This window comes from Sus scrofa, chromosome 10 (assembly GCF_054392235.1).
Source record: "Sus scrofa isolate SSC_HxYL_T2T_F1_AM1 chromosome 10, Sscrofa_HxYL_maternal_Yorkshire_Landrace_v2.0, whole genome shotgun sequence".
NCBI classification, from domain to species: Eukaryota; Metazoa; Chordata; class Mammalia; order Artiodactyla; family Suidae; genus Sus; species Sus scrofa.
Genome location: NC_139392.1, coordinates 87,193,649 through 88,347,081, shown reverse-complemented (window position 1 = coordinate 88,347,081; position 1,153,433 = coordinate 87,193,649). Strand labels below are relative to the sequence as shown.

General features: G+C 43.2%; 1 protein-coding gene, 4 long non-coding RNA genes and 2 pseudogenes across 58 annotated transcripts; 3 read left to right on the top strand and 4 right to left on the bottom strand.

Annotated features, from left to right (window-relative positions):
• Positions 1–93,413: 93,413 nt before the first annotated feature.
• LOC100514868 (developmental pluripotency-associated protein 2 pseudogene) lies at positions 93,414–94,658 on the bottom strand (annotated as a pseudogene).
• A 156,820-nt stretch (positions 94,659–251,478) lies between these two features.
• On the top strand, positions 251,479–1,123,976 carry CELF2 (CUGBP Elav-like family member 2). 54 transcript variants are annotated; one of them, XM_084978869.1, is made up of 16 exons: positions 251,479–251,754; positions 464,632–464,669; positions 704,186–704,221; positions 946,548–946,744; positions 999,267–999,349; positions 1,038,117–1,038,165; positions 1,048,238–1,048,372; positions 1,056,822–1,056,901; positions 1,061,133–1,061,291; positions 1,065,053–1,065,116; positions 1,075,060–1,075,194; positions 1,101,849–1,101,980; positions 1,108,542–1,108,721; positions 1,112,962–1,113,105; positions 1,116,092–1,116,263; positions 1,117,667–1,119,253. In XM_084978869.1, the coding sequence occupies exons 4-15, from the start codon at positions 946,567–946,569 to the stop codon at positions 1,116,217–1,116,219; spliced, it is 1,467 nt and encodes a 488-aa protein (XP_084834995.1). In that variant the 5' UTR covers positions 251,479–251,754; positions 464,632–464,669; positions 704,186–704,221; positions 946,548–946,566; the 3' UTR covers positions 1,116,220–1,116,263; positions 1,117,667–1,119,253.
• On the bottom strand, positions 559,636–565,618 carry LOC146399586 (uncharacterized). Its single transcript, XR_014818124.1, has 3 exons — positions 565,439–565,618; positions 564,082–564,199; positions 559,636–563,159 (listed from the first exon to the last, which is right to left on the bottom strand). It is a non-coding gene; the product is annotated as an uncharacterized LOC146399586 (long non-coding RNA).
• Positions 735,261–736,405, top strand: LOC100514677 (large ribosomal subunit protein uL1-like; annotated as a pseudogene).
• LOC146399585 (uncharacterized) lies at positions 871,901–879,899 on the top strand. The gene is made up of 2 exons (XR_014818121.1): positions 871,901–873,335; positions 877,510–879,899. It is a non-coding gene; the product is annotated as an uncharacterized LOC146399585 (long non-coding RNA).
• Positions 872,021–881,038, bottom strand: LOC146399584 (uncharacterized). Its single transcript, XR_014818125.1, has 2 exons — positions 877,493–881,038; positions 872,021–874,830 (listed from the first exon to the last, which is right to left on the bottom strand). It is a non-coding gene; the product is annotated as an uncharacterized LOC146399584 (long non-coding RNA).
• Positions 1,111,527–1,148,643, bottom strand: LOC146399583 (uncharacterized). Its single transcript, XR_014818118.1, has 2 exons — positions 1,148,461–1,148,643; positions 1,111,527–1,114,917 (listed from the first exon to the last, which is right to left on the bottom strand). It is a non-coding gene; the product is annotated as an uncharacterized LOC146399583 (long non-coding RNA).
• Between the last annotated feature and the right edge of the window lie 4,790 nt (positions 1,148,644–1,153,433).

Here is a 1,153,433-nt window from a genome sequence, read left to right as displayed (position 1 = left end):
TATGATAATCTCAAGGTCCATACATGTTGCTGCAAATGGCATTATCTCATTCTTTTTTATAGCTGAGTAATATCTCATTGTGTATATGTACCACATCTTATTTATCCATTCCTTTGTTGACAGACATTTATGTTGCCTCCATGTCTTGGCTGTTATAAATAGTGTTTCACTGAACATTGGGGTGCATGTATCTTTTTGAATTATGATTTTCTTTGGATATATGACCAGGAGTGGGATGGCTAGATCCCAGGGAAGTTCTGTTTTTAGTTTTTTGGGGCATCTCCATACTGTTCTCTGCAGTGGTTATACCAATTTATGTCCCCACTAACTCTCTTTAGCACTTACTGTTTGTAGAACTTTTGATGATGGCCATTCTGACAGGTGTGAGGTGACACTTTATTGTAGTTTTGATTTGCATTTCTCTAATAATTAGTGATGTTGAGAATCTTTTCATGTGCTTTTTGGCCATCTGTCTGTCTTCTTTGGAGGACTGTCTATTTAGAGCTTATGCTCATTTTTTGACTTGGTTCTTGTCATTTTATATATATTCTTTTGTCTTTTTTTGCCTTTTTTAGGGCCACTTCCTGCAGCATATGGAGGTTCCCAGGCTAGGGGTCTAATCGGAGCTGTAGTCACCAGCCTGTGCCAGAGCCACAGCAATGCGGGATCCAAGCCATGTCTGCAACCTCCACCACAGCTCACGGCAACACAGGAACTTTAAGGCCAGGGATTGAACCCGCAACCTCGTGGTTCCTAGTTGGCTTCATTAACCACTGAGCCACGACGGGAACTCCCCTTCTCATTTTATATTGAGCTTCATGAGATGTTTGTGTATTTTAGAGATTAATCCCTTGTCAGTCACTTTGTTTACAAAGATTTTTCTTCCATTCTGTGGGTTGTCTTTTTTTGTATGATTTCCTTTGCTGTGCAAAAGCTTTTAAGTTTAATTAGATCTCATTTGTTAATTTTTGCTTTTTTTTTCATGACTTTAAGAGGTGGATCAAAAAAGATATTGCTGTGGGATTTATGACAAAGAGTGTTCTGCCTGTGTTTTCCTCTAAGAGATTTATAGTGTCCAGCCCTCTGTTTAGGTCTTTCATCCATTTTGAGTTTATTTTTGTGTGCGGTGTTAGAGAATGTTCTAATTTCATTCTTTTACATGTAGCTGTCCAGTTTTCTCAGTACCACTTATTAAAGAGAGTGCCTTTTCTCCATAGTATATTCTTATCTCCTTTGTTATAGATTAGTGGAATAGGATAGAAAGCCCAGAGATAAACTCATGCACCTATGGTCAATAGGATGTTTTTTTTTAAAAAAAACCTTATTTATATATTAAAAATATAAAAACATAGACTTTGAAATTAAAAAAAAATACTAGATAGCATAAAAATATCTTCCAAGCAGAGAATTTGTGAATTGGAAAATGCACCCAAAATTCAACAGAAATAAAACGAGATCAGAAATATGAAAGAGTAATCAATTTCTAAAGAGAACAGATCAAGATATTCCAGCACATTTTTACTGGACTTGTGGAAAGAGTATGATGGTTAATTTTCTGTTTCAACTAGGCTGGGCTATAGCATCCAATTAATTGGTCAAATGCCAGTCTAGATATTGCTGTGAAGGTATTTTGCAGATGTATCTAGCACTCACTATTGGATAACTTTAAGTAAAGCATATTACCTCCAAAATCAGGGCCGGCCTCATCCAATTCATCGAAGGCCTTTAAGAACAAAAACTGAGTGTTCCCAGAGAAGAAGGAATTCTGCCTCACAACCATATCAAAGAAATCCTTCCTGAATTTCCAAACTGTTGGCCTACTCTGTGGATTTAAGGCTCACAGCTGCAACATCAACTCTCACCCACCAGCCTGCCCTATAATTTTCTGATTTGTCAGCACCACAATTGCATAAGCCAATTTCTTAAAACAAATCTCGCCCTCTAGATATATACTATTGGTTCTGCTTTCTGGAGAACTATAATTGAAAGAAATAGAACTGAGAATATGGAGTGAAACCAATATTTCAATAACCTATGTTTGGCATTTTCCCAGAACTGAACAAAGAGTTTTCAGATTAAAGAAAAATGGATTCCAAAAATTGGGTGGTTTAAATACAGAAAAATCCAAACGTGTTTACTGAAATTTCAAAATACTAATATTAAGAAAGAAGAAGGAAAGAAGGAAAGAAGGAAGAAAGGATAAAATTAGAGGGAGGGAAGACGTTGGTGGGGGAACCACGTTAAAAATTGGTTACTTAAAAAGATGACAGTTGTATAAATAGCTAAAGGCCAGAAAACAACAGAAAGATTACTATCAAGTCCTGAGGGAATACCTGAAACTAAGAATTTTTATACGCAGTCAAATATCATACAAAAATAAATATATTTTCAAAATTTGTAAGAGAGTTTCCTAAACACCAATCCCTCCATGAAAGCATTACTAAAGAATTATCTCAGGATGAAGAAAAGTGAACAGATGTGAATACATGGGATAGAAGTTGATAATCATATAGGTTAATTTAAACAGTAACTGTAAAAATTTAGAGACTGCAGATTTTATTTATGCTTAAAAACTGTTGAGATATTTTAAAAAATAAAAAAGAAACAAAGCAAAACAAAAAAACTTCAGACGACAGTGTCATTAGGGGCCAAGGAACATTTAACTGGTAAGTACACCTTGTTAAGTTCTTTGTTGTGTTTGGGAAGAGACAGGAATACTAAATATATCTTAGAGTTGTTCTCTGGTGAGCAGAGCAGATCTTCAGTTTTGGGTTGGGGAGGGGGCAAACATGGCCTTATCTCTTCCAATCACTCCATACCCCTGAAGATGGGGGGCAGGCTAGTGAATCCCATACCAGCTCTTAGATGTTCAGTGATTCAATTACCTACTCAGATTGCTAACTATAGGCTCTCCATACCTGTTGATTCTGAGCCTGGAGACTCTGAAACTCTTCCTGGAGGAACAATGGGTTGTAGGTTCTGCTATCCCTTTCTTGGCTATGATCTCTTCTGCCCTAACTTATCCTTTAACCTGGTCTCATTCACTGTAAATTTTCCAGAAAAATTATTCAAATAGTTTACCTGTTAATCCTCCTTCTTCCCCTTTATAGCATTGACATAAATTCATTGTTTTTGCCACCTTAATGGAATCTATCCTACTTTCAGAAGGAATATATATTATACGTATATATATAATACACACACATACACACACACACACATATATACACACACACGTATCTGTATAGTTATGAATGCTTATGTATACATGAAATGAGTGATGGAGGGAATGTGAGTGAGGAATTAGGAAAATGTTATAATTATAAGGTACCTGCACTGCTTGTAAATTAGTAGAGTCTATTCTGAAAGAAAACTTGGATTAGTTGTAAGTGGTATGTTGCAGATTCTAGGGCAGCCACTTTAAAAAGTTCAAAAAAAAAGAAGAGGAAATGGAAGCACATGAAATGTTCAATTAAAACCACAAAAGCAGAAGTTGTGCAAGACAAAAGTAAAAACAAAGAACAAGGGCAAAAATTAGAAAATAATGACAGACATGCTAGGTACTTATCCAGCGGTATCAATAATTATTTTCCATGTCAATGGTTTGAATATACCAACTGAAAGAGAGAGATTATCAGAGTGAATCTAAAATAAAACCCAACAATACGTTGTCTACAGGAACTCCACTTTAAATACAAAGACACATATAGGTTAAAAATAAAAGGATGAAGTAAGATATATCATGCTAACACTAATCAAAGGAAATCGGGAGCCGCTGCTTTAGACTTCTAGAGCAAGGAAAGTTCTCAAGGATAAAGAGGGAACTCACATATTGACAGAGGATTCAGTTCTGCAAGAGAATATATCAATCCTTACTGTGCTATGTACCTAAAATCGGAGCATCAAAAATACCTGAGGCAACAATGGATGGAACTGCAAGGAGAAATAGGTGAACCCACTATTAGAGTTGAAGGCTTCAACATCTGTCCATCAGAAATGGATGGATTCAGCAGGCAGAAAATTAGTATGGACACGGTAAAACTCAAAGCACTGTCAATCAGCTGGAAATAATGGATGTCTACCAACTACTTCACTCAACAACAGCAGGATACACCTCCTTTTCAAACTTACAGCATTCACCACAGTAGACCTCTTCGGAGATCATAAAACCCACCTTCATAAATTTAGAAGAATAGACATGATACAATGTCTGTTCTCGGACCACAGTGAAATTGAAGTAGACATCGTAACAGTTAGGTAGTTGGAAAATTTCCAAATACCTGGGGATTAAGCAACACATTTCCAAATAATGCATGAGTCAAAAAGAAAATTTTAAAACATTTCGAGCTCAATGAAATTGAAAATAAAGCATACAAATTTGTGGGATACAGAAAATGCAGTGCTTAGAAATATAGCATGGAATGCATATATTAAAAAAGAAGAAAGATCTAAAATTAATTACCTAAGCTGAGGACACTAGTGAAAAAGAACCAATTAAATGCAAAGTAAGCAGAAGAAAAGAAATAGAATTGAGCCCAAATCAATGAAATCCAATACAGGAAATCAACAAAATGAAAACCTAGTTTTCTGATAAGATCAATAAAATAAGAAGTCTTTAGCCAGGCAAACTAAGACAGATATGAAGAGATGCAGGTCACTCATATCAGCAATAAAGGACATTACTACAGATCCCAAGGACATCAAAAGGATGCAAAAAAGGGTATTAGGAACAATGCCATGCCCACAAAGCTGATAACCTAGATGAAATAGAGCAATTCCTTAAAAGTCACACAAGAAACAGGCAATCCAAATAGGTCCATAAAAGTAAGTTGAGCTAATAGTTGGTAACCTCCAGAAAAGAAACCATTTAGGTCCAGATGGATTCACTGGTTAACTCTATCAAACATTTAAGGAAGAAATTATGCCAATTCTGCAATCTCTTCTAAAAGATAAACACAGAGGAAACACTTCCTAACACACTCTATGAGGCCAGTATTACCCTAGTCCTGAAATGAGACACTGTCGGGCGGGGGATGGATGGGCATGGAATAGTTTCCTGCCTGGCCCAGTGTCACACAGCTGAGCAGAGATGGGGGCAGCAAAATTAAGACCTCATTTTTTTTCTGGATTCTCAGATATGTCGTTCAGATTGAAGATCTCCAGGTGATCTTAAACTACTCTCACGTTGCCTTTCTTACTGTGGGGCCAGTGAGCCCATGAGCCTAATCATTCTTTTACTTCTCTGATCTACTGTTTGACAGGGGCTTGAAAACCACACTCTGGTGATCTGTTTCTTACCTCACTTTCTGCTCTCTATCTCTGTTTGCTCAAACCCATTCCCAAGTTTGCCTTTAAAAATTATTATATTAAAACATTTTTTTTTTAATTGTGACAAGCCTGATCTTGATGCTAATTAATCCAGGATGAATTTTTTTTTGTATGTAGAATAGTATTTGCAGTTTATAAGATGACTAGCCAGAATTAGGAGATACTCTGTAGCCACTCAATTATGTTTTGTTGTATGCAAGTGGAATTTTATTCTATTATAATAGTCAGGTTCAAACAGGGAATTAAACCTTTTAAACCTTTCCCCTTATTTGCATCTGTTGTTCATGCCAATAGTCTCAAACAGCAATTAGAAATAAAATGCTATTAAAAACTGAGAGTTTTGGCATAAATACAATACCATCCTTAGAAATGAATATGTATGGTAATTCTAAATTCAGCCGATAAATGCCAAACATAGGGGGAAATGTAAATTATTTTATTTGGCACCTTTGCTAGTGTATACTAGAGTCAGTTTCAACATGACTCTTTTTTATTTGTCCTAGGAAAGCATTTCTTTTAGGTTATTATTATTTTAAATTCAGTCTCATTTTAAAGTGCAACCAGTTTCACGGTGGAATACAGATATCTTGCAGCTCTAATGAAAAGGCAGTCTTTCATTTTTTTCCTTCTTCATTAGTAGAAACACTTATTCAATATTATCCAGTAATAACCTGTGTGTCTCATTTCATTGCCACTTCCTTCTCTATAATCTTTGGCAATGACAATAAAATAATAGAAGTCAACAGCATAGACCTCATCAGAACCCACATTTATTGATAAGATTTTGCTTTCCCGCGATTCTCCTGAAGACATAGTCATCAAAAACCTATTGACAATGCACACCTATTAGAATTACCAGCATGGTTTAAAAAGAAAATTGAAAATACTAAGTACCGGAGAAAATGCAGAGCTAGTGGAATTCTCATAGATTGCTGGTGGAAATGCAAAATGGTGCAAGCACCTGGGAAAGAGTTTGGCAGTTTTTTGTAAAGTTAAACATACACCTAGATATAGCCCAGCAATTCCAGATATTTACCCAATTCTAGATATTTACCCAAGAGAAATAAAAAAGACATCCACACAAAAACATGTATGCAGACATTTGAAGTGGTTTTATTCATGATTTCCCAAACCTAGAAGCACCCCAAATGTTCCTGCGCTATTAAATAGAATATCCATGTAGTGAAATACTACTCAGCAATAGGAATGAGTAAACTACCACTGCCTTCAATAACAGGGATAGAGCTCAAATGCATTATGTTAAGATAAAATAAGCCAAATTCACAAAAGTGGTCTGAGTCCTGTATGATTTCATTTATATGACATTCTGGGAAAAAGCCAACTTAAGGGAACAAAAAGCAGATGAGTGATATCCTGAGCTTGGTCCTGGGGGAAGAGATTACAGATAAAGAATGAGGTAGGACTTTGGAGGGATGACAGAAACATTCTAATTCTGATTGTGGTGCTTATATGATTGTATGTTTGTCAGAATTCATAGACTTGATACTGAAGGGAGTGAATTTTACTCTGTATCAATTGTATCTCAATAAACCTGAAAAGAATGAGGGGGAAGAGGAGGGGGGTGGGGTCAAAGGAGAAAGGGGAGGGGCAGGAAGGAAATAAAAGGAAGGAACGAGTTCTCTGAAGGAGTTTTCTGGGGACAGGGGCTTCAGGATCCTGAAATGCACAAGTGATGGGGGCAGATTAACCTGCAAATTCAGCCTTTCCTTTCCGTGGGAGAGGCTCCCCCCCTTGCAGATAACCCCTCAGCCTGCTCCCTCCCTTCCGATCCTTCCGAAGGAGGAGCTTCCCCCACAGACAGAGGATCTCAAAGGAAACAAAACAGATGGCAAAATAAAACAAAACAACACTTCTCTGAGGCATCCTGGGCTGGCTGAACCTGAAACCAGCAAGTCTGTCTTGCAAATGTGGACATTTCCTAGGACAAAAAGGAAGCTGGTTCAACAGAAAGAGGGTATTAAAATAGAAAAGAAACAGTTTGCTATGCAAATTGTCTTTGATTTTCAGATTTTTCTCTTTTCCTTTGACTTTATCCCATTTCTGAGGTTTATATTTAAAAAAATATAATATATATACACATACATACACACATATATGTTACTTTTTTGGGGTAAACTGAGATCATATTTTTCTTTTCTTTTGGCTACACCCAAGGCATGTGGAAATTTCTGGACCTGGCATTCAACCCATGCCATGGCAGCAACACAAGCTGCTGCAGTGGCAACACTGGATCCTTACCTTGCTGCACCCCACAAGAGAACCCCGGATCAAATTTTAAAAAACATAATCCAAAACACATGCAAAATTATTTAAAAGAATTTCCAATTCATTTTTTTTTCTTGAATGATATTAAGGCGCTCCAAGTCCTAACCCTTAGCAAGATTTCTCTCATCCCCTGCACCCCCTTTCACCCCAACTCTCCATGAGCCCTCTGACTCCCCCAAACCTCAAAGTATTCTCTCCCATTCATCACTGCAGACTTTGCACATGCTCTTAGGCAAAAATTCTCTCCAACCACCTTGCTTTCCCAGAGCCCTGACTGAGGCTCCTTGGGGACTGTTCCTTTTTGTGTCTTTGTTTTTCTTCTGAGAATTCCTCCTGGGTGTCTTTAGTTAACTTTACGACTCCCTGTTGCAATTCTGCATCTTCTGAGAAGACTGGACTTGCCATAGTTTATGGAGTAGAGAGAATGAAGCCACTTCCGGCGTAGCCAACTTTCAGAATGAAGTTCTTGTGAAAGAACCGCAATAGGACAATCAGAAAACAATTTCTCATTAACTTACTGAAATTTCTCTTACTCTAAGATACACATTTCCCACAGGTCTGTGTCTCAGTTAACAGTGTGTCTTAGTTGAAAGGGTAGCATTTACTTTTTTTAGTAACATATAAGTATCTTTTCATCAGGGGCCACAGATTTGACCAAATTCCAGCAAGCTTTAGTCATGTTTTTCCAACTCTCAGAAGATACTCTGTAACCTAGAGCAAGCACCCTGAAATTTCTCTTTATCTATTTCAGTTTTCTCTTCTAACTCACTGAAACCCTCCCTTGCCAGCCTGTTAAATGTGTCATTTCTCCCCAAACCCTTTCTTTGTTATGTATAAGGAAAGTACTCTTTATTCTATAGAACACAACTTGTGAAGTAGAAGAAACCAAGGAATCAGAGTTCCATTTGGTTGGGCAGAGTTTCGACTCCCAGACATCGTGTTAACAACACATGCCCTCTTACATTTATTAGGAGAAGCCTTACGAAGCAACAGTTTAATATCACGTCCTTGTTTTTTCATGTATATGATACTAACATAATTCACAAAGTTTATCATGATAATATCACTGATCCACTTCTCTGAATTCCTGAAACAGAGTGGCTCTATCAAGACAAGGAACAATTTTCTTTAGTCATTCATCCCTCGACAGACACTTAGCTTGTTTCTATATCTTGGCTGTGGTGAATAATGCTGCAGTGAACATAAGAGTGCAGATAACTCTTTGAGATAATGATTTCATTTTGTTTGAATATAGGTACAGAAATGGGATTTCTGCATCGTATGGTAGTTCTAGTTTCAATTTCTTGAGGAACCTCCATCATGTTTTTCACTGTGGCTACGCCAATTTACATTCCCTTTTTCCCACATTCTCACCAGTGTTTGTTATCTCTTGTCTTTTTGATTAAGACACCCTAACAGGTATGAGGTGATATCTCATCGGAGTTTGATTTGCATTTCCCTGATGATTAGTGATACTGAACATTTTTTTCATGTACCTGTTGGTCATCTGCATGTCTTTAGAAAAATATCTATTCAGAGCCTTTGCCCATTTTAAACCTGGGTATCATTGAGTCCAAGACAACCTTAGAAAAAAAAGAGAAATAATACTTTGCAACAGCATACATGAACCTGGGGGATATTAGAGAATATGCTAAGTGAAAAAAAATCCGACAGAGAGAGACAAATACTCCATGGTATCACTTACAAGTGGAATTGAAAGAACATAAATTAAAAAGTTGAACTTAGATCCACTGTAGTTGATAACACTGTATTGTGAAATTGAAATTTACTAAGAAAGTAGAACTCAAATATTCAAAAGGTAAGTGTGGGAGGTGATCGATTAATTAACCATGGAAGGGATCCTTTTGCAGTGTATACATATATCAAATCATCATGTTGTGCCCATTAAATGTCTTACAATTTTATTTGTCCATTATACCTCAATACATCTGGCAAACAAGACAGTGAACCATTTGCTTGTGCACAATATCGAGACAGAGAGCTTTACTTGAGTGACGTCATCAGAGTAGGGGGTGTCAGAATATTTCCGTGTAATTAAACCTTCCCCAGGAGCTAGACTCAACTTTAAGTTTTGACATGCGAGCCATTATTGCAGTAAGAACAACCTCAGCCGTGGGTCATTAGCTGTTGGTGTCTGCTCTTTTTTAATGGAATAAGTTAAAGGAGAAGAATGAATACTAGTATAAGTGGCAAAGACTAACTGGGCCAGAGGAGAACACAGTTACCACAGATTCATGACAGATGATGTCCATCCTTCTTTATCCCATCGGGCTATGTGACTTCACCTCCAAGGAATTGAAATTTATGTCAAAGGGGTAAGAATAATGGTTTTGTGTTCATGGGTTCATTTCCTTTCTTTTAAAATAGAGAAATCATAGCATTAAGGTGAGATTTGCTACTTCAGCATTGCTGCCGTTATGATAAATAAGAACATACATATTTGCTCTCTTTGGTTAAAAAAAACCCACAAAACTTCAGCGATATTAATACTAAGATGGACTCACATGACCATTTGCTAAGTTGTATATTCCTGAGGCCTTAGGCATTATTTCCTATGTTGAGTAGTGATCCCAGGTGTTAAGAGATGGTCTTTCTTTCTCAGATGCTCCTGTCTCACCTCTTGTGTCTCTTTAGAATCTTAAGCTATAGGAGTTTCCACTGTGGCTCAGTGGTTAACGAGTCCAACTAAGAACCATGAGGTTACAGGTTTGATCCCTGGCCTCACTCAGCGGGTTAAGGATCCAGTGTTGCCATGAGCTGTGGTGTAGGTCACAGACGTGGCTAGGATCTGGTATTGCTGTGGCTGTGGTGTAGGCTGGCAGCTCAGCTCTGATTAGACCCCTAGCCTGGGAACCTCCATATACCTTGGGTGCGGCCCTAGAAAAGGCAAAAAAAAGAAAAAAGAATCTTAGCTATAGCTGTTTAACTGAAGTGGTCATGGATAATTACATTAAGTACTCATCTCCCCAAGTTAAGCATCATTTCAAGAATTAACGTCACTGTCCGATAGTTTTAGATTTAATACTGTGAGCATTTCAGCACCTTATACTTAAAAATTTACCAAGCAATTCTAGAACTAGCAACATTTGAATTTATCAGTATGTGTGGTGGTGCCACTAGAGAGTCCACACTTTTGATGAATAGACGTGTTCCTGTCCTTTCCATAAAGTCTACATTTTTCCTCTGTATATTAGAACTCTGTTACTGTATGTAATCTAGAGAGCTTTATCAGATCTATTTTCCTAGTTTTTTTTTCAATATTTTAAGGCTGTTGTATGAATACCCATTGAGGTTTTAATTCTATTGACTAAAATTTTCATTTCTTTGTGTCTCTTTGTTGTTTTCTGCAGGGATTTTTGTCTTTAGATAGGTGGCTTGTTTCTCCTCATATTGTAATACTTCATGTCTTTGCCATTTAACATGTTTATGTCTAAACTTTTTATTTATAATCCTTGTCTAATAGTTGTGTATATGAAGTTCTTGGGGTATGCATGTTTCCTGTGTGAGATCCATTTTAGATAATTATGAGGTTTTAATTGAATGTGCGTGTGCTTTATAAAAAGTTGTTATTGACTTCTACAAATTAATTCAGAGATGTTGTCGGGGGGGGATCAATTTTTAATATTCCTTTCTACTCCAAGGCTTCCTATAACTTGTAGGTAGCACCCATTGGGACCTCAAACTTTATAATGGGTCTAAGACCATGTATTCTTAAGATAGATTATGTTATTTCAACCAAGAGAGTCAAGTTGCCCTATTTCCTTTATCTGCTGAACTGTTTATTTTTCTTTGAGGAGGTAGTCATCAAAGCCCTGGCTTTTTATGGAGGTCTAATGTCAACTTCACCTTACCTGAGACCAAGTGCAGTCACCCCTAAGTGTATGTGAGGTATTGGTTCCAGTACCAGCCCCAGATATCAAAAGCTTTGGACGTTCCTGAACTATAGTCAACCCTCTATATCCCTGGTTCCACATAAGCAGACAATCAGACTCAGATCATGTAGTATTATCACTATTCTTTTTTTTTAAATTTTTTTTATTACTCAATGAATTTTATTACATTTATAGTTGTACAATTATCATCACAAGCAAATTTTAGAGCATTTCCATCCCAAACCCCCAGCACATCCCCCCACCTCCCTCACCTGTCTCACTTAGAAAACATAAGTTTTTCAAAGACAGTGAGTCAGTATCTGTTCTACAAAGAAGTTCATTGTGTCCTTTTTTAAAATTGCACATGTAAGTGATAGCATATGATGTTGGTGCCACTGTCTGACTGATTTCACTTAGCATGATAATTTCTAGGTCCATCCATGTTGCTGCAAAAGCTGTTATTTCTTTCCTTTTAATGGCTGAGTAATATTCCATTGTGCATATGTACCATGTCTTCTTTATTTACTCCTCTGTCAATGGACATTTAGGTTGTTTCCATGTCTTGGCTATTGTATATCATGCTGCAATGAATATTGGAGTACATGTATCTTTTCAAGTCATGGTTTTCTCTGGATAGATGCCCAGGAGTGGGATTGCTAGATCAAATGGTAGTTCTATTTTTAGTTTTCTGAGGAATCTCCATACTGCTTTCCACAATGTTTGTGCCAATTTACATTCCCACCAACAGTGTAATAGGGTTCCCTTTTCTCCACACCCTCTCCAGCATTTATTGTTTGTAGACTTTTGATGATGGCCATTCTGGCCAGTGTAAGGTGGTACCTCATCGTGGCTTTGATTCACATTTCTCTAATAAGTAGTGATGTAGAACATATTTTCATGTTTTTTTTGGCCATCTGTATGTTTTCTTTGGAGAATTATCTGTTTCGATCTGCCCATTTTTCGATGGGGTTGTTTGTTTTTTGGTATTGAGCTGCAGGAGGTGTTTATAAAATTTGGAGATTAACCCCTTGTCAGTTGCTTCATTTGAAAATATATTCTCCCATTCTCTGGATTGTCTTTTTGTTTTGTTTAGGGTTCCCTTTGCTGTGAGGAAACTTTTAAGTTTAATTGAGTCCCATTTGGTTTTTTTTTGTTTGTTTGTTTTGTTTTATTTTTATCGTCATTGCTCTAGGAGGTGGATCTGAGAAGATATTGTTGTGGTTTATGTCAGAGAGTGTTTGGCCTTTGTTTTCCTCCAAGAGTTTTATAGTATCCAGTCTTATATTTAGGTCCTAAATCCATTTTGAGTTTATTTTTGTGTAGGGTGTTGGGAAGTGTTTTAATTTCATTATTTTACATGTGGCTGTCCAATTTTTCAAGCACCACTTATTGAAGGGGCTTTCTTTTCTCCATTGTGTAGTCTTGCCTCCTTTGTCACAGATTGGTTGACTGTAGGTGCGTGGGTTTAATGCTGGAGTACTGTCATTATTTATTGAAAAAAAATCCTTGTATAAGTGGACTCATGCGATTCAAACCAGTGGGTCAGTTGTTCAAGAATAAACCATAGTGAAGCAACAAGGATTTACTGTATAGTCTAGGGAGCTATATTCAATATCTTATAGTGACCTATAATGAAAAATAATCCGAAAAAATATATATAACAATAATTTTTCTATGATACAACACTAACACAATATTGCAAGTCAGTTATACCTCAACTAAAAAAAGAGAGAAAAGGAAAGACATGGAGTTCCTGCTGTGGTGCAGCAGGATTGATGGCATCTCTGCAGTGGCAGGACATGGGTTTGATCCCCAGGCCAGCGCAGTGGGTTAAGGATCTGGCATTGCTGTAGCTGAAGCTTAGGTCGAGACTGCACCTGGGATTTGATCCCTGGCCTGGGAACTCCATTTGCAAAGGGGTGGCCAAAAAAAGAAAAGAAAAGAAAAAGAATCAACTGTATTTACCTTCTGTTCCCATGACCATTAAACTGTCAACTCGCAGGAATCTTCCTATGAAAACCTCTTTGTCAATCCATTTTACTGCTCTTCTTTCAGATTTTTACCCCAGAATATTTCCCTTCATTTCAAGAGAGCTTAAATATGTCTCTTAATGCATTGTGTTGTATTTATTCAGAATTTCTCTTTGCTCTGTAATTGGAGTGTTAGTTTTGTTTTTGTTTTTGTTTTTTTTTTTTTTTTACAGTTTATGTGGTATATCATATTGTCATGAAAGGAAACATTCTTTATGAAGAATATTCTGGTATCATTGTTACATATTCAGCTTCTCATAGCACGATGTCCTCATTAGTCATCTCATCTCCTGAAACATTGTTCTTTCTGCTCTGAGAAGTGTGCACATCATTATCCTGTGGTGGTGATTCCCCCCCACCCCTTTTCATCCTTACTTAAACCCTCATCCATTAAAAAAACGTAGCATCCACAGATAGGATAGCTGCATCCATAGACATAATGAAAGGAGTAAAATTTTAATTCACATATAATGAAAATTGGGTTTCTTCATTAATACACTACATTAGTATGATTGAAACTTTTAATACTGTCTTATTTAAAACCTTTTATTTGCTTCCTCTGAAATTCAGAAACGTACACTTATAGCACAACTTCTGTGTAATGATTCGGTATGTCTCTTGACATTTTTTAGAAATGCCACCCAAATTATTAATGCTAAGTATACTGTTGCTGACGGAGACGGTAAGGACATGTTAAATATCAAGATGCAGACCATCTAAATAATAGGACGTGGGCTATTCTTTGTAATTGCTGTTGAAACCAAACTGGTCAAAGAATTTATTCAGTCTGTCATAATGTTGTTTTCAGGCTCTGGCCATATTTCATGATCAAATTAGCCATTAGCACAGCTAGTTTATCAGAGGTAAATGTGCCAAATTAAGAATGACTGAGATTCATGGACAAGAAGGACCCACTGAGTTTCGCAGAAGGAGCAGGGAAGAGTATGATGTGAGGGGGTTCCCTCATGGTCTAGTGGTTAGGACTTGGCAGCAGGACTGCAGCCTGGGAGCAGTCCCTGGTCTAGGAACTGAGATCCAGCATCAAGCCTCTGCACGACACAGCAAAAAGAAAGGAAGGAAGGAAGGAAGGAAACCAAAAGAAAAGAAAAAAATGAGTTCCCGTTGTGTCAGTGGGTTAAAAACCCGCCTGGTATCCATGAGGATGTACGTTCAATCCCTGGCCTCGCTCATTGGGTTAAGGATCCAGTGTTGCCTTGTGGGGCAGCCTAGGTCTCAGACACATCTCAGACCCTGCATTGCCAGTCCTGTGGTGTAGGCTGGCAACTAAAGCTCTGATTTGATCCCTGCCTTGGGAACTTCCAAATGCCAATGGTGTGGCCCTAAAGAAAAATTAAAAAAAAAAAAAAAAAGAAAAAAGAAGAACAGTCTGGTGTGAGAGGAATGTGGGTGAAGTCCCAGGTCGAGCATCAGTGGACACTGCCAGAGTTTAATAGCACAGGCGCTAATTCCCTGTCCATGTGTCCCACAGGGAAATCCAACCAGAGTTGGCATCAAGTAGTAGAGCTCGAGCTCGGATTTCAGTCTTTGAAAACACCAGGGCAAAACAGAAGAAGCAATGACAGTACTTCTAGGTCATGGTTGGCACTTGCAGTGCAATCAAAGAAGTATTAAAAGTCAAAACACAATTGACCTGGAGCCAGTCTGGGCAAGAACTTGGCAAAAAATTTTGATTCCCCACTGTAAAGCTAAAGTCTTTATATTCCCTTTGTCAAGGGCCAAATTGATGACAAAAACTAAGATGAATTTGCATTTTAAGGTGTGCATCCATGGGGAGAGAGAAAAACCCAAAAGACAAGTCTACGTAGAAAGAGATGAATTCATTGGAAGTACTTGGGGAAGTTAATCAGACAAGACACCAGATCGGTAGAGTTTGTTGGTCTTATTGGATTTATGCATAATTATAACAAACTTTTCCATATATGTGCTTTTAGCATTAATAGCTTATTCAGTTTCCTTTTACTTAGTGTTAGAAGAGGATATTTCTGTTAATCCATTTTCATAATAATTGTGACAAAGTAGATGGATTTGTTTAATAGGGGGACTGTGCTTTAGAAAATGATAAGAACAGCCTATTTTTATATGTTATAGAAAAATACAGTTAGAATTATTAGATAATAGAGTTTTAATAAATGGAGTGTATTTTCATTAACAATTCCTCGAGTTTATAATTAGTACCTATTTATGGAGGCTGGTTTTATATTTCAAACATGAATGTTACAAAAAGCCCATTTTCTTTCCATTCTATTGCACAGTATGTGCTTTTCAAGGTTCTGCCACAATTATCTTTGCTTCTTGTGATTGTTTTAAATGTATATATGAAACTAAAGTTGTGTAGGGGAACCACAGTTTGAAAAGTTATACCCAGAGCTCTCTGGAAAGTCTTCCATCCCACAGATGTAAGTAAACAATTAATAATCAATTTTAAAACAAACGAAGACATTGACTCTACATGTAGTTAAATAGCATAGCTTCTGCGTCTTATTGCCAAGATGCCATTCTCAACAGGAACCAGAAATCTCTTAATCTGCATGAACCATTGTTACACATTTCTCCCCTTTCCCGATTAATTATAGGCTGAAATTAGCATGTGATCTCTATTAATGATAATCTTAGAAGGAAGGATAGTGCCATTGATATCATTAGTCATGGCATCATTCTTATCAACGATGTTTCTTGCTGGGAGAGGCGGGTCTATGAAAACGATCAAAACTTGGGAACGCAAATCTCCTAACTTGCCGTTTGACTTGGGCTGTACATTGAGTATGTCCAAAAATGGCTATCTCTGCTAGCGTCGTGACTACCTTTATTTCTTTTACTGTCCATTCAAAGGTATTACTGTTCCATCCTGGTGAATGACTCTGTGACTCACCCAAGAAATTTTCATATGTTAGAAAAATGATTGATGATATGAGTTTTAATACCCTATCAGTATCTAATACCACATTTGATAATTTTTCATGTTTCGTAGAGATGGTAGGTGTGTGAGAAAAGCCAAGGAAAATGCCCCACAGGACATTTCTGTTTATTTGGGGAGTCTTTTATTTGTTCACTTTCTCCTCAAAAGATAATTACAGACAATTGTATTTTTCTTCCTAATTCTTTTCTATGAAAAGAATTATATTTTATCCGACAGTCTGTACCAATATGAAGCAAAATGCACACACACACCCAAATGACTTGAAAAACCCAACTTAGAAAGTTGAAAAGCAGCCACTTCCTACTTTATAGCATTTGTGGAGGAACATTTGTGAAAGAATGAGTATCGAACTTGTCTTTGGACTTTAAAAAGGCAACCGTGAGTCAGCTGAATAGTTGGAAGCCCAGTGAATTAAGTTTAATAAAGGCTTTCAAATCCTCTGAGTACAAGTAATGGGTGTACAGGAACATTCTGTTAAAGGGCAAATGTATTTTCAAAACAACAGGCTTTTCTTCTCTTTGTGGTTGGAATTCATTTTTCAATTGTTATGGTGAAAATAAAAGTGCCAGAAAAAAATTCATGTATTCAGTTTGGAAGGTTGGTGTTCTGGAAACCTAGGGACTGACGGGCAGAAAATCTTTCCTCCTCAAGAATGTCACATGCCCATTTGCAGTTTGTTTGAAGTTCACAAATCCCTCTCTTCTCATCCGAGCCACTGCTGAGAAAAGAGGGGGAGGTGAGCGGGGCGACCTGTAATTGGGCCTTCCGGCAAAGCTCCCTCTGGAAGGTCTCCTAGAGTCTCACCAGATGGGGTTCAAGGCTGGTGAGCACAGCTGACCGCTAGGAGATGCTATAGGAACCTGTGGGTGCCAAACAAAACAAAATGCCCTCCTTACGAAGGAATTATATTTGAGTGTCTTCTTTAATGAGCACTACTCTTTAATGAAATCTGAACTGTGAAGGTAAGACTCTACTAACTGCAGCCTTAGAATGAAGATGCAGAATGTTTGCGAGAATGCTTGCAAAGGCCTGGTTACTCCCAGCCTCATCCAGGGCGCCGAAGTACAGCATGAAACTGTTAAGAAGAGAGAAGGGGGAGACCTCCTTTCTTTCTTCCCTGGAAGATTTTTGAGGGCAAACTTCATCTTATTCACCCTGGGCCCTAACATATTCAGACAAAGCCAGTGCACTTTAGGAAGTTTCTCCATAAAAGGGTCTCTTTATGGATGACCCATTCCTGGTGGGCATCACATCATGTGTGGGGCGTGTGCAGACGGGTTTGGAAATAACCAGATACATTGATGACCACAGAAATGGTGGAGAATCTCAAGTCACTTTTGAGCCATCAAAACGGCATTACTTAGTTAGTGCTATTTCACAGCTATTACAATTCAATCAAAGCCTAACCATAACTTAGAGCTGTCTTTATTACCAAAAACAGGATTAGGCCCCGAGAAGGAAAGGATTGGCGAGCCAACATTTTTGCTTTACTTTGTCATTCCAGATCCTCTAAAATATGACCTATTTTATTTATTTCTCTTCATTCATTCCCTTGCTGCCTTCCTTGACCTTAACCAATATTGCTCAGTTAGCTAATAAACATAAATCCCTATCTTTGTCATTGAAGAAATATGAAAATAACTAGAAAAGGCACCACCCAATAATAATTTATACTTGAAACGTGACATGGAGGTCCTTGGACAAGATGTAAGCAAGATTTAGGCAGTCAATTCATTGGCGGGCTGGACATATGAGCTCTTTTCTCTCCAGGATGGAACACAGCCATGCTTACCCAGTTGTTCCGTCGTCTCACACGCGTCCATTCACGGATCCCACCTCCACACCCATGAGTCTGTTATTCAAGCGCCTTAAAATGGCCTAAGCTTGTCTAAGTCCTATGCCTTCTGGTGCCAACTAAAGTCTCTTCCTTCCTATGAAGTTTTCTTGCCTGTGCCAACCATACTGATCGCTTCCCTTTTGTCAACAAAAATCAGTTGTTTTTGAGATCACTGTAGTCTGCATTCATTTATCTTTTGTGTACGTATGGGCCCGATCTTTACAAATTGATTTTTAATGGCTTACAAGAGGAAATAATACCTTCTGCTTCACTCAGACCCTGACTTTTGCCTTGCAAATTTCTTAACAATAGAAGGGAAGGCAACAATGGAGAGTGGATTCAGAGAATGCAGGAAGGATGTCATGTTAAATTATGCTCCCTTGTCCTGCATGTTCCAGTGTTAACAGCAATGCCTGGTCCGCTGATTTCAGATTTCATTCTTGTACATGTGATGCTCTGTTACAGTTTTTTTTTGCGCAATCTTTTAATGACTGCCTAATAAATAAATCTCAAATTTTAGCAACCTGTCACCAGGTGGTGACATAGTCACAGAGGTGCATAGTTGGAGCAATCCCAGATGGTAAATCATAAACACACTTGAAGGCATGATAAAATTACACAAACTTAGACACATATAATTTCAGATTCTTTTCTAGCTACTTTCTGCTCTAAATCCGGAAGCATTCAAGAGATCCTCAACTTGGGTTGGAAGAGCGGCTTTGTTCTTGCCGATGCATCCACTTGTGCCTGTCTTCTCTTTCCCGGCTACCTCATGTGCACAACTCGCAGATGTGCCGATTTCTTCTAAGTCTCAGCTCGCAGAGAGACCTGGATGTGTCAGAAAGGTCAGGCTGCATTTTCCCTCTTAGCTAAAAATTATCGACACCTTCTGATTCATGGTACAGTGTTCCTGCCCTTCTTTGAATGCCAGAAGGAGAAGGGATGGAACAAGATACGATAAGTCTTCATTCACATTTTCAAATGATTTTTATTAAATTTCAAGCTATTATTTAGCAGTTAAAAGGAGAAAATTTGGTCTCTTGTGAAAGACTCCTTCTCCTGTGGTTTTCTCTAATCCTTTCAAACTTACCTCCTGCATTGCAAGCTGTATGCCAATTAAATATGGCTTCCATCACTGTCCTCTGAACAGACTCCATATTTTCTGGACTCTGAGTTTACCGTGCTGGGATACTTCATACTTTCTCTACCAGTCAGAATCTTACTTATGTTTCAGGTATGGTGCAAACATCACCACCTACATAAAACATCCCTTGATGCTCACTGCTGTTTGGGATGTTTCCCTCTCTTAAATGCTTATATTGGTTTGTTTAGTTTTTATGTGCAGCCTGGGATTGTATTTATTTTCTTGGTCCTATTTTACTTTCTGTTAAACTGAAAGCATCTTATAGCAGAGACCAAGCTAACTCCCCTGATTGTCTCTGTTCCACTAGAATTCACTGCTTATGGCTTCCTCCTATTGGTTGAACAAAAGTCTGTTGATCTAATAGGACTGGAACTTGTTGTATTAGACAGCACATTACTTGGCTTTTGAGTGGCCCTGGTTTATGCACAAGATTTTTACAGAAAGAGAATTAGCAATTTGAAGAGAAATTAGAGAAATCTTTCTTATGTGCACACACATACATGCACATAACCTTAAACTGTATCTTTTCACCTACAAGGACATACATTTTGGGACAACAATTTTTATATTTTTTTCTGATGTCTCACACTAAGCAGGAAAACACAGGGAGGAAACAGCTCGCTCGCTCTCTTTTTTCAGGTTTTAGACTAATCAGGACTTTACTCATGATTTTTGTGATGGGAATTTAGAGGCTCTTGTGTGAATGACTGGAGGATAGGGAAAAGAAAGAAGCATGAACAGAAAATTGGGGGCAAGCAAGGAAGCTCTAAAGTGATAGACTAGATGGAAAGGGGGGAAAAACATTTATAGAAATAAATTAAGTGCAGTAAGTTACTAAGGGTAAGCTTAAGAAACTTGAATTATATGTAGAAAACAAGTTGGGTGCAAGAGGAATGAGTCGAAGAGAAAAATTCTATGAATCAAGTGGGAAAGCGTGTGGTTCTACAGTTAAGCATTTTAGGTACACAGGAATGGAGGGAACAAAACCGTAGACAGCTACAAAAGTCAAAGTCCCCTTAATAAAAATGTGAACAATCACACATTGAAAATGATTCATTTTAGAATGAGGGGTGAGCCTCAGATCTGTACCAGTCATCTCAGTATGTTGACCTTTGTAGACTGAAGAAGGAATAGGAAATGCCAACAGGGCATCCACCATCAGCACAAAGGAGGCAAAGTTATTGTAAGAGCCATAGATTTAAGCTGCTCTTGTGCAAAAAGCAGCTTTAAAATGATAAGAACCATAGCACTAGAAAAACAAAATCCTAGGAGTGGTTTTTATGAAAGACTAAAATTATATGCAATTCTACTATGAAAATTCTCCAGACCTTCTGGGGGCCATAGAAGACATCTAGGAAATGTAATTTTTTTTTTCAAGTTTGTGTTGTTATTGTCAAGATTGTATTTGAGAACACATTTTAACAATTATATGTTAACATTGATATTAGAATAAGATGGATCTTTATTTCAATCAAAGCTCAGTCACCTTCTATCTTTGTCATTATAGACAAGTTTCTTAAACTTTCCTAATTTCACTTTCTTTCCTGGTAAAATACAAGTAATGCTGTTTACTGATCACACTACTTGGAGAACCAGTGAGGTGAATTGAGTAACGTCAAGCTCAGAGCTTGTCAAGAAGCAAGCCTTCAGTAAGGTCTATTATGTGGTGTGGCACTTTGTAAATAACGTTTCTAACTCGTACTTTGTAAAGAGAATTTTTAATTGCATATTTAGCAATATGTTAATTTATTAAATATGTTATCGTCCAGCTGATTTTCTCCATGACTTCTTGAGTTCAGCTCAAGCCTAGAGACAAGGCCTCATAAAAATGCAAAGGCTGGACGGAGTTCCCTTTGTGGCGTAGCAGAAAGGAATCCGACTAGTATCCATGTGGATGCGGGTTTGATCCCTGACCTTGCTCAGTGGGTTAAAGATCTGGCATTACCGTGAGCTGTGGTGTAGGGGGCCAACATGGCTAGGATCTTGCATTGCTGTGGCTATGGTGTAGGCCAGGAGCTGTAGCTCTGATTCGACCCCTAACCTGGGAACTTCCATATGCCATGAGGGTGGCTCTAAAAAGAAAAAAAAAAAAAAAAAAATGTAAAGGCCTAATTTTTAGCAATCTATTTGCTTTCCTGCAGATGTTTTCCACACTCACCCTCCATCCCAGCTCCTACACTATTACTGACCAATATTTCTATTAATTATTCAGGAAGGTAGAGAGATTTTATTTTTCAGGAGCAAGGTAATGCCAGTTGAATACAGAAGAATCTGTTTAGAGTAAGAAATCAACAAAGCAAAATAAAGCAGAAAGAAGTCAACCAGAACAAATTTTGGCTTTCAAGTTCTCTATAGAAGATTTGCACCTCAATGAATTACTTATTCTTAAAAACATATGGAGTATGTGTGTGTGTGTATTTGAACTCTGTGAAAGCAATAATCTTATTGTATAAGAGCTAAGTGCTTCATGAAGGCCCATACAAGAATGTCAGTGAAACTGATGAAATGCTCCATAGTTGCATTAGTTCCTAGTTAGGCCCAACCTACTGACCCATGAAAATTACATTTGTTGAACCAAAATTTAGCCACTGATATTCCATCTTGTATATTCCTCAATGATTCCATAAACAATATTTACCTCTTTTTAGCTTCCTTTATTCAAAATGTTCTTTTTTCCTATCTGACCTATGATAGATACTCAAGACTGTAATTAAGTAAGATAGAAAATAGAAATTAGGAGAGTTTGAAAAATTGTTTTAAATTGGATGGGCTACTTCAGAGATTTCAAATGACATGAATTCAGATAGACTGAATTCATTAACTTCCTTTGATATCCATTATTTGCAAGGCCTTCTCATAGGTATGATGGGGTATGTGGGATGATGAAATCCTTACCTACAGTCAGCATTGTAAAAATAATAACAATTTTATACACAATTAGCTAGAGTCCATCAAAGGGATATTGGAAGAGTTTAATCGTGACACTGAAGAAATTAAAAAAAAAACTGTATGATCCTCTTAATACAAACTTGTATGTAAAACCACCCATAGGTGTAAAATTTCCTAGAAAACATAGCATGGAAAGATAATTACTTACACTGGGAATGGTCAATGTGATAAAGATATGATTAACACCATGTTTAACAGTAAAACATTAGAGACATTCTCTTTAAAAACTGGATAATAAGAGCTCCCATTGTGACTCAGCAGGTTAAAAATCTGACTAGTATCCATGAGGATGTGGGTTCTATTCCTGGCCTCACTCAGCAGGTTAAAGGATCCAGTGTTGCTGTGAGCTGTGGTGTAGGTTTCAGACACAGCTTGGATCTGGCATTGCTGTGGCTGTGGTGTAGGCTAGCAGCTGCAGCTCTGATTTGACCTCTAGCCCAGGAACTTCCATATGCTGTGGGTATGGCCCTAAAAAGACAATTAATAAATTAATTAATCAATTAATTAATCTATGGATAATAAAAAGATGCCTGCTATCTCCACTGTTTATCAACACTGTACTAGAAAAATCTAGCCAACCCTGTAGGACAAGAAAAATCATTAAAGAGATGACAGATTGAGAGGACAGAAGCAAACATCAAGTTCCCTGCAAGGAACAGTAGTAGAATTAATAATTCCTATGAGAATTGTTAATTCCTATAAGAAGGGAAGAAATGAGGTGAGCTTACATCCTGGAGAGCATCCAGGAGTCAACACAGGGAGGGGGAACAGAAGCAGATCTCATAATATTGAAGACAAAATTATGAAATCAGATTGGCCATGGCAGCTAGAAATTTCAAGTAATAGTCACAGAGAGAGCAGCAGGGAGCTTCAGAGATCTTCAGAGGATCACCCTCAAGTGTTCAGATAAGTAGTAGTCAGTGTGTGTTTGCAAGAAAACAATATAAAAATATTTCAAGAACCATCTGAAAGGACTAGGCTTCCACAAAGGAGTTTACACTGAACCACAAACAAGAGTTAAACTAATACACAGGGCCCTGGGTAGAATCCTTCAAAGTAGTGACACAGTAGTGGGACAGAATTAGCCGTAGATTATTATATTCTCTGTTTCATCTGATGAAATTAAAAGAAAACATCAGAAAGATCAAGTTGTTTCCAATTTTCAAGAATATTTTTAATACAAAATTATATGGAACCCAATAATTAAAAAAATGCACGATGTCTATAATCTATTAAAAAAATTAACATGCATACAGGGAAGCATATACATAACACATAAAATAAAGGGAAAAATTAATCAATCAAAACTATACCAGACTTTTTTTCTGGTCTAATATCTAATGAGCCTGGAAGTTGCTCCAATCCTCAGAACAAGAAAAGAGCTAAAGAAGGAGAAAATCAACAACTCTTATTAGATTCTCTTGAGAACTGAGGTCACTGGCAAACTTCTGCATCCAAATTTGAGGGATAGGTGAATACAGAAAATGAAGTTTGCTAGAGCAGAGGTGCAAGAAGAGAAGCCCACTGCTAGAACTAGTACTAGATTCCTTATACCCAGAATATCGTGTCCAACTTTCCACATAACCTGTAAGGCATACTAAAGATAAAATACTATGTATAGATTCAGATATGGAAGAGATCTTGGAATTAACAAATTAAGACTTAAAAATAGCTATGATTAACATAAGACAGTTAGTAGAAAAAGTAAACAACACGCAAGAATGGAGTAAATATGAGTAGAGAGATGGAAACTCTAAGGAAGAATCAACATGTGACAGAAATGAAGACTGTCTTTGATGGGCACATCAATGGACTTCAAACAACTGAGTCAAGAATCAGTGAATGTGAAGAGAGGTTGGCAGAAACCTCCAAAACTGAAAAGCAGAGGGAAAAAGTAAATGAATAGACTGTCATAAAAAGAAGGAGTCCTGCCATATGTGATAACATGGATGAATCTGGGAGGCATTATGCTAAGTGAACTAAGCCAGAAAAAGAAACAAGTATTATACAGTATCACTTACATGTTGAATTAAACAAATATTTTAAGTTAGCAGAAAATAGTGTGGAATAGAATGATGGTTGCCCAGGGCTGGGGGAAAGGGGAAAGCAAGCAACATAGTTGAAAATGGCAAAAAACATCTGTACAGATATATCACCAGAGACATACAAACGGCAAGTGAGCACATGAAAAGATACTCAACATCATATTCTGTCAGAATTACATTGTAATTAAAACAATAGCAAGATACTACTACACAGCTATTAAAAAGCTAAATCCATAGCACTGACAATACCAAATGCTGGTGAGACCTATATGTTCATAAACATTGATTTTGTCAAGTAGAAACATGGAAAGTTATAAAAAAAGAATTAAATGTAACTTCTATAGATAAAATTCAGTACCCTAGATGAACAAATATTTTAGATGGAATTAACAAAAATACATTGCAAAAGAAAACACTGATGAACTTGAGGACATAAATGGAAACCATCCAAAATGAAACAAAACACAACAACAGATTATCACTTATCTGTGGAACAACTTTAAGTGGCTAACTACATATGCAAATTAAATTCTCAAAAAAGAAAGATGGGAGAGAAAAATATTTGAATAACTAATGACCAAATAGTTTTCAAATTTATTGAAAACTACCAATGCATAGATACAAGAAACTTAGTGAGCCACAAACAAAACAAACAACAAGGCATATGTTAAGGAAATTGGTTAAAACTAGTCTTAAAGAGAAAATCGTAAAAGCAGCTAGAGGAGAAAGATGCATTATCATTACATAAAAGTGATGAAAGAAAATGAATCTGATGATAGAATTTTATTAGGAACCACTGCAAGACAGAGGAGAGTGGAACAGCACCTGTAAAGTACCAGATAAAAATCTATCAACCTAAATTTTCTATCCATGAAATTATCTTTCAATATTCAATATAAAATAAAATAGAGACATTGTTAGACATTTCAAAGCAGTAAATATCATCAAACTTGCACTGCAAAATAATGGTAAAAGAATTCCTTCAAATAGGGAAAATAATCCTGGATTAAAATATGCTCGTCTACACAAAGGAATAAAGGATATGGAATAAAGGATCCTGGATATGATAAACTTTTCTCTAAAGATTTTTTAAAAGTTTCCCTTTCTTAAAATCAGATTAAAAGAATTGTGTAATGCAAAGTAAGAACAATATGTATATTGTAACTTATAATAAATGTTGACGTACTATGTAGGATTAAGATAGCACAGAGAAGTATGGTGTTACTTGAAGATAGACTACAGCAAGTTAAAAGTATATGGTGTAAATCCGAAAGCAACCACTGAAGAAATATATAGCTAATAAGTAAACCAAGGGGACAGAATGATATAAAAACGCTTACTTCAAAACAAAGCAGAAAAGAAGTTAAAATGGAGCAAGGGATTGAAGGAAAAATAGAAAACTAATAACAAGAGGATAAACTTAAGTCAAACCATATTAATAATCACATTAAATGTTAATGGTCCAAATATCCCAAATTAAAGGCTGAGACTCTTAGACTAGATTTTAAAAAATAATCAAATCCCAACTATATATTGTCTATAAGAGACTGATTAGAAATATAAAAACTCAAATTGTGTAGAAGGATGGAAAACTATATATAATACTAATACTAATAAAAATGAAGCTAGAGTAACTGATTGATATTAGAAATATAGATTTCAGAGCAAAAAAAATACTGGTATAAACAGGATATTTCATTATTATACAGGTGTCAATTCATCAAGAGACATCATGATCATAAATGTTTATTTCCCATAACAGTTTCAAAACATATGGAATAAAAACTGTTAGAACTGACAGAAGAAGTAGACACTTTTTTTTTTTTTTAATGGTTCTTTTAGGGCCTCACCCATGGCATATGGAAGTTCCCAGGCTAGGGGTCAAATTGGAGCTATAGCTGCCAGCCTACACCACAGCCACAGCAATGCCAGATCTGAGCCACCTCAGCAACCTACACCACAGCTCAGTGCAACACCGGATCCTTAACCCACTGAGCACGGCCAGGGGTCGAACCCACGTCCTCATGGATACCAGTTGGGTTTGTTACCACTGAGCCACAATGGGAACCCTAAAACATTTTTAATTGTAGTCAGTGATTACAAAATCTGTATCTCAATAATTGATAGGACAAGTAGACCAAAAAATCAGTAGGGATATAGAAGACCTGAATAATACTATCAACCAACAAAACAATGATTTTTTTTAAGAACATTTCTCCTCAACAACAGCTGAATACTCCTTCTTTGAAAGTATGTGCAGAAATTTTACAAAATAGAATATATCCAATGAGCAATCAAACAATTCTCAGTAAACTTAAAGAATTCAACCATAAGATTATGTGCTATGGCCAAAATTAAATTAGAAACTAGGAAAAAAAGATATCTTAAAATTCCTCAAGTATTTGGAAACTAAGTAATACACTCTTATATAACCCGTGGGTCAAAGAAAGAGAAAAAGGGGCTAGTCAGGTATATTTTGAAGAGAAGAAAATGGAAAATAAAGCATATTGGAGTTCTTATTGTGGCTGAGGGAAAATAAACCCAGCTAGTATCCATGAGGATGTGGGTTAGATTCCTGGCCTGCTTAGTGGGTTGAGGATCTGTTGCTGCCATGAACTGTGGTGTAAGCTGTTGGCTATAACTCTGATTCAACACCTAGCTTGGGAATTTCCATGTGCTATGGGTGTGGCCCTAAAAATCAAAGAAAAATAAAAAAGAAAATACAGCATACGAATGCATATTAATATTTGGGGGATGAAGCTGTGCTGAGACCAGCTCAGCAGGTTGGGACTGAAGAACAGGTGCTGTGAAACTTAAGGAAAAAAGTTAACATAAACTAAGACACAGAGACATTTATCTTAAGTAAAGGTGGGAACCGGGGACCAAGAGCACCGCCTCAAGAAACCACACTGCTTTTATTGTGCTCTTTAGGATGACATCAAATGAGGAGGGGCTATGGGTGGAGGATATAGGGTTTGTTTACTATTTTAGAAGTTCTTTTGTTATTTTAACAGCCACTTAGCCGGTAGACTTAAGCTTTTACTCTGACCTTTAGGCAGGTAACGGTCATTAGCATTTGAGTGAGCTATCTAGGCACAGCATTCCAGAGAATCCTCCCTGTGCTTCTGCAAAGGGCATGCCTCTTTGTGGCAACTGGTTGTGCCTAGGTTTGCACCTTGGTTCTCTTTGCTAATGCATAATCCGCTAACGACCACTCATAAACCACTTGGCCATGAGGTTCCTCTTTCTCTTATTCTTTTGAGGACATAGCATGCTTGTGCAAATGGCGTGCCAATCTGCACAGGTTGGCATGCCTAGACCAGCGCATTATGTCCTCATTCAGCTGACCCTATGAATAGCTTATGCCTTTAGGTCTTTGTTCTTAAGCTTAAGTCATTTACCAGCACTGTGACTGTTTTTCAAGCAGGAAGATGGGATAAAGTAAAGCAGGACAAGATAGAGTTTTCCTCAAAGAGGCTAAGAAAATATTGTAGAAACATGTCTTGTGATAGAGCTGAGGCTGTATTTATAGGGAAATTTATATACTGAAAAAGAAGAAAGTCTCAATGCTCTAAGCCTCTACAATAAAAAACTAGATAAAAAGAGCAAATTAAACTCAGAGTAAGTATATTAAAAGGAAATAACAAATATAAGGGAAAATAAGTTACATAGAAAACAGAAAACTGATAGAAAAGGTTTTTTTCCCCTTGAGAAGATAAATAAATAAAATTGATAAATGTCTAGTGAGATTCATCAGGATCAAAAAAACCCCAAAAAACAAAAAATAAAAACACAAATTATCAGTACCAGGAATGAAAATGAAAAAAGGGATATTTCTATTCATTCTGTAAGTATTAGTGTGTTGTAATAAAAAATATTCTTTTGTCCCCAGTTCCCGGCACAGAGCTCCTAAAACCCCTTGTAATTTCCTTAGTGATAGGGGTGCGGGGAGCATGTTTTGTTCTAATTTTTGATCTTTGATTCTGGCTCCTGACCCAGGAACTTCTAAGACCCTTGGAGTCTCTGGAGTGATAATAGTGTCTTTTTGTATGCTAATGCGATGACCCAGGTGGGACCCTGTAGACTGCTTCAGGGTGCAGGCTGGTCACCCAAATGACCCAGCCAGGATTAGAAATTTGTAACCTTCAGCCTCAACCCTGTCCTCCAGAGAGGGGAGAATGGCTGCATGTTGAGTTATTGATTAATCATGCATATGTGATGAAACCTCCATGAAAGTCCCTAAGCTATGGGGTTTGGAGGCTTCTGGATTGGTGGACATATCTATGTGTTGGGTGTGAGGTACACCTGTTCTTCCAGGGACAGACGCTCCTGAGCTCAGGACGCTGAGCTTCATCTGGCTGTTCATCTGTATCCTTTATCATATCCTCATAATAGACTGATAAGTGTTTCCCTGAGTTCTAAGAGTCTTGGTAGCAGATTGTCAAACCTGAGGAGTGGGTTGTCAGAACCCCCACTTTATAACCACTTAATAACCAGCTGACGAGACGTTCAGAAGATGACCTTGTGACGACCGAGTCATTGGCATCTGAACTGGGGAGGGGGCGGACATCTTGTGGGACTGAGCTCTTAACCAGGGAGGTGTCATAATTAATTGTAGGACACTCAGTTGGTATCCAGAGATGTGGAGAATCAATGCATGTGGAAAAAAACAAACAAACAAACAAACAAAAACCATGTATTTGGTGTCTGAGGTGTTATGAGCAGAGGAAATAATAGTTTTCCTTTTCAATAGTACAGGAATATAAAAAATAATTTAATTTCAATAAATGTAACAACGTAGATGCAACAGGCAAATTCCTTGAAAGATCCAAACTACCAAAGCTCATGCAAAAGGTAATAGATCACGGGAAATCTTTTATCTGTTAAGTAAATGGGATTTATAGTTTAAAATCGTCCTACCAGAACAACTCCAGGGCTAAGAGTCTTCACCTATAAATTCCACCAAATACTAGAAGGAACAGCAAATCTGTACCAATTATTCATGAAAAGTGGAAAGGAAAGAACCCTTTTCAGCACTGCTTTGATACGAAAATCATGTGAAGACAGGCAAGAAAAAAGACCCATTTCCTTCATGATGTTCCTAAAATCTCAGCAAAGCAAACTCTATATAGCAAGGATAATATATCATGACGAAGTAGGGAATTCAGAGTGCTTCGGTGTTGAAAATCAATTAATATAATTCACCATACAAAAATCTAATAAAAATATGATCTTCCTAATAGGTGCAGAAAAATAATTTGACAAAACTTAACATTTATCCATGATAAAAATTCTCAGTGAACATAGTTCCCTGACCCTTCCTACAGGTTAAGTACTCCTACTTTCTGTTTCCATAGCGTCCTACTATTTTTCTTACAAAACTCACAGTTTATGGCTTAATTGCCTTATTCGTTAGCCTCATGCTAATTTAGATTTAGTAGAATTTCTGTTAGATAACTAATACTCAATTGATACATTGCTAATAAATGATTAACATCTGGTTCTCGGGTAACTGGGAGCATTAGGATTATTTTAACAAGATGAGAATTTACAGGGTTCCTGTCATGGCACAGTGGTTAACGAATCCGACTAGGAACCACGAGGTTGCAGGTTCGATCCCTGGCCTTGCTCAGTGGGTTAAGGATCTGGCATTGCCCTGAGCTGTGGGGTAGGTCGCAGATGTGCCTTGGATCTGGTGTTGCTATGGCTGTGGCATAGGCCGGGGGCTACACCTCTGATTAGACCCCTAGCCTGGGAACCTCCATATGCAGCAGGTGCAGCCCTAGAAAAGACAAAAAAAAAGAAAAAAGAAAAAAGAGACATTATAACGCCTCATTCTTATGGAATATTTAGATGGGACAGACAGAGTGCTAAGTGATTTTCAGGCAAAACATTATTTTTTACGACCACCATATAAGAAAGGCACTATTATGATAGTTCCGATTTTACGGATGAGGACATAAAAGCACAGAAAGCATCAGCAATGTGCCCCAAACCCCACACGTGGTAAACAACAGACCTGGAACGTGGTCTCAGGCCACCTGGAGTGTCCAGTTTGAACGCCCTCCCCTCTGTCCCTCCATCGGAAGAAAGTGCTGGTATGGGAAAGGTAATAGAGGCAAGACGATGTGTTTGACCCCTGCCAGGACAGGTTTAAGCCTTCACATAAAGCATGTATCTGGCTGCTATGTGGAATAGAACATAAATAATTCTCAGTGCTTGTCCTCAATAAGATGAGACGATAAGTACAAATATGACGTTAACTAACACACGTGGGGAAGCTTTTCTTTTGTTTTTTCTTAAAACACAAATGAGATCTTTTTTATTTCACTTATTTATTTATTTATTTAGCCGTACCTACAGCATGTCAGGGAGCATTTCTCTGCTATAACTAGCCTGGGTTGGAGGTTTCAAAGACGCGTAAGTTCTAAGACCTGTCTTCGAAGATCTCAAAGTCTCTACAAACCTCGACAAATTAAAAAGGATTTTCCAGCTCTTTTTTTCTCCCTGTCTTCTGACCTTATTTCTATTTTGAATCTGTAAACATTAAGTGATAATAAGAAAAAATGTTCCAGTTCCAGTTTTTTCCCCCAGTAAATGAAAATAAAGTTTATTTTCTTCTTGAAAGTTGTGATAATTGAAATGTTTTGAGGTGAGAAGGATTTAGATTGAAGTAAATAAAGCATAAGCAGTTAAACATAGATCTTGTGACAGCTGTATCATATTCCTGACCTTTCCTGAAAAAAAAAAAAAAAAAGGATCTGAAAACTCTACATCTGTTCAAAAACCTACATATCTGCTAAAATTGACATTCCAAACCCAACTGTTTCCCTTGGCCAGAGCAGTAAAATTCCATTCACCCGAAATTTGTCATAAAATGACGTAGACTGGTTAAAGATCAAATGGCTTTTTTCTACCACTGCAGCTTTTAAGACACTTACAAGAATATCTTCTCATATATTATGAGGAATGGACCTAAGAAGGGCACTTGTCACAAGAAAAGTACAGAGAGCGAACTACTTCTTAAGGCTTATTTACACCAAACTCATTACTAACCACCCTATATCAGGAAATGGGGTTCCCCACGTCAGCACCCACACTGGTTTGTGTATTTACCTTCTGTCAGATCCGTCTGTTGAGCTGACTATGCTAATTTATTTGACCAGCGTCTTGTCAAGGTAATTAGGTTAAAACGGTGCCCCCGACTGCTGCTACACGAAGCAAAAATATCTGAAGGGTATGAATGCAGAACGACACATAGCAGCACAAGGCAGTTTTCAATACCAAACCCAACAAACTAGACAAAAGTGCCTGAGGTACCCAGCATTTTGCTGGGCTATGGAGCCAGAGACAATATATTTTCCAGGGTATTGAATGATAATCAGAAGGAATGGGAACATCTTTGACACTTTCCGGAAACCACAAGGGTCTTGATATGAATGTAAGGAGGGGGGTGGTTGCCGACAATGGGAGTTGCAGAGTTGGCACAAAAGATCTTGGAAGAAAGCTAACTTACTTGGAAAGGGCAGGGTCTGGCAAGGTAGGTGTCGAACCTTATTTTGTGGAAGAAAAGCACAGCAAAGCTAACACGCTTTAGAAGCTAGAAGACTCAGAGACAGAATAATGGGAACGTAGGAAGAACAAAGGGCATAAAAGCGTATTACTATTATGCATTCTGGGGGGGGGGGGGAATGTATTTATCTCTCCAAGAGTTTGATTATGAATATGGAGATGGGTTTAGTGAGAACTGGAAGGACATACTCACCATGTAAACGTTACCATAAAAAAATGGATTTCATTGGTCTTATGTACAAAACAAGAGATGTTAAAATTCTTGTCTTGGTTCAGAATTCTTAAAAGAGGTCTTTGTTTTATTGTATGTACATGTTAAATATCTGCACATATGTGTATCGTGTATATGCTACATAGTTAGAAAACAAGCTACTTGCAGATTCTGCTCTGACACATAAAAAACTTGAAAGTCATCACCCTCATCCTCACAAGGAGAAAAAAAAAAAAAACCTAAACTAAAACCCCCCTGAAAACCAACAATTCTTTTTCAACCCCTCTGTGAGAGGGCAAACCATTATCCTCAGAAGTGCTTTTTATGGGACCCAAACTGACACATCTGTTCTCTGAGAGACCTGGGGTAAATTTGAACTTACCTGTTCTTTAAATATGGTAACTAAGTGACAGGTGGAGTCAGCTAGACAGGGATTCTCATCAAGGAGAGGTTGTTGGGTAATAGATTACATTCCTCTGATGGGTTGTGTAGTATTCAGTTTCAATCTCTTTAAACTTTTTTTTCAACTGGGTTAAGTGGTATTTGCTAGGACAGTTTCTAAATCTGATCTACACTTTCAAGTTCATTTCCATTAAATTGTTTATAATATGATTGCCTATTTAATGTCTGAGGAAGGGATGGATGATTTTTATCCCTCATTGTATATGCCCCCCTCTTTTAACCTGCCATCACTAATCTGTCAGTCCCCCCACCCCCGGACTCCCACCCTCTTTGGTCCATTTTGCTAAAGGGTTATTGCTTTTTCTCTATATTTTCCAACAATTAACTTTTGGCTTTGCTGGTTTTCTCTATTATACATTATTTTCTATTTCATTAATGTCACCTCATATTTCTTCTACTTTCTTTGGTATTTATTTGTTGTTCTTTTAGATATAGACACTTACATCATTGTTTTTTTAGACTGTCATAGCTTCTAACCTATAAATATAAGGCTATATATAAAATCCTCTCTGAGCACTGATGCAATTTTCTTTGTCATTAGTTCAAAATATTTCTGAATTTCCTTTATGCTTCTTAAACCATGAGTTATTTACGAGTGTATTGCTTAATTTCCAAGCAGTTGGTAATGGGCTATAGTCTTTCTTTCTTTCCTTCGTTTCTTTCTTTCTGTGTTTCTTTCTTTCTTTCGTACATTCCTTAATAATTTCTAGCTTAGTTCCACTGAAGTCAGAAAATGTAATCTGAACTTTTTATGTCTTTCAATATTTGTTGAGGTTTGCTTTATGATCTAGCAATAACTTCTATAACTTTTTTAGTAAGTATTCTATATGCTGGAAAGGATTAAATTCTCTATTTTGGAGGTGCCAGTTTCTTTGGGTTGCATCTATGATGTCAATTAGATAAACATTTTAAATTGTATTTCTCAAATCTCTATTCTTTGATGTTTTTCTCTTTTTCCTGTTAGTCCTTCAAGGAGATATATTCACATCTCCATATGTCGAGATTTGTTTGTGGGTTTTTTTTTTTAAATTTCTCCACTTATTTGACCAAACTTTTGTTTGATAGCTTTTAAAATAACTATTGGTAAATGATGATTTTGAATTATGAAATATTCCCTTTAGCCTAACTTGTTTATCATAGTGAACGGTACCTTTTTATTTCTAGTATATATATATATTTTTTTGACTGAACATCTATTATGCTTTGTATTACTAAAGATATGTATCAGCTTTTCTTTGGTGTTTGTACTACGTATCTACTTCTGTCCTTTTACTTTCAACATTGTGAGCAGCATATAATTAAATTCTGCTTTTTGTGCCTAGTCTAAAAACATTGGTCTTTTTCTTAAAAAATTTATTCAATTTAATGTAATGTAATTATTGACTTAAATTTATATCTTTCATTTCACTATTTTTTTTTTAAATTGACCTGTTGGCCCTATACTCACTTTATCTTTCATGACTTTTCTTGGGTTAATGAAACTTCTGAAATTATTTTATTTCCCCTTGTTCATTATATTTTTTGGATCACTCTTTTAGTTATTAGAGTGCCACATGTATCCTTGATATATTACATTCTTTAACAATATTTTTTACATATTTAAAAAAATAATTTAGAACCTTAGAACACATGAATTCCATTTACCCTCTCCTGTTTCTTTTTTTTTAAACGATGTGATTTCTTTTTCCAGTTTCGTTGAGATATAATTGACATACAGCACTGCATAAAGTTAAGGTGCACAACATAATGATAGGACTTACATATATCACGAAATGGGGACCAGAATACATTTAGTGACTATTCAGGAGTGGAATTGCTGGATCATGGGGTAGTTCTACATTTTTAATTTTTTGAGAAATCTCCATACTATTTTCCACAGTGGCTTCGCTAATTTACATTCCCCCTTTTTCCCTGATCGGGCACGGGGGTTCCCTTTTCTCCACATCTCCCCAGCACTTGGTGCTTGTCTCTTTGATGATGGTCATTCTAACAGGTAAGAGGTGATTTCTCATTGTGGTTTTGATCTGCATTTCTCTGATGATAAGTGATGCTGGGCATTTTTCACGTACCTGTTGGCTGTCTGTATGTCTTCTTTGAAAAAGTGCCATTCAGGTCATCTGCCCATCTTTTAATTGGATTGTTTGGGTTTTTTTAATGTGGTGTCATATGAGTTTTTTGCATATCTTGTGATTTTTAAATATTGGGTATCCTGTACAAAGACTCTAGTCCACGTGAAGAATCAGGGGATGCCCCCAGGAGAAAACCAACGCTATGCTCCCAGCTTGCCTTTCAGAGGTTCTCCCCACTCTCTGGTTCTGCCCCTTGAGTCCTCATCACCTCCACAGTTCTTGATGACTGTACAGGGATGATTGTTGTATGTTGTCTGGCTTTTCCAGTTGTTTCCAATGGGATTGTTGTTCTGCCACTAAATTCTATATCCTGGACAAAAGCAAATGTTCTGTTAATACCATTTTAATTCTGATAGTGATTTGAGGGAAAGATGCTGTCGTTCTTCACATTCAGAGCTGAGAACACATCCTCAGAGAAACCAAACAACTTACCAAAGAACACAGTTCCCTTGACCAAGGTTCTTCGAAGGATGGCCAAGTCTTGATTCCATCCCACATCCATCTTACACAAGAATCAGGGTTCTCAAGCACTAGGCTGCATTTCTTCAGCATTTCATTCTCGACGTAGAATTTTATCTAGGAATAAAGTAGCTGCCTCATTTCCAAACCAAGCCCCTGCAGAGTCCCAGCACTAAGAAAGAGGAAGGAGTTAAATACCATATCGATGGTAAGAATCCATCTGAGGATTTTTCTGTTTGAACTTTGTTTCTTGGAACTAGCCATGCCCTATTCATTTCTGAGTTTTTGCCCATCTCTTCTGAGTTTTTTTCTTCACTTGCCTTCTTCTTGTCATTCTCCATCATTTATCAAACTTCATGGTTATTGCCTTTTCACTTGTCTGTCTTCTTTGCCAGACTCTTAAGTTCTGAACCCATCTTACTCACTGTAGTATCTCCCAATGTGGGGTATATAAAGCACTAAATAGGAGTTTCTGTCGTGGCTTAGCGGTTAACGAACCTGACTGGCATCCATGAGGATGCAGGTTTGATCCCTGGCCTCACTCGGTGGGTTAAAGATCCAGCGTTGCTGTGAGCTGTGGTGTAAGTCGCAGACACAGCTCGGATTCTGCGTTGCTGTGGCCCTGGTATAGGCTGGCAGCTACAGCTCCAATTGTACCCCTAGCCTGGGAATCTCCATATGCCATGGGTGCAGCCCTAAAAAGAGAGAGAGACAAACAAACAAACAAAGAAAAACACTAAATAAATGAATGGGTGATTCAGGGCTGGAACAGTTTTCTCCCATTCTTATCTAAACCTACCCTGATTTTGTTTTCAACTGCTCTGAGCTCTTCATAAGAAAGCACTCTAAAAAATTATAATCATATGCCTAGATGGCCGGGTTTAATAAGGACAAGAAATGTAAAAGATAATCAGATAAATTTGAATTTCAGAGAAATAAAGGGTAGTGTTTTGTTAGAAATATGGCCCTAGATATATAATATTTTGTAATATTTAACATCTATATAATGTTTGGGCCATTTTGATTAAAAGTCTATTCATTGTTTGGAATGCAGATTTAGCTGAGCTTCCTATATTTTATCTGACAATCCTACTCAGGCCCCCAGAGCTGTTTCCAGGTTACTGGAACACAAACACAATTAGATAACATGGGTAACTGCCTCCATCCTGAGTTCTCTTCAGTAAATTTCTGCTAAGGACTCCCCTTTAAAACACAAAACGAACCAACAGAAAAACGAATCCATCTGAGTACCACAGTTATGCTTGTTGTTCATGATCCTGCGTCAGAGTACACAGTGCGTTATTTGCTCGCAAAAGACTCTTGGGTCACTTTCCACATTTCCCCAGAATTCAGAAATGAACGTGATTTTTTATGCTTCCTCTCTTCCCAAATAGAAATCTTGGCTTTTTAATCTGACATACTTGGAATTCTTTAAGATGAGAAAGTTTATAGAATTTAATGTCATTATGAGACGTTTGAAATAGCTTTTCTTAGATCAATCTGTGGCAGCTTATGCTCAGCCTTTTTATGAAAAAAATATGTATTTCATGTTGTAAGCTTGCATTATGAAGATTTAGAGATCAGATACAAGGAGTTGCGTGTCTCTTATAGTGTCCGTGAACCCCCTGCAGCTATTTTGTGAATGCCAGAATACAAATTTAGGACTATAAATGGGAAGACTTTTTTTCCATAGTTAAAGTAAAAACATAGCACCTAAAATTAATACGACTATGGTATTACAAAACTCATGTACATGCTCATATTCTTTATTATTAAATCATGGTGCTACTTACTGTGTATAAACATATAAAATAATACTTTGGAAGCACATAGAAGTTAATGGAGAGTCTGGAAAATTGGTAGCTTCCTGTTTTCTAAGGGCAGAAATTCTAAGAGGGGCTTCTTTTTGCCCAGAACTTTAGCTCTCTGCTCACTGTTATCTGAAATTCTTTTGGCAAGGATAGATTCTTTCATTTTACCTTTTTTTTTGGAAGATGGGAATTTAAAAGGACATGCCACCTCATCCAGTTGTATTTACATTCTAAGCTGTAAGTGGCTGATAGAAATTGGGAAGCAAGGATACCCCCAGGTATTCAGAATATACCCAGTGTTCCAAGTGGCTTCCTTATGTCAGACATGTGTCTTCTTTCAGTGTTTGGGTCTTTGGGGAAAGAAAGGATGTGGCATCCTCAACCCATTGCTTCAGTTGTAAGAGAATGAATCACTCCTGTTGCAAAAAGCCAATATATCCATATATCCAATGTATTGAAGTATACATACACATATATATATATATTCTGAATTGAGAAGTCAATTAGAAAGTTATATCTTCTCTCAGATGAATACAGTTGTGAATAAAATTGGATGAATCAAAGACAAGAGTTACCCAGGAGAAAAAGTGAGATTTCCAAGAAAAATGATTGAATGATAGATGCTGAAGAAAAAAATGCCCATATGGTTATGGGTCAGAAATATGCATGGCTCTCATTGAAGCTTTGCTAGGAGACAGAAATCAGGACCTGAGTAGTACACAAGATGCTTTAGGTTAAGAATTTAAGGGCAGCACAGAGAATTTACCTAAAAGAAAGAGTTTGCAAAAAGCAACTATTCATGTTTTTAATCTAAAAATAAAACATTTTCTCACTTTTTTAAAAAGTTATTTAATTCCAGTTTTTCAATATTGCAGACTGAAACTTTAACCACTCATGGTGCTAATGTTCGGGTTGCTTGATGTTCTCTTAGCATTTTGTGTGTCTCAGGGCTGTTTCAGATTCCCCTATAAACTTTACAGGGGTCCTTCTGTGATTATGATAGTAGTTCTCATAGCCCTCATTTTACCTTTAAGCACGCAGCTAGATCTAGTCTTGCTTCACTCTTTTTGTAATACAGAGATGCTTTTGAAAATATTTAAAGAATTCGTACAACCAGAAATACAATTATACAGTAGCCTAAATATCTCAACTTTGCTATAACATGACTAAAATCCTAGAGGTACCCATTTTATCATATATAAGTCAAAAAGCATTGTGTACAAGTTCAACAGATATTTGCATTTTAGAACCTATTGATGGTACTACAGTCAGGGAATGGAGAATAAATAATATAACATTGAATGTTCATCATCAAACAGATTCAGAATCTGGGGTGATGTATATAGAAGTAGCATATGGCACATTCTACTCAACATGCTGGAAGAAAGATTACAAAAGTTCAGTGGAGTGTGAGATTTCCTCTTGTTGGAAATGAGGGAGAAGGTAGTATTTGATTTAGGTCTGGAAATGTATGCAGAATATTGGGGCGTGGTCATGTTGGGGAACGTAGCCCAGATGAAGATCACAAGAGTACGTAGGGGTAGTTACATGGGAGGCGAGCTGAATTAACAGAATGAAGTCAAGTGCAAGCATAGGATATAGGAGGGTCATGCGTGTTAGTTTTTGCAGCAAATTCCAAACCTCAGTGGCCCAACAGATTTATGTCCTGTTCACATCACAGTTCCATGAATTGTTTGCAGGCAGCATTACGCATGACCCCTCAGGAAGGCTGACACCTTCCATTCTGATATAACATCCTCTTTTAAAAGTTTTATTTTATTTTATTGGAGGATAGTTGACTGACAGTGTTGTGTTAGTTTCAGGTGTACAGCCACATGTATCGGTTATACATATCCATATATCCGTTCCTTTTCAGATTCTTTCCCCATATAAGTTATTACACAGTGTTGAGTAGATCTCCCTGTGCTATACAGCAGGTCTTTGTTATTCATCTGACCCACAGATAGCAGGGTGTATGTGTTACTCATCCTTTTCTAGGGTCTCTGCAAGGAGTTCAGCTGGCCCGCAGTCCAAGAGATTAAAATTAAAAAGATATCACTCATAAGTCTTTAGAGAGCAGACCTCGATGCACTGTAGATCGTTTTGGACCACATTCCATCAACCAGAGCTTAGCACATGGTACCATCTAGAAGCCAGCTGGTTAGGGAAAGGACATCCTCCTGAATGTCCAAGAGTAAAAGCAAATGATATATTGAACACACAGTGTTTTCTCTGCCACAGGAAATAAGAGCTGATAAAGCTAGAAAAAGATGGATTGAAATCACAGGAAGCCTTGAATGTCAAGTCTAAATATCTTTACTGCTATTTCTGTTTCTTCTGCATCACATAGATTCTACCCATCACCTAAGATTGGTGACTAAAATCATTATGTAATGATAGCAAAGTGGCTGGAAAGTTTTCATGTAATTAAAGCTAAGAAAGAAAGAATGCATTGTAGGTGAGGCTATTATCTCTTCCTTTAGAAATCCTAATCAGCAAATACAGATATTTTAAATTGATTATCACTCCATAATGATTCTTTTCATATCAATTTACTGATACTGATTCCTCTCTCCTTTCTCTATATCCTAATGTAAATTTCTTTTTTAACTCAGTGAATTTTATTACATTTATAGTTGTTCAATGATCATCACAACCCAATTTTATAGCATTTCCATCCCAAACCCCCAGCCCATGCCCCTACCCCAATACATTTGTAATATTTACATTGTTCTAATAAATAGGCATATTTTCATGTCTTATCACTGCCATAATTAAATATTAAGATAGAGCCCTCAATAAGCTATTCTTTTATTCCTACCCAAATTTATGCCCAATTCTTTGAAGAGAGCAAGCCCTCAATAAGCTCATGAATAAATGTCTTTGTAAGAAGGGATCTGTGGTATTAGAACCACCTATTTTGGTATCAACAGAATTTTTTACTGCCTTTGTGACACTTATGGAAAGGGAGAAAGAGATGCCAAATGCATTTAAGCAGCAAACCTTTAAGGAGCACTTCATATATGTCAGGTGTTATAATGTGACTTAGGAAATCAAAATCAAACAGGAGAAAACTGAAAATAAAACAAAGAATGATGAAGCATATGAAAGATGTCTGTTGATATTTCAGACCAATGTTATAGCCCAAGTCATTTCAAACACTCGATTTCTTTTTCCCAAGCCTTCTCTAGATTCTACAGATTCCTGTCCACAATGTATTAACTGATTTTTTTTTTTAAGGCACCGTCACTGGGGAAGAAATTGTGTGTGTCTTATTATTTCCAGTGAGGAGTCATCCATGACTGAGGGTTTGGGCTGTGCCTCTGCTGATAATAACGTAAGGGTATTGGAAAGGGAACAAGAAATGGAAAAGAAATTGGTGATATAGACTTCAACTTCCAGAAGTCAAACAAGGTTGCCTTTCCTTGCATGTTTCAAAAATTGGATTAAAAACAGGGTCTGTTTGTTTTTTTTTGTTTTCTATTTCATTCTTTGATGTGCACTCCAGCTTTTTTTTTTTTTTTTTTTTTTAAATTGGATAGAAGCCAATTCCTCATAGAGAAACGCTTAGTTTGACAGCTTGAATCACACTCAAGTTCATGGTTGCTGACTCTGCTACCATTTAACTAACTCCTTAGCTGTGTTATTTTCCCCACTTTCTATTGACATTGTGGTCTGCTGGTGAGTCATATTTCCGGTAGTCCTATCAAGTCAGGTAGACATGTACTTTGTCAAGGTCATTACTATATGGGTGTTATCATTATTATGATATTGAAGAAAAGACATGACAAAAGATAAATTCTCTAAGAACAAAATGAAAGATTTGGCTTATGCAAGAGATTACCTCCTTTGGAAAAACAGATTATTTGAGGAATATTTCCTGATCGGAGAGTTCTATAATGAGAAATTTAAAGGCCACACTGAAATTCAGGAGACACACATGATAGGTGTGAGTCTTAAAAAAGAGCACACCTCTCAAAGAACGCTGTTAGGAAAGCTAGAGGCTAAACTATCTAAGCCTTGGAGAAAAGTGAAAGAAAGGATTATTTCGGTAAAGAAGGTCCCCAGACCTTCTGCCAATTCCAAACCTGAGCTAAGACTCAATGTCAGTATGACTCCTTCATTTCCTTTATTGAAAGATTACCTGATTGTTAATTTCTTTCAACCTCAGAAATGTTTTCTTTCTTTCCTTTTTAAAAATCCTTCTGTCACAATTATATTTAGACCCTGAATCATTTGATGTACTACAGTAATGCCGATTTCACAAAACTGACCTCACTAGCCTGTAGCTTCAGAAACAGACCTGGTTATTATGTTCAAATATCTCTCTCTTTTTTTTTTACTTGATACATTTTATTGAGGGTTTATATATATATATATATATATATATATATATATATTTATTATTATTATTATTATTTTTTAATGGCCACACCTGTGACATATGGAAGTTCCCAGGTCAGGGGTCAAATCAGAACTGCAGGTGGAACCCTAGCCACAGCTATGGCAATGCAGGATCCAAGCCATATCTGCGACCTACTCTGCAGCTCATGGCAAAGCCTGATCCTTAACCCAGGGAGGCCAGGTATTGAACCCGCATCCTCACAGACACTATGGTGGGTTCTTAATCCACTGAGCCACAACAGGAACTCCAATTTATTGAGTTTTTATGCTAAGACTATGCAAAGTGCTTTTGTATATATTACATACATTATTTCAGTTGGTCCTTACAATAATTATAGAAAGTAGGTGATACTAGCTTCATTCTACAGATGAGAAAACTGAAAGTTGGGGAAATTATGTAGCTTATCTAAGATCATTCTGTTAGTAACTGGCAGTCCAAAGCCAGTATACTTCAGCACTGGTCTATACTGGCCAACAGGAAAAGGTAGGAGCCTCCCACACGTTTTCATATTTATTAATTTGGGGATTTATGGACACTCAGGAGCTATCTTTTGAATATTAAAAGTTTATAGTAATATGAATTGTTTACTCTCTCCTTGAATTATTGCCAAACCGAAATCCTCAACCAAACACTCCTCTCTAAAATTCAGTCCAGTGTATCATTTCCTCCACTTCCAAATACTGAGAGCCTTTTCTCATTCTCTTTCTTTTCTTCTTTTTTCCCTTCTCATTTATGGATGTTTCTCTTTTTGAAAATTCACCCCTAAAGCCAGCGAGGTGAAGATGCCTCAGGCTGGGGGGGAAAGAGTTGTACTGAGTATGGGTGGGCCTAGAGCAGGATCTACCTCTCTCCCAGGGTGGGGTGTGTTGGAGACTGAGTGGGTGAAGTCTTGGTACTGAGTGGGTGAGGTCTTGGTACTGAGTGGGTGAGGTCTTGGTACTGAGTGGGGAACCAGCTACGGGATAGGAGCGCCCAGTGCTAGGAAGTCATCTATGCAAGGTATCGTACAGGGAAATCTCGCAATAGTTTGTAATAACCTATATGGGGAAAAAAGAATGGAGATATATATATTATATATATATGTATATATATAATATATATATCCATGATATGTGTGTGTATATATTATATATATGTGTGTGTATACGTATATATATATATATTTGTATATATAAAAAACCGATTCACTTTACGGTACACCTAAAACTAACAGAACATTGTAAGTCAACTATACTCCAATAAAATTAATAAAAACAAAATTTAAAAAGCTGTGTGAAGGTGAACCGGGGATGAGATGCGTGTGCCTTGCAAGTGCGTCTGCATGGGGCTGGGAAGAGGGGATCCTGTTTACCAAAGTTGGAGCCGTGTGAGCAGGGTGGTCCCAGAGGGCTGCCCGTCACAGAGTTTTGAAGCCCAGAGTGGGCAACAGGGCTTCCTCCTTAGGGACCAGCTCAGCCCAGTGTTTCCGAGCCTGGGAAAGATGGAGATGACTTCATATTCTTGTGTGGTGGTGGCCCCGTTAGGGTGTTGGAGCCAGAGCAGGGTAAAAGCAGGTACTGCTGGGATTAGTGGGGACGGTTCGATGGTTAAAAGAGACTGGTACCTATAGGAAGATTTATCCAATAAGTAAATAAGGATCATGAGAGTCATATTCATCAAAGCCAGAGAAGAGAATTACAAATAGACAAAGAGGAAAAGAAAGAGAGAGAAACACACAAACAAAAACAAGAACAAAAGCAAAGAAACAAAAAAGGAATGAGCCCTGTGATGCTGATGTGGAATTGGAAATACTGGTGTGAACGCAACATATATGGGTAGATCCAGAATAGAGATGGAATTGTGTGTGTGTCTGTATACCTATATCTATATACACATACAGATATATTCACACATGGGTTGCCCAGCTCTAAGATCCAATAAGAGAATATGGGAGCAAGAGGACCTCAGCAGCAATTAGCAGGCAAACCTAGTGTTTCACTCCTCAGTAATAAATATTATTCTCCCCTGAAGGAACGAGTCTGATTCCAGGGATGAGGAAGGAAAATTGTAAGATGATCTCAAAATCTCTTGTTTCTAAAACTAAAGAGGTGTGCAGGCACAAGTAAAAGGACCCATGGGCCAGCTTGCAGGAGCTCTCACTGGTTAAATCTGGGACAACTTGAGCATCAAAATAAGAAAAAGGAATTATAACATAGTAAAAATTGTGTTAAATATGACTCCAGGAACATATTAAAATTTGATAGGGAAATGGAAAATGCACATGTCTATAAATAACCTTCCTACAAAGAATTAATTACATAGTAATGAAAAAGTAATTTACAGTAGAAAAGTCTAACAGATACCCCCTAAATGAAGTGATCGAATTTAACACTGCAGTTTGGGGGAGTTCCCATTGTGGCACAGTGAAAATAAATCTAAATAGTAGCCATGAGGATGTGGGTTCGATCCCTGGCCTCACTCAGTGGGTCGGGGATCTGGTGTTGCTGTGAGCTCTGGTGTAGGTTGCAGACGTGGCTCGGATCCCACATTGCTGTGGCTGTGACATGGGCTGGCAGCTGTAGCTCCGATTCAACCCCTAGCCTGGGAACGTCCATATTCTGCAGGTGCACCCTAAAAACAAACAAACAAACAAAACATTGCCGTTTGGGGACATGTCAAAAATCCGTGTGTGGTACATTAGAAGATGGAATGAGAAAATCATATGACAATTAAAATTTCTGCCGAAGGTACATAACCTGACTACAGCCACGCAGGGCCGTCGGGGAGAACCCAACTGAGAAACAATCTACTGAATAACTAGCTTGGGCTCTTCAAACGTCAAGAAAATGAAGGAAGGACTAAGAAACTCTTCCAGTTTGAAGGAATCTAAAAAGAAAGGACAATAAAGTGCAGCGCCTGCTCCTGGACACGTCTGTTCACCAAAAAGGCATTGAGAAAGTTGGATGGGGGTCAAAGAATTACATTACTGTATTCATGTTAATTTCCTAATTTTCCTACTTGTGTTTTCATAACATCCTCATCTGTAGGAAACACAACCAGAGTATTCAGAAGTGAAACAACCACAACGAAGATGGTGTCAGTGTCTCTAACGCATGTGTTAGGCATATATATTGGCCTAATTTACTTTTAAAACTTACTGCAAACACACATATCTTACTCTCCGACCCTTGTTACAGATCTTATAGTACCACTTTTGTTTTGCAGATGCAGTGTTATTTGATTTTTCTTCATCGTTTCTCCTTGGAAAACATTTGCTCATTAAATATTTGCAATTAAAAATAAATATTAAAATATTTGCAAATGATATGACTGACAAGGTGGTTAATATCTAACACATATAAACAGCTTATAAAATTCAACATCAAAAAAAAAAAAACCCAAAAGAAAAACAAATAAACTGGTCGAAAAGTGGACAGAAGAGCTGAGCAGACATTTTTACAAAGAGGAACACAGATTGGCAACAGGCATCTGAAAAGATGCTCAGCATCACCAGTCATCAGGAAAATGCAAATCAAAACCGAAATGAGATATCACCTCAATATCTCAGAATAGCCATCATCAAAAAGAACACAAATAACAAACGTTGGCAAAGATGTGAAGAGAGGGGAACCTTGGTGCACTCTTGGTGGGAATAAAAATTGGAGCAGCCACTGTGGAAATAATAGGAAGGTCTCTCCAAAACCCAAAAATAGCGCTACCATGTGACCCAGAAATTTGAATCCTGGGTATATAGCTGAAAGAAAAAAACAAAAACCAAAAAACTACTTTGAAAAGTTGCATGCACTCAAGTGTTCACAGCAGCATTATTTACAACTGCCAAGCTGTGAACTCACCTTAAGTGAGCATCGACAGATGAATGGATAAAAAAGACGTGGTATAGATACACGGTGGACTATTCGCCAAAATGTTGTCTTTTGCAGTAGAAAGAATAGACTTGGAGGGCATTATGCTGAGTGAAGTAAGTCAGAGAAAGAGAAACACTGTATGGTATTTCTTATATGTGGATTCCAAAAAATACAACGGAATAGTGCAGATAGTAAGAAAGAAGCAGACTCGCAGACAGAACAAACTAGTGGTTATCAGTGGGGGAGGGGGAAGGAGGGAGGGACAAAGTGGGGGGGGGTACAAACTATTAGGTATAAAACAAACTAGAAAGATGTGTTGTACAACAGAGGGAATATAGTCAATATTTTCAAATAGTTATAAATGGAGCATAACTTCAAAAATTTTTGAACACTATATTGTACACCTATAATTTATATAATATGGTACACCAACTATACTTCGATTTAAAATTTAAAAAAAAAATCTGACTCAACGATACCCAGCTTGTAAACCAGCTTGTGTCAAATGCATCTTAGAATCCTCTCTCCTCATTAGAGACTTTGCATTCTCTTTAAAATAGTAGTTAACCCTGCTATTGCATTGTAATCATTTGTTTATGGCTCTTTTCTCCCCTAGGATGTAAGAGGTTTGTTTTTTTGGTTTTTTTTTCTTATTGACATATTGTTAAATTCCCAGTACTATTGCCTATAAGATTTGACATGTAGTATGTGTTCAAATATATTTTAAATAAACGAGTGAACCTTTTGTGTTGACCTGAAGTGTGACAGCAAAGCCCTTCAATCTGTGACAGCAAAGTTTTAATTAGATGAGTGTGTAGATATACGGCTCAGCAAAATCGTGGATGTCAGCAAGCTTTTGAACATAGATGGTACTTCATAATGTATTTTAGTCCTTTCTGCTTGAAGATCATAAGGAAATCCACTGCTTTGTTTTCTGACCTGCTGCCAACAGCTGTCATCTCCTTGATTTTCCCCTCCTGGTTCCTTTCACAACCACAAATGAATCAAGAGATTGGGGTCCCCTCCCTTGCCAGCCTGGGTTTGCGGTGGCCAGCAAGGTTCTTAAGCTTGAGCTTGCATCACAGTCACCTAGATGGCTTGTTAAGACACAGGTTTCTGGGTCCCACCCCGAGAGGGTCGGAGCGGATCCACCTATTTGCATCTCTTATACGTTCACAATTGATGTAGCACTGCTGTCCTGGTGACCACCCGTGGAGAACCACTGGTCTAGTTGTTTTTCCGCAAACCTAAGGTCAGCTAATTCTGGACATGACTTACATCATTAATCCTGAGTCAACAGGAAAAAGGGAAGACTATGCCCCGCCCCACCCCGCCCCAGAGCATGACCTTCAGGTCAATCATAGTTTCTCAGGTCAATCATAGTTCCCCAGGCGATCATGTTCACTGGGTAAACAAAATTGATAAACCCTACACAACATCCCCACTCCTCCAGCATCCCCAGATTGTCCCACCAGATCTTGATTTAATCCCACAACAGACTTCTAACAGCCCAAACTCTGTTCTCATCATGCCTCCCCAGCCTAGTGAGTTCCCTGTGTTCTTGGGCTCTGCCGTCCTCTGCTGTGGTGGGTCAGAAAGCACCCCAGTACAAATATGAAACTGATCTCATGTGTCTTCCTTCTTTTCCAAATCACAGCCTTGCTCTGCAGGAAAACAGTTACTTCATTTTTTTTTTTCTTTTTTCCCAGACTGAGCGAAAGCCTAGTACCAGTTCCTCTGTCAAGTATGGTGGCAGAAATCTGACATTAGATTTTAATTCTTTATGTGTTCTGTTACTGCTTTATATTTTTGCATGTTTACCCCCTTTTGGGGAAGGTAATTTTATCAGTTTGGAAGAAGGAGACTTTGTACTCTTGGTTGTCTCTGCCATAGTCCATGAGATGTCTCCAATTATTATTTTACTTATTTATTTTAAGGAAAGGTTGACAATTGTATCTGCAGTATTATTTGCATGTATTTATAGGAAATGGAATCCACTGGGTATAAAATGTGTTTTCCAATTCATGTTCCTCAAAAGGCTATGGATAATTTTCCTTATAATTTCTTTTCAAATTTAATGATGTTTAAAAACCTGAGAGACCTGCCTAATTTTGTTTCCTTGGATGTAACCTGTTTTCGCTACCTAGCTATTGATAGGATTCTTTCTTTGCCTCTTTAAATATTTTTATGCATATATCTGGGTCCATGTTAGTTTAATGATTTTTTTTGGCAGGTGAAAAATCCTATCAATTTTTATACACAAATCTTTCTTTGACTTAGGAAATGTTGTGTCCATTAGATCTTTGTTGCTTCTTCTCAAATGTCTTTTCCTTCTAGCTATTAATCAAATACAAAATCTTTGAATGTTGGGTCTTCTTGTTTTACCCTTCATAACCATCATTTCTCTACTATTGTTTTTCTGTACATTCTGATTCACTTTCTTGATGAGTCAGTCTTTTAATAACTACTTTTCCTATAGATCTTCATGATACTATTGACTTTTTAATTTCCTTACAAAGTTTCAGCATGCCTTTCCATCACCTTCTTTATTTCATCCTGATGACCTCTCATGTCTGTATTTTACTTATAGTTGGCTATGCCATTTTGAACAAAAAGGGACTTTACCATATAGGAGAAAGTAGAAATATAAAGACAGGTTAGAAATGAAGCGAATCAATATGAAAAGATCAATGAAAACGTATAGCCATTAAATCTTTCAGAAGCAAATAGACATAAAGAGAAAAAGCTGAGTTTGTCATCACAAAAAAGTAGGGTGTGGATGTTTTACTAAATGGAAGAAAAATTCCCACTGACATTATTCAAAGCCTGATCCACTGATTGTTGCCTTGACATTTGCCCTATGTTTTAAGGATTATTATAGTCAAGTAGTACTTACGGTCTGGCTGATAATAACGGAAACTGTAAATAAAGCAAATGGTTTAAGTGGCCAAACTATATGTGGTCCAAAGCTCCATCCTGGTTGTTTCTTTGAGGTGTCCACTTGGGTAGGCTACGGTACCCAGTTATTCAAAAAAATACGAATGTGGGTGTGGCTGCAGATCTAAGTGACTTTAATTTAATGAAGTAGGATTCTCCTGGATCCTCTGTGGGGCCTGATTGAATCAACTAAAATGCCTTAAAGGCAAAGCTTTCCCAAGAAGAAGACATTCAGCCTGTGGACAGTAGCCTGTGAGTTGAAGCCTGTCCACAATATTTTCTTAATCCTTTCCTCCTGCCCCAGCCCACGAATTTCAGACTGTCCCAACTGTTCCGTGAGCAAATTTTTTGGTATGATTATTTCTGTGTCTGTCTGTCTCCCTCCCTCATATATAAATATCGGCATGTATTGTATTATATTTTACATATGTGTGTGTGTGCATGTGTGTAGACAGATAATTGATATTACATAGATAGATCCATCATTTTTCAACCAGAAAAGGAGAATGTACATGTGACTGATTCATCCATCTTGAGGGAAGGTCTTGGGAAGAGGATTTTTGGTTTGGAGTTAGGTTTTTATTTTTTTAATTTATTTATTTTTTATCTTTTTAGGGCCATACCTGCGGCATATGGAAGTGCCCAGTCTAGGGGTCAAATCAGAGCTGCAGCTACCGCCTGCACCACAGCCACAGCAACACAGGATCCAAGGCACATCTGTGACCTATACCACAGCTCACAGCAATGACGGATCCTCAACCCACTGAGCGAGGCTGGGGATCGAACTTATGTCCTCATGGATACTAGTTGGGGTCGTTAGTGCTGAGCCACAATGGGAACTCTTGGAGTTAGGTTTTTAGAGAAAGGCAGCATGGTTGTCCTACAGATAGCAGCTGAAGTTATGAAGAGAAAAACCAGGGTCAGTAATAAAAGGGTTGAATTACATCTGCCTTCTTGAGAGCTTCTTGGGGACTATATCTGTGGTTTCTCTACCTGATTTTGAGGGAGTCAGTGTAAATAATAGCAGCTGATGGATCTACTCACTGACCCCAGCTCTTCCGCCTGGTGCTACATGTACAGATGTTTTATGGGAGAAGAGCTGGTAAAAATACAACATGCCATTGCTTATTTTAAATGGTAACGCATCACAAAATAAATGACTATAGAAAAAAGTACCATTTTTGATGTAATAAATGATATGGAAAATGACAATCATGTGACAGATTTTCCCATTGAGCCGTCTGTGAAACTATTTGACCCATTGATAATAGTCTCTTTAGGTTCATTAACTTAAAATTTCATTCATGAGACGTAGTGAAATGAGCCCTACCAATGTATGTTAATTATTGAAATATGAGTTTCTATAAGCTCATTAATTTTCAGAAGTTATTTAGAAACCCTCAGGGGTTCCATTAAGCCCATGCTGAAGCCATATTCTCTGGGCACGAAGCAAGGACTGAGCAGATCAATTCTATTTATATAACTTAGAGGTTTGGGGTCTGCCTTGAATGTGAAGTCCAACTCTGCTCTTTATGTGCCACAACATTGCCATCTGCAAAAAGGCAGGTAATATTTCTAGATTTGAGTGCTGCATAGATTAAATGCATAGAGGCAAAGCCTTAAAAGATGTGAAATACATCCCTTGTGTTGTTTTCTAGGACTTCTGTAAGCTTTCATTTGCAAAGGAAAAAACTTTCCTTAGTTCTAAAGTTATATTCATCTGTGTACATTTTCATCATGCAGCAAGTCTATCAGCGTTTTTCATGTGTTTGTTTTTCTAATGATCCTCCAGTGGATGCTGGAATCTCTATTGGTTTTAGCAACACATCCCAATATATCTCTAGGTTTGTCTAGTTAAGCTCCTGACAGCAGGTGGAGAGGATGGGAGAGAGATAGAGAGATAAGGAGACAAAGAAAGTGAGAGAAAGCCAAGAAATTACCATCATACTGATTTTGAGAAGTCTTAGGAAGGTAGATTAGTGCCATAATATCAGTAAATTTTTTTCATGGCCTCTGTAAACCGGAAAGAAACCCATTTCTCAGTTGTCATCTCGGTCCTCATGAATAATTTTCGATAATAGTCTAGAAGATGAAAACAGATCCCATCCCCCCTCGAGAATTAATTTCATATGTTCATATCATAGGGATTTTCTTGATCTTCATGGTGGAAACACCCACGCTTGCCTTTCTTTCAAAGCTATTTGTTTGAGACAACAGATATGTATCCAGCAGCATAGCTAGGTATGTTGTATTAAGGAATCGTAATTAAGGAATCAACTTCTCAGTGGCTTAAAACAGTAGAGATGTATTTCATGCCCTGCTATTTCATGCCTGGTCCCCAGGACTGAGAGCCTCCATCTGGTCGTCCACGTTAACACAGGCTTCGGGCTTGCACCGTCTTGGACTCAGGAGATGAGGGGGTTGAAGAATGATTCATCAGTGCCCCCATCTCATTGTGAAAATAAGTCACATGGCCACCGAATTTCATAGGCTCTGGGAAGCACAGTCTTGTGTGTCCCCAAAGCGAAAAACCAGCCAACCTGCTGAGTAGCACCGAGAACCACCATGGCAACTGCTGCAGTCTAACCAGCCTTCATCTTCAATGTCATCACGAACCAGTAGAGTAGGCAACGTGGTATTAGAGAAACCTATTATTTGTGTAATATTTAACACTTTATGTGTAATTTCCGTTGAGTGATGCCTTGTTTCACCTAACAGTGATTTCTGAACAAAATTACTGTTTATCTTTTATTCTGGAGAGCCTACAAATGAAATTTTTTACATTTTATTAAGCTCAGTTGAGTGATCCTAGGTATCATTCTTACCCTTTTTTTTCATACTTTGAATTTTGTTCAATTCCACACCAAAGTAGCAGACTACACTTACGTAATTGGAGCACAGAGAGAACATTCGGTGGACATTCATCTATTGGGAAAAATCCCTGTAATTTTTTTTTTTTAGTCTTCACTGTCATTAAACATCAAAAATTACTATAGCATATTCTGATTTTTGGATATTCTATTCTTTGGACAATAATAGAAGAAAAATAAATCATACATTTTACAAAAATGTTGCCAACACACTTATGGGCAACTCAGTTGACAAAAATCTAGTTTAGATAAGTGCTTCTGATAGGGAGGATATGTATTTTACTACTTAAAATATCATCATGCAGAAAGCAGGAGAAAGTAAATCACAGGCTTATTTGTAACAATGAAGTGATAACAAAATTATTGCCTCCAGAATGTTTGCCCTTATACATAGACTGACAATAAATATGGTATACATTTGTTTATAAGAAGTATAACATCAAAACCCCTATAGAATGAGTGTAATCCCTGTTTCCCACAAAGTCAGCTATAAGCACTTTGATTCTAGTGTCAGTGTGTCTGTCTGATAAGGAATTCTTTAAAGGTAGTAAAGAATTGCATATATGTACTTCAGATAAAAAAAAAAAGAGATGATGCCTTGGTTTACTGAGAATTTATTGGGTATGTAAGGCTAATTGTTGTACCCTTTGGAAAATACTGACTCAGAGGCTAGGGTTTCTAATTTCAAACGTGGGAAAGCCACAATGTGTGATAGTTAATATTTGTTATTTTTCATCTCATTAAAGAAACCAGTATTTCTAGAACATTGGAGGGAAAACTTGAGTGACTCCCTATATTTGCCAAATATCTTTCAATATATTAAAAGTAATTATATACCAATGGTATTGTTTTTAATCTCATTTCTTCTTTTTTCATATTCCCAAGATACATGCATTCTCTGTCATTTAAAAATCTTTGGAATCACTTGTGCATTAATTTTGAAATGAGATTTCAAAATCAATGGGGTCTGTGTATAAATCTGATTGGGGATTCTGTGTTTTATTTTTGAAACCAGCTGTATCTTTATGCTTGGCCAGCATGAGAAGTGGATCTCGGCATAGTCTTTCCACCATAGGAAAACTGGCCCTCTTATTTAAGGAGTGGTGGTAACAAGATCAATTAGAAAGGCACCATTGCATCTTTGTTTTAGATACAATGTATTTTCCAAAGTCACCTCTCACTGCAAAGGCACGTCTAAATCTTTGTCCACTTATTCAGAGAGGACGCATGGCTCAGTGGTCTGAAATAACAGGCTGGAAGAGCAGGGTCTGTGAGTTCTGATGTTACATTGAAAAAAAAAAAAGCAAAAAATGCTGCTTGGTCTTTTTAGATACCTTTACGATGCTTCTTTAATCTCTCGTTCCATTTATTCTTTGCTTTTTCTGTTCTATTCAGGTGGCATTTATCATGTGGGTCAGGGACACAAAAGTAAAAGTCAAGGCTGTTTCCCAACGACTAAAAGACACCGTAGGAATAAGCAGAGATGGATCTTGCAGAGACAGCGGCTTCCCGTCCTGTTTGATGAACACCTGGAACATTCTCAAAATAGTGGCAAAGTAAGTACCGGTTTGATACTTAAAGAATAGAATGAGATGCAATTAAGAAACAAGACACAGAGAACTATGCCTGAAGCAGTGGGTTGTGGCGAAATCGAATCTAGGAAAATATTTATGTAGTACTGATTTAAAATGGGCTGGGAGGATGCAGTCCATTTCAGATGTTCATTGCCTTTGCTGTTTCACTAAAACTGTTGGAATAAGTCACTCAAATATCAAGTTCCTTTTTCAGATCGTACACAAATGTTAGTGTGTTCTGCTGAGTTGTGTCTGTAATGGTGCATCACCTTTTCCTCTTCATACCCGAGGTGGACTTTCAGCATTCTGAATTTCATAAAATTAAAAGTGAAGACACAAGGGAGTTCCCTTTGTGGTTCCGTGGTAATGAACTAAACTAGTATCCATGAGGACAAGGGTTCGATCCCAGGCCCTGCTCAGTAGGTTAAGGATCTGGTGTTGTCATGAGCTGTGGTATAGGCCAGAGACATGGCTTGGATCCCACAGTTCTGTGGCTGTGGTGTAGGCTGGCAGCTGCAGCTCGGATTTGACCCCTCGCCTGGGAACTTTCATTTGCAGCAGGTATGGCCCTGAAAAGACAAAAAAAAAAAAAAAAAGTGAAGATGCTATTCAATAAAGGCACAAATGGAAACAGAGCCAAACAAATGTAGAGTAGAAATGAGCCTCATTGGTTTCTGACAGGTCAGAATTGGATTTACTACTCTAATATATAAGGCAAGACCAAAGCACTCTCTCCCTCCAACAATGTCTACAGATATTTTATAGAAATTACTTACAAAACTACCATGTGTATCTTACAAAGATTTTTTTTGTGCTACATTTGAGGGCCTCCTTTATGTCCTTAAAATATAACTGAACTCAATTGCAATTATGTATACTTATCTATCCTGGGCTAATAATGATCTTTTATTTTGAAGGATCCACAGTGAGATTTCTAGGGTGACACCAAGTGTTACACATTGTGAGGAAGAATTCTATTGTACAGAAATGATATAAATTGCCAATGAGTGTTTCATCGGTACAATACTTGATAGTTTTAAAAGTAAATATTTAAGTCTGTTTTTTTTAATGCCAAAAGGTTATTTTGTAATGTCAAGAAAAACCTGCAATCTGCAATAATTTAGGAACCAGAAGCAATAGGAAATTGATGTGTCAGAGAATATAAACACTCTGGTTAACATGTTTGCTTCATGAGAGAAATGAATGGGTGTAATTAAATAATGGAAAACTTGTATTTATTTGGTATCCTGTTCCCCCCCACCCACCAAATTATATCAAATTTCTCAGCTTGGACATTTTTTTTTAAATGTGTCAAATTGTTCACTTTTGCCTTATTGGATAAATCTCTTGTATTCGTAATAGTTCACACACACAAAATTAATGCACATTTGTAAAATTTTTTTCCACATTTTGGCTGTTTTTAATCAGGGAACATCCATTGCAAAACAAGCTATCTAACTTTCTGGTGGTTGATTTCTTTTTCAAAAGTCTTAGAACATTAAAAGTATTTTTAGGAGCCACTTTAATACTGCAAACACTTCCATAGTTACCAAACAAGTTTCATTGCTTGGGAATACTGATGACATAGATCTTCATATTAAAAGTTGTAGGAATTTTATGACAGCAAAGTTGGAAGTGAATTCTTGTTAATGAAGTAATTTTATGTTGCTCAGGCCAATGTTAGTTTCATAGGCTAAAAAGAATCATTAATGGTAAAAAATATTTTTAGATGAGTAGGTACTCAGCAGATATTAATTCTTTCCTTGGGCTTGGGAGAAAACTGATTAATCATCTTCTAGTCCAATAATTTGCCAAATGTAGTAATTTCATTGCCGCATCTTTGATAGCCATCTCAGAAATCAAAGGCATTCTATTTCAATCTGCTTGTTTTAGAAATGGAAAAAAACGGGTCCCTATTGAAGTGATTAGATCAAGATTGCATAGCTAAGAGCTGATTGAGAACCAGAATCTAGTTGTGTTTTTTCTTTTTCTTTTTTTTTTTTATTACCAAATCTGCAGAGTTGTTTCCAAATCAGATGCAGCTGTTCCCTTGGTCTCTTTCTTTCAGAAGCTTTAAAACAACTGACCTCGTCTTAGAGCTAATGCAACCAAACAGAAACAATGACCTATGTTTCATTTTTATTATAAAATGTATATACTGCTCATTGCAGCATTTCACGAGAAATATCTTTGTTCTGATGTAGCCTGCCATGCACATATACATTCTCTCTCTCTCACATACACACACAAACACACACACACACACACACTTCAACACAGCCTCACATGATTCATTCTCACACTGCTGCAGTAGGCTTCTTGTTGAAATTCTGCATTTAAACTGATCACACCATCCTTTCTCCTCTTGCTCTCTGTTCCCTGTCAATCCTTTCCTCCACACAACTTACCATTTAATTCTGATTTTCTTCTTTCTTTTTTTTTAAGATTTATTGAGATACAATTTACATGCCACACAATCCATTCATATAAATTGTGTAGGAGTTCCCACTGTGGCACTGTGGGTTAAGAAAACCCACTGTAGCAGCTTAGGTCACTGGAGAGACGCAGGTTTAATCCCCCTCCCAGTGCAGTAGGCTGAGGATCCAGCATTGCTGCAGCTGTGGCATAGGTCGCAGTTGTAGGTCAGATTCAATCCCTGACCCAGGAACTTCCATGTGCCATGTGCAGTTGTTAAAAAAAAAAAAAAATTGCAATTCACTGTTTTTTAGTATATTCACAAAGTTGTGCAACTATCACCACAATCTTAGAACATTTCCATCACCCTCTAAAAAAAACCTTGTGCCCATGAGCTGTCTGGCTCCATCCTCCTCCACTGTCTCACGCCTAGGCTGCCACTAATATACTTTCTATTTCTATAGATTTCCTGTTCTAGACACTTTATATAAATGAAATCATATGATATGTGGTCCATTCTGACTGGCTTCTTTCACTTAGCATCATGATTTCAAGATTCATTCATGTTGTAGCAGGTATCCATACTTTATTCCTTTTCATGGGTGAATAATGTTTCATTGTATTGATATATACTACCTTGTACTGATCCATGTATCAGTTGATGGGCATTTGGATTGTTTCCATTTTTTGGCACTTATGAATATGCTGACATGAACATTCATATACAGGTTTTTATATGGGAATAAGCTTTCATTTCTCTTGAATGTATAAGAATGGAATGGATGGATCATATGGTAACTCTATGTTTAACATTCCAAGAATCCGATAAACTGTTTTCCAAGGCCATGGCAGCATTTTACTTTCCTACCAACAATGTATGAAAGTTCCAGTTTCTTCACATCTTTACCACATCCTCTGAATTTTTGATTCTAGCCAACCTTGGGGGTGTAAAGTGGTATTTGGTTTTGGGAATTTTGTGGTTTTTTGGTTTTTTTTGGTTTTTAAAGTTTTATTAAGAGTATAGTTGACTTACAGTGTTGTGTTAGTTTCAAGTGTACAGCAAAGTGAATCAGTTCTACAGATACCCATTCTTTTTCAGATTATTTTCCCATATAGTTTAGTACAGAGTGTTGAGCAGATTACCCTGTGCTGCTATACAGTAGGTCCTTGTTACTTGCCCATTTTATATATGGTAGTGTGTATATGTTGATCCCAACTTCCTAATTTATCCCCCCCACTCCATCTTTCCCCTTTGGTAACCATAAATTTGATTTCAAAATCTGTGAGTCTGTTTCTACTTTGTAAAAATTTCTCTTTCATTTTTTATTAGATTCCACAAATAAGTGATATCACATGATATTTGTCTTTGTCTGACTTACTTCACTGCATATGGTTATTTCTCGGTCCATCCATGTTGTTGCAAATGGTATTATTTCATTCATTATGAAATAAATAGACTAATGGCTAACATTCCATTGTATATATGTTCCACATCTTCTTTATTCATTTCTCTCTTGGTAAACTTTTTGGCTGCTTCCATATCTTGGCTATTGTAAATAGTGGTGCAGTGACTATTGGGGTGCATGTATCTTTTCAAATTATGGTTTTCTCTGGCTATATGCCTGGGAGTGGGGTTGCTGGATCATATGTTAGTTCTACATTTAGTATTTTAAGGATCCTCCATAATGGTTGCACCAGCTTACATCCCCACCAGCAGTGTAGGGAGATGCCCTTTTCTCCACACCCCCTCCAGAGTTTAATGTTTATACACTTTTTGTTGATGGCCATTCTGACTGGTAAGAGGTAATACCTCATTGTAGTTTTGATTGGAATTTCTCTAATAATTAGTGATATTGATCGTATTTTCATGTGTTTTTTGGCCACTGTCTGTCTTCTTTGGAGAAATGTCTATTTAGATCTTATGACTGTTTATTGATTGGGCTGTTTGTTTTTCTGCTATAAAGTTGCATGTGATGTTTTCATATTTTGGAAATTAATCCCTTGCTCTGCTTTGTTTTCACAAAGATTTTTTTCTCCCCTTCTGTGGGTCATCTTTTCCTTTTTTAATGATTTCCTTTGGTGTACAAAAGCTTTTAAGTTTAATTAGGTCCCATTTGTTTATTTTTGTTTTTATTTTCATTACTCTAGAAGGTGGATCAAAAAAGACACTGATGTAGTTTATCTCAATGTGTGTTCTGCCTATGTTTTCCTCTAGGAGTTTTATAGTATCTGGATTTATGTTTAGGTCTTTAACCCATTTTGAATTTATTTTTGTATATGATGCTAGAGAATGTTCTAATTTCATTGTTTTATGTGGAGCTGTCCAGTTCTCCTAGCACCATTTATTGAAGAGTCTATCTTTTCTTCCTTCTATATTCTTGCTGATTTGATCTTCCCAGAATAAAAAAACTCAACCATATTCTCCTCCAGTCAACATTTTCTAAGTGTGTCCTATATGACATATAAAACTCTTTATGATAAGGCCATTGCCCTGCTGTTGAGCCAAGCTTTGTTCCATGATCTCCTTATTTTTTTAAAGTCTTTTAGTTTGAAATAATTTTAGATTATCTGACATAAAAAGTTGCAATGATAGTACTGCAAGTTCTCATAGACTCCTCACCCAGCTTCCACTAAGGTTAACAGCTTTCATTACCATGGTAGAGTTAAAAAAAAAATAGGAACCTGACATTGGATGGGTGCGTGATGATTAACTGAACTCCAGATTTAATTCAGATTGTTCTTGCTTTTACCTCATGTCATTGTCCTATTAGGATTAAATCCAGGATACAACATTGTATCATCACGCTTCCTTAGTCACTTCGGACCTGTGACAGTTTCTCATCTCTTTGTCTTGACTTAACAGTTTTAAGTACTAGCCAGGTATTTTGGTAGGATGCCCCTTAATTGGGGTTTATCTGACACTTCCCTCACAGTTAGACTGGGGTTCTAGGTTTGGGGAGATAATCCCACAGAGATAAGCTTCTCTCTCATCCTGTCATTTCTGGGGGTGTGTTATATCAACATGACTTAGTTTACCTTGGGTGACCTGGTCACGTCAGGGCTATCCAGTTTTCTCCATCATAATGTCCCTATTTTCTTCCTTCCCATATTCTATTTTGGAAGCAAGCCTGCTCCCATTCTACCTCCTAGAGGGGAAGTATCTACAAATAGTATTTAGAACTCTTCATTTATATTAGTATGGGCTCATGTATGTCTGTTGTCTACTTTGAGTTATAATCTAATACCATTATTTTATTACTCAAATTGTTCCATCTTTGACCCTTGGAAGCTTTTATTGTTGTTGTTGACTCAGGCGTCCCTCTGACACTCCTCCATCCTTTGGATTTTCTGATAGGAAGGGATGTTCCAGGCTCAGCTTGTAAATTTCCTATCCTAGCCGTAGAGTCATTCTTTTCTCCGAGAAGTATTGCTTCATTTTATTGGGAAAGGAAATTCAGTCCTTAAATTGTTATCCCAGATTTGTTGCAGTCCATCTCAGAATTCCTAGGAACTATTTATTTGTTCTACACCTAACTTTCTAAGTGTTTCCATATAGCAATTAACATTTTTCATAGTAATTTCAAGTCTCACAGGATGTTCTGTGAAAATTTTCTACTATGTAGAAAATATTCGCTAAAGTCTGTAAAGACCAAAGTGTCCTGCCTTGCAAATTCAAAGAGCCTCCAGAGACCTGCTAGCACTTAGGATGAGACATTTTCCCACAGACATTGCTGAAATTGCCAGAGCAGCAAAAGTTGACATAACCTACTACTTGACAAAAGAACCCTGAGAGGAGGAAGGGAGAGAAGTAATTAGAATTGTTAGAGCACATAAAAATCTTTACTTTCCTCTTGGATATTCCCTTTTCCTTCCCTGGATCCATATTAAGGGAAGTCCAAGAAGACCCCTCATGATATCTGGGCAAACATAAAAGGGGAGAATGGGGCTGACTTCTTTTCTCATGCTTTCTCAACACATCTTCCCATCTTCCTACCTAAAAACATCCTGTCTTTGTTTCAAGCTTTTGTTGGCATGTGTCCCTACCCTGCGTATGACTCATGGTGGGTCTAAGCCTGTTTGTCATTTCCTTCCCCTTTGCCAGTGGTTGATCTCTGCGATCATGTGACTTGGTCATGTGACTTGGTCGTGTGACTTGGTCACATGACTTGGTCACGTGACTTGGTCACGTGACTTGGTCACATGACTGTAAATTCTCTTTGGTACTCAGGGGCCTCCCTGATGAAAGTCAACATCACACATAAAGAAGACCCTTTGGTCCCTTTCTCTTGTTTCACATGGAGGCTATTATGTGAGAACACAATGTTTTGTCCTGTGTCTTGCAACCGTGAGGCAATAATCATAAAAACAAAAGAAAAATCTGTAAGAAAAAAGATTATAAAGGACATCAAATTGCTTCGTGATATTTTTCAGTCCACTAGCTTTGGCTGTCCTGTTAGGTAATCAGTAAATGTTATAGTCATCATCAGTGGGGTTTTTGGATTCTTTTTCTTTCTTCTTTTTTTTAGGGCCACACCAGTGGCATACGGAAGTTCCCAGGCGAGGATTTGAATTGGAGCTGCAGCTGCCAGCTTATGCCACAGTCACAGCAGTGACAGATCTGAGCCACATCTGCAACCTACAGCATAGCTCATGGCAACCCCAGATCCTTAACTCACTGAGCGGGGCCAGGGCTTGAACCTGCATCCTAATGGATACTAGTCACATTCTTAACCCACTGAGCCACAGTGGGAACTCTAGTTTTGGGACTCTTGTACCTCAATATAGAGACAGAGCTTTAGCCCTAAAGGAGGGTTTGCTGGTTTGGAGAACCCACAGGCTTACCTTGGTGCTGCTTCTCGAGGGGGTTATTTGGAGAAGGCATTGGAGAAGGTCCAGTTGTCTCACTCGGTCCTCTTCATCCTTCAGCAGTGCTTGACATATGTGTCCTGAAGTTGGGGGTGTACTTTTACATATAGGGTAGTCCCTTGACCCATGACATGGGGCTTGAAAAAACTGATGTGCTGGATTTAAGAATATGGGGACACCTCTCACCCCATCCCAGTACTCTGTGGTCCTCAGAGGGCTAAAGAGAGGGCCTCATTTGTGCTTGTGGCTCCACATGGGGAAGGCCAGGCCCTGGGAGCACAGCTCCAGGCTGAATGCAGAGGCAGAGATGAGCCTGAGCTGTAGGGCCAGTCAGAGGGCTACGCTGACAAAGGTGGGGAAATGCAGCCTAGACAAGAGATTGAGAGTGTGAGCAGTTGGCAGAGCCTGCAGGAGTCAGTGCTGCTTCTCCCAAGAGGATATTCCTCAGCCCTGGGATACAGAATGAGGGTGCACAGCTTCCCCCTAAAATCACACACACGCTCCACCTACCTGGACACAGTTCCTGCAGCAGAGGCCATCAGCACCAGATGGAACCAGCCGGACCAATGCAGTCAACTCCATGAGGGGGTCTCTGCTGCCCCAGCTGTCTGGCACACATGCCAGCCTCCATGCCAGGCTCTGGGAGCACAGCTCCAGGCTGAATGCAGGGAAGAGATGAGCCAGGCTATGAGCTGCTTATGGCACAGAAGTTTTAAAAATGGCAGGACTGGGTGGCGATATATGAATGAAATGATTTCACAGCACATCCATTTCCCACCTGACTCTTCACTCCTGGGACTTAGGAAACATATTTTTTGTTTTATACCTACCGCCTCTTTTGAGATGTCTCAGCCTGGAAGTGGGCATGGGGTTGGGGGGAGTTGTTCCTTCTCCATAATGTTTGGAAATGAGTTGGGTTTTTTGTTTTGGTTTTTGGCTTTTGGTTTTTGCTTTTTAGGGCCAAATCTGAAGCATATGGAAGTTCCCAGGCTAGGGGTTGAATTGGAGCTGCAGCTTCCAGCCTGCAGCACAGCCTTAGCAATGCAGGATCTGAGCCACGGTGGAAACCTATGCCACAGCTCAAGGCAATGCAGGATCCTTAACCCCTAACCCAATGAGTGGGGCCATAGATTGAACCCACGTCCTCATGGATGCTAGTGGGTTTGTAACCCGCTGAGCCACAGCAGGAACTCCCTTTGTGTGTGTGTGTGTGTGTGTGTGGTTTTTTTTCTTCATTTTCTTTTCGGTTGTCACACCACTGGGGATGTTTAAGGCAACTGGTTGGCGGGAACCAGTAAATCTAAATGGTCTGTGAGCCCATGCACCCCAGTGGAGATGGGAATGCATGGACACATGCATGAATGAATGAGTTCGTGAATGAATCTATCTATTCTTTGTTTATATAATGAATGCAGTCAAAATGTTTCTAACAATCGAAAATATGGCTTCCAGAACAAATGAAAAGGGATTTTAAAGTCTTTGAAACTCCAACATTAATATAAAAAGAAAGCCATGCTTTGTAGGACGAAGAGCAATCTACTTTATAACCTTGTAGAGTCACATTTTCATGTGAATTTTATTAATATGTTTGCTAGAAGACAGAGCATATTTTTAGTCAACTAAAATGACACATTTTCTTCCTTAAGTGCATCTGCGAAGAATCTCCTCAGCGCCTACACACTGTCCTAAAAATAGAATTTCTATCCCACGTGCCCCTTTCTTTCTCATCTAACCTCTTTCTTGGTGTCACTTTTTTTCCCCCTTTTCCGTGCTGTCTTCTATCATCCCCAATCCAACACTACTGTGCGGCTGCTCTGAGGGAAGCGTGGATCCAAATAGAAGCATTGCTCTGGGTTTTATTTTCGTTCTCCAACGTCCTCAGCTTATTCCATCTGCATGATTGCCAGAGCCCCTGAGAATGCTAATTTCTCCTCCTGTTCTCCTTGGGAAATGCACTTAGGAAGGGTGCGGCTGCCCAGCCCGGGGAGCGATGGGGAGCAGAGGTGGTCAGAAGGCTGGGCGGGCTGACATGTCTTTAACCAAGTCCCTACCATCTTCTGCGAAGTGTCAATGCCTTGGTGCTTTTTTTGCCTCTGCCAAAATTGTGCACGTATGTGACGCCAGCTTTCTTTACAAGGGGAGCCATGACCCCCTGTAGGGCCTCCATCTGTCTGCCTGGAGCAGGTGGTCTCGGCCGTGTGGCAGTTCACCGCAGTTAAAGCTCGTTCGAAGATGTGCTGACATTGGTGTCAGGTCTTCACGTCCCGTTATTTTCTTCAAGTTTGTTTACCTTTACCTTGAGAGAGTCTGTGCGATCAGAAAAGAAAACAGAAATCTCCTGTGCTTTAAGATATTCTAATGCATAAATGTAAGCCCCTGACAGCCGGGGAAATCAGGAAAGCATCACTTACACAGGAAACGAGTCGATTTTACACATTTCTGTAACACAGCGTAGTCAATAGACCTGTTACCTGCCCAGTAGCCAACACATCCCACCCCGAACAAGTCAGTCAGTCTTTGCAGATTCTTTAAAGTCTTTCAGTGTGAAGATTTCTTTCTTTCTCCCCACCTTTTTTTTTTCCTTCTTCTTCTTCTTCTTCTTCTTTTTTTTTTTTTTTTTTTTTTTTTGCCAGAATAAGGAAGTCCATATTCTTAGTCAAATCTGATTCCAAACAAGACTGGAAATAGCCTGAGTCCTGGCATCCTGGGACATTTTAATTTCAGAAAGACCCAGCTGGAAATTCAGCAAAAACTGTTCTCTCGGGCGGCGCTTCCCAAGACATAGCACAGGTTTCAGAACAGCAGCTGGAGAAGAAAAACACAGGGACCTAACCGCCACCAAAACAATACCAAAAAACAGCTTTTGAAATGTTTTGATATCTAAGGTTGAGGGTGTTTTTGTTTTTCTGATTTTTTTTTTTTTTTAAACTTGCAGCAGGGGAACTGTGTCAGTTTCTGGGTCTAGAGATGGATAAACACAGATTTAGAGAAAGGTGGAAACTTTCTTATTCCCCGGTTATAGAACCAGCACCAGGGGGAATGTCTTACCTCATCCTAAAACCTTGCATTCCCTGTCCTTGATTCCTGGCTGGCCCTCAGCAGTGCCTGTGCATGACCCCGAGGAATACACGTGGTTCCCAGACACGTCGCCTCCTCCTCCACAGACCTCACGCTGGAGGAAGCACAGGGGTCGACTTTGCAGCTCGGGAAACTCCTCTCTCAGTCTGTGGACCACCGGCCGTGCTCCGGGCCCCTGACACGTATAATCTGGAATATTCCAAGAACTTGTGTTCTTAGTGCTCTGTCCTCATTGTCCAAAGCCCCAGTCGTATAGTGTATATCATGAGCCCTGATGTCTTCTTTATGTTAGAAGTTCATTCATAATATTTAGTGCCAGTTTCTTGAGTTCTTTCGATCTGTAAGTATCTGTCCCTTATTTTCTAGGATTTTACCTTTATTGTGTTATCCTAACTTTCCTATTTTGAACTGGACTTGAGTCAGGTATCTGTGTATGTGTGTGCGTCGGATTTGTGTATCTGTCTGTATGCTTGTGTGTGTGTCCGAGTGTCTTTGTGTATCTGTGCCTCTGTGTCTGGGCACGTTTTTATCTGTGTGCATGTCTGTGTGTCTGTGGTCTGTTGGGGGGACGGGCTGTGTGGGTCTGTGTGTGTCTGTGGCAGTGCGTGTGGGACCTTCACCTGGGGATAAGACCAGAGACTGTAAAACACCCAGAGGTGTCATGGAGATTTTCTGCATGATTGTCTGGTGAACTGAAATGTCACCGAGTTCCCCAAACAGATATTCTGCTGCAGTCAAACACACAAAGAAACGCTCAGCAAGGTACTATTTTCTCAGTCCCAAGAAGGGCTAACATCTCCCAGTGGGGTAAATGGTAATGGATCAGATGACAATATAGCACCGTGGTTTTCTTAAGAGAAAAATGCTCTGGAAAATTAACACTTGGGGACAATATAAAGACGAACACCCTTGATCCTTGGCCCTGGAAGGGTAGAGGGACTCTGCACATACACGGGCTGCTCTGAATCTCAAATAATTGATTTCTCAGATGTGGGAATATTGCCGCCACCAGCAGGCTCCAGGAGAGCAGGGCTAATTGCACGGTGTCAGATGGTGGGTGTGTCAGTGGAAAAATTTTAAGGCGCACATCAGCACGGCTTTCTGCAGCATAATAGGCACTGATTAGCCAGCCCCGTGGCGGGCAATGGTGTGCTTCGCTGCCGACTGTGAGCTGTGAGCACTGAGGCCAACCTGAGCTGCAGAAAAACACAAAGGGGCCTGAGGAGCCGGTGGCTGCACACCCGGTACTTTCCCTGGGGGGTTAGCTCTTGCTCTGAAAAGAGGTGGGTGGGGAGCAGGAGAGCCCCTCCGGCAGGCTGCTTGGATGCCTAATGGTCACATTCTGGTGTGAAAGGAGGTTGGTTTCTGCATTCACTGGATTCCTAGAGGCGGGTCATTCTACACCTGGGTGGGGTCCTCTGAGACCACCCAGACAGCCTCAGTTCCCAGGCAGGACTGTCCCTCAGCTACCCAGTGTCCTTGATATACGTGGAGAGTGGGGCTGCCCTGTGGTTGTTATTGCTTCCATCCCAGACAAGGGGTCCTGACTTCCCCGTATTATAATCGTTCTGTGTGGCGTGGAACCTGTGTGTGACAGTGGACGGGGGGCTGACTGCTTTCCTTACCTGTCTTGGACATCATGTCACCTGGTCATGCATACTGCTTCCTCTGTCGGCTTTTTTTTTTTTTTTTTTTTTTCCTTTCCTGATTCATTCCATGCTTTCCTTTTCCAGAGCTTTTGCTGCTAAACCAGGCTGTCATGCCCATAGGCCAGCATTTCAGGCTCCAGAAATTAGCAAAGCCAGGACCTGAAACTGTCAGAACAGGAGTTCCCGTTGTGGCTCAGCATCCATGAGGATGAAGGTTCGATCCCTGGCCTCACTCAGTGGGTTAAGGATTGGGTGTTGCCATGATTGGTGGTGTAACTCGCAGACGCAGCTTGGATCTGGTGTGGCTGTGGCTGTAGTGTTGGCCAGCGGCTACAGCTCTGATTTGACTCCTAGCCTAGGAACTTCCATATGCTGTGGGTGCGGCCCTAAAAAGTCAAAAAACAAAAACAAAAACAGACAGCCAGGAGTTCCCGTCGTGGCTCAGTGGCTAATGAATCCGACTAGGAACCATGAGGTTGCAGGTTTGATCCCTGGCCTTGCTCAATGGGTTAAGGATCTGGCATTGCCATGAGCTGTGGTGTAGGTTGCAGACGCGGCTTGGATCCCACATCAATGTGGCTGTGGTGTAGGCTGGCAGCAACAGCTCCAATTAGACTCCTAGCCTGGGAACCTCCATATGCCGTGGGAGTGGCCCTAGAAAAGGCAAAAAGACAACCAAGCCAAGCCAAACCAAACCAAACCAAACCAAACCAAACCAAACCAAACCAAACCAAACCAAAACAACTGTCAGAACAGAGCTCCTCAAACAACAGGTGTCGGATCTGCTCCCTCTGCCTGTCAGGCTCATCGTGCCTGTGCCTCTGCCTCCACGGCCCCATTTCCCCTGCTCCCCAAACAGAACTTCTCATGCTGATAGGCCAGGTCATTCATCTCTTGTGTACACATGCTGCGATTTCTATTTTGTGTCTCTGTTCCTGCTTCTGTAGCCCATTCTTGGAATCCCGGCTTCTGTACTCCCTTCAGTGAAGGCTACGACATACGATTTCTCTCCCTTAAAATTGGCTTTCCTGAAAAGTCATCTGATTGGCTTACAGGCTGCAACTACTGTGGAGTCCCTCTGCCCCCAGGGATTGAGAACAAAAGCCCCCGCCCTGATTAACCCCCTGTAAAAACCCGGGCTCTCCTACGTAACCTAAACCTCAGCTTTCTCATCCATGATACAGAAGAAACGTCAGTGTTTTTGAGAGGATTTAATGGGGTAATTTACATAGAATGAAGGACCCAGGGTGGGTTATCAAGAAACAGTACTAATTACTATTATTGTTTTTATGGTTTAACCAGTCTTCTTATCCAAGTTTTTATAGCACTTCCATACACAGGTTCTCCTTTATTATTGGTCATTAGGGAAATATTCACAGATAGAGATTCACTGAAGCCTTAAGTGTCCAATACAGGATCACATCCTTTGACTGGTCCCCACTTACCTCCCCCAAATCACATAGTGTTTTACTATACTTGGCGTCGACCTTCAATAAATAGTAGAAAGAGTGTCTGATATTAAAAATCCAGAAATGGAAAATCATACTCTATTTTTGTTGTTTATTCAAGAATTTTTTCCATTCATGCTCTTTTATCTTGTCTTATTTTTCTCAGATCCTTAAAAAAACTGGGGACAGAGATGATTTGAGTAAATTTAAAAATTCAAATATTCAATATGTAAGCCAGTCTTCTTTTTTTGGGGGGGGGTCTTTTTGTGTTTTTAGGGCTTCACCCAGGCTAGGGGTCTAATCGGAGCTGTAGCCACCAGCCTACACCAAGGCCACAGCAACACCGGATCCAAGCGCACCTGCGACCTACACCACAGCTCACGGCAACACCAGATCCTTGACCCGCTGAGCGAGGCCAGGGATCGAACCTGTGACCTCATGGTGCCTAGTCAGATTAGTTTCTGCTGTGCCACGATGGGAACTCCACCAGTCTTCTTTTTTCCTTGAATCCTTCCACCTTTTTAATCCACATCTTTAAAATTAGGATTTTAAATTTTCATAAATAAGTTGAAAAAAAATTAATCCAAACAGTCCTTATATGTTTTTACTTTTTGCATTTTATTTATTTTGATTAAAGTAGAGTTGATTTACAATGTTGTGCCAATTGATGCTGTACAGTAAAGTGACTCAGTCTTACATATATATACATTCTTTTTTTTTAATGTTATTATCATGGTCTATCCAAGGAGATTGGATATAGTTCCTTATGCTATGCAGTGGGACCTTATTGTCTATTCCTCATTATTTTTAAATGACAATAGCATAATAATCACTGTGATGTGAGGTGATCTAACACAGTACATGTTTTTCTTAGTCTTGAATTGTGTAGTCCGAGTCCTCGCTACCCTTGAGGTGGCCGTTGTGCTTCTGGAATCTCCTATGTGATGAATCAAAATGATAGGAGAAAATCACAGTCCATATGAATCAAGCCCTTCACATGCACTGTGCCCGAGGCCCTCCAAGATGGCTTTAGATATGCGAGAGATTTATTGAGAACATAACTGAAGGATAAAGAAGAAACAGCAAGAGCCTTTAAAGAGCAGTGCAGGAGATTGGGCAGGACAAATCTAATGGTAGGCAGGCAAGATTCCAGCCAGGATGAGGGGAGTCCTTAAGCCAAACTTGTCCACCAAGGTGTCCCCCAGCATGGGTCTCCATTAGTTGAGGAAATCAACAGTTGGGACCATCAGTTAGTTAAGCTCCCTGCAAGGGGAGATCTGAGTGGCATGTTTCCATGGCAGCCACCTGCACAACCTCAATCTCACAATAGATTAAAAACCAGAGAGGTTATACAATGTCCCTAAAGTCCTACAGCTAATGAGTGACATAGCTGGTTTTTAATGCAAGGGGTCAGATTTCAGAGCCTATTAACAGGTAGGTTTGTAGGTAGCTAGCTAGCTATGCCAGTGTATTTAGGAAACAAAGTAAATGTGGTAGATATGAAGTACAGGATTATCAAATTCAAGATGCAAGGGATTCTGTTCCTTTCATACATGTCATAAAGCATTCTGAATCTTTCAAATCAGTCATAGGAAGTCCTGATCATTACTTTGGGAGAGTGCCTTGTATGTTTCAATATAGATAGCTTTACCAAATGTTGAAAAATCTGGGAAGAAAATAATACTTGTCTCCTTGTGTGTGTGTGTGTGTGTGTGTGTGTGTGTGTGTGTGTATTTAAAATCATCTGCTTGCCTAGATGCTAAATCATAATATTTTATTCTTCACATAATCTCTTGAAATGATGCTCTCTTTTATCAACCAATTTCTTTTTGAAAATTCTTTCTATGGCTTGATCCTTCAAGGGTATCAATAATAGCCTCAGGTTTTTGTTTTTATTTTTGTTTTTCCTCTCTCCTTTATTATTTGATATACTCCTGTTGCCTTCTTGTATTAGGATGTTAGGATAAGCTAGGGCAAAATAACAAAGAAACCCATACATGGACATAGTCAGACTGACAGACATGTTCTCTTCCATGTGATCACACAGGGATCCAAGCTCTCTCCATCTCACGGTTACTCCTATGGGGAAGATTCATGGTGGTCCACAGTTGGTGAATTTTTAATGGATCAGACCAAGAAGTGGCACGCACCATTCTTGCTTACATCTTGTTCAGGGTCCTAATCGTGTAAACACATCTAATTGCATGAAAGCTTAGGGACTTAGTCTAGCCTTAAGCCCCAAGGACACATTAACAGTCTTTGGCTAGTGAGCTGATAGTCTCTGCCAAGGCATATAGCCTGTTCTTGTGATCTCTTCAGTACTCCAATTTCTATCAATTAGGATCACCTTCCACTTTAGCCTTTGTAGTTTTAGACAGATTCCAAAGGCCTTTCTCCACATAGTTGAAGCCTCCTTTCAACATCTGGATTGAAAAATTGTGACTCTGACTCAAGCCACCATGGGGCTGCCCTACTCATCAGGGCTAGCACTACGTTTGTTTGATCAAGTTACTCCAGAAAATCTTGCTTAGTCAGAAAAATTGCTCACTCAGAAATGCCCAAAATAGGGGCAAAAGACTTAGCTCCCCCTTTAATTGACCGCCTAGCTCCCCCTTTAATTGACCGCCTTTCTTCTTGAGGATATTTTGTAAGGTACCAATATGACCATGACGTGGTCAGGATAAGGACGGTCTCCCTATCATGACAGGAACACCACAAATGTTGTAGTTGCTGTGTGATTCAGTAGAACGAAACCCAGGTGGGAAATTAGGGAAGAGCGGAGCTGGTTTTGGATCTGTCACTTTGTCATGGAAATTTTGACAACTGATCTCTCTTAGCTCATGTAAATCCCTCTCATCTGTACATGGGCATCATGTCCTCTGGTTTCACAGAATTAGGGTGGGTGAGGTATGTGAATATACTTTGAACACTATGACTCAGGTGCCAAGGCATGGCAATCCTTGTTCCATTCACATCAGAAGATAAGAGGTAAACCTTTGCAGAGTTCCTAATTTTCTCAGGTCTTATAAAAGGCAGGATAGAGTGATAAGAGTGAATCAGGAGCCATAAGTTCAAGATTAACGAAAAAAGAAGAAGAAAAATAGAATAAAAGATCACAGATTTTGGCTCAAAGAAAATATGAACACAATTGCAAAGTTAAACAGCTTGCCAGAGCTGAGAGGGTGCTACAGATAATCAGTGTGGTGTGGACTGAATTAGGAGATCCTTGGGTTGTAGTCCTTGCCTTGAAGTAACCAGCCCTGCTAGAACTGCCAATTCCATAGTGAATTTCTCAGGTGTACCCCTGGCTTTCAAAAACTTAGTACGGATTTCTTTAAAGGACCTGGACCCTTAGAATCATGAGGACAGGTATGAGGCCAGCTTATGATTTTGTATGAAAACCGTATTTTTGCTGTAATTGAAAGTCCATTGATTTATAGCAAATCTTTCAAAATATCCATGGAAGTCATGACATTGGGACCCATGTGGTACAGATTGCTTGGCTGAAGAGTGAAGAGACAGTTCACATGGTCACTAGAATGTGTAGTAATTTGCCTGATGAGAAAATCTGAAAGTAAGATCACCCAAGTGTCCAGGATACACAAATGACCATACAGGTTTAAAGGATGACCAACGCAACAATGGAATAATTGGGTGGTGGACACTGTTGAACTACAGGAGTGATTGGACTATAATTATTGATGACTTGTGTCTTTTGGAATCTTTTAATTATTTCAAGTGTGCTACTAAAAGTTTTGGTATTGGAAAGTGTGCTACTAACACAGAGAGGCTGAAAATAATCACAGATATTAGAATCAAATGATATGGGCTAACATTTAATAATAATTCTGTATTGGTTAAAGCTGTGATAGCTGCTAGACCAGATAAACCAAAAAACCAAAAAACCAAAAAACAAAACAACAACAACAACAAAACAAAACCAGTGCATGAAAACAGTAGGGACTTAATTCCTGCTTTTGCAAAGGTCCTATTCAATGCAGGATAGTGTCCCATGAAGTTATTCAGGTACCTAGGCTGTGGAAGCCTCCGCCATTAATTTAAAAATAAATTTTAATGGTGTACAATTGATTTAGAAAGCTGTGTTAGTTTCAGGTGCACAGCAAAGTAAATCAGCCATATACATATACATATATCCGTTCTTTTTCAGATTCTTTTCCCATGTAGGTTACTGTACAGTACTGACCAGATTACCCTGTGCTTCTGCCCATTTTTTGATTTTTTTTATATCAAGCTACATAAGTTGTTGGCATATTGGTATATTTTGTAAATTAATCCCTTGTCAATCGCTTCATTTGCAAATATTTTCTCATATTCCGTGGGTTGTCTTTTCATTTCATTTATGGTTACCTTTGCTGTGCAAAAGCTTTTACATTTAATTAGATCCCATTTGTTTACTTTTGTTTTTATTTTCATTACTCTAGGAGAATCTCCACCATTTTCAATACATAGCTTCTAAGCTTACTCTGGGCATCAATATCTAATCAGCTGACATAGAGAGAGGCTTATATGAGAAAATGTTAATGAGTTAGACCTGAAAGTAAGCATCTGTTACTGTCTGCCCATTCTATCAGTTGTAACTTTGTCATATGGCCATACCAAGATGCAACGGATGCTTTGAAATAGAAGAAATTTGTGTACCCGAAAGGAAAATAAACCGTTTTAAAGATGAACTCCTTGGGGTTTGTTTGACATAGCAACATACATTTGTACAGGTCTTTTGCCATTATAGATCTCTTTCCTCTGCTTGGACTCACTGGCTTACAAATGAGTCAAAATGCTGTGAATTATTTTAGTCAGTACCCTTATTTTTGGAAACAGAAACAAGCTCAGTGGTTATGCAGGTTGCCCATGATCACATACCTGATCATTTGTATCAAATTCCAGTCTTTTCACTCCTACTGTCTTTATACTGTCCTCTGCACTCCCCCTTATCACATACTTTAGTGGGAAAGGAAAACAAAACCCAAAAACCAAAAAACAGGAATTAATGGATGTTGCCTCAAAGTTGCTCATAAGAATTCATAAGAAGTTGCTCATAAGAATTCTGCATAGAATTACAGAGCAATATTTAGACAAATGCAACTGCATACATTAAGTGGCCAAAAGCAATGAGATTCGGTAGGATAATCCATCCAAAACTACCACTCACATAAGATTTACTCTGGGAGTTCCCGTTGTGGCGCAGTGGTTAACGAATCCGACTAGGAACCATGAGGTTGCGGGTTCGATCCCTGCCCTTGCTCAGTGGGTTAAGGATCCGGCGTTGCCGTGAGCTGTGGTGTAGGTCACAGACGCGGCTCGGATCCCGCGTTGCTGTGGCTCTGGCGTAGGCTGGTGGCTACAGCTCCGATTGGACCCCTAGCCTGGGAACCTCCATATGCCGCAGGAGTGGCCCAAGAAATAGCAACAACAACAACAACAACAACAACAACAAAATAAGATTTACTCTGAAACCTGAGATGTTTGTGAAGGTCTTCAGAAAATTTTCTTACGAACAGATAATGTTGTAAACATAGACCATAGGACATAGCCATTTCTTTTTCTAGTCCTAAAAGCAGGTTCCCTTAAAAGCTGTTTCCATTTCGGGAGGTCTTGCGAAACCTCAAGCACTGATTCATGGGGCATGCTGAAAGGAGAAAAGTTTGCAAGGGAAAACAAATGAACAAACACCTAGAACACCCCCCCCCCAACAAAACAACAAAGCTTTATGAGAAAAAAAATAGGTTTCATAGTTTTAGATTCAGCCAGCACGTATTGAGTACCTGATAGAAACTCGACACTGTAGATGATTTTGCACGGGTTATTTTGTTTGTTCAAATGAAATTAGGTAGAAGCAAAATAAGATTTGTATTGTCTGGAGATATAAATTATTTATGTTATCCTTGGATCTCTTTAGTATGGGTAAATGAGATTTAGCTTTAGTATTTTTTGCAACCCTTCCAAAAGGTGGCTTTATTTTTTCAATAAAACCACAGATCATGGAGCAGGAGGCTATATCCAAAGCACATTTGGCTCTGCCCTCCACCTTCAGAGAGTGAGTGTTGTTTCTCTACTCATTGGCTGTGTAACTATGAGCAAGTCACATTTCTGAGCCTCAGGAGCTTCCTGTGATAAGTGATAGCACTAATAAACCTCCCTTGTCCCCAGTGCTGATTAGCTGGAAGCATCAAAGGTTCATTGCGTTTTCGAAACTCTAAAGCACTATCAGGTGGTGTTTGACTGCCACTGCACAGAGGAGATGACCAAGGGTCAGAGTGACACCAAGACCTTCTAGGTTCACTCAAAGAGAAGGTGGTGGAAACCTAGGTTCATTACTTCCAGGACCACCTCTTTCTGAACTGAACCTTAATTGCTTTAATTTCAAAGGACTTCAGCAGAATTTGCACAGCTGCTTTTGATCTTTCCCAAGATTAAAGTGGATAAAATATCAATCCAGAATCATTTTGTAGGGTGGATAAGAGAAAGAGCAGCAACCGTCTCCCCTGTTATTATCCCTGTGGGGCTGGCCACATGAACCATTGTTCATGCATTTAAATCACAAAAATTTCAAGAGGCTCTAAATTAGCTCTATTTGGGAAGTGCCCGAACAGAATACTCACACACACACACACACACACACACACACACACACACAAGTACAACCACAATTTAGGAAATTGAAACCCTTGTATCTTTCCCCATGGACTGGTAAAATGGCACCCATTTGTATAAGGGGTGAGTTCTTGGGTCTCGAATGATAGGATTTTTGTCCTGTGATAGAATAAACATTAACTCCTCCTCCTATTCTCAGTGTAATTAGTGTCAGAAATCCATATCTGAGGGTCAACTTTGGGAATTCATTTCATATTCTGGTAAGAATGAGCCAGTACCAATTTGGAACATAGTGTTGGCTGAACTAATAGACACTCGAGGCAGGCTTTTGGAATAAATGGGAGTCAAATAGCTTTGGTAAATGTGTGCCCAGTCATTGTAGCATGAGGGGCATTTTGATCAATTGAAATAACAAAGTAATTAACACCTGCTGTGTGTTACAGCAGGAAATGAGGTAAATTGCATTCTCCTGGAAGCCTCTGCCTTCCACAAATGCTGCATTGAAAGAGCGTCACCCAGATGATCGGTGTGTTTGCATGAAGATCTCATATAGAGACATATAGAAGAGACATATAGAACATGTCATATAAATAAACATATATGTCTGTCCTTGCACTCTTCCAAGAGAATGTTGGTCTCCAAAGATGACATTTGAAGACCACACCAAATGCCACTTAGCTCTGCCAGACAAATTCTCGGAGGTAGCCTTTCCATCAGTTCCAAGAAGAAGGAGATCTTTGTTCAGCAATCGACAGTCCTCCCCAAGGACCTGATGTTGTGTCCAGCTCCCCAACTTATAAAGTCCTAGCCACCCCCACCCCGCATATCTCAGCACATACTTATATTTGGAGGTGTGGTCCTTAGAGATAATTAAATTAAAATGAGGATATTAGAATGAGCACTGCACCAGTATGACTGTTGTCCTTGTATGAAGAGAAAATGAGGACACAGGCACGCCCAGAGAAAAGGCCATGTGAAGATATAGAGAGAAGACGGTCCACCACAAGCCAAGCAGAGAGGCCTCCAAAGAAACCAACCCTGCTGATACCTTGACCTTGGCTTTCCAGAGTCCAGAACTATGAGTGTTAAAAAACAAAATTCAACCAAGGACACGTGGTGGTCTAATCAGATTTGTTTGAGGATTTGTGCATTGGACAGCATCCCAACACAAGCAGAGAAGTTGAGGAGTTGTAGGTAAAGGAAGTTGTTTTTTTTTTTTTTTTTTTTTTTTTTTTTTTGTAGGCAGAGGGAGGGTGGGGCAGGGGAATTATTAGCAAAAGAAAAGGAAGAATTATTTCATACTGTCTGTTGAAAAGTCACATTCCCAAGAGAGGTCAAAACTGTGATAAAGTTTTAGTTTGCTGTCCTGGGTCAAATATATTTGTATTCTCAAGAACACCATGTTAGGTTCCTGGACCCAATTACAGTTGTGTGTGTGTGTGGGTGTTTGTGTGTGTGTGTGTGTGTGTGTGTGTGCGTGTGTGTGTAGGCTTCTCCTCCCCAGTAAGCAATTCTCACACACCTGGAGATGGCATTAATTCCACAGGTAAGGTAAAGGGCTTAGGCCAATACAACCGCCCTCATTTCAGACACCAGTTGCACACCCAGCTTGTTACCTACACTTCTGACCCACTGGCTATTAGAGTTTCCAACAACCTCTTTGGGTTCAATTAATTTTCTAGGGCAGCTCACAGAATTCAGGAAAACCTGTTTACTCACGGATTACCAATATGTTTCAAACAATATTAAAGGGGCCCAAGTAACAGCCTGGAGGGACACACAGGGCAGGGTCCCTAACATGGCACTTCTGTCCTTGTACAGGAGGAGGCCCTTTGAGGTGGCCCATGGGAGCATCCTTGTTTCCCAATGTGGAAGTTCTCTGAACCCTGTCCTTCTGGATTTTCATGGAAGCTTCATGATTGATCACCTCATTGGATATTGGTGATTGAGTCAATCCCCTGTCCCTCTCCCCTCCCCAGAAATCAGAGGGTGAGATTAAAGTTCCAACCCTCTATTCATTGTTATTCCTCCAGCAACCAGCCCCATCGTTAGGTCCTTCCCAAAAGTCACCTCATGAACATAAACCCAGTTGAGAGGAAAGGACTTGTTAGAAAGGAGACACTCATTTCCACCTGTGTCTCTGAAGTGTTTTCAGGAACAAGAGACCAAATATTATAACCAAAGGTGCTCTTATTGCTCTTACCACTCAGGAAATTCCAGGAATTGTGGGATCTGTGAACCAGAAATTGTGGACAAAGACCAAATATACATGAGAAATATGCTTTGGTCAACCGAAAGACCAAATACATATGTTTCTTATAAATCACAGTATCGTAGACACTGTTTCCAAAGCCACTATTGTGTTCTTTCGATTGAAAGCATTGACAGTCTTTGAAAGAAATCTTTCTGTTAGGCATGCAGGTAAGTTGAGAAGATGGTGCCCCTCTACCAGGATTTAAGCAGTTACCAGAGTCTGGCATCTCCCTCCTAAAGAGGGGAAATGAAGGAAATAAATACATATATTTAAGAACCCATTACTGCACAAATCATCACTGAAATTTATGGAATAGGAAGGAAAATGAAAAAGAATATGAAATAATCAATAAATGATCAAACGATGGGATATTGCATGGTGGTTGAAAAAAAAGCAACCCTTCAAATCAGGAAAGCTGAAGTTTTACATAGTGTTATGTAACTGCTGTGCCAGATCAATTTTATCATCTCTTTAGGCTTCAATTTTATATTATATCATTTAAGCTGTGATAGTTTCCCCCTCCTGACCCTACGTTTTTCACAAATGAATATCACATTTTAAATATTAGGTTCAGGTTTGAACTCTTTTCTACCACTGTGTATGTATTAGTCTACTTGGATGAGTGTATTTTGCTGCTGCTGCTTGTAAAAATGAATTTTCACAGAAGAAAAGTTGAAGACACTTAAAAAGGATCAAAAGGAAAGTCATCTATACAGTCACTTCTGGGGGAAAAAAAAGACAATATTTATTTCAGGCTATTTTCTATGAGTAAGTGTAGGTAACTTTATCTTCCCATGTTGATTGCACAGTTGTTTTATAACAAAGACTTATACCTTATTTTCAGTGAATATTATATGACCCATATGTTCAATGTGGTGAATTTGTGCTGCTTATCCAGGATTTCTAGTTCTTCTAATTTCAGGTACATGGTGGAATTCCTGAATCCTAGGGTCCCATGGGGCCATACGTTTCATTTGGCCAGTTGAGTTGAAGTGGAAGTAACTTGTGTCACTTCCAGTAAAGAGCATTTCGTTTCCAGAGTATAACCCACCAAAGCTCTTTTCCTCTCTGCCAGGCCACTGAGGGTCAAGATTTTTATTTGCGATAACAAATTCGTGCACACTTGGTGGCTTTAAGCAACGCAGATTTATTCCCTTACAGTTCTGGACACCAGAAGTCCACACTGAGTACGATAGGGCAAAAATCAAGGTATTGGCAAGGCTGGGCTTCCTCTGGAGACCATAGGGAAGAATTTATTTACTCGCCTTTTCCAGCATCTATAGTTGCATGTTATGACTCATGGCCCCTTCCTCCATCTTCAAGGCCATCAGCCAATCATCTCTCTCCAGCTCTGTTTCCCCCTGTTTCCATCATACAGCCTCCTTCTCTTCTGGGGTAGTCAGATCTCCCTTCACCCCGTGTTATAAGGATGGTCATGATTATTTTTAGGGGCTACCTGGATAATCGAAGGTTAAGCTCCCCAGCTTGAGATCCCTAACTTAGTTCCACTTAACAAAGGTGCTTTTCCTCAGAAGGTGACATTCCCAGATTCTAGACATTTGGATCTGGGTATCTTTGAGGATCATTATTCAGGCTACCACAGGCTGTACCCCACAGTGAGGAAAAGTGGTACGGAACAGCCTACTGTGGACACGGGATGTGAGCAATAAAGAAATATATATTTCTATAAGCTATTAGGACTCGAGCTTGTTCTTGTTATCACAGCATACTTAGAACATACTGACTGATAATGGTATAATTAAACATAATTTGATAATAGTACTTTTAAATTTTGTTTTCTCGGCCACACCCATGGCATGTGGAAGTTCCCGGGCCAGGGATAGAACCCATGGTACCGCAGCATCCTGAGCCACTGCAGTGACAACGCCAGATCCTTAACCTGCTGCACTGCAAGAGAACTCTGATAATAGTACTTTTAATGGCTGAATCTTTTTAAAAACTGTCATACAATTATATCATCGTTAATTTCATAAATATCCTATTGGAATTTAAAATATATATAATGGTTCAGTGAATATCTTAATAGATAAATGATGCTCATCTCTAAGTACCCTCTTAGAGGGAGGTTCTAGTTAATGAAGCTCCTGGATCAAAAGGTATTTATACTCCTAAGGATACTTCTTATATGGGTAAAGGGCTTCCAGAAATGTTATGCCCATCAACACCTTAACAGTAGCCTTCAGCAAAACCGTTGTTTTTCACCTTCTCTCAGGGAAGGTTTTTGAAAAAGACATGACAAAGAGCCTGTAAGGGTTTTAAGCAGTTCAGTAAGAAAAACTTAGGACGTGAAAATGACCAATCCTTCGTGAAGTTTCCCAGTTCTCCTGTGGATTAAGCTAAATCAGGCTGAGGGTGTTTTTCATGATTCTTTTCCTAAAACAACCTCCTCAAATACTTTTCCTGTATAGAGAAACGTAAAGAGCATTAGGATGCAGTGAGATAAAGAGAGGATAAATACCACAGAGAAGTGGGTGGCTCCACAGCCTTACCCAGGTAGAGACTGTGATTGAAGGGGCGAGCAGAAAGAACTAACAAACACCCATCACTTTTATGGGGAAGGTACTGTGTTGCAAACTGCCATGTATTTTCCATGGCCTCTCTTCTCTCCCCTCCCCTTTGTCACTCTTGAACGCCATCCACTTTTGTTTGCAGGCCGGGTCTCTGATGGGAGGGAGGCACTCTGTCGGGCCAATGGAATGGTGACTTTCCCACCACCCCATCCATCATCAGGGTGGAGCTGACAAAGCCTAGCGACTCAGCCTCCATCCCAGCAGGAACTAAGTATATCATCTGCCCAAGCACCTGATCTCCACTTGCCAGGGCTGAGAAAATCCAGGAGCCCCAGGAAGGCAGATGTCAGAAGGACACACTGCCAGGTGGAGATGGCAGTAATTTTTCCATAGATGGACTGCTTCTGCTTCCGTCTGCCTCCCTCATGCCTGTCATACTTTCCAGCGCTCTTTAGAACCGTCATTTCAGCCTTTGTCTGTTGGGTCACCTGCCCCTTTGTCAGACCTGGTGAGCCATTTGGCGGGGATGGCAGCGGCCATCTGCGCTCGTAGAATGAGCCTCTTTTTCATCCCTTTCCTGTCTCTCCCACTCCAAAGATTCTTGGCTTAAGGGAGTCAGGTGCCCTGCTTTTCTGGGCTTGCTGCCACCAACTGGGTAGTTTTCAAATCTTGGGCTGGTCTTTCAGGTAGGAGAATCTATAGGAAATTATGTTTCCTTGGCAATTTCCATTCCCGGAGTGCAGAAATTTACTTGATGGTTCCCATTGGCTTGCTCTGTCAAACCCTCTACTTTAAAGGGTTTTACTCTTATCCTAAAAGTCTGGTCAGCCAAGGCAAATTAAATTCGGCATAATCTGAATAGTAGGAGGTGATGGATGGGCTGCTCTCCATTTCTTGGGAAAAAACTATAAATCTAGGCTGAAGGGTGGAGTCAGGACCTTGCATAAGGTTTACCACGTTTCAAAGTGCTATTAACAGACACCCAGGCCGGAGTTCCCGTCGTGGCGCAGTGGTTAAGGAATCCGACTAGGAACCATGAGGTTGCGGGTTCGGTCCCTGCCCTTGCTCAGTGGGTTAACGATCCGGCATTGCCGTGAGCTGTGGTGTAGGTTGCAGACGCGGCTCGGATCCGGCGTTGCTGTGGCTCTGGCGTAGGCCTGTGACTACAGCTCTGATTCAACCCCTAGCCTGGGAACCTCCATATGCTGCGGGAGCGGCCCAAGAAATAGCAACAACAACAAAAAAGACCAAAAAAAACAAACAAAAAAAAAAAACAGATACCCAGGCCTCAATTAAGGTAGGAATAGCCTCAGTTAAGGATATGCCAGCGTTCCCTGGTGGATCAGCGGGTTAAGGATCCAGCATTGTCACTGCTGTGGCTCAGGTCCCTGCTATGGCTGGCATGGGTTTGATCCCTGGCCCGGAAACTTCCGAATACCCCAGGCGCAGCCCCCCTCCCCCAGAAAAGAGCAGTGCTGTTCACTGGGAACATACATTGTCTATTCAAGTCAGTTTTCGGCCATCAGAGAATATATTTTAAAAAAAGTTATGTGTCATTCATATGTTTTAGGTTTCCTGGGTCTCATATACGTTCAGAGTAAGTGAAAAGCAAGTTTGGAAAACCAAACTCCTTCACTTTTGGACCGAATATAGGGGACCTTGTTTTATAAAAAATTTCCACCTGGGAAAAATGATCTTCATATAACCCAGAAATTATAGGAGTTCAAGAGTGTTCCACCCTGGTTCAATTTTCTCTTTGAAAATGTTGGCAAAGATCAGTACAATTAGTGGTTAAATTGGAATATATTAAAATCCGAAAGCTATTTGGTGGATTGGAAGCACAACATGAAAGCAACCTTTGTTGGACAAAGCACAATAACCCGGCTGGAAAACTCTGTTCATGGTGTGTCTCTATTCATGGGTGATCTTAACAAATTACTCGGAATGGTTTGTCCCTTTCTTGTGTATACTTAAACCAGGGGAAAATAATGTTTCTCCCCTCTCTAGCTCATAGCAATATCACAAGCATTAAAGTAATTACTGGTTATGAAGACCTTAGAAATATTGCATTATCATAAAAATGAAAAGAAAATGCATTAGACTGTAACAAATCCTCATTCATCTGGATAATTTTAATTTAGAATTTGGCGCAATATAGAAAGACTCACTTCTGACGTTTACGTTTGTAAAATATGAGAAGACATAGTTTTCTAAGCAAATTGAAAGAGTAAACAAAATTATTAGACTATGAGAAATGTGTGTCACTACAAGCTCCTGAGTAATTACTTAAAAATAAAGGATGATGGGAGTTCCCACTGTGGTGCAGCAGATTAAGGATCTGGCATCGTCTTGGCGGTGGTGTGGGTTCAATCCCCAGCCTGGTTCAGTGGGTTAAGGATCTGGCATTGCCACAGCTGCAGTGTATGCCATGGCTGTGGCTTCTATTCAGTCCCTGGCCTGGGAACTTCCATATGCTGAGGGTGCAGCCGAAAAAGAAAAAATAAATAAATAAGTAAATAAAAATGATGATTTCCAAATGAACTGCATATTGGCACTACCATACCTTTCAAAAGATAATTATTTATGTTAACTAAATTAATAACATATTAGCCCCAAATATGTAGTAGTTTTCTCCTCTTTCCCCATTTCCACTTTAGAACTTAGCTATAGAGGTGACCCCAAAATTATATTTCCATGTTTCACTAAAGTCTAGAGCAATCACGGCTCACATGGTAAGGAAGGAGGGGCTCATTACATTACATTGCATTGCATTCGCGTTGTAATGAAGAAGGGCTATAAACAGGCAGTGAATACAGGTACGAAACATGTGATGGTCATAGGAAAAAGGGAGCATTTAATTCGCATTAATAAGATTTAAATTGGACTTTAGAAATGAGACTTTTAGTCAGATAGATGGGGAAAGAGCATCCTGCGGGGACAGCATAAAAGGAAAGCATGCAAGTGCATGATGTCTTTAGAAACTGCCAACTCATTCACCATGGTTGGATATCAAGGTACAAAAAAGTAAGTCATGAGAGGAATCATTGAACAGTAAAGTGTGTGACGTGAACCTGCTTTGGGTGTCATACTCTGAAGTTTAGACTACATTCTAAAAAAAGTGAGCACATCCGGGTGTATTTTACAAGGGTCGTGTTGTAGTTCCTGCCATGGTGCAGTGGGTTAAGAATCCAGCTGCAGCCGCTCAGGGCGCTAAGCAGGATCGAGTTGGATCCCTGTCCGCATTGAACAGCACTGCTCTTTTTGGAGGAGAAAAGGTTTGAGGGCCAACCAAAAAGGCACCTGGCAAATGGTCTGGAGTGTTTCTGAAGCCAAGGAAAAAAATAATTCAGGAAAAAAACATAATTCCCAGAACTTTCAGATGCCATAAAAGAGGGTTAAGCCATTGGTATTTGCTAAATAGAAGGACATTGGTGATTTTGAAAGCACAATTTCAGAGGAACAAATAAGACAAAATAGACAGGGCTGCAGGGAGCAGAGAAAACAGGAAGAGATGGATTGATAAGCATCATTGGGAAAAGGCATTTTCCTCTTAAAAATAAATGCAGAGAATGGAGGACATTTATAGATACTAAAGAAAAAATATCTGTGGGGAGGGAAAAACTAAAATTGTAGCGATCAAAGAGAGGATTCTTGCAGATAAGCCCTGCGGAATGTAAGAGCAGGTGGTTTCTAAAGTTCATATGCGGGTGTAAATCTTGGAAAGAAAAATGACCTCAGACTTCTTGAAGATGAGGAAAAAAAGACAATACTGCCGAATGCATGGGGTTTGAAGTAATCACGACAGAAATTGGAGGCATTCACTTCAGTTGTACTTGCTTTTCTCCGCTGAAATCAAAGCTTAGTCAGTGGGAACGAGTGAGAGTCAGGTGGCGTGAGCGTGCGAGGAAGATTAGAAAATATTCAGTGGAGTGGGCTAGGGAATCACCTAGAGATGAAAAGAAATATCAGCTAGTAGCATCTTGAGCAAAGCTGATGCTGAATTACGTGGAATTATTGTATTTCGTTATGCATATGGATCTTTTTATAAAAGTAAGACATGTTCAGCATGAAAGTGCGGAGAAGATTATAATACTAGAAATAAGTGATCTCATATCTTCCTGTATCTTTTTATCTATATATGTTAATTTATATATGTGAATATGTGTGTGGCTGTATAAAAAGATGACACACTACTCAGATGCAGTAATTGAGGAGAATGTAGTAAAACTTCATTTACAAAGATGTTAGTTGGGTAAAGGGAAATCAGTAAAAATTGATGAATTGATGAAGTACCCTAGGGATGGAACATCCTAGAGCTAGTCGTGGGTTAAGGGGGTCGGATGGCTGAGAGGAGAGAGCATGAGTGAAATGCAGGGAGATCTATAGCTCTAGGGCCATTCAACAGGAGTTCTGGCCCTTGGAGACAGTGAGACTGGAAGACCAGCCCTCAGAAGGGCCCAGCAGGACAGACCTGGTTAAAGCAGATCTGGAGGGGTCCGTGGACTATAACAAATGCAAAATGTGATATTGTGATTTTGTTTCCGGCACAGAGCTCCTAAAAGTCGTGGAATTTCTTCAGTGATAAGAATGATAAAGGGGGTCTTTGTGTTAGTGAAGCAACTTTTGGACCTGGGGTAAGAATGGGGGCTGGATGCCAGTGTCACCAAACCAAACTTGGGTCCACTCCCTGGCGTGCCGTGAAGACCATCTACTTGTGGCAGGAAAGGGAACCCCTTCCAGGGCCCAAGGGTAGGCTCTTGTCCAACACTCAGAAATGAACTGTGTGAGGAGACGCACGTGCTGACAAAGCAAATTCTTTCTTGGGAAGGAGTGCCCAGTGGAGACCAGGAGGGTACGGGAACCCAGGAGAATGGCTCTGCATTCTCAGGTTTTATGGGGACGAGGCTGGTTTCTGGCTTGTCTCTGGCCAGTCATCCTGATGGGCCCGTACTTGGTCTGGCCCAGAGTCCTTCTTGGAGGCACTCACATCTCTGAGCCAAGGATTCTGGGAGGTTGGCCATCTCCTCCCTCCCCTCAGCCCTCCCGATCCTCTTGGTTCGTCTTCAGGGCAGCACCTTGTTCTTTATCAGGTCTCCCATGTGAGACCGTTCATGCAAGCAGTTATTACTGTGCCTGGCCAGGGCGAGCAGCTTCAGTCAATGGCTCTCTAACCGACTGACGCTGGCCTGTGGCAAAGGAAAGTGCACTGTTTCTTATAAGGCACCAAGCAGAATCAAGGACAGCTAGTGCTCAGAAAACCCGAACTCCACGATGGGTCTCAGCAAAGCAATTTTGTTTGTTTGATTTGAAGTGTAGTTGATTTACAGTGTTGTCCCAATTTTTGCTGTACAGAAAAGTGACCCAGTCAGCAAGCATTTTTAAAGGCCAGGCAAGGGACAAGAGTCCCAGGGTATGTGATCAGCTCATGCACAATTCTCTGATCAGTTGATGATGAGGTAAAATAAAAAGGCAGTAAGTTGTTTCAAATATTTCCTGATTCCAGCCAGACTCCAGAGGGAACATGCTAATTTCTTCCATTTGATGGGGATCCCAGCATCTGCCAAACAACCCAGGATATATGCATCAGATACTATCATCTCTTTCCTTCAGAGAGAAGCTGAAGCAGAGGACATGGGATTGGGGTCTATGCTGGAATGGCTCCATAGGGTCCTTCTTGGTGACACCAGGGGAAACCAACCACGTGATTCGGGGGTTGGGATTTTCAGTCCCATCCCCTGGAACTCCTGGGATGGAGAGGGGCTGGAAGTTGAGTCAATCACTAGTGACCAAAGATTTAAGCACTTGTGTCTATGTAATAAAACCTCAATAAAATCTCAAAAGCCTGGATTTTGAGAGCTTCCATGTGTATGAAGACATGGAGGTGCAGGAAGACTAGCATCTTGGGAGAGAGCGTGGATGCTCAGCGTTCTTTCTCCTCATTGGTGCGTTGCCCCCTCATCTCCTCCCTCTGGCTGCTCCTGAGTTACATTCTTTCATAACAACTGGCCATCTAGTAAGTAAAATGTTTTTCTGACTTCTGTGAGCCACTCTAGCAAATTAATTGAACCTAAGGAGGAGGAGCTGGAGCACTCACTCTACAGGTGATCAGTCAGATGCACAGGTGAAACAGGAAGTTGGCATGAATAAGCCTTTCAGCTCGGGAATCTGATGCTATCTCTGGGCAGGTCGTGTTAGAAGTGGAAGTGAATTGTGGGACACCCAGCTGGTGTCTGAGAATTCCTTGTTGGTGGAGGAAACCCTGGCTGCCCTCCACATACCCACTGGGATTGAGGGCTCAGAACCCCAGCTACATTTTGCAGGATTGAAATTTACCATCCCTAAAGCAGAAACAAAAATAAATGAACAGTTGAATTTGCTCCATTTTTTTTTCAATTGGGGGAGAGTGGTGTAGAGAAGAGCCGGTAGGATTTCAGGAGACAAGGGTGTCTGGACCACTATGAGATAAGCTTGAATAACTCTGGTCAGAGCTCATCCGTACACAAGAGACAAGAGTTCATGCTCAGAAAGAGCAGCATTTTCCCCCTTTATCATTAAGTGGGGGGAGTAACAATAACGTGCTGGACCTAGAAACTCTTTTCAGAGGAAGAGAGAATTTCCTGGATTATTTGGAAGAAGAAGTAAGGACAGCTTTGATATGAGGTCATTAAAACATCCCAGATAAAATGCAAATGAGATTCTGAGTATGGCTGTAGATGTACAATTTTTTGTTTCATGTTTTTACTTTTCTGAATCAGAAATGTCTTAAAATGCACATGCTGTTTCTTTTTTTCTTCTTCCAAAAACCTATTTTTAATATCTGTGTTAACTCTTTCAATCAAAGATGCTTTCACATAGGGAAGCATTGTGATGAAGAAATTATAAAAAAAAAAAAAAAAGAAGAAGAAGAAGAGAGGCTGAGGTTGACAATTTAATTACTAAAACAAACTTTCAGTCAAAATGCTTCTGAATATTCTTTTGGCAGGTGCTTATTGCTGCAAATTGAAAGGAAGATGGAGTAAGCAGATTGCCATTTAAAACTTAATTAAATTAAGACTTAAACATCAGTCCAATCTTTTAGAATTCTCAGTAAACAAGGGACAAAACTTGGCCATGACCAATAACAGGAGAAAAAACATTGAGAAGTTTAGCATTTTTTCAGTGTATCACTTCCAGCCCAAAGGACAAACGAGGAAAGAGAGATAAAGAATGGTTCCCTCAAGATTCTCGAGTGGCAGCTTTGAAATTGCATCAGTCACATTTATGCCAGCACCTTTTGGGGCTATAGGAGCCACACAACATAATGCCTCAGTTTTCATGAATTTCCATGTTTGCTTAACCTTGTGTAGATTAGAAATGCAGAGAAATCTCGTTAAAGGAACTCAATGCATATGGACTTTGCTGGAATGGGAATGTTTGTTCCGAGACTTTGCTTTGAAATCTCCTGGGAATTGTGACGTCATTATTCTAGCCTCTTTACTTAATCATTAAATTCTGGGAAATTAGCAGGTTTTATGGTTGCCTTATAGAAAATCTTTTTTTTTTTCTTTTTTCTTTTGGAGTCCATTCATTACGAGCACTCTGGCATAGACCTAAAGTAGACTTAGAAGTTTCAGTATCAGTCTCTACTCCCCAGTGTTTTTTATTTTTATTTTTGTTTTTTCCTTTTTGTTTTTTAGGGCCATACTCGCGGCATATGGAAGTTCCCAGGCTAGAGGTCCAATTGGAGCTACAGCTGCCAGCCTGCACCGCAGTCACAGCAACTCGAGATCTGAGCCTCATCTGCGACCGACACCACAGCTCATGGCAACGCTGGATCCTTAACCCACTGAGCAAGTCCAGGGATCAAACCCACAGCCTCGTGGATACTAGTCGGATTTGTTTCCACTGCGTCACAACGGCAACATCTACTCCCCAGTGTTTAAAAGATTCGTATGAAGAATATATTCAACATTATTAGAAACACTGCCTTAAGCGAGGCACCCGGGTTAGAGAGGTAACGCATAGGCTGTCCCTGTCAAGGAGTTTACATTCTGGTATTAGAAACAGTTGGTGAATGAGTAACAGTCTCGCAACATACTGCCTGCTGTGATCCCAACAGAGCTCAAAGCTGTCCGGGAGGGTGAAAATGCAGGAAGTACCTGACCCTATCTAGGAATGGTTATAGAAGCTTCTTAAGTGAGATGACACAAATAGAGTTCTAGAGGAAAGTTTGGTTTTCAGTCTCTATTCAATTCTAAGCTTGTGTTTCGGTTTTCTTGCACTGGCAAATATTCTAAGTCAGAAGTTTTCAAAGTGGGTGAGAGCATTACTCCAAAAGCATTTTTAATAGCAATACTCACATGCAGGCATGGGTCTGCTCATAATAGGACATGGAGACATCTTGAGAAACTTTGAAATCCAAGTTCATGTTAAGTTATATTTAATCGACATGAATCGGAAGCGAATGTGCAAAAGTCCTGCGTGAGGATGTCAGTGTGCGTTTAAAGACACCAAAGCAAAGACCTTGAACCCAGAGTGCTCGTCATTTGAGCAAGAGAAAGGTATACACACAACAATGCATTCTATATCCAAAAAAAGGCTCCAAAGGCAGTTATGTGCAAGGGTGAAAGCACTACGGCTGGTGATGGTAAGAGCAAAAATTCTATCAGGGAGAACCTTGAGACTTTCTTAGGAGTGAGTATTTCAATTCACTGGTAGTTTTTTGTTTTTGTTTTTATAGCCATAGCTACAACATATGGAAGTTCCTGGGGTCAGGAGGTCAAATCAGATCTGCAGCTGCAGGCCTACACCACAGCCACATCTGTGACCCCCCCTGCAGCTTGCAGCAACACCAGTTCCTTAACCTACTGAGCAAGACCAGGGATCGGACCTGCATCCTACATCACATTCTTAACCTGCTGAGCCACAAGGGGAACTCCTCACTAGTAGTTTGAATTGTTTTCTCAACTGAAGTGACAAGATTGTCCCATGATGGATTATACTGATCAGCATGTGTCCAGGATCAACTGTGAAAAGATCGTATATTTGTCAGTTGAGCTTCGCAGCCCTGTGTACATTCCACGAGAAATGTGATAATGTGATGCCCCCAGGTAGGCCTCCACTATGACCTTGATGTCAATGTCACATGGAGTCTCTTTACACTATGATGTCCAGCCACACCAGGGGGTCCCAACCAGTGGGGGAGAGAGGAAAGATATAGCCAGGTCTCCATGATTTGGATGTAATTTAAATTATTTGATCTACTCCGAAACTTCCGCTCATCTAAAGTGCATTGGTCAGTAGATACAGAGCTTTTCAAGCAGGCATCCGTGAAGAAAAGCAAAAAGAAGATTGAGAATGACTAAAACCAACTGAGTAAGGTTTGAGGCATGTCCAAGATTTAGGCTCCTGTCCAACCCTTCTCATTGGCATTGACAGGAAATGCAGAAACTCCAGGGCTTGGAGGAGCAGACTTACTAGGTCAAGGGCTGGAATCCTTGTGATGCCACGGGAACTTCAACCTTCGAGGTATCCCCAGCTGTAAAATGGAACGGACTGACCGGTCACTGCTCATGGGGTAAAATCAAAACGACTGAGTAGAGTGATGTTTCAGAGCAGCAAAGAGACAATGCCATATGAATGCTAAATAACCACGTTAAATTTCCAGACACTGCAGCGAGTGGCACTAGATAAATGCTGAGTAGATTAGGGCCTATTTGATTTGCATTTAACTTCAAGAAAATAGTTTTTAGAAGTCATTTTGTTTTTATACACTATAGCTTCTAAAGAGCCATAAATCTTGTTTGTGTCTCTGAGACTCCATGAAACTCTTGATTGAAATGAAATGTATCGTCTAGTTTCCGTGTTGATTTTTTGCCTGAGCAGAGAGTGAGTAGATTCTGGGGCCTGCAAAAGCAGGAGACAGAGGCGCACTTTTTCTAATGCAAGATTTCACTGCCTGTCTTGCCACAAGAAATGAAACTGTGCTTTCTGATAAAACCTTAGGAGGGTAGCTTTCTAGTGTTTGGAATGAAAAGGCAAAATTGTCAAAGGTGTGAATTAAATTTAATTACTATTACCAACTATTTTGCCCATGTGGAGACCTCGAACATGCATTTGAGTGCAAGACCCTCCATTGTGTATAATCTCTGGCCTGAAATGAGTTTATGGATTTCCTTTGTGTCCATGTTTGAAGTAAGTACTTAACTTAGTTGCCACATAAAAACAGTTGCCCTGGAGCACCGCCTGGAACCACACTGGGAAAGAGAAGAAAGCTTTGTTATTGTCAGCCCTTGTCCTGGGGGAGCTGTTTGTTTCTATTGCGTAACCTTGCCTATATTGACTGAATCATCACCGTAAAAGGATTCTTTTCTTCTCCTTGGAAGATGAAGACGGCAGATTTTAATGATCGTCTGAGTAAGGCATGCAGTGTTCTTCTTGTCTCTCTCACGATTTAAACAAGAAAAGAAAAAAAAAAATGAAAGTTTGTACATTTCTTTCAGTGATTCCCCTGTTTTGGAGAAATGATGCTTGCTTGCTTTGCATTCCTGTAACAAGATCCCCAGTGCTTCTCTGAAGCCCAGGTTGCAAACAGTGGCTTGGATAGAACTGTGGAGACAGAGGTAACTACAATGTGGGCAATTCCGCCACTGACCTCCGTTCGCAGAAAAATGTCAGCGCTGGGCTTGCGGGCCACGTCGACACTTCAGAAATCCCACCTTTAGGTGGAGAGAACTCAGGCAGAGTGGGCTTCATCTAGTTCTCGGTGCAAAGCCCAGGAGTCCTAAGCTTTGGAGTCCTCTGGATGCTTTAATGCTTTGCTGTCACCAATTTGAAATTCTTAATAAATTTCAAACCAGACACCTTGCGTTTTCAGTTTGCACTTGTGCCCACAAATTACCAGCTGGTCCTGATTTGGAGTAATACTTTGTATTACCTGGAATTGCATTTTACAGAGACTGCAAGGCTTGTTAAACCTAGTTCTCTGTCCATTGTTGTCCAGAAATGCTGGCCCCATTTTGATATAAGGAGGAAAATTAGGCTCTTCTCCAGGGAGGAGAGGGACCCTCAGGTTTGATAGATACCACAGAAACCATTTCATCTTTGGTATTTTCCACCCCAGTAGACGCTGACTTAGAATACCCAAAGCCTGGAAAAATGCCCTGTCTCGGGTATTTGGAATACCCAAAGCCTGGAAAAATAAACAAAAGTGTGTCTCAGGGACCCCAGAATTACACGGTGTATTAAGTTCTGTTGTCAGAGAGTTTAGCATCACTTTCTGCTCTTCTCCATATATCAAGATGCCAACTCAGAAGCCCTGTATTAGAGGCCCCCAGAAATCAGTGGGGCCGACTGTCAAGTTGCAAAGGTGAGTTAGGAATAATCACGCTTAAATAAGAAAACAAGTTAATGGGAGTTTTACTTTTGATGTAAACAAAGCATTTAACAGGGACCCTTCATTGTTTTCAACTCCCTGTGACTTGTTGCTCATAGTTTAGCCTCAGGTTTGGGTTTTGACCGCCTTCCATTAAATAGAAGATGGTCTGCCCAGGTTGTCGAGGGACATTCAATTTCACTCTGAATCCTGTTCATGCAGGTCTCTCCACTTGTGATTTGCCACGACTCCTCCCCCATCTCTCTCCCTCTTCCCATCTGCACCCAGAGAGTTTTCTATTTCAGGCGACTGTGTTATATCCCTCACTGGACAATACACACATCAAAGGGCAGCAGAGACTCCCTCTTTATCTTCCTGGTTCATTGCACAGAGCAGCCATTCAAAGAGTATTTGATGAACTGAGTGAATCTTTCCATTGCCAGCATAGGAAAACTCTGAGTGAATAGGCAGTGAGACCAATCTATGAAATGTTTCACCCTGAAACGATATGTTCCCAACATCAAACCTTCCCATCTTTGTCTTTTATGCATTTGTCCTAACTCTGGAATTAAGGATACATCCTCAGGGTGAAAAATAAAATAAACTTAATAACTTTAAAGAGGGACACAAATATTTTGGGCGAAAGAGCAATGGACAACCATCTGCCCTTCAGCAGGCAACAGACAGATATTTAAGGAATGAATGGCTGAAGACCTATTGCCTTGTCTTGAATTCCACTGCTAATACTAATGGTGAACTCCTACTGAGCACCATGTGGCAGAGACATTGTCCATGTTTTCTGTGTAATATCTCACTCAGCCTTAGACCACTCTAAGAAGTAGCTAAGATAATCTTCCAGGTTTTACACACGAGGAAACTGATTTAGAGAAAGGTTTTGCCTGGGGTCCCCTAGCTAATGGTTGCTAGGGATGAGCTTTAAAGTTAGGTCCTCTACCTCCATGTCTGTGATCTTAACCTCCAGGTGATACTACTTGGGATGGTTGTATTGTTATCAATTTATTCACTGTCCTCCCCTTCCAGACCCTTCCTATGGCAGGATAATATTTCTCAGCTCATTGAAGTTACATTTGGCCCTGAGACTTGCTTTGGCCAATTAAATATGAGTAGAAGTAATGTATGCCCCTTCTGAGGAAGATATTTAAAAATCCATCATATTGTTTTCCCATCTAGTTTTTTGTTTTTTTGTTTTTTTATCCTCTCTAGGAGATAAGCAAAGTCTAAGACAGGGGCTGCTTCTTTCGCTAGGTCGTGTCTAGATGAAGGGTCAAAAATAACCTATGATAAACTTCCGATAGAGCAAAATTATTCTTTATTGTAAGCCACTGAAATGTGAATAGTGCTACTTTGAACATGTGCGTTCAAATACCTCTTTGAAATTCTGATTTGTATTCTTTTTGGTATATACCCAGAAGTAGAATTGCTGCATCATATGGTAACCCTACTTTTAACTTTACAAAGAACTGCCATGCTGTTTTCCATAGTGGTTGCACCATTTTATATCCCCATTAACAGCATCGAAGGGTTCCCATTTCTCTACACCCTCACCAACACAGGTTATTTTCTGATTTTTTTCATAGTAGCCATCCTAAGAGGTATGAATAATACCCCATTGTGGTTTTGATTTCCATTTCCATAATGATCAGTGATGCTGAACATCTTTTCATGTTGACCATTTGTATATCATCTTTGGAAAATGTCTATTCCAGTACTTTGCCCATATTTTAACTAGGCTATTTGATGTTTTTATTGTTCAGTTGAAGTATCTTTATACATATTTTGAATATGAACTCATCATTAGACTGGTTATTTACAAATATTTTCTCTCATTCCATAGATTTTCTTTTCAGTCTGTTAATGATGGGCTTTGAGGCACAGAAGCTTTTAATGTTGCTGTAGTCTAATTTGTCTATTTTTCTTTTTCTTGCCTGTGCCTTTGGTGTCATATTCGAGAAATGCTTGCTAAATCCAAAAAAAAAAAAAAAAAAAAAAAATCCCCTATTTATTTCTTCCAAAGTTTTATAGTTTTAGGTCTTATGTTTAGGTCTTTAATCCCATTCTTATTTATTTTTTTTGTGTGTGGTATAGATAGTTATCTTCCCACACCATTTGTTGGTCCTTTCTCTAGTGAATGGTCTTATATCCTTGCGAAAGTCATTTGACCATTTATGTAAGAGTTTATTTCTGGGTTTTCTGTTCTACTCCATTGGTTTATAGGTCTGTCTTTATGCTGGTACCACACTGGTTTTAATTACCGTAGCTTCGCAATAACTTTTGAAATCAGGAAGTGTGACTCATCCAACTTTGTAGGGAAAGGCAGTCTCATGCATGGAGTACTTTGACACCCACGTGGCTGCACAAAAAGGAGCCTTGAGCCTAGAACATTTCTTTCCTTCCTTCCTTCCTTCTTTCTTTCTTTTCTTTCTTTTTCTTTCTCCTTCCTTCCTTTCTTTTGCACTTTTAAAAATTATAGTTGATTTACAATGTTGTGCCAATTTCTGCCACATCACAAAGTGACCCAGTCATACATACATATATATATATATATATACATATACATATACATATACATATACATATACATTCTTTTCCTCATATTATTTTCCATTATGGGCTATCCCAAGAGATTGGATATAGTTCCCTGTGCTGTACAGTAGGACCCATTGCTTATCCATTTTAAATGTCATAGTTTGCATCTAGTAAGGCCAAACTCCCAGTCCATCTCACTCCGTCCCCACTTCCCCTTGAAAACCACAAATCTGGAACATTTCTTTATCAAGAGAGAGAGTCCTCACAGCCTGTGCTGGAGTTAATGCCTTATGTGGGAATATCTTTACCTGTTTTAGATTCAGCTTGTGTTCCTTTGTTCTACTTAAGTGCATGTGTTGTATGGCATCTGGCCAACACACTGCTGTATCAGTGGGAAGGAGATAGAATTCTTCTGTGTAGCATAAGAAGGATACATGCTGGCCAATTGCCTTGCATCAGCTACTGGGAAGAACCCAATGGTCATGGGGAACTGATGCTCCCTACTGAAGCTGATCTTTGTCTTTCTCTTCTCTGTATGAGCAAACTGTTGTTGCATCTGGTGCTTGACTGCATTGCGTTTCCTTGGTGACTTTGCTACCAAGATGCAGTGGGAAGAAATGTTCAGACTTTCACTTCTGATAATAAGCAATAGGTGTCACTTGTGCAACATTGTTCTTCTTTTGCAAGATTATTTCAGCTGTTTGAGGTCCCTTGAGATTCCATGTGAATTTTAGAGTGGATTCTTTCTATTTCTGCAAAAAAAGTGCCATTGGGATTTTGATAGCGATTGCATTAAATGTGTAGATTGCTTTGGGGAAAGGGGGTAAGGATTGAATAACTGATGCACATGGGATTTTTAGGGTGGTGGACCTTCCAATGTGATAATGAGAGAGTTGATACATGACATCATACATCATCAAAACTCACAGCTTTATAGCACAAAGAGTCAACTTTAGTGTATGCAAATAGGAAAAAAAAAAAAAAAATGGGAGGTTTGAGTGTTCCAGGAAGGAATGCAGACTGTCACCAGAGAATCCAGCCTATTTCAAATGTATGAGGGAAGCTCAGTTAAGGGGAATACTCGGGGAAAAGGCCGACCTAAGTAACTTTGAAACTGAGTAAATTCTGTAAGATTAAAGGCAAAGGAACTGCACATAAGCACTGTGCTACTGCTGATAAAGTTGTTTCTCACGAGAGTACTGGGGTATGATCACCAATTCTTATACTGCTGTATAGGTATCCCCTGCTTCTCAAAAGTTCCCTTTGTGCTACTTTTGAAGTAAGACTTACATTACTAGTACCTGTTTTCCCTAACCGAAAGAAATCCAAAGAGGTTTTTTGTTTTGTTTTGCTTTGTTTTGTTTTTTGCTTTTATGAGAAAGGTAAAAAGCAAAAATAGCATTCAGCATTTGTTTTGCTGTGAGCTGTAACAGAGACCGTTTGCACCCCAAGCAGTGAGGATGGCACTGCCAAGCCCCTTCCCTGGGAACTGCACTCAAGTGTCTCAGCATCAGTCTTTGCCATAGCTTCAAACTGGGTCTCTTAGCATCTCTGCTTTATCTCAATTCATTTTGTGCATCCATTAGCAAGACGCATCCTGATATAACTGCTTCTTTGCTTTCTGACCAAAGGTTTCGTAACGAATGCTATATCTTTAGATATGAAGGAAACCTGTATGTGTACACTGGGAATTTAAAAATTAAGTGATGCTCTTATGGTGCTTCACTTTATTGCATTTTTTAAAAACGAATTCCCCCACCACCACTGGTAAATTCTAAAAAACAGTTGCTTTTTTTTTTAATTGAGGTAAAATTAGAATATAACATATTAGTTGCACATTACAACATAGTAATTTGATTGTTTGTGTAAACTACAAATGTGCAGACCATAAAAAGTCTACTAACCATTATTACCATACAGTTACTCCCCCTTCACCTATTTCACCCACCCCAAAACTTTCCCCTCTGGTAACCATTTATTTTGTAACAAGACTTGGTCCATCTGAAGGGAATGATGTTCCAGACTTGGGTTCTTCCTCTTCCTCACTGCAATTAATTTTTTCCTAATTTTCTTATTCCTCTTAGCACATTCAGGGCATGACATATTATCTTCTAGGTCTGGGGATGGGAAAGTGCAGGCCGGTAACATGAAGAGAGAGATCATCTTCCTGGGGGGGTGTGAGGCACCCAGGCCTGAGCTGCATCGAACTGCAGGCCAACCCAACCTTCTGTGTCTGCCAAGCATGGTCTGCCATGGACCACACACCACCGGACACCAGATGCTTGTGTCCGAAAGGTCTCAACAGAAGTGAGAATGGGCGGTAAATTCACAGCCTTAGGGCGAAGGGCTCTTGAAGCAATTCTTTTTTTTTTTTTTTTTTTTTTGTCTTTTTGCTATTTCTTTGGGCCGCCCCCGCGGCATATGGAGGTTCCCAGGCTAGGGGTTGAATCGGAGCTGTAGCCACCAGCCTACGCCAGAGCCACAGCAACGCAGGATCCGAGCCGCGTCTGCAACCTACACCACAGCTCCCGACAACGCCGGATCCTTAACCCACTGAGCAAGGGCAGGGACTGAACCTGCAACCTCATGGTTCCTAGTCGGATTCGCTAACCACTGCGCCACGACGGGAACTCCTTGAAGCAATTCTTGACCATGCCGCCAACATGGCCTCCTGAGCCAGAGCAACCACCTCAATCATGTTGGTCTTTTCCCCTCTCTCACTCATCGCACTCTTCTGAACTCTTGGTCTCTTGGTCACCGTCTTGTGTTTCCTTGAAGCTGACTGTAATCTGGTCTCCCATGATGTTTCAGGAATATACTGATCTTTTTCTTGTCTGGAGTCTCATATAAACCTCTGTTTTCTGGCCACTGGTACTCAGATTAAGTTGTTGACACCAGTTCCGCAAAGAGTTCCCATTCACTTGATTAATTGGAGGCAAAATGCTCGGCAAAGGATGAATTGCTTTATGACACAATTTTGGGCTAGCTTTGAACTGTCTGTTGGTTTCAGGAGGATGAACTTCTATCCTTTGTACTCTTGACTTTCAAAGTTGAAGAAACACCTGGTTCCATTTGATGGTCTTCAATAATTTCCTCATTACCTGGAACCAATGTAAGAATCACATTTTCTTCATCTATTGCTCCTTCAAAATAATTCTTCTCATAATTTGGGCATGCCATTTTGAAGAAATCTCAGAGAACAGAGACAGCAATGTTAAAGATATCTGCAGCTCAATCCTCTAAACCAGTCTCAAAACGAATTTTTATGGCAACCTTGTGTTGTCAGATGATGGTTAGCATTTTAGCAATAAAGTATTTTTACGTTAGGGTGTGTACATTGGGTTTTTTGGCCATAATGCTGTTGCATACTCACTAGACTGTAGTAGAGTGCAAACAGCTTTTATATACACTGGGAAACCAGAAACCTCCCGTGACTTGCTTTATTGCCATATTTCCTTCACTGCAGGGTCTGGAACTGAGCCCACAATATCTCCAAGGTATGCCTACACAGATCTACCTTGACTCATAATGAGCTTACATCCCCATAAACCCACTGTAGGTTGAAAAATACTGTAAGTTGAAAATGTATTTAATACATCTGATCTCCCAAACACCATAGCTTAGCCTTGCCTACCTTAAACGTGCTCAGAAAACTTAGAATCACCAACATTTGGCAAAATTATCTAGCAAAAAGCCTGTTTTATAATGAAGTGGTGGATATCTCATGTAATCTATTGAATACCGTTCTGAAAGTGTTAAACAGAGTGGTTGCCTGGGTATAGAATGGTTGTAAGCCTATCAGCTGTTTCCCCTTGTGAACATGTGGCTGACCAGGAGCTGCGACTTACCGCTGCCTGGAATCATGAGACATGAGAAGACCTCATATCGCTAGCCTAGAAAAAGATCAAAATTCAAAATTCGAAGCACATTTTCTGCAGCATGCATGACACTTTTGCACCAACGTTAAGTTAAAAAATTCTAACTGGAACCATGGTGAGTCAGGGACATTTGTAAATGGAAGCCAGAAGCCAGTTTTTTGTTTTGTTTTGTTTTCTTTTCTTTTAAACCGTTCCTGTGGGAATTTGCAGATAAACAAGGGAAAAAGGCTAGAATGATTCATGGAATGGATTAAGTTGGAGACATCAGGATGTGCTCATGTTTAGCTTAATATAGATACAGATAGTTACATATAGAAATATTTATATGTGGATTAACACATTTTCTTGCTCTGACACCTGAGAGCTTAAAAGAAATGACGCCCCAGTAGCAATAAGCCAGCACCCGGATCACGGTTTCTAATTCTAATTCGACAAAAAAACAACCAGGATTTCTTAAAGAAATGGCCAATTTTAGCACTGAAAGTATGCAAAATGATATGTGACATATTACTGCGGCAGAAAGTAAGAGAATGCTTTAAACACACACATACACACACATTAATTGATAGAGATATGTCAGCAGGACTCAGGAGACAACTGAAAGAGCTTCCCACAGCCAAAGCTAGAACAACTTGAATGAAAAAATAAAATAGTATTAAACCATAACCAAAATATAAATATCCCTAAATCCATATTGATAAACATAAATTGTTCAATAAATAAGTTCAGGAGAAGAGACAAATATTACCCACAGAAGGAGTCCAAATAATTTATGTAAACACATTACTCTTGGAGTTCCCTGGTGGCTCAGTGGGTTAAGGAGCTGACATTGTCATTATTGTAGCTCTGGTTGCTGCTGTGGCTCAGGTTTGATCCCTGGCCTGGGCACTTCTGCATGCTTCAGGCACAACCAAAATAAATAAATAAATAAACACATCCTTAAGAACAGAAGGATAAATCCTCACTCCTTACCTGTAGGCTGTGTGTATAAGGACTTTGCTTCAAAGAGAAGAGTGTGGAGAAGGAGAGAAATGAGTACCTTTCTGACGGATTAACTGCCAAACGACCTCAACATCAACATCAACATCAACATCGACAAGGTCAACATCGACAAGGTCAACATCAACAAGGTCAACATCGACAAGGTCAACATCGACAAGGTCAACATCGACAAGGTCAACATCGACAAGGTCAACATCGACAATGGCAAGTCATGCTGACAGTATGTGCCCTTGATATGATGTGATGAAAATGGTACCTCATCTTTGTGATCTTCCTCCCAATAACCTGTAGCCTGGCCTAATCGTGCGGAAAACATTTGAAAGATTCTGATAGACAGAGGGACATCCTGCAAAATACTTGACCAAAATCATCTCTTCAGAATAGTCTAGGTCATCAAGAATAAGAAAAGTTTGAGACAGTGTCAAGCCCAGTAGAGCCTAGAGGCTTGATGACTAAAGGTGATTATCCAGATAGAGTCAGGAATGGATGTTAGATTAAAAACAAAGGAAATCTGAATAAACTGTGAACATAGTAATAATGCATCAGTATTGCTTTTGTTTATTCTAACAAATAAACCACGCTGACGCAAGATGTTAGAAATAGGAGAAATTGTATCCAAGATATATGGGATTCTTGGAGTGTCCATCATGACTCAGTGGTAAGGAACCCCACTAGTACTCACGAGGGTGCAGGTTCGATCCCTGGCCTTGCTCAGTGGGTTAAGGATTCGGCATTGCTACAAACTGGGGTGTAGGTCATGGATATGGCTCAGATTCCGCATTGCTGAGGCTGTGGCTTTGGCTGGCTGGCAGCTTCAGTTCTGATTTGACCCCTAGCCTGGGAACTTCCATATACTGTGGGTGTGGGCCTAAAAAGACCAAAAAAAAAAAAAAAAAGAAAGAAAAAATTTATGGGATTCTCTCTACAACCTGAATTTTTCTATACATCTAAAACTGTTCTAGAAAAATAAATCCTATTTAAAAATTATTTTTTCTGGAGTTCCCACTGTGGTGCAGTGGGATTGGCAGTGTTATGGGAGTGTTGGGAAGCAGGTTCAATCCCAGGCCTGGCACAGTGGGTTAAAGATCCAGCACTGCCACAGCTGTGGCTTAGGTCACAACTGTGGCTTGGATATTTCTTTCCGAATATATAAATTTGTTTTAAAAATAAGGCGTATTTAAAAAATTATTTTGCAAACTCCAAAGTGTTGTTTTATTCAATGGTATTCAGTAGTGGCCAGTGAACATATGGTCTGAAATAACCTAAAACTATTGAAATCTTCCAAGGTAATTGCATTTCATTTTCTCATGGCTCTCAGAGCAGGAATTCTCCTTGGGTCCACCTAAACGCTTTAAGGAAAAAAAAATGATACTTTAAAAAACAGGTCAATTCTTAACACATAAATGTCATAAAAATTTAACCTAGCAGTTACCCTAAAGAGAACTTACCAGCCAAGTTTCCAAGTTTAGGCACTATAGTATGTTTCAGCAGAAAGCACATGGCCTTTGGAATAAAATGCATCTGGATTCAGTAAATTAATTAATTAATTTAATTAAATTAAACTAAAGAAATCACCCGGAACCTAGCAGGAAAATACTTACAGTTTCTCCTCCTACAGATCTGAAAATGGCTTTAGTCAATTTCTAGTCTTCAGCCTCCAAAGCATTCCTCTTCCTCTTCACTTTTTACTGGATTGGACAGAATCTTAAAGTTCAGGATTTGAACTCTTGGCCACTAAAAATCATTATCACTAGCATTCAACCCATGCATCTGGGACCCTCGTGACCAAATGTGACAGTACGACTGTTACGGTGAGGTTTTGGTACCGTCCGCATCTGTTTCAGCGGCTTCATTCTCCTAAGTAACTGGCATTTCCCAAATGCTCAGGGTGCCTGATCTACGGCTGTTCCCCGTCCTCCTTCCTCCTCCACGTACTACTTCAAATTCCGGAGCCTATGAAAGTGAAGCTCAAAAAACAGTAAAACCTACCTTTGCTCTAGCGCGCTTTGCTTCTGATGTGTCAGTCGAGGCGAATGTGTTCCTCTGACCTCCTTGTCCCTGGGTTATGGCTTTCGTAGGAGCGGCGTTTTACTCTGCAGATTGTGAAACGTGTTTTGATCTATTCTGTTTTATTAAGTTAATATCATTTTTTAAAATGGAACATTAGCTGTGCTGCACTATGTCTACATAATCAGATAAAAGGCAGTTCTCCTAATGCAAAAAGTCAGGCTTATTTTTTCACTGTTTTGTAACTTTTCTTTGAATGGCTGTTCCTGTCGAGAAGGTGAGTTCTGCATTCCTCTCTGTGGGAAGTGGTGTAAATCAGGTGTGTTTTGAAAGATTTTATTTTTTAGAGAAATTTTAGGTTTACTGCACATTTGAGAGGGGGATACAGAGATTTTCCACGTATGTCCCAGATCTGTATTTGTTGAGTCTCTCGCATTAGCAGCATCACTTACCAGAGTGGTGCCTTTTTTTTTTTTAAACTAAGGATGAATTTACACAGAGAAGTCATAATCACTCTAAATCCATAGTTTACATTAGGGTTCACTTTTGGTGGAATTTCATTGGGTTTGGACAAATGCATAATGACATATATCCAAATTATGTCATTCAACCTATTTTCACTACCCTCAAATTCTTCTATTCTTTCTCTCTCTCTTTTTTTTTTTTTTTTTTTTTGGTCTTTTTGCCTTTTCTAGGGCTGCTCCCACGGCATATGGAGGTTCCCAGGCTAGGGGTCGAATCAGAGCTGTAGCTGCCAGCCTACACCAGAGCCACAGCAACGCAGGATCTGAGCCACGTCTTCGACCGACCCCACAGCTCACGGCAACGCCAGATCCTTAACCCACTGAGCAAGGCCAGGGATTGAACCCACAACCTCATGCTTCCTAGTCGGATTCATTAACCACTGTGCCACAACAGGAACTCCAAATTCCTCTATTCTTCTATTCGCTCATCATTCAACTCTCCCTCTATCCTCATTGCCTGGAAAGAGTTGGTCTTTCTGCTATTCCCATAGGTTTGCCTTTTCCACAGGGTCCTCTAGTTGGAATCACACAGTCTGTCGCATTTTCAGGTTAGCTTCTTTCACTTACTGATATGTGGTTACAGTTCTGCCATGTCTCCTCATGGCTGGATAGCTCTTTTCCATTATCTGGATGTGTCACACTTACTCTATCCATTCACATAACCAAAGTATATCTTGTTTGCTTCCCAATTTTGGCAATTATGAATAAAGCTGCTGTAAACATCTGTGCTGGGTTTTCCTGTGAACAGAGTTTTCAACTCATAACGTAAATCACAACTGCTGGATTGTATGGTAAGAGTATGTTTAGTTTTGTAAAAACCGGCCAGACTGTCTTCCGAAAGTGACTGTGCCATCTTGCATTCATACCAGCAACAAATGAGTTTCTGCTCATCCACATCCCTACCAGCATTTGGTGGTGTTGGTGTTCCTGAAACCGGCCATCCTAATAGGAGTAATGGCAGCTCAATGTTGTTTGCATTTCCGTGATGAGATATGTGGATTTCCTCGTCGTATGTTCATTGGCCATCTCTATGTCTTTAGCGAGATGTCTGGCAAGGTCTTTGTTAACTTAAGTTTTAAGAGTTCTTGATGTATTTTAGATAACCATCCTTTACTAGATCTGCTTCTGCAAAATTTTTTTCCAGCTTCTTCTCTTGATCAACTCCAGCAAAAATGTTTAATTTTAACGTTTCATTTTAATGACATCCCGCGTATCAATTATTTCTTTTATGGATCATGTCTTTGATGCTGTATCTAGAAAGACATCGGACTCAAAGACATCTAGATTTTCTATGTTCCCTTCTAAAGAGTTTTAGTTTTGTGTTTGACTACTGTAGGTTCATTTTTATGAAGAGTATAAGGTCTGTGTCTAGATGATCTCTGTTTGGGGAAGTTATTTGCTATTCATTCTGTATCTTTAACAAATATATGTCCGTTCAGATCATCTGTGTCTTCTTGTGTGGGTTTTGGTAGATTGTGTCTTTTAAAGACGTGGTCCATTTCATCTAAGTTATCAAATGTGTGGGCATAGGGTTATTTATAGCATTTCTCTATTATCCTTTTAATGTCTATGAGAGCGGCAGTGATGTGCGCACTTTCATTTCTGATACTAATAATTTGTGCCTTCTCTTTCATTTTCTTGAGTAGCCTGGCCAGAGGCTTATCCATTTTATTGACCTTTTCAAAGAACCAGCTTTTGGTTTCTTTGTTTTTTTGAGGATTCTATTAATATACCTTCTAGCTGAGACATCTTTCCCTCAGCCGTGTGAAGCCTAATGAATTAGTCCATCAAAGGCATTCTTTATTTCTGTTACAGTTGTTTTTATATTTAGAATTTCCTTTTGATTCTTTCAAAAGGTTTCCATCTCTCTGTTTAAGGGCCTGTCTGTTCGTACATACCGTCTGCTTTTATCCATTAGCACCCTTAGTGTATTAATCAGAGTTGTTTTCAATTCCCAGCCAAGCAACACCAGTCTCTTTGCCATATTTGCATCTTGTTCTGATGCCTTCTCTGTCTCTTCAAATTGTGTTTGGGGCTTGTTGGTTTGCCTGCTGATATTTTTGTTGTCCTTGTTGTTTTTCTGGAGAGCCAGGTATGTTGTACCAGGTGAAAGAAATTGCTGAAAACAGGCCTTTAGGAATGTGATGGTGAGGTTTCAGGGGTGAGAAGTACTTTATAGAACCGCGATCAGGCTGTTAGTGGGCCTGTGTCTCGGTACCGTGAACTTCTCAGGTGTTTTCTCTTGTATATTCTCTCCCTTTTGGTAGGACTGGATCGCTGGCCTGGGCTGGTATTTCCCCTGCCCAAGTGTCAGCTTTGCTCTGATAATTGCCCAGCACCTTAGATGCTGGTTAATTATTTTCCCCAGGGCAGGTTTTGTTAATATGTGGTGTTTTTCCAAATGGTTACTTTTCCTCTTCTCTGCCTTAAGACGCGCAAGAATTTTTCTCCAATATTTACCGTGGGAACGGTGTGTCGAGCTTCTAAAGGTAAGTCTCTGGATATTTGGGGGCCCCCCCTATGCCTGGTTCCCCTTGGAGGTTTGGCTCTCGGACTTGTTTGCTCGGAGCCTCCAGTAGTTTGTCGTTTGCAGTTGAGGTTTTCCTTCTCGTGTTAATTTCTGCTCTGTGTCTCTCCTCCAAGAGGCCAGGGTGCCCTGTATTCGGCTTTTCCCTGCAATTTTGGAGGTGATGGTCATTCCGTGCCCTCTCTTCTCTCACGAATCCAAGAAGAGCTGTTGCTTTTTACATCTGTTCAGCTTATACTTGTCATTCGAATGGAGTGGTGACTTTCGAGCACCTTCCATGTGGAGCTGGAAAGTGGAAGTTAAATTATGTTTTTCTCTCAGTTTTGCTACACTGTTTTCTGGGAATTTTATTAGAAAGCAGCCAGTTGAATGGAGAAATGTACTGAGATTTCGGCACAGACTACCTGATTTGAATCCTGTCTCTACCATTTGCTAATTGGGTTTGCTTAGGTGACTCAGATTTCAGCTTCTTCAGTTACGGAAAATGAAATGAGAATAAAACTCATTGGTTTGATGTCCTTATCGAATGAGGTCATTTATTACCCAGAGGAAAGCTCTGTGCCCTCACATAGTAGGTTCTTAAAAATATGTGTTCTTTTTCTTTTGCATTCTCTTTAGGAGGACTCTTTTTTTTTTTTTTTTTTTTAATAGAAGAGAAATAGGGCTAAAGCATGGAAGGAAAGGGGAAAATAATAGTTTGCATCTGAAAATATTAATTAGTGGAAATGTAAGATTAAAATCTGAGGCCCCAAAGACCTGGTGTATTTTCTAATGTGTTTATACAGGACCTGAACTGGGAGGAGGAGGAATTGGGTGTATATTTATATGCATATACACACTTTCTGGCTTAGAAATTTAATATCTTGCAATATGTGCCCTGGGAAAGTATGAGTAACATAATTTCAAGGATATTTGTTAAAATATTATTTAAAACAACTAACATCGGAAACAATTTGGCTACTGAAGTAAATGATAGTATATATGCATATATAAAATGGAATATTATCAGGTTTTCAAAATTGTATGGTAGACACCATTAAGAAAAGAAGCCCATCATAGGCTGGGAGAAAATATTCACAATATAAAGGAACCACATTCGTGTATACAAAGAAATAATACAAACTGATTCATCAAAAAAAAACGTAATGGCAAAATATTTGAACACATACTTCACAACATTATTTTTTATTTATTTCCATTTTTATTTCACAGTATGTTGCAAATATGGATATGTGAAAACAGTTTGCAAAATATGAAATATCTAGCAAACCTTCCCTGTTACAAAACATTATTTTAGAAGATGTTCAACCTTGTTACTAGGGAAATGTAAAATAAAACCTCGATGTAATATCACCATACACCTATAAGAATGGCTAAAATTGAAAAAAAATACTATCAAGGATTAGCAAAGTGACAGAGAAACTCTCATACATTGCATACATTGGGGAGTTTCTAATAAAGTTACACAAACATCTGTTTTAGTATCCAGCAATTATACTCTTATGCCTATGTGCCCAAGAGACGCAAGGTCATATGTAAACGAAAAGATGTATATAAGAATATGTAAAGGATATTTTATTTACATAAAATAATCCAAAACTAGAAACAAGCAAATGTTTATCATTAAGGCAACAGGAAGTACATTGTGTTACAGTCATAAATGGAATATTACTCAGCAACAGAAAAGGAACACAATATTGACACATTTGATGACCTGGATAGATCTCTAAAACATTATGTTGATGCAAACAATAGCTGCATGACAGCTGCATGTTTCCTCCCACAGAAAGTTCAAAAGAGAGGTAAATCTAATGTAGAGCAATAGAAATCTTAATGTAGAGCAATAGAAATCTTAACAGTAGTTGTTGATGTGGAAAGATTGACTGGAAACTCAAACGTTCTATCCTTTGATTTCGTCTCGGGTTACCTAATACATACATTTGTCAGAACTTACCAAAATGTAGCACTGAGATTTGTGCACTTGGCAATATGTAAATTATACTTCAGTTTTTAAGAACGAAGATAAAGCATTCCCCTAAGCTAAAAAAAATGTACAAAGGTCAGGATACTCTTTCAGCAAATGTTTTTGTCTGCCAGGCCAGTGTCAAAGTTGTACAGAAGCAACAAGGCTTTCTGTGTGAAATGAATAGTGATAGAAAAAGAGAAACACTTCAAGAAGAAGCAGGGGGATTTAGAGGTAGAGGGAAAACAACAAGAAACTTAACATGTAGTACTCCTTAGAACTTTTTGTAGTCTGTACTGTGATAATAAGGATTGACTGATCATTGTTCCTATAAGGTAACTGAGCCAGGGTTGTGAGGAGTGCCTTCTGGGAACTTTTTTTTTCTGTTCTACAAATTGTGTGTTTTCAGTTATATTTCTGTTACAACAAGCTATGTGCCAGCTCTGCTTTGTAGGGTTTTTTTCCCCCCAGTCTTTTTATTCTAGTTTTTTTTTGAGATAGAATCGACATACAGCACTGTGGAAAGCTAAGGTGGGCATCATAGTGACTTGGCTTACAAATATTGTAAAATTAATGTCGCGGTAAGGTTAGTTAGAATCCATCATCTCACATAGATACATATTGTTTTTCCTGTGTGATGAGAACACTTGGGTTCTATTTACTCTCAATGGTTTTCCTGTATACCATACAGCACTGGTAACTACAGTTATCATACGTATATTGTATCTTCAGTACTTATTGATGTTTCAACTGGAAATTTGTACCTTTTGATCTCTATTCAGTTTCCTCATTCTCCACCCTCTGACTCTGGTAACACAAATCTGATCTTGTTGGGTTTTTTAATTTAATTTATTTTTTTTTGTTTTACATTTCAGAGGTGAGTGAGATCATGCAGTATTTGTCTTTTCTGACTTCACTTAATGTCCTCAAGGTCCATCTATGTTGTTGAAAGTGGCATAATTTTATTATTATGGATGAATAATTTTCTAATGTATATATACCACCTTATCTTTATTCATTCATCAATGGACACAGGTCATTTCCATGTTTTTATTATTGAAAATAGCACTGCTATCAACATGGTCAGGGGCAGATATTTCTTTGACCCAGTGTTTTTGTTGCCTTGGGATAAATACCTACCAGTGGAATTGCTGGATCATACAGTAGGTTTGTTCTTAACTTTTGAGGAACCTCCACCCTGTTTTCCATAATGGCTCTACAAATTTGCATAATCACCAACAGTACACAAGGCTTCCCTTTTCTCTACACCCATAACAGCACTTGTTATCTGGCGTCTTCTTTGTGATAGGTGATCTGACTGGTGTGAGATAGCTCCTTGTTGTTTTGATAGGTATTTCCCCAGTACTTACTTGTTTTGCGCATCTTTTCAGGTCCCTGTTGGCCATCTATATGTCTTTTTGGTGGAAATGTCTACTCAAGTCCTTTGCCCATTTTTAAATTAGGTTGTTAGTTGTTTTGGGTTTTTTTGTTTGTTTGTTTGTTTGTTTTTTTGCTTTTTAGGGCCACAGGTGCAGCATATGGAAGTTCCCAGGCTGGGGGTGGAATCAGAGCTACAGCTGTAGGCCTACACCACAGCTCACAGCAATGCGGGATTCTTAACCCACTAAGCAAGGCCAGGGATCAAACCCGCATCCTCATGGATGCTAGTCTGATTTGTTTCCACTGCCCCGTGACAGGAACTCACAGTTTTCTTTTTTTTTTTTAATTTAAAACATTTTAATTTTAAGACGTTTAATTTAAAAACACATATAAAACAGTTAGAACACAAAGTTCAAATAGGCTTTTATAGTAAATCAGAGTTTTTAATTTTAACTTAATTTTTTTCTTAAAGTATAATTGATTTACAATGTTGTGGCAGTTTCTGCTGTATGTGCAGAAAAGTAACCCAGTCTTACATATAAATACCTTCTTTTTCTCATATTATCTTTCATCATGTTCTATCCCAAGAAAATGGTCTAATTCCCTGTACTCTACAGTAGGATCTCACAGCTCACCCACTCTAAACGTAAGCGGTGTGCTGGTCTCCTTTGAGCTGGACTCAAACCAGTGACCTAAGGATGTCTATGAGTCACAGTGTCAACACCAGTCCTCTGCTCTACCAGCCAAGCTATTGAAGGGACTAAATCAGATTGTTTGTTTTTTAGCTATTGAGTTGCACGTTTCCTTTATATATTTTGGGTATTAACCCCATATCAGCTGTATGAATTGGAAATATTTTGTTGTGTGCCGTATGTTACCTATTCATTTTGTCGATTGTTTCTTTAGCTGTGTAGAAGCTTTTTAGTTGAAGGTCCACTTATTTATTTTTGTTTTCATTACTTGTGTTTTAGGTGTTATAGCCAGGAAATTGCTGCTTAGACCAGTGTCAAGGAGATTTTTTTTTCCCCTGTATTTTATCCTAGGAATTTTATGATTGCAGGTCTAAGCCTTGAAGTCTTTAATCCATTTTGAGTTCAGTAGTAAGAGTGGTGTAAGATAGGGGTCTAGTTCTATTCTTTTGCATGTAAATATCTATTTTTCCCAGTATCATTTGTTGAAGAGATTGTTTTTTATTCATCGAGTATTCTTGATTCCCTGGTAAAATATTAATTGGCTATATATCCTGGGATTTTTGTCTGCAGTCTCGATTCTATTCCATTGCTCTATGGGTTTATTTTTATTCTGGTATCATGCTAGTTTGATAATTATAGCTTTGTAATATAGTTTGAAACAGAAACTGTGATACCTTGAGCTTTGCTCTTCTTTCTTAATATTATTTTGGTTATTCAGAGTCTTTTGTGAATTTTCTATTTTCCATAGAAATTTTAGGATTTTTTTTCTAATTCTGTGAAAAATGCCATTGTAATCTTGCGAGGGATTTCATTGAATCTATAGATGGCTTTGGGTAATACAAACATTTCAACAGTGTCAGTTCTGTCAATATTCCATGGACAGTGGACATCTTTTCATTTGTTTGTTTTTTCCTCAATTTCTTTCATCAAAGTCTTATAGTCGCTAGTGTATATATCTTTTACCTCCTTAGTTAAATTTATTCCTGTTTCATTGTTTGTGATTCTGCTGTGAATGAGATTTTCTTTATTTCTTTTTCAGATGTTTTGTTGTTAGTGTATAGATGTGCAACTATATTTTGTACCCTGAAATGTTACTGGGTTTATTGATTGTTCTAGCAGGTTTTTGGCAGAGTCTTTAGGATTTTCTGTACGGGGCATGCTATTATCTATAGACAGAGACATTTTTAGTTTACCCTTTCCTGTTTGGATGCCTTTTATTTATTTTTCTTGCCTGATTGCTCTGGCTAGAACTTCCAGACTTGTGTTGAATAGGAATAGAGAGAGTGGGCACCCTTGTCCCTGATCTTAGAGAAAAACCTTTCACCTTTGATACTGTTGGCTATGGATTTTTCATATATGGCCTTTATTGCATTGAGATATGTTCCTTCTACACCCAATTTATTGAACATTTTGGTCATGAAAGTATTTTGTACTATGTCAGTTGTTTTTTCTGCATCTATTGAGATAAGCATATGATTTTTATCTTCCATCCTGATAATGTGGTGTATCACATTATTTGATTTGAAGATATTGAGACATACTTGCATCCCAGGGATAAAACCCACTTTATCATGGTGAATGATCTTGCCAATGTGTTACTGAATTTGGTTTGCTAATATTTTGTTGAGAATTTTGTTATCTATATCAGGGATATTTTTCTGTTATTCTTTTCTTATAGTATCTTTATCTGGCTTTGGTATCAAGGTAATGCTGACTTCATAAATCAGTATTATTCTCTCCTTTTCAATTTTTGGAAAAATTTGAGCAATGGCATTAATTCTTCCTTAAATGTTTCATAGAAACTCACCAGTAACACCATCTGGTCTGGGGCTTTACTAACTTGAGAGGTTTTTGATTACATGTTCAGTCTTCTTACTTGATATTGGTCTGTTCAGACTTTTTTTCTTCATGATTCAGTCTTGGTAGGTTGTATATTTCTAGGAATTTATTGATTTCATCTAGATTTTCCAGTTTATTGGTGTATAATTTGTCTTGGTAATTTCATGTTCCTTTATATTACTGGGATATCAGTTGCAATGTCTCATTTTTCATTTCTGATTTTATTTATTTGAATCCTCTCTTTTTTCTGAGTTAGTATACCTAAAGTTTTGTCAATTTTGTTTATCTTTTCAAAAAATAGTTCCGTTTAATTGCTCTTTTCTATTATTTTTGGAGGGACTTCATTTCATTTGTTTCTGCTCTGATTGTTATTTTCTTTCTGAGAACTTTGGGCTTAGTTTTTTCTTTTTCTAGTTTCTTGAGGTGTAAAGTGAGAATATTGATTTGAAATCTTTTTTGTTACCTAATGTAGGCATTTATCACTATAAACTATTCTCTTAGAACGGCCTTTGCAGCATCCCATAGATTTTGATATGTTGTGCTTCAATTTTCTGTTGTTTCAAGATAACCTTTGGTTCCCCTTTAAATTTACTCTATGACCCATTGGTTCTTCAAGAGTGTACTGTTTAATCTCACATATTAATGAATTTTGCAGATTTTCTCCTGATATTTATTTTTACATTCATACCATTGTAGTCAGAAAAAAATACTTGGTGTAATTTCAATCTTTTAAAATTTGCTATGACATTTTTGTGACTGTTGTATGATCTATCCTACAGAATATTCCTTGTGAACTTGAGAAGAATATATACTATGCTGTTATTGGATAGAATGTTCTGTATATCTCTGTTAGGTGTATTTAGTCTGAAGTATGATTCAAGTCTAATGTCTCCTTGTTTATTTTCTGTCTAGATGATCTACCTATGGTTTAAAGTGGGATTTTTAATTCTTCTGTTACTGTGTGGTTGTTTATTTCTCCCATCAGATATATTAGTATTTGCTTAATATATTCAAGTGCTCTGATGTTGGGTGCACATATATTTATGATTATTATATTCTTAACACTTTGTCATTGTATAATAACCATCTTTATCTCTTATTACCATTTTTGATTTAAAATCTATTTCATCTGAAATCAATATAGGTACCCTTGCTCTCTTTTACTTTCCACTTTGCATGGAGTACATTTTGCCATCTCTTCCCTTTAAATCTATGTGTGTTTTTTCTTTTTTATTGGCTGTGACCATGACATATGGAAGTTCCCAGGCCAGGGATCAAACCTACACCACAGCAGTGACCCAGGTGGCTGCAGTGACACTGCCAGATGTTTAACCTGCTGCACCACAAGGGAACTCCTCTATGTTTATTTTTATTTTTTATTTATTTATTTTTTGTCTTTTTTTACCATTTCTTGGGCCGCTCCCATGGCATATGGAGGTTCCCAGGCTAGGGGTCCAATCCTTAACTCATTGAGCAAGGCCAGGGCCTGAACCCAAAACCTCATGGTTCCTAGTCGGATTCGTTAACCACTGAGCCATGATGGGAACTCCTGTGCGTATTTTTAGAGTGGAGATGGATATTTCATATGCAGCCTATAGTTGGGTCTTGTTGTTATTGCTGTTGTTTCTAAATCTATCCATCTACCCAATGCCTTTTGATTGGGGAATACAGTTCATTAACGTGCATAGTAATTATTGATAGGAAAGGACATGCTGGGATGCCATCTTACTGTTTTCTGCCTGTTTGTAGTTCCACTTTTTAATGTTCCTTTCCTGCTTGCTTTCTTTGTCAATTTATGATGTTCCATGATGGTATGCTTTGATTCTCCTCACTTTATCTCTTATTTATCTTCTGTACACTTTTACTCTGCAGCTCCTATGAGATCTATATAAAACATCTTATAATAGTCTATTTTATACTGATAACTGTCTAAATTTTATCACATACCAAAACTGTATCCTTTACCTCCCACTTTTACATTTTTTGATAATACCATTTACATTTTTATTGTGTGTCTATTAACAAATTGTTGAAGTTGTTGATATTTTTAATACTTTTGCCCTCTCACCTTCATTTTTTAGTGAAATAGTAACTCATCACTATTTTACAGTGTTAGGGTATTCTCAGTCTGACTCTATGCTTACTTTTCCAGTGTGTTATGTAATTTTATATTTTTTGATGTTACTCATTAGCATCCTTTTGTTTAAAACTTTAGAACTCCTTTTTGAAGTTTTTATAATGCAGTTTTAAGATTGATGAATTCCCTTAGCTTTTGTTTATTAGTGAAAGTCTTTATTTCACCTTCAATTATGAAGGTGAACTTTCCTGGGTAAATAAATCTTGATTGGAAGTTTTTTTTTTTTCCTAGCACTTTAAATATGTCATCCCATTCTCTCCTGTGCTGTAAGATCTCTGCTGAGAAATCCACCGATAGCCTAATGGGAGTTCCTTTTTATGAGAAAAGTTTTTCTTTTCTTGTCACTTTTTATATTCTCTTTGTATTTCGTTTTAGAAAATTTTATTATTATGTATCTTGAAGAAGAACACTTTGAAATTTTGAAGTGACCTATTAGATTGAACTTGGATATTCACAACTCTCCTCATGGTTGAAAAGTTCACAGCCATTTTTTGCTTAAATAATCTTTTTACTTCTTTCTCCTTCTCTTCTCCTTTTGGGGCTGTAATAATGTCTACTTTATTTCTTTTGATGATATTCTGTATCTCTTGTAGGCCTTATTCATCCGTACTCATTCTTTTGTTGTTCTTTTAATATTAATATTTAATTAAAAAATTAAATTAATTTAAAATTAAAATTTAATTTAAAATTAATATTTAAAATTCAGTATTCATTGATCTGTCTTCCTGCTTTGAGCTCACTTGATTCTCAGTTGTATGTTCAAGTTTTATGTGAGCTCTCTATGAAATTCTTCAGCTCCTTGTATTCTTCATTCCAAAATTTCTTTTTAGTTCTTTTTTATGTTTTCTGGCTTTTTCATTGAGTTTTTCATTTCATTACTGTAGTGTTTTCTCATATTGTTAAATTGTTTATCTGGGCTTTCTTTTAGCTCCCTGATCATCTGTAGAATAATTATTTTGAATTATTCCTTGTACAATTTCTGTATCTCCTTTACTTTGGAGGCAGTTACTGGAGGTTTTCCTTTGTATTACTTTGGTGGCATTGTGTTTCCCTGAAAACTTGTGATCCCTGTAGCCTTATGTAGGTGTCTATGCATTTGAATAAGCAGTCACCCCATTACAGACTTTTTGGACTGATTTCCATAAGGGAAGTCTTTCACCTGTAGATGAAGGCCCAGGGGATTATGCTGTAACCCTGGATCTAGTGGCAGAGGGCACCAGGTATAGGACTGTGAGGCAGCATTGGGTCTAAGGGAGTGTGATGGCTCTTTGGCTCAGCCCCTACAGTTTACAGTACTCACAATGGATGGTCCTTAGCAAGCACTGTTGGGGAGGGGGGAGTTGTCAGTAACTGTGGGTGCTGTTGGACTACTAAGTGGTGCCTCCGTGACTAGTAACTAGGGACCGGGCAGGCTTAAGTGGTGGCTGGAGCCAGTGGTATGCACACATGTGTCTGCAGAGCCCAGCTTCGGGTGCCTGTGTAGTAGGAGAGATCACATATAGGTACACTCATAATAATGGGGGCCAGGGTGGGTACCAAGGGCCAAGGCCAACTATGGCCTTCCTGTCATCTGAGGAAGCCATGGGTGTTGTGTGCTTGCCTATGACTTTACACTCTACTCCTCAGCATGCATATTGCAGTGGTGGTCATTGACAGCGCTGGGACTGAGGGCCATGCAGGTCCTCAGCTGGAGGAACTAGCTAGATGTGGTGTGAGCCAGAGATTTAAGGCAGGACCTGCCGTGGACCTAAAGCAGCTGTGGGGGCCCTGGATATGCTATGCTATCCTGTGGCAGCATTTCCTCCCCCTGGGCATGCACACAGCCGTGGAAAGTGGTAATGAGAGGTGGGCTGGGGTCTTGCGGGTATACAGCTGGAAGGGCTATCTACAGGTCAGTGTGAAGTCAGTGGACAGTGTCAGAAGGCACAGCCTGATAAGGGTGTAGCAACAGGTGTATAGGTTACAACTCATCAATTTGTAGACTTTAAATATCTGAAATATGTTGTAGTTCAGTTATACCTCAATACAACTTGGGGGAAGATCACAAAAGATACAGTTGCCTACAGAATATATCCCTTTTTATAACTCTCACTTTAAGGTATTCATTGTCCAGGTTTTTATTTAGTGCTTACTATACTCCAAAAACAAGTGTCCTTGTAAGATATGGCCAAGATCAAGAGAGTTTCTCTACCTTTATCGAGCTCTATCAGGGAAGACTTGAGCAGGTTATTGCGAAAGGGCTTAGTGCTACAAATGGGAGAAAAGCAGGAAGAGTCTCCAGGGCTGCCTGGTTAAGAATAGGACACAGGACAAATCCCTGGCCAAGGAGCAATTTGTAGGTGAAATTTGAAAGATAAGTAGGATTGCCAGTTTTCCAGCAGAAGGGGCAGTGTGTGAGGATGCGAAGTGGTGAGAACGAAGATGGACTCTTTGAAGAACTTTACTAAGGGAGAGACAACAGAGAAACAGTGTTTCTGGAAGATCACTTGGGACAAAAATTCATAGGGTTTTACAAGCTATGTTTAGGATTCGGGTTCATATCCTAAAGGTGATGAAAATCATCATCAGCATTACCTTTAGACTGGAATCATTAGCATAAATGCCATGTTGGGAGAGGGTCCACCTGGCCTGATATTGTGTATCTTGCAGAGACATTTTTTAGGTGGGTATAATTTTCATGTATCCATGTATCAGATGTGCGCACTACAGAACACTATTTTCCCACAGGTACTGCCCATCTACCAATTAAATTAATCTTTCCTTATTCCCCGTCCTTCTCTTTCTGACTTACTTCACTTAGTATGAGAATCTCTAGTTGCATCTCTGTTGCTGCAAATGGCATTATTTTGTACTTTTTAATGGCTGAGTAGTATTCCATTGTAAACATGTACCATATCTTCTTAATCCATTCATCTATCAATGGACATTTAGGTTGTTTCCATGTCCTGGCTATGGTGATTAGTGCTGCAATGAACGTGGGGTGCATGTACGGGGAGTTTAGTGTTGGTTGATGCAAACTATTACATCTAGAATGGATAAGAAATGAGATCCTACTGTACAGCACAGGGAACTGTATCTAATCTCTTGGGATATAACATGGAAGATAGTATGAGAAAAAGAATGTATATGTATGTATGACTGGTTCATTCTGCTCTACAGCAGAAATTGACACAACACTGTAATTCAACTCTACTCTAATAAAAAGTTAATTAACTAATCTTTCCTTGAAGTGTTTTTGATGGCCCCTTGCATGTCCTACTCCCATGAGCAGGATAACACATTCTATGCATTGACTAAAAGAATATAGTATCTTGTATTATGGATTCTTAAAATACTTACTTCCCGGTTCAGTTGATGATAATGAGTGGTGTGCTCTAATATACTGTGAAAGCCTGTTCATCTTTTGTTTATGCCCTTTTGACTTAAACTCAGATTATGTAAGAAAAACTTGAATGGGTGTCAACATCTCATAATCCTCTGAGTAACCTTTGTTCTTTCAAGACGCTGAAAAAGTGTCCCATCCACTAACAGCTACTGGGCACTCTGTCATTTAGACAATTACATCCACATTAAAAGTGACGTGTAGAAAAGCCTTTCACTACTAGCACATTCTCTCTTGCCCTTTTCTCTCCCTCACGTTTCCCATCTCAGTTCCTTCCAGGCATTTTAAATCATCTTATTTATAATTAAGTGGAGGTGAAAAAGGCAAATTAAAAAAAAAAAAACAATTTAGGATTTTAACATATCATTGGCATTGGATGTAACGTACTAAAATAACTGAATGCACAAGTATGAAATTGGCGTGTGAATGTTCAGTACTTACCACCCATTCCTGCTTGTATTTCAGCCTTCTACATAATGACATCCCAAGATAGGATCTGAAATATCAAAGGTTTTGCTTGCATACTCATTATCAGAATTCTGAAAATCTATGTTCTCATGCATATTTAATTTTTCAAGTATAGTACCATGTGTTATTTTCTAAAAGATGGTACAGGAAAATATTATAGGAGATTATGATAGATTAGTAATTAGAATATTTTTTGACACAACTTATTAACTATGTTTTAACTATTTATTGAATCATGTACACCCAATTGAAAGAAAACAGGTAAAAATTTGTTGGGTGGTTTTACTCAAAGTGGAAAGATTGAAAAAAATTTAGTTCTTCTGGGTATGCTAATTATATTTAGAAAAAATAAGTATCACTATACTCTACCACTTTGGTTGTTCCAAATTCAGAATATTTATTGTGAGCTTAGATTCACACCCATCAGAATATGTGTAAGAAAGGAAGACCACCAGGACCAGAAAGACTTATCCTAAAACCAATGCTCATAACTTTTTTGACTGCTTTTGAAATTTTATAAGTCAGCTAAGGGTGCTATCATAAGTTTTGGTCTGGGTGAAGGATGTACCTTCCTTTTGAATGGAGGAAAAGTGATGGTGGAAACCAATGAGTGGGTTATGCCACCTGGCAAATGTTGTCTTTTCTAACTGCACCTTTTAAAATGGAAAATGAACTCCAGATAAATTTCTGGACCCATTGGTTACATCAAGAAACAGAGTCAGGGAGTTCCCGTTGTGGCGCAGTGGTTAACGAATCCGACTAGGAACCATGAGGTTGCGGGTTCGGTCCCTGCCCTTGCTCAGTGGGTTAACGATCTGGCGTTGCTGTGAGCTGTTGTGTAGGTTGCAGACATGGCTCGGATCCCGCGTTGCTGTGGCTCTGGCGCAGGCCGGTGGCTATGGCTCCGATTCGACCCCTAGCCTGGGAACCTCCATATGCCGCAGGGGCGGCCCAAGAAATAGCAAAAAAAAGACAAAAAAAAAAAAAAGAAACAGAGTCAGGCCAGAAGGCTGTTTATCACCCAACTCGTCTCTACCTGGCTGATGGCCTAGGACTTAGTACCAGCTCAGAGTTAGGGTCCAATAACCCTAATCATTCTTAGTTCCTTTTCTGAACTGCACAGTTAGCCAAACTAATAGCCCCTGGTCCCTTTGAGGAAGGAGAGGAATAGGAGAATTGACCATTGCACACTTGTGACAACATAGCAGGTGCTTCCTCCAGAGGAACTGCCATCATCCTACCTGCAGAGGATGTCTGCAGAGCTTTCCAAGGAGCGTGGTGCTTCTCTCAAGGTGTCCTCTGAACACCCTCCAGGAGATGGGTAAGTCACACACTAGAGATCCACTCCATCATTCCCATCTCCCTACATCTTTATATTTATTCTACATTGTATCAAGGAAATTGCATGTTTCAGTATCATTGAATGTAAACCAATATGACATCAAGGTTTTAGTCAACTATGCAAGCAAATTGTGAGCGTTTTTCCCAGTTGCTGAATCCAAAATCCTTCATAAGTGCATCCATATTGATACATTTGGCTCTTCCAATCTTATGTTCCTTTCACCATGGACAAATATACATATACATTAATTGCTGCAGATATAAACTAACCACATTTTGCAGTTTTCTTCTGTGCTCTATGTAAGCTGACTCCTCCCAGATCAGACTTAGTACCCATTCCTCTCTAGATTGGCTTTGAGTCTAGTGTGGCTCTGGAGGCCATGAGGGAGAGTTAGGGTGGATGTTTTGGAAATAAGCTTCCCCTTGCAATGGAAGGTCATTACACTCTCCTGGTGCTGGGAGAAGCTACATCCTCAGAAAGGAAAGGAGGACTGAGGTCTGTGAGATTTGTAGGGAGGTCAAGATACCCAGATTCATTGGAACCCCTTCATTCTCTTCTTTTTCTATCAATGCTAAGACATTTGATAAGGATGACAAGTCAATTTGAATAATAACTTGGAGCTAAAAGAGGTGATTTTGTGATAGTCATAGAGTTCCCCTCTCCCGATTCTCTTAATTCTGCCTGGACGTGTTCATTTTCATTCTAACATTTCCCCAAAGCAATAAAAAATAGCCTATTCCACCATACCTATAGCAGAATTCCCATCATAATAGTCTTTTGAAACAGCCTCTTGCTTTTCAAAGTCTTCTGTTTAATAGGCATATTCTTTCAGGCAACACTGGGGGCCATGCCTTAAAACAATTCCCATTGTGGTAGGTTTTGGTAGATAATTATTTATTTGGTACTTCAACAATTAATGAAGTAAATGCTAGTCTTCTCTACCTAGATGTTACCTGTCTCAGTGTGTTAGGTTTGGAAAGCAAGTATTTTTGGACACTTGGCCTAAAATTCAGAGTTTTGCTACCAAACAATGAAACGTCAACTTTGAAGAAGTTCAATCTAAATTCTTTGAGTGAATGTAAATAGCAGAGAAAGCTCAATCTTGCACAGAAATCTGTTTCTTATATACTGATTATAATGCAGTCATTAAAAATATGCTGTTACTTTAAGAAAATCACAGCCACATAGCTACAACAGGGGCGTTCAGCCCGTGCAGCTTGTGCCTCTGTGAGCACCCTCCAAGATCGTCAAGGACTTCCTTACAATGTTCCCTAAGGCTCTGAGATGTCTGGCGGTGCCCTTTGTCTTCCTCCATCAGGTCCTTTCTATTTCTGGCCAATTTAAGGTTTCAATGGATTATAAACAGTGCCTTTTACCAGAGGAAAGACATTAATTTTTATCCTTGGCCTTTCTAATTATCTCTGGAGTCATTCTGCATTCACATTTGACAAGGGATGTTTAAGACTGGTTTTCTGCTCTAGTAGCTATCTCCTATATCCCATCTCTGTTATTTTCTTTCCCCCCAATGCTTAGTGACAAAAAAGTCAGTGTATTCCTTATTTCTTGCTGAGAAATAGAAAAATGCAGGATTGTATCTGTTGACTCAAATTCCTCATGGTGGTCCATTGCAGTCAATAGAGAGTTCCCTTGCAAACAAGTCCACTACCAAGGTCATTCTTGGTGACCTATGCTCCTCACCCACGCTACTTGTGTGGAGATTCCTGAAGAAGATATAACATGCAGCCCGCTATCTCCAAATAGTTTTATTCTGTCAACCAGTTTTCTGACACAAAGTCAGAACCAATTACCCCTTAAATATTTTTAAAGTAATTAAAAATAAAATAACATATGCAAAATAAGGGAATCACTTTATTAAAAATGGAAAATGTTATGCAAAACTTCGAGACAGGATTATATGAAGAAAAATCTAGAATCACTTTGCTATATCTAAGTATTTTTACTCAAGTATTCTGGAGGATTATCACGGAAGAGTTTTTAATGTCTCGTGAAATAGGATGTGATGGCTCAAGCAATACTTATGTAATCTGGTCTTAGAGATGAAATCTCGTCTTGGATAAATTCATCAATACAGAGTTGTTAGAAATAAGATGTTGCAAATAAAGAAATAAACCCCAAATAAAAATCACCACTAGTTAATTTTTCACTGCCACCTGCTAGGCCCTCATTATCTTTTAAAACATCCCTGATTACAATGAGTCTGGAATTTTAATTTTTTACAACATATTTTCTGGTTTTAATTAGCATTCAGTAAAGTCCTCAATGTTTAGGAGCGATTTGGTTATGGGAAACGTGTTATCTCCTTCTGAATCCAGGAACATAAAACTGTCTTTAAACACATTTCAATAAAATTTAAATACCTTAAAAATTGCAACCCAAAGTGTGTGTTTTTAAGAGCTGTGAGTAATTTAAGAGGCTCGGCGGCTTTGTCTCGAACAGATGCTTGAGAACAATCTGAACGAGACAATATCTAACAGTGAAACAGCAAATGATGAAATTATGTATGTATTTATAGTACTTATATTGTTCACCAGCTCTTTATATAACTACCTTTTCACTTTGGGATATTTTTTCATGGTGTGTGTTGTGATCTTATCTGTTTGCTTTTCTTTTCTTTGGGGACAATGGGTTATTTAGTATCTCTTTTAAAAATGTGTTTAGGGGTGTGCATTTTAACAGCCTTGTCTAGTTGCATTATTTGCTTGATTTCCTCCCTGTAACATCTCTCCCTTCTGCAGCAAACAAAGAAAATAATTTGGGGTTTGGGTATAAGAGAGAATCGTGTGCTATGAATGAGTATAGGGCAGACCAGGAGCAGTTTTAAGTATTTCAAATGGGTTTTGCCAGAAATTCTTGCATGCCTTTTCTCTTTTGGATTTAGCATAAAATTAATAATGTTAAGCATTGCTAGTAGACACTACAGTTTACTGTGAGCCTGTCCTTTAAAGACACTCTTCTCAGTGTTTCATGTACATTTACACACAGACATTATTGTATTTAATCCTCGCAATGACCTACAAGGCAGGTGCTGTTCTCTTTTCACAGATGAAGAATCTAAGACACAGAGAGGAGAGAGGATAAGCAGTTTTTCCATCATCACATGGGCATGAAAAAACTAAGGATGTAGTCCAATTCTGTGTGACTGAAAACCCTGTGCAATTAATGATCCTCAGAGCATGTGAGCAGTAGGTGTAGGAACTGGTTCATATTTTGCAAGGGCTGGAGGTAGAGGTGGAAACAGCAGTGAAAGTAGGAACAGAAGCAGTAACAATAATAACCAACGCACGATTTGCCGTTTAGATCCAACAAAGGGCCAGGAGAACATCTCGGGACTTCACATAGAGTATATTCACCTTCCTAATGACCCTAAGGAATGGTGTTATTATTCACATCCTAAGATCACAAAATTAAAGTTTGAAAAATTAGGAATCTCACTCACAGGTAACATGGCTAGTTAACAGATTCAGGAGTCCATCTGAGAACCGGGTGCTCTGTTCCCTACTTATGCTTCTACCCTGCTGTAAGCTGCTTTGCTTCTGTGCTTATGATTTCATCTAAGAAAATCTTCCTGCCAGAATAGTGTGGTTGTTTTTTCCCCAAATCCTAGTGTAACATGACATTTATACAGCACAATGATTAGAGATATCATTATATTTACAGACCCATTCATCCCATCCATGTCTGTTTAAAAAAAAACAAAAACAAAACTTTCTGAAAAGAGTGAAGAAGGGCTGAACCCAGGTGTGGTATAAGCCAGAAATCTCCTAGCAAATGATAATACTCTCATGGGACAAGGATTAAAAAGTATGCTCTTAGGTCACCAGAATTCTGAGACTTCTCATAGTACTAATGGAAAATAGAGCCAAAGACATGTAAAGTTATCACTCAGGACCCCATGTGAAGGCAAGAAGGATTTAGTAATATGAAGAGTCACATGCAGGAGAAATTATTTGGTAGCAACCTTGAAATTGTGGAGCTACTAACATCTAAGATCTGAATCAAAAAGAAACAGACCCTTTTTACAAAAGATTTAGTAGAGATCTGAAGGAAAGAGTCTTTGACTGGTAAAGTTCAGTATTTGAATTAAAATTTATCAAGTTGCAGCTGTGAAGCTGACAACTTTGGGTCAAAGGATAAATAGGTCTGTGTGTGTGTGTGTGTGTATGCATACTGTATTAGTCAGCTTGAGCTGCCAAACAAAATACCATTAACTAGGTGGCTAAACAATAGACATTTATTTCCCACAGCACTGGAGGTTTGGTATTCTAAGATCAAGGTGTCATCAAGGTATGTTTTGTTGTGAGGCATTTTCTTGGTTCTTGGGGGCTGCTATCTTCCTGTGTGCTCAAACAGCCTCTTTGTAAGCACAGGAAAGTGAAGTCCTCTGGTGTCTCATTTTATGAAGGCAGTAATCCCATCAAGCAGGTCCTTCCCTTATGACCTCATCTAACCCTAATTTCCTCCCAAAGACCCCATCTCCAAATGTCATCATACTGAGCATGAGGTTTTGAACACATGCTTTTGGGGGGGGGACACAAACATTCAGTCCATAACATTCTGCCTCTGGACTTCCAAAATTCATGTCCTCTTCACATGCAAAATATATTCATTCCATTCCAATGGACCCTAGAGTCTTATCTCTTTCCAGTAGCCATCCAAAGTCAAAGTCTCATCTAAGTATCATCTCAAGTCAGATATGGGGAAGATGCAAGATGCAATTCATCCTGAGGCAAAACTCTTCTCCAGCTGTGAACCTGTGAACCTGTGAAACCACACAAGTTATGTGCTTCCAAAATACAAGCAATAATCATAAAATAGACATTCTCATGCCAAAAAAGAGAAGGAAGAGCTCGTGGTTCTTAAGCAAGTCCAAGGTGTAGAAAGGCAAATTTCATTAGGGATTGAGGCTGGGGAATAATCCTCTTTGCTTTCCAGGTCCAGGGGGGCAGCAACAGCACCCATGGGGGCCCAGCCCACGTGTCTTCATCTACATATCTGAAATCAAAGTGGAGGCAGACTTGCCCTGTAGGCCTATGAGCTCTGTGCCTCTGCTGGGAGGGGTGATCCTGATCATTTCTGAATCAATTTACAGTTGAATAGCTCTATCATCCCACCCTGTGGGATCCACAAATCTGACAGCCTGCCTTCCTTCCACCCCACCTTTTCCCCCCTTTAGTTCAAACTGGCAGTGTCTCTGCTGGTATAACCCCATCGTGGCTTATTAAATCCATGACTCACACCTGTGGTCTCTTTATCAAAGAGTTTCCAAACACAACTTGATGTTCTCTTCAGAATAAGCTTTTTCATTTTTTTCCCCTGCAGTATGGAGAAGCTGAACATTTTCCAAATCTTCAAGGTCTGGTTCCTTTTTGTATAACAGTTCCTTCTATTCATCTCTCTTCTTTCACATTTTATTCTACATGGTCAGCAGGAGCCAAGCCATGCTTTTAATGCCTTGCCTAGAAATTTTTTCAGCTAAATGTCTAATGTCATTGCTGATAAGTTCGGACAAGTTCTACAATTCATGAAAGACTAGAACACTGTCCAGTCAAGTTCTTTGCCACCCGGTAACAAGGATCACTTTTCCTTTAGGTTCTAATAACGTGGTCTTCATTGCCTTCTGAGTTCTCACCAGAGTCCTTATTTCTAGTATGCAACTCAAAATCCTTCCAGCCTCTGTGCATTATTCAGCTCCATGTGCTTTGGTATTTGTTACTGTAGCACCCCACTTCTCAGTACCAAGATTAGTCTTAGCTCAGACTATATAACACAAAAGCATAGATTGACTGGCCTAAGCAACAGAGAGGTTATGTCTCACATTCTGAAGTTTGGAAGTCCAAGATCAAAGTGCCAGCACAGTTGGGTTCTAATGAGAGCACTCTCCTTGGCTGGTAGAGAGCAGCCTTCTCCCTGTGATCTCTGTATGTAGTAGGTCTCTACATATAGAGAGTGTGAGCAAACTCTCTGGTATCTCTTTTTATAGGAGCACTAATCCCATCTTGAGCCCCCTCCCTCATGAACTCATCTACACCAAATCCCCTCCCAAAGGCCCTGTCTCCAAACATCACCACAGTGGCGTTCAGGGCTGCAACACTGGCACTGGGGGAGGGGGAGGAACACCAACCTTCTGTCCATAGTAGAAATGCGTACAAACAGACAGACATACATACATATTTACATGGGTTGAAAGAGAATATGTATTCTAACTCTATCGTCTGCTAACTATAATGCAGAAATAGCATTAGTAGAATCATGTATAAAAATAGAAGTGATGACATCTCCTTTCACTCTTTACTTATATATAGCACATAAGCTGTTTTCTGAAACAGCTGGAAGAAGTGTTACTTTTTCTTCTTAGTGTGAAACTCAGTTAGACTTAGCATGATGAAATCAGTCATTTGTTCCTAATCAGCATTACAGATAGGCTGACAGCAAAAGCACCCAAAGTTGAGCCTCCTGCATCTCATTAGAGGAGACTGAGCAAAACCCCGTGGCATTATCTTAAACTTTAAACTTGACATCCACTGGTCTCTGTAGAAAGAACCCTGTCAATTTTTTTCTTTTTGTCTTTTTAGGGCTGCACCCATGGCATATGGAGGTTCCCAGGCTAGAGGTCTAATCAGAGCTGTAGCCACCGGCCTACGCCAGAGCTGTAGCCACAGCAATGCGGGATCCAAGCTGCGTCTGCAACCTACACCACAGCTCACGGCAACGCTGGATCCTTAATCCACTGAGCAAGGCATGGGATCGAACCCACAACCTCGTGGTTCCTAGTCGGATTTGTTAACCGCTGAGCCCTCAATTTTTTTTTAAAAGGGTATTAGATAGTAATTCCATTTCTAGTACATTTCTAGGCAATTAATTATGGATATGTAAAAATATATATCCTTCAAAGTGTGTCTACTCTAGCATTATTTACATTAGTAAAATGGGTGAGGTAGCCAATGGTAGGGGACATTTAAATAAATCATGGTGCAGCTGCATATCAAATGCTATGGAGTCCTTAAAATGATCATTTAAACAAATGAGAGAATAGAAATAAAAAAAAGAATGAGATTAGAAAAAATGGTAAGGTGAACACTGATGCCTAATTTCTCTCCCCACCAAAATCTCTGGTGATTGTCATGGGATAAATTGTGTTTTAAGAAAATAAAATCAGGAGTTCCCATCGTGGCTCAGTGGTTAACGAATCCGGCTAGGAACCATGAGGTTACAGGTTCGATCCCTGGCCTTGCTCGGTGGGTTGAACGACCCGGCATTGCCGTGAGCTGTGGTGTAGGTTGCAGACGCAGCTTGGATCCCGCATTGCTGTGGCTCTGGCGTAGGCTGGCAGCTACAGCTCCAATTCGACCTCTAGCCTGGGAACCTCCATATGCCGCAGGAGAGGCCCAAGAAATGGCAAAAAAAAAAAAGAAAAAAAAGAAAAGAAAAAAAGAAAAGAAAATCATAACCACCATGGAAAACAAGGTAAGACATTGGTGGAAGACAATTTCTGAGCTAGAAATGAGTTGGCATCTGAATCACAGAGAAGCAAAAGTAAAGAAAATAAAAATACAAAACTCATGCAGGAAGAGATCGTAGTAGCTTAGGAGAAGTTTCAGGAAAGCTCAGTTCTCAGAATTACCAGGAGCAGGGGCAGGAGAGAACCACATCAAAAATGAAAGGGGAGGAGTTCCCATCGTGGCTTAGTGGAAACAAATCTGGCTAGTATCCATGAAGATTCAGGTTTGATACCTGGCCTTGCTCTGTGCATTAAAGGATCGGGCATTGCTGTGAGCTGTGGTGTAGGTCGCAGATGCAGCTTAGGTCTGGCATTGGCTGTGGCTCTAGTGTAGGCCATCAGCTACAACTCTGATTGGACTCCTATCCTGGGAACTTCCATATGCCACGAGTGCAGCCCTAAAAAGACAAAAAAAAAAAAAAAAAGAGAGTGAGAGAGAGGGAAAGAAAGAAAATGAAAGGGGAAAAGCAGTCCAATAATAAGCCATTGATTTTTTTCAACCTCTACTCAAGTAGACTGAGCAGGGGCAATGTTTCCACATGGGATCAATCACCAGCTATGACTCTTAGGTGCTGAGCTAAATCCTGTCCAGGTCATTCTAGACCCCAAGGAGGGAGGAGGAGCTGTATGTCCAAGGTGGGCTTTCCATTAGCTCATCAGAAGTGGGTTCTTACAGGCAGAACCAACCTCAGCTAAGACTTGTGAAGCAGATCTCTCAGAGAAACAGCATGGTAACCAGGAATCAACAAACAAATGCTGTTAAAGAGGGGTAACAAACTGGCACCCAAGAAAAGAATACTTTTACCACAAACTGAATACCCCACAATAAGTTTACCTGCTATTCTTCTGAGATGTGTATAAAACATGGAAATTTAAACAGGTTTCTAAAAAATCCCAGTTGAATTGAACTGTTAAAAAGAAATGGTAAGAAAATCAGTGAACTAAAATATCACATCAAGTATTTTCCTAGAATGTAGCCCATTTCTTATAAACATGAAGTATAAAGAAAAATAAATGATGTATAGAATATATCCAGAAATTTCTGTTCCCATTTAGAAAACAAAATATTTTGAAAAATTAAATGTGTATGTAGTGAAAACTGCATTTATACATATAAAGATGTAACAGAAAACCTGGAACTATGAGAAAAAAATAAAATCTATCAGAGCTTATGAAACTATTTTAAAAGAAACAAATGAAATTGTGAGGAATAAAAAAGTAAATGTAAAATCTCAGTGGCTAGATTAAATTTCAGGTAAATATATACAATAAAAGAATTAGTAAACCAAAGGACAGAACCCAAAAAGAATAGGACTTTAAAGTATATGGGAGGGAGTTCCCATCATGGTGCAGTGGAAAAACATCTGACTAGGAACCATGAGGTTATGGGTTCGATCCCTGGCCTGGCCTTCCTCAGTGGGTTAAGTATCTGGTGTTGCCAGTGAGCTGTGGTGTAGGCCAGCAGCTGTAGCTCTGATTGGATCCTTAGTCTGGGAATTTCCATATGCCTCAGGTGCAGCCCTAAAAAGCAAAAAAAAAAAAAAAAAAAAAGTATGGGAAAACTGGAATTCCTGCTGTGGTGCAACATATTAAGGATCTGGTGCTGTCTCTGTAGCAGCTCAGGTTGCTGCCGAAGCACAGGACTGATCTCCAACCCAGGGTAGTGGGTTAAGGATCTTCCCATATGCCCTGTGTGCAGCCAAAAAATCCCAAAGCAAACAAACAAAAATACTAGGAAAACAAAAGATGGAAAAATAAGAAAAAGAGATTAAAACACAACAAAACACTTTTGACAAAAAGTCAAAATTAAGCAAACAAAAAAGAATCCCTAATCAGTATGCCAGAGGAAATTTAAAAGAAGAGGAAGACAAAGATATTTCAGACCTGGAGTAGATAAGAATTTGTCTAAAATTGTTGAAATTCACCAATCTTCAAATGTGGAATCCTCACAAAATCCAGGCAGCAGAAAGATGGGAATGGGGGGGGGGTCACAAAAGAAAAAGAGAAGAAAAATCCCAGCACTCATACCTAAACACATGTCAGTGAAGATATGAAACACCCATGAAAGGTGTTAAAGACGGTCACAGGGATTTCACTGATCACCTACCAAGAACATCAGATTGACAGATGACTTGACAGCAGCAACAGTGGAAGCTAGAAGACAGTTGAGTGCTATTTTCAATTTATGCAGAATGAATGCAGAGAGTAACAGTTTATTTTGACTTCTATACCCATCAGAAATACAAGCAGACCTCATTTTATTGCACTTCATGGATACTGCAAGTTTTTAACAAATGAAGGGTTTGTGGGAACCTTGTGTCAAATGAATCTATCAGCACCATTTTTCCAGCAGCATTTGCTCATTTTGTGTCTCTGCATCACATTTTGGTAGTTCTCAAAATATTTCAAACTTTGTCATCATGATTATATTTGTTATGGGGACCTGTGATCAGTGATCGTTGATGTTACTGCTATGACTCGCTGAAGGCTCAGATGATGTTCCATATGTTTTAGCAGTAAAGTATTTTTAATTAAGGTATGTGCTTTGATTTTTTTTTCAGACATAATGCTATTGCATACTTAATAGACTATAGTATTGTGTAAACCTTACTTTTATATGCAGTGGGAAACCAAAAATTTTCTGTGACTCAGTCCATTGTGATATTTACTTTATTGAGATGTTCTGGAACCAAATCTGCAATCTCTGAAGTGTGCCTTTTTCTTTTGGCTATGATAATGAAACAAAGGTAATTTCAATAAGAACTGAGAGATATTTCTTATCAGCAGATTTTCAACCTCAGTAGAAAGAATCACAAAGGAAATAATTCAAGCTTAAAGAAGATTCTTTCAGGCGAAAAGTCCAAAATGTCAAAAGGAGTGTTGAATACAAAGACGTTAGAAAATTTTTAGGGAATTCAGAATAAACATTATCTGTATCAAACAATCTTTAGAAGAAAAAAGAGGATAGATCTGAGGTACTAGGTCACGATATTTAAATTTGATTGGAACGAAACATTTTTAAAGTCCTTGAACTAGTTGAGATGTGAGTAGAAATACCTATAAAATTTAGACTAGGGTAAAAGTCTGTAGAAAATAATAGTTTCAAAATTCCAGGTATATAAATGAAAGGAAACCAAAAAAAAAAAAAACTAGTTCCCATTGTGGTTCAGTGGTTAACAACTCCGACTAGGAAACATGTGGTTGTGGTTCGATCCCCAGCCTCGCTCAGTGGGTTAAGAACCTGTTGTTGCCCTGAGCTGTGGTGTAGGTTGCAGACGCAGCTTGGATCCCACGTTGTCATGGCTCTGACATAGGCTGGCAGCTACAGCTCCAATTCGACCCCTAGCCTGGGAACCTCCATATGCCATGGGTGCGGCCCTAGAAAAGTCAAAAAGACAAAAAGAAAAAACTGACACAGTAAGAGAGCAAGAGAGAAGAAAGTGAGAAAAAGGAAGAGGAAAAAAAAGAACAAATAAATAGAAAACAATAATAAAGAAAAATGCTCAGAAGAGAACACCAGAAATTAAGAACAAAAAGAGAGAATCAGGATAAGTAGGAACTATTTAATACAATGGCAGAAATAAATCAGGAATCAAATAAATGAAAATGGATTTCATGCTCTAGGGAAAAGACAAGATTCTCTGAAAGAATTAATAAAAAAATAGCTAACTGGTATTTCCAAATACACATTGTAGGATTTAGCTTGCTAATAATTACTTGGGATTTTTTCACCTGTGTTCATGAGTGATATTGCTAGAATGTTTTTTCTTTCTTCATACTTTTCTTACCTGATTTTGCTAACAAAGTTACACTAGCTGCATAAGATGGGTTGAAGATGTAGTCTCTCCCCCTCTTCCCCCACTCTTGGGAGTTTACGCAATATGGAATTATATCTTCCTTGAGTAGTTGGTGAAAGATGCCTAAAATGTCGTATGGGCCCATAATGTTTTTATTGATTTTTATCTGTTTTTCAAGGGTATGTTATTATCCACAGGCTAACCATCTTTAATCATGAGATATCTTTTCAGGTTTTCTATTTCTACAGTATGCTTTGGTAAATCATATTTTCTAGGAAACGGCAATTTTTTGGTCTGTTTTCACATTTATCATAAAGATACTTTTTGAATTTTTCTCCTGCAATATTTGAAACTTCTATCATTCATCCTTGCTATAATTAATCCTCCTTTACATTTCTAATATCCTTTATCTGTGTTGTTTTTTTGATCCTTGGTTGGTCACACCAAAGATTTATCTACTTTATTAGTCTTTATAAGAATTCACTTTCATCTTGGTCCCTTCTAGTATATCTTTATTTTCAACAGAATTAGCTTCTGCTTGTATCTTCATAGTTTCATCTCCTCCACTTTTATTGGCTTTACTTTATTCTTTTAATGAGAGAGGAAAAAACTTCATAAGCATAAGGAAACATAATGCAGTCCTAGCATTGCATTTTGCCTTTCACTGCTTGTTTAGAATGTTATATAAATCTGGGCCTGTGTATTTTCATTGCATAGGAGAGATTACTATCCCTTCTCCCTGTGTCATCAAGTTCAGATAAGAAGAGACAAGTATTATCAACTTCTCTGGATGATTAGTTGCCAGATAAAATACTAAGTTTGGAAAACCAGTTAGACTGTGTACAAGTTATAAATCAGTGGAGGCTCACTTATAGAAATGATCAGCCTTGACTAAACTTTAATACTGCTTAAAACTGAAAATAAAATGCTCCTTTCTGCTGATCTAAAAATTAACTGTTTTATGAAGTATGTATGCAAGGAATTTATATTGCCGTATACTAAGATAGTATACAATTATGTTAACTCCACAAAGGAGTCATATAAGGTTATATAAATACAAAGGGAATATTCTATTGCCATTCTATAAAAGAAATGGAAATGGTGCGTTCATAAGCAGAGGTCCTGGCATGATGTTTTGCACATTCTCTGAAAGACATTTTATTAAAACAACATACAAATTAAATTCTTAAATTAACATTGATACCTCTTCCTTAAGGGAAGTATATTTAAAATTAAATTTGTGTGTGATTACCTCAAACATAGCCTTATTAACAGCCACCTAGATGTTTGTGGGTTTTCATGCATTAAATTTTTGTTCCAGATTATTCACGGTTTGTTAATTGGTGTGATACTTGATGAATATTGATGGTGCATATTGTGGAAATAATTTCCATATGAAAGGGGGTAAAAGCATTTCCTGCTCAGGCAAAACTCTGGAAATAAAAGAAAGGCTGAATTTAGACTATAAGTTGACCCTCTTATTTATTTAACAGTTCAGAATTCTCCATAACCAAGCATCCCAAAAGTATGGATGCCAGAGTACAGCTGAATACTTTAATGTCGTCCAAAACAAATTAGGAAATTAATTGATTTATTTGGGCCCTATTTAAATGTCTAATATGGAGGTTAAATGTTTGCTTTATTTAAATGAGATGTTAAGGTTTAGAACAATCTACTGGATTTCACGTCCGCTTCTAAAATGCATGTTCCAAGGGTGTTTATATTTCTCGCTTGACAGCAGATAAATAGATTCAGTTCACACATTTGTATAAGGAAAACCCTGATCAACTCATGGGCGCTTCTTTAGCCAGCATTATGATTTATCCATAGATTACTGTATTTATGATAAGTGGTTTTGCAAATTTAATGAAATCGCAGTCTTGTTCAGTGTCTCTCTTTGCATAGGATAACACATTAAGTGCTCAGAAGATTTTCAATTTCTCTCTTTAATATTTTTTTTTAAAAAACTTTACAGGGGTAGATACCATTTAGATATTATCTTACCTAATCTACACCACTGTAAAATCAGTATAATCCTAATGTTACATAGGAAGAAACTGAGACTTGAGAGATTTAGTCGCTTATTGTTTTAGTTCCAGGATTTTCTTATTTTCGTAGCCATGACCTTCTTGGAAACATAAGTAAGATGTAGAAATTGAGGGTTTTTTTTTTTCTTTTTGCTTTTTAGGGCCACACCCACAGCATATGGAAGTTCCTAGACTAGGAGTCGAATCGGAGCTGCAGCTGCTGGCTTACACCACAGCCATAGCAACACGGGACCTGAGCAGCGTCTGCAACCTACACCACGGCTCACAGCAACACTGGATCCTTAACCCACTGAGTGAGGCCAGGGATGGAACCTGCATCCTCATGGATACTTGTTGGATTTGTTTCTGCTGAGCCACAAAGGGAACTCCTAGAAATTGAGATAGTTTAAAAGTATCTTAGCTACTTTATTTTTTAGACTTGCAAGAATGAGGAGGAGAGTAAGATAGGGCACAGTCGCAGAAACCTCTTTCCTTGAAACTGGAGCATGCTTTGAAAGGTCTCATTTGTCAATACACCCCACCCCCCCTTTTTTTTGGAAGTACAGTTAATTTACAGTATTGTGTTAGTTTTAGGTATAGAGCAACATGATCCAGTTATATCTATATATATCTATCCTTTTTCAGATTCTTTTCCATTATAGGCTATTATAAGATGGTGAGTATAGTTCCCACTGCTATACAGTAGATTCCTATTGTTTACTTATTTTACATACGGTAGTGTGTATACGTTCCCTAAGTTATCTCCTCCACCCACCTATTCACTATCCCCTTTGGTAACTGAGTTTGTTGTCTACATCTATGAGTCTATTTCAGTTTTGTAAATAAGTTCTTTTTTTTTTTTTTTTTAGATTTCCTGTATAAGTGATAGCATATGGTGTTTGTCTTTGTCTGACTGTACGTAGCATGATAATCTCTAGGTCTATCCTTGTTGCTGCAAATGACATTATTTCATTCTTTTTTATGGCTGAATAACATTCAGTTCCATATGTGTATGTGCATGTATGTATATCTCACACATTCTTTATCCATTCATCTTCTGATGGACACTTAGGTTGCTTCCATGGCTTGGCTTTTGTAAATGGCGCTGCTGTGAATATTGGGTGTGTGTATCTTTTCAAATTAGAGTTTTCTCTGGAAATATGCCCAGGAGTGAGATTGCAAAATCATATGGTAAATACACTACTTAAAATCTCATGTTCTGCACCTTTAATTGCTCCATAATACTCATGGAAGAGAGAGTTGATGGCAGTGGGGAATAAAAGGGAGTTAGGGGAAAAAAGGAACGTATATCAAAATGATTTCCCTAATTCTTGTATAAATTTTGGCAGCAAGACCCCCTCATGCAGAGCTGTGCTTGATTTATGGTCCACTTGCATTGTTTACCTTTGGTTTCTCTACCAGGCAGCTTCCCATCAGTTCGAATGTCTGTTTATTTTTGAATCATATGCCAAGGCCTTGCCACTTAATTCACTGTCTACTTTATCCTTCAACTCCATTGAGCTGTACCTAGCACAGTTACTAAGTAGTTAGACCAGGACTCAATTTCCAAGTCTAATCTAATTCTCTTCTCAAAAACAAAGATTCTCTTGAGAGATATCAGTCTTTTGGAGTCTAACCATATGCATTATTTTTGATGGAAACATAACTTATTCTTGTTTTTTAAAAATAGACTGTTTAACGCAGCCAAGATGAATAGTGGATTTTATGTATCCAGAAATCATATTGGGTTTGAAATGATTTAAGCCCTCCAGACAGTTTTCTGAATTCCAAACATATCCCTCCCTGCCCCATTTCCTGCATAATTGTAGTAACATGACAATTACTTCTTGAAAGCCAACCTTTTGCCACTCTCCTCAGTCCTCGCCCAGTGAGCTTGTGAGTTAAGTGGTCATGGTGGTAGGCAAGCCCAGTAACGTGGACTTACTTTCACTCTCCAAAACTGGTCTCGACAGACAGAGGTGCCTCCAAATGTCTAACTTGCAGCAGGAACTGAAACTGAATGCCTGATATGGTACCATTACCTGGGGTCACCCGTCAGCCACTCGGGCAGGAATTTTATTCTCAACTACTTCCATCATGAAAGAGGAAATTGTTTACACTCACTGGAATAGTCACTTTCTCTAGAAATGGATTTGCCTTACCTGCTGGAAATGTTTCTGCCAAAGTCACCATCTGTGGATTTACAGAATACCTTCATCATTGCCATGGTACTCCTTGCTTCTGACAAGGCACCTCTATTGCTGCCTAGCAAACTACTACAACACTCAGTGGTGTAACAAACTAGTCACTTTATTATCTTTCATGACCGTGTGATTGACTGCTCAGTTGGATAGTTCTTCTGTTCCACCTGATGTCAGTTGGTACTTTGGTCAGTGGGCATCTTGACAAGGCTGGAATATCTAAACTCTTTGTCACTCAGGTGATGGATGTCTTGAAGTCTGGCATCTGCTGAGATGGCTGGGCTTCCCTCTCTTTTCATGGAGTTTCAGAGTCTTAATTCTTCATGTAGCCTTTCCATGTGTTCCCTCCATAAAGTCCAACTTCTGAGATGGCAGCTCAAAACTCACAAAAACCACAAAGAGGAAAAGTTACTAGGTTTTAAAGTTTGGACCCAGAGCTACCTCAGATGGTTCAAAACAGTATATGCCAGCACAGTTTCAATTCTGCCTCTAGAAGGGAGTAAAACGAAGAAAATATGATATATTTAATCCATCACAGGGAGGAAGGCATTCAAAGTGGAACTAAGAGTATTTACATAGATTCTAAGTAGAAACATTGTGTTTGAGTGTGGGAGGTGAGACAAAGAGTTGCATGAGATGAGGTTGGCCCAGAAAAATCCATGGTCCTACAGGACTTATTGAGTCTGTGGGACTTTGTTATAAATAATATGGAAGGAGGCTATTCAAGGATTTTTGGAGAGATTACATGAATAGATTTTCACTTTTAACAGATAATGCTGGCTGGAATGGAGGATAGTTTGGCAGGAAGCAGGACTGTAGATAGAAAGACCATTCAGTAAGCTTCTGGGATAATATGGGAGAGGGTTGATGATTTCTTAGAATAAGACAGAGAAGTGGAAGTGGAGAAAGGCATGCTGCTCCAAAAGATATTTAAGCAATATAATCAATGGGACCTTTTGACTGACTAAATGTGAATATACCAGTCTCAGGCTTATGTCACTAGGTAGATTTCCAAGATAGGAAACCCGCAGAAGTAGATTTGGAGAGAAATAATCATGAGTTCTGTTTGGGGTTTATTGAATTTAAGTTCCTACGAGATATCCAGATGACAATGTTAAGCAATCAGTAACCTACTTGAGAGTGGATCCCCAGAGAAAGATCTGGGGCTCTAGAGTTGGTAAAATCATGAATCATGATGGTAATCAGAGCAATGGTTGTGGGTGCGGTTACTTCCTATGGGGACAAAGCAGCAGCAAAGGATAAGTGGGTTTAGATCCTGTGCCAAATGGCCTAGAAGTGTTAAAAGAGCTGTTTCTCTGCAGTAGTAATCAACAAATCACAACATTAAACAGTGGGCTATCATTTTAAATCAATTACCCTGCTAAAATTAGAAAATCAGATCATATATCATGATGAAGATGTAGGGAAACAAGAATCGTAGGCAGTGATGGGTGTCGAGCATGGTGTGGCCGTTCTAGAAGGCCATCGAGTGTGCGTGTATGCTAGTTTAGCAATCTCTCTCCCGAGGAGGCCCCTGAGAAAATCTCCCGCAGTTTCATAGTAAGATGTGTGCGAACAAGACTACTCTTAGGGCATGTTGGACTCATGCAAATATTTTTGGCAGAACCCTGTCTGTATGTATAATTTGATGAGAAAACATAGTTTAGAAGTTAAGGAGCTATGAGATATGGTGGTCTATTGATGATTTAGAACAGTGGATAGATGAGAGCTCTTGAAATATTTATTATCCAATTAATGCATGTGAATACTTTTCAAAGTGTCTAAGAACCATCTCTTCTTGGTAAGATCTAGCAATAATCTTTTCATATTCTTTATTATCAAACATGCTGTTTCTGGCCAATGTCCTATCTCCTACCACACACAAAAAAGTGATAACGTGGTTATTACTGGAAATTCCATGGCTTTTTGGAACTTTTAAAAAATAATACCTTCTTGCTTCTGCAGTTACATGATTTCAATTATTTAATGCTGGTTACATCATTATTTGTGACAGTACATCATTCATCTGCTCTCCACAAATACTGACTTACAAAGATCTTTTAAAAGGTTATTATTACTCCAGGAGTTCCCATCGTGGCTCAGTGGAAACGAATCTGACTAGCATCCATAAGGATGCAGGTTTGATCCCTGGCCTCACTCAGTGGGTTACTGATCTGGCATTGCTATGAGTTGTGGTGTAGGTCACAGATGTGGCTCGAATCTGACATTGCGGTGGCTGGGGTGTAGGCCGGAAGTTACAGATCCACTTTGACCCCCTAGCCTGGGAACCTCCATATGCTGCACCTATAGCGCCCCCCCCCCAAAAAAAAAGAAAAGGAAGGGAAAACAAACAAACAATCAAAGGTTATTACTCCATCCCCTTCATTAGTAATAACCACAAATGCAAGTCTTACCCAAATTATGCAGGACAATATGAAAGATAGTTTGTTCTCTTTTCATGTTAAATTTCACATTGGGAATTTTATAGTGAAAACAAAAGCATAGAACAATACATTATGCAAGCCTGTGTCTTCTCTTCAAATTGTCAGGGCTTAATCACTGTATTCCTAGGACATGCTTTTTTGTTTTTTTTTCAACGTTGACTCTACTCCTGTATTCCACACACAGCCACGGGTGGGAGGATAGGCCAGGGGCCCGTGGGCTGAGTAACAGACCAGCACCATTTTCTCAGGGAATGTCCATCCTTCATGTGTCACTCCTTAAGACCAGATACATGATGCCATCGTATTGACTGTAGGCAAGAAAAGACGTAGATAGGAAGGGCCCGCTAGAATTGCGAGCCAAGAGTTTAGGTCTCCAATGGTCTTGGAGGAGGTGGGCATGGCCAGCCGTGGAGGACTGCCTGACATGCAGAGCTAAGGAGGAGGTGGAGTGACCAGTCTGGGCACCAGCAGTGGGAGAGGGGGAGAGCTGGGTCTGGCAGGGAAGATAAAGGATGGGTGTTATCACCTCTGTCACCTTAGAGAATCTTCCAGCATTCGTGCGTCAGTCCCATTCTGGCAACCCAGTCTCATGGAACTTGGGCTCACAGCCTTGGGAAGCCGCATAGATGTGTGTGCTAGGGCAGCTGCTCAGCCCCACGTGCAGGGTGGAGAGCCAGAAACAGCCCCAGAGGGAAGAAATGGGAAATGGAATTCACATAGATCGCCATCCAGGCTCAGAGTACCACCCGAATGGCACTGCCAGCCTGGACTGTCCCGGGCACCATAGGGGTACTTGGGACATTTCAAGGAAGGTGCTCCGAAGCACAGCACCGCCTGAAGCCGGGGCCAGGGCCAGGAACCCCTGTGTCTAAGTCTAAGGTCATTACTATGTATGAAGATGTTTACTGCAGTGGTAGGAGCGTTACAGGTAACATAAGGAGACTGTAAGTAAAACGTGATGTGCAGACGGTGAACTAGAAAGCGGTCCAGATAATCAAAGAGTCCTATTGAGTAGCCTGGTGCATCATATTGGGGGCATCACTCTCTGCCCTGCAGGTCTCACTAAGAAAAGCTCCTGTCACTGCCATGGCACCGCAAAGAGATACGCCCAGGTACGACCTGGTGGTTCCTGACCTTGGCCCATACAACAGACTCCTGTTTCCTTCCCTGGGGCCTCTCTGAAGCTGTGACACCTGTGTGTATTCTCCAAGGTCAACCCCAAAGGATGAGGACATTAGTGCCTGTGAGACCCAAGTTGGCCAAAAGAGGACAAAAGCCAAGGGATAAACACATGCTTCCCACTTTGATCCCCTGGGAAGAAAATTCCGAGATGCATTTCGTACAGTTTCTAAGAGGGTTCTCAGGGATCAAGGGCCCAACAGAGGTACAGTGGAGAGGACTCAGTAACAGGTTTATGTAGTGACTTTCTTCCTCTGTTTACTCTTCTCATCCCTCACACCAGCATTCTGGGAGCACCCTCGATAAACCGTCTGCACAGCAGTTTTTGTCCTGGTTCTCTTATAGGCGAACCCAGGGTAAGACACATGAACAGATTCTTTTTAAGACACACAATGTTGTGGAGTTCCCTGGCAGCTCATTGGGTTAATGATCTGGTATAGTCACCGCTGTGGCTCTGGTTCAATGCCTGGCCCCAGAACTTCCTCATGTTGTGGGCACAGCTAAGCACACACACACATAGACACACACACACAGTTGACTGGAAAGAATTTTTTTAAAAAGAGTAAAAAAATTTTTTTAAAAAAAACACAAGTTTTTGTTTACATAAACATTATAGTTTCGTAGCACAATGTTTATGTAAACAAAAAATATACACATGCACACCCCCAAAAAATATATTTTGAAAGACACACACTCATATACATACATATATATATAGAGAGAGATAGGTATTTATGTAACATTTTATATGTAGTTACTTATAAAACATGTTTTATATATATATATATGATATACTTTTAAAACATTAGAGTAGATACTTCTGAGGGGGAAAGTAAAAGGAATTGTAAAATAAAGGAGAGGGGAATAAAATCAAACAAAAACCAGACTTATGATGATAGCAAATTAAGCCTTGAAAAATTATTTACTCAACTCATTGCCCTCAAGATGCAATTTTTTATGGAAATACAGAAAGAAGCAGAAAGATAGGAAAAGGTGGAATGTCTCAAACAAAGGAAGGTATTTTATGCAAAGAACTGCTCTTTAGCATCTTAGTTTTTCTGAGGAGGGACCGACACTAATAAGGATGGGATGCCATTTACATCCATGCTTTTCAGATAGCCTTCTCTCTTTACAGAAGTACCAGTTCTCGTGCACAAGTATCTTGCTGGTCTTTGGTCTACACCCTGGCCTTAGCACAGGATCATTGAATCTGTAGGATGGGGATATTGCTGCTGTCCAAAATCCAAACCGCCCCACCCCGTCTCATTTGATTTGTTCCATCTGCTTATGTATTGTTTGTTCTCCACTTGCTGAAAATATTGCTTCCTCAGGTGAGGGAATCAGACAAGGAAAAGAGACTTTCCATCCTAAAAGAAGCCATGCCACTTTGCTTCCTCACACATAAGCATTCTGAATTTTCACCAAGCTCTCTGGGTATTTCAAGAACTCCTATAATTATTTTGCCAGCATTTTTCAACTTTGCATTTGTTCTGCTTTTTTTTTTTTCTCTAAATGTGTGAAATGTATATCAGAAAAAAGAAAATTTTGAGACAAAGGTGGCCTGTGCTTCCTGCTGCACTGGAGGGACGCCCGGTTTCCAAGTGCTCTTTGGTTGAATTCTCTTGCTGAGAAGGGCATGTCTGGTGGTTGATTTGGCACAGATTCTATTTCCAAGTAAAAAGAAGAAACTTTTGATGAAAAAAGATGATGGGACCTCCTATGCTTATGGCTCCTCAGTGAGCCACAGCATAGGGAGAATGTCCATCATTTCTGACAGCTGGATGGTCCTCGTGTAGCTGAGCCTCACCCCAACACTTAAAGCCTTTTCCTGTCACCCATATCAAGGAAAAGGGGGTGGGGGCGGGGCTGCCCTTCATCATAGGTGTGAACAGCATGCTCAGGTGAGCCGAGAGATGACACATCCCAACCCCTGCACGAGGATCTCCCAAGACAGCCTGCCTCAGGGCTCGGGGCTGCTGTCGGGGCTGCAGGTGCTTTTTTAGGATCCCTGGTTCCCATCACTCATGTTTCTTGTCCTTAAAGATTCAGTCTTATAGCCAAAAATGTATACATTTCGAACAGTTCCTGCAGCCCATTTAAAATGAGTTTCCCTCCTAAAAGGCGGGTCAGTGAGTATTACTTGAAGGATCTCAGTTTTGCCTCATAATCCACCCCTGTGCTCTCTTGCCCAGGGAGCGCGGGACGCTTTAGAGAGAGACAGTCAGGAATGGCAGAAAAAAATGAGAGTTTGTAGGAGAAGGTGCTGCCCTAAATCCCCGTTTGCTATGTATGAGCTGTAGGAACCTAGACAAATTTAAAAAATCCTATGATTCTCTCCAGGTTCATAAAAGTGAAGGTCATAGTATCACTGCTTTTTAACACAAAGCAGACAGACTGCTTGGCACACAGTAGGGTCTTTGACTGTTGCTTCTTCTTTCCTACTATTCGCCCTCAGACCTGGGAATTGAACCTTGATTCCTGTTGACACAGGTTTATCTAAATTATCCATGATTCAGTTCCTTGTCATCTCTCTCCCTCCTCATCTTTTGTAATAAATCCCTTATTCATTACTTTCACCGGGAGGGGAGGGCATGGGACCTTTCAATACTGAAACAGAGTGAGTGCTCAATGTTGAGAATGGTTTTAAAAGTCTATGCCTTTTAAAAATCACAGACAACTATGCAGAGCTTCTCTAATAATTACAAAAGTCATTCTATGATACACAAGTAGAAGAGTGTAATTTTCCTTCCTTCCTTTCTTTTTCTTTCTTTCTTTTTCTCTTTCTTTCTTTTTCTTTCTCTCTCTCTCTTCCTTTCTTTCTTCCTTTCTTTCTTATATTTAATCTACTCAGAGACTCTCCTCTCCTGACTAGGAGAAAAATGTAATGTCTTTCATTATCAAGCTGCCTGCATGCCTTCCTTTGCCTGAAACATGATTTGGGGTTTCCGTGGGCAGGGTAAGGGGCAGGCTCTGCATCCACAGTTTGTTACTGCATGACGCGCCCAATCCCGTTGTCCTATGGGCACTGGTGCTCTGAGTAAGCCCCACCCCTCTGACTGCAAAGCTGACTTAACTGCTCTCACAGCCTCTGAGCCATGACTCTGTCTGAAGTCTTATCATCTCCTGGGGGTTGCTCATAGTCCCTGCTATCCCCCAACTGACAAAATCTTGCTGTGGAGGGGATGTTCTCCAAATTCTCTCTACCTTAGAATTTAGCGAGTCCCGCCCCCCAAATAAAAGTCTAGATGGAAGTTGCCTTTTTGGGTAACTCCCAATCTGTTTTTGGCCAGCGAGCAACAAGTTGAAGACAAAGATCTCATAATTCAAAAAGCCAAACAGCTGCATTTTGCAGGGTGGGTGAAAGAGAGATGTTGCCTCCCAACCCTTCTTTTTGACCTCTTAAGCAAGGAGATAGTGCAGAAGTTAGCTCCCAATGTTGGCCAACCCTTTCCTGAGAACCTCTTCAGTGTGTTGCTTTCCTAGCAGGAAATTAGACTTGAATACATTATCTCTAATCCTCTTATCAAACTCCCTGATAGTATTTTTTTCTCAATATTTTAAAGTCGAGGACATTGATGTTCAGAGACATCTAGTGATTTATCAAAGTTCAAAAAGCTAGTATACGATGAAGCGAACATTTAAACACAGGACTGCCTAATTTTAAAAATTGCTCTCTTTCTACTACGTCATGCTACACCCCAATCAGAGAACCATAACATCCATCAGCCTTCTGTGTAACATTCGATGCACATGTATCAGTGGCAGAAAGTTATTAGCTCCGGGGGGAGCCTTTTTGATTCCTTTTGAATGAAATCACAGTCAGAGCTTGAAAACATACCCTTAACTAGTTTTAGCAGACTTCAGCTTAAAGCAATGTGACCATATATATTAGAGGAGAATGTAATAAAAAAAAAATAGTCAATTTGTTCTGAAATAGTTTTCCAACATCTCCCAGAGAGGGGATACACCATTCATGAATAGAGTCTATCATCAGGTGGTATCTGTGGTCATTCATCTCTCTGTCTGGACCACAAGTATATGCCTTTGCCCTTGGGTGGACTGGCCCACCTTTGATACATTCTTGTACAGGTGCTTTGCTGTTGTCCCTTCTGACTTGGTTTGCCATGCTGACATGTTGGTGTGTTGGCCTAGTGTCTGATGAGCATACCCTCAGTGAGCCAGGGTACCCCTGTAGAGTTCTGTGAGCAACCTAGATTGTAGGACTTGGGTATCATGTAAGAAGTACTCATCAGACAACTGGAATTAAGATGCCTAGGTTATAATCCCTGGCTCTACTACCAGGTTGTATTACATTTGATAAATTGCTAGATTTCTTACTCAGTTTCATGATCTGAAGGTGATAGCAATCATGACATCAACATCACAGGATTATGTGCGGATCATATAGGGTAGCAAATGTCATGGATACAGGGGACTATGATCGTTATGTCAACTCTGGGGAAAAAGACCTGTTAGGACAGCAACTCCATCAAAGCCCTAAATTCTGGTAGCACTTTACCTGGATTGGGGATGTCCTCTTCTTTCTCAGTTTTCCATCAGCATTTTTTTTTTTTCCTGGAGACTGCCCTAGAAATAGCTCTCTCTTGGAGATCTATGCGGAAAGAAGCACACTGGCTCCCCAAAGATCATGTGTAAAAGGAAGACCTGTGTTCCCCACGGAGGGGCCATCTTGCCCCTCCTGGAGTGAACTTTTATACAGTTCTAATCAAGGGTCATTGATGAAGTCTTTTCTGACACTTTGGGTATATTGTCTTCAAACCCTAATTAAAAGATTATAAAGGCATTTCCCTCTCCCAAAGAGTGGGTGTCTTCTGTGGCTCTCCTGAAGCTGTCGAAATTTGCCTGAGTCCTTAGTTCATGCCAGAGAGGCAATGGGACTCATTATGCAAATTTAAATGACTTACGTCCGCAACCCAAATCACCTTAGGTTATACTAATGAGTTCTAGATAAGAGAGAATGGACATAAAACTGCATCGGGGGTATTTAGGAATAACTGCCCAAATGAAAGAATAATGAGTTAAATTGTACAGGAAAGCTATAGGGAGATCTTTCAAATAATGCATCACACCTTCAATCACTTTAAAAAAGTATGTTCACGTGCTAATGGTACTGCAGCTAACTACATGTATGAGCAAGAAAGCTTTCAGGATATTAAGCTGGGGGTGATCTTGTTTAGAAGAGGGGATTCTGTCTTCTCCAGCACCAGGACTGAGGGCAAGAGAGGCCCAGCCCAGCCCCAGAAGTGCAAAGTCAGTGACTCAAGATGTCAGTGAAATGATATCGTTGCACCGACCAGAGATACCAGCCCAAAGCATTCTCTCTTCCAGAAAGAATTTTTCACCAAACCTATGAGCCACCCTGGGCATATGGGACTTGAGACCTAAATGAAAGTGTTCTGTCCTCAAAAAAGTACAAAGAGCATGTGCTAAGTTTCCAGTCAGAGAACACACAGATGTTTTTCAGGACCCTGCCCTTCGGGAATTCTCAGTTGGGAGCTCTGCTTTAAGGCCTTTCTCTGAGTTCATTAGGAAGGCTTTGATACCTAAGGAAAAAAGTCCAGTTTAGATACTTTAACCTGAAAGACATTTATCATTGAATGAAGTTTGAGCAGAAAGTAGTGTTCAATTACTTCAAACTAGTTCAGAGGGTAAAGAAACAAGCTCTAGGATGAGTTTCCCGGAATGACCCCCCCAAGGTCACATTGCAGAACTGGGTCTCCTAACTGCTTCTACCATAGTCAGAAAACTGGAGAATCAGGACAACGTTCAGAAGGACTTCGGGATCCAGAAGGACACTGCTTCGGCCACAGTCCACTCTAAATGCATGAGCAGGTCCTGCTCTGTGCTCATCTGACTTCTTACCATCCAGAAGTCTGACCAGCAGGACATAAAACTTGCCTGGGAACCCCAGCTGCAAGGAGAGTCCTAGAAATAGGGTTTCTAGCTTGTCACTCTCTGCATGCTAGGAGGACAACTCCATGTATATTGAATGAATGATCAAGGTCAAAGTCTCTGCCAACCTGCCACAGACAATCCCAGGTGGGCCCGATCTTGCAGAGTGGGATTCAAGAAGCAAGTGAAACTCACGACTCTTGAGGGAAGGAGTGGTGCGAGCTGAAACAGACCCATCCACTTCCGAGGGGGAGGTCTTTTCCCACATTTGGAAGTGGAGACAACAGAGAGCATCAAAGTCGTTGTTACAAGGGGTTCCTTCAGAGATATTTGCAGGAAAGCATATGTGTACAGGAAAGCAGATTTAAGCACAGGAAGAAGAGGCCTTAGGATGAGCACCACAACCATGTGACTGTTTCTCTTCATTTTATTTTAACTTAATTTAATTTTATTTTTTTAGGGCCGCAGGTACGGCATATGGAAGTTCCCAGGCTAGGAGTTGAATTGGAGCGACAGCTGCCGGCCTACACCACAGCAACAGCAATGCAGGATCCAACCTGCAACCTACACAACAGCTCACAGCAATACCAGATCCTTAGCCCACTGAGCGGGGCCAGGGATCAAACCCACATCCTCATGGATACTATTTGGGTTAATTTTCGTTGAGCCATAATGGGAACTTCTCTCCATTTTAATATTAAAGGAAAGTAACCACCTTTATCATAGATATAGATGTCCAAAGAGCATCAAATAAGTGTGGTAATTACAATAGGAATAGCTAATATTTAAAACAATAAAACAGTAGAGAAACATCTTAAGCGAGGGTTTCATTCTAAAGCCAGCTCATAAAGTAAAAACTCTGTTTAGTCAAATTAACCTTGAATTTTCCATCACCTATAAAAGAGGCATATTTTTTTGTTTGCAGACTGAGAGTGGAATTCTTTTTTTTTTTTTTTTTTGTCTTTTTAGGGCCACACCCACAGCATATGAAGGTTCCCGGGCTAGGGTTCCAATTGGAGCTGGAGCCACTGGCTTATGCCACAGCCACAGCAATGCTGGATCTGAGTCGTGTCTATGACCCACACCATAGCTCACAACAATGCCCAACCCACCAAGCAAGGCCAGGGATGGAACCTGCGTCCTCACGGATGCTAGTCGGGTTTGCTAACCGCTGAGCCATGACGGGAACACCGAGTGGGGAATTCTTTTGAATCTTTGGAGCAATATAGCCACTGTGCTAGCCCAAACCAAGAAATGAAAGGTTCTATTCAGAGGTCTGAGCATTCAAACTGCTGTTCTTTGGGAAAATGATCAAACACTAAGATGTGAGGGGATTAACATATACACGCTGCTTTATATAAAATATATAACCAACAAGGACCTGCTGTACAGCACACGGAGGTTCACTCAATGTTTTTTAATAACCTATGGCGGGGTGGGGGGTGAAGAACAGATATGTGTATAACTGATCCACTTTGCTGTAAACATGATGCTAATACAACATTGTAAATCAACTTCACCCCAATGAAATAATAATAAAAAAGAAGTGAATGGGGGTTAGATGGAAAACTTTAAAATGTTCCTATGTGCCTGAAGAGGTGACTCAAATTGTTGTTTTTTATTAAGAGCATTAATTGCACTAATTTATGTTATTATGATGAGGACTAATCAAGACAAAAGAGTTAAAAAATAGAAGGGGCACGAAATCAGCTCTAAAATTATCGTGTGCTTATGGAGAGACATGCCTCTCTAGACTGGAGATGAAACTTACGAAGTTTGGATATTATTTCTGATACCGTCTTTAATAAGAAGCTTAGAACAAGGCATTCCCTTACTTTTCCATTAATCTTAGTTTTCCTCTGAGAAATAAGGCTATAGCTGTAGCTTTCATCACTCACAGTAGAGTGAATTTTCTAATCCTCTGGCCAGTAAGACTTTCTCCCATCTGGCCATTTCCCCCGGCTGCTCCCTATCCTGTAGTACTAGTTTTGGTACCCACTCCTTCAGGGGCCACCCATCTGAACTGATCTTGGGGAACAGAGTATAATTACCTCTATGAAAGTTTGAACTTATGTTCATTGTTCATTTCTTTATCTTCAGTCTAGAAAGTTTCTTGGGACGCTTAACTCTTTCCCCACGCTTAGGTCATTGCTTGGTTCATTATATATGCTCACTAAGCATATGCTCAAGGAGTAGCAGAGAAAATGATAGATGCTTAGGGATGAAAGGGAATAATTTTTAAATTTCTGATTCAGTGTCTACATCTCTTTATAATAGTCTTGATATACGGACTCCAAACTTACATGTAATGACATGAAAACCTGCATTCTTGTACAACTGGTATTGTCACTTCTTCTTTAAATTAAATAAATGAAAACCCACATTCTTGTACAACTGTGACTGTTTCTCATTCCTTAAATTTGTGCCTCCCTCTAATATTAGTATTTATCTGAGATGATTTCACTGAGCACATTTTAGTTCTTTTCTGTTAAGGTAAGACCTTGTCCCTGACCTCGAGAAACTTTTAAGTTAGCAGGAAAAACAGACACGAAGACAAGTGATTATAACATTTATACTTACCGAGCACGCTGTCATTAAAAAGTGAAAGTCTGTGCTGTGAGACCAAGGGTTTGCCTAAATATATTACTTCCAGTGACACGCTGAGCGATGACTGGTACGTTCTGTAGAAACTTCTACCAGATGGCATTCCAGATGTGTCGCAGAGGAATAAAAACCATAACAGTGCTTATTATGTGCTAGGCACTATTCTAAGAAATTTTCATTATTAAATCATTTAATACTGACCCAACACGGTGAGGTTGGTACTGGGACACAGAGAGGCTAAGTGATGCCCCACAGCTGGGTGGACAGTCTGGCCCCTGAGCTTGCATTCTTTTTTTTTTTTTTTTTTTTTTTTTAAAGGGCTGCTTCTGTGGCATATGTAAGTTCCCAGGCAGGCTACACATCCTCATGGATACTAGTCGGGTTTGTCACCCGCTGAGTCACCACAGCAGAAGCTCCCTGAGCTTGCATTCTTAATCACCAAGCCACACTGCAAGAGAGAAGCCGTTTTCCCTGGAAGCTTCATAAAAGGAGTGCCATTTGCTTGTTTTCTGCTACAACTTAGGCAAAAGCAAAGTAGAAAAACAATATCTACAACTAAATAAACACAGAGTCTATGTGTTGGAAGTTTGAACACATATGAAGACAGAGCTTGTCTGGGATTTGCAGATGAGCCTCAAGTGAAGTGATTAACATATATAAATATACATATTTGCTTTTTAGGGCCACACTCATAGCATATGGAGGTTCCAAGGCTAGGGGTCAAATCCGAGCTACAGCTGCCAGCCTACACCACAGCAATGCCAGATCCGAGCCACTTTTGCGACCTACGCCACGGCTCATAGCAACATTAGATCCTTAACCCATTGAGTGCGGCCAGGGATCAAACCCTCAACCTTGTGGTTCCTAGTTGGATTTGTTTCTGCTGTGCCACCACGGGAACTCCAGATTACTATAACTTTATATATAGCTTGGAATCAGGAAGTGTGATGCCTCCTGTTTTGTTTTTCTTTCTCAGGATAGCTTTGGCTATTCAGGGTCTTTTTAATTCCATGCAAGTTTTAGGATTGTTTTTACTACTCTTAAAAAAATGCCATTGGAATCTTGATAAGGGGTGTGTTGACTCTATAGATGGCTTTTGGTGGAATTGGCATTTTAACAATGTTAATTTTCCCAATCCATGATCATGGGGTACATGTGTGTCATTTTTGATTTCTTTCATCAGTGTCTCATAGTTTTCAGATTTTGTATCTTTTACTTCCTTGGTTAAGTATACTCCTATTTTACTGTTTTTGCTACTATTGTAAAATGGTACTTTTTTCCCCCAGATAATTTGTTGTTAGTGTGTAGAAATGTTAAATGATTTTTGCATGTTAATTTTGTATCTTGCAACTTTACTGAATTTTTTGATTAAATATAAGTGTTGTTTTGTGAAATCTTTAACATTTTCTTCATATAAAATCATGTTGCCTGCAAATTGGCACGGTTTTACTTCTTCCTTTCCAATTTTGATGCCTTGTATTTCTTTTTCTTGCCTGATTGCTCTAGCAAGGACTTTCAGTACTATGTTGAATAGAAGTGGTGAGAGTGGGAATCCTTGTCTTGTATTCTCAGAGGAAAAACTTTCAGCCTTTCACCATTGTGTGTGATGTTAGCTATGGGATTATCATATATGGCTTTTATTATGTTGAGGTGTATTCTTTCTCTTCCTAATTTCTTAAGAGTTTTTTTAAATTACGAATGGATATTGAATTTTGTCAGATGATTTTTTTGTGTTTACTGAGATGATCATATGATTTTTCCCTTTCATTCTAGTAGTCTGGTCTCATATTGATTTGTGTTAAGTTGAACCATCCTGTTATATCAGGTATAATTCTTTCTTGATCATGGTGAATGATCCTTTTTATGTGCTGCTGAATTTGGTTTGCTAGTATTTTTATTGAGAATATTTGCATCTGTATTCATTAAGGCTATTGGTGTGTAGTTTTCTCTGGTAGTGTCCTTTCTGGGTTTGGTATCGGTACTGTTGGCCTTATAAAATGAATTTGGGGGTGTTCCTTCCTCTTTGTTTTTTTTGGAAGAGTGTGAGAAGGATTGGCTGAAGCTTTTTTTATTTATTTTATTTATTTATTTATTTATATAATTTTTTTTATTTTCCCACTGTACAGTAAGGGGGTCAGGTTATCCTTACATGTATACATTACAATTACATTTTTTCCCCACCCTTTCTTCTGTTGCAACATGAGTATCTAGACAAAGTTCTCAATGCTTTTCAGCAGGATCTCCTTGTAAATCTATTCTAAGTTGTATCTGATAAGCCCAAGCTCCCTATCCCTCCCACTCCCTCCCCCTCCCATCAGGCAGCCACAAGTCTCTTCTCCAAGTCCATGATTTTCTTTTCTGAGGAGATGTTCATTTGTGCTGGATATTAGATTCCAGTTATAAGTGATATCATATGGTATTTGTCTTTGTCTTTCTGGCTCATTTCACTCAGGATGAGATTCTCTAGTTCCATCCATGTTGCTGCAAATGGCATTATGTCATTCTTTTTTATGGCTGAGTAGTATTCCATTGTGTATATATACCACCTCTTCCGAATCCAGTCCTCTGTCGATGGACATTTGGGTTGTTTCCATGTCCTGGCTATTGTGAATAGTGCTGCAATGAACATGCGGGTGCATGTGTCTCTTTTAAGTAGAGTGTTGTCTGGATAGATGCCTAAGAGTGGGATTGCAGGGTCATATGGAAGTTCTATGTATAGATTTCTAAGGTATCTCCAAACTGTTCTCCATAGTGGCTGTACCAGTTTCCATTCCCACCAACAGTGCAGGAGGGTTCCCTTTTCTCCACAGCCCCTCCAGCACTTGTTATTTGTGGATTTATTAATGATGGCCATTCTGACTGGTGTGAGGTGATGTCTCATGGTAGTTTTGATTTGCATTTCTCTTATAATCAGCGATGTTGAGCATTTTTTCATGTGTTTGTTGGCCATCTGTATATCTTCTTTGGAGAAATGTCTATTCAGGTCTTTTGCCCATTTTTCCATTGATTGATTGGTTTTCTTGCTGTTGGGTTGTATAAGTTGTTTATATATTCTAGAGATTAAGCCCTTGTCGGTTGCATCATTTGAAACTATTTTCTCCCATTCTGTAAGTTGTCTTTTTGTTTTCTTTTGGGTTTCCTTTGCTGTGCAAAAGCTTTTCAGTTTGATGAGGTCCCATGGGTTTATTTTTGCTCTAATTTCTATTGCTTTGGGAGACTGACCTGAGAAAATATTCATGATGTTGATGTCAGAGAGTGTTTTGCCTATGTTTTCTTCTAGGAGTTTGATGGTGTCCTGTCATATATTTAAGTCTTTCAGCCATTTGGAGTTTATTTTTGTGCATGGTGTGAGGGTGTGTTCTAGTTTCATTGCTTTGCATGCAGCTGTCCAGGTTTCCCAGCAATGCTTGCTGAATAGACTTTCCTTTTCCCATTTTATGTTCTTGCCTCCCTTGTCAAAGATTAATTGACCATAGGTGTCAGGGTTTATTTCCAGATTCTCTGTTCTCTTCCATTGGTCTGTCTGTCTGTTTTGGTACCAGTACCACACTGTTTTGATGACTGTGGCTTTGTAGTATTTCTTGAAGTCTGGGAGAGTTATGCCTCCTGCTTGGTTTTTGTTTCTCAGGATTGCTTTGGCAATTCTGGGTCTTTTGTGGTTCCATATAAATGTTTGGATTGTTTGTTCTAGTTCTGTGAAAAATGTCATGGGTAATTTGATAGGCATTGCATTGAATCTGTAGATTGCTTTGGGTAGGATGGCCATTTTTACAATATTGATATTCCCAATCCAGGAACATGGAATATCTTTCCATTTCTTTACATCTTCTTTGATTTCTTTGATTAAAGTTTCATAGTTCTCGGCATATAGGTCCTTTACCTCCTTGGTCAGGTGTATTCCGAGGTATTTGATTTTGTGAGGTACAATTTTAAAAGGTATTGTATTTTTGTATTCCTTTTCTAATATTTCATTGCTGGTATACAGAAATGCAACTGACTTCTGAATGTTCATCTTATATCCTGCTACTTTTCTGAATTTATTAATCAGTTCAAGTAGTTTTGGGGTTGAGTCCTTAGGGTTTTCTAGGTATAGTATCATGTCATCTGCATACAGTGACAGTTTTATCTCTTCTCTTCCTACATGGATGCCTTTTATTTCTTTTGTTTGTCTAATTGCTGTGGCTAGGACTTCCAAAACGATGTTGAAGAGCAGTGGTGAGAGTGGGCATCCCTGTCTTGTTCCAGATTTGAGTGAGAAGGCTTTCCGTTTTTCCCCATTGAGGATTATATTTGCTGTGGGTTTATCATAAATGGCTTTGATTATATTCAGGAATGTTCCCTCTGTACCCACTTTGGCGAGGGTCTTGATCATGAATGGATGTTGGACTTTGTCAAATGCTTTTTCTGTGTCTATTGAGATGATCATATGATTTTTGACTTTTCTTTTGTTAATGTGGTATATGATGCTGATTGATTTGCATATGTTGAACCATCCTTGTGAACCTGGGATGAACCCAACCTGGTCATGGTGTATAATTTTTTTGGTATGTTGTTGGATTCAGTTGGCTAAGATTTTGTTGAGAATTTTTGCATCTATATTCATCAATGATATTGGGCGATAGTTTTCTTTTTTGGTGGTATCTCTGTCTGATTTTGGAATGAGGGTGATGGTGGCATCATAGAATGTCTTTGGGAGTATTCCTTCTTCAACCTTTTGAAAGAGTTTCAGGAGGATGGGCACCAATTCCTCTTTATATGTTTGATAAAATTCACCTGTGAAGCCATCTGGTCCTGGACTTTTATTTGTAGGGAGTGATTTTATGACCTCTTCAATTTCATTTCTAGTGATGGGTCTGTTCAGTTGGTCTGTTTCTACTTGATTCAGTTTTGGCAGGCTGTAAGATTCTAGAAAATTGTCCATTTCTTCCAGATTGTCAAACTTGTTGCCGTATAGTTGTTCATATTCTCTTATGGTTTTTTGTACTTCTGCTGTATCCGTTGTGATTTCTCCTTTTTCATTTATAATTTTGGTGATTTGGGTTCTTTCTCTCCTCTTTTTAGTGAGTCTGGCCAGGGGTTTGGTTGGTATCTCTTTATGGCGATTCTATCAGCAATCAAATTGGTGACCTTCTCAGGTTTCAGTCATTCACAATTCTGACAAGTAGATATTTACTATCAGCAAAGTTGTTACTAAAAATGTCCAACCTGTGATCATTATTGCAGACATTCTGTGAACCATTTGGAGGAAAATCTCATCGCTAGTAAGCAGCATATTTTAGCCTACATTTAATGTAATTACTAATAAGGTGGAGTTTAAATCTACAGTCTTCTTATTCTCATTACTCCTTCTGATTTTTGTCCTTTTATTTCTCATTTTCTGCTTTATTTGTGTTGATCAAATATCGATTAGTAATTCATTCCAATTCTTCTCCTGGCTTTTAATCTCAACTATTTTGTATAATTTTAAAAAGAGTTTCTTTGGGGAATACAATGTGTGTGTGTTTGTGTATAGATCTATTTAATACTAATGTCTCTCTCTCTCTCCTGTCTATATATAGATAGACCTATATCTATATCTTCTATGTATCTATCTATAGAGACAGGACAAAGAGATAGAGATATTAGCATTATACCACATAGTGATTAAATATAAGAATTTTTATAATAGTATAATATACCCCCTCCTTCCTTTACACTCTTGTTAGGATATTATATAGGTATAATTCCTATAGATTATTTATCATAATTTTAAACCCCTGCCTGCAAATGCTTACATATGATTCTTCTGTAGGTCTTTTTTTTTTTTTTTTTTCCTGTACCCATGGCATATAGAAGTTCCCAGGCTAGAGGTTGAATTGGAGCTATAGCTGCTGACCTATGCCACAGCTGCAGCAACACCAGATCCAAGCCGCATCTGCAAGCTACACCACAGCTCCTGGCAATGCCGGATCCTTAACGCATTGAGTCAGGCCAGGGATCAAACCTGCAACCTCATGGTTCCTAGTTGGATTCGTTTATGCTGTGCCACGATGGGAACTCCTATAGATCTTTTTTTAAAAACTGACTTTTCTCATTGTGCAGCTTCTGTTTCAAATATATATATATACACACACATACATACATACATATACATATGTATATATATGGATTATATTTTATTGAGACTCTGGATTCTATTTTCTTTCTCTAAAGAATCTGAAAGGTTTTATTCTATAAGCAGTTAAATTGCTGCAGATCCACTTAGATGGGTAGAAGCTTGTCTTTTAAACTTTTTTGGGGTGGGTTTATTTTAGTTTTGTCTTAATTCTAATGTGAACACCTTAGTCCTTGAGGAATACGCCTAAATCTCATGGGGTTTCATTGAAAAACTGAAGACATTTATCAATCTCTCTAACTTGATGAGACCCAAATTCCTAAGTCAATCTTCCTCGCTTTTGGTGGGCAGCTTTGAAATCCCCCACAGCTCCCTCACCTTTAAAGGATGATTATGCTCCTGAGCTCCTGGGGGCCTTGCTCACATGTACCCTATCAAGGCTTCAAGTATTTGAAGGGGGTTCATATGCCCAGTTTGGGGCTTCTTCTTCTGTGGTTTCATTCTTTTGGAGTCCCCCTCCCCTCAATTCCCAGCCACTTTGCATCCCGTGGCTTTATCTTCTTGTACATCAGGCTAATCAAACAGTGTCTTTTGCCCAATCTTATCATCCCTGGCTGGGAGGATTGGAGATTTCCTTCAGGGGAAAATCTGTGTTAGCTGGGTCCCAGCCACTGTGGTTACCTTCTGCAATGAGTTACGCCCCCTCCAATTTCTACCCGATTTTGGTTCCTCTGCAGTACCTTCAGACATCCTTTTAAATATAGTTGTTATCAGCAGGAGAATTAACCAAGACAAGCTACTCTGCAATTATTGAACATCAGAACCCAAAGATGTATTTTACAACATGAATTTATTTTATCTAAAAAAAAAAAAAAAAAGGAATTCTGTTGGTAAGGTAACGTAGAATAAAACAGTGGAAAGATCTGGTTCTGAATTGCTGCTCGAACTTGGATCACATCCGTGACTGCAGGCAGATTGCTTCATCTGTAAGCTTCATTTTCCCTCTCTCTAAAAATGGCCCTTTTCCTTGGAATGCAGTGTTTCTCAAAAAACATGAGTTTTGTAGCTCATCCTTCATATGAAGAAGTTTAAATTTAATATAAACACTACTGGAAAGAAGAAAGCTCCAAGGGTACAGAGCCCTAGGATTTTTTAAAGCAAGGGACACAGGTATATGTCCTGTAAGAGTCTGATTCATGAGGTTCTAGAAATAACACTGCATGCCTTCTTCTTCTTTCTAGGTTTTGACCTTGTCTCCTAGAGGGGGGAGGGGGAGGGAAAGATCAAGGTAAAATTACCCTCCCCAATAATTTTTAACAGCAAGTAAAGATGTTACTGTCCATATATCTGCTCTTTTTTTCATTAATTCTTCTTTGAGAAATAGCATTAGAGAGATAGAAGTCTGTGGTTTGGGGGCAAAGCATAACCCACAAAGAAAATTATGCCAGTGAGAGGTTTAATAAAAGAATTATTTTTTTTTGGTTGGCTATATCATGAAGGATTATTTGGTTGATTGAAATCACTAAATATGCTATGTTGTTTTCCAAACTTTGTATTATGGTATTTTTTCAGTGTCATCACTTGTTCCCTTGAATGAGCTAGCTAGTCAACTATTCAAAAATAGTTTTAACAGCATTGCATATATATTCATCATAGTTACTGCCAGGAGAAAATTCTCCTTGTGAAATACTGGCTATTAAAGCTTATAAACCAGACTTTGGGTCTGGGATAAAAGTCACATTGCTGAAATTGTGAGACTTCCTAGTCCTTGATTTTATTTTATTTTTTTAACCTTCAAACAAAGTAGACATGAAACCAAAATTGGAAATGTGGGAACAAAGCAAGTAAGTCTCCACACTCATATTTAGGATTTATGCTTAAGTTGGGGCAGCAGGAGGTAAGAGGAAGATGTCAGGGGCCCCTGGAGAGAGGACACTACTCAGCTAAAAGAGGATTTTTCCTCTTTTTATTAATAAAGGAAAGAAAACAGCAATAGTATTTATCAAAAGTCTTTCCAGGTAAATTACTGTCCTAAATAAATTACAAAATATGGGGTAGGAAGGAGGATATGTCAAGCAGGAGAAATAGGCATGTGCAAAAAAAATAGAGGAAGGGAAGGAATAATGAATGGAGAACATTGGGATTATAAAAGTGCAGTGACACCGAGAAGGCGATGTGTCATTAGATCATGAGACAAGGTTATGTCAAAGAAAAATAGTCTTTGTTATCGGACAGCTGGGGGTGAATCTTGATTCTGCCTCATTCTTGGTGTAATTATGGAAATTATTTTTGAGCTTCAGTCTTTTCATCTGTGCATATGGGAAAAATATCCCAACCCTAATATATCACCAAGCTATCCTGAGGATTAAATTAGTTAACCAATGTGAAAATGTGAACCACGTTGTTAGATGGTGGAATCTCTTTGGGTAGAGTGTGGATGACTCTTGTTTAGATATACTTGTTTAGACAGATCCAAACTCCCTCTGTTTGTTTGTTTATTTTTTGGCTTTTTAGGGCCACATCTGCAGCACATGGAGGTTCCCAGGCAAGGGGTCTAATTGGAGTGGCAGCTGCCAGCCTACATCACAGCCACAGCAACGTGGGATCCGAGCCACGTCTGTGACCTACACCACAGCTCATGGTAACACCCGATCGTTAACCCACTAAGCGAGGCCAGGGATCAAACCCTCATCCTCGTGGATGCTAGTCAGATTTGTCTCTCCTGAGCCACAAGGGGAACTCCCCAAACTCACTCTTGTTTAGACATATCCTCTTGGTGCTTTTTTTTTCTTTTTAAAGAAAAGCAGTCGCCCCCCCCCAAAAAAAAATTTTTTTTACTCCACTGTCTATATAAAAGAATTTATTTTTTATCCAATATGTAATTATTCTACATAAGACAGATATATGACTAAAGTTATTTCAGCATTTTATGTTTTTCAATAAACAAGTTCAAATTTCTCTTTCTAAAATTTAAAGAGCAAATTGAAAACTGACTGCTGCAAAAGATATTTTTGAAATGGTGTGTTCCCAAAAAGGTCAGCCCTAAAGAGATAGCTACTGTTATTAGTGTTTAAATCCTAAGTGATGTTCCAGGTGGTAGCACAATACCTCAGCTCATTCATCCACCCATCTCTTTGATCCATGCCCTGGAAGATTGGCATCCATGTTCACTTGAGATGACCTCACATAGCCACGTGGTTCACCTTTTCTTTAGCTGTGCTATACTAAATATTTATTGACCTAAACAGCCTTATGCACACAATCTTATATAACTGTCAACCATCTTCTAAAGCTGGCACTATTTTCTCTTCTGCATAAGAGATTCAGTCAGTTTTCCCAAAGTCACAGGACCAGCAAGAGACAGAACTGGATTCCGCATCAAACCTCTTGCTCATCAAAGCTCTACTGTTGCATTCACCCTCCCCAAGCAGACCATCGTGGAAGTCCCAGTGTTTTCTCTTGGGAAAGGCGATCAGAGTAACACTGTGTTGGGTCCAAGTGACTTACTCTGACCCTCTCAAAATTTTGTAAGTTGGAAGTATGTGAAACAGAACATAGAGGGAGTCTTTGGATGAGAAAGTGTGAGTGTGTGGATAGCTGTGTATATGTGCGGTCACCTGAGGACATCAGAACAGCTTCCAGCTATGGTGCTTTGGCTGTGCTCATTGTTTGTGTGATACTTGGATAAACATACTGACCTCAGGTGTGTTGGTTTCTGCAGCAAGGGTTGCCACAGATGGAAGCCACATACCCGCTGTGCCCCAACTTCTTTTCCCTAAATGCCACCCAAACACATTGACTAAAACCCCAGAATCCCTGCCCACCTCCCCAGTGTCAGCAGTCTCAGGGTCCTCAATGTTTGCTGTCTCTTGAGCACCAGAGAGAGGTTTTGTCTACATTATTAAAAAAATGATTTCAAAGACTATTTTTCTCTAGTTAATTAATGGTCAGACTAGACACCAGGTAAGTTTTTCAGAGGAAAGAGGAATTGTCTTCTGTCAGCTGGGGAAGTACTGCCCATGTGGATGAATACATGTTTGCTTGCCTCGAACCTTAACCTTTCACCAAGTTTTCCTCCCCATAATTTGTGACCTGACTTCCCATATGTTACTCGAAAATTTCATGTCGTCCTAATCCCCATTTGGGATGTTTGAAATGAAAGTAACTCTGGACACCTCCATATGGTTAACTGACAGTAACTAGATTTTCATGAAAGCAGGTTGGAATGGATGAATCTAAGGAAATGGTCAGAAGCCTTATGCAATAACCATGGAGGAATAAATCTATAGTCAATGGTTTGCTTTATGTAGTGGCCCAGTTTCATTCATTCATAGCTCAAATAAATGTTTGCTGGGGATAAAATAGTGAATAAAACTGTAGAGTTTTGCCCTCTCATGAAATTACAGTGCAGCTGGACACAGCCACTAGTAATACAGCCTGCTTTGATCACCCATAGGAGGGACATGTGAATCAAGAAAGATAAGGGGGCTTTTGATAAAGCTGATTAAAATGGACTTAAAGGATGAGTAGGGGATTTACGGAGAAGGAAGCAATGGGAAGAAACACTATGAGGAAAAGAAAGTGAGTTCAACTTTGCACGTGCTATGTTTAAGCTGTCTCAGAACACACTAATAATAGCTAATATTTCCACTGAGCGCTGATGATGTGTCAGACAAGTTTTAAATGTTGTCTCCAGTACTTTCAACAGCCTGATAAGGTAGATTTTTTTTATATATGTATCTTCCTTTATACAACAAGGTTGAAATAAACTCTTCTGAGTTGTTAGTGTGCTGATGGTCACTGAAGCATGGGAGGGTTTAAGGTTGCCCCTGGGAGATAGAAGATGAAAGAAGAAAGTTTATGATCTATTCTGAGAAATACCACAAAGTAGGCAGAGAACAAACAAGTGAAAAGATGGCAGAAATCCCAGGAGAGCCTCATATAAAGGCAACCAAGAGAAAGTTCTCGTAAAGAAGATGAGAGTGGTCCACCTTCCAGAAGAGAGGTTGGGGGCTATAAGGGCTGAGTGTGGGGACAGGGAGTGGTGCCATCTTGCAGAAAACCAGAGACAACAGGAAGGAAAGAAGCAGAGGCTGTGCAGAGAATAGAACTCATTCACATACCTGGCTGAAAGGAGAGAAGAGAAAGCTCTACAAAGTGGAACTTGGGTATGGGAATTTTGTAGACTTGTAGACACGGTATCTATTGAAAAGCACCTAGTGTCTCTGACGAGGGCAAGACTGAATCCAAACAGGATTAGCTTGGGCTGGGAGGAGGGTCGTTTCTTTCAGACAACAGGAAGGAAGGAGGGAAAGTTTCCTCTGGACATAGGTAGTTTAGCTATTCTGAGTTCTCCACCATAGCTCCCATTCCTCTGTGTTACGGAAGCAAACCAAGTAATGGGACTAGTCAACCCAACGACCCCAAGCCAGCTGAGGCACATTGAGTTATGTGGATTTGCCTCTTGTTTAGTCAGTCACGTAATACTTAGCATTTATTTTCAACGGTTAAGAGAGTTTTTAACAATCAAGAGTGAGCCTAAAATTAACAATTCTACCGCTTCATTTATTCTTTTTTTTTTTTTTCCCCCAACTTAGTCACTGTTCTTTAACATTGTGAAATGCTGTCAGGATTTCCTACCCATATTAATCTGTCGGATTCAGAACAGGGGGTGGTGCAGTTTGGTGATTTCCATTTGGCTTTGAAACAAACAATCCCACACCATCTTGGTTCTTGTACCGGAGTCCTTTTTGTTCGGCATTGCTGCTGAAGTTATTTTCGAAACATCATATGGATTTTTCATTGAAACATCTGTGTTAACTTTTATTATCCCTGGTCTGCTTTGTAATTTTGGAAACAGATATAAAGAACGAGCAACCCAAAGCACAGTAATATAGTGGGAAGCATCCTTCATAAGTCAATTGAGGAATTTAATAATCTCTTTAGAAATAAGCTCTGCAGCTATGAGAAAAATGTGTGGGTTAAAGGCCTTCCAATTAAGAAAGGTTTCTCTGTGGATTTATAGGCTGGTGGTTCACTCTTCCTGTTCGTGTTTCCATAGCAACTGTCAGGTAGATTTTCTGCTACTTGCTAGGAAGTTGGAAATGTTGAGTCTGGTTGAGCCTTTTCAATTCAGTGAAGCTTAAATGAAATTCTTTGCAAGGAACTGGCATTTAGCCTGGGTCATTTATTCATATCTAGAAGAAAAAAAAATCAATTATAGTAATCAAATGTGCAAAATTTTTATTGGGATTATTTTTGGTACATATTTTGTGCTGTAATCTATTTTTAATGCCAGGGTACTAAAGGTTTGAAGGGCTGCAGCTGGCCTCTTCACTATCTGATGGCTTGTGACTTTAATTACAGCCCAAGACCTAGGAAGGCATGCCTTTTTCTGGTCTACTGTTGCAAGCTATAATCACCCCTGGTGATATTCAGAAACAAACTAGTATCCAGGAGATTCATTAGGTAGAGACACCTCTACGTATCACACAAAGTATGATGCACAACCTTTTCTTCTTTGATTTTTCCTGTCCTGTGGGTTATTCAAATTACAGCCTGGACAGTAAATAATGTATATGCCATTATCAAAACTGCTTGGAAGTACAGTGTCTTCCTTTTGCCTTCAGATTAAACCCACTTGGGCGTCACTCACTGTGGTTTATATCAACCCACACTGAGTGATGTCTGCTGGCTCCACGTAGGATGGTGTCCTTTTACCCTTAAAAAAAAATCAAGTATGTAGGTGGGCAGAGTGAGCACACCTGCCATTGCTCCTTACATAACCTTCAGTACATGCCCAGGAAGAACAGACATCTATGGGGTACCACTTAGTGTGTTTTTTTTGTGAGCATCTTTGCTCACTGCACTGAAGCAGCAGCTTCTGCAGAAAAGAAAGCACAGTCCTTATTTCACACTGAGATTCTATTTATACACCAGCTCCCCTGTGGACATTTCTTATAAGATATATTATTTACAACGATGGCTTCGAATGCACATTTCCGTTCATTTTGTCCCAACCCTCGTCTTTTCTCTTGTCACGTGTGCCCCACACCTCCAACTCTTATATTGACAATTCATGTTATAGACCATCCTTGATTATTGGTGAACAAATACAAATAAAACTAAGAGAGATAAAGAGAGGAAAAAGAGATTCTTATTTATTTATTTTTTTTTAAGTCTGAGCTGAAGTCTCCTTTGCTTACTTGCCTTGCCTTGCCTTATTTTCTTTCTTTTTGGTCTGGAAACTGCTTTCTTCTATTAAGCTAAATAAAAACTTTCTGAGAAGAGCAATTGGAGCTGAAGGAAGCTCCCTCTTCAGTCGCTATACTGGGAAAAGTGGAAATGAAGTCACCCAGCCTCAGCTCTCAACTTTATTTACTCTAAACGGTGGGCAATTTTCTCCTAAGATAAATCATCCTTGGAGTTGCTGGGCTTGCCAGAGGAAGCTGCACCTCTACCCGGGAGCAGAGAAACAGAGAAAAGTGTGATTCTGAACATTTGTCAGGATTGAGAGAGCCGGAGAGCCGCTTTGGATGACATAGAGAGGGGAAAGCATCTCGCTTTGGGGGAGAAGCAAGGCTTCCATCTTGGCTGTCGCTATTGGTCAGGGAAATGAAGCGTCTGTGCTGCTGGTATCTGTGTGCTGGAGCATAGCTTTCCTTCACCCCTGCCCCTTCCCGGGCAGGTGCTCCTGGACCAGCACCTTTGGTCCAGCTCCTGGCCAGGCTGGTGTCCACTCACCTGGGAGGACAAGCAGTTGAGGCGTCGCTGGTCCAGCCTCATGCTGCTCCTTGGCTGAGCATGAGTTTCACTCAGCAGAAGGGCCCCTTCTAGGCCCTGCTTGCTGTCCTTGACTTCAGAGACCCTCAGCCCAGTCCTGGAGGCCAGGCCTCCCACTGAAAAGATGGGAATGGGCCTCCTGTCCATTCTGGCTTCACAGACGACCTCCCTGCCTCTTAGCTTCTGGCTTTTCTCTGGCTGGTGCTACTGTCCTCCTCTACCCCACTCAGCTGAGCCATGTGATGGGCTAAGAGAACTTCCCTCCCCCCACCTGTGTCCACTTTCCCACCTTTACCCCATTATCTGATCCTGACTTGCTTGCTTCCTTCATGTATGGCTGTTCCCTCAGTCCTTCTGCTCTGGGCCCCCTCCTAACCTACTTTCTCTGCAATGTCATGGCAGGTGTAGGAGTAACACCTAACACTAGTCAAGTATCCACACCCTGCATCTTAGGCAAGTTGCTTAACTTCCCTCAACCTCAATTTCTGCATCTCTGAAATTAGTACAAATGTACATAAATCATAAAGTTGCTGTGAAGATTAAATTCATTCATGCTTCATTGTAGCACTGTTGGCCATAGCCAAGACAGGGAAACAACCTAAATATCTGTCAACAGATGACTGGATTAATAAGATGTGGTATATATACTCAATGGAATACTACTCAGTCATAAAAAAGAACAAAATAATGCCATTTGCAGCAACATGGATGGAACTAGAGACTCTCATACTGAGTGAAGTAAGTCAGAAAGAGAAAGACACATACCATATGATATCACTTCTATCTGGAATCTAATATACAGCACAAATGAACCTTTCCACAGAAAAGAAAATCATGGACATGGAGAGCAGACTTGTGGTTGCCAAGGGAGGGTGGGAGTGGGATGGACTGGCAATCTAGGGTTAATAGATGCAAACTATTGACTTTGGAATGGATAAGCAATGAGATCCTGCTGTATGGCACTGAAAAATACAGTCACTTATGATGGAGCATGATGATGTGAGAAAAAGAATGTATACATGTGTGTGTGACTGGATCACTTGCTGTACAGTACAAAATTGACAGAACACTAAACCAGCAATAATGCAAAAAATAAAGTCATTATAAAATAAAAATAAATAAATTCATGCATGTGCAGTCTGTAGAAAGTGCTCCAAAAATATTAGCTTTCATTACCATTCTTGGGTTTTTTTTTGGGGGGGGGGTTACAAAGAGCTCAAACTTTATAATCATACAAATAGCTTTTTGAGTCTCATCTCTGCCATTTACTGCCTATGTGACCTTGAGTAGATGTTAAAACTTCGCTGAGCCTGTTTTCCTTCCAGTAAAAGAAGAAAAAACATCACTGCCTTCCGAAACTGTTAGGGGGGTTAACTGAGCAAGGGATTTGTGGCATCTGGTGCAATGCCCACCTGACAGTAATAATGATATTCTCTCCTCCTTAAGCATGTTCATTTTCTAAAACTTTTACTAATCATTCTTTGTATCTTAACTCCTCATTTTGTGCCCCAAAACATTAACTCACAGCTTCTCTCTGTCTTACTTTCTTCTTTCTTAAAAATCCTCTTTCTCTCTTCTCTCATTCTTAGGGAGATCTGTTTCCTCAATGCCACGAATCTTAGACTATCAGAAAGCAAGGGATCTACCCACCAGCTCCTGCCCCCCTCACAATGCTGGATGAATATTTGTAAGAGGCTGCGTGAGCTCCCCGAGCCCCAAGGAGGTTGCTTCTCATTCCAAGCATGAAGTTATCCTACCCATAGGGCCGAGAAGCCATGAGGGTGTTCTGTGTTCGACTTGTGACATCCTTATCCCAGTTTGGGATTTTTTTTTTTTAATCCCATCCATCCCAGATGTGATCCTGATTCCCTTGTTATACTGGCCATCTCTGCAAGGGCAAAAATTTGAAATTATTCTTGTCAAATGTGCCCCTTCCAGATTGGCTAACTCGAAGATCAGAGCTTTCTGCACAAGAAAAGACTTCCTGGCTCAATGTGTCAGTTCCTTTTCATGTAGCTGGATCTTTCAATTTGTAGCATAACCCCTGCAGCACTATAGAGAAAAGATGATATGTCTGAAATGCTGAACTGCAGTCACCCCTGTCTGCCATTATGTTTCCACAGGCTTTCTATAAAAAGCTGCAAAACCGTGGGGTCTGAGATCTGACACCTGAAATGGCTGCAATCACTCAAAGGCACCCCTTTTCCTATCTCTTGCTGATTGACCCCATCCCGTTGCGCCTTTCAATACACAGCCCATGACTCTATATTTAGGGCGATGACCAGCGGTCCATGCCGGCTCCAAACACTTCCCACTCCTCGCTTGGATAGCTTCTCCTGTGAGTTGGGTGTTAGACTCAGAAGAATGAGAACGATGTTCCTCTGGCAGCCTGGCCCCTGACGTTGTGATAGTTTATACTTTCTGGAGGTTTTGGAAGTCTCGTGCCCTACAAAATAATAAATAATAGTGACAGCTAATAGTGCTGAGGATGGGCTGCCTGCCAGATGTTATTCTGTGTTTTCCAGTGAGTATGTGTGAGTGCACAAATATTTTTAAACTTCACCTCAATCTTAGCAATGAGGTCCTTTTGCAAGAGAGGAAATTAAAGCCCAAACTCTCCCAGATGGTAAGAGGGGGAGCTGGGATTTGAACTCAGATCGTCTTGCTCTGTTGCCCACATGAATAACAGAAGTTACTTGTTTGTGGTACATACAATTCCAGTAGTCTCCTTACCCACAGCAGTTCTATAAGGTCACCATGAATACGGAGTTAGCAAATACGGAGCCACTGCTCCCAGGGGAAATACAGGGTTCATTTCCTGCAAGCCTCTGGCCCCATCTTCATCCATTCCATCCATAACCCATCAGCCCATCCCCTTTGTTTATGTGGGTTTCTGCTTAAAGACACCTCACTTTATGTATATTGTTGACTCATTAACACTGAACTGCATTACAACTGCTCTACAGTTCATACCTGCACAAGCTGATCTAATGCACCTATTTCCTCTGTAAGGCACATCACCGTCTTCTTATGCTTAGGATCCAGTCAGCATTTCAGTACTCCTTGGAGGCCATTTTGAACAGTAAAATCACCCAAAAAAGCACAAAATTGCAAGAAAAACGTGGCATTCAAGAGGCCACAAAAAGACACTTGCTCATGACATGAGGCTGAAACCAGAAGCCAAAGTGTTGCCTTGTTTGACCTGGGAACGTACACATCAGGTGACTCAATTTTTTTTGCTCTGTGCATGTCACCAAATGACTGCAAAAGTGCTCTGAGGTCTTGATTTGGGGCTTCAAATGCATTTTAGTGGGTATTTTGCAAATACAGAAGCTAGAATGATGAGAAATGACTGCAACCAGTAATTAGAAGAGAAAATCTCAGAAGATCTCCACACAAGAGTAGGAATAGTAGGTGGGATTGAGAAGAGTCCAGTCCAGTCCAGATGGGACACTTCCATTTAAAAGCTGGGGGCTGTTCCAGTACCAACGAGGGCTTTGTCTCTACCTTCCAAGGATGAAAATGAACTATTCTGGCCAACTGACCATGTGTTGAATAAGGCTTAATATCCAAGAGACGTGTGTGCATCTTGACTCCTCATTTCGGCTCTCAGGAAGATGTTTTATATCCTAGCTATGTACCCTCTAGGTCTACAGCTTATATTTCTCTTTCTGCAGAGAACTATAATGGCATCTGAGTAGTAGATATCAAAATGTGTTTTCATTACAGAGAAGATAGATGACGAGTGGGATAAAATAGTGGCAATTACTTCATTCCTGCCCCTACACCCAAAGCTCCTGGCATGCACAGCTCTGGAGTATGTTGTAACCACATCTGGCCTTGTCTGCTCAAATATTAAATGTAAATTGATTTATAAATCTGAGAAGTAAAGATGTCTAGGCTGGGGGAAAAAAGCTAGATTTCTTGTGTGGTTCTTCATAAGTTTGCCTCTCCAAGATGGTATGTGCACCAGCCACACTGGAATTACTTAGGAGCTTACTGAAAAGCAGAAGCTCAGCCTCCCCCCCTTTTCTGCATTTTAAACAAGATCTGCATGTTCTTCATCTGCACAATAGGATGGGAGAAGCAGTGCTTTGCAAAGCTAAGCCCAGATCCTACTTTGCTGTCCTTCTGGTTAATGATGTGCCTGTCCATTCTTCTCTATAATCATAACTTTGATCACAATTTTTGCATAGTCCCAAGGTTACCAAAACCCCACAAAACTCTCAAACAAATCCTCTGTGCCTTTTGCACCAGAACACCAATGAGCATACTTCTTTTGCCAACTTACCAGAGTTCCTTTTTTTTTTTTTTTTTTTGCAATTTTACAGCCATTCTTCCCTTTAGCAGCTGGTGGGGTTTATTATCCAATGCTTGGGCTGAAATGTTTGTTTTAAGTTTCAAAATAATTCACTCAGCCTCTTGATCGAACATACAATGTTTCCCTTGTCATATATCCTAGACGTCAAACTGTGACGTTCTTAGCTAACTCTAAGCAGAATATATAGGAGAGTTTTTAATAATTCATATGTTTTTTTCCTACCTAAGCTTCTGTCCCAAATTTTGCCTACCTCAGAGGCCCATGGCTCTCAAAACTAGACAGTTGTTAAGTATTGGAAGATTCAGTGCAAATTCCTAACTTCCACTTAACCACTCTTTCCTCCCATGTCCCATTCTGTAAAATAATAAGAAGTAGTAGTCCCTGCTCTATTTCACAGATTCCTGGTAAGTATCAAAATAGAAAGTGACCAAGTGGCTTTCAGAAGCATAAATTCTATGCAAATATAAATTATTTTTATTACTATTCCTAGCAAAAACAACTCAGTACTAATGTGCCTAGAAATCAGCTATTTAACTGAGACAAGGGAGAATATATATGTAGACATTAATTTTGAGGCAGATAAAAAGTTTCCAGTCTAATGAGTATGACATTTCTCTAATCACTATTTGGAATCTAGAAAATCAGATTCCATCCTATCTCCGCTTGGACATTTGCTTTTGACAGTGACTGCAGGACTATTGGAGCAGACAAGAAGACATCCTGTGGTCGGAGGTACTTAAAAATGCAGGGAAAGTGTTAGGACCGTTGTTAATGGAAATGTCATCCTTGATATTTGTAATACCATCAGAGAGACCGCCAGTTCTCTTCAATGCCTCCTTTCAAGTCGCCCTTGCAGAGCATGAATGGTCATCAACTTGAACATCCAGTTATGCAGCCCTGCCCTGCACACACAGCCATATATTTTTCAAGCAAGTATATGGAGGGCTGTAATAGATAACTGTAACTCCTCTTCAGATTCAGAATCTGGTTGCCCCTCTGTTTTCAAAGATTAAATCAAATGTGTATCATCTGGGGAGCCATTGTTTGAATAGCTCCTGAACATTTCAACCCACAAGTACCCATGCAGTCATTTAACCCATGTCGATTAATGAACAGAGGGATAACCAGTGCCCAAGTGACTTCCTAGTGGTAAGCGTGGTGTTGAGTGGGACGTACTTACTGATCTGAGCCATTAGAATTCAATGAATTAGGATGGAACCAGCTTGTCGGGCCATGTACCCAAACACCGAATGGTACCTAATGAAATGAAGGGGTGATGGAATCATACTGAGAACAGACTGGCCAACAGTGAGTTCATTACTGGAGGTAATGGAACCCAGAGGTGGTTTTTTGCTTCTTTCTTTAAAACTGAAGATACTGTTTTCGAGCTCATGTCATGTGTTTCTGGGGCTGTGTGCCCACCTGGCATGTGGTTCTTCCACGCAGGAATGTATGTGTATACAGCAATTACATCCTGAAACTGTCAGAAGCATGCAGGTAACTTATGGCATTTGTCCTTCCTTTTTTTTCAAATCTTCTATTGCTTTTCATTCCAAGATTCTGTTTGTTTTATTTGTGGTTTTGGTTTGTTTCAAAATGAGATATCTAGTGAGAACTTTGGGAAAACATATCCCCTTCATTTAAAAAGAGTTGGGGAGTTCCCATATTGGCGCAGCAGAAATGAATCTGATTCGTATCCATGAGGACGCAGGTTCGATCCCTGGCCTCACTCAGTGGGATGGGGATCCACCATTGGCATGAGCTGGGGTGTAGATTGCACATGTGGCTTAGATCCTGAGTTGCTGTGGCTGTGGTGTAGGCCAGCGGCTGTAGCTCCAAATCAACTCCTAGCCTGGGAACTTCTGTGTGCCATTGGTGTGGCCCTAAAAAGCAAAATAAATAGCTAATACAATAAAATAACAAGAGTTGGCAGACAGTTACCCCAGAAGTAGCAATATCATTGTAATAACCTTAAATTTCACTGCTTCATATTTAAGCCTGTTAAGGTCTTGGTCTTCTTCCATCAGAGTAGTTTGATGCTAGGCACCAGTCAAAGGTGAGAAAGATCTGTTTCTGACCTAGGATGATCATAATAGGGTGAAGACAAAGAGTAGAGTCACTAGGATGATAAGGACATTTGTAAAGGTTGGTATCGATCACTGCAGAAGCAGAGAGAAAGGGAACCTGCCAGTCCTCCAGCTTCCTAGATGCAGTGTTGTCTATGTATGAATAGGATGAGTAGGAATACATCCGATGAAGCAGGTGGGAGGGGAGATTACAGGGAAAACGTGCGAAGAGGTCCAGAGGTGTGAAGAATTTTCCTACAGAGTGAATGCCAAGCAGCTGAGAATTCCTAGAGGAAACAGCCTTTTGGAGAATGGAGGAGAGTGAGGGGGAGTGGAGAGCAGATTGATGCCATGGGCTGGAGTTCTGGCTTTATCTTTATTCAGTGGGGACTGGTGACGGGGTGGGGGATGAGAAAGTGAGAGAATGGGAGTTGGGTGTTGAAATCAGCCCTGCCCTGCCATCACTCTGAGGAGGTTGAGGGTGAGGCGCCAGGACCAGAAGCAGAGCAAAGAGAGGTGGGGGGAACTGGGCAACCAGGAAACTACCCAGTGGTCCAGATAAGAGGGAATGTGGGATTTATCTAGGAAAGCAAGAAGATGGGGAGCAGATTCAGGAAGGAAGCAAAATCCTCATGAATTGGAAGGGTGCTGGATGTTTTTAAAGGAGTGAGAATGGAGTCCTGAAGGAGAGGGTATCATGGCTACGATGTTTAAGGTTCAAGTCCCTGGGTGGGTGGCTTTGCCGTTTATGGGAACAGGGAGGGCAGGAAGAAAATATGGGTAGTTTGAGATTCTGACTTCACCTGCGGAGCCTATGAAACATCCAGGTGGAGGTCTATGTCTAAAGCTCAAGAGAAAAGCATAGGTTATAATTTTAGAACATGTTTTAACACCATATTGCTTGGTGACTCTCCTGATTTATTATGGGCATGTTTCAATTCAATATTCTAAGAACCAACCTAAACACTTCCCTCTAAACAATGTAATAATGGTATGGTTATCATTTTAGGAGCTGTAATTCTTGTGTTTTTTTGAGAGTTTCTTTCTTGTTTCCTTGAATGGCTTGTATTTGTTACAATGATATAATTTTTGGCCACTGACTATTTATTATTTTTATTATTATTACATATCATAGCTATATTATTTCAAAATGTAAAACATGCTTATTTGTGACTAAACATTATGTATAAAAAAGGAAAGCATTCAGCATCAAAAGGTAATATTCATATTCCTAAGTTTCAGATAGTGTTCCCTTAAAATAAAACTGACTCCCTTTCAGATCCAAAGAGCAGCAACAAAATATTATTCCTCCTATGCTGGAAGGTTTCATATTATTTAGAAGTCTTTGTCACTTGATGGTTTTGTGAATAGTTCAATGAGTTTTTATTAAGAAAGAATCTTCCATTCCCATCTTAACATATTCTTTCAAATATCTTAGATGATTGCAAAAATATTCTCCTAGACATCTATGGAAAAGTTTATTGTAAAATATTTCAGCTTCTGCTTATTTTTCTTACAATAAAAAGAGAATAAGTGAATCTATGGCCATAGTTGCTATGGTAACTAACATATTTTTATATATTGAGAAAGAACATGAACATTTCTAAATGCATTTTCATCCTTCTGATATATGTCTCTGTATATAGAAGATCATACACTTGTGGTGACTTCAAGTCCAGGAGATTCTAGGACATGCCCTCTTGTAGCTGTTTCACACCGTTATCCCCACGTAGAAAGATGCCATCAGAACTGAGTCTTGGTGTTCAGTTTGCTGGACATGAACTGTACACATTGTGCAGGAAGTACACTGATCACTGCTATCTTAAAAGAAGGTGGGAAAACATTCCTAATAGGATATTTATGATACGGCTGTTTATTACATTCTATAAATATCTTAGTTTTTTAAAAATAGACTTCAACTCTGAAACTTACTGGTAAACCACCTCTCTGCCTGAGTCCTAGCTTGTCTCTAAATTGAGTGTGATGTACATACACTTATTAACAAATATTTATGACAACTTTCTAAATTTAGAATCTATGCTAGATTAACAATCTGGTAACAGTCACCTAACAGATAATTATATGAAATATGTGAAATGATACCTGCTGGCAGGCAAATATAAACAAAGTATCATTGGAACAGAGAAGGATCAATTAGACTGAAGGCATCAAGCAATATTTGGGGGCCAGGGTGGAGGTGGGGGAGTAGGAGAGAGAGGCAATGCCTGAATTAAATCTTAAAGAATCAGCCTTTCCTATAGGATATTTTTACCCCCAAATTAATGCTTATATAGAAAACCGAGCTAATATTTAACAAGAACAGCAAATGATATATGTTATGAACTTACAAACCTGTGAGAGTGTGTAAAGAAAAAAAAAATCAAAGCAGCTGCATGATTAGATAATGAGATTTCAGTTAATTTGAATTTCCTAAATTATTTCCTACTCTAAGTTTACTATCATTGACATTGCCTATGCTGTTTTGTTTTTTTTTTTTATGTAGTTTGCTTATAAAACTGAATTGAAATATAGAGACCAAAGGCACAGTGAGAGAGGGATTGGAAAAGATTTGAACATGTGACATGCTGGAAAAGAAAGATTTAGCAGTGGGTCAAGAGTGTCTTCAAAGAGGAGAATTCAGCTTGGAAAAGATTGTTATGGAAAAGGCATCAGAAGGCTGGAGGCAGGAATAAATTGCAGCTAAAGAATGAGAATAAATTTGCACGTGTTCTAAGAAAACATGGCAGGGGTAGGCAAGGAGCAGGATCTGAGGACCAAGAAGAACCATACGTTGATTATGAACGTCTGACTTGTGGATCAGAAAGGGATCAGGAGATTAAAAAAGCTAATCAGAAGCACAAAGGTGGTTTCTCGGGCAGGGAGGAAGTAGACTTTTTTGAGAAAGTAGAAACGGGGTGCTTGCTGAACCTCTAAAATAGAGGTTAGCAAACTTTGACTTGCTTGTTTTTGTACAAGTGGTGAGCGAATACTTTTTAAGTGGTTGAAAAGTATCAAAAGAATATTATGTCTTCACATGTGAAAACACAAGACTTAAATTTTAGTGTCAATATACAGTTTATGGGCACACGGCTCTGCTCATTTGCTTAGGCATGGCCGTGGTTGCTTTCATACCCCAAGGCAGAGCTGGGTATTCATAGCACATGGTCCATAAGGCGTAAAATATTGACTACCCGGCTTTTTGCAGTTTCCTGACCTCTGATCTAAAGACTAAAGGAGACATGAAGGAACACACAAATATTTAGGAAGAAAATTAAATGAGGATTGCATGCTTGAAGTCAAGGGTAAGTTATATGGACCACTTGGTACTTATGAGAGCCTTAGCTCAGGTGGACAATAATGAAGCGGAGAAAATGGTAAACTGTATACTATGTACCTATCTATACAGGGAGACCCTTCCTCTTCTAAATGCCTTCACTTACTGTGCCCTCTGAGCTGGATGCCTTTTCTCTGAACTTCCAGAACATCTTGTTTATACCTCAATGCTGGGCAAATTCATTAAGGATAAAATTGCATCTTTTCCCTGGCCTCACTCAGTGGGTTAAGGATCCAGCGTTGCTGTGAGCCATAGTTTAGGTTGTAGGCGTGGCTCAGATTCTCCATTGCTGTGGCTGTGGTGTGGGCTGGCAGCTGTAGCTCCAATTCAACCCCTAGCCTGGGTGTGGCCATAAAAAGCAAAAAAAAAAAAAAAAAAAATGCATCTTTATCATTTCTGTCTTTCCCAGATTTCTGGTACATAGTATGTGTTCAACAAATGCACACTGAAGGATGTGCATTAGTATACAAATTAATAACAAGCGCTTGTGGGGTCAAATATAAGCAAGGTTGATTGAGGAGATAAGTGACTGGGTTAGATAGTTTGAAGGATGTGCAAATTAAATATATTGGTTATAAACTCTGAGCCCTTTCTAAGTCCTAGATTATATATATATACATATATATATATATTCCCAGTTTTATAAAAGGAAAAATTAGTGAAGATAAAAAATAATTTTCATAAGGTAAATTGTCCCAATGGGGACTATAAAGCTGATTCAACATTTAACATTCAATCAATATACTTTATTGTAATAACATCCTAAAGGGGAAAAATAAAATGACCTCAATAAGTTCCAAAAATCTTTCAGTAAACCGGAAATGGAGATGTCCTTCACCTGATAAAGGCATTTATGTTTTTAAAATCTATAGCAAATGTTTGCTTAGTAGGGAAGTACTTCATCCCTGAAGAAGAACAAGACAAAAACTCTTCTTCACATTCCTATTCAACACTGAACAGGGAGTCCTGGACAGTGTACTAAGGCATATTAAAAAGTTCTAAAAGTCCAAAAAACATTCAGGATAAGAGATTTTAGAAAAGTTACAGGACACAAAGTCAATATACAGCAAATTAATATTTCTTTACACTAGTATAAAAATTGGAATTCATTGCTTAAAGTAACATTTACAATAGTGCCAAAACAAAGCCATCCTTAGCTATAAGTCTAAAAAGTAAGTGTGGGATCTATATGCTGAAAAGTACAAAACAAAAATTAAAGAAATCAAAGAAGATCTCAATAATTGGAGAGACACACCTTGTCTGAGAAATGGAAGACTTGGAGTTCCCAACATGGTGCACTGGAAACGAATCTAACTAGGAACCATGAAGTTGAGGGTTTATCCCCAGTCTCGCTCAGTGGGTTAAGGATCTGGCGTTGCCTTGAGCTGTGTTGTAGGTCGCAGATGCGGCTCGGATATGGCATTGCTGAGACTGTGGCATAGGCCAGCAGGTGTAGCTCTGATTTGACCCTGACACTGGCAACCTCCATATGCCACAAGTGCAGCCCTAAATAGACCAAAAAAAAAAAAAGAAGACTCAATATTGTTAAAATGTCCATTCTTACCAGTGAGCAATAGGTTTAACCCAATACCATTCAAAATCCCATTAAATTTTTTTCGTGTGTGAATAATTCTAAAATTTATATAGAAAGGCAAAGGAAATAAAATAGTGAAAACAACTTGTGACAGAGAACTGGAATCCAGAATACATAAGAAACTCTCAAAATGCAACAAGAACACATCACACAAACAAAAATCCCAGTTAAAAAAAAAATGGGTAAACTATTTGAACAGACACTTCACCGAAGATGATGTCCAGATGGCAGATGAGCTCATAAACAAATGCTTGGAATCATTAGTCATTTAGGAAATGTATGTTAAGACTACTGTGAGATACCATTATAAACATATTAGAATGGTTTTTATGGAAAAGCACTGACAATACCAAATGCTGACAAAGATTTGGAGCAAGTGGAACCGTCATATGCTGGTGGTGGAGATGCAAAGTGGTACAGCAACTTTAGCTAAACATACATTTGCTGTACTGTCCAGTGATCCTACTCCTCAAAATTTGCCCTAGCAAAGTGAGAGCTTATATTCCCCCCCACACACAAATAAGTCAGCATGAGGTTAGCATCACTCAGAGCATAATGTGTCAATGTTTACGTTTGTTCACAGTAAATAAAATGCGTAAAGAGATAGATAAATTGCTAGGAAAATATCAATTGTGTGAGACCCAAAGTGTGGGAAGAATGGGGAGTTATTGTTTAACAGGTACAGGTTTTATAAGATGAGTTACTGAGATGGAGGCAGTAATGTTTACATAACATTATGAATGTGTGTCAAACCACTAAGCTGCACACTTGAAAATAGTTAAGTTGGTAAGTTTTATGTTATGAGTATTTTACCATAATTAAAAATTAGAAACAGGGAGTTCTCACTGTGGCAAAGTGGATTAATGATCCGGCTTGTCTCTGTAGAAGCACGGGTTCCATCCCCAGCCTGGTGCAGTGTGTTAAGCATCTGGCATTGCTGGTAGGTCACAGCTGCCGCTCAGATTACATCCCTGGCCCAGGAACTTCCATATGCTGTGGAAGAAAAGAAAAAAAAAAAACCTTAAAAACAATATTCAAAGATACTAATAATACAATTCAAAAATCTCAAAAATTTAAAAAATAGAAATAAAATCTGTGTGATTTATCTTACTGGGTAGTAGGAAACAAAGTTAATCTACGTTGGCCCAGTCATTTAGATACATGTCATTGGTAGGTCAGATTAAAAGTAAAATAAAGGAGTTCCCGTCATGGCTCAGTGGTTAACTAACCTGAGTAGTATCCATGAGGACGCGGGTTCGATCCCTGGCCTTGCTCAGTGGGTTAAGGATCCCGGCATTGCCATGAGCTGTGGTTAGGCCATGGACACAGCTTGGATCCCGCATTGCTATGGCTGCAGCTCCAACTGGACCTCTAGCCTGGGAATCTCCATATGCTGCGGATACAACCCTAAAAAGCCAATAATAACAATAATATTAAAATAAAAATCTCTCACATCAGTTACATCCTAAAATTGTTAGGGTAATTTCCTGCATATTTCAGAAACAAATAGACCAAGAGTTTGGTCATTGTTATAGAAAAGTGCACTGAGGCGTTTTTGTCGCTACCAACAACACAGTGCATTATTTTAAAGAATTTATGAAGGCTGTGACCTGTACCCTAGCTCGCTCTTGCAGAACTGGGTATGTTCCACCTGCCAGTGACCTCAGGAGTTTCCTCCCATAGTTTGCTTTACTGTTTATCTGCCATTAGTATTGACAAAGTAATATCCCATCATGGGTTCTTTTCCTGACCGCAGGAGATGACCACTTTCAGCAGATTTCAGACATCTAAATATGTTGGTACCATTAATGCTATTCCAAAGACCCTACCTACTTCCTATAAAGTGATGAAATGTGAATTTGCACTTCTTTGTCCCTGAGGTTCTTCTCCTCCTTAATGGTGGAACTACCCTGTATACTCTTTCTCTATTTATAGTCAGACAGTTGGACTCCAGACAGGTGGTTCTATTGAAAGATAAACAAACTTGTAACAAACCCCCACCAGTTCATAAATGGTCAGCTGTGCTGACATAGCAGGCTGCAGGGCACTGAACCCATCCAGGAATGCTGGTCATTTACTACAGGACCAGGAATCCTGCAGAGTCTTTACCCAAAGAACAGCTGATGCTGTCAGCATTTTTATCACCAAAAAAAAAAAAAAAAAAGAAAAAGAAAAAGAAAAAAAAAGGTCATACAAACTGGTTAAAAATATCAGGTGTGTTTTCTTCTAATAAACCAAATGTAAAAATAACCTCATACTATCTTTGCCTAAAGTGCTTATTGATTGTTGAGGATCTTTCAGAGGATTTTGTTGCACATTCTTGCCTTTGAAAATGTGACTTGGTCCAGCTGGGGTGGCCTCAGGCATCTCAGGACTCCGGCTTCCTCCCTTCTCCCATTGCTCCTTTTTCTCTCTTTCCCCACCCCTGGGGTGGGATCTTGGACACTGTTACAGGAAGGAGTGGATAAAGTATGACGAGAGTTCCTCTTTCAGGAATGGATTTCCGCATACCTTTTCACAACTTCCGCTCCCATGCGTGGTCTCCTTGGATCTTTATCCCATCCGGTTAATGAACTCATATTGGATCTTCTTACTTCCTAGCTAATTAAGTCTACCACCATATACAATGGATATATATGTGTCAAGTTATACACACACACATACACATACATATATATATACACACACATACATATGTGTATAACTGACCTATAACATATTAGTTGCAGGTGTATAACATAATGTTTTGGTATTTGTATATATCAAATGATCACCACAGTAAGTCTAATTAACATCCACACCATAGATAGTTAGAAAACAATTTTTTTTGGAGTGATGAGAACTTTTGAGACCTATTCTCTTAGAAACAGTCACATTAAAGATACAGGAATTATTAGCTATAGTCACTATGCTGTACGTTACCTCTCCAAGTTATTTTGTAACTGGAGAGGTACTTCCCTTTCACTCATTTGACACCCATTCTACTTCTGGTAACCACCCGCATATTAATGTGTGCTTGTTGTTGAGTTTTTGTATTGGAGGATTTTTCAGATTCCACATAGAAGCGAGATCATATGGTATTTGCCTTTCTCTGTCTGACTTCTTTCACTTAGCTCATGCCCTCAAGGTCCATTCAGGTTGACACAAATGACAAGATTTCATTTTTTTTTTCATGGCTGAGTAATATTCTATTGATTACACATACCACATTTTCTTTATCCATTCATCCATTGGTGGGCACTTAGGTAGATTATTTCCATGTCTTGGCTATTGAAAACAACACGTGGAAACAAACATGTGGGTGCAAATATCTTTTCAGGTTAGTGTTTCCTCTTCTTCAGATCAATATAGCAAGTGGGGTTTCTGGATCACATGGTAGGTCGATTTTTAATTTTTTGAGGAGCCGCCATATTGTTTTCACAGTGGTACACCAGTTTACATTCCCACCAACTGTATCCAAGTGTCCCCTTTTCTCCATATCCTTTCCAACCTTTGTTATTCTTTGTCTTTTGATAATAGCCTTTCTAACAGCTGTGAAGTGGTGTCTCATGGTTTTTATTTGCATTTCCATGATGATTACTGATACTGAATGCCTTTTCACATACCTGTTGGCCATTTGTGTGTCTTCTTCTGAAAAATGTCTACCTATTTTTAAATTAGATTGTTTTTCTATGAGGTTGTATAAGTTATTTTTATTTTTGTATATTAATGCCTTATCAGATATATGATTTGCAAATATTCAGTAGGTTAGCTTTTCATTTTGTTGATGATTTCCTTTGTTGTTCAGAAGAATTTTTGTTTGATGTAGTCTTGCTTGTTTATTTTTGCTTTTGTTGCCTTTGCTTTTGGAGTCACATCAAGAAAAAAAATGCCAACACTGATGTCAAGGAGATTTCAGCCTATGTTTTCTTTCAGGAGTTTTATGTTTCAGTTCTTCCATTCATGTCTTTAACCCATTTTGAGTTAATTTTTTTTTTGTATGGTATAATATAGTGGTCCAATTCTTTTGTACATGGCTGTCACAATTGTATTTTGACTACTCTTGTCCAAGAGTTCTTCTCTGGTTTAGTATCAAGAATATCTACTGGCAACTAACATCTTTCCAAGATATGGCCCAAACCAGTGAATTATTGCTCATCACGGAAATGGAAACTGCCCCTAAAAAGCATACAAGGGAGATAGATAGACAGTATATTTGGCGTGTATGCATATGACACAGAAGTGATGCTTTATGATATTGAATACACTTTTTAGGTATGAAAGAGAGAGGTAAATTGCAGCACCAGATGAGGTTGGCAAAACACAGAAGGATTTATAGGATGATGGGGGAGATAACCCAGCCATTTAGCCGCAGGTTGGTAGCATTAGATACCTTCCACCCTTCTAGAAGTCATTACTATTGGGAATGATACATACCTGAAGTTTGAATTTGTCTTCCTTACCTGCAGTGCCTCTGTTAGCATCACTGTCAGTGGGCTCAAAGATTATTTCACTGTTCTATCAAGCTCTCAGATTCCTATGATGCAATTTATAGGAGGACCACTGGCTCCCATGGTCATATGCCCATCCTCATACCTCCTTTGCAGTAAAGTGGAGTGAACCATTTTGTTGCACAGTGAATCACTGCTGTGCCCATTTGACTTTATGAATTAGTGTTTATGACAATACCAGCTCATGATGGATATCTCAAGTCGCATAATCAATCGATAATGCCTACTTCATATTACAGTTAAAATGGATAAGCAGTGAGGTCATACTGTATAGCACAGGAAACTGTATCCAATCTCTTGGAATAGACCATGATAGAAGATAATATAGGAAAATGAATGCATACGTATATGTATGATGAGGTCACTTGGCTGTGTAACACTGCAAATTAACTGTAACAAAAATATGCCTAATTAAGGGTTCTTTGTCTATGAGGAGCCAAGTAACATGCTGGTAGCTGCCTTTCAAATGGCAGGATTGACTTAAGAATCCTTTACTTCTACATGGCCACTCTCCTTTCCACATCTTTATCTACTCTATTAGTGCAATATTGTCATTTGTTAAGATATATATATGGTTATTCAGGTGACAAAACTATATTTCTTTTTTTTCTTTTTAGGGCCTCACCTGAGGCATATATAAGGTCCCAGGCTAGGGATCACATAGGAGCTACAGCTGCTAGCCTACACCATGTCACAGCAATATGAGAGCTGAGTCACATCTGCAACCTACACCACAGCTCACAGCAACGCCAGATCCATAACCCACTGAGCAAGGCCAGAGATCGAACCTCCATCCTCATTGATACTAGTTGGGTTCATAACCCTCTGAGCCACAATGGGAACTCACAAAATTGTATTTCTTATGTATATTTGATCTTTGTCTATGAGTCCTGGCTCACAGCAACCAAGATCTTTGCAGTTTTCTGAGCATAAGTGCAATAGAAGCATCTTTTGTCATAATATTTGGTCTCAGCTCTTCAGAGCCATACGGGAAAAATGGGTGTCTTGGTATTCATAACACACCCCTTTCCACCACAACTGGGTTTAGGAAATAAATTGTCTTTTGGAAAGTACCTATATGGAATTTCCATTGTGGTGCCGCAGAAACAAATCCGACTAGTATCCATGAGGATGTGGGTTCAATCCCTGGCCTCACTGAGTGGGTTAAGGATCCAGTGTTGCTGGGATCTGTGGTGTAGGTCGAAGATGTGGCTCAGATCCTGCATTGCTGTGGCTGTGGTGTAGGCCAGCAACTGTAGCTCCAGTTCAACCCCTAGCCTGGGAACATCCATATACCACAGATGCAGCCCTAAAAAGCAAAAAAAAAAAAAAAGAAAAAAGAAAACACCTATGGATAGGGGCTAGTTGCCTAAGAAACCAAACATGAATAAAGAGTTGGACTTTCAGTCCCACCCATGATTTCTGGGGGGAGGCGAGGGGCTGAATGTGAATTGGTCACCAGTGGTCAGTGACTTAATTGGTCATGCCCATGTAATGCAGCCTCTGTAAAAACCCCAAAAGATGTGGTTTGGAGCACTTTTGCATTGGTGAACAGGTGGAGATTTGAGGAGAATGGCACACCAGGAGAGGACATGGAAACTCTACACCATTCCCCATTCCATGGCCTGTACATCTTCCATCTGGCTGTTCCTAAACTTATATCCTTTTATAATAACCTGATGATCTAGTACGTCAGATGCTTCTCTGAGTTCTGTGAGCTACTCTCTCAAATGAATCAAGCCTGAGGAGGAGGTAATGGGACTTACAGTCAGTGTGTCAGCAGTGTAGACACTGACCCAGGCTTGCCATTGGCATCTGAATGGAAGGAGAGGAGGCAGTTTTGTGGAACCAAACCCTTAATCTGTGGAATCGGATAATATCTCTAGGTAGAAGATAGTGTCAGAATTGAATCGAATTCACATACACCCTGCTGTTGTCCAAGAATTTCTTGTTGGTGAGGGAAATCCACCCTCCAACATGAGAATTAGTATCATGATTATCTTTTAATTAACCAAAATTATCCAGAGAAGTGGAACTAATAGGGTGAATTGATGGAAGAATAGACGAATGGATAAATTGATAGGTAGAGAGGTATGTAGATAGATGGCTATGTAGGTAGGTAGATAGGTAGATACCCTTTTTTGTCTTTTTTTAGGGCCACACCCACAGCATATGGAAGTACCCAGGCTAGGGGTCAAATCGGAGCTGTAGCTGCCAGCCTACACCATAGCCACAGCAATGCTGGATCCTGAACCCATGGAGCAAGGCCAAGGATTGAACCCACATCCTCATGGATACTAGTTGGGCTTATTACCACTGAGCCATGGTGGGAACTCCAATAGATGGATAGTTTAAAGAATTTGCTTATGCATGCAGTTGTGGAGGCTGGCAAGTCCAAAGGTATGCAGTAGGCCAGCCATAAAGCCAGGAATTCTGAAAGAATTTCTATGTTTCAGTTCTGAGGCATAATTTCTTATACTTGAGGAAACCTCAGTCTTTGCTCTTCAGGCCTTCAACCAATTGGATGAGGCCTACCCATATTATGAAAAGTAATCTCTTTTACTTAAAGTCAGCAGTGGTTTAATTTAATCTGAAAATATCTTAAGAGCCATGTCTAGAGTAGTGCTTAGCCACAAACTGGGTACCGTAGCCTAGCTATGTTGACATGTACAGTTAACCATCATGTCTGCCATGTGATGGCACAATCTACATGACCTACAGCATCTTTTCATCTACAGGTTACAGAGACTAAGCAGGAGAACTGCTGCTCTCTGGTATCACAGCCTCATATATATCCAAAACCCTCTCTTGCTCTCAGTTATTCTCAAAATGGGTAGCCTTCTGAGCTACTCAATGAGTGAGTCAGAAAAGGATTACTGTGTATGGTATGTGCCACCTCTAAAATCAGAAGGGACTTATCAAACGTTGTGGGTCTTTCTTAGTCATAGACGCTAAAAGGCAGAGTAGCATGTCTCTCATCTTGGGGGATATGTATGTTGCAGACCAATGGACTCCTAAAAACGAAGATACCATGAACATGGGTCCTTATCAATTGTAGTGTTTTTCTTCTACTTTCTGATACTCTTGTGTATCATCAGGGCATCTAGAGCACTTGACAAGTTTTCCTGTCCAGGACTGATTAAAAGGCTACCATTGATATTGTAGTCCAGTGTAATGAAGGAATGTCAAGTGCCCTTTGAACTGTATTGCGCCAAAGAGTAGGGGGAATAATTTGGCCCTGTGGCAAGATTATAAACATGTAGTATTATTCATCCTAGTTTAATATGAAATGCTCTTTATCCTTATCACAAGGATCAAAAATATTACATTTTCAGGATGAAGATAATGCATTTCCAGGGTAAATAGCCACCTACCAAGTTCCCAAGACTATTTATACATCCTAATAAAAAATATAATATTTGGCATGTCAGCTTTGATTAAGTATAATTTGTTAATTTTATTCCATATGTCATAATCCAGTGGTTTATGGAGGGGCAATACCAGTGAGTTAAGGTTTTTATGATGGAGAATACCACCCTACATACCTAGACTAAGGTAAGAGCAACACTAACACGAAGGGCAGTACTAATCCCACCTGATTTGTGCTGTTGCCTCTGACTTACTTTCCTGGCTAGTGGGAAGTGGGATGTTCAGAGTTTCCATTTGACTTCCCTACTGTAATGCTTTTTACCCCCTAAAGCAAGTAACCTGTGTCAGGAATCTGCCAGCAGTTAAGTACATTCATCCTAATTATTCACTCTGAATTCAGAGAAATAGCGATAGGGTAGTCTGGGGAACTATTAGATTAGAAGTCAGAAAAATGATTTCTCTAAAGAGCCAAGGTAGATATTTTAGGTTTTGCAGACTGTACAGTATCTATTGCAACTACTCAAAGTAGCTGTGAGAACACAGAAGCATACATAGACATTAAAAGATGAATGTGCCTGTGTTCCAATAAGTCTTTGTTTGGCAAAGGGATGGTGGGAAGAATCTAGCTGTGGGACATAGTTTGTTGATTCCTGCACTAGACCATGTGAGATGAACTTGGGGCAGGACTCTCTGTATCATTTCCTGATCTCTATAGAGTCTCACTCTAAGAGGGGAATCTTGATGACATTTTGTTTCCTCTGGTATAAGTGTCAGCTCAGATCATCTATCCAATGGGGGCTCAAGATCTTGGTATTCCCCTTTCCTGAGTAAAATGGCCTTCAGGACGGGCCGACGGCACTTGTTCTGTGTCTACTTCCTGTGACATTTCAGGGCCCTTCTGTTAAGGGCACAGTCTCACTTTCAATAGATGGGCTCCAGGTCTCAGAATTTGCTCTGGTCTAGAATGAGAGGAAATCATCATGATTTTCCATGGCAACAGTTGACATCTGCCTTCTGTTTCTTTGTTCTTGATTTCTTGTAATTGTTAAAATTGAGCCATATCCTCATCTCTGGACCATATATCCATACCACAGATCTTTGCAAGTCAAGGCCCCCTAGTTGTCATTCTGGTTTTGCTGCATGTCGTAATAATTATATCCATCTTGTCTCCAGTGATTAAATGCTGTCATTGGTCTTCGCATTCTAGAATCCTCTTATCTCAAAGAGAGTAGAAAGCCCAGTTTCATAGCAGCTTCTTCCACTGTCAAGACTGATGGACAGAGGAATGGATCAAGATGTGGTACATATACACAATGGAATATTACTTAGCCACAAAAAGAATGAAATAATGCCATTTGCACCAACATGAATGGACCTAGAGATTATCATACTAAGTGGAGTAGGTCAGACAAAGACAAATATTACATAATATCACTTATATGTGGAATCTAATTTTAAAAGGGATACAAGTGAACTTATTTACACAACAGAAACAGGCTCACAGATGTTGAAGTCAAACTTATGGTCACCAAGGGGGAAATGTGGAGAGAAGGGATAAATTGGGAGTTTGGAACTAATATATGTACACTATTGTATACAGAATAGATAACAAACAAGGACCTACTGTGTAGTGCAGGGAACACTGCTCAATGTTTTGTAATAACCTAGATGAGAAAAGAATCGGTAAAAGAGTAGATATGGGGAGTTCCCATCGTGGCGCAGTGGTTAACGAATCCGACTAGGAACCATGAGGTTGCAGTTTCGGTCCCTGGCCTTGTTCAGTGGGTTAACGATCCGGCGTTGCCGTGAGCTGTGGTGTAGGTTGCAGACGCGGCTCGGATCCCGCGGTGCTGTGGCTCTGGTGTAGGCCGGTGGCTACAGCTCCGATTGGACCCCTAGCCTGGGAACCTCCATATGCCGCGGGAGCGGCCCAAGAAATATCAAAAAAAAAAAAAAAAAAAAAAGAGTAGATATGGGTATATGTATGACTAATTCACTTTGGTATACACCTGGAACTAACACATTAATGCCGAAAATCAACTATTCTCCAATAAAGTTTTTAAAAAAGACTGACTTACAGATGAGAGTCACCATTAAACACTCCCCATATATTTGATGAGATTGAAAACCAAAAAAGACATGTCACCGACTGATGCTTATTTTACAAAGACAAGATTAAAACACTTGACTGCCTATGGAGAAAGCCATGGATTGTCCATTGCAAAACCAGCAGGAGCACTTGTAATCCATGCCTAGCTTAACAAAGAGAAAGGTTCTCAACATACCCCTTCCCACTGAAACTGTGAAGAAGTCACTTCTCACTATCTCTCTTTATGTGCTAGCTGACGAATCACATTTTCTTTCCCAAGTAGCATCTAACTGGTAGCGTGTATGGTGATATAATTGGTTAGGTATGGAGTGTGAAGGCAATTTTAATACTGAATTTATTTAGTCTGGAACGTTTCTTTTTGTACATGCAAGTGTAACTTAAACAAATCAATTCCATCTGATTAAACTGACTTTACATGGTTAATGTACCATGGACACTCTTTCTCCTCTGGTGCTTTCCCCAAAGATCACAGGAAGAGCCTTTAGATGTTCGCTTTGCGTGTCACCCTGATGTGCACAAAATCCAACAGATTCAAAAGGAAACATTGCATTAAATTAATTCAGCTTCAAGTTCAAATGCTCATCATGTATGATAAACAAATCCAAAGGAAATGATGAAATGCAGTGTCACATTTCATTTAATATCTAAATCCACTCGCAACAAGGTGGTATCTTATTCACTGTAGTCTCGCTGTATACTCGTATGGCATGGCTCCTTAGGGAAAGAAAGAAAGCTCCAAGAACCTGGAGTTGGCAAATATAATGTGAAGTTATAAATGATTTAGAGCAGTAGTTCTCAACCTTGGCTGCACTTTAGAATCACTGGGGGAGCTAGGTAAAATCCCCAGTTCTCTAGCCTCACCTCCAACTAATTAATTCAGAATTTCTGTGGTTAAGACCCAGGCATCAATATTTTTTAAAGCTCTCCAGATATTTCCAGTGTATGAGTAAGGCTGAGATCCTCTGATTTAGAGAGTGCTTCTGAAAGGTTGAGATGGTTTAGATCACCTGCAAGGCTTATTAAGACTCTGACTATTAGACCATACCTCAGGAGTTTCTGAATCAGTAGGTCCAGAATCTTCATGTCCAACAAGTTCCAGGTGATGTTCTTTCTGTGGGTCTGGGGACAACAGTTTGAGAACCACAATTTAGACCACAGTGAATCTCAGATGAGAAGTAAATCCTCTGAGACTACCAATGATATAGTCATAGAAAGATGGCAAAAGATACATCTCAGTAAATCTCTCTGGGGGCAAGGAGGGAAACCCATGACCCCTGAGTTCTGCAGGAGTCTAAACTTTTCTAAAATAAATAAAGGCCCTATTATAGAAACCCGAATTTCTACAGAAGGAAAAACTCAACCAGCATGAGAACTTAAATATGAGTGTGAGGCTGGAGAGGAGAGAGGAATATGTTTGTGATTTGAAGTGTTTAGGCCAAATGAGAAGGGAGAAATACCTAAATCTTAATACAAATATTCATTAATGTGGAAAACTCAGGAACAAATTGTTTTACTGGTGACTTTCATTATCAGCATTAAGGTAACAGAACAATCTAGAAAATAGTCTAATAATGATGGTGCTGGTTATAAATTTGTATTGATCTTGGAATATATAATTCACATGGTGTCTTTGACTATTCATGGTTTCATGTTCTGCAAGTTAGAAATGTTTCATAAAGTATGACAAAGGCTCAAACAGAAGAGGATTTGTTTCAACTTCTTCTCCTGTGCTAGGCTGATAGGAACATTGGATAAAATTATCTGTATAGTGCCTAAGTATTCACTGACATGGAAAGGAGTCCGAAATAATTTAACAAATACAATATGTCGTACACAATCTTGCATATCACACAGATGTGAAACTGAAAGCATATACCATAAACATTTGCCTGTGTTCTTTCATGGGTAAGAATTTTTAGAGAACTTGTGTTTCTATTTTTTTTTCTATTTTGTAATTTTTATATTATTTACTAACAATAATTTTCATTGCAAAAATGAAAAACTTTCAAGAATGTATTAAAAATTATCTAGATAAATAATAAACTAAGAACACAGTTGCCAAAATAAACTCTGCAACTCCCAGCTCCTTTTTTCTTTTTTTATGGCTGCATCTAAGGCATATAGCATATGGAAGTTCCCAAATTCGAGCTACAGCTACAACCTACACAGCAGCTCACAGCAAAGCTGGATCATTAAACCACTGAGAGGCCAGGGATTGAACCCACATCCTCATGGACATTATGTTGGGTTTTTTGTTTGGTTGGTTGGTTTTTGTCTTTTGTCCTTTTAGGGCCGCACCTGCGGCATATGGAGATTCCCAGGCTAGGGGTCTAATTGGAGCTGTTGCTGCCAGCCTACGCCACAGCCACAGCAGCACAGGATCCAAGCCATGTCTGCAACCTCCACCACAGCTCATGGCAACATGAACGAAGCCAGGGATCGAAACCACAAACTCATGGTTCCTAGTCGGATTCGTTTCCACTGCGCCAGGACAGGAACTCCTTATGTTGGGTTCTTAACCCACTGTGCCACAATAGGAACTCCCCCAGCTCCTTTTTTTTTTTTCTATTACTCAATGAATTTATTACATTTATAGTTGTACAATGATCATCACAATCCAATTTTGTAGGATTTCCATCCCACAACCCCAGCGCATCTCCCCACCCCCCAAACTGTCTCCTTTGGAAACCATAAGTTTTTCAAAGTCTGTGAATCAGCACCTGTTCTGCAAAGAAGTTCAGTCTGTCCTTTTTTCAGGTTCCACATGTCAGTGAAAGCATTTGATGTTGGTGTCTCATTGTATGGCTGACTTCACTTAGCATGGTAATTTCTAGGTCCGTCCATGTTGCTAAAAATGCCAGTATTTTGTTCCTTTTAATGGCTGAGTAATATTCCATTGTGTATATGTACCACATCTTCTTGATCCACTCCTCTGTCAATGGACATTTAGGTTGTTTCCATGTCTTGGCTATTGCAAATAGTGCTGCAGTGAACATTGGAGTACATGTGTCTTTGCGAGTCATGGTTTTCTCTGGATAGATGCCCAGGAGTGGGACTGCTGGATCAAATGGGAGTTCTGTTTGTAGTTTCCTGAGGAATCTCCACACTGCTTTCCACAGTGGTTGCACCAATTTACAATCCCACCAACAGTGTCATAGGGTTCCTTTTTCTCCACACCCTCTCCAGGACTTCTTGTTTGTAGACTTTTGGATGATGGCCATGCTGGCTGGTCTAAGGTGGTACCTCAGAGTGGTTTAGATTTGCATGTCTCTAATAATGAGTGATGTTGAACATCTTTTCATGTGTTTTTTTGGCCATCTGTATGTCTTCTTTGGAGAATTGTCTGTTTAGATCTTCTGCCCATTTTTGGAAGGGGTTGTTTGTTTTGTTGGTATGGAGCTGCAGAAGTTGTTTATAAATTTTGGAGATTAATCCCTTGCCAGTTGATTCATTTGCAAAGATTTTTTCCCATCCCGTGGGTTGTGTTTTTGTTTTGTTTAGAGTTTCCTTTGCTGTGCGGAAACTTTTAAGTTTAATTAGGTCCCCCCCTCCCCAGCTCCTTTTAAAAACAGTTATTATCATGTGCCCAAAATATGGCTGTGGAAATGTAAGCATGTGTCATGTGTGCCTTCCATTGAGAATATTTAAAGGGACAGGAGCATGTCTTCCTCTTCTTCTTCCATCCCTCCATGCCCCACCCTGTCTCCTTTCCTTCATTCTTTTATTTAAAAATTAAGACTGTATTTTAAGAACAATTTTAGATTCACAGCAAAATTGAGAGCACATGTATTTCCCATATACCGCCTGCCTGTACACATGCATACCCTCCCCCATTATCAACAGTCTCCCACCATTTGTTAGAATTGATGAACCCACACTGACACATCCAAATTGCCCCAAGTCCGTAGTTTTCACTGCAGTTTACTTTTGATGCAGTATATTCTATTAGTTGGAGCACCTGTGTAGTAATTTATATCCATCATTGTGGTATTCTGCAGAGTATTTTACTTCCCTAAAACTCTGCTGTGCTCTACCCAACTGTCACCCTCTGGAAACTGTTGATCTTTTCATTGTGTCCATGGTTTTGCCTTTTCCAAAGAGTCTTTTTCTAAGCATCATATAATATATAGGCTTTTCAGATTGGCTTCTTTCACTTAGTAATATGCATTTGTGTCCTCATGTCTTTCCATGTCTTCATTGCTCATTTCTTTTTATTTTTTATATTTATTTATTTAGCACATTACTTTTTAGTGCTAAATAATATTCCATTGTCTGGATGTTCCTCACTTCACTTATCCGTTCAACCTACTGAAGGCCAGGGTGGCTGCTTCCGTGTTTTGGCAATAATGAATAAAGATGCTATAAACATCCATGTGCAAATTTTTGTGTGGACATGAATGAATTTTCAACTCCTTTGGGTAAATGCATAGGAGTATGCTTTCTAGACCTTATGGTAAGAGTATTAATTCTTGTTAGAAACTGCCAAATTATGTTCCAAAGTGGTTGTACCACTTTGCCTTCCCATCAAGTATGAGTGAGAGTTTCTGTTATTCCATATCCTTGTCAGAATTTGGGGTTATTGATGTTGTGGGTTTTGGCCATTCTAACAGATATGAGGTGGTATGTCATGTTGTTTTAATCTGCATTTCCCTACTGGAAGGTGATGTGGAGCATCTTTTCATATGCTTATTTCCCATATGTATATCTTCTTTAATGTGGTATCCGTTAAGGTCTTTGGCCCATTTTTTGTTGTTTTTTAGGGCTCACCTAGCATATGGAAGTCCCCGGGTTAGGGGAGCCACAGCTACTGGCCCACACCACACTGACAGCCAGGCAGGATCCGAGCCTCATCTGTGACCTACAGCACAGCTCACCGCAACACCAGGTCCTTAACCCACTGAGCAAGGCAGGGGATTGAACCTGTGTCCTCATGGATACTAGTCAGGTTCATTACTGCTGAGCCACAACAGGAACTCCTTTGGCCCGTTTTTAAATCCGTTTGTTTGTGTTCTTATTGTCAAATTTTAGGTGCCCATTTTGTATTTTGGATAACCACTCTTTATCAAATGTATCTAATGTGTCTTTTAAAATATTTTCTCTTAGGGATTCTCCTCATGGCCCAATGGTTAACGAACCTGGCTAGGATACTTGAGGATGTGGGTTTATCCCTGGCCTTGTTCAGTGGGTTAAGGATCCAGTGTTACCATGAGCTGTTAGGTCGCAGACATAGTTCAGATCTCGTGATGCTGTGGCTGTGGCATAGGCTGGCAGCTGTAGCTGCAGCTCTGATTCGACCCCTAGCCTGGGAACCTCCATATGCCACAGGTGCAGCCCTAAAAATAGCAAAAAAAAAAAAATTCTCTTAGTCTGTGACTTGTTTTGCAGAGCAGAAGTTTTTAATTTTAATGAAATTCGGCTTAATAATTATTTCTTTCTTATATCACGCCTTTAGAGTTCTATCAAAAAGGCATTACCATACCCAAAGTCGTCTAGGTTTTCACCTGTGTTATCTTCTCGGAGTTTTATGCTTTTGTCTGTTACATTTATGTCTGTGGTCTATTTTATTTTATTTTTATTTATTTTTATTTTTTTAATTGTAATCAATTGTTATTTCCCCAATACATTTTTTTTTTCTACTGTACAGCATGGTGACCCAGTTACACATACAGGTATAAATTCTTTTTTCTCACATTATCATGCTCCGTCATCTGTGACTAGACATAGTTCCCAGTGCTACACAGCAGGATCTCATTGCTAAGCCATTCCAAAGGCAATAGTTTGCATCTATTAACCCCAAGCTCCAAATCCATCCCACTACCCCCCTCTTGCCCTTGGCAACCACAAATCTATTCTCCAAAAAAAAAAAAGGGAACCCTCCTGCACTGTTGGTGGGAATGTAAGCTGGTACCACCACTATGGAGAACAGTATGGAGGTACCTTAGAAAACTATACATAGAACTACCATATGATCTATTTTAATTTCATTTTGGGGAAGGCTGTAAAGTTGTTGTCTAGGTTCATTGTTTGCTTATAGATGTGCACCTGTTCCAGTACCATTTGTGGGAAAGACCACCTTTGCTCCATTGTATTACCTTTGCTCCTCTGTCAAGTCTTAACTGACTATATTCATGTGCATCTACCTCTGGAATCTATGTGGCTGTTCTCTTACCCGTGCTACCTTGTCATGATTACTGTAACTTTATAGAAAATCCTGTAGTGAGTGGTGTCACTTCTCTAACTTTGTTGTTTTCTTTTAATGTTGTTTTTACTATTCGAAGTCTCTGGCCTAACCATATAAATTTTGGAATCAGTTGATCAATATTCACTAAATAACTTGGGATTTTAGTCAGAATGCATTGAGTCTATAGACCAAGTTGGGGAGAAAGGCCATCTTGAAAATATTGAGTCTTTCTATCTATAAACATGAACTATCTCTCCCTTAATTTAATTCTTTGATTTTATTCATCAGAGTTTTATAGATTTCCTCATATAGATCATATTTTGTTAGGTTTATACCAAAGTATTTCATTACTTTTTTCTTGTTACGTCCACAGTTGTGCCATATGGAAGTTCCCAGCTAGGGGTCTAATCAGAGCAGCAGCTGCTGGCCTACACCACGGCTCATGGCAATGCTGAATCCTCAATCCACCGAGCGAGGCCACAGATAAAGCCTCATCCTTTTGGTTGCTAGTTGGCGTTGTAGCCCTCTGAGCCACGATGGGATTTCCTCCCCAAAGTATTTCATTTTGAGAGAAGCCAGCATAAATGGCAATGTGTTTTTAATTTTAAATTATACATGTTCTGAATACTGTTATATAGAAAAGCAACTGACTTTTGTATTTTAGCCTTACATCTTACAAACTTGCTAAAATTGCAAATTAGTTTCAGGAACCTTTTTGGAAGTTCTTTTTTAATTTTCCAAGTAGATGATCATGTAATCTGTGAACAGAGACGGTTTTATTCTTTCTAATTCATATACATTTTATTTCCAATTCATATACATTTTACTTCCTGTTCTAAGAATAGAATATCCTTAATACATTAGCCAGAACTTCCAGTATGAGGTTGAAAAGCAGCGGAGAAAAGGAAGATCCTTGCCTTGATCCAGAGCTTAGTGGAAAAGCTTCAAATTGAAACCATCAAGCCATGATGTTACCTGCTGTTTATTTAAAGATGTTCTTTAACAAGGCGTGTAAAATTTCCCCCTCTATTCTAGTTTACTGAGAGTTTTTACCATGAATAGGCATTGGATTTTGTCAAATACTTTTTTCTAAATCTGTTGATATGATCATGTAATTTTTCTTCTTTATCCCATTGATATGAAGAATTGCATTAATTGATTTTAGAAGGTTTAACCAGCTGTGTATATAACTGGAATAAGTCCAAAGTGGTCATGATATATGATTCTTTGTACATGTTGTTGGATTCCACTTGCTAATATTTTTAAAGGATTTTTGCATCTGTGCTCATGAGAGATATTGGCCTGTAGTTTACTTTTATTGTAATGTCTTTGCCTGGTTTTGATATTGGAGTAATGCTGACCTCATGGAATGAATTAGGAAGTGTTCCCCTCTGCTTCTCTTTCTGTAAGACTGTAAAAAGTTGGTATAACTTCTTTCTTAAATTGTTGGTAAAATTCACCAGTGACCCCATCTGGGACTGATTAGCTCTATTTTAGAAAGTTATTATTTATTGATGTATTTTCTATAATTGATATTGGGCTATTAAGATTGTTTATTTTTCCCTGGGAGAGTTTTGATAGATTGTATCTTTCAAGGATTGGTCCATTTCCTCTAGGCTATCTAATTTGTGGGCATAGAACTGTTCATATTATTTCTTTATTATCATTTTAATGTCCATGTGATCTGTACTAATGAACCATGTTTTATTTCTGGTATTAGTAATTTGTGTTCTCTTTTTCTCTTACATAGCGGGTTTGGTCCCTGCCCTTGCTCAGTGGGTTAAGGATCCAGCATTGCCATGAGCTGTGGTGTAGGTTGCAGACGCGGCTCGGATCCTGCATTGCTGTGGCTCTGGCGTAGGCTGGTGGCTACAGCTCCGATTCAACCCCTAGCCTGGGAACCTCCATATGCCATGGGAGCGGCCCAAAGAAATAGCAAAAAGACAAAAAAATAAATAATAAATAATCTGTGCTAATACATACATTCAGTGCTATAAGTTTCCCTCTAAATACTGCTTTCACTGCATCTCACAAATTGTGACAAATTGTGCTTTTGTTTTCATTTGGCTCAAAATGTTTTAAATTTTTTTCCTTAAAATTTCTTCTCTGAATCATGTTTTATTTAAAAGTATGATGTTTAATCTCCATATATTTGGGAGTTTTCCAGTTATCTTTCCACTATTGATTTCTAGTTTAATTCCAGTGTGCTCTGAGAGTGAACATTGTATGGTTTCTAATATTTAAAAAGTTTAAAGTTGTGTTTTATGTCCAAGAAGGTGGTATATCTTGATGAATGGTTCATGTGAGCATGAGAAGTATGTACACACATAACTTGGAGATATCACAGGTTTGCTTCAGGTCACTGCAACAAAGCAAATATCTCAACATTCAACATAGCAAATCACAAGAATTTTCTGGTTTCCCAATGCATATAAAAGTCATATTTATACTATAGTCTATTAAGTATGCCATAACATAAAATAATGTACATACCTTAATTGAAAAATATTTTATTGCTAAAAAAATGCTAACCGAGACTTCATGGAGTCATAATTTTTTACAATAGTGACATCAAAGATCAGTGATCACAGATCACTAAAACAAAGATACTAATACTGAAAAGTTTGAAATCTGAGAATTAATTATCAAAATGTGACGGAGTCATGAAGCAAGCAAATGCTGTTGAAAAAAAATGACACCATTTTTCAACCTGTTCAGAGTAGTGTTGCCACAAACCTTTAATTTATAGTAAATGCGAAGTTCAGTAAGTGAAAGACAATAAAACAAAACATGTCTGCATGTTCTACTGGTTTTGGATGACAACAGTATACCGATGTCAATTATATTCAGTTGGTTGGTGATGGTGGTGAGTTCAACTATGTCCTTACCAATTCTATGCCTGCTGGATCTATTCATTTCTGAGAGAGGTATGGCGAAGTCTCCAAGTTGACAGCAGACTCATCTATTTCTCTTCGCAAGTCTATCAGTTTTTGCCTCATGTTAGGTGCATAGATATTAAAGATTGCTATGTCATCTTTTAGTATTGACCCTTTAGCATTACATAATGCCCCTGTGAATCCCTGGTAATTTTTCTGTGTTGAAGTCTGCTTTCTCTAAAATTCATATGGCTACTCCTGCTTTTTAAAATTTGTATTGTCATGCTATATTTTTCTCCATCTACTTTTAATCTATATATGTTTTTATGTTTAAAGTTTTTTTTTAAAAAAACAGCATATATTTGGATCTTGTTTTTTGATCCACTTTGACAATCTCTGTCTTTTAATTCGTACATTTACAACATTGACATATAAGGTGACTATGTATTGATATAATTTGATTAATATTTATTTATTTATTTTTGTCTCTTTTAGGGCCACACCCACAGCATATGGAGGTTCCCAGGCTAGGGGCTGAATCAGAACTATAGCTGCCGGCCTACGCCACAGCCATAGCAATGCCGGATCCGAGCCGCATCTGCGACCTACACCGTGGCTCCTGGCAATGCTGGATCCTTAACCCACTGAGCAAGGCTAGGGATGGAACCTGCATCCTCATGGATGCTAGTCAGGTTTGTTAACCACTGAGCCGTGATGGGAACTCCTGATTAATATTTGTTACTGTTTTCTATTGATTGCCTTGTCCTTTGTTCCTATTTTTGACTTATACTTTTTTCTGCCTTTTATGGTTTTAACTGAATATTTTAGATGATTTTATTTTTTCTCTTTTCTTAGCATATCAGTTACATTTAAAAAATTTTTTCAGTGGTTGCATTAGTCTGCACTATACATTTGCAGCCAATCCAAGTCTACTTTCAAATAACTCTATGGCATACCATGGGTAGTGTAAGTATCTTATAACAAAATAATCCAAATTCCTCCCTCTCATCCTTTGTAACATTACTGTCATTCATTTTACACACACACAAATATATACATAATTAAATACATTTGTATTGCTTTTCAAGAAAAGTATCTATTAAATCAATCAAGAATAAACAAAATAAAAGTCAGTTTTTTGACTTTCACTTATTCCTTCTTTGATGTTCTTTCTTGACTTTATGTGGATCCAAATCTCTGACCTATATTATTTTCCTCTCTCTAAAGAACATCTTTTAACATTTCTTGAAAGACATGTCTACTGGCAACAAATTTCTTCAATTTTTTATTCTTCCTTACTTCTGAACAATAATTTTACAGGGTACAGAATTCTAAGTTAGTGGGTGTTTTTTTCTTGCAGTACTTTAGGTATTTTACTCTTCATTAATTTTACTTCCCCTTATGATTGCGGGTCAGCTTTTAGAGAGGTTATGTCTCTGGATTGTGAACCCTACAAGTGTTTCTTAGGTCTTTCTCTCCCCTCTTAGATGGAACAGGATGACAGGAGTGGGCTCGAGTTGGGCATGTCCTTTCTCCCATGTGTAAGTGGAAGGGACTGGACTGCCTTTGGGTATTTCCCTTCTCCCAGGTTTGTTAAGCCCTGATAATAGCCCAGCAAGTTAGGCTCCAGTTAACTAGTTTCCCGTGACTGCAGGCCTAGTTAAGAGGAACAGATCCTCTTCTGTGTTCCCTGGCGGTTCCTTTCCTCTCCACTCTCACAGAAGAACGAGGGATTTTGTTCCACTATTTACGTGAGAACTTGATAAAGCTCCTGGAGGTAAATCTCACAGTATTTCAGGGCTGCCCCCAACACTGGATCCTCCTGGATTTTTTTAACTCTCAGACTTGTCCACACTAAGCCTCCAGTAATTTTTCAACTATAGCTCAGGTTTTCATAGTTTTTGCTTATGAGTCTCTGCCTTGTAAGCCAAAATTCCCTATCTCTCCAGTACTGGAGGCAGCGATTTGCCTGTATTCCTCCGTGTCTGTGGATTCAAGGAGGGTTACTGGTTTCTCAGTCAGTTCAGCTTTTTACTTGTTAGTAGGATGGAGTGGTGACTTCCAAGCTCCTTACTGGAAACTGATAACTGGGGCATGTCTTTCTTTGTGCCTTCCTTCTTCCAATATTGCAGATTTGATGTCTGGAGCATGAGTAGCTAACAGAGACCATGAAGAAAGAGCCATAGGCTGGGGGGCAGGGGGAGAGAACCTTGGTCCCCAACATCATGGAACGCCATTCCCACCCTGCATTCCTGAATACACACTCTTAGAACATGAGAGAAAAACAAACTGTAATTGCTTTCAGCTCCTGTTTTTCTTCAGATTTGGGGTCATTCAGAACTGACCCATATCGTAAATGTTACGTGATGAGGAAGAAGGCCTGCTTTCAACTCTTGGTTTCTAGGAGATGTTGGCAGCATGAACATAATTAACAAAGCTGTGATCACAACTAGACCGTGGCTTCGGCAGAGGTAGATGATGATCTGTAGTAATTTCTGAAGTCCCGGCAGGACGTGGAGCTTTTTATTACGTTTACAGAAAAAAGATTCCTGCTGATACCACGACAGGATAAGTTGGAAAGACGTCTTTTGAAGGGGTCTTCCATATGCAGGAAGTGAATGGCACCTCTCCGTTCATTAAATAAGTTGTATTAACTCCTAGAAGGCCAGAAAATTAATACAGAATGGAGGAAACTTACCTCCCAGTGAAACGACATTTAATTAGTAGAATTTTAAAAGTTACTTTCCTAGCTTTAGTTTTTCAATTTAGACCTTCTCTGAATAGCCATTATACTATCTTAACAAGAATGTACAGAAAATCAATAAACTGAAAAGTTCAGTGCAGTATAATATGACTAAACTTGAAAATATTGTGCAATATGGTATTATCATGAGCTAATCCTACCAGACTTTTTTCTTGTTACATTTAATGCATTGTAGTCCTCAGATAATATACCTTTTTTTTTTTTTAAGTCACTTCTCTACAGCAGGAAGTGATCCCTTGAGGAAACTTGATCTTTATTTTTTTTTTTTAAGGCAAAATGAATGTCAGGTAAAATTTCTAGATAACCCCTGAAAACTCAAAACTCATCCACAGTTAATTCTCAGTGTGAAAACCAAGAATTAGTGAAAGCATAAAACAATAAACACAGTAGCATTCCTTTCAAATTAGTAACAGGTTACACAATGCTAGTGTAATTCTGAAGCACAGCAATGTGCATATTTCCCATCTCTTTGGGAAAAAAAGTCTATGAAATTCTCATCATGTCTCAGCAATAATGAATCTGGCTAGTATCCATGAAGATGTGAGTTTGATTCCTGGCCTCGCTAAGTGGGTTAAAGAACCGTCATTTCCGTGAGCTGTGGTGTAGGTTGCAGACATGACTCGGATCTTGCAATGCTGTGGCTCTGGCATAGGCCAGCACCTGTAGCTCTGATTTGACCCCTAGCCTGGAAACCTCCATATGCCATAGGTGTGGCCCTAAAAAGCAAAAAGCAAAACAAAAACAAAAACAAAAAAAAGGTCTGCAAAGAGGTCTACACTTAAATTTTAGGAGGAAGGGTTCTTTTTATTCTATGAATTTGGGAGTTGTCAAATTTAGCTGGCTTCTAAAATCAGCATATTTGCCAGTTTAACTCATGGATGAGTCTCAGAATAACTAGGCATTCAAATATATTCAGTTCCAAACCATTTCCTTCTTCTCATTTTGTAAATACAGCCCCCTTCCCCAGTGTTATGAAAGGGTTGAGCTCCTCTATTTAAAATGCTTAACTTTTTTGCAAAGTAGCCTAGCTGCCAACAGTCCACTGCATTTCAAGTGTGTCCAGGTCTCCTCCACATTATTGTCCTGGATATGAGATGGGGCAGAGAAGCCAGTGTTCCCCAGACTCACCTACCAGGATGAATCAGGTACCAAATTAGCTGTTCCTCCTTTTGAAACTGACAACAGAGAAGCCAGGAAGGCAAAATGCATAATGCATGGTATGCAACTGCCTCTGCACATGGTCGCCATTTGTGTCTTTAAGTCAGGCGAGCAGAAACATATGGAAGCTGGGTTCTAGCAAAGAGAACCAGAGGAGTAAATATGCATAAGACAAAGTGTGCAGTTATTTTGAATCATGATCACTGCTGGCAGCATTCAAAAGTGTGGCTCATGCGATTGAGGGCTGGGGTAGTTTTCAAGGGCTTAGAAAGGAGACTGGCAAGAATAAAACCATCAAGGTGTAAGGAGACAGAAGTTCTTGGGAAGACTATCAGACAGATACTCTGTAGCAAGGACAAGGACAGATCCTCCATTGAATTCAAGTGGTTCAAGTTGAAGAATTCTGACCCAGAAACCCCAACATCAAAATTGAGGTTAGCTTTGGCTGGGAAGCAGTGAAAGACCTAAATGGAAACTGAATCATGATACTTAGAAAAATATAGAAATCAGTGGTTATGGGTCTGAAACAAGAAAAAGAAGAGTAGGGAAGAGGAGGACAGAATCGGAGGAAACAGAAACAGGAGAGATATTTAATGATCCTTTATTCTGTACAAGGAACTATTCTAGGCATTACTCTGTGCAAGTGAACAATATTCACGCATTGACTCCTCACAACCCATTGCAGTGGATTGAGCCGTGGCTCCCAGAAAGATATATCATGTCCTAATCCCCAGAACCTGTGCATGTTACCCTCTTTGGAAAAAAGTCTTTGCAGATGTAATTAAGTTAAGGATCTTGAGAAGAGATCATCCTGGATTGTCCAGAGGGCCTTGAATGCAATGACAAGTATCCTTTGAAGAGACAGAGGCGGCCATGTGACCAGGGAGGTAGATTAAAGGGATTCAGCTGTAAACCAAGGAATGTCAGTAACCACCAGAAGTTGGTAGTGTCGAGGAACAGAATCGCCCTTAGAGTATCTGGAGGAAGTGTGTCCCTTCTGACACCTGAGGTTTGGACTTCCAGCCTCAGAACTGTGAGCAATTAAATTTATGTTGCTTGAAGTCACCAAGTTTAGGGTGATTTTTTTTTTTTTTAATGGCAACCAGATGAAACTGCTACACCCATGAAGTAGACGCTACCATTGTTTACATTTTACAGATGAGGAAACAAACCCTCCAGAAAGTTGAGAGAGTTATCCAAGGTGTGTTGTTATGAGTGGCAAGACGTGAATTAGGATCCAAGCAGTGTCATAGCCCACGCCCTCAGCCCTACTCTACATCATCAATTCTGTTACTTGGTATATCATTATAATAGACCAGTGGGCTGGAGCTGCTCTCCAGAAAGATCAGAAAAATAAGGCAGGCTGGCACTGGTTAAGTTATGGGCGACTTTGGCTGTGGCACACTGGGGAGATGGGAGATGAGGAAATGATGTAGAAAGGTGCATGACTGCTGCAATAATTAAACATCCGTTAGGAGCGCTTATATTATGTTCTCCAGCTAATGTACTCCACAAAGAGGACACCAGTAAACAGGATTTTAGGAATGTAGTAGAAAGCCAGAAAATGATTTAAAAATATATGAATCTACTAGAAAGTTTTTTTTTCCTAAATGTTTTATTTTATTTTTTAATTTTCATGGCCACACCCACAGCGTAGGTAATTTCCCGGGCCAGGGATTGAATCTGAGCTGCAGCTATGACTTGAGCTGCTGCAGTTGATTATTAAACCACTATACCACTGTGATAACTCCTACTAGAAAGTTTTTTAAATACCACGAGAATAGTGTAGATATAGAGATTTATTATTTCTTTTGTCAAAAATATGGTATGCCTGAACATTACTGAATTGACTCAGGAAGGATGAAAATAATCTATGTTATTTTTCAAAATAGAAGGAAAGATTAGAAATAAGGGGTTTCAGTAGAACTGGAACAGCTGGGCTTGGATTTATGGGGCACTGAGAGTGCAGACTTCAAACCATGTATCCTCATTCAGGGGCCATGGACTGACGTGCAGAAAGAGGTCATGAAACTCACACATGGTTCAGATCTTATCAGAGGGCTACCTAGTCCCTTGAGATTTTTATTTTTCCTGTAATTTCTTCCCTAACACATCTTGGGCCACCTTACTTAAGTCCTCATCTTCTTGTGGGAAGTGCTTCTTGGTAAATACTTAACAACCCCGCTTTCCACAAAAATGTCCAATTTCTAGCATTTGTCAGTGTCCATGGTGTAAGTGCTCCCACCATAGCCAAGTTCAAGTTACCACAATGCCTTTACTGAATCTGGAGTAGGGAAGGGATGCACAGTCACCCACCACTGTATTATATTTCCATTATGTAGTAGACATAGATAATTTCAAGCACAGAGATAAATTTAAAAGGTAGTAAAATTATTAGGAAGTGATGGTTTGAGTATTTATGACTTCTGTTTTAAATGTAATCTATTTAATTATGTTTATATAACTTAAATTTTATGAGTGCCTGTATTTAGTAGGAAGCAAACAAAATTCCTAAAATTGTAACAATTGACTCTTGTGGCCAGTATAAGCTGGCTCCAGAACCTTCAGCTGCTTGTAGCTCATGAAACTAGTACTAAGAGACAAATGTTGGGTAAAAGGAAAGATAGCTTTATTGAGGAAGCTGGCAATCTTGAGAAGAAGGTGGACTCATGTCCCAAAGAACCAACTCACAGTTGCTGATCAGGGGGCAGAAGCCTTTAAAGGGAGATTTCAGGAGTGTATAGGAAGAGGGAGGGGACTACATGCACAGCTACACAGTCGTCTCTGACAGTCATCTTGAAACTGGTCATCCAGTGGTCTGATCAGCATCATCTTGATTTTTTTAAGTAGAATAAATCTTCAGTTCCAGAGTCAGTTTTTCCCCGTTTCCTTGAGTCCAGTTCTTGAAATTGTGCAAGTTGAAGCAGTGTATGTCATGACTACAGTCTGGTCATCATGCAGTTAAATTCTTTCCCCTGGTGGAGGTTTCAGTGCCTGCACAACAGCTCAAAGGACCTGACTCAGAATATTATCTGTAGCCCTTGAGGAGGAACTAAAAGTGCTTAACTGTGTTTAATGGCTAAACTTTTATTATTTTGTCTCATTTGACTATTTTCCTTTGCTTCTGCATGTTCTCACTTCTCTGATTAAATTTATTCTTTGGCACTCAGGGAAGGCCTAGGAGGGAAAAGTTTTTCTATTGACAAGAGGCAGGTGGAGGTCATGGGGTGGGAGGGGGGTCTATTTCAGGAAGGCCCCATAGGGTCCTGCTCAGTTACATGTCCACTGTGGTAGGATATGGTTCCTGATGATCTCTGTCTTTGAATTTCTATTTCTTCCCAGTTATTGGATTAGTTTACCACCACATGCCTGCTTTTCCTTTGTAACCCCACTCAGTGCCCATTCTGAACATGATTTTAATTCTTCTCTAAAGTATGATTGATATAGTGAGTAATATGTGTTTGTGGATATTTTAGAATGATGGGCTTTTATGTTAAAATACTCTACCCAGAGTTCCCATTGTGGCTCAGTGGGTTAAGGACCTGATGTTGTCTCTGTGAGGATGCGGATTTGATCCCTGGTCTCATTCAGTGGGTTAAGGATCCAGTGTTGCAGCAAACTGTGGCGTAGGTCACAGATTGGCTCGGCTCTGGTGTTGCTGTGGCTGTGGCCCAGGCACTTCCATATGCCACAGATGTAGCCATAAAAAGAAAATAAAATACCCAACTAACATTGGAATATTTGATATTTGATATTAGATGATCTTTAGTCTTAAAAATTATGAGGCCACCTTGGAATTTCTCTTTACCTATCTCCATAGACTTGGACTTTCTTCCTCATTCACAAGCCACTACCCTCTTTTTCTGTTTATTCCTGACTAAAAATCCCTATTAATTTATTGTAAAAGGTATATTTATTAGCACTCTTCCCTTAGTTATCTTTGAAATCATATTCTGCAAGCCTCAGCATTTCATATCTAAGGAAATCTGGGAATTTTTATTTTTATTTTTTGCTTTTTAGGGCCACCCTGGTAGTATATGGAGTTTCCCAGGCTAGGGTCTGAATCAGAGCCTACACCACAACCACTGCAACGTCAGATCTGAACCACATCTGCAAACGACACCACAGCTCACAGCAGTGCCAGATCCTTAACCCACTCAGTAAGGCCAGGGATTGAACCCACATCCTCATAGATGCTAGTGAGATTCGTTTCTGCTGAGCCACAGTGGGAACTCCTAATCCAGGAATTTTTAACATATACGTGGTTCTCAATCTAAGAAGAGTTCTAGAGTTATTTGCTAAATTAATGTTGCCTCACCAACCAGCACTTCATTATCAGGTCATGCCTAGGAAGTCCGTCAGAGACTTTGATTGACACAACAGGAGGTAAGATATTCCTAGTTATCAGATGCCAGAGCAAGTCAGAAGGAAGGCATGACAGAAGGAGGTTGGGTTCAGGGAAGTATCATAGGAGTCCATCAGGTGACCTCAAAATAGACACAGGAGTCTTGCTTAGGAAAGCACTTATAATATGCTTCCCGTTAAAACAGAAGTCATCACACAACAAAGGTAACCCAAGCCTACAAATAAGAAAACCAGACCCTAGAAAAAGAGAAATGTGTAGCTTTTGAAAAGAGAAACTGTACTTTGTCTCTACCTGTTCTTTGCCTAATTCTAGAAGCCCAGGCAGTGTTATTGTGATCCTCATATTACCCACACTGTTCAGCACAGAGAGTTATTTAATAACAGGGGCTTTAATGTATAGAGAAGTTAAATCGCACATTCAGAACAGCTGTGGGCATCGCAAAGCTGCTGTGTTCTCCAGCCTCAGGTGATGCATTCAGAGTCGTCAGTGATGTGAATGGCAACTCCAGGCATGCCGCCTTTCATCATATTAAAATGTTACAAAACCGAGAATTAGCAACATGTCATTTCTATTTCCTTTACTATAATATACAACTATGCCTCTGTGACATAATATGTAACTATGTCTCTGTGACAATGTTTCTGATGCCAGAGAGCATAAGGACCAAGAACAGTTCTACACTGAACATTTGGTATTACACTATCTTTATTCTTAAAACCTATGAGGCCACCTTGGAATTTCATTTAATTTTCATTTTATTAAATTTCATTTAATAAAAGTAGCCCATTACTTATATTTAACCCAATTTTTCCATATTATAATTTCAACCCTGCTTGTCTTATCATTGAGCTAGAACCAATTTTCTATAAAAATAAATTACTAGTCCTTAAAACGTGTGTGTACATTTCTGTAATCCCAAAGACCATTACAGAATATAAGCATATTAGTTGACTTTTGTGAAAATAATCCTGTCCTATTGCATTTCATATAAGAGAAGAACATGCTATATTAGACATGGCATAACAGGCATATTAGTTTGAAATGCATTTCAGGTAAAATTCCCATTTTACCAAGCTTGGTTAGATATCCAAATTGCTATGATGTAGTCAAATAATCATCCACATAAAAGTTTCATTTCTACTGCATACACAGGGGAGACTCTATTGTTTATTGGGTCTTTTCTTACTTGTTTACATAAAGCAGATGTTTAATGCACATTCTTTTTACAAATAATAAAAGAAGCCAAGAAAAGAATACTGTGGACTTACAAACTGTGTTTCCTAGGAGTGAAAATACATTTGAGCCTGTGTGGATCTAATTTTCTCTACTTGTATTTGAATGTGCTGTGAGAGTCTTGATGAAATTTAATGATGTCTAAAATGTACTCTTTTTTATGATTTTTTTCCCATTATAGCTGATTTACAGTGTTGTGTCAATTTCTACTGTATGGCAAAGTGGTTTAAGCTGACCTCTCCCTAATTCCACTTCTCCAGAGACCTGCTGATAACATTCTTATGAGCTCTGAAAATTTTACCCCGAATCTTATGGATACCTGTGTCTCTGCCTCCTTCATCTATTTCCTCTTACTTACATTTTTCTACCCTGTATCACCCTAAGACCACAGACTCTCACACAAATCATTAGGCAAGTGAAAATGGAAACATCAATGCAGTCAACAGCCTGTGAAAAAACAGATTGTCTTCCCACAGTTGGTACTCTTATTCAAAAGAAAAGAAGGAGGAAGAAAAGGAGAGAGGGAGGGAGAAAGAAAGAGAGGTAAAGTACATAAAAATGTTTATTTTCTTCCCACTAAATGACAGTTTGGGAAAAAAATCTAAATGTAAAGACTTTATGTCTTACAGTCAGAACACATACAAATACAAGTTTATACATAGAAATAATGTGGGAAAAGAAAATCCTAAGCTTGTTCTCTGCTTAATGACCAGAGATTTGTAAACATGTTAATTAAACAGAATTTTCATTGCATCATATGACATATGTCATCGCTTTAGAAATTGATGTTGATTTTCCTTCAGAGACGTTGCCCACAGTTTAGGTCATAAAAATAAAACTCAGTGGCACTTGAGGAATCATTTCTAAGTGAGTTATCATGCATTCTCAGAAACATAGATAACTAATCATAGAATTTTTAAATTCCCAAATATATTGGCCACATTAAATGTATGCAGATGTGTTTTATGTCTTTAATTGTATAATGCTGATTTTTATTTTATTTTATTTTTTGTCTTTTGTCTTTTTAGGGCCACACCTGAGGCATATGGAGGTTCCCAGGCTAGGGGGCTAATGGGAGCTGTAGCCGCTGGCCTATGCCACAGCCATAGCAAAGCCGGATCCGAGCCACATCTGCAACCTACACCACAGTTCATGGCAACGCCGGATCCTTAACCTGCTGAACAAGGCCAAGGATCAAACCCACAGCCTCATGGTTCCTCCTCAGATTTGTTTCTGCTGCGCCATGACGGGAATTCCTAATTTTTTTTAATTGTATTTATTGATTCAGTAAATTTTCTTTCTAATTGTAAAACTGAAATTATGGACTATCTCAATTCTCTTGAGACTTCCATGAAGTGACCCTTTTTATCCATATTATTTCATTCATTGAAGGAACATATATTAAAATGTTAAGTTCCAGCCAGTGTGCTCAGCAGGAGAGTTGCGGAGATGACAGGTGTGGTCCTGCCTTGGATGAACCTACAGTCTAAGGAGGAAAACAAAGAAGCAAAAGACAGAGATCACAGCCTGAGGAAGTCAGGAACATTTCTTGGGAAGAGATGATGTGGAAATGACCTCCTGTGGGGGTGGAGGGGAGCAGTCGTGGTTAAAGCCCAGTGGGTAGCTGTCACGGAGAACCTCGCACATCATGTTGTGACGTTATAACATGTTTTAGGAGGCCATCACTTTTTCACCTTTGCTCTTTACAAAGATGACTGTGGTGCCATCATGGAGTATGGGTTTGAGGTGAGCGAGAACAGAGTCAAGCGAACCGGTTAGGAAACAGTTACATCATCTGAGAGAAAATCATGGGGCTCCAAATCAAATCAGTAGCAGCAGGTGCAGAAAGAAGAGGGGGTACGTGGGAGCCGTAGATGTGCCACAGGGGTTTGCTTTTGAGAAAGAACTTGATGTTTAGCTGTAAGAAGTGCCGTTCGCCAGCCTCCTTTAGTTGCAGTATCTCTGAGCTCTGTTGAGGATCTAATTTGAAAACCAAGAAGGTTTTAAGAATACCATTCAAGGTTTCTTTGAAAACCAAGAAAGTTCCATTTGCCTCTTTGTCCTTCTTTTAAAAATCCAATTGTTCTTAAATTGAGATATAGTTGACACATAACATTATACTAACTTATATTAGTTTTGAGTGTATAATGCAGTGACTCAATATGCGTCTATATTGTGAATTCATCACCATACATAATTTTTTCCCTTATGATGAGAACTTTTAAGATTTTCTCTCAGCAACTTTTAAATAGGCGATACAATGTTATTTATTATAGTGGCCATGCTGTACATGCCATGCTGTACATGCCATCCCCAGGACTTAATTATCTTATTACTGGAATTGTGTACCTTTTGATCATCTGCGTGCAACTCTAATAACTGCCAATCATTTCTCCATGTCCATGAGTTCAAATTTTTTGTTTTATAGATTCTGCGTGTAAGTGAGATCATATGGTATTTACTTTATCTGTCTGACTTATCTCTTAGGCTAGTGCCCTCAAGTTCTGTCCATGTTGTTGCAAATATCAGGATATTTTATGGCTCTTCATCATGGATAGACATAGATTCATTCATTCATCAATAGGTGGCTTACATATCTTGGCTATCGTAAATAATGCTACAGTGAACATGGAGGAACAAATATCCTTTTTTATTTAGCGTCTTTGTTTCCTTTGGATAAATATCCAGGAGTGGCATTCCTGGATAAAGGGTAGTTCTGTTTTTTTTTTTTTTTTTAATTTTTTTGAGGAAACTCCATACTGTTTTCCACAGTGACTGCACCAGTTTGCATTCCCGCCAACAGTGGACAAGGGCTCCCTTTTTGCCATATCCTCCTCAACACTTGTCATTAGTTATCTTTTTTATAACAGCCATTCTGACAGGTATGGAGTAACAGCTCCCTGTGAATTTGACATGCGATTTCTGGCAGATGAGTCATGTTGAGCACCTTTTCATGTACCTATGGACCGTATGTACATCTTCCCTGGAAACATGTCTATTCAGATCCTCTGCCCATTTTTTAATTAGATCGCTGTCTTTTTTGCTACTGAGTTGTATGTTCTTTATATATTTTAGATATTAACTCGGTATCAGATACATGAGGTACAGATACTTTCTCCCACTGTGCAGGTTGCTTTTTCATTGTATGGATGGTTTCCTTTGTTGCAGAAGCTTTTGTTGCCTTGGCTTTTGGTGTCAAATCCAAAAAAATCATTGCTAAGACTGATGTCAAGGGGGTCATTTCCTAGGCTCTCTCCTAGGCTTTTTTGTGATTATAGGTCTTACATTCAAGTCTTTAATCCATTTTGAATCAATTTTGTGTACAGTGTAAAATAGTAGTTTAGTTTTATTTGCGTGTGGTTGTCCAGTTTTCCCAACACAATTTGTTGAAGGTACTTCTCCTTTCCCCATGGTATATCCTTGGCTTCTTTGTCATAAATGGATTGAATGTAAATGCTTGGGTTTATTTCTGGGCTGTCTATTCTGTTCCACTGATCTTTGTGTTTCTCTTCATGTCAATACTATACTGTTTTGATAACTACAGATATGTAATATAGTCTGAATTCAGGAAGCATGATGCCTTCAGCTTTGTTCTTATTTCTCAGAATTGCTTTGATTTTTTGGAGTCTTCATGGTTCCATGGTAATGTTAGGATTGCTTGTTCTATTTCTGTGAAAATTGCCATTTATATTTTTATGGGAATTGCATTGAGTCCGTAGACTGCTTTTGGTAGTATGGACATTATAATAATATTGATTCTTCCAGTCCATGAGCATGAAATATTTTTCCCTTTATGTAGGTTTTCTTGGGTTGTTTTTTTTTTTTTTTTTTTGTCTTTTGTTGTTGTTGTTGTTGCTATTTCTTGGGCTGCTCCCGCGGCATATGGAGGTTCCCAGGCCGGGGGTGAATCGGAGCTGTAGCCACCGGCCTACGCCAGAGCCACAGCAACGCGGGATCTGAGCCAAGTCTGCAACCTACACGACAGCTCACGGCAATGCCCGATCGTTAACCCACTGAGCAAGGGCAGGGACCGAACCCGCAACCTCATGGTTCCTAGTCGGATTCATTAACCACTGCGCCACGATGGGAACTCCGGTTTTCTTGTTTTTTTAATCAATGTCTTATAGTCTCAGTGTACAACTCTTTTACCTCTTTGGTTAAATTTATTCTAGATGTTTTTTATTTTAATGTAATTGTAAATGGGGTTGTTTTCTTTTTTCTTTCTTTTTTTTTCTTTTAAGGGCTGCACCCTCAGCATATGGAAGTTCCCAGGCTAGGGGTTGAAACAGAGCTAGAGCTGCCAGCCTATGCCACAGCCACAGCAACGTGGGATCCAAGCCACAACGTACACCACAACTCATGGCAACACCGGATCCTTAACCTACCAAGCAAGGCCAGGGGTCGAACCTACATCCTCATGAATTGGAAATGAATTGGATTCATTTCCCCTGTGCCATGAAGGGAATTCCTGGGTTGTTTTCTTAATTTCTCTCTCTAGTAGTTTGTTATCAGTGTATAGAAATGCAATTGATTTTTGTATATTGATTTTGTATCCTGCAACTTTACTGGATTATTCATCTAACATTATTTGGTAGAGGCTTTAGATTTTCTATATGTAATATCATCTGCCCATAAAGACAGTTTTACTTCTTCCTTTACACTTTGGCTACCTTTTATTTCTTTTTCTTGCCTAATTGTTCTGGCTAGGACTTCCAATACTATTTTGAATAAAAGTGGCAAGAGTGGGCATTCTTAACTTGTCACTGATCTTAGTTCAGCTTTCACCATTGAATATGATATGAGCTATGGGCTCGTCATATTTGACTTTTATTATGTTGAAGTATGCTTTCCCTATATCCTCTTTGTTGAGAGTTTTTGTCATAAATGGATGTTGTAAGGTCATGTTTTCTAAAGCTTTTGATAGGACTCATGGCCTGATAACAATATTGTGTTCCATTTAAAAGTGCCTATTGATAGTCTAGAAAAAAACAGTGAATTTGCCAACATGTTGGGGTTTTATGATATTTAAATTTTTTTTTTTTTGTCTTTTTTCCTCTCCTAGGGCCGCTCCCGCAGTATATGGAGGTTCCCAGGCTAGGGGTCTAATCGGAGCTGTAGCCGCTGGCCTATGCCAGAGCCACAGCAATGTGGGATCCGAGCCACGTCTGCGACCTACACCACAGCTCACGGCAACGCCGGATCCCCAACCCACTGAGCAAGGGCAGGGACGGAACCCGCAACCTCGTGGTTCCTAGTCGGATTCGTTAACCACTGTGCCACGATGGGAACTCCTAAATTTTTATAATGATAAAATAGGATGTTTGAGTTGACGCCTATCCCAGTAATTCTAGAGTAAATGGTCATCTTAAGTATGGGGTCTGATTCCTGTCAATCATCCTACAATATTGTCATTTTATGTAAATCAACTTAGGGCCTGAGTAAAAAAAATTCATGTTCTCAGAACCCAGTGAATAATGTATAAAGACACTAGTAGTTAAAATAAGGCTTTAATGTTCATGTTACCTATTCTCTTCAAGTTAGCCTACGTTTATTCATATACCAATGCTGGCGGATTTTTTTTTTCCTTTTTTTTTAGTGTACATATAATTTAGACTATAACTTAGCTTTAACCTCTGCGTTGATTTATTTTAGACAGCAGGAGCGTGACAAGTTCAAATGCAAAATTATTATATATTCTGAATGGAATATTGTATCTGTTTAGCAATTCAATTTATACAATATTAATTACAACTGAATTCTGTATCAGGGTTTGTTTCCCTCTAGCATTCAGAGGCCTCAAGTTCACTCTATATTTAATTTCAGGTCAGCACAGGCTGCTTAATTAGCAACTAGTTGAACTAGTAGAAATTCAAAGCAATTCCACTCTGATAGTTTTAACAACTATAATAGTATTTCCTACACAATTGACTCATAGAAATGATAAGTAATAGTACCTGACTTCACTTTCCACCCAATGCAAAAATTCCTTGGCACTTGGCCATTCGGCTTTCACCTACCCTCCGTGATGGCAACTTCACTATCTGACGAGGTGGTAGAGTTTATGGTGTGATGGCTCCACATTTCAGGCAATCCTACAGTGTGTACATATTCACAGTTCAGCAAATTTCTTGGCTATTCACTCTTATGGCAGAGATAAAACAATTGATTAATATTAAAGTGACAATTTATTTTTAATTCCCTTTAAATGTAGAGTGAATTTTATAAGCTGTAAATAAAGGTTACCCCGTTTATCTCATTCAGAAGGAAAAGGTACCAGTAATTGCCCCCAAGTATTAAAACCAACAGGCACTGCCTTCTCTACCCTATTTCCGGGGCCAGTGCTCAAATACTTCCAGCCTTTAGCTCTTTATGTTTTTACCCCTAAACACTGACATGTGTCTGCCACTGCTGTCTGTAATAACTGAATTACCTCACCCCAAATCCTTGTCCCCAGTTTGGTGACATAACTTCTCTTGGATTACTTTTATTTCAGGATTCAATTTTACCATCCTTGACATTATAACGTATTCTGGTTTTAGTGGACCCAGCTCCCGGTTTTGCAAAAGAGACTTAGGTCTTTTTCTGACTACTCTTGTAAGTAGCCTATTAATGGCTTTACAGACAGAGAACTTTAAAGAAATGCCCAGCAAAATATATCAAAGGCAACATAGGAAAAGAATAGAAAGGGCACACTGGCTGACCAGCTGCATGGACCATGGCTAAAGATGAGTGGTGAGAAAGAACCAGTCTCACTGTTTTCATTTAAATTTGCCACTTTTCTCCTTAAATGAGCCGCCTTTAGATTGAAATTATGTAGAAGAAAAAAATGGCCTGCATGGAAGATAACATGTGCTTCTCATGCAAATTCGATCCCCTTAATATGTTTTAGCAGGAACTTCAGGCTCAGAAATAAAGATCAAGCACACAGCACCTTCCAACAAGTCCCACTGAGGCATGGGTGGCCCTGGAGCGGGTAGGTGTCTCAGGATATCGTTATCTGGCTGGAAGTACTTGAAGGGGAATGTCTGGGGCAGAGATCTAAGGAGCTCACAAAATTCAAAGCGAGGTGTTTGGATCTCTGTTTGAAAATTTTTGACAAATGCTGCAAGATGCAGAGGCAAGAATTACAAAGATCCCATTTCTCAGCTTCCTCTGGTCCCCTGCAGAGCTCCCATTGATTTCAAAGACACACCAGGCTTGCATCAGCTCTGTGGGGCCTGGACCCAGAGGAAGAATGGACCAAAGAGAGGTAGAAAGAAAGGCTGAATAGGGGAAAGAAAAGTTCTGTGGATGGATTTTAGTACAAAAGAGTTCCCCTTACTTCTGACCTACATGACTGCTCATATAGCTGATATAATATCCATCATATATTTATAAAATATGTTTCTAATAGAATCTATATCATATGTAAGATTTAGAGATGTATGAGTATGTAGCGTATATGGTATAGATAAAATGTGTATTTTCTTTTTTTAGAAAAGTTTAACCTGAGAGAAACTTGGTTGGATCTGAGCTGTAAGGTCATTAGACAATGCCACTGCAAATCCTACTTGTTCATTTTCTTTCTTACCAATTAACCTCAGATTACTATTTTTCATCAGAGAGACCATAGTGAGCGATACCATAGTGAGAGCATATTATCCAAATTAGTTTAGGGCCTCAGTAACAAAGGTTCAGAAATCGAGAGATTTTTCTGGAGAAAAATGTATTCATATGAAGGCTTTGTAAAATAGGTACATCTCTTTCTTCGGTAGTTCTTAACTTTTATTTTCTTACATTCAGGTTTCTTTATCCAGGTGGCATTTATTCTTGGGTAAGCTATGGCATGAGAATCTATTTTAAGTGTTTTTATATACGTAACCATTTCTCCCAATCATCTGTGAAATGACTTCCTTTTCCCAATAGTGTACAATGAATCTTTTTCATATTAAGCTCCCATATAGGCTTGGGTCCACTTTTCCATTCAGTATTTATCCTTTTTTTTTTTTTTTTTTTTTTTTTTTGGTCTATTCCTATGCAAGTACCAAACTATCTTCATTGGTATGGCATTAAAATAAATATCGATATATGACAGTAACACCACACACCCCCCCCTTTCTTTTCTTCAGAGTTGGCTATTTGTTTTGTCAAGTAAATTTAGGATCAGATGGTCAAATTCCACTAAAACTCTATAGGGATTTTACCTTAAATTACATTTAAGTTATGGGATAATTAGGAGTGAGTTTACATCTACACATCATTTAGTTTTTCTATCTATTAACACAGAATTAGAATCTAATTTCCATAAATTCCAAACAGCACACCTATTCTGCTGCCGCTGTCTGCATCAGGGTACACTTGGTGCTGCCAAATACAAAAAATCCATGTTCCCATCGGAAGCCAGTCCTGCCTGTCTTTCACTCGCTTTTGCCTCATCAGGCACATCTCTCTCTAGCCCTTCTGTCCTTTTTTCTTACATTCCTCACCAGGCTGACCCCACATATTCAAAGATGATGCATTTCCTGCCATCTTAAGTTACCTTCTCTTGACCTCATTTTTCCTTATACTTACTTGTTTTCCCTATGACAGAAAAGTATTCAAAAGCATTTCCACACCAATTCTTCTCCTTCAAATCTCCCTTAAACTCCATGGAATCAAGATTTCTTGCCAACCCACTAAAACTGCTGTTGTCAGTATAACCAGTGACCTCCACACTGTTGCATCCAATTGAATTTCTATTTTTCTAGGAAAGAGTCCAGTTCACCTGTTTCCTACATGTATTGGCGTGTAATTATTTACTATATAATCTTATAATATTTTCAATGTTTCCAACATCTATAGAAAGAGACATTTGTCTTTTATTTCTCCCTTGTCCATTCTGTTTTTTTTCCTTTTTTTCCAAATTAGTATTTTTCTTTGTTGATTTATTTTTATCAGTTTCTATCCTTCCTGCAATATTTTTTTAACATTTTAATTTTTCTGTTATGGTTGATTTATAATGTTCTGTCAATTTCTGCTGCATAGCAAAGTGACCCATTCCCAAATACATATATATTCTTTTTCTCACATTATCCTCCATCACGTTCCATCACAAGTGACTAGATGTAGCTTCCTATGCTATACGGCAGGATCTCATTGCCTATCCATTCCAAATGCAATAGTTTGCATTTACTAATCCCAAACTCCTAGTCCATCCCCCTTGGCAACCACAAGTCTGTTCTCCAAGTCCATGAGTTTGTTTCTTTTCTATAGATAGGTTCATTTGCACTGTTTATTAGATTCCAGATATAAGTGACATCATATAGTATTTGTCTTCTCTTTCTGACTTACTTCACTTAGTATTACAAGAGTCTCTAGTTCCACCCATGTTGCTGCAAATGGCATGATTTTGTTCTTTTTAATGGCTGAGTAGTATTCCATTGTATATACATACCATATCTTCTTAATCTGTTCATCTGTCGATGGACATTTGGGTTGTTTCCATGTCTTGGCTATTGTGAATAGTGCTGCAATGAACATAGGGGCGCATGTATCTTTTTCAATGAAAGTTTTGTCCAGGAATATGCCCAGGAGTGGGATTGCTGGTTCATATGATAGTTATATATTTAGTTTTCTGCAGTACCTGCATCTGTTTTCCATAGTGGTTGTACTAATTTACATTCCCACCAACAGTGAAGGAGGGTACCCTTTTCTCCATACCCTCTCCAGCGTTTGTTATTTGTTGACGGCCATTCTGACTGGTGTGAAGTGGTATCTCATTGTAGTTTTGATTTGCATTTCTCTAATAATTGATGATGTTGAGCATTTTTTTCATGTGTTTGTTGGCCATCTGTATATCTTCTTTGGAGAAATATCTGTTCAGGTCTTCTGCCCATTTTTCAGTTGGGTTGTTGGGTTTTTTGCTGTTGAGTTGTATAAGTTTGTATATTTTAGAGATTAAGCCCTTGTCAGTTGCATCATTTTAAACTATTTTCTCCCATTCTGTAGGTTGTTTTTTGTTTTGTTTTCTTTTACTTTCTTTGGACTCATTTTGCTATTCTTTTTCTACTGTCTTGAGTTCGAGACTTAGGTTTGTCATTTTTCCTCTTTCTGTTTTCTAATGAAAACAGCTATGTTTCTAAAAGTTTTACAAGTGGCATTTTATTACTAACTTCAAAATATTTTCTAATTTCCAGAGTGATTTTTTTCTTTGATTTGTGAGTACTTCGACACTGATCTCTCAATTTCCAAGCATAATTTTTTGTTATCCTTTAGATCTCTATTTAATTGCATTGAAGTCAGAAAATATGCCTTATCTTATTTAATTCCTTTGAAATTTGTTGAGAATTGGTTTATAACTCAGCATATGATCAAATTCCTTACATTTTTTATGTGAACAGAAAAGCGTATGTATTCTGCCATTATATATACAGAACTCCATTTAGTGACTAGATGAAGTTTGATAATTATGACTTGAACATCATAATGATATTCAAATGTTCTGTATTCTTGCTTATTTTTGTCTACTTGTTCTGTCAATTACTAACAGAGTGGTATTAAAATTTCCAATCGTGACTGTGAATTTCTCTTTTTATCCTTCTAGTCCTGTCTATTTTTGTGTCACATATTTAGAGTCTATGTATGCAATGCCTACACATTTAAAATTAGAGTTTTCTGGTAAATTAAACTTTTTATCACTGTGAACTAATCCTTTTATGCCTAATAATGCCTTTGCCTATAGCAAGTTTCTCTTGGAAAGAATTAATCTAGTATATCTTTCTCTGTCCTTTTAATTCAACCTTTCTGTATATTTTAGATATATCTCTGGTAAGGAGCATGAAGTCAGATTTTATTTGTTATTATTTTGTCTTTCAGCCTGAAAAATCATTTGTTTTCTTTACTTAGAGCACTCAATCCGTTTCCAGTCAATGTAATTAATGATATATTTGGATTTATTTGTGCATGCTTTCCTTCTCCACCTGTTCAGTATTTCCTCTTTTGTTTTTCTTTTTTTTGGGGGGGGGGCTTCTTTTTAATATATTGAGCTTTCCCCCCTCTTTTTCTGTTTTTAGCATTTACTAGATTGGAGTTTTACACTTTCTTTTTAAAGAGCTCTTTCAGTTTGTTTCTTGTGACAGACAGAGTGCTAAGATGACACCGGTGAGCTATACCTTTGTGTGACTCCCTCCCCTTCAGGGTAGGTTGGATTTATGCACATGATGGGGATTGTCCCTGTGACTGTGCTACTTCATACTGCAGAAGAGATTTGGCAGTTGTAATGAGGGTCCCTAATCATGTGACTTTGAGGTGTTCCAAGGGGAGATTATCTTGGAGGGGAGGGAGATGCTGACTTTACAAGGTGAGCCGTTAAAAGAGAAAGGAAGTAGCTGCAAGGAAAAGCACGTGTATTAACAGGGAAAGGATTTTAAAAGCAGATCATTAGCTGACTTCACAACGGCAACAATGAAAATCAAAAGTTATTGGATTCATGTCTTCAATGTGCTGAAAAAAAAGTCCATCTAGAATTCTATACTAGACAAAAAGAGCTGTCAAGAATGAGGGTAGAATAAAGAAAAAAAAAAGGTTTTTAAGGCAAGCAAGGAACAAGTTTTTCACTAAATGAATTCATGAAGAGAAAATTCTGAGGTATAAATACAAGTCAGAAGTGATGTTTTCCAGGTGAATAGTATGAGATAGAAGAAATAATAAAGAACAAGGGAAATCGTAAGTGGTCCTGTAAATATTAATGAGCATTGGTGGTATAAACCATGAAAACCACAATGCCCTATGGCACACTAAGAAAGTAACAAAACAGGCTTAAGATTTATTAAAAGTTTAAAAGTATTAAAGTTGCATTATCTCATTGAGGGTAAATGCATTCATCTTAAAATATAGAAACTAAATGTACATTCAGCCTTATAATATAACAGTGAATTTATTGGTGTTCTATCCCAAACTAGCAAACAAACTGGGACCTTAAAACAAATTAATTATTTCATAGTTTCCATGGTCAGGAGTATAGTAGGTGTTAACTAGATGCTCTGCTCAGGCTGAAATCTAAGTTTTGGACAGGGCTACAAAATGTGAGGCTCAGAATCCTCTTTCAAGCTCACTCTTCTGGGAAGAAATCAGTTCCTGGTGGTTGTAGGACTGAGCACTCAGCTCCTAGAGACCACCTGACATTCCCTGACATAACACAGGCATGCCAAGTCAGGCTGCCTAATAGTTCCACTACTCTTTAGCTACTAGAAGAATTGTAAGAGAATGCAAAATGGATAAGCAAAGCCTGAGAGAAGTAAAATTATCTTTAAAACATTTTACTTACCCCAAATTAAAGGAAATGTAAATGAAGTGCTCAATTTCTAGAAAAACTAATTCAGGAAATTGGCAAAGATGATAGAAGCTCTGAGTAGATTTGTGTATGTATTAAAGATACTAAATCTGTAGTTAAAATCTTTAATATGTTCAGTTTTTTTTTTTTTTTGGTCTTCTTAGGACCACACCCATGACACATGGAAGTTCTCAAACTAGGAGTTGAATCGGAGCTCCAGCTGCTGGCTTACACCACAGCCATAGCAATGCCAGATCCGAACCGCATCTGCAACATACACCACAGCTCATGGCCATGCTGGATCCTTAACCCACTGAGAGAGGCTGGGGATCAAACCTGTATCCTCACCGATACTAGATGGGTTCATTACCACTGGGCCACAATGGGAACAGCAAGTTCAGATATTTTAACTACTGGATCCTTCCAAACACCGAATGGAGAAATTATGTCCAAGTCTTCCAGAGACTATGAAAAGAAGTAATGAGGCCAGTAGAACTCTACTGGATTTGATGGCACACCAAATTCTTAACTGAGTCACTGATTCCCTTGTTGATTTGAGTGTTGGCAGCTAATAGTTTTTAGTTGAGTCCTTCAGTAGACATTCCTAGTGTCCAAAGAGAGCTACATTCCCCCATGAGCTCACCATTGCAGGCAACGTCATCCAAATGCTGGATAAGTGAAGTGAAGGGTGTAGGTGCCCCACCCCATGGCCTAAAGGAAGGATAATGCTGAAGTGTCATCCTGGCGCGTGATCTTCTCTCAGCTGCCTGAGGTCTTTAATGGGATATATTCTATGTCACGGTAAAATCCTCTTTTTCCACACTCCTGTTTTTTTACTTCCCTGTAGAAGTTGTTTATCTGCATGTGAATCTCTGTTTCAGAATCTTTTTTTCCTGGGGAATCCAATCTAACATGATAATTTCCATATTAAAACCTGAAAATGATGTTATAAGAAAAGACCAGCACAAGTCTTTATCTCTCATGAGTGTAGATGTGAAACTCCTAAAAAAAATGTTAGAAAATAGATTCCAGCAGTATATAGTAAGGATAATACATCTTGACCAAGTTGAGTTTATTTCAGAAATTCACAGTTAGTTGTTTAGTCATTTGAAAACATCAGATGTAATTCACCAACTTGATAGGAAAAATTATATGATCATTTCAGTAAATGATGAAAAAGTCTTTGATGAAATTTACCATTTATTTAGGCCAAAAAACATCTAGCAAATCAGTAATAGAACCAGAGTTCCTTAATTTTATGGGCAGAACCTAGAAAATTCCTATAGCAAACACATAATACTAATGAAATATAGTAGAGGTTTTCCTGTGGTTGGGAATGAGACAAGGGCAGCCTTTATAACCAGCTTTATCCATGATTATATTCTACGTCCTAGCAAATGCAATAGGACAAGAAAGAGAAATTTAAAATATGAGGACAGGGGAAAAGAGGAAATATAGCATCATTTCTTGCACATCATAAAATTCCGTATATAAAAAATACAAATATATACAAATGAAGTAGAATTAATAAGTGAAATTGGCAAGGTTATCAGATATGAGGACCATATACAAAAATTACATTTTTATATAGAAGCAAAACAAAACATTTTAAAGATTCAATTTATAGCAGCTTCAAAAAACATTTAGTAAACCTAAAACATGTGCAAGAATTCTCCACTAAAATTGAAAAATTTTTGAGTTCCCACTGTGGCACAGTAGGTTAAGGACCTGGCATTGCCACAGCTGTGGCAGAGCTCACAGCTGCAGCTTGGATTTGATCCCTGACCCAGGAACATCCATATGCTGCAGGTACAGCCAAAAAAGAAAAAAAAAGTTGGAAAACATTGCTGAGTACAATTAAAGAAAATCTGAATAAGTACCTTTATTACCATGTTTATGAATTTGCAGACTAAATGTCTCAAATTCTCAAAATTAGTCTTTAGGTTTAATATTATCCCAGTCAGTCTCATAGTATTTCATTCATTTATCTTTCTTCTTTCTTTTTTTTTTTTAATGTGGAAATCAATAAGCATATTCCAAAATTTATGTGGAAGTGCAAAGAGCTAAGAATTGCTAAGATAGTCTTAAAGAAGAAAGGTGAATAGGAAAGTGTTACACGAACAACTGCCAATACTTATTTTTAAACTATAGTACTTAAATTACAGTGCACTGCTGAGGCAATGATAGAGACCTAGACATATTAAATAGAAAACAGAGGGAGTTTCTGTAATGGCTCAGTGGTTAATGAACCTGACTAGTACCCATGAGGACGTGGGTTCGATCCTTGGCCTTGCTCAGTGGGTTAAGGATCTGGCATTGCTGTGAGCTGTGGTGTAGGTCACAGACTCAGCTCTGATCCCACATTGCTGTGGTTGTGGTGTAGGCTCAGAACTACAGCTCCGATTCAACCCCTAGCCTGGGAACCTCCATATGCCGTGAGTGTGGCCCTAAAAAGACAAAAGATAAAAAAAAAAAAATTAAATAGAACAGAGTTCACAAGAGGAAGCTCATATGTAGTGAATTGATTTCAGAAAATTGCCACCATAGTGTGGTAGGGAAAGGAGAATCTTTACAACAGTTGTATCGGTCAGTGGGATATTTCCGATCTGGGAAATATATTACGAGCCCTACCTCATACCATAAACAAAAAATTAGTCCCAGATAGATTATACATCTGAATGTGCAAGAAAATGTGTTAAAATTCTAGAAGAAAATGTGGAAGAATCTCTTCATGATCCTGAGCTCAGCAAATAGTTCTTAAACAGGATACATAAAGCATTAATCATGAAGGAAAATGCTTGATAAGAAGGACTATAGTAAAATTAATCATTTCTGGAGTTCCCGTCATGGCCCAGTGGTTAACGAATCTGACTAGGAACCATGAAGTTGAGGGTTCGATCCCTGGCCTCGCTCAGTGGGTTAAGGATCCAGCGTTGCCATGAGCTGTGGTGTAGGTTGTAGACATGGCTTAGATCTGGCATTGCTGTGGCTCTGGTGTAGGCCAGCAGCTGTAGCTCTGATTAGACCCCTAGCCTGGGAACCTCCATATGCCGCTAGTGTGGCCCTAAAAAGACAAGAGACAAAAACAAAAAAAAATTAAATTAAATTAAATTAATCATTTCTGTTCAAAAGACAACAATAAGAGAGTAATACAGCAAAGTGCAGAATGAATGAAGTACCATCTGCCCTCATTGTTTATGGATTTCACATTTTGTGAATTTGCTTTTAATGCTATAATTATTTGTAACCCCCACATCAGTACTCCCAGTGCTTTCATGTGCAGGACAGCGGAAAACTTGAGTCACCCAACGTGGGGATGTTCCCAGTTGAGGTCGAACAAAGTGACCCTGGGCCTTCTTGTTTCAGCTCTCACTGTGGATGAGTATCCTTTCTGCAGGATACTTAGTACCAGATTTTTGCATTTGGGGGCTGTTTTGGGTTATTTCACTGTTTCAAATGGTGCCCGTGCATAGCGCTGAAGTGCCATTGAGTATACCTGAGCATGAGAAGGCTTTTCTGTGCCTCATAGAGAAAATAGGTGTGAGAGATGCTTCAGAGGCATCAGTTACAGGGCTGTCAGCTGTGAATTTAATGCTAATGAATCCGTAACATATCTCAGTGCCTTTTTAAAAAATTGAAGTATAGTTGATTTACAGTGTTATATTAGTTTTGGGTGTACAGTAGAGTGATTCAGTATTTTTATAGATTATACTCCATTTAAAGTTATCATAAAATATTGGTTGTGTTACCTGTGTTGTACATTACATTCTTGCTTCCTGTTGATTTTAGACTTAGTAGTATAAGGAGTAGTTTGTACCTCCTAATCCTCTTCCCCTATCTTGCTTTTACTTCCACCCCACCCCCACCATTTGTTTGGGTTGTATCGTTTGTTCTCTGTATCCATGAGGTTCTTTCTATTTTGTTATATTCAATTATTTATTTTTTAGATTCCACATATAAATGAAAACATACGGTATTTGTCTTTCTCTGACTTAGTTTACTAAGCATAATACTCTCCAGGCCCATCTATATTGTTGCAAATCAAAATTTTCAATCTTTTATATGACCGAGTAATATTCCTTCGTACATATATATTCACCACATCTTCTTTTTTTTTTTGCTTTGTTTTGGGCTGCACCCACAGCATATGGTGGTTCCCAGGCTAGGAGTCAAATCAGAGCTGTAGCTGCCAGCCTATACCACAGCAATGCAGGATCCAAGCCACATCTGTGAGCTACACCACAGCTCACAGCAACGCCAGATCCTTAACCCACTGAGCAGGGCCAGGGATCAAACCTGCATCCTCATGGATGCTAATCAGATTTGTTAATCACTGAGCCACGAAGGGAATTCAAATATCACTTGAGCCTGTATTTTATTTACAGAGCTTGAAAAATGTTTGGAAGTAATGTTTCCTGGGAGTTACAGAACTAAATTTATGGGAGTTTAATTGAGGGTCTCAGTATTTTCTCAGAGAATTATAGGAATGATGAAGTTAAATTCTTGTGCAGGGAAAGAAAAAAAAAGAAGTAGAAGAACTGGAAGATTTTAAGATTATCAGATTCTACCTAGACAATTTTGTCAGGATCTCTTTAAATCTGCTACTTGCTTTACCACTGCTGGATCTTTGCACATGCATTTCCTTGTATGACAATTCCTATTGCTAACTGTAGTTCACTGCCCAGATAAAAATGTTCTTCTTCCTTTGAAGTCTTTTCTCGTTTCTCCTCTAGGAGTAATTCCTTCTGCTGCTGAGTTTCATTGTACTTCTCTGACATTTAGCTCTTTCCAGTCTACTTGGCAATATAGTTATTTATGTGTATATTTTATCTTCCATACTATTATAAATCCCATCCAGGGGAGAGACAGTGCACATTCCCCATTTAAATCCACGTAGTGCCGATCTTACACAGCACTTAAAAACACTTGAGATGCATTCCATTTATGCATTCCATAAATACTTAACAACTTAAAGACGATGTACTTACAATAAGTTTTAATCATCATTTCCTAGGGAATGAAAATTTTTAAAAAGTAGGCAGGGACTAAGTAGGACAAAAACAAACAAAAATCCCAACAACAACAGAAAATAAGCAGAACAAAGTTGACAAAAGCAGTTAAGGAAAACGTGCGACCAAGTAAAGGAAATTCCTTTTCATTGTACTTTTTTCTCTTCTATATCCTGCTTTCTCTCTCTCTCCCTCTCGTGTTTCTGCTTTCCCTGTTGAGTTCCATTTTTCACTCTGCCTCTGACTGCTGAGTTCTGCTTTCCCTACGCCTCACCACCCTGATGCTAATCAGAGCTAAGCCTGACTGTAGCCATGCCAGGGCCAGATCTCTGATTACCATGCTTTCATCATCTTTCCCAGCCATAAAGTTTACAGCCATATTAGCTTCTTGAGTGCCCAAGCATTGCGCCGTGAGACAAAAGACATTTCCATTCTACCTTCTGTGAGACATCCTTTTTTAAAATTTTTGTAGCCAATTGCCTGAAAAACAGTCCTAGGTGCCATATTACCACCTGATGAACCTGTTTAATTTGGGGAAGTCAGTTGATTGTTTACCAATAAGAACAGTCTCTCTGAAATACCTTTGGGTATTCAGAGCAATGGGAATCAATTTTCTCATGATTATCCCAACAGATAGATATGCTCATGTTTAGTACGTATGAATCAACATATTCTTGGAAGTGTTACCTTTTGAACTGGATGGGTCACTGCCCTGCTGGAACAGAGGAAAATAAATAAATAACATAGCACCTGGGAGAGTGCCTGAAGCAGAGGGTGATTAACAGGAGTGGATGATGATGTTTAAAGCGATGTTTTTCCTTCGCCTCAATCTTGAGAAAATACACTGTCCCAACGCTCTGGAGACAGCTGCTTTTCTCCTGGCAACAGCTGGAGCGATCTACCCCATGGGCAGCCTCAGATCACTTCGTGGACCCTGTGTTTCCCAGGAGACCCTCGTTAGAATCTCCCCTTACAAACAAAGGACACATCAAAGGAAACAAAACAATAGGGAGAGTGAATGATTTAATGGAGCCACCCAAATCGTTTCAAGCCTAACCTCAGAAAAAAAAAAAAAAAAAAAAAACTCAGCCTTACCTAAACTGTGTTACAAGCTGATAAAGTACACATCTGATTAAAGATTCATCATCATTAGCACCATAATTACCACCCTCATCAAAGACTGGAATGAATTGATGCAGCGCCGGGCCAGGTGGTAAGCTTGGGAGACACGCAGAGGATGAGACAGACATCCAGCCTTCTTCCTGAATCCCCAGAATCTACGCTTCTGATTGCCTCCTGGGCCGTTGCCTCAGATTGTCCCTGGAGTAGAAATGCACTAAACTTTAACTTAAAAGGTCCAAAACAAACATCAAGTTTCCCTTTCCCTAAAGTTTCTCTACCACCTATTTCATTCTTTGCCTTATGAGCGGAGCCAACGTTCACCAAGGTACCCAAGGTAGGAACTTGGGAATGATTCTACATGCCTCCCCCCTCGCACCCCTCTGGTTCATCAAGTTCTTTAGGTTATGTCACTGATATAGTTCTTTATGCCCAACCGCTGCCTCCTCTTGTCACTTCTTACTGAATTTCCTTCAAATATATACTGTCTTAACCCATTCGGGCTGCAACGAAAATTCCATAGACTGAGTGGCTTTAATAATAGACACTGATTTCTCATAGTTTCAGAGTCTGGGACGTTCAAGACCAAGATGCTGGCAGATTCTGTGTCTGATGAGGGCCCACTGCCTGGTTCCTAGACCTCTGGCTGTGTCCTCACATGGCAGAAGGGGCAAGGGGGTCTCTTTTATCAGATCATTAATCCTATTCTGAGGGCTCTTCCCTCAAGACCCACTCACCTCCCGAATTCCCCGCATTCTAGTAGAACCACACTGGGGGTTGGGATTTCAACATATAAACGGGGGTTCCTTCCACGACATACACCTTCATCCTCATCTTCCTCCAATCCATTCTCCACACTTTGCCAGAAAATAATAACAACTTCTTTTGCTAACCTGTATGAAGCATTGCCTAACTTCCTTTGGCCTTGGGGTAAAATGCAAGCTCTTGAGCATAGTATCCAGAAGCTTTAATCATGTGGGTCCAAGTATCACCTCCTGCTGCCCTCCACTGTTTTATGCTTTATGGTCTTGGTGCTGAACTACTTTCATTTCCCCGAGTGAGTCCAATCCACATGTTTCCATCCTTTGCAATGCCTCCTCTCTGCCTGAAACCTATTTCCCTTCTCTCACCTGTGCCTACGGAGCATCACCTTACCTCTGAACCTCTCTCAGATGGTTCTCTGAGGACCATTTCCTGACCTGTACCCTCTGCTTTGTCCCTGTTCCCTCCCCCCTGCCTCTCCCTTCGGCCACACTTCCATGGTTGCTTTAATCCCCCTCTCCTTGGGTCATGTACCAGCCTCCTCATCTAGATATTAAACTGTTTCCTAGAAGCCAGGGACCGTGTCTTGGATACTGATCATGAGGACCTGGCACAGTCTCTGATGACACGTAATAGGCACAGAATAAATATTTCAAACCGAATGGGATTGGATTGAGCTGAATTACAATCTCATGGCTAAGGGAGTGCATGCAAATCAAAAGATTCAAATGCAAAGTGCCAGATGAGGGCTGAGAGCTGCTTGGAAGAGAGAGCGCAGTTATTCTGGGCTGCGGAGACTTGGATGAGCAAAAGCATTAGATAATGCCAGTGTTGTATTTCCTGGACACTTATGTTCGTTTCAGTCCTCCCAGAGATGCAGTCGGTGTGGGAGTGGCGGATTGAGAAGTACTGGGATGGGGTCAGCCACTCTTCTGGTTCATGATGCATTCCTTAAAGCCCTTGCAAAACCAGACAAGAGGTGTGTCTGTGATTCTAGGGGAAAGGAAAAGTAGAAAACTAGATAACCTACTCACAGTAATTGCCCTTCTGTTGTAAAAAGCAATGTTCCCTCCCCACCATGGACCCCACTTGCATAAGAACAAACAAACCAATTATGTCCCAGGAAGGAAGTACTTTCATCTGGATTTCTTTGCTAATATCCGGAGTTCATCAAAGGCCAGTAAGTAGATGCCTATCTTGCATATTTTGACACAAGGTTTTACCAGAACAACTTCTATCCGCCCCAAGAGTCAGCTTAAAGACAAATGGCCTTGGAGTGCCCGCTGTGGTGCAGTGGTTAATGAATCCGACTAGGAACCATGAGGTTGCGGGTTCGGTCCCTGGCCTTGCTCAGTGGGTTAAAGATCTGGCGTTGGAGTTCCTGTCGTGGCGCAGTGGTTAATGAATCCGACTAGGAACCACGAGGTTTCGGGTTCGGTCCCTGCCCTTGCTCAGTGGGTTAACGATCCGGCGTTGCCGTGAGCTGTGGTGTAGGTTGCAGATGCGGCTCGGATCCCGCATTGCTGTGGCTCTGGTGTAGGCCGGTGGCTACCGCTCCGATTCGACCCCTAGCCTGGGAACCTCCATATGCCACGGGAGTGGCCCAAAGAAATAGCAAAAAGACAAAAAAAAAAAAAAAAAAAAAAAAAGAAACACAGGGTTGGAGAAGCATGAATGATCTTTAAAAAAAAAAAAAAAAAAAAAAAAGATCTGGCGTTGCCACAAGTTGTGGTGTAGGTCACAGATGAGGCTCGGATCCCGCGTTGCTGTGGCTCTGGCGTAGGCCTGCGGCTACGGCTCCAATTCGACCCCTAGTCTGGGAACTTCCATATGCCACAGGAGTGGCCCAAGAAATGGCAAAAAGACCAAAAAAAAAAAAAAAAAAAGAAAAGAAAAAAAGACAGATGGCCTCTTCTGTCCATAGAGCATTGAACTATATCCTGATGACACTTGGGGAAAAATGTTTTGTCCCTTTTTCCAGCTTTCAGGTTTTCAGTAATGCTGAGTTCCAATTACAGAGCATCCTGTTGCAAAAGAATTTGAAATAGCAAGAGAAAAAAAAGAATATTTTTGTTTCTAATTTATTTATTATTGAACCAGAGAATTTCAAGACCCATCAGCCTACAACAATGGCTCCTCCAGGCATTCCCTCTTTTTAAACGCAGGCAACCGTCGGCCAGGTGACGTCTTAGATGTCAGCTGTGCTCCCAGCCATCCCAGGACACTGGGGATTTGAACTCCATGTCCAGGTCCACAGCCCTTCCTACCCTGACAGCTTCTCCTCTTTAACTTGTGCCTGGAGAGTCCACCAGTTCCTGGAATCCCTGTGGGAAGAGGTCTGTCTTTCTCAGGTGCAGTTATTCAGGAGTTGATTAGGGCCGTCATGGCCAAACCCCCTCGGTCCCCTTGAGGGAACCAGCGCTTATGGTCCCCTGCTTGTAGGAAGGGCCCCTGCTAGCTTCTTGCTCTGATGCAAGGATGTGCTCCCCTGTGACCAGAAGAGGAGGTAGGAGGTGTGAACATTTTGTGAGGAGAGCAAGTTACCATGACTGTAAAAAAAAAAAAAGTTTCTGAATACAAGCACTTTTGGTTAAGCCAGTTCCAGACCCTGGTTCTGATAAGTTTGGGTGAGGAGCCCTCACCTTTAGGGAGAGGAGACTACAGAGGGCTGTGTCCCCACTTTGTCCTCGTCCATCCCACGGGGCCAGGCCTCAGCCTGGTTAAAAAAAAAAAAAGCAAAATAAAACCCGCGGCCCTGCTGAAGCCTGAGACTCTCCTCACAAGAAGAACTTCTCTCACACAGAACCCGTTAGAAAGCCCGAAACGTTCATTCCTTCGTGAGTCCTGTGACCTATATTCTGCAAGAGGCCGCTGGTGCCTTGGGGCCGGTGCCTGCAATAGGAAGGGGCCGTTGTAAGAAAGTTGGGTCTGTGTCCACCGTCCTGTTCAGGGTACGTCTCCCAGCTGAAAAACCAGGCTGCATCCTTCCAAAAAGCTACCACTGTAACCCAGGCATGAGATGCCCTTCCTTTTTCTGCCAGGCGATTTGGTCTTGCAGTCTTCTCCTGAAGGGACCAAGTCTTTTTTACAGCTTGTAGCACCTGCAGCAGCCCTGTTTGGTAATGATCCATTCACTGCAGGGGGGAGCATTGGATTTTCATTTCTGTCTGGGCCCCTCGAGATGGCAGAGATAAGAAAAGTCACCATCCTGTACCCAAATATGTCCTGCTATTCCAGCTTTACTCAGCCTAAACACCAAACCAGCTCAGTGGAAGGCCAGAGCGTGTCCTAGTCAGCAGTCACGTGGATCTCGCGAGTAATACAGGGTCAGGCATGCATGATTTATATGCTATCAATACACGTGTATTGTTCTATATACACAGAGTCCTCTTGGTTCAGGCTGCAGTAACAAGTCCATAGACGGGGTAGCTTGCAAAGAACAGAAGGAAGTGTATTTCTCGTGCGCCCGGAGACTGGAAGGTGAACATCTGGGCACTAGCACTGACTGGTCAGCTGAGGACCTGCTTCCGAGCCGCAGACCGTTGTCTTCCGGTGCTGACCTCACACTGCAGGTAGCGGGTGAAGGAGCTCCCTGCGGCCTCTTTCATAAGGGCCTTCATCCCCTAATGCGGGCTCCACCTTCCTCGCTTAGTCACCTCCCAAAGGCCCCACCTCCTAACACCATCACCTTGGGAGCTGCGATTTCAACATATCCATTTGCAGGGAATTCGGTCAGTCCCTCACATAGTTATTTACATTTTTGAGCTAAAGCAGCTGTGTTTAGCTTATTTATTTCCTTGTACCAAGCATCAGAAGGGGGTCCTGTAGAGTTAGGCTTCCTGGGAAAGGCAGCACCTTCTTAGACGCATGGAAAGCTGTGCATCCATAGTCTGCCCACCCAGACTCTTTCTCTTCCACCCCTCAGGCCTCTGCTGTTCGGAGCTGAGTTCTTGGTAATGTCCACCTCTCACCGCAGCAAGTCCTGTGCTGATGAACTCTTTAGCTGACCCAGGGAGCCAGTGCCCATCAGCCAAGCCAAGGCTGTGTTTCTCCAGAGAGAGCACAACCTGGGCTCACTTGAGACAAGTCTGTCCCTCCTGCTAGCCTGGCCCCAGCTTCTTCCAAACAAAAGGACAACGGCATTGCTCTGAGGAGCATTGGTTCTTTTCTGGGCCTGCCTTTTTTTTTTTTTTTTTAATAATATATTTTTTTTATTTTCCCACTGTACAGCAAGGGGGTCAGGTTATCCTTACATGTATACATTACAATTACATTTTTCCCCCACCCTTTGTTCTGTTGCAACATGAGTATCTAGACAAAGTTCTCAATGCTATTCAGCAGGATCTCCTTGTAAATCTATTCGAAGTTGTGTCTGATAAGCCCAAGCTCCCGATCCCTCCCACTCCCTCCCCCTCCCATCAGGCAGCCACAAGTCTCTTCTCCAAGTCCATGATTTTCTTTTCTGAGGAGATGTTCATTTGTGCTGGATATTAGATTCCAGTTATAAGTGATATCATATGGTAGTTGTCTTTGTCTTTCTGGCTCATTTCACTCAGTATGAGATTCTCTAGTTCCATCCATGTTGCTGCAAATGGCATTATGTCATCCTTTTTTATGGCTGAGTAGTATTCCATTGTGTATATATACCACCTCTTCCGAATCCAATCCTCTGTCGATGGACATTTGGGTTGTTTCCATGTCCTGGCTATTGTGAATAGGGCTGCAATGAACATGCGGGTGCACGTGTCTCTTTTAAGTAGAGCGTTGTCCGGATAGATGCCCAAGAGTGGGATTGCGGGGTCATATGGAAGTTCTATGGATAGATTTCTAAGGTATCTCCAAACTGTTCTCCATAGTGGCTGTACCAGTTTCCATTCCCACCAACAGTGCAGGAGGGTTCCCTTTTCTCCACAGCCCCTCCAGCACTTGTTATTTGTGGATTTATTAATGATGGCCATTCTGACTGGTGTGAGGTGATATCTCATGGTAGTTTTGATTTGCATTTCTCTTATACTCAGCAATGTTGAGCATTTTTTCATGTGTTTGCTGGCCATCTGTATATCTTCTTTGGAGAAATGTCTATTCAGGTCTTTTGCCCATTTTTCCATTGATTGATTGGTTTTCTTGCTGTTGGGTTGTATAAGTTGTTTATATATTCTAGAGATTAAGCCCTTGTCAGTTGCATCATTTGAAACTGTTTTCTCCCATTCTGTAAGTTGTCTTTTTGTTTTCTTTTGGGTTTCCTTTGCTGTGCAAAAGCTTTTCAGTTTGATGAGGTCCCATGGGTTTATTTTTGCTCTAATTTCTATTGCTTTGGGAGACTGACCTGAGAAAATATTCATGATGTTGATGTCAGAGAGTGTTTTGCCTGTGTTTTCTTCTAGGAGTTTGATGGTGTCCTGTCGTATATTTAAGTCTTTCAGCCATTTGGAGTTTATTTTTGTGCATGGTGTGAAGGTGTGTTCTAGTTTCATTGCTTTGTGGGCCTGCCTTACTTGAAAGAACCAGGAAGTGGTCAGTAGCTTTTCCCTTGACATCAGGATTGGAGGTATAAACCCTGATTAGTTTATTTTTATTTCACGTATGAGTCACCTGCATTCCCACCCCATTGCCACTTAAAGGGGAGTGTCTGGATTATTCTGCCACATTCATTTAGTACAAAAATATATTATTAAACGTTTCTATTCGTCTGCCTAAAGGATATATGCAGAGAGTGACTATATTTGAGATTGCATGCATGAGTCATGTAGTGAAGACCATTTTCGTCTCATTAAAAAGCCATGTAGGACTGGGATTTTTAGCTCCAGCTCCTCCCCAGGTAGAGTGCTGCATTCCGTGGACATATGGACAAGCGAATTTAGAAGAGCCCAAAATAGAGAGTCTGTAAGGTGGGATCCAGTTTTTAAGGGGGGAGGTGTTCTGCCAATCAGGAAATCAGAGGCATTATCATCATTTCATCATCAATATCATTTAAGAGTTAAGAGAAATTAACTCTTAGGTGACTCCACTAACAAAAAGAGTGCAGGAGTTCCCATTGTGGCTCAGCAGGTTAAAAACCTGACGTAGAGTCCACGAAGATGCGGATTTGCTCCATGGCCTCGCTCAGTAGGTTAAGGATCTGGCATTGCCGTAAGCTGCCACGTAGGTCACAGATTCGGCTTGGATCCTGTCTTGCGGCAGCTCTGATTCAATCCCTAGCCTGGGAACTTCCACGTGCTGCAGGTGTGGCCCTAAAAAAAGAAGAAAAAAAGAAAAAAAGGCATCAGAATGTAATATAACAGGAAGGAAGGTGTTGGGCTATTTTCCTTGCAGGAATAAATGCACAGTAGGAAAGGGTTATTTCCTTAGCCATCAGAACACAAAGCACTAGCTTGGTAAGCAAATGATATTTTTGCAAACCACTCTTGAATGCTTTCTCATCTTGAAAGTATCACTTTGAGGCCATGAGTTTTGTTTTCTCCAAATAGACCCTCCAAAGTTGAACATTTTGAATTGTAAATGTAACACAGAACTCATGGTTGTAAAAGCTGACCTAAGTATTATAGGCAGTAACATTATTTTACCATAGAATCTGGACACAATCTAGCCTCTCTCAGATATAGTCCATGAAATTCTGCAGCTGTTTTACTGCTAAATGGCCCAGTGTAACCTTTTATTTCCAGTTATTTATTGTTAGGATATTTTATAAGTTACTTTTATTCAAGAGCAAATAAATACACAAGTAAATAAAAAGATCTGAGCCTTTTAAACTGCTGCCCTAACTCTTCATTTATTCATTGATTTACTAGACACTCACTGAATATCTTTGAAGTTTCAGATCTCTATCCAAGCAATAGGAGTGGGGTGAAAGGTACGGAAGGAAGAAAAGGGGAAGAAGAAAGACACTCTTCCTGCCTGCAAGGCTCTTGCAACCTAGTGGAGAAAATTAGAGTAGAAAACAAAGAATTAAAATATGAGGCAGAATGTCAAACGTAGTATGAGAAACATGCACATTAAATGCTGTTGGGGGGGTGGTTAGAGAATGGGTTATTCATGTCCAGTTAGAGACATTGAAGCAGACAATAGAAGACGTCATCTTTGAATTCGATCTCACAAAGCTACCTGGCTTATGTCGGAAAATGCAGATCACAGCACTGTCTGGAAAAAGATGGTAAAGGAAGAAATGTAGGGCAATCCTATAGGCCATCGGAGGCCCATAGACCCGTCCCATGAAATCGCGTATGTAATTCTTCTGTGGGAGGGTCCCCAGCTTTCATCAAAATCTCATGAGGGGGTTCACATCCCAAAAATGTTTAGGAATCCGCTGGTGGTCTCTTGTTCTGGGCATAGCAAGGAATATGAGTTAACATGCAATACGCATCTTGCCTAGGGACAGTAAACCAAAAGGGAAGCCGTCTCACCCCCTTCATTTTTAAGTCAAGAAAATGGGATTCCGAGAGGTGATGAGTCTGCATCATAATTGATAGAGGGAAGGCTGAATTTTAGAAAGCCTTTCTTGAAAATATGTGAAGAGTGGGCTTTATTTACTAGGCAATCGAGAGTCATTAAATTGTCTTGGGACAAGGAACATATATGTGGTGAGCAGAAGTGTTTGTTGTTTTGGAAAAGGTGGAATCCAAATTCCAGAAAGCCAACTGGAAGTACACTGCAGTGGCTCAGATCAGAACCCAAGATGTCCCAAAACACAGTCATGGGCAGAGGGGGTTGAAAGGAGGTAAGAATTTTTTTTTTTTTTACAAAAAAGCTTAATGAAAGTGAAATCTGTAAACTTCAGAATGGCACAGATATGAACGGTGAAGGAAAATAGACATCAAATATGACTCAGATTTCCCTCTTAGGAGGAACTGGAGATGCTGCTGAGGTATATAACATGCAGGGAGAGTGAGTTTCAGGAGGTAGGTGGTAGGGGCTTTGGAAGATGAATGGTTCGATTAACAGAATAAATTATGCCAACTTCCTAACAAAATTTATGGCTTTACAGTTACTTTTCAAATGAGAATTGGCATTAGCCCAGCAACAATTTCATAGTAAGAGCTGACATTTATTTATTAGCCTGGTATTGACTTCCTTCTAGGGTGTACATACCATTGAAAGTTAAAAAAAAAAAAAAATGCAGTTAATTAAGTCTGTTTGGTGGCCACTGCCTGGAATAATAAATGTAGAAAAAAATCAGAATGATTTGTGTCTTTCCCATAGGTTTATGAATATTTACTGCCATAGTTGCCTCAGTCCCTATAGCTTATAAAAAGCATGCTACTGACTCAATTTAATGTTTTTATTTTTACTTTTTTAATTTTTAAAAAATTTTTTGCTTTGTTTTTAGGGCCGTGCCTGTGGCATATGGAATTTCCCAGACTAGGGGTCTAATCAGAGCTACAGCTGCTGGCCTATGCCACAGCCAAAGCAACGCCAGATCTGAGCCATGTCTGCAACCTACACCACAGCTCACGGCAATGCTAGATCCCTAACCTGCTGATCGATGCCAGGGATCGAACCCACAACCTTATTATGGTTCCTAGTCGGATTTGTTTCCGCTGCACCACAACAGGAACTCCGAATAAGTTTTTAATGATATACAGAGGAATGATCTGCTAGTGGCTGTGGTAGGTACTTTTAAAAGTGGGGGTTTGCAAAAAATGTAAAACTTTGTCTTGAACCGTCAATGATGTGTAATTTGGTTAGGGCTGTCAGAAATAAATATAATCACTGATTTACCACTGATACCACCTTGTTTATCTAAACCTAAAGTGCTAGAAGCCTTGTGAAAATGTGCATATCCCTTTTGTCCTTCCCTTGAAAATGGTTTTACTCTGGTAGAGTTTGGAGGCTGAAAGGATCAGCTAAAAAGTCAAAAAATAAACCTCTTGGAGTTCCCGTTGTGGTTCAGTGGTTAACGAATCCAACTAGGAACCATGAGGTGGCAGGTTCGATCCCTGGCCTCACTCAGTGGGTTAAGGATCTGGCATTGCCGTGACCTGTGGTGTAGGTTGCAGACGTGGCTCAGATCTGTCATGGCTGTGGCTGTGGTGTAGACCAGCAGCTGTAGCTCCAATTCGACCCCTGGCCTGGGAACCTCCATATGCCATGGGAGCAACCGTAGAAAATACAAATAAACAAACAAACAAACAAACAAACCTCAGCTTCTCCATGACTTTGACAGTAGCCTTTCACTGCCAGAGTCAAAAATTAAATTTCAGCCTTCTAGGTATACCTTTTGAGTTTCAACAGTAATCCGATATGGACTTCTCTAGCATCTGACTGTTGTAGGTCTAGTCTGTACAAACACAGACGACTTGACAAGTTCCCTCCCTCTTAAATCACTAATTTCTATACTATATTTCAATATTCTTGACTTCCACTCTAGTTTCTCTCTCTCTCTCCTCTCAAACTTTCCCCTTCTTGCCTGGTGGCTGTAAAAGTTTTACTTTTCTTTCCATTAGACTTTTGTTGAGGTCAGGGTGAAACTAAATGATTCAAAATGAGAAGATAAAGCCAGGACACGTGCCAGGTACTGGGTGCTCTCCGCCCACCATGCCTTTCGTCCTCCTGCAGGCTGCGGGTTTCTCTGAAGAGGTTCCAGCCTTTGTTACAAACCCTGGAGCTCTGGACCAGCAGCTGGCACATGTCATAATGACTTTAGAGTTGGACTGTTCTGAGAGCATCAAGAAATAATGAGATTTGCCTGAACAATTATTAGCACATCTTAAAATTTAAATCAGGGTTTGCCTCGCCTTATGCTGAAGTGTTAAGTATGTGAATGGTATGGTCTGGCAGAAAAATGGAATCTTCCTCTGGCCAGTGTGACCCGCACAGAAATAGGTGGGTCAAAGTAAGAGCATCTGAGCTTTGAATATTTGCAGTGCCGTGAGTAGCAAGTGGAGTTGTTTGGGGAGCAGCAACGACCGTGCCCTACCAGTTGAACTGAGACCTGAGGGACATGTCTCAGAGGACCCAGCGAGCTTCAGCAGTAAGTCGCTCCTGAAGCTCTGCAGATCAGCCCCTGGATTTTTGACATTATTATTATTATTATTATTGGAGTATATTTGACTTACAATGTTGTATTAGTTTCAGGTTTGTAGCAGATCAAATCAGGTGTATGTATATATTTTTTCTCATTCTTTTTTCCCATATAGGTTATTACAAAGTATTGAGTAGATTTCCCTGTGCTATACAGTAGGTCCTTGTTATTTATCTATTTTATATATAGTAGTGTATGGGGGTTAATCCCATCCTCTCAATTTACCCCTCCCCATCGTGCTTTCCCCTTTGGTAACCCTAAGTTTGATTTCAAAATCGGTGAGTTCGTTTCTCTTTTATAAATAAGTTGTTTTGTATCATTTGATTAGATTCCACATGTAAGTAATATCATAGGATATTTATCTTCCTCTGTCTGACTTGACTTCGTATGATAATTTCTACGTCTAATCATGTAGCTGCAAATGGCATCATTTCATTCTTTTTTGAGTAATACTCTATCGTATCCATGTACTAGCTTTTCTTTATCCAGTCCTCTATCCACAGTCATTTAGGTTGCTTCCATGTCTTGGCCATTGTGAAGTGTGCTGCAATAAACATTGGGACGCATGTATCTTTTCATATGATGGTTTTCTCTGGATATATGCACAGGAGTGGAGTTGGTGGATCATGTGGTAATTGCATATTTAGTTTTTTAAAGGAACCGACATACTGTTTTCCATGGTGGTTGTACCAATTTCCATTCCCACCGACAGTGCAGGAGGGTTCCTTTTCTCCACATCCTCTCCAGCATTTATTGTTTGTAGACTTTTTGATGATAGCCATTCTGACAGGTGTGAGGTGATGCCTATTGTAGTTCTGATTTACATTTCTCTCCTCATTGGTGATGTTGAGCATCCTTTCATGTGCTTTTTGACCGTCTGTCAACACCCTGTCTTAGTGAGGTTTTTCCAGTAGAGCTGTGGATGGTTAAGGCTTTCCCTCCTAAGAGCAGCCTTTTCCATCCAAAGGCTATGGAACAGGATTGCTAAAAAAGTTAGTGCTCCAGAGTAAGATGATTTGATCTTGAATCAAACTTTGCTTGTCACCTACTAGACATGTGACCTGAAGCATTGCTTCACCGGATTGTTTATGCCAACGTGTCCTCATCTACAAAATGAGATGTCAGCCCTGCTTGATAAAGTATTTGTGATGATTAAATGAAATACAGTGTTTGAATCGTGGAGCAGAATGCCTGGTCATTTGTACACATTCAATAATTTTTTTTTTATTGTTGTTGTATACCCTCAATGTTTTAGAGGGTGTTCTGGCATCTCTTCATGAAAGGTTTCCCCTAGTGACTCGGCTCGGTGATGCCCTGACACATTAATGGACCTTTCTTCTCCAAGAACCCACTTCTCTGTATGGATCCCACTGTCCTTTGGCCCTCCACTCCTGTCTACCTGAATCCTGCCCCCATGACGGCGGGACATGGAATTTGTGGTGAACTGACAAGGCTCATTCTTTTTTTTTTTTTCTGTTGCTAGGAGTCAGTTTTGTTTGTCTCAGAGCAATGTTTCCTTCTGAATCTTGTCCAGCATCACCTTCTCAAAAAAAGTTGTACGCGTGTGCCAACAGGAATGATTCTGTTCTGTGTCACCTCCTCCTTTATTATCTTGAAACTGACTAAAGAAATGTAATTGGACTTGAAGAAGTATAATTAAAAAAGGACACCATCTACAAAGACTGTGCATTGAAACATATTTATTCTTTTAAGTTCAGGGCGTAATTTGCTGTTTTGATTTACGGGAGAAAAAATTTCCATTTTAAGGATTCCTCCTTTTCCTCAAATCAATTTCTAGACTCCTACAGGTTGTTCATCATTCAGAAAGTTAAGTCAGGGAAAATACAGCCTGTTAATCTGTTTATAGATATGGATTCCACCCTAAGAAGTGTTTAGTTTAGTAGGCGATATCACAGGTATGTACATATTACGGAAGGTAGAAAATGGGTTATAGAACACGTTTAGATGACGTGCCATGGGGGTTCAAGGAACGAAAATAAATTTCCCTGTAAAGAATCAGGGTCAGCCTCTTAGAGAAGGAGCTAAGTTTTGAAAGATTTGGGCTTGTGACTGCGGTGTGCATGTCTGTTGAATGCCTTGCAGAAGTGTCGTGTGTACGGCCAGTGAGTTTACTTGTGGTTACCTCTTAGGCTCCCTTTTATCCTGCCATGGAAATATCTATTTTATGTTCATCTCTCTACCCCAAATATTACTGAGTCAACGGAAAGACAGCTTACATCTTTGGCTGCCTTCTTTGGTCTATAACAAATGTCAACAAGCGTTTTCTCTAAAGAGCCAGAGAGTAAATATCTCTGTCTTTGTAGGCCACAGGGTCACTTTTGCAACCACACCTCTCTTGCTGGTGCAGCGTTTTGAGAGCAGCCATAGACAACGTGTAAATGGCGTGCATGGCTGTGATCGAATGAAACTTTGTTCACAAAAACAGGTGGCAAGATGCGGCCAGTGGGTGGGGCCAGTCTCTGGTCCATGGCACAGGCATACGGACATATCCATCAGTCCAAAGAAAATGTTCCTGGAGTCTGACGCTCATAGGAATGGTACCAGAACAAGTAGGTAGTTGGCCTTCCTACACGAGGCCGAATAGCCAGCTGCCAAGAACAGCAGAGGGTCTGGAGGTTTCTTTCTGCTTGCAAGTGAATAAGTTAACCTGACCTAGTTTCGAGGCTGCTGGCATAAGAGACAAGATTCCTAGATCAGAAACAAAGGCAGATGTATTGCTCACGGTAATGCTGCTGTTACCATGAGCAATCAGAGCATCTGCATTTCTTGTGCCAGTTCCCCAAGCCCTAATTCCCACAAGGCAACACAAAAAGAGCCAGGTAATAACTGCACACATAGTGTGTTGTGTTATAGGGAAAAAAAACCCTGGGTTTGGAGAACACGAATCTTTTATAATTGGCAATAAGCCTGCCTGACATTTGTCACTGTGAGAAACAGTAACTATTATACTAGACAGTAAGTATGCCTGCTTTTTACTCGAGAGAGAGAGAGAGAGAGAGAGAGAGAGAGAGAGAGAGAGAGAGACGCCACCTCTGTTTCCCAAGGCTGTTCACCATATAAACATTCGTGAATAGATAATCCAGAACAAAAGCGGTTAGTGCTTCTGTCTGTAAGATGCGCAGAAACGCCAAGGACTCGAGGAGAATTGCCTCCCAACCCAACATCCCTGTGTTCTGCAGGTCTTGAATGATTTGATAGAAATACAGGGTTAAAATGAATGCTCCTCTTTGTCCACAGAAGCTACTAACACAAGTATTTAAAAATTAAGAAGTAGGCAGAAGCATTCCGGATATTTTTTAATGCGAGACCCCAGCTATTCAACAAAGACAAACATCAGCCCTCATCCAGTCCCATCTCTGGAACCGTATTCCTTTAAACAAGATTACATTAAGGTCAAATTCTTTCAGTGCCCGCTTATTTATACTATGATTTTTAGAACTTACAACATATGTATACATGTGTGTATGTGTGTTTTATGTGTGTGCACATAGGTGGGAAAGTGTTCTTTGTTTCCGTATCAGAGTTTACAAGAAAAAGAGAAAAAATGATATTGACTTAAAAATGGTTTGAGAGGCTTCAAATTTTAAATAAACTGATTGAAATTTTCAGATGTTTTATGAGATGCATCTTCTCAGAGTTTGTAAATTGAGAGTCTCTAAGAATTCAATAATCACGTTTTCATTATTACTGACTACATTCCACACTCTGTATATTTCATCTCCATGGCACATTTATTTTGTAACTGGACGTTTGTACCTATTGATCTCCCTCACCTATTTTGCTCATCCCTGCCCCTCATACCCTGGCAACTACCTGTTTGTTCTCTGAATCTATGACTCTGTTTGTGCTTTGTTGTGTTTATTCATTTTTGTTTCTTAGACTCCATATATAAGTAAGATGATTCGGTGTGTCTTTCTCTGTCTGACTTATTTCACTCAGCGTAATACCCTCCAGGCCCATCCATGTGTTTGCAAATGACAAGAGCGTATTATGGCTGAGTAATATTCCCTCATATGGAATTACGTTTCTTCTGTATCTTGGGTATTGTGAATAATGCTGCCATGAACATAGGAATGCATACATGTTTTTGAACTAGTGCTTTTGTTTTCTTTGGAAAAATACCCCAAAGTGGAATTATGGGATCATACAGTAGTTCATATGGTAGTTCTATTTTTAAAATTTTGAGGATCCTTCAAGCTGTTTTCCACAGTTGCTTCTCCTATTTGCATCCCCAGTGGCAGTACATGAGGGTTCCCTTTTCTCCATGTCCTCTCCAACACTTGTTGTTTGTTGTCTTTTTGATGATAGCCATTTGGGCAGATGTGGGATGCGACCTCATTGTGGGTTTTATTGTCATTTCTTTGATGATTAGTGACATTGAGTTATCTTTTCATGCATCTATTGGCCATCTGCATGTCTTCTTTAGAAAAATGTCTCTTCAGATCCTGTGTTCATTTTTTACCCAGGTTTTTGTTTTTTTTTGACATAGCGTTGAATGAGTTCTTTCCATGTTTGGGATATTAACCCCTTATCAGAAATATCATTTGCAAATATTTTCTCCCATTTAGTAGATGGCCTTTTCATTTTGTTGGTGGTTTCCTTTGCTGGGCTGAAACTTTTTAGTTTAATTAAGACCCATGTGTTTATTCTTGCCTTTGTTTCCTTTGCTTGAGGAGACATTAGCAAAAACGTATTGCTAAGACCAATGTCAAAGAGTACACTGCCTATATTTTCTACTAGGAGTGTTAGGGTTTAATCCATTTTCAGTTTATTTTTGAATATGATGTGAGAAGGTAGTCTAGTTTGATGCTTTTGCATGTAGCTGTCCATTTATTGAAGAGGCTGTCTTTTCCCCATTGTATACGCTTGCCTCCTGTGCCGCAGGTTAATTATATAATATTAATTGTAAGAGATGACCTGTGCTATTTCCAATCTTCCATACTGGGAAATAGGGTTTACTGTACGTAAAACTATTTGACTAAGACCAATAGGTAGAATTGAAATGAAGCCCAAATTTTAAATATTTTATTTTCAAGTAAAATATCTCATGTATTTATTACTGAACCAACCTGCTAGCAAAGAGGCATTAAAAACAAAGAAAAAATCATTATTTTCCCAATAAAACATGTCCAACTGTCCAGATGGCGGTGACATTTTCAGTTTGATATGGTAAGATGCTGGTAACCTTGGTACTGCATGAAAATGTGACCTGTCACAGGTGCTGTTCCTTCTAGACCCACCTGTTTCTTCTCCAATGTCCTCTTTGGAGTTGTACTTGATTTTATTACCAGTTTTTTATTCAAATCTGTAGGGAAATGGGACAATTCTTCTTTTGTTTCTTGGCCAGGAGTGGCTTCATCCTGAAAGTCTTCTGAAAAGACATGGTGAGGAAGGGGCCAGCCACACACACCATGATGGCAGACCCAGAGAGAGAGGTTCAATCATTTTTTTTAATGGATGACTGAAAATTTTTGAAACACATGCCCAATATTTTGAAAAATGTATAATTTTTCAAAGTGAAGTGAAAAATGTATAATTTTACTCCCACAGTCACTTTTCAGGCCTTCATATGTTGCTGCAACAGTAGAGCAGGTTCTGTGCAGGAAGCAGGATGTAGCATCACAGTCAGTTTTTGTAAAGATGGTGTGTGAGGGGTATTGGTGCACCTGTGCCAGACACACGTGTAAGCAGGATGCACAAACATGAGGGCACCCTGGTCACAGCAAACAGAATGCTAATGGCTAAGAGCTGAGAATAAGAGGCCCTGTGCTGTGCAGCTCCTACATGTACATCTGTGCCTCTCTGAACAATTACTAAATAAGAGGAGAAAGGTATTTGTGTGCAAATGGCAGATGGATGTGGTGTGTTTTCACTTCAGAAGACATTTTTCCTTCCTTTTACCCACTGGCTCTTTGGGAATCAGGTATCTCAGACTGAGTCATTTCTAACTTGGACTTTTCGAACTAAAGACGCTGATTCATTTGACAGATATTGAATTACGTTCCTTCCTGGGTATAGACTTTTTTCAAGTGTGCCCCTGTTTATAGATATGGACTCAAGACTCCTGAAAAATGCTATTGATGTGTCTCTCTCATGCTCCACAGAAATGGGAGGGATGATTTGGGAGTGAGAAGAGAAAGCGATGGCAGGCATTGGGGTTTGGTTTTATTTTTATGGTGCTTGTGCTTTGTTTCACTCTTGGTAGCAGCATGATGTCAGTCCCATTTAAATCAGATGAAAACCTGACTTTTTCATATTAATTAAAGTTCAATGGATTCTTTATAAAGAATACATGAAAAGATCAGCAGTGATGGGGGGGGATATCACATGGGGTGGATTTTCTGCAGATTAACTGTGGCTGACTTGAACTTCCTCCTGGGTTTTCTGGACTGATTCCAAATGTAGGAAGAGATTGACAAACAGTGTCACTTTATCTGGCATGATTTTTTTCTTCCCTGGTGAAGAGGACCGCAAAGGAAGGAGAAGAAATGCTTGAAATGAGTAAGGATATAGACATGTTTGTGTATGTGTGTATATGTGTATGTTTACTGTAGTTCTCCCCCGAAATAACCAAAAAATTGTGCAAAAGAAAAAAATAGAATAACAAAGCTTCTCTTTGTGCATGTATTTCTAACAGCATAAGACAGGCAGCATATTAAGATCTGTGCCCCTCAAACCCCCTATTCCAGCTGTAACAGGTGCCCGTGACAGCACCTGAAGATTCAACTAAAGTGGTACCCACCCGAGTTCCTAGATCATCACCCTGTGACAAGTTGAATCCATCTGTGCTCAGTTGTTTATATTCTAACTCATAAATGCAGATGTTTGAAGTCTATGTATTTGATAAAGACACAGAAAAGGAGAAAATCAACACTATGGAGGCATTTATAGTCTTACTCAAACTCAAGAGAAATCCGTCGATGTCGCTCTAATGGAGCCACCTGTTAAACATTCTGAAGGTTCATAAAGCCTGTCCCTCTGAGTGGGAGAGAGAGTCTTTGTCCTTATTCTGATCTCCTCGGGTTCCACCCACCCCCATCCAGTCAGCTGTCTGTTTCCCTTCAGGTTTCTCAGAAGATCCCCACCATGGAAAGTTCCCCGCGTCTCTGTGCCCTTGGAAGCTTCAGATTCCTAATGCCTGACATTGCAGTCATGTCATTACTATTCCTGTGCCTGCTTTCACTGTCTGTCTCTCTGTAGTTGTCTCTAATTTGGAGAAGCTAACCTATACTCTTTTAGTCTTTCCCTCTTGGCTTGGGGTGCATTGCCTTCAATGGTCATGGTGCCCATTTCCCCACATGGCATTAATGCATCACGTGACCCCATTAACTCTTTCTCGAGGCTCCGCTTGTTGTCTGATCCATTGGCTTAGCTGAGGTAGATGTTCAGATATTCAGTCCTGAGGACCCAGTATATCTCTTGACAGTGATTGTCCAATCATGGGACATGAACTAGCGTAATATAAAAAAGTATGACAATATATGTAGCCATTATTGGGATATTAACAAAAATCACAGACATGTACAATTATGCTAATCTTTAAAAAAAAGCAAAAATCTGGGTTTCTATCATGGTGGGGAACTGAGATTCTTTGATATAGTGATTGGTTGATATAAGACCCATAAAAGTTGAGAACCACAGCTCTGGTCACTGAGACATGTGATTTCCCTTGACCCATCTGCCTTCCTTACCATGGCCATTGCACCCTCCTTTCCAAATGTACCTCTGCTGTCATATGCCAGAAGGAACAGTTTACCCTGTCCTCATGCTTCTGAGAAGAATGAATAACTTCCAAAGACAGCCCCTCCATGAAGTGCCTGTCCCCTGGAAACCACATATATTTATCTCTGATGCTTTTTTTTTTTTAGTATCCCAAACCTCCATGCAGTGGGACAAAGGGTAAAATGGCCACGTGAATATGCATTTGAAGGGTTTTCATAATGACAAAAAAAAATGCCTTTTAAATATCTTATCTTTGTTGGGCCTCTGCATTGTTATAGTAACACCCTATTGACCTGCCAACCACGAAAAAGTCAACTTGTGGCCAAGTTTAATGTAGCATAGTGTGCTCCACGTGATCTTTGAATTGTTGGGGATTTAAATTGAGGGATTGTTTTTAAGACTAAATAAAACATTATGACATGTTGTGTAAGTCAAAGAAACCAAAAAGAAATGGGAAGTGCCATAAAGTCAGAATGTAGCTTGGTAGGGGATATGAAAAAGAAATGACTGGTATAAATATTCCATAATCATGCAGCTTGGTTGAGATTAGTTTTAAGACGTCTAAAAAATAATCACCTGATATTCAATTTGATGCATTCAATGAATATGAAAAATAGAGTTCTGTGGCGTTTCATCACTATTACCTATTATTTGACAAATAATTTGCAAAACCTATTCATTCTCTCCCTCTCTTGGTTGCATCTAACTTTTGTGCACTGCCCTCTTGGCTAGAACTTAGTGAAGCAGACAAGTGAATAATCATAACTAAACCAACAGATACATTCTATGGTGATAAACAGGTTTTCTAATACTGAAGGTCAACATGCATACTTCTAGTATAAAAATAATGTAACTCAATAAATAGTTTTGAGTGCTTACTCTGTGCCTGTCACTGGTCTAGAGTGGCATGTTTTGGTGAGCAAGATAAGGGTTAATTCTCCAATAACATTAAAATGTGCAGAACAGATATTTATGATGAATGTTTGAGCCTTTAAAAATCATGATGGTTTGTTTGTACTGATTTATAATAAGAAATAGAAAATTTGTTTTCAAAATTGTTTTTGAATACTCAATGATAAATTTGAATAAAGCCAGCCATCATGAATCTGCTAAACACGCTATGAATCACTCACTACAGGACACCAATGCCTTCCTTGACTTTAATAGTGAAAGACATGACTCAAATGTTTTATTTGATAATAATTGAAAACCTTGGTATTGAGCAAATTTATTTCCTACCATGAGACAGTTTTCATGGAATGAATGCAACACCTTCATTCTAATCCGTCATTCAAAGGCTATTTTCCTTCAATTTGAAATGTCCTTTCCTTTTTTAGGATTGCTTTTTCTTTTTTTGGTAAGAAAAAGGAAAGAATAGAAAAGTCTCCCTTAAAATTGCATATGCACCTTTCTTTATGATTGACCAAACGAAAAGATGATTGACCAAACGAAAAGATGATGTTTTTGTATCTTTCTTTGAGGGGGGCGAAGAAGTGATTTTTATCTTGTGTCTTTCCTCCTATAAGCAGAATGCTGGGTCTCCTCAAAATTCACTTGTTGAAATTGTAACCCTCCGTGTGAGGGTATTAGGAGGTGGGCCTTTGGGAGCTGATTAGGACTTAAGGGTGGAGCTCTCCTGGCTGGGATTAGTGCCCTTCTCTAAGAGACCCCCCCAGAGCTCCCCACCCACCACCACATGATTTTCTCCTGAAAAGGAGAGACGAAATCTGCTGGAGCAATGATCTTCCAGCTTCCAGAACTGTGAGAAATATATGTCTGTTGTTTATAAGCCACCCAGCCTATGGTCTTCTGCTATCACAGCCTGAATCAACTAAGACACTTCATTATCAATATATAGATCCTAAGAGAAAGTTAAGACATGATAAACTGCAGAATTCAACCCTGCTGACAGAGTCCATTATTAAAAGAAAACCAGGTGTTTGGATGATTTTCAGAAAACCTCTACAGGAAGCCAGAAGAGGGGAGCCTTTTTGATTAAGCCTTGCTCACTGGCCCAACTTTAAGAAAGAAAAGCTTCTCCACATCTTCTGCTCTCAGACTGAATGATAAGCATAAAAGGACCAGCATTCATAATGCAAATCACTGGTTCAATGGAGATATTTGGGGAGGGAGAAAAATGTTTCTTCCCTTTTCACTGAAGCAACAATTCTCTTGGATATTAAGAATGGGATGAACCAATTCATTTATGAAAACTTTTCTGGGGGCCAAAGTGAATTCCTATTCTGGTTGAGAATACCAATGAATAATAATTACAACTGCTTGTTTATTGCCTACTGTGTATCTGGTGTTTTGTGCCCTTGTCTTTAATCATGCAACCACCTTTCAAGTCAAATTTTTACTACCATCATATTAGAGATGAGCAAAATAAGATTTGAAGAGCTTAAATGATACACTCAAAGATAAATGAGCAATAATTTTTTAAGCTTGAATTCCAACACAAAGCTTCATCTCAAAAAATAGAGATCCTTTTTTTGGCATCAAACTACCTCCTCAGGGAATGAGATCCTGCATTAATTCATCTGGAAAGGCCCCTGTTCCCTAAAAGAGCTCTACAATTTAAAATAAGGCAAATTTAATGGGAAAAAAAGAAGAAAAATTGAATAAAGACATTTATGTCTTTTTGTCTTTTTACGGCTGCACCTGCGGCATGTGGAAGTTCCCAGGCTAGGGGGCAAATGGCCTACACCACAGCCACAGCCACACCAGATCCGAGCCACGTCTGCAGCCTACACCACAGCTCAGGGCAATGCTGGGTCCTTAACCCACTGAGCGAGGTCAGGGATCAAACCCGCAACCTCATGGTTCCTAGCTGGATTCACTTCCCTGTGCCACGATGGGAACTCCCAGAATAAAGGCACTTAAAAATCACTAAACTTGGAGTTCCCATCATGGCGCATCGGAAATGAACCCCACTAGGAACCATGAGGTTTCAGGTTTGAACCCTGGCCACCCTCAGTAGGTTAAGGATCTGGCATTTCTGTGAGCTATGGTGTAGGTTCCAGATGAGGCTTATATCCTGTGTTGCTGTGGCTGTGGTGCAGGCCAACAGCTGTAGCTCCGATTCAACCCCAGCTTGGGAATCTCCATATGCCAAGAGTGTGACCCTAAAAAGCAAAAAAAATAAAATTAAATTAAATAAAATCACTAAACTTATTTTAAGCTTATTTCTTAAAACATCCTTTGTATTTTGTGCTGAATTTTGTGGTTGGATTTTCTGTTCTACAATATGAAAATTATAATGAGCCTTTTGGGTAAGAGTAACTCCTAAAGCTTGTAAGATTCTTTTAAGAAAGTTTACCATTAATTTATATTAAATCAGAAAAAATAATCAATTGCATACAATCTTTTACCCAATGAAATGTTAAAAGTCCAGTTTAAAGACGCAAATATTTTCCATGGTTCACTCTCCAGAATTTAGATAGCTGGAAAATATGTACTCTTTAAATAACAGGTAAATTATAAGAACTGCTATCATTTGAATAATTGATCCTAAAGAAGGAATAAACCTCCAGATGATTCAGATTTTTTTTTTTAATCTGGATTCTTTGGCCATAATTAATATCTGAGTCCAGACTCATATTGATTGGAAAAATACTAGATTTTCCTCTCCCTATTTCTTTACGTTAATATTTAGTTTGCAAGGGACATGACTTGCTTATTCAAAAACAAGGGGGTGGTTTATTTTTGAAATCATTTGATAGGTCATGGAATTGAAGAAAGAGCTATGGTTTAGCTCAGGAAAAAAATTGGAGTCACAAATGATATCAGAACTCTGTTTTTAATCTTACTATTTTGACTCCTCTCTCTTTTTTCTTTTATCTCTTCCTCCCTCGTTCCCCACATCTCTCTCCTTCCTTCTCCATCATCTCTCTCTTTTCTCTCCCTCCATCCTTCTTTTCTGCCTTCCTTCCTTAGTCTAAGACATATTCCCTTCCTTTCTTTAGTCCACATGACAAGACACAATGGTCTGTAAGACCCAGGCAGTTTTTCCTGTAGACACCATCTGCTTCGACATCCACCTGGCTCCTAGAAGGGCTGAAGACCCAGTCAGCTGTGTCTCTGTGTGCCCAGGGTTATGTGTACAAAAGGGACATGGACAGAGGTTATAAATTCCCAAATTGAGGCACAGACTTCTGGGTACACAATCTCATAACTGTGACTGCTCTATGAATGTAAATCACCCCTTCACTGTCAATCAGGGAGAGTTATCACATTAACTTATCCTTCTGCTCATTCAGACCATAAGATGTGTCATCCAGTGCTTCTTGACTCACCACAAATCAACCGTAACTTCAAGATGAACACCGCTTGGTTCAGTTGTTTTCAGAGTTTGGACTCATGAAGCATCCCAACTGTACTTGGCATGAGTTACTGAGTATACTAAGAGAGCTGCCAAAATGTGCAGAGTGTCTTTGGCAGAAGAAAAAAACAGATGGTCCCATCAAATAGATCACGTTCATGGACATTGAATTAGAATCGGAGAGAAAAAAGTGATATCTGCCTAGAGATTATGTTTTAAAGGGTTAAGTATCTCAGTTATCATAAGCTCGGACATAAAGCTTCAGGAAAATGACTGCGAATTTGAGCACAGGCCAGATTCCAGATAGTAAAATGGTGGCAGAAAAGGATGTTTCCCAATCTGAAATGCTACGACGGAGTTGCTGGGGGCCAGGAAGTGCTTAACGGTTCACACTGGCAAACAGAGTCAGACATGAGCAGAGCTAGGGTGAATCCAAGCATCCATGTGCATGACCACAAGACAGGGAAGCAGGCTTTCTAAGGTCTCAGGTGTGCAAGCAGTAAAAAGGCTTCCATCAAAATCTGCAGTGATGTTAGAGCACAAAGAGAACTGGGAAATCGTTCAGTCTAAACTCTTTATCTTGCAGTGAGGAAACAGGTCAAAAGAGGGAAGCGAAGCATTGGAGCGCCTGTTGTGGCTCAGCGAGTAAAGAACATGACTAGAATGCACGAGGATGTGGGTTTGATCCCTGGCCTTGCTCAGTGGGTTAAGGATCTGGCGTTGCTGCAAGCTGCTGCTTAGGTCGCAGATGCGGCTTGGGTCTGGTGTTACCGTGTCTGTGATGTAGGCAGGCAGCTGCAGCTCCTATTCAAGCCTCAGCATGGGAACTTCCATATGCTGTGGGTGCAGCCCTAAAAGGAAAAAAAAAAAAAAAAAAAGAGGGAAGCATCTGGAGAGAGTGTGAAATAAAAGAACCCTCCTACACTGTTGATGGTAATATATGGTGATGTGGCCACTAAATTGGAAAACAGTATGGAAGAGGTTCCTTCCAAAACTAAATATAGAGTTACTATATGATCCAGCAATCCTATTCCTGGGCACTTATCTGGAAAAAGCAATAATTTGAAAAGATGCATACACCCCAATGTTCATAGCAGCACTATTCACAACAGCCAAGGCATGGAAATAACCTAAGTGTCCATCGACAGAGGAATGGATAAAGAAGATGTGGTGCATATACACAATGGAATATTACTCAGCCATAGAAAGGATGAACTCTTGCCATTTGCAGCAACATGGATGGACCCAGACATTATCATACGAAATGCAGTAGGTCAGAAAAAGGAAGATAAATATCATATGATATCATTTACAGGTGGAACCTAAAAAATGATACAAATAAGCTTTTTTTTTTACAAGACAAACAGACTCATGAACATAAAAAACAAATTTTTCATTACCAAAGAGTAAAGGGGAGATTAGTTAGAAGTTTGGGATTAATATGTACACACTACTGTATATAAAATTAGTAAATAGCAAGGACCTACTTCATAGCACAAAGAATTATACTCGATATCTTGTAATAACCTATAATGGAAAATAATCTGAAAAAGAACACACGCACACACACATATAACTCAATTACTTTGCTGTACACCTGAAACTAACACAACATAGTAAATTACCTCTACTGCAATTAAAAAAGAGGGAAGCATTTATTGCTGGGTCTCTTCATGGTAAAGATAGTGCTCTTCTTTCCATTATTAAACAGGAACTTTGAGTTAATGATCAAAAAGGGAAATAATCTGCTGGGAAAGACTGGTTTGTATAAGTTCATCAAGAACGGCTTTGTCTAATAACCACTTTGTTTCTGTCCTGCCTTTCTGTTTGAGTAATGAATGTTGTAAGAGGCATACAAGTCATACAAGGAGGGATACTACTGTCAGTCTCGGGATAGGACTCAGCCAAAAATTCAGTTTAGGTTTAATGACCTTGGTAAAATTCATGCCACCTAAGATTAATTGAATATTGGAGGTGCAGAGAGAGCTGTCAACATCCATGCTTTCCCTCTGTAGCACAGAGTCGCTCTGGAAAGTAACTGGCCAGTCGGGGACTGCATTTCGCTTTCATTATGCCCAGATGAGAAGAGGAGAGTGTGTATGCGTCCAGCCCTAAGGGCTTCCTCCACACTCTTTCCACCTGACTATTGGCTGAAACCAGAGAATTCTACAATGCTAAAGATTGATGGAGCTACAAGTGGGAAGGCATTGGGTCCCTACATCTCTTCATGGAGGAAGGTTTTCCATAATCCAGGAACATGCATATTCTACTGTTACTGGAGCAAGAAATACACCTCCATAGGATTGAACTGTTAAAATTTTGCTACTCATTAAAGTAACTAAACCTACCCCAATTAATAGACTATTTCCTTATGTAGAATGCTATGTTATATATGTCTGAAAATTCATGACAATAGGTCATGTTCCTAGAGAAATATTTATATTTTGGGCGTCAAATTATTTCTTTTAATTTTTTGAAGTTTTATTGAAGTATAGTTAGTTTACAAGGCTGTGATAATTTCTGCTGTACAACAAAGTGACCCAGTCATATATATACACGTATCCATTCTCTATCAGATTCTTTTCCCATGTAGATTATCACAGAATATTGGGTAGAGTTCTCTGCACTATATAGCAGGTGCCTTTGGCCAATCATTCCATAGACCTCAGTCTGCGCAGGCCAATCCCAAACCCCCAGTCCCTCTCTCCCACCTCCCCACCTGTCCCCTTTGGTAACCCTAGGTTTTTCGAAGTCTGTGAGTCTGTTTCTGTTCTGCAAATAAGTTCGTTGGTATCCTTTTTTTCAGATTCTCTATATAGGTGATATCATATGATGTTTGAATAAAGGAGCTCTATTAGAAATGCATAATGTGCAGGAATTTCGGGCCCGAGCATTTTTTGTTCAACCAGCATTTCTTTGGAGCTTCAGAGCTGATCTGTCCCTTTGTATAACAGAAGATAAAGTTTTATGCTAAAATAATGACTTATAATTTGAGGCCATGGCTTGATTTAAAGAATACTATTGAAGCGAAATCTCTAAAGAACTCTTGGAAACGACAAAAGCTGCAATTTCAAATATACTTCTCTAAGGTACTTCCATTCGGTCTAAAACAGCCTATTTATTTGTGCCAACAAGGACACTTCCAAGAAGATGACCAAGGCACTTAATACCCCATCAAACAGCACAGAGCCTAAAGGGATATTGATATGGTAAAGGCACACGGGATATCATAGCAGGACAGAACCCCAGCAGTCATCTTGCCCAATATCTTCATTTTACATAGGAGAAAGCTGGCACTTTTACTGATTTTTTTAAATGTTTTTATTATTTTATTTTTTAATTTTTAAAATTTTTTACTGTCTTTAATGTTTATTTATGGATTTATTTTTTGCTTTTCAGGGCTGCACATGCAACATATGCAAGTTCCCAGGCTAGAGGTCAAATCAGAGCTGTAGCCACTGGCCTACCCTGCAGCCGCAGCAGTGGAAGACCCAAACCAAGTCTGTGACCTGCACCACAGTTCATGGCAACACAGGATCCTTAACCCACTGAGCGAGGCCAGGGATCAAACTCACATCCTCATAGATACTAGTCGGGTTTGTTACCACTGAGCCACAACAGGAACTCCTGGCTTTACTTCTAAAGTTATATTCCTCGGATAACAGTGATTTAAGAGTAATGAGACTGAATTTCCCTTTGTGGCTCAGTGGGTTAAGAATCCAACATAGTGTCTATGAGGGTATGGTTCACACCCTGGCCTCACTCAGTGGATAAGGATCCGGTGCTGCCTTTGCTGCTGCCGTGGCGGTGGTGTAGGCCTACAGCCGAAGCTCTGATTCCATCCATGACCAGGAACTCCCATATGCCTCAGGTGCAGCTGTAAAAACAAAACAAAACAAAAAGAATTCTGAGACCTTTGACTTTTATAAGAAAACTCTGGTTTCCACTAAGAAACACTCTATTCAATATGAATGGATCACAAATACATATTTTCTTTTAGTTATCTTTTATTTTCTTTGCTTCAGAAACTGAATTTTTGTCTGATCCCTGTACACAGGGGACTTAGAAGCAGCCAACACTGAGATCTTTTCTATGGATATAAGCTTTTCATAGCTGCGTTTACTTCTTCAAGTCTTCAGAGCCATTCTGGGGAAGTATAACTTTCCTTGCCAGTAAGTATTTGCGTGAAAAATGTAAAAGCATGGCTTTAGTGTTCCTATCATAACCAAGAAAAAATGTAATGGTAACACAAGAATGTGGGAGAAACTTTTTTTTTTGCTTTTTCTTAGGGCCACACCTGTGACATATGGAGTTTCCCAGGTTAGGGGTTGAATCAGAGCTGTAGCTGCCAGCCTACACCACAGCCACAGCAATGCTAGATCCTTAACCCACTGAGTGAGGCCAGGGCTTGAATCAGCATCCTCATGGATCCTAGTAAGATTTGTTTCCACTGATCCACGATGGGAATTCCAAGAATGTGGGAGAAACTTCTACCCTCTTTTCTAATACATACCTTGTGAGAAATGGGGTGAATTTTCCAGTGGGGCAGTGGGCACTGAGACCCCGAGTTCTTGATTCTATGTCTTGTACTTAGTTCCTTAAGTTAGAAAGAACAGTAGCTACTTGCATTCTGTACATATCTATGCAAATTTTCTATTAAATAGAGCATGTTTGAGCATTGATAACATTACTTTTTCCATTAGTTGTACAGGAAAAAAATATTCAGTTTCATTCAACTTCTCAAGTGTAAGATAGGAAGTTCTTAACAACATGCTTGCAAGGAGAAGTAAGAGAAATCAGAGTCAGGCTTTCTTCTTCCTTATTGCTTTCACAGTGTGTATATATTTAAGCTTGAGCAAAGATGACCACACTGCTAATGCATTAAAATCTGGAGAAATTTTGCTTTTTAGAGGGAAAAAATCTGCAGTGAATTTTATGCCAGATAATTTTATTGTATAGACATTGTATAACACCCCTTAGGGCATGACAAATACAGGGCAGCTATAAATTACTGCATTGGCAAACCACTGGAAAAGAATGAAGATTTATAATCTCAGTTATTGATCACTAAAATGATAGGAGTATCAATCTCTGCCAAGAGAAAGTGGGAAAGAGGAAAGAAGCTGAGGGGGGAGAAAAGGAACTCTCAGTAATGGAAGTCACAAAAGATACGATCAGGCTCTTCCTCTCATAACAAAGAAATGAAGGCCATGTTGAAGCAAAAGACATAATTAATTCGCATTACCTATTGTGGAAGCCAACTAACCCCAGAGAAAAATAAGCCCCTTGGACATGATGTTCGTGGTAGATAAAAAAAAACACATTACCCTGAAAATGTACACAACGCTTTGTGTGTGTGTATGTGTGATTATATGCACTGATCCTTAAATAGATTAAAACATGGTTAGATAATAAGACATGATCCCATCACAAAAATCACCCTTCAGACTTAAATGTATCGAAATAATGCTCTCAATAAACGAGAGACCAAGGAAAAAGAATTTTGAAACAACATTAAATAATGATACAAACCAAATTGATTATAAATCATCCAAAGAACGCTGATGTTTTATAAACTCTGGTCCTAAAACTTTCTAGATTTGTATCCAAGTTTTAAAAGTTTATTTAAAATACAAAGTATTGGAGTTTCCATTGTGGGTCAGTGGTAACAAACCCGACCAGTATCCAAGAGGACGCAGGTTCTATCCCTGGTCTCGCTCAGTGGGTTAAGGATCCAGCATTGCTGTGAGCTGTGGTGTAGGTTGCAGATGCGGCTTAGATCCCTCATTGCTGTGGCTGTGGTGTAGACCAGCAGCTAGAACGCTGATTCGACCCCTAGCCTGGGAACTTCCATGTGCTGTGGGTGTATCCCTAAAAAGACAAAATAAAAATAAAATAAAATAAAAGGTATTATTTGCACCTCTATAATGGAAAAGACCCAGTAAGATAAAAGTGTCAGGATGAGCAATAATATCATTCAGTCTTCAGGAGTATGTAACTTTCATCCATTGTTGGACCCAGTTGTATTCTGTTTAGAAATTTATGTTGAAGAAGTAATTCAAGAAGCAGGCAAAAATTGACAAAGGAGGATATTAATCACATTGTTATTTAAGTGATAGTTGTAATAAAAATTAGAAACTGCTGAACATAGAGAGGACTAGATAATAGCTTTTGATGTTGCATTATAATTCCTGTTTTGATATTTTTATTTGTAAGTTATTATATGCACATGGTAAAAAAAAAAAAAAGTAGTTTCCACAGTGAAAGGTTAGCTTTATTTTCACTCCCACCTAGCAATTATTCTCTCTAGAGGCAACTACATTCCAGAGATATTATATATCTATCCATCTATCTATCTACCTATCTATCTATCTATCTATCTATATATATATATATACACACATATAAATTTACATATATATATAAATAACACTCTCCATCCCCCCAATTTTCTTCTCCCCAGAAGTTTCCTTCACACCTTTAACCACCACACCCCATGTAAACACTGATTTGATTTTTATCAGCATCAGTTAGTTTTGGCTGTCACAGAAATTTATATTTTCAGAATTTAACTCTATGTATTATTTTATACTTGACTCCTTTCACTAAATATAATATCTGTAATAAGGATCTGTGTTCTTGAGTTTATCTTCAGTTTACTGATTTTTTTTACTGCTAGGTAGTATTCTACTATTTAAATAACACCAAAATTTTATCTGCTAAATATTTTCTTATTTCTAGTTTCTGGCTATTGTAAATAAGTCAGTTATTAACATCAGATACAGTTCTTTTGGGGACATATGTTTTTATTTATTTTGGTAAGATTCCTGGGGACTCAACCACAGAGCAACTGGGTATGCACACCTTTAAGTCATAATAGATTTTGCACTGTATATTTCTGGCATGTCCTTGTCAGACTTTGTTATTATAATAATGAGAACCTCAAAATTAATTGAGGAGGTGTTCTATCCTTTTCCATTTTCAGAATACTTTGTGTAAAAATGGACATTATTCATTTGATAGGATTTACCAGTATATCTGGGTCTGGAATTTTCTTGGCAGGAAGATGACATACCTGATATATGTCCTTATGTCACTGAGACCAAGAGATGCCCAGCTTTAGCTCTACTTTTTTCTGCTATGTTTGGGAGTCTTTCTCAGAGCAGAGCTGGGGTAAAGTTGGTGCTCACCTCACGTGTTTCTCTTTTCCCGGAGATGACATTCCTGAGCCGCTATGATTTAATATCTGCGGTTGGTTGTTCCATTTATTTGACCCAGTTTTATTCTTATTCCTGGAAGGAAGGTGAGTCCAATAGTTCATTCTTCCATTGTGGCTGGAAGTTGAAGTCTTTTTAAACATTGTTTTCCCATTTTGTCTTCCTTATATATCATTGTAGATTTCTTTGTGTTCATTCTCTTCAGGTACTTCCAAAAAGTGAAGTCTCATATTTTTTCATCATGAATTAGTGGGAAATCTTTTTTGTTTTTTTCCTGTCTTTTTAGGGCTGCACCCATGGCATAAGGAAGTTCCCAAGCTAGAAGTTGAATTGGAACTGTAGCTGTCATCTTACACCACAGGCACAGCAGTGCCAAATCTGAGCTGTGTCTGCGACCTACACCACAGCTCATGGCAATGCCTGGATCCTTAATCCACTGAGTGAGGCCAGGGACTGAACCCGTGTCCTCATGGATCCTAGTTGGGTTCATTACCACTGAACCACAACACAAACGCTGGGGAAATCTTTATTTATCAATATCTTCCCTCATTGATTCTCTTTATTCTTACTTTCTAGAATTCTGATGTATTTGTTACAATTCCCTACCATATGACCTAGCAATCCCACTCTTGGGCATATAGCCAGACAAAACATTCATTCAAAAAGATATATGCATCCCTATGTTCATAGAAGCACTATTCACAATAGTCAAGACATGGAAACAACCTAAATGTCCATCAAAGATGAATGGATTATGAAAATGTGGTACATATATACAATGGAATACTACTCAGCCATAAAAAGGACAAAATATAATGCCATTTGCACCAACATGGATGGAACTAGAGATTCTCATACTAAGCGAAGTAAGTCAGAAAGAGAAAAACTTTTATCATTTATTTGTGGAATCTGAAATATGGCACGGATGATACTATGCACAAAACAGAAATAGATCATGGCCAAGGAGAGCAGACTTGTTGTTGCCAGGGGGATTGGGGAGGGAGTGGGATGGATGAGGAATTTGGGGTGAGTGGATGCATACTGTTACACTGAAAATGGATGAGCAATGGGCTCTTACTGTACAGCCCAGTCACTCTGCTGTATGTGATTGGGTCACTCTGCTGTACAACAGATATTGAAGAAACATTGTAAACACCTATACGCTAATAAAAAAAAAATTCCCTTGTCTCATCCAGTATTTCAGCTGATCTAGGTTGCCAGTGCTTTCATTTCTGAGGAACCTGGGCTTTTTTGCCTTGTCTTGCTATGGTTGCTTCGATTATCTGCTTGCTCTATTGTGGGCATGAAAGTACAAACTTATGAGACTCATATCCCAAAAACTCACAGTATAATCCTTAGTATATAATGTTTACAAACCAAAAGAAATGTGTAACACACAGTATGTATTTTTTATAACAGCACAGTAACTAGAAGTGTGCAACAGATGATATATAATATATATGCATTTTTATAGTAACCAAATCAAAACAAACAAACATATAGAAACAACCCAAATGCTATTAACAGAAGAGTGGAGAAATAATTTGTGTTGTATTAACAATGAAGATTCCACATGAGCGATTCTACGTTATCTACAGCTACAGTGGCTACATGCTTATTAGAAATCTAATACTAAGTGAAACAAACCTCAGAAGACCAAGTACAAAAATAAATAAGTAGAAATAATGTTATACTGGGGGGAAATAGGATGGAAGTGTTCATAGCACACCAACTCTCCCGTTGGGAATATATGAAGAGCCTGATACACTATAAAATAAAACATTTGAACATGCCATAGAGCTGCAGAGGGAATAGGGACTAAAGAGAGTCAAATTCTAAAGAGGAGGCAAACTTTCAGGAGTGAAATGAGAAGCTGAGCTTTCCGTGGAGGTAGTTTTCAAGCCTGGGCGTGTACATACGAAGACCTGGTCTTGGCCCAGACAGGAAACGACCTCTGAGAAGGAAGAAATCTGCAGATTTTGGTTATATCTGAGGCTTGTCTTCATACTTTCTTATACTATATGGTTTTGAATATATTTGTTTAAATGTTTACTACATTTACTGTAAGGCTCTCTTTTAAAATACATTTTGAGTTTTTAAACTGTCAGTCAATAATTTTGCTTCTTCTGTTAACGGGCTTCTTTTGTTTTTCCTCAATTCATTTAAATGTGATAAATTATTTAAAGATTTTGAAACGGAAATCTCTGTTTCGTAGAGGAAATTTGGCATATAGCTCGAGCAAAGGATTTTGCATCTTCCCTGGATTCTAGTTTCTCACACTTTGGTTGAAATTGCTTTGCTTTATAGATTCATTTGGGGAAAATTGGCTCTCTATGACATTACATCACTCCAATATTCACATCCTATTTTATATATTTCAGTAATATTCTATAATATTTTATAATTTTGTCCAAGACCTTGCGCATTTTTGTTAAATCCATTGCTCAGGATTTCACAATTTTGTTCCTCGTATCTAGAGGGTTATGTTTTCCATTAAATTTTTTATTGCCTAAGTATAAAAATATTCTTGATTTTCAGATCTTTGTTTTGTATCCATAACTTTAATGATCTGCTGTTCATTATAACCATTTATATGAAGAGTCTCAAATTTTTATATAGATAAGTATATCATCTGAATAAAAGACAAATTACTGAGTTTGTCTCTCGCTTCTCAAAATACACATTGCTTATATTTCATTCCTCTTGCCTTATTATATTGGCTAGAATCTCCAAGAAAATATTGAATAAGTAAGGACAATAGAAGTCACTGTTATCTTATTCCTGATTCTAATGGGGATGCTTCTGAGTTTCAACGTGAGAGGCAATGCTTGTAATTAAGTACCATGCCTTAGGTATTTACTAGCTATACACTAGCTATATTAAACAAGTGTTATTCTATCAACATTTGGTAAGAGATTATTGTTACTTAAGAAATGGTTGAGCATTTGTTTAGGGTGCTCTTTTCTAGACACTGGGGATGTAATTGCTAATTCATTTGAAGAAAGTTGTCCACTTCCCTTTCCCACTGCATGCAGCAAATTCATCTATTCCCATTTCCCTAGTCTCTTCTTAACTTAGTTTTCTGGATGCTACACAGATGCCACTTCCCTTTGAAAGGCACATCTGATCCCTCAGCTTCAGTTAGAACTATGCTTTCTTTGTCATCCCATCGTGGGATTTCCGTTCCGTTCCCGTCCTGACACTCGTCCCTCACACCTGCAATTATGTGTTAACTTGTCTTCATTCCCAGGAGCCTTCAAGTAAATGCAGCATCTTGATTCTAGTTATATCTTTAGTAACGTGGACATTATCTGGCATAAATTAGGTTCTGAATACTTGTTTAAGTGATTAAGTAATTCCTTATTAATTAATTTCCTAAGTTATTTTAGAGCTGAGGTGGAGTCAGAGTATTTTTCAGCCTAAAATTATCATCACTCTGAGCTTTGATAGAAGAACTTTGGCTTATTTATGGGCAAATGCAGGCCCATCATATATAAAAGATAAATGTTTGTGCTGAGAAAGTTGTTTCATACCCCATGCTGACACCTCTCTGCAAGACCTATGAGAGAAATGCCTCTCTAGTTTCTCATCTCAAAGATCTATATTCCTCCTAAACAACTAGTTTGTTTTTATCTTATGGACAGAATGACACATAAAACTGACTGTGTTTTCTATTTCACGTTGTTTGGAAAACATAGAACCAAATAGCAGCTTACTTCTACCAAAGGTAATATACCATCTTTTTTTCCATTTAATTTCTGATTTTCTTTTGTATTTGTACTATTACTTTTTCCCTCTCCTTGATGTCATTAAATTGTATTTTATATGGTTGAATTATATGTTCCCCTGTTAACTACCTTAAATCCTTTTTCAACCAAGCAAGGTAAAACATTATTAGAGTTACCTATTATTGAAGACATTCTCATCATTTTAACTCATTCTAAATGCTGCTAGTAGGTTTGTCTATTAGCAGTACATATATACGTGTGTCTTGCTCCTGAGTAGAATTCTTTTAGTGACTTCTCACTGCTTCTAAGAAGAGACACAAAATTCTTAGAAAGTAGGGCCTTCATACCCTTTGACTCAGTGCAGTCTTGACATATGATCATTTATCTCTGCATTTGACGGGTTGATTTGGAAATAAAATATACAAATAAATATCTATGACAACATACTGGCTTATCTTTCTATCAAATTATGGAGAGAAACATTTTCTTTTCACAGTAGTTTTCTTCTTATTTTTTGGTTTTTTTTCCCCCATGATATACATTGGACTGTACATGGCAAGAAATGGAAATTCTAGAAAGTGTATCTGATATTGCAGAAAATGGAGAAGGAGGAAGAAAGAGTGGAACCATCAACCATTCAACTGTTGCCTAAATAAATAATGAAATCTTAACATGCTGTGCTCTATGGAACAAACTGCCATGTAGAGGTGAACTCAGAGTCCAGGAAAACTTGTGCCTGCAATCACCAAGTTTGAAGTGGCTTTAACTTAAATGAAAGTGGTAGATTATTTCAGGGGAAAAAAACCCCAAATACTAAAGAATATTTTCAGGATTCAAATATAATCTTCCCTGCTATATTATCCCCTTGGTTTTTCTTCCTACATCTGTACTTTAACTCACATGTTCTGTGTGTTGTCCACATTGATCCTGGAGTGTTTCCTGTTGGCATATTAGTCATAAAAATGTGTCACTCTAAATGAAGAGACATTTTGTTGTTGTTGTTGTTGTTTTGTATTTTTTTTTGTTTGTTTTTTTGGTCTTTTTGCCTTTTCTAGGGCCGCTCCTGTGGCATATGGAGGCACAGGCTAGGGGTTGAATCGGAGCTGTAGCCGCTGGCCTACGCCAGAGCCACAGCAACGCAGGATCTGAGCCGAGTCTACAACCTAACCACAGCTCACGGCAACGCTGGATCCTTAACCCACTGAGCAAGGGCAGGGACCGAACCCGCAACCTCATGGTTCCTAGTCGGATTCATTAACCACTGCGCCACGACGGGAACTCCATGAAGAGACATTTTTAAAAACATTATTGTTGCCTTTTCTATGTGTATTTTGAGCTCTGCATAACTTCCTAGAATTCTTCTTTAAAAGGAAAGTATTGAAAAAAAAGGCCCTTTGAAATTACAGAATGCTTCAGGAAAATAAAGTCTCTCTTCAATTAAATCTTTTGAAAAATCTATGCATGACACTTTCGAAGCCAAAGCATGGGTTGGTTTTATTGCATTTGATGCTGTGACAAAATACCCTAATTAGCACTTTGGTATAATTTACCACTGTTTCATTAAAGCTGATTGCCTAACTACCTGGGAAGTTAACATGGCTTCTTGAGTACTCGATCTGCCTTATTTTTCTCCACTACAGCTGTTTGTAGGAATGGAGCAAAGAGCATTCATTATCGAGAAAAAAATAATTCTGATAAAGGTTATAATACAAGAAAAATATGTAATTTTGCTCGGTACCTCCTCAGCCCTTTCCGTTTTTAATTGGTTTGGGTTTATGATGAGACCTCATGTGACAGCATAGATACCTGGCATTCAGCTAATCTTTTACCAATTTGGAAAGCTAAATCAAGTTCATTTCATTTATCTTGTTAATCATTTCAGTTTTGAAAATCTGCGCTTGAAAACTGAAGTGCATTAAAGTCCACTAAATTAAGCCCATGCTGGCTTTCAGGGGTTCTACAGATTACACAGAAATAGTGAAATCCATTGAAATGGTTTGAGGTAGGGATACAGGGGAAATGTTTTAAAAGATACAAACACTAACAAGCAAGGGTAGATGAAATGCTGTCATGTTTGTAAGAGTAATTTCCTTTCATGTTTTCAGCCATTGGTGAAAATCCACATGCGTTTTATCTTTTATTCCTTAACCACCCCATCCCCATCCCCAACTATGAGACATGACACATCCATCAGCATGGTACTCTGATGGATGCTCTACGGGAAATCCATACTTTAACAGGAGAACCAATGATATCTACCATTATAGAAGCTATGATTCGGATCAAGAAGCAAACCTGCAGATAATCCATACTCCAGGCAGGCTTGTAGTAGCTTCATAGCAAAGTAGCCCATAATAGCCTCATCTGAAAAGAATATTTAGAAAACAATAACAAAAAGCTTGTAAATTCTGGTTAAGCCATTTACATCCTAACAGAAGAAGAATGGGCTTAATTATCTTTCGAAATTCCTCTGCTACAGACTGACAGTAAGCTGCACATTAAGTAACCATTTTATTTTTGTTGCTAAAATTAAAGTGACTTTCTATAGGAGATACTTTAGGTGAAATCTGCAGTGAAGACCAAATTTAGCTCTACGATTTTTTTTTTTTAGCTCTTCCCCTAGTTCATAAATATGAAAATGAACTTTTTGAATTTAGTTGCAGGGACTTTTTACATTAATATTTTATCCTTCTTAGAAGTTTCTGGTGCTTTTGGAAACTTCTTCCTTGGCCCCTCTGTCCCTTGAATTATTCTCAACAATGCATGCCCACCCCCCAAAAAAAAATATATCAATGGAAAAGGTGCAGCCTTGGTAATCTTGGTATTTCTCTCATTCCTAGAAATTGCAGTGTTGAGGAGTTAAAGGAAAAGACAAGAGGGAGTCTGTCTTGGGGAGGAGGTCAGGACAGTAAGAGATGCACGGATTGAAAATATACAGATAATAATAGTAAAAATGTAAATAACAATATTAACTTATTATTTTACAGATTTAGAAAAAGAGAAAAGGAAAGAAAAAAAAAAAACAGTAATCAAACCCCATCATCATGAGCTATGGTCTATCCATTAAAATGGAAGGGAATTACATGCAAATGCTTCAAATAGAAAATGCAGAATACCTTTCCACTGATGATTTTTAGTTGTCAGGACAAGTGAGACCCAAACAGCAGACAGAATGGTCCCAGCATGCTTGTTGCCTTTTTTGTTTGCACAGTAGCTGTCAATTCCAGCCTTGCAGGTAGTAGAACCCAGCGGGAGGCAGGGGCGGGACCCAACCACGCAGCCTGAACTGAGAGCAAATTTAAATTACTGAGCCTTTTTTCCCCCTTTTTTATTTTTCTACTCTGCGACAAACTGAAAAGATTCCAGCACGCTAATTTAACCACCCTGCTTCTTCTTTGCTTTTTTTTTTTTTTTTTTTTTTTTTTTGTCTCCCTGCTTCCAGGATCATTAAAAGAGAAACCTGTAAAGGCAACATTCCTGTAACCGAGTTGGTGCTGCAACGTGCTGGTAAGAAAACATATTTATTTTTTTTTATCCTTTTTTTTTTTTTTTTGCTTTTCCTTTATTTTTTTATTTTTTATTTTTTTAAGAGCTGAAGGCTTTGTCTGTCTAATGCAGTCATAAGCGTGGCTTCCCTGCCGTGAGGGGTTAGCATGTAATGAAAAGGTGTAATTGCCTGATATGTGACCTTCGCGTCATATGTATAATGGGTAATAACAGATCCGTGTGTACCCTGATGATGCTTCTCTCCGCGAATTGATGAGTCGCCCAGTTGCAACAGGGCTAGGACTGTCGCACCATGGCAAGGAGTTGTTGCTCGTTTAAGGCTGGCATTTCCGTGTCCTGTCGGGGGGGGGAGAATTCTTGAGTTCTCCAAGTTATTTGCTTGCAGAGGTGTCGTGGGTTTTAATAGGTCTCTGACAGACTGTAAGTGCTTTGTTATTTACTCTCCAGACAGGAAGTACAATGATGAAACTTTTTTTTTAAAGTAACCCTGTAATTATCCTAGACTTCCTTAGTCCAGATAATGAGGAGACCAAAGTGAGTTCTGGGTAGCGTTATTTTAATCCCTTTCATCTACAACTCATCAGGAGTTCATTAGACAATCGACGGGACAGCCTAGATCATCGGGGGACTGAGAACTTGAGAGGGCCACTTTTTTCTTGAAAAGGACGAATTTTAATTCAGCCCAATTAAATGCAACAAGTATTTCTGTATACATCACCTGGGACTAGAACAGAGAATGTTCTTGTCTGATAGTCTGTTGCGGGAAGAGATGTCCAGCAGTCGGCTTTGCATGCTACTGTGAGGACTGATCAGATCATTTAAGACACGTTTCAAATGCAGGACTGTTGACGATGAGATAGTTGCCAAGGTGAAGTCTCTGACAACCAATGTACTTCTCTTCCTCCTGTGCAGGCACATTTATGTCAATTTGCAACGATGCTTAGCACATTTTTGACTGCATTTTAAAATTATAAGGAGAGGAGATAACATAGAAATCTTTTCTTTCTTAAAATCCTATATCCTTGTGGCAAAGTTTGAGCTTTTACCCCAGTGCTGGCCTCAGAAGCTATAAGACACAAGGACAGGTTTAGATTGGAAAATGAGTGTTCTTGGACTGAGGTCAAGAAACTTAGGAACAGATATTTTTCCTTTACAGCCTTTAAAAACACACGTAAAATATCAAGGGGTATTTTTGTCTGTGTTCCATGGTTGTCTGTAAACTGTGGTCATTTTTGGTTTTGTGCCTTTTGTTTTCGGTTTTTAGTTAGATAAGTAAAAATGGACCAGAAAGATGGTCAAAAGAGAATGTAGTTACCCAATATCCATTAAGACCTTTTCCTAAAGAAAAAAAAAAATCTCTCCTTTGGACGTTTGAAGATTGTATGCCATGTGCATCTGGTAGGGAATGTGGCAGTCTACATCCTGGTAACATTTGGTCTCTCGTCTCTGGAGCTATTCTATCTAATTGTGTCATTTCTACATTTAAACAACTCTGAACCGTGCCGCCCTGCAGGTCCTCACCGTTGGCCCCCAGATCACTTGCAATGTCTAAAAAGACCTTGGAACATTAGAAAATGTCAATTGTTGGAATAATTTCTGCCTCTCATAACAAGAGAAAATACTGTGGATTTAATAGTTCGTTTCTAAAATCCATTTTTATCCACCAGTAACTGTCTATTAGGAACATTTCCGTTATAATTGGAATAAATTGTTGCCCAGTAACAAGCAACTAACTCTGAAGCTACTTGCCATAGAAATCAGTGACTAGAAATAGCTACAAAGAGCTTAATGCAAGTCAAACCGCAGCACTTGCATTTCTTAATTTTTTCAAAAAAAAAGTATTCAATTTTTAATAGTTTTATTATGCTACTTAAATTCTTGACTTTTTTTTACTCAAGGTCCCTCTTCTAGGAAAATTTCTAATTGACCCAAATCCCTGGTGTGAAAAATAGAGGCCCATAGACCTTTGGAGAAAAATGTTTTTTCTTTCTGACTCAAAATAAGAATAGGAGAGGATGAGCATACTCTCTCAGACTATGAACGTGAAGAAGATTCTGGGCCAGCAACACCATTACATGTGAAGAACGGCTATCATCTCTTGCAGAACGTAATGCAAAATTACAGGTTTCACTGTAGGACTCTGTCATTTGAACGAGTAATCAGTCCATAATTCTATAGATTGCTGCAGGTAAATGATGCTTCTCCCCATTAATAAAATATGGAATAACGCTGAAGTTACTTTAGTTAGATTTTTACCCTATCCATTTTTTTTTCCAAGAGAAACAGATCCTCATAAACCCAAATCCTGATATTGAAATATACTTAATACCAGAATGTATTTTCTTCTTCCCTAGCTGAAGGATGATAATATTACAGTTTCAAGGGCAAATTTCTTCAACAATGGTTCTGCATTTTCCATTTAGCTCTGGCGGCAGTGGGGGATAGTTTTCAACCTTCTAATTGCACACATGTTGGGATGAAAAAACACTGTTATTTTAAACACAGACACACAAACAGACAAAATTATAAACACTAGCATGAAAATATCTAGCAAATATAAAGGTGTAAGTAGTGCTTTCTGAAAATATGACTGTCGATATTTGCTCAGCTCAGTATCAGTTGACAGGGTATCAACTATTTTAGAATCTATGGGAGCACTAAGAATGAAAAAGCCCTATCTTGGCCATCCAGGGAATGACAGTGTAGTGGAAGTTTAGCTGGTGGCCTAGAAAGCAATTTGATTAATTGGCCTGTGAGGAATTTTACATTGTGTATGGTTCTCGGGAACAAATAAAATTATAATGTATTGTTATGACCTCTTAGAACAGGCATATTCTTTACTTTCCACTTTTGCTTTAGTTCTTCTGTTGGCACATATGTGTTTTCTACTTCTTGTGTCTTTAAAAGTTGTTCCTATTAGACAAATAGTCAGTATCTGTATTTTTTCCACTATAAAAGAGACGGAGCAAGAAGCACAAGGCTGGGTATCAGGAGATACCATCCGAATCCAAAATATCCCACTGATTTTGCTACTTCATCTTCCAAGGCCTCTGTCTCCTCATACAAAGAGGAAGTGGCCACATCCCACAGCAAAAACGTGTCGGTCCCACTGTGGTGAAGATGGGTAACTTGCCTTGGAGAGAAAGAGGAATGTCAGTTATGGAAGGCATTCTGGTCCAGTGGTTTAAACAGAGTACCAGCGAGTTACTGACACAGAAACTCCAAGTTCTAGCCTCTGCATTTGGGCTGAATTGAGTGTGGTTGTGCCAGCTCCTTAATTTCATACCCTCTGCTCTCTTGGCTGACGAGGTAATGCCCACAGGACTAGAGAGAAGCACTGCAATAGAACAGCAAGTGTGTGGTGATGAGTGCTGTGCTACCATCAATTGAAATGCTTCCTACATGGGACCCAAGAAAATAAAGAGAATTTCTCTCACTTTGAAACTGAAAGGTAGAGCAAAGATGAGTTCCCTCAGTGGGTTAAGAACCTGACATAGTGTCTGTGAGGGTTAGGGACCTGAGTTACTGCAAGCTGGGGTGTCATTCACAGATGTGGCTCTGATCCTGCCTTGCTGTGGCTGTGGTGAGGAGCATAGATTTGGCTCTGGAACATCCATATCTCACAGGTACGGCGAAAGAAAGGAAAGAAAGGAAGGAAGGAAAGAAAGAAAGAAAGGAAAGAAAGAAAGAAAGAGAGAGAGAGAGAGAGAGAGAGGGAGGGAGGGAGGGAGGAAGGAAGAAAGGAAGGAAAGAAAGAAGGAAGGAAGGGAAGAAGGAAAGGAAGAGTGAGCAATGCTTTTCTTAAAACACATAAAAAATTATTTTGTGTGTAGTAGTAGCTATCCTTAACACTTTAGAGGAAGGAAATAATTTTTGAAAAGGCATAGTTAACCACCACACATTATTAATAGAAAATACAAATGTAAAATTAGAATTTTTTCTAAACCCTATTTCTGAAATATCTGTATTATATTTCCTGTGTAAAAATATAAATGTGTAGGTATACTAAGTCTTGTAATCCTTTTGTTTTCTTCCTGTCTCCATGGTTTCCTGCTGTTTTTACAAAACAACGATGGACAAATGCATAGGTTGTACACATCTGAGAAACTAGTTTAATTTGTTTCTTTATTCCCATCCAAATGTGAATTAATCTTTTAGAAACTTAGAGTTGGAGGGAGACTAAAGAGAAGATGAAGAGTTCCCACTGAGGCACAGCAGGTTAAGGATCCAGCGTTGTCTCTGCAGTGGCTTGGCTCACTGCTGAGGCATGGGTTCAATCCCTGGCCTGCTGCAGTGGGTTGAGGATCTGGTGTTGCCACAGCTGTGATGTACATTGCAGCTTCAGCTTAGGTTTGATCCCTGCCCAGGAACTTCCACTTGCCATGGATGGAGCAAAAACAAACAAACAAACAAAAAGAACAAACCAAAAAACACAGAGACAATGCAAAAGACAAAAGAACTTGTGTCTTCATTCTTTCAAAAGTGTTCTTAAAGGCATGAGTACATCCTGTTTAAGGAAACATATATGGTTCCTGTCCTCAAGAAGCTTAAAACATAAGACATTTTAAAATAAACACAAAATATGTCATCACAAGTGGTGTTAAGTGCTATCAAAGTAAGTTCAAGTACTCTGATAAGGAGACCAGGTAAGATTGATGCACTCAGGGGAAGCTGTTCTAATGGAAAGACAGAGATACAAATTCTTTCTAAAGTGAAAAAAAAAAAAAACAAAAAAAAACTAAACTAAACCTTATTTCTACGTCCTCATGTCTTCAGATGGTGGATTAAGGAAGTCCATGGCTTGCCTGGATTTTTGTAATAACACCCTGGGGAGTCCCCTGCTTCTACCCTAGTCTTCACCCAGCAGTGTGCTGGTCCATTAGAGATGTGAGTCATACTGCATCACTCCTCTGGTCAAACACCGTCATAAAGAAGCCTGGAAAACTGATGATGACAGGTGCATCCAGGAAGGGAAACACACAGGTGGGAGGAAGGGCACAGAGGTGAAAGGAAGGCTTGCATTTACTGTATACCTTTTGCATCTTATGAATTTTTATATCATATCCGTGTATTACCAGCCTGATTAAATCATTTTAATTTAATTGCCATTTCACAAAAATCTCTCCAATGCTTTCCATTTCATGCAGAGTAAAAGTCAATTCCTTATAGGGCTTTCAAGGTCTACACTAGGATGAGTGTATAATTTTTCATTTGAACCGGGACACTTTTGAGAGTGAAAGGTGATAATATACATAATTACCACAGAATAACCAGCATAAAATAGAGCATTCAAGGGCCAACAAGGGTACAGCTAACCCTACTCATCCCTAGACGCTCTCTCACTTCCTCCTCCTGCTCCCTGTACTCCAGGCATGTCCGTGGACTTATACACAGAGCACACCAGGTACTCTCCCACCTCAGGACCTTTGCACTTGATCGGATCATTCTTCTTCTGGACGTCTAAATCAATTGCTTGCTCACCTGCTTCATGTTTTGTTCTCTGACCACCCTATTCCCTATTCTTTTCTGCTTTATTTATATCCATAGAAGGTATCACCCTCTACTGTAGTATATCATGTGTTTTGTATTTGTTTCGTGTTGGTCTCTCTCCATTGATATAGATGTTCCATAAAGGCAGACTTTTGCTCTATTTTGCTTATTGCTGAATCCCCAGTATCTCGATGTACCCGGCATGTGGCAGGCGCTCAGTAAATATTTATTTAATGAATGTTGGATGTAATCAAAAATGCCGACATCATCCTAGTCAGTAGACTCAGGGCTGTGTTCCAGGCTGAGTTTCAGGAGCTGGGTCTGAGTGCAGAAGGGCAGGAGACTGAGTGGAGATGTTGGGGAAAGGGGTCAGGGAGGCTCAGAAAGACTCCGAAACAGAGAAGGCTAAAAATTGAAGTAGAAGACCCAAATAAGTATCAAAGCCAAGGGTGCAGGTGGTGATACAAGACATAATCACAGTGGAAACAAACCCGACTCGTATCCACAAGCATATGGTTTTAATCCCCGGCCTCCCTCAGTGGGTTAAGGATCCAGCATTGCTGTGAGCTGTGGTGTAGGTCACAGACACAGCTCGGATCTGGCGTTGCTGTGCCTGTGGCTGTGGCCGGCAGCTGCAGCTCCAATTCAACCCCTAGTCTGGGAACTTCCATGTATTGTGTCTACGGCCCTAAAAAAAGAAAAGAAAAGAAAAACACCATTAGAGGTGACAAGATACAGGTAGGTTTCATAAGACGCATGGCAAGCAGGGCAGTTACAGAAAGACTTTTGCCGTTTAGTACATGGGTAGGATTTATTGGTAAGTGGACTAGATCATCTGGAAGAAGTTCAGTGCTTCCCAAACTGTACCTGTGGCTTTGCTCAGGTTTCTAAAAGACTTTTCTAAGGAACAACTGTAGTGGACTTGAACGGTAATGAACTGATCTAATGAGTGAGAGTCATCTAAAAGAAAGCACAGTTTGAAGGAATTGGGACAAATTTAACTAAAGTTGTTTGTATAACCCTATTGTACAGTCAGATGTTTTCTGCGTACTTTTTAAAAGCAGCCCTTGAACACTGTGAATACCATACCTGAGAGTCTACTTGTTATAGGACGATGTATGCAGATAAATAGATGGATCTCATTCTTGTGTTCAACTTTGCTTCTATCAGATTTGTGGATTAAAGCAGTTCCTAAGTTCTACAGATGATGCTATGGGAAGAGAATACGGTCTGAATAGTCATCTTTTTCAAAGTTATTATAAAAAACAGGGGAGTTCCCGTCGTGGCTCAGTGGTTAACGAATCCGACTAGGAACCATGAGGTTGCGGGTTCGATCCCTGGCCATGCTCAGTGGGTTAAGGATCCGGCGTTGCCGTGAGCTGTGGTGTAGGTCGCAGATGTGGCTCGGATTCCGCGTTGCTGTGGCTGTGGTGTAGGCTGGTGGCTACAGCTCTGATTCGATCTCTAGCCTGGGAACCTCCATATGCTGTGGGAAGCGGCCCAAGAAAAATGGCAAAAAGACAAATAAACAAACAAAAAAAAACCAAAGACGTGAAAACATTCTTTTCTGGCAAGGAGATAATTTAAAAGTGTTCGATTTTCTGAGTGTTTTTATCACCCTGTGCTGTTAGTAAACTTATGTTATTGAGGGGCTTTGGGTGAATCCCCATCTGCCCTCATTTTGAAAGGTGCTTGGTAGGGATCTTTATCAACTAAGCTGACGTGTAATTTATATACAGGAAACCACACCCATGGTTTGATGAGTTTCCACAACATGTACACCTAGGAAACCACCATCACCATCAAGATACAGAACATTCCATCCGTAAAGGAGTTTCCTGTGTCCCAGTCATCAATCCTATCCTCCGTACAACCACTGATTTGCTTTCTGCCACTATAGATTAATTCTACATTTTATCAAGTTTTAAGTAAATGGAATCACACCAGAGGTACCCTTTTGAGCCTGGTTCTTTCGCCCAGCCTTATGCCTTTGAGACCCATGCATGTTGTTACATATGTGCATAGATTCTTAACTGCTGAGTGGCCTTCCACGGCATAAATACGTCCCATTTTGTTTATCTGTTCACGTGTTGATGGCGTTTGGGTAGGTTCCGTTTGGAAGCTCTTATAAGCACAGGTGTATGGACGCTCACATACAGAGTCTTTATGTGGCTGCAGGTGTTCACTGCTCTGAACACCCATGGCCACATAAAGCTGAAAATGATAGAGTGGAAAGTAAAAACCTGAAAGTGAAAATGCTGGCTTTTAGGAGAGGTGCCTGTTTAATTTTATATGGAAAACACAAAGTTTTCCAAGGTGGTGTATACATTTTATGCCTCCACCAGGAATATGTGAGCGTTCCAGTTTCTGGGCATCTTTGCCAAGGTTGGTATGACCAGCCCCTTCCATTTTAGGCATCCTGATGGGTATGTGGTGGTACCTCACTGTGGTTTCAATTGCCATTCCCCTGAAAACTAAAGGTGTAAAGCATCCTGTCACATGCTCATTGGCTTATTGTGAGGTGTCTATTCAAATATCTTATCCCCTTTTATTGTGCTGGGTGTTCTCTTAATATTGGATTATAGGAATTATTTCCAAATTTTAGATAAAAGTCTTTTTTAAAATGTCTGTATGGAACATATTTTCTCCCAGTATGTGACTTTTCTTTCTATATTTTTTTTGTCTTTTAAGGGCTGCTCCTGCAGCATATGGAAGTTCCCAGGCTAGAGGGTGAACTGAAGATGTAGCTGCCAGCCTACACCACATCCATAGCAATGCCAGATCCGAGCTTCATCTGCAACCAACACGACAGCTTGCAGCAACACCAGACCCCTAACCCACTGAGCGAAGCTGGGGATCCAACTCACATCCTCATAGACACTCTGTCAGGTTCTTAGCCCACTGAGTCACAATGGGAACACCTCTTTCTGTGTTTTTAATAGCAGCATTTTTAAACTTTAGATTAATTCCAGTCAAACATACCATATAACAATATATCATTTTTTCCTTTTATGGGTCACACTTTTTGTGTTTTTTCTAAGAAATCCTTGCCTATTAGAAAATGACAAAGATTTTCCTTCTATGCCTTCCTCTATATGTCTTAGAATTTTACTTTTCACATAGAGATCTCTGATCCATCTTATTTTTTATGTCTGATATAAGGTAAAAATCACGGTTCATTTGTTATATGGATATCCAATTGTTTCAGCACCATTACTGAAAAACTTACTCTTCACACCATTTAATTTCCTTGGACCATTTGCCAAAAATATATGACCATAAATGTGTTTAAAACAGATAAGTGTAATTTCTCTAACTTTGTTTTTCTTCTTTAAAATTGTTTTGATTTTTCTAAGTTGTTCTCATTTTCATATAAATTTTAGAAGTAGCTTATAAAATTTTTCCCCAAATAAAAAGTCTGCTGAAAATTTTCTTGAAGTTGCACTGAATATAAATTTCAATTTGTAGAACTGACATTTCAACAATATTGAGTCTTCCATCTAGAAATATTTATTAGTTGTTTCCCATGTATTTAGTTATTCTTTAGTTTCAGCAATGGGTTATAGTTTTGAGTATATGAGTATTTCATCACTTCATTAAGTTTATCCCTAAGAATATGATATTTTGAGATATTATTATGGTGCAATTTTATTTCATTTTTCAACTTTTGTTGTTCTTATATATAAATATTACTGGTGTTTATTTATTGGTCTCCTGTACTTCCATCCTGACAAATTCACTTATTAGTCCTAGTGGATATTTTTCACATGTATATCTATCAGGATTTTCTAAATACACTATCAACTCTTTGATCAAAACAGTTCATTCTTTTTAATCTGTATTTCTTTTATCCATTTTCTTAACCAATTGAAATAGCTAGGACTTCCAGTAAAATACTGACCAGAACGAGTGAGAGTAAACACCCTTCGCCTGTTCCCAATCTTAGGGAGGAAACATTCACTCTTTCCCCACAAAGTGTGGTTTTAATTGAAGTTTATACCGTTTATCATATAAATAAGTCACATTCTTTTTGTAGTTTGGTGAGAGATTTTACCATGGGAGTTTTACAAAGGAAAACTGGTATCCTTTATACACTGAGGATTTGATTTGCTAATATTTTATAAAGGATTTTTGTGGCTCTATTCGTGAGAAATACACTGGTTGACTTTTTTACTTGTAATGTCTTTGTGGAGTGTGCTCTTAGAGAAATACTGATCTCATAAAATAGATTGGAAAATATTCCTTCTTTATTTTCTGAAAGATTTTGTGTAGGATTTGTATGATTTTTCTGCCTTAAATGTCTGATAGAACTTATCAATAAGCTATCTGGTTCTGGAGTTTTCTTTGTAGAAAGACTTTTAATTAGAAATTCAATTTCTTTCATAGGTATAGAATTATTTAAATTTTCTATCTCCTCTTAGGTGAACTTTGGTCATGTGTGTTATTCAAGGAATTTATATATTTCATCTCCGTTATCACAGTTATTGCCATAAAATTTTCATCATGTTCCTTTATCCTCCAAATGCTGTAGGCTCTATAGTAATGCATCCCCTTTCTTAATTTTAGTAGTTTGCTCCTCTTTGTGGAAAAAAAAAAAAATCAGTCTATTAGTTTTCTACTCTCCTATAGCAGATTGCCATAAACTTTGTGGCTTACATGATACAAGTTTACCACTTTATAGTTCTGTGTATCAGAAGGCAAACACAAATCTCACCAGTCTAAAATCAAAGTGTCAGAAGGAGCCACATTCCTTTCAGGAGGCTTTGGAAGAGGGTCTATTTCCTCACTCATTTAGATTGTTAGAAAAATTCAGTTCCCTGTGGTTAGAGGACTGAGACCTCCATTTCTTTGCTGGAAATCAGATAAGAGCCATTTCCAGCTTCTAAAAGTCATGCCCATTCCTTGGCTTATGGGCTGCATCCTCAGGCTTCAATGTCTGCAACAGTGTGTCAAGTCCTTCTCACACTCACATCTCCTTTACTTCTTCCATATCATCTCTTTAGCACAAATGGGAAAGGTTCTCCACTTTTAGGGACCCATGTGATGAGCCTGGACCCACTCAAACTTTACTGAACAATCCATCATCTCAAGATCCATACCATTAATCACATCTGCAAAGTTTCTCTTGCCGTCTAAGGTCACATATTTACAGTTTCCAAGGATTAGAGCATAGACATTTTTGGAGTCTATTTTTCTGCCTTCTATGCCAGAAGTTTATATAATTAATTTTAGCCTTTTAAAAAATGTTCTAATGTAAACCTTTAAAGCTATAAACGCCCCTTTAGCACCACATTAACTTGTGCCACAAATTTTAATTTGTTTTCTGTTCATTATTTATTTAAAATAATTTTAGTTGTTTTAGTAATTGCTTCTTTATCCTATGATTTTTTAGATGTTATTTAATTTCCAGATAATTGGGGTTTTTCTGCATGTATTAATTTAATTCTATTCTCATCAGAGAATTTAACAATATCAAAATTTTAAAATTTATTTGTCGGAGTTCCCGTCGTGGCACAGTGGTTAACGAATCCGACTAGGAGCCATGAGGTTGCGGGTTCGGTCCCTGCCCTTGCTCAGTGGGTTAACGATCTGGCGTTGCCGTGAGCTGTAGTGTAGGTTGCAGACGCGGCTCGGATCCCGTGTTGCTGTGACTCTGGTGTAGGCAGGTGGCTACAGCTCCGATTGGACCCCTAGCCTGGGAATCTCTATATGCCGCGGGAGTAGCCCAAGAAATAGCAAAAAGACAAAATAAATAAATAAATAAATAAATAAATAAAATAAAATTTATTTGTCAACATGTGGCTCACCTTGGTGAAAATTCCAAATGTTCATACAAATAATGTGTATTATGCAATTATGTGTATTATGTAGTGTTCAATAACTGCCATTTAGGTTGATAATGTCTTTCTGAACTTCTATTTTCTTAGTGAATTTTTTTTGTCTACTTATTTTATCAATTACTGAGAGTAGTATAAAGTCTACCTCCATGATCATAAATTTGTCTGTTTCTCCCCTTTAGAGTCTCTTAGATTTTGCTCCATGTATTTCGAAGCTTTATTACTAGGTGTATATTCATTGTAATTGTAATATATTACTGTTACATTAACTTTTTTTCGTTATTAAGTGCCCCCCTTTTCTCTAAAATTACCCCACTTTGGTTAATTTTTCCTTCTCTTCTTTCATATTAATAGATGTTTTTGAAAATTTTGAAAATTTAAAAATTCTGTTTACTGCTTTTCTAGCTATATCTCTCTGAATTATTTTCCCATGATTGCTTAGGAATTACATATGCATTTTAAAGTTAATATGGAAAGGTTTTTCTCTTGTGGCAGAGCAGGTTAAGGATCCAGTATTGTGACTTCAGGGGCTGGGGTCACTGTTTTGACGAGTTCAGTCCTTGGCCCAGAAATTTCCACATGCTGTAGGTGTGGCCAAAAAAAAAAAAAGTTAATATTATTAATATTCCAACAGTATATTTTTTATTTATCTTCTTTCTTTTGAGCTAGTATTGTCATATACATTTACATGCATTATAAACCCACCAAGAAGATTTTTTTTTTTGCTTAAAAGAATCATTTCCCTTTTAAAGATATAAAGAGAATGCAATATATTTATATAATCGAAACATCTTTCTATACATTATTTGTAATGCAGTTCTCTTGATAATAGATTTTCTCACTTTCTGCTTATCTCAAAATATTTGAATTTTGTCTTTATTTTTTAGGATAGCCTCACTAAACATAGAACTTATTATTGGAGCTTTATTTTTTTCAACACTTTCAATGTATCATTGCAATACATTCTGGCCTCCTTAGTTTCTTAGAAGCCAATAAATCACATCTGTTATAATGTGTGTGTTTTCTTAGGATTTTGTTTGCTATCTTTGGATTTCAGCAATTTAACTACAAATGTATTTGGAAATGCTTTTCTTTGTTTTAATTCTGTTTGAAATTTATTACATTTGTTAAATCTGAATTTAATGTTTGCTACCAAATTTAGGTAAAACTGTGTCATTATTTGTTTAAAAAAATTTTTTCTGTTTATTTCTCCCTCTCTTCTTTCTTTTAAAAATTCCAATATGATTAGTCTTGTTGATATTCTTCCACATGCTCTATTGATTTTCCTTTTATGATTTTTTTCTTTGATCTTCAATTTGGGTAATTTTTATTTATCAATATTCAAAAGTACTGATACTTTATTCTGCCATATCCAACCTACTCTTGAGCTCATCTAGTTATTTTTAAAGTTTATCAAATTTTTCAGTTGTCAGATTTCTATTTTTTCTATAGATTTATTTCTCTTTTGAGGTTTTCTTTTCACTCATTGATATTATACTTTCTTTAATTCTTTGAACAAATTTATAATTACTGCTTTAAAGTTTTTATCTGTTTAACATAATGCTTGGCACCATTGGTAGTCAGTTCTATTGACTCTCCTTGTTCCTGTTTATGAGTCACACTTTCCTGTGTCTTTGCATGTCTGTTTTTTTATTTGTTTGTTTGTTTTGCTTTTTTAGGGCTGCCCCAGGGCATATGGAGGTTCCCAGCCTAGGGACAGAATCAGAGCTGTAGCTGCTGGCCTTCACCACAACCACAGCCACAGCTACACTAGATCTGAGCTGCATCTGCTACCTACACCACAGCTCACAGCAACACCAGATCCTTTACCCACTGAGCAAGGCCAGGGATCAAACCTGCAACCTCACAGAGGCTAGTCAGATTCATTTCTGCTGAGCCACGATGGGGAACTCCTTTTTGGTTTTTTTTGTTTTTGTTTAGTTTTTGCATGTCTGGTAATTTTTGGTAGTAAACTAGAAATTTATGATAATATATTTGTGATAAACAAGTTTATGATAAAACATTTGTGGATTCGGTAGTGTACTGAAAATTATATTTTTTATTCCAATATTCAGTTAATCTGCCTATAGATGATCCATAATTTTTTTTCTCTATAGCGTATAGCTACTGGGATCTCTTGTCTGTTCTTATGGCTTCCAAATGCTACTTTTATTAGTTTGACCTCTTGGAAGTCTCCCTTGTGCCTGTGTATTTTGGCAACTAGGGATTTTTGGCAGAGATTTCACTGGGCTTACCCTTTCAATGGTTTCTTTGCTTCTAGGAATTTCCTGCTAAATTTAGCTTGTATGGAATATCCTTAGGAGCTCAACTTCTGGTACTTCCAATCCCTGAGGCTTCAGCTTTCTCCTGGCTGTGCTTTATGTAACTGTAAAATATATTCAGCTTAAAAAGCAGAAAAAGTATATGTCTTGTGCTACGTGTCTTTCATCTTTCAAGAGTAGATTCCTCTCTGACCTCTTCTTGCTTTGTTGTCAGGCCCTATAGAAATTCTCCTCAACATGCATAGTTTATCTGTCAGCCAGACACTGTGGGGTTTTGGTTTCATTTCTCTGCAATTACCTTGTTCTCAGGACTTCATCTTTAAATTTCTGGGTGCTTTTCCAGTGCTGAACTCTGATCTCTGAAAACACTTGCTGACAAAGCTGTGTTTTTCCACTACCATTTGCTTCTGCCATGGCCATGATTGTGAAAAACCTTACAGTTCTTACCCTTTATAATCATGGGTGTTTTTTTTCCCCAAGAATAAATATCTCCAGATTTTGTATACTTGTGGACACATCCCACTATCATTGAACTCTTAGAGTCTTTTTATTTTTACCCAGTTTTTATGATTTTATCTGGAAGTGTTTATACAACCACTTAAGTCCACTGCCATGACTGCTAATTCTTTTCAGAGCCATATCGATGCATTTTCTCTGTCTGATGTCACAGGGACTATTTTAAAAGTAAGAAATAAAACTAATCCAAAGAGTACATTCCTTGACTTTCTCATTTATGTCAATTTTAAACCTGCCCTACAGTCATTACGCTCTCTTATTAAATGGCTAATACGTTCACATCTCACTCATTTTATGAATTGGAAGCATAGAATTTTATTAAAAGTCTGTAAATGAATAGCATTTCATAAGATTTCTTTTTTCTACCTTAGAATAAAGTGACAATATTCCAACCTACTAATCTAACAACTTGGAGCTCTCATTGTTGTTGGGGCTTCCAGTGTTGGTCATAGAATTATCATTTGGAAATTCAGTAATTCAGTCATCAGTTGTTAATCTCATTCCTCAATTTGAACCTTAAACCCTACCAGGAGAGAGCCAATACCACTGAAAGAAACTGGACAATCCCAGTATCCATTGTTGATATTCTTCTCCAAATAAATGCTGTTTACAATGATAATTAACAAATACACATGAAAGAACATGCATTGGAGAGAGCAAGTAGTTCACTTGTGTCTATGAAGATATGTATTAAAATGAAGATCCTTGCCATTGCACTTTGGGATAGCATTGTGGCTCGTATTGTGTTCCCCCAACAAAGTTATCATCAAGTCTTAATCCTCAGTACCTCACAGTGTGCCTTTATTGGCAATAGAGTCATTGCAGATGGTATTGGTAAAGTTGAGATCATCCTGGCATAAAGTGGGCCCCTAGTCCAGTTATGACTAGTGTCCATGTGACAACAGAGACACACAGGTAGAATACCTTGTGACAGTGAAAGCAGAGATTAGAGTGATGCAGCTTCAATCCAAAGAACATCAAAGATGGTTGGCAAGCTGCCAGAAGCTAGAAGGAGGCCAGAGAGTGTTCCATTATAATTTTAAGAAGGAACATGGCCCTGCCAACAACTTGATTTTGAACTTGTAGCCTCCAGAACTATGAGACAATAAATTTCTGTTGTTTTAAGCCACCCAGTTTGTGATACATTTTAATGACAGCCCTAGGAACCTAATGGAGGTGCCATTGTTAGATATGTACCTAGTGGGTTTCAGTAAAGACAGTCGCTCTTCGAAGAAACAATCTGAAGAATGAAATCCTGGTGAGGATGGTATAATCATTGTAAATTAAAGAGAAGTTTGGTTGTTCTTGGTTCTCTTGAGGTTTCCTTAAATGTAATGGTTATATTACCGTGTTTGTTCATTGTATTTGTTATACACCTCAAGGGGAATAATTAAGTCATTAAGGTTTATTTTTTATTTTATTTATTGAGGCTCTGCATACTGAATTATTTGTCAAGAGTCATATACTAAGCTTTGGAAGAGCTGAAAAAAAAGAGAAAGCATATCATTTTTCATTCTCAGTTTGTCCTCTCAACAATATCTGAGCCACTGAGTATTAAATATCTGCTATTTAATATATTTTTAATCACTAAAAAAGTCAACATCTGACTGAGTTTGAAGTCAGACAAACCAGGGATTATAAATTAAAAAGAAATTTCTCGTGCGCTATTTTAAATTGCATAACAGTGCTATTTTCTGTAAGACTATCAAGGGAAACCTCTCAGAGTTTAGAGTGATGTGATAGAGGAAGTCATAGGATTTTGAGGTTAATAGTATCCAAGGGCAAAAGGAAACAGCATATAAAATAGCGCAGTAGCAAGAACAAGCATAAAAGAGTAAGCTATCAGCATGACTGAAGCAGAATAGCAATGAGAAGGATGGTAGGAAAGAAGGGAGGTCATATCCTGTGGGCAGAGGTTGGCAAACTTTCTCCGTAAATGCTTGATAGTGAATATTTTAGGCTTTATGGGCCATAATTTCAAACAACTCAACTGTGTGCTATAGAATGGGTGAAAGTAACGGTAGATAGTATGTAAATAGATCAACATGGCTGTGTTCTAATAAAACTTTATTTGTGGGCACTGAAATGTGAATTATAGGTAATGTTCAAATGGAAACCATAAAGAGAAAATGGTAAGGAGTTCTCTTGTGGCTCAGCAGGTTAAGCCTTTGGTGTTGTCACTGCTATGGTTCAGGTCGCTACTGTGGCACAGGTTCAACCCCTGGTCTTGGAACTTCCATGCCACAGGCACAGCCGAAAATGTTAAAAAATAAAAATATAAAAGCCATTCTTAGCTCATAGGTTGAACAAAAACAGTCATTTATGGCTTCCTTATGTGGGGCATTATAAGACATGGTGAGGACTCGGGATAAAATTCTCCCTGCATAAGAGGAAGTCATTAGGAGGGCTTTGAACTGAGGAGTGGCAGGATTTGATGTTTATTTTTAAGGATCACTGATGCTGCTCTTTTGGTGGCAGGCTATTGGAGGAAAACTCCTGGCAGCAAGAAAACAGTTGGGTTAGTCCTGTAAGAGAAGATGGGGCCAGGACTAGGGTGTTAGCTCTGGAAGTGATGAGAAAGAGGCAGCCTTGGGACAGAATTGAAAAGAAGAATTGAAAGATTTCTCTGATAAATTTGGAATGTTGTCCCTCACAGAAAGCTTGAAAGGAAAGATGGAGAAGAGGATTGACCAGGTTTCGGAGTCAGAGTTTCCAAAGTCTTATTCCTAAAAATACTTCAGGAGCTCTCATATTGGAAAGCAGAGTCATGGGCTGTATTTTGAACAGCTCCACCCAGTTACATTTCTAGGGCACTCTTCTATGAAACCACGGAAAGACTCCTTCTACATCTCTCTGATTTGGGCGGGCAGTTATTATGTGCTCACTCCAAAAATGAAGCAGGTGTGCAGAAAGAGACTATGGAACTCACAGGGAAGTGGATTCCTTCCTGATAGTCTCCCCCTCCTGTCCTTTGGTCCCATGTTCTCTGACACCCGACCAGGACCCACACCACTTTGCCTCTGCCTCACTCATACAGACATAGCTGCATCAGAAATGCCGCATACCAAGTGACCACTGTTACAGATCAATTATTGGCAGAATTATCCAAGCTCTTGTGCTTGGCCACTCAGAGAAAAAACAGTAGAAAATCAATTTTATCTTTCTGCTTCTGGATCAACTTTTCAGGGTGGCATCATCATCTCAGAAGAAACAAAAACGTAATTATATAATTTAAGGACCTCTTTATGGGGAACAAGTGTAATTCCGTCCATCGGTAGAAAAGGACCCCCAAACCCCTTGTGCCATAGTTAAAATATTTTGTCCCCTAACTCATATGCTCAATATATATTGTTCTCATAGGTAATTTAACTCAAGCAAAAAAAAAAAAAAAAAAAACCTCCTGGTTATTTAATAACACTTTGTTCAGATCCTGAGTATTTTTATGGAGAAAAGGGCTTAACTTCTAAATAATGAACCCTTAAACTTCCAATTTTGAGCATTTACCCTCGGGGAGTGCATTTTTCTTTGAGTGGGCAGACATTTTCTTCCTTTTCTTCTTTTGTGTATTCCACTTTTAAACTGTTTAGCTCTTTCCTTTGCAGCTGTTGTTGACAATTCCCTTTCATTTTGTGTACTCTGGCTTCTGAGTCACTTTGGCACCTGTTCTACTACAGTTAACTATGGATTGCTGCCTTCCAATACCCAGACTGCTGGGGTTTTGTTCTCTCTGGAACACCTATTCCAAGGTAGAGTGTTGGTTAGCAGAGATTAGCAAGAGGCAGTTGAAAAAATAACTTGGTAAACTTTTGCACACTCAAGAATGCCCTTGGCAAATGCCATGGTTTCAACTCATTTCGAGGTCATGCCATTCATGTTTGCAAGGAAAGATTTTTTTTTTTATCACTCTAGAACTCTCCTTTCTGATCTAATTATACAGCCCTCCCCCTCTGCCTAACCCCACGTGGTCCAGTCAAACGGCAGGAATTACTCAGCTTTATGTTTTCTATCAAGAAAGTATTTTAGAAATAAGTTTGATGCTGAGGCCAAGGGCTAATCCTATGTCTAGGTTGTCTTTTATTACCAAGGTGAGAACATTAACAGTGTTATGCTATCAACATCTCCTCTGGAAAAAGGACATTAACTCCAGAAACCAGGAAAGGGGATATAAAAGGAATCCCATCTTGCTGGTGCTCTACCATCGGTGCTTGAATGGGTATCTATGCAGTCATCCTTTTCTCAAATATCTTTAACCTAAGGATTTTTATAGCAATTAAAATTCTGCATGAAATGTATTTGCTAGCATGCAAGCTTTGAAAAATATAAGTATCAAATGCCCTAACACGTAACCAACTTCATGGTGGGAAAGTATACATTGTTTCTTCATCAGAATATTAGCAGATTAAAAAATAATTTTTTAAATGAGAACCTTTGAATTTCCTTCAGTCACCATGTTTTTTGCTTTTATTCCTCAGAGCCATGATTCCTGTGTTCCCCACACTCTTTGTCAAAAGGTTAATAATCCGTCAGTTTGTCCCCACTTTGGCCTTTAACGTTCAGGTTCTTTTAGACCATGATAAAAGCTCAACATTAACCTCCACTCATATTCTTAAGTAAGTATCTTAGCTGTTCTTCCTTTTGGTCCTATCTGGAAACCAGTGTATTTTTAATGTATATTTATTTAGGAAATCAGAATATTTTGAGGGCAAACAAAATGTCATTGAAATTTTTCTCAAAAAAAGAAGGAACTCCAGCAATTCAGATAGTTTAAGCAAATATATTATTTTTATTTAAGATCCAAAACAAACAACTCAAATATCTGCACACATGCGAGAGACTAGAGAAATAAAGAACTACTGTGAATTAAACCACCTTGCTGAGAACAGTGACCATTCGACAATGTTAGGTCTTAATTGGACATTTCTATAGCACATCCCATTAAATCAAAAAATAAAAGCATAAATTCAACATATTTTGAAATAAAGTTGTTGAATCAACAGTAGCACTCCTTACTATTTACCCAAAGGAGTTGAAAACTTGTGTCTGTACAAAAATATGCACATTTTTTCATGATTGAAAAAAAACTTGAAATCAACTAAGATGTCTTTCAGTAAGTGAATGGATAATAAATTCTGGTGCATCCAGACAATGGAATATTATTTAGTGTTAAAAAGAAAGGAGCTATCAAGCCATGAGAAGGCATGGAGGAACCTTAAATGCATATCACTAAGTGAAAGAAGTCCATCTGAAAAGGCTCCATGGTGTATGACTCCAACTATATGATGTTCTGGAAAAGGCAAAACTGTAGAGATAGCAAAACATCAGTGGATGCCCAAGGTTGGAAGTGAAGGAATGATGAGGCAGATCGTAGAATATTGTTCACTGCAGTGAAACGCCTCTGTAGTGGTGGCTACGCATCATTGTACGCTTATCCAAACTCATAGAATGTACACCACCAAGAATGGACTTTGGATGGTGATGCTGTGGCGATGAAGCTTCATGGATTGTACGAATCTGCCACTCTGATGGGGAAGTTGATAATGGCGGAGGCTGTGCATATCATATGCAGGGGCTGCAGGGACTTATACAGGGAATCATTGCCCCTTCCTTCGATTTTTGCTGTGATCCCAAAACTGTTCTAAAAAAGTTGTCTTTAAAGAAATAAGGTTGTTGGAGATAATGGACAATTGAAAATACAAATCTGTCCATCCTACATTGGGCCCACCTTTAGTTGAGAGGGGTTTTTCCATAGCTCCTGAAATATAATAGTAAGCCCAGAAATACTTCCTCTCTCCGGTTTGCCCAAGACCTATTCATAGCAAAGCAGGCGGGGAAAGTGAAACTACCTGGTGGGCATTCAGACATTTTAAAAATTGTGGTTGATGTATAATGTTCTGTACATTTCTGCTATACAGCAAAGTGCCCTAGTCATACATATATTTATATATATATAAATAACCATCATATGACATATATATATATATTATTTTTCTCGCATTATCCTCCATCGTGTTCCATCACAAAGGATGTAATCCATTCTTAATTAAAATCCTCATTAGTCACATCTGTAGCCCCTCCATGTCCTATCTTTTCTTAAAAATTTTATTGAAATATAGTTGATTTACAAAGTTGTGTTAATTTCCCTTACTTCCTGACTCAACATTGTTCTAGAAGAGGATTCTCATTACATAATATCCCTGAAAAGTAAATACAATTGACAGACCCATAGCCTATTCCTTAATAGCCCTTTGGCAAATCATGTTTTACCCTTTTAAGATTTGTACGAGAAAAGAGAGAAGGAGGAAAGGAAAGGAAGGAGGAGGGAGGAAAGTAAGAGAAGAGTGTGAGAGAGAAAGTCTGGTGTGACCTGCAATACCTAAAATAGTTACACTCCGGATCTCGGTGGAAAGGGTTGGCCCACCCTTGAACTATAGAATTTATGATATTTTAACCTCTATAACATAGCAGCTTTACATTCCTCATACTATTTTTGTAAGAATATCAATAAACTGCTCCCCAAAGGAAATAGATTCTGCCTGTAATGTGGCAGGCTCTTTATTTCTCTCCTGACAATATCCATAATATGATGTAATGCTATAGACACATGATTCCTTCAGAAGTTGTTTTGATTCTTTCTTACGGTTGAGTCATTGCCAAACACCAGTTAAAAATATCACTCAGATACCAGTTTCCATATGAGTAGTTTTCCTACCTGTCCTTCAAGAAAAAAAATAAATAAATAACCATCAACGTTTCTATCTTTTATCTGAGAGAAGATTATGTTGGTGGCATATAAATTGCTTTTGTCGGCAGGTGAGCCAAGACTTGGATGGGAAAAACGAGAGACCCCAATGCTATTTAGTTCTCAATTACATTATGGATCTCTACCCACCCAAAGCTAAAATCTGGCCCATGTTAGGCTCTTTTATTTATTGAAGCTTACAACCCCAGGTATACTTTCTCATCATAAAGTATATTACACATGTTGTACATTGGATTTGTGCCTACTGAGACTCAGACATTTACCAGAAAATTCTTAATTCAGAATGAAGGGCCTTATGTACACATTTCTCTTCCTAGCCTGAGATGCAGTTGGGGCATTGTTACCATAGCTAATTTTAGATTAGGAAAAAATCTGTTATAGAAGACAAAGCCCTCTCTAAATTTGCCCAAATACAAAAATTGAGTTATAGTCATTCAAGGAAAATTATTTTTCAGTTTTATTTGGACTTATGATGGATATGGCACGTGAGAGAGAATTCTAAATAAATTTAAATCAGAACGACAGAAGGGACTGCCAAGCTGGAACTGGGGCTGTAAGTCAGCAGCTCATAAACACAATTGGCTGAGTCTTTCTTTAGCCCCAGACAGTTCTCAGAACAGACTTCCATCCTCTCTGGTTGGGACAATTTCACCTTTAAAAGCATGCACAGTAAAGTGTAAATTTTATACTGGCAGCAACTGAGTATTTTCTCTGGGTTGGGAGCAGTAAGAGGTAAAAGCACACAGCATAGGTTAAGGTAATTGATTTGTTTGGTATGGCTCGGGCCAAACCAAAACGACTTCATCTATCTTCTGCTGATGCGCCCGGCCCGGCAACCCCTGCCCCTCCAGTGTCTCATTGTCAAGTCCCACGTGCAGCTCTGGGTTTTTGTCACTGCTTCTTTTCTCCTCAAGCAAGGATGGGTTCTCACATCCTGAAACAGATCAAGCGGTCGGGGGGGGGGTCCTCTTTCAGTCCTTTCCTTAGACGTCATTAGAAGTAGTTCATCTAGGTTGACTTCCAAATGGCATAAGTTAGGCAGGTAACTCATAATAAAAGGAATAGGATCATTATCACTGCTACTTCATCAGCTTTTCTGTAATTCCCACCACTGAAGATTGACAGAGCCCTGCTTGTTCTAAGATGTGATCTGATTGGAAGTTATCCCCTTTTTTTTTTTTTTGGTACAGTGCTTTTTTAAAATAGTGCGCTTGTGCCAGTCTCCTGATCATAACCCAAATAATTCATCTGTGTTCATTTTACATAGCAGACCATTTATTTTCATGCTCTATGACACTAAAATTTATCCATCCTATTGTTGTTTGTTTTATCTTTTTTTAATTTTGGTTGGAAGTGGTTCCAAGGTAAGTTCTGGATTAAGAGCACGATCTCTGGAGCCAAACAGATCTAGCTTTAAGTTCTAGATCTGCCAGAAGGTATTGGGCAAGTTATTCAATATCTCCAAGCTTCAACATATTCACTGGGAAAATGGGAATATTAACACCTTCCTCAATGATTTCTTGTGCGGAATTAATGGTGTAATGTGTGCAATCCTATAACTTTGATAAGTAGAAATTGTTATTGTTATTATTATTCACAGTGTAACCCTGTTCGGTTTTTTTTTTTTTCCTGTGCAAAGAAAACACAACTGTGCATTAAACATCTTAGCCAAGCATTATCAAGAATGACCCATAGGGAGTTCCCATCGTGGCTCAGCAGTTAACCAACCTGACTAGGATCCATGAGGATGCGGGTTCGATCTCTGGCCTTGCTCACTGGGTTAAGGATCCAGTGTTATCATGAGCTGTGATGTAGGTCACAGACATGGCTTGGATCCTGCATTGCTATGGCTGTGGCTGTGGCCAGCAGCTGTAGTTCTGATTCTATCCCTAGCATGGGAATCTCCAAATGCCCCTCAGGTGCAGCCCTAAAAAGCAAAAAAAAAAAAAAAAAAAAAAAAGAATGACCTTTATTTTTGACCTGATTCACGGCATCTCACTTATAATTTCTGGTCTCTAGAGTCTTTTTCATGGACTCTTGACCATGCCTGGTCTATGGAAATAGAGTTCCCAGCTCTTTCTTCACTACATACTTCAATGATGTTTAATCTGTTAAAAGCTAAAACTTTTTCCAAGTGAAATCATATGTGTAACTCCAATATACAAAACCATCAAAAGAAGTGTTACTCTAGTTTCACATAAGTGGAGCCCAAGCCTTACCCTATAGGCCTCTGAGCAACATCTGGAGGAACCTATACTTCCATCATTCCCTTTCAAAAGCCAGTGGTGGGTTTGGTTCAGTGTCCAGCTTCACTGCAGAACCAGCTCTCTCTCCTTGTCTGGCTCTTCTTCTGAATGCAGATGGCTCCAGCCTGCTGCTCCCTCAGTTTGAGGGTAAGTCAGAGCCATCCTGAGATGTAGCCCCTATTAGAATCACGAAAGATGCAGATGAAGTATTCACATTTCAGCATGCATCCCAAGGGAGTGAGTGGCTACCTCATTTGAGAATCGCAAATGTAAAGAATAAGATGGTCACAGACTTCCTAACTCCCAGACTGAAGGGAACAAACCTTACCTATGGAACATTAACATTTGCAGATGGCTGTTTTAAAGAAAACTCAAAGTGGTAAAAGAGTCGTCTGGATTCCAATAAGTTAGTTTTTTTTAGAACTATTTTCTACACATTCCGTTGCCTTACTTTTCATCTCCAAACACCACTAATCATTTTTATTGTTGTTTACACCTCAACATTGTTCAATGATGAGTGTCTTTTGAAAGGAGACAGATTTGAATGAAAAGCTTTTCACTGGTCCTTTCCGTCATTTCAGTTCAAATAGGCATCTCCCTGGAATGTCCTTCCTTGACCACTGAATTCATAGCAGCCAACATGTCATTTGCTTTCCCATCAAATGGTTAATTTTCCATATATCACTTCTTTCTATGTTTTTTCATGTTTATTTATTTATGAACTTAATTGCTTAGTTGGTTCTTAGTCATTTCCATTTCTAGACTTTACACCATCATGAGCACAGAGATTTGTCTTCCGTCACATGCCTGGCCACGTGGGCTCCTAATAAATGTCTGTCGAATGTAGAATGAATAAATGAACTATTTTAAGTGAGCCTTCACTTTTAAATACCATACCGAGAATTCTTCGGGGTAAGAAGGGGAGAATTCTCCCAGCAGCAATGTACCTTGAAGCTGAGGTTACTAATTTTTCTAATTTCCATTTCCCTCCTTTCGAGTTGGTTGTTTTAGACTCAGAGTTATCGTCCCAAGCATAGGTTTTCTGAAAAGTCTAAACATTTTGGTCAGTGCCTTTGCCATTTGGGTTAATATGATATAATTGGAAAATTTATAATTGGGTCAGCAAGACATAGAAAGATGAGGAAGAAGGGAAACAATACCATTCCTTTGTTTTCAGAGTTCAAGATTTTGTGTGATGATTTTTTTTCGCCTTTTAATTGTAAATTGTCATCTCTATTCTCTAGTATGGGAAAAATCATGCAAATGTTATGCTTCATTTTCCTTCTAATAACTCAAAATAATTATTCACTGGCAGAAACACCAGCTTAGCAGTACATGAAATAATACAGCATCAGCTCTCATCGCATATGTAGAAGGTCCAATTTAGGCAAAAGTTATTTCTAGCAATGCATGAGTCTGAATCCTCAATGGCTAAGTTTTGGATATTCTTAAACTTATTAATGTTAAGAATCATTTTCCTGTCTTTTTAAGCAGATCTAGGAGTTAGCATTATAGGAATTGCTGTAAAAGGGTGCATGATATTGATTTGTGCATGTACTTAGTGTCTGTGAAGAAGAATTGCAAATGGTTTGCATAGTAAATGTTTTGAGGAGATGATTCCATTTTGGAAATTGTTGTATGTGTTCATACCTTCATTACATGGGGAAAATTCTCTTTAGAAGGATAATTGTTCCTAAGTATCCCAATGCATGTGGTAATTTGGGGGAAACATTATAAATTATTGTTGATACACAAAGTGTGTAAAATGCATGGTGTGATTAATATTCAACAACATATTGATAAAAATTACCCAACTTAAAATATGGAAAAAAATCGGTTTAGAAAAGTGTGATTTTGTAACATTAATGTTCTGCTAAGTGTCAATAAGTGTTAACTGCAAAGGGTCAAATCACTTTAAGGAACTCTGGTTAAACAGTGTTAAAAAGGTCACTTGACTGTAGACTTCATGCAAACAAATATGGTAATAGGCATTGTGAATATTCATGTTAACTATAAAATTTGCATGATTTACCAAATTTACACCAACTTCCTTCTTCAAACAACAGTGTCTTTTTCTTTTCCTACTTTTTATGATACTTTAAATTCTTAAGGGCGTTGCTAAACCTTGACAGACTATCCCTCCCACAACTAATTCCTAAAGATAGAAAACTTTCCACCTGTCTTAATCTATTTAGCTGCTATCACAAAATACCACAAACCAAGTGTATTTTTCACAGCCCTGGAGACTGTGAAAAATCAAGACTGTCAAAATCAAGGCACCAGCCTGGCCCCATTCTAGTGAGAGCTCTCTTCCCGGTTCATATCTGGAACTCTCTCTCCGGGTCCTCGTATGGAGGAAGGATTGGGGAGTTCTCTGGAGCCTCTTTTCTAGGAGCACTAATTCTATTCATGAAGAATCCCCCCAACGTCTGCCTTCTAATTCCATAATAGTAGGATTGATTTCAACGTACAGTCATCCCTCAATATCTAGGGGGGATTGATTCTGGAACACACTATGGGTACCAAAATCCTCAGATGCTCAAGTCCCTAGTGAACCTTCCTATCCATGGATTTCATATCCATAGTTTCAACCAACCCCCAAAAGTCTTACCTCCTAATTCCATAATACTGGGAGTTATGATTTCGACACATAGTCACCTCTTGGTATCTATGGGGGGATTGGATCCAGGATCCACCATGGGTACCCCAATCCCCAGATGCTCAAGCCCCTCATGAACCCTCTAATCCATGGATTTCTTATCCACAGGTTCAACCAATCTCAGATCATAAAGGCAACATTTGATCCATAATTGGTTGAATCCCTGAATTTGGGACCCATGGCTACATAGGGCCAACTATATTAACTTGGGGTGGGGAGGGTACAAACTTTCAAACCACAGTACCTGCCAACAAGCCTTTCATATGCAACCCAACCAATCCAGAGTCCATGGCCCCAATCACATCCTTTTTCTAACTCTCACATACCAGGCCAATATTTCCCCTGTACCACATCACCCCAGGGATGGGTACTGGACAATTAGGAACCAGCCCTGTAGTCTGGAGCCCACTGAAATTATTCCAGCTGTCCCATCCTGATGCCACAATACTGCTTACCCTGCTTCACACCTTGCTTTCTATGGAAAACACAATAAAGTTTCAGATCATGCATGCCCTTCACTCCTCCGTCTCTTGGTCAAACCTGCTACCTCCCCACATAGCCCTGCAGGGCCTGGAGAGCCCTCTTCTCTTGGAAACTGTAATAAAAACTCGCTTCAATGTATCTCTCTATGTCCTCACTCAGTCACCTTATAAATTAAGATACAATTGAGATAAACAGTTTGGTCAACACCGCTAGAGTAGAAGAGAGCATAAGCTCTGAAGTCAATGATGGAATAAAAGCAAGCTCTGTTTCTTCCTACCTGAAATAACAGGGGATAATTTCTCCAAGTGTCTATTTCCTCATCCATAAAATGGAGGCAATAGTAATAATCCCTCAGAAGGTACTTGGAAGTTTAATAAGACAGGGTACATAAAACCCAGTTCCTGGTAGCAGGTAGGAGTTCCAATGTTTATGTATGTATATGTGTTAAGCCTGTAAATAGAGGAATGGCCACACCTAAGAATGAGGAAAGTTTTCTATCAGCCAGTTATTATCCTTGAGATATGAAGAAATTATATTTATTTGCCTGTAAATAAAATCAACCAGTTAAGACAGTTTTAAGATTGCTCTCTGTATCTTTGGTCTTGCTTCACCTTAATTTAGTAGCAAAATGAAAACAGAAGTCAAGTCTTTCTAAGATCAATTTCATCTTTTATACCTTCCATCTACCAGGCTAGTCCCTAAACTTGTATTTGTCCAACAAAAGAATGAAAGGAGGATTTAAAAAATGCAGCAAGTTAAGTGATTCAAGGTATTCTTTTTTAAAATGTTTCTCTTGAACTCTACAATTTATAAAATTGTGTTCCTCTTAAGATAGCTTTCAACTAGTGTATTTGTGACTTTTGGGTAAATTAGGAACCCAAGCTATTCTCCTGTCTATATGCAACTAACAACAGTTGATCAAAAATTAGGAGTTCCCGTCGTGGCTCAGCAGAAACTAATCTGACTAGTAACCATGAGGATTTATGTTCAATCCCGGGCCTTGCTTAGTGGGTTAAGAATCCAGCGTTGCCGTGAGCTATGGTATTGCAGACACAGCTCAGATCCTGCATTGTTGTGGCTGTGGCATAGGCTGGCAGCTATAGCTCCACTATGACCCCTAGCCTGGGAACCTCCATATCCCTTGCAGCCTTAAAAATAAATAGGCGTTCCCACTGTGGCACAGTGGGTTAAGACTCTGGTGCTGCTGCAGCTGTGGCATAGGTCACAGCTCTGGCTCAGATTCTGTCCCTGGCCCAGGAAGTTCCATGAGCTGTGGGTGTGGTTGAAAAAGAAAAAAAAAAATTAGCTCAACTTCCAACAGGTGCAGAATCTAAACATTAAACATATGAAATATCATAGTGTCATAAATCACATAATGCCATTCTTAGGTAGTACACCTAATAATTACACAGGCAATACATCTGCTTTTCCAGATATGGGTTTTATTTTTCAATCCTGCATTCCAAATCAGTCATGAGGAAGAGGTATTTTCCAGTGGAGATATGAGCTCTTTTGTTGAAATTTTTCTTTTTCGATAGCTTCTTGATGATGCTTTATGGACAACCTGTGCTTTGTATCTCTTTATGGACTCTTTTTGATTTTTCCAGAAATTGCCCTCTAGGGACACTCTGGCATTTCACTGGGGCATTCCAGTAATAATTTTTACATCTCTGCTGGGGGGACCAGCCTCACATGAGAGTCAACTTCTTATTCAGTCATTGATAATAGATTTAATTACATTGACTGCCATTTCTGAGCCTGATGGCTGAGATAAAATTCATGCTGTTACAGCATTATCTTTATTAAAATGTTAAAAGCAATGATGAGTAAAGCCAAGGACCTGGCATTTATAAGGCGTGAATTATGGAGGTGACATGTATTTATTTCCTTGTTCCACAGATGCTCTAGCCCATAAACAATCCTACGCATTTTTATTTCAGTATTCTATGGGAACCCCTTCCAGTCAGGTTTGCAGGGGGAAACACCTGCATAGGTATCAACTTTCAAGCTTGGGATATTGCTTTTCCACCAAACAAATGTTTAGGTCACATCTATTGGATGAGTCCCCTTAAGAAATGGGAGGGAAAAAGCTGTCCCTGCCATGCAGTGTGCAAAAATCATCCCTGTTATGTGTGTGGCACCGGCAGATCTATATTAACAGTGAGCACAGCACACCTATCTCAGGAGATGTTACGAGGATGCATTCAAGCCTCTTTGCAGACTGCTTTGTGTTTATCTAGCACGTCTTCCCAGAATACTCCCAGGAGCAGAGTGGCCCTTGTCACTGATGTTAACTAACTGTCTTGGTCCTGGCCAACTCCGGAAGAGGCATAGAAGTACAAAGCCGAATTTCAGAACATCAGCCTAATCAAAATGAATGGGGATGCTTATTTGCGCCAGAAAAAAAGTCTGAAGCTTCCAGTGTAGACAAATCCAGGAGAGCGAGTGAAATCACACGCATGATAATCATCCGTGTTTATGATCAGAGACTTGTAGAGTCTCTCCTTGGCCGTCATGTGAAGAGAGACACCACTTTACAATGAGTTAATTGCACCCCTTAGAGCATGGAGTAGAATTAGAGTCAGAGCCCTGCGGAAGGGCAGCATCTGGAAATGGAAGAAGTCTTAGAGTTTCTGCAAGATGATCCTCTTTATTCTCCTGGAAAGATCACAGAGCCTCCAGGAGCTGGTAGTGGAGGAGTGGACACCCTGATCCTCTTGCAGGACCAGGCAAAACAATAAGCAAAACAGGGAACAGCTACTGTGGGCACAAAAGCAGAGAACCTAGACCTTTTCATTTTCCCACGGGTGAATTCAACACACGCACGCACACACAAACATAGAGACACCTCTACCGAAAAAATTAATACTGGCCCCTGTGATGACCTTTTGATACCATAATTTAGTTATTTGTGATTTAGAAACCACAACCGCTAACCCTCAGAACTCAAGTGAGTCTTTCAAATAAATTGTATTTTCAGTCTTCTATACAAAAGTAACGTACACTTTTCACACCATCACACACTATTTTATTTATTACTTACTTCATCCTATTTTCTTAAGTAATCTAGGTAAACACCCCTAGGTTTGTGATCCTGGAGTTAGTACATGAATTTAGGAAGCAGTTGCCAGGGAGTTAAAAGCAGAAGGAGCACAGGGAACTCTACCCAATATTCTGTGATGGTCTATATGGAAAAGAATCTGAACAAGAATGGACGTGGGTACATGTGTAACTGAATCCCTTTGTTGTAGAGCAGAAATTATCACAACGTCATAAATCAACTGTACTTCACTAAAACTTTGCAGAATGAAAAGAAAAAGGCCGAATCGCTACCTTATGCACCTGAAGCTAATATCGTCTCGTTAAGTCGATTATACTTCAATTTTTTAAATGTAAATAATAATAACTGATAAATAAAATTTAGTACATCCATTTCAGAAAGCAGAAGGATTCCCCATAAATGATGAGAAGGATTAGTCAGCTAAGATCAGTAAATGGAAAAAGGGAGCAGAGAGGGTTTTAAAGAACTTAAGGCAACAAGTTAATAAATAGATCAACTGTGTTTCTCTGCCCCATCCTTTCCTCAACCTCCCTCATATAAAAGGAAATTTCCCTTTCACCGTAGTATATATCTGGGGATGGTTTTCATTTGACTAGAGAATGTTGTGAGCCTTTTGCACTTAGGGCCATCATTGTGAGACTGTTTTCGAAGTAGAATTTCTCCCATGATTTCTGGAATGGCTCTCAGAGAGCCACATGTAGGATGCTGTAATGTCTTATTTTATGCGTTCAGGACACCTCTTCTCCATCTGAATGTTCAGTTTCTTTATCATTGTTATGCATGGGTGGTCAGTGCCTCACTCATAGCACAGTTATAAAATATAGATTGTGGAAGGGTCCAGTGACCAAATCAGAAATCAGAGCCCAGAGTTCCCGTCGTGGCTCAGTGGTTAACAAATCTGACAAGGTACCATGAGGTTGCAGGTTTGATCCCTGGCCTCGCCGTGAGCTGTGGTGTACGTCACAGACGCGGCTTGGATCCTGTGTTGCTGTGGCTCTGACGTGGGCCAGCGGCTACAGATCAGGTGCAGCCCTAGAAAAAAGACGAAAAGACACACACACAAAAGAGAGAAATCAGAGTGACAGAAAACCTCACTGGTAATTTATCATCAAAACTTCCCTCTCTGATGTCTCTCTCAGCTTTGAGAAAGCCAGCCTTCAGCCTGATTGGTTTGATTTCCCATGGAGTGGCTTGGCTCTGAAGGTCTGTATGTTTTCCTCTAGAAATTTCCAATCAAACACACCAGAGGACATTAGTTTGTGTTGTTAACTGGTGGTAGTTTTCCAGTGATTTCTACGATCCCAGCCTTCTGTTGGATGTTATGCTACTATGTCTTCCCTCTGAAGAATGGAAACTGCTTGGGTGCTCCCTTTAACACTGGCTGTTTCATGAAGAAACAAAACATTATACTTTGATACATATTTGAGAAGATAGTGAAATAACAATAGACTCTTTAACTGGTAAATTATAATGGAATCATTTAGAAATTATATATTATATCTACATTGATACCAAATTAATACATCATGATTAAAGGTCTTCTAATGAATACCAAATGAATTAGTAATGATGGTCTTTATGCAGAACCCTTTCAATTATACCACAGTGTGGTTTTAGCAAATAGTTCAACATGAGAATGAGAAATTGAAGTTAAGTAAGTTGTATTTGTAGTACAAAGACTGCAAACTTTTAAAAAACTTTTTATTGAAGTATAGTTATGTTAGTTTCTGGTGTGCAGCAAAGTGATTAAATTATAGATATATTTTTCATATTCTTTTTTATTATAGTTTATTATAGGATATTGAATATAGTTTCCTGTGCTGTACAATAGGACTTTGTTGTTTATCTATTTCATATACAGTAGTTTGTATCTGCTAAATCCAAACTCCTAATTTATCCCTCCCCCTCACCTATCCCTTTGGTAACTATAAATTTGTTTTCTATGTCTGTGAGTCTTTTTCTCTTTTGTAAATAAGTTCATTTGTATCATATTTTAAATTCCACATATAAAGGGTATCATATGGTTTTGTCTTTCTTTTTCTGACTTAGTACAATAATCTCTAGGTCCAGCCATGTTGCCACAAATTACATTATTTCATACTTTTTATGGCTGAGTAATATTCCTGTGTGTGTGTGTGTGTGTGTGTGTGTGTGTGTGTGTGTGTGTGTGTGAGAGAGAGAGAGAGAGCTTGCCATTTGGACAAGTTCATCTTCTTTATCCATTCATCTTTCACTGGACATTTAGGTTGCTTTCATGCCTTGGCTATTGCAAATATTGCTGTTATGAACTTTGATGTGCATATAGCTTTTTGAATTAAGAGTTTTCTTGGTATATACGCCCAGCAGTGGAATTGCTGGATTATATACTAAGTATTATTAGTTTTGAAAAAACATCTATTCTGTTATCTATAGTGGCTGCACCAATTTACATTCCCACCAACATTGTAGGAGGGTTCCCTTTTCTCCACACCCTCTCCAGCACTTGTTTTTTGTAGACTTTTTAATGATGGCTATTCTGACTGGTGTGAAGTGATACCTCATTTTAGTTTTGATTTACATTTTGCTAATAATTAGCAGATGTTGAGCATCTTTTCATGTACCTACTGGCCATCTGATATCTTTTTTTGGATAAATGTCTATTTACATCTTCTGTCCATGTTTGGGTTTTTTTTTTAATGCTTTTTTTAGGGCCGCACCTGCAGCATATGGAAGTTCCTAGGCTAGGGGTCTAATCAGAGCTACAGATACTGGCCTACGCCACAGCCACAGCCACAGCCACAGCAACGTGGGATCTGAGCCCAAGTCTGCAACCTACACCGCAGCTCAACACTAGATCCTTAACCCACTGAGGGAGGCCAGGGATAGAACCCATATCTTCATGGATCCTAGTTGGGTTTGTTAACTGCTGAGCCACAAAGGGAACTCCCTCACTTTTTATTGAGTTGTTTGGGGTTTTTTTTGATACTGAGTTTTATATTTAGGATATTGAGCCCTTGCTGTTCATGTCATTTGCAGATACTTTCACTCAGTCCATAGGTTGTCTTTTCATTTTGTTTATGGTTTCCTTTGGTGTGCAAAAGCTTATAAGTTTGATTAGATCCCATTTGTTTATTTTTGCTTTTATTTATGTTGCCTTGAGAGACTGACTCAAGAACACATTGCTATGATTTATGTCAGAGAATGTTTTCTGTATGTTCTCTTCTGTAAATTGTCTGGTGTCATGTCTTATATGTAAGTGTTTAAGCCGTAAGGAGTGTTTTAATGTAATTGATTTACACATGGTTGCCCAGCTTTCCCAACACCACTTGCTCAAGAGATTATCTTTCTCCATTGTATATTCTTGCATCCTTTGTTGAAAATTAATTGACTGTAAGTGTGTGGGTTTACTTTTGAGCTCTCTGTTTTGTTCTGCTGATCCATATGTCTGTGTTTTTGCCAATACCATGCTGTTTTGATTACCGTAGCTTTGTAGTATTGTCTGAACTCTACAGTGTTATGCCTCCAACTTTGTTCTTTTTCCTCAGGGTTGCTTTGGCAAATCTTGTCTTTTATGGTTTCAAATAAATTTTAACATTTCTTGTCTAATTCTGTGAAAAATGTCATGGGTAATTTGATAGAGATTGTATTAAATCTGTAGATTCCTTTGGGTAGTATAGCCATTCTTTACAATATTAATTCTTTTAAATCTACGATCATGGGTGATCTTTCAATTTATTTAAATCATATTCAATTTCTTTATCAATGTTTTATAGTTCTCAGCATATAAGTCTTTTACATCCTTGTTGAGGTTTATTTCTAGGTATTATTTTTGATGCAATTTTAAAAGGGATTTTTTTTTTTTTTACTTTCCCTTTCTATTTCATTAGTGTAAAGAAATGTAACGGCTTTCTGTATGTTAATCTTGTATCCTGTTACTTGCTGACTTCGCGTATCAGTTCTAGTAGTTTTTAGGGAAAGTCTTTAGGATTTTCTATATATAGTATCATGTCCTCTGCATATAATGACATTTTTACCTTTTCTCTTCCAATTTGGATACCACAAATTTTAATTTATGATCTTTTCAGAATTCTGTCTTTGTTTAACAAGTTTTCAATGCCTGATTTACTTTTATAGAAAAAGAAGCAGGGTATCATTATTTAAATAAGCAAATTCCAATAAATAGTTTGTGGGGAAACAAAAATTCCCAAAGTGCAGATAAACCTGTTATATTCTGGTGTTATGAAACATTCATTTTGAAGTCAACTTGATTTATCATTTATTTTTTAAAGCATTTCATAAGAGTGTTTTCTTATTAAATTGACTATCCATACAATAAAGTCCTCATTCTGAAGGAATCATATAGCAACCAAAACAAATGACCAGGCTAGTTAAATGGTTGAAAAACACTGCCCTAGGTCAGACAAACCTTGCTTCAGATTCTAGGAAAGTAATTCATTCTCCATGTGACCTGGTCAGATTCTTTAACTTCTTGGTGTCTCGGTTTCCTCATTTCTAAGAAAGGAGCTACAAATATTTGCCTCATAGACAAGTTCAGAAGCAAATATGATGATTTATGAAGAATGTTTAGTCTGGTGCCTGGCATCTAGATTTCTAAGACTATTCTCGGGAAAATGCACTGAAGGTTTTACTCTGGTTCCTTTTTCTGGACTCATTCAGCCAAAAACCCTAGTGGATATTCCTCATGAAGTCACACATGTCTTTGATGATTTTGGAGAAGAAGTATTTTTAAAGAAATGAAAGTGTCTTCCCTGTCAATCCAGAGATTATAACCTATCTTCTGTCTACCCAGAAAGGGAGCATATACACAACAACGTGGAAATTATTCATCCACACACAGGCATATGGGTAGACACCTTACTGTAAGATAAAACATATTACATGGAACTAAGAAGAGGAGGAAGAAGGGAAAGACATAGGAATATGTGTGTAGGTTACGAATTAGTACAAGGCTCTGGGCTGAGGATGGTCATCCTTGTCCCATCTGAATCCTGGGAGGTAAACAGATTTGCTATCCTGAGGAAACCAAGAAGCAAAAATTGACACCTGTTGCCCAAGGGAATTAATAAAGGCTACTTGGGAGTGAAGGTCAACTTTGATTTAAGTGACAGAGTATTAGAACCTGAAATATTTCACCTCCACAAAGATGACCTCCTAAACTGAAAATGAGAAGATCACATAAAAATACAGCATCAAGGGAGCAGATGCTATGAAGTTTTCACAAAATTAGTCATTATTTGCTCCCCAGCGACTGTGGTAAGAAAATCAATACTATTTAAATGTCTGTAGGGGGACAGGCTAAAGAAAACTTAAATCTCATCACAGCTAGAAAACCACTTGATTCCTCCTACTCTGCAGCAGTTTATCTCCCAAGGTCAGGTTAGAGAACCTTGCTTGGCAACGCAGCTTCCCCAGAGGAGCCAACAAATGCGTCTAGGTACTTCAATCCAGCCCCTTTCACTAACATTAAAATCTATTCAATGTATTTTATTCAATGTGTTTCAAAAATTTCATCCAGACACATTCAATAAATGCAGAATTGTCTTGCACAGAAATTATACTTGTTTGCATAGCATATCCATTCTAAAATATGACTAAATGAGGTTTCCAGCGGCGTCTGCACTGGAAATAGTTTTGAATTCATTTGCTGCTCTTTTGCTCTTCCTCTTCAATATCTTTAGGAAGATAATCTTCATTCTAATCACTCTTAAAAACATAAGCTCATGGCCCTGTGATTCCCTGAATCTGAGCAACTGGATCTTATTCCTATCTCAGCTGAACTGTAAGAAGTCCATTGCTCCAAACTGCTTATACTGATTTCCCTATCATCCTGATGGGGTATTTGGGAGTTCTTTCGGAATGTGAATTCCTATCTCTAATCTCTAAAACCAAAGTGTGTTTACTATTCAAACCCCAAAGCGGCATGATCTTTTTGTTGGCTATGCAGATAATCCTGTGAAGCCACAGTGAAAAAAGTGATTGAATCAGCTAGGTCATTCTAGAAGGCTTATTTGTATATGAAAAACATGTATACCTCTTTCATCTGTTGCTTTGTCCACCACTTCTCAAATACAACCTAATAGATTTTCAAAATGGTTTTCAGTTGCCTATCAGCCAATATAATCATCTCTTCGTAAACATATTCATAAGATCATTTTCTTTCAAGTCTCTTTTCTTTTTTCTTGGATCCCCACCACCACCCCATTCTCCTCCTATTCTTATCTCATCTCTCCTTTCCTCTCACTTCCTGTGCTATTCCCTTCTCCACCCCTTCCCAGGTAACTCACTTAATAACCAAGGATTTATTCCTTCTTTAATTTTCCCCATGTCAGGGACTGGTTATCAGTGATACCATGATGAACAAAATTTCATTAAGCACTTGATTGCATGTCTCTGAAAGGCTCTGCAATTTCTCATCTGTCTTCATCCTCAGAGGGTCAGCCTTAATCCACCTCTTCCTCATCTCCAAGCTGTCTCCACAGCAGCCTCGCTCCAGCCTCACTCATCCTTCTAACACGCAGCAGGCATGCAGGGAACTCTCTCAACCAAATGGATTAGGTCCTCGCTAGCCTAAAGTCTTTTAAAAAGCAGACCTAATTTGGATCTATAAAAGGGTGAAGTTTCTGTGGAAAACAGGACAGCAGTTCCTCAAAAGATTAAGCAGTGAATTACCATATCACCTAGAAACTCCCCTTCTGAGTATCTCTCCAAAGGAAAGGAAATCACTGTCTTGGAGAGTCAGGTGTTCTCCCGCGTTCATAGCAACATGACTCACAAGGGCCAAAAGGTGGAAGCAACACAAGTGTCCATCAGCAGAAAGGTGGATAAACAAAACATGGTATCTGCATGCAATGGAGTGCTAGTCACCCTTAAAAAAAATGAAATTATGACATGCGCTACAATATAGGTGAATCTTGAAGACATTGTGCTAAGTGAAATAAGCCCATCACCAAAAGACAAATAGTGTGTGATTCCATTTACATGAGAGTAGTCAAAATCAGAGATAAGGAAGTATGATGGTGGCTGCCAGGGGCTGGGCAAAGGGGTTGGAAGGTTTGTGTTGAATGAATACAGAGTCTTAGTTTTGCAAGATGAAAAAAAGTTTTGGAGATGGATGGTGCTGATGGTTGCACAACAATGTACTATGATGTCACCAAACTGTACACTTAAAAATGGTTAAAACAGCAAATTTTATTGTGTGTGTGTGTGTGGCCACAGTAAAATAAATCCATTGGCTACTCTTTAACCCAATTCTCCAAGCCTTACTCATGATGTTCCTTCTGCCTAGAAAGTGCCACTTTGCAAACCTACCTCTGACCTTTCCCTGACAGTCCAAAGCAGAATGTGTTGCTGTCCCCTCAGAGACCCAGCGGTTTTTTGTTCTCTCGGGCCCTACAGCATCACAACCATCAAACCTCTGAGAGGGTTATGCTGGCATCTCCGCCAAGGGAGGATGAATCTGAAGTAGAACAGTCTACCCGGCACATTTAACTAATGAATGAATTTCGGTCCTGTACCATGTAGAACACTCTGTAAGCATCACTCTCTGTCCAGTGAACCATTTTTCCATCAAAGGAAAGGTTTTGCAGGAAGCAACTGTCAGAAGATAAATGGAGCAGGACTCTGAAACATTGGGATTTAATATGTTTTCCTTTAAAGTTGCATCAGCTTGGTGTAAGCACTTCCATTCCTAACAATGTATGGACATTTTCTTTTGGTGGACTTTGGTCAGTGAAGTATTGAGAATGAGGAACGCAGTGTCTTTGACCATTTTCAGTTAAAGAAATGGGCCTTCTGAGGTCCCACAGAATATTCTACCTTCTCTTAAATGTCGGGGCCCCTTATCAATAACCCATCTTACAAATGGGAATACTGATACTTCAAAAATCTGATAGGAGTTCCCATTGTGGCTCAGTGGTTAACGAATCCAACTAGGAACCGTGGGGTTGTGGGTTCAATCCCTGGCCTTGCTCAATGGGTTGGGGATCTGGTGTTTCCATGAGCTGTGGTGTAGGTTGCAGATACAGCTTGGATCCCACACTGCTGTGGCTCTGGCATAAGCCTTCAGCTAAAGCTCCAATTCGACCCCTAGCATGGGAACCTCCATATGCCATGGGTGTGGCCCTAGAAAAGGCAATAAATAAACAAACAAACAAATAAATAAATAAATCTGATAGATTTGTTCTAAGTCATATAAAAGGAGTCAATAGGTATATGATCAAGGGATCTAATATCTCCTTCTTCAGCCCATTACTTTTTACACATGTCAGACCTCTCACCCTGATGTTCTGTATTAAGGTTGTTCTCATAGTCACTCAGCCAATCAATAAGGGTTTTCTGAGCACCTATTATGTCTCCAGCCCTGTACTTGACCCTGGGGAGAAGAGGGAAGGGTACATAAAATATGTAAAAGGCACAGTCCGTGTTCTCAAAAGTTTATTATCTAAATGTCACAACCCCTATCAAAGGGATCTATAAAAAGCATCTATGAATAAACTCGGCTTTTGATATCTCAGACAAACATTACATGAATCTATATGTACAACACAATCTATAAACAAACCGAACAGCAGTAGAGAAAATTAAGGTAGATTAGGATACCATCTGCTTGGCAAGTTAATTAAGTTAATATTAGTCTACAATCAATGAAGTGTTGCATTTAAGCTCCACCTTGCCCCATTAAACCATGTATCCTTTTGTAAATAAGAAAATAAAAAATAAAATTCACATTATGTCTGGAACATTAGCTAATTAGGGGCCATGTTAGCAAACAGCTATGTGGCCTTCATATGTTATATATTGAAAGGGAAATTTGTACTTTCCACTCTGCATCTAAAATAACCCCTTATCTAAGAACTAGTATAGAACTTAAGGTGACTGAAACAGGTATTATCTGTTGGGGGGGCCTCAAAATTGCCTTGAAATCATTTGCCTTTTAATGCATGTTCCTGAACTTGAGCAAGCAGCATAGTCCATTAACAAACCAGATCCTCCACTGAATGCCTTCTGCTTTCTCCCCTTCCTTAAAAAAAAAAAAAAATCAAAATTTCTGGCAGAGGAAATTGTTATGTGCTACTGTCTGACAGTAGCACAATTAAAATGGCTATAGGTGACCTTTTTTGCTCAATGTTTAAAGCAACATGGTCTGAGTTGCAGGCGGCGGGGGAGTTAGTGCAGTATTACAATATTTCTATTTTTGTATTTTGCAATGATTCTGTCCCACCCAAGCAAGGTCACCAGTGTTTATACTTGATCCACTTTCTGTGGTCTGTTAGCATTTTCTCCTATATCCGCGTGTACCAGGAAACAATGGGTGTGATTTAATGGAAATAAAGTGTTAACTTTTTTTCTGTTTAATAGCGTATAGTTCAATCTGTTGGAAATATTTATTTATCACTCTTTCAATATTAACATTAAACATTTATTTTTGTGTAAATAGTAACATATTGATCACTCAGTAACAATAACCATACTTAATAGCAATAGTAACATATTGGTCACGTATTTTGTATTTTGCGCTGGACCTTGTACTAATCCCTTTACTTGCATTGCCTCATTCTTTTCTTGGAAAAAAAAACCTGTGAAGTGGGTTTTTCCCAAATCTCCAGCTTACAGCTAAGGAAACTGAGGCTTGGAGGGGTTCAGTAATTTTGCCCAAAGCTATACAGCTAGTAAACAGAAGAGTTGGAGGATTTCAAACTCAAATCTGTACCACTCCACATCCTGCAAATTTATAAGCCCCTCCTTTCTTCTCTGACAAATCAAGTTACCTCATCCATTTGGTAAATACTTTGGGAAGACTATTCTATGTAAGTCTTTGATTGTCTCCCACATCTGTCTACTTATTTCCATCTGTATCACCCTTCCTTTAGAAGCTACCTGAATCTCCTTCTTATACTACAGCAGTGGTCTCCTCATCCATCTCTTCTTAGCCGCATCCCTCATCTTCATTAAAACCTGCAGGTTCTTCTGGAACATCTGTGTTTCCACTAAGCCTTCACATTCCCGAAGCCCTAGCCCAGGATCTAGCCCATAGCGGGGACTCCACCAATAAAAAATCTTGGTGAATTCATGTATGCTAATAGATGGGGGGGAAGGGTGGATGAATCTAAGCAAAAACGATGTATGGTTTTTGATCCTAAAACAGGTTACCAGACAAAAGGGAAGAGGACACATACACGTATGCCTATAACCCAAGATAGAAATGAAAAGTCTTCATGATAAACAATAAGGAGAGTGTCTCTGGGTGAACACCATCTGTTCCCTTGTTCTGCCCACCCTGCAGGATCTGGAGAATGTAACGCCTCGAACCACAGTCAGAGGTCTGGGATAAGTGAAAGAGGGGAGAAGGGGTGACTGTGTGCTGGAGGCAGGGTCAGCAGGGGAGAGAAGGGAGATGACAGAAGAAAGGAAGAGGGGAAGGAAAGTACTAAAGAAAAGATGGGAGCACTGAGAAAAAGCCCTTGGGATACATCTACATTTGGGAAGCAGAGGGAGAAAAAAAAGCCAAGAACAGAGAGGACTGAACAAAGGGACAGAGAAAGAAATGGAAAGACACAAGATGGAGGAAACCGTCTTTTTTTTTTTAATTTTAAAATTTTATTTTTATTATTTACAGAATAAAATGCATACATTTAAACACAATTACATTCACACAGATTATTATATCATGGATCTTAAGATACAGATTAAGTGACTCCCACTGGAGAAGTAGAATGGAAAATATGCTGAGACAAATAGGAAATTTATTCAATACTTTATCCCATTTTTATGGTTTTCATCTTTACTACTTAGTTTTATCTATTACATTTCAATTTTTCTTTAAAAATTAGCGTTATATTAAAATTGTTATATTATGCAGCTAAAATTTATAAAGAAGAAAGCCTTATATGCCATTAAATATTTTACATAGCATAATAAAAGGAATGACTTAACTGGTAAGAATAACAAAAATAATACACCCTCTGAAAATAAGTAAAATATAAAATGCATAAAATGGTTAAAAAACAATGTAACTATATAAATATGTCCTCACAATTTGTTACATCTTATTGATTCTTCAATATAGGCATTATACCATTCTAGGTGATGTGATAAACAAGACATTATAGACTTTACATTGTACCATGGAGAGAAATGGTTATTAATAATACAATTGTAGAACTGTATTATTTAATTGTACAGTCACATTGTTTAATTATAATTATCATAAATTCTTTGATGGAGAGGAAATCAGAATCAGATGTAAGACTTCAGCATTCCAAGAATGATGTCAAATGACCCCCCTCATGGTGGATTATGCACTTATTTAATATGAGATATATTTCTTTTCCAGAGATTCCTTGTTTGTGTATCAATTGTAGATTTTTGGTTTGCAGTTATTCTGAAGTTGTGATGTAAGAGTCTATATGTATATGAGATTGTTTTAAGTTGTTCTCTTTATTGCAAATTCATCTCCAGTGTCCCGCATTTGTACCCACCTCTTCTCATGATTTCTGATTTTGGTGGTATAATTGTGCATGGATGATTTCGTATCTTTATGGTATATAAACCTTTACTAGTGAGCCTTGTCATTTGTGGCATTTTTGTTTCCGGTTGCTGTCTTTTCTTTCCTGCCTAGAGAAGTTCCTTTAGTATTTGTTGTAAGGCTGGTTTAGTGTTGCTGAATTCTCTCAGCTTTTGCTTATCTGAGAAGGTTTTGATTTCTCCTTCAAATGTGAATGAGAGCCTTGCTGGGTAGAGTAATCTTGGTTGGAGGTTTTTTCCTTTCATCACATTAAGTATATCATGCCACTCCCTTCTGGCCTGCAGAGTTTCTGCTGAAAAATCTGCCGATAACCTCTTTGGGGTTCCCTTGTATGTTACTTGTTTCTTTTCCCTAGCTGCTTTCAAGATTTTCTCTGTCTTTAATTTTGGTTAGTTTGATTAATGTGTGTCTCGGTGTATTCCTCCTTGGGTTTATTTTATATGGTACTCATTGTGTTTCCTGGACTTGAGTGAGTGGTTCCTTTCCCATGTGAGGGAAGTTTTCAGCTATTATCTCTTGGAATACTTTTTCTGTCCCCTTCTCTCTCTCTTCTCCTTCTGGCACCCCTATAATACGGATGTTGGTGCATTTAACATTGTCCCAGAGTTCTCTGAGACTCTCTTCATTTGTTTTCAATCTTTTTTCTCTTTTCTGTTCTGCATCTGTAATTTCTTCTAATCTGTCCTCCACCTTGCTTATTCATTCTTCTGCCTCCTGTATTCTGCTGTTAGCTGCTTCTAGTGCATTTTTTATTTCCGTTATTGTATTTTGCATCTCTTCTTGTTTAATTTTTACATCTTGTATCTCTTTGATCAGTGTTTCCTGTAAGTTATCCATTTTTGCCTCCGGTTTATTTCCAATGTCTTGCATGAACTTCAGCATTGACAGTCTAAAGTCTTTTTCCTGGAGGCTGAGAATCTCCTCATTGCTTAGTTGATTTTCTGGGGGTTTTTCCTTTCTCCCTCATCTGAGTTATAGTTCTCTGTCTTTTCATTTTTATAGGTTTTTGGTGTGATGACCTTTTTATAGATAATAGAGCTGTAGCCTCTCTTACTTCTGGTGTCTGCCCCCCTTGTGCTGAAGTCAGTATGGGGGCTTGTTGTAGGTTTCCTGATGGGAGGGGCTGATGCCTGCCCCCTGGTAGGAGGAGCCGATTCTAATCCCTCTGGTGGGTGGGGCTTAGTCTCTGGATGGGATTAGAGGCAGCTGTGTGCCTGAGGCTCTTTAGGTAGCCTGTTTACTGAGGGGTGGGGCTGTGATCCCACCTGGATTGTTGTTTGCCCTGGGGTTTCTCAGCACTGACTGATGAGTGGGGCCAGATTTTCCCAAAATGGCCACCTCCAGAGAAAGGCACTGCTGCTGGATATTCCCGAGAGCTTTGCTTTCAGTGTCCTTCCCTCACAACAAGCCACGTTCACCCCTGTTTTTCCAGGATGTCCTCCAAGAACTACAGTCAGGTTTTACCCAGATTCCCATGGAGACTTTGCTTTGCCCTGGGACTCAGTGCACGTGAACATCTGTGTGCGCTTTTTAAGAATGGGGTCTCCATTTCCCCCAGTCCCATGGAGCTCCTGCGCACAAGCCCCACTGGCCTTCAATGCCAGATGCTCCAGGGGCTCTTTCTCCCAGTGCCAGATCCCTGCATGTGAGGGTTTGATGTGGGGCTCAGAACTCTCACTCCTGTAGGTGAGTCTCTGTGAACCAGTTAGTTTTCAGTCTGTGGAGCTTTCCACCCGGGAGGTATGGGGTTGCTTATATCACGAAATCACCCCTCCTACCTGTGGATGTGGCCTCCTCTTTTTCTTCTGGAGTAGGGTATGGGTTTCCGGTCCATTTGGGTGGAGATTGCTCAGTCTTTAGTTGTGAATTTTGTTGTTTTTAGGAGAGAAGTTGAGCTCCAGTCCTTTTATTCTGCCATCTTAATCCCATCTCTAAGCTGCAGCCAGAAACCATCTTTCATTCAGTTCATGCAAAAATATTTACTGCATATCTCCAAGGTGCCAGGCCCTAGTCTAGGTGCTGAAAATAGAGCAACGAAGAAACAAAAATATCTGCCCATTGACACGGAGAACAGACTTGTGGTTGAGGTGCAGGGGGAGGCTGTGGGATGCACCAGGAGTTTGGGTTTGGTAGTTACAAACAATTCCATTTAGAATGGATAAGCAATGAATTTCTACTGTACAGCACAGGGAACTATATACAGTGTCTTAAGGTAGAACATGAAGATAGCATGAGAAAGAAGAACATATAGGAGATGTATGGAAGATGGAAGATAGTGTGAGAAAAAGGTTGTGTATATATATATATGTGTGTGTATATAGGTATATATGTGTATATGTGTGTGTATATGTATATATATGTATGTGTGTGTGTATATGTGTGTGTGTGTGTGTGTGTGTGTGTGTGTGTATGACTGGGTCACTTTGCTGTATAGCAGAAATGGACACAACACTCTACATCAACTAAACTCTAATAAAAATAAAGTTTTAGGAGTTCCCGACGTGGCTCAGTGGTTAACGAATCTGACTAGGAACCGTGCGGTTGCAGGTTCAATCCCTGGCCTTGCTCAGTGGGTTGAGGATCTGGCGTTACCATGAGCTGTGGTGTAGGTTGCAGACGTGGCTCGGATCCCATGTTGTTGTGGCTCTGGCGTAGGCCAGTGGCTACAGCTCTGATTCGACCCCTAGCCTGGGAACCTCCATGTGCCACGGGAGTGCCCCAAGAAATGGCAAAAAGGCAAAAAATAAATAAATAAGTAAAAATTTTAAAAAAAATAATAAGGTTTTTAAAATTCTGCCTAGTGGAGGAGAAAAGCACTCTACAAGACTGTTAAGGCCAGTGTGTCCTATGTGAAATACTGCTACAGATGATAAATAAAGCAGGGATGGGAGAGGTGACGTGTAAGGGCTCAGAGTTTTCAGCTTCAACACAGGTGATGGAGGGAGACCTCAGGTAACCCGCTGAAGCCTGGTGGAATGAAATTGGCCATGGTGCTCTCTGTGAAAGACCATCTCAGATGGAGGGAGCCACTGGGTAAAAGTAGGAGATCTTGAAGCAGGAGTCTGTTTGGCATGAACTAGAGGAGCAGAGGGACCAGTGTGGTGTGGATGCACCAGAGTAAAGGATGCTGGGACAAAGATGGGCAGAGCCAGGGGATGGCTCAGTGGTAACGAGCCCGTCTAGTATCCCTGAGGATGTGGGTTCGATCCCTGGCCTCGCTCAGTGGGTTAAGGATCTGGCATTGCCATGAACTGTGGTATAGGTTGCACGCTGCTTGGATGCATTGCTGTGGCTGTGGTGTAGGATGGCAACTGCACCTCCAATTCAACCCCTAGCCTGGGAACATCCAAAAGCCCCCAAAAAAAAAAAAAAGAAAAGAAAGAAAGAAAAAAGGGAGGAGCCAATGGTACAAGCCATTGGAAAGACTGGCTTTTACTCCAAGCAAGATGGGATGCTGATGGAGGGGTTTTTCCTGCCTTACAAGTGCTACTGTAATTCCCGTGACCATGAGGACTATTGCAATAATCCAGGTGGGGGGTGAAGGTGGATGGGTGAGGGTGGTGATGATGGAGGTGGTAGGAAGTGCTTCAATTCTACATACATATTGAGGAAAACAAGCAAGGTTTGTTTATGGACCAGATGTGAGGAGGGAGAGAGAGGAAGTACAAGGAGCAAGTTTATGGTATTATCAGCAGCTCATTTGTGGACATGTTGATTGTGAAAAGCTAATGACCTATACAGAGGCACATCATGAGTAAGCTTTGCATATTAAGGAGAATGGGGGGTGGAGGAGACAACATTGATGAGTTGGGAATGGAGAGTATTATAAGTAAGGAGGTGGGTGGTTGGGGCCAAAAGCTGCAGATGGGCTAACAAGGGTGAAACTGGGCCAGATCTCTTGGATTTGGTTAAGAGAGAACAATTTGAGCTCAACTGCTGAGGGCAGAACTCTGGCTGCTGATGGTTGAGAAAAGAGGAAGACGTGGGGAAGAAAGCACAGCCTAAGAAGACTGTAGCTAGATGAAAGGGGCTAGATAGATGTGGTGTGTGATGCCTTCCAAGTTCGTGAGACAAGACCTTTTTGGCAAGTGTTATTTTGCAGCAGGTAGCCAAGCTTCCCTGTCCTCTCCCCTCTGGCTCACCCTGGAGCTCACAGCTGATGCAGAGACACATGGCTGGAAAGCACCATGTAACAACAAGCCATGCAAGCGAGAGCGTGCCCACCATGAAAAACTGGTATTATCAGCAGCTCATCAGCAGTGGGGGTTTGCAGCGAAAATTTAATTGACCCATTTTATTAAAAAGGACATTTACACACACAATAATGTAACATAATTAATGGTCTCATTAAAAAATTTACTCACAAATTAGAGAAGGACTTCAGGGAAGTGGGGGTATGTTGGAGAGGGAAGAAAGGACAGGGCAAGCCTACATGTTGTTATTTTTCTAGTCCTACCTTATTCTCCTTTGCTAAAATCCAGGTGGGAGAATTTGAACAGAGGCTTCGTGTCCCTTCCCAGCTCCCTCACAACCACCACCCTCATGCGAACCAGTGGCTCGTCCCCAAGCATTTTCCCAATAGGAGAGTAATTTGAATTCGTCTTGCTTCTTTTGAAATTATAAGGCATCCCAGAGGAAGGTTAAAACTTGCTGGTAATTCACACCTGATTATGTATGGCTAAGGTGAGTTTTCTTAGTAGCTGAGCTTGGCAGGGCGGGTTAGAGCAAACATGGACCTGGAAGGAAAGAATGATAATATGGATCTCCTAATGCAAAAGGGTGGGGATGATGCTGGGCAGAAATTCTTTTTGTTTTATTGTTTATTGTAGTTGATTTACAATGTTCTGTCATTTTCTGCTGTACAGCAAAGTAACCCAGTTTTTTATACATACATACATACATATATACACACACACACACACACACACACACACACATTTTTTGTCATATTATCTTCCATCATGTTCTATCACAAGTGATTGGATATGGTTCCCTGTGCTATACAGCAGAATCTCACTGCTTATCCATCCTAAATGTACTAGTTCCCATCCACTAACCCCAAACTCCCAGTCCATCTGACTCCCTCCCCCCACCTCCTTTCAACCACTAGTCTGTTCTCTATGTCCGTGAGTTTGTTTCTATTTTGTAGATAGGTTCATTTGTGCCATATTTTAGATTCCACATGAAGTGATGTCGTGTGGTATTTGTCTTCCTCTTTCTGACTTACTTCACTTAGTATGAGAATCTCTAGTTCCATCCATGTTGCTGCAAATGGCATTATTTTGTTCTTCTTGATGGCTGAGTAATATTCCATTGTGTATATGTACCACATCTTCTTAATCCATTCATCTGTCGATGGACATTTAGGTTGTTTCCATGTCTTGGCTATTGTGAATAGTGCTACAATGAACATAGGTGTGCATGTATCTTTTTGAATGAAAGTTTTATTTGGATATATGCCCAGGAGTGGGATTGCTGGATAATATAAAAATTCTATATTTAGTTTTCTGAGGCACCTCCATACTATTTTCCATAGTGGTTGTACCAGTTTACTTTCCCACCAACAGTGAAGGAGGGTTCCCTTTTCTCCACACCCTCTCCAGCATTTGTCATCTGTAGAGTTATTTATTATAGCCACTCTGACCCACATGAGGTGGTACCTCATTGTAGTTTTGATTTGCATTTCAAGATTCTTGGTATGGTGACACCAGGCACCAGAAACCAGGACCTAGGGCAAGAGAAAGATATAAATGGAGATAAGGTAAGTCAGATACCTTTTCACTTTTGTGCTAAGTGTAGGCTTCATGAAACAAGGGGGAGAGACACCCTCACCATGTAAACTCAAGAAAGGAACCATGTTTCGTTAACATTTACATGTGGCATGGGAACTAAACCCTGTAAACAGAAGCATCTGATTATCTCAAGTCTCCTTCTGGAACTACATAATAATGATCTGTCATCTGGGGGTAGGGTCCATTTTTACTCTGTTGCCTGAAGAATTATTACTTACTGTATTCACTTAGTTTTTTATGATTTAATTAAACTTTTCATTGAGATTGTGGTAGAGTCACATACAGTTGTAAGAAATAGTACAGAGAGATCCCATGTATCCTTTACTTGGTTTGCCCCAATGGTAACATCTTGCAAAAAAAAAAAAAAAAAAAAAAAAACTACAGAAAATATCCCAGCCAGGTTACTGACAGTTCCATCACCACCAGAATCTCTCACGGTGCCCGTTATAGCCACACCTGCTTCCCTCCATCTCCTCCTAAACCTCAGATAACTGTTCATCTGATCTCAATCTCTATAATGTTATCATTTCAAATAATCTTATGTAAATGACATCACAGAGTACATAACTTTCCGTGATTGATTTTTTTCCACTAGTCTATTCTCTTTAGATTCTTCCAGGTGGTTGCATATATTAATAATTTATCCCTTTTTATTACTGAGTAGTATCCCACACCTAGTATCCCAGTTTGTTGAACCATTCACCACAGAAGAACATCTGGGTGACTTCCAGTTTGGGACTATTATGAATTAAGCTGCTATAAACATTTCTTTTTGTTTGTCTTTTTTGTTTGTTTTTGGTCTTTTTGAGGGCCAAACCCATGGCATATGGAGGTTCCCAGGATAGTGGTCAAATCAGAGCTGCAGCTGCTGGCCTACACCACAGCTGCAGCGACAAGAGATCTGAGCCTCATCTGCAACCTACACCACAGCTCAGGGCAACGCTGGATCCTTAACTCAATGAGTGAAGCCAGGGATCGAACCTGCATTCTCATGGATGCTAGTCAGATTCATTTCTGCTGAGCCATGACAGGAACTCCTATAAACATTTCCGTACAAGTTTTTGAGTGATCATTTTTCTCTATTATAAAGGCCAAGGAATGCAATTGCAGGGTTGCAGGGTATTTACATGTTTATTTTTTTAAAGAAACAGCCTACATTTTCCACGATGTTCATCGTGCGAGTTTTTTTCTTTTATAGATTATGCTTTTGGTGTTAAGTCTACCATTTTACATTCCCACCAGCAGTAAGAGTGATCCAACTTCTCTGCATCCTTGCCAGCATTTGGTTTTGTCATGACTTTTTCATTTCAATCATTCTGCTAGCTATGTAGTATTATCCCCTTGTGGTTGTAGTTGGCATTTTCTTACTGGTTAATGATGTTATACATCTTTTCATATTCTTATATCACATCTGCTATCCTCTTCCGTGAAGTATCTCCTCATGTTTTTGCCCATTTTAAAGTTGTTGGATTTTTGAGTTGATTTTTTTTTTTTTTTTTTACTGTTGAGATTTGAAATTTCTTTAGATATTCTTGATACTAGTTCTTCATCAGATACATGCTTTCAAAGATTTTCTCCCACACTGTATAGCTTCTGTTCTCATCCTCTTAACAGGATCTCTTAAAGAAGAGATGTTTTTAATTTGACGATGTTCATCGTGCGAGTTTTTTTCTTTTATAGATTATGCTTTTGGTGTTAAGTCTACAAGTTCTTTGCCTAGCCCTAGATCCTGAAGATTTTCTACTATGCTTTTCTTTGAAACGTTTATAGTTTTATGTATTGCATTTAAGCCTTTGATCTATTTTGAGTCAATTTGTGTACAAGGTAGGAGGCTTAGGCTAAGTTTTTTTTCCTTTGCCTGTGGTTGTCAATTACTCTTAACCCAATTTGTCAAAAAAGATATATCTTTCCTCCATTCAGGAGTGTTGCATTTCTGTCAAAAATCGGCAGTTGTACAGACTTGTGTGGATCTGTTTGGGGGTTCACTCTTCCAGTCCATTGGTCCATGTGTCCATTCTTCCATCACTATCATGTAGTCTTGATTACCATAGCTGTGTAATAAGTCTTATAATCAGTTAGACTTATTCCTCCCACTGAATTATTTCTTTTTCAGAATTATTGTAGGTGTTAAACTTCCTTTGCCTTTCTCCATAAATTTTAGAATAATATTACGAAAAAAACCTGTAGTTTTTCTAGGCATTGCATTAAACTTATAATAGGGAGACTTAACATCTTTTCTGTGTTGTCATCCAAACCTTGCTGATAGTCTGTCTCTCCATTTATTTACATCTCCTTTGAATTCTTTCATCAGCATTGTGCAGATTTCAGCATGTAAGTCCTAACCACATCCAAGTATTTGGGGCTTTTTTACTTTTTTTGGAAGTTGCAAACAGTATTGTAATTTTTATTTTGGTGCCCATGAGTTTATTGTCAGTATATACAAATACAATTGATTTGTATATGTTTATCTTATATTTTGCAACCTTAGTGAACTTGCTAGTTCTAGTTTTTTTTAATAGATTTCTTAATTTTCTATATAGATAATGATGTCATCTGCAAATAGGATATTTTTATCTATTCCATTATAGTATATATGTCTTTTATTTCTTTTTATTGTCTTCATAAACTGGCTATGATTTCCAACACTTTGTTGACTAGGAATGGAGAGCAGATATCTTTGTCTTGCACTGATCTTTGGGGGAAAGCGTTCAGTCTTTGACAATCAAGTATGATGTCTGCTGTCGGTCTTTTGTACTTTGTTTGTCAAGTAAGGAACTTACCCTCTTCATACCCTTGTTTTTCCAAGAGCTTTGATCACAAATGACTGACACATGCTTTTCCTTCATCATCTGTTAGTATTATTTTACTTTTCTTCATATGCTTGCTAATATGGTGGACTACATTGCCTGATTTTCAAGTATTTAACCTGATTTGTATCCTTAGAATGAACTCTACCTGATCTTTGTGTATAGTTTATATACATATGAATTCTATTTGCTAATATTTTATTAAGGATTTCTATCTTCATGAGCGATGTTTTTATGTGGTTTTCTTTTCTATGAGCTGTCTTTGTCTAACTTTGGTATCATGGTGACACTAGCTTCAAGAATAACATGGGGAAGTGTTCCCTCCTGTTCCATTTTATGGAAGAGACTGTGTAGAAGGGGTGTAAATTCTTTCAGTTTTGATTTCAGGGTTGCACATTCTCCAGCCAAAAATCTGGACCTGGAGATTTATCTTTAGAGTGTTATAAAATTGTGAATTCATTTCCCTAATAATTATAGGGCTATTCAAACTATTTCATGTGGGTGAATTGTGGTAGTTTATGTTTTTTGAGGAAATGGTCCATTCCCCTACATTGTCAAATATACGTAGGTAAAGTCATTAATGGTATCTCTTTATTGCCTTTCATGTCTGCAGGGCCAATACTCATGTCCCCTGTTTCATTCCTAATATTAGTAAATTGCATACTCTTTTTATTTTCTTTGTCAGTCTTGCTAAATAGTTGTGATTTTATTGATTTTTATAAAGCTCTATTTTTGTATTTGCAATTGCAGTATTTTCTGCTCTTATCTTCATTATTTCCTTCCTTTTACTTGTTCTTGGTTTATTTTGCTCTGTTATTTCTAGGTTCTTGAGGTGAAAATTTATATTTTGATTTGAGACTTTTCTTCTTTTCTAATACATGCATTTAGTGTTATAAATTTCCTTCTCAGTATTCCTTTCGCCATGTTCCACAGATTTTCATGTGTTGTATATTGTCATTCAGTTCAATATTTTTTCTTATTTCTCTTGAGACTTCCCTATGATCTATGGATTTCTGAGACGTGGACTGCTTAGTTCCAGTATGTTTAGGTATTTTCTTATTATCTTTCTGAAACCGATTGTAGTTTAATGGCACTGTGATTTGAGAACATACTCTGTGTAATTTTAATTCTCTTAAATTTATTGAGGTTTGTTTTACCCACAAGATAGGGATTATTTTGGTATATGTTCCATGGGTACTGGAAAAACCTTTGTATTTTGCTGTGTTGAGGAGAATGTTCTATAAATGTCTATTAAGTCCTGTTGATGGATGATGTTGCTGAGTTCTTCTATACACTTGCTGTTTTTCTGTCTAGTTATTCTATCAGAGTCCTCTTATGTTTGTCTTATATATAAAGAACAGAGATTCCAGCAGGAGGAATTTTTTAAAAGTATACCTACTCTATCTACCTAGAAGGAGAAGTCAGTGTTGGCTTATATATATATATTTTATATTTTACTTATGAGTCAATTTTTATACCTCCTGCAACAGTAAAATGCAGAAGAAAAACTTCCTCAGGTTTTTTCATTTTGGTAGGGAATCACCATTTCTTTACTCTTGAGTCCTGTGGGGTGTTTTGTTTTGTTTTGTTTTATTGCTTTTCACTCAGCTCTTTATCAAATCCTGCAGATGTTCATGTCAGGCGTGTGTGCATTTGTGCCTGTGTGCATGTGTGTGTGTGTGTGTGTGTGTGTGTGTGTGTGTGTGTATGATAATAAATAATTTGAACCCATCCTGAATCTCTACTGCCAACTGATTTTGCAATGAATGGGGGTCCTTAAAAGCCTAATATTGGATGCTCTTCTGATCAAATCACAAAAGCTACCAGAAATCACTTGATGAAACGTCGGTTCCAGAAACACGCATCATATTCACCCGCTCACTCTCTGCCCATCCTAGTTTCCTCTAAGGAAAAGAGAAGGCTCTAGAACTTGAAGGAATTTAACCTTGGGAAGCACAAGTTCTAATCCTGGGCTCTGGAAAAATGCATACATAGCACACGATCATTCCTACCCCAAGCCCTGTGTAGTTTAAAGCCTGTGCCATGATGGACAGACAAGGGATGTGCTTTGTAGCCAGACGATGAAGGTTTTGGAGGTTGGCTTTTCAGTTCATAGAACCAGCCAGAAGGAATTCATTTGCTAACTTCAGGTGCTCCTGCCTCAAGTTTCAAGCCCTTCAACATTAGGTTAAAATGAGCCCTTTTCTTTTCTTTTCTTTTCTTTCTTGTTCTTGTTTCAGTAACCTGGCTGTAGTTATTTCTTGATTCTGTAGAACTCTAAGTCAAAAACATGAAAGGCAGCATCTAGGCATATCTCATACTAACATCCAGAAAGTCATCAGGGACAGCCCGATTTTGAGAAGCAAAATATCCACCAACTTTTCTCTGATACCACCACCGATTTCACAGGCTCCTTTGTTTTCTTTCATAGTTTTCCTTCCAAGCAGCACTGTGCTAAGTAGAGGAGTCCCTTCCCCCGCACGCCCCCAATTCTTCCTGCATCTCCACCCCTACTGGGAAGGACAGCATGGAAACCATTTGGCAAAATGCGTGGGCCAGACACTGCTTCACAGGACCTGCTTCATAATCGCCAAGATGAAAGAGAATAAGCAGCCACTTTGTCTTCTTAAATCAATCCCCAGCCCTGCTGTAACCCATTTCAGTAAATGCTATTAGAAACACAGGGCTTTCCTGGTTATCATCTTTTGGCAAAATTAAACTCTGAGTATAAGTGAGATCTCATAAATAAAACAAACTGGGAAAACCCAATGAACTCTGATCCAGGCCTCCTCTATGCCTAATGAGAAAGGATTACTCTCAAAGTTTTAAGAGATCAGATGAAAAGGCAAAAAATTCCGCAAAATGTTTGGGATTAGGCCTGGGAGTTGGAGGTTCTCATAACTGCCTAATCCAGAAGACATGGTATGCCTCTGCATAATCCCGTGTAGCAGAGACAGAGCAGATGCGGAAGAAGGGGAGGTAGAAAATTTCCAAATAAGTGAATCTCCAGACTTGCATTGAGAACTTACAGCAAACTGAGGGACTTGGGTGAAAAGGAGAGGGAGTTGTGGAAAGGGAAGGATATATAGCATTAATGTGGAATTCTTCTGAACGTCTTTGAATTCCATTCTGCTCCACCCAAATGGAGTCTGACAGTATGAAATAGCACTTGGGGAAGAAAGATAGAGAACAGCGCTGAAAATAAGCACATCCTAAGAGATCAGATATGATCTTTAATATTGAGAGCCCTCAAATTTAGCAGAAGTTTGAAGGAGTCAAGCCCTCTTCCAAGGATACTACTTAATATAATCTATAGCTTTCTGAATCAATATTTGACAGGCAAGAAAATAAAATGAGAAATAACTAGCTTTCCACAGCATTTCCCTTTGGTTTTGTGTGTTACATAAGGCTCCAGGGGAAAGAGCCCTTGCAAAAATAAATAACTAAAATAAAAATAAATAAGCCCAGAACAACTTGGAAATATTACCTAAGTCTTGAACTGGTCCAAACTGGAACTCCTAGGAGGTGTCTGCGCTGTCTCACACAGACAAATCAAAAATTCATGCGCTTTGCAATAGGCAGCCAAATTGTGCACCCTGCCTCCAGCAGATAAGCCTTGATGGTTGTGCAATGCTGTCTAGCAGGTAAAAGGAAAACCACTGACCCCACTGAGCCACGTGCAATACTACTTGAACATGGAAATACCAGATGGATTGAAAGTGACAATCCTAATAAGCAACTTCCAGAATCTGCATGAACCTAATTGCAGAAAATCCTTGGTGCAGCTGCTTCCATTTGCCTCCTCAAATCCTTAAGCCAAACAGCCCAGCTCAGAAAGCTTCAGCCTGCTCTTGCACTTCCCAAGCCAGCTTTAATGTACTGTTGGATTTATCTGAGCCAGGGCTCCAATTAGGAATTATTCAGGGAGATTTCCCAATATTTCACAGGGAGGGATGTCACTTAAGGATATTGGTTGTGTTGGAGTCTAATTGCTTACATTTTAAAATACTTCTTTCACCCTGATTTCTTAAAAGGAGGGGAAGAAGATTTTTCAATTAATGAAATCATAATGATCAAATGTCTTGAATTTTAAAGTGGCTATACGGTTGGGTCAGCCTAGAACATTCTTTCAACTGACAAATACGTAGTTTTTCAGAATTTGATACTCAAGAATGAGAGGCTCTGCTTAACTTTATTTTCTATTGTTTTGCCTGCGTGTTGATTTCCCTTTTGTAAATACTTTCAGGTACTGGAGGTGCTTGCATTGAGATGGAAAGGATGGGATATCCCTGGCTCTTTTTGAGTAAAGTATTCAATTTCCATCATGCCTGCTTGTGATGGTCTAGTATAGAAAAAACCCCAGCCTGCTCCAGGGGGAAATCTTCATTGTAGAGAATACTCTCTGAAACTCCCTGGCCATTCTTTAGCAGAGTTCCTTTAAGATTAACCCTATGTCCTGCCAAACCACTATTTCAGCTTAGGGGCAGAAGTAGGACAGTGACCATGGCAGTCCCACTGCAGAAAATCTCCAGGATGTCTTGACACATCCATAGACTTAGGTGTCTTTCCCCAGTTCCCCATCACCATGCACACTGGTAAGTGAGGAAGTGGAAGGTATGCCAGTGATCTTGCATAGGTCTTGCTAGCGGATTTGCTTTGTGCTAGTTCTATGCATAAGGTCTAGCTAGCATCTGAATAGGCACTGCTGCTGACCAGGGGAGAAAGTCTTCTGAAGCCGTCTGCCCTTGTCCATGCATTATACTAGCAGATGTTTTCCGGAAAAGAAATTACACTTATCTGAACCATAATTGCCTTTCCTATTAATTTATTAGGTCTTTCTTGGTTGAGGCTTGATTTTAGTGATGTGCATTTCATCAGGATATTTTTCTTTTTGTTAACAAACCTCTAAGTGCTCTTCTCATGAATGAAAATTAGACATTTTCACTGATGAAAAGTCATCCTTTAATACTTGATTCAGAAAGGCAGTGGCTTCTAGCCCCTTATGCAACTATCTATCTAGTAAAAGGGGCTCTTTACAATGTTTCTTTAGGAATGCTGTGCTGAACAACATGAGAATGAGGGCAGAGAGAAATAAAATATCAAAATCTTTTTGCCTTTTCCCTTGACAAAAGTTTCTCTTCCCCAAGGTGATCATCTATCTGTTCCTTCATTTATTCATTGATTCACTTACCAAATACATATCAGCACCGATACTATGCTGGGCTGTGTCACTGGGGTTGCAGCAGTAAACAAAAATGAATAATCCCTCCATCATAGAGGTTTATATTCTAATAGCAGTAACAGACAGGAAACAAATGCATACATAATACATGACCAAATAATGATGAGTGTCATAAAGGAAATACAGCAATAAGGGAACAAGGGGGCTGGATGGTGGATGATCACTGTAAGTTACATCCAGGGAAGCAACATCTGAACAGAATTCTCAATAAAATGGGAGGGAGCCATCCACCCAGCTGGGGGATGAGCCTTCTAGAAAGAGGGAGTAGCACTCACACAAAACTTGAAGAGAGAACAAGAATGAGATACTCGCAGAGTACAAAGGCAAGAGCTCTTAGGGAAGATGGATAAGGGGCTGGAGGGGCTAGAGTTGGCAGTGGCATAACACAGGGGTCTGAACACACTGGGGACAACCCTGGCCTGCAGGGGAGCCTGAATTCTATTCTGCCTGAGATGGGAAGCCAAAGGAGTTTGAACCAACATGTTCCATGAACTGTTTCACATTTCTAAAGAAATATCACTCTGCTGTTTGGAGACCAGATTGTAAAGGAGAAAAGTTAAAAACAAGAACAGAATCTGATAATCAAGGAAAGAAACTCAGCATTTAAAGGCCCCTGTGGCCTGGGGCTCTTTGTCTAAGGGCTGGTGTGTGGAGTAGCAATCAAAACAGATCTGGAGCTTCTCCCCTGAGCTGAGATGCTGGCGCTACCATGAGACTTTGAAGAATGCATTTCAACCTATCTGTGCCTCAGTTCCCTTATCTATGAAAAATGAATAATAAATATCACCCACTTCAAGGGTTGTTGGAAAAACATATGAGAAAATATAGGTAAACCACTGATCACAATCTAGAGCACACGATAAGAACCATAGAAAGGTTTGCTATCATTACTCTCTTTATCGAGGCTAAAGGTTTGCAGTTTCTCTTTTCAGACTGATTATAAGATTTTGGAAAGAAGTACCCATGTCTTTTTCTCCTGTCTAGTTTTCATAGAGCCAAAAAGAGATTGCAAGAGTTAGGCCTTCAGTATGTAGATATCTGTTGAATCAAATGACCCTAACCTCAAAACAAAACATGTATATTGCTGAAGGACCATGGGAATCAGGAAAAGTTACCCTCATTTTTTTCCTCTCTGGTTATTCATTTTTTTAATAAACTAACAAGCTCCTTGCTCCAGGGTATACATAAAACAAGCAATTTAGGAATTTTCTGTGATCAAACAGCACGCCTTCTCTTCACTCTGTATTCCTATGGTAGGAACTCAGTAAATATTTGTGCTTCTGATGACAATGCCTATAGCAACAGGATTTAGAATGCCTGGCACTTGGTGTCAAGAGTCCCAAACCAGGATAATGGAAAACGATTTCTCTACTGCCAGTGCACATCTAACAGGAGACCTTGTTTCTTCTGAAAAGCCCAGTGTAGGCACCACTGGGAACTCTTTTAACAGAATCAATTAAAGACGTTTTGATTTCTGCTCTTTGGCAGATACTACCCTCCTGCTAAAACACAGTTGTCTCTCTAGTTTCTGTTTTGAATTTCCTTTGGCAACAGAAGATAGAAAGATTAGCTATGAGTCTTCATGGGTGGTCAAGTTAACACTCTGGCCTCCATCCCAAGCTTAAAGGAAATAATCGACTGATGATTTTAGCCCACTCCTTTCTAGGAAGCTGCCTTTTGTCTAAAGTTGAAGTCCACAAGTTGAATGACTGATCTGATACCATAAAAATGGCATGAAGGTGGTTGATTTTTGCAGATACATCCGCACACCCACTCTTTCATTTACTGTTCTTTCTGTGTATGACACAATGATAATAATCAGTGTCCATTAAAAGATTCAAGTTAAGCATTAATAATCCACCAAACTCCATGCGCCTTAATGGTTCACAGAGCACTGGAGATTTTTGTCACTTTTTTCCCTCATGAGTTGGGATTTCATACCTAAGAAATTATATCACCCTATTGATTCTAGTGATCCAAGGGTGATAAATGTCACAGCCAGATCATCTTTGCAGCCAGTCCTACCCATCCTGATTTGTCAAAAGAGAAACACTTATTTGGCCCCGAAGAGTTCCCTTTTCTGCTTCCTCTTTTGAAACTGTTTTAAAGGAAGATGAAGTCAATCCCTAAAAATAAATACTTTTGTCTGATCATATGAAACCTTTCTTCATTTAATATAAAGTGGAAGAGAGGGGGAAAAAAAGCATGGGACACCAAAAATAAAAGTAATAAGGAAACCTCAGTTTATCCTAGAGTTTCAAGATTGTTTTAGCAGAGCTACCCAGACATAATAGAAAGTTCCAATTACAGTAAAATAGCCAAGATGATAGTATCCAAAAGATATGTCATCAATCTAAATTGTGAAGCATTTACATTCCTTAAAATGTTTTCATTTTTAAAAATATATGCACTCAGCTTCCACTTTGCTACAGACCCTGCCACCTTCTAAATTAGCTCTAAACAAGGGGCAAAAGTCACACATGTAAGCAAAACCTAGCTTCCTTCCATAAACAAAACCTCAATTCTTTCTCTAGCTAGCAGATTTCCCACTTTCCATCACCTACTCAAACACCCTAAAGCCATCCACTCCTGATGACTGCCATCCTGACAGCCTCATTCGTATTCTTTGCCAAGTACACAGAACCCCTGAGGGTTAGGGACGATGTGATTCTCTAGATCCTCAGGGGAGGTGCACAAATATAAAGTTCTTGATTTCAAGTGTTCTGGAATGAGAGGTGGTAAAACTCAGTGTGGAAGAGTGGGAAGGGAGATGTTTACAGAGAGAAGTGGCCCTAGACAGTATCTGTAGTCTGATCCACCCATGGAATTGGTTTTCCATCATTGATCAAGGACACAATGGACCTACCGGTAGGTAATGATCCCTGGATGAAACGTACCTTTTGTTTTGAATCGATAATGACTGAGGAACATCTGCATGTTCGGTATCATCCAGATGAGGTAGGGGGTAAAGAAAAATGAAAGACAGGGTCTTAAGCTTCCGCACCTGGCATAAAGAACATCAGCACAGGAAGCAACAAGGACAAGGAAGAGAGGATGACCAAGTGCTGGAAACTTCATGGTCCAGAGGGCTTCCTTAGGGCAGTTCCTTGAGCCTCACCTGAGAGGTTGAGACCAAGATGAGCCCCAGGAGAGAAATAGGATGCACCTGTGGATTTGTAGAGTAGCTGGTATGGTTAGCAGTCCTTGGAGGCTCATGGGAGCTGCACAGACAAAAAAAAAAGATGCTTTGGGGGTCCTTTTCCAAAGAAAACACAACAGCAAGAGATGATTACATGGCTTAAATGGAGAACTAACAAGTCAAAACCCTGAGTGATAATTCCAAAACTGCCATTATGTCACCATTTGGTATGATTCAAATTATTGCTCCCAAGTCAGTTTTACCCTCTGTTTCCTCATCTGCTAAATCAGGATAACCTCTGGGTGCCTGGCAAAGCATAGCTAATAAACATTTATTTGCAAAGACTCACGGAAGGTGTTATATGACTGTATCATAGCAACAAGGACCAAAATGCTTTGCCTGTGGCGGTTTGAGTTAAAAGGAGATCTGAAAATAAAAAAACAATAGGAGTTCCCACGGTGGCATGGTGGGTTAAGGATCTGGCCTTGTTGCAGCCGTTGTGTAGATCATAGCTGCAGCTCAGATTCTATCCCTGGCCTGGGAACTTCTGTACTCTGTGGGTGCAGCCATTAAAAAAAAAAAAAAGGAAAGAAAAAGAAAATCCAAAAAATAAATCAAAATCCACCAGGTATAGTAAGAACTACTGAGGACTGAAGGTACGGAACAAGTGAAACCCCCTCTGCATTCTGTGCAGGGTCACGCTTCTAAACATTGAGCTGAGTTCTCACAATCGGTTCTGTATAGGTAAGGAAACTGGTACATCCTATCGTGTGTGATCTTGTGCAGGTTACGTATTAAACCCAGTCGTCTATATGCAATGACATCTTTCACATTCTTCATCTGGAGTCACACCATTGATTGTCTTCATTGTTTTGACTAAAGGTCATTCACTGGAGCTGAAATTTCTCGTGCTACTCTCGTTTTCCAACATTCACCAATAGTAGTTGAACATTTATGTTTAATAATTAGGGGGAAAATGAACATGATTCAACCTGGAAAAAAAGAGAAATCGAGTGACCTTGAAGAGAGCAAAGAGGAGCCTTTGAATTCACAGGAAGCTTTTTTTAGCCCAGTCCCCCGCCGTGCCTCACTAATACGCTATCATTACCACTGTTCACTTCGCTTTAAACAAAGAAGGCAAAAAGGGTTGCACAGAGAGAATTCGTGACGCCTCAAGATCCACGGTGCTGGCCAAGCCAGGTCAGAAAGATGTCTTTCTGGAGTCAGAACAGGAGACTAGACTAGACTCCTGGTTTTGCCACTTGGGAGCTATGTGATCTCCGATATGTCCCTTGGCCACTCTCGCCTCTGACAAGTGGAGACGTCAGATTTCATCGATTCTGAGACTACAGTCTTGTCTCTCACTGAACATCCTCTCTGAAGGGGGCAACATCGTAACAATCCCTGTTCCAGTACCGTTTAGCAGGTAGTGCTCTTTCTTACTCGGTGGTAAATGAAATATCAGCATGCGTTAACATCCCTGGAGCTTAGGTTGGAGAAGAGACGTAATAACCAACTCTGATGAGAACCTGGGAGAGGGTAAGAAGTCTGGGAAGGGCATGCAGGTGGATCATTAGCTTGGGAAAGTCACACCAACCCAGGAAGCTCATTCGGAGACTGAATTTGCCTGGTGGATAGAATATTAACTTTAAAAAAGATCCTCAGATTGTGGTCTAGGACAAACTTTTGAAACACATGACTGTGAAATCTAACACCCTTGAAACACCCTGCCACGAGTAAGGATTAGGCATTGCTCCTTCAGTGCAAACAAAACCATCAGAAACTTCATGGAATATTTCTGAACTTTATTATTTAAACCTGAATTCCATATTAGCTTGTCATCTTGATATTTTTGACAAGTGCATGTAAGGATTTTGACACCAAGGAAGTTTCCACTATACTTTTACTATGTAAAAAAAAAAAAAGAAAAAAAAGAAAGAAAGTAAAAGACGTAAATATGTTTCTAAATTGCTACTGTTTATTTTAAGAAATAAAACATTCATCATCTTAAAATTCTGTGCTTCTGTACACTGATTGCTATGTGCTAAGTGTGCGGGTAGCAGCATATTATAGTCAATTCGGCTGCACAGATAAACTGCAGCTGTTTTTAGTTCGGTTTCTGCAGTGTCCGTAGTAGAATTCAGAATTTCCTGAGAGCTGGCTTGTCTCATTTCACTGGCAAGGGAATTGCTGGCTTAATTACCCTCGGGGGTCCTGTGTAAATTACGTCCGTAGATCTGGGGAGAGAAGATGGCAGAAAATAAATATTTGGCAGCGTTAGAGAGAGAGAAGGGAGAGAGAAACTCACCTTTGCCGAACATGGTTTTCTCCCTTGACCCCTCTGAAATTGGGCAGGGGACAGTCTCCTCCGGGTCCCAGATGAACCATTCGTTCCGCTACACCATACCCCTCTCAGAAGCCTCTCGCCTGGACGAGACTCTTCATTCACCAAGATGGAATAAGCCCAGGCTGGGAAGCCTGCGTTTTGCATGGAGCCTCTCCAGGTGTCTGCCACCCTGGCCACGTTTCCACTCTTGGAGAGAACCTTGCTCTTAACATCACCCTGGCTCGTCGCTGACTGCTAGAACTCCCGGGGGGGAAGTGCACAGATGCATTCGTGAATTAAGGTGTGGCCAAAGTCGTGTTTTCCCGTGAAACAAGGACCAGTAGCATAATATCTGACCGTGATTGAGAATTGCCACTGTGAGAGATTGCATTCAAGCCTCACCATCCCTGGTCATAGGCAAGTGTTATTGGGAGCATCCTTAATCCAGCAGCTGAAGCGTGGTGCAGCTTGCGGACAATGGCACTTGGATCCAAGCATCCAGGCGGAGAAGAAAGTAACTGGTGGGAGGAGGAAGAAGGGGAACCAGCTTAAGCACAGGCTGTCTGAGCCTGGAGCCCACACCTTAGCCAGCTGACTCCTTTTTGGCCTTCCTGGTACGAGACTTCTGGGCCTAGAGGAAGGAAGGAGCAAAACAGAAAAGCTGTCAAGCCTTCTCAATCCTGGCCTCAGTCAGCTCCGCTGGTATACTAAGAAATAGGATATTTTGACATGTGACTCCCTCCTGGAGTTCAGGCTGACACTCTGAGCCCGTGTTTTACATCTGAAGTCTGGCTCTCCCTTCCATCAAGGGCGTTGAAGCCACCAACACCTGCTAATGCCAATCGGCTCATGAAATCAGGCTGGTTTTTGGAAGCAACTGGGATTGGCAAAATGAAAAAGATAGGGCAAGAGAGGGGTGGGGGTGCGTGACCTCACCAGGTGCCGAAAGGCTGCCCTAACTCCCACCAAGAGCTTTGAGGTCTCTCCAAAAGCCATCCCACGATGCAATTATGTGGGAGAGGTCTGCGCTATGCCCAGAGCTCGCCATCGAGCTGAGGAATTAGGTGCTTAATGTGCTAGAAAATCCTTTGTAAACCAGCATTGCCTCTACCAGCTTCCTAGCTCCCCACACTCGGGATGTGCCAGTTTCTTGTGTAAATACGGCCATCTCCCCGGCACTCTTGTATTTCATTCCCACTGGAAAGGTAACAGACCATATCATAACCATCCCCTGTCTCCTTGAAACCCATCCAGCAACCCGGACACCCCATCACACCTAGCATCTCTTTCCTGTCCCTAATAGACCAGGTAGCCTCTCAGTGACAACACCCAGCCCAGCTGTTACCATCACTCTGAAAATGATGCTTCTCCTTGCCATAGCTGCTGCTGTCTTTTTTTTTTTTTAATTTTATTGGAGTATAGTTGATTTACAATGTTGTGTTCGTTTCACACCGTAACATCTTTACCTTTCTCTCTAATCTGATTGAAACTGTGAGCAGTAGTGAGAATATGATTCTTTCTCTTAGGCCGAACACTATACCTAGAAATGGCCATAAGACAAATACTGGGTTTTCTCTAGCCCACATTTCACACAGACACATGCATCCATTATCTGTGTGTGACTGAAACTGTGATAAAGAAAAATACAATAGGAAGCAGGATAGTATGTTTCCACCTTGGGGGTCTGCCACTGTGTGAGCTCAGAAAAGTTGCTTGACTTGTCTGGGTTCTGGTCTCCTCGTGACTAGTGAGAGAGGATTGTACTGAAGAATGTGACGGGCTCTTTTAGTAAAAGGATTCTTTCATGCCAGACACCACAAGAGTAGGAATGCTCTCTTATTACCTTGAGCTACAAAATATTAACTGCGACTCAATAAAATTCTTAATTCAATACGAAGTGGTGATGCACAGAATCTGAAAGAAGCTGAATGCTGGCATCCAGCATTGGCAAGGATGTTTACCTGGTAGACACCAGGGTAGGTGGAGCATACCACCAAACAATAAGGGATGAACAGACAGAAGAGAAGCAGCCACTTTTAAGGACCATCCTATTGGTGGCCCAAGCTCCAAAGGTGCAGAAGAAGACAGCTTGGCTGAGAGGCTCCCATCAGAGAAAATCAGTTTCTCCGTGGGTTGAGGAAGCACCTTCCTGGGCACCTGAGATGAACCCAAGCGAGCTTTCCAAGTGGACAAAAATTCACCAGGAGCTCTGAAAAAGTCAGGAAGGGGATGACTAAGAGCGAAGTTTGGGGGAAAATAAGCAGAATTCCAGGAAGTCAATCAGGAAATGAGATAGGAGTTTCCGTTGTGGCTCAGCAGGTTAAGAGCCCGACCCCGTCTCCATGAGGATGCAGGAGACTTGATCCCTGACCTCGCTCAGTGGGTTAAGGATCCGGCATTACCATGAACTGTGGTGTAGGTCGCAGATGTGGCTTGGATGTGGTGTAGACCGGCACCTACAGCTCAGGTTTGACCCTCTAGCTTGGGAGCTTCCAGATACCACAGGTGCAGCACTAAAAAATAAATAAATAAATAAACAAACAAATGAATAAATAGGGTGGTCTGAGGCCCCATGGAAATGCCCATCTGAGGGCAGCCTGGCATGAATGTGGGGGAGGCAGGACCAACAGCAAACCGGGAACAGACTTTAGCAAAACAGGATTTGCTCAAGTGTCAGGATAGGCATTGGGGAAGGCTTTTCTTGGCTGTTTGGGGACAGGTTCTTGGTGTCAGGGAAGCAGAGCTTCTACTGATCTCTGAAATTGATTGTCTTTTAAAGGGCCAGGCTCACGAAGCCCTATTAAAATAAAGACCTATGAATACTTTGAATAAATATACTCCATAAAATTAAGAAAACCTAATATTAGGCTAAATCAAAAAAAAAAAAATCAGACTGTGAATGGGTACATTAGCATTTTAATAAATGAAATGGCCCACACCAGTCTGTCTCTGCCAGTCTTTGTGCTGGTGTGTCAGACATGTCTTTCTTATTACCATTTAGGAAACATTATAGAAGCTTCGGAACTTCACAAGTCATCACCTAATTTGACTTCTTAGTGGGAAAGGAAAAGAAAAATCATCCTGACAAATGTACCCCCATGAAAGCCAAGTACTGAAAAAGAAAGAATGCTTGCAAGGTTCCCGTCAGGTCCCATTCTCCTCCAGAAAACTATCTCACAGGTGCCCAAGTGCAGATTTTTCCATTGGTGCAAACCACCTCTCAGACGCTCAGCTAGGCCAGCCCACAAGGCCAGCCCCAGCTTCCAAGATGAGTAAGAACGGTGAGTTGGCCCCAGCTTAGTGAGTAGGCTTTCATTTGTGTTTACAATTCAACCAGCAAACACCCAGTTCAAGAGACACCCATGAGATGGGGGAGTGAACGTGCCCCCCTGCTGCCCTGGGGACTCTGGAATGGTAGAGGTGGTCTCCACAGAGCAAGGCAAGCAAGGAATTCCTCGGTGTAGACAAGCCCAAAACCTCTGGCTGGTGAGTGCAGCTAAGAAGGAAACGCAGGAGAAGACTCCTCCCACAACAGCTGCCCCATTACAGGCTTCATGGCTCCATTTTCTCGTTCATAATTGGGTCTTCTAAACGCTCACTGCACCAGTCCAGGCAATGGGCTACCAAAGACTGGAGCCCACGTCACATTTTGAAAGATGAACATGCCAGGGAGTTCCCATGGTGGCTCAGCGGGTTAAGAACCTGACTAGTATCCATAAGGATGCAGGTTCGATCCCTGACCTCAATCAGTGTGTTAAGGATCTAGTGTCGCCTTGAGCTGTGGCATAGTCTGGCAGCTGTAGCTCCAGTTCATACCCTAGCCTGGGAACATCCATATGCCACAGGTACAGCCCTAAAAAGTTAAAAATTAAAACATAAAAAAAAATTTTTTAATAGCATGACAACAATGGACAGTCCCCAGACAACTCTCCAAGCATCTGTGTAAAGATCCGGAAAGAAAGCTGAAATTCCTACCAATTTTCATAGGAGTGGGAAACGGTGGGAAGAACTAGTATAAAAGCCCCTTTCATACCTGACGCCTTGTCCAACATCCACTGAACTCAACACAGGCTTCCACTGAACATCATAGAATGCCCAGACCATGACGTCACACCGTGGCAAGAAGTCCAGGCTGCTGGGTCCGGGTAGGTCAGCTTTCCAGAACATACTGGAATGGTTTAGATTTTGTGTTAGGCGCTAGAGACCACAAAGCCAAATATTCCTATTCTCCAGTGCTTAGGAATCTGTCCTGAAGCATTCACCCAGCCAATGATTCTAGGGAAAGCAAAGCCCACACTGGGTTTTAAGCTGCCAGGATGAAATGACACGCAGAGGGAAAATGAGGGCACTGCGCTAAAGGCAAGGCTAAGAGAACAGGGCGTGTGTAACATGGGAACGACGGCCGGGAAGCAGGAGCGCAACAATAGGAGATGCAACCAGCAAGAGAAACAAAGGGCAGCCAGACAATATTTCACCAATACATTAGGAGCAAGACAAAGGAGAATGGAGACCCGCTAATTAGTGGGGAGGGAAAACAAATAGCAGATGCATCAGAAGACTTGAGCTCTTAATACCTATTATGCTCCAGGCTTCACAAAAATGGTTAGCTATCATCAGACGCTGAATATAAACCACGGGAATGAGCACATGGAGGGGAAAGGGAAGTTTAAATGGAAACCAAACAGATTAGTAACTACTTAGTCAAGCTAGATGGTTTCCAATCAGGACCTGACAAGAGCCAATGTGCTATGGTAACAAAATTAGCTTCCGAAAAGCAAGTTCTTACAAAAAATATTCTGTCCAAGGCATGGGGAGATTTCTGGTGGCTGCGTCTGAGGCAGTTGCAGGGTCAGCATCGAGCAAGAGGTGGTAAGAAGTGGCCGGAAAGGGGGAGAGGAACACAGGTATCCCTGCTGCGTGGCGGTCAAGGTGAGTCAAGGAGACAGAGTCATCGGCTCAGACCAAGTGCAGAGAAGAGGGAAACTCAACCAGCAAGGGCACAGGGATGAGGTGTGGCTAGTGCCACATCCTGAAACACACCTTCCATTTCTGCAGAAGGTGGCAGGCACTAGACCAGCATAGGCAAAGGTTGGAGTTTGGGGTGGACCCGCGGAGCTGCAGATGGAGAGGATAAGAGGACGGCAAAGGCTTGGGAAGCCAAGTTAAGGTTTGGTGCCTTTAGTTCTGGGATGACTAATAGCTAAAAGAGGAGGTCCCTGGTGTCTCAGCAGGTTAAGGATCCGGCATTGTCACAGCTGTTGGTCTGGTTACTGCTGAAGCTCAGGTTCATCCTAGCCCAGAAACTTCTACATGCCTCGGATGCAGCCAAAAAAAAAAGCTAAAAGAATTGGCATCCCTACCTTGTGTCATGCATATGCCAAATAGTTTGTATGCTTTTAAATTTTTTAATATTCTCAATAACCTGATAGGCTAGGTACTCTAATTACCTACATTTTTATAAACGCTTTAATTTCCCTGGGCCTCAGCTCCTTCCTGTAAAAGACCTCAAGGTATGGAGCTTGGTTGCCATGAGAAAGGAAAGTGGCTCCATTGATTGATCTGCTTCTGTGCTCACCCTAAGCTGCATAATCTATGCAACCTCTTTGATTCCTTAGCTAAAGCAAAGATGCAAAATTTAGTTTATTAAATGAATTCGTTACCTACATGTGACTCGTAGGGTTCTGCTGAGATGCCCACACCACTTTTCTTTAAGTCATAAACAGATGTGTTACTTTAATAAATGAAAACGATGAGCCTCTGTATACTTATTGCACCTTCCTCTAATGAAGGAGAAATGAACAGGGTACCTGGGCAGTGATGGTCCACACTTGGCAGCAGCCAGTGAAAGAGAATGGCCCCAGCCTATCTAGGGGCTCGCAAAGTGGCAGCATCTTACTGAGGTCACTTTCATCTGAAACCAGAATGACCAAAATGAGCCAGTCCCACACAGTTGCTGCACCCTTGGCAGATATTGCTAAATCACCCCCAGAGAACCCTCGCTTCAGGCTCACCTAGGGCCCCCAGAGTTCTTCTCCTTTCCAGAATAGTCTTTCTTCTGTTTGTCAAAATACTCACAAGTACTCTATGGTTAACTCTTCTTGGTATCAAGGTATCTAGGGCATCACATTAACTGTCAGTAGGATGCTTGGTGAACAGGGACCCAGGAAATGCACTCCCTGGCTTGTTCCTTTTTTTTTCTTTTTTTTTTAATTCATTCATTCATTCATTCATTCATTCAAGAAATACCAGGAAACTCAAACAGGCACAATGGATTACCATATCACTGTCAATCTCCGGCATGCTGATTTCAATTATCAGCCTATTTAAATTGCATATAGTGAAGCAACAATTCCCAAACTCGGAACTGCAATTGGAACATCTCCCCATAACACATGTGAATCCTATAGGGAACTCCATGGTCTGTGTTTTTGAAACGTCAATAGCATATTCCTGTTGGGGGACCAGAGGTCGTACATTTATTCCTGAAATGACGTTAACACAATGGGTGGACCTAGATTAAATTTGGGACAGAGTCAGAAAAACAGAAAGGACGCTCCATATAGAGGTCTATGCTGAAGAGTCGAAACTCTTTCAATGTGGACTCTAGGCTCGTGGGAATTCAGACCGGTCCCCCACCAGGCATTGAGAGGGAGGCGCTGGCAGTCAACCGTGACCTAGCAGATAAATTCTCGTGGACTCCCATTATCCAATCCTCCCTTATATATGTACCATTGAGTCATTTTAGGCTGCTGAGTTGTAATGCAATTAATTAGGTTACAGTCCTCTTTCATAACCATCAAGAACTGACTGCACGTGTATCTTTCCATGGATAACTGGGAACACTTCTGATACGTTACATGCATTTAAATTATTTCTCAGAGTGGGTTAGTCTGCGCATGGCCACATACATCCATTGGTACTTCAACTTGTATCGACTGAACCATCAGAAGCTGACTTGTCCCCAGAATTTGGAGGCGTATGACTATTGTGCTATGTACACTTAACTGTATGTTGCTGGAGAACTGGTGAAACTTGAACTTAATATAAAACCAGTATGAAAGACCCCTTTAGCCTCTGCCATCAAAGCTGCCATTTCCCAGAGCTAAAATAAGAAGTTGTTCCTTGTGGCGGGACTGGGGACATCATGCGCCCTCCAACCTCCTTTCCACACTTATTCACTTAGCAAATGTTCATTGAAGTCAATTCTTCCATGACACGAGGGCTGAAGCCATCAAAGCAGACACAGTGCACCGTCTGCCTTCACGTCGCTCAGGGTCCAGATGCCTGAAGGTGATGATGGAGGGGTGCAGACATGAAGTCAGAGCCTCCAACACAGCAGTGAAGGAATTACCTACAATTTCCCTTTAGTAAGTGAAAGATAGGATTTTAACCTGGTTGGACCCTCAGTACAACAGGAGCGTCCTAAACCTGTGAATGGCACCATCCAGTGTCTGGGGTAAGTTCCTCGGCCAGCAACAGTACTATAGCCCCAATCTTTGTAAATAAACTGCATGTGATAATGATTAAGACAGATTTAGTTTCAATTTTGCACAAGTAGGAGATGTACGTGAAGCTAGGTAATCTGCATGTTCTTACTTAACCCAAAAGGCTCTCCATGAAGGAAGTCTTCTCCAGCGCGTACTTCTAGCTGTCTACAGCTAGACGGCTTGAAAATAACAAGAAATGTAGAAAGATCAAAGTAAAATAAAATGAAAAGAGTAAGAAAGAACTAGATGGCAAAGTATATATGGACTCTTGAGAGAGATTTTGCTTGCTAGCTAAACAGGTTTCTTAGAGAGCAAAGTTCATCATAGAAGTCTGAGAGAGGAGGTTTCTTCTGGGGTAAGTGCAGGTGCATGCGCCTCTCTCCATGTACGTATGTACATAAATCTAAAAGAATGTGTTCTTCTCTTGGGAGATGCAGAGATTTTGAGGCTGCCATCAGTTCCAATTAGAATGAACACAGGATGGGCAGACTCTTGAATAGATGCCTAGTTAATAACAGAGGCTTGCGATCCAGGGAGTGTGGCCATTTCTACACTTTGACCACAGGATACTGGCAAGTGCATTGAAGGCAATACATGACCTTAAGTGGCTTCAAAGGAGATTTTGCTTTTGGAAACAATGATTTAGGAGACAGCTTTTATAAATGATAGAATTTCTTGGAGTTCCCATCGTGGCTCAGTGGTTAACGGAAACATGCGGGTTCGATCCCTGGCCTTGCTCAGTGGGTTAAGGATCAGGGGGTTGCCATGAGCTGTGGTGTAAGTCACAGACGCGGCTTGGATCCCATGTTGCTGTAGCTCTGGTGTGGGCTGGTGGCTACAGCTCTGATTGGACCCCTGGGAACTTCCATATGCCGTGGGTGCGGCCCTAGAAAATACAAAAAGACAAAAAAAAAAAAAAAAAAAAAAAAGAAAGAAAGAAATGATGGAATGTCTTTCCTCAAAAGCTTCAGGAATGGGTAAGTAGCTTTTTAAAGAGATTTCAAACACCCTCTTCTGTTTTCTCTCACAGCAGCATTTAAATGATGCCTCACACTCTGTCTCAAGAGATGAGCATATCCTTTGAGCTAATATGTTGCCAGGATAGTTTTAAAACTTTGGGTGAAGCTTTAGAGTTTTTATTTAGAAGGACAGGCTGTGTATTTCTGAGGAGAGGGGCAATAATTGCCATTTACTTAGTGCCTAGAGTTCTAGAAAAATCTAACACAGCCCGAGAATGCTCAGTCTTTGTGTGTATAGGTATGCTTGCTTGTGTGAATATGTTCATAATGTTTCTATAATGTCATTGTTCTGGTCCTAATAATGAAGTGTTCTGAAATGGCTGTATTTCTGAGTTGCTCAGCTCCTAACAGAAAAAGCTTTTAAACGTTTGCCTAATGGACTTGTTAGATTCTTAATCTGGTTATGAACCAAGTACACACCCCTTTCTCCTCCAGCTGTCACTGCAGAGACATCACAGACTTAAAAAGAATAAGCTGTCACATGCAAAACAATATTATAATCAAAAATCACTGTGACTCAATAGATAAATCCCAGGGAATGGTAGTTCCCTGGTGGCTCCACAATGAAGGGTCAATCATGGTCACTGCTGTGGCAGGGGTTCAAACCCTGGCCTGGGAACTTCTGCATGCCGTGGGCATGACCAAAACAATTTCCCTGAAAATCTCTTCTGGAATTAAAACTTCTGATAGATTTATATGAAGAAACATCACAAGTAATTTACAAAAGATGACTTCTTGATGAGCTCCGTCAGTATACCCTCAATTGTTACTCTATAATAGGCTCCCCTCTGTCGTCATGCATTGTTCCCTCTCCTCCATAATCTTTCAGATGACTCCGTCCACAGCAGATCCTGGTGGCTGCTAACCCAGCCCTTGGATCCCAACATGTATGCCCAGCTGCCTGCTGGACATGTCCCTTTAAATGACCGACGGACATCTCACACTCTCCAAGTCCATTCTGAGCTCATTACTTACCAACCCTACTCCTTGCCACTTCCTGTTCTTCTTTCACTCAATAAAGGTTGGTTGAATAAATGAATGAATGCTCTTCAGTCAGCTAGTGGACTGTGATCTTCATTCACTGCTAAACAAATGCCATATGGAAGACAAGTGCTTATATCTGTGTGATGAGTCTTACATTGGATGGATCCTTTCTAAACCCAGTTGGTTCTTCTGCTCTTTCTGGAAATTACAGGCTAGACCAGCACTTGAGTGTTGGATTTCTGGCCCCCTGAACAAAGCAGCAAATTCTGGGCTAGGACCTGAGGAGGCTATTACACTTGTACTGCAGTTTATAAATCATCTGTGGAATTTTTTTTTTTGAACCATGCAGGCAAAATGTTATGGTTTCATTACAAATGAAAAAAGATCCAGATGTGTTTCTTTGCACACACACTTACCTCAAAGGAAAACAAATTGGTTAATATGTGGCTGACCATCTCCCACCACAGTGATACTCAGTGATGTCACAGTCCAATGTTGGAGCCTGTAACTCTTAATTAACCAAGCTAAAGGTTAGAATAATGTGTTCATGCATGATGCTTCTTTGAAAGAATATATGCACCATAGAGTGTGTGATTCCAGTACTTGAGTTCTTGCATTTCTTCTATGAGTCTTTAACTTCTGACATAGCTGGGACCCTAGTGGGTATTCTGGCAAATATCCAAGGAATCTCAAACAGTGACTGAGGGCCCAATGATTGCTTCCAATATGTGACACTAGTTCTTAGCAGATAGAAAGGTCCTGTGGCTTACACAGCTGTTCTTCTCTGGTGTAAGTGAGGAGAAGCAAGTGAATGGATAGGGCCAAACTGTCATGAAGGAGTCAGTGGGAAGAGGTCCTAAGCGGCTGACCCTTCTTTGACTTGTCTCTAAAATCCTCCCTCAAGAAAAGCTTTCATTTCAGCAAAGGTGGAAAATTGATTCTATGGCACATAGAGCTTTTCCACTTACTTTTGCCGTAATGATTCATACATTGTCTCATTCAGTCTCCAGAGAAGTTAAATGACTTACCCAAGATCACACAGTTTTTTTAAGGGATGCTCTCAAATTAGAGCCCAGGCCTTTACAAGTCTACCTCATTGTGCAACTCCCCTAACCAAACCACCTCACTGGGCTTGATTCTAACTCACGGGTGCTTGAATTTCTGCAAACTCTCTCTTTTCTTTTTCATTGCCACTAAGCAAATGCACCAAGAAGGGGTAAGTTAATTCACACTCTCTGGGAGTAGATGATAATAAGATGGAAGATAAGAATAAAAGGTACACCTTTCCTAGAGGACAGAAAGAAGGCCGGTGTGAAGGCTTAGTAAGGTGATCCTGGGACAGCAAGCTCTTTGTTTTTCTCACTGCTGTGTGGGCAGCTGGTAGACATTGATCTTTAATATTAACATGACAGGGAGTTCCCATCATGGCTCAGTGGAGATGAATCTGACTAGTATCTATGAGGATGCAGGTTCTATCTCTAGCCTCCCTCGGTGTGTTATGGATCTGCTGTTGCTGTGGGCTGTAATGTAGGTCGCAGACATGGCTCATATCCTGCATGGCTCTGGCTGTGTGTAGGCTGGCAGCTACAGCACCAATTCGACCCCTAGCCTATGAACCTCCCTATGTTGTGGGTGTGGCCCTAAAAAGACAAAAAATAAATTAAAAAAATAATAGGTTTCCAGTGAAGCAAACAATATCTAAATAGCAAGAGCAAAGTCTCAAGCTTAGAGAACTGACTCTTGACCTTAAGAAATTAACATTCTAATCAACACTCCCCTTAAATACCAGGAGACCTTGGAGATGAGGAATCCCACAGCATGCATGCCACTCAGAAATCTGTCTGCAGGGCTGGCCCATGTCAATGCTGGATTGATGTTCATGCCACACTGGTTGTCATCCATCCCCTTTATGTGCTAAGTGATGATAATTAACATGGCGTCACACTCCCAAAAAGCTCTTGCTAGCACCTAAGACAATCTTTGTTTAAGTTCCTTTATCACCAAACAAGTGAAACAAGAATGCAGGTAGTTCACTCATGATTCATGGGTATAGAAGGGACTTAAAGAGAGTTGTATATTTTGATATTAAATAGAAGATTTTATTCTCAAAAACTTTATCATGATTATTATTAATTTTATTTTGACACTTGTGTTTACATAGGAATATCTGTCATAGTACAGCCATGGATGGTAATTGAATGAAGAATTGATTTTTATTGCAGCTAATAAAAAGCAAGTCATTATTATTACAAATTGCTCATAATTACAATTGTCTAGAGACTGTCTTATCAGCCTGAGTGGGCTAGGAAGAAGCTGAGATGTACAATAGCACTTCCTTGTCTGTGAGTTAAACTTGACTACTCATTAATGGTGCGTAAATTAGCATTCCAGCAAATTTAGTCCATTTCACCCTTCTGGACAAAGCCTGACACTGCTAATGAATAATGCTTAGTAGACATGTCATTTATTTGTGCCCTGCCCTGTTCAGAGGTGCATGTAGAGAGGGCTGGTGTGTTCTTTGAAGTGAGTGGAGGGTCTGCCAGTCTTCCATGTCAGGGCGTGATTCATAAAATATTAAGCAGCTGTCATGCTCATTTTGTATAGCCATCTTGATGACTAGCAAAGTATTTGTTAACCATATTTTGGAGACCCCTTAAATTCAAGAACTTGTCTTCCAGCCATTCTTCTCCTATGGCTCCTTGGTGGACAGCCAATGCAAATGAAATCTGCCCCTGTCTCAGCTAGAACCCTAAAGTATTCCATGCAAGGACAGTAAAAGCTCTCTGCTCCAGAGTGCTCTTCATTGGCTGTGAACCGGATGCCAAGGCAATGCCAACATCTCCAAGCTATGGCTGAGCTGGTATCTAAGGATGATTCTGCATTGTCAGCACAAGGTCCAAGGCTTGTAGAAGCTGAACAATTTTTTGAGTTGCTTATCTGCCTTGATGGGAGAAGAGAAGGATGTTTTTTCTTTCCTATTTGGCACCCTTCCCACACACACACTCACACCCCAAAACACACATAGAATCCAAGGGAGCTCTTTCTGTGGGTATTGAAGGGCCCTCTCTGCCAAGCAGGTTGAGAATGCAGATGGGGAGGGGACTGCTTTCCATGGCTACACAGCCGTCACATTGTGGTACCTGGTTACCTACAAAGTTTTTTGAAAACAGTGAGTGCTGAGATGGCCTGGATATATTGGAGGAGGAAAGGTTTCTGAAACAGCAAATACAGCATGCTATTCGCTAATTCTTATTAAAAGCTATTTTCAGTGTTGGATTGGTACTGTTCTTTTATCCTGGATGCAGACTAGAATAGTCTCTTTAATGTCATGCCTTCGAATTACAGAGGAGTGAACCAGCGGGTGGACCTACACCTGCAGTTGATGATGGCTCAGAGCATTTATAATGCAAAATAGCTAATTAGGATGATGGTCAAGTGGTAGTTTTCTGCTGATATTAGCACAGAAAATCAAGGTTGTGTCTCTGTGTGCTTTTACCCTGTACAGTATCACCAAACTAAAAACTAATAGTTAATTTCAACACCATTGAAAATAACTTTTAAAAACAAGCTAGACTTATCTTCTAAAAAATAAATCTGTTAATCTACAAAGACAGAAGATAGATTAGGAGTTTCTTTGGGATGGGAGTGGATTTGGTGCTGTGGGGGAGTGGAGGGAACAGTAAGTAACAGCTCATGAATATAGGGTTTATACTGGGGGGATGAAAATGTTCAAAAGTTAAATTATGGTGATGGTTCTACAACTCTGAAAATATACTAAAAATCATTGAATTGTGCACTTTAAATGACTAAAATGTATGGTATGTGAAATATATCTCAATAAAGCTGTTTTTCAATGCTCTATCTAAAGCAAACATACAAACAAAGAAAAACCACATTTGATATTGTCATTCATGATCATAAATCATCTCAGTGTAGGAGTTCCTGTTAGTGTAGGAGTAATCTGTCAGCAGGTTAAGAGTCTGACATACTGTCCATGAGGATGGGAGTTCAAGCCCTGGCCTCACTCAGTGGATTAAGGATCCGGCGTTGCCACAAGCTGCAGCGTAGGTCACAGATGTGGCTCAGATGCAGCATTGCTGTGGCTGTGGAGTAGGCCAGCAGCTGCAGCTCTGATTGGACCCCTAGCCTGGGAACTCCCATATGCCACAAGCACAGCCCTAAAATGGAAAAGAAAACAAAAGCAAATCATCTCAGTGTAGACTGGTGTATCTTTAAAGCAGTCTCGCAAAGTAGAACGTAAGGACCATAAATGTCAGAATCAACCGGGGACTACTTTTAAGATAAAGAGTGCTGTAAATCAACTATACTTCAATTTAAAGACATGATTTGGGCCAAAATTAAATTTTCCTTTCTAAAAAAAAAAAAAAAATATATATATATATATATATATATATATATATATATATATATATATATATATACACACACATACATATATGTATACACAGAGTCCTTGACCTTACTCTGGACCAACTGGGCTAAGTTTCAGGAATCTACATTCTACCAATGTCCCTCAGGTGATTTTGTTCAACAGTATGACTAAGAATTCACTCTCTAAAATAAAACGGAATAATTGACCAAAGTCTTACAGTGTCTTTATGATGATAAAGTAACCAACACAAACAATCCTATGAAAGGAAGATGCTGTTTACCAGGCTCTGATAGCTGAGCACAGGCTCCAGATCCTGACATCAGATTCTGTTCTGAACCACTTCTCCTGATACCTCTTTTGGACACCTTTGGACTCTGACAGCAACCACTCTTTAATCTCCCACACTCAGCCAGCCCTACCCAGTCCATAGAGTACTAGGCAAGGCCTGCTCTTTGCATAGGGTTGAGGTGTCCTTATCTGTGAATTCTGCAGGAGTGGGGGCCTGGTGACTAACCCCCTTGAGTTCAATTTCTTTCTCACTTTTCGTAGTAAATTTTGAATCAGAAAATGCTAATAACCCATAGGAAAATTCCATTTTAGACATCGTTCAATTGGAAATTCATCATTTTTAGAAAGAAAATGAGGTATCAACTATGATAACAGTTAGCACCCTTTGGTCAGGATGCCCCCAGCATGTCATGATGCCACAATATGGCATTGCAGTTGCATTGATGGCTGCATCTGCTCTTCCTCTGGAAGAAGTCAGGAAAGCAGAGAGCTGACTCAGTGTTTAGAGATCCCTGCATGAAGATGGCTAAGAGTGAAGAAGGTGCATAGCATTTTAAGTTTTAAGTTTTCTGAATTTGCCTATTAGCCAATGCACTAAAGGCCACTCAAATTCCTCAAAAGAGAGGCAAATCCTTTCAACCCTCACCATCACCACTGAGAATGAGTAGTGCTGGAAGAGACAAGGTCTTCTCAAAAAAGTCCAATTGATGCTACTCTGTAACTCCTTGGCCAAACATTTGGAAAGTTTTTAGAAATCATTTGTTCAATGATTTAATTAAAATTTAAGCCATATATCTGTTTGAAAAAATATAAACATATGTCAGAGGTCATTGCCTATGTTTTCTTTTGGGCATTCTATGGTTTCAGGTCTTATGTGTACGTCTTTAATCCATTTTGAGTTTATTTTTGTATATGGTATAAGAAAGGGATCTAGTTTGATGCTATTGCATATCATTTGTCCAGTGTTCCCAAAATCATTTATGATAGTGACTGTATTTTATCCATTATATATTCTTATCTCTTTGTTATTGATTAATTGACCATATGAGTATGGGTTTATTTCTGGATGCTCTATTCTGTTCCATTGATCTTCATATATTTTTGTGCCAGTATCATACTGTTTTGATTACTATAGTTTTGCAGTATAGTGTTAAGTCTGAGAGCATACCTCCTGCTTTTTTTCTTCTTTATCAAGATTTCTTTGGCTATTTGGGGGTTTTTGCATTTCCATACAAATTTTAGGATTATTTATTATTTCTGTGAAAAATGTCACTAGTATTTTGATAGGGATTGTACTGAATCTATAGGCTTTGGGTAGAATGGGCATTTGAACAATGTTGATTCTTTCAGTTCATGAGTATGGTATATCTTTCCATTTATTTGTGTCATTTTCAATTTCTTCCCTCAGTGCCTTATAGTTTTCAGTGTACAGATCTTATACCTCCTTGGTTAAATTTTTTCCTAAATATTTTATCCCATTTGATGCAATTATGAATGGGATTGTTTTCCTCTTTTCTTTCTACGATAGTTCATTTTTAGTATATAGAAGTGCAATAGATTTCTGTATGTTAATTTTGTATCCTATAACTTTACTGAATTCATTTATTCATTCTAATAGTTTTTTGTGGAGATTTTGGAGTTGTCTATATATAATATATCATCTGCAAATGGTGACAGCTTTACTTCTCCTTTTTCAATTTGGATACCTTTTATTTCTTTTTCTTGCCTAACTGCTATGGCTAGGACTTTTAATACAGTGTTGAATAGAAGCAGTGAGAGTGGGCATCCTTGTCTTGTTCCTGGTCTTAGAGGAAGCACTTAAAATTTTTCACCATTGAGAAGGATGTCAGCTGTATACTTGAGATGTATGGCCTTTATTATATGGAGGCATACACCCTCCATACCTGAGGCAAAGACAACAAAAGCAAAAATAGGCAAATGAGACTACATCAATCTAAAAAGCTTTTGCACAATGAAGGAAAGCACCAACAAAACTAAAAAACAAACCTACTGAATGGGAGAAGGTATTTGCACTGGTATATTCAATAAGGAGTTGATATCCAAAATAAAATGAAATCATACAACTCAATGTCAAAAAAAACAAAAAAAAAACAAACAAACAAAAAAAACAAACCACCTGATTAGAAACTGAGCAGAGGACCTGAATAGATCTTTTTCCAAAAATGATACACAGATAGCTCACAGGCACATGAAAGGGTGCTCAACATTTCTAATCATCAGGGAAATGCAAGTCAATATTACAGTGAGATATCATCTCACACCTTCAGAATAACTATTATCAAAAAAAAAAAACAAGACAATAAGAATTGGCAAGGGTGTTGGAAAAGGGAATAATTGTGCCCTGTTGATAGGAATATAAACTGGTGCAGCCACTGTGGGAAACACTATGGAAGTTCCTCAAAAAACTAAAAATAAAGATACCATGCTATCCAGCAGTTCCACTTTTGAATATTTATCTGAAGAAAATGAACACCATTCTAAAAAGTTATATATACCCCTGTGCTCACTGAAGCACTATTTACAGTAGCCAAGATATGGAAGCAACTGAAGTGTGCATCAACAGATGTATGAATAAAGATGATGTGGTATATATTTATATATACAATGAAATGTTTCTCAGCCATAAAAAGAGAATGAAATTTTGCCATTTCTGGCAACATAGATGAATATTGTACTGAGTGAAATAAGTCACAAAGAGAAAAAAATACCATATGATTTCACTTATATGTGGAACCTAAAAAGGAAGAAAGAAAGAAAGAAAGAAAGAAAGAAAGAAAGAAAGAAAGAAAGAAAGAAAAACACACACAACAAAACAGAAACAGACTCATAGATACAAAGAACAAACGGTGGTTGCCAGGGTGAAGAGAATGATGGAGGGAAGGATGAAATAAGTGAACAGGATTAAGAAGTGCAAATTTCCAACTATAAGGGAATAAGTCAGGAGGATATAGAGAACACACAAGGAATAGAGTCAATACTGCTGTAACCCCCTCATATGGTGATGGATGGTGGTTGGTCTTATTTCAGTGATCATTTCATAATACATAAAAATATTGCATCACTATTCAGTACCCCGAAACTGAAATAATATTGTATGTAAATTATAATTTAATTAAACAAAAAGGAAAAGAAACGTAAACATATCAGCAAAGATAGAGAGTCTTCTTCTTAGGACGGTGATTGACAGGAAGGAACAGATTGACTTGGCATATATGTAGAACTCATTAATCTTCTTCAAGTACATTCTGGGGAAACATGGAGTTCTTTCAACAAGCTGTTAGCAAAACAGAACTTTTATTTGCACAGTTGGAATCCTAACAGTTTAAGTGGAAATCACAAGTTAAGAGAGAGAGGCATACTCTCCTGTGATAAAGTTTTCTGTGATTATACAACCTGATATTGTAAGCAGCACAACAGGAGTTAAACAATAGAACCCTGGTGTCCCAGTTGTTGCAGTCCTAATATCTAAATAAGATACTTAATAACTAAATAGGGTCACTCTTAGATATCACTTGTTAAATGTCGATCCTTGTCTGTTAATAAATATCTTATCTCCTCTAGGTATCCCCTATTTGTATTTCAAAAAGAAACCATTTCCTCTCTGGAGAACTGGGAGCTTTATGAGCTATCTTGGCATATCGCTGGGAGATTAGATGCTACAATGATATGAGAGGAAGAAAGATGAAGTGGAACTTTCATTTTCTTGAAGAAAGAAATCAGTCAAAATAAAACATAAATTTAGAACAGCCACCCAAAAGTAGACGCCCTCCAAATATTGGCGGGAGATTTAGGCTGATGGGAGTTTTGATAAGGTTAGCATTTCTGGCTTTGTTCTTTCTCTGAATGCTGTCTCTGCAGATTTAAATCCATCTTATTTCAGAAGGCTGAATTTGTAACTGAGAAGAAATAGTGCAGATGGCTAAATTATCCTTACTTGTTTGAAACCATGACAACTTACCATACTATAGCTTTAAACACCTGAACTTAATTAGAGAAAGTACGTTTGAATGTGAGAGTATGATTTACAGTTTGGGCTTAAATACAGAGATGTATTTTGATTTCAGGTTGTCATTTATTATTTTACCTATAACTGTTGATCAAACAAACTTTGTTTCGGAGTTCCCATCATGGCGCAGTGGTTAACGCATCCAACTAGGAACCATGAGGTTTCAGGTTCGATCCCTGACCTTGCTCAGTGGGTTAAGGATGTGGCGTTGCCATGAGCTGTGGTGTAGGTCACAGACGCGGTTCAGATCTCTTGTTGCTGTGGCTGTGACGTAGGCCTGCAGCTACAGCTCTGGGAACCTCCATATGCTGTGGGAAGTGGCCTTAGAAAGGCAAAAAAAAAAAAAAAAAAGTTTCATCTTTTAATGAAGACTATTTGCAGGAGCAGTGGGAAGGGGCGTTCGGTCCAGTATGCAGCGTATATAAATTTTTCAAGGACTGGAACAAAATTTTCTTATAATCATGACATAATCCTTTACTGACTATCATGAGGAAGCAGGGAGGTACACTAACAATTTTTAAGTACCCTCTAAGGATCATTAATTTTTTGACAATAATACCCCCTGAGCTTTATTACAGGTCCTTCAAGAGCTAAAATGAGGTCCTGTTAATCTCTTCATCTCAGAGTAATTTATAAAGGAAAAAGTACAGAGTAGGGAAGTCGCTTTGAATCTTAAATTCACAGCTGACTAGCTGCGTGACCTTGAGAAAATGACTTAATGACTCGGATACAGAGGGAGGGTTCACAAATGAGGAAGAAAAAGGATCAGAGGGAATGGGGCAAACACTATGCCCAGACACAATACCTCTTGGAGGAAATCAGTAATTGGTTAGGATTTAGGTACTGGGTATTTTTAATCTGAGGTCCTGGTGGGTGATGCAGGAAAAGGTGCATGACAGGTGGTGGGAAGTTGGGGTCCAGGAGAAAACTGTAGTATGCAGATGTATACTTGGATGTCACTGACATTTAATACTTGGATTTGTGGAGGTGAATGAGATCATCCCTTTCCTTTCTTTCAAGTATGAATTTTTAAAAAGTGTAACTCTAAGTACATCACTGGAACGTCAAAAGATCAATGGCAATGAAAGAAACCAAGAAGGGACAACCTGAAAATAGAAAGAAAATCAAGATACTACCATTTCACAGAGTGTTTGAATAGGAGAAAGTAGATCAAATGCTTTAGAGCGATCAAAAAAGATCAGGACTGGGAAAAAAAAAAAAAAAAAAAAAAAAAGGTAAGAGGTTAAGAGTACATGTAATAAGAAAAACCAGGCACTAAGTATAGACACACTTTGAAGAAGTTTCAGGGGAAAGGAGAGGTAAAAAAATGGCACAGCGATTTGAGGCAATCCAGAGAATTTCTTTTAAAGTTGGGAAACCAGAGTTTGTTTGTTGATGGGGCAAAAAGCTCAGAGAGAAAAAGAAATTGATCGAGAGAGTTTCCAATGAAGTAAAGAGGAAATAAGGTGAGAGACGTAGAGTTAGGTTAACCCTGGAAAAGAGAGCATCTTCATCTGAGCCAGAAGGAGAAAAGACAAAGGGAGATACAGATAAATTATATGACATTCACTAAATTGAAAATATAGACTTTATGCTTCAACTCAATTTCTCTTTCCTCACATATCTGTTGTTCTGTGCCTATTCCCCCTGCCCCCGCCCACTCCACACTTTCCAGATAGCAAGTAAACGCCTATCTTTGAGAAGAAAAGAGTGAATTCATTTGTAAAGAAACAGCTAACTTTAGGCCACAGAGGTGTTTCTCAGAAAGAATCACGAGGTTATCCTGATGCACCATTAGGGTCTGACAGAGTTGATGCACTTGGGGAGAAGGGCCACTTTATTCTTCCCATTGTGGGATTGAGCATCATGTAGAATACCTCATACTCGAAGAGACCTTTCAAGGTCTTCTTTATAAACAGTAGAGTGTTAAACAAATCGGTGACAATACATGCACGTATAATGAACTAATACCACAGAACTCCTTACTAGGAAAAGTTTGAGAAGAAAAAAAAAAAAATGTATTTTCTGTAAGCCAAATCCCATGACATCAGCCCTAGAGTGTGTTTGGAGAGACCCATTTTACTTACTTTTTAGTCACTTCCTGTTCATTCTGTTGGTGAGGGAAAGACATCTGCCCTAGGGTTATCATGGTGGCTCTGAATACAGGATGCGTGACACAGGACGGATGAAATGAGCTGCAGTTTATGAGTCACCTATACTCATCACCTAAGAGGATGACACTGCTTGCCTCGCAAGGCCACATGGCAGTCGCAATTGGGAACAGAACAGTAAGGGGCTGTGGGAGCCAGACTTCGTAGTATCAAAAGGGTGAGGTGCCCCCTGCTCTCCTGGTCCCCAGACACAATTGGCATTGGCTTGTTTGAATGATCCCATGAGCTGACAGAGGACTGAAAATGCATGAGTACTCAGGAATGAGCAGGAACTTCCCATCATCCCTCTGCGGAGGAGGGTTGCTGGCTAGGGGATCTTACCCACAGAAGCAGAGTCAGGAGGGGAACTTGGGAAAAGGCCATTTGAGGTCCTCCTGATTTTAATCTCAAGCCTTCCTTTTACGCCTTAACAGCACACCTGCAACATAAGGAAATCCGTGTTGTAGAGTCATGTTATATTGAGATTTTGTGGAATTTGTGGTAGCCGAATCGTTATGCTGGAGGAGGGAGGGGAGGGCATCAGGTATGCTTTTGGAGTCTTATTGGAGTGACTCCTGGGAAAGGTAATTTATGTACTTTCTGCATACACCGGTTCAAGAAAGCCACCAAAATGAAGGGGTCATGTAAGTGCTTCCTAGTGCTTTTGTGCTGTATTGAAATGGCATCTGCTCTGTAAGCCTATCTTCTTTCTCTCACTGAGGAGAATGTAGGGAATCCCTAGCCACTGATGAGATATCGAGCCAGCTCTGTGGCTGGTAACACTCATCATTTGCTCTCATCGTGACTCCAGAAACAGGAGTCCCGGTTTCACTCTTGGCTGAGTGTCATTCAGCATCCCAGCAGGTAGCACATGCCACCATCCAGCAGAGCCCTTGAAAAGCATTTGATGGGGGATGTCGTCAGATAGAGAAACCACGCCAGTTATTTTACAGAGAGAATTTAATGTCAGGATGTGTTTAACCGGGTAGCCGAAAGAGTAAAAGTTGGACACTAAATAATCACAGAGGATAAATCAGCTGTATGAAGCGGCGTTGAGAGAAGAACTAAAGGCAACAGTTGGAATTTTAAAACATTAAAGATTAGAGAAGGGACCTCACAGGGCAGGAACCAGATCTCCGAGGAGGGGGGCTCCCCGGCTGGTGCTGATGGCTCTTGAGGGGGTGTGATGAGGCTGGCTCTGCAAGTTTGGAAAAACAAACTGGATTCTATTTTTGCTGCTACTGGAACAAAATGCCACTGCCAGGGTGAAAAAGAGAAGCTGCCATGAGGCTGATAGGAACAGGAGACAAAAACAAGGGAAACAATTTCCTCTTCTTCCTCCAGGCTCACATCTGCCTCAGCACAGAATGAATGGCCAACAAATAGCTCTGGGACTCGCTGACATGCAAACCAGGCCCTGTGTCACAAAGCAGCAGAGAGGGGGCTGGAGCTGGGGTGGGGGTGAGTTTTGACAAGAGCTTTAGAAGCAACACAAGAGTACTTATAATGGTGGGGACAGCATCAAAGGAACCCAACTAGGTTGTGAAGAGTCTCAGGGAAGGCATCAGTGGGAGTCATCCACCAATCCCAACATTTGAGAGGATCAGGGCAAGAGCATAAACAGAGACCCACATGCCATATGTCCATACAGGTTTCTTTTTTTTTTTTTCTTTTTTTCTTTTGTGTGTCATTTTAGGGCTGCACCTGTGGCACATGGAGGTTCCCAGGCTCAGGTATGAATCAGAGTTATAGCTGCTGGCCTAAGCCACAGCCACAGCAATGGCAGGTTGGAGCCATGTCTGTGACCTACACCACAGCTCATGGCAATGCCGAATCCTTAACTCACTGAGAGAGGCCAGGCATCAAACCTGTGTCCTCATGGATGCTAGTCAGATTCATTTCCACTGAGACAAGATGGGAACTCCGTATACAGACTTCATTTTATTTTATTGAAGTATAGTTGATTTACAGTGTTGTGTTAGTTTTAAGTGGACAGCAAAGTGATTCAGATATCTATGTCTATGTCTGTATCTATGTCTATGTCTATATCTATATCTATAGAGGGAGAGAGATGTTCTTTTTCATGTCTTTTCCCTTTAGGTTATTACAAAACATTGAGTTTAGTTCCTTGTGCTCTACAGTAGCTCCTTGTTGGTTACCTTATGTATATGTGTGTATATATATATAGTATTTTGTATATGTTAATCCTAAATTGCTAATTTATCCCCCCCTTTCTCCTCTGGTAACCATAAGTTTGATTCCTATGTCTGTGGGTCTATTTTTATTTCATATATAAGTTCATTTGCATCATTTTTCTAGATTCCACTAAAATGGATATCATATATTTGACTTTCTCTTACTTCACTTAGTATGATAATCTCCAGGTCCATCCTTGTTGCTACAAATGGCATCATTTCACTCATTTTTATGGCTGACTAATATTCCACTGTGTGTGTGTACCACATCTTCTTTAGCCAGTCCTCTGTTGATGGACATTTAGGTGGCTTCCATGTCTTGTCTATTGTAAACAGTGCTGCATTGAACATTGGGGAGCATGTATCTTTTTGAATTATGGTTTTCTTTGGCTGTATGCCCAGGAGTAGGGTTGCTGGATCATATGGTAGCTCTTATACATATTTTAAAGTTATATGTGAAGCAAACAAACTGTGAAATAAAATACATTCTGTCCTCTTGAAAATATTGTTTCAAGATAACCTGGAAGCTGGCTTTGAATTTATAATCTTGGAGTTCTCTTGGAAATTTGTGAGGTAGGGATGTCCTGCAGTCCTGGCCTCTCAGCCTTCAGCCTGTGCCCTCACTTTGCTTCCCACCCCCAGCTCTGAGTACCCCTCTCCCATGAAGGGATTGCACATACATGAGTCTGGACAACCCTACCCACATATCCTTGCTCACTTTATTCCCTCATAAACAACTGAACCTTAACCACCCCTAGAAACTATGATTGAAAAAACTGAGTACGTGATGGACCCAGATAGAAAGCCAATGGACAGAACCTGTAACTAGGCTTTGAGCCATTTGCGCAGCAGTCACTGGAGTCCCTAGTACGTGGCTCCTGATGGAGAAGAGGGCAGTGCGTGAACTCCAGGTGTCAGGGCACCTTGGACCTAAGGGACAAGGAGAGGGGATGAGGAGGTTATGGCCAGGAGGGCAACTCAAAACACTCCAAAGCACAACCCCTATGGCGGTGCTGGAAGCTTTATCGCCAGTAGGCAAAGTGGGACAAGGAAAGAGGGTAGTCACCAGAACATCAGAGATTCATTGTAGGAGGGGCTTATCTGACAGAGGCTGTGGCCTTCAGGAGAGGACTGCAGCCATGGACCCCCAACCAACCCTCTTCCTAGTAGGGAAGTAAGCAGGATGTAAATACCCGCATCTCCTCTGTTCTCCCCTCATTATCTCCCATTGGCTGAACCCAACTGGAAGCCAAAGGGCAAGAGATTCCAGACAATGTAGCCCACCCAGCTCAACCTCCTGGGCACCAAGAGAGATGGAGAGAGGCAGATAGGTGCCTGGAGGGGCGAGTGGAAGCAACACAGTACATCTAGTCTTCCAGTCTCTCTAATCTTTCTTCCTATATGCTTGGCCCCAACTGTGTATGGTTGGATGCCCTACATCTCCCACTCTGTCTGCCCTGCTGATTTGCATCCATCATCCATCACCAACATCTCCTGATGTCAACCTTGTGTGACCCCAGAGAGCCCAGCCTAGTCACAATATAGTCAGGGGTCAAATTTCCTGCCCTAAACATACTATGGAAGAGAAGAGAGATGGGTAACAGTTTGGTATTAAGACCAGGTGACCCTGAAACAGTCCTGTGTGCTAAGCACAGAGGAATTACTCAAGGAATAACAATTATCCAGGGAAGGAGGCTGTTCGTGCTGAACACATACCACTGCCCCTTGTCCTACCAACTGGAAGGAAGCACATTTTTCTCGGGTCTCTTAGTCTTCTTATTAGTTCTGATTTTCATTCATACTTTTGTCTTAACCTTTTTGTTTGGATGACCTCCTTTTTTATAACCTTTCCCAAATCCTTTTGAGAAAGAAGTAACATATAAAAGTATATAATAGTAGCAGGGAGTGAATAGTAATACAGGGCACTGCTTCTCAGTGACCTCATGGCCATGGATTCATAGAAGCATCATCCTTATAAAAAGATGGGGATTTCTGGTCCAAATTCCAGGTGTCTGGGATTTGGCCCTAAGGTGATTCTCAAGAGTCAACCACTGATCTTGAGAGTCAACCACTGATGACATGGTTAAGAGTGGATGACATGCTTAAGTCTGAGATCTAAGGAAGGTTTCTTCACCTCTCTGAGCCTTACTTTCTTATTTGTAAAAAGAAAAAGTGGAGTTCCCGTCGTGGCGCAGTGATTAACGAATCCGACTAGGAACCATGAGGTTTCGGGTTCGGTCCCTGCCCTTGCTCAGTGGGTTAACGATCCGGCGATCCGGCGTTGCCGTGAGCTGTGGTGTAGGTTGCAGACGCGGCTCGGATCCTGCGTTGCTGTGGCTCTGGTGTAGGCCAGTGGCTACAGCTCCGATTCAACCCCTAGCCTGGGAACCTCCATATGCCGTGGGAGCGGCCCAAGAAATAGCAACAACAACAACAAAAGACAAAAGACAAAAAAAAAAAAAAAAAGAAAAGAAAGAAAAAGTAACAGTTCTGCTTCTATAGGGTTTCAGTAAATATCAAGAAATAGGGCCTTAGCATCATCTTCATCTGTCACCATTAGGGACCAGCGTTTCATCTTTGCCCTGGGTTTCTATGGGGTTGGTCACTGTGGAAGGTAGCCTTTTGCTTGACTAAATTTACAGGGAGTTTCATAGGTTTGTCAACTGAAAAGAAATGCCCAACTTAAAAGCTGAGAATTATATTTTATCTGGGGGACAAAACTGAGGACTTAAGCCTGGGACACAGCATCTCAAAGAGCTCTGAGAGACAGCTGCAAAGAGGTTAGGGAGGAGCCAGGATAGATAGGAAATTTTGCAATAAAGATCAAATAGTTGGAACTTCAAAAGATTATTGTTGAAGAAAACCAGGTATCTCAAGGGATTTAGTGCTTTTCTATGTATGGGAAGATGCAAAGATCTCAGCTCTCCGAAATCATTCCTTTGATATGCACTTCAGCTACCTGGGGCCAGTATCCAGTGCTTTTGGGGAGGTGGGGGTGCAGCCACTGCCTGCTAGATGGCAGTTATCCTGTTTCTATCCCGGGTTCCCTCAGGGTTCACCCCCAGGGCAGCTACAATGTAATGGTTTGATAGCTGCAACATCCTTTGTTTACTGATACAAGGTAGGCAACATTTTTTTCATTAAGAGCTTTCCAAAAAAAAAAAAAAAAAAAAAAAACTTTTTAAGTCTCCTCCCATTCTGTGCTACTTTGGGAATTGACTGACCCATTAGGATTTCACTCATCACAACTGCAACAAAAAAAGTTGGGGTGGGCATTTCACCCCTACTCTACAGATGGCAAAGTTGAGGCATAGAAGGGCACACTCCCTGATCCTGGGCTATGTGAGGCCAGGCTACAGTAGATAAGCAGAAAACTCAGGAGGTGCAACTCTTAAGAGAGATTATTTTTGTTATTGCACTGTGCCACTGCTTTTACTCAGCTTGCATTGAGAACGCCTCCCAGTTAGAAATTGCACCACCAGGCATTAGAACTCTGAGCAAAGTCCATCATTGAAAAAGGCTGAGGCATAATAGAACACATTCGAAATAGCTCAGCAAATACACATGTTCAGTTACAGAAGCTTTCAAAGTAAATGACTTGGCTACTTGAAGCAGAAAGTAAGAAAATAAGCCTGGCTAAATAAGGGAATCTTTTCTAGATTTTTATTTCTTTTCCCTCAGGTACTCAGGGACGACTGCCAGGTGTAGTTCTATCAGATTTTAGGAAACAGATTATTTCAATGGCGGTAAAGGGAGAACTTGACTTGTCTGGTTCCCTCTTTTTGTTTTGTTTTAATAATATTTATAATACAACCCTTTCAAAACAAACAAACAAACAAAACCCACAAACACTGAGGCTGCAATAATGCCTCCTGTTCCATGTCTCAGTTTTAATCAGGGTTAGTTTAAGAATGCTGTAACTTCTCTTGCTGGAGGCAGAGTTCCTCAGTTAGGTGAAGAAAAGCTTCAAGGTGAAGTTTTAATTCTGTATCACAGCCCAAGTTGTTTCATTGCAAAGTCTGGGAGTGTGCCTGTCAGCACACACAGCATAACGCATCGATCCCCCAAACCGAAAACCCAAGGAACGGCTCGGTTTAATGTGAGACAAAGGACAGCATGCCTCTGGCTTTTAACACCCACATTATCCTTATCTCCTGCACGCAGTTCTGGGCTCAAGGCTTGGAAACCAAGATCCTCTCCGGAGCTATTTGCTTTGGGGGATGTTCACAATAGCCATCAAGAGAAATCTCACAGCTCGCCTGTTTTCCAGCGAAATATCCAAGCCGGATCTGCCTTTTGACAGAGCAAAGGGCCTTTTTGAAATTCCTAAACTCTAGAAAACCTACCTCCCCACACAGTGATTCATGGCGAAAGAGGGGGCTGCAGAACAGCAGGGAAGGAAAGGTTGATCCAAACTGGCAGGCATTGCAAGTGACGAATCCTTCAGGTAACTTCCTAATGAACAGAAAGAAAACGTCTGCACCCCTGTCCTGGATTCCTTCTGGGGAAGGGAGCAGCCTGCTTCCACCAATAATTAAAACGGATGAGGCTGCCAGGACTGCAGCCACTGTAGGAGACTGGTCGCGTTGAATGGTTGGAAAATCATGGTACCCATGTCCATACTCATGACTGCCCCTCCCCCAACCACCTACCCATCCACAGGAATTCAGTGTCTTACTGCTCTAGCCCCTTCAGTGTCCATTCAGTGCCCACTGAAGTTCCTGTTGCCCACTTAAGTACCTGCCCCCCTCACCTACCCTCCCAAAAGACCCACACAGGTAAAGCCTTTCTCAAGCATTGATCATATCAGATTTCCAAGACTCTTCCTAGGTTAGTAAATCTTACATGCTAATTCAGGCTACTTTGTGAATAAATAGTTTAAAGCACTGCTGCTGCAGATGAGATTTACATCTTACTAGGATTTATACCTGATTCTGCAGGTCAAAGGAAGGAATAATCAGACCATGAACTTCATTGTAATAGGGCTGATAAAAATAGCTACCAGCAGCACTTGGGATAGATAATGCTGTAGGCGCTTTAGCGGGTATCAAGTCCTCAAACTCGCATCTACCTTATGAGGCAAATCTATTAGTATTTCTGCTTAACGGATGAGGAAACTGAAGCAGAGGGTTAAGTAACTTATTAAAAACCACACAGCAAGTGTCCATGCCTGTATTTGCTACAGTGCTACCGTCCTCAAAACAGTATGGTACTGGCACAAAAACAGACACATAAATCAATGAAACAGGATAGAGAGCCCAGAAGTAATGGTCAATGAATCTATGACAAAGAAGGTAAGAATCTCCAATGGAGAAAAAACAGTCTCTTCAATAACAGGTGCTGGGAAAACTGTACAGCTATGTGTAAAAGATGAAATTAGAACTTTCCCTAGCACCATGCACAAAAATAAACTCAAAATGGATTAAAGACCAAAATGTAAGACTGGATGCTAGCTAACTCCTAGAGAAAAACTTGGGCAGAACACTCTTCGACATAAATTCCAGCAATAGTTTTTTGGCTATGTCTACTAAAGTAATGGAAATAAAATTAATCAAACAGGTAAGCATAGTTCCAGAGCCTGTGCTTAATTGCCATAAGACATGCTGGGAAAGAAATTGAGGGATGTGTGGCAACAAGCATATCGAGCAAATGAGAATAGACAAAGGCTATATAATCAGAGTTTCCTGTGGCCAAAGAGCCAGCCATCATCTCTCATGGTTTTGCTGAGACTCAAGGGCAGGGAGAGGAGTGAGAAAGTTTTATCAAGGGAAAACAGGAAGGGCTTCCTTCAGAGATGGAGCCTGATGGGAGGCCGTTGCCATGGAGAAGCTATAGGTGAGCTACCTAGAAGTCATCCTGTGTGATGGGTTCGGTGTTCATATTTTGCTTCCCCGGGTTGGTCCCAAGTTGGAAGCAGAGACAAAAATTAGAAAAGCTGTTAACTATGGATCAAGTTCTGGTCATTTTAGGCTGAATTTTATTTGGGCTTGTTGTGTATGTGTTTCCTGGACCATTTGCTGGAAAGAGTGGTCTGACATTTTTACAAGTCTGACTTGGGGATGGCTGGCTTCCCCAGCTGCTTACTGAAGAGAGTGGGCTGGATTCCTGAAATGGCTGCTGCCCAGAGTAGGTCAGAGTTCTATTTTTAAATATGGTCTGGCCATTGTCAGTTTCTATATTCCGTCTATCAGGCAGAAGAATCTTCAGGAATCATGTCTTTGCCCCCAGCATGGAAGGAGACCTCCCTCTGCAAAGGAGCCCTCCAGGTCACAGCAGATTCTTCCACTGAAGCAGGTTTGTGAATTAGGTTGAAGTCTTGATTTCTGGCAAGAAAAGATGTCTGTCAAGTTCCCAGGTGCTGGTCTTTCCTATAGCACTTAATATTTGCCTGGTGGTGAGGAGGACAAGGACAGAGAACCTATTGGTCTTACCGCTAATAAACTGCTCTGGTTGGCCGAGGTCTTAGCTAGTAAAGGAGGGGAGACTGTCCCCTTCCATCTCCTCTAAGTTAAGACGCGGATCTTGAAATTACCGCACAAAGAACTGGAGGTTAACCAACCTGGTCAACCTGCTTGCTTTGGGAAACTGAGGCCCTTGTCAATAGCTGGTCACACAGCAGCCCACAGCCTTTCCTGATGTTGACAGATGGTTCTGTTTTCAAAAGGCTCAGGTATGTCCCAGAGACATGCAAGCATCAACAGCACAGCTAGCCCATAAATATTTCCTGAGCAGCAGCTCTGTGTTGATGATGAGAAAGGAACTAGAACAGACGGGCCCTGCCCTCAGAAGGTCCTCCCGTGTTCTGTGTGACCCACCATTTTCCACCAACTAGAGCAGATGAAACGCAACGTCAACACCAACCATCCTGTGAGAAATACGTGTGACCCTAATGAGGTATGGCTCTGGCTGTGGTTGTATTGCCTCCTTCTAACACGAAGTGAGTATAAAAGTGCTTGCACTCGGGGACCTGAATCAATTATGAGCCCACAACAACCACAGATGTATGCTCCAAAGATGTTCAAGGAGTAGAATGCTGGATGAAAGGGGTACCAGCATTCCATCTGGGGTGGGATTTTTTTTTTTTTTGTCTGAATAAAAAAAATATTTTACTAACAAGGTGCTGTGTGCTTTTAGCCTGTGTATCAGGATGGAGGACAGCCACTGTGTCCTGCCTCTTTCATCCTGGTTTGGGGTGAGAAGCAGGAGGGTCGAGGCACTACAAAGTGTAGGAATTTGAGCTTCTTGCTTTCAATGTCCAGGATCAAACATCTGCTTCAGGTCTGCCTGGCCAGGGGGCCCAGCCCTTTCACAGTGCTGTCCAGCCCTAGGTCCTCAGTGTGCTAGCTGAATCAAGGGAGGAGGGAAGAGAGCCATCCAGACAGGAGAACAGGTCCAGGCCTGCGGGCAAGGTGGTTGAGTCATCCATGTAGGTGGGTCACCCTCATGTCCTCTTCCTGAGGGCTGCCCCCATGACTGCAGGTTGGGCTCTCAGGTCTCTCTCATGGGAAGAGAGGAGCAACTCCCCCAAAAGGGAGAGTAACGCATGCCATGTAACAAATGCCAGTGACCAGGGTTAAAGCTGGAGTCTAAGGCGGACTACAACAAAGGCTCCTTCTTTCCCAGCTGGCCTCTAGCAGCGTAGGTGAAATGCTGATGAAGGTGGGGAGTATTTGGCCAAGACTGTGAACTTACTCACTCCTCCTGGCAGGGAGCAATTTGGGTCCAGGGAGAAGGTCACAGGAGAGCAGATATGAGAATGATCCTGTTACCTAGGGCACAGCGAGGATAACGGACAGTTCTCAAGGAACCTGATTCTAACCTGATTCAGTTACTTCTTAGAGCAGTGACTGGGCAAATTCCTTCCTCCTCTGGGCTTCAGTAGCCACTAAACCTGACAGAGCTACCTAGGTAATACAGGTGTGATGCTTTTGTATAGCTCTGTGTATAGACATAGAGTATTAAAGTAAAATAAAAAGAATTCCTTGTAAGAAAAAAAACTGGTAGTATAACACGACTAGTATTATACACTAAAATGATTGCTACATAGAAACGAGCAGACGATTAAAAGAATAAGAAAAAATAAGTTTAAAATGTTGCAGACCCTTCTCACTATTAACCATAGAGACAGAGATAAAAGGGTTCTCCTTTAAGAAGCTGCCCAGGGAGCTGAAAAGGAAGTGTAAGAGATTGTCCACCAACCAGGGCTTAAACTAATCCGAATATCCCTTCCAATAGCATATGGAAAATAACTCACTAATTTGATGTTCTATTGGCCAAGTGGCATAATGAATCCAGTAGTCTTTCCAGGACCCTTGAGTAAGTGTCTAGGTTCCTACATCTAAAGGAAAATATTTTGTCCAAAGTCTTCTTTAAGATTCTTAAGCCTGAAGTGCCTGGATTCCTAATCACTGTAATACACGCATCTCAATGGGTTTTCTGTTTCTCTTTGATACACACACACGGAACTAAGCAATCAACCCACACAACTCCTCCACCCTCCTCGAATACTTGATGAACAGAACGAGAGACCGCAGTCAAACCTGCAAGATTATGTTTTCTATTTTTAACGTAAAGATGCCCATTTCTACCTTAAACTCTTCCTCTGTGATTTATTTCGAAAGCCAGACATGATCTGTGGAGATGCCTGTAGGCAGCCGTGCGCGTGTGCGTGCATGTGTGTTTGTGTATAAAGAAATGCAATTACATATCCCCACTCAGGTTACAGCGATTATTTTTAGATATAAACATCCCACTTAAGCTAGTGTGGCTCGTGATCCTATAACTGGATTAAGTGGATTTCTGCCCACAATCCAGAGAAACCCAAACAAGGCTCACTTCAAAAGAAACGATACCAAGTACACTTCTCTCAACAAGAAAAAGGATGTTTTAATTAATGATAAAGATGTCTAATCATATTAAAACTCAGATGGTCACCCTCTGCATTATTCTCAGCAGTGAGCTAGGAAATACCACACACACACACACACACACACACACACACACACACACATACAAGCCACAAATAAAATGATGCATTTGTTACATCTCTTGACTTCTAATTTTCTATCATAAATTTTTATTGGGTTGCTCCGAATAGAGTAGAATATATGTGTATGTGTGTATATGTGTGTATTTATGGTGTTTTCATGTGTGTATATGTATATATCTTCTTCTGTTAAGAAAAAAGAAGGCAATGTTTTAAAAAAGAAAAAAATGAAGTTCAGTACTTTTAGGATGCACAAAGTAGCAAAGCCACTCTAAGAAGAGACATTTTGCAGTGCACTGAGAAGTAACAGTAGCAGAAGCCTGAGTTCTGGCAGAAGCAGCCTTTAAATGAAGTGCATATCAAAATAAGGCCATGCCTGTGGTTAAAAGCACACAGCCAAGTGGGAATACGTCTGCAGAGGAGGTGTGTGATTTTGGCTATGTTCCTGGAGGAAAGTTAACAAGCCAGTGAGAGGTTCAGAGACTAGACCTTGTGTTGAAAAGCCCTCAGGATATAGGACAACACTGATAACAATCAGGGGAAGAAATTTGACAAGCACTTTTTAAAAATTATTCCTGTCTAAGGTCCCTGGCACCAATAATCCATTCAAAATAGCTTTAGAAGCACGGGGGCTATATGTTCAATGGCGGTGATCTACGAAATTGCCACTAAACACTGAAAACATCCCTCCAGATTGCTGTGCCGTGGGCGTCACACAGATTCGCACAGTGCAGGATAATGTGGCAGACATCCCCAAATCATCTCTATACCGCTAATTACACCCACCAAAATTTGACACAATACTATATGTTGCCTAACGGATGCTTCTGCTGGCAGAGTTCAGGTAAATATTGTTTTCAAGAGCTTATTCTGATTTGGGTACATGTAGACTGGTTGATACATGTTTTGAGGATGAAGTTTTCATGGTCATTGATGAGTTTAAGTCTAGGGCATTTAGGACAATGAACCCTGTAATTTTTTTTTTAATTGCAGTATAGTTGATTCACAATGTTATATTGGTTTCAGGTGTACGGCAAAGTGATTCAGTTTTTATATATATATTTATATAACACTTCATATTTGTATATCTTATATACTTATTAATATGTATTATATTATGTGTATATATGCATATATTTATATATTATATGTATTTATATATTAAGATATATATAAATATATAATATATAAAAATAGATTCATATATTCTTTTTCAGATTCTTTTCCATTATAGATAACTACAAAATACTGAATATGGTTCCCTGTGCTATATAGCAGGTCCTTATTGTTTATCTGCTTTGTGTAGAGTAGTGTGTATCTGTTAATCCCAAGTCCTAATTTATCCCTAATGAACCCTGCATTTGTAATGACAGACTGACAAAATAACCTGGTCATGAGTGTTTGATAATAACCTGCCATTCTCATTCCTCCTGGCCACTCCCTATAGGGCACCGAATCAACTCATTCAGGCAATCACATGCCATGATTACTCGCAAGTGAAGAACACTATTCATGGAGTTCTCTTGTGGTGGAGCAGGTTAAGGATCTGGTGTTGTCCCAAGTCACTGCAGGGGCGCAGGTTCGATCCCTGGCCCAGGAACTTCCACATGCCATGGGCATGGCCAAAAATAAATTCATAAATAAATGAGAACACTCTTCCTTGGAATTGATTTACAGACTTCCCATTTGGGCTCAGCATGTTAAGAATCCATCTAGTATCCATGAGGATGCCAGTTCAATCCCTGGCCTCGCTCAGTAGGTCAAGGATCCAGCATTGTCATAAGCTGTGGTGTAGGTCACAGATGCACTCAGAACCTGCATTGCTGTGTCTGGGGTGTAGGCCAGCAGCTGGAGCTCCGATTCGACCCCAGCCCGGGAACTTCCATACGCTGCAGGTGCAACTGTAAAAAGAAAAATTAAAAAACAAATAGAATGGATTTATATGTTGTAGGTAGGTTATTTTCCTGACTTTGGTCATAAAAGAACTCTTGACATATGAGTTCCCTGGTGGCTCAGTAGGTTAAGGATCTGGCATTGTCACTGCTATAGCTCTGGTTACTGCTATGGTGGGGGTTTAATCCCTGGCCCAGGAACTTCTGCATGCTGTGGGCACAGCCAAAAAATTTTTTAAAGATTTAAAAAATTTAAAAAACAGTTTTGAACAATCCTCTCCCCCAAAAAAGTAAGAAGAAATGCGTAACAAGTACCTGATAGATATTTATTCTTCCTAATGGTTTCTTGACACTTGATGCTCAAGGAAGTGCTTATGAATAAAGATGATTCTCTGTGTGTTGGGGAGGCAATGGGGAGGAATCTTGGAGAGACAAGTGTGTGGAATCCTGAGTTACTCAAATACTTGCCTATCAGTAAATACCCATTACAAGTCTGCCATTGTTTTACTGAAGGTGCAGCCCCGCCTGAGGCTGTGTGACCAGGGGAGCTGAGTACTGGGCAACCACATCACGCAGTAATTGCCTTAACTGGCTTGACAACTGTGCGAAATATGGGACAGCAGGAGATTATATTTCCATGGACTATTCCAGCAAAAGAGTTAACAAGAGATAAATGTTGGCTTGCCTCACAAAGGCACTGCACAGCAGATACAGAGGCCAAGCACAGACAAGGCCCTAAGCCTTACATCTCAATGTCTTCTCTGTATGCATTTTATTCTTTAAGGGTATAGAGCAGCTACTTCCTCTCTTATCACCAGGAGTCCCTTTCTCCTGTGTGAGCCACGGTTCTCTGTGAAAGTCTCACCCTGTTGAGATTTCTCCCAGGAAATATCACTGCCTTTGTTCTTTGAACAACAGAGAGCGCAGGAGGCCTTCGAGTGCAATGATGTTTTTTGTTTCTGTTTTTGTTTTTATCCCAGCAATGAGAAGTTCTCGTAATGTCCATTTTCCCGAACCCATGATTCATCAAGTGGGTGCAGTTATCAGGTCTGTGGTCCTCTAACCTTTATTGTTAAACAAGCTGTGCTCTGCCTTCTGTAGAACATCTATCATCCCGCCCATTCAAGGACTCTTCTTATATTACCTGGTGTTGAGTGCAAGCAGGGCACTTGGATTAATCCCTTCGACAGCCTGCCATTTGCAAAAGGTGTGGCTCTGTTTTAAAGATTACTTTTGGATTACTTAACTCGATTACATTTTAATTTGAAGTTCAGCTTCTGCAGAAATAAAAGGCCACAAGTCACAGAGCAAAGAACCCCCGCCTAGTAGCCAAGAGCCATTGGTTCCAGTCCTGGTTCTAGCACTAACGAGTCAACAGCTGTGGATGCATGGTTTAATCTTTCTGACCTCAGACCCCTCATTTATTAAACAGGCTAGAGTCCCCAAGGTCCCTCCCAGCCTAACCGACAACCCAAATCATTCATGGTTCACCTCTACCTCTAATCACGACTGCATACATCCTTTGCTGCGTGTTTCTTTCTGAAGAGGAGGTGTCATAATTTCATCTTTCTATTTCAACCTTCTACTTCCTAAACCCCAAGATAACCATTCAGTTTTTCCCAGTACAGAGAGTAATGATAATTGGAGAGACTAACCATCCAGTCCTTCTAATGATGTTTTATTTTTAATTATGTACATATCATCTAATAAATATCCTAAGAGTAGAAATAATGTGATATGTTTGGCATATTGAACTTGGAAGACTCACACTGAAGTTATTACGATGTTATGGTTATGGGAATCGCAGTATTTTGCAAAATTAAATACAGTTTTTACCTTCTAGGGTAGATCAATAATTTCCCCTTAGCTAAAATTAGATCATGGTTTCACCTTTCTTGGAAAACTCATCAAAGTTTTCTTAATCTCTCTTTTGAGATTGGTTTGAAGTTAGTATAGTTTTTATACACAAAGTATCTATTTTACATTCCATAATTATTTTCCATGCCATATATTGCCTTGAATTTTATAAGTATGTTTGGGGTGAGAGGGAACATTTTTTGTAATGATGAGTAAAGTAAATCGTCAATTTGTAGCTTGTATCTCTTGATCAATCCCATTAGAAGGTGCCATCATTCTGGACAGGGGTGAAATGCCACTGTTAAGTTGGGTCTTAGCATCTTCACTAAGGGTTCGTGGTTACACAGGGATAAGCAGGTGAAGTAGGAAGTTTAGATTTCAGCTCATGCAGCAGAAAAACATGGACTCTGCATCAGGATTCCTACTCTCTGGCTCTGAATTTAGGCTAATTCTGTACCCTCTCTGATCCTCAGGTTCTCATCCGTGACACAGAGAGCTAGTGGCAAATAGAGAGGGTATCTTAGGTTGTGTATTAATTGGCTAGGGCCACCATAACAAAATAGCACAGACCAGTGGCTTCAACCACAGAGATTTATTTTCTCACTGTTCTAGAGGCTAGAAGTCCAGGATCAAGGTGTGGGCAGGGTTGGTTTTTCTGAGGCCTTTCTCCCTGATATGCAGGCAGCTCCTTCTCTCTGTGTCTTCATGGCCATTCCTCTGTGTCCCACATGTCTGGTATCTCTCTCTGAATCCAAATCTCCTCTTCTTATAAGGATGCAAGTTGTATTGGATTAGAGTCCACTTCAAAGACCTCATTTTAATTCCATCACCTTTGTAAAACCTTATCTCCAAATGCAGTCATATTCTGGGGGTGAGGACTTCGATGTATGAATTTGGGGGGAACGTAATTCCTAATAGGGAGAAAACTGATTATGAGGTGGCTCTGGGCAGGCAGCAGATTTACTGGGGGGAAGAGAAGGTCTCAGGGACAAAACCCATAAAGAAGTGAGGAAGGTGTTCCTGTCGTGGCTCAGCAATTAACAAAACTGACTAGCCTCCATAAGGATGCAGGTTGCAAGTTCAATCCCTGACCTGGCTCAGTGGATTAAGGATCCGGCATTGTTGTGAGCTGAGGTGTAGGTCACAGATGTGGCTTGGATCTTCTGTTGCTGTGGCTGTGGTGTAGGCTGGTGGCTGCAGCTCTGATGGACCCCTAGCCTGGGAACCTCCATATGCCACGGGTGAGGCACCCTCCCCAACAAAAAAAAAAAAAAAAAAAATGAGGAAGCAGGATTGGGGTATGGGAGAAGATAGACCATGGTAGGGTCATAGTAGAGATGGCCATTAAGCTTTGGAGCGAGGATGGCCCTGCAGAGGTGCCCTTTAGGGAGGCATGGGGGCTGGTTCTCTGTTCTCTGATCCTGATCAAGTACACCAGGAAAGGGAAGGAGGTGTATTTTTCTTTTTCTTTTTAGGGCTGAACCTGTGGCATATCAAAATTCCCGGGCTAAGGGTCAAATCAGAGCAGCATCTGCTGGCCACAGCCGAAGCCACAGCAATGCAAGATCCGAGTTGCGTCTGTGACCTACACTACAGCTCACAGCTACACTGGATCCTTAATCCACTGAGCGAGGCCAGGGATCGAACCCACATCCTCATGGATCCTTGTCAGGTTTGTTACAACTGAGCCACAATGGGAATTTCATGGGAGGTGTGTTCTTGAACCAGGAGACTCCCGATGGTCAAAGGCCGTTCAGGTGAGCCTTCATCTTGGCAGGTGGGGGCTGAATGCCTTGGTCCTAAAAGGCTGGTAGGTAGGTAGGTAGGTAGGGTGGTGCCCCAGCTTCCACTGAAGAAGTAAATGCCAATTTCACATCTTATGGGATTTCGATGAGCACAGAGTGGGACAGGATATATACTAATACTTAGTCCCTGGCAAGTACGAGGGACTCCTGGTTTTTACTCCCTCCCGTGGCCCTAGTCTACCCATGTCCAGAGACCCGTCCTTAACAGCTAGATCCTGAAGCACTGGGGGAGCCTGGCCTTCCACACAACTCTACTTAATGCATTTCTACCGGACAGGAACAGGGCCTGGGAGAGCTGGTTTGCAGGTACTTTCCAGTGTTGATTTTTAACTTCCCTCCCCTCTGACCCCTCCTTTTTGTCATTCCAACAGCTCAAATCAACAATACATAAACCATTTGAACTCCTGATAAACGGAGCTCTTTAGGCAGCCGCTTGCTGCTTGAGTACAAAGCTCTGTAATTTTCAGGATAGATTTTTTTTTATTATTATTATTATTTTTAAATACCCTGCATTTAAAGTTTCACATCCACAGAGCCCCGGAGAAGAGCATGCAGAACATAATGCACGGTGAGCAGCGGAGGAAAACAAAAGAGGAGTGGGTGGTTGCAGACAAAGAAGTTGCCTTGTATCTCTGACACGAGGCTTTTCTTGTTGTTGTTGATCAGTGCAAATGGAAGTCCACTGGGGAGAACCACACTGTAAAATAATACTTTATGGCAGTGAGGCCTTGGGTTGAGGACCAGTCAGCCTTAGAGAAAGAAACTAAATGACAGCCCATTGTTCCAGAAAATGTAACCTAGCAATGAATGGATGGGAAGAAATAAAGAATTATATGTAGAGAAAGGCCATGTGTGGAAGCAAAAGAAAAACCCTATATCCTTCTTGTCTGCAGCTTTTCCTAGTGGAAACCAGGAGAAATTCAATGGGCTTTGCCCAATCTATTTGTTCTCCCAGGGACAAAAACCTCGTGGCCTGTCCTTCAGTAGAGCCTGGAGGTGGACGCTATATCCAGGTGTCAACTCACACCCACCATGGAAGGAAGGATAAAGTCACCAAATGCTTCAGGCCATGAAAGGAAATAGTTCATTCTGACCTCGAATGGGCCCTCAGAATGTGTTGTGGGGTGTAAGCAGAAAATAGATTCACACCCTGCATAATGGCTAGAGGTTGGGAGTTCAAGATCAAGGTGCCAGCAGATCCCAGTCCCTGGTGAGGGCTATCTTCTAGGCTTACAGATGACCTCCTTCTCACTGTGTCTTCACACAATAGACAAAAAGAGACAGAGAGAGAGCTCCTTGGTGTCTCTTCTCTGGGCACTCACTGATCCCATCCTGAGAGCTCCATCCTCGTGACATCATCTAAATCTAATGACTTCCCAAAGTCCCTACCTCCTAGTACCATCTCATTGGGAGTCAGGGCTTCAACATCTGAATTTTGAGGGAACATAATACACAGTCCCATCCAGAGCATCCCACCCCATGCCCTCCAAAATTCGACTTCTTCTTGTGTACACAAATACATTCATTAAACTCAAACAACCCCCCTAAGTCTTAAGTCATTCTAGCATCAGCTCCAAAGCCCAAAGTCTCATCTAGATGTAATCTAAAATCAAATGTGAATAAGACTTGAGACAAAATTCCTCATGAGCTGTGACCCTGTGAAACTAGATGAGTTAGGTACTTCCCAGACACATTGGTGGGACAGGCAGAGCCTAGACATGGGAGACACAGGGGGGATAGGAAGGGGTGATGCATCCCAAACAAATCAAAACACAGCCTATCCCATCACCTTAAGGCTCCAGAATAATCCTCTTTGGCTCGTTGTCCCACCTTCCAGGTCCACTGGGGTAACAGCATCACCATCATGGCTCCAAGGGCAGCCCCATCCTGAGGTCCTGGGGAGGGAAATCTCGACACACCAAACCAAAAAGTAGTCTCACCCTTTGAAACTGAGAAGGAATGAGCCCTGTTCCCTGGATGGGAGTATTAGTTCTGATGACCTCTGAATCACTCCTGCCTTTTCCTGAAGAACACTGCAAGTGATATACTTTACAGTCCTGTCTTACACAACCCAAGAAGTTCCACAGCTCTCCTTCATGATCTCCTCCTTTCTCTGCCCTCTTAGTTCATACTGGCCATGTCTTTGCTGGTATGATCCTTTCTTCCCATCTCCTCTTTATTGAGTGATGGTTGAGTTCTCCTTGGCACATGCTTTCTCATCTTTTGCCATAAGAACAGGATGAAAATATTCTAAATCTTCCAGTTCTGGTTTCTCTTTGCTTAGTAATTCTTCCATTCACCTCTTTCCTTTCACTTTTTACTGTAAGTATACAAGGAACCAAGCCACTCCATCACCACTTTCCATAAGAAATCTCTTCAGCTAAATCCAATTCATCACTCACAAGTTCTACAAGAGAACACAGCCAAGTTCTTTGTCATGTTATAACAAGGATCTCCTTCCCCCCAGTTTCTGATAACATGTTTCTCATTTCTGTCTGAGATTTCTCCATATTCTTCCTTAGTGTCCATGTTTCTAGCAAGCACCTCGAAACTCTTTCAGTCTCTACCCACTTCTCAATTCCAAAGACCGTTCCATGTGTTAAGTCAATATCACCCTACTTCTTGGTACCAAAATCTGTCTTAGTCAGCTCAGGCTGCTCTAACAAAATACCATAGATGAGGGCGCTTAAGCAGACATGTATTTTTCAAAGTTCTGGAGACTGGGAAGTCCAGGATCAAGACGTGGGGAGATTTAGTTCCACAATGAGGGCTTCCTTCCTAACTTTCAGAGTGTCATCTCCTCATTGTGTCCTTTCATGGTGGAGAGAGAGAGGAGGCAAGGTTTCTGCTATCTCTTCTTATAAGGACATAAGTCATATCTTGAGGGCACCATCCTTATGACCTCATCTAAGCCTTATCACCACCCCCACCTCCAAATACCATCACACGATGGGGGGGGAGAGGTTAGAGCTTCAACATGAATCTTGTGGGGGGTATAATTTTTCCCTAGGACCCTCTAGGCCATAGAAAGAAAACATGGGGGATATGTGTTCTCTGCTTTCAAATAGCAGGATGACTGTGAGTTAACCTGTTTAGGAAAGTCAAAGAGGACTTCCCCAAAAAATGATGACTGAGTCAGGATCTGAGAGATGAGCAGAGGTCAATTAAAAAGAGCATCTGAGGCAGGTGGGCAGTGTCAGCAGATGCCCTGAGCAGGAAGCAACATGATGAGTTCAAAGCCTGAAGAAAGTTGTTGTAGCCAGACCAGGAAGAGCTCAGGGAAGCATAAGCGGCAGGGTGAGGTTGGAGAAGTTGACGGGGGCCAAACCAGTCAGGGCTTTGCCGATCCTGTTAAGAAGCTGTCCTTACACCCAACACAAGTGAACACTGTGAAGGAATTTACACAAGGTGGCAGCATGATCTATTTACACTTTGAGAAGTTTGTCCTGCCTCCTGTGTAAAGAATAGACTGGAAAGTGGCCTGAATCTGAATGGATGCCCGGTAGATGAGTGGGAGTGATTGCAGTCATCCAAGCAGAAGATGGCCATGGCTTGGACTGGAATGGTAAAGGGTGGGAAAGAGACATGTGAACCGATCCAGGAGATGTTAATGACAACAGGATCTGGCAATAGATTAGCTATGGTGGGGGTGGGGTGCAGCAAGGAGTGGGATATCTCATTATTCTTGACATCTGACCGAAGACTCTGGCCCAGATACATGTGCACAGCTCATTCCAGAACTCACACCCCTCCGTCTTCACATGGAGCACCAGGATCTGCCGCCCATGTTCACAGAAAACACACAGTCCCCAGGGTCTTGGCTGGTCTTTGCCTGTTTGCTTTCAGACTTCCTCCTTGCCTTCTCCTGCTTTGCTCTAAGTATACAGAGGTTGATTCCTACAGTGTTTTCCAGCTGTTTGGGCAATGAGGGGCACAGCTAAGGAGTGAGGGCGGGAAGACAGGATGTTTGCCTCTGTCTCAGGCAGTGTCCCCTGGAGTTCCAGTTTCTGCAGGACACATCTGCTTTCTGATGGTTTCAGGAACATGATTTCTCTCTATTGTCCTACCGTACTAGGGTGGTAGCAGTTTTCTAACAGCTACGAATTTCTGGGTTATCTTGCCATCCTCTACTTGGATCCTCAGCCCTTTCATTGTCTGTATAAATACTTCCCTGAATTAAGTTCCTTCTGATTGCCTGGTTTGACCTTGACTCAGGCCATCCTCAAAGTCACTAAGTCCAGAAATGCCCCCATGTATCAATGCCTGAAACTCATTTGTTACCCTCCAACTTGAAATCCAAGGCTGAAATGCAAGTTATCCAAGGAGGCTTTACAACTTGAATTATACAGATGACATGTCATTCCCCACCCCCATCACATACCCCCTCCCACAGAGAGCGGAATGCATATATTTGGTACAAGAAAAGAACAGGATGCAGGGGGGGGAGGGGGCTTAGAAGAGGCCTAAAAAGAATCACAAGGAGAAGGTCAAGGAATGAAGTGGTTAGAAAAAGGAGGTGAAACACGCTAAAGATTGACTTGCTTCAAAGTGTGCCAAGAGCAAGCCAGCCATAGGGTGACACCACTGCTGTAGAGCTGTATGAAATAGTGTCCCCCCCGCAAAGATTGGGTAAGCTGTATCAAAGGGTTATCACAACTAGACAACTACAAGTAGAATCACAAGAGGATTCTAGCAAAGAGGAGCCTGGAAGACCAAATAGTCTACCCAGCTTTTCGCTTTATTTATGGTAAAGTTAAAATGATTTCCACCTGAAATCTATACTGAGCTAGGACAGCCATTGAGTCTCCATTCTGTACTGAATGCGGTTTTCCAAAAATATTACATCTGTGTAGTCTATATATCACTGGTAAGTACATGCCTAATGTCTTGGGGCAGGAAGCAAAAGCATGAATCCAAGTTATGTTTGTTCAGGCCTTTTTATACTCATGAGGGTAATTCTAGTGTAATACAAAATTGGATTTGCTTGGTTGTAAATAGAGCCCATGTATTAGCAATGTGTGCTGTGAATGACCCAGTTTGTGGCTTTTATAAATAACCTGCACTGTTTGGTATAGAGTAGACCCTGCACTATTTAGTACATTAAACAAGTTGAATTCCGCAACCCCTCAACCTCTGCATGTGAATACACACACACGCACATGCATGCACATACACATACGCGTGCACACACCTTCACACACACACACGTTCTTATATCCACCTTGCAAATGCTCTTAAATGAAGATTTGCAAGTAAAGTTCTGTAAACTACAACCAGTATCTTACACACCAAAATGAGAACCTCAGCTGGCTCTCCATGCTTGCTCAGATGCTAGATGTTCCATTTCCAGACCTTCCAAGATTTAGGCGATAGCGCACAAAGAGTCATGGAAGTAAGGAGATGGCTGGAGTACGATCCATGGAGATAAACACAGACTTCTTCTTCCCCTTCATTCATTCAACAAATATGTGTTGAATTACCTTCTCACACCCAAGCACTGTTTTAGTTGCTGAGATAAAGTGGACCCAAATCCCTTTTTTTGTGGAATTTTCATTTCTTTTTTGTTGGAAGTGATCCTCATCAACAAGATAAATAATGAAAACACTGAATATCTCAGATGATAAGTATTAAGGGGAAAAAAAAGGTCCAGAAATGGGGGAGGTGTAGGTGTCGCATTTTACAATAGGACAGATGAGGTCAATGTCACGGAGAGGTGGCATGAGGACCCCCAACCCGGGTGCAGATGTCGCCGAATGCTCCCACCTTCGCCTTGACGTCCTTCCTTCCTGAGTGGTGCCGTCTCAAAGTTAAATCCCGCAGAGAACACCTGCGCTGTGTGCTCTAGTTCCAGCATTTACCAGAGGTTTCCAAACCTACTGACGGGACCGATTCAACTCTGCTATTCACTGCCTAGCATTCCCTTAGGAATTTCCCCAATGGAGAGGTTATTAGCAGGGCAGGATTTGAGAATTGCTGGATCTCCAGCTCTCACAGTTCTAAAATAGCACTCAAACACCACTCTCACCCTCTGGCATCACTTTCCTCTCCTTCTCCCCTAAGCCCGTTGTGAGACGGGAAAGAGAGCAGATTCCTAATATAACACTGTGAATTGTGACATCTGCAGCTAGACCTGGGTTTCTAATGCAGTAAAGCATAAAATGAAGCAGTTCTGTGCAATTAGAGATGAATAATAATAACAGTCAGTTTTATCGATCACTATTTTTTTTTTTTACTAGAAGTCCTATCCTTTGGCAATTTTCTAAAAGTTTACATAGATCATCTTATTTAGTCGCCACAGTAATTGTGTTGGGGCCGTGTATAATTATCCACTTCTTACATTGAGGAAGCTGAAGCACGAAGTTAAGTGACTTGCAGCTAGCCATGGCAGCTGTCTGGTTCCAGAGTATTCATTTTAGAGACCAGTACCAGAGACCCTGCAGTACCAGAATGTGGCTACTTGAGAGGTCTTCCCTGGTTAAGTTACCCACAAAAGCTTCGCTCCCTCAGCTTCCCATGGCATCATTCTGTCCCCTTCCCATTGGTTCTTTTCCCTTCACTTCCGGGTCAGGTGTTGACTTCCGGTCCTTGCCCGCTGCCGCCATGTTGCTTCCAGCCCAGGACCGTCTCCGCCTCAGACTCTCCTTAGGACCATAGGTACTTCTCTAAGCAGCGTAGACTCTCTGGGAAATCTAAGGCTTTTTCTAAACACTCACAATGCAGATAACGAGATGGAATGTAGAGGCCTCTTCCTAGGGCCCATCCTCCTCCCCATCGTCTCTTGTCTCTCTTAGATCCTACGGAGAAAAAGTTACTACTATAGCGGGATGGGGAGGGAAGATACATTATATCTTCGCCTGCCTTCCTAGGTTCTCCAGTCCTGTAATTGGACTGACAAAAGACAGGTGGACAAAAGAAAAAGAACTAGAAAAGGTTTAACATGTGTGGTGCTCAGTGATGAGCAATCAAAGGGAGGGTTAGACTTGGGGTCTCTGCATTTAACTGAGTCGATGAGGAGGTGGGGGCATGGTAACGGGGAGAAAGGGACTCAGAAATGGGCAAATGCCTTCCCGGAAGTTAAACGGCCCCTTCGGAGAGCAGATGGGAGATGCGGTAGTTTGTGGCAGTGCCTGGTGTGGTGCCAGGAGAGAGACGAGTTGCCCAGGGAGGGGATTTATGACAGTTGAATCTGTTGGGGAGGCTCTGCTTTGAGGCAGATAAGGGATTTCCCAAACTCCAGTCCAGCCTTCAGCTCAAAAATCCTTATGCCAAAGTGGCATATTTGGGTGTCGCAGGTCCTGACCCCCTGCACCATGTAAATGTTCAGGGAGAAGCTTGTATCCAGTAACCCAGGTGTGGGGCCAAGGTGTGTCTCTGATTGAGGGAAAAGAGCTGGATGAGGAGACCCTTGGCCGTGGAGAAGGAGAAAGGCTTTACCTTCTGGCCTTTTTGCCATTGTTCTTTGTTTCCTATCCCCAGCCATGATTCCAGGGTACCCAGCCTGAAAAGATCTTGATGAGAGATAAGGTGTCCAGACTTGTGAAAAGGAAAGAGATTTGAGATGCTAAGAAACTACTGATGGCAGGGGTGGGGTCCCCTTCCTAAATCACCCCCCTCCAAAGGCAAGATTCACTGAGTCCGTAGCCACCTTCTGTGAAGGAACATTCTCAGTGCCCCCCTCTCAAGCCAGAGAAACCTGATAATTAATTGCCTTGAGAATAGCTAACCTTCTCAGTTCTTGAGGTAGGAGGTGAATTGAAATTGTTGATTTCAGTGAGTTCCCATTGTGGCTCAGTGGGTTAAGAACCCGACCAGTATCCATAAGGAGGTGGGTTTGATCCCGGGGCTCGCTCAGTGGGTTAAGGATCTGGCGTTGCCCTGAGCTATAGCAAAGGTCACAGATACTGCTCAGATCTGGTGTTTCAGTGGCTGTAGTGTAGGCCTACAGCTGCAGCTCAGATTTGACCCCTAGCCTTGGAATTTCCATATGCTGCAGGTGCAGCCCTTAAAAAAAAAAAAAAAAAAAAAAAGATGAAAGAAAAAAGAAATTGTTGATTTCAGTGGAAATGTATCAAAATTACACTGTTCTGTAGACAAGAGGATTGCCCAAGGCTTGGGGCTGGATGCTAAGGATCTCTGGTGTTTTTTCATTAAAAAGTGCTAGTAGAAATGTCATGTGATATCAGGCTCGTTTATTTGAATTTTTGTTTTAAAGGAGAAACTGCCTCTCTGCCATGCTTTGCCCCCTACCCTTTACCTCCCATATCTCCGTGTGAGATATGAACCACTTCCAAACAAGTTAAACTTGAAGCCCTACTTAGTTTCTCAGGCTCATTACCAAGGATTTAAAACCTCTCTATTCATTCAACAACAATGGTTTCCATGGCAATTACTGCAACACATGACATTCCCTGCAGCTCTGCTTAAAAATGCACCCACAGAAATGGCTACACATCAACACAGTCCTCAGCAAAGGCTAGGCTGGGAGGGTTTCCCTCTTCCTGGTGGCTGGCGCTAAGAAATTAATCATAATAATTTTAAAAATTTAATCAATCATTTTGATTTCTTTGTGCGGTATCAGTTTTCTCCTTTTTCTTTCAACCCATCACACCAGTGAAGATATCGTTTCTTGTAGCAAATCATTTGAGTTGCATTTCTATGAAAGTGGCCAGGGATGAAGACAAAGTACTGACCGTAATTTCTGTCACCCGTTACCCCTCGCATCTGTTTCTGACTCTGTAGTCATTTCCCTCAGCCCTTTTTCTGTCTAAGAGAAACACACATTCTGAAAGAATAAGTAGCGTGCCAAAGTAGAAACCCAGACAGAGCAGAGAAACACCCTCTGCACAGTCTGTCTGCTCTGCCTACATCCCACCAAAAAAGCAAACAGCAGGTGCACTTAAAAAACATCTGCAAGAGATAACTAGTCAAATGAATACACAAGTCAGTGAGGCTCCTTTTTATTGAATGCAGGCAGTGTGCAGGTACCAGAGCAAGAGCTTTGCATTAATCATTTCATCATGATCCTATGAGTTTAGTATGTTCACCACTGTACAAATTAAGAAATGGATGCTCAAAGGAGATAAAGAAATTTGCTTGTGATCATGCAGCCAGATGTCAGAATTGGGATTTTTTTTTTTTTCACCCAAATAGGCTGGACTCCAGAACTGATGTTCTTGAATTAACTGATAGAGACTTATTTTCTCACTCAGGCTTGAGAGAAGATAGAGTGGGGGGAGGCGGACCGTCAAGCGGTCCAGGCTATTATCTGAGTTCTTGGACAGTTCCCTGTATGCTGGCTGGGACAATTCTAAACACGTCTCTGCAGCCTCATTCCTTGCTTTGCCTGGGACATGTTAATAGCGATGTTGACCTGCTTCCCTGGGTTATGTAATGACAGACGGTGAAATAAACAATAGGTGAGAGTTTTGAAAGGCTAAGCGGTAGTGACGGTGATCTTAAACCCACAGGTAGAGACAAAAGCAAAGGCAAGACAGAGGGGAAACATGCATCACAAGAATGCTTTCAAATGAATGGCGAGAGGGGCTTGCCCCAAAGAGAATGAATGGTGTAATCCAATTACCCTCATTCTGTCAAGCCCTAGGCAGATGTGTTGGATGCGAAGTGCAGCTCCCGAATCAAGCTTTTGTAAGACCTGGCTCTGGAGATGGAAAAGGCCCCCATGAGAAATCTATCCGGGTCACTCCTGGCTGTTTCTGGTCCAGGAAATACATAAGACCCTGGAAGAGTTTACTCATGTGTGTTCATTTCTCCACAAGGAAGAATTTGGGGCATCAGGGTTTCCTTTTAACAAGCATGGCAGTGCTGCAGGTATCAGTTCTCTTCCATTGGGAGCCTGTTCATGTAACCATTAAATAAGAGCTACATTAGCTTCATATGAAGGTAATAGCTATGCTTACCTAATTTCCCATTGACTTGACTTAGGCTCAGTCCTTAGTGATGGATGATAGCATTAATTAAGGGTCAGCAATTAGGGAGGCAGTTGAGGCTATTGTGCTTGATTTTATGTTTTAGTCAGCAGAAATTAAACATGGTTTCAGCTTTGCATCATGTTCTCCTTGTCCTGCACTTTAGAAGCACTTTGGACATAATCCAGAACCATGTCCCAACACCTACTCGCCAATGTATTTATATGAATAACATTTATTCTGTACCTGAGGCTATAAAACAGAATGCTGCATGGTTGCTACCCTCAAGGAGCTCAGAATCTAGGAATAACCATACAAGACTTCAACCAAAATCATTTAAAAAGAAGGCCTCAGGGGAGTTTCCTGGTGGCTCAGTGGGTTAGGGACCTGGCATTGTCATGGCTGTGGCTCAGGTTGCTACTATGAGGCTTGTTCAGTTCCTGGCCTGGGAACTTCTGCATGCTGCAGCTGTGGCCAATAAAAAAAGGCCCCAGGGAAAATGTGAACTATAATCTATAGGGACATGATCAAGCTGAGACCCAAGAAATGGGGATTTTTTTATGGCTTCCTATTCATTTATACAGTAAAGAGGTAGGAAAATTGTTTCTTGCTTTCCAATGATTGTGCCACATTCTTCTAAGGACCTTCTGTGACAGTATGAAATAAAGGCACTTGGGAATTTTAGCCTTCAGAAAAAAGATGAAGCAATCACATTGGTAAACTTTCAGGTTGATTGTTTTTGCCTATAACTTTCATAAATGGATTATAGCTGAATTCTATGTTAAGTCCAAAAGACTTGAGATTTTCCAAGGCTATTATTTTGGAGTATTTTTTAAAATGCTCCTGGAAATTGTTTTACCTTCTTGGAAATACATAACTTGTTCTAGAATAGATTTCTTTCACTTATCCCTACTCAAATTTCTAGGTTTTCTTAGATTATACACATTACAGCCAAAGAACATATGTGGCATTCTGGCTATCAGGGATACATGCATTTAAATATGTGTATTTAAAAAAAAGGACCTCAGCCTTTTTACCTTATATTCTCACCATGTATACAGGTGAAAGAAAGGAAATTACCATTCTCTTATTAACATTCATTTTTAATAAATATTTTTTGATAATGAAAAAATACATATTTAAATATATGTGTGTGTAAATATACATATCTAAACATTGATCACGTCTACTGCTACAAGTAGGAAGGATCCTTACAAAGAGAAATCGTGGTCAGTTAAGAAAAGATAATCTGAATAATATATGGAGTAAAATTTCTAGATAGATTTGTTCTAAACTAAATAATAGAGGCAAATAGATTAGATAAGTAAAATAAACATTCCCTCTACTGCTCGAATCAGTCTTAATGGAAGAGAAAACTAAAGGAAAAAAAAAAAAAGGAAAGAAGTTCAAAGCTAGAGAATCATGTAATACTTCCAACAAACAGATGAATAAAATTGCTGTGACTTTAAAATTCAGTAAAATTCGTTTGAATCCCAAGTTGCCATTTATAGATCAATTAAATTTTGACAAATCTCAAAGACTGGGTTGCCTGGGGATGCTGACTTTAAAATAGAGATTGGTATGCAGGAGAGTTATCTGGGCTGCCCTTGGGATCTGCTCAAGGGCACGGAAGGAGAGGGAAGAAATAGAAGCAGGATCCGGCCAAGGTCTGGGTGTGTGTATCAGTTGGGTTCAGCGGAAGAAACAAAAAGCACTCTTGAAACTTGAAGCGTAGAGGAACTTGATACAAAGAAAATTCAAAATCTTTGGAAAGGTTGAAGAGGCAAGGTTCTTAGGCTGGATATCTTGAGATACCTTCAGAACACCATGGAAACAGCCACTAGAGGGCTGCAACTTTTAACAGCTTTGGCAGCTGCAGCAAAACCTGAACATCAGGAGAATGTTAACCAGAAACTGCCTCAGGAAAACACTGTCCTTGCCACCCAGCAGAGACAAACAGAAGCTTCAGGAAGATTGCTTCTACCTCACTTGCTCTTTCCTAATCTAGCATGGATATACTAAATTGGCAGAATCTAAATTATCTAAGAAAAAGTGTTTGGCTCTCTAGCCTCCTACAGTTAAGAGGGAAAAGGAGAAGTTCCATGGTGGCCTAGCAGCTAAAGATCCAGCATTGTCACTGCTATGGCTCGGGTCACTGCTGTGGTGCAGGTTTGATCCCTGGCCCAAGATCTTCCACATGCCGCAGGCATAGCCAAAAGTAAAATTAAATTACAAAATAATGCCATTTGCAGCAATAAGGATGGAACTAGAGACTTTCATACTAAGTGAGGTAAGTCAGAAAGAGGAAGACAAATGCCATATGATAGCACTTATATGTGGAATCTAAAATGTGGCGCAAATGAACCTATCTACAGAACAGAAACAAACTCACGGACATGGAGAACAGATTTGTGATTGCCAAGGGGGAAGGAGAGGGAGAGGGATGGACTGGGAGTTTGGGATTAGTAGATGCAATCTGTTGCATTTTGGAATGGATAAGCAATGAGGTCCTGCTGTATAGCACAGGGAACTAAATCCAATCACTTGTGATGGAACAGGATGAAAGATATTATGAGAAAAAGAATATGTATACACACACGCATATATACATATATATGTATAAAACTGGGCCACTTTGCTGGACAGCAGAAATTGATAGAACATTGTAAATTGACTGTAATAAGAAAACTTTATAAATAAATACATAAATTCCTCCCTACTGAAATGAACTGGAGGAAAATAAAATAAAAGGAAAGGAAAAAGGAATGGCAGGTGAGAGACTAGCCTAGTAGTACAATGAGGTATCATACCAAGAAAGGTTGCTGATCTGAGGCCTGCAGTCTTGCAGTGAGTCTTTCAGTGTGGTCGGCAGGAGGACAGTGTCCTCAGGGCCAGAAACTGAGTCAGATCAGCTCCTCGGTCAGTGGATGATCAGGTGAGTCCTGAAACACCATTGTTAACACTTGGTTCTAAATTTGCCTCCAGGAAGCAAGCTTGGGACTAGCAAAGAGAAAATAAGAGAGAAAACAGAAAATCTGAACTGAAACTGAACTTGACAGCCTCCATTTCTTCTAAGAAAGTTAGCAACAAAATCAGCAATTTGAGGGCAAATTCACGCCAGGTAAATTAATTTTTACAAGTGTTTTAAATGTTCAAAGAGATAAAGAATAATATCAATTTTAAAAGAATAGTAACCTGTGAAAGAAAAACAGGCCAAAAATAGGTGGCTGTGAGAGAGAGCCACTTAAAATCTAGGATATAAAAATATTGCTACTGGAGTTTTTTGTGGCACAGAAGGTTAAGGATCTGGCACTGTCACTGCAGTGGCTCGGATCACTGCTGTGGTGCAGATTCAATCCCAATTCATAGGGACTTCTCCTTACTGAGGGTGCAGGCCCCCCCCAAAAAAAACATGGTTACTAATTTTTTTAATTAATAGATGCCATAAAAATACAATTAGCATTAGTTGAGGGAAGAATTAGTAAATTGGAAGAGTGTACTGAGAAATTCACCTGGGACCCTGAGAGCAATTTTTTAAAAATGTGGACAAGAAATTAGGAAATGTGGAAGATAGCTTGAGATGCTTGGAGATACATATATCTAAATGGAGTTCCAGAAAAAGATAAGGCAAGAAATAATGGAAAAGCAATATTTGGAGACTTCCAAGATTTTTGCAAAAGGAAAATGATGAGAAGTTTTGCATAGATTGAAAGTGTACTGTGAGTATTAAGCAGCTCAAATAAAAATAAACTCACACGAAGATAAGTTGTAATTAAATAAAAGCACATCCAAGATGTTAAAATCTTAAAATTTTCAAGAAAATAACTTAAAAGAAACAGACAAGTACAGTACCATCAGAATTCCCAACAGCAATAATGAAATGTTTTCAGAGGTAAACGTCCTGTTAATTTGGCATCAAGAATTATATGCCTAAATTGACTAGAGTTTTTCAAAAGTAACAGCAAAACAAAGTATTTAGACACTCATTCACGTGTTTACCACCCACAGACCTATACCAAAACTATTATTAAAGAATCTACTTTAGCAAGAATAAAAAGTAAAGATATTCAGTGGGCATGAAACAAAAGAAAAAAATGTAACACACTGATGAAAATCTTGGTAGATATTATTTAGTGTTTACAGTAATAAAAAAAAATGTCAAATCCAGCCACCCACATAATATATTTTTCTCCAAAATCTAGGCATCTTAAGCAATTGAAATGTTGACATTAAAAAATGCAAATTGTTGGACTTTTATCCCGTGAATTCAAGAGCAGGTGAAAGAGGCAAGGTTGGCGGTATTGTGTGCCAAGGAGTAATAATAATGATTGACCATGAGTTGTATGTGGAGTTATAAGGAAAGGGAAGATATCTGAGTAATGGTAAATAGTGGGAAAAAATGATGGGATCCTTAGGAGGTCTCAATGAGGTCAAGGAAATATCACAGTTAGGATGCTGGTAGCATAGGATATAAGGCTGTGTTGAAGAGTGGATTCTTGCAATAGGTATCAGAGGCATTGTTCTGATGGGGTGATCACGGGTGTGAGTCATGGCTGAGGCAGAGGAAGAGAAATTAGAAGTGCGACTCGGGAAGTAAGAGAATTCTACCATTCCTCATAATGAGATGGGAATGGGAATGAAGGGAAAAGCAGAGCATCAGGAATCCATCTTTAGTGAATGAAGAGAGTGACACTGTGATCTGTAAATGCCAGGAAAAAGGAGGAGGGGGGGGGTGGAATAGCAGCATGGAGTCGGGTGTCTTGAGAGAACTTGAGTGTGGCCAAGAGCAGCAGCTCTTAAAAGTATGATATTCTGTTTTATACCTCAATAAGGAGAACATGTAGAGTGTGTTCCTGAGAAAGAGTCTGGGCCAATGAACCACAGTGCAGAATGAGTCTTTTAAGAGTTCCTTCTTATAAGCCTTAAATGAGATATAAAGGGAATCCAGAAATTTATTTTTTATTGTTAAGGGCAGTTTAGTGTCTATTGAGGTCCCTTGTTTTTTTTTTTTTTTTGTTTGTTTGTTTGTTTGTTTGTTTTTTCTGGTTGTCACTAGATTAAATCTTACAATGAAATTTCAGGATTCTTGGAAGGTCTTTTATGCCTTCCTTATCTGCATTGCCTTACAATTCCTTGAGTGTCCAAGAGTTTCATGTAACTATAAACTCTTCTTTGGGAAGTAATCTGTACCAAAGAAGTTTGGAATTCTCTTTATCAAGGAATGTACAGTCCAATGAAATAGCAAGAAATAGATCATTATGAGTATGTGCACATGCATTTTTATGGCTTGTATTGACTATATGCTGATTATAAATAAAACATGCAAACATCCTGCAGTATACAGATAAAATCTATCCGTAATATAAACCTGCAGTATACAGATAAATTTTATCCGTAATATAAATTTAAATCTGTAAATCAGGCTCAGATTACACAAGGAATAGAACATTTTAATTGGTCAAGTATTTTAGATTTCACATGATTAAAAACAGTTAAGTAAAAATATTTATTGAGCCCCCTGCACTTTTAGGGTAATGCTCTCCGTGCCACAGGTGAAATTAAGAAGTATAAGAAAATGTCCCTACTCTCCAGAATTTCAGTTTATATATTTTTAAATACAGAAAATATTTTATAAAAACCCATTCCATATTAAATATCAAATTGAAGTCTTACTCAGATTATTTTAAAACTTACTCAGGATGTTCAGAGTAGAAAAAGATCAATGTGGTCTGATCTGGTCAAAGAGAACCTCAGAGAGATTCTATACTTTACAGAGAAATTGGAAAGTTTAAAATGGCTAGGATACAAATTTGGAAGCAGAAATGCAGAAGACACATTTAATAGAATCAACTTATGTAGATAAAGAGTATTTGCCTGGGGACCGTGGGGTAATAAAGCGACATGGTGAAAGGTTTTGAATGTCAAAGACACTGGGACAGGTAAACCACATTATGGAGGCAACAAAGTAGCACTAACTGATGACAAAGTACACGAAGGACTGTATAAGAGAAACACTGGGGTCATGAAACACCACTGGTTGGTGTAGTACAGTGCCAGGCATGAAGAGGTAACAGGTCTACTCCAGGGGCAAGGGGAGAAGTGAAGAATAATTCTCTGAATAAGAAAGATATTATCATCAACCAGCACACTTTGTTACTAATGACTAGCAGTGAGATGACAGCAAGGAATAAATCACAGGCTCCAAAGGGTCTAACAAGATTCAATTTAATTAAGGAAACGATGGTATTGCTCATGAAAATAGTGGAAAATGGGAAAGAAAGCTGTTTTAGCTCCTACCAAGTATTCTTGTATTTGCGAAGAATATTTACAAGTGATCCAGAAACTAGTAGCTGGCAGTGTGCACATTAATGTTTTATCTCAAGCAAATGGCATGTTATTTGGTGTTTTTATTAGAAATGCTAAGTACATCTAATAACTTCAAAAAAAAAAAAAAAACGCACAGCTTTAATAGTGGAAGAATAAATAGAAGCATAATTGATCACCAGGCCAGACATGCAGTGTTTCATTGGGCCGGTTCCTCCTTATAATGGCAAAAAAGTATGAATAAACAAATGCAAGCATACACATCACTCCTTAGATCATTCTTGATGGGTATTAGACACTGAATATAGAGAATTTTTAAGGTCCAAATCATGGGAGAATTCATAGGAAATCCAAGCTTTCTGTTTAGATTATACTTCTCTTCTTATTTTGCTCTGTTAACACAAGTTGTTGGCCTTAGTTAATTGGTGTTTCATATAGATGAAAGTACTGACAAAACTTGGTTTGTCTTGGACACTCATTCTTGTGGAAATGTAACGAAATTTTAATTTGCACAGTATCTGATCCAAACAGGTTTTTCTTTTGTTGAGTGTGTTTTATGAACCATGTCAAGAATTTTTTTTCCCAATGCAGGATCCATTCTCTCACCAGGCAAAAGGATTGCTCTCTCACTGTGTAATTTCTCTGTATGACCTAACATCAAGTAGCTACAATCTGTTCCAAGAATTGAAAGCCTAGCTTTCCTCTCTGCCTACTTAGGTCGTGTGTTTAATTTTTTAGGTCAATATATCCAATTAAAACAGGTTCAATGCAGAATAGAGAGAAAAAGGTGGAAGACTCACAAAGGACAAGATGTTTACTTGTCTTAAGTTATATAAATAAGAAGGGAAATGAAAATGCCCTACTGATTTGTGCTGGGAGTGGGAGACCCCTAAAATTCAACAACTCAAAAAACATCTTTCAAGATAGCATCAGAGGAGTTCTGTGACCCCTGGAAAGGTCAAGGACAAATGCTGTCCATATTTGGAGGAGGAAGATGCTATCTTTCAAGATAGCATCAGATTCTCTCCATATTTGGAGGAGGAAGATGCTGTCTTTCAAGGTAGCATCAGATTCTCTCCAAATTTGGAGGAGGAAGATGCTATCTTTCAAGATAGCATCAGATTCTCTCCAAATTTGGAGGAGGAGATGCTATCTTTCAAGATAGCATCAGAGGAATCCTGTGACCCCTGGAAAGGTCATGGACAAATTCTCTCCATATTTGGAGGAGGAAGTCATCAAAGTATATTTTAAATCAAATCAAAGAGGGTATTCTATCAGTCTCACGAACTAATAAAAAAGTTCTGCATTTTCAATCCTTTGTAAAAATTGCGAAGGACAGCATTTTGGGGCATCCACCTGCTTCTTTATCTGGCTAGGCCTTTAGCTCCAGAGTTTTTATATTCCTCACATGGGCAGAATTCCAAAGGCCTTTACTCATCCCTATAGGGAGATAGAGACCAAATCAGGTGTCTTGCAGCTTTAGGCTGTAAGAGATGTTAAGGTCTTGGAAGGGTCAGATGGCTAGTTAAGTTAAGGTCTTGGAAGGGTCAGATGGCTAGTTCTAGCTAACTGAAAGTATCCTACTCTTTGCCCCTTTCTTTAAAATCTGTGGTTAACTTGGCAAGAGAGACTATCCAGATTGATTTTTAGGTTCTTTTCTTTGGCAAGATGCTTGATGACCAGAAGCATTAGCTTTCTCAGGACTGTGTTTTGACACTTTCTGCACTCATGAAGGAAGAAATCAATCCCAGAAAAGGATGCTCTTAATTAACTAGTCAATGCCTTATTAACTTTGAATTCATAATGGATAGCTAAGGGAAGGTGGTCTGTCTCAAAGCAAGCACACAGTCTCAACCGTCTGAGTTTATGTTCTGGGTCTGCTGCTTATAAACGTGTGACCTTGGGCAAATTGTTGCAACACCACAGGCTGGGGCTCCTCATCTGGACAATGTAAATAAAAAACAGTGCCTACCCCTCGGGGTTCTGGAAGTGAGATGCGCTAATGCATAAAACACATTTAGCCCAGCGTTCTCTCCTGCTTGGTGCTCCCTTGAGGTCAGTTGTTAGGATGTGGTTACTCACTGAGCCTACTTTGACTACACTGAAAACCAAATAGTACTCCAATAATACTCTGCTTTTGTGCAATTGCCTTAATTTTCCTGGGATGCCTTGTACATGCCACCGTTGTGCCTTTACCCGTGCTATTTCCCTCATCTGGATGAACTATTGACCATCCTGCCCTGAACTATAAGACAGTGCAAAATTCCGGATGCTTCCTCTGTCTCTCCCAATTCTATCCACTCTGACCCTTTCTCTCATTCCTCACCTGCTTAACAGTTTCTTATGTGATGTCTGCTACGTGATGCAGAATAACCAACCTAAAGTAAATAAGCCAACATTGGCATTACTCTTGGCCTGTGGAGTTTTGTGTTGTACAGAACATGTAGTGCTGCTTAGGCATATATTTTCATTTTAGAAACCAAACAGGAAGAGGCTGTTCTATCCCAAAGGGCTTTACAAACCCACCCCTCTTACCATAGCAAAAAGGAAAACACTAATCACACCAGGAGAAGGCAGCCATCAAAGCAGAGGTCTCAGATCCCAGCAGAGAGAAACTCAGAGTCAGAACGCTATACTTGAGCAAGTGCATAACCAAAAACTAAAACAGGGGCCCTGAAGCAAGAAGAAAACTGCCTTGGGCAAAAGTGAATGATGAGACTATCACTGGACACACGGAAGAATATCTAAACTTGACTAGATCTATCTGCAGAGCCTCCATGACCAGGGGGTATTTCTTTTTCTTTTTTTCCTCATCAGAGAGGAACTGGCTGTGGAGCTATCACTTGGTCAACTCTTCGGGAATAAATATCTATGTTGTTGTTATTGTGAATTCAGATTCAATTGTTCTCAACAAATCGATTTATCAACTTTCATGAGGTATCCGGTTTTCATACATCAGAGACATAATCCAATGTGAGTGTATATCTGGGGTTTGCCCTACAAGACTATTTCAAGTGGAATATTGATTTACAAAGTGGGCAGAGTACAGTCGTGTATGCTCCAAGCACGAAATACAGTTATCTTAACCAGAGATTTCTCTCTGGATGTTATTTCATTGCATTTACAGCTTTCTCTGGATTAACTTAGGTTGCTTATGATTCCTGCATATGGTTGGTCCTTCCCTGGATCCAGATACTCTTTAGGCATTGAAATTCCTACATTAATTCTTCCTATCAAAACTAAGAACAATTTCATTCAACAATGATCAATATTTCATGTGTTGTTAAGGTTAATAACTGTTACATTCATGAATTATTTATCTTATATACATATCTTGCCTCTTCAACTACTTTATAATCTCCAGGTCTGGCACCTAGGAATTATATTTCCATCTTTTGAAAACTTCAAAGATACCTGCTTGTTCTCTGCACATAGTAGAAAATACGTTTTAATTTAAAATAACTGAAGAAACTGATGTATGAAAGAACAAACAAATGCTATAAGAGAATGTTAAGATTCTTCTACTGGCTCTGATTTCTTGGAATTTTGAACTGGACACCTAAGAAAATTCAAGTCCCAACAAAATGCATCAGGAGAGCACCATGGATTTGGGGTTTGAGGTTCAGGAAAGCTGAAACACATGTGATATAAACTCAGGAAGAAATATACATGTCAGAGCTGTTTTATTCATTGTCTTTCAGGGTTCTTCGTGTCATTCATTGCCTTTCTCCGCAGGGAATGGAAGCCTCGTTTTGGCTTGGTCTGCAAAGATCCTCAAGGAGCAGTATAGGTTGTTTAGTGGTTCTTTAAAATAAACATTTCATGTGCTGCATTTATTGGCCTAAGAACCTCTGGCTATTGCATAGCTTTGGGATTAGGATAAAAAGAAAACCTATAACCTAGAATCGTCTCCTTCCCCCAACCTTAAAGAGGCAGCATCTGTAAGAGAAAGAAAACATAAGGTAGCTTCTTAACAGAGGCAGTGCTGCCCCAGAATAAGAAGAATATTCATCTTTTGACGCTATATTGTTTCCTTTAATACCTTTTCGAAAACCTCCTCTGGGAAACATTAACTATCTGATACTATAGAATACTTAAAAGTTCCAAAGATCTAGGAAAAGAAATTGTTTTTGAGTGGGAACTGCAGAGTAAAAAAGAAATGCCCCAAACACATGAAGTATTGGTGGAATGGCTTATAAATAGAATGCTGGTGGAAGGAAAAAAACAGATTTGAATTACAGGAACAGATAGCAAAGAATGTGAGATACGGATTGGCATCTGGGGATTCAAGAATGTGTTGGAAAAGGTTACCAGAAATTATGTTCTCCTGCTACACAGCAATAATAGTTGCCACGGAAGAAAAGTATATGTATGTATGTATTTATTTATTTATCTTTTTAGGGCTGCACCCACAGCATATGGAAGTTCCCAGGCTAGGGGTTGAATCAGAGCTGCAGCTGCTGTCCTATACTACAGCCACAGCAACACGGCATGTGGGCCATGTCTGAGACCTACACCACAGTTCACAGCAATGCCAGATCCTTAACCCACTGAGCAAGGCCAGAGATCAAACCCATGTCCTCATGGATACGAGTCAGATTCGTTTCTGCTGCGCCACAACGGAAACTCCAAAAAAGTGTATTGAAATAAAATTTTCCCCTTAAAACACAGCATCACAAAACATGTTTTCTCGTGAACTTTAAAAAAAGAATTGGTTGGCCAGTCAAGGCATTTGAGAAGCTTATCATCACTCTCAGGGATATTCTTGTGTGGAGGGAAAGAGAGAAGAAGGATCTGTTCCTTCTTGGGATTCATCCTTGTGCTTTGCAAGGATTCATTTATTTAGTTTTGCTGTTAGTCTCTTAAGCATGCTGGTATCTGAAACCATTCATTGAAAAGAAGACTCCAGCTCTTTTCCTTCCATGGACTCACTCAGGAAAGACTTCAGGCAATCTGTTTTCTAATCTTCAGAGCTCATAACCCGTTCTCCAGTAGAAATAATTTGCATTTCATCCACTTTATCATGAACACCGCTAGGCTGAGCATTCTGACCCCATCACTAACCAACTGTGTGACCTCGAGCAAGCATCTTCACTTCTCTCGACTTCCGTTTCTTCATATTTAAAATAAAGTGATTGAGGCGTTCCCACTGTGGTGCAATGGGGGTGGCTGCATCTTGGTAGCACCAGGATGCAGATTCAATCCCCAGGCTGGCACAGTGGGTTAAAGGCTCCATCAGTACCACAGCTGCAACATAGGTCAAAACTGCAGCTTGGATATGATCCCTGGCTGGGAAATGCCATATGTTGAGGAACATCCAAAAAAGAAATAAATAAATTAAATAGAACAAAGTGATTGAACCTAAAACTGTTCAAAGCCCCTGGCCATTCTGTATATCTGATGTTAATGGAATCAGACTTGGCACAGATCATACTACATGCAAGGCAATGGAATCTAGATCATCGTATTCCCAGCTTCAAGCTTTCTCCTCTCACAGTTCTGTCTCCTGAGAGAGACAAGGCAATAGAAATGGCTGAACAGACTGTGCTTCATTTACTGTAAATATTTACTGTATGGTTGGGTCAATGGTGAATTGATCTCATATGGCTGCCCGAACTCTACAGAAGTCAATAGAATTGTCTGAAAATATAGTGTGAGTAGTTGGGGATGATTGCCATTTATAAATCTCTCTTCCTTGTGCTAACGTCCATGGGAAGGTTCTAATTTTAGATAAATGGATTTTTTTCGGGTTACAATAACACTTCCATAGTTACAGCTCTGTGTTGGTCCTCTCAGCTCGGTGTGGTCATTCCTGCCTCTGTGACAGAGATATTGTGTTTTTATTGTTTAAATGTCAGTGAATTACACCTGTTTTGAATCGCCTGACAAGGATAAGACGTCAATACTTGCAATGATGACTGCTGTGAGAGACGTGTGGTAGTTACGAGCCCACACATGGGTCTTGACACAGACTGAACTAAGGATGTGAATGTATTCATTTGACCGGCTAATACTTGCTACCCAGATATTAGTTTAAGGGGAATCTTTAGCTGGAACTCACGTATTTAAAGTAGTCTTAGAAGTATCCAATTATTGGAGTCAAGGAGCAATCTATGAAAATGAAGTTGGAAATAGTGCCGATTTTGATCCATTTGCTGTCAAGGGGTATCTGGAAGAAGAAGCCCCGAGCACTGGAACCTGGATTGACCATTGCAAATAGGAGATGACAGTCAAGATGAGAGATGATGAGGAGACTTTGGCAGGGGTGAAAATTGCGTCAATAGTACTCAGAAAAGCTGACACACTGACACGAGTAACAGAAAAAGACCACTCTGTCTCCCTCCCACATGCAGGCAAATGGGCATTTTTGTCTCATGAGGCTTCAACAAGAAGGATTGAGATGGAGACAGAGAGTTGGCAACAGCAGCCATGTGCATCTCAGAGACTAATGCTATAAAGCCATCTCCAACGTCTTTTGAAAATCAAGAAAATCTCTAGCCTGAAGATTTGGTAATTATGAAGATACCCTCACAGACTTACATTATTATATGCTCTAACCAATGGGAATGAGATCCACTCATTCTCATTCCTGGGAGCAGTTCCCTGATTCTCTGTGTAACCCCACGTAGGTGCTTTGCAATGAAATTTCATTTCTCCTTGACCCAGTTGTCTTGCATACCACCCTGTATCATGAATCCCAGCTCAGGTACTAAAGAAAATTTAACTGGTTAGTGTAACTGTTTCTATAGCAAATTCCTTAGAAGATTTTATATGTTTTATCAAAGAGTAAATATGTTGATGAAACCATTGGTAGATAACCTTTCGGTTTTGCCTCTTTAGTGAGGCTCTCAGTCGTTCCTAGATAACCAAGCTGTCAAGAAAGCTGGGAATATTTTTGCTAATGCCTGAGATAGCTTCTTGGGCTTCAAATATTTTTTTTAATATTGGAGTTCCCATTGTGAGTCAGTGGGTTAAGAACCCGACATTGTCTCCGTGAGGATGTAGGTTCAATCCCTGGCCTCGCTCAGTGGATTAAGGATCTGGCATTGCTAAGAACTGTGATGTAGGTCACAGATGCAGAAATATAACTGACAGTAGGCAGGAAACTTAGTGATTATGAAGTTCAGACTTCTTACTTTATAGATGATTAAACTTCATTATCTAGAACTTTTTCTTTTTTTTTTTTTTTTTTTTTTTTTTGGCTCTCCTAATCCTTTCCAGTTTCAAGTAACAGCCATGTTACTGTATTTATTTTGTGATTTCGTCGGCATGCATATTTTCTCTTAGACTTTAAAGCAATCAACAAGCATTTTGTTGAGTTCTCTTTATACTCTCTGAGCTGTGCTAGCTGATCTAGGAGATGCAGTAGAACTATTTATATCATGGTATTTTCCCTAAAAATCATTAAAACCAGAGAACAAGGTAAAATAAATGAAAGAACAGGGACCAGTGGATCCTGAGCTTCTGCTGTATTCAGCCGGTCTTTTGCCTTCAATAACAAAAAAAATGGTGGTGATGTATCAGATTTGTATTAATAGAAGACTAGGATTTTGAAAGAAGAAAAGTGATGGTTTCATTCTATTCAAGGGTGATCAGACTGCATCTGGAATAAAACTTTCCCTCTTGGACTCTTCAATTGAAGAGGAGGTAGACAAGCTGATATGTGTCCTGAGGATAATGAAAAATTCCAAGACCTTGTAACATAAAGAAAGATTAGAGAATAATATAGATGTTAACCTAAAGAAGCGGGAATATAGGAGGAAGCGTGAAAGCTGTCTTCAAATACTGGAAGGCCTTGCAGAGTGATTGTGTAAATAGGATGAAGCTCCTATAGAAATATATACACCAGTGTCTCTAAAAGCAGTGACCTGAGGGAACAAATGAGGTCCCGTCAATGTCTGGATTTTATTTAACTGCCCCTCCCTACTTGCCTAGCTGCAGGGTTTGGCTGTACCTCTTGATTCATCCCTATTGATGTCCGTGTGTCCTCAGAATATTTTCTTAGCACTGCCCATTTGTCCCTTCTTGTTTGTTTCTGCTGTCACTGTTACTAGAGTCCAGTTTCTTATTCACGGAACCGAAGAATGAACGTCTAGAACACACTCACGCAGGCAGCAAGCAAGCAGGAGTCTTCACTACAGGAAAGCAAAGAGCTCTCAGCACAGGCACTGAGAGGGGAAGGAAGAGTCCCCCCCTCTAATTTTCTAATGGTGTTTCGTTTCTTAAAGACGGAAGTACCGACGTGGGGCCCAAATATCCGTTCTTTTTCCCATTGGCCCTGTCCAGTCTACCAGTATCAGTTCTTGTCAATAGGGGTTTTAGAGGTGGATATGCCCCGTAAGTTTTATGGTTTTTATGGTTTGTTCTTCTTTTCCCGAGGCTGGGAGTCATGGGGAGTTGCCATTCCTCTCATTCCTTTTCTATCCGTTGAGCAGTGGGTTAGAGATTAACATCCATCTGGACATAAAATAGATACTACTCCCTGTAGTAAACAAGGCCAGTGGGGATGTTATTCCCTGAAACCCTTAAGTTACAGAAGTTAATTAATGACCATATCAAAGAATATATGGAAGCCCATGTTCCTTCACTAACTACCTGAATTATTATTCTGCCTCATCACCTCTATAGCCCATGAGCCTCATGAGCAAAGTACCTCACTTCTACCAATGCTGCTGGTGGAAACTCTGCTTCCCTGCCAAGCTGCTGCAAAGCTTCAAAACCATTGAAATGCAAAAATCTATGGGTCCTTTAGGCTTAACCTGTTGCTGCTGCGTTGCTGTCAATAAGGAGACCTTCCCCTCTCCCAGGAAAGTCCAAGACCTAGTTGCTGGGGTAAAACTGAAGACCAGATTCCTTTCCATCACACCCCAGACAGCTCAGCAAAAATTTCTCTTTTACAAAATCTCTTTCCATCCATGAAGTATCTATTCATGGAGTATGATACCTGGATAAGAGGGGCTGAGATGACATCAGTTTCACACGCTCAGAGTCAGGATTGAGCGCTGGCCAGAGAAAGCTAGGACTGGTGAAGGAAGCTGCTGGAGATGCCTCAAAAAAGGGATGACTAGTAAACAGTTGGGGCTTTTATCAATTCAGATGTGCTACCTGGAGAATTCTTCCCCATCACTGTTCCAGTTTAAGTGTACACTTAATGCACATTTGTTGTAAAGTGGCCTGAAGAAGATGCAAGCAGCTGATGCGTGTTTGGACTAGATAACCTTAAAGATTTCTCCCAATCCCAAGACTGTAGGAGTCTAACCCTCTCTGTTCGCTTGGACAGTGAGCTAAGATGTTGGTGATGGAGCCGGATCTGCATGGACACCAACAACACAGGCGTCACCACAGACCTAAAAATTAATCAAAAACAAGGGTCAGAATGTCTATGGGTGCTCTTCTTAGTGCTGTCTGTCCAACTGTGATGTGTGGACAGTCTGCATTAGAAATCACCTGAAGAACTTATTAAAGTTTTAGATTCTTAGGATGAGAGCTTAGAAGCACTGTCTTTCTATTGGAAAGCAGTGCTCTCCACTGGAACTTTCCCGCAGGGCTGGCAATGTTCCATTATCTACGCTGTCCAGGAACCGTAACCACAAGCCATGTGAGCCTATGGAATATTTCAGATGTGGCTGGTGTAACTGAGGAACCAAAATTTTAAGTTTAGGTCATTTTAATCAATTGCAATAGCCATGTGTGGCTGGGGGCTATCCTGTGGAACATCAGGGTTCTGAAGTCTTCAAAGAAGGAAGCTTAGAGAAGAGTAAGTTTGAGTTGCATGGGAGTGACAGCAGGCAATTGAAGCAAAAGCATGAGATTGGAGCCAGGATGCTGCAAAAATCAAAGAGAATTATAACAGGAAGCGACCTGAAAGATCTTCTGGTAAATAGCTCATAACCTTTTTGAGGTTTGGGAACCCTTTGAGAATTGTTGAAAGCAATGGACATTCATAGTCAGTAATCTGCTCATAGTAATTCATATGATAGATTTATATGAGGTTTCGAGGCTAGAGAGTTAGTAATCCCGAAAGCTTATCCATTGTCCCCTTTCCAAACCACAAATCCCTATTTGGGAATTCCTGACATAGTAAAATACCCCTCCATCTATAGACAAAGAAAACTAAAACACAGACTTTCAGGATTGGCTCCAACCCATTCATTCATCACCAAACTTGGCTTCTCTTTTCTCCCTGTCCTGTCCTCTGTACATCTTTCTCTGCCCATAATCAGGTCAGCTTGTGTTTTATATGAATAGTAGAACTAGCTAAGATTTACCCACAAAAGTCAGGAATTGGAGTAAGCCCACTTGGATTTACTTGGAAGTGCAGTATTTTTTGCAACACTTAACCTTGTTCTCCTGTTTTGGGAAATGCAGGAGCCATTCGTTCGATATTCGAAATGCAGAAAGAACAAGGTGCATTTGATTATTTTTCCTTTCTCTTGTAAGAATGAAATGCGGTTAAAATGCATCAATAAAGAAACGTCTTGCTTGTTGGTGTTTGATTAGGAGAGCATTTATGCAATTGATTTTCCAAGCTCTCAGTCATATAGCAGAAAGGTCCCCATACCTTTTCAGGAGTATTAACTGGTAAAAAATAGGTTTTGGTTGCTGGGTAAATACCAATTTGCAGCAATTGGAAAGAAAAATTTAGCATGACTGTTTACATACGATGTAGAGAGAATATGAACATCACCTTTAGCTACCGTTGTTTGCTTGTAAGTACAGAAGGGAGAAAAGCCAATGCTTAATACAACACGTAGAACTCACATTTGCTATTGTTACGTTCATAAATATTAATCTAGAGAGATAATTAGCTCCATAAATTTTACAATTAGCCTTTCAGAAAAGAAGTGGATGCTAATAAAATGAAGGCATGCTTTTCAGCATCTCCACTGCCAGCGTTTTCACTCTAACAGCTCTGAGTCGGTCCGTCTGTGTTTAATCTTTTCCTGAAATAGGCATGCTTTACACTCATTCCATCTCCCCCTTGGGACTATAGCCTTGCAACAGGGAAAATAGGCTTCTGTTCTTAAAATCTAGTTATCAGCTACTTTAAAAACTTTTTTTTTTTCCCTCTGAAATAGCCTGGGATGACCAAGAGGTCATGGCTTACCCCCCACAGAGATTGCTCCACTTCAGACCAAGGGAAATCTACAGAAGTGTATCCCCCTGGTGAAATCAACATGTTTATATTTGCCTGCTCTTCTGTTCATACACATTTATTTTTATCGTTATTATTGTTTGTAGTCTTTTTAGGGCGGCACCCGCAGCCTGTGGAGGTTGCCAGGCTAGGGTTCAAATCAGAGCTGTAGCTGCTGGCTTACACCACAGCCACAGCAATGCCAGATCCTTAACCCACTGAGTGAGGCCAAGGATCAAACCTGAGCCCTCATGGATGCTAGTCAGATTCGTTTCCACTGAGCCACGAAGGGAACTCCTGCCCATACAGTTTTAAAGCAATACTCTAGTCCTTAAATCTAAGAGTTAAATCCTACCGTTTAATGTCAGTTGCAGAGTAGGAAGATATTGATCCCAAAGACTTTGTTGACACCCCTTTCTAGAAACTATGCAGTGTCACGGGAAAGCTATTCCATTGGAAGTCAGCAGTTCTAAGACCTAGTCCTATTGATCTTATTAATCTTATTGTAAACTTGAGTGAATCACATAATTTATTTTTCCTTGCAATTAAAACGTCGGCTTGATCAGTGGATTCCTAAGATGTCTGTACATTAAAATCTGCTGAAAGGCAGACTCCTGGGCCCCTTCCCAGCACTACTAAGTCAGAATTTTCAAAGAGGTGGGTCCATGCATCTTTTTTTTTTTTTTTAAAGCAATTTCCTCTAGTGGTTCTCATATGCCCAAAGGAGCCAAGCGGTTTTTCTATGGCAGCTAATGAATTCAGGGTCTCTACTATTCCTGCCTATCCTTAGTACCTGTGATGGAAATGTTTCCACCGATTGACGTAGGTGACAGGAAGGAGACTTCTGGAAGATAGGGCTTGCTCACCTGGATCATGCAAATAAAATACAAAGGGTAAGCAGAACCGGGGGTTGGCTGTGGCCTTTCCTATTCACTCAAGGTAATATCTTAACTGTGCAATGAAAGCGGTTATAAGACTGGTCAAAATTTTCCCTTGAGGCAGCCTGGAACATTCCCAGGATGGGAAATCATTTCCCTCTCTCACGCCAGCCATAACTGATGGATGGCAGAGTCTGGAACCCTGTGTTGTAAAGGGCAGCAAGGTCAGGGCGAGGGCCAGCTGAGAAAAAGCACCAGGTGAATGGTTAATGCATAAGCATCACCTGCTTTTAGACCCCGTAAGAAGTCTGAAACTTGCCAGCTTGGGAGACCTGGATACAAACCCGAAGCCTACCATTCACAGACATGTCACCTTGAGGCGGCCTCCTCCTCGGTTTCCACATCCATTAAAAAAAATAGGGGTAATAAAACTTATCTCATAAAACAGTCTGAAGACTAAATCAATGGTGTTTGAAAAGCTCATAACTTAAAAGGTAAAAAAATATTCATTCTTTATTCCCCCACTTCCCTTGAGCAAAGACTCACATCTGATCTATCAACATGGCTTGCAATTAAGCCAGTGCCATACCTGGACGATGAGAGGTGCTGAATAATTACAAATGGATAATGAATGAGTAATAAAAGAAAACACACATGTGTGTTCTGTGTCCCTGGCACTGATCTAAGCCCTTGAAAAACTCATCTATTCACATCTACCCTTTTACAGATGAATAAACCTCAGGCGCAAAGAGGTGAAACATCCAGCCCAGAGTGACATAGTTAATGACTGCGTTCCAGCAGCCATGCTCGGAAGCACGTTGCCCCTGCTACTGTTGGGACCCAGGTGAGGAAGGAAAGGGAGTTCCTATCAGTGAAAGAGAGGTCAACAGGCATTCTCATTGTGGCTCAGCGGTAACGAACCCAGTTATTATCCACGGGGACACAGGTTCGATCCCGGGTCTCACTCAGTGGGTTAAGGATCCAGCATTGCCATGACCTGCGGTGTAGGTCGCAGAGGCAACTCAGATCTGCGCAGCTGTGGCGGTGATATAGCACCAGCAGCTGCATCTCCAATTCACCCCCTAGCCTGGGAACCTCCATATGCCGCATCTGAGCCCTAAACAGACAAAAGAAAAAAAAAAAAAAGAAAACAGTATGAGAAGGCAACAGAGCCCACTCTGGGCAAATGCGTGTTTTTTGTGGCCTGTGTGGGATGTATTAAAAACTCACTGTGACATTGTAGATTGTCACGTACCAGTTGCACATACTGGTTGCTTTCATCTCCCCACTCTGCCGTCTTGTAACCAGCCCACTTCGTTCAGTTCATTCATACTTGTGCCTCCCAGACCCCCGAGGTGTCTGAGCTCACGATGATTTGAGGCCAGTAGGTCGGGCCCCCCAAACCCTTGCCTGACAAGTGCCCATAGACGGCAGGGGTGACGCCCTGTTACTCAACCAAAGGCTTTGAAAATCTTCTAGATTATTTTTGACTCTTATGACTCCCGGGCAAAATCAATCCCCCTTTTAAAATTTCAAAATAAAATAAAAACAAACAAAAAAGAAAGCACATGCTACGGAATTATTTTCCATCTTATTTCAAGTTAAGTTTCCAGGAGTTCGAAATAGCAGTTTATCAATTTCACATCCATGTGGCGTACTCAGATTTCCAGCTCAAGTCTTTTCTTGTGCTTTTCGTTGTTGGTGCTGGTTTTTCCTTTGATTATTTAACTACCGAAGAGCCTGACTCAGCTAAGCGAAAGAAGAGACACGAGGGCTCAGCCGATAGGGAAAAGTAGCGTCTGGCTTCTTGCGCTTCCTGGGGAAGAGCCCAGAGCATGTTATGAAGAGATGTGTGCAGCCCCGAGAAAGTTTATAAGACGTCACAGCCGAGCTCATGCTAACTGTCCCCCACTCATCCTGGGGAGGAGGAACTGGCAGGAAAGGTACATATTTCATTCTTTGTTTTACCCATCATAAAATTTTAACTATTGGAGTTCCCGTGTGGCTTAGTGGGTTAAGGACCTGACATAGTCTCCATGAGGATGTGGGTTTGATCCCAGGCTCAATGGGTTAAGGATCCAGGGTTGCCACAAGCTGCAGCACAGGTCACAGATGCAGCTCAAACATGGCATTGCTGTGGCTGTGGGGTAGGCCAGCAGCTGCACCTCCACTTCAATCCCTAGTCTGGGAACTTCTGTATGTCACAGGTGTGGCCTTAAAAAGAAAAATAAATGTAATTGTTCAAGATAAAGATGTGACCCCCTTCTAACGGATCACATGATAAAGAGGCACAAAATAGCTCCACCAACTGAACCATCGGGCCTGCAGTTACATGCATTTTGCATCTGGCTATGTCTTTGTGGGCTGGGGGCCCATGACCCATTTGTTTCCCCAAACCTCAGGAAGGCTTCAGACACCCCTCTCCAGGGTCTTCTGACTATTGCTGTTGGAACTTGGAGCCACAGCAGGACATTTGCTTCACCCTTGAAAGCTGTTCACTCAAAGGAACAAGCGGGTCAAATGACCTTGGTCTGATCTTGTACCTGACTGTCACAGCAGGTGTAGAGACCCTAACCTGTCATTCTGTCCTCCAAACCTCAGAGCAACCTCTCAGCTCCACCATTCTCTGATTACGAATCCCACCCCCGCCTCCCCTCCCCTCCCGGTGCCAGCCTGGGATACTGAAACACCTGGAACAGCAGCTGTCTTAGGGTTTCCCTAGAGCTGCAGGGCTCGGTATAGCAGTGGCGTGAGGTGGCCTCTCAAGGGGCAGCTCTTGGAGGGGTTGTAGGTGATTTAAGTTGGGTCTTGATAGTCTATTTTGACATTCAAACAGCATTAGAGAAGTCCATCCGATGTAGCTTTTTATCAGAAAAAGTCACGTTTTAAGGGCAGAGCAATATTACCTCTAAGCTGTCCATGGAACCAGGAACCTGCTAGCTCTTCTCGGGGCTCCCCAGGCTTTAGCACCTGATTCTGAAACAGACGCCCCCGGCCCCATTCTGGAACGGATGCTCATGTTAGCAGAGCACCTCCTCTTACACGCATTTGCCAGTTTAGCTGCCCCCCAGTGCTTTTGCCCACATGGACTTACTCGGTCCCTACCCCTTTCCATCACTCACTCATGTTAGACAGGGTGGCTGTCAACCCCCATGTGACAGGATGTGAAACCAGGGCTCAGGAACGCTTGTGATGACTCCAGAGCCTGGCCCAACTGGGGAAGGGAATGTGTCCTTTCCACCACATCAGAGGACCTTGAGTCACTGCCCTCGCTGTTCACGTGACAGAACTTAAGACCCAGAAAAACGAGGTGAGTCCTCAAAAGTAATTTATCTGTCGGTGGCCGAGAGCAAGACTCTGAGGCAGGTGTCCTACTCAGAGTTTTCTATTCTTTTCTCTACCTCTTGCTGCTTCTATAACACGGACTGAAGCCCTTAACCTCCCTCAGTCACTAGCAGCAGTGTCCTTAGATCCCAAAAGTCGTGGTTTTGAAATGCCCCACCTCTGGCAAAGCAGCTTTTCAGTCGTGGCTGGAAATTTGAGGCAGCCGAGTGCAAGTCTCTTCAGGGGGAACTTGGGAGCCTTTCCACAGCCCCAGGGAGGTGAGTACATTTGAGGTCCCTGTATGGGATGCTCGGTCACCTCCAGGACTAGAAAGATGTTCTATGTGACACGTAGGGGACACACACACACACACTCTTCTACGAACTCTATTCAGGTGGAGGAATGGGAAAGAAAAGCTCCTGAAGGTCAATTTGCTATTTTTTTGGTGGCGACCAGGGTCAGGAAATGATTGGCTATTTGGCATCCACAGGTCACCCCCAACCCCTTCTCCCTCTTTTAGCCATGATTCGTTAACGTTTCACAGAGCTGCTCAGGAGCAAGGGAGTGTCTAAAATTAGTTGATTCACAATGTTCTGTCAATTTCTGCTGTACAGTAAAGTGACCCAGTTTTATATATGTGTGTGTATATACATACACATTCTTTTTTTCACATTATCCTCCATCATGTTCCATCACAAGTGACCAGATATAGTTCCTTGGACTGTACAGCAGAATCTCATTGCTTATCCATGCCGAATGCAATAGTTTGAATCTACTAACCCCAAACTCCCAGGCCCTCCCACTCCCTCTCCCTCTTGGCAACCACAAGTCTCTTCTCCATGTCCATGAGTTTGTTTCTTTTCTGTAGATAGGTTCACTTGTGCCATATGTTAGATTCCGGATATAAGTGATATCGTATGGTATTGATCCTTTTTTGAGAATCTCCTTGCGCTGTTAACCACTGTCAGTCCTGAAGGAGCCCAGGGTCTTCAGGCCCCACCTTCACCTTCTCTTAGAATCCCACATAGCCCCCTAGACACCTGGTTCTTTCTGGCAAAGATCCACCCCACCCCGGCTCCAACTGTGAGTGTCTGTGTGTATGTAGCTTTTAGAAAATGCCAAGCCATGGCCTCTCCATCATCGGTTCAGTCAAAATCTTCATAACTTCCTCAGCTGATTCCTTTGTGCAGCTGTATCTGAGCTCTGCACATTTCTTTCTTTTCTTGCCTTTTTCCATCAAAACATCTATCTGTGTCCCATTCTTTCATACCTCTTTCCCTTTTAGGGAAAAATGCATAAGATAAATTGCTATTGTAGACAAATAAAATTGTTTAGCCCTACTAGGAGCAAAAGAAAGGCAAATTAAAACGAGATATACCTTTTCAGTTATCACAGTGATGATGTCTTAGAATGTTTAATTCCTTGTGTTCGCAAGTATGTAGAAAAACACGCAGTCTCAGGGAGTTCCCGGTGTGGCTCAGCGGTTAACAAACCCGACTAGCATCCATGAGGATACGGGTTCAATCCCTGGCCTCACTCAGTGGGTTGAGGATCCAGGGTTGGCCACGAGCTGTGGTGTAGGTTGCAGATGTGGCTTAGATCCCTTGTTGCTATGGCTGTGGCCAGCAGCTCCAAGTCTGATTCGACCCCTAGCCTGGGGGAACCTCCATAGGCGAGGCCCTAAAAAGACAAAGGCCAAAAAAATATATATATATATATATATATATGTATATATGCAGTCTCATATACCTTTAAGTGGTACAAACTGATGCAGTGTTTCTAAAAAACCAGTTTCATCTGTATCATGTAAGCTCGTATTAAGACCTGAAAGAGGAATTCTCCTGGTGCAGTGGGTGAAGGATCCGGTGTTGTCACTGCAGCGGCTTGGGTCACTGCTGTGGCATGGGTTCGATCCTTGGTCTGGGAACTTCCACATGCTGTAGGTAGGCACGCCCCTTTTAAAAAAAAACACCAGAAAGAGCTCAAACTTCCTGACCCCTAAATTTTATTTCTTTGAATTTATCCAAAGGGATTAGTGAAAACTATGCAGAATGATTAATTATGGGAATTTTCAATATTATATTATTTACAATACACAACATTATTATAACATATAATATTTATATATTATTTATATATCATGTTTAGAAATGATAAATGAAATGAGACATATAATAATAACCAATAATAATGATAATGGTTATAAAGATGTCACAATCTACCTGCCTTATGGAGTAATAGCTCATCATTAAAGTTATACATTGAAGGGTACATAATATGGGGATATGCTTTCAATGCATTTGAAAAACAAGATACAAAGTTGAACCTATGGGAGTTCCCATCATGGCGCAGCAGAAATGAATCCGACTAGGAACGATGAGGTTGTGGGTTTGATCTCTGGCCTCGCCCAGTGGGTTAAGGATCCAGCGTTGCCGTGACCTGTGGTGTAGGTCGCAGATGTGGCTCAGATCTGGCATTGCTGTGGCTCTGGTGTAGCCTGGCAGCAACAGCTTCAATAGGACCTCTAGCCTGGGAACCTCCATATGCCATGGGTGTGGCCCTAAAGACAAAAGAGAAAAAAAAAAGTTGTACCTATGAGCATATATATGAATACATAATTACATATGGAGGTTTTTTTTGAGATATGAAAAAAATTAGTAGTCATTTCTGAGCAGTGGGATTATAGGTCATGTTTATGATTTTTCTTCCTGCATTTCCTCATTTTCTAAATGTTCTGACCAAAAAAAAAAAAAAAAATGCATTACTATGCCAACCAGAAAAAAAACCTGCATTTTTATTAAATATTGCTGTGGCATTGGCAGTTGATCAGTTCCCCTTCCCAGATAACATACTGGCACCTTTTTAGGAAGCTGACTGTCAGGACAGAAGGTTTCCATGGGTGGAAATCTGGCTGCTCAGACAGAGAAGATGATCCTGCAGAGGGATGGTTCTCAGCCTCTCACTGGCAGGAGCCGCTGCTTTCAGGAAGCAGCGCTCAGCGTGCTTAGCCCAGCATCACATCAGAAGTCCTTTCTGCACTCACCGTCAGACATGGGATTCTGGCTTATTGTGTGTTTGCTACCTGTGTGTGCCCTCACACACACAACACAGACACACGCACACTCCCTCCCTCTCTTGTAATTGGACGCGTATTTGTTTCATTAAATTCACTCCGTCAGCAGTTTCTGCTCTAAACAGTCCCCGAGGCCACAAGGAAAAAAAACAAAGTCAGTAATCAACATACTACTTTCAAGTACAGAGTACCGACCTATTTATAAAAGGAAATTAAGTAAAACCGGTAATTATAACTAGCGTACAACCTTTCAACATAGTCAATGAGAAATTCAATTTGCTTAAAATAATGAGGTACTCTGGCAGGAACAATCTGTTCGCGTGCTGTTCCCAAGAGCCTCAGGATGGAAACAAGCCCTGTCTGACATTTGATACTATCTGTCAGTTTATCAACTCTGTCTGGGGTGAGTTTTACGGTGGCGCTACAAGGTTTGGGATGGAGGAAGGAAAGAAAAATCTCTTTTTTCTACCCAGTTATAGGAAACCTGTTAGCAAATGGATTCAGATTTCTATTTTGAACCCGTCAACAGGCTGAATAATCTACCTGAGACCTGGGTGCGGTGGTTTTTCAATTTTATTTTCATTTTATTTATTTATTTACTTATTTTTGCTTATTTTTGGGGGCCACACTCTTGGCATATGGAGTTTCCCAGGCTAGGGGTCGAATCGGAGCTACAGCGGCCAGCCTACGCCGCAGCCACAGCAACAGGAGATCCGAGCCGCATCTGTGACCTACACCATAGTTCGTGGCAATGCTGGATCCCTAACCCACTGAGCGAGGCCAGAGATCGAACCCTCATCCTCATGGATCCTAGTTGGGTTCGTTAACAGCTGAGCCATGAAGGGAACTCCCAGGTGGTTTTAATTTAGGTGTTTTCCACCCTTTTCTACCATCACCAAAATCAAATTTGGAAACCTCTGAACTATCTGATCTGCTGGCTGTTCACACACTCTTTGTCTAAAGTTTATCTGGTTTTCATTTTGTTTTGTTTTCTGTTTCTTTGCTAAATTCCCATCATACTGAGGTAAGACAAAGCTGTACAGAAGTTGAATTAAAAGGTCAACACAATCAATTATCTGCTAATTTGGGGGTCTTTCCCTAGGTAGCTTAAGACCACCCCCTGGATTTCCCTTTGTCCATTCACTCATGGGTTCTACAAGTTGTATTGGCTGTCACTGTTAGCCCCTCTTCTAGATGTTGGCAAGGAAAAAGAGAGAATAAAGCATAGCCTGTGTCTTCATAAACCCCAAGAGTCAGCAGGGAAATAGACTCACAAAAGGCCATTGTAAGACTATTTGGAAGCATGGTGATAAGGATTTTGGGGAATATTTATAAGAGATGCCTACCTAACCCAGCCTGAAGGGCCATAGGGAAGCTAGGAGAGAAGTGTCAAGGAAGGAATAAAGAGATAAAATCTAAACTAAGTAGGAAAGGCTGGGTCAGCATTAACCAGGCTAAGAGGAAGCACATTCCCAGCAGAAGGCTCAGCACAGATGAAGGAAAGAGGCAAGAATCCCAGGTCAACAGGCAGAATGCTGCGGTGAGCCAGTGAGTAACAGGCAAAGAGTGTGAAGATAAGGCAAGTATGTCTGTTGGCTTTTGCTGTGTGACAAACCACCCCAGAACTTGATGGCCTAATAGAACTACTGTTTTACTTGTTCATGAGTTTCTGAGTCATCTGGGCAGTTCTTTGGGTCTGGCCACCTTGGTCAGGGATGAATGGTCTAGGATGACCCTGCTCATGCAATCTGAGGTCTCAGCGAGGATGCCTGGGGTGTAGTCTCACATCCTGGAGGGAACTGGCTTTGGATTCTTCATGGGGAGGCCAAGGTGTTCCCAGAGAGCCACAAGAGTGGAAGTATTTTTCAAGCCTTTGGTTGGGTTGCACTTGCTAATATCCAATTGGCCAAGCCCATAGTGTGGCAGAGAACCATCAGGGACATGAGAGGTGTGATATATTAACAATCTCCCACGAAAAGAAGAATGATAGAGGATCTCGAGTGACATAACAGGCTAAAGAAATGGGAGGCCATTTAAGACTCTGAAACAGAAAAATTATATATATACATATATATAATGGCATGTATATACTTATATATAAATTTAACATTGTATGTATTTATTTAACATAATGTGTGTTTAACAGAGAAAAATTATATATATATATTTATATTTGTGAGATGTAATTGACCTGTGACATAATGTTTGTTTCAAGAGGACCACATAATAATTAAATATTTGTATACATTGTAAAATGATTACTATAATAAGTCTAGTTAACATCTGTCACCAAATATAGTTACAATTTTTTTTCTTGTGATGAGAACTTTTAAGATCACTCCTCTTAGAAACTTTCAAATACATTCTACAGTATTATTCACTATGGTCACCATGCTGTACATGTCATTCTCATGGTTTATTTATCTTTTATCTGAAAATCTATCCGTTTTGAATCCCTTCACCCATTTTGCGCATCCCCAATGCCCCACCTCTGGCAACTGCTCTGTTATCTGTGAGCTTGGTTTGTTATTTATTTAATTTTTTTAGGTTCCATATATAAGCGAGATCACACAATGTTTGTCTTTCTCTAACTTATTTCACTTAACACAATGCCCTTAACATCCATCTATGTTGTCATGAATGGCAAGATTTCTTTCTTTTTGCTGGCTGAGTAATAGCTCATTATGTGTGTATACACTACAGTTTCTTTTTTCATTTATCCATCAATGGACCGTGAGGTTGTTTCCATATGTTGGCTCTTTTAAATACTGCTGCACTGATCGTGGGAGTGCACATATATTTCCAAACTGGTGTTTTCATCTTTTACGGGATTAATACCCAGAAGTGGAATTGCTGGATCCACTTGGTACTTGGTAGTTATAGCTGTAATTTTTTGAAGAACCTCCGAACTGTTTTCCATGGCGGCTGCATCAATTCGCGTTTCCACCAGCAGTGCACAGGTGTTCCCTTTCCTTCAGTTCCTCACCAATACTTGTCATTTCTTGTCTTTTGGATAATAGCTATTCTGACTGGTGTGAGGTGGAATCTCATTGTGGTTTTGATTTGCATGTTCCTGATGATTAGAGATGTTGAGTATCTTTTCATATACCTTTTGGCCATCTGTATGTCTTCTTTGAAAAAAAAATTCTATTCCGATCCTCTGCCTCCTTTTTAGTTGATTTGTCTTTCTGATGTTGAGTTAAATGAGTTCTTTATATATTTGGGATTTTGACTCCTAATCAGATACACGAGTTGCAAATATTTTCTCCCATTCTGTAGGTTTCCTTAATTTTGTTGATGTTTTCCTTTGCTGTGCAGAGCTTTTTAGTTTGATATAGTCCCATTTGTTGATTTTGCTTTTGTTGCCTTTGCTTTTCGTATGGTATCCAAAAATCTTCACAAAAACTGATATCAAGGAGCTTATTTACTACCTACGTTTTCTGTGAGAAGTTTTATGGTTTCAGGTCTTACATTGAAGTATTTAATCCATTTTGAGTTGAATTTTTGTGTATGGTGTAAGATAGTGGTTGAGCTTCACTCTTTTGCATGTGGCTGTCCAGTTTTTCCAATACCATTTATTGAAAATACCATCCTTTCTCCCATTGTATAACCTTGGAAGCTTTATTAAAAATTAATTGCCCACATATGCTTAAGTTTATTTCTGGATTCTCTATTTTGTTCCCTGGAGCTACATGTCTGTTTTTATGCCAATACCATGCTCTTTTGATACTATAGCTTTGCAATTAACATAGTTTGAAATCAGGAATTCAAGATTGCTTGAAATTCAGGGTCTTCAGGATTCTTAGGTTCTTAGGATTATTGTTTAATTTCTGTAAAAAAAAAATGCCATTGTTATTTTAATGGAATTGCATGAAATCTGTATGTTGCTTTGGATGGTATGGACATTTTAACAATACTGATTCTTTCAATCCAAGAGCACAGAATATCTTTCTATTTATTTGTGTCTTCCTTGGTTTATTTCATTGATGTTTTATAGTTTTCAGTGTATAGATCTTTCACCTCCTGGATTAAATTTTTCTTAGGTATTTTATTATTTTTAATGCAATTATAAATGGGATTCTGATAATTCATTACAAGTCTAGAAATGCAACAAGTGTTTGCACATTGATTGTGTATCCTGCAACTTTAATTAATTTGTTAATTTGTTCTAACAGTTTTGGGTTTTCTACAAATAATTCTTTGTCATCTCAAAATAGTGACAGTTTTACTCATTCCTTTATGATTTTAGTGTCTTTTCTTATTTTTCTTGCCTAATTGCTCAGGTTAGGACTTCCAATACTATGTCGAATTCAAGTGTTGATGGGCATCTTTCTCTAGTTCCTGTTCTTAGAAGAAAAGCTTTTAGCTTTTCACCACTGAGTATGATATTAGCAGTGGGTTGGTTGTATTTATATTTTGTTTTTATTTTAAATGAGCCAACTAGGAGACTATGATTTTAGAGAATTATAGATTCTGTCATAAATGTTCATTCTCTATAGACAGAAAGACCTGATTTGCATCTTGTCACCAACACATTCTAAATATATGACTTTGACTCTTCCCCTGATTGAGGCTGTGAAGTCTTCCAGGCAGAAGAGGTTTCAGAGGGTGGGTCACCCTATTCTGATATCTGGAGGAGTGCCCCAGATAGCATGCCTCTTCTCTTGGACTTAGAACAGACAGAACAGTTTCCAAACATGCTAGTGTACAGGGCAAAGGATCTGGAAACACTGACCTACAAGGTCATTAGCTCTAAAACTGATGAAAACCAAGGACATCTCACCATGATGATTCACATTCACAGAGTTGTTCCTAGGATTTCAGGACTTGTTCAAGCCTCTAAAATGCTACCCATGGAAAAGCTGAATATCTGAGGACCCAAAGGTCCAAAGTTGTCCTGGGACCAGGTCTGGGCAAAGACATGCAAGGAAAGCATGATCTCACCATGATTTTAGCTAGAATGGCTGAGGGATTTGATAATGACATGCTGAAAGTAGTTTATGAAAACCATCATTACTGCTGCATTCTGGTGTCCCGGGTAATGAAGCTAAAAGACTTGAGCTTGGTGAGAAAGCAAGAAAATCTGGAACTTGAGAAAGGATTCTAACTGTTACCTATTTTAAAAAAATAACAATACCAAATTCACATCTTCATTATAATGTTTGCTATCAAAGATGCATTTAAGAAACCTAATTTTCACTTTTGGGGGAGAGTTAGATTATGGTTCCAAAGCCATCCACACACTCTTTCTTTGTCTCAGATTTGCACAGATGTCTTGGTGTCCTTTCAGGGAACACTGCGTGCAAGGGGCCTGGGTCTGCTTTGCTGTGGTGGGTGGGCAACAATCTGTGCAGGAGGAGCCCAGTTGCTTCTGCAAAATAGCGTAGGTGTCTCAGGATATCAGACAGTTCTGTGTTACAAAATAAATAGGAGCAGAGAGAATGGAGCTTATGTCCTCTCCTGCCACTTCACAACTTCCTGTTCTAAAGAGCTTGAAGTTCCTTGGTGTGGACTCCCACTCAGCCCTTCCGTGTATGTACTTCGTCACTTCTCATTTACCTAGTTCTCAGAGGAGAGAAGGGCCATTGTCTCATGATCTTTTTTCTTTCTCTTGAGCATTTCCCATCTTTCTCTCTATGGGTGAAGTAGAGCTTTGAAAGACATACTGATGACAAGGGTTCCAGAGATAGGAGGGGTTTTGACACAACTTGTGGGTATAGATCTCCTCTTCCTGTGCTTCTTCTCTAACATCTCTCAAACCCCTTTCATTCACATTTCCTCCTCCTCAGGCCACGGAAATGCAATGATTCCTCAAAGTTCATGCAAGAGACCAACTACTACCAAAATACCAAAGCTGTGCCCCAGCCCTTCCTGTGTTGTAGTAACTGTTTGGTTACTCCAGAAAATTTGCTGTTCATATTGGGAGAATATGCAGCTTCATCTTGGAGTTCCCGTTGTGGCTCAGTGGGTTAAGAACCTGACTAGTATCCATGAGGATGCACATTCAGTCCCTGGCCTTGCTCAATGGGTTAAAGATCTGGAGTTGCCACAACCTGCAGCATAGGTCACAGATGCAGCTCAGATCCTGCATTGCCATAGCTGTGATATAGGCCTGCAGCTGCAGCTCTGATTGGATGCCTAGCCTGAGAACTTCCATATGCCTCAGGTGCGGCACTAAAAAGAAAAAAAAATCACAAAAACAAAACAAAAAAACTTAATCTCGCTTCTACCCTTGATCCACATGAGCTTCTTGAATGTGTTCATCAATGGCTCCAGTAACTTATATACTGGAGATAGATCATTTCAGCAAAAAGAATGAGGGGCCCAATGACAGAGAAAGTGCATGCAGAAGTTCAGTGAATTGTCATCATCCACACTGAACTCTGAATGATGCTATATTTGGCAATACCATTCTAAACAATGGGAATATGTTTAAATAAACCTTGCAAATAATTTCTTTTTGTCTTAAACACCAAAAGCTCCTAGAAAGTAAATTCAAGCAGCACACTTTAGCATACTGTAGAAAGAGTACTCAAAACTTTGGATTTATTGAGTAATAATAATAAACTATGTTTCCAAATCCTTTCTAGGCACGCAAAAATGTGACATGGACAAAATCAACATGAATAGCCAAGACAACATTTTGTGGAATAACTTTTTGATATTACATAGTAATTATGATTAACATTAAAGGACTGGAGTGTCATGCATAGTCCTCTAAAAACTCCTCGTAGTTGATTCCAAGTTAATGGTAAGATTGGACAAAGGGATGCAATGAGGTGTAACAGCTTCAACGGAAATCACATTTCAAGTGCCCTGATCCCTAGGCTGCTTCTACCACGATGCTCATTGTTTTCCAATCTCTCTCAAGTGTTTGTTCTAATGAATCTAACACTTGACGAGAGATAAAGAAACATGTTTGTCCCATTAAATATTTTCTCTTAAATATTCCCCAGTGCATTCAAAAGAAAACAGTCTCCAGGATTAACACATAAACATGACTTTTCAATAAAACCAGGAATGAGCCCTTTATTTTAATAACTCTAGCCTAAAGAGACAGCCTTTTTGTGCAAGGTAGATGGCATTTATTGATACAGTGCTTTCTAGCTAAAAAGAAATCCCTTTGTGCATGGGCTGAAAAACATTTCAAATAATACTTTCTCTTAAGCTGATAGGAACACTGTGTCCAGAGAGAGTAGGGGTCCTCATGAAAGGAGCTCCTTTGGAGCATGTCCCTTTAAATCTTATTTTCAGTATGAGATACTGACATGCCCAAGGATTGTTTTCTGGAAGCTCAGATAGGCATGAATAAAACATAAACATATTTATTACACGGGGTCTCAGTTACTCCTCAGGAAAGGTCCTTTACAGATTTATATCAGTCATCATTCTTTCAGAGGAGGTTTTTGTCCTTTTGTCATAGTGCTTAGGAGACTTAGCAATGGGTTCTATACAATAGCTGCAACTCATGTTGGACAGCGGTAATAATATCAAAACACTGAAACTGCAATGCTGCAGCAAATGCCTCGCCTCATGCAGTTGGGGTGTGGTGGTGTGGCCCAGATCCCTGAATGGACAGCACAGTGGTCGGGGGCCACCTGCTTCCCGTTACAGAGTCACAGTACCTGCGTCTATGGTTATGAGGGTATCCATACCTGTGTGAATGATCACGAATGCCTGTGGATATTCAGAGCACACCATCTAGATGAACTCAACTGAAACTGGAGTGTGTAGGCTCTCTCAGTAATGGGGGCTCTAAAGGAGCTCCTTTCACGAGGACCCCTACTCTCTCTGGACACAATGTTCCTATCAGCTTAAGAGAAAGTATTATTTGAAATGTTTTTCAGCCCATGTGGGAGGGACAACTTTTGAAAGTCAAGGGCTGATTTTCTAGATTGTGTATCATTCAGTATTCTGCTTCTCTTCCTTCCCTATGCCCACTTTTGACACTGATTTTTAAGCTGATGGATGTGTTGATGAAAATCATCAACTAATATAAGTTGGAGGAATAGTTGCTGTGGTCTGAATATTTGTGTCCTGCCCAGAGTTCCTCTGTTGAAATTCTAACTGCCAAGGGCATGGTTTTTGGAGGTGGGACTTGGGGAGGCCATTAGGTCATGAAGGTGGGGCCCTCCTGAATAGAATTAGTGCCCTTATTAAGAAGACCCCAGAGAGCTCCTTCACCCCTTCCACATCTGAGGGTGCAGTGGGAAGTGGGCAGCCTGCCATCCAGAAGAGAGCTGTCACTGGGACCTGGCCATGTTGACACCCTAATCTGACTTCCAGCCTCCCAAACTGAGGGCAGTAAATTCCTGCTGCTTATAAGACACCCAGTCCATGTTATTTTGCCATAGTGGCCCCAATGGACTAAGGCAATAGCTCAGAGACGTCATTAAGAACAGTGGCTTTTGATGAGATTTGAATTGAAACGTTGGCTTCAGCCCTTGCTGACTGTAACAAGAGCCTGTCACAGGCTCTTAACTTCTCTGATCCTAGTTCCTTACCTGTAAAACGGAGATAAGAGGAGTATATCCCTCTAGAGTTACTGAGAAGATTAAAGGCAATTAAGTGAAAGCTCGGAATATGAACGCAACACGTATCAGCAGCCTTTATGTTTACTGGCGGTAGACAAAGTCACACTGCAAAGAATGTTTCTGTTTCTGAATTCCAGTTGACATCCTTAAGCATGGCCATCAAGAATGTAAAGCTATGGGAAGGAGACAGAAAGAGAAACATAACTTTGAAGCTGGTGGGCATGCCAAGAAGAAAGTGAAAGCCTTGCCTTAAAAGGGTGAAGAGATTATCACTATCCTCTCAGCTGCCAAACTACCTGTGATGTGTTCTAGCCTTTTTTTCTGCTGTCTTTATTGTTTAGCCTCTGCTCCTTTTCTTTGTTGGCCTTAATGCTGACTTGCTGCATAAATGCGTTATTACATCCTTAACAATAATGGCCAGCTAATGTGATGGGGGCTAATGGACACTAGCAACTTTGTCATCAGGAAAATGCAGAGTAATTCATGCCTCCTAGGAGGGGGTGTGAGGAGAGAGGAAGCTGGTTCTTGATTTGAAGATACAGAGTTTTGCAGTGTTCATTTAAGTTACTTTCTCAACTGGCATTCATAGTCAAGTACCAAAAATCTATTTTTAGCACTTCTCCAGAGGAGAAGGTCTATCTCCAAAGTCTTTTTGAGAACCACAGCGTTGTTTGCAACATATACAATTGCCATTCTGTTTTGTATTCTTTTAATTGGAAGGGTTAAAAGGATTTTTGCTTATAGTATTTTTAAAAGAAATATTTGGATAAATACAGAAACATGCAAGTTGCCTGCATGGTGATGATATTTGTAGCCATGGAAACAAATAAAATCCCAAAGTGGAAGAAGAAGCATGAAATCTGGGTGCAGACCTTTGGGAAAAGCCTTTATTCAGATAATGGAGAGAGGAAGAAGCAATAAACCCAGTAGTCTGAGAGGGAGATGAATCAATATATTTACTGACACATAACACAAGGGAGGGGGAAAATCTTGAGCAGGGGTTTTCAAACTTTTTTTAAAAAAACACAGATCCTTATTCTCAAAGGATTGTACTTGAAGTTCAATAAATAAAGTAACAAGAACAAACTGGTAGGACTCACTATGTTGCATTTGTTTAAAATTACTTCCTTTAAGTCTTGTGCAAGCCTGGAAAATAAATGCTGTGGTAACTCCCTTATATTTGCTTATTTTACAGATAAGCAAACTGAAGCACAGAGAGGTAAAGTCACTTGCCCATGGTCACACAGCTAGTAAGGAGTAGATCTAGCATTTGGATCTAGAAAGAAGAACTCCAGGGTTAGAGGGAAAGATCTGGGGAGATATTTTGAAGGAGGAGAAATGAGCCTTAAAGGGGCCAGAGCAGCAGCCAGACCAGGAGAACTGGAGAGAGAACAAAACAGGACAGGAATGTCCTGGCTCCGACAAGTTTAGCCAACATCCTAGCTTTTGGAATTGTCTTTCCTTTTCATTCTTCACAGCCAAATGGTGTTTTAATTTCCCTGCTGATATCCCATGAAAGACAGGACTCTCTTCAAAGTACTTCAACCCAAATCTCAAAAAAAGTTTCAAGGGGGGAACAGTAGGAAATCAAAAGAAAGTCACTTCAAATTATTGCTGCATTGGCAGAAAGTATAGGGACGAGGAGTGACAGCAAAGGCGATGAGAGGGGGATTTTCATGACGCTATAAAAATTGTAGTGCATTTCCAGTCGGGGTGATAGGATTTAATCAGTAGGCATAACAAACTTTTGATAGCCCAAACCTCCACTGCATATACACACACACACACACACACACACACACACACACAAGCATACATGTACACATATACATACACGTATATACACACACATATGTATGTGTATATATATGGAAAACAGACACCATGCTTTAAACTTTGGTCCAGGAAAGGCTGTACTGAAATGAGACATTTAAATTGAAGTTGGTTCCTCTTCAAACTATTCTGTCTGTAACCTTTTAAATGTCTAGTTTACTACATTATAAATCTAAAGAATGGCCCATCTGTGCTCTGTTCCCTCTTACAAACAAAAAAGAAATTGAGCTCCTATATTTGCTTTCTCTTAATAGCAATTTGGCTCAAGCCTTTGTTTTCTTGATTCTTCTACAAGGGTCTGGGACATGGGTTTTCTCTGAAATTTTCAAGGCATTTCTGACCTTGTACAGTTTTACAAAGTCTCTGGCCCCTGACTTCAAGTCTGAGCTCCTTGGAGTTCCCGTTGTAGCTCAGCAGTAATGAAACAACTAGTATCCATGAGGATGTGGGTTGGATCCCTGGCCTGGCTCAGTGGGTTAAGGATCCGGCATTGCCGTAAGCTATGGTATAGGTTGCAGACGTGGGCCTGGGAACTTCCGTATCCTCAGGTATGACCCAAAAAAGACAAAAAAAAAATTTGGGGCTCCTTAAATACAGGGGCTCACTCTTACTCAGGTCTGCTCACCCCCACCCCCTCCAAAAAAATATAACGTATTTATGCACCCAGTTGACACTTGATCATTTTCAAATACGGTAGAACTGAACTGGTTAGAGTAGTTTTATGACCCAGATAAACCAAAAGCAATAGGCACTGTGACTTGAAAATCCTTTATGTTTAGGTAAATTTATTTCTGTTTCACAAACATTTATTGAGTGCCTGCTGTATACCAATTTTTAGATTTGGTGATGAGATTTCAAACGTAATAAAAATATTATGATTTGGACAGTAAGACCCCCCCCTTCAAATCTAGAGGGAGATAAGAGACCTTTTATTTCCTAAAGTGATTTTCAGCTATTTTTGATTGATTGACACTTGGTGAGCACACATCCATTTATTATTTAAAAAAAAAATAGCCGGGCATCACAAACCATCCATGATGGCAAGGAGCTGGTCTTTTGTTTTCAACGACTTGTCCCAAATGAGCCACAAGATGCATAATCCATGGGCAGATAATTCCCGGATAAGTTTTCCCATCTTTTCACGACTGGTCTTGTTTGAGAGATTCGGAGTTGTCTCTAAAACACAAGACTATGCATGTCAAAGAGATACAGAAAGAAAGAATGTACATTTATGTGTAAAAACTTTTTGGATTGCATTTGTATCCTTGCCAAGTAGACCTCAAGCCGCTTGTTCGCCAGTATTCTCATCAAATCATACTGTAACCATAAATCTTCAATTCCATTTGAGATCAGTTCTAGCTAAAAGGAACCAGAGATAAACGTGTGCACGTTGAACCACCCTGGAAATCTTTAACAGTGCCCCGCTCTGTTGGATGGAGAGTGGGAGATTCAGTCTTGCAGGGAGACTTAAATCTGTTTTAAAAGCAATATTAGGTGTACAGGAAGACCCTGCCTAGTGCCACCCAGTTTCAGAATGAGAATCATAGCCAAGAGGATGATGAACTGGAGATAGAATTATTTTCCATATATTTTGCAAATCTGGGCAATGCATTCTTCATACAAGCCACCAAATGAATGAACCGCAAAGGGAGCAGAACTCAGATGAAGGCTCAAATTGCTTTTACCTTGGGGCCACTGTCATCTGCCCCTTGGGAGGCGTTTCAATCCAAACTCTTCCTATCCTGGGAGCCTGGGGAGAAAAAGAGGCTAATTATCATAAAAGCAGACTTCATCGATAATCTTATTACTAGAACTGAGCCACTCACTTGAACAAAAACCTGGAATATTTTACTGTGGAAAAAAAAAGTCCATCTCTGAATAAAACAAGGATAACGGTCTTCCTTCTAAGAGTCTGCTAATACAGTGATGAGATTAAAAAATCATTCTTAAAAAAACACTTTAATCTATAAAAATTACCTTTTAATGATATAAATGATAAAGGTCAGAACGCTTCAGAGAGGGCTAAAATTAAAATGTTTAGAAGATTCACAAATACGCTCACGTGATGAAACAAATTACTAAATCTACAGGTCCTAGAGAGAAAATTTTTCTAGGACATAATAAATCAGGTGTTCTGGTCAAAAAGCAGTTTGATGGTTACAAAGCCTTGATCAAAAGGATAAAAACTGTTGAAATGATTCGATTCAGTGGATTTGCCTCCTATAGACAGAGTAAAATGTTCCTTTAAGATTCTCTATACTAGGCGTAGTAGTGATAATAACCATAGGAAGTCCTTTTGTGACTCAGAGGGTTAAGTACCTGACATAATGTCCATGAGGATGCGGGTTCCATCCCTGACCTTGCTCAGTGGGTTAAGGATCTGGCGTTGCTGCAAGCTGCAGTGGAGGTGGCAGATGCAGCTCAGGTCCCAAGTTGCTGTGACGGTGGGGTAGGCTGGCAGCTGCAGCTCTGATTCAACCTCTAGCCTGGGAACTTCGTGTGTCACAGGTGCAGCCCTAAAGATAATAGTAGTAATTATTATTATTAAATTGTATTGGGGAAATAACAATTAAAAATAAAAATTATTCTTATTCACAGAATCATTATATGTTAAGTAAGCTGAGGAACAAACATAAGCGCTTAGGGGGAAAAAAGATGTCTTGAATTTATTCAACTGTTCTTACCACAAAACTACTCCAGTAAATTTCGCTTGAATGACCTACCTGTTCTGGCCAGCATACAAAGAGCAGCACAAAAGTCTTGATCAGATATTTTTTAAAAATAGTGAATTAAGCATGTCTAATTTCTTCATTACTCATCTAAATATTTTTTCAAAGTAATAATTACTGGTGAGGATGCCTTTCTCCTTGTATTAAAAATAGATGTATCCTGGATATCTATCCTCGGAATATGTGTATTTTATGTCACTACTCCATCTTCCTAGGAATGGTCTTAAAAACAAAAACACATAATTGTCACCATAGAAAGAAGCTTTGGATTTTCCATATGATCAAGAAAACTTCCACCCTGACAGCCGAATCATCCCTAACATGACCCCTCTTTTGGCCGGCTCATTGGTCAAATCAGAGTGCATAGCCAATCCTGTGGTTGACCGCATCGTCAAACGTGAAATCAGCTTAATGCACCGACTGGGCCACACCCTGGCCCATCTGAGCACATTGTACAAGCATGTTTACTCTGAGAAGCATCCAGGAAATGGAGATCACATGTGTTCACGCAAATGTTCTATAAAACTCTGCGAGAGAGCACAGGGTCATATCAGCCACGGGAGAATCAGCAAAGTCAAACTGTAAGGGATAGATACGCTTTCGGAATGTTTTCTTTAATCAGTCCAAGGGCCTTAGTGAAGAAAGAAAATACAATGAATTATTTCAAAGTGCACTAGAGCCTCAGAAATGGTCTGTAATCAAGAGCCAAAAGGCATTTGCCTCATATGTTTGAAATGCGTGATCTCTGCTGAGTGTCCTGCCAGCATGTTCAAGGCTATAAGTCATTTTACAACCCTGCATGTGACTCAGAGTTGGAACCTGCTGGTGTTTTGTTGTGCTCACCGCTCCTTCCCATTCCCCTCCCGTCCTTTTCTGTCCCAACCCTTTTTCTGTTTCCTTTTAAAGGAAGTTGACATGGCCTTGGTTTTCAGAGGTAAACAGAGGAGCTCCTAGGCTTCACTGCCAGTGTTGGGTTCTGCAAGATAAAATACATTAATGGACTCTGCAGCACAGAGAAGTCTGCGTTTAAGTCAGAAGAATGTGGCCAGGGAGACTTGGCCAGTTTCACTCCTCCAGGAGACCTTGGGAGAATTCAGACTGTGATGGAAAATCCACTGGACAAGGAATAAAAAACCTAAATTTTGGTCCCAGTCCTGAAACTAAAGACAATTACATAAGTTTTTAAGCATGAATACCCTTTGTAAATCAACACAGTGGTCCTGCCCCATGGTTAGTTGAGAAGGACCTTTGAACCGGACTGAAATACTCATGATAAATTGAGAAGCAAACATCATGGCCACTCTTCAACCACTGGCATTACTTTCACAGGTTGCAGGCATCTGTATGGTCATGAAACAGTAACCAGCATTGTGTTAGGTTCAAATCAACAAACTGACTTCCTTATAACGAGTTCTAACCAACTTGTGATATAAATTCTTATGAATCTGGAGTTCCTGTAGTGGCTCAGTGGAAACGAATCTAAGATCCATGACAACACAGGTTCGATCCCGAGCCTGGCCTGACGAAGTGAATTAAATGATGTGGCATAGGTTGCAGCTGCAGCTTGGATTCGGTCCTTGGCCCAGGAACTTCCAAATGCCACCGGTGCAGCCATTTAAAAAAAAAAAAAAAAAAGGAATCAGCTGTGTAAACTAGGGAAAGGGTTTATCTCATCTGATCCCCAAGTTCTTTCTAGACCTGAAATTCCATGGTTATTTTCATCGAAGGAGAAACCGAGGGAAAATATGACTGAGATAGTCTTTAAACACCACTAGGGTGTTACAGGCTCCCCATAAATATTCCAAAGCTATTTAGTGCTGGAAGACAACCCTTGACCAAGAGCAATTTTATTGCCTTCCTCCGTCTATAACCTTAGCAATACCCCTAACACAGAAATATGCAGTGAAGATCGTGCGTCAGCCCACCCTTGAGATGAATAATGTACTGCTCTTGGATGCACCTCATCATGGGCTTTGCTCAGGTGTTTCATTTTTCACAGCGTTACATTTTATTTATGTAAAGAGAATGTTAAAAATAGGAAACGGCAGCAAAATGAGCTACCTGACAGCCTAACAAAATGCCTGCCACAGAAATTGTGACTTCCATTTGTAACCTGTAGGTTCAAACTACAAGTATTGAAATTACAGGTTGATTCTTGGAGAGATCTCAAAGCCAAGCCTCAGTTGAAGCCCATTCTGAAAGGCAGCAGGTGTTTTCCATTCATCCTGATTTGGAGCCCCCCAAGCACAAAGTGATGGGAAGAAAACCATCCTAAAAAAAGGCAGGATGCCTTAGTAACTGTTTCTCTGTTAATTTTAGAACAGGGCAGTTGGGAAAATCTTCCTATGCAGGACATCGGGTCAGAAGTGTAAATAAAAGGTAGACTCCTTTAAACCTAGTGAGTGACTCGTTGTCAACTAGGTTCAACAACTTGGCCTGAGATCATTGAAAATGAGAGTCCGGGCATTTTAAAGTGACACAAGATTCTGTTTTCTTGGATGACAACAAGGGAAAGTTCTAAATATCAGTTGAATCAGGAAAAAGGATTTCATATAACCCTGGTTACATCCTGGAAATCCGTGGAATTACACAAGAGATATTTGGTGGGGGGGGATTTCCAAGTTGAAGTAGCTATTTGATTTAGATGAGAGAGAGCATTTTTGAACGCCAGATGTGTTTACCTTAAGACAACCAGACGAATCCTGGCTGGGGGACCTAAAATCATTCATCCTTAGTGACCGTCCATTACCTGAGGCAGAACAACATCCTGGACTTAGTGCTTCGCACGGGAGACTTAATTAGCTCCAAAGACAAAATTAGACACTGCCAATGCCTCTGCTGTTTCATCTTCCAGCTTGAGGGGTTGCATGGATCTGGAAGCCAGACTATTTCATCATCTTTAATAGGTGTTCTTTAAAGAAAGATTTAAAACTCTATCCAGGTTGAGTTGGCAGCAAGGGGAAAAGATCTGGATGAAATGAAAGCCAATGAGGCCTGGCCTCCCAGACGGCATTAGCTTGTGTCCTGCAGTCTGTGCTTTTCCAGCTCCTCCATCCTCTCCTCAGTGGAACCACTGGCTTAATGGGTAGGTCTAGACTCACACTGAGGCCAAATGGATGGTGTGAGTTCAGGAGTCTTGGGAAAGCCTTGACTCTCTGCCAACTCTCTTCCCCTATTTTCTGGAATTCCCTGGAATCTACCAGGGATGCCTAACTAGAACTCTCTATCTAGAAGTGCCCATCAGAACCTGGGGATTTTTAAAAATATATATATGGACAGGTCTCCAGGAAGCCCTCTGGATCAGCAAGCTCAGTATTAGAAACGTCAAATACTGTGGGCATGGAGCATGGCTATGATGTAGGGCCTGTGTTGAGAGCACGGAACGAAACGAACTGGAGTTGAAAGGCAGCCTTCTTGCAAATGTGATCTCCCCAAAGAGAACCCCTGAGCTCTCCCGCTTTACTTGAACCATTCCCATCACATCCCCCTCTGGTTTTAGAGTTGGCACGGTCTGAGGGTTCATCTAGTCTGCCATCCCCTGCCCATGTTCCTGGGGAAAGAATTAAGTCCAGAGAGAAAAAAAATATGTGTTAACCGAGGTCACACAGGTTTGGTGGCAACAGCCAAAGCCAGAATTTCCCTATTTCTATTTTGAGTCGGTAGCATCCTACTTTGCCACCACCATCATCGGTGTGTTTCTGAAGCATCTATCATGTACGTTACGGCACACGGTCCCGCTCCAATATGTCCTGGTATGGTGGAATGAGAAAGTGGTGCCCGGTCCCCAGAGCACCTGGGACAGAGGCAATGGTTCATAAATGTTTCCTTTATGAAAGACCCCCTTTACCAGCCATGCACACACGCCCCCTTCGAGGGCATCATAGCAGAAGGCTCTGAAGAGCTGATAAGGAGGCCGTGGTTGGAAGTAAGGAGGGCGGGTAGAAGAGTCAGAACACAGAAAGATAACGTGCAGGAGGGGAGACATCTAGGCCAACTTTGCTGGGGCCCAGCGCTCTCCCTAGTAATAGAATCAATAGCTTCTTCCTACAAAAGAACAGATAATTGGCTCCCAAAATCTCTTTAAAGAACAGATGGAAAGTGGGAGTTGAGAACGCTATTCTGGGATGGCAGTAATCACTGTAGAGGCCGTGGTTTTTGCCAAATCACCCAACTGGCTTGTGACTCAGTTCTCTCCATCTGCTAATGTGCTAAAGCAATGGGCAGCACCATCTCCGGCACCTACTTGCCTCTCAGATGTGCTTCGAGAAAGAACCTTATGAAGTCTCTCAGAGACTGCAGATGAATTGAGTACAACTCCAGGTACAAGGAACCCAACTAATTGCCATTGTGAAGGGGAAATTAATTGGAACCTTTGTATTCATTGAGTTTCCTAGGGCCTTTCTAAATGTAAATATTGTTTTCAAAAGGACAATTGATCTGGGACCGATTCCTGCCTGATCAATATATTTTGCTGTGCATCATATCAATTAAGATAACTAATTCAGGCTGAAATACCCTTTGATATTTTGATCAAAACTAAAAGGCAGCAACAATGCGAACCTTGCTTTTCTTCAGGCAGTTAGATAAGATCTAGCAAAATGAATGTGCTATGAGATTGATTGAATATGCCACAATACCCAGCATGGCTAATCAGAGCTGTATCTTTAAGATATTCATGGTTTTAAAAAATGGAAATATTCTCTTTCAACAAACAAAGATACATCTTCACATTTCCTCTCCCTCGATGCTTCCTTAAAATGGTGCCAAACAAAATTTTTCATTCTAAATTTCAGCACATGTGTGAATATGATTTTCTTCTGTGAGTGGCTGGTAATTTTTTTTTTAGAGTTGACATTTTTTTGACAGATCATCTCAAACGATTATTGCTCCAAGTTGTTTTCACTAATGTGAAATAACTTTAAAATCTTAAATTTATCTTTGGACAGACTTACATGTTCTTTGAGATGGAAATTAGAAGTTTGAAGAAAGGAATTTGTCTTTGATTCAACTCCACTTAACTTATAGAAAACTGTTCTTTGCCTGGTAATAAAGACTTCTCTATATGATGCCAGAAGAGCCAACAATGGATTCGGAAAGACCAGTAAAAAGTAGTCAAAGTTGTAATTTGGTACAACGTTGAGAACAAGTTAACTGGCTAGCATCTCAGTTGTAGACCTGTTACAGTGCTTGAGACGAGTAAATTGCAGAATTCTGGGTTGAGGAGAGAAAGAGAGATGGGAGTGACAACAAAGCCAACATAACACATTTTTTGCAAGTCAGGCTTGGTCCAAATAAGGGAATCTGGAAGCAAACTGACCACCCAGCTCCTCAGGACTGTATTACTTTCTGTCTCTCAGCAAAGGGTGAGGTAAGAGTGAGGAGTTTGGAAAAGGCACTTCCAAATGCTCCACCATGTTCACTGTGATCCAACTATGATGTGAGTTAGAAAGGAGAGTTTGGATATGGCCAGAGGCAGGGCCAAGTCCGGGCGTGTTACCATGTAACCCTGAGTTATGGTGTGCAGCAGGAAGGCACTGCGTGGCCTCACACAGACCTGGTCAGAGCCAAGAAGTGACCCCAACTCCACTGCATGGAGTTTCTTTGCAGCACAGGCCTTCTAGACGGCTGATCCTATGACCTAGAGGCCCTTGGAGAGGCCCAAGCCCATCCTAACTTCCTCAATGAGGGACTTTGAGGAAATGCTGCCTCAGCTCCTTCGACGTTTCCTCTTTAAGTGGCAAAGATGCCACCTCCGGTGAACTTACCCTTGGCCAAAGGCTTGAAAAGGTGCTCCACTGTAGCATCAGCAATGCCTTCTAGAACCCCTAAGTCACAACCACCTGAAATGAACACACAATGTCAAAAGTCATACTTATAACAAAACATAACAAAGATGGCTTCAAATGACTTCCCCTAAAAATGCAACATGATTGTAGAGCCCCTGAAAGAAGGATACTGAAAATCAGTGCCATCTCTGTCCACATGTAATTGGATTTCCTGACTTGTTTAGAGATTAATGACTGTGGGACCAGAGACACATGAGACCCTTAAATTATATTCAAACACTCAACCGCATGCACACATACACATCTCTCTCTACACACATACACACACACACACACACACACACACACAGTATACATTATATATGTATATAGTATATATGTGTGTATTCTCTCTGTATACATTACATGTGTGTAGATATTATTATAAAATACATAATATTATGTATATAAAATCTTTTTATGTTTTTGTTTGGCATACAGCCAGCCACCTTGTAAAGGGAAGCTATTTGTCAGCAGGCTGGCCAGGCTCACTTTTAGTACAGCCCGTCATACCTGGAGAGAGGGGAGAAGTGGGAGTTCCTTATTCATCTGTAACATCATCTAAATATGACTCCTGGGAAATCTATTCTTTCTGTCCAAAGTGTAGTTAATTGGGAGGAAAAGAGAAAAAGAATCACCCTGGCTTCTCATCACCGTATTATGTCGCAGAAACAATCTGTTGGAAAAATGAAACTTTCCCTTCAATTCTAGCTACTGTAGTGTTAGACCCACCCATAAAAATGTGGCAGGAGCTTTTATCCAAAGTATCGTCAGTGATGTTTCCACAAAAGAAATAACTGCAAAAGGCCCCATTATACATACTGTATTATTCCAACGATATGACATTCTAGAAAAGGCAGAATGAACGGAGACAATAAAAAAAAAAAAAACACCCAGCAGCTGCCAAGAGTTAAGGGAGAGGGAGGGGTGAATAGCGGGAGCATGGAGGATTTTTAGGGTGATGAAACTACTCTGTGTGATACTCTAATGTGGATACACATCATTATACATCTGTCCAAACCCATAGAAGGTCCAACACCAAGAGTGAACTCTAATGGAAACTATGGACTCTGGGAAATCATAATGTGTCCATGTAAGTTCATCAATTGCAACAAACGTAACACTCGGGCGGCAAAGCTCTCTGGGCTGTGGGAGACAGAGAGTAAAATGGGAAAAACTCTACCTTTTCCTCAGTTTTGCTATAAACCTAAAACTGCTCTAAGAAATGAAGACTTGGAGTTCCCGTCGTGGTACAGTGGTTAACGAATCCGACTAGGAACCATGAGGTTGCGGGATCGATCCCTGCCCTTGCTCAGTGGGTTAACGATCTGCTGTTGCCGTGAGCTGTGGTGTAGGTTGCAGACGCGGCTCGGATCCTGCATTGCTGTGGCTCTGGCGTAGGCTGGTGGCTACAGCTCCGATCTGACCCCTAGCCTGGGAACCTCCATATACTGCAGGAGCGGCCCAAGAAACAGCAAAAAGACAAAAAAAAGAAATGAAGCCCTTTTTTTTTAAAGGCCCCACTGACACCCCCCCCCAAAAAAAGGGGTAAATCAAATCCAATCATACATTTCATCTTTCACTTCTTTTACATTCCCCAGAAAATGATAGAATGGTAAGCTTTTCTATAGATTGTGTACCAAAGAAAAAGCAGAAAGTAATAGGGGAAAAATACACACATGTATAAATAAATATGAGTTCTAATCTCAGATCTGTCACTAATTAGCTATGTGACCTTAAGCATCCTATCACCAAACAATTATTAAGATTTTTATGTTTTCTGCTAGGTACAAGGGCATCCAAGCGTACAAGCCAAAGACAGAAAAGGGCAAATAAATCATTGTGATTAACAAAGACAAATCTCTGATAGAAGCAAATGACTTATTCTTCCTGAACGGAGGGGGCAACGTGTGTAGAGACACAGAAGTTCTGCAACAAAACATACTAGCAGGGTGATAGAAAGAGGTTGAGCCATGATGGGGAAGCGTCTGATTTGCTCAATTACAACATCCTTTTTTTTTTTTTTTTGGCTTTTTAGGGCTGCACCTGTGCCATATGGAGGTTCCCAGGCTAGGGGTCCAATCAGAGCTACAGCTGCCGGCCTACACCGCAGCCACAGCAATGCCGGGTCCTTAACCCACTGAGCGAGGCCAGAGATCCAACCCACAACGTCATGGTTCCTACTTGGGTTGATTAACCCCTTAGCCATGGTGGGAACTCAATTACAGCATCTTTAAAGTCATTGATTTGTGTTGGACGCCCCTCTTCTGTGAACCCTGTGATACCCATGGTTGCTTTGATCTGGGGCAACCACATCTGACCAATTTCCATGTACCTTCTGAGTCAGATTCTTGCATAGGGTCCTTTTGATCAGATTCCTATGTTGGGTCCAAAGGTGGCCAGTCCCTTCATCCTTGTTTTCTGCAAAGAGAAAGCTCTTGTTGATGTTTAAGTCTCAAAGACAGAGTCCTAGCTGGACATTTCAATCTGCAGTCAGATGAGTGCAACTGTTTTAATTATCCAATTAACATGAAGTGACACATTTAAGGGCAAATAAAATTAACATGAACAGAAGTGAAGGCATGTGATGAAACCTACAGCATATACCCATTCAAAGTATCAACGTCAGAAGTCAAACTTTCTTAACTAATAAACTCTTAGCTCAGTAACTTTTAAAAGCAGGGTTTTTTTTTTTTTTTTGGTATTTTCTTTTGCACAGATCATGAAACAAATGTCAAGTGGAGTTACAAAGGGTGTTCCCTCTCTCGGTACTAGAAGTGAGGGTGGGCCATGAGGGGACAAGGATATTCCTGTTGCTTGACAACATTATGCTCAGAAAATATCAAAAAGCATAGAGAGTTTAAAATGGGTGTTTACATATAATATCCATGCATATTTACATTTAATATCATATTGGATTTAATTTTATTACTTTCTGGAAGGCAATTGGGAGAAAAATAAACACAGTGGAATGTTATCTCATTGGCATGCAGAATCAATGCGATAATCACATGGCTGATATAAACTCATAAGAAAATGCTTCTGACATTTCACCGGAGCTTCTTAATTTAGTATTTACAATGTCTGTGTGAAGTGATAAAGTAGCTTTATTGTTTAATTATGGAGATGGCAGAATGTAGCAGATTCCTGACTTTTTCCCCTTCATGACTATTAGCCTGCTTTCCAACTGTTGAATGTGACATATAAGTTGGGCTCCTGTTAGGTTCGCTCTTGCCTGTATTTCAAATAATGTCTAATCCTTCTTGAAGATGCTTTTAAAAAAGGCTCTTCCTCTCCAATATGTGGACTTTTATTATGAGCAATAATGTAACACAGGGGTATGATTATGGTGAGATAATCACAGTGCAGAATAGGAATGATGCTTTGGAGCCCTATAACCTGCCCAGAAATGATGATTCATCTTGCTGGTGCCTCTTAGATTTATTGCTCCTTTCGGTAAGGTGATCAGCTCTTTTGGAAATGAGGGCTGGATTTTGTTTTTATTACACTCAACATGTATAATTTTTAAATGTCATTATTTGCACCAGCAAATGTGTAATAAGGGTAAATCAGAAGGAGGGGTAACAAATGGCTTGGCCCTCTCCCCAACTAATGTAGAATTCATGAGCAGGAGCCATAACCCTGAGTACTGTTTGTAGAAAGAGCTTGAGCTTGTTTTTCTAGCGACATTTGGATTTGAGGCGCTGCGTCGACTCATCTCTGGGGTTGATTAGGTGAGTCAGATGTCTCCTTTCTCCTCCACTGTTCCCTTGGCAGTTTTAACAATTCTTATTAGGCCTTTATATTTAACAGCAGTTAGATGTCTGTGAGCATTCCTACTCTGCTCTAGGACTACCACCCCTCATCCACACCGCTTCCTTCCAAATGAGCTACTTCTCCATTCCTGGGACACGAGACGATGAAGCCAGGGTGAAATATGTCTGTCTGCCAGCAGCAACCTCCATAAGGCCAACTCCCCAGAAGCTGTATTTCTGATTTTAAAGATTTATCTTATGGCAAATAGCTCCATTTAAAGAAAAGGAAGCAAATGTATAAAATCCCACTGTCTCCAGAATGGATATTGAGTGATTAACCTTCCCCACAACTTCACAGAGGCTGCCACAAGGAACTCAGCCAGAGAGAATTGATTTACTTATGCAGGAATAAAAATGAACAGGGTGCCAGGCCTGTTGACAGGAAGAGATGTGTGAGTCCGGCCTTATCTTTATGTTATTGCCCTTGCCAGCTGCTATCACACTCTTAGGATAAAGCAGATGACCGAGGTTACAAGTCACTGGTTGGAAGTTGGATAGAGAATTCAGGATTTTTTCTCTTTGCACGTATTGGCCCGAGTCCAGACAAAGGTGACTTGCTGGATGAAAAACCCACTCTCCAGGAAACAGACGTAAGGAACAAACCACAGCACTTATGTGGCCAGACAGATCTTTTACTGTAAAGCAGTTTGTAGTGATCAAGTGATGGGCATGGATGAAGAGGAAAGCTCTGAAGAGCTTGATGCCATCTATAGGCTCAATTAGATAAGGGTTCAACTTGGTCAGCCTGGCTCATATCTACCAGCCCCTTGGAGCCATCTTCCCATCAATAAATGAGGTCTGCTAAATTCTAGTCCCTGTTATGTGACTGTGTGATCAACTCACTATTCTCTGTCGGAACTTATAAAGCCATGAAGTAGAGATAAAAAGTATTTAATGCAATTATTAGGGAGATAGGATGTGTATCAAAGTACCATTGACCCTCCCTATTCATTGATTCCATATTTGCCAATTGGCCTAATCGCTAAAATGTGTTTGTAGCCCCCAAATCAATGCAGCATTTTTGCAATCATTTGTGGGCATGTATTGAGCAGTAAAAAAAAAGAAAAAAAAAAAAACCTTGAATCATCAGATGTATGTGTTCCCAGCTGAGGTCAAACAAGTCCCATCCTATAAACTAGTGTCCTCCTCCCAGTCTATCTTGTGCTACTTTTTCCACATTTTTGTTGTTTGCATTGATAATTTTCCTGTCTAAAATGGGCTGCAGGCCTAGTGCTGAAGAGCGTTCTAGAGTTTCAAAGGGTACGAAGACTGTAATATTCCTGCACATACGTTAGATCAGCATCATTCACAAACGCGTTATAGTGCTGGGGGCCATGTTGTAGTGTTAGTGAATCAACAGTATATATATGATATGAGGTGTCTTTGAACAGAAATACAGATGTCCTTAAACTTTAAACACACAAAGCAAGGTTACGTATTGCTTCATTGACGGAGATGTGATGACCCGAGTCTCACAGGAACCTAACCTCATATTTCCCCTAGGAACAGTGGTTCGGTATTTGCTAATTCAGTGTTTGCAATGATTTTATAGCACATAACTACTACAAATAAGCATCAACTGTAATTTGAAAAGTTAAAAGTACTATGTAGATTCAAAGCATGTTTTTTTTCATTATCTAAAAGTTCTTCTAAAAAGCAAAGTCAGAACCTATCACTCAGAGGAAGAGGGAGAATTCGGTAGCCATTTGTCCTAGAAATGACTCTGCCATTAAATAGGGTTGATCTTTCACAAGTCTCTCAATCTTCCTAGGCTCAGGGTGGAATGCAAAATAAAGAGGTTACATAAAGTTTTCTTTCAGGTGTCAGGTGCTGCAGAAAGAATAAATGTTTGTGGAATGAATGAATGGGATTCTGTAGTAATCCTAACATGAGAAATTGTGCTATGCTGGTAATGTCATAATGCATCCAAGTCACACTCCCTTTACATAGAAAGAGGCTGTTATCTACCCAACGCCCTTCAAGAAAGTGAGAGCAAAATCACTGCTTCCTCCTCTCTAAACTTCTCTTTTAAATTGGAAAACTCCTAAATTGGACAATATCAATTCATCCCTTAAATAGTTTCTCAGATCCTTGGCAGCTGTGTCTTCTAAAAGAACAAGAGTTTGCGTAGTGGTAGGATAAAATAATAACTTTGGGGTATGGGTTTACAAAACAGGGATGAGAGAAAGCCATGCTTACACAGAATGCCAAAATAAATAATGCCATTTGTTGATCACTCACTCTGTACCAGGCACACTTGTAGGTTTTAACTCACTGAATACGCTCAACAGTACTAAATGGGAGAAACTGTTACCTGGCCAAAACTTGGGTCTTGGGTTCCCTGGCCTACGTGCAGTAAAGCCAGTCTCCTGACACCAGGTCATAGTGAAGGAAAGTACAAAGTTTAATGTAAGGTGCCATAAAGGACTCCAGGACAGCTAGTGCTCAAAAAGCCCAAACTTCCAGACGGGTTTCAGGAAAGTATTTTTAAAGGCCAGGCAAGGGCGGGGGGGCTCAGGGTGTGTGATTAGGGCACAATTCTCTGATTGGTTGATGGCAAGTTGGGCAATGTCACGGGGTTAACATAATCAGTCCTTAGGCATCAGTTTATGATGCACATTTCCAGATTTGTTTTACAGATGCTAGAACCCCTACCAAGTGGGTCTGGGGCTTGTTGCTGCTCATGGTCATCAAGTAGTTAATTTCTTCTACTTGGAAGGGGTTCTAGCATCTATAAAACAAGTCCAGAAATGTACATCAGATACTGTTATCTACGTACATCAGAGGTGAACTACAGCAGAGTATATGTGGAGGGGTCTGTCTCAGGAAGACCCCACAGGATCCTGCTTGGTTACAAAACATTGTTCATGCTGTTTTAAAGTAAAGAAAGTGAGGCAGAAAGGGGTTAAGTAACTTGCCATTAAGTGACCAAACTGAGTTTTGAATTTGATTCTTGACTTTAGCCACTAGCGGAAGCAGCCCCCCACAAGTTTCCTCTTAGGAATCACAAAAACACAAGAGATGCAGCAGTGTTTGGGGCTTTGGAAAGGGAGAGGATAGGTTCAAAACAAAGAAGAAATTCCAGGAAAGAGAAGTCAGGGAGAGAACAAAGCTCAAAGCTTACAGCTTTGCGGGGCTCAGGTAACCATGAACCAGAGTGCACTGGCATTGCCAATAAGGGCACACATCTAATTTACATCAATATTCCAATCCCATAGCACCTGTTATTTTCTAATTGGTACTGAATTTTGGTATCGGAACCAGAAAGCAAGCAGCTCATAAGAGACCTTAGGCATTACCATTAACTTCCATTCTCTGACTCCTCCTCGAGCAATCTTGAACTCTGACCAACCTACTGTCTTAATACTTCTCGACTCTGACCAGCTCTCCCAGTCCTCACACCTTTGTTTAACCCCCTCCATCTCATGCTTGGATTTCTGCCTCAGCCTACTCTGGATTCCAGATTTGTATCTTTCCAACCCATTATCCGTAATCTAGATTGAAGAATCTTTTCAAAATGTAAATTTGGTACTTACAAATTTACATTGATTGATGGATGGCTCCTCAGTGTTCTTAGGTATAAACCCATTTCAAGGTGCATGATGAATCTAGACCTGTCTTTTGACCCAGCCTCTTCATCTATAGCTTTCCCACTTTGGTTTAACATCCCATGTTTTTCCTTGAAAAGAGCACGTTCCTTTGCACCTCAGGGCCTTTGCATTTGCTACATCTTCAGTCTTCTAGTTCAGTATAAAATTCACCTTAGAAGATCCCACTTTTGCACGGCAAGTGAGCTATGGCATCATCCAGGGAGCCCCCCAACATAAGATTTGGTTTGATGACTCTACCATGCCATGCAAATGCAAAGCACCCCAACCAATCTCCATGGCAGCAGTTCTCACAATGCATTGTAATGACCTCTCTCCCTCACTAGAGTGCAAGTTCCCTGAGGACAGGAACTGCCCCATGTCTGTCACAGTGTCCCCAAGGTCAGCCACAAGGCTTGGCATAAAGTAAGTACGATTTGAGTGGGTATTTGCTGAAGCTCTCTGCCACTTACCAGCTCTGGAAAAAAACCACCAGGACTTTGTCAGTTTCAAGTATGTAGAAATAATAGTCACAAACCTTATAGAACAACTCTTGCCCTGGTGGTCACTGGGCTCTCTTTAGTCTGCAAGATTTTCTGTCGAAGACCAGCATCATTTCTAAAGATGGACATGAATTCTTCAAGCACGGCGTCCTCTCCAGTTCACCTCCCATTTCCCCACTCCCTGTGGTCTCACCCACCCGGTCACTGCCTGAATTGAAGGCAGTAGTTTTTGACCTCTGATTTATGCGATTGTTGTGAGATGATCCAGGAATTCAGTAAGGCCGAGATTCGTTGGATCATCTGAACAGTTAGCACCAGAATCTCCTTGAGAAGAAGACTGTCTTTTCTTGGGAAAAAAAAAAAACATCTTTCTAAGAGTTCAGAGTAGAAGTGGAAATTTCAGGGCCGTGGCTACCATCTGATGCCAAGGTTCTGGAGAAAAGGCGAGAATGGCTCTTTAAGGGAGGAAAAGGTAATTTGGGGTTGTAGGTGATGGCAGGGATGGGATTGGGTCCACAAAAAAAGACAGAGAAGGGAGAAAGAACCCCTAAGACATCAGAAAGAATGCTGAAGGGCAAGGTTGGGGATTTTTCACCTCCAGACAAAATTCAGCCAGTCCCATTTGCCTAAATCAAGTTGTGTTGAATACAGTAGCCCCCATTTGTCTGTGTGTTGTCCACATTTTGCTTCTCCCCTAGAAGTTTAGAATGCACTAGTTGGGACAAAGACTCTTTGGCCCTAAGAGCCTAAAATCCTTATTCTCTGGTCCTGCACCGAAGTTTGCTGATCCTTGATCCAGGAAAAAAGGCCATGGGCAAACCCTGCACTTGTTAGAGAAAACTGTTGAACCACAGAACTTTTCAGATCTAAAAGGCTTACAACACAATCGAATGTGCAGTGTAAATACCCTCAGCCTCCTTCATTTGGGGACAAGAGCTAATTTGTTCATGAAACTTTTCTTGAGAGGACTTTGTCAGGCCAATTTGGAGAAAAGTTGAATTTCTCATCCAGGGTAAAACAACGTATTTTCATAAGCTGAAGAGAGAGAGAGAAAGAGCGTGATGGTACTCCCGTTCACAATGTACAGAAATCCCCGAGGCAGTGGGGGAGGGTTCTGAATCAGGGTTGGAGTGAACTATGGGTTGCGGGAGAGGGATGCTGGACTCCAATGTACCCCCCTCTTACCCAGAAAGCATGACTGACACAGATTATATGCAAACCATCCATAGCACAGTGTCTGGTACAAAGAGCAGGAATAATAATAAATAACAACAACAACATAGCTATGATGATGATGCTGATGACAATTTAGCCCATTTCCCCCTTCATCTCATAGCTGAAAAAATTAAAGAGCAGAAACAAGAAGTAACTCCGCCAAGAGCTTGAAGAAACTTGCAATTAAATGTATAACAAATATATTTATTTGAGAGCTATTAAGATTGAATCAAAAAAAGAGGAGATAAGGATTCCCATTGTGGGTCAGCGGTAGGTAATGAACCCAGCTAGGGTCCATGAGGATGCAGATTTGATCTCTGGCCTCGCTCAGTGGGTTAAGGATCAGGTGTTGCCATGGGCTGTGCATAGGTTGCAGACGTGACACAGATCCTGTGTTGTTGTGGCTGTGGTGTAGGCGGGCAGATGCAGCTCCAATTCAACCTCTAGCCTGGGAATGTCTATATTTCATGGGCGTGGCCCTCAAAAGCGGGGGGGCTCAAATATCCTTGCCATAAGAGCTAAGAGGGCTTCTGTCATGGAATCTTAAATTTAGTCTAAGCTTCCTTATATCAGGTATAATGAGAAATCTCCTTTATGTCAGGTATAATGAGAAAGTGTATTACACAAATCTATGTAAGAAAAGAAGAAAACAGTCTTTTTTTTTTGGTGTTAATATTTCTTGTGACATTTCTTGTTTTATTAGCCTAAATTTTTTTAAATTGTTATTTCCCCAATACAATTTTTTTTCTACTGGGTCACAGCATGGTGACCCAGTTACACATACAATTTTTTTTCTACTGGGTCACAGCATGGTGACCCAGTTACATATACATGTACACATTCTATTTCTCACATTCTCATGCTCCATCATAAGTGGCTAGACATAGTTCCCAGTGCTGCACAGCAGGATCTCATTGCTAGTCCATTCCAAAGGCAATAGTTTGCATCTATTAACCCCAAGCTCCCCATCCATTCCACTCCCTCCCCTTCCCCCTTGGCAACCACAAGTCTGTTCTCCAAAGAAATCAGTCTTTATTAGGAAAAAAAAAAAAGTTTTCTCAGTCCTAAATTCTAAGAGGCATGTCTCACCTTGGGAGCCAGAGGGTACTTGGAGTGGCAAAGTGAAAAGCGGAGTGGCTGGCAGGCTGACTGTGCGTCGTCAGCCCTGCGGAGGTTTCTGAAAGTGCCCATTCCTAGGCCTGGGCCACACTTACTAGGGCTGAGGCCCAGGTGTCCCTTTAAAATCAGCACAGGTGATTCTGAGGTGCAGCCAGGATTAGCCACCACAAGCTAGTGCATTCTCTGATTTTGGTAATTCTGGCAGCAGATTTCAAATGTTTTTGCTTTAGTATGTTTTTGGTTTAGAGACTTACCAGTATAAGACAAGTAGGAGACTTGTACAAGACTTTTAACTTGGAGTTTCCATCGTGGCTCAGTGGTTAACGAATCCGACTAGGAACCACGAGGTTGTAGGTTCGGTCCCTGACCTTGCTCAGTGGGTTAAGGATTCGGCATTGCCGTGAGCTGTGGTGTAGGGTGCAGATGCTGCTCGGTTCCCACATTGCTGTGGCTCTGGCGTAGGCCAGCAGGTACAGCTCCAATTAGACCCCTAGCCTGGGAACCTCCATATGTCACAGGAACGGCCCCAGAAAAAGGCAAAAAGACAAAGAAAAAAACAAAACAAAAAAAACACCTTTTAACACCATGAAGGATTAAGCACTGAAAAGGTGGATTGATTCTTGAAAGTCACCAAGGTTATTGCTGTGGATTGAGAAAAGAATAGAACATTTTCAAGTTGAGATAAAGATTGCTTAATAGTTTGATCCTTTGATCATTATGTAGTGTCCTTTGTCTCTTGTGACTTTATTTTAAATCTATCTTGTATGATATCACTTATATGTGGACTCTAACATATAGCACAGATGATTCTGTCTACAGAACAGAAACAGACCATAGACATGGAGAGCAGATTTGTAGTTGCGAGGGGGGAGGGAGTGGGAGGGATGGGAATTTGGGGGTGCTAGATACAAACTGTTACACTTGTAACGGACAAGCAATGGGATCCTACTGTACAGCATAGGGAACTATTGCAGTCTCTCTGGTTGGACCATGATGAAAGATAGCGTGAAACATAAAAAAGAATGTGTGTGTGTGTGTGTGTGTGTGTGTGTGTGTGGACTGGGTCACTTTGCTATATAGCAGAAATGGAAGGAACATTGTAAATCAGTTATACTTTAATACAAATTTTTTAAAAAAATTTGTAATAGAGCCAAAGAGTGGACTCTTGGCAGGACGTGCATTGGTGTACCTGGTTTTGAAGTGGTTGGTTGGAGCCCCCTTTATGGCCATAAGCGTCTTTGGTCTAAACAACACAATTCGTGAAATGCCTTCTTTCACACAGGAAATGCAGCCCATGGAATTCCTACAAATGACAGAACAGCTAACTCTTATTTGCTCCAATTCAAAACCCATCTGCAGAGAGTATCTAGAAAAGGCCCTTATTCTCCAGAGAGCAGAAAATGGGGTAATCTGTGCCAGACACACATCAGAAAAGAGCTCCCTGTTTTGCTAAAAGTAAAAGGGCAGTTTGCAAGTTGATTGCAGAGTCATCATTTAATTTACTCTGAATTATTTCTTCTCATACCATATTCTGATTCTGCAAAGATGCTAATCTTACCAGTGGGGAATCGGGTCTGCTGGCAGTAGTTCAGAGGCATCAAGCCTCTCCCTCAGGGAGAGTTGGCTCTCGCTCCTCTTTCCCCGGCCAGGACCTGACCTAAAGCCTCCACAGCAGGAAGCTGCCCTTGGAAACAGCTTGGCGGCACAGTGGCTTCTGGAAGGAAGTGGACCTGAGCCTCAGTGTGAAGAGGCTGGAGGAGTCAAGACAAACCCGAGATGAGGAAGAGGGAGGACATCCCGCCATGAGAATGGTGATGAGGAGAAACAAGAACTTACAGGTGAAGATTTACAATGTGTCAGACACTGCGCCACGTGCTTTACATAATTTTATCTCAGCAAAGGCTTAACACAACCCTGTGAGATAGGGTCGATTGTACCCAATTCACTGATGAGATACACTGAGAGGCAGAGAAGTGAGGGGATCTAACTGCCCACTGTCAGCCAGGGGATGAAACCGGTGAGCTTGGCCCAGAGCCCAGGGAGGTCGACCGTAGCACAATATGCTTAACCCCACAGCCAGGAGATGGAGGGCCCATCTGATAAGATTCTGATAAAACTGGACTCGGCAAGCCTTTCTGGATTGTACTCTCGTCTCTTGTCTCTGCATTTCCATCGACTGTGTATCCAGGGTTTATTTTTGTTTTTCACTTATCTCAGTGACTTGGAATGAGAAAGAACAGTATGTACTAGGCAGCAGGCCCTTGGAAGAACATCCCATGGACAACAAACACATCCTTTTTCCTCATGGCCTTTGCTTCATTTTTACCATCTTGTCCACTTTAGTGACAGTTGACATCGATCATGGCCGAGCCTGGGCACAAATTTCTACAATCCATACCAGACACCCATTCCATATCATTATCTAAAGCAGAATGGCCTTTGCCTACTTTTCACCTTTCACCTTTCACCTTTGGCCAGTACATGTGAGCCAAATAAAGTCACTGCAGGGACATAACAGCTCTACAGTGCAGTGTATCTTTCCAGTCAAAAGGGTCTGCACCTATCCAATCAAAAGGATTTTTGTTTCAGTACAATCAATTAGTACATCTAGCCACCTTAATCAATTCACATCACATTCAGCTAATTTGGTCAACCGATGCATAATGGTTTGGAAAAATGGCCCAAATTAATGCCACACCATGTTTTCAGCTTCTAAACCTAGTCCTGGTACTATTATATATGTTGATTGCAGAAAACCCTGGGGGATACTCTCAAATCCCAGTAGATCTAGAAATCTGTGAATAACAGGCTATAGTCAGATGCTTTCCTGGAATTTGACAAATTAAGACAACCATCGTGGGCATGGAGACTCTGGAAGGAAATTCTGCACCATGGAAATCACTCACAGATAATCATCTCCCTCTAGGGAATGAGGGGAGAAAGAGCAAATTCAGGGACCCAAGGAGGCAGATGGCAGGAAAAAAGGTCCTGGTTCTGCTTCTTTTGTTGCTAATAATAAAATTAGTTGTCACAAGTAACACTGCTGCCAAGCCTACGTGGATGACACTATTTCTTCAAGTTTACCCCTAAAAATTAAAAATAAAATAAACAAAATAACTCAAACATTCAGTCTTCGAACAGACCTTTGGGGACCTTTTTGCTCTTAAAGTTTTCCCAGATTATCTTTCAATGGGATTAGATAACCACTGAGTGAAAATGTAAGGAAGATGGGAGATGTTCCCCAGCCCTCGAGGTATAGGGTTAACAGAAGTGACACAATAAAAATGTCCCCATTCGGCCTCTCATCCACTCTCTGTGTTATCATATGCTTGCCTTCTGTGTATCATGACTGAGGACAATTCTTACTATGGAAATATGGCCATAATATCCACAAGAACCGCAGCAACAACAGCTAAAGTTCATCGACCTTGTGTTATGTGAGGCTGCCATTATGAATTATCTCATTTCATGCTCATGGCTACCTTTTATAAGGTACTTTGGTGGGTACTAATATTAATCCCATTTTATACACAAGGCAACACTGCCTACGTTGGAAGCATGGTAATTATGTCCTATATTTTCATAGGACAAAGAGCATCATGCTTTGCTGGATCAGCTGGGAAAGTAGTGAAGTTTCAAAACTTCTAATCTTGAAGCTCTGAACAGCAAGATTCCACCCCCCTACCCCCACCCCATAATGAAATAGCCTCAGGGCCAAAGAGAAAACCCCTTACTTGATCATTTATAACTCAGGCTGGGTTTAGAGAACAGCCTTGTAGGGCCAGCATCCTTGAGTTTCCTTATCTTCACTGCATCCTTCCTCTCCACCCTGAGCCCAAGCTCTCTGTTGGAACTTCCTATCCATCTCGAATTAAAGAAGTGCCAAAGGTACCAGGAGCCCACAACATCACCCTAAGCCCCAAAGGAGCAGGAGGGTGGATCCAAGTATTTGGGGGTCACCGACCCAGCACAATTTTCTTCATTCGCTTCATTCATTTCGTTGAAAGTTCTCACCATGACATCAATTTCGTGTGATTTTTTTTTTCCCCTCTCTAAAAATATCAAGTTGGCTGCTAATGAGATTCGAGCCTGGGACAGTGCAGTTCTGTCCACTTTCACCTGCCACTGGAGATGTGCTTTCACCTAGAAAGAGAAGAACATTTAGGTACTTGCTCCCAACTTGAACCAAAATTAAAAGGCTAAGGTAGACGTTTTCTCACCTTGAACTTATTCTCTGTAAGCTGATCTCCTTCTATGCCTGCACCCAGTCATGAAGCATGTGAGTTGCTTTATTGATTTACTGTACATGTCTGGTGTGGAGCTTCAGAATCACACCTTCTCCCGAAAGCTCCGGAATTGCATGTGGGCTGTCACTCACCTGAAAGGCAAGGGTTGTGGTCAAGGCTGTCATATCCATGTGAGGATGAATCCGTGTCAGTAATAGGAATAGAGTAAATGAAATAAGACTGATCTGGGGAAGTAAATCTGCCCCACTTAAGTGAGTTTCATATGCAGTTAACAGCATGTAAATTTCCTAAATGTGATTAACTGGCTTCATGCATGCACAAGACCCATCAGCTACTGACAAAGCTTTCATAAGGGAATGAAAAAGACTACAAGTAAACAGATTTTCTTGAATTCTCCCTTTAGGGTTTTGTCTTTTTGCTGCAGACTTTTATTCCTTCTACTTTTTTCCCCTTATTTTAAAACTTAATAGTTAATTCTGTTAAGGGCTCCTACTTTATTGAGTTGAAGCAGAACAATTCTTCAGCCAGCCAGCTCCGATAGCGGACGGCCGTATATTTTCTATTTGGTATACTTCATTGACAGCTTATTAAAATGTGCTGTCTCTTGTATATTAATTTCAGAGTCCTCAAATCCTGAAAAAAAACAGTCCTTAATCACCTGTTTACAATAGCCTTTTGAGGTGTTGAGTGTTTTTCTCTGTCAACACCACTGATATACTGGTGTCATACCAAGTGGTAGAGGACTCAGGTTTTGAGGTTTTTCATAGGTTTTTTCCTTTTTTAGCATTTTCTAAACCCTAGCATGGGATTTTGAAATAAGCACAAGTTTATTACAATCCCTCTAATTCCAAACTCCAGGTCTCCAGCATTTAAGAAACCGCTGCTAAGTGGCTGTTGTAGCTGAACAAAGAATTGATCAGAGGAATTCAAGTACCAAGGACACCCAATAAAAATGTACAGCTCACCTATCCAGTACCCCCCTCCCAAAGAGCCTCATTTTATGCCTAAAAAGATGTGATATCACTTATATCTGGAATCTAATATAGGGCACAAATGAACCTATCTACAGCAAAGAAACAGACTCATGGACATGGAGAACAGACTTGTGGTTGCCAAGGTGGAGGGAGGTGGATGGACTGGGAATTTGGGGTTAATGGATGCAAACTACTGCATTTGGAATGGATAAGCAATGAGATCCTGCTGTGTAGCACAGGAAACTATAGCAGTTACTTGTGACGGAACATGATGGAGGATAATGTGAGAAAAAGGACATATATACGTATATATATATACATACACACACACACATATATGTATGACTGGGTCACTTTGCTGTATAGCAGAAATGGACAGAACATTGTAAATCAACTATAGTAAGAAAAACAATTTTAAAAAGGAATGGCAGCAGTTGCTAGAGTCAAGTCTATTGGACTTCACATCTCCCAGCCTCACGCTTTCCAATAAAACCTAGGAATAAACTCGTAGCCCTTAGCAGGGAGAGGGTAGAGGGTGGATTTTGGAGGGCCCATCAGGGATGATTAGAGAAGGTGGTTGTGGGTGTTTCAGCGTCACTGACATCTTTAGCTCCTCCTGGATGGCCGATACTCCATACGTGAATGACCTCAGAATGGCCTCTTGGAGCCTACACTGTGCCCAGGGAGTTTGCAGCCAAGAGCAGAGCAGAAAGAGAGGCTGCAGGAGGTCAGAGCTCCCTAGGGTGCTGGCCTGTCGAGAGTGGAGATGGAGCCCTAAACAACGAAAGGGTCTGTTCCTGTCGAGCACCTTCTAGAGCCCCCACATCCGAGCTTCACCACCCACCTGCAGGCCTCAGTGATCTCAGTGGGCGGTGACGTCGGGGTAGAGCCTGCATGTGCAAGGGAACCACGCGGCACAAAGAACATGCACAAAGCAACTCCAATCCACCCTGAACCCAGCAGACCCAATCCTCTCCCTGCCCCCCTGGGTCTTTTGAGGTCTCAGAGCAGTTCAGCTTCTTCCTGTTGAAAGACCTTTCTACCTAACCTCTAGAAAAAGGGGATTCTTTTCCACTTTCTACCGGAAAAGAAGCTCCAGAATGATAGAACCACGTGTCTGGGATGTCTTTATCACTGTATTCCCAGCCTTCAACACATGACTTGGGGTGTTGTGGATGCCTGACTCTTTGTCAAACCCTCTTAAAGTCAGGAAGTGCCACTTGGCACCGTCAGAAGCTTTAATCTGGACCCTCGTGTCTATTATCATGTACACTGAGCTATTCTCATTCCAGAAAAGGAAACAGCAGAAGGAAGGTGGAGAGAGAATCTCTTTTGTGGGGCACCTGTCATATGCCAGCCACTCTGCTGGGTCTGTCTGTGTGTGTGTGTTTCGCCCTCTTTCCAAAAAAAAAAAAAAAAACGTATCTGAAGGGGGAGCATAATTGCCATTTTGGAGATGAATAAATCAAGTCTTGGAGACAGTCAGTAGCTTATCCTAGTCACTGGACTAAAAATGGCAGACACTCACACTTAGATGTCTGACTATGAAACTTTCCTCTTCACCAGGTTCCTTTCCCATCCCTTTGGGGCTGTAGATAGCAAGATGCCCAGGAAAGGATTATGACTATAAATGAGAGACTTGCCTTCTAATTTTAAAGCTTCAAAGGAAGAGAGAGGACCCACATTTTTAATCCTATGGTATTAGTAGACTGTGATATGAAAATGGAGTGTCCCATTCTCCCAAAAGAGTTGGTTAATTCTAAGCCTCCCAGTTCCTGGACTCTAGTGGCAGGTACTTGTGCCAAACTTGTCGCCCTGACTTTAGACCTCTGCCCCAAACATTCACTGGTGCTGCTCTTCCTTGTCCTCTGGTTCACGTTCCCATCCTCTGAAGGTAGCCTCAAGTCAATAAATCCCTCCCCGTGGTTTGAGAAGGAAAGTGTATTCATAAAAGGCATTCTTATTCCTGGAGTCCAGTTCCCAATTTATTGGACCAATGGGTGCATTTGAGTTTCAACATTGAGGTCCTTCTATTTCCTAGAAACTTTGCAAGCTCTTTTTAACCTCCTTTTTAAAATTTCATGTCCTTCCATTTAATTAAGACTCCCTTTATGTCGTCTTAGATAACTGTCTAACTAGCAATGCTTTCTGCAACATCAACTTCAAAATCATGACTACTTGAGCTACATTCTTTTTGGATTATATAAACCAAGATTCTTTGGGAATAACAATCTCTCCAACAAAAGAACTAGTGTGCTTAAAGGTAGCAGAACTCTTCCAGTGAAAAGTTTTCTAGTGGGAATGGTGGCGTGCCCTTCGTGCTCCTTTTCGAAATACTAATTGGAGGCATTTGTTGTAGGAATCTGGACACTGTACATGGCATCACGTATGCAGTAGCTCTCTGCATAAGTGAATCATTGCAAAGCACAAATGAAGACAAAAACTCAGGCTTTTGTAAAGCTATTAAACAATATCCTATTAGTTGTCTCATCCCTGAAGGAGTTTTACCTGATGTTTTTATTACTGACAAATCTGTACCAACTATTATTCTATGTTCTCCCACTTCAGAAGTTAGATAATGAGAGAATAATGGAATAATATCTTGCCAAGCAAGACACTCCATCTGCTTTTGTTTGTTTGTTTTTTTTCCCCATCCCATCGCCCACTTTCCCCAAATGCTTCCTCTATTGCAATAATTTTCCTTTAACACAGACCTATGATTTTAATCAGCCCATCTGTGTGGCTCCATCTGGGGGAAGGGATTGAGGATTTAATGTTCCTTCAATTCACGTTTTGATTGTAAGGGCATATGCAAGTGCGTAGTTACCTTCTGAAATTCGAAGTTTAAGATTGTAAAGACTGTCCGACAGTCCCCAGTTCTCCCCAAGTTTATGTTTGTTTGTTTGTTTGTTTTTGTTTTGTTTTCTCAGTAGGGGTTGTGCGAAATATGAGGCAAGGAGTTGTGTATCATCTGGGAAGAGAGTGAGTCCATGCGTCTGACCCAGTGTCTGGGTCAGAGGCCACCGGGACCTCTCTCCCATACTGACTGGTCCCCTAACTAGAGAAAGACAGAAGCCAAGATCATGAGTGAATATGACAGGACTCTGGTGACTAGTTGAGACCAGATCCCTCAGTAGAGATTGTCACTGGATGCTATAAAACATTTTGTAGCCATTAAACTAACAGCTCATAAAATGAGTGAGATTTGGACGGGCGTAAACATAGAATCTGTTAATAGCTCCAGAAGAGCGTATGGATTGGAAGGGAAATTGATGAGAGTGGGATAAATGGAATTGTGAAAGGAATTAACTGAATATCTCTATAACACTTAAAGCATATGCAGTGTGTTAGAATTACTGAATTGTAAGACCTGCAGAAAATATAGCTGCGAAGAAAGAAACTGTAGAGATGAAGCAGGAGAGCTAAGATCTCAAAGCTATGGCTCCCGCCCTCCCCCTAACTCTTATTCCCCTGCACATGAATTTGCTCTGGCGTACACAGAGTGTACATTTTTATGCCTCATTAGATAAAATGTGATGTCACAGAGGGACAGCTGCCAAGGGAGCTCTAACGTGGAATTGCCAGTGTTATATACCTTAAGATTCTCAACTGTAATACAGCATTAAAACTCTTCTCACTGAATTTCTTTAATAAAAAACACAGCTGTGATCATTCATTCAAATATGTACTTATCATGTTTTATTCCTACCAGTAACGACTTCCAGATTCAGCCTGACATTTGGAACTCTGTTTCTAGATGGAAGACTTTAGAATTAACAAATGTAGCTTTCCTCATTAGAAGCAAAGCCAAACTCATCTTGAGTCTGAACAAAGTAGACTAAGGTGGAGTTCCCACTGTGGCCCAGTGGGTTAGGAACACGACATAGTATCCATGAGGATGTGGGTTCCAACCCTGGCCTCACTCAGTGAGTTAAGGATCCGTGGTTGCTACAAGTTTCAGCATAGGTTGAAGGTACGGCTCAGGTCCGATGTTGCTGTGGCTGTGGTGTAGGCTGGCAGCTGCAGCTCTGATTCAACCCCTGGCCTGGGAACTTCCATATGCCACAGGTGCAGCCATAAAAAGGAAAACAAAAACAAAAAAAAACAGACTAGGGCTAAAGAAAAAAAGAGTTTCAAAGGCATGTACACATATTTGGAAATTGTAATTGCGACCTGATACTCTTCTCTGTATGCACAGAAGTGACCAGAAGGGCTTGGTACTAGCCAACCACGTCAAACCCAGAAACATACCCCACCACTATGTCTAAAGGTCATGCCAGTCTGAAGAAGGGTAGCTTTAGAAAATTCCAGAAGCTCTCAAAAAGCAGAGATACTGAAGAGTTATCCTAGTACCAACCATTCCATTGAGAAAGAACTTACAACTTGACAATAAACGCATTTAAGCTGCCTCAAAATAAGAAACACAGAATGCTACTTCCTTTGAGGAAAAAGACGAGGGAAGCTGTGAATTCCCGGAATGTGAAGGAGTTGAGAATTTTGTGAATCACTAGACTTTTTCTTTCTCGGAAGAACATCTCCATTTGTCGCTCAGCTTCCCTTCTAAGTTCTTAGCTTCAAAAATTTCCCTGGCATAGGTGACATTCTATTCATGAGGGAAGCACGAGGTTCCACAAAATGTGAGCTAAGGAAATGGGAAAGCATCGAACAGAGATTGGAGATAATGGGCAAATCCCTGGGACAGTGCAAATTAGGAGAAGTGGGTCGGGAACCTGGTTTGCCTCTTCCCAGCTGCAAAATGCACAAAGTGATATCAGCGACACGCACCTCTTAGTGTTGTGGTGAGCATAAATGAAGTCCTGTGTGAAATACTTAGCATGGTGCTCACCACGCAGCAGGTGTTCCTAACTATTAGTCCGCTCTGCTCCCACACGCCAACCCATTCTCATTCTGTTCGCCCCTTCTGCTTTATTTTAAATGCCAAATGTTTTAGGCTCTATTCTCCTAACTAAGAACCAAGTGGAGGAGTTATTATTTCTGAATTTATTTTAAGACGCAAATCTGATCCATACCTTCCACACACTGGAGCAAAGCAGATGGCACCCTCTTCTTTCTGGAGATAGGGATGCACAGGGCTGGGGGTGCAGCGAGGGGTGGAACGGGCATCACAATCACTGTCTAACTTGGGAAGTCATCTCCTGGTTCACCCCGTGATTTCTTTGACATTCATGACTAGTTCTTAGGAGCCCCACGTTATATATTCTGCAAACAGAACCCCATTTTCAATTTTCCAATACATATTTTTTAAAAAAAGTATATACTTCTCCTACACAAAAAAGTGATAATGGAGACACCTTAGGAAAGAGGGGCTAGAGTGGAGATGCCTTGTCATTTGGTGGCCAGATCATTGTAAATGATCCACAGCCAAGTGCAGCTTGTCTTTTCTAGTTCTGTTAGAACTGCCAACACTTAGTGAAACTTCTCTCGCCAGAAAATCTCTAAACCTTCCTTTTGCTTACCTGTGATTGCTGATCTTTCTTTAAAAAATGATTTCAGTGGTTTTAATAAAGGATAAAGGCATGTAGTAAGAAATTCTTAGGATAGAAAGGAAGTCTTCTTCCTACCTCTAAACCTGGTATTCCAAAACCCTGTCTCTGCAGGCAACCAGTATTTCCAAGGCTCTAGGGTATCTAGAATCATGCTATGTACACACAAAGGTACAAATATATAAACCAATAGGAGCATAAAATACATGCCATTTGGTACCCAAACTTTGTATTTCACATTTGGCAATATAACTTGTAGTTTACTCCGTGTTAGCCATACAGAGATGCCTCACCTTTATAAAGGCTGCATAATATTCCATTGTATGAATGTACCATGCTTTCCCTTAAACTTTTTCTCTCTATTTGAGAATTGAAGTCATTCAATTTTCATCATCATCATCATTATCCATTATTACTGAAACTGTTTGGGGGAGCTATATATGTCCCTAACTCACTTCACATTTGTGTGAGTGTATCTATAAAACCAACAAAAGTTAAACTAACGGTTTAAACACTATGGGAAATTTTTCTTGAAGGGTAGATAGACATGGCCAAATTAATCACATAGAGGTTTTATCAGTTACACCATCAGAAATGCAGGTGTTTTCTATTTTGCTGCATCCTCATCAGCACTGTTGGTAAGCTGTTCTGATCTTTGTTAATCTATAAAAATGATCTCTCAATACAGTGCTTGTTTTCATTTCTCTGGCTTGGTAGATTTTGTATGCATTTATTTCATATCCATTGCTCATATTTCTATTGGTTTATTGGTGTTTATGTTGATTATGTCTTTTTATAATAAGAATAATAACATTTTGTCATATAGATTGCAAATATTTTTATGGTTTGTCATTTACCTTTTGTATTTAATTTCTTTTTTAAGAGTATAGTTGATTTGCAATGTCTGTCAAATTCTGCTGTACAGCGTAGTAACCCAGTCCTACATATATATACATTCTTTTTCTCATACCACCTTCCATCATGTTCTACCCTAAGAAACTGGATATAATTCCCTGTGCAGTACAGTAGGACTTCATTGCTTATCCATTCTAAATGGAATAGTTTTGCATCTACCGACCCCAAATTCCCCATCCATCCCACTTCCTTCCCCTCTGCCTAGTAACCACAAGTCTTCTCTCCATGTCCATGATCTGCATTTGATTTTTTTTGTCACATATAAAATATTTTAAGAATGTGTATATGTGTATATATATGCATATATGTATATATATGTGCATATATATATATATATATATATATATATATGAGACTGGCTCACTTTGCCGTACAGTAGAAATTGACAGAACACTGTAAACCAACTATAATGGGAAAAAATCATTTTTTAAAAAAGAAAATTTTTTTTATGTAACTAAATTTTTCATTTTCATATTTTATACCTTCTGAGCTTTGTGCTACATTAGAAAAACCTTTCCAGGAGTTCCCATTGTGGCTCTGTGGAAATGAATCTGACTAGTATCCAGGTAGATGCAGGTTCAATCCCTGGCCTTGCTCTGTGGGTTAATTCGGCATTGCTGTGAGCTGCAGTGTAGGTCACAGATGCGGCTCAGGTCTGGCATAAGGCCAGTGACTACAGCTCAATTCAACTCCTAGCCTAGGAACCTCCACATGCCACAAATGTGGTCCTAAAAAGACAAAAAAAAAAAAGAAAGAAACAGAGAGAAAAGCATTTCGTACTCCAAGATTATTGTTTTTTTCTAGTATTTTAATGATGGAAGGTTTTTAACCTTCAAAAATACAACTGCTCTGCCATGTTTATTTGTGTGAGGCCTGAGATAAAGATGTAATATTTTCTAGATGCCTATCCATTTGTCATTTAATGAACATTGCATCTTGTCCCACTAATTTAAAATATATGTTAAATCTTTATATATCTTTGGGCTTATTTCTACTCTGTTCCAATTATCTATCTGCCTGTTTAGCAGTCTACCAGAAACAACAATTTTTAATTATTGTAGCTTTATAATACATTTGTAAGTGCTAGCCCACTCCCCATTTCTCTGCTTTTCTAGGTTTTAATGAGATTCTTGCTTTTTATTTTACCATATGTACTCTAGAATAAGCCTGTCTTAATATTTTAATTAGATCACAAAAAATTTACAAATTAGCATCAGATTCTTAAATTGCTGTGAAACCATCTCTCCTTATCTAAGAGCATGATGTGCTTTTATAGTCATTCAAGTTTTCTTTTGAGTTCCTTAGTAATGACTTGAAAGTGTCCTTATGTGTATTATGTGTGCCTCATTAAATTCATTTCTAGGTATGTTCGGAATTTGAGGGTGTAATTGTAGATAGAAAATGTTCTTCTATGGTACTTTTTCTATGTATTGTTTGTTGTAAATGTGGTCATTCATTGTGTGTATTAATTTTCCAGCAGACATCTTACTAAATTATCATACCATTTGTAGTAGTTTGTCAGCTAATTCCCCATGTTTTACAAGTAAATAACATACCAACAGCAAATAGCCCCTCTTAATGTTAGCTTCTGTTAGTCAGGCTAAGCTAGGTTATGCTGCAGTACTAAACATCACCAAATTCTTAGAGGTTTAGCACAACCCAAGTGTATTTGCTGCCCAGCTAAAGTCTGCTGTGGGTCCACATGCTTCTCCAGGATAGCGATTCTCATTGTGGCTCAGCACTCTGGGTAGCATGACTCTTACTGCATCTCTACACTAGCAGATGCCTCCATGAAGACCATGCAGCAAAGAGACAGACAAAGAGTGGGATACTGGCAATTAAACCCAGTATCACATCTGCTTAGGTTTCATTGTTCAAGGCAAGTCAAATGCTATATGCAAATCCTAGGGGCAGGGGAGGTTAATCCTGTTTTATCCTGGGAAGTTGGGGTGATTTGAATACAATGCAAAGTGCCTTCTCCCTTAATTCCCTTGACTAAATTTGCAAATTGTTTTCCCAGTTGCCCCCAGCAGAATTCGCTCTGGGGTTTACTTACCACCCTACAAGTTAAAGAATTTACCCATGAATGATTCAAAAAACTCATTTCAAATCTTGCCAGAAAGAATCTTATAAAAGGCCGGTTCTCAGATATATCCGAGGAATGCTCACAAGTCCTTTTCCCTTTGTGGAAAGTCCCATGTATCAGTTTCATGTATCAACATTTCTTCCAGGAGCTTTGCCACCTTGTAATCTTATCCATTGTAGGGTTTATCACCTTGAGTTTCTCTCTTTAATTCTGGTTTAATTGTACCTGTGGTGGGGAGGAGAGACTTTCTTCCTCTAAGCACTGTGTGTCATAAAAAAACGTGTGTAGAAGGGAAAGAAGGTATGTGTACGAATATGTGTATCTTTACCTGCTCTAGCTGCTTGCCTCAAAAGCCACATCAAATGTAAACATATTCAGAATTCTCTAGTAGCTCAGCAGGTTAAGGATCCAGCATAGTCACTGCTGTGGCATGGGTTCCACCCCTGGCCCCAGGAACTTCCGTGTACTGCAGATGGGGCCAAAATAAAAAGTAAACATATTCCAGTTGTCTCTAACTAATTAGCAAATTAAAAATATTGGCATAGAAGAGGAGTGATACTCTATGCCTACAAAAAGATTTAGGCATTATTGTCTTCAAAGTCTATCCCAAAACAAGGCAATTACTTGATTGGTAAACAGATACCACCCCTGTGACTTGCAGATCCTTCCTTCTGGTTGTGTGGTGACTATAATAATAGAATGTCCAGTAACTCTTGTTTTCCTAAAAATGCCTATTATCTTTTTGGGAAAAAAAATACTTCCTTCTTCCCCAGACTCATTCAGGTCCTACTAAACAGAATTATATTGTGACACACATCCAGAAGAAAAGATTATTGGGCAGAAATCTTTCTCACATAAGAAAAGGGTCAAAGAACCTAAAGGATGAATTTTTAACACTTCCAAAGTATCATCTTAATGGCCAATTAGTCAGCGTTTTTATTTGAATTATTCTTTTCTGATCAATAATAGGTACACAAGAAAATATGTTTGTAAAAATTCCCTGCATGATCAAAACAACATATAATTGCCACCTCACTTGACTTACTTTGTAATAAGAGCTAATATTTGGCTTTTCAAACTGCAGTAAACACCTTCCTCTCTCCTCTCTTCTGATTGTGCCATAATTAACACCAGGGAAGCACAAGTTTAACTGTATATGACAGATATGTTTTAAAAATACCTTCTGCTGCATATATTAACATTTTTCTTTCTACTTTTTCAAGTAGCCTTGAGTTCAGCAATAAAATCAGATTACATTTCTGTTATGTTAATAGCCCCATGCTAGCACAGAATATATCAATTCAAGAAAGTCAGTGAGCTACATCACAATAACTGTGTTCACTGCATTGGGCAATTTAAATGGAAAAAAAAAAATGCTATGGAAACATGGCATCCTCAGTCTCCCCTACCATCCACCAAGTGCCCACATGGAAATTGTACCCAGGCCCACTTACCGTCAGTCATCAATTAGATGCCTGCCCAATAGCCAGTCTCTCCCTGATCTCTGAGAAAATGGAAATCGCCATTGCTTGGGAGTCTTCACCCTAATATCATGGGGTGAATAATTTACATCTATTGTCAAAAAGATCTTCCACATGCAGATAATCTGTAAGAGAGATTATGAAGCTAGGTGGTTCACCGAATTCTGAAAAACCTATACTAATGAGACATTTTTACCTGTAGCAATGAAATTATTAAGATAAAGAGAAATAAGGGCTATTTTCATATTAGCCTGTAAGTTATAAACTACATCTCTTCCTGGGGATTATACAGGTAGGGGTGCATAAATAAAACCTGATAAATAAATCCTGTCAACCAAAACATTTTCCAAAGCGAAGGTGGGGGAGCATGTTGGATATCACGATAATTGCCTAGATGAGCCCCTGTGGGGCTCAGAGAGGTCCAGTAGTCACACAGCTCATAAGCCATTGGGCTTGTGTTAGACCCCAATGTCCCGGCCCAATTAGATCTGCTTCTCTCCATTGCTCCCTACGAGTAATCGACCCCTGGTAAATTATTCAGGGAAAGCCATGAATGTTGAAGTAAAAGTAAAGTCTGCATCCTATAGGGATCGCCTGTGTTCCCTTGAAACATAGTTTCCCAAACTCCCAGACACAGAAGCATTCAGCTGAAGATATATATTTGCCCAGCGAGGATGGGAACTAGAATCACACCTGGGTTTCCTGGATCCCAGAGCAGTGCAGTTTCCCCAGCATTATATCATCCCCGCTTAGCACTGCAGAAAGAATACTTCCTGCAGCCATCACAACTGGGCTTATGCTTTGCTCTGAGCAGGAAGAAATCGTCCATATCAGCAGTGGCTGTGGCAACAGATGGTCGGTCAGAGAAGAACCTGGTAGCCGTCACCCCCAAGATCAAAGAACACATTGCTTACAGACTCCTGATACATCATCATGTCAGTGTGCCAAAGGCCCAGCAAATGTAACTGGTAAACCAGAGCTGTTCCTCAGTGGGCATGCGATCACGACATGTATCAGAAACATTCTGAATTGGACTTTCCATTGATCACTGACTCATGGTTTCAACTTGTCCTGGGATCTCTGCTCTACTCAAATTAACCTGAATAGCACACTCTTGGTCCTTGGCATCAGAAGCTTCTTTGCTGCAGCTGCATTAAATGCCATAGCCTGAATAGGGGTTAAATAGAATTTCTGAGGTCCTAAAAATAAGCATTTTATTGACAAGGTACAATGATACTTTAAAATTGTACTTCTTTAAAAGAAAAGAAAAATCATAAGGTTATTGTGTGTGGTGTTTCCCTTTAGCCCAGCTGATGAATAGTTCATCACAAGCAGAATCTTGAGAAATATTCCACTTAACTTAGGGCACAGAGTATGGATAGACTAGAGTATCTTTAAATATTGTAAGCAATGTTGCCGGTGACTTTCTGGTACATAGAGTTAAACACCACCTCCGTACTGATTTGTTTATATAAATGAACGCAAACAGGTGAGTATCATTGACAGCTGATTACTAGAGGGCACAGGTCTCTATAAATCCATGGATCCTCTTGGTTTCCGTATCTGAAATACTGTTGTAAGAATCCTATGCTCCAAGCCTGGGGTTAATCTGACCACCAAAGGCTTTATTCATTAACAGATTCCGTCACGAACCCACACAGTCACTCATCTATTTATTCACTTATAAATGAGAGGAAGTGGTCACCTTGGGGTGTAATAAGAGCTTGGAACTGTGAAATAATCTGTACAATATCCAGGAAGGTCATGAATATCATGAATAAGATTACTTGCCGATTCTCTGAGTCACTGGTGGAAAAGAAGCATTTTACGGAAACGCCTCTCCAGGCAGGAATGGTCATTGGACCCCCTCATTTTGGAGAGCATCCATTGCTCTTATGCCATATAATGTTTTGGAAGTAAGTTCTCACCAAGGAAGTTACTATTAGACATGTATGATGAAGAACGCAAGTGCCTGCTTATAGCATTTTCCCCAGAGCAAGTCAAAACCTATGGGCAAGGGGACAAATTCTCCAGTCTTTCAGGACCAGATGGTTTCTCCAAATGCAGAACGCTCTTCAAGACCAGGAAGAGTTGTTTCCTGTATAGACTGAAGTCCAATGTCACTTTCTTCTCAAACTTCGGAACCTCCCCCTGACCAACAGATAGAAATCCTATTATGAAATGCATCAAAACCGGAGTTTTGCCGGTCCCACAAGGAGAGAGGCCTTGGCCTCTCCAGACCCTGTTTCCCTACCTTCAGAGTGATCATATACATTTAATTAACAGTTCCTCCTCCAGGGTTCTCTTTATTTCTTGGTTTTGTTCTTTCTTTTGAAAAAAAATCCAAAAGAAAGATTTTAATGTCCACCTCTGGCTACCACTTTATGATCATAAGAAAACAAAACTAAGATGTAGTCTAGAAAGATGTGCTGGAGTTCCCGTTGTAGTTCAGTGGTTAACGAACCTGACTAGTATCCACGAGGATGCGGGTTTGATCCCTGGCCTCGCTCAGTGGGTTAAGGATCCGGCGTTGCCATGAGCTGTGGTGTAGGTCGCAGATGCAGCTCGGATCCCGCATTGCTGTGGCTGTGGCAGAGGCCGTCAGCTACAGCTCCAAATCGACCCCTAGCCTGAGAACCTTCATATGCCACCAGTGCAGCCCAGAAGACAAAAAATAAAAATGTGCAGTTGTTCTAGATCATGTGATTAGCATGGACATTGCGGAAGTCTAAGTAATTGAATACCCTACGTGCCTTGAGTATTTTTGATAGCTAATATGGTGCTTTGTGGTGTATGGTGCTATTGATAAAATAAATATTTTCCAATCTGGACTATACCAAAAATTGCATTATACCTCTTGAGATTTTCCTCGTTGCATACTGAAACAGTATTGCAGTTTACAGGACTTGTGCCTTTTTTAAAAAATTAAATATAAAATAAAAAACATAAAGAGTTTTATAAATTTAGAGGAAGAGCTCTATTTTCACAAAGCATTGATGCAAATAATAAGTTCACTCTTTTTAATCTTAACCATTTCCACTTGGACTTTGTTCAGCCTCAAAAGACTTTAGAAGAAATGGAGTTTAATAGCCCTGGTACATATCTTTAAAATCCTTTGGAAACTTTATTGAAACGATGAAAGAGCTCTAGGCAGCCTCCAGCCAATATGTCATAATGTTTTTTGCTACCATAATTTCTTGCTGGGGCAGAGAATGACCACATTTTAAAATAAATATTTTATTGGGGCAACTCATTTTCCAGGAGCTAACCTCCAAATGTGAGGACAGCCCTGTTGTCTAGACCAAGCAAATAAGATTCACTAGAGACAATCAATGAAAGTGAGACTGTGGGAGGAGATGAAATGAACAGGGTCAGACTCACCTCTTATTACTCCTCCTCTGTGTGCTACGCTCCAGCCCACAGACGCAGCTTCCATCTTCGGTCTTTGCACCTGCTCTTCTTACTGCCTCTGATGCCTTCTTCCTCCTTTTGGTCTATTAACAAAACCTTGCTCATGGTTGAAGCCTCATTTTGTTTTTTTCCACGGAAGCCCCATTTTAAATGTCATCTTCTCCAAAGAGCTTTTCTCAATCCCTTAACTAGTTGCCTCTTCTGCACTCTCAGCATGCTATTTCCGCCCCGATGCCACACTGTTTTCATTATGACTTTATTAATTTTATCTGTGCCATTATTTTTATATCTTTCTCTCCAGTGAGATAGTAAAATGCTGAGAAGAAAGACCTTATAATATCTTTGTATCTCTGTGCCCCTAACAATGTTTGGACCCTAGCAGGTGTTCAGTGATGCTTGGCTTCAGTTGTCTTTGCAATTCTGGGAAGACGCAGTTCTCTTTCTCATCAACCTGCCTTTGTCCACACTCATGTCCCCTCTGCCCCAAATGCCTTCTCCCAAGTCATTCTCCCTTCTCAACCCAAATCTCATACTCCTGCATCAAGTTGTCCCCAGTTGTCTGGTCCCTGTAGTCAGCCTTCTCCGGTTATCACCTTCGACTGTGCCAACAGTCAAGAGAGAGCTGGTTCGCTCCTCTGTGCCTTTATAGGAATCTTTATGCCCTTGATCATGGCAGGGACTGCATGATGCTGTAATGGCTTGTGTACACACCCATCTTACTTGGTAGTCTTGCGAGTTTCTTGGGGGCAGGGGTTGTTTCTCGTGTCTCTGAGTTTCTAAGAGCAGCATTTCAGGCACTCAATAAATATTTGCAGAATGAATATAGCGGATAAGTCAAAGCATCTTACTATCATCCTTGTTTTATTTTTTTAAAAAAGGAAGGAAGGAGGGAGGGAAGGAAGGATATTTAAGTGATTTAGCATATTACAAAATCCTGGAGTTTATTTTCCCTCTACCTCTGTAACTCATTGTGGAAGTATGTTGACCAAGTTATGGCAACAAATAGCCCATCTAGGAGTCATCTTTTGTTTTCTTCCACACTTTGTCTGCCACCAGTTCCACATACATGGCTTTGAGGAAGAAAGAGATTCCAACTGGCTAAAAGTCAACTACATGGATATGATGTATCTTTCTTTTTTTTTTTTTCTTTTTTGGCCACACCCATAGCATATGGAAGTTCCCAGGCCAGGGATCAAATCTGAGCCACAGCTTCGACCTCCACCATAGCTGCAGCAACACCAGATCCTTAACCCACTGTGCTGGGCTGGCTAGAACCTGTGCTGCCTCGGAGATATTGCTGGGTCTTTAACCCGCTGTGTCACAGTGGGAATTCCATAATAAATCTTTATTTTTTTAAAGAAAAAGAAAAATTTTTTAATCTCTAAATGGAATATAAACTCTGCTGTTGAGACTGTGTGGTACATCAGTCCTAGTCATATCTCACTGGACATTCTAGGTAAATATAAAATTCCACCATAATCTGAGATCATCAGCAACACTAATATTTGTCTTTGGAAGGAAGTATGGAGTAGTGGGGAAAATATAGACTCTGGTATACAGATAGACCAAGTTTTATTTTATTTTATTTGTCTTTTTGTCTTGTAGGGCTGCATGCATGGCATAGGGAAGTTCCTAGGCTAGGGGTCCAATCAGAATTGCAGCCGCTGGCCTACGCCATAGCCATGTGGGATCCGAGCTGTGTCTGCAACCTACACCATAGTTCACGGCAATGCTGGATCCTTACCCCACTGAGCAAGGCCAGGGATTGAACCCATGCCCTCATGGGTGATAGGTTTGCAAACCACTGAGCCACAACGGGAACTCCATAGAAAGACCAAATTTTAAAGTGTCTGACTCCACTTCCTAGTATGACTTTAGTTATGGCCTTAGTTTCTTCATCCGTAAAATGGAACTAATACAGTACCTTGTCGCATTGTTCCTAGGAAGTCAACTTCACAATCTGTGTGTATACTCAGCACGTGTCTGGAATGTATTAAGCATTCTTCTCCTTTTCCCTGTGGGTAGAGGGCTAATGGGTTTTATAGACATATTTCTCATCATCTAAGTTTGCTCTGTCACATCCTTCGCCCCACCCTCTATTACAATTTTTAGATAAAAGTGGGCTAAAATAAACATCAAGGTTCAACTTGGTCACTCCCAGACTGTATTGTTCTCCCAAAACAGCCTGTGTGTTGTGCTGTCATGTCGTTTTTCACACTGTTTACTTTAATAAGCTTTCAAACTGGATCATAAACCCCTTGAGAGGAAGGACACTGCTTTTATTTCTGTTTCTGAGTGGCTTATAAAGACCTGGCAATACATTGTCAGTAATGATTGAGTCATTCATTTCTTCAATAGTCAATCAAGACCATCCTGGAATAAAAAAGAAAACAGGAAGTCAGCTGCACACCCACTAAAGACCAGAAAGGGGTGGCTCCCTTTGCCCTGGCAAGGATATTTTTAAGGGTCCCAGTGTTACTGAAACTATGCCTCTGTCCACTGGTGCTGAATAGAAACTCGGAGACAGAGTTATGGGTGGAGGAGAAAAAAAAAAGCATTATTGCTTTGCCAAGCCAAGGAGGCCACAACAAGCTAATGCCCTAAAGACTGGGCCCTCCATTGAGAGGTATTTCAGGGAATTTTATAGTAAAAAGGAGAAAAACATGTTTTTGGATCAGAATCAGGGTTGAGGGCAAATATGCCTTCTCCTTCCTTTGGGGGAGTCTTTAGTCATCGAGCTTGGTGTCATGAGATCTCAGTGTGACACTGGTGATCTCCCGGGCTATCTATCAAATCTCAATCTTTTCCTAAAAATAAAAAATACTTGTGAAAAGGGCATACTGATCAGAGATTAGGGCAATCTAGGAAAGTCCCTTAAAAAAAAAAATCCTGGAGTTCCCGTCGTGGTGCAGTGGTTAACGAATCCGACTAGGAACCATGAGGTTGCGGGTTCGGTCCCTGCCCTTGCTCAGTGGGTTAACGATCTGGCGTTGCCGTGAGCTGTGGTGTAGGTTGCAGACGTGGCTCGGATCCCGCGTTGCTGTGGCTCTGGCGTAGGCCGGTGGCTGCAGCTCCGATTCAACCCCTAGCCTGGGAACCTCCATATGCCGCGGGAGCGGCCCAAGAAATAGCAACAACAACAACAACAACAACAAAACAACAACAAAAAAGACAAAAGACAAAAAAAAAAAATCCTGTGCTTATAATCTTGGACCCTCAGGGTACCTAATCTGTAGTTTACAGGTGATTGTGTTTAGGGTGCAATCAAGCTAGGGAGAAGCACAAGGAAGGGCTCTAAACTATTCAATTTTAAAATAGTCATTTCTTTTTTTTGCTTTTTAGGGCTGTACCTGCGGCATATGGAAGTTCCTAGGCTAGGGGTCAATCGGAGCTACAGCTGCCGGCCTACACGACAGCCACCACAACTCCGGATCCAAACCGTGTCCGTGACCTACACCACAGCTCATGGCAGCGCCCGATCCTTAACCCACTGAGTGAGGCCAGGGATCGAACCCGAGTCCTCATGGATCCTAGTCGGGTTCATTAACCTCTGCACCATGAAGGGAACTCCCTAGTCATTTCTCAAAGAAGTGTAGGAATATAACTTTTCTCTTAGGCGTATGAGGTGCCTGCATCACCAGGACTATGGGTCCTTCTATTTATTATCTGAGGCAAGTTTTCTCCTTTTCACACAATTCCTGTGAGTCTCTTGTCACCAGAGCTGTGGAGCAAAAGGGACTTCGGACAGGTCACACCAATCATCCCACTCAGCCACATTTCCCCCCACAAAACCCCAAAGCCCAACTCAGATTACTTTAAAATTCCAATGACCCAACGGACAGTGCGTTGCCTGGTCGCCTGCAGTAAATAATGATGTCATAGCCTGACTGAGGTTGTCTTTCTTGCAAAGGAGCAATAGGAAAAATGAAACAACTCAGGAGAAAAGATGCTTATTGAAATGCAAATGAATCCTTTGTGTCCGTACTTTAGCTCTTTTGAAGAAGAAAATCTGTTAGAAGATAGCCCCATTGCTGGCCTCCCTACCCCCCTTGCTTATCGCTTCAATGTTATAGGGCACGAATACTACGGAAAATATGTAAGAATTTTGGAGAGGAAATACTTGTCTTAAAAAGGCATACGTTCTTTAAAACTGGCAAATGGAATAGTAAAAGTTCCCAGAAGAGTAAATCCAGGTTGGCTCAGAAACATTCTATTTCCCAGTGGGTTGGTGGACAGCCGTGTACAGGTGGAGCCCGCCCCCCGCCCGGGTTCCACAGGGAGCTGGTGGCAGGGGTGTGAGTTGTGGTCCCGAGGCCTGTGCTGTCACTCTACGTGGATCACCTCTCAGCTACCCAGGCTGCTGCTGGCCTTCTCCAAAAACAAGGCCATCCCTCGTCTGCACCCGGTAAACAGCAGTTGTTGTGAGAATTGAAGTTGGCACAGCCTTTTGAGTTCCCCAGATAAGAAAGTCCTCTTGAAATGTAAAATAGGAGAGAACGTTTTAACCACCACAAGGCTCCATCAGCTGCAGTGCGGAGCGGGGCGAGCAGAGGACATAGATGTGTTTCAACTTCTCACTTGCGTTGAGACCTTTGCACAGTGGGTTTCCGACACTTAACGTAACCCTTATAAATGCAAATTTTTGAAACGTTGGACCAGAGATTTATTAAAAATTATCTTCTTGGTTTATATCTGACCCCTAATGCATTCTTCTATTAATCCTGGATCTTAGGGGAAAATATCTAGATATTGATCCCTGTGGAGTCCCTTCTTTTGGCAAAGTAACGCCAGGGGTTTCCTATAAACCTACCCAACCGTCTCCTAGACCTGAAGTTGAATGTCACTATTTGCCTTTATGTCTTTGTGTCACCTCTGAAAATTCTAAAGTGCATCAGTTGTAAGTGGCAATTTCTCAGTCTCCCTTTGCATTTTGAACCTTTGACGCAGTGGTGATTTAATGGGTAAACTGATATAGTCCATAGTCAGAAATAATCTCTCTCCCCTGCCTTCCAAAAGGTCGTGGCGTGGACATTGTTTTCGCCCAGAGGTAAAAAGGCAGGCTTGTGGACCTCCTTCAGGGCCCCTGCTCTCCCCCCGCCCCCCCATCCCCGAGTCCAGGTTTGGCTTTGTTTTCTACCAGGTGACAAAAGAGGTTTACCTCGGGCTGCAAACGAGATGGTGCAGTTTAGGCTTTCTTTACAAAAATCACGTCTCCTCTCTACTACCCCATGATAAATAGAATCTGTACTGCCTGACACTTGTGAACAATGGGTGAAATGGATATTAGAAAAATCTCATTTATCTTCTGCTTTATTTCTTGATAGGGGTCCTTGTCACTAGGGCTATTGTGTGACCAGCCCTGAAAAGGGCATCTCATTAGTTTTTCTTATCAAGATAGCAAGGTCCTTTTAAACAGCAAAGCACTTACATTTTAGATTCAATTAGGAAACAGCATGGTGGGTGGGTGTGTGTGTGTGTGCATGCACACACTTCAGAGCTTCTGCTTTGAGACACAGCAGTGGCAGCTTTATTCTCAGGGATTCAGTGTTCACCGGGGTTGAAGCCAACAGCCCTGCACGGTGATCCAGGCGCTGAAACTCTGCACCCACCTCCACAAAGGTGGGGTCATCAGCTCCTCTTTACCTGGTCCTGTATTTTTGCATGAGGCAGGATCCATCTGAGCGAGGCAGGGCAAGTGGGAAGCCATCTGGGTGTGGAGGGATGTTCACAGATTTCTTTTCTGAGGCAGTTTATTTCGAAAGTCCAACAACAGCCCTTTTTCAGCTCCAGGAGCTTCAGAAGGGCACTTGGTTGCCCAGCCCCCTCTCACGCAGCGGGCTCTTGTGACAAGTGCATTTTGGAAAGTCTCACTGTTACCACCAGGACAACTGGGAGAATGTCAACCAATCAGCCATGATTTCGAATCTGTCAGATGGAATTCAACTTTTTCACATCATTTCAAAGATCCTCGTGACAGGCAGATGAAGTGGCACAACTGTGCAGCAGGGCAGTGTTTGGTAAATTTAACCAGCATACTAAGGGAGCACTCCCCCCTCTCCCCCCATAGCTGAGGAAACAGACCCAAATGGAAAAAAACAAAAAAAAATCCCTCTGGGCTTGCGAAGGATCTCCTGTGGATATTGACCTCTTTTGAAAGCAAGGTGACTCTTCCAGGGCAGTGGGATGTCATGTGGCTTGCTGGTGACATGGACTGGGATGTCACTGGCTGGCAAAGTTGAATCTCCTCTTGTTGAATGGATGTTTCAGGGAGAGAGAAGGTCATTTACTTGCCTTGGAGGAGAAGGTCACCCCTCGTGATCCACACTCATCACAATTGTGATGAAATGACCTGCTTATATGATATCACTCATATGTGGAGTCCAAAAAATAGGACAGATGAACTAAGTTACAAAACAGAAAAAGACCCACAGATTTAGAAAACAAATTTATGGGAGTTCCGGTCGTGGCGCAGTGGAAACAAATCTGACTAGGAACCATGCGGTTACATGTTCGATTCCTGGCCTTGCTCAGTGGGTTAAGGATCTGGCGTTGCCGTGAGCTGTGGTGTGGGCTGACAGCTGTAGCCCCAATTAGACCCCTAGCCTGGGAACCTCCATATGCCACAAGTGCAGCCCTAAAAAGCAAAAAAAAGAAAAGAAAGAAAAGAAAACAAACTTATGGTTACCAAAAGGGAAGGGTAGGCGGGAAGGGTAAATTGGGAGTATGGAGTTAACTGATGTGTGCTACGGTATATAAAATAGATAAACAGCAAGATTCTACTGTATAGCACAGGGAACTGTACCCAATATCTTGTAGTACACTATCATGGAAAATAATTGGAAAAAAAGAATTTGGATGTATACATACATGTGTATAACCGAATCACTTTGCTGTACACCTGAAATTAGCACGATATTGTAAATCAACTACACTTCAATTTTAAAAGAACCATATTAATAAATTACTATCAGTTACTCTGATACATATTAACACAAGTTTAACTTTCAGATTTAAATTGGGGAAGAGCAGAATATTGAGTGGTAACCTGGAAGAGAAATTAATAACATTAATAAAAATTAACGATATACCCAGTTCCCTGAAAATTTAAAAAAAAAAAAAAAGAAAGAAAGAAAGAAATGATTTGCTTGGTGGCGGAGAGGTTTCTAGAGTGTTCTTTCACTGTGGATCTCCTGACAAAGAACAGGCACTTCATACATTTCTTTTTGAGTGGCTAAAGAACTGAATGCAAGCTTTCTTTCCTTTATTGAAGCAACTCCCATCTGAGATTCCAGGAGCATGCCCTGCGGGGTGACCAATTCCTAGACCTGGTTTGGCACCCTGCTGGCTGGAACACATGCCAGGACCCTGGCTCCTGGGGCCTCAGTCCCCTCTCCTGTGATGAAAGGTGTGAACCCAGATCTTTGCAGATGCTCCAATCCCAGTCCCTGGGTTTAGGATCCTGGGAGTTGGACCTCATACTTCCCTTTGACTGTGCAAATTCTCAGAAGGCAGTTGCCAACAATTAATAAATTGTTGGTTCACTTGTGTTGGCTTGTGTTGGTTCACTTTGCTTTACAAGACAGGGCCACCTCAGTGTTCTGAGCTCCCACAGATAAAGGACCACAAAAATCAGGGGTCTTGAGCAGAGTGGAAAGGGAAATAGAAAACCACCAAAGCCAAAATCCCCTACTTTACCATTTGCTCAATGGCCAATCAGTAAACACCCACAAGTAAAGACAGAGGACCTTCCTGGAAACAATGAACACCCCGATACTTCATGCAAATGAAAGGCACATTGTATGGATGCAAATTTCAGTTTTCCCATAAGATGTAGGTTTGTCACTCGTCACCTCCTAAAGGTATCTGGTGTCCTGCACATCATCTCTGGGCCCCTTACCTTGCTCCCACACTCTCCAACCGGGTCTCTTTGCCTCACTACATCACTTGATAGTGTTCAATATTACAGCAGTCACATCCATCTTCATGCATAATTAAGACGTGGATTAGATACTCTGAAAATGAAAATCACGGCTACAACTTCCGAGGCTAGAAAAAATGATCCAAATCCAGTATTACTTCCTGAGTTTTGTTTCATGGAATATTTATGACAAGCTGTGATAAAATATTGAACCGGGATGTTCTGACGAGAAACAGGTGCCATGGAGGTGCCACATCATCATGGGAAACTAGCCTGGCACTTGTTTGCGGAACGCTTGTCGCTAATGCTTTAGATTTGCTTTCCATTTGTTTGGGCAGCTCTGCTCTTGTGCTAAGAGGGAAGACATAGAGCTGGACAGGGCGAGAGGTGTGCTGCCCATTAATGATTTCCATGGCCCTTCCCAGAGCTATGCAAGTCCTGGCCATTCCACGTCAAGCCTCCCGGTTGCTGGGAGCAGTGAGGTGCTGAAAAACGAATCACGCATCCTGCCACCTAGTATCTTTACGATTTTACACATAGGGCCATGGGGACCTAACTGACTCAGACTTCCTTTCTGAATTTGACGATCTGGGCCCTCCTTCTGTATCTCACAGCCCAGCCCCTTGCCCCGTCCCTCCCTCACAGCCACTTCCTTTTGCCCCATTTCTCCTCCAATCTAAACCCTAAACCTCCTCAGGGCTTGGCTGAAGGGTCACCTGCTGTGACTTTTCTTGCAAATTAACCCCAGTCTCTGAAGCTCCCTGTCCCTGGAACCTACACTCGCTCGACCCCACCCTCACCTTCCCCACCCCCGCGTGAGTTGGCACTTTCTGCTGCCTTTACCTAAGAGCTGCTTTCTGATTGGATCTCTTCTGGGTGTTTGTAAAAGCCTGGGAATGACTTGTAAATGCAAACACGAACGTGGGTGGGATTTAGCCACCAAATCCCAGAGCCATTTTCCAGTAGCCGAAGTGTAGCTCTTGCTTGTGGGGATTTAGATAACCTATCCAAAAACCGCGACTGCAAATCATTAAGACCACCGGTTGGACAGGGCCCTAAGTTTTAGTCAGTGCCTCTGTGGACACCGCTTCTCAAACTTTCCCCCTCCGACGTGAGGGATGTGTGTCTCAAGGGCATGGGATACAGCCCAAAAGGGAGGCCAGCGTAAACTATTTTAAGACTCTTGCATTCCTCAAAGACTTCATGTGAACATTTGATCATCCGCGATAAACCTTGTTTTTATTTTCTTTTTTAATTATCTTAAATCGAAGAAAAATCTACCATGTTGTGTTAGTTTTGGGTGTAAAGTGATTCGGCTGCTGAATCTAGTTCCCTGTGCTATACAATAGGTCCTTGTTGTTTATCTGTTTTGCAGACAGTAGTGTGTATACATTAATCCCAAACTCCTAAATTAGGAGGGTTTCTTCCTATTTTAAAGTGTTTTGAATCACTCACTGGTAAATGTAAGTACTAGTCCCCAAAGATCCCACGGGTCAACAACACCCGTTTGAAAAACAGCAGAATGTCATTGAACTTGATTCCTGTCATTGCTCTGTGACGGAGGTGAAACATTTGTCTTTAGTTGTTGTTTTTTTCAGTCTTAGTGATTTTATTTTCTGGTAGCCAGTTTAAGTAGCCTACATATTAATTAGCCAGATAAAAGTAATAATGGTTATCCAGTCCTCAGAAGCACTGTAAGCCCTGTATTTTTTTTTTCATGTTATTTAATTTTTATTTGAGATTGGAATAGAGCTGATTTGTAATGCGTTAGTTTCAGGGGTACAGCAAGGTGATTCAGTTATCCATATACATATATCCACTTTTTTTCATAGTATTTCCACCATAGGTTATTACAGAATATTGAGTAGAGTTCCCTGTGGTATACAGTAGATCCTTGTTGATTGTCTATTTTTATATATAGTCGTATGTGTAAGCATTTGTTATTAATTCATTGTTAAAGGAGTGAAAATTGATCCTCAGGTTGATGTGAAAATTGATCCTCAAGGTCGCAGATGATTAAACCCAGATGTATTACCTCCAAACCTCATGTGAAAATGTTTTTACCCTTCCAGAAGCTTCCAGTTCCACTGGCCTAGTGATATACGAAAGTGTCTTTTATCCACCCCTAGCTACCCAGAAGCAATGAAAGAAACCACCCACTGCCCTGGCTCTGCTGTCCCCAAGCACATGTTGGCCTTCTCTACTGCAAACCTTGCATCCAGCTCTCAACTCTGGTCCCTTCTGTGGCCATATCAAGCTCCAATCTCGAAACCCATGGGAGACTGAGCATCCTCCCTGTGTCCTCATGTGTCCCAACTCCCTGGAGCACTTTGTTACTCACCTTATTACCATACATCTGGCCTTTTTGTTGCTAGACTAGTAAGTCCTTGGATGTAGATGGCATCTCTTCTACATATTAAGGTGGTCCCTCACTCTGCTCAGGATCTGGCCTCTCATTAGCTCTCCATTCATATTTATCAAGTGAATGATCTAGCTTCCCAGTTTCCAGAGGCTGGATGGGGAGGGTTGGAGTAAGCAAAAGCCAAAGCCAAAGAATAACTGAGGAACATGTAACGTGATGTTGAACCATGAGTCTTCCCTCTCTGCCATATGTCATAGTAAATCATGGTCTGGCAGCGTAAATGGGTCAGGTGGGTATTTTGAGTTCCTCTTCCTGATTGCTGAAAATTATTTTATGGTTTTGTAATTTGTTTCAATCCAAAATGATTGGCCGTGCTCCCCAGCAACCCAAAGGAAGACATTCTTGAACACCATGATTAGTTATTCCCAAGTATTTGAACAATCATGTTTGAAATTTGATGTTCTCAAACGTATTACCAAAACGGCTTTCCATTTTGATTCAATGACTGAGATGAGGCGAGAGAGATGAGCTGCTTACAGGCTAGACTCTTTCCTATCACTCCTCTTCTTTCTCCCAAGAGCCCTGGAATTGAAGTGTTACATGTTCCTAGCCTTGCCTTATGATATATGGGCATGTCTAAAGACTTGAGAATTCAATCCTAGATTCTTAGCTGGTATGCTAAGACTGATTTCCTAGCTGTTCCTCTTTGAAAGACGTACTATGTCTAAAGAAACCATTATCCTCTGATAGTTCCCCTCTGGTGAAACCATGGATCCTCACAGATACACCTGCACACACTGACACCCTCTTCCTAGTCAAGGGTGGTGAGGCTTTCATTTTTTTAAAGACCTAGTGAATAAAAGGTAATTACTCATTGTGAATAACTCACCTTCACAGTCTCAGCCTAAAAAAGCATGTCCATTTTTTCTATTGGGAAAGTGGAAATTTTGTATATATATAGAGAATGAGATGGTGGGATGTGTCTCCTCTCTGATACTGGCTCAGGTCAATTTTACCAACTATTTTCTCTGAAAAAAAATTGAACTGGACTATCTCCAAGATTGTTTTCATGTTTGTATGTTTCATATATGGATACACCACCTAGGGAGATATATATCACCAGAAGCCCCACGGCTTGTCCTAGACCACAGTCTAAATTCACAGACGTCACCTCCGTGTAATAATAGACTTGCGGAGCAGATTCTAAGTTGAATCTTGAGCTGTAATGATCCACAGTTCCCAAAGAAGTGAGCAGACTCCCATAATCCCAGGGATCTCTGGAGCTCCCAAAACACTGGGTCCTGACTGCACACTTCCCCGGGCTGTAAAAGCCCCAGCGCACGGTGTAGATAAACCCAAATCCATCATCATCCCCACTTGTTTTCTGAGATCCTCCGACACCTCAGTCTGCCTTCAGACACCCGCGATGTGGCAGTTCATCTGCTCCCGCCTGCCACCTCCACATCGATCCCTGCGGGGGAATGACTTAAGTGGCCTCTGAGATCGATGCTTGCGACAGCCCAACAAAGATATCCACCCGGCCATAATCTGCTCATTCTGTACAGAAAGACGTGGGCTTAGCTCCAAGGACTCCAATTGCATCGCAAGCTGCGGAAAACTTTCAGGCTGTCGAATGTTCAGCAAATGCTGTTGCCGAATCCAAGGAATAATAAAGAATGATGCAAAGTACAGCTTTGTCCCTTCTATGCATTTTCGTAAAGCCTCAATTTGAGGCAATAAAAGGAGATGGAAAACAAAAATATAACAAAGTGAAACAAAAAGCCTCCCCCTTGGAAAGCACTGTGAGCATTCAAAGCCCTCACTTGTATAGAAGTAGCATGCAAAGAGCAAGGCATCTCAGTAAGTGAATCAAAATTAGTTCCCTTAAGCACATTCAAATTTCTGGTATCCATCCTACTTCCAGATTAGTAAATCTATTAATTTTGCTCCAAATTTTAGTTTAAAAAATTACCATTATTTTTCATAAATTTGAAAGTATGCATAGTCTGTTACCCCAAAATTCCAGTCCTGGGTATGTTTCTAAAGGTATATTCCTAAAGGGTCCATGTAAAAATATACATACAACATTGTTGATATGAAAATAAAAAGAAACAATATAAATATCCATTAATAAGAAAAAGTGCTTTTTTTAACAAAATGGAATATTATATAGCATTTAAAAATAAAATAGCCCCTCAAGATACCACTCTCTAGGATCTATAGAGATCCTATACATTTAGGATCTATAAGCTGTGGTCATATAATCTAGGAGCTATAATCAGAAAGCAAATAATAAATGTTGGGAGTTCCCATCATGGCTCGACAGTAATGAACCTGACTAGTACCCATGAGGGTGTGGGTTCGATCCCTGGCCTCATTCAGTGGGTTAAGGGTCCAGCATTGCCTTGACCTGTGGTGTAGGTCACAGACATGGCTCGGATCCCACGTTGCTGTGGCTGTGGTGTAGGCCGACAGCTACATCTCCAATTAGACCCCTAGCCTGGGAACCTCCATGTGCTGCAGGTGCAGCCCTAGAGGGAGAGAAAGAAAGAGGGAGGGAGGGAGAAGGGAAGGAAGGAACAAAGAAAGAAAGAAAATAATAACTGTTGGCAAGGATGTAGAGAAATTGGAGTCCTTTTACATTGTTGGCAGGAAGGTGAAATGGTGCAGCCACTTTGGAAAACAGTCTGGGAGTTCCTCAAAATGTTTATCATAGAGCTGCCATCTGACCTGGCAATTCCACTCCTAGGTATATACCCAAGAGAAACAAAAACATATGCCCACACAAATAGCTTATACATGAATATTCATAGCAGCATTATTCACATTAGCCCAAAGCTGAAACCATCCAAATGTCCATCAGCTGATGAAAGAATGAATAAAATGTGCTATATCCATACAATAGAATATTATTCATACGTAACCAGGAATAAAGCATTGAAGCAGGCTACAACAGCGAGACTTGAAAATGTTAAGGAAAGGTGCCAGAATAAAAAGTCCATTAGTACATTTATGTTAGTACATTTATTTGAAATGTCCAGAATAGGCTAATCTATGCAGACAAAAATTAGGTTTGTGGTAGCCTGTAGTTTGGTGGGAGGAAGAGCGATGATGTGTATAGGTTTCTCTCAAGGAGGAATTAAAATGTTCTTAAATTGACTTTGGTGATGGTTATACAACCCTGGGAATATAGTACAAAAAAGAGGAATTGTATATTTTTTTATTTCTCACATTATCAGGCTCCATCATAAGTGACTAGACATAGTTCCAAGTGCTACACAGCAGGATCTCACTGCTAATCCATTCCAAAGGCAATAGTTTGCCTCTAAAGATTATATATTTTTTTTAATATAAACATATATTCTTTTTTTACATCCTCTTCCATCATAGGTTATGGAATTGTATACTTTAAATGGGTGAATTTTATGATAATTATATCCCAATAAAGCTATTTTTAATTACAAAGTAAAATATGAAATGGAGGTGAAGTTATCAAAATAATTGATTCTCACAACATAGTGTTGAGTAAGAAAAACAAAAATGCTTGTAATATGATTTCAATTGTATCAACTTTAAATATATGCCAAACAATCCCTCATTTATATTAAGGACATATGTACATAAATAATAAAGGAAGGGCAGGAGGAGAAGGAAAGTAGAACATGTTGTAAACTATTCATTATAATATCCTTAACATCTTTTTAACTTTTTGAGCAATTTTGTAACAAAAATATTTCTATCGACATACAGTTGATTTACATTATTACTTTATAACAAAAATATCAGTAATTACCAATGAGCACATTCATCCAGAAGGATCAACTAAATTGTTTTAGGATGTTTACACTTGCCCCATAAAACGTCAAAATTTTAAATTATTATCACTATTCTGCCATTGAGAATGATTACTTAAAAATTCCTGTCTGATGATGTCTTTTCTAAAACCCAAACATTGGGTCTTTAAAATAATCCTAATGCCTGTTTGCTTGTGGGCCGCTAGGATCACTGTGGCCTCGTTTTGCTCATTTCCTTATTCCAATCTTCTGCTGCTTAGAGCCTTAAGAGTGATGAAATATGTTCCATTATAGATCGTCAAGCAATCACATGATCATTTATCTTTTGACCATATCTCCACCCTTTGAGATTATCACACATTTCAAATCTGGAATCCAAGAAAATATTGGCATTTTTATAATACTGCCATCCATTAAGCTATTTAATAAACATGCTTTATTTTTATGAAGAAAATCAATATAAACCTGGACATTCTGGATCGAGAACCAGATATCCTACAAACTAAGCAATTTTGTGCCTCCATCCAACAGGAAACCAAAATCTTGGCCTGCTGGCCAATTTCCATAAATATTTTTTATTGTCAAAGTATTTTAGACAAATTTTTCTGTATGTTTTCCAATTTTCTGCATAGAGAAAGACAAATTCAGAAAGTCTGACCTTCTGAAACATATTATCTCTTGTGACCGTGTCTGAATGTATGAGTATATTCTGTACAGATTCTCTTTGCTTCTTTTTCAAGCCAAGTGTTTTAACCTTTTAACTGGCCAGATAGAATTTGCTCTCCAGGTTGTGTCATGTTCTAAGACCTTCTACATCTCACCCAGATAATACAGAGAAAATGTCAAGGTCTTTTTGAGACTGGTAGGATCTTCAAGGGAGATGGGGAGCATTTCCTGTGGCTTGAGGGGCATCTACAGCATCTTCCTTAGGGGTGACGTGGAACCCATAAATCAATCTGCATTGCTGTTAGAGGTGCTCAGAGCAATGGATGTTTACCAGAGTAATGCTTAAAAATGAAGTCTGTCTTCTCATTATTAGAAAACGTAAGCATTGGCCACCTGGTATCATGTTGCAAATGCCATTCAAATTATTTTTATTGAATATAAAATGACCTCGAGTGCTTAATAATAAGGGTTTTTGTTCTGTAAGATCTTCTTGACCCGTCTAATCCCTCAATTCATGGAAGAAAACAGGAGCGTCTCAAGGAGATCGTGGCCTGTATACAAATAATCTGTCACTGTTTTTACAATGAGGGGAACTTCTCCCAACCAGGTTAGTCAGTGAATTGTTTGCTCTTTAATCAAATATGTGTGCTTCCAAGTCTAAAATGCTCTCAGTGTTGCAATATGCAAAGGAATTTCGAATGTGAGTAATTACAAATAAGTCCCATGAAAGTAATTTTCCCTTAGCAACTACCTCTTCTGTCAAAATGTTGAAAATAAGAAATCCATGCTTCTCCCTCCCCTCTCCATCCCTTCTTTATCTTCTCTTCAAATCCCCTCCCTTGTTATGGTCATTAAGGACGGACTCCGTTTCCAGCAGGGTTAAGAAACTGGTGAATTTCCTAGTTTGGACCTCATCGAGACCTTTGTGGTAATGTCAAGGTTATGGCTTCCCCTCCAGTTTCCAACCCTTCTAACCATCCTCCCCACTAAGGGGAACTGGTTCTTTGAGTGCAGACCTAAGTCGGTCAGTGTGAGGCTTTTTCAGTGCCTTCAGCTCCAAATCCCTCTCAGGGGTACGCACGCCTTTTCCCTGGCCTCAACCAGCTTCTCATCCACTTAGTCCCACCAACCTTGCCTTTCAACTCCACTCAGATTCACCAAAATGGTCTTAGGATAACTTACATAGAGTCTGTGGTAGGTTGGTTCCCCTAAGAAATTCACAGGCAATTCTCCATAATCTGGAATATATTACTTGACATGTGAAAGGGAATTTTGCAGGGATGGTGAAGGTAAGGCTCTCAGGGTGGGGAGATTTTCCTGGATTATCTGAGTACCCTCAGTGTTATCACAGGATCCTTCTAAGAGGGAGGCAGGAGGGCCAGCAGGAGAGAAGGCAGTGGGATCACAACAGAAGAGAGAGAGATGTGACAATGGAGGAGACTGAGAGATTTGAAGATGCTATTCTGCTGGTTTTGAAGATGGAGGAAGGACCTCTGAGCCAAGGAGCATAGGCAGAGCCTCTAGGAGCTGGAAGAGAGTGGGAAATGAATTTGACCTTTGACTCCCAAAATCAAATCTCACGGGTAATCGGTGTTTGCTGTGTGGCTCACATGAAAGCCCAGGGGTGATGGATGCTCCTGGCTGAAATACATCTCCTTTCCCAGATAATAATAACAACAGCAAGGTCTGGTGTTACAGCAATACGTGTTATTATCCCAAACTGGAAAAATGGGATGGAGGCTTCAGAAAGGTGAGCAAATTGCCCAGGGTGTTGGAGCCAAGGTCTTAGCAGAGGTTTGCCTAAGCCCAGAGTCCTCACGCCATTTCTTGTCCTCATCCTGCAGGACCACACCATCTCTTCTGCTTTACTAAAGACTTGGTGTCTTATTTCAGGCATCATCTCCTTTAGGAAGCTTTTCTTGGCACCCTAGAAGGACTTTTCCATCCTCCTCCATTCAGCACCTGCTGTGCCCAGTACAGTACTTAACACTGCCTATCTAGTGTTCTCGCACCATATCTATAGTCAATTCATTTACAGTCAGTTCATTTAACATATTCCTTGAGGCTGAGGAAACGCCTTATTTTCTTTATATACCTAGCATTGAATTCAGGACTTGCAACGCTGTAAACTAAAAATGTTTGGTAGAAGAAAATGAATGAATGATTGAACTTTTTAGAGATTCGCAAATAAAATGTCATCAAAGAGTATGACCTGTGTTACATTCACTTTTAAAAAGCAATCTGGTGAATCTATTCTTTCTCTCCCTCTCCCTCTCTTTCTCTCTGCCTCTCTCTCTCAGTCCAAAATAAACCCAAAGAACATTGAGCCAAATACAACACTCTGTAAAATAGACACATAGGGAAGCTACAGTATTGCAACCAATCGCTTCGGTCCATCTCTGAGCTAACGTTATCACAGTCCTTGTTCAACACAAGTTTGTAATCAAAATGAAACTCAGAAAAAGATGTTTTTCACATCTGCTCCTTTTGTAAATTGAGGTATAATTCACATACAGTGAAATGCTTAGATTTTCAATACGTTCTTCAATCAGTTTTGATGACGGCAAATCAAGACACATTTCTCTCACCCCAGCGATTCCTTCCTGCCCCTGTCCGTCACGTCCACGTTTTCCTCCAAAGCAATCCCTGTTCTGATTTCCATCCCTCTGGATTCACTTTGTCTACCCTAGACTTTCACTTAAATGGAATCATACAGGGTGTACATTCTGTGGCTGGCTTCTTTCACTCAGTGTAGCATATGTGAGATTCACCTGTGTTGTTGCATTAGCAGTAGTTCATACTCTTTATTGCCAAGTTGGATTCCATTTTAAACACGCTTCGGTTTATGTTTCTCCTCTTCTGTTGATGGTCATCTGGGTTGTTTCCAGGTTTGGGCTTTAATGAATAAATCTGCTATGAATGTTCTTGTCCACGGCTTTTCGTGGACATACACTCACATTTCTTTTGGATAAATACCTGCGAGTGGCATTGCTGGTTCACATGATAAATGTATATCTGGGTTTTACCTGATGGATTATCTGCATCTAAACAGTAGAGTGTTCAAGAAATATATAAATCTTCGTAACTGTCCTGTGAATGTCAGTGCATCACAGGTGCAGACTTAGTCACCATGGGCCCTGGGTGATGCTGTCTTGCAGTAGAGGCTGAAGCAGGGATGGATACTCATGGACCTGATCAGTTGAGATCAGTCCTTGTCGTGCTTATAGTAGGATTGTGTTAGGAGTGAGGGAAGGAGGGGGCCGCAGGGAAGAAGCTAAGCGAAGAAGTGGTTTCCGCTGAAGCCCAGCCTCACCCTTATTCCCCAGGAAGCTATGGAGCATCTCATCTTAAGGTAGTATCCACACCACAGCCAGTTGTTACTGAAGACAGTCCCCTTCTGGGTGGTGGAGTTTACCTCCCGGGCATCTCTTGGGTGCTGTGTTCCATGGAGGAAAGAGCAGCTGTGAGCCATGAACAGCCAGGACTCACCACCGCAGAGTGGTGGGAGCCCTGGCCTGGTGAAGGGACCTGGGCGGGACTTCAGGATCCTGCTCTCTGCAGGTCAGCCACTGGAATACAAGAATTCTCTCCATACCACAATTTACCTGCAATTTGTTAGGATGGGACAGTCCACACAAAGAAATGCACTCAGACATGGCTCCAAAAGACTCACCTCCGTGGCCCAGGGCAGATGATTCTAGAGGATGGCTCTCTGTCCGCACTTAGAAAACATGCACAGCCCCTCAAAGAGTGCAGCGCCAGCAGCGGCTGCCACCTCTGAATGTCTGCCTGGCCATCTGGTGCTTCCAGGATGTGTGGATGCCCTCTGACATCTTCCAGCCCTGTCCCCACGCCTCGTGGTAGCTGCTGGCCCCTGCCTCCTGGTGCTTTGGTTACTACTTCCTATTGCAGATGTGCAGACCCAGCAGACTTAGCAGGAGTATGGGGAGGGCAAGGCTGGTGACCTGAAGGAAGTTTTTGTATCTACGAAGTCTCATTTCACCCTGAAAACTGACCCCTCCTCCATAGACCTGGTCTTTGGAACAAGTGGAATCTCTCTTTGAGGGCTATTTTAATCCTAAATGGAGAGAAATAGGTATAAAAACAACAAAGTTCACAAAATGGGGAAAAAAATTAATCTCTGGTTATTGCAGCCAGACCAGCAGTGGTGGGGGGATGGGTGGGTAAAGGGGATCCAGGAAGCAGAGATGAGCTTTGACACAGTAGCCTTGCTTTCCAATGTGTTAATTGCTGAGCACATTAAGTGCTTGCGGAGAGAAAGGAGAGTCGCTACATCGTAATGCATCCATGGCAACTCAGTGTCAAGATGTCTTTCCGTGACCCTTGTGGCACTTTGTGTTAAGAAAGCCCCATTCCAGCTTCTCCGTCAAAAACACTGCTGTTCTGGAGGATCTTACTCTCAGCAATATAAGGAGCTATTGTTCCACTTCTTGGAAATAAGATGGTGGTGGGAACAAGAGCTGTTATTGCAGGCTCATCAGAGTTTATTATTTCCATCAAAGAGATAAAGCAAGGGAGTCCTCAGGCAGGCTTAGCTGAAATATTACAGGGGCTAAGAGGTGAACTTGAAAAACCTTTCATTTTAAGCTTGCAGCTGCTGTGTGCACTGAAAATACAACAAGGAAGAACTCACCCAAGAACAACCACCATGAAATTGAGCAACGTTTATTAATCTTTGCTTCTGTCTCTCGGATGGTTCGATAGCAAGCAGCCATAAGCTCATTTAGGGGAAAAGCCTCATAAGTTAATGACTCCTCCCTCCCCAACTGCCCCAAACAAACAAAAACAGAGGGAAAATCTAGGGTATTCATATGCTGATGAAGAGGAAACCATCTTCAAGCACACACTCATAACTCTTTAAATTTTGGTCCTTCTCAGAGTCCTGTGACGCTGATTTGGGCTACTAAAGCCATGCGATTCATTTGATAACTGTGACCCAGTGAATGTCTATGTCAGCAGCTGACCAAGGGGAAAACAGACAGGAAACTACCTAAACTTCATTATTTCTCATGTGATGCCCAGTTGTCAGCAAAGAGAGTAACTATAGTTTGCGGATACAGGAAATTACATGGTAAGATGATAAGAAAAGTGTCCGTTGGCTAGCACACTGAGAAGCTGACTTTGTGTTTGAAGTTGTTTATTACTGATATCAGGGACTTCTCTGGCTGGCCCTGGATATCTCGCCTTTCCTTCAGAGATGAATCCCAGCATGCAGTGAAAATAGGATTACACTTGCAACTCAACAGTAGTGACCTGTTATGAAATAAGAGCACATAGGTTCTTTGGTGGGTCATTTTCAGTTTACTACCACTAGTTAACCTGTTGGAACAAAAGAAATCCGTTTTGTTAGAAGTGACATCTTGAAAGCAATACTGACTTTGAACACTTACATTTATTTAGCCTCCCAGAGCTTATCTCAAAGAACTACGAACTCTTCAAACAAATTTGGTTAAGGGTAAAAGCCATTGCAGATAGATGCCTGTTAACATCCTTAGAGTCAAAAGTTTATAGATCCCCTCAGAAGTCTGGGTAAAAGACAGGGAGGCAAAAGCACAAAACCACATTTTGGGTGGTCCTGGCAGATTGCAAGCTGGAGATAAATTTTCAGCAACTCAGAATGGTAGAGAGACTGATAAAATGATTGTTCCAACAATAGTTATCTCTTGAGAATAAGAGGAGGCAAGAAGTGAAAGAACAAGTCAATATTCATCATAATACCCTTTATGGGTATATCAGTTTGGGACTCATGGGTTGTTTTTGTTTTTGTTATTCTTTTTTTTACTAAAGACAATTGTTTTTATTTTTTTAAGTGAGCATAGAAATATAAACACAATATAATACAAAGCATGCTCTATGTGGAAAGATGAATGCCGGTAGAGATGATTTAAAAAGGGAGGCTAAAAAATTACCCTCAGAGCAACTCTTGGATATCTGAAGCAATCATAGAAAGAAGATACAAAGTGGATCTTCTCTGTGTTTGCAAAAGGACAAGCACATGAGAAATTACAGAAGTAGACTCTGGCTAGAAATTGCTGCCGATCCTCTCTAATTTTAGCACAGGGATGGGCCATCACGGAAAAGTTTGGGATCCCAGAGATCTTTAGAAAGTGCTAGAGAGACAGCAAACCAGGAGAGAAAACCATCGGAACCATCCACCTTCAGTTCTGTTAAACACGAGAAAGGAACAAGAATTCTTGTGCCACCTTCATGGTCGTTGCTCCAGGTGTGGAATCTCTCCATCGGCCTACCTTGGGCTCCTTCTCTTCCTCCCAAAGTTGGGTGTGCGTAGTTTACAAAGGACTGAAATAGTTAAGGCATTTTTGCAATCGCAGAGGAGTGTCCATCTTCACCGCACAAATGAAAATCATCACCATTCCAACAAATCCAATATAACCAAGGAAAATAACAATACCAACAAATGAAGCCAGCGTGAAGCCACTCAGCGCTGTGGTGCTGCATTAATCATGTTGCTCTTGGAGAATTTAAAGCTTTTAATCATGTAGGCCTGCAGTCTTTGGTTAAAACTCATGGGCACTTTATGGGTTTATTTTGGGCCCCAGGGCCCCTGTATTGTTCACTAAGTACAATGAAAACCTGTTAAGGATAAAGAATAAAAATTAATGTCAAAGCGAATAAAGGAACTGAAAAGGTCAAACCTCGTTCCTAGGGCCAAGGAAGATGCCTGCCCATGGAAAAGACCATGGAAATCCAAATTAAATAGCACGTTTCTGCCCATAAATTTGTGGAAGTAGCAAAATTGCTGCAAATGGCTTTCCAGCGGTTCTGCATTTCAAACACATAACATGCATAAGAACATATTATGGATATACGTAAATATATGTATAAGCAAGAGATAAATTTCTCTTTTGTTCTTGTAATCTGAATACTTGAGTTATCTATTTAATTATCTGGCCTGAAGAAGAAAGGGAACACTCCCTCTCAGAATAGCCCATGTCAACCCTGGACATACATATATAAAGAGCATGTAAGCTGGAGTTATTGAATGTGTTCCCCAAATTTCTAAGCGCCTTTTCATTTCTATCTGCAGGAGATACATTATCTTTATGGATGGGTGAGGTATATATATATATATATATATATGCCATCCTGAGTGGCTTCACGTTGGCTTCATTTATTGGTATTGTTATATATATATAAACCTACCAGCAGACATTAAAATTTTGGTATCTAATGAGCACCCATTTTGTAGTAGAAAATAAAATACTGATATAACCCAAAAATATTATTCTATTTATATTTAATTCTGTTTATATTTAATCCCAACTTCAATGCATCACAAATTCATTTTAAAAGCAGGGTGATGCTCTCATTTCACACGTCATTTAACAATAAACACTAGGATTTAGGGTGGTTCGGGAAGTGGAGTGGGACACACCAACATCTTGCAAATTATAAATAAATATTAAGATCCACAAATAGCTCATTTGGTAGAAAAAGGTCATAAAATTTGAAGAGAAAAAAATAACTGTTCTGCAGATCTGCTTGTGCAGGTTTACCCCATACAATCACGAGTAATCAGTGAAGCCAGGGTCTGTGAAACCCAGAAGAGGATTTTGCCCTGCCTCCCGGGGCCAAGGGGTGTTCAGGATCAGGGTGTTTCTCAGTAGGCTCCCTCCTGCTCCCCACTTGCACCGAGGAGAAAATCCTTCCATTGGCTCTGTGGCCACCCTGGCTAGGTTTTCAGGTATCTTTGCTTTCCCTTCTCCCATAGTCCTTACCTGGGTTACCAAATCTGCTCATCAACCTGACAGCACAAATGGGTCCCTCAGAGCTTTTACCTTTACCTCTTCCAGGAGAGAAGTCCCAGCCAAGCACCAAGGATGATGCATGTGCATCTGTAGATTCCACTGGTCAGATCAGGTCTGGGTCAAAGGGCCTGCGTTGGCTCCACGTGTCCCTGGGGTGGGGGAGGAGAGATGAGTCAGGGGAGGACCATTCAGTGGTCAATGTTCAGCACAACTCCAGGCAGACAAACACTGGTGGCAGCTCTGCCTTCACCTTGCATGTGACCTCCAGACTCTTCCCCCGTCTGTCCCTTGAGCATCATAAAAGAAACTAAGATGGATCTCAAGTGAAAATGGGAGTGACAGATGAGGAGGAAAGGAAAGCCTCCAAATGACTTTCTAGAGAAAAAGCCAAATCTAGCCAGAGAAAACTCTACTTTGAAAAGAGACATGCACCTCAATGTTTACTGCAGCACTATTTACAGTAGCCAAGACATGGAAGCCAACCTAAACCACTCTGTCCATCAGCAGAGGAATGGGTAAACAAGATGTGGTCCATATACACAGTGGCATATTACTCAGTCATAAAAAGAATGAAATAATGCCTTTTGCAGCGATGTGGATGGACCTAGTGATTATCATACTGAGTGAAGTAAGTCAGACACAGAGAAAGACAAATATCGTATGATATCATTTCTGTGTGGACTCTAATAAAAACTTCTTCAGATGCCAAAGAACTTAATTTACAAAACAGAAACAAACACAGATTTCAAAGCCAATCTTATGGTTACCATAGGTGAATCCATTGCGGGGAGGGAAGAATTGGGAGTGTAGGGATAAGACATACACACCACCATATAAATCGATGATTAAGGAGAACCTCCTGTATAGGCTGGGAAAATCTACTCAATAGTTTGTAATAACATACACCGGAAAAAAGAATGCATGACTGATTCGCTTTACTATACACCTGAAACTAATACAATGTTGTAAGTCAAGTGTGTTGCAATAAAATAAAAGAAACATCCAGGGTTCCCGGTTGTCAGGGAAGGTTTTGCGCCAGCAAGAAAGAGTCTAATTCAATCTATAGCCTATTCGAGGGGTTTTTTTATTTGGCTTTTTGTGGAGGCACATACACACATACACCACAACATATATTTATAAGCCAGCGGCCCTTAAATCAGATGGAGGGTGAATAATAGGAGGAAAATGAATACCCATTCTGGGCAGTCAAAAAGCTCCCTGTTCATTTGAAAATGCTTTAAGATGTCAGGTTGAAAGGTGCCAGGCTATTTGAATAAATGAATTGATCCAGGGGCATTATGGCTATGGTTGTTGTGGGTATTATTACTCAAACAGCTGACATTTTTTTTAAAAGTCATGCAGTAGAATCAGGAAAACTGTCTGGAGGTCGGCTTCCTATTTTACTGACCACCTGTATCAGCGGAGGCTGTGAAAATAGACCAAGCATTTATTTTAGAAAAAAATAATATATTCAAAATGCATTCCTGCATTTAGTTCCTTCCAAATAAATAAAAGCATATGTGTGAGTGGCTGTAGGCTAGTGTGCTCAGGTGTTGACACATTGAAATGGAGATGTTTTCAGCACAAAAGGCCACAGGAATAGTTGCCAGCCTGGTCACAACTCTAAATGGGTGTTGAAATATTTCCTGTAACTTAAAAAGCGTGTAGGCTGGAGTTATTGAATGTGTTCCCTAAATTTCCAGGAGCCTTTTTTTTTTATCCACAAGAGCCATATTATGCTCATGGGTAGATCTTTTAAATGCTCTGCCGTGTGTGGGCTTATGCATATTTGATTTTTCAAAGGTGCCTCTATTGGGTGCCCACACATTAACTCCCAGTCTGCTGCAGCACCAAGGATCAGGGTGCAAGATAGAACCAAAGTCAGATTAAGGAGTTTCCGCTGCGGCACGGTGGGTTAAGAATCCGACTGCAGTGGGCATGGGTTCCATCCCCGGCTTAGTGCAGTGGGTTAAAGGATCTGGCATTGCCACAGCTGAGTGTAGGTCGAAGCTACAGCTAGGATTCAGTCCCTCGCCTGGGAAATTCCATATGCCAGGGATGTGGACTTAAGGTTAAAAACAAACCAAAAAAAAAAAAAAAAAAAAAAAAGTCAAATTGAAATAAAATTGAGTATTTCTGCTCATTAGGGGCACAGCTCTTATCATTTTCTAGTGGAGATTAGCCCAGGCATCTCAGAATGGAAGTTCATGTTAGCTTTATACCCTTAAAACTAACCCCCTGATTCTCTGCCCACCTCCATTCCTGAACATAAATATTTGACTGCATTAACTGCTCATATCATGTGCCCCAAAGAGGTACAGATAAAGCAGTAGCCATACCAGTCCTCTAGTTTTCTCTGCTGTTTGAAAGGATGAAACGGACAGGGAGACACCAACATGGAGGGAGAGGCTGAGACGCCCAGCGATTTAGAAGGCACGTTTCTATAGTTTGTGAATCACTTTTACCATTAAGATTTTTATCCGTTTTATCGCAATGTCGCTGACATACAATAGCCTGCTCAGTCTGGTAAGCTGTATCACGTGAGATCGTCCCCACGATTGAGGCAGCAGCCCAAATTCTCCTTGAGTCTCTTTTTAGTCCTTCTCTCCAAACCTTCCCTGCATTTCACAACCTCATCCTACAGCTTAGGACCTTGATCTGTTAGGGAAGCCAAGCCAGTTGTCCTATCAGGATGGTTTTGATGGGTTTCTTCTCCTTGGTATCATTTAGGTTATTCTTCTCTCTCTCTCTCTCGTTTCCTATAAAGTGGAAGGCATATTTAGAGGCCAAATGGATTTGTGTTAAGCATTTGGCTAAAAAAAAAAAAAATGTATGTTTTTCTTGAGGCTTCATATCAAAGGCACACTGTCTGATTGACCTAAATATTTCTATATTAATGTATCTGATATTAGCTTTTATTTGTTGTTATGTTATTTTTTCTTTGCTTTTGACACTTTACTTTTTTCTTAAAAGTTACATGTAAGGAAAACAGTCCAGGAGTTTCTCAAAAACCCTAAAAATAGAACTACCATATCACGCGTAATTCTACTCCTGGGTCTATGATCAAACAAAACAAAACAAAAACACTAACTTGAGAAGATATATGCACCCCAGAGTTCACAGCAGCATCATTTTCAATAGCCAAGATATGGAGGCAGTCTAAGTGCCCACTAAGAGATGAATGGGTAAATATGTGACATATATTTACACCACATCTAGAATACTACTCAGCCTTAAAAAAGAAGGAAATTTTGCCATTTGCCCAACATGGATGCATTTAGAGAGTATTATGTTAAGTGAAATAAGTCAGAGAAAGCCATATATTATATGATCTCACTTATATATGAAATCTAAAATATGCAGAAAAAACTAATGAATATAACAAAAAAGAAGCAGACTCACAGAAAAAACTGGGGTTGCCAGTGGGAAATGGAAGTGGGGGGAGCAATTTAAGGGTAGGGGAGTAAAAGTATAAATTAGTACATGTAATATAAGCAACAAGGATATATTGTACAACACAGGGGATATGGCCAGTATTTTATAAATGGAATATAACCTTTAAAAATTATTAATCATTAATTAATTATTATTAATTGTTGTACACTTGTAACTTCTATAATATTATACATCAACTACACTTTAATTTCAAAAATGGGTGAAGGAGCTCCCTGGTGGCCTAGTGGTTAAAGATCTGGCATTGTCACGGTTGTTTCTCAAGTTTGATCCGGGGCCTGGGAACGTCTGTATGCTGCAAGTGCAGCCAAAAAAAAATGGGGGGGGAATTATATGTAAGAAAATCTGGAAACCTAACATGAATATTAGTTGAGTTTTCTTTGAAGGAGTTTTAATTTTGCTGCCATATACGCTTATGTACGCCCTTATTCACTCACTGTGAAGAGAGGCAGCTTTACTGGTTTGGGAGCTTCAAACAGGCATGGATTTGAGTTGTGGCCCCTCTCATGGAAAGCAGTGTGGCCTCAGACAATTTCCTCTTTTCTCTGAGCTTCAGTTTCCTCACCCACAAAGTAGAGATGAAAATGTCAGCCCTCCATACATGAAAGGTGTATTATATAAACCAAAAGAGATAATATGGGGGTTGACAATTTATGAAGAATAAAGTTATAATCAAATAAAAGTTCGTATTATGCTGATGTTTCTTTGAGATTGGGAGAAATCCTGAGCAATGTATTGCACAGATGGAGAAATTGAGGCACACAGAGAGAAAATGACTTTACAAAGCTAGGGACCAGGACATCATGTTCTTGGCTTCCACCGCCACCATAGATCCTGATTTGAAATTAGCAATGCCTAGGAGTTCCTTGGCGGCTCAGTGGTTTAAGGATCCAGTGCTGTCACTGCTGTGGCTCAGGTGGCAGCTATGGTGCAGGTTTGATCCCTGGCCTCAGAATGTCTGCATGCCATAGGCACAGCCAAATAAAAGGAAGAAATGAAATTAGTGATGCCTTGTAGGAGCCAGACCCAAAGCTTTCTATCCCTATAGAAGGACAATAGCCTACAGCCAAGCACATGCCATGGCTCTCAAGATGCAATCTACTGATTAGATGATGTACTTTCTCAATACTCCCTGCCTAATTGCAATCACCAGTGCCAGCTCTTCCATATCTACAATTATCCTCATAGGGTAGAATTTTCTTTCCCTCTCAACCCTAGACAATTTCCCATGAACTCCTCTTATAGATTTTAAATACTTTTCATAGCATTATTACTACTTAAGACTGCATGCCTCCTGCAGGCAAGGACTGAGTCATTTCCATGCCTTAAATATAGCTTATGCTCAGCATATATTTGTTGAACTAAATTAAACTTTCCAGAGTTTCCATCTAGAGTAACAACACCCTTACTGATTGGTCAACCCAGCTGTGACCAGTGAATAAAACAAGTCACTTACCCCCAAACAAAATTCTGATTAAAAAATTGCCAAATATTATAATAAATTATAGTTTAGCCCTTGGACTTTTTCCTTTTTTTCCTTTTTTTTTTTTTTTGTCTTTTTTTACGGCCACACTTGTGACATATGGAGGTTCCCAGGCTAGGGGCTGAATGGGAGCTGTAGCCACTGGCCTATGACACAGCCACAGGAATGCCAGATCCAAGCCACATCTGTGACCTACACCACAACTCACAGCAATGCTGGATCCTTAACCCACTGAGCAAGGCCAGGGATTGAACCTGTGTCCTCATGGATACTAGTCAGATTCATTTCCGCTGCTCCACAATGGGAACTCCCCCTTGGACTTTTAATAAATATGAATGCCAAATTTAAATTGGGGGAATAAAATTGAACTTGTATTTATAATTTGTCATTATTCTAAGGGGTAGATAAGCTAAAACTTAGCCTTAAATTGCCTTCATTTACTAGCAATATAAAGTATTTTAATATAGTTCAAAAAAGAAAAGCCGACTAGCTCAGCTGTTCATGCTTTTATTTGACAGCTGTAAGGTAACGATGACTCTAGCAATGTAAGGTCTAGGGAGAGAAATCTGCCAAGATTGTTCTCTGGGGACATTTGAATATACATTTACACGATGTTAATAAGCTACTTTGACAGGTCACATCCTTTACATCCTCCAATTAAATAAAAGCCAAATAAGTACCATTTATACAGTGGCCAAATGAGTCTTATGTCTTATGGACAGGATCACTTTTCTACTGGGTCATAGAATGTGTGGTGCTCAGAGGTCCTGGCATTAAGCACATGACTCATATGGTGACAGTGGAAACCAACTGCCCCTTAGAACAGTTCTGATTGATTAGGATTGGGCTATAGGACAAAGAGAATGTTAGTGTTTCTTGAAGGTTCTCTGAGACCATCACTGTCAGCATGACTTGGTAGTTCTTGTTTTGGGACTTTTTTTTTTTTTTTTTTTTGCTATTTTTTAGGGCCACACCCACAGCATGGTCCCAGGCTAGGGGTCAAATGGGAGCTACAGCTGCTGGCCTATACCACAGCCACAGCAACGTGGGATCCAAGCCATGTCTGCAACCTACACCACAGTTCACTGCAACGCCAGATCCCCGACGCTCTGAGCAAGGCCAAGGATGAAACCCCATCCTCATGGAGACTCGTCAGATTCATTTCCACTGCACCACAATGGCAACTCCCTGACTTGGGTAGTTCTTGAAAATACATATCCCTGGGCCCCCACACCACATTCAGTATCTCTCAAGTGGGACCTAGGGATCAGGATTTCTAAACAAGTTCCATTAAATAGTTGTGACACAGAGTAAAACTTGGGAGTTGCCAATAGTGTGTCCAGTGGATGCAACTACAGGAGGTGGTCCCCCCAAGGGGTTTCTTCTCTTCAACGTGATCTTTGCCTAGAAGCTGCCTCCTGTTTAGTGCTTAAAATGGCCCAAACATGGCTGATTCTGGCTTTGGGGGAATCCTTACTGCTCTCTGCTAAACAATGAAATCAGTTGCCACAGGGTCAATTTGATTGAGTTATTCAGTTGGCCAGAACAAACCACTAATCAATGAAACTGGCCTGATTATGTAGGGCCACATAAACAATGGAACCAGATGAAGCCAGGTAATGCAATACTAGGAATTGACTTGTAGCAGTCAATCTGGGTGACTTTATAAAGGCAGCCACTTTATTATTATTATTATCATTTTATTTACTTATTATTATTATTATTATTATTTTGCTTTTTAGGGCCAGACCCACAGCATATGGAAGTTCCTAGGCTAGGGGTCAAATCAGAGCTGCAGCTGCTGGCCTATGCCACAGCGTGGGATCTGAGCCATGTCTGTGACCTACACCACAGCTCACGGTAATACCGGATCCCTGACCCACTGAGCGAGGCCAGGGACCAAACCTGCATCTTCATGGATACTGATTGGATTCTTTTCCACTGAGCCACAAAGAGAACTCCCAAAAAAGGCAGTCACTTTAGAAGGCGACCCAGTACATTTTTGTCTTGAGATTCTACATACCCATCTGTCTGAGCAGACCACTGATGGATGTCTACACCAAGGTTCTTCTTCTTTGACACACTTTGACTATTCTACTGAGCTAATGACCAGCCAGCTTTAGAATCTTTTCTCCCTTTGTGACCTATAACTATATTATTTTATGGGAGATATCCCTGTTCCCAACATCTAGCAAAAAAGTTTCCAGACTCTGTTGATTTTTCTAGGTTATTTTTAAAGGTCAATAAATTATATCTGATACCTTAGGAAGATAAATGAATACTTGAAATTGTTTTACCTTGCTGTGACCATATTACATCTCTATTTTTGGGCTATAATCAGCTTTGTCAGACACTAGGCGCTGACAATTGCTAAAGAAGTTCAGTGATCTGGCTCTAAGGAGTCATGAACTTTTTTCCAGCTATCCTTCCTACATGGTTTTTTTGTGTGACAGTGATCTTTCTATGTGACAATATTGTATCTATTGTGTAGATAGGCAATGACTGAAAAAAGGCCAGAAGCTGGGCCTGAATATATCTCTGTGTGCAAGTGATTGTTGATGACTTTGAAGCCTCCTCGTTATCAAATAGTTTAGAATTATTATAGATGCACACATTAGTCCCAGAACTGGGAGAGGTGCTGAAAAAGGGAGAGAAATTCTAGTCCCTGTCCTTTAAGGAAGTTACAGTTCACTGCTATGATTATATGTAGCTATACAGAGTAGCTAGGATTTTAAAGTCAATTGATCTAACCTATACAGATGGGGTTCATTATACAACTAAGTCAAAACAAGGTAAATCACATACTCCATTCCAAAATACAGATGTAAACAGTGCGACGGAATTTTTAAGACTTCAGAAAGTAGCAACTAAAACAAATTAAGACCAATATCCTAATCATGGCCAGGAGAATTGTGATTATGATCATTAAACAACTAAATGACTGATTTCTTCATGAAAAATATATAATAGTCCTTGAGTAATAAGACTCAGGACATAATGGCAATCTTTTCTTTAGCTGAATGCTTTAGTTGATGCACTGGGCCCTGTTTGTGTGTATACTTGTAGTAATGTGCTCCATGGGGAGTTTTTGCTCTTTTTTAGAATATTGAGAAATTATAAATACAGAAGAGTATATAAAATGTATAAGTACAGCTTAAAGAAGAATTATATGTTAATATCAATTTAAGCACCATGAAATCAAGAAATACAACATCGCTAGCATCCTAGAAACCACGTCATGCCTACCACCCAACCCAGGGAACTACTAGCATGACTTTTTCATGTGATACATATGCATGTGTGTATATGTAAAATTTGTTAAATCATGTATATACGACAGTTTTCAGGGGTCCCCAAGACCACCCTCACTTCTGACACCAGGTGCAAGTTAGAGAGTTTCCTCAGGTTCTGTATTTTGCTGGAAGGATTCACAGAACTTGTTAAAGCTGTTATACTCACAGTTATGGTTTATTACAGTGTAAGAACAGAGATGAAAATAAGCTAAAAGAAGAGGCACATGGAGCAGGATCCAAGAAGTTTTCTTTTCTTTTCTCTTTTTTGCTTTTTATGGCCACACCCACGCCATATGGAAGTTCCCAGGTTAGGGGTTTAATCAGAGCTGTAGCTGCCAGCCTACACCACAGCCAAAACAACATGGGATCCAAGCCACATCTGCAAACTACACCACAGCCCACAGCAACGGCAGGGATCAAACCCGCATCCTCATGGATTTGTTGGGTTTGTTACTGCTGAGCCATGACAGGAAATCCCAAGAGGGTTTCAAGTACAGAGCTTTTAGTAGTGACCTAGAGCAGTTGTGTGGACAGCACTTACTTCTCCCAGAAATGATGTGGAGTAATACATATGCAGTTTTGCCAACCATAGAAGCCCACCCAAGGCTTGGAATCCAGAGGTTTAACTGGTGCTAAGTCACATAAGCAAAGTTGGGCATCTGCAGAGCTAACCTTTGTCTCCAGCCCCTCCAGAGGGTGACTTTATACTGCAAGGCCCAAGGTCCCCTATGGTCTGTAAGTCAATTGGTAGCTTAGATTGTCTGGTGCAGACCAAGGCCCCCAGATAAACAGTGACACTCTCATCAGGCAGGATATTCTGAGAGCAGAGCAAGGTTAATCCTTTACTCTCTATATATGAATATTTATGTTATGTGTATATATGGTTTTCATTAAAAATATGGTTTGGTTATGTCCATTTTTGAACCTCATAGAAATGCTTCATATAAATCATTATGTGCATATATTTATATATCATATTGTGTTTTTTCAACGTATTTTTTTACTTATTCCATATTGAGTTAATGTTCTAGATATTCTTATCAAATATCTAGGCAAGTCTTGAAGTCTTCTTATAAAATAAAAAGTGGATTTGATAGGTAACTATGACACAGACAGCCTAGAACTTCCTAAACATACAGCTAAGGACTCCCTTTGTTCAGGAATATGCCCCTTTTGGTCTGCATCCTAGAGGACCCCAGAACAAAATAGTCACTATTTTTAAAATGGTCTGATGGTCTGAAAAACTATAACTTGCCTACTTCTACTGATCAGCTTCAGCTATTTGGAACTCATCATATTATACCTCCTGCCATGTCCCCAAAGATGAAATCAACTACAGGCTAAGGGGTCAATACATTTTTTTTTTTCTTAAAGGCTCAGATAGTAAATACTTTACATTTTGCAGGCAATATCCATTCTGTTTCAACTGCTAACCTCTTGTCACCTATTTACCTACTTAGCCATTGTAGCATGAAGACAGCCCCAGACAACATGTAAACAAATGTGTGTGGCTGTGTGCCAATAAAACTTTATGGACACCAAAATTGGAAGTTTGTGTTATTTTCAAATGCTATGAAATATGATTCTTCTTTCAAATTTTTTCAATGACTTAAAAAGTTAAAAAATCATTCTTAGCTCATATAAAAAGCAGGAAGCAGGCTGGGTTTGGCCCAGGGACCATAGTTTGCTAACCACTGGCTAGGCCAACAGATTCAGAGATTCTAGGATTGGGTTCATGCTTTCCATTTATAATAGAATACTTGTCACTGCTCCTCATTCATCGATCTTATACCACTGACATGCATGAAAATGAATTGTAACTCGTCTGAAACATTTTAGAACCCACTTTTATTGCTGGGTCAAAAAATGAAAATGTTACACATAGTAAATGGGTTTCAGAAGCATTGGACCAGAAAAAATGGGCTAATGTTCTAGATTTTACAACCTAAATAAAAGAGACCAAGCAGATTTCCATAATAATCCTGTGACATTAAGTCCCTAGATAGAATTTCTGTGGCAAAGGAAAGACATTAATTCTCTTCTTTCCCCACAATTTAATCAATACGGATAAAATAAAAGGTAGCCATCAGGCGCCAAAATCCCCAAGATAATATACACAAACGCTAATAAAAATTTTATCAGCTCAGATGTGACAGAAATCAGAAATCAATTACGCAGCACCATCATTTTATTTTGATGAGAACTGATCACATCCCCCACAACTATATTTCACTACTGCATTCACTAGGTCAATGAGCAATTTGCAAAAGCAAATAACAGAACATTTGTCACACTTGTTTAATTGTGATACATTGCTTTCATTTCAACTTTTTCTTTATGAAAAATGGGCAAGTTTTAAAAATTATGTTAGCATAGAATATCTGTCTCCAATTAAAAGACTGAACCCAATTCCTTGTATTTCTCTTATCTTTAGATCTGCAGAGCTTGAGAAGGAGTGATCCAGACACGCAGGTAAGAGTTTGCCTCTTTTGCAGATTTAGAATGGACAACTAAAGAGACCTGCTAAAAAGGTAGTGATGGTGGTTAACTTGTGTGAATTTGATTTTCTACTTTTCTGCTTTTTCTGCTTGCTGGTAGATAAACGTTTCTGTTGTTTCTCTTTGGATATTTCAGTTCTGGATTTTGTGTACTGTTGAGTCTGATCCATTGTCTCTTTGGATCACGTTTATATCGGAGCTTACCCATTGTTAGGTATTGACATCCCTGTATGGCTGTTTGATTTTGCATTCCTATGCTACGACAGCTTTTGTTTTATTGCAAAATGTTTTATTTGGTTTCTCCAAAACATTGGCTTCTTTTGAAAAACTATTTTGAGTAATGTTATTGGAAGAATATATAGAAAAGTAGGCCTGTAATTATGGTTTTGAGGTTGAACCCACTGTATGCCAACTCCATGATTCCTGAATTGACAAAGTGACACATCCTAGGCCATGTCTCAGTGTCACATTACACCTGTTCATACCATGCAGCAAGACTCTATGGAAAGAGATCATATTTACGTTTTTTTTTTCTTTTCTGTGATTTTGAGTATCAAAATAACAATACTCAAATGTAAAAGGATAATTAATTCTCCTTTTTCAATAATTTATCACAGGGGTATTGTCCCTACTATAGTGTTTCTATATCCAGACCTTGGTGAAGATTTATGTGCTGCTCATTTTTCAAGACAGCCTGGAAGATGCACAGAAATTACCCAACCATTTTCAAGTCATACTCATAGACAGTCCATTCAGAATCCTTTTCCTTCTTACCTTAGGTTTTTAAATATCATTGCCATTGAATATCAAGGACCACAAACTCTGGAACCTTGTTACAGAAGGATTTCTATCAATAGCAATGGCATTCATTAGCACTTTTTAATTTGTTTTGGCTTTGCTGATTTTCATGCTTGTGTTTTTCTGGTTTTTTTTTTTTTCAAAGATATTCCATTTTTCTGTTTCTTTTCAAAGTTTTAATCCAATTACCAGCTCTGTAAACAAGCATTTGCTGCATCTGTAGTAGGTGCACTGAACTGTGAGTGGAAGTGATTTCTGATTACAGGCAGGCTAATTTTCAAGGGACAAGGGAACAAAATGCAGTGAACTGAATAAAATAATAGTGGATAATACCTTGTTAGGTGACATATGGCACAGAGATAGAGCTCAGATGGAAAAGGAAAAGTTACTCAATCCTAAAATACATATGCATTGCGTGGGCAGTAGTTGTGATCTGGGTCGTATATGATCTGCTTGGCTGTGAGAGGGAAGTTCTTTCACACATTTTAGCACTCAGGAGTGTTCAATAACATTAGGATTATCCTCTCTAATTGAGAGGGTGACAAAAAGCAATTTAGCTCCTGTAAAGCCCTGGAGTTTTGTCAACAGAGCCAAAAGCAAAGGGCTTTGGCAAGAGCATCTCTGGGACTTCTGGATTTTGGATTTCTTATTCTTCTCCTTTTTTTGGTTCCCTTCCTCCACCCTTTTATGAATTTCTACCTTCATGGCCTTCTACTCCCACAAATAATCTCACATATTCCCTGCACCTTGAGACATGATTAATAACATCTTAGGAGTTATCTGTGTTGCCAGCTTCACATCCTGACTGGTAGTCATGCCTTGGGATCAAAAGAGGCACCACTGATGATGGAGAATTGTGTTTGTTGTAATGTGAGGCAAGAGCTGGGAAAATATAAGGAGTCATAGGACTATCACAAGTCCCCTGAACTCATGGAGGTCACAGTACAAAGTGGCTTGCTCCTCCATCACATGAGGCTGATCATGAGTATTATCTTGTCGATGCTGAGGCAAGACAAAGTGTGTTTGGAAACGAGATGCCACTGTTTTATGGCCCCATTCTTACCAGGCATATGAGTGACAGTGTGAGGGGCAGGGATAGCAAGCCCTCTCTATTGGAAGAGGGTTCAGTAGAATAAAGTTTCAAAATCACAAGTAATGAGTGTTTTGTCACATTAGGCCACCTTCTATCCCAAGAATAGAATTCCTGTTTCGAAGCTCCTAAATTGGAGGAACAAGGTTCCAAGGCTACAGAGCCTTCAAGAAAACCATCAGGCACATAATAGTCACAGCACTAGAAGAGAATTCCCTGGGCCTTTAACCACAGCAAGTTAAGATTCCTTCATAATAATGAATTCTCTTTGGTCACAGCAAAGCTGATAAAAACAGGAGGCTAAACACAAATGACTACCAGAGACCAAAACATCAATTTTTTTGAAGTAAAGAAGACCTTGAAAGGGCTCTCAGAGCAAGTTAAAGGCAGAGGTGGGAAGGCAGATAAAACTTAATTTGCTCCGTGCATATTGTGGATTTAATGAACCTCTGGGACTGGGCAGTCCAGAGACAGAGCACTCCAACTCTGGCCCTGCCCTCCTCATCTCAGAGGCCCAAGGAAACTGTATCAAACATTTGCCTTCTGATGCTTTCTGCAGCTCTACTTAGTAATGCAACTTTAATATATTTCTTTCAGGTTTTTAGGCAAATGTTAAATCATAAAACCTTGCACGGTATTTAAGAGACATTTAGCTGCCAAATGATGAATCAAATGGGTGATTTAGACACTGAAATCAAAGCCCAATGTCACTTTTATCATCTCATTTCATTATATACTATAAAATAGAGCCGTACCTTACATGACAATGACAATCACGCACCATTTATTCTGTATATTCACTTCTAACACTAGCAGAATGCATTCTAGACACTCTGTTGTCCACAGGCAACTAACACATGGCTTTGGACTTTGGTTTCAAAGGTTCTATATGATGTCTCAAGGGCCAAGACCCAAAACATTGGATGTTCATTTGAATCTTGACCTAAAACAAGGCTGATTTTATAACACAGGGCCTCTATTGATAAAGAAGACTGTTTTGGAAACAGACTGTTTCCTAATAGACCAAGGGCACTTGTTAAAGCTAAAGAGAATGAGCACAAATAAGACTTTAGTAAATAAAAACTGACATTTAGAGGGTGCGTAATCCAGTTTGGTTTCCTACATTGATCAAATTCACCGGATAATTGCTTAGCAGAACTCTTCCTTTACTTGACTAGTCAGAGGGAAAAGGCCAGCTCAACATGGTAATGGGAAGGCAAGGACTGAATTGCCTTCTATGGTCTTCTTCACCCACAATTTTCACAGGGGTTGCTGTAAACTGTGGCTGAGTCATCAGGACCCTGCTACATGATGTGAGGGGGAATTTTATTTACATTTCCTCCATCAGATTGTGACCATATTATGAGAAGCTGGACTTCATTGCTGGCAAATAGTATTTGATTCTTTCCATTTGCTGACAAGATCAGTGGAGTGTTTTGCTTTGTTTGGCCGTATGCTATTTGCAGATTAGCTGGCAAGGAGTTTGAAGTTACTGTCAGGGAAGTCTAAATCAGGTATCTTAAACAGGGATCCTAATTGCTGAAAAAAAATTTTAATTTCTGTGTGTGTATGTGAGAGAGTGTGTGAGTGTGTGTGTGTGTGTGTGTGTGTGTGTGCACGCGCACATGCACGTGCATGTTTCATAACTTCTTGTTAACCCATCCCTCTCCGGTCAAGCAGAGAGAAGTCCTTCTTGCATCATCAAGGCAGATCAATGCTCTGATAACTGGTCCTGTGATGTGGCTTTCTCATCTTCTTATTTCTGGGCCCTGAGTCTGGCCTGATCTCACACTCTTGATTAAAGCTTAAGGAATGATTTTCCTACCTAAATTCTTAACCACTCATAATTGTATAGACCTTGTTTCATGAACCTGGAACCCTCGTCTCTCATCTATTTTGGTTCTCTTTTCCTAGACCTGATTTTTACCCGACGACCACCATTCCCTTCCTGTACTCAATCCATGAAAACACCCTGTGCTTAAATCCTGGGGCCCCTTTTCCATGTCAGTATTTCACAAAGGAGTCTGCTGTAAAATGCCTGCCCATATTAGCATAGTTGCAAAGCACTGATGCTGTGAATCTGAGTGGTTTTTTAACGGATGCCCATTGTCTATGCCCAAAAGGACTACCACAGAAATACTAAAGGTTAACTTTCCTCCACCTCAGATTTGCTACTGAAATTAGCAGCGCTCATTTGAGAGATAAATTTGCTCTTTAAAAATTTATTTCCTCTGCATTCATTTTCTCTTCCTATAAATGGGAACCTGGGATCTAATAAAACTGAATTAAAATTATCAAATACTATTGAACCAACCTAATGAAAATTTTAACCAAAAGTCATTGTAAATTAGGTATGTGCTATGCTGAGAACACAAGTCTTTGTAAAGTAGATATTGTTCTTATGTAAACTCATGAATGGAGACTTTCTTGAATAAATTACTTCTTAATAACATCAGAGAGTCATTGGCTGGGTAAATATCTCCCTGGGACATTCACTGCGACTCTTGAATTTAAATGTTCAATAGAAACTTCGTATTTGTCACCTTTACTAACGAGTTTTTCTTTATGAAATCATTATTAGCATGAAAAAGTTAAATTTTGTGTCTAATTTCTAGAATTAATGCTCTTTAAAAGACCTCAAGGGCTTGAAATTTGTCTTGCTGGAATGCAACATTTACATAATTTCTATTGCCCCAGCATTTACACTTGCAATCCACTGTCAATTTGCAATGTGAAGGAGGAGGGGGAAAAAATGATCAGAAAAGCCGGAAAGTCTGGGGATTTCTGCTGAGAGGGGCAAAGGGCCTTCTCAAAGGACCAGATAGCAAAATCATTTCCTCAATTCTTACTTGTGATTCAAGCATCTAAAATCATTATGGTCGTTATTTCTAAGCCACATGTTCCCAGCAAGGGCTACTTTAGCTAGTACGTTGATTACATTGATGGATGAGCTTATGAGAAGGTTCAGCGATGCCCTGAGTGGTAAGAATTTGCTTTGTTATTTGTCACCCTGGAGTTTTTATTTTTGGGTTTTTACCTGCATTCTCATAGTTTCAACTTCACAGCAGAGGCAAAGTCAAGAACTGGAGGTCGTGTAACATCAGCATGGAATTATTGGGATACGCCATTCGGCAGAAACTTTTAAAGTACAAGGTGAAATGCTTGTTGGTGAGCAAACCTGAACTGCTTTTCCACATACAGAGCAGCACGGCAGTGGCATGAGATTTCAAAGATGCTGCTCCCGTGACCATACTCAGAGAGGAAAATGCAAATAAGATGATAATCACTGTTTTCCTGTGATGTCCACATCCTGCCCAGGCTCCTCCTATTTGTGGAAAACTGTATTCCCAAGTGTACAGGTGATTTCCTACCACTAAGCTAATAGGATATTTGCTGCATGGCAGGTCAGAGGATATCCTGAGTGCAATACAAAGAATTCAATGCATTGTTCCCCAACCACTAAGTGTTAATGGCACTTCTGCAAGATTGATAGCATTTAGCCTCCCCCCCAAGATTGAATCAACACTGTAAGACTAACCTGTGATGACATCATCAGTTGTAAGTAAACAAATGGTACCCTTCCTGAGTGCCATAATTTTATATCACCTTTGCAATATATCCAGTCAAAAAAGTGTTTTTAACAAATCACAACATAAAAAAATTAAAAGCAATGCTTGAATAAACTTCATGTTACTGTGAAATGTTTTTTAACAGGTAGGCTAAAGTTATTAGCATAAGTTAGTCAAGGATGGCTTTATGCCAGTGAATTTGCTCCTAAGCAAACACCCAAGAAGACATGCAAATCACCAGGACACAAGACAGACTTGCCAAAGACCCCAGATTAGCAAATAATTAAGCATGTACCCCAACCTCCACCAAGAAAACCTTATGTTCAGCCAAAGCTTTTAAAAAGAAAAAGTTGGTTCCCCATGATGCTGCAGTCATTAAAATACATATATTCTAACAAAATTCTCTATATAGATGTAACATTTTTCTGCTGAATTTCAAATCAAATCAAATCAAATATGATTCAAATCAAATATGAAATCCCACAGAAAGTATTTCCCAGGTCAATTCACTCAACAAGTATGGGTTGAGAACAGTCCAAGCACCAGACAGATTCTAGTGGCGGGAGTCTGAGAAAACCAGATTGAGAATGAGGCTCCCATGGTGGCCAGCTCTGTGGAGCAGGAAATGTGATGTGCGCACACAGAAGCCACCACTGTGGGTTCTCTTTGTATCATTTCTCCAAATTCTAAACTCTCTCTTCTTCCTCGTTACCCTCCAAGACCGTAGGGGTTTCCTCCAAGCCAACATTCTCTGACCTCATTCTCAAAGTTTCCAGGACATTGCAACTTTCCCTCAGTGACTGTTGCAAGTGTCACCCTCTAGCATGTGATGTACCCTTCTGTAAATCCCCTTATGTGTGAGGCTTAAGTTATATACAACTAGTATATTTCCTGCCTATTATTTCTGTATGATTAAAATTACCTACCTTATTTAGTAAGAGTTATCCATATCTCTACTAAAGCAGTATATGACATGGGATATACTGATTTATCAAAATAAAAGTAGAAAACTAAGTCAAGAAAGCCCACCTGCTCCCATCAAGCATCCCATCTATACATCTGTTGCTGCATGGCGGTTGAGAGGACATCCTGAGGGCAGTACAAAGAATGAATCCAGCACTGTGTTCCCCAACCACTAAGGGGTCACAGCCTTTCTGCAAGATTTATAGCATTTAGCTTCCCCCTCAAACTGAATCAACACCGTAAGACTAACCTGTGATGATGGCTGGCAACCATGCATGCCTTAAAGGAAGAACAGCTAGCTGCAAAATTCTAGCTCAAACTCCTTCAAAACCTGTATTCTTGGAGACACTTTCTTTTGTTTCAGCTTCCTTTCCAGGCAAACAGAGATTCACAATATTTCCTATTTTTCAGTGTGGTTCTATGGATTATATAATCACATGTATTTGAGATACTTGGTATCATGATGGGGACACGTGGTTATCATGGCAACCTGACTTGGAGTAAGCCACAAGAAGTAATGGTCCGCTTGGAGCAAGCATCCAAGCTAAGTCTGGAGGGAAGTAAAGTCTAACACATGCTGTAGAGTGCGCTAAATAATAAGACAGGAACACCAAGGACGAGGCCTGGGGATCACCAACACGGTAGTGTTTTAGGATATTTCCGATGGGACAGAGGAGTGGAGAATTGGTTATAAGTTACCAAAGAAGCTCTTGGAAGGCAGCTGTCCATTACAGATAAGGAGGGCCTATTCACGTCTTTTGCCCATTTTTCAATTGGGTTGTTGGGTTTTTTTTACTGTTGAGGTATGTAAGTTCTTTGTTTATTTTAGAGATTAAGCCCTTGTCAGTTGCACCATTTGAAACATTCTGTAAATTGTCTTTTTGTTTTCTTTTTGGTTTCCTTTGCTGTGCAAAAGCTTGTCAGTTGGATAAGTCCCATTGGTTTATTTTTGCTTTTATTTCTGTTGCCTTGGGAGACTGGCCCAAACGGACATTTATTCTAAGAAGATATACAGATGGCTAATAGGCACATGAAAAAATGCTCAACATCACTAATTATTAGAGAAATGCAAAGCAAAACTACTATGAGGTACCACCTAACAGCTGTCAGAATGCCATCATTAACAAGTCAACACATAACAAATGCTGGAGAGGGTGTGGATAAAAGGGTACCCTCCTACACTGTTGGTCGAAATGTAAGTTGGTACAACCACTATGGAGAACAGTAATGGAGGTACCTCAGAAAACTATATATAGAACTACCATATGACCCAGCAATCCCACTCCTGGGCATATATCCAGACAAAACTTTCCTTGAAAAAGATACATGCACCCTTATGTTCATTGCTGCACTATTCACAATAGCCAAGACATGGAAACAACCTAAATGTCCATCAGCAGATGATTGAATTAGGAAGATGTGGTATATATATATATATATATATATATATATATATACAATGGAATGCTACTCAGCCATAAAAAAGAACAAAATAATGCCATTTGCAGCAACATGGATGGAACTGGAGACTCTCATGCTAAATGAAGTAAGTTAGAAAGAGAAAGACAAATACCGTATGATATCACTTATATCTAGAATCCAATATTCAGCACAAATGAACCTTGCCACAGAAAATTAACTCATGGACATGGAAAACAGATTTGTGGTTACCAAAGAGGAGGGAGAGGGAGTGGGCTGGGCTGGGTTGGGAGCTTGTGGTTAATAGATGCAAACTATTACATTTGGAGTGGATAAGCAATGAGAGCCTAGATACAGTTCCCTGTATCTAGTCACTTGTAATGGAAAATGATGGAGGATAATGTGAGAAAAAGAATGTGTGTGTGTGTGTGTGTGTGAGAGAGAGAGAGACTGGGTCACTTTGCTGTACAGTAGAAATTGACAGAATGCTGTAAATCAACTATAATGGACAAAATAAAAATAATTATAAAAAAAAACAAGTAAGGAGGGCCATGGAAAACCCATCTTTTTAAGAGCTCTCCAAAGCACTGCTTAGGGCAAGGTATGAGAATTAGGAGCCATATACAGACTGGCTCTATAGGCATCCCTCAGGGTTGGCAGGGAAACCCCAAGTCCTGGCATGGTACCAGTCGTTTCATTTCATAGATCCTAGAAGCGCATCCAATAGGACAGTCAATTTATGGCAGAGTATTTACTTTAACTGGAAAATGGCTCCAGGAGAAGATCTCAAGCCAATAGAATTGATTCGTGGAGCTCAGAGTGGTAAAACAGATCCACAAATCAGGACACTCCCGTGACAAGATGCCCATTATCTGACTTATCTGCTATAACAGGTCAGTAACAATACCCACATCTCGGAGGGTGTGGGGAGGGTTAAATAAAAAGGACAAAACATCTGAAATTGCTGAGCAAAATCTTTGATGCAAAGTAAATGATAAACATGTGTAACATCCCTTTGTTCTTTCTAGCTCCTATTTTAAAAAGGAGAAATCCTACATTTTCTCCAAATTACACTACATTAGCTTTCAGGATAGCCCATCCAAATGGTGGAGCAGTCTTCTCAGTAAGCTGCAGGTCTGGAGCTCTGGTCCAAGAACATGCTCATCAACAAAACCATTTTAGGCTCAACCGCTGCCCGACAGAGATGTACTCTCTCCCACTTTGCGGAAGTCAGCAGCGAAAGACATCTCACAGCGTCCATCTATTTATTGTCATGAGAAAACAGCAAAAGATGGTGCAAAAATTAAAAATCCATTTTCATACATACCAACCCAGAAGAAAGCCAGGCTTTCTTGTCTGGGGCCAGGCTTTTCAACAACACCACATAGAGTTATCCCCATCTTAATCATCACTATGGATTAATAAAACTCAGGACTGAATTCTGACCTTGCAGCTAGCTTTCAGGGTGGCTTTAGGTAAATGTATATAATTCCTGGGAGTTCCCATTGTGACTCAGCAGGTTACCAACCCGACTAGTATCCCTGAGGATGAGGGTTCCATCCTCGTCCTCACTCAGAGGGTTAAGGATCCAGCGTGGCCATGAGCTGTGCTATTAGGTCGCAGATGTGGCTCTGATCTGGCATTGCTGTGACTGTGGCATAGGCCAGCAGCTGCAGCTCCAATTTGATCCCTGGCATGGAACATCCATATGACACATGTGCAGCCCTAAAAAGCAAATATATATGTGTATGTACATATATAAAATTTATATATGTAGTTCCTGGTTAATCGGTATGTATAAGATATAAAATATCTATAATGTATGTATGATATACAGTTACATAATAGTAAATTGGTATATACATTATATATATTATATATCTACTCTGTAGTGTATTAGATATACAATATACTATATACATTGTATACACTAGGGTATTATATACACTAATATATATCTAATATATATTATATGGTATGTTAATATATTACATATTATAGTAGATATCTACTATGCTGTGTAGATATTACAATTAATACATAAATATTATCTATAATATTAATATTATTACAATTAATATAAATTATAGTATATATCTACTATACTGTATTATATATCTACTATATACTATATGCTATAGTAGATATTTACTATTACATAAAATATGCATATATATGTATATGTCAGTCTCTTCATGATAAAATGCCTAACTTTCCTCACAGAGAGTTTTGATGAGTAAATATGATAAAAGATGCAAAAGATCCTTTGAAAAATTAAATATCACCCCAATTATGCGGCACGTTTCCTAATGTATAAAAACATACACATAGGAGTTCCCTTTGTGGCCCAGCAGAAACGAATCCAATTAGTATCCATGAGGATACAGGTTCAATCCCTGACCTCGCTCAGTGGGTCAGGGATCCGACGTTGCCGTGAGCTATGGTGTAGGTCACAGATGCAGCTTGGATCCTGTGTTGCTGTGGCTGTGGTGTAGGCTGGCAGCTGTAGTTCCGATTTGACCCCTAGCCTGGGAACTTCCATGTGCTGCAGGTGTGGCCCTAAAAAGCAAAAAAAAAAAGTATACATAGATGTCAAACTTACCGAAGAAAATAATACACGTTTTGATGACAGCTTCATTTAAGTTTCTTTCTGATTGCTAAATGAAGGATCACCGTCACAATAACTCAATCAGGACAGGAGAGAATGTCTACCAAACTTCGAGGGTTCGGTACCATTTGTCAGCCCCATAGATGAGCCCGCGGAGAGCACACTTTGTTCTGAGTGCAGCCTGGGAGCCTGGCAATGTGCACAGATGGGAGCAGACAGCAGTGGGGAGCGATTCATATGCAGCCCTTGTCCTTGTGGAGATGGACACTTAGACGTTTAGTAAATACTGGCACAAATAGATGTATAATTGCAAATTGGCTCAGTGCTGTAATGGATAAGAACAGAGCAAATAAGATAGGCATGGGACCTAATCATCAAAGGATTCCCCTAGGAACTGACAGGCACTCCCAATCTCTGAAGGGCGATCTGAGTTATCTAGACAGCCGGCACGCGGTGGAGGAGGGAGGGGAAGGGAGGGGGGTGTCTGTTCCAGGCAGGGGGAGTCTCAGGCATCCTGTGCAGGAGGAGGGAGCATTCTGCCCGAGGCAGGAGGGCTTGCCCAGTTGAGGAACTGGGAGCAGGTCTGGGTGCAGGAGCTCAGAAAACAAGAGGACGGGGGGAGGGGGGGGTAAGCAGAGAAAGCAGGATCTCCTGGGGCCTTGCTGACTGTGGCAGGGAGGTTGGTCATTATCATAAGAGCTGTGATATTCTGCTTCTGACTTTCAACTGTGCTTTCTAAGCGACTGCTCTGGTGACCGATTGTGATGATTCGAAGGGCGTCTTCAAAATATCTTCCAGATTTCACACCCCTACCTTCATGGGAGGGGAGGCTGGTCTTCGAGAGAGAAATGGCATCTACGTATTTAAATGTTGATGTTTTAATAATTCCAGGGGAAAAAAATCTCCAATCTTCACCTTAAACTGGAAGTATGGCCCCCACCAGTGATCTGAAATTCCCAGACAAAAGGTTTCCCCCTTTGGCTTATAGGCTTTATCCCTATGAAAATACTCGGGGGGAGGGGGAAAAAGAGAAAAAGAAAAAAAACAATCTAAGAAAGAGCACATAAACCCCATCTGTCCATCATTCCTCAGTATGGATCAGCCAGTGAATGCTTTCAAGGGAAGAAGTTTTGTTTACAAAGAGACAGAATATAATCGAAATACAGAGAGACAGGTGCGATGAAATGAGTGACTCCCCTGAGACAAAGAGAAGGCCCCACAAAGAGTCCACAGGCTTTACACATTCATCTAGTCGCTCCTTAGTGTGAGAAGAGTTTGCATGAAACCCCTCATCCCAAGTTCCGGCTTCATCATGGCTTGTGTTAGCCCACGGATTCACTCTTGATGCCTTCCCTTTTCCTACTCTGATAACTAACAATTATGGAAATGTAAACTTCGATTTGTCAGTGGCACTCGGGTATCGCAACTCATAAAAGCTCAAAGTCACATTGGCATTTTTCCTGGAATAGAAAACGCCAGGCATCCTGTTGGAAGCCCCAGCCAGAGAGGAGGAAGGCAGACTGCGTTGAGCGTGTGCGGGGAGGGGGGGCTTCTGTGAGCCTCCTGCCAACGCAGAGACTGATGCTGCCGGTCCGCCCCACCCGCTCAGAAGGATTAGGCAGACAAAACCCAAACACAGAAAGAGACCAAATACCCCCAGGAACTGAGACAGGTAGCGGCCTCAGCTCCAAATGTCAATTACTGGAAGTCTCCAGAGTCTGGTTAAAAATAGATATGCAGGTTTCTTTGTTCACCTGTCAGCGAGGGTCATCCCATCACATCAGATTCCCATCACCCTCTTTTCACCCAGTAGCTGAGTTGTCAACCATTTGCAACTGTAAATTTTGGTTACGGTGCTGTCACAGGGTCTAAATTAGCATATGCTCCCTTTCAATTATATCCAGGTTTTCACAGGACGTGACAGATAAAGGGATGCACATAGATACAGTATGTGTAAACACTGCGATACCCTGGCTCCCCCCCACCCTTCGCCCATAGAGCCTCTGTGTGTTTGTGCAAAGAGGGAGAGAGAGTTGGGGCGGGAAGCAGTTGCAAGCTGCCCACAAGGCAGGCAGGTTAGGCAAACCAGGAGTCAGGATGGGACTTAGGGAGCTTTACAGAGTCCCTCACGCTGCAGTTTTCTTCGTCTTCGTACTTAGGCAAATCCCTCGCTCCCCACCTTTACCCAAGAAATTCTGTACAAATGAATTAGATTTAGTCTGAATGACTCATGAACTTCTCCTGCTCAAAGTGCTTAAATTTGCAGTCAACTCCAAATTAGACTTGGTAATTGAGGGAGCCGTGGTACAGATATTCCCAAATAACAGACAATCTAAAAGTCATTTTGACTTGATGCTGGTAGGCGATGTTTGATTTTTTGGAGGGGTGCAGCGGATTTGCTTCCCTAATTAGTTTTTGCTTAAGCCAGTATCAAACTTGGATTCTCTTCCTGGCTTGAAACAAAAGGATACACAGAACCTGGAGGAAAAGCCCCCCTGAAATGTAAATTTCGCCCCTTAAAGGGGACATAGCCACAAAAATGAGCAATTTGCAAATTCTCCCTAAATCTAGGTTTAACTCGAGAGAGAGGGGTGGGAGGTATATTTAATTTTTCTGCTTGCCAGAAATTTCCTTTTCACTTGACTCAGCCCTATTCTATTTTTCTCTCAAATTTAACCTTGCTGTCCACCCCCACCAAAAAAAACAAAAACAAAAACATCCCATTGGCTGTGTCCATGTTTGGGACATCTTACCCAAGCCTATACATCTTTGTAGTAGTTCCCTCCCAGATAAGCAAGCATTTCAAGAACTAATCCACCCTCGAAAAACTGCTCCAGATCTATTTTTGGCGACAAACAGAATTTATTAGAGCTCAGGTAGACCTTTCTTTAAGTATAAGCAATTGGCTTCCCCTGGCCCTTTTCTAATATAAGTTTTCTTCCCCAAAATAGGAACAAAATAAAAGATTCTATAAAACTGACTCTGCTTCAAATCATTTATGATGTCTTCCCCAAAAGGGCCATCTTGTCCTTTCCAACAGCTCCCAGCAATTCTGCTCTCTCCCAGGGCCCCAGCCTCATCTTTTCAGAACCTACAGGCATTGTAAAGCAGTGTCTTTTGCTTCCTCTGTCTTTGCCCTTTGCATAACAACTCAAAATTTACCATCCTTGCCACATTTGAGAACTGTTCTTAACCCTTCATATATTTTAGCTCATTTAATCACAGCTCTATGAATAGACACCTTTGTTATCCGCATTTTCCCCCATAGGTGGGAAGGTAAGTGTTCAAACCCAGCACCCTGATCCTGAGACTCAGGCCTCCACTTAACCGTGAGACAGTCCCTCCCTACCCTGAAACCTACGCTTGTCCTCACTGCTGTGGCTCAACAAAGGACCCAGGGGACGATACTGACAATTTGGCACAAAAACGTAGTTGCACATGAGTCCTTTCCACCCTCAGTGATCTCCCAGGGTTCTCTGTCATTAACTAAGGCAGAATGTCTCCACATCGGGGAACAGTGCATGCAAACAGCTCCCCAGGTGGTTCAGTGGGTAGCCAGGGTTGAGACCCATTCATGAAGATGAATAGAAGGAAAATGATTTTTTAAAAAAGATGGGTAATAAAAATCTAGGTGCATTAGATTCTCAATCCCAACCTTACCCCCTGGACCCAGATCCCCTTCTGCACGTAAAAATGTGCAGCCCTTTCTCAGACAAGGGAGAGCTGCAGCTAATTAAGTTGGCCTCCTTTCTTGAAAGGAAAGTCATAAAATCATAATCAATACAACAGTAGAGTCGATGAGGAGGTTGGGTAAGAGAACATATATGAACTCGTTTTTGCCTCAAAAAGTTTGTGATGGCAGAGAAAAAAAATTAGAGTAACATTACATGGCAAGAGTAAAATGGATTAAAATGTCTTCTTGGAGTTCCCATTGTGGCTCAGCAGTAATGAGCCCGACTAGTATCCATATCCATGAGGACTCAGGTTGATCCCTGGCCCCACCCAATGGGTTAAGGATCCGGTGTTGCCATGAGCTGTGGTGTAGTCTGAAAGCTGCAGCTCCTATTCAACCCCTAGCCTGGGAACTTTCATATGCCATGGGTGTGGCCCTAAAAAGACAAAAAGAAAAGGTCTTACCTCTGTTCCTGGCTTTGCAATTTTCGTGCACAGTAGATCTTTTACCAGGCTCCCTTCAGTACGCTGTAAGCCAGATAATTATTTGCAACCCCCTGCCATCCCAAAGCTATCTCTGAGCAAAGATTTAATGTCTTGAGTTCCATAGTGAGATTTCCGATTACCAAGACTTCATTATCTTTGTGAAACAAGCGATGATACATTTACGCCGAGGTACCGGGAAAGTTTGATCATAGACTGTGAAGTCTCAGCTACCATTGTCAAAACAAAAGGATAAAGCATATTGTGTGATTTACTTGCCTTGATTCTCTTCTGTCTGTTTGCATACCCACTCGTCTGCAAAATCTGGTAATTCACAATGGGGCTCTCTGTCATTAGTCTGAATTAGTAAGTTTCTACTGTGTTTTAGAAATCAAATTGAAGTCCTCAGGAGGTGAAATGCTCGGAATTATCTAAATGATTTTCATTATTGTCGCTCCGATTTTTATTAAACATGTTATTACTTTTCAGAAATAATGAACAATAATATAATAATTAATAACCAAACATACATCAAGAGGTACTTTATTTCAAACTACAAAATTAAAAGGCTGATGATCAGCCTCCTTGGCTGTAGAGAAGTATCTGTGGTTTCCCTACGAGACCGTTTGGCTGGCATATCTGGGCTGAGTTTAGTCCCAGGCAGGCACACTTCTTTGTCCTTTATCTTGCTGTCTCCATGGATGTCCCGATGTATCACGTTTACTGGGTCTCGACACATGCTCTCAACTATGGAGGCAGACGTTGTAATGACATTCACAGAGTGCCAGATTCCTATTAAAATGTCCCCTCGAGAGCATCCCAGAGGACACGAAGAAACTAGTCTGAGAATTTTCTTCTCGAGTTCCCATTATAACTCAGCAGGTTAAGAACCCAGCACAATGTCTGTGAGGATGCAGGTTCGATCCCTGGCCTCACTTAGTGGGTTAAGGATCCAGCATTGCTGCAAGCTGTAGCGTAGGTCACAAATGCGGCTTGGATCCTGAGTTGCCCCAGCTGCGGCTGTGGTGTAGGCCGGCAGCTGCAGCTCTTATTTGACCCCTAGCCTGAGAACTTCCATGTGCCACGGGTGCGGCTGCAAAAAGAAAAAAAGAACTTTTTTCCTCTCTTTTTTCCCCTCCTATCCATCCAACCTCACTTCCTCTCAGACTCTTCCATGAATGATCTTTTGTGAAGCTCTCAAATTGTGCGAATGTGTTCAGACTGGTTTTCCCCTCCTTTCTTCTCTGGCTCAGCATCCTTGACCTCGCTGCCGTCCAGAAGTCTGCTCCTTCCCATGTCAAACTGGAATCGCTCCAGGCGAAACGTTTCCTTCCCAACAGGGCAACTCGGAAGCATGTGCATCAAAAGCATTAGATTCCTGTTTTGGTTAGAACTTTAAGGTGGGGCCAGGGGAGTGAGGGTCCCACAGGCAGAGAAACACCCCTAAAAACTCACACGACAATGTAAGTGGAGCCTCAAACATCTCACTCCCCTAGCGTGTAGGAGATGAGAAAAGAATATGAGCTTGAGCACATTTCTGTCCCTCCGAAGCTTCGTGATTTTCCCTGTCACCACCCCCCGATGGAACTCAGGATGAACTACTTTTCTGAATAACATTTTACTGGAACATAGTCTCGTATCCATTCATTTACGTATTTATTACCTATGGCTTCTCTTTGTGCTGATGTGGTCAGAGTTGGGCAGTTGTGTCAAAGACTCCGTGGTCCACAAAGCCAAAAATAATTACTCCATGGCCCTGTAGAGAAAAAGTTTTTCCATCCATAGTTTAAAATTTTTTTTTAATTTTTTTACAATTTTAAAGTTTCCATTTAGAATTATTACAAAAGATTGGCTATATTCCCCATGCTGTGCAATACATTCCTATAGCCTCTCTTACACAGAAGAGTCTGTACCTCCCAACTCCCCCACCCCAATATTGCCCCTCCCCCAGCTCCCCCTGGTCACCACTATCTGTGAGCCCTGCCTCTTTTTTGTTGTATTCACTAGGTTGTTGTATTTTTTAGATTCCACATATAAGCAAATCATACCACATTTATCTTTCACTCTGACTTATTTCCCCTAGCATAAAGGGGGAACTATTTTTCCCTCTTTTAAATTTTCTTCATTTGCTCATTATTCAAAGTGCTGTCTCGGTCCAGAGCTGTTCTCTCCTCTGTGTCCCTCCCTGCCCCACTCCTGGCTATTTCAGCCTCATCTTTCAGGATTCTGGGTAGAAGACTCTTCCTCCAAGATGCCAAGCCTTCTAAGCCTTCCCCTTTCCCAAAAGCATTTAATGAACCTTTTGCTTTCATGGACTCTTCCATGTAGACGTTACTCTCGCTGAGGGCAGGAACCATGTTTGGTTACTCACCTTTGTTCCTCGTACCCAGATACAGTACCTGGCACACATAGACATTCATCAAATGCTCGTTTAACGACAGCGTGCGAGTTAATGGGCGGATGGATGTCAGTAACGCAGGGAAAGTTTGCATCATTTTCTCTCCCTGTTCATATCACCACCCCTCACCCAGGCAAACCTGCAGCCCATCTCACCATCTTTGGATCCCTCCATCAATGTCCTCCATTTTTACCGTCTTAGCTCGGTGTCATGAGGTAAGAAGGAAAGTCTTCAGCCTTCAGAACTCTCAAGAATGGGAGATAAAGGATGGGAAGAAAAGCATGTGCAGAACCGGAAAGGATCTGCCAAACAGCAGAATCTGGTAAGATGCACAGGTCCTCACTTTGTAAAATGGACAGCAAAACCCCAGGTTTCCAGAGAGCCAGACATGAGCATCAAATGGTAATACTGATGTTGGGAGAGGGGAAGGGAAAGGAAAAGAAGGGGAGCTAGCCCGTAAAATTAGGAAATCAAGAGAAATTAGGGACATTGGCACTGCTTAGAGATACAGGAAAACTGCCTCAATGAAAAACCATATATTAAAAATTTGGATGGGCTACGTGGAGGTAACACACATTGCGCTCATCCGCATAAATTGCCTACAAATGTTGCCTAAACATGATGTAGGACAAGAGTAATTTTATTTATCAAAAATTACAAGTCAAGGCGTTCCCACTGTGGCTTAGTGGATTGAGAACCCGACATAGACTCCGTGAGGATGAGGGTCCGATCTCTGGCCTCACTCCGTGGGTTAGGATCTGGCATTGCTGCAGCATAGGTCACAGATGTGGCTCAGATCCGGTGTTGCCATGGCTGTGTAGGCCTGCAGCTGCAGCTCCCATTGGACCTCTAGCCCGGGAACTTCCAAATGCTGCAGGTACAGAGGTAAAAATTTAAAAAAAAAAAAAAATTAATTTAAGAAAAAGATACAAGTCAGTGTTTACTTTTGTGGTCAATCTTCTCTTGTTAGACTGGCAAACCCAACACAGTTTTTTCTTCTTCAATTATCTGTGTATTTCGCTTGCTCAACTCACAATTTTAAAAATCTGAGGAAAACTCTGTGCATATTTTGAATTCTGTAAGTTGTTAAATGTTTTAAATAACTGAAACTGGCCTTATCTAAATGGATTATCCCTTAGGAATAAAGAGTAGCAACCATCCAAATTTGTCTGTCAGGATTTATCTTGATTTCATCTGAATTCCATTCAACCATTAGTGAATGAGTACCTTCCATGTAACCAATTCTGGAAATAGCAGAGAGAAAATTCTTTTCTCGAGTCTCCTTCCACAACTAGATCGTTTAGGAAAACTGAGCCCAGACTTAACTAAGATCAACTCTATAACCAAGATGTCAAAGAAATTGTCAGCCCATCATCAACCTCAATCCATCAACCTCATACTAGACTCATGGCTTCGGAACACTGCACCATTTCTCAGCTTCTACTTTGCAGTAATAAAAGTCCTAAGCCTCAGTTTGGACCCCCACATGGGAAGAAGGTGCCCAAGTCATATTAGCAGGTTCTCAACCAAATGCAACCCAACCTTTAGTGATTTCTGATCATAGGAAGCAAGCGGGCAGGTGTGTTAAAATTCTCAAGTAGCTCAAAATCCTTCCTTAGGAAATTTACTGTTGAGCACGAACAGATCTTGAAGATACTCAAGTAGCTCCTCTCAGATTGGGTATTAGGAAACCAGGACCCAAAGAACTCAAGTCAGTGGTCACAGTAGCTAATAGCAGAGTCAAGAATGATACTCAAGCTTCTAGATACACAGCCTGTGATATTTCCTTACCTAGATTTTGTAACTTCAAACTTTATTGTTGTACCACACTTGAGGCAGATAGATCTGCCAGGCACCCAAAGATTCCTTCTCTATATGTCTTCACCTGATTTGAAGGAGAGAAGAGAAAGCAGAGGAAAACACCAAAGCTCAGAAAGCCTTTAATATTACAAGTAGGAGAGCAGCTGTTTCACCAGGACTGGTCTACAACTCAGACTTTGATCTTCTAAAAGGAAGCCAGTTTTTGCTAGAACCTCAATCCTGATGTAAAAACATAAATCACCAGCTCTGACTTTTAGGGTGGTTGGCTTTCCTCCATTTGGTCAATCTGAGTTAAATATTCAAAGTCAGTTGAAATGCTGGATTTGTTAGTCTAAAGCTATAGTGGAAATATAATTAATAACTCAGTGTTAAGGGTGTTAATTACAGAACCCAGACTCTATAATCAGTGAACAATTTGATCTAGAAATTCTCCAATGGAGTGTGTAACCTCAATCTCCAGACACTATTAAATATCAGCCAATGCCTAGCCATCTAATAGTATTAGAGGCTTTTGATGCCATCAGGTGGGGTGAAAATAGATGTCTTTCCTTTATTAAGGTAGTAAAAATTAGTCAGTCACATGAAATTAATGTCAGATAATGGGGAAATGATGGTTATCATTAAACACTTGAATGGTCACAACGTTAGATGCAACACCTATCAATCTAGAAGCAAAATTAGAAAAACTGGATAAGGAGTTCCCACTGTGGTTCAGCGGTAGCAAACCTGACTAGTATCCATGAAGATGCAGATTCAATCCCTGGCCTCACGCAGTGGGTTAAGGATCCAGTGTTGCTATGAGCTGTGGTGTAGGTTGCAGATGGGGCTCAGATCCTGTGTTGCTGGGCTGTGGTGTAGGCCGGCAGCTATAGCTCTGATTCGACCCCTAGGCTGGGAACTTCATATGCCATGGATGCAACCCTAAAAAGACAGACAAAGACAGAAAGACAGACAGAAAGACAGAAAGAAAGACAGAAAGAAAGACAGAGAAAGAAAGAAAGAAAGAAAGAAAGAAAGAAAGACAGACAGACAGACAGACAGAAAGAAAGAAGGAAAGAGGGAGGGAGGGAGGAAGGGAGGAAGGGAGGAAGGAAGGAAAAATTAGATAAAATATAGGAAGATAGAGTTTTGGTTCATGTACAGAAAACAATCCCCATTAGAGGGGTCACCAGCATAAATGACCCATAACGAGAGTCTGTAGGCAACTGCTCACAGTGGAAGCAGAAGCTGACGAGATACCTTCTGTTGAGGGCAGTTATGTGGGATTCGTGCATTGGGTGGGGAGTTGGACAAAGTGGCCTCCTTTACAATAATTTCCTTCTACTTGTGGACAGACACTGTACAATTCAGACTTTATGTATTGATTTTAGTAAGTTTTAGATTATTACTTTAAATCACTTATCACTAAGCATCTAAATATGCACTTTGCTAGACCCTGATAGAGAGAACTTCAGGGACGTGGACCTTATGAACTTAAATACATTTAGGGTGGTTGGACACAAACAAAGGAATGGGTAGAATTTCATATTTTATGCTTCTGGAGCTGATGTGAAGGAGAGAAATCATTGAAACACTGAGTATTTGAGACAGGAAGCAAAATCAAAGGGCATAAAAGAGGAAACATCAATGCCTTGTTACATAAAAATTTTTTCTGTTGCACAAAATTTCCTGGCACTGGTTCGTTCCATGAGCTGAGAAACAGGATCATGCTTAGGTACTATAATCATCAACTTAAAAAAAAAATGCACAAAGTGAGAGCTGTGAGTTAAGTTTGGTTGGGGAGCAAAATGAGGACTATGGCCCAGGAAATATCCTCTCCAATAGCTCTGAGGAACTGCTCCAAAGAGGTTGGGGGGGGGGGGTCGGTATATATGTGATTTTGGTGAAGGAGGTATGTGCAGCCAAGCATACATCTCGGCAGAAGGTCCCTGCTGGTCACAAAGAGCAGATGTCTCCATCAAGGATTTCAATGCTTTTCTAGATTTGAGGAGCTGTAAGAATGTGGGCTCCTAAGATCTTCTCCTGAAAACATCTAACCATCTGAAGGCCAGTTTTTCTGGAGCACAGAATGCCTCATTCCTAGTCTCCACCCCAAACTCCTTTCTGGGGATGTTGAAGGTCAGCAATGCAGTGGCTCAGGACTTCATCCTTGGAGAGGCAGATGACAAGGGATGGTCTTTAGTTGGCATGATAAACATAGGCTTTAAATAAATGCGTGGGTGAAACCTTAGAGCTGGAAGTCACTCTAGAATCCATGCCATCACCTTGTTTTCCAGAGGAGGAAATGGTTATCCCAAGTCATGGGACAATCCTAAAGCTGCGGGACTTTGGCACCATTTCTGGCCAAACTAATTCGTTTATGGAAGGGCTACTGTCATGGGACATAAGACAGTGACATAAAATGAACCTGAAGAAGGAAGAGCAGACAACTTGGCCCCCCTATAAAAGACCTCCGAGTGAAAACATAATAAAAATTATGTCCGTGCGAAACGGATAGGAAGAGAAGGTGGTAGAGCTTCATGATAAGGAAAGCTGTTGACTCAAGAAAGAAGAGGAAGTCATAGGAAAGCGTTAGAGAATATTCTGTTTTAGAGCCATTGCTCTCGTTTGCCTCTTTTTATTAACTATATCTCCTTGTGCGATCTTGCCGTGCTGTCTGACGTAAATGGTATTATTGAGCCGAGAATACTGTCAAACATATATGATTGAAGAGTACACTGAGAATGGTGGAAAGTTATATTTAAGCTAGGAAAGAATCATCCTGTTGGCCTATTGGTATTCACCTTGACCCTTACACACACACACACACACACACACACACAGGCTAAATTTTTATCTAAAAGCTGAAGTCCTCATAACATAAACTCTGTGAAGGCAAAGGCTATGTCTGGCCTGTGGTCTTTCATCTGCCCGTTCTTGCAAGGCATTATATATGCAATATACGCTTAATAAATACTCGCATATGAAAAGGATGATGATGATAACAACCTTTGCCAAATGCCAATTACAGGACATCCAGTCAAAGCTTCATGGGTCAATACATCAGCAGAAAGGAAGCCGCAAATGGAATTAAAATAATGTATCTGTTTGTTCATTGTTAATGGCTGCTATGAATTTGAATTAGGCCAGTAATTGCTTCCCTGATATGAGAGCAAAATGCCAAGGTAAAGACTGTAATTAACATTCAGAAGGAATGTAGGCCCAGAGTGTGGGGACTCTTTTGAAAAGAAATCTCTAGTTTGCTTTGTCCCTCTTCCAAATCTCTTCCTCATTTCCTAGCATTCTTTTCTCAGAATTCTGTTTTTGTTATTTTTGATCTCTCTCCTCACTTTTAACGATTGTGCCCAATGGGGAAGCTGGCAAAAGCCCTGTGTCTAAAGCCTGCTCCTTCTTTTCCATGAAAAGTTAGGGAACGAGGAATAACTACTCGGCCCGCAATAATGGGGGTCTTGATGAGGAGACCCCCGTGGAATACCGAGGAGATACTCAGTGTTTTAAATAATGCCTGTTATATTTGATAGAGGAAAGAAATCAAAGTTGTTGTGTCACACAAAAAATAACACATATTATTCAAGCTCCTCCATACCCAAGGGAGGTGAGGTGGGTCCTTTTGTCCTTTCTGAACATTATTTGATAAGGAAAGGGCAAGAATATGGCCAAATATCTTTCACCCAGAGGAAATTAATTGTCTTGGTCACATCCATCAAGAGTTACATAATAGTTATTGCAATAAATTTTTTAAAAATCAGGTACTCAATTTTTTAAAAGAAATTCTTATCAGTTGGGATCAATTTATGATCTCGTACTCCTTGATATTCAGTCGTTAGGACAGCCTCCATTTCTCCTATAAATCACGGTTCTAAAAGGAAGATGGGTCTCCCCAAGGGAAGCAGATGGCTTGGTGCCTGGATGAGTCACACAGCTAAGAATATTTGCTTTGTCCATTCTTTCCCCTATGACTCCTCACTCTGTGCTGGATTCCTAAACTCCACAAGGATGTTCTGACTGAGGATTCCATACACTCATGAAAACTCACAGAGCCGTGCCTGCCACTTTGAAAACTTGTGTGGCACGAAAACAGTGCTTTAAAGAGCAAACCAAAACAGTTTTCCTCGCTAGGATATGGGGCAGAGGAGCTGTATTTTTTGAAACAGACTAGTGGGAAGAAAAATGCATTTCTCCAAGGAAAATTTTCAGGCAGGTTGATGTCATTGCAATCATAAAATAGGATAAAGCAATGGATTTGGGAGTTCCCACTGTGCCTCAGTGGGTTAAGAATCCAACTACTATCCATGAGGATGCAGGTTCAGTCCCTGGCCTCCCTTAATGGGTTAAGGATCCCGCATTGCCACAAGCTGCAGATGCAACTCAGATCTGGCATTGCTGTGACTGTGGTATAGACCTGTAGCTGCAGCTCCGATTTGATCCCTAACCTGGGAACGTCCATATGCTACAGGTGCAGCCCTAAAAGGAAAAAGGAGAAAAAAAGAAAGAAATGGATTTGAAATAAAAGACTTCCTCATCTGGGGATAATTAGTGTCTGGGGCAAAAGTTTGCTAAGACCAGGATTTCATATCACTAAGTAGGAATAATTACAGGGAAGCAGGAAACAGTCTAATCGGTGGGCTCTCTGATTCAAGATGCGTGTACTAAGCACAGACTACATGGATAGCGCTATCTTATATGCATCACAGAGTCCAGCAGAAGTATGTTTTTGACCTGATAATATGATTAAGGAAAGAATTGTTTGGTTGAAAATCAATTGCACTGGCTACCCACTACCTGGTGAGCTTAAAATCTGACATTTTTTTTTTTCCATTTTCGTTCCTCTCTTGGAATGACTTTAAAATGTCACATTTTTTCTTAGGCGCAGTAGGGGTTTCATTTGCAATATCAGCAACACAAAAACTTCACAAGAAATGCTAAAATGCATTAATGGAATCAGTGGAAAGCTATGGGCATAAATGTGTTCTTCTTCTAATGGAATCCCATTCTCGTTTTCTTTTCTCAACAGTGAGACAAATGGCATAAAACCGAGACACTGGCGTTGTTACATAATGGGTAAAACAGTCGGGAAAATGAACTCATGGGATGGTACTCTCCATCCATTTGAAAGTTAAGTCTAAGGCTGGGAATTAACTATGCTTTTTTTGAGAGTTTTCTTTGTATCACAGTTTTGCAACCTGGACACTATTGGCGTCTGGGGTCAGATCATTCTTGGTGGTGGGGACTGTCCTGCGGGTCATGGGATGTTCAGCGGCATCCCTGGCCATATCCGACAGAGGCAGCAGCAGCCCTCAGTGCGACATCCCAAATGCCTGTCTCCAGAGGCTGACTGTCCCCTGCTTTATAATGAGAACCTCTGCTTTATATGGACGCCTAAGAGGCAGAAAATTGTGTAAGTTGCTTTGGGCTATGAGAGCAAATTTTGCATGCAATACCTCCCAGTTGCTTCTACGTTAAACCAAGAAATGACATAGTCCAGGAACTATAGCATTACAGAATGTATTTTGTTTATTTTTTTAATTTTTTAATGGCGGTATGGTTGGCCCCATATGATGTAAGTTTCAGGTGTATAACTTTGTGATTCACACCTTTGAAAGGTTATACTCTACTGAGAGTTATTATAAAATAGCAACTGTATCCCCTGTGCTGTGCAATATTTCTTTGTACCTTATTTAGTTTCTACAGAGGACTTTGTATCTCTTAATCCCCTACCCCTATCTTGCCCCTCCCTACTAGAATTTATATTTTTATTGTGAGACTCAAGTTTCTTTTCGCAAGAAAAAGATGAAAGGCACTGTGATGCCTTGGTCCCAGTGTAGCCTCTGCCGCCTGAGTCCCAAGTTCATGCCTAAATGCCCTGAGCAAAGACCACCTGGAGCTTCTGCTCCAACTTGTACGCCTGGGAGTGAGTGATAATGACTAACTCTGTGCACCCTGGGAACAGAGGAAACCACGAATGTACTGATTCTACCACTGGTCTACCTCCTGGGAGGATGGCAAACTGTTTATCTTTGGATTTGCAAGGAAGAGACCACAAAGGGAGCTCTGAACCTGACCCATCCGCAGCTTTCCAAAGCCTTCATTTTCCTATTTATAAAACGGTTGGGCATCCTTTTCTCTTGGACTTTTCTTGCCTCAAAAGATTTGAGCAGGTCTCCGTAGTTTTTATGGCGCTCCTTGGAGCTTGGTAGGATATAGACATAAAGAACAGTGAACAGTGAGAGGGCATCGGTCACCTTTTAATGGCAGGTCAGTCCAGGCTTAGGTTTTAGATCAGCATCCAAGTGAACCATCAGATGAGATTTGTACCCTCACGAGATACAGGAATTGTCAGGATGGATGGTCCTTGCCAGACATTTCAGGCACATTTGTCATGATGGACTATGTTCTTTTTCTCTAACTTTGTATTGTCCCGACCTCCTTCCTCTGCATTTGTCTCATTTTCCTACCATATCGCAGGGCTTTTTTCCCTCTAAGCTCCTTTACTGGATCCTCCCTTCTGCAAAATATATGGTTTAGGGTTTACAGGACCCTGTTCTCAGCCCTCCTCTCCTCACCACCCCCCTCCTGTGTGATCTCATCCAGTCCCACAATTTCAAATGCAGTACAGCCTGCATCACTCCACTGAGTTTGTCTTTCATCCAGCTTGATATCTCCACCTTGATACAAATGAACATCTCAGACTTAACATGGCCAAGGGACAGCCATTGATGTCTATCTCTCAACCCCCATCCTCTCTCAAATCTGCAAGGCATCCTTCCTTTGCTTCATACTCATATCTAGTTCTTCAAAATATATTCCAGTTCCCTTGTGATGCAGCAGGTTAAGGATCCAGCCTTGTCACTGCAGTGGCTCTGGTCCCTGCTGTGGCCATGGATTGAATCCCTGGCCCAGGAACTTCCACATGCTGCAGGTGCAGCCAAAAAAAAAAAAAAAAAAAAATTCAAAGACAATCACTGTTCACCTTCTCTACTTTTATACCCTAGTGCAAACCACTGGCATCTCTCACCTGAACGAATGTAATCGTCTTTGAAGTGACAGTGAAGTGACTGTCAATGAAGTATTTCTAAAGCTTTCAGATATCTGTTTCCCATTAAACCTGGGGTGAAATCCAACCCTTATTAGAATCACAAGACCTCCAAAGCCTGGCCCTCATTTCCCACCATCCCTCTCCTCACTTATAACACAATTGTCACACCAACTTTCTTCTGTCATGCAACTCATCTGGTTTGTTTTGATGGAAAGGCCTTTTTGCCTCTTTGTAGCACTTATTCCCCAAATCCTTATAAGGTGCCTTCTTGTCCTCATTAAGGTCCCAAATTCCAGTAGACCCTCCTCAAAAGGTCTTCATACCTCCTCAAACAGCCCCACTTCCCATCAGTCGAAGAGAACATTTACCTCTTTTATCTTATCCATAGTGTCTGTTCCTGAAATTATCTTATCTATTACAGGTCTGTTACCTGCTCTTGGGGCTAGACTACATGCCCCATGCCTAGACTACATGTCCCATGCAGGCAAGGACTCTGTGTGGTCCATTGCTATATCCCTGGAACCTAGAACATGCCTGACACATAGAGAAGCTAAGGAAACACTTGTAGGCTGGCCAGTCCAAACGGAAGGGAAAACCCACAAAAAGTTAAATGCTTTCTAGCAAGCCAGCTGCTTGGCTCTGTTATGTGCCTGCTGATCAATAGCATATATGTGTCCATCTTGAGATCTGCAGAGACTCCCAAATTGCCCTTCAGAGATAAATGAACTAATCAGGTGAGCTCCTATTTCTGTTTGGCTTTCTCCAAATTCTGGTATGTCATGCAATTCTGCTTTCCACTTTGGTGGCCTCCTAGGCCCAGTGATGCCCTAATTCTTATGCAACTTAATCAAGAAAAGAATGAGTCATTGTAAATGAATCAAACTAGTTCCAAAAGGAAATATGGGTATAGATGCTTTCAGAGCAATGAAATCAATACAGGACTCCACCTTCGGGCAGGGTTTAGAAGATCATTAAAAATGCAACCCTTCTCAAAACAGCAAACATCTTCTGGTCATTAGAAACCATGCAATTTCCTTTTAGAGAAGTCTTTAAATTGAAGCAACTCTCTAAAGCTCTTTTGTGTGTGTGTGTGTGTGTGTGTGTGTGTGTGTGTGTGTGTGTGTGTGTGTTTATACCACTCTTACTTTGTCTAGAATTACTTTGTTGTTGCCCATATCATCAGAATTATCATTGGTAAAAGAAATTTCCATTTTGGAAAACAAAGCAAGCAAGCATGCAGTACAATGAGCAATATTGACCTGAAATACAAAACAAGATGGTAGCTGAATGATAACTAATTAGAGACAAGCCATCAGAATTAGGAAGCCCTGCCAGTTAGACATCTTCAACTTCAAGAGGAAAAGAAAGTGTGAACTAGAGAGGGGAAAAAAAAAATCTCAGAATCTACCTTGCATCTTTCAGCAGTTGGGCAATTAAATGAAATTCACACCAATTGAGATCAAGGAAGCCTGGAGGCGGACACAATAAAAGAAGGTTATAGATGCCCCAACAACATGTTGACAGAATTACAATCATTTCACTGCTAGAAAGACAAGGAGTTTTTGATGAGTTCCTTACAAGTGGTATCTTTTAATCATAGAGAAAATGGCTTCTCCCAAATATAAAATTGAGCATGTTAAAATGCTTTTTTTTTTTTTTTGCATCCGCGTGATTATATTTTAATTGACAAATAATTACGTTGGCTTAGACCCACAGTGTGCTCATCCTCTTCTCATTCTCATACCATACAAACATAGACATTAAGAATATATTCAAAAAACATCTAGCTCCTTGAAATTGTAGTTTATATTACAAAAGAATTTTATTTCCACCATATACAAGATTCATCACTGAATGACTTTATAAAGAGCTCGCCTGTGTTTTTTAAGTGTTTGCTCAGAGATTATTATTGGACCTAGATGATAAAAAGAAGGAAATTTAAAGTTCACCTTCTAGAAGCCATAACCAATTGAAGAGCTATCAGAAATAAAAATAAAGCATTTCTGAAACCATTACATGTGTCAATAGGAAAGTAAGTTAACATTTTGAGGATTTCATGGATCATTTTAACGAACAAAAACACGATGTAAAACAGGAAACTGGTAGTTAACTGAACGTCATGACAGAAAAAAAAACAGACCCTTTGCTTGTTCAGTCACTGGAACAGAACCATCCTCTTTCAACACCATCTCCATAGAATTTTCAACCCTCCCGCCTCCAGCCCAGAAGCTAGATGACCCGATTGCATATAGGAAATAAGTTTCCATAGATCAAACCTTGTTGGTCTGTGTTCAGTAATCTCCTTTTACTTTCAAACTGCTAAACTCTGTTCTTAGACAAAGATGAGTTTCTATTCTTTTTTGAAAACATTGTTTTCAGTGTTTGCTGCTTACTATATTTGTAATGAAAAGGCGTAAGTCTCATCCCCCTTACTAATCCATGTTACAGAACATCGTGGGTTCAGATAGTGGGTATAAATTACTGTCCTATTGTTCTATGAAACCAAACCTAACTGACACATTAGCCAAAAGCTCTGGCATGGGATTGTGTTTTGGGTCCATTGCAAAACCATCATTTTCCTCAGCACTGAAGTGGGTCATCTCTCTACTCGTCTTAAGGAGTTGCTGGAAGGATGAGATGAGCTGAGCTATCTGGAGACTGAGATGCACAAACAGCTTTACACACAGCCAGTAGAAACAGTGGTGTTTGACGCTGATATACATTTGCATTTATAAGCCACAGATGATTAGAAAGTTATCCCCAGGGTGTCCATGAAAGATTGAGCCTTCTGACATGTCCCCATCTATGGTAAAGGCCACTACTTCTACCATGTGACTCGTTCTTTTGCAATCAGCTAGAGTTGATACAGTTCCGACATAGCCCTCTGTGTACCTTAAAAATCAATCTTGAGGGAGTTCTCATCGTAGCTCAGTGGTAACGAACCCACCTACTGTCCATGAGGACCGGGTTTGATCCTTGGCCTTGCTCAGTGGGTTAAGGAGCTGGTGTCACCATGAGCTGTGGCGCAGGTCACAGATGAGGCTCGAATCCCACATTGCTGTCATTGCTGTGGCTGTGAGGTAGGTCAGCACTGCAGCTCTGATTGGACCCCTGGTCTAGGAACTTCCATGCTCCACAGGTGCGGCCCTAAAAAAAAATAGCAAACTTCATTCACCATTGGTTAGAAAATTTCTATTTGAACATCAACAGAAACCATGTGGAAGCAAACAGGAATGTACCCAGCTGACTCTCCCAGCTGACCTACAGATATGCTCAGGGACAGAAATTCTGGCACCATGGGCACTCAAGAGCGATTTTGATCAATGATATTCTATTACTTTGGAAAAGGTCAAAGAGTTCGTGAAAGTTCTATCTGGGGGTCCACATTTACGCTTTGTGAAAATTATTGACGCTGATCATTTTAAAACCAATTTCTAAAAAAAAAAAAAAAAAAAAAATTAATAAATAAAACCAAGTCCTTTCATTATTGTTATTGTTTTTGTGTTGCTGTTGTTTTAATTGGATCAGCTGGCGCTACGTTGCGTTGGTGGCCAGGCTCTTGCCATGCTTCCTTTGAACCCACGTGGTCACCATTCCTAAGTATCAGAGACCAAAGCGGTCATTTCCAGCCAAAGCCCAGGCAGAGATCACCTGTTGGTGGAACCTTTCTGGCGTTTTGTTTTGTTTTGTTTTTATTGCCGTGTCTGACTTTTGTACCTAAGTCTCATGACCCAGATACTTTAATTACGCCGAACCTAACGAATCAATACCAGTGGAATGCTCCCATAATTTAATAGCGCAGGTAGAGCCTGGCCGTCTAGCAGATAAGGAGAAATGACATGGGTGTGCGAATCACAGTTTTTATCAGAGACTCGGTGGGATCATAATGTATTCTTTCAATCTGCACCAAAGGTAGGAGCAGGAAGCTATTTTATAGATTTCTTGGTAATCTGAGCTGATGTTCTACCTGTTACAGGACTTTTCCAATAAAATAGAAACACAGCAGGATAAAAAAGATACAAATGCTGATTTTATAACAGTCAATAAAAGCATGCCTCCATAGTAATGGAAAATTTGGCCATGGATCGTGACGTATCAGTAGCCCAGTTGGTGTGGTAATAAAATAATGTGTGTCCTGCCATGGGAACTTTTTTTAACGTGCCAGCGTGTACCTTTAATTTACTGGGTTTTTCTCCCCTTTTGAGAGAGAAAGGCGATGAAAGTTATTAAGAAAATAATGTGTCTTAGTCAAATGCTTAGGCACCTAATCAAAACGGCCTCTCAAATGGCTTTTTAAACTATGTTATAGGCCATTACTTTTATTCATGAAAGCAAATGTCAGCCCATTATGTGAAAAATAAATTTATATTTAGTTCTCTCCTTTCATGCACGTGGAAATGAACCCTTTTATGGGTAACACAGTGAACCTCATGCCTCCCCAGTGAAGAGCGTTCGCTGCTTCTTAAGTCATCCTTTGACCTATAGGAAGTAAAATGCAAGAACAAATCACTGTTTTATGGGATGCTTTAAGTGAGGAAAAAAAAAAAAAAAAAAGGCAGAGAGAAAGAAACCAGGGTCATTCGCAGGAAGAGGGCGGAAATGATAGGCTATTCTCTTTGATCCATCAAAGTATGTTTTATCCAAAGGATTTATTTATCCTCAACCTTCTCCAAAGGGAATGCTGACTGTTTTACAGGCTTCTGAGAATGTCTTTGTGGATATTACTTTATTTGGAAAACTTTCCACATCCCACCGCCCCCCACCAAGAATCCTAAATTATTATAAATAATTGAAATAAGGGCCAAATCCTGTTTCCTCGTGAGGCCATACTGTCAAAGTCATGATTTATGATTATTCTTCCCCAGGGACAAGATGCATTCATTTAAGTTATATGGCTTCACACCTGGCATTAAAGACAGAGAGAGAAGAGCGCTATTATCACTTGAATATGGGAAACAAACCCTCAAAGGAAGAAGAAGCCACTTAGAAAGGCTTTCTTGCCTAACAAAACCAATCCAGTTTGCTGTCAATTGCTAAGATTTTGGAGAAACACCTGAGAGCCACATTTGAGAGAGTGGGTGCCATGGAGCTGTGAACAGGAAGCACAAGAACACTAGGAAATTTGAAGAAACAGCTCTCCTGACTGCTCTCTTGCCCTTGTGGTGACTTACCGGCCCTGGAGCCTAGCACTGTTCACCCATCACCTTTATGTGATGGAAACGCTTGGCCTACCCAGGATCGCAGATCCAGAGGCTAGCCGATCAAAGTGCGTTGCATCGTGTGGGGCTGATCAATATCGCGTTCCCACTAAGCTGTTTGCTTAGTTCATCTTCATTTCTGTGGGCGAGCCCCCTGTTCTTTCGCTGGGCTGATTTCAGAGTGAGGCTCACCACTCAGATGCAGCCAGGCCAAGAGCCAAGGAACAAGATCAAACCCCTGTCCTGCAGCCAGTGGTGTTTGCAGGGCCCTCAGTGGTGGAGCAGGAGCAGGCCTGCCTCAGGGCTTTGCTCAGACTGCACAGTGTTTAATGTGCCAAGAGCCCTGGCGTGCAGGCAACATACCCTGCTGACCCCACCATCACCTCGCCAGAACTCACAGGGTCTCACTCAGGGGAAACTCTTGGTTGGTTTTCTCTCCCTCAGTTCATTCAGTGGAAAAACAGCTCTACTCTAAAAAGTTGGGCTGAAACCCAGCTGTCAAACAGAAGTCTCTTCCAGAAAGCCGCCCAATGTTAGGCCACCAAATACCAGGCCCTGTGCACCTATTGCTGTGCCCTCCCCACACCTGGAGAAAGAGCCAGGCCAGCAGGCTGCCCATACCTGGCCATGAACTTGTCACCCTGTGACAGTGAACCTGAGCGCCCTCTGCACCAACTCCCCAGACTTCTTCAGCCTGAACATTTCAAGAAGCAAAGATAATTATGTAAATATCCCCATTGATTCTGAGGAATCCCAACCAACTTTGTTCCAGAATAATGAGTCCTGGGAAGCTTGATCTTGCTTTTATATGTTGTCGGCAGTGGCCATGGCATTCCTTCCACCCCACATGACAGCACGAGATCCAAATTACCTGAGCTCCTTTCCTGACCCTATTTAGCTGTGTACTCCTTATTATTTAGCTGTGTGCTACCTTTTCTGCACCTCCTCAAATCTGTAAAGGAGGAATTAAAGTAGTAGTTCTCCCCTAGGGCGATTCTAAGGATGGATAGAGTTAAAACAGGGTACCATACAGCCCATAGTAAGTGCGCAATAAATGTTAGCTGTTGATTCTGATTTGGGGGGTGGGGTTAGCATAATCTATAACCTAATTTGTAAAAGACAAAAGCAGTTGTTTTCAGTTCAGTGACAGACATCCAATTAATTACAGGTTACAGACTTCTTATTAACCCGTTCATCTGGCTGAATTTCATCTTTTCTGGTATCTCGTTCAGTCCTACAAGGATACAACAATGCAGTTGAGTGGATCCAGCCAGCCAGGCTATTTTTTTCATGAAGAGAGGCAGGAAATGACAGATGGGAAATACTGTGTTGTCATCAGAGACTCTGGTTTACCACTAGGGTGGGACCTGTGGCAAATGATTCACTAATAAGTAGGAAACATCATCATTCTACCAATCTCGCAGGTTGAGTGTAATAAACAAAATTTTTAAACATGATGATATGAACTCTAGGATACCTGGCAAACCTAGGGAACTGTTACCATCTTCGAAGCATGTTCCTTGCCCACAAGGAGTTTGTCTGCTTCCTCCTTGCTTTGGTGAAGCTGTCATCAACACCCAACGTCTTGAGAGGGTCCTCCTTGCCAGCACGGCCTCCTGGAAACCCCACAACATGATATTAGAAAGGGTTACATGAGAGCCCTTCTGTAAAGCAGCTCACAAACCACAGAACAGCTTCCTGCAATGTGCGGTCCCTTCCCTAATTCCCTCCACCCCCACCTGTTCCCCGATGCAGGCAGAGGAATGGCACAGAATCTGGGGTGCAAGGATTTTGAGAAGAAAAGGGCACTGCCAAGGATTAAGTCACTTTAGTTGCAGTAAATATTGCCTGGGTGCTCACGGGTGAAAGAGTAGAGGGAGAAATTCAGAGATACCATGAACTTAAGGGTACCACTGAGGTCTGTGTATCTAAACCTCTTAATCCAAAGGAACCGTTGTTAACCATGAGTCTAGCTGTTTGATCTGGACTCAAGTAATCTTTCTCTCCCTCTTTTTTTTTTTTTTTTTTTTTTTTTAAACTGGTTACAAGTTATTGAGAGCCTACCAGGAGCTGGGAACCAGACAAGCTAAACTCTTTGTATATGTTATTTCTCATCCTCCCACTTGCACTTGTTACTTCTCGTCCTTGGCGTAGAGATGAAGAAAGAGGCATGGGGAAGTTCCATAGCTTGTCCAGGCTCACACAGGTGGTGAGTGGCAGAGATGGATTCAGACCTTGAGCACAGAAACCCATGCCCTTCCCCCATGCCACAAAGCCGTCCCTGGGGACAGCTGGTGTTGGACCCAAAAAATCTTAATGAACACCTGGTGGGGTTCTTGCCCCTGGGATCAGGTTGCAACCCCCACCTCTAAATGAACCCAACACTAAAGGCAGGATAAGTAAGCAGAAATAATATCCTAGGAAAGCCCATTGGAGGAAAAAAAAAAATGCAAATTCTCAAACTATCACTTAAAACCCGACCAGATATAAAACAAAAACGTTCTGCCTGGTAACACAGATTAATAAAATAATTAAGCCGTGTTAGACAGGTAATGTTTTCGTCAATTGAGTGCGGGTAAAGCACTCAGGCACGGAGAGCAACTTCTGCTCAGAGACTGTGCACATTCGCATCTTACGCGCTTTTAAAAACGTATCTTATTTTCAATTCAAAACCTCAATGTCACATACAACCGCATTTGATGTAAAGTTATTCCTGTTCCGTATGCAAAGAGAAGCCAAACGCTGGGGTTTGGCAGAGGTTTGGATGGAGGTCGAGGGCAATCCTTGAAAGTAGCCAAGTAGGTCCAGCTTGAAATATTCGTTGTTTGTTTCCCCACACTTGATGCATTTTACCCCTGTTAATCTACACGGAAATCTCACTTGGAATTTAACAGCAATCTATACCCAACCATCAAATATTTAGTGTCTGTTTAGGAAAAGAAATCGGTAGAACTCTCAGCTACTATTTGTTCTGTTTGATTAATGTTTACCAAGTGGAAGTTTGGGAACAAAAACACTACGTCCGTGTTCCCGCCTTCCTCCTCTTAGCTCCTCCCCCGCCTTATCTCCTCCTGAGGCTCCTTTGCATCGTCCTTTGAAAGTGCAACACAATGAATGTTTCCTTGAATTAAATCTTGATTTCTGTGAAGACTTTGCATTTCCCCTGGACGGCAGATGTATCCTTCTCAAAATTCACTCTAGATAAACAAATAGTATGCCCACTTCTCATTACCTATTTGCCTTCTCTACAGGTTCCCTAACTATAACTAGTCAGTTACAGCCAAGGGCGGCATTCTCCTGTTCTGGCTGCTTTCCCATTGCATGACTTCAGGGGAATCCTTTCATCTCTGGGGCAGCACAGTGCTTCATGTGAGCCATAGGTTCAGGGTTTGATGAGTGACTTAATGAGCATCCTCATACGAACAGGGAGGATAGTAGAATCCACCCCACCCACCGAACAGCTGTTTCAATGATTAAACAAGTCATAGTCTACAGAAACCTTTTTAAAATAGTAAAATGCCATATAAACCGACATTCTTATTAATACTGCCAGCTTTTGAATAGTGCATGGTAAGAAATGTTTGAAAGGAATTGAAGAGTAGGAAATACCTGTAGGCCAATAAAATTTTGCAGAGCTTAGATAACCTTGTTCTGGAAAATGAATTAAATGGTAGTGTCGTTTCCTTAAAACCTGAGTTGAAAAACTGAAAACAAAGCAATGTGCTTTACTTTCCCCTTTTACTTCGGACTCAGGGCCCAGCTCTCTTAACCAAATTGTTTTCCTAATTAAAATTAGTTTTTCAAGGATAGAATTTTATAGGCTAATGCTTAAAAGGCATCAGCATAACCAGTTCTCAACAGGAAAGGATTCTGCTCTGTGTGAACCACGAATGACACCTGATTTACTATGATCGGCCATCCAAGGATGTCAGAAAAATTAAGAATAACTTGTATGACTGAATTGAAAGCCCTCATTCTATTTCTGGAAGCAAACTTGAGCATTTCCTTTTGCAATAACCGTCTTGATTATCTTGACTTGGGCAAGGTGACAGCAGCAGAGAGATTTCAGGACTGGACAAACTAGGGGACCATGAAGCAAGGCACTTCCTATTCTGACAAGGAAATGATATTTCTCTGCCTCGATTTCGGACCTTGATATGAATCTGATTTTGATTCTTCTAAAAGAAAGGGCTGTAGTCTTAACTGCAAAATCAGTTCCTTCCTCAAAAATGGTTAGGCACTAGGATATTCATGTGTTTTGTCTTTTCTCTGAATATTAATTGAATGGTATCTATGAGGAACAGGATTTAAGACCCAGTAGCAGTCGATCAAAAGTACTGAACATTCCCTAAGTTCATCTCTAAAAAAAAAAAAAAAAGCGTGACTGGGGGCTTGTGTCTGTGCTTTCCTGAGGATAGCTGTTCTTAGAGTTGTCACAATGGCAAAAGCATTGTATGAGCTGGACTGGGCACTGGCATCTGCCACTAAACGGATTGAATCATGAGCCTCTGCACCTGCTGACTCTCAAAACCCCTGAAAAGAGCTCAGGGTGGAGACCAGGAGTGAGGCGTTCCGTACTCTGAGAAAACTGGCAGAACAGGGCTTCGCATAGTTATATATTTTCAGGAGAAGACTTCAAGAGCCCAATTCTTGCATCTCCTCATATCTAGAAAAGCGCTAAAATCCTTCGTGGTGATGTCTGTTCCTTGTGACTAGCAGGGTCCTTCCCAAACATCCGGACCTCCCCCCTAACGCTTCAGAGCAGTATTTCAGAGCTCTCTGAAATGCTGCCCCCCACGTCCTCATTTTGCTCCAAATAAAACTTAAGGCACAACTTTCACATCGTGCATTTTTTCAGTCGACAATTGCACGGTGAGTATGTGAAAATGAGTATAGTGCTCTCAAATAAAGGTCAAATGTTTCTTGACTGTTGATAAGCCAAAAGAAGGGAGATTTCGGTCTAAAGGATTTTCTGAGCAATGGGTCCAGCATCCTAGAAAGAAAATTCTCTGTGGCTACTCCAACAGATCCCAGTAAAAGAGCAGCACTCAGTCAGAGTCTGGTCGGTCAAGACAGGGTTTATGAGAGTGTGGTTTCAGCTCTTAGTTAATTATCATTTGAATCATGCTTGAGCTGCTGGAAATTCTTCCAGAAATTCTAAACCTTTCCTCAATTAGCATTTACCTTGAAATGTGAGTCCTTTCTTTGAAACTTATTGAAGACTTCTATTCTACCTCTTATATAGTCCCCCTTGTTTTTTTCTTTTCTTTTTTTTTTTTTTTTAAAGCACAAAACCTTACTACTAACCTGAGAATTGATGACATTAGGGGGATAAAAGAATACAACTTAGAGAACTCCAGGAAGCACCAGTGTGCCATTCTAGGAGGAAGAGAAAGAATTCTAGAGGAGGTGAAAATTAAGAGCAGTAGTATATATTCCATGAACAGCCAAAGCATTTGAAAGTGATTTCTTATATTTACTTAAAATCACATCTCATTGGCAGTATCTTTTAGATCCTGGTCGGATAGTTGCTCAAAATACCATCATAAGGGTAGTGGGAAGATTAAGGGTTGGTTTTCTTTTTAAAGCAAACAGGATATTTGATGTTTAAAGGAGCCGTAACATTACCTATTGATCTATTGATCTGTAAAGCAGTATAAAATCAATGCATTGATATCTTCAGTAAATGAAAATGTGTGTTCCTCCCATCAGTGTGCCAAGCCCAGCCCCACGATGGCTGATGTAGAACCGCAGAAAATTCAAGGCACCATCCTTGAACTTTATAACGGACAGTAAATCACCTCACCTCTGTGTATTTTCAAAAAAAAGGGTCTATTCCTTTTATTTGGAGTGAAACAGATCAAAACCAAGACTAAAAACGTCTGGATAGTAATCCTGTCATGTTTTTAATTCCTGGCCATCTCCACAAGGATGTGCAAAGTTGGGTCAGAGCTTCTCCTCTCTTGGCCTCAATTACCTCATCTAGAAGTTGGGTTTGTAGTTTAGGCATGGATTGTTTAACTCCTTTGTGCTTTAAAAGGTCAAGGTTATTGGAGTTCCTGCTGTGGCGCAGTGAGTTAAGAATCCATCCACCCTGGCTTGGTCACTGTGGAGGCTCAGGTTGGATCGCCAGCCTGGGGCAGCGGATTAAAGGATCCAGCGTTGTCAAAGCTGTGGCGTAGGTTCCGGGAGGGCTTCATATTCAACCTCTGACCCAAGAAGCTTCCAGCAGCTGAGGGTGCAGCCATTAAAAAAAAAAAAAAGTCGAAGGTTATACTACAACCATAATTACATGGATTCTGTCAGTTACTAGTACTAATTGTTCATATCTTTCTTTCCAATCCCTGCCTACTGTAAATGTTCCCAGCCCAGAAGTTTCTATATAAATGGCTCAAAATGGTCCCATGGAGTTGATGTAATGATTGTGTTTTTCAGGATATTTATAAGCGGTAGTGATTTTCCTATAAATACAGAAAGCTCTGAAGGGAGTGTGATTTTTAACTTAATCCTAAAATGTACAAGGTGACAGTTCTCCTTAAAACATTTAATCCTGACTAGTATTACTACTTTTCAACCTCTGTTTTATGCTGCTTTGGAAATGTGTTCAATTTCAGCACTAACTTTTGTGAATTATTCTTGGGTTTATTTTTGCTTTTACCACAATTCCAATTCTTAGTTCAATTATCGACTGTAATTTCCCTGAGGGTATCTTTCTTTCTATATTACTGAAAAAATCCTTTTTTTTTTTTTTTGTTTGTTTGTTTCTGGATATGCATTGAAAAGTGACTCTAATTAGCTGCCCCTAGCAGAAATAATATTAACTACCTTGGCGAGTGCTTACATTTATATAGGATATTTTTTTCTATCAAAGGAGGAAAGAGTATTTCTCCTGCTTGACAGGGTGATAAACAAACTGAATCAAAGTGATCGATTCCATCACCTGGGGTGAAATGTAGTCGCTATTAAATAGTCCACAGCAGTGCAGGATTGAAGGGTGAAGACCAAAACAGATTTCTTTATTTATTGTCTTCTGGAATGTATGTCCACTGTTGGTGGTCTTCCTTAGACTGCCAGAGAAACTCCCAACTTGCTTGTAATACATTTCACCTCCAGTAATTTGTGTTCCCACTTTGGATGCAGTATTAAGACAGAGTGTTGAAATGAGACAAGCACGGGATGGGAGCCAGATGGACCTGTGCTCTAATTCATTTCTTCCACTTATGAGCTTCCCAACTCGGGCCAATCGTACAGTTCTGTGGGCAGCATTTACCATGCCCGTGTGGCAAATGCAGGATGTGATGACGACTCTCTTGGCAGCATGTTAGAACCGGTAAACGATGCGCAGCCTGCCGGATGCCTAGTGTACATGTCAACGCTCTGCACGTGAGAATTCCTCGGGGAGGAAAGGAACAGAATTAGCATCCAGGGATGAGAGTGGGACTGTGGGGTTTTTTTCCATCTTTTTTGGCTGGTCATTGTCTACACATTTTCTATCTTGCTAGTTTGTCCCTTGCTTGGTCTTTTGGCTAGAGAAGAGAATTTTCTTCTGCTTTTTTTTTTTTTTTTTTTTTGGTCTATTCGCATTGTTGTTTTAGGGTTGTCAACTTTCTACTCTCCCCACTTGGGGGTATTTGAGGCATGAAGAAAACCCAGTGGGCTCAGCACTATATTATTGATCAGGTCCCAAGCTGCCTAGCTGGGCTGATTCTCAGCCTCTCAGAGACTTCTGATGTCTGTTTCATGTACATAATGGCCCGAGTATTTGGCAGTACTTAGCGAGAAAAATGGAGAGAAATGTGCCTGCTCTACCTTGGTCATGAACTTGAAACACAGATTTTCTTTATTAATGTTTATTTTTGAAAATACAACTCTAAAATATTTTCCTAGCTACCTACCTTTATAAGCATCCCATACAAAACATAATTTAATCTTTATCATTAAGGATAATGCTGTTGACTGTCATCACTGCAAAGTGTCATAGATGTCGATGCTGCAGGGACTCGCCGTCCTCCCCCCCCCAACACACACCGTCTAAGTTACATCCTAAAAATGACTTCAGGCAGAAATAAGTTCCCTGCAATAGTTAAATCAGCTGGCTTCCATCTTCCTATGCTACTTTTTTTTTTTTATTGCCGCCGCCTATCCTAACATTACTAGAGGTTTTTGTACCCCCTTTCCAATATCACCTACATCATTTCTAACCCACTCTACTTTGTACTGATATTGAACGGAAGTCCTAGCTGGCTTTATAGATCCTCGTCAGCAACAGCACTGAACACCTGCCCTTGACTGCTTGCTAAAGAAAAGTAAGAGTGCCACCTTCAAGATCCCTTTATGGCATATAATACCTGGGTCAACTAGAAAATACTTTCTCTTTAACCAAGTCATTTTTATGGAACCCCAATATAATCCAGGCACTTAGGGACACAAAGATCACTAAGGTCCCCCCCCAGGTTGCTTACAGGAGAGGCTGGAGGAGGTCACACACACTAAGAACAGGTGGAGATGACCTGAGTGATGCTGATGGGTCAGGAGAAAGGGTTGAGGAGAGCCTCTAAGCAGAGGGGACCTTCGAGTTGGATCTTTTTTTTTTTTAATTAGGGTATTGTTGATTTACAGTGTTGTGTCAATTTCTGTGGTACAGCAAAGTGACCCAGATATATATAAAAACATTCCTTTTCTCATATTATCTTCCATCATGGTCTATCCCAAGTGATTAGACAGAGTTCCCTGTGCGATGCAGTAGGACCTCCCTGCACCTCCATTCTAAATGTAATAGTTTGCATCTACCAACCCCAAACTCCCTGTCTGTATCACTTTTGAGTTGGCTCTTGAAATAGGAGGAGAATGTTTATTGTTTAAGTAAAGAAAGAAAGAAGAAAATACAAGCATAAGCACGAGAGCCATGAAAACACCCAGAGAAGCCCAGAGCTTGATACAATGCCTGCTGCTCTGGAGATTCTCAGCAGGTACTTGGGGAGCTTTTGATTAAGGTTGCATGGTGAACAGAGGAGAGAGGAAGTCAAAGGACTCTTCTATGTCATTTTCTATTTTATTAAGAACCTTTACTGTTTCATTTCTTTCCACCTGCCTCTGGTCTACCATGATAATACATGCACAGTGCAAACTGCACATTGTGGGAGTTTACTCTTTTAGGAAAGTATACCGCAATGAGGCTTCTTTCTCTTGCTCTCTTTTTGTTGTTGTTGTTTAAATTGTAGAGCACAAACTGGTTAAATTACTTTGCCTTCTCTGGATGTGGAATATCGTTGAGTTCTGGAGGGGAAAAAAATTGATTGCCGTAACAAGGTCTACTGCTAAACTGAACATATGTTGCTCATAATGTCACTTTCTAAATCAATGAAATTATCATTATAGAACATGTCGACAAATTAGACATGTAAAGTGCCGGCTGTATGTGGGAGAGATGTAATTTGGCTCCATAAAAAGAAAATTAAACAATAAAATATCAATGACAGATGTAGTTAGCTAAAGGTTTTGAGGTTTAAATACCAATTTGTGGGGGGGAAAATTATGAAGACAAACTGAAGGTACCAGATAAAAATACCAGTCTTCACAGGAGTAGAAGTTTCAATCTTTTGACCAGATGTGCTAAGACCTTAGCTGTGCTCTTGATTTAACAGATGAATCTACAAGTTCCTAACTTTTCCAAATCCAAAAAAGAGTAGGTGAGTAGTGATAAAAGAAAGAAAGAAAGCTAGTCAAATATTTAATCCATGTCTCTGACTTGATATAGCAGGTTAGATTAGATTGGTGAAGCCATGTTCTCCAAACCAGGGCTTCTGCAAGTGGAACTAGAATTTTTCTTGTGTTTCTCTCCTTAGAAAGCAACATAACAAAAATCAAAAACAAACAAAAAAAAATCCAGAAGTTCCAATGTATTTCAGTTGTGGTTAGTTTTTCCTAAAAACAGTAGTATCATGGAATTATATGAGTCTTAAAGGTAAGTATGAAAAATAATCAACACAATTATTGATGATAAAGCTCTGTATTACTACTTGAAGAGTAAAATAAGTGAAAATTAATCTTATTTTGTACTCCAGCCTCACTGGTTATTCCTAGTGGGCCTCAGACTTAAAACATCCATAGCTGGAAAAGTACATAGACTCAAACTTTTCTCAACCTTGAAGCCTGGGACAGAGCAATGGTATATAAGTAGCAAAAAACACTTGATGACAAACTTTACAAATCTTCAGCATCCCCTATAGATTAAGAGAGTAAACATGACATATACCAAGATTATAGAAATATTAGAACATTTCAACATCAATGAAATTTCCTAAGGGACTTCTCCAATCTCTTGTAAATCCTTGACTTTTTCCCTCCGATATGCCCCCAATCTTCAGAATCAAGAATGGGCTCATTGGAGTTCCCGTTGTTGCTCAGTGGTTAACAAACCTGAGTAGTATCCATGAGGACACTGGCCTCAATCAGTGAGTTAAGGATCCGGTGTTGCTATGACCTGTGGTGTAGGTGGCAGATTCGCCTCGGATCCCATGTTGCTGTGGCTATGGTGTAGGCCAGCAGCTGTAGCTCCAATTGGACCCCTAGCCTGGGAACCTTCATATGCCACAGGTGCAGCCCTAAAAAGACAAAAGACAAAAAATGGGGGGAGGGGGTTCATTATTCTGTCCCCTAGCACTTAGCACTGGAATTTACTAATAATAATAACTAAATAAATGTGTTGAAGTAATGTACAGATGGATAGATGCAGAAATGAAAGAATAAAGCTTATTTCCCAAGTGAAAACCATTAATCCGTTCATACAATAATTCTGCCATGCATGTGGGAAGGTTTAATCCTGGCCTCGTAGCTGAGTGGGGCCGTGTGAATGGTAATCCCAGTCTTCAGTAGATGGTAATCCCACCAAGGTCACTTCCAGGCTGGCCCATGCGGCTAGTGTGAGACCCAGCAGAATCTTCTTTCCCCCTCTCCATGTTCATGCCAGCTCTCTGGCACCCTGAACTGGCGTCAGATATAATGAGCAAAGTCCCCGGCTATTTGGTGGGCATAGCACATGGGTGAGAAACAACCTTTTGTTGTTTAAAGTCCCTGAGATTGTTCTGGATGGAACAGTAGGCAAAGATAGAGTGGATACTAATATTTCCCAAGAAACATTCTTCTCCTATTAAGATGCCACATGGTGTGTATATATGCCCTTGCAATCATCTCAGCCTCGCTCCCAATCTCCATCCCATCCCCAAAGGAGCAGTTCGATTAAACTTTAAATATTGCAGTAGTCCATCTCTGAAGATTGTCTTCAGTGGAAAAATTCTTTTCAAACTGGGCCTAGGTCCTAAGGAGACAAGCATGACTCTGCAGAAAATTACACACAGGGATACACACACAAACACACACACACACCTAAGCAACTTCGTTCACTGTCTTCGTAGCCAATAGAGAAAAACAAGACTTGATATAAGTAGCTGGATACTGTGGTGATTCAGATAGATATTATTTTCTGGGATTTCCATGTATAATGTTATTGAATTGATGTTCGATTATATTATACACAATATAATTAATAGAAAAAAATGACAGTTACAAAAATAGGAAGATATGAGGAGCGAGCATAAATGACATTCCTTTCTGAAAGTTGTGGATAGAAAACTTTTCTAGCATCTGTTATGGAAATATGGAAACTGATATTTTTACATGCAGTGTGAAATGTAAAATCAGAGATAAAATGTGGTTAGTCCATATTTGAGGATCCATGCTTGTCAAAATAACACTTCCAAAAAGCAAATCATTTAGAAAGGTTACCCTTCGGAATCCTGCCACCAACAGTGATACTTTCAATAGTTGGGTATTTAGTATATCCACACACCAGTCAACCCTACCAGCCTGCAAGTCCAAGAGACTCAGAAGCAGGAATGTATCAGGATGAATAGGTGTCCTATGGACTGTGTGAAAGGAGGCATATTTCAGCAGGCAGTTTGGGAGTGGGGAGCCCACCCCCCCCAAACTCCCCATATAAAGAAAGAAATTATGAAGTTCCTGTCGTGGCTCAGTGGAAATGAATCTGACTAGCATTCATGAGGACACAGGTTCGATCCCTGGCCTCGCTCAGTGGGTTAAGGATCTGGTGATGCCGTGAGCAGTGGTATAGGTTCCAGAAGCAGCTTGGATCTGGCATTGCTGTGGCTGTGGTGTAGGCCAACGGTTACAGCTCTGATTCAACCCCTCGCCTGGGAAACTCCATATGCCGTGGGTGTGGCCCTAAAATGACAAAAAAAAAAAAAAAAGAAAAAGAAAGAAAGAAAGAAATCATGAAGGAGCTCAATTAGCTGGCAGTAGAAATTAAGGAGGAAATAACAAACAATGAGGAATGTGATACAGCTTAAAGCAGTTGATTCACGGAATTAACTATAGGACCACTTTCTTTATTTAAAAAACAGCATCAGAATACAGTCTACTAACAGTTCATCAAGCAGCAAGACCACACTCCTCAGGAAGAAGCAGAGTGCCTAAAGCATGCCCAGCACCTGCTTTCTGCTTGTCTCCAAGTTCGGTCTCTGCCTAGGCTTGCTCCACCTGTCAATTTCTCTAATAGGCTTGTTGTTCTTGTTTGGATCAGCATGTAGGCCATTTATAATCATATCCATAATTTATATTTTTTCTGCAAACTTCCCCTTCGTTTAGGTGTCCATATATATAAATGTTCCAAGTACAGCCATCAAAGAAACAAACTTTAAGCATGTACAGAGCGTTCCCAGGAGAGGCAGCAGAAAGGGTACAGCCTGTGGAATCCACTACATCTGAGACCTTCATCCATCCAGGGAGATGGCTCTGGATTTTGTGGGACCTAAAACTTAAACTGGGTTGACCCTTTTTGAGAATGACACAAAATTACGAAAAAAATAAAACCAACTTAAAAGTCAGTGTCTCTCAAGAATGTGAAATCACAGGAAATTACAAATCTTATAAAACACAAAAAAAATCCAGAAAAATAACATATAGTAGATATAGATATATATATTTACTGAGAGCTGTTTAACATATTTTAATAATACCATTTCCCCTGTGAGTTTTTTTTGGCTGCATGGTCTTTGATCACTTTTCATTTGATAAATAATCTTGTGTTCTTTTTTGTGGGGGTGGGGGAATGGAAAGCTAGTTACATCTTCCTGAATGACTAACCAGAAACTAGCGGTGATTTTTATCATTACTCTGAGACTTTCCAACTTCAGGACTTGTTATTGGTAATGGGAAGTACATGTTTAGGATTATTGGTTAAATGGGGGATAACCTCTTCAACTTTCTTTCCTCTATGAGCTGTGAGATTTGGAAGAATTTTCTACGGAAGAGGTTCACAATTGTACTGTTCACGCTTGGTATTCCCCCTACCTCCCACCCACTTCCGGTGCAAGGTGCCTTTAGGATGGATTTATAACGTGGTTAGACCTCTCCCCCAGCATCGTCATGTCACTGTGCTAGGTGGGTTGCCCCAGTGGGCATAGGAACAGCCCTGAAAGCTATTCCTAATCCAGAGTCACTGACACACATTTAACCAACCACAGAAGTAACCATCCACATAACTATATGAACTGCAATTTAACTTCCCCTTAGCTAGAACCCCAAAAGATATGGGGATATTCCATTATCAGGAGGGGAGGTATAACAAATAAGAAAGAGATACAAGTGGGAAAAGGCAGCTGTCTTAATCCATTATGATCATAATAACTCACTTTTGAAATTGTTTACAAACCTAGGATGCTTTATAATAAGAGGACCAGCCATCCCAGTTCTCCCAGAATGGTCCCACTTTCAGAACTGAAAGCCCTATATCCCAATAAACTCATTAGTCTCAGCGCAACCAGAAGTCACCTTACCTTATAAACACATTTCTGGGGCCCCTCCCGGCACCATGGAGAGGACGTGTGAGTGAGGGTTCTTAAAGCTCTGCCTCCTGGCCCCCTGACCTCATGGTCAATATAATTCTGGTTCCAGACCTTGCCCCAAGTTTTAAGATGCAACACTGGACAATGTTCATTATCTTCTGAGTCCCTTTCTCTTCTAACAGGTGCAAATATGGTTGCTTGAGGGAAGTATGTGAAGTTCTAAGTAGCCTACGTACAGTGGAAATTCAAACCTTGGGAATTACTGTTATGGACTGTCAGTCACATTGAGAGTCAAATGATTTCCTTGATTACTTGTCTTCAATATTTTAACGTAAAATTCATGAAAAAAAAATTAAAAGTTAAATTCTGAATTCAAGCCAATTTTTCAGAATCCCACCCACGGGATAGTATATTTTATGGACTATTTCTGTGTAGCCTTATATTGTGAAAAAATGTCGCAGTTAATTCTTTATGAATGGAGCATCTGAGAGAGAGCAGCAAAAACAACTTTGCAACTAAAACCCTTGGAATTATTAGTTTGAAATGAGAACTCATGAGAAGTAAAAAGAATTTTTGGAAGAGAACAAGAATTGAAGACTGAAGAATATCTATTTCAATTTACACAATTCAGAGTCCCTTGATTATCTCAGTGTTTAATCACTACGGCATCCAAGAAATTCTTTCTTATTTTCATTTTGTTATTCTTATTTTTTTTTTCTTTTTTTTATAGCCATACCTGGCGGCATATGGAAGTGCCCGGGCCAGGGGTCGAATCAGAGCTGCAGCTGCAGGCTTACACCACCGCCACAGCAGCGCCAGATACTTAACCCCCTGATTGAGGCTGAGGCCTGAACCTGCATCCTCACAGAGACAGTGTCCTGTCCTTAATGTGCTGAGTCATAACAGCAACTCCAAGTTGTTTCTTATTTTTAATTGAACTCTATTCTGCTATAACATGGATCCATTTGTCTTATTTGCATTCCTATGGTGATAAAAAAAAATGGTCCGCATTTTCCTTAAAATATTTCGCATCCTCATGGACAGTTTTTGTCCCGTAGCCTTTCCTCATCAAAGTTAAACAATATTGTGTCTTTACAACATTTATGAGAGAGGCAGTCTGTCAGCTGCAAGATGGCTCACCTGACATATCTTTTCAGTGCCTAATGTTCAGTAATAATCAGTACATACGCAGCAGATAGCCCCATCCCTGCTAAAGGGACAAGCCAGTAACAGCTCAATGTATGAATTTCAAGAAGTCACCAACTTCAGTGGACTTAGTCATTCTCATCTTTAAAATAAGGAAATTAGGCTAGAGCGTCTTGAGCACTCAATCCTGTCCTGAAATCCTGCCATCTTCGAATCTGTTTTTTTATTCTTCACGCTGGATTCTTTTGGAGCAGCCAAAACAAGATCCAAAACCCTAAAATAAGATCTGGCCCAGTCTACTGGCAAGGCTTCCTCCTTGCTTCTTTTGTCATGTTCCTGTAAAGGCTCATCAAACCTGCTTGCTTTGAAATAAAGGTGTTAGGAACAGTGTCCTCTCTCGCGCTCAGAATGTTTTGCTGCTAAAATCATTTCTATTCATTTTTCACTTGTCCCCTGTTTTTGCATGCCTAGTTTACAGAGATGTATCAGGCATGTCAAATTGGCAACATTTGAGTATCTGTAGATCAACACCAAGTAAAATACCCCACAGTTATAAGTAATATAACTTAGAAGAAATATATTGGGGGTTTGGCTTGCTTATTTTGATTCACAAAGCCATACTTCCATAGTGAGATGAGTGAGTTGGGCAGGTAGAAAAAAAAATAAAAACTTCCATTCCCACTGTGAGGCAACGGGATCAGCAGCATCTCTGGAGCACTGGAACACAGGTTCAATCCCTGGCCTGGCACAGTGAGTTAAAGATTCAGCATTGCTGCAGCTGTGGCGTGGGCTGCAACTGGACTTGGATCTGGTCTCTGGCCCAGGAAGTCCACATGCCACAAGGCAGCCAAAAAAGAAAACAAAGAAAAAAAGAAAAAGGAAAAAAAGAAAACTTCAGGTCAAGTCTTGACATCCCTCTTAGCAGCCAAAATACACTGACCATGAGTTTTGCAGGATTCAGTTAGTGAGGTGATTTAATAATGTTTAAAATAGGAGACCACCAAGACCAGTCTGTCCAGTGGTTTCATGTGCATATTGATGTATAATTTCAATCGTGATAAGGTGGCACATTGACATACCAGTTTCTACTGAAAGAATCAATGTGCCTTCCAACTGGCACAACTTAATCCCACCAAGAAAATTACTCCAGCGGGATGAGTGGCCCCTCTCTGTGTGATTATAAATTATAAATAAGTAATTAAAGATTAATTCTAAATCTCAGTAGGCTCTAAGATGGATGGGCCATCTGGTTATTCCTGAGATGTTTAAAGAGCGTTGATGTTCTTATGTCCCAATCAATAGCAAGACCTTTTAGAGAGAGAAAAAAAATGCAAGAGGTCTCAGTGTTTTGTTCTCTAATGTATTTATTTATTGCTCCTGTCTAGTCCCTAAATGTTTAAAAAGTTTGCTGATGGGTCTGTTTAATGGCTCATATTCTGTTGCCTTAATTCTCTTTTATCCTCATTTTTGAAAAACCATGAAGATTTAGGAGATTCTGCTACTTTATATCAGCCCTTTGTCACGCCACATGTGATAAACCCCTTTGTGTGAAGAATTACTAAGTCACAAACCAAAAGATAGATCTAGTGTCTCCCAAAGAGTAATCTCTGAACAGCTCCTCCTGATGCTGCCTTATTATCTCCTTATCCTGGGTGACACATTTGCTGCCAGGATTCAAAACGAACAGAAACAGTCAGCTATCTGGGAGCTGTGCTTTCATCTCCCAATGCCCTTCATTTCCCTGCCATCCCCTGGGTCCAGCAGGCAAGACTGGTTCATTCACAGAGTCATCCAGAAAGCCTTCAGCACTGGGGAGGTTCTTCCCATCCTCGGCCTGCTCCATCCCACCCCCCAGCACCCCCCCCATCCTGATACATCATCTTGGCACTCCCGCTTCTCTTTCCAGTTCCACCTGATGACGAGTTAGATTGGCACAAGAAAGAATGGCAGATCATCAGTAACACGGCCTCTTTATGTGAATGACCTTGAGCCAAGGTCAAAAGACAAACACCCAGCCATAATCTAATGGACCACTTTGAGAAATGAAACATAGTACACATCACCAAGCCAATCTGGTCCTTCTCCTGCAAACAAGCTGCCAGTGGCCTCTCCTGAGAATAAAAGGTGAACACGTTGCACAGCTGTGTTACAGCTGGACCTGGGCCCACTGCTCCATCATCACTCCAGCTACACCCAAGTGGTGTAAAGAAATGGCTGATACAAGGACCAGGAGTTTCTCAGCAATTTCATTTCTCGCTTTTTATCCTAAAAAATTAATCACTATACAGGAAGAGATCGATGTCCTGGGTTAGAATGCACTGCAAAATTCCTTATAGAAATTAAACATTGAAAAGAAGTTGGTTAAATCTACTGAAATCCATACTTATGAAGCCATTAAAATTCAACTGTCTCTTTAAGAAAGGGATGTGCATTGCGACGTCCTTCTGAAAAAGGACAGCATGGGGAGAATGGGGGAGAGAGTAACTTTTGCAGTGGAGAATCCTGACACATAACACTTCATCCAGGTGGGGAACGTCAGTACCAGTAGGTTGGTTTATCATTTTGGGGGTATATGCCCTTGACATGACGGCATGGAGATGTCCCTTTACCTCTTCAGTCTTCTTCCCCAAACTCCATTCCCCAATCTTCTCTTGAGAAAAACATCAAATTCCAAGAGAGGGGCTTCCTACAAAATGCCTCAGGAGTACTTCTCAAAAAGGTCAAGGTCATCCAAAATACAGGCAGGGAAACTGCCACAGTCCAAATGAGGCTAAGAAGACATGACAAAGCAATGCAGTGTGTCCTGAATGGGATCTTGGACCAGAAAAAGGAAATTATGTAAAATCCTTTAAAATCTGAATAAACTATGGACTTTAATATATAATAAATATGTTAATATCAGTTAACTCATGCTGACGGGTTTCATACTGATGTTAATAATGGGAGATATTAGTAGTGGAAAAAACTAGGTGTGGTGTATATGACAAATTCTCTGTATTATTTTCTCAATTTTTCCATGAATCTACAACCCTTCCAATATTAAAGTATCTTTAAGAGGGAAGGAAAATTGAGGCTGTATGTGTATGCGTGGTTACATAAACTGTGTTACTAACTTAATTTTAATTGAAAAAGATTATAAAATGAAATCTAATGATTGTAACAAAAAACTATATATAATACATATATGTGCACATGTATCCATATTTTTATGTATCTATAGAAAATTCTGGACAAATGAACATTAACACATTTTAACAGTGGAGCGACCGGTGATTTTTTTTCTTTCAGCTTATTTTCTAATTTTTTTTTTTTTTTTTTTTTGTCCCCACCATGGCATGTGGAATTTCCTAGGCCAAAGATTGAACTCATGACACAACAGTGACCTGAGCCAGAGCAGTCACAACACCAGGTCCTTATCCTGCTGAGCCATGAGGGAACTGTTATTTTCTAATTTTTGGCAATGATGACTTAAGTATTAAACATTTGTTAAGATGATTTTTGTTTGTTGCTTTATTCAAATCTTCTGAATAGGAGTTCTCATTGTGTGTGGCTCAGCGGGTTAAGAACCCAACATGGCATTCGTGAGGATGCGAGTTCCATCCCTGACCTTGCTCAGTGGGTTAAGGATCAAAACTGCAGTGTACCTGGCAGATGTGGCTTGGATACGGTGTTGCCATGGCTGCTGCATAGCCCTCAGCAGCAGCTCCGATTCATCCCTCGCTGGGGAACTTCCATATGCTGTGGCTATGTCATAAAAAAGAAAAAAAAAATCTTCTGAATATTTAGTTAGCCAGTTAGCAACACAATTTCCTGAAAATTGCACCACACTTTGTGGAAACAGATCAATTTTGTTGAGGCTTATATTGCTTTTAAAAAATCTTTTTAATTTTAAATAATCTTAGACTTACAGAAAAGTTGCAAAAATAGAAGAGTGCCTGTATACTCATCATCCAGCTTCCCCTAGTGTTGACATGTTACATAATCACAGTAAAATGATCAAATTTGAACACTGACACAGTACCATTAACAAAACTATAAACCATATTCACATTTCACCAGTTGTTCCACTATTGCCCACCTTCTTTTCCAGGAATCAATCTGGGATCCCAGGCTGCATTCAGTAGCTGTATCTCCTTGGTTCACTCCACTTTGTGAACATTTCTTAGTCCTTCCTTGTCATCTATGAACTTGACATTTTTGAAAAAGACTCTAGCTATTCCGTCCCATGTCCCTCACTGGGTGTTTGCCTGGTGCTTTTCTCCTGATTAGAAGGAGGTTATGCATCCTGGCAGGAACACTACAGAAATGAGCTTGCCCTTCTCAGTACTTCATATTTGAGTTTTCAGGAGGCCGATACACCTTGTCACTGGGGAGGTTAACTTTGACCACTTGGTTAAAGTGTGTCCGTTAGATATTTCCACTCGTAAAGTTTCTATTTTCCTTTTAAAATTCCTTCTTCTTCCTTTATCTTAGGGAAGGTACTTTCAGACCATTCGAATATCCTGATTACTCTAATTTTAGCATCCCTTTTATGCCTCTTGTCCGCAACATTTACTGTGTTGTCTAATGGTGATTTTCTTTTATTCTTTCTATATGTATTAATTGGAATTCTTAAGGAAAAGATATTCCTTCTTCTTTATGTATGAACTTGCCGGAGGCCCGCTCTGGCAGCCAGGGAGCGTACGCTTTTTCCCAAAGATGGACGGACGTCGGCTTTTGCATCGGAGACAGCCTCTTTGTCCCTTCTTTCAGGGCGCTGGACTGCTCAAACTTTATTGGCAACAGTGGTTGATTCTATAGACAGTTTTTCACTACAGATTACATTTCAGTGTTAAAAGTATATTGGTTAACTATTACATGGTATAGCAGCTATGCATCCTGTTTTAATATCTCTACCTTAACTAAGCTGAGCGAGTACTTTGAAGAGGCCATAAAACACAAGAATTTAGCATTTACAAACTTTGTTTGTAGACTGGTGTTTATCTTCAAAGCGTTATGGCAGGGAGACAGTGTGAGTAAATATAAACCAACTTAATTAAACTAGCTATCACTAAAAAGCTTTTAAAATCAAAGCCAAAACTCACAGCTAGGTTTTTTGGATAAGATATGGCTAACTTCTATGGACCTCATTAAAATCCTAACTCTAAAGTTACTATGTAACTAGTTGATAGATAAACACTATGTTTTAACTAAGTTGGATGTAAACAGGGGCGAGTCCTTCAGGATGAAATTCTTATTATACTATTGTTGTCACAAATCACCACAGGGAAATAAGAATGGGAAATAAGAATAATAAGGAAATAATCAGGAAAGACTGAGAACTGAATAACAAATAAAATAACAAGAAAGACTAGGTCACCCGAGAAACAATCCATGTTCTCCAGTGCAAACATGGAAATTGCTTTCCCAGGAAAGCCCCAATTCTTCCGCATCAGCATCAAAGTGAGAGCTGTGTAACCTGAGGCCTGCCCTCGCTTGTACCGTGCAGGCAGGCTTTTATCCTGACCAGAGGCCCACCTTCGGCATGCACCGTTCAGGTGAGCTTTTTTCCTGACCAAAAGCCCACCTTCGGCTTGTACCGTTCGGGTGGGCTCCCTTTCTTGGTTAAGAACCTGCCTTCAGGTTTTTCTGCCATCAGACAAGGTCCTTTTTTTGAGTCCCTGCATTTTCTCGGCTCCCCGCATGAACTCATGCCATTCTATGAGTTATTACCTGATACTATCATGAGTTATTTTAAAACAAAATGTATAAAAATATAACTTTATCAAATCGTTCAAGCTTCTGAACAAACATCATTGGGTTGACTTCTTTGTCCTTTAAATATGCCCTCATCTCTTTTGGAATGATTGCCACTTGATGTCATTGCAAGATGTTCCAGGTTCCTCTTATATTTCTCTCCGCTGACCCTGGAATCAACTATGTCTCCAAGGAGCCCTGGTCCCTTTTGGTGGAAAATGATGTTTAGAAATAAAATCTAGACCCAAAGTATGCTGTTAATACTGGAAAACCATAGCTTCTAGGGCCTCTGAGCAGACAAAAGTAGGAAATACATGTATGTATACCAACCCACGCAAATACACAGCCACCTACATTTTTATATCCACAGGTCTACATGGATACTTGATAGATAGGTAGGTAAACAGATGATAGATAGATAGATAGATAGATAGATAGATGATAGACAGGTAGATAGATAGATTCTAATCCAATACCACAGATTCATTTTTGCCTTCCCTGCTTATAATTCTCTTCACATTAGGTCATAGAAATCACCCTCATTCTTTTTTATTTTGTAGAGTGTATAGTACTCCATTGTGTAGCTGCATACAAAGGTTTATTCTGTTTTGTTTTTCTGTTTTGTTTTTCTTTCTTTAAAGCATAGTTGATTTACAGTGTTTTGCCAATTCTTCTATACACAAAGTGACGCAGTTACTCAGAATATATATATATATACATATATATTCCTTCTTATATTATTTTCTATCATGGTCTATCCCAGGAGATTGGATATAATTCCCTGGGCTGTATAGTAGGACCTCATTGTTTATCCACTCTAAATGTAATCGTTTGGACTTCTCATGCGGCTCGCAGCATAACTACTCGGTGTTGCTTCTAAATGTAATCGTTTGCATCTGTTAACCCCAAACTCCCAGTCCATTCCACTCCCTCTCCTTTCCCCCTTGGCAACCACAAGTCTGTTCTCTATATTTTTGAGTCTGTTTCTGTTTTGTAGATAGTTTCATTTGTGCCATATTTTAGATTCCACGTATAAGTGATATCATGTGATATTTGTCTTTCTCTCTCTCTGACTCACTTAACTTAGTATGATAATCTCTAGTTGCATCCATGTTCTTGGCACCATTTCATTCTTTTTTATATCTGAGTAGTATTCCTGTGTGTGTGTGTGTCTGTGTGTGTGTGTGTTCTTAATTCATTCATCCGTCATAGACATTTAGGTTGCTTCCATGCCTTGGTTATTGTGAATCATGCTGCAATGAACATATGGATACGTGTATCTTTTTGAATTATAATTTTGTCCAGATATATGCCCAGGAATGGGATTGTTGGATCATATGTTAATTCTATTTTTTGTTTTCTGAGGAACTTCCATACTATTTTCCATAGTCGTTGTACCAATTTACATTCCCATCAACAATGTAGAAGGGTTCTCTTTTCTCTGCACCCTCCCCAATGTTTATTTTTTGTAGATTTTTTAATAATGTCCATTCTGACTGGCGTGACATGGTATTTCATTGTAGTTTTGATTTGCATTTCTCTAATAATTAGTGATGTTGAGCATCTTTTCATGTGCCTACTGGCTATCCGTATGTCTTCTTTGGAGAAATGTCTACTTAGATCATCTGCCCACTTATTGATTGAGTTTGTTTTTTGTTGAGTTGACTGAGTTTTTTGTATATTTTGGAGATTAAGTGCTTGTTGGTTGCATCATTTGCAAATACTTTCTCCCATTCTGTAGGCTGTCTTTTCATTTTGTTTATGGTTTCCTTTTCTTTGCAAAAGCTTGTAAGTTTGATTAGATCCCATTTGTTTATTTTTGTTTTTATTTCTATTGCTTTGGGAGATTGACATAATAAAACATTTCTATGATTCATATCAGAGAATGTTTTGCCTATATTCTCTTCTAGGAGATTTATGGTGTAAAGTCTTATGTTTAAGTCTTTAAGCCATTTTGAGTTTGTTTTTGTGCATAGTGTGAGGGTGTGTTCTAATTTCATTGATTTATATGCAGCTGTCCAGTTTTCCAAGCACTACTTGCTGCAGACTATCTTTCCCCCATCTTATATTATTGCCTCCTTTGTTGAAGATTAATTGGCAGTAGGTATGTGGGTTTATTCCCAGGTTTTCTATTCTGTTCTTTGGTCTGTATGTTGGGTTTTGTGCCAATACCATGCTATTTTGATTACTGTAGCTTTGTAGTGTTATCTGAAGTCTGGAAGAGTTATACCTCCTGAATTGTTTTTTTCTTTTTTTTTTTTTTTTTTTTTTTCCTTCAGGATTGCTTTGGCAATTCTGGGTCTATTATGGTTCCATATAAATTTTTGGATTATTTGTTCTAGTTGTGAAAAATGCTGTGGGTAATTTGAGAGGGATCACATTAAATCTGTAGATTGTCATGGGTAATATGGCCATTTTAATAATATTAATTCTTCCAATCCAGGAGCATGGGATATTTTTCCATTTCTTTGAATCCTCCTTAATTTCCTTTATTAGTATCTTGTAGTTCTCAGTGTATATGTCTTTCACCTCCATGATCAGGTTTATTTCTAGGTTTTTGGTTTTTGTTGTTTTTGGTGTGATTTTAAAAGGTAATTTTTACATTCCCTTTCTGGTATTTCATTTTTAGTACACTGAAACACAACTGAGGAGTTCCTATCATGGCACAGTTGGAAACGAATCTAACTAGGAACCATGAGGTTACAGGTTCAATCCCTGGCCTCACTCAGTGGGTTAAGGATCCAGCATTGCTGTGAGCCATGGTAACAGATGCAGCTTGGATCTGGTATTGCTATGGCTGTGGCTGTGGCTGGCAGCTGTAGCTCCAATTAGACCCCTAGCCTAGGAACCTCCATATGCCACGGGTTTGGCTCTAAAAAGCAAAAGAAAAGAAAAGAAATGCAACTGATTTCTGAATGTTAATCTTTTATCCTGCTACTTTGCTAAATTTGTTTATGAAATTTAGTACTTTTTGTGCAGAGTCCTTAGGGTTTTCTATGTATAGTATCATGTCATCTGCATATAGTGACAATTTTACCTCTTCCAATGTGGATACCTTTTATTTCTTTTTCTTGCCTGATTGCTGTGGCTAGGACTTCCAATACTATGTTGAATAAAAATGGTGAAAGCAGGTGTGCTTGTCTTGTTCCAGATTTTAACAAGAAAGCTTTCAGCTTTTCTCCATTGAGTACAAATGTTTATTCAGTTATTTCCCTATGCATAGATATTTATGTTGTCCCCAATATTTTGCAATTATAAACAATGCTATAAGGAATAATCATATCCATATATATTTTCATGTTGTTTTAGGTGTATCTTCAGAGTAAATTTCTAGAAAGTGGAACTGCTGGTCAAAGCTAAGTGCATATGTAGTTTTGCTAGGTATTGCCAAATTCCTTTCAGAATTTTTATGTCAGTTAGTGTTCCTATTGTAATGTATGACAATAAGAAAGGTTGTTATTATATTTTTAATATTTACTAATCTGATAGATGAGAAATATACCAAGCCTATTTTTAATTAGAATTTAGTTGAAAATTTAAGATTAAACTCTAAGCATATTAATTTTTCATATATTTGAGTCTATATACATTTCATGAATTTTCTTTTTTAATCTTTTCCTCTTTTTCTATTGCTTTTCTTTATCCTTTGTCTCTTAGTTTTTAAGAGTTCCTTACAAATTAGGGATATTAGCCCTTCTTCTATGATATATGTTGCAAATATTGTGTGCCAGTTCATCAGTTATCCTTTGATATTGTTTATAGGATATTTTTGCCATGTGAAATATTTTAATTATGTCATTAAATTTATAAATCTTTTATTACCTCTGGATTTTAGGACATAGTTAGAAAGCCTTTTCCTACCCCAAGGTTAAGGAGAAATTCACCCATATTTTCTTCCAATGCATGTATGGTTTTATTCTTAGATTTATAACCCTAATCAAATTCAGATTTATTCCTGTGTATGGCCACACACCCCTTTCTCTATCATATCTTTACAAGAACATTTTCATTCAAGTGAAATCAACTTGGAATAAATCAGGTTAACAGAAAGGTGGACCATTAAGTTAGCCATGATAGAGAGCAAAGCTTTACCTTGAAATAGTTAGAGGTAAAGCCAGTGCTTGTCACAGCTTATAGGATGGCTCAGCTCTGTCTCTGCCTGCCTCTCTACCTTCATCTCTCCACAACCAGGATAACATTCTCCACCAGAGCTAAGCTCTGATATCTCCCTGGAAATGTACCCTAAGGCCAGATTTATGATCTCTTATTAGCAAAAACAGAGAGTGACAGCTTCCTGCAAAGGAGCAATTCAAGTTTGTATTCTTTGAGACTTGGAATCTTAACCTTGGGGTGAAACATTCCAAGGTACATAATAGGCGTTTCTGACTTGCTCTCATGGTATCTGTTGCTACGTTTGACTTAATACTTTTTTTGTGCCCAAGATTGTTTCCCTTTCTGGGTAATTGGTAAAGAAAATGATCTTGCCTCCCAAGGAGTTTACCTCCTGTTTGGAAGATATTTCCACAGTTCACAGATTCTTCTGCTCCCAAAGTAGTGTTGTAGTCTTTACCCAAAAGAGTCCCTCCACACTTGGAAAGCTTCCAAGGATACCCCTGTGATTTAGTGAGTGAATGCTGCTGGATGTCTCCATGGACATGAGAGATGGTTTGGAGAGGCAAAACGAGTGTCTTTAGACTGAAAGAAGTGGGAGGATTTTTGATGAAAACCAAAAATGACAAGTTACAGGTTCACACGATAATACAGTTTTTCTGCAAAATGTTTCATGCTATGCAGCTAGCTCAAAGACTGCCCTTTGAAAAACTGAGAATAGCTCTCATCTCTAAACAGCTCCATAGTGTTGGGCCATTATCACCCCTGATGAGAAGACACCATCTGCCCAAACTCACATTGGAGGATTCCCTCCAACAGGCAACTTACAAGTACAATGAATTTTTTAATTGGAAAATGCTGCTGTTTCATTTTGTCTATTTCCCACTCATTTATCCAATGCCCAAGCAGCATCTTTGTCTTAGTGATATTTCATCCTGTTGTTTATTCCACGCTGAAGTGGTAATCTTCTCTGTGACGTCTTAACCCATAAGTGGTTGCTATGGAAATGATTAGAATGTCACACATAAAAGGACACCTTTGGTTGGGCATGATCCAGACCATATAAACTCTTAGAGACACTATTTAAGGTTAATGTTCCAATGAGAAATTAGGGAGAAAATAGATTTCTGGAAACATAAACCTATTGATACAAGTAAAATATTTCCAGGTCAGGAAACATGGTCATCTCTAGTAATTCCAGAATGTAAACTATAGTGGTGAAATTTTTCACAGTAACTTGTTTTCCTTCTTCGCATTAATTGTTTCCTACACAGTTTTTTAAATGTCTTTGTAAATGGATCTTTTCTCCAAATCATTCAGATAAGTATGTGTTACAAACATCTGAAAGGACAAGAATGAGCCAAAGCTGCCAAAGAAACTCTAAAATTTCAAGCCCATATAAATAAGTACAAATGTCATGAGCTAACTCCACCACCTACATATTGGAAACAGCATTTGAAGCCACCCTCACCTGTAAACATATATTTTTCTCTCTTTCAGTTCTAAAAAAGATCAGTGTTGTTTTGCATCCTAAGTCATTCAAATGCATATCATTTCAGTGCCTGGAGATGTTGGGTGTAATTATTCACATTTGCAAGAAACAAGAAGACATCTTTTGGTCATAAATTAGCAGTAATGGTACATGCAATTTAGTACTTATTTATATTAGTGCTTTTCCAAAGTGTTTAAAGACTACTTTTCAGAGCAATTCCCTGGGAAGTAAACCTGTTCCCTATTAAGGCAAAGGTGGCACAAGTAATTATATTGATCTCATGCCGCACTGACCGACTCTAGCCATTGTCCACCCTGCAGGTGGCAAATCCACTTATTCCCATCCAACCATGTATATCCCAGGCTCCATGTAAAATCCACATGTAATGAGAAGACAATGCATTTTTTACTTCAAAATAGTCATTTATATCTGTGTCTGGTATGCTTGTGGAAATGATTCCACTATTTTTTTTTTTTTCAGCAAGCATTTGTTGAGTCCCTACTAGGAGTTGGGCCTGTTCTAGTTTGACATTTAATTGGCCCACACTGCCATTGATTATCTTTTTCCCTTATGCTCTGACTCTAAGATGAAGATTTGTAAGTCAAAGAGAGGCTCTCTACCAAGAGGAAGGATCTTTTCCTACCTGAATGCATGCTCGATCTAAATTGGAAGCCAAGTAGCAACCTTTCCCGCTTCCATTTTACCACCTCTCTGAGTGTGCTGAGTTCATGTGTGGGGTTCCTCCAACAGCACACTCATTGCCAGACTTCTGGGAAGGCAGCAGGAGCACCAAGGCTCAGAAAAGCTACCTCAGACATGAAGATGGGTTTATTCCAGTGGGAAAAGCTTCTTCCATCCAAGATAGACAGAATGTGCTTGCTGTCAAATCCGTCATAACTATACCATGTAAAGCTATAGGAAAAAAAAAAAAAAAAAAAAACTTTGAGAAAAACTCAAGAGACATTTGCAAAGAGCTCTATTTTATGCATATGGCCTACTTTTGATTTTTTTTTTTTTATTTCACCATCACTCAGCAAGCACAGAAAATTTACAGAATGGTAGTTAGAACCCATGACAGGTAACACACCAGTGGTCCCAGATGCTGCCTCATCACCTTGATTTCTTACTACAGTATTTTCCTTGTTTGACTCCTATCTCTTTTTCTAGTTTTCAGGGCGATTTTCTAGTCTATGTGAATTGGTTCAATCTCTTCTAGCTCCATGTAAACATTCTCACATGTTCATCCAAATTCTTCCCTTCCCCGGCACCCCTATGGAGCTCGCTTTGAAGTGGGGAACTTGGCAGACCCTTCCTAGCAAAGCAGCCTGCTTCCTCCTGGGGGTTGGATGTGTGTTGTGTTTAACCTCCTCCTAACTGGCCTGCTTGCCAATACTTAGTATAATTTTAAGCCAGTTCCATTTCCCTCTGGTGGGTATATCGAGCTCCAGAAAGACGACCCATCTTTGTTCTGCTTCACTATTTGCGGATTTTTTCTGCCGGCCTCTGTCTGATGGAGGATGATCCCTCTGAAAAGACCATGGAACTAGCCAGCCATCAATTCTCCCGATCTTTGACCTTGACGTAAGGAATCTTTGGGTAAGTCATGTAACCCTTGATAACGCCTCAGTACTGCTATACTTCCCTGATCATCTGTTCTTTCTATTTTGTGCTATCAGAAAGCAGACCATTTTCCCATGTTGCCTGCATCAGCTTGATACGATTTCCTGCCCATCATTTCGATTGGTTGGCAGAGAGGTGGAAATGAACATCCTAAAAGCTGGTGTCCTTATTTTGCATTTGTGCCTGATTATTAATTCCCCAAACTGCTTAACTTCTGCCTGTGCTATTTCTCATTTTAATTAGACAGCCTTTCCAGGGCACGAAGCCTGTGTCACCTAAATCTTACCCATTCATCTAAGGCAAATCAGCTGCTCTCCCTTTCATGCTTTCCTTCCCTCTCTTACTTGCAAATCCTGCAGCAGGATTTGTTATTATGAACACTTTATTAAGTCTGTGTTCTTTGAGGGCAACAGGAGAATCTGCAGAAAACTTAGATAACAGATAACATGGATAGTATTGACACAGGCTTTAAAAATCAAATGTTTAGTATGATACTGTGTATTTATTTAGCAAAATGTGCTATCCTCATTCTGTTTGTAGATGGAAAATACAAGAATTTGACTGGCAGTCTCTTGGGACAATGTCACATAAGACAAAGGTGTCAAGCCATAAAACTGACCTAGGTTGGCGATTGATTGGCCATGTGATACAGATTGACTGGCCATGTTCTAATTCAACAGTTTTAGAAGTTCAAGTGAATAATTCTAACTTTAACTTCTCCCTAAGGCCAGACCCCTCCCCACCCCAAATAAATGCCAATGCCTGTTGTAAAAGAGAGAATTCCATTATCCATCTGACGGCTTTCTGCTTAAAACTGAGCAGAAGCCAACAATCACATTGAAGCAGTTTCTTAATGTTTTTGAACCTGTTAATAAATCTTTTAGATCTCAAAATTGAAAATGTAGATGATGTTGGCTTTAGAGTTGCTATTCTTACTAAGAATTAATAAAATAATTGTATTATTAACTTATTAAGGCAATAATTTAAATATCTCAAATATACCCAAAATAGATAACTGCCATATCACCATTGAATCGTAATCCTTAGCAGTTTTACAGAGCATCTCCATGTGAGAAACAGAAGTGTGATCGAAGTAAAGGGTTGTGTTAATTTCCAAGTGAGAGCTGGGTCGTGTCAGCATGTAGCACCTCCAGAGGTTGAAGAAGAAGACTTGCTGAGAACTACTGGAAAACATTATTTCTATTGAAACTATTATTAAACAGTATCAAGATGTTTTCAGAGATAGACTTCTTTCAGGAAGCTTTGAAAATAAAAATACTGAAACAGTTCCTAATGTTGCCCTACTAGAAAAAGATCCATATTTGGGGGAGCCTTAAGGTGGTGGACCTATACATGAAGATTGTTCTAAATTATCCATGTAAGATCATGTCTCTTTCAGCACATTTTCCTACAGGGTCAACTAGGTGCCATGCACTAGGCTAGCTATTGAGTAAAATACTCTAAGTAAAATAGTTAGGACGTCCCTTGCTTTCTTATAGTTTTCAGTCTAGTGAGGGAGATAAAGAATAAACAAGCAAATCAATAAATAGATGCATTTGCAAATTATGGTGAGTGCATTGAAGAAAATGAAAAAGGCACATTGGGAGAGAGTAGAGGGTGTGGTAGAAGGTGAGACGGATCCAGCTTTGAGAAGGGCAACAGAGAAAAGGGGAGGGATACAGAACAAAAAAGAACAGCCTAGGGAGGGGGTGCTTGGAGAACAAGAAGCATTGGTATAGTCACAGGACTTACGAAAGGACCTGTGACAGGAGGTAAACAGGTAGTTTCTTATGAGCTGCAGTATGGAGTCCAAGTTTGTGGTGATTAAAAGTGCTCCATGCAAAAGGCAATACTGTTTTCAATAGAGAAGTAGCAGGATCCTTAAATGTATTTTAAAACAGTCTGTATGGAAGCAGTCGATTGTGGAGGTGAGAAGACCAGAAAAAAAGTACTCACACTGCATGGGTGGTGAGTTCAGCAGTGGTGGCTTTGGCGATGGAGGGAAGAGGGTGGATTGGAAGGAAGCATCAGGACTTTCTGATTGGGGTGAGGGAGATGAGAGTGTTAAGGGTATTCCCAGGTTTCTGATTTGACAAAACATGAGAATTTTCTATATGGGGAGGAAGGAGAGATGGGTGATTTTTTTTGCTTTATGGAAGATTTGTGGCAATTATTGTGAGTCCAGCATGTGGGTGTGTTAGGTTTGACATGCCTGTGAGACAACTGAGTGAAATGTCAAGTAGACACTTGGATATTCAGTTAGCAAATTTTTTTTAATACCCACCATGTGTCATACACTGTTCTCTTATGATAGAAGGTAAATGATTCTGGATCTAGGGGAAATTTGGGCTGGGTATAAAACCAACTTAGACTGCTACCAGCACTGGCTTCATTACAGAAGGCATGTCGCCTTCACCACCTCCCTAATAGATCACATCCCAAGACACAGCATGACAAGATCAGACCCACCAAGTGTTTCTAAGGAAGGAAATTTATATACTATCCATCCAGATATTGTGGATTAAATAGGACCTGAGTAACAGGAATCAGTTGACTTATTTTTTAATAATTAATGTACAAATAATGTTGCTATTTATTTATAAGAGCAAAATAGTGATATGATCTAAATATATAACACAGAAGGAAAGATTTGTTTATTTATTTATTTATTCTGTCTTTTTGCCATTTCTTGGGCTGCTCCCATGGCATATGGAGGTTCCCAGGCTAGGGGTCGAATCAGAGCTGTAGCCGCCGGCCTACTCCAGAGCCACAGCAATGCAGGATCTGAGTCGTGTCTGCAACTTACACCACAGCTCAGAGCAATGCCGGATCCTTAACCCAGTGAGCAAGGCCAGGGATCAAACCCACAACCTCATGATTCCTAGTCAGATTCGCTAACCACTGAGCCATGATGGGAACTCCAGAAGGAAAGATTTAATAAAATATATTCATATGAAGGGATGTTAAGCAGCCATTGTATATAATAGTTTTGAAAAATATTTAAAGGCATGAGATAATATGTAAAACATATAAGTGAGAAGTCAGCTACTGGAACACATTTATAGTATATCTCAGTTTTCTCTAAAAACTGAAAGTAATATATGCATCGAAGAAATATGAAGGAAATGAGTAAAATGTCAATTCTAGTTATTAGTCAGTGGTAAGATTTAAAGTGGTTTTCATGTTTTCTCTGTGCTTTTAAGTATTTTTCAGAATGTTTTATAATAAACCTGTCCTCAGTTATTTGAGAGAAAGAGGGCCATGATAGGAACCTTGGGGCAGTAGGAATTACTAGATATGACCTTTAACCTTAAGTTAAACACATGGAATATATATGAAAAACAGGCCCATTACTTCTCCTTCAGTCACGGAAAAGATCAGTACCTAATGTTATTTGTAGCCAGCGTATCATATGAAGAGAATTCATGGGGAAGTCATGCCAGAGATATTTAAGAATATCTGGGAGGGGAGTTCCGTCGTGGCGCAGTGGTTAACGAATCCGACTAGGAACCATGAGGTTGCGGGTTCGGTCCCTGCCCTTGCTCAGTGGGTTAACGATCCGGCGTTGCCGTGAGCTGTGGTGTAGGTTGCAGATGCGGCTCGGATCCCGCATTGCTGTGGCTCTGGTGTAGGCCAGTGGCTGCAGCTCCAATTCGACCCCTAGCCTGGGAACCTCCATATGCCGCGGGAGCGGCCCAAGAAATAGCAACAACAACAAAGACAAAAAAATAAAAATAAAAAAATAAAAATAAAAAGAATATCTGGGAGATATTCTTAAGATGGGAAGACAAATAAGATAACTTGTGAAATTGCTGTTGTTAATTTACATCTATAATGTACTGTGTGTCAGACACTCTTTTAAGTATTTTACATTCTTAAAGAAAGACAATTGGAGAATGTTAAATGCGCACTGGATTAATTTGGATTTAACACTATCCTTTTCTCTTTAAATGCTCTGATGTAAAACAAGAAATGGGAAAAACTTAATTACTAAACACATACATACATGCAAATATGAGTATGTATTGTGTGCGTGTGGTCCTTCTTCATATAAAGTTAATTAAGAGAAAGTTAAAAATTTAATTAAAACTTTTGTCACCAGTTGTAGCCCCAGTGATAAGGTGGGAGAACATAATGGTTGTCACCTGTCTGTCTGTTGATTTATCATTAATTAAAGCCCAGCTGGCAAGGCGTCCTTGAAACTGAAGTGTTGAGACTCTGCACCGCTGCAGTTGCCATGGGTGCAGAGCATAAGGTCCCTGGAGTCACTAAATCCATTCCACTCTTGTTCCAACTTAGATACTAGCTGGCATCTATAAAATTCGAATCCCTTTGTTAAAACAGATACAAAGACCTACAAAAGTAACAAACATCACTTCTCAAAATAATTATCTCAGGATTTCAAAGACATTTCAAAAGTACCTAGAAATCCCTGAATATTTTTTATGTTCTTTAAAGCATTCAGCAGGCTGCAGATCCCCTTGTGCTAACCGGGTCTCCTTCTCTGAGAAACATTGCAGTGTTGGGCTTAAGGCAAATTGTGTTCTGGAACCTTGGTGTGTGGGCTGTCTTGATGAATCAGGTTTTCTGGTAGCCTTGTCCCATGTCCTTTTATTAAAGAATAGGTATCCCTGGCTTACATGCAGGTGAATCTCATGGAGGACTATCGGGCAGAAAGATGTTTGCTTTGAAGCAAGGTCAACTGACTCTAGCCTGGAGGTGGGGGAGTTAACATTCTAGAAAGTAAAAGAATATAATTCGAGGAGTTCCCCACTATGGTGTAGTGGGTTAATGATCTGGCTTGTCTCTGTGGCATTGCCAGTTCAATCCCTGGTCTGGCAGAGTGGATTAAGGATCCAGCATTGCCACAGCTATGGTGCAGGCCATAGAGGTGACTCAAATTCGGTCTCTGGCCCAGGAACTTCCATGTATTGTGGGTGTGGACGAAAAACAAAAAAATAAAATAATTCCAATTCAGATCTAAATCCATGAGATAGATTGTCTGCTCTTGAGTGGAAAAGAATTATAATGCAACTTCTTACAGGCAATAGGGGTGGCCTAGACCACCCCAGAAGAGCCAGTGTATGTGTCAGTATATGGAGTTCACTTTAGAACTCCATCTTTTTTTTTTTTTCCTTTTTCTTTTCTTTTTGGCTGCACCCATGGCATGTGGAAGTTTCCAGGCCAGGGATCAAACCACACCACAGTTGCAATCTGTGCCACAGCTGCCGTGAACGCCAGATCCGTAACCTGCTGCTACCACCAGGAAATTTCCTGGAATTCCGTCTTGAGGCTGCTGTTTGCCTTTTTCTCCTATATATTTCCGTTAAGTAGTTCTTCATGATGATGAAGCAATCAGTCTCAGTATTGATCTGTCAGGAGTTCCCATCGTGACTCGGTGGTAACGAACCAGACTAGGATCCATACTGCAGGTTTGATCCCCGGCCTTGCTCAGTGGGTTAAGGATCCAGTATTGCCGTGAGCTGTGGTTCAGGTCACAGATGTGTCTCAGATCTGGCGTTGCTGTGGCTGTGGCGTAGGCTGATAGCTGTAGCTCCAATTCAACCCTAGCCTGGGAACCTCCATATGCTATGGGTGTGGCCCTAAAAAAGATTTTTTAAAAGAAAAAAAAATATATATATATATAGGTCTGTAAAATCCCCTCCTTTTTAGGGCTGTACATTTTGTAACTAAGCTTTATTAATTTTTACCCAACTGCTCACAGAAGAGTAAGGTGAAAATGGAGCTAGATCAGCACAAATCTTGTGTTGGTTTAGGAAAACTAAGCTTAAGATTATGCTTTAATGAGTTTAAATTAGGTGTATTTGTGAAAATATTCCCAAATTTGTGAGTGGAAATTTTTAAAAATTGAGTGAGACCATCAATTCTCAAGTGTAGTTTCTGGGCCTAATACAGTCTTTCGTTGCCCAGCTCTCCTGACCTCATCTATTTTGATTAAAGTTTAAAACGCATACATTACCAAATACTACAAACCAATATCATTGCTGAGAAAAGATGCTTAGGTCGTTGAATTGACGAAGGTACCATTTTATCTCATCCCGTGATGTCCTCAGGGAACACTTTCAAGGGGCTGCAGAAGAGTGTTGTTTTTCATCATTTACAGCAACAGAGCATGTGCCAAACCCAAGTCACGCTTCCTCTTGACCTGTGCTTCTGCTGAAAGAGTCTGGCCTATAATCCAGCCCACGGATACCCCGGGGGTGTTTTCTATCAACCTTTGCTAATCTATCCATCACGTTAGGGAAGTCTTCCCATGCTCAAAGATGCCACTAGGAGCACATGGACAGCTGAAGCTTTTAAATAAAGTTGGTTCTAGAAATATGAAGGGGAAGTACTGAGCTTCTTTGGTGTTTCTTTATGTTTCGAGATATTTCTGGACATCTGAAAGAACTCAGGCTAAATTAATTTACAGGTCAGTTATCCCGGGGGAAAAAGTACAGGTAATAAAAATATTTCCATTGTAATAGGCATTAAAAGGAAATACTGATCTCAGAATTATTCTATTGGCATTCTGGTCCCAGAGAATCTTAGTTCATGTACTCATGTATTCACAAATCAGTGAATGGTATGTATGTCTACATACATTATAGTTGTCAACAAACATGACCTAACATACCTAAAGACAGTGTGTCTCAACTGATGTGACCCATTAGTAATTTGTGAAATCAGTGTTGTGGGCTATAACTTTCACTTTTTTTATTTTTAAATGAAAGATACTATAGAATAAAACGTTCTCCGAGTGTGTCCTATATTGAAAGACAAGTATGGCTTAGTGACGTGTTTATTTCAGTTTGTGTATGTTTAGTGGATAGTATGTCACAATGTCAGATAAAATTTAAAGCCAATATCATAGGAAGTTTATGTCCTTTTGGTAATAATAAAAGGTCACACTTTTAAAAATTCCTCTCTAAAGATGAATTCTAATTTCCAAAGCTCTGTGTGTGTGCATGCATGTGCAAAGAATAAGAGTGTGGGCTTTTGCTTACATACTTGTGTGTGTTTGTGATTCTACAACAGAAAGAGTACTTGAAAAAAATTAATATTTTACTGCAGGATTCCAATAGCCTTCACCATTATTTCCAGTCTTAGCCACTTAGAAGTAGTAGAACATTCTCTTCTCCGGCTCACTGGTAACATTGTTAAAATTTGTTATTGTGTCATGAAAAATGACCTTCTTCCCAAAGAAGAAATGTAGGCAAGGACTGGGACATAAAAGACCAGGTTAATTGGCTGATTACAGCTTTTATACCTGGGTAACGAAACAAGAGCAGCATTTCTGATTTTTCTATAAAGACATCCTCAAGTCTTTTGGTAGAACTCCTAGGATGAGTTTTGAAACTATAAAATTCTTTCTGTTATCTCCACCTTGGAGATGTAGACACATGTCTTTGACTTTACAAATGAAAACCAAAGTTTACACAAAGAACATAGGCCCTTCTTGAGGCTATACAAATAATTTCAGAGCAAAATTTATAATGTCTAGAAAACAGGCCTCGTTGCTTACCATGGATGCTTAATTTGTATTTTCAACATATATTTATAGGTAAAGCTTTTTTGTGAACAGGATGTTCATCAGATCAAATGCATGGATGTAATTAAATTTCTGCTTGTTGGGACTTGTTTTATAGCTCTTATGAAAAGTAAATATAAATAAAGCTGCTTTGGAGATTTATGCCTTTTCTAACATTTGACTAGAAAAGCATGGGAAGTTAACCATTTCCGTGAGGAAGCAGAAGTGCTCTTGTTTATGTTCTTTAAGATACTAAAGGAGAAATGAAGCCTAGACTAGTTTCTAGTGACAAATACAAGTAAGCAGAGTTCAGAACGAACTCTGCTGTCTTAGAATTTGATGATTTAAGGGTCCTTAGCTCCTGGTCTGTTTTCACTGTTCACAGTTTACGTCTAGATCCTACAGATGTCTTTTCTAGGCTTCCACCATTTTTGAAAAACATAGTGTCCTTCTTCTCTCCAGCCCCAGCCCTCTTTGCAGATCTGAGTTCTGCTGGTTCTTTGAAACTTCAAACCAATTTCCCTGTAACTCCCAGCCCCTCCTGGTTACCAAAACCTGAATTAACACCCTCTTAAAGTCCTAAGCTACAAACTATTGCATCAATGACAATAAGAATATACTTTGCACATTCTGTCAGTTATTGCTTTTTAAAATTTAGAGGCTTTTAAAAATAGATTACTTTCAGAGACCATCTTCATGGGGTTCAAAGATGTTACTAATCAGTAACATTAAGTATATTCCTGGGTCATGTCTAGAAAGGACCAATAATGAGATGAAAACTTAAAAGAGAAACAAGGAAAAAATAAGGAGTGATAAAATATAGGCTTATAATTGCAAAATGTCATAAAAATCCTCATATTGATATATGAATAATTAATATGATTAATTAATAACTGTTTTATCATCTTATACTAGATATTTGGAGTTAGCACATGCATTTTTCCATTCTCACATTTATCTTTACTGCCTCTACTTCACAGTATACCAATATTCCAATTATTTGGCATCATTTAGGATGACTCTGGTTGCAAGTAACAGAAAACCCAGCTGAAACGGACAACAAGAGCATTCGTTGGCTTAAAGCACTAGAAATCTAGGGGTTGGACAGGTTTTGTGTTTCTCTGAATCTGCTGGGTCTGCTCCATTTGCCTGGAGTTCATTTGGCTCTGCCGTTATGTGTCCACTGGCGTCTTGTTGGAGCTGCAGCAGCTTTATGCCCAATGTTGGCAGATTGGTCTTGCTGGAGCTGCAGTAGCTTCATGCCCAATGTTGGCAGAGGACAAATTGTCCAAAGGGGAAAGAGAAAGGGGAGTTTCATAACCATTCCAAAAGCAGCAGGGACAATCTCTCCTAAGATGATTCTCCGGTGATGTCCATGTGCCCTTTTGCCAAATTATGCCATGTGACCCTTCCTACAAACATAACCAGGCCAATCACATTCACAGTTTGAGCTGTGGGTAGGTTCAGATTCACCTGAGACACCGGAGCTGAGTCGAAAATAAGAAGATGCCTCAACAAAAATGGAGTTCTCTTGGGAAGAACGAATTAGAGAAAAGATGCTGAAAAGACAACCAACAACCCTTACTCCCACTTTCAAAAAAAAATCTCTTCTTCCCAAGTGAATGCAAAGCTTTCTAATGGCCGGTATGAGGTTCAGTAAGAATATGTGTTGGCTTTGCTAAATATAAATTTCTCCCTGGGTCTATGTTTCCCATAATGATTTCATAGGTATATTATTTGGGGAAACTAGTAAATATTTAATTACTTTGGAAGAATACATTTTGTGTGACATCGAGAATGACTTTTCCTCGGTATTCTGCCTACCTGTAATAGTATTGGGAACATGGTGATTCTCCAAAAAATAGTGATGCTGATTCTCTCCATTTCAATGTATTTTCTTTTAGCAAAAAGCTGTGCTTTGCAGGTCACTTAATATTCTGATGCAAGCAGGTCACTTAATATTCTGATGCAACAGAACTTTCGAAGGCCCTTAGTCTATATTTAAAAGTGTTTAAGAAAATTAGCTCACTGATTACTAGTGATGATGTAATCTTCCACTGTTGCCATGGTAGCTTTTGGTAGTAAGGATATTTCATTTTTATTGTTTCATTCATAAGGAATACAACAAGAAAGTACTGGTGCTTATAAGCATTATCCCATAATATCTAATAATCCCATTATTAGATATTTGAGAAAGAGTTATTATGTTTGGGATAGTTTTTCCCTCCTGAAAAAAAAAAAAAAAGCATTCTCAATAGATTTCAACTATAGATTTTATTTTCACTTTTCCTAAGATAATAATAAATTAAATCTTGATTTATAAAACCTGTCTTGTATTACCAAGGTTTGTTCCATATTTGTTTAGTAATTTTTCCCTGAACATCAGAGGCACCTCAAAGGAAGCAGATTCCTATTGAATATTCTCTCTGATATGCTGACTTTTAATGGCTTAGTTATATTGATTCAATTAAATTAGCTGGTGACAATAATGATATTTTTATTGATTCCTTCATTTTTCTTTTCTTGAATTACCACTTTATTAAAATTCATTTGTGATCAGTAATTTTCTAAGAATCATTGTCCTAGAACAGTGCGGAGATCAAGTCCCCATAAATCAGATTGATTTAAAGAATCAATCGTTTTTGTTAACCACTAGACAAAAGGTCAATCAATATTCCTAATTTTAAAAACTTCTATGAATTCATTGCACTCAGCAATGACAACAAATACACGTACATATATGCATACATATGTGCGTTTATGTAGGGATGGATATGAAAAGCCAGAAAACCAAATAGGCAAAGGATTGAAAAAGAGAAAGGAATGATTAAGAAACATACGAAAAAATATTCACTAGCCTAACAATAAAAAGTAATAGCAATGAAATTAACTATGAACTTATTTTCTAAAAATGTAAAAATAAGCACAACTTAAATATATAGTTTGGGATTAAAATATACACACTACTGTATATAAAATAGATAACCAAAAAGGACCTACTTTACAGCAGAGAGAACTATACTCAATATCTTATAATAACCTAAGATGGAAAAGAATCTGAAAAATATAGGTATATATAACTGAATCACTTTGCTGCACACCTGAAACTAACACAACATTGCAAATCAACTATATTTCCAAAAATTTTTCTAAATGTATAAATAAAACTATATTTGAAGAGATAGGAAACTATAGTTTGAAGAGATGGACGATGCACATGTAATAGGAAACAGTAATACATTGCGGCAAATACTCCTTTTTCTTTTTTAGCATAAAGCAAAAGCAATACCAAGAGAACTAGAAGGTACATTTCCTATCCTTGTTTTCCTGCCATCAGATATGTTAGAAAATGGTTACATTTTGTATAGTTTAAAACTTGTAAAGAATTCATCCTAATGAAGAAGCAGAGTTTGTCAATGTGGCTCCTTGTAGAACGGAATTGTTTGAGCCCCAGGACTTTCTCTCCATTTATTGATGGGTTCAGATGCCTACACTCTACCTATAAGCACCTCCAATAAAGTGTTGTTAGCAGCTGAATGATATTGACAGAGCCATCAGCAATCTGCAGATTTTCATTTTGAACTGTGGCATCCTGCAATAAGTTGAAGCAGAAATAATATCTCTGTGTTGAAAGATTTCAAATCCCTTTTATTGATAGGTGAAGTACAGGACTAGCGATGAGTAACTGAAGAATGCTTTGAGAGGGCAGAAATCACCGCTGGACTGCTGACTGCAATTGTGGAAGGGAAAAACAGGAGGGAAGAGAAACCAGCCGTGCTCTATGCTGTTTTGGTGTATTAAGCTTCAATTCACCTTAGGCTCTTTATCTACTTTTCATCAGGTTCGCCTCTCTGCTTTCTTCTCTTCAGAGCTCTAGGAGGAATTATCAGCGACACAACCCTTTGGCAACGCTTAGTGGGAAACTCTGGGAGGTCAGCCGTCTGAGCCAGTGTAATGACATCTTCCTGCCTGGAACAAAGATAGCATTCATCATCATTTAAGTAGACACATGATGCTGCTAGACAAAACCTCAGCCATGGATTACATCAGTGCCCCTATGGAGCCAGCCTTTGTCCCACTGGCTACATGGAATAGGAACCTCAAGGCTGGATCGTGAGACACTTGCTGGAACTTCCAGGAAAATGAATGCACTGAATCAGTTGGTTAATTATCTGTATCATTGACCTTGGTGTCTTAATGGGAAAAGAGAGCGCGGACCCTGCCTGGTTATAAACAAAGGATTGTCACATGGCATTCGTTGCATAATTGATAAATGGCGGCGCATCTAAATCGTGTGGCATGGAAAAAGCCACCTCATCCGAAACAAGTGCCTTTTTCCTCCTTTTACTTCACACATGTCTTGCTCCCTGCCATGTGCCTAACTCGGGTTCCCTATGTGACTTCTAATTTCATTAGAATCAATACTACATGACTTCTAATTTCATTTGTCTTTTGAGTAAAATTGCCTTTGTTGAACGAAGCTAGTCAGATAGCTTTCTCTATCTCCATTGGCGGACAGTCTTCTAAACGTTTATAAACTTGCCAAAAGCTGAAGTTCTCTTTGGTTGGCATGGATCTTTGCTTTTCAGCAATACCAGATATCTAAGTGTTGACGGCTTCATAACCCAGTTCCTGCCATCCTTTGTCTGAGCCTGAGCCTAACGTACAAATTCATCATTGAAGCCAGATCCCAAAGGCATAATACTCATGGACCAAGACAAAATAAGCACATATAAATGGCAATGCCAAGCCCAGCACACCCAGCCTACAATAAAGCAAGGGATCAGTGAGTGTTACCTAAACTCAGTGACTTCACTCAGAAGCAACCACGGCTGATGCTGGGCCCCACCCCCAGCTCAGCCACATGGCCCAGCCAGGCATGGGAGAATCACCATGGTCCTAGAAGCTTCTTCCCGTGGTTGTCGAAGTGTTGATGTTTATCCTCCCTTCCTCACAAAAGTAGGGGTATCAGTATCAGATGCTGTGATTTTTCTTAGCTATTTGAAGCCCCCTTAAATCACGTTCTTCCGCCGAGTTTATGATTAACCCCTCTATCCAAAATGTGACTCTCTTTTTTAGTCCAGCATCTGTTCCCCTCAAGATAGAGGAGAATCAAAGAATAGGGGGGGATGAAACTATGCAGACCCTGTGGGGGCCTCCTGGCCATTAAAGCCTTTCTGTGTCTCCCATTTCTTGTTTGTAGGGAAAAGGCTCTCAGCCTCCTAGACCTTCTGAGCTCCAAAGGGCTGATTCCATTTCTAATGAGGAGGGTGAGGCTGCAGAAAGTGACGATAGGTCAGCAGTGGCACCTGTGCCCCCTTCCTTCTGGGGGGAATGTGCATAACAACTGGATACACCACTCTGAGCTCTTCCGCAAGACCCGAGCCCCCCACCCAGGTGGACGATGGTAACTTGAGGCTGAGCACAAGCACGTGGACCCCCGACTGATGAGGAGCAGAAGGCTGATGATTGAGATTCCTGGACCACCACCCTCTTACCTCCCCACCGACCAGTCAAAGGATGGTCCCACATCCTGCAGCCCTCCCCCCTGATTTTGCCCATAAACACTTCCTCCCTGAAACCCGTTGGAGAGTTTGGGTCTTTGGGGGCATGAGCCACTCACTCTCCTTGCAGTAAACCTCTCTCTGCTCCAAACGCTTCTGTTTATCTGGCCTCCTTGTGCACCGGGCACACAAACTTGGGTTTGACAACAAAAATATATGCCTGTTGGAAAACCTCACAGAGAAGACAGATTATATTCTTGAAAAGAGAGAACTCTATCTATTAGAATGGCCAGGATTTTATCATCTTTTTCACTGTTTGCCTGACTCTTTGCCTTTCTGCTCTGGTATCCAGACCTCCTCTTTATCCCTGAGAACGTGGAATTCTAGGAATCGTCTGCTACCATCCTGTGGGTGTGCACAGGATCCTGACTGACACGGTTGGGGAAGAGATTCTGCTACTGTTTCTTGGTTTGGTATCTGGTTGTGTAGGCAGTGCCAGCCATCTTCTTGGTTCCTTCCTAGCGTTCATACATTTCTTGTCTAGATTATTCTTTATGTATTCAGTAAATGGCTCATTCCTTGAAGGAGCCCTGCTTACCTGGCAAGATGCAAGTGATTCAGATGGATAAGTTTTACAGGCTGGTGTGGGAGATGGTCCTTAAATATAATTACGAAAGCAGTGAGTTCATGGTGCCTAGGATTGGAGCTGTGTGAGAAGCCCAGGGTATCATGAGTGTGCAGTCACCTGTCACAGGATGCAAGAAGCATTCTCAGGGGAAGTCACATGTACACTGAGTCCTGAGACTCTGTAGGACTTGTCCAGGTGAAGGAAGTAAAAGGCCAAGAGTGTTTTCAGCAGAAAGAACAGTATCTGTAACAGTGTTGAGATGGGAAAGAGCTCCATGTATTGGGAGGAACTAAGAAAAAAAATCCCAGGAAGGCATCGTGCATGAGAAAGAGTGACAAGATAAGGCTAATGATATTGGCAAAGGTCACATCATGCAAGGCTTTGTAGGGCTTGTTAAGGAGTTTGGATTTATTGTAACCGTCATGGGAAGCCCTAGAAGAATTTTAAGCTGGGTGTAACATGGTAGAATGAGCACCTTAAAAGATGGCTCAGCATTTTACGGAGTATGGGTTGGAGGGGAGGTGGCGGGCGGGAATTAGAAGTCTGCAGATCCGTTCGGTCAAGAGTGTCCAGCAGTATTATGATGACCTGGACTGATGGAAGCCCTGGGATCCTACTATATAGCCCTAGGAACTATATCTAGTCACTTGTGATGGAGCAGGATGGAGGATAATGTGAGAAGATGCATATATGTAGGTGTGCCTGGGTCGCTTTGCTGCACAGTAGAAAATTGGCAGAACACCATAAACCAACTATAATGGAAAAAATAAAAATCATTTTAAAACATAATAATAGAAGCAGAAACAAGTAAACTGCTCAACAAATACCTACAAGCATTGGACTTGGCTGACATTGATGATTTGGGGGTACTAGCGGAGAAAAGGGGGGAAAAGACGGCTCTTGGGTTTTGACATAAGCAGGTGAAGGGGGGCTGGTGTCATTTTTATCCTTTTCAGGAGTACGTGAGGAGGAATGAATTTGAAGGAAAAGATTATACATTAATGTGTATAATCTTTAATGTATTAATTATGCATTAGTTTTACTGGTCAAACGTGAAAGACTATGAGACCTCAAATTGAACCCGGCACATAGATCGTCAGAGGTCTACGTTTATGAAAAGGTGTGATGGTTCATTTTATGTGTCACCCTCACTGGGCCACAAGGGGCCCAAATATTTGGTCAGACACTCCTCCGGGTGCGTCATGAGGTTGTTTGGGGGTGAAATTAAATATTTGAATTGGTAAACTGAGTAAAGCAGGTACCCCTCTTGAATGTGAAGGGACCTCATCCAATCAGTTGAAAATCTGAATAGAACAGAAAGACTGGAGCTCCCGTGGCGGCTCAGTGGGTTAAGAACCCGACATAGGGTCTGTGACAATGTGGGTTCAATTCCTGGCCTCGTTCCGTGGGTTAAGGATCCAGTGTTGCCACAGCTTTGGTATAGGTTGCAGATGAACCTTGGCTCTAGCGTTGCTGTGGTTGTGGCGTAGACCAGCATCTGCAGCTCCAATTTGACCCCTAGCCTGGGAACTTCCATATGGCATGGGTGCAGCTGTAAAAAAAAGAAGAACAGAAGAGGTGGGGCCAGGATCTTTTCCTGCCTTTGGACTCAAATTAAAGTGTCAGATCATCTTAGATCTGGAAACTGTTGGCTTTCAAACAAAAACTGTTGGTTTTTCTAGTCTTGAGACCTTCAGATTTGGACTCAAACAGAAAGAACAGGAGAACCATCCCATCATTTCTCCTGGGCCTCCAGGATCAACTGCAGGTTGTAGTTCTTCTCAGATGCCATAACTGCATGAACTGTTTCCTCATTATTATTATTTTTTTTTTTTTGGAAAAAGTCTGTCTTCTTTCTGTATGCAGATTTAAATATAAATCACTCTGTCTCTCTCCAGAGAACCCTGCTACAAAAAATATCTGATTGGTGATATGAATTTGGAAATTCTGGGCATACCAGTAAAAAAATGAAGCCTTTGGAACTGATGGGATGACCTAAAATTGGAAGAGAGGGAAGAGATCATGAAACTGAGCCCTAAGACATTCCAACATTGAAAGTTGGGTAGGAAAAAAAAAATGGTTCAGCAGAGGAGACAGAGTGGGAAGAGGCAAACTAGGAGAATAGGGCATCATGGAAGGTAGAAAGATGCTGCCAGAAAGGAGCAAACAAATGTATGCAGTGAACTTGAGGTCCAGCCAGTACCTACTAGGATGGGAGCTGCAGCTGCAAGCCTACGCCACAGCCACAGCAGCGCAGGATCCAAGCCACGTCTGTGACCTACACCACAGCTCACAGCAACACCAAATCCTTGACCCACTAAGCCAGGCCAGGGATCGAACCTGCATCCTCATGGATACTAGTCGGATTCTTAAACCACTGAGCTATAATGGGAACTCCCTGAGCAGCTATTTTCAATACGTTGCGGCATGAGCCTGCGAACAGAGGGTCAACTTTGTTTTCAGTAGGCAGAACTAGAAAATCCAGCTGGAAGGGAGAAGGAGGAGGAGGATTAAAAACCCCAAACAGAAGGAGATCCTCTCCTGTAATATTTATTTGTGACAGGTAGGTCTGTCCATCGTATCACCTGAACTATGGAGAATTGGGCTATTGTATTAATTACTCTCTTTAGTGACTCTCTGAGCTTTGGGCAATTGAAATTCCAGCATGAGAAGGTGCTAATGGATCCTGTATTGTAGATGTAATGAATTAGTATTTCACGCTGCGCGGCTGTCTGAAAGGGTCTGAAGTGGGAACCCGCCGACGAGCCGTGCCCACGCTTTTAGTGTTCGTTCAGCCGTTCTTTCCTGTTCCTCCCACCGCAACTGGGGGTCATGGACCAATTCAAAAAGGAAAGAGAGGAAAGTCTATGTTGGGGCACTCCGGGGGAGTGGAGAGGGTTTTGCTGCGAGGCTGTTTGTGACACCCTGTATTCTGACCCCTGGAGTTCCCATCTGCAAGGGAAATTGAGTGTCCTTTACACATTCCAAATCAAAGCTGCTTTGAATGGGGCCAGGTCGGGGGCGGGGGGGGGGGGTAAAGGGGGTACTTTCTGCAATAACTCCACTTTGCTCCTTGACAAGAATGCCATCTGGTGCCCTCCCTCTTGGCCACGTGTGCTCTCCTAACCCATAAGTGCATACCCTACGTACATAAGAAGGATAAACAGACATGCAAATGGCTAATCATTTCCAAGCTCCACCACAAGTGCTAGTGAAAACCTGAGCAAACCGCAGAGGGGTAATTCCCACTGTGGCTCAGCGGTAACGAACTTGACTAGTATCTGTGAGGATGTGAGTTCGATCCCTGGTCTCGCTCAGTGGGTTCAGGATCCGGCGGTTGCCGTGAGCTGTGGCACAGGTCGCAGATGCAGCTCAGATCTGGCGTTGCTGTGACTGTGGTATAGACCGGCAGCTGCAGCTCCTATTAGAACCCTAGCCTGGAAACTTCCAAATGCTGCAGGAGCAGCCCTAAAAAGAAAAAAAGAAAAGGAAAAAAAAAAAAAAAAAACCACAGAGGGGCACCATATGCATGATGTGTCCTCTGAGAAGAGGCAAGGCCAAGTCCTCCAACAAGAGGAATGAGCCTGGGGATCAGTCTCTGGAAGGGAAGGCAGCAGGCCAGGAGTTAATGTCGAAAAATATACCTATCAAAGGGTCGGATTTTTTATATGTCTCAAAATCTTACTTTTCCAATCCTTCTAATCTCTTTTTAATAATCTTATAAATCATCACGCCAACGGTTGACTTGAAAATGTCTTGAGGTGGGTAACACAGTCGAGAAGAAAAAGGGCCCCCCCGCCCCCCCACCGCCGCTTTCCGGGCATGTCTGCCCCACCCCCACTGCATCCTAAACATCTGCTTCCAGATCTTTGTTCAAACTAACCCTACCCCAGATTTTTGCATGCTTATTTAAATTCAGCCTTGGCTAGGCTTCCCAGAAATCGAGCCCTGAGGCAAAAACTCGTGTGTAGTATTTCATTAGGGAGTACAATTCCAGGAAAGCAGGATTAAGGGGGGAAAGGCCTGACAAGGGGGAGAAGTGAGATCCCATCCAAGGAGGGTTATCGTCACCCGGCTGGCCAGCCCTGGAGGACCCGTGTCACTGGCTGTTTGATCTCGTGGAGCAGACACCCAGGGAGCCCACAGGAACCTCAGCCCACGTGTCTGGGGGAGGAGGCGCGGCAGGGAGTGGATCTGCCCGCTGCCACTTGCCACGGGTGGACGTTCACTTCCTGGCTGACCTCCCCACGCTGCAGAGCTGCACGAGGGTGACCCTGACCGCGTCTCAGGGCCTCTCTTGCATCCTTTCTTACAAAATTAAAAGGCCGAGGCACCAGGTAAGAGTGCTCCGGGCAGTGGCAGAAGGTGCTCTGGGGCTGCGCCTGTGTGATGTTGGCCAGAAGCCAGGCAGGGCTGGTCACACAGCAGGGGGGCTGGTTCAGAGCCAGTGGCCCAGGTCGCGGAAACAGTGTCCATTGGACCCCGTCTTGCGTTTGCATTGTGTTGACTCCTCCATTACACCTGGGGCTCCGTGGCTCTAAGAACAAGTTGCCCTGAGTGGGAAGGCAAACCCATCAGTCGGAGTCCCCCTCAAGGCAGCAGCCAGACTCAATCTCTGAAGACTTCCAGTTAACGAGTCAGCTTGGTCCTGCAGCCATGGTTGCCAAGGTTGCCACCCATCCCTCCAGGACCCCTTCCAGATCATTGTTCCTCTCAACCAGCCCTGAGGCTCCCCTGTGTTGCCTCCCTGGAGGGCTGACCTGACCCACAACCCCAAGGGGCTGGAGGTCCCCTTTTCCAGCTGTGTTGCTGCCGTGGTCCCTCTCTCATCGTCCTCACTCAACACCAAAGCACTAAGAGACACTCCAGTGACTCCCCTGGATCCCAGACACGCCCTGCCTCATTGTGAGAGGATGGACCTGTTAGTTAACAAGAACTGCTGTATTGGCCTCTGGCCCACTGATCCGAGAAACCAAGTGCCCCTGCGGAAGTGTCCTGCCCACCAGCCCTGGAAACCAGAACATCTAACCTGGTAGGAATCAACAGTGCAGGGATAAGAAACATATAACCCTTATTTTGGTCCTTTCGTCCTTGGCTGAGGGACCAAACCCATTTTGTCCCTTTGGTTCCCAGGCTCCCATGTTTTAGCTATTGAGAATGTGTCAGCCTTAGTAAGTGGTGTGTCTGCTGACACATAGGATCAGGCACTGAACCGTAGGACGTCGTCCCTGCACTGGTGCCTTGGCTGAGCCTCTAACAGGCCAGCCCCTGCCTCCACAGCACCAGCTCTCTGTGGGTGATGAGTCATGTGGCATAATGAGAGGACTCATGCTGGCCGCCCACACTGCACTTGCTGGTCATCCGGTGTGTCCTGGGAGACTGTATGGGATGGATCAACAGGACGAGGCCTTGAGAAGAGGGAAGGTGGATCATAGATGGAGAATGGCTGGGTTCCGAGGAGGATAAATTGATGTCTCATCAGGATGGAGAGGGTCTAGTGTAAGTGCTACAGGACTCCTAGGGATTGGGGCGCATGAGGGCTCCGCCTCAGCCTCCACTGCGGGGGTCAGAATTTTCAGCAGTGGCAATAAGTTGGTCTGGTCATCCCGCCCCTCTGGCATTTGAGAGCCCCCACTTCGAAGAGCTGCATGCTTTGTGCCCACTCACACATGCCCATCCATCTGTGTCTTCCGCAGGCCAGCTTGTGCCTGATCTTCCGTTCTTTTTCCTTCTAAACTCCAGACCAGTCAACCAGTTTCCTCACCACTATCAAGAGTCCATATATCTCAGGCCACTTCTCCATCAACACGACAATATCAAATAAGTGTACTGCCAGAGGTTCTGTCTGTAGGGTTATGCTTGACTGGGGCTGAGACAGCACTAGTCCAGTTTTGAGGGTTGAGGGGGTGGTTTGATGGGAGCAGCACAGGTCTGTTCATAGGATAAGGAGGCGGCGTGATAGGGTGATGGACAGCCAGGAGGTCAGGCTGATGTGACACATGGTTTGGGATGTTGTTGTGCAACCGTCTCAACAGCAAACAGCAGCTGCACACAGGAGGGAAGAAAGCAAACGTGAGGCTGATCAAGGGCTGAGATGTGGCAGGCGAGGGGCACTAGAGCATGAGGTTACAAAGTCGTTGAAAAAGTGCTCTGGGTGAGTCTCGGAGGAGATCGAGGCCAGGGTGAATGTAGAAAAAAACAAAAACAAAAACAACTAAGAAATTACGTACTACAAGTGTGAGGCTGAAGAGAAGCTGTAATGAGGATGTGAGAGCCCCGGAATCACAGCCTGTGGTCAGAAAAGGGGATCGGTGTTTAAGATCATGCCTCGCTGGACATGGCCCCCTCTAAGGCCACCCCCCTCTTCTCTTCCTGCACCCCCACCCCAGGCCCCATTAGGGTCAACCCAAATTCCCCTTTGCTTCTTCATCCAATTGTATTCATCCTGTAGCTCATGCTTCCGAAACCAGCTAAAGGAATTAGGCTGATCTGTTGAACTAATCCATGGTAAGGTATTGATGGCTGATGAAGGCTTGATATGTTGTCCTTGTCCATCTCGGAAAAGAGACTGCTGATGATAATGACTCAAAACACCGGGTCTTAACTAGGGATGTCACAGTTTCCCATGGTGCTATTTCAGTAATAACCCCCCCACCCCAACCCCCACCCCCTGGGCTCCACCCTGAGAAATTCTGACTCAATTGCTCTGTCATGAGAACAGGGCATCTGAATTCTTGCAAATTCCTCTGTGGAAAAAAGTAGGTCAGGGAGTTCCCTGGTGGCTCAGTGGGTTAAAGGTCTGGCATTATCCCTGCTGTGGCTCTGGTTACTACAGTGGTGCGGGTTGGATCCCTGGCCTGGGAATGTCCACAGGCTGCAGGCGAGGACAAAAAATAAATAAACATAAAAATAAAAAAGTCAGATCAGTGGAAGAGCAACTGAGGAGTAGATGAGCCTTCTTCGATCTCCTCAATTGATACCTTCTCCCATCTGTAATTAACTTGGGTCGTATTCCTCCTGTCTCTCCATGAAGCTTTGCTATGCTCCATCTTCTGGTATGTACCCACCCCTCACCCTATTTGCAGTAACCTTGGCAACTTGGGTGTCCTTTTCCGCCGGACACAGCGAAACATAGGAACTAAGCAGGGCCAATCGAAGACTTTTTTTTTTTTTTTTTGAGATTTCCAAATAGATTTGGAAGCCATTGCTTTTAGAGGTTTTGCTAATTTGGTATAAATCTCAGGTCACCACTGGCCATCTTCCCAGATGTTGGTAGGACTCTGCCTACAGAACGAAACCAGGCAGAGGTATGCCAAAATGACATTTGAGTCCCTATTCCTGTCCCTGATTTTGGTTCCTGAAATTCTTACTTCAATCCTGGGTGCTACCGAGCATCCTTCTGAGCTATGAGATCCAAAAATGTCTATTTAAGTCACCTGCAATTGAAAAAGCCTTGATTAACACATATATGTAAGGGAAATTCTTCCTAATACATCAAACTGTCATTCATTTCTCTGGGTTCATTTTTCCACATGAGTAAGAAAGACTTTTGCAATGATATGACTTAGACTAGAGCAAAATAGAGAAGACCCTCGTGAATGAGATTGGGCGTTCCAGTCATGGCGCAGCAGAAACAAATCCAACTAGGAACCATGAGGTTGTGGGTTCGATCCCTCGGCTCACTCAGTGGGTTAAGGATCTGGCATTGCTGTGAGCTGTGGTGTAGGTCGCAGATGTGGCTTGGATCTGGCATTGCTGTGGCTCTGGCATAGGCTGGTGGCTACAGCTCCAATTAGACCCCTAGCCTGGGAAACTCCATATGCCGCAGGTGTGGCTCTAAAAAGACAAAAGACAAAAGACAAATAAAATAAAATAAAATAAAATAAAATAAAATAAATAGGATTGACCAAGGGAAGGGAAATGAGGAAGAAGGTCGAGGTTTGTAGAATATTTTAAGAGTATTATTACTTTCAAGAACAAAAATAGGGAGTCCCGTTGTGGCTCAGGGTGTTATGAACCCAACTAACATTCATGAAGATGCTGGTTCGATCCCTGGCCTCCCTCAGTGTGTCAGGGATCCCGCGTTGCTGTGAGCTGTGGTGTAGGTCGCAGACATAGCTCCTATCTCACATACTGTGGTTGTTGTATAGACCAGAAATTTACATATACCACAAGGTGCGGCCCTAAAAAGCAAAAAAAAAGAGAAAGAGGAGTTCCCGTCGTGGCGCAGTGGTTAACGAATCCCACTAGGAACCATGAGGTTGCGGGTTCCATCCCTGCCCTTGCTCAGTGGGTTGGGGATCCGGCGTTGCCGTGAGCTGTGGTGTAGGTTGCAGACGCGGCTCGGATCCCACGTTGCTGTGGCTCCGGCATAGGCCAGAGACTACAGCTCCGATTCGACCCCTAGCCTGGGAACCTCCATATGCCGCGGGAGCGGCCCAAGAAATGGCAAAAAGACAAAAAAAAAAAAAAAAAAGAGAGAGAAAATGGAAGAGTGTTCTGAGGACCTGTTTTTAATGAATAAATAGGAAGTCAGTGTGGCATAATAGTGAGTCTAGAAACTTGCTTTCTAATCTCGGTTTTGTCGCAATCCAGGTAAACAATTTTGGGTAAACCTACATAGTGCTCTATACTTAGTTTCAACAGTAAAATATGTGATTCTAGATTTCTAAAAAATCAGCTTGTAATGAGTACATATAAATTATCTAGGCTTTACATAATGTTTAAATGTTAAACATTGCACGCTACCTCTTTCTTTCTTCTCTTTTTTAGGGCCACACTCACACATAGGAAGTTCCCAGGCTAGAGGTCAAATCAGAGCTGAAGCTGCAGGCCTAGGCCACAGCCACCGCAATGCCAGATCCGAGTCACATCTGCAGCCTACGTTTGTGGCAACACCGGAACCTTAACCCCCTGAGCAAGGCGAGGGATCAAACCTGCATCCTTATGGATACTAGTCAGGGTCTTAACCGGCTGAGCCTCAGTGGGTACTCTCGAAGGCCACCTCTTTTATCTCTCCATACTGTAACTTGCTAAGCACGCCTTTGTGATACACATGCCGTGCACTTCAGCCCGGTTCCCATCTGAATGTTCACAGATTAGGGTCGGAATCCATGAGTTGGGGATGGACCCAAGTGAACAGGTGGGCTTAGCGCTGTCATGGGGGGGGATTGTGAGAATCTCCATCAACAGCCGAAAGCTGTAAACTCACCATCGTTTCATGTTCTTCCTTAAAGCAGAGCCTATAGAGGAGAAGCTCTGGATTTCCCTTTAAATTGTCCCCATGAGGTAATTAAACACAGATCCTTTATTTCCTAGGAAGTCTCCCATATGGGTAGAAGATGTGAAAGATCAAGGCAACATATGTGAAAATGTGTCAAGTAGAAAAGAAAACTCGCACATCTGAACATCTTTAAAAAAATCGAGATAAAAAAAGAGAGTGCCAAGGGAGTCATAAAAAGCGAGCTCTGGGCCAGGGAAATGTTGCTTTTAATTTCTATACAGTAGAAGAAAATTTAGGGCATAACTCATATTTCATTAAAAGGTATACCTTTAAAGATTTATACGGTCACGTTTGAATGGGGGAGACAGCAGAAGGTAGATTAAACTGACTGAGACATGCTGATTTAGCATTTATTCCATAAACAGGATCTACTACTGGCTGGAAAAATATATAGAAAACCTCTTGAAACACAAAGATGATGTAGATTTCAAAGGAACATGAAACAAAAGAGGGAAAAATAAACCCCGTTTTTTTATAGTCACCCACCTGTTAAGACTATTCTTGGTCAAGGCTTGTTTGGTATCGCATGCCTAAGCAAATCTGTCTATGCAAATTCCTTGAGGTATTAATACATATGCAAAGACAGACACAAAGCCTGAAAGTGAGGAAGTTTTCTATAACTTTTCAACCTGAGAGACTTCAGCTGAGGCCCTTTTGCTTCATTTTGCAGTTTTGGCTCCAGCTTATTTGGGGAGGATTGATTTAATAATGACATTAAAAATTCCTATAGACATTTATACATATACAGCCTTGGTCGTTTGATTTAAAGCTTAGCACGCCGCGTCAGTGAAAATAAGCCATTGGAACAATTTCAGGCTCATGATCTGAGCAGCCTGCTGAGTTTTACCCTGGTCATTCTGATACATTCGTTCTCTGATTTCAGCGGTTTTTCAACCCTGGCAGTGTATTAGAATCGGGTGAGTCAGAAACAACAATAAGCTTTTTAAAGCCCAGCCCCTGTCCTCCTAGCCTGTGATTCTTCATCCTTGATCTTGACCTTTGCCCTGTCCATGAGCACTCTCCTTCCTTCCTCCCTCCCTTCCTGCTTCCATCCTTCCTTCCTTCCTGTTATGGTCCAGGCTTCACTGCGCATCTTTTCCATCCTTTTCCTCCCAAGATTCCCAACAAAACTCTGACTACAGTTCGGTCCAACATGCACCCTTTTCTACTCTCATGGAGAGAATTAGCCAAGATGGGTCCCCCTAGAGAGTCAGAGTCCCCAATCTAAACTAGGGCTTCACTACTGCCTGAGAGATTTGAAAAAGTATCTTCTTTGTGTGTTGCTTCCACTCTTCAACCAACCAAGAAATAGTCCTTGAACACCTGCTTGGCCTTGTTTTGGGTGCTGGAAATATAATTTTGGACCCATTAGGTGGAGTCCCTGACTTTGTGGAGTATACATTTCATGGAGGAAAACATACAATAAACATAGGGAAATAGAGGAATATCCAACAGTGGAGAGCAACAGACACACTGAGAAGCTGAACTAGGACCGAGCGGTGAGAGAATGACAGTGGGTTGGGTGATGGTGGTGTGTTCTCTAGATTAGTAGGAAGGCCTTTCAGGTGAGGTGACTTTTGAGTTGAGACCTGAAATATGAGAAAATGGGCCTGAAACTACCTGGAGAAGAGCAGTCTGGGCAAAGGAGCAGCAAAGGTGAAGGGCTGGGGTTGGGAATGAGCTGGGTACGTTTAGAGGACAGAAAGGAGGTCGCAGCGAGAAAGCAGGGAAAAAGGGATGGAGAGATAGGCAAGGACCTTTTATGTCGTGGAAAGGATGTCTGATTTTATTCCAGATGCAATGGGAGACCAATGAAGGGTTTTCAGCGGAAGCACCACATAGTCTGAGGATGGTATCTTTTTTTTGGCCACCTGCAGGCATATGGAGCTCCCAGGCCAGGGTGTAGTTGCAGATCCGAGCCATAGTTGCGACCTAAGCAGCAGCTTCGGCATCACCGGATCCTTAACCCACTGTGCTGGGCCAGGGATGGAACCTGTGTCCCCGCGCTCCCAAGATACCACCGATCCTCTTGCATCACAGGAGGAACTCCTGCTGATGGCGTCTTTATGTTCCATTGTCTCCTTGGCTTCTGGCTCTGGTTCCACCGTCCTCCCAACAGTGATGTGGCAGAGGTCACTGCATCTTCCTTTGAGGTTAAGTCTCCTCATCCTCTTCACTTCTACTCCTGGGCATTTGGCCCAGATGCCTAATCCCTTCTTCCTAAAACCTTCTCCCCACGTGAGTTCCATGACACCCCTCTCTCTGGAATTTAATTTCTACTCTCCACCTACTTCTCACCCCCTCAGTCTCTTTTGCAGGATTCTCTTTGCCATTCACTCTTTTTTAAAAAGATATTTTATTATACTTGATTTACCCTGTAGTGCCAATTTATGCTGTAAAGTGATAATCTCACACACACACACACACACACTTTTACTCATATTGTCTTCTAGCATGTTCTATACCAAAAGACAGGATATGGCTCCCCATGCTGTACAGTAGAAGCTCATTGCTTATCCATTCTAAATGTAAAAGTTTGCATCTACTAACCCCAAACTCCCAGTCCACCCGCTCCCTCCCCCTCCCCCTTGGCAATCACAAGTCTGCACTCTAAATCTACGAGTCTGTCTGTTCTGGAGATAGGTTCATTTGTGCCATATTCTAGATCCCACATACAAGTGATAGCATATGGTATTTGTCTTTCTCTGTCTGACTTTAATTAGTATGAAAATCTCTAGTTGCATCCATGTTGCTGCAAATAGCATTATTTTGTCCTTTTATGTGGCTGAGTAGTATTCCTTTGTATATATGTACCATATCTTCTTAATCCGTTCATCTGTCATTGGATATTTAGGTTGTTTCCATGTCTTGGCTTTGTGAACAGTGCTGCAATGAATATGCAGGTTCATGCCTCTTGGTGTTGTGCCCTAATTCCTCCTTACTTTATACCCCCAACCAAGAAAATCTCTTATACTCCAGAGGCTTTAAATATATCTCTGTGCTAACAATACCCAAGTTGCAGCTTCAGCCCAGATCTCTTTTTCCCAAGATCAGGGCCTAGGAGGTACCATTGGCACATCTACATTCCCAGGGACCACAAATCCACCGTGTCCCAAACTGAATTCATACACATCTCTGCAGAGCACTGCGTCCTGGTGTGGTTTCTGTCTTTAAGAACATCACCACATCTCATAGGTTGCTCAAGCTAGAGTCGGGGATGTCACCCCTGACTCCTCTCCCCACCCCCAACATCCCATGAGTGGTTCTGCTCAGCCTGATGCTACCTTCAGTTTTTCTATTCAGTCTCCTCACCTCCCACCACAACTGCCTTGATTCTGATTCTCATCTCTTCCCTGTGTCAACACCATGCTCCACTACTGGTCTCCCCACCTCGGGACTTACTTCTCTCTAGTCTATTTCCCAGGTGATGTTTCCAAAGTGCATATTGATCATGCACTCCCCTCTTTAAACTCTGTAAGAAGTCCCTGACCTCAGCCCCCTTTGCCTTGAGGATGAACCAATATACCAAAACATGGCTTCATAGCCGTCCATGAACTTGTCCCCACCTACCCTCTCTCCAAATTCATTTCTTTTCATTCCTCCCTTGAACTCCACACCCCAATCATAATGAACTATTGACCCTGCCCCCCTCTCACTTCCCTTCAAGCCCTTCTTTTTGCCCACACAGCAATCTTTGGGTCCCATCCCATTTCTCGTTCAAAAACTCAAGGCCCAGCCTAGAGATGCCACTTGTAAGAATTCTCCACACCCATCCCCCACCTCCACCTCTAGTCGTCCTCTCTCATAGGCTCCTGTTGTAGCAGCACAGACCACAGTTTTGAGTTTGAATGAGAAAAGAGAGCACCTCCCCCTCCCCACTTATACTGTCACAAAAGGAATCTGCCTCCTGATCAGAGTACATGTTGGCACAGCTGGATTGACACAGCTGGGTCTAGGAGAGATGAGCCCTATACCCCATTTTTTGGAAAAAAAAAAAAAAAAGCCCAGCAGAGTAGCAGCAAAACTATGAGTGTATGAGACCAAAGAAGGGGCATGGGTGTTGGGGCACAGAGGATATGTCCTCCTTGCTTGGGCACAGTGATAATGGGGTCAAATTTGCCAGGAAATTAGATAGGAATCTTAAGTAAATACAGTGACCTAAGAGGAGAAACTATCCCTCCTGGAAAGGCCAGGCAGGTGAGGCATGAAGTGTCTCAGTGTCACTATGCACAGATGTCCAAGCACACACAGGCATGATGGATGGCTCACACATCAAGTGACCTTCTGGCCTCCAAACCTTAGTAGACTATACGCTCCCAGAACCCAGACCAAGCCTAGGGAAAGGGATAGAAATTCCAAAATAACAGATTTAAGTGAGAGCTGCCTTGGTGAAATAGGAGCTTAAAAAAAGGTTTTAAAGGAAAAGATATATTTCTTGCACACCTAAGTTGTGAAATGAAGTTTGTATTGTCTCAGAAATTCCTCTGAACAGTAACCACCAATAGTATTTCCTTGTTTGGCTGTCTAACTAGATCATAAATGCCTTGATTAGAGCATAGAATCTAGCTAATAATGACTGAGCAATAAATTTATGGGAGGAGTTCCTGTTGTGGTGCAGTGGAAACGAATCCGACTAGTATCCATGAGGATGTGGGTTTGATCCCTGGCCTCACTCAGTGGGTCTGAGATCCGGCGTTGCCCTGAGCTGTGGTGTGGGTCACAGATGCAGCTCAGATCCTGAGTTGTTGTGGCCAGCAGCTGTAGCTCTGATTTGACTCCTAGACTGGGAACTTCCATATGCTACAGGTGCATCCCTAAAAAGAAAAAAAAAATTATGGGAAAAGAATAAATAAATCAATACATATTTTCACAATCAAAAATGAGTCATTAATAAGAACTCTGATAAATGTCCACCAATAGGAGAATGGTAGTTGTGGTACATATATACAATGGAATATTACTCAGCCATAAAAAAGAATGACATCATGCAGCAACATGGATGGACGTAAAGGTTATCATACTTAGTGAAGTAAGCCAGACAGAGAAAGACACATATCATATGATATCACTTATGTGTGGAATCTAAAAAAATTAATACAGATGAACTTATGTACAAAACAGAAACAGAATCACAGACTATGAAAACAAACATATGGTTAACAAAGGGGAAAGGTAGTGGGGAGAGATAGATTGGAAGTTTGGGATTGGCACATGCACACTATTGTGTCTGGAATGGTCGGTCAATGGGAACCTGCTATAGAGCACGGGGAACTCTACTTAATATTCTGTGATAACCTATATGGGAAAAGAATCTGAAAAAGAATGGATATGTGTATATGTGTATAACTGAATCACTTTGTTACACAGCAGAAATTATCACAACATTGTAAAATAACTATGCTTCAATAAAAATTTTAAATGAAAGAATTTAAAAATTAAAAAATAAATAAAAAGAACTGATAATTTCAGTCATCTGGGGAGAGAGACAAGGATACAAGTCACTATGGAGCAGTGGGCTCTAGTGGAGACACATCAATGGGGCAATGGGAAGACAAGTAAAATTCTTGCTGGAAATCCAGGAAGGCTTCATGGAGGAGCTGACATGTGAATGTAGATGTGAAGGTAGCCATTAGGTCTTGATAACCAACTGAATCTCACATCAGGCTTAGCTAATGAGATTGCCCATTCATAATTTGGATAGACACCATCTCCACTGAGGATGAATGCAAAAGAGCAAAGTTGGATCCAGGAGGGCAGTGAGTACTGATCCCAGGAAGAGGCATTTGGAAAGAGCCTAACAAGATGGTGTGCACTTGACCATATCTGAGCCGATCTTTCTCCATTCACCTTTTTTTAACCCACCTCCTCATGTCTTCTCTCCATAACTTACATTTGTTTCATAGGGAAGAGTTCACAAACTGTGCTCCTGTGACTGTCCCATATCATAGGCTATTGCTAAAGTCGAAGGAATAGGTTAGATACTCGGTAGCCAGAAACATTTGGGCCAGCTTTGCCCTGTTTTCTCTGCCTACATAGTCAATAAGCAACTACCACATATAGTGAGTGTGAAGAATAAAAATAGAGGCTTGAGCGCTTTCCGAATGTAAAATTCTCACTCTGCTCAGGGCCTGTCTGTCTGCCTTTTGGTTTTGCTTTCCTTTCTCTTCCTCTCGCCTTGTCTCTCGCCTCTGTCCCCCTGGCTTCTTGGGACTGCGTGAAGCTTTCTACTAGCAGGCGTGCCTCCTAGCTCTGCTGGTCCAATCTGAATGACGGGCATCATCCAGCCTAGTGGTCCTCGCACAACAGGATTCATCAGATTCATCTGGGATCTTTTTTAAAGTAGATGCTTATGGCTTTATCTCAAGGGCTTTGGATTCAAATATTTGGGGGTGGGACCCAGGCATGGTTTTTTAAAATTATTTTATTATAGTTGCTTTACAGAGGTGGGGTGAATGGACAGCATCAATATTTTTGAATGCCTCCCCAAGAGATTCTAAAGTGCAATCAAGGCTGATAATCACTGACCTAAACTTCCCCCCATACCTTAATTTCTTTTTCTGCAAAATGCCATCATTAGCCTGAAAGCTATTTAAGAAAACTTTCAGCTTCCCAGATGGGTGGCTCCCTGGGGAAAGGTTTGGTCAGGCTTGGGAGTTTCAGAGGATGAGAGGGCAAAGGTGGCTGCAGGGAAGATGAGAAGGGAGGGAGGGGGGATTCTGACAACTTCTCTGTTCCCTTTTAGGCCTGATATTTCCCATAGCAGAGAGATTTTTATATTTTTATTTTGCTTTGTTTAGTTTTATTTTTCTCATGAGGGCTAACTCACACTTCCTTTGAGGCAAGTGCCTTTCAAGTCATTTATTTGGACATCTGATATGACTTAAATGCTCTCAACTTTTTGCTTTATTGTTTGTTTTGTTTTAATATGGGGTCTAGAGCCAAATAGCTGTTTTGTGAAGTTTCCCCAATTCCATCCTAATTCTGTGCATGTCAATGTCTGGCTGGAATAAGAATGGAAGATTCTTGGAGGCACTTGCTCTGGGCATTTTTAATAAGAGGCCAGACCCCCCAGTGCTTCTCGGCATTGCCGGGTCGGCAGTATAACTCGGTTACTCTACAGCTCTCCTCCCTTCCTGACCTAAGAATGTGATTTGATCACAAAGGGAAACACTTCCCAAGCCAAGGAGTTCAAACATCTGTGGCCTCCAGGATCTGCAAGGGTTTCTGTGCCTGACACCATTCTCTAGAGCGCCACACATCAGCACAGCTTAACCAGTTTGACTTGTCCATGGACTTGAAGGTGTGGTTGGTAGAGACTCTGAGTAACTGATCCTCCTGGGGCTCTGCTGGTCTCAAGAAGCAACCTACCTGTTGATCAGACATTCAACTCTTCTTGACTCAAAGCAGAAATGCTAAGAAATCAAGCTCATCCATCAGAGAAAGGCTTTTGTGAACTCAGACCCACTTATCAAAAAGGCTGTCTTCCGTGTCCTTCTCCCTTGTCAATATACGGTACTGATGAGAAATGGTCACCTTACGTTTTCCTTTGCTCCACAGTGTCTCATCTTGAATGCTCTCCTTTCTCGGGGACGGGATGGTCACCTTCCTTTGCCTTCTTGGACCAGACCATTTGGGTTCTTTGTGACATCAGCTCACTAAATCTGAGCTTTCCCAGTCACCATGCCTCATCATCTGCGATGCGTCAGGCTGGACCCCTAATTTCTTTGCAGGGGGCGGTAGAGTTGGATGACAGAACTCCAACCACGACTTCCCCTTTTTAGTTGTACGGCCCCCAAATGATTCGTCAAATGCTCCAACTTTACATTGATTTGGTAAATCTAAAGGGCCTCTGTGAAGCCCATGACCCAGAGTGCCTACCCATATGTTTTATCAACTTCAAAATCCTATACATGTTTAAGGTGTGGTCCTTATCTTTTTCCAGAGAAACTAAGCAATCTCTTATGAGGGATTTTCACAATTTCTGGTAAGAACTTCTTTCAGTGGGTAGAAAGTATGTGTTAAGGGCCAAATTGCATCCCACTAAAATTTGGGATAGATTTGATCCCTGGCCTGGGGAACTTCCGCATGCTGCAGGTGTGGCCAAAAGGAGAGAGAGACAGAGCAAAGACAGGGGGAGACCACAGCCCATCCTCAAGCCAAGAAAATGCCCGAGGCCACCAAAGCTGGGAGGATGCCTGGAATACAGGCTCCCAATCAGCCCTCAGAAAAAGCCAACCTCACCGACACTCTGATCTCGGCCTCCAGAACTGCAAGACAGCAAATTTCTGTTGTTTAAGCTGCTCCGTTTGTGGTACTTTGTTATAGCGGCCCCAGGAAGCTAATACCTTATTATTTCCGGAAGACTTGAAGTGCCCTGCCACTGAAGTTCTAAACGAAAATCTTTTCAGTCTCCAGCAGAGGTGGTTCTCAAGCCAAATAAGAACCAGAGGTCATGATCTGAAACTTGCTGCCTTTGGGTCAATGTTTCTGGGGTTTAGATGGCTTGAGATATTTAGCTAAACACAGGTGGACCCATTTCACCTGTAAGGAAGGCTGATGTATGAGTGCCTGCTCTCCACGAACCCACACCCCTCCAGCCAGACTGCCTCTTGCCAGGCTTGGATCCTTGAATGCTTGCAACTGGAAATGAAAGTGCTTATATATGGTTTTAAGGTTTTCAAGTCAAGTTCCACTGCCTTTGAATGCTGAACCCATTGCGAAGGATTACTGTCAAGTGCAAAATAATGATTCATAAAATGTCCCCGTGCCCTTGAAGTCTGATTTACAGCCCGTCCGTGACTCTTTGTGGCAATCAAGACACCTGGTAGTGCAGGGGCATCAACCCACCATGCCCCCATTAGCGTCTCCTGGAAGCGTTTTCCAAATACTGATGCTTGGGTGGTACTTCCCCCCAGAGATGTTCTTTCCCTTTTGTCTGGAGGGAACGTCAGTGTTTGAATTTTAAAGCTCCCAGCTGAGGTGGAGAAACATGGGGACAGCAGAGGGCCTGGAGTCGGCCGCAAGTGAGCTTACACCGCTGCTCAAACATTTCATGGGTGCGCTACTTGGAGCTCGAGTTCATGTCCTCATTTGTAAAACACGTGCAGTAATAATAATACATATGTCATCATGGTTATTTCTGTGAGCATTAAAAGATATCATGCATGTAAAATGTTTGTACCATAATGTCATTGGGAATAAAAGTGTTCTTTGCACGTGGACCTGCTGTAAAGCACAGGGAACTATATTCGGTATCTTGTAATAATCCGTAATGGAAGAGAATCTGAAAGAGCATATGTATGTATATGTTTATATACACATACCAACATATATATGAACATATATATACATGTGAATCACTTAAAACCAACGCAACATTGTCGGAGTTCCCATCGTGGCGCAGCAGAAACAAATCCAACTAGGAACCATGAGCTCACTCAGTGGCATTGCTGTGAGCAGTGGTGTAGGTCACAGATGAAGCTCCGATCTGGTGTGGCTGTGGCTCCGGCGTAGGCCGGCAGCAGTAGCTCAGATTAGACCCCGAGCCTGGGAACCTCCAGGTGCCATGAGTGTGGCCCTAAAAAGCAATTAAAAAAAAAAAAAAAAAAAAAAAAACCAAAAACAAACAAAAAAAACCCTAACACAACATTGCAAATCAACTATACTTCAATTTTTTAAAATAACAATTCCTTTGGACTGTCTACTTATGGATTTCTGGTCATGTTGGGTGTTCAGAAGACAATACAAATGGCCCTAAGCTACCAATGACAAAGGCACACACTTAGCCAATATAAAATTTAGGTCTTTATTAAAAAAACAAACAAAAAAAGCTGAAGTCTTTCTAAAGAGAAGTCTTTTAACCGGGGCCTTTGTAATTCATCGGAGGGGGAGGGAGCAATCCTTTTAAAGAGTTAATTCCTCTAAAAGGAAGTTACGGAGCTGAAACCCTTGAACTGCTCCTATATTTCTCAATCTGCTATGACAAGTTTTCTATGCTCCATGATTCAATGTAAAGAATGGAAATCAAGTCAGCGGGAAATAAATGGCCTAACCTTACTTTTCCAGAGGTCACCGGGAAGCAAGGAGAGGATTGGGGAAATATATTTCTCCATAATCCAGAGATCTACCATCTCACTTGAAAGATTGTATAAGAAAAAGAAGAATTATATAAACAAAGTGAAAATCATAAACATAGTGAATTTAACCCTCTACACCCTCTGCCCTACAGGACATATTTCCTCTCTATTCCCTTTGATCTTTATTTGCCTGTGAGGATTATGTTATTAAAACACACACACATATACATTAAAAGAAAGACTACGGACGGATGGAGTTCCCTGGTGGTGCAGCAGGCTAAGGACTCAGCACTGCCACTGCCATGGCGCAGATTCGATCTCTGGCCTAGAAATTTGTGCATGCCATGGGCAAGGCCAAAACAAAACAAAACAAACAAAAAAAAAAGAAAGCAGAGAGAAAAAAAGGCTATAGAGTGATCCACTGCTATTTTCATAGCAAGCTCATCATCTCAGGGAACTATTTTCAAATTTTCAAGTGAGTGATTTGTGATACCTATTTTGTCGCAAGAAAGCATGGACATAAAGAGGCAAGAACTACATCATGAGGTTTGTGTTATAACTTTAGCATGTGTTAAATATTCAGTTACAAAAAGTCCCCCCTTGCATTTGTAATTATAAACTGACATATTCATTTAAACATTGTCAACAAGAAATCAGAATTCTCACTTTTTAATGCTTCAGTGGGAAGAAAGCCCTTAAGGTTTGATATCACACACTAAAGAAAATAAAATAAAATAAAATCTCATTTTAGAGGTTATAGCAAGTCTTTGCTTGAAAAAGAATTACACTATTTCCTGGTCCAATAATGTCAGCCTAATAGCTAGGATACACTTGTTTTTATGCTATAATAATTTGAACAATTTTCATCTTCTCTTTTTATTTAATACTTTAAAAAATACAACATGCTTCCAATAAAGTAGAGGCATTAGAAAACCAAACAATGGCTATTTAAAAATGAAATCCAGACTCGTCTGTTTTCCCAATTTTCATAAAACTCAAGCTTTATAAACAAGACAAATGGTCCAACAAGCTTGTTTCCAAGAAGCATCACCCTTTAAGCATAGGACACTCAGAGGGGGAGGTGTATAAAAATCGTAGTGTGTGTGCAGTAGTGAGTCTGTAATTAATTTGTTTGGAGCTTCGTGAAAAGCGTTCTTTGTCCTTGTACAAAGAGAGGGCTTTGTAGTTTTCACTAGTCATTTTATCATAACCCTCAATCAGCTAAGCCTGTTACATTCTTTTTTCCTAGATTGAATGCTGAACTACCTGGCTACTTTCTTTTTTCTCTTTTTAATCCCCTTTTGTAAGGTGACTCTCCCCAGAGGCTGTGTTGAGAGATGGCAGGGCCGTGCTGAAAACCTTAGAGCCTTCCTTTCTGTTTCAAAAGCCACGCCTTTCCAAACAGTGACAGAAGAAATAATAAAAGACCCTTTGGCCAGTAAACTGCTAACATTGGACCATCGGTGGTGCCTCCCACTAGATTAGAAAATTACTTAGCATCACCTAGCTGGGTGTTCCCTGGTGGCTCCGCAGGTCAAGGATCTGTTGTTGTCACTGTGGATCCGGTCTTTGCTGGGGTGTGGGTTCAGCCTCTATTCCTGGAACTTCCACATACCAGGGACGTGGCAAAACGACAACAACAAAAAGCCAAACCTCGCCTAGCTGTAATTGAAAAGGGTGGGTATGATTTGAAGGAGAAAAGGAAAATGCAGTTGAAATTATGCCCAAAATGATTAGAGTATGCCCCAAGGGAATGAAAAATGAGACAATTTTTTAGACCTGTTTTTGGAAGAAGTTTCTGGCAGCTTAGAAATAATGATTTCATAAATAAAAACATGATCTATAACCATATAGCTATGCGGACATATTTAGACATATAAGATCAGAGACACACTTCAAAATTTTTCAAAGCTGTTATCTCCAAAAAGGAGTACTAAATCAATAAAAGAACACAGAGAGGTCATAGTTTACTGATTATGACAAGAAATCTATGGCGAGAACTCAGGAAATAGGGTATGAAGAACATAGAATTAAAATGATTGAAATTATGCTAATAATTGCATTTTTGTGTATTTCTTTCCAGCTTTTGCATTTCTATACATAAGTATGGAATGCTGGAAGTCACAAACCTAAAGCTTCTCAATGTGTTTTGTGTGGTCTACACAGTGTGTGTACACTGTGTGAGTGCGCATAATCTTAAGTCAAATAAAGCGCAAGACCTGACAGTAGGCTCCACTCTGCCATGGTAAGAACAGACTGGGTGAGACTCCTACCCTCAGCAGTTTCCTCGCTCCAGCTAGCCACACTCCCCTCTCTGCGTGCTCTTCCTTAATGGGGTGCAGAATTTCCATCACCTGTAATTACACGTTCTTACAGCAGAGGTGTATCTTCCTGTGCTTTGTCTCCCAACAAGTGTGAGAAAACACAAACTCGGGTGGCGAGGGGAGGAAACAGAATTGCAAAATAGGAAGTTAGACCAAGAAGGCTGAAGGTTTCTAGAAGCTCTGGCGAAAGAAAGATTGTTGCATTTTCACAGAGGTCTTCCTGGTCAGCTTTATTCACTATGATCCCTCTGCGAACTGTGGGCAATTGCGTTTACCGTCTCGGGGGGCAAAACAAAGTATTGATACTACATTATATAGAACATGTTATGCCCTCCTTTTTTCTCTTACTATATTTTGACAATTTTTCAAAGGCATTCCGCTAAAACATGGTTTTAATGGCTTCATAATCTACCAGCTTATAGTTTTAACATTGCGTCATATGTATTTTTAGTCCACCTTAAATCATTGGACATTTAGGTTACCTCCAAGAGCTCATTAATATAATTAGTACTACAATGAATATCCTTCCACATAAATCTTAAAAATAACATTTAGAAGTGAAGTTCCTGAGTCAAGTGGTAGGAATATATTTTTAATTTTCGACGCAGAATTCCAAATTGCTTTCTGGACAACAATTTAAGCATTCACCAGCCATGTAAGTGGGCCCATTAAAATTGTACTTATTCAGCCATTACACATATAGTCATTCAAAAGCATTCACCAATTTGATGAGTAAAACACTGTATTTCATTTTGACTCATATTTCTTTGATTCCTACAAAGATTTTATATACCTATTTTCATTTGAATTCCTTCTTCTGTACATTTTCTGGTTTGGGCATTTGCCCACATTTTACAATGATTGTATCTATAGAGTTTTGCTGTTTCTGATACAAATATATTTCTCATCTTTCATATTCTAATGTTATATATGATGTTTTAGACAAATGGATTTTTATGGACTCAAACATGCAAAACTTTTATTCATATTTTTAAAGATTGCTCACTTAAAATTTTCCTTTATGATTGCTTTTACTTGAAAACAGAGAAATGATCAAAATAAAGATTTGCCTCCCCACAGTTTTCCTCTAATTTTCTACGACTTCACTTTTTATATTTAGTTCTTCAATCTGTCTGGTATTTATTTTGGTTTCTGATATGAATGGAGGGTCTAATATTTTTACCTCCATAGTGTTCCCACAATTTTTTTCAAATGACAATTCCCTGTTATGTTTTCATCATCATCTGTTAGTTTTTCTATTCCAGGAATGGTATAAACACTGTGGGGGCCATATTCTGTTCCAGTGATGCCTTCGTTAAGTTTTGAGGCCAACAGGATTCTACTCTAATTGTTGTCTGGATACATCTTCTTTCCTCCCTATTTTTTTCCCTTTTGGGAATATCTCCTTCATAATTGTACTTACATACGTGTAGGTTTTGATTTAAATATGGCAAATCAATACCCCTCTGGACTCTGGAAATGCTTATAAGGTTCTGTTGCCTACAGACTCGGAGACCTTTGATCCTTTCGTAAGCTCTTATAGAGTATATATAATGACCCACCTATAAGTGCTGGAGCTGGGGTTGTTTTCTCCTAGAAAGGACCAATTTAAGGTGAATATTTGCAAAGGAAAGTATGTAAAGGCAACTGAGTGGTCCTCACATTACTGTAGTTATCTTACTTAGAAAGGATACTGAGAGAAGTTGTTTTTTTAAAAGGAGACGAATGGATATTCGGTGAATCTTCAGTGATCTGAGTATAAATCTATGGTTTCTCCTCTGTGCCTTGATCTATAAATCATGAGAACGTTTTATGTAAATCAGAATGCTCATTAATTTAATTGTCCAGTTGAATGCTCATTAATTTAATTGTCCAGTAGAATTACCTTTATGATTTGCACAGTGCTTTGCCCTTCTTTCTGCTTGTCCATTAAAAGATACCCTCTAGGAATTCCTGTTGTGGCTCAGCAGGTTAAGGACCCAGCGTTGTCTCAGTGAGGATGCAGGTTTGATCCCTGGCCTCACTCAGTAGGTTAGGGATCTGGCGCATTGCCATAAGCTGCAGTACTCAGGTCACAGATGTAGCTTGGATCTGGTCTTGCCGTGGTTGTGGCGTAGGCCTCAGCTGCATCTCTGATCCGATCCCTAGCCTGGGAACTTCCATGTGCTGCAGGTGCCACACTAAAATGAGGGGAAAAAAAAAAAATGATGCCCGTTAAGTTTGGAATGAGAGTATGACCTAAAACCAGACTACCTGGTTTCAAATCTTGCCTCTGCCACCTACTTGCTACTATAATCATTTCCTTCTCTGAGCTTTAGTTTCCTCATCTATACAATGAAGATAAAAATGGAGTTTGCCTCACAGGTGGACATGAGGCTTTAGTGGGCTAATTTTTGGAAAGCCTTTAGAACAGGGCCTGGGACATCGTAAGTGCTATGGGTTCATTAAATCGAAATTCTCTCCCATTTCTACTCCTAGGCTCTTCGACTTCTAACTCTGTCAACTGTTTGATGATTAAAACCACTGCCCAAGTACACTAGCAGAAATTAACTATATTAGGAACTCTCCAAAATATGTTATAATCTAAATGATCTTTTAGGGAGTACATTTGGGATTTTCCTATACTGAGATATCTTAAATTGTGGTAAATTGGCAGCTGTGTTTTGTTTTCCTTCCTCTCATGTAGAATAAAATAAGAATCAGAGGAACCAATTGGAAATGTGTCGCAGGCAATGACTAATTTCCTAACTGGCCAGTCAACAAAGAATTATTTTCATTGAACTGAAAGTCCCACTTATTAAAAGTGTGAATGCAATTATAACTGACTTTTTAAAATTTCTCCTCCCATGGTGACTTTAAGAATGTTTGGCATCAGGTGGTTCTTGACTTCATTGACTTTAATGTTTCGTGTTTCACTAGAATGGTTTTTTATCTTTTCATCAACCATATACATGGATATAATTTCTATTTGCCTTAGATCACACATGGCTCTGTTCAACACAGATCCTAAAACTACTCTTTAAAATTTTGCTTTGTTGTTACTGTTGAATACTTTCCACCAGTATTCCTCAGATTACGGAAAGTAGACCAGTGAAGGGTTCCTTCTATGGCACAGGAGGTTAAGGATCCAACTGCAGTGGCTTGGGTTGCTTCAGAGACTCAGATTCAATCCCTGGCCCAGGAACTTCCATAGGTTTGGGTGCGGCCATTAAAAAAAAAAAAAAAAAGTAGACGAATGCAGCTCTGTGGATTGTTTGTTTACAGCAATTAAGAATAAGCATTTGGACTTGCACAGCAATTGTACAGAGTAATTTTATATCTATTAATCCAGCAATCTTAAAAATTGGGGCTTATACATTGTATGAATTTGCTTTATTTTTTTCTAGTATTTCAATTTGGTTGTATTTTTACAAAACTACTGGTCTATGACATATTGGAAATTTAAAGACAGAAAAAAAAAAAAAAAGCAAGAAACATGATCCTTCAGCCTGGTGAGAAGCACTGCTTACATAGCAGACAAATGTGAAAATGCTGTGGCATGCTTATCCCTGGACTGCCAAATAAACCCTTCACACAATCAATCATCAATCAATCTTTTTGTGTGTTGTAGTTACCACTTTGAATCACATGAACAAGTTACACGAACAAGGATTTAAATCTGTGTCTTCAAGTGCATCTCTTGCACACTTTAATTCCATTGAAGTCAGTCCGCTGGATTTTTATTTGGCAATAATAAAGGCAGGCTTGTCTTTTTCTCTGAGTGATTCCTGGGCAGAATTCCTGGTTAGGCCTCCTCCTCCAAAAGCCCATGTTGACCTTGCTCGTTGACTGGTAACTTGACATTTGTCTTTGACTTTCCTCTCAACCTCAGTTTTCCTCTTCAAAACCAGTGAGGAGTCCAGGTCTTGAAGCCCACAAACACCAGAGTGATCTGGAATTGCCATTTAAAGGAAAACAAAAAAAGAAAAGATAATAGGATCGATGCTGCAGGTTGTATTTCCTGGGCTGGGATACCGGGGACCGTCTGAACAATGCGTCTATTTTCTGTGCATCCCTTTGTTCCTCTTGCTGGGAGCCTCGAGTGCTAACAAAGCAGACTGGAAATTAAAGGAAACACATCACACAGCTTTAAAAATCGCATCTTCCATGGCAGGACAGGAGTTAAAGCTTGAAATTTTTTTTTCCACTGTATGTACCAAATTTGGCCTGTGATCCCTTTGAATGGCATGAAAAGCTGCCGGCTGGGTGTCAGTCTCCTTTCCTCGCTTCCTTTCTCACTTTTAAAATATGCCTGGCAAAGACTCAGCCCCCACCCCCCCACTCCCGCTTTAATCCATTTTGCCCTCCTGTTCAGCTGACTAAGATTCCAAATGAGAAAAAGCTTTCCTTCCCAATTGTTAAGAGGGCTTTTGCACCAGGAGAAAATATTCGGTACATATGCAGGCCCTGAAGAACACATTTGGTTTTTCCTTTTACTGAGCAGGTTTAGCAACTGTCTCTTCAGAGACCCTGTAGATTTTTTTTTTTTTTTTTTTTTTTTTTTTTAGTTTCTATAATAGTGATTCTCCAATCATTGACAAAGCACCAAAACATCTATCTTTGTTCATGGGCTTTTCATTGTATCTGGTGTTGGGAACCAAACACGAAAGCTCTTGAAATTCCATTAAAGTTACATTCATTTATTAAAAAAAAAAAAAAAAAAAAAAAAAAAGATGAAAAAAAGAAAACCTGCCATCTTTGGAAGCTGGTCTCTGAAGACACTGTTAATGGGAGGATATGTAGGAGACACATTTTATGTAACTGAAGAGTAATGGTTAACTATTTCAGGTGCAGATTTTGTACAGCAGACGCTGATGCTTGGTGCAAAAATTAGAGGATACAAACAGCTGTGTTATCTGCCAAGTCACTCTGTTTAAAAGAAAGATCACATAGAGATGTGCCCAAATTTTACAAAACACCTGCTTTGGTGCTTCTGAACGTTATCAAAGTTACCAACACTTCAAAATGCAATCAACTTACCAGTCTGAAAGACAAGGGGGCTGCCTGGCTACTGGAAGATACAGGCATCCTTTCATCACACTTCTGCTTTGTGGAAAAAGCAGCCTCCAATGGGGCTTTTTATGTTTGGCTTAAACACCTAAGACAGTAAAAAATGCTTTAGGAACATTTCAGTAAATGCATTATGGTGCCTAGTTGTCTTCTACTCTTATTAAAGGTTCTTCCAGCTGGTCCAAGAATTAGATAAACCTGAGAGAGATTCATGGGAGAAAATAAAATGTAATTTCGCGCATAGGGGAACCCCACAGACATGAGAGAGGGTCAGAGACGGACAGGTGTAGTGAGGCGTGGATAGGGCGCTGCAGCTTCCAAAGACAGAAGGGTCATTCACAAGATGAGAAGGCCAGATGTCTGGTCATTAGATGTTTGTCCCGCCATATGGATGGGGCCACTTAGATACAACTTATCTCTGGTAATATCCATTTTTTAGGTGTCTTGTTAGTGCTTTTGTTTTTCCGCCACGCCCATGGCTTGCAGAAGTTCTGGGGCCCAAGATTGAACCTGTGCTACTGCAGCAACAATGCCGATCCTTAACCCCCGGTGACACCACGGGACTCCATAAGAATTTTTCTCAGAAGAGTCCCCCATTTAAATTCTTCTCGGTAGTTGAGGGAGGAGCAGTAGTTTCTCCTTAGCCCATGGAGTCTCAATTGCCTTTAACTCAAAATAATCCGGCCCCGTGGGTTAAAGATCCAGCACTGCCGCAGCTGTGGCGTAGGTTGCAGAGCTGTGTCTTGGATTCCGTCCCTGGCCGGGGAGCTTCCTACCCGCCGCAGGTGTGACCGAAAAAGAAACAAAAAAGTGGCACAGCTTAGGGAGGCCTGTTCCAAACCCCTGACACCGTCAGTGACATCAGAATGCCTTTCCAGGTCTCCAAAAATGGAAAAGAATCATCTGCAATGTTTCTCTTTTGATTTAAAATCAAAAGTCCATCTAGCATAAGTTTGCCAGGTTTACCAAATTAAAACACAGGAAGTAAAGTGTAAATTCAGATAAAAAGCAAATCATTTTTTAGTATACGTAAGCCTCCTGCAAAATCGGGGGGTGGGGCACTAAAAATGTCCTTATTGTGTCCCTAAAAGCCAACCTTAACAGAGTGCGCTGTATTTATCTGGCAACGCTTGTCTGGCATCATTGCTACAAAAACGATGCAAAGCTGGATTCGATTTCTAGGGTCAGGAACAAAAGCTGGAGTTTCTGAGTTCATTCCACATGCCAGCTTTAAGACCGGCATATCACCCAGACCTGGGAAGCTTCTGCTACAGAAGTAGGAGGTATTTCTAACTACTCGTTTCAGTTTCTTAAAGGGAGACCTTACCCATTAGAGGAGAAGGAAAGAGCTGGCAAATAAGATAGACGAAACATCTGGGACAAACAGAAGGGGAGAGAATCTTTATCAGGCAGTAACCGCATTAGGACTGAGTAAGCTTGAAGCGAGACTTGCTAAAAGAAAAACAGATGAGGATAATCAGATTTCCAGGAATCAGAGAGTAGAGACAGAGCGAGGAAAAGGGAATCTGCAAGACATAGAGCATGGAATTAAGCTACTGGATATTTAAGAAAACACTTGTTCCTCAAGATGTTAAGAAAGAGACGAGCAAAGTCTTCAGCCAGTTTTGGATTCAATACAACCTTTCAAAAATCATTTATCTCCCTCACTTTGAAATACTTTCAGGAAGTGGATTTCAAAGCGTGTCCCCTGGGACGCTGTGGTTTTCTAGGGCGCCTTGGGAGAGGAAGCAGGAGCCTCACGCAAACCCTCTGCTCCACCCCAACTGGATCCCAACCCCGGTGCTACCCCTGCACAGGTGCACCCTGCCTGGTATTCCCCTCTGTTGAGGGGTGCAGCACCCTGTCAGTCAATCTCGTTGGTGTGGTTGAGGATTAGCTCGGGGAGCCCCAATCTGCACACCCACATGACCTCCCTGCATCAACAAAATGGGGGTGCAACTGATAACAAGTTAATGTTTGTAAACTAGTTAATCAGGAAGACCCAACAAGCTAACACACCTAAAGAAATTAGAACAGTTCCCAGTAAATACTTGTGATAAACTCCCGCTACTATCCATTTCTGCATTTGGACTTAGGTTAGGGTTTCATCCAAAGGGAAGTTTCTACTGTCTTTAAAAACTGGGGGGGTAGTTCCTGTTGTGGCTCAACGGAAACGAATCTGACTAGTGTCCATGAGGACTCGGGTTCGATCCCTGGCCTCACTCAGTAGGCTAAGGATCTGGTGTTGCCGTGAGCTGTGCTGTGGGTCACAGATGAGGTTCAGATCCCGTGTCGCTGTGGCTGTGGCCGGCAGCAACAGCTTGATTTGACCCCTAGCCCGGGAACTTCCAGATGCCGTGGGTACGGCCCTAAAAAGACCAAAAAAAAAAATCCTTTGGAAGGACTAGTGCTTTAAAACATTATATTATTTCATAATCGAGGAGCCTGCTTTTGTCCTTCGGTCCTTTGACTAAAAGCCAAGTCCCTCCCCACCTTCCACCCATTAACCCTGAACTTGGCAGGTTAAGGACCCAGTCTCCTTTCTTCTCCAGATCTGACTCTCAGCCTCCCCAGAGGTGGGCTGACAACATAAGGATGACGTCATGGTAGTGACAGAAACTATTTCATTATAATCTGTTTTTTTTTTTTCCCCCCACTAACTTTCTAAAGGGAAAAACATTCATTATTGAAGCCTTTGGAAGCCTTTGGAGGCCCACTCCACACAAATGCTATTATCATCACCCACATTTGGTGAAGTACTTGGGGATTACGAGTGTTATGTAAATGTTTACACATTATTACTCAGTGACCCAAGATCCGCAGTGGGACAGCAGAGACAGCCCAGGAAGAAACATGCAGCCCCAGGGAGGCAATGGTTTCTGTAAAAGGTATGACATTCCCTTGAACTTCAGCATAACCTTGGTTGTTCTTCTGAAGAGAGTCATTTACAGCCATGAAGGGAAGCACTGACTGTAAAAGAGAAAGCTGAGGGTTTGCTGCACATTTGAAGACAGAAGGGCGCCTTTGGAGAAAAGGGCGACAGGGAAAGGCTTTAAAATGCTGTGAGGGGCACTTGGACTTGACTGGGAGAACTTCCTGACAGTAAAAGCAGCCTGCTTCCAAGAGCTGTCACCACACCTTTCCCTATGGAGCTGCTCAGGCAGGAACAGTTTCTCTTTCTTGGTAAGTTCAGCCGAAAGACAAGAAATTGGAACCCATCCTCCTAGCTGACCATTTTAGGTAGTTAAGGTCATCGCAGAACATTCAATGGCACTGTGTTCTCTTTAAATCTGTACTCTTCTTGTGGGGAACATCTTGGTTGGTGCCAGCGTGTCTGTAACACCCCCCTCCCGCCCCCGGCCAACACTTTCTACATTCTTTTCCACCAAGACAAAGACCCAGATCCAGCTGTGAAGTGATCCATGTCTCTAGGTACCATCATTGTTTTGTTAGACCAGTGAGGCTGCTCTTCCATGTGTGATCTTCAAATTATCTCTGAAAATAAATGTAAGAAGGAGTTCCCTGGTGGTGCGGTGGGTTAAGGACCTGGTATTCTCACTGCAGTGGCTCGGGTTGCCGCTGTGGCACAGCTTCAATCCCTGGCCTGGAACTTCTGCACACTGGGGGCACAGCTAAATACATACATAAAAATAAATTTTAAAAAAATTTTAAATGGGTATAAGAAAAAGAGGAATTTGATATAAAGAGACAACCAGGCAAAGCACATGTGGCACAGAGATCTCAGGAAAATCTGAGTGACCTGAGAGGTCATGGTCTGGAGACCACCACCCCACGTGATTTCAGGGTCTTCTCAGGCCAGGAACTGGGGAGCACCGGGAGGAGGGGCTTCAGTTGGGCTGTCTTAGCTAGAACCTCAGAAAGCAGAAAACCATGCTTAAGAGGCAGTGCCTATGAAAACCAGGAATCTGTACACTCACAAAGGACCTCCATGAGCACACAGACGAGAGGAAAACAATTCTGCTCTTGAAATTTTTTCACATCTGCTCTGTACCGTTCCAGATGATTCTTGAAAGGATGTTCAGCTTTTACAGAAGGACGAAACATACACAAGTTGAGGAGAAAGCCCACGCCCTTCTCTCTTCCCGCTTAGAAGGATGCTACATGTCCCCTCTCCGTGTTCTTTTAAAACACAAGGAAGAAAGGAGGGGATTAAAAAAAAAAAAAGAAGACGAAGCAGTGTAGCAAATTCTCTGCCAGGAAACACACAGTGAATTCTAGCTTGTTAGCAGCCTGCTTCCAAATTATTTTTAAAAAACAAATCCTAACAGTCGTGTAGTTACAGCCTCTGAGGGAAGCTCTAAGCCCGATGCCAGTGTCCCAGAACCCAAGTCACCAAAAAAAGAAACAGAAAAAAAGAAAAAAAAAAAAAAAAAAAAGGCGGGGGTGGGGGTGGGGGGGACCCTCACCCGCTGTCTTCTAACAGGAATATGAAAGCAAAATCTCGGAGGCGGGAGAAATGCCCCAGAGAGGAGAAAGCTGCAGCTTGCAGTAATCTGTAAATGATTGCTGGTAAAGTCTGGAGGCTTCAGGCTTGATCTGTGTTTGTTCCAAAAGCAAGCCAAGGAGGACGGTGTTAATAAAGAGAGATTTAACTGAGAGCTGTGCTTGGAATAAAGTGGGCTACAAAAAGGTCAAATTTGATCAGTTGCAGCAGATTACAAGGGCTTTAAAAGGTGGTGTGGAGAAATGAGCCGGGGCTGGAAGTAATATCGCGCAAGATTGATTTGGGGGGTGGAGAAAAGCCAGGACAAGTGCTTATCAATCCTAGAAGTAGGAAGAGCCGGGCGGGCGCCCAGTCGCTCCTGGCCTGAGCCGCGGAGCGGGCGGCCGCTTCCTTCCCCTGCATCCCCTCCCCTCGCCCCCACCTCTCCGGACCGGACCTGCCTTCGGCCGCCCTTTAGACAATGGTCTCCTTAATCTCTGACTTGGATCCACTCAAAGACTGGAAAGTTTTAAGGTAGGCCTGCTTTTCTTTCTCTCCCGTCGCTGTTTCAGTTCAGGGCCAAGTTCCTCCCCCGCCCCCAGCCCAGTGCCTGCGCGGGGGATGCGCGATGCGCCGCCAGCGGGGGCGGGGGTGGGGTGGGGTGTGGGTGGGGGGTTCGGCGACCGCGGATCTGCTTAGGGGATAGTCCGCGGTGATTCGACACAACTTCCGGCAGCTGTGTGCGGAGAGGCGTGAGAAGTCCTCAATTTCACTCCCGGAGGGGAAGGCGGTGCATTTTAATGCGAGTCCCATCCTTTTGAAATGATGCCTGCCATTGGCCAACTCGCCAACCAGCTCTCCTACTGACTGCGTTTCTGGGGGCCCTGAAGCCATCGGAAGGGACGTGCCAAACTTTCTGGGGCTTGAGGTTTTAAAAAGCCAACTTTTCAGGAAAGCTCTTCCTGCTCCTCTTTTCAAGACGGTGGGCAGAGAGGGGGTTTCCTCCCGGGACCTCTTCTCCCCACCCCCACGCCTAATTTGGAAAAGCCAGTCTTGTAAAAACTCCCTGACCTTCGAATGAAATGAGCACAGTTTGTGAAACGAGCTAGTCTCTGCACGCTTCTGAAAAGATGAGCTCTGCCGTCTTCTTGATTCGGAGACCCAGGAAAATGAGATTCCCAGGACCTCACAGTGGCCAAAAGTTCCTGCATTTCACCCCCCTTGAGCCTAAGCTGACACCTTGGGTAGAGTTCACAGTGCCTTCCTAAGTTTAACTGAAAACGAAGTGGTGTTGCCCAGCCCAAAGAAATTTGGACAATTTCTTAAATGTAAAAAGGTTAAAACGAGGGGGTTTTATGGAAAGTGGTTCCTCACAGTGGCAGGCTGTCCCAAATACTTACCTGCAAACACGGTTCCACTGGAATGAAACCAAGACCCAGTTAAGGCACCTCTTTTTTTTCCTAATATTTATCTTGCATTCATGGGCTGTTACTTCTCTCCTTCTCATGAGTTCTGCCTTAGTGTCTGTCTAATTTTAGTATTTTTATGCATGATAGAAAAGAGCAAATACAAGAAACAGTGGCCGATATCATCTTATTTTCCTTTGAAGAATTCTTGCATTTTGCTTTCTAGAACGTCACACGGATGGGTGTCAGAAAGTGCATGTCATTTTCTAATCTTCCCTTTTTCCAGTTAAACATGAAACGTGTTTTCACCTACCCTTTGTAACCATCGTTCTAACGACGAAGCAGGCATCAGGATATTGATATACATTGTTTTACTCAATTACCGTGTGTTGACAATTTCGACTGTTTGCAGCCCTTGACTTGTAGGCACAACTACGCAGCGAACGTCTTTGTGCAGATACCTTTTTGCTTTCATTAAATAATCCCTAGGATTTCTAGACAAAAAGGCACGAATATTTTATGGGTCTCTCCTCCTGGTGATGTTTTCTTCTGATGGAGGCTTAAAGTTCTATTTTTAATTGAGAGATGCTAGAGTACCTCTGTAAATGTCCTAATGATGCAGCTATGAGAATAAATTTCACTCTCCTTCTCTTTATCTGGATTAGTAACCTATTTCTAAACTGGAAATATTTCTTAAGGGTGCTTTTAAAAATTTGTTGTGGGTGATAAGCTTATTAATATTACTGCACAAATGGCTAAGACAGGCCCTAGCTCTAAAAATGTATGTAAGATGACAAATTTTGAAAATGTTACCCTCCAAAGGCCTTTTACGTAGTGACCCTTAGTCCTCAATGCATTTAACAACCAGTGGTAATGTTGCCTTTCCCCTAAATGGGTCCCTCGCATGAGTGACGTTTGTTTCATGGCCAGCGTCAGTAAAGTTTCACCAACTTGGACTGTCAAGACTTGGGAAAGAGAAACATTTTCCCATTGACCTCTGGGTCCATCACCTTCATTCTGTCCACACCTCTTCTTGGCATATGTTATCCCATCATCTTTTTAACTGTGTGTAATTCTTTCCTGCAATAAGGAATGATAAGGGGGAGGGTATGAATTACATTTTAAATGCCTTCATTGTTTGCAGCCAGGCATCCTGTTGGCTAATTCTGATTCATGGAACAACTCACTCACCAACAGTAAGGCTCTGTCCCTTACAGGCACACCTCATTTTTGGTTTTGGTTTTAATTAAAAAAAATTTTTTTTATTGAAGTGTAGTTGATTTACAGTGTTGTTCATTTCTGCTGTGCAGCGAAGTGATTCAGTTATACGTATATACCTTCTATTTGTTACCTTCTTTTCCGTGAGGGTTTATTGTAGGACATTGAATGTAGTTCTCTGTGCTGCACAGCAGGACCTTGTTGCTTTTCTGTACTAACCCCAAACTCCCAGTCCATCCCTCCTCCAACTCCCTCCCCCTCAGCAGCCCCACGTCTCTTCTCCTTGTCCGAGAGTCTGTTTCTGCCTCGTAGATAGATTCATTGGTGTCAAAGTTTAGGTTCCACATAGAAATGATATCATATGCTATTTGTCCTGCTCTTGCTGGCTTACTTTACTTAGTGTGATAATTTCTAGTTGCATCCATGTTGCTATGGAAAGCATCATTGCATTCCTTTTGAATGGCTGTGTAGTATTCCAGGGTGTGATCTGTGGTGTGAGAATGCACTGCATCTTGATCCATTCATCTGCCAGTGGACATTTAGGTTGCTTCCGGGTTTTGGCTATTGTAAATAGTGCTGCTATGAACATAGGGGTGTCTGTGTCCTTTTCAAATTACTGTTTTGTCTGGATATATGCCCAGGAGTGGCGTTTCTGGATCATATGGTAACTCTATCCTCAGTTTTGTGAGGAACCTCCATACTGTTTTCCACAGTGGCCATACCAACTTACATTCCCACCAATGGTGTAGAAGGATTCCTTTTTTTCTACACCCTCTCGAGGATTCGTTATTTGTCAACTTTTTAGCAGAGGCTGTTCTGACCAATGTGAGGTGATACCTCCTTGCAGTTTTGATTTGTGTTTCTCTAATAATTAGTATTTGGGGCATCTTTTCATGTACCTATTAGCCATCTGTATTTCTTCTTTGGAGAAATGTCTCTTGAGGTCTTCTGCCCATTTTTCAATTAGATTGTTTGTTTGTCTTTTTGTTGAGTTGCATGAGCTGTTTGTGTATTTTGGAAATTAAGCCCTTGTGGGTTGCATCATTTGCAAATATTTTCTTCTATTCTGTAGGTTGTCTTTTCATTTTGTTTATATAGTTTCCTTTGCTGTATGAAAGCTTATACATTTGATGAGGTCCCATTTGTTTATTTTTGTTTTTATTTCTATTTCCTTGGGGGACTGACCTAAGAAAACATTGGGACGATTTTGTCAGAGAATGTTTCAGGCACGCCTCATTTTAATGCACTTTGTTTTATTGTGCTTTATAGACATTGCCTTTTTTTACAAATTGAGGGTTTGGGGCAACCCTGCCTCGCTCAGGTCTTGTGGTGCTATTTTTTCCCAACAGTATTTGCTCATCTCATGTCTCTGTGTCCTTCGGTAATTCTCAACAATATTTCAATGTATTCATCCTTTTTATACTTGTTCTGGTGATCTCTGGTCAGCAATCTTTGATGTTTCTATTGCAAAAAGATTATGACTCTCTGGAGGCTCAGATGATGGTTAGCATTTTTTAGCAATAAAATATTTTTAGATTAAGAGGTGTATGTTTTTTAGACCCATTGCTATTGCACACGTAATAGACTATAGTATGGTTTAAACATAGCTTTTGTATGCACTGGGACACCGAAAAAAATGTGTGTCATTCGCTTTTGCAATTTTCACTTTATTACAGGGGTCTGGAACCAAACCCATAATATCTTTGAGGTGAGCCTGTGTATGTGGGAGAAGCAAAGCTATAACATGACCTTATAAATGGGAAAATCTAGCGGGAGGCTGAGGACGTGTATACTAATGGCATCCAGGGTTGTATGTGATACGAGTTACATCAATAAAATGCTTTACAAATCCAGAGGTGAGAGATTCTGCTACAATAGTGTGACTGCCCTGGTCTGCTTAACAGGTGAGCAGAATGCTTAGTTTATAATATGCAGAAAGGCTTTCAAACCTGCATAACGTGCAATATTTTCAGATGTTTGCTGCAGGTATGTGGCCTGGAGTTCCGCCAAACCTGCTGCTCTTGCAAAGTGATTGCAAGGCACAATTTTTAAACCTGCTTACACCCCAATTTAGTGTTTTAAGATATGATCTGCGGGTGGGGTACAAGTTCGGGTCATAAGCCTTTCTCAAGCACTGGGTGCTTGTCTCCCCCCCCACCCCCACCCCCGCCAGGCCCGTTTTTGTCAAGTGGAAAAGTCCAGGCTGGGAATGGTGCTGTTGGCTGTTTTAATCCCTGTCTACCTCTAGGGGCAGAAAAGAAATCTAAATGCCACAAAAAGACAACGCCAACAGTTTTGCACAGTAAGATGCCCCTCCTGACCCCTGGGAAAGCCACAGACACAAAAGCTTCCTTCAGAAGGGTCAGAATGAGCTAAGGCAAGAAAACATGTTCTTGGAGTTCCCTGGTGGCGCAGCGGGGGAAGGATATGGTGTTGTCACCGCTGTGGTTGGGATACCAGCCCTGGACTGGGAACTTTTGCCTGCCGTGGGTACAGTCAGAAAGAAAAAAAAAAGAAAGAAAGAAATATCCTTAATACATAGAGAAAGAAAAAGAGAATGACCGTGTAGTGGACTTAGGATTAAAAGAAAAAACAGACCTGCCACTCTGATTCGTATATACGATTCCCTGTTCGTTGGTACCCCTTGCGGGAAAACGGCTCTTAAGGATGACTCAAGCTCCGCAGGTCGAAAACTGTTACCTGTATTGCCCTCCAAGACCTGGTTCTTTTCCGGTGTTCACAGGCTTATGAATCACATCAGGTGGGTATCCAGCCAGGTACCCAAACTGGAAAGTTGACGCCCTCCCTCATCCCTCCTTTTCCCGCCTAATTACATCCAGACTGTCCCCAGCTCCTAAGCATCCCTTGGCTCCCCTCTTTTCTCCACCTGTCCTTGCTATCGTCTTGTTTTGCCTGGAACTCAGTACTACCCTCTAAACCTCCCTGCTTCAGTTCTTGCTGTCATAGTCCACTTTTCACAGAAGAGGAATGAAAACACTTCAAAAGCTCTGCATCGGGTCATGTGACTTTCCTTTTGAAAAGCCTCCCCCGCGCTCTTCAAAGAGAAGCCAGTATCCTGCATCCTAACCTGCAAGTCCCCACCTGCCCTAGCCCTTGCCTCCCTCTCCAGCCGCATCTCCTTCCTCTTCCCCCACAGCCCGCCCTGCTCCAGCCCCGCTGGTCCTCTTGCTCTTCCTCAAACAAGCCAAGCTTCCTTTGGCCGTAGGATGTTCGGAGGGGACGCTTTCTCTCCCTGCCTGGAAATAAATCTTCTCCCTCGTTACTTTTGCAGGGCAGGATGTTGCTTGTCATTCAAGTCTTTAGCTCAGGCGTCACCACCGCCTCAGCGAAGCCTTCCTTGATCCCAGCTAATTGTTCTGATTTCTTCATGAAGATATACTTAATTTACAGCGTTGTGTTAGTTTCGGGTATATAGCAAAGTGATTTGGACATATATTTGGACGTATGTATTCTTTTTCAGATTATTTTCTTTCCTTTCTTTCTTTTCCTTCGTGGCTGCCCCTGTAGCACATGGAAGTTAATTCCTGGGCCAGGGATTGAATCTGAGCCGCAGCTGCAACTCAAGCCACTGCAGTCAGATTCTTACCCTGCTTTGCCATGGTGGGAATTCCCTCAGATTCTTTTCCATTTTCCGTTATAAGACATTGAGACAGTTAGTTCCCTGTGCTATACCATAGGTCCTTGTTTATCTGTTTTATACAGAGTAGGGTATATCTGTTAATCCCAAACTCTTAATTATCTCTCTCCCCCCAGCACTCTAATTTAAAGCCATTCAAAAGTCACTCTTAAGCATTTCTCACTGATAGGCTGTACCATACATATAAAACTGCCAGTATTTGACTGCTGTAGACCTATAAAAATTTCAGTTTCATGTGGTTCAACTAATGCTTTCGTTGTAGCATTTACCAATACTTGCTGTTTTCATATCTGCTTATTTTTTAATTTCTCTTCACTGTTAGAACATATAGTTGGTGTGGTGAACTGGTATACCCGGTGCCTCAAATATTTCCTGGCACATTACAGATAATGAACAAATGAATGAAAGATGAATGAATAAATAACGTGCGCACTGTCTCTCTCATTGACCTCACACTCTGTGAGGCCAGAGGTTTTATGTATTCCATTCAAACTCTAGTGCCAATATTTATCACAGTGGTGGCGGCGTCTTATGAATGAATGAATGAATGACTCCTAACTCCCAGTTTAGTAAGCCTGTCTTTAGTTTCCCGGCAAAGTCTCTGGATTTGATGACATGGAAAAAGTTTAAATTATCTGAGAATTTGATGTCTTATTATTCAAACAGAATTTATTCTTTCTATGCCAGAGAATGATCTAGATCAGGGATTGGCAAGATTCTGTCAAGGGCCAAATAGTAAATAGATCAGGTGTGGCTGGCCGCACAGTCTCTGTTGCAGCTACAAAAGTTCTGCCATTGTCACATGAAAGTAGCCACAGGTAATATGCAAATGACTGAGCTTGACTGGGAACCAATAAAACTTTATTTACAAAAACAGGAAATGGGTGGGATTTGGCCCAAGGACCATTGCCCCCCTTTCATCTATATCTAGGCTAATGATCTGACTAACAAGAAAATACAAGTGGTTTTGACAGATAGTTGGAAGGATATTTTCAAAACTTTGTGACTAAGTGCATATCATGAACGTACCTCATTATTGGGAAGAAAATATTTTAAAGAGCCTTGGTGAAAGGCCACAGGCCAGAGATGTTTCGGTCATGAGCACTTGATCTCAAAGACAGTTAGAGTCTGGAGGAAACTTATGGCTCACCACGTCCCTTAAGTGTTTGGATGAGCCTTCAGGCTATAAGAAAATACACTTTCGCTTGTTCCCTTACTGAGTGTGTGAGAAACCCTCATTAATGAGAGCAGCACATGTGGATGGAAAAAAATAGACCAAATCCTGACATGTTTTAAGTCACTGCTTGGCCTCGTTCCCTTCAATTTCATTGCTCTCTCTAGCTCAATTAGGAGACATTTCCCTTTCACATGCCTGATAAATCTCCCAAGATGAATTCCAAACTCATGGAGAAAAGCGTGCCGTGTCATCTTGAATGAATGCCACTTGTAGATACTCTTTGGCTCAAGTTACATGACATCTTGAGACGTTTGGCCTGGGAAGAGGTTATGGGGAGCTCTCTTGGTGTCCAGGGAGAGTAGGCTGGTCATCTGAAGATCAGGGGTTAGTCTTGAGGACGGTATAAGAATTATGAATGCTTTTGGAGTTTCCACGGTGGCTCAGCGGTGACGACCCTGACTGGTATCCATGAGGACGCAGGTTCGATCCCTGGCCTCACTCAGTGAGTTAAAGATCTGGTATTGCTGTGAGCTGTGGTGTAGGATATAGACGCAGCTCCGATCCCGAGTTGCTGTGGCTGTGGCGTAGGCCAGCAATGCCAGATCCAAGCTGCATCCGCAGGCCTCAGCTGCGGCTCCGATTGGACCTGTAGCCGGAAACTTCCATATTCCGTGAACGCGGTCCTAAAAAACAGCCACAAAAAAGAATTATGAATGCTTTCTATGTGCCAGTCAGTTTGCTAAGAGCTTTATATCTAATACGTCATTGAATCTTTGCAACAAGACTATGACGTAGGTGGCAGTTCTGCTACCCCTATTTGCCGCAGCGTGAACTTGGGTTGGGATAACTGTGAGCCAGAGCACTTGAAATATGATGCCACGTACTCTCCTCTCATAGCATCTTTCTTGGGTACGTTGGTAACTTGGTGAAGCATGGGAGAGTTGGTACCACGTCGTATTTTTTCCCCACTGGAAAGTTTGAAGAATCATGACCCAGTTAGTACTTAAAAAAAAAAAAAAAAAAAAAAAACCTTTGAAGAGCAGGGAGGGGGGAAGTAGGCTCTGAAAGCAAAGAGGACATGGAGTAAGAATTCTCTAGGTAGAATGAATTATATGTTTATAAAAGTGAATACGGGACCTGGGCCTTTTAAATAATTTATTAGATTGGAGAAGAATCTACTCTTTTTCACAAAGCATGACTGATGTAGCACATGACATAACTAATAATGACAAAGGGTATTATAAGATCACATAAAAATGTAAAGTAGAGAAATCCTGTTATCTATAGGTTGGAATGCTACTGCCATGGCTTTTACATCTCATTCCAGCACCCCCCCCCAAAAAAAAACCAAAAACCCCCAAAACCCTGAAATATTGAAACACCCTCAGGAGTTATTTCCACTCCATGGACTCTAATAATCAGCAGAAAAATATTCGCTTGACAATTATTTTGCTCCCCCTCCGGAACGTGTCTGTCTCCCTTGTGGGCTGGACCAGTAAAGTATCAAGGACAAACGCAACACATCCAGGTCACGTGACATGTCTGTTGGAAAAACGCAAGAGCAAATCCCTCCTGTGATAAGGGAGCGTCTCCCAAAGGTCAGAGACTACAGGGAAGTTGTTTCCCCAAAACAGAGGGAACAGAAAGCGGAATATGCCACTTCCCTCTCTACACCCCTCAAACTTGTGTTCAGACCCAAAGTTCCCCAATACTAGCCTCCTTTGCTATAGGTTATGCTGTGTGTGTGTGTGTGTGTGTGTGTGTGTGTGTGTGTGTGTGTGTTGGTGGTGGGGGAGGGACCAACACCGTGATTGGCACAGCCGGGATTTGGACAGACAGCCGCACCTTCCTCATTTGTCAGATGAGAGGTTGAACCAGATTATATCTAAGAATCCCCATCTCTAAGATGCTATGATCGATGTGAGATAGAACAAAGAAGCGCCCTCCCCCAGGATCCCACCTCGGAGCCATTCCCCGCATCCTTTCCCGACACTGCCGAGTTTTTCTCGCAGCAAAGCAATTCTCTTTCTATTGATCCTCATTTTCTTGCAAGGCTCCTTTATTCCCAGACCTTCGGTAGAGCGGATGGACTAAACCACAAACCTGTTTTGAGATGTTCTGTCTCAAACCAGGGCTATAATGTAAATCAGCGGCTCAGGGATGAGTTTTGCTGACACGGACGGACCTCCGCCATCCTAGGACCGGTCCTGCGGGGCTCAGGATCGCAGTCCACCTGGGTTGCAGGTGTTTGAGTTCACCGTGGCTTTGGAACACCATTTTGGTTTTCACTGCCCTAGTTTTTCATTCTTACAGAGACACAAATGTCTAAGCCACAAAGAATGGTTAGAGGCTCCCGGAAAGGGCACTTTGTATATATTTTATCATGTTTGCTGGTGGGTAATTGAAAGATTTCAGAAACTGGAAAAACACTGCCCTCCTTACCGCTGCTTCTGAACCTTTACACGTGACTCCCCCCCCCCCCCACCATCCTTATCGTCGTTATTGGTGTAACAACCCACACGGAGAACCCGAAAGTTGGGACACTCTCTCCTTCTTCTCCATGAACACGCATGGGTTTAAAAGGTTTGTTCTAACCTGCACTCCTGAATGTCACGTTGCCTGATAACCCTGCTGGCATCGGCTCCTTGCCTCCTTAGAACGTCCATAACGTTCACAGTTATCACTCTGCAGAGGTGTCGTTTAAATAGCTATTTGGATTGTAGGAGTTTTTGTCAGGTATGATGGGACTACAACGTTATATTAGTTTCTGGTACACCACTTAATGATCCACCGTCTGCGTGGACTGCAAAATGATCCCCATGATACTGATCTAGTTAATACCCGTCGCCATACACCAGTCCAAGAATGTTTTCTTGAGATGAGAACTTTTACGTTAGCAACTTTGAAATATGCAATAGAGGGGTTCCCCTCATGGCTCAGCAGGAATGAACCTGACTAGTATAGATGAGGATGTGGGTTCGATCCCTGGCCTCGCTCAGTGGGTTAAGGATCTGGCGTTGCCGTGAGCTGTGGTGTAGGTCTCAGACGAGGCTCAGATCTTGCATTGCTGTGGCTGTGGTGTGGGCCAGCAGGTGTAGCTCCGACTCAACTCCTAGCCTGGGAACTTTTCTATGCCACAACTGTGGCCCTAAAAAGCAAAAAAAAAAAAAAAAAAAAAAAAAAAAAAAATCAGTACAAAATTATGAGCAGTAGTCACCATGCCATACATTTCATCCTCGTGACATATTCATTGTATAACTGGAACTTTGTACGTTTAGACCCCCTTCTTCTGCAACCACCAGTCTGTTCTCTGTATCTACAAGCCTAGGGACTCAGTTTCAGTTGGGGGATAGGGTATCTTTTCTTAGATTCTACATGTAAATGAAATAATACAGTATTTGTCTTTCTCTGTCTGACTAATTTGACTAATTTCTTTCTTTCTTTTTTTTTTTTTTTGGTCTTTTGTCCTTTTAGGGCCACACCCAGGCTAGGGGTCAAATCAGACCTGTTGCTGCCAGCCACAGCCACAGCAATGCCAGATCTGAGCCACATCTGTGACCTACACCACAGCTCACGGCAACACCAGATCCTTAACCCACTGATTAAGGCCAGGGATCGAACCCGCAACCTCATGGTTCCTAGTCGGATTTGTTAACCACTGAGCCATGACGGGAACTCCCTGTTGCATTTATTTAACACATCTTATCTGTTCATCTGTTGATGGACGGTTAGGTTGTTACCATATTTTGGCGGTTGTAATGCTGCCATGACATAAAGGCACATAAATCTGTTTGAGTTTTCATTTTCTTCAGATACACATCCAAGAGTGAAATTGCTGGATCATGTGGAAGTTCTATTTTTATTTTTTGAAGAACCTCCACACTGTCTTCCACAGTGACTGCACCCGTCATGCACAAGGGTTTCCTTTTCTCTGTATCCTCACCAGCACTTATTATTTTTGTCTTTTTGGTAACAGCCTTCCTAACAGGTGCGAGGTGACCCTGCATTGATTGCATTTTGGGTTTTGATTTGCATTCCCCTGATGAATAGTGATGCTGAGCCGCCTTCTAAACTAGGTACCCACTGGCCATCTGTAGGTCTTCTTTGGAAAAAGGTCTTTTCAGATTCTCTGCCTATTTTTAAATTAGGTGAGCTTCCTCAACAATGAGGCTCACCATGGTGGGTGGTTATGAAATCTGCACACTTGACTGACATAACACCTTTAGTTCTTTTACATGCAGATGGAAAGGACGATTGGGTCCTGTGAGATGGAACTATGTCCAGGGCACCCAAGAATACCTGGGTCCTCATGTAGGTTACAGCCACCTCTCAAGTGCAAGTTTTCAGCGGGACGGGGGGTGGAGGGGCCAAGGTGGGGACCCATCACTTTCTCAACCAAGGATTTAAAAAACATTTGTTGGGGCATCCTGGGTCGTGAGAGAGGAGGGCTCAAACCTATAATACTTAGCCAGCCTCCCCTGCTCCAGATCCGCCAAACGCAAACCCTCATGGCCTGAGAGAAATAATGACAAATTAAAGCAAAAGTAATAGTTTATAATTAAATATATCATTGGCTCAAAACCCCTACATACACACACATAATGAGTTGGGTTGCACTATGTAAAACACCCATTTTTTCCCCCCTAATGTATCCACATTGTTCCAAGTGACTTCTGCTCTGCTTCACCTCAAAAACCGCAGCTTTAGTCAAGACTGTTGCTACTGCAGGTAATCAAACACTGACTATTCCAGCTCCGCCTTACAGGGTCTAAACCAAGGGTTGGCAAACTTTTTTTTTTGCAAAGGGCCAGTTAGTTAAATATGTTTGGCTTTGCCGACAAACCATATGGTCCTTGTCACAACTACTCAGCTCTTTCTTTGTAGCACAAAAGCAGCCAGAGACAATATATAAATGAATGGGTGTGGCAGCATGCCAATAAAACTCTTATTTATAAAAACAGGCAGTGGCTGGATTTGGCCCACGGGCCATACTTAGCCAATGGTCCATGTCTGCTCTACTGGGTGTTGGACCTTTCAGAGCCAAGGCAGCCTGGACAGCAAGAGGGAAATGGAACCAGAGGAAGCAGCCAAAGAGTGTATGTTTCCCCAGATGCTATGTGCTGAGCTGGCCGAAGCTGTGCTTGGCTCTCGTCCCTGGAAGAAGAGGGTGTGTACAAGGAGTGAGGGAGGAACGGCTGGACTGTCTCAGACCCAGGATCACCCTTTACTTTGGTTTGGCTACATTAGGCAGGAAGCAGAGGATCCTTTACTTCTCAAGGAAGTTTCAGCATTTCTCTCGACATGTCCTTTATAATGACCTGGAATCGCATCAGTCCCAAGCCAGAGCTCATCCCCTTGGAAGGGGAGCCAGATGGTGATGCCAAGGGAGGGAAGACAAGAAAAAAGGATCTTAAAAAACTTGCCTACAAGGATTATAGGGATTGGGGGGGAAAGAAGGCAGTTGGGGTAATTGATTGCTCAGTGCCCAGGAGAGCCAGAAAGTAACTTCCAGCGAAATCGAATGGGACTCCCGGTGCCTTTAGTCTGTGTCCACTCTTGCTGTCTTTATCACCACAGAACTGCACATTTCTTGAGGATGTGGGCATGAATTTTATTATTAAACAAGAATGAAGCCCATTCAGGGGCTGAATGCTACATTGAATGCATGCATAGTGGGTGCAAGCAGAGAGATTTACCACCTCATAGGTAGAAGCCCACGTTTCCTTGCGTAGGACGGGTCCCTCTTTGCCCCCCTCACGATGGGCCATGCAGCACCATCACTGCAGAACACAAAGAGCAGTTTTGAAGAGATTGAGGATAAAGAACTTGGCCCCGGGGCCAAATGAAGTAACAGGGCTTTCCTAGCTTCCCCCAGCGTCCGTAAGGCTCTTCAGAGAGATCAGTCAGTTTTATGGCTCATTTTGAACTGAGACCAGCAATTTATGTTTTAAGGCTGGCTTCCAGTTCTGCAGCAGGGAGGGGTGGGGTGGAGGCGGGGAGGCAGATGTGGTCAGGAATTTGAAGTTTGGTGAGGATTTCTGTGCCCTGGACAGTCTGTCTGGAAGACCTGCGTCAGGAGCACTTGAGGGTGAGTTGAATCCCTTCCTGGCACTGAGCGGTCTCGCCACTCTTGAGTCTTACTTAATAAATGACCACTTCACAGTAAAGTGCTCTTAAATGATGAGATCGAAAGTGTCCGTTTCTCTTGTCAAAGAGCAAGAATTACCCAGCAATAGGGCTGCGAGGAGACCACTGCAGAGGAACGTGGTCTAGAGGCAGGATTTCTTCCTTAAAGACTCTTGATTTCATGTGTAACTTCTTCCCAGTAGGCAGGAACCCCTTTGAGCTCCTGCCCTGCTCCGGATCCAGTCAGGTTCCCTCCCAGCTCGCTGGCTTTGTCCTCGTCCCCACCACTGTCCCCTCGTGGAGCAGGTGGCAGATTTTACCCCTGGGTGCCTGGCATCCGTGATGACAGACAGAAGTGGCAGGAAGGAACAGCACTGCATCACTTGCTTGATTCCTCTTTTGGTAGGAAAGAAAGGGTCTTTATTTTCATCTATGAGCCAACGGTGAGGGTGTTTGGGGAAAAACAGCTCCTGAGAACTTGGATTTTTGTTTAAAAATTAAAAAACCAGCAACGGAGTTGGCAGGTAAAGCCTATGTCCCTGTTGCCCCGACAAGTATTTTTGCCTTCCTGTCTTCTCTCATTACAAAAGGCAGGCAGCAAGGGTGGTTTTCCATTTATTGAACATACCTTGGGCAGAGCTCTCAGGACGGAACCAGCGTGTTGTGCTTTTGAATCCTGCTTTTAAGCTCCCTCTGCAATCAGGCAGAGCTCTCTAGAGGATAAAGCTATATTAAGCTTTAAATCTCTGGTTAATTTTTTGTTTGTTTGTTCCCATAAAATTGGTTTCCTTGTCTTTTGCTTTTTCTAGGCAGGTCGTCATTCCGTAAATCGGCAGAATCGCCAGTCCTGTCAAGGAGCCCATTAGTTAGACCGGGATCAGAGAGAAATATTTTGCATATAAACTTCAAACACCACAAAGTAGAGAAAGAGAGAGTAAGAGGATTTGGAGGCCTTGCCTCTGTTTCATAGCTTGGGTATTTTGCCCTGGTAATTGGCGCAAATCCCTTTGAATCATCATTTCTTATTTTTTGGCGATTTTTTTTTTTCTTTATAAAGACCGTGAATGTTTTTTAACTTGTGGTCACACCATTCTCCCATGCAAATCTTTTACTTTGATTGACCCTCGCAAACTGTAATCTGCCCTAAACGTTAACCTCCAAAGTGTCAAACAAAAGTTTGAACCGCATCTCGAGGTGGTACCTTTCTGCATTTTCCATTGGTATGCACGGTGGCTTTTGTTAATGAGAGTTCAGATGAGAAAAAAAATAAATCTGTTCCAGAAGGTCTCAGAGAATGCACGCATGTTTCACAAGTCTATCAATTTACATTTTTAAAAATCATTTATTTATATATATATTTTTTTTCTACTGTGCAGCATGGTGACCCAGTTACACATACATGTATACATTCTTGTTTCTCACATTACATGTTCCATCATAAGTGACTAGACAGAGTTCCCAGTGCTACACAGCAGGATCCCATTGCTAATCCATCCCGAAGGCAACATTCTGCATCTATTTACCCCAAGCTCCCGGTCCCTCCCACCCCCTCCCCTTCCCCCTTGGCAACCACACGTCTATTCTCCAAGTCCATGATTTTCTTTTCTGTGGAAAGGTTCCTTTGTGCCATATATTATATTCCAGGTATAAGTGATATCATATGGTATTTGTCTTTCTCTTTCTGACTTACTTCACTCAGGATGAGCCTTCTCTTTATATACAATTTAAAAAAAAATGATCGGAGGCAAGTGTGGTTAATTTTGTGTTATAAGGTGATTCTGAGAGCTGCCTTTCTGCTTCTGACTCTAGATAAACCTCTGTTTAAAAGGGTATTTGCTGAAAACCTAATCTACCTGATTATAGCAATCAAGATGTTTCAGGTATATCAAGTGTATTTCGCAAATGCACAGTTTAATTATGACATTCTCTGTGTCCCTTTCCTATAATTATTTTTCTCTACGTTATGCACATACTGAATAGCCATAGAGCTGCCTGTAAGGGAGAAATGAATAAGTGGGTAATTAAATGTCCAGTTAAGTAGTAACAAGCTTCTGTGCAGATATGGAAAACAAGTCATATCTTAAAAATACAGACCATGCTTCTGAAGGGCCTTGGATAAACAAACTTAGTATTACTCAAGCTAATCATATGGTACTAATTTGCTGCCTTGCTTTTCCATTAAACTCTCCGCAGGTGACTCAGTATAACCGTTGGGTTTAGTAGATTCCGGATTCAGGTAATGGATTAATGTTAAGCAGATATTCTTTTAAAAGGACAGCATGTAACCAAAAGTCATACTAGAGTTTTCAACGTGGAAATCTCTAGTGCGGGAAACGGTAAATATGTTAACAGGCTCTCTTCTGACTCTGCCTTAAGAAAGAAAATTGGGAGTTGGAAAGGAAAATGGGAAGTCTGTAGGTCACAGGTACGTGGTGTGAGCAAATCAGATGGGCGACTGGAAACTGGTTCTGGAAGTTTCTGCATGGTACACAACAAACACAGCAGGTGGTCCAGTGGCTGGTTGTGTGTGTGGGGGGGGCGGCGGGGGGGGAGACTGCCTGAAATGAATTGATGCTTGGCATGAGTTGGAGTTGAAGAGGGAATGGACGTATCTGTCTGTATTAGGCTTTCTTTGTCCTGAATGCTGAACAGTAATACCGTTATGGTATTAGTAGCCTTGCTCTCTCCCTCAGCATTTCTTATTCAGATTGTTCCTGAGGCCTAACATGTAGTGGGGAGAGAGGGCTTCCGAGCGACACAGACCCGAATTCAGATCCAGTCTGCCACTTTGTAGCTGTGTAACCTTAGTTAGGTACTGACTCTCTGAGGTAGCCTACCTTGAAGGCTTTCTGTTCGACTCACAGGTAATCTTATGAAACCTCTGGCACCTAGTTCTCACTCACTCAACGAAGAAGCTAGTGTGCCTGTAATGATCAATGATACATAAAACCAAACATGTCTCATCTTACTGGGATTTAGTGTCGGGCAAATGATACTGCTCGGGCAGTCTTGGCTCTGAAGTGATATTTTAAGGCTATTAGAAGGGAACAAAATGTGCCACCTCAAAATGCATCTCTTTGGACTGCAAATTCAGCTGCAAACAGTCAAGGCCCAAGAAGAAACTTTGATCTCCCCATAACTGCCTAGAAGTATTTATTTATTTATTTATTGCTTTTTTGAGCTGCAGGGGTGGCACATGGAAATTCCCAGGCTAGAGGTTGAATCACAGCTATAGCTGCCAGCCTACGCCACAGCCACAGCAATGCGGGATCCAAGCTGCGTCTGCGACCTACACCACAGCTCACGGCAACACCGGATCCTTAACTCACTGAGCAAGGCCAGGGATTAAACCCACATCCCCGTGGATACTAGTCAGGTTCCTTTCCACTGAGTCATAATGGCAACTCCCTGCCTAGAAGAATTTGGATGGAAGGTCTGTTCCCAAAATGGAGCTTTCGTGAGAGACATCTGTAGAGAATACGGGCTGGGGGTGGTGAGAGAACTCAGCAGGGCCTGGAGTTCACAGGCCACTCTGTGTCTTCTTGTCTCTGCCTGGCCCAGCAAATGTTGGTGGATTGAACATTTGCTTTTCTGTCTCCTTGTGAATTGCCTTCCTATCCTTTGAAGTCTGAAACGCCAGTATCCTCTTTTGTCTTTAGCTGAGATGGTATTTAAGATGAGGGCTTGGGCCATTTCAGAGTTACTCTGTTTTCCTGGGTCTCTCTCATATATACATGTTATTGAACTTTGGTTTCATTTTTTTCGTATTCACTTGTCTCATATCAATTTAATATTTAGACCAACTGGAAGAACCTAGAAGGGGAGAGGAAAATGTCTTCCTTCTCAACACTATCAAGCAAAATTCTAAAAGGCAATCGTATTCCATTAGTTTTGTATTCATAAGTACTCTTGAGACTTGTAGGATTATGTTCAGTGACCCTTACCTCTGAATGAGATAGCCATGTTCCTGGCATGAGCAGACTGATCATATGTACTAAGTGCTAAGAGCAGAGGACTCAAGCAGACTCAGCTTCCTAACCACCAAAGACATACATCCCAAAGGAAGGGCATCTCCCTAGATGTTACTGAACTCCGGTTTGGCTGCTGGCTTTTCACTGCTTGAAAGCCAAATACTTGAGAGCTAGGTGCTGTTAGCAACAGAAAAGTTGCTTTATTCTGAAGGCTGGCCACCTGGGGAGAAGGTGGACTCATGTCCAAAAACCAACTCCAGAAATTCTGCTCAACTATGAAAGTTGTAAAGGGGGAATCATTTGGGGAGGGTGTCAGAGTCTTCATTATTTTCTGTTTCAGACTTTCTTCAGATTGGTTGGTGGTAAGGTAGCAAGACAATGCTCCGGGAATCTTGTGCTCAGCCCAAAGTTACCATCCTCCACCTGGGTGGAGGTCTTAGTTCCTACAGAAGAACTCAAAGGTATTGTTATGTATATTCCTTGAGGAGGAACCAGGACCCTGACCCATGGCTGCACTATTGTTTCTTGACTGCTCCTCCTTAGTTTCTGCATTCCCTCCCTTCTTTGTTTGAATCTGCCCTTTGCAACTCAGGGAAGTTCAAGGAGGTTGAATGAAGCCTATTTCCTACAAACAAGAAACAGGACACAGAAAGGATTTGTACCTTGGAGGGTCCCACAGGGTCCTGCTTTGATACATAGAGATGAGGTTCAGCTTCCATTGAAGACATGATCATAGAAGCTGCTTACTTGCAGAGGGTCTGAAGAAGGTCCCAGCCTTCATGGAAGTTTTCCTGCATGTAGACAGTCAACCTTCTTCTGAACCAGGATCAGCTCAACTTGCTGTGTGTGTGTTTCCTGTAGCAGAGGTGTGCTTGGCTGCTACTGTTAACAGCATATGGCCGAATAGACTAACCCAGAAGCAGCCAGCACAGCAACATGGGAGGTTCCCAAATTTGGGCTACTTGTGATCAGGGCATTTAAGTGGTTATACGATCCCTGCTAGGTCCTTGACCTCCCTGACCTTCTGTATTCTCTTCTACAAATGGAGATAAGACCCCTTCTAAATGCCTCTCCAGGCTGTTGGATATTCAAATTATGATAATATGAAGCATGTTCAAAATTACTTCTGCTTTGACTTGCCTTTGGTTCTATTTTAAATTTTATTTGGATTTAGAAAATTACATTAAAAAGAGAATGTGAAATACTTATGTTTAGCAAAAGGGAACCTGAGTCAACTAAGGTCAGAAAGAGGTACTTTGAGGGAGCCTATTTGTAGAAAAAGTGCTGAAAACAACCTGGAGCGGGAGCTGGAAACTGTGAATTTTAGCATGAGTCTCGCATCAAGCTGCTTTTGCTAGGGTTACAGATGCCAAATGCAATGGCCTGTTGTCCTCATTGTCCTTGAATTCTCAGAAGCAGTAAGACTGTTGGCTCATGCCTTTGTCTTTAAGAAGTTCCCTCATGGCTTCCAAGAGACCATGCTCTCCACTGGTTCTATGGTCCACAGCCATTATTTCTTCATCTCCTTGGCTGGCTTCTCCTTTGCCTACGTTGGCCTTCATCTTTGACCTTCTTTTCCTCCACTCTCCAGGATGTCAAACAGTCTTCCCAGAGGACCGAATGGACTTGGCAGAAGTGTTTTCTTTGGCCAAGAGGATGTTTTATTTTGATCTGATTTGGAGCACCTTACAGAGTGCCTCTTCCATTCACACCCACCATCCCTTGTCTCCACTGTGACCAGTTCCCATACACACCTTTTCTATGTTGTCCCTGGGAGTATTTGAACTTGTGTTTCTTCTCTGTCCCCAACCCCTTAACACTGCAAAGTTCCAAGTACATAGACATGGGGACTCCCAGTGTCCTCTTCTCCCTTGAAAGTATTTTGTGTATTCCACAGCCCACCTGGGTATGCTATGGAGATCTAAAAAAAGAAAGTCTATATCTTGTCCCCAACTGAATTCATTTGTCCAACTTGATGCTCAACTTTAATTAATGACTGTATCCCTCTCCCTGTTCTTTCACATTAGGAATCATGGACTTATTTTTTATTCACTTTCTTGTTAGTCAATCATTTATTATGTGCCAAGCTTTATGCTGGAGGAAGAGAACTCAATGGTGAGCAGAAACAGACCTGGCCCCTGCCTGGTGGAGTTTACTGTCTAGTCAGAGAGGAAAACATCAATGAGATAAAATCAACACAAAATGGCGCCTGTGTTGATACAGAGGTAGGTAGAGCTATGAGAATGATATCTGGGTCTCTGACCTAGTTGGGGAAGTCAGGAAAGGCACTCCTGTGGAGTAGTTAATTAATCTGAGGTTGGAACATGATGTGGGACTGAACTAGCAGGAAAACATTCTAGGCCACATTGAGGATTTTGTTCTTTCATCATCAAAGTAGGGAAACCACTCAGACTTTCCAACAGAAACAGTGCCATGGAGAGCATTACATTTCCAAAAGAACTAAAAGAAGAACAAGTATGGATGTAAGAAGAGCATTTCAGAAGCGACTGCAGATGCCCAGGGATGGTGGTAGATTGTGCGAGGGCAATGGCAGTAGGAATGGAGATGAGTAGACAGATTCAAATGAGATTTAGGAAGTAAAGTCTAAGGATGTGGAGTGATCTGGGATAGGGGAGTGAGGGAAGAGAAAATATCAGGCCTGCCTTGTAGATTTGTGGTGTGGTGGGAATGTCATTTAACAAGGTTGAATTTTTCAAGAAATTCAGACTTGGGGTTGATTTGGGACATCTTGAGTCCATTGTTGCTGCTAAGAAACCTAAGAGGACATCTCAAGCAGTGAGTTGACTCTGTGGATCTGGAATTCCAAGGAGGTGGCTGGAGAGATGGACCTGCAATTCATTTATGTAGAGGAGGTAGTTGAATGCACGTGTGATGGTCAAATGCCTCTCTGCAACATTGACATGGGAAGGGAAAGGGATCTAGGACTAAAGCGTGAAAAGTGCCAGTCATTTATGGCTTAGCTCCTGACCCTCACCACACGTCTTTCATTGTCATTAAATTATTTCACTTTCTCCTGGGCGGGTTCAATCCCTGGCCTCACTCAGTGGGTTAAAGATCCAGCGTTGCCATGAGCTGTGGTATAGCTCAGATCCCACATGGCTGTGGTGTAGGCTGGCAGCTGCAGCTCTGATTCGATTTAGTTCCCTAGCCTGGGAACTTCCACATGCCATGGGTGCAGCCCTAAAAAGACACACTAGACGAAAAAAGAAGCAGCAGCCTGGGGGCTTCCCATTCTCTCTCAGCAACCATTTATGTGTTTGGAGCAAGAATCACGTTGTACTGTAGCTGCTGAAGCCAGAGTCTGTTTACTCCCCAGCTGGGATGCAACAGCCTTTCTGGTAGAGGGGACCAGACTTCACCCACCTTTACCCCTCCAAAGTCTGGAAAAGCATTTGGCATCTGGGAGGCGTGCAGTGATGCAAACCCTGCTGCCTTCTGACCTTCATTGCCTCCTGCACAAATGTAGATACAGTGCTTTGCAGCTTCCCTACCTGCCTCTGAGGAAGGCTTTGCTGCAAGTGAAGGAATCTTCTTGCTTTAAGGAGAGGAGTTACATAAACAATGCTTAAAAGAAATGCTAGCAACACATATGTAATCATGTGTTTTCCAGTCAATAGGCAAAGCAGCTTTCCTGGTTTAGGCATGCCATTATTTTTACTCAAAATAAAACGCCCTCAAACCCCACTGGGTTAAATTCCACAGATAAGTATATGTGTTTAGTGGGAAAAAGTTCGAACTTCTCTTTGAAGAATCTCAGGGGTAAAGATTTTTTTAAAAGCCTTTAACTATCTGTATGTCATGTATGTAGATCTTATTTACTGTTTTTCTCCAATGCAGAGGCTTTTCCTACTTGCTTTTCATATGAGAGAGAGGGCACGTGTATTTTAATAAGTTTGGAAGCCTAGTGCTTTGGAGTTAAGAAAATTAGATATTATTACAGATTTTTGTATTTCATCTTGATGAGAAAATGGTTGTCTGGCCCTAAAAGCTTGCCTAGGATTGATGCCTTCCAAAGAAGCTACTTATAATGAACATTTCTAGGCTTTTCACTTATAAGGCAGTGATGGATGCAGATACAACCCAAAATGAAATTTTTAGAAATTATTGACTTATTTTGATAAGAGCCTAGGTGCACATGGGCTGTTATGAATAGGGTGTTTTTTTAAGATGGAACCAAAGGGCCCTCAAAAATGACATGTGTCATTCTATTCTTCTGTTGTTTCCTTGGGAAGAAATATCACACTCCAGAAAGCCCTTTTTAAAGCATTTTTTTTTATGCATAGAAACATAGAGGAAAAAATACATAGATATGACCTGTACTCTCTAGAGTTCAGTTAAAAATAAATGTCTAATGAGAATATAGTTGAAATTGCATATTATTAAGTCAAAACCCAATAGCTGAGCCCTGTCACAAAGCATTTTCGTTGCACTAATTCTGCATTTATAGACTTTCCCAGCACAGTCTTAGGGAACAAATGGCAAAGAGTAAGGACCAGAGCTATTGCAGGGACGGGAATTGGTTATAAGATTACAAGCTATTATTACCCCATCTGGTAATAAGGAGGGCAGAGTCGTGATCCATCTCAGATTTGGATCGCTCAGATTTAGATCGCTCTCTTCTGTGCAACGAATGCTTTTTAGTCTATGGGCAATAGGAATAAAGTAAGGGACCTAGATAACTAAGCTGCGCGGGTGTACATGTGTTTGTGTGTGTGTGTTTTCCTGCCGACCAAAAAAAGCAGAGTGGCTGGGATATGTTCCATGTATGTAAAAACCATCAAACAACCTTATTCGTTTAAAAATGCTAAATTATGACATTCCTACTGTGGTGCAGTGGGTTAAGAATCTGACCCACAGCGACTTGGGTCGCAACTGTGGCTCGGATTCAATCTCTGGCCCGGGGAACTTCCATAGGCTGTGGGTGTGGCAAATAAATAAATAGAAAATGCTCGATTAAATGTGGTGGAGATGATAGAATTAGTAATAACTCCTTTCTAAGTATAGTATCAGCTGCCATTCGAATAATGATCACACACCAAGCCCTGCCCTAAACACTTCGCATCTGTTGTTTCATCCTTGTCACAATCCTAAGAAGCAAGTACCGTTGCCATGTCCACTTTATAGACAAGAAAAGCAAAACTTACTCAAACTCATACCATTGGTGTGCTCACTTACGTTGGATCTTTTGACAAATGACAACTATATCAAGCAACAAGTTCCATTTTATATACACACACACATATATAATTTTGGTTTACATATTAACTTATATATAAGTAGATAAGTATAGCTATAGGGTATATAAATGTACATATACTCATATATATGGGGGGAGGGTGAGAGGTTGAGAGCATTGAATTTCATCACAACTGAGAGAGAAAAGTTCATTTTCCCTCTAAGTACCCTTTGGAATTTGTTCCTATTATACAAATAATCGTCGTTATTAAAGTTTAAAAGTAGAAAGCCTGGCCCGTTAAATTCCATGTAAGGACTTTACGAAAACCCTCCGTTTCATCATCTAAATAATGAGCTGTGTTTTATGGGTCAGGCGTGCTCAGGAATGCTATTAATAGCGTGTGGTTGTTATTATTTATTTATTTGTGTGTGGCCAGCCAAGGCAGACTTTCCTAGAATTTTCCATGTGCCTCTTCTCGCCATATTCCTGACCTCTCCGTCATAGCCACAACCCTCCCCCCCACCCCACCCCCAACCTCTGAAGTTCAAACGCATATCTGGAACCTGAGATAGTCCGCCAGCACCCTGAACAAGGATAAAAGTAAACTGAACTTGAGGATGTTTGAAATGCCCATCAAACCAGCCTCAGCTCGCGGCTCAGTGACCCCCTGTTTCCTTAACCCCACACGCCTCTGGGATCATAGTTTTGCAGTCTCTCACTGGAGCCTTAGCACTATTAATGTTCAGCCGTACTTTTCATAACAATGCCAAGGGTAAACCCACTTTAAAAAGGACTCCTTTTCTTAAGCCATGTCCGAAATATTTAGTCTCTGTGGCCAAACAGACTGGGAGCAAACCTCAGCCGGAAGAGGTCAGCTCAGATCCATGCCTGCTCCTTCCGGCTGCCAAAAAACCTAAGAAATCATTGAGAACAATAAATTGTACGTTGAAAGTTTTCATGCTCACGGAAAGTGAACGCTCCAGCACTCGCTTCCTGCAGCCTCTGATTAAGAGGGAAAAATCAGGGGAAGAGCCCAGGCTGGGCCACCTCATGGAAACATGTCATCAGATGGTGACTTTCTGCGTGTCATTGTTTGTCCTCTCCACTTTCTTGGGCGTGCTGTTTTAATAAGCATTTGTAATTTTAATCTGCACAAGCATCTTCATAGTTTCCAAGGAGCCTTGCATATTCGTTTGAGCTCTTTTACGATTGGAAATTAGCATTTATTTGGAGAGGGCTCGAATGGGCTCATTTGCTGCCAACCTCCTTGGTGCTTCCCCGGTATGACTTGAGTGTGGGTCTTTTCGGGACAAGATGCCCGTGTGTGAAGCTTCCAAGAGCAATAAGAAGAGTTCCATGTTCCTATAAATTTTCATAACAGTGCAGTTAATATTTGCATGTGTGTTTAAATATGCCTGGTATTTTTGCTTTGTGGGAGTAAATCCTTTATGAATTATGTTACCTATTTAGATAGAGTGTTCGTGTACCTCTCCACGAGGTCATTGATGTAACAGCAAAGAGCACAGACGACCTTTACGTAGCTGGGAGATTTCATGTAAATTAATCTCCCTCAGCCTCGGTTTCCCTCTCCTCATCCGTAAAATGATAAATTTAGACCCGATCATCTCTCAGATCTGAAGCTCTGACTGTATGATGCTTCCATCTTCAGGTTTTTGGGTAGGCTATTCATACCAAGATATTTGTAAAGAATAGATAGTATTATCTACCTCAAAGGAGCATGTTCTTAGTGCCTGGAGTCATCCTCAGAAGTTGAGGTACAGTTTCTAATCGTAATCTTACAGACTCAGATTAAGGGGCTGTAGAAGCAAACAGGTGCCAGGGTAATCAAACCATGTGAGGTTTGGTTTCTAATAAATTAAAACCTCTCATTTGAGCATGACTTCATTATTAAAATAAAACAGCTACTGCTACTTTCACTGAATAAATTTCATGCAAATATCTCACAGTAATTTGGATAAAAAAAATAGTAGTCTTTCTAGGGTACCCATTTATCTTAAGCCGGTCCTCCTTTGAGGAAAATTACTGTTTTTTTTTGTTTGTTTGTTTGTTTGTTTTTGGTTTTGGTTTTTGGTTTTTAGGGCCACATGTGCAGCATGTGGAAGTTCCCAGGACAGGGGTCGAATCCGAGCCACAGTTGCCAGCCCACACCACAGCCATGGTAACACCAGATCCGAGCTGCGTCTGCGACCTACACCACAGCTTAAGGCAGTGCCAGATCCTCAACCCACTGAGCAAGGCCAGGGATCGAACCCACATCCTCATGGATACTAGTTGGGTTCCTTACCACTGAGCCACAATGGGAACGCTGAGGAAAATTACGCTTATTTACACTCAGCGGGTTAGGAAACCCAAGAGCATGGAGGTGGTATAATCTGATTAATTATTCATCTGCCTGTGGCCAAGATGGACTTCACACCCAAAGGATTCATGTCCTCAGTGTTGTGAGGTTCAGTAAATAAAAATATAGGACATCCAGTGAAATCTGAATTCCAGATACCAGCGAATAATTGTTTTTAGTAGAAATATGTCTCTAATGATTGCATGGGACACCCTCATACGAAAAAAATTATTTGTTGCTCATGCAAATTTCAGTTGTTATCCTGGGCATCCTGTATTTTGATTGGGCAGCCCTGTCTGTGGACTGAATTCCGTGACAGAGTCTGGGTCTCTGCTCTTTGATAGAGGAATGAGGGATGAGCTGGAGACCCTATCGCTGAGAAGTTTAAATCCAGATGATGAAACTGTTACAGCAAATAGGGTGAGAGGACAGTATCCATAGGAGCCTGAAGGCAGCCTTAGAAGATAATGAGTGCTATGTTTTGCTTCCTAGTTTTGGATTTTTGTCTTGGGGTGTCTTGAATTTTCCCCGCCATGGATACCAGTGCAGTTTGGAGAAAGTAATCCAGAGAAGCAGAATGACAGAACTTGAGTGCTGAAAAGTGGATGGTCTTCAGAATCCACAGATGCGAATCTCTTGTTTGATGGATGAAGACACAGACTCTGCACAGTTACAGCTAGTTGGGACTAAAATCAAATGACCTCACTCCCTTCCCCAGGGCCGTCCAGGGTGTGCCAGTGAAGGAATGCTCCAGGGGACATAGGCTGAATTAGACAGAACCAATTCATCCTCTGGTCTCCAGGAAATTTTAGGGCCATCAAACTGTTTTCCTAGATGATGAAGTAGGGATCCTTCCCACTGGACCACCAGGCACATCATCTTCTCCAATTACAACCATTTTTCTCTTCTTAGGAACAGATGCTCTGTCCACCCATGAGTGTTCAGAAGCTAAATATCTATATACTGGCTTCTCCAGGGATTTTTGCCCTTATTCCCTCATTTCACTAACTTCCTAAGAATTATCTCATAACTAACACCCTACTTTTCAGTAAGGCCTTTTTCTGAAATAGAAGGAAAAAAAAGAAAAAAGAAATAGAATGTAAATCATTTCTCTTGACCATCTGAGAACAGACCATTCTGGAAAGTCATTAGGGAGGAAACAATGTGTGAAGAAATACCTAGGCAGGGTTTATGCATGATTTTTCTAATTTCTCATGTCCTTAACTCCAGTGCCAAGGATGATCTAGAATAGCCTGTGCGTATGTTAGGCCTTCCTTTAGCCATGGAAGTTCGTCATGTAATTACAGGAAAGTAACTATTTACTTATTAAAACAGAATTATTTAAAAATTCTTTTAGTTGGAAGTCAGTCCCTATTCCAGAAGTCAGGAAACCTGCTGCATCTTTGTTCCCACCTAATGGTTAACAAGCTGGAGATGTTGATTGGATTGTATCACATTTCCTCTGATATGTTAAGATCTGCAACATCCTTAGACAACTGGGGAAGGTTCTTTCCCGAGATGACTTTCTATGAGTTAATGGTTTTGAAATTTTGATTGATTATTACTAAATAGATAGATGGGTAGATAGGTAGGTAAGTACATAGCTACAAAGATAGATAAATATATACTTTTTAAGTCCTTAATCATTTTACGGAATCTGGATTCCTTGCCAGAAGTTAATCCAAGAGAATTGCTCTGCCAACAAGCTTTGGAATGTAAAGTATGAGGATTTCTTCTGGGTATCTTTCTAAGGAAAGCTTTTGTTTTGTTTTTAAACATTTTTTATTTTAAAAAATTAGTCTATTTTCAGCCATGTCCACAGCATGCAGAACTTCCCAGGCCAGGGATCAAACCCTTGCCATAGCAGTGACCCAAGCCACAGCAGTGACAATGCCAAATCCTTAACCTGCTAGACTCCCAGGAAACTCTCCTAAGGAAAGCTTTTAATTTTTTTATTTTTTATTATTTTTTATTATTTTTATTTTTATTTTTTGTCTTTTTGCTATTTCTTTGGGCCGCTCCCACGGCATATGGAGGTTCCCAGGCTAGGGGTCGAATCGGAGGAGCTGTAGCCACCGGCCTATGCCAGAGCCACAGCAACGCGGGATCCGAGCCGCATCTGCAACCTACACCACAGCTCACAGCAACGCCGGATCGTTAACCCACTGAGCAAGGGCAGGGATCGAACCCTCGACCTCATGGTTCCTAGTCGGATTCGCTAACCACTGCGCCACGAAAGGAACTCCCAGGAAAGCTTTTTAAATGTACCTCTGCATCTAGGCCTTCAGGCAGCCAACATCCCCAAAGATAAGGAGCAGGGGATTGGCACCCAGGTAAAGGGCACACAGGGACCCTGGCAGAGCTGAAATGGTTGACTGTTGATCCTGCAGTGGTTGATGTCTGTGGGTGTGAGGCGTGTGTTCTAAGGGAGTTCCCCAGCATTTTCAACAGTTGGTTAATCTTTGGAATGGATGTAACATCGTTTTTAACATACAAATGCATTGTCTAAAATCCAGCAGGAACAGCCTATGATCTGTTGGCCAAGTTCTGTTTCTCCCCACTGTCATTTATTTGGTATTCCATCTTATTTACTTCTTTGTCTGCATAGCATCAATATAGAAAGATGATTGAACTAAAGCCAGTCGAGGGTCAAGATACAGAAATTTCTGTTGAAAAGTTTTTTAAGACCCCTTTCTTAACCATGCATGGGTGGTATACAGTAATAAAAGTCTCTCCACTCGGATCCATGGAAGCAATTGTTTAGCCTAGGCTTGTGAAAAGATTTCCAAAGGCAGTACAAATTGTGGGCTGTTAAATGCCATGGATTTAAAAAAAAAAAAAATGCAGGTTCAACAGGAAGATATTGTAGAATTACAGTAATAATACAAACAGTATTTATAGCAGATTGTTGGGATCTGAGTTACAATGTAATCATAGCTATTTTATACCAATAGTCTTTACTTCAATGTCAGTCTGTTTCCTGAAAGCTTAAAATATGTACATGACATAGTTCATATAATATGTCACTCCACAGTGAGGCCAAGATTGACTCCTCATTTTATGCTATTCTTCCTTGGGTCCTTGAAGGATTTGTTTTTTTAATTTAATAGGTTACAATCCACTCCCTTCTTTTTACAGAACTTCCCACTCCCGATGCCCTGTGGGAAGAACTAAGGGAAGAAAATAAAAGGACTGTGGGAGAGAAGTCAGTGGAAAACAAGCCCTCTAAACTCAAGAGGCTTTTTTTCTTTTCATTTTTTTTTCTTTTACATAGAGAATATTCAAGTAAAGAAAGTAAGAGATTTATAATTCCCATAATTTGACTAGAAAGAGCACACAAGTACATACTTCCTGTGTGTTAGTCATTTGGAGTTGCCTAGCTGCAAAACACAAATATATTGCAAAACTATTTTTTTCATTGCAATCGTCCACATCTGTCAACGAATCTACTCCCTTAATTTGTTTTTCAGTGTGTTAAAAACAATAGACGTCACCATATCACATTCCAAATTTCTGATTACTCCAGTCTTGTTCAACTCAATGTTTGATCCCCAGTCTCGCGTAAATGATGGGCTTGTCGAGGTCACATGAGAAAGAATGGCCCAAAGTAAAAGTGCTGGAAATGGGCAGTGATGTCCTAGGAGAACTTTTTTTTTTTTTCCCCTGAAGCCAACAGAACAAAGAAAGAAATGTCACTCTATGCTGAGATGAATTAAATTCCCAATTGCAAATTTCAAGTATGTTAGCATTATTCTAGAACACATTGCTCCAGTGTTGACTTCTGATGCTGTAATAAGTATTTGGAGATACTTGAATAGGATCCCAGATTCCCTGGTGTTTACCTCCTCAGGGTTGGTTAAGGGTCATGGCTAACACAAAGGGGAGCAAAGGTGCTTCTGGAACAGAGTTCACAGAGCCACTTCTGTCTTCTCTGTGCCATGTGACTGATGTGCACCAGCTCTCTTACAAAGACCCTCTGCCCAAAGAAGGGATGCAATCAATCCTTAAGGGAAGTGTTGAAAGAGAATAAGGATGCAATAAGCTCAGCTTTCTTGGATGTTTCCTGTCCCCTGGGTAGGGATATTGGACAACTGTTGATTCCACCATGTACAAGGTGACTCCCTGTTACACTTGAAGCCTGACATCCACCTGGGCAACCTGTCCTGTATCAGTCACCCCGAGAAAAACTAGCATGGCGCCTGGCACCTGGTGGGTATTTAATGAGTATTTGCTGAGCAAACTACACTTGGGGAAACTTTTACGAATGGGTGCTAAGGATTTGAATGTCCTTGGCGCCTCTTTCTTGTAAGACCCAGTCATGAAGACGAGTGGGATCACCCATAGCACAAGAATCACTTTAGAAATAAGAAAGTAGTCAGTGTTCTTCTTCTGCAGTTTTACCTTGGGCCTCAACTTCTTGCACACTCCATTCTATCAGTAGAACAAAGGAGTCACCCTTTCTAGGAGTGATTGTAGCTTGGTGATAGGCAGGCCGATGAATCAGTTCAACAAAACATTCATGACCAATGAGTTGACTAAACAGCTCGTGATTCAGGGTCAAGGACCAAAGCCAATTTCAGATGATCTCCCTAGTTTCCTTCATTATCCTCTCAAAGTTATTTCTCTCTTCCCTTACGGCTTGGTTTTAAAGTGGAAATACCCATAAATAAATCGCCTCTGAAAACATGCATTCATAGCACATAGGGAAGAGAAGGTGAAATTGAAATCTAGCCTGTCACTAAATCAGTAAAGAATGAGATGCCCCCGTTATAAAAACTTGCTTTTTCAACTATCTAGGAATCACCCCAGGACACCGTTTTGGAGTTTTCCCTGCCAAGTGATTCACCTGGCAGTTTTTGAGGGCTTTGAGGCTGATACACTCACAGAAGGGCATCCGTAGATATTTTTTAATGTGAGTTCTGGGAGGCAAACATTTCAGCGAAGAGAAAAAAAATGAAAGCACCTCTTACCCTTCCTGCTTTTGAGGGTCTGTTCCATGCATAAAACTTTTGTTTGTTTAGAGAAGGGTTTGTCTTCTCTCCAAAGAGCATCATGTCTTTTCAGAATTATGGCACGTGACCCATTCTAATCAACCTGGTTAATGTAAATGAAGCAATAGCAGACACAACTCAAAACCACAAATAATTTCAAAGGGCATTCGTGCTTGGTTTTGGAATGTACATGGTATTTTTCCTTACTGATTGTGTTCATTAGACTGATGTTCAATTTGAACTCCTTTCCCCTAGCACACAGCAACTGACAGTATAAAGAAGCTGCCAAGATATCTCCTAGGGCCAGGATGAGGCCAAACCAAAAGGAAGAACTTGCTGTAAATAAGCTACAAAGTGGGCAATTAGAAGCAGGCAGCATTAGCTCATTTATTTTCATGCTGTCCCTAGAAACTAGATAGGGATGTAATCAAGGATTTTGAATCAAGAAAATCCAGAGAAATACGGGAACAAAGCTGTATTAGAAAGAGTGAGAGGTGGGTTGGGTTGTACAAGATCTCCTGGCAAATGCCGTGCCCATACCAGGCCAAGTATATTACCTGATTATAATTCTTACAACAACACGAAGTTATTATCCTCCTTTTACAGAGGATTCCAAGAATCCAAGAGGTTAATGTGCCAAGCACATACAGCTAGGGAGTGGCAGGGCTGGGAGTTATACCCAATTTTTTATTCAACCTTAAAGCCTTTCTTCCTCTTTCCAGAAGAACCAGGAAGCTCACTAGACATCTCAGATGTCACATGTAAGATAAAAATTTAGTTTTATGTGGAATATAATAAAATTATAGAATTCACTAGCAGCACAAGAGGAAACCAGATATATTTATGGTACAGATTCCTAATATAGGCAGACTGTTCAGGATGCTTTTATCCTGCTGCCTTTCTAGAAGCCTTGTCTCACTGATTAGCCAATATGTCTGCCCAGACTTGACAACTTAGAATCCTCTCTCATCTCCACTGTATCAAATCAATAACAACATTCTGTCTGTTATCTTCTTTTTCCATTTTTTGCTTCCCTTCTTTCCTTTTTTCCCCACTTTTATAGGAGGCTGGAGTATAAGTCAGGGGCGTGATGCCCAGACTATTGCACTCTGCTCCTCTCTTTGATTTGCATCTTGAAACCACCTATACCTTGTGACAAGGTTCATTTTTGAGTCCTTACCATGCCTCAGGCCTTGAACTTGTAGGAAAACCAGTTATAGCTCGATCCTTTTGGAGCTTATGATCTAGTGGTGGGGTGGGAAATAGACAAAGGCATGCAAACAAGTTCATAATTATAAGACCCTAGAGCTTTAAAGGACGTAAATAGGGTGCTGGGATAGAGAACAGGGAGGAACCTACTTAAATAAGGTGGCCTGGGAAGACCTCTCCTAAGAGGTGATATTTAAGCTGAGATGGAGCTGGTCTTGCAAAGGTCACGAGTGAGATTGCCAAGAAAGGCAACAACAGGTGAAAAGTCCCAGGACAGAAATGAACTTGTCTGGCTGCAACGTGATATGAGGTAGAACAAGTGAGCATGGGTCCAGTCCTACAAGGCCTTCTACTTCATATCAAAGAGTTTGTGTTTGGTTCCACATGAGATGGAGGCCCTTGACAATAAGGATTGTCGTATGATGAGATTTATATTTTAGGTTATGAAAGGAAGCAGGTGTGATTGAAGTGTAAAGAGAAAGCGAAAATGTGAAGCAAGGTGAAGCCAGAGGTGGAGATGGGGCAAGACCATTGCAAAGTGCATTAAATGTGGGGGCTTTATACAAGAGCCGCAGGAAGTCACAGAAGTATTTTAAATAGAAGGTGACTTGACAGGATTTGCTGTGGCAGAGAAAAAGGACTGAGGGAGACAAGAGAGGAAGTAGAAAGACCAGTAAGAAGCCTGCTTCAGGGATTCATGCAAGAGAGAACAATGGCATAGACTGGGGCAGTGGAGAAAAAGGGACACATTTAAGGTCATTAACTTTTTTACATGTACTTGTTTTTAATATTTTTTCTTTGGTAGTCAGAGCACTTATTTACTCTCTTAGCAATTTTTTTTTCAGCTTTGTAGAGATATGATTGTCATGTAACCTCGTGCAAGTGTAAGGTGTACCATGGGTTGATTTGATATACTTATGTACTGCAAAATGATTATCGCTGTAGCTGGCTCACACCTGCATCACATCATGCAATTACCATTTCTTTTTGTAGTGAGAACGTGTAAGATCTTCCCTCAGTAACTTTCAGACGTATATAAAGCAGTATTATTAACTATAATCACCATGCTGTGTATCAGATCCCCAGAACGTACTTACAACTGGATAGTATTGTTAACTATCGGCCCTACTGTTGTACAGTAAATCCGCAAACTTATTCATCTTATATAACTGAAAATTTGTACCTTTTCACTGATAATTCCCCATCCCCCTACCCCCCAGCTCCTGGTAACCACCATTCTACTCTCTGGTACCATTAGTTTAAGCATTTTTAATTCTGCGTCTAAGCGGGATCATGCGGTATTTGTTTTCTGTGTCTGGTATATTTCATGTACCGTGATCTTCTGGGTCCTTCCGTATTGTGCAGCAAATGGCAGGATTTCCTTCCTTTTTAAATTGAAGTGTAGTTTATTTGCAGTATTGTGTCCGTTTCAGGTATAGTCAAAGTGGCTCTGTTTTGTTTTGGTCATTGTAGGTCATCACTAGATGCTAAATATAGTTCTCTGTGCTATACAGTAGGACCTTGCTTTTTATTTTATATATAGTAGTGTGTATCTGTTAACCCAAAACCCCTTGTTTATCCTCCCACCCCTTTCCTCTTTGGTGACCATAAGTTTGTTTTCTACATGTGTGAATTTATTTCTGTTTTGTGATAAGTTCATTTGTATTATTTTTTAGATTTCACATGTAAGTGCTATCATATGGTATTTTTCTTTGACTTACTACACTTAGTATGATAATCTCTAGGGCCATCCACGTTGCTATGAATGGCATTATTTCCTTCTTTTTATGACTGAGTGATATTCCATTGCGTATATGTAGCACATCTTCTTTATCCATTCTTCCATCAACGGGCATTTAGATTGCTTCCATGTCTTGGCTGTAGTGCTGCTATGAACATGGGGGTGCATATATCTTTTTGAATTAAAATTTTCTTCTTTTCTGGATATATGCCCAGAAGTGGGATTGCTGGATCTCATAGTAACTCTATCCTTAGTTTTTTAAGAAACCTCCATACTATTTTCCATAGTGGCTGCACCAATTTACATTCCCACCAACAGTATAGGACACTTCCCTTTTTCCACACCCTCTCCAGCATTTATTATTTGTAGACTTCTTGATGATGGGCATTCTGACTGGGGTGAAGTGATACCTCATTGTGGTTTTGATTTGCATTTCTCTAATAGCAACTTTGTGCATCTTTTCATGTGCCTGTTGGCCATCTCTGTGTCTTCTTTGGAAAAATGTCTGTTCGTACTTCCTTCTTCTTTAAGGCTGAATAATATTCCATTGTGTCCAGATACCACCTTTTCTTTAAGGTAATTTCAAAAAGTAAAACTGACCAAACCAGCTAATGGATTGGATGGGGCAGGGAGCAGGGGAGGTGAGGCAAAGGGTAGAGTCAAGGATGACCCCCAGGTTTCTGTACGGAATTAGGAAGAGAGCAGTGCTGTTTATGAAGATGTGGAAGATCAGGGCCTGATTGAGGAGGACCCATGAAAGATCAAGAGAGCAATTTTGGACCTGTTAAATTCGAGGGAGCTCTTATGTAACTCAGACATCCACATAGAAGTGTCATACAGACAGCTGTATCCATAAGGGCCGAACTCAGAGAATTCTGGGCCAGCGTTATAGATCGTGGAAGGAAAATCAAGCAGAAGGAAAGAAACCAAGCTGTGGAAATGAGTGGAGTCAAGTAATGTGACACTACAGGGAAAGAAGAGAAGAGAGAGCGCGGCCTGGAAGAGCCCGTCCCTTAGAGGTTGGACAGAGTACCAAGAACCTGCAGAGAAGAGTAGCCAGAGAGATGAGGAGAAAAATTAAGAAAGAGGAGTGTTCCAGAACCTACTAGAAAACATTGTTTGAGGGGTGGCTAATCAATAGCAGAGTTAAATGCTGCTGAGAAACTGGAGCTAAATCTAGGAAGGTGGCTATTAGATGTGACAACTTTGAGGCAGATGATGCTTAATGGGGTGGTGGCTGGTAGGACTGCAATAGGGAAAGAGGACAGGGAGACTGTGGGTGCAGGCCAAACACTACTCAACATCCTTATTTAATCCTGTTCCTTCCTTAGTGAGAAAGTGTACATGGTTCCCTATATCCTGCCTACCACGTAAAGCCCCAATTTTCTAGCCTCCAGGTCAGTTTTTCTTCCATCTGAATCCTTCCTTCTGGTCAAAATGAACTAATCCTATCACTTTCTTCCCCCCAACCTCTCCTCCCCCACCCCCACATTCCTACACCAGGGACTCCCTGCCCCCTTCTTTGTGTCCCAGCTCCGACATGGAGGCTTTCAGGATTGCCCTGCTCTTTGCAGCCTCTGAATTCTTAAAGCACATTCTGTCTGTAATTCCTGGGGGGGGGGGGGCATTTATCAAATGCTGCGTTTATATTTTCATATTACCTTTCATGTCTTACCTCACTAGAGGGTTGGGACTGCAGTGGACATTGCATTTAGCATTTTCCCAGCACAATGTCTTACACATTGTTAGTCCACGGAATTAATTGTCTGACTGGTGGCGGCGTTTTTCCATTCATTTCTTCCTAACTTTGGAGTCGGCATCCAGAGAACTGCCTGGATGAGTCCTAGAATCACCCTTTTCTCTAAGGTTCCCTGGTTCCATTTATTGGAGAATAAATGGAGTCCTAGAATCACCCTTTTTTCTAAGGTTCCCTGGTTCCATTTATTGGAGAACGGTGTTGGAAACCAAGATCAAGGTAGTAGGTATGCTCATTGCTATGGTGCTGTCATTGCATCTAGACTCTCTAAGGTGACAGAACAAGGAAATATGTGCATTTCTATTAACCCAAGCACATACACGTATCTCTAAATATTTCTATATGTAGCTATCCATATGAATAGTAAGCTAAACATAAGTTCATACCGATGTCTCCAACTTGAATCCATTGCCTTTTCCCCTTGTTTATCTGCAAACTCTAACAGTGAGATACCTGGCTCTCAGCCTATGCCGTCCATTTACTTAACTGTTCAATTTTCTCATGTATATTGATTTCACAGTGCTAACCCATACTCATACCCAAGTGAGAACAACTCTATCAACTAGAGTGCAGAGCTTATGGATAGTTCCTTTTGCCTCTAGTCTTATAGATTCCACTCATTTTCAAAGTTACTTAGGTCAGAATCTTCCCCCTCCCCCCATCCCCTTTGGTGAAACTGTTTCATATGGTTGAATATAGTTAGATTATTTCTGTCACATTCTGAATTCTATCCTGGGGTCCTAAATGAGCTTTTTTGAATTTTGCATAAATTTAAGTTCCCTCTTTGTGCTGTAAAGTTCTGAGGGTTTTGACAAGTGCAGCATCATGTATGCACCAAAGCAGTATCATACAGAATGGTTTTTATCACCCTGGCCTTTCTCTGTGCTTCATCTATTCAACCTCCCGACTCCAGCCCCTGGGCAATGATTGATATGTTTATCTCTCTATATATATATATATTTTTTTTTTTGGTCTTTTGTCTTTTTGTTGTTGTTGCTATTTCTTGGGCCGCTCCCGCGGCATATGGAGATTCCCAGGCTAGGGGTTGAATCGGAGCTTTAGCCACCGGCCTACGCCAGAGCCACAGCAACGCGGGATCCGAGCCGCGTCTGCAACCTACACCACAGCTCACGGCAACGCCGGATCGTTAACCCACTGAGCAAGGGCAGGGACCGAACCCGCAACCTCATGGTTCCTAGTCGGATTCGTTAACCACTGCGCCACGACGGGAACTCCACATCTCTATATTTTGACTTGTCCAGAATATCATATACATAGAATCATATAGTATGTGGCCTTTCTAGACTGACTTCTCTCACTTCCAAATATATATTGAAGATTCAGCATGTATTTCCATGCCAAGGTGATAGCGCGTTCCTGTCTATCACTGAATAGTATTCTGGTACACAGATGTACCACAAGTTGTTTATCCATTCACCTAGTAAAGGACATTGTGGTCGTTTCCCCTCTGAGGCAGTTACACATAAAGCTGCTATACACATTCATGTGCAGGCTTTTGTGTGGTGTAAATTTTCAGGTCGGTTAGTTGGGTAAATACCTAGGAGCATGATTGGCAGGCCATGAGCCAATTAGCTGCGTAAGAAACTGCCACACTATCTTCCAAAGTGATGGTACCATTTTGTATTCTCACCAGCAGTGAATCAAGGTTTGTTTGTTTCACATACACCAGGAAGTGAAATTGTCAGTTCTCTGGATTTTAGTCATTCTGAAATATGTGTAGTGGTATCTCATATTTTTTTCAATTGGCATTTCCCAAATGACAGAGGATATTGGGCATCTTTTCATATACTTATTTGCCATGTATGTATCTCCTTTGATAAGGTTATCTATTCAGATCTCTTGCCTATTTGTTTTTAATAGTGCTGCTTGTTTTTTCTTTGATTTGTGTTATTTGTATATTTTGCATATAGATATATGTTTAACAAGTTCTTTATCAGATACATGTTTTGCAAATTTTTTTTCCAACAAGTGGCTTGCCTTTGCATTCTCTTAATCTTTCTCAAATCAGAAATTTTTAATTCTAATGAAGTCCAAATTATCTACTTTTTTCTCAGATTATGATTTTCAGGTTGTATCCAAAAAAATCCTCATCATCAAACCTAAAGTCATATAGATTTTCTTTGTTTTTTTTCTAGAAGTTTCATAGTTTTGTATTTGAGTTAATTTTTATGGAAGGGATAGCTCTGTGTCAAGGCTCATTTTTTTTTTTTTTTTTTGTATATGAATATCCAAATTGTTCCAGCACCATTTGTTGAAAAAATGATTCTTTCTCCATTGAATTGCCTTTGCATCTTTAGAAAAAAAAAAATCCATCGACTATATTTTTTTGGACTTATGTCTGGGCTTTCTATTCCTTCTCAATGATCTATGTGTCTATTTTTTCACCAGTGCCATACTCTCTTGATTATTGTAGCTTAGTGTCCGGAAATTGGGTAGTACAGATCCTCAAACTTTGTTTTTAATATTGTTTTAACTGTTATAGAACTTTTGTTTCTATAGAAATTTTATTTTATTTAATTAATTAATTAATTGTCTTTTTTTTTTTTTTTTTTTTTTTTTGTCTTTTGAGGGCTGCACCTGAGACATATGGAAGTTCCCAGGCTAGGGGTCTAATCGGAGCTACAGCTGCCAGCCTACATCACAGCCACAGCAATGCCAGATCGGAGCCGTGTCTGTGACCTATACCATAGCTCAGGGCAATGCCGGATCCTTAACCCACTGAGCAAGGCCAGGGATCGAACCCGCAACCTCATGGTTCCTACTCGGATTCATTTCCACCGCACCACGGCGGGAAGTCCTTTCCATAAACATTTTAGAATCAGTTTGTTGATATTCACAAAGTTGCTTGCTGGGATTCTGATCGAAATTTCATTAAATCTGTAGATCAATTTTGTAATATTGAGACTTTCAAACTATGGATACAGACTGTCTCTATTTAGCTAAAACTTTAATTTCTTTCATCAGTGTTTTGTAGTGTTCTTTATACAGGTCTGATATATGGTTTTTTAGGTCTATATTTCATTTTATTTGGTACTATTGCAAATAATTTTTCTCCAATTTCAAATTTTAATCATTCACTGCTGGTATATAGGAAAAAATGATTTTTGTGTGTTGATATTGTATCCTGTAATCTTCCATACTTTTCTGATAATAATAGATTTTTGTATATTCTTTTTGATTTTCTACATAGACAATCATGTCATCTGTGAATAAAGATGGTTTTATTTCTTTTCTCGAATATGTGTACGATTTTTTAATTGTATTCTTCTGTTAGCTGGGACTTCTAGTATGATGTTGAAGGGGAATGGTGAGAGAGGGTATCCTTGTCTTGTTTCTGATCTTGGAGGAAAAGTGTCTAGTATTTCACAATTAAGAATGATACTAACTGCAGGGTTTTCTGTAGATGTTCTTTAGTCAAGATGAGGATAGTGTCCTATATTCATGTTTTTTGAGTTTTTTAAAATGTCATGAATGAGTGTTAGAGTTTTGAAATGCTTTTCCTACATCAGGTGATGATCTTATGATTTTCCAGCTTTAGCTTATTGATATGGTGGAAGACATTGATTATTTTTAAAGGTTGAACCAGCCTTGCATAACTGGAATGAATCCACTTGGTCATGATTTATAACCATTTTATACATTTACTAATATTTTGTTAAGAGTATTTGCCTTTCTATTCATGAGAACTATTGATCTGAAGTATTCCTCTCTTATAATGTGTTGATCTAGGTTTGATATTAGGATACTGCTGACCTAGGATGAGGGGAGATGTTTCCTCTGCTTCTATTTTCTGGAAGATAATTGGAGAAATGGCATTATTTATTTGATAGATGCTAGGTACCGTTCACCCATGGAGGCACCTGCCCGTGCATTATTTTTTTTAATGATTTAAAATTATCGATTAAATTTCTCTAATAGATATATTTAGATTGTCTCCGCCTGTGAATTTTAGCAGTTTATGTCTTTCAAGGAATTGGTCTATTTCATTTAAGCAACCTGAATTGTAGCCATAGAGTTTTTTGATGATATTTCTTTATTATCTTTTTAATGTCCCTGGGATGAGTAATGATGATCCATCTTTCATTTATGAGGTTGGCAAGTTTTGTCTTCTTATCCTTCCCTGCTACAGGTTTATCAGTTTCATTGATCTTTTCAAAGAACTAGCTTTTGGTTTTATTGATTTTCTGTATTGTTTCAATCATTGATTTCTGGCCTAACTTTTTAAAATTCTTTCTTTTTTTTCCTTGCTTTTACCTTAAATTATTCTTCTTTCTTTAGCATTATGAGATGGAAACCAATTTTTGATTTTAGATCTTTATTCTTTTCTATCATGCATTTAATGCTATAAATCTCCCTCTCAGCACTGCTTTTGCTACATACCACAAATTTTGTTAAATTGTATTTTCATCTTTTATTTGGATCAAATTATTTTAAGGTACCCTTGAGACTTCTGTTCAACCCACGGCTCATGTAAAAGTGTGTAGTTTAATTTCCATTTCTTGAGGATCTTATGGCTAATTTTGTTTATGGATTTAGTTTACTTCCGTTATGGTCTGAGAACATACTTCACATGACTTCTCTTCATCTGAATTTGTTAAGGTGTATTTTATGGCCCAGAATATGGTTGACTTTGGTGACTGTTCCATGCCAGTTTGGGAAGAAAGCGTCTTCCGCTGTTGTTGGGTGAAGAATTCTATAAAGGCTAGTGAGATCAAAGTGCTCGCCAGTGCTTTTCAGATGACCTCTGTCTTTACTGGTTTCCTGCCTGCTTGACTGTCAGTTACCGAGAGGGGGGTGGGAAGCCTTGACCATCCTGGATCTTTGAAACAAAATCACTCCTCAGTACTGCAGATCCGCATTCTCTCTGAATCCATCCCAGTTGTTCTTCATGACTTTTGAAAAGGAGTATCCTTGGCACTAGATGTAAAAAAAAAAAAAAAAAAAAAACAGTCTAAACATCCACTTGTAGAGGCTGTTGTGGAAGGGATTCATGAATTGGGACAAAATTGAATTAGGTGATTTCTCAGGTCCTCGTGACTCTGGAATTCTAGAATCTCTTAGTGATATTTTTAAACTGATTTTTCTGCTTTTTTGCTCCCATTCTTATTCCTGCCTCACAGTTCTGCTATTTTTGTCCTCAGTAATAGAAAGTATCTGCTAAATGAAACCTAATCTGTGACTTCTGACCCGTGTATGGGAATGTATTCATTAAGGGCCCTCGTGGGTCAAATATCTTTCTAGTTTTTTCCCAAGATTATTCTTTAATAAGAAGGGTTTGTCTTAAAACATTTAAATCAGGGGTAAACAGTCTCTCTTTAACCCTATGAGCCAGATAAAGTGATGAGGCTGAAAAAGGTGAAGGAAACTGAGGAGTCTCTATCGATACTTCTAGCCAAAGCAGTGCTTCTCTTACTCCCTTCTCCTGAAATAAAATTGATTCTTTTTTAAAGGAACTCTCTAGAACACCCGAACTTGGAGACACTTGAACTTGGATAGTGTAGAAGATTCTGCTAAGTAGAGAGAGGGCATCCAAGGAGGACTTACTCTACTCTTATTTGTGCTTTTATTCCAAGAAAGAGGGTGTACCTGAGGACACTTGGACAAATGACACTTTTACGGTGTCTGTAAATCAGTTGTGCACATTAGCGTATGTTCTACACCTAATGTTAGAGACATTTCCCAAGCCTCTCCTCTCTAGGTCCTCTTTGTTGAGTTTTCTTGGGTTCTCGGACTTGAGGAAATTTTAACTACATTTTAGGTCCAGAAGGAAGGGGAGTTTGATTAAGTTTAGGGGAAAAATCTGGCACAAAGCCTGATCTATGACCTGACAAAGGAACAAAAAATTTTCAATTGGAATTGTCTTGGAAACTCGGGAAAACACAGCTGCTATTTATTGCTCGTCTCTCCCACAAGGACTTCCCTTTGAGAAAGAGCCTTGTAACTATTCATTAGTTCTCAGGCCTTCACATTAGATGGATGAATGACCAGAATTTTCATTCCATTTTTGTAGACAAGAGTGAGAAACAGCAAGGTTTTAATTATTTGCTCAAGGACAGGACCCGGTCTTCTAATTCCAGTTCGCGTTCACTGCCTAGGCAGCCTCGTAGCCTGTAATATTTAAATTACTGCTTAAATGTTTTATTTAATGATGAGTGGCTTTTGCCACCGTAGATGGGAAATAGCTTTGGCCATTTTCTTGCTTGAATAACTGGAGTCTCTGAGAGGGTAAACTTAGAGGGCTTCAGATGAGAATCTGTTTTAAATATGTTTCTAAGTGCAAATTAGCTTTCGTAAAGGGAGAAAGAAAGAAAACGTGGTCCCAGTTTCCTGTCCCTTAGCCTTCAGCTCATTGCCCCAGTGGAAGCAGCTTTTGAAAATAATCCTATGTTGGAGTTCCCTGGTGACTCAGGGGGTTAAAGGATCTGGTGTTTCACTGCTATGACGTAAGTTGGGTCGCTCACCCAGGTACTTCCATATGCTGCAGATTGCAAAAAAGCAAAGAAAATAACCCTATATTATGTGTGATGATTACCTGTGGAAACTCCCTAAATTTTTAAAACAAAATAACAAAGCATAAAACACAACACACACACACACACACACACACACACACACACAGGGAGTTGTCGTGAAAAGCCTGCTGTGCATCTTGAAATTATTTCTTCCAAAAGAAAGACAATGCCTTTATGAAGAAGTGTCAAAGAGGGATTCTAAAACAGAAGATAAAACTTGATATCATTTACCCGTTTGATTCATTAACTCGATAGAGTGGTGAGCAAGTCATTAACTCAAGAGAGTCAAGACAGGATGTCAGTGCACCATGTACCTCAGTCTCCCCATCTGTAAAATGGTTCATTGGCCTGTGAGGCCCTTTTTATTGTAGGCATTTTTATTTTAGGGGTGCACCCTAGGCATACAGAAGTTCCCAGGCCAGGGATTTGACCCCAGCCAAAGCAGTGACAACGCCGGGTCGTTAACCCATTGGAGCCACCAGGGAACTCCTATTGTAGGCACGTGGGATTTGAACAGATCCTTCCATGATTGTGGAGTTCAAATAAGAACAGACTTTCCTTCAGCGGTCTTTGGGACTGTTCACAGCAAAGAATCTCTCTCCTCCTTCTCTTCTGTGCAGACCTGGCGTTTTCATGGTTAATCACAGGCAGCACAGCCCTTTCCTATCCCAGTGTTTCAGTGTTGTTTCCCAGCTTCTTTGCGCTTTGCAGGACCTGGTTGATCCTGGAGCTATTTTGCTGACAATGAGAGCTTTACACTCACTGCCCAGGCTCTTTCACAGATGTTCCCTGTATCAACAGAGAAGCAACTGAGAGTCTAAGGAATTTGCTGGTGTCTTTTCATCTTGGCAAATATCATTCAGATAAGCAAATAACTTTCCAAAAATCCCAGAAGAATCTATATATGTGATAGTTTCCCTGTCACTTTCTTTTCAAGAACTTGTCTTCATTTTGATGTTTTTATCACCAGGGATAAAGATTTAGAAGGAATCCGTAAACTGTGAGAGAAAGCAGTAATTGCCTTCTGAGTTGAGGGTAACATGGGAGACCAGTGTGAAACCCTGAATGGTCCAGATCTGAAATGCATGCTTCAGACCTTGCATTTACACTTAACACAAAGCAAAAAGACCCCCTTGCAGGTATGCCTGCAAGCAGAGCGCGCTGTATGTGAATCTCAAGATCAAGCTCTATTTTACCGAAATGAGTTTTGAAAACAATCTAAGGAAAAGTTATGTTTTCCTAAAATAAAAATTGAGTTTGGGCACCAAACTATTGTACATGCTGTTTAAATAAGATTTGAGCACTTTCAAGTGATTGCAGGTTTTGGTTTTCTGTTTGTAATTCCATCCTGCAATTTCCCCATACCTGCTCGCCTAAGGTTAAGAAAGGTACATCTGATGTGATTTCTTTTTTTTTTTTTTTTTTTTTCTTTTTTCCTGTTTGGCTGCCCCACGGCATATCAAGTTCAGGAACCGGGATCCCATCCAAGCCACAGTTGCAACCTAAGCTGCAGCTGTGGAAATGCTGGATCCTTAACCCACTGTGCTAGGCCAGGGGTCGAACCTAAGTCCCAACGCTCAGAAGATGCGGCTGATCCCTTTGTGCCACAGTGGGAAGTCCCGTGATTTCTTTTTTTTTTTTTAACCTACGTATTCGATGTACAATTTTTTTTCTCGTCTTTTTAGGGCCACACCCATGGCATATAGAGGTTCTCAGGCTAGGGGTCCAATTGAAGCTACAGCTGCCAGCCTACCCCACAGCCACAACATCAGATCCAAGCCACTTCTAAGACCTACACCACAGCTCAAGGCAACAACGGATTCTTAACCCACTGAGCAAGGCCAGGGATCAAACCCTCAACCTCATGGTTCCTAGTTGGATTCGTATCTGCTGAGCCATGACGGGAACTCCTGATGTATAACTTTGATAGCTAAATCCATCATTAACCTTGATGAGGGGGACTCAGCAGTACCTTAATATTTTTATTTGCATGAGAAGTGTATATATATTATATATAAATATCATATATTAAAAGAAAGTAGAAGATATAGTATAATATATAATAATCTGTTACATATAAAATATGTTTTACTAGCATATATATTATATAAATTTACATATAAATGTATTTATATATCTAGATAAAGATATACTTACTATGTAATACATATAGTTATACATAAGAGAAGTTATTTATTTTTTTATTTGGCTGCATCTGTGGCATGCTGGAGTCCCCAGACCAAGGATCAAACCTACACCATAGCAGCAACCCCAGTGGCTACAGTGACAGCACTGGATCCTTAACCTGCTGCACCACAAGAGAATGCCAATAAATTTATATTTAAATAAATTTATAAGTATATTTATATAGAATATACTTCTGTATAACAACATATGGTTATATTGTTATATAGCATATTATTGCATATTACTGTATCTTCCTCTATATAGATAGATACAGATATATTCAAATATATCTGTATAGATATAGACAGTGGAAGAAGAATAACATTGCATTAAAAAAAACTGCATGCTACTCCCGTGACAAAGGTAATTTCAAAATGTCATTTCAGTTCTCCCTGATTTCTCATCAGTCTGTAAAACAGCAAAGATACCATCTGACCTACTTCCTTTATAAGCTCAAATGAGAAAATATTCTAGGGAAATGATTTGAATATGAAGTCCAGGTGTATCCATGTAATGGGGGTGTGTGAAGAAATGCACATTATTCTACTACAGGCACCTCTCTGTAAACATTCACTACAAATGTAGAAAAATTCAGAGTCACATTTCTCAAAGGGAGGATGGCTTTCATGTTGTAAAAGCATCATTATAGGATGTCCTTCAGTATCGAGTTCGAGTAAATGTTAAAAGGTTTCCATTTTCCAGAGCATGTTGATTGTCAAGTAGAGTTTAAAGCAGTGGTTCTGGCCCTTTGGTGCAGCAGAATCACCTGGATGCCACCCAAAGAGATTCTGACTTACTGGGTCTCAGCTGACACCTAGGTAGGGTATAGTTTTAAGCATCTTTGGGATCTAATGGGCAGCCAGATTTTATAGCACGATTTCCAGATTTGAAGATACAGTATTTAACATACATCCAGGAAAAAGCGACTCCATAAAATGAGTACAAATAGATGACATAAGCATTGAATTTTAACCAGAAGGAAACTATCATAGAACATCCAAGAGGATCTCTTTCCTCCCACACCCCTTCTCTCTGCCCCCCCTTCCTCCCTTCCTCTCTCCCTCTCCCACTTTCTCTCCCTCTCTCTCTTTTCTCTCATCCTCAAGGTATACGAGTCCATCAGATAACTGGAGATTACAATTTCCTGCTATATTGTGCATATCAGTTCAGATTAAATCCTTTGGAGGAAATTCCATTTCCCTTTCCTATATGAAATTGCCCTTTTAAACAAGTGCATTTTAGGTAAAAGCTTTTCCATTTGATCCGTTCAGTACTTCTTTATTTCAATAAAACTAGCGTGGTCCAGAATGAGTCTGAATGCTCTCGAGTTGGAAGGAGCGAAACCATTTTGCGCAGCTCATGTTGGTGCCGGTATGCTTTTCCCCTTTCTGTACTGCAAACTTGAAAACTAGCAACATTGCCTTGAATATTGAGGCAGGATCATTTTATGTAGCATTCTCTTTAAAAAACATGACATGTGCAACTTTAAAACTGCTAAAGATTCGGAAGGTCGCTTTTCACCAGAAGATGCTTCATGGGAAATTAAAGTTTGGCTTAAGTTTCTGAATGGGATTAAGACAGAAGTCTTTAATTAAAGCAGTTCAGAGCCATGCATAACAGAAGGCTAGCTGTGGCAAGAATTCAGCTTTTTGTCACAGGAAGGCTCCCATGGTGTTGTAGAATTTTGAGGGTCTCTTCCCTTTAAAATAGGAGGGGAAGTGGCTGTTTTGGCCTTCGTGTGCCCTGGGTCACTCTCCCAAGCCAGTCGGGGCGCCAGAGATGGGACATCAAAGAACAGGCTCCTCTTTTCACTCTATCAATCAAGTAAATTGAAAAAGTAATTTCATTTGTCTCTATCAAGTTTCCTCAACCATCTAGACAATTGGTGATTCTAGCCTGGGGCTTGAAGGGGCCTCAGAGAGGAGATGCTTCTGGTCTAGGTGCATCTCAGTCCCGTGTTGAAGGAGCACTTCCCTTCTCCGGTCCATGACCGTCGACGGCCCTCATGGAGTCTCTGGAGTTGTCCAGGGAGAATGCCATCACGGAGTTGTCCAGGGATGGGGGTGAAGGGGAAAAATCATGAAAAGAACTTTCCTTGCTGCTATAGAATGAATGTTTGTGCCTCCCCTTGCCCCAGTTCAGATGTTGAAGCCTGATCTCCAGTGCAATGGTATTTGGAGGCAGGGCCTTTGGGAGGTGAGTAGGCTTCAATGTGATCATGCGGGTGGGGCCCCCCATGATGCAATTAGTGCCCTTAGGAGAAAAGGAAGAGACCAGAGCTTGCTCTCTCCCCACCATGTGAGGCCACAGCAAGAAAGGAGCTGTGAGAAGCTCTCACCACACACTGAATCTGCAGGTGCCTCTTTGGACTTCCAGCCTCTAGCGTTGGGAGACATTAATTTCTGTTGCTTATAAGCCACTCATCTCTTTAGAGCAGGCTGAGCTGCCCAAGACTGTCTCTATCCTTGACTCCCCACTATTTTTCAGTATTAGTAGAATTCTTAATTATAAACACAAAGTCCATTTTAGCTAATTTTTTGTACCCTTTATTTTTTGTAATTTCAAACGTGCAGACAAATTTTAAAAGTAGTACAAAGAATACCATACACCCTGTTCCCAGATTTCCTGGCTTTTAACATTTCGCCATATTTGGTTTATGCTTCTTTCCACACACATTTTTTTTCTGAATCATTTGAGAATAAATTACAGATGTGATGCCTTTTTTTTTTTTCTTCTTTCTTTTTAGGGCTGCACCAGTGGCATATGGAAGTTTCCAAGCTAGGGGTCGAATTGAAGCCGCAGCTGCCAGCCTACACCACAGCCACAGCAATGCAGGATCCGAGCCACATCTGAGACCTATACCACAGTTATAGCAACACTGCATCCTTAACCCCCTGAGGAAGGCCAGGAATCGAACCACGTCCTCCAGGATACTGGTCTTGTTCATTTCTGCTGAGTCACAATGGGAACTCCCAGATCTGATGCCTTTACTCCTAAGTTCTTCGGTGTGTATTTCCTAAAAACAGGAATATTCTGTAACATGATCATGGTGCAATTATCAAAATCAGGAAATTAATGTGAAACAGTACTTTGAGACAGTCCACCTCATCTGAAGTTATCTAATTCTCCTTTATATAAAAAATATATAGGTATAAATATCTAAGTATATGTGGTCTACAAATACCATATGTTTGTATATTATATATATAATTAAAGATATATTTATATAAATATACTTAATATATCAATATATAATTAAATATGTATTTGTATATATTTTCTCTATATAGTTGAAAATATTTTCAGGGAGTTCCTGTCATGGCTCAGTGGTTAACGAATCCGACTAGGAACCATGAGGTTGCAGGTTCAATTTCTGGACTTGCTCAGTGGGTTAAGGATCTGGCGTTGCCAGGAGCTGTGGTGTAGGTCACAGACGTGGCTTGGATCTGGCATTGCTGTGGCTCTGGCGTAGGCCGGTGGCTACAGCTCCGATTAGACCCCTAGCCTGGGCCTCTCTATATGCTGCGAGTGCAGCCCTAGAAAAGACAAAAAGACAAATATATATATATTTTTTTTCTCTGTGTATATGTATATATGTAAATGTCTAAAAAATTGATCTGTTTAAGCCATACACACACAGAGACACACATCTTTTTTTAATTGGATAATTTAAGTGGCAAGGGAAGTTATTAAATAATATTAGGTAGTATGATCCTCTAAAGGCCAGACAGCCACATTCAAGCTACACAACTAGGGAAAAAAGCCCAAACAAAAGACAGGGCTATCTCCCCAGTGTGGGGAGGAACAGCTGTGCTGCACTGCTTGTACCTATACCACTTGGGGCTAAATTCTGGAATGCTGCTATGGTTGCCTCTAGAAGTTCTTTGGAAAGCAAATTGCTGGTACATGGCCATCTGCTTTATCTTTTCCCCTTGAAATCAAGGCCGCCGTAGCCACGTCTGATTGGTAGAACCTAAGCCTCCCACGCCTTTACCCCAGCTACAGGGAAGGATGGAAATGCAAGTTTTCTGGCTCCTTCCTGGGAGTTCATAATGTGGACAATTTATCGACATATAGGAAAGGTGTTCAAGGATGTTGGACAGCCGCAAGAGAGGATAGTAGTGACACCAGCTGCAAATAATAACAGCTAACAGTGATCATGCTTTACATGCCAGGCATTCTTTAAATACTTGTTTTTAGTGCACTGAATCCTCAAGGCAACCCAATGAGATGAGCAATGCTATTGTCCTTAGCTTAGAAATAGGGAAACTGAGGCATGGAGATATTCGGTAAGTTCCCAGGATTAGTAACCAGGAAGAAGCAGAAGCCAAATTCATTCCATTCTTAATCTTTACATCTTCCTTTTTCAAATACGTACTAGAAAATAGTTTGGCAGATGTTAATGAAATTCAGCAGCGGCATTCTTGGGCATCTAGCCCAGAGAAATGATAACTTAAGTTCACACGGCAAATGTTCATAGCAGCTTTTGGGTACCAGACTGGCCCTCTCACCATAAACAACAAATGATGATGGAACAATTAGACATCTGTATGCAAAAAAATGAAATTTGATCCTCATGCTATATTTAAAGATTAACTCAAAATAATCCAGATCTAAGTAGAAAACCTAAAACTATAAAACTTTCCGAAAAGGCATCAGAGAAAGTCTTTGTGGCCCTTTGTAGATAAAATTTTCTTAGATATGACTCTCAAACCTTGATCCAAGAGCTGGCAAATTGGACTTCATTAAAACAAAACACAGCAAAACAAAAAAGTCTTCTCTTTGAAAGATATCATTACGAGACTGAAAAGACAAGCCACAGGCTGAGAGAAACTATTTACAAGTCATATCTTGATGTAAATGAATTATATCCAGACTGTGTAAAGAACGCTTAAATTCAACAATAAGAAACCAACCCCATTTTTAAAAATAGGTAAAAGATTTGAGCAGTTGTACCCCCAAAGAAGATATGTGAATGGTCAATAAGCAGAGGAGAGGTTTCCAACATCGTCAGGCATTAGAGAAGTTAAAACTAGAATGAGCCAGCCCTATACATCAATTACAATGGCTGCTGTTCCTGTACCTCAGTTAGAGTGGCTACAGTTAAACAACGGACGATATCAAGTGTTGGTGAGGATGTGGAAGAACTGGAATGCTCATATACCACTGGTGGAGGATGCAAAATAATGCAGTTACTTTAGAGAACAGTTTGGTAGTTTCTTAAAACGTTAAATATATAGCTACCATCCAGTGTAACCATTCTATTCCTAGATGTTTATTCAAAAGAAAGAAATTCACATTCTATACCAAAATGTGTATGTGAATATTTATGGGAGCTTTATCTATATACCCCAAACTAAAAACCACAGACATATCATTCAACAGGTAAATAAACTAACTTAAATATGTCCATGCCATGCAGTATTACTCAGTAACAAAGAGAAACGAACCCTTGATTTATATAACATGGATGGATCTCAAGGGAATCATGCCAAGTGAAAAAAAGTCAGTCCCAAGAGGTTACCAGATGTATGCTTCCATTAATGTAAAATTCTTGAGGTGACAAAATTATAGAGGACAGGTTAGTGGTTGCTAGAACAAGGGACCACAAGGGGGAACAGGAGAGGCCGTGATTATAAAAGGACAACACAGTGAGTCCTCGTGGCGATGGAACACTCCGTATCTTGATTGTAGTGATGGATACACAACCTGTGATAAAATTGAATCAAACTGTGCACATGTAATGAGTGCCCTAAAAAAAGTTAGGAAAATCTGAATAAGATCCATGGGTTGAAAAGACAAAAAAAAAAAAAAAAGATCCATGGGTTGTATCAGGGTCTGTATCATCGTTGTGATATCATACTTTAAGTTTTGCAAGATGTTACTATTGGGGGAAAATAGTTAAAGGGTAAAAGATCTCTGTGTAAGTTTTTATATCTAGATATAGCTACAATTATTTCAAAATGAAAAGCTTAATTAAATTAAAATATATACATGTGTATCAAGACAACAGCTTGAGATGCAGTCCCCTTATTCAGGTCTTCAATTTCCAGAAACAGACACTGGAGGCAGAACAAGAGACATGGAATTTATTTTTAGGGATCCTTTTTCAGGACACAAGATTAACATTTCAGTTTTACGTGGGCACAGGAGGGTGTGTGCACATATGATGGAACTGTTCATCATTATTTCAACTTTGTCCTTTTCCAGTTTTCTAGTCCTAGATTCTTCGTTGCGGTAAAAAGAACAGGCTTCATTGTCAGGCTGCTGTAAGCAAGAAATGAAAAGATGTTTAGTGAGAGGTTTGGGGGAGCGCAGAGATTTCTGGAGGTCTACGAAGTGGAACCACATAAATAGATCGGTCCCATGATAGGAACAGGGGCTGGGGAGACATGGCAAGAATGCACCTCAAGAATGCGCTTTCTGTCCTAAAGTCACTGGCTCTTAGCAAAAAAAGGTCTCTCACTGAAGGACTTACATCAGTACCTCCTGGTCATACAGAGACAATGAGATCGAGGATTGGCCTCCTTGGTCTCCCAAGGAACAGACACCAAAACTGAATGTTACACTCAATTTCCCACAGTGGAGGAGGGGTGGTTCCCCCAGAGAAACACAGGAAGCCACTGGGGAGGTGGAATGAATGCTGGGTGGCCAGAGGGTGACAAACACGGATGCTACCAGGAGAACGAGACTAACACACATGCAAGTGTCAAGGGGGTGGTTTTTCAGAAGGCCTGGGAAGGCAGTTTTCAACCCCAATTCCTTCTTTGTGTAGTTTCTGACATCTCATCATTTGGGAATATTTCCTGTTAAGCATTAACCCTCATTCGATAGGCCATTTAGAATATACGTTCCCCTGGTAGAGCCTAAATGTCACTGAATATTAATATCAGATTTGTTTGGACACACTCAGAAGGGGTCTGTGTCAACAAAAGGGGAACACCTGGAATGGGGAAGTTAAGAGGGGTTTAGGAATTCCCATCGTGGCTCAGCCGTAGTGAACCCAACTAGTATCCATGAGGACACGGGTTTGATCCCTGGCCTCGCAAGGTGGGTTAAGGATCCATCATTGCCATGAGCTATGAGGTCTGTTGCAGACATGGCTCAAGTCTGGCATTGCTGTGGCTGTGGTATAGGCCAGTAGCTGCAGCTCTGATTCATCACTTAGCTTGGGAACTTCCAGAGCTATTCCCCCTTAAGGAATGATTTAGGGGCAGCATACCTGTTTTAGGCGTGGTCAGGCCTAGGCTTTGAAAATTGCAAAGTACGGGAGAATCGGAAGGCAAGTTCCATACATGCTGTGACTACTTCATAAAATTTTGAGCCAAGTCTGCAAATGGCACCACCTGAATGGCTGTTTACTCTAGAAGCATGTGTATAGGAACCAGTCAGCTACAACGCCACAGGTAAGGAATGGATTCAGTTCAAACATAACCCAGGAGTTCCCATTGTGCCTCAGTGGGATACCAACTAGTATCCATGGGGACTCGGGTGAGATCTTTGGCCTCACTCAGTGGGTTAAGGATCCAGTGTTGCCATGAGCTGCAGTATACATAGCAGATGCAGCTTGGATCCCATGTTGCTGTGGCTGCAGTGTAGGCTGGCAGCTGTAGTTCCAATTCATCCCCTAGCCTGGAACTTACATTTGCCTCAGGTGTGGCCCTAAAAAGACCGAAAAAAAAAAAAAAAATGAAGGCAACATGTCAGGTTGAGAGTGCCTGCTTTAACATTTCAAATGAAGAAAATTATTTCCCATGGAAACTATGTAATATCAGTAAAATTCATTACATCTTTATTGTCACTAAAAATATTTGTCATCACATGAGAACAGCTTATGCTCAGAATCTTTATTTTAATTCTCTTAGCTCCAATTTGACCCCTAGCTTGGGAACTTCCATATGCTGCAGGTGCAGCTGTTAAAAAAAAAAAAAAAGGCAAACATAACCCAAATAAACCCCAGGGTCCATGTGGCCTGTTCTTAACACAGTAACTCATTCAGAAAAACACAGCCCAGGAACCAAAAATAACTTTCTGGCAAAAGTGATTCCAGTTTTTTATTTGCATTTCCCTGAAAAATATTAAATGAATTTTAGGTTCATAACCCACAGCATTTCCCAAAACCTCTTTCCACATTACTCTGCCCTTTACTTCTCCACTACACCCCCAACTCGAGAACGCCCTCCCTCTTTCTCTGTCAATTCTCCATCCAAAACCCACTCTCACCCTTTTATATATAAAGTCAAAAATACCTGAAAGCAAATTTGAGAGCACCATCCCTCTCCTCACCCCCGCCTTAATCTCCAAGCTAAAAAATAAATTGCATTTTTCAGTCACAATAATGTTTGGCCCTGTTACACAAGGATTTAGTCACAGGTGAATGGGTAGGAAGTGGATTCCGGGTGAGGAACCACAAAGGCCAACTGTTAAGTGTGAATAAGTTCCCATCTCCAACACAACGAGCTTGTAACTCTGCCGAGCAGAGAGCAGACCAAAGTCCACCTTCACCACCCTGGAAACTTCATCTTTGGGTCCTAAGTGTCGGTCCACCAGCCTCTCTCTGGTTCCTGAATTGTGACCACTCTGTGCACCTGGATTCCAGTCCCAGCGAGAGTCTGTGTGTGAGGCACAGGCTTTATCTATTTTCCCAGCACTCGCGTGGAGGGTCTTTGGGTCCCTTCTGCACGTCAAGATGTCCATTTGGCATCTGTTCTCCCCGTCACTTCCTCCAGCCTTGTAACTCTGAGGTGCATTTGGCATTCCCATCTGCAAGTGTGATCAGGTGTAAAAGAGGATGTGATACCAAAGTGACACTGCTGTCACCTAGGATGGACTTCCTGCAGCTGACATGTGTACACACAACAGCAATGCACAGCCTGCTCCTCTAAATCCATTGGTGCTGGGATGAGAGCAGGGGACAGGGGCTCTGAGAACAGGAAATATAGTGCCCTGTCACTGAAGACTAGCAGAGCATAGAAAGATTTAATCCTTTCAGTATCCCTGGCACATAAATCCTGCACAGATTGTGACTTTAAAAGGTTTAGCTACCAGACTTAGGATACAGCCTGTTTCTGACATACGTAAAGAAAGCAAGCTTCCCATTCATTGTGCTACAGAGGGTCTCAATGGAAAAGAATTGGGGTGATTAACTTCGGCTGAATTATTCCTTGTGACAGTAGTTCCCAAAATTTGTTCCACAGAAATACTGGGATCACTGGAGGTGGTCCCCGGCACTGACGGTCAGCGTGAATTCTGACTTTATGCTTCTGGGTTCCTACTATGTGTGAAGCATGATTCCAGCCCAGGAGAACCATCAGTGAACCAAAGAGACAGATCAGGAAAGCTCTCACTTTGGGAAAGCTGGGTATAAGACTAATTCTAGTTAGAGCATTTGGAGGAAAAAGGAACTAAATTATTAGACTGCTTTGGTGGGTGATATCTAATATTATCTTCCTAGAGAGTTAATATTTCCAGAGAAATTGAAATTTTTAAGTTCAAGACAGAACTATCTGAGCCAAGACTCCTAGTGCTTAGGAAGGAGAAAAGGAAGCTGGTATTTCAGTGACAACTAAAGTTAGCACGTTAATCATATTTTAATCCTAACACTAACCATATTAGCCCTATTTTCTGGGTATTAATAACATTCTATAAACAAAATTGCACTGTTTTTTTTTTCCTAACTAGAAAAGAAACCCAGAATGCTAATGTTTTCTTTTTAAAAGCAACCATCAGACCGGCACCAAAACTCAGAATTCATCCACAAGTCATGCACATGTATTTTTAAAAAATCTTTATTTGGTTCTTCCAGATATAGAGATCCTCAAAAGAAAGTATCTGCATAGTGGAACAGAGAGATTAAATATTTAAAGGCTTGTAATTTGGGAGGGAAAAAATGACTCCCTTTTGACCAAAGATAAAGAACAAATGCTTTGTCATATTTGCAGTTCCGCTCACTCAAGGCATTTGATCAGACAATAAGTAATGAAAAGTGTCTTTCCATTACACAGTAATTTTTATTACTGACTGTATTAGCATCTTACTTTAACTCCGAGTTAATAGATACAATTCCCATTCTGCTTATTAAAGGCAACCCCTCTATTCATGCACTGAGTTACAGCCATTCTCACGCTCTCAAAGGATTTGCCTCTGAAATATCGTTTCTCTCCAGCAGCACCGGATTTCCCTTCTTAATTGGATAATTCTCATTGACATATACCATTGCTATACCATCTTCCCTCTTCGAACAAATGAACAAATAGTAGTCTTCTGGACTTCTGTTTCAATACTTGATCAGGAGGTGAGTACTAGACTTGCCCTCTCATCATAAACAATTAGGATATTGGGGAAAATAAATTTGTTTGGATATTGGACAACAGGCATCACAGGATTCCAATTCCTTTGAGAAAGGGAAACAAATCATGGGTAAGTCCCATGATTACTCCAGCATTGCAGCCCAGGAAGGGGTACCCAAGCAGAGAAGAGTGGTGTCAATGAGTGGAACAGAAAAAGATTCGAATTTGGAGAGTCTTGGGAAACTGGAATTTTCAGGAAGGGAACCAGAAAACAAGGAACTTTGCAGAGAAATAGCTCCAGAAATCCATGAAATTGGCTGAATTCTAAGCGTCTCATGCGCTGGGTGAATCTCCACAAGGCTGGGATAGGAACAGCCCTGAGTTCTACAAACTGAAAAATGTACGGAACACTCAGCGGATGGGAGATGTTTGAATTCCAACCACATAGAATGGAGAGACCTTGCTGAGCAGCCAGACCATTCAAAAGAGACCTGAAAAGGGTTATTTCTTGGTAGTAGGACTAAGCTAGCCCTGGAGTCAAAGCTACTCCAAAAGAAAAATCTCTCAAGGGGTAAGGAGCCCCGCAAGTCATTTTGCTGCCTGCCAAAACAGACTTAATGGAAGACAACAGTGTAATTAAAAATGTCCAACATCCCATCAAAATTTAACAGATGCACAAATAGGCAGGAAAATGTAATCCATGGCCAAAAGAAAAGTCACTAAAAAAAATCACAGTGATGATGAAATGATTAAGGACGGACTTGAACACAGCTGCTAAAGATGTTCTCAAGGACTTAAAATGAAACATGAATATAATGAGTGGAGAAATAGAATATATAAAGCACAACAAAAGGGAATTTATAGAATTGAAAAATACACTTTTTTTTTTCTTTTGTCTTTTTAGGGCCATACCCGCAGCATATGGAGATTCCCAGACTAGGGGTCCAATTGGAGTTACAGCTGCCGGCCTCCACCACAGCCACAGAAAGGCGGGATCTGAGCAGTGTCTGGGACCTACACCGCAGCTCACGGCAACACGGGATCCTTGACCCACTGAGAGAGGCCAGGGATCGACCCCACATCCTCATGGATACTAGTCAGGTTCATTAACCCCTGAACCATGACGGGAACTCTGAAAAATACACTTTCTAATTTTTTTTTTAAATCACTAAATGGGCTTGTCAGTAGATTAGAAACTGCGGAAGAACTATTCATGAACTTAAAGGCAGAGCAACAGAAATGATCCAATCAGAAAGGAACTCAGAGGAGTTCTCTTGTGGCACAGCCGGTCAGGTAAGGATTTGGCCTTGTCACTGCAGCAGCTTGAGTCATTACTGTGGTGCAGGTTCGGTCTCTGGCCAGGGAACTTCCACATGCCTCGGGTGAGGCCAAAAAAAAAAAAAAAAAGGAGGAAGAGAAAGAAGAAAGAAGGAAGGAAAGAAAGAAAAAGAAAAAGAGAAGGAGGAAGAGAAAGAAAGAAGGAAAAAAAGAAGCTAAGAAAAAGTGCTGAAAAAAAAAAAAGGACAATGCCCCGTGGAGCCATGCACTGATTTTACCCCATCTTAAATGTAATTTGGAGTCCCAGAAGAGAATGAGGGAAGAATAAATAGTTGATAAAATAATGACTTGAAATTGTTCAAAGTACTGTTTTTTGGACAATTATAGATGAAAACGATAAACCCAGAGATCCAAGAATTTCACAAACACCAGGCAGGGTTGGGAGGGATGTAGGAGGTGTGGCTCCATCCAGGAGGGTAGCCCTGGCTTGTTTGAATGGGGAAGGAGTAATGAGAGGGAAGACGCCAGGTACGATGACCTTTCAATCAAGCTCCATTTACGTCCCACCTTCTAACAGCCCACTGGCACATAAGGTCACATGACCTGGGCCAGGCTCGAAGGCTAGAGAAATATACTGTTTTTTGATAGCATCACTTTTGAAGAGACAGGCATAATGAGATAGAAAGAATGTACAGCCCTTTGCCATCTACCCGTCACTCCATCAGAAAAGCCTTCCTGAACCTTCTATCTAAATGTTTCCTCCCTCGTCTCCTCACCTTCTGTATTCTTATTTTTCTGCCTAGCACTTGTAAGTAAGCCAAGTTTTATTAAACATTGTGTGTTTACTCCATTATAGTGAAGTACTCGGACATTTTCTCTTTTCCAGTGCATAGTACTTGGTCAATAAGTAGTTGTTGAATTAATGGGAAAATGCAGGAAGAGACCTATTTTCTAAAAAGTGCATAGGACCTACAGTCTCTCCTTTTCAGTAGGACATTTCAATAACCTTTTCTTTTTAATTCGGTTAAAAGAATCAGAAATCCAGAGAGTTTATAACTAAAAAGGAATGTAGCTTTGACTGACAGCTTTTTTTAATTACTCAAATGAATTGATCACATCTGTAGTGGTATAATGATCATCACAATCCGATTTCACAGGATTTCCATCCCACAACCCATCCCCCCACCCCTCAAACTGTCTCCTCTGGAGACCATAAGTTTTTCAGTGTCTGTGAGTCAGCATCTGTTCTGCAAAGAAGTTCAGTCTGTCCTTTTTTCAAACGCCACATGTCAGTGAAAGCATTTGATGTTGGTGTCTCATTGTATGGCTGACTTCACTTAGCATGATAGTTTCTAGGTCCATCCATGTTGCCGCAAATGCTGGTATTTCATTCCTTTTAATGGCTGAGTAATATTCCACTGTGTATATGTACCACTTCTTCTTGACCCACTCCTCTGTCGATGGACATTTAGGTTGTTTCCATGTCTTGGCTATTGAAAAGAGTGCTGCAATGAACACTGGAGTACATGTGTCTTTGCGAGTCGTGGTTTTCTCTGGATAGATGCCCAGGAGTGGGATCGCTGGGTCAAATGGTAGTTCTATGTTTAGTTTTCTGAGGAATCTCCATACTGTTTTCCACAGCGGTTGCATCAATTTATAATCCCATGAACAGTGTACTAGGGTTCCTTTTTCTCCACCTCCTCTCCAGCACTTATTGTTTGTAGACTTTTGGATGATGGCCATTCTGACTGGTATAAGGTGGTACCTCATAGTGGTTTTGATTTGCATTTCTCTAATAATGAGTGATGTTGAATATCTTTTCATGTGTTTTTTGGCCACCCGTATGTCTTCTTTGGAGAACTGTCTGTTTAGATCTTCTACCCATTTTTGGATGGGGTTGTTTGTTTTTTTGGTATGGAGCTGCAGAAGGTGTTTATAAATTTTGGAGATTAACCCCTTGTGTCTGACAACTCTTAACAAAGCGCTCTGTATATAGGCATGATTTAATATAAGTTTTGGGACAATGAGGTTTCTTTATCTTCTGTACAATTTTTATGTACCTCCAAGGTGCTCAATAACAAATAATAAGTAAGTATTTATTTTTCTTTCAAAGACTGACTTTCACATAGCAAATTCAAAATCATGACCAGACAGTATAAGAATTGGATTTCCCAAGAAATCTTGAAGTCATGTGGATTTTTCCCCCTTTTTTTCTTTTTCTTTTTCTTTTTCTTTTTTTTTTCCTTTTGGTGGGGGCACAGATAATCACTTATTCACTTGGTTTTGACTATGCATGTGATTTTAAAGACCTGAAAGCAAGTCATTAAACAATAAAAATGAATTGCCCGTTCTCTTAAAACTTATATCATCAGACCAAGGCTTGGCTGAAAGCTCAGGTTGGTCAGGGTGGTTGATTTTTATTGCCTAATTAGAATCTAATTTCAGGATTTCTTAAGCATAAGTGATCCAGTATTCTGGATCAAGAGGCCACATGAAGTGAGTATGAACAGTCCTTCGGAGCAGAGGGATTTGACCATTTTTCCTATTACCTGCTTTGTTCAGAAGACAAGGAAATGAAGAGTAGACCCCAGAGTAAGACTCTGTTACCTGGTCTGAAAAGAAGAGGAGAGAGATTTAGAGAGAAGGTAACCCAGGTCTTCAGTTAATAGCATTTCACTCAGAAGTTTTTTTCTGATTCGTCTGACATTCTCTCAAATAATCACACACACACACACACACACACACACACACACACACACACATCACACCCCTTTTTGAACTAGCCAGAATCTTTGATTCAGAAAGCTCCAAATACCTGCCTTCCTACCTAGGTCTATCAGTGAGTTAGACCATATACTACCCAGTGATGCTTCTGATTCTCACAAGAATTTTTGAGATTTGCAGCATAACGTAGACGTAGAGGTTTAAAGTTTTGATTTACCTAGAAGTACACATGTTAGTGGCTATTGTCAGTAAAACAATGTTTGTTTCCTCAGATAAATTCCTAACCCAGCAGTTCCTGACATTGCAGTCCATATCCTTATTTACTTTAAAAAAATGTTGGAGGGTCTCAGTGATTTGTTTGTGTTATGTCTATCAGTATTTGCATTAGAGGTTAACACTCAGAAATTCTAAAATTAATTCATTCTGTGTAATAATAAGTCCATTCCATGGTCATGGTTTTTAAGAAAAATGCACTATTAATACTTTCATAAAATGACTATGCTTTTAACAATAGTAGGAAATGTGGCATTATTTTACATTTTTTGCAAATCTTTTTAACACATAGCAAGACAGTTGGGTTTTCGTGAATAGCTCTGCCTGCAGTCCGTTGCAGTCACACACCATGTAGCCTCCAGAAGACACCACAGTGCACTGAGAGAGTTAGATGAAAAACAGCAAATAAGGTCTCTTCAGCATTATGGAAAGAGTTCGACTTCACAGATCTTCTGATAGGGTCTCTGGGACCCACAGGCCTCCCCAGGCCACACTTTGAGAAGGTCTGTCCCAACCAGTTCAAAGAACCTTTGTCTCTGACCAGAGTCTCCTGATGGCAATTGTATGACTCATAAAAGAGGAATGAAAAGTTATCAAAAATGTAAAAGCAGAAAGTAAATTTTATTCCTTTGGTTTTTTGGCAACCATTCCTTTGGCAAAACATAATTTTAATTCAGTTGATAAATTTTATATGACGAGACTGGGTACATTTCACAAAAGAAAAATATATTTGCATGGTCTTGTAAAAATAAGTGATCCCTAGAAAGTTTCTCAGTTTTGAAAGGTGCTGTAGGTAAATCCATCAAAAGTTAGCCTCCAGCCACCTGAACCACCCCCCAACAGCTCTGCTTTCCCAATCCCCCTCCTTACCTAATTCTAATATCATGTAAGAATTGGAACCTCCTGCCTTCAAAATTATTTCCTAAAATATTTTAAAGTGACAGGTGTTCATAGTGTCCTCTCTTACAAATTCTGATTCATCTAGAAGACATGATCAAGGCAGATAAGAATGACTTACATCCTCGAGTTTGAGAAATGAAGACAGAAGATAATATTCTCAAAGCTAGACAAAGGTCCTTGACCCCCTAACCATTATATAATTAGAAATAGTCTTTAGAACACAGTGGGTCTAATAAAAGGAATTGACCACATGAACCTATTTTCTTTTTTATTCTCATTGTCTTCAACACTCCAAAACGCTTAAATCCAGGGTTCTTGGGACATTTTAATGAAAATAGAACTAGGTCTTTGTATTAACATGTGACTTGTATCTGTGAAAGTCTACTTCTTGGAAATACTAATATATAGCTTACAAGGCTGTAAGCTAGACCAGGTGGCACTGAATAGGGGACCATTTAAGCATGTAATGGCTTTAATAGCCATGTGTTATGGTTATTAGCTTGACCAAATTATCACTGAGCTTAGCAGCTTAAAACAGTCATTTAATTTTTCTCACAGTGTTGTTGGTCAGGAATTCAAGAAGGACTTGGCAGTGCAGCTTTCACTTAGTGTCTATCACATTGCTTGGGCTGTACCATGATCTGAAGGCTTGACTGGGATGTATTTGCTAGTTTGACTCACTCATCTGCATGGGAGTCAATGCAGGTGGTTCCCTGGAACTCAGCTGGGCTGTCAATCAGAATTGACCTGGACTTTCCACCAAGAGAGTTTCAAACCTTGTATGTGGCCCCTAACTGGTTTATCCTAGAATAAGCATCTTAGGAGAATTAGGCAGAAGCTTCTCAGCCTTTTCTGACTCTGCCTCCGAAATCACTTGTCATCACATTGCAGTCTGATGGTCACAGGAGTGTCATTAGGGTTGGCTCAGATTCAAGAGATGGGCATATGGACCCTACCTTTCAATGGGTGGTTTTTTTTTAAGATTTTTATTTTTCCATTATAATTTATTTACAGTGTTCTGTCAATTTCTGCTGTACAGCAAAATGACCCAGTCATACATATATATTTTTTTCTCACATGATCCTCCACCATGCTCCATCACAAGTAACTAGATATGGTTCTCTGCGCTGTATAGCAGGATCTCATTGCTTATCCACTGTAAATGTAATAGTTTGCATCTATTAACTCTCAGACCATCCCACTCCCTCCCCCTCTCCCTTGGCAACCACAAGCCTGTTTTCCAAGTCCATGAGTTTCTTTTCTGTGGCAAGGTTCATTTGTGCTGTATATTAGATTCCAGATAGAAGTGATATCATATGGTATTTGTCTTTCTCTTTCTGACTTACTTCACTTAGTATGAGAGTCTCTAGTTCCATCCATGTTGCTGCAAATAGCATGATTTTGTTCTTTTTTATGGCTGAGTAGTATTCCATTGTGTATATACACCACATCTTCTTAATCCATTCATCTGTCGATGGACATTTAGGTTGTTTCCATGTCTTGGCTCTTGTGAATAGTGCTGCAATGAACATGTGGGTGCATGTGTATTCACAATGAAAATTTTGTCTGGACATATGCCCAATAATGAGATTGCTGGGTCATATGGTTGTTCTATATTTAATTTTCTGAGGTACCGCCATACTTTTGTCCATAGTGGTTGTACCAATTTACATTCCCACCAACAGTGTAGGAGGTTACCCTTTTCTCAACACCCTCTCCAGCATTTGTTATTTGTTGATTTGTTAATGATGGCTGTTCTGACCCCTGTAAGGTAGTATTTCATAATAGTTTTGATATGCATTTCTCTAATAATTAGTGATGTTGACAGATACCTATGGTCAGTTAATCTTTGGGAAAGGAGGTGAGAATATAAAATGGGAAAAAGTCTTTTCAGCAAGTGGTGCTAGGAAAACTGGATAGCCGCATGTAAATCAGTGAAACTGGAACACACCCTCACACCATGCACAAAAATAAACTCAAAATGGCTTAAAGACTGAACTGTAAGACAAGACACCATCACACTCCTGTAAGAGAACATAAGCAAAACATTCTCTGACACCAACCATACACATGTTTTCCTAGGTCAGTCTCCCAAGAGAAGAAAAATAAAAGCAAAAATAAACCAGGGGAACCTTATCAAACTGGCAAGCTTCCGCACAGCAAAGAAAACCATTAAAAAAAAAAAAAAAAAAGACAGCCTACAGAATGGGAGAAAATTTCTTCAAAGGATGCAACTGACAAGGACTTAATCTCTAAAGTATGCAAACAACTTATTCAGCTCAACAGAAAACAAAAACAACAACAGCCACCACCCAGTTGAGAAATAGGCGGGAGACCTGAATAGACATTTCTCCAAAGAAGATGTAAGCATGGGTGTTGTATTTAATAGTTTGCAAACATGCTTTAAAATCAACATACCAAGAGTTCCCACTGTGGCTCAGTCGTAATACATCTGACTAGTATCCTTGAGGATGCAGGTTTGATCTCTGGCCTCGCTTAGTGGGTTAAGGATCCGGTGTTATTCTGGGCTGTGGTGTAGGTCGAAGATGCAGCTCAGCTCCTGCTTTGCTGTGGTTTTGGCCTAGGCTGGCAGCTATAGCTCCAATTCGACCCCTAGCCTAGAAACCTCCATATGCCACAAATGCAGCCATAAAAAGAAACAAAACAAAACAAAAAAACAAAAAAAAAAATCAAGACACTGTGTCACATTAAGAGTGCCTGCTTTAACATTTTCAACTGAGGAAAAATATTTCCCATGAAGACTCTGTAATATTGGTAAAATTCATTATATCCTTTATTGTCACTAAAAGTATTCATGATCATATGGAAACAACTTATGTTCAGAATCCTTATTTTAATTCTGTTAAAAGTTGTGAGGTCTGTGTAAAAGAAGCAGCCTTTTTTAGAAAACAAATTCTAAATAATTCTTTTATTTTCAAGTTGATTTGTTAAAAGCTGAAGATTGTTATGCTCTTGTTTAGAGTTACTGTTAAATATTGTTGTATTAAAAATTGTTCATGGAGTTCCCATCATGGCCCAGTGGAAATGAATCTGGCTAGTATCCATAAGGACGCAGGTCAACCCCTGGCCTCACTCAGTGGGTTAAGGATCTGGTGTTGCCATGAGCTGTGGTGCAGGTCGCAGGCACAGCTCTGATCCCGTGTGGCTGTGGCTGTGATGTAGAACAGTTCTGATTCGACCCCTTGCCTGGGATCCTCCATATGCCACAGGCGGCCCTAAAAAGACAAAAAAAAAAAAAAAAAAAAAAAAAATTGTTCATGAGTTTTCACTGTGGCTCAGCAGGCTAAGAGCCCAACTAGTATCCATGAGGATGAGGAGGAAGGAAGGAAGGAAGGAAGGAAGGAAGGAAGAAAGGAAGGAAGGAAGGAAGGAAGGAAGAAAGAAAGAAAGAAGGAAAGAAAGAAGGAAAGAAAGAAATTGTTCAAATAAGCTCTGAATGAGAGAGAGACGAGAGGGCTTGTGTCACTCTTCTGACTGGTGAAGATGTAAACATAAAATAAATATTTGTACATTCCCAACAAAGGAGTTAACAAATAGAACCATACTTTCTATATGGAAGTAAAAAAGGACGGAAAACTAAAATGAAATCTATACGGAATTACAAGCACTTCAATAGAGAGCCATAAATAAGAAAGGCAAAGGCCTGATTCCCAAAACTAAAAATGTCCATTGCCTCTGAAGACTTGGGACACTGGGTTGGCCTGAGGGCCAATAGTTGAACCAGATTCGGGAGAGCTTAACTGCTGAGACAGAATTTAGAGTGAGTTAAAAATGGAACATTCTAATTTAGGACTGAGAATTAGAACAAAGTTAAATTAAGTTGAAATTCATAATAATTTATAGAGACCATATTTTATTTTACTTTAGATGCAAAAATTTTATAACTCCTAAGAAAAAGCTTGAAAACAAGCCCCCCCTCTGAATTTTAGATTAAAAAATCCCCCTGAACCATTTGCCTGGGTTTTTGCTCTTACCTCCCGCCTACTCTCCGTGGCTTTATCCTTAGCTATTCTTTCAAAGCCTAAATCAGTCTCAGAATTGTCAGTGTCAAGATTCTCTGTGTTTAATTGGGGTAGAAGAAGATTAGACCATTGACTTGGGAAGTTATCTATAGGGTTTGAGATAATCTCAGTAGAGCCAGCTACTGAAACCAACCAATTGGGGTGTTATTTATACATATTATAGTGATGATAATACGTGAGTTAGTGTGTTTTTTTTTTTCTTTAGTGTTTTTCAGCTATTTCAATCAAGATTTAAAGAAGGAGAGAGACTAAACCAATCTAGAGCTGGGGTTTTCTTGTCAAAGAGCAAAACAAATGACACCAAGGCTTTAAAAAGATACAAAGCCAATTTTATTAACTTTCCAGGCAAGAAGACATGCACCAGTGGAGAAATACTCTGAGTAGTGAGCTGGAAATAAAAAAGAAATCATTAAGTATTGATAGCAAGTGGGATGCTCTTAGTTATTTTGCTAGTTCGAGGATTAAAAACTTGCACTCTAGCTAGAATGGATTGAGTCCATTGGTCTTTACAGGGTTAATTTTTTTTAAGTTACTTTATTAGTCAGAAAAGAGATTGCACGTAGGTCCAGTCAAGTCTGGTGTTCCAGGCCACACAGACTTTGTGATTAGCTTCTGTTCTTAGAATCAGTTGTGATAAAACACAACATTCCATTTTGATACCTCTTAGGCGAGGGCTTCTGTAAGTAGGAAATTTTCCCTCTGCACCAATGAAGATGAGAAAGAAGGAAGGAAAGACCAAGAGAATGAATGATACCTGTGGGAGACCCATGGAATCTAAGCAGGGCAAACAGGAATGAGAAGACAAGAGGCAGAAAAAGAATGCATCCCCCATGTTGGGAAGTTGTCTTTATCCCCTTGAAGGAGAGTTTCAATGGGACTCTTTAAGCGAGCTGGAAGGAGAGGAGACTGGGATTGCAGGATGAGGTGCATGAACTTGTGATTGCAAATGTGATGGCAAAGTCAAGAATGTGATGGCAGGTGGATGTCGGGCAGCAAAGGAGGTGATTAGCACAGACCTGAGAGCCAGAGTGTTGGATGTGTCATATGCGTAGACTGTAGTGTTCCTTAAAATGATGGCAGCAGGGCACTGAGGAACGTTGGCAGAAGCTGTGGTGAGAAACCGGTATAGCCAGACGCTCTGAGCCTCAAAGTAGCAGTGGTTTTGTGATGATCTGGAAAGAGCATGGGTGAGCAAGGAGAACTGCACCTCACCCCCCGGCCCACATGGGCTAAGAGGGAGAAACTTTTTCATCGGAAATCCATTAACCCTCATATTAACCCTCTGAGGAAGGTATTACCCCAGTTTTTACTGATGAGAAAATTATCTAATATGTGTTATTTCATGTACATTAATAGCACGTGAGAAAGGGCTGGGGATCTATGGACCAGCATCAGCTTATGATTTAATTTCTTCCAAGTCGTTTTACATTTCTTGCCTTCCAACAACCTTGATGTTTCAGGAGTCCTGGTTCAAAGCCCAGCTCTGGTTTACCAGCTATGTGACCTTAGGCAAATTAGTAAATCTCTCTCTCTCAACTTCAGTTTCCTCATCTGTCAGATGGGGCCAGGGTGGTTGTGAGTATAAATCCTGAATTATAGTAGGGTCCAATAAAAATTCATGGAGTGATGGGTAAAAATGTATTTAATCGTCTAAATACAAACACACACACACACACACCCTTGGTTAGTATTCTGGCTCTGCCACCAAGGTGATTTTTTTGACCCCATGAAAATCACCTTAATATCTGGGCAGTTTCTTCACCTCATCTATTAGATCTCAAAGGAGAACTGAGTCATTTCTCAGTGTAGTGCATTAGCCCATCATGTGCACTTCTGCCACGGTACTTATTAAAATCATTTGTGGGAGTTCCCGTCGTGGCGCAGTGGTTAACGAATCCGACTAGGAACCATGAGGTTGCGGGTTCGGTCCCTGCCCTTGCTCAGTGGGTTAATGATCCAGCGTTGCTGTGAGCTGTGGTGTAGGTTGCAGACGCGGCTCGGATCCTGCATTGCTGTGGTTCTGGCGTAGGCCAGCAGCTACAGCTCTGATTGGACCCCTAGCCTGGGAACCTCCATATGCCGCAGGAGCGGCCCAAGAAATGGCAAAAAGACAAAATAAAATAAAATAAAATAAAATAATTTGTGTACTTCATTTCTCCTCTAGACTGAGTTCTTTGAGTTCCTCTAGACTGAGACTATATACTAATTCTCTTGGGCCCCCATAACAGGAAGTCCAGGATCAAGGTACTGGCCCATTCAGTTCCCAGTAAAGCTCTCCTCCTGGTTTGCAGACAGTTCTCTTCTCCCTGTGCCTGTGCAAGATGGACAGAAAGAGAGTGAGCAGGGAGTTCCCATCGTGGCTCAGCCCGACTAGTATCTGTGAGGACTCAGGTTTGATCTCTGACCTCACTCAGTGGGTTGCAGATCCGGTGTTGCTGTGAGCTCTGGTGCTGTGTTGCTGTGGTGTAGGTCTCAGGTGTGGCTCAGATCCCACATTGCTGTGGCTGTGGTGGAGGCCGACAGCTGCAACTCCGATTGGACCCCAGCCTGGGAACTTGCATATGCTGAGGGTGTAGCCCTAAAAAGCAAAAAAAAAAAAAAAAAAAAAAAAAAAGGAAAGAAAGGAAGCGAGCAAACTTCCTGCTATTTCTTCTTAGAAGGGCGCTAATCCAGTCATCCTCATGTTTTCGTCTAACCTGAATCACCCCCAAAAGCCCAAAATACCATCACTTAAGGGTTAGAACTTCAACGCATGCATTTGGGAAAGAAACAAGCATTCAGTGCTTAAGAGATTAGCTTTCATCTCAACATCCACAGCACTTCACATGTCATTTTTCTTTTGGGGAAGGCTTGTTGACGTTTTTAAAGCTTCTTCTTGCCTCCAAATTCTTTCTAGAAGCAAGGGGAAAAATACATATGTGTATATATATCCACAATATAATTTTTATATAGTTTCCCCCTATATAAAAATTTTAAAACGTGGATATTTTCAAAGTCTTATAGTGAGTTGTTGGGTCGATAGAGCAAGTATAATTGGCTGTATCATTGCATATTCATTAAAAAAATCATTTTAATAAGTGCTCTTGCAAGGAAAAATGAGGAAATTTATTTTTCCCTGTTATTATAATTTTCATTCACTAAACAGAGTAACCATTCAACAGAATTCACCATGTGCCTCACTTATCATTTGGTTTCAGTAAGAAATTTGGTCTGTTTCCTACCATATTCAGGGAAAATACAGAAGGAAGCCTCCTAGTGACTAACATAACACCTGCAAATGCCTAATGGGATTATCATTGAAGCCACCTGGATAAAGAATGCCACAAACCAGAGTTCAAGTGGAATGAAGGTTTTGTTAGTGCTTTTCTTCTGTCTCAAAAACGTCATCCTGCATCTTAACACTAGTTATTACATATTCATCTTTTCTAATTCTCCCCCAAATAAAATACATTAATGGCCTCCCATTTAATAGAAACAGAACAAGCTAAAATGCTTCTAATTTTAATGAAACCTTTCAAGTCTATATTGCAATTCTAAGAGCTTTATTACCCGTATATTCATATCTAAGTCGTTCTCAATAAGTTTTTATTGCTTGAATAGAAAAAAAGTATTAATATAGTTTAGTATACTAAGTAACAGCTCAAAACTCCCAGGTTTTCTTTGCCTAGCAGATACAATTTTGTGTCTTATTCAGACTCTACTAGGCTGAAATCCTCTGGGGATTGTTTTCGTTCATATTCCTGGTAATCTTTTCTTTCTTATTGTGCAAATTTATTAATTTTTGTTACTCTGCTGGAGCAAAATGAAGGAGAAAGAGAGGGTCCCTGCTGTGGCACAGCAGGTAAGGTTCCAGTGTTACTGCAACTGTGGCATAGGATGCAGCTGCGGCTTAGATTCTATCCCTGGCCTGGGGACTTCCATATGCTGTCGATATGGCCATTAAAAAAAAGAAGAAGAGGAAGGAGAAAGAAATATGCAGACAGTATTTGAAAACTGAACTGAAAAAAAAAAAAATCATGAAAGATAAAGTTGGAGGAGAACCCTGTTTTGGCCCTAGATGGTAATATTTCAGCTACACCCTCAGGCAAATTGCGGTGGTTAATACCTTTTTTTTTTTTTTTTTTTTTTTTTTTGAGTGATTGGTTTAGTTAGCATTCCTTTCAGTGCTAATATTATAATGTTTGCAAACTAAAAGCAGCAGGAACATGGAACATTTGGGGTGAATTTCTGGTCCCGTGATTTGCAAGGAGCATGGGTGGGTGGGCATATTTACAGGGAGCAGGGAGATACCTCTCCTGACTTACTTCCTCTTCACCACAAGCTCAGTGAGTAGGGAGATTGAAGTACACCCGTTTTCCCCCTCTTAAAATAATAATCCTTTCGCAGTTAATCCTTTTTCCAATTCCATAACTGTTATAGGACCTACATCTTCACATGGCTGCACTTTGCTTACTTCAGCTTGTTTTGTTGCCTTTTTCCTTCAGTCTTGGAATGTTCTGGCTTCGGAAAGAGGGAGACATGTGTCTTCACATGTAGTAAATCACTTATCTTGAATCCTACGGATATGCTTCATGCAGATAATAAAAGTCAGGTGAAATAATCATCCAGTCATGTCCTTTGCAGAATAAGGCCCAAGTGAGTAGAAATTTACAAGAAATGTACAAAATTAAATTATCTTTCTTGCGGAAACAGGAAATAGGGACAGAATGGGTAGTGGCGTGCTGGTAAATGTTTAATACCCACTCTCTGGAAACAAAAGCTCCCATGTATAGTGTCTGCAAAGAAGCAGCATTCCATCCTGGCCAACTTAAGCCACAAAGTGATGGCACTGACCAGAAATATAGAAAGAGATGTGTGCAGTCAGCTCTCGGGTGTGGGTATGGATGGGCTCCCCAGCCCTGGATATGGGCAAATAAAAGTTCAGTCTAACCCTTCATTGTGAATCATCTTCCCATCCAGGGATGCTTACAAATTACTGACAAGTGGAAATATTAATTGCTCTGGATTTCTAAATATCTTTAAATATTCATAGGTAAAACCGTTTGTTACTAATGGGGTTCTAAAAAATACAAACACAGCAAAGAATTCAATCATATTCTATTTTGGGGTCAAAACTTACCTCTCCAACTCTCCCAGTCCCTTCTCTCACATGGCAATCTTTTTGATCTTGAATTTGTGCATCTTCTTTTCTTTCACCCCTATTAGCAGGTCTCTCCCGGCTTCATTTATTTAACCGGCACAGGCTAAACTCCATGGTCCATTGCTTTAAATAATACCTACTGGAACCCACAGCTATCTAACTCTCTCTTCCTTCTTCACCTGCTCTTTAAAATTGCAATCCAGGATCAATCTAGTCATAGGATTTTTCTTGTCTTAACTGGACAGCTGAGCACAAATGGGGTAAATCATAGCCCCTGGCAAATGGTATTCCTCAGATTTATAGTTTACAACATCGGCGGGGCCTTCAGACATGTCAGTGAACTTGCACTGGATTCTGATCCACTTCCACGTTTGATGTCCCAAATGTCTACTCCTTTCTTAAACCTACTACTCCATCTCTTTCTCTTTCTTAACAAATGGTACTGCTTCCCAGCTCTCACTTCTCATTTCTTACCCAGTGAATCTGTAGATATCTCTACAGTTTTGTTTGTTTGTTTGTTTGTTTGTTTTTGGTATCTTTTCTGCCTTCTTCTGGTGAAAGCCAAATTCCAATATGTATGTCTTGGTACCTGTTCCAGCTATCTGTTCCTAGTTGGCATACCCCAAACTTAATGGCCTTAAACCACATGTTATTATCTCTTGTGGTTCCGTGGATTGACTGAGCCCAGCTGGGCATTTCTCACTGGGCTCTCTCATGTAATTGAAGCCAGGTGTTGGCTGGAGTGACTGTCATCTGAGGTCTTGAAGGAGTGAGATGTCCAAGATGGCACTCTTGTTTGGCTAGGAGGTGATGCTGGCAGTGGGCTGGGAGCTCAGCTGGGGTGTGACTGAGGTGCCCACATGTGGCCCCTCCACATGGCTTGGGCTTCTTACAGCCCAACACTGGGTTCTAAGAGAGAGCATACAAGAGCAAATATTCTAAGAGGCACAGAGTTGAAGCTACCAAGCCAGTTAGAGGTTGTGCCCAGAAATGACACCGTGTCCTGTTTGCTGTGTTCTTTTGGTCAAAGTGGTCACAGCGCCCACACAGATGCACGTGAGAAGAGAAATAAACCCCACTCTTGATGGGGGAATAGAAAGTTCACACAGCAGAAGAGCTTAAGGGGTGCGAGGTATTTCTGCTGCCACCTTTGCAACTTACAACCTGCCTTATTGCTAAAGCTCTCTTAATGTTCATTTGCCTCCTTCCCACTGGCTCCTCTCTGGTCTTCACCTATAAGCAAGCTTGTATCTCTGTGTTGTTCAAAAAAAGGGTAAGTATAGAGATCAATGAATTCATCACTGACGATGTGTGTGCTTTTCTCTGTGTATAGTATACTTCAATAAAACATTTAGAAAAATGGTGAGAATTTGTGGCTCACTGGTACTCAATGCCCAGTATGCATTTTTGGTACTAAATTCGTAACATGTATTCTGGATACTCCCTCCAATAGTAGGTATTGCTGCCTCAAACTTGGCATCTTTCTTCCTAGACTAGAGAGCTAATTAATGTTTACCACACACACAAAAGGCAGAATGCTGTAGTCACAGATGCTAATACCAGGATAGATGAAACTACAGTATCTATCTCTGTCCCAATCCTTATCTCTGCTTCTACAGCCCGACTGTCTATCTCTCTATCTTTCCATCTGGGGGCGGGGGGGAGTTTTTGGTTTTTCCATGCCTTACTTTCTTGAGTAGTAAAATGAGATAATAAAGTGGTATCTTAACTCAGAAATGGAGAGATTCGATGAGGTGTAGACAAGTTTTTAAGGTCTAGAAGAAAGTTCATGTAAATATATTTGACTTCTATTATCGCTCCAATGAGATTAGATTGGATAAAATCCTATCCCTTACAAGTCGAGATAAAGATGGTCCTGCATGTACATGTTAGGGTAGAATTTCTCTCTGTCCGGGCAAGAAGGAAAAATAATTTTCTAAGCCCCAGTTTTAGGAAAATGATAAACCAAGCAGTCTTTGGCACTCTCCATCTTCCTTCTATGTAGTGTGTTCATTCTTTCTGGCTCCTTCTTCATCCTGTATTTTTTCGCCATGCCTTGTGACATAATGGATCGCTTTAAAAAACGAGTCATCGAGGTAACTTTACGTTGATGTGTATTAGTTGGATGTAGTACGTTGATGTATTAGTTGTCCCTGGGTATTTGAATTTATATTTTCTCTATAATGATATAGTAGGGTTGGTTGTTTTGTTTCTTTGTTTTGTTTTTTAATGTTAAAGTGATCAGGGCATCAGAGCCCAGGGATTGTGTCCACAGGAAGGGCCCACCTGATAGAGTCAGTTTCAGACTCTGCTTCCATGACGTCCAAAATACCAGTAATACCGCGAAGCTTTGAGGAATTCATTCCAACTGCATGACGTGAACCAGTCAAGTCTTCTGATTCTCGGTATAAAGCCCTCCCTGTATATAAACTCAGACCAAAACTCGGAAGCAGAAGTCAAATTAGCAAAATCCCTTCTACAAATTCTTGAGTTTCTTTGCATTTTTAAGCCTTCAACCTTGAATCCAGGTGGTTCTTAGCTCATCACATGCCCTGCCTCCCCCCGCAAGGCATCTGCAGACATCTGCCACATCCAAGGTAAGAACCAGAGCGAAGTGCCAGCCGTGCCAGCCTGAAAGCAGTCTCCAAACAGAGAAAAGTGATATACTGCCTCTTTTTTGTTAATATAGCTTGGTTGTCTACTGCCTGGTTCTTTTTCTCAAGACATTTCTGAACTTAGGAATGCAGTGGCCTGCAGTCAACAAGAGGCAGAATACAGTCTATCCCATCCCCAACTTGCAGAGAAGAGCAACTCCCTGCTATTGCGCCATAAATAATTTAAAAATCTCTCCCAGGCAACACAGTCAAGATGCAGATTTAATTTATTCCCTGGGAGGACTAAAGGTGGTTATATAGACCTGGTTGACAGTCGAGCTGAGTTGGGGACACTAGTTCCTTTCAAAATGTGTCAGACTTACAGAGCACATGCCCTCAGGTCTGGCACTAGACTCCTTGCAAGGAATAGTTGGGTTGTTGTTGGGGTTTTTGTTTTGTTTTGTTTTTTTTTTCTTCCCCACTTTGTTTTGTTTTTCCTGAGTGCTCACCACTAAAAAAAGAAACTTCATTCCCCAACAGAAAGGGAAATAGTACTGATATAAATGCATGGCATTTGGCATATCTGTAAGTTCACAGAAAAATGTATGCACAAATTCACATATTGTTGATTGGTGGTTTGTTTCATCTTTTGACTGCCTTTAGAGGGTTTCTTTTTTATAAACCCACCTGTGACCTGACATCCGAAGTTGTTGTTTTTCATAACACAACCTGAAAAGGACACCTGGTAGGAACCATGACTTCTTGGCTCTTGTTAGTCATAATTCTAGCAGGGAAAAGAAAGAAAGACAAACAGAAAGAGATTCTAACTCAGCTGGTTCAAAGGATTTCTGAGGAAGGACTGTTGGGTGTGCAGCCAGCAGGGCATGTGGAGGAACCCAGAGACCAGAAGCGGCAGAAGGAGGCACCAGGAGCAAGGAAGGGAAAGAGTCTTTCTGGAGAGGCAAACATGCCAGAAATTTGATTAACTCAGTCCAAAGCTGGGAGCAGCAGAGCAGCACTGCCCGCCTCTCGCTCTCCTTCCATCCTTGCTCTGCTGCTCTCATTGGCCCAACCCAATGGGAAGCCGGCTGCCAAGGGTCCGGCGTGGTGCAGTCTTAGGACTCAACCTCCCAGAACCCAAAGGGACCATCATCCCGAGGGGACAGAGAAGAGAGCCATGTACAGCTGAAATATGCTTAGGCCATTAGTAACTCCAAGACTGCATTTAATGATTTCCAATACATTGCTTTCCATGGATGTCTTACGAAAATGTATTTTTCTTTCCAAAGTATATATTTTAAAGATCTTCTGGTCTGCCTTTTAATTCCTCATTTTAGAAAATACTTTGTGTTTTTCATCTTCCTTTTGGAAGGCATTTTTCTACCCTTTCTCCCTCCCTCATGTCTCACTGTGAGGACATTTGCAAACTATGTAGAGTATGGCTGGAACATTTTTTGACAAGTACTTAGTAATACTCCAGCTTTGTTTTTCAAGCCTGGGTTGCTATGATTGTATTCCTAAGGAAGTTTGTTGTGCCGGGGAAGATTATATAACTCAGAGGCCTGACCTGTCCCTCTGACCTCAGAGGTGATTTGAAGAAATGACTTAAATTACCGTCTCAGTTGTTTCTAAATGTCTGAGATACTGAGGGCAGAAAGTCACCACAGAAGTTCAAAGTCGTAGTGAGATTCTGCTGAATGCTTGACAAAATTTTGAGTAAAATTTTCCAAAGATTAAAAAAATAAAAAATAATGAAAAACGAGTTCCAAATACCCTGTCGTCTCATTGACTTCACACAGCTGTCAGCTGACTCCAGACATGTATGGTTCCCATTAAGAGCTTAGAGGAACAAGATAAGGGTTACTTCTGGTCCATCTAGACTGATAAACGCCTAGGGCTATATGGGCTCTATTATAAACATGGGAAATAAATCCACAGAAACAACAACAAAAAAATTCTAACAAAATTTTCAAGGCTCTCCCATAGCCTCCTGGGCTTTTTTGGATTTGGGGGCACTTGGGATGAGAAAAGAGGAGAATTTTGTCCTTTTTGGTGAAACCTCTTGCCATGGAAGATTTGTAACATGTACAATTATGTTATTTCTGGAGTGATATCTCATGCTTGGTATTACACAAATAGAACTGGGGGGAAAACACCCTTATTTGTAAGGGTTCTGAAGTCCCATCTCACAGATCGCCTGTTCCAAAAGTTTATGGGTGACCCTTCTTGGTCGTTTTGAAAAGAAAAAGATTGTATGTGTATGTATGACTGGGTCACGTTGCTGTACAGCAGAAATTGGCACAACATTGTAACTATACTTCAGTTTAAAAAAAGATACATGTATCCCAGTGTCCATTGTAGCACTGTTTATAACATGGAAGCAGCCTAATGTCCACTGGCAGAGGAATGGATAAAGAAGACGTGGTACAGATGCTGACGTAATGGAATATTACCCAGCTGTAAAAAAAGAATGGAATAATGCCCTTTGCAGCAACATGGAGTAAAATTTCCTAGAAATGATCATACTAAGTGAAGTAAGTCAGAGAAAGACAAATATCATATGATATCACTTATATGTGGACTCTAAAAAAATGATACAAATGAACTTATTTATGAAACAAAAACAGACTCCCAGACTTTGAAAACAAACTTAGAATTGCCAAAGAGGAAGCATAAGGGGAGGGATGGTTTGGGAGTTTGGGACTGGCATGTGCCACACTATTAAATACGGAATGGATGGTCAACAGGCATTTGCCGCGTAGCACAGGGAACTCTACTATTCTGTGCTATTCTATATGTTCTGTGATAATGTATATATTATATGGGAAAAGTATCTGAAAAGGAATGGATAGATGAATATATAACTGAATCTTTTCTGTACAACGGAAATTAACGCAACACTGTAAACCAACTATAATTCAATACAATTTTCAAAAGTGAAAAAAGGACATTAGGGAAAAAATGAAGGAAATTTGAAAGAATGGACTTTAGTATGTCAATATTATGCATTAATTGTGACAACTCTACCGTAGAGGAAACGGAATTCCAAGTCTTTGGGGATCTCTGTACTGTCTGCAATTTTCCTGTAATTCTAAAATGATTCTAGAAGTTTATTAAAACATTAATGTCCTGCAAAAAACCCCACAAACTTAAACCACTCAAGGTTCTCCTTCACTTGCGTTGAGTCAGCTGTCCTAACTCAGTGGATGTTTGAGTAAATGCACGCACATGGACTCATTGGCTTCTGTACATACATATATTGTACCGAGCTGACCAACGCAATATTTATGTTTGTGCTTTGAGCTGCCTAAGATTTTGTCATAAAATCTAAGGCAGCTGTAGGGGAGAGAGCACATAAAACTTTCATGACTGGTATAAAAAATACAAAATGTTATCATGAATATTTAATAAAATTTGCAGCAGTCAATGAGCAAAATCAATGTTTTTTAATTAAGTTATTCATTTGTAATACGAGCTGTACCTTGTTGTGTGTTAGCATGGAATGTAGCAGGGTGCACTTAAAATAAATAAATAAACTTCACTTTAGCCTTTGAGGGCAGTGGCATTAGTAATAAAACTATTAATTGGTTGCCTTTTCTTTGATAAGCAAACAGGGTTTCTTCCGGGACGGCATCTCGTATTCCACGGTGTTTTATGATTCTCAAGCTGGAAGCTGCCCAAGGTGTTTAGGAAGACGAATTGCAGTGCAGACTGTTTATAACAAGTACCTGCATGCTCCGAGCGTATTGTCTGTTCGCACCAGGTCTCTTTTATCAGGAATTGGAGCAGCTGAGGGGTGGGAGTTTGTACAACCTGAGTGGGTTTTTAAGCAAGGTTTTAAGAGTCTTCAGATGTTAAAGAAATTAGCGGTAAACCAAAGGCTTGGGAATCCTACCACCTCAATGACTCTGGAATTCATTTTTCTGATCTGTCGTCTCCGTCCTGGTCTCTTTTCCCCAAGCCCTCGCTATTGACTGTCAGAACCTCGCTTCTTTGCCCGGCCTTCCTCCTGAGGGTGTAAAAAGGAAAGAGTTTGCTGGAAGCCAAGTCGCGCTGTGCAGGTGCTATGCGTTTTCCTCACGGCCATTTGAAGTATGGTTTGATGGGAACAGTGTACCTAATCTCTGTACATTCTCTAAACCGAGTTGGCATAAATAATACATTGAAATTGCTATTAAACACTGTCCACTGTGTTTACACTACACTTTACCCAGACTGCACAACGGTGTCCTTTCTCGTTAACCGTGAGCTGAAAAATACAAGCAGATCTCTAAGGACTTCCCACACGAGCCTTCTACACTTTAGAGCAGAGAAAGCCATTTTTTTCCAGTGACCATAATTACTAAAGAAATACAAATTATTGGTATAATTTCTAAATGCAAAAAAAAAATTAAGTACATCTTGTTATCCATTATGGTTGATTAAATTTGCCTTATAGGGACATCATAAAATCCCTGAAATGAACAAAATAACATGAATAAAAAATAGTATATGTTAGTAAAATGTAGTGTATAGAATTTGGGATTAATTTAATAACTTCTAAGGAATTAAATGAGATTGCGTCTTGATACATGTTCCAGATTCATTAATAATAATAAATTGAAGGGAGTTCCCATCGTGGCTTGGATCCCGTGTTGCTGTGGCTGTGGTGTAGGCTGGCAGCTACAGCTCCGATTTGACCCCTAGCCTGGGGACCTCTACATGCCGCTGGTGCGGCCCTAAAAAAAAAAAAAAAAAGAGAGAGAGAGAAATACAATAAACAAATTAATTGAAGGTGTGAGGGACACAGTAGATTTAGCAAGGCAGCCACGGTAAAGAAATTGAATTTTGGAGTTCCTGTGGTGGCTCAGTGGAAATGAATCTGACTAGTATCCATAAGGACGAAGGTTCAATCCCTGGTCTTGCTCGGTGGGTTAAGGATCCAGTGTGGCCGTGAGCTGGGATGTAGGTCGCAGACGTGGCTCAGATCCCGCATTGCTGTGGCTGTGGTGTAGGCCGGTGGCTGCAGCTCCGATTGGATTCCTAGTCTGGAAACCTCCATGTGCCGCGGGTGCGGCCTTAAAAAGACAAAAAAAAAAAAAAAAAAGAAATTTAATTTTGATTTGTTTTCAGAATTTTGAGAAATAAATATCAAATATAAATTGGATTTAAATAGGATAAATCCAAGATGATTTACTAGAATTATCGAGAACAGTTGATGTAGACCCTTTGGGGGTTAGGGGGTTAGGGGAGTGTGGAAAGTATCTCAGCTTATACTCTGCTCAGCTTTTTTAGCTGCTTATTGAAATTTGTCAACTTTATTGCTAATATTTCACTGATGGTTCATTCTTTATTTCTTCAACAGAGAATTCAATTTAAAATAAAACCCGATATTCCATCTGAAAATTTCAATCCCCACCACAAGTATAATTCAATTAAGTTCCAAATATTTCTTTTAAAAATACAAAATAAAATCATCTTTTCTACATATGCTATTTCTGCTCGGTTCCAAAAGGATAAAAAACTGCATTTGCTTAGTTTTGGTTCATCTATCACTTTGTACATTTTTATGGATTTTTATGTGTAATCACATTTTCAGAGGGGATTTTTATATAGTCTGCTCCATTTCTGCAGAGTTATTATCTTTCAGCCTTAAAATTATAAAAACTGATACACAATCTTTGGTTTCTCTCTCCTTGGGAAAGTGATGGGTAGGTATCCATCATTCACGATGACAAGTGAAACTCACTTTGTTTATTGTAGTGAAAGATGACTTTTATTCTTGTTGCTGGGTTTTCCCCTTTCTTACTCACGGCGGTGGTGGTGATCAGAGGGGCTTTGATGTGTAAGTTGAATGGGAGTTTGGGCTCAGGCACCTGATTGTTAAGCCTTGGAAAGAATCTGTATTTTTCTCCTAAAAGCGCAATAAAATATGTTACTTAAAAGGAATGTATAAAAGAATTCAGAATTCCATCGGCCTTTCCTGTTGAGGCCACTCTCCATATATCTCTTCCCCCTGCCTCTCTCAACCAATTTGCTCTTTACAAGATGACTGCTCTATCAGACATAAAATGCTGCCTTTTTTCACTTAACTATGCAATAGCCGCTCTCTGCACTTCTGGGGCAGGTTTAATGGTGCATTTATATTCCATTCAAACTTGAACACAGCAAGAGCAAACCTACCCACAGGAATCATAAGTACTGGTGGCATTTGTGGGGATCTGAAAGCTTTGCATATAGCATTATATTTACCTGAGCCGTTCCAAAGCGTTATCATTAAAACACAATTGTGCTTCCCAGGTGTCAGCTGGGCATCGGCGAGGTTTAGAATCATCTTGATGCCTCTTCCCTGTGGGTTATGTTGAGGCTCATTTTCATCTCTAGGTTTGAGCAAAGGGCTGTATCCCAAAGCCTCAGATACATCAGTCTCTTCGAAGGGAACCAAATGTTAATTTCCATTTGATTACCAGCTGGAGAAATGCCTTCTCCTATGATGGGGCAGGGGAATGCCAAGTGGGAAGAAACAGGCTGATGCTTTGGAAGAAAGTGCTCACAGTGGGCCAGGCTGGTGACATTTCATCCAACGTTACAGTTAAATGCTTGGAGACAGAGTCCCCGGTTTCCCCCAAAAGAGCCTGCAACTGATTAGAACGGAGGTGCATAGTAAGAGCTCTCTTTGACTCTTTCTTGTCACGTGGGCCAGAAGACAAGCATATCCATCACTAGGGAGATGTGGCAAAAGGTGCTGCCTCTGCTGAGGCTGACTCATTGTAATGCTGTTGGACCACTCTGATTTTCGGAGGGTGGCAAGATGAACTTGTGAGAGGCGCACATGGTGCTCCACTGCCCCCAGCCCTCCCACTGGATGTTGGGATCCGTGCTCTATAGAGTGCTCCTCCCCTTAAAGCTTGAATTCTCTTACATTTTCCTCTGTTTCCTTCTTCCTGCTGAAACTTGCTGTCAAGAAAGAACCACCATCCTGCATTCCTTCGTAGGAAGGTGAAATTTCAGGTGTAAATTGAGACACTTCTTAAAACATAGAAAGGTTTGGTCACTGTGCGCGCGTGTGTGTGTGTGTGTGTGTGTGTGTGTGTTTGTGCATGCATGCACACGCATGTGTGGTTACGTGTGTGTCGGACAGAGATTGAAGTCCTTATCTGAAATTCCTGCGCTCACATTTCCTCAGCTGAATGGCATCTGGAAAGTTTATTTCTACAGCTCTTATCTAGAGCAGTTTCACATTCCTTTTAGAAGAGTCCTGATCTAGTGCGTGTCCCAAAAAGTCTCAGATGTGGCTCTGTAAAGGTGAGCAACTAAGGCAGGCTATGAACAGGCAAAGAAGAGGCCCCTTTGGTGATCTGGGCAAACAGCAACTCAAGCTTCCTTCATCCCAACTTTCAAGACAATGTGCTAGATTTTTTTTGAATGGATGGAAGGAACTCTTAGCTACCTGAAATTTGGGGGGAAGCTGATAAGGTTGGGAAATAATGAGGGAACCAGAAGGGTTGGATGGGAGGGAGCCAGTCTACTTCCATCCTTAGTGGTAGTTAGATAGGTCCTTTACTCATTCACTCATTCATTCACTCACTCGTTTACCAATTCTGCTTCATGCCTGTTGTATTCAGGAGGCTTGGCACAGCCTCTGGCCTCTGGTTGTCTTGTATTCATTTAACTAGAAAGGACCTAATTTTCGTGCCTGAACCAGAACATGCCAATGAAGATGCACTCTTCCAAGACAGAAACGTCGTAGACCAGAGGGGATGGCTGAATAGAATGACCCAATGATGGGTCACGGGGCTGCCCTGCCTTCACAGGAAGCTGAGACGATCCAACGTCTTGAGATGGCCAGTGTGCTAGCGGGACTTGCCTGGCTGTGCACAAAAAGGAATACTTCCCCTCTCCCTTCCAATAGAGGAGCCCAGAGGCCTTCCCAGCCCCCAGTGTGATTATATTGGGATCCTGTATCTCTAGACTGGAGGAAAGAATATTCATTCCAGTGTCAGTGTCGGTCATTGTGTACCCAAGGGTTGCCCTGTCCTCTGACTTCGAGGGTTCATTCTCTGGGCTAATCTGGTGGCCAGATGGGAGTAAACCACAGAGCTCTCTGTGGGTCTCTGAGCCCTGAGAGTTGCTGTCCTGAAGGGAGAGGAAGACATAGACCCAGTGCTCCCTGGGGGAACCAGTTCCCTGTGAAACTGACAGCACTGACAGCCTGAACCCAGCCAGAACCCTGACTGGGACGTGAACCCACGTGCCAGGACTTGAACCCAGCCTAAACCCAGATTGGAACTTGAATCCACGGTTTTAAATGAGAGCCCCTCACCCTGTGTCTGGACTCACTGAACTTCATTCAGGTTCTTCATGTCTCCGTGCAGAAGGAATTCAGCGAGAGACAAGGTGATGGGCAAGAAATAGATTTAATAGGATAGGACGCTTGTGAGAGATGCAAGCGGGCAGGCAAGGAAGCTCTGGCCCCAGGATCCGGTGGGCTACAGTTTTATCCGCCAAGGGGAGTGGGGGTTGGAAAAGCCCGCCTCTTCCTTTCTGGGAGTAGCAGCTCCTCCTTGGTAACTGCTAAGGTGTGTATTCAAATCAGCGCAAGAGCAAGAGCGGTCCTCAAACTCTTGCCCTTGGTCTGAATCTGAATGCAGACCTCATCCCATCCCCCACCCAACAACCTGAGGCAATTCTCGCACTTCTGCTAGTCAAGCAAGCCTGCCTTGGGCTGATGGCTTTTTTGAGCAATTTATTAACTTACAGTGATCTCCCTGTGTCCCCTGTTTCCCTCGTTATCCGTGGCCCTTTATTGGGACTTCTAAAACTACCTGTCCTACTCCATCCCTGTCACCTTGAATGAAACCTTGCATGTCACATGCACTTTTGTGCCACACAACTGTCTGCTCACCTCTGTAAGCCCGAGATCTGGGGGCTCTTCCCCCTCTTTGAGTAAAATGGTGCTTAAAGATCTTGTACACACATGCCCAATGGACAGACCTAGACACGCTTCTGCTCTTGGAAACTCCTTCCAGGGCTGTGCACATGCCCTCAGGTCCGGCCAAGGTCTCTCAAGAGGGTGGTGTGTCCTGCCCACGCTCTCCCCACCTCGGGGGAGTAGAGGGCTTTCTGAGTCACAGCACAAAACTGCTCATGGAGGAGAGAGTGTTTACAATTAGGACTGAGATCCCAGTTGTGTTCAACAGAAACACGATTTTCTTTTCCATAAATACCCAGATGAAAGGCTGGGATACTTACTGCAGCTGTATCCCAGCATCTCCTGGTCTCTGTTGTGCTCTGGTCGGGGGAGGGGAAGGGCTGGGACCACCCTTGCATGCATGGTCTAGAAAAACCACGGAAGATTTGATCCTTACATCTCACGTGCCTAACTCTCAGGGCTTTTCCACATTTCTTCTTGTTTTTGTAAGGATGAACATGGGGCCATTAATTGCTTGTCTCTTGATATCCAGGGGAATAACTGGGAAGATTGTACCCACAGGTAGTTATCCTTTAGGTAATCAAATGAAAACAGTTAATTCCAAGCCCGCACTGCCACGTACTTCCTCATAATGGAAAGTAAACAGCGTGTCACTTTTATAAACGGCGGAACATCTAAAGAAGAGGCCTGGGGAATCCAACTCAATGCATCTAGCAAGGGCAGAAAACAGTGTTGGCAGCTCCTGTTTCTCTCCAAGCACCCACCCCTCAACACTTCTCCAGTAAACAGAAGAAGCACTGCCACACTCTGGCTAATGTTTTTAAACGCAACCTTTTTAAACCTAGACTAGGAACCTGATGTAAAACTTTGCTTTGGGAGTTCCTGTTGTGGCTTAGTGGGTTGAGGACCAGACATAGTCTCCCTGGGGGTGTGGGTTTGAAATCTGGCCTCACTCAGTGGGTGAGGGAGCTGGCACTGCCGTCTGAGCAGGGCACAGATGTGGCTAGGAACGAGTGTACTGTGGCTGTAGCATAGGCCTCAGCTGCAGCTCTGAGTCAGCCTCTAGCCTGGAAACGTCTATATGCCCCAAGTGTGGCCATTAAAACAACCACCACAAAACCCACTTCACTTCGGCCTGTGCATTTAATAAGGAAGTGTAATTGTTTAGAGCTGGGTGGTCTTAAAACTCTTTCTTGACCTTGTTTGGATCATAGACTCTCAGAAGAGTAAATAAAATATGGTGTTGAATTGGCCAACACCCTCCCAAGAAGCCCTGCGTTTAAAGTGTTCAGAGGAGTCCCTGGAGGCTCAGCCAGCATTGTCCCTGCTGTGGCTCTGGTGACTGCTGTGGCACCGATTCAGTTCCTAGCTTAGAAACTTTTGCAAGCTGTGGGTGCAGCCAAAAAGAAAAAAAAAAAAAATTATAAAGTGTTCTAAATGGGTAGCTGACAGTTCTATTTTCAAAGCTCTCTAGGAGGAGTTTACAGGGTGGCGGTCTAAATCCTTTGATGCGGGGATGGGGCGTCTCTCCTTCTGCCTGATCTGAATTCTTCCCAGTCAAACATAATCCCATCTCCTCCACCTTCTACATGGGAAGAAACGCCGGCTCCCTCCAGCTCTGACCCTGTTCCTAAGCCTTCTCTTCACCAGCGGAATAGTTGGGATGTTTTCCAGGATTTGTGCCGCCTGCCTCCCCGCTAGGCACACACGCCTTGTGGACTTCCTCGTCGAGTTTGACAGTCCTCATGCCACAGAGATGCCCATTCTCCTGATAAGGAAACCCAACATCTCACCTCCTGAGTCATCTGACACAGGGGGAGCTCATGCAGTTCAATGTTCATTTTTAAATCCATTTAGCGAATATTTATTCAACCCGCTACGTAGAGAAAAATGTGTTCCATCTAATGGGAATCAGGAATGGTTAAGATAAGATTCCTGTCTTCAAGGACCATAAATCTTCAGTCTGTGAGCCGTCAAACCAAAGGACACGGTGATGAGTTCAGGGTTGGCACAAGGGAAGGCGGGTCCTTGAATTGGTTCCTGCAAGTTCTGAGGCAGCTGCCAGGGGCTGGCAGACCAGAAGGAGCAACATGAGATTTGGGTTTGGAAAGAGGTTTTCTCCCTTCGCTCTTGTTCGCGGGGCACATGCATGCTGTGGTTTGTGCTCTCTTTACCTTACAAGTGGCTGGAAAGAAAATCGCACCTATATTTTGGGCCTGAATAATCAGAGCAGAGAGAAAATACAGTAAGAAGTGTATTCTAGGAGTTCTCATTGTGAGAACGGGTTAAAAACGCAACTAGAGAAGGCAGGTTTGATCCCTGGCCTCGCTCAGTGGGTTCAGGGTCAGGCGTTGCTGCAGCCTGCGACATAGATCACAAAAGCAGCTTGTGTCTGGCATTGCTGTGGCTGGAGCGTCGACCTGCTCTGATTCGACCCTTAGCTTGGAAACTACCATATGCCTCAGGTGTGGCCCTGAAAAGAAAAAAACTAAATGAATTTACTCTAGAAATTCTCTGGCCTCTTTGCACAGGATGGTTGAATAAAGAAGGATGTTTTTACCTAGATTATCCAGTGTTAGATTAACCTGATGATGGTTGTTGGTTTAAGAGACACAGATGTTTTTCGTCATGTTAGAAAAGATTGCTTTTGATCTCATTTTACCTAAAAGCGTTTTTTACACCTGCTTACATCATCTGTGAACGAATACATTATGAAATTTATAAACATCCTTACCTCTTGGTGGCAAACGCCATGAATGCTTGACTTCGAGATTCTTTTCATGTATAGTCAGTGGGATTTCCTGTGGGATTTCCAGTGTGATTTTGCTTAGAATATTTTCACATCTATCCTCATAAGGGAAGCATCTTTATTTAGATTTTTGTCCTTTCCTTTCAGATTCTGCTAGTAGAGTGTTGCTACTTTCACCAACTATACAGATTATATTTTGCTTTTTTCTATGTTCTGGAACAAATCATACAACAGAAACTGATTGGTTCCTAAACGTTTTTTTCATTTTTTTGGGGGGGGGGGGGTGTTGTTTGTTTGTTTGTATTTAAGGTGGAAGATATAAGAAAGAAAGGAAAAAAAAAACTCGTCAGCAAAACTGATATAAGAGCGCAGCGTTGTTTTGCCTACTTCTTTTTAGTTTTCATTCCGTCCCTCCCCCACTTTAATGAGGTATAACTAACAAAATTATAAGATATTTAAAGTATACAGAGTGATGATTTGCTACATGTCTACATTGTGAAAGAATTCCCCACACTGAGTTAATTAACGCATTCGTCACCTCACACATTTTTACCTTTTGGTTGGTTTTTTTTGGTGAGAACATTTAACTTCTACTCTTTGAGCAAACTTTCAATTATTCAGTGCAGTGTAATCGACTAAAGTTGTGTGTTAGATCCTTAGACCTTACTCATAACTGAAAGTTTATACCCTTTTATTCATCTCTCCCTATTTTCCCCACCCCACCCCCACTCCAGCCCCTGGCAACCACTTATTTACTTTCTGTTTCTGAGAGTTCAACTTCTTTTTTTAGAAGTGATCATCTAAATGATACCATATGGTATTATCTGGCTTATTTCACTTTGCTTAATGCCCTCAAAGTTCATCTATATTGTTGCAAAGGATAGAATTTCCCTCTTTTTTTTTTTTTTTTTAAATAGGGCAGCACCTGAACCATATGGAGGTTCCCAGGCTAGGGGATGAATCAGAGCTGTATCTGCCAGCCTATATATACCACACCAACTTGGGATCCAAGCTCACAGCAGTGCCAGATCCTTAATCCAATGAGCAGGCCAGGGATCCAACCCGACTCCTCTTAGATGCTAGTCAGATTCATTAACTACTGAGCCATGACAGGAACTCCTAGAATTCACATTTTTTTAAAGGCTGAGTAAAATTTCTCTCTCTCTCTCTGTGTGTGTGTGTGTGTGTGTGTGTGTGTGTGTGTGTGTGTGTGTGTGTGTGTGTGTAAAACATCATCTTTATCCATTGATCCATCAACGAACACTGCTTAGGTTGCTTCCATGTCATGGGTATTGTAAACATGCTGCAGTGAACATAGTGATACATGTATCTTTTTCAATCAACTGTTTCCACTTTCTTCTGATAAACACCCAGAAGTAAAATTGCTGGGCCGTGTGGTAGTTCTTTTTTAAATTTCTTGAGGAGCCTCCATACTGGTTCCCGTAGCAGCTGCGTGAATTTAGATTCCCGCCCACAGTGCATGAGGGGTCCCTTTTTCTCCACATCCTCACCAGCATTTGTCATCTCTCACCTTTTTGGTAATAGACAACCTGGAAGGTGTGAGGTGAGATCTCACTGCTGTTTGGATTTGCATTTCTCTGATGAATAGGATGTTGAGCAAGTTTTCATATACCTCTGGTCATTTGTATGTCTTCTCTGGGAAAACGTCTATGTAGGTACTTTGCCCATTTTTAAAACTGAGTGTTTGTTGCTAATTGAATTGTATGTGTTCCTAGTATATTTGGGATATTAACCCTTATCGGATAAGTAGTTTCCAAATGCTTTCTCTCATTCAGTACGTTTCCTCTTTATTTTGTTGACCCATTCTGTTGCTGTGAAGTTTTTTAGTTTGATGTAGTCCCACTTCTTTATTTTTGCCTTTGTTGCATTTGTTTTGGCGTCAAATCCAAAAAAATAAAAATAAAAATAAAAATCATGGCCAAGACCAATGTTAAGGAACTTATCCTTTGTTTCCTTTGGGGAGTTTTATGGGATCAAGTCTTCAATTTAAGTATTTAATTCATTTTTGAGTTCACTTTTGTCTATGGTGTAAGATAGGGGTCCAGTTTCATTCCTCTGCATGTGACTGCCGATGGTTTCTTTTGCTCTGCAGATGCTGTTTCGTTTGATGTAGCGCTCCTTGTTTATTTTTGCTTTTGTTGCCTCTTTGGTTTTCATTTCCTTGACTTAGTTTTCTCCCCCAAACAGCCAGTTCATTCCTTTATTTCTGAATTTGTTTTTGGTTTCACTTTCTATAATTTCTGCTGTTATCTCTTCTATCCTTCTTCTGTTTTCTCATCTTTTTTTTACTCTCCTAAGTATAATTTATTTTCATTCATTGGTTAATAAGTCAACCCCATTTGTAAAATTTGGTATCTTTTGTTTTAATAGTTTTATTCTCTATTAGTTTATAAACCTTTTAAAAATTTCTCTTTAATCTAAGAGTTTTTTAACAGACTTTTTTGTTTTGCTTTGTTTTATTTTATATTTCCAGGTGATTTGTTTATGTTTGCTTAAATTTTCACATTTCTGGTTTTATTGCACTATGGTCAGAATCTTGGCATTTATGATTTCTCTTTTTTAAGGAATTTAAAAAATGTTTTGATAGTGTACTATTAGATCAAGATTTTTGCAACAATTCTGTGAAGAATGCTCTGTATAATATAAAGTTGATAGATATACACTTATTAAATTCTACTCTATGATGCTCAAATATGTTATCTCCTTGCTTTTTAAAATTTTTCAAGTTCCAAAGACTGAGAGAGACATAATCTCACAGAATTTTGTTTTTGTCCATTTTTCTTATTTCTAAGTTTTTGATTTATTGAAATACCATCTGATTTTTCACTTACATGTTTGATCATTTCTTTAAGGACTTCAGCTTTTCGTAATGAAAATGATCCTTTTTCTCATTTAAAGTTTTTTCTCCTAAGTTTAGATTTGCCTTCAATTATTATTGCCACCTCTGCTTTCTTTTTATTTGTGGTTGCCTCGTATGTATCAGCTCATCTTTTTTCTTTTTTCTTTTCTTTTCTTTTCTTTGTAGCATTTATCTGTCCTTTTGTTTCCCTTTAAAACAGCTTATAGTTAGATTTTGGTTTTAACAGCTCTTCATTTGGTTTTAACAAAGTCTTCATTTTTAAAGGGGATTTTAAACTTTGTTCAGATATTGATTTTCTGTCTTAACCAAAATAAACATCCATCATATTTTTTAAACATTTCATGTTTATGTACCTTACTCTTGCCATAATATTTTGTCTTTTTGCTTTGATTTTTCTTTGCTTTGATTTTTTCCAGTGATGAGAAAAGCCTATTTCTGAAAGGTAGAAAAGCTTTATTTACCGATTCAAGTACCAGTATTTTAAGTCCTCCATATGTATAATGAGAAATTTGGAGTGGTTTTACTTTGACCGTCACCTTCTGGCCAATTTTATGTGATATAGATTCTGAGACCCTGATTAGTACTACTTTATAATTTGTGTTACTAAATCATTAATTGTTACAGTAAATAGACTTTCTTTCAGAAATTATTTTCAGCTTCCCTGTTCACTTCTGCAGCTTTGTTAGTATCTCTAATTTGAATAGGATTCTGTGGGTTTCACTTGTTTCATTGCTCACCACAGTCCTCTTGCACTTGACTTTCCCATTCATCAGGTCTTGCCTTTGATTTACCTCACTTGTAACTGGCATAGATTTGCATAAATTTCTAGAACTGGACCTTTTTCAGAGACCTCACACATCCAAGCAAGACTTACTGTTGTCTTACTCTGAAAACCATTTGGCTGTGTACAGAATTCATGAGTAATCATTTATTTCCTTCAGAAAAAAATCTTTGACTTCATTTTTTTCTCTGGAATTTGCAGTTTAGATAGTGAGGTCTGAGCAAGGGAAGCCTTCTTTTCTTAAAATATAAAATATTTTAAACCACTGTCCAAGGATTAGTGAAATTAGACAAAGGTAAGTCCACCACCAGATTTAATATAATGAGATATTTTTCATATATACTTTCAGATCAAGTTCCTTTTTTTATTTTTTTGCTTTTTTTTTTTTTCAGGGCCACACCCACGGCATATGGAGGTTCCCAGGCTATGGGTCAAATCAGAGCTGCAGCTGCCAGCCTACACCACAGCCACAGCAATGACAAATCTGAGCCATGTCTGCAAGCTACACCACACCTCATGGCAACACAAGATCCTTAACCCACTGAGTGAGGCCAGTGATCAAACCTGCAACCTCATGGTTACTAGTTGGATTCATTTATGTTGTGCCGCAACGGGAACTCCTAGTTCCTTTCTTTTTTAAAGAAATTAAATGTTAAGTGTTAGCTAAATCCCCAGTCTTATTTCTGATTAGAGTAATTTGCTTTAGTTTTGACATTTTAAAAGTCTCGGCCTATGTATAAGTATGTGTCTCCTTACACTTAATATTCTTTTCTGGAACAGAGATTAGTCTTCTCCTATTGACTAATTTTTCTTAGTTCAGGGAAGTGTTTACTGAATTCTTTGGTCTATTTTAAGATGCCAGCAATTTTAATGTACATTGTTGATATAATTATATGGGTATGTATGTACATATATGTGTACATACATTTATGCATTTATGTTTATATACATATATCCATAGGTGTATATACATAGGTATGTTTATATATACATGTGTTTGTATAAATATCACACGTTGATGAGAAGATACCTTTCTGTTTTCACAACTATTCAAAAGTCTCTGTGGAAGCAAGAGAACTGCCTTGGCATCTCAGCAATGTGACATTATGTATCTTTTTTTTTTCCCCAGTTTCTTTCTTAGGAATGTGGATTTACTAGCTTATCAGGGTTTTTTTAATTGAACCTTTTTTACTTAGTTGTTTTCCTGTAAATGATCTTGTATTTTTTTCTCAGCATCTGTGTGCTCTCCTTACACACTCTCAAGTCTCCTTATTTCCTTGAAATTGTTTATTTTCCGAAGTGAATTTCTTCTCTGTCGGTTGCCTTTTCACACCTTGGCCACATCCCCTCCCTTCTCATATTTTAATCTCTTGTTTCTCGAAATCCATGCTTCCTTGACATTTTAAGGAAACACAGAGGTGCATAGTTTCTAGTTTCACATAATGACAATGGTGATGATGATGATGGCAGTGACAGCAGTCAGTGGGCATCTGCTTCATCAAGGACTTTACAGGTATACATTCATTTATCTTCACACCACTGGGTGCTATAATCCGCATTTCATAGTTGGAGAATCTGAGTCTCAATAGACTAAATAACTAGCAGATGGAAAAGCTAGGATTTTAGGTCATAAGTCTGGCTCCCAGATCCCCACTCTTAGCCATGAAATGGTACTACGGGCGCCATGCTGTGTAAGATCTGCTTCCAGTGCATCTATAGGACAATGGATCCTTTCTTTTGTGCCGGTGCTTCTTCCCATAGACCCCACAGGACATACCCGTTTTGGTTTCGCTGTCCTGATTCTTAAACAAAGGAAAAAAATTTCTCTACCCACTCCCTGTCTGCTGATGGCTTCACCTCTCAGGGTTTACCTGGAGTAACACTGCGAGAATCCCTTTCTCAGAACTGAAACTCGAAAGCAAGTTGTTGGGCATGTGCAACATAAACATTGCTGCTGCCAAACAGTCATGTATCCAGTATGATTTCACTTTATCGAGTTTTAGAAATCTAGGCAGGCCTGGATGTGATTCCTTCTTCAATATGATCTGCCTATCTGATACCTGGGGCTAATTTCTCCCAAAGATTAGTGGTGTTTTCAATGTATAGGTTTCTTTGCTGGTGCTGCTGCACTTTTGCCTCTTTTTTTTCTGATGCATTTTTTTAAATTGAAGTATAGTTGAGTTACAGTGTTGTACCCATTTCTGTTGTACAGTGATATATATATTTTTTTCTTTTTTCTTATTCTTTTTGTCTTTTTTAGGGCCATACCTGTGGCATGGAGGTTCCCAGGCTAGGAGTCTAATCGGAGCTGTAGCTGCCAGCCTACGCCACAGCCATAGCAATGCCAGATCCGAGCCATGTCTGCGACCTGCACCACAGCTCACAGCAACACCAGATCCTCCACCTACTGAGCAAGGCCAGAGATCAAACCTGCAACCTCATGGTTCCTTAGTTGGATTCATTTCCTCTGCGCCATGATGGGAACTGCTATATTTTCTTTTTCACATACTATCTTCCATTGTGTCCTATCCCAAGATATTGGGTATAGTTCCCTGTACCCATATGTTCATAGCAGCACTATTAACAGTATCCAAAACATGGAAATAACATAAATCCATTGATATATGAATGGATTAAGAAGATGTGGTACATATGCATAATGGAATTCTACTCAGCCATAAAAAAGAATGGAATATTGCCATTTGCAGCAACATGGATGCAACTAGAGATTCTCATACTAAGTGAAGTAAGTCAGAAAGAGAAAGACAAGTACCGTATGATATCACTTATATGTGGAATCTAAGATCTGGCACAAATGATCCTATCTACAAAACAGAAACAGACTCATGGACATGGAGAGCAGACTTGAGGTTGCCGGGGGGAGGGGGAAAGGGATGGGATGGACGGGAGTTTGGGGTTGGTAGATGCAAATGTTTGCCTCATTCAGTGTGTTTTGAAGGACATCGCAGACGAAACATGTCACATGAATCAAGCACAGCTGGCAGATCAGCATCATACTTAGGAAGAATACAATTGCTGTTACCGTATCCATTTGTTTGTCTGCATTTCCCATTTCCCCCAGAATGCTCATCCACATAGATGGCTGCGTGCTTGCATCTTCTTGCATCTACTCACACTTCTGTCCTGCCTCATAAAATGAAACCATTTCCAAGAAAAGTGTAGTTGAAAAACTCAAGAAGGGAAGAGAGGGAAGAAAGCAAGCACAGATGTGTGGAGGGATCCCCTCATGCTGAAATTGCCATAGAGGAGAAGAAGAGTGGAAGTGTGGCTTCCCTCAGTTTGTTGAATGCATCTCCACTCTCATTACTTGACCACAAAAGGGAAGCTGTTCTGTTGTCACTAAATGACTTGCCTGTAGAAGGAAGGTAGTTTATATTGGTTTAATCCTCATTTGGTACTGTGAAAATGTGCCCTCTTTCTCATGAAATTCAGTTCATTGTTGGAAAATCCCACTGCTAACATGAGCAAGTTGAATTATTCCATTGGGTTTTATTGCTCTAAAAAGCAGTTCTTTCATTGATGAGAGAAACCCTGTAATATACTAAGAGGGAAAAAAATATACTTAATGACAAGGATGCCTCCTGTGGATACTCTCCCCAAAGCTGTTCTTGCGATTTGGGCTCTTGATCAGTAAATAAAATACATTGTATTCTTCTGCTATTATTATTATTATTATTTTGTCTTTTTGCCATTTCTTGGGCCGTTCCTGGGGCATATGGAGGTTCCCAGGCTAGAGGTGTAATCAGAGCTGTAGCTGCCAGCCTATGCCAGAGCCACAGCAACTCGGGGATCCGAGCCTCGTCTGCAACCTACACCACAGCTCACGGCAACGCCAGATCCCTAACCCACTGAGCCAGGCCAGGGATCGAACCCGCAACCTCATGGTTCCTAGTCAGATTCGTTAACCACTGAGCCATGACGGGAACTCCATGCTATTATTATTTTATTATTCTATTACTACAAATTTCGAAACACTGAATAATACTTATCATGGTCTGGGTACAAGAGTAAGCTTTGGGCCCAATGCTTGCCCCTTCGATGCAACTGTAGGCTAACTGTACTCTGATATGTTATCTTATCATGACTTTATAGTAAAGGGCATTTTCCCCCTAGTTTATAAGCTCTGGGTATCGGAGGATGGCAGAAGTGCTTGTTGTCATTCTCCCTGTCCCTTGAACTGTTGTTTTTACACTTTTTAATTAAGATAACACTGGGAGCGAAACATAGTTTACTTTCATATCTATATTTGAATAAGCCATCATAAGATACCCAGCAATCCTGTCGTTTTGCTGACCTCGTAACAGTTACATTCACCCTTCCAGATTTAGTCTGTTCATCTGTCACTTTTCAGGAGGAATGCCTTAGGAAGGCTCCGCAAACTCAAATACTAACTAGAAGAAGCAAGTGTACATTAAAAAAAAAAAAAAGGAAAAAAATTACCAGGCAATAAATGAGGCTATATGTTAACTGAACTTCATTTTCTTTATTTCTGGCTTGAAAATCGCCCCCCTAAAAATTGGGCATCTAAGGAATAACGTTTGAGAAGTATAGCATTTTTTGCGATCCCAAATTTCCTATCCTACATCATAAGGAAAAGAAAATTGTTTTCCTCAAGCAGGAATGATGAGATTCCTTGGCATCTCTGAGGGGATTTCTATTTTAAATGTGTGTGCTGTGTACAAACGGGCGGACTTTGTTCTTTCCTCTGTGTTACCATTAGTCACCATGGAGGCGGTGCCGAGAATAGCTTTTTAGATGCTGTGCTGAGGCGAACTGCCTACCCCTCAGCTCGCATCATTCCCAGAGGTCCCCCGGAGGCTAGTGACACGTGACTATGGGGCCTCTGTGGTCAGGTGCCCTCACTGCTGTGTCCAGGTGACAATAAGCCCAGAGGCAGTTAAGGGAGATGCATGGGTGGGGGTGGGAGGAGTGGAGGATGGCTGGGCTAAGCCACATCAAATTGTTTAAATGTGACCATTTTTTACATACGAAAATGAGCATTTCGTATGCTTTAACCTAATGCGTTCCCCTCCCACTGCTGGTGTTAAAGAGACGGCTTGGACTGGGCTCTTTCGTGATCTCCTTCCCCCTCCCCTCCCCCTCTTCCTCTCCTCTTCCTCCTCGTCTTCCTTTTTTTCTTATCAGGAGTCATTTGGGATTGTGGTTTAGGAATCAGCAAGGAACCCCAAGTCTTTCTCTCCTTTTTTTTTTTTCCATTATATATTTTTTGGCAGCATCTGTGGCATGTGAAAGTTTCCGAGCCAGGGATTGAACCAGCGCCACAGCAGCAACCCCAGCCATTGCAGTGATAACACTGGATCCTTAACCTACTGTGCCACCAGGGAACTCCTTTCCATTATATTTTTCAAATAAACAAGCCTGGGAAAAAACAGACAATCATCTGTTGAATGAATAGACAATCATCTCAAAGGTCCTTTTCCAGCTTCCACTTTGCAACAGTGACTCCATGAAGAATAACTGTAAGTTGCATTTTCCTGAGTGCTGGAGCTGTGCATTTCCCAGCAGCTGGCTTGGAGTGGGACCCATGCATGCCTGCCATGGGCGGGAGGAATTCTGGCCTCTCAGAAGGGTGACAAGGTGATGAGCGATATTTTCCACTCCAGCTCTGTAGTTAACCGCTGCCAGTCACTAATACTGCTTTCTCTGACTCTCAATCTCCTGCCTTTTAATCCTATAAGGACCTTTGTGATGACACTGGGCCCCCCTGGACCATCTAGGACGTTCTCCCACCTAAATACCCTTAACTTAATCACATTTGCAAGGCCCTTTTTGCCAGATAAAGTGACATGTTCACGGTTCCAGGGCTCAGGACATGGAGCTCTCTAGAGGGTTAGCATTCCGCTGACCACATCTCATGATTCCAGAAAGAACTCAGTCTTCCCAGATACGCTAATCCCCTGGACAGCTGGTCTTTTATATTTTTGAACCAGAATCCTATCCAGGGTCCCTCTCTTGCCTGCCTTCCTTTCTGTGGGTTTCCTGCTAAGTGCCAGGCACCCGTTTTAGCCCAGGTTAGTGGTACCCAGAGAAGTCACTTGACCATCCCTCTCCCCTTGACTGGTCTCTCAAGACGGATTGTTAGGCAGCCCTGTCACCGCACTTGCTATTCCTCGCGCGAGCCTTCCGTAAACAAGTCAGAGCATCATTCTGATGGAACACTTATTGAACATTTCAGAATCCCAAAGGCTGGCAAAGTGCCAACGTAGGAGCTGCCCTCGTGATACTTACACTTCCTGACAGATGAGACTGTTGCCAAGAGATATTCAAATAAGAGTCTGACAGCTGAACACGCGGGGAACGTTTCTGTGCATTAAAAAAAGAAATGAGTAACGTGATGACATTGTTTCTAAGTTGTTTGTGGCACGCCAAAGCAAGGAACTGTCACAAGAATTGCATTTCTAGACAGGGTGGGATTTGGGGGTGGGGGGCAGGGTGCAGAGTGTTGTCTGGATGTCACAGCTTCCTGGGCATTTGCAGTTTAGAGCGGACACCTCTACAGCCACTCCTAAGCCTTAAAATTCCCTCTCGCCAGGTCTAAAATAACCAGGGACTGGCAGAAGCCTGGAGCTATTCCTTTCCAGATTTGTAGCATTGTTATTTTTTTTTTCTCTAAACTCCACTTGTGCACTGTTTAATGCCAATCCAACTTGCAAAGCCATCTGATACGAGCATATCATCCTGTAAGCATTTCTGACAGTCCGTGTCACTATGCATCTTTTTTATCACCCTCCTTTTTACAAGGTATCAGAGATAGCACGCTAGGTTCAGCTGTGATTAATAGGGCTCTCTCACCATTGACTTCTCTGGGCTCCAGCCTCCTAAGAAAAATGTGGCTGCTGATAAGTCTCCTGTGATAAGAACTGCGTTATGCGAGGCAGGCATTTCAGTGCATATTATTATGACGGGGTGGTAGTTTGCAAAGTTCAATAGAATTGACGAGCCCTCTTGTCCCATTGATTTTGCTAGGCTTCTGTAGAGCGAGCAAAAGAAATACTTATGGGGCTGAAAGCTACATGCACATGAGAGAGATTAGACTGTCTGGCTGCTCATATATATATATATATATTTTTTTTTAAGCCACTTCCAGAATATTACACTCACTTTAGAAAGGTTTTTCTAGGGGTCTTTTTTTTCTTAGAAATTAAGACATCAAAGTTTCTGGTGGAACACAACGTTGAAAAAAATTTTAATTAAAAAAATTGCTTAGGAACGTTCTTGGAGAAATACAGAAGTGTAGCAAGTCTGTTTCAGCGTGTGATGATCTAGTATGTATATGGGGAACTATTTAACATGTCAGGCTGTATATGTGTATGAATGAGACTTATGACTGACAGGGTAAACCAGTTCGGTTGCTTAATTTCTAACTGGCAAGTGGGTTATACGGTAAACACAAAAGAAAACACCAAAACCCAAACACCTTGGGTTTGATGGGCTCCTAAAGAACATTCCTTTGAGGCGTGAAATGCTTTTTGGAAACATTCTGGAGGAGATTTACTTGTGCACCCAGGGCATTGGGAGGCATGGAGAAGGCTTTCCTGTGAATTGAAGCCTGAAGTCTGTTGAGGAAAAAGGTTAGGGAGCAGCTTTAATTCAAAGCATAACTTTCAGCAAAGCTAAGAATTGTCATTTGTTTGTAGAGCATCATGTAATCATAAGGACCAGTTAGAGAAATGAATTCTTGTCATTATGGGTGTAACAAGGGAAGAGCAGAACCTTTTATTTTAAAGAAAGGGTTTTTTTTTTTCAGGTAAAGAGAGAAGTGCAGTTCACCTTGACCCCCTCCCTCAGCAGCTCTTGTCTGTGTCCCATGAACTTGTGACTTAAGCCACATGGCGAAGCCTGTATCCCCCAGGCTTGAACTTCTTCATGCTTCCAGGCCTTTGCCTGAGCTGTTCCTGCAGCCTATAATACTCTTTTTATTTTTTTTCTGGTGACTTCTTACTGAAACCTGAAGACCTAGAACAAACAATCATCCCCACGTCTTAACAAAATTAGTATCTCTTTGAAGTCCACTGGCACGTTATGTACTTCTCTCAAAACCGGTTCTTTGTTGTTTATCTCCAACGTGAGCTGTCTCCCAGGAGCCCCATAGAGCGGGAGCCATGACTGCATGACATTGACCTCTGTGTCTAAGCAGATTGTAGCCTCTCAGTGAGTGCTTTTTCCACGATGCAATGAATCTGTGCCCAGAAAAGGAACACCAGCCAAAGAGACAGCCCATCACCCTCCTTTGACTGTTTATCTAGTCCGAGAATGTAGAACTCTTCGTGTAGAATCTTCTCTGATGAAGAAAGCAGAAAAGGGTTGTAGAACTTAAAATCCTCTAATATAAAATGTTCATGTGGGCAGATCCAACAGAGAAGAAACTAAGCCTTGGGGATTTTCACTCTGAAATCCATGGATTTGCTTTCTTGTTGTTTTCACCTCTTCCCAGTAATTCCATGTGATGGAGGCATTTTGCAGGGGGTTAATCTACATGTAATGAAGTTTCAAAGAAATCATATACTGTACTCTACTTACGGGGCCCTGGGGTCTTTTTTTCTAGGCAGCATGGTACAAAGCAGTGATAAATAAGCTGAGGTTTATCACTGTAGGTAATGCTTTATTTTTCCTTTTCTTTTTTTTTTTTTTTTCTTTTTTTTCTTTTGGCCATTCCCAAAGGAAGTATGTGTTATTATGAGTGGTTTCTTCATTAAAATCAAAGGTTTTGCACTTACTCCAGCAGAACTGGAAAATCTCTAGAAACCAGAAACATGCATGATCTGGGTGATAAGTTTTATTTCAAAAGACCTCCAGTGGTCTCTGGCCCACATCCATCTGCCCTTGGCTTTCTAATAAAAGCAATGGGCACATGTCCAGATCCCGTGTGCACTTGAGCCATGGATGTTAAGAACTCACTTCTGCCACTTCCAACATGGACCTGCTGGGAAAGAAAGCATCAAGCCCCGCTCCCGGCTGGCTTTACAGTGCAGTAGAATAGCAGAGAGAGTCGCAAAGAGACCGGTCCTGATGCTGAGGGAAGTAAATAGCCCATCCTCGGTGATGGCTTGGAGAGAGTAGAGTCTTGCCTGTGATGATAAGTTGGGAGCAGTTACAGCTAGGAGCATCCTACATGTTGATCAGCTTTTAACTTCATCTTCTAGCCCCAACTCAGAAGTATACAGACGAATGAGATGGGAAGAATGGGGTCAAAGGGATAGAGAGGAGGTTGATTTTTTTCCCTCAATCTCTACTAATAGGATTTTGATGACTTATGGATGAAGTTAATGCTCATGACTCTTTTCTCTCCTTTTTCCAAATGAGAGTAAAATTAATAGCCAAGGAGAATGAGATAGTGGCATCCTGGGATGGAAGAGGATCCAATCAAGTGTTGTCCACATTTTGAGAAGTCAGCGGTAAATCAGGAAGCTTTATTTCTGGGTCCAGAGTGCTGAGGGATGCGTTGTTCCCATCCCAGAAAGTGAGATATAGAGGAAGAAGCACGGATTTGGGTCGAGGCCATGGAACTGCCTATCCCCTCTGCCGCTCACCAGCCACATTGTCCCAGGTCAACTCACAAGACCCAAGACTGGCTGAGCTCTATGGGGTGTCACAGAGAAAGTGTTTTGAAAACTGCAAAGCAAAACTGGCATACAGGGGAGTTCTCTTGTGGCGTGGTGGGTTAAGGATCCGGCATTGCCACTGCAGCTGCTTGAGTCACTGCAGTGGCACCTGTTCCATCCCTGGCCTAGGAACTTCCATATGCCGTGGGCACAGCCAAAAGAAATTAAAAAATAAAATAATGTGGCCTTCATTTCTTCTTTATTACAACTAATCCTTGGAAATGTTGCTTTATAATTGACAGAGATTTCCATCCAATCAGATTCACACAAATGCAATTTTTATTTACTCTCTATCCATTTGTGGAAAGCAAATGCCTAAGTACCTCTCTGCCTGCAAGGTAGGATGTTTCCAGAGAGTGGTGGACTTTGGTTTTGGTTGCTCTGCCCCCTGTGTACCAGGTGATATTGTCTGTTCCCACAGTGCAAAGGGAAGAGGAAAGGGATTAAGGAAAAGAGCATCGTAGGGAAGCTCAACACTCAGAGTGATTTGACGTTCTCTTTAGTTTAAAATGACATCCAGAGGGTTCGACCTACCTGCTTTAAGTCCAAACAAATGTAAATAACTTGGAGATGATCTCTGGGGGTTGTTCATACCGCTTTTCCTATACGTTAATGTGAACCAGTGGGGAATGGATTATGGTTTTTGTTTGTTTGTTTGTTTGTTTTGTCTTTTGTCCTTTTAGGGCCGCACCTGCAACATGTGGAGGTTCCCAGGCTAGGGGTCTAATCAGAGCTGTAGCCGCCGGCCTACACCAGGGTCACAGCAACTTGGGATCAGAGCTGCATCTGCGACCTACACCGCCAGATCTTTAACCCACTGAGCAAGGCTGGGGATCAAACCCGCAACCTCATGGTTCATAGTCAGATTCATTAACCACTGAGCCATGACGGGAACTCCTGGATTATGTTTTCAATCCACTTTTGAGATAAATTCTTGGCCAAAGCAGGTCACTAGGGTGAGAAGCAAGCAGTCTTTAACCTGGAGAAGGAAACTTCATGGATGAATTGCTGCTCCTTCCTCTAGAAGAGGTTTGGAAGGAGTAGCTGAAAGTGTTGGAAATTGAAAAGTAGAAATGACAAAATCCAAGAATTCCCATTGTGGCTCAATAGTTAATGAACCTGACTATATCCATGAGGCTGTGGGTTTGATCCCTGGCCTCGCTCAGTGGGTCAGGGATCCAACGTTGCCGTGAGCTATGGTGTAGGTCACAGATGCAGCTTGGATCCTGTGTTGCTGTGGCTGAGGTGCAGGCCAGCAGCTGCAGCTCTGATTTGACCCCTAGCCTGGGAACCTCCATATGCCATGGATGAGACCCTAAAAAGACAAAGAAAGAAAGAACAAATTCCAAAAGCTTTATCCTTCATTATCGTCATCATTAATAATAATAATGAAATAATAATAGACGACTTCTACTGAATTTCTTCCATGCAGTACTAGGTACTTACGTACTCAGTTCCTGTCATTTCATCCTTATAACAGCTCTGAAAGGTACATATCATACTTCCCATTTTTCAAATGAGGAAGCCCCAGTGCAGATGGTTGACATAACTTGAACAGCTTTTAAGAGGCAGAGCTGGGACTCTCACCCAGATCCAGCCTCAGGCCTGAGTTCACTCCATGACTCTGCGCTGCTGCTTGGCTGCTTATTAGCTGGATGAGCGGGGTGGATGGATTTACAGAGGTACAGGTCTTAAGGTCAAATAACCTCTGGCTTCAATCCTGTCACTTATTCGCCCTGAGGTCTTGGAAGAGTCTGTTAATCACTCTAAGCCTGTTGTATCTTCTGCAAAGTATTATTAATATTGGGCCTTCAGTCCTCTAGAATTGTTGAGGGGACCAGATGACATAACACCTTCTGAGTGCTCCAGACAGGCCATCTCCTTACAGGGCCTGCCTCTTGAGTGGTATTGTCTGCAAGGCATGTTCTTGAAGGTGTGTTTATCTTAAAGGTTTTATAGGAGTTCCCATGTGGCTCAGCGGATTAAGAACCCAGCTAGTATCCTCGAGGAGGCCGCAGGTTTGATCCCTAACCTCGATCAGTGGGTTAAAGATCCAGCATTGATGCAAGCTGTGGCATGGGTCACAGATGCAGCTCGGATCCCGTGCTACTATGGCTGTGGTGTAGGCCAGCAGGTGCAACTCCAGTTCAACCTCTTGCCCGGGAACTTTCATATACCACTGGTGCAGCCCTAACAAAAAAAGATTTTATATTTTTCTAAGGCATGGGCATTTATCAAGTAATACAAGCCATGATAGGCAATAAAACCTTTATTTAATGAGAGCCCAAATACTTATAAGCTCCCTACAATTTATATTGCTTTTCTTGTTTTCTTGAATTCCAGTTTTGAGAGTAAGACACACCAGTAAGAAAATAAAGGAATAGCATATGGATTTGCTAAAAATCCAAACAGCGTGGAAGGTATTTCTAGGGTCGCAATCAGAGACCATTAGAACAGGAAGTTGCCCTCCAGACCACAGCCGTCAAGGTCAAGTCACTTGTCCAAGGTCGCTTCCCCAATGAGAAGTCTTGAACCCACAGGTTCCTCATGCTCAGCCCTTTCTGTCACGTCTGCCCATATTTCCATCTGTCTTGTCACCTCCTTGGTCTAATGCTGCGCACACACGGGCTCTCAGAGTAAGGGCTCTTCAAATCCTCTCCGCCTACGTGGAAACACCCGCATTTCTGTTCCTGTAGATGGTACTTACTCACAGTGAATGGATTCATTTTTTAAAAGGCTTTCAGCCACAAAGGCTAGAAATAGACATTTCAGATTTCATAGTGTTTCCTTCCCCAAACAGTCCCACTCCCAAGTTTTTTGGGTTTTGTTTCTGTTTTTTCATTGTTGTTACTTGTCTTCTCTCGTAGTGGCAGAATAAGTTCCCAAGGCGACTTGGACTCTTGAGATCACATAGTGAACTTGAACGTGTTAATCCCTTGAGCCACCATGGGGCTCTGCAGATTGCCCCAGTGCACCCCAGAACAGCCCATCTCCCCCGCTACATTGCGTATGGCTGTCAGGGAGGAAGGCATGGGTAGCCACATGGAAGATAAAGAGCATGGAAAGATGCTTTTTGTTGTCCCCACTTAAGGCAAACACAGAAAACACTGCATTTGGAGAGGGTTAGGCCTGGTTGTTCCTTACTCTCAAACAGAGGAAATTGGACTTGCGAGGGGAACCAGGGCCGTGCCCCAAAGTGAAATGTGGATATCTCATTTTTCACGGGCTTTCTTTTCTTTTGATTGTTTCCTTTCTACCAGTGGCTCCTCTGGGGCATCCTGCATCACATGAGAACAGAACATTCTAACATCTTGCTTTGAAGCCAGGATTAGAATGAGCTGCCCTTTAAATACAGCAACAAATTAATCCAGCCCAAACCCCAATGAGAGAGGTCAGTCCAATTCTTCCTACTTCACAGACGCGGGGCATTTCACACAGAGCCACAAGAGAGGGTAAATACTTGCTCAAGGCCACACAGCAAGTTACTGAGCGGCTTGGAATCAATTACACATAGAGAAAGCTCTTAATTATTTGAGGCCTAAGTTGATGGACATGTCATGATATCTGCAGCATCCAGCAGATACTGTGCAGTCCGAGTGGTTGCCATATCAACCGCCTTGAGGTGGGGAGCAACCAGCTTAAACCCCGGAGTGAGGCAGGAGCAGAATGCAAGATTTAGAGTACAGAGCCATCACTACTTTTTTGTACACGGCTGCAGCACCTAAGACCGTGGCCTAGCTCTACGAAGCTGTGCCAACCAAGTTTCGGAAGGTAAGCACTGGCCATGCTTTATGATTTCTAGACTCAAAGCTCCTGGACCAGAATGGCTCTGTTCGCCATAATTGTGATGAATGAGGGTCAGAACCTTCAAGTTAATTCAAATAAAAAAATGTTTTTAACCTGATTCTCACAGGGCAGAGAAAGTCCAAGTGATAGATTTTTCCATTTGGGGCCCAAAAGAATTGGAGGTAATCTTAGAAGCGTACCTCTTTGGGCCCAGAGGCCAAAACTTGCAACTCAAAGAAGAGGTCTAATGTGAGCTTTAAAATGGATTATAAAGAGCCAAATAGAATAAAACTGGGGTCTGAGCAGAAGAGTTGGTAACTTGTTACTGGATTTCCTGAGATGAATTGTCTGACCAGTTCAATAGCACCAACATGACGGTTTTAACGTAATGTCTGAAATTGCTAAGCTTGGATATTGTAAGTGGCCAGACCACATGGTGAGATTCTAAGAGTAACTTGATTTTGCTGGTATTGTTCTAAAGTGGGTCCTCTTTATCAAAGTCACAGATAGAGGGGGCAGTTTAAATGATAATGTGAACATTCCTTTTCGCAGTAACTGCTTTATATCATCAACTTCCAATCACACCAAGAGGGCAGGTTATAGGCAGTTGGTCATAAAACCTTGTCTGAACCGAAAAAAGGGATGAGCAGCTCAGAAGTGTCATCTGCTATGATCACTTCTAAAATGTGCCCCCGAAAAGAAACGCTGTATGAAAAACAGGCAGCCTATCAGGTCCAGTGTTTTTTGTTTTTTGTGTGTGTGTGTGTGTCTTTTTTGGGCTGTACTTGCGGCATATGGAGGTTCCCAGGCTAGGGGTCCAATCAGAGCCACAGCAATGCGGGATCCAAGCCACGTCTGCGACCTACTCCACAGCTCATGGCAACGCTGGATCCTTAACCCACTGAGGGAAGCCAAGGGTCAAACCCACTTCCTCATGGATACTAAGTCAGATTCGTTAACCCCCGAGCCATAATGGAAACTCCCAGGTCCAGTGTTTTTAAATGACACCAAGTCAAGTCCCAAACTTACGCTACATGCCACACATCGTAAGTCCCCAGTCCTGTACTGGGAGGGTGGATTCACTAAAAATCTAATTGAAATTCGTACTCACTTTATTAGCTGGAAAATGTCTGTCCAATGAGAAACCCAAAGCTGCATTTTTAAAGACTGCCTCCTATGTTGCTCACACTTGGAGTCCTCAGGCAATACCGTGAAATGGAAGTAGAAACAACACCTAAAATTTATTGAGACCTGAATGGCTGTGTGCCTGACCCTGTGCTGAGTGTATTGACATCAGGTCAATGCAGATAGAACACAAAACCAAGATTTGAACCCAGGGGGTCAAACTTTTGATTCACACCCTTTTTTAAAATTATTTTGTTGGTGTATAGTTGATTTATAGTTTTGTGTTAATTTCTGCTATGAGCAAAGTAATTCAATTATATATATATTCTTTTTCATTATGGTTGATCACAGGATATTGACCATAGTTCCCTGTGCTATGTAGTAGGATCTTGTTGTTTATCCATTCTATATATAATAGTTTGCATCTGCTAAACGTAAACTCTCCACCCATCCCTCCCTCAACCACCTCTCCCTTGGCAACCACAAGTCTGCCCTCTATGTCTGTGAGTCTGTTTCTGTTTTGTAGATAGGTTCATTTGTGCTATATTTTAATTCCATATACAAGTGATATCACACGGTGTTTGTCTTTCTGACTTACTTCAGCTGGTATGATAATCTCTCTGTCTGTCCTGTTGCTGCAAATGACGTTAATTTTGTTCTTTTTTATGTCTGTTATGCCATTGTGTGTATGTACCACATTTTCTCAATCCATTCAGCTGTCAGTGGACATTTAGGTTTATTCTGTGTCTTGGCTAATGTAAATAGTGCTGCAGTGAACATTAGGGGGTATGTATCTTTTCAAATTAAAGTTTTGCCTGGATACATGCTCAGGAGTGGGATTGTTGGGTCATAAGGAAACCCTATTTTTAGTATTTTAAGGAACCTCCATACTGTTTTCCAACGTGGTTGTACCAATTTACATTCCCACCAACAGTGTAGGAGGGTTCCCTTTTCTCTTCTTATCCTCTCCAGCATTTGTTTTTGGTAGACTTTTTAATGATGTCCATTCTGACCAGTGTGAGGTGGTACCTCATTTTAGGTTTGATTTGCATTCCTCTAATAAATAGCAACATCATGCATCTTTTCATGTGCCTTTTGGCCATCTGTATGTCTTCTTCGGACAAGTGTCTGCTTAGGTCTTCTGCCCGTTTTTTGATTGGGTTGTTCGTTTTTTGTCATTGGTTGTTGCTATTGAATTATATGTTGACCCATATTCTTATGCTGCCTCCTAACATCTTTCATGGACTTCCCTTCTCATTTCTTAAGAAAGAGGTATTAGTCTTTTTAATGTAAATTTATCACATGTTAATCTTAACTGTAATTGTGAAACTGTTGATTTTCCAATTCAAGAAAAGTCAGCTGGGGGATTTCTGCTTCTGAAATGGAATAGTAGGAACTGGATTCCCTTCCTCTCTGATAAAACTATTTTTCAAACGACAAAATATTTTAATAAATATAGTTAAGAAATCAAATGTATTGTGGGGGAAAAACTTTACAAAACACTGGACACCAGACAATGAAGGACAGTGATCCTTTAGAAATGAGAAACCAATGAGGTAAGGTCTGATTTGTCACAGCCTACTTTCTGAAGAGAATTTCCAGGCTATTGCCTGGGATATGGGAGCAGAAGGAGGCTGGTAGACTCTGTGCTGAGGAGACGAGCTGAGAGTCCGGGGAGACCAAGGTGGCTGGAATTCACATGAGTCCTGGACAGCAGAAGGCTATGTAGAGAAAACAGTCTAGACATTGCCAGAAAGTCCCTCTTGAGTATTCAGCTGAGTTCTGGTCAGGTTATGTGTGCGAAAGACACCCGGAAGCTGGGGAAATAGCCACCTGAAAGATTAGAGGTAACAGTGCCTGGCACTCACATGGCTGAAAATAGTGCCTGTTCCCTTCAGGAGGTATAAGCCCTCAAGATTCAAAGGGCAGGAGTTCCCGTCATGGCTCAGTGGTTAATGAATCCGGCTAGGAATCATGAGTTTGCGGGTTCAATCCCTGGCCTTGCTCAGTGGGTCAAGGATCCCGAGTTGCTGTGACTGTGGCATAGGCCAGTGGCTACAGCTCCAATTAGACCTCTAGCCTGGGACCTCCATATGCCATGGGTGCAGCCCTAGAACAGACGAAAAAAAAAAGATTCAAAGGGCAGTGGGTACAGTACATAAAAATTCTTAATAAATGGAGAATAGTAAGCTGTAAGCAATGGAATATAGCCAACATCTTATAATAACATCGAATGGAATATAATCTAAAAATATAAAGGCACTATGTTGTACACTTGAAATTAATATTTTAAATATTAAACTTTACTTCAATTTAAAAATAAAAATAAGCTGTAAATTGAGCAAGACCCAACTATATGCTACCTTTGAGAAATGCACTGCCAATATAAAAATATAAATAGGTTAATTTTAAATGGGTAAAAAAGGTACACTGTGTGTACTGGGTTGAATCGTGTTTCCCTGCAAAATTTATACCCACCCGTAATCTCACCATGAGATCTTATTTGGAAACAGAATGTTTGCAGATGTAGTCAGCTAAGATGAGCGGCATCATGGATTAGGATGGGCCTTATAAGAAGAGGGGGAGACATAGAAACACAGACACACGGAGGCAAGAAAGGACATTTGACAGCAGAGGCAGAGACTGGGATGATGTTGCTGCAACCCAAGGAGTCCCAAAGATTTTGCCCCCAGCCGCTAGAAGCCTGGAAGAGGCAAGAGGTTCTTCCTTAGAGACTGGAGGGAACATAGTCCTGATCTCTGACTTCTGATCTCCAGAAATGTGAGAGGATAAAATTCTGTTCTTTTAAGTCACCTAGATTCTGGTGAGTAGTTATGGAAGCCTTACGAAATGAATACAGATTTTGGTACTGAGAAATGGCAGATTATTGTGACAAATACCTAATAATGTGGAAGTGGCTTTGGAATTGGGTCATGAGTAGAGGTTGGAAGAATTTTGACGTGTGTGATAGAAAAGCCCTAGCTTGTCTTGAAGAGATTGTTGATAGGCATATGGACATTAAAGGTGACTCTGGTAAAGGTGTGGGAAAGAAATGAAAGCTGTGTAGAGAAATCTTCCGTCATCTTAGATAATCCATATATCATCATGGAAAGAATATTGGTAGAAATACAGAAATTCAGGTGCTTCTGTTGTGGTCTTGGAAGAAACATGCTATTGGACATTGGACAAGAGATAATTCTTGTTATGAAGTAGCAAAACTTGGCTGAACTGCCTTCTAATGTTTGGTAGAATGTAGAATCTGTAAGCCATGAACTTGGATATTTAGCTGAGGAGACTTCCAACCAAAGCGTGGAAAGTTCGGCCTGGTTTCTCCCTGTTGCTTATTTTAAAATGAGAGAGGGGGAAAAAATAAATAAAATAAAATGAGAAAGGAAAAAGATAAAGGAGGAACTGTTGAGAAATAAAGAACCCGAACTTGATGATTAGGAAAGTTCTTAGCCTGTTCAGAGTGTACTGTTGAAATAAGGCCAAGGCTATGGTTGGACAAACCTTCACTGAAGAGACTACATATGTGGATCATGGGTCCAGTCAACCATCTCAGCAGAAGCCAGGAATAGAGATGTCTTCCTAGGAAGGACTACAGATGGTTCCTCTACAGGAATTTTACAGAAGAATGCTCTTATGTAATGGTTTAGATCCCCATGATATGCACTGGAGACTAACAAGGTTCTTAAAGAATTTTATATCAGCAGAAACAGTGACAGCTTGGGCTGAAGGGGACAAGACAGGATGAAACGGAAGAAGGCTGTTAGACTTCTGGGATTCTACGGTAGAAAACAGGCTGATATATACCCAACTATCTACAAACACGCCCTGCTCCTCAAGGATATGGGAGAATTCCTCAGATGTCAAGGATGGAGCTTCAGATGCAGAGGTCAGGAAGGCAGACCTAGAGGAGGGGCCAGTGGAACCTTCATGGGCTCAGAGGCAGAAGCTGATGGGATCTCTGCCAGCACAGAGGGAGGAATCAACTCAGTCTTCTTGGGCCCAGAAGGTAGATTATTCTCAGGACCTGAAGCTTAACAGAACTGATCCTGCTGGAATGCAAACTTGTTCGGACCAATAATGATGGTCTTTTCTTTTTTCTTTATTTTCTTAATGGGAATATATATCTTATGCCTGACGCACAATTGTACTTTGAAGGCAGATAACTTATTTTCTAGTATCATAGGTCCACACATAGATAGGAATTTTCTCATGAAGGACCATATGCAGAATCTCACCTATACCTAATTTAGATGCTTAATTAGATGACATTTGGAACTTTATTATTATTATTATTATTATTATTATTATTATTATTTGTCTTTTCTAGGGCTGCATCCATGGCACATGGAGGTTCCCAGGCTAGGGGTCTAATCGGAGCTGCAGCAACCAGCCTATGCCAGAGTCACAGCAACGCGGGATCCAAGCTGTGTCTGTGACCTACACTACAGCTCATGGCAATGCCGGATCCTTAACCCACTGAGCAAGGCCAGGGATCGAACCCGCAACCTCATGGTTCCTAGTTGGATCTGTTAACCACTGAGCCATGACAGGAACTCCTGGAACTTTTTTTTAATGATGATATTATGTAAGATATTGAATTCAAAGTTAATGTTGGAATGAGTTAAGAATTGGGGGGACATTGAGATGAGTGAGTGTATTTTGCATTCATGGATGTGTATGGACGTGAATAGAGGAGTCCAGAGAGCAAACTGTAGTGGTTTGAATAGCAATCCCCCCGCAAAGCATGTCTACCCAAGGGCCTTGGAATGTGACCTTTTTGGGGAACAGGGTCTTTGTAGGTGTAACTGGTTAAGACGAGAGCATACTGGATTAGAGAGGACCCTAAATCAGGATGCTTAGTGTCCTTAGAAGAAGAGAGGAGACACAGAGACATAAACAGGGAAGATGGACCGATGACCATAGAGGCAGAGCCTGGAGGGATGCGACTACACACCAAGGTCGCCAAGGACTGTTGGCAACCACAAGAGAGAGAGGCAGGGACGGGTTCTTTGCTAGAGTGTTCAGAGAAAGCATGGTCCTGCCGACATCTTGATTTTGGTCTCCAGAGTTGTGAGAGAATGAAATTTTTGTTTTTGAAGCCCCTGATTTTCGGGTGTCTTGTTACAGCTCCTCTAATTAACTAATACACATGGGTAGGACTGATCAAAAGAAACTTGGAGTGGTTCTATTAAAAGTATAGTAGAATATTACCAGAGATAAACTGGGTCATTTGATAATGATAAGGTGGCCAATTATAAGTTATCAAGAAGATATAGAAATGCTAAAATTTATGCATCTAATAACAGAGGTTCAAAATACATGAGGAGTTCCCATCATGGCTCAGTGGTTAATGAACTTGACTAGCGTCCATGAGGATGCAGGTTCGATCCCTGGCATTGCTCAGTGGGTTAAGGATCCAGCGTTGCCATGAGCTGAGTGTAGGTCATAGATGCGGCTCAGATCACATGTTGCTGTGGCTGTGGTAGGCTGGCAGCTGTAGCTCTGATTCGACCCCTAGCCTGGGAACCTCCATATGCCGCAGGTGTGGCCCTAAAAAGACTACACACACACACACACACACACACACACACACAAAACAAAAACATGAAGTAAAACTGTAGAAGAAATAGACAAATCCGTAATAGTCATATTTCAACACTCCTCTCCTAGGAATTGATAGAACAAGGAAATAAGAAATCAGCAAGAGGAGTTCCCATTGTTGTTCAGTGGTTAACGAATCTGACTAAGAACCATGAGGTTGTGGGTTCAATACCCGGCCTTGCTCAGTGGGTTAAGGATCTGGCGTTGCCCTGAGCTGTGGTGTAGGTCACAGACGCAGCTCGGATCCTGCGTTGCTGTGGCTCTGGTGTAGGCCAGTGGCTACAGCTCCGATTAGACCCCTAACCTGGGAACCTCCATATGCCGCAGGAGCAGCCCAAGAAATGGCAAAAAGACAAAAGAAAGAAAGAAAGTAAGAAAGAAAGAAAGAAAGAAATCAACAAGAGTATAGATTTGAACAACGCTTGAACCAACATGACCAATTTGACATTTATAGAACTTTACACCCAGTAGCAACATTCATATTTTTTTTCAAGTGCATATGGAGCATTCAACAAAATAGACGACACTCTGGGCCAGAAAACAAGTTTCAGTGAGTTTAAAATATCCAAGTGAGTTTAAAAGTATTTAACTTGACAAAACAGAATTGAATTAGAAATCAGTAACAGAAAATCTCTAAACATTTGAAATGAAAATAACATGCTTCTAAATAATCCATGTGTCAGATGAATTGAATGGAAAACTAGAAAAAAAGTATCTTGAATTGAATAAAAATAGAAACACAGGAGTTCCCATCATGGTGCAGCAGAAACAAATCTGACTAGGAACCATGAGGTTGTGGGTACAATCCCTGGCCTCACTCAGTGGGTTAAGGATCTGGCGTTGCTGTGAGTTCTGGTGTGACTCATAGACGTGGCTCAGATGTGATGTTGCTGTGGCTGTGGTGTAGGCCAGCAGCAGTAGCTGATTGGACCCCTAGCCTGGGAACCTCCATATGCTGTGGCTGTGGCCCTAAAAAGCAAAATAAAATTAAAAAGTAAAAATAAAAATAAAAACACAGCATATCAGTATTTTAGGATAAATACTTTATTTTAAAGCAGTGTAAGGGGGACTTTTCAGCACTAAACTCCTCTATTTGAAACAAAGGAAAGGCTCAAATTGGTGATGTAAATTTCCACATTCAGAAACTACAAAAAGAAGAGCTAATTAAGCATAAAATATGTAGGATAAATGAAATAATAAAGTTGAGGATGCAATAGAAAATAGAAAAATAGAGAAAATTAATGAAACCAAGTGCTGGCTCTTTGAGAAGATTGATAAAATTGCTGAACCTCTAGAGAGACAGATTGGGGGAAAAAAGAAAACTTAATTTGCTAATACCAGCAATGAAAGATATGACATGATTAGAGGTTCTACATATATTTATAACAATGCTATAACATTTGGTTGTGATGATTGTCATACAACTATAAATGTAATAAAATTCATTGAGTAATTAAAAAATAAATTAAATAAATAAATAAATAAATAAAATACTATGAACAACTTTATGCCAATAAATTCAAAACGTAGATTAGGAATCAATAAACTTTTTTCTGTAAAGTGCCAGCAAGTAAAAACTTTGGCTTTGAGGACCATATGTGGTCTTCGTCACATGTTTTTTTCCATTCTTTAAAAAGGTTTTAAAAAAAAAACCTTATGCACTGTAGGCCAACTGCTGACTTAGATGAAATGGGCAAATTCCTTGAAACATACAGATTATTAAAGCTCAATCAAGGGGAAATAAATACAATGGACTGTCCTTATCCAGGGATGTAGAACCCATGGAAATGGAGCACCAGCTGTACTATGCCATTTGATATAAGGAACTTGAGCATCTACAGATTTTGGTACCTGGGGTGGGGGGTCCTGGAAACAATGCCCCATGGATACTGAAGAACAAGTGTAACCCGATAGTCTTATATTTATTAAGAAATTGAATTTGCAGTTAAAAACTTTCTCACATTTGCACAGCAAAGAAAACCATAAAAAAAAAAAGACAACTTACAAAATGAGAGAAAATAGTTTTCAAACAATGCAACTGACAAGGGCTTAATCTCTAGAATATGCAAACAACTTACACAACTCAACAGCAGAAAAACCAACAATCCAATAGAAAAATGGGCAGAAGACCTGAATAGACATTTTTCTAAAGAAGATACACAGATGGACAACAAGCACATGAAAAAATGCTCAGTATCACTGATTATTAGAGAAATTCAAATCAAAACTGCTATAAGGTACCACCTCACACCAGTCAGAATGGCCGTCATTAATAAGTCCACAAATAACAAATGCTAGAGAGGGTGTGGAGAAGAGGGAATCCTCCTCCACTGTTGGTGGGAGTGTAAATTGGTACAACCACTGTGGAAAACAGTATGGAGGTACCTTAGAAAACTATACATAGAACTATCATATGACCCAGCAATCCCACTCTTGGGCATATATCCAGACAAAACTTTCCTTGAAAAAGACATATGTACCCATATGTTCACTGCAGTATTTTCACAATAGCCAAGACATGGAAACAACCTCAATGTCCATTGACAGATGAATGGATTAAGAAGATGTGGTGTATATACACAATGGAATACTACTCAGCCATAAAAAAGGACAAAGTAATGCCATTTGCAGCAACATGGGTGGAACTAGAGACTCATGCTAAGTGAAGTAAGTTAGAGAAAGACAAATACCATATGATATCACTTTTATCTGGAATCTCATATATGGTACAAATGAACCTTTCCACAGAAAAGAAACTCATGAACTTGGAGAACAGACTTGTGGTTGCCAAAGGGGAATGGGAGGGAGTGGGATGGACTGGGAATTTGGGGTTAATAGATACAAACTATTGCCTTTGGAATGGATAAGTAATGAGATGCTGCTGTGTAGCACTGGGAACTATATCTAGTCACTTATGATGGAGCATGATAATGTGAGAAAAAGAATGTATATATGTATGTGTGACTGGGTCATCTTGCTGTACAGTAGCAAGTTTACAGATGCTGTAAACCAGCTATAATGGAAAAAAATAAAAATCATTATAAAAAAAACACAAAGAAAACTCCAGATCTGCAGGATCTGGCTGGTAACTTTTACCAAACATTTAAGGAAGAAATGTTACAATCTTACCCAAACTCTTCTAGAAAATTAAGGAGGGCAAACTTCCCAACTCATTCTATAGACCAGCATCACCCTATTATCAAAACCAGACAAAGACACTGCAAGAAAACCACAGATCCATATACATTGCGAACACAGATGTAAACATTCTAAGCGAAATTTTAACATATTGAAACCAACAATATATAAAAAGGAAAATTCATGATGACCGTGTGGCTTTTATGTCAGGAATGCAAACTTGTTGCATCATTTAAAAGTCAGTTAAGGTAATTCCCCATATTAACAAACTAAAACTATCTAATATATGCAGAAAAGGTTGTAACAGAATTCAGCATCCATTCCTGGGAAAAATGTCTCAGCAGACTAAGACTAGACAGGAACTTCCTCAATCTGGTATGAAAAATTCATTGCTATTATCATATTTCATAGGGAAAGACTTAATGATTTTCATCTAAGCTCAGGAACAAGACAGTGATATCTGCTTCTCCACTTTCATTCAGCATTATCCTGGAGATTTTAGCCAGTGCTGTCAAGAAAACTATGATATAAAAAGTGCAGTATAAAAGATATCTATATTGAAAAGGAAGAAGTAAAACTGTATATTTAGAAACATTATGATTCTCTATGTAGAAAATTCTGTGGAGTTTACATGAAAGTGTCTAGGATTGATAAATAAGCTTAGCAAAATGATGGGATTTAAGATCTGTGTATATAAAAGTAAATTATGAACTTGCCTGGTAGTCTAATGGTTAGGACTCTCTGCTTTCACCCCTGCAGCTCAGATTCAGTTTCTGGTCTGGGAACTGAGATCCCACATCAAGCCACTGCATACTGCAGCCAAAAAATCCAAAAGTGTACTATATTGCTATATACTACCATTTATTTGTTTTTAATTGAAATTTAGTAAATTTACAATACTGTGGTAGTTTCAGGTGTACAGCAAAGTGATTCAGATATATTTTTTTCAGATGATTTTCCATTATAGGTTATTATAAGATATTAAATATTGTTCCCCGTGTTATATAGTAAATCCTTGTTGCTCATCTGTTTTATAGTAGTATGTATCTATGAATCCATACTCCTAATATATCCCTTCCTTTCCCTTTTAGTAACCATCAGTTTGTTTTCTATGTCTGTGAGTATGTTTCTGCTTTGTAAATAAGTTTATTTGTATCTTTTTTTTAGATTACACATAAAAGTGATACGTAATATTTATCTTTCTCTGATGGATTTACTTCATTTAATATGATATTCTCCAGGCTCATTGATATTGCTACAAACGGCATTATTTCATTCCTTTTGTGGCTGAGTAGTATTTCATTGTATATATGTACCACATCTTCTTTATGCATTCATCTCCTGGTGAACACTTACCTTGCTTCTATGTCTTGGCTATTGTAAATAGTGCTGCTGTGAACATTGGAGAACATGTATCTTTTCAAGTTAGAGTTTTTGTCTTTTCTGGATATATGCCCAGGAATGGGATTGCTGGATCATATGGTAATTCTATTTTTAGCTTTTAAAGGCACCTCCATACTGTTTTCCATAATGCCTGCAGCAATTTACTTTCCCACCAATGGTGTAGGAAGGGTCCCCTTTCTCCACATTTGTTTTTCTCCATGATTTATTATTTGTAGATTTTTTTTTTGATGCTCACCATTCTGACCAGTGTGAGGTGTTGTCTCATTGTGGTTTTGATTTGCATTTCTCTAATAATTATCAATATTAAGTATCTTTTCATGTGCCTATTGTCCACCTCTATGTCTTCTTTGGAGAAATGTCTACTTAGGTCTTCTGCCCATTTTTTTATTGGGTTGCCTTTTTTTTGATATTGAATTGTATGAGCTATTTGTATATATTACTATTTATGATGCCATCGAAAAATATTAAGCGCTTTAGAATAAATCTTACAGAAAAGGTGAGAATCTGTACAGTGAAAACTACCAAACATGCAGAGGGAAATTAGAGAAGACCTAAGTAAATGGAGAGAAATAACAGTTCGTGTGTCAGAAGACTCGATATTTTTAAGACGTCAATTCTCTCCAAATGGATCTATAGATTTAAAGCAATATCAATCAAAATCCCAGCAGGCTTTCGAAAATAGAAATTGACAAAAATTCATGTGGAAAAGCAAAGGGCCTAAAATAACCAAAATAACTTTGAAAAAAGAAAAAAAAAGTTAGAAGGCCAATATTGCATGATTTCAAGACTTATTATCAAGCTGCAGTAATTAAAACTGTGATATTGAAAAAATTATAGACTTAGAGATAAAGGCAACAAAATAGCCCAGAGAGAGATCTGTACATCTGTGGACAACTGGTTTTCAACAAAGGTGCAAAAACAACAAAATATGAAAATGATAGGTTTTTCAGCCATATGGTGCTAAAGCAGTTAGATATCCACATGCAAAAAATTAATAAAATTTGATCTTTGCATCACATAAAGATAACAAAATTATCTTTTTTTTTTTTTTTTTTTTTTTTTTTTTTATTAAATTTTATTTTATTTTCCCACTGTACAGCAAGGGGGTCAGGTTATCCTTACATGTATACATTACAATTACAGTTTTTCCCCCCACCATTTCTTCTGTTGCAACATGAGTATCTAGACATAGTTCTCAATGCTATTCAGCGGGATCTCCTTGTAAATCTATTCTACGTTGTGACTGATAAGCCCAAGCTCCCGATCCCTCCCACTCCCTCCCCCTCCCATCAGGCAACCACAAGTCTCTTCTCCAAGTCCATGATTGATTTTCTTTTCTGAGGAGATGTTCATTTGTGCTGGATATTAGATTCCAGTTATAAGTGATGTCATATGGTATTTGTCTTTGTCTTTCTGGCTCATTTCACTCAGTATGAGATTCTCTAGTTCCATCCATGTTGCTGCAAATGGCATGATGTCATCCTTTTTAATGGCTGAGTAGTATTCCATCGTGTATATATACCACATCTTCCGAATCCAATCCTCTGTCGATGGACATTTGGATTGTTTCCATGTCCTGGCTATTGTGAATAGTGCTGCAATGAACATGCGGGTGCATGTGTCTCTTTTAAGTAGAGCTTTGTCCGGATAGATGCCCAAGAGTGGGATTGCAGGGTCATATGGAAGTTCTATGTATAGATTTCTAAGGTATCTCCAAACTGTTCTCCATAGTGGCTGTACCAGTTTACATTCCCACCAGCAGTGCAGGAGGGTTCCCTTTTCTCCACAGCCCCTCCAGCACTTGTTATTTGTGGATTTATTAATGATGGCCATTCTGACTGGTGTGAGGTGGTATCTCATGGTAGTTTTGATTTGCATTTCTCTTATAATCAGCGATGTTGAGCATTTTTTCATGTGTTTGTTGGCCATCTGTATATCTTCTTTGGAGAAATGTCTATTCAGGTCTTTTGCCCATTTTTCCATTGATTGATTGGTTTTTTTGCTGTTGAGTTGTATAAGTTGCTTGTATATTCTAGAGATTAAGCCCTTGTCAGTTGCATCATTTGAAACTATTTTCTCCCATTCTGTAAGTTGTCTTTTTGTTTTCTTTTGGGTTTCCTTTGCTGTGCAAAAGCTTTTCAGTTTGATGAGGTCCCATGGGTTTATTTTTGCTCTAGTTTCTATTGCTTTGGGAGACTGACCTGAGAAAATATTCATGATGTTGATGTCAGAGAGTGTTTTGCCTATGTTTTCTTCTAGGAGTTTGATGGTGTCCTGTCGTATATTTAAGTCTTTCAGCCATTTGGAGTTTATTTTTGTGCATGGTGTGAGGGTGTGTTCTAGTTTCATTGCTTTGCATACAGCTGTCCAGGTTTCCCAGCAATGCTTGCTGAATAGACTTTCCTTTTCCCATTTGATGTTCTTGCCTCCCTTGTCAAAGATTAATTGACCATAGGTGTCAGGGTTAATTTCCAGATTCTCTATTCTGTTCCATTGGTCTGTCTGTCTGTTTTGATACCAGTACCACACTGTTTTGATGACTGTGGCTTTGTAGTATTTCTTGAAGTCTGGGAGAGTTATGCCTCCTGCTTGGTTTTTGTTTCTCAGGATTGCTTTGGCGATTCTGGGTCTTTTGTTGTTCCATATAAATGTTTGGATTGTTTGTTCTAGTTCTGTGAAAAATGTCATGGGTAATTTGATAGGGATTGCATTGAATCTGTAGATTGCTTTGGGTAGGATGGCCATTTTCACAATATTGATTTTTCCAATCCAGGAACATGGAATATCTTTCCATTTTTTTACATCTTCTTTGATTTCTTTGATTAAGGTTTTATAGTTCTCGGCATATAGGTCCTTTACCTCTTTGGTTAGGTGTATTCCGAGGTATTTGATTTTGTGAGGTACAATTTTAAAAGGTATCGTATTTTTGTATTCCTTTTCTAATGCTTCATTGCTGGTATACAGAAATGCAACTGACTTCTGAATGTTAATCTTATATCCTGCCACTTTGCTGAATTTATTAATCAGTTCAAGGAGTTTTGGGTTTGAGTCCTTAGGGTTTTCTAGGTATAGAATCATGTCATCTGCATACAGTGACAGTTTGATCTCTTCTCTTCCTATATGGATGCCTTTGATTTCTTTTGTTTGTCTAATTGCTGTGGCTAAGACTTCCAAAACTATGTTGAAGAGCAGTGGTGAGAGTGGGCATCCCTGTCTTGTTCCAGATTTGAGTGAGAAGGCTTTCAGTTTTTCCCCATTGAGGATTATATTTGCTGTGGGTTTATCATAAATGGCTTTGATTATATTCAGGAATGTTCCCTCTATACCCACTTTGGCGAGGGTCTTGATCATGAATGGATGTTGAACTTTGTCAAATGCTTTTTCTGCATCTATTGAGATGATCATATGATTTTTGACTTTTTTTTTGTTAATGTGGTGTATGATGTTGATTGATTTGCGTATGTTGAACCATCCTTGTGAACCTGGGATGAACCCAACCTGGTCATGGTGTATAATTTTTTTGATATGTTGTTGGATTCGGTTGGCTAAGATTTTGTTGAGAAGTTTTGCATCTATATTCATCAATGATATTGGGCGATAGTTTTCTTTTTTGGTGGTATCTCTGCCTGGTTTTGGAATGAGGGTGATGGTGGCCTCATAGAATGTCTTTGGGAGTATTCCTTCTTCTTCAACCTTTTGAAAGAGTTTAAGGAGGATGGGCACCAATTCCTCTTTATATGTTTGATAGAATTCACCTGTGAAGCCATCTGGTCCTGGGCTTTTATTTGTAGGGAGTGATTTTATGACCTCTTCAATTTCATTTCTAGTGATTGGTCTGTTCAGTTGGTCTGTTTCTGCTTGATTCAGTTTTGGCAGGCTGTAAGATTCTAGAAAATTGTCCATTTCTTCCAGATTGTCAAACTTATTGCCATATAGTTGTTCATAGTATTCTCTTATGGTTTTTTGTATTTCTGCTGTATCCGTTGTGATTTCTCCTTTTTCATTTATAATTTTGGTGATTTGGGTTCTTTCTCTCCTCTTTTTAGTGAGTCTGGCCAGGGGTTTATCAATTTTGTTCACCTTTTCAAAGAACCAGCTCTTGGTTTTATTAATTTTCTCTATTGTTTTTTGAGTCTCTATTTTATTGATTTCTTCTTTGATCTTTACAATTTCCTTCCTTCTGCTGACTTTAGGACTTCTTTGTTCTTCTTTTTCTAATTCATTTAGGTGGAGGGTTAAGTTGTCAATTTGGGATCTTTCTTCTTTTTTGAGAAAGGCCTGGATTGCTATAAATTTCCCTCTGAGCACTGCTTTCGCAGCATCCCATAGATTTTGAGAGGTTATGTCTTCATTATCATTTGTTTCAAGATAGTTTTTAATTTCCTTCTTGATTTCCTCATTGACCCATTGGTTTTTTAGTAGCATGTTGTTTAGTCTCCATGGAGTAGGTTTTTTCTCTTTCCTTTTCCCATGGTTGATTTCTAATTTCATGGCATTGTGGTCAGAGAAGATACTTGAGATAATTTCTATGCTCCTAAATTTATTGAGATTCGCTTTATGTCCCAATATGTGGTCGATTCTTGAGAATGTTCCATGAGCATTTGAGAAGAATGTGTATTCTGATTTTTTTGGATGTAGTGTCCTGAAGATATCAATTAAGTCTAACTTTTCTATTGTTTCCTTTAGGATCTCTGTTGCTTTATTGGTTTTCTGTCTAGAGGATCTGTCCATTGATGTGAGGGGGGTATTTAGGTCTCCTACTATGATTGTATTCTCATCAATATCTCCCTTTATGTCTGTTAATATTTGTTGTATGTATCTGGGTGCTCCTATGTTTGGGGCATATATGTTGATGATAGTAACATCCTCTCCTTGGATGGATCCCTTAATCATTAAATAGTGTCCTTCTTTGTCTTTCTTTATGTCTTTTGTTTTAAAGTCTATTTTGTCTGATATGAGCGTTGCAACTCCTGCTTTTCTGTCATGTCTATTGGCATGAAATACTTTTCCCCAGCCTTTCACTTTCAATCTATATGTATCTTTTGTCCTAAGGTGAGTTTCTTGTAGGCAGCATATTGAAGGTTTTTGCCGTTTTATCCACTCAGCCATTCTGTGTCTTTTGATTGGGGCATTCAGTCCATTGACATTTAAGGTGATAATTGATAGATGATTATTTATTGCCATTTGATCCTCGTGTTCCAGTTGATTCTATGGTTCTCCATTCTTCTTTTTTTTTTTTTTTTGGTTGGATGGTCTCCTGTTATTATCTGCTTGAGTGTATTTTTTTTTTCATTTTTTGCAAATGCAATATTTGGTTTTGGCTTGTGGTTGCCCTGTTTTTTAAGTATGCTAACCCCTTCCCATAATTGTGTGTTTTAGCCTGATGGTCCTGTAAGTTCAAACACTTCATTATTATATTAAAATTAAGAAGAGAGACATACATACAAACAAAAAGGATTATTTACCTCCTAACATCCCTTGCCCACATTTTATGGTTTTGATGACTCTTTTATTTTTTTCTTTTTAATTTTATTTTGTTTGAAGCATGTTCATGATTAAATCTGTATGCTGGCTTATTTGAGTGACTGCTCTCTGATTGTATCTTCCTCAGTCCTAGTTCTTCCTCTTCTTCTTCTTCTTCTTTTTTTTTTTTTTTTCTTTTCTTTTTTCTTCCCTTTCCTTCCTTTCTTTTTGGTTTAGAGAAGCCCTTTCAATATTTCCTTTAACCTGGGTTTTGTGTTGCTGTATTCTTTAAGTTTTTGTTTGTTGGGAAAAATTTTTATTTCCCCTTCTATTTTAAATGATATTCTTGCTGGATAAAGTATTCTAGGTTGCATATTTTTTCCTTTGAGCACTTTAAATATCTCTTGCCATTCCCTCCTGGCCTGTAGTGTTTCTGTAGAGAAATCAGCTGATATTCTTATGGGGGTTCCCTTGTAGGTAACATTCTGTTTTTCTCTTGCTGCCTTTAGGATCCTCTCTTTATCACTAACTTTTGCCATTTTTATTATGATGTGTCTTGGTGACAAAATTATCTTTAAATAGAAAACTTAAAACTATATCTTGTAGCAGAAAACATCAAAGAAAGTCTTGATGACTGGACAGGCGAAGGTTTCTTAGCTACATCTCTAAAAAGAATGATCTAAAAGCGAGTGCTTGGACTTCATTTTAAAAAAAATCCTTCTCTTTGAGATAAATTATGAAGAGAATGAAAGGAGAAGTCATACACTAGGGGAAAAACTCTTGTAAATTATGGATCTAATAAAGGACCCTGAAAATGCGACAAGAAAACCAATCACTAAATTTTTTAAAAACTGGGGGAAAGATTTGAATAGGCACTTCTCCAGAGAAGGTAGAAAGACGTCATTTAAATGGATGAAAAGATTATCAACATCATTAGATTTTGGGGAAATCTAGTTTAAATCTGCAAGGAGCAACCACTCTACACCGATTAGAATTTCCAGGCTAAAACTGAAGACTGTACCAAATCGTGGTCTTGAAGTACTGCAACTCTCATATACCCTCGTACACTCCGGGTGGGAATGTATAATCGTTCAACCACCCTTGAAAACTGTTTGGCAATTTCCTAAAAAAATTAAACATACCCCTCCCATATGATAACAGCTATTCCACTCCTAGATGTTTACCCAAGAGAAAGAAAATCATTCAAGGTGCATACACAGACGTCTACGTAAATGTTTACAGCAGCTTCATCTGTAACAGTCAAAAGATGGACACAATCCATGTGTCCATCTAGAAGAGGACGGGTGGAGAAGCCATGGCCCATTCATGGAATTGTGCTCAGCAATAAAAACGAACGAACTGTTGCCAGAGGCCACAGCATGTCTGACTCTCAGAATGATTATGCTGAGTTAAAGAAGCCAGACGTAAAAAGTAATAATAATACTGTATGATTCTATTCATAGAAAGTTCTAGGAGAGGCACACTAATGTGGAGTGACAGAAAGCAAATCCAAGGTTACTTGGGGAGGGTGGGAGCAAGGGATTACAACTGGGCTTAAGGAAACTCTTGGGGAGGGTGGGGACCTCCATCACCTTGACTGTGACGTGGTTTTCAGGGGTGGGTGCTAAATCCTAGCTTTAAGTAAACTCAATTTACTATATATAACTATACCTTAGGAAAGCAGAGAGGAACTCTTCCTAAAGAAGGAGGAACGAAGGAAAGAAGGAAGGAAGGGGTGAGGGAGGAAGGGGGGAGGGAAGGAAGGAGGGAAGAAGGGAGGAAGGAAGGGAGGGACATTTCAACTCTCACGGAAGGGCCAGGGAGGCCAGAGAGGAAAGTGAGAATTTCCTCGAAGCTCCCAGTATTTCCTAATCTGAGTAACACTGGCCCTGACTCGGTGTATGAGCTACCAGACGTGTTCCGCTGGGGTGTTTGTTCAGGTGGTTCCATCACATTACTTTTTGCAGCTTTTCTGTGATATCTGTGGACCCTCAGGTTGCACCCGTCCGCCCTCTCAGAAGGAACTCAAAACCTTCTTCTTCCAGGATGTTCGATGAACAAGTAGACTCCACATAGAACCCAGGCTACGGTTGCCCTCTAAGATTAATTTTTTATTAGTAGAAATACCTCCCTACTTTCTCCTTAACCCTTACAGCAGAGAATTCTATTTATTCCAAAACTTTCCAGTAAGCAAGCCTGATGTAGGAAAACACCGAGTTATAAAGCAAGAGAATGGGCCATCACATTCTTTACCCAAACAGCCCCCAAAGGGCACCTGTAAATAGGAAGGCTTCCAGGGGGCATCCAAAATGGATTCAATACATACAAAATTGGCTTTGCATGGATTTCAGGATACTGTCTACATGTTCTTAAGCCAGCCTGACAGAGTGAAGGGAGTTTCTGCATGAGCAGCCCTTTCTGTGGACAGGCCTCTGTGGTCCTAAGTTCCCCACCCCTACCACACCTCCTCCTCCCTCCAAGCGCCCCCTGGTGGCCGGTGGTAAAGGGTGACCTGACACTGAGTGTGGAGCTGCACTTGCGTGCTGTTGAGCTGCCCTCATAGAGGGGCCTCAGGGACCTTCTTGGCACCCTAGCATCCCTAGCAGATGGGAGGCCTGCTGCTCAGCTGTGGGTATGTGACCCGGCTTGTTGTCGCCCTTTTCCAAGGTGGGCAGATCCCCAACCCCGGGCACACCCAAGGCCATGGGTGACCCACTGGCCGTGTGGCTGGACCTGGCCTAGCGGGGGATGTGGTAAGTGTCCCCCCGCCAACCCCTAGGCCCAGCCCGGTGGGCAGGTGTTCCAAAAGGGACTCGGATCAAGTGCCTAGATCCGCTCTCTGACCCCAGCCTGCAGCCCTCCCTGGGGACCAGGGCAGAGCGTCTTGTCAGCTCCTGCCACCCATCCGAAGATGTTGTGATCAGCTCGTGCACCTGGGAGGACCCTGTGTCCTCGCTCCTCCTGAGAGAGCTGCCTCTGCTCAAGAAAGGACACCCTACTGGCAGAGCCCTCTAGTTGGCTTCGCGGCCCTTTAAAAATTTTTTCTATGTAGAACTGGTTTCCTTTTTTTTTTTTTTTTTGGTCTTTTTGCCTTTTCTAGGGCCGCATCCGCAGCATATGGAGATTTATTACAAAGTAACTTAGTAGTACCGAGCCGCGTCTGCAACCTACACCACAGCTCACAGCAACGCCAGATCCTTAACCCACTGAGCGAGGCCAGGGTTCAAAACTGCAACCTCAGGGTTCCTGGTCAGATTCGTTAACCACTGAGCCACGACGGGAACTCCACAACTGACGTTTTCTTTGCCCACCTCTTTGCTTTCTGCAGAGGCCACCGCTTCTCCACCTGCTGTGTTTCCTCCCAGGCCTGTTTCTGTGCCGTTCCATCCTCACGTGGGCCGATGGAACATCTCATTCTGTTTGTCACATCAGCAACAAAAAACTCAGTGTGTTATTCTGCAGCTTAGTATTTTTATCCTTCAAAATGCTTTGTATTCTGTCCATTTTAGTACCTGCAAGGCTACCTTGTTCCTTCTAAAGGCTCCACATTCATCCCACCTTGTGGACAAAGCACAGTTGATGCTATTACCGCATCCATGGATGTTTGGATTATTTATGCCACACGCAGCGCTGTAATGAGTGGCCACGCCAAGCCCTTCTCCTGCATCTGGGAGGCCGTACTTAACCCACAAGTGGTGTAAACTCGCCCTCAACCCTAGACCTGACTCTGAGAAGTACTGTTGGACCCCCTTACCTGCCCTCAAAACCTCCAGTGCAGGAGTTCCCATTGTGGCTCAGTGGGTTAAGAACCCAACACAGTGTCCGTGAGGATGCAGGTTCCATCCCTGGCCTCATTCAGCGGGTGAAGGAGCCCGTGTTGTCGAGAGCTGCTGTGTGGTTCACAGATGCGGCTTGGATCCTGTGTTGCAGTAGATGTGGTACAGGCAGGCAGCTGCAGCTCTGATTGGACCCCTAGCCCGGGAACTCCATATGCTGCAGGTGAGGCCTTAAAAAACAAGGGAACAAGCAAAAACCAACGAAAAACCCCTAAAAAGCAAAAAAAAAAAAAAAACCCTCCAATACATACAGACCTTTTCTGTAGAAATTGTCATACTTTTCCCTTGGATCCCTGTTTCGTTTTGGCCATTAGATTGCTGACGCGATCCACCCCAGATGAGCATCTTATTTTTAGTGTCTTTTGGCCATGATTGGCCATGTGTTGCTTTGTTTTCTTGTTTTAATCATTTATTCAAGAGTTGGATGATCCTGGGTTCAAATGTACTTGACTTCTCTGAGCCTCAGTCTCCTTATCTGAAAAATGGACCCAATAACTATCTAACGGTTGTGGCGAATGGCAGAGGGAATTTATGTGAAGTGCTCATAGCAAAGTGATTGAAGTCTAGTGAGTGCATGGTCGTTGCTGGCTGTTGCAGAGTCAGTGATCAACTCTGCAGCGTAAGTGGCATCTAAATCTATGTCAGTATTTTGAGTATTAAGGGACTTTTTAACAAGAACAATTTCTCAGTGTGTTAGCATCTTTGATATGAATAGTCTGTGTGGTGGATGTGATTGCTGTTCTTTTACCCCCCCCCCTCCCCCCACGGCACACATCCTATTTCGGCTTATGGTAATTGCCTTTAAGATTTGGTTTCAGCTTGGCAAGCTGCTAGATCACCTCAAGGTTGTAAAGAACACTTGCCCCCCACCCCTGCCATTCCCGGGTGCACAGCCCTTGTCTAATAATTTATTTTCCAGGACAGCTCATTCGACTAGAAAACTGGTGACTATATCCTTCATTTCCAGAGTTGTATTACCTAATTTTCTCCTATCGTCAAAGTCATTCAGGTGATTAATTTTCAATTATTCCCTCCATCCATGGAAGGGAACGGAATCTTCATTGATTCCATGTATTCAATTTATTGAGCACTTTGCAAGAGCTACTGTCTGTTCTGGGTGCCGGTGATGGAGGTGGAGAAGAAAGACCAGGGTTGTCTTCAAGGACTTAACAGTCCAGCAGGGGGGACAGGGATGAAGTGTCGTTGAGTTGGAGTCTAGATTTACAAGAAGCTAGCCTTTCACTGATACCGCCTAGGCACTGAATCTGTGGGGCTGCTACTGACCTTGAGCTCCATGGGTTACTAAACCAAGAGACACATCCAGGGACTTCTTAGTTTTGGCAGTGCCTAGTTTAGGCCTTGCATAAATATGCAATAAATAAAACAAAGAGACAGTGTTCTCTAACACAGAACTTGCAAACACATCTTTTTAACACAAGCGATTTTTTTTTTTTTCCCAAAACTCTTGAGCAAGAAAACATACTCTACAAATCTAGGACTTCTTTTTTTTTATTAAAGGACACACACACACACACACACACACACACACACACAACGGAAAGGGAAAATGTTTTTATAGCTTGCAGTAGGCCTTAGAGATTTAAATACTGAAACCTTCAATTTGTACCAATAATTCATATACAGCTATATGGGGTGAAAAAGGTTAATGATGGAATTTTTTTTAAAGTATGTTCCATTGACTATAAATGGCAGATCTGACAGTTAAAATGAAAATTGTTCGAGAAGAAACTTTAGTCAAACTAATTATTTGAGACGTTATAAGGATATATAATTATATTCTTCACCTTTAAAAAAAGTTTTATTACAAATGTGCTTTTAAAGAACAAGTAGAGAAATAAAGGCTGTAATTGTTCTTAATTATAGCTAACTGTAATTGCACTCAATTACGATATTCTGAATATCACCAGTGGCTAAAGAAATCCTGGCATACAGACAGTGCACCCACATTCATGAGATGAGGTATAGCTTTATGAATATTCTGTTATCTATAATTTAGCTCTTTTACTGTTGATTCCATTTCTCTTGGTTTTATTTTCTTTTATTTTGGTTTTAGTGGATCGTAGAGATGTAATTGTCATCTGTGAATGTGGTGAAGGTTGGCGATTTCATCGGGGGTTGGTTCAAAATCCCCATCAACACAAAAAAGACGCTTTGGCCATTGTTAGATGAGACATTTGGATGTCACCCACCGTGGCTGAATACACAGATTTGAATTTCTGGAGGTGGTGCTGAATACCACATTTAATGTCCCCATCAAGGCCCAAGAAGCGACCTGGAAGATGGGCGAGCTCTCCAGCAGCCTCCCTCCCGCTCTGCGGGTTGCTCTGAGTCGTGTCTCGAGTGGGTCAACTTAAGGGGGGTGAGCGTGTCCCGTGAATGGGAGGTTTTTCCTCTCCCTCCTCCCAGGATGCTCAGCCTTCAGAGGGAGCTCTGTGTCTCTGCCTAGACCTGCCTGCCTTGCCTTTACGGTCTGCAGAGCCAGGCGGGGCTCCCTGAGTTGACAGTTTTGTCACAAACTCTTGAACTGGTACCCATCTGCTCAGGGAGGGGTGATAGCACCATCCTGTTTCTCATCCAGGACTGGATCAGGGTAGATAGAAAAAGAAAAACGAATACACTCTTGGACACTATTGGAGAGAAGAAGGGAGTGCTTTAGCTTCAGGAGAAAGGGGCATTTTATGATGTATTTATTATGGCCACTGTTCCAAAAAGTGAAAAATAGAAAACCAACAAAAAAGTAAGATCCCCCCAGATCACATCAGAACAGCCTTTTGAACCCTACAGCCAGTGTCAGCTTTGACAGACTTTCTGGTGCATTTTTTAAATTAAAAAAAAAAAAGTGTATTGTAATTTAATTAAAGTAAAATTTTAATAATTAAAATTATTCTTTTTGAAATATTTTTTATTAAAGTGTAGTTGATTTATGGTGTTCTGGTAATTTCTGCTGGACAGCAAAGTGACCCAGTCATACACACACATGCACACACATGTATATCCTATTCTTTTTTTCATACTACCTTCCATCATGTTCTAACCCGAGAGATTAAACATAGTTCCCTGTGCTGTACAGTAGGACCCTATTCCTTATCCATTCTGAAGATAATAGTTTACATCTACTAACCTCAAACTCTCTGTCCCCTCCCCCCTGGCAACCACAGATCTGCTCTCCATGTCCATGATCTGTTTCTATTTTGTAGATAGGATCATTTGTGCCAGATCTTAGATTCCGCACATAAGTGTTATCTCTTTGTGATATGATATTTGTCTTTCTCTTTCTGACTTACTTCACTTAGTATGAGAAGCTCTAGTTGTATCCATGTTGCTGCAAATGGCATTACTTTGTCCTTTTTTATGGCTGAGTTGTATTCCATTATGTATATGCACCACATCTTCTTAATCCATTCATCTGTTGATGGACATTGAGGTTGTTTCCATGTCTTGGCTGTTGTGAATTTGTGCTGCACTGAACATAGGGGTGCATGTATCCTTTTGAATGAACGTTTTGTCTTGATATATGCCCAGGAGTGGGATTGCTGGATCACATGGTAGTTCTATGTTGAGTTTTCTGAGGAACCTCCCTACTGTTTTCCAGAGTGTTTGTACCAATTTACATGCCCACCAAGAGTGTAGGAGGGTTCCCTTTTCTTCTCCATCATTTGTTATTTGTAGATAGTCGTTCTGACAGGTGCTAGGTGGTACCTCATACTAGTTTTGATTTGCATTTCTGTAATAATCAGTGATGATGAGCATTTTTTCATGTGCTCATTGGCCATCTGTATGTCTTCTTTGGAGAAATGTCTGTTTAGGTTTTCTGCCCATTTTTCTATTGGATTGTGTGTGGGGGGATTTGCTATGAGTTGTATGAGTTGTTTGTATATTTTGAAGATTAAACCCTTGTTGGACTTAATCAGTTTTTCAATTTTCATATATGGCTGCTGTGAGCTTTTAACCCTTTAGCCAGAGTCAAGTTTGACAGAATTTCTGGTGTATTTTTTAAATTAAAAAATACGTTAAAATAAAATTTTAATAATTAAAAAAATTTAATGCCTTGGCCTGAGCCCCATTCCTGACTACAGCTTGGAGGCCAGGTCCACACAGAGGGAAGCCAGCTCTGTGATGGGGCTGTCTTTGTGGCAGAAGTCATGGCCACTCTGCTCCTTGAATAGAATTCCGTTCATTACGTAGGATATTGGGTAGAAACAGACAAGGCCAAGAGGGCTGACCTCCACTTGTCTTCCTCAAAGCCTGACAGCCCCCAGGGCTGGGCAGGGCCTGTCTGTAAGGAGAGAGGAAGTGACCAGACTCATAGCCAGTGTCCAACCAGGGGTCCAGCTGGTGAAACCCTCTCTCCATTTTTTCCACTAAGTTGCTCCATCCCACGTGGAGTTTGACCGGCTGTCAGAAGCCGCCTTCTTCTCTCCCACCCCCCATCCTCCGCGTGCCTTTGGTCCTCTGCTGCCCTCCCCTAGGCCATCACCCACCCCGGAAAAGCCCAGGACGTCCTGCAAGCTCTCACATCTACCTTGGCCTGGGCAGTAGCTTTAGTGTTTTAGATTCCTGGAAATAGCAGCATCTCTAAGACAAAATATCCTTCCTCTTGCCAAAGCCTGTGTCATCAGGCAGGACTTTACCGTAGCTCTACTGATGAGGTTGCTCCGGATTTGTTTTCCCAGAAACCTCTGCAGAAGAGGGCCTTCAAGAGATGGGGGCAGAGAAAAGCCCACCCTGCCATCATCACCTAGGCATGCCTGTGTGTGAGCGTTGGTTGCTATGGCTTTCCCACCGGATGGTCAGCCTTGTGAAGGAGGGGTCCATGTGTATTCCCTTCCTGCTCCATCCCCAGCACAGAGAAAGAGGAACATAGTAGGAGCTGTAGAAATATTTGTTGAACAAATGAATAAATAAATGCTAATGGTAAATGCTAATGAACTCAATACCCAAACATGCCGGTTGATGGATTAGGCCATTAGTCAAACATTACAGTGCAGGCTGGTATTTGCAAATCCCTCTTTGATCCAGAACTTATCAGGAGTGGGGATGATTTTCTCTCATTAAGAGGCCTTACTGGTGATATTATGTCTCTGGGAGCTCATAGAGAAAAATTAGGCTTTTTTGCACAATGGACCTCCCTTTAAACTGATTTATCAAGGAAAAAAATATTATTTTCGCGTAATAATTTAGGGGGCATGTTTTCCCTTAAGAAGCTCACTTATGAACTGCAGTAATGCTTTTAGCCCAGTCATAGCAATACTAAATGCTGACACCCCTTCCCCCTGGCAGAGGCAGAGTGTTGGAAGGAAATCCCCCTTTTTTGTTTCTATCTGGGGGGAGTGATGTCATTTTGTCAACAAAGCTTTAAGAAACACGGCCTTCCGTGGCATGTCCTGTCCGTGTGGCTTTGCTTTTGCCTTCTGTCTCCTCCGAGAGGACAAGTTGGTAAATGAAAGGCTCCGTGACTGTCGTCCTGAGCTGGTACCTTCGCCACTGCTGGAGCCTAAATAAGTGAGTTTCCATGAGCAGGAATGGCTGATTCATAATTGGATCACGTCATTTCACAGTGCTGGATTCACAGAGCAGGAAAAGGACAATGAAGAGATAAAACTTGGAGTTCCTGTTGGGGCTCAGCAGGTTAAGAACCTGACTTAGTATCCATGAGGATGCAGGTTCAACCCCTGGCCCCGCTGAATGGGTTAAGGATCCGGTGTTGCCGTGAGCTAGGGTGTAGGTCACAGATGCAGCTTGGATCTGGCTGTTGCTGTGGCTGTGGTGTAGGCCAGCAGGGGCAGCTCTGATTCGACCCCTGGCCTGCGAACTGCCATAGGCTGCAGTGGACCCTAAAAAGAAAAAAGAGAGAGAGGGAGAGAGAGAAACCTAATACCACCAGCAAAGTCCAGGACAGCCCTCCTTTTCTCAGGTGCATTCCTAAGTGTCAAGATGACATTGTTTTTGAAAGAAGAGAAAACAAAAGCCCTGAACACAATCTCCAAATGATGGAAGGGACAGGGGTGCTGTTTAACCATCAGCCGTCCCCACGGATGCCAGTCAAGGTGCCCTGGTATCTGTGGCAGATCTGATTAGGTAACCCTGGGTGATTTTGTTCTGGGAGCCCCTGAGCCCAGGAACACAGCCAGGGACATACATTTGCAGGTAGTTTATATGAGGAATCCGAAGATAAAATGGAGAAAGCCAGAGCCATGTCTCATCTTAGGAAGGACTCCAAATAAGACTGGCTGAGGCAGAAGGAGGCTAGATGGGTCAGTGATTAGATTTTTTTTGCTTTTTAGAGCCACACCTGTGGCGTATGGAAGTTCTCAGGCTAAGGGTTGAATCTGAGCTGCAGCTCCCAGCCTACACCACAGCCCCAGCAATGCCAGATCTGAGCCTCATCTGCAGTTTACACTGCAGCTCATGGCAATGCTGGATCCTTAACCCACTGAGCGAGGCCAGGGAGCGAACCCACATCCTCATGGATACTAGTTAGGCTCGTAACCCACTGAGCCACACTCTGGTGATTAGATTAACTTAATCTTAATGCTGCCAGTCTTCCAACAGCCCACACTGCCTGCCTGACTGCCTGCAGCCAGATGTGAGTTCCCATCAGCCCCCAGGAGGACCCCGTTTCCAGAGGCTTGGGGGGGGGGCAGATGGTCCACCTCTCCACGGGGCTACCACCGTCCTGAGCCAAATGCCAAAGGGATAGAAAGAGAAACGCCACCTGGTGGGGGAGATGTCACCCCTGTGAGCGAGCGCGGGCTGGACAGGAAGAGCTGGGGGTGGTACCTCAGGATGCCTGTCTGCAGACGGGTCCCACTTCTGTGGATGCTGGGGGCTGGTATTTCATCCACCTCCTCGCCCGAGTGGATTGGAGAGGCTGGCCGGCCTCTAGTGATATGTTTCGTGTCGAGACCCGCAGTTTTCTTTTTTTATTTTTTTTTATTTATTTTATTTATTTATTTATTTATTTTTTTGTCTTTTTGCTATTTCTTTGGGCCGCTCCCGCGGCATATGGAGGTTCCCAGGCTAGGGGTCGAATCGGAGCTGTAGCCACCAACCTACGCCAGAGCCACAGCAACGCGGGATCCGAGCCGCGTCTGCGACCTACACCACAGCTCACGGCAACGCCGGATCGTTAACCCACTGAGCAAGGCCAGGGACCGAACCCGCAACCTCATGGTTCCTAGTCGGATTCGTTAACCACTGCGCCACGACGGGAACTCCGAGACCCGCAGTTTTCTAAGTGACTGGGTGAGTTTCTCTGAGGGTCTCGTCTCCCCTTCTGGTTTGGCAGTATTAGGAAGGTACAGATCCAGACCAACCAGCACTTATTAAAACCACAGCGCCATCTAGTATTGCCAGCTCCCTGCACCGGGTATGGGGTGAATAGTTGCTGCCGGAAAGAGGAATGAAAGGCAAGAGCTGGAAGGAAGAAAGGGACAGAAGAAATGACGGTGGGAAGCAAGTCAGAAAGAGAAAGACAGACACCATATGCTATCACTTCCATCTGGAATCTCATATATGGCACAAATGAACCTTTCCACAGAAAAGAAACTCATGGACTTGGAGAACCGACTTGTGGTTGCCAAAGGGGAGGGAGTGGGATGGACTGGGAACGCGGGGTTAAGAGGTGCAGACTGTTGCCTTTGGAATGGATAAGCCATGAGATCCTGCTGCATAGCACCGGGAACTGTATCTAGTCACTTGTGATGGAGCCTGATAATGGGAGCAAAGAGGATGTATCCTTGTATGTGTCACGGGGTCACCATTGCTGTACAGTAGAAAATTGACAGAACACCGTAAATCCCCGATAATGGAAAAAAAATTTTAAAAAAAGAAGCGAAGGTGAGGGTGGTGTTTCCTGCCTTCACGTGGTCACCCTGTCTCCTTCTCTGTGGGCCCTTCCTGAGCCCTGATAGAACTAATACCCACTTAGGACTTACCGTCTGTACTGTCTCCCTTGCCCCATTCTTCACGACCTGTACTAGGTAAGAGCGTGCTAAGTATCCCTTTGCTCCTTGGTTTCCTGTCTAGCCCTCCCTTTTAGCTTGTAAAGTTCCTAACAGTCGGACTGCTTTGGGGGGATGTTCTCTGTTCTAGCACAGGACCCCCCCCCTCCCAGAACGCAGGAATGGGTGTGTCATATGTGTACCTCGGACCTGGTAGATACTGACTAGCAGTGTGGCATCATGACCCAAAGCATGGGCTTTGGGGCCAGGGCGCCTAGGGCAAGTCCTGGCTCTGTCTGTCACCAGCTGTGCAGCCTTGGGAAGCAATTTGACATTTTTCTGTCTCATTTTCCTCAGCTCTGTTGTAGCTTAGTCATAGTAAAGACATCATGAGGCTTTTAGAAGGATTGAGTAACCACGTATAAATGGCCTAAAATAGTGACTAGGATTAAAAAAGCACCCAATCAATGTGAGCTCTAGGATGTGTGTGTGTGTGTGTGTTGTGTACATATCACCATGTGAGAGTAATTGCTTGGGTTTACACACACACACACACACACGGATATTTTAATCATGGGAGTGAAAATTGAGGAAGAATAAAAGTGGGAGGGAAGGAATGAAGGACCAAAAGTAGCGGATAAAGACCGAAATGATGAGAGAGAAGGAAGTTGGGTTGAGGGGAAGGAGCAGTGGCTTTGCGCTTTTTTATCCGAAAGGAAACTTTAATCCCCAAGGTGTTCTAAATTTCCCAGAGTGAAGGTTCAGCATATACGAAGAAAGTTAACCGGTTCTAAATTAATATATGAATTTGTAATGATGCCTTGAAGCTAATCTTTTTATCTATGTATTATTTGGAAATACATCCAATGTGAAAAGCCCACAATTTGCCCCAAGCACTGGGTGACCAAAAAAAGAAAGAAGAAAAAAGGACAAAATCTGCTCAATTGTAACACTTTCACCCTTAATTAAAATAAAGAAAACCTCACGCCTCCTACGACCAGAATGTTGAAATCACTTGCCCAACAGGCAAGGAAAATACAAGGAATTTTAACCTTTTCGAAAAATCTCTGTCCTTTGGGAAGATCTGGACGTAGCGGTGGGGAGCAACGTCCAGGTCTTAGACATACTGATTGTGCTGACACACGATTCGAAGGGGGCTCTCGCGTCCTCTGTTTTATAGTCATCAACAAATCTTGGAAACTGGCAAAGCTGCGCAGAAATAGATGGTGCGCCCTTGCTTCAACCCTTCCTAAAAAAAGAACTCTTGGCACAGTCCAGGCATGGGATGGACGGTAGGGGACAAGGGAGGGCTCTGTTTCAGACACTTGAGAATAGTTGGCATCACTCTGTGGCCCCTGGCAAACATTCTACCCCTTTAAAATGAAAGTTTTTTTTTTTTAAGGAATGTGAAATAATCTCCCCAAATGGCATCCTCCACACGGGACACCTGTCTGCTTTTGAAAGGTACTTGTCTCTTCTGGTTTTATTTATTGGTTCCCCCTTAGATAAAATGGAATGTATAGCCCAACTTGAAAGCTGCAGGGAGCTTTTCTGTTCGTTCACACTGACAATGGATCCGGCAACTCTAGATCAAAGGGCAGGGCCGAATTATGATTCTCTTCTGGGACTTAGACACCCCTCAGGGCAGAGGGAATTGCCCAAGGATATTGGACCCATTGGAAGCGCACACCCTCCGCCATTTTGGTCTGTTTCTTGGTCCCTAGGGCAACTCTGTTCCTTGGAACATGTGACTTCATTTGGTCATTTTTTTTTCATCATTGTTTTCAGTCAGTTGGTAGCCTTCCACTCTCTTCTTGATATCAGATTATCTTGATGATGACGACTAAGGAAAGAAAATTAGTGCAATGAAATGCCGGATATTGCTGTCACTGAAACGGGCATTTTAAGGAATGAGGAAGCTGGGATGCCCCTGCCAGTGGAGAGTGCTTTCTGGTTCTCTTGCTCTTATAGGGATGAGTGTCTGCGATGTGCCAGGCACTGGATATTCAGCAATCTTGAATATGACATGGTCTTTGACTTAGAGAAGCTTTCCTTAGTGGAAAATTCAAAAATACTCACTACTTCATACCTCACGTAATATCTTTTGTTGGAGCAAAATGCTTGCAGTGAAGGATCAGGCTTTAAGTCCTCTTGGTGCCTCTGAAAGCAGCCAGCATGGTTTGTGTCAAACATATGCGAAGTGCTCAGTGAATGTGTTGGATGAGTAAATATTGGTGACAATGATGATTTATGCTTAGGACCTGAATGAACCTTTCAACCTATTCAAGGTCGTTGAAACAAGCATGGCCATTAATGAACCTTTCGACCTATCCAAGTTCATCGAAACAAGCATGGTCATTTCGGCACCGTCTTTTTTAAAGTAGACTTTATTTATTTATTTATTTAGAGCAGTTTTAGGTTTATAGCACACCTGAGGGGCAGGCACAGAGATTTTATATATGCCTTCTGCCCCCGCCCCCATGCACAGCCCCATAATGTTAATCCTTATCAACATCCCCCGCTAGAGCCGTACATTTGTTACAATGGATGGGCCTGTGTTGACATGGCACCATCACCCAGAGTCCACAGTTTACTTAGGGTTCAGTCCTGGTGCTGTACCTTCTCTGGACCTGGATAAATATAGAATGACCTGTGTCTCCCATTATGATATCATAAGAGTAGTCTTACTGCCCTCAAGTTTTTCTGTATGGCGTTTTCTCTAAGTTCTGTCAACTGGGTTATGAAGGAGCATTATCTAGACGAAGCATGGCCACTTATGCTAAATTTGTTTTCCTCGAAGGTTTCTTTACAAAAGGTATAAATTCATGAAAATGTGAACAGTTCAGATGATGTTTTTACCCAACAAGCTAGGGTTTTAAAAGCTCTGGTGTTCAGAGGATCTCAAAAATGATGATTGGTCAGTGAGGCCTTGCTGCATTGCTGTTGTCACATGCAATGGTTCTTTCTCTGTATTTTTTTTTTTTTTAATCGTGGAGTCTCAAGCTCCAATGGCCTCATCAGACTTTTCAGTAATGTCTTGTAATTTAAACTGTGTTTACCCATTCATTCATGTTCACCCCAAATTACTTTTCCTGTGAAGTAATGTCTGTAATTCTAATGTAAATTTTTGAGGGCATGGTTGTATAAAACATAATTTTCCCCTGCTAGTGCTAAGTATGTAGAGAGCATAACTATTTTTTATAGCATTTGTCTTTGGCTAGAAAGGCAAGGCCAGCCCCTTGAGTGTGTGGGTCTGTTAAACAGAGTTCTGCATTGTCTTTTGCATCTAAATCACACCTATAAGTCATCACCTAGGAATTTCTAGGTTTTTTGAGGTGATTTTTTTTTTTTTTTTTTTTGGCCATGCCCAGAGCATATGGAAATTCTCAGGCCAGGGATCGAACCCGAGCCACTGCCGTGACAACAGCTTAAGCTGCCGCACTGCCAAGGACCTCCTCTAGTTTATTTTTTAAGAGGAACGAGAACTTGGAGAAACTTTGTGGCAACCATGTCTTTTTTTTTCTCCCCAATATTTATATTTGTCTTGCTTCTAGTCCTAATTCACTGTTGGTTTTTCTTAAGCTGCTGGATGTTTTTAATCTTTCCAAAGAACCCAACTTAGTTTTCATAGAAGCAAGAACTTTTCCAGACTCCTATTTCATCAGTTTTACATCACGTTTAATTAAATGCAAAGATGAGAATGAGTCCCACCTGCATGAAGAGTGGAGGAGAGCCCCAGCCTACTCTTGGTGTGTGTGCAGACTCCGGTGATGGAGCTGAGTGAAGCAGGCACTCCTGAGAGGCCTCGGCCACTGTGTTTTTCCAAGGGAATGGAGATTGTTGGTTGATCCAGGAAGGTTTTGAAATGGACAGCAGTTGCAGGCACTCGGATTCTGTTTCTCTGTTGTAGTGCCTCTCCTTGGAGGGCAGTTTTGCCCTCAGGGGACACTTGGCAATGTCTGAAGACTTTTTTTTTTTTCGAGGCTTTTTGGGGTTTTTTTTTTTTTTTTTGAGGGGGGAGGCACATCTGCAGTATATGGAAGTTCCCAGGCTAAGGGTTGAATCAGCCCCATAACTGCCAGCCTACGCCACAGCCACGCAGCAACGTGGGATCTGAGCCCTGTCTGGACCTTCACTGCAGCTCATGCAACGCTGGCTCTTTAACCCACTGATCGAGGTCAGGGATTGAACCCTCATCCTCATGGATACCAGTTGGGTTCTTAAACCACTCATCCACGATGGGGACTGCCTGAAGACGTTTTTTGCATTTTTTAAAGGTTTTTTGAAGTATAGTTGATTTACAATGTTGTGATAATTTCTGTTGCACAACAAAGTGAGTCAGTTATACATGCACATACATTCACTCTTTTTCAGATTCTTTCTGCACATGGATTATCACAGACTCTTGGGTAGAGTTCCCTGTGCTATCTATACACAGCAGGTCCCCACTGGCCATTTGATTGTCACAGCCTGGGGGGAGGGGTGGTACCCAAATGGCATCATGTGGGTAGAGGCCACGATACTGCTAAACATCCGTAAGGCCCAGGACACCTGCTCCCAAGAAAGGATTTTGGGCCCAAAACATCATGATTGTGCCTAGACTGAGAAGTAACTGCTTTGCTGTAGTTTATATAGATTTATTATAATGTAGCTCCAACATAGTTTTAAAATAGACCAGGGGGAGTTTCCCGTGGTTCATTGGGTTATGGATCCGGCATTGTCACTGCTGTGGCTCCTGTCACTGCTGAGGTACAAGATTTACCCCTGACCCAGGAACTTCCATGTGTTGTAGGTACAGCCAAAAAAAAAAAAAAAAAAAAAAAAAAGATTCTAGGGGAACTCATAATATTAAAAGATGTATAATCTGGAAGCAAAAATAAAGAGTTAAAGAAGGAGAGGTCCTTGTGCCTTAATGGGATCCTGGGATGCTGCTGTTGCCATGATCAAGTTCTAAATGCAGATCTAACCCACAAGGTCAACAGGAAGATTAGAAAAATTCATCAATTCATTCCTTTCAAATTGAACAAATATTTGGGGAGTACTCCTTTAGGCTGGGCTCAAGGGACAAAATGATAAATAATAAAATAGAATAGAATAAAATTATATTTTATTATTTCTGTGGTGACACACAAGATAAAGGAAGGGGAGGGGAGCTTCTTAGCTGGGGGGTGGGGCGTTACCCACACTTGCATACTGTTTCGTAAGAGAAATTTCTTATGCAGTCACTGAACTCTTAGAAGAGATGCATACATGGGAGGCCTTCAGCAGAGTTGTGGACAGTGCTTTCAGCTGGTTTTCTAGAAGGAGCAGAAACATCCTGTCGAAAGCCAGCTTCTATATCAATAAAAGCTGGGAGTTCCCATTGTGGCGCAGTGGTTAATGAATCTGACTAGGAACCATGAGGTTGCAGGTTTGAGCCCTGGCCTTGCTCAGTGGGTTAAGGATCCGGCGTTGCCGTGAGCCATGGTGTAGGTCACAGACGCAGCTCGGATCTCACATTGCTGTGGCTGTGGTGTAGGCCGGCGGCTACAGCTCTGATTTGACCCTAGCCTGGGAACCTCCATATGCCATGGGAGCGGCCCTAGAAAAGGCAAAAAGACAGAAAAAAAAAAAAGAAAGAAAAGCTGAAGGTTTAATATTATGTGGTTATCTGGGAGCATAAATCATAATCACTTATAATCTTAAGGCAGTATGGCTCTATGGGAACCAGCATGTCCCTGCGGTGCCCAGGTACTGTCCCACATTATAGGCCAGGGAGTTCTAGAGACGAGGAGGCGTCCTTTGGATTGACAAGACGAGGGTGTAAAGACGATGTGATGCTGAGACTCTTAATCCAGGGCTGACATGTTAGCTTTTGGAGATCCATGAACCATTTGTAATTGCACACCACATTTTTTGTGTGTACTTACGCGCATGTCCTTATTTTTTCTACATGAGGCATTTGTATCTTTAATAAGGTCGTTTTTCTTTTCCATCGTAGTTTTTTCAATTTGATTGAAATACAGTTGATTTACAATGTGGTGTTAATTTCTGCTGAACAGCAAAGTGACTCAGTGATTCTTTTTCATATTCATTTCCATTATGGTTTATCACAGGCTATTGAATATAGTTCCTTGTGCTATACAGTAGGACCTTGCTGTCTATCTATTTCATACATAACTTTGTATCTGCTGATCCCAAATTCCTAATTTATCTCTCCCCTGCCAACCACCACTGTCCCTTTGATAACCATAAGTTGGTTTTCTGTGTCTATGCGTCTGCTTCTGTTTTGTAAATAAGTTCATTTGTGTCATATTTTAGATTCCACATATAAATGATATCATATGATATTTGTCTTGGTCTGACTACTTCACTTAGTATGATAATCTCTAGGTCCGTCCATGTTGCTGAGAATGGCATTCTTTCATTCTTTCTTTCTTTTTTTTTTTTTTTTTTTTTTGCTTTTTAGGTCCTCACCTTTGGCACATGGAGTTTCCCAGGCTAGGGGTCCACTTGGAGCTACAGCTGCCAGCCACAGCCACATCAGATCTGAGCCACATCTGTGACCTCAGCTCACAGAAACACCAGATCCTTAACCCACTGAGTGATCCCAGGGATTGAACCCACAACCTCATGGTTCCTAGTTGGATTGTTTCCCCTGTGCCACTGTGGGGACTCCTATTTCATTCTTTTTTTAGGGCTGCATAGTATTCCATTGTATATGTATACCACATCTTATGAGATTCTCAAAGGGATTCTTCTTACATGACATGAAGAAAATGACACATCACTGATCCTAAGAATTGTGATCTAAAGCCTTCTGCCTCAAGTTAAGCCCACCTCCACTTTTGGAATATCTCAGCAGTAATCCCCCATCTCTTCCTCCTTCTCCTTGCTTCCCAGTCCTTCCAAGAAGACATCTGCAATCAAAAGATAAGATACTGCAATTAGGAGGAGATTAGTTCTAAAGTATGTCTCTGTCACTCTTACTCATATGCTACAGAGCTTCCATCAGTGACTTATCATTTGAGTGATCATAGCATCTGCCTTTAACAATCCCACCTGGTAGGACATTATAACAAAGAAATGAAAAACAGTCCTTTGCTGCTGAAAGAATTGCATTTTGTGATGCACATTTCGTTCGCAAACCTCAGGTGACAGAGATCACCAACACACCTTCAAAGGAATGTGCTCCTAAATGATTTTTGGAAAGAGGATACAGGTGCTTTGTTTAAGTGGAAAAGATCTAAAATGTGGCTTGGAATTCTTTTGTCTCCTATCTTCCTTCTGTACATTGTACATTTAAAAACATTAATATCGTCAACTCAGTTGAGCTCTATGGCCAGAAAGCAGAGGCGGGCATTTTGCACGTGTGTGAAATTTCCTTGGAAATTAACCCTGGAAACGTTTATAGGAATTAACCAGAAATGTGATTAGTCAATTTTAAATTTAGAAGCAGCTGCATGTACAGGATCTTCTGCACACATATGATAGCAAAATGCCTTGGGGCACTAGATTATGGCTTTATGAAACACATTTTTATAAGTTACCAAAATAAGCTAATTATGCTTATCTTCTTTTTCTTCCAGAGAGACAACCACAGAGTTAGCTGGAAGTCTACCAAGGTGAGCCGTGTGCTTTGCTTGTTTTGTCCGTGAGTTCTGATACGCAGCCTGAAACGAGAACGGTATCCTCTTGGAGAGGTCCTCTTCGTTTGCTCTTCCTCATGTTAGACTTTGACCTTGTGCTTCACCGTGTAACTGCCCAAAACTGTGTATGAGAGTGTGTAAGTGACGCGACAAAGGTAATGGGAGTGATGCCCACGTATGACTTAGAGAAATGATTCTCATTCCGTTGAAGTGACATCACATACCGCTGTAGGTATATTTGAGCTAAATTCTCCATAAATATGCCGTTCCTTTATTATATCCACAAATGTTGACGATCTAAAGATGCATCAAATTGTTTTTTCTTCAGTATATCCACCGCGTTCAAGGATTTATAGACTCATGAAAGAATTTTGAGCTTCCGCTTAAGAACTCTCACCATAGTTTTGATGATAATATAAATGCATTGAGGAGTTCCCATTGTGGCGCAGTGGAAATGAATCTGACTAGCATCCCTGAGGATGTGGGTTGGATCCCTGGCCTCACTCAGTGGGTTAAGGATCCGGTATTGCTGTGAGCTGTGGTGTAGGTCACCGACGCAGCTTGGATCCTGCGTTGCTGTGGCTCTGATGCAGGCCAGCAACTGCAGCTCCGATTTGACCCTTAGCCTGGGAACTTCCATGTGCCTCAGGTGCGGCCCTAAAAAGCAAAAAAATAAAATAATAGAATACATAAATGCATTGGTAATCCATATCATCATTTAAATATATAGTTACTATCTCACCAGGGGAAAAAAAATCAATATGTAAATTATTCCATGTCTTGTATTTTGAATATCTTATGTCACTATATGAGAGAAGAGGTAATTAACGAAATGCAACTTATAGACAACTGGCCATCAGAAATGATTGCCACTATTAATTAGAAGAAAAAAAAGGAAGCAAAAATTCCTGGGCATCGCATCATACAGCACCTCGCATTGGGCCAGAGTCCTTGAAGGCGCTCATGTCTGTGAAGGAATGAATAGGGCCTAGGGTTTTGCCCGGGAACTGCTGGAAACAGAAATCAAGAGACTCCCAGAACCAGAAGAAGCACGTAGAGTGTGATAACGAACAGCATTAGGGAACAGGGGGAAGCACACATCCTTACCATCTGTCACGGTCGATAAGCACATTTGGTGGCTTTTTTTTCTTCAATGTAAAGAAACTCTCTGCTTATAGGATCGTGATTCGTAGTGCCAAAAACCTGTTTACTGTGATCCAAATGTTTAAATGACTGTATGTCTTAATTCTTGGATGACATCCCAAGGAAGCGTTTCAACCGGGTGCTGGTTTCCGGGGTTAAAAGCGCGCGGTCTGTGCTGGTGCACGTGTCCCCACTGAGTTGGCTTTCGTTGTGCTTTTACCCCCCCGGAGAGAGTCCACCGTGGAGACCTGGGCCCCCCTCGTTTTCTGGCAGAGCAGGAGTTGTGTATCTGCTTGTGTTTGTGGTGAAGAAGTTAATCCCCAAATAATGGAATGACGGATGACTTTGACCCTTTTCTAGAAGGACTCGGGAGTGGGCCACCCCGGTATTGTCAGATGAGACCTGTGCGGAGCTGTAATCAGGCAGATAAAAATTACTCCGATGTCTGAGAGATCTGGTGTGCACCCTGAATTCTATTAAGTAGAGTTCTGTTGTGAATACCAAGTGGCAATGCCCACATGCACCGCGAGTCATCTTCTGTTGTAGCTGGTTTATTACTAGAGGAAACCTGCTCTCTTCTTGAGCTGTGCAGGAGGTATTTTAGTATTGAGCCTACTTTGTTTTTTCCCCGTGAATTTGTCTTCCTGTAATATTGCATCACGTTGAAAATAAACATGACAACAATCCCATCCTACCTGCCGTTCACAGTCCTTGTCCTTCGTGGCCCTAAGGGTGTGAGAGAGAATATGCCAGTTATTTCTCAGTTCTTCTTCTAAGGTAGCTTTAGGTTTTCTTTTGGCTTCCTCGAGGTGGGGTGGGAGGGTGGGGGGTGCAGTGCAGGACATTGTCCTTTGAGAATTATTTCCCTCCCTCACAGGAACCTGACATCGTGTGACGACTGGATGATGAATACTTTTGGTATACAGACTGTTTCTTCTGCTAGCGGGCATTTGTTTGTACAGTCTTGTAGAATTCAAGCAGGTGTTCAGCCTTCAGCCTTTTTTTTTTTTTTTTGCAATTTCTTCAGCCTGTCACTGGGAGAGTGCAAACGAGGCCTGGAAAACCTTGGTGCATTTAGAACAAGGCACCTGTCATGACTCTTGTTTGTTTGTCTGCTAATGATGAGTGGGACATGACACTTGGGGGTTTTATCCTTTTAGTCATAAAAGCGCGCTTATGCTGTGACATCTAGAAAAAGATGGAAAATTGCAATTCAGGCAACTGTTAACTAGTCCGAGGTGGCCGGAAAGGAAGACGGTGGCATGTTATGCTTTGGTTTTCCTTGACTTTGTCTTGAAATTTTCTGAAAGGCCATTTCCACATTGTGCACAAAAGTGAGGTATTTCAACTTTTTTTTTTTTTTTTAATTTTTTAGGGCCACACCCACAGCATATGGAAGTTTCCAGGCTAGGACTCCAATCTGAGCTGCAGCTGCGGCCTACACCACAGCCACAGCAACGCGGGATCCGAGCCATATCTGCAACCTACGCCACACCTCTTGGCAACGGCAACTCAGATCTTCAACCCACTGAGCGAAGCCTGGGATTGAACCTGAGTCCTCATGGATACTAGTCAGGATTGTTACCACTGGGCCATTATGGGACCTCCCATCAACGTTCATTGCCTTATGTAGCTGGCCGCTGGTTGATAATGTCCTGAGAAAAGGTGCAAATCATGCAGCAGTGGATTGTGTCTTGGTTGTTAAAAATGCATTGAAGTTGAGATGAGATGTATGTGCAAGGCGCTTGAACAGACACGGGTTTGTCTTTCCTTACTAATGATAACCTAAATGTGTTTTTGGATTCTTGCCTTTGCTGAAATTAAAGCCTGGTAATAATATGTCACCAGAAAAAAAAAATAGATTCTATGAGCAACATGCCTAAGCGTTGTAATTACATTATAAATATTAAAACTAATGATCTTCTCAGGATTAAAACACATATTAAACTGACTATATGTCTTACCCATGTTGTCCTCTTTGTCTTGAAGTATCCTGGAAAAGGGATGTATGGGTCCATTTCTTAAGCTGTGAAAATGGTCATTTTTAATCTTACATGTAACTCCTCTCTTTTTTTTTTCTGTAGGAAATGGCAATTTAGCAAGCTTGACAATTGCTTTTTCCATTGCAAGCATGCCTTTTAAGAGTTTCTTTTAATAGGGAAAGGTGTTTAATTTAGGGAGATGTGTTTTAATTAAATCATGGTAAAACCCCAGTTGTTCAAATGGAATGGAGGCCCTGAATTAGTTATGGTAAGCTGGGCTTTTAATATAAAGGATGCCGATATAGACAGAAAAGTTTTTTGGGGGGATAGCAGAATAAAGATGTAAACAAGGTTTATATTAACAGAGGTTTTGCTGTCATCCTGCAGTACTAGTGGCTGTTTTTGAAAAAGAGAGAGTGTTTTAATCCTTCAAACACAGTCTACTGTTTCTCCACATAAACGAAACAGTATAGGAAATAAAGCTATTTAAGAGACCATAATAGAAGCATCTTAAGGTCCTCAGTAGAGATTCATAAGCAGTTTTTAAAGCACAACACCCAGAAGTCAGGACGCTCTTTGAGGAACTGAAGTATTAGTAAATGAAGCTTACCGTAACTAAAATATGAAGAAGGTGCCATCTTTTACTAGATTTTAGCAGAAATCAATGGAGGTATGGGCCAAAGATGAAAGTTATGAAAGAAAAACTTACCTGATTTCTTCTGCTTTAATCCAGTACCTTGATCTTTTTTCTGTGTCTCTTCTGAGAAGGTCAGGAAATGCAAGCAGTCAGGGGAGCAATGGAACCCCCAGTGCTCAGAACATTGCTAGACACCAGAGGACTCTCGCTTGAGATCCTCTACCAAGAAGTTAGAACTGCTTGGTTTGTGTGACTCTCAGAGATAAAAGTCATGACATGGCAGTTTCACTTATGGAATTTGGGTCTTCAGTTATTGGTCTCTGTTATCTGAAAATTGAGCTCAATGGATTCTAGGTAGTGGAAAGGCAAGACTGAACCTTCTGATTGGCCCCATTTCTCAGTCCTGGGTGCGAGACTAGTCTGGTAGCAGCAAAGGGGAAATTTGGAAACAAAGAGAATCAAAGCCATTTCTGCCAGCTCAGCTCACCACTTGTGTTCTGTAGGTTTTCAGTTAGATGTTCAGTCCCCTGTGAAGGGCTTGGGTAGATAACAGATTCTCATACTTCTCCTTGTCCTCAATCAGGATGCTATCTTCTGAAAGACCTTTCAAAATTAGAAGATGAGACTGTTGGTGACACCAAAAGCAAGGGCAACAAAAGAAAAAGTAAACAAATGGGACCATATCACACTAAAGAGCTTTGGCATAGCACAGAAAACCCGTCAATGAAATGAAAAGGCAGCCTATGGAATGGGAGAAAATATTTGCAAATTATATGTCTAGTAAGGGCTTAATATCCAAAATATGTAAAGAACGCACACAATTCAATAGCAAAAAAAAAAAAAAAAAATCCAACAGTCTGATTTTAAAAATGGACAGAGGACCTGAATAGACATTTTCCCAAAGAGAACATACAGATGGCCAACAGGGACATGAAAAGGTGCATGATATCACTAGTCATCATGGAAGTGCAAACCAAGACCACAATAAGGTATCACCTCATACCTGTTAGAATGGCTGTCATCAAAAAGACAAGAGACAACAAGTGTTGGGAGTGGTGGATGTGCACTGTTGGTGGGAATATAAATTGGTGCAGTACTATGGAAAACAGTATGGAGGTTCCTCAAAAAGTTAAAGGTAGAAATGCTGTATGATCCAGCATTACAACTTCCGGGTATATATCCAAAGGAAATGAAGACTGGATCTCAAGAAAGATATCCACACCCTCATGTTCTTTGCAGCAGTATTCATAATAGCCACGACATGAAACAACCTAAGTGTCTGTCAGTGGATGAGTGAATAAAGAAGTTATGGTGTTGGAGTTCCCATCGTGGCACAGTGGCTAACAATCCGACTAGGAACCGTGAGGTTGCGGGTTCCATCCCTGCCCTTGCTCAGTGGGTTAAGGATCCAGCGTTGCCGTGAGCTGTGGTGTAGGTTGCAGATGTGGCTCAGATCCCGTATTGCTGTGGCTCTGGTGTAGGCCAGTGGCTACAGCTCTGATTGGACCTGGGAACCCCCATATGCCATGGGAACAGCCTTAGAAAAGTCAAAAAAACAAACAAAAAAAAAGTTATGGTGTATACATACACTGGAGTGTTATTTGGCTATGAGAAGGGAGGAATTCTGCCATTTGTGACAACACGGATAGACCTTAAGGGCATTATACTAAGTGAAGAAGGCCGGACAGAGAAAGACAAATACTGCATGATATCACTTATATGTGGACTCTTTAAAAAAAAATTCAAACACGTAGAAACAGAGAGTAGAAAAGTGGTTGCCATGGCCCAGGGGCTGGAAGAAGTAGGGGAAAAAACGTTGATATTTCCAAGTCAACCTCTTGCTAAGTAATCTAGAACTGATGAACATTTCCTATCTTATTTATAACCCCCAAGAAAGAATAATTTTCCCAACTTCCTATGATCCAGATAGGGTGCAGTTCAATATGTACAACATTCATTATTTATTCATTCATTCAGTAAAGAAGCATTGAACACTAGCTGAACGCCAAGAGTGGTTATAGGCTCCATGGGAGGAAACAAGCTGGTCATCCTCTCTCCTCCTGGGTGCCGTAGTCTAGTGTAGCAGGTACAGGACAGTACAGTGTTAGGTGGAAGTTGCTTCATGCCATGAGAAAGGTATAAAGACATAGCTAATAAAAGGCACTAGGGAGTTCACCCACAAGATGGGCCACTTCTGATTGGGAGAAGCAAGAACAGCATCGTGAGTCAGCCTTCTGAGCAGGTTTACCGATGGGTCAGGTCTGACCATGCGGTAGGGGACAGGGCTGTGCACTCCACAGGGAGAGAATGTCATCACCCAGGGGAGGCGTGCAGGGATGTGTACAGGGAACAGGAAGTAGTGCCATCTTGTTGGATGGAATGCGAACCAAGAAGAGGTCTGTGGAAGTTGACTGGTTGATGTGAAGGGTGTAGACACCCGTCGAAGGGGCTATTATTCCCTTTGATACTGTTCACCCAGGAAATGTTCTAAGCAGTTGCTTAAGAGGAGTCATCTGGGCAAACTTATGGAAAGGATTTGGGGAAAGAATAAAAAGGGCTGAAGTTCTCCACATAGAACCCCACAGTACTCCCAGACCTTAAAACTCCTAGAGCTTCCCTCTCTCAGATTCACGATTTGTCTAACAATGAAAAACAAGCCCTCTGGCCAAAGTGAGTGTTTTCCAAACCTTACACTGCCCAGTTTCCTGCTTCCAGCACCCACCATGATACTGCACACCTACTCTGAGGCCTCAGCTGCAGTTGGTAAGATGTATTCTTTCTTCTTCCCTGCCCCAATCCCAGCTTCCAACTTTTTACAGTGTATCCCCCACTCATAGTCTGTGGCTGAATTCTTTCCTACCTAAATCTTTCTTTTACAATATCTTTATTATTTTTTCCCAGGTTGAATCCATTTAATAAAAGACATTATAGCTGTATCCAGATGGAAAATGAAGATTGAGTTTGTAGCTATAGTTCAAGAGGTCTGAGAAGACCCAAGCTTAATGTGGTACCCTGGCGTATTCTCTCTTTTTCCTCTGCCATCCTTAGCATGTTGGGCATGATGTGCCTCATGCTCACAAATGACTGCCATAGCTCCAGCTATCACATGAAGACGGGACCACATCCAGTGAAGAAGGGCATTTTTCTCTCATGTATTTCTGTATTAGAGAAGAATTTCTTGCCCATGCCTAAGCTGTTAGGGAGGGGAAATCGGGTTTCTGGTATTTGCAGCCCTTATAATGAGAGACATATTCTGTCATCAGGGAGGAAGGAAGGAATCATGGTAAGGGAAAAATGGCTTTACACACTTAAGGAATGGACTCTGCCACAAGAACTCTTCTCTGACTTAATCCTCAGCCTATTCCAGCTGGGCTCAGACCCTTCCATTTTACTAAACTGGCCTGGTCAAGGTCAACAGCAATTTCCATCTAGCAGTGGCCATTTATCTGTTCTTTTATTTGGTCACTTGGCTGCACTCAGAGTAGGGACATCTTCCTCTCCATGAAACACCTTCCTAGTTTCTGGAACACCAAACTCTCAAAGTTTTCTCCCTTGCTCACTGGCCATCCTATCTCAGTCTGTCTGCCCATGCTTCCTCCTCTGCTGGACTCTACATGCTGAGCTGCCCTGGGCTTCCCTAGCATTGTGTCATTGATATTTGAGTTAACTGAGGATTTTTAGACATTCTCCACTAAGTAGGAAACACCAAGATCCCACCATTCTTCATGGTTTTTCCCCACCATCTTGCAGTGCCTAGAACATAGTAGGCTCTTTATAAATACTTCCATCAGTCTTTGAGTGAATAGATCTTTGACTGAATGCATAAAAGCTTGAATTTGAAGTGCCCTCATCTGCTGGGGCTGCTAAAACAAAATACTGTAGAGGGGTGACTTAGCATTTATTTCTCACAGTTCTGGAAACTGGAAATTTCAAGATCAAGGCGCTGGCAGATTCAGCATCTGGGTGAGGACCAGTGGCCTGGTTTTTTGTCTGCTGCCTTCTTTCTGTATCCTTACCTGGCAGAGGGGAGGGGATGCAGGGAGAAGGGAGAAGGAGCTAGCTCTCTGGTCTCTTCTTATGAGGGCACTAATTCCTCCTGAGGACCCCACCCCAGTGACCTCATCTAAACCTAATCACCACCCAAAGGCCCCACCTCCTAATTCCATCACACTGGGCAGCAGGGCTTCAACACATGAATTATGGAGGAACATAAACATTCAGTCTGTAGGAGGAAGCGAGGGAGGAAGCATCCAAAAAAACCTCCCAGAGTCCAGTCTTAGAAAAGAGGAGTTCGCCTTCTACCACCCTGCCCACTCTGCTCACTGCAGTGTACTTTTGGCACCCAGAAAAATGCATCTATCTTATTGGCTGGGAAGTTACTAATCTAAATGTTACTGTTATCAAGCTGTTCAGAGTGGTTGCTCTTGAGTCTATGTTAGCCTAGAGGTTGAGAGATTGGGCTTTGGACTCCCACAGGCTCACGTATATGTCTGCTATTTTTTAATTGTGTGACCTCAAGCAAGTTAGTTAATATCCCTGTCTCAGTTTTTCATTTGAAAATTTGGAAAAATGATGGTACCCCCCCCCCGCATCGTGTCACTGTGAAATGAGGCTCCATAGAAAGTACTTAGCCTGGTACCCAGGGAATAATCGAAACATGGTGGCTCTTAGAGCGGTTCATGCAAAGGTAGCTTTGTGCTCATTAGAGTGGTTCATGCAAAGGTAGCTTTGTGCTCATTAGAGTGGTTCATGCAAAGGTAGCTTTGTGCTCATTATTTTTACCTGCGCTTGGGTGGAGCCCCTATCTCACAGAGATTCTGTGTTGCATCATGAGGAGAAGCCTGGTGAAGTAGTTCAGCACAGACGCTCTAGTGATCAACTCCAGCCGAGCGTTCAAGTCCCCAGTCAGCCCTTTCCTAGTTCTGTGATCTTGGGTGAATTTCTTTACCTCTGTGTGCTTCATTCCCTTTATTTGTAAATTGGGGTCATAATTAGGACCACTTGTTCTGAGAAAGAAATGAAGCAAAAGATGTGACATGCTCAAAAGAGTGCTTACTTTGTCATTATAGGGAAATTACGGTTGCAGGCTAGTAGACATTGGTGATGGGGAATGAAGGAATATCCAGCCATAGGCCGTAGAAACCTCTAGTACAGACATTAATTATTCAGTGGCTGGATATTTTGCCTTTCTATGGAGGGTTATTGATCTAAAGCAGAATACCCCAAGTATTAGAGGGAAAATTCCCTTGACCTTGCTATAAATACATGAACATAACAATTAGCCAAAGAAAGTAGATGTGCAAATAGTGGCCGTCCATCTTGGGCAGCTCTATCAGGAGCATGGTTTTCATTAATTCTCTAAATAACCCAAATCAAAACATTTCATTCTTCATAGATGCATATAAGAGCCCATAGTGACTGAATTGAATTACACTTGTTTTATAATATAGTGTTCCGATGTGTAACAGACTATCAAAGGAAAGATCTTTACAAGGAAAACTTTAGAATATTGTTCAGATACTCAGTGCATGACCTATTTAAACAGCTCAGATTCTTCTTGTTGTAGACTGCATAATTAAATTTTAAATGGAACATGATAAAGAAATTATACTGGCGATCTCCAGAGATTTTGAGACCCTATTTGGCTCTTTATAAGAGTATAGCAAAGGCATACTTTAAAATTTAATAAAGGCCTGCCCTAATTTTTTTTTCCCCTCTTAGATTTTTCTTTATCTGCTCAGGAATTCAAAGCTATGTTATGTTATCCACAAGTGTTACCTGCAATAAATGACCAAAATAAAAATTCTTAAAAGCCCATTTATCCCAATTTGAGAATTCCATTATGTGTGCACCAGAGCTTTTGTGTAGCCATTGAACTCCTTGAAGATAAAACCTGCCATTTCCTGAGTTTGTCACTATAGAGAACTGGGGTTTTATTCATTCTGTTTGTGGAAGCATTCATATCTTTAGAGCTTCTGGAGCAAAGGGGTAGAAAATGGGTTCTGTGAAAGATATAATTTTGCAATTAGAATTCCTTATTTGCTCTGTAGAAGTTGCCCTTCTTGAGAGGGTTAAAGGAAACACACACACACACAGAGCCTGTTGGAAGAAGAGCTAATGCAGAGTAAGAGAAAAATCTTAGGTGGAACATCCTCAGAGGTATTGGAGCCTCTTGGGTAAAGAATTTTGTTTCCTAACCTTCCATCACTCATTATCTTTTGTATTTAAAGAAATGCTGCCAAGATAAAAGTATATGTTAAATAATTTTTTCTCATATTTACTTAAAACTGTCTTGTTGTATAAAGCATCTTAGGAGAAAGGCTTCTGTCTTCCTTGAAGGATTTCAGATGTTGCTGTCCACTGAGCTTTGACAAAACACCAGGTGGGAGCGTTTCTCTTCCCACGCAGGGTTGGTTTGGTTTTCATTATACCTTAAACAGTTGCCTCTGTCAGCGTTTGGAATGTTCAAGCTACCGAGATCCTGCAAATTAATAAAATTCATTCTCATTTATCCCTACATATTTTTAAACCCTGTAAACCTTTCTTTTCAGATTAGGTTTTGTAAATGTGTCTATTATGTATTTCCCTTTGCCTTCTTTCTGGCAAATACACAGCTTTCCTTTGGGCCCAAGTCACTCAAGCATCGGATGTTGTTTTCAGGTTTTCAAATAAGCAATATTAAACTCACATAACACTATATAAAACCAAACTGAGGCAGTGACACAAGCCAGCAGAGAAAATAAATTCACCGTTTAGCCTGACTGTTCATCCTTAACCCTGTCGTTGTCATGCTTTTGGTGGGGGAGGAAGGATGAAGCTCAAGGAGTAATGCTGAGCTCCAGAAAGGATGCTAAAGAGAAATCCATACTGGGAGCTTGATTATCCAGTGTGTGGGCAGGAATTCTGCTTTCCTGACACACTGCCACGAACGAGACCCTCCCTCTGCCAGATTCAGGCCTGTGGAACTCAGGGAGCATCTGTAAGAGTGACACCTGGTGGCTGGTCACTCATTGTAATGTGCCAGGTTCCCCTTCCAAAGCAGGGGGGGGGGGACATTCCCAAATTAGGCTTTCAGTGCTATAGGTTTCTGTGGATGGTGCACGATTAAAAAAACAAAACAAAAATGAAAAGCATACATTTAAGTGAATAATAAAGATGCTTATGGACATAATAAATAATGGAAGTTTAAAATTAATCTGTTGACTCAGAGGACAGACTTGTGCCTGCCAAGGAGGGGGTGGGGGAGGGTTGGATTGGAAGTTTGGGATTAGCCAATGCCAACTATTACTTATAGGATGGATAAAGAGCCAGGACCTACTGTACACCACGGGGAACTATACTCAGTATCCTGCTGTAAACCATAATGGAAAAAAATATGAAAAAGGATATTTATACATATGCATGTATGTATATCTGAATCACTTTGCGGTTCAGTAGAAACTAACACTGTACCTCAATGAAATAAATTTAAAAAAATTAATCTGTTGATATGAACAACATCATTGCCAGTTGACTCACAGAGCACTTACATGAGCAAGGAGATGTATAAGGGCCCATGGACGGTGCAAGGTATGATGAGCCTTCCTTTTAAGGACCAACAGTCTAAAGGCAGAAATCTGATTTGTGGGGGGAGGAAGTCTGTTCCTGACTATCTCTCAGCGCCTAGGACAACATCAGTCACATGATGAGATGAAAACATTTCTATTGAGCCCATTAAAATCATATACATTGACCAACCCTTTAAGTTCGGAGGGGAGAGAGACAACGTTTTTTGGTAGGCCAATTCGAAAAATATCACCACAGTGGATTCAGATCTTTTGGGAAAAGAAATGGCAGGGACAAAGCAAAGAGCAAGGAAAATGGAGTTTTGAAATAGGGATTCAGCCAGCTGGATTCAGCCAGATGGTTTGTTGAGAAAATAATGAAATATGAGATTAGAAATGTAGGTGGAAGCCAGCTTGCACGTCTTAAAGGGATAGAAGAGTTTCCTTTGGGTTTGCTTTTCTTTTCTCAGTAGGCCGTTGGAGGTGTTGGACAAGGATGAATGTTCGATTCAAAGAGCGTGGGAGCAAGGGGATTCTGATGGTCTCCTGCGAAATGCATTATTCCAGAAAGAGCGACACCGACCCATCCAGTCCATGAGGAGTAGGACCAAGTCCATGTTACTCATCTCTTTTATCCTCAGCACCTAGGATGAAGCACAAACTGGGAAATAAGGATTTCCCGGATAGTTCAAATGAGGATGGGAAATGCATGAACTAGATTGGTCTTTGTAGAAAGAAAATAAAGCAAGGGTCGGAGTTCCTGTCATGGCCCAGCAGTTAGCAAACCTGACTAGCATCCATGAGGACACGGGTTCGATCCCTGGCATTGCCATGAGCTGTGGTATAGGTCACAGATGCGGCTCAGATCTGATGTTGCTGTGGCTGTGGCGTAGGCTGGCAGCTGTAGCTCCAATTGGACCCCTAGCCTGGGAACCTCCATGTGCCGCGGGTACAGCCCTAAAAAGACAAAAAAAAAAAAAATATATATATATATATATATATATATATGGGAAAAAAAAAAACAAATCACTATCATTTGCCTAAACTCAGGCAAGCAAGGAGAAGTTTCTAGTTTGTCAAGTTTCTAGTTTGGGAACGTCATTTGGTGTCACCCACAAAAGCCAGTGAGGGAGGCCTGGAGGAGGCTTGTTGGGAAACATGGGGTTAGAAAGAGGGTTGTTTTATACTGAGTTTGGGATAAAGGCCAGATATTTAGAGGAGCATTTCTGGTAAAGGCTGAAGGACACCAGTGGATGTGGAGCTGGAGATTTGAGAGTTTAGTAATAATGCATCTTGGGAGTTGCTTGCATGGAAGTTTAGTAAAAGTCATTTTGTACACACTTGGGTCTTGCCGTTGTCTGTCATAGTGACATCCTTTGCCAAATGAGGCAAGATGCAGATCTGATCTGGAGCCCTTGAGGACAAATAATGTTGAAGCAGAGGTTAGTGTAATACTCAAATGGCTTCTCATTCATTCTGGCAGTTTCTCAAGAGAATGAAGAAAGGAAGGGCTCTGGGCTGACTTGTGTATAGACTGTGCTTCCTCTTTAAATGCCCACCTCAACTGCCATCTTGTTCCTGACACTCACTATGAAAATTTGGTACCTGGCACTGCTGGAAGGGTTCTGTTGGCAGCAGAATCCAGTATGCTGCCTGCTCTCATTTGGCCTTTCTTCATCTTGGCCTGGTACTTCTTAGCTAATTCCATCATGTCTGCAGTTTCATCTTTTCTGGGTTCTTGCCTGAAGCTCTGGCAGTTGACTGGGTTCAGTTGAGAAAGTCTTATCCAAGTTCAACTTTCAGATGCAAGAGTTTCTCTTTCATACCAGGGGGGATTGAAATCCACGCTAAAGGCAACATTTTAGCCATTCATTTTGTAACCTAATTGCAGCATTGCCTAAATGTTATAAATTAAAATTTTCTATAAAAGAGCAGAAATTAGTTTAGGGATGCTTTGGGACAACTTTAGGGACACCAGTTAAGGGAAAATAGGTCACAAAGGCGCCCCGGTAGCTGGTACAGCCCAGCAGCCTAGGGGCTGTTGAATCTAGTCGATTTCAAATTGTTTGTGAAATGTGTGTGACCATTTGAACATCATCCAGAGATGCTTGCGAGGGTGAAAAAGCTGTGTTGCAGTTTTGAGCTCGAGTAAAGGACAATCATGCTTTAGAAAATTGGGACATGAAACTCCGTGAAAGGAACTGAGGACGAGAGAGCAAGATAAAGTCAGAGCAGTTGTGGATTCTCAGCCCTGTGACTGCAGACATTTCTTTCATATTTTTTCCTTCTCTCTTGCTCTTCCAAGCTCTCAGTGCATCCTTTCCCTTCTCTGATGTGTGCGTGCCCCGTACTTGACTTTGGTGAAGCAGAAAGCAGTAAAAGCAGGAATAAGACCTTTAGCAGAAATAGAAGTAAAGAAGTGGTTACTCCCACTCAAACGAAAAAATTAATATTCCAAAAATTTTTTTAAATACATTAATATTTTTCCTTTAAAAAAAGAGTAAGAAATGGTTACTTATTCAGTGAAATACTAGTCACGATTTAATATAGAAATTGTCAAAGATCACAAAGCAGTCTGCGTAAGAATTATACAAATATTTGTATGTTATATGAATCTTCTCTACCGCTGCCACCCCGTCTGTTATTTTTTTGTGCATCCAGTGTTGGACTTTTGAGTGAAATGGAACTTGTCTTATGTCACCTCCTGGCTTTGCAGCTGAATGTACCAAACAGCAGAAAGTCAAAAGTCAGTCCCGATGAGCACACTGTCTGGGCTCGCTGGACAAGCTGATATTTGCTTGGTGTGGATGGAGTCCCCATTCATTTCAGGGTCTGTTCCTGGGGCCATAGATCTGGAACCCCTTTAACTACTTTCAGAAACCATCTTCCTCCCACTTTGATGGGAATGTCCATCTGCCTCTCCCGTCTGCCCTTGGAGACACATCTTCATTTCCACTGTTTTCACCATTTAGTTCTAATGAAATAAAAGCCAAGCCCTGAGACTCGGTGGATGCTGGTCATACCATGGCGCTTCTCTGATTTCAACGTGCATGTCAATCACTGGGGGGCGCGCACGGCGGGGGGGGGGGGCTGTTTAAATCCATTTTCCGATCTAGTTGGTCTGAGATGAGATCTGAAATTCTGCATTTCAAACAAATTCTCCAAGGAGGTCTGCTGATTGGTTCTCAGACCACCCCACAAGCACCAAGGGACAACGGACCCCACCCTCCAGCCACATCTTGTTTGAAAGAAATACCCATCACTTTTCCAAGCTCTGCATCTCTATCTTTAGGCGTACGGTGCTTTTATTTATATTTTTCTACCTTATCTCTGGTTGGCTTGTTTCCTTTTTGATAAGATGCCGTGGCACATTTTGGAAACCACCACTACAGAAGTAATTTCTTTTCGGGCTCTGAGATACTATAAAACCACTGTAGAAGCCTGAAAATTGAACTATATAAAGGCAATATTATGGTATCAAGCCCATATGAGTTTAGGAGCAGTATCAATCAAGATTTGACTTTCAATTCTGGGTTTATGACAAGCAGCCCTCATTGAAGGAGAAACCAGAAGTTTGGCTATTAGGAAGTTTTTATTTCACAAATATGAAGTCTTATTTATGTCACGTAATTGAGTTCCCAAATGTTCTCATTCTATATCAGTGACTATAAACAGTGTCAGCCTAGGTAATATGACAGAATGAATATATATGTATTCATTTTCATATTCAGGAGTCTGCTTTTGTAACTCCCATCAATGCACAGGCTATAGAGCTGATTCCTGGGAACTAACATTTGTTGGCTGTGCAGATGTTAAAATTGTTTTATTTATTCCATATGAAACTGCAAAGTATTATAGAAGCAATATTCCCTCTCTTCCTTTACCCCTATTCCCATCCATCCCACCCCCTTTACCAGAGTAAACTGGGGTGTCTCGATTACAGAAATCTAATGTGAGAAGACTCAAGAGAGAGAGCGAGCGAGCTCAGTAGCATTGAATATTCAGAATTCGATGATGAAAAATAATCACTTTAGTGAAAAGCCAGCTGTTCTTTCTTTTCTAATAGGCATGTGATGTTGATGAAAAATAACATGCAGGTAGTTTACCAAGTAGAATTGGTTTGATTTGGGATATTATTACATTATTTTGCAGAATAGGAAATGTTATTTAGGCTTAACAAAAAGCTGAACAGTACAGCCAGTCCAAAAGACCCAGATACCAAAGGATTATCTTTAAATTTAGAGAGTGAAAAATGCTAGTGCATTATATAGAAGGCATGGTATGATCATTCTTTCAGAGAATATGCCTGTGTTTTCTACGTCCTTCAAATTTCATTTGAATGGATGCTTTATGGATTTCTGTGATGCTTGGGGACATGTTAAAAATACAGCTGCAGACACACCAGGCAACTTAGGTCTAGATAGTTCTTGATTTGAATCATTATAACATGCACTGTTTCCTACTCGGAGAGAAATAGGAGTTTTGAGACAATTTGGAGTTACCTTTCTGGGTGTCCCCAGTGAGTTTCTACATTCAGTGAGTTTCCCCTAAAGCAGACCCTTGAGACGTGGATTGAAGTCCAGGGACGTGAGGGTGTGGTGAGTTGAGGCAGGAAAGGAGAATGGCCTCTGGACATAGGTTCACTGCCTGGGTAGCGGGGACTCAGGCCCACTGGGTCCCTATGAAATGCTGTCCCACAGAGGGGCAAGCAGGCTCCAGTATGTTCCATAATGTCTTGTCCTTCAGTGGTTGGCACCTCACAGCGGGGTCTGTTCTCAGGCACGTCTATCTTCCTCTGGCTCAGGCCAAGCACTCCTAAGACCAGAGAAGACATTCTAAAACACAAACAATAGGAGGAAGCCACAGGGGTCTGCATAGGATCTGCAGGGCAAGTTAAAAGCAGGGCTTTGACAATATCTTTCTCATCAGTGTGGTCCCTGCTATGTGCCAGCCCCTGCTACCCTGCCTGGTACCCAGCAGATGCTTGCTAAATGTTTATTCAGTGAAGGAAAGAAAGGAGGGAGGGAGAAAAATTCTTGACTCAGATAGAATGGGAAGAACCAGCATTAGGTGCCCACCAGCCAACAACGGTCTATCAAAGATTAGAGGTCCTTTTTTAAAAAAATGATATCTCAAGAGAACCTGAGTAGGAACCATAGGGTTGTGGGTTTGCTCCCTGACCCCACGCAGCGGGTTAAAGATCCAGCATTACTGTGAGCTGTGGTGTAGGTTACAGACGTGGCTCAGATCCTGCATTGCTGTGGCTGTGGCATAGGTTGCAGCCACAGCTCCAATTCAACCCCTAGTCTGGAAACTTCCATATGCCACAGGTACGGCCAAGAAGGAAGGAAGGAAGGAAGGAAGGAAGGAAGGAAGGAAGGAAAGAAAGAAAGAGAAAGAAAGAAAGAAAGAAAGAAAGAAAGAAAGAAAGAAAGAAAGAAAGAAAGAAAGAAAGAAAGGAGGGAGGGAGGAAAGAGAGAGAAAGAAAGAAAGAAGAAAGGAAGGAAGGAAGGAAGGAAGGAAGGAAGGAAAGAAAGAAAGAGAAAGAAAGAAAAGAAAGAAAGAAAGAAAGAAAGAAAGAAAGAAAGAAAGAAAGAAAGAAAGAAAGAAAAAAGAAAGAAAGGAGGGAGGAAAGAGAGAGAAAGAAAGAAAGAAGAAAGGAAGGAAGGAGGGAAGGAAGGAAGCAAGCAAGCAAGCAAAGGATATCTCACTTCTGACATAGGTCCCCAAGCTATCATCAAAACTTTATGCTTGCCAGATTTATTATGCACGAGGAGATGGGAGAAGAGAAAGTGGGTATGAGAGATCAGGTGGCTCTGTGTATGTACCAAGTACCTGACTTCTACAGGCTGGCACAAGGGGACTTTGGCTTTGGACATCCACAGTTATTTTATATCCACTTAAATTTTTAAAAGATTAACAGCGTGTTTGTCTTTGATTATTCGGTACATGTGAGTTCCTAGTTACCGATGACTCATTGAAGAACCGTGTGAATTATCCATGCTAAGTCCTAGATGAAAATAGGGTAAATGGCTTGCTTCCTGATTTGGGGGCTGAGCTGGGGAGTCCAGGTTTGAGGGAAGGCCAGCAGCTGCCCAACATCCAGACCAAAATGGGAAAATGACCTTGGTCATCTGGATGTTTGCAGATAGCCAGAGGCTTTGTTTCCATCCTGCTGACAGATGTGAGTAAAGAGTGCAGCACTCAGCACCTCACACAGATATTTCAGATGCCTGGCACCAGGCGGAGATAGTTAGAAATAGCAGGTGATGGCTTGCATCTAGAATTCCATCGACACAGTTCTCACCTGAGTGTGTCTCTTCAGCCACGCATGGACCTGAATGGGTTTGTATGTGCACGTGGTGTGTATGCTGGCAGGAGGTGGCAGGGGAGGGACTTCTCCCCATAATGTGGAGTTGGGGAGGGGGGGACGCCTGGCTTCTTTGCTGGTTTCGGTCATCTATAACTTCTGTAGCGCTCATGACGGCTCCTTGATTCGAAGGATGTCAAAACCCAAAGGCCATTTTCTCGGCGGAACGTCCCTTTCAAACTGTGACAACCACATGAACTTGATAACTTAGAGTCAGACTGCCCTTGGGTCTCTTTTTCTGGGTCCCGGGTGATGTTCTAGATAAATCACACCAAAGGAAAAAGGGGGCTAAGTGGCAGCAAGTGTGTAGAGTTTGGTGGGATTCGCAAAGGGTTAATAAGCTAGAAATACTCATTCCTTGCCAGAAACGCGAGCAGGGGAGCTTGGCAGTGATCCCTCTGTTTCTTCCTGGAGTGGTGCAGAGATGTGCTCCCCAGACCAGTGTGCCCGTGTGGACGCAGGGTACCAAGTGTTTCCTGCCTCCAGGAAGTTGACGCTATCTTAGCCTGGGCCCCGCATGGTGCTGGACCGGGATGGCAGGCGTGTTACTGAGTGGCGTGGGAATTCAACCCATAAGCCTTAGGTTTCTTCTAGCAGGATGCCTCGCTGCTCCTGACAGTTTCCTCATACTGATTTATTGATTTAATTTTTGGTTGGCAATGGCAGTGGTTACAAAGTAAATTCAGCCTGGAACCAAAAAAAAAAAAAAGGGTATTTGGGGAATTCATTAATGCTAACACTGCACTTTGATGCTCCATTTGCTTTCCATCGGCCCGCCAAAAGCCAAATTAAACAAGGAAGTGACACCAAGCCAGTGACAAGTGATTATCTCCTCTGTTTATTCTGTGGGATGGTGGGACTCGAAGGAGATGAGGGGCGTTTTCTTCTGAAGAGCTCACGTCAGAAACCAAATGTCCAGGGACCGTCACCAACACCACGCGGCGTCACGTTTGAGTTTCCGCAGTGTATTTCTCTGTCTTCATTTTGATGTAGGTCTCGAGGAAATAAAAAAAGATTGTCTTGGATGTGGGATGTATTTCTTACTTACTCTTGGACCTGGTTTTGTGTAACAACTTCTCCCCAAACTTTAGCAGCCTAAAGCAACAAATATTTATGATCTCATTTCTCCGAGTCAGATATCGGAGCCCAGCTTAGCTGAGGGCCGATGTTTCCAGAGTTTCTTACCAAGCTGCAATCCAAGTTTTGGCTGTGGCCGTGATCTTACAGGAAAACCCAACTGGGGAAGGACCCCCTTTGCAGCTTATGCCTGTGATTGTTGGAAGGATTCAGTTCTTTGTGGGCTCTGGGACTGAGGGCTTCAGTTCCTGGTTTTCTGTTGTCTGGGGCCCCCTCCATAGGGAAGCCAGCTTTCATGGCAGCAAATAAGAGCAAGGAGAAGATACAGCCAGTAAGATGGAAGTCAGTCTCTTTATAACCTCAGGTCGTAAGTGCCATCCTACCACTGTCACTCTGTTCTTCTCCACTGAACATGAGTCACCAGATCCAGCCCATACGCAAAGGAGGGGTCACATAAGGACACGAAGAGCAAGAGGTCAGCATCACTGGGAGCCATTGTAGAAGCTGCTTACACAGGTACGATTCCAAATTGCAGTGTTATGGAGAGTGAGGCTTGCTGCAGGTACCTGCTGAGTTCTGAGACAAACTCCATCATTTGTGGTGAGGTGGATTGATGTCTTGAAGGTGAATAAGATTAAAGGCAGAGGGCTGAGACAATGTAATAGTCATTTCTTTGATAGTTGAAAATCGTCCTCCTCTGTCTCGGAAGGAACAGGAGTTCAAGACCAGGGGAGGCTCAGGACTGGACCCCATGTCTGCTTCGTGGATGGTGACACAGGGATCACTCTGGAAGGACTACCTGAGAGGGCAGAACGCCTGTGGGCTAAAGGAGGAGCTGTTGGAGCTCACAAAGGAGAAGGGCCTGTGGCTCTGAGACCTAGATCAGTGGCAGGGGCACAACTCCAAGCGTGCACTTCCTACTGGAGATAAGCAGGTTGTGATAAGGGACCAAAAGAGTCACTTGTCTAGGACTAGGTGTGGAAAGATCGGGATGCTCTAGAAAGACTCTAGAAACCTGGAGAAAAAACACCCGTTCCATCACCTGCCAAGAATGGCTCCTGAAAGGGTTGACTCTGCAGCTTGACCACCTGAGGGCGTGCTGGCCATGGCTTAAGGGTGTGGTGTTTGGCCCACACAGGGGAGGGGAAGCTTGGTCTCTACTTACTGTAAAATGACATGGTCCGTATGTCCTGGGCACACATTAAACAGGATGGCAGGAGTCCCTGCGACAGTACTGGATTACATACTAGATGTTCCTGGATCTGTCTAGGTGGGTGATTTTGGGCCTCTTTAGTCACTTGGCCTCTTTGGGTTTAGGAAGCTGATCTGCAGGGTCAGGTAGAGACCCTCCTCCCCGCTACCAAAGCTTAAAGAGGTGGCCAGTGACCCATGAAGAGCTCAGTCCAGTCCCACAGAGATGCTTCCAGGCACAGAGCACATAGGCTCTGCAGTTCTGGGTACCACTGGTCTCTTCCTTCTTCTCCAAGCACTTCTTTTCTCGGTGTAGATATAATTCCAGAAGTCCTTACCAAACAGCTGATGTTTGAGGTGTGGGGTGTATTTTGACTTGGGGAAGGTGTTCTGTAGGCAGAGGGCAGAGGGCTTGCACCTCAGTAATTATGTGCATCAGGGAACAGGTAAAGAAGGTGTAACCCAGCAGAAGTATTGAGCCAAGAGCGGAGAAGACAGCCAGGTTGGAGCGGATTTAGTGGGGCGCTGGAAGTGACCAAGTCCCGAAGATCCAGTTGAGAAGCTCGGCTTCAAAGGGCCCCAGAGAGAGGAGGTGGCTGGAGGGAAATAATGGACTTGAGGAAGGATGCTTCTGTTTCTTTTTTTTAATTGAAGTATAGCTGATTTATAGTGTTTCTTCAATGTCTATTGTACAGCAAAGTGACCCAGTCACGCACAGTTCCCTGTGCTGTACAGTAGGGCGCCATTGCCCATCCATTGCCCATCAACCCTCAAGGCAGGAGAAACTTACACAGATTTAAATGCATAGGAGGCGTCGGTAGAGGGAGTCGGGGAGGGGTACAGCCCCCTGGGGAGGCAAGGGGACATGAGACCCAGAGCACAGGTGGAAGGTTAGCCTACGAGAGGACAGCCAGCGCTTCCATTTCAACAGGAGGGAAGGAAGCAAGGAAGGATTCAGATCCACCTGTAGGACTGGTGGCCTCAGTGGATCTCCTAGACATTTGAACCAGGGGTCGATGGGAGCATAGGGAGGTGACTGGGGAGCCCACCACAGGGGCAGGAAAAGCAAGGGTGGAGGGTGGGGGATGGAGACAGTGCCTGTCCTGCCACCTGCTCTTCAGCCGTGAAAAGAGGCATTGGGCACAGCCACACAGACAGGAAAGAGAGAGAGGACAGGAGAAGGAGGTCCTTGGAGGGCCGGCAAGGGAACAGTGCAAGCTGGCAAGTCCAGGAAGGCTTCCTGGAGGAGGTGGGACTGAGGACCTGGGCCTTGGAGGATGGCCAAGACTCAGATGTTCAGGGGAGGGAGGAGAACAGGAAACCACATGTGCTGAGAACCCTGCTCCCTGCCTGATGGCACCTGTCACAGTCTCACTGCAGCCTTTTGTCAGAGAAGTGACAAGACTTGCTTGAGGTCTTTGCGCTGGTAGAAGGGGAGCCGGTCCCTGGTTCGAGGCCGTGTGTCTCCAGGGTGTACCATGCTGCACCCAAGGACCGTGTGGGCAAGCCAAGACCATGGCTGGGCTGGCCAGAGCAGCTCTGACACCGGAGAAATCGGGCCAGGGTGACAGCACTGGGGAGCCTGGAAAAGCTGCTGATGGGAGGTGGCGAGAGCCGCGGGAGCTACTGTGTGGCTCTGAGTGGCAAGTGGCATGGGCAACGGTCACCGGCGCTCAACCCCACGGAGCCGTGGGTGCCGCACACCTGACGTCCGGGAGGAGGTGCCGCGAGGACCTGTCAGCATCCTCAGCAGCTGCTCCAGGCTGCAAGCCGAGGAAGGCAGCCGTCAGCTCTGCTGACAGATTTCCGACGGGCCCTTCCAGGATGTTCGCGTGCCTTCTCCAGCTACGCGTTCCCAGCTTCCACTGCTTCCCCTGCTGGTTTGATTGAGACAGTCATAGCGAGCGAGAGGGCAAGACTTTACACCGAGAGCGGAGCAGGGGGTGCGGGGATGAGCGGGGGGCCTCCTCTGGGAGGAATTTACCTTTTAAAACTGGAGGGGGAACAGGTGCTCTGGAAATGGCTCGTAACTGCATGAGGCCGGGACGGCGTTCCTGGAGGGGAAGGTGACTCAGATTAACCGCGCTCCGCTGAAACTGATGGCCTCCTGGCTCTGTCATTAAAACAGGTGGCTGTCATTACGGCCGCTCGCTCCTAATGGGAAGATAATACAGGGGGAGAGAGATTTATACGGGCCCCAGAAAGATGAAATTGCACATAAAGGAGGAACCAAGGCATAAAGGGGGCCAATTCGGGAAGTTTCTCGCCCCACAGGACAGCACGTGGTTCTCATTAATGGCGTAGCATGTGCGTGGCTCTATCCAGAGGGTTGCGTTACCTGCAGTGCTTTCCTTTATGCAGTTTTATTCAAGTTGCATTTGGGAAAGATATTTCTTTTCCCTCTTTGGATGTTTTTCTTCCATTTAAGAAAGGAGCCGGTATAAAAATGTACTGCCTGTGATGGAATGTACCCCCTTCCTTTTCCTACAAATAATGTTGGCTGCCCAGGAGGCTGTGGGAAACCCAGAGTCTGCTCCAAACAATGATGAGGGCATAATGGGGAGCTCGGTGAGGTTCCCAATGGGCCCACCTGCCCTATTTTTTTTTTTCCTTAAAAAGAGGAAGTGTTTTTTTTTTTTTAAAAAAAAAAACCAAAGCCAGAGTTCCTGTCATGGCGCAGCTGAAATGAATCCAACTAGGAACCATGAGGACACAGGTTCGATCCCTGGCCTCACTCTGTGGGTTAAGGATCCGGCGTTGCCATGAGCTGTGGTGTAGGTTGCAGATGCAGGTCAGATCTGATGTTGCTGTGGCTGTGGTGTAGGCCGGTGGCTACAGCTCCAATTTGACCCCTAGCCTGGGAACCTCCATATGCTGAAGATGTGGCCCTAAAAAGCAAAAAAAAAAAAAAGAGAGAGAAGAAGGAGTTCCCATCGTAGCTCAGTAGGTTACGAACACGACTACTATCCATAAGGATTCCGGTTTGATCCCTGGCCTCAGTCAGTGGGTTAAGGATCCCGCGTTGCAGTGGCTGAGATGTAGTCTGGCAGCTGCTGCTCTGATTCAGCCCCTAGCCTGGGAACTTCCACATGCTGCAGGTGCAACCCTAAAAAACAAACAAACAGAGAAAGATGAAGTCTAAATTTTTTTAATTTAATAAACACTTACATGGTGCTAATTATTGCCGGGCACTGTTCTAAGCCTCTTATAAATATTAATTCATTTAATTTTCACAGAAACACTTCCAGGAGTGTGAAACATGGAGAGGTTAAGGAGCCCATCTGAGGTCACACAATTAGGAAGTGGTGAGTCAGGGTTCGAGCCCAAGCAGGTTTGCCCCGGAGGCTCCTGACCACAGCTCTGCACTGACTACCCTTCACACATCTCATTTGTCCCATATTTCTGGGTGAGAATCCATTTGAACATCTCAGCATGCCTCAGTCCTCAAGGCATGGACTGTGCATAAGATATCAGAATGGCACTTGAACTTGAACAGGTGGGGGTGTTTTCCATTTCACAAGGCATCTTTAAAATGTGCAGTATGTGTCCCGGTCAGACCTTCAGAGGCCTGTTCTGCTGGCTCTGTGCGCAGTCGGGGCAAGGAAGGGAAGCTTTGAAATCCTGTGGGAGTATACATGCGCTCTCTCGCTCTCTCAAATGTAAGTGATCAGCACAGAGTTTCACATAGGCGTGCATCCTAGAGCCAGCGCCTTCGCTGCTGCAGAAAACCCTGCTTTGGGAGGCTCTGCTGGAAAAATCTTTCTTTGACCATCCTGAGCACATTTTTTTCCTGGGGATTTAGAGCTGATGGGGCACAGATGGGAGGTAGGGTAATTTACCCTTTTTCTCCCCCTCCCTGTTCACCATTTGACACAAGACATGAACAGCTCTTCTGCCTTACAAGGCTTAGCCAGATTGCCAGGCAATTACCTTGATTTATGAGCGCAGGAGTAGGAGGACGCGGGAAACATGATTGGTAAGTGAGGATGGTCAGATTAGCACTCTGGCGATTTGTAAATTATTTCAGGTTGCACGGCATACCCAACAAGCACGTGGAAGAGGGCAGCGGTCTCTTAGGACTTTTGTGCTCTCAGAGCCTAAAATAGGGCCTGGCTTTCCAGGTTTATGGGATAAAGAAATTAATGATTGAAAGAGCACCCAGCACCTAGGTAGATGTCCAAAGTCACTCAGTGCCTTCAACTTGCTGCTTTCAAGGTCACCAGTCATGTAATGGGACAGAAATACACACCTATAGCACAAAGGAAATATAGCAAGTTAGAGCAGAGAGAAAATGCTGGGGGCATAAGAAAATCTGCAGGAAGAAAGTATGGGAGAAAGCTGCCAGAGGTTGGTTTTGGACTCAAAGAGCATGAGGCAGGAAGGAGCAGGATCTTGTAGAAAGTTCTCCAGTCCCCTGCCTTGCAGTGTTAGATGTTAACGGGTTAGAAAGGGAATAATAAGCTGAGACAGATGTGACATACGGTGGGGGCGTGTTGACTGCCAAGTTGGGGCTTTTGTGTCTGGTCCCCCAGGCGGTGAGGGATGGTTGAAGATTTTGAAGCAGAGCTCACAGCTCGCCTTTGGCAAGGGGTGTCTGCTGCGAGGGCGGATCCAGGAGCTGAGTGCCCTGTTGGCAGGACAGTGGAGTTGTGTCCAGAGGAAGGGAAACGGGAAGAAAGGTGGGTTGCAGGGGGGGTGGGAAGAAAGGATGCCTTTGAGGAGAACAGAACACCAAGAAAGAGTGCGTTACAACTAAAATTCTCAACTGAAGAACCTGGGGGTCAGGAGGAAGAACAGGTGTGGGAGAGGAAGCTGCCAGGTTGAGTTTGGTGGGAGAGGAAACAGGGAATTGAAAATTGCAGGTTTGGGGGAAAGAGGCGCTCCCGATGTGGCTCAGTGGGACCAGAGGCCTCTTGGGAGCAATGGGACACAGGTTCGATCCCTGGCCCCGCACAGTGGTTAAGGATCCAGGGTTGCCGTAGCTGTGGATTAGGTCACAGCTGCGGCTTGGATCTGATCCCTGGCCTGGGAACTCCATATTTTGGCAGCCAAAAATGAAAAAGAAAGAAAGACAGAGAGACAGAAAGAGAGAGAGGAAGGAAGGAGGGAAGGGAAGAAAGAAAATCGCAAGTTGGAAAGCGAGTGAGACGAGGCTTTGGAGGATGTCCACGGTCGGCTCAGCAAGGACATCGGTCATTGATGTCTCACGGGCTCAAGGTGGCCAAGAACGGAAACTCGCATTTCCTCATCGGTGACCAGAACGGACCCCACCCTCGCCAGCCCCGCAGCCCAGGGGACAGGTCCACAAAGACTTCTGGAGGGACATTTGGGCCTGCCAATTCCCCCCTCCCCAGTGAGAGTAGCGTCACTTGTTGGGGTGTCGGAATCCAAGGATCCTCCAGCTCATTTCCCTGCTTCTGGCCCAGAGCGCCTCAGCGCTTCCCAACACAGCAGTGGGAATGTTTTGACTCTGAAATTCAACCATGCCACACCTCCCCTCAGACTCACTTGACTAAAAGCCACAGCCCTTCTAAGCATCTCGGAGCCCTCTGCCAGGAAGCTCTGCCACATCACAGGCTAGTGTCCCCTTGTCACCAGCCCCCAGCCAGAGCCCCTCCCCGTCCCGTTCCTCTATCCTCCTGCCACAGGGCTCTCAAAGTCAGGTGATCTGCCCCCAGGTAGACTCGTGTCTCTCATCCTTACCTCTTCTCAGGGTTTTGCTCAGCTGTGTCACCTTCTCAGTGAGGCTTCTGTGAGTGTTCTCCCCTCCCGAGTTCCCCTTGTGGGGCAGCAGAAATGAATCTGACTAGTATCCATGAGGCTGCGGGTTCGATCCCTGGCCTCCCTCAGTGGGTTAAGGATCCGTCATTGCTGTGAGCTGTGGTGTAGGTCGTAGACGTGGCTCAGCTATGGGGTAGGCTGGCAGCTACAGCTCTGATTCGACCCCTAGCCCGGGAACTTCCATATACCATGGGTGTGGCCCTAAAAAGCAAAAATAAAAAACAAATTAATTAGTTAAATAAATAAAATCACCCCTCCCACTCAACCCTCCCCAGCACTCCTTTCCCCTGCCCTCTTGCAATATGGAGATGACCGTGAGCCTGGACCCTGGGGTCATAGTGCCCCAGGGAGCCTTGGCTCTTGGGCTTCCCAGAGGCATGACCCTGGGTGGGTTGGTCCACCTCTTAAAGCCTCAGTTTTTTCATCCCGGAAACGGGGATATGCTAATAGGGTTCACATATGTGAAGTGCTTCGAACACTTAGAAATTCCCAACACGAGGTAGCGGTCATTATTTCATAGCATGTACTACCTCTGGACACGCCCTGCACTCACTAATTTATCTGCCCACCGGTCCTTCTCATCGCCTGAGAATGTTAGCTCCACAAGGCAAGGATTTTTGTTTGCTGTTCTTCATCATATCCCCAGTGGCTCGATGGGACCTCGAATACAGTAGGTTCTCAATAGATATTTGGTGAATAAATATTTTCTTTGTTCTCCTTTCTTAAAAATGATCTTTATTTTTTCCATTATAGCTGGTTTACAGTGTTCTGTCAATTTTCTACTGTACAGCAAAGTGACCCAGTCACACATACATACATATATGTATGTATATATATATATATACACATACACACACACACACACACACACACACACATACACACACATGCATTCTTTTTCTCACTTTATCCTCCATCATGCTCCATCACAAGTGACTAGATATAGTTCCCAGTGCTATATAGTAGGATCTCATTGCTTCTCCATTCCAAAGGCAATAGTTTGCAACTATTAACCGCAGATTCCCAGTCCATCCCTCCCCCTCCCCCTTGGCAACCCCAAGTCTTTTTTCCAAGTCCATGAGTTTCTTTTCTGTGGCAAGGTTCATTTGTGCCATATATTAGATTCCAGATAGAAATGATATCATATGGTATTTGTCTTTCTCTTTCTGACTTACTTCACTTAGTATGAGAGTCTCTAGTTCCATCCATGTTGCTGCAAATGGCATGATTTTGTTCTTTTTTATGGCTGAGTAGTATTCCATTGTGTATATGTACCACATCTTCTTAATCCATTCATTGGTCAGTGGACGTTTAGTTTGTTTCCATGTCTTGGCTATTGTGAATAGTGCTGCAGTGAACATAAGGGTGCATGTATCTTTTTCAAGGAAAGTTTTGTCATGATATATGCCCAGGAGTGGGTCATATGGTAGTTCTGTATTTCGTTTTCTGAGGAACTTCCATACTGATCTCTGTAGTGGTTGTGCCTGTTCTCCTTTTTGTGTCTGGTTTGCTTCGCCTGGGCCTCAGGAGGAGTAGAATGCACAAGCTGGCAGAGTCAGCGGGTTCTGTGTCAGGACACTGGCTATATGTCCCATTATTTAGTGACTATTTCTGTCCTCAGGCCTAGAAGAAACCAGCTCTTCTCTACTGGCTCCTTCCCTCAGCTGTCTGTGCAGCTCTGCATCTCCCGCTCAGCTTCCCTTCCATCCTCAGGTCCATTCTGGGACCTTCCCAGAAGGTCCCATGCTGGGACCTGCCCCCTTCCCAGCAGTAGGGGGTCGCTACCGTATGATCTCTCGTTCCCTGGGATCCTGGCCTCAGCGGGGCACCTGCAAGAGTGTCAGCATCCCCGGCTGCTAGGCCCAGACCAGGAGAGGCTGACATTCTGATGGGGATGTCCCAAGGCAGCGTCCAGTTTCCCCCTGGTCAGTAGTAGATGAGAACGATAGTGTCCATCCCACCTTGGAAAATTCTGGACACATATAATCCTTCTACTTCTCTGTCAAGACTGTAGCTCAGCCCAGTAAGGCAGGGATTTTGCCATCAGACTAACTAGCCATTGCAATGCCACTCCATCTCTGGGGGCTTTCTGGTCACCCAACTGCCTCAAGCCTCTGAAAACGTGATTCTGTGTGTGATGCAAAAGGCGCTTTGCTTTCAGTTCTGGCCTTTTGATGAGCTGGTCCACGAACTTCCCAAATGCTGTATCTCCATCCCCAGGGCTCCCCAGTGGCTCAGGGAAACAGTGGACCTGGATGCCGTGGACCCGCGGTCAGGGCAGAAGGAGCTTTCGGATCTGTGATTCCCTTTGTTATAGACACTGGGTCCTGCCTTGTTCACTAAGGGCCACAGAGTTGACACACATCAAAAGACAGCTTTACCCCCGTGGGAGGGTTCAGTACCTGGTTAAGGGACCATCATTCATGCTCCGCTGAAGTCCTTGTAAACATATTTTGTCAGAGACACTGGCACCTCCCAAGACTTCATTTTCTCAGCTTTCTTCGTGAGATGCTGACAGGGGACAGGGGACACGGGGTCCACAGAGGCATCCAATCAAACTGAAAACCCTGAGGATGCTTCTCTCTTTTCCTTATTCTTCTCTTCCCTCCTTGCCCCTAAATTAGCACAGAGGACCCCTGACCCACATGGTCTGAACACCCAGGGCAGCGGGCTGGGGTTTGGGGGGGGGGGAGGGGGCAGGGAGAAGAACATTCTCTCTGCTCTCAGCCTCGGCCCGGTCATGGGGAGGGCCCATGGGATCCGCAGTGGCAATTAGCCAGATCCCATCTCTGACTCGACTCTGCCCAGCCTTGGCTGGCACGCAGAAGAGATGGGAGGGAATGGAGTAGCCTCAGAAGGAGGACCTGAGAGCGGGGCCTGGAGCTCCTTGACCTGGAAGGGAAGCTTTGAAGATCCCAGCAGGGAACAGAGGGAACAGAGGCAGAAGTCACAAGTAGGAGAGCAGTGACTTAACTCTTTAGCCCTTTGGGATTGGCTGTTATGTCCAGGGTCCCAGCAAACCTGGGATCTGAGCCAGTGGGGCAAACATCACAAACTAGTCGGCATTTCAGATGGCAGCCTGGGCAAGGGGCGGAAGGAATCATGCGATCTTCCTTTAAACAGTAGCTGCTGCAGGGGGAGGGGGCAGTGCTTCATTTTCTATTCATTTGTTGGGGGGGGGTGTTCCTGAGATAGTAACATGCTCCCCAGGGGCTGCCCTGCTCAGGGAAGAGGCAGAGATTTGCAGGGACCTCCGAAGGGAAATAGGAAGCCTGACTATTTCGATGATTTTCTACTGCTGCCTTCCTCTTTTGGAAATGAGGTGCCTTTGACTTATTTATCATTTTTGCTCATAAAACTGTAACTCTCGTGATTACATTGCCTCAGGGCACAAGTACGAAACGTGAAAGTTCTGTTCAAGCCTGTAAGACAGAGCAGCGGCAGCTCTCAGCCCAGATTAACGGGTCTACTGTTCTCCGCGTCTTACGGAGGGAGGTCACCCGTGGTGTCCCGCCATCCAGGCCTGTGCTCAGCAAAAGCAGAATTTCCACGAAAAACACCTTTCAACACCAGTTGGAGAGCAGCTTAACTTTAGCTGGTGGATGTGTGCAGAGCAGCGGTTACTTGTGTGACAGCGTCATGGTGACTGGTGAACGTGGCTGATGTCCCCATCGGCCACCCTCTCCATGTCCTGATCTATTTAGCGAGACACTCGGTGTCTGTAAGAGCCAGTTACCAAAGCCATCAGAGCGAATTCTTCAAGCCTACTGGGAACTCATCTTCAGTACCATCCTCCTTTTTTGTGTGGTTCCAAAGAGTCAAGCCCTGAATTTACCACGTTTCAAGCCATGGGCTAAGGAGAGGGGTGACTGGGTGGGTGAGCATGGCTCCAGCTGGTTTATTCCTCCGAGGGTGAAAACCGCAGCCCTCCCCAATCCCATGCCTCCTGCTCGGTACTTCCAAATCCCCCAGTGTCCCCCCCACCCCCCACCTCCCCCCCCCGGCCCTAACACCAGCCTTTCATTGTACTCCTTGCACTAAGAGGGGAGAGGACAGCTTACATTTGTCTGTTGACGTCACACTCTTAGCAGGTCCCATGGTGGCTCAGCAGGTTGAGAACCCAACTAGTATCCATGAGGATGCAGGTTCGATCCCTGGCCTCACTCAGTGGGTTAAGGATCCAGCATTGCTGTGAGCTGTGGTTTAGGTCACAGATGCAGCTTGGGTCTGACCTTGCTGTGGCTGTGGTGTAGACTCCCTAGCCTGAGAACCTCCATATGCCGCAGGTGCGCCCGTAAAAAGACAAAGAAAACCACACTCCAGTCACCTAGAGAGAGGGGAAAACATAACTCTTTTTTTTCTATCACGCTCCCCCCGCAAATCTCTGTACCCTTTCCCTCTTGGCATAGCAGCCAGAGTAGAACAAAGCCAAGGCCAAGCCGACAGACTGGCACCAAACAAGAAGGGCAGCGGGGATGTCCAGGACCCAGCTCCGAAATGCCCGCAGCTTCTTCCGGAGACAGATTGACTCTTGGTCCTCTGCGCTTTGAGGTCCTGGGTGTGTCCCACCAGCCACAGGGCCCCTTCCGCCACCCCACCCCGGAGAGGAGGGGGAGTGGAGGGCAGGTAGAGCCGGGGGGGGCCCCAAGCCAGAGCCGTGTTCTGGGTCAGGCAGGGAGTGCGGCTGTCAGCCCCGGCAGTGGAGGACCCAGGGCCGCTCCGCAGGCATCCAAGGAGAATGTCTTTGGACATTTTCAAATGTCAGGAAATAGCAGCAGGGAATTAGAATGCCAGAATTACCGTCTTGGTTGTATGTTCTGAGGGAAGAGCCATGTCATAACAAACTCTTGATCCTCAGCCGTTGAAGTTCTGCAGTTATTATGTACTTTTCTCATCACAGCTGTGTGCTCCGGACCGACTCGGAAAAGAGCCAGACTCCCATCCCTTTGAAAAATTGGGTGTTGGACCATAGCCTTTTGGGAAAGAAGACATTTTCCTCTACCCTTCCAGAGTCTTCTGGCTGGTCTGAAAATTAAACCGACATGAGACACATTAACGGGAGAAAATCAAACAAATGCTTAATAACATGTGGTCATGGGAGAGACCCAGGAAAACCAACCCACTGAAGTGACTGAAACTTTCACCCTAAATACCATCTTCAGAGAAAGACAAAAAAGGACGTTGAAGGCTGGGGTTTAGGACTTCAGAGAGGAGGAGGTGTTTCCCTCTGTCTGCACACCTTGTTCATACCATAGTGATATGTGATGATAGGTCCCTTCCTGGTCCAGGTCCTTTATCTAAATTCTTTTAGGTGGTTATGGGGGGAGATCAGAAGTTCTTCCTGAGTCTTTTGAGCCTTGGGTTTTTTTCAGCTTGAAATAATCCACATGCCAAAGAGACATTTGGGGTTTTCCAGTTATCACTGCACCAAGCATGATGAGCAGCGAAGTCTCCAGTGAAACCTTCTGTGAGGCAGTGTGTGAGGTCTTGCATGGGGACCAGCACAAGTGCTGGGAAGTTTTTGGAGATGATGAAGCTTCGGATCAGCCTGAAGAACCATGACCCTCAGAAGGACACATGCTTCTTGGACATCGTCAAGTGTATGTCTCCTCCCTGCCTCAAGGTCTCCGGGAGTGTGTTCTAGGAGACCAGCAGCATGGTGACGAGGTCAGGGATGTGCATATCCCGCACAGGGACATCAAGGCACTGAGAAAACTCAACAAGTATAAGAAACTGGGGTGTTCCCATCATGGCTCAGCAGTAATGTACCTGACTAGTATCCATGAGGTTGCAAGTTCGATCCCTGGCCTCACTCAGTGGGTTAAGTATCCAGCATTGCCACAAGCTGCAGCATTGCCAAAGATGTGGCTCAGATCTGGCATTGTTGTGGCTGTAGTGTAGGCGAGTCTGATTCGATCCCTAGCCTGGGAACTTCCATATGCAGCCCTAAAAAGCAAAAGAAAGAAAGAAGGAAAGAAACTGGTCAAGAGGCTAGACAAGAAGTATGATGGCTTTTTGGCTTCAGAGTCTCCAATCAAGAAGAGCCCAGACCTAAATAAGGCTGACAAGTCCCCTTCCTTGCTGACCCACGGTGAGAATGTGGTGGCCAACGCTGAAGTGCAGTCTACCTTTAAGTTCCAGATGAAGAAGGTGCTGTGTCCAGCAGTGGCTATTGACCACATGAAGACGACAGATGAGGAGCTTGTGTCCAACATGCACTTGGCTGTCAGCTTCTGGTATTCAGTGCTCAAGAGAAATTGGCAGAACATCCGGGCTTTATAGATTAAGAGCACTGTGGGCAAGCCCCAGCACCACCTAATAAAATACGGCCCCCATTAAATTAAAAGAAAAAACCAGAAAGACATTTGGGGGTGGCAAATTTTGCTCCCCCACACCCCAAAGAAAGGAGCTTTGTGGAGAAGGGACTCATTAACAGAGAAGGAAGACAGTGAGGGAAGAAAAAGATAGGAACTGGGAGTTCCTATTGTGGCTCAGTGGTTAACGAATCCGACTAGGAACCATGAGGTTGCGGGTTCGATCCCTGGTCTTGCTCAGTGGGTTAAGGATCCGGCGTTGCCATGAGCTGTGGTGTAGGTTGCAGACATGGCTCTGATCCCACATTGCTCTGGCTCTGGTGTAGGTCAGCAGCTACAGCTCCGATTCGACCCCTAGCCTGGGAACCTGCATATGCCACAGGAGCAGCCTAAGAAATGGCAAGAAGACCCCCCCAAAAAAAAGAAGAAGGGAGAAGGTGGCAGGACCCCTGGGAAGTGGCCTTTACAGAAGTGTCCCCAAGTCTCTGCATACTGTTCCTTTCTCTAAATAAATATTTTAACGCATATTTATGCTGTATCTAGCTACCTCCACTTAAAAAGAATTAATGACTATGAGATGGTCCAGAAAAAAAAAAAAAAAAGGATTACAGTTATTTAAGTGGTTCCGTTAAAGTTGGTTTTAATCAGACATTTGTATAATGTAATTATGGCCCGTGGCTTTCTGGGAGAAAGCCATACTTTAAAAAATTAAGCTGAGAGCGTTGGGAGGGGCTGCTCTGATGCTTGTTCCCCATTTGGTCCATGTGTAATTAAGTTTCTTCATTCTTCCTGTAATCAGGCATCCAGAATGATCTCTACATTTTTAAAGGGCTCAGGTTTGGTGGTAGTAAAAGATGATGCTGGAGAGAAACAGATGGGTGAGTGGGTTCAGATTGTCTCCATAATAGAAAAACAGTCATAAAAATGCCATCTCCTACATATTGTGGGAAGATAAAATGCAAGGCTCATCATGGCTGAGTGGTTAGTCTCATTCTGTCCTCCAGCCATAATCAATTGTACATCATTAACAAGACACAAAATCTTTACTAATTAGCTCTTATGATTATATTGTTATTGCACGGAGGCATTTAAGGCATCGGCGATAAAGGAGGTCCGATGCCCACAAAGAAGAATCCTTTGAGGGGGAGGGGGCTATAGCCCCATCACTCATATGCCCTCTTCAGAGATTGTCACTCGCTGTTCCCATCTGTAATTTTTAACTCGATTCACTGCGAAGATTAATATTTTTAGTAAGTGAGTGACAACTGTTGAAAAGAGGGAGAAGAATATTGAATATGCTTTCACACCAGGAAAACTGGAAGAAAGTCAGCTGTTGAAGTTATTGAACAAGAGGAATTGTTCATTTTCTCCTTGCTTGAAATTTTCAGGGCTAATTCTGTTCTTACCCTGTGTATCACGGTCTTACAAGTGGTTCTCCTCTGAATGTAAGAAATAGCATTCAGCCAATTAAAAGAGAGTTAGATCCATACCTTTCACTGGGGTACCTTGCAAAAGGATCCAAGATTTAAATGCTGAATATAAAACAGTAAGTGTATCAGGAGAAACTAAGGGAAAATTCTTTGACAACGTCAGAGTGGGGAAGCCTTTTTAAAACCGTGATTCAAACCCCAAAAGCCATAACCAAAAAATTACATAAATTCAACCCCCCCCAAAAAAAATTCTGCATGGAAAACTGACAAAAACAGACCAAGACAGCAGTGAGCAAAGTAAAAAAAATAAATGACAAGCTAGGAGAAAAATATTGGGCAATTATATCACAGACCACAGCCTGCTATCTCAAATATGTAAAGAGCTGCTATAAATCAAAATGACAAAGTCCAGCAAACCAAGAGAGAAAGTTTCAGCCAGGGTATGAATAATCATTTCCTGGAAAAGGATATTTACATTTTCCTGAAACTTATGAAAATATGCCCAATGCTACCCCTAAGGTAAATGCCAACTAAACTACAATGAGATAGCACTTTTTGGTGATCAGATTGGCAAAGATTAGAAAGTCTGAGGAGTTCCTTTCGTGGCTCAGCGGAAACGAATCTGACTGGCATCCATGGGGATGCAGGTTCAATCCCTGGCGTCACTCAGTGGGTTGAGGATCCGGCATTGCCCTGAGCTGTGGTGTAGGTTGCAGATGCGGCTCGGATCTGGCGTTTCTGTGGCTGTGGTGCAGGCCGGCAGCTGTAGCTCCGATTGGACCCCTAGCCTGGGAACCTCCATATGCCACAGGTGCAGCCCTAAAAAAGATTAAAAAAGATAATAATAATAATAAAAGAAACTTGGACAAGAGGTTTTGTTGATGAGAGTATGAGAAACAGGCTCTCTTCTGTTGCCCATCTGAGTAGGAAATGGTACGAAATCTGGAGAAGATGATGTGGCCGTTTCTAACAAATTGACGGATGTCCGTACCTTGTGATCCAGCAATTCCACTGCTAGGAATTTTTCCAACAGACACATTTGTGTGAAAAGATTTATTTAAAAGGTATCCCTTCCTGCATTGTTTGCAAAAGAAAATGCAGGGAAACAAGCTAAACAGGGGGACAGGTTAAATTATGCGACATCGATTGAGTGGAACACCACGTCTCCGTAGACTAAGAGCAAAGGCGTTCTTTACGTACCGATTTGAAAAAATCCCCAAGTGATATCGTTAAGTTAAAAAAAAAAAAGGCAGCAACTATGTAGCAGAGAGCACATGAATTTGTTTTGTTCAAAAGGGAAAAAACACACAGATGCAGCCGTTGTTTAAAAAAGATGAATCATATTTCTTAGTTCTTAGATTAACTGCCTGTTTCAAACACTCCAAATGGGCAGCATTTCTCCCGTTTCTGTTATCTTCCCTTCCAGTTTGAGCAATCTCTGTAAAGGTAAGTATATATTTTTTAAAGCATCACTTATTGATTGCCTACGAGCGCAAACTTCAGCAAGATAGTTTTGTGTCTGTTTCACAGATGAGAAAACAGAGAGAAGACAAGTAACTCGCTCAAGGCCACGCGGCTAAGAAATAGCAAAGCCAGGGTTTGGGCCCAAGTCTGTCTGGGCCTACAGCTTGTGTGCTTCTCACTGAGCCAGGCTGAGCAAGTGTGTCTCGTCTGCCTCCGGGAGCCCCACATGAGCTGATGAGGTTCCTGCTGTACATCCTAGGCTGTATCTGTCGCTCCGACCCTCTGGCATGGAGCCTTTACCTGTGAGCTTTTCAGAGCCTCTCGGAGGAACCTGGTAACATGGAAATTCAGAACCACAGCCCATGTGCAATTGTGTCACCATCAGACAAGCATGTGAAGTGAATACTATCAGTGTTCCCGCTTCACAGACGGGGACCCTCGAGCTCGGAGCAAGAGGTTAAACCATCCGCCCATCCCAGGGTCACTCATAGAACGGGAACCAGATTCAAAGTCAAGGGGTCTGACTCCTGAGCTGGGATCCAATGTGCTACCCTCTTAGCCACACGCTGTGCTCACACCCAGTAATTGCAATCATGGGACAAGACTGTGCGGGGTTCCCATTGCAGCTCAGCAGGTTATGAACCCAGCTGGTATCCATAAGGACATGGGTTCGATCCCTGGCCTCGATCAGTGGGTTAAGGATCCAGCGTTGCCGTGAGCTATAGCGTAGGTTACAGATGTGGCTCGGATCCCGCGTTGCTGTGGCTGTGGCGAAGACCAGCAGCTTCAGTTCCGATTCAACCCCTAGACTGGGAACATCCATATGCTGTGGGTGCGGCCCTAAAAAGCAAAAGCAAAAAAAAAAAAAAAAGGACAAGACTTTAGGATGCCGTTGTGGGGCCAGGATGGTGTACGCGTGGGCTGAGGGAAAGGCACCCCGGGGCTTCCTTCCTCTTACTAGAAAACCGAAATGCAGAGAAGCAAAGGCTGACGATGGTTTAAACCCTTCAGAACTCCCTGCTTCCTTCGGTGTCCATCATGGCAAATCGAGTCATCATTTGGAATTGTCCAGACTTAAGTTAGGAAAGATTACACCTGTTAGAAAGAGATGGAAAGAAAGGGCAACCGAGAATCCATTTGCCCTGGCTTTTAAAGTTGTCTTCTCTGGATGGATCAGTTTACAGATATTTTTATAGCGACATCCTTCTTCTTTTTTTTTTTTTTTCCTCTGTGTTTGATGGGGAGCTTACTGAACATCGATACTGAGTTATTTTACTTTATTGCTGCCACAAAACTGCCCTTAATAAAAAGTGAAAGAAAGAAGAATGAAAGCTTATGGTCTTGCCACTCTATTTCTTGAGGAGAAGCCCATCGTCAAAGTTTTAGGGTTTAAAATCCTTTTTAGAGAAAATGCTTTCCTGTCACGAGCAGAAGATGCTTCCTATGCTCTATTTGCTTGCAATATTTCTCTCCCCTTTTAGCAGTTATGTGTCCCCCTGAATGGCAACCATCACATGCGGACAACCTTGGGGATAGCCCACAGTTGGATCGAATGAAGCCTATTTCTGCCTCTTCTCTGCAGTGTGACTCGAAGCCAGTGTCCTAACCTCTCTGAACCTCAGTTGTTAAACTCCTGCACCACAGGGCTACATGACATCTATTGGACAGGACTGGGAGGCAGGCAGGTCAGTGAAGCACCATTTGTAAAAGTGCTCACCAGAATGGCTTGCACAGCTTAGATGCTCTTATAATGAGACAGATTTTGCCTCCTGATAGCTCATTGGCTGGCCCCAGTTCTGTTCTCTGCGCTCTCAAGATCAAGGGTAGTATCTTGCACAGAGCATTTGGAGCTGCAAAATATTTAAAAGCAGCCTTCTTCTCCCCCCGACTCCTCCCCCTTGCTTCGGCACTCTGGAGTTTTAACTTTTTTCCCTGTGGTCATTCTTGGTCTCTGTGTCATTGGACTAAATTTTCCACCAATCCACTCAAACCAGTTTCTGTATTTAGCGATGACGGAAGGTCCTAGGGTGTGTACCGCTAGTAATGGTACGTTAGCACTGTGATAGAAGTAGCATTCTTTTTGCCTGTATGTATCCTCAGGGAGTCCCTTACTCACTGAAAGATTATTCCAGAATGCCTTTTTCTCTTAATGGAAAAGGCTGGATTGAGTCACCTGTGAGGCAGAGTGTGTTAAGCCCAGAAGAAGCCTGCTGGAATTAACCAGGTCATGCTTTCAACAACCGCTCAGGCTTAGCAGATGGTAGAATTGTCTCTGTGTGTGTGCGTCTCTCTCTTCCCAGAAAGGAAAGAGACAGGTCACAGGTCAAGGTCAGCGAGTGAGTAACCTCTTACATGGAGAATATTTCCCATGCTGACTTCTGCTCTGCCTGCTTGATAGCGAAGTGACCGATAATTGCCCGAGCCGTCCAGCTTTTCCCTCTTCTCAAGAGTAGGATTCAGCAAGAGTTGGTTGCTCGTGGGTAGAAACTGGTTTGGAGAACAACACGCAAAATAAGCCCTCTCCTCGCAAATGACCTACCTTTTCCCTCAGCCCTCCCCGTTTTCCTCACTGGGACCGGTCTTCTTCAATGAGAGGAGACGGAACACTAGACTCACTTCGAGTTGTTCAGGAGAAAATCATCGCATCACCTTCCTCCCTCAGCATCCTCGGGGGACTGGTTCCAGGGCCACCCCCCTCCCCTGCGCAAGCCAAAAATCCACAGATGCTCCAGTCGCTTCTAGACAAATATTTGCATGTAACCTACATGATCTTCCTGTATACTTTAAATCATCTCTAGGTGGTGTGTAATGACTAATTCAATGTAAATGCTGTGCAAATAAATGCCGGCATGTGACAGATTCAAGTGTCCCTGCATGGAACCTTCTGGAATTTTTTTCCTAGTACTTTCCATCTGTGGTGGGTCGAGGTTGGCTGACTCTGCAGATGAGGTACCTGAGGGTGGAGGATGCAGTCGGAGGGCCCCCTGTGTTGTTAGCATTGCTGTTTTCGTTTTCTGTTTCGGAGGAGTGTGCGGACTTGAGGAATGTTTATGAGGTGTTCCGCGAGCTGGGATGAGGTAGACAGATGAAATGCGAAGGATTCCTTAGGAGTCAGCCAGCAGTGGAGCCTGGCTGAAAGCGCTCCTTCATCAAAGAAATGCTGAGACCAAAATAAGCATGGGTCTGTCTCTGTGTCTGTCCATCTGTCTGGAGAGGAGGGTGGAGAGAGGGAATTGAACAAGTGTCAACAAGAAAGGAGAACGCGTTCAAGCGTGAGGGAGACGGCTCCCTGAAATCTGTGCTCGGCTTCTTCCCAGAGCTAGTGCTTCTCCTGGGCTTTACAGCTGAATTCTCAGGGATGTATCCTCAGAAGTACTGTGTGTACCGAGTCATCTGCTTCTAAAAGGAACTGCATTTTAAAGGGGGGAGATGAGAACAAAGAGGGGAGCCGGGGAGATGGAAGGAAGTGAGACACCCAGCCATCTGCCCGAGGGACTGGGCACCCCAGCCTGAGGCTCTCCAGAGCAAGCACGTGGAACGGAATAACCGGCCAACACTGTGACACAGGGCCTCCGGTTTGGACCTGCCCTGTCCGCCGTTTTGCAGTGTCATTTCACTGCTCTGCCTTTTAAACACGTTGGAAAACAAGAGGAGAGCCCCAGGACCCCCCAGGGCAGCCATGTACGTGCTTGGTTGGTGCGCCAACGACCGGGCCCACACATTTTCCCATCCTGAGAAGCTCCAGGTCCCGTGTACTGTTGCCATGGACCGAATGTTTGTATCTCCCTCCAAAACCCGTCTGTTGAAGCCCCAGCCCCCGAAGTGAGGCTATGGGGCTTCAACAGACGGGGCCAGATGGGGCCCTTGGGAGGTCCTGAGGTCCTGAGCGAAGTTAGTGTCCTTCAAAGAACAGAAGGAGAGGGAGGATCTGGCTCAACCGTGTCAGGGCTCCGTCAGACAGCCGCCTACAAACCAGAAAGGGGGCCCTCACCGTGAACCCCGCTCTGCAGGCTCCCCGACCTCAGGCTTCCTGCATCCAGAACGGGGAGGAATAATTGCTTGTGATTTAAGCCACCCAGCCTATGGTATTTTTGTTAGAGCCGCCGAAACGGACTAAGACAGACGCCTTTGGTGGCCCTTCGGGACTGTGGCCTTCGGCACGTCCGTCGTCCGGGACCCCCGTGGCATCATGACCCACGCGTGTCTGTGCGGAATTGTACTTTTCATCGGAAGTGGGAGACACGGTCATCTCCCTTTCATATTTACTGAGCGCCCAAAATACTTGGAGTTCAGCTCAGAAGAAAACAAATGCATGTGTGGTTTTTTTAAATTATTACATGCCTTTTACTTGGGAGATGAATGGCTTCAACCAGGTGATTTTTCCATCATGGAGACCCAAGCCGGGAATGTTCTTGAATTTCCGGCCTGTGTTCTTTCAGGGCAGTTCTGTCATCTTCCTAAGACTGAATATTACATTTTACCTCCTTGGGCCTTTCTGGTCCATCTGCAGAAGGTGCCGTCATCACCCAGGTATAGTCTGGCCTTTTCAGAGACAGAGAATAACCGCCCCCACAACCTCCGGGGAAGCTACCTTAGATTAGTTTCCTCTGTAAAGAATGTTTCCTGGTTGGGGGACCATGTGGTAGCATTGAACACTCATTTTCCTTTTCAATTAGCACCAGGAGCTGTCACCTCGGGTGACCCAAACTGAAAAAAGATTAGCATCAACACACTTTTATTCCAACACAGTGGTTATCAGTGTACACGTGAAGCTGTCAGGATTCTGGCTGCAGGCTCCGAAACGCTCCAGCCACTCAGGAGGGCTTTAAACGGCAGCTGGATTTCATAGCCAGGTGGCGCATCTCTGAGCAGACTTTGCAGCCGGTGGCCCGTTCCTCCTAGGGATCCCGGCGCTCCAGAAACAGGAGATGCTTTCTGGTGATGGTGCTGTAAGAACAGTCATGGAGGAATGGAAGCAGCTTGTCCTTCTCTTCATTCCTCCTACCCAAGGGTAGAATCTAAAGAGAGTCTTCTTTCCCCAAACCCTTCAAGGCAAACCATGTCCTTGAAGCTGTTACTCTTTGAGGCATTGAACCAATGCAAAAGCGCCAACGGTTTGGAATTCACGTTTTATCTAGAATCCACCCAGTAGAAACAATATACAGGCAGACCCAGGTTTTGGCACCTCACTTTATTGCACAGTTTGTTACCCATTTAAAGGTTTGTGGCATCCCCTTTCCGGAGGATGGTTAGTGACTTTTAGCAAGAAAGTATTTTAAAATTAAGGTATGTACATTTTTTTAGACATGATGCTCTTATACACTTAACAGACCAGTGTAGTGTAAACTTAACTTTTTTTTTTTTTTGAATGACTGCATCCGTGGCATGTGGAAGTTCCCAGGCCAGGAATAGAATCCAAGCTACAGCTGCGGCAACACTGGATCCTTTAACTCATTGCGCTGGGCCAGGGATCGGACCCATAGCTTCATGGCAACCCGCTCCTGAGCCGCTGCAGTCAGGTTCTTAATCCACTGTGCCACCATGGGAACTCCCATCAACTTTTTTTTAATGGAAGTATAGTGTTATGTTAATTTCTGCTGTACAGCAAAGTGACTCAGATATATATATATATGTATATGTATGTATGTATCTGATATGTATATACACACATACATATAATTTTTCATATTCTTTTTCCGTAGGGCTTCTTGCAGGGTACTGAATATTGTTTCCTGGGCTGTGCAGTAGGCCCTTCTTGTTTACCATCCTGTGTATGCCAGTTTCCCTCTGCTAATCCCAAACTCCCACTCCTTCCCTCCCCCTGCCACCATCGCCCTCTTGGCAACCATCAGTCTGTTCTCTATGAACAGAACTTTTCCATGCACGGGGAAAGCAAACAATCTGTGGGACTCACTTTATTGCAATATTCGCTTCATTGCAGTGGTCTGGAACCGAACTCACGGTATCTCCAAGGTGAACCTGTATTATTAAAGCTAGTTAGAACTCTCTGTCAAATGGAAACCTCTATTAATTGATATAAGCATGCTTCGTTGGGCAGAGTGAAAATGGAGGTTCATAATGGTGACCTGGAGGCAATGAAATATTCTGAAACGTCTTGAATCATCAGAGAAAGATTAAAATATATTCAGTGTTGTTTTAGTGTTCAAGCGTATTTTACCGTATTCCGTCTCCTGCCAACTGGTAATGCATACCTGCCCTTTGGGATAAAACTCCATTGCCCTGAGTGTTTGATTTGACACAGCATCCCATTTCCTACGAGAGCAGGGGGCAGCAGAGGCTTCGTATTAGATCTGGCTGGTTGTTCTGCTCAGGGCAGAGTTAGGTGATTCTTCCATTTTTACAAGGAACCTAATCGGTGTGAGTTAGCATCTACCTCCTTTTTTCTTTTTCACTGGGCATTAGCTTTATAGATTTAAACACAGTAGGCACATTTTCAGGGGAGAGATTGTAGCTAGTTGTGCCCCCAGCCAGACGAGTAGCCAGTTCTAAGTTTCTCCAAGTATGGCGTTCTCTTCGGCTAATGGGATTAAAGAACCTGCTTTCCTATCCCTAAGATCTCTACCTGTTTCTTGAGCACTGCCTCCAGCTGCTCAGTGGAATTTGAATTCCAGAAAATGATCCCTCTTACAGGAGTATTTTTAGGCCTGAGGAAGGCCAAAGAGTTCAGTTGGAGCTAAAAGGCCTCTCTTCTTTTCCCTTAGAGAGAGAGGGGGGGAGAGGGAGAGAGAGGGGGGAGAGGGGAGAGAGAGAGGGAGAGAGAGGGGAGAGGGGAGTTAAGTAGGTGTGAGAATTTGGAGTAGGGAGATAATGATCGCAAGGTTTAAAAGGAGACCCAGAGGAAAGCTGACCTCATTTTTACGGGTGGAAGATTAGACTGTTTATTTATAGTTGGCGATATTGACTTCTCGAAGAGAAAAACTAAAAATGTATTGGGGAGTGTCACCTCACGAAAGGTGAGGTGCATGACATTCTAATCCAGGGCCTTTTTTTTCATTTGACTAGTTAAACAGAAGTGCCAGCAACACCAAAGATTTCGTTTTTGTTTGGGGTTGTTTTTTGTTTTCTTGAAAAATGTTTGAAATTTTTTCCACATTATTTAATTTGGGCCTTTTAAGCTAATCATTCATTGCCTTCCTGGGTAGACTATTTTCTCTCCCCCCAACCCCAGATCTTTTTATTCAATCAAATATGGATGAGAAACACAATCTAAAATTAGAAAAGGCTCAGAGTTCCTCCTGCGGCTGTGGTACAATGGGATCAGTGGTGTCTTGGGAGCGCTGGGATGCAGGTTCGATCCCGGGTCCGGCATAGTGGGTTAGGGGTCCGGCATTGCTGCACCTGCAGCTCAGATCTGATCCCTGGCCCAGGAGCTCCACATGCTGCAAGATGGCCAAAAAATTAAAATAAAATGAAATAGGGAGTTCCCGTTTTGCCGCAGCAGAATTGAATCTGACTAGTAACCATGAGGTTTCGGGTTCGATCCCTGGCCTCGCTCAGTGGGTTAAGGACCTGGCATTGCCATGAGCTGTGGTGCAGGTCACAGACACGGCTTGGATCCCAAGTTGCTGTGGCTGTGGTGTAGGCCAGCAGCTACAGCTCCAATTCGACCCCTAGCCTGGGAACCTCCATATACCACAGATGTGGCCCTAAAAAAAAAAAAAAAAAAAGCAAAGCAAAGAAAAGCCAAAAATAAATAAATAAAAATGAAGTAAAATAAAATCGGAAAAGGCTCTTTCTTCTCTCCCATTCTTCACCCAAAGCACCTCATGGAACCACGTGGTGGTTTCAGAAGAAACAAGATGGGGTGCTGGGTACCAATCCCCCAGTCTGCTATCTCCTCTTCCTTCCTGTCATTACACACCATACTTTGAAGAGCTTTTAGAACCACTGCTGATTGTAGGATAGGACCATCATTTGGCCAGAAGAGACTGTTGTGCTTGAAGTATCAGAGAAAAAATATGCCTTGACAAGAGATCCCTTTTTCAGCAACTAGAATGAGGAGACGGAAACCGCACACGCTCAGACTGGGACTTGAACCCACTGTCTTGTAATTGTAATCACACACCCGGCTTCAGGACTTGCTGCAGTTCAGGTTCTCTCAGCGCAGAAGGAATGCAGCAGCAGTCAAAGTGATAGGTGAGAAGTAGATTCATTGAGACAGGTACGCACTGCAAAACAGAGTGTGGGGAGTTCCCGTCGTGGCGCAGTGGTTAACGAATCCGACTAGGAACCATGAGGTTGGGGGTTCGGTCCCTGCGCTTGCTCGGTGGGTTAACGATCCGGCGTTGCCGTGAGCTGTGGTGTAGGTTGCAGACGCGGCTCGGATCCTGCGTTGCTGTGGCTCTGGTGTAGGCCGGAGACTACAGCTCCGATTCGACCCCTAGCCTGGGAACCTCCATATGCCGCGGGAGCGGCCCAAGAAATAGCAAAAAAGGACAAAAAAAAAAAAAAAAAAAAACAAAAAACAGAGTGTGGGCCATTTCAGAAGGTGAGAGAGCATCCTGGAAATATGGGGTGGTGAGTTTGTATGGGCTGGGTAATTTCACAGGCTAAATGAGTGAGATGCCAACGATTTTGGGGAAGGGTTGGGGATTTGCAGGATTTGGGACATTGCCCACTTTTTGGCCTTGGAGCTGTCATGGTTCTATGCTGGCGTGTCATTTAGATGCTGATGTACTACAATGAGAGCAAACAGAGGCTCAAGGTTCACTGTAAGTCAACTCTTCTGCCATCTTGGACCTTGTTTGTTCTAACCAGTCTTTGTCCTGTCCTCAAAGGCTATGTCCTTTCTTAAAACTTTGTACCCTGCTCCCTTCCCTCCAGTTTCAGAAGGAGGAGGGGTCTGATAGGGGAAGAGGAGGAGACAAAATTTAATCTTTCTTCTGGGCCCTCCTAACCCTTGACTCATGTACAGTCTGCTCTGTATTGTTGCCTGGCCTTCTGATCCTTGTGTCCCAAGTGTCATATGTCTTTTTTTTCTTTTCCTTTTTTTTTTTTTTTTTTTTTTTTTTTTTTTTTTTTTGTCTTTTTAGGGTCACACCCGTGGCATTTGGAAGTTCCCTGGCTCGGGGTCAAATTGGAGCTGCAGCTGCCAGCCTATACCACAGCCACAGCAACGCAGGATCTGAGCTGCATCTGTGGACCTACACTACAGCTCACAGCAGCACCAGATGCCCAACCCACTAAGTGAGGCCAGGGATCAAACCTGATCCCTGAAACCTCATGGTTACTAGTTGGATTCATTTTCACTGAGCCACAACAGGAACTCCCCCAAGTGCTAAGTCTTAACCAAAAGTGAAAGACCCACTTGGTCAGTCAAATGGATTAATAACCTTCTCAGTAAGTAAATTCTGTTTTAGTTGATGGTGAGAAAAAATTTCTCTTCCTTTTCACATGTGAAGTCATTATCTTTTACTTTATCTCCTTTATGGGGTCTTTTAGCATCCCTCCCCATTGAGGGTTAGAGCTTTTCCTTGAAATTTGTCCGATGAGTACATAACAAGCCATCCATGAAACTGAAAACTGGAGAAACATCTGGGAAGAACTGAAGGAGGAACCACCTTTTGCCTGACGGTGTGAAATCTCTATGTAGTTCCTCTACCTGTGGGTTTCCAATTATAGGTTCGTCGTATCTGATGTGTATTTTTAATGATGAACTATGACTCCTGGGGAAGCTTTTAGTCATCAGTTTATTGAAAATGATAAGGTAGCTTGTGGACTGGACTTAATTTATGACCTGGGGGTAAGAGCGCCCAATCGCAGCCCCAGTGAAGGCTGCATGAAGAGGTGAAGACGTCACCCTGACCTTGCTACATCCAGATGCCACAGCGGATGCCTCACCTTTCCTGGTCCAGCTCGGACACCTGCCCCCCGCAGACTCCTCATGAACAAGGATGTTGACCTCCCACAACTGTCTGAAAAAAAATTCAGAAAGCTTCCCCCCCAGACCCAAATCTAAATTTTAATACCGGGAGTTCCCGTTGCGGTGCATCGGAAATGAATCTGACTGGTATACGTGAGGATGTGGGTTCAATCCCTGGCTTTGCTCTGTGGGTCGGGGATCTGGCCTTGCCATGAGCTGTGATGGAGGTCACAGATCCCACATTGCTGTGGCTGTGACATAGGCCAGCAGCTGTAGCTCCACTATGACCCCCTAGCCTGGAACTTCCATATGCTGCTAGTGCAAAAAATAAAAGCCAAAATACATACATACACACATACATACATATATTCATACATACTAATACCATATACTCCCCAGTAAGCCTGAAAACATAAATTGGAGTCAAGAAGTTAGTAGGCTAGATGTCTTCCTTAGCATCCTAAAACATGCCCCCACCCCCCGCAATGACATTTGATAATATTGCTTTGCAATTATTGCATGAATTTATAATTAAAAATTTTGAAAGCTGTGATATTCCTTTACCCTCCTGGGGAAATTCTAAAATCTTTCTCACGGGCTCCCCTTTCCCACCCTCACCGTGGTGTGAAGGGGGAAGTTAATAGTGCCTATAGAAGTGCTTTTTGTTGATCAGAATCCAGCACTAAAGAAATTTGAGGCTATTTGGACTCATGTTATCAGTGATTAGAGGGTAAACTGACCGCTCTTTGAAGGTGATTTAACACTTTCAGGCCCTCCTGAGGTCACCGGGCTCCCTGGAAAAGGTAATTTACTAAATGGTACTTTTGTAACTTAAATGAATTAATGGCCATCAAAAATGAGTGAATTATTCCTTTTTTTAAGTTTTAGGATGAGGTCTTTGGAATTGTATGTGAGGCCATCCACCTTTCAAAGGGATTTGATTTTATGTCATTTCAGCGACTTAAAAAAAAAATATCATCTGAAGATTGAAAAGGAAGCCTGGGGCTTTTGATTTGTCTGTTGTACCTTTTCAGACACATCTACGGAAGGAATAAAAAAATAGATTTTTTAAAAATTTTAAACTGAATGTGAACCTTCCCCTCTCATATTGTCATTTTAGAATCAACAAAATCATTAAGCCTCTCATCCAGAAGCAGTGCAACTCTTTAAATCAAACAATGATAATAATTACAGTAATAACAGAGATCTACCTTCCATGTAACGTTTCAAACTTTACTGAACACTTTCCCATTTCACCCTCCGTGTCACTTACGAATTAGCTGTGAAGAGCTTTTTTTCTTTCTTTCCGGTCAATGAGAACAGATTTTAGCTGAGCATAAAAAAACTCGTAACTTTCACGGTGGTAAAATACTAGCATGGTTTACTGAGAAGGACTGTGGAGCCATCATTGTCTATGATGGGGAAAACAAAGCACGGTGAGATTAAATGTTCCTCTAATCCAATTCTTGGGGTCCAGGAAGAAAGACTTCAGCCACTTTCTTTCCTTAACAAGAACATCCCACCTTCCCATCAATATTAATTATATATTTGTAAGGCAGATCTTGAATCATATCTGAAATAGATCAAATTTAAGGAAAGTGGTCCCTGCTCTTGAATAACCTTTGGTGCCGTTTGATAGCATACATGTAATTATGTATTGGCCTGTTAGTTTTCTGTTAATTTCAAGCGTGTGAATTTCCCCAACATGATTGGAAACTCTTAATAGACCAGACTCCTTCTTGGAGCTAGTTTTGTGCTCTTTATAGGGATAATTACAGACAATAAAACAGTTTAATTGACCCATGACTGATTTCACCCCAGCCTCAAGATAGGTGGATGAGATCAGTGGTTCCCAAACTTGAGCAAAGATCTGGATCGCCTGGAGGAGAGCTTGTTGAAACACTATTCTGGGCCCCGCCCCCAGAGGTTCTGATTTAGCAGGATGACTTCAGGCTGAGAATTTGCATTTCTAACAATTCCCAGGGGATGCTTATTGCTGTAGGTCCTGAGACCACACTTGGAGAATCATCACATTAGATTTAAATCTAAAGGGTCCTCCGTGGAGTTCCCTCTGTGGTGCAGTGGGTTAAGATCCTCAGAATTGGACTTGCAATTTCTCAGGTCGCTGCATCTGCAGAGGCATGGTTTGGGACAAGTGCATCCCACTGATTGGCTTGGCACAGTGGGTTAAAGGATACAGTGTTGCCGCAGGTGCGGCATAGGTCACCCCTGTGGCTTGGATTCAATCCCTGACCCCAGGAGCTTCCATATGCCATGGGTGCAGCCATTTAAAAAAAAAAAATTCTCCTCCAAATGTTACCTGATGATATTGAAGACCTGTACCAAGGTTTAATGGGGTATAAGAGCACAAAGCAACATTATTCACAGAAACAAATGTAGTCTTACCACTAAACTTACCGCTAAACTCACAAGTTAAAAGACCTAAAAGAAATCAAGCTGAGCTCCAAATATATCAGGTTACAAATGAATAACTCTGATTAATGATAATGATAATTTTCTAAATGAGGATGTATCCCACATCATTAGCACAGCTATTACCCAACTTATGAATGGATCATATTCCACTGTTTATTTGAAGTCTGTTGTTTGGAACTCAGAATGTGTTTTGCCATAGACGGATGGTGATAAGCCATCGTAACAAATGTTGAACTCATAATTCACCCAAAGATGGTTCTGAGAGTCCTCGTCCTCATCTTGGGTTTCTAAGGGGACAAGTTTAGGAGGTGCCGCTTTATGTCATCACCGACTGAATAGGGTACCGGATAGAAGAGCAGGGAGGAAAGAGATGGACCTTCCATTTTGGACCTGTTGAGTTTTCTTTGGCCCATCCCAGTGATGGCCACTGTGCACAGCATTATGGGTATATCCCCATCTCCTCTGCAGCCAACTCACAGATTCCATTTGCCCTCCTCTTCCTGTCAACCAGACAGTGATGGGGGAGACGGGTGGTGCCTTTCTTCCAGGGCTGGGTCAATGAGCAGCGCAGGGGAGCTGATGAGTCCAGGGAGAGGTCCAGTCCGTGGCGTGGCGTAAGATACTGAGGATACTACTTCTGAGCCTTTTTTCCCTAATCCCTGTGTTTGCTTCTGAAGGTCCAGCAGTGAACGGGTCTGCTTAGATATTTCAGCACCTTCAGCAACAGCTTTTCTCCCTCTCTCACCTTCTGAAGGCTTCCTGCTCTACCCCAGTGCCTCCCTTTCCTTTCTCTCACTCAGATTTACCAAGGACAGATAGCTGGTTGGGGGGACACCCATTCATTTTCATGTCAGCGGACAACCCAAATCACCTGAACTCAGGCAGGTGTTCTATGTGGAGAAAGAAGGCAGTTGGGGATTGGGGAATTGAGGAAATGGACAGAGGACAGGAGAGGGTAACCAGAGACAGGCCCCGGGGTAGAGCATCTGTGGATTAACCTCAGTCCTGTAGCCCCTGGGTCACCATGTGAATGGCCCCGGAGCCTGTACTGGGCTCCACGTAACAGTGGGTTCTCTATCATCAGAGTGTACAGGAAAGGAGTAGAAAAAAAAGTCATTTTTGGCAAATCAGAAAGAAAAGTGATTCCTCTAGCCACCTGACTGGCATTGTTTGGGATGAACCAGAATAGCTATTCCAATGGGCCATTTGTGAACCAGGGAATTCCCGAGTAAACACACACACACACACACACACTGTAATGCCCGAATGGATTTCATTGATGACCGATTCATACCTTCTTACACCTGACTGCATAGAAGTATGGACTGTGGAGTGCTCTGGATCCTTTGAGAAGGAGGCGCCAAGAGGGAAATAAAGGTGCAAGGATCTCATTAGAAGAAAATGGGAGAGACCCAGAAAAGGCTGAGATTGTGGTCAGACTGCGGTGCGCATCTGATCAGGAGGGAAGGGACGCTTGGGGGCAGCGTCCCAGCCCCAAGTGGAAGTTCTGGGGAGTCCTTGAGTGAACTTGACCCCCAGAGCTGTCCTGTGTCTCCCGGGAAGGGGGCCTGCCTTCACATCCCTCCTGTGCTCAGCCCCCTGGCTGGAGCAGACAGAGGCCAGCATGACCTGGAGCATGTGTGCTGATGGATTTCAGAGCCTGGCAGTTGGGGACCATTGGTCACCTGTGCCCCTGTCGTGGGCGTTCTGCCAGGTGTGTTTCCTCCGTATAGACCCATAGCTGGAGTGTTCTGGGTAAATGAAAAGTTGTGCCTTGCAATGAGAATGGTGTGATATTGGTTATTAAAGCCAAAAAAAAGAAAAAAGAAAGAAAAGAAAAATGCTTCATTATCTTCAGTATTTCCCAAGCAGAGAGCTTAGACCATTAAAATCCACCATGATCTGAAAATTTTACTCTAAGCCCACAGTTTCAGCCTGTGTGTCCCTCTGGACTGTCTTAAGAACTGGTAAGAGGAGCAAAATGATCTGCCTTGGCCTCATTTTTTTCTCTCAGTGCTTAATGAAAGGGCAACAAAATGCCAGCCAGGGGAGGAGGGGGAGGGGAGGGCTGGAAAAGGCACCAACTGAATAATTGCTGCTTAAGGGTCAAGAATCCACTGTGCTTTTTTTTTTTTTTTTTTTTTTGAATTGCTAAAATTTTCATTCTTTTGACCTAGAAAAAAAAAAAAATCTTGGCCTTTAAATGTGGAACACCTAATTTTTCATTTTATAAATAATCTGTGTTCCCTTCCACGGGTGGAATGCAGGATGATGTCTAGAATACCAGCTGCCACCTAGCGATGTTCCCAAGGTTAAATATACGTGTATCTTGCTGTATGTTAAATTATGTAAATAATTCACTTTCTGTCTCTCCTGATGTCGAATTGGAGAGATGAGGAGTTAGGACGTTCAAAACCAATGGGTATTGTATTTTTTACGCTGTTTATGAGAGGTGCGGGTATAAAGGGTGGAGCGGGGCGGGGGCGGGGGGGGGGTCTTTTAGATTAACTGGAAAAGCTTAACTAATGCAGAGATTTCATAAAGATGCCGGCACGTTGTATTCTAATTGAATGACACTTCACTCCCTGTTCTTTTAGGCTTAAAATAATGTGTCACAAAAATGACAGTGGATCAGTGGATTTTGCTTAAAAACTGGTAGAGCCCATTCAGTCATCAGAGTAGGAGAGTTTAGCAGGACTTCTTGGTAAAGCATATATAGATTAAAGGTCAAACCCTTAGGGTTGCTGATAAAGTTGCTAATTGTGAGGGGGAAGGAGATACAGACTAGAGTTCAGATTAATAGCAAGCTAATGACTCTAAGAATAAAAGGCCTCTTTGTTTTCTTATTCAGAATGCAAGTACATTAAGCAGCTCTATTAATACACAAATGAGATTAACAAAGACCTCGGTTTTTTTCTGAGCGGAAGAAGGGCTAAGATTAGGATCCTGATGCTGACAGATGAGTCCACGGGCAGTTTCAAAATGTGGGACTTGGGTGAACCCCAGAAGGCACGCAGTTGTAGGCTGGGGTGGGCCTTCGAGGGAACAGAACGGTGAGGTGTTTCCAAGAACGGTGACTCCGAGGGGCCTCCGGTATTTCAAGAAGGTGCATTTGCTTATGTGAAGTGGAGATGAAGCCATTAGGTAGAGCAAGGAATGGCCTGTAAATGAACCATTCTACCCTCTTAGTTCATATAATGATAATGACAAAAGGACAAGAATTCCTGTTTTGCCACACATGCAAAAACACATGCAGTATTTCATGCTGTGTCTGCTTGTCTGTCTCTCTCTCTTTCTCTCACATGCACTCATTGACACACTCTTTGCTTCACTCTATACAAAAAGGAAGGGATGGTTTCTCTAATTTTGTGCCTCAGAGCATATACCAAGTATGGATGCATCCTATACCTACAGGTATTCCTCTGACGTCATGTGTAGTTACTTGAGGTCTCTTTAATCAGCTTTTCCCACATCGGCCAAGCTGTTGATGCTATTCATTATAGCCATGAAAGATCTATACATACAATAGTCACATTTTTAATAGGACGTTGGCTGATGGCTATTGTCATAGGTTACCGATTTGCCACCTAATAATTGTCGTTTAAATACTTGTCTGGGATGGGGAATAATTGCCCCAGCTTCTGACATAGACTAACAATGAGATTTGCCTCAAGCCACTGAGTGGGGAAGCCTTCTGATGAATATAACTTCTTTAGAACAGAGTAATTTTCATTTCTGTAATAACGTTTTCATATGACTTTCGCTAAAGAATTGACATGTAATGTTTAGAGGAAAACAGCTGAGAAGTTTCTGTGTATGCCATCTGCTTAGAACAAAAATGTTTTGCCAAAATGTCTTCTGAATACATCCAAACCCCAGTATTCATGCTTTCTCTAAAAACAGGAGGTAGCTAGGTTCTTGGTTTAAACTGCACAGAGGAGAAAAACCCCTTAAAAGAATTGTTTTTCAGACTATTACCAAAAATACTGCTTATTTCATGCTTTTAGGTGGCAAATAGTAATTGCCAAGAACAGCCCCATTTTCTCCTGTAAGAAAAGATGGGATTCCAGCAAAGTGGAAAGTAGAATCTTGTTTGGATCCACTACTCACTATTCTTCGTAGATTCTGTTCTGGCATAAATTGTCTTGACTCAACTCTAAGTTCCACATGAGTAAAATGAACAACATGCAGTTTTTATACTCATGAGATCTGGGTTGGTTTTGTCTACTTACACTCTTCGATTTATGAAACATCAAATGTGTGTTTCTTCACTCTCCTTTTCCTTCCTTCCTTTTTCCTTTTTAGGGCCATCCCTGTGACATATGGACGTTTCTAGGCTAGGGATAGAATCAGAGCTTCAGCTGAGGCCTACGCCACAGCCACAGCAACACGGGATTCCAGCTGCCATCAGCGACCTACGCCACAGCTCATGGCATTGCCGGATCCTTAACCCACTGAGCGAGGCCAGGGATCCAACCCAAATCCTCATGGATACTAGTCAGGTTCTTAACCCACTGAGCCACAATGGGAACTCCCTTCCTTTTCCTTTTAATAGAAAATTTGGGTTGTGTTACTTTACAGACCAGGATTCCAATAACAAAATAGGGCCCCGAATCACAAATGAACAGATGGATGGAGCTTCTAAGGATCCTGTGGTCGTCGATTAGACAGCTGATTCCATGGAACCAGCAACACCCAATGAGCAGAGAAAGAGCTGAAAATGGAGCGCTAGGATTCCAGTCCCAGATGTCCTGTCCTGCCTTGGGTACACCTGTCCTTGAGCGCCTCCACGCCTTTCCTCTGGGCTCCTGCTCCTTGGGACTGGCTCTCCTTTCCTGCATGCCTCCGTTCTCTGCTTTCTCCTGCTCCTTCCAGGCCCACGTCAAGGCTTCCTCTTGTAAGGGGTCTGAGCTGTTCCTCCTGTGGCTTCTCATAGATGGTTACTTGTATGTGGGCACGTCCCATATTCCTCTTACGTCTGGTTCCTTCCCAGAGCTTCAGTTCCCTCCTCCAGCGCTTCCCCCCTCTACCGTACTCTCTCACCCCAGTATTTTTGGCTTCTCTCTCTCTCTCTCTGTTTTTTTTTCCCTTTCAGCCCATAAAATTGTACAAAGCTCTCTTGTCCTGAAATGCCCTATGGATGCCACATTTCTGTCCTATGTGTCTTTCCTTTCCAACCCAGGTCTCTTGAAAGCATCATCAACCTGCACTGTTTTTGCATCTTCACATCTTATTTACTAATCCTTGCCTTGCCCCCGTCCTTACTGCACCCCTAACATCGCTCTGATAAAGGTAACCAGTGACTTGCTAATTGTCCAAGTGTAGCCTTTATTGAGTCCTCTCTGTGGTCCTGGTATCATGGACAGTTTCTTGTTTGGAGAAACCCATTCTAGGTTTCCTGCAACTATGCTCCAAGGAACATTGGTTTTGAGGAACATGAATGGGTTTTATGTAAAATGAAGAATTCCTCGGTCAAATAATTTGAGGAGGCTCTACCTGCTCTCATCCCCTTTAAAGACTCACACTACAAATCAGCAAGCCAGTTTCACTTTCCTCTATAAAACTCATCTCATCATAATACCAGGAATACCCTATGGGAAACGCCACCCTTGAAACTCGACTCCCCCGTTACGGTTCTCTCTTGGTTCCCCGAAGTCTCCATGGCTGTCCTCCTAGTGCTCCTCTTTTTTTTTTTTTTTTTTAATTCCTGTATTTCCTAGCCTTCTATTTGGACCACTACTCTTCTTTCCATGTGTTCTCTCCTTGAACGAGTGTGTCTTCTCTCTGGTTTTAAGTATGTCCTACATATTGATAATTCTTGGTCTCCAGGTCTGAACGTGCCATGACCTCAGACTCACACCTCCAGATCTGTATCATACAGCTCCACCTGGCTGTTCCTAGACACTTTCTTCACCTTGATGCTACTCAGGCAATTCAATCTCAACCTGTCTCAAACGCATATAATTATTTCCACTCCCACGCATCATTTTTGACCTATTTCTATCCCTGGATGTAGGATATCCATTAATGGCATGCATAGAGTCCCTCTCACCAGAAAAAGGATCCGGGCTGATTTTTCCCTTGGCTTTCCCCAAGTTCAGTCCACACTACAAGACTGTCCCAACAGGACGATCATGTGATAGAAAGTTGCAGACAAAGGATGGAGTGTTTCTTTAATGGTGAAGAATTCAGAAACCTAGGGAGATGGTTGGACAAAGCAGAAGACACAGAACATACCCCCCAACTGCCACGGAAGGGGTTATGATGTCTGGGGCCTCAGTGCCCCAGGCCATGCCACCTCCGTAAAGTCTTGTTCCATTAAGTGGAAGAGCTGTGCCTGTGACATTTTTAAAGGGTATTCAATCCTGGCACCCACCCACACTTCTGGGGACCATGCCTAGAAGTCTGCCTACTCACCATGTGGAAGCGGCATGGTGTGAGTGGGCAGATCCGTCACCAGCTCTTTAAGGACAATCTTGAGATAAAATGATGACAGTTTGACCCACGTTTTCTGCTGCCTAGTCCTGATTTGGGCTTTCACTCTTCAACTCCATTTTTGGTGCCTTCCACACATGGCATTCTTATTTTCTAGCAAGGCATGTGGTGATTATGGGGCAGGCTAGAGAAATGAATCATCGTGGACTTGGGATCACACATACCTGTGTTTATTTATCTATTTTTTTGTCTTTTTTTTTTTTTTTAAGGGCCACACCCGCGGTATATGGAGGTTCCCAGGCTAGGGGATGAATTGGAGCTGTCACCATTGGCCTATACCACAGCAATGCCAGATTTGAGCCACGTCTTGGACCTATGCCACAGCTCATGATGACAGCAGATCCTTAACTCATTGAGTGAGGCCAGAGATTGTACCTATGTCCCCCTGGATTCTGGTCAGATGCATTTCCACTGAGCCATGACCGGAACTCTCACACCTGTGTTTAAATCCCAGCCCTCCTGTTTCAGCTCATGTGACTTTGGACAGGGCATTTGTCTCACAGTCCAGCCATGAGGATTGAAAGGGATCATTCAAGTGCCATGTCCATGAGGGTCATTCAGCAAAAGGTTTTTATCGCTTCGTATGTTGAATTTGTCTTTGCTTTTCCCACTGGATCTCTTCCCCACTACTGGCAGATCAGGTATGGAAATAATATCGCCTATGATTCCACTGAAATATTCTCATCTTCATTAAAAGTTTTCACATAATGTCCTAAGTGCTGGAAAGGTGTTAGAGACGGTAAGCCTGAAGTTCAATACTGAGATAAATACAAAGTGCAAGGTATTTAGAGTCTCCCTAAGATAAACCGGATTTGGGTTATAAAGCCTTCTTCGAGTCTCTCACATAATAAAAAAATCTATGAAATGTAATTGATCAAACTCAAGGAGATGAAGAGTCGTGCAGACTCCGCCGGGATTTGAACTTGAGGTTTTAACCAGCCCCGGCATAGCAAACCTGAAGCTTAGTGTACTAAGCCATGCCCTCTGGCTGTGTGATTATCTACAGCAATTTCCTGTCGGTGAAGGGAGAAGAAATGCTTGCTGAGTCGCTCTTCTCCCAAGTCCCACCGCTCAACTAAGGTAACCGAATTGAGCAAACCCTCTGAAAGGAATGAACGGTGTGCCCTGCCTAGTCCAGTGCTCATGAACCAAGACCGAACGAAATTCATTTCCAGATCCCGATGTAGGGTCCAATGTCTGTTTTGACCATGGAGGCAAAGTGGATGGTGACCTTAGAGTTCTCGGACTCAAAAGTTTATCTTTACATATTGGCAGAACTCAGTTTAGAGATGTATCTGAAAATGACTAATAGGCTCTTGTAATCAACAGCGACAAGAAGAAAGCCAGCACCTTTTCATTTTCACAGGCAACAAAGCAAACAGCACGATGGCGTCCCTCGTCTCCTTTCTAGCCGTGGGACTTGGGACACGTTGTTTAAATGATTTATTTTCCCTAAGGAAAATGTCCAGGGATCAGAATTCAGAGACCTCGTCTCTATCAGCAGGGCTACGAACTGAGCATTCACTTTCCATTTTCCTTACCTGTAGAGTGAGAATAACATCTCACTTATCTTGGACATGAACTTGTCGTGCAGGGAAACATTCATAGGTTGAGTCTGATGTCGTTTTAAGCTAACATGTTGGTGTGCTTCCTAAACGCCGAGTGAAACCATACATGGTCTATAGCGGAAGGCAGGTCTCATGCCTTTGTTTTGCGGGAAACAGCAGTGGCAGTAAATAACAAGCCCAAAGGAACACAGTTGCTCAGTTCCTGAGCCACGTCTAGAATGTGGGTCTTCTGCCTGCGATCTAATGCGTCTTCAGAGCATCACAGGGCCATGCGGCAAAGAGTTTGTGTCTACGTTTATCTTGGGGAAATGAACGTGTCTTATGTCAGGCGTGGGGATTCTTTCTACCTTAAGCCATGTTACCCTTCTCTCTCCCCACGCCTTTAGTTTCAGGGGGAGGACTGAAATCACTTTTCATTTTGTTCCCTTTTTCCTCTACTCCCTTTTCTGGCCCTTTCTCGACTTTCTAGTCCCAAGTTCCTAATTGGCCAGACGGTGGCTAAGCTTGCATTTCAAACCAGTTTTATCTTCCTTTGTGTGGGATGTCATTTTCCTTCGCCTTGCAGGATCTGGCTTCTAGAAATTGCTCCTCTCTTCCCTTGAAGGAATTTAAAATGCAACCCTGAGTTTCTCTCTGGGTGCCCGTCACATGCATGTCAATTCTTTTCATTTGCTGTACATTTTCTAGGTAACTGTTCTTCTGCCTGCTCTGCTCAGCCATAGTCTTTGCTGCTGTCGCTATCACTGAGCTATTTTGGAGTGCAGAATCCACCTCCCTACCTGTGCCCTGGAAAGATACTCTGGCATCTAGAAAGTTCCTGATAGTTATAATTTCCTTCTGTCAGGAGCGTTGCCCTGATGTGAACCAACTCTTGACAGCTTCCCACAGGCAAACCCCTGCAGAAACCTGCCAGTAGCCACAGGTGGATTCCAGAACCTACACAGTGTCTGATGCTCCTTTTCGAAGTTGAAATGAGCAGGAAAACTCATCAATTCTTCCAGAAACGGTGGTGAGAGTGAGAGGGGACCCTCAGCTTCCCACAAGTCATTTTGTTATTCAAAGGAGACCACGAGAGCCTAGAGCACCTGTTGTTTCAGATGCATTGACAAACGCACTTAGTGATGCAGCAGGTCCAATGGGTTTTGTGTGGTATTTCCAAACACTCTATCAGCAGGGGGTATTTTTTAGTCTCCAGGAAATATTGTACATGGAGACTCAGCATTGACATCCGGCGGGTTCAAATGTAACCACTGAGATCTTTCAAAACAAAACTGTTGCAAGGGATATTTAAACCCAGAATGTCACTTGGGAATAAAATGTCCCCTTCTCTAACTGTCTTTCCTGGTGTGAAATGTACAAATTTTAAAGATTAGGAGCGAGTCGATTTGGATATTCTGAAGCACAAAAATGGAAAGAAAGCCTTTTTCTGAATGTCATCTCCTCCCAAAATTATGGGGTGGGGGTTGCCAATTTTTTTAAAGGGACAGGGGAGAATTTTGTACACCATCTTCGCTGGGCTTATCTAGGACATCATGGCCTCTGGCAGCTTGCTGTCATGTGCCCTGGAATTAGATGAGGCTTGAATTCTGCCCCCACTCCTTCCTACTTAGATGCCTTCCTACTTAGATGCCTTGAAACAAAGGTATTGATAGTCCCATTACCTAAGAGTGTCGTCGGAATAAATATGTTCCTTACAAAGAGTTAAGCTGTGCCTGTGCAGTAAATGTTCAATAAATGTTAGCTACTGCTTTGCTGTTACATGCGAGTAAATGTACCGAAGACGGTAGAAGAGGTTTTGGTGGATTCTTTTTTTCCCCGAGGAAGGTGGGTAACATTAAAGGAGCCTTTTCTGAAGTTGATAATAGATTTACAAAAATGTTTCTTTGAAATCACCATACTGGAGTCCTATTGAAATTATATGACTCGAAAATCAAAACATAAGAACTGCTCTCGAAACATTTCCAGACTTCCGAAGACACCAGTTTTACACCATTGTGTTAGTTATTCCGAAAACGAACATCCAGTGGGAGCCTAACTTTGCAAAATCCATCTCTGTCACCATTTAACCATTTCACAGCCTTCTTGGAGTTCTGATGATGTCAGTCTCGGGGGGGGGGGGAAACGACACATAATCAAATGATAATCAGATATGGTTTTCTTCTTTTTAAAAAGCAGTGTTAAGAAGTAGGCTCACTCAAGATTTTGTTTCCATTTCTGTTTCTATCAATGATTTCGATTAGTGGCAAATTAGGAAGGCAAGCCCTGAAGCATCTGTCATAGTGTTCCTTATAGGTCTCTGCGTGGTTTGTGCATTTTCCACAAACAAAGATGATAGGCAATGGGCAATGATGAGTTAATCAGAGTTCAAAATGATTGAATTAGAGCTCAAAAGTTGTGCCCTATATGCCCAAAAGGCAATAAAAACAAGTGGGACTATTATAATAGCTTATGAATGGGAATCCCAGAGCCGTGTACCCAGCAATTGCTTAGGAAGAGAGGGGCAGGAAGAAACTGGCAAAACTCACCAGCTACCAGTGATGTTGGAGTCTATTATCCTAAGCCTGGAAGCTGAATATAAAGAGAGGAGAAAAGGCGAAGATCCTGCTGTGGTGCAGCAGGATCAGTGGTGTCTTGGGAGCACTGGGACGCAGGTTTGATTCCTGACCTGGCACAGTGGGGTAAGGATCTAGCATTGCCACAGCTGAGGCATAGGTCACAAGTGGCTCAGATCTGATCCCTGGCCTGGGAACTCGATATGCGGCCAAAAAAAGAAAAAGAGAAAAAGAGAGAGAGAGGAGAAAAGGCGTTATGAGACTAGAAAGGGGCAGTTTTAAAAGCCCAGAGTCCAGGCAGTGTCAGTATGACTGATGCAGACGAGGAAAATTAACAAAAATGTTCCTGAGCAAAGCAAGCCTTATGTAAGCCTCTTTCATGCCTTTTGAGAAGTCAAGAACCAAACGATTTTGGCTCCTTGGCAGGACGCAGTTTCTGGTGACTGTCTCGCCCGTATCCAGGAGTCCAGGCTTCTTATTTTCAAAACCTGGAAACCATCCTTCAGCTTTCAAGTCCTAGCCAGTTCTCTGCCTTTGAACTTCTTCTGTCTACTTTCTGGCCCCAGGCTTGGCCACCATCTTCCAGGAGAAAAAGTGGCTGAAACTCAGCAGCCTGAGAGCAAGGGAAAAACTGAGATGGAGGGGATTTGGGGTCCCTCCTACACACCCGCATTTTGCCTACAGTGAGCAGTCTCTTTTCTCTCCCCTTGGCTCCCAGCAGGCACCTTCCACCTGTCCAGAAAGTCCCTGATCATCAAGCTACAAACTGTAAACCCAGGAAGGCCACAGGGGAGAGCCCCGGAAACTGCTAAATAATTGTTGTTGACAATAACAATTATAACACAAATCTTGCTGGATTATAACTTCACCATTTGCTGAGAGCTTCAGCCAAAGGGCAAATCAAACTTTATGATGCCGGGAAAAGCACAGCTACATCCGATCGTATTTTGTAAACTACCAAACGGGGGAGAGAGGGATGGAGGATTGACAATAACCAGAAAGAGGAAAACTCTGTAATTGCAAAGATGTGAGTAACTCTTTCTCCAGCAGTCCCTTTTGGATAAAATAAGAGATTATTTTTTTTGGTGGCATGGTGGTTTTGAGAAAGTCAAAGGGCATTGCTTTTAGCGAGGACATTGAACGCACTGGGAGAGGCAAATCCAAAGGTGATGAATTAGGCTGTGCTAGGTGAGGACTCAGGAAAGCAGGGCTTCAGGTTCATAATTCAGCTAAAAGACATCTGGCTTATTTTTCTAATAAGTGGCTAGAAACAGAGAAAAGAAAGACTATAAGGAGAACGAGAGAGAGACTGCAGTAGCTTCAAGTGTCAAAGGACAGTAAAGCAGAGGATCCAATCCAGACTGGGTGTAACTGATGTTTCTGTGTACGTCCCGCGTCGCTAACGACAGGCACGGTGTGCACAGCACATATCGAGAAGTCAGTCGAGAAGTCAGTCCTTTTGCGTGAGTGCAGCTACATCCTTTGATCAGCAATTCGCCGTCTCCTCCTCCCCCGAGCCCTGGGCAACCACCATCCTGGTCTCTCCTTCCATGAGTTTGAGAACTTTAGGTTCCACTCACTGTATAAGTGACCTCGCACAGTATTTGTCCTTCTGGGACTGGCTTATTTCACGTCCCATAACGTCCTCAAGGCTCATCCATGTTGTCACACATGGCAGGATTCTTCTCAGGCTGAATGACGATCCACTGCATGTGTGTGTGGGAGGTGCAGGTGTGTACACACACACACACACACACACACACACACACACACACGTTGTCTTTACCCATTCATCCGTCGGTGGACATTTAGCTCGTTTCCACATCTTGGTTCTCGTGAGTGACCATGAGGGTGCAGGTATCCCTTTGAAAAGCCTGATTTCAGTTCTTCTGGATACACACCCAGAAGTGGGCTTGTTGGATCATAGGGTAAGTCTATTTTTCATGTCTTTAGGAAACCCTGTTTTTTTCCATAGCCACTGTGCCTTTTTCCATTTCCAGCTATAGTTTCTCCATATCTTTATCATCACGGGTTGTCCTTTTTTTTTTTTTTTTTTTGGCTTTTTTCCTAGGGCTGCACGTGCGGCACATGGAGGTTCCCAGGCTAGGGGTCGATTTGGAGCTGTAGCTGCCGGCCTACACCACACCAGCACCAGATCTGAGCTGCATCTGCAACCTACACCACAGCTCACGGCAAAGCCAGGTCCTTAACCCATGGAGTGGGGCAGGGATCGAACCGACATCCTCCTGTATACTAGCCAGGTACATTAACCACTGAGCTAGGATGGGAACTCCTGGTTTTTTTGATAATAGTTTCCTACAAGGTGTGAGGTGATATTTCTTTTTTTTTTTTTTTTTTTTTTTGGTCTTTTTTGCTATTTCTTGGGCCGCTCCCACGGCATATGGAGGTTCCCAGGCCAGGAGTCGAATCGGAGCTGTAGCCACTGGCCCAGGCCAGAGCCACAGCAACGCGGGATCCAAGCCGCGTCTGCAACCTACACCACAGCTCACGGCAACGCCGGATCGTTAACCCACTGAGCAAGGGCAGGGACCGAACTCGCAACCTCATGGTTCCTAGTCGGATTCGTTAACCACTGCGCCACGACGGGAACTCCTCATTTTTTGATTTGCATTTCCCTGATGACTGGTGACACCAAACATCTTTTCACGTACTTGTTCACCATTCGTGCTTTGTCTTTTATGAAGAAATGTTTATTCAGGTCTTTTGCCTGTGTTCTTTTGTTGTCGTTTTTGGCCGCCTGTGGCACATGGAGTTCCTGGGGCCAGGAATCAGACTTGAGCCGCAGTTGCAACCTAAACCACAACACCAGATCCTCCACCCACTGTGCCAGGGATCCACCTGTGTCCCAGCACTGCCAAGACACCGCCGATCCCACTGCACCCCAGTGGGAACTCCATCTTTAGCCCGTGCTTTAATCTAGTTATTAGAGGGTTTTTTGACTGAGTTGTAGGAGTTCCTTCTAGATTTTGGAAACTAACTCCTTATCAGGTATACTCAAATGCAAAAATTTTCTCCTATTTCAAAGGTTCCTTTTTCACTTTGTGTCTTTGGCTGTACAGAAGTTTGGGGTTCTTTTTTTTTTACACCACACACAAAATTCAACTCAAAAATGGATGAAAGACTTAAAGATAGACCCGGAAATGGAGAAACTCCTAGAAGAAAACACAGGGGAGGAGCTGCATGACCTTGGCCTTGGCAGTAACTTCATGGGTATAACACCAACAGCCCGGGCAGCAGAAGCAAAGGTAGACACACGGGACTATCTCAAGCCTCGTTTCCACTTTATTTGCTGCCTTTTCCAGTGTCTCTGTTGCTGCTTTGCCGCTTTCGAGTTTCTCTTCCCAAATCCATGAGTTCTTTACAGATGTGCCGGTTTCTTTAAAAGAATCTGTATCTTTTTCTCTTTTGCTCCCAAGACCACAGCCATCTCATTTTACAAGGAATGTTATCTTCAAAGGCCTTTTTGGAGCTTGGACTCTGGTAAGCCTCTCTGTGAGCTTTGTCCTACCAAGCCCGCTTTCTCTGTGGCCTGGTTCTCTAACTTGCCACACTCTGCTGGGCTTCCTCTGCTCAGCTGGGTTGCCGTCTTGCTGGCTCTCGAAAACCAGCACCTGGACCCAGGAAGCTGCACTTGCTCTTGTAATGTTTTATGTTCTTTCCTTCCAACCCCTCTCTCTCCCTTCTTCCCTCCCTCTCCCTCTCTCTCACACACAAACACACACTCAGACACATCCATATTCAAGTATCTGCTCTAAAGTCACCCCCTCAGAAAAGCCTTCCTTTATCAGCATATATAAAATATGCCCTTAACCCAGTCCCACCCCACCTCTCATCACCTTTGGCCACCTTGGCTTTTTTTCTTTGAATTCCCTTCCTCATCACCTGTCACATGATCACATGTTAATTTCTGTACATTTACACATAGATCTTTACAACAAAGATTGTTGCAAAATTCTGAACCCCCAGTGCACAGGGTCTATGGTTAGTGGCACACCAGGACCCTCATGCCCTCACGAATGCCAGCTGAATTCCCAGAGCTGCCATGTCTGTATAGTGTCCAATAGAGATTATTGAATATATAAATGCTTCCCACTTATTTCATGTCTTTCATCTCATTGACATTCCACTCCTTTTTAAAAATAGACTTCTATGAAATACCTCGAATCAAAAGCCTGTGCTCTGTAGGCACTGTGGCGGTTAGCACGACAGGATCTGTTGGAAGGCAGAATGGGGAATGGGTGCTCACTAAAAGGCACCCACCTCTCAAAACACTTGCTGGCTTTTGCCAGGCACTGAGCAATCCCCCACTGACACTGCATTTTGAGAGCATTGAGAAGGAAGAGCCCAAAGAAATGGAATGCATACGATCTGATTATTCAAGGTCAGAGAATTGGCACCTACAGTAATTTGCACAAATTAAGTGCTTCAGAGGTTGGCACCTATATTGTTTAAATACCAAGTTTCTATACCTAGTTTATAAATAACAAGGAGACGTGCATCGTGGTCTCTTGTTGATTCACGCGTGATGTTCACTGAGACTTTCAGGGAAAAGTAGGTATTTCGAGCAGCGCTGGCCATAGCTACTTCCCTTTCTGGGACATCACTGATTTTTACTGCATTTTGCACCAACTTTTTCCCACTGAGGTATTGTAGAAATAGCAAGACTAGGAGTTCCCATTGTGGCTCAGGGGTAATGAACCCAACTGGTATCCATGAGGATGCGGGTTCGATCCCTGGCCTCACTCAGTGGGTTAAGGATCCAGTGTTGCTGTGAGCTGTGGTGTCGGTCACAGACGTGGCTCACATCCAGTGTTGCTGTGGCTGTGATGTAGGCTAGCAGCTGCAGCTCTAATTCAACCCCTAGCCTGGGAACCTCCCTATCCTGCAGGTGTGGCCCTAAAATATATATATATATATATAAAATGTAGTATATAATGTAATATAATATAATTTAAATGTATATATAACAAGACTAGCTAAGGTTTTTGTGTATGTTTACATGCCAGGCCTTGTGCCAAGGACTTTGCCATGCGTTTCCTCATTTACGCCTCTCTATTGGGCAGGTAAAATTATTTTTTCTCATCTTAGAAATGAGAAAACAGATTTAACAGGACCACTCAGACCTTAAACCGTGGTGGGTCACATCTCTAAGCCTCTGCTCCCCACTGCTTTGTAGGTGACCTCCCCTACACCCTGGCCACCAAAATTCTTTGGCCCCTGGAATCGCACAGAAACCATAGGGAGAGGTGTGGGAAGTCTTACAATGATGCAGAACCTCCGCCCCCACCTGCCCCCACCCATGCCCGATATTATATTTCCCAACTGCTGGAAGAAAACCAGCTTCCACACTCGCCTGGGGAAATGAATCATGAGCTGCTACAGAAGTTTCTGAACCCGCCCATCTTAGGGGAACAGCTGAGGTTAATCAAGCAACACCTGCCTCTTCTGGAGACGAGATGGGGGAACAGAGCCCAGCCTCGCCCCGCTAGAGGCCCCGAGAGGAGGGGGGTGTGAGGCCGGGGCAGGTGGGAACGAGGGCCAGGCCAGAGCTTCTTGCCAAATCAGAGGATGTAAGGAAAGGGTATCAAACCTCTTCTTACTGCCCTGTGCTTTCAGCTTCGATCCGAAGGAACCCGTCCAATCTGTGTCCAGACCAGCTTCATTTCATGACCCGAGGCGTGTTCATTCAGGCCACTTGAAGATGCACGTTTTCCTACAGCTCTTTGAAAGCTAATTCACTTCTCAGGCCCTTGCCGCTTTTCCCTCTCGTGTTTGTAGCGACCCCACCTCAATTTCTAAAAGGCTTTTGGTTCCAAAGCGCCTTTTCTTTGGGTCTAACGAGAGCTTTCCTTGATTTCTGCTCATGTTTGAAATGTTGTGGCGATACTGCGCTTCTGTGTGTCTTCGTTTACATTGTCAGAAGGCGTGTTGACACGTGCGGAAAAGTCCCCGACCCCAGCAGTGTGGCTCAATTGACAAGGTTATTTAGCCTTCACTGATTTGAGGCCTGTGTCTGAACCCAGCAGCTTAACTCAGGGACTCATGTTTAAAAGTGATTTAAGCCCCTTTTTCCAGGTTTTCAGGAGGCAGATTGAGACACATGGGTTTGTACAAGATGAAAGTATCCAATAAAATGAGTGATACATTTGAATGATGTACTTGAAACATTTTTACTTCAATATCACAAGTTCCTGCAAAGCATCATAATACAATAACGGGTGCTTAGGGGATGGTGTTTAGTAAGTGACCTGTACCTAAGCTGACACGTCGTCCCTAACCTAGTGGTTTGCGTGGTTGACTTGATTAGGGATGGTAATAAAATGAACTTAGCCTTGAGAACCGAGGAACCAGTACATAGTTCTTCACTGGACTTAACAATTCAGTCTCGAGTTTTTACGGAGAGTGTCTGTAGAGGCCCTATGTGGTGGCGGGGACTATTGAAGATGCATATATTTTAATGTAGCTTTGCACTCTTGCCCTCAATGATTTCAAAAAGCTAGTAAAAGCAAGTCCTACTGTCCCGCACAGGGAACTATGTCCAGTCTCTTGGGATAGACCATGATGGAAGACAGGGTGAGAGAAAGAATGTGTATATAGATGTACACACACATGTATACATTGTGTATATATATATACTGTACAATGTGTGTGTGTGTATTTGTGTGTGTGTGTATATACTGTACATACTGTGCAGCTAAGTGACCCGGCCATGTACAAGCATGACCGGGTCACTTAGCTGTACAGCAGAAGTTGACACCTTGTTCATCAGCTATACTTTAATTAAAAAAAAAAAAAGATATGTTTAAAAAAGCCAGTGTTTCAGTTTGCCTGTAACCCTCGAGTCAGTTACCAAATTTGGAGAATGGAAGACACTTCTGTGGGGCTGATTCTTTTTTTTGAGACCGCAGGGTTGGAGGGGTCTTGATAAGGACCGTTCACACTTCAGCAGCACATTATGGGCTAGGTTCTGACACCCATTCAATTATTGCACCTTTGCCACGTTCATTATCCCCACTTTACAGGTGAGGAAGTAAGTTTGGATAAGAAACGCGCTCAAGGGAACACGCAGATGGTCGCTGCGTCAGAATTCGACTCCAAGCGCTGTCTTTCTCTGAAACCCCGTATCCTCCCCAGTACACGTCACATCCAGTCATAAAGTATACAGTTCAGGTTTGGAGAGCTGTTTAATGTGATCGATGCAGGCGGCCCAGTAGAATAATTAAGAATCTGAAACGGCTATTTTGCTTTGACTATTTGGCTTATTTAACTGTCTACAGTTATAAGTTAAATGGATAATTGTAAAGTCTCTAAATTACTTTGGGTTATGTGGACATAAGCCCAACGCTGTTTTATTCTGACTCTAATTATGTTTCATTTCATATTCCTAATAGCTCCTTTTCTAGCAGGTGTCCTGGGGGACAGGGAAAGGGACGTGGGGGTGGCTTTAGTCGTGTATGTTTAGTGGGCCTTCAGGTGGGACAGGTGTGTCCCCTTTAAAGGAATTTCATCCAAAGTCAGGCTTACCAACAGACTCTCTAGGACATAATGATTTATTTATAAAACAACTCCTCTCTCGTAAAGGGATTCACCACAAACTTTATTTAGTTAGTAAGACCCTCCAGTATATTTAAAACACCATCTTAATGTATGAATGTGAATTACACGTCTTTGTATTTTATTTTTTGGCTGTACCCACAGCATGTGGAAGTTCTCAGGCTAGGGATCGAACTCGTGCCACAACAGCCACCCAGGCCACAGTAGTGACAACACCAGATCTTAACCCCCTGAGCCACCAGGGAATTCCTTGCCTTTCTTTTTAGAAATGTATCTTTTATATTAAAGCACATCTGTCTCTTTTTCATTTAATTTTTTTTTCTTTTTAGGACCACACCTGCGGCATGTGAAAAGTTCCCAGGCTAGAAGTCACATTGGAACTGCAGCTGCCAGCCTATGCTACAGCCACAGCAACGCCGGATCCGGGCCTCATCTGTGACCTGTGGCAACCTCAGATTCTTAACCCACTGAGCAAGGCCAGGGACTGAACCTGCATCCTCACAGACGCTATGTCGGGTCCTTAACCCGCTGAGCCACAAAGCACATCTGTATCTTGAACTGACCAAATGTTTGTCCTGCCACAAAGCACAGAATGCTTCTCGTATGTGATCTCATGATTCTTTTAATAATTTTAGAAGCACGTAGGGACCAGTCCAGAGATGAAGAGAAGCAGGGGTGTAAGTTCACCGATGTTATCCTCATGGCCGATATTTCACATTTTCTCCCACTTTGGGAGGAAATATCATGATCTGTTGTGCCCACTCTTTTCCCAACTTCTGAGAAGCATTTTGACTGAGGATTGGGTAAAATTTATTCTACATATAAGTGAAGATGTTTAAACTGTAATTGTGTGCAATTTGAAGGAAATCTTCTTTCAGTGGAGTGAAGATTGACCTCCTCAGGAATATTAAAATGTACAGAGGTTCACACTTTTGCGATAATATTTTATCATTTTGAAAACTTCTTCTTAATAGACCCTCACATCACATTTCAGTAAAGTGGTTTCATTTTCTTTAACAACCATTAATAGCTATTAGAGGTTAAAAAAAATAAGGCTTTATATAGCTCATTAAAGTACACTTAAGTCATTTGTAATTGACAATTAAATCAGCATGGCAATGCATTATCATAAGTTTGATAGATCTGCCTTTTTTAAAGTACTGAGAAGAAAGGGTTCCTTTGTAAGCCATCCTGCTACAGACTATTCTTGCATTTTAATTGATCACAAAGAACACATTGTCTCCACATATGTGCTTGGTAATCATCGCTCACAAGTTTCCTTTTGTGGGGATTTTGATGCTGGGGGGCGGTGCGGGCGTATGGTTCATGCTGGGAGCGGTGTCCTTGGTAAGATTTTTGAAATAGCAGCGACCTTTCAACTGTTCTTGTAGCCATAGGACGAAGAGTTAGAGCTTTTCCTTTTTGAAAGTTCCGAGTCCTCGTTTTTCTCTTTCCTTCTTTTCTTCCATCTCTCTAAAGACGGATGAAGGTGTGGGCAAAAAGGCTGGCTCTCAATGTTACCATGGCCATGGCCACACAGATGCAGGGCCCCCGTTCCTGGGCAGCTAGTGGGCATTGACCTTATCCTGTCAAACCACAGAAGAAACCTACGGGCTCTGTTTGTTTGTATGATTTGAGCTCTTCCACCGACTCCCACTCCCGCAGGAAATTTGAGGACTTATTCTTAGGAAATTTGTGGTCCATCCAGAAATTCCAGTTAAAAGAGTTTCTACGTTTAGATTAGAATACAGAAACATCACTACATTTGAGAGGGAATTCTAATCATTGATTTTTTTTTTCTCAGAAGAAACTTACAAACATTTCATAGGCAACTGATTAATTCCCACTTGTCTTCATTTCCTTACACCGTACAATAATGGATGTCTCCATTTTGGGGTAAACCTTAAAAAACAGAGTGTGTTTTTCTGTATTTTAAGCTATGAAAAAAAGCGAAAAATCCAGATTCCTTCCTGTATAATTTGCTCAGTTCTAAGATAGGTCAGAGTACCACTAGAGATTTTTCCCCTGGAATAGCTAAGAAAGATATTTTATAATACGAACATGGTCAAGTTTTATGTGAGTCTGATTAATCTCATAAAAATTTCTCTGCTTTACTGCATCTTCTTACTATTATTTAATTCATAGATTTTGTGGGTCTTCATGTGAGATAAACATGTCATCGGAGAAGTGAAAGAGGAGTGATTTTTAAGGAATTTTTAAAATATTGGCATTAGTTCGGTATGGATACCCAAATGGTAGATATTAATTTTTTTTAATTTAACGAGGAAAGAGAAGGGAGCCCCTTATAATTAGATTATCTTTTCACTGTAGTATAGTTCCATGCACTCGACAGATACTCAGGGATTTTTTTAAAAATTAAATGGAATTAATGAATTCAAGGAGTTCAAACCACTCTGGAAGTGACTCTGACACACTCATGGGTAATTCAACTGGCCTCTCCATGCCAACCTCACGATAGCGTGGCAGGACTCCCTGGGAGGAACGTGGGATGTGTTAGCCTCAGAATCACGGTGGTCACGCATTCTGCTGCCCAGTGCGACGGGTCTGCATGAGTGTATTAAAGAGGGAACAGTGCCTTCAGAGAAGACCCCTGCCCCCAGACTCCCTGAGACAGTAGGACGTTAACAGACTCCAAGGATAATTGATGAACATGTTAAGAGAATGCTGCAGAAGTGTATAAATTACTTTCTGGGACGAAGCTAAAAGTCACAGGGAGATTTTCTGAAGGTCAGCCATGGACAGCCTTCTTGGCAGTGGTGATCTTTAATTTGCAACTCCTGCCATCTCAATTTGCTTCTGCTATTTGAAACATGTTTCAAGGTATTAATGAAAGAGATTAAGATTGGCAAGGCCATAGAGACGCCTGATTGCAAAGGCAGGCAGCAAAATGGCTGATAACTTTAAAACGTCTGGCGGGTTAGTAGTGAAAACGTCACTGATCATCAGAGGTGTGTTTTTCCATTTCTGGTAGTGCGCTAAAACCTCACCAATTCTAGTAAGTCTTTAATAAAATTGGAAAATTTCCCAATGGTAAACTGCGGTAGTAAATATTATAGTGGACAAAGGGATAACATAGACTACTTAGTTAAATTAAGTATGTTCAATGAAAGCAAACATGTCACAGCCGGGCTAGGGTACATGTATTTTCTAAACTTTAAAATATAAAGTTATGTCATTGAATTTTTAAAATTTTGCTCGAAAGAATTACATATTCTTTGGGATTTCTAGTTAAGACAGTGGTTTTTAATGATTTTTATTTTTTTCCATTGTAGCATTTACAGTGTCCTGTCATTTTCTACTATACAGCAAGGTGACCTAGTCACACATTCATATAAACATTCTTTTTTCTCACATTATCATGTTCCATCATAAGTGACTAGATGTAGTTCCCAGTGCTATACAGCAGGATCTCCTTGCTTATCCACTCCAAAGGCAATAGTTTGCATCTCTTAACCCCAGACTCCCAATCCATCCCACTCCCTCCCCTTTGGCAACCACAGGTCAGTTCTCCAAGTCCATGAGTTTCTTTCCTGTGGAAAAGTTCATTTGTGCTCTATATTAGATTCCAGATATAAGTGATATCATATGGTATTTGTCTTTCTCTTTATGACTTACTTCACTCAGTATGAGTCTCTAGTTCCATCCATGTTGCTGCAAATGGCACGATTTTGTTCTTTTTTATGGCTGAGTAGGATTCCATTGTGTATATATACCACATCTTCCTAATCCATTCATCTGTCAATGGACATTGAGGTTGTTTCCATGTCTTGGCTATTGTGATAATGCTGCAGTGAACATATGGGTGCGTGTGTCTTTTTCAAAGAAAGTTTTGTCTGGATATATGCCCAAGAATGGGATTGCTGGGTCATATGATAGTTCTATGTATAGTTTTCTAAGGTACCGCCATACTGGTTTCCACAGTGGTTGTACCAATTTACATTCCCACCAACAGTGCAGGAGGGTTCCCTCTTCTCCACACCCTCTCCAGCATTTGTTATTTGTGGACTTATTAATGACGGCCATTCTGACTGGTGTGAGGTAGTACCTCAGAGTAGTTTTGATTTGCATTTCTCTAATAATCAGTGATGCTGAGCATTTTTTCATGTGCTTGTTGTCCATCTGTGTATCTTCTTTGGAGGAATGTCTATTCAGGTCTTTTGCCCATTTTTCAATTGGGCTGTTGGCGTTTTTGCTATTGAGGTCTTTAAGTTGTTTGTATATTTTAGAGATTAAGTTCTTGTCAGTTGCATCATTCAAAATTACTTTCTCCCATTCCAAAGGTTGTCTTTTTGGTTTTTTTTTAATAGTTTCCTTTGCTATGCAAAAGTTTGTCAGTTTGATTAGGTCCTCTTGGTTTATTTTTGCTTTTATTTTCTGTTGCTGTGGGAGACTGACCTGGGCAAACATGTGTAAGGTGGATGTGAAGCTGGTGTTTTGACTTACGGCCCTTGACATAGTTTAGAGATAGAGGACATGACGAAAATTATCCTCTGTAACCAGTTATGGTGTGAGCCAAGAATAAAAGATGCTCTTTGTTTTAGAAAATCTGTTAATATATTGTATTATCTCAGTAGGTCAGTAAGAAAAAAGTCAATAAAATTAAACCCTTATTCCTGAAGGGCGTCGGGGGGACTCTTAGAAAACCTGGCGTGCAGAAGAACTTTTAAAACTTAAAGACAGCTGTCTTAAACTAGTCATTGAGTGAGGGCACCTTCTCTTCATTCATTAAATAATGTTCTGGAAGCTTCGATCCTAGCAATAAGACATAGAACCGAAAACTGATATGCTGGTGAGAAACACAAAGATTAAAAAATTTCTCATTTGTACATGATAGGTATGTTTATGAATATAATCATGAAAAAGCAAGACAGTCTTGAGAAAACAACAAAAAAATCTCTAAGAATTTAAGGAGTGTATAATAACAAATGTTAATATTAAAAATTTAAAATAAATGTACGGAGTTCCTGTTGTGGCTCAATGGGTTAATAGCCACAAGGAGGCGGATTTGATCCCTGGCCTCGCTCAATGGGCTGAGGATCCAGCCTTGCCATGAGCTGTGGTGTAGGTTGCAGATGTGGCTCGGATCTGGTGTTGCTGTGGTTGTGGCGTAGGCTGGCAGCTGCAGCTCCAATTAGACCCCTCACCTGGGAACTTCCATATTCGGCCCTAAAAAGAAAAAAAAAAAAGGAAAATAAAATGAATGTAAATCAGTAACTTTATCAAAAATCAATAACAGAGGTGGCAACTCTTTGAAGAAAATATTAAGTTCTCCCTGAGAGAGAAAGAAATTAAAATTTTGGTAAATTTGGAGTTAGCACGTGTTCCTAGGTAGAAAGAGCAGGTAATGTAAAGATGTTGAGTTTTCCAAGAGAACTCTAAGGGTTTAATTCAAATGCCAGTCAAAATTAGAAAAAAAAAAAATTGTAATGGGCAAGATAATTCTAAACTTGAATCTCCCTTTGCGAGGAAAGATGGTTAAATTGGGTAATTGGCACACCAGATTTTATAAAACACATCTACCAAGTGTTCTGACCTAAAACAATGAGATGCCAACATAAGCAATGAGAGATGCACTAGCACATAATCTAACATATCAACACGTGCATTCTACTCCCTAAAACGACTGGGAAAAGAATGAATCACATAATAGATGACACACATAAAACTGCCTGTTTGTAAAAAGAGGTAAAACTCAAGTTGGAGTTTACTCTCCAAAATAACCTAGATGAATAAAGGAGTAAAAATCGGAGTTCCCATAGTGGTGCAGCAGAAAGAATCTGACTAGGAACCATGAGGTTGCGGGTTCAATCCCTGGCCTCGCTCAGTGGGTTAAGGATCTGGTGTTGCCGTGAGCTGTGGCGTAGGTCGCAGACGTGGCTCGGATCTGGCCTTGCTGTGGCTCTGGTGTAGGCTGGCAGCAACAGCTTTGATTAGACCTCTAGCCTGGAAACCTCCATATGCCATGGGTGTGGCCCTAAGAAGACAAAAGACAAAATAAATAAATAAATAAAATAAAAGAGTAAAAATAAAATCAGCATACAAAGGTAAAGATTAATCTACTTTCAGGGTAAGGAAGACCTTTTATATAAAAAATAAAAGTGGAAGGGAAGTTATTGAAATAATTGTATATAAAATTTTAAGTTCAATACCAAAAAAAAACTTTTAAAATTAAAAGTAAATAATGACCTGAGACAAATTAATAAAAACTTTTTAAAAGAATTAAAATACAGAAATATATAGAGACCTGCTACAGCTCAATTCAGAAATCACTACTTTATGGCTAAGGCATAGGAACTGATCTTTCAGAAAGGAAGGCAAATGACAATAAATGTTGGAGAAAATATTTATCTTCACTAGAAGGAAATACAAAGCAGTGACATTTTGCTTCATTCATCAAATGTGCAGATTTAAAATTAGAGTCAGGGTGTTTGAGAAATTGGCAAGTCAAAAACTCTTGTCCTGGAGTTCCCATTGTGGCTCAGCGGAAACAAATCTGAGTAGCATCCGTGAGGATGCAGGTTCAATCCCTAGCCTCGCTCAGTGGGTTAAGGATCCCATGTTGCCATGAGCTGTGGTGTGGGTCACAGATGTGGCTTGGATCCTGCGTGGCTGTGGCTGTGGCGTAGGCCAGCAGCTACATCTCAGATTCAGCCCCTAGCCTGGGAATCTCCATATGCCACAGGTGCAGCCCTAAAACGACAAAAGACAAAAAAAGAAAAAGAAAAAAAAAAAAGCAAAAAACTTCTTGTCCTGTGGGCAAGTGTCAGCTGTTGCAAATCTTCTACAAAGAAACCTGGTAATTTGTGTTAAGACAACTTAGTTCTCATCTCTCAGAAGAAAGCCAGAAATGCCCACAAATATTCATGTTTCAGAATTTTCACCTCAGCGTTATCTATAAAAGTGAAAACTTAGAAACACTGCTAATATCTAATCTTGAAGTAATTAAATAAATTATGAGACATCAGGACAATGAAATAACATGCAACCCTTGGAAAATACTGTTTCCAAAATTATTTCTTATGGGAGAAAAATAGCTGATATTTTTTAAAAAGGATTAAAAATATGATCAATCCACCCCCATTTGTGTATAGAAAGATGAAGTACGTGAATTGAAAATGACAAAAGGAAATGACTAAAAAACTAAACAATTATTTTTTTCCAGTCACATTTAGGTGATGATAACTTTCCTTCTTTATACATTTCTCTGTTTCCAGGCAATGTTGTGAACGTGAATTGCTTTTATATTCATTACAAACAATAAATGTTATTTTTAAAAGAAGCACATACAGTGTCCACATTATCACTAAATCTGAGTTAATGGCATCTAAATTAAGAACATTTTAATAGTAAAGTTTTAATAGTATAATATTATACGCTCAGTGGGAATTCGGTATATTATATTGATAAGTATCATTTGTAGCAATATGCTAAATATAGGCTTAAAAAGGCAATTATTTGCTAGAGATAGATAAATAATTGTTACCAAACAAGTTTTGTTTCAGTCTGAAACAGCCTGGCAGCAGGATTCCGTAAGTTGCTCACAAACAAGGCAACTGACCAGCTCTTCTCTGTGTGTCAACATGGTTGGGGTCTTATTTGGGGCAGCTTGTGTTCCTGGTGGCTTTATACCTCCCTAATGGCCGTGCAGATGCTCTCCTATCGAACCTCCATTTATAGAAATGGGAGTGCGATGCATTCAGGTGCTTGTAGCATCTTTTTGAGGATCCTATATGTTGTTTTGGCGTGTGGGTGTGTGTGTGGGTGTGTCGGGGTGTGTGTGTCTCCCGATGAAGTATTCCTTTGGAAGTTCAGAGCTTAGGCAGAAAAGCATGAATTTGGCAGTGTAACTTTGGAATGCATAAAACAGCAACTTTATTTATTTATTTATTTATTTTTTTGGTCTTTTTGTCTTTTGTTGTTGTTGTTGTTGCTATTTCTTGGGCCGCTCCCGCGGCATATGGAGGTTCCCAGGCTAGGGGTCGAATCGGAGCTGTAGCCACCGGCCTACGCCAGAGCCACAGCAACGCGGGATCCAAGCCGTGTCTGCAACCTACACCACAGCTCACGGCAACGCCGGATCGTTAACCCACTGAGCAAGGGCAGGGACCGAACCCGCAACCTCATGGTTCCTAGTCGGATTCGTTAACCACTGCGCCACGACGGGAACTCCAAAACAGCAACTTTAAACTCATGTTATCTGTTCTCCCAAACACAGTGGAGTGTGTGCGTGTGTGTCTGTGTTGGATGTGTGAGGGTATGCACACATGCACCTGTGTGTGTACGTATGGGTGGCACAGCTATGTGTGTATGGTTTGTTCCAGGTAAGAAAAAGGTTTGAAGAGTTCCCGTTGTGGCTCAGGGGGGTTAAGAGCCTAACTAGTATCCATGAGGATGCGGGTTTGATCCCTGGCCCCACTTGGTGGGTGAAGGAGCTGGTGTTGCTGTGAGCTGCAGTGTAGGTTGCACATGCGGCTTGGGCCCCTCATTGCTGTGGTTATGGTGCAGGCCGGCAGCTACAGCTCTGATTTGACTCCTAACTTGGGAACTTCCATATGCCATGGGTGTGGCCCTAAGAAGCAAAAGGAAGGAAGGAAGGAAGGAAGGAAGAGAAAGAAAGAAAGAAAGAAAGAAAGAAAGAAAGAAAGAAAGAAAGAAAGAAAGAAAGAAAGAAAGAAAGAAAGGAAGGAAGGAAGGAAGGAAGGAAGGAAGGAAGGAAGGAAGGAAGGAAGGAAGGAAGGAAGGAAAAAGAAAGAAAGAAAGAAAGAAAGAAAGAAAGAAAGAAAAGGTTTGAAAAGTTCCCACCGCAGACATTAATGAACTTGGCATCCTTCAAACTGTATCTCACAAATTGGAATTCGGATGGCAGGCCCATGCCGCATGTGCTAAGGTGATGTGACAAGGGTCTCAGTTGGGAGAACTGCTGCTCTGGAGACCTGCTTTCACCTCCCAAATGTGCTGGCTCAGGTTGCATGGACCTCTGGTGACCAGGCTGGGAGCTTGAGATACGGTGTCACACCAGCCTTTCAACCACAAAACCCCAAAATGATCAGTGGGCCAAAGGGGCCATAAACTGACCACATCCGATTAGATGATTACAGAAGAATAGGAAAATATTACTTCCCATAATTTTGTTTTCTTCATTTTTTTGTGTAGCGGGGAGAAGATGGTTCAGGCTTTTCATCTTTTGTCAGTTTCACATCAATCAGGGTCCAACCAGAGAAGGAGAGCCAGGAGGATGAATAGATAGGTGATGGATGGTTGGATAGATGAAGGAAGATGATAGATAGATAGATAGATAGATAGATAGATAGATAGGCATAAATAGTAGATGATGGATGGATGGATAGATGATAGAAGAATAGATAGAATATAGGTAGATTTTAGATGATAGGAGACATGATAAATAGAAGATGAATAAAAAATGGGTAGATGATAAATAATGGGTGGATGGAAGGAAAGAAAGGAAAGAAAAAAGATTGATTGATGGATAGATGATGGGTAGATAGATAGATAATAGATACCTAGTTAGTACAGGGATTGACCTTACATAGTTGTGGCAGTAGGTTAAGCAGTTCTGTAAGGTTTTTCTGCATCTGATGCTGGAACTTGACATCTACAGACCAAACAGTCGGGCAGGGAAAATGGATATAAAATTGGAGAGACCAAGGGCAGGCTAAAAGCCACAAACACTGTACATTAGCATTCAAGGATGGACTGAAGCCCCTGTCAGTTCTTGTTGCCTCTGCCTTAGGGACCTTGGGGAGAGAGGTAAACACACACATCTGGCCCAGAAGTCAGAACAACTCAGGAGGATGGGCAAGGGCAGACCAGATGCCGGGCCAGATGCTTCTGACCAGTGAGGCAAGTCAGCACATCAGCAACATGAGGACAAGCTGCAGAATGACTGTGGCTTTCCTTCATACCTCCCAGGACTCTTCCTCATGGCTGACCCTAGGCAGAAACTTGAGGGGAAAAAAATAAAGAAAGAAAAAAGTGAATTCTGGGACATGTAGTTCAGCCTTGCTGAGGTGCCCTATTAGAGAGCCATCACAGGGGACGTGTAATTCCACTGCCAAGCAGAGTAAATCAGAAAATGCTTTCAGAGAAGGTGATGCTGGCACTGAACCTTTAAGGATGAGCAGGTGTCACCCAGGAAGGAGGAATAGCAGTTGTGGCAGGCACAAGACCAGAGAAAGAAGTCATGGAAGATACTGGCCTTGAAGGGCAAGCCACCAGGAACATGCCCACCAGGTCCAAAGTTAGGTTCATTTGACTCGTGACAGCAAAGGAATGCACACCAAGGGTACGATGGAGCACCTTAGGAAAAAGAGGTTGGAAGGGGTTCATTACAGAAATAAGATTTATGTGCATACTGAGGAAGTTTTAAGGAAGTGGAAGTCAGTTCTAGATTGGGTGTTTTCAGGAATTATTGGGTCTGGTTGTGAACGGAATTGTGTCCTCCTCCAGGTGCACCTACTGAGGTCCCAACTCCTGGGATCTCTGAATGCAACTGTCCTGGGAAATAGGGCCTTTAAGGAGGTAATTAAGGGTAATGAGGTCTTAAGGGTTGGATCCAGTAGGACTGCCATCTTTATAAGAGGCAAGAGACACCAGGGGTGCACAGAGGAAAGGCCACGTGGGGACATGGCAAGAAGGTGGCTGTCCACAAGCCAAGGAAAGAGGCCTCAGGAGAAACCAAACCTGCCTACACTTTGATCTTGGACTTCCAGCCTCCAGAACTGTGAGAAAATTGATTTCTGTTGTTTAAGCCCCCAGGCTGTGGTATTTTGTTATAGCGGCTGGAGCAGACTCCCACTGGCATTGGTGTAACTATTATCTAGGGAGCAGGAGGTTAAAGCCAAGCTCCATCATCATGTGCATAAGCAGTTCGAAGGTTGGAGACGGTTGCATTCGTTTTATAGTTGCAATGTCTTTGTCTTTGCCTCTTGTTCCACCGTGGTCTCAAAGCCGGATTATTTTTATATTCCGTAGGAGTTGTTTATGTTTAGTTGGAAGCGTCCTGGCATACCTGTCAGCGACCAGCTGCTGGAACTGTTTTTCACTTTCCCATTGGCATAGTCAAAAAGACGATGCTCATTTGCTGATCCAGAAATTACATCGTAGCTTCATTTCTCATGGTGTGGAATCTGGATTCCTTTGCTCCATTTTCTAGATTCACCACCAGGCCTCCCTCTTCCTCGTTTCTTATTTCTCTGTGTTTGTCAATATCCGTGCAATGTGATTCAGTCTTTTCATTGTCTCCTGCATAAACCCTCCTCAGGCTGGTTCCCTCTGCTGGGGGCGTCCTTATCCTTGGTCTCCAAACCCCCCCCACCCCCCCGCCCAAGGCAAGTCTTCTCTTCAAGATGCTCTCAAGTCTTCTCCATCCACAGAAGATGCTCAGATCATTCTAGCCAACTCTTGACCATGGCTCCTCCCTTGGAACTCTTCTGGCTCATAAAGCATCACATAACTCCTGTCTTTCTAACATGATTAGACACCCCCGAGGACAAGGGCCATGGGCCGTCCCTCTTCTGAATTCCATTTTAAATAACCAACACCTTAATGCCCCACAGACAAAAAAAAAAAAAAATGTGCTTGGTTTGTTTCATCACAGTGTTGTTTTTCCTTTTAAAACCCAGGCCATATTATGACATCACTCTATTTCTTTTGCTCCCGAGATGATGGCCCCTCCTTATTCATGTATGTAGCCAGCCAGCCAGCCAGGATTCTTTGAGGGCCTCTTTTTGTGCTCAGCACTTGATAGGTAAGCCGAGTCCTGAAGGATATGCAGATAAACCTGGGGAGGGGGCGGGGATCACCAGGAGAGTTTTACACGCGGAGGAAACAGCAGGAGCGAAAGCACGGAGGCGAGAGAAATCACATGCACGAGGACTGGCAAGATGTCCATGGAGCAACGAGCCTTGTGTGCTGGCTGGGAAAACCCACGAGATGAGGTTGGAGATGCAGGTGGGTCTTGTGGACCACTTACGTGGCTCAGACTTCGTGGTAAGGGCGGGGGAAAGCCCTGGTGGCCTCTGAGCTGGAGACAACTAACGACCGTATTTTGATATTAGAGACTTTGCTGAAATGTCTGGCCTGGATCAGAGACGGGAAATAAGAGACTCCCTAAGGAACAGACTTGTTGCTAAGTGGGAGGGAGTGGGATGGATCGATGGGGAGTTGGGGTTAGTAGATGCAAACTCTTCCATTTAGAATGGGGAAGCGGTAGGTCCAGCACGGGGAACGGTGTGCAGTCTCTTGGGATAGACTGTGATGGGTAGTATGACAAAAATAGTGTCTACATACACATATGAATGACTGGGTCACTCTGCTGTACAGCAGAAATTGAGAGAACATTTTAAATCAACTATGGTTTAATTTAAAAAATTAAAAACAAAAACAAACCAAAGGACCAGAGAGCCTGAATTAGGAGAGCGTAGATGGTGACAAGGAGGTGGGTTCTAGAGAAAGTCCTGTTCAGTTGACTCATTGTCTCCCTGGCAACTTTTCCCCACAAGCATCCTGACTCTATATTTATATTCGTCAACTCATGCTTTGCTTATGGAATTAAGAACGGACACGAGGTTTGGTAGATCGGGGTTGAACTGCATTGGATGTGGTCACTCTGACTCTTTGGGGTGTGTTCATGGGTCCTTTTCCTCTCTGGGTGTGACCCTTCACTACGTTTAAAACCACTGACTCTGGATATGCTCTCCACATCTAGAGCTGATAGCTCCTTATAAGTTTTGGAATCCTTATCCGGAGAAATGCACGACCACCTTCAAAACCGACTTTTGCCCTTGCCTTTTTGAACTGTTGGATCCAGTGCCTATGGTAGCACCTGAGTCTGTTCTGCATGGTTGCTGTCCTCTTCTGCAAGCTGGGTGCACTGCTCTGCCCCCAGCCCGCCCCATCTGGTTTTTAGTTTTATGCCGTCGAGGAGCAGCAGGGCACTTGTCCCTGTGGTCTCAGAAGTCAGGGCATGTAGCTGAATGCTGGGTCAGAGTCAGGCCAGAACAAACAGGGATTTTAGCCAGGAGCTTTCAGCTCACCCCAACCCCTACCCCCACCCCCCCATTTCCAGCCACCACACAGCTGTGCAGGTGGCCTGCTTCCTTTTCAAATCAGGCTGCCTTCTGGAGTTATGGGCCCAGTTCCCAATGGATTCCCGAGGCTCTCTGGATGCTCCTGCCTCTTATTTGCGTGGCTGTGCCTTTTCATTTAGCATCTGAGCAAATAATTCACAGTCTCCTCTACAGCCAGGGAGCTCAAAGCTTCACATGCATGTGTTTTCTACCTCCCGCTGGACTCCAGCTGCCCAATGATGCCTTTGACCCTCTTTTTCACCAGGGTGTCTTTCTTTGCCTCCTCCTCCAGTTTTGGTTTGCCTGGGGTTCTGGTCTTGGTCTGTTTCTCCTGTCTGGCCCTCAGTACTCCTGGCCAATCCCCTTCCCTGCAGAGGTGCTAACTGCCTCTCTGCTCGGCAGACCTGCCTGCAGGCATCTCAAGCTCCGCTTTATACCCAGTGGAGCCCGTTATCTTCCTCGTCTGCCCAGTGTTGCTTTTTTTTTTTCTTTTTTTTGATTTTCATTCCGTTAGCAGTGTCACCCTTTTGCCAGACTGTGCGTGCTAGAAACATCAGAATTATCTTTGACTTTGCTCTTTTCTCCATTCAACCCATTCAGTTGTCCCCATCATGATTCTACCCCTAAAACAGCTTTTTACCCGTTTCCTCTCTGTAGATTCTTACTGCCTGGACAAGGTGGAACAGTGGAGAGAGCTGAGCCCGCCCCATCTCTGCCAGTATTACTGCCTGCGAGGGCTTGGGTCTGTCTCCAGTGTGTTGTGGGTAGTAGTGTCCATTCACTGGGTTGCTCTGGGAACTGAGTGCTTTAATATATTTTTTTTCTCCTTTTTAGGGCTGCATCCATGGCATTTGGAAGTTTCCTGGCTAGGGGTCAAACGGGGACTGCTGCTGCTGGCTTACGCCACAGCTACATCAACGCCAGATCCAAGCCATGTCTGTGACCTACACCAAAGCTTGAAGCAAGGCCAGATCCTTAACCTACTGAGCGAGGCCAGGGATCGAACCCACATCCTCACGGATACCAGTTGGGTCCTGCTGAGCCACAACAGGAACTCCCGAGTACTTTATGTGGAGGATCTCAAACAAGCCCATCCAATGGGCAGTAGTCCACGAAGAGAAGACCACCTCGCACGCCACGTGGCCTCCGAGCTACACAGTGGCTCCACCGCTGCATCCCTACCCCCCACGTTCCTCTGTCTTCTTGGCTCACGCTCCACACTGAAACCAGAGTTACCTTTCTAGAGCTGGAGCTGTTTAGAATCTTCGATGCCTTCCTACACCCAGTTTTTCGTCTGGAATGCAAAGTCCTCCCTCCCTCAACTTGGGGCCACTTTCTGCCTCGTCTTCCCTACGCTTTTGTCCTCTAGGACCTTCCTTTGATGAGCATGACTTGGTCACCTTCTTAGCGCATGTCCGATGTCCACCATAACGATGTGTAATTGACGTAACAGGAATGGAGAGGCCAGTGTTGTGTTTCATGTCTATCCAATTAACGTGCTTTTGAAAGCGAGGATACGTGTCATTAGGAAACTGACTTGAGAAGGTGTGTGTGGCATCTAATAGCATTTACTGTTTTGTTTTTAATAGTGGGAGGTGAGTGGGACTAATAAGAGGGTAACTTGCTATAAATCCCTGGGCATCTTGGTGAACTGAGAGGGCAGTAGGGCAGGACTACCCTGACGGAAAGGAAGTGACTTCCCAACATATATAAAGAGTCAGATACATGGAATAGGTCGACTGAAAATGAATGAAGTACAAAGTTAGAGTGCCTTCTGATTCTGGCTCCCTGCCCGTAAGGACACCTGCTTTTTCCCAGATACCCCACAAACCTCCCTCCGACTCCCATTGCTCCCAACTCTAAAAGTTTTGTGTCCTCTTCTCATCCTCAGCACTGTCCCACCTGCCTGCAATTTGTCAGCTGCCAAACTTCAGCACTGATGGAAAGTAATGAGGGAATTAAGTCATTTATCACTTTATCTTCTATGTACCTATAAAGTTAAAAAAAAAAAAAAGAAAAGAGCAAACTTACCATTCCATCTCAATGACCCTATCATGGTCTTAAAGTCAGGAACAGGGCTGTTTCCTTCTGTCGTACTTGGGGTCTAGCCTAATGACTGCTTATAGTTGAGTAAGGTATTTCGAAAGTCATGTCACATAGTTATAAGTCACTGAGATTGGGTCACTTAACAAAAAGGGTGTTTCGCAAAGAAATTCAGCTGTTAAACACACATTTATTAAGTGTGTCTGCCATATGCTACACATGGGTCCAAAGTGGTGATAAGATGGAGTGAATTCTTACTTTAATGCAACTTGGGTTTGGATGGCAGAAAGACATAGTCAACAAGCAAATAAATAGCTAATTTCATTTCAGAGAGTGATATATAAAGCAGCATAACATTTAAAGCACCTGCTGTTGTGGTTGTTTCAGAAGCATCTCTCGCAAACCATCTGGGTTTCCGTGTCGTTTCCGTCGCCTCATCAGTGAGTCGCCATCTTGGTCTGGCCTTCGCATCCGAAGGCTACCCGCCCCACCCCTGGTCTTCATGACACCTGCATCATTCACCTTCTGTGATTCCCTAGGATCGAAACCTCCAAGAAAGAGGGATCGTACACCAAACTATCAAATGCCCATCGAGGACTGGCCCGTAATGGTCAGGTGACAGAACCTCTGGGACATGGCTGCCTGAGCAGACAGGAAAGTTGTTTGTGTGCATATGTCTGTCTTTAAAAATAGTGATAATCAATGTGGCCCATCTTCTATGCAACTATTAATGGATAACTGACACGTGTTCGCCTGTGGCCTTCTCAAGGCTTCCCATGTGCCCAAGAGTGGCTCTCAGCAAAACATCAGCCAACAATGACCACGCAGTTGCGAACCTGTTATTTATTAAGTCGTATGAATTTGCAAACCAAAGTTAGTTATTTTATCCACGAGGCTACTTACTGTAGCCCATTTTTTTCATGGTAAAATCCTTGACTTTCTTCTCTTTCTCTTCAACAGACCCTTCCCTACCTGCCTGGGCATAGTTCTCCAAACCCACTTCGTGGGGTCTGTTTTCATCGCCTCGCTTGTTTAATAGCCAGCAAGTTATTATTATACTTTGTAATAATATCTCTTAAATGTACCTAGTGCCTCTTTTCAAGTGGCTTCTTGGAGCTCTAAGTACCTTGTGGCTTATGATGTACACCCACGCATTGACAAATATGACACTTTATCAATTATTCTTGCTAATTACTCACCCCCACGTCCCACTTCTCCTAGTGAAACATCGCCACTTGGCAAACATCGTCCCATGACTTGGAGAAGGAATGTGTGTTTGGAACGCAGGGCCCTTAGGTTGGTGACTGGGCTGGCTGCCTCCTGCTTCTAAAGCAGGACTTGGAGGTCCTTTGTGAGGCCTCAAGCGAGAGGAACGCCGCTTCCACAGACCCTCAAATCATCACCAGATCCTTTCTTTGCCAACCCTGCTGAGGTTTGACTTCAAACCAACTGTCAGTTTATGTTTCGGGTAGTGGTTGGTGTTGTCTTTGTTTTGGGGGCTTTGGAGGTTTTTCCCCTGAAGGCAGGAGGGGGCACAGGGTCTTGCACGTTCCATTTGTTTTGGCTCCTGTGTGCTGAGCTCACTGCTTCGCCTCCTTCCTGCGGGCTGGCAACACTGGTCAGAGGTGCTTTGGTTCTCTGCTCAAGCTCAGCCCTGGATGGAAACCCACTCCCTCACGCACAGACTTCCCCACTTGACTAAGCCCCTCCTGCGTGTCACGTAAGAAATTTGCTGCAGATCCCTCTCCTGTAGACCCTGGCTATTGCTTCATACTCACTTTGGAAATTCTTTTTCTTTTTTCTTTTTTTTTCTTTTTAAGGCTGCACCTGCAGCATATGAAAGTTCCCAAGCTAGGGGTCAAATGAGAGCTGCAGCTACAGGCCTATGCCACAGCCACAGCAGTGCCAGATCTGAGCTGCATCTGCGACCTATGCCACAGCCACAGCATTGCCAGATCTGAGCTGCATCTGCGACCTATGCCACAGCTTGAGACAATGCTGTGAGGTCAGAGATCGAACCCACATCTTCATGGATATTCGTTGGGTTCTTTACCATTGCGCCACCGTGGGAACCCCCCACGTTGCAAATTCTGTGTGTTCTTTCCATCTTTCATCACAATGTTTCTTAGTTACACCTGGCAGCTCTTGGTATCTGCTATGGTCTGAATGTGTGTCGCCCCCACCCCCAGCCCCTGTGTCCCACCAGATTCAGATGTTGAGATCCTAATGTGCAATGCTATGACATCTGAAGGTGGGGTCTCCGGACTAGCTTCGTGAAATTAGCGTCCTTATAAAAGAGATCCCGCACCCCTTCCACCATGAGGACATGGCAGGGAGGTCCCGGCTTTGAACCAGGAAGAGGGCAGGGCCTTCAAGAGAACCTGACCAGGCTGGTGCCTTGATCTAGGAATTCCCAGCCTCCAGAACTGTGAGAAATACGTATTTGTTGCCCACCCCCTAAAGTCTGTGGCATTTGTTTTAACAGCCTGAATGGACCAAGGCAGCATCTGAAACTAGCAACTAGAGATTGAGTAGCCTCAGCGCTTTCACATTTCAAGATGGTTCTTTGACGATGGGAATCTGAGAGGCAGACTGGATTTTTTTTCAGTGTCTCGTCCTTCATCAAAGGATCCTGTACCACCAGGCCCTGTATCTCTAACACACGTCATGTCGTTCCTGCTCACTGGAATGGTACTTCCCGTTGCTTCTGCAATGAACATATCAACATGCAAAGATAATGCACAGAAGGCAGAACAAACTTGGAGTAGTTAAGGTTGCATTTGAAAATCCAGCTTTTTATTCTGGAAACTACCGGCAGCATAAAGAAATGCCCGCATACTATATCTTATTTTTTTTAGGAAGCTCAAAGCTAGGAAGGTCACACTATCTGGCTGATTCTCAGCTCACCCCCGTACTTCCACATGGCTGTACCTTTCCAGTTTTTCCCTCACCAAATTTCCATTATTAGCTAAACAGTTAATTTCTACAGTTTAAAAAAAAAAAAAAAAAAAGCTTTTCCAATATAGAGGAAGGTGAAAGAAGCTAAGTTTCCATTCCGGTCTTTGCTAATTACTGCTGTGATCCTTATCCTTTCAAAAAAACTTTCTCCTACAAACCAAATTTAATAATAATCACAGTTGTTAACAATGAATTCCTATTGTAGGCGACCGAAAAATAATTGGTCTCCAAAAGCTTTTCGTCTGTCTAGTTTCAACTCAACCTGCATTTGGAATAAATTTTTTGTTTGTTTGTTTTTGTTTTTGTTTTTGTCCTTTTTGCCATTTCTTGGGCCACTCCCGAGGCGTATGGAGGTTTCCAGGCTAGGGGTCGAATCGGAGCTGAGCTGCCAGCCTATGCCAGAGCCACAGCAACGCGGGATCTGAGCCGCGTCTGCGACCTACACCCACAGCCCACAGCAACGCCGGATCCTTAACCCACTGAGCAAGGGCAGGGATCGAACCTGCAACCTCATGGTTCCTAGTCGGATTCGTTAACTATTGCGCCACCACGGGAACTCCGTGGAATAAAGTTTTGAAAGGAATTGAGAAGTAGTAGCCTCGCATTACCTTTGAGTCAATTTTTTAAAATTCATTTACTGTTTCTTCTCTAAGGGTATTCTCATTAGAAAGCTGTAAGGTTCTTCATTACAATAAACATTACTTAGCAGCTACGCCCTCCCCGTCTGTGTCTGTCACTTACCTCTGGGCACAGTGGGGCCACTGGGTCACAGGGCAGTACAGTGGAAAGAACACGTATCCAGGGTTGGTAAACCGAGTTCCCACACTCCCTCATTATCCACTTTTCTGTGGGCACGTTGCTCATTCTTCTACACTTGAACTTTTTCAGCAAAGTAGCTGTGCCTACCCCACAGTGTTGCGGTGACTCATCAGAGAAACGTGAAAAGGTCTTGAAATGTAAAACACAGTGGCACCCAAGGACTTCACAGTGTTGCGAGTGGTGCCAGAGGAGTGCCTGAATTAGAATAACAAGTGGTTTTTTTCCTCCCACATATTCGTTAAGGAATCTACATAAAAGAATATTGAAAATAAAAGTCTTCCCAAAGTCCCAAAAGTTGAAAACAAATTCATTCCTTTATTTAACAGATATTAATCAAGTATCAGCTAGAGTTAAAAACAAATTCATTCCTTTATTTAACAGATATTAATCAAGTATCAGCTAGAGTTAAAAACGAATTCATTCCTTTATTTAACAGATATTAATCAAGTATCAGCTGGGTGGATTAAAAATACAGAGATTAGAGTTCCCTTTGTGGCTCAGTGGGTTAAGGAGCTGACTAGTATCCATGAGGATGCCGGTTCCATCCCTGGGCTCACTGGGTGGGTTAAGGATCTGGCATTGCCGTGAGCTTCTGGGTAGGTCGCAGATGTGGCTTGGATCCTGTATTGCTGTGGTTGTGGTGTAGGCTGGCAGCTACAGCTCTGAATCAACCCCTAGCCCGCAAACTCCCATATACTGCAGGTGTGGCCCTTAAAAGAAAAAAGAAAGAAAGAAAGATTAATCCAATGTGGATTTGGAATCAAAGAATTTCTGTCTAATATGACATACCTGCCTTATAGTCATTCGTCTTTCTATCCCCAGATTCAGCACAGGAAGTTGGTGGATGTAAGACCTCTGATCAGTCATCTTTCTGGAGTTTGGACAAATACGAAACTCTTACCTCAATTGCATTCTCATTACTTTAGGTCCCTAGACTCCAAAGGAAGCGGAGGGAGTCTAAGCTATTTAGTGGTTTGATTCCATCCCAGCCCTTACCATGAGGGATCCATAATTCATTTCACCAGAGGAATAGCCCCATATACTGTAGCCCTGGCTCCCAGTGCTAAGAATCTATTTATGGATTAGCAAATGCATTAGTCTTACATGTTAGTACTTGCCTCGTAGTTTAGCCCTGTTAGAAATTGGATGGAAGTATTTTAAAAAAAGGGCTTTGTGTCAGAACAGTTTACTTCCCCTCTTCTCTGATGGACAAAGCCATGGCCAGAGGCAGTCCGCTCATTCCACTCATTGTTAATATTTGCACAGATGGTACGTACCCAGTTTCATTACAGAAGCTTCCGGTGCTTTAAAACAAGTGAGCATTTGTGGCTCCCCTTTAGCTGGTGGGACTAAGAGAGTCCAGAGAGGTGAGGTGACATCTGCCTCACCACGCATCTCTTGGGACACAGCTGCAACTCTCTCTCTCTCTGCAGGGGTCTCTGGCTCCAAACTCATTGACATGATGTTGGTGGTGCTTCAGAAGAACACCTTAGGTTTTATGTAGTGTCTTTCCTGGCCGGGGAATTCGTTTTGATACGTCCCCTCTGCAACTTCCAGATGCCTTCGTGAAGGAAGGAAATGTAAAAATACAGTTGTTGTAAGGACAGAGTTCCCCCTTCATTATTGGACCCCCGTCAAGCCATTCATCCTGTCATCTTCTTGCCGTCTAGAAATAGCCTTGGGAGGCGTTTTCATTGTGGCCCGCTGGGTTAGGAACCCAATCAGTATCTATGAAGATGTGGGTTTGATTCCTGGCCTCAATCAGTAGGTTAAGGATCCAGCATTCCAGTGAGCTGGGGTGTAGGTCAAAGACGTGGCTTGGACCTGGTGTTGCTGTGGCTGTGGTGTAGGCCGGTAGCTGCAGCTCTGATTCATCCCCTAGCTTGGGAACCTCCATGTGCTGAAGGTTCGGCCCTAAAAAGAATACAAATGGAAATAGGTATGGGGCCAGCTTTTTGTCACCATTGCGTATTGTCATCAGCCCTGTTGATAAACTAAGCAAGGTTACTGTGCAGTAGCCCTGAGAGCACCTTCTTTGTCCTCTGGAACATCTGCAGTTCCCTGTCTGGGGGCTAAGATGAAGTTCAGAGGTCAGAGATCTAGCAAGTTACCAGGGGGGATTCCAGATTTTCAGATGGGAGGGAAGTGGGGCCTGCCATTCTTTTCTCCCCTCCACTGTTATCCCCACACATATTTAACTCTGGATTAGTACTTGATGAAGGCAGGTGAAGTGCTTTGGCCCAGGGAGTGAGGAAACCAGGATGCCCTGATCCCTGTCCATTGCTGCTGTGTTCTGCCTTCCTCCATCCTAGACTTCTTGGCTTCCCCGTCCACACACACCTCCTGGAGCAATGCCTTCATTTGCAGTTTTGGACACCTGACTATTCTGTCCACAGCATCTCATCTTTTCTGTGCGTGTTGCACTTGCTCTTTTCCTTGGCTAACCTGCATGGAATTCTCATAATTCCAATCAGCAGAAGTACAGTGTGTATTTCCTTGGCTAACGGTATATGCTAAGCCTGGTGAGGATAATGAAGGAGGGAAGCTGATTTTTTTTTCTTGTTTTAGCAAGGAGCATCTAATTGGTCTTTTGAGGGTGATGCTCCAGTGCCTTTTAGGACTTCAGTATGACCGAGCCGTCTTTGCACTGCCTGCCTCCTTCAGATGTCCTGCTTCAGGTGGACTATGCTCTGAGCTACAAGAAGTCTGGTGCTCACAGAGTTAAAATCTTCCCATGTCCCCCAGTCGTGATCCTCTGCATCCTCAACCCAGGGTGGGGCTAAGGGTCTTGCCCTTGTCACTCTTCCTGAGGACAGGAGGGGAGGAAGAGATGAATCCAACTGTGAATTCAGTGTCCCAGAAACGAGAAGCCCAAATCCCTTTTAGCACCCTGACCCACCCACATCATCTGTGAGTCACCTGCAGTGCTTGCTAACAGTTGATGGCAGAGAGAAAACGTGAAATCAGTTTTGCTATGCAATGTCTAAGAGAAAAAGGTAAAGGAGTTACTTATTTTTCTTTCCAATTTCTGAAGATGGTAATTAGGAGAACTCACACCAGCCAGGCTCCAGTGCATGCAAGCAAGACCCCTATAGGCTGCACCATGTATTCATGGAAAAATATGCTTAGACAACATAACTTGTCAGAGAGGATTATTTCTACTTAGTGGATCTGCAGGAACCCCTTTGCTCTACCATTCAGAATTTGACTGGAGAAGAGAGTGGGGAAAGAGGAAGAGAGAGAGAGAGAGAGAGGGAGAGAGAGGGAGAGGGGGAGAGGGGAGAGAGGGGGAGCGCGCATTAGTGAACAGCTACCGTGGCATTGATGTTGGAGCGCACTTCTGAACTGGCTTTTGTTGAGACTATCAGTGTATCTGTGCAGAAAGCATGCGCTGTCCCAAATCCGCTGTTACTATGAGAAATGAGGAACTGCTTTTAAGGTATGTTGTTGTGTTCTTTGTTTGAATGCCTTGCTAGTTTCTAGAGCCGGCTGAGACAATCATTGTGCTCTGAAGCAAGTCGCTTCCTTATCTTAGAAGGGGGGAAAAAAGAAAGAAAGAATCTAGAGAGAGGGAGAAAGAGAGAAGGAAAGGAAATCGAGACCAAGAGATTGGGAGAAAGGGAGAGCGAGCAAGAGAAAGGCAAAGGACTCCCGTGGACGAGTTATATTTTCAGGAGTTGCCTTTTGCAAGCATATCATGTATTTGCTCGCTGCTATTTGTGCGCGGCCAGTGGATAATTTTAAAGGCTCCGAATCTGGCTCTGGGTTTGTCTTTTCCTTTGCAATGTCTAAGCCTCTTTCATTATTATGCACTCTGCACGGAATAATCAGCGAGAAAGGAGCTAAGGAGACTCCATATTAGACTTGCGTTCCAGATACCGCTCTAATCTGGACTTAGCCTACCTAAATAGTCCTTCTGTGTTACCAGGTTTGGACCACTTTATCCTGTTTGCCAAAATGTATACCTGTTTAAAGACCTCTGTGCGTGCATGGCGTCCTGGTCCCTCTGTATTGAAAGCGAATATTTGTTTCCTGCATCTGTGTTGGGGGTTCTACCGCCTACCAAGAATGAGCCACCTTTGGGGAAGCAGGGAAAGAATTATGATAGAATTGGCATCCTGCTTTGAAAAATGTAGTCTTTTGTTTATTTGCTAGCAGACGTTGTAGCACTGACTACATCTATGGGTCTAACAATGGGACCCGTTGAACAATGGAGCTGTCAAACTAGCTTAATGCATGTCTGGGTTTTTTGTTTTGTTTTTTTTTTTTTCTTTCTCAACACCCTTTTTATCTCCTTTAATCTTGTTTGTATAGACTCTACCAAATGGAGAGCTTTTAGGACTGCTTGCTTGTGGTTTCGTGCTTTTAAAAAATTTAATATCTGCCGTTCATAGAGCTTTTTGCATTTTGCAGCTATGTTGGTTGGATTAAGTTAGAGATTTATTGCTTACCTCTCTGTTAACTACAGAAAGAAACTCATTGATTGAGACTGCTTGTAATACCATTATCATTCTGGCAAATACCTGGCTATCAGACATGCCTCTACAGTATTTAATTCTTGAGGATTTAAAATTTGCCTATTCGGTGGACTTACATAGCATGAAAGAGAAGTTAAAAGAATATTTCTAATGTTTAAGTAAATTATAATTTCTAGTCTCTTCCTCCACTTCTGGAATCCGGGTAAATAGTTTAGAAATTCAAGGACAAGTGAGAACTTTTGCCCTTATAATTTTGGTCACAAACTATCTTTATATATATAGCCTGTTAAATTGTTGAGTTAAAGGTCTCTATGGAATATATTGATTTTTGATATATGATTATGTGCTTATAAGATGCATTTCTGTGCAAGGCAAGCATTCCTCACCTCTGCAAAAATCTTTCGTTTCATAACATAAGTACTGGTTTCTAAGGTGCAAACAGTGAGACTGAGACTTTAAATAAAAAGAGAAAAATGGAAAAATCTGTTTCAAACTTCTCCGATATTAGAAACATTTTTGTCCTCACATTCGATGTCAAAGAACTGATCCTAGAATATTAAATCTACATGCAAATCAGCTGATCTACATGAAAATCATGTCACTAAGGGGGCTTTCCGTAAAGAATGTATCTTTTCTAATAGTCTAGTGTTTTGCTTTAATTAGTTGTTTGTGCCCGAGCAGTCTATTGAAAAATATTAGTAAATGTATAAAGATCAAGGATTTTAACTTTTAAAAACAGAAAGGAAATCATTTGAAAGGGCAAATTTAAAAAAATGCATTTATATATTTTGTTACAAATATTGCTTCTTGGATTACATTGTGGTTCAAATTAGTGATATCCCTGGCAAACAAGGAACAAATATATTTCTTATGAAAACAGTTAGGAAACATTAACCATTTTTTAAGCGTTTGCACATGCCCTTCAATTTTTTTAAGTTAAAATGTTGGCGTTAATTCAGAGTTATGAAAATGAATGGTTCCAGCTCAATACATTGCCTGCTCAAACATAGATTTTTGTACTGACAATATTTTCAGAGGCTGGCTGGACCCAAAACATATCTGTAGGATAATAATATTTTTAAAGTTATCCATTGTGAGCAGTGTGGATTTTATGATTATGTTCTCTTACTTCCAGAGGGATCTGAACTGCTCATTCCATTGGGTATGCCAATAATTGCTTTTAGGATGAGCTCATAAAAGGTAATTGGTGAAGCTTTATATCTGAAGCTGGCCCACTGCTGCCAGCACACCTAGATTCTGCTTTCCTGGGAAATTTTTATTTTAAAACAAAGGTCACAAAGCAATGTGTGTGTGTGTGTGTGTGTGTGTGTGTGTGTGTGTGGTTTGGGGAAAAAGTAGTGTCCTGTGCTCCCCAGCTGCTTGTCAGTAGCATGCCGAAATAAATATCTTGGAAACCTCCATGTTGAATTTTTGACTAAATTATCATCATTTACCCATGCTCTATTCACTTTAATTCCTGGGTGATCATATCAGGTTCAAGGTTAAGGGAAATCCCTTCCCATCTGTGCTTTGATCCACTACGAGCGTTCAGAATTCCGGACACCCTCCACCCCCCTTTCCAGTGTCCGCCACGCAGCTATCTTTTCCTCCAGGCTGATGGGGAAGGAGGAGGTGGCTGAAAGTTGGCAAACTTGACTCCATGTCTTTCCACAACTGCAACAAGATATGTAATCTGTATCCTGCCATCAGCCTCTACGGGGGAATGATCCCCTTCTAGAATGACCTAAACAAATGTCAAAAGAAATTTGAATTCTAAGCCCAGACTTGGAGAAAGGGACTCACAAGAGGGTCAAAGTGGGAAGATGGCTTCTTTCAGTAGCGTTGCAGTTGCACCCCTTGTCCCCTCACACACGAGCCTCGGGGATGCTCAGAAATACAGGGATGTGTCCAGCAGACCCCAGGCTTCGATCTGTTAACTTCAACATATCAATTAGTCCTTTATGTGTGAACATGAAACCTCACAGTTTTTCTTTCTATAAATATGAGTGTATACACTTATGAAATATCCCCACAGGGCCAAAAAAAAAAAAACAAAGAAAGGCATTTGATTAATATTCATATCTAGAACTTGAGTGCAAGAGCAGACTGTGCTGGAATACCTAGGAAGTCATTCAAAGGGGGAATCAATACTAATTATTGTAATCAGGGCGGTTAATTAGGTGAAAATGTAGCTGATGGATAGTTCCTTGCTCGCAGTCCTAGAAACACCTAGGGTGATGAAAAGAAGGTAAAATACAAAAGGAAGAGTGTCACAGGGGAATGACGGCTCCGTTTTACGGGGTCAGAGCCTGTCGATGAAAGACGTACCTTGATTTGCTGTAATTGTGGTTGCGAGGAAACTAAGAAACAAGCAACTTTGTCGCTGGCGTAGAGCTTTCTGGAAAAGTCATCAGCAGAATGCAGTTCGTTAGGAGCATCTCCACGGCCTTTATCTGCACGTTTTCAGACAGAAACACGTGTATTCCACTCAGTTGCGATGACATCTTAGATCATCTGGACGAGCCTTCATTGCATTTCTTTCTACCTTTTGGTAATTCCTGGGGGATTTGTGGGGGCAGGGAAGTTCTCCTTTCATCAAACTATTGATTGCTTCTCTCTTGGTGATTACTGGCTTTGGGAATTTTTCTAACTTCGCAGTGACTTTTATTCTGTAGGGAAGATGAGGCAGTGGTTTGGGGAGAGGATTAAAATCTGTGGCATTTCCCTGAACTGACATGGGGAAGAGAGTGTCGGAGGAAGGAACGCATATGTGAGGTTTTAATGTTGTTGCCCATTAAGCCCCGAAAACGAAGTGTCCTAGAGCCGAAACACCTTTCTGATCACATGGTACCCATCTACAGAGGTCAGGCTGGGACAGCAGAGCGTGTGTGTGTGTGTGTGTGTGTGTGTGTGTGTGTGTTTGAACCTCTACTCAACTCAGAGATGTGCTGGTTCACCCTGATTTGGGATGAGGCACCCTTTGTTCCCACATGCAGCCTTCTGCGTCATGCGATGTCATTAGGGATTGTTATGTGCAGATATGTTGATCTGACTCCCAGCTTTCTTCTGCTGAGGACAGATCCCAGGGCATTTTCTTGTATGTCAAGACCACATGGCTCGCAGGGAATGGCATCTGTGGGGAGAGGGTGACAGCAGCCCAGAGTGCCATGTCTTACCAGGGCAGCTCAGCTGCCACCTCCTCCCCATCCGTGCCGACCCTCCTGTGATTGGCTGCCTGCGGTGGAGATACGTCACTGCCGTTTATGAAGCAGGGCTTGCCAGCGTGCCCTTGGAGAAAAACAAAAACCAGAATTTTCCTGCATGACCATTCGGTTCAGCCAACTTTGTCATGGACAAGAAGAGCGTCAGGTTGGAAGTTATAAGGCTGATCCACCTCTAGTATCAGTGGCTTTTTGAATCCCCATCTGGAGAAAGGTTGCAGCTGCGATTGGTAAAAAAAAAGCTGGGTGGAAACTTGTGGGCGGCATTGCCAGCTTCCGGCTTGTGTGTGAAGTGACTTGCAGGGGTGCCGAGAACCTGGTGCCGCCCTCCTGAAAAGCTGCCCATCTCAGTGATCCAGGGCTGCAGGGGCCCCTGCCACACGGTGGTCGTTGTCATGCCTTTCTTTTTGACCATCTTGATCTGGGACCCCAGTTCTCTTTCGGGTTCTGTGAGATAGCTTCCCCCTTTGTTCAGAGATGATTTAGAAAGCATCTCTGTAAGTGAAAACGCACTGAGTTGGTGATGGGTGGCACGAATTCCCGGTGGCGGCAGTTAGGATGCATTTTGACTTTCTCTTCAGAAACTGACTTGATGAAAAAGGGGCGGAGCCCGCATCCCCAGCCCTGGGATGCTTGGTGCCTGCCCTCCTACCCTTCGTCCCCCCTCTGGGCTGAGCTGCTGGACTTAGAAATATCAGTGAAAACTTTACTGCTGCGTGAACAATAGGATCAGGACCGGCTTTCTCTTTTCCTTCCCATATGCCCGTTCCAGATTTAAACAGAGATCATGGGGTGCAAGTGTCATGATTGGCAGCAAGGAATAAATCAAAGGTTTACTGATAATCAGCTCTGTACCTGGCACTACACTCGGTGATCTCTTTTATGGAACTGAATCCTCACAGATATCCAAGAGTTCGTGGCAGTTATATTATTCCCATTTCAAAGATGAAAAAACTGAGTCTGACAGAGGGAAAATAATGGGCCCCCAGACCCACAGCTCAGGGTAGATGAGATCCTTAGTCAGGACTCAAGCAAGCTCCTTCCTTGGCCACCGTGAAAGGATAAATATTGGAGATTTGATGCTTGAACGCGTTGTATTTCCCCCGGTGCTGAATTTCCGCGGTGCACTTTGATTTGTATGTGTCGTCTGGTTTTGTACTGAGTAGGTGGTGCAGTGAAAAAGGGAAAAAACCACACTTCTTTTTGCTTCTAACAACTCCCACTTGGATCCATCTTGGTTTCCTTTATAGTCCATGAGGTCTTTGAATCAAAGCACCTGTGCTTCACTTTTCTCAGCTTCTATCTGTATAATGGGAACAGATTTGGAAGGGAGAATAGACAAATTTGAAGCATGATGAAACCGAAATGTGAGTTTTTATCTGCATAAGGGGTCAAGGTTTGTCATACTGTAATCAGAACCAACCAAGCAACACATACACTATACAGGACATAGTCTCAGTTGTTAAGAAGCTGCATGAAACAGAGAGGGAACAGAATGGCTAAGACAGTATCAAGTGGTGTATAATACAGGGGCGGGGCTTGAAGGATGGGTGAGGGAGCGGGAGAGGAACGTGGTCGTTAGAACAGCCTGGTTTTGTCTTTGCTATTAAAGCAAATTTGCACAACATCCTTAAGTGGTTCCCTTTCTTCCTCGGACTATCAGGTCGCTCACATCGCTGCTTCTCCCTCACTTGGCGGTATTCCTGTGAACGAGTGCAAGTGTAGCCAGTAGCCTGTACCAGAGAGTATTGAGAGGCTAAGCGATTGGTAACAAAGGTTTACCCTCAGCTGCAGAGATGAGACAAGATAATGCATTTCCACTTAGCTTGTGTAGATAGCTACACCAGTGTTCAGGAAGAATTTTTCCCCCCTAAGGGATTTCATGGGAATTAGCATCAAAAGCCAAGTTAAAGAAAAATCAGCTGGGATTTTCAAAAACCTCTATCATGGGCTAAAAATAGTTAAGAGATTTGAACCATATTATAGGGGAAAAAAAATTTCCTGTGCTCAAAACCTTAATGTATTTTCAACCTACGTGTCACTTAATAGCTTGGTTATGTAATTGCTGTAGTAATAATTAGGTTAACTAACACAGGGCACCTCTTATCTGTGGGATCACGGTAGATTTTGATTTTGTAGCCATCTACCAGGAAATGATGGCCTGGCACATGACAAAGGTCTAGCTGACGAATCCGAAAATTAAATGACATGGTCCCAGTGTCAGGCTGTTCTGATGGAATCACAGGCAGAATCCAGCACGTCTGGTTCTTAAATCTTCATCATCCTTTTCACTCCTCTGGCAAAAGCAGCATTTGCCTTAAAGAGTCTGATCATCTGCAGGTACCATTATCAGATGACTTCTGATCCTTGGAAGGGAAAGCTCTTTGTTGGGGGGGGGGGGTGTCCTGAGATCATTGTGGGTAAAGCAGATTCACGTGTTTTGTTTTACAGGCATCCGAGCGTTTGCTCTCATTAAGGGTTCCTCTTCTACAAGATGTATTTGTTCAGAAAAAGGAGGAACATTCAAGCCAGTGGGGTTCTCAAGTCCAGATTTTGATTCTCACCAAGAGGGGTCTCAGGCACCACCTCCCCCCGCAAGGCTTAAAACTCCCTTTCTCTTCCACCCCCACCTGTTGCTGCTTTCTGTCTGGACCTAATGTTATGCCAACGGCTGTGGCCACCCAGCTGTTACCACTCAGCTGTTGGGGTTTGTCAGGCAGTAGTTTCTCCTTTTCAAATTTACAGCACGTGGCAGTAAGATGAGACCCTCTGGCCAGTTGGGGACAACAGGATGGGGGGTGGGGGTGTCTTAGGGCACATTCCCAGGGAACTGAAAACCCCATTCGGATAGGTATGCATTTTGTTCCCGCCGCCAGGCTGGCACCAGACAAGGGGACCTGATACAGCTGGACAAATCTCGGCATCTTCAAGGGGCCACGGGGACCTTCCCTGAGAGGTGTTTTTTGGTTTGTTTTTTTTCTGAGTGCCTTCGTGTACACATCACCAGGCCAGCTTTTTTTTTTTTTTTTTCCTCCTTCCACCCTTTCTTTAGTCTTCTCCTTCCCAATTTTCATACCTTATTGATTCATTTCATGGGACAGAGTCTTCCCTCCCCCTCTCCCACCCCCGGAAGGACTCGCCCAGAGGCAGCTGTTCCCAGTGGGGACACCAGCCCTTGGTCAAGGCAAACTTGAGTTCCCTGACAGATGAGCCACCAGCTACCTCTCCACTCATGTGGGCACCTGCCTCCGCAGACACGCAGCTGTGGAGGAAAGCTTCTGGCATTGTCTGGCTTCCGTTTGAGAGAGAAAGAGGGAGCGAGAGAGAGAAGGCCGAGTGAGGGACAGTCAGGAAGGTGGCAGCGGTGTCATGGAGAAAGGAAGCAAAGGCAAAGCCAAGTCCGAGAGGGAAGCCATGAGCTGGTTGGGCTCTGGGTCCGACAGGCCCACACTTTTAACATTTCATCCCCTTGGGATGGAAGCTTCTGGAAACTCTAGAGGGGCGCCTCCTTTCCGAGCTCGAAGGTATGTATGCAAAGAACCCATCTTCCCTTAGAGGGTCTCTTCAGAAGGAAGAGAAATTCACCATCTTTGCCTTTTTGCGCTATTGAAAATAAATTCAGAAAAACCCAAGATTGAAAAAAAAAAAAAAAGCCAGTTAGCAGCTGTTCTGGGGTTGGGGTGGAGAGAGCGATGGCTGAAAATGCCTGTAAAAATGGGAAATAGGAGTTTAATAATGGCGATTTCATTTTGATGGGCGTGTGATTTTACTCAAGTCGCTTTAGGAATGTGATGACGTCACCATTCCAGAAGCTTTCCAAAAAGTGGGAGGACGGGGAGCAGAATACAATCATTTTAAATTTAGGATTGGTGATGGAAGCATTTTCTCAGGGATCTCTTTGCAGAGATGAGAAAATGTATCTTTATCATGTATCACTTAAGGGTTTGTTTTTTTTTTTTTTAAGCACAGAAAAAGGCACTGTTGTTTATTTTTGCAAGTTGCTAATGAAACTGGGGTAAGCCAAGAACAAACACATGGCCACAAAGTCAGATGCTCACCCAGGTACTTAAAATTCATGTGGATTTTCAGTTCCCGTGGATTTCAAATTTATTGGCTGGAAGTGATGCGAAACTCCCCTCCAGGGCCTGTCTTGCTCCACATGGCCCTCCGCGCATTGTTTTTGTTTTGTTTTGTTTTCACCGTGACAGCTATATTGATAAAATTTGAATTTGAAAATGTGATGGGGAGAGATGGGGGGAAAAGCGCTTTTGTGAAGGTGGCCGTGAAGGGTGGAAGTGTCCCTGGCACACCTGTAGTCGCCTGGCCCCCAGCCTGCTGCTTCTAGAGATTGTGCCCCGTGACATGATGCCTAGGAATGATTTAGAAAATGGAAATGTGTCCTCAAACACACAGAGTTGTCTGCAGGAGAAGAAGACGAACTGTTTGCATATAAACATCTGCCGGAACAGAGCAGGCCCCTGTCTCTAAGTTCTGGTCTAAACTTGTGCAAAAATGTTGAAAGATCTGCAGTCAGGGTCCTGTGTGCTGGTTCACTGATGAGGAGGGAGATGGGAATAGGATTTCTCCCGTTGGAGCAGTGTGTGCACTCCCTGTATCAGTGCATTTCTGAGCGCTCTGCTTCTCTCGAGAGGTTTGTTCTGTTTTGTTTTGCTTTTTTTAAAACTGCCAGGGATAATTCAGTGCTCCGGCAGTGACCACTGGCGGAAACTCCGTTTGCGAGGAGACGGGAGGGGGGCAGGGGTGCTAAAGCAGCTCAGGGCACCCCATTGCCTCGGAAGGCCTCGTATAAAATGAGGTCATTCAGAAACTTTCCCTTGAAGTGCTTCCAATTCTTGAATGGCCTTTTGTTTGGGAAATGAATAGCAAGTTGATTAAAAAAAAAAAAAGAAATAGACAATTAGCGAAGGTGGAGGATGGGCATAGGGAAGCCCTTAAGGGTTTTTACACCGACGCTAAAATGGTGAGAAACCTGCCTTCTTCCCAGCAGCCCAGGTCCCCAGTGATGTCAGCACAGGGAGGTGTTCCCCCCAGGTCAGGCCCAGGAGGGGCTGCCCGATGGCCTCCTCCCATCTCATTGCTGGTGAGAAGATCCTGGGCTGTAAAATAGCTTCCTTGAACCCAGCAGCCGCCCAGCGGAGCTGTCTGCAAAATAACTCCAACTGCCAAAACCTGATACCTGATGGCTTGTTATGGCATGAAAATTAAAAAAGGGGGCCCCGTGGAGTTGTTGTAGATGTTTTTTGCTTTTTTTTTTTTTCCTTCTGCCAGAGCAGTCAAATGAGAAATTTAAGCTTTTCATCAGGTGGCATTTGGTTGGTTGGTTTTGTTTTGTTTTTGTTTTGAAGCTCAAGAGCTTTTGACATTTGTATTTTTGAAAACGGCTATTGTGGAGGTGCTGTGATCATGGAAACAAAACCCTGTGGGGGTGTGTGTGTGTGTGTGGTGTGGTTTGTGTCTCTCTGGCACCTACATCCAGGGCCCATGTGATCATTCTATTATTTATGTATTTGGGAGCCAAACTATTTAAGCTCAGCTGCAGCACGGGCTACAAGCTCTCCTTGGTTCTCGCCTGTCAGTGTATTTCATTCAAGAGTGAGTTTTCTTTTATATCTGCCCCCAATTTTGCTTCTAACTTTAAATGGCAAAAGCAAATGTGCAGTGAAAACTCTGGGACACTGTGGTCGTTAAATAAGGCAATAACCTATGCACTTGTCATTCTTCCTCTATGACCTACTTTCATACTGCTTTACCCTCCTCATGGTATGATTAAGAGCTGCCTTGAAGCCACCATTGCCTCAAGGGATTTGAGCCCCGAATTTAACAAACTGCTGAGAAGGCTTAAGTCAGTAAGAGGGCTTCCCTACAGCGTCTCCCAACGAATTCACATGCAATTAAAAAGAAAATAAATATTTCAGAAGTGTACGCGTTAATGAGGCTTTTTTGACCTCATAGCACGCACATGGACCTGGAGCCTCGTTCCATATCAGATTTGAAAATATTTTTCTTTTTGATTCCTGCTATTGTGTTTTGCTCCTCTTCTGGAGGCCGGTTCTGTTCATTTGCTCTGAAAAGAATTTTCTTATGGGATCAGCTCCCTGTCTACATTTGGGATTTATATAAATAATTTCTAGAAAATCAAGAACTGCCAAGGTTTGTCTCATTTATCTGGCTAATTACTTCGTTAAGGTTATTGAAAGACCAATAAAATCCTTATAATTTCAAAGGCAGCCTGCAGTGGCTAGGGTATGGAAAAAACTGTAGCTTAGAATTATTAGGAAAAGTTGGGGCATTTGGGGCATAAGAATTCATTTTACTGCGTCTTTTTTTTTTTTCAGTTCTTTATGAACCTAGGCCTGGTTCCTCAGAAAGGCAGTATTTTAAAATGATTAGTCCTAGCCCTACATCTGTCTTGGAATGAGAATGATCTTGGTCAAAAGCCAGATATATTGTTCAGCTGAAGAAGGAAATCAAGTCAATTAAGTATGAATGGACTTAATCAAATACACCAGGCCTGTTATTCCAAATTGCTCAATGCATCACGCCTGGATTTAAAATTGATATGTGGATTTTGAATTGGCATATAAATATCCATTTTCCCTCGTAACCTCTAAAGATGATCAGTTCTCATTATACCACAAGAAATTGGTGAGAAAAGATAAAAACAATCTTTTCTCCATATCATGGTGTCTGGTATATTTAACTCCACGTGATGCAGTTAACTCCATGTGACTTAGTTGTTTAACCCTCTGGCTACCAGTGACTACACCCGGGATGTGATTTCAAAATAGAATTAAAAGTGATGTTTGGCAAAAGAAGTGAGTTGTTAAGACTTCGGGCATGCAATTTAGGAGGTTGCTTTCGAATGTGAAATAGGCCACAAAGAAGTTTAATAGATTCCAGATTCGTGACATTTTGAACACTTTTCTCTAAATAACCAAACAGCAAAACAATAATGAGAAAGCCACATTAGAACATCACTACATAAATACCTATCTTTCAAGAATTTTCACAAATCGCTCGGGAAAATTAAACTCCCTTCTTGCCGTTGTGAGAGTTCTGCTCTGCTTCCCAATTCCTATTCATCAGTCAGTCCCAAATCTGAAATGTGTGGAAGCTTCCTGTGAGGCCATCGGAGATGTCACACTCGTTCACGAAGCCACTCTGTTGGTTTATTAATCACTGTCTTAAATACTTGGAAATGACCAATTTGTGCTGTATCCTTTAAAAAAAACATGTGATTCATCACTTTCTTATTTGCAGTCCCGTACACTTCTTAATGTTTGCAGGGTGCTACAAAAGGACACATAATTGTGCAGAGATGGATGCATCTTTTTAGTTAAAGCACTGAAAAGTCCCCAAATGTCACTCGGGCCATTTAGCTGATATTTACTTTGGCTCAACCACGGATGCCATTTCAGTGACTCTTGTGAGTTCAGGCACGCTTGTACAGCACATCGCGGAGCCTTTCGGCAGCTTCCGCCCGACCCCCGGGGTGATTCGTCGTCTCTCGTAGCTTGGGTTGGGGACTTTGGGTGTGATCGTGGAGCGCACGGGGCTTTGGCAATTCGGTGGCACTCAACCCACGACCGGTGGTTACTGGACCTCGTGCCAGGCGCCTGGGAACGGGGCAGCGGACAGAGTCGGCGCGGGGACGAGAGTGCCTGTCCGGAGGCTGGGGTCCTAGGCCGGCGGGCGACTCGGAGGGCGGCGAGCCCAGCCCGGCAGCTGCCGGCCGGGGGCGGTCCCTCCGCCGCCGCCTCCCTCGGGGGCGGGCGGCCGGGCCCGCAGGGGTTAAGCGGCGGCGCGGCGGGCGCGGAGCTCCGCCCCCGCTCGCCGCACCTGGCGTTCCGCAGCCCGTGGCCGGGGCGCTGGCTTTCGGAGGGGATTGGCGGAGAGCGGGCGGGGAGAGAATGTGACAAGTGCCGGCTCGGGCGGCCGCCGCGGGGAGGCCGCGCGCACCTGTCCCTGCCTGTCTGCGCCCCCGCCGCCGCCGCCGCCGCCGCCGCCGCCGCCGCCGCCGCCGCCGCCGCCGCCGCCGCCGCCCCTCGGCCGCGCGCACCGCCGCCCCCCGCGCCCGAGCGCAGAGCGCGCGCCGTGAACATGACTTCTGCCTTCAAGCTGGATTTCCTCCCGGACATGATGGTCGAGGGCCGCCTGCTAGTTCCCGACAGAATGTGAGTGTGGCCGCCCGGCCGCCGCCGGGTCGCGGGCCCGGGGCCCCGCGGGGGGCGAGGGCGGGCGGTTGCGCCTCGGGGACGCGGGGGGCGGCTCCGGGTCGGCCGCGCCCTGGGGTGCGGAGCCGGCGCTGGACGCGGGGAGGTGGGAGCGCGTCTGGAGGAGCGGCGGGGACCGGGCGGGGCGGGGACCCGCGAGCCGGACGCGGGGTCCGGGGGAGGGGTCGGGGCGTGGGGTCCGGGCGGCGCGGCGAGCGGGGCGCGGCGGCCCAGGGTGGGGTGCGCGCGTGCACGCTCGTGTCATTTGAAATTCGGGGCTGCTGGAGCCCTCGTGGCCCAGTTAAAGATCCCTTTGCAAAGATTCCTCTGACTTAATCTTTGCAAAGATTTCTTTCCCGTGGCAGGAGAGTGAAAGGAGAGGAGAGGAAGAAAAAAGAGGGGAGGATAATTATAAAGCATTAAGAGAGCCAGGTGTACTCTATTGCAGAAATTAGAGGTAATTTTTACGTAATCACGGTGGCTTGTCTGATATGCAGTCTATAATTTAATGATTAATGTGATTCTGGTGGTTTTACACGTCGTCAAACTGGAGTATGAGAGTTTATTGGGAGCAGTCAAGAGCTGGGATTCCTGAGGAAAGGAAAGTATGTCTTCATTTTTAAGGGCCTCGTTAGCCTTGATAGGAAAAGTTTCTCTTATCGGCTCGGGCACTCTCAAGGCAGTCGGATCTGCTTGTATTTCAGGCGTGGTATGAAAAGAAAAGCCCAAAGGGGTTGCCAATGAGCGGGTCTGAAAGGTCTGTGCCCATTTCGGACTTGGAATATACACAGTTGTCTCTTGTCAGGCAAGAAATGTGATAGTGAATCTAGGCTGCAATTAATCGAGTGAAAAAGGGACTGTTAGCCTCAGTAAGAGTATGTATAAAGTGTTTCCTATTGTACACATCGTAAGATAACATTCATATTCTTTCCGGCACTTTGCTGTAGCCTTTGCAATTTTCAGGCCATTCCCAGCTTTATGATCCATTTCCTTGGCAACTAACTTTCCCCTACGGTGCTCCGTGCTCCATTCTTTTTCTAGGATGTTAAATGTTATGAGCTGAGAGATTCCTGAGAAACTCCGCAGTGGCCAATTATTTGAGCCCCTAGGATTTAGGAGGAGGAAAAAAAAAAAAAAAAAGGCAGGAAGAGGGATGAAAGTCTGTTAAATGTGAATTGTCCTTCTAGTCGGTATTAAGAATGTTAACTGGTTTGTACACACTGCCGGGTTCATTGTCCCAACTAAGATCATCAGATAATGTAAAATATTGAATTTCCCTTTGGCAGTTTTCTCGGAGAAATGAATCTTGATTAGTGACATTCCCATGGTATTTGTTTTAGGAGATCTCGGTCCTGCACCCACCCCCACATAAATCTTTATAGGCATTTAATACATGTTTCCACGTTAGCTAGTTGGAAAGTTCTGTGGGTTTTCTCCTCTGTATGTTAGAGTGTCAGGGCAGAACCAAAGAATGGGCTTGATCATGATTTTAAATTGATGGTCACCTGCTCCTTAGGTGACCGTTCATGATATATCTAGCCAAGAATGCTCTGAATGTGAAGTGTTAATGGCCTCTGAAAGATGCTATCGCTTGTCAGTTAAATTATTAATTATGAAAATTTAGTTCGGCCTTTTCATTTGGTGGATGAATGTGGCTCGTTCAGCCTATTTGCCCTGAATAGAGCCTTTGTGTCTTAGCCATGGAATCTCCTAGGCAAACCCTGATAGAACTTCGCCCCACCTCTCTGCCATATGTTAGTTATTTTGGAATCAAACTCAAATTGTTTGCCGTGTTTGTCAACTCTTGCCTCATTGAACCTAGAAAAAAGAAGAGCAGAGGATTTGTAAATGATGACTTTATTTGTTTCCAAGATAATGATTTTATGTCTCCTTAGCCCTGAGAATACTGTAGCATGTTTTCCGAGAGGTGGTAATTAACTCACATTAGGGACTGTCTGGGGGATAGGAGTGTATGGGAAGGAATGAGACAATTTGAAAATGCTTGAAATCCACCCCGAAGTTTACCTTGTCGCCATGTTCGGAGAGCGGGGAAGATAACTGTGCCTGGAGATTGTTTTCCAGACAGTTGTCATTTGTGGTATGTTGCCTTTTGGACTAAACTGCTGTCAGCTGGATATTGGCCTCTTCCTAAAAGGACCTTAAATAAAGCACAGGGCTTTCCTGGTTGTTGATTTTCTAAAGCCGTAGAACCTATTTTCAATGGCGTTTTCCCCTAAGAATATGTTGGATAAGTTTGCAAGATGTAATACGTTTGAGTCCTCCAGGCAGATGAACAAATAGCTTTTGAGGTGAGTGATTACGCTTGATGGCCCCACGAGCCATCAAGTGTTTAAAGAGCCCAGATCATTTAAGGCTCCACAGTGGTAGGGAATTGTCATGACACAGGCCTCAAAGATGTGGGGTTTTTGAATGTTCACCATCAGAACTGGAAATGCAAATGGACCTTTGAAATAATCATAACTATTATTATTTTGTTGTCTTTGTGTTGCTCTAGAACATCTCTTGCCACAAAGCACAGGGAAAATAAAAACAGAACTATTTTAGAAAGTCTGTTATAAATTGGGGCAGGTGGTTTGGGACTGGATTCGGGGATGAATGTCTTCCTTTCACCGTTTGAATCATTGTAGGTATGCATTTGGGGTTTTTTAAAAACGTTTTTGAGTTTTTAAACAAAAGCTTTCAAAACTTTTATTATATATGTGTATATGTGTGTGTATATATATATATTTTTTTTTTTTTTTGGCCACGGTGTACAGCAGCCTGATGTGGGATCTCAGTGCCCAGACCAGGGATTAAACCTGGGCCACAGTGGTGAAAGTGCCAAATCCTAACCACTAGACCACCAGGGAACTCCCTAAACAAAAATTTTAAACAGTACATCTAAGAACTCATGCCTTGGAAATGAGAAATTACAGGCGGAAAAAAATCTAGGAATGCAGCTTTAATAGTATTAGTTCAGATTTGTGACGTTGCAATAAGATGCTGAGAAGCAGCTCCCAGTAAATTAAAATGAAATCTTATTTTTTTCCCCCACATTCAGTGGGGTAACCTTTCTGACAGGGGGAGAAAGTTACCCTGAGTGTAGGTAGATTCTTCTTTTTGGTGAATTTACCTGTTTGTCAAGTCCTCCCAGGTTATCATCACTGGGAAGATGTCTGTCAGGGTCTCATGACGCTCAGAGGCAGTTGTGGGAACATCTTCGTTAAAAGAGGCTTTGAAAACCAGCTCACCAGACCCCCTCCGTTTATAGACGAAGAAACTATCAGCGGGGCAATGGGACCTGCCCAAGATGGCAGTTACCAGCTTCCCCCTGAAATGACAAAAACGTTGAGTCCTTCATTGAATGCCTGCTGTGCACCGGGGGCACTTTACTCTGTCGTAGTGGATCTGCAGGATGGTGTCACACCCATTGTACAGACGATGCTCAAAGAGGTTGCATTCTTGTCCATGCCATGTCGGCAGTGAGTGGCAACGCTGTGGTCTGCTTGTGTGTGGGCACGTGTGAAATTAACGCATATGTACCTGTTGATGAGGTGCCAGGAGAGGAGGTGAATGAATTCTGGGACAGATTTTTGTTGGGAAACCAAAATTGTCCCTTGAGAATGATGGAGCGTTATAGGAGGCACATACCTTCACCTCTCCAGGGTTGACTCTGGTTTGATTTAGATTAGAGAGTCGATCACTCTGATTTGATTCAGATTCACACTGTTATTCCATGTGCTGATGAGCTAAATAAAGAGATGTATTGTAATCAAAAACATTGTTTGGTTTACAGAGTACCAGCAAGGTGAATTGAGTTCCCTTCCTCCCCACCCACAGATGGCATTTAAAATATATTTGGAAAATGCCATTACCAGTAATCAGATACAGTGCTGAGCTGTCACCTGATTCCTTGATAGTCAGGAGAGGAAATTAAAATGGAAGATTCTCAGAGAGGGGCCGTGTCTATGGTTCTTTAAGGCCATTTTAAAAAAGGCGTTTTCAGGTGGGATTTCTCCGCAGTGTCTATTTCGGTATCAGCTGCTTCCTGAAACCCCCAAACTCCTCCCACACTGGCATTTTCTAACAGTGATGCTATCTTTGATCTGGGTTAGAGGTATTATTTTAATTGTCGAGCATTGCTCTTTAATTGTCATTTGCCGGATTGAGATAACCCCAGCATCTGTTCCTGAGATGCGCTGAGCTGGGAGGAAGAAGAACCTTGCAAGACAAGATGAAAAGAAGATAAGATTTTCAGATATGAACCCAGTGATTAAGATTTCATGGGACCATTTGGAATGTTCCCCCCCCACCACCACCATGCTGTAATAATAGTATATTTGGCCTCTGGTAAAAGACTGCAGCCTCCTTCTCTTTTTTTACATAAATCCCCAGACTTTTCATTTCTTCGTACCCCTTCCTTGTGGGGGTGTTTCTTACATGATCAACACTCTTTCCCCTCTTAGGAGAAGACAGATAATGTTTGGGCTGCCAGATAACCTAATCGTAGTGATTATTGCTGAGGCTGACCCGTAGAAATGCATGATGAGGGCCCCGTGTCACTGTAGCGGATTCCAAACAGACCTTACGGCGGTTAGTGCTCTCAGCATCTCTTATTCACTTTGCATTTTGTTGGGAAACCTGGGTATTTTCAACATGTTTGCAGCAGCCAAAATGATGAATCAGTAAGTCATTGATGTCTTTCACTTCCTAGGCTGAACCTCACCCAGACCTAAAAAGTCGTTCTTTCCAACTTAGAAGATTAATAATACTAGAGGGTTTTGTTTTTTTGGTTTTTTCAGGGGAGGCTCGCATTTTTGCTTCGTGTTGGCAGATGAGGTCGCCCGGAAGAGTTAGTGATTTCTCAGTGTCGTATCTGTTCTCCAAAACTGCAGAAGGGAAGCTTTGGGAAGGCAGAATGATTTCCAGTTCGCTAGCACCTCCCCATCCTCAGCCCTTGTGTTTGTTTCTACTCTCAGGGAGGTACTGGGTGAGCCAGCATCCGAGCTGTGCTACTTGGGTAGCGGTGCAGAAAATGCATTTTTATTTTTCCTGAAGAAAAAAAGAAGCTCTTGCTGAACTTGAAGGGGAACGGAGCTGCACATTCCTGGAAAAGCCTTGGTGGGAAACAAAAACTAATTAGCGCCGTAAATGCAGTGCTCGCAGGTAATTGTAAAATAATTATCCCCCCTTAGCATCATCACTGCTTAATTGTGCCGTCCAAGATGCTCATGCTCTGAATCTAGATTCGAAGGGATGGAGATCCCGCATCTCCTCCCGGGGACTGTCTTTGTCATTTACTGTGTGAGCTTCAGACTCTTCCTAAAGGACTGTTCAAAGAGAGGGGCACACATCCAAGGAGATTGGCCACAGCTTCCTTCCCTCTTCCCGTTTGTTCGGAATCAGAGGGGAAAGCGATTACGCCAACTAGTTTTAGAGAAACACAGTTCCCCGTCAGTGGCTGAAATGCCTTGCGAGCGTGTTGGAGATTGATGCTTGCACAGCGCTGCTCCCGGAGTTTTATGAAGGGTCTGTCTTACGAACCACAGATTGTATGTTAGATGCAGATAACGAGAGCAAGGCTTTAAAATCAGCTGATAATTTAACATGGAATGCTAATAAATATGTAATCATGTGGCTCTCGAAATGACAGATGAGTACAGATTCGGGGTTTGGTTAAATTTTAATTACTCCGTTGGAACGAGTGCCTCAGAGCCAGCTTTCCGGCAAATTGTTAGACCCCCTATTTTTAAATTGTTTTTCCCTCCTAAAGATTTTCTGTAAATTAAGTGTAGGCTGCGTTTGGACTGAACTATCACGTTGGTTGCTTATTCTCAGCTCTTCTGCCAGACTCATACGGCCTTTTACTTAAGGTCAGATTTTAGGGAAAGAAATCTCTGAGAAGGAGACTTCCGTTTAAACCATCTGTGCTTTTTTCCCCGTCAGGGAAGGGGAAGAGTCATGCAGATGGATACGGGATTCCTTGACTCGTGACAGTGCTTTCAGGGTGGGGGACGTGCAGTGTTTGGGTCTGAAGCCTTAATAATTAAAGCGGTTTTAAAGAGGTTTGTTTCCTCGGTGAGCTCGTTTGTGGCCCTTTGTGTCCTAACTGTGGAGATGGAGTTCCCCCAGCCCAGCAGCTGCTGGGTCTGCCATTTCTAGGCCCAACCAGGGCCGAAGATTTCTGAGGTTCGCAGACGATGGTGACTCACTCCTCCGAGAGAGTGTGATTAATTTCAGCTGATTTATTTGACATTTTGGCATCACTTTTGGACGGCTGTAAGAAAAAAATTTTTTTTTTTTTTTAGTATCTTGGGAGTGCATAATTCTTCATCTTCCATACTGGGTTCGAAAGGCTTCATTTTCATGCTTTTTCAGAGGAACGTTCCTAGCTGGACTCGGGCTCATTACCTTTGAAGGTGGTATTTTAGATCCTTTTCCTTGAATGGTGTCTTGCTGTCTCCTGGTCTCCCCTGTAGCAGAGAAGTTGTACCACTTTTATCTGACACAAATAAGATCCTTTCAGCCAAAAAGAGCAAACTGTTCTGTTATTCACCTGGCTATAAATGTGTATATAAATGTGTGCACACGTGTGTGTGTGTGTGTGTGTGTACACATATATATGGAAGATGATCTTGGGCACAAGGCCTCACTTAACCTTAAAGCGGCTTCCACTGAGTGGTCTTGGCTCTAAAAGTTACGAAATTTGTATACATCATACCATGCGTTTACGGACTATTCCCTACCTCGCTGAAAAATTTAAGATTCGGGAAGAATCTTGTCGTCTTGACCAAATACACATTTCATTTGAGAGACGCAGCTAGAAGTGGGCCTCAGGACTCTTTGGCCCAGGTCCTCAGAGCAGCTTTGGACACTGATAGTCCTGTCATTCCTTCAGGGTAAAAAGCTGAGACCCTTCCCAGTTGAGTGGCCTTTGCCTCTTTGCTGCAAAGCCCCCAGCCCCGAGGACCCCTTCTGCGTCTCGGTTGTGGTTGAGAGGTTGCTCCTGACAAGATCGTACAGGTTAGAGGAGGAAGGAAGACTCTTCACAGACTCGTGACCGTGACCGTAGCGCCCAGGCCGGTGTGTCCTTGGGTGGACACGGCTGGCGCCACCCAGACCCGACTCTGCTCCCTTGGCTTTGGCTGCCGCCACCGTCTTACGTGATCCCCGTGGGGTCCCATAGCTTCTTGTCACGGTTGAGGGGAGAACTTGAAATTTTGATCGTGTCTGATGGGATTCCAACACATCCACTGCACATCTTGAAAAGGCTCAAGTTACAGGAGAGGTTTCTGGACCTATGGGGGGGGGTAAACCTGCAGCCCCCCCGCCCACACACACACATACCCCATTGTTTTCTCTGTGCATCTCCAGAGTCCGAGGCTGGGTGTCTCCCAGTAAAGCAGAGGCAGGGCGATGTCTGGCGTGTCACGTCCTCTTGGGGGAAGAAGAGAGAGAGGTGATAAGAGGAGGCCAAGGCGGGGATGCCCTGGGTGGAGGGCTCCTGGGCATTCCTTGAGCCGGGCCTGGCTTTCCTGAGCACTCCTGATGCCCCGGACCTGGACCGAGACTCCTTCAGGTCGTTACCTGTACAGCCCTTCGGGAAGTTTGCCCTCAGCCTGTCTGAGGTTGTCCTGCGTCTCTTCTTCCAGGTCTTTCTGTTATTTTTCTCTGCGATTCCCTGGGCTTCTCTAAGGCCGGTCGGTTTTCCCTCTGCCAAGCAGGTTCCTGAATTCTGCAACGTGGGGCCACATCCGTCCACGACACCGTCCCCAGAACCACCTCCTGGAGAAGGAGGGCCGTGTCAAGCCCCTCGGTCGTCGCTTGCAGGAAGTGGCACTGGCGCAGCTGCGTGTGGCTGTGTGCGAAGCTCTATTTTGACTTCCTACGCTGTGGACGCGGTGTTGAGTTTTCTGGTGGAGCATAAGGGGAGCATGTTTCGGGATGATTCACTTTATGGATGTCTTTGCCTCGGACCCGCTATATTTGGCTCTGCTGCAGCTGTGTTTGCCTTCTCGAAATTGTCACCAGGAGGCCTCCAACTGCAGTTATTCCCTTCAGTTCATTCTGGTAACGTCTTGTGACTCCCCTTGTCCACACTGCCGTCTTGCCAGGACGTCAGGCTTAAAGGCAGCACGCATGTCCCCTCGGAAGGCCGGAATGCTGGCTTGACAGGACTGGCAGCCCCACCTCAAAGCTGTTTCTTAATATCAGGTCACCTCTATTTTACTCTGTCATGTGACCTGTCAGGATGCTGCTTTCTCTCCACAAAAAGCTCGTGTTTCCCTGACTCTTTTTTCCCCATGTCTCTCTTCCTTTTGGATGGCCAAAAAAAACCCTACTTCCAGCACCTGCTGATGGGCAGGGTTGCTTCTCTGTATTTCTGGGGCACTTCTGAGCAGGTTTTTACTTCTAAGCATTTCGAGGTCTTTCACAAAGCGCGGGGTTGAAGAGGAGACTTAGGGGCAAAGCATTTCTTTTTCCTGTTAGTTGAGCACCTGGCACAGAATCTACTTTTCTTTCAGGCAGAATTTAGGAAAGATTGTTCTTCGTGTAGAAACCATTCTAATTTTGCTGGCTATGTGTGGGTTTTCTTTTTTTCTTTGTTTTGTTTTTTGTCTCTTTAGGGCCGCACCCAAGGCACATGGAGGTTCCCAGACTAGCGGTCGAATTGGAGCTGCAGCTGCCGGCCTACACCGCAGCCACAGCAACACCAGATCTGAGCCGCGTCTGTGACCTACGTCACAGCTCATGGCAATGCCAGAATCTTAATCCACTGAGTGAGGCCAGGGGTTGAACCCTCGTCCTCATGGACACGAGTTGGGTTTATTACCGCTGAGCCAGGATGGGAACTCCTGTGTGTGGGTTTTCATTCTGAGTTAGAACTTCCCATTGGATTGTGTCTGCTTGTTGAGGTCACCTGCCCTGCGTTGGGATCTGTGGGTAGGGAAGAGAGAGAAGAATGAATCACCAGGCTGTTGCCTTAGGGTCCCTGCAGCAATGGGTCGCAAGGTCATCCTTGAAAGGCTGAGTATCTTTGACTAGCCAACAATCTCACCCCTTCCCCTGGCTCGTCTACTGATTGGTTGGAGACCCCTTTGCATCTCGGGTGACTTGTCAAGACTCCTCATCAAGAAAATAAGAATGATTAGACACGCTTCTGGCCTGTCCCCCAGTATTACTGTGAAACTGGGAGAGTTGAGTGATAACTGAAATATCTTAACAGTTTCACGGTCCTTAAAAGCGACCACAGGTTCACCTGCCTTTCCTGGGAGAATCCAATACAGAGAGACTTCATTACCACGGACCAGTTAATGTTTTCTCCCTGGGAACGTTCCTGCTTTCAAGTCCCAGCCAAAGAGCCATAAAGCAGTATTGCTCCCATATAAACTTTCAGAAAATGCTCAGTCCCCGGGATCACATTAAGAAGAATGATTTTCTTTTTCTCTCTTTCGCTCTTCTTTCTGCTGGATGATTGAGAAATAAAATACAGTTCGTGTTCCAACTGTGAACTTGTGGTCAGACCTCGCATTCTGGGACGAGGGTGAAAAAGCAATATCTCCATCCAGTTTCCCCGGAGGTGCCTTTGGGAAAGCCCGTCTCTCCACTGGCTGAAATAGATCTTGATTTTCTGATGGGAAGGGACTCAGCTGCATGATATGAAGGCTGGTTCTCCCGGAATGGGACTTCTAACCCCTGCAGAAACCCAACTCTTAAGAAAATAATTTTGATGCAATGAAATCGGAGGGGAATATGGTAGAACCTGCCGCCTGCCGGCCTCCTAGGTCCCGGGCCACGAGATGCCTGGAGAAAGAAGGGGAATCTCTGAAGGCAGAAAGGACTTGGAAAAGGAATCGGTGACTTTTTTCAGAGGCAGCACCATGGGGAGAGGTGTGGATCTAGCCACAGGGTTCATCGTGGTTATTGGTTTTTTTTTTAATTTTTAAAGTATAATTGATTTACAATGTACTGTCGATTTCTGCTGTATAGCAGAGTGACCCATTTATATACATACACACACAAACACATCCTTGTCCTTCTATCATGTTCTATCACCAGCGATTGGATATAGTTCCCTTTGTTGTATATAGCCAGACCTCATTGCTTATCCATTCTAAATGCGGTCATTTGCATTTACTTTTTTTTTTCTTTTTTTGGCCACCCTGGGTCATATGGACTTCCCAAGGCCAGGAGTCAGATCTGAGCCACAGACCTACAGCACAACTTTCACTTGGAATCCACAGTGCCAGGCCAGGGTCTGGTGCTGCAGAGACGCCACCGATCTTGTGGAGCCACAGCGGGCACTCCTAGTTAGTCTGTTGTTCTGCTTAATGCCCAGGCATGCACTTGCCTGCCATAGCTGAGAGGGTGCTTGAAGTGCTGAGAGGCCAGAGCTGCTGCCGCTCGTGTGCAGATTCATGCCCAGCCGGCTAAGTCACTGGATTGCTTTTAGATCAGACGTGATGCCATGCGGTTGGGAAGCCCAGGGCCTCGTCTGCGTCCCTTGGTCGAGGGCTGTCCTCCACGGTGGCCGGGGGAATGCAGCACCCACTCTGGCCAAGCGTTGATGAGAAACCCCCCAGGCCAGGACCGTGACCTCCCGGATCCAGAATCTGTCCCCTCTGGTGGCAGACCCCTTAACATGAAGGTGACTCGGGATGTCACTCAAGGCCCTGGGAACCTGGGCGCTGTCAGAGCTGACAGCTGTTTCTGAGATGGTTGGGAAAGGAGGAGGAGTCTGGGGGTGAAAGCTGGCAGGATCTTTAGAGAAGAAGCTGCCTCGAAGACGCTGCAAATGTTTCCGGACACGCTGATCAGTTCTTGGAAATGAGCACATTTTTATTTTCTGAGTGTCAAGCGCATCTCATTAACTTTTGTAGGCAGTCTGTCCGCTGGGCCAAGATTTCGTGTCCAGCTCTCATAAAAGGGACCAGAACTGGACTCTTGTCAGCCTCGGAAGCCACGGGATGGCCTTGATCTTGCCTCTGTGTCTTGTTTTTTTTAGGTCTCCTCGAATGTGGTACTTCAGATCCAAATTGATTTTGAGTTGTCTGTTCAATAAAATGATGATGTCTACCCAGAAGCCAAAAAAGGTTTCCTGGTGTCAACAAAACTATAATTCTTTGACAACGACATACTTCTTCTTTGGCGTGTTACTCCTACTTCGGATGCCTAATGCTTTAAGGGATGTTGCCTTCCCCGTGCGTTGGCTTTCTGACGTATTTTATGACATGAGCTGCTCTTGATTTAGGGTGCACTGTGGGCCAGCCCTGAAGCTAAGGGGTTTGCATAAATTATCAGTAATCTTCAGAAAAGTTTTGTAAGGTCAGTTGAATTGTTCTTCTTTTGCAAACGAGGAAATGATGGTTTTCGAAGGTGGTGGTGTGTATCTGTCTGTTTCCAAAGCCTCGGATCTTTCTCTTGTGCCACCTTCCGTTCTGGCCCAGAAGGTTGCTTTGTCTCTTGAGGGATTCCTACATCCTTCCATGACCATAAACAGGTGGAATTTCTGGATAAGTTGGTGAATTGGCAGCTGAGCCTGTGGGTCCTGTGTATGCAGTCGTTTCTTAGCTATGACCTAAAAATCAATTGTGGGCATTTTATGGGCTCTTTCGCATAAAGTGTGTGTTCTTGATTTTATTTTATAGCCAGACCGACTCTGAGTCTAGAAGGCAAGAGTGTTAGAAGATTTATGAGAAGAAAAGGGGGCACCACAGCAATGTCAAGGTCTCTTAGGAGGAGGAGGAGGAGGCAGGTGCTCACTTAGAGCTGAGATGAGGTGGCAGTTACTATTGAAGGTTAAGGCGGGTCCTTACTCTGCGTTTAAGAGAACTGTGTCTTCCACGTAGAGGGTCCTCTTGGGGACTTCATTAGACACCTGGGATCCCACTCCCCCCCCCCCCCATTTACTTCCAACTTGCTAGTTTTTGTGAAGGAAGTTTTTTGGAGAAAGGCTTGGCCTTTCTCAGGGTGCCTCCGGCCCAGGGGAGGCCTTCTTGTGACTTAGAAACAGGCTCTCAGGTGGCATTCCATCCCCATGGGACCCCTCGCGGGGTGCGTCTCTGCAGCATCCTTTCGATAGAGTTATTTGCAGTTTTTATCCCCTTCTTCATAAGTGGGCCAGGATAGCAGGCAGTACAACACGTGGGTCTGTGCGCAAGAAAACAAATGGATTTTAGGTGATTGACGGCTGGGGCCAACTCAGGCCTGGTCCCCAGCCCTTTTCAGGCGTCTGTACGCTTTTGACGTCTCTGTAGCATTTTGCTCCAAGTGCATAAACCTTTGATGGGACTCTGGGTCTTCAGCATATCCCAGATTTGTGTTTCCTTTGTTAGTAGCCCAAGTAAAGGAGCGGGTAATGGCAGAGTTGGAGCAGAATGCATGCCCGGGTTGGTCCAACCCACACACCGTTTCTTCCCAAATATTAGCTCGTCAGAACGCCTGACTCTCGGCAGGAGACACGCATTGTAACCCAAGAGGATGAGATTTGAGTGGAGTTTTCGTGCCCCGTGTGCTTATGTATTCTTGCTCCGGATGCAAACATTATCTATAATTACATTTTCAAGTGACTGAAAATTGCAGGCTTTGTTGAACAAAAATACAGCCAAAGAAGGGAATATATATCCACTCCACCCTCATTATAAGGCTTTCAGAAATCAGACTATAAGGCCCAGGCCTGGGGCTCTCAGCTACATGATAGCCGCGCCGTTCTCTGATGTTTGAACACTTTGTCAAAATGCCGGGTTCCCGATGATGATCATAAAATTGGAGGAAAATGTGATGACTCTCTTAGCGCTTTGCTGGCTCCACTGTCAACTCTGTGACAGAGGCACCGCCTCTCACCGACCCTTTATTTCCAGGAGGTGAAGCTAGAAACCACGCAAGTTGAGTTAGATCCAAGCATGGTGGGCCACGTTGGGACAGCTGCTTGAGATAAAGACACTGTTGCCTTCCTGGGGCAAATACAGTTAAATCCTGTGGCATTCTGTTGTCTTCAAGCCGTCCCGCCTCCCACCTTGGGCGTAATTGAAAAAACAATTGCTCTCCTGGGGCCCACTGCAAGGTACTGGCTATGGGACAAGAAAAACATCCTGGCCATTCTCACTCTTCTAGACTTAAGCCCCTATGTCTAACTTAAGTGAGAGCCTAAACCACTTGGAGTTTTTTTGTTTTTAAGAAAAAAAAAAAAAGAATCTGACGTGTCACATATACCTGACTGTTTTGCTCATCATTAATTAGCATCCTGAAATCCAGGGAACCAAGGAAAGAGGAACTGTTCCTTGGTTTTGGATGGAAAGCGCACAGAGGGAAGAGTGGTGACATAGTGGTTGTTAGTTTGTTTCTAAGGTATTAAACTTGTCATTTGCCTGACGGTTCAGTGTCGCCAGTCACTCTCTAGGCCCTTTGCAGAGCTAAAGAAAGCAGCATTGTGATGCATTCATTAATCAACAATAGGAGCTGAGTAAATACTTAAGTCAGGCTGCTCAGACCTTTCCTGGTTCTATCAAGTTCCTCCCTGAAAGGTAAGCCCCTCAGGTTATCAAAGAAGTGTTTCTCAGGTCATGATGAGCACAGTTCAAATCCCTTTAGTTCTGGTGTGTACCTAGTGAATCAGATGTTCCCGTGTGTGTGTGTGTCACCTTTTCTAACATAAATCATAAACTCAGATGTACGGACAGTTGGGTTTTGGACGGACCGCTATAGACTGATAGTAAAGTTAGCAACTGTGTTCAGTAGTTTTAACATCGAAAGAGCTGAAATGAGAGCATGTGAGGGTCTAAGTAAAATGCCTTCCGTGTAATGCAACACAGCCACAAGGATTGTGTGAGCATGTTTTTTTGTTTTTTTTAACATTAAGGGATTGTAGCAGCTATTAAGCTTTGGTTGCAGTGGAAATTTGGAGACGTAGCCAGTCTCCGTAATATAATTGCCTGATTGTAAGGAGTACGTGAAGGCAACTCAATTTGTGTATTTCATGAATTCCCTCTGCATTACAGACACTGCCCCTTGTTCAGGCTGCTTTTTTTCTTTTTTAACAGGTGGTGTGTTTATGTCTGTAGGTACCTGGGCTTCCAATAGCGTGGACTCCTAATCAATCAGCAGAACTTACTTTAAGCAGTGGAATTAGCCTAGACCCAAAGTAAATTAGCTTGCCAAGGCATCTACTTCTCGGGGTTTCTTGGTTGCCTCTCCAATAGCAGATTGACTCCACGGTAGGGCAGTAAGTACAGCGTGAGTCTGGAAGCGCATGACAGTTGCGTAGTTTGTGCTGCAGATTGAACAGTTAAAATGAAGGCGGACAGCTGAGGAGCTGAGGATTTATGAGTTGCAACTGACCTATTATTTGGCCAAATCGATCAGCTCTTCTGTGGAAACCACCTAAACATTTTCTGTACTGAAATCTGTGTTCCATTCATTCTCTCTTTGTTTCTTTTTAACTCCGAAACTCCTGCTGGTGAACAAGAGTTGCAGTTGACCTTCTGCGTCAAGCTAGCACAAAGGTGTGAAGTCTATAACGTGCTGGATAGTTCCTGCATGTTCTAGGTCTGCCGTAATTTGAGAGTGCTAACCACAGTTCTTGAGCTAAACATGTGGTTATTCTGCGCTTTTGTCTGTCCCTTGGGTTCTTTTTGGGGAAACCTGTTTTACAGTGAAGAAGCATCTGCACTGTTGGTGTGTTTTGGTTTCTACTAGATTAATAGAGGATTTTCTCATTGGGAAATAAGAGCCGAACTGTTAAATCTTTCTAAAGACCTTGGTTTATCATCCAGTCGGTGAAATGAAGGAAATACGCTATTGCCTCATCTCTTTTTGTTGTTGTTTGTTTTTTTGTTTGTTTTTTTGATGTACCCAGATCCTTTTAGAGTCCTTCACAGTATTATTACTAAGAACGCAGTGGAGGAAGTGTCGTCTCTTAGAGATGTGATCGTGGCCATTCAGATTGTAAGATCCAGGTGGCTTGAGAGATGAGGAGAAACAGCATTGACCAAAACCTGTTGCGTGGATGTTCTCTTCTACCTAAAAAGGCTGAGGGGGTGAGAGTGTCCTTCCTGCTCCCTTACGCCCAGTTGGATCTGGTGTGACCCACAGAGTTAATTGTGCAAGCAGAGAAATGTGGATTCTTATCCCATCTATCCTTTTGCTTCTTCACCTTCCTGTAGACCAACTCTTTACCTAAGATCTAGAACCTTGAACGAGTAGGCGTGGAGAGGGAAAGTAAGCCAGTGACATCACGGCCACTTAAGTGGCATTCCAAATGGGACCTCCAGTTGGAGCTCAGAATGCAGTGAGGGTCCTGGTTTGCTGGGATCCTCCCAGTTGGTACCTGTCATCCCAACGCCGTCAGTCTTAGCATCCACCTTTCACTCTATAAAAAGTGTCCCCGTGTGGATGTTACTTGTCCTCCCTCCTTCTCATGTCTGATCCTGCAGCACTAGCTTTCCTAAGTATACACGTGTTGGCGAACTTGCAAAAGTCTACACATAGGACTAGCCCCAACCTTTCTACAGAAGGGTCATTATCCATGCTTTGAAATGTTCAGAAAAAGCAATTTCTAGCATCCCTGTCTCTGACCGATTCCTTTCCTTAAATCCCGAGAAATAGAAAAGTTACTCAGAATTGAAGGAAAGCTTCCTCACCGTTCCTAATGCATTTCGGGCCCCCTCTGAGCGCCTGGGGATGGGCTCGCTCATTAGCTTCTGTTTCTTTCTGATCCGTGTCTGTCGTCCTGCAAACGCCTGTCCACAGCTTTGTCGGGTCACCTGTCCTCCAGCACGTGGGTTCAGGGTTGGAGCACCCGGAGACCAGGTTTACAGCGGCTGCCTTTCTGTTCGGTTCCGTTAAATTCATGAAATAACTTTTCTCCATTCTGGGAAAGCTCAAATAGTTCTGTTAAGGTTCAGCTGAAGCGTGACGAGAGCCAGAAAATGATCCTACGGTGCTGCCTTTGTCCTCACACTGCCTGCTACGAAACGGCGGCGACAGAAGAGCCCAGCCAAGGTGTCATGACCCCAGGGGGCCCACGTATATTTTTGAATTTTAATCCCCAGAATGCCTTTTGCCCTCTTCAGTGCTAATTGATCTTTCTCCTTCGGCACTGGAACTTCAGAGGATTTGTACAATCCGTGTGTTTAAAATCGATTTCCTGATTTTTTACATTTATACCCAGCTGTTTGTTATTCAGGGCAGCCATCAGCATCCGAGTCTCAATGGACCATGTAATGTGCAGCTGTAGCCAGATGTAACGCTTCTGCTCCCTAATGTTTCCATGAGAAGCTTAGAGAGGCAGGCTAAAGACTGCTGATAACCATGTTGCCGGCATTAATTTACCCTCTGGAGCTGCACAGAGTCTGCTGGGCAATTTTATTTCACGACCAGCAAGGAGAGCGGTGTTTGAGATCTCCAGCACTGGCAGCAATGTTGACACTGTGTGTATCGAGTGTATCTGCATTGATACGAAAGGTACTTGTATCGCTAATTCAGACAGCAGGAAGCTGTCTGATCTGCATGCATAAATACTCTGGCAGCAAGGTTGTACTCAAGAAAGATCAGCCAGGCTTCATATCAGACCTTGGCCTAAGATTAAAAGAGGTTCATACGCTCGTCTTGGAGAGAACATTTCTTAGGAAAAATAATTTTAGGATCATTTCAGTCTGTAGTCAGACCTTGTTTCTCATTTGCATTTATTATTCAAATCTGTGTTGCCTTTTGTATTTGTGTGATGTATCTTTGTTTAGAGGCTGCAGCTCCTACTAAATTTAATTACTTCCCTTGGAGGCTTTAAATTGAGGGCAGCGTCTATTAATTGTTAATTACATTCCCCTGCCATTTACACAGCAAAGGTGCAGTTACTAATTGAGGGTCTGTTCTGCACAATGACAGGAGACTTCTTCAGTCTCAATATTTACCTTTCTATGGGGACCAATTTTTATTTCCCTAATCTTATCTTTTATTAAACATAAAAGTAGACATTCCAGTGATAGATAGGCCATTCCTATGATGCAGTGTTGTTCTACCTCCCGGAGAAATAAATGAGAATCATCTCTGGCTCTGTGTCGCCATCTGGTGGTGTCTTGATCTCTCTTAGGCTCCTTAGATGGGTTTCTGATGAGAAGGAGGTAGGTATCCCCGGGTCTGTCCCTTTGGTAGTTTTACCCCGAGAGGGGGGCGGATTTAAAGTTAGCTGATTCCCCACCGGGGCTGAGGGAGGCATCCGTTCGGCCGGGGGATGGTGGTGTCATTAACGTGTGCATTGCGTGTCTTTTAGATGCTTGGCATCTCGCATTACTCAGTCTTGGATTCTCCGCTTGTCTTTCTCAGCCTTCCTTTTCTAGGAAGCTTAGATCCTCAACCCCCCTGTCGAGGCGATGAGGGGGAAATGCTGGGTCTGGGCACTTGCTCTGGTTTTCTATTGGGATGTCCTTGGTTGAACGTGTGTTTCTACCTCAGTAGCCTGAGCTTCGAATTGGTCGTGGGAGTTGGAGGATGGAGGGTTTATGCTCGGTGATGACGCTGCCTGTGAACCCTTGCGTTGGCCACAGCTCCACGGCCGCACTTTATGAAGGGCTTGGTCATTGATTGAGAACAAAGTGAGGGGTGTCTCTTTACCTGTTAGACTCGCTGTTTCACTAGATGAGGTTGCCTCCCAGCCTCGCCTGGGCTATTTCATTTCTTTATGACATTTCCACTTCCGCTTGGAAGTGGACCTGCCCTGATACTGAGCTGTCGCATCGTGAGGTGCGTCTGTCCCTGAGCCCTGCAACTTTTACTTTAAAAAGCCATGAAGGTAGAGAGCGAGAAGGAATCCCGGTTGAATGAATGAGCAGGGGCCAAGGTGGAAGCCATTAAATCCTTTGTTATCCAGAAGCTGAGGTTTACAGCAAAGCCAAAGCAATGTTAGTTTGTGGGCTTGGGTGGATTCTGTAAAAATGCTGGGCAGTGCCCAGACCTCCAGGTCAGTGGCCATGCACCATCTCTGAAACTAAGAGGAGCCCAAGGCAGACATAGGCAATGCTGTGTGTCCCTCGGCCGCTGGAGGTGGCTGCCTCTGGGAGGACCAAGCCACCCCAGCAGGGTGAGCCCAGGTCAGGTTGGGGGATGGGCGGGGAGCCACCCTTCAGCCTCCTTGGAGAAATACTCTTCCCCCCCCTGCCCCCCGCATCCCGGCTTCTCTTTGTGGAGTCCTTCTGCATAGCCTCTGGCCTATATATTCTTACAGGAAAAAAAAAAAAAAAAAAAAAAAAAGCTTCTATTCTTAGAAGGAATGTGTCTGAGGTGGTTCGCACTGCCTCCCATCGTCAGGTTGTACTGGTGGAGGTGTGCGGGTGTGTGAAATTGAATGGTCTTTCAAGCCGTGGGGCTTATTAAGTTATTGATACAGGATGGTTGTCGACTTAGGCAGGGTGTGAAGATAATCCTATTAGAAAGTGATTACTCTTCTACCAAAACGCATTAAAAGCGTTAGGGTGCAGGGCCGGTAGGAATTCTGCGGAATTTCTGTGATCGGTCCAGTATTATGCTGGCACAGCCATAAAAATGGATTCTGCAGTGCGACTTAGACCATCGGTTGCGGCGCTGACCTCGTCCGTATTGAGCCATCAGTGTAGAGATCACACGTTACACGTGGAGGGGGGGTTCAGTGCCCTTTCTTAACGAGTACGGTTTTGAAGTGTGCTGTAACCTTTTGTACAAACAGCCCACGTAAACCTCTGTTCATACTTGGAACCCTGGGTGTGGGCTTGAAGTCAGATAATTAGGGTAAATTATACTAGTTGGGTTCGTTTTTATTAAAACATTTCTGGCAGCAATGAAACTCGCTTTATTGGGCACGATTTGGGAGTTAGAAATGGAAAGCTTTGCAAACTCTGGGAATGGAGGCGGGGTAGCACCTTCCGCAGGAAGCCCACTGCCGTGGCCTCCCCATCTATCCCACCGCCCCCACCCTGCCCCCGGGCCAAGCACCCCAGGGCATCCTGTGTGCCCACAGCAGCATCTCGAGTCCTGTTCCCGCTCTCCCATTAGACCACAGGATCCTGAGATCAGAAACCCAGGATGACCACAGCCCCTAGCAGTCCGTAGGCTCAGGGGAGACCCAGGCACGTCTCGACATGTGAGAAGGCAAGAAAAGTCGAGAACTCACACAGCTGGGGTTGAAATGACCTGAGCAAATGCTCCTGGAGCTCCTCCCAACAGCCAGGACGTGGGACACACAGACAAAAAGGATGTCACCGGAGCTGATGTGGGCACTTCCCAAAATCCTTGAGCTCAGACTCTGGGGCAGGAAGCCGAGGGCCCTAAGGCTGGACTTCAGGTGTGGGCTTCACCATTGACCTCCGGAGACATCGCTCTGCCTCTTGGGCGTTGCACTCCTTGTTTAAGCATTAGGCGCTTCTGAATTCATTATTGAAGACACAGTGTTAGGAGTCACGAGTTTATTTTTAAAACTTTATTTAAAGCCCTTCAGTGGCAGGTGAGTGTTAAGGTGCCTCATGATTCGGGCCCCTGAAGTAGGAACGTGCATATCCATTTTTCAGGCGAGTTTCATTGCAGAATCAGGGATACTTACGTATTTCTTTGATTTTACACTTTGAGGCCAGTGCTGCTGGAGGAGACCACGGGCCCAAATGGTTCAGACCTGCAGATAGAGACCTTTGTAAATTCCTCATGGCTTTAGATTGTAATAGATGCCAAGGAGGCCAGCGGTGATAGTGCTTCTGTTGCACTTTCGCCAAAGCTGATATATTATTACGTCACCTCTACAGAAAGGTTCTCAGGACCTTCCGGAGATGGAGAAGAGCAAAATGTATTGAGAGTGTGTCTCTGGGCTGTTAGAAATAGATCTTTAATGAAGATTTTCCATCTTCCTGGAGTTCAGTGCCTCTCAGGTAAATTTTGAAAAATGGTACTATTCCCCTGCCATTGGCATGGGGACCATGTGATTCTAAGAGAACCCAGGGCGGGAGGGTGGAAAGGGTGGCATTCTCAGTGAGAACTGCCTCCGACAATATGGAGATAATTCCAAGGAAGCACTCGCAGGACTCAGACAACGGTGTTTTGGAGAAGAAATAAAATAGTTCTCTGTTATGTAAACACACCGGCTGAGGGTTAGCGCTTGATAAGATCTTAATCTGCTATAATAACATTTTCACATCTGATAAATTGCATCGTATAATCAAAGCAACAATAGTTTATAGAAACGTTAAAGGTATAATTTGTATGGAATTTTAATTATGGAGCAATAGAATTCTGAGCCACCAGGGAAAAAAAAAAAACAAAACCTATTTTATACTGTATTTCCTCTGCAGTAATTTATTGCGTTGCAGTTTTCTGTGTTTCTGGTCCAGTCGGTCATGCCCTTTGCCCTGTACGGTGACTCGGGTTGTTACTTCTTGGCTTGGCAGACGTTTGTTAAATGCCTGCCTATGTGCCAGTGACTGTTCTAGGTGCTAGGTGGACCCTATAGCTGCAGATTGTAGCCCCATTCATAGAAAAGAGACTTTTTTACTTGCCTCTTATTTTGTGCATTCTCCTCTTCCTACCATCTCACCTACCCTACCGCTTAGGGTTTTCCACGATCCAGCTCTGTTGCACCTGCCAAGAACCTGCATCTCTGTGACACGTTGTTTTAGTTGCCAGTCTTCCAGCCTCCTGTCCCTAATAATGTGAGTTCTAGCTGCTACAGCAAAAGACCACAGAGTCGGTGCTTAAACACCAGGCAGTTCTGGAAACGGGCAAGTCCAAGATCAAGGCGCTGGCAGATTGGGTTCTTGAAGAGGGTTCTCTTCCTGGTTGGCACACAGCTGCCTTCTTGCTGGAGCCTTCCATGGCAAAGAGAAGTTCTGATGTCTTTTCCCCTTCTTAAAAGGGCACGAACCCGGTCACATCATCACAGGGCGGGGGGCGGGGGTGCTCTCCCCTAATCTAATTAGTTCCCTAAAGCTCCACCTCCAAATAGGATCCCTTCGGGGGCGTTAGGGCTTCAACATATGAATGTAGGTGGGGGGAGGGGGGTCCAGGTGTTCAGTGAACAGAAGTCACAGTACCACACAGAGCGGCAAAAACACCGCAGTCTCTACTCCTTGGGAAGGGGTCATCTGACACCGAGACCCATTAGCTGAGAATAGTGGTTCCCTATTAGCACGTGTTCTTCGTAATTGCCCTTTCAGACTTGTAGCTGGAACGCTGGGAGAGCCATCCCAGACGAAGCACCCAAACCCTCTTACTTGGTGAGGCTGAGAAAATGACGTGCACATGACAGGTGTAGGTGGTCCTGAGATTGTAAGGCTTCACATTAGAAATAGGACTCGTGTTTCTCAATTTTCTCAACGTGTTGTTGCAGTTATCTTCAGTCGAATTCACATGAACTTTTCTCATCCAGTTTTCACATGTCTTGAGAACGTTAGCTTGTGGAAAGAGATTTCTCTGGGCCCTTTTCACGATGTTTTGCCCCGCGGGATCTCTGTAACCCTTCCATCAGGACATAACAGTAATCCCTTTGGAATTGAATGCATCCTGGCGATTTTGCAGTATGTCAGCGGATACTTTTTGGATATTCACAGCCCTGTTACCATATCGAAAAGGAATTCGGTCAGGGTTATTTGGATTTTCATCTGTTTGCTGTATACCTAGCTCTACCTTTCTGAGATTAGTTCTGTTACCCTCTGCCTGGTTTTCACTAAAATTGTATCATGAGCCACTCACTGAGGACACAGGTACATGGTTAGCAAGAGGGAGGCTCAGGACAGACTAGAACATGGGTGATGAACTGTCGTCATTAGAAATATGATCAGAGTCTCATTAGCAAAATGAAATGAAAAGGAAAGCGAAGGGCTTGGGACCAGGTGGATATTTCAGGAAATTACCAAGGTTGGTTTCCTGTTGGAAAGGAAACAAAGCAAAATTTTACATGTGTGACCTTTCCTCTCCTATTTCTATTATTATTCTACTGTAGACACAGTCTTTAATTCAGAGCCTGATACCACTGCTGTAGGTTGAATGACTTTTTTTTAACTGGGCGCTCAGAGGTCCAGGTTCTTTGGAAGCAAGGGTCATAGCCAAGGTGGGATTGAGGACAGAGTCGGCAGGCATCGTCCTGGCCCTTCCAGCGTTCGCGTGATCTGGCAGTCCCTCTGGACCTGAGAGAGTCACGTCCATGCTTCCCCTGACAACACACTTCACCCTAGTTTTCTTCTTATCTGAGAAACGGTGACTGGCTGTCCACCCCCCCCCACCCCCCCCCCCGCCCCGGCCAGTATCATTCTTTTTCATTTGTTTGGCTTTGTTTCACTGAGATAGAATTCACACACCGTCATAGTCATCCCTCTAAAGTGTGCAGTGCAGCGCTTTTTAGGATATTCACAAAGTTGGGCGACCATCCTGAGTGTCTTCGTTTCAGACTTTGCATCACCGCCAAAAGAAAACCCCATACCTGACCTGTGGGCTCCCCTCCCAGGCTGGGAGCCCTAGGCAGCCGCTCCGCTACTTTGTGTTTATGGATTTAATTGCCTGATTCACACCTCTGGCATAAATGCAGTCCTGGAGTTCCCGTCGTGGCGCAGTGGTTAACGAATCAGGAACCATGAGGTTGCGGGTTTGGTCCCTGCCCTTGCTCAGTGGGTTAAAGATCTAGTGTTGCCGTGAGCTGTGGTGTAGGTCACAGACGCGGCTCGGATCCCACGCTGCTGTGGCTCTGGCGTAGGCCGGTGGCTACAGCTTCGATTCGACCCCTAGCCTGGGAACCTCCACATGCCGCGGGAGCGGCCCAAAGAAATAGCAAAAAGACAAAAAAAAAAAAAAAAAAAAAAAAAAAAAAAAAAAAAAAAAGCGGTCCTACAATACGTGGACTTCTGTGTCCGGCCCTTTTCACTTAGTGTAATTGTTTTCGAGGCTCTTCGGGTTAGCGCCTTTGTCCGTGTTGCATCCCCTTTATGGCTTTGTAGGATCCACCGCGTGGACGTGCCACCGTTTGTTCCGCAGTCCATGGGCATCGACGTTTTGTTGGGTGTGGGTCATGCTGCTGTGGACCTCGGCGTGCAGGTGTTGGTGTGCAGGCGTATTTTTCGTTCTCGTGGAGATTTGAGTAGGAGTGGGATTTCTGGATCATAGGCTCATTCTCCGCCGAGCTTTGTGAAGAATCGCCAGTCTGTTTTCCAAAGTGAAGACACCGTTGTACCTTGCCGCCACTGCTGTGTGAACTTCTAATTTCTCTCCCCCTCACTGACCTCTGGTACTCTCGCGGTGTCACGCTTAGTTAAGTTTACTTTGTAGATGAGACAGGCAGTGGGTAGAAGGTAAGAGTCAAAACCTCAGAGGGTCGTAGGTAGGGCCAGGGATCGAATTTGTCTCCTGATCATACTCAACTTTTTTTTTCTGCCCCACTGTATTTTGGAGAACTGGATGTGAAAAAAGAATGATTCTGGAATTAGCTATTTTTATATCCCCATCATAAGCAGAGAGCGTTGTGTTTCTTCACTTTCTGGTTGTGTGTCTCCGGCCTCGACCTTGTCTCTGAACACCATGCGTGACCAGCCAGCGGCCTCCTCGTCTCGCTCCACTTGGGTGTGTCCTTGACACCTCAAGTGCACGTCCTAAACCAATCTTGTGCCCCCCTCCCCCTTCCGTGCCCCATCTCACTAAATGGTACCCAGCTGCTTGGCAGAAACCCGAGATGCTCTTGAACTTCCCATCCTCCACATCCAGCCCGTCACCACCTCCTGCCGATTCTGTGTTCACCCCAGAGCCACTTCGGTTCAGGCCATAGTCATCTCACCTGGACATGCCCTCACTGGGTGGCACGTCATGCAGATGCCTGATCACCGCCCCGCCCCCATGGCTTCTTTTCTGACCTAGAGAGAAATCGAATGTCCTTATACCATCCTGAAGTCCTTGACCGCCCCGCACCTCTCAGTTCCTGTGGTTTTCTCCTTGGTCCGCTGTAGCCATCTCCTCTGCAGGTGCTGGTATATTTGACTTGCTTGTTTATTTGCTGTCCACCTATTGGGATGTAAGCCCGGAGACAGCAGGTGCTTCCTGCCCCGTGTTTACTGCTCTATCCCCAGAGCCTGAGGTCGTCCTGAGCCTATGCTGGGTGCTCAGGAAATTACTGTTGGACAGGTTCTTTGATTCTGCTTCCTGGCATCGCTCAGAATCTTTTTTTGCTGTCACCCTCTATTGGGTGAGGTTCTAATCTTTGCTACGTTTTGCACAAAGGCTTCCGTAGAGTTGGACATAAATCTGTGTAAGCTTTTCTGTAGCACTGATTTTTCATATATAAATTTGCAGGCGTGCTTGGCAGGTGCTTGGAGACCTCATCTCAAAAATGCCCCCACCCCCAAGTGCCAACGATTGTGATTATATTGTGTCATTTTTATTACTCAGTCTGGTTTTACTACATAACAACAGTATGGACCCTATTAGCCAAGTACGTGATAATTGCCTTGCATTATAATACCCTAGGATATAATATTGTAATGTAATAATATCTTATTACTGTGCCTCTGCTAATAAGAAGCTCACTTATACACACATCGAGCTCTCGTAGTTTTTTAATAAACATCCAGGGGTAAGAATCTGCCGTTGAGAATCTTGTCGAAAACATAAGATACCAAAAGGGATGTCGACAAAACACATCCATGTATGGAAGCTGAACGTTCCTGATTTAATTCCTTCATCTTGCCGTGTTGTACATCGTTACCTAGAATTCCAAATTGTTCCCTAGATGCCTTCCAGCCTTCTTCTGGTCCGTTTATTCCATTTCGTGTAATGGCCGAAAATAAGTGTGGCTGGCATTAACTGTGGCAAAGATAACGTCCCAGGGCCTTTCAGGACGCTAAATAATTCAGGAGGGCATGATGCTCTTAGAGGCAGGGTCACCTGACCGAGGCTGGACCGTAGTCTTGAACAGGCTGGGTGCCCATGAGACTGGCTGTCTCCAACCTGCAATTTCCTCACCTGTAGGGTGGGATGAGTAGCCGTAGCTGCTGCTTCCTGAGGTTGTGCGAGAATGAAAAGAGATGATTCATGCCAGGTACCTGGCACATAATAAAATGGGCAATAAACGTTAACAGCAATTATTAGTACTATTACTGTCTTAAAACATTTGCTCACTCTGGGTGAAGAAATAGTCATTTTAGCATCGCTTGGCTAAAGGGTATCAGGCAGAGCCGTAAAAGGGCTTTAAACAGGGCAATAAAATGCAGATGTGTTCCCTTTGCTGTCTTCCTTCCCAGAACAGTATCTCGTTCAGCTCCTGGAAAAAGAGAACTGGGCTGCTGCTGAGCACAGTATTACCAAATAATACAGAAAGAGACACCCCCCCCCCTTAAGGTACCATATATGTTGATAGCCTATTTAGAGAACAAAAGTGGCTCTTTCTGGGGCCCTGACTCTGGCCCAGACACTCATTAGCTTCTGTGCCCACTTAGCTGTTAGTGCTGAAGTTGACACTCTGCTCTCCATAATCTCAGCCTCTGGGGGTGGAGGTGAGAGAGGAAACCAGAATTTAAAATGCCCTGGGTTTGTTTCGAAAGGCAGCAACTTGATCACGAAGCACCTGCGCGTTCCGGGAGGCTCTGGGCTTTGCACACTTTGCGGGTGGGTGTCAATGTGGGCTGCCGTTGCGGGATTTCATGCCTCTGTGGCTAGACCATCTGCCGGTGGGTCTCCGACGGAACCGCGCCTGGGAAGCACTGCAGGGCTGGTTGGAAACCCTGGCAGCCGGGCCCATCCCCAGACTGTCTGATTCCCTGGGTCCCAGGCAGGGCTGAGAATTTGCATTTCTCAGAACCCCGGGGGATTCTGCTGCTGGTCAGGATCTGTGACCCATGGCTGCATGCAGGGTTTTTTTGTTTGTTTGCTTTTTTAATTGTGGCATTCTCTGGCGACCTAGTGGGTTAAGGATCCAGCCTTCTCACTGCTGTGGCTCAAGTCACTGCTGTGGCTCAGGTTCGATCCCTGGCCCAGGAACTTCCTGCGTGTTGTGGGCGGGGCCAGAGAAAAAGTATAGTTGATTTCATGTTGTGTCCGTGTCTGGTGTGCAGTCGGGTACTTCCGTTGCACACTCATACGATCGTTGGCATTTGCTAACCCCAAACTCCCAATCCATGCAATTAGAGATTGTCCCCAGAGTGCCTGGCCCAGAGCTGGGCACAGAGCATGCGCTCCGTAAATGCTTGTTGGTTTGCTGCGTCTAATGCCACCGAGATGAAATAGAAAAGGAAGATAAAGTATATTAAGGTTCTCATTAGGCGCCCTGCCTGATTCTCATTAAGACTGTCCTGATTTCTTTTATGTCCTGGGCATGTGGGCTCAGTGCTCATTTTCATGGCTTCGGGTCCCTGATGTCCTATCATTTGCATCCGGTCCAGGGTGCTCCGCCTTCACCCGTTCCTGTCTCGAGTCATTTTAGGCGGAACATTAGTGAGAGCCAACCGAACCCTTGGGACGACTACCTGAACGAGAATTCTTCCCCGCGTCCCCATCCCCTCCAGGGAGTCGCTGGAAGTCCCTTGTCATCCATGTCATTTCACGGATCCCTCTGCCTCCTTAAACAAAAACAGAAGCCCTTGGTTGGTTGCTTCGTTTTTTAAAAATTTTAAATTTGATCGAAAGTGCCTCCACTAAGCTCACATTTGACTGAGCCACTGGGGAGAGGAAAATGATTTATAAAGAAGTGATTCAAAACCAAGTGGACTTGCAGAGGAAGGGTTGTTTGGAATTCTTACATTGCCAAGTTCATTGTTTATTTCCCTGACATTTTTCTGAGTGTGAGCGCTTGGGTATTGCTTCACCAGAAAAGAATTTTAGGGGGTGGTTTTACACATCCTTCAGAGTCCTCCTGTTTGGGCGTCAACACATTTTAGAGGAAAAGTGATGGTTTTCTTCATTAAAACAACAACAACAACAACAACAACAACAACTCACAATTAAGCTTCCACAGACCCATTACCACGTACATGAGAGCCTTCTAGGCAGAGAGAACCTTTAACTATCTTTTCCTCTGATGTCTTTTTTTTTTTTTTTTTTTTTTTTTTAGGGTCACACTAATGCCATATGGAGGTTCCCAGGCTAGGAGTCAAATCAGAGCTGTAGCTGCAGGCCTACACCACAGCTCACAACAACACGGGATCCTTAACCCACTGAGCGAGGCCAGGGATGGAACCTGCATCCTCACGGATGCCGGTCAGATTCGTTTCTGCTGAGCCACGACAGGAGCGCCCCCTCTGAATTTCTGAGTATAATTTTCCTTCTTTGCTTTCAGGCAAAGCGTGAGCTCAGGTTTTACATGAGTGTTTTTTTCCAAAGTAGATTCTTTAGACCCACAAGGAGGTTGTCAGGTGGATGGAGAGGGTTCAGGGGCCAAAAGCAAGCTTAGCAGTCACAGTTTTAAACAAAGTTGAAAGTATCTTTAATTATCTTTCTTTCCAGACTAATCTTTAGAACTGGCTGGGTTCTGGGGATTGTAGATATGAGAGAGAAGGTGTTTCTAGATTCTTGACCCCAGAAGCTTTTGGTAGAACTTCTATGGTATCAGGGTTTTCGAGAACAGACTTTGGGGGAACACTGGGTGAACATTCTTATGTAGGATCATGACCTTTGATGATAAAGACGCCTCAGAGATACCAGATACCGAAAGCTGCTCTTTGTGCAGATACCAGAGACACAGTTTTGGTTCCTTTTGGAAGCAGAAAAATAGTACTTCTTTTTAGAAAACGTACAGTCCTGAAGAGATCTTGTTTGTTTGGAATTCTGGTACTACGTAAGGCCCCCGTGCCTACCCTGAATGCTGATTTCTGGTTCAGTTTTTCTGTAGAATGTAGGGATTTTCATTCTCCATTGGTCACATTTCGGTGAAAACCCCACTGCTTAGTTGAGCCAGCCTCCCACTGGCGAGTGGGTTCTAGGGTGAGATGATGCCCAAAGGTGACAGTGTTTTCCTCCCTCCCAGGTGTCAACTGTCAACATCACGGGAAATTCAGGTTAATACTCATCCGAAACTCAAATCATTCATCGTTTAAACAGGCCCACAAAGCCAGAAATCCACATGTAAGAGCTGTTGCTTGTCAGATCTGTCCTCTTCCAAGTTCATTGTCCACCTGTCCCCCTCCCTGCAATACCCCCAAGGCTGTATTCCAGTTAGTCATGCGCCATGTGTCACCCTGCTTGGCTCAGTCACTAGAGAATGCCCAGGAAGTATAGTTGGGGCTGTGGAGGCTATTAATCTCCCAGACACCGTCAGAAAACAGAGTGGAGTTTCATAGCTGTAGGTCACTCACACTGCTGACAGTGGAAAAGTCGCTTCTTTTTCTTCCTTTGCATTCGGGCTCTTGCTACTGTTTAAAAATTGGCAATGAACAGACACATTTTTAGCCCATGTGTACAAGGGGTGAGAGGTGAACCCCCACGTGGACGTTAGAAAGAGATGCTTGGCTTTCTGAGTGGAAGGGCAGCCCCTGTCACTTGATGCCAGTCAGCTTTTCATTTCAGGGTGGCTGTTGGTGACGGCATATGTTTTCGTGCCGCCAGTCCTAATGTGCTATCTCATCCTCACCTGCAGTCCCCCCCACATGCGAGGACGATTGGCATCTGGGGAGAGTTAGATCACCCCCATTTGACAGCGGTATGATGCTTGTTAAGACCCACTGAGCTGCTAAACACATCCGGCAAACACGGAGGGTAGAATTTACGAACATGGCCCTCTTTTCTTTCCCAGGCCCTTCCAGACTTTTGAACGGGATCTATGACAGAGCACTGGCGCTTTCTGCTGCCGCCAATCTGGTTCTTATTCACGGACTGTAATGATGAGTGTAGGTGTATGAATTAGTCGGTTAAAAACCCCCCAACACACGCACACGTGAAGGTGTCGCGTGTAAGTGTTCTGGGTACAGAACACCCAATTTAAATGAGTGACAGGGAGCACAACATCATGGAAATTGTCAGGAAAACAGAAATTAGGTATTTTACAGCCCTGTCTGTTTTCCCTCTGTGTTCTCGCTTCCTGTATTAGAAGCCAGAGGAGCTACAAAAATATGCGCAGGATTGAGTGGGATCTTGGGTGTAACCTATTACCATGAAAAAATTGGCAGGAAGGAAATCACTTCATGTTTTCTGCATGTTCTTAGGTGCCTTGAACAGACTGTTCTGTTGAAAAGTCTTTACTTTCCTCTTGCGGGGGGGGGGCATCAAACGTAAGCCTGAATTTTGAGAGCTCTGCTCATCTGTGTGCCTTTTAAATTGTTTTCGAAATTGCATCTCTGTGTGTTTCACACCCCCGCGCCCCGCCCCGTCGCAGCTTCCCACATGTTGGGTTGCAGATGTGAGTCTGGACGACGGCTCTCAGCAGCTTGACTTGGAGCGATATTTTGACGTTGTGCTCGAGTGCGCTGGATCCCGTCCTGTCTTCACTACTGCCTTCTGATGGCCACGGGGTTATGCACATGGGTCTGCGGGCCTTGCTTGTGTCTGATCATTTTACGGCGAAAGGAGTTGGGGAGGGTTGAGGTCACAGCCTGTGAAGAGCCCTGTGAGCCTGGACCTCTGCTTTCCCCGCAGCCAGGGCGCGTCACTGTCCTGCCTTTATTTGGTGTTTCTCAATCCCTTTCCTTTTTCCGTCCGATTGGACCTTTGAGGGTCTCCCCCGACCTCTGCTTGCATTTTGATGTCCTCATTCTTTTTTGTTTGCCCAACAGGAAGACTGACTTTAGCATCTCGTTGTGGCAGCTTGCAGCCCATCCTTGGACTCAGAAGTTAGGATGGACAAGGTCCTTTGGGAACGGGTTCCGGGTGATGCCTTGCCTGCCTCCTTCAGGCGGTGGTTTGGGGTTTGTTTTTTATTTGGGTGGGTCCTGTGTGCACTTGAGGAGGAGGAGGGAGACAGTAAATGGAAAAAGGTTCACAGACCATCCCCCCCCCCGCCCCCTCTGCAGTCTGGAAGCGAATCGAATGTTGTAAATGGAGCTTAGGGAGGATGCGGGATGTCCTCCTGGATGCTGCGACCCTGCCTTCCTGCAGAGGCACCATGACCTTGCCTGGTCCCTGTGCCACCTGTGGCTTGGGAGCGGGGAGGGCCTGCAGAGGCCGTCTGCCCTTGAGCCCTCATCTAGGGACCTGGTGCTGGGCCTGGCCGCTGCAGCTCCTGCTCCTCCCCACCCCCAATCCCCCGTGAGCTGGCCTCCTGCTAAGGGCAGGGGCCCAAATGGGAGGCATGAACGAGCCACCGAAGATGTGTCTCTCTGAGAACAGTGTGTTGTCTGCGTCCCGAACTCTTTGTCCCTGTGGTTTTCAGAGAGAAATCCAGCGGAACAGGCTTCCAAACATTCTGCCTGCGTTGATCGCATTGGAATGGTAAAAAGAAAATGCGGCCTTTATTTTGACTCTTTTTTTCTTTTCCGTAGTCACAGGAGATTGAATATAGTTGGCTGGGCTCTACAGCAGGACCCTGTTGTTTGTTGATCCTGTATTCGCTAGTTTGCATCTGCTCATCCCAAACTCCCAACCCATCCCTCCCCTCCACAGCCTCTGTCTTGGCAACCGCAAGTCTGTTCTCTGTGTCCGTTTCCATTTCTTTAGATAAGTTCAGTTATGTCATGTTTTAGATTCCACATGTAAGTGATGTCATACGGTATTTGTCTTTCTGTTGTCCGGCTTACTTTACTTAGTATGATAGTTTCCAGGTCCATCCATGTTGCTGCAAATGACATTATTTCATTATTTTTTATGGCTTAGTAGTATTCCATTGTATATATGTACCCACAGCTTTTTTATTCCTCCGAGGATGGATATTTAAGCAACCCAAATGTCTTGGCTCTTGTGAATAGTGCTGCTGTGGACATAGGGGTGCACGAATCTTCTTGAAGTATAGTTTCCTCCAGATGTATGCCCAGGAGCGGAATTGCTGGATCACATGGTGGTTCTATTTTTAGTTTTTTCGAGGGCCCTCCATACTGTTTTCCATAGTGGCTGCACCAGTTTATGTTCCCAACAGTGTAGGAGGGGTCCCAAAATTGCAGCATTTAAAAGCCATCACGGCCCCTTGTCTGGATACCATGTGGGCCTTCGGGTTCAGTCACTTCTGGGACATGCATGAGATGCTGGCCAGGACCAAGAGGCAGAAACCAAATGGCAAGAAGGAGACGTTTGTTTTCTCAGAACCTGGCTTCCTCAAGCCGGTGCTCCTGGGTCTAATTTGGTTCTGCAGGACCCATCAGCTTGCCAGCACCAGTTCTCACTGCCTCACAGCCGTCTGCAGATGCTGCATCTGCATCCTGGTCCACCATCAGTTTTCTCCCTTCTTAGGCTGAGCACGTTGTCCTGTGGAGCTTATGTCCCATGGGTCCTCACCTCACTGTCCCTGGACCATTGTGCCTTCGGGATCAGGCATCTTGAAGCCATCTGCCGGGGCCATGCTTCTTCCCACACCTCACCTCCTGGGCCCTGAGAGCTCCTAGGCACTGTCTCTTTCACCCTCTTCACCCACCACCGCTCTTGCCTGCCTCCTTGCCCTGTCCGGACTCCTGCGAAAAGCTCCAAATGGGGAGGGCAGGAGAGCCAAACCCGGTAGAACCGCACCTGCTTCCCAGAACCGTGTCTGCTTTCGGGAGCCAGAGCCGGACACGTGGACACGGAGTAAATAGGCTACGTGATCCACTGTCCATCGTCTTTAAAGCACAGGCACCTTCTGAGGTGCGGGAGGCGTGGTGTCGGGAAAGGTAAGGCTTCTGAGCCAAAAACCTCCCTAGGCTTTGGGTCCTCCTTTTTCTCGAAGAGACAACTCTTTGAAAAGCTTCGCCTTGAGAGCCTCCTTAAAAGCAGGCTTGTGACGCGTCGCGTGGCAGCCTTCAGTGCCAGCGGTGCGGTGGACCGTGTCTTGAAAACGTCCTTTCCGCTTCATTTCACCTGAAATGCCTCCTCACCTTTTGCGTGTGGAAAACACCTGAAACGTAGTCCGTTCTCGTGCAGTTACCCACTTAGGCGTCATGTGTGGGAAATACTGAAATCCGGCGGGGTCCCGTCCGTGTCTCTGTGGTTCTCCTCTTCAGCGCAGCCGCCTCCAGGGAACCTGGTGATGGGCTTAGCAGCGCGTGCTGCTGAGCCTCAGGGGAACTGCATTCAGTTGGTGTAGACTGTGTGTGTGAAGCACCTACTAAGTGACAGGCACTGCACATGGACGAGGACTTCGGGATAGATATGGTGACTCCCCTTCTGGAGAGAGAGGAAGGCAGATAATAGTCCCATAGTCACACAAATGTGTAATTCTGAGCATAAGATGTGCCAGCAAGGGACCCAATTTAACTGGGGGTGGGGCTGGTCCCCGCTTCACTTGGACAAAATGTTGAAGCTTCATGTGAAAGATCTTCGTGTTGCCTGTGCTGCGGGGTTCAGTTTCGTGACCTTCACTGCTTCCTGGACTTTGAAGATGGCAGCTCATGGGTGTGCTGCATCTGTGCATTTGTTGCTACTGTTAATACGTGGTGCTAAACCGGATCTGTAGACCACTTAGGGGAGGTCGGAGAAGACAGCAGGAGAGATCATGATAATTTTTCGAAGACACTGCAGAATTTAGTTCAGATAGTCTGGTTTTTAATGACTGCGATCCGACCTTGGGTCGATCCAGACACCCGAGACAGACTTTTCTCTATGCACTTACTGAGCTGCAGGTTGTGTGGCCTGAGAAATCACGAGGCTGGAAAGAAGCACCTTTCCTGGGGAGATGGTTGCCTTTGCCAGGGGTCTTGGGTGCTGCCCTGTGGCTTTGTCGAATTGGACTTTGACCCTATCTGGGACTAAAAAGGAAAAACTTAACTGCAGACAGAGTATAATTCCCTTACCATAATTTCACGGTTTTCTTGAGCGTCGGTATTTCTCCCAATCCTTGTAAATGTCTCCAGCAATAACCGTGTAGGATCCTTTACAAAGAAAGCTCACAACCAGCGGCTTCTTATACCCATGTCACAACTCCGTGAATGAGGTCATCCTTTATTGTAGTGAGATGGATGGGGAGAAACCGAGCCCAGGAAGATGCAGTCAGTGGATCCAGGCGCTGCAGCCAGTGAAAACCTGTAGCTAAAGTCTTGCCCTGTCAAAATCTAGTATTTTCCACACAGCGATACGTGGGTGCCGTACTGACTCTTCAGAGCTGGTTCTTGTCCCTAGAGCGGAAGTCTGTGATCTCACTTAACTTCCCTCCTGACTGGAGCCTGGGCGTTTTTGTGTCTTTTGTTTGTTTAATGTTTTCTTCTGCAATATAATCTCAGTGTTGGGTTTGTTGTTTCACAGTTTTATTTTTTGGAAAACTGAGCACAGTAAGTGTGTTCTGAGGCGGGAGGCATCTTTCTGAAGAATCCACCTCACCCGTGCCTTTAAATGATCAGCCATCAACACCACAAGGGTGGCACGCATTTCCCTGGACATGTACTGTTACGGTTAACAGTCGCTTTCACGACACAGTGTCACCCAAGAGCATTCTTTCGTTCCTTGGATCAGCTGTTAATTAGTTTTTCCTCTGTAGACCGTCTCTCCATCTCTCTGGGGTTAAGTCCTAGTCTTGTACAGGATTTTCATGAAGCCTCGCCTTACACTCACCTCCGGTCCCTTCTTTCACCCGAGATGCATCCAAGGCAAAAAACATGCGTGTACATGCATGTTCACCATCAAGTTCAGTGACAGGTGGTGGCTGAATTTAGGAGCAAGGACCTCAGGTTCTTACCTTTTTCTTTTTCCTCTCCACGTGTAGGCTAAAGTAATTTTTTTTTCTTTTGCCTCAATAAATTTCCTATCTTTTTTGTTCCAAGAAACACATGTTCAAAAAAGACGGACCCCGTTTGGGCGTTCCTACTCTGATCTCTCTCTCTCTGTCCGCTCATCTTGCAGGTGCTTTTGGCAATTTTGTGTCTAGCTTTTGATAAGGAATAGTATTATAAGTAACGGAACTGCATCTGGATCATTTGGAAACTAAAGGCAAACGCATATCCCATTTTGAGATGGCCTAAACGTGGCCACCATGAGTTTGACACGCAAAGGCCCATGTCTTTAGGAAGCAACACTTTCCTGGACTTGGACCCCTCAAGTGGCGAGGCCTGCTGAGAAGGTACATAGAGCCGTTGATGCAGAGCCCAGCATGCAGACATTGTGCTGGAGATGCTAGTTAGGATAATGCCTGAGAAGGTGGTGTGTGTTTACACAGCCATGGTCATGGGGTCCACGGCCATGCCTCTCCTTCTGTTATGACTTTCTTCGGCAAAGCTTTGATGGTTCATCTTTTCTTTCTTTTTTTTTTTTTTTTTTTTTGCTTTGTAGGGCGGTACCCGTGGCACATGGAGGTACCCAGGCTAGGGTCAAGCTACAGCTGCCAGCCAATGCCACAGCAATAGGGGATCCAAGCCACATCTGTGACCTACACCACAGCTCAGAGCAACCCGGATCCTTAACCCACTGATTGAGACTGGGGATCGAACCTGCGTCTTCAGGGATACTAGTCAGATTCGTTTCTGTTGCACCATGACGGGAACTTCCTCGTCTTTTCTCATCTGACCTTCCCATGGCTACTGATGAGGAAGAGGATGATACTTCAGGCCGTGGTTCTCAGACTAGGAGGGACTTGCTTAAGGTGCTAAGGTTTTGCATTGACAAGGAAGGACATTAAAAGATGCATCGTCAGCTTTTGTCATAATTTTTAAAAGAAGTTGACAATCTCCGTGTGTGCTAATAGGACTGGCTTTTAACTTAGTTTCCATTTAAGAAAAATCTGTCCATTGTCCTTAACGATCTTGTTTCACTATAGACGGGAGGGAAGGCTGAGCCAACCCTGTTGGGGTGAACCATGAAGGTCAAATTAAGGTCAAGATGAGAGAGTGAAGATACTGTTAAGGGAAGGTTATAAACTCCCTTTTCAAGAGTGTTCTCTGAGATCTCAAGCCGTGGGCTAGCTATAGTAGATAGTAAAATTGAATTGTTGCTGTTACCATCCTGGTCATAACCTGTATTCTATGCGTTTTTGTATCACTTATGCAAATTTCCAGTTGCCCAGAATAACTGGAGAAAAAAAAGTACTGCTGGGAAGGTGTTAAGTCTCGTCTCCCTTTTCTCTGCTCCCTGGGTCCTTTATCAGCCCAGTGTGAAAATCGCTGAAAGATAAACACACATGGACACAAAAGAAGTGTAGGTGGACTGCACATTGGTGGAAAGCCTTACACGGCCAAGTTTGACCATTGTTCTCTACTTAGCACTGAAGTTTCATCATAATCAGAGCACTTTATAAATAGGACAAGTTCCTGTTTCTACCAAGTTTCTGAATTGGCACAACTGAAAGAAAGGACAAGAAAGGGAATGACTGGCCTAACAAAACGAGATCATTTGATACGGCATAGTTTTCACAGAGATACAGATCCTGCGCGCTCAGGCCGGCGCGTTTAACCTTCCAAATGCTCCCTGTCACCCGCGGGCCCCCTACTTCACGGGCTCCAGAGGAGGGGAGCGGGGTAGACGTCCAGGTCTTAGGAGGTTTTTAAGGTCTGTTCCAACCCCGAGATTCTCTGGAATGGGTTCTGGAGAGGAAAAGCCAAGCCTTTTTGCCGCACATGCCCAGTTTTGATCCCAGTCGCTCCCGCACACTCTTGTTAGCGCTGGAGGGGCTGGCAGAGCCCATGAACGCGGGCACATGCCAGCCGCCGTCCTGAAAGCCCCGGCCTGTGCATTCCTGCTTCTCTCTGCTTTTCCCCATCTGGTGTATCCCCTATCCAGCCACTTCTCAGGGTTCCTCTTCAGTCCCAACTGCTCTATTATTTAAATCCCATCTACAGCCCTCACTACAGGCAAGGCTCAAATCTGCCTTTGTATTGGAAAACAAAGCTTTAAAAGCAGCCCGGGGAGCCACACAGAAGAGTGGTGATTTTGTGACAATGGCCTCCATCCAAGAAATGCATTTAGAAGGAGTTTTTTGTTTGTTTTAGGCGGAATTGGTTTCAGCATGTTTGTCCAATGAAAAAGGAGAATACTGAACTCCGTTATAGATGAAAAAAAAAAAAAAATCTTTGCAGGGAGCTAGAGACTTCTGGTACAGGTAGACATCTATGCCTGTGTGCTGGGGTACTTTCTATGCCGCAGTCCTGTAAAACTATTAACATGCATTTCATAGTCACACAGATTATTCTGTGTGTAGAATATGCCCTCGCACTCCATGTTATTGGGCTTTTTTTTGTTCCTATAGGATATGACTGGTTAGAATGAATGGTTGGATCTGGTACCTTTTCTAAAATGCAGAGCTAGGACCAGGCGACTAATGGCATGCTCGCTAGTTCCCGAACCGTCAGTCATGGTTTATTACACTTGTCCAAACTTCTCAACTACTGTGGCAGTTTCCATACAAGATAGAGAGACGAGTAAGATGAGATGATAAGGATAAATGCCGTGGAAGGAACTTACGATGCAAAATGGGAGAGAGGGAGGGAGCAAGGGGGAGATGGACCCACGGAGGGAGGTGGGGAGGGTGCAGGTGGGTCTTTGAAGGGCCCTTCTGCAGGGAAGGAAGCTATTTGCGATGTACAGGAAGGGAGTCAAGGGTTGTACGTGGTACAAGTGAGCGTGAAATGTTTGCCAAGGGTGCTGATGGATTTCATGATGGAAGCACCACAAAACCTCCAAGAGGAGCCGGGGCTGGAGGGTTCGTCTTTGCAAAGGTCGTCCTGGACACTCTGCTCCCAGAGACGATGCAGACTCGAAGAGCCAGCGCTGGTCAAGCGGGGCGTTCCAAGCAGAGAAGAAGGATGAGGCGTCAAAGGGCTCAGACATGAGCAATGACTCTCTATGGAGTTCCCGTTGTGGCTCAGTGGGTTAAGAACCGACATGGTGTCTGTGAGGATGTGGGTTCAATCCCTGGCTACTCTCAGTGGGTTAAGGATTTGGTGTTGCCACAAGCTGTGGCATCGGTCACAGATGTGGCTCAGGTCCCGTGCTGCCGTGGCTGTGGTGGAGGCTGGCAGCGGCAGCTGCAGCTTTGATTCTGCCCCCAACCTGGGGCCTTCCATATGCTGCAGGCGTGGCCCTAAAAAGTAAAAAACAAAACAAACAAGACGCTCTAAACTTAGACGCTGTAAACAAAGAAAGACCCCCTCCCCCCACCCACAGAAGTCCTAAGATGAGGGGAGTTTTACATACACGGAAGAGTGAGGCCGCTGGGAGTAAAATTCAGGTCCCAAGGCCAGGCTCCAAGCTTTGTCGTTCTGGAGGGGGCCTCCCTAGGGAGGGGGTGTCCGCACCCGCTAGGCCAGGAGGCCGTCACCTGCTCTCAGCTGAATTGGGACGATGGGCCCGAGGAGGCCATGCCAGGACAGTTAGAAAGCCGCCGTGCCGGAGGCTCTGGTGCCAGCTGTTCAACAGGGAAACGGGCTGCCCTGGTGATAAACTCATCTCCAGAGGCAGCAGATCCAGCCCCGGAAAGAACAGGAGGTCCCTGAACAGACTTCCAGTGTGACGAGGCCGGGCCTGGGGAGCCAGGACTCAGACCCCGAGGGGGGCCGCCTGCCCAGCGAGGGGCACCAAGGGCGCTCCCCAGGCCGCTGCCCTGGTTCTGGTGCTCTGGGAGCTGCGTTCTGCGCCAGAGGGAGCAGCAGTTTCCATGAACGCCTTGAAATAGCGCCGGCTGGAGGACAGTGTCTGTGGCTAAATGTTAATTTAGAGAGAGAACAAGAGGAAAAGGAAAAACAAGGTGATGGCATGATAAACATCTGCCCCCCGAGGAACCCTTAGACGGAAGCCCTGCAGGGCCTCCTGGGGGAAGATTTTATTTGAATAAGTGTTAATTCACCACTGTCTGGCCTTTATGGAGACAAACAATTGTATCCCAACGAATGGTATCCAAACCCTTGCATCTATCCACAAATACCGGTGGATAATAATTCCGGTGCTCAAAGCCATAGAAATCGCACTCCCCCGCCCCCTGCTTTTTTTCCTAATGAGGTCTTTGACACTGGCTTCTGAGTATGAAGACTTACCTCGCGGTGACAACTGTCATGGTGTTACTTAGGAGCCCATATTTTGTTTCCCCAAACCTCAGCCTCTGTCCCGGGTTGTCACAAAGATGCATTTTACGCTATGGCGTCCAGTGAGAGCCTGTCATTTGCCAGCCAGTCACCACAAAGTTCTCTTTCACAAGACTGAGTCTACTTTTGACTGTTAGCAAGATAGAAGTTGGATGGAATTTTTCTTTCCTTCTTTTTTTTTGGAGGGGGCGGCTGGGGGTGCGGTCTAGGTCTTAGGTTGACTAGAAAAACAATGGAGGCTGCACGAAAGGAAAATGCTTGGCCCCGCCCAAAGGGAATGTATTATCGGAAGGGAAAAAAAGTACCAAAATCCAATGTCTAAATCCTCTTTCCTGGAACCCCCAGAGAATTGGGCACACCCCAGTGAGGTTTTAGTATTTCAGTGCCAGGTAAAAGGATAAAGACAAGAGCAGGTGCGCCTGAGCTCAGCTGCGCTGGAGCAGTTTAAGTACTGTTTGCAGATGATCCTACAGGTGGAATCTATCCAAGTCTCCTGAATGTTGGATGGAAAGTTTTAAAGGCCTCACAGTGGTGAGTTACACTGTGCTTGCTTGCCACTTCCCCCAGTTGGGTTGAGGAACTCGGTTTTAAGGTGTTGTGGTCAGGGATAAAGCCCACCCACCCGTGTGGGCCGGCGGGCGAGGCATTGCTTCCTGGAGTTCACATGGGAGAAGATGAAGCTACAGGCAGCTGAAAGGATGTCCTCTGGGCCCGATATCAGTGAATAGAACCGCCCCTAAAATACAGGCACACCCCAAAAATAATGCAGGTTCGGTTCCAGACCCTGGCAGTCAAGCCAGTCACAGGAATTGTTGGGCTTCCCAGTACATGTTAAAAGTATGTTCCTACTATAGTCGGTTATGTGTTCAGTAGCATCATGTCAAAAAATATATTTATATACTTAATTTAAAAATAACGTCATTCCTGGAGGTCTCCTGCAGCATAGCAAGCAAGTTAAGGATCCAGCATGGTCACTGCAGCAGGTTAGGTTGCTGCTGTGGCGCAGGTGCAGTCCTTGGCCCGGGAACTTTGTATGCCATGGATGTGGCCAAAACATAAAGATAAATGAAAAAATAAACATATTTCATTGCTGAAAATGGCTTACCATCATCTGAGCCTTCAGCGAGTCGTCTTTTTGCAATGGCAACATCAAACATTCCTGACCACAGATCACCAGGACAGGTATAATAATAATGAAAAAGTTTGAAATAGTGAAAGCGTTAGCAAAATAGGACGTAGAGACGCAAAGTGAGCCAGTGTGGCACCAGAAGACTTGCTCAACACAGGGTTGCCATTGACCTTCAGTTTATTGAGGAAAAGCAGACATGCCGTGTCCAGAAGCGCAGTGAGGTGCGGCCTGCCACGCAGGTGCTCAGGCATCCTGCTTCTGTTCTGTCACACGGCTCTCCCTCGCACAGTGCTGCTTTAATGAATCGGCTAAGGTAATGTGTGCGCTGATCCTTAATCCCCGATGAGCTGACTTGCCTTGACTGTGACGTCTCTTCCCGGATGCGGATCTTGTGCGAGTTCCGTGGTCTTGACCGTGGGCTTCATGCTGGGGCCCGTCTCCCGGGAACTGGGGGAGGCAGGAGCCATTTCACTCGAGTCGAAAACAGGGTTGGTGGGAGCCCATCCTGTTCTCGGCTGGCCCTGGAGTGAGAACGCTGAACCCCGACCACCAGGCCACGACGTCCAGCAGGCTTGACGTAGGGCCCCAGTCCTGGTCTCTGGGGGGGAAAAATTTCAGCAAATGAGCCTCAGAGTGGTGAGGCCAGTCAGGTAGCAAGAAAAAAGATAGCTGTGGAGCAAGCATGGGGGTGGGGCTCAGAGAGACAGAGCGAGCCAGGCGCTTTGGGGGTGGTGTGCATCACCACTGGGGGCCGGCCTTCCAGGCTGCTTTTGGCCCATCCTCTGGCTTTAGGCCCGATTCAGGGCCCTCCGCTGGGGCATGCGCATCTTTTAGCTGGGATGGATAGGACGGATTCTAGCGCTGAGGGTGTCCTGCGAAGGTGACAGGATGTATTACTATGGCCTGGCAGCCCCTCCCATCTCTGACCCCTGAGGAGCCTTTCTTGCGCATGTGTCGTTGGGGAGGCCTCCTTGACCTCAAGAATGAGAAGTATGCGATCGTTTTATCTTTGATCCAAGCAGGACGAGGCTCCTGCCTGCTCCTGCCACACTCTTTATCTGGAAGTTCCTGCCCACGGGGGACAGACTGCAGTTGCTCAGCCTGGGCCCCGTCTGTCTCCTGCCTCAGGACGAAGCAGGTGCACGGGGAGCGGCTCCTTTTCCTACACCGAGGGGAGGGGTTTGCGTGTGGGGCCGAGTCCTTCTCCAGGCTCAGCTGGTAGAAGAGCGAGCTCGGTCGGGTGAGATGGAGTAAACAACCCACGTGACCTGACCGCCTTCATTTCTCTGCATCCAGGATTTTAAACCTTGAAAAGAAGGCAGGGAGCCCAAAGAAAAGAGTTGAGTTCCTGCAGCAAGTAAGTAGGCGCCTTGCGCTCCATGATAACGGCTTTCAGGACAGAGGAGGGCAGGTGCGCGAGTTCTCTCCACCCGGACGCCGGGCCCAAGCACTGCCGGCCCTGGAGTGGCCTTGCCCTTGAGGAAACCTCACTCTTTAGGGCCTCCCCCACCTCTTTTGCTGAATATCTGACATCCCTTCAGCCTACAACCTTTGCATCTTCAGAAGGTTTGCCTCCAGGGGGCTGGAGGACCTTTGTGTTTAAATTATTGGCCTTTATCAGATTAAGTGTGAGTTTCAGCCTTCAGGTGCTTGGCACAGACACTCAACAACAGGTGGCCTTGGCCATGGTTCTTGTTCTCCGGCTGTCTTCCTCTGATGGCTTATCTGAAATGAGACGCTTGGGTTCACCATGGCAGAGGAAGAAAAGAGAGATCTAGGCCATCTGGGGAGGGGCAAGCGCAGGAATTGGGAGACTCGGATTTCTTTTTTATTTTGCGCCAACTGATAGTATTCATTGTCCACTTTATTTGTCTTTTTTGGGCCGCACCTGCAGCATATGGAGGTTCCCAGGCTAGGGGACCAATCCGAGCTGTAACCACTGGCCTACACCACAGCCATAGCAACACAGGATCCGAGCCGTGTCTGCCACCTACACCGCAGCTCACGGCAGCGCCAGATCCTTAACCCACTGAGCGAGGCCAGCGATTGAACCTGCAGCCTCATAGATGCTGGTCAGATTCGGCTTTCTGCTGAGCCATGAGGGGAACTCCATGAAGAAGACTCAGATTTCGCTTGGACTCGTCAAGTCTTTGAACAGCCCTGGGATCTCAGAGGTGCCGTGGTGGAGTTCCGTTCTTCTTACACTTTATTTTTTGCATGTATTTTTTAATGAGAGGATAGTGGATATATGATGCTGCGCCACTGTCTGCTGCACAGCAGAGTAACGGAGTCATTTGTGTACACACATGCTTTTGCTCACACTGTCTGCCATCACGGTCTGTCCCAAGAGACTGGACATAGTTCCCTGTGCTGGGCAGTAGGGCCTCATTGCGTCTCCATCCTAAATGGAATAGGTTGCATCTCCTAACCCCAAACGATCCGTCCATCCCACCTTCTCCCCCTTCCCCCTTGGCAACCGTGAGTCCTTTATTCTGTACATCACCCGGGATCCACCTTGTAATTGAATTCAGCCCCTAGGTCTGGTGGGAACCTCACTCCCAAGGCTTCCAGGAGAGGCTGGCCCTGGAGCCACGTTCCCACTCCCGCAAGTGGTGCCTTCGTGATCCAGAGGGCATTTTGCACCTCTGAGGAGTGAGAACCCCACCCCCCATGCCAGATTTGGTCATACAATCCAAATAATTTCAGGAAAAGTCGTATTTGGATCTGTGTTATACGGTGGGGATTCTCCATGTCCTCATGTTCTCTGAATTTCACAGCCTGGGATCTGCTGCTGGGAACTCTCTCCTTTGCCTAGAGTTGGAGTGCCATCTTGTCGGATGTACCTGGAGATGGCATTTGAGAGATGGGCTCCGTGTAAGGGGGGCCCACCTTTTCCGTACTTACTTTCATGGGGTGTCCGTGAAGTGCTTGGACATTGTTCAGTGAGAAATGCTGATTCGAGATGGCCCAGCAGCTACTGTAATATTTGTCATTTATCTATAAAATCTGGACACAGAAACATGTCAATGTCAGTATTTAAGCTGTAGAATTTTATTTATTGGTTTTTATTTGAAAACACCACTGTGTGCCAGGTGCTGTGTGGAACATGTGTAAAATGACTTGGGATCCTGTTTGAAGTTAAAGCCTCATAGATAGAAGGTTTTTTTTTTAATGTTTTATTGAAGTAGATTTTACAAGGTTGTGATAATTTCTGCTGTACAACAAAGTGATTCAGTCATACAAATATACACATCCATTCTTTCTCTCTCTCTCTTTTTTTTTTTTTTTTTTTTTTTTTTGTCTTTTGTCTTTTGTCTTTTTAGGGCCCCACTTGTGGCATATGGAGGTTCCCAGGCTAGGGGTCCAATTGGAGCTGTAGCCACCAGCCTACACCAGAGCCACAGCAATGCCAGATCTGAGCCACGTCTGTGAACTTCACCACAGCTCACGGCAACTTTGGATCCTTAACCCACTGAGCGAGGCCAGGGATCGAACCTGCAACCTCATGGTTCCTAGTCGGGTTCATTTCCGCTATGCCACGACAGGAACTCCCCATATCCCTTCTCTTATTATTTTCCTACACAGATTATCACAGAATATTGGGTGGAGTTCTCTGCTCTACAGTGGGTCGCTCTTGGCCGGTCATTCCATATTAATGTTTATTTTTTGACCAGATAGTAACGGAAACTTCTTAGACTATACTCTGTGATTTTAAATTTGAATATTCTGATTCTCTTGGTGTGATGTAAGTATGGCAGATGTCTTTAACAGGGACACTAGTTGTTTGTTTTTTATGGCTTGTCAATATAGATAAAACATCGTTTTTCGGTAAAAAGGTTTAGACTTAAGAATTCATTGTGTGCTAGGTGGCTTTTGTTTTTGGCTACACGTGTGCGTCACCTGTCATTCTTTAGAAATGCTAGTACGAGGGTCCCAGTCGAACCAGGTAAGAAAGTCAGCTTTTCTGAAAGGAGAATCCTGAGTGTGTGTGCCTTTTGCATTTTGTGTAGATGATTGAGGAGAGTTGCCCAGGAGTGTTCACCCAGTGGAGTTGTGTTCACTCTTGCAGTTGAAGTTCGGGAATCCGTTCATTCATGAGTCTGTTGAGTAAATCCTGCACGAATGGCCCCTCCTCCTGGAGTTTGTGTTTCTAGATTTGGCGAAAGATGATTGCGTCTTCTCATTGCCAACAGGACCCTCTCGTTTCGTTGGTAGATTTAACCCAATTCTTAGGTCTGGGCTGGGCGGGCAGAATCAGTTCATAGAGCTTGATGCTTTTTCTGATGTTTGTATTTTGTTTCTCCTCAACCATATGCAGTATTTTGGATTATTTCACTTTTTTCAGCAAGTTGCTCTCCTCTCCAAGGATTAGCCTTGTAGCCAAAAGATTTGGTTTTGTTTGCCTGGTATAACAAAACAAATTGTATGTTTTATTTTTCTAGAACCCTAAGCTTGAAGGTTAAAAGCAAACATTTCTTGGTTAAACAAAACCAAACCTTAAAAGTGTGATATTGTGGAAGAAGCAGTAGGTAAAGCAGGTATAATCTCAATTACGTGAAAGTGACTCAGTTGAAAAGCAAACTCATCATTCGGGAAAGATAGATGTTAAATTATTCAGGTATTTTGAGTTGTTGCGCTTCAGACTGAGTGTGATTATCCCAGTCTCTTCTGTATCCTGACACCAGATTTTTCTCTCTCCTTCATCCCCCAATAACTATCTGAAGTCTTGATACATAGAGCATGAACGCCAGAGAGAAAACGCATGTTCAAGTGGGCAGAGACTCTTAACTGACCCAGATAGCAGCTCATTGATGAGATGAAGTGACCTGCAGACGTGGAGATGGAAATTTGCTGTTGGAGTTGGGCTGAGCCTGGCACAGTAGACTCTCCAGCGACCAGAGAGTCAGCTGACATTAGCCCGGGCAGAAAAATACCACACAAGCTATAAGCAGGCTGGTCCAAATTCCAGGAATATTTCTTTATCAAGACGTATGATGCAACCTATTGCCTTTGGGGTGGATAAGCAATGAGATCCTGCTGTGTGGCTCAGGGAACTCTATCTAGTCACGTAGGATGGAACGTGATGGAGGATAATGTGAGAAAAAGAATGTATATGTGTATGTGTGCCTGGGTCACTTTGCTGTACAGTAGCAATTGACAGAACACTCTCAACCAACTATAATGGAAAATAAAAAGCATGAAAAAATCCAAGGAGAAAAAAGACATATGTATCATTTGTCACCGAGACTAGTTCCCATAACCCATTAAAGCTTATCTTCTATTAGCCTGAAGTGCCTTGGTGTCAAAGGACTTGAGCAGTTAAGCCATTTATATATTTTAAGGTTCATTTTCTGTTGATAACTTGGTAAGAAACACTTTTTGTTAGAGACAGTTTCCTCTTTGGAGACGGTCGGTGTGTGCTGGATTCCAGGGGGCCATCACCCCCACAGAGCATCGCTCCCTGTCCCCGAAACTCACGCGCTGCACTGTGCGTGCAAGAGTGTGTCTTAATCCTGTCGGGTCCTTCTGCATAATCGTGAGACTCGCTCTTTGTTCCTTTTGGTCTCTTCTGGTAGATCTGACAGCACGTGACGGTGCTGCTGGAGGGAAATGGCTTGCCACCAAGCTGTCTCAGATACTTTTTGGGGGGAGATGGGGAGAAATAAACTCAGTACATCAGTTCATCTGATACCCAGTGAACAGCTAATGTGATGGCTTCCTGCATCACTGGATTCCGAAGGGGCTTCTGCCGTTGTTTTTGACACATTGCTGTCAAAATGGGAGCAGGGCAAGGGCGAGGTGTGGCAGGCTGGATACCCTTAGAAACAAAGGTACCGGGGAAATGGAAATGACAGTGAGACCAGTAGGCGGAAGCGACAAGGAGGGAGTCGAGTCTGTGCTGTCCCCTCACTCCCAGTCCTCTCCTGCATCCCACTGCTAGTCACTTAGTGTCATGCTAACTTTTGAATGGCTGTAAACCCTAGGGTCCCGTGAATTTGCTTTTGCATGGAGAGCGGAGGAGCCTGAGCATTTAAAGGAACTGTCTGAGGCCACGTAAGTGCCAAGGAGTCACCTCTTTTCAGGAGCCTGTCCATGTGCGCATATTGAACAAATTTAAAAGCGGGGCTCAGTCAAAGCCTTTATAGTTTATGGGAACAAGCACCTTGATAGTCATTGGGAATGGATTTTTCAGGCGCTGGCGAGAGGTGGATCCCTCCTGGGGGAACTGACTTTCTGAATGTGCCGAGGCAGTCTGCCCCCCGACACGTGCGAGATCTGCAGCCCCTCGTTAGTAGGAATAGATTGGTGCCGACTCGCGGTTTTCTAAGGCCATTGGCAGCTGATCAGTGGCTGGTGGCTTGGCCCCACTTTTGAAGAGTCTCCACAGAGTTCCCGTCCTGGCGCAGCAGAAACGAATCCGGCTAGGAACCATGAGGTTGCGGGTTCGATCCCTGCCCTTGCTCAGTGGGTTAACGATCCGGCATTGCCATGAGCTGTGGTGCAGGTCGCAGACGTGGCTCGGATCCTGCGCTGCTGTGGCTCTGGCGTAGGCCAGTGGCTACAGCTTCAATTCAACCCCTAGCCTGGGAACCTCCAATATGCCGCTGGTGCGGTCCTAAAAAAGACAAAAAAAGACCCCCGCCAAAAAAAATTCTCCGCACAAGGCAGGGAGAGCACCAGCGTAAAAGAAAAAAATTTTTTAAAAAAATCTAAATATCGGTTTATCTTGCTTGAGTAATAGCTCTTCAGACATCCCCCAGTACCCCTTGTTTCTAAGGCCAAAAATGCCTGTTCCAGGTGGTTGTAAAGCAAACAGAACGTTGGCTCCCAAGTGTGTGTGTGAGGGGAAGGAAGAGCTCACAGGTTAGAGGCAGATCAGGCTTGAATCTGAATCTCTGTTTTCCTGTATTGATTCTCTGATCATGGGCAAGTTATCTCACCTTCTGAATCCCCGTTTCCCAGCTGTGAAATGAGAACACTCATGTTCGCTTGGCAACATTTTGAGAACTTCAGAACCAAACAGAGCAGGACAGGTGACTACCTGCCCCCAGTAGAAATGGGGGAAATCCTTCTTCCCCTCACTCTGGGCAAGGATCGTGCAGAAGGGGAGAAGAAAATTTCCTACGGAGTTCCCGTTGTGGCTCGGCAGGCTAAGAACCCAGCCCGTATCCGTGAGGACACAGGTTTGATCCCTGGCCTCGCTCAGTGGATTAAGGATCCGGCGTTGCTGTGAGCTGCCCCGTAAGTCACAGGAGTGGCTCGGATCTGGTATGGCTGTGGCCGCGGTGTAGACCGGCCGCTGCAGCCCTGATTCATCCCCTAGCCTGGGAACTGCCACATGCTGCATGTCCCTAAAAAGACAAAAAGAAAGAAGGTACATAATAATCTTAAAGGGAAAAATTCGGAAGCAAAAACGGGCAGTTTCACGTATTTCACAGAGTGTGGTGGTAAAAACAGAAGCGAGGTGGGACCGCTTTCTCTACGACCCCCCTTGAGACCCCGCTGTGTGCCTGCCACGTTTGATCCTGGGGGCGGAGGAGGCCCCGGGGGTGGACGTCGTGCCGGGTCTCATCCCCCGAGTGTTGTGAGTGAGCAGACGTTGATGAAATACTCATGTTAATCAGACCAGCCCGTGGCAGATTGGAACTGAGCCAGACGAAAGGCAGTTGGTTAGTTTGCCTGAGCTGATAGCCAGCCTGGAAGACAAATCGGGAAAGGCGTGCGTCTCCGGGGCCAGAAGGTTTGAATCCCAGCTCTTCCTAGATGTTTGACTCTGGCCTTTTCCGAACCTCCGTTTTGTCCTCTGGGAAGCAGAGGGAGTGACCCAACCTCGTAGCGTGTGTTGAGGGATAAAATTGGGGTAAGGCCTGCTGGGCGCCTGCCTGCGCCAGCAAAACTCCATGTGCCCTTCAGGGTCTGATGACGAGAATCAGTGCACGTCCCAGGTGGGGGCTTGGTGTACAACAAAGGTAGACTAAGTCAGAGTATTTTTGTATATTTTGAGTCACAGAACTTGGAGGCTTGGCATTTCGGAAGCTTATGTTAGAGGAATAATTTCCAGTCTCTGCTCCCTGTGCCCCTGAGAAGACTGCAGAGGTATTACCAGAAGTTCTAAAGTCCTTGGGCACATGAAGCGTTAGCTGTAGACTGAAGTATATATGCGTGTGCGTGTGTGTCACATTTGTTTTTTATCCTTTTTGTTGCTATTTTGATCACTTAAATAATTTTGAGGGTGTTTCCATTGTGGCTCAGCAGGTTATAAGCCCAACTAGTATCCATGAGGTTTCCATTGTGGCTCAGCAGGTTATAAGCCCAACTAGTATCCATGAGGATGCGGGTTCAATCCCTGGCCCCCCTCAGTGGTTTCAGGATCTGGCGTTGCCATGAGTTGTGTAGTTTGCAGACACGGCTTGAATCTGGCATGGCTGTGGCATAAGCCAGTGGCTGTAGCTGCAATTGAACCCCTAGCCTGGGAACTTCTGTATGTTGCCTAAAAAACAAACAAAAAGGCAAAAAATATAATATAATAATTTTGACCATGGTACTCAATTCAGAACACTTGACATCCTTCTGTATATTCTCAGTCTTCAGGTACCAAAAAGTTCAACTCTTACTGCATAATGGACCAAACATTTGTTTTAGTTTGAACAGGGTAGGAATTCCTGTTCAAGGGAGTTTGAAAAGAAATAGCCAAAGATTGGAAATTACATAGTGACTTTGGCTTCTCGCCTGGTTCTTCATTCTTGGAAAGTGTGTCAGCTCCCTTCTGAAGTCCGATGTCATCATTGAAAAGAATACCTCCATTCTCAAAATATCTTGGCACAGGCTTAGGAGCAACATGGAATTAAAAGGAAAGATTTCCAGCCTCGCTCTGGTTGGTGTTCTTTGGTTTCCTTCATTAATATTCAGTGTGGAAATATGACCTGCTCTTCTCTGAAAAAGGCTAAAAAATGCCCCCCTGTTCCCTGTAGTCACTCTGTGACCCGATGTTCCTGGCAATGCTGGTGTAGGCAGAGACAAGGCACGCAGCACAAACATATATCAACTACGGCTGAGAGGGAAGCGGCCGTTCTAAATGCTGCCCAAGGTGTAACCATGCGCCTCCCAGCAGAGGCATCTGTGTTTGAACATCTACATAGAAGAGCACCCATTTCTGTAGATTGTTTTATTTTTTTTGGGGGGGGTGCTAAGTTCTTTCTTATTTATTTTAAATTTTTTCTTTTCCCTTATGGTTTACTACAGAATATTGAACATAGTTGCCTGTGCTATAAAGTAGGACCTTGTTGGTTGTCCATCGTCTCTGTGGTGGTTTGCAGCTGCTCATTCCAAACTTCTAATTCATCCCTTCCTCTCTCCCACCCTCCCCCTTGGCAGCCGCAAATCTGTTTTCTGTCTCTGAAGCTTTTTCTGCTTCATGGACAGGTTCATTTGCGTCTTTTTTTGGTCTTTTTGCCCTTTCTAGGGTCGCATTCGTGGCATATGGAGGTTCCCAGGCTAGGGGTCAAATCAGAGCTGTAGCTGCTGGCCTACGCCACAGCCACGGCAACTCGGGATCCGAGCCACGTCTGCGACCTACACCACAGCTCACGGCAACGCCAGATCCTTAACCCACTGAGCAAGGCCGGGGATCGAACCTGCAACCTCATGGTTCCTACTCGGATTTGTTAACCACTGAGCCATGATGGGAACTCCTCATTTGTGTCCTATTTTAGATTGCACACATAAGTGATGGCATCTGGTATTGGTCTTCTGTCTGACTGACTTAGTATGATAGTCTCTGGGTCCATCCATGTTATGGCAAATGGCATTATTTCATTCTTTTTTCTGGCTGAGTCGTATTTCGTTGTGTTTATGTATCACGTCTTCTCTGTCCATGTCTCTGTCAATGGACGTTTAGGTTGCTTCCATGTCTTGGCTGTTGTAATAATACTGCTGTGAACCTGGGGTGCATGTGTCTTTGTGCATTAATGGTTTTGTCCGGATACATACCCAAGAGTAGGATTGCTGGCTCATATGGCAACTCCATTTTCAGTTTTTAAGAATTTCCATACAGGCTATGCCAATTTACATTCTCACCAACAGTGCAGGAGGGTTCCCTTTTCTTCACACCCTCTCCAGCAGATGCTACCTGTAGGCTTTTTCTGACTGGTGTGAGGTCGTGCTTCATTGTGGTTTTGATTTGTGTTTCTCTAATGACTAGTGGTGGGGCGCCTCTTTCTGTGCACCTGTTGGCCATCCTGTGTGTCTTCGCTGACGAACTGTCTCGGTAGGTCTTCTCATTTTTTGATTGGATTTTTTTATGATTGAGCTGTATGGGCCATTTGTATATTTTGGAAACTAAGCTCTTATCAGTCGCATCGTTCGCAGATCCTTCTTTAGTAAAAACTCACCGGTGACCTTGCCCAGCGGTTGGAGCAATGGGTTGTTGTTCTGTAAAAATATCTAGAGCAAAAGGATTTACTAGTTTCTGAATGCAGCTAGCCATTAGTTCATCTTAAGTGGCACATTTGAGTTGGGGAGTTTATTTTCTCCTAGAAAATGGCTTCACAAGTAGATTCCCAGTTGGGCTACAAACAAAAGCTCTTGGACACAGAAGGGAACCAAAAGATGGTTCTCAAGAGAGTCTGGTTTACTGCTGTTACCATGGGAAGATGTTCCAAAGATCTTGGCCTGATCTTTCCCCTTGCCAAGTGCCACATGATTGTCCCCTCCTTCCTTGGGGACTTCCTGTGTGGCAGAGGCATGGTGGAGCCCCTGCTGTGTGCTTGCACATTTATAAGGGATGCTTGTAAGTCATCTGAAGACGTGTTTCTATTTCTTGCACAGAACAGTGAAAGGCAGCCTAGTGCCACTGCACCTTGTCCTTGCAGCATTTAGCTCGTCATGCACACATGGGCACACGCGCACCTTTTCAGTAGAAAAAGGTAATTGAAGGTTACTGTGAGAGTGGCTCAGTGAAGAGAGTGGTCTGTGATACAGCATCTTATGGAGGGGCACGTGTTCGCTCGGTGTGGTGCCCTTGTGTATAAGGAAGATGTGATCAAGAACGTTTGTGAGGGGCTTCCCATTGTGATGCAGCAGAAACGAATCCCACTAGTATCCGTCAGGACGCGGGTTTGATCCCTGGCCTCACTCCGTGAGTGGGTTGGGGATCTGGCATTGCCGTGAGCTGTGGTGTAGGTCACAGACGTGGCTCCCATCCTGCATTGCTGTGGCTCTGGTGTAGGCTGGCAGCTGTAGTTCCGAATCGACCCCTAGCCTGGGAACCTCCATATGCCGCATGGTACAGCCCTAAAAAGCAAGGAAAAAAAAAAGAGGAAGGATTGTGAGATGGTTATTTGATGCTCAGGACCAGGCTGTTAGAGTGCTTTATTCTATCTGTCATGACCTAGGAAGAAGCTTGGATTAATGCTGTGAGCATAAATAGATTCAGATTTCTGAGGTCTAAAAAGTGCATGTGTGTTTTCTCTCCCTTGTTGCCGTTTGATTTCGCATTTTCTAGAGACCTGTCTTTAGGGGATAAAATATTTGCAGCAGAGCAGGTGGCATCCTTCAGCAGGGGTGAAATGGGGTGAGAACCTGATAGAATTCTTAGGAATGAAGAGTGATATTGATAAAAACCCCAGGTGAGCAGAGACTATGAAATGATGGCTGGAAACTGTGGGCTGGAAAAAAAGTGCTGTTGTGAGATCAAAATCTCAGTGAACAGAAATCTTTAAATTTCTGCCCAGATTAACATCACAGAAGGAGCAAAACACAAATCTTTTCTTCTTCCTCCTCTTTTTAAAAAAAGCTTTTTAAAAAGTGATGCACCAGCATACTTTTTTAGTGCGGGAAAACCCTGATTCTTTCAGAACATTCGTTTTTTGTTTTTTGTTTTTTAAATTGTCTTGAATTATTCAGAAAGAGAAGTCATCATCTCTTGTTTAGAAAACAATTCCAGTAAGATGGCTGATAAACATTAAAGACAGAAGTTTATTTTTTCAAGTAGGTGGAATATTTATTGTCACAGGTAGAGGAAGCTTGTTGATAATATTGGCTGAGCTTAACCAAAGCAGACTGCCTCCTGATGGAGGGGAGGGTATGGGGGTGCAGAGAAGGCTGTGTGGGGCCTCTACCGTAGAATGCTGAGAGGCAGTTCAAGAGTCCAGATTCAGCGACAGGCAGAAAGGGCCGGCATTTTTTTGTTTGGGCAGTTAAGTGAAAAGGCAGTGCTGTGAGAGTCCCTTGGCCCTGCGAGGGGGTAGCCTTGATCTGTCCTACAGCAGGAGCTGGATAAATGTGGCCTGAGGGGGTTTTTTATTTTATTTTCTTTTTATGCTGCAGGCCTAGGCCACAGCCACAGCAACTCTGGATCTGAGCCACCTCTGCAACCTATGCTGCAGTTTGTGGCGACGCCAGATCCTTAAACCACTGAGCAAGGCCATGGATCAAACCCACATCCTTACCGACACTCTGTCGGGTTCTTAACCCTCTGAGCCACAGTGGGAGCTCCTCTTTCCACTTTTAAAAACCATTAACTCTGCAACAAGGTCATGTCTCCTGGGCGACGGGAGCTCAGCCACAGACAAGGGTTATCATTAGAAATACCACATTTTCAGTGTACCCAGTGGTGGTAGAAATAGCCCATGAAAAGATGGGAGGAGGGGGTGAGAATACCACAGCCAAAGGCTTCTCCTCGCTTATGCAGTTTTGATTGATGTTTTCATTGTAACAACAACTGCTACTATTTTCTTCTTTCTTAAAGTCAAATTCGGGTTAAGTGAGCAAATATTCCACTGGCCAAAAAAAAAAAAAAACAAACCCAACCTCCTGAATCAGCCTGTGGGTCAGTTCTGATTAGTCCCATTTTTAAAGGTGTTCTTTAAGGCCTTTGTAGCGAGAGACCTGACATGATAAATGAGAGCAAAATAGCAGAAGTCATCAGGCCAGCCTGTTGGCGGTAGACGTTTGTGTCTTCCAAATACGCAATCCTGAGTGTGGGTTCCTCTGCCTCCTGGAAAAGGATGCGAGCCCTCCGAGCCCTGCCAAAATACGTATGATTAGTTCTATCAGTAAAATTTCACGTTGAGGAGTTCCTGTTGTGGCTCAGCGGAAACGAATCCGACTAGGAACCATGAGGTTGTGGGTTCGATCCCTGGCCTCGCTCAGTGGGTTAAGGATCCGGCGTTGCCGTGAGCTGTGGTGTAGGTCGCAGAGTGGCTCGGATCCCACACTGCTGTGGCTCTGGCCTGGGCCAGTGGCTACGGCTGTGATTCGACCCCTGGCCTGGGAACCTCCATATGCCTCAGGTGCGGCCCTCATAAGACAAAAGAAAAACATTTCATGTTGAACCGGGAGAGGCATTAGTTTCAAAGTTAGTACTTGCTGAGTGCGTTAACCATGTCCTCCCACGCGCCCGCAGAGATACCTGACGTGGCGCCGGGCCTCCTGACAGGTGCATTAGCCCTTCCCCCCAATCTGCACTGTCCTGTCGGCATAAACGTGACATGAACTTCACTCTTCTGGACTCTACCCCAGAGCTCTTCCCGCGAGGGGTAGAACAGGGTGTCGGCAGGAGACAGCAGTGCTTTGCACACGGCTCCGCTGGGCTTGAGACGCACATAACACCTCTCAGAGCGTGTGAGCAGTCTGGCAGCAACAGCCCAAAATAATTCTTGAGAAAAACGTACCAGATGGACTGGAAAATGCAAGTTAGTGTAGGAGATGACCTGCCGAGGCTGCTGAGAGCGGACCGCTTTCCGCGCGTTCAAGGTCCTTCCCTCTCCCAGGCCCCTGATGCGACCTCCGTTGCACGCCTCCCTCGGAGGGCAGCTCCCCCGCCTCCTAGCTCAAGGTATTTGAAAGCTTCTCAAGACATGCAGCCACAATTTTAACTTCCTCTTTGGGTTGCGGTGCAATTGCTCCTCCTCGTGTTATCCTGAGGGGGTTGTGGGCATGCGCGGCAGTGGCAGCCGGGGTTGGGCGCTTCCTCTTTCATAAACCGAAGCTGGGCCCAGAGAAAACGGCCACGAAGGGAGCGAATCCGCTGCTTTCCCAGCGTTGAGCAGGGTCTGCCTGTAATAAAAGTGCCCACGGAGACTCGCTTGATGCCGAGTCCTGGGTGAGAGCGGTTTTGCCTGCAGGTGTTTTTTTCACCGGCCTCTCTCGAGTGCTTGGCTGGTTTCTGGCGTCGCCGGTTTCATTTATGGCAAACCTGCATCCCCTCGGAAGTCTCCGTCTTCCAAAATCAGTCTGTACCCCCTACCCAGTTACTCCTCGGAATGGTGAGGGAGAAATGTCACCGGACAGACTTAGGTACCCAGCCACAGCGTGGTAAATGCAGGAGTTCCTGCTGTGGGGCAGCGGGACGGACGGCATCTTGGGAGCGCTGGGATGCAGGTTCTGGGCCTGGCACAGTGGGTTACGGATCCGGCGTGGCCGCAGCCTGCAGCTCAGGTCACAGCTGGACCTCTCGGATCTGACCCCTGGCCCCAGGACCTCCATTTGTTGCAGGGTGGCCAAAAGAGAAAGAAATAGGGGGAAAAAAAAAAGCTTGATAAATGCATGATGGTATCAGATGACCAAAGTGTGTGTGGAGGGGAGGGGGTACTCTGTCTTTTCCTGTGCTGCATACAGAAAATACCACCCACCCCCAGAAAAAGCCCGAAAATCATTCTGTATTCTCTCCCCCGTTACATAGCCTTGACCTCTGTGGGAAAGACCATAGACCCTTGGATGCTCCAGAGAAAGGATCTGGGAGTGCAAAGTGCAAATGCTTCTGGACGTGTCCCTGTCTTTCTGAACCGTACTGCTTCCATGTTGCGTGTAAATGGGATGTGATTATAAGAATTAAGTAAGCAAACACTTTTGGGCGAGAAGAGATTTGTTTTACAGTTGATGAATTCGCTTGAGCAGATCTCGCCTCCTTTCAGCCGTTATTTGCATTCTGTGTGTACCTCGGAGGTGTGCGAGACTTGCTCGTCCTTTACTCGCTGAATGTAGACCTTTTCTGTTTTACCTTCCTGCCCTGTCTGTGGTTTTAAGGATGCTTTTTGTATTTATTGGCCTAAACGTGAAAACAAGAACATGCATTTTTTTGAAAATTTTTAAAAATTGTATGGCCAGGAAGTTCCCTGGCCAGGGATTAAATCCGAGACACAGCTGTGACCTACACAGCCGCAGCAGCAATAACACTGGATCTTTTAATGCACTGCACCTGACTGAGGATTGAACCCTCGCCTCTGCAGTGACCTGAGCCACTGCGGTTGAGTTCTTAACTCATTGCATCACATCGGGAACTCCAGAAACAAAAGCATGCTTCAACTTGTTCAAGGTGACTGGGGGGAGGGGAGGGCATCTGGAAAAAACATGTTAATTTCATTAAGTTTTTAGAATTGAGCTGAAATAAAGTCCCGTCACCTTTGTGTTCTCTTATTCCGTAGCTTCTTGAGAATCCATCTGTTTGCTGACTTTGGTTTTGTTGCCTGCTCTGCTCTGGGGGTTGATGTACAGCAGTCCCTTCAACAGAAAGGAGGGGAAACTGCCCATCCATGGAATTTTCTATTCAGAACAGAAAGAAATGGTCACCCAGCCTCTTCTCTTGGGTCAGTTTTGCCATCACTTGGCTGCATCCTTGTGTATGGTCAGAATTAGCATGATACAGTGCAAATAGCAACAGCATCTAGTAATAAAAACCAGACACCGTGGGATCTTTAGCTGCTCACCATTTGTACGACTCATCACACGAAGAAAAAAAATGAATCTGGCTGAATAATCTGGAGTACAGACCACTGTAAATTGTTGCCAGGTTTAGGGATGTTTGGGCTGGATTGGTGAGAGCTGTAAGGTGGACCAGAAGGGGGTGGCACTGGTCAGACACTAGCTCAGATGCTGGCTTGGCCAAGTGTCACCTTAGCAAGTTCTTCAGCCACTTCAGTTACTAAATAAATGGAAGTAATACAGACTGATGACGAGAATTAAGTGGGGTAATGTACAAATGGTTCAAGCGGGGACCCCTTAATGTTCCCTGTCATTTTTCCATCTTTGAATAAATCCGTGCGTTTACAAGTGAAGGATTACATGCGTTTAGCGGGATGTGGCCGTGATTATTTCCTCTACTAGACAAGGAATAGAGAGTGGGCCATTCACCCAGCATTACCCAGAAAATGGGTTCACTGCCCTCACAGACGTGGAGAGGTGGGCAGCCCTTGTAAACTTCCGGCAAAGCCAGTTTCAGACTTCGAAGTTTCTGTATGGATTAACCCTTACCTTCCTCTCTGTGAGACACTCATTTTCTGCGAATATAATTTGTGTATGGTTCTGAGTCCAATACTGAAGGGCTTTTCCATTGTGTGTTATAGAGGGAACCTCATCTAGGTGCTTAATTTAAAACAGGCAGCGAGGGGAAGGCACGGCTCCGGAGGTGAAGGGGAACGGTGACCAGCCTTTGCCAGGACAGCCTTTCATTGGAATCGAAGTCCTCATATTCCCTTAATGAAAAGAAGACTGTTTGAGCTGTGATTTGATCCCTGTCTGTTGTCATTAGAGTTAAGTCTAGCCAGCTGCCAGTTCCTAGAGGCAGGCAGGCTGGAGCTGTCTGTTTCAGCATGCTTCTGTTTTCAGTTTTCAAGTTGGCTTTGTTAGTATGAGTTGGTCTGGTATTTATTTGGGGGAAAAAAATAGGTGTGTGTTGAACTTTTCACATGTTGTTTGAGCATCCATTTCATAGAAACTTTAAAAAATTATGCTTTAAGGGACTTGTTTTGGAGAAGGGAACAAGTTTAATCCTGTAGTAAATTCTTTAGTACAGGGAAGAACCACTCATTTACTTTTTGTCCTTACAGATAGAAGTTTTCGTGTAGCAGGGCTTGATCTCCTGTTGGTAGGCAGCATCAGCTGGATAGGAGGGCACCTTGAGGAAAATGACTTTGCCTGAACAATTTCCTATCTGCTAGGTTGGCAAAGGCCAAGGACGGGGGGTGGGGCCAAGGGCGAAGATACCTTGCAGGTCCAGATGTCTCAATCTCAGTATCATAATCGAAAGAGGGCCTCTTGAAAATTCAAGTTTAACTCACATCCACGTTCACTAAATGGAGGTACACCCACCTGAGGCACTGTTGGGACAATGCCACGTTCAGGTCCTGGCTCAAGGATGTTAGAACCAGAGCAGTTCCGTTCCCAGTAGATGGGTTCCCAGGAAAGGTGGAGATTCTGCCTCGGGTCCTTGCTTCACTGTTTTGGCACCAACTGGTTCAAGACACTAGCCAGAGCCCGGGAGGGTCGCGATAGGAAATAAGTGAGGAAAAAGAATTCATTAAGCTGACTTGATGGAACCTCTAAAAAGGTTCTCATGGAGGCTTCTTTTAGAAATAGATGAAAATTTGAAGAAGAGTCTGTGGATTGATTTTTCTCGAAGGTGCTTGATGTGTTCTGTCCCGCCCCGTGAACAAGACTTGCTAAAGGGTTTCCGGGTGTGCAGCTCTTAGGAAAGAAAGCCTTTCGGGGCACACTGCTCATTTATTGACGTGTTTCCCTAGACTCTCATTTCCCGATTGTATTGGTGCTTTCTTCCATACATCTTTAACCCGTGGAGAAGGAAAGCAAGACAGGATTCATTCTGAAGCGAATTGCATACGACCCTGGCCTACTTGTCTCTCCCTCGAGGGACTTTGAGGTGTGCCTGTACCTTTGGCTGGTTGATCACAGAATGGTCAGGACTGCGGTGGGCTGGGGCCTGGGACTCTGGATTCCGTGCTTCCGGGCGGAGCCACGGGTGCCTCGGAGGAGAGGCGTGAGGAGGATGACACAGCTTTTGACCCCCAGCCCCGTCCGCTCCCTCGCCCACGCCCTTTAAGCCCCACTGCTTTCTCAGAGTGCAGAACTGTAATGACTCCCCCGAAGGCCCACCCCAAGGCGGCATCCAGCCTTTAGCACCTCCCAACAGAGGACAATAAAGAAAAACTGTCCAGACGTGGGGTTGCCAAGGGGGAGGGGAAGGGAGTGAGATGGGCTGGGACTCTGGGGTTTAGTAGATGCAGCCTGTTGCCTTTGGAGTGAATAAGCAGTGAGAGCCTGCTGTGTGGCACTGGGAACTGTGTCTCGTCCCTTGCGGTGGCGCACGATGGAGGATAAAGTGAGAAAAAGAATGTGTACATACACGTGGGACTGGGTCACTGCTGTACAGCAGAAAATTGCCAGAGCACTGCAAACCAACTATAACGGAAAAAAATAAAAATCATTCAAAAATGAAAAAGAAGGGAAAACTGTCCAGTCGCAACCAGCGGGCGAACTCCTATCTTTTGTGGAAATAACGGGAGCCACGACCTCCGTGACTGGCCCGGCTGGTGACACCCGTCTCCAGACTCTCCGTCCAGGTTTTCTAGGTTCCCAGGCCATCCAGCTGTTGACCACAGAGTACTTACTGGCGGCCGCTTGGGGCCCGTGTGCCCAGGCGGCCTGAACCTGGGGTTCGAGATTCCACTCCGCTGGCCGTGACCGCATGACCCGCTCCTCCCGCGCCCGGCTCTGTCTCCTCTGGAAAGTGAAGGGATTACGTCGATGAGCTCCAGGATCCCTTCCCCTTCTAAAACCGCTATGGTTTTCTGATGACAGGTCTTTAGAGCCAGGATTTTGCATTTCCAAGTTGAAGCTGCAAGCTCCATTCTTTCCACTCTTGGCCCGGAGTGCGTGGCAGCCTCTGGATGTTCCCACGCTTGTGACTTGGTGGTCTGCCCCCCGGTGGAGCGAACGTGTGGCGTCTGAGATGCTGAGTGTGGCCAGCAGTGACCGCCAAAGCGCCGGGCAAACACAGCTGAGCTCTGCTGGCCGCGAGGAGCTCCTGTCGCACCGGCCTTTGCACGTCACAAGTCACAGCTGTGATGAAATCGCCGTGTCTTAATGCTGTTTCGAAGGGGCTGAGGTTTTCCGTTTTCTACTCACGCCTCCCGGTAGATGCCGGATAAAGAATTCCACCTCCACAGGGGAGAAATGGTCCTTCTCTCCCTTCCCAGGAGAGTCACCTCTGAGGCTGGATTCCACCCCCAGGTCCCATCCCCATACGCGTCCTTTGCTTCGGTTGTGATTTTCTCTGTTGACGGCGGTGAGGTCAGAGGTCATAGGGACCCTTGTGTTCACAGCACAGAATCTGTTGACAGTTGACACCTCTAGCAGGGAAATAAAAAGGAGCTGGTGAAAGGACTGTTAGCATCTTGACAGATGCCCATGGTTGGGGGCTGTGCCAACCAGCACATCCCCAGCAGTAGGGAACAAATGTGTGTTTCAGCTTCTTGATTCGAGCAGCGAATGGGTCATGGGAACCTTTGAACTTAAACTGTGATTGAATTTAAGTAAGACCGAGGTGGAGAGACTGGTGCTGAGGGTTGCAGGGTGACAGTTGGGTGTGTTTCTGTCATCACTGTGAGTGAGGGTAACTTGAGTTTTGCACAGAAGTGTGTGGTAAGGAAGTGTGTGCCTCTTGTGCTGCCCACATGCCCACTTCCCCTTGTCCTGCATGGGTGAGAAATGCCTTTGTCACCTGACCCCTCCAGTAACATCTGAGGGTCAAGAGCCAGGACTCTGGATGCAGACAGCTTGAATCGGAATCTTGGTCCCATCACTTAGGCGGACAAGCCTCTCAGCATCTCTATACCTCGGCTTCTCTGTTCTTAAAAGGGGGGTGAATGATGCTCTTCTCACTTAGGGAGGAGTAGATCGGAGGACAGATGGAGAGGGCTTTGGAGCAGAGCCTGCCGTAGGGAGTAACCAGATCCCCACTCCCCCCCTTCCATCACCAGTCTCACCAGTTCAAATTCGCTCAGTCCGGCGGGCTGAACCCCAGGACGGATCAGGGGTTCATGGTAGGTCCCAGCCCCTGTGAAGATCCAGTCCAGGCTGACCGTCAGTGGTCTGTGAAGATGATTTTTTGGCAAAGAAGAGAAACGACTGGGAGCTCCCTGGTGGTCTAGTGGCCAGAAGTCAGTGCTGTTCACCGCTGTGACCAGGGTTCAGTCCCTGGTCTGGGAGCTGATATGTCACATCAAGCTGCTGCACGCCATGGGCAAAAGAAGAAAAGCAAGCTACCAGTTGGATAATTCATTTCCCTCCAGGACAGGGAGGAATCCAGAAGAATCTGCTTTCATGTTCTCTAGTCGGATGTAACCCCAAGAACCGAAAGTATTTCACACTACCCCTCATACTGAGCCTCGGCTCTCTGGATGGTGTGGGGCAGGAACTGTGGTGGAAACGCAGGAGTTGATACATAGTTTTTGCATTTTTAGTCTTGTTGGACAGGTAGGGGACCACACAGACACGTGATTAGTTATGTCTTTGAATAAATGTGGATTGGAGATAGTCTCCAGGCTTGGGGTCTTTGGGGGGCTGTGTGACAGAAGGTAGCAGCCCGCAGCGAAGTGCGATGCTCAGACCGCTGCATTAGATACTGGGAAGGCTTTGGGGCCCTGAGCAAGGAGAGAAGAATGTCATTTGGATGTTAAAGATGAGGTCTTAGAATCTAACCAGGGCCTGAAAAATGCAATATGTTAATAGGCAGAGTAGAAAGGGTAGGGCTGGAAGAGCGAAATGAAAAAATCAGTCTTTTGAACGTTACAAGCAGTGATTTGTGCTTTTAAATTGAAATTCAATATATTGCTTAAAAAACTAGCCAATTTGCTATTGGCGTAGACATCTCAGACTCTACCTGATAACTAACAAATCCCTGGGAAAAAGATAAAAGAAAAAAAATATTTTTAAGTTCTGCCAAGAGACTATGAAAATTAATGGTCTAGAGAAGCACACACCCCCCTTCAACAAAAAGGCCATTATCTTCAAACTGCTAAGGTCATCAGTATATATGCTTTTAAATAAACTCAATGATCCTCTTAATATCATTATGGAAATGCAAGCTGGAGCCCATTAAAAGTATCCTATTGGGACACTTTGCTATTCCAGTGTTTTGCAAAGTGAGTTTTTAGAGGCTTTGACTTCTTAAAATTTCTGCAAATAAATACCCTGTGGTTTTATTCGTTGGCAATGCAGTGATCTTCTCCATATTCAGAGGTACCTTTGTTAGGGTTGCCTTCTACTCGTAAAATTTCGGGTATTGATTTTTACTTTCGCTCTTGATGCTGTTTCTCCCCCTAAGGGAGCAAAAAGAACACGTGTGTGACCTGAAGATGTATGTCATAGCGTCACTGAAGACATTTGGAGTCATTTTCCAATTCTGTATTGTAGCAATAGAAGCACTACATTCAGAGACACAGCGTGCCTTGCCCAGCTTCATGCAGTTGAATGGTGACTGATCTGAGTCTGAAAGCCGGACTTGTTAATGGGTGAATTGGGGTTCACCTGTCATGCCCTCCTTCTGCCGATTGAAAAAACCTGGGAACGTAGAGGTTGAACCCAGGAGATTTTAAGTTTCAGCCAACAAATTGTTACTTAAAAAGAACAACACCAGCTGATATTTCTGAAGTTCTCCTGATCACTGGTACATGTGTTAATTTGTTGAATCCGTCACCACCTGGTTATATTGGTATTGTTAGTTTCCCCAGTTGACACGTGGGCCATTGAGGCACAAAGAATTTACAGGGGGCGGCAGGAGGGGAGGCTGAGGGTGCCCACAGCAGAGCTGGATTCAGACACGGGCAGGCAGAGAGCGACATCTTTGGCCTTTCTTAGCACTTCAGTCTGCGTCCCCTAAATGCGATCTGGTCACTGGGACCTTTTTGTCCCTGCCTCCCATCTGCCTTGGGTCAGGAAGCAGTCCTTGTAATTTCATATTGCCTCTGCAGGTGGTACAGTACAGAGGCTAAACCACCGAAGTTTCCATGCGGATCCTGGATCACTGTCACATTACTGGAGAGGCATAGGGTTTAGAATGCTCCTGAATCAATCCAACGTTCGGGCGAAGGTCGGTCTGCACCGCAGCAGCGGTTTTGCCGTCTACAGCAGCCCTAGAGCAGCGGGGCCGTTCCCCAGAGGAGAAGGCAGCATCTCCCTGCTTGAGCCAGTGATGGACACTCCATCGGCCTTTGCAGCTTTAGCACCCATCTCTTCTCTCCATCTGGGCTACATCTCAGCTCTGGAAAGGACTCTTAGTGGACAGTCCAGGCACCACCATCTGGGCTAAACACTCCTTACCTGGATCTAAAGCAGGATGGGGAGGAGACTCCAACATCATTACGTGATGCAAAAGGGTGGTGTCGGGAGGGTGGGGCTGGGCAGTCCGCTCTATTGGGTGACACTGAAAGAGCTTTTCTCCTCTTGCACAATTAATCTGTGTCTCCATTTGCATGTGTGAAAAAACTCCTGACAGCCCCAACAACACCAGGAGAGAAATGCACAGCCTGAGCAATAAATCTCCCAAGGCATTCAGCAAGTGCCACAGGGCTCATTAATCTTGATTATTTCCCGCAATAGATAACTTCACAAATCAGCTCTTATTCCTAATCATGCACATAAAGATAACAACGGACGGGTAATAGCTTCCTGCATGGCAAGACCAAAATAAAATTTCATTTAAAAATGTATTTCTGCACGTTCCAGGGAAAGGCGTTTCCTGCCTTCTTAAAGGGGCCGGAAGAGGTGGGGGAAGCACCCAGTGGGAAGAGAAATTGATCCTCGAGGGTTGGGCTTCGAAGAAGACTGAGGTGTGTTGGATCTGCTTGGAGACACTGTCTGGCTTGTGTGTCACTGTGTTGCCACCGGGTGGGTTGGGGAGACCCTGGGCCACAGGAGACAGGAGAACTGGGCCGTTGCAGCCTCTGGATGGGGTTTAAGAAGAGCACCCAGGCAGGAATGGGAAGCACAGGATGATCCCTTGTGTCTATGAAGTTGATGTTTGGGTTTCAGGATTTTTGCTGACTTTGGTGAATTGCTTTAGGATTGCAGGCCGTGTGGGTCACCTCAGATGAGACTTTCAGATGTCAGCTGCCAAGAGGACAGAGTAGCCAGTGGAGGCGGATGGGTGAAAAGAGATGGGTTTCCTGCGTGTGTCGATAGAGTCTGGAGGGTAGCAGTTTTTGAACACATGAGACCAGATGATCTAAAACCTAAAAACCCCCCATATATATATTTTTTTAATTTCTTTTTTCCCCATTTTTCAAAGATTTATTCAAGTAGAGTTGATTCACAACATTCTGATAATTTCTGCTGTGCAACAAAGTGACTCAGTTACACATATACACACCTCCATTCTTTTTCAGGTTCTGTATCCCACATAGCTTATCACAGAATATCCGGTAGAGCTCTCTGTGTCACACAGCAGGTCCTTGTTGGCCAGTCATTCCATATACCTCAGTGTGCATGTGCCAATCCCCAACCCTGGTCCATCCCCCACAGCACCTGTCCCTTTGGTAATAACAAGTTTTTCAAAGTCTGTGAGTCTGTTTCTGTTCTGCAAATAAATTCATTTGTATCCTTTTTTAGATTCTGCAGTAAGTGATACTATATGATGTTCGTTTTTCACTAATTTAGTATGATAATCTTTAGGTCCATCCCTGTTGCTGCAAATGGCATTAGTTGATTCTTTTTTATGGCTAATATTCCATTGTATGTATGTACCACATCTTCTTTATACAGTGTATATATATGGGAGTGGGTCTTATTTTTGTATCCTTTCAGCCAGTCTGTATCTTTTGATTGGAGCATTTAGTCCATTTATATTTAAGGTAATTGTTAATATGTATGTTCTTCTTGCCATTTTGTTAATAGTTCCGGGTTTGTTTTTGTTGGTCCCTCAGCTCTTTGGCACAAACCATGTATCTAAGTAGGTGCTAGAGCAGGTGCTAACTGAGGTTACCCAGGTGAAGGAAATGAGCAACCAGCTTCCCCTCCTAAATGAGGCTTTTCTGCAGGCATCACAATTGACATGGGAAACGGCTTTATGATCATATAACTACAGGTGGCACCCGCCCATCATTTTATTATCAAAATGTCAGTGCATTTCAGCTGGGCCTGGGATGAGATGCATCGCCTTCATGATGGGATTTGCCTCCGTATTTTTCTGTCAGTGGGAGGAATTGAGCTATCACAATAACACATCAATAGAAATGGGGCCCCTGGTGCAGGCCTTTTCAACCAGCTAGGCACTGGGTAACCGTTGCCAAGTCTGTGCTTCTCCAGACTTGAGGCTGTGTACCTAAAATTAATGTTTCACTCTCTGCTTCTCTTTTGATCTGAAGGGCAGTAATGGTGCTCTCCCCGAACCTCTCAGGAAGGAGGAGGTCCTCACTCCCCTGACCTTGAACTTGACTTGTGGGTATTAAGTGTTAAGGCAGAAAAATCTCCAGGCCAGAGGAGTCACCTTCTTCCTGGCAGTGAAGTGTGTCTTTCTGATACAGTCACAGCCGTGACAGAGAAACTGAATTCCCTTTAAGTGCAAGGCCATGTGCGAGGCGCTGGGGACACAGAGATGTCCCAGGTGTGGTCTGTGCTTTTACTGCATGAGGAGGTGGGATGTGGACACAAACATTCCTACGAGGTGGAAGGGGTGCCAGGATGAAGGTGGCGATGAGCTGCTGGGGACGTCCGGGGAAGGCAGAGCTGGGCACTGGTGCATTTGTGCATTAAGAGGCACCAACCTACACCTGTGCCTATGAGAAGAAAAAACCTGAGGCAGAGCCCGCAGCACGAGCAAGGCAAAGCCGTGGGAAGCTGTTGGGCGCCTCTAAAGAGGAGCGACAAATCCAGGTCGGGTGGAACGGGCAGTGTAAGATGAGAAAGCAGGCGGAGAGTGTACACTGAGGCCACATAAGAGAGGACTTGGCATTGGGCTAAAGAGCTTGGAGTTTTCTGCATACACGTTGGAGCTCTAGGAAAGGGTTTGTGGCAAAGGCATGACCGGGTTAGACCTGCGGTTTTAAACGTCCTTGTAATGCAGCAATGTACAGAATTGATGAGACAGAAGGAAGAGCACAGAAGCAGAGCCCATGTGTGAATGGCTGGGGCTGGGCTCTGAAAATGAGTGTGTCTCAGCTGTGTCCATGGATGAGCGGCCCAGGCGAAGGCCCTGGGCAGCAGGCGGAGCCTGGCGGAACTGGTGGTTTGGCCGGGTGTAGCGGTTACCTGTTGCCCCGTAACAAGTCATCCCAAACTCCGTGGCCTAAAATAACCATGTGGCTCTGGGATCTGGGGGTCAGGTGATGATGGCTGGTCTGGGGCCTCCGCTGGACCTGACCCCATGGGCTGAGGATGGAATCCCTGCCAGTTTCTTCAGTCCCCTGTCGGTGTCAAGATAAACAACCCTGGACACTGGTTACAGTGGTCCGGGCAGCGTTTAATCAGGGATGTGCTATTGCAGTAGGAGGCCGAGTCCAGTGTGACCTGAACTTGGGTTTGTTTGGAGGCAAAGGCGTTAGCGAGGGAGAGTGGGGGGCTGGAGAAGGGAATGAGTGGGGTCCACAGAGCCAGGGATGTGGCCGTTACCCAGGGTGGGAAGGAGGGTTTGCGGCCGTGTGGGAGCCACCTGGGTTGGCTGAGTGGCAGTTAGGCTCCTGCCCTCCCACAGAGGCTGGGATGTCCACAGAGACCCTGTCTTTGAGTCTTGGCTGGAATAAACAGCGTGTTCCTTGGACTGCCCTGAGCCTTCTCTGATGGGCCCTTTAGGGGGGCAGGGAGTCATCCTGGGGATGTGGCCTTGAGCCTGGGCTTTGGAAACTCTTGGGAGAGTTCGTTCAAGCCTTTTTCTGCCAAGGCGAGGCCTCGTTAGGGTTTGAGGGAGCTGGTCCGAGCGTTGTCACAGGGACACAGAAGTGGGGGTGCTCAGAAGCCAGGCAGAGCCGGAGATGAAGCACCTGCCGGCCTCCCCACCTCGTTGGCCTGGCTGCTGGGTGTTCAGAGAGGGAGGGGCGTTCTGTGGAGGGGGTGTCCAGTCCAGCCAGGCCAGAGCTGTACGCTCCCCCACGTCCAACAGGGCCACGTCCACCACTTTTTTTTGGCTCCAGTGAAGTCACAGAGGCCAGTCCAGATTCAAGGGAAGAGGACAGGGCCTGCTTCTTGGTGGGAGGCTCAGCAGGGTCACTTTGTGGCAGAGCAGGTGTGTGTGTGTGTATGGGGCAGGGTGGCTGCGGCAGCCTTGGGGACCCACGATCGGCCTCCAAGGAGGGTGGCCGTTGACCTCAGTAAGGATGACCCAGTCTGTTCTGCTCTTGGCTGGGTTGGAGGTGAGAAGGGCAGCGGGGTTGCAAATAGCGGCATTCCAGGAATTCTCGCCCAGCTTGGAGATGGCGGGAAAGGTCAAGGAAGGGGGTCTGTGCAGAGGAGATGGGGTGCCCCGCCCCGAGATGGGGTCCAGCTCGGGAGAACGCGGTCCTGGAAGCAGAGGGAGGAGGCGATGGGGGATCTCGCAGGGAGGAGTTCCCGAGGCCAGTGGAGACAGAAGCCAGTGGCAGGAGCGAGAGGTGAGAAGGTGGAAGCATTGGAGCTCCCGTTGTGGCCCAGCGGCCAAGAGCCCGACTGGTATCCATGAGGACGTAGGTTCCATCCCTGGCCTCACTCAGTGGGTTAAGGATCCGGCGTTGCCATAAGCTGGGGTTTAGGTCACAGATGCGGCTCAGATGCTGCGTTTCTGTGGCGTAGGCCGGCAGCTGTAGCTCTGATTGGACCCCTAGCCTGGGAACCTCCATATGCTGTGGGTTCGGCCCTAAAAAAGAAAAAAAAAAAAAAAAGAGTAGCTCTTGGAGCATTGCATTCCGATGAAGAGGGAAGAAGGGGCAAAACACGGAGTTCAGAGACTCAGCCGAGTTTTCTGTACATACAGATTGGAAAGGCCAATGGCCCGTTTCTTCCCTCGTGGGAGGATAACCACTGGGGCCTTTGCGAGAAGGCAGGGCAGTTAGAGGAAGTCACGTCCAGTCCTAGACATTCCTCTTTCTTCTCTTCCTCTTCCCAATTAAAAACAAAATCAAGCGAATTCCTTCTAGTATTTCATAGTTTAAAAAGAACTGTGTCGGTTACATGTTTGGATATTTTGACGGCATCCTGGGAAGAGAACACGGGAAGATGGATTTGTCATTTAGAAAGGTAGGCAATGAAGTGAGAGCTTGATAGATGACGGTGATGAATTAGGAACACCTTAAACATCCAGCCGTAATAGAATAGCTACAGAAATTATAGTGTCTCCACTTAGTCGAGTAGCTTACAGCCATCTCAAATTAGAATGGGCATTCAAGAAAACGCCCAATATTTGCTGACTGTTCTCTTGGCCAGAGCCCAGCGAGGACTGAGTGATTGCGTAGAATTGCACGACATGTCTCATGAGGGTGAGTGAGGCTTTGCTCACAGGAATGGATGGATGAGAAGTGGAGATTTAAGCCACGTGAAAAATCACACGCATGTACTTGTGTATGTAAAAAACTTAAAAAAAAAAAAAAACCCAAACAAAACTGGAAGTGTATCAAACAACCAAGAGTGGTTTCCTTTGAACCTTCGGTCCTCTGTTTTCTTCTGTTCCCTGAAGTCCCTGAAATGCGATCGTTGTGTTTGAGCAAGAGGTGACTGTCACCCTCAGAGTCCCCCCTAGCTTGACAGTCCTTAGGAAATGTGTGTAAGATCATGTGTGGCCTTGGAAGGACCAGGGAGGGGCATCACCTTCAGAAACCTGAAACCTTTGGAAGAGGGAGACTAGAGACTAGGCTGCAAAGCACTGAGCCCCCAGCAGGAATATTTGGTGCCACGCCCATCCCACCGGCTCCTCCCAAATACCCTGCCTCTGAGACAGAGCCCCCCCCCCCAATTCAGGTGTCCTCTTTTGACCAGGGGGCTGTGCGGTCAGTGCAGAGGAGTGAAGACGCTGGGGAGAAACACAACCTCCTTTACAGGAGTTAATCTGCCTCTTTGGGTCAGGAGGGATACGGGCCCATGTGCCCGGGACTTGAAGGGACGAGGCCGCGGACACCTGACCCCCATCCTCCCAGAAAATGAGTGTGCGCTGCCCTCTCTGAACGCCTCTCGCAGCTTTATTTAAGGTTATAAACCAGCCTCGTGGGGAACGATGAGGATGAGGCGTCCTGCAATCAGATGATGAGCACGTGCTCGGCTGATGAGGGGACCACACCGGGAAAGGCTCGACTAACGATGGAGGAACCCCCCCCCCCAAAAAAAAGTTATTTCCCTCCACCGGCCTAGTTTCTGAACTTATTTTGTAAAATGTAATCTGTAGAGAAAGTGAACCCAGAAGAAAATGGATAAAGGGAAGCAGTAGCATTCTCCCGAATGTCTAAAGGCGAGCATCCCGCTGTTAGGACTTTCTCAGAGTGACAAACAGCACCTCCCTTCAGATGTAGAATGACGGGGGTCAGAGGCTGATTGTTCTCATCAGTGAGAGGGCCTGTAAGGGGGCCACGCGGGTTTAAAAGAGTGTTTGCGGAACAGGGCATTTTTAGGCTTTCAGAAAAGATTGTTAGATGACAGTTTCTTGATTATATGTGAACTGGTGAATTTCCTAGACAGCAGTACAGCCACAGGCTTTTGGGGAACTCTTCAGCCGAACGCAAATCTGGAAGTGGACCTGTAACTGCCAATGGGATGCTAAAGAGCAAAATCAGACACAGGTGGGAGTTCCCTGGTGGCTCAGCAGGTGAAGGATTCGGCATTGTCACTGCTATGGTTAGGGTTGCTTCGGCGGCACAGGTTCAGTCCCTGGCCTGGGAACTTCTGAATGCTATGGGCGTGGCCAAAAAAAAAAAAAAAATTGGACACCGGTATCTTCCAGAGACTTGAATAACCTGTTGGCTGTTAAACAGCTCCCAGTGGACAGTGTCAGGACACGCTGTCCTCCCGGCCCCCCACCTTGTGGTCATTGTCACTTTTAGGTCATGTTTTCTTAACCATATACTTTTCAAGTTTTTTTTTTCCCCTCCCCATTTCAAAACGTTTTAAGAACTATAGTGCAGTTTTCAATTCCCTTCATTGAAGAAAACAGCATCAGACTCTCGCCAAAGGGTCTGGTGGACACTGCTCCAGCCTTTTCCGCCTCATCTCAGGCTGCACCCCCTTGGCCTGATGAGCAAATACTCGGCTTCATAGCTGAACACACCCCCCTCTGCACGCACACCTGTGGGACCCAGATGCCTTATTTTGCAGCCCCCCCACCCCGACCCTGCACCCTTACTTTGCTCTGCGCTTCTCACTGAAAGAGAAAGGAAGAGATGCATTTCCTGGCATGTCGGATGCTGCCCAGTGTGACAGTGTGTCTTCCTGTGCGGGTGTGACAGGAGGCCATGCTTCCTGATGGGCATCAGTCTTAAGTTTCTGTTCGGTCAGGTAACGAGCATGCCAACAGATGCCATGTGATGGGGTCCCTATAACTCCTTCAGCTGTCCCCCCCCTTTTTTTTGGCATCCTTTGGGGTGTGATCATTTCTCCTTCAGCTGTCCCCCCCCCTTTTTTTTGGCATCCTTTGGGGTGTTATCGCATTGGGGTATCACGGTGAAATGGTTCTGATACATCAAGCAAACTTTTAAACAAACTTCATGCTGGTAGTAATAATTGAGCAATTTTGAATGTGCTCTTTTTCGCTGGTATTGTCCAGACCCCGTTTTTCCCCCCTGACGGATTCAGCCAGTTGCTTCGGCTACCTTGACCCGAATGGTCCTCATCATCACAGCCTGCCCCTCACTTCTTGATCCCTGTGTTACAGCTGCACCCCCAGAGTGGCGAATGCTTAAGGTCAGCCTGTGGTAGAGGTAGGATAGCCTCCGCCTCCCAGCCCTGCCACTAAATGAACTCTTCGGAGGTTGTCCGTATTTTCCATCATTGTCATGGGCAGTTAGTAGCTGCTCACAATTGGTTCCAGTTCACTTCTGCTAATGGTGTTCGGATAAGAGCCTGTGGACCACATGACAGTCCACACGAGCTCTCAGCCTGGACGTCCAGATGGGAGATTAGAGGCCATTGCACCTTTTCAGGCCAGTTTGGAAAACTACTTTTTGCAGATTCCAATGCTTCACTGATACTCATGTTGATAAAAACGTGTCTTTATAGCAGATTAACTTGCTGGACACCTAGCAGCCTGTCTGAATTGGATTTCATTGTGTTGATTTTATGCTCAGTACCTAACAGTGACCAAAACTGGCATGCTAGGTTAGAAACCTGCAATTTCTGAGTTTTGCTTCTAAAATGCCATTGTCCGTAAGAGGAGCTTTGGAAGAAAAGTGTTTCAGAATCAGCCGAGGTTCTGGAGAGTCTGGTCACTAAGCTGCATAGTCCTTCTGTGAGCAAAGAGCTGCACTGTTTTTTGAAATCACCTGGTTTGTCTCTTCTTCATTCTTATTATAATGAATTTGGGGATGTTTAGCAGCTCCGACGACTGGAACTGGCTGAATGTTGTCCAACCTTCTCCTGAAGTGAGCCACAATAAAGCTTCCATAGCAACCAGCCTTTTCCTGAAACCATGTTCTCTGGAAGGGGCAAAAACCGTGCAAGGAAAAGCAAGAGCCGTGTCTCTTGTGTTCCGTACACCTGCCGCCGTAGTTCTGAAGGGAGAAAGGGCTGCCTGCATGTGTCCAAGCCAGGTCCTCTGTCTTCTGGCTGCTGGATCTTCGGGAGGAAGCCCCTGTCCCTGGCCAAGAACAGCTTCAACAGCAGATCAACGCGTGTAGGACTTGGTGGTATAAACTCCTAGAGGACGTGTGCGGGCAAGCATTCTAGGGCCAAAGCTTGAAGGATGCACTGCGCTCATTTTAATTGAATACTGTTTTGGACATTAATTAATGTGTCTGTTCTCATTTCCCCAAATGGCAAATAATGATGTGTGAAAACAATGTAATTGCATTTTGATATTTTGGGATGGAGGCATAACTGGATTCTATTTGCTGTTGATCTTGGAAGTGGTAGATTATTCCTATCAGTGATTTATCCTTTTCCCTTGTACTTAGGCTCATTTCTGGTTTTTCTGGTTGGTCCTGCACCGGGCTGGGCACTGGCCCTGCCAGACTTGGGGCGGGGTGGTGGGAGGGATGCCCACAGCCGAGTGTCTTCCCGAACTGGTGGGATCTCGAGCCTTTGAGACCTGGACCCTGCGAGAAGCGGGCACAGGCAGCCATAGGTACTCACCCGGGCAGACTCGGTGAGCAGCATTTGTGACTTAAGTCCAGGGAGAGTCCTTGATTTCTTGGAGAAGCTGCAAACTCCCTGCTTGTCTGTAACCTGCTTTCTATTTTTTTTTTTTTTTTTTTTTTTGTCCTTTTGCTATTTCTTTGGGCCGCTCCCGCGGCATATGGAGGTTCCCAGGCTAGGGGTCCAATTGGAGCTGTAGCCACCGGCCTACGCCAGAGCCACAGCAACGCGGGATCCGAGCCGCATCTGCAACGTACACCACAGCTCACGGCAACGCCGGATTGTTAACCCACTGAGCAAGGGCAGGGACCGAACCCGCAACCTCATGGTTCCTAGTCAGATTCATTAACCACTGCGCCACGACGGGAACTCCTGTAACCTGCTTTCTAAATACATCACCTGGATTGAAACCTCCCCACATGGTTGGCGTTGCCATCTGTGACGGCCACTGCCACAGTTCAGCTCCCTGGCCCTCGCTTAGCTCCTCCATCCTCTGCTGATGCTGGTTTACCTGTAACCAGGATGCTGCCCAGGGGCATGCAGAGGGGTTGGGGCCACTGAGGTGCACCAGAGGCATGTAAACCTCCTTGTCTTTCACCCACATTTTATTTATTTGTATTTCATTTTATTGTGTTGTCTTCGCAGGGTCGCACCCATTGTCTATGGTGGTTTCCAGGCTAGGGGTCGAATCAGAGCTGCAGCTGCCGGCCTATGCCACAGCTCAGAGCAGAGCCGGCTCCCTAACCTGCTGAGCCAGGGATCGAACCCGGGCCCTCATGGATACTAGTTGGGTTCATTACTGCCGAGCCAGGACGGGAACTCCCTCGCTCACATTTTTTACGTGTGACAAGGAGCTGTCACTTGGAAACAGCCTCTCAGCTGGGAGGAAGGCCTGACTGCCTTTCAATTTGAAAGGGATGGTGCTGGCGTTTTTTTGTCTGTGAAGCGGAAAGGGAGCGTGACCAAGGCAGGCACCCGGTTGCCCCTAGTGGGAGAGGCAGGGCTTTCAGCGTTCACGGTCAAGACCAGAGACACTTTGAAATGAAACTCAAAATGGGAGACCAGCACTTAGAACCAGGAAGAAAGTGATGAAACTCTTGTGAAATTCCCTTGTGAAAAAGGATGCACGTATTTTAGCTGGTTTGTGGAGTAAGACTTTTTTTAGAAAAAATTTCTTGGTTGTCGCAGTGTGCTTTCACGTTTTGCCACATTTAGTCTGTCCTGTCATGAAAGGGTGTCTGGATACCCCCCTCACATGTGTGGATATTAACAGCCCCCTTTATCTCCTCTCGTCTTTGTGCTGGTAGCAGATCTGATTTTACAGACGAATAAGGAGCCTTGCATTCACTGATCTGAGTTTATACAAGGGGCATTAACGTACCAAACGCAGAAGAGATGACACTGACTCGTAGCACTAAACAACTGGGGCTTAAATAAAGCATCCAGCAAGGCAATCTGTTAGAACAGGTCTCTTGAGAAGTGCTGAGTTATGAATGGATTCTGCTTTTAAAATATCCATTTTGTTGCCCCCCCCAACTAATTACTTCGTTCTTTCTCTTACCTCTGATTTGCATTACTTAAATGCCAGAGAGGGAATCTGGCCAGCGGTTTTCCCCTTGGCAAATCCTTGTGCTCAGGAGCAGCCCCTGTAATGTTGACTTAAGCTCCTTTCTGTTCAAGGAAAACCTCCTTGCCGAGGAGAAGATGCCCACTAATCACTACATCTAATTACAAGGAGGAGTAAATCACTAAAAGGAAATTAAGCACCTTAAATAAAACGCAAAAGAAAAGCGGTTAACAGTCGAAGGAGGAAACACTGCCGTCTCTCAAGTCTGTTTTATGTGCTGATTGAAGGGAGCCTGGGTTAGGAGGACCGGCCAAATGGGGTTGGCAAAGCTTTCCTCCCTGGAACCCCTTTTCAGAGCATCAGGCCAAAAGGACATGAAGAGATGTTCCATGTCACCAAGTGTTAGAGAAATGCAAATCAAAACGGCAGTGACGTGCTGCCTCACATGGGTCAGAGTGGCCATCATTAAAAAGAGTCTACAAATAACCGGTGCTCGAGAGAGGGTGTGGAGAAAAGGGAACCCTCCTACCCTCTGGGTGGGAATGTAAGCTGGTGCAGCCCCTATGGAGAACAGTGTGGAGGTTCCTTAAATAACTAAAAATAGAGTTGCCATGGCATCCAGCAGTCCCACTCCTGGGCGTATATCCAAACAAAACTCTAATTCGCAAAGATGCATGCACCTCTGTATTCATAGCAACCCTGTTTACAATAGCCAAGGCATGGAAACCACCTAAATGTCTACTGACGGAAGAATGGATAAAGGAGAATTAGTGTGTGTATAGAGAGAGACACACATACACACACATTGGAATACTACTCAGCCATAAAAAGGAATGAAAGAACAGCATTTGCAGCAACACGGATGGACCTAGAGAGGATCATACGAGGATAAATAAGTCACATAGGGAAAGAACTATAATAGCACTTACATGTGGATCTAAAATATGATACACATGAATTTATCTACAAATCAAAAACAGATGGCGTTCCCATCGTGGCACAGTGATGAATCTGACTAGGAACCATGAGGTTGCGGGTTCGATCCCTGGCCTTGCTCAGTGGGTTAGGGATCCGGCATTGCCATGAGCTGTGGTGTAGGTCATAGATGCTGCTCAGATCCTGTGTGGCTGTGGCTGTGGCGTGGGCCAGTGGCTACAGCTCCAATTGGACCCCTAGCCTGGGAACCTCCATGTGCGCGGGAGCGGCCCAAGAAATGGCAAAAAAAGACAACCCCCCCCCAAAAAAAAAAAAAAAACAGACTCACAGACAGAACAGACTTGGGGTTCCCAAAGGGGAGAGTGGAAAGGGGACAGCTGGATTGGGAGTTTAAGACTAGCAGATGCAAAACTGTTCCATGCAGATTGGGTAAACAACAAGGTCCTGCTGTAGAGCACAGGGAACTGTATCCAGTATCCTGTGATCAACCATATTGGAGAAGAATATGAAAAAGAATGGGTATATGTACCCCTGAATCACTTCGCTGTACAGCACATTAACACAACACTGTAAATCAGCTATACTTCAATTTAAAACAAAGACTTCGGCCAAAATGATGCAAAAACAACGTTAGATCCTAGCAGGTCTGAGGAGCCCTCGTAAATGAGAAAGGTAGCCCTTCTGTGGGGTCCTGTGGAATCTGTTCCCCCTGTTTTCCTTCTTAGCCCAGAATGATGGAGGTGACTTTCAAGTCACCATAGCCCTAATCTAAATAAACTGCAAATGCATGAGAATTTTACACTTGACCTTAATCTGAAGAGGTCTGAAGTAAGCTTATTACTAACCAAATCCCTCTTCGCCATCTTCAGTTTCTTTAGTCCTAGTGACTTGTATCTTCCAATGCATGCCCGTCTCCTGGAGTTTAAAGCCAACAGTGAAGTGAAATTTTTAATCACGGGTTCAAAAAAATGTGATCTGAAGAATATTTGTCATTCTTTGCAAAATTCTCCTGACCCTGTTGTAATTCTGCCATTTCTGTATTTTTCTATGCACAGTTCAGGGATTTATAACATTTCCTATAAACAGCCCAACAAAAGCGGGGCTGATCTTGCCATTCATTTTCATGATGCGTCTGTGGGTTTTGCCATAAAAATCAAAGAGCGCTAAGAGAATTATTTCATGGAATCGTTAATATAAGAAAGTTAAAAAAATGTTTATATGTCATCTTTGTGACTAGAGAGCCATAAAGCAGTTCCTTTTGCTTTTCAAATGCTCTGTGTAATCCTGATAGACATGAAGAAAGGTCAGAAGGCTCTAATTTCTGAGTTGGGAGGGTTCAGGAGAAGAGGGGTAGGTGGGAGATGGAAATGTGTTCTGGGAAAATGAAGATACCCAGCAGAACAACCGACTTCACTGTGCTCCTTTTCCTGGGAAATCTTTTTTTGTGTTTGTTTTTGTCTTTTTAGGGCTGTACCCATGGCATATGGTGATTCCTAGGCTAGGGGTCAAATCGGAGCTGTGGCATCCAGCTATGTTTGCAACCTACACCACAGCTCATAGCAATGCCAGATCCCCGACCCACTGAGCGAGGCCAGGGATCGAACTTGCGTCCTCGTAGATCCTAGTCAGAGTCATTTCCACTGAGCCACAGCAGGAACTCTGCCCTTCACCTGGAAACTCTTGACCCTTCCTATAATAAGTTGCGCCTAACTCTGAACCCCAGTCCCCAGAGATGGGGAGTCCAGCCTTCTGATTCAGTAGCTGGGTCTCACTTCACCTTTAGTGACTGTCTTGGGCCTTTGGCCTGCGTTCTGAAATCTGTCCTTAACCTCTGCTCTTCATGACCAGGTGCCCACGTGAGGCATGGTCTGTTCTTCTGTTCCCGCTTTTAGGATCCTGCTGGGTGCTTGGGCTTTTCTGGGCTTTTCGAACCCTCGAGTCCCCTGTCAGGGACACCCTTCCTGGTGGGTCTCTCTGTGATCAACTCCTAACTTCTGCGACCATCATCACCCAGGAGGTGGGCCTTTCCAGGTTGACCACGGGGTGGGGGGTGGGAGGGTTCTCTCTTCCAGGCTCTGCCCTCCTGGGGCCTCCCCCCTCCTGCCACCAGCCATGAGATTCCAGCCACTAAGTCACAGGAAGCTGGGTGTTGTCCTTTGCTTGTTCAGGTGAACACCTTCCAGAAGTGATGAGGTCTTATTATTATTGAGGTACACTTGATTTGCAATGTCCCTTCCATTTCTGCTGTAGAGCAGAGTGACCCAGCCACACATACACAGAAAAGCCAATTCAAGATTGAAGAAAATCCAATAGTTTGGGGAGGGGCTGAGTGTGGCCTTTTGGAAGGGTGATGTGTATGTCCCATGCCCAGATTTTACGTTGAATGGACCAGCCAGTTGGACTGGGATACAGAAGCTGGGGAATAGAATGGCCTTTGCTCTGGACGGAGACAGGCCCTCCGAAGTGTCGCCTTTTCTGAAAGTGAAGTGTTGGGGTCCAGCGTGCTCTTGGCCCGGGCTTTGCACATCAGGGAGAGGGGGCATGCCTGCTTCTTCTTCTGCTCTGCCCCCTTTGCCCTGGGGTCAGCGGGAATTGGATAGCAGCTCAGGCCCCAGTGTCCTGGAGGGAAAGAAAGAAGCGAGTCTTGAAAAAGAAATTACAGACAAAGGGGGAAATCAGGAGAGAAGAGAGAAAAAATAGCTGAGAAAGAGACTGGACAAGACGATGACACCCACCAAAAGCCTCATCTCTTCCTTTAGCAAGCAGGTCGTTACAGCAGCCTCTCTCTATTTTCTTTCTATTAAGACAAATCGTGCTGTGTTCCAGAATATGTAATGAGTATATGTTATACTTGTTCGGTGAAAAAGAGAAAGGCCCCGCTTAGAGTCGTCTGCGGGTCTTCTGCTATGGAGGGGGCGTCCGTCTGCTCCTTGGTGGATAATTCCTTTGAACCGATGGGCAGCCCATCCACTGGGGGCTGGGCTCTGCCCGGGGCGATGGTTCTCCTTGGTCAGCGGGCCAGGGGTGAAAGCACACAAGCTCTCCATTCCTCTCTCATCCCTGGGTTAGTGTGCAGTCCAGGAAGAGAAAACATAAAATGGAATTCGGCCCAAAGTGCAGATAACGGACAGAACCATAGCGACGGTTGGACTACGCGGGATACTGGGATGTCTTCGGGTGGACATGTGGCCAGAGAGTTAGGACCCTTCTCCTGGGGACAGTGTGACAGCTCTCTAACACAAAGCCGTCCTGTCTTGTAGGACCTGCAAGGACTCGGGTCCGTCCGAAGAACTATTTGGAACACCAAGGGCTCTGTGAGCTGGAGGTGAATGGACCCTTGGAGCACCCTCGACTTTTTTCTTTTTTTTTTGGTCTTTTTTGTCTTTTGGGGGCACACTTGTGGCATATGGGAATTCCCAGGCTAGGGGTCAAATCAGAGCTGCAGCTGCTGGTCCGCACCATAGCCACGCGTGCAGTACGGGATCCGAGCCACATCTGTGATGTACACCACAGCTTATGGCAACGACAGATCCTTAACCCACTGAGCAAGGGCAGGAATCGAACTTGCATCCTCATGGATACTAGTCAGTTTCTTGCCCCCTGAGCCACAATAGGAACTCCCACCCTCACCTTTCCTAAACAGCGGGAGGGAGCCTGGACTGCTCGGCTCTTCAGTAAAAATGACAAGTCGCCCACCTTGTTAAGTGTGGTGCATCCAAGGAGCAGAGCGCTTAGAAAATACACTTGGCCCAAGAAATAGCAACAACAACAACAACAAAAGACAAAAAAAAAAAAGGAGTTCCTGTCGTGGCGCAGTGGTTAACGAATCCGACTAGGAACCATGAGGTTGCGGGTTCGGTCCCTGCCCTTGCTCAGTGGGTTAACGATCCGGCGTTGCCGTGAGCTGTGGTGTAGGTTGCAGACGCGGCTCAGATCCCGCGTTGCTGTGGCTCTGGCGTAGGCTGGCAGCTACAGCTCCGATTGGACCCCTAGCCTGGGAACCTCCATATGCCGCGGGAGCGGCCCAAGAAATAGCAACAACAACAAAAGACAAAAAAAAAAAAAAAAAAAGACACTTGGCAAGTCACAAAAGCATCTGTATTTTTTAAATACTATTTTTTGAAGGAGAAAAATTTGCTCTGTGCTAAATTTTGGCATGGGTTCCCTCCAGATTTTGTTTCTCGTTTACACTTATCTTAGGGTCAGCTTTTTTCTTCTGTTCATTGGCTTTTTACTCGATTTCTGCCTAAGACAAATACATTTTTAGAGACAGATTGAAAAGAGGACCCCTTCATGGGCGTAGGATTGCTAATTTCTGTCCGTTTCTGCTTTTGGTTAATAGTAAAGAAGTTGATGCCCAGGAACTCGATTCAGATTTCCTGAAAGGTTGTAGTCGCTGTTGCTCATGATCAGGTAAAATGATTTCTCAGCACAGTCCTGTGTTTTTTACGTCTCTGTATGGTTGGCTTTTCTTTGTGGAATATCTTATCTTCACTGCTGTGTAAATTACAGTCTTCCTTGTAAGTGGTGGGTTGCTACCATTTTCCATGGTAGAATTTGGCACTTATTACAGATTACATAGTTGTCCCTGTTATTGGAACGCTCCGTTCCTATTTTTTTCCAACATCCAATTTAAATTTACAATGCAAAATGGCCCAGGGTCAAAAAGTTAGTGCTGTGGGACGCTCAGCTGCGGGTGATGCTAATTGTAGAAATTCTTCTCTCTCCGTTTCCATTCCTAAGATGTCAACACATTATTCCTAAGTGACACGGGGCTTTCTTTGAGCAGGGCCAGATAGGAGTTCCTAATAAATCAAGGTGGATTACACTGTCGAGGCGAAAGGAACTTGCAGAAGTCTGTGAAATGCATTCTGACGCTGGCAAGGAAAGTGGACATGCAACCCCCCGCCCCCCGTCTGCACACCCCCGGCACCGGTTAAACGTTAACTCCAGATCCACAAATGGAATCATGTGCATTGGCCCAGAAAGCGGTCCCATAGCATCTTATAATATGAGACCTTTTTGGAGCAGGGAGAACGTGCTGGCACACAGAAACGGCCACACCCAGGACCCAGGCCCCTTGAGGGGGGCAGGAAGAGCTCATTGTCCTATGTCAGTTGTAATGGGAGGTCTCAGATAGCAGCTGTTGGGTTTGCTTCCCTTATTTCTGTGAAATGGAAAGTTTCACTCAATGGAAGAAAATCCACATGAGGATATAATGGCAAAATGTTAAAAAAAAAAAAAAACAAACAAACCAACCAGGAGTTCCCATCGTGGCACAGTGCTTAACGAATCCAACTAGGAACCATGAGGTTGCGGATTCAATCCCTGGCCTCGCTCAGAGGGTTAAGGATCCAGCGTTGCTGTGAGCTGTGGTGTAGGTCGCAGACACAGCTCGGATCTGGCGTTGCTGTGGCTCTGATCAGACCCCTAGCCTGGGAACCTCCATGTGCCATGGGAGCGGCCCTAGAAAATACAAAAACAAAACAAAACGGGCAGAGAATGCACTGTGCCGCCCAGGACCCTAGTTCAATTGTGAGACTTGGTTGGTTCTATGGTATTTGGTTTCTGAACCCTGGAAATTTGAGCAATTTATTCGGGGCCATGGATAGGACACTGATGCATTGTGAGCAGGAGGAGAGGGTTGTGTGTGGAAGGAAAGGGCTGCACCTGGAGGTAGAGACGGAGGTGGGGGAGAGAGGCCGGCCTGAGTGATGCCCCGGGGTGTCTTGTGTCCTTGAATGACCGATGTGGTGGCCCCTCTGAGAGCCAGTCACCGGGAGCGGACCAGGTTTTAGGATCACGGAGCATGCCACCGCGCTTGGAGACGTCAGCTGGAAGAGAGGGTGTGCAGGTTGGGACAGCACCGGGCAGGCCTGTGTGGCCGTGTGTGCATAGGCGTCATTCATTTCGTTGGGGCAGGAGTGCACCCTCAAGGGCCCTTAAGGACTCGTCAGCTGGGAAGAGGAGGGTGAGCCTGCCCGGGAGATAGAGGAGGAGGAGCCCAGAGCTGTTTGGGGGGTGGGGGGTTCCAGGGCAGCCCACGTCGCAGAACCTAAGGCAGGAGAGTGTTTCCCGGTCAGAGAAATTAACAAGCTCCGCAATGGACGGTGGGGCTCTCTCCACTAATTCAGGCGGAGTCAGATGTGGGCAACGCCACAGTCTGAACGACTTTGTAGCAAGTCAGCTGTGCCATCTCAACAGCAAGGATTCACCTTTCGGACTGGCTGACTGGTGCATTTTTACTGCTGTGACACAAGAAAAACTTCCAGCCTCCACGTACCAAGCATCATGTCTCCCCTGCCTGGAATCATTCTGCTTTAATACCATCCTGTGGGAAATGCATCTGCTTTATTGCTCCATTCTTTCTGTCTTACATGGGATCGTGACGGTCTTGCCTTTTGTTGACGCTTCGGATGATGACAGGGAGATCTCATGATAGCTGAGGTAGCCTACTTTAGAGCAGTTGCCTGGAGAAAGCTCCATGATCAAATGATAGTCCAGATGTAATCACATTTTTTTTTTTTTTTGCTTTTTTTTTTAGAGCCACACCTGCAGCATATGGAGGTGCCCAGGCTAGGGGTCGAATCCAAGCTGTAGCTACCTGCCTATGCCACAGCAACACGGGATCCGAGCTGCATCTTGTGACCGACAGCACAGCTCACGGCAATGCCAGATCCTTAACCCACTGAGCAAGGCCAGGGATCGAACCCACATCCTCATGGATACTAGTTGGATTAATTTCCACTGCACCACAGCAGGAACTCCGGATGTATTTTTTTAAAGTGTTTTTGCTTCAGCATGGGAGCAGTGCGCCCTTTATTGAACTAATTATAATGGTGGAATTCTTGATCACGCTGCTTTGGTTTTGACTAAAGGGGACGAGGGAGCCGGGCCTCCCTCAGTTTTTACTGCATTGAAGTTTCCGAGTTTGAAAGTTTGATGCTCACTGTTCGATCAGACTCTAATCCAGTGACTCCACTGCAGAAACAGAAATAAATTCATAAAAATAGCAGTGGTTGTTTACTAAAGCTTTTGCCAGCCCCTGACAAAAATAGACCCTCAAAGGATGGCAAGATATTTTGCCCAATACGCCAGTTTTGAAATCGATTGGAAGAAAAATGCATTAACTGGTGCTTTTTTGGGGTATGAGGTAAGAAAAACATTTAAACATCTAAGCAAATCTCGGTTCGTGGAGTAACTTGACTTTCCCTGTATGAACAAGTCTTGCCCTCGCTGGAGATGGAACCAAAGGCACAAGGCATTGTTTTGTGTGTGTGTGTGTTGTTTTTTTTTTTTTTTTTAATTTCTTTTTGGCAAAGAAAACTTTAGAACTTTCTCTCAATTCTTCCTTGAGTTATTTTATAGCTTCAGTGTCTTCAGATTTTAAAACACACAGATTTCCCTTCTAGCATCAGAAGCAGACCACTGCCCCTAACGTGTGTGGGAGTGGGTGCTCCTTGTCGCTCAAACTCGGGGCCCGCTTACCCCTCCAGGTCCAATTCCAGCCCTGCCTGTGGCTTTTGACATTATCCAAACTGTGGGCATTTCCCCATCATTATCTCAAGCTTTTTTTTTTTTTTTCCCTTTTCTAGGGCAGCTCTCTGCAGCATATGGAGGTTCCCAGGCTAGGGGTCTAATCGGAGCTGTAGCCGCCGGCCTGCACCACAGCTACAGCAAGACAGCATCTGAGCCACGTCTGCGACCCACACCTCAGCTCACAGCAATGCCGGATCCTTAACCCACTGAGCAAGGCCAGGGATCGAACCCGCAACCCCATGGTTCCTAGTCGGATTCGTTAACCACTGCGCCACGAACTCCTCAAGGTTTTCTTAAATGCCACTCATCTCCTATTGGAAGTCTCTACCTGTTTGCTCCACAGGCAGCCAAAGCTCGTGGAGTGTGGAACTCCCTTCTAAGTTTATTTTCCCCCAGGACTCTTGTAAAAATCACCCAAGCAGTGCATCAGAAGCAGGCTTAACACCTTTTTCTCCCTCATTTCCTCCAGATCATAAAACCCTCAATCTAATCATTTTTTTCTTTATAAATACATTAAAAAAAAATCTGTGCTCTTGGAATTTCCTGGTGGTCCTCTTGGTTAAAGACTTGGCATTGTCACTGCTCTAGCATGAGTTCCATCCCTGGCCTGCAGGCTGCAGGTGCAGCCAAAAAACAAACAAACCAACCCAGTTCCCTTCTCTCTATCACACATGGATGGACCATGTGTCCCTTACGTGATGGCAGGAACCTCTTCGGCCACCCTTCGCCGCCGCTACGTGGATGTCACTGATATTTCTAAAACCCGGTTCCAGCGTGTTCCTCCCTCCTTGGCATTCTCCATGGCTTCCCCTTTGCCGACTGGATGAACTCTTAGCCGATCCAAAGGGCAGCTCACCTGTCTTTGCCAGCCTCTCAGCAGCTTATGTACACTCTTCACCAAGCTACACAAAACCACTCATTAGTATTTGAAAAAAACCCACATCTCATCACAGCCAGCCCACAGCAGCTCCTGTCTCTGAGCTTCAGCTCATCATTCAAGATTCAGTTCCGATGGGATGCTCCCCTCATGGCTTCCCACACTTTTAGAGCTAACCTTTTCCTTTGTTCTATTCCCGTGACATTGTAGTGAATGCATTTTTTTGGTATGTTTTTATTAAAACTGCACAAGAGGCTTGATAGCCTAGTCATTTTTTAAAAAGCATTATATATACATTTTTAAAAATTGAAGTACAGTTGATTTACAATGTTGTATTAGCTTCACGTGCACAGCGAAGTGATACACACACACACACACATGCATTCTTTTTCAGATTCTTTCCCTTATAGGTTATTACAAAATAATGAGGGTAGTTCCCTGTGCCATACAGTAGATTCTTGTTGGTTATCAGTTTTATATGTAGGAGTGTGTTCATCCCAGTCTTCTCATTTATCCCTCCCCCCACCTTCCCCTTTGGTCACCATAATTTTTTTTTTCTATGTCTGTGCGTCTATTTCTGTTTGGTATATAATCATTTTTCTTTTCAGATTCTACATCTAAGTAATGGCATATGATATTTGTCTTTCTCTGTCTGGCTTACTTCATTTAGTCTAGGTCCATCCATGCTGCTGCAAATGGCATTGTTTCTTTTTCATGGCTGCGTTATATTCCATTATATATATATCCCATTTTTATCCAATCCTCTGCCAGTGGCTATTTAAGTTGCTTCCATGTCTGGGCTATTGTGAATAGTGCTGCAGTGAACATTAGGATGCATGTACCTTTTCGAATTAGGATTTTCTCTGGATATATGCCCAGCAGTGGGATTGCTGAATCAAATGGTAGTTCTATTTTTAGTTTTTTTAGGAACCTCCATACTGTGCTCCAGAGTGGCTGCACCAGTTGACATTCCCACCAACAGTGTAGGAGTTGCCTTATTCTCCACACCCTCTCCAGTATTATTTGTAGACTTTGAGATGGTGGTCATTCTGTCCAGTGTGAAGTGATGCTTCATTGTTTCAATTTGCATTTCTCTAATAATTAGCGATGAACATATTTTCATGTGCCTTTTGCCCTCTGTATATCTTCTTTGGAGAAATGTCTGTTAGAGCTTCTGCCTGTTTTTTTGCTTGGATTGTGTGTTCTGTTTTGTTTTTTTGGATATTGAGCTGCATCAGGTATTTGTATATTTTGGATATTAAGCCCCCGGTGGTCATATGCTTTGCAAATATTTTCTCTCACTCTGTAGGTTGTCTTTTTGGTTTGTTTGTGGTTGCCTTTGCTGTGCCAAAGCCTAGTGCTTTTTTAAAGGCTTTTCAATCAGATAAACCTGAGCTTGAAAGCTGATTTCACTTTGACCTATGAAGTTCGACTTATGTGCCCACCCTGAACTTCGCTTTGCTCCTCTGTGAAGCGGAGATCATAGCAGTCCCTTCCTCAGATGGTCATCATAATTACCCAGGAGCAGCAATAGCAAACACCTGGCACATTAACTTAAGGACTGTCCCTGGTATATGTTTGTTTGTTACTCCTTCCAGACTGTGGGCTCCAATAACTGGTCCTTAGTAGAAGTCCAGCAGATAGTCAATGAATAGATAACACATAGGGAAATTCACATATGAGTGTAGTTTGACAGTCCCAAAGATTAAACTAAAACTTTTTCTAGGGCATGATTGTTGTTGCTGGCATTTAGAAGGCTAAACAATTGTCCAGGTATTTAGAAATTTAGTTGAGATGGGTTTAATAACTCCTAAATTTGTCTCTGCTGAAATGTGAGAAATTTGGCTTGTGCTTTTATAGTTGATTCATCTGCTTTTTATTCAACAGAGCATGAAAAATATTTAGGGTAAAGAAATATGGACCATATCCCCCGGGCTCTTACCATTAGGTCTGCAGCATTAATCTGGTTCTTATTGATCTTCACATACAACATATTTTGATGAGGTTGACTCATGAACTTGAGGAATCTGGATGATAAGAAATAGCTTTGACCCAAGAAAGAAATTTACCAAATGTACTAAAGGAAAAAAGTCATTAAAGGCAAATGACATTACATTTTCTAGTAACACTCATTGGAGTTGCTAAGTATGAGAATCCCCTGGGAGAAAAACGGGGTGTTTGGAACCTTTACGTCAGTGTGTGCCTCTGTGTGTAGACTGGCTGTGTGCTGTGCGGCAGACACAGGTAGGTGACTTAGGACTGTGGACGCTGAGATAATGAGACCCCTGGTTACAGTTTTGTAGTCACCTTCTCTGGGGTTCCACAGTCAAAGGATGAAAGCCCGGGTTCACCTGAGATGTAGTTGGGGCCAGGCTGCCGGTCCACAGATTTCATGACGAGCAAAATTAAAACAGGGATGCAAGTAAGTATCCCGTTGGGTTATGTGACGGGGAGTGAAAAACCGAAGTCCAGATGAATCAAGACATCTCCTAATTTCTGGTGGGTGGAAAATAAAAATCATCCTTTTCACCATCTCCAGTGGTGATGAGGGGCACAGCATCCGTAGCCAGGCTGTCTGGATTTGAATCTGGCTTTGCAGCTTATGAACCACTTGTGCACTTGAAGTAGTTCACTTTATGGGGGTCTTTTTTTTTTAATTTTTATTTTTTCCATCATAGTCAGTTTACAGTGTTCTTCCAATTTTCTCCTATACAGCAAAGTGACCTAGTCTGTCTGTCTGTCTCTCATGCATACACACACATACATTCTTTTTCTCGCATCATCCTCCATTTACTCCATCACAGGTGGCTAGATACAGTTCCCGGTGCTCTACAGCAGGATCTCATTGCTTATCCATTCCAAAGGCAATAGTTTGCATCTACTAATCCCAAATACCCAACCTGTCCCATTCCTTCCTCATCCCCACTGGCAACCACAAGTCTGTTCTCCAAGTCCATGATTTTCTTTTCTGTGGAAGGGTTCATTTGTGCCGTATATTAGCTTCCAGATAGAAGTGGTATCATACGGTATTTGTTTCTCTCTTTCTGACTTATTTGGGGTCGGTGTCTTCTTCGAGAAAATGGAATAATTAAATGCGCGTCTCAAAGAGCCATTGTGGAGATGCAGTGAGATGGCGTGTTTGTGAAGCCATAGCACACTTGCTGGTGTAGAGTAGGAAGTGGGCGCTGCTGTGGCTGTTACCTTTCAGGACGGGTCAGCTGGGATTTCGATTATGAGGACATCTTCGTCCCCTGCCTCTTTGGACATCCAGTTGTATTTTTCAGCTACCCAGTAAAGATCAACTCTTCATTTGATTTTGGGCTCTGCCGACCTCTTTGTGTCCCTAACCTAGTTCATGTTCTCGTTCCCCACTTGAAACGTTCTCTGCTTCCCATGTACCTTTGCCAGCAAGTCAGGCCCTGACTCTTGGCTCTCCTGCACACTGGCCATCTTTGTGGTTCTGCCAACACCTAAAGCATGTCTCTTCCCAGGGCCTTTGCACACCCTCTTCCCTTGGTCTGCAGCGTTTAAACGTCTCCAAATACCACTCTAGAAAAGGTGATTCTGGAACCTCATGGTTCCAGAGGAGAAGCAGAGGCCATTCCTCTCTGCACCGTATCACCTCTGCTGGTTCTGGTACATCCCTAGGGGATCCAAGCACCCCCACCCCCACCCCAAGAGGTGCCCCTTGAATTGGGCTCATGCTTGTTTTGAGCTCTGACCAACACCATTTTCTTGAGTCACCTGCTCCGCTCTGCTGACCAGTCTCCTCTGGCTGCACAGCTGACCGTCCTGCCTGGCAGTGAGCAGCCCTAGCGTTTCTGGGCAAAGCTGGCACGTGGGGCCATTTTCTCAGATTTTTCCAGTTTCCCAAGAGAACCGGCAATCCAGACTTTATGCAAAACCTAAATATCGGCAGCTAATCCAGTAACATCTCAGCTGGATCTGACCTGTGGTCCACCAGCTTGTCACGGGTGTTCACTTTACATGTGGTTTACTTTTGGGGAGAGGATGCCAGGGCATCGAGCTACTGCCAGGACAGGGGAGTTGGTTGGGGATGAACACACACACACACTCCCTCTCCCTCTCCCCCTCTTTTCAGAGCTTCTAGGAAGCTTCCCCTCCCACCTTCCCCGTTTGAGGGTGTGTCTGTGAGCCTGGGCTGCCAGCTTGTCAGAGGCTGTAGGAACCTCAGCGTATCCAGAGCTGGGCTGATTTCAGTTTGAATCTGCAGCATTTCCTCAATACTGATTTGCATGTCATGTATTTTAAGCAGACTTCCATTTCTCCAGGCTACGCTGTCTCACATCTTCTGTGTGTCCTTTCTGGCAAGTCTGGTAGCCCAGTGTTTTGGCTCCTCCACCCTTGACCCTGTCCACATTCTGCTTTTCAAAAGGAATTAGACGACCTTCAGCTGACTCTTCCCCCCGCCCCCCTGCATCAGGTCAGGTGCCCAGAGGTGGTTCATAGCGCCAATCCGTGCCATCCAGGGCACATTGCCCGCAACACTAGGACACTAGAGGACCCTCTCATTTCATTCTGTGGCCGCCTTGGCCCCCATCCCCTTCAGAGGTCACGGCTATAATGCAGTCAGCAATTCCTGAGATGTATGTGTGTCCTTGAAAGAGTCTCATCTGCGTGAATGAACTGGTGTGCATCAGGGGGAGTTTTGCATCCGTTCCCTTTGTCCTTTGATTCTGTGCTGCTTCTAGAACTACTGGTGTGTCCTGGCCCCGTACTCCTGGCCCCCGACTGCCCTGGGCTAGCCACTGTCCCACACACTCCCGAGGTTTATCGATTTATCCCCTGTACCCAGACATTACCGACCCTGCTCTGACGAATGGACATGTCTTCACGTGGCACCTCATGGGCACCCTGCTGTGGGCTGTTTTCTCAGGACTGTAGGCCAGGCGCATGCTTCGCTTCCCCGCATCCAGGAGGTGGCCTTCCAGATCGACGGATCCGTTCCTCTTCTCCAAATCTGCAAACCAGCCTGTTGTCACCCGCATCTCCACCTGGCGCTGAATGACTTTGCAGCTCTAACCTGGAGGCCATGTCATCATGTTCACTTGCCTTTCTCTGATAACTAGTGAACTTGAGCTGCTCCTTATCTACTTCAGAGCCATTTGAATTTTTCCACGTCTGAATTGCCTGTTCATGTTTTACGCACGTATTTCGATGGGGTCTCTTTTTTTCCTTGTCAATCCCTTGTATGGTCTGGGTGGTAAGCTTTTGTTCAGTTTTGGAGGTGGAAGAGATCTGTCAGTCTTGCCTGTGGTACCCTTCATTGTAGGCAGATCCATCAGGGTGTTCCTTTATGAGTCTTAAAACCTATCCTGTGTAAGAAATCTTTCTGGAGTTCCCATGGTGGCTCAGTGGTTTAAGAACCCAACACAGTGTCCTGGAGGATGGAGGTTCGATCCCTGGCCTTGCTTGGTGGGTTAAGAATGTGGCGGAGTTTGCAGATGTGTCTTGGATCTGGCGTGGCTGTGGTGTCGGCCAGCAGCTGCAGCTCCAGTTCAACCCCTAGCCTGTGAACTTCCAAATGCCCCACAGGTGTGCTAAAAAAAAAAAAATACTCCCTCGTTTCAAGTGACCAGGAATATTTTCTAGTAGCTGTTTCTGTTCACTTCGTGGCTGCACTTTGCATCCAGAACTGTACAGCCTTTGGAGGGGAGGTTGGGGGATTTTCTTTGTTTTACGGTGAGGCGGTCTTGATCCAAGTGCCTCTCTGTGCTGAGCTCATTTTCTCCACACCACCCCCTAAATAATCCAGCTCTTTCCCCCTAATTTCTGTTGCTAACCGTATCTCTGTGCTAAGCTCGTTTTCTCCACACCACCCCCTAAATAATCCAGCTCTTTCCCCCTAATTTCTGTTGCTAACCGTATCTCTGTGCTAAGCTCGTTTTCTCCACACCACCCCCTAAATAATCCAGCTCTTTCCCCCTAATTTCTGTTGCTAACCGTATCTCTGTGCTAAGCTCGTTTTCTCCACACCACCCCCTAAATAATCCAGCTCTTTCCCCCTAATTTCTGTTGCTGACCGTATCTCTGTGCTAAGCTCGTTTTCTCCACACCACCCCCTAAATAATCCAGCTCTTTCCCCCTAATTTCTGTTGCTGACCGTATCTCTGTGCTCAGCTCGTTTTCTCCACACCACCCCCTAAATAATCCAGCTCTTTCCCCCTAATTTCTGTTGCTAACCGTATCTCTGTGCTAAGCTCGTTTTCTCCACACCACCCCCTAAATAATCCAGCTCTTTCCCCCTAATTTCTGTTGCTAACCGTATCTCTGTGCTAAGCTCGTTTTCTCCACACCACCCCCTAAATAATCCAGCTCTTTCCCCCTAATTTCTGTTGCTGACCGTATCTCTGTGCTAAGCTCGTTTTCTCCACACCACCCCCTAAATAATCCAGCTCTTTCCCCCTAATTTCTGTTGCTAACCGTATCTCTGTGCTCAGCTCGTTTTCTCCACACCACCCCCTAAATAATCCAGCTCTTTCCCCCTAATTTCTGTTGCTGACCGTGTCAGGTAACAAGTTGCCACATGGACAGGGGACCTGTTTGAGGACCCTGATGCCATTTTCAGAACAGCAGACAGTCTTGGGCATCGTAGGTACCAGGAAGCCTGGTGCCTCGTGTGTCCTAGGGGATGGAGTTTTCATCTAGAATTTTAAAGCTGAAAGAGTCTTTACATAAAATCGATAGCATGTTCTTATTTTTACATGAAGAGTCTGAAATTTTGAGGTCAGAGGGCTCAGAGTCCCAGGCCAGCGGCAGACACGGGACCGTGACCAGGTCTCCTCAGCGCCACCCCAGTGTCCTCTGAATCAGCCTGGGCTGCCTCCTTCCTCCCCGGGCAAAGCAGCTTGGTTTTTGACGTCCCTCTCTACTCCTGCCTGTCACAGGCTTGTGGGTTTCAGGTGACTTTATTGGGTCAGCAACAGTGTTGCTATTGAGGCTGCTTCTAACCCTCAACTACTGGGTGCAGATATTTCATATTTTCCTATCTTTACTCCCTCCCTCCCTGCCTGCCTGCCTGCCTGCCTTTTGTCACCAGAGCACATTTATTGGCGCCAGTCTACAAAGCAGGGCGGGCCGGAGAGCAGAGATGGCAGGAGTGGCCTTTTGATGCTTTGCGTGTTAATATCAGTCTCAGAAACACCAACCATCATTCCTTCCTAGATGCGCTGTCTTTGGATGTGTTGCAAAGAGAGGCTTCTCTGTGAGCACATCTCTGTTTCTTCCTCTTCCACTGAGGGGACGGGAGAAAAGGATGCTGTGGACCAGAAAGGATCGTAAGCAGCCGTGCGGCCTCTTGAGGGTTTCCCCATCTTCTGCCGAAGTCTCGGCCAGACCCACCTCAGGCTCCTTCTGTGCTTTGTTCTGTCTCAACCCAGCGATGTTAATGAACGTGGTTCTTGGTGAGATAGAAACGAAGAACTTGAATGGGCAGTGACACCCCCAGGCAGAGAATGGGAGGGAAGAGAGAGACCTGGGGACTTGGCTGTTGGGTGAGGGAGGAAGGCAGTGAGGCCGCCAGTAGGTCTTGAGGACGCCCTCCAAGGTCACGGCCATTCTCAGCAGCACCAACCAAGGGCCGATTCTTGTGAACCCCCCTGAGTCAAAAAAACGTGCCAAAGAGAGTCCCTGCTAGTGCCTTTTTTACTTGCGCCCAGGATCTGTGAGCCTGATCGTGTCACCTCCAAGTACGTACACGGCCGCCTTGACCCCCAGGAGCAAGGCCGAGGCCCCCACCAGGGCAGCACAGCCCACGTTTAGAAGCGCGGGGCCAGCAGGTTGGACGATCAGGCGCGCAGCCTCTCCCCAGGCCTCCAAGGGTTCCTCCGACGTCGTCTGCCTCGGAAACGGGAGCTGTCATCTGGAAGTGATTTGCAATCCTTTGATGAAATAATAATATGGAGCATTTATTAATGGAATCATCTTTTTCCCCTCAAGGGCTCAGAAGTCTTCCAGGCCTCCTAATAGTTATCGCCACGTTTCTGCCGGCTGTTTGATTTACCCCCTAAATCTCCATTTACAGACGGCAGTGTGGCCAGACACACCTATTGAACAACTTAACCTATCCGCTAGGTAGCGCCTCTCATGATCGCTCAAAAGATAATAGCCACCAAAGATTCTGATGCTTTTGTACCCGAGGAACGTCTGGGGGTGTTGTTAAGACGGATTTCTAAGAAGCAGCCGCTTGGTTTGCCTTTGATCTGCCTTCAATGAAATCTGCCTCATAAACTAAGAAATTTTTTTTTTCTTCCCAGCAAAGCCTAACAGCGTTGTAAAGGGAAGCTATTTTCAATTATAAAGAGGATTTATTTTTCTTTAAGTGGGAGGCTGTTCTTGGGTTAGGGATTGGAGAGGATTCTGAATGCTTGTCTGTCTGATGGCAAGGCGTTCCTTCTTCCAGTAGCCTCACGTCCATGAGGGTACAGGTTAAAAAAAAGACCGGCCTTGTCTGAATGTCTCTTCTGGGGCCGTGTCTGCAGCACAAGCCAAAGGCCCGAGATTATAAGTGGACACATCGAAACCCCATGTGTTGCCCTAAGCAGTGTGAGGACCAGGCTGAGACACTTGAGAAAGAGAGTTCCCACTTACAGCAGCGGAATCTGCATCTTATGAATTGGGTGGACTCACAGGAATGAGGTATTTGGGGGAGGAAGGCTTCTTCTCTGACGCGAAGAGTTGGGGCGACGTGGGTGAGAAGCTTGGGTTTTGTGAAGCAAAGATGCTCAGAATGTGGAGGATACCCCAGAGCAGCTTTCTTCAAAGCCACTTACCTTGTATCCATTTTCGGCCTGCAAAGGGACCCCTCCGTATTTGTACCCCTAAACATACACGGAGCAGCAAAGCAAAATTCTAGAAAGGTCTCAGATCCCTGCAGATTCTGAGCTGACACTCATCCGCAAACCACATTTCTATTAGATGCTAATGTCTTTTCAAGGAAATCTTGCCTTGTCGGCTCTTCCGTATTATTCTTCATCTCAGCCATGGGGACAGTAAGCTTTTTAGTTTCTTCAAGACGTATCACAGGAAGTGGAGAGCCTCGAATCCGGAATGAGGGGTGCCTGCAGAATTTGAGATGATGGGTTATTTGGGAAAGAGAAACAGACTGCAGCAGTTGGAGAGAGATGAGTCCAGACTGATGTGTTGCCTTGTTGCATGTATGTGGGCGTGTGTGTGTGTGCACATACACGCATGTAATACACATACATGTGTGTGTTTTTGATTTTGTCCACACTCATGTTGAAATTACATGGACTAGAGCCCTTAGGGGAGGCTGCTGTTGGTTCGTCACTTGGCCAACCGATAATGGAAAGGAAGGTTTTGAAATGGGCTCTGTTTATTGCTTCTTTGTTGAGTATTTTTGAAAAGAAAGAGGTAGATGTGGAGAGCCAGAGAGATGCCTTTATGTTTATTTAAAGAGAAGGGGCAATAACGTCCAGGCAGCAGTGTTTATTGGGGGAAAGCAGTAGTAAAAACCAATTCTTACGTCAGCATCTGGAGGCACGCAGAGTTTGGGGAACCAAGGTGATGTATAGACAGAAATATGGCCAGTGGAAATGGCAGAAGGCAGCTTTGAAACGGTCGCAATAAGTAAAAGTGTTGCCTTTCCACACGTCTAGCCCGTATCCGAAGCTTGTGCTTTGACTTCACAAACATTTTATTTTCTTACCACCCATCTTCGGGAAGCCAGTGAACAGGGAAATGCAATTTTCACTTGCTCTGTAAATCAGCACCTTCTTATTTTAAAATATAGGCGGTCTTAGCTTGCATGCCAACCTAAAGGCCATGGCGATTTTCGTCAGGGTAGCAGGAGCACTTTCTGTTTCTTGGGCCATGTTTGCCAAAGGAAGATCAGGGTTCTGGTTCCCTGCCTGTTCCAGTGGCCTTTTGAGGTGCTTTAAATTCCGTGAGAAGCCCGTCATCAGCATCATCATGACTATTAATGTAATTATCATCACCGCTAGATGGTGCACGGGGAATTGGGGGCTGACGAGGAGAGGCCTCGGCCTCCTGCATGCGATCGCTAATTGGCTGTTAAGGGAATAGAGAGATGCATCCGACGGTGGAGGGGAGAGATGCTAACATCCAGTGGACCGTCCTCATTAATGAAGTTTGTGCTGGGGCTGCAGCGGTGGAGTGGCCCTGACGGAGGGAGAGGTCGTCTTCCATTGCGGGCCTGTGACTGTGCAGGGAGCGCGAGAGCCGGGAGCAGGTGAACGTGGATAAACCTGCTCGGAAGCAAGGATTCTTTAAGCCAGAGTTGGGTGTTTAAGAATCCCTTTTTAAAAGTGATAGTCTGTCTTGACCCGCATCCCCAGCAGGTCCTTTTGCACAAAGTTGCCTGAAATGGGGTCCAGGTTTGTGCCCCTCCAGGCAGCCAGCCCAGACACACTAGACGTGAAATTAAGGGTCTAGATTTGACTGGTGTCATTTTCCAGAAACATCCCCTTTTTTTTTCCCCCCAGGGCCACACTGGCATATGGAAGTTCCCAGGCTAGGGGTTGAATGGGAGCTGCAGCTTCCGCCTACACGACGCCAGATGTGGTGCGTCTTTGACCCACACCACAGCTCACGGCAGCACAGGATCCTTGACCTGCTGATCAAGGCCGGGGATCGAACCTGCATCCTCATGCACACTAGTCGGGTGTTTAACCCACGGAGCCACAACGGGAACACCCAGGACCACCCCTTCTTGATGTCCTCTTTCTTGTAGTGCTTTTGCTGGAACGTTAGGGAATCCCTGCTGCAGGAAAGCGCCCTGTCTTCTGGCTCCATGTACAACATCTTGTGTCTGGCTTCCTCTAGGCTGAAATTGTAAGTGGAAGGAATTATAGATGGTTCAATTAAAGTAGTAATTGGGCAAAAACAGCTCATAACAAATCCAATTCTGAGAAGTGCATCTATGCTCTGATGGTGATATTCCTCCCTCTCTCTCCTGCTTATTTTTTTAAAGTGTGATGTAATTGCTCAATTAAGGATTCCCCAGGTCTCATTTGTCTTTTTCGTCCTGTTGCCTCATAAGGGGCCTGGTGCACAGACCATATTTGAGAGTAAAAAAAGTAAATCAAATGAGAATCAAGACTGAATAAAAAGACCTTTAAAAATGGGTTGGACATAGGAGTTCCCTGGTGGCCTTGTGGTTAAGGATGTGGTGTGGTCACCGCTGTGGCTCTGGTTACTGCCATGGCGTGGGTTCCATCCCTGGCCTGGGAACTTGGGCATGCTGCCGGCACGGCCAAAAGAAAAAATATGCTGCACACGAAAATCCTAGTTTCTTCGTGTCTGCAAGCGTAGTAGGCCAGTCATATTTTCGTAAAACAACAGGATAAAACAGATGGGAAGGGATGTTCATGAGAAAGTGTGACAGTATCTGTAAGTCGATAACCTGTTGAAGACAGTTGGGCAGTTTTTGATGTTCTTGTCAGATCCGTTGATAACCGCAGATGGGACCTGGCTTTGCAAACTGCTGACACGGTTCTTCAGCTGCCCCGTCATGGACTCATGATCAGAAGAGGGCTTGGAATTTCGGTGCAGCCACGCACTGCTCTTGGTGTGAGGTTGAGCCAGTGGGTGATGGTGGCGGGTTTCACAAAAGAAAAGGTTCTTGCTACGTGACCGTCCCGTTGCAGTGGGTGGGCAGAGGCCCTTTCCTTCTTTTGATCTGAGAAATTTACCTGTATCCTAAGGTCTTAGACCTCACAAAGAGGCTTATACTCTGAAAAGACTGTTACCCACAGGAGAAAACACAGTCTTTCCCGAAAGCATGTAATTTTAAGCTCTGAGGAGCCAAAGCACATAACCATTGCATCAAAATTATGTCTGGTTTAGTCAGAGGTTGTCACTTCAGTGGGGAAATGACTTTATGGACTGCTGTCCATTTTGCGTCACCAGTGGGTTCCAGCAGGTAGCCTCTAGCTTGTGGCACACAGTAGGGGCTTCATACACATTTTGGAGTTGATGAGCCCAGAGACACATCCAGAGAGTAAAACAGACCCTGTGTGTCAGTTCGTGCAGGTCAACTTGTGGCAAGTTGTCCAGTAGGCAGACGAACCCCATGACTTTCTCGAGGTCTGTGAACTAGAGCAGCGAGATGCATGTGGTGCAGGCACTTAATGTTCTCAGCTTCGTCTTGATTGGGCGCGTTAGTTCGGATGGAGGCATAAACCGCATACTAAGGGGGGCTTGATGGGTTAAAAAGATGGATGCCTTTTTCAGCTTTTTCTATCCAGCACAGCAGCTGCATAGAACGGGGACCCCGCAGGCGTTGAGCAGAGTTTCTGCTGGGTTGTTGGAAGGGGGAGGGGGAGGACCACACCGGGTCGTGAGGCCGCCCTGCCCTTTCTCAGATGGAAAAGGAAGGGCCTGCTCATCCGAGGAGGCAGTTGCCTTTGTGTGTCCCGGGGCTCCGTTATCCCATATCTGCTGAGGGGCTGTCAGACCGGAGTCGAATTTAGAGACCCCCTTGTCCCCGTAGCTGTTCATCACCGTTGATGGGCTCCGCTGGCAGGCAGCAGTATTTTTAGAGATGTGAACGGTGTGGAATTTCTTCATGTGCAGAACATTAGCCGAGCCCATTCCTCAAAGCTACGCAGAAAGTCATAGCTGACACTGGACTGCGCTCCAGAGGAAAAACAATAGACCCCAGAAACAAAAACGTGGAAATGTGTGATGAAAATAGAGGTACAGATTCCGGTGGACTCATCGCTGCCATTAACCTAGTGTGGTGCTGCAAGTTGTCAGCACCAGCTTGCTGGGATTAGGGATGTACTTTTCACAGGACTCGATTTTATGTAAGCCTCTCCACCGCATCGTGGAGTGAAAAAATAGGTCGATTTTTCCACCCTTTGAAATATACCTGACATTTGTGCTTCAACAATTGCTTTGTCAGGACAAAGCCTGGCGGACCTTTTTCCCTGTGGCTTCCAGTGCGGTGCTAGCATATCCTGGTTTCCAAAACAGACGTGTAGGAGAAGAGCCAGTAATTTAAAGAATGGCCGTAATCCTGCGGGACGGCATTAGTCATTCCTCAAATAAAATCCTTTTAATTGAAGGCTCTACCTACATGTGTTTGAGTGGCTTCTCTGCAGGAACCCGTAAACCACAGGCAGGTATAGATCCTGCTTCAGAAGATCAAAGGACAGGGCCCTGTTCAAATTTAATGGCAGTAAACTCCAGGTCTTACCCAAAGCGGACCCTTTTTTCGGCACCCTTTTCTTTGACCTACTTTTTGAGGCTTCAGGATTTTTAAGATTCAGCGATTCCTCTGATGAGTCTGTTGGGCTTGTCAGTGAGGAGTCTGTGTTTATTCACACACACACACACACACACACACACACACACACCCCTTGCACGGGAGGCCTCCGAGGCTTAGTGGGGTGGGGTTGGGGTCTAACAATAAACTGCCAGAGGCAGGGATGCAGGGTTCAAGCCTCGATGCACACACGAGCACACAGGTGGGAATGGGGCCCCTGGGGCTGAACATGTTTCTTAGATCATTTGAGAAAATTCATCAGGGGTTTTCTGAGCTGTGTGGGGAGAGACCCTGGCAAGTCTGGGGAACAGGTTGGATGTGAAGTAGAGATGGCTTTGCTTTTTTTTTTTTTTTTTTTTTTGTCTTTTTGCTATTTCTTGGGCCGCTCCCGCGGCATATGGAGGTTCCCAGGCTAGGGGTCGAATCGGAGCTGTAGCCACTGGCCTCCACCACAGCCACAGCAACGCTGGATCCGAGCCGCGTCTGCAACCTACACCACAGCTCGTGGCAACAGCGGATCACCGGATCGTTAACCCGCTGAGCAAGGGCAGGGACCGAACCCGCAACCTCCTGGTTCCTAGTCGGATTCGTTAACCACTGCGCCACGACGGGAACTCCGGCTTTGCTTTTTAAAATCAATGAGTAGAGAGGCTGTCTATTCCTGTGGGTCATGTGGCAAAGAAAAGTTTCAGGATCAGAGAGTTCCCACTGTGGCACAGTGGGTTAAGAGTCCGACTGCAGCGGCTCTGGTCACTGCAGAAGCACAGGCTCAGATTCAGTCTCTGGCATAGCCATAAAAAATAAAGTATCAGGATTGGTCCAAGGAAACTTTTTAACAAGATCCTGGGGAGGCAGTGTCTGTTTATTAAAAAGAAAAAAAAATTGTGGGGAGTTCCTGTTGTGGCTTGGTGGTAGCAGACTGGACTAGGATCCATGAGGACCGGGTTCAATCCCTGGCCAGGCTCAGTGGGTTAAGGATCTGGCGTGGCCATGAACTGTGGTGTAGGCCGGCAGCTGTGGCTCTGACTTGATTCCTAGCCTGGGAACTTCCCTGTGCCACGAGTGCAGCCCTAAAAAGGCAAGTAAATAAAGTCATCAGTAAGTTGTTCACGCCACTTGGAGAAGGGCATGCAGCACCACACACAATAACTGATCCCTTCATTTGTCTCAGCAGCACTCACACAGCCCTTACCACACACAGCGGACGTTATTCTAAATGCTTTGCAAGCATTAATGCATTCAATCTGCATGCTTATCCCACGAGGTCGCTTCTCTTCTCCCCCTCATTTTAAAGATAAGGGAACACGGAGGCCGGAGAACCCAGTCTGGTGTCTGGGATCACACAGCTGGTAATAGCAGAACTCGGGTTTGAATCCGTGCGCCTGGCTCCACCCATGAAGTGATGCTTCCTCCAGGTGGCAAGAGGCGTGATTTGTGATAGAGTCGCTCGAACCCCGTGACGTAGTTCATTCCTTTATATCATCTCTCCACTCTGATGTTGTATTAAGACCATGAAGAGGGCTCGTTGAACGCCAGGCATGCTGGTGTGGAGACCCGCCTCTGCATGCTGACACCTGTTAGCCGTGTGGCCTGGGAAGAGTCCCTGGAGGTGCTTTCAGGTGCCCCATGGGGAGCGATGTCACAGGAGTCATAAGTTCTGTGAACGCCGAGTGCTGTGGAGATGGGCTAGGCATCACTCCACGGGACCAGGGCTTCTCCCACGATGGCAGTGCCCAAGGGTGTCTTGCTCTTTTCCTGTATTTCCAGCTTCCTGTCACTCCCTGCAGGTACCCTGGCGGCCGCCTCAAGACCTGGGTGCAGCTCGAGGTCACGCTGCATGACCTGTTGGGGGCTTTATGTATAACTCTCCAGTATTCATGATCACAGACTGTGGATGTGACGATTTTGTGACATGATCCCTGTTCACGTGAAAATGGGGACAGAGTCCCATTCTCAGTGACAGATGCAACACATTGGCTCCAATACTTTTAAAGTGGACGCTTCTCCAGAGAGGGTACCTGGGAGCGGCAAGGTCCTTCCAATGACCCCTGACCTCGAGCCACGTGACGCTGAACCTGCCAGGCCCCGGGCCCAGGCTGCCTAGGATTCAGCTCTGCTTCTGGTCCTGCTCTCGTAGCAGCTCATGCGTGCACAGCATGCTGGGGCCGAGTCCCGCCTCGCAGCCTTTTTCCCTGCTATCATTTTATACATTTTTTATAAGGCAGAATGTATTCAGAGCCTTCTGCCTCGAAAGGCAGTTTGCTCTAATGGATGTGTAGAAATGTTTACTCTCTGGTTCTGTGTTTTTAAAAAACAAAAGGATAATCAGAAGCATTTAATTGTCTTAGATGCTCTACAAATAGTAATTAAAAGCTATTTTTTTTTCTGGTTTTGCTGAAGTTATAAGCATGTCTGTGAATCAAATAAGGTCCCGTGTCGAGGCTGACGGGCCCAGCCACAGGGATATATGTCAGCAGTGCCTGAACTGAGGGCTCACGGCCCAAGGGCGTGATAAGTAAACCCCTCTTAAATGTGTGTTTATGCCTTAACCGTGCTCTCGGTAGTCCTAACTCCGCTGCTGTGTCGTGTTTTTAGGATGCTGTCTTCTCTTGTTCTTGTTTTCACCATTAGTGGCACGGCCCCCCAAAACCACATTCAGAAATTCGCATCTTCCATTCCCAAGGCTTTGAATCACAATAAATTATCATAAATTACTTCTGCTAAAAGACGAGTATATTTGATTTTTTTACCTTTTTTTTTTTGTGGCTGCATCTGTGGCGTGTGGAATTTCCCAGGCCAGGCCAGGGATCAAACCCGTGCCACGGCAGCGACTCAGGAAGGATCCTTAACCTGCTGCACAACAAGGCAACTCCTGGTATGTTTGAGTCGTTCGTCCTGTCCCCATTTCATAGAGAGAAAAACTGAGGCACCGCAGCCCCAGATTTTTGCCTGTGGTGCTTGGCGAGCCAGTGGAAAAGCTGAAGTTAGTAACTTAGGGATTCTTGGCCTGAGGTTTGCCCCATCAGCCTCTCACGTGCACATCCAAGAGCAGTGTGAGGCCAGGGCCATGCCTTCGCTCGTCCTGTCTAGGATGAGACAATCCAGAGCCTGTCCTCGAATCGTTCAAGCAGGAGACAGGAGGTTAGCAGAGCCTGATTCTATTTTGGTTCCCACCGGCGACGGGTTGTTTGACCTTTCGCAAGTCGCTTAACGGCTCTGTCACTCTCCGTGAGAGGAGGAGGAGGAGCTCCGGTCCCCTGCCTGTCGCTGAGGGCGAGGGCGACTTCACCCGGAAAGGTGAATGGAGATGCTCAGACAAAGCGGGCTGCTCCGGGCGCTTTCTGGGGCCGCCCTCCGGTTGAGCAGATACAGAAAGGTGGCTGACACTGGAGGGGCTCCTGATTTGACAGTAAGAAGCTGCACCCTCACAGCAGAGTCACCTTGACACCTTGCATCTCCCTGGATTAATGAAGGTGCAGTGGTTCAGAGGTGTGGGGCTTTTTTTCCCCTTGAACCCCTAGCTGTCTTAAGTAAACTTGAACCGACTCGGGGCAGGGGGTCTGATAAAATGGGGCAGTGATCTGAGTTAGGGACATGCAGTAGATGTGCTTCCTGGAGTCAGGTTTTACTGTCCTTGCACCTGTCCTTCGTGAGGAAGAGTCGCTGTCCGCCGCCTCAGAGCGGGCTAGGACACCTCCTTTGATTCCGCAGGGCATCCATAATTTTTTGTGGAAGAGTGTGACAAGCGCTTTCTTCATGGACCTTTCAGGATGTTTTTTAAAAATTGAGTAAGAGACAAAACTTCTATTATAACACCAGTCAGATCTTTGGTTCCCTCTCTCCTGGTCTCACCGTTCAGAACCGACACGCAATTTCAGGAGCAATGTCATGTTCACAAATGTTGTGTTTGTCCTTTAAATCTTTAGTGTCTTTTTATTGACAAAGTTGCTATCTTTTAATATTTAAAAATCTTCCATAAATTATATTTTCAAGTCCAAAACCCCAATGAAGGAACAGGCAGGAGATACAAATAGGCTTTTCACTGAAGAAATACAAACGCTCAGAGACGTGGGAAGCGGCTTTCAGCCTCTCTCTGTAAAGGTCAAGGAGGATGGATGTATCTGGATTCAAATCCTGACTGCTCTCCTTCTTGGCCGTCGGATTGTTTTTCCTCCTCTTTTTTGTTTATTAAGGTATTCTTTGCGTACAGTCTGGCCCAGTGAATTTTGATCACGGTGCACCTTTTATGCCACCCCAGTCCATTCATTCCTTTTTTATGCTGCAGCTCACCAGCAGCTAATGTCCCCAACAATGCGGAATCTGGCGGGTATGGTGCTGATGCGGCAGGTGAAGGCAGAGGTTCATTCAGGTCAGCAAACATCCTTTGAGCCATTGTGTGTCAAGCACTTTGGCCAAGTGCAGGAATACTGACCCCATGGAGTTTCTGCTCCTGGAAGTGTAAGCAATTGCCGAGACAAAGCGTGTGCACCTGGTGGTTCATTTCCACCCTTGTGAAGGAAAGGCTGTCTGCTTATTAGTGCCAGGGAGCAGGAGTTCTCAAGGGGGCCAGACTGTCCACCTCCCCTGTGCTCCTCCCTTCAGAAAGAAGAAAACCTTTGCTGGATTTTGCTCTAGATGCTTCGTGTTCTGATAGCATTTCATTTCCGTGATGTCTTCACTTGAAAAAAGAGAACATTTACCCCAAGAAACTCAGACTTCAAGCTGCCTTCATCCCCTTTAAAGGTGGACTTTCTCAGACTGGTCTTGGAAATTGACGTTCCTGTAAGTATCAAGCATCTCCAAAACCCGCCTCCCAGGCTACTGCTTTTCCTGAAGCTAAAGGCAAGTGGGAGAGTTCCCTCCAGCTGGGAGGCTGGAAGAGGCCAGGCTTTGCCCTTCGTGCATCTGGGGCCTCTTGATTCACCCTCCAGCACCCTCTCCACCCTGTCCAGCTCCTCCCTCTGCTCCGGTGGTGTGGGCTCTCGACTTCCTGGATTACTGGCTGGGAAAGGACAAGGACCAGCCCCTCGGCAGCACTAGAGTTGGCACGGAGGCTCTTAGAGCTCCTTCCCTGGTGCTCCTGTCTGAAGCCTGCAGCCCTCGAAGCGCATAATGACTGCAGGTGCAGTTCAAACAGTGCACAGATTGGCCAACCTGTGCCTCGCGAATCAAGAGCCTTTAAGCGTGTCCCTTTGCAGAGGTGCTGAGAGCTTGCAGGTAGCTGCGCCGCCTGTAAATGAGCTCAGAGTCTAGTTTCTGTGACTCAGCCGCCAAGGCGTGTTGCTGTCAGGGGACAGAAATCACCGACTCTGACCCAGATCTGGCTCGAGAAGTTGTGACGTCTACACCATTGGACTTTTCAACTCGGCGCTCTTTTGCAAATTCAGAAATAATAAAATTCCCACCAATTTCTAGGCATAGAAAACCAATTTCTCCCTTGATGGGTCCAATTACATGGTTGAAATAAAATTTTAAGACCTATCGTAGTGTTTTTGGAGGCCGGCCCCTCTCTGTTGGCTTGTGAATATGTACACGTGTAAGATGCTGGTAGGTCTGGGCTGCGCGAGTGAAAGGAATCAGGCAAACTCGGGAAGGGTGTCAGTGTCAGCTGTGAAGGAAAATTTTGTCCTTCGCAGTCCCAGTCTTTTTTTCCTGCAGCTCCTCTTCCTAATCCTTCCTCCTCTTCTCCCTCAACAAACACTTGAGGTCCCACTAGGTGTCAGATTCTGTGCTTTGCAGGGGATGCAAGAATCACCCGAAAGAAAGCTGGTTTGTGCTCTCGAGGAGCTGATGGTCCAGTAGAGGCAGACATTAGCCAGGTAACCACAAAAAAAATCAGTGTAAATTAATGCTGACAATTTCGTGCCCAGGGATGAGAGGTTCGTTTTTCCGTGCTGCCTCTGACTTTTCACTTGGGGAAAAATGGTTGTGCTGTTTGTCTGTCTCTCAACAGAGAGCTCTGCTGACCCTGTCTTTCCGGAGGTCTTATCCTGAGTGCATCAAGCCCAGTGTGCTAAGAGAAATGCCCTGATGACAGGGGTGCCTTTCATGGACATTATTACGCCTTTTACTGAGGAAATTGACTTCTCAAGGAAGGGCTCGTGCAGACTGGGGTGGGGGTGGGGGGCTCAATTGTGTCCATCTCTGCCAGGTCGTCCTATAGCCCAGCATGATGGCAGAATGCGAGCCCAGTTTCAAAGGGCTCATGCATTTCAGGTCCAGGTGAGGTGGGCCAGGTGATGAAGGCACCTCTGGGAACTGCCTTTGGTTTCTGCCCTGCCTTGCATCATGTTTTTGAGACACCACGGAGTGGAACGTTCGGTTTTTTTGAACCATGGCATTGTCTAGCATGTGGAGCACTTGTCTTTTGAAGATGGGTCCTTTGCAGTAAGGCCTGGGTTGTGTACCTGGCTCCTGCCTTGAATGTGACATCGTGTTGTCCCTCGTTCTGGGCAGAGCAGCCTTAATTGCAGCCTTACTCGAATGTCTTTTTCTTTCTCTCTCTCTTTTTTTTTTTTTGCAATAACGATGGCAACCATTAGAATAATATAAACCACTTACTAATCACTTTAGTAACCAAGGACAGCTGCTTTACACAATACGGAGCCAAATGAAGAAGGCTTTTATGATGTTCAGAAATTGCCCATTAGACAAAGTCAGAAAACCGAATGGTAAAATCAATTGACTCTTTGTGCCTGTTTGCAGCCAGCTGTCCCCTTCAAAGAGTGACTGCAGAAAGCCACTGAGTTACAGTGATTCCAAATGTCTTCAGAAACCAATCCCTTTGTAGCTAGCCACTGTTCCAGAACCTTCCAAACTCGATAACTTTTCCCTCTTCTTAGATGTGCTCTTTTGAAACCACAAGGAATGGGCCCCTGAAGAAGAAGCAGGGCGCTCATGGGAAATAAATCATCTCGTGCAGACGTGGTAAAGCTTTATTTGTGTATATCCGGTATGGAAGATGGGCAAGCTTGGTAGCTTGCAAAATGTAATCTTTGTCCTCGGGAAACTTAGAATCTTGGACACAAATGCAAGAAGATGTTTTCAAGGCTGGAATTGCTGGCATGCAAGCACCTAAGTGGCCTACAGAAGCCGGGCGCAAGTCGCCTGAGCCACCAGAGGGCGGGCCTTGGAGAGCCTGTCCTGGGACCTGGCCATACAGCCCTGCGTTCTGGGGCTGAAAGGGCCACCCTGAATGTCTCCTTCAAGTGGCGGAGAAAAAGGAGAAAAACAAGGCCAGTTAAATTTGATCTCTGGAGTTTCCCATTGTTTTCCCCCCTTCCCCGACCCTCCAGTCACAGATGGTGGAGAGAAAGTCCCAGGTATGAAAAGGAGACGGCATCTTCCTGCGCCAGAAAGAGCCGTGGTCTCCACCGGGTCCTTGTCCTTCAGGACGTCCTGCCAGGCCACCGTCAGGTGCATAGTTGGGCAGTTGTGGAGTTCCTGTCGTGGTTTGTAAGGAACGAATCTAACTAGTATCCATGAGGATGCGGGTTCGATCCCTGGCCTCGCTCAGTGGGTTAAGGATCCGGCGTTGCCATGAGCTGTGGTGTAGGTCGCAGATACAGCTTGGATCTTGAGTTGCTGTGGCTCTGGCATAGGCCAGCGGCTACAGCTCTGACTCGACCCCTAGCCTGGGAACCTCCATATGCCGCGGGTGCGGCCTTAAAAAGACCAAAAAAAAAAAAAAAAAAGGCAGTTCAGGGTCCCTTTGCTCTGTATGGGTCACCAAGGCTTGTGGACCAGGCTTTCTGTCAGCCCTTCACGGTTATCATTCCAGATGCTCTTCTTGGAGCCATTATAAAAGCCATCCGACACGGGAAGTGAGCGTGCAGTTGAGAGTCATTCGTAGGTCTGAGAAAACAAAACCGAGACTCTAGGACAGACTGGCAGTTTGGGGAGCTCAGTGGTAGGGTGGAGCTTTAACAGGTGGCGAAGCATAAGAGTTGGGCCAGGGTACCCAATATCTCTGATGCTGAAACCAAGCTGAGGCGATTGCTTAATGGTGTTGGGGGGTGGGGGGGGCATCCTGCTCTTTGTGGGGAAGAACCAGCTTCTTCGGTCATGAGACACACCCGACCAGCCTCCCCCTGTGGTCAAACCCTTGTTAGCTCACCATCTGGGGGTGCTTCTGCCAGACCGTCATCTCTGGTGAATTTCTTCAGATCAGGCTGAAAGACAAGGACAAAATGAGAAAGCTACTAGCTGCAGAAACCTGAGCATGTGACTCTCCCCCCACACCCCATACTGCAAGATGAGAGAGTTCTATGAAGACACATCCCCACACCCCTAATGTGGTCATGCTTGTTCTTCTTGATGACTTTCCTGTGAAAGGAAATGGGTTCCCACTGTTTTTGTGCCTGTTTGAGAGAAGAATGGCATCGCTTAGCTTCTTCCTTCCTAATAAAGTTGGAGATGGGTTGGGATAAAGCTTGCCCCATCAAAAATAAATTGCAGTACAAATATGCCTGTCATTCACTTCCGGTTTTTCATGGCTCGAACAGAAACTGGTCCAGCGTTTAAAAACGGGATGGTAAATGAGAGTGTTTAAACATTTTTGCAGACTTTCGTGATCATGGATGCCAGGCTCATTTTAAAGAAAAGCATGAGATGGTTTCGTGTACATCAGGATGGAGGAGGAAAATGCTGATGAAACTTACCTTCTTGCGAAAAAAAAAAAAGGGTAGACCTCAGAAAAGCACATGGTGGAATTTCCCCACCTATTGCATTAGATGGTTTTACAAGTTACTTGAGCCTAAACGACTTCCTTTCCAGTGGGAACCACCTTCGCTGGACCATTAAGGACAGTGGTTTCAGGATCAACAGGCTCTCTCATGAAATTGATGTGATCAGTGGTGGAAACGGCTTAGAACTTGCACAAAGGCAGGGTGAGGAGCTCCGGGTCCCAGCCGAGGGCAGACCGTTCAACCGCAGGTTCTGGGCAAGCCGGCTGCAGAGTGGAGGGGTTCGGGGCGGGGGGTGGAGAGGCCACATCTCTGTCTCCGGTTGGCTCTTAATTTGCTCAGACATCAATCCTGATTTTGGTGAGCCAAGAACTGGGATTATTCAGTGACCTTTGTTATTTCTAATGTGGCCGCAGGGGAAAGCCCCTGAGTAGGAGCTGTGGATACAGGGAGGCAGGTCTAGGATGGATAATTTGATGGAAAAAAAACAAAAAAACAAAAATGAGAGTTTCATACCAGGAATGAAATGGCTGAGTGAGGATAACTCAACCTTCACAAGGAAATTTTGAAGACTTTTTCTGGTGAAGGATTGAGTTCCCCATCCACTCCCTTTTTTAATAGACCGATGATCTATTATCTAATAACGTGCCTCCTTCATTTCACGGTGCTCTCAAATGGCACAGTGGCCCAGAGTGGATGCTATTAAAAGAGCCACGGTAGCATTTTGTCACCCTGCCTGTCACCTCTCAGTTTGGCTACCCCACCTCCTTACTTTGTCACTCTAGCCTTAAATCCCTGCTGCCCCCATTAAAGTGTCGACTTGTCTCCTAAAACTCATTTATACCGTTTGTTTTTGATGTCTTCCTTGGCAACTTAATTTATGTGTCTGCTATTTTTCAAACGGAGTTACACTCTGCGCCTACTCTAATTTCCTGTTTTTAAAATCGCAGGCTTTGCTGGGTTCGTGTGGCTTCTTCCAGGGCAAACCATTCATCTCATTCTTCTGTCAGCACCCGCTTATAATTTTCGGTGTATTTCTTCACATTTTCCTTTCATCACTCGGAATAAGATCTTCCCGTCCGTTTGACAGAAACTGGGAAATCCTAGGGCCCTGGTGGTTTGAGTCACTTTGCACCTCCTGTGTGTGGCCAGAATGTTCTGTCTAGAAAGCAGGGACTACGTAAAAGACCGTCAGTGATGATGACCAGTGTCCAGAAGAAAAGAAGACCTGTACCGAAATTTCCAGTTCTCCCTTCTCTATGTATCTGTCATCTTTCACAGCTTTTTCTATAATAACCAAGGAATCTCGAATCCTTTTAGAGCCCCCATATCACCCTTGCATCTGTTAGGCATTTGCTTTTTCTCTCACACGTAACTACTCTTAGGTTTCAGGATGTCAACGCTGGACCAGTATATTGATAAAAATATTAATTCAGCCATTGCAGAGTGAGTTATGATACTCTGCAAACTAGGAGTCTGAGAGGAGTTTGGCTTGTCTCCAGAAATTTCAAAAACAGTTTCGTACACACAAGTAGACACACAAATGTATATATGTGTATTTGTAGTTGTATCGGAATGCAAGGATCGTCCTTTTTAATTTTGATTTTCTATTGTAGTAGAGCTGATTTACAATGCTGTGTTGCTTTCAGGTGTACTGCAAAGTGATTCGGTTACCACATCCATTCCTTTTCAGATTTTTTCCCCGCATAATTAGTACAGAATATTGAGCAGAGTTCCCTGTGCTGTGCAGCAGATCCTTGTGGAGTAGGGATCATCTTTTCAACTCTTTTCTGGAAAAAAAAAAAAAATTGAAACATTAGTGATGTGTGTAAAAAAGTCTTTGCTTGGTTACTTTTGCTTCCAGCTGATGAATAGTCTTCAGAGAGCGGTGAGCTCATCAATGGTGTCGGTACACAGAATGTAATGCATGAGTAAGAGAATGGTTCTATCTGTGGACGCAGGGCGAGTAGTTGAGGTTTGGCGAATTTCACGAAGCACCTTTCATCCACGACGACTGTTTTGCATTTCCTGCGGCCTTCCAATCTTCAGAGCTTTGCCTTCACGGTTTATTTCATACCCCAGCGAACATTCTCCAACTTCGCTTTCTGTGCTTATTCATACTTGCACCATTTTTTCCAGAAACACCTCTTGCCAACGTTGCTACGGCTCAGAATTTTCCTAATGCTAAACATGCGGGGGACAGAATTGTCCATGGGGTGACAGAGGAGGTAGGGGCTGTATCCATGACATCCATCTTGCTTCCCCGCCCACCAGGAAGTTTGGTTTCTTTACCCCGATGCCCCATGGCACTTTATCTTTCCAAGGTGTTCATCATTCTTTACTTCGTATTGAAAGTACTGAGATCTGAAGTGTATATGCATATGTATCTTCCTATACGTATGTATATAATACACATAGGAAGATACATACATACATAACATACATTTGTATGCATGGCCTTGAGTTCTGAAGTGTAAAAAATTTTCAGGTTTCTAACCAGATTACGTATTTTTTGAAAGTGCTCTGGACTTTTTATTTATTTCCCTCAGCACTACCAGCATAATTTTATATGTTTGTGTATGTATATGCATTGCCTCTGTATGTTTGTATGAGTGCATGCGTTTGTAAACGTGTGTGTGTGTGTATGTACTTACATATGGACATTCGTATGTGTAAATGCTGAGCCAGGAATAGTTGGGTGAAGGAGTATAACTGAATCCTAGTCCATTGTTAGTCTGGTTAATGTTGGGATTCATTTTTTCTGCTCTCTCTTTTCACTGCTGGTGTGTAGACTAGATGTCGAACCTCAGAACAAGGCGGCCCATCCAGTGTTAGAAATATGACGATCTGAGTTCCCGTCGTGGCGCAGTGGGAACGAATCTGACTAGGAGCCATGAGGTTGTGGGTTCAATCCCTGGCCTTGCTCAGTGGGTGAACGATCCCGTGTTGTTGTGAGCTGTGGTGTGGATTGCAGGTGTGGCTCGGATCTGGTGTTGCTGTGGCTCTGACATAGGCCGGCAGCTATAGCTCTGACTCGACCCCTAGCCTGGGAACCTCCACATGCTGTGAGAGTGTGGCCTTAAAATGACAAAAGACAAAAAAAAAGAAAGAAATATGACAATCCTCCTAAACTGCATTTTAGTGCTTTTGCTTATTGACAGATACTCATCGAACACCTAAGGTGAACTCAGGCATCATTATAGGTGCCTTGTGGTATTTAAGCAAAAAATAATGGAAAATGAATTAAAATAACTTGCAACCAAATGGCAGTTCCACTGAAAAAACAGTTACATAGTACAACAGCTTGAAGATTTGGATATTTGGCTTCTTCAGAAACTTTGCAGGACAGTAGTTGAGTTACTGAGTTGGGGATCACGTCGACATGATGCCTTAGAAACCCAAGGACAAGAAGGCAGTTTCAGAGACCACAGTGCCCTTTGAGCATGTCCTGGAAGAAACCAGTTCTCATGTGTGGAGCTTCATGGAGAAGACATTGCACCAAGAAGCCCAGTGAGAATCCCCGGAGCTCATTATCGGCTTTGTGTACTTGACCACTGAGGAAGGAGTATCATGAACTTTCACAGGCCTTCTGCCCAATGTTAAGTTCTCAGATTCACCCTCCCAGCTGAAGAAAAGGTTCCTCTTACCTGCTGGGGGTTATCCTGGAGTTAACAGGCCCATTCTGAAAGCTGACCTTGGTGCCGGTCTTCATAACTGGTTTGGAAAGTCCAAAGATACCGCCGTATAACAACCAGCACAGGTGTTGTGGTTCAGGGTTGTCTCACCATTCTTGAGGCTCAGGCCTCCTTCCCTGTATCCATTGTGTCGTGGGTTAACATGGACCCATGAAACAGGATGAGGTGTTCTCTGCTATGTTGAAATAGCATAAAATGTTACACATGGGCTACACCTCACAGCTAGTTGTAGCTCAGTGGTCACTTGGCCTTGGTGTTTTTTTCAGGGAAAGAGAAGTCTCAGTGGGTGGAAATAAGAGGACGATTTCAAGGGTTGGCCCAAGGATTTACTTCTGTGGACACTCAGAAAACCGAGCAGTCTTAAGGAAAAAAAAAAAAATGGTTTTCTACTAATTTGCAGATAAAAGAGGGTAGATGATGTGTAGTATTTTGGATGACTATTGAGTTTAAGTCTTGTTTTCATGGTTCAAACTTTTTTTTTTGGTTTTGTTTTCAACAGAAGGTACATTTTATATCTGTGTGCAGATGTGTATTCCATTTAGTTATCCTCAGGTTGTCTTATTTTATCTAGGTCTCTTGTGTCACTCCTTCCTGCTTTGTTTTTAAGAGTGTCTCCGCCAATTCAATGTGTCCATCATTGTGTAGTCAAGAACAAAGGGGGAAAAAAAAGAAAGATGATTTGCATTATTTGTTGCAAAAGATGCACTGCTTGCTAATGATGTAATATTTAAAATTAGCCTCTAGATAGTTTTAATTTCTATCTTATTTTGCTATTTATACCGGTTTTTATAAGAAGCTTATGGTTTTAAGAGGGCAACAGCCTGATAGACAGGAGGGCAGAATATCAAGGAAAGGAAATACAGACATGCTTTCACCACAGTGAGGCTGCATGGCCTCAAGAGCAGGACTGAGGAATGAAAATAAACTACTTGCATGATGCAGCAAATGTGGGTAGTTGAGGTAATACCTCAGAAACTCACAGGATCCTGAAGACTCAGGGATCTGTGTATTCAACAGTGACAGGGCCCAATGAAATTGTCTCTGTGTCATACATTTTCAGTTGCAGGAAGTTACAGCTCATTCAAGATCTAATATCCATAATGCAGTGTGACAGCAGCAAAGTCACTCCACAGGTAAAAGGCTGAAATGAAAAGCAGTGCGAACTGCCTGCCAAGGAGAAGAAGTGACATGGTCTTATGTAGTCCCATGTCCAGAGGGTGTCACAGGACACAGGGAACAAGGCCACCACCAAGGGGACCTCTACGTCCTTATGAGCCATGCATCCAGAGTATTGCTCATCTGCGTGGAGACTTTTGCTTTGTCCAGAAACCAGCAGAGTTTCTCAGCCTCATGGTAGGACAATGAGGATTCTGAATAAGAGCTGGTGCTGGTGGTTCCTTGTCGCCAAAGCTACATCGTTGTGAAGATGGTGGCAGAAATGTCGGGTCAGATGCCGGTGATGCAAATGACTTAATTAAGCCCTGCTGTTAGGTTTGAATGTGTAAAACTGGAAGGAGCCCGAAGTGTGAAACAGGGGGCTGCATGTGCTGTCCAGGATTCTCTTGTGGACTTCCAGTGAGTTTTCCATCACAAAGTAGGAAAGAAAGTGGCTACATCTCATTTCTCCTAGAGACGCATGAGTGCATAAAAACCATAAGGGGGGGGGGGGGACCGCCAGGTGGAATAACAGGGGCCTTGAATTGACAGATGTCAAGAATCTAGGTTTCTTTAAACTGTTAGAATCTAGAAGGCTAGAGCCATTGAGTGCTCTTCATTCAAATATTGACCTGTGAGTCCAATGTTGACTTTTCTCTTCATGGAAATACTGATGCTCTGGTCCAGCAGCTTCTGCTTTGGGACCAAGAAAAGCAATACAGATACAAGGCTCTTTGCGTCTCACAGTTAGAGGCGGGTGTCATGATGGTGATGCTGACGTTGGTTGTGAAAGGGAAGTCTTGTACATACACATGCAAGATATAGAATATGTTAGAAAATATCTGAACAAAAGAACAAACATCATATTCCATAAAAAACAAACGGGAAACAGGTGTGGTAGGCTACCCTGAGCGACATGTGTATCAGGACACTCCAGTGAGTGTCATGAACCGTGTTTTCTAGGGGGAAATCTGAATCTCTAAAGAGCCAGGTAACCTCTATGCTGAATAGTCCCCGACCTGGAGCACCCATTCCACCTGTAACGCCCACCCCCACCCATCGATGCTGTCTTCACACACCCAGTATCTTTTCTCTGGAGGGGCAGTAAAAGACACAGCCTCCTTGCAGGTGAAGAGGCGTAATTCTAGGACTGGACCTGCAAAGGACTTTGCCGTCTTGAAAGATCGCCCCCTCCCCTCCCTAAGTCTGCAAGCTTTGAACAGAGGCCGAAAGAGTCAATATTTGCCGAACAGACACTTGTATTGTGACAGTCGCTTGTCACAAATACGTTCTCTGTGTATGTTTTGGTTGGAGTTGTATGTTACTGGATGTTTTCCACAGAGAGGAGAATTGCTAGTGTAGTGATGCCTGCATACATTTTGCTGAGGATGTCATTGCACCTGGAAAGAGAGGGGAGGCCCGCTGTCCTCCCCCCTCTTTCCCACCTGAACGAGGGGCCTGTTGCAGCAAAGCCCAGCCGTCAAACCAAATGGAAGGTGCTCCCCGCCAGAGAGCTCGCGCTTCTGCCCTCTCCAGCTGAGAGCGCTTGTGCCCACAGGTCTGCTGGTTCGTTTGAAAAGGTCTGGCGGCTTTGCAGTTGGGGGCTCTGGAAGCACCAGTGCTGAAGCAGCGGTAGTCAGGTGTCGCCCGGGAAGATGTGTCCCCTCCAGACTTGGAGATGGCCACAAGGAAGGCTTTACGTAGGACTGGTTCTTAACCCGATCGGGGGCGTTGGTTTGATGGAGCATCACTGTGAGCCTCCCAGAGCACCGTGTGCTTTTCCCTTTCAGCATCTCTGACTCGCCCAGTTGCCCTTGGGTGAGCTGCTCCTCCTTGCCAGGGGCTCCGTGCCTGCTATGCTCCCACCTCCAGTAGATGCCTGCTGAGGTCTGACCGACTAAACGCTTGTTTCATGTATCACTGCTTCCGTTGACAATGGGGTCCGCAAAACAGAGCAAGAGGAGAGAGTCGGGAACATATGGGTACCGTGTCCTTCCTCAGAGCCCCCACCTGAGCAGAGAGAGGGAGCGTCCTGCTGACTGGGGCAGGTGGGGAGATCTGGTAAACCCAAGAGGGAGGCGTGTCTGGAATTGAATCGAAACACTCTGCTTTGAAGTCATTGAAATAACCTTGGCCATTGGCTCCAGAGGACATAACCCAGATCCTACAGCTTAGCACCTGTGCTGTTTGAATCCTTATGTTTCATGAGATCCTCAAACGGTAGTTCGTGCAGCCTCACAGAATCCGAAAAGATTAGGAATTAATATTGATTGGTGCTCTGAGAGGTGGGTGACCCCATGAGAAAGACCGGAAACCTGTGCACTTTTCCTCCCGAGAAGTCACCTACCAGCCAGTTCTGGTACAGTGTGCAGGGACAGTATTTTATGCCTTCTTTTAACTTGAAATATTGTCTAAATTTTTCTCGCGCAGTGCCATTGCTGTCTCAGGGCTTGTTTCAAAATAATTTATATGCACCTTCTATATTAACCTGTACACCTCTTTCTAGCAATTTCTCCCTTGCTTGACATGTCTTTTTTGGGTACATGACATGTAATCGTGGAGGTCAGGAGCCTGGGCCAAGTACATGGCTTATACAATATGTTTCTCTGGGTTCATTGAAAAAAAAAAATTTGGACGCTCTGGTCTTAAAAAAGGTATTTCTTCCAACCCAACTCCAGTGTTGCTCACACCTGAGCAAACAGTTTTTCTAAAATGAAAATAATTTTATCAATGCCCAAGAAACATGCTACAAGAAAGATCCTTGCCTTTCCAAGAATTGTTCTAAACACCCATAGTCATTTTTCCCTCCTCCTTGAGGGCTGATAAAAGTTTCTATCTCAGAGAGAAGGGTGCTCTAAGCTGCTGTACACTTATACATGTTCTGATTCATCTTTTCTTTATAAAATTCATCCTTATACTGTTCTCCTGCATTTTGGTTAAATGGTATGGCCTCCCTTTCCCAGAAACCCTGGCAGCAGGTGGGCAGTGGTGGTGCTTGTCCAAGTAGGATCTGAGGCTTCTAAGTCCAGCATCTCTTGGGATAGGGGTGCAGATTCTAGGATCTCTCTGTAAATCTGTGAGTTCAGATTCTCTGGGCATGAGCCCTGGGGTATTTACATATCTGCCAAACTCTCAGGTGGTTCTTGGCCCTTGAGAACAATGAGATCCATTCAGCAAATACTCCTTATGGTCTGGAATGGACCAGGCACTTCCCTCGACCCTGGAAATGAAAAGATGCACAAAAACAGGCATGGTGCCCGATCATGCTGCTTTGCACTTGTTGAGAAACATGACTCAGCCTTGGATGGTTGAGAGGGACGGCTTCAGACCTGGAGCTGACATTTCCCATCCATCAGCCAATTAGAAAATACCTCCCCAGTTCCTAGGAGAAAGGCACTGTGCTAGACACTTGAGGTGATGGAGAGTGTAAGACATGGCTTCTAGGCTTGGAGGAGCTTCAAGCCTGGTTGGCAGAGCATCATGTGGAAAGTTAAATAACAAGAGAAGAGTCGAATAATGCAGAACTACAAGGAAACTATCATCTAAGGCATGGGTGATGGATAAGGGAGTGAGCCTAACAGCAGCTCGTGGTGCTCTAAATGTCACTGTCTCTTTCCTCAACGTTTCCTTTCGTCTAGATTTTTTCTCCGTTCTGAGTCCATCCTAATTCTAGAATTCTTATAAAAATGTTAACATATAATATTAAATATCTTAGTTTGGGGTTGATAGATAATAGATGCAAACTATTCCATTTAGAATGGATAAGCAATGAGGTCCTACGCTACTGCACAGGGAACTATATCTGGTCTCTTGGGCTAGACCGTGATGGAAAATAATACAAGAAAGGGAATGTATATATATATATGGATGACGGGGCACTTTGCTCTACAACAGAAATTGTCACAACACCCATAAATCAACTATAATTGAAAAAAAATTAAAAACAGAAAATCACTCTTGAAATGTTTCATTTTTAAATGATTTTAATTTTTTATTTTTATTCTTTTTTCCATCATAGCTGGTTTACAGTGTACTGTCTTTCACATCGCAGGTCGGTGTTTGGGGGTGTTCGAATCAGAGGGCATTTTGTGTCAGATCATGCTGCAGACTTAAGATTATCATTCAACTCTAAAGCAAAGATACACACATTAATTATGCAGAGGTCTATTCAGATAAAATAGGTACCTTTTTGGTTCTAAAAATGCTACCGAGGTGGACTACATGTGTATGTGTACACATATGTAAACATGGCATACATGAGTTTATGCACATACCTATGTGCATATACCCACATGAAAAAACCCAAGGAGGAAGAAGACATGCTTGGAAAAGAAATGATGAAAGAATCCGTTAGCTCAGCTGGAAGTTGTAGGAACTTTTTGGACCATTTGAGATATTAGAATTGCTGCAGGTGGGCTTTGCCGAAGAAATTGGAGCATCCACTCTGGAGAATTTTAAAGAGGTCGGTCGACGAGAGCACGTGAGACGTGTCCCCTGTGATACTGTCCCATCAGATCTCCTGGGACCGCCCCTCGCTGTGTTGGACGTTCAGGCACATTTCGTGAGAGTCGGATGCTTAGAGATCCTTTAGAATCGTGGGGGCAGAGGCTGTATCATTGGGGTGGTTAACACTTTGTTTTCTGGGTCACACAGTTCTGTGTGCATGTCAGATGCTCTCCTTTTTCTGTGTGGCCGTGGGACTTAGTTCTTAGACTCAGTTTTCTCATCGATAAAGTGGCCTGTCAAATAGGACCTATCTAGAACGTATTACGTTAATAGATGCTAAGCCCTTACCCAAAACAAAATAAGCATAAAATAAGCCCTCAGGAAATAGGAGGCTTGATTGGTACCATCGTTGTTTCTTGTCTGTTAGAGAAACCCACTGTATAGTTATGTGTCTTTCTCTTAAAAAAAAAAAGACAAATTAGGTTCGACAAAATAGCATATTGGCATTTTGGAACAGCCGATTCTACATGTATTTCAGCAAGTGGGAAAATGTTTCTTTTTTAATAGAACTATCCATATTCGCTCAGTTTCCCAAAATCTCGGAATCGTGGAGACAAGCTCCAAATAATCAGTCTGTACTGAGAGGGGAGGGCACAACTTTACAAATACATTATTTAGTAGCTCGTAGTGCATATACCAACCAGTGTGTGCTCAATTTAGGATGATAAAAATAGTTGCAACAAGGGAGTTCTCTTTGTGGCTCAGTGGTTAACAAACTTGACTAGGAACCATGAGGACGCAGGTTCAATCCCTGGCCTCCCTCAGTGGGTTAAGGATCCAGCGTTGCCATGAGCTGTGGTGTAGGTCACAGATGCCGCTCAGATCTAGCATTGCTGTGGCTGTGCTGTAGGCCAGCAGCTGTAGCTCCGATTGGACCCCTAGCCTGGGAACTTCCACATGCCATGGGGGCAGCCAAAAAAAAATTTTTTTTTTTTTTTTTTTTAAATGGAGCAAAATTAGCACACTGTGAAGCTGTCTTGAAGCAGACAGTGTAACAATTCCCATAAAAGAAACCCGGAAATACTGACAGCAAGGATGGTGACGTTTTCATTTTCACTTCCTAGCAGCTGGTGTTTCTTGGAGCTGTTTGCATATTCAATATTAGAACCCTGCTGAAAAATAAACCGAGACACGACATGGAATTACCTTTGCCCCGAGGCTCAGGCCTGGGACCCAGAGGGGACCTGGCTGTCTTGGATGCCGTTTCTTAGGTGTGCCACCTGGAACACTCAACCAGCCAGGCCCAGCCTTCAGCTGAAGCAGAGGACCTTCTGAGCAGTGGTGCTGTTAAAAGCCCCCCAGCTCTTACCTGCTCGTCCTTTGTTTCTTCCTGGGAGAGGCTTGATGCACCCAGCGCACACGCGTTCCCAGATCGTGGTCTGTCCAGAACTGTGCTGAGTGCGTGCAAGATGCTAACATGTGTTCAGTGGCAGACCAGCTCTTGAGGGTGATTGGCAGAGCCCCGTTCTCCCTCCCGAACGATTTGTAGTGATTTAAGAGGGAACCTTGGGTGCTGGGCTGGAGAAAGGCCGTAAATTATCAAGCCTAAGCGAAAGGCCCTGCTTATCTTGTAACCCGAGCCTGGAACGCATTGAGGGCATTAAGTGCATTGGTATGTGACTGAACTGATGGGAATTAATATGTAATCACTGGTTCTTAAAGTACGGTGATGGTGATTATGTTCTCTGTATTCTGTTTTCCTTTGAAAATACCGTATAATGTAATTATAATTAATAACTCCAAAGATAGGCTCAATTACTTAAGTCACGAAAATGAATTAGCATCATCACATGGAGTTTCTCAACCACCCCGGATAGAGTAGCTCCAGAAACAACAATGCTGCTGAGAATGTTACCAGTAAAGAAACTGAAATGAATAGATACTGAGTTTTTGCTGAAATCAGTAGTTTTAAACAATGAAAAAAAAAAAAAAATTTCCAGAACCGGGTAGCTTACTCTTAGCCTTAAAACTTTGTCAGTTTTGTGAATCTGTTCTTTTTATGCATCTTGGTGGTTGAGTTGTAACTATCATTTTTTTAATTATAAAATTACATTCCAAGAAGGCTTATCTTGGCAGAATATAGTTTAAAATTGTTTTAAAAGAGCGAGAAAAGAAATCTTATTAAAATCTAGGATTATTTTTCAATCATTCACCTACCTTTTGAGGAATATTTTTAAATGTCAAAAAAACACTTATATTAGGAGTTCCCGGCATGGCACGGAGGAATGGAATCTGACTAGGAACCATGAGGTTGCGGGTTTGATCCCTCGACTTGCTCAGTGGGTTAAGGATCTGGCGTTGCCTTGAGCTGTGGTGTAGGTTGCAGACATGGCTCAGCTCTGGTGGTGCTGTGGCTGTGGTGTAGGCCAACGGCTACAGCTCTGATTAGACCCCTAGCCTGGGAACCTCCACATGCTGCAGGTGTGGCCCTAAAAAAGACAAAAGGCAAAAAAACCAAAAAAAAACCCAAAAAAAACCAAAAACAAAAAAACACTTACATTAATGACATGTGCTCAAAGGGGCCATATTACTGTTTGCTTGTAAATATTTCAGTTACTTTTTAGGATGAAACTCTCATGCAGATTATGTGATTTTTTTTTTTTTTTGTCTTTTGTCTTTTGTTGTTGTTGTTGCTATTTTTTGTGCCACTCCCGCGGCATATGGAGGTTCCCAGGCCAGGGGTTGAATCAGAGCTGTAGCCACCGGCCTACGCCAGAGCCACAGCAACGCGGGATCCGAGCCGCGTCTGCAACCTACACCACAGCTCACGGCAACGCCGGATCGTTAACCCACGGAGCAAGGGCAGGGACCGAACCCGCAATCTCCTGGTTCCTAGTCGGATTCGTTAACCACTGCACCAAGACGGGAACTCCTATGTGATTTTTTTATGTCAAAGGGAAATGTAGAGAGAAGAATTTCCGATCACCAAAGTTTGTGAGTTGTTTCAGTGCGGTTAACAGATGTGTTTCCCCATTTTTATTCTCGTAGCTTCCGTAGGGCGCCGTGACTCCACTGGAGAGCTGAGAGGAATCCTGACTCCTCTAGGTTATAAAACCTATCAAATCTTCACCGTTTCCCTCTTTGGTCTTCTCTCTCCCCCTGCTCCCCACATCCGGTCTGAATTATCCTGTAAATTCTGTTCAAGTGCCTATTCTGTATCCACCCCCCCCCAACCCTTCGCAGGATCCCAGATTCAGCCTCCTCCTCTGCTCTCGTTTTATTCAGCAAACCACCTTTAGGCCAAACCCCGCCGGTCCCTCAGTAAAGTCTTCCACTCTTCTTCTCTAGTTACGTCTCTTCATCAGCACCTTCCACGTCTCATCTATATTCTTCTCTTTAGGAGGTTCAAGTCAGAAATGGTTTCTTGGGGTTTCACTCACAAAGAAAAATAGACCTTTTTTCTAATGGGAATGGTGAGCCTCGCATTGTGTTTGGGAAAATGGCCTCACTGCTTAGTCAGAAATGCTGAATGGTAACTAAACTCGGCCTAAAAGAAATCTAATTGGTAGGTTTTCACTCTTCCCCAGTCGCAGGAACCCAAAATGACAGGACTTAGACATATACGTATGTATTTAGCCGCACCCACAGCGTGCAGAAATTCCTGGGCCAGGGATTGAACGCACATCACAGGGGCGACGGTGCTGGATCCTTAACTGCTAGGTCACCAGGGAACTCCAGAGTTTTATATTGCAGAGTCCGTCTCCTGCCCAGGGCGCCTCTGGCTGAGGTACTGAGGACGTGGAGTCGTCTTCCACGCTGCCCCGTCTGCCTTTTAGTCTCAGGCGTCTCTCTGCCTCAGTGGTTATATTCACTTGGACGAGCCTCTTTTCATTCTAGGAGCACATATTTTTAATCTTAAAAAAATATTTTCGTATGTTGCAAATATGTCCAAAGTGCTGGATTCTTTTGTCCGTACCTGTTGCTCTTTGACCGTCTTGGCGTGTGTTAAGTTACAGTCGTTTTCTGGAATAATGCCCATTGCTTATTTCCCTTAAACACAGAGATGCTAACTTTGGCTTTTAAATTCATCCGGTAGAACACCGCCCGCACTCACCCTGTGCCAGGCTCTGTGCTGGCCTCTGGGTGTGAATATCCGAGGGCAGGGCCCTTTCGTCAGGGAGCCTTGCCCACCCCTGAGGTCATGCATGTGATGCTGGGGCACTTAGCACAGTACTTCCTAACCTGCTCAGGGGTTAGGGACCGGCTTCGGGGAGAAGAGGTCCCTGAGGAGTGTGTCAGAGGCAGGTGGGGTTGGGCCAAACGACTGGAGCTCAGGGGCAGTGGAAGAGGGCGTCTGATCTACTGGGCCTCAGCGGGTCTGGAGCCCCCTTGAGGGCAGAGTGCTGAAAACAAGGCTGTGGACTTCGATCCAGACCAGCTCCTAAAAGGCCTTGATCATCCCGAAGAATCTGAAGAGTTTCTTTTCCAAAGGAGCTGAAGCGACAGCGGCAGATTTATATCCTTAAAAGATCCCGCTGGGAGCCAAGGGGTGTGGTCCAGATGAATCCGACCCAGAGTGTGGGGGACACAAATGCAAAGGGCCTTGGATCCTCGGGCCCTTTGCTGTTGCCTTTGAAATGCAGAAGAATTCGTCACTGCATATCGATTTAGGTGGCGATGCGTTCCTCTGGATGGCCATGTGCCTTGGTAGAGGACCTCGAGAGTCCAGAGACCTGTTGGAGCTGCTTCCTGTCTTCAAGACATGGAGAGTCCAGTTTGAAAGAGAGACGATGACTTAGCGAGTTCCCATGGTGGCTCAGTGGGCTAAGAACCTAGCTAGAGTCCACAAGGATGTGAGTTTGATCCCTGGCCCCGCTCAGTGGGTTAAGGATCCGGCATTGCCATGAGCTGTGGTGTCGGTCGAAGATGTGGCTTGAATCTGGTTTGGCTGTGGCGTAGGCTGGCAGTTGCCGCTCCAGTTCAGTCCCTAGCCTGGGAACTTCCCTATGCCACAGATGCGCCCCCCCCCTGCCGCCCCCCCCCCCAAAAAAGACCTAATGTGTGGTATATAGTGGTTGAATCATTTGCAGAGTTTGTTCATATACAGTATGTCTTTTGAGCTTTAAAACAATGGTGATTTATCACAGTGGTTAGAGCCAGGATGCTATTTACGAAGGGACTCTACGCAGGACTTACCCATGTGCTGTGGACGTGTTGGGAAGCCGCAGATTTCCGGCTCCAACCAAGGTCTTTGTGCCTCCTAGTGTGAGATTTTGCCACTCTACCACACGGTCCCACTTGTTAAATAATAATACAGTAATTAGGTAACTATAAAAGATGAAAATATATGGGATCTATAAAATGTGATTATTCATCCGCCAGCATGTATCAATAGGAACTATGTGGTGAGCTTGGAGAAGAACTCATTCCTCTGTGTCTTTCTCAAATGGTAATTTACCTCTTTTTTTTTTTTTTTTTTTTTTTTTTTGGTCTTTTTTTTTGTCTTTGTTGTTGTTGTTGCTATTTCTTGGGCCGCTCCCGCGGCATATGGAGGTTCCCAGGCTAGGGGTCGAATCGGAGCTGTAGCCACCGGCCTACGCCAGAGCCACAGCAACGCGGGATCTGAGCCGCGTCTGCAACCTACACCACAGCTCACGGCAATGCCGGATCGTTAACCCACTGAGCAAGAGCAGGGACCGAACCTGCAACCTCATGGTTCCTAGTTGGATTCGTTAACCACTGCGCCACAACAGGAACTCCAGTAATTTGCCTCTTGATGGAGCAGGATGCTGGTTCTGCGGTGAAGAAACGCATGAAGAAAGGGGCAGGTAGGACATAAGAGCTTGTGCCCCAAAGTTCTTGTTGCGGATTTAGGCAAAGAACTGGACTTTTTGCTTGGATCCAAAGGTGAAGAATTTGAGGGTCAAGGTGGAAAGTATCCGGGCTGTTGAGTGTGACCGCAGGGCTTATGAAGACAGAAGTAGGAAGGGAGGGCTAGGCAGCGGTGCACGGAATGAATGGGCAGGTGAGATGTACGGTCAGGTCAGCTGGGAAGAGCTGACAGTAAAACCAGGGTGTGTCCTCCCCCGTCCGCCCGGGAGAACATCCTGCCACCTGCTCTTCATTTCTTCTGTTCTGTCCCGTGTGCCTCCACTTGTCACCCATGCGTTCCACGTTTCTCCTGTGTTTGAGGCGATTAAAGAGATTTCCCCTCAGCCCACCAATTCCTAATGCTCTTCTTTCTGTCGCTTTTTCATAACCCTCACATCCATTTCAGTAAACCTATTTGCTCCTCTTTAAAACTCATGATTCCTGTCCAGGCTACCTTGTTTTATTGCACTTCATTTTATTGCACCTTGCAGATAATGCCTTTTTTTTTTTTTTTTAAAGTAAGGATTTGTGGCAATCCCATGTCATCAGATGATGGTTAGCATTTTTTAGCAATAGGTTATTTTTAAATAAGTTACATGCCTTGTGTTTTTCTTTTAAGACAGTGTTGCACACTCCCTAGACTAATGGATACAGGCTAAATATAACTTGCATCTCCTGAGTAACCAGAATATGTATGTGACTTGCTTTATTGCTGTGTTTGCTTTATTGCAAGGGTCTGCATTCTTTCTGAGGCGAGCTGTCTACTGAGGTTTTTCAAACTCTTGAAATGCTAGGTGCTTGAGAGAAAGACACGTTCACTTCCTTCCAGGGCTGGGGACTCTGCCACTGCAGCCTAAGGTCTCACACTTTGCTTTTCCTTTCACTTCACATTGCACTGGGGCCTGGCTGACTTACCCTCCAGCCAGGTAATTCTTGCTCTTACCGTGTTCTGCCTTCCTCAGCATTCGGGAAATGTGCTTTTGCAACGATTTTTCACCCCACCCCCACCCCCCGTGCATTAGATGTACGTTTTCTAATCTGTGTGTCATCGGTTTGCTCTTCTTGCCTTCGTTCTCATCCCTTTAGCACTAGATAAACTCTGCACATGCCCTACTGCTTATTCTCCGGTTCACAGTCCCCACCTATGGCACCAGTCTAGGCTTGACCTCCCTTTCACTCTACTGCCTGACATCTCTCCATACTTGGAAGTCTCTAGAAATGACTTTGCATTTATGGTCATCTTTCATTTGACTACATTTCTCCTCAAAGGCTCCCCCTGACTCAAAAGAAAAATTGGAGGGAGTTCCCATTGTGGCCCAGTGGGTTAAGAACCCAACTAATATCCATGAGAATGTGGTTTGGATCCCTGGCCTGGCTCAGTGGGTTAAGGATCCGGCCTTGCCGCAGGCTTCAGTGTAGGTTGCAGATGGGGCTTGGATCCCATGTTGCTGTGGCTGTGGTATAGGCCAGCAGCTGCAGCTCCAATTCAACCCTAGCCTGGGAACCTCCATATACTGCAGGTACGGCCCTAAAAAGACCAAAAAAAAAAAAAAAAAAAAAAAAAAAAAAGGCTAAAATAAATCAGAGTGAGCATAGAATGTCTTTACCTTATTCCTCAAAAAAGGGAAACTGCAATAAAATGCACAGACATGCACAGAATACAGCATAGTCATGTGCCCATATGGACCTGGGGGCCCCCCCGTGTGGACTGGGGGAGCTGCTGACAGTCAGTTCCCAGCCCGGCGTGCGTTGCATTTTCTTTTCACTTTCAGATTCACTCTCTAGGCCACTGGTCGGTGTGGTGTGTTTAATATGGACATTATCTCGTGAAAATGCCACATTTCATGATGTTGGAACAAAGTTTCAGTGTCATTGCCTCTACAAGACATTCTCAGCTCTGCACCTACAGCTCAGTATCTCCCTCGTTTCTGGCAAGGTCAGAAAAGCAGCAGGCGTGTGAGGAAGGGAAGAAAAAAAGAAAAGCACCTGTCTGCCCTGCTCAGGATGATTTGTGTACTTGGGCAAGTAGGCGACATATCTAAGCGGTAGTTGGATGTTGCGTTGATAGATTTAGCTGAGGGCCACTCTGCCCGGCGATAAGGGGTGTGGGCCGCACAGGGAAACAGGGCGCCCAGTGCAAAATGTTAGTTATTCGTTGCCTCCGGGAATGGACTCCATGTAGTTTGCAGTAGAATCCTAGTATCTTTCACTTCTTCTCGGACTCCTTTGTTAGCTTGATCCCGAGAGAGCAATTTACAAAGGAAAGAAACTTCTGGGATACATCTACAGAAACAGTGAGGGACCACATTCTCCTCCTCTTACAGAGCATTCTGCACATCCCCCCCAAGCTTGAAGCCCCCACGGGATGTGCTCTTTGGGGGTCCAGGGAGTTGGAAATACACAGCCCACGAAGGCTGTGTTGTTTCTTTCTGTGTCGAAGGTAGAGCAGCTTAATAGAATTGGAATCGGACTAAATCCAGCCACTTAGCGTAACTGTCTGCCTCCCTTTCACGTGGGAGCTGAAGGTAATCTGCTTGTGAGGCACTTTCCTTTACGACCGCAGCAAGTCCCACATTCTGGAAGCAAATGTTGTATTTACCATAATCCACGAAAGGAAGAAGCCCGGGCTAAAAATACAAAACAGCACAAATGTAAAACATTGCTGCCACTCCAGTCCTGTAATTGGTCCATAAACGCGTCTCCAGCATCTGTGTGGCTGAGATACTTTTATGTGTCGTTGAAAGAGCTGGCTGCGCTTCAAATAGGTTTTCGGGGGCATCGGGATTCATAAGCGGCTCCGGCACACGTTTTGTGCTGACCAAGCAAAGAGTGGCAGGTTGTCCATTGGACTCCCACGTTTGAAAACACGATTGCCTGGTGAGTGAGTACATTTAATATGAGAAACAGGTAGAATTGCGCGCCCAGAACCAATTGGTGAGGTGGAGATATTAAAGGCTAGAATTGCTCGGGGAAATCGGTATTCTCACATCAGCTCCTGAAGAAGGGCGGGGATGCTGAGGAGGAAGCAGAGAGAGGAAGTGAGCTGTGGGTAGATGCCTGGGGACTACAGACAAGGGGTACGCAGTGAATGCCCTTGAACCTCAACCTGGAGCGACCACGGCTAAAGCAAGTAGCGTTTGGAAAACCCGGGCAGGCCTCTCTGGTAAAAGAAGTGGCTTGATTTATTTATTTTTTTTCCTTTAGCATCATTTTCAGTGTTAAGTTTTATTTAGCATTCTGGGTACCTGGGGTGCCATGGCTTTTACCTGTTGCTATTCACCTTGTTTGAAAAATGATGATTCCTTGTTTTAGGCATTTTTCCCCATTTTTCAGATATTACTTAAAAATCAGAGAGCAGTGCGAAAGCACCTTCACTCTGTTTAACCTTTCAAAGAGCTCACTTGGTCCTCAGGACGGCACACAGACAGGCCTCTTTGGACTCACTCTCTAGCTGAAGGACTTGGGATTGGGTAACTTGCCGAGGATTACGTAGCAAGAAGGCTGCAGAGCTGGGATTTGAATGGGAGTCAGGCTAGCATCAAGCCTTCCTTCTTTTCCTTTGATTACCCTTCCGAGAAGTGTTTTGGAGTATTTTAAAGGCACTTAGTGAAACAGGCAATTATAAGTGAACGAATGGATGGTTCAAATCATGGTACCTTGCTGGGTAGTTTTTAAGGGCATTCATAGAGAAGAAACGTTTTTGTTACAGTCTAAACTAGGAACTTGGTTTGGTCCCTTCCCACTTCTTTCTCCTCCCTTGTGTGGCCATGTATGTGCCAGGCAATGAGTGCCCCCGAGCCGGCTGGGGAATTGCCCACGCGGTGGGTAGGAGAAGAGTGTCAGGCTCGGAGAAGCACATTCTGTCATTTGCTGCTGGCCACGGGCTCACGTGCTTTTCTGTGTGGATTCTAAGTGATGGACTCATTCCTGTGATCTAAGAGGTCTTTTCAGGATTCTTTCCTTTCTGAGGCCAGAGGCTCCTGGTTCTCCATGTCAGTAGATAGCTCATTTCCACACCCCAAAGTGTGTGGATTCATGTAATGTTATCTTTTCCTGATCTCCCTGATGTAGCTTAGATGCCGGGGCGGGGCTGGGGGCGGGGGGGAGAGCGGTTTAGTAGCCAGATCAAGGCCATGGCACATGAATGGGAGGTTTGCATGTATTCATTTAAAAGTTGGACCTTAATGGAGTTGCCACTGTGACTCAGTGGGTTAAGACCCCGAGTGGTATCCATGAGGACGTGGGTTCCATCCCTGGCCCTGCTTAGTGGGTTAAGGATCCCGCATTGCCGTGGCTGTGGTGTGGGCCAGCAGCTACAGCTCCATTTCAGCCCCTAGCCTGGAACTTCCATAGGCTGTGGGTACAGACCTAAAAGACCAAAAAAAAAAAAAAAAAAAAAAAAAAAAAAAACCATAAATAAATAAAAGATGGACCTCAAATGGTGAATGTAGTTTTACAAATTGGTATTGATATTTGATTGGTGCCTTAGTAAGTGTTGCTAGAAGTCATTGGAACTTCTGACTGAATTCTAGTTTCTTATCCCAGCCAGCCAGCCACCTGCCAGTCCCTTGTGTGCACCAGCGCCACCGCTTAAGCGGCAAAGATACTCCAGGGCAATGACCATCGCAGTGAGTGGAAGGTGATGGATTCCAATAGCACTGCTGCTTGGAACATTCAGTTTTTGGGTTTCGCGAAGGGTGATACCTCGGGGAGAGGCCCCCAAACTTTTCATCGGCTCTGGTCTTGCAACTCTTAGGAGGTGTCAAGATGCCAGCGGTGGTGGTACCAACAGAAAACTGGTGGCTGGCCAGGTCCAAAAGGTCACATCTTAGGTGGTTGCTGAATGTTTTCAAGAACCAGTTTTAAGATTGTTAGCTTCAGAGGTAGAAGTAATTAAAAACCAGTCCTACTTCTCTCCTTTTTTGTTTCTTTTAATACGATGGGCCCCAAGAGCTTCTGTAGTCATTAAAAAATAAAATGCTTGTGCAAAGCTTCTCCCCATAAGCCTTTTTTTGAGCATGGCCCCCTTGCATACAAACCAGGATGTCTTTGTTAATTAAGTAGGTTAAGCCTGTTAGAACGATTGAGCTCAGTGTTTCATAATCGCATGGCAAGAGATGCCAGGAAGTGGAGTTCTCTTGTGTAGAGAGTAGACACTGAGTCATAGAAACATATATAATCACTGTTTGCTGCTTTTATTAAGGAGGAAATTGCTCTGATTGTCATTATCTCCATGGTATGGAATGGAGAGTTCAAGTTGCCTGTATCCCTTGAAAATTTATTTTTATGAACACCTGATCGCAGTGTGCACAACTTCCAGGTAGAGTCATGCCGGGGTTTCACATGTGGGGAGGTGGTCACCATGGCAACAAAGAGGCTTCTTTTCCCAGGAAGAGCCACACATCAGAAGGACAATTGGCCTGACGGTGTCAGAAATAGTATATGGATGTTAGGTTCAAATACATTTTACATTAAAGGAGAACTAGAGCTCAGCACCATCGGAGCTGCCGAAAACCACCTGTTCTTGTTTATTTGCGTAAATTAAGCAGCAGTGAGATTGCAACTGGCGTGGCAAGGATGTGGTTTAATGAGGGACTCCTGTGCTTTTCTTGACTGCTCATTAAGATCCCTTGTATGAAAACGAATAGAGGAAAAGCTATTTCCACCCCCCCCCCAAACTGATACTTCTAGCAACAAATAGAACCCCATACCATGATGCATTGGGCTTTATTCAGATTTTTCCAAAGGTGGTCCTTGAACTCCTTTACACAGCATGGAACAGATGGATTTGCTTTTGCTGACGGGCTAGAAAAGGCAGAGTGTAAATATTAGAAGTGAACTTTGCCCAATATGCTGCTTTCTCCTCTCTTGAACCAGTAGAAATATAGGATTATAAATAATTGACACGGAGACTCATATCTGGCAGAAGAGACATAGATGCATTTTAATAAGAGTCAAGGACGGTGGATACCCGGGCTGGATGGCAAAGTGACACTCCTGTGATATTGTGGGTCGGAATAACATTGTGTCCTTTCTGGTTCTTGAGATGCTTGGCTTCCTAAGATGGCCATCTTTATTTAGATTAAGGACCCATTTAGAGTAGTTTTAATAATGTATGGTTTCATACATAAGTGGTTCCATAATTTATTTCTCTATTATTCTCTGCCAGGGTTTTGAATGTTATTGTTAATTAAGATGAGGAACAAAAGGCAGTGTCGTCCCCCCCCCAGCCAGTGAGGACAGTTGCCTTTTTGCTGTTGACTGTCATCCTAAAAACACCCCCCAAAACAGCCTTGTAAGCTGTCCATCATGGCCAGCTTGTGATTAAAAGCTGGCGTAATAAATCTCATTGGTCCAGATTCATAGGTCAGCTGCCACCCAGGCAGAACCCATTCATCACCAGTGACCCATTTACCAGAGGGAACCTGCTTTTGATTTCCAGTCCCTCCCACCTGCGCCCAAAGGCTGAGCCTGCGTCTGAATTTAAGAAGGTCCCCTGCGCCTTCATCAGCTGGTGCAATTTGATCTTCCCGCACAGCTGAAACCCACAGACCTTGAGGTTTGGGGGCATCTGGGCGAAGACTCCCCAAGAACAAATCCTTTCGATAAACACAACACTTGGAAGGATGAGCCCCATGGCCAAAGGAGATGGGATTTCCAGACGTGTGTCTGAAATAAACACCAAGGCTCCGCCCTTTCTGAGTGTGGCTTCAGGACATCCCTGGCGTTCCCCTGATTTCTCCATCTTCCCATGCGTGCACTCGCGGGCCTTGGGAGCCGGGGGTGGGATGTGGCCAAGCTGTCCATGGACTTCACAGAGCTTTGAGGTGCTAAGGACACCTCCGGGTGAAAGCCTCAAAAATGAGCAGACATGGAGTGTCCGTCGTGGCGCAGTGGTTAACAAATCCGACTAGGAACCAGGAGGTTGCGGGTCCCATCCCTGGCCTCGCTCAGTGGGCTGGGGATGCGGCGTTGTCGTGAGCTGTGGTGTAGGTCACAGACGTGGCTTGGATCCCGAGTTGCTGTGGCTGGGGTGTAGGCTGATGGCTACAGCTCTGATTCAACCCCTAGCCTGGGAACCTCCATACGCCGCAGGTGCAGCCCTAGAAAGGACAAAAAGACAAAAAGTACAAAATAAAAGAGCTGACATGAAAACAGGTGTCGCGCTTTCGGTATGTAATTAGGCAGTTGCCCATCATCCTGCCCCCCACCCTCTCTGAATAGGCTCCATCCTCAGGTTTTCTCTCCCTGGGCTGTTTACCCTCCGCTCGGCTGAGCTAGCGACATCGAGGGCCTTTCTGCTGTTGAGTGTGTTCCTAACGCGATGGTCGGACACCCGGACCCTCATGTTCTGTTTCCCGGGCGAAGTGTGCTTTCTAGGATTGGTACCCATGACCCAGGGAGGGGAGTTAAAATCGTCTTCAGAGCCGTCTGGGTGGTGGCTTTTAATATTTCCGTATCTCCCTGCCCTTGTTGCCTTTTGGGGTGTCAGTATCTGTAGGGTTTCTGTTTTGTTACGGGTGTCAGTAACGTGAGACAGAAATCTTTGCAGGTAGTTTTTCTCTCCCTCAGTGTGTCTGACAGAAGCAAACACACCAACAGATGGTGATTTTTCGAAGTAAACTTGAAGCTAAGAGCAAGCTCCCCGGTAGCACGCCTTCCTTCCTTGGTTGATCGTCTGTATTGTTTGGGCACAGGCGCTAACTCTGTGCGTCGTTCCAGCGTAGTAAGTGTATCCACTTGGATATGAACAGGAGCCCTGGCGTCTGAGTCCTGGAGGAGCTCACTGTCTATTCCACATGGTAGAAAAAGCTTCTTTGCTTAGTCGTTTTTTATGATTCCTTTTTGTTTTGGTCTTTTGTCTTTTGAGGGCTGCACCTGCAGCATATGGAGGTTCCCAGGCTAGGGGTCAAATTGGAGCTGCAGCTGCCAGTCTACACCAAGCCCCAGCAACACCAGATCCGAGCCACTTCTGCAAACCTACACCACAGCTCACGGCAACGCTGGATCCTTAACCCACTGAACAAGGCCAGGGGTCCAGCCCGCAACCTCATGGTTCCTAGTCAGATTCGTTTCCACTACGCCATGGCAGGAACTCCTGTGATTCCTCTTCAACTGGTTGGATTTGATGACCCTATGCCATGGTCCATAAAAACAAATGTGCAACCCTAAAATCGAAAAGATATTTGCAACATCTTTCAGAGGAAAGGGCATTGCTGTACCAGTCTCAGTCGGCTTGCAGAGCAGCCCAAGCTCAGCTGCCTTTAGTCAAACATGAAACAACAAGATGAAAACAAAAAACCCAGGCAGCCATTTGTCTTCGGTGTTCCGTTTTGAACTCACTTTTAAAGCTGTGCCGTCCTTGAATTATAATCTCCTCCTTATTTCCCACGTGGATACCCGCCTTCTCTTTAAGGAGTCTCTTTAGCGGATATTGTCAATCCCGGAAAATGATGATTGTAATTTTGGTTGCCCCAGTTTAGAGCTGCCGTTTCAAAATTGAAGAACTATCGTAATATGCTTCGCGGTGTTGCTATTAAAGATAACCCTAATTATTTCAATAATTTACAAATACCCACAACAATCATTGCAGGTGACGTCTCAGCTTCTCTGCTTGACTTCCCACAACCTTTCAAGAGGGATGCGAAGTCATGAGACGGTTTTAACGGGGGGAAAAAAGTGAATTGCAGGAGTACCGATCAGGAATCCTGAAAGGATGAGGATGTTTAACTGACTAGACAAAGGCATGCTGTTTGTAATCCCTGTTTCCATGACCGCAGATGTTTCCTCGCCCAGTTTTTAGTAACGTTAGGGCTTGATTTACAACCGAAAAGGGTTCAGTCTCAAGCCGCACGGTCCAAGTTGAGTTAGGAAATTTAAACCTCATGACTTTTCCCACATATTCCCCAGGATTCAGAGGTCGCGTTGGCCCTGTTAAAGCATCGTACTGCTTAGTGTCCTGGGTTTTGCGTGCTCTGGAATCATTTTTCCTCTCCTGTCTTTTCCGTGGGTGGGATAACAGCAAAAGAAACCCGGGACGATGAGAGCACCTCATATGATAGACTTTCGCTGTGCTTGACAGGTTTTGGCTCTTTTTGTATTATTTTGCCCTGAGGTAGGGATCGAATGATTCCTTGCATGTGAGTGAGGTGGAGAGGATTTGGAAGCCCTGGAATTGAAAGCTCTCTCACCTTTCCACTCCTGCACGTGTACCGTGACGCACACCCAAGGGGACTCTGAGTATGGCCACGAGCCACAGTGTGGAACCCCTGCCTCTGAGAGGCACCTTGGCCCCAAGATCCTAGTGCCTCGTGACATAAGCCTTAACCTAGAAGGAGGCTTGAGGTTCAAGTCCTGGGTCTTCACATCCTCACGGTGAATTGAGTCCGGGAGGAGAGAACGGGAGGCAGGCTCCCGGGAAAATTGGTAGAGCCTTTCTCTTCAGAACCAGAGCATCCAGCTCAAGCCATTTGCGGCTCTGCCATGCTCCATCCTGCCAAGACGGGAGAGGTGCCCAACCCTGAGAGTGGGCGGTGGCCCTGGCGCATCTGGCACCAGCCAGATGAGCTACAAGGGAGCCGGCCAAGAAGAAAAAGAAATGCTTTATGGGGAGACAAGAACTTGTAGCTTCTTGAAAAGCCACACCAAAAGTTCCCACACTAGCACCATGGCCCAGTTATTCTAGACCTTGAACTTGACCCCATTAATTTAACTCCTGAGGCGTGGAGTTGGGGGGAAAGGCGTTATGGGTGCCAACAAGTGTGTTGTGGGCTGAATGTTCGTGTCTTCCCCGAACTTTGAACAGAAAAAAACATGGTGACACCTGGTTCACAACCTTGGATATTTGGCCTCCACGGTGATGGTATTAAGCAGCAGGCGGGACCTTCACGGGGTGAAGAGGTCCTGGGGCGGAGCTCTCAGGATGGGGTTGGTGCCCTTGCAGACGGGACCCCAACAAGCGCCCTTGTCCTTCCCGCTTGTAAGGACCTGGGAGAAGACGGCTGTCTGTGAACCAGAAAGCAGGCTCTCGCCAGACGCCAGATCTGCTGGCACCTTGATCTTGGACTTCTGGCCTCCAGAACTGTGAACAATAAGTGTCTGCCGTTTATAAGCCCCCCAGTGTATGGTCTTTTGGTTGCAGTGATCCAGACAAAGATGGGGTGGGAGGAAGATTTGATCAGCCACCTGTTCCCAGTGCAGAGGTCCTGCAGACAGAGTCACCTCAGCCCAGAAAAACAGAGCCATGTCAGAAAGGACCGAACTTTGAACAGAAAAAAAACATGGTGACACCTTGTTCACAACCTTGAATATTTGGTCGTGCGAGCTCCTAGACAGTGAGGAACGTGAGGCGGGGACAGTCACAGTCGGGACTGTGTCCTGAGCACAGACAGTGCCTGGCACTGGACAAACAGCACCTAAGTATGCGGCGACCAGAATGCGGTGGAATGAACGAGATGGCAGCGGACACGATGGCAGGTCAGAGCATGAGCTCTAAGGAGCTAATCCGGACCAGTCTTCCTTTTGTCCTTTTGTCTTTCTGGAGCGACCTTGATTTGTGGTTGACCCTTTAACTTTTCAGGGTCCTTCAAGACGGACATTTGTGAAGAAAACATAAAAAGGTGGTTCCATCCTTAAATCATCTTTTCCAAATAAAAAGAAACTTTTCCTTCCATTTCTTTTTCAAAGAATCTTAACCTTGAACTGTGCTGCTGTCTCCTCGCCATTTCACAGAATCAGCCTATGTATTCGCAACCTGTGTATTTATATCCAACTGACATAAATCCTGGTTGTCTTTTTTTTTTTCGGAGCTGACAGATGCTTCCCGGTAAAATTTCAGTGGCACACGTTTGGCTGTAGACCAGTCAGGGATGGTTCTGGATTCTGAATCCTAGCAATCCCATGCTGGTCACCCAGCAGCCTAGGGAGAAAGTTGCATCCATCCTGTCACCATGGGCTTGGTGGTGGCGTTAAGTCTCTGTCTATCACAGGCTGTCACGGTCAGACTTAGTGAGTTGAGCTCTTAGCTTCCAGAAACAGAAAAGAGATTACTTGAACCACATTATAAGAAAAAATTCTCTCCACCTCTGGATGAAGCAAGGCATTTCTGGATGTCAGCTCAAGCATCGTTGAAGCTGTGACAGCTGCCTAAATTTCCCCAAGACAGCAGCCCTTCTTTCTTTTTTTTCTTATTCAGATGGACCCGCCAAATTTCAGCAACTCCAGAGGGGTCTCTCCCCGATCTGCCTTAAATGTAGATAGATCGATATTTAATTTTTCATATTCTCTCCCAGATTTTTTGACAGGCTATACATATGCTAATAGAAATAAGCTTATTATTTGAAGCGCAGAGCTGCTTGTCACCGAAGCTTCATTAACACTGTTATCACCGCCTGACATTTATCTTATAATTTTCTAGAGCTGACTGTTGTGTCTCCATGGAAACCCAAATTGCAATTGAAACAAGTACGATAATAAAGGCGTCCGCCGAGATTGACAGCAAGCAGAGCCTGCTTACGTTTGTTGATCGTTCCTTCCGCGGCCACGGCTGGAGATACAGATGCTGCAGCTGGGGGCGCTTAGGACGCTCTCTCCCGCGTCACGGCTCCTGCCTGACTCTGTGGAGATGGCAGGTTTGCCCTCACCTCGCCGGTTCTCGTGTTGGTAATTAGGTTGCTCATTTTGACTGGCATCGTCTCAGAGCGTCATGAATATTGGATGTAAGATGAGCCGGGATCCACTTTGGATCCTAGAAGAAACACTCGCAGGATGCTGCTGACACAGGGAGATGGTGGGCAGGCCTCACACGTGGGGTGGCCGAAGGCATCGCTGTCTGGGCAGTGGGAGTGACCCCAGAAAGGGCTGGTGTGGTGCCGTCCCCCCTGATGCCAAGGAACCTGTGCTCCTCCGAGTTCACGACTTTCCATCCGTGCGGTTGGTGCCTCAAAGTGAGGAATCATGGAACTGGAGTGGGTCCAGAGTGAATTAATCTGAAATTAATTTGATTCTGAAAGACTCCATCTGGCTGTGTTTGGAAAAGGCAGTTAGACAGATATATAAACAAATGATCATCTGTATTCATTGTGCCAGATGTAGTGTCAAAAAATGAAGAAATGGCTTTTAAAAAAAATCAGCTATGGGGAATTTTGATATGATATTCAGCCCTCTTGGAGTAACAGCTATTATGATTTTGCACATAATCCCATTTTTATTCTTATTTGTTTAGGGGGTTAGAGCTGATGGTGTGGTTTTTTTTTTTTCTTAAGAAATAAGCAAATTAAATGTCAAAGCCTATTTTAATCGGTGATTTAAGATGCCAAATGGAATTTATGACACTCAGAGAGAGAGAAAGAGGCCTATAGATTTCCGAATCAAAATATGGTGTTTGGTATTGATTTCATCTTAAGAGGTGATTTAGGGATTTAAAAACTAGCAAAGCAGAATGTCACTTGGACTTTGTCTGTTGATATGTACTTTGGTAGCATGACAGCCCAGTGTGTGTGTGTCGTCAGGAAACAGACGCAGTGAGCTGACATGCGTGGGAGTCTGGAGGTCTCCTTCGAGTAATTAGGCAAACTTGGCAACGTTCTTTTTCCATTGTTTTTGCAAGATTTCTTCGAGTGGACCATCAGAGAGGCACGTGTTTGGGATTGCTCTCTAGGAATTTAGGGCAGTCCCTCTAAAACCTCCCATGCCTTTATGTTGGGACAGAGATTCTAGAAACCTCACATCAAACATCATCTTTCGTGATGGCTCGAAGAGAAAGGGTTAAAACTTTCTGCTTGATCAGGGGACACACACATGCTTCACTTTGGAAAAACCCACTCCCCAAAGGAAAGGACCCTTCCCTAGTCCCCACCCACCCCTCTCACTTCTCCCAGCCAAACAGCAGGCAGATAAAAATCCGGCAGAATACTTAACAAATACATGATAAAAATTAACCCCCACCCAAAGCCCAGAGAGTCTCCGCAAAACAGGTTGCTGCAGGGAAAGGGCAGCAGACTGGATGGTACCCACCTGACGGTTGATGCTCACAGCCGTGTCAGAACAAGAAAGTGAAATCTCAGCTACCTGGGGCCCCTGGGGGATGCGCCAGTCTGATTAGCAAAGTTTGGAATAGAATCGAAAGCTCATCCTTGAAGGCACTGATTCTCTTTGTTGTCTGGTTTTGAAGGAATTCTTCTCAACAATAAATTCTGCATTTCATTGCTTTCGTAAACAGAAATTATGGAGCATAATGTGACCCTTTAGATGAGGCATGATAGTCGTCATGCAAATTAACTACTCTGCCGCGTGGCTGTCCTTGGGAAAGTCGGCCCCAGCTGCCTAAGAACAGAAAACAAGGAACCTTTGAGCAGTGCATTGGAAGCTCCTCAGAAGGTTCAAGGGCCGTAAGCATCCCGCCAGAAACTCGGTGGCCTGCATTTGACTGCGCTGGTGGCCTTTTGTTTCCTTTTGGGGGGGCGGATCCTGTTTTTGGCATTTCAGAATCATACGAGAGTTTGAAGGCACGATCAGAAACGAGAAAGAGATCCGAATCTCAGAAATTGCTCTTGCAGAGAAGAATACCATCTTTCTTCACAAATGGATTCTGTTTTCTGATCTAGACTGTGGTCATTAATGTGACGTAATTAGCACGTATTAACTGTCCGCTTTTGCTTGTCGGGTCAGCAGAAGGAAGCCGTGGCATTACTCACCTCCCTCAAATTTATCCTCGAACCTTCTCCCGCTGCCTGCGCCCCTGAGGCCGGCCTGCAGCTGCGATCGTGTCCCCTGATGACACGTCACTCCTGACCGGGGACGGCAGGCCAGAGCGGGCTGAGGAGAGGCCAGCCCGAGATTACATTTCGCCATTGATAAATGATAGCATGAATAATGAATGGACAGATAATCAATATTTAACGGAAGGATAGAGAGAGTTCTGGATGCCAGGCAGGCGCAAAGGGCAGCGAAATCTTTGTCCTTTAGTCCAAAGCAGGAGAGTCCCCTGAATGGTTTTGCAACGATCTTATGGTCGGGAAAACCACAATCGGGCCCGTGCCTGTGCCAGGACAAGGGGGCCTTGCAGGCATCTAGCGGGGGAGAGGCACGGCTCTGTAACCCCTTGGTTGTGGGTGCGTTGATCACCCAGATTCCGTAGGACAGTTCCAGACGGGACACCATGGCTTTTCTCATAGTGGAGGTCAAGTGCGTAACGTGTGATTTAATGTCTAAAACTTTTTAAAAAGTGGATGAAGCGCAGTTGACTTACAGTGTTGTGCTAGTTTCTGGTGTGCAGCACAGTGATTTGGCTCTGTGTATGTATACATATTTTTTTTTTTCTTTTTCAGAATCTTTTCCTTTCTAGGTTCTACAGAATAATGAGTATAGGTCCCTGTGCTCTGTAGTAAGAGCTCGTTGTTGACTTTATATGTGGTAGAGTGTATCTGTTAAACTCTTAATTTATCCCCCCCCACCTCCCCTTTGGTAACCATAAGTTTGCTTTCAGGGCCTGTGGGTCTATTTCTTAGTTTGCACATAAGTTTATTTGTTTTTGTTTTTTTTTAACGTGTACAACTTTTAAGACTTTTTAAAGACTTCTCGCTGTATTAAATCTGTTGGTTCAGAAAACACGTGTTGAGGTTGTACTGAGACTGAATTCAGGGCGCCCACCGGGCCGGCCTTCTCGGGACCCCTATTTAAAATTGCGCCCGACCCCCAACCCTCCCCGTCTCTCTCTCCCACTTTGTTTTTCTCTGTTGAGATGATCTCTTTGGAATCACTCAGAAGATACATTTATTTTGCTCGGCTCAGGCCCTTCTCTAGTGTGTAAGCACCGTAAAGGCAGTTTTGCCTTCTCTTACGCATTGGTAGCCCCACGCCCTTGTGCGATGCCTGCGCTGTGGGGTCACTTCAGAAACGCATCTCCAGGTAATGATAAAGACCAGCCCGGCCGCAGGAATTGCACGGTCTCGCCATGTGCCTGCCTGGGGACCCGGGGGCAGGGGATGGTTTCCGCAGGTACGACAGCCACAGGAGGGGAGGGTCCAGGCCAGGAGGCCTGCTGTGTCGTCTGCGTGTTCCGTGTGAGGTGTTCCTGTCTCCGGTGCTGCGTGGGGCAGTTTGAGGCCATAAGAACAACAGGGAGGTTGAAGATGAGGCCTTGCTGGAGGAAGAGACGGTGGGACAGGATATTTGTAGCCCGTGCTGAGATGGAGCCGGTGCTCGAGCCTTCTGTGGGCTCTTGCTGGAAAGGATCAGACGGAAGGGTTGAAGGGACAAGGCCAGGGCGGTGATGGTGAGTGACTCTGGAGGAAGAGCTGCAAGGGGCTTCATGGACGGGACGGGGCTCCCCATGGACGGCATCGGGAGTGGGGGACGGGGGTGAAGCTGGGCTCTCCCCCAGAGCGAGGGTCAGCAGAGCACAGGGTGGCCCTCCAGCCCCGGGTCCACATGGTGCTCCGTCCAGCAGGGCGCCTCGTCTCGAGCATGAGCTCCAGGAGGTGATGGGGTCAGGCGCGGGGGAGGGGGCGCCTTCTCTCCAGCCTCCTTTCTCCTGCGGTGGTTTTGGTTTTCGTTCGATCTCATTGCCAGCTCGGTGGACCGGTGTAGCCTCTGATTGTCTCAGATGCCATTGACAGACTGGGCCACGGGGGATGAAGTGTGGTTCACGATGCTGGATGGCAGTCTCCGTGGCCCCACGAGTCCCTCGTGGCTGGCTTCCCGCCGGCCCTTAGATAGAGCGCTCAGCTGGCCCTCGGTGCTCTGTGCTCTGATCCTCTGTGCTGCCCACGGCTGTCTCTTCTCAGTGCCTACAAGTGGCTTAAGGGCATAAACTACATATGTTTCAACTTTAAACCCAACATGGAACCTGACCTGAAGCAAGTCTTCAGAGTTCCCTGGTGGACTAGCAGTTAAGGATCTGGTGTTGTACTGTTGTGGCTCAGGTTCAATCCTTGGTCCAAGAATTTCTGCATTCTGCAGGTTCAGCCCCCCGCCCTCAAAAAAGGTAGGTCTTCAACGCCTGTCTAATAGGAAGGAAAGAAAAGGACTTTATGTGTGAATAACTTTCAGGGGAGTTTGAAATCTCAGAAAAGTGAGCCGTCCACTTTCACCACCAGTGTCCCTTTAGTCGGTCAGCTGGAGAGTGTGGTGCATCTGCCTGATGGCTGTCTTTCTCTTGCATAAGTAAGTCGAGGCGAAATAAGAAATTTTGCAGCCAGCGGTGAAAGCAGGAGGTCCTTGCCCTGAAAAGCACAGTTGCTAAAACCCAGATGCAGGGTACCAGGCGCTGTGTCCCTTCCGTGTTGTTTGCCGCGTTCAGCGTCTGTCCCTTATTTTTATCATATTTGCTGCCAGATGATGAGCATGGGGACACTGTAGGTAAGAATTAGTCTTCGGTTTGGGAAGTTCTTGGCAGTGTTGAGTTTTGCCCCCATCTGTCTTCGTTTGATTTCGGCTCACGTTTCAGTCCACTGGTGGGGATCAAGCCAGTGTCTTCTCCGTCATCATCCAGAAGGGCCACTTCCAGGTACTTGTTGCCCACATAAGCAGGTGGATTCAGCAGCACTTAGCCTTGGCAGGTGAATCAGACTGGCAGGGACCTGGGAGTGGTGAGCATCCAGAGCCCGCTCGCCCGCCCCCTCCCTACGCTCTGTTTGCTCCTCTGTGTGGTGGGGGCAGGGATGCTGACCTCAGCCCTGGAGGAGGATTCCTGAAAGGGGGCTCCTGCTGCGCTAGGAGGATGTGAGGCCCGACTGAGGGCAGTCTTCTGCGTGATGCCTCTTTCCCTGTTGCCATGTCTAAAAGTTCATCTAAAAACGCTCTCTGTACCAGTGCCTTCCGCCCTGCTCTGAAGTTCGAGCTACTCTTCCTGATCAATCACTGAAAGACGTGTGTTCCCCGGGGCAGGGGATCTGCCGAGCCGAGGCCTAACTGCCTTCCAGGCGAGGGTGATTCTGTGTTCAAACCCCAGGCACCCCCTGGACGCCTCCTCATTGACTCTCTTGTGGGGTCCTCCAGCTCTCTGCTCTTTGCTAGCGGTCACATTGAGATAAGGTAATAAGGGTTCCCTTTGATTCGGTGAGTCCGTTCCCCCGTGTTGTGTGGCCTTTTCCGCAGGAAAGATTTCCTCCAAGTCAGGGTGAAATTTCACCCTGGTGATCGAATGTGGAGCTTCCGAATACCATCCTACATGGACGCCAGCCCTCCGCAGAAAGTCCACCACCGCAAGCGGGTGCTTTCCTAGTCACCTGTGAATGAAATGGAGATCCCGGACAGTCTTCATAAGTTACACTGTTTTCAAATTTTGTCCTAGCGCAGGGATGAACGTATTACGTATGTTTGTACTTCGTAGGCAGCTTGAACTTTGTCATTTGACCATTTGAAGAAAGACTTTGCCTCCTTCAGCCACTTCAGCCACTCGCAGTTAATCTTGTGTGAATTCACCAGCTGATCTACACAGGTCTCACCTCCAAGATTGAGGACCCGGTCCTGTTACTGGTGGGGCTGATTTGAGGCCCCATCCTGTGCCTGGTGGGGACATGGCTCACAAAGCCTGAGCCACACATGGTCAGTGCTGTGGATACCGTCCCGGTAAAGGCAGGAAGGCCATTGGTTACCTCATCGGATCCGCGGGAAAACTGGAGTCCAGAGAGTTGTGTTAGTTCCACCAGAATCTCCCAGCTGATTAAGATGCAGCCGTGTGGGTCCAGGGCAGAGGCGACGTGCTGAAAGGCAGTCCCAAGAGACAGAGGTGTTCTCCATGGCGACCCTGAAGTGGTGTGTTTTTGGAGGGAGATGCAGTTTCCAGAGCTGGAGGTTGGATGGCAGCAGATGCCTCTTCCTAAATGCAGAGGGTTAGGCTTAGAGTAGAGATTGCGGTTGTGGCACAGGGTCGTGTCTGCTGTGTTCCCTACAGCACACGTGGTGAGAACTGATGCTGTACCTCGAGCGCCACGTTGCCAGTCCATTGAGGAGGGGATTCTGTTCTTAAATAAGCAGCAGCAGCATGGACGGTGTAGACGGCTGCCCATGTTTCTGAATTGCATGCCATCCCCCTGCCCGCCAGAAGGCCCCAGGCCCAGCACCAGGTTTGACCTGCTTGTGCCTCGTGGCGCAGCCTTGGACCATTTTCTGGGATCACCGCACAAAGCCTGCTTCTTCGTGTGCTATTCCTTAAGGATGAGGGGGGTGAAAAATTGGTCCCCAGGTCCTCAAAAGAGTCACCTGCCAGCTGATGGGGGTGGGGTGGGGTGGGACTGCAGTTGGGATGCAGGGAAGAATTGGCACAAATTGAGAGAGGAAGGATGCTCTGGCTGCAACCCCAAGCCACCAGCCACTCAGCCACTGGCAGAATTAGAGAAGTTAAGAGCTAAATGGGATCTGTCCTCTCTCTTCATTTTGTAAGTGGGGAAACTGAGGTACAGAGTTGGGTCCATGATTTTCCTGGGATGGCATATGGCTCCTTTCATGCTGAGCCAAGACAAGAACCCAGGCAGGCCAACCCACTGCCCACTGACTAGCTCTCGAGTGCCCACACTCATTGTCCTGGCCCCTCATTCCTCTTCTCCCGAGAGACTACCTCCCAATGAAATGTTTTGATGAACCTCAGCTCTCTTTGCCTTAAACAACAACAAAAAAACCTACTCACACTTGCCGCTTCATTTAGATTTAAATTTAAATTAATTTTAGTAAAATAAAATGTAAAATTCAGTCTCTCAGTTGCACTGTCTCCACTTCCAGTGTGTAGTAGTCACAGGCAACTAGCGGCTACCATCTTGGATTATGCAAGCAATAGAATGTTTCTATCCTTGTGCCCGGCTGAACAGCACAGATACAGGATAATCCATGGAGCCCCCCCCCCCAAAAAAGTAAGATGGGTAAAAAAGTATGGGAGTAGTAACATTATTAGTAACTACCAAGATTAGCTATCTTCGTTGAAAATTTTTCCAAGTTGGTGTATTTTCTGAAGGTGGCATTTTAGGTCCTTTTGTTCAACCTTTATAAAATTATTTATAGCCACTTGGCATTTCTCATACCCATTTTGTAAGTTTGTTATTCATTTGTGTCGATAAGGAGATAGAAGGCAGAAAGTTGCTGTTCAGGGGACAAAATGGAAAGAAGAGAGAGACCAGTGTTTTGTTTGCATTCTCCAAAGAAACGAGTCTTCACTGGGCCTTGTAAAAGCTTGTTGTCCTGGAATTAATAACAATAATAAGAATGCATCGAATCACTTACTGTAATTTCTGTAATATTTTGCTGCTCAGAGGAACCTCAGAAGGTTCTGCCTCTCCTCTGCTGATCTGGTTTCTTTACTTGAAAATAGAGTGGGGAAGTAGGTCAATGCCAGTGCAAAAAGCCAAGAGTAAGCACTACCATTGTTTTCCCCCAAACATCATTATATTTTCGTCTTGGCTCTGAGACGCCTCGCACCAGTGCCCGCTGGCTTGGTGCTCTGACTCGTGGTCCGATTCCATATGGCATCTGTCCTGGAGGAGCCTTGCAGCTGGCACTTTGCCAAGAGCAAAAGCCGAGTTGGCGTCCAGGATAGTATTGTGGTTTGTAGGTGAGGTGCCAGCAGACATGTACGTCCTTGTGCCTCCAGCCTGCGAGTGGCCACTGAGTCCCCGGGACACATCACCTTAGAGGAACCCAATCCCTGGAATAGTAAGCAGTGACAGTTGGCCTTTATGTCGTACCGTGTCCAGATTCGGCAGACACCTTTTCATAGGGGTGTGACATTGGTGAAGTCACTGACCACCATGACTCTGGATTGTTTGTTTCCAAATTGGGGATCATGACTTCGTGTCCATGGTGCTGTGGTGATGGTCTCTGTCTTACCTGGCAAAGTCTTCTGGCCAAGAGTAGGCTCACAATAAACCTTTGCATTTGAATCTAATTCCTGCAGTGTCCTGGATGCCCACAGTGGCTGGGAATGGAGCGAGTCTAATTTTCTAAGCCCAAGATCAGATTCCAGGAACTAGAAGATCTTACGGAGAGTTTTACTGGGATTTGGGGTATCTGTTCCCATAATTACCTCTCTGTGATGAGCACATTGGTTCTCCATGGCTTCTGGCAAGTACCCCCGAAGGTTTGACTGTTGGACACATAATTTTGGCTTCCTTAGAAGTGTCAGCACTGACAGGCCCATGAGGACAAAGCAAGTCCATAGGTGTCTGGAAGAAATGAGTGTCAGCTGGGAAGAAAGTTGAGAGTCCAGAGGAGGAGGAGCCAGCGTGCGCTTGAACAGAATCATCCAGGCTGTTGCAGTGCCATCAGGATCCAGGGCTGGGGATCCAGCCCCCTGAGGGTTCTAAGTCAGGGGGCACCACCTGTCCAGCCCAGAAGCTCTTGATCAGGAAGATGTGCTGCTGAAGATCACTGTAACAGCTGGACTGTCACTTAAGGGACTAAATGCTCTTAGCATTTGATGCAACTCTTTGGGACAGTTGTTTGCAAAATGGGCAGGTAGCTGGGAAAGGATGCAGGTGTAGATGCCAGGTGCTCACTGATGCGGTCCTGTGGGAGGAGAGAGGAAGGCCACCTCTGGAGACGCCTTCTGTGCTGGTGGAGAAAATGGGGGCTGCGAGGTGGTCTTCAGGGCTCTTCAGTTCAGCACTTGGCCCCCTTCTTCTCACTCATAGAAAGAGGAAAGATGTATTTGTTTTAGTGCAGCCTTTTATTTGGCAGTGTGATCCCAAGGAACCAGCATAGGTCTTCTCATAGTTTACCGTGAGCTGTTGACTCTCATCCCTGAGCAGATCTGACAGCATACCTGGCCACTTGTTGGTTTAGAAATATGTTGTGCTTTGGAGCCCATCGGGCCCGGGTTCGATTTCTGCTTCTACCACTTGCAAGCTGGTGATCTTAGGAAAGGAACTTATTTCTTAGATATTTGCATCTGGAAAATGATCCTTTCTCATAAAGCTGTTAGAAGGACTAGAAATGATGTATGCAAAGCACCTAACAAGGTGTCTGCATATACGTGCTCACTCAGAGGCACATCGTCATTGTTTAGGACATGAAATTGTATGCCAGTCCATCCCATGAAAAAACTCTGGATTGAAGAAGAGACAGGATGGTCACACATGCGGGGGATCACAGGTGTGAAGAAGAGGCCAGCAGCGCAAAGAGCTGACACTTATTAGACACTTCCTCTGGGCCACATCCTGGACTCGGCACACAACTCACTGAAGTGGAGTCTGTCATTTTGGTTTTAAGAAGAGTCTGAGGCCCAGAGCAGCACAGTCAGAAGTGGGGGTGCCAGGATTCCGACCCTGAGCCCGGACACCCCACTGCCTCAGGACACAGGCGGTTGGAAGGCATCTGGGAAGGCTGGCTGGTGGGACAGAGGTTGTGACCCTGCACAAAGAGCAAAGGTCCTGGTGTCAGCGCTCTTCCCAGTTTGCCGCCTTGATGCCCCTCGGCGAGTGCATTTTCTGAGAAGGTGGAAACAGCCCCTCCTGAGTGCTTGCTCTAGAACTCCAGGTTGAGGTATTAGGCCCAATGTGCTGTCGCCTGCCTCCTCCCCAGGCGGATCTGTCGTGCTCTGTCCTGACAAGATGGAGCAGCCCCATTTCTAGCGCTTCCGTTCTGTTAGCAGGGGACCGGCGACAATGGCTTCCTCTTTTCACTCTAGCTGATTGTCAGCAGCAGTAACCACAGGTCCTTCCTGTCCCAGAAATAAGTCTTGCCACACTGGCTCGCAGCGAGCTGTGAACGCTCCATTCTGTTTTGCCTGCAGCCTGGCCACCTCCACCCGGCGTTGGCTCCACAGGGTTAAAGTGTGTATTGAATTCCCAGAGGGCGGTTTGGAAAGTAGTATAGGTACCTGGGAACAAGATAAACGATCAAGCGCTAATATAAACAAGCATTCCATTACCCCTAAATTGTCGAAAGAAGATTTTGTGCTCAATACTGTATTCAGCAGACCTTTTTTTATAACAATGAGGTTGATTAGAGAAAGCTCTGCGAGTGCTTCAAGTTAGACTGTCTGATTGTTTATCTCAAGGATAAAAAAAAAATAGAGTGGTAAATTGGGGGATAAGAGGAGGTAGAAATTGAAGCCAGGACCCAGTGAAGACTATTTGCCATCCTTTTCTTCTCCAGATTAAATTGAATGAGGGATTTCTTTCTTCCATAGGTATGGCTGCTGTTGTTTGTTTTTTAGCCATCGATGTCTTTATTTTTTTTTCCTCCAAGGGCTCAGGAGTAGCCTAGTTTTGCAGCAAATTTTAAGGTGCTCTGATGGTTTTTGATTCTTTTAAGCAAATAAGGAACCCTACCTTCTTGCTGTTTCCCTGAGGCAACAGTGAAGGGACCATTTGCAGTGACATTTTAGTCCATGTGGCCCTTTTTTGACCTTTCTGCCTCTTGGGCTGAAGGCTAGGGGTCAGGGGACAGTTGTGGAATGGCTCTGTCGTACTCTGTCTGCAGAGTTGAAGTACATTTTCTTTTCAAAGGCAGGGCATCGAGAGCAGGGTACCGCAAATGAATGCCACTCAGGGCATTCAGTCTTGTCACTTGGCCGAGTAGGTGGGTTTAGGGCGCATGGGCGAGGGGTGGGGGTGGGAGGACGGGACCAAGAGGGTGTGTGGTTTTGCTTTCCTGTTTACTGCAGCTCAAATAGGAGGGATCCAAGTAAAAATTGAACCTTCGTCACCCTGTTACATGCTGGTGACTAGAATTGCACGTTTCCTAAACATGCATTCTCTCTCTCAAATGAGGGTCTTGGAAAACGGCATTAGGGAAGAGGGATTTGAAAAAGCTTGGGATGTTACTCTTTGTATCAGCCCCAAATATTTACTGAAGCTAGGAGAAGAAACGGCGGACTTTCCTCTTTTCTCTCCCAAACGTGTGATTGTTTAGAACTCAAGTGCAACATCTGGATGTCACATATACAGAGAGCAATTTATGGAGTGTGAAAGATTTGAAATATTCAGTGTCCTTTAGCGGGAACTCAACTTTCTGGGGCTGCTTTTTTTTTTCCCCCTCCGGGCACAAAGCAGGCAATTCTGAGATCGCCTTCGCCTCTCTGAATTACACCCTTTGTGCCCGGGTTCCCTAAACAATGTGCTTTTTAAACGGGCGCCCCCTCCCAGCCCCGGCCCTTTTCTCCGGCGTGGGCAGCCAATAGGCTGCACCCAGCCGCATTGCTGGGGCACTTTCCCTTCTGAGCAGCAACAACGTACTAATTTGATGCACACATGGATGCCTCGCGCACTCTGCGAATTCATCACCAGCATCTTGCATTAGTCATCTGACGGACTGCCAAGTGTTTCATTTTCTTTTCATGTGACTTTATTATTACCACCTCTCTCCTTGCTTCCAAAAACCTCCCCAAAGGGGTGGAGGGGTGGGAAAGCCAGCAGAAATCCAGCCCTGCCTTTCTTTGCACGGGAGAGCCAGTGTGGGGCTGATAACGCAGCGGACGCGTTGATGGCAGCCTTGCCCAGAGAGACCCACACTTAACTTGCAGCTGCCTCCCAAACCGGGTTTCAAGATGTCCACGCCCCGGGTGACAGCCGGCGGGGCGCTGCCCTGGGCTCGGGCGGAGATGCTGAACAGCAGCCTGCAGTGAGAGCCCGCCGCCGCTGCCGCCCAGGAGCAACCTAATGGTGCCTGTGCTTTGTTTTAGTTCATCAAATTTCCACGACTCATTAGGCACTTTGCCCCCATGCTCCTCTTCCTCCTCCTTCCGCCTCCCCGCCCCCACCCCACCCCCGATTTTTTGTCTTCCTGTCCCTCACCCTGCAGCCCTAACTCTGGCTCCCGCTTCCCTTTTTGACAGTAACGGCACAGCCAACAAGATGAACGGCGCTTTGGATCACTCAGACCAACCAGACCCAGATGCCATTAAGATGTTTGTCGGACAGATCCCCCGGTCCTGGTCGGAAAAGGAGCTGAAAGAACTTTTTGAGCCTTACGGAGCCGTCTACCAGATCAACGTCCTCCGGGACCGGAGTCAGAACCCTCCCCAGAGTAAAGGTACGGACCGCGGGGCGCACGCGGTCGGGGGCGGGTGCGCGCGCTGGGCGGGGTGGGGGTGGGGGCGGGGGTCCTGCGCATCCCCGGGCTTCCTGGGAATCGGGAATCACGGGAGGGAGGAGGGCGAGGGAGAGCCGCCCTCTGCCCCTGTGCCCCGCGGCCAGCCCGGCTCCTCCCTGCGCCCCCGCCCGCCTCCTGGACAGGTGGACCAGCTGGCCTGGGATGTGGGGAAGGAGGGGCGGAGGGACCGGGCAGGGGGAGGGGGCGCGGGCGCGGCCGGGCTTCTGTCCAGGCGCGTGATTCCTCCCGGAGGTCACTTTCCAGGCAGTGCCGGCTCTTCTGGGCGGGGTGGCTCGCCGCCTCCCGGAGGAATAGTGTTTCTGCGCCTTGCCTGTCAGGAGCTCTTTCTGCGGCGACCTTTCCGTTACTGCCCATGTGCTTATAATTGCATTTCACTTTTCCGTGGCCTGTGGGGCTTTTGAAATACCGTATACACAGCGATCAGCACTGGTGCAAGGAATAAAAGGCACTTTCAGGAGGGACGTCAGTCCTTGGGGTCTAGGTGGGCATCATTTAGTCAGGGGTGCCTTCAGGGGGGCAGAAAGTAGCGCCCTAGTGGCCTGAAGTAGTTAGCACACCTTCAGAAATGCTTGTGGTTCACGCCCTTAGCAGTGGTTAGGAGTCAAGTGTACAATCTGGTGGCTGCGTCTGCCTCCATTTTAAGATGAGGGGGATGGGGAGCGGGGCACAGTTAAGAGGCCAGAAACCTCTTTCCGGGTCGAAGCTTCTGGTATCGGAGTCACCCTTTTGTAAGCTCTGTGCAGTGTGAAGCTAAGATTTCTCTTCTGCGGCTACCACGGGGTCTCTGCTGGCGCTGTAACCTCACTTTCATGATTTTGTTCTTTATCTGTTCTTGATCTCCTGGGCTTCCCACCCAGGGCTCCACCACCTCTTTGCCTCTCACAGCTGTGCCTTCTCTGCACCTTGTGATTTCTGTCCCGCCTGCTATTTTGTTCCCGTGTTGTTTCACTGAAGAGTTCCTGCAAGCTCCTTGTTTGGCTTGTAGACACACTTTAGTTCAGCCCAGGACCGTCGCTGAGCTGCTCCCTTCCTACCAAGGTGAAGGGCTAGGACTAAACCATGGTTGACACTCTGCTGTTCTCTGACTCTGAGAAATATTGGGCCGTCTCTTGTTCCCTGTAGTTGCTGAAGTCTGATAGGCCTTTTTGGTCCCTTGTAAGAAGTTTAAAAACCTCTTAATGGTATCTGTTTTATAAAGGTGAACTTTCAACTAGTTTATAGGTCTCTCCTTTTCTATCTCAAAACATATGTAACACCAAGAGTGTTTTCAAAAGAATATGTGTAATAATTCTGTGACTCCATATGTGACTGTCCCCTGATTTGAAAAAGAAAAAATTAGCCATCTAAAAATCAGTAAAAGGAAAAAACATCCCAAATTGGGATCATGCTGGAAAATCGTGATTGATCATATTTCTAAACCGTGTGCTTGCGTGTCTTTCAAGTGGAGCAGACTAGAATTTGTTTTACTACATTCACAGTATCCTGCTGAGCGAAGGCCATGTCATGAGCTGGTCTGGAGCTGGGCGGTTAGCAGGGAAGGGCCCTCCCACATCATGAAGGGCACCTACAGAAAACTAGGCCGGAGGCGGTAAACCAGTGCTTGAGAGCAGTCGCTACAGCTGAGCCTTGACTCAGACAACGTGCCTCCAAATTTCAGTTTCTTCAGCATTTTTCAAAATGACTTCTCACCTAATGATCAGAGCCCTTCTTTTGTCACAGTGCCTGGTTGCATGCGTTGTAGTTTTTGATGGCACGTGTCCTACTTAGCCAGAGATCTTTTCTCTCCGAAGAGTAAGTCCTTATGCATGGCCTAGTTCTTCTTGCATTAGCTGGCTCCTCCCCACGTCCCACGGAGCAGCATCTATACCAGGCTGTAGCTGTGACTCTGGACCTCATTCACAAGTTCTTACGACAAACTTCATCAAAGTAGTTTGCATCAGCCCAGAGTCTGGGAGCGAAAGAGAGACCCGGCCCCTGGCTCTGTGTTGGCTCATTGCATGTGTGATCTCATTCAATTCTTACTGGAAGCCTGAAGGCAGCTGGTGTTTGACCCATTTTGCAGATGAGAAAACTGAGGATCGCAAAAGGTTAAGACATGCAGTGGCCGAGTGGAGGTTTGAGCAGTTCCTCTGCCCTCAGGAGCAACTCCGTCTCACCGGCCGGTGAGATGAGGCCGACACCAGCCTCGGGCTGGTTTATTTCAGGGTTGGGGCGGAGGCCTTCCACTTTCCCTAAGTGTTCCCCGGACGAAAGGAAGGAATTTTAACAACAGGGTGGATTTTGTTTCCACCTGTGTCCTTAGTGTTTCTGCCTCTGTGTTGAGGGGTCCATCACGACAACCCGTGGTGTCGTGGGATAGAAGCTACAGATGAAACCACTCACATCTTACCTTTGGGAACACAGGTCAGTTTCCATGACTGTGAACTCGAGGTCTCGCATCAAAGACTGCTTGAAGTATGAGGGCTGTCAGCCAGAGCTCAAAAGGGTTTTGTGACACAGACATCTCTGCTGTGACGGCGTTTGTCGGGATGGGACCTGAGCTGTGTAATGACCTGCCTCCGGAGGGTGACGTCCTGCGCCGCTTCCATACAGGGCAGAGGTCAAAGGCCAGCAGGCTTCTTTACGCCAAGACCTCTGGGTGCCCTACGTGGTTCGTCTGTTGATCGGTAAAAATACGACCCTCGTTTCCGTTGGTTCTGACCCTATCAACAGACTTAAAATTACACTGCTTTTCCGGGGCTGATATCAGAGCCCGGAAACTAGAATTTGAGAGGCTCTATCCAAAGATTGGTTTGGATTTTCTATGGCTTTTCAGAGCGGCCTCAGCTCATTGTCATGCGGACATTAGCGGTTCCCAGGAAGGAGACAAAATCAGGCTATTTACCTAATCCAGGTGAATTAGGTTCTTCCTCTCGCTTTGCATTTGATGTTCTGTTTAATCTCGAGGCATAAAAACGTTGCTCTATTTTTGAAATTATCCTTTAAGGGTCAGAGTCGAAGCGCTCTCTTGCTTCTATCACCGAAAAATATGTCTTGATCAAGCAGCCTCAGCAACCCTGGGGAACCTGGCAAAGTAAGCTCTGCTCCTGACCAGGACCACCAGAGAGGAGCTTTTATTTAGTGCCCAGGGGTTGCGTCTAGAGAGCGAGAAATGCCACAGTGTCGTTAAGGGCATGGCCTTTGAAGTCGGACAGACCTCAGTTCCCCTTCCGGCTCTACCACTTCCCAGGTGTTGGCCTTGGGCGCGTTATTTCATCTCATCCCCAAGTGGGGACAGTGCTCCAGGGTTACTGAGGTGATGAAGGCGGGGGCTCTGCACAGAACTGGACGATGGCAGGAGCTTGCTGGTGGGGGGGATGGTTGTTGTCACCCTTACTGTTGTCATCACGGTCCCTGAGAGCTTGCAATCTAATGGGGCAATGAGGGAGGGAAATACACAGGTAACTATACTCTGAAAGCGCATGCGCTCAGAGTAAATAAGCAAGAGAGGAGCGTATCTGCAAGTCCCGGAGAAGAGTGAGTCATGTGCTGCTTTGGAGACAAGAAAAGCTGGCATCTTTACCAAATCTCCAAAAAATAGTAAGAATAGGATTTCCGTAAGTAAAGACAACAGGCGACAGGTAGACGGATTGGCCTGATTCCGGCATGGAGGCAAGAACAGGCAGGGCGGGCCCAGGGAACGATGGACTCTCCCGGCTTCCAGAGGAAACGGGAATTACGGGAAAAGAAATGGAAGAGGGAAGGTGGAGGGGCCTAGAAATAAAGGCTGGGACCAGTTCCTAAAGGGCCTGCCTTCTCGAGCTAAGATAGTTGAGTCTTATTTCTTAGACAGCCGAGGATCTGTTGAAGGTATTTTAGCAGGAAGGGGGCCAGGAGCCTGGTGCTGTGTGTTGGCGTGGAACTGGGTGACGCAGACATGACCATGGTGGGAGGCGTGGGGCTTGATAACTCGATCGGGACGGTGATGACCAGGGGTCTGGGCCTAACTGGGGGTGGGGGGGTGGAAGCAGGCACAGGTGGGAGTGGACCGAGAGGGGAATAATAAATTCAGTTTTGATGGTATTGCGTCTGAGCTGCCACAGAAGAGTCGAGAAGGATGCAGGCCAAGGAAAGCCATCAGATTTGGTGATTAGAGGAGCTGGGAACATTGCAGAAGGATGGAGGAGGTCAGAAGAGGTACCGTGTAGGTTTCTGGGTGGGGTTGCGAGTGGAGACTACCCTCTCTGGGTGGTGGAAGGAAAGAGAGCCTAGGAGCAGTGCTTTTTTAAAGCCAGGGGTAAGAAGATTGAACCCCAGAAGACAGTGCAAAGGAGACAGGGACCAGGGTCCTTGAAGGGGTGAAAGCAGGGGCTGAAGAGCCCATGGAAATGGGTGGAAGGGGCTCCACCGCTGGGAGGGAGCAACGCTGGAGTGAATTCCAGTCCAGTGGAGGGAGATGGACTCTTGCTCCAGATGCCCTTGGCCTTCTCAGGAGCCAGACCACTTCTGAGAAGGCTGGGTTGCATCAGAGACTTCAGCAGAATGAAGAAGACACAAAATGCCTGTTTCAGAAAATCCAGTAGGCGAACGAACCACCAGCTGATTAAGCAGGAGGGCGCAGTTACTCTTAGGTTGTGTCGCCCTGCAGCGGGGCCCTAGTGGTCGTGGCTCTGTGACTGTCCCGAGCAAGTGAGCAGAGCCCCGGAACCCTCATGCACGCAGGGTTGGCGATGACCAAGGGGCCGAATGAAGGTCAGGACGAGTGTTGAGTTTGTCAGAATGTTCTCTGAGGTCCCGGTGGGGAAGCTGGTAGGAAAAAGGGCACCTCTGGTCTGGGAGGAGAAGGAAGAGGCGGGCTTCGGCGATGGTAAGTGAGGAACTGTGGCAGGGCTGGCAGGTGTATGGATTGTGTCCAAACTTGGAGCGTCTGAGTGGTGGGGTTAACTGTGTGCCTTGGGGCATCATTACGCTCTATGTTTCTGTTTTAATCACAATTACCCCCCGAGATGACAGCACCCTGAACAGACCTGCTCTGTAAGGAAGGCTGGTTTTATTTTTCTAACTTTGGACAGGTAGGTATTATTATTCAGATTTGACTGGGAGGCTCTCTGAGGAGCCTGTGCTGAGTGACCTGAATAGTCATTTGGCATCTGAGAAGAGGAGGTAGAAGCAGACCTTTGGCCCTCACCAGCGCCTCACCCATCACACGTTTACTGTCTCTGACGACTTCTCAGCCAAAGAAGAACTAGAAAGGGGAAGTAGCTTGTGTCGACCAGGGCTCCATGCCAAAGGCCTGAAGAACACAACTTCCTTTTTTCTTGAAATGTGCTAGGGGAACCATGGCGCAACCGCCATGCAGCTGCAGCCCTTCCAGTGCCGCGAGGCGAGAGTGGGCGGGACGAAAATCAAGTTCACGGCTCCTTGGGAAGGGTGGTTACGTTTTAAGTGTCAAAAGATATGCTTCTGCGGTGGTTATGATGCCCTAGGCCTTACCTCTCTTGCTTGGTCAGGCTGCCATTGGGGTGATGCCAGGGGTGGCCCAGGACAGGGGCTTACCTTGGGCAATTTCATCCTGGTCCTCTCCTCCCTCCACTGATCTTAGATGACGACAGAATATGAGGGGCTTCATTGCTGCTTAGTGCCCTTACTTCAGTCTTCAAGAACTCCCTGGTAAAATCCTCCCCATCTCTTCCCGGTTCAGCACCGTGGAAGTGCTGTCCTGGAGAAGGGGCTGAGATGGCCGGGGAACCAACAGGGCCGGTGAAGAGGATGAAAAGAAAGGGGAAGAGCCCCCAAAGCTAACGGTCCTTCTTTCAGAATCTGGCAGGACGCTCTGAGTCCCAAAGCTTCCTCTCTGCTCTAGTAGAGTGAGAGCAGGCCCTGGAACTGCGAGACCTACAGCCAGTGTTTATTGTCACAGACCAGCCTAGAGAGCGACTCTGCAGTAGCACCAGTGCTGGCCTCTTTGAGATGTTGTCCATATTCAGCGGAAGCACATAGGCAGATGCTGCTGGTAGAGTCTAAAGAGAGTGGATGATCTTATAAACCTACATTCATCTTCTAAATGTGGAAGGCCAGAAAAGCCCTTTTTATTCAAGGAAGAAGATGGGGGGCGGGGAGCAGAGAGGTTCATTTTTGTGTTGCTGCCTTTCCTTCCTTCCTGAAAAATAGCTGTTACGAACTTCCTTTCAGTAACGGAGAGGTACTTGGAGCCAGCTTACAGAGGCGCTGGTTTCTCAAAATCGGTAATGGAGAAAGAATGCAGAATGCAAGAAGACGAACCAGTTGGACGTTATTAATGCACGCAGGTCGGGGATAGGATTTCTGCCCTAAATTTCTTGCAAACTAGGCTTGCTGCTCTCGATTCTCGGGTGCAGCCCCAGTTCTGTTTGCTGCCTCAGTGGCCCGCAGGAAGGCTGCTTTCCTCCTGAACTAACTTTGCATTGACAGGAATGACCGTGGAACGTGTCGTGACACCCTTTGACTGTTGACTGACCAAGGTCCTGCAGGAGAGGCATGACATGCAGTCGGAGGCTTTAGAGTCACGCAAGAGGGAAGCCTTATCACGCCCTTATTGGAAGGTGGATTCGTGCATTACAGCATAGAGTTGCATTTTTTAAATGAACAATCCAGCTTAGCGAAATAGAGTTTTTAAATTATTTCGGCTTCCGTAGACCACGCCCATGGAGATGAAGGAGGCAAAAGTATGAAGTGAGCCTCGTCTCAGTCACAGTGAGAAGGAATCCCTTTAAAGACCTCCCCCTATGCTGTGCTGAGAGATTGGACTGCACTTGAGGAGCCCAGCCCTGAATTTGTTACTTACATCAAGAGGCAGCACCTGCCCTGGGTACCTTTGGATCCTTACATCTCTGGAGGGAAAAAGAGGACTAAAGGGCAGGAGGAAAATCCAGAGAAAGCAGGGACCAAAGAAGAAATGGAATTACCAAGGGTCGCTTCTAACCGTGTGGTTCCCTCGTCTGGGACGTCAGCTGGTCTCCAGTTACCTTGTCCCTGGTAGATGCGCATTTCTGGAGGTAGAGTGGCAAGAGGATACAGGAAAACAGGTCTGGACAAAAGGAGAGTGGACCTTTGGGGGTAGAAATTTGCCATGAAAAGTGAACGCAGGGCTTCATGGCTTCTGTCTGTTTGACTCCCTCCAACACATAGGAGAGGTTGACTGAAGACAGCTGAGCCTAAGTGACCTCACAGTTCACCTTTCCCGGGGATGCACCAAAGGTTCACCTGCCTGGAGGTCTCATTTGTCCTTTTCTGTGCGCCTCATGAGACTTCTTCGTGTTCGAGAGGCTCCACCGTGTGTTGTGCAAACGTATCACTCTGGGTCCCCAGAGCGGGTCGACTGTGAAACCAGGCTTTGGAAACGAGAAGTCCAGCCTCCCAGCCAGAAAGAGAAGTGCTCTTCCCGGGTGATGCTGTCAGTCACTCACTCTGCACTACGAGACACTGCCTGCGAGTTGCCTCTGCATGGCCTCTCCTCAGCACCGTTCACTTTGGCTCCAAGGACCCCAGGTAGTCAGGCAACCAGGCCGAACCGTCGACTCTCTTTCTTCTTCAACCTTTGCTTGTAATTAAAATTTACAATCAACCCTAGTTACGGTGTATTTTAAAAGTACTCAGAAATGCTAGCATTAAAAATACAAATAAAGTCTTGACATGCCTTATGCAACATTGTCTTCAGAAATAATACGGTCTTTAATCGTTCTGACCACGGTCAAATGGACCACACTGTTGGCACCCTTAGCTCCCTGTTGCTTATCCTGCATTCGACCATTCTTAAAAGCCTGAGTTTTCATCCTCAGCCCTGTGGTCCCAGGTGCTCCTAAGACTTAGGCATGAGATTTTTCTTCCTTGTCCAGTGTCACGGATCCGGAGACTCATCCGCTCTCTTGTGTTGTTATCTGATCCTGGCTGGCTCAGATCTTGCTGGCCAAGTTGTCCCTCTCTGTGGTTGTGAGGGTGCCAGGATTACCCACCAGGAATAAACGCAGAACCACTATCATGACCTTCAAAACCAATGGAAACTAAAAAGGGGGACGAAAAGAGAACTGGCCAAATGGGAAAAAGTGGAGCGTTAAGATCATATGAGTTAGTGACAGAGTGCTACAGCTTGATGGCCTCTGGTAAGAGAAGTGATGGATGGTAGTATGTTGGCCTTCCGGACAGTCCAAAGTGTCCCGATCCACACTGTGAAACTCAGCGGAAATATCACTTACACATTAGGTATCCCACTAGAGAAATTCACAAGGAACCACACCAGTGAACTATATTAAAGAATCAGAGCCTTCACATGTCTGAGGCTATTTTCAAATCTGTTGCGTACATGTGATAGAGAAAGGAATGCAGGGGGGGACAGGAGGCTCCGTGGAATGATGGATTGTGATGTGTGTGGATTTCACATTCCCCTTCCTCACTGAGTCACGGGGGCCAGCACCGAGGGAGCAATCAAACAGGTTGGCTATAAATGGAAGAAGGAGCTGTTTGGTGGAACAGGGGCAGGTTATAGTGGTAAAAACGAGTGGGTCTAGGAGAACAGGGACAGCAGTTAAACACCACAGGGATTGGAATTGGGTTCGGTGTTTTTTCACTCTCTGTATAAGTGACTGGGAAGAATGTTCCTAATCCAGTGCCCATGCTCTGCCGTTAATTCGACTTGGAGAAATCCAGTTGGAGAAGTGGCGTGATCAGTTCAAAGACTGGAGGGGTGTCATTTCCCTGTTGCTATTAGAGGATCGTACAGTGGACTTACAGAAGTGAATCAAAAGATTGAAAGAGAACATCCACCCGTCACACTCTTGAGGTGACCCAGAATCCGATCATTATCGGATGTTGGCAGTGGGTTCATCCCGCCGTGAAGGACAGGGTCGCAGCGTCCATGTGCCTGGGGGCCAGACCCATCTCCTCCTAATAGTCTTTGGCCTCCTTTGTGGGGGTTGATAGGTCTCTTGCCCCCAAGTCTTGTTGCCTTCTTTTTAGCTGTAGGTTAAAAAGCTTCCCAACTCCTATGGTTTAATAGAAGCCATATCACATCTCATAGACATAGAGATCTGACAGTGGGGAGGGGGAGGGGCATGAGAAACAAGGCTTCTGACTAGGTAGTGGCCCAGACGCCCCCCAGATGCTAAGCATTCCCCGTGAAGATGCCAAACACCGAGGGTTAAGGAACAGGGAATTCACCCCTTTTCGCCGAGAGCTTTTTCACTGCTATGTAGGCCACGGCACCTAATATTAGGAAATGTTATTGAGGTTCTTTCAAGGAGATGGACGCATTCCAGAGACGACGCAGCGTGAATCGCAAGGTCGGGGGCAGAGAGCCCGTGTGGAAAGGCCTGCGAGGTTAACTTAAAAGGCCCAGAGCTCGGGTCACAAGAACGAAGAGAGAGGAAGACTGGAGCCGAACATAAAAAGAGGGATTGTGCTTAAAAAAAAAAGATTGAAGTCTGGAAGATGCTTAAGTGCGGGGGGAGGCTATATATAGATAAGCTCTTTCAATGAATGCGAAACCCCAGGATGCTGGGGCTTAGACTGAAAATGTTGGCATGGCAGGCCAGGAGGAGAGTTGAAGCCAAACTTTTACACAGGAGAGGTGGTGAGCTGGGAGAAAGTTCAGGATGAAAGTTCAGAAGAGGGTGGGGGCGGCGGCCTACAGCCCCCCCCCCCCCCCCCCACCGAGCAGCACTTGGGCTGGCCTCTTTTGTAAGTGGGCTTTGGAGCTCAGGGTTAACCTTGGAAACCCCAGTCCCATTTAATGTGGAATCTAATGTCCAACAGAAAAGATGGCCAGGCCCAGAAAGCTGGTGACGTGCTCACCTAAGGACCTGTCACAGGGCAGTAACTATGTCTCAGCACCGACCCATGCGAGGCCCCGAGAAAGAACTGAATGGCCTTAAAGGGAGGGCAGCCGAGAGGTCTTTATTTTATTTATTTATTTTTGTCTTTTTTGCCATTTCTTGGGCCGCTCCCGTGGCACATGGAGGTTCCCAGGCAAGGGGTTGAATCGGAGCTGCAGCCGCCAGCCTACGCCAGAGCCACAGCAACGCGGGATCCGAGCCACGTCTGCAACCTACACCACAGCTCACGGCTATGCCAGATCCTTAACCCACTGAGCAAGGGCAGGGACCGAACCCGCAACCTCATGGTTCCTCGTTGGATTCGTTAACCACTGCGCCACAGCAGGAACTCCAGCTGAGAGGTCTTTAGAAACCCAAAGTGGGCTTGGGGCTGTCACTGTGCACCTGTGTGTGTGCAGGTGGCCTCTCACCTGGCAGGACACCCCGAGGCCTCCTGAGAGAGGATGTGGGCGGCCCGTGTGACACAGAAGGAGAGCCATGGGGGAGCTCAAGTCCGTGGGGGTCCAGGGGTGCCCCCCAGCAGCAGCCCCCATGTCTTTTCCCCTTTCCTTCAGTTTTAGTTCTCCTTTTTCTTTTTCCTCCTGGTAGGGAGTCGAGCCTGAGATGAGCCTGAGTTGCACTCAATCAGCTGTTCTGAGGCTTCTCGTTTAAATCCGGGGGTTATACAGTTGGCAGCCTCCTGTGAGCCTGAGATGCGGCCCATGTGCCAGCTGCTCCTTCCCGTCCCTCTCACTGTCACACTAATGGGGCCAGGTCCTGAAATACACAGCTGGCCCCTGCCTGGTGGAGCTGCGTCCAGGTGACATGGAGTGACAGGTAGCCTCAACCGTCACGGGAGGTGTGTGTGTACGTGTGTCCTGGTGTATAACACACACACACACACGTGTGTGTTTCAAATTTTGTGCTAGCTGCAAATCTGTTTAGTTCTTTGAATACCATTTTTTCAACTGTGGTGTTGTTGGCTGCATGGTAGAGTTCTAAGGAATTGGTTTTTTACAAAATGTTGGCTCTAAATCGTGCTGCGGTGCCTGGTATAGGGTGGGGACTGAATGGAGGATGTAGGTCCGGAGAGTAGACGGGAGAGAAGAAGACAAAGATGAAACAAGCGCACAGTATGGGCTCTCAATTTTGTAAAACCTACGAGTGGTAGGAAGGGCTTTTTTAACCCTCAGATGCTTCTTTCTCAACTAGTTTTGCTAGAAAATATTTATACACAATATTTTTGAAAAGATACAAATGGGATAAATCAGGCATTTGGGATTAACATACACTCATTACCGTGTGGGAAATACAGAATCCACAAACACCTGCCGTAGAGCACAGGGAACTCCACTCAGTGTTCGCTAATAACCTATATGGGAAAGGATCTGAAAAAGCATGGATGTGTGTGTGTGTGTCACACAAACTCAGTCACTTTGCTGTACACCTGAACGTAACACAGCGCTGGAAATCAACTGTACTCCCACTGCGAAATTCAAAAAATTAAAACCAAAGGAGCTCCCATCATGGCTCAGCAGAAATGAATCTGACTAGTATCCATGAGGATGCAGGTTCGATCTCTGGCCTTGCTCAGTGGGTTAAGGATCCGGTGTTCCCGTGAGCTGTGGTGTAGGTCACAGACGCAGCTCGGATCCCTCGTTGCTGTGGCTGTGGTGTAGGCCGGCAGCTGTAGCTCCGATTTGACCCCTAACCTCCATATGCTGTCGGTATGGCCCTAAAAACACAAATATATATATATGTAGATCAACTTATTTACAAAGAAACAGACCCACAGACATAGAAGACAAACTTCAGATTAGCAAAGGAGAAAGGGAGAAGGAATAAATCAGGAGTTTGGATTAACAGAGACACACTGCTGTATATAAAAGAGATAAACAGTAAGGACCTACTGTACAGCACAGGAAACCATAGCCAATATTTTGCAATAACTTATGAGGGAAAAGAATCTGTAAAATATGCACATGTGCACACACACACACACCCCTACGTGTGTATGTATATGTAACTGAATCACTGCGCTGTACACCTGCAACTAACACAACATCATAAGTCAACTGTATTTAGGACTTCCTGTCGTGGCTCAGCAGAAACAAATCTGACTAGCATCCGTGAGGACGCAGGTTCGATCCCTGGCCTCGCTCAGTAAGTTAAGGATCCGGTGTGGCTGTGGCTGTGGTGTAGGTCAGCGGCTATGGCTCCAATTCGACCTGTAGCCTGGGAACCACCATAGGCCACAGGTGTAGCCCTAAAAAGACAAGAAAAAAAATCAGCTACAGTTCAGTTTTTAAAACCATCTGCATCATGTGGAGAGAGAGGGACCTGGTAGCCTGAAGCACAGAGAGGTAGTCCCTAAAAATCGGTATCTCTGGGGAAAGAGGTGTTTTCCCGTGGATGTTTGTATGTGCAAATTTTAAAAAGAATTTCAGGTTCGTAAGAAGAAGGTGTGGCCTGTTGGCCCGAGTCATGAAAACACACAGCTTGATGGGTTCACTCCACTGCTGTGCTGGGGACGCACGTCCGTTAAACGGGGGGGAAACGGACCAGCCCTGCTCTGAGGCAGAAGCAGGTTCCTCAGAGGCAGACGAGCACCGAGGGCTTGCTTTGCTTCATCCTCTGAGACGGCCGCGGGCGGTCCAGCTAGACGAAGGCTGCCTGGCCTTGGCCTTTCTCCTGAGCACTGAGCAGTACCTTGTCCTTTGGGGCGAGGATGCGGGTCAGCCCTGGAAGGCGGAGGAGAACCCTCCCCTGCATCCTCTGCCCCGAATTCCTTCCAAAACGCAAGCGGGTGAGAGCGGGTTCTAGGCACCGGCATCTCCACCAGCCCCTGACCGAGGTCAGCCCATCCTGGGGCTGGTCTTTGACAATGACCCCCCCTGTGGCAGAAGCAGACAAGACCCAGCTGGGAAATGCATTGCCTCCCAGCAGGCCCAGTGAGAGAGTGGGGCGAGGCGGAAGGGGCTGCACGGTCCAGAGTGGGAACACCTGCCCCCACTGCTCCCGCACGCCCCGGGGAGCCGGCTGGTTCCGAGAAGCTGGTGGATGCCGTTCCGTGCCCTGGCCGCTCCCCTCTTGGCCAGGCAGGCTGCTGAGTGCGGTGCTCTCTTTGTGGGGCGGACATCTGTCTGATGGGCATTGGATTGGGCCCACCCGTTCACGCTACAGAGGCCACCGTCCAGCTGCCAGATGGTGACAGGTCTTAGCTGCTTTGCAAGTCCAGTGCGGGTCGTGGGTCCCTCCAAGCCCATGTCCTCGCAGAGGCAGGGCTCCCAAGAGCCAGGGCTTGGCTGTCGTCTCTATGAAGGTAGAAAAAGACTTCAGAAAAGGGAATGCATACATTAAGAACACATTTTTTTTTAATCCCGTCTTTGGGTTTTTCCTCTCTTCCTAATTCTAATCTGGACCGAGGAGCTCGGTGTGTAAGTGGGACATGTCAGGCTTTTATGCCACAGGTTAAACTCCCAGGCGACGAACGTTGTGACAGCTTAAGAGGAAGAGCCTGCATCAGCCGGCAGAGTGTGGCTCTTGAACCTGGACTCGTGTCCGCGGCGGGAGGGCCTGCCGGGCCTCTCCAGGATGCCCTGCCGGCTCTGCCCAGCAGATGGGAGGAGAGCCTGCCTCTCCGTGGCATTCTCTCTCCCCGCACTGGCTGAAGGACGTGTAAAACCATTGGTCGGACGGCCCTAGCAACACAAAATGCTGTGTTGACACATATTGCATCACGTGTTTGCCATGAAAACGCAGTATTTTTAGCACACTTCAAAGCGAGGAAACCGTTAGAGCCCTATCACACCCTCTCTTGCTCTCCTGCCACTTCCTCTGCGCCCCCAAAGAGAATCGCCCCCATTTGCTAGAAGGAGAGCCAGAGACAAAGATGAAGTGATATTTTGAGCAAAGCTGATAATGCCAGGGGAAATGGCTGATCTCGTCTTAAAATCTAACACATCTTTCGGGGTCTTTTTTCTCAGGCTTCTGCTCCTTTTACCTACACCATGTGGGTTCCATATGACCTTGAATCGAAGCCTTAATATCGTATGTGGAGTTCAAAAGACAGCTCAGCCTCCCATTTTCTTCTGTGGCATTCATTCAAATAAAAATAGGCACATAATACTGTCTTGTAAAAATCAAAGCTTCAGGCACACTTTGAAAATCTTTTAGAATTTCTCACGCTTAATTTCATGAGCACCTTCCATGCAACTAGCTGAAACCACTTGTTCGCAGAGTGTATCTTTTGCATCTCTGAAATGGCCTGCCTAGCTCGGTGCCTGGCACGGACTGGGAGTTCAGAAATAGCCGTGGGTTGAATGTGTGAAATGAATACCACCTGTCTTCCCCATTTTTACAGAGTTACTGCTGAGAAGCAGAGAAAGGCTTTCATCCATTCCTAGAACATGTCTTGAGAGCCTCAGGTGCTCGGCAGCATAGCGGAGGTTCAGAGACCAAAGACCTGGCACGTGTTTACAGGGTGCTCAGAGTTGGGGGGGGGGGCAGGGATGGGTGCACTGGGACTCTGGGTGGGTGGGTGGGGAGAGAGTCAAGAATATTCTTCCCCTTTTTCCTGAAAGCTCCTTTCATAAAAGTTAGGAACAGCAGCAGTGTACAGCTACAGAGAGGGCCTCTGAGTTGTCCAACTCTCTGACACCCCGCCAGGCGTGCACTAAAAGCCAAGCCTTTAGGCAGGAAAGCGCATCAGGTGTTGGGAAGGGGCTGTACCTGCCCTCAGCACCGATCGGCAACAAAAAGCCTCTACTCTGTCCCCACTCATCCCCGAGTCGGTCTCCATCCAGCCTCAGATGCCCAGGGCTCGGGTATTTCTTACGTGAGGTCGTGCTTATTCGTCCCTCTAGGGTCCCCAGTCATTCGGGACCAGAAGGAGAGACAAGTCGCTCGAGTCAGTGAAAGCTTTCTGTAAGTTGTCACGTTCCGCACGGATGTGCGGTGTGATGCTTGGTGTGTGTTTCAGGTGTGCTGTTCCTCGTTGAGGTGGATCACCATGGCGTGTTTAGCTCTTGTGCCAACTGGCAGTCAGTCGCCAGGCAGGTGGACAGCAAGACAGCGCAGTGCAGGGGTGAAGCGCGGGCTTTGGCCGTTGAGCGCCTAGGTTCTGAGCCGTCCCCTCCCACCTCTTTGTGTCACCGGATGCCCTGTGCCACAGCGGCCTCGCCTGCGGGATGAATGGAACATTATGCAGGCGGAGCGAGAGCATCTGTGGAGCCCTCGAAACTGCGTCTAGCGTGTGATGCACTGTTGTTCTCCGTCTCCCCGTGATGAGAAAAATCTACAGTGCAGAGAGGTCAGGTGAGCAGCTCAGCCTCACCTGGTCTCCCAGCATCACCTCTGCATGCAGCCTGCATCCAAAACAAACTGGCCTTTCCCTTTGGTAAAAGCAGAATCCGTCCTGAGCAGCACCAACAGTAATCATAACAACAGCAGCTAGCATTTATGTGGCGTACGCCGTATGCGTCAGGTCCCATGCTAAGGGCTTAATACACTGTACCTTGTTTTAACATGTGTCCTCCCAGCAGTCTTTTGGGGTGAGTATCATTCATGGAGTCCATTTTACAGCAAAGAAAACTTGAAACTTACAAAACAAACACATGTAAAGAAGCAGCAGACAGAGAATGCCAACCGAAGTAGTTCATGTTTAGAGCCAGTGCCATCCTACTGCCCTGCCTCCAGGCTTCCTCTGGCACTCCGAGTGTGCCTCTCTTCTTGGTATTTAGGATTACTAAGTACAAATTGTAATAGAAACCTCTTTTTTTTTCCAGAAATGCATGCTCTCCTGGGGCGCAAGTTGTCCTGGACAGCCCGTTTGCCTGCTGCGTAGCCCAGTGTGTCCTAACCAGTGGGATTGGGTTTCGACTCCCAATCCCTGAGACCTTCCCATTTCCTCTCCCGAGGAGTATTATTTCTTCTTCTCTCCGATTCTGATTGTTTCTCTCCTGGCTTTCCAGAGCCTAGTGCAGATGCCATTCCATCCATGAAGGCTCCCTCTGGACCCCCCCATTGGAGAGCCAAGTCCACTCCAGGGAAATTCCTACATAGGGCATCGTGGCCCCCTCTTCTCATGCATTGTGTGTGTCCTGCTGCAGTTGGCTTTGCATGGGTCTCAGTGAACTCAAAGCTTCTGGAAACTGGGGGTTAGTCTAGACAACTGGTATACCTCCTAGAACCTCCTAGAACTTAATGCAGGGCCTTGACTGCAACCAACACCGGTTGAGCACGTGAGTGCAAAGCCTTCAAGAGAAAGGGGTGTTCTCCCCCACGGGCGTATTCCATCTTTTTTCCTTCTTTTCCTTTTCATGGCACGTTGGAAACAGAGTGCCTGGTCACATTCTTGGTGTTGAATCAGGTGGTGGAACTTCTATGGAACATGAAAAAACAGTGTTTCCGCCTGAGCAGTGGAAGGAAGAGAATCATTTGCGGATGTCACTGTAGTGTGAAAAGCTTTGACATTTGAAATAAAATAAGAAAGGAGAAAAAGAGTTCACTGTGGAGCGGGAGTCGCTTGCCAGCAGAGGCTGGGAGCCCTCTCAGCAGCGGGCTCACCTGAAGCCCCGCCAGATGTGCAGATGTTTGCTTTGGCTCGGGTGTGACGAGCCCCGCTGTGGGTCTCGGGAAGAGTTCCAGCCTGCCAGGGGCTGGTGGAACAGGGCGTGGGGCCGCAGGCAGAGGCCTGACCTCAGGGGTCTCCTCCGCGTCGAGTCCCTTGGATCCTGTGCTGGGCATTGCCTTTTCCCCTCGAGTTCTCATGCATCACTCCGTTGCCTTAGTGCCGGCACAGACGCACCCTTTCTATGAGGCCGCGAAAGCCGCCGTGAGCGGAGGGCCCGGTCGGTTTTTGCCTCTGATTGGGATCCTAGAAATTCCGCCAAGGTCATGCGTAGGTGAGTGGAATTCTTCCAGCCTTGGGTTTTCTTCTGTCAAGGACTCAGAGGATGACACACGAGAAATGGTACCCACCCAAGGGGAACGAGGGAGGAGTGCGCCCCGGGCGGGCGGTCCAGAAGCCATGCCTCTTGCCTCCTCTCCAGTCCAGGTTTTCACTGCCCGTGGGCCTGAGCTGCTTTGCCAGCACATGGCACGTCCAAAACCGGAATTCACTTACTCTTCTGCTGGTCGCCCGTCTGCTGCCGATGGTACTGTCTCCCCTCCTGTCAGCCAGTCTCCGCATCTTGCACTTAAACTCCGTGTCCCTCACCTTCCCAGCCACATCTCGTGCCTTGAGTCTGTTTTCTTACAGCTGGTCTCACCATTCCTACCAGCGCTGCTGTTTGTACTCCTTTCTCAGGCTGTGGCACGTAACCTTTCCAACAGTCTTCTCTTCTCAATAGCTTTATTGAGGCACAGTTAATACGTAATCCACAGAAAGGGTTAAATGTGGAGTTCTCGTTGTGGCTCAGCAGTAACAAACCTGACTAGGATCCATGAGGTCGCAGGTTTGATCCCTGGCCTCGCTCAGTGGGTTAAGGATCTGGCGTTGCCATGAGCCGTGGTGTACGTCGCAGACGCTGCTTGGATCCCCTGTGCCTTTGGCTGTGGTGTAGGCCAGCAGCTGCAGCTCCGATTTGAACCCTAGCCTGGGAACTTCACATGCCACACCTGCAGCCCTAAAAAGAAAAAAAAAAAGAATACGACTAGTATCCATGAGAATGCGGGTTTGATCCCTGGCCTCGCTCAGTGGGTTAAAGGATACAGTGTAGAGCATGAATGCGGCTCAGATCTGGCGTGGCTGTGGCGTAGGCTGGCAGCTATGACTCCGGTTTGGCCCCTACCCTAGGAACCTCCATAGGCCACAGGTGCAGCCCTAAAATGACAAAAAAAGAAAAAAAAAAGATGTGGTGTGTTTTAGCATAAGTGTACACCTCTGAAACCATCCCCACAGTCAGAATAAACGTATCCCTCACCCCCTGAGAACTGGATGCCTCGCCCTTTGAAGCCCTGTCCTACCGCCCCAGCCTCGACCGCTGACGTGCTTCCTGTCACTGTGACTTTCCGTCTCCCAGAATTGTATGTAACTAAGCTTACAGCAGGGGCCTTTGTGGGGGAGGTTGGGGCGTCGCGCTTCCTTCTCTCTGCGTAATTATTTCAAGAATTACTCTCAGTCCTGGACGTCTGTGAGTGGGCTGCTCCCTTGAATTGCGAAGCCGCAGTCCGTCGAGTGGATCGCCTGCCGTTTTTTCGGGTCTCTTGTCCATGGGCGTTTGGGTGGTTTCCAGTTTTTGATGATCAACAAACAAAGCCATTGTGAACACTTAGGTACAAGTGTTTGTGTGCTGTTGTTTCTCGCGGCTAGATGTCTGGGAGCGGAATGCCTGAATTGGAGGGTCGGCGTGATATTTAACTTCTTCCGAAACTGCCCAAGTGTTTTCTAAAGTGACCGTGCCGTTGGACGGTCCCGTCAGCAGTGCGGGAGTTTCAGTTCCTCCACGTCCCTGCCAACACACGCCATGGTCACGGTCTCTCATTTTAACCATTCTAACAGGTGGGGTGTGTGTGTGTCATTGTGGTTTTAACGTTCATAAAACTGAAGATGCTAAGCACACTTTTCTGACTTTATTTAACGTCTCTGTATCTTCTTTGGTACAGCGTCTGCTTTGCTACTCTTGAACTGGGTTGAAGAAGTTCCTTATTGTTGAGTTTGGAGAATTCTTGATAGACTCTATATGCAAGTCCTTTATCCGATGAAACTTTCGCTGCCAGTATGTCAGGTCTTTTTATTCTCTTATTAGTGTTTCTTTAAAAGCTGAAGTTTTTGGGAGTTCCCGTCATGGCTCAGTGGTTAACGAATCGAACTAGGAAGGAACCGTGAGGTTGCAGGGTCGATCCCTGGCCTTGCTCAGTGGGTTAAGGATCTAGCATTGCCGTGAGCTGTGGTGTAGGTCACAGACGTGGCTCGGATACTGCGTTGCTGTGGCTGTGGTGTAGGCCGGTGGGTGTTGCTCCAATTAGACCCGTAGCCTGGGAACCTCCATATGCCGCGGGTATGGCCCTAAAAAGACAAAAAAAAAAAAAAAAAAAAAAAAAAGAGCTGAAGTTTTTAATTTCGATGAAGTGTTATTACTTTGGTCTTCTCCTGATTTGTGCTTTTGGTTTTGTATCAGAGAAAATCCAAACTCACAGTCACACACCAAAAAAACTGTTTTAGTTGCTTTCAAACGTGGGCAGCTCGGTTTTCCTTGCCTGCTGGCCCTGACAGACACTCTGGGACAGAGTTGAAGGGAGGCGGTGGGAGCGGTCGTAGAAGGAAGTCATCGTCTCTGACGGTCCCGTGTGACGTCAGCTGCAGGCCTGGTGTAGATGCCCCTCTGCCGAATCGAGCGCGTTCTTCTCTTCCTGTTTTGCTGAAAGTTATCAGGAGCGGAGGTGGGGCTTTGTCAGTTGCTTTTTCTGCATCTATTGAGAGGATCATGCGGCTTGCTTTTTTGGTTGGTAAATACGGTGCATCGCATTGACTGATCTTCGTTGTTAAATCAGCCTCAGGTTACTGGGAGATAAACTTGAGTTGATTAAAATGTATCATCTTTATGTCACTGGATTGTATTTCAAGTTCTATTCAGAACCTGGCACCTGTGTTGGGGGCGGGGTATTGTTTTGTAGTTTTCTTCTAATTTCTGTAACTGATTTTAGTTAAATGTAATCCTGTCTTCACGAGTATTCCCTCCTCTTCAATTTCCTAGGAAAGTTTATATTTACTCATTATTTTCTCAAGAGTTTGGTAGAACTCATCATAAGTCATCTGGGGCTCAAGTTTTCTTTGTAAGAGAAGGTTTTTCAGCACACTTTCAATTTTCTGAGTGCGTACAAGCCTCTGTGTACTAAATGTATGTATAGGTCTATCTCGGTTGTATATTTCTTCTTGAGTTTATCTCTTTTATAGAAAGTCTCTTTCATCTAAGTTGTCACATTTATTTGCACAAAGTTGTATGTAATGTCCTTCTTTTATGCGTTCACAATCCGTGGAATCTATAGCAATGTCACCTCTCTCATTCCTGATTGATTATTTGTGCTTTATCTCTCTTTTTTCTTCATCTGCCTGGAAGTGTCTCAATTTTATTCATCTGCTCCAAGAACTAGCCTTTGGTTTTATTGATTTTCTTCATTGCTTTTGTTTTCTCTATTTTTTTGATTTTCACTTTGATTTTTATTACTTTCCTTCTTTTGCCTACTTTGGGTTTAATTTGCCCTCATTTTTATGGTTTTTAAAGGTGGAAGCTGAAATCATTGACTTGTAATCTCTCGTCTTTTCTAAAGAGCACATTTAATAAATACACCTCCACCTAAGTACCCTGCCTACAACCCACAAATTTTGATGTGTCGTGGTTTCGTTTTCATTCCATTAAAATACATTTTATTGCTCTTTAAACTTTTTCTTTGACCTATGGTTATTCAGAGTGTGTTATATAGATTTCTAAATATTTGACTGTTATGGAGGCTGTTCTGTTACTGATTTTTTTTTTTTAAGTTTCCCCAAATGTAGTGTTGTTATTTTGGGGTTTTTTTTTTTTTATTACTCAAATGAATTTATCACATCTGTAGTTGTATAACGATCATAACAATCCAATTTCACAGGATTTCCATTCCACAACCCAAGCTGAGTTCTGATTTCTAACTTAATTTTGTGGTCAGGGAACATAACATACCTTGAATGGCTTGCAGACTTTCAAATTTATTGAGACTTGTCTGATGCTCCTTGATATGGCCTATCTTGGTAAATATTCTATGTGCATTTGAAAAGAATATGTATCCTCTTCTTGGGTTGAGTGTTCTGCAAATATCGGTTTGGAATTGAGTTTCATCAGCTCGATGATTGTATGCAAATCTTCTGTATTCTTGCTGATTTTCTATGTATTTGTTCTATCAGTAAGGCTCTTGAAATCTCCAAATATGACAGTGGATTTCTCTGCTTATTTTGCAGTTCCAGCAGTTTTTGCTTTATGTATTTTGAAGTTGTATTATTTTGTGCATAGATGTTTAGAATTTTTATGTCCTCTTGATGAATTGACTCCTTTACTGTTTTGAAGTGATCTTTGTTTCCGGTATGTCCTTTGCTTTGAATCTACTTGACCGATGTGTATAAAGCTGTTCAAGTTTTAACTAGTTTGGCAGTCTTTCCCATTCTTTCACTTTTAACCTATTTGTATTTTTATATGTAAAGTGCTTTTCTTGTAGACAGCAAACAGTTGGGTCTTCTTTTTAAAGGCTGTGACAAGTGCTACCTTTTACTGGAAGTACTTACATAATTGACATGTGATGTGATTGTTGATAAAGTTGAGTATAACTCTGTCATTTCACTGTTTGCCTTTTCTTTCTCTCATCTGTTCTTTATTCTCTTGTTCCTCTTTTTCTGCCTCCTCTTAAGGTTATTTTTTTATTCCATTTTATCTCTTAAGGCTTATTAGCTCTCTCACTCTTTGTTTTATCATTTTAGGGGTTGTCGTAGGGTTTATAGTGTATGTCTTTACCTTACTACAGTTTACCTTTGAATGATAGTGTGCAACTTCACGTATGCTTTGAACATCTTAGTGTACTTCCATTTTTTTCCCTCCCAGGCTTTATGCTTTTTTTTTTTTTTTTTTTTAGGGCCAAACCTGTGGCATATAGAAATTCCCAAGCTAGGGGTTGAATCAGAGCTGCAGCTGCCAGCCACAGCCACAGCACCACAGGATCCAAGCCATGTCTGCAACCTACACTGCAGCTCAGGCAACCTGGATCCTTAACCCACTGAGCGAAGCCAGGGATTGAGCCTCTGTCCTTACGGATATGCGTTGGGTTCGTAACCTGCTGAGCCACAATGGGAACGCCAGTGCTGTCATTGTCATACCTTTCTTAACTGATATTATCAAGCCCACAATACCTAGTTAGAATTTTTGTTTAGGTGGTTCAATTTCTTTCAAAGAGGTTTAAATCGTTTTTAAAAACCTTACGTATTTATTCATGGAGTTACTATTTCTAGTGTTCTCCATTCCGTTGTGTGGACCTGTTTTCTTCTGATAACATTTTCCTTATGATAAATAATGTGATTAACATTTCTTATAGGGTCGGTCATCTGTTGTATGTCTAAAAACATTTATTTTGCCTTTGTTCTTGAAATATGTTTTCAACTGAGAATTCCACAGAGAGCTTTTCTTTTGAGATCTGGTTTTTTTAATTTTTGATGTTTTCCAGTTCTGTTGAGACTTAACTGGCACATGACGTTGTCCTCGTTTTAGATGTACTACAGGATGCTTTGACATATGTAGATATGACAAAAGGTTACCGCAGTAATGTTAGTTAACACCTATCCCTTCATATCATTACAGTTCTTTTTCTCATAATGAAAACCTTTAAGATTCACTTTTAGGGGGAGTTCCCGTTGTGGCTCTGTGGTTAATGAACCCAATTAGTATCCATGAGGACACGGGTTCCATCCCTGGCCTTGCTCAGTGGGCTAAGGATCCGGCGTTGCCGTGGGCCGTGGTATAGGTCACTGACGTGGCTCGGATCCTGCATGGCTGTGGCTGTGGCACAGGCCGGCAGCTGTAGCTCTGATTGGACACCTAGCCTGGAAACCTCCATATGCCATGGGTGTGGCCCTAAAAAGACAAAAAGAAAAGGAAAAAAAATTACTTTTAGCAACTTTCAAATATGCAGTACAGCACTACTCACCATAGTCACCGTGCCGTGTATTTCGTCCCCAGAATTTACTTGGGTCGTAACTGGAGATGTGGCCCTCTGACCGCCCCCACTCAGCTCGCCGTCCCCTGGGTGACGCCCTCAGCCCTGTCACCCACCAGTCTGTTCTTTGTAGCTGTGAGTTCATTTCGTTCGCTATTGTACAGATCCAGCGTCTTCTCAACTTGTGTTTTTCCTGATAGGAAACGTGATGTCGTCTTTTATCTTTGTTTCTCTGTATATGAGTCTTTTTTCCTCAGTCTGCTTTTAAGATTGTCTCTTTATACGGGTTTGGAGCAATTTGATTATAAAGTGTCTTGATTGCATTTTCTTCATATTTCCTGCCCTGGAGCTTCATTGAGCTGCTTGGATCTGTGAGCATAGAGTTTTCATCAAAACTGGGTATTTTTCAGCCCTTCCCTTGTTCAGATTTTTTTTTTTCTGTCGTCTTTGTCTCTCCTCTCCTTTGGGGGACTCCAGTTACTCGCATATTTGGCCACTTGAAGTTGTCCGGGAGCTCACTCATGTGCTCTTCTTCTTTTAAAATTTTTGCTTCTTGCCGTGTTTTACTTTGAAACACAGTTCACTCACTAATCTTTTCTTCTGTGGTGTTTAATCAGCCATTAATCCCATCCAGTCTTTTTCATCTCAGACATGATAGTTTTTAATCTCTGTAAGTCCATTTGGGTCCTTTTTTATTATCTTGCAAATCTCTGCCTTACCTTTCGGAACATACCAAATACAGAGATAATAACTATTTTCATGTCCTTGTCTGCTAATCCTAACATCTGTATTAGTCTAAGTTGGTTTAAATTTGTTGATTTTTTTCCTCACGAAAGACTGTATTTTCCTTATTCTTTGCATACCCAGAAATCTTTAGATAGCCATACGTGATAAAATTCATCTTGTTGGACGCTAGATGTTTTGTAGTCCTCTAACCCTTTTGAGCTTTGTTCTGTAGTGTAGTTAAATTACTTGGAAGCAACTGGATCCTTCTTGAATTTTGCTTTTTTGATACATGAGGCAGATCTGGAACAATACCCAGTGTAACGCTAATTATTTCCTTCTTTGAAGGTAAAGGCTTTCCTGAGTTCTCAACCCGGTGTGCCATGAACTATGAGATTTTCTAGTCTGGCTGACGGCAGCAGTGCTCTTCTTGTCTTTTAATCCTTTTGGATGGTTTTTCCACTCCTGGTCTTTGGTGGTTTCTTTGCTCACATGGACTGATCAGTGTACTGCTAACACCCCAGGGACCCTCTGCAGAGTGTCGGGTTTCTCCCTCCTCTCCAGTCCGCTTTCCTGAGAATTCCACCTGGTTTGCCGACCCCAGCCTCTCAGCTTACATCAAGTCAGGACATCTGCCAGGCTCTCTCTGGCTTCCTTCTGTCCGTAACGTAGCCTGGAAACTCATTAGAGCAGTCTGCTGTTTTCATGCTGGAAAGCTACCATCTCGAGCATAAGCAGGTCTGCTCTTTTGGATTTTTTAAATATATATATTGTCTTTAGTCTTTTTTTTTTTTTAGGTCCTCACCCACGGCATGTGGAGGTTCCCAGGCTGGGGGTCAAATCGGAGCTGTAGCTGCTGGCGTGCACCACAGCCACAGCAATGCCAGATCCGAGCCACGTCTGTGACCTACACCACAGCTCATGGCAATGATGGATTCTTAACCCACTGAGCAAGGCCAGGGATCGAACCCGAATCCCTTATGGATGCTAGTCAGATTCATTAACCACTGAGGCATGATGGGAACTCCTGGATTATATTTTTTTATCCCTGATTTTTTTTCTCCAAATGTCTTCTTGTATATCCAGAGAAGTCACGATACAGATTATGGTACATGAACATTTAGTAGGGCCATATAGTCTAGTTTAAAAAGCCCACATTTTCCCTATTTTGTGTAAACCATTCTGTGCTTTTTTTCTGATTCCCTTCATAGTTTCCATTGCTGTAGGTCTGTTCTGTCCAAGCTGGAGCGCCCGTACGCCATCTCTTTCCGTAACATCCTACCTTTCTTCCCGCCCTACCATTTCCTGAGGCGTTTTATCAGTTCTCCAGACTGAAATGTATCTCTTCTTTCTCCAGACTCCTATAAACACTTAGGGGCATCTCTTTCATTCAGCCCTTCGCCTTCTAACATGTATTGACTTATGTACACACGTGTCTTACCTCTTGCGTCTCCAGATCCCTTGAGGACAAGGTCCATGTCTCCTGCAGGTGCTCTTAGAGATCATACAGGGCGTGCACCCTACGGCACTCGCACATGCCCGGCACACGCTTACTGGGCATCTCGGGGATGAACACTGAGTAGGTGTTGACGCACGTTTAACCCCATGACAAAGACTCTCCTAGGTCAAAGTGACCGGGGCTCTTCCGTGTCGACATCCACTCCGAACTTGGCTGCCGTAAGCTCCTCCTTCTTCTCTGTGTGTCGGCTTACAAACAGGAGTGGCTCTTGTCCCCTTGGAAGAAGGACTCTAAAGCCTGGGATTTTTATGTCACCATCTTTGTCTTTCCCAAACCCAGGACTGCACCTGGTTCAAGAAACAGCTGTGTAATCACAGTAGTAACTCCCCCTGGGAGGTCCGCTCCAGAGGATCATTCTGGAAAATGAACACTTTTTAAAAATTGCACAAAGTCGCCCGGCCCAGCATTTGTCTCCCCAGATCTGTCTCAAGTACTGGGCGCATTCGGGGATGGAGGAAGCACAAAACTAAATTCCACCTCCCTGGGTTTTCTGGTTTTAAAAAGCCACTGAAGTGATTTCCACTTCCATGAGGTGCCAGGGGCAGCTAGATTCTGAGGGACCGAAAGTGGGATGGCAATTGCCGGGGCCGGGAGGGGGCTGCTGGGCAGTTGCTCTGCTGTGGGTGCAGAGTCGCGGTTTGGGAGGATGCCCAAGTTCTGGAGGCCAGTGGTGGTCACCGTGGCACAGCAACGTGAATGTGCTTCATGCCACAAAATGGTTAAAATGGAGTTCCCGCTGCAGTGCGGCAGAATCGGCCGCGTCTCGGTAGCACTGTGACGCAGGTTCAATCCCTAGCCTGGCACAGTAGGTTTGAGGATCTGGCGTTGCGGCAGCTGCAGCTTAGGTCGAAACTGCGGCTCAGATCTGATTCCTGGCCTGGAAACTCCATATGCCTTGGGGCGGCCAGGAAAAAAAAAAAAGAAAAGGCAAAAAAAAGGTTAAAAAGGTGAAGTTTAAGTTACATAGGTTTTGCTACAATCTCAAAGGAAAAAAAATCCACTGAAGTCCTGGTCGCATTTATAGAAAGATCATAGGTGTATCAGGGTTTAAATGCCAGTTCCAGGACTTACGAGCTGTGTGAGGTTAGGCAAGTGGCTCGCCCTCTCTGAACCTGTTTTCTCCTCTCTCAAGGGGGCTCATGTATTTAGACACCCGGCCCCGCCCACAGCACAGTGGGCACTCACAGGGGTTTGTCTGGTTCTTCCCTTTTGGGCTTTCTAGTGAACGTCTTGTTCCTTTGAAATTCCCACCGTGGTATGAGCTTGGAGAATGACCAGGCCATGGGTCACAGCTTCCGAAAAGGCAGTGCTGGATTGAGCTCAGCCTGTCTTCCTGTTTGTGAGAGCCGGGACCCACCCTAAGAGCCCTGAGGCTGTCGCTTAGGAGGTGTCCCTGGGCTCCTGGTGTCACATGGACCTCTGGACCAGGACTGGCCGTGGGAACAGCTTCCAGCCAGTGGTCTCAAGAAAGTGACCTGCGGGGCACAAAATAGTGACACCGCCTCGCAGCGTCAAGTCACTGAACATTTGGGAGAATTAAGAGCTCGCGGTGACCCCCTGCCTCTCTTCGTCGTCTTTCATCGCACTGTGGGCGCCCCAGAATGTGCAGCAGCCTCCTCTTCAGAGCTCAGCTCATTCCCCTGTCATCAGCCTTGGCCTCTCTTGTAAATAAGCAGGAGTTGATGGCTGTTTCATTAGTATTTAGACGTCTGAGCAAAGCAATTTGCCAGAGTCGGAATATAGAGAAGTAAACCTGCAATAAAAAGGCAGGGGGCTGTTTCTGTTTCTGTGGTTGCTGTCATTCCCCCCACCCACCCCCACCATGCAGAAGCCCAGCTCTGCGTCTCTTCAGGCTCTCCCAAAATCAACAGTTCGGGCAGTGTTCTGCGTGGCTTGGGTGACTGCCGTCTGAGAGCCAGTTAGTGGTGAAGGCTGGTCCTCTGCCACCACCCCCCACCCCACCCCGGCCCCATGTGCCTGCAGTGAGTGCGCCTTCCGCTGGGATCTCAGCCGCGCTCCCCCTGAGGAGGGCGCTAGTGTCCGGGTGGGGTTTACGCCTGCTCTTCCTGCACAGTGAGTCTCCCACGTGCCAGGAAAGCCCTGCGCCCTGAGTTAGGACCCCTCTGTCCCAGCAGGGCTGGAGGGGAGAGAAACTCATGCATTTGGAAGCAGCGTTCCCTCCACTGGATTATTCTAGCAGTGGGAGGGGTAGGGCGCCAGTTGGTTTTGATGGCCAGCAAGCCATTGCTCACATGCTGCAGAGCCTGGGGACACAAGGTGCCTGGGGGGCCTGCCTGGGGAGGGGAACTATAGGAGGGAGGCTGTGTCACCCACTGACACCCACAGGCTAGATTTGGTGGGGGCGCCGACGCTCCATGCAAACCAGCCACTCTGCTCTTCGTGGCACCCCCATCAGACACCCCTCGGCAGTCTGAGATGACACTGACAAGCAAGCCGTGCTGTTTTTGGAAAGGGATCAGGGACTTGGAGTTCCCACCCAGACCTAGAATGACCTAGAGTGAGTCACCCGCTCTCTCAGAGTCCGCGAAGTTGGTATAAGATTCAGAGGAGATGCTGGGGTTTATAACCCCACGTGTGCATTACAGTGACCTGGAGAGATTAAAAACCAAAACCAGGAGTTCCCGCTGAGGCTTAGCAGGTTAAGAACCTGACTAGTATCCATGAGGATGCAGGTTAGATCCCTGGCCTCCCACAGTGTTAAGGATCCAGCGTTGCCGTGAGCTGTGGTGCAAGTTGCAGATGTGGCTCAGATCTGGCGTGGCTGTGGCTGTGGTGTAGGCCGGCAGCTGCAGCTCCCATCCAGCCCCTAGTCTGGGAACCTCCTTATGTCACGGGCACGGTCCGGCAGCGACTGAGGGCGTCCAGGGGATTTGCAGGTGCAGCCAGAGTTGAGAGGCCCAGCACAGGCGAGGCGAGGACGCCTGGAGAACGTGGGAGGCGCTCCATTAACTCACTTTGCTGTCACTGTCATTCCATCTTCCCCTGGCGTTGGTGACCACTGAGCATTTTCACCCAGCTGCTGTGAAGCTGGTATGATCATTCCTGACCCGATTTGATTGTCTTTCTCAGCATTAAACGCCCAGCACCTACTGAGGCCGTTTTTAAGTGAGCGTTAGGGAGCTCGCTGCTCTGAATGCAGAATCTCCAAATTTTGAGCCTCTCACTGGCCTTGCAGCGCCTTTTGCATGGAATACCATCGGCAATTTTGTGGGAGCCCTTTCCTGGGATGACCTGGCTTTACTGTGGACTGGGGGCCGGGAGGCACTGTTGCTTCCCAGCTGGAAGGCACCCCTGCCCCCCAGCTCCTCCAGGAAGCCAGGTGCCAGGGGGAAGGGGAAAATGCTTTTGATAGATAAGGTAGTTAATTCCAGTCTTGAACTCTTACGAGGAGGAGTCTGCACAAATCACAGGTTTGTTTGAATGTGAAAAGAACAACTGGAAAGTTTCACAGTGACAAGATAAGTGCAGGAATTATATTTAAATGAGTACAGAAGAAAATTTCACCACAAACCCCATTAACGAAAGAAGGTTCTCTACAATGGGGTGTAATTGAATTAACGCAAAGATCTGTGTTCGGGCCAGTGCCTTCCTGGTTGTGTTCGGGGCTGGTGCAGGCTTCATTCCTATTTCTTCCACCCAAGGGCTGGGCTGGGCATATGGATCAAACCCACCTCATAGTGGATTTTTGGCAGAAGAGACAAACGTCTAATACAGTGTGTGCTGTGAGGGGGAAAAAAGTAAGACAGGCTTAACAGAAAGCATAGGATCTTTTAAGGCACTGTTTGGTGTCTTGCATGTTGCTGTTACTTTGCTAATGGAAGTGCGTCCTAAGGAAATGTTGTGTGACACACGTGCTTCGGTGGGGCTTCACCTTTCCAGGTTTCTAAAGCCTCACTTCCCAGTATAATCCGGGGAAGGAGGCTGCGAGGTCTAGGCATCCTCATTTTGTGGATGAGAAAACTGAGATTTACCACTTAAATAACAGTCACCGTAGCTGGAAAGGTGGTCCTTGGCCGACTGGACTCATCTTAAGACTCTCATTTTGGTGCTTTTTCTATCTTACACATTTTTACATAATGTTACTTGGAGGTTGAAAAAAGTAAAGATGTTGGGAGTTCCCCTTGTGGCTCAGCTGCTAACCAACTTGACTGGTATCCATGAGGATGCAGGTTCAATCCCTGGCCTCCCTCAGTGGGTTAAGGATCCGGCATTGCCGTGAGCTGTGGTGGAGGTCGCAGACTCAGCTCGCGTCCCACATTGCTGTGGCTGTGGTGTAGGCCAGCGGCTGTAGCTCTGATTCGACCCCTAGCCTGGGAACTTCCACATGCCATGGGCGTGGCCCTAAAAAAAAAGCAAATAAACCAAAAAAGTAAAGATTTTTTTAAAATTGAGATTTCATCTTAAAGCAAAAGAATGAGGAAATTGAAAAGTGTGAAATACGAAAATTGGCCTTTGCCCAGTAACCCAAATATGCCTTTGCCTTGGCTTTCATCTAGCTCTGGGAATCTTCAAGTCCTTTTTCCACAAAGGGCTTCCTGAAACATTCAGGACCTCAATCACTAATCACAGACAGATGGGAAGAAAAGTCAGAGCAAGCTGCATGAAGAAAAGTGCCCAGATCCTTGAAATAAACTCTTCCTAACCCCCCACCCCAACCCTTTTGTAATGATTAGCAAAGATCAGTGACACCATAATCTCTGAGGCTGATTGACCAGGAATCTGATGTTGGATATTCCAATAGATGCTCTCCAAGTCAAAGTCAGCTGGCACTTTCTGAACCCGGAGGAAAGTCATGTTGGGTGCAAACACCCAGAGGTGTTATTTAATACAGAGGAGTTCACCGTCTTTTTCACGGCAGACAATACACGGTCATTTTTTACGGCACCATGTGGGTTCCCAAAAATCGATGGCTCGTTCCTGGAGGGGCCACAGTCTCAGGAAGGAGTAGAGCTGAGGTCTGATCTGGGTGACCTCTGCCCTGAATTAACATTTCCAGTGGGTCACTTTTAGGCGTGCTGTCGCATTTGTCTCGTCTGGGTATGACAGGGACAATAGCACGTCTCCTGCACGGTTCAGAAGGCGCTTTTTAAAGCGCCCTTTAGGAAGCCATCGAAATCACGACATTTATTGCCAGTGTCTTCGATGAACTTAAAGTCACCTCCTATCACACCTCCAGGCACGATAGTATTTCTGTTCCTGTAACAACCGCGTCATGTCACCCTTGGCACTTTTACTGTCCTCTTCCTAGAATACCCCCAAAGTGCTTTCTGAGCGGGTTAACTGCTGAGCGCCGCCTCTTTCCTGCTTCGGGGAGAGCAGCGTCACCCCAGGCACGGGCCACTGCGTGTGTGGGAGGTCGGTGGGTCACATTCGGCATCCCTGACCCCGCTCCTGCATCGCGTCGCAGGGCCTGAGAGCCACGCTCAGGCGTCGTTCCTTTTTACCCGTTCCTCTTTCCGAACCCTCAGCCTTGCTTCTACCCCTGCCGCATCCCTCCAGGCCATCAGCACAGCGCTGTCACCCAAGAAAGCAGGATAGGAGCCGAAGCGTGTTTCAGGTTGGGGCTGGCCTCGGATTGGATTAGCACCGGAATCAAGTCACCGTTACCGAGGTCCCGTGCACCAAGCCCTATGGGCGTGCTTCGGCCCCGCAGCTTTGCATTTGCTCCCAAAAAAGGCCGGGGGGGGGGACGCGAAGGAGCCCCGACCCCGAAGACGATACACGGCCCTTTCCAGTCTGGTGGCAGCGTGTGTGGCCTGGCAGTGGTCCCTGTCCAGCACTTATCTTCCGATTCCCTGCTTCACGTGGCCCCCCACTTGAGGCCGAGAAGGGCACAGCCGTGCCAGAGAGTGGGCGCAAACACAGCCTTGTTCTTAACCTGCGCCGAGAACGTCGCGTCTCCTTGGACGTCTTCATTCGCCGATGCGGCCCCGGACCTCGGTGCTCCTCTGGCAGCGCGGCGCTTAACCTGCTCCGCCCCACGTCTGGGGGCGCCCCCACCGTGGGGGCGGGGAGAATTAGGCCTGGAAAATGGCCCTGTCCCTTTCCTTGTCATATCACTGGACTCCGAAATCAAGCTGCTTCTCTCGATGAGCAGTGTGTGGTCATGGACCTCGGTGAGTCGCTTGGACCCGGCATCCCACGGTGACCCTGGGCAGCATGGGCACGTGTTCGCCTCCTCCTGGAGGACGAGAAGGGACGGGGAGTGACGGCCAAGAGCAGCTCGGCCTCTGCAGCCGCCGATCCAGGTCTATACACGCGCAGGTTTTGACACCCTGCTCGCTAATGACTTGGGTCTGTAGAGCCACACTTGTCACAGCATCATCTCATTTATTGCCCATCATGGCCCTACGAGGACACACGTGGGGCTCTCGTCTTGACCTCCCACAGAATGGACCCTGTGCTGGAAGGTGGCCAGGGACTTACCCCCACCAGGGGACAGGGGACAAAAGCCATCACCCTGGCCTCAGGCCAGGGCTCCTTCTGTCCCACTAGGCCGAGGGCTTCACCCGGGGGCCTACGTCAAAAGGGTTTTGTGGCTTCCGAGGCATCTGTCGTTGTCTCTAGCTCCAGCTCCCATCCAGCTGGCAGACAGGAGGGGAGCCAGGCTTCCCTTTGCTCGTGTCACAGGGCAGAAGGGTGACAAGCATCCCTGTCTCTGTGCTCTCCAGAGCCCGCTCGGGGTCTAGGTTAGATCCCCCCAAGGAAGGCAGTTGGAGTGCTTATTCGCCGTCTCTCAATGAGCCACTGGTCGGGTGGACAGTGGAACACACACTGGCCTTGGGGCTGCCGTGCTCAGTGTGCGGCGGCGTCTCACGTCTTTGACGGATGTGGTGGGGGGGTGGAGGGGCGGCAACTCTTACAGCTTTACTCCCAAGGGGGTGTCTGATACTTAGAAGCATGTACACCAAATCCGCTCCAGTTCCTGCCTGCTTAGTTCGTGGGTAGATACATATGGCCAATTCTAGTTCATGTCTCTGCAAGGAATCTTCTGTATCTTTCTTGATGCTGACAGTTTTATTAGGGCTACTTCTTTAGGTTTTGTTGTTATTACTCCTTTAAAAATGTAGTGTTGTGGCAGCTTGGAGGCAGTCGCAAAATACTCTTTTTTTTTTTTGGAATACACAAGCTGGATTAAAATGTACAGTAACTGTCACCTGGTACCCAGACCCCTGTAGCTGTGTCAACATTTGCCAGTGATTTATTGCATTAAATTGGAATCAGCTGATATTTGGTTCCATCGTTTTGAACTCTGCAGGGTTAATCTGCAGCCTGCTGGTACACATGAAATAGTTGTTTTATCTGCTGTTCTAAGACTGATGAAATGTTTAAAAGATGGCTGTGTAATCAGTCAGTTATCTCTCAGTGGTACGGCTTATTCCGCATGGCAGTGTACAATCTCCAAAATAATTATGCTGCTGTACTTAAAACATGGGCGCCGAATGCAGCCACCGATAAAACTTGGTTCAGCGAGACCTTTCCCCCATTGGATCCTTCTATCTTGTTATCTTCGTAGAGGGAAGAGCAGGGGTTGTGATGGTCAGCCCTCCTGGGAGCCTGAAAGCTTAGGGCAAGACCTGGGAGACAGAGCACTTAATCTATTGTCAAAGGCTTTTCTTCCCTTTGACCTTTTGTTTTTAGCTGAACTTGATTAGACCAGACTTTGATTCACTCGTCTGGACATAGGTGGGCCCTTTCGAAGTAAGGATGCTGATGCTTCGAGTTTTCCTTTGTCCTGAAAGCAATTAAGAGGTACCTCAAGTCAGGGGAATTTGAAAAAAGAAAAAATTCCACACCAGTATCCACTTTTTTAACATTGTCCTTTCGTAGCCAGAAGATCTGAAAACGGCGTTTGCTGGGCTTCCTACCTGGCATTTTCTTCACAGCTCGTCTGAAGGAAAAAGCATCATAGATTATTTTTTCATAAACTGAATAGTCTCTGGGGATAATGATTCCTGTTTACAAAGACAGTAGCAAAAATCCTTACCGACGTTTCGAGGAAGACCCAAGACTCGGCATAAAGTCTCATAGACTGGGTTCCACCAATTAGATGACACACGCTGTCTTTGAACCCAAGGTAACTTTTTCAGTTCATGGGGAAGAAAAGCATGCAATGAATTCATTGTATCTGGGGGCCCTTCTCCTCCAGTGGACCAGGAGCAGCATACCTGTTGAGTCAGGAGAGATGCACGTGGACGGGGTTGTAGCGCCGGGTATATGGCATGCTGCTCGGTCGAATGGGTACAGGTGAGCGATTAGCTCGGAAGATACGTTAGGTTTAGGGGAGGGGGTTTGTGTGTTTTCTTTAAGAAGACAGTCTGAGATGCGCTCGCTCTGTTTCTGGGACAGTTCACTCTGCCCGATGCGGTTGCTCATCACCTCGTTGCTGCGTCACTCCCTCGGGGCAGTAGAGCATGTGACTCCCGCACAGCCACCCATCCCTCCAGCCCAGCCCCTCTCCTGTCCTTACTGGAACATGGGCCCCACCTTTTCCTGCTCCCCGACCAGACGCGTCAGAAGTGGATGCCAGGGAGTTCCCTTCGGGGCTTAGCCATCAATGATCTGGACTAGGATCCATGAGGACACAGGTTCTGTCCCTGGCCTCACTCAGTGCGTCAGGAATCTGGCATGGCCATGAGCTGTGGGGTAGGTCGTAGACGAGGCTCGGATCTGGTGTGGCTGTGGCTGTGGCTGGCAGCTGTAGCTCCGATTCAATCCCCAGCCTGGGAACCTCCATATGCCGCAGGTGCAGCCCTAAAAAGCAAAAAAAAAAAAAGAAGCGGGTGCCAAGCTTGCATGCAGAGCAGGCCCTGCATCACTCAGAGTCTGGTGTCTGTGCTGGATAGATGGGGCCCGGCAAGGGGACTGATGGTGATTGCTTCCCCCCTGTTCCCTGAGTCCGCTTTCTCTTGAAAAATATATTTAATTACAGGGAGTCCATTTCTAGTCACAGTGAAGAGCAGGCCCTCCAGACTGCACTCAGCTTGTCTGTTAGGAGGGGAAGAAGCCATCAATATTTTAAAAGCTGCTGACAGGCAAGAAGTTAGCCTTGATGGCTGGGAATTGAGGATTTTTTTTTTTAACTCTCTCCTCAATCTCTCCCTGGCTTCGCTAGAGCAGTACCGAGGAAGGCTTAGCCTAGAACAAGGGCTGCAATGAAGTTTCCTGAGATAAAACCAGTTGGCATCTTCAGGTTCCCGGTAACCGACTTGCATCGGATTGGTTGGCCTGAATTTCCCACCTGGGAGCTTTTCCAGCACAGCCAGTGCCCAGAGATACCTGGGTCCCGAGAGGTGCCTTCCAGAGGATGTATTTTAGGGCACATATTCCAGGGACACATTTGGGGGTCTCTTCTCAATTTCTAGTTGTGGATTGAAGACGATGAATGAGATTTAAATTCACTCAGACTTTCCAGCCATCCCCTTGGCGGCCCTGTGAGAGCTTCGGGGAGGTCTGTTCATTCTTCGGGGCCAGTCTGGACGTTTTACAAATAGCCTGCAAGAACCGGTTAGCGTGTGTGATTTCCATGCTGCCTACACAGTGTGCAGGGCCCACGTGTACACGTAGGTATCTCTCTCATGTTCACCCTCACCTGCATTGCACGTGTTAACTTTTCTTTGCTCCTCTCTCACAATGCTAAAAGACTAAAAGCTTCCTCTTAGAGCAAAGACAGTGTCCTGTGTCCTTGTTTAGATTTACATCAAATCTGAACCAAGAAGGATAAAGAAAAGAGCTGAATATTTCCTGGATTCATCACCTGCATTTTCATCACCTTGATATCCCATGTAGTCAGTTTTATTTGGGCATGTGCTTATTTTCATGGGTTGGTGGGAAGGATTTAAAACAGGTGCACATCCGTCTAGGTATGAGGTACCAAAAGAACTTAGAGACCTCACTCACTAGCCCATCACTTAACCCAGGAGAGTGGTCCAGGCCACCGCCTCCTTCCTCTGCCAAGTTGGTCCAGACCCCGTGAGGCCTCTCCAGGTCAGATTCCTGTTCCCACTTGTACAGCAGGCTCTATCTGGACCCCAGACTCATTGAGAGTGCTAATAGGTTCAAGAAGCAGGGCGGGGCAGGGAGGGGGGCACGCTGGGGAGAGGGAGAGGTGGGAGGGGGTCTGCCTAAACTGCTGGGTCAGCGCTTTTCAGTGGTAACACAAAGAAGGGGGAAAATATTGGAAGAGACCAAAAAGAAAACCAACCTGTATTCATAGAGTGCATTTCACCGTAACGCAAACGAAATCTGGAATCATTTCTCGATGTAGATTGAAACGCTAAACGTACCTATCAAGGATTACAGCCTCCTCTCATTCGAGTCCGTTTTACCAAGTGGTTTGTCGAGGGGGAGAGAAGTGAGAGTGTTCTCCTTACAAAACCATTAAAATGAGCTTAAAGGCATCCCTCACTGTGTCGGCCTGATTTCTCTAGAGCCGGCCATCAACTCAGAATTTTCTGAAACCGAATTCTAAACCATATGCACTGTGATCCATCTGGTGTGTTGTTAGTGCCACCCCCTGGGGACCCCAAAAATGTGCCGTAGCTGTGGAGCAGAGAGCAGTCACATGAGGGCCTTTGTTTCAACTGTATCTTTATGGGGTTTTGCCGTTGGATAGCGAACTCATCAGGATGGGCTAAACCACTTCAGCAGATTGGACTAAAGATGCCTGAGGCCTTCAGAAGCTGTGGAAGCTTCTTTGCTGAGTCAGCAGTCCCTTGGTGGGGCGGTTCTTGGTCAGGGGCAGCTCTCCTCCACATGGTGATGCCGGGCACCAGCCTGCTTCACCTTGTGGCTCTGTCTTCCCCGGAGTTTGTCATTGCCCTCGTTCACCATGTGCCTCCATCCGGAAGGGAGGAAGGGACATGCACGAGAGGTACCGCTGCTCCTTAAAACGTCCCGGCCCTGAAGCAGCGAGTAGGACCTCCACTCACAGCTCTTAGGCTGTATGTCGTCACGTGGCAAGAAGCCAGCCAGTGTGGAAAGTTCGAGGAACACTGGTTTAAGATGTAACTGGAGGTTCCCGCCATGGCACAGTGTTTTAAAAATCAGATGACAGCAGCTCAGGTTACTGCAAAGGTGCAGGTTCGCTCCTGGGCCCTGCGCTGTGGGTGAAAGGATCCCGTGTTGCCGCAGCGGCGGTGTAGGTCTCCGCTGTGGCTCAGATCCAGTCCCTTGCCCGGGAACTTCCAAATGCCACGGGTGCAGCCCTGAAGAGAAAAAATAGAGCTTCAAGCCTTGCCATATGGACAAGATTATACAGTGACTCTTCTGTGTAATACTTATACACCTGTCCAAACCTGAATTTTCCTTCCAGTTAGCTGATTGCTTCACTTAGTCAATTAAGTTTACCAGGCATTTTGACATGGTTATTGGATGGTTTATATCAAATAACCTGGAATATACGCATTCATGACAGCTCTTTAGCACATAGGTCAGTGTGTGTGATTGACGTGGGATGAACTCATAGGCATTTTTCCCCCTCCTGTCATAATGTTGAATTCTTTAGAAACCTCCCATCATGGAATTAAAAGCATAAGTGTATTAGGCAAATAGTGGTTGAATTGTTTATCAGTGACCACAGTCCAAAAATGAAAGCTGGAGAGCTAATCTACCCAGCCTTCTGAAAGTTCTAGAAAAATGACGTGGGGAGTTCCGTTTGGCGCTCTCCACGGAACCTGTGAATCCTAAATGGCCTTCTCCACGCTGCCCGGCAGCAGTGTGGACCAGGTCTCTTTCAATACGTTGGATGTGCTCTGGGGACTCGAGCCAGTTTCGTATTAGCCTTGAGACAGTTGTATCCAGGAAGGGAGCTCTTCCTCTCACCATCATGAAAAGTATCCCAGGACGGAGGGAAAAGATATTTGCAAGCAGCCACTGTTGTATTTTTATTTTTTATATTTTTTATCTTTTGCCTTTCTAGGGCCGCACCGGTGGCACATGGAAGTTCCCACGCTAGGGGTGGAATTGGAGCTGCAGCCGCCAGCCTACCCCACAGCCACAGCAGCATGGGATCCGAGCTGCATCTGTGACCTACACCACAGCTCTCGGCAACGCCGGATCCTTAACCCACTGAATGAGGCCAGGGATCGAACCCGGCGTCCTCATGGATACTAGTCAGGTTCGCTAACCACTGAGCCATGACGGGAAGGAACTCCAGTAGCCACTGTTTTAGATTGCTTGAGTTACTGATCTTCCAGCAATAGAATAAAATTTAGAACTAACTACAAGACCCTTAGTGGTGGGAGAATATCTCTCTCGACTACACAGAAGTATTCTTGCCCTCTGTTACCTGCATAATTAGGGAGCATTAGTGTCCGCAGAGACTTTGCCTGCCAGCCATCTTTGTGGTCTTTGTGGCCAGGAACCTTTGAGCTCATTACAGGGTATTTTAAAACATGCCCTCCTTCCCACCCTCATCTTAATAACAGGGTGTGTGTGTGTGTGTGTGCGCGCGCGCTCTTGAAATCCAGAGGAGCAGACTAGCCCTTTAATTCCAAAGGGGCTAAAGACTTGAAAATCCATCTTCATCCAGTCAGCAGAGGATAGAAGGGGAGCCTGCAGGATATTATTTCCGTTCTCTTTTTTTCTGAAGGTTTAACCAAAGAATAAGTGTCATTGGCAATGATTGAGAAAAATGGAAGTTCTTAGATCAAATACTGCTTCGGCGTCAGTGTAGCTGGGGTGGGGGCTGCTGACAGATGGCATGTTCTTCTTGAGTGAAACCAAACGGCTGCTGATCTGTGGGTAGCAGGTAGAGCTTTCTGTATTCTCCAAGTCAAGGAAATAATTCACTTTTCCCTCTGAGGTTTTCTAGGGAGAGATGCTCTGGCAAAGAAGATAAATCTTCTCTCTACCTGCTAAAGAAGGAGCAGTTAACACTGCTGCTAAATATCAAGCACATCAAGTGAAAGGACCATGTGTTCTATTTTCCTTGTATCCTTCATCAGTTACACTTACTTGATTTCCTGAGGAATGGAGAACCATGCTCAGTAGATATTTGAGTGGAGATTTAGAATGATGAGGAAGCACGACGGTCAGTTAAAAAAAAAAACCCAGCTTTTTATTGACATCTGGTTGATTTACAAAGTTGTGTTAGTTTCAGGTGCACAGCACAGTGATCCAGTTAGACACGGTTTTCCAGATTCTTTTCCATTATAGGTTATTACCAGATATTGAATATAGTTCACTGTGCCTTGCAGTAGGTCCTTGTTGTTGGTCTAGTTTCTGTATGGTAGTGTGTGTAGTCAATCCCACACCCCTCATCTATCCTTCCTCCACCCCCTTTCCCCTTTGGTAAGCATAAGTTTGTTCTCTGTCTCTGCGAGTATGTTTCTGATTTGTAAATAAGTTCATTTGTGTCATCATTCAGATTCCACTTATAAGTGGTATCATGATGATCTTTGTCAGGCGTGTTCCCTTAGGACAGTCATCTCTGTCTAGGTCTTTGTTAAGACCGAGTCCACCTGATTGGCTTGGGCCTCAGCCTTTGTCAATCCAGATAATCTCCTCTCTCTGCGCCTCAGTCTCTTTTGCTGGAAATAGAGACTTAATGGACACGATGGCTGAGACCCATTTCCAGTCCAGCATTTAAAGCGGGTCATAGTTGAAGCTGGATCAGCTCTTGTCAAAACGACAATGCAAAGGAAGTTTTCCCCCAGCCGTCAGATTTTTTTATGACACTGTCTTGTGCCCCATCCTGACATTCTCACTGTGTAAACTCTTAAGAAGCCTATAGTCGTAGATTTATTTATGCTCCAGTGGACGGATAGACCACAGCGTTGTTTCTTAAGAGGAATTTTTGTGTTAATAGAATTCTGAGCTTTGAGCCATAAGGAAGAAGCTCAAAGGAGGAGAGGTAGGATTGGGAGAGGGATGGAGCAGGGGACGTGTAGGGTTTGCCTGTGACAGCCCAGTTTTCATCTGTTGTCCCAAAAGAATGACTAATAGCCCCCTTTCACTTTCTGAAGTGTCCCCACTTGAATGATAAATTCTTGCTCACTCTCCATATAGAAGAAGGCTTCAGGGTACCCCAGAAATGACATCAGGCAGTATAAGGCAGCAAAGAAGCTCACCATTACTTTGTGTTCTCTGTGAGTCTGATGCGAAGCTTGGTACCGTGTATACATTCTCATACTAAATGGATCAGTCGAACTATTTCACCTAAACCCCCAAACCACGGCTGCCTTAGGTCAGAACTTGGTCAACCCTCCCAAGGTCGTTTCTCAGAAAATGGATTTTGGAGTAGTGCATGGACTGTCTTTGTCACCAGGAGTCCACGTTAGAAGGACTTGTGAAACACGATGTCTAAAAAAACCCTGTTGACGTGAGGCGAGCAGGTGGGGAAAGGCTCCGAGGACAGTCAACCCACGAGTATTTCAAAAGCAGCTACATGCCCACCACCCTGTTGGGCCTTGAGAGGGGACTAAGGAACCTTCAGACGTGGCTTCCTGCCCTCAAGCTCTCGTGGCATAATAATGAACACCTGACCTGCAATAGGAGACAGCAGTTCATCAGGCAGGAAGAGATTTTTTTCCTTGTGTCATGTCATTGTGTTGGTGACTCTCAAAATGAAATCCAGCTACTAGGAATCTCTGCTTTTTAAATTGTAGTGTAGTTGATTTACAGTGTTGTGCCATTTTCTTCTGTACAGCAAAGTGACCCAGCATATATATATATATATATATATATATATATATATATATATATATGTTCTTTTTAATGTTATTTTCCATCATGGTCTGTACTGGAAGATTGGATATAGTTCCCTGTGCTATGTAGCAGGACCTTGTTGCTTATCCAATCTAAATGTAATAGTTTACATCTATTAACCCCAGACTCCCAGTCCATCCCACTCCCTCACCCCTCCCCCTTGGCACCCCCAAGTCTGTTCTCTATGTCTGTGAGTCTATTTCTATTTTGTAGATAGGTTCATTCATGCCATATTTTAGATTTGACATAGAAGTGATTTCATATGGTGTCTTTCTCTTTCTGACTTGACTTCACTTAGTATGGGAATCTCTAGTTGCATCCATGTTGCTGCATATGGCATTATTTCATTCTTTTTCATGGCTGAGTGGTATTCCATTGTGTGTATGTGCCACATCTTCTTAATCCGTTCTATTGTCATTGGGCATTTAGGTTGTTGCCATGTCTTGGCTATTGTGAGTAGTGTTGCAGTGAACGTAGGGGTGCATGTATGTTTTTGAATTTTAGTTTTGTCCAGATATATACCCAGGAGAGGGAGTGCTGGATCATATGGTAGTACTATTTCTAGTTTCCCGAGGAATCTCTATACCGTTGTCCATAGTGGTTGTACCAGTTTACATTCTCACCAACCGTGTAAGAAGGTCGGGAACCCCTTTTTTTCAGGACCTGCTTAAATCCATCCACAGTCTTTTTCCTGACTTGTTCCTTCCTTTCCTCTCCTGATCCTGCCATTTAGAATCCCACCTCTTTATACAGAGGCCAGGGTCACTGCTTTTTTTCCCTTCCTCGGTTGTAAAATTCAGGGAAATGCCAGGTCTGTGGTTAAGCTTCTTTCATGGTAATGAAACCCAGCCGTGCTCATTGACAGCCACAGGGTTTATTTCAAATAACTCGCTTGTTGGGGGGATTTTTTGCCTCTTGGAGGGCCATCGAGTGTACATTTGGGGGAAATTTTGTTGTGCCCTGAATAGGAAAGTCCTCCAAGTGATTCCATTAAAATGGACCGACTTTTCAGAGGCCGTGGAAATAGAGGGTCACCGTCTTGGGGACTTCACGTATGGGTGGGTTTGGCCAGTCGCATGTAATTATTTCAGAAAACAAGACAACAAAATCGATTCCAAAGCCTGTTCACAGGGTGTGTGGTCATCACTTGCAGAGGCTGGTGTCAGCAGCATGACGCTGTGGCTAGCATGCAAATGCTGCCTTTTTCTACCTGGGGGGCTTTTTTGTTCAACCAGCAGAGTGATGCTAACTGCCCCTCGCGTACAGAACCTGCACAGGGTCTGCGTGGCCGGGGCTCGATGGAGACGTGCCGCAAATTGACGGCGGGCAGTGATCTCTAACATCATCACGCATGTCGACGCATGTGCCCCAACCTGTGCTATTTGTGTGATGTCATGAATTACCTTCTTTACTACCATAACCCTGGGACGGAGCTGCTGTTACCCTGTTTTATAAGTTCAGAGGCTGAGAGAGGTTCAGAGATGTATCCCAGGTCCAGCCACTCCAAAGCGCTGGTGCAGAAGGACTGGGTTTCTCACCGCCAGGCTCTGTGAACGAAGCCAGGGGAAATACCCAGGGCCGCTTCGCAGCCTGTCCGTCGCACTCTGCCCTGAGAATTCGGGGACCAAGGATGCTTGCCTTTCGTCCCTAGAACATCCATTTATCCTTGGCCACAAAAGTGCATTTCTCCTGTGATTTCCGCTGTACTAGGCGATTGGTAAAAATACCTTCCTCCCAGGCTGCCTGGCCCTGAAAGATGACTTTGTTATCATGGGAGTGGGTGAGGCAGGTCTAATGGCCATAAATACCACATGCCACAGGAAAACGTCTGAAATGAGGACAGATATTCACATGAGCCCGGGTACAGTTTCTCAAGCCAAAGCGTTTGCCTGTTGCTTTCATTTGGACCCCTACAGACCAGAGCGAGGAAGAAAACACCATCTCCCTCACCCGCCACAACAGCAGAAATACTTTCGTTCTAAGACTCCAGCCCCACCTGTAGCAGGCCCGTAAGAAGTGAGAATACCACAGTTGGCACTGATGCGTGCTGTCGTGCCGAGCTGAGCTGTATTGTATTCAAGCCCATAAAAGGGGTGCGTGTGTGTAGCCGTGACAGATACAAGTTGCCCCGCCAGGAAGTTGAACACTAAGGAGAGTGGTCTGGCCAGGAAGCATCTCATGGTCCCACGTGCTGAATTAAGACTCCCAGGGAAAATAGATAGGATTTCAACTTACTCTTGTTGCCACCAGACTCCTAATTATAATGCCATCCTGTCCCCAAGAGAAGGCATGGTACACAATAACCTTATATTAGAAACTTGCTCGTAATGAGGTCCCTCAGTGCTTTGGAAACGAAATCCTTTTTAATTGGATTCGAGATGGAGTTACCTTCTCCCACATTTAACCCTGGGACGCCTCCCTTCATCTTTGTCTGGGTATCTTGGTTCACCGAGCTGAAGCCTGGCTCAGTCCTCTGGCCCCTTGAAGGAGAAGCATTTGCCACCATGCCCCCTGGAGCGCGCTCTCTCTCTCTCTCTCTCTCTCTCTCTCTCTCTCTCTCTCTCTCTCTCTCTCTCTCTCTCGCCACCAGGAATCCCAGGGGAATGACTGGCCCAGGAATGTGGGCTAGACACGCTGACCTTAGGGAGGTTGCCCGCTAAGCCTTTCTGAGTTGGCTTGTTAGGCTCAACCAAAAGTAGGCCTTTTCTTACCTTTAGAGGACAAAAGGAAAAAAAAAAAAAAAAAAAAAAAAAGTTGACCTTCCTAGTCTAGAATTACTATTTAAAAAATACAGATGGAATCCAATCCACTTTTTGCACATTCCCTTGCATGTCTGAAGAAAGGAGACTGCTGGCTTTCTCCGCTCTGTCCCCATGGCTCCTCGTCAGCCTCACACGTCACCGTAAACTCACCTGCCATGGCTTAGCACCGAGCGGGAGCCTTTGAGAAGCAGCTGACTGCAGCGAGCATCCTAGCCGGGGAAGGGGGGGGGGGGTTGGATTCTTCCGATGCTCGTTCAGCCCTGAGACTCTTGGAGATGGCTTAACCTAAGGGGCTTATTTCAGGCACCCCGGGAAGGGGGAAAAGCAGATCCCAGCAGTTTTGCCCTCGCTGTCTTTTCGATGTGTGTTGTGCCCTTGTGGGGATTTCCATAATCATGGGTGCGGCCGCCGGGATGCGCAGGGCATGCCCTCCTCCTCGCTGTTCCCGAAGGCTTGAAGATTTAATCTAGGTCAAAAGAAAAAAAGAAAGATACTCGATTTTCCTAGCAGAAGATTTAAAGCGTGCCTGTCTTCCCAAGGCCCTTGGGAGTCCCAGGAGATGGCTCCTCCAGGACAAGTCCCCGGGGCAGCAGAGAGGCTGGCAGTAGCCTCGATCCTGTGGCCAGTTAACCAGACACGGTCACCATGTGTCCTGTGGCGGAGGCCCAGGCAAGGATGTGGAGCCAGGAGAGACCAGCCTCTCTGGGGTTGAAAAGTCACTGGCTTTGCTTTTGCAGAGGAGCCCCTCCCGCTGGGGACATGAGTCAGGCTTCCTGGAAGAAGTTGGCATCCCTGCCCCAGGCAGCCGTAAGGAATCAGCTCAGCTCCTGCCTCGTCTGTGAAATTCCCAGGGGATTCCCTTGAGCTTGCAGTGGGCGAGCCCATCGGTGGTGTCCACATAATTCAAGGCTCTGTCTCTTGCCTCCTCGGTCGTGCCAGATGGTGGCACTTTTGCCATCAGGGTGCCAATTATATCAAACTCTATAAAACTAAGCTAATTGGATACAGTCTCATTAAAAGTTGATGTCTACAGGATGTGGCATTCATATTGGGGAGCTGTTATTCTGGTTCTGGAAGTCCCCCTTTTAGACAGAGAGAGGAAAAGGTTCATCCTAGAGACAGGAGCTTAAAGCAAGAGAGCTTTGGGGAATAGAGAGACCTTTGCGGTGGCGTGAGAGGTTTGAAGCAGTTCTGGGGATCTTTCAGAGGAAAGCAGAACCTCTGTGATAGGCGTTGACCTCAGAGGCTGCTGTCAGCCGGGAATGAATCATTTGGATGGTTTTCCTTTTGCTGCGAGCACCTGGCCGATTGCGGGTGTTCTGCAAACCTGCTACGGGAGCGGGAGGGAGAGTCAGCTTACTCGAGTTAACCGGTTGCAGAATTCCGTGATTCTGTGGCACAGGCACGGAAGCCAAGAGAAAGATGCTGAATTAATTTCCCCTGGTTTTGTTTTTCTTGCTTTTGAGTTGAAAGAGAAGAAGAGGGCGCAAAGAAAAACGCCTTCATCTTCTTGCAGGTTGTTACCGTAGCTGGGGAATTTCTGCTTTGCTACGTTTTTAGAATTCTTTTCCTTTGGGTCTCGGTTGACGTCATCCCAGCCACCTTGTGCAGGCTCCAGGTTGAGGAGCCACAATAAAGAAGTCGTACGCAGGCATACATAGGTGTATTTATGTATGCCAGGGGCCTGGTTTTTATTAGTTTATCTTTTTAATTGAAATATACTTACAGTGCTGTGTAGTTTCAGTATACAGTACAGTGATTCAGATAGATAAGTAATCAGAATATCTATATGCTTTTTCAGATTCTCACTGCAGACGATTACAAAATATTTGAATATAGTTCCTTGTGCTATACAGTAGGTCCTTGTTGTTTGTTTATTTTTTATGTAATAGTGTATATATGTTAATCCCAAACTCCTAATTTTTCCTCTCCCTCCCTTTCCCCCTTGGTAACCATAGGTTTGTTATCTATGTCTGTGAGTCTGTTTCTGTTTTATAAATAAGTTTATTTGTATTGTTTTTGTAACATTCCACATATAAGTGATATCATGTTATTTGTCTTTCTCTGACTTACTTCACTTAGCATGATAATCTCTAGATCCATCCATGTCACTGCAAGGAAGTGGCAAAGTGCCATTCTTTTTTATGGCCGAGTAATATTCCATGATAGGACTAATAATATACATACCATGTCTTCTTTATTTCTTTGTCGATGGACATTTAGGTTGCTTCCATGTCTTAGCTGTTGTGAATGGTGCTGCTGTGAAACATTGAGGTGAATGTATCTTTTCGAATTAGAGTTATCTCTGGATATATGTCCCAGAGTGAGATTCCTGGACCATAGAGCAACTCTATTTTTAGTTTTTTCAGGAAGCTCCATACCATTTTCTCACCAACCATGTAGGAAGTTTCCGGGGGACTGAATTTTAAATGGAACAGGTGACATCAGTAGCATTATGTGCTATGTCCCATCTTGCGTTCCTCTAAAGCAAGCCACGTTTTGAGAACAGAGGAGAAAGAATAGAGACCTAGGGTCATGGGTGCCACAGGTTCATAACAGTGCATCCGATGGTTTTTAACCGTCCGTGCTGGTTCTCGGCAGGTGGGCTTTGGGCTGAGGAAGGGGACATATCCGTGCTTTTCCAGGGGTCCAGTCTGCCTCCTGAAGCATCTGTGTACTTGGGAAGGGTGGCATGTTGTCCTGGTCCTTTTCCTGCAGATGCCAAAGGTCACGTTGCAAACCGCTGGGAATCTACTTCCTTTTTGGAAATTTTTAAATTAAGGTCCCTGCTAAATTTACTTTAAACATTTAATTCAGGGGATTTTTGATGGGGTTTTTGAACTTTTAACTGCTCGTGGAAACTGAAAGTCAAGGGGCTCGACAGGGGCAGCAAGGCCACAATTGATGGTCGCAACCTTAGCAAGGCGAGAGGTTCCCTTGAGCACAAAATACAGCACTGAGGTCAGTCCCCTTTGGCCTCTGAAAGAAGTATGACCTCCTCTCTGGAATGGCTAAGACAGAGGGGAAAACAGGTGACAAGAGGAAGCACGGGTAAGGAATCTGTCCTCTTGTGACTCCAATGGGCGCGTGTGCTTCTGACTCTACAAGAAGCCGAGATCCCGCTTGCAGTTCAGCTTGTGGCAAGGAGTGACCTGCTTTGCTTGCAGATGCATCTCTGAAAGAGAGCTTCATTCACAGAAAGAAAAAAGCCGTAGCGGGTTCACTAATTTCGTCTTGCAGGGCTTGGGGTCTCTTGATCTGTCAGGCCCTCAGAATTCAAAGGCAGCCTTTAAAGGGATTCTTCATTCCCCACGTGATGACTCTGTTGATGTCCTGAATTCAAATACAGCTCGAATTAAACCTGTCTGCCAGGGCTGTTCCTTGCAAAACAGACAGAAAGAAAGAACTAAGCGCGGGGTTCAATCAGCACATGATCATTCTGTGGTGGTTTTTTTTTTTTTGGTGGTAGTTTTGTTTTTTTGTGGTAGGTTTTGACAGTGATGTGGATTTTTCTCCTTTGAGATGCTGAATGACCTTGAGGACGTGGTGGTGGACCCCTCTTTTTAACCCAGGGACAGAGTCATCCTGGGGAGACAGGTGTCCACATGCATGACACCAGAAGCTCTGAACTTGAGATACTTTTTATTTGACCAGCTTAGCCACAGAGTTGTGGGACATCCTTTTTTTTTTTTTTCCCACCTTCTTTCCTCCTCCCTCAAGTTGTACAGTTGTTTGTATTTCAGAAAATAATCCACAGTTTTCCCTATGAAGGTATTACCCAGGAGTTGCCTTGGAAAAAGAATTAGCAATCAGGACTAGAAGATTCCAGAAAGGCCCTTTCTGCCATGTATGGGAGCACCTTTCAGTGAGCACCTTTCAAGGAGCACTGATCCTCCGTCTGAGCTGGGGGCTCCAGGAGAATCGAGAGGCACGTTCCCCAGAGCAGCCACACGTAGGGCTGGCTTCCTGTGACCCTGAGAGTGTAAATTGTTGGCGTGTGATCTGAAATTTCTGCCCTGCAGCTGACAAGGGCCTATTTCCATCATTGAAAACCACTCAAGTCACTGGCTTTCCACCTTTCCACCCGGATTCCTTAAAACAAATGCAGAGATCCAGTTTTTAAAAAACAAACAAACTACCTTGTCCACCTTTTAGAGCCAAAGAAAACAGCCTTTTTTCAGTGGCGTCTTCAGACAACAGGCCTGTGGCTGCCAAGAGGAAGGTGGTGGGAGTGGGACGGATTGAGAGTTGGGTGTTGGCGTACGCCACGGTTCCGTGTAGATTGGAGAAACAACAAGGCCCGACTAGAGCACAGGGAGCGGGCGTCAGTGTCTGTGATGAACCGTCATGGAAAAGAATATGAAAAAACGTGTGTGTGGAGCTGAACCACTGGCTCTACAGCAGAAATTAACACAACGTTGTTTATCGATGACACTTCAATTTAAAAAATAAAAATAAAAGTGTCTTCAGACCATCAAATCTTAGTTTCCTTCCTCCCCAGTTTAGTAACCTTGGAGGAAGTTTCTCGAATGAGTGTAGTCTGTTTTCTTGAGGGCAAATCTCATTTTAAAAATCTGATCTCGATGTTGTCCTGTAGGGCTCCGTCTACGCTCTCCTCCGCAAGGAAGAATGTCAATTAAGTGCTGTTTGACTCAGGAGAGGCCATGATATAAACTGGTTATCTCCCCATAAGCAGTGCATGCTTCCCCCTGTATTATTACCAAGAGTTTCCAGTAGTGCTTTCCAAGAGAAGCAGCTGTGGTTTGAAAAGGTTTGTGATAATCCAGATGGTTTCTTTGAGGATAAATCTACTTGATCATTTAAAATTAAAGTCTTTCAGTAAAGTTTAGTGTCTTCTTTATGGTGTGTGTGTGTGTGTAGATACCACTGGCCTGTCTCGTTCAAGGCTTTATCTTTGGAAACAGCAAAAAAACCTCATGACAGTGCCTCAGATTATTCAGCAATTAAGCTGACAGAGGAGCTGAAGGAGCTCTTTGGCAGCAGGACTGTTTGTGGGGAGATGCAGTCAGATGCAGGTACCCTGTTTGGAGTATGTGGTCCTTGGCCTCTCTGGGAACTAGCATCCTCCACTCACATGCGAGAGCCTCTTATCGCATGGCACAGTTTTGATACTGGTGACTCATCACTTTAAAGCTGAGCGTGTGCAAGTAGACGTGCAGACTGGTGAGAATCAGGGCCATCAAAGGCTCCCAGGCCCTCGACGCCTTCCTTCGGGGCCTGGGGTGTCCTCCGGCTGCCGGTTGCCCATCTGAAGAGAGAGTCACAGAAGGCCTTGCCCAGTGGCCTTCCCAGTGGGTGTGGGCACCCCAGGACCTTTCCCTCGACCTTTTCTTCCATCAAGATGGATCTGTCTTAAGGGGCCTTCCTAGAGGCTCTTCTAGATGGTCCAGGTTGATCTGCAAAAGGAATTGACCAGGCGATGGCAGAGGCCACTAAGCTTTAACGTGATACCCTCCCCGCCGCTGCCACGCTGCATCCTCATCAGCATCTCTTGGTGATCAGTGGAGGGGTCCCCACTGGTTGGACATGATGGGCTTTGTGTAGGCCTGAGACACTGGTCCTTGGTTCTGGAATCAAGCTTTGCCACTGAACCTGTTTCACCTGTGAATTTAACAAGCCCTGAGGAGGAGTCATGGGGTGGGGCTGATAAACAGACTTGCAGAAGATAGATTTTTTTTTTTTTTTTTTTTTTTTTTTGCTTCAAAATCCAGAATTCATATTAACACAGTGAGTTGCGGAAACTCTTGGGAAGTGGGAGATCACCAAGGATCCTGGTCGTGTTTCTCTTTTGTAAGCCACCTGCTGTCCCTGGCGGAAACTTCTGAGCCAGTGGATAAAGGTGGCAGGAATCACAGAGCACAAGTACTCAGAGACTGTGTCCATCAGGCAAAGCAGAGGTCTGTGAAGCGGGGCAGAAATAGGAGGCCCGAGCCTCCGCCGGTCCCTGGAGCCCCCGGCAGGCCGCCTCCCTGCTGTGACACGAAGCAGGCCTTTCTCTGCACTCCATGGCCCACGGGGAAAGCGGCCACCAGGACCGTTGCTGATGCCAGAGGGGTGGTCCCCGTGGGGGTGCATCCCAGCCACTGACCACTGACGGTGGAAGAGTACCCGGGGCTGCTGTAGGTGTTTAACCACCCACCTTGCAATGATGTAGGAAACAGAACCTGGCCAAGGAGGGGGGGTCTGTCCCCCAAATCTTTCAGGCCATCTGGTGTTGCAGCTGACCACACGGATCTAGTAAGTTTCTGACCCGAGTTACAGCTCTCGTGGGGAAATCTATGAGACAGGTGTCTCCCTTAACAGCTGTCCATCCAGGTAGAGGGGGTAGACCAGAAAGAAATCCCGACCCCGGCTTGAATCTCCGTGGATTTTCTGGGATCGAGAGTCACTCCCTGACCTTTTTCTGCAATGATCACCATCACGGGGCAAATGATGCTATTTCTCCCTTCCTGGCTTGAAATTCTCTCCCCAGATCAATGACTCTAAGATTTTAAGTGAGCATATCAAGTGATTGATGGGTAAAAAGACTACGGGTTGCTCGCTGGGAGAATACTCACAGAAACAAGTCTCTGAGACACATTCTTATTCCGGAGGTGTCCAAACGCAGGTCCTGTGGGGGAGGGGGTGTCATGCAGATGGCTGCATCTCAGACGAACATTAAAATTGGTAGTTCTGTAGTTCAGCTGCAGATTTTCTGATAACTTAATCCAGCGCTCTTTTTTTTTTTTTTTATCAAGTGAGTTATTATGCATGCTTAATGAAGTGCAAGACATTTTTGAGCCCAGGAAAGGTATAGAAGAGTTGAGTTCAGTTAAAAAAAGATTACGAATGAAACATGTTGGTTATATATTCATGGTGGCGGGGCGGGGGGGAGCTGGCGGCAAGCCCACCTGGTTTTTATTCAGTGATGGAGAAGCGTTGCAGCTAAAGCAACTAAGGTACAGATGCAGTGAGCTATTTTCCACTGAGTCGTTTGGGACCCAAATGTATGAAACCAAAAGAAGCATCTTGAGGTGAGATTCCCCCAGGACTCCCACATTCGTGCACATTGTTTCGTGCTTGAGGGTGCCCAGCTGAGGCTATAAGACAGGGTGGAAATTCAGCCTGGGCTTTTCTTGCCAAGCCGTGGGGCCGTGCCCAGCTGGAGATGGGATGCCTCTTAGGAGGTCCCAGGTTGGCTTGCCAGGCATGGCACCTGCGGAGCTGAGCTGTTGGCTTGGGGGTCAGTGGGCGGTGGCGGAGGCAGATCACCGGGGCTGTCCCCCTGCATGTTAGAGCCAGACTCAGGGCTCTTCTGGCATGTTCTTTCCAAAGCTTCGTTGAAATGGGAGTTAGAAGCTGAGCACAGTTTGAAGAGGATCTGAGGGGGCCCATCTCTGATTCCCCCTCTCAGGCGGCGTGGACCCTGGGCGGAATTGGGGAGGGTTTGAGACTGGGGATACTTCCCGTCTCCCCTTCTGTGCATCAGTGTCCTCTGCATTCTTGGCCTCCTCACCCCATCTCGTGCTGCTCAGACATCAGCTTCCAACTGGCCCTTTCTCAAAAGGAAACCGGCACAGAAGCCGCCTTGGGCTCCCTGCGAACACGTGAGGTCGCCAAATTCATACTGAGGTGCAGAGAGCTGGGAACCATGCATGACTCTTCCTCGGGGCAGTGTGTTCAGACTTAAATGGCAAATGAACTGCACCTTCCTCGTGGGAGTTCAGGCCGTGGGAAACGGATGGGGTTTTGTTTGGGTGTTGAAGGCCAGCGAGTGTTCTTTCTGCCCCAGCCGGGCTGCGTGTTGGGTCCACGCTGGCCCGATGGCACCATCCGCTCAGTTGACATTGTCTTTGTTCCTTGTTGCCTCTTCCTTGGCATGTGTGTCGCTCGCCGTTTCCAGTTCCCTTGTCATCCCACTGTTCTTTTAGGCCAGCAGACTTTGCCTCCGCAGCTCTGCGCGTGGCCGGACCTGCGTTTGCGCTCCTTCTCCTGAGGGCGTTCTTTTGCAGTTGCCTTCTTTCCAGGCAAGCAAACTGCCTTAGGACTTCTCCTCCCTCTGAAATCTTCTAGTGTCTAAGTATCATACCCCCAACGTCCTCCTGCTTGGAAAGCATCCCATTCTTCCCCCTTTTTGCAGCTCTGCTTTTTCAAGTTGATGCTCAGAGGTTCCCCGTTGCTCCTGTATCCAGAAGCCCACCCCGTGAGCCCAGGAGAGAGAAAACAGAAGCTACCGAGAGCCTGGGCATGAGACGCTTTCAGGAGATGAAAATGAGGGCCCGCCTTACGTTTCTTTCTCTGTCAAGCCTAGCCAAACATAGTTGGTATTTTTTTCTTCCTCCTAAAGTGATGACAGTGGGTCCTGGAAGCTGGGACTTGACTTTGCTGTTGAAAATTATTCCTTGATTTGAAGCAATTCCTATCACTTGTCTGGGCTTACCTTTTGCATGTGAGGCTGAAAACCACACGTTGATTGGATCTGTTCAGTAAATTAAAAAAAAAAAAAAATCTACTACTAGGCAGCATGGCCAAATGAACTCTGGTCAAAAGAGGTTGGATAGCTGAAGTGGAAAGCTCATCTCAAGAGATCGGTCTGTCCACCTGCGATTCTTCACAGACGGTTCATAATTTTCTTATCCCTTCATCATGCAAATGATATACCTTGAGAGTTTTGAAGCTTGGAGACAGGGAGTTTTTTAAATGCCAAAAAGCTCTGCTTCATGCTCTGCTTTGTCCAGAAGGTGATGGTTTTGCATATTTAATCTTGGTAGATGGCAGTGAAATTGCATCTATGAGAACTGGGTTCCAATGTGGTGTTTCATTTTTTTCCAAACAAGGAGGAAGCATCAGATGGATTTCTGAATGCTGTGTGCATGGCATTGTACTTTATTTTCTCCTGTTCCTTTGAATGAGTTTTTGTTTTGAAAAATAGGTGCCAATTTATGATTCTGAACCTTTGATGGTTTGTGGTGCTCACTTCCTGCTCTCCAGCTGTACCGGTTTTTGTTTTTTCTGTTCTCGGTCTTAACTTACATCATTCCCCTGAATGGAACCAACGCTGATGCCTTAGTGCTGTGACTGCCTCTCATTATGCTTGCTGGACCCGGCCTTGGAGTGCCTCTCAGGGCTCTCCGCAGCTCTCCAAGCCTTCGCATCCTTTGGTAAAGTCGGGGTGAAATACGCATGATCTGGGTGACAGCCTCTCTCTGCATTTTTTCTCAGCCCAGTGCATCCAAGACAGCCCAGGTCAGAGGCAGCATCTCTTTCTTGAAATTTCCAAAGTTTTTGCCCCTCCCTTCCCCCCCAGCCTGGAGGCGCGAATTCACCGATTGTTAAGCACTCTCCATATCCGGTTTAACCGCAGATGTTAGCCAGGATCTTAAACTGCAGGTTGGAGGAGGGGGTCCACCCTCCTTGGGGATGCAGAAGGAATGGAAAAAGGCTTCGAGACTGTTTGCTCTGGTGGCGGGAGATGGTTGGCAAGAGGGTATCTTCTGGTCTCTGTTGGAGGGGCCGTCAGGTCTCAGAGATGAGGAATCAAAAGGTTGCCCATTGCTGTAACCACAGCCGTGTTTAAGACACAGGACGGCGTCTGCAAAATGTTTGTTTAGGAGTATGCCCACCGCATCATAGCGTACCTTCTAAACGGGTTAAAGCCGAGTCTTTCATTGCAGCGCGCAAATACGATGTATTTCATGGACGGAATGTTGCGTTATGTCCGACGGTGCAGGTAAAAAAAGGATACAGCACGACCCCAGCTCCTAGGGAGCTAATCATCCGGTTGTCTAAACCTGGGAGTGGGGAACGTGTTTTTAAGAGGGTGACGTTCTAGAGCTCTCCTTTAAGAAAATCGCAGTTAATAGAAGTCTTCTGCTGTCACAATTGTGATGGCGCAGTTCCCTTTGTGCCGCCCCCCGCGTCCCCCGAGCAGCTCACCCCACCTCCCACCCTCGCTCCTGGAGAGCTGTGTTCCCGGGAGTCGGCGCACAGTTATGAATTGATTCCCCAACGTGCGGAAAGCTAATAGGTATGATTCCGGATGAAAGGCGCTGTGTAACTGCCGGAGATGTCGTTATTACTGTTTCCCGCGCACTTTATTTTTAAATTGTGCCTCCTTTTAAGTAGATGACTTGTTCGCCCCAGTCTCCATTATATCGAAGCCAAGCATTCACAGAAATTTCTAAAAACCTTTTCATTTCTCTCTGTAGGTTGTTGTTTCGTAACATTTTATACAAGAAAAGCTGCACTTGAGGCCCAGAATGCACTGCACAATATTAAAACTTTACCTGGGGTGAGTCGGTTTACTTTTGTACCAAAATCAATTTATTGCTTGAAAATGGTCCTTTTCAACTGAAGGTTCTAGCGACGGGCTCTTAGGGCCAGAAATGACTTTGGTCTTTGGAGGAGGGTGTGCTGACCCCACCAGCCCCCCACCCCCCCACCACATGAGCCAGCCCAGCTGGCCAGCCCCCAAAGAAGCCCTGGCATTGATGCTGATGGAAAGACCTCTTCAAAAGTATGGCCCCTGGTTAGAAAATCACACTGACCCCGCTGGGGAGCAGCAGCCGCTGCCGAGGATCCGGTGGGCTGCGATTTTAAAGGGGGGTGGGGTGGGGTGGGGGCCTCTGCATGCGTGCATGTGCGCGCGCGCGCACACACACACACACACACACACACACACACACACAGCAAATGGAAAAGGAAAAGCTTTTACTCACCAGGAGCCGCTTTTCAAATTGAGTCCTTAGATTTTCTTTTGCAAGGACGAAATGTACCCTGTACAGCCATCATATGAAACCTCCTAATGGTTTCTAAACAGTCAATGGCCGTTAACAAAGTCAGTGTTTTCATGCCCAGCTCGTGGCTTTGTGTTGATAGAGAACAGAAAATACAAAGCTTACAGTTTGGGTTTGTCTTTTTGTTGGTTTTGTTGTTTTTCCATTTCCTTCCCAGTCATGTGGGATGCTTCGTACCACTCACTAGAAACCAGCGGAGGTTGGCTGTACCTGCCTCATCAGAATACCTGATTTCCGGGGTTTTGTGACCATTTTATCTAGTGCATGTTAGTCTAAGTGTCTCTGTGCTGTTGGAGTATTCTCCCCATTGACTCAAAAATCAGAGCTGCGTTACTTTAATATCGTACTGATGTGTGTTGATTACGAGGAACCTCCGGTAAGCAGCCTTATTTTATGGTTTTATTGAAAACGGGTTTGACGAGCATGAAAGCTACCATTGATGTCCCTCATGTTTTCAGGGTGTAATTCTCATTTGCTGTCATGCATTGGTCATGCTAACCTAGGCACACAACTCAGTTTATACCCTGTCACCCCCCAGGAAAGATGGCATTGGTTTAATTCACCATAGCTCTGTTGAAAATTTTATTGTAGTTGGGTGGCGAGAGATTCAGTGAACGGGAGTTTCATACTCAGCCAAAAGTAATAAATTACTAACCATACTCTCAAACCATACCACCTTGGTTTTCCCCCTTTTTGGGTGAGCAAATCAGAGAGCCGGTGGTTCAGAAAAGCAAGTGGGTGAGACCAGAATTCTCCCTCCCAATTCAGTTTAACTACTTCTCCCGAAACTTCTAAGGTGGTTTTTAGAAAGGGAGCTTTTACTGGGTCTAAGTGCATTGCCTAATGAATTTTTTTAGAAATATTTTTTCAGCTTTATTCTCTGTGTAAATCGGATTTTTTTCCCCCAGTGTAAATTCTAGAAGGCCACAGTGTTCAGTCACATTAATGAAAGAAGCGACCAAGGCACATATTTACTCGTTCAGCCGATGGTAGAAAAAAAATAACTTTTGTTTCCCAGGCTCCTAATCCCACCCAAAGACTCCTAATCCCACCCAAAGACTACTTTGTACTCCTTCTTTGAGAAAGAAGTACTTTATGGTACCTAGCACGCAAAATCCCTTCTGGGTGTCTTGAGAAAAAAATGACTGGTGGTGATGAATTGTTACTTAGTCGTTAGGGTATACTGAGGCCCAATCACATCCTGTTTTAAATTATGGGGAAGCTTGGTTAATTTCAGGTCATTCCCTCCTCCAGAAGAAGAGGTCCCAGCCTGCCTTTTTCATAAGTGATGATGCTCCTGAGAAATCCATGGTCAACCTGATGAAGGGGCCACGTTGGGAAATGTGCAAGTGCCTGATGGGCTTACTGCAGTTGGGCCCATCTGACTCTGACCCTTATCTTAGCAAACAAATGGCATCTTCTGTATTATTAATGTGGCCTGTGTCTCTTTTTCTCCTACCAAAAAAAAAAAAAAAAAAAATTGCATGCATGGAGTTCCCGTCATGGCTCAGTGGTTAACGAATCCAACTAGGAACCATGAGGTTGCGGGTTCAATCCCCGGCCTTGCTCAGTGGGTTAAGGATCCGGCGTTGCCATGAGCTGTAGTGTAGGTCGCAGACGTGGCTCGGATCCCACGTTGCTGTGACTCTGGCGTAGGCTGGTGGCTACAGCTCTGATTCGACCCCTAGCCTGGGAACCTCCATATGCCGTGGGAGCGGCCCAAGAACTGGCAAAAAGACAAAAAATAAAAAAAGAAAGAAAGAAAGAAATTGCATGCGGAAGTCAGGGATGACGATGTGGGAAGCCGGTTATCAAGGATGATGATTCTGGGGCGGGAAAAGAAGGTCGATGGATTGTTTGGGGCTTGGTTTTTATCCCGTTCCATCTCCTATGCCCAGTTCCTTGCAGCGGGTTAAATGAAAACTTTGCACCGTCAGGTCTGATTTGTAAGCCCTCCGAGCCTTCACAGTGGACAGGCTGTTGCTACATCTGCCATCTCACATTAGGTGAGTGGGGAACAGAGTTGCCCATCTTGCATTTCTGTACCACTTTATCTGACCAGCATCACCCGTAACAGCTCCAGGAAGAACATGAAAGCCATTTCCGTTCAGCTGGGAGCTTTGGTGGATGGGAAGAAATGAAACCAGACATAAAAGATGAATGCATATTCTTGGGGAAAAAAATATTACAGGGTGCCTTGCTGTTTGATTACAAGCCTTGGAATTAGTCAACATTTCCATAATTCTAAACCAATATACACCTGTTTTCCCACTGTGATGTGAAGGCACAACTTAATTTAACAGAATCCCTGCTGTGCTAAATCTCTCATTAAATACCAAGCGAGTTCAGTAATTTAAAGTTGTAGCGCTACTATTTTAACTGGTTGCCTTGCTATTATGAAATTAATAAGAAATTAATGATGCACTTTGCCATATGCCTTCAATTTCTTTCTGAATAAAAATAAAAGGGATAAAGAAAACTGCATCACCAGCTGACACTTTAAAGCTTTGCTGGTTGTAATCATTTGTCCTGCGGATACAATCCATTAAAAAGGCGTTCGCTGCCTTTTTTCCTAAAGTGTCCAAAACTTTCCATTTAAAACAAGATCAAATAGTGCTGGGTGTTGGTTTTTTCCTTTCCCTGTTTAATTTTTCTTTGGCAGTTGATGTTTTGTGTCCTATGAAACTTGTCATCGTGCCCCCAATCTTGGTGAACGTGGAGGGACTAGCGTTCATTCTTGAGAGACACAAAGCACTTGGTTAGCGTGGGAGAGCAAGAAAGACTGATGGGGAGTTCCCATCGTGGCGCAGTGGTTAACGAATCCAACTAGGAACCATGAGGTTGTGGGTTCAATCCCCGGCCTTGCTCAGTGGGTTAAGGATCCGGCGTTGCCGTGAGCTGCGGTGTAGGTCGAAGATGAGGCTCAGATCCCGCATTGTTGTGGCTGTGGTGTAGGCCGGTGGCTACAGCTCCAATTGGACCCCTAGCCTGGGAACCTCCATATGCCGCGGGAGTGGCTCAAGGAAAAAGGCAAAAAGAAAGAAAGAAAGAAAGACTGATGGATATGCTTTTATACAGTTGGATTTGTCTGCCCGGCAATTTTTAATTCAGGGCAGCCTTCCTCTCGTGTCATGTAGGGGCCATAGAGATGCTGTGCGTGGTGAGTGGTGGGTGGTAGGGTCAAGCGCGAAGCCTCGGGGGCCTCAGCCGTGCAGTGGAGGCCGAGTTTCTCAAGCCTGTCTCTTAGCCTGTGATGGAGAAAGACCGTGGGTCTTACATCCTCTGAAATGCTCAACCTAAAGCCTAGAAAAACACTCTTAGAAATGAAGGAAGCAGTCCAGTCACTTCTGCTGGAGCATGAGAATGTGAGAAAATAGAATGTGTACATGTATGTGTGACTGGGGCACCATGCTGTGCAGCAGAAAAAAATTGTATTGGGGAAAGAACGAGAGAAAGAAAGAGGAAAGGAAAGAAAGAAAGAAATGAAGCAAATTCAGCTGCTCAACACAGGGAGCAAGAAATGAGAGTTGGTGCGTGGGGGCCCTGCCTCCGGTTTGACACTTCAGTGTCGAACTAAACGGTCGTTTGATGCTGAAACAACAAACCTCAGGCGAGGTGCTTAATACTGACATTTCGTGAGGCTAACAAATCGCTCGTGATTAGTGGTTGCCTGCGAGTACCAGGCCATGAAGCTGTGCAGTTAACACGCCTGCCCTTGAGACCCCTGTGAGTGTGTGACCGTGCCTGGGGGGTGGGGGGAGGGCCGCTGGATGAGCCACTGGCCTCAGTCCCGATCTCTTAGCCTGACGGTGACCACAGCTGAGCCTTGGCAGTCGTGGACAAATCTAAGTTGCCGAGCGAGCCTCTGACGATTTAGCCCATCGGGCTAAGAGACAGCTTCCTTTGTTTAGGGTTTCAGGCAGGTGCAGCCCCACGGGTGGAATTAACTCCATCCAAGTGTCTTCGTCTGCCATGTGTTTCCCAGAGAGAAAACGCTGGTGAAGGCAACTTGCAAGGTTCATTTTGTTTTCACTGACCTAATTTAGCCTAATTAAAAAATAAAAGAAAGCCCTTAACGGAGGCGTGGGAAAACTCCCCTGATCTCTTCCACCCTCCAATGTCAGGGCCGAATATCCCCCTACCAGGCCTTACGCCGTTCTTCTTCCAAGGTCTTCACACACGTCGTCTCTAGCAGTAAGGCCTTCTGATTGAAAATCTGCAGCAGTATCACTAGAGCATTCACTGTATAAATTAATTTAATTAAGGCTGTAATAACAGAGAGGAGTACAGTTTTGCAAAAGCTCTTAAATTGTAACAGGGAGGCGGCCTCGGAATCCCAATGTCTCGTGAAATATTCATCGCACCTTTCTCCCAGACGTTGGCTCCAAGGTGCCTTACTGCTTTCTTTGTAGAGTCACTACCAGTTTAAGCGAACGTGGTTTATATTAAGGAGTTGCTGCCCCGAGAGCCCATTTGTTGAGCGCCCACACACACACAGTGGCCCGCAGGACTGCACGTAGATTTGAGAGAGAAGAACAGCATGGGCCGGATCCAGCAGGAAGCAGCAGCAAGTCAGGTGGCCCCTCAGGACAAGCGTGTTCACCTGCAGGACCAGGACGACCCCCTCCGGGCGGACCTGCGAGGGGGGCCCCTCCTCCCAGGTGGCCTTTGACACAGCTCCCCATGGAATCGTCCCCCGGGTCCTTTCAGGGTAGGCTGCTAGGGCCTCGTATTCTTGCAGCATAACCCACAGTGGCGCTCGCCGGGACCAAATGCCGTTTGCCCGTTGTAACGCTTTTGGAGGCGTTCGTTTTCTCTGAACGACTCCTGCTAATTATTAATATGTGTTGAATGCCTTTGCTCTCAGAGCCGTGATGATGAGTCTGTCATTGTCATCATCATCATTGTTTCTGTCATCAGATCTCGCAAATCCCCTCTCCTCCCATCAAGGAAATTTCCCCCTAGATCATCCCACTTGAATCAAAGCCTGACAAGGCTCTTGCCTAGAAAGGTGGTTTTTTGGTTTTTGTTTGTTTGCTGCCTTTTAAAGTTACTAGGGAAAAAAAAAAAAAAAACAGCCAGACCATCAGGACAAACAGATGTGTCTCAAACTCCGATCGTTCAGAACTCAGGGAATTTTCATACCTTCATTCCAGAGTTAATCACTGGGAGTTCCCATCATGGCATCAGTGGAAATGAATCTGACTAGTATCCATGGGTCGGGGATCCGTCGTGGCTGTGGCTGTGGTGTAGGCCAGCAGCTGCCGCTCCAATTCGACCCCTGGCCTGGGAATGTCCAAGAAAAAAGAAAAAGAAAAAAACAGTTAATGGTTGAATTTCTGTGGTTTGCCAGGCTCCCTTCTGGATACTGGGGTCTGCAGTAGCTACCAGGATATTTATCACTAAATCTTCCAAGAACAGCCAGCCAATTTACTCATCTCTCTTTAAAGTTTAATAAATAGCTTGTGGATATCTAATGCCCAAATCAGTTTCATGGAACATTTCCAGAGGTGTCAAGTTTTGTTCGACCAATGATAATTTTGCCCAAATTCTCTAAAATAGGGGATGCATGTAGCTTTGTGATTCCACGCCTATATAATGATAGAGTTTCACATACAGAGATCTGTACATTTATGCGTAGCTCTGTATACCTACAGATAGAAAAGCATTCGCACACATCCGCATTGTGGATATCAACTCAAATAAATACAGGAAGATGAGGCAGAGAATCTCATTTTCAGTTCGACCTGCCCATGTACTCTTCATTACTGTATAGTCGTCTTTCTTACCTTAGACCTCACGAGCTGTGTAATTCTCAACATTGGTGGTTGATTGGTTGGTTTTTACTTCGATTCAGGGTCACGGCTGATGCGTGGTGCATGTTTGAGGGCCCTTGACAGCTGCCCTTTAACGATGGTGGTCCCTGCCTTCCACCCTCTTGACGGAGGAATAGGCACTAAATGAAATAAAGTATGTCAAGCTTCCTGAGCCCCTGAAGAAAGGGACTTAGGACGTTGTTTCTGCCTGAGAGCTCCTGTAGACGCGAGCCCTTCTTGGGTGGGAACCCAGCAGCTAAGACGTATGTGTGAGGGAAGAGCTTAGGACCCCTTGGGGGTACATTCTTCCGATGGCCCTTTGTAGAACCAGGCCAGGGCTGAAATATGTGGCCTTAGAGGATTGCCCCACAGCAGCTGTCTCCCTGCTGTGCCTGGGCTGTCTTGTTCTAACACGAAGCCCCACGAAATACAAGCTAGACAAAGACGAAGGTCGTTGTGTTCCAAAGACTCTGTAAAGGCCTGCGTAGGAGTGCACCGCCGCATAGCCCCGGAGGAGCTCCTGGGGAGGGCGCTGTGCAGAAGCCCCTGCCCGCCTCCGGAGCCAAGCCAGCCCCCAAATGGGTCGCAACCAGGTGTGGCAGGATCTCTGGCCGGCTCAGTGGTTTAGTCCCGGGAAAGTTGGAGGGAGGAAGAAACGCTTGGCCCAGTGCTTCCCCGTCTGCAGGCCAATCCCAGGGCATCTGGGAAAGTGCATTTTAACACTTCATGAAGGGCCATCCCCCTGCCCGCTTCACCCACCGTCAAGTCTTCCATGCCACCTGAACAGTGGGCACTGCTGCTTTGCACTAGCAGTCAGGTCAGTAACTTTGCTTGGCAGTGGCTGATGTCTGGCTTGGATGAACTGAAAGGAAAAGCCAGTTGCTTGTAAGACAGGGCTCCCTGAACACAAGGAAGCCCGTGGGGGAGAGTCAGGAGGGGTTCCCGGTGGTGACATGCTGAGAACGGCTGCGGGGTGGGTGGCAGCCAGCAGCACAGGGTTAAAACAGGGAGCAGCTCCACCCCTTTTGGAGACTAGAGTGCAGTAGAAGGCCCTTCCGGGTTTGTTTTGCAAACAGCGTCGTCTCAGACACTGAACTGCTTCAGGCAGCTGCTGTGGGGGCTTATCAGAGCATGCGTGTGAATGACCCGGCACAGGTAGCCAGATATGCCACAGCACCTGTGTCATCGTGCCAGGAGTCTTGGTGACACATGGAAGGCGTGAAGGGATGGAGGGCGCAGGGCAAAATGAAGTTAGATTTCAGAGATGACTGTCTCTCTGTGGTAACTCAGAACCGCTTGGGAATATGAAGCTCACACAGATCTCAGTTGCCACGAAGTGGGTGAGGTTTCGAGAGAAGATTGTGGGGAAAATCCATGAATTTGACCAAACGTCTGGACGAAGATGCAGTGGAAGGGATTACGACAATCAAAGGAAAGGGGAAATTTTTCAAAAAAAAAAAAAAAACAGTTGGAAAAGTGTCCAGATGCGAACGTATCACCCAGAAATATGACCAACGTGCTGGGCAGAGCTTGACTCTCTCAGCACGTGGCCTGGGCCTCCAGTTGAAGTGGGTTGGCCAGTTCAGAGCCACACACCCCAGGCCACACAAAAGCATGTGACACGGGGATGTGGGAAGTCAGCCGGGGGCCCCAGGGTCCTGCCTCCGCCGCTGAAGAAGGAAGAGTGGCCGAGCTGGGCCGGGAGAGGCCAGGGCGAGGGGGAGCCCTGGAAGCCCGCTGCGGGCCCCTCTGCTCTGGTCGGGCGCAGGGCAGCAGAGCAGCCACTGGGAGGGAGCGGGGCGGGGGAAGAAGTGTTGCGTGTCCCCTGCTTGTTTTAGCCTCGGATTGTTGCAGTGCCCAGGCAGTCTCGTTAGGGGTGGGACAGAAGCTAGCAGAGTTGTGTTGGTCATCGAGCAATGTGGCAGGACCACAGCCCCGTAGCTCTCACTCCCCTCCGGTCACCAGGATGAGAGGATAAACCGTCAGCAGGGACTCCAGACAGGGACCCGGGGCTCACGTTCTCCTCTGTGCCCTGCATCCTTCCTGACCGTCCTTGACTCCCTCCCGTCAGTCCTCAGAACAGGCCTTGGCTCGGCCAGCCCCTCCTCCACCTGCTCCACAGAACCCTCCAGAGCCCGCCCACCCGTCATCCGCAGGGTGGAGAGGTTGGACTGAAATGATGCTTAGACTCCTTGCCGACCTCCTACGCCTTGACTCTGCTCAGGTCCTATTTGATGTTTAAGAACCCGTCTAGACAGCTGGGTAGGTTCATAGACGGGCAGGTGGATAGGTAGGGGTAGATGCCTGACCGGCTGCAGGTGCCAGGGAGGAATTAGAGGACGTTGTGCAGACGAGTCCGGACCCTTCCGGGTGTGACGCTCCAGGCTGATTGTCTGCCCGTCGGCTCTGGTTGAGGACCAGCCGGGGGCTGAGCGCTCCCCGTTCTCCCTCCGGGGGTCCGAGCAAGGAAAGGGAGGCAGTGACAGTGGACAGATCCGCCTGGCTGCTCGCTCCCAGCCTCAGTTTGAAGGGGGTGTTGAGCCTAATGGGGTTGCGGGATTACTGGTGGATTTCCGTTGTCTATTTGGTCACCGTCCCCCGTCCTCGTGGGTAAACAAGTGGCCTGTGTTTGTAGACGGCTTTCTGAGATTGTGTATTTGTCATCCTTTCTAAAAGTGTTTGCGGTCATGTATCGATATCGTTCCCCTTGTGCCTCAGAGAATGTGGATGCTCCAGGAGAGGAAAGTACCTCCTCTGACCTCCCCTGGAAAAGCAGTGACAGCCGTGCAGTTAGAAGTCACAGTGGCTCAAAGTCCCCAGCGGGTTGGCCTCCTGGCGGTGCGTTTGGGCACGATGCTCCCCACCCCAGGGGGTGCAGGGAGCATGACTCTGGAGGCCAAGACAGCGTAGCAGTGAAAATCACCCCACAGGGATGGCCATTTATTGGTGGCTCCAGTACCAGGCCCCCTGGAGGCTCCAGGGATGTATTTGAATTGTCATGTGTCATACGGCCCCCTTTGTTGGTGAGGAAGCTGGAACTCAGACATAGGGACGGGTCCAGGGTTGCACAGTCTGGAGCCGGGAGTGGACTGACAGGTTCCAACCGGTGTCTCTGGGCTCAGGCGCCTGTGGATGGTCCACTTGCCTGTTCTGGGCAGAGGCTTGCAGGTCCTCAACCCCATTGGGCCTTCCTCTTTCAGGGCACCTGTCACAGGACGTGTGTTCCCACCCACAGCTTCAAGGGTCACTCTGAACGACCCCCGTTTCCAGCTGTCCTGAAACAGCTCTGAAGCCTCGGCTCTCCCCTCACTATCGGTGGTGCTGCATGGCCAGCTCACCTGAGGGCAGAGCACCCGGGCCCCGGGGCTCCCCCACGTGGCTAGCACCCTCCTCACAGCCCACTGGGCGCCCCTGCCCCCCCAGTCAGTCCTGACACCGCGTGACTTGGGCCACTGAGGCCTGTGCCACTTGGCCCAAAAGGTGAAACCACCCTCTTGGCACAGACAGAGGAACCCCAAAACACCGAGTGGGTGAGGCAAGGTTTGCTCGCAATTTGAGTCCGAGGTTCCTAACACAACACCAGGCTCTTTAAGAGGTAGCAGTAGATCAAAGGCAGTCGTTACTGTAAGAGGAACTGCTTTGCAGAAATGGCTATAAATGCAGCCCCTTCCTCCAGAGGAGTGGAGCTCTACCAGCATCACTCGTTAACATGCCTGTCATCAGGGTGCTTTTCTTTACCTGCATCCCCAGGCTCTGGGTCCTGGGCCCCGGTCTGCCTTCGGATGTCCTGTCTCCACCCAGCTGCCCCTCCCCACGTCCCAGCGCTGCGTCCAAGGGCAGCCGTGGGCCCGCCCCTCACCTGCCCACCCTCTGTCGACTGAACAAATACGTTCCACCTCAAAGTTAAGTTACATTTGGGGCAAAATGAGGACTGTAGCCCGGGAGGCGGCATCGCAGAGAGCTCTGAGGAACCGCCCCAAAGAGGCGGGGGAGGGCAGGACGCGCGTGGTGGTGGCGAAGGGGAGGTGCGTGCAGCCAAGCACGCATTTTGCAGAAGGTCGCTGCTAGTCTCATGAAGGTCACTGCTAGTCACGAGGCGCAGATATCACCATGAAGGATTTTAGTGCTTTTCTAGATACCAGGAGATAAGGCATTGGGCTCCTAAAGAATTCTCTGGAAAACGCCTAACTGTCTGAGGCCCTGTTCTGCCAGTTTTCCCAGAGCACCGAGGGCCTCACTCCTGGTCTCCACCCTGAGCTCTTTTCGGGGGAGTGGAGGGCCGGCAGGTGCAGTGGCTCATGATTCAGTCCATGTGGAGGCAGGTGCCAGTGCCCGCCTCCAGCTCACAGCTCCGCCAGCCCACCCTGGGGCCCCAAAGAGACGGGGCGCCTTTGCAGAACGACTGGACTCACCCTTTCACGTTATGGATGAGGAACCAGGGCCCGGGCGGTGGAGCCAGCAGCGCCATCTAAGTGAATCCCCTGCTTCTGAAGCAAAAGCCCAGACTCCTCCCCAAGCAAAGACATTAAGGAACATGCAGCAGATGCCAGGGGCAGGGTTGTACGCCCCCCTTGGCACCCCCCCACCACCAGCACCGCAAGCAGCCACTGCTGTTCTCCCAGCAAGTCAGGGGCAAGGAGACTAGGTCAGCGGACACCTCGCCCTGGGTCTGGGGTCTCAGATGTCTTCACGTCTCTGTCCCCATCCAGCCACATCCGCTCTGTGCTCCCCCTTTGTCAAGAGGTGAGTTAGGGTCAAAGGCTGAAGGATTGATAAAGATAGGAGGCCAGGTGGTAGGCTTCATTCTGTCCAGACAGCATGCTGTGATTCTGTGTCAGTAAGAGTGTGGGTAAGTGGATTATTGGGCAGGCTAAGGCTTTGTCGCTCCTGCAGGCTGCCCTGGTCATAGGAGTGCATGACCCTGGGTGCGTGGGGTTATGAGAGCAGGGAGTCTATGATTCCGGGTCACTACTTCTACGTTGCTGTCCTTCACTGGGGCCAGGAGGTCCACGTAAGAGGAAAGACCAGGTGCCCCCCCCATCCCTGGACCATCCAGCTGAGCCTCTGCTGGTCAGTGGGGTGTTTTCCAGGCTGACTCCGCACGTGATGGGTTTGCTCACATGCAGACTGTATCGTAATTTCTTCAGAGGAGCCTATGTTTAAACACGTACCAGGAAGCTCTGCTGGGTGTTTCACAGGAAGTGGTACGTGGGGTGCAGCGTCCAGGTGATGAAACAGGGAGAGTCATGTGGATTGAGGAAGAAGAAAGGCCTTGGTATCCTCGCCTACATCCTGCATCCTGGCAGGAGCGTAGTCGCAGGGGCCCAGGAAGGCACGGTTTCTAGCGAATTGGGGTTCCGTAAACCTTTCTACATCACCGATGTTTTTCATTCGCTCTGAGAATTTAGATAATCTTAACCAAGTGACCAGTGTTCGGTTGATAAGAATCCTGGTAATAGTTCGCACGTGCTGACCACTTAGTCTGTCTGGGGTGCTGTGCCAAGGGCTCTGTGGGCACCTGAGCTGGCGGAAGGGATGACACCCTGAGGCAGTCATTAGACGGTGAGCGACACTCCGTTGTCTCCTGCTGGTTGCCTTTCAACATCACGTCTGCCCCTCTCAGCCCAAGGGAGACTAAGTCGCTGTGACTGTTGGAGAAGACCTCCCTCTGCCAAATGAGTGAGTTCCTCCTCCGGCTGGTCCGTGCCCTCCTCCGGCTGAACTCCTGCGAGGATCATGGGAAAGCCCTCAGGCGCTTCCAGGCCAGCTTCGCCCTGTCTCCTCCATCCATTGCCGATGCCGGACTCAGGGTTGACTGCTGTTCATGAGCTGTCACTGACATCGGCAGAGGTGCCTCAGCCCAGATTTTCGTGAGTTCTGGCTTGCATTTCTGCTGCTGCTCATGGACGTGCCAATCATAATCACCGCCCCCCCACCAAAAAAAAAAAAAAAAACCTCATAGGTACCGTTAAGTCAGTTACAGAAACCCTCCATCCCCAAGTTATTTAAATCGCTCCTGGGTCAGAGTTGCCCAGATGTGCAGCCCCTGAAGGTCACTGACAAACACTAACCATCGTCAGTAGGAGAATAAGAGTAAGAGTCGCGAACCTAGGAGATCTGTGGCTCATTTCAGCAGGTTTCTGTTCATTTGAGTGTCGTTTTCTGGGTCTGCAGAGGAGCACAGGGCGGGTGGAGAAAAAGAGACCAGATCTCATCCCAAGTGTTGTTTAGAAGTCATGCCATTCAACCCCCCTCACTTCATAATCGAGGAAACTGAGGCCCAGAGAGGTCAGGTGGCTTGTGGAGGGTTACACAGCCCCCCGACGGTGGAGGCAGCACCACTCACGTCTCAAGCCTTGCGCCCGTTGTCCTCTGTAGCATGTCTTGTCCCCAGAACGTCTCCCCAGGATGGTGCCAAAACCTGCTTTTGGAGAATCAGAAATTCAGAGCCCAAATTCCCCAGCTTGCCCGTGAATTTCACCCTGTGAGGTGAGGCGACTGAACGTGGCCGTTGCTGTTCTCGTTTCTGTTCCCTGAGAAAGCCCCGGGGAGACGGTGATAACCGAGTCCCAGGCCATTTACCTGAACTGATAGACGAACCTCCCCTGGCGGCCTCGTGCCCTCAGAAGGGGCTTCGGGGCAGCCTGGCCATCTGGGCAGGTGGAGGAGGAGGCAGTGAGGTCAGGGGGCATAGGGTGGGCGGGGCCTCTGCCCTCCATCGTCCTTGTTCCCGGGCACCTGTGTTTTCCCACCCTGTCCCCACTCCTAAGACCTGCCGGAAAATCTCCCAGGAGTGAGACTGACACGGAATTCCCGGCCTCCCAGACTGGAGGGGGGAGTAGAGTCGGTGCTGTTGTGAGCCCAGTGTTTTGCTAAAGCAAGAGGAGCGATTTTCTGCCGCAGGGAGTTACCTGTCATCCTCGGCGGCCGCCTCTCCAGAGCCCCTGGGGCTCCGTGCCTCCTGGACTTGAGCTGCCTTCCCTGGAGAGCAGGATGCTCCCTTTCCTGTGTCTCCTGATAGCCACAGATTGAGGGACAGAGAAGACGCAGCTGCCAGGGCCGAGCTTGCCAAGCTTGCCAAGCTTGCCGTCTTCTGACAGGAGGGGCTTCTCGGCCGGACCTTGCTGCCGGGAGTCTCGAAAGGAAGCGCCTCTGCCCTGAGGAGTCGTTGGGAGACCCCCTCAGATGGGTTCTTGTTTCCATTCCCACTTCTTATGAATCTGGAGATGTTTTTCCCATTTGAGGTTATTCCTAATCCTCAAATGTCCTAGGTGGCTGTCAGCAGGCGCAGGGTCACTTGAGGCCACAGAAAACGAAAGCCACGGCTGGCATTTCCCTAAGGCTCAGCATTGCTGCTCAGACCAGCATCAGAGTGTGGGCTGCGGCTGGTTGGCCAAAGAAGCAGCGGGAAGTGGAGAGGAGCAGGCGGGAAGGGAAGCAGGTGGGACGGAAGGGAGGCAGCGTGTGCCCAGAGGAAGGACAGCTCAGTCTAACACCTGCTGGCGGTGCGTTAGACCCGAATAGCAAAGGGGATCCAGAGGGAGGACATGCGATGCCGGAGAGACGCAACCAGGATTCCTCTGGGACGGCCACACCTTGAGCTGCTTTTGTGGGATCAGAACCACATGACCCGCTCTGGAGGAAATGCCCACTTGCTGGGTTTGCACACAGTCCATACACGCGCTCTCACGTTCGCCCACGGTCCGTACATGCGCTCTCATGATTTGCACATGGTCCGTACATGCTGTCTTTTGGTTTGCACACAGTCCGTACATGTTCTCTCATGGTTTGCGCATGGTTCATACACACACTCTCATGCTCTTCTTCCTCTACCCATTTTTCTAGTTCAGTATCTGATCATAGCTGAATTAATAGATTTGGGCTAAAAAACCAACAACAACAACAAAAAACTAGCCACTGCTTATGCATTAAGCATTTTGGAGATTTGTAGCAGCCCTTACGGTTTTCTCACTGGTGCTCACTGCCCTCGGAGTCCCCTCACCTTTGATCTTGAAAGCATCAGAAGCCAGTAACCCAGTTGCCTGACCGTGAACTCTTCCCACCCCTTGGGACAGAGGGGAAAACAACACTAAGGAGGTTTCAGTCCTTGAGACAGTCTGGTCACACCTGAGAGGTGCCCTGCTGATGCTGTCAAGAGAAGTGCTCTGCAGGAGTTCCCGTGGTGGCTCCATGGTAACAAACCTGACTGGTATCCATGAGGATGAGGGTTCCATCCCTGGCCCCGCTCAGTGGGTGAAGGATCCGCTGTTGCCGTGCGCTGTGGTATAGGTCACAGATGCAACTTGGATCCCACGTTGCTGTGGTGTAGGCTGAAGGCTACAGCTCTGATTCAACCCCTGGCCTGGGAACCTCCATATGCTGTAGTTGCAGCCCTAAAAAGCAAAAAAATAAAAGAGAGAGAGACAAGTGCTCTGTATTGATTTTAAGGACACACTCATGTTTCTGTATCATTTGCTTTACGGGAGAAAACCACTCATGGTCACGAATGGGAAAAGGAAAACGAAGGACACATTTGCCTACAAGTCAGGGCTCTGATGGGAAGCAGGTCTTTCAAAGGCAGCTGTGCCAAGGGTCTGGCTCCCAGAATAGCCCCCCAGAGTCTCGGATGAACGTGACCTTCATTGTCTTTGGCAGCGGGTGGTTGGACAGACGTGATCGCTTGGATTCTGGGGGAGTGATCCTGGGCCCTTTGTCTCGGCTCTCTGCTCTGAACACGATGAAGCTCTCCGAGTTGTATGGAAACGCAGCTATCCCAGATTTCCAGGGGCCACTTTGAAATGCTTTATTGGGAACGAGAAAATTTAGCTGAAACTTGAGCAAGATTCTAAGCAATGAAAGAAAGAACACACCAGCTGGCGAGGCCTGGGATTGAGTTATGAAAGGGAAGACTGGAGCGGCCGAAAGCTCGGAACGTTGGAGAAGCTGCTCGGAACGGAGCTGAGTGTAAAAGAGAATGTCGGGGCCTCTCCAACCGTGTGCTGTCCCAGCGCCTCGTTGTCCAGTGACGGGAGATTGTCAGCAGTGGGCTTAAGAGAGCACACGTTTGGAGTTCCTGCTGTGGCGCCAGTGGCGTCTCTGCAGCACCAGGACGCGGGTTCGATCCCCAGCCCCTCACAGTGGGTGAAGGATCCAGTGTTGCTGCAGCTGCAGCATAAGTCACAACTGCAGCTCGGGTCTATTCCCTGCCCTGGGAACTCCTTATGCCAAAGGGCAGTCAAGGAAAGAAAAAAAATGAAAAATTAAAAACAAGGAAAACAGACATTTGTCCTAAAGATGGCAAGCAAACAGCTACGCCTTAAGCATCCTAGCCCCCGAGGGTCCGGTCCTCACGCTGCACAACTTCCTTGCACCTTTCTAGGTTCTCGTGGTTTCCTCCGCCTCCCGCAGGCTGCTGGCTCTCTGATCTTGATCCAGGAGTCAGACTTTTCGGCTGAGCCCCAAATCTGGGTAGTCCGTATCTGTCGTTAGAAAGTTCTGTCCACGTGGCCCACAGGAAAGTCCAACACTGCACCCGCCTCCCGCCCACAAGCCAGGCCCTCCTTGTGTGTCACCTGCGTGGACCCGAGGGGTGACCAGGATGAGCCCTGAAGCCATCCTCCGGGTCCCTGCTTCCTCTGCCTCCCCCTTCCTGGGCCCCTTTTCTGACCAGGGAGGCCATCTGTGGCCGATCTGAGTAGCTGCTCTGGAATTCTGCCCTCTCCCGGGGTGGGGCCATATCAGTTGTCATTGCAGAAGGGCATGGGGGGACTTTGGAAGGTATCCGTCTGATAACTGCCCTTGGTAGTCTTCCCAGCGCCTCCCTGAGGTAGGAGGACAAGGGAACTGCCCGCTGGACACGTCTCCCTCAGCCACTCTCGAGTATGTGAACTTGGCTCTGTTGGGTCTTAAAGCTGAAAAAAAAATGGACGTGCTGCTGCTTCGTGAGGGTGAGGTGGGACCTCCACCTGTTTCCCTACCTTTGTCTTCAGCCTCCACGACACCTCGATCACACACGTGTTCCCTCCGTGGGACACTAGACCAGTGCTGTCACACACGCTCCCCAGCAGGCAGAATTGTGATCCACCGTAGCCTGTGCTGAAATCACCCTCTGCCTGCTGTATCCTCTGTCCTCTGATGGCTTCCATCCGGGCCTGTCCCACGTGGAGCTCCAGGTTTCTAGAGAAGGGACATTCTCAGAGGCCCGAATGATGCTACTACGTATCATCAGCGCTTGCTCAGCCATTGTTTGCTGCATGAGTGAATTCCCAAGGATCGCTCTTGTTCAGACAATCTCACAGTCTCGGGAGTCCTTTACGCACTGGTGGGGTGAAGGTTGGGAAGTGGGGGGCGCAGTCGCAGCGCTTTCTTCGGCCGTTGCTCTCTTTTTGGGTCGTGTAGACCCTTCCCTCCAAACCCGAAGCACAGATGAGAGATGGACTCAGAACCAGGCAGTAAGTCTGCGGGAACGATCTTTGCTTCCGAGACGAGTTTATGGGGGCTTCACGGGGTCAGGTGGCTGGACTATGAATATTTAGGATCAGCAAAGCCCAGAGTCAAACCCAGACCTCGTGACTCCGGCTGAGATGTTCTTTCTGCTGCAAGACAAACCTAAAGCAGGTTTCCCCGCCGCTCACGCAGTCCTGCACGTCCAGAGAAGTGAGAACCCGCAGTAGATTTACCACCGCGGGCCGAGTGCCAGTGAAGGATTCCTGCTTGTATTTCCTGAATGTAAATCTCTCCCATGTTCTTGCCTCATGTGTCCTTCTTCTCAGGTTACCTTTGCCATGTAAATTTTGGTCGCAGGCCCTATATTGAAAGGCCCAAGCTTTGAATTTGATATCTCTAGAAGACTGAGCTTCAGGATAAGGTATTTATAGAACAATTGAACCGTCATAATTTCCCTAAGCTCTGCCAACACGGAATTTCCAAAGTTGGTAAACGATCTCACACATCAGAATAGAAGGTGGAAGTCAAGGCGGGATGAGACAGGCAGATTCAATTCAGACTCATAAAGAATTAGCCGCGCTGGAGGAGAGATCTTCGTTTGGCAAAAGAGCAACCAAAGTTGAAGGCTCCAGCAGAAGATGAGATGAAGAAATATAGCTGCTAAAAACAATATCAGATATCTTGCTCAGATGTTTAATGGATTTGCATTTTGAACAGGGGTAATATGAGATAGCCCTTAAGGCATTTTTTTTTTCCAAACTCGCTGTCTATTTTTAGTAGGGAATCCTTTTTTTTTTTTAAATCCAGCCTCATTTATTTAGAAAGACAGAGATGTAATCATTTTTGCTTAAACGTGATGAAGGAAGGACAATTATACGAGTTATCTCCTTTCATGCCCTTAGTACAAATCCCAGAGGCCACGGAGGTATTTTAATAAATACATGGAGAAGGACGGGTGAGTGAGGTGTGGTATTTATTTGTCTGTGGTGAATGAAGTCATTCCGGAGCCAATCACATCATGCATTTTTTATGAGAGGTTGCAACTTGCAAAGAGGTGGAAATGTTAGACACTAATTAATAAACGTGGCCGGCAGAGCGACTCAGGCAGCCCAGGACTCAGAAGCTAAGCTGAGGGAGGAGCGTTAAGAACGCAGTCGTCCGTCGGTGGTGCTTTCCTGTCGATTGCACGAAGCGCCTCTGTGCTGTCAGGAGGCTCAAGATAAATTACAGTGGGCTTAAGGTTTCCAAGTTAGTGGGGGTTTTTTTTAATGATTTTTTTTTCAATTGTAGTTGATTTACAGCATTCTGCCAGTGTCTACTGTACAGCAAAGCGACCCAGTCATATATACACACAGTTTTTCTCACATTGTCCTCCATAATGTTCCATCATAAGTGACTAGATGTAGTTCCCAGTGCTATACAGCAGGATCTCCTTGCTTATCCACTCCAGAGGCAATAGTTTGCATCTCTTAACCCCAGACTCCCAATCCATCCCACTCCCTCCCCTTTGGCAACCACAGGTCGGTTCTCCAAGTCCATGAGTTTCTTTTCTGTGGAAAAGTTCATTTGTGCTCTATATTAGATTCCAGATATAAGTGATAGCATGTGGTATTTGTCTTTCTCTTTCTGACTTAGTTCACTTAGTTTAAGGGTCTCTAGTTCCATCCATGTTGCTGCAAATGGCATGATTTTGTTCTTTTTATGGCTGAGAACTATTCCATTGTGTGTGTAATACCACATCTTCTTAATTTCTTCATTTAGGTTGTTGCCATGTCTTGGCTATTGGGAATAGTTGTGCAGTGAACATATAGGTGCATGTATCTTTTTCAAGGAAAGTTTTGTCTGGATATATGCCCGAGAATGGGACTGCTGGGTCATACGATAGTTCTATATTGAGTTTTCTAAGATACCTCCATACTGTTTTCCACAGTGGTTGTACCAATTTACATTCCCACCAACAGTGTAGGGGAGGGGTCCCTTTTCTCCATACCCTCTCCAGCATTTGTTATTTGTAAACTGGAGGTTTTAAAGATTTGCTTGTTTGGAGTTCTTGTCGTGGCTCAGTGGTTAACAAATCCGACTAGGAACCATGAGATTGCGGGTTCAATCCCTGGCCTCGCTCAGGGGGTTAGGGATCCGGCATTGCCATGAGCTGTGGTGTAGGTCGCAGACACAGCTTGGATCCCAAATTGCCATGGCCCTGGCGTAGGCCAGCAGCTACAGCTCTGATTCGACCCCTAGCCTGGGAACCTCCATATGCCATGGGAGCGGCCCTATAAAAAGCAAAAAGACAAAAAAAAAAAAGATTGGCTTGTTAGAGGGACGTCGTGGGCGGGGCTTTGGTTTGCCACAGAGTTGAATGGAAACTGGAGATGCCTGAATAAAGCCTCGCTCATCTTGGCAGAGCCCGGAAGCTACTGAGAGTAGATCAGAGGGTCTTGTGTTGCACACGAAATACCCACCGACTCCGCAGTTGGTTTGGAGGGTGGGGTTATTCTTCATCATCAGGTCGATGTTGAACTGAACTCCTGCAGCTTGTAAACGTCACAGGTGAATTACTGGAAATCACCCCAGGCCTGGCCAAGGGGATCTTCGCTTGCATAAACTGAATGTTTGGGGCTTTTTATGAGGCGCCTGGAAAGAGGATAATACACTTCCATTGCTCTGCAGTATAGGAGTCACAGCATATGGAATGGGCACCACTCAGCCATTTTTAATCTGCAAAAATGACAATTTCACCCGATCAGCCTATTAACTTGACACACAGGTCTTGACGGATATAGGTTGTGTGTGTGCCTGAGCAGGGCCCTGACACCTTTAGCGGATGGACATGTAGGAGAAGTCCCATCAGAGCAGTTGTCCCCTTCCGCAGAAGAGAAACGGTGAGCAGTTGTGAGAAATAAGCCTGAAGAGGTAGCCAGGGGGCAGAGCCCGGCTGGAGTTGCTTGAAAGACAGGCCAAGGAGCTGGAATTGAGGTTGGCAGGTCATTGAAAGTTTCTGAGCAGGACGGGGAAGTGATGACACCTGCGTTTTCGGTAAATTAAAAAGCCAGCCGCGAGTGTGCTGGTCTGGGAGGTGAGGCCCAGAGTGGGAGGAGGCTGCTGCAGTAATCCGAGTGGGCCGGAGAGAAGAGAGTCCTAGCGGAGATGGAACTCAAGTGAAAGTTCCAAGAGGCGGGGAGCAAGGCCATTTAGGGCCAAGACGGGTCTTTGTTCCAGAGGTTCGGGGGGGGTCTTCTCCCCTCCCAGAAACAATGCTCCTTAAGAAGCAGGCTCAGCCCAGCTGGTGTTTCCAAGGAATGGCCAAAATCCACGTGCCGTCGGGCAGGCGTCGCTGTCCTAAGGTTGCCCACAGGGATGAGGCGGGGACTGGCTGGCATTGTCTGGTGGGGGGGAGTTCTGGGAAGCAGTACTGAGGGTCGTGGGTAACCAAGTTGAGTCCTGCGAAGGCAGCAGAGTTCAGGGCAGGAGAGAAACTCCCAGTCTGGTTGAAGCTCCAAACTGGGCACCTGTGGGACCCAGGCAGATAGGCCCGTGGAACGAAATGGGCCCCTCGATCCGAAGTGAAGGCTACCAAGGAAGGAGCAGCGCCAGCCGCTCCCCAGCCTGCGGGCCTCGCTTCATCCCACGTCACAGAGTGTTGAAAACCCGGTAACGGCAACCACCGGAAAACAGCCAGGGGTGGGGAGGGAGCCACCAGGAGCCTGGCAGGCTGGGTTCATGGCCAAGGCCGTGTCAGAGCGGAGCCCAAAGGTGGTCATTGCAGGCCAAGACTAATGTCAGAAGGACACTTTATTTTTAAACCAGACTCATTTGTCTTAAAATACAAGATTATCCTAAGATTCTAGAAGCATAGAATAGAAACGTGGGTGACCTGCCAGGTCATTAAACCCCGCCTCCCTGGTAGGTCAGGCATTGATAATTTCAGCGTTCTGCCTGAAATAGGCCCGGCTAGGGAGCATGTCTGATTGAGCATCTGGGTAACATCTGGAAGAATGTCTCTTGGAGCATCCGTCAGTGATTTTGGAAGACACTGCTACAATTGCACCGAAATCCCGGATAGAAAGCCTCTCTGTCTCTTGTTAATCTGGGCTTATTAATCAGGAGTGGTCGTGAGCCTCCAGCCGGCACACACAGTTCTCTCGTGACCTCCTGCAGCGCTTGTGGTCATGGCGGTGTTGCCTCGGTGGGGCAGTAATTCTTACACTATGTCTTCCCACTTATCTCTGTTTCCACAATAGGTTTAGAACCTCCAGCCTGTTGTCATTAAAACATGTGGCTCTGGGAGTTCCCGTTGTGGCTCAGCAGGTTAAGAATCCAACCAGTATTCATGAGGATGTGGTTCGATCCCTGGCCCCGCCCAGTGGGTTAAGGATCTGGCATTGCCGTGAGCTGTGGTGTAGGTCGCAGATGTGGCTCAGATCCCGCGTTGCTGTGGCCGTCGTGTAGGCTGTAGCTCCAATTTGACCCTTAGCCAAGGAACCTCCATGTGCCACGGGTGCTGCCCTAAAAAAGACAAAAAAGAAAAAAAAAATGTAGATCTAAACAGAGGATTCTAGATAAACCTAAATAGTCGTTCAGTTTTCACTAGTTTTTTTGTTTTTTGTTTTTTGGGTTTTTTTTTTGGTTTTTTTTTTTTTTTCGTCTTTTTAGGGCCACACCTGAGGCATATGGAAGTTCCCAGGCTAGGGGTCGAATCTGAGCTGTAACCGCTGGTCTGCACCACAGCCACAGCAACTTGGGATCCAAGCCGCATCTGCTTGGATTACAACAGCTCTCAGCCAACAGCGGATCCTTAAGCCACTGAACAAGGTCAGGGAAGGAACCTGCGTCCTCACGGATACGAGTCAAGTCAGTTTCTCTTGAGCCACAGCGGGAACTCCAGTTTTCACTACTTTTGTTGTGCTTTTCCCCAAACTTATTTGGGAGCTCAACTAACTGGACTGAGTGTTTATTCTGTCCCAGAGATGGAGTGACCGAAGGAAGAATCAGAATCTTAGCAGAGACATTGCTTTCTGTTCACAGTAAGTCACCCCTTCTACTGAAATCCCAGCTCAGTAGGCACCGGAGCGAACTAGAGGGTTAAGAAGTCTCATAGATTTACCTCTCTAAGTAATAGACTTAGAGTAGTGCCAAGAAAAGTTTAACGAATGAATAACATCCTTCTCCAATAGAAAAGCTTCTAAAAGCATCACCCTTGCACTTGGTGATAACAATTATTTCTCATTCACATTCCATGCCTATTTTGAGCCTATTCATTTTTCTTCTCATTTTAAGAATAAATAAAGCAAAATGGAGGCTTGCGTCCTTGGTTTAGTATGAAAACGCAGAACCTCATCACAGCTAATGCGGGTAATAAATGCCTGGCTGTACCTCCTCTTGTTTGTATGTTGTACGTACAGAGGGCGACATGGGCTGAGTAACGAGCCCAGCTGCAAATGGGGTTGTGGAATATGCTGTTTGACAGCCGATTAGAGGAATCTGTCGGAAGTGATGACTTAATCACCGTAACAGACTCCAACTCCCCTCATAGAATTCCACCCAGAGTAATCTAATTTCCTTGCAATATTTTATTTATTTTATTTTTTGCCAGGGCTAAACGGTTAGGCTGCATGACTTTCCCCCTCCAGTGTACCACACAATCATATTACAGCAATGTGACGAGGTAGTGTCATTAGAGCAAAAAGCGCTGCCTTTGGAGCCGGAGAAGCCAAAGGCAGATCTGTCATTCTGGGCTCTCTCGGTCCTTTGCCTCACTGGGTTATTAGTCTACATGAAGAAAAGCTGGCTGCACTGTAAGCTGTATACGTCCCTTGGGACCAAGGAAGACTGTTCCTTGTCGAAGGTTCCCTTAGCTTTTGAATGGGACCTGTTCCCTTTTCCCTTAGGGAAGTCCTTTCACTTCGTATAGCATCCAAACATCGTATCATCGTTATCACGATGATACTGTAACTTTATTGGGCACATGTTATGCAGGCAGTGCCCGAAGTGCTTCACATCTGTCGATGGCTCTTAGGAAGAAATAGCCCTTTACGTTTTATTTCCACTATAGGTTTTTTCGCCTGGTGCCACGGGAGAAGAAAGGAAAATTTAGGTTTTGTTCTCTTTTTATTTTTTTATTTATTTATTATTGTTTTGGTCGTTTTATCTTTTTTTTTTCCCACTGTACAGCAAGGGGATCAAGTTATCCTTACATGTATACATTTTTTCCCTCCACCCTTTGTTCTGTTGCAATATGGGTATCTAGACAAAGTTCTCAATGCTGCTCAGCAGGATCTCCTTGTAAATCTATTCTAAGTTGTGTCTGACAAGCCCAAGCTCCCGATCCCTCCCACTCCCTCCCCCTCCCATCAGGCAGCCACAAGTCTCTTCTCCAAGTCCATGATTTTCTTTTCTGAGGAGATGTTCATTTGTGCTGGATATTAGATTCCAGTTAAAAGTGATATCATATGGTATTTGTCTTTGTCTTTCTGGCTCATTTCACTCAGTATGAGAGTCTCTAGTTCCATCCATGTTGCTGCAAATGGCATTATGTCATCCTTTTTTATGGCTGAGTAGTATTCCATTGTGTATATATACCACCTCTTCCGAATCCAGTCCTCTGTTGATGGACATTTGGATTGTTTCCATGTCCTGGCTATTGTGAATAGGGCTGCAATGAACATGCGGGTGCATGTGTCTCTTTTAAGTAGAGTTTTGTCCGGATAGATGCCCAAGAGTGGGATTGCGAGGTCACATGGAAGTTCTATGTATAGATTTCTAAGGTATCTCCAAACCGTTCTCCATAGTGGCTGTACCAGTTTACATTCCCACCAGCAGTGCAGGAGGGTTCCCTTTTCTCCACAACCCCTCCAGCACTTGTTATCTGTGGACTTATTAATGACGGCCATTCTGACTGGTGTGAGGTGGTATCTCATGGTAGTTTTGATTTGCATTTCTCTTATAATCAGCGATGTTGAGCATTTTTTCATGTGTTTGTTGGCCATCTGTATATCCTCTTTGGAGAAATGTCTATTCAGGTCTTTTGCCCATTTTTCCATTGATTGGTTGGTTTTTTTGCTGTTGGGTTGTATAAGTTGTTTATATATTCTAGAGATTAAGCCCTTGTCCGTTGCATCATTTGAAACTGTTTTCTCCCATTCTGTAAGTTGTCTTTTTATTTTCTTTTGGGTTTCCTTTGCTGTGCAAAAACTTTTCAGTTTGATGAGGTCCCATGGGTTTATTTTTGCTCTAATTTCTATTGCTTCGGGAGACTGACCTGAGAAAATATTCATGATGCTGATGTCAGAGAGTGTTTTGCCTATGTTCTCTTCTAGGAGTTTGATGGTGTCTTGTCTTATATTTACGTCTTTCAGCCATTTGGAGTTTATTTTTGTGCATGGTGTGAGGGTGTGTTCTAGTTTCATTGCTTTGCATGCAGCTGTCCAGGTTTCCCAGCAATGCGTGCTGAATAGACTTTCTTTTTCCCATTTTATGTTCTTGCCTCCCTTGTCAAAGATGAATTGACCATAGGAGTCAGGGTTTATTTCCGGGTTCTCTATTCTATTCCATTGGTCTGTCTGTCTGTTTTGATCCCAGTACCACACTGTTTTGATGACTGTGTCTTTGTGATATCTTTTGAAGTCTGGGAAAGTTATGCCTCTTGCTTGGTTTTTGTTTCTCAGGATTGCTTTAGTGATTCTAGGTCTTTTGTTGTTCCATATAAATGTTTGGATTGTTTGTTCTAGTTCTGTGAAAAATGTCAGGGGTAATTTGATAGGAATTGCATTGAATCTGTAGATTGCTTTGGGTCGTATGGCCATTTTTACAATATTGATTTTTCCAATCCAGGAACATGGAATATCTTTCCATTTCTTTACATCTTTGATTTCTTTGATTGTATTTTTATGGTTCTCAGCATATAAGTCCTCTCCCTCCTTGGTCAGGTGTATTCCAAGGTATTGAAAACTTAGGTTTCTTACTGTCATATTCAAATCCCCTTTTATTCTCGGCTTCGGTCACTTTTATAAAAATATACATTGGCAAATATTAGGTGACGGTTTTCTGTGTACCTCCTCTGTGAACTCAGTGGCAATGCAAAAAAGAAGCACCATGACTCCAAGGATAGAGCAAATCCCAGGCTTCCTCCTTCCACCTCGCCATTGCATCTTCAGAAGGCCAACTCCACTCATTTTCCTCCAGAATTTCCCAAGCAGGATTCAGATAAACAGGCATTGGATAGTCCAGTCGGATTGCGTAAAGCCAGCTGCCAGGGCCTGCTGGTGTAAATGCTGGCTTATCCAATAAGTGGTCCGCAGAGAAGGAATACTCTCTGCAGTACTTTGATTCATTTGGTAGATTTCAGTGTATGTTTTGCACTAACAGTTTGTGAAGAAACCACAAAATGGATCAGTTAATGTCAGTGGTTCAAAACTGTTCTTTTCCTCTCACAGAGTAACTGACAGCTAATTTTGCTTGTTAGCACTTTGTTTCTCATCAACATAGGGGTAGAACGCTTTGGACGACTTGGCCCATGAAACAAAACTCAGACTCTAATTTCATTTTGTGTGTCTATTCTAAATGCTCTGAAAAGATGCGAGGAGAACTAGCACTGAATCCCTCTGAATCTACATGGTTCTGTTAGAGTCAAACACCACATAGATTGGATCTATATTTTCCTAATACGGCTGTAAGGAGTGTTTTGTTTTGTTTTGTTTTGTTTTTCTTTGAATCATTGCAGCTTTTTAAGTTTTCTTTCCTGACTTTTTCGTGGAGAAAACCCAGACGGTTGTTTTGGTTCTGAGGCTAATTTAAAATAGTTTACATCTTCTTTTCCAATCGGGATGGCTTTTATTTTTTTTCTTGCCTAATCGCCATGTTGAATGAACGTGGCAAGAGTGGGGGCCCTTGTCTTATTCTTGACCTTAAAGGAAAAACTTCGCTTTTCACTGTCGAGTGTGATGTTATCTACGGGCTTGTCATATGTGGCCTTTGTTGTATTGAGGTGTATTCCTTCTCTGCCCGTCTTGTTGAAAGTTTTTATCCTAAGCAGATGTTGAATGTTACATGCTTTTTCTGCATCTGTTGAAATAGTCATAAGATTTGTACCTTTCTTTTTGTTACTACAGGGTATCATGTTGATTGAGTTGCAGATGTTGAGTCATCCTTGCATCCCTGGAAAAAATTCACTTGATCATGGTGCATGACTTTTGAATGTATTGTTGAGTTCACTTTGCTAATATTTTGTTTAGGATGTCTGCAGTTTTATGTTCATCAGGAATATTGGCCTGTAATTTTTTTTCTTGTGGCATCCTTATCTTATTTTGGTATCAGGATAGTGCTGGCCTTGTAGAATTAATCTGGAAGAGTTCTTTTCTCTTTGGGGGGAGAGTTTTAAAAAGACCGGTATTAATTCTTCCTTGACTATTTGGTGGAATTCACCAGGGAAGCCATCTGGTCCAAAATTTTTGTTTAGTGGGAGGTTTTTGATTGCTAATTCAGTCTCCTTAGTAGTAATCAGACTGTTCAGATTTTCTTATTTCAGCACGATGCAATCTTGGTAAATTATTCATTTCTTCTAGGTTGTCCAGTTTGTTATGTGTAATTGTTCATGGCAATCGCTTATGAACCTTTGCATTTCTGTGATGTCAGCTGTAACATCGTTTTCATTTCTGATTTTACTTATTTTGATCCTTTCTATTTTTCTTCTTGGTGAGCTCAAAGGTTTGTCTATTTTTACTTTTTCAAAGAACCAGCTCTTAGTTTCATTGATCTTTCCTATTGTCTCTTTAGTCTCTACTTCATTTATTTCTGTTCTAATTTTTGTTATTTCCTTCTTTATACCAGCTTTGTGCTTTGTTTATTCTTTTTCTAGTTCCTTGAGGAGTAAAGTTAGTTTTTGTTTTATTATTTGAGACTTTTCTTGTTTCTTGATGTGTAGGCATTTATGACTGTGAACTTCCCTCTTCAAACTGTTTTTGGATACATCCCATAAATTTTGGTGTATTACATTTCTGTTTTAATTTATCTCAAGGTGTTTTTTTAATTTCTCATTTAATTTCTCAATTTCTCTTTTGACTCATTGGTTATGCATTAGCACATTGTTTAGTTGCCACACATTTGTGAATTTTCCAGTTTTCGTTGAGTAGTTAATTTCTAATTTCCTATCATTGTGGTCAGAAAAGGTGCTTGATGTGATTTCACTTCTCTTACATTTAAGACTTGTTTCGTGGCCTAACATATGATCTGTCTTGGAAAACGTTCCATGTGCATTTGAGAAGAATGTGTATTCTGTTGTTTTGGATGGAATGTACTGTATATATCAGTGAAGTCCGTCTATTCTAAAATGTTGTTGAAGGTATGATTGTCTTGCTGTTTATTTCTCCTTTTTGGTGGTATGTTAATGCTTGCTTTATATATGTAGGTACTCTTATGTTGAGTGTGTAAATATTTACAAATGTAATCCTCTTACTGGGATTATATAATGATAAAGGGGTAATCCTTTTCTCTTAATGTAGTCTTAGTTTTAAAGTCTATTTTGTCTGATATAAGTATACCTCCTCCAGCTTTTTTTGGTTTCTACTGAATAGTCTTATAGTTGTTGTGATTCCTTAAGTCTAAAGTGAGTCTATTGTAGGTGGCATTTGGATGAGTCTTGTTTCTATATCCATCTAGCCACTCTATGTGTTTTGATTGGAGTATTTAGTTTACTTATATTTAAAGTAATTTTTGACAGGTAAGAACTTATTACCATTCTGTTGTTTTCTGGCTGTTTTTCGTGGTTTGTTTCTATTCCTTTTTTTCTCTTTTTTCTTTTTTTGTAGTTTGATGACTCTCTTAGTGTGATTATATTCCCTTCTCTTTATCTTTTGTGTATTTACTGTTGGTTTTCATTGTTACTATGAGATTTACATATAATAACATATCTGTAAATCCATTTTAAGTTGATAATTAATGCCTTAAGTTTTCCCCCATTCTAAAGCTCAGCCCCCTCCATGTTTTATGTTACTGAGATCACCTTTTACATCTTTTTATCTTCTGTTTCCATTTACTAATTATTTTAATCACTGGTTTGTTTGTTTTTTACTACTTTGATCTTTTAAACTTCATACTACTTTTATGAGTGATTAATATACTACCTTTACTATATATTTGCCTTTCCAGTGAGATTTATTCTTTCGAATGTGTTCTTGTTACTAGTTAGCACCCTTCTTTTTCAGTTTAAAGGAGTCCCTTTGACATTTCTTGTAAAGCCAGTTTAATGGTGATAAATTTCTAGGTTTTTGCTTCTCTGGAAACCTCTTTATCTCTCCTTCAATTCTGAATAATAACTTTACTAAGTAACGTAGTCTTGGTTGGAAGATTTTTTTTTTCCTTTCAGCTCTTTGACTGTATCATGCCATTCCCTTCTGGCCTACAATGTTTCTGCTGAAAAATCCACTGATAGTCTTGTGGGGCTGTCTTGTACACAACAAATTGTTTTTCTCTTGCTGCTTTTAATAGTCTCTTTAACTCTTGACATTTTCATTATAACATGTCTTTGTATGGGTCTCTTTAAGTTCATCTTATTCGGAATTCTCTGGACCTCCTTGTTCTGAATGTCTGTTTTCTTCCCCAGGTCACAGAAGCTTCCAGCCATTATCTCTTCACATAATATCTCTTCCCCTTTTGTCTCTTCTCTTTCTGGGACCCCAAAAATGTGAATGCTAATCCTTTTGATGTTATCCCATAAATCCTTTAAGCTTCATTTTTTAAAAAGGCTCACTGTTTGCAGCTGATATTATATAGAGAAAACCCTAGAATCGGTAAATAAAAAACCTATTGGGGCTAATACACGAATTCAGTAAAGTTGGAGGATATAAAATGAATACTCTAAAAACAGTTGTGTTTCTATTCACTAATAATGAAATATCAGAAAGAAAAATTAAGAAAACAACCCCATTTACAACTGCATCAAAAAGAATAAAATACCTAGTGATAAATTTAACCAAGGAGGTAAAGGACCTGTATATTGAAAACTCTAGGACATTAATGAGAGAAATGGAAGAAGACACAAACAAGTGAAAAGCAGCTCTGTGTTCATGGGTTGAGAGAACCAATACTGTTAAAATTTCCATGCTACTCAAACTACTCTACAGAGTCAGTGCAATCCCTATCAGAATTCCAGTGGCATGTTTCACAGAATTAGAACAAACAATTGTAAAATGTGTGTGGAACCAAGAAAACCCTAAGTATTGAAAGCAATCTTGAGGAAGAGTGAAGCTGGAGGCAATGTGCCTCATGATTTCAAACTCTATTACAAAGCTGTAGTGATCAAAACAGTATGGCACTGGCATCAAAACAGACATATAAATCAGTGGAACAAAATAAAGACTCCAGAAATAAACCCACACCTGTATGGTCACTTAATGTAGGACAGAGGAGCCAAGCATGTACAATGGGAAAAGGAGAGGCTCTTTTATAAGTGGTGTTGGGAAAACTGGAGCCCTTACACCATACACAAAAATTAATGAAATGGAGTAAAGATTTTAACCTAAGTCTTGAGCCCATAAAACCCCTAAAAGAAAACATGGGTGACTAGCTCCTTGACATAGGTCTCAGTGATGATTTTTTGAATCCAACACCAAAAGCAAAGGCAACAGAAGCAAAAATAAACAAGTGAGAGTACATCACACTAAAAGCTTCTGCACAGCAAAGGAAGCTATCACCAAAATGAAAAGGCCAGCCTACTGAATGGGAGAAAATATCTGCAAATCATATATTCACTAAGGGGTTAATATCTAAAATACGTAAAGAACTCATACCACTCAGTAGCAAAAGAACAAACAATCTCATTTTAAAATGGGCAAATCTGAATAGACACCTTCCCAAAGAAGACATACAGGTGGCCAACAGGCACATGAAAAGACGCTCAGCATCACTCTTCTTCAGGGAACTGCAAATCACAACCGCAATGAGCTGTCACCTCGCAATGGTTAGGATGGCTATTGTCAAAACCAAACCCAACAAACAAAAAAACGCCAGGAACTACCAAGGGTTGATGGGGATGAGGAGAAAAGGGAACCATTGTGCACTGTCGGTAGCAACATGAGTTGATGCAGCCACTGTGAAAAACACTGTAGAGGTTCCTCAAAAAATTGAAAATAGAACTATCATGTGATACATCAATTCTGCTTGTAAGCATTTGTCTAAAAGAAACAAAAACCCTAACTCAGAAAGATATCTGCACCCCCTTGTTCACTGCAGCGTGATTTACAATAGCCAAGATATGGAAGCAACCAGGTGTTACGTGGATGAAGAAATTTTCATATGTAGATATGTGTGTATGTGTGTGTTTTTATAATGTACACACATATACACACACATATTTGTGTGTGTATGTGCACACGAGATGAAATATTTTTCAGCCATAAAAAAATAAATAAATCTTGCCTTTGGACAACATAAAAGGACCCTGGGGGCTTTATGCTAAGTGAAATAAATCAGACAAAGACAAATACTGGATGATGGCCCTTATTTGAGGAATCTAAAAATGAAAACAAAATTTGAAAAGCTCATAGATACAGAGAATAGGTAGGTGGTTGCCAGAGGCAGGGAATGGGAAAAATAGGCGAACCGCGTTTTTTGTTGGTTTTTTTTTTTTTTTGTCTTTTGTCTTTTGTCTTTTTGTTGTTGTTGCTATTTCTTGGGCCGCTCCCGCAGCATATGGAGGTTCCCAGGCCAGGGGTTGAATCGGAGCTGTAGCCACCGGCCTACGCCAGAGCCACAGCAACGCGGGATCCGAGCCGCGTCTGCAACCTACACCACAGCTCACGGCAACGCCGGATCGTCAACCCACTGAGCAAGGGCAGGGACCGAACCCACAACCTCATGGTTCCCAGTCGGATTCGTTAACCACTGCGCCACGACGGGAACTCTGTTTTTTGTTGTTTTTTACTTTGTTTTTAAAATTTGTGTTTCATGTGTGCATGTGAAATATACACAGACATAAACGTGTATACATGTGTGCTGCATGCATCCATAGATGTGTTCCTAATTGGGAATTAACCTGTAGATTGAGATAGTCTTTAAGTCTCATATGAAAGAGGAAATTCTGGTAGTTCTTCAGATTCTTCCAGGTTCTTTGAAATCACAGTCTCACAGCACAGCTGCTGGATGTGCTGGAAAGTAGGGCCCTACGAAAGGGCTGTTGGCGTTTAGGCTCCAGCCTGAGGCAGTCCCAAGTCTGACTCCGCATTTGACGGCTGACCTGCTGTTTGCCTTGACCAAGTTATTTCATATCTCTGTCTCCCTCCCTCCTTCCCTCTCCTCCTTCCCATAGCTCAGGGTGGTCGTGAGAACTGATGGGTTAATGTGCATATAGGGAGCCTCCAGCCGTGCTCGGCCCAGGAGCAGTGAGAGCTCAGAGCTCGGGCAAGAGCTCTCAGATCCCCACTCCACTTAAGTACAGCAGTGAGCTCCAGATCCAGCTTTGTCCTGGCGGTAAAAGCTGGTTTAGACGGAACCAACACCTGACCTCTGTCGTCTCTACCCTTGCAGAGACGTCACGCCGTAGAGAGGTTTTTGCAGTTTTACCTTAATGTCACCATCTTAAAAAATCACAGACGTGCCAAAGTTCTTCAGCACGGAGAAGTCACCATTTCTCGAACCCCTCTGTGTCTTCCCCGTCTGCCTTACACAGCGCATATACTGCGACAGTGCTGGGCGTGGCAGAATTTCCTCCCTAGAGAGGAGGGGAGCCTCTCCAGCTCGGGGGGTGGGGGGCGAGGGGGTGCCTCGCTGTCAGAGAAGCTCCCTCTCCGTTTGGAGGATGGTGTGTGTCCAGTTGGTGGCGGTTCTTTTGAAAATTATTTTTGCCCCTTCCCTTTTTTGAGAAAAACTCGGAAAGCATCAGTGCTTTTGGTATCTCACAGTCTGCTGGCCAGCAGGACACGGGTTACATTCTGCCTGCATCACGCCTGCCTCGTCCTGGAGCAGGAGGGAGGTTCCTCTTCTCTGCTGGCTGGGAGGCGTTGGTTCTCTCCCTTGGCGCACGGCTTTTTCATGAATTCACTCCTTCCCTCCCTTCTCCTGCTCCCTTTCAATGTGTTACAGGGAGTAAGCTTAGAACATGTGCCATCACAGCCACTCTTTCTGGAGTCAGGATGGGTCTAACAATGAGATGCTAACAGTCACTCTGTGAAACCTGTTTCAGGTTAAAAAATGGCCCCGTTTATTGAATCTCGTGTGGAAAGGTGATTAACTCATCCCTGGTGATGGCCAGGGCTGAACGGGTTTCCACATGAGTTCTCCTCCGTGTGAGAAGCCGGCCGAGTCACCCTGCCCCAGGTGCTCTGTCCTCCAGACGTGGCCTGGCTCAGTACTGGCGGTTTCTGGCCCGAACCCTGCCCTTGACCATGCATGATGACAGCAGAGAGATCTGGAGGGCTCCCCCTGACTTCGTGGGTGATGCAACTTGAGAGACGTGGTTATTGGGGGCTGGTGCTTGTGGCCCAGCCTCATCTGTCACTGTGACGTGATAGGGCTTGTCACAGGGGTGGTGACCGCTGCTGTCAGGGGCCTGCACAGCTGCCTCCGCATCACCTCCCCAGACTTCGGAGGGTGGCTTTGCCCCTCAGTTGTGTCTGCCTCTTCGTTTCCACGAGCCACAGCTGGACACCGAGGTGATGCATCCCACATCATCCCATTCGGGGGAGGGCGCGGTGACCGGGGCTCGGGGACTCCGTTCTGGGGCCCCATGTGTATGTGGGGGAGAAGCGGAGGGAGGGCCAGCTGCTCCCCCACCAGGCGGCAGGATAAAGGCAGAGGCTTGGCACTGGGAAGGCTGGCACCCTCCGGCATGCACGGTCAGCTCCCGTGAGAGTGGAGGCATGGGATGAAAACCAGCGTGAGTCAGGAGCAGCCTTCGTGTCACGGATCCCTCCTCATACACCCGAGAAGCAGTGGCTTGGTGCCCTTCGCTGCGTGTGACGTGATACTGCACACACGGATGTGACCGAAATTACACAAATTCTCAGAAACCGCTGGATTCCAGTCCCGCCCCCAGGAGGGAGGAAGGGAACTCTCACAGTCCCCCCCTTTCGTTAGATTCCTTTGCCGTGGGTGTGTTTAATTGAAGCCTAGTTGATTTGCAGTATTGTGTTAGTTTCAGATGTGCGGCCGGGTGATTCAGTTATGCATAAATGTATCTCTATCTGTACATATGTATCTATATATATTTTGTTCTTTTCCATTATAGTTTATCACAAGCTATTGGATATAGTGCTCTGTGCTCTAGCCCAAGACTCGGTTGTTTGTTTTATAGATTTCACTTGCCTTTAAATAAGCAGGGCTAAACAGACCCCAGCCACTTACCCTGTTACCTGCATGTGGAACTTGAGGCAGGATGTTGTTGTTCACGTGGTGCAAATGAACCTGTCTACAGAACAGGAACAGACTCACAGACATGGAGAGCAGACTTGTGGTTGCGGAGGGGAAGGGGAGGGAGGGGGATGGACGGGGAGCTTGGGGGTAGCAGGTGCAATTTATCACACACAGAATGGATAAGCAGTGAGGTCCTGCTGTACAGCACAGGAAACCGTGTCCAGTCTCTTGGGATAGACGGTGATGGGAGATAACATGAGAAAATGCATGTGTGTCTGGGTAGGACTGGGGCCCTTTGCTGTACAGCAGAAATTGACAGAACATTGTAAATCAACTCTAATTTTTAAAAATGTTTAGAGATATCGTTGTTCTGCAGCAAAATGAGATTCATGGGCAAAAGAAAAAATCAAGCAAGGGGATTTAGAAGGTTTTCTTCAAAGAAATATGCACTTGATCCAGTAGTTAGACATACCACCACGAGCCTGGATCTGTTTCCAAAACGCTTGATTTTTGCTGTCTCCCTGGGACGGGCCTTCGGCCCCCAGGGCGACTGGTGTCAGACATCCGGAGCCCCGCGGGGCTTCAAGCTCCCTCCAAAGACAGCTGAGTTGAACTCAAATGATGGACTCACTGCTGCTCTTTCTCCACGCCTCGAGGAAGGTACCCTGTGAATGTCAGAGGCTGAAGCTGGTCAAATTCCTACATTCCTCTGACCGTGTGGACAGTTCAGGACAGTACAGACCAGAGAAGCTTTCTCAGACCAGCCAGGGCTGTGTGACAGTGGCAATGCAGCCGCCGTGTATTTCGTACGCTCTTAGGAGACTCCTTGTAAACATTCGTGCAGCATGTGCGCTCGCTCTTCATAGACAAAGGAGGTGGGAACCTGCCCCAACCCTGACTCTGAGATGCCCTCAAATCTAGTGAGACCTTAGGGGATTGGAAAAGATTCAGGTTGGTTCTCAGGCCCTTCCTGAGGTTACTGCCACCATGGGGGACCCACCACGTGCAGACCTTTCAGCTCTGGCACTGGATGTGCCAGTCTCCTGTCGTGACAGGGAAGCAGAGCTGAGAAGCTGCAGTGACCATGGGTTCACCTTCAGCCCTCGAGGGCGTGGTGGCCGCCCACCCTGGCTTCTGGGGCAGTTTCTACTGGGGGCTGGGGCCATGTGCGTTGTTTTCTCCGTACTTGAACTTCTCAGACCCTCGGATGTATCCCCGACTCCCAGTCTTGTGCTTTAGGTATCTTGTGTTGGGTGAATGGTCCCTGGCGACACCTGTCGCTTCCTCTGTTGGCGGGAACCATCATTCATTAGGAACATGACTTCGTGTCTCTTTTTCGTTCCTTCACATGCCTTGTTCTGTCCCATTTCAGGACCGTCCACTCAAGTCCTGGTTAGCATTGGGGTCCCTTCAAGGTTGAACTGGAGAGTTCCCGTTGTGGCTCAGTGGGCTAGGAACCTGACTAGTGTCCATGAGGATGCAGGTTTGATCCCTGGCCCGGCTCAGTGGGTCAAGGATCTGGTGTTGCCACAAGCAGCTGCACCATAGGTTGCAGATGCAGCTCGGATCTGGCGTGGCTGTGGTGCAGGCAAGCAGTTGCAGCTCCCATTGGACCCCTAGCCTGGGAACTTCCAGATGCTGTGGGTGTGGCCATTACAAAAAAAAAAAAAAAGATGGAACGAGAACATCACTTCAGCTGAGATGCCCTCCTCACATGCCCTTCCTTGGGGTGTCTCTTCTGATGTATCTCTTCAGAGTGTGGCAAACGGTCCGTGTGTGTCTCTCTGCCCTTACGTTACGTGCTCTGTGGTGACGAGAACCCTTTTCCACCTGTCCTCCCCCCGCACCCCCCCCACAACAGAGCCTCTGGTCGGAGCAGAAATAAGTGAGGGCATGAGCAGCCTTAGCAGCCTTCTGGGTCCAGGCTCTGCTACCGTTGCCTGTTAACAGGGAAAGAATCCCTCTAGGAGAACCTGAAAGGTCGAACTAGAACCCCCCCCTCCTGTACAGCAACTCCCCTGCTCCTCCCAGCCCGCCTCCCGGAGTCCTGGGAGCAGGAGATTTTGAGGAAGTGAAACATTAGGAGAATGACTTCCCCAAACCAGCTTTCGTTGTTGGTCTTGACATTTACATCCTGTTTCTGATCAGGAATCTGGAGCTCGGATGAACTGCTGCTGCTAATGAGCCGTTCCTCGTGCAGCCCTGATTGAACCCTCCTTCCAAGGGCACGGTGCTTTCCGCACGTGATCCAAGTCATCTGCAGAAGCACCTGCCGTCGGGTGACCCCCACTCAGAGTCCCCCGGGCCCGCCAGCCCGCATTTCTGGGAGGCAGACCTGCCCCCTCCCCGGGACCCAGGAAAGACCGAAACTAAGTCCAAGTCCGCAGCCGCCAGAGCTGTTTTATTACCACCACTGCCATGTCCCTGAGCCTCCCAGGGCCCATCCTAAAGCTCTGTAGACAGGGTCGTGGGAGCACGTAAGATGCCGAGGAGGACCTTAACCCAAGGGGGTGTGGCTGGCGCCTGCTCATAATTATTCGACCTGATTCATCGCTGTAGGCGCGAAAGGCCAGAGCCCCTGTTGGGCCCTCTGGGAGGAAGCGGTGTGGATTAGGGGAAGAGGCACTGGGTCCAGAGACGGGAGCCGCGCTTTCTGATCCCACCGCCGTCGTGAACCACTGTGTGTCCTTAGTGAGGTCGCAGATCCCCACCTGGCCTGTAAGTGGAGAGCACAGGGCTCTTGGCCGCTGGAGAGTCAAAGGCCTCTGTCCATACGGCCCCAGATTTCCTCCTCCCGACCTCCAGGCACGTGCCAGGTGGACGTGGGCGCTGAGGGCCGTCTCTCTGATGCTGGTCACCGTCTTTTCTGCTTTATGTGTATGCGTGCGTCCTGTGGACACACATGCGTATGCACAGATAGACGGACGGATGGATGGATGGGTGCAGGACGCTGCCCCCATGGTGGGTCAGCAGCTTCTGAGGGGAGAGGCCCATTCATTTCATCCTCGGGTCCTGCACTTGGTGTTGGTCTCGTCTCTCCTCTGTCCCGTGACTCTCCTCTGAGTCTTTTCAGCTCATTGACCTGTAACAAGTCCTGCCCTCCTGGAAACCCTCCACCTCCATCCCCCAACCCTGTCCTCGCGCAAACCTCCCGCCTTTTTGGCGTTGGGCGCCAATCTTCTTAAAATAGTTGTCTGCATTTATCATACCTGTCACCTTGCCTGTGACTCCCCCACTGCCTGCAAGCTGGCATTCTGGCCCCTGCCATCCCACAGAAACTGTCTTGATAAACTCCCCCCAAAAAATTCTGGCTTGCCAAGCCCAGGAAGGACACGAGGGTGTGTTTGTCGCGGCATCTGGCGGCCCTGGCCCCAACCACCGCCTTGTTCTTCAAACTCTCCCAGCGTGGTTCCCATGGGGCCAGCTGTTCTGCCCCCGCTTCTCCCATGGCCCTTAGCTCTGTCCCTCGCAGCCACCTCCTGGCTCTTCCCCATGGCCCTGCCCTGGGTCCCTGGCTCTCCGCCCTCCCCTCTGCACAGTCCCAGCCCTGCGTGCAGTTTCCGCCACCGCCCAGCACTGTCCCGAACACTTGAGCCCCACGGGTCCAAGCCACACGCGGCGTGTCTGACCTCACCTGTCAGTTTCTATTCACCCCCCCACACACTGCTTGCTCATGCTTTCCTTATTTAGGTGGGGACCCCACTTCATATTTAGTTCTCCAGGCCTGGCGTCCTGCCTCCCCATGGCCCCCACCACCAGCCAGTTACCTCTGAGGTTTGGACCCTCCCTGGTTTCCATGGCTGTTTCGCAGCAGCCTCTTAACCATCCCCCCTCTCCCCCCCGCGACGCCTCCTGTGCCTCTTATACAACCTGTCTTCCACTCTGGAGCCCAGTGGCTTCGGGGGATGCACATGGGGTCTCGGTGCTTGCTGCTTGAATTCTAAGCCTGATCCTTGACTTTGAGACCAAATTGCAGTCCCTTAGAGCACAGGGGCACCCTCTGAGGCCTGGACGCCGGCTGCCTTGGCAGCCTCTCCGCGGGCCTTCCCCTCCACTGCGGCCTCCACCCACAAGCAACTGGCCCTTGCTCATGTCTGCATGGGCGAGTCCCCTGGGTTCGGGTGCCACCCCCTTCCTCTGCTGGGAAGTCCGCCAGACTTTGGGACTTGAAGTGGGTGAGCCCTTTGCTGCTAGGCTCCCCTGGGCTCTCACGGCTTTTTTGCAAAGACACGTCCACTCCCTGACCCCTAAACGTGGCATCCTTATTCTAGTTTCTTCTCCCCCGATTGAATGTCCTAACGAGAGGCGTGGGGTCTCCTCATGTTCCCTTTCCTCAGAGCCTGTGTTCTGTGCCTGAGAGCATCTTGCCTTTGAGGACACACAGAGCAGCTCTGAGTTGTTGAGCCTCCCGTCCCCCGGTTCTGCCCCCTCTCACCTCGTCCTCTTGTGTTTGGGAGACCCTGGCAGGCGTTGGGCGCACATGGTCTCAGCCGCCCGGTAATCATTTCCCATCATTGACACGCCAGAGCCAAGCACTGCTTCCGTGTCATTTCAATGAGCTAAAGCCCAGAGCTGTGGCTGGCAAGTGAGGGAAGGCCCCGGAGGAAATGAGAGGTTCAGAGAAGACAGGCCCCATTATGATAAAAGCATTTGCACAGCCAGTGGCTCCATCTACCCTGTGGCTGCGATGCGCCTTGGGGGTGAGATGAAATACGAAGCACGAGAACCTGTGACCGTGGTTTGAAGAATTTCTTTTAATTGGAAATGGTGGCAGCTTTCTGTGCTTGGAGTCAACTCTGCAGATGGTACACAGTGAGGAAAGGGGTCGGCACCCTGCAAAGCGCCATGGAGCAGCCCGCTCTGCCGTGAGGCAGGATGTTGGGACCCCTTTGTCTTGGGTTCTTTCTCCTCCTCCGTAAGCACCGAACGTGATGGGGAGCCCTGCCCCGCCCTCTGCCCTCCCCTCTTTGCCCCACCTTCTCCTCTCCTTCCTTCCACTCTTTCAGTGGCTCCACATTCCTATTCCAATCATGTCCTTTCACAAAAATTACATAATGGCACCACAATCAATCGACTGCTAGACCTTCCAATTTCCAGGGCCTAAGAACCATCCATGCAGCAGACCAAGAATAACCAGAAGAAACCCCACCTGCGTGGACATCCAGAATAATACAAAAGAACACTAGTCTTGTTTTTCCCCCCATGCCCAGTGTGTTAAGCACATCACATGCCTTCTCTCGGGTCGTTCTCATGGCCCTTCTGTGCAGGTGTCACCTCCATTTCACAGATGAGACCGAAGCTCAGGGAAGTTAAGACACTTGCCCAGGGCCACGTAGCTGTAATGAGTGGCAGAAGCAGAATTACCCCTAAGATCAGGCAGAAGGTGGGGTGGTCCAACCAAGGTTTGAACTCGAGTCTGACTGCAAAGCCCACGTGCTGAGGGACATGTCAGCAGTGCCCCAGGACTGAAAGCTTCCTGCTGGGGAACATCAAACACATGGCTGCGTTTTAATGTGTTTCCTTCGGATGGACGGGGGCGTCTTGTCATTATTTATGCGCTCCTGGAACCCTGTCCCTGGTAAAATTGCATAGTGGGGATTTCCAAGACGGTGAAGCAGTGGTTCACTCTGCCTTTACTTTCTCGCTTTTGTATTTTCAGATGCATCATCCCATTCAGATGAAACCTGCAGACAGTGAAAAATCAAACGGTAGGTGGTGACCCACGGTCTCCTTTAACGTCTGTCTCTTTAAGTGAAAAAGTCAGATGGGGTGGGAGGAGCTGGCCTCCGTTGCTGTGTCTGTGGCAAAGGCAGAGAGAATTGCTCTGGGAAACGCCCAGCGCGGGTGGTACCTCTGGAGACACGAAGACCTTGCTCTCCTGCCTCCCTCCCGTGTCTCCGATGTGAAGGTCTGTGGCAGTGTTACCAGAAACGGTGCTCCGTGTCCCGCTGTTGGGGACTTGCGCTGGGTGCCACCCTGTGGCCTTTGGCCTTGTTGACCACGTGATGGGGAGGAACGACCTGGGACTGTGCCCAGAAGCCTCGGCAAAGGGCGTGGCCTGCCAAGACTGAGGCTTCTCCCCCGCCCGCTTTCCTTTGCCGCTCCCTGGCTTGGGGACCTGCTCACTGCTCTTTTCTCTAAGCTGCACCGATGCCTTTGCGTCCAGGCCCATTCCGAACTCAGTCTGCTGATGAAATGAACATACACTCGGTGCAACAGAAGCCGGCACGTGACCACGGGACAGGGTGGGTGGTCGCCTCGTGAGACCCCAGCGGGTTGATCATCCTCACGTTTCTCTCCCAAGTTTTTGCTTCTCCTTACACACACCTTCTGTCCGTATTCTGTTCTTTGGATGTGCTGAGAGGTACGTGGAAGGACTCGTCTACCCTCTCACGCCTCGGCCCCGCCCCGTCCCGCAAGACTGACCTGGGCAGCGAGGTTTCCCTCCGCAGGCAGCTCTGCGCCTCATTAATCAGGCGTCAGGTCAGAAGCCGCCCCCTCAGAGGTCTGCGCATCACTCGTGCAAACGCCGCCGCGGCTCGGCCCCTCTCGCAAGGTCTTATCTTTGCTAGTTGTAGTGGCTCCCGGTTTCTGGCCCCGAGAAAGTTTTGAAGGAAATTCCACGTCCTAGGGGGGTGCTGGCAGCGCTTCTCTGCGAGTGCGGTTCCCTTTTTCCTACAGTACTTTATCACAGCCGTGCCCCTTCATGGCAGGTCTAAAATCCACCCCAGCTTTGTTGTGGCATCTTGGTCCAGTCACCTCTTCCCTTTGGTTGACAATTATTCATCAGTTACTTAGTGTGTGTCAGGCACATTGCCAGGGGCTGAGGCTGCAGAGCTGAATTGTAGAAAGAAGAAAAGAATGCAAAAGACACTGTCTCTTACCTCCTGAAACTTACGTCTGTTGTCAGCAGTTTCAGTATCTTTTTTTTTTTGTCTTTTTTTTTTTTTTTTTGTCTTTTTAGGGCCAAGCCCGAGGCACATGGAGGTTCCCAGGCTAGGGGTCCAATTGGAGCTGTAGCTGCCGGCCTCCACCACAGCCACAGAAACACAGGATCCAAGCTTCGTCTGTGACCTACACTACAGCTCACGGCAACACTGGATCCTTAACCCACTGAGCGAGACCAGGGATGGACTCTGTGTCCTCATGGATGCTAGTCAGGTTCTTTTCCGCTGAGCCACGATGGGAACTCCCGGTTTCAGTATCTAATAGTCACTTAAAGACTGGACTTGGATCTCCTTGTTTGTAAAAGACAAATCATGCTAACTGGCCCTTATAGGCGAGGGCTTTTTTCCAGATCCCGTAAGATATTTGTAACTGTGCTTTGTCAGTGCTTTGTCACTTCCACAAGACGTTATTTGGTGTTACCACCCAGATTCTTCCCTGGCTGTTAGGGGTCCGCGCTGGGTGTGTCTGTCCAGCCACAAGGCCGTGTGGCCATGCGGACCTGCCCCAAGCGTGCAGGTTTACGGTCTGTTCTGGTGCCCCTGGGAGAGAGGAGGGGAGCGTCTGGTTTCGGGGGGACGAAGTCCATCAGTGAAGGGCACCTTGGACCGTCCGGCCTGAGAGCTTCTCCCTGTCCTTTGGCCTCGGCATTCTCTAAACCGAGTCAGAACACGCGCCGTGGGATGAAAGTCTGCAAACGGGGATTTGTCTGCACCTCAGGCCGTGGTCATAAAAACGTGACAGATGAGAGAACCAGACCAACCACGTTGACTTAAAACACCCAGATGGTTGCGCTGAGAGAGGATTTCTTCACTTGCAGTTTCTCCTGTGCAGGCAGGAACCTCCGAGCATCCTCGGGGCAGTCCCCAGGAGGGCACAGAATGGCCCGCCACCCTCTCTGTCCACGGTCCACACTGTCCACTCTAGAAGCCCAGCAATGGAATAAAACTGCCAGGGGCACACCCGTTTTTGCACAGTCTCAAAAGCCAATCAGGAGCAGGCCCTGGTTTGTTGAGTAAGATGAGCAATACCTAAAAATGCCACTTTTCAGGAAGGACCTTCAGGCTGCAGGTTAAAAGGGATGTTGAGCCGCCCAGACTGGACCCCTGACCTGCCCTTAGTGACTGTGGCCTCGTCGCAGTCCTTACCTCAGCCAGCCTCCAGGTCTCCAGCTCTGAGAGGGGCTGCAGTAGTTGAGTCTGAAGCCTCCCTGCAACACCCACCTCACAGAGTCATCTCGGAGCGCAGCTAACGTCTGTAGCAGAGCGTGACACCTGACTCATAGCGGAGTCCCTCCGCCACGTGGGTGGCGTAATCTGGACCAGCAGAAGCGGCCGTTTGGGGGCATCCAGAGAGCTGGGATCTTTATGCCAAAGCCTAGATCTGCACACACAGAGGAGGACCCCCACACCCCCTTTCTGGGCCAGTTTTCAGATTGACCTTCATTTTCTGAATTTCCATTATTAAAAAAAAAAAAAAAGTCAGGGTACCTGTCATGGCTCAGCTGGTTAATGAGAACCCGACCATCCATGGAGGACGCGGGTTCAATCCCTGGCCTTGCTCAGTGGGTTAAGGGTCCGGCATTGCCATGAGCTGTAGTGTAGGTCGAAGATGCAGCTCAGATCCCACGTTGCTGTGACTGTGGTGCAGGCCAGCAGCTGCAGCTCTGATTCCACCCCTAGCCTGGAATCCGCCGTATGCCACAGGTGCGGCCCTAAAAAGCCAAAAAAAAAAAAAAAAAAAAAAAAAAGTCAATATTGTAAATGGACCAAAAGCTACTTTTCTAGAGCTCTTCTTTACGGGGGCTCAGATAGAACCCCCCCCCCTCCCGCCCTGGCATAGCCAGCGTAGACTTCAGGTTCTCTTTGGACCTGCCTTGAAGAATCAGGAGAAAGGTATCATTTTCCTAAAGCCAGAGATAAAAGCTTGCAAGCCTTTTCTGATTTCATATGGCATTTTTGACAGGTAAGCACAGTTGCTGCAGCTCGGAGCGAGCACCAAAATTTCTTTGGCTCAGATGCTCGAAATAGCTCCTATGGCTGTGAAAGAAGTGTAACGAGCTCTAATTGCACTTTTTTTTTTTTTTTTTTTTTGAGTTTGCTGACATTTATGGATGGCACAAAGGACTCATCACAGTTCCACTCTCTTCGTTATCAGGATGTTCCAATTTCTCCAGCTTTGTATTTGCTGAGCAAGAGAGGGGCCGCTGAGCACAGATTGATTAGTGTCGGACAGATCAGTCCCAGAAAAGCTGTCACCCTTTTATGCTTTTGTCCACCCAGAGATTCTAACCAAAGAACCTCTGTGGCAAGCCTCAAAGTGTCTGTCTGTCCTTCAACCTACTGTGCACCTCAGTGTTTCACTGAACAGGCCTCTGAAATCTCCACGGCTGCCTGGAACCTGCCCTTCCGGCCAGCCCCAGTTGCAGCTCCAGCTTCTAGCGCCTTTAGGCAGACCGAGAGCATTTTACTTTGTGTTCCTGTGCCACGAAGACCCCCCCCCCCAGAAAGATCCTCCCCTGGATTAGCAATAAAATGTCAGGAAGAACCCCCTAAATGTATCACCAGGTTTCCACAGCCTCCGCCTTGTGGGGTCCTTTTCTTGTTGCACCTGGTTGAGTGGAATGGCTGAGGAGGGGCCTTTGAGGACCAGCCACACTCAGGCACACAGGGTCCCTGCTTTTCCTCTCTCTGCCATCAGAGGGCCTCTTTGCCAGCATTTAACCCTCCATCACAGGGCAGGAAAAGCAACCTGCCATCCATGCTTGCCAGTTAAATACCGTGGCGAGGCCCGAGGTTGGTCCAGCAGTGGGTGATGAGAAATCGTGGTGGTTGCCTTGGGCGCTGTGCTCGGGTCTCGGGGCCTGGAGCCAGAGGTCACTGTTAGGTCACGCTCCTGACTTGAGGGATTACTTTGGACTCTGCAGACAGAGCTTAAGGGTCATCCTGCTTTGCCTCACAGCTTGTCAGGGGTCCTGAGAGCCTGGGACCCAGAAACGCCACTTGAGCCGCCATCTCTTTCCTCGAGGCCTCTGATCCCCCTGCTGGATGCGCTTCGAGTTCCAAGCCCACAAGAATCGGGAGGACTGGGACCCCCTGGGCACTGGCGAGAAGGCCCATAAAGAAGGGCATCACAGGGCATCCCCCAGCCCCTTTCTGATGTCCTGGAAGATAAAGAAATAATTTGAAAATTCAAAGTAGAGAGACAGGCGGCTTTGGAGGCAGTCATTAACTGCCATATGTTAGCGCTAACACCTTGGCAAGTTGTTAATTAATTCGGGCCGCCCCGAATCCAGGTGTGACTTTGGCAGCTCGAACCCGAGAGTGTTAGCACAGACTTACAATGAGGGGGCTTTTTTAAGTGAAGTTTCTAGTCCCCGAACTCAGAAAAAGTCCCCACTTGCATTTCATATTAACCCCTTCTCATTTATACCCTGGAAGGGGAGCTGGCCGTGGTCACTGGTGTGAAACACCTTTCAGTTCTGCTACTGTTTTTAGTGGCAGCGACCCCATCTGAGCAACACCTGCTAGTTGAAAGTATTTCTCCTCATGCATATGCCTCCCCTGATTATCCTAAAGGAAAATAGACTTTAGAGGTCAAGGGCCTTATCTCTCTATCTCTCTATTTATAGTTCTCTTAAAGCACTTAGCAGAATATCTTCAATGTGGTCAGTTTATTGAAGCATCAGGCATTCTTGTGGACTGAAAAAATCGGATACTTCACTGCCTGTGACTACTTAGGCAAAGCCCTCCAGAAAATTCATCAAACGTTGATGAAGACGTTAAGCGAATTCAAGATAATGATGTTTATTTAAAGAGTTGACAAAGCTGTTTAGTGATCCTTAGACTGGGCATCCGAGGATTCGATTTTAGGATAAATTTCCCCTGGAAGAGGGAGAAGACGCACGCGCGGGAGAGGGACGCCGGATGTCCGCAGTTATTCCCATTTTGCCGCAGAAGCAAACAAGGCCCAACTGTTCAAACCACAGCGCTTCCGTGGCTGGCAGAGTACGGCCAGCACGAGGGTACCTTTATCCGAGCACACAGGTGCCGACACACACGGAAGGAAGTTTGCACTTTGAGTAGCATCTGGTACATAGATTTTCTTCTTAGCTGTAGTGTAATTGCAAAAAGTGACAGTCAACGGTTAGCGTCCCTCTCCCTGCCTTTCTGAGTTGCCCCTTGCCATCCCCAGGAAGTCAGGATTTCTTCGTCAGTGGTTTCCTTTTTTTTCCCCAATATTCATCTTAGAGGGAAAAAAATCATCTTAGAGAGGCTGCACCTCTAATTTCCAAAAGCAACCTGCAGAAGCTTAGACCCCAAGAATTGTTTTCGCTAGACGCTCTAATAGGTTTGCAGGGAAACCAAGGACCCACCTGGACTTTGATCATTTGCTTTGGGTTGAAGGAATGAAAACCCAGCTCTTCGGGATACGAAGAGATACCGCAGGGGTTTTTTTTGTTGGTTGGTTGGTTTTTTAAACTCATCAGGATCTCAGGCGCCACTTCCTTGGGGTAGGAGTCCCAGAGGGGAGAGGGAGGGGGTCGGGGGTCAGGGGGTCAGGGTGGGGGACCAGAGCTGCGACGAGATACTTCTGCTCCCTCCTCCCTCCCGTTTCCAACTTCCCGCCCATTCTCCTTCCGGGTTCAAGGGCATGCCCCCTCTCGGGTCCTCCCCTGTTGCAGAGTCTGTCGGCCCCGTGGAGATAGAGCACGTTTCCCTGGGGATGTGATGCTTCCGACCCTTGGCCCCTCATGCCGACACGGCTCTCGACCTGCACGCTTTCACCAGCTCCCAGCAGGTCATTGGTCAGTCACTTAGCACTGACGGGAGAGAGATTTCTTCCACGTGAAAATCTTCACCTGCATACAGCAAGCCGATCCCCAGCAGCCTCCAGGAGTCAGAGCCAGTGACAGCCCCGCCCACGTCTCCTTGATGAGGCTCAACGCAGGCAGGAGCCCTGGACCACCTGTGACCTTGCTCACGCCTCGAGCCCGTCTGCGCAGATGAAGCAGAAGATGGGCTGCAGCCGACTGCCTTCCTCCGCTCGCCCCCCGAGACGGTCCCCATGCACGCCCCTGACTTTGCACCATGGCCGGTTCATACGTGATGCCCCCATCCCACTCCCAGTCCTTCCAGACCCTGCCATGCTTCTTACAGTCCAGCCTCACCTCCCTGTCTCCCATTAAGGCTCGCTCACACGCTGGCGGTGCGCAGCTCATCATTCCCGAGGATCGCAGGACTGGTTTTCAACCCGAATTCCTCAGAGCCCTGGTCTCTCTCCCTTGTTTTGGGAGCCGCCACCAAGGTGGAGAGAGAGGCTGGCTAGAAAGGGGGGTTGCTGTTGTGGCTCAGTGGGTTAAGAACCTGACTAGTATCCCTGAGGATGTGGGTTTGATCCCCGGTCTTGCTCAGTGTGTTAAGAATCCAACATTGGGAGTTCCCGTTGTGGCACAGTGGTTAACAAACCTGACTAGGAACCATGAGGTTGCAGGGTGGATCCCTGGCCTTGCTCAGTGGGTTGAGGATTCGGCATTGCTGTGAGCTGTGGTGTAGGTCGCAGACGTGGCTCGGATCCCGTGTTGCTCTGGCACTCTGGCGTAGGCCAGGGCTGCAGCTCCGATTAGACCCCTAGCCTGGGAACCTCCATAGGCCGCAGGAGCGGCCCTGGAAAAGGCCAAAAGACAAAAAAGAAAAGAATCCAGCATTGCTGTGAGATGTGGTATAGGTCACAGATGCGGCTTGGATCCTGTGTTGCTGTGAGCTGTGGTGCAGGCAGGCAGCTGCAGCTCTGATTCAACCCCTAGCCTGGATATTTCCATATGCCACAAGTGTGGCCCTAAAAAGGAAAAAAAAAAAAAAAGAAAGAAAGAAAAAGGATCCTAGAAGTTCCCATTGTAGCTCAATAGTAACGAACCCAACTAGTATCCATGAAAATAGGGGTTCCATCCCTGTCCTCACTCGTGGGTTAAAGATCCTGAGTTGTCGAGAGCTGTGGTATAGGTCGAAGACGTGGCTCAGATCCCACATTGCCATGGCTGTGGTGTAGGCTGGCAGCTGCAGCTCCAATGTGACCCCTAGCCTGGGAACCTCCATATGCCACAGATGTAGCCCTAAAAAAGAAACAAAAAAAGGGGAAGGGATCCTGAACTCCAGAACCCCAGCCCCAGCCCGACCTCCAAGTGTTTAAGCCAACTGAAGCATGTAGCCGGGCTGCCTTCTCTCCATCACATAAGAAAGCAAGAAAAGGACAGAGAAGGAGTTCCCGTCGTGGCGCAGTGGTTAACGAATCCGACTAGGAACCATGAGGTTGTGGGTTCGGTCCCTGCCCTTGCTCAGTGGGTTAACGATCTGGCATTGCCGTGAGCTGTGGTGTAGGTCGCAGACGCGGCTTGGATCCCGCGTTGCTGTGGCTTTGGCGTAGGCCGGTGGCTACAGCTCCGATTGGACCCCTAGCCTGGGAACCTCCATATGCCGCGGGAGCGGCCCAAAGAAATAGCTAAAAAAAAGTCAGAAAAGGACAGAGAAGAAGAGAAGGGATCAAGTTTAAACCTTCATTTGATGGATGAGAATGAGGTCCACAGAGGTCAGTGGATCCTCCAGAGTCACACATCACCTCCCAGCTCTCCCTGGAATAAGGACCACGGTCTCCCAGTCACAGCACTGGGCTTGCCGAAACAAAGTAGATTGAATGGGACCCTGGGCTGGAGAAAGGTCCCCGATCCTGGTCCAGGTTAAGCCACCTCCTTGCTGAAGGACCCTTGGCAGCTTCTTCCCCTCCTCGGCCTCGGGCATCTCTTTAGCATCAGACGGAACATCTTGCAAATCTCATTTGTCCAGTCTGGGATTCTGCGACGAGGGGCTCTTAGCCTCTCGGCACTTCCCTGTCCAATATTGTAGTCATACGTGGCTTTTAATTTTTAAACTCGTTAAAATTAGATCTCCTGAAAAATGTACCTCCTCAGTCGCACCACCACCCTCCAGGTGCTCAGGAGGCGCACGCGGCTCTGACTGCTTGGATGGACGTGGCTGACCACACCTGCCCTTTGCTGCCTAGTTCTGCTGGACAGCACTGCCACAGAGTCTGTTCCATTATCGATCTTCTGTTCCAGCTCCAGGGATTCTGGCCTAGGACCCAGAGCGGCTGGCCCTAGCAAGTCCAGGACACGTTTTGTTGGTTAAATGAAAACGAGACACTGACTGAACAGGGATGGAATAAGAGAAACAGAAAAGCCGATTAAATAGCAATGACAGGGTTATAATACAGATACAGAAGGAAGGCTTAACCGCACGTGACATAGGACAGAGCTGGTCCTTTAAAAACTAGGACTTTCCGAAGTGCTGCTATAGCCATCCAGCTTTTTTTTTTTTTTTTTTTTTTTTATTATTATTCTAAGAAATGGACTGAAATCTAACGGGAAATAAGCCAGACTTTGCCCCAAGGGCCTCTAGGACAGTCTGTTGTGCTTTTGCCCACAAAAGGCTGTAGTCAGTGTCTCGAAATCCGCAATAATCGTGCCTTTGAGGCTGAGCCTGGGCGGGTTATCCTGAGTACCAGCAAGTCTCTTTGGGGGGAAAGTCTCCCAGGTGACGAGAGAGGAACCTTCCCCAAACGTTACCTGCCGTCCGCATCCAAGCTTTGAATTTGCACATCCTGCCCTGACACCCCCAGTGTGCCCCGTCCGTCGAGAATCTTACTTCCAAGGGGGCAGAAGAGTGTTGTGTTTCCCTCCTTTGTCTTGTGGGGCTTTTTTTTGGTGACGGGTCTCACGCTGAAATTGGGGCCACCCTGATGTGCTTCTCCCGTAGCTGCAGCCCCACTGGCTTGACCAGAGTGTCCTCTGTCTTTAGCGTGCAGACCCCCTGTGCTGAGGCCAAGGCTGTGTGGCTTGTGCTCAGACAGAAGGCCATCTGCCAGCTCTCTGGAGAAATGAGAGTCCCACCTGAATCCATGGGGACGAAGCCTTGAAATCAAGGCAGGAGAATAGTTCCTTCCATCGAAGGCTTTGTTAAAGTGTTGCTAGAGTTCCCTGGTGGCGCAGAAGGTTAAGGATGCAGCGTTAGCACTGCAGTGGTGAGGGTCACTGCTCTGGTGTGGGTTTGAGCCCCCCTCCCCCCCGCCCCGGGACTTCCACATGCCACTCGAGTGGCAAAAAAAAAAAAAGAAAGTGTTGCTTCCTGTTTGACTGCATCTGTTCCTGTGTTTTCCCTCTCCCGAGCTTTCTCCTTCCCTATCCCTCAAAGGAACATCTACTGTGGAGTTCCCTCTGTGGCGCATCGAGTTAAGGATCCAGCATTGTCTCTGCAGCGGCTCTGGTTGCCGCTGAGGTGGCTGAGGTGCAGGTTCAATTCCCAGCCTGGTGCACTGGGTGAAGGATCTGGTGTTGCCGCAGCTGTGGCACAGGTCACAGCCGAGGCTCAGATTTAATCCTGGGCCTGGGCACTTCCATATGCTGCCAGTGCAGTCAAAAAAAAAGAAAGAAAACTGAAAACCTGAATCTCAGAATCTCTGCGGAACAGTAGCATTTAGCTGATTAAGCGGGAATTGACCTGTGGGTAAACACGTAACTAACTGTTCCTTTCCAAATGGGGGGAAAGGACTTTAAAAAACAAAACAGTGTTCCTGTCCTAGGAAGATGCTTTCTTAGTAAACAGATAAAGAGCAGACGAGCTGCGGGGGAGGGGCCGGCGGCAGAATAGCGACAGTCCCGGGCAGAGGAAGGTGGCCCGGGTCTCTGAAGGGGCAGCCTAGGGATCCGGCTGAACGCAGTGACAAAGCCTTGACCAAGGAAGAAAGTGAAGTGGCCTTTGCTCACGCCTGATTTCTGTCTCCTAGCCGTGGAAGACAGAAAATTGTTCATAGGAATGGTTTCGAAGAAATGCAACGAGAATGATATCCGGGTGATGTTTTCTCCGTTTGGCCAGATCGAGGAGTGCCGGATTCTCCGGGGGCCCGACGGGCTGAGTCGAGGTGAGTGTGCCGTCCGGCAGGTCTCCTCCTCTCCTTGCTCATCGCAGCTCTGTGTCCCGGTCACAGGAGACCTAGCGCCCGCACGCAGCCAGGGCTCGCCCCGAGACACGTCCCCTGGGACGAGGTTCTCCACCCCGACCTTGCCACCGTAGCTGAGATGGTCACCTTCCATTCCTCAGGCCGGGCGGGTCTGAGCACGAGCGTGCCAGCTGAGGTGGCCACTGGCCGCGAGTGGCCCTCCGGCTGCCCTGTGGCCCCACGTCCTTTCTCAGTCTCGCATTGAAGGTGACGTCAGGGGGTTGGGGGGGATGCTTAGGACGAGAGAGAGTGTCTGCGGTTGGCAGCCAGTCTCCTGGCTTTCCCTGCAGAGCAGATAGAGACTCAGTAAGCGGGCCTGTCGCAGGGTGTTAGGCTTTAATTGCAAAGAGCTAAACTCCTGGAGTCCTGAGCACAGGGAGTCCCTTAGGCGACAGAGCAGTGACTTCATCCCGGAGATTGAAGGTTCTTCTTTGTCACCCTGAGGGAGGCAGAGGCTGGGCTCGGGCGAGCGCTGGCGTGTCCGCAGGCAGCGATGCAAGACGCTTGCAGGTGGCTGTTCTCCCCTTCGACAGGGCCGCACTCCCCTCCCTTAAGCCGCTCCTGAGGCTTGTCCCCGTGTGCGCAGTCCTCTGACTGGGTTCCCGAGGCCGCCCCGGGAGGCCCAGGGGCAGGGGAGGCGGCCGCCTCGGCGCCTCTGGCCGTTCTCATCAGCGGTCCGAGATTTCGCGGCTCCGGGAAGATTTCCTCCCGTGAACGTCGTGTGCGGTGCACGTGCTGGGGGCAGAGTGGAAACCCCCCCCCCCCCGTCCCAGTGTCCACTCTGGGACAGCACAGCCACCCCGAGCCACGTCTGGCCAGAAAGGGTTCAGCCTTAAGTCCCAGGGCGCTCACTTGCCCTCATCTCCCCAGTTTTGCCTACGCGCAGCGCCCTGGGAGCAAGAGCGGTTTTGCTTCTTTAACCTGGAGGCGGAAAGCTTTATGGTGTCAGCTGCCAGAATCGAAGGCACAAGGAACAAAAGGTTTCCACCGCCCCCCACCTCCAGAGCCCGGAAGGCAGGGTGGGGAGGGGGGCTAGGAGGAGGAGGAGAACTGCCAGCTTGTGATCCTGGTATATGCTTCCCAAGGTGGTTTTTTTAAAAAGAAGAGGGGAGGAGGCCTGGAAGTGACAGTTTACATTCTCTAAAAATTCTGGAACTCCGGTTCCTTAAGAGTCACTGAAAGGTGGGCGTCTAATAGCTGAACAGGACGCAGTGTGGCATGGGGTCCCTAAACAGCGGCCTCAGGCTCATCGGTCACGTCCCACCTCTGCCTCTACCGGTATCCCCCAGCGTAGCTCCTTGCACCCGCACCACCTCCAGCTGCCGTGCAACCTCGCAAGCAGGGGAGCAGCTGGGTCCCTCTGTGCCCTGCTGGCCGTCCACCCCAGGCAAGCTTATCCCCACAGCCGACCCTCTGCTCCTAGTGCAGCCGTGCTAGGTAGATGCCCATGCTAGGTGGGCAGACAGACCCATAGCACAGATTCCACGGGGAAAGGGGGCAGGCTCAATGAAAAATTAAATATGCAGAAAAGGCAAAGGAATATTTTTGAGATCCCGTTGCTGCTGCCAAGTCAGTGATAAGAACCACTGTCCTCAGCCACACTTCCGTGTTGTCATTGGATTTTTGCTTTCACCAAGGCATACGGCGTGGAGGAAGGACAGGCAGACTCTCATGCCCAGGGCCTTGGAGGTCGGTGACCCTGAGGCCCAGTCCCTCTGCTGAGAGATGTGGGCCTGGTCCATTCATTGTCTTGTGTCCCTCAGTTTCCCCATTTGAAAAGGGCAGCATCAGAATATCCACCGTGCGCCTCTGATAGAGCATCGGGAGCTGCTGCCGTGGTAGGTGTTTTTGTAGGAGCAGACCTTAGAGGCCTTGACTGTGACGTAGGAATGCTAGGCTTCTCCCTCGGCCGATTTACGAGCCGACCCTCCATCCCAATTTCCCCATCTGCCCAGTGGGGACCGTGATAAAGAGCACTGGTGTCCAGAGATCCTCGTGCGTATGTTACTTACTTCTGCAGACGAGGTGTTAAAGCAGCCAAAGCTTTCGTGGGAAAGAGCATCAAGGCGGGAGCACGTGGCCAGCTCGAGCTGCCTTCCGGTCGATGAACCAGGACTTGGCACCAGAAGCAGCCTCTTTCCCGAAACAAGTTATGCGAGCATTTCTGTCAATGCTTTATGCAGGCGCTGGTTCAGTGTGAAGAGTAGAACCCCTCTCCCTGTGCTTTCCCCCCCCCCTTTTTATTTTTTTAACCAGAAAAGTAATTTCTGAAAATGAGAATTCCCTATGGCAAAAAAAGAAGAAACTCATTTCTAGTCATTTGTTCTGAAATTTAAAGACAGGCAGTGGTACACTTTTCAGTTAGTGGGACCCAGAGACTGCTGGGTTCTGGGAACTGCTCCTGGATCCGTGTATTTGTTAAAAGAACAGTTCTCTTTCCTGCTAGTATTTTGCCTTCACTAAAGACTTGCCATTTTCAATCAAATATTAATAAGTGTCTCCCATTAGCAGCCCTGCAGATCAGGGGCGCTCAGCGTTTCTGGTCTCAGTGCCTGTGGCTGGCTCAGCTGTTTACAAAATAAAAATAAAGGGAAATGAAAGCTCGGCTGCTCTGAAAAGTACCTCCTTCATCCTCAACCAAGGTACGAACCCGTCAGTGGGCAAGTTTTAAATGAAACCACTGATTATGATGAGGGAGGGGTACCCCTGGGAGGCTCACTTTTTTTTTATTTTTATTGCTTTTGCCCAGTTCAGCTACAGGAGGGAAGACAGAGGAGGCGGTTGGCAGTCCTGGCTCCTCCACAAACGTCTCATGCCCTCTCTCCTCTGCCATGGCCCCTTTTAAATCCCTCCCTGATGGGTGCTAAGCTGAGGTTCCTCCAGGCTTGTTGATTCAAATCAGAGTAGTGGGCTTCCAGGACCCACTTCTTTGTACCTATCAAGCCTTGCTATATACTTTCAGTTAGAATCATTGCCTTTATTAAAGAAAAAAAAAAAATCACCATCTACACATGAGCAAGAACGACTGTTTTAAAAGGCCTGTAGTGGAGTTCCCGTTGTGGTGCAGCGGAAACGAATCTGACTAGGGTCTGTGAGGATGCGGGTTCGATCCCAGGCCTCGCTCAGTGGGTTAAGGATCCGGCATTGCCATGAGCTGTACTGTAGGCTGCAGATGCAGCTCAGACCTGGCGGTTGGTGTGGCTGTGGTGTAGGCCAATGGCTACATCTCTGATTCGACCCCTAGCCTAGGAAGCACCATATGCCACAGGTGCCACCCTAAAATTAAGAAAAAGAAAAAAGTCCCAGGGTTACTCACCAGCACCCAAATCTGTGCCAGGTTTTAAGACAGACCCCTTCTGCACCACCCCCCATCCCAAGGAAATTTTCAGCACCTGCCAGGCCTGTTGAAACCCCTCACCACCTATCAGGGCTCTGCCTTGCTTCATGCCATATGCCCACAGCTAAACATGCATTTTTCCCTTGGGGGCAGTAGCCCATTCTGCCATGTTTTTCTAACCTGGAAAACCTGGTGTGAGATGCTTTCAGCCAGTCCTGGTCCTCAGATCCTTGTGCAGAGGCCAGTCGGCTGCGTGAACCTTCATTGAGGAAGCATCCCAGGTGCCCCGAGCCCACCCGGGAAATGAGCTCTTTGCTGTCAGGACCCCACAGCCTGAGGCTTCTCAGCCACCGCATGTATTGAGCACGGGTCACCTTGGCATGTCGATTTCCTGAAGTACACATGTTCTCACTTACCCATAATCCCACGCGCAGGGGACTGTTTGGGTTCAATCTCCCGGGTGTGCTGCATCACGGCAACTGAGTGTCTCTAACTCAGAGACAGTGAAGAGGCTGATTTCATTTTTCTCTCCCATAAACTGCAGTCAAGAGCTTCACTGCCATTTAAGGTAACTTTCAGCTTGTTTAAGAATATTCCAGCTGTGTTTATGGCATTGCAGCACTCTCCTGCCAAAAACCCTTGACAAATGAATTAGCGATATTTTCAGGGACGTTGGCAAGTACAGCCTGGATTGAGCCGTTAAATCCTCATTTGTTTTCGTCCTGTCTGACCAGGATATTGGGCTAGGGCTGTTGACTTTTAAAACAAGTGCACGGAGAGGACGCACTTTTGATGGTGACATTTTTGTCTCGCTCCTGTGGTACCCAAACATTCAGATATGTGGAAAGCTTTATCGAACGCCCCCTGGGTTATTGACGGCATCCTGTCATCTCGCCCTGGATACACCCTTCCAATCTCATCTCCAGAATGAGATGCTGCCAGCTGCTAAGTCCTAGTCTGCAGTCAACCTCAGGTGCCATAAACCAGCTCTCTCTCCATGCCAGTTTTCAATAAACTTCCCCAGCCTTGGGGACTGTGCATTAGGCTGTTAATGTGGGGACGCTCCAAATTTATACTGATAGCCTATGTTTAAAAACCCTGCTGTTGCTCAAAAGATACAGTGAGGAAAACTGACTGCATTAAGATGCTTCGGCTGAAGAGGAATTGATCAAGGTCTTTGTAGGCGGAAACCTCCTCCTGCCACGCAAGTTATTTTAAATTACGCTTCCTTCGGTTGAAACAGAGCAGCCACTGCTCCTCTCTCAAAGAAAAAGCAGAAAAGCAAGAGGCGCTGGCATTGTATATGCTTTTAAGTGCCTCTACTTTTTTAGTTTTTTTTTTTTTCTTGTTATTTTCTTTTTTGGGGGGGTGGTGCAGAGCAAGGATTCATCTGATTCTCTCAGAATTCCCTTGCAGCCTAGAGAAAAGGCAGAACACCCAAGCTAAGATCTCCTTTCAGTTGAAACGACAGGTGTAATAGACGTTTCCCAAACCCGCTCCTGTGACGGGGCTTGGTGCTTCCCTTAGATCCTGTCTGGAGGAGGAAATTACTTTGAGAAACCTTTCCCCAGTCCCTCATTTATCTATCTGAGCAGCAAGAAGGCAACCTCGCTGAAACACAAAGAATTCAGCTCCTTTCCTTTCTATTAGCCCTCTCTGACATTCCGAAAGTGGAGACGATAAATAATGGCAAGCCACATTATAGGTTGGACACATTTACAGATGGAATTTTTGCCTTTTTTCTTTTTTGACTGTGATGTATCGGGGAGATTTAAGACAATAATATAGAAGCTGTCTTCCCCACCCCCACCCCCCAAAAAAAGTAGCTTCGTTCTCTTAGGACCTGTATTCTTTTTTTTACCTGCCATCTAAGTTCTCCTGCATTTTGTTGGGTCGCCAGAGAACTGGCTGATGACATAGCGCAGGTGACTGTCTAGAACAGGTAAGGGCTGACCCTCCGAGATCAGAGCACTTGTCCCCGCAAGACCCAGTGGCCTCCACTGTACCCAGAAGCTCGTTTTTAGAAGGAGAAGGAAACAGTCATTTGTGTCCAGCGGTAAGTCATCTGTTTGGCTTGAAGACGCCGATGGACCATTTGGACTGTAGAAGCTCTTGTGATCCTATGCTGGTAAAACGCCACAGATTTGAGGCCTTACCCTAAAGCCAGTGTTTCCAGCAGTGCCGAAACCAAAATGAAAATTGTGCCATAGGACTACCAGGACCTCCTGTTTTAGAGACACGACCCAGGTTAACAAGCTACCCATCCACAAAACAGGAGGTTCTGAGGCTGCCTCACTTCATCCAGAGCGGCAGAGAGGGTGACTCTCCGTGCTCCCACTTGACAAATGACACCGTCATTTTCTCCCTTAAGTAACTGAACACAACCCACAGTATGGAACTTGACAGATCCCCCTAGGAGACAAGTTCTCTCTCACCGCACCACTGCCGATAGCATAAAAAGGTTAAAGAAGTCATCAGATTTGTCAGATCATTTTTTTGCATGGGATGAGGGTTGTATAATTAGAAACATCCGTCAGGCTGTTAATTGCAGGTTTCACAGAGGATAGGGCAATGCTTCAAGTTTATAGAGACATAATTTCATTGTTGTCTTGCTGAGACTTTTCTTTTGAGACCTGTTCATGGGCTAGATCTTTCTCCCAAAGTTACTTACAGAAGTTCCGCTTGTCCAGGAATGGTGGTAAATGTGTTCAGTGTGGTGCCTTATCGATGGGGGCTGACGTTTACATGGTTTTTATGCCTTCTCAACCCCCATCTGGAAACGGTCAGTTTGGCACCGGCTCCCAGGTCATAAGAACAAGTGACAGTTGTCAATGAAACAATCTTCTTGACCCTTAGAAGCCAAGTTGGGCCAGGCTTCCCGTGGGTTCAGATCCACCTCTGTTGATCTCTTGTGCCTCTCCCGTAGTTTGCAAGATAAGAAATGAAAAGAGAAATCTCTTCGTGTTAGGTCCCCTGTTCTCAGTGCTGGTGATAATGGGAATGTTTGGGAAGAGGTGTTACTTTGAAATGGAAACTCAATCCAGGGCCTCCGTAATGTCAGCGTTGAGTGGATTCCAGTATGGGAGCCATCAGAAGCACTGTCGTGTGTCTTACACTCTAGTACACACACCATCCAGGTGTCTCAGAGAAGGCCACCAGATCGCTTCTAGTGATGACAAAAGCCAAGGCCAGTGTAGATGTTGAAACAGCTTCACCAGCTGCTGTACTGCCAGACAACTCTGTGGACTAGCTTGGCATCCTTAGCGAGCTAGACTTCAGGCTTCGATAAGGACAGCTTAACAGAGCAGTGGAGGAGAAGAACCTCTCAGGTACTGAAGAGGTTTCTTGGGATTAAAGATGACAGCATGATGCAAAAAAAAAAAAAAAAAAAAAAAAAATGCATTGACTTACTTCCATGACTGGATGTTGTTGTGCTTTGGGGGCGATGGGCAGGCGTGGCTTTCTCTTATTGCTGGTTGATTAAAAGGTGCTAATACAGTATTGACTTGATAATCTCACCAGGTACACGCACAGGGCAAAGGAAGAAAAGGTAGTTAGAGACGCCAGTGATATCCATGCCCCGAGCCACCCACCCACCGGTGGTTTGGATGTAGCACATTGTGTCTGGCTTCCCGGCCGCCGCAGCAGCCGCCGCCGCCGTCTCACGTGACCGGAGCCCAAATTCCGCTTGCACGCACGCACTCCGAGGTGACAGCAAGCTGCAGCCCCTCGGTGTTTAGATCTGCTTCATTTGGAAATCTTTTAAGGAGTAATAATAATAATGTTTTGAGGAAATTGAGTGGAACACTAAATTATTCTCTGATACCTAAGTTCAAACTGTGCAAGACTAAAGAAGCTGAAAATCAATGCACTTTTAAAGTCATTAGAGATCATAAGTGAAATAGTCGGCATTGCTTCAGCTAAGCTTTTAGTGTGCCGTGGTCTTATTATAAAATCAGCCTGGATCTGCATTAATTTCACAGTCTTTTTCTCTGAGAAGCCCAGGGGTGTAGTGCATGATGAATAAAATGTGCATTTCAGAGAAGGCAGTGTTTTTATTAGTGGAAAGGGCAGGGAGCCATGTAGCTGGAACGGTGACCCGCGTGGTGGCTGCCACAGCTACGGGGAACAGGAACGGGCCCTATAGATTCTAGTTCTTTTGCAGCAGCAGCAGAAAATAGCCCTGGTGAGTTCCATGGGTCTCATGGGAGACCTTCAGAGACGCGTACGTTGTCTTGTGTCTGCTACACTTGGGGTCAAACCTCTGACGGAATCCGGAAGTCGCCACTTTCGAAAGTCATGAAGACTTGATACAGCAAAGAAATCCAAAGCAGATGTTTAAATTTTACTTCATACGCACGGTGGAATATTCCCAGAGCAACAGAGCATTTGTTTTTTGTCCATCATTAACAGTTACTAAATAGTTTGTACAGGATTGGGGTATATCTGTTTGGTTTTTGAATAGCATCGATGTATATTTTTACATATATCTGGTTTTTTTAACTCCCCAGAAGAGATGAGGTATGTTGATTTGCTGACATTTCGAGCTGTTGGAATCTATTTGCTAATTTGCCCTGGGTGTGAGGATTGTCTTACTTGCTGCTTTTAAAAATCAAGGCTCACGTTCCAAATGCCGAGCCCAAGCGGGTGGATGCCCTAAGATAGTCAGCCAAGGAGAAAATGCAAAAGAGCAGCGTTTTATTTTATAAAATGCAAACCAGGTCATGTGAATTTCAAAACCCGAGGCTGGAAAAAGAGTCCCCAGCCTCCTTGCCCTGGACTCCATTTTTTAAAAAAGTAAATAAACCAATCATGCAATAGCTCTTTCTGCTTTGGTCAGATTAGCAAGTCAGCACTGTAAGTAAAAAGCAACACAAGATCAAACCAGAGAGAGAAGTTGTTGATTTCATGTACTACTGAGAACAGTGTCGTCCTGTGGCGGTTCTCGTAGACTGTGTTGGTTTAACAAGCGTCCAAACCTTTTGTCTTGTTGTTTTTTGTCTTTCCTGCTCCCTGTCCCCTTGTTTCCCACAGGCTGTGCGTTTGTCACATTTTCTACAAGGGCAATGGCACAGAATGCAATCAAAGCCATGCATCAGTCTCAGACCATGGAGGTACTGTATCATCTGCCCTTTCTTTGTTTTCTTTGTGCAAATGGTGGGGAATGGAAAGCGATTCTCTCCTGTGTGGATTGTTCACATGACAATCACAGATGTAAACTTTTCACCATCTCTCTCTCCCTTCCTTCCTATTCCTCCTCCTCCTCCTCTCTCTCTCCCCCCCCTTTCTCTCTCTTTCTCTGAATTGTTCCCCTGATGACTGGAAATGCACCCAGTAAAAACCTCCCACGTGCTCTCCATTCTTTGTTGAGCCTTTTACTGCAGTGGCCCGGGTCCTGCCGTGGAAAAGTTCACGATGCAGTTGACACCCAGGACCATTTGTACCTCAAGGATCAAGTACGTTCCCCAGCCCGGGGGTGCTGTGGATTCAACATTGAACAGCCCCCGCCCCACCTCCAAATTGCAGCTGGCCCTGTGCTAAACCACAGGGTTCCTTCTGTTGTATTTTCTTCTTAATGTGGAGTCAAGTTATCTTTAATCTAGATGAACAGAATTGTGTTTTTACATCAAGAACGTTGGAGAAAGTTAAGACTTCTCCCGTGTCCGTGCACCTGTGCACTTGTTCATGTATGAGAGTCCCCTAAAAAAAATTAGATTTTGTCACCTCACTGAAAAATGAACCACCACCAAGAAATGCAGAGGCTCAAATTTGGTCCCCTAAGGAGAGATAGTACCTTTAGGGGAAGACAAAGAAGCTGGTGCGCATCCATAAACGTAGCCAACGGCTCTGTACTTCTAGTCTGTGATTTGGGTCATGGCCTTTCAGAATTTTGCACAAAAGCATTCCCAGAGTGATATGCCATTACTTATTCTGTATTGTCTGATCGAATCCTTTGGGAGCGCATGTTCTGCTGTATTATGTAAACTGTATCTCTGTGTATGGGTGATCTTTTCTGGAGGTGGCTTTGTAGTGTTATCCGAAGTTACGTTTTTTTCATCTTTTGAAAAAGAAATTTTTTTTTCCGTTTTATTTAATGTGCAAAAAGTTCTTTATTGATTGAGCTTCTTTTTTGCCTCCATTTTTGGGGGGTTGTTTTTTTTTTCTGTTTGTTTGTTTTTGTTTGTTTTTTTTTTTTTTTTTTTTGCCATGCTGCATCTCCCAAAGCATGTGGGAGCTTAGTGGTCATTATGGGTCACATTGTGGGCACCCTTTTTCTGGGGAGCCACAGGGTGGGGGGGAGTGGGAGGAGGGCTGAGGAGTGTGCATGGCATTGTCACTAAGTGTTGACTGTACTTTTCTGAGTTTTGATACCAGCACTGCAAAGCCTATTGTCTTTCTCGAACTTCCTTTTGACTTTAATATTCCTAACATATCTTATATAATCACTGTGTTTTCCTTTCAGTGCAATGCATTTTTAAGACACTCACACACCCCCCTACGTGAAGGCAAGCTCAGGTGAAATTCGGCCACAGTAGGAGATAATTGGCAGGATTTGAAATTCCTAGGAATCCAGTCTTGAACAACTTGCAGTTACACTCGTGATGGTGTTTTTGCTCACCCCGCCCCTTTCCTCTGACCTCGGGCGGTTCCATTGCCATGGATCAGCCTGGTTTCCAGCTGCACATCAGTGTAGAGATGAAAATGAAGTACTGTTAAGAAATAGAAAGTCTTGACCTATATTTATTATCTTTCATATCTGTGTGTTGCTTTCTTAATGATGTTTATTTCCTGTAATGGAGTGATGTGTACCCAGATGGGTCTCAGATGATGATGTTTAACCTGAAGTCTTTCAGCTCTGTTGGAAACCCTGCCACCCCCGGTCCCTTCACCCAGGGCCCCCCGCCCGAGCGGAGGTGTGTTCTCCTATGTCCGCAGACGGAGAGCACCAGGAAATACCGCAGACCGGGGTACGAACCCGAACCAGGAAAGTAACAGCCTCTGAGAACAAAAAGAATTTGCCGTAGAGAAGGGGCATCCTGCTGCCTCGACGGCCTCGATCCCTTATTACTATGGCTGTCACCAGACATCAAACGCTGATGCACTTGTTTTTAAATCTGGACATCCATGCTTCATCCGAGGGTCCCTCAGACAGAGTTCTCGTTGAACTCAAAAACCTTGACCTTTAGATGGAAGATTGTATGTTACGCAGCCTCACTTAGAGTCGCTTTCTTGTTCTGCATTAACGACATTGTTTTCGGGACTCTGTGCACATTGTGATTGTGATCAGAGAGATGTGAACTTGAAATGACGTGAATGTTCAAGGTGAAAAGTGGCGCCTTGATCTCCCACTGTCCTCCCGTCTCTCCCCATCCAGATTTTTCCTTTCCTGGTTTATAGGAGTCATTTTTGAGCTATAATCACGGGCCCCATTTTCTTCTTTTATGTATATATATATATATTTTTTTTTTGGTATTTAAGAACGAAAAGCCAATAGAACCTGTCCTGTTAGGAGGAGATGCAATAATTTGTTACAGAACAAATCTGATACATTAACAACCTTTTCCCACGCAAAACCTTTGCTCTCAGTAATTTCCACCTCCGCAGTGTTCTGCTCTCTCGAAAGCAATGAAGCACTGAAATATAGAGCAGACGAAGAAAAATGAAGTATAGAATTTTTTTTTAATGGTGGAACTAGTTCTTTTATGTCATTTCCTGACCCTTAACGTCGTGTCCCGTGACTGTGACTCTCCCAGCTAAGGACCAGTCCGCTGGCGGCTCGACCTAAACAGTCACTTTTCTCGCATTTTGGGGGTGATAACAGACACTGTAGCCTCACAGATACATAGCTCCATCCCCACCAACTACCCAAGATGATGAGAAAAAAAAAATGCAACTTTGTTTTTTAGGAGAAAGAAAACGAATCCACAGGGAAGAGAAAAGCTCATTTACATAGGAATATAAAATTTCTGAGAGGAGCGGAGAGAGATTCTCTTATCATGCTGAGTTTCAATAAAAGTCTTTTTTTAATCACTTGGGTAGAATTACTTCTTTTTATCTCAGCAAAATTTCACAGCGTTAATTGTGATGAAACGTGCAGGCAAAAGCTATATGGAGAAGGATGAGAGAGGGTTTCCGCTGAGTCTTTTACCAAGTGGCGAGTGTTTAAATGGTGCTTTCCAAAGGAAGTCTTCCTCCCTTGAGGGGTCAGGCCCTTACTTTCCCTGATGATTTTTGTCCATCTCAGTCTTGAATGTGACCCTGGGCCGTTTCTCACACACTACCCCTGCTCCTTGCCTTTTAAAGGAAACGAACACAGGAGTTCCCGCTGTGGTGCAGTGGGTTAAGCATCCGACTGCAGCGGCTCCAGTCACTTTGGAGGCATGGGTTTGATCCCCAGCCTGGTGCAGCGGGTTAAAGAATCTGGTATTGCCAACAGCTACAGCTCGGGTTCAGTCCCTGGCCGGAGAACTTCCGTATGCCACGGGTGTGGCCATAAACAAAGTTGAGGAAATGGACACAGAAACTCCTAGAACAACGAGATTGATTAGGAAAAGGTGCCCAGTAGCAGTCCCTTCCTGCCACTGAGGATATACCTCCTTTGACTAGAATATGCTCCCGGTATTTAATTTTTGATTTGCAGTAACTCCTGGGATTACAGATAGAGCATATTTTGACACAGGAGGAGGAGAGACCTTTCTGGAAACATGGGGACACGGACATAGGTCCCTGCCTCTGGTCCCCACAAATTCCTCCTTCCTCCATCCACGTTCCTAAAACGAAACTCGATCCTCTCGATTATATTCCCACGGTTGCCATGACTCCCACGGTTCCAGAATTCAAAGATGCGTAACTGAACAGTGGAAGGAGTGAAACAAAAAATAAGTGAACGCAAAGCAGTTTCATCCCCCTTGCAACGCCCCCCCCCCTTGTCCCCTGCTCACCCGTGGACACACAAAGGCAAGTCCATCTTTGAGACACGCGAACCATGAAGCTTAATTAAAGAACGTGCCTCAGGCCTCCTGTCTGGGAGGAGGTCCCGGGATGGTGGAAGGAAGACCCAGAAGAGAGAAGGCGAGGCGGTGCAATAACCAGAGCGCCCGAGCAAGTGGCTTCACCGACCTCCTGAGCCCCTGACACACCAGTGACAGGACCCGGAATTTTCTCTCGATGGTACTATTCCGAGAAGAAGAAGGACCCTCAAACCATTGCAAAGCCAGGCCAGCCCAGCCCCGCCCCGTGCGCGCCAGGCTAGTTGAGACAGCTAGACCCAGTGCTGACTGCGTGTGGTGAGCGGAGTGGACCAGGCTGTAACCCCTCTTCACTTTCCGCTGTGTCTGACCACAGGGCTGCTCTTCACCGATCGTGGTGAAGTTCGCGGACACTCAGAAGGACAAGGAGCAGAGGCGCCTCCAGCAGCAGCTGGCACAGCAGATGCAACAGCTCAACACTGCCACCTGGGGGAACCTGACGGGTCTGGGCGGCCTCACCCCGCAGTACCTGGCGGTAAGTGGGGGGAGGGGCTCCCCCGGGAGAGAGGAGCTCGCCTGCTCCTCGGCCCCTCAGGACATCAGTGACCTCATCTTCGGGGGCGTTGTGAATGCAGGAAGTTGCCGAAAGCTGCCTTGATGCAGAGCCTGTTTCCCGCTGAGGCTGCTCAGCAGCAGCACGGGACTGATTCCGTGCTCAGCTTGGTGGAGGCTGAGCAGGGTCCCTCAAGGCTAATCCCGCTATTGCAGCTTAAAATCCTATGTCGGGAATCCCCATGGCGGTTCCCATGGAACCTGATTGGTATCCCTGAGGACGTAGGTTCAATCCCTGGCCTCGCTCCGTGAGTTAAGGATCCGGCGTTGCCGTGAGCTGTGGTGTAGGTTGCAGCGGTGGCTCAGATCTGGTGTGGCTGTGGCTGTGGGGTAGGCTGGCAGCTGCAGTTCTGCTTCGACCTCTAGCCTGGGAACCTCTGTATACCGTAGGTGCAACCCTAAAAAGCAAAAAGAGAGAAAGCAGAGTAGGAAAAGCAGCAGCCCAGACAGAGCAAAAGGCCACCGTGGTGACCAGAGCCTCTCTTCCTAAAGACTCACCGTCTTGCCTCGGGAAGGGTGCAGCCGGCTCGATTGAGGATAATCGAACCCAACTAAGGAGGCTGTGTTGGAGCGCTCACTGCACTGCTCAGTTCAGTTCGCTCCACATCAGGACCTGAGCTGGCGTCCCCGTGGCACGTGCCCTCCCATGGAGCGATGTCACCCACATCAGATGTTTATCTGTCTGAAACCCCACGCCCGGCTCCTCTCAGGCCAGGCACAGCCCGTTCTCACAGCCCTCCCTTCCGTGGCATTGTTTCTAAACTCTGGCCTCCTTGTTTTGGCCTCCGGGCCACCCATTCCACTTTGCTGGTCTTTGTTAAAACACCGCAGCCAGGACATGAGACACCTCCTCCAGAAGATCCGAACGGCGCAGCGCAGCGCCCCCTGGTGTGGCCGTGGAAAGAGCATGACCACAGGGCAGCTCACCCTCCTCCAAGGTCTTACTTGTTTAGACTTGACCTACCCTCGAGCCACGCTGCTCTGCCCACTTGTCTGCTTCGAGACCCAAGTGCTGAACTACACATCTGTGAACTTCGTATTGTGCATTTGGGCCCGTTTTTCTAGTCTTTGTCAGTGTGTGTGTGTGTGTGTGTGTGTGTGTGTGTGTGTCCTGTCCTAATTCTGTCCTGACCTTTGACCTGTCCCTCTCAGGAGCGTTTGACCCTTGAGCCATGCTTTGTTGCAGAATCAGCACTGTGCTGTGACCTTGAAAGGTGAGGTCACCCTGCTGGTTCAGGGGAGAGGCCCTGAGATGTCTCGTAACCTTAGCCAAGATCATGAGCCACCCTGCCCCAGTGCCCGCTGGGGTCTGACATGTCATAGGTGCTCGTGACAGGTCGGGATGTCTTGCGGGAGAAGTGTGCCCTCCTGTGCTCCTCTGCATCCTTGATAAAAGCACTGACCGAGTTTACCGTCACCCTCAAGCCATTTCTCCATCTTATCCGCAAAGACCCCAGGGACGATTCCACCGCCTGTCTTGCTTTGTTTATCTGTGCCAGAAATTGTATGAGGAAAAAGAAAAAGGAGTCCAGCTAAACAAGGATTTCTTCTCTCTCCTCTCTCTCCCTCTCTTTTTAAGGCCACACCTGCAGCATATGGAAGTTCCCAGACCGGGGGTCCAGTCGGATCTGCAGCTGCCGGCCTAGGCCACAGCCACAGCCACACAGGATCTGAGCCTCATCTTCGGCCTGCAGCGCAGCTCACAGCAATGCGAGATCCTCAACCCACTGAGCAAGGCCAGGGATCAAACTCACATCTTCATGGATACTCGTTGGGTTCATTACCGCTGAGCCGCAGTGGGCGCTCCTGAACAATGATTTGTTTTTCGCCAGTGTGCGCTTTCTCAGTTGTCCACAGTTTGATTACGGGAGTGTCTATCAGAGATGATGTCAGGCCCACCTTTTCCTAGTTTCTGAGAACCCAGTCTCCTGCTTCCCCATTTCTGGAAACCAGGACACATGTGCCTGGCCTGTCTCCCCCACCCCACAGGGCACGGAAATCCCGAGCGTGTGTTTCTTTGATCACGTCTGCACGTGATTTCCGTGCCCTGGATCCATCTCCATGTCGCTTATAAAAACGTGTTCGTCTGTGCTCTGACCTCTGTACTCTCCCTACCGCGGGCCTCCGTCCTTTCTCGGCCACTTGCTGCCCCTTCTTGCGATTCGTCCCCTATCCCTCAAGATCTCGGAGAGCCTTTGGCCTTGAAGGCACCCTGCCTCTTACCTTCATTAGGGATCCTGCATTCCTCAAAGTGTCTTCAGAGCGAATGTGCTGTCCCCAGGCTCTCACTTTTAAAAATATCTAAATAGGAGGAGCGAGTAAGGGCTCTGCAACCACAAGAAACTGGGAAACCCAAGAAAGCCAAGCAGATAAGAGCCGTCTCTCATCGAAAGGGACAGTCCCCGGCGTCTTCCTCTTCCTCACTGCGTGTGTGCGTGTGTGCGTGTGCATGTGTGTGATATCCGGCTGGCGGATGACACCAGGTCGAGAGAGAGAAGTGAAAGGTACAGACGTGCTCTTCCTGGCAGCTGTTGAGAATCCCCCCAACCTCATCGTGACTAAAGCCCCTGGCATTTCACTCTCCTCGATGCTTGTAAGTCAGTCGATAGATGCCCATTTCTGAGTCACATCCAGTGCTAGAGTTGCCGCCTTCTTAAGCTGAGACCTGTACTTACCTGGAGGAGTGGCAGTGCTGTCCGTTGAGTTCTGCAGAGCCCCCACGAAATTCTGAGAGCTCAGTTTTTAAAGAGGGCCTGTATCTGGGTCCTCCTAAGCTCATGGCATGCTAGCAGTTTCCCAGGAATAAATTTGGTGAATCCACGCCTTGGGCACCCGGGTACTTCTGCACATAGGCGATAACTCGGTGCTTGCTCCCGGGTACAGACGCTGGCTCTGTCGAAGGACCTCACCAAAAAAGAGAGTGTCAGTCAGTCCAGGCAAACATAGAGCACCTCAGTTAACCTCCAATTCACCTGAGCGGGTCTCGAGCAGCAACCACATGCCCTTCCCTTGTGGTACCCACTGTTCCTCCCCGGGGGATAAACGGATTTGGGGGCAGCTGTAGGGACAAAATGCAGAGGCCTTTTCCAAGTTCTCTTCATTTCTTCTGTAGAGGATGCTGATGTACTTATCATGCGTGGTGTCGGCGTACTTAGTACCAGACCCTTCTAGGTTTCGGCAAATAGTTCCTGCTCTCTTCCCGCAGAGCCCGTCTTCAGATGGGTGACCTTTGTCTTGGTCACATAGTCAAGGCTGTAAGTGTGCAGCCATGAATAGCTACACTTAGTTCCAGCGTGACACGATGGACCCTGAGCTGTGGAGGAGACGCGGGGATGGACCTTGATTGACAGAGATGAGTTAGGGTAACTGCTAGGCTCCAGAGAGAGAGCATTAGTCACGCCATGTTGGTTTCCATAGATTTAACACCTGGTTGTTAAGAAGAGTAAATTGATTAATTGTTTTAAGGCGGCAGCTTATTGAGTTTCCCCAGTGTCTGTGTTTCTTAATAGAGATCAGACATTAATATGGATTTACAGCCCCAACTCTGGGAAACTTCAGCCCGTTAATAGGCAGCAGCAGCCGCCTATGGAGCTGTGCGGGAAGCGGGAGGCGGCTCCTCAGAAGGCTTGGGAAGCTCATCACCTCCACTTCGTCTTGGCAATGCATTTCTCTGTTCATTTGCAGCTTCTGCAGCAGGCCACCTCCTCCAGCAACCTGGGTGCGTTCAGTGGCATTCAGCAAATGGCTGGTAAGTCACAAGGCCTTGCCTTCGACCTCGTTGCTGTGGTCTGAGCTGGGGGTGGGTTCAGAGGGCAGAGAAAAGAAGCAGGGCAAAGAACAAAGAATAATTACCAGCCCTGTTTGCTTTCTGGCTTGGGTGTTAAAATCAGTTTCTCAGACGTTGATCTTCTGGCCACGGCATCTCCAACAGTTATGTAAGGACAAAATTGGGAGGCTGAGAAGTCCTGCTTCGTATACTCTAGAGTTGGTTTCATTTAAAAAAAAAAACAAAAAAAAAAAATGGGTTTGATTACTGGGGGATTTCCAGCAAGATTCCTTATCCAGGGCAGCCACAATGATAGGCATTCCTCTAAAATTTTAATCATCAGTCAAGACAAATGTTCTGACCTCCATCATGAAAGCCAAGCCTGCAGGCCTGTGAGACAGTTTGCAGTCCCTGGTTGACCACAGGCCCTTAACAGGGTACCTTCTTCTACTTGAGAGCCCTGGTGGACAGGATTGTGCATCAGAAGCTTTTATGCACAAGCATAGTCTTTGTTCTCGAGAAAATCAAAGTGTGACTGGCTTTGAAAGCTAGCTCATGAAGAATTTCTCTTTATAATGAGCTGTGTCAGTAGTAACTGAGGTACGGTGATTAGCGAAAGGTCACACCTGCTGTGTCACCTTCCAGGCTCATAGTCTTACCTCCACAGGGCCCGGGAAGGTAGCCCGCACCACGAATCAGACACAGATGCCGTTAACCTGCTCTAAGGAACAGGGCTTCTTCCTTGTCTGATTCCAAAAGGACAGGGGAGAGCGGGTGAGGAGAAGAACAGATTTGGGCCGTAGCAGCCTCAAGCATGGTGTGTTCTAATCAAGGGCACCCCGAGTCTATGAAATGAACTCAGGATGTGCAGAATGAAAGCCTGATTTCTTTTATTCAAAGGAGCGAAAACTCCTTTTTCTTTTTCTTTTTTTTTCCCAAATGCATATCCTTGTTTCTTTTTCCTTGATTCACTTTTCTAAAAAATGTTTTATTTATTAAGGTATAGTTGATTTATAGTGTTGAGTCCATTTCTCCCATAGGGCAGAGTGACACGGTCATTGCCTTATATCAGCTCCCATCGCGGTCTATCCCAAGAGATGGGGTATCGTTCCCATGCTGCGCAGCAGGACCTCATGGCCCATCCATTCTAAATGCAGTAGTTTGCACCACCTAACCCTAGACCCCCAGGCTACCCCACTCCCTCCCCCCTCGGCAACCACAAGTCTGTTCTCTGTGTCTGAGAGTCTGTTTGGTTCTGTAGGTAGGTCCATTGGCGCCATGTTTTAGATTCCACATATAGGTAATATCAAATGGTATTTGTCTTTCTCTTTCTGACTTACTTCACTTATTTGCAGAGACTTTGAATGAGCATACATAGATTTCTCCTCCTGTGTGTTCAGTGGTTGTCTGCCAGCCTTCCACGGTGGCCTCCAGGGCTGACAGTAACTGGTCTGATGGGACCTACTAGCCTATGGTGGAAACAATGCCGAATTACTCATTGAGCTGTAAATCTGTTGGCCCCACCAGCTTGTTCTGCTGTAATAAAGCCTTTGAGTTATTAGGGGAAAAATACATGTTAAAATAATAACTAGTTAAATCATTCTGCAGCATCTTGATGAATACAGCTGGGGAAGCTGGCCTTGGAGCTAAGAATCACATTGAACGGTTGATTTATTTTCGGTTCTGTGAAGGGAATTGGAGAGAGCGAAGTGAAATATTCAAGGAGTTTTCTGTGTTTTAAACAGAGAAAACCACCACATCCCAAGCTCTGAAATAAATGCTAAGGTTTGTCTCTCCAACCGATGCAGGATTTGTTTGGCCTCCCATTGTACAGACCCATCCAGATTCAAAATAGGGTCTTCCTTAGAGGACGCCTCAGGCTCTCCTGTCCCCACAGTTGAACTATGTCAAGAAGGTCACTGGGTCCTGAGGCTACTGCCACGTGTGTCTTCCCGGGTGGACACAGCGTGCTGTCATCCTTCATCAGGCTGTGTGCGTCTGTGGCCGCAGCTCAGGTCAGGATGCCAGCATCTTCCTGCTTGGCGTGCTCATTTAAGAACCCCCAGGGTATCTGGGAGCCACCTGACAAGGTGTGTGGAGCAGAGGGCTCATTTAAAGGTGGTCTGCAAACACTCTCGGCTTTCCAAAATACGCCTTTCTCAAAACTTCGGCATTAAATTCAGCACGCTAGGTCTGCCCAGGCCGTGGGATCGAGCACCGAGTGGCCCATTTTCTCCTGTCACCTTGATACCGAGAGCATCAAGGACACAGATGTCAAGGCTCTTCTGTAACAGGTGCCCTTCATTCCTAGGGAAAATCAAGTCTCACTTAAGTGTCGGAAGCATTGGGGTTTTGGTATTTCTTTTCAACAAAGTGATAGAGCCCTTTGCCCTTTTGTCTTCCCCCAAAAGCAGGCTTAGCTGTTGTCACTGCCAGTCACCCCAACCAGTCTTATAAAGTGGATTGGTAGTAGCGGTCACTTCCTGGAGGAGGTTCTCCCAAGGTACCCCTCTTCCTCTTCCCCCTAAAAACCCTCACTTCCGTACCATCCTCTCACCTCTGAATACCCTCACTCATCACTGCTCCAGAGGGCACAGCCGTGGCCCCGACTCCTCCAGGCAGCACCTGTGACTGTTTCCCAGTGGATGCATCACAAGTGAGTAGAAATCAGCAGATGCAAGTTGATGTTTTGGAGACATTCCCAATGGAGCTTACGTGAGACGCCCAGTTTTGGAAGTCAGAAACTTGACTGTAGCCTGATGTTTGAGCCAAAAGCCATTTTATAAATGAATGACGGCATCTTCACGAACGAGTTGTCGAAGATGGGAGATTAGTGGGTTGGTCCAATGTCAGACACGCTACACAGCGCCTGGTATGTAACATATTCGGTGGAAACCGTCATAAGGGAACCCAAGAGGTTGCTCATCTGAAACCCCACCTGGGGCGGGACTCTTGCTAACCGAGGAGACAGTAAGAGTGAGGCTGGTGACCGCCATGCTTCAGATGCAGTGTTCGTGTCCTCCAGGGCCGTGTGATAAATGCCACATGGAAAATTCAAGTACCACAGCAGAGAGCACCAGCCCCAAAAAGAGCAAACTATTTCTGAAAACAACAATATATTTTTGTGAACACCTCTCAGAGCTTTGTGTTCTGTCCTTCAGGAGGTTGGGAGGTTGAGGCTGCTCACCAGAGTCTAAAAGGTCTCATTTGAATGAGTAAACATTTTTTTTTTATTTGAGGAGAAAATAAAAGAAAGCTGGGGGAAAAAAATTAGGTGACAAGTTCCTAAGTAGTTACATCAATAAAATCAAATGAGGCATCAACTATACTTTTTTCCCAAAAAACCCACAAATAATGCTTTACCATTTTCCTTTCAAACTAAAAATAGCTTCAGATGTGTTTCATTGTTTTTTACAAGGAAATAAATATGGAACTTAAACACCAGAAAATAGGTTAGTAAGGACCAAATCTTTATACACAGACTCCTTTTATGCATCCTTGAAGTTGATTGATTTGACTTTCCCTCATAACTTCTGATAAAACATGTCCCATTTCTCATTCAATTGTAGTATTTGTTCCATGAATCTCTGAAATCTCAGAATCTTGGTGTCTAAGTTCCGGCCAAGAATCTGAATTTTTCTGAAGAAGAAGGAATAAAGGAAAAGTGGCTTTTCAGTCTTTAGTTTCTGTATAACAGCTGTCATCTCAAAAAAGCATCATGTGAGAAAAACAAGGGTAGTATTTGACCATTCTGTGATGATTAGCATCCCATTTTACAGGTGGGCAACTGAGGCTGAGAGAGAAGTTCACTGACAAACTTGCCCCAAGTCACTAAGCTAATAAATGGCAGATCCAGATTGCAGATGGGCCTGATCCAACCCTGACCTCCCTTTTACCCCGAAGCTGGTCAGAGGGTGTTCCTGTCCCCACACCCAGGTATGTTCCTGTAAGCACAGGCTCCAGTGACTGCACAAACCGTCAAACAGGCCAAATAACAAGCCATAGGAAAACCTTGCTCAAGAATGCCAACACTGTTCAAAATGAAGCATTTCAGAGTCAGCCCCAGGAAAAACACCACTTTTCATTCTGGACAACATTGCAAATTTATTGAGAGGGGGTTGTATGCTGCTGGGGGAGTTATTTTTCTAGGGTGAGGGGTTGTTGGTAAGAAATATCAGAAATTATGAAGCTATGGCCAAAGAAAAGAATCTTGTGATAAACAAGGGAACACTCCCTCACTTGAATTCAGATGTTCAGTAAAACTGGTAGTAATTCGCTTGCAGAATTAACTGGTCTGGGTTTCCAAAGTCACAGTGAAGTTGTAGAGTACAGATAGTTGCTTAAAACAACAACACAGCAACTGTTTTAACCGTTGGTGACCTGCTTCCAGAGAAGCCGGGCTTAGAATGTGTGTGACAGAGACTTTTGCAGAATCTGTGCTTCAGAGGCTGGCTGAGACCATCACTCACCTCAGGGACACACTTGTGAGGTGTGCATCCAGGACCCACAAAGACCTCAAGTTCTTCCCAAAGCTGAGCCTCCCATCCTCCGCTCTCCACACTCTCTCGGGGAAGTGCTAATAGGCCTTATGAGAATGTTCCATAGCCACCCATCTGTCACTTTTTAACAGACCTGATTGGCAAGCACTTGTAACAACTGACATCTGTTCTTGCTTATTGATATGCAGATTTATGGTAATTGCTCTGAACAATAAGACACAGAATTACCTAAGGTGAACATTAAATTAAATTTTCATGCTCTTCTCCTTATAAATAATTTTTTTTAAATCTTCAGTTTCAAGTAGGCCCAGTGCGCATCTGTTTGGTACAGAATTTCTTTTAGGGAAGGATTTTCTCTTCCCCGAGTAATGAGTGAAAAGTTGAACTTCTGCATGCCCAACTTTTTTTTTTTTTTTTTTCTGGCCATCTTGATCTTGGCATGCTGTCGGGTTTCCTAAAACTTATTTAAATGTTTTGCATTTCTAGCCACCCAGATTATTGCCCCTGGCTTGAGGGGTGCCTACCCGAGCCAAGTGCTTGGGAGGTTAAATAGAGGTGGTTTTCCTTCTCTGAGAAGAGCTGTTTGCGGAGCCAGAACCAGCATCCAGCTCCTGTCTGGTGCCCTTTCAGGATGACTGTGTGGGAGTCGCAGTGATGAGACTAGGACTGGGTCGGGGTGGAAGACCAGAGGCACTGCAGAAGGAGCTGAGGAGGAAGGGACAGGGTGATTTTCCACACCCCCCTGAAGAAAATAGATCAAGACAAAGAACCAGAAATATGAATTCAGCGTGAGCAGAAGCAGACACCCCTGTTGTGATGGCTGTGGGCCTGGCGTTTCAACGGGTAACTGGCGGGTAACTCTGTCCTGTGCAGGAGCTGAGTCTGCAGCAGCGTGAGGTCTGGAGAGGCAGCGATGCCCGGCACCTCAGGTACCCAGTGATGCTGGGTGATACAGTTAAGGAGGTAGAGGATGAAACCTGAGGGTGTCCTTGTGAGGCTTCTGAGCTGCTTTCCCGGCTTGGGGCAGATGCCTTTCCCTGCACAGGGTGGTCCCTGAGCCCCTTTCCTAAACAGGAGAAGAGCCAGCACATCCATCACCGAGGACTGGCACTACTGTGGGTAAAGAGTCCCAGGATTCGACCCTGAGAAAGCATCCCTGGTGCCCTGAATGTGACCCTGGACACGAAGAATGAGACAAGTCGGGCAGTAGCAGTATTTCAGAGGCCTGGGCGTGGTCAGGGATGTCTTCTCTGGGCAGGTTTCGGGGATGGACTGGATAGTGGGCCTGGGACCTCTGCCTGACCAGGCAGAAGGACACAGCACAGGGTACAGGTGCTTCTGTTGCCCCCGGCCCACGTCCAGGCACAGTAAGACCCACAGGAGGCCGGAGGGAGAGCCTGTGCCTGCTGCCTCCACTATGGTTTCAGCCATCTGCTCAGATGTTCTTAGAAAGTCTCAGCCTGGTTTTGGTTTTTCTTTGGCTTGATGGTACCTGGGGTTTTTTGGTGGGAACACCGTTTTCTTTCCTCCTTTATATCTGTTCCCTCTGCACCGTGACTCCTGAGCTCTGATTTCTTCTCCATTTCTCCTGTCGCTGTCACCAACCCGAGGCCTCTCGTTCAATGGTTTCCTACTAGGACTGGCACCCCTTTCAGATTATCCAGAGGAAGCAGGGGTCCTCCAGCGCTTGAGGGTCTGTCACCCCAAAAGGTGGGCACGCATCGCATGCGCAGTTCTTCATAAAACTTCAGGGGAACCAAAGAGCCCCTGGATCTCATCAGGGAAACTTGGGTGAGGAGCCCACCAAGTTAGGGTGGTGAGCAGGAGGGAAATGGCCCCTCAAAGAAGGAGCCTGCAGCCTGTTCACCGAGGAAGCGGGACCCGGGTTCGTGAGGCCTGTATTCTAAGGATGGAGGAGGGGGAAACACTTAAGGAGCTGAAGGGTGACTGAGTGACAGACAAGATGTCATGCAAAGTTGTGCCGTGGTCCCTGGTTAGCTGGGGTCTTAACTGCCAATAAAGATCTTGGGTCAGTGTCTGGCCCTTTGGGGCCTGGGTACCCAGAGGCCAAGCTGGAAGCACTGTTGCACCCACGTCCTCGGACCCCATCCTGGGGACACATCCCTCACCCGGCAGCCGTGCTGAGATGCTGTTGAAAGGAGCAAGGCTAAGCTGGGCCAGTGGTAGGAGCCGGTGGCCATTCACGTCCGATGCCCCAGCCCCTCTCCTGTGAAGCCCTATGTCCTTCCTCCCCTTCCCCCCACCCCATGCCTCCCCATCATCCCTGCACTTCGTGGGTGGGAACCAAGAGAACAGAGGCTGGGCGGGCAAGGAGGGAGGAGAACGGGCCTCCTTGTCCCCGGAGCTCTGAGCTCCCGTGTCCTCTGTCTGTGACACGTAGCACAGCTGGAGTGCTTCCGTCATTTGGGTCTGTTAGGTCTGCTAAGTAAGCGTGATTCGCAGGCCTGGCACGTGCTTTGTCCTCAGTGCCATCGTCTGCATTATTGGGGGTAACGTTGTTGAGGTTATTATCCAGCCCGTAGAGCTTCCTCTGCCTCCCAGTTGTTCCTTAGCCTTCAATGTTCTGAAGCATTTACTCAGGTCTGCTCATCTTAGTCCCAAGTCGCAGCCAAGAATCTGAGCAGCAGATAGGTAAGCCCTGTGCTCGAGGCCGGGGAGGCCGGCGGAGGGGCGGCGGGCCAGGACAGGGAGTCACGTGTTTGGGATGGAGCCCCCACCCTCCCTGACAGCCCACGCTGCCTCCGGGAAACAGTGGTCCTTGTCTCTGTTGTCACCAGCAGAGGAGCTCTGCCTTCTGGGCCCAAGGAACACAGGCCAGGATGGAGGGGAAAATGTGGGATTAGGGCCGGGACCGGGGTTTCACCCAGGAGGCACCTGCTTCTCTCCATCTAACCCTCCCCCTTCTCCATTCCCTCAAAGCCCTGAGACGCTGGGGTCACAGCAGCCTTGCCCGTCCACCTCACCCCTGCTTCCTGTGGCCCATGTTCTCCCTCCACGCAGTGTGGTTGTGGCACTGAGTCGGTCCTGCCCAGCATGGTCCTGGAGCCTGGCCTTGGCAGTGGGGGCGGGGGCGGAGCCGGGGGTCCACCTGTGGGGGACAAATGAGGGGAGGGGAGAAGCAAGGGACATGCAGGGAGAGGACAGCAGAGAGAGAACCTGCGTGTCCCAGCCGTGCTCTGGGACAGTGTCGAGTGTCACTGGATGAGATAAGAAAATGCACAATCCTGATAAATATTTGTAGAAGGGATTAATTAAGCGACAGTCAGTATTTGACGCTTTCATAAATACTGAAGAACCAAGAAAGAACAGGGAGAAACCTTGTTTGCAGGCAGCGCTCTTTAGAGCAGTTCGGGGGCGTTTCATGATGCTGGTGGCGGTGTTCACCCCACCTTTGGGGCGCTGTCCAGCACCTGCTATGAATGTAGCTGTGCGCGTGCATGTGCGCGTGTCTGGGTGTCTGCCGGCTTTAGGCTACGGCAGCATCTTTGTCCTGGGGAACTTAGCATCTAACCGTGAAGGTGAGCAGTCCGCCCAGGTGGTGTGAAGTCAGGTTGTGCTGAGAGGCTGGGCTCCAAGCACCGACAAGGCGCAGCCTCGGGGGCCGGGACCCAGATGCATTACTTCCAGCTCCAGAACTGGGTGGCACCGGAACCATGGCTCCACTTGGCGGGTCAGAGCAGGCAGGCATCCTGGAGGCCCTCCGACCCCGGCCAAGAAGGGTGGCTCTGCTGGTCCTGAACCGAGGCCGGACGTGCAGATGCCAGCGTGGTGCTCAGCCTTCTCTGCGCAGCCGTCTGTCGGCGGTGGTCTGCACTCGGGCTCATGTTCCTCCAGGTCCGCTTTCCCGGAGCAAACCTGGAAAACAGGTGCTTTCTCACCTCTCAGGGTCCGTCAACCCCGCCCTGTCTGAGCCCTGACCCGGGGAGGGGAGGGCTGCTCCTGTCACACGTGCTCAGGGAGTGGGGTCACTTTCACAGGCCGCCCCAGTACTTTGTCCTGCTTCTGAGCTTCCTCAGAAACCATGTGGGTTAGAGACACAGGTGCCGGCTTTTCCCCAATGCCACCAGGGCTGGGAGCCTCCTGCGAGAAGGGAGAGCCTCATTATGAGCAAAATGAGAACCCTTTTTGCAGCAGAAACTTGAACAACTCTCCTCTGAGTAGAAATGAGTCCTGACTAAGGCAGTTAGGATGGAGGAGTGGGGTAAGTGAGCCTGGTGGCCGAGGGCTCCACACAGTGGCTGGGGGCTTCACAGGTGTGTTGCTAGAACGTTCTCTCAACCCTCCATCTTCCAAAATGATTGTCAGGCCACTGTCTCTAACGCAGATGAGATTTACTCAATGGACATTTATTAAGTACCTGGATTTGAGACGTAAGAAAGCAAGATAAAGCTGGTGGCTTGACTTCAGTATCTTTCTGTGTAAAACTCCACTGTGTGGGGGGAGAACCATTGTTTCCTGCTCCTCAGTCATACGGGGTAGGGAAGCAAATCATGCAGAGAGACTAAATGTACAGAGAACACTGGATTAAGAAATAGAGACGTTCCCATTGCGGCTCAGCACTAACAAACCCGACTAGGATCCATGAGGATGTGGGTTCGATCCCTGGCCTCGCTCAGTGGGTTAAGGATCCGGCGTTGCTGTGAGCTGTGGCATAGATCACAGATGTGGCTTGGATCCCACGTTGCTGTGGCTGTGGTGTAGGCTGGAAGGTGCAGCTCTGATTGGATCCCTTGCCTGGGAACCTCCATATGCTGCAGGTGCTAAAAAGCAAAACAAAACAAGTGTTTGCAGGGAGAAGTTTAGCAGCAATAATAAGTACCAACAGCAGCAGTTGCTAACATTTACAGGGGGCTTGCCTTGTGCTGGTTACTGTGCTCAGAAATTAGCATTCACTGTCTTGAGGTGTGAGGTGAGGTACAGCCACTGCTACCGCTCACTCATGAAGCAAGAAACAGAGGTTAAGAAATTTGCCCAGAGTCACACAGCAGACAGAGCCAGGAAACCAGATTGCTGCAACTTCAGAGAGAGAACTCTTTAATGAATAAAGCATCGCTTTTTCTGTGACACTTTGTTGGTGCACCTGTCAAGTTAGGGATGGAGAGTTTACCTTGGAGCCCTCCCTGCAGCCGTGGGAGCCCGGATGGTGCCGTTCTGGGTAGCTACGTGGTAGAAGGCTCGCCGTGCGCAGTCCCCACGGAAACCTCTCGCTGGTCTTCTCTGATGATCTGAGAGCCTGGGAGGAGATGGTTGGGAAGAGGGCCCTGGGTCTGGGCAGGCCCCATGGTGACGCCTGAGCCCCCCGAGTATGCCATCTCGGGGCCCTCTGCCCTTGTCACCTGCCCTCCCTTTTTGGAAACCAGCGAAGCGGGCGTGTCGGTGATGTTGCGTTTCTCTTTCCCCTGCAGGCATGAATGCTTTACAGTTACAGAATCTGGCAACGCTGGCAGCAGCTGCAGCCGCGGCCCAGACCTCAGCCACCACCACCAATGCAAACCCTCTCTCCACCACGAGCAGCGCCCTGGGAGCCCTCACCAGTCCTGGTAAGGTGGCCTCCTGCCACTGGGAGCGGGGACTTGGGGACAGCGCGCCAGCCTGCACCACCCGCCCGCCACCCCAGGTGCCGAGTGCAGGGTGGACGTGCCCAGACCCAGCCAGGCATAGGGCTTGACTGTCTGTTTAATTTCTTTTAAAGAAACAAAGTTGGGGTGCCTGTGTGTCTCCTCTTCCAAGGGTAAAAGGAGAAGCACTTCCTGCGAGGGAATCTACCCGGTTCTTGCTTCTCAGACCTTCCTTTTGTTTAAAAACTGCTCTGTCGTCCCTTCAGCCCCACACACCCCCAGTTGTGTGGAGCCTCCGTCTCTTGGGAAAGGTGGTCTCTCCTGTGTGTGTGTGTATGTGTGTGTGTATATATATATATATATATATATATTTTTTTTTTTTTTTTTTTAGAAATTTAAGAACACTCCGTTAAATCTCAGAATCCCCAGTCGCTTCCGTGTGGCGGTCCACAGCCGCCCCATCCTTTACATCTGACTTTAAAAACACCAAGGTCTAGGAGCTCCCCGTGTGGTTCAGCGGTAACAAACCCAACTACTATCCGTGAGCATGTGGGTTTGATCCCTGGCCTCACTCGGTGGGTTCAGGATCCGGTGTTGCCGTGAGCTGTGGTGTAGGTCGCAGATGTGGCTCAAGTCTGGTGGTGTTGTGGCTGTGGTGTAGGCTCGTGGCTATAGCCCCGATTCGACCCCTAGCCTGGGAACCTCCATATGCCTAAAAAGACAAAAAAAAAAAAAAAAAAAAAGAAATACACATTTAGACACGGTATATTCCCCCGTATAATAGTGGTTTTTCTTAAAAACATTAAATAGTTGACCTCTCCGATGTATCTATTTTATAAATCAGATTGAAAAGTATTTTGTTAAATAAGAATTATCATAGCCCCCTGGAGGACTCTGAAACGATGACACTAAAACAGCACAGAGCATTACACACGCATGTTTTACATTTATACATGATCTTTCATCCACAGCTGGTATTTTTAACCGTATTTTGTTGGGCATAAAAAAAAAACCTGAACATCCCTCAAAATCTGAATGCTTTTTTGTTTGTTTATATAAAAAGGAAGAGGACTAGCTTTTTTTTTTGAGGAGAGAACTCTATCAACTTTATTTTGGTAAAAGTGAATTAGCTGTAATTCTTCCAACCTTGGCCTTCACCCTGACTCCCTTTTATTGAGAGTAACCAGCAGAAATGGACCACATCATTGGTAACAAGGTGGAGAAAAAGAACTCTTTTTCCTATGAAGACTTTTCCTTATATGGCATAGAGTCAGAGTCTGCTGTTTGAACCGTCAAAGAGTTGAATATTATAGTTGAATATTATAGTTACTTTGAATTTGAAGATTAAAGAGTTGAATGCTATAGTTATAGAAATTGTTCTGCTATTCCAAAAATGACCATTATCATAAATGGACATTTTGCTTAAGGGTGTGTGGCCTGTTACTCGCTTGGGAAGGTTCATTTGTCTTTCTGAAAAAGTATATTCTCAGTGTTCCCATTGTGGCTCAGCAGGTCAAGGACCCGACATAGTGTCCATGACAATTTGGGTTCGGTCCCGGGCCTCGTTCAGTGGGTTAAGGATCCAGCGTTGCCGCAAGCTGCAGCATAGGTCACAGATGCGGCTTGGATCTGGTGTGGCCGTGGCCTCAGCTGCAGCTCTGATTCAAGCCCTAGCCTGGGAACTCCCATAGGCTGCAAGTGTGGCCATTAAAAGAAAAAAAGAAAAAGCCGTGTGTGTATGTGTATATACATATTCTTCCATTGTGACGTCTGAGCAGGGAAATGCTTTGGTTCTAGGGAATAATCAGTGTTACTATTTGAACGTTTTCATCTCCTTCAAGAAGGCGCGAGGGTTTAAGAGCCCCAGAGCAGCTGTCAGCTGGTCCGAGTGGATAACCTCACTGGCAGCTAATGCTTGTAAGTGTCTGTATAGCTGCGGGCTCTGGCCTGGGTGCTGAGGACCCAGCAGTGAACTGGACAGACACACTCCCCGGCCCCGGGAGTCTCCCCATCGGGCAGGGGAACGGGGGCAGTGAGCAGTCGTGTGTGCCAGGCATGTGCCTGGCAGGGGCTGTGCAGAGAGTGGAGGGGCTTGAAGGAGGCTGACCCCTCCGGAAAGGTGGCGACTGAGCAGGACCCCGAAGAAAGTGAAGGAAGCAGGTAGACCATCGGGCCGGGGGCACCGGTCAGAGGAGGGCGCCTGGTGTGATCGCAGTCTGGCACCAGTGACGTGGTGCCGAGTGGGGGGACGGAGGGGGAGAGGTGAGGTCCTTGTCCTTGGATCCATAGTCTTTCCATCCAGGACGCTCAGGAGCCTGTCCAGGAAGTAACCCTCTTAAACCGCAGGGCAGCCTAGGAAGCCGGCCAGAGTCTCCAAGGAACTCGGAACTTATTTGACCATTTCAGCTTTTTCCTGAGCCCTTAACTGTGTCCTGAGGTGCGTTTGCTTCCCGCCCAGCCCAGCCAAGCATCCTTCCCTTTGCTCTTAACGTGACCTCTCACCCTTCCCTGAAATCCTGCCGACCGAGGTGTTAGGGCGAGAGTGGTTTTCCTCCTCTCTGTTGAGGAAGGCTTTGCACAAGAGCTGAAAGTATCTCATCAGAAGCCTGAAGGGTCGCGGCAGAGATGATTTAAATCTACATTTCAATTATTTTTCTTAAGTGTAACTAAAACATCTGGCATTTAAGTGAAAGTAAATTATTTGTCTCGTTTCCATCAGGGACTCTTTCAAAGTCACGGAAGCCGTGGTTGGTGGGATTCAGGGGTCTCCACTTCATCAGAGCAGTTTCCTGGGGGGCGGGGGGAGGCTGGGAAGCCATTCCCAAGGCCAATGCCTTTTTTTTTCTTTTTTAAGTAATAGAACATGGGGCTTCCTGTTGAACCATTAACCAGTCCATTCAAAGTGTAGAGTGCACCCAAGCTTCTGCCCAACACTCCTGCCAGGGCTTGGCTTCACCCTCTTTTGAGAGATGTCCCTTATGCTTCAGAGAAATCTATCTGGAAAGTAAAGGGACAACTCAATCCCCGAAACAATTATTTTTTGTAAATAATTGTAAATTTATCATTTCAATTTCGCACACTCAGGAACACACTCCCTACAGCATTATCATAAGTGATTTTAAACAATCTGTGCTTTAAAACAGGAAAGATTAAGCATTAATTTTTATTAAAAAAAAAAAAATCCCCTTAGGCAGTAAATAGGTTTCTTTGTCTCCTGGCCTTGAAATAAACATTGAAATAGTCTAAATTGCCCACAGTTCGAGTAAGTGTTTCATGCAATTATCAGATGATAGGGAATGAAATTAGAAATTGAATCATGAAAGAATAAAAACCAGGTAAATGCACATTAGGCGTTTTAGGAGTTTCTCACAGGTCTTGTGAAGCCGAACGTAACCGCGTTTCTTGTCTTTTATTTTGATGTGATAATTTTTCTTTTGTTTACCTCAGTCTCCTATTCAGTTCATTGATTCTTGGGTCATTCCTGTTTTTGAGGAATGTGTCTGGCACTGGTATAAAGAGACAAAGTGTCTGTAAGGCCCACAGCTGGGGCTTAAGGAAAGATAAGGACATTTGCCGGCTACCCGGGCTGCCCGTGTGTTGGCTTTGCCTGGGCACTTGGGAAGCCGGGCAAGAGCATCGTGCTACCACAGGAACATTTCTTGGGCATTTCCTGTCCGAAACATGACGTTGGGTTCGGGGACCACGTTATGCCACTGACCTTCTGTTTTCTTTCTTTTTTGGCCCTAACAAGACGTTTTAAAATTCCCCCGATGCTTCTGTAAGTACACGCTTCAGGATGGGAGATAATTTCTTGCCAGAGTGGAAGGCATTTTAAAATGCTAGGGCGCCTTCCTCCGTTCCCACCCTTGGCTTCTCAAGTAGTTTTCGCTCTCAAGTCCAGGCAGTACCTCTTCCCATCCTCAAGATGCCACCTGCTTCCTTGAAGGCTGTGACGGACACCGAGTCCCAGGGTGAAGCTTCTCTGGGGCAACAGAGATGGGACAGGGTGATTCCAGGGGAGTCCGACCTGCCCTGGGCTCCTCACATAAGAAGGGCCAGCCCGGGGTCCCTTCCAGCATCACCCAGCAGTGTCACCAGGCTGGCTGAGCAGTGGGAAACCAGAAAGTACTCTCTGAGCCGTCCTAGTGTTACGAGAAGCTGTTGTCCCGCCACCAAGGGTGTCGGCATGTGTATCACATGAAAACTGGCATCGCCAGGTTTCACCCCCGCTTCGTAGCCTTCTGCTTCATCTGGGGCACATCTGGGGCACATCCGTGAAATGAGCTGGGCCAGTGCCGCCCCCTCCCAGCCGTCACATGCAAGGAGCAGTAGTACCACAGGGTCGAGTCTGAGGGGACCAGGAGAGAGGCACAGACAGACAGACACCGGGCACTGGCAGAGGCTGCCCGGCATCCCAGGACCTCAGGAAGCTCACCTCCTTCCGAAAACCTATTCCTGCCGCTGAGCACAGGGTTCCCCCCTCAACGGTCCACCCCCAGCCTCTGTCACCTCCTCAGCCCCCACCTCCAGCCCGTCTCCTCTCTCTGAAGCAGCTCTTTTTTATCGTTGGAGTTGACAGCCCCTGTGTGAAGCTCCCCTTGTCCCGCCAGACCAGCCGCCAACTCCCTTTCGCACCCCGTTGGCACAACAAACAGCTCTGTTGAGACACGTCCCCGTGGCGTGGCGGACCGTGGTCTGGGCTAGCGCAGCACCAGCTCCTGAACGTGGCCGTCACGATGCTTGCTGACCTGGCCCCATCCTTCCTCCCCAGAACTGTCGCTGCCCCCCGCCCCCCCGCAAAGTCGGTCACTCCCCCCAACACCCCGTCGGCGGCGGCGGTGGAACTCCGTCACTATTCCTGCCAGCTTCTCCGCCTGGAGTGCCACCTCTCCCATTTCCTCCCGTGACATCTCCTATGTCACTCCTTTCGTGCAGTGTCAGCGCTTGGGAAGATTCACGAATAGGTGTAAAATGGATGGTTTTAATGCCCATTATACCAAGCTTTGTTTATACACTGCTTCTGTAAGTGAAGCAGCAAGAAAAAAAAAATTCTGGTGGTGAATATAAATTGCTTTTGGTACTCTGATACTTAGCTTTTAAGAATCGGTGCAAATGCCACCTCCACCCTGAAGCCTTCCAGGAAGAATTCATGGCCTCCACAATGTATTTCTCACATAAATGCATTCTAAAGCTGGATCCGGTGCAGAGGCCTTGCTAAGGCGCTGTCTCCGGGCCAGGGAGGTGGCCCAGTGGCAGTTCCATGCCCCCACCCAGCCTCGGAGCTGCCAGAGCGCATTCTTGGTACTTCCTCTAAAACGCTTTGCAGCCTGGCTATTGGGCACCTGCCTGTGTCTCACCTTCTGGAGAGTAAGTCTTGCAAAGCAGGCACGGTTTCTTTGCTTGTAACCCCTTTGGCGTTTGGAGCAGTGTCTCGCACAGGCCTTGAGATGTTTTTGGGGTTGAGTGGCAATGGAAATGCCCGCAGAAGTGTTTAAAAGCCACGTGTTCCATCCAGCCCCCGGCACAGGCCTCTAAGGGGGACTCCGAGTGTGGGGGGGTGACGTGGGGCAGGGTCTGGGCCCCCTCCTCACTGCTGTGACCTGGCTCTTGAGTAAATCCCAAGCTAGCCACACCTTCCAGGTGGGTCGTCAGGTCTGAGAGGTTTCCGAAGGGCGAATCCATGCCAGTGTGCCTTAGAGCAAAGTCACGGAAAGCAGGGGTTTTATTCCAATCATTTTACGAAGATTGGCTTTCAAAATGTTCCGATGGCCGTGACCGAGAATCAGGAAGAGTCTCGGTCACATAAAGGGATTTCATTTTCAAGAGAACCCTCTGCTCTGATGGGGGCTTTATTAGAAAGATCCTCCTCAAATGCGCTATAACCCCCACCCCCGTGCTCCACTAACCGCGCGCGGACGCCCCCCGGGCGCCTCCCAGGGTCCAAGAGGCAGGCACCCACTTCCCTGGGGGGGGGGGTTCCCTACTTGAGCATTTTATTAATTCAAGATCCGTTTTTCATTTGAAAATTACCTGGTTCTCTTACCCACTCGTGTTTTTCCTTAGGCCCATCTCTCATTGCTTATTATCAAGGAAAAGAAAAAAACCTCGAAACAGTCAAGTTTTCCCCTTCCTGACCTATATTTTAAATTGGGTCAGGCGGCGAGTTCGTTTTTCCCATTAGCTCTTTATTGGTGGGGTCACATCCACCAACAGCGTCACACCCTGATTGCTACAGAAAGAGAACTGACATCCCATTTTTTGCTCATTTCCGCAGGTTTCAACCTTTGAAACCTGGAAGAAGGCTTTTTTTTTTTTTTCTGGAAGGTTCCCATGTGTTAACTTGCTCGTGACATTATGGGGCTCCCTTTCTTGTCATCACTGTTATAAGAATTGAACATGATGGAAGAATGTTACTGCAGGGACTGTAATTTCCTGATGCATTGTTTTCATTCTTTCAACAAATATTCCTTGAGCGACTAGTCTGTACCTGGGACTGTTCGAGGCATTAGAAACACATCAGTGGACCAAGCTGAGCAAACTCCTGCCCTCGTGTAGTTTATATTTTAGCGTTAGCTTTTCAAAAAGCGTAGGTGACTAAATTCCCACTGTGGTAAAATGATGTGGTTATTAGCCTTTTTAAGCAGAAACTATACCTTCTACACCCTTAAAAAAAGAAAAAGAAAAAGAAAAACTTTTTGGAGTTCCCATTGTGGCAGCAGTAATGAACCGAACTGGTATCCATGAGGATGCCGGTTCAATCCCTGGCCTCCGTCAGTGGGTTAAGGATCCAGCATTGCCATGACCTGTGGTGTAGGTCAGATCTGGTGTTGCTGTGGCTGCGGTGCAGGCCGGTGGCTGCTGCTCGGACTTGACCCCTAGCCTGGGAACCTCCATATGCCAGGGTGTGGTCCTAAAAAGACCCCCCCCAAAAAAACCCTTCATGACCAATTTTTTTGTATACCTCATTAAAATCTTGTGACTCTCCAGGGTAGGGAAATGAGACCTTTCTCTACCTCTTCCTTTTCTGTGAGCTGTGCCATTTTTCTGTACATTAAATGCAACAAGGACCCCCAAGAGTGGTGTTCACCATGAGAGGAGATTTGCTAAGGGGTAAAACCAGAAAAAAGGAGAGAAGTGAACTTGGCAGTTCTGCTCTATGGCTTCTCAACAAAGGCATTTCATGAAAAGCAAGTATTTCAGAAGTCCTTAGGTGTTTAAAAAAAGCGTCATTGGGAGCCGTCCGTCTTCCTAGTCAATGGTTCTTTATCAGGCATTGATCGTTCTGCTTCTATGGCTTAAAAAAAAAAAAAAAAAAAACAACAAAGCAGGCACATATCCCCCAACTGGAGCTTGGATGGCCTCTGCACGTACTGGGTGTTTTGACGTGGAATTACCTTTATATTTCACTTACCATCAAGAAGATGAGAAATCTTCAGCTGATTATCATTCATTCCAGTGTCCTGAGCGGCCTGAGGTGTCTCAGCACCTGCCACCAGAGCAGCTTTGCACCGGGGATGGGCTGGCCCATGCCATCCCTGAGATGCCCTGATTTAGAGCAGTCTCTTGATCGTCCAGCTCAATAAAGCTGCCCAGCCGAGGAGGTGACAATGGGTGTGGGTCTCCACTGGGCTCAGAGCCCGCACCCAGACTCCTGCAGGCCCCGCCCCGGTGGGGGATGGGGGCACAGGGCAGGACCATCCTGTTCTGTGGGCTGCCCCTCACTCAGGGCTTTGTTCTTGCTTGGTCTGGAGTGCACGTTTTTAATATTTTTAGACCGGAGCTCTCATGCTCCGTGTTTTTGCTTTAGTGGCTCTGGGGTCTGTGCTGTGTCCATGTTTAGCATAAACGTTGCTGTGCGAGGGCTCCTACAGTGTGTGCGGTTCCCCCGGAGGCACAGGTGAGCTCAGAGCCCCCTCTTCTGTACAACACAACCGCTCGATGAGACGTGTCCCCCCATCAGATTATCTCTGTCTCTGTCTGCTAGAACCATGTCACCACTGCTGGCACTGGTTATAAAGCAGGTATGAGAGTTCCCGTCATGGCTCAGTGGAAATGAACCTGACTAGCATCCATGAGGATGCGGGTTTGATCCCTGGCCTCGCTCAGTGGATTAAGTATCTGGCGTTACCGTGAGCTGTGGTGTAGGTCACAGATGAAGCTCAGATCTGTGGCTGTGACCATAGGCCAGCAGCTACAGCTCTGATTTGATCCCTAGCCTGGGAATCTCCTTATGCTGCAGGTGTGGCCCTAAAAAGACCACAAAAAAAAAAAAAAAAAAAAAAAAACAGGTGTGAACTGGTTAGTTATGCTTTAATATTAGATGGAAAAGCCACAAAACTTGACTCTAGTTCACTTGCTAGAGGTTGATGACCTAAGGTCCACCCTGGAAGACTTGAAAGTAACCAGGTGGACATGTTTCGTTCGTATGTGGTTTAAGTTCATAAACCAGATGCAGTGGCCACATGCAAAAAATCAGTGGAATGTGCCAACCCCGACCGTCTGGTTGAAGAGTGGAAATCAGATAAGATACAAGGTGTCAGCGACAGAAGCGAGCCTGTCTCGAGGAAACAGGGCTAACTTTTAATAGAAGCATTGACGTGGGAGCCAAAACGTAAGACGAGGTAGGATTCTGAGAGGTGGAAATGGAATGGAAGATTTATCAGATGTGTCAAGCATGAGAAAATACAGAAAAAGCATTCAGTCAGCAAATGGAAATCCATCTAACTTTCCACCGGCGAGAGATGGATGGGAAATCAGAAGCACGGTGGCGGGGGCGTGCTGGCGGTGGAGACTGGGGAGCTGGAACTTGCTCTCATGGACAGGGAAGAGCCACGTGAGGATGCAGAGCACAAGGAAGTCAGTGGTGGGACTTGGGTACCGACTGGATGTGAAGGCAGCAAAGGGCAGGACTTGAAGCGTGTTGATTTTGGGGACCAGAGGGACAGCATCTGCATTGGTAGAGAGGGGAGTCAGGAGAAGGTGATGGTTTGATTTGCTGAACTGTTGAGCGGAAGCACGTGTGCAAAAGGCTTTCATTGAAATACATCCTACACGCAGTGGTTACCTGACCCTGGAGCCTGTCACGGAGCAGCTGCAGGGTGGTGAGCTGGGCTGCGGTGGGGCCTGGGTGAGGGCACGGAGCGGGAATCACCAGACACCGTGGACCCTGGCTGGAGCCCGCATTTGCGAGACAGGAGGAAGCATGGTGTCAGGACCCGGGCACGGGAGGGTGGTAGAGGTGGAGCAGGGGAATCGGCGTTGGGCTGTAGCCGTCAGGCGGTGGGTGCACCTGAGTGGCCCCTCACAGCGCTGGTGAGGGGGGACGGCACCGTTCTGGAGGCCATCAGACATGGGGATGAGAGACTGGAGGCGGACCTTGTGTTTATAAATGACATTTTCACAAAATTTAGTGATTTTTTTTTTTTTAAGTCTAGAAGGGTCAATAGGAAGAGAAATTTTAAGATGGAGAAAATGTAAACATATTTCTTAACTCAAGAGAAAGAGGCAGGAGTTGCCTTCGTGGCTCAGTGGTTAATGAACCTGGCTAGGAACCATGAGGTTGCGTGTTCGATTCTCAGCCTGGCTCAGTGGGTTAAGGATCCGGCATTACGATGAGCTGCGGTGTTAGATCGCAGATGCAGCTCGGATTCCACGTTGCTGTGGCTGTGGTGTAGGCTGGCAGCTACAGCTTCAGTTAGACCCCTAGCCTGGGAACCCTCCATATGCTTCGGGTGCAGCCTTAAAAAGACAAAAGACCAAAAAAAAAAAAAAAAAAAAAAAAGAGGCCAATGTGAGTACAACAGTGATGGACTGAAGTGGGCAGGAGGTTGGAGGGGTGGAAGCAAACCCTGTTGAAGCCCCTTCTCCGACGCCTGGAGCAGCACGTGTAAGGATGCGTCTCGCGTTCCCCCAACCCCAACCCGAGACAGCAGCCCCCGCCTGCCTTTCCCGCTGTGCCCCAGCACTCACTGTGGACACTCACAGATGTGACAGGACTCCAGGTACTCCGAAAACAGGTGATAGAGCCTCAGGGACACCCTCGCTGCTGAGACACAAACAGAAAGAGGTCCAGGTTGTCCAGGACGCAAAGCATCGGGGACAGAAAGGTGTTCACATCCCACGTAAGTCCAGGGTTTAAATATCTACCTGGGCTCGAAACCAGAAAAAACTTCACGCCCGGAGCAGAGGTTTAAAAAATAGTTCCTCTAGAAGGTATGACAGGAGAATTGCAGGTTCATCTTCTTTCTAGAGTACGTGGCCGTCTCGACCCGCGCGCTGAAAGACGGTGCTTCAGAGCACGCCACTCCCCTGCCGTTGGTTCTCCTTGTGAACGGGGGTGTCTGTGTTTGCCCTCATGGAACTCTCGAGGGAGTGTGTACATAGAACTTACGCTATTGCTTTTTTGTTTTTGTTTTTGTCTTTTTAGGGCCACAGCCATGGTATATGGAGGTTCCCAGGCTAGCGGTTGAATCGGAGCTGTAGCCGCCAGCCTACACCACAGCCACAGCCAAGCCACATCCGAGCCGCATCTGCAACCTACACCACAGCTCACAGCAACACGGGATCCTGAACCCACTGAGCGAGGCCAGGGATCGAACCTGCATCTTTATGGATACTAGTCAGATTTGTTTCCACCGAGCCACGATGGGAACTCCCTACTGCTTTCTTTTTTTCTTTTAAGACAACATTGAAGTCGAATGTGGGAAAGCGGATTATTTTGGAATGACACTAAGTCCTGCTCTCTGGACAGTAGGAACCAGGTTAAACCTGGAATAAGATCCAGTGTTGTCATCAGCTTTTTTTCTCTGCACCTTTGCCTTTGCAAAAGCCTTAACCCCCCACCCTTCCTAAAAAGATCAGCCGAGAAATGCCAGGCGTAGACGCTTTGCTTCTTCCCGCTCTGGGGTGGAGCTGAACACCTTGGCAGTGAACTTCCCACAGACCCTCAGACTTGACTTGAGGTTATGGAACCAACACCGCCCTCCTTACGGAAGACAGGATGGCTCCTGGCGCCCGCCGTGGCCGCGGAGAGGGAAGCCCTGCAGGCCCTGGACAGCTGTGCGCTATTTCCGGCGATGTTCTGTGTGGAGCTCTGGGGGGGACCTCTTGACCCTTGCCAACCTCGGGGTCCTGGTAGCCAAAGGACAATCGGCCCCCGTTCCAGGACCTAAGACTCGGGTCCGGGCAGGTCTTTGGGACCCCCAGTGACGTGCACTTGGGTGACACAGAAACCTGGGTTCCTCTCTTTCTCTGTTCGGAGTCCCAAGCCTGGCCGCGTCCTCCCATCCATAATGACGAGGCGTCTGCGAGACCCCGCGTCCAGGTGCCTCCTTCGTGGTCCCCGTGAGGGAACTCGCCTGAAGGAACACAGGCTGGTAGCAGCGGAGGTGATGGCGTTTCTGCCTCACACCCCAGGACATCGTCAGAATCCCGGGAACGGAGATGGAACTTCTTGGTTTTGTTGCTTACAAGGTCTCACCCTTAGAAGGAAATCACCATGATTTTTTTTCCATCTGTGTCCACGAGCCTCTATGAAAAGCAAATATCTGGGACCAGCGACGGGAGGCGTGCACTTTTATTTCGGTGATGTGTGAGCAGAATCCCGTCAGTGGGGAAACCGGATCCCCCTTCTCTTTTTTTTCTCCATTCCCGTTTGCTCCTTACAGACTTGAGCTCATATAAACGGACTCTTTCAAGCTCCTGGCCCCAGATGACACCTTCATTCTGAGGTGTCGTCTTCGTGGGCCCGGGGAGGGGACGGAACGAAGACAAGGTGAGGAGGTACCAGGTGTGACAACTAAGGACATAGCGTCTCTCTTAGGAACCCCACCTATCGAGATGCCAGCGAGCAGTGGCAGTGACAGGTCCACGCTGGGGCTGCAGGTGCCTGAACGGGGGCCTCGGCGGCGATTCAGTCCCAACAGGGGCTTCCTTCATTTGGTCCTGCAGACCCGCGAGTTCCTCTGGCCCATCCAGAGAAGCAGCCAGCGGGGGACACGCCACCTGTTGGCTGGTCTCCTGGATCGTTCAGGGTGGGGCATCGGGGTGGGGAGAGAGTGGGCCAGAGGTTTACGGGGTGAAGGGCGTGTCTGTTACGGATTGTCGGGTTGTGAGCCGAGAACCCCTCAGAAGCCTTCGGTGTCCTTTTCTAAGGCAGACAGCCTCTTTCTGCTCGCCTGCTCTCCCCACCACCCACTCCCCGGAAAGACTTTTAGGGAATAAATGAAAGGAAGAGGTGTGGTTATTGCGGGCTGATTAGACCCCAGGGGAGAAGGGACACTGTGTGGCTGGTTCGTGCCCTCAGGTTGTGACAGGCTACTAGTGGGGGCACCTGTGTCACTGTTTCACGTCTCTGCCCCCCATCCCTCCCCCAACCCCCCAGCCTTCCCGGCACCACTGGGACACAGCAGACCAGCGGCCCTGGGCCCACTGTCCTCAGTGTGTTTGGCCAATGCAGGCAGTTTCCTCAATTTATTGCAAAACGATTGTGTTTGGAATCGTTTCATTTCCTAAACCACAAAGCCACTGTGCTTTCAGCATCTCATCATTCCGTGGAAAGGGCTTCCTGAAAGCTCCGACAGCAGATGCTTGCCGTCTTCTGTTGATGATGTTTTGTAGGATGTTTTGCAAAACCCTCCTACCCTCCAGGAAACACGGGGAGGGGTCGCAGGAGGAGAATGATGCCCTGGGTTCCTAGAAAATGTGTGTAAGACAGGACACGATGCGCAGCTAAAGGAAAGGCAGGAAGGATGGCCCGCACGGAGGAAGGACATCTTAAAGGAAGGTCAGACGTTCTTGACTCCCAGTGGCCACTGCCCTACTTTTTGGGTGGATCTGGGGTCTGTGCAGGGCAGGAGGAGAGCCCTGTTCCCTACTGGCAGCAGTCAGCCTCTCCCCAAAGTGTCCGTCACCCCATCTCATGCAGAGAATGGGAAGGAAGCTGGCCTTTAGTCTGTGTCCCTGGTGGCAATTCAAGGAAAGGGCGGGTGAGGCCGGTAGGCTAGTCTCTGCCCTTGACGCTGGGCTTGCTCCTGCCTCTTGGGGGACGTGCCAGAGTGGCGCCTTGGGGACCTGAGAGCAGGCATCTGGTCCCCTCTGCAGAAGCTACATCAGAGGAACAAAGGGCATCCCTGCCCCTGTCCTGGTGACAGGCGGCACCTGGCTTTGCCAGTTTGACTTCACACAATGTCCACACCCTTCCTCTGGCGTCCAAGCAATTGACAAGAGCCCTTCACTCAGCCCCAGGCCATGTGTCACTGGGAGCTGTCTGGGAGGCCACAGCGTCAGCATCCTGAGGCCTGGGGGTGGCATCGTCCCCAGAGGAGCTGGCGGTGGGGTCCGCCTGCCCTGCCTGCAGCGGGGTCTCCGTCTCTTCATTTGTTCAGTGCATCCTATTGGATGCCCGCCGTGTGTCAGCCCCTCTCCTAGGTTCCAGGACATAAGTCAGGCGACTCCTGCCCTTTAATACGCTTGCCTCCAGCTGGGGTTTTCTGGAGAGGATAGAACCATAGCTTCTTGCTCTTCCGTAGCCTTTTATCCCTGGTTTCCTGCCTCCCAGCGTCTGTCCCCAGCGTCATCACAAGCCAAACCGCGCCTCCCTTGTAGCCTGTCACCTTCTTGTGCCCCAAACTAAATTCTACACCTGCCCAGAGGGAATGTAGTGATCCTGCGAGTGGACCCCCTCCAGGTCCGTGGTCCCCAAACCTGAGTGATAGAGGACTCACAGGGGCGCATGTTGGTTCAGAGTCCTGGCCCCACAGGGGGTTGGGCTCACGGGTCCAAGGAAACCCCCTGGGGGCTGGGACGCAGGGGACGCTGGGTGCTAACTTGTCCCCTCCCCCGCGTGCGGGGGTCCAGCCTCCGGCAGACAGCACCGCTCTGACCCAGCGGCCAGAGCGTCCCAGCCAAGGGCTGCAGGTCGGAGGGAGTTTCTGCCGCCCCAGTGCGGCCTTCCTCTTGGCCCTGAACTTCCCCGCCATCCGGTCCTCGGGGCCGCGAGTTGCCTGTGCCCCGGGGCGGCTGCCTGTCCTGCTCGTGAGAGAAGCCGGAGCTCGGCCGTGTCCTCGGCCTGATGGCGCTCGCGCTGTGGTTGGTCCCTTCTGTCCGAGGTCTGGAGCCAGACCTGGGGTTTCCGGGTCCTCGGCAATGCTGTGGGCCAGGGATCTGGCACCTTCCCCAGGGTGGAGTTCTGCCTCCTCGGAGTCCTCCTCTGCGCTGCTGGGAGATGCGGCCCACATGCGTTGGGCGCCAGTGGAGACAGGGGAGCTTTTCAAAAGTTGGCTTATTGGGCCTCGAAGGCCGCGGCGTCTCGCCTCGGGTCTGCGGAAACCGCGAACACGCGACCATCGGTGGCCTCTGCTTTCCTGTTGCCGCAAACAGGGAGGCAGCCGCTTCTCCCCGATGCCAGCTCTGCCTCCTCTCTGTCTCATCCATGGTCCCCCCGGGCCTGGAGCGACAAACAGCCTCTTTCTGTGCCAAGACCCAAGACGGTCTCTTCCCCTCGCCGTCTCCTCGCGAGGCTGAATTTCACCTTTGCGTCGACTGTTTCTCCCTCACCTGGCCTTTCAGGCTCGCTCACCTCCTGTGGCCCTCGCAGAGCTGCACCCGCAGGCCGTTCCCTGATGAGAAAGGTGGGAGCTTAGTCACCAGCCTGCAGTTGCCGCCCCAGAGGAGGAAATGTTCACTCTTCTGTCACGTGTTGCAAAATGATGTGAAAAGATTCGAATTCCCCCCTTTGAGGACAGAATAACCAGGTATAGATGTTCAGCCGTGTGCATTGATTACTGACTCTGTACCCAAGGTCAGTGCCACCGCCTTTGATTATTTGGTTGTCGTCACTCCAGGGCGGGGGGTTGTCACATCATTCCCATTCTGCAGATCAGTACAAAGCCTCAGCGAAGTGGAACTGTTGCCTAAGGTCTTAGAGATGGAAGGGGCAGAGCTGGAAAATGAAAGGGTGACTCTGAATGACCACAAGGTCCCTGCTCCCGTAAATAAACCCCTACAGGAGCCGCAGGACAGATGCCAGGTGCAAGATCGACTTTGAGGTTAGTGTCGGCGTAGTGTTCACTTTCCGGAGCCAGAGAGCTAGGTTAAATCCCGGCTGAACAACCTGCAGCGACGTGACCTTGCACCAGTTAGTTTCCCTCATAGGATAATTATAAATGATTAAATACGCACATAGGCATCAAGTCCTTAGAACTGTGGCTGGCACAAGGCAAGCCCATGGAAAGAGTAGCCATCGTCACTTTATTCCTGGTAAAGCTGAATTGGAGACTAGGTTAGCTTTCTGCTGCTGCTGTGATAGATGACTGCAAACCTAGTGGCTTAAGACAGCACAAATGTATTCTTATCTGATGGTTCTGTAGATGAGAAGTGCACTGGGCTCAGATCCAGATGTCGGTGGGGGGCTTACCTTTCTGGAAGTCCTGGGGGGGTGGACCTACATTCCTCTGGCTTTGGGGTCTGACCTCTCTTTTGCACGGAGCAGCCTTCGACCAAAAGAGGTGCCGTGAACACTGAGGATCCACTCCTCCCCTGAAACGTTCCCAGGCATCTTGTAAACAGTTAAATTGAGAGCAAAGGATACTGTCATCAGTGGAGACTGAAGGGAGTTTTCAGAGGACAGCGTGCAGTTACCCGAGGCAGCCCTGGCCAGTCTGCCAGCCCAGAAATGGGAAAACACAGGTGTGGGTGACACGTCACGCTTTCTGTCGGTCGTGTGCAGGCTCCTCCTCCATGGCGTGTCTGTTGAATATTTGGCCTTTAAGAACTTGATTGGGAGTGACCATTTGACACGTTTGAGTTCTTTTGTTTTAGGCAGATTGTTTGCTTGAACTCAGAAGGATCTTAAAGGCAGCAGGATACACAATTGAGATACAGCTTTTCCAATTTAGACCCAAACCAGGGTGAATTTTCAGAGTATTGTCCAAAGCACTGGAGCAAGTGGAGTCTTCTCATTGGAGGGCAGGCAGTTAGTTCACCTGACCTCGTGTCTGATCCCCCTCCATCCTGTCTGTGACCCGCTCCTACCTGCCTACTAGGGACCGCCCAAGAGGTCAGAAAACTATATAGTGCCCTGTGGCCAGTCTGCCTGGATTTTTTTTTTTTTTTTTTTTTTGGACTCAGTGACTTATATTTACAGTTGTGCAGCCATCATCACAACCCAGTTTTAAAACATTTCCATCCCAAACCCCCAGCCCATCCCTCCCAATCTGTCTCCTTTGGTAACCAGAGGTTTTTCGAAGTCTGTGAGTCGGTTTCTGTTCTGCAAAGAAGTTCATTGTATCTTTTTTTAGATTCCCATATAGAAGTGATAGCATATGACACTTGTGTCTCACTGTCCAACTTCACTTGGCATGATAATTTCTAGGTCCTTCCATGTTGCTGCAGATGCCATTATTTCTTTCCCTTTAATGGCTTGAGTAATATTCCATTGTGTATATGTACCACATCTTCTTTATCTACTCCTCTGTCAATGGACATTCAGATTGCTCTCATGTCTTGACTATTGTATACAGTGCTGCAGTGAACATTGGGGTACATGTATCTTTTCTAGTCACGGTTTTCTCTGGAACAGATGCCCAGGAGTGGAACTGCTGAATCAAATGGTAATTCTCATTTTAGTTTTTTGAGATATCTCCACACTGTTTTCCATAGTGGTTGTACCAATTTGCATCCCCACCAACAGTGTAAGAGAGTTCCCTTTTCTCCACACCCTCTCCAGCACTTATTGTTTGTAGACTTTTTGTGCCTGGGTCTTCAAAGAAATGGAAATTCAAGACATAAAGAGACATCTAACTTACACATTGTTTCTTTATTCTCGGTGACAAAATGGGCCCACTGGGTCCCCAGCCTCCTCAGCCCTCCCTAAGCCCAGGCGTCCCCTGAGCTTGTGTGTGACATGTGTCTGTCTGGAATGAGTTCTCGACCCCACTCCCCGTTTCCTCGTGAGGGAACATTACTCACAAGAGCAAGGATGACTTGACCCACCTCTTGCTCAGACCTGCCTCCCAGTCTCAATGTGAAGAGTCACCCATGAAGCATGAGCTCTGCCAGTTCTGGTGTCAGCCAGCTCCGTTTCCCTCTTGCCACCAAGCAAAGTTCTAGCTGGGAGCAGGCAGCGGCCAAGTCCACAGCTGGCTGCTCTAGATTTTTCCAGGTGAGTGGAGGTAGGTGGCACCCATGGGCCAGCAGTGTGCAGCCTGGCTGCTCTCTCTCCTTCGAGTCTGAAGAGAGTCATGCAGCAGAAACAGGGCCAGTGGCTGTGAGGTCATCAGTAACTGAAGATGTTCAGACTAAGGGTGGAGAAGAGCTGAGCTCCTTTTTTTGTTGTCTTATGAACTGTATCCTACATGGATGTATAGGTCTTTGTTTTCTTTGTGCGTATGGATTCAAATCACTGTTGGGGTTGCTTGCTTTCAGCCTAAAGAATTTGTTTGAGCAGTTCCTGTAAGATATTTCTGCTAGCCATAGATTTTCTAATGTTTTGTTCATCTAGGAATGTTATATTATTTTTTCTTCATTTTTGGAAGATGGTTTTGCTGGATATAAGACTCTTAGTTCATCGCTTTTTGTTTTTTCTCTTCAACATTTCGAATACATCATTCCACTGCCTACTGGTCCACCGTTTCTGCTGAGAAGTCACCTGGTTGTCTTACCTGGATCCTTTTGTATATGAATCTGTTTTTTTCCTCTTGCTGTTTTCAAGATTTTTTCTTTATCCCTGTCTTTTTCATACTGACTTTCATGAATCTGGGTATATAGATCTTTTTGTGTTATCCTTCTTGTAGTTTGTTGACTTTCTTGGATATGTACATTAATGTTTTTCATCAAATTTGGAAACTTTTCAGTCATTATCTCATCTTTTTCTACTCCTGACTTTTGGTACTCCCATTCCATGTATGTTAGTGTGCTTAGTGGCATGCCGCATGTCTCTGAGGCTCTGTTCAGTTTTCTTCATTTTTTTTTTTCTGTTCTTCAGATAACGTCATCTCAATCAATCTTTAAATTCACTTGATCTTCTACCTGCTCAAATCTCCAGTTGAACCCTTAGAGTAAATTTTTTAACTCCTAAAGTTTAATTTTTAATTTCAGACTTTTTCTGTTTTGTTCATTTTTATAATTTCTGTCTCTTGATTGATACTGTGTACTTGATGAAACACGTGACCATGTCTTTTTTAATTCTTTAAGCATAGTTTCTTTTAGTTCTTTGAACATATTTATAATAGCTGCTTTGATGTCCTTGCTAAGCCCAGTATCTGGGCCCTCTAAAATTTAGTTTCTGATGCCTGATTTTTTTTTTTTTTTCCTGTTTGTGGATCACATTCTCTTGTTTCTTTCTACGTCTCATAATTTGTTGATAACTGGATGTTTCAGATACTCTGTAGTAGCAATTGGGAGCCTCCCCACTCTCCCCCAGCTCCCACCAAACCCAGCTGCTGCTTGTTTGTTGGCTCAGTTGCTTGATGACTTTGCTAGTGAAGTTTATTCTCCTATGGTATGTTTCTGATGTCATTCCTGAGAGGGCACAACCTTAGGCTGTGAATGACATTCTTCTATTTCCTTTTTTAAATGGCATTAATTTTTCTAAATGGCTCTTTGACTGCCTCTCTGCCCTGTTAAATTTATGGATGATCTGTTTCAATTGCTGCCACACTCAGCTGTTAATCTCAGTTAATTTCTAGTTATTTCATCTATTGGTTTTTGGCCCTGGAGCATATATTGTCCCCCACAGTCTGATTCTATTTAAGTCAGGTGCTTTCATGGGGAAAGTCTTCAAGACCATTCCTTGATACTTGCTCTGACCCCAGCAGGACCCTTCATAGCTCTCTCTTTCTCTGGCTCTTGTGTTAAACTTCTAGCCACTCTACCATGTTGCTATTATGGTGCTACCCCTTAATGGCTCACTACCAAAATTTCTGTTCTTTCCCATGGTGCCTGCCCTAGGCTTGAACGTCTCCGCCCTGTGTTACAAATGACTTCATTCCTTTTCGGGAGAGTTATGGAGCTGTTTTGTGACCTTTCTTTCTCTGTGGGCAGATCCTCTGTCCACTGCTGAGGGACAGCAGCCTGCTTTGCTTCATGCAACCCCTGGCCTACAAGAGGAACACTGTATGAGGGCAGTAGCATCTGGTCATCTCAGCTTGCTTCTCTAGGCATTGAACTTCCCCCCAGAAGCAAAATGGGATGAGGGGAATTTGGCCCAGTATTGTCTGTATGCTGTGACTGGGATAGAATTTCCACCCCATGAGTACAGGCTGGTTTGAGGAAAAGACTCACACTCCTTGGACTGCAGTAGAGTTTCTACAAGACAGGGCTGGGGCGGGAGAACGATTAGAAAGACTAGTGATCTAGCCCTCCCTAGGAGAAGCCGTAACTCCAGTTTGGGAGCTGTGGTGGAAGGGGCCCCATCTTCTTGGGCATGACCTCCTGAAATAAAGCTTGAGGGGGTGGAGGAGGAGGTGGCACAGCCTGCTGGTTGTGACTCAAATGCCACAGACTCCTGCTGTTCTTACTGAGATTTAGCCAGTTCTCTTGAGGAAGAAATTTCTTTTTCATCCAGGGATCTAGCAGTGTTACAAGTCAGAAGAGGCTCCCATGGGTGCTGTATTCATGTTGTCGTGTATGTTAGCTCTAACTTGTTTTTTATTTTTTATTCCAGTGCGTCATTTGATACAGCATTTGATTAGGTGCCCACATAGTTACCACTTCCTTTGCTTATTATTCCTTCTTCTTTCATCTGGGATCATTTCTGTTTTCATTTGAAGTACATCCAATAGAACGTCACTTAGTGAGGATGTGTTGGTGAAAAAGTCTCTTAGCTTTTGTGTAAAAATTACTTCTTTATTTTGTCCCAGTTTGTGGAATTTTTTTTTTTTGCTGGATGTTCTAGGTTGACGGTTAATTTATCTCAGCACCTTTTACTAACCTGTCTTAGGTCATTAATACTGAAATGTCAGGTAGTGAGATATCTAATCGTGGTCCTTTGAGAGTACTTTTCTCTCTGGTTGTTTTTAAATTATTCTCTATTTCCTTGGTGTTCTGCATTTTTTGCTCTGGTGCCTCTAATTGTGTATTTATTTTTCCTGATTCGAATTCATTGGGATCCTTGAATGTGTGGATGGGGGGGTGTCTTTTATCAGTTCTGAGAAATTCTGGGTTTTAATTTTTTATTATTCAATGAATTTATTACATTTGAAGTTGTACAGTGATCATCACAATCCAGTTTTATAGGATTTCCATCCCACAACCCCAGCACATCCCCCCACCCACCAAACTGTCTCCTTTGGAGACGATAAGTTTTTCAAAGTCTGTGAGTCAGTATCTGTTTTGCAAAGAAGTTCAGTCTGTCCTTTTTTCAGACGCCACATGTCAGTGAAAGCATTTGATGTTGGTGTCTCATTGTATGGCTGACTTCACTTAGCGTGATCATTTCTAGGTCCATTCATGTTACTAAAAATGCCAGTATTTTGTTCTTTTTAATGGCTGAGTAATATTCCATTGTGTATATGTACCACATCTTCTTGATCCACTCCTCTGTTGATGGACATTTAGGTTGTTTCCATGTCTTGCCTATTGCAAAGAGTGCTGCAGTGAACATCAGAGTACATGTGTCTTTGTGAGTTGTGGTTTTCTCTGGATAGATGCCCAAGAGTGGAATTGCTGGATCAAATGGGAGTTCTGTTTGTAGTTTCCTGAGGAATCTCCATACTGCTTTCCACAGTGTTTGCACCAATTTACAATCCCACCAACAGTGTACTAGGGTTCCTTTTTCTCCACCTCCTCTCCAGCACTTATTGTTTGTAGATTTCTTGATGATGGCCATTCTGGCTGGTGTAAGGTGGTACCTCATAGTGGTTTTGACTTGCATTTCTCTAATAATGAGTGATGTTGAATATCTTTTCATGTGTTTTTTGGCCATCTGTATGTCTTTTTGGGAGAACTGTCTGTTTAGATCTTCTGCCCATTTTTGGATGGGGTTGTTTGGTTTTTTTTGGCATGGAGCTGCAGAAGGTGTTTATAAATTTTGGAGATTAATCCCTTGTCAGTTGATTCACTTGCAAAGATTTTCTCCCATTCTGTGGGTTGTCTTTTCGTTTCGTTTAGGGTTAAATTTAAGTTTTATTAGGTCCCATTTGTTTAATTTTGTTTTTATTGTCATTACTCTAAGAGGTAGATCTGAGAAGATGTTGCTGTCATTTATGTCAGAGAGTGTTTGGCCTATGCTTTCCTCTAAGAGTTTTATAGTATCTTGTCTTATTCTAGGTCTTTAATCCATTTTGAGTTTATTTTTGTGTATGGTACAAGGGTATGTTCTAATTTCATTCTTTTCCGTGTGGCTGTCCAGTTTTCCTAGCACCACTTATTGAACAAGCTGTCCTCTCTCCCTTGTATATTCTTGCCTCCTTTGTCATAGATTAGTTGGCTGTAGGTGCGTGGGTTTAATTTTGGGCTTTCTGTCCTGTTCTACGGATCAATATTTCTGTCTTTGTGCCAGTACTGTATGGTTTTGATGATTGTTGCTTTGTAGTATAGACTGAAGTCCAGGAGCCTGATTCCTCCAGCTCCATTTTTCTTTTTCAGGATGTCTTTGGCTATTCTGGGTCTTTTGTGCTTCCAAACAAACTTTAAAATATTTTGTTCGAGTTCTGTGAAAAATGTCCTTGGTAATTTGATAGGGATTGCATTGGATCTGTAGATTGCCTTAGGTAGTATAGTCATTTTGATAATATTAACTCTTCCAATCCAAGAGCATGGTATGTATTTCCATCTATTTGTGTCATCTTTGATTTCTTTCATCAGTGTCTTACAGTTTTCAGAGTACAGATCTTTTGTCTCTTTAGGTAGGTTTACTCCTAGGTATTTTATTCTTTTGGATGTGATGGTAAAAGGGGATTGCTTCCCTAATTTCAAGAAATTCTGTTATTAACTCTTCCCATATTGCCTTTTCCCTACTCTCTCTTCCTTCAGGAACTTCATCTAGTTATGTTAGAGCTATTCCATGGCACTTAACCTCCTATATTTCCTGTCTCAGTTATATATAAGCTCCTCAAATCAGTCTTCCAGTTTACCAAATTCTCTCTGTGACTGTATCTAATATCCTGTTAAACCTGTGTATCCATTGAATTTTATATTTTGATAATTATATTTTTTTCATTTCTAAGACCTTAATAATTTTTTTAGTATGCTTGGTCATTGCTTATAATCCCTTTTTTTCATTTTTCAAATTCTTAAACTATGCAGCCATGCTAAATATACTTTTTTTTCTATTGTGTGTTAATAATTCTAATATCTGAAGTTTTGGTAGATCTAAATATGATGTCTGTCTAACTCTGCCTCTGCTTCTTCTTATTCTTTGGTACTTGGTTTACTTGTGTATTTTGTGATTTTTGATTGTGAGCTTAACTTCCTTGGTTGCTGAGAATTCTTGGTTGAAGTTGGGCCCTTTCAAGGTTGACTTACAGTTGACTCTGCAAAGTGCCGAAGGACAGTACAAGCTGGGGACCACTTTGACTTGATGGCCTGAGGGGTTTTAACCACTCAGATAAAATAAAGTTAGGTTGCAGACGTATGTGATGCCTGGTTCATTCTACATTATTGGAGGGAAATTCCACTCGCCCTACTCAGCCAGCACTAAGCTTTAACACAGGCAATTTTCCTTAGGGTTTCTGACACTGATACTTTGGCCTTGTTCCAGCAAAGAATAAAGATAATGAGTGCCTTTGATTCTCATAAGTTGTGTAACTTTTCAAGTTTTTATGGTAATATGTAAAAGAGTAAAAATATTAAACTATTATCTCCAAAGTACTAGAGGGGGAGAATGGAACATGAAAAAACCCAACAAATAATCCTAAAGGGCAAGAAAGAAGAGAAAAGAAATGTAATGTAGGCAAACCTATACTACAAAATTTAAATAGTACTACTAAAATATTATCAACTTATTCGGCTATATTTTTTAACCTATTTACATACTGATTATGAGAGATACAGCTAAAATATAAACAGAAAAGTAAAAAGATGGCAGAAGATAAATAGTATGCAAATTTTTAAAAAGCCGGTGCTTTTTTTTTGACATCATACAAAATAGACTTAAAGATAAAACTAGAAATAAAAAGATCAGCACAAAAAGTTTATTTCAACAAAAGGTAGCGTGTTTTACAAACATCTGTGGAAGTTGTAACATAGCTTCAAGATGGTATTCCCCCCAAATTTATATATTTACATAGAATAATGGGCATTAGCACAGTGGAAGATTTTTTTTAATTGGAGTGTAGTTGATTTACAATGTTGTGTTCATTTCAAGTGTACAGCAAAGTAAATCAGTTATACACATACTTACATTCTTTTTCTTTAATTTTATTGGAGTATAGGTGACTTAAAATATTGTATTTGTTTCAGGTTTACAGCAAAGTGAATCATATATATATATATATACACACATACATCCATATATATGTATATGTACACGCACATATTCTTATATATTTATCCATTGTTTTTTCCCATGTAGGTTATTATAAATGTATATCCATTCTTTTTTCAGATTCTTTTCCTTATAGGTTATTGCAGAATATTGAGTAGAGTTCCCTGTGCTGTACAGCAGGTCCTTGTTCGTTATCTGTTTTATATATAGTAGTGTGTATATGTTAATCCCAAACTCCTAATCTCTCCCTCCACCCTGCATTTCCCCTTTGGTAACCGTAAATTTGATTTCAAAATCTGTGAGTCTCTTTCTCCTTTGTAAATAAGGTCATTTGTATCATTTATCGTATATCTCCAGATATATGCCCAGGCGTGGGATTGCTGTATCATATGGTAGTTCTATATTTAGTTTTTTAAGGAACCTTCATACTCTTTTCCACAGTGGTTATGCCAGTTTACATTCCCACCAGCAGTGCAGGAGGGTTCCACTTTCTCCACACCCTCTCCAGCATTTACTGTTTGTAGACCAATGGTGATGGCTACCCTGACTGGTATGAGGTGATATCTCATTGTAGTTTTGATTTGCATTTCTCTAATAATTAGTGATGTTGAGCATCTTGTCATGCGCTTTGGGGCCACCTGTTTTTCTGATTTGGAGAAGTGTCTGTTTAGATCTTCTGACCATTTTTGGATTGGCTTGTTTTTTCAATATAGAACTGCAGGAGCTGTTATATTTTGGAGATGAAGCCCTTGTCGGTCGCTTCACTTGCAGATACTTTCTCCCGCTCTGTGGGTCGTCTTTTCATTTGTCTGTGGTTTCCTTTGCTGGGCAGAGGAATACGGCTGTGGGAAGAGGTGAGCTCCGTGTCTTACTGCTCCGCCGTCTTGATCCCCTTCCTCAGGCCACATGAAGATTTTCACCTGCTTCTCTCAGCAATCGACAGATCAACCAGACAGAAAAGTGAAACTTAAATGTAAATGCTCATGATTTTTTAAATGTATTAGGAGGATATTGTGAGTAATTTTATACCAAGGTAAATTTGAAAATGTAAATGAAATACACACATTCTTAGAAATCTATGACTCAGTAAAACTTGAGGGGGAAAAGAAAAATGGTTTGAGGGGGTTTTAAAAGAAAATAGCCTCAGTTTTTAGAGTTGAATACTGAGATATGTAGGGGTACAACGGCTTAAGTTTCTGAAATTCGCTTTAAAATACTCTTAGAGGAAGCAAGTTGGTCCTCCAGTATTCTTGAATCTGGATCTAAGTTTATGGTAGTTTATGTCGTCTTTTGTGTGTATTTATATTGGAAACTAAAAAAGGATACAGATGAACTTACTTGCAAAATGGAAACAGACTCACAGACTTTGAAAAGCTTACCTTTACCAAGGGGGCAGGCGGGCAGAGGGGAGGCATGGACTGTGGGTTTGGGATAGAAATATTTTAAAATGAGGTTGGAATGATGGTTTTACAACTATAAATAGAAGAAAAGTCATTGAACTATTAACACAAAAGAAAGGTCTCACAACACGAAAAGACTGGAAACACTGACTTGAGGATGGACTGTTTTATTTTGAAGAGAGAAGGTGCATACCCATAAGGAGGGTCAGCAGCTCATGCGCGTGTGGACGGAAATGCAGCAGGCTGGGGATTCAGGTTTTAGGCCTTTGATGTAGGCCCCCAAGTGGGGCGCACTGCAAGCAGTGCTAGGTGGTTTCTGAAGGCAGAATAGGGATGTGGCTTCCTCCAGCTGGGCAGGAATGTTCCAGAAGGACAGACTGACGTTCATGGCCAAGCTTTTATTTTTTTTTTTTTTGCAATTATTTATTTATTTATTTACTTACTTATATGAGAGTATAGTTGATTTATAGTGTTTCTTCAATTTCTGTTGTACAGCAAAGTGACCCAGTCATACACAGGTCCCTGTGCTGTACAGTACGGCTCCATTGCCCATCCATTCCCAGTGTAACAGTTTGCATCCAAAACCCCAGAATGCCCGTCCAGTTTTTTATCAGCGGTGTGAGTTTAGCCTTTTTTTTTTGTAATCAGTGGTCAGAGTTCAGCTTAGCTTTTACCTCTGTCGTCAGGATAAAGCAGACTGTCAAGCTATGCAAATGTGAGGTACTTGGAACAGTCTTTACAGAAGCAGCTGTACGTGTTAAGGCGCCTGGGGTAGAGCTGCTTTGTGAGCATCTCCTCAAAGTGAGAAACACAGTTTTGTCAGATGACCCAGCAATCCCGCTGTTAGGTGTGTACGAGAGAAGTGAAAACATACGTGTACCCAAAACTTGTGTACAAAGAGGCACAGTGTGATTATTCCAAAGTGAAAACAGATGTTTGTACACAGTGGAATATAATTTGACAGGAAAAGGGGTAAAGCGACCACCTGTCAGAACCTGGATGAACCTTGAACCAGGGTGGGAAGGGAAAGAAGCCAGTCACAGAAGGGCACATGTTTCAGGATTCCACTTAAATGATCCTGTTTCGGCTCAGTGGTAACCAACCCGACTAGTATCCATGAGGACGCGGGTTTGATCCCTGGCCTTGCGCGGTGGGTTAAGGATCTGGCGTTGCTGTGAGCTGTGGTGTAGGTCACAGATGAGGCTCGGATCCTGTGTTGCTGTGGCTGTGGTGTAGGCTGGTAGCTACAGCTCAGATTTGACCCCTAGCCTGGGAAATTCCATATGCTTCAGGTGTGGCCCTAAAAAGGAAAAAAAAAGGGGGGGGGAGGGAATATGTATGATTAAAAACAACAACAAAAAAAAAACTTTATTGAGACAGTGCCAAATCTAAGCATAAACAATAAGAAAGCCAAGAGTGGGCGTTTCATGCCCTCCACCCCTTCCCCTTTGGGGCGGGGAATTTGTCCAGAGGCTCCCAAAGCAGGGCTGATGAAGGAGCCGACCAGCCCCGAGCCCTGAGGCTGGTGGTCTCTGCCCCACTAAGCAGCAGTGCGTGTGTTGGTGGACTGGCACAATGGAGCAATGGTGATTTTTTTTTTTTTTTTAATTCGCCAAATCTGATTGTCACCATGGGCACAAGCATAGTCCATGTCTTTCACCCCAAGACAGAAGTGGGGCTCCCAGATGTCCCAGGACTGGCCAGCGCCCTGGCCCCCTGCTGCAAGGGGACCCCCGCCCCCAGACAGCCGCCTTCCCTGCTGTCACTCACCTCCGGCTCTTGCCCATCCCTGTCTTCCTCTTGTTTTGCAGTGGCTGCTTCCACTCCCAACTCCACCGCCGGTGCAGCCATGAACTCTCTGACCTCCCTGGGGACTCTGCAAGGACTGGCGGGAGCCACGGTCGGACTGAATAACATTAATGCACTGGCAGGTAGCGCCCACAGTGAGTACTTGCTGCTCTGGTGGACAGCCTTCCCCCCAACCCTCCACAGACGGGGCGGCCACAGACCACCTGAGGACAGGTCCCGGGCAGAACTGAGGCTGGGGGTGGAGTGGCACAGGCTCTGAGGGCCAGATGGCATCCGTGATTGGACTGCCCACCCTCGCCACCCCGAGCCTTTTCTAGCATGTAGACTGGGTGTTTGGCCATAGGTTTCTGGGGTTGACAGGTCCCTGCAGGTTTCAAGGGCTTTGGTTCTGGCTCTGGTCCCTTTTCCTGAGAGGCAGTGTGTCACAATAGAACAGTGAATGGGCGAGAGGTCAGGACGCACGGAGCCAGCTCCCAGTCTGCTGCCCGTCACCTGCTGGAATCCGCGGCCAGTCTGTGCCCCTAGTCTGGACTTGAGAGTCCCCGTCTAGAAATTGGGAGTTCTGGATCAGATGCTCTTAAAGGGCTCCTCCAGCTATAAAACCGGAAGGGGCGTGGCAGTTCCACAGGAGGAGAAATGAGGCTTTGCCAGGAAGGAAGCAGGGTGGGTGGAGAGGAGCCGCTCCCTGGAGGTGGTGTCGAGCAGCCGAGGCCTGGGTCCCTCGGCAGCAGCGCGTCTCCTCAGGGCACAGGTCCCCTGTGGCAGGTTGAAGCTGCAAGAGGCAGACGGCTTACAGAACGGCTGAGCCCTGACACGTAAGGCCTTCCTGCAGATCCTCTGGGTTGTGTCTACACAGCCCAGCCACGTTCAGCATTTTAGATCCCTGGGGAGACCAGAACCTGGCCAGAGGATGAGTCATATTTGAGGCTGGAACTGAACTCTGGCTCCTCCGCTGGGGGAGCGGATGGATCCTCAGTCCACAGAGGGGACCCCTCATTTGCCTTCCCATCAGCTCAGTCTCCCTGCACCACCCCACTGCCTGATAAAAAGAGCCAAGCCCAGGAGTTCCCTTTGTGGCCCAGCAGGTTAAAAACTCGACTGGTGTCCACAGGATGTGGGTTTGATCCCTGGACATGTTCAGTGGGTTGAGGAGCTGGTGTTGCCGTGAGCTTTGGTGTAGCTTCCAGGCACGGCTAGGATCTGGCACTGCTGTGGTGCAGGCCAGCAGCTGCAGCTCCAATTAGACCCCTAGCCTGGGAACCTCTATATGCCATGTGTGTGGCCCTAAAAAAGAAAAAAGAATAGCCAAATCTATCAGGTCCCTGACAGCCTCTGAGTCTAACTTGGGGACCTAATTACCTACCAGGCAGTGCAACCTCTGCCCATCTTAAGCTTTAAGAAAAGGGTCCTTGGCAAGTTGCCTTTTTTTAAGCCATGATTCAATACGTGAACAGGTTTTAAAGGATGATCAAGCAGTCTTTTTTTTAAAAAGCAAAAAACCAACCAAACAAACAAAAACAGTAATTTTATATCTTAAAATCCCCAAAAGAATACTTTGCAATTTATTTGGTAAAGAAGAACCTAGAACTCATCGGATGACTTAACTTTTATAATCCTGATTGGAAAATAAATCAGCCATTTAGAGGTAGGAAATTCTTCCAGGTTTTAGTGAATCCTTTTAGGCAGATGCTCTGGGAAAAACAAACATTAGCTTGGACTGAGCTTGACCTGGCCACAGGCCAAAAAAGAAAAAAAAAAAGGAGAAAAGAAAGGTATTTCTCCTTCCAGACAGGATGGTTCTTGATTAGCAAACATGTAGCAAATGAGGTGGTAGCCACGTGATGGCAGAAGGTTTTATTCTAGTAAAACCGCCTCCAGCTCCCCTCTGGCCAGCAGCCCTCACTGCCTTGACTCCTGTTTCTGACCTTGTTCTGCAGACGCTCCAACTCACTTGTCCTTCCCCTCGGTTGCAGACGTGTGTTTGCACACAAACCTTCATGCTGCTTCTCTTGCCCCAGGACCTAGTTCCCCTAAAACAAGGAATTTGATTTGACCGCCTGCCTGTCCTTGGTCTGCACAGTAACAGGCCAGTGGGAATGGCTGTCCTCCTCAGCACGTGCTCATGATCGCTGTGTGTCGTCCCCTGTCTGCGTGGTCCCGCCTCCCTCCATCCTCTGCTGTTGTCCTTGGCTGGGATGTTCCCATCGTCCTCATAGCGAGGGACTCTGTTGAATGGCAGAGAGACCACAAGAGTTCTTGTGTGGGGTCCGTGTTACTCAAATTGTGCTTCTGGCAAGAACAACAGGCTTAAATCGTGGTGGTTGTTTTTTTAAATTCTTTGCCATTGGGTTCATATGGGAAATTAAGTCTGCTTCACATAACTCCTACTAGAGTTGAACTAGGAAAATGTGGAATTAAACCGGAAGTCACGCACAAGGAATACTTTCCTTCTGATGGGGTGAATGTTGCCGTCTGAGCTGTTAAACAGCCCCCACCACCCCTGGCTTGGAGTCACTATTTGTTTTCTCAGATGCCAAGAGAAAACCTTCTACCATAGAGCGTCTTCATTCAGAACATTCCTAGCAGACCTGGTGATGCTTTCTGTCCTGCTGGCTCCTTCCCAAAGAAGGTAGTCTAGGAACAGTTACCTGGACAGGGGCAGCTTGACCCGTGGGTGGCCCCTGCTTCCACACCTTTGCCATTTCCTCCCCCGCCCCATCCAGGAGCTGCCACGTGCTCCCGGAGGAGTGTTCTGAGCAGAGCCAGCTCTTTGCCATGGACCAAGGAGCTGGGGGGAGGTAGGCAGAGTCCGCAGCAGATTCCCAAACCCCTCCAAGCGCACCTTTAACCCTCTTCCCTGCCCGACGGCCCCTCAGCTCCCCCCCACCCCCCCAGGTGAAGCTTCAGCTAGTAGGCAAGTAGCCGAGCTCAACTGCTGGAGCTCCATATCCTTGTTCTCCCACGAAGGGAGGGGCCGGGAAAGCACAGTGCCCTAGAGCTACAGTGGAAATCCTCAAGCCAAGAAGAAAGGCGTGTGGGCGGTTCACGGACGTAGCTTTTCCTTCCAGATTATTTGAGGGTTTTCCAGGCAGGTTTTATCTACTAGTATCTGAACTAAGACCCAGAAAATATTTTTTGCAGATACATCCACCCAGGAGTCTCTGTCTGATTTTGAGTTTAAATGTATGTCAAGTGGCATCCCCATTTTCCCGTTTCAAGGACATAACTCTTCCAAATGGCTCACCAGATAGTGTCTCGGGTTCTGATGATCTGAATATCGCCAGCCACAAATGCCTGGTGAATGATGTTTTATGGAGATAACTTTCTGTAGAGGAGAGAAAAGATGCAGTGCTTTGGGCATGTTATAGTGGTTTGTCACCCCTTATATGCATTGTGACACTACTGTGTTCCTCTGTATTACTGGAATCTGTAAAGATACGGGTAGTTAGCCGCATAGAGAGGCCCCCACAACCTCACATACACTGGTGAGCGTATTAACACAGGCACGTGTACAAATGCCACTGACTTCCTGATTCTAGACGTTTCATCCTTACGTCTTCATTATCAGCTTGCAGCCTGGAAAGGCTGTATCTCATCTGTAGCAGAGAAAACTTGCCCCAGCAGATAGACAGAGATCGATGGGCATATGGTGATTCACTGCTCACTTTCGCCCTTTCTGTATTTGGTATAAAACCTAGAGGGTGCTGGGCAGAGAACTGTACCTTGCTGCTGGCCCTCAGCCCCCAACTCTGCTTTCTGGCACCAGCTCCGTGATGGCCACTGCACATGTCCATGCTCATGTTTACAAGGGTGGAGCTTCTACGTCATCTCCATAGATTTCCTCAGTCATCTCACAGCTCCTCAGGTCCCCATCAGGGAGGATGGAGAGCAGTTAGGGCACGTGATGGTTCAGGGCACCCTCTGACTTTATTGACAGACCCTTTGCCAAGACCTGCCCTCTTAGAGGTTTGCCACGCCCTCCTTTTCTTCCAGCTGTCCTCTTCCAAACAGCATGTGTGGGAATCTAAATTAAAGGGGATGAAATGATGCATCTGTTTGGCCTCTTCAAAGCCCTATTCTTTCCCCAGGAAGCATCTTAATTCAGCTCACCCTCTTCAGACCTCTCTTTCTCTGTACGGGGTGTTTAGATGGAATCAAATACCAGCAGCTGAACTGACAAGTGCTGTCTGTGATATGATGAGTTCATATAAAATAACATTAGAGCATTCACAGGACTAACCGTCAAAAGTTGAGATCTTTCCTTTGATGGGGCTTCAGATACTACCAGGTAATCAACTACCTGTTCAGCCTTGGCAAACATACACCTGCAAATCTGCAGCTTAGTTTGGGTTTTCAGTATTCTCAGTGCACTTGCACTTGTCAGGATTTTTGCTCTATGTATGTTCAAAAGGAAGGTTCTACTGCAGAGGAGAAAAGCCTTGGGCCCTGAGTAGCCCCTCCCCTGGCGTTTCTACAGAAGGCAGGGGAGTCCCGAGACATGTATCCTAGTGGTGCTGCCATCCTTGGCCCGACGCTCTAGCTCTGAAGGCTGCAGGGCACACCTAGCACCTGGCTCCCTGGAGAGCAGTCCGGCAGCAGGTCAGCACTCACTCGTCTTCTTAGAAGCTCTTCCCGCGAAGGAACCGACCTTCCCAAGGGCCAAGCCCATGATGGGACCAAGTGTACCCTCAGCACCTCTTAGCAGCTTGACGGAATTAAGCGACACTTAACCAACTGTGCCAGGCCTTTCCCAGGCCATCTCACACTCCCCTCTCTAGAAAGAAACATGTTTCTTCACCTTCACACAAATACTGGGAAGTGAGGATAAAATAACCAAAAAGGGAAGAGAGGGAGCTCTCCCTGCTTCAACCGACACCAGAACCCAGGGTGGGGGGAGAAGAGGCAGGTGGGAAAGGGGAGGAGTGGGCGTTCCAGGGCCTGGAGAATTGCGAGGACCAGACCTTCCCAGCTCTTTGACAATATTTGCATGACAGGAGAAAAAAATGAGAAAAGACTCCTTCCTAATAAAGAACTCCAGGCGGAGTCAGCAGGACCTCTGCTGGCCAGCGCCTCTGAGCTTCATTTGCATTTGCTAGTGGCTGGATTTGCTGGAAATCACTGCCTTTTTCAGGAGGCTGATTTTCCATTCTCCTGTCCCTAACACTCCCCAAATGTCACCCAAGGCCTTGTTTTGTCCCTTCAAGCACCCCAGGGAGAACAGCAGACCTGCGGGCTACAAGGCACAGGCTTTTAGGCCAAGCTCTTTCCTGTGTTTTGTGTAGTCCTTTGAGTCTAAGAGAAGAAGGTGTCGGAAGAACAGGAGCGCTTTTCCCGTGTCCTGTGGACGGCGGGCAAAAGCACGGGTGCGAGTGGAGGTGATTCTGGTATTGATTGCTCTACAGTTTCTAAGTGTCCCCATCTTCGCTGTCCTCTATTCGCATTAGAATTCCTACCAATGTTTTTCCAGTTAATTATCTTTGCTAGTTTAATATCTTTAATCAGTAGTCCTAGTTCTTCCATGGTTTTCATAAATGTTTTCAGTGAGATCTTTAAAAAAAAAAATGCCTTCATCATAGAGGGAACTCAAGGCAATCATGACATTCCCTCTTGCATTTCCTGAGTTCATCGAAAAGTTCACACTCTATAAAGTATTGCTTGTTTTGACTCTGTATTCAGGGAAAAAGTGACGCAGCCAGCAACCATCATAGAGCAAAAGAGCAGCCAGGAGACAAGGAAAAATCAAAAAAGTGTGTGGACAGCAGCCAGTTCACAACACTTAATAGCCCAGATCCAGCTCTCAGACGCAGTGTCAGTTCAGTTGACGGAAAAACATGGCATGGAACCCACTCCTTGGCAGAAACCCCAGTTCCCCGGGCACTGAAGACTATCTGGGCCTGTGTGGGGGTGTGGTGTGTGTCGCTCTGCTGCTGAAAACGGCCCCATCCGCTTTCCAGTTATTCATACTGAAGAAGCAGCAGCATTTAGCTGCACTCAGGGGAGGAGGTGCCTTCCCCACCCCCACCCCGCACCCTAATTCTTCACCCGGGAGGCAGTCCCGAGGGTCCTGGGCCCTGACAGCATCCTTCGGCGGGGGAGGAAAGCCAGCTCCTGGAGCTGCCGATGCGCTATTGAGTCCAGAGCTTGTGTCTGGGCCGCCTCTCGGTCAGACAGCTTGAATTCAGGAGAGACGTTTCATCCCGTCCTTTCCCTCCCGCCCCTGGGGCCATCCCGTGGCTCCTCGGAGACCCCAGTTAATGGATTTACGTGTGCAGATGCCGCAGGCCCCTGCCACTAATGTTTTTTGCACATGCTTCTGAGCCCTGTGGAGCAGAGGGCTTTTCCTTCACAGAGATGACAGCGTCCTTGCCAGTAGCAGCTGCATGGGAGCGGGTGTCTTGTCCGGCCGCGGCGCCTCCGTGCGTGCGATCAGCGGCCTAAGGGGCGAGGGTTACCATGGGGGGGGGGAGGGGGGGAGGTCGGGGGGGGGGGGGTCCTGTGTGTCCGCCGTCCTGACGCTTTCTGACCCACTGTCGCGTCTCTGAGTCCCCGTCGGCGTCCTCGTGTGCCCGCTGCATGCCCTGGCCGTTGTTCGTGTGTCGACTGACTCTCGGACCTCCTTCGGAAAGCACTAATGAGAAGTGCTGTTTCTCTTCTCTATCGTTGGGGTTTTTGTAAAGTTGCTCAAATGCTCTCAGGTATGGCGGCTCTGAACGGAGGCCTCGGCGCCACGGGCTTGACGAACGGCACGGCGGGCACCATGGACGCGCTCACGCAGGCCTACTCAGGGATCCAGCAGTACGCGGCCGCCGCGCTGCCCACGCTCTACAGCCAGAGCCTGCTGCAGCAGCAGGGCGCGGCCGGCAGCCAGAAGGAAGGTAGGTGCGCCCCCCGCCCCAGCCGCCACCTGCCCGGGTGGAGGGAGGGGCTGCCCCCGCCACCCCCCCACCCCCCCCCCCCCCCGCCCCAGGTACTTGGTCCTTAGTGCCATGCATGCAGAGATCGCCAAGCTGGAGGTCCCTGGTGCTGCAGCAGCTTCAGCATCCCGCATTGCCAATGCTACTGCCATTGAATCCCTGGCCTGGCAACTTCCGCCTGCCACGCCGCACCCACCCTCCGCCAAAAAAGAAAGACAGACATGGCCAGGAAACCCCTGTCCCCCACCAGCATGGACCAACTCCCCTTCAACATGCTCCTGGTCAGAGGAAGGAACCTACTGGTCCTCTGTGGGCCTGGCCCAGGCTTGCCCAGTCCACACCCCCGTGATGGTGGAGCTGCCTCTTCCTAGGCACTGGCTTCCAGGTTAATGATAAAATCCGCTGTTAGGATTGACTTGGTCTCTGTTTAATCAGGGGTCTTCTGGGGAGGCAAGGAAGTGATTGATTGCCTTGCTTCTCTGCCAATAAGGCAGAGTCAACATCAGGAAGTTAATGCTAAGAATAAATGGAAGCTAATTATAAAACAGTTAAGGAGCCAGCCGGATGGGGAATGGTGTCTCTCTCTTCCCCGCTTGGGGTTTCATCCTCCTGATTGAAGTTGCTTTTAAATCAGAATCCACACTGTCGTATTTTTTCTCATCCCGACTTGTTTCAAATTCAGGGAAAGAAGTTAGAATAGAGGTGGCTGTTGAAGATGTTTGCAAATTTCTTGCCCTTCTCCTTTATCTGCTCCCCAGAGATCCAGACTGGTTTTTGTCTGAATGTTTTGACTCTCAACATGGCATTTTATAAAAACTAGAACAGTTTTACCTTGTAAAGTTGTGAACTATAAACAGGACACAACTTTAAAGATACACATGGGTTTTTTTGTTTGTTTTTAAAGGTTTTTTCTCTTTATAAGTAACAGCATTAGAAATAACAGATACTTGGAAATCTGAGTTTCATCATTTCAACTTTCTCTGTCCTCTTGGCTGTGACATAATTAGAGATTTTTTAAAACTGGCCCAACTGTTCAGACAACCGCATTTCTCCGGCATGTGGACCCAGTGTCATAAATACCGTGACTTCCAAAAGGAGTGCCTGTGTTGAGGTCCCTTTGTCTGGGATGTGATTCACATGGTGACAGATAAGGGTGGGAGGGGCAGCCTGTGAGACAGTCGTGTCCTTAGAAGAAACCATAAAAGCCAGCTCCCACGGGCATGCTGGAATAGTTCTCTCTCACCGGCAGGGCTTCAGCGACCCCTGTAACCTGTGTCGCTGAGAAGACCTGAGTCCCCAGCCGACTCAGAAGTTAGTGGCTTTAGGACAACGGCTGGGCCCTGAAGTGGCTTTACCCCAGCTCCCTGCCCTAACTTTCTATGCCTCGAGTTTTAGGCGCAGCTTGTGCAGTAACTAACCCTCTGGGGTCGATGTTAAATAGTCTGAAGTAAGCACTGCCCACTGCAGATCACCAGCATCTAAGCATGCGGGCGCCCAGCAGCATGGCCTAGTGTTGGATTTTTTGGTGTTTCGAGCTGCTTCAGGTTTGTAATCCTCTCTCACCTCCTCATGCTGCTCTTCTGATCGCCTCCTACTCACCCTCCTAAGCTGGCCTCAAGAAATTTAAACTGTCTTCACATTAGCTTTAACTAAAATCTAAGGTAAAAGTGAAGACATACGGGGAAGGAGAGAAAAAACCCTTGATAAATTCCGCAACTGAAGAGGTTTTTAGATTTTCCTCTCGGTGGTTCTGTTGTTCTTGAATCAGGAGAGTTGATGCAATTTGATGTGTTTCATCATACACTCTGGTCAACATTTTCCCACAGGAAGATGAGCTAGTCTGGTTTGGTAAAACGGTTTTAACATTCTCCCCAGCCGAATCGTTGGCATCTTTGGAAGGTTATGGCATCCCTACTGATCTGAATCCCGGAGAGGGGGCCACCCTTCCTGCCATTCCTCTGTCCACCTTCCCATCTTCCTCTGTGGGCAGGAGGCAAGTCACAGATCACAAGTTAGGCAGAGCCCCGGATCCCAGCAAGACAATGGCAACACAGATGCCCCCCCCAGTGCTTCGCGCCACATCAAGGGCCCCATGAGAAATGGGATGTGAGCACCCAGCCAGCAGGGACCAGTAATGCAGAGAACTCAAATCACATGTACCAGAAGTCTGAGGAATGCGTGGTTTTTGGTCGGTGGGTTTTCGCGGAAGGGAGAGAAGACACATAGGTTACCTCTCAAAAAACTGTTTCTTACCCTTGGTATCTGGGGCCACAGCCACCGTCACTGACTATTAAGAGGTTTTCTGTATCAGGCCACCCTTCTCTCGTTGTAGTGTTAGCAACTTTGGCAGTTGGCAAAATCCAAGTTCTGTCGTGGCGATGAAGAAAGAGAGGCTCTCGAGGTCTACTCGGTCCCCTCTCTGGCACGGCTACAGGCATTCAAGGCCAGGGTTATCCAGGCGCAGCCAGCAACCTGTCCTAGGGCATTAAAATTACATCTTCTGCCCAGGCTTCAGGAGGGAAGATGACTTCACAGTTCAAATTGGGCCCCATTAAGCCTCGTTTGGGCATCTGGCCCAGTTGTTTAGAAGGTGCCTTCAGTCTGGGGGGTACCAGATCCACCCAGTATTCAGACTGCAGAGAACATAGAGCGCCGTAGCGCTCAGAACACCCCTTTCCAGTATTTGGGTTTTACATCTATTCATATTAAGTTCTCACTTTTTAAGTGTCTTTTTTTTTTTTTTTTCCCCTCTGTAACCAGGAAACATTTTGGTACCTAAACCCTGTAACTGTGTCCCTTTAAATACAAACTGCATCTCTTACACTGGAACATAGATCTGTCCCTGGAAATTGTGATCGATGCAGAAAATTAAAGTAGCCATGTTAATACTTAAATAAGAAAGAAATGCTTCATCTCTGGGGCTTCAGAAATTTGCCTCGAGATTTCCTGGTGAAAAGCCCCATTCGTTAGAAGACTTTCTTTCTGGTATGATTTTGTGTGTATGTGGAAAGGAATTTGGTGTGGCTTTTCTCTGCAGAGATGCTTATCCCTTTTATTTGTACAAGTCCTTCCTACCCTGGTTCGGTGTTCTTCAGCCTCTGGCCCCTTGGAGACCCACTGCGCCTTGTCCCTGGGCCTCCCAGCACAGCGGCCAATCCCGGTCCCTCTCCAGGGGACGCCAGTTAAGGTTCCAGGACCCCACTGCTTGGCCACTTCACCAGTTTTATGAGCTCCCTCCCTCGCAGACATCATGTCCAGAACCTCCTAGCAGCATCCAGCTGTGGGGCCTCCCAGAACCAGCTGGGGAAGGATCAGCAACTGCCCCAGCTGCTCCCTCCGGCCCAGAAGGCACCCCTGCCTTGCATGTACCAGATGACTGCCTTCTGTCAGGTCCCTGGGATTCCCTCCTTTTTTGCCTCCTTTAACCTGCAGGTAGTTCTTGTGCAGGTGGCTAGAGAGATGGGAGAATGAAGCGGAAAGGAACTCAAGAGCGCGTGCCTCTCCGCCAAGCTCTCCCCCCTTCTGCCCGTGCTGCTTGGCTTTCCGCAAGTCATGGTTAAGATGAAGGGCTTGGCTTAGCTTAGTTTCTGACCAGCTTCTGCACCTCCCGCTTTCATCTGCAAGGCCGATTCCCAGTGGTGTGATTCCGAACAGAGTTGTGAAACTCGAGCCACCTATTTTTCCCTGCCTTGACTCCTTGCCAGTCATTTCTAATAAAGATGATTATTAGACTGTGTGTTAAGAGATTTGCCAAATCAAAACTGGATGGATAATTAGGTAAGTGATTGAGAAATCCAAGCAGCATTACTGCTCTATCCATTATTTCTAAATTGCTGCAATTTGCTTAGAATACACAGGACACTCTCTCCTGCAAGAGACAGTATCTACCCCACACTGCCCCCTTCACGCCCAGGAAGACTGAAATCTGTGCTCCTGTCCAGTGAGCAAATGTGACCCGCAGATTGTGGGTGAAAAGGAAGCCACTCTTACCCAGTCTTTCTCTGGAGCCAGGAAAACGTGAAGGGCCACTCCTGTCCTAGAGGACACACCAGCACGGGACCTTTATCGGTCTCTTTCATTCTCTTTCACAGGCAGAGAAAGCCACGTGCTTAGCCGGCCTGGTGCCCAAGCGTGCCCAAGGAGAGGTTTGGGGAACTAAGCAGGGAAGCATACCTCATTCTGATTTCTCTTTCCTCTTTAGGTCCAGAGGGTGCAAACCTCTTTATTTACCACCTTCCACAGGAGTTTGGAGACCAGGACATCCTGCAGATGTTCATGCCTTTTGGAAATGTTATCTCTGCTAAAGTCTTCATTGACAAACAGACCAACCTGAGCAAGTGCTTTGGTACGCAAAAGACACCTGCTAGAAAACCGCGGTGCTTTCCAAGTGAGGAGTCGTGGGAGGGCACACAGGGGTGGTTTTAGATGCCAAGATCGGGTTTTAGGACCCACATACGCAAACCGGACAAGATCATGTCACCATGAGAGAGAGGGGCCGAATAAAAGGGCAGGATCAGGGAAATCAGATGCCCGCGCAGTAAGTCATGCCAGACCCTGTGCTCGTCCAGGGTCTTACTACCTATAGGGAATCACCTTTCATGGTAGGGCGACAGTAGTCTCTTCAGGCCCCATAGTTTGAGCCACAGTTCACCAGGTGGGAGGAGCTTGCAGGCTGTAGCGTAGCTACATTCTGATGCAGAGTGGCACGGCAGACACGGCCGCAGCCTCATCCAGGCTTCGCTAGACTCGGCCCCTGAGGCTGTGGGCAGCACGCTTGCCGGGGGCTTAGGGTTCAGCATCCAGCTGTACAGAAAAAGCCCCACGGGCCAGGGCCCAGGCTGCCCCCAGCCCGCAGCTCCTCAGCCTGGACAGGTTGGTGGATTCAGCTCAAGGTGACATGAACCATGTCATGCTGGGTTTCGGGAGTGGAGTCAGGAGCACAGGGCCCGCAGGGACCGCCCGGGGCGGGGGTGGGGGTGGCGAGAGCCCGGAGAGGCGGGTATCCTTGCAACCCTGGGAAACCTGCTCCTGGGCTGAGCTGGCACTGACTCCTTCCCCGGCAGCCTGGGCTCCCCAGCCTGAGCATAGGGCCAGCGCACCGCACGCGCTGATGTCTCGCAGCCGGAGGAGTGCCTTCATTAGATTTAGTTCTTACTTTTTGAACCCTTTTGATCCCCACCCTAGCGTAGAATGTTCAGCGTCTGCGTCACGCGCGCGCACGGTGGGTCCTGGCCCCGTCCGAGACAGAACATTTGCTTTCATAATAAGAGGCGTTTGCAATCAGAACATTGTCTGTAATCACGCCTCCAGTTTAATGGTTCAGGTTGGTGCCAGGTACGAGCAGTAGCACAAGACAGAGGAGACCGGGTACGGGCCCGAGGAAAGAGGAGGAGGAGCAGACGGTGTAAAGGCAAACAGCAGAGGTGGGGGTTCCCGGAGGGAGACGCTCCAACGGGGTGTGGGCTGACTGGTGACGGGGCAGCGGGCTCCGGAGAACGTCTCGGCTTCGAAAGCTCCGTTAACCAACGGCATCCTGATGTCTCCGCTGTTGCCCAGGAAGGTCTGAAGCCTCTGCTGTTGGGGGAATTAGCGTGTCACCCGTTTCGAGTCACTGTTTCATCCAAGTGGAAAGGCTCTCGGCCTGAGCCCATTACAAGTAGATAAACGCACCTGTAAGGGTTCCCGAGCGAGGGACGTGGCGTGTTGTGTAGGGTGTGCGCCCGTGGGCACGTCCCCGCGCCAGGCGCCCAGCCAAACATAGCCGCTGCTCACCGCCAGACACGGTTCTGGTCTTGTTTGGAGACGGGAAAGGGACCGTAAACTTCGTGGTTGGATTCTGAGCACACATTTACTGTCTGGAAAAGAGACTCTGTCAACCCACACACTCCTTAAGCGCTGTGCTCGTGACGCTGCGGCCGTGGCTGCGAGTAGCCGCAGTCAGCTGTACGTAGCCCTGGGTGCTGTTTGCAGTCTTGATTGAGCGCTGGCGGCCCCCAGGGGAGCCGGCCTAACTTCCTGGAGTCCAGACCCAGGTTTGCTGGTCGTGGGGGGTCGGTAGCCCATTCCTTATCCTCAGCTCTTGGCTAGATTTCCTTATTCCATTCCACTCTTGACACATTTTCATTCTTTGATTGTCTTGCTGCCTCTGGATAAAGACCTAGAAGGGAAAGGAGAAAATCAGCAAACATCCTGGGCTCAAGATCACATTCATTGGGACTTAGGTTTAATGAAAATTTAAACCACTGTTTTGCATACAGCTGGCCAATGAGAAACTACTCTGCCTTCCACTGTCTGCCCATTGTCAAGGGCTGAGAACTCTGCTAAAGATACATGTACGTCTTCCTCCTCTGATGTATGAAGGCATTTTCTCCTTAGCTTCATACTTGAATGATAGCTAGATGGAGAAACTTAGTGAAAAACATTCAGCTGATGGTCAGAGCTGAAATTCAGTTTGACCGCTTCCTTTCCACAACAGTCCTAAGTGGGGACAGGACAAGCTCAACGCAAGCACTAGCTAAAGAAACCTTAGTGTGTAACCCCTGCCCACAGCACTACAACTGTGGTCAGAATTCTCTTTCTGGGTCTTGGCAGGGCACAGGTGTTGTCAGAAATGTATGAATGTTGGCACAGAGAGAGACAGTGGGGAGGATGTTAGCATGGCTGTGAAACCCAGAGCTGTTGAGACTGTTTATGCTCCGGGACACTTGGGGATACAGGCAGCAGTTTCCATTCTGCTGAGGTCTGTGGGGCTTTGAAAATGGAAGCTGAGCTAAGGAGAAGGGCCCCTGCATTTCCCCTCTCAGTAAGAGCCCCAAGTGGGAAAAATCAGGTACAAATCATTCCAGAGTTAACCTACTACCGGACCCCATCCTGTACACATAAGAGGACTGGAGCAGGACAGTCGGGGTCTATGGCAGCATACCTGTTATCCAGCCCTTCCCGTCATCAACCTGCCTTTAAACCTCACCTGGCGGGGGCGCCTGAGCCTCTGGGGGTCCCGGGAGACTCTGCTTCCGTGAGGAGCACTTACAGATGTGCGGGAGGGTCTCGCAGCAGGATTCTAAGGGACCTTGAACACAGACGGCTTTGACCGCAGTCAGAAAACAGACGAGGCTTTCTGCAGAGCAGTTTTGTTCACCTGACAGCGAATCACCAGCCCAGCCATCTTTCTCCCTGCCTCTCAGGGGATGCGCCCAGCGTTGCCCCTAGAACAGGACCTGTGCCGCTGAGGCACGTGTCACTCACCATCCGCAGTTGGACCCTCCAGCCAGCCCCCTTCTTTGTCCCCCTGCCTCTCCGTCTTGATTCCCTCGCTCCCCTGTGTTTTCCAGGTTTTGTGAGCTACGACAATCCAGTGTCCGCACAAGCTGCTATCCAGGCTATGAACGGCTTTCAGATTGGCATGAAACGCTTGAAGGTCCAGCTGAAGCGCTCCAAAAACGACAGCAAACCTTACTGATCCTAACCCCAGAGGCTCCCTGCTCTTATTTTAGCTTTCTTAGGGTAAGTCCCACGAGCCAGCCTGTGCTCAACAGGAAAGGCAGAGGAGGACACATTGCCAACTTTTACCAAGAGAGACGGTTACTTCTACCATAAGGCCTCCATCTCCCCTCCCGGCCCCTCCCCAGTCCGCCACAATTAAACTCCGGCTACCCTGTTTCTATCGAGTAAACTCCTCTCCACTTGTGCCACTGTAATCTCCTTTGTGTTGCAAGTTGAATCTCCTTTTACCTTTTTCGTTTCGTTTTTGTTTTGGGTTTTTTTGTTTTTGTTGTTGGTTTTTTTTTTTTTTTTTTTTGCTTTTTTCAAGAAAAACACACATACACAAATAAATGACATCTTGCGAATTTAAAAGGCAAACAAAGGCTAATGTGCAATTCTAACTCTGAGACCCCTGGTGCCCCCCAGAGCACTGCCTGGAGAATTCGCCCCTCCTGCCCGCGCCCCCCTCCCCACCCTCAGGAGGGCGCCCGCTGTCGGTAGAGGTGAAGGCGGTGGCCTAGTGAGAGAGGAAAGCCAGGAGAAGCACTTAAAACAATACAGAAATGTCTTTCCACTACATTTGGTTTGTTTTTAATAAGTAGGATTTTATTTTAGGGTTCAAAGAAACATTTATTGGTCAGGTTATTACACTGGTTGTCTATTTTGTTGTTATTTCATTTTAGTTTTTAGAAAGGATTCGTGTAAAAAAAAAGATTTAGAGATCTGTTTCTTAAAGCTACAGGGTTTAAAAATAAAATAAAAATGAGTGAAAATACTTGATGTTTCTTGAAAGATAAATTTAATAATAAATAAATACATAAATAATACATAAATAAAAAAGAAAGCCACAGGCCTGTAAATTTTATTTGTAAAAAAAGCATTTCTATTTTTGTACAAAATTTTTACTGCCTCAGAAATAATGGAAGTTATTTATTGCCTACTGTTAACTTATTGGGTACCTAAAGAGCAGTTCTCTGTGCTAGCTAGATCCTTCTGAAGTAGTCTCTAGAGGAATCGTTCTAGGAATGGGCTTTTTTTCACCGTTGAACCCTAGGCCCACAGCTCATGCTTTCTCCTCTCGTTGTTTGTACCTGTCTGACGGTTTTGTTCGTAACTCCCATGCTCTAGTTTACAGCTCGGTCTTCTGACTTCCCCCTATGTCACATTCGTTGAAACCGGATCCTCTCCTCACCCCTGCCGGCCCCCCTCCCCAGAATCCATCCCCTCTCCCTCTCCGGATGGATTCTCCCGGGTTCCATTGTGCTGTGGATAAAGGTTGTCAGAAATGCAAATTACGTGGATGGCTCGTAGGCTCCCTACTGACCTAAGATTTGCATTAGTGTGCCTCCTGCTCCCAGAAGAGTGATTTTGTTGCTGCTGCGCAGATTCTGTGTAACTTTTTCCTCTCCCTGTTTTCTCCCTAGACATCTTCATGCCCGTTAGTTCACCGTTTGCCTAGCATGTCCCTGTGGCGTCTCAAAAAAAAAGTTTCATCGTCCCGTCATTGTTTCTGATGTCTTTCTGACCTCACATCATATTTGGTTCTCCTACTGACCTTTGATCTAGTTTGACCTTTGAAATTTGCATGTGACCTCATCTAGCTATGAATTCTGGGAAGTCAATGTGAAAAACATTGCTGCATTCATGCAAGACTGAAATTTATTATTAGACAAATTAATTATAGAAAAAAACCTGTGGCAAAAATGTTTCTTTCTTATTTTTTTTTTTCTTTTCATAAAACAGACTTGAAAGTATTATACAGGGATTGGCATTCTTCCCGGTCACTGGTAACAATAGCAATATGTGTCCAGGGACACAGAATGTTGGTTTCTAACAGACTACTTCCAAAAACAGTTTGAGAAAAAAAACTGTCTGATTTTAAGTCTCTAGAGGTCTGTAATAGTTTTTACATTTTTCAGGCAGTGTAAAGTTTTTTGATAAGGCCATTTTAGGTGGCTCACTTTCTCATTAAGATATATATAGAGAACCACTTTTTGTAGATTAGTATAAGAAAAATATTTACCCTGTTTTGGGGCAAATGCTACCTATTTGTGTCACCTTTTGCTGAACTGACTCACAGTTAGACAATCCATGGTTTAATGCACATGAAATTACCTATATTTTATACTGTTTCAATGTACAGGAGAAAGGTTACTGTAAACTGTGTTATGTTGGTGCTTCTGTGAATTAAGTTGTGGTTTCATCATGAGTCTTATGGTCTTAATGTTCTTTGTTGATAAGACAAGTTTAGAATTGGTTTACTTATAACAAAAAAGAATTTCAAAAAAAATGGTTTGCTTAAAAAATTTCATGTGAGGGAAAAAAAGAAAAAAAAAAAAAAAACCTATTCCAGAATAAGTTTTGTGTTGGCTTGTAAAGCATTGATGTCATTTTTTTTTTATTGTGGACTATTTAGATGTGTTTGTGTTCAGCAAAATGTGATTTTTTTTTTTCTTTTAAAGAAAAAGTGAAAATATATAGTGCCAAATTCCAAAGGTACTTCCTTCCTAGAGCTTCAGTGTGTTTCTTGTGAGAAGTAATTTGATAACATGGGTATTTTATTATGTGTTTTGTATAAATCCCTAATATTTAAAAAACAAAAAACAAAAAAAAAGAGGTTAAAAAGTTTGTTAACTTGCTATCCTGTGGTCTTGTTGCCTGAAATTGTTATTGTTTGTTATTTCTCTATGACGTTTTTTGTAAGACATTGTATAAGTGCCCATGTCTCACTTTTTTAACCACTCTGCACATCAATGCTGTGACGGCAACCTCACAATGTATTTTCTTCATAATATATGGAAACCTCTAAGGTGAGAAAGTTTTGAACTTTTAACCCTTTCTACCCAGAGCTATCTGGAATGTCGATAACTTTTTATACTGTCATCATTTTCATTTGTTTTGGGGTGTTTCCAATTTGAAGTTTTTTTCCATATATATCCTTGAGTTGTTTTGTCTTTACTACTTTTTTATCCTTTGGTTGGGATTCAAAAGCAAAATCTTAAAAACAAAAAGAGGGTTAAAGTATTATTATTATTTTTTTCCTTCAAATTCCTCATTTGCTGCTGGAATTCCTTCTTCGGCTTTGGTTAAAAAGAGTTTACTGGGTACATTTTCCGAGGGGAATGGTAGATAGTCAAGCACCTGAATGAACCTTAAATTCAGCACATGTTAGAGATCGGATTAATGGTAAATTCCAGTTTGAACTATTTTCGTGTACCTTCCAGTGAAATGGCTTTGTGAGGATGCGGTAGACTTTGGAGGGATGTTTGCTTTTATTTCTTAAATGCTCCTAAATTTATGTCTTTGCTCAGCCATTGTGCTGGGGATTCTGAGCCCAGTGGATACCTCTGAATAAGCAAGGTGTCTGGAGTTAGAAGTTGACAGTCCTTTTCTTGTCTTTGTTTCTTTTGAATCAAATGCATCTAAAGGGGCCTGACCGTTCAAGGCAAACTCAGTTCTTCATCGTTACTGGCAAACACTGGTTCCCGCCGCCACTTTGCAAAGTGCCATCTTTCTTTGACTTCTACTTCACGTGTGAATGTGAACGGTCTCTTGTTGTCCTGGCAAACCCCAAAGTTACCTACCCCCCACAGCCCCAACACAAGCTCCTGCCTTTCTGGAAGCTTCTTTGTCTCTCCTGGAGTTTAGAAACTGCTGGCTCCCCTTCCCACTCACCACTCTGTTTGATTTCATGTGTGCTGTGGATGTGATAGCCCTGGGATGGAAAGGACTAGCCACTAATGATGCAAAAAAAAAAAAAAAAAAAGTTTCCTTCTTATAGCACATGCACTTACAATGAACGCTCTGTACTATCCTCACACGTGTTTACTACTGCTGGGGCCTTCCTTCATCCTTCGAGGGCTATTTTGTACTTCCTGCAGCGGGCAGCTGACTCACAAAGGTTATGGCACATGTCCCTCTCGTGTACATGATGTGGTGGCACGCCGTGCGTACTAGGAATGCAAGATGACACCATGGGACTTTCCTAGACTCTTTCATTCGGGATCTCTGATCAATTACACATCATCTTTGCTTCCCGTTTTCCTTCTCCCCGCCTCTCACACCTCCTGCCCCCATCTCCCCCGAAAGCTGCGGGAGCTTGGAGCTGAATGTTTCTTCCCGAAGGCAACTGAGATAGTTACTTTTAGGGGGAAAGTCCGCTTCTCTTTTTTTGGTCATGTGTCATTGCCAAAAAGATAACCCTCCTCAAAGATAAGCGTCCTTTTCTTCACTTTATCTTTCAATATCTAAAGGAAAAAGCTGCAAGGGTGCGAAGGGCCTGTGCCAGAGGAAAAAAACACACACAGGGAAACTGCTTTTTTAAAAATCAAGTGTAGAGAATAGTCGTTTTTAAACTAAATTAGAGAATTGCGATCAAATGGCAGTCCTCAAAGGCGTAACAAGTTCATCTTTCTTTCACCATAGGGGTTTATAGTTCTTTGGCTTGTGCTACTCTGGACTCATTTTACTGTTTCTGTTTTTATTATCTTAAGTGCTAATTAACAAGAAGAAATAAAATTTAAAAAAAAAACCTGTAGTTTCATTACCTTTTTGAATAATGTCATACAAAAACAATGTATTTGTGTTTTTCTGTGCTGTGAGAATTGTTGTTTGTAGACGAATAATATCATTTTGTTTAGAATTACGAAATAGTTTTTAAATATTGTCTGAGAAAAGCCAAAGTTAATGCAACCTAGTGGAAACTGTAAGACCATTTGAGTATTGTTTGTTTTATTGATGCATTTGGATTTTGTTGTTTGATGGAATTTGAGCCAAAAAAAAAAAAAAATAACGCAGGCTTTCCTATTTCTACAACTGATTGTACTTATGCATTTTGTACCAGTGGAACTTTTTATACTGGAGATTAAAAAAAAAAAAAAGGAAATTTTTGTGGCTTACTCTAGTGGGCCCCCTGACAATGACTGATTTCAAGTTTGATTTCTGGTTGATCGAAAGAAAGTTGCTTTTCTTTTGAGAATTAAAAACTTTGGCTTGATTTCTTTTTTCCCTTTGCTTATATCTAGCATTAGAATTTTGTCTTAAAATACAGCGGTAAGTTTCACTTTTTATTCTGTATTGTGCAGTTACACAATAAGGTAATTAGATTTAGAAGTACTCAAGTCACTTTAAGTGGATAAATGTATTAGTTAAAACTTTAGGAGTTTGCTTTTTCGCTGTTTAGATCAGAGTTTTTTCTGATTCTTCTGTCCTCATTGTGAACATAACCGTGTAGTTGAAACAGTCAAACTTATTTTTGTAACGTATGTTATCGTGTGATGCAGTTTTTTGCTTCTGTCTCCAATATTAAACCATTTTCCTAATACTTGTTTCTCTCTCTGCGTGTTGTATTGTTGGTAGTCATTCTGTGTTGGTGATACATCTGCACACCTCACTGTTTCACGTATCTGTTTTTTTTTTATATGTCGTGTAAAAAGATACAGTCGATTCCACCTAAGTGAATATCTGATTTGGGGAAAGGGGGAACTACACACCAGCCACCTCTGATTTAGGTACGACAGCCCATTTTAACCACCGCTTCCAAGACTTAAGACTCACTGCTGTGGTCCACTCCACAGCTGCCTACCGGGTGGGATTTGCCAGGACCTCGTACAGTCTTTGGACCACACGGCTACACTGCACATTCTCTCGCCTCTCTCCCCCGCCCCTGTGTATGTGTTCGGTTCTTAACACTCGTTTCAAACGGCTGCTGCTTTTGCTGCATCATCTTAAACTTAAGAGGCGAAGCAGCAGAGCTGGGGTTCCCTCTGTCTACGCACGAATCCAAAGACACAGCATTACTTACCATCAACCTCTTCTCAAAAGCCAATCACATTTTTTAGAGGTGAGCTCTCAAGGGAGGAAAAAATAAACTTACTCACCTGGTGAAGAGGTGCAAAAAGGGTGAAGTGTCATCTGTGCGTTGCCATCACTCACTAGATATGTATAGAAGAGCAACCTATTTTGTAAGCACTGACTGACTCCGGGAGCAGCTTTAATTAGTAAAACCAATACAAGAGGAAAGAAAGCCTTGCAAGGGCCCCAACGGAAGCTCTGCCCAGTCTGGCGGGATTGGGGGGACCAGGGGACGTTCCCCACGCGCCAGTCTTCAGGCTCTACCACCCATTTCCAAATGAAAGCAGAAGGCCACGCGCGGCCACACGCGCCCTCGGGGATGCGTGTCCGTCTGTGAGGAAGCCTCGTCCCCCGCCCCCGCCCCGCCCCGCTCGGCAGGGAGAGCTGAGGGCAAGCCCTTCCCTGTCCCCCCTCAGCGTGAAGCCACAGCCCCCCGCCCGCCTGCTACGCTCAGGACTCCGCCTGCCCTCCAAGTGCTCTTACAGGACCCCGCTGCCCACCTCTCCTCCACCTCCGGAGACGCACGCGCTCGGGCCGCCTCCGCCCGCAGCACCGGCGGCCGGCCTCGGGCCGCCCAGGAGATTCCCCCGCAGGTGCTCAGGCCCGTCCCCCTCCGGTGTCCGCAGCCGCTGGGGCCCCCAGACTTGTCTTTTTCCGAGTGTCGGCTCCGCCAGAGAGGGGCCGGCTGAGGCGCAGGGAGGGAGGCCCTTCCCCCGAGGCCGGGCACCTCAGGAAGCGACTCCCACCAGCTCCAAACCCGCACAGACGGGAGCTGATTCCTGCCCCAGCTCCTCCTTAAGTCTCATCAGAGCCTGCAGGAGTTTGCCTCTGAAAACCCACTGCTGACAGGAGTGGGAAAGAGGGCAAAGGGTGTGATTTTTCTTTCTTGTTATCATCTTCTTTGGGGGGTGGTTAGAAGGTGTGAGGGAGGGAGAAGGGGGTGAAGAGGGCCATCAACTCCTTCCAAGATGCAAGTGTTTTTAGTTTTTAAATATTTAAGTAATATAAGTATGTATAAATATATATATATATATGTATCTCCACCATTTGGCACAAGGCAAAAGACTCACACTAAGTCAACAAAGAAAGGAAAGACAAAGCCAGATTTTGTTGTTGTTGTTTTTCCAACAACAAGAAACAGTAATTCTCCAAAGAAGGGGACGAAACCGCTAGTTCCCTTAAGCACTTGTGACTGCAAAGTCGGTCCCTGCTAAATTCACACCTACCCAATACCGCTGCCCTGTCAGCAGGTGCAGTTTGCCCGCACAGACCGCCTCGGGAAATGATGGAACTGTCAACGTTTACCCTGCTGATGGAAGCCACACGTCTGCACAGCCCACAGCAGTCATGAGTGGTCTTGGGCTGGCACTCTTAGCTGGCAGGCTAGGGGGGACAGTGAACATTAACGTACTGTGAATCGTTCCTGATAAGTGAATAAAACCTTGTGACCAGACAATCAGCTTATTCACTTATCAGGAATCGACTGTTCTGCTAATTCGCTGTTTTTGTTTTTCATCTCTGTTGTAGTTCACTATTTCTGCTGTGTTCTGTTTTCTCCTCTCATGCTTGGGCAAAATCACTGGAATAGTATCTTCATGTGACCATGAAACGTTTATATCGAGTGAAAATGATATCTTAATAAAATCTATGCACTTGCTATCAGGAACACAATACTGGATGTGTCTTATATATATTGAACTATATAGTACTCGATTTCTTAAATAAAGCTTAAGAAAGGACTTGTTGTGTGTAAAGTTAATGTGATTATTTTTCAAAGCAGTGTTTCTAAGGGGCATTTTTGTTCTTTTCAGTCTTGAGTGATACAGGATATTTTTCATTAAAATTATAATCACTGGCTTTATGACTTAATCTTCAATAAATTGACTTTGGAAACAAAATGGAGTGGGGGAAAAGTTCTTCCGAGTACACTTGAGTGGGAGAGACCCGGTCTCTACACCAGGCACCGAGGGTAGCGACGAGAGCAATCCCTTCGTGGCCAAAAGACCCCTGGAAAGCGTCCAGACTCTGCCCTAACCTAGAAAACCCAGCTGCCTTTCTGAATGTGACCTCTAGGCTCAGAAGAAGAAAGGGGACAAAAGGGAAAAGCAGGTCCAAGAATAATACTGGTTTGCACCAGTGCTTTTCCAAAACGGCGTGACCCTAGAACTGTGCCCCGCTGGAGGGCAAGAACGGGCCCACTCAAGGCTGCAGAAAGAGAGCAAGCGAGGGGTTTGATTGCTCAGGAGGAGGAGGGTAAAATTTCAAAGCAGTGTGTGAGCAGAGACATCCTGTAACAGTTGCAAAGCTTAAATGGGAGGCCTGCTGCCTGGCCCTTTGAAGGAGTATTTTTGAAATTTTTCCTACGGGCCATAAGTCTGAACAGAATGGCATTTTCCGTTGGGTTCCTTTGCTTTGGGCTTTTATGTTAGACTTGTTTTTCTCGCTTGATGTTTGATTCTAAGAAAAACTCCTAAACTTCTACTTGCAAAACGGCACAGACATCCTAATCCTCTAAAACACAAACCTTAGTCATGCCTGATAATGAGGGACAGAGAGGGCGTGGCAAGTGAAATCCGCAGATAACGCCAACTCTCCTTCCAGTCTCTGCTTCCTCCCACCCCAAACCAAAAACTCCTAGAGAAGGGATCAGAGAGAAAGCCACGAGGAGCAAAATCGAAGGATCTAGACAGAGGTGCTTGCTGGGACCACGCAATCTGGGCTTGGGATAGTGGTTCTATTTTTTCAAAGGTTGACATTTTGAAAACCACTGGTCTGCCTGAACTGGGCTGGGCTCCAATGGGCTGTTGAAGAGTTGGTGGCCTTGCCTTGAGTGTCAGTCACATGGCTAGAAAGCATCCTCTCTGTGAGAAAGAACACGTCCAGGGCAATCCCGGTAGAAGAGCTCTGGGCCTCAGTCGGGGGGGGTGGGGGGATGAGAATGAAACCCTCGCATTCCCCTCTGAGGATGCAGCCCCAGTTCAGCCGTCCCTCTCTCCGCCCTCGGCGGCCGGGAGCTGGGTGGCCAGCTCAGCGGGGCAGCCTGGGGGTTTGTCAGGAACCGCTTTAGGGGACACGGCATCTCCGTGAACCTTCTCCCCCTGGCGGCAAAGCAGCCTGGCACCAACGTCTGCCTGCCCACATCTAAAGGATGTTTTTAAAAATAAAAAGATATATAAATACGTACATTATATGCATAAAAATCAAAGACAAAGTCTGTGTTCTGCAACTGGTCCGTTACAGTTAAGGCCCCAAATAAAAATCCCCAGCTTGGAGGCACAAGCTGGTGTTAGAGGTATCGGAAGTACCCAGGCACGACCCCTGGGGAGCCAGAGTACTGCAGCTTGACTGCCAGCTCTACCGCTCCTTTCCCCTGCCGCCTCTCCGTGACAATTTCCTCACTGGCAAATTGGGAGCTAAGGATAAAATCTCCTGCAAGGGGCTGACATGAGGATAAACTGAGCCAATCATACAAAACCCTTAGCTCAGGGTCCATCACACTCTTAAGACCTTGGTAGGGTGCCTAGTTAGTAGCAGTGGTGGTATCCATCCACAGAGTCAGCTGAGCTCCCCTCTGCTGGCCTGGTCTAGAACTTTCTCTGAGCAGGATCCACTCAGCCATCCCCAGAGAGGCCCACAGCTCTCCCTGGGTTCCCTGGACAACTCTGAACAAGCTCCTCCAGCAGAGGCCTCTGCACTAACAAGGCCTGGGACGGGCTTTTCCCCTGCTGAGAAAGTGTACACCAGAGGCATGGCCACTGGGGGGCCGCCCTAAGCCTTGGGGAACCACAACTAACTCCATTCTCAGAAAGGGAAACTGATTCCCCACTCGATCCGCCCCTTTCTACCTCTACGTATCATATTTAGGTATCTCTGACCCGAAAGAAAAGCCGAGCTGTCCAGTTTAGGTCCTAGGTGGGAATGACAGACGCAGAGATTTGCCTGTACCAAGCCTATAGGTGCCAAGCCCCTCCAAGGCAAAGCTGTACCCCAGCAGCACCAGAACCGCTAGTCTCGGAGCTCCTTCGGAGAAGCAGGGGTCGGGGCGCAGAAGCCCAGGCGGAGCCAAGCGGAAAGCTCTCTAGACCATTTCACCCCATCCCCAATCTAACCAAAGGTGCTCTGCTTTTGCTTGTTTTATTCACTGAAGGGCCATGGAGAATTTTATTGAGAAACACAATTTCTCTACTAAGAGCACAAAGATTAAAAGACCACTGCTTTAGAAAAGACTAAATCTGAGAGGGGTTCGCCATTACCTAAGCCCTGTGACATATATTTTATTGACTGTCTTTGGAATCATTCTCTCCTTCCTTCTTCTTTCCTCATCTCTCTACCACAGCTATGTTTCCACAGTTCACTGTCTGCAAAGCATCATGACATTCACGACTGTGTGCTGTTTACATGTGGTCACATGGGTCTCCCAAGCTAGACCGTGAGCTCTTTGACGGAAGTGACTGCCTCATTCACCACTATATCCCCAGGGCCTCAACGTGGTGCCGGCCATACAGTCAGTGTTCAAAACTGGTGGATGCATGGATGGGGCAGGTGATCCTGCTGGGCTAGAGAAAATCGATCCTTATTAAATGGACAACTCGCTACATATCTGTGGAGAGAGGTCTGATTATGGGATGAGGCTGGGGGAAACTGGGGGCCATTACGGGAGGCCTGGGACACAGACCAGGAGGAGGAAGAACACTCTTCTGCCTGGAGTCCCAAATGTGCAGCTTCTGCCCTGATGCCGCAGAGCTCGTCAGCTGCTCAGCCCTCCTGAGCAGAAAGACGTCTCTGTAATCAGGCCAGACTGCCTTGAGAAGCACTGTCCTCTCCTCTTGAGTTCAATTCTGCTCCCTCTCAGGAACGCTTCATATCCAGGGACTGTCCTTAGATAGATTCTTTAATATTGACGAGACCAGAAAGGCCACTGAATTGAGGACAAATCAACAGGAAAATGATGATTAAAGGCACTTGATGCAATGGCATTCCTGAGAAGCAGGCCAACACCTCTTCACCATCCTTGCAGCTGCCAAGGTAGTGCCTGGCGCAGGATAGGGCCCAGACCAGCCCATGAGCAAGGCAGCACAGTTTAGTCACTAGAACAGCCTTGAGGACAAAAAGTCCAGGCCGCTGCTGGGACTTAGCTCCTAGCTGCCAGGCATCCAGAAGATGCAGCTGAACCCAAGCACTGGGTCCCAACTTGTCAGGAGCAACCACGAGGATAGCGCAAATCCAACATTCATTTGGTCAAAAGACATGTATCAAGCAGCTACCCCACGCGAGGCACTCAGGTAGGGGCTGGTAATGCAACGAGAAGACATGGCCCTGCCTCCAGGAGTTTGCCCTGAACTAGCATATCTGTCAAGTAAAGAGAAACCCTTCACACCAGCAACAGTAGATGGTCCAAACAAACGCTCTCCCCCCACCGTGGACACTGGATCACCACAGCACCCACAAGGAATTACGTATTTAAGATCCACAGAGCAGCTTCCAGAATTTCTAGTTCTTCACTGAGCTCAGTGCTACTCAGGCACCATCTGTCGCTGGCAAGAGCTTAAAGGTCTGTCCTGGAGAATAAAATACAACGGGTGAGGGGGATGGACGAGCCGAGTCTTCCCAATACCAATGTCTCTACCAAGGGCAGAGCTGAGCAAAGTGGCCTTATGTGCCCAAGAGTCGTATTTCCCAACTGGCATCTATGGCCTGCTGTTCACACTCTACAGAAAGAGTTCCAACCAGTACCTTCACCTCTTTAAAAACTATGACCTCAAACAAACGGAAGCCTTTCCATCAGGAGCACAGTGAGGTGAGGAGGGGATTGGTGAGGGAAGACAGAGCCCTGGCGGAAATGAAGAATGGGGCATGAGAAAATGTCCTGCAGAGCTGCCGGTACACCCAGCCCCCGCACAGAAAGAACTGCCAAGAACACCTGGAACCAGGCACATAATCCAGCAGTGCTCAAGCCAAGAGCATCAGTTCAGCTGGGCAGAACTGATCATACAAAAGCAAAGTCATCCGCCCTGTTCAACCAGAGACCGCGTACGGCATGGGGCAGCTTGAGTCAAGACCACAAAGAGCCCTAGTGGCTTTGGAACTGCTTCTGCTGTGCCTTGGTAGAGAAAGTAACTTATAGCCCCACTCATTATTGAACACAGCATTCAGCCTGCCTGGCTGGGGAGCCTGTCCAGAGCACAAAGGAAGCTGTGTAGCCCACCCAAGCCCTTCTTCCCAGCACTTGAACAGACAGTACAGCCCACGGCTTTCCCTACGTGCAGAGCAAAGCGTGAGGCCTCACCTGACCAGAATATTCAATGTACAATCTTGCCAGACTCAGGTCCCCAAACTGCAGGGAAGCTAATTCATAGCCCCACCTACTGGTGAGTATAGTACCCAGTCCTGACCATCTAGAAAGCCCGACCAGAGAATCCAGGCAACCACAAGGCCCATCCTACAGCCTCCCTTGGGCAGAGAAACCAAGCTGGAACTCCTGTCTATATGTTCTCATCCAGTGGCACACCACCCACTACTCTGACCTCACAGCTCAAAGAGCTGCCTCACCAAAATGAGACCTTAGAGCAGGCCCCACCTATCTAAAGACATTGCCAGCAGACACACCCAAAAACTCAAACTGAGCTGATTGGTAAAAACTATCGCTGTCAAAGTGAACCTGCAAAGTCTGGAAGAGAAAACCACTTACACAAATGCACACACACCAAAGTAAGCAATCAACGCTCACAAAAAACCAGGTAAATATAACACCACCAAAAGAAATGAATAAAGCTCAAATAACTGACCCTAAAAAAATAAAGACCTTCAAACTGTCAAAGAATTAAGAATAATCCTCTTAAAGTAGTTCAGTGAAATGTAAGAAAATAAAAATAATTAATGAACAAGAAATTCAACAAAGAAACAGAAATCATCAAAAAGATAAAGCAAACAAAAGTCCTAGAGCTTAAAAACACAAAAACTGAGGAATTCAATGGAAGGCTGAAAAATGTTTGAGGAATTCAGTGGAAGTTTCAAAGGCAGACTCAACCATGCAGAAGGAAAAATCAACAACCTAGAAGACAGGACATTTGAAATTATCCAGTCAGAACAAAAAGAGTAAAGAATGAAAAAGAGTGAAGAAAGTGTATGGGACACAATGAAAAGAAACAATATTCCCATCATGGGAATTCAAAAAGAAGAGACAGAGATGGAAGATACATTTAAAGCAATAATGACTAAAAACTTCCCAAATCAAGGGAGAAAACCAGACATCCAGATACAAAAGGCCCAAAGGATCCCAAATGAGGTAAACCCAGAGAGCTACACCAATATACATCATGATTAAAGTGTCAAAAGTCAAAGACTGAAAAGATTTTTAAAAGCAGCAAGAAAAAAGAAAGAAATTACATGTAAGGGAACCCCATAAGACTACTGGCAGAACCACTTTAGACCAGAAGAGAAGGGGATGACATATTCAAAATTCTGAAAAAAAAAAAACAAAACCCTCAACCAAGTATACTGTCCCTCAGAAATGAAAGCTAAATAAGGACTTTCCAAAACAAATAAAAGATGAGGGAATTCACCACTGGATCTGATCCGCCTCACAAGAAATGCTAAAGGGAGCTATCTGAGTGGAAGCAAACGAATCCCAATTACCCCATAACATAAGGCAATATAAAACTCACTGGTAATGGGTGATACATAGTCAAAGTTAAGGGTTAGTAACACTTTAACAATAGTACATAATCCACCTACAACTCTAGTTTATGAGTTTAAAAAAATACATATGGATCACTGGAACACAATAGAGAGCCCAGAAATAAACCCAGATACCTACATTCAATAATCTTCAACAAAGGAAGAGGCAAGAATATAAAATAAGAAGGACACAGTCTCTTCAGCAAGTGGTACTGGGAAAACTGGACAACTGCATGTAAATCCATGAAATTAGAACACACCCTCACACCATGCACAAAAATAAACTCAAATGGCTCAAAGACTTAAACATAAGGTGACATATAAAACTCCTAGAAGAGAACATAGACAAAACATTCTGACATAAACTGTACAAACATCTTATTAGGTCAGTCTCCCAAAGCAATAGAAATGAAAACAAAAATAAACAAATGGGACGAAATCAAACTTACAAGCTTTTGTACATCAAAGGAAACTGAAAGAAAGAAAGAACAAATGAACAGATGAACAAACAAATGAACAGACCTACAGAATGGGAGAAAACAGCTGCAAATGATGCAATAAACAAGGACTTAATCTCCAATATATACTAACAACTTATATCACTCACCAACAAAAAAGCCATCAACCCAAGTGAAAAATGGGCAGAAGAGACATTTCCCCAAAGAAGACATATAGATGGCCAGCAAGCACATAAAAACATGCTCAACATCACTATTAGAGAAATGCGAATCAAAACTTCAATGATGTAGTGCCTCGCACCAGTTCAGGATGGCCATCAATAAAAAGTCTACAAATAACAAACGCTGGAGAGAGTGTGGAGAAAAGGGAAGCCTCCTACACTGTTGGTGGGAATGTAAATTGGTACAACCACTATGGAAAACAGTGCAGAGCTTCCTCAGAAAACTAAAAACAATTACCTTATGATCCAGCAATCCCTCTCCTGGGTATGTACCCAGACAAAACTATAAATCAAAAAGATTCATGCACCCATGTTCATTGCAGCACTACTAATAGCCAAGATAAGGAAACATGTCTAACCTAAATGTCCACTGACAGATGAATGGATTAAGAAGATGTGGTACGTTTATACACAGGAATACTACTCAGTCATAAAAATGAATGAAATAACGCCATTTGCAGCAACATGGATGCAACCAGAGATTCTCATATTAAGTGAAGTCGAAAAGAGAAAGACAAATATCATATGATATCACTTACATGGGGAATCTAAAATATTGCACAAATGATCCTATCTACCAAACAGAAACAGACCCATGGACAAGGAAAACAGGTTCATGGTTGCCAAGGGGGAAAGGGGAGGGACGGGGAGTTTGGGATTAGTAGAGGCAAAGTATTAAATTTAGAATGGATAAACAATACGATCCTACTGTATAGCACAGGGAAATATATTTAATCTCCTGGTATAGACCGTGATGGCAAATAATTTTTAAATATATTAAAAAGTTATAAAACACAGTAAAAATAACCCAAACTATAATGATCTGCTGTTAGTTACACAATACAAAAAATATGTCGGAGTTCCCGTCGTGGCGCAGTGGTTAACGAATCCGGCTAGGAACCATGAGGTTGTGGGTTTGATCCCTGCCCTTGCTCAGTGGGTTAACGATCTGGCGTTGCTGTGAGCTGTGGTGTAGGTCGCAGATGCGGCTCGGATCCCGCATTGCTGTGGCTCTGGTGTAGGCTGGCAGCTACAGCTCCAACTAGACCCCTAGCCTGGGAACCTCCATATGCCACAGGGGTGGCCCAAGAAATGGCAAAAAGACAAAAAAAAAAAGTCAACTGAGGGCATTCCCATTGTGGTGCAGCAGAAATGACTCTGACTAATAACCATGAGGTTACAGGTTTGATCCCTGGCCTCGCTCAGTGGGTTAAAGGATCCAGCATTGCCATGAGCTGTGGTGTAGGTTGCAGATATGGCTTGGATCTGGTGTTGCTGTGGCTGTGGTGTGGGCCAGCAGCTATAGCTCTGATTGGACCCCTAGCCTGGGAACCTCCATGTGCCCCGGGTATGGCCCTAAAAAAGCAAAAAAAAAAGCAGAAGAAAAACAAAAGAAAATGTCAACTGAAGCATCAATAATATAAAATGTGAGAGAAGAAGTAAAAGTGTGAAGCATAAGATTTCTATTAAGCTATATTGTCATTAATACTTTGCCTCTACTAATCCCAATTACACCCTATTACATTAGGGTGTAATAATTTTAAGATATTTTTATTAGTATTACAGTAACCATAAACTAAAAAAACCTGTAGTAATTATACAAAAGAACATGATAAGAAGTGACAGCATAGTGATTCCACAAGACATCAAGACACACACACACACAAACACAAAGACAGCAGGATAAGAAACAAGGAACAATGGATCTACAAAACAACCAGAAAATGAACAAAATGGCAATAGTGAGTTCTTACTTATCAATAATGACTTTAAATTTAAATGGATTAAATTCTCCACTCAAAAGGCACACAAAAACTAAATAGATTTAAAAAAAAAAAAAAAGATCCACAGATATGCTGCCTACAGGAGACTCACTTTGGCCTTAAAGACACACAAACACTGAGGGTGACTAGGAAGAAAAAGAAAAGATACATCAAGGAAAGCATAACCAACAAAACAAAACACGAGTAGCTATGGTTGTATTAGACAACACAGACTTTAAACTGAAAATGGTAAAAAAAAAAAAAAAAAAGTCATTATATAATGATAAAGGGATCAATAAACCAAGAAGATATAACAACTATAAATATTTATGCATCCAACACCAGAATATTTAAATACGTTAAGCAAAAACTGTAACAGAATTAAAAAAGAAATACACAGCAATACTAAATAGTTGGGATGTTTAATACCCTACTCTCAACAACGAACAGATTATACAGAAAGAAAGTCAATAAAGAAACAGTGAATCTGAAAAACACTATAGACCAAATGGACCTAACAGACATATACAGAACATTCTAATCTACAAAGCAGAACACACATTGAGTGGCACATGGGACATACTCTAGGATATACCACATGTTAGTCCACAGAACAAACCAGCAAATTGAATAAGACTGAAATCATACTAAGTGTTGTCTCTGACCACAATGGTATGAAATTAGAAATCAGTAACAGGAGGAAAACTGAAAAATCCACAAAAACATGGACATTAAATAACACTATTCTAAACAACCAATGGATCAAAGAAGAAATTAAAGGTAAAATTAAAAAGTATCTTGAGGGAGTTCCCGCCGTGGCACAGTGGTTAACGAATTCGACTAGGAACCATGAGGTTGCGGGTTCGGTCCCTGGCCTTGCTCAGTGGGTTAACGATCCGGCGTTGCCGTGACCTGTGGTGTAGGTCGCAGACGCGGCTCGGATCCCGCGTTGCTGTGGCTCTGGCGTAGGCCGGTGGCTACAGCTCCGATTCGACCCCTAGCCTGGGAACCTTCATATGCCGCGGGAGCGGCCCAAGAAATAGCAACAACAACAACAACAACAACAAATTAAAAAAAATTTAAAAAAAAAAAGTATCTTGAGGAGTTCCCATCATGGCTCAGTGATTAACGAATCCGACTGAGAACTATGAGGTTGTGGGTTCGATCCCTGGCCTTGCTCAGTGGATCCGGTGTTGCCATGAGCTGCGGTGTAGGTTGCAGATGAGGCTCGGATCCTGCATTGCTGTGGCTGTGGCGTAGGCTTGGCAGCTACAGCTCCGATCAGACCCTTAGCCTGGGAACCTCCATATGCCGCAAGTGCAGCCCTAGAAAAAGCAAAAAGACCAAAAAAAAAAAAAAAAAAAAAAATCTTGAGACGAAAAAAGGAACTATATAACATACCAAAACTTATGGGATGCAGCAAAATCAGTTCTAAAATGGAAATTCACAGTAATAAACACCTACATTAAGAAGCAAGAATGATCCCAAAGAAATAACCTAACTTAAGAAACTAGGAAAAGAACAAATTAAGCCACAAGTTAGCAGAAGGAAGGAAAAAATAAAGACTAGAGCAGAAATAAATGAAATAAAACAAGAAAAGGATAGAAAAGATTAACCAAAAATTGGTTCTTTGAAAAGATAAACAAAATGACAAACCTTTACCTAGACTAACCAAGCGAAAAAGAGAGGACCCAACTCAAGAAAATTAGAGCTGAAAAAGGAGACATTACAACTGATACCACAGAAATACAAAGGATCATAAGAGGCTACTGTGAACAGCTAAATGCCTGTAAACGGGACATCCTAGAAGAAATGGAAACATTCTTAGAAACATACAAACTACAAGTTTGATTGAGGAAGAAATGTAAAGTGTGAATAGACCAATTCTTAATAAAAAGGTTGAATTGATAATCAAAAATATCCCAGTGAAGAAAAGTCCAGAACCAGATGACTTCCCTGATGAGTTTTAATAGACATTTAAAAAAAGCTTCAGCGGAGAGGACAAGATGGCGGAGGAGTGGGGGACACGCTCGCCCTCTCCCACAAACACAACAAAAAAAGCACATCTACAGAATAAATGACTCGCACAGAACAGCAACCAATCGCTGGCAGAGGAACCTAAACTCCAATAACGGCAAGAAGTTCGTGACATTACTGGGCAGAACGGGAGAAAAGAGGAGAGTGAGAGAAGGCGAATCCGAGCGAGACGGGGGCTCCCGAAAGGGAACTGCAGAGGAGAAAGGGATCCCGCACCCTGGAAAGTCACCTACCGGGCGAAAGATCAAACGAACCGGAGGAATCTCCAGATGCAGACAAGAGTGTAGCAGTAAGTTGGAGTACGGAAAAGCCAATCAAGAACCCCACGGACCATCTGAACTACGGGCAGAGTCACCAAAAATTGAGACACCTGGGTGGGGGCTGGGCACTGAGACCTCAGCTCCAGAGGTTAGACCCCGAGAACGGGCTGGGGGGGCGGGGCAGAGCGGAAACTGCTTGGGAGGTCTAGAAACCATTTGACGGGGCAGAGACTGCCTGGGAGACTAGAAAACAAAGCTGTCGCAGAGGAAGGGAACAATACTCTAGGGGCGGAGAAGTGGAAAGCCGCATCAGAGGGAACCTGGGAGAAGAGCCTGGTCTGCGCCCATGCTGGGAAGGGAAGAGAAGAAGGGGTGGGTCCCCATAGAATACCCCCCACACCACAGCAAGCTTACAGGCCCGCTAGCTAGCTGAAAGCTGTGCTTCCCAGTGCATCCCCCCCCACCCCCACCACCCCCTACGCTCTCGCTGGACCTGGGGCTGCCTGCCATCCAGGAGGGCTGGCCTCAACAATTGCCTGAAGCCTACCACCGCAGGGGCTGTCCCCGCACAGGCCTGCTTGCCCTTTGGAGGGGCTACACTTCCGCAGAGCAGCACCAAACACCACCAGCCCCCGAGAAAAGGCCTGCAGCCCAGAAAAGCTAGAACAAGCCTAGCCAGGCCATGAATAGATCTGCCTAATTCTCGGACGGCTTTTCTGAGTCGGGCTGCCCCGGGGAGGAGCCTCTTGGATTTCCAGCGGCCCTGCTACCCGCCCAAGCCCCCAGGGGGTGCCAAGCTCTAGAGGATCAGCTGTACAGGACTGCCAGTTCCAGGCAGGACCCGCTGCAGCCCAGAAAAGCTGCAACAAGCCTGGCCGAGTCGGGAAAAGATCTCAGACGGTTTTTCTGAGTCAGGCTGCCCCAGGGAGGAGCCTCTTGGGTCTCCAACGGCCCTGCTACCTGCCCAAGACCCCAGAGGGTGCTGAGACCTAGTGGACCAGCTACATAGGACTGCCAGCTCCAGGCAGAACCCCCTGCAGCCCAGAAAAGCTGCAACAAGCCTGGCCGAGTCAGGAAAAGATCTCAGACGGTCTTTCTGAGTCAGGCTGCCCCGGGGAGGAGCCTCTTGGGTTTCCAGTGGCCCTGCTACCCTCCCAAGCACCCAGGGGGTGTGAGACCTAGTGGATCAGCTGCATAGGACTGCCAGCTCCAGGCAGGAACCCCTGCAGCACAGAAAAGCTGCAACAAGCTTGGCCGAGCCGGGAAAAGATCTCAGACGGTCTTTCTGAGTCGGGCTGCCCTGGGGAGGAGCCTCTTGGGTTTCCAACGGCCCTGCTACCCACCCAAGCCCCCAGGGGGTGCCCCACTCCCGCGGAATAACTGCTCAGCACCACCAGCCCCCTGGAAGAGCCCCTGCAGCCCAGAAAAGCTGCAACAAGCTTGGCCAGACTGTGAAAAGATCCACCTACATTCTCAGGCCGTCCTTCTGAGTTGGGCTGCCCTAGGGAAGAGCCTCTTAGGTTCTCAGTGACCCAGATAGCTGCTCCAGCCCCCAGGGGGTGCTGCACTCCTGAGGAACAGCTGCCCAACACCGCCAACCCCCTGCAAGAACCCCACAGCCTAAAAACACCAGAGCAAGCTCTGCATGACCAAGTGAAATCTGCTACCATCGTAGTGTGGACCTCCCAGTCCTGTCTGCCCTCAGGAAGCCCCTCCTTTGCTTCAAAGAAACACTGTTAGCCCCATCAACACTCCAGAAAAGCCACACTGCCTCAAAAAAGATTGACCAACAACGCCAGCCCTCAGGAAATATTCCACGGCAGTGACAAGGCAAACACTGCCCGATCACGGAGAGTACAACTCCCTCAGGAGAAAGAAAACAACAAGCAAGATGAAGAAGCTGAGAAACAACCCCCAGTCAAACCAACAGGAGAACTCACCTAAAACAGTCAATAATGAAACAGATCTCTGCAGTCTGACAGACCTGGAGTTCAAAAGAGAAACAGTGAAAATACTGAAGGAATTAAGAGAAGATACGAACAGTAATGCAGATACTCTCAGAAAGGAACTAGAAAATATAAGGAGGAGCCAAGAAAAACTAGAACATTTATTTGCAGAGATGCAAACTGAACTACGGGCAGTAAAAACCAGAATGAATAATGCAGAAGAACGAATCAGTGATATGGAAGATAGAATAATGGAAATCACTCAATCTGGTCAACAGACAGAAAACCGAATCAAAAAACTGGAAAGCAATATAAGAGACCTATGAGATAATATAAAGCGGGCCAATCTACGCATAATAGGAATTCCAAAAGGAGTAGAAAAAGATAAGGGGATGGAAAATATATTTGAAGAAATTATCGATGGAAACTTCCCAAATCTAAAGGATACTGGGTTCAAGATATAAGAAGCACAGAGGGCCCCAAACAAACTGAACCCAAAGAGACCCACACCAAGACACATCATAATAAAAATGGCAAAAGTTAGTGATAAAGAGAGGATCCTAAAGGCAGCAAGAGAAAAACAGAATGTTACCTACAAGGGAACCCCCATAAGAATATCAGCTGATTTCTCTACAGAAACACTACAGGCCAGGAGGGAATGGCAAGAGATATTTAAAGTGCTAAAAGGAAAAAATATGCAACCTAGAATACTCTATCCAGCAAGAATATCATTTAAAATAGAAGGGGAAATAAAAATTTTTTCCAACAAACAAAAACTTAAAGAATACAGCAACACAAAACCCAGGTTCAAGGAAATATTGAAAGGGCTTCTCTACACCAAAAAGAAAGGAAGGAAAGGGAAGAAAAAAGAAAAGAAAGAAAAAAAAAAAAGAAGAAGAGGAAGAACTAGGACTGAGGAAACCGCAATCAGAGAGGAGTCACTCAAATAAGCCAGCATACAGATTTAATCATGAACATGCTTCAAACAAAATAAAATTTAAATTAAAAAGAAAAAAATAAAAAAGTCATCAAAACCATAAAATGTGGGCAAGGGATGTTAGGAAGTAAATAACCCTTTTTGTTTGTTTGTTTGTATGTTTCTCTTCTTAATTTTAATATAGTAATGAAGTGTTTGAACTTACAGGACCATCAGGCTAAAACACACAATTATGGGAAGGGGTTAGCATACTTAAAAAGAGGGCAACCACAAGCCAAAAGCAAATATTGCATTTGCAAAAAATGAAAAAAAAAATACACTCAAGCAGATAATAACAGGAGACCATCCAACCAAAAAAAAAAAAGAAAGGAAGAATGGAGAACCATAGAATCAACTGGAACACGAGGTTCAAATGGCAATAAATAATCATCTATCAATTATCACCTTAAATGTCAATGGACTGAATGCCCCAATCAAAAGACACAGAGTGGCTGAGTGGATAAAAAGGCAAAAATTTTCAATATGCTGCCTACAAGAAACTCACCTTAGGACAAAAGATACATATAGATTGAAAGTGAAAGGGTGGGGAAAAATATTTCATGCCAATAGACATGACAGAAAAGCAGGAGTCGCAATGCTCATATCAGACAAAATAGACTTTAAAACAAAAGACATAAAGAAAGACAAAGAAGGACACTACTTAATGATTAAGGGATCCATCCAAGGAGAGGATGTTACTATTGTCAACATATATGCCCCAAATATAGGAGCACCCAGATACATACAACAAATATTAACAGACATAAAGGGAGATATTGATGAGAATACAATCATAGTAGGAGACCTTAATACCGCCCTCACATCAATGGACAGATCCTCTAGACAGAAAACCAATAAAGCAACAGAGATCCTAAAGGAAACAATAGAAAAGTTAGACTTAATTGATATCTTCAGGACACTACATCCAAAAAAATCAGAATACACATTCTTCTTAAATGCTCATGGAACATTCTCAAGAATCGACCACATATTGGGACACAAAGCTAACCTCAATAAATTTAGGAGCATAGAAATTATCTCAAGTATCTTCTCTGACCACAATGCCATGAAATTAGAAACCAACCATGGGAAAAGGAAAGAGAAAAAACCTACTACATGGAGACTAAACAACATGCTACTAAAAAACCAATGGGTCAATGAGGAAATCAAGAAGGATATTAAAAACTACCTTGAAACAAATGATAATGAAGACACAACCTCTCAAAATCTATGGGATGCTGCGAAAGCAGTGCTCAGAGGGAAATTTATAGCAATACAGGCCTTTCTCAAAAAAGAAGAAAGATCCCAAATTGACAACTTAACCCTCCACCTAAATGAATTAGAAAAAGAAGACCAAAAAAGGCCTAAAGTCAGCAGAAGGAAGGAAATTATAAAGATCAAAGAAGAAATCAATAAAATAGAGACTCAAAAAACAATAGAGAAAATTAATAAAACCAAGAGCTGGTTCTTTGAAAAGGTGAACAAAATTGACAACCCCCTGGCCAGACTCACTAAAAAGAGGAGAGAAAGAACCCAAATAACCAAAATTATAAATGAAAAAGGAGAAATCACAACAGACACAGCAGAAACACAAAAAACCATAAGAGAATACTATGAACAACTATACGGCAACAAGGTTGACAATCTGGAAGAAATGGACAATTTTCTAGAATCTTACAGCCTGCCGAAACTGAATCAAGTAGAAACAGACCAACTGAACAGACCAATCACTAGAAATGAAATTGAAGAGGTCATAAAATCACTCCCTACAAATCAAAGTCCAGGACCAGATGGCTTCACAGGTGAATTTTATCAAACATATAAAGAGGAATTGGTGCCCATCCTCCTTAAACTCTTTCAAAAGGTTGAAGAAGAGGAATACTCCCAAAGACATTCTATGATGCCACCATCACCCTAATTCCAAAACCAGACAGAGATACCACCAAAAAAGAAAACTATCGGCCAATATCACTGATGAATATAGATGCAAAAATTCTCAACAAAATCTTAGCCAACCGAATCCAACAACATACCAAAAAAATTATACACCATGACCAGGTTGGGTTCATCCCAGGTTCACAAGGATGGTTCAACATATGCAAATCAATCAGCATCATACACCACATTAACAAAAAAAAAGTCAAAAATCATATGATCATCTCAATAGACGCAGAAAAAGCATTTGACAAAGTCCAACATCCATTCATGATCAAGACCCTCGCCAAAGTGGGTACAGAGGGAACATTCCTGAATATAATCAAAGCCATTTATGATAAACCCACAGCAAATATAATCCTCAATGGGGAAAAACTGAAAGCCTTCTCACTCAAATCTGGAACAAGACAGGGATGCCCACTCTCACCACTGCTCTTCAACATAGTTTTGGAAGTCCTAGCCACAGCAATTGGACAAACAAAAGAAATAAAAGGCATCCATATAGGAAGAGAGAGATCAAAATGTCACTGTATGCAGATGACATGATACTATACATAGAAAACCCTAAGGACTCAACCCCAAAACTCCTTGAACTGATTAATAAATTCAGCAAAGTAGCAGGATATAAGACTAACATTCAGAAGTCAGTTGCATTTCTGTATACCAGCAATGAAACATTAGAAAAGGAATACAAAAACACAATACCTTTTAAAATTGCACCTCACAAAATCAAATACCTCAGAATACACCTGACCAAGGAGGTAAAGGACCTATATGCCGAGAACTATAAAACTTTAATCAAAGAAATCAAAGAAGATGTAAAGAAATGGAAAGATACTCCATGTTCCTGGATTGGGAAAATCAGTATTGTAAAAATGGCCATACGACCCAAAGCAATCTACAGATTCAATGCAATCCCTATCAAATTACCCATGACATTTTTCACAGAACTAGAACAAACAATCCAAACATTTACATGGAAACACAAAAGACCCAGAATCGCCGAAGCAATCCTGAGAAACAAAAACCAAGCAGGAGGCATAACTCTCCCAGACTTCAAGAAATACTACAACGCCACAGTCATCAAAACAGTGTGGTACTGGTACCAAAACAGACAGACAGACCAATGGAACAGAATAGAGAACCCAGAAATAAACCCTGACACGTATGGTCAATTCATCTTTGACAAGGGAGGCAAGAACATAAAATGGGAAAAAGAAAGTCTATTCAGCAAGCATTGCTGGGAAATCTGGACAGCTGCATGCAAAGCAATGAAACTAGAACACACCCTCACACCATGCACAAAAATAAACTCCAAATGGCTGAAAGACTTAAATATATGACAGGACACCATCAAACTCCTAGAAGAAAACATAGGCAAAACACTCTCTGACATCAACATTATGAATATTTTCTCAGGTCAGTCTCCCAAAGCAATACAAATTAGAGCAAAAATAAACCCATGGGACCTCATCAAACTGAAAAGCTTTTGCACAGCAAAGGAAACCCAAAAGAAAACAAAAAGACAACTCACAGAATGGCAGAAAACAGTTTCAAATGATGCAACGGACAAGGGCTTAATCTCTAGAATATATAAACAACTTATACAACCCAACAGCAAAAAAACCAACCAATCAATGGAAAAATGGGCAAAAGACCTGAATAGACATTTCTCCAAAGAAGATATACAGATGGCCAGCAAACACATGAAAAAATGCTCAACATTGCTGAGTATAAGAGAAATGCAAATCAAAACTACCATGAGATATCACCTCACACCAGTCAGAATGGCCATCATTAATAAATCCACAAATAACAAGTGCTGGAGGGGCTGTGGAGAAAAGGGAACCCTCCTGCACTGTTGCTGAGAATGTAAACTGGTACAGCCACTGTGGAGAACAGTTTGGAGATACCTTAGAAATCTATACATAGAACTTCCATAGGACCCCGCAATCCCACTCTTGGGCATCTATCTGGACAAAACTCTACTTAAAAGAGACACATGCACCCGCATGTTCATTGCAGCACTATTCACAATAGCCAGGACATGGAAACAACCCAAATGTCCATCAATAGATGATTGGACTAGGAAGAAGGGGTATATATACACAATGGAATACTACTCAGCCATAAAAAAGAATGCCATAATGCCATTTGCAGCAACATGGATGGAACTAGAGAATCTCATCCTGAGTGAAATGAGCCAGAAAGACAAAGACAAATACCATATGATATCACTTACAACTGGAATCTAATATCCAGCACAAATGAACATCTCCTCAGAAAAGAAAATCATGGACTTGGAGAAGACTTGTGGCTGCCTGATGGGAGGGGGAGGGAGTGGGAGGGATCGGGATCTTGGGCTTATCAGACACAACTTAGAATAGATTTACAAGGAGATCCTGCTGAATAGCATTGAGAACTTTGTCTAGATACTCATGTTGCAACAGAAGAAAGGGTGGGGGAAAAACTGTAATTGTAATGTATACATGTAAGGATAACCTGACCCCCTTGCTGTACAGTGGGAAAATAAAAAAAATTATATAAATAAATAAATAAATAAATAAAATTTAAAAAGCTTCAGCCAATCCTTCTCACACTCTTCCAAAAAAAAAAAAAAACAAAGAGGAAGGAACACCCCCAAATTCATTTTATAAGGCCAACAGTACCGATACCAAAGCCAGAAAGGACACTACCAGAGAAAACTACACACCAATAGCCTTAATGAATACAGATGCAAATATTCTCAATAAAAATACCAGCAAACCAAATTCAGCAGCACATAAAAAGGATCATTCACCATGATCAAGAAAGAATTATACCTGATATAACAGGATGGTTCAACTTAACACAAATCAATATGAGACCAGACTACTAGAATGAAAGGGAAAAAATCATATGATCATCTCAGTAAACACAAAAAAATCATCTGACAAAATTCAACATCCATTCGTAATTTAAAAAAACTCTTAAGAAATTAGGAAGAGAAAGAATATACCTCAACATAATAAAAGCCATATATGATAATCCCATAGCTAACATCACACACAATGGTGAAAGGCTGAAAGTTTTTCCTCTGAGAATAGGAACAAGACAAGGATTCCCACTCTCACCACTTCTATTCAACATAGTACTGAAAGTCCTTGCTGGAGCAATCAGGCAAGAAAAAGAAATACTAGGCATCAAAATTGGAAAGGAAGAAGTAAAACCGTGCCAATTTGTAGGCAACATGATTTTATATGAAGAAAATGTTAAAGATTTCACAAAACAAAACACTTATATTTAATCAAAAAATTCAGTAAAGTTGCAAGATACAAAATTAACATGCAAAAATCATTTAACATTTCTACACACTAACAACAAATTATCTGGGGGAAAAAAGTACCATTTTACAATAGTAGCAGAAACAGTAAAATAGGAGTATACTTAACCAAGGTAGTAAAAGATACAAAATCTGAAAACTATGAGACACTGATGAAAGAAATCAAAAATGACACACATGTACCCCATGATCATGGATTGGGAAAATTAACATTGTTAAAATGCCAATTCCACCAAAAGCCATCTATAGAGTCAACACACCCCTTATCAAGATTCCAATGGCATTTTTTTAAGAGTAGTAAAAACAATCCTAAAACTTGCATGGAATTAAAAAGACCCTGAATAGCCAAAGCTATCCTGAGAAAGAAAAACACAACAGGAGGCATCACACTTCCTGACTCCAAGCTATATATAAAGTTATAGTAATCTGGAGTTCCCGTGGTGGCACAGCAGAAACAAATTCAACTAGGAACCACAAGGTTGAGGGTTTGATCCCTGGCCCCACTCAATGGGTTAAGGATCTAATGTTGCTATGAGCCGTGGCGTAGGTCGCAAAAGTGGCTCGGATCTGGCATTGCTGTGGTGTAGGCTGGCAGCTGTAGCTCCAATACAACCCCTAGCCTGGGATCCTCCATGTGCCGTGGGTGCGGCCCTTAAAAGAAAAAAAAAAAAAGCTATAGTAATCAAAGCAATATGATACTGGCATAAAAACAAATAGACTAATGGAACAGAATCAAGTTCAGAAATAAACCACAGTATATATAGTCAACTAGTTTGACAAGGGAGCCAAGAAGACAACAGAGAAATGAGTCTCTTCCCTAAATGGTGCTGGGAAAATGAGATATTCACATGTAAAAGACTGAAACTAGACCCCTATCTTATACCACACTCAAAAATTAACTCAAAAGGTATCAAAGACCTAAATATAAGACCTGAAACCATGAAACTTCTAGGAGAAAACACAGGAAAAAAAAGCTCCCTGACACGGTCTTGGCGATTACTTTTTTACATATGACACCTAAGCACAAAGAACAACACAAAAAATACGTGGGATTACTTCAAACTAAAAGGCTTCTGCAGAGCAAAAGAAACCATCAACAAAATGAAAAGACAAGCATAGAATGGGGAAAAAAATTGCAAACTATATATATATATAGAGAGAGAGAGAGAGTAAACCTCCAAAATACATAAAGAACTTGTACAACCACGCAAAAACTAATAACCCAATTTTTTAAAATGGGCAAAAGACCCAAATAGACATTTTTACCAAATACAATATATAAATGGCCAACAGGTACATGAAAAAAGGCCCAACTCATTAATCATTATGGAAACACAAATCCAAACCGCAATAAAATATCCCCACTTTCTTGTTAGAACAGAAACGTTATAAAAAGACAAGAAATAATAAATACTCAATGGGGCTGTGAAGAAAAGAGAACCCTTGGGCACTGTAAACCGGCACAATGGAAAACAGTATGGAGGATCTTCCAAAAATTAAAAGTAGATTACCGTACGATCCAGCAATTTCACTTCAGAGAATATATCCAAAGGAAACGAAAACACTAACTCAAAATAAGATCCGCACCCCTATGTTCTTAGCACCACTATTTACAACAAGCAAGAAACAGAAACAGCAACAGCTGAATGGATAAGGAAGAGTGTGTGTTTGTGTGTGCGTGTGTATATATTCATTTGAAATGTGAAATGAAGTAATCATTTCACAACATAGGTAAGTTGAAACATTAGGTGGTACACCTTAAACTTATACATGATGTATATCAATTATATCTCAATAAAACCGAGGGAGGAAAGAATGTGATAAATATAAATATTATATTCACATACAATTACAATGGTCCAGTTTAAAATTTGGATAATTTGAATAATTTATTAAGTTACCATGTGCTATGAATTTAGAAACTGATCTAAAACAATGTTTTCCAAATTACATTCCAAAGACATTAACCTGCAAGATAAGTAATCTATGGGGAAAAAAATAGGTAGCTAAGGTGTGAGAAATGCTGTTACCTATAGCCTCCTCTTAGAAATTCGCTATGTGTGTTAACACATGAAAAGCTCCAAGAAGTCGCCATACCCCGTAGCAAAGATCCACCTAGGTAACCTTGCTTCACCCAGCGTTTATTAAATAAATAGGGCTTCATTCTTAAATCTCTGAATCATATAATATGTATTAGTCCAAGGGACAGCACAGTGTGATATCACAGGTTCAAATCATGTCAGGTCAAATGCATGGCCTTTGCAATAATACTGTATGCATTTGAACCCCAGCTACCTCTGCCATTTATTTGCTATTAGTTTTTTGTCTGTAGCGGATAATAATACTTACCTACATGCAAAGTATTTATAGCAGCACTGGTAACACCATAAGCACTATATAATGTTGACTGATATCCTAAGGCAGGAGTTCCCTTTGTGGCTCAGTGGTTAGCAAACCCGACTAGGATCCATGAGGTTTCAGGTTCAATCCCTGGCCTTGCTCAGTGGGTTAAGGATCTGGCATTGCTGTGAGCTGTGGTGTAGGTCGAAGACAAAGCTCAGATCCTGCATTGCTGTGGCTGTGGTGTAGGCTGGCAGCTGCAGCTTCAATTCAACCCCTAGCCTGAGAACCTTCATGTGCTGCACCTGTGGCCCTAAAAAGCAGGAGAAAAGAAAAAAAAAAAAAAAGGATATCTTAAGACACATTTGGGGAAAAGCTGCTAGAGAATCTAGCCCTTTAGAATTTGGGGGCTCTTGTCTCTCCATGAGCAGGAGATCAGGGCATATAATTATGATACAGTGAAGTCCTGAACAAGGAGACTGTGAGGACTCTGGAAACCAGAGTTGGGAAGGAATAATATTTCAAACAGTGAGGGAGGTTTCAGGAAAGGATCCACAGCCAAATCGACAGAAATCCAAAAACGCAGGTAGGATTTCACCAAGCAGAGAAGTGGAGAATGATAGCAGCAAAGACCTGGCCTGGTTGGGAAACTCCGAGTGCAATCTATTGTGGAAGACGGAGAATGCACCGGAAATGAGACTGACATCGGATTGTTAGAGGTCCTGTATTCTTTTTTTTTTTTTTTTTTCTTTGTCTTTTGTCCTTTTAGGGCCACACCCATGGCATACGGAGGTTCCCAGGCTAGGGGTCAAATCAGAGCTGCAGCTGCCAGCCTACGCCACAGCAACACCAGATCCGAGCCACATCTGCTACCTACACCACAGCTCACAGCAATGCCAGATCCTTAACCCAATGAGCAAAGCCAGGGATTGAACCTGCAACCTCATGGTTCCTAGTCGGATTTGTTTCCACTGCGCCATGACAGGAACTCTGGTAGTTTTTTTGTGTGTTTTTTGTTTGTTTTTTGTCTTTTGGGGTCCTATAATCCAAACTGGCGACCTTGGAATTTCTTCCATAGGAATTAAGATCAATGTTAAAAACAACCAATCAACCCGGGAGGGATTAGAGGATCATTGCGGGAAGTGAGCAGAGGAGGAAAAGACAGGCGCAAGGATATAATAGTCCAAGTTAGCAAAGAAGAAAGAAGTGGCCAGACTGGAGGAGGGGAAGCAGGTTTAAAGGTATTTTAAACAGGACGTGGCATTTAGAGACAGTTTAGACATGGCAAAAAAAAAAAGAACAAGACACTTAGATGTGGGGGATGAGAAGGCCAAAAGTGGCAGCAAATATCCTCGGGATGGATACGGGAGGGGGAGACGCATATCCTGGGAGGGGGCTGTGGGTTCTCAAGTGGGTTCAGGTCCTGTTCAAATCTTTCTTGGTGGATTTCAGGAGGTGGGGCTGGAAAGCATGCCAGTGGTCGTCAGAGTTCCTGGGATGGCTGGGCTCACCCTACAAGAGGGTCAAAAGGAGGGGAAAGGCTCTGACCTGTCCCCGGAAGGAGATCAGTGAGGGTACCCCAACGAGCTGGGATGTAACACCTTGAGGCTATACCGCATGCAAAGCCCTCCTGCCCCTTCGGCTTTCCTCCTCCCCTCACTTGATAACGGAAGCCTGGGACATCTCCCAGGTGGATGTGGTTCCCTCCTCCGGAGCCTGCTCCACACCGGCCAGGGGGCTGCCCAGCTCCACGCTCACCCTTGCAACTGTATTTGAAATGGCTACCGCTTGACACAGGAAAACAGTGACTTAGCTCAATGTATAAGCCTAGACATCTTCAACTTTTATTTTATTGCCTGCTATTGTGCTCAAAACCCTCACCCTATCCCTGACACCCCTCGCGTTCTTATCCGATCCTTGGCAGAACTGTACCCCCCAAGCTTCAGTCAGGGGCAAGGGAGACGTCGAGGAGAGGTTAAGGGTCAGCAGTGTCTGATACGCACATTACTGGGATATTTAAAAGCAGAAACACATTTTTACTCCTTTTGCCATGCCTATGTCAAAATGACTGCCTCAAAACCAGCACAACGAAATGTCCTACCTCGAGCTATGACTCTACCCCGACCTGGACCAGCCGGAATCTCCAGGTAGTATTAGCTCATCTGATTAGCTGCCTTCCTGCTCCAGCAGCTGAAAACTACCAAATGCACATCAGTCATGTCCCTGGCTGCGCGAAGGCCCCATTCTCTTCCCGCTGACTTTCCACTCGAGGCTAATGGCCCCAGCCAAGAAGAGACATCTGCTGCAGTGTGACCCTGAAAGTCCACAGGGTCACAGCTTGTCGTTTTGCCCGCCAGCTCCTAGCACCCAGGCATCTCCCTGCCAACGGCTGGAGACACCAGAGCATCACCCTGTGCCAGGAGCAGGGCCCACACTAGTGCCGAGCGCTGCACCACCGTGCTCTTCACAGGCTGCACCTGCCATCTGCTCGGATTTCCCCCGCAGGGATGAGCTCCCTGCTCCAACACATGCCTCCCTAACAAGCTCCACTTAGAAACAGAAGCCTTGCATCACACAACTCAAAGGTGAAAAGGCAACAATCCTGGAAGAGGTTAAAACAACGGTTCTACCTGGAAGCCTGAATGGCCGTTCTCTGCCAGGTGACTCTAATCCAATAGGATAAATGACACAAAGAGCCTGGAAGGAGGAGGAAACAGGACGCGGTCAGGGGGCCGCCCAAAGACAAATCGCTTTTCCCCAAAAAGCTGACCTTGGGCGCCTCTGCTATGCGCCAAGTATCACACTATATTGGCTCTGTGTAAATTATCTCACTTAATCTTCGGAGGGACCCAACGAACGAGGGCATTACTGTTTCCACCTTACAGGGAAGCAAACTGAGTTTGAGGTGTTAAGTGTTCGTCCAAGGCCAAACAGCCAGCAAACAACGCGACAGACCGATCCCCTGGTTTCCGTGATGACCATCTTGGAAGCCCGGATCAGGAGGGCAAGGACGTTCCTCCCCAGATGGGCCCTGGTGGCTGTAGGTGCAGAGTCCACTGTCAAATGCAATGGGAAGAGTTCTCCGATATATTCAGGGCGCAGAGAATGAGCTCTGGCCAGAGCCACGCTAACCAGGCGTAGGGGTCACTGCACCGCAGCCTCCGGCATCGCACGCACAGGTGTGTTCGAACGAACGCGGCGTCCCGGCCTCCCTCTGCCAGGTTCCCACGGCAATCCCCAACAGGCAGCGGCAAACGTCCCCCACCAGGAATTCGGGTGAGCGAGACCTGTAACCATCCCTTCGGTCACACCCTCTCATTTGGCCTCTCACTGTCACCTCGAATCTCACTGGTTTCAAGATTTCTAGGTAAAAGCGGATAAAGGTGTGTCTGTTCTGCTTGGCTCAGGCTCTGCCTGCCCGTCGGCTTACCTGGGGGGGTAGGTAGGCCAGAAGCACCTCGCGCAAGCGTCCTCTTCCTTCGTCCACATGGCTCTGGTGCAGTTTCTCTGCAGTCGGCCCTCGACCCCTGACCCTGGCTGAGGTAGTACAAGTCCCGCCGTGCCAGGGGCCAGCTCAGGGGACAGAGTCCACACGCCTTCTTCAGGGCAGTCTGACCTGCTCGGCCGCGAAGAACGCTGGGACATCCGGGTCTCTAGCGCAAGGTACCCTGGGATGGGGTGGGGTGAGGAAGTGGGCGGGGCCGCCCGAGGCCACGCCTGCGTCCTGGTTTCTATGCTCTGGCTACACCTGGGTGCCCGGGGTGCTTGCGGGTTCTACAGCTCTTCGTGCAACACGGAGAGATGCCGGAAACAGCTCCAAACACCACTGTCTCTTTCTTCCCTGGCTCCGGCCGTCTGTCCCCTCGCGAATCAAAACTTTCGTTTTCTGGTATTTCTATTTTACACTAAGTCATAGTTTTTATTTATTTATTTATTTATTTATTTATCTATCTATCTATCTTGGTCTCTTTGTCTTTTTAGGGCCACACTTGCGGCATAAGGAGGTTCCCAGGCTAGGGGTCCAATCCGAGCTGTAGCCCCTGGCCTACACCACAGCCACAGCGCCAGATCTGAGCCGCGTCTGTGACCTACACCACAGCTCACGGCAATGCTGCATCCTTAACCCACTGAGCGAGGCCAGGAATCGAGCCTGCATCCTCATGGATTCTAGTCGCATTCACTAACAGCTGAGGACCCCTAGCCTGGGAACCTTCATGTGCCCCGAGTGTGGCCCTAAAAAGACAAAAAGATCAAAAACTAAAATAAATAAAATAAGCCATAGTTTTTAAACTTTAAAGCCGAGCATGTCCAACTCTAATGGAAAAAAATAAAAATCATTAAAAAAAATACAGCTAATAAAACAAAAATAAATTAAAGCCGAGCATGTGTTGCTTTTATTGTTTCACTCTCCTTTGGAATAGGGTTGCCAGAAAAAATACAAAAATTACTTGGAGTTCCCTTTGTGGTTCAGTGGCTAACGAACCCGACTAGTATCCATGAGGACACAGGTTCGATCCCTGGCCTTGCTCAGTGGGTTAAGGATCTGGCATTGCCATGAGCTATGGTGTAGGTCACAGACACGACTCAGATCTGATGCTGCTGTGGCTGTGGTGTAGGCCAGCAGCTACAGCTCCGACTGGACCTCTAGCCTGGAAACCTCCATCCGCCAAGGGGACGGCCCTAAAAAGACCATAACCAAACCCAAGAGGGCCCATTACATTTGAAATTTAGATAAATATCAAATAATTTTTTAGTATAAGTATATCCTAAATATCTCACAGAATATACTTACACTAAAAATTACTCATCACTTATCTGATTCAGATTTAGCTGAGTAACCTGCATGTTTATTTGCTGAGTGTGCCAACCCTACTTGGGGAAAGGCCCGTTTTGTTACTCTCAATCAGGGTAGTGCCACGGGGGACCAGGTGTGTGTGTGTCTTCGAGAGGAGGAAGAACGTGTTAATAGTTCACAATATCATCTACCCACACAAACAGAAATGCACACCTTGCATGAATTTTTTTAAGGAAGCATAATAGGGATATTTCATCTGCAGAACCCATGGCGCTGGACACAGTGAAGACTTTATGTGGAACAAACAAAACCGTCTGGTACCGTGTAGGTTAGGAAGCATCTACTTCTTCGGGTACAGTTACTGTAAGCTGCTTTTCTGTAACTGTTTCAGTCACTGACATTCAGATCATGTAGACGCCAGGGAATTCAACCAAATGAGAGTCAGCAGAGCTCCGACAGTCCCTGTTCACATACCTACACGCCGTGCTTGTTTAAGCATGCAGAATTTGAAAGTGCTCTGAAGTCAGACGTTTCCTCTTTGTGTGAACCTGGACCAGTTACCTCACATCCTTACACCTCAGTAAGGGACCAGATGTGAAAATAAACACACAGCAACTTTATAAGCAATTGAGATCCACTGAGACGAAGGAATTCACTGTGCTCACCCTTCTCAGAGATGTCTGTGCGAGAAAAGGCGACTAAGGTGGAACATTTCTAACAGGTTATTCAGAAATGCAGTGAGTTGGCGCTTGGGGACAACTGGGCCCCGCTCCTGTCTGTCTTTTGCCCACCACTTCTCTAGTTGTGGAGGGGCCTCTGCCCTAGGACTCGGGATGGGCATCCAGGCAGAAAAGAGGGGCTCTGAAGCAAGAGACAGGAGACCTAAAAGACATGACATACTTTTTCCAAAGATGCCCTGGGAGCCAACCTTACCCAAGCCTCTTAGACCCTCCTACCACTCCCTGTATCTTCCACTAACCTGATTAATATTCCTTCCATTTCACACTTCTCCCTGGGGATTGAAGTTGCCATAGTCACAAGCAGCTGCATCCTGTGTGATAACACTGTGACCGTTCATGTGCTAACCTGGACTCCAAACCCATCTTTGTGCTCTTTATCCTTTCTCGGTGTGTGTGTGTGTGTGTGTGTGCACTCATGTGCTGGTGTGCAAAAATTTGAGAAAGAAAAAACATTTGGCCTCGAGAGAAAGGTTGCTTTTTCTTGGCACCCATGGGTTTTCTTTGCCTGTATTGCTGACCTAACCAGGGACCACCCTAGGTCTGAGTCTATTGTGTTCCAAAAGAGACTAACACAAGAAAAAGCCCTCATCCTACCCTGGGTTTTAGACCTAACTTAAGGTCCCCTGGGCAGTAAAGGACAAGAGCAAAATATTTTAAAATCTGCCATCACCTAGGGTCTCTGTGGCTCTGAGATTTCGGCATAGAGAGTCACTAGGTGAAGATGCCACACATCCCCCCGCCCACATTCTTCCCCACTGAAGAAGAAAATAGACACAGGTCACCTGGAGGAATCTTCCAAGAAAGGTCAAAAATAGCCCTTTTCATGCCATTGTCTCTGGAGCCACAGATGCTCCAAAATGAGCACAACTCGACACTGTGTTTACACACACGTTCCCGCACTGCCAGGGTATTCTTTAGCCTGTTGCCACAGTGACCCAAACAATCAGTGAATGAAACTCTTCTTGAGCTCCTTGTGTGTCCCCAGCATTTTTCGAGAGCTTATAGGCTGATCATGGAACAGGAGCTGCCCCTGAATTCAGAGAGCTTACAACACTGGACAGGCCCAAGCAAGCATCCACACGGCTAAATTTATCTAGTTAGTGGGGGGGGGGGAAGCTTCCACCACCCCAGCCCCACCACTTCAGCCACCTGTGTCCCAGAAGATTGTACTTTGTGATGGTTGGGGCAGTTAGGACATCAGTCAAAGAGGGCTCTGGGCAGTTGAGCACTTGACCTTGGGAACAAGAGCAGAATAGAGGGAGGTTTCAGGGGCCCGGCCTCTGAGCCTCTCTATGCCATACTGACTTCCGCCACATTCCTTCTGAGGCATAAATCACTCGAATTCTCCTTTCTCCCACCCCTCAACATCTCTTTCTCTCTCCCCAAGGATGCAAAACCTCCTACCTAGGTTTAGAAAGCAGGAATGGGGCATAGAAAGGACGAAAACTTACTCTAATTCCTGTTCTGGTTCAAATCAAGACTCGACTCAAAAGAGTTCCAAGCATTGGGGGTCAAAGGGGAGGGATAAATATCAGGAGTCGAGAGGTCAGCAAGCATCCTTCCTGCTCAGAACTATAGGTAACATCAAGGTCAAAAGCAAAGACAGGTTGGAAGGATGAGCAGAAAAACCACAAGGCAAAAAGCAGCAGGAGTTAACCTTCCTTAAGCAAATGTTAAATACACTTATTCTAGCACTAAATAATAATGCAGGATGGAGTGTACACAGTGTAAACACCTTTAATACAATTCTAATTTTCTCTTTGCTTCAAGAGCCACAGATTGTTATGGCAACAAAACAGAAAAACAGATCACAGTATTAATTTGATATCTCGGCTTCATTTGTTCCACATTTGCAATACAACATGTGCATAATAAACAACTCGGGGCTGAGCCAAAGCAGAGAAAACACTAAAACCACAGAAGGGCACAATGGGGCCCCCTCTCAGACTTGAGTTTTGTTAAGTAAAAAATAAATAATAATTTTCTACAAAGAACGGCGGTTTGGTTGCCCACACAATTTGCTATTTGATTGATAACACTTGAGAAGCCGACAATTCCATTCTTGCCAGCACGATGGTGAAAGGGAGAATGGGAGCAGACAGCAGAGGATCGTGTGGGAAGTTCTCCACCACCAGCTGGGAGCTGAGGAAGCCTGGCCGGCTTGGTTCTCAGCTCTCCACGTGCCTGGACCCCCCTGGCACGGCTCCCCGCCCCCCCAACTCACTTTTTAATTTGCAACCTGAGTGATCTTTTCAGAACAAAAATCTGATTCTTTTTATGTGGCCAACAAGGAAGTCTCATAAATTGCTCGTGGAAAAATAAACCAGCCGATTCTTCCTTGGGATAGAAACTTGGCAATGTCTAGTAAAGTCGAATTACCCCATGACCCATGACCCTTCATGAGTATAGAACTTATGCTACAGATGCTTTTGTCCATGTCTCCAAGGACATGTGCCCAAGACTATTCATTCCAGTATCGTTTATTGAAGAACAAGTTAGAAATAACCTAAATATCTCCATCAACAAGAGAGTAGATGAATTCTGAATATATAGTCATCACATGGATTTCTCTTCAGTTCTTTAAAATAAATGATGGCACTGCTGTTGGGCTCAGCAGGTTAAGAACCTGACACGGTGTCCATGAGGTTCTGGGTGCCACCCCGGCCTCACTCAGTGGGTTGAGGATCCAGCATTGCTGTAAGTGTAGCTCACAGATGCAGCTTGGATCCAGTGTTGCCCTGGCTGTGGTGTAAGCCTCAGCTGCAGCTCTGATTCGACCCCTAACCCGGGAACTTCCATGTGCCACAGGTGCAGCCATAAAAAGAAAAAAATAAAAAAAAAAAAAAAAAAAAAAAGACCTAGAACCAC

Excerpts from the sequence above, each read along its gene's own strand:
- CELF2 (XM_084978849.1), top strand. The coding sequence starts at position 799,685 with ATGGAGAAAGGAAGCAAAGGCAAAGCCAAGTCCGAGAGGGAAGCCATG. Across the intron at positions 1,048,373-1,056,821 it reads GCCCGACGGGCTGAGTCGAG|GCTGTGCGTTTGTCACATTT; the intron begins GTGAGTGTGCCG and ends TGTTTCCCACAG. Across the intron at positions 1,056,902-1,061,132 it reads ATCAGTCTCAGACCATGGAG|GGCTGCTCTTCACCGATCGT; the intron begins GTACTGTATCAT and ends GTCTGACCACAG.